Source organism: Neopsephotus bourkii, unplaced genomic scaffold (genome assembly GCF_033783945.1).
Source record: "Neopsephotus bourkii isolate Nb327-2 ecotype Australia unplaced genomic scaffold, CSIRO-AGI_Nbou_v1 NB_272, whole genome shotgun sequence".
Taxonomy (NCBI): Eukaryota; Metazoa; Chordata; class Aves; order Psittaciformes; family Psittacidae; genus Neopsephotus; species Neopsephotus bourkii.
The window spans coordinates 17,994,621-19,148,053 of NW_026900781.1; the positions used below are offsets into that span (position 1 = coordinate 17,994,621).

The 1,153,433-nt window shown below is 37.7% G+C and overlaps 1 protein-coding gene and 2 long non-coding RNA genes across 7 annotated transcripts; 2 read left to right on the forward strand and 1 right to left on the reverse strand.

Annotated features, from left to right (window-relative positions):
• Positions 1 to 100,143: 100,143 nt before the first annotated feature.
• On the reverse strand, positions 100,144 to 103,221 carry LOC133208408 (uncharacterized). Its single transcript, XR_009724367.1, has 2 exons — positions 103,071 to 103,221; positions 100,144 to 100,260 (listed from the first exon to the last, which is right to left on the reverse strand). It is a non-coding gene; the product is annotated as an uncharacterized LOC133208408 (long non-coding RNA).
• A 210,399-nt stretch (positions 103,222 to 313,620) lies between these two features.
• LOC133208652 (cadherin-12) lies at positions 313,621 to 833,106 on the forward strand. Of its 5 annotated transcripts, none has more exons than XM_061346691.1 (13): positions 313,632 to 314,113; positions 630,818 to 630,966; positions 688,242 to 688,654; positions 716,389 to 716,683; positions 763,301 to 763,420; positions 770,068 to 770,235; positions 788,324 to 788,511; positions 795,327 to 795,580; positions 815,858 to 815,994; positions 823,025 to 823,146; positions 824,666 to 824,783; positions 827,769 to 828,020; positions 831,848 to 833,106. In XM_061346691.1, the coding sequence occupies exons 3-13, from the start codon at positions 688,427 to 688,429 to the stop codon at positions 832,345 to 832,347; spliced, it is 2,382 nt and encodes a 793-aa protein (XP_061202675.1). In that variant the 5' UTR covers positions 313,632 to 314,113; positions 630,818 to 630,966; positions 688,242 to 688,426; the 3' UTR covers positions 832,348 to 833,106. The 5 variants fall into 5 exon arrangements, with proteins under 5 accessions (XP_061202678.1, XP_061202675.1, XP_061202676.1 ...); XM_061346692.1 differs by lacking the exon at positions 313,632 to 314,113 and adding an exon at positions 314,178 to 314,318; XM_061346693.1 differs by lacking the exon at positions 313,632 to 314,113 and adding an exon at positions 314,336 to 314,463.
• Positions 433,418 to 435,678, forward strand: LOC133208409 (uncharacterized). Its single transcript, XR_009724368.1, has 2 exons — positions 433,418 to 433,476; positions 434,897 to 435,678. It is a non-coding gene; the product is annotated as an uncharacterized LOC133208409 (long non-coding RNA).
• Positions 833,107 to 1,153,433: the final 320,327 nt, after the last annotated feature.

The window sequence follows — 1,153,433 nt, forward strand, 5'->3', positions numbered from 1 at the left end:
AAACAACTTCAAAGTATAAGATGACTGACGAATTATAGACAAATGCAACCTTCTATATCTAACATATCCATAATCCAATATCGAATTGATTAAATAACAGGATGGTGGTGAATATTTCAAATGTGTAATCTGTCTGTTTCTAGATGTCAAATGAAGCTGATGACTTGCTGCATTATTTTATCCAAAATTAGTGTGGAAATACCATGAAATAAATAAGCCATATTAACAAGAGCTAATCCTGCAATTTGAACTCTGTGATGCCATGATTTTGACTAACAGCATAGTAGTGTTTCTCATTACCATTCTACACCTGCAATCATTTTGGTGGCACAGGTACCTCAGGATCTGTAGGCTTTCTGGCTCTCTGAGTCTTAAACCTAACCCTATACCTAAACTTAACCCTAATGTTCATGGCATCCTGGAGCAGAGGCTGGAGTCCCCCAGCCCAACGGGTGTCCCAGAGGAGAATGATGTTGAAGAAGCAATGTTGGGGAAATTCCATTATCCCCTTCAATGCCTATGGCAGCCCAAGTGTCCCTGGAGCTGAAGGCTTTGTGTTTCTCTAAACCATAGCCCAAATCGTAATCCTAACAATAATATGCGAAGCATCTTGGAGGTGAAGCTGTAGTCCTCAGCCAAATGGGTGTCCCAGATAAGAAAGGTATTGAAGGAGCAATGTTGGTGCAGTGCTGTGCTCCCCATGGTGTGCCCTTTTCATCCCTAGCATCCCTGGGGCAGTAGGCTTTGTGGCTATGTCAACCATAACCCTAATTTGAGAGGAATCTTGGACTTATGGCTGTCCTCCAGCCAAATGGGTGTCCCAGGTGAGAAATGTGTTGAAGGAGCAATACTGGGGCAACGCTGTGCTCCCCTTGGCATGCCTTTTCCAGGCCTAGAATCCTTGGAGCTGTAGGCTTTTTCTCTCTCTGAACCCTAACCCTAACCATAAATTGAATGGCATCCAGGAGCTGAGGCTGATGCCCCCAGCTGAATGTGTGTCCCAGATGAGAGCTGTGTTGACGGAGCAACGTTGGTGCTATGCTCTGCTCCCCTTGGCATGCCCTTTTCATCCCAAATATCCCTGGAACTATGGGATTTGCAGCTCTCTGAAACCAAGTCCTAATCCTAAACCTAATTTGTGAGGCATATTGGAACGGAGGCTGATGACCTCCAGCCAAATGGGTGTCTGAGATGAGAAAGATGTTGAAGGAGCAATGTTTGTGAAGTGCCCCACTCCCTTTGGCATGACTTACTGAGGCATAGTAGCCTTGAAGCTGCAGGCTTTTTTGTCTCTCTGAACCCTAAACCTAAACCAAAACCTAATTTCGACAGCATACTGCAGCTAAGGAAGATATCCTCTAGCTGAATATGTGCCCCACATACGAAGTGGTTAAAGGAGGAATGGTGGTGCAGTGCTGTGTTCCCATTGGAATCCATTCTCACCCCTATTATCCCTGGACCTGTAGGCTTTGTGCCTCTCAGAACCATAACCTTAACCCTCATTTGCATGACATCTTGCTGATGAGACTGATGTCTCACAGTCAAATGGTTCTCACAGATGATAAAGGTGTTGAAGGAGTAACATTAGTGAAATGCCATGCTCCCCTTGGCATGCCTTTTTCAGGCCTAGTATCCTTGGAGATGTAGGGTTTTTGTCTCTCTCAACCCTAACCCTAAACCTAACCATAACCCTAAACTGCATGGGATCATGGAGCTTAGGCTGATGTCTTCCAGGCAAATGGGTGCCCTAGATGACAAAAGTGTTGAAGGAGGAATGTTCTTCAATTGCTGTGCTCCCCTTGCATGCCATTTTCATCCTTAGTATCCTTGGAACTTTGGACTTCCTACCTCTCTGAATGCTAACCCAAGCCCTAACCCTAATATGTAAGGAATCTTGGAGCTGAGGCTGTCGTTCTCCAGCCAAATGGGTGCCCCAGATGAAAACAGTGTTGAAGGAATGGGTTAGGATCTCTTAACCCTAACCCTAACAATAATTTGTATGGCATCTTGGAGCTGAGTCTGACATCCTCCAGCTGAATGGGTGTCCCAGATGAGAAAACTCTTGACAAAGCAATGTTGGTGCACTTCAGTGCTCCCCTTTTTATGCCCTATTCATCCATAGTATCCCTGGAGATGTAGGTTTTGTGGCTTTCTCAATCCTATCCCTAACTCTAACGCGAATTTGCCATGCACCCCCAGCTGAATGGGTGTCACATCTGAGGAAGGTGTTGAAGGAGTAATGTTGGTGCAGTGCTGTACTACACTTGGCAGACCCTTTTCATCCTTAGTATCGCTGGACCTGTAGGCTTTGTAGCTTTTTAAACCCTAACCCTAAACCTAATTTGCGAGGCAACCTGAACTTGATACTTACTTCCCCCATCTGAATGGATGTCCCAGATGAGAAAGGTACTGAAGGAGCAATGTCGGTGCAGTGCTGTGCTCCTCTTGGCATGCCCTTTTCATCCATAGTATCTGTGGATCTGCAGGCTTTGTGGCTCTCTTAATCCTAACCCTAATCCTAAATCTGAGACACATCTTAGAGTTGAGGCTGATGTCCTCCAGCCAGATGGCTGTCCTAGATGAGACAGGTTTGAAGGAGTAATGTTGATGCAATACGGTGCTACTTTTGTCATGCCCTTTTCATCCATAATGTCCCTGGTGCTGTAGGCTTTGTGTCTCTCTGAAGCATAACCTGAATCGCAATCCTAACCTGAATTTGGAAGGCATCTTGGAGGTGAGGCTGAAGTCCCCCAGCCAAATGTCTGTCCCAGATGAGAAAGGTGTGGAAGGAGGAATGTTGGTGAAATGCCGTACTCCCCTTCCCATGCTTTTTTCAGGCTTAATATAATCGGTGATGTAGGGGGTTTGTCTCTCGGAATCATAACCCTGTCCTTAACCCTAATTGGCATGGCATCCTGGACCTGAGGCTGACTTCCCCAGCCAAATGAGTGTCCCAGATGAGAAAGGTGATGAATGAGCAATGTTGGTGCAGTGCCCTGTTCCCCTTTGCTGCATTTTTCAGTCTTTGTAACCCTGAAGCTGTAGGCTTTTTGTGTCTCTGTACCATAACCCTGTCCCTAACCCAGATTTACATGGCATCTTGGAGTTGACGATGACATCCTGCAGCCAAATGGGTATCCCAAAAAATAAAGTTGTTGAAGAAGCAATGTTGGTGCCATGCCCTTTTGAGAGACTGATCTGAAATCATACTACACTGTCCATTGTCTCAAGGATTGGTATGAGAAGCTGAGGTGGGATTCCACCTGTCTTTCGTCTTACAGATGGGTGGGAGCATTTGAGATAAGACTCTTCCATCATCCATTGCCTGAGGGATGAGTGGGAAAGAGCTAAGACTCTTCAGTCCATTACCTAAGAGGACTGGTATGAGGAACTGCTGTCCATTATCACAAGAATTGCTGCAGACACATGTGTGTGCAGGCACATGGAGTTGAAGAGCTGGCAGGAAGACCATGGAAACTGTTCCAGCAGGAACATGTAATATATGACATGAAGAAGAGAGGTACTCCCCCCAACCCATCATAACGGGGAAATCACCAAGAGACACATCGCCAAGGGAGCCATTGCCATTATGATGACTCCAGAAGGACACCTCCGTAACGACAATCTCTACAGATGACAACTATGGACTCTGAGGGACATCCTCCACGAGACATCACCATGAGGGAAACTCAACCAGACACACTCCATGGGGTACCTTCAATGGGATGACTCCAGAAGGACACCTCCAGTACACCTATCCCTGATGACTACTATGATCTCTTGTGGGACACTGTCCTCCACTACTGACTACAAAACCTGAAGGACTTCCACCACCAACGATGACAGATTCCCAGGACACCGCTGGGTCCACAGTGATAACTCTCTCCCTCTCTGCACCCCTTGGCATGGCTTTTTCATCCCTGGTATCCTTGGAGATATAGGCTTTTTGTCTCTCTGAATCATGACCCCGTCCCTAACACTAATTTGCATGGCATCCCGGAGCTGAAGCTGGCGTCTTTCAGCTGAATGGGTGTCCCAGATGAGGAAGTTGTTGCAGGAGGAATGTTGGTGCAATGCCGTGCTCCGCTTGTCATGCCTTTTTCAGCCCTAGTTTCCCTGGAGCTGTAGGCTTTGTGTCTCTCTGAACCCGAATCTTAACCCTAATCCTAAACCTAACCCTAGTTTGCATGGAATCTAGGAGCTCAGACTGACATTCTCCAGCTGAATGGTTGTTCCCAATGAAAAAGGTGTTGAAGGAGCAATATTGGTTCCTTGCTGTACTCCCCCTGGAATTCCTTTGGCAGCACCACTGTCCTTTGACCTGTAGGCTTTGTGTCTCTCTGAACCCTAATCATAACCATAATTTGGGAGGCATCTTGAAGCTGAGGCTGTCGTCCTGCTGCTGAATGGGTGTCTTAGATGAGAAAGGTGTTAAAGGAGCAATATTGGTGCAGTGCTGTGCTCCCTGTTGCATGCCTTTTCCTGGAACTGTAGGCTTTGCAGCTTTCTGAACCCTAACCCTGTCCCTAACCATAACCCTATTTTGTCTGGCATCTTATAAATGAGGCTGACATCTGACAGCCGAATGGGTGTCCCACATGAGAAATACTTTGGAGGACCAATATTACCGCAGAGCCTTGCTCCCATTGGCATCTCTTTGTCAGCAACAGTATCCCTGCAGCTACAGGCTTTTTTGGCTCTCTAGACCCTAACCCTAATATGTGAGGTATCTTGGAGCTTAGGCTGACATCCTCCAGCAGGTTGTGTGTACCATATGAGAAAGATGTTGAAGGAGCAATGTTAGTGCAGTGCTGTGTTCCCCTTGGCATGCCTTTGGTAGCACGAGTATCTCTGGAGCTGTAGTCTTTTTGGGTCTCTGAAACCTAACCATAACTCTAGCCCTAATCCTAATTTGCACGGCGTCTTGGATCTTAGGCTGATGTTAAAGCCTTTGTAGCAATGCTTTATAACATTATTATTTCTGAAGAAAATTAATTTTGTTTATGTACAGTAATAGTTGATATGGCCACATAATTACTATGTGCTGGATCATAGTTATTAATTAATTATTATGGGGTTTTTTTGTAATTTATTTACCAGAGAAATTCAAGTCTGAGGCAGCATCTGTTTTCCAGTCACATCCTTCTTTGACTTAATTTTGCAGCTGAGGAAGAAGGTGAACAATGAGATTGAGTAACTTGCCCAAGTTCACCGACACTGCAGTCAACCTTGATTAGAGCCAGGCACAAATTATTTTTTAATCTTGTGCTGTAGTTACTGAAGCTTATGTGATTTTATTTTTCAACAGCTGTTCCTGCAGTTACGAAGAGAGGACACAATACTGGATCATACTGACACCTTTCTATGCCTGGCAGCAAGGCAGGGGAAAGTTGTCATAAACCTTCCTTAGACTTCCCGAAAACTTCAGTGTAAAAAAACAGCAGTTTTAATGTAAATGGAAAAGGACTTAGGCTCTGCATTTTCACTAGCCTTTTTCCCTCTTTTTTTTCTATGTATAAAGAGGCTTGGGATAATGGTAACGCTTGTAACAGAATTACCATGGTAGACTAAATTCAGTCAGGTGTCTGCAGCTTTTTGGTACCAGCCATTATGCCTATAGGATGCACATCCTGCCATTAAGGCAAACATAGCTCCTCTACTACTGGATAAGAAAATGCATAGCACAAAAGTAACTTTCATAAAACTAAAATTCAGCTATCCCATATACTGGCTATGATGAAAATAAAACAAGCAAATGGATAAACAAGAAAAGTAGAAGTTAAAATAGAATTGGATCAGTATAGCATAGCTCTCTGTGGTTGAAAAGAGTGTAAGTTATGCCACACGGTATCATGGTGCTTGGAATGATAGTGACTGGAACCGCAGCTTGGGGAATAGAGAGATGTTCCTGTGAACAACCTGAGCTGAAATTTGACTGACCATTTAATTACAGAGAAAAGTAAAGCCAGTTATCTTTCATTTGTTTAAGTACCTGCTTCAAAGCATCAACAATTTCCAATATAGGAGGTCTGAAATAAATTTAAATACAGCTAGCCCTTGGAAAATGTTAATACCCCAAAAGTTACACTTGAAGTATGTGTAAAAGCCAAAGTATTTCTTTGCTGTGTGGTATAGCAAAGAAAAGAAAGTAATTTTAAAGCTAGTAACCATCACATATTCTATAGGAACTTTGAAACTCCTTCCATTCTCTTTATTCTATTACCCTTCTATAAATTGCTCAATGCCTTTGTCTGTATTTGATATTTCTGAAAACAATTTTGTCTGAAACGGCACCTAAGCTTTGTATAAACTAGTACAGTCAAATGAGAAATATTACAACTGCCTCTGCAATAATACAGCAGACATCATGTTTTCAAAAATCTGTTGAAAGATTCAAGCCAGCAAAAAACTTGAAATAGTGTTAAAGAGTTGAGGAAGTGAGTTGTGAGGGAGCATTCTGTAAGAGTATAGTGTGTTTAAGTAATGGATGAAAGAAAACATGACATACTGTCTTCAACAAAGTATGAACCCCAGGGAATAAGGAAAATTATTTGGCATAGTACATGGAGAAAAAGATAGGCATGGTAAAATTAATCAAATAATGAGGAAAAATAAGTTTGCTGTGAGAAAAACTGTCACAGCAGTAGGATTTTTGTTGTAATCTCAAGGGCATTAATTAGGGGTTTCAAATAAGAACACAAAAAACCTCCATAGTTTCAGGAATCATATATCCATTTTCAGAAATTAGTAATCTAAAATATCTTCCAGTTGTAATATATCATACACGTGCACCAGCACAAGTCAGGAGCAACAGAAAAAAACATAATAAATCCTTTCTGACGACTACAATATCCCATCATTTACATCTATCACTTTAACAGAACCATGAGAGCAGACTGTTTCTTGTTGTAAGATGATGAAAAGCCCCAGTGAAAAAGTAGATACAGCTTTTATAGACAGAGATTTTATCTCTTTCCTCCTCTGAAATCTGGTTCATCAGTTACCAGGGTTCCACTTCTGGCATGGAGGAGGATGCATTTAAAGTGCCTTTCTAAGGTAAGTTATTTAATTTCCCAGGATTGCAGGATTGTAGGGTAGCTTTAAGTTCCATCATCTTCTGAAGTCCATGGAATTTATCCAGATGTTGAACTGAGGACTCCAGGCAAGACTTCTTCCAAATCATATGCTTAAAGTTATGCTCCTAAATTTGTATTTAAGGATCAAGAGTAAATGGTCCTTTTTTCTTACCAAACTTAAGAAAAAACAGTCAGATCTTTTGATCCAAAGGCCAATGCTGTGCTCCTGATAACGTCACTGTTACTTATTTACTATTAACGTAAGGAACCTGGTCTCGGGCATATGCAACCCCTTCCACAGCTCAACAGCTCTGGTGCAATGTCGCAGTGGTCACTGGAGGTGAGAAAGTTTTTTCCAGCTGGTGATTCTGTCCCCTACTGCTGAAACTATTTCTTGGTAGTTCTTCATTAGTATAAAGCTTAGGTTTGGGGTTTTTCTTTTTTTTTTTTCTTTTTACTTTTTTCTCAAAGCAAAACTGGCACTGGATGATGCTAAATAAAGCAAGACTCAGATCCCAATTAATATATTTTTCCTTTATATAACCTGATTGATTTCAGAGTTCGGTATCCATGGGTCAGATCACCCGATCTGTTGGGTATGTGTACAGAAGGGAAGGTGCAGCCAAAAATCTGCTTTGTCTTTAAACTGCTACTGCAGCAGAAGCTGCTCCTGACAACTGCCATTAATACCTTAGCTTTGAGCACTATTTTCACTGTTGCAGATGTTTCTTAAATTAGTTTTCCACCCTTCTGACATGTTTCTTTAAAAACAACACCAGTGGGTTTTATTGGGAGTTTTGAAAGCAACTGGCCTCCACAGCATTTATTGGTGGCAGGAAGCAAAAGACTTTTGTGGTCTCCTACAGAGAAGTTAAATACTTTCAAACATTTTCTATCAGCTTAACGCACTGTGCTTGATGGTACAAGCAAGACTTTGATTCCTTTGCCTTACAATCACCCTGGGATATCCATTCTGAAAACAGATTTGAATGAACTTGAAAACCCAAGATAAGCTTGATTGCCAATCTGTCAACAGACCCTAAAAATAATAAATATAAAATCCGAGCAGACAGCTCAGAAATGCAAACTGCTTGGCACACTCCATGCCCCACTCCGTGTTTTCTGTCTTGTCAACTATCAATATTTATGTTCACTGGGAGAAACCTGGCCAAATTAGGGGATGTAAGAGGACACTGCTGAAATCAAAACTCTCACACAGCTCACAGTTGGGCCTGACTTTTGTTTCATTAAAAATTTAATTGGAACCAAACTGTGCAGTCACAAAGCTCATCAGTGCTTCCTGTTCACAATGTTAAAGAATCAGATGTTCAAACATCGCAAATTAGTGAAGAGCATGTTTGTACTCTGCTCCCTTATTACTGAAAATGATTATTTGATAAACAAAGAGGCGAAGCCAGGAAGAAATGCCAGCCTTTGTTGACAGATACAGTGTGCCTTGGTGACTGCACCTTGTACCACTGGGTAGACTGGGAATGGTGCTTCAGGGAGTACACTTGAAAAACTGATAATAAAAGAGAGCAGCCAGTTGGCTGTGAGCTCTAAATTAACCTCAGAGCAGAAATGTATGGGACTCTGACTTCATGCAGTACTGGCAGTGATTCTCTAAATCAATGATCTTACGCATGTGCATAAAAGGGAAACTTGTTTGCCAGAATCAGAAGGAGCTCAGAGGGCAATACACCTTTGTAGACAGGATCTTTACTGTGTTCAGGGTATGTTGTGGCTCTCCTGTGAAAATTAAACTGAGAAAAATAGCTTTCTACTGTGGAGACAGTGTTCTCACAGGAGAATGGATAATTGGTGCAAAAACTGAATAATCCTGAAAGATACAGCAAGGCCGTGAGAGGCCTGAGGAAGCTTAAGCAAGCAAGATAAGAAGAAGCTGTAATTCACTGAGTTATGAGAACTGTGGACTGTTGGCAAGCTTTCGAGGTCAAGTTCTCACACCTGTGCTTAACCAATTGTGTGTTAGTCACTAAGGGTCTTCAAGACATGTATCCAATCATAATACACCAAATCACTGTAAGTGCCTGTAAGAAATGGCATATAAGGAGTTAAAGCTTTGTAATAAATTGGCATTCGCTGATCACATTGATCGTTCCTGTGTTGTCCGTGACTCCCGTGTCGACATTCTTCTGTCTGGAATAAATCATACAATCATAAAATGGTTTGGATTGGAAGGGACCTTAAATATCATCCAGTTCAAACACCCCTGAATACCTTCCACTAGGCCAGGTTGCTCAAAGTCTCATCCAACCTGGCCTTGAACACTGCCAGAGATGGTGCATCCACAACTTCTCTGGGCAACTTCTTCCAGTATCTTACCACCTTCATAATAAAGGATTTCTTCTTAAGATCTCATCCAAGTCTACCCTCTTTCAGTTGAAAGCCATTCCCTCTTGTCCTGTCACTAGATGCCCTTGTAAAAAGTCCATCTCCATTTTTCTTGTAGGCCCCCTTTAGCTACTGGAAGGCTGCTATAAGGTCTCCCTTCTCCAGACTGACCAACCCAGCTTTCTCAGCCTGTGTTCATAAGACAGGTGCTCTGCCTCCCTTATGAGCCTCATGGCCCTCCTGTGGACTCACTCCAACAAGTCCACATCATTCTTATGTTGGGCGTCCTAGATGTGAATGCAGTGCTCCAGATGGGGTCTCATGAGATTGGAGTAGAAGGGGAGAATCAGCTCCCTCAACCTGCCAGTGACAGCAGGTATTGCTGCAAGTCAGAGGAGATTCTACCTGGTTTAATTTCAAACAGCTTGCAGCTGGAAGACAGAGTAATTAGAAGGTAACAAATACTAACAGTTCAGTAACAATGGAGCAACTTTATGTGTCTGTAATATGGCTTCTTAGCTGAGATCAGACCTACATGCAAAGTTGAAGCTCAGTTAAAACTTACGCATACATGGTTAGATAAAATAACGGAAGAATAACAGTAAAAGTTATAGTTGTCTGTGGAATTACTAAATGGGAATTCATTAGATTATGTATTTATAATAAGTAAATATTAATTTAGTAATCAGATGTGATAAAATAAATTACTGACTCTGCCAGTTGTATTGCCAGTGGGATTGCCATGAAAGTATTGTACACTAAAAATCACAATCCTTAAAGGTACATGAAAAGTCTTCTGTATTTAATTGGGAAGTCCTTAACTCTGCTTAATGAGGTATGCTGAATTACCCAGGGATCATCCCAGAGAGACTGGGAACAATTGCAATTTATGTGGCTTCTATTTTCTCTTAAATAGGATTTAAATGAGCTTACTAATATTGCCTGTAGGTTGCACGGTGACTACCTGTGCATCAGAGCACGCAGAGACCACCCGCTGGGAAGCCTGGTAAGAGCTATCAGTGTCGTCTCCTGATTGCTTGGCAAAGGTGTCTCAATACTGACACGATCCCAGTCTCCAGCTCTTGTCCCTTTGCCCTTACAGATTGAGCCAAGCAGACACCAGGTTACTCCTCAGCTCTCCTTAATCACTCCGTAAGTCTTAGGAATATCAATGCTATCAATACATGATTTTTATTATATTCTTAATTCATAATAATTCCATTAAAACATTTCATTAGTCACCCCCCACCAATCCAGCCAGCTTTTAACTATTTTATAGCTTTTATACTTTCCTGGTTTAGGAATCAGCGTTTTTATTGTCATTTAATTATTAATGACTTCAGTAACACTTGCATTGGCAAGAGTAATCTGTTGCCCAATGCATTGGCTGAAATATTTACTTTATCTTTTCTATAGATATTCCAGAAGTAAACAGGTCACGCAGGATACCTTTCTATTAAAATAAACCAGATATGCTGGCCTGCTTTTATTCTAAGCAAACAAGAGGTGACTGCACTGAAAATGTATCATGTCAAGTTTCCCACCATGAAAGAGCTTCAGCTTTAGCCTCTTGATGAGCTTCCCAGCTCATCATGGTTGTATGTGTGAAAGGTATTCTAAAAGGTAGTTCATAAATATATATAAATATCATTGCACAGCATACAGCTGCTGGCTTTCTGGGCTGCGAGCACACACTGTCAGCTCATGTTCAGTTTCTCATCGACCAACACTCCCAAGTCCTTCTCCCCAGGGCTGCTCTGAATCTCTTCTCTGCCCAACCTGTAGCTGTGCCTGGGTTTGCTCTGACCCAGGTGTAGGACCTTGCACTTGGCATGGTTAAACTTCATGAGGTTGGCATCAGCCCACCTCACAAGTGTGTCAAGGTCCCTCTGGGATGGCATTCCTTCCCTCCAGCATATCAACCGAACCACATAACTTAGTGTCATCGGTGAACCTGCTGAGAGCGCACTCAATCCCACTGTCCATGTTCCTGATGAAGATGTTGAACAGTATTGGTCCCAACACTGACCCCTGAGGATCACTGCTTGTTACCAGTCTTCAGCTGGATACTGACCCTTTAACCTCAACTCTCCTCATGCAGATGCCCAGCCAATTCTTTATCCACCAAGTGGTCCAAGAGACAATAAATTAAATTAGTTTTCCCCCAGTTGAGTCTGTTTTGCCCACAGTGGTAACTTGTAAAGAATCTACTTGTCTGTTCTTCAACCCGTGATCTTTTCCATGTTATTTTGATCCCAGGTCCTTTTGAGGAGGGCAGAAAAAAAGGTGTAAAAGATATATTTGTTGCATACGAACTAGAAGGAAGTGCAGCAGGAGAGCCAGAAGACCACCTTGAATGGATAAGGAGCTGATGAGGAAACTTTGATGGAAAAAAGAGGCTTATAAAATGTAGAAGCAAGGACAGGCAGCCTGGGAAGAATACAGGGATGTTGTCTGGGAAGCTAGGAATCAGGTTAGGAAAGCTAAGACCCAGTTAGAATTAAACTTGGCTAAGGATTCCATAGGTGCATTTCAAATAAAAGACAGACTAGGGACAATCTGGGCCTTCTCCAGAAGCTGTCAGGAGAACTGGCTATCCTGGATTTGGAGAAGGCTAAGTTTCTTAATGTCTTCTTTGCCTTGGTCTTCACTGGCAAAAGGCTCTGACTACACCACCCAAGTCTTGGAAGGCAGAGGCAGGGACTGTGAGAATGAAGACCTTGGGCCCACTGTAGGAGAGGATCTGGTTTGAGACCATCTTAAAAATCTGATCATACGGAAGTCCACGGGACCTCATGAAATCCATTTGCAGGTCCTGAAGGAGCTGGCGAATGAAGTTGCTAAGCTGGTGGCCATCATATTTGGAAAATCGTGTCACTCAGGTGAAGTTCCCGATGACTGGAAAAAGGGAAATATAACCCCCATTTTGGGAAAATGGATGACTCAGGGAACTACAGACCAGTCAGTCTTACCTCTGTGCCTGGCAAAATCTTGGAGCAGATTCTCCTGGAAGGCATGCTAAGGCACATGAAAAACAACAAGGTGCTTGGTGACAGCCAGCATGGCTTCACTAAGGGGAAATCCTGCCTGACTAATTTGGTGGTCTTCTATGATGGGGCTACAGAACTGATGGACAGTGGTAGAGCAGTTGGCATCATCTACCTGGACATGTACAAAGCATTTGACACTGTCCCACACGACATCCTTGTCTCCAAATTGGAGAGACATCAATTTGATAGGTGGACCAATCGGTGGATAAAGAACTGGCTGGATGGTTGCACACAAAGAGTTGTGGTCAATGGCTCAATGTCCGGCTGGAGACCAGTAACAAATCCTCAGGGATCGGTGTTGGGAGCGATCTTGTTCAACATCTTTGTCGCTGACATGGACAATGGGATTGAGTGCGCCCTCAGCAAGTTTGCCGATGACACCAAGCTGTGTGGTTCGGTTGATTCGCTGGAGGGAAGTGATGTCATCCTAAGGGACCTTGACTTGATTGAGAGGTGGGCCAGTGCAAATCTCATGAAGTTCAATCAAGTGAAGAGCAAGGTCCCACACCTAGGTCAGAGGAATCCCAGACACAGCTACAGGTTGGGCAGAGAAGAGATTCAGAGAAGGACTTGGGGGTGCTGGTTGATGAGAAAATGAACATGAACTGGCAGTGTGTGTTCGCAGCCCAGAAAGCCAACCGTATCCTGGGCAGCAGGTTGAAGGAGGTGATCCTGCCCCCTACTCTGATCTTGTGAGACCTTCACTTGGAGTATCGTGTATAGTTCTGATGTTCTCAACATCAAAAGGACAGGGAACTGTTGGAACAAGTCCAGAGGAGGACCACAAGGATGATCAGGGGGCTGGAGCACCTCCCATGTAAAGATAGTCTGAGAAAGTTGGGTTTGTTCAGCCTGGAGAAGACAAGGCTTCATGAAGACCTCATAGCAGCCTTCCAGTATCTAAAAGGGAGTTATAAGGTTGTTGGGGAGGGACTTTTCATTGGGGACGGTAATGATAGCACAAGGGGTAATGGGTTAAAACTTACACAGGGGAAGTTTAGATTGGATATAAGGAAGAAGTTCTTTACTGTAAGGGTGATGAGGTACTGCTATAAGTTGCCCAGGGAGGTTGAGAATGCTCCATCCCTGGCAGTGTTCAAGGCCAGGCTGGACAAAGCCTTCAGTGACATGGTTTAGTGTGAGTTGTCCCTGCCTGGGTGAGGGGGTTGGAACTAGATGATCTTAAGGTCTTTTCCAATCCTAAGTATTCTATGATTCTGTGATTAGTGAATAATAGAGACATTGAATATATGATTCTGTTGGTGTGCTCAGTGGCTGCAGAACTGATCAGTTTGTACCCGTACCAGCATGCAAATGCAGAGGATGGCTATATGCAGATTAACTTTGTTGAACTATCACATCATAAGGATGCTTAATGCCAGGAACTCAAAAGGCCTTACCACTACAGACTTCCTGAGCAACAGCTGATTCCTTTGGAATATATAAACTTAAGATGACAGTGACAATCTTAGTTTCCTGAAGCATCATCCAGAGGCCTGCACAGAGACTCAATCATTAAAACACAGCTCAAACCAAATCCACTTATGTTGTCTATGTCAGAAGCAGGAGATATTATAGCTCTGTGTTATACACAGCTTTGAGGTAGATCTCCTTATCATAGTGTAGTGCTCAGATCCTTGCAAATGCCCCACTGAGTTGCAAGAGACTTGACTACTTGTTGTTGTTGTTGTTGTTGTTGTTGTTGTTGTAACATACTTGCTGTACTGGAATTCATGACATTTGAGTGAGATTTAATTATACCTGTATGGCACCTTGTGGAAGTGCTACTCAGTTATTTATCAGTTCAGATGCTTCATCCCACCCAGAGAGTGGTAAGGGTGGAGGACAGTGAGCGACTGCTTAAGGGGTGACAGTTTAGATGCTCCGGAATTTACCTGTAATAGATTATTTTGCTACAGAAGATGCTAATAAAATCTGTGGACCTTGTAAGGAGACCAACATGTTGAAAAGGAATAGAAAAGCTTAAAACCTGAGCAGATTCATAGGCAGGTAAATACCAGCAGCTACTCAGTCTGTAATTAATTGTTTTCTAAAGTCTACGGGAGCAAATGGCTTAGGTTTAGTTCCAACTTCAGTGTCCCTTTGCTGTCTCTCTGATGGATAAAGGAGGTAAAGAATGCAGATTAAAAATTTAATTAAAAAGAAATAGTGATCAATATTCTCCTTCCCCTTTTCCATAGTGCTACACTTGGAGACAAAAGGAAGGAGGCAGCCAAATTCAGATTGTGTGAAAATGGTATTTTTTTTATTTTCTTAATAAGTAGCATGATATTTTCTTAGAAATAATATTCTTTGAAGAACTGACTCCTTCCCTCAGTCTTCTCAAGTTGCTGTAAACAGAAGGATAGAGTAAATCCAAAATTCTGATATATGAGCTTAGCCTATCTAGAATTTTAGGTGTCTATAAGGACAGCGTATTTACTATTAATCTATGAAAGAAAACTCTGCATTATTTCTTCACTAACTTTAGTTAGATGAGCCATTACCAGTTGAGGACACAGCATGAGAATTCCTTCAGAAATAGTATGGCACTATAGTAAAGTTATACTTTCAGGTTTTTAACTTTCCACTCAGAAAGCTGAATTAAGTCTGTGTTTACAGAGTTCACTTATTTCCACACAGTTTTATAATGATCACACTCCTTGAATAACAGATCTTTTATTGCCATTTTAAATGAAAGGGGAATTGTTCCCTGTTTTAGTTAATTACATAGCTGTACCGGAAACATGGTTTACTATTCTTTTACTCCCACCAGCTTAATAGAATATTAAATAGTTATTGACTTTGGAAGAGGTGAACCATCATGATTTCTTGAGCTGAGAGGTAAATATTCAGCAAGCACATAATTAAGTTTCTGCTTGTTTTATTCATTTACAGGAAGTATATGTAGTAGAAAGAGGCTTACGAAACGTGATAATAACTACATCATTAGAACCCAATTATGAACTGATCTAAAGAGGATCTGAAGAACTGAAGTTTATAAGTCAACACAACAAAGCTGACTTTTAACAAAAATAACAATAAAGCATGAAACAATTTATTTAGTTTTTGCTATATGACTGTAAAACTTTAATTTTTGATGACCTGAAGAACCTAAGGGAATCGTTAAAAGATGCACAGGAAGAATCTCCTTTTACATCATCAGACTGCTCTTTAATGCTTTTTAAATGAAGCAATAAATTACTGCAAAATTGACACCTTAAACTTAACAGTTTTATTAGGTGGATTCTTCTATCACCTCTAATTCAATAAATGCGAAACTATCAACATCTGTTTCTATTTTAGAGCTCCAGGAATGTACTTTGAGTATTCAGTGCAGCATAGTAATATTGTAGTCTTCAGGCAATTTAATATACAATTGAATTTACAGAAATAATATATTGCACTGTATTTTCCTCCCCTGAATATGTATATTCAGAAAACTACAGTGCTGTTGCAGTTTGGATGCAAGTGAGATAATTTGTCTTCCTCAGGCAAGTCTGTTAAAAGAATTTTACTTATTTAGATTCAAACTAAACTAAAGCTGAAGTGTTCTTGCAAACACCACCATTTCTGATGACAGAGCATGGTCTGTCAATGCATTTACAAAGCTAATGTTAAGTGTGATCTGAACTGAAATAGACTGATTCGAGTCTTGCCATAAGTCATTTACATAACTATCAACTTAAAGAAAGAAGGAGTGTAAAGGAAGCAATGTTTGTAATTTATAAGGAGTTTATAACTTTTTTCCCTGCTTATTACCTTGTTCCAGGCATTCAGAATGTAATTAACCTATACTCAAAAGAACAACAAAAGGTAGTAAATGGGCCTGGTAGGGAATGGCTTTGTCTATACCAGAGAGCATTCAGTTCAAACAAACCCAAGTACTAGGAGGTACTCTTGAGTCCTTTACTGATGTTGTCAGTGTTTTCTCAGGATAGAAAGTTTTGTTACCTCAGAAAAGAGTGGCAACTACTCTTTCTTCCATAGTAAGAATTATTACTCCCATGGGCAATTTTTGCCACACAATGTGAACCTGAAATCAGATAAATCACCTGCTGGTTTTCTTCTTGCTGAAATTCTGTTGAATCACAAATTTGAATACTTCAGGCAGAAACAAACAAGCATGGATTTGTTAGTAGAGTTTCTCTGACACTTCCTTTTAATCACCAAATATATATGTCAAGCACTTCCATACTAAGGTGATATAATTGTTGAGGTAATTACCACACATTTTAAATATATTTTGCATGGACAGTCTCATAAACACCACTTGCAATTTTATAGTGATTGTGTGAACGCTCTTTACCATGCACAGGGGTTCATTCATACTATGTGGAAAATCTTGTTTTAATGAGAACAAATATTTCTAAAAGATTTTTTAGCTAGATAAATAGAAAAGTATGGAAGTTGTCCAAAGACTAGGTTGTTTTGTTATTTCTATTTTAAAAGAGGCAGAAAGGGAATCAATAATCTGATTTTTAAGATGTGCTGTTTGAAGATGTTGTTAAGCAACTAGCCCTTTCCTAAAGATGTCTTTTCCTTCTTCAGGGAATGTTTTCCAGTCCCAGTTGCATGCAAAGTTCTACGCCATATTGTTTTGTCTTTGACTTACAGGGGAAAAAAAAAAAAAAAGAAAAAAGTAAAAAAGAAAAGAAACACACAAAACAAAACTCCCTCAATGGTAAATATTGATATTTTGTTCTGCTCTGGCTACTGTACACACAAGTCTCCTGTTAGTGCCCACACGAGATATCCACACAGAGGACACAGAAAAGACTTTCTGAGAAAGAAACTGCTTAGACATTATTAGCTGCTTGAATACTCCACAGTAGTAATTAAACTTTAGTACCAGTCTGTTATACCTTCCCTGAAACTGACATTCTCAGCAACTGCAGAAGAAATGAATTTATTTACATAAGAGGGATATTTATTTAGATAAATACAAGAGGAAATAAATCCCGTGCTTATGCCACTGTCAAAGATTAAGATGCATCATCTGTCCCTTTGTGATATCTGTGTACTTAGGCTTTATTGAAAGAAAAGTGTGAGTGTAGTGAGAAGGTAGACTCTTCTGCTGAGCCATCACTACTGTTTCCAGATATGACAGACACCTCTGTTAGCTGGTACAGTGGGCTGTGAAGAGTCATCCAGGCATTTAATACTTGCAATTTCCACATGATTTAATAAATAACACCACCAGCGTCCAGATCAAGTACAAAGCCCAATTAAGTAAGTAGTGGAACTGAACATTTAGCCTTTTGTTGGGATTCTGCAAAATTTGGTAAGATGTGAAGGATATTGTCCTTAGTTCCCCTTGCGTCAGAGAACAGAACTATTTTCATAGAAATTTCACTGCTGCAGCTTTTTCGTAATGAAAAAAATGCACCAATTCAGGACTTACTAAAATGTATACTGTAGATGCCTAAAGAAGCAGGATTTAGTTGTAATTATATATATATCAGATATGACATTTTATCTTGGATAGCATGAAACAGAAAATTGTATAACTCTAAGTTTACTGTGATTTTTGTGAGTCATGATCCATAGGGTTTTGATCTTTTTGAAAATCCACATTTCTTTTCAGAAGCAAGAGAGTACCTGTGGTTACAGGCTCATCATAGTGGTTTATTTTCTGTCTCCTGACAATATTCTTATGTGATACGCCTTAGTTTGGCATGGTTGAAAATCATCATCAGCATCATCATGGCTTGACTTCACGAACGAAGATTTAGGAAGGGCTTTGCCCACACTTACTACAGGCACGCTGATGGCTAAGAAGGCTGATGTAGGATAGGCAAATCCGGCTACAAAAAGCACAGCAGAAGGTCTCCTTGGGTGGAACAGGTGGGGCACGATTCTTTCTGAGTTGTCTTTTCTCCTCGAGGCTAGTTCTTCGTAAACTCTCAAGGGAGTCAACATCATTATGTATGGTGTGCCTCCAAGTCTCCTGATTGGAGGCCAAGGCGGACCACTGATGATAGTCGATTTGGCCAAGGCTAAGATATTGTTTCAGGGAGTCCTTATATCTCTACTTTGGGGCACCTCTCTTGCAGCTACCGGTGGCAAGTTCACCGTAAAACACGATCTTGGGGAGACGGTGATCCGTCATCCTAGAGACATGCCCTGCCCAGCGCAGCTGCAATTTCAGCAATATGGCCTCTATACTGGTGACCCCTGCCTGTTCGAGGACAGTGACATTAGACACATAGTCAGTCCAATGGATGTTTAGAATTGTACGGAGGCAACGCTGATGAAAGCGTTCAAGGAGTCGCAGGTGATGACGGTAGATGACCCATGATTCAGACCCATATGAAAGAGTAGACAATACAATGGCTCTGTAGACACTGATCTTTGTACTTTTCTTCAGGTGTTTATTGCACAAGACTCTTATATGGAGTTTTCCAAAGGCTCTATATGCCTTTGCTATTCTGTTGTCTATCTCTGTCGATCGTGGCATCCGAGGAAATGATGCTTCCCAGATAGCTGAACTGCTGAACTGTCTTAAGCTCTGACTCACTGATGGTAATATGGGGATGACAATAATCTTGCAGTGCAGGTTAGTAGAGGACTACTGTCTTCTTCAAGCTGACTTCCAGCCCAAAAACCTCAGCTGCCTCCGCAAAGCAAGATGTTAAACGCTGCAGAACTGCTTCTGTGTGGGCAACAAGGGCAGCATCATCAGCAAAAAGCAGTTCACGGACAAGATGATTTAGGGTCTTAGGGTGGGCCTTCAGTCACCGTAGATTGAATAGGCTACCATCGGTACAGTATCGAATATAAATGCTGTCTTGTTCGTCAAGGTCTGCCGTAGCGCTTTGGAGCACCATGCTGAAGAAGATTGTGAATAAAGTCGGTGTGAGAATGCAACCTTGTTTCACACCATTGGTTATTGGGAAAGGCTCAGAGAGTGCAACACCATACCTGACTTGGCCTTGCTGATCCTCATGTAACAGAATGATCATTTTGAGGAACTTGGGGGGACAACCTAATCGTTCCAAGATCAGCCACAGGCCTTTTCTGCTCACAGTGTCAAAAGCTTTGGTGAGGTCAACGAAAGTTACATATAGCCCCATATGTTCCCATATGTAAAAGACAACTTTTCTTGCAGTTGTCTGAGAACAAATACCATGTCTGTGGTACTTCTATTAGCCCTGAAACCACACTGACTTTCAGGTAGAAGTTCTTCTGCGATAGCAGGTACTAGTCTGTTCAGTAGTATTCTTGCAAGAATTTTACCAGCAATGGAGAGCAGAGTTATACCATGGTAGCTTGAGCAGTCTGACTTGGCACCTTTTTTCTTATACAGAGTGATGATGATTGCATCACGAAAGTCTGATGGTATTTTGCCTTGTTCCCAAAAGCACACAACTAGCTCATGGAATTTAGCGTGGAGTGCTTGGCCTCCATGCTTCCATATTTCAGGTGGGACTCCGTCAACCCCAGCTGCCTTGCCAGTTTTCACCTGCTGTATGGCCTTAAGAGTCTCTCCCATGGTAGGGGCTAAATCCAATTCATTTTTCACCGGATGTTGCAGAATGTGCTGGATTCCTTTGCCTTGGACTACACGATTAGCACTGAGGAGGGTTTGAAAATGTTCAGACCAACGATTCAGGATGGAGATTTTATCTGTAAGAAGCGTTTGGCCATCTGCACCAAGTAAGGGGCTTTGAACCTGATATGTGGGTCCGTACACTGCCTTCAGAGCCTCATAGAATCCTCTGTGGTCACCCAAATCTGCACATAGTTGAGTCTTTTCTGCTAGGTTGAGCCACCATTTCTTCTGGATGTCTCTAAGTTTCTGTTGGAGTTTGCTACATGCAAGACGAAAGGCTGCTTTTCTTACATGGCAGAGTGGCTGAGCGAGGTGTGCTTGATAAGCAGATCTCTTTTTTGTCAGCAATTCCTGGACCTCCTGGTTGCTATCGTCAAACCAGTCTTTGTTTTTCTTGGAGGAGAACCCAATGGATTCTACGGAGGACTGCAGGATGCTGTTTTTAATATGTTGCCAAAGTGCTTCAGGAGAAGAATCTGTAAATTGGTCTTCAAGCCTCGTTTGAAGGTTAGCCTGAAAGCTGTCCCTCACTGCCACTATTTGGAGATTATTAACATTGAGCCTCCTCCTCGGAATGCCACCCCTCTTAGGTTTGGGCTTGAGGTGGAAATTGAGTTTTGAGTTTGCAATGCACAAGGCGGTGATCTGTTTGACATTCTGCACTAGGCATCAGTCTGGTCTGGCAGACATCACGAATATTTCTCTGGTGCACTAAAACATAATCAATGAGGTGCCAATGTTTAGATCAAGGATGCATCCAGGTTGTCTTCCAGCTATCTTCCTGCTGGAAGATAGTGTTGGTGATGGTAAGCTGTTGCTCTGAACAGAACTCTAGTAAGAGGTGGCTGTTAGCATTGCAGCTGCCAACACTGTGCTTGCCTAGTACTCCTTTCCAGGCTTCAAAGTTCTTTCCTACTCGGGCGTTGAAAATATGATACTAATAAATTATAAAACCTAAGAAATTAAATACAAATGAGTGCTAGCTGCTGTAAGAAACCCATTGTAGACTTGCAAGACAGTTACAAGAATGGGACAGATGTTGAAGGATGTTATATCATAAGAGAAAAATAAAAAATACTTTTATTTAATCTATATACACCTTAGATCAGATTGGTTTAGAAGGTTTGGGTTTTTTTTCTGAAAATTACTTTGAATCTTAAATTGCTGTATTCACATTTTGCTAGGTATCTTTCCTTTTGTTTTCATTATAAATAGCATACGACAGGGCTACATTCAGCTGCATGTCTTTATCAATATTCTGGTGACTAAGACAAAATCAAGATGTGATTTTTTGGAAGCTATCTACTTAACTACATTAATAGGTATAAAAATACATAACTATTAGATATGAACATGTTAGCTATGAAAGATACATGACTAGATTTGTAAATTTGCTGCTCCACTTCAAAATTGAGTGGGCAGATTTTCCAGTATATATTGTCACTCTGTATTCATAGATAGACTGAATATTTTAAGGACAAATTCTTAACAAAGTGATAAGAATTGGTAGCTGTTAAGGTTTCAACAGAGAGCTACTGTGACTCCTGGTGCTGTTTTCGTTTCATCTGTACATGTTCGTACCTGCAGAACAGATACCACTTTTTTTGCTTATCCTCTTCTTTTGCTGGGCAAAGCAGGGAATTATCTAAAAAAAAGACCCAAATATTTTATTAGAATCTGTGGAGCTACATATTCTGTTTAATTAGACTCTGGCTTGGTTGGCACACCTTTCTGCCTTCAATCTTGTAGTATATGAGATTCTTTATTACAGCTGCCATGTCAGGATACTGTCCACACTATAAACACAGGTATAAAGAGTAGCAAATTCTGATCATTTCCAGTATCCTGCAGACATTGTCCTTCAGACCTTTCCTTTTTAAGACTCAGTTGGTTCTGTAGTTTTATGTTTGTCAAAACCTCCTCTTTTTTCTGTTGTTGTTAGTTTCTAGGTTGGGTTTGTTTTGTTGGTTTTGGTTTTTGTTACTGCCTGAGAAATGCTTCCTTTTCTGTTTCTTTTCTTGCATAATCCCAAATACTTGCTCTCACTTCTACCATACAACTTCCAGCTTTGGTTCCCAAGCCTTAGTTACTGAACATTTGTTACAGCAATTACAAATTCTGGAACTTTTCAGGGGTGTTGTTGGAAATTAAGCTACCACCTGAAGGTCTTTTCTGCTGACTCTTGCTGCTGACAGGTACAAATGCACTTCAGTTTCAGAACCTGAGCAGTTTCTTCTGTATTTCGAGAGAGGTTCAGCTCCAGTGATGCTTTTAGCTGTCCACTTCTGACACATAAGGTGTTTTCCTAGTTTTCCCCTGTATTCCTTAGGAAATACCATCTGAAGTTAAGAAGCCTGCTAGAAGTCTGTTTTATTTAGTGCTCAAGTTCCAATGACATCAGATCAGCCTTTTCCTTCTACCAACGTTTCCAAATAGCTTGTGACAAGTTCTGTCATGTGTTAGGTAATTGTTGTTATTAATACTCCCCTTTGTAACTTTCATGTTTTTGTCTTTTTCCTTAAGAAGAATCTAAGGAACTATGCTTCCTCTGTCCTCCCATAGCTCACCCACTTGCTAGTCCTCTGATTGGGAAGAAAGAAAATTTTTGTTCAGTATTCAGTTTTGGTCCATCAGCAGTTCTGCTTTATTTTTTTATTTTTTTTTTTTTTTTTTATTGCCCAGCAGTAATACTCTTTTTCCAAAGCTCAGAATCTCACTGCTGTTGTGGAAGGAAGAGTAGCTGCATCTCCTTAGTGCAGGTTGTGCTTCTGATTGCATGTTTTGCACCTAAGCATTTAACTACTAAATAGATAAATCTGTGAAAGATAAATCTGGTGAGTGAAACTTCTGCTTTTAAAATAAGTTGAAAACCTAAGGGTTGTAGATACCCTAAATAAAGCTCAGGAGAATTTTGAAGTCAGGAAGACACAGAGCAGCAATAAAAGGCTACTGTAAAGTTTGTGGTCTCAAAGTCTAACATTAAGTACATCATGCTGAAGTGGAGCATAAAATGAAAAATGTCAGTGTCTGATTTTAACAATGCCTGATTCTCGGGAGAGAACTGAAGCAGAAGAAATCGAGGCACCTAAGAAATCTTTCTTGTGTGGCAGTGACTGTTCATTTTTGTTATTTCTATTAATAAATTACAGAGCTTAAGTTTTGTGACTCTTCAGAGCACTTCAGTTTTACTGCTTAAAAGAGATGCTAAATCAATTTGTGAAACAGTTTTTTAAGTGAGATAGTGTCAAGAAAAAGCACATAAATCAATTGTTCTGAAGCAGTATTCAAACACTTGAGGGTCGACTGAAAAAAAAACCAAACAGATTAGGCATTATTGATGGATTACATACGCAAGATAGTTTTATTAGACCATGGCCCAGATTTGGATTTCTGGCACACTGCTTTACATTGATGTAGTCCCAGGGGAGATTCAGAATGGCTGGTAGGGTGCCATCTGTAGGTCAAGTTAACAAATACTTGCTCTGCAACAGTGTATGATCAGCTAGTACATTGTAAAAGCCATCATATTCACCTCTAAAGAACTTTTCAGGAAAGATCCCCAAACCAGAATTCTCAGTACAGAAGAAACTGAAAGTAGGGATATCTGGAGTAAATTGGCATGGATTAGATAATCTCTATTTTTCTATGATTATTTAGTGAAATAATAGTGACATGCTAAACGTCCAACTGAAGTACTTGACATCAGATGTGTTTTCTTACTACAATGTACCTATCAGGTTCTCTGTTATTGTTATGTAAATCACAGGAGATTTTTTATCTGAACGGAAATATATGCTAGCCCTCACATTTCTTCTTGTGCTATTTAACATTTCTTTTATACAATCTGGATAAAATTATAAGCATACTACTTCTCAAATAGAAAAATCTCCTGTCTTTCCAGTTGATTGTAACATGCTAATGGACTGTATGACATTAATTCAAAGTCTGTTTTTTAAATTAAATACCAAGAGTCATACTGAGATGCTAAAATGAATATATTATAATTGACATTTCAATTTACTTAAAGCAAACAGCACGAGTGATGGCCAGCAACTAGATAATCAGAAATTTTCTCTTGCTGACTCATGTATTTGATCGGGTTTTTACAGCTTTGGCAGAATTTTCTCTGCCCTGAACTGACTGGCTTACTGATTTACAACTTCCCTTCTTCTGTGCTCAATCTTTTTACTATAGATTTATGTATGCATTTTTCATGCGTTATTTTTTAGTTTTCTTTCTTTTTTTTTTATCCTTCTTATCTGATTCCTCCCATTGCATTTTTTAGTTCATGACAAAGTTTATGAAAAACTAATGTCATAAAGTCACAAGAAAATAGCTGCTTAAATGTGCATCCAGCCAGGCACCATGACTCTGACAAACTCTTCCAAACGGTGCCATCAACAGGCTTCTTCAAATACTTTGGAAGCTATAATTATAATTTACTGATAGCTTGGTGTTTTCAAATCATGTTAGTGACTTTTTCCCTCTTGCCTCCTTTCTCATCTCCTGCACTGAGATGTTAGGTCATTAAGGGAAAATAATAGTAAAGATTATAAAGGTAAATTTGACTCTAAAGGTTGCCTAGAGTGAAACTTAAACAACAGCAACAAAATTAGGCACCTGTGTGTGAAAGCATTATGTATAATGATCAACATCTAATTAGAACGTAATTATGGTTTTCAAGTGAATGTAGGTAAGTTTTAACCTAAAATACAATCAGAGAATTAGATGTGGAGATGTTTTTAACATATCCCAGTATAGCCATTAAGTCAGTATTATTTTTCCTGTAAATGGGACTCACTTTGCAAATGACAGACATATGGTTGTAATATTACAGTAGCAAATGTCCAATTACAACCACAGGTAGTATTTTAATCTATTTGCTTTAGCATTTTCAAGCTATTTGCTCCACATTTGTTATCATTATGTGTTTAACCTAATTTGTAGCATTATCCATACTTACATGCTATTATTTCAAAAGGAGTGAGATCCAGCCTGATGATAATATGGCCAATTTGTGTTAAAGACAGAAACATATAACATAGGGTGATGTCTCTATTCTCTTAACTAAACTGTAAGTACTGTGTTACTGATAACCTGTAATGGGGGATGGTAAACGATTTTCTACGTTATTTGTGCCTCCTCGTCCAGCATATTCATTAGAAGTCCTCAGAGAATTTTGAACCCCATTTCCTTAGACTTTTTAATTCCATCCTTTAGCATTGTAATTTAGCATAATTACAAAAGAGTCAGGAACTTCATGAACTGCATAGGTTGGACAGCAGCTAAATGTAGAGCCTCCTCTTTACTGTAAATAAGAAGACAGAAATATGTGCGCAGTTCTGGTGTCCTCAACATAAGAGGGACATGGAGCTGTTGGAGCAAGTGCAGAGGAGGGCCATGGGGATGATCAGGGGGATTGAGCACCTCCCATATGAAGACAGGCTGAAAAAGTTGAAGCTGTTCGTACTGGAGAAGAGAAGGCTGCTTAGAGACTTCACAGCAGCCTTCCAGTATCTCTGAAGAGGGCCTCCAGAGGTGCTGGAGATGGATTTTTTATCAGGGACTGTAGTGATAGGACAAGTGATAATTGGTTTAAGCAAGGGAAGTGACACCAAGCTGTGTGGTTCGGTTGATATGCTGGGGGGAAGGAATGACATCCAGAGGGACCTTGACACACTTGTGAAGTGGACTGATGCCAACCTCATCAAGTTTAACCATGACAAGTGCAAGGTCCTACCCCTGGGTCGGAGGAATCCCAGGCACAGCTACAGGCTGGGCAGAGAAGAGATTCAGAGCAGGCCTGCGGAGAATGACTTGGGGGTGCTGGTCGATGAGAAAATGAACATGAGCTGTCAGTGTTCGCTTGCAGCCCAGAAAGCTAACCGTATCCTGGGCTGCATCAAAAGGAGCGCGATCAGCAGGTCGAAGGAGGAGATCCTGCCCCTCTACTCTGCTCTTGTGAGACCTTACTTGGAGTATTGTGTGCAGTTCTGGTGTCCTCAACATAAAAGGGACATGGAACTGTTGGAACAAGTCCAGAGGAGGGCCACGAGGACGATTAGGGGCCTGGAGCACCTCCCGTATGAAGACAGGCTGAGAAAGTTGGGTCTGTTCAGCCTGGAGCAGAGAAGGCTGAGTGGAGACCTCATAGCAGCCTTCCAGTATCTTAAGGGGGTCAATAAAGATGCTGGGGATGGACTCTTCATTAGGGACTGTAGTGACAGGACAAGGGGTAACGGGTTCAAACTTAAACAGGGGAAGTTTAGATTGGATATAAGGAAGAAATTCTTTCCTGTGAGGGTGGTGAGTCACTGGAATAGGTTGCCCAGGGAGGTTGTGAATGCTCCATCCCTGGCAGTGTTCAAGGCCAGGTTGGACGAGACCGTGGGTGATATGGTTTAGAGCAAGGTGTCCCTGCCCATGGCAGGGGGGATGGAACTTGATGATCAGAAGATCCTTTCCAACTCTAACTATCCTATGATTCTATAAGGAAGAAGTTCTTTACTGTGAGGGTGGTGAGGCACTGGAACATGTTGCCCAAAGAAGTGGTAAATGCTCCATCCCTGGCAGTATTCAAGGCCAGGTTGGACAGAGTCTTAGGTGACATAGTTTAGTGTGAGGCGTCCCTGCCCATGGCAGAGGGTTTTGAACTAGATGGTCTTAAGGTTCTTTCCAACGCTGACTCTTCTATGATTCTGTGAAACAGAAGACAAAGTTCACTGAAGCAGGTCATTCATTACACAAGTAAACATACAGAATGGAAACTTTACATGAATCTTCACAAGCTTGTACATTGTTTCTCTTGCAGGTTACTTCCTCTGAAGTGTTTTTTATTTGCTGTTAAGAGGCATAGGAAAAGACCTATGTATTATCACTTACTTAACATTTTGCATTTTATACTGAGGGCTAATGTGGAATTTCCTATTTTATATACCTTATGGTTCTCACCGTTTAGCTAGGTCAACACTTGGAAGCATTCCGATTTTTTTGTTTGTTTTTTTTTGCGTGTTTTTTTTTTTTTTTGTGGGGAAGCTTGAGTATCATCATATGAACATGAAGGCAATTCTTCTGTAGTTTTTTATACCCATACATATTTGAAGTTTGGATTAAGATCAAAATGTTGAGTACCACTTTTCAAGAGGAATAGAATTGTACTGGCCTAATCACATAGTCACATTAGGAATAATAATACCACATACACTAAAACAACACTTACGTGAAAAGCACAAGAGCTTCCTAAACACTGGGTTCACTACAGTGGAGCTGACTTTTTTTGCTCTGATATGATGGAGCTCTTTAAGCCCAACTGGTGCTGTGATCCTTTCAAACGTTCTTTTGCTCCACTGCCTGATTTACTGCTTGCAGAAGCAAGGAGCCCAAGAGAGAATCCATTTAAAACAGACTGCAAAAATAAATAAAACAAATGGAGGAATGAACTCAAGTTTGTTTATTGCCAAACTCTCTGCTTCTGTACATCAGTGAGTAATAGACAAAAATGGTAATATTACTGCTATATAGTTATGAATAAAGGTCCTGTGCTGCAGGTACATGACACTAAAAGCTTCACAATGAAAAAGGGTTTAGATAACCAAAACCTAATTTTCAAAGCATCAGAAAGCACTTGGCAGTACTTTTATAATACTTGGATAAACCTTGCTACTTGGCTCAGCCTATTATTTCCCAAAGGCAAAAATTAGACACTGTCCATCATACCCAAAAAATCATGGCAGTCAGGTGAAGTTCCTGATAACTGGAAAAAAGGAAATATAACCCCCATTTTCAAGAAAGGGAAAATGGATGACCCGGGGAATTACAGACCAGTCAGTCTCACCTCTGCGCCTGGCAAAATCTTGGAGCAGATTCTCCTGGAAGGCATGCTAAGGCACATAAAAAACAACAAGGTGCTTGGTGACAGCCAGCATGGCTTCACTAAGGGGAAATCCTGCCTGATCAATTTGGTGGCCTTCTATGATAGGGCTACAGAGCTGATGGACAGCGGTAGAGCAGTAGGTGTCATCTACCCAGACATGTGCAAAGCGTTTGACACTGTCCCACACGACATCCTTGTCTCTAAATTGGAGAGACATCAATTTGAGAGGTGCACTACTCAGTGGATAGAGAATTGGCTGGCTGCACGCAAAGAGTTGTGGTCAATGGCTCAATGTCGAGCTGGATACCAGTAACGAGTGGTGTCCTTCTGGGATTGGTCTTGGGACCAGTCTTGTTCAACATCTTTGTCGCTGACATGGACAATGGGATTGAGTGCGCCCTCAGCAAGTTTGCTGATGACACAAAGCTGTGTGGTTGGGTTGATACCCTGGAGGAAAGGAATGCCATCCAGAGGGACCTTGACACACTTCTGAGGTGGGCTGATGCCAACCTCATCAAGTTTAACCATGAAAAGTCCTACACCTGGGTCAGAGCAATCCCAAGGACAGCTACAGGTTGAGCGTGGAAGAGATTCAGAGCAGCCCTGAGGAGAAGGACTTGGGGGTGCTGGTCGATGAGAAAATGAACATGAGCTGGCAGTGTGCACTTGCAGCCCAGAAAGCCAACCGTATCCTGGATTACAGCAAAAGAAGCGTGACCAGCAGGTCGAAGGAGGAGATCCTGCCCCTCTACTCTGCTCTCGTGAGACCTTACTTGGAGTATTGTGTGCAGTTCTGGTGTCCTCAATATAAAAGGGACATCGAACTGTTGGAACAAGTCCAGAGGAGGGCCACGAGGATGATTAGGGGCGTGGAGCACCTCCCGTATGAAGACAGGCTGAGAAAGTTGGGTCTGTTCAGCCTGGAGAAGAGAAGGCTAAGTGGAGACCTCATAGCAGCCTTCCAGTATCTTAAGGGGGTCAATAAAGATGCTGGGGATGGACTCTTCATTAGGGACTGTAATGAAAGGACAAGGGGTAACGGGCTCCAACTTAAGCAGGTGAAGTTTAGATTGGATATAAGGAAGAAAATTTTTCCTGTGAGGGTGGTGAGGCACTGGAATGGGCTGCCCGGGGAAGTTGTGAATGCTCCATCCCTGGCAGTGTTCAAGGCCAGGGTGGACGAAGCCTTGGGTGAGATGGTTTAGTGTGAGGTGTCCCTGCCCATGGTGGGTGGATTGGAACTTGATGATCTTAAGGTCCTTTCCAACCCTACCTATTCTGTGATTCTATGATTAAGCTTTTCAGAAGTAGCTTCATAAGCCAAGAAGAAAAATCACAGGTGGCATGGATAGTTTAGCAGTGTCTAGAGATGGTACTGTGCACTGCCAGAGGCAAGAAAGCCCCTCCTCCTTCCTTGCTTATTTCAAGTATTACTTGTAAGACAGTTAACCATTCCTTGAATACTTTAAAATTGTTGAATTCAGAAGGATATTTAGCTGTCCTCTCTTGGAAAGATGAACTTCATAATATTTATTTGGCAACCTTTACAGAAATCAGATTTCCACTTTTTTTTTTTCTCACTTATTGCTGCTGTTCTCTTTACTTAAGATTCTGTGAAATAGGGCTTGTATAACTGTTAATTCTGACGGAGCTGGAACAAAACCCTGAAATAAATGTTAGCTGTTGCTTGGCATTATTTTTACAACAAATGGATTTTTTCTTAGCATGCTATCAAATATTCAGCGTTGGAAGTATTTACTGCATTTCTGCTACTATTCCAGGTTTCAAGTAGAGGCAGTGGCACAACAATCTGGAGATCACGTTCCTCCACTTTGTTTAGTATTTGATTCTTCTGCTCTGGATACAGAGAGATGCCTGAACAAGAGCAAATACTCTCACGGAGAAGTGTTGTTCTGAAATCAGTTAGAAGGGTGTGAACATCTACACAGAGGGAAGCAGATTACACCGGGGCATGGTCTTTGGATACATGCTGCATTTTTACTCACTGATAAAGTGGCCTTCGAGACTTCTGCTGGTTTTTGCTGTTTGAAGAAGGTGCGGCAGTGTCATAGACAAAGAGACAATATTTTTGCTTGTAAAAGTATTACGTTTGTTAACTGGCTCCTAGTACTGGACAAACATGCTATTTGAGAGCTTGAAGAATCTGAAAACATGCAAGAATTCATACAGTTTGCTGAGTATTTGTGAATTTCCAGAGTGTTTATATTCATATGAAAATAGCTTAATTTGGAAATTCACAGTTCTTTCCTGTATTTTAATACTTTTTACAAAGCGCATAAAAGTGACTGGAAATGGTCAGAATATCATAGTTTGTTGTTTTGTTTTGTTTTGTTTTGTTTTTTTCTCTTAAATCTCTGATTGCACCACTAGTGTATCAATAAGCTAGCTTATTAGCACAGGCAGAAAATCACTGCAGTACTGCCTCAAGGGTAGTTTGTGTGAAGTGATTTGGAGAAAACTCCAGGAACAAACTTGCCAACAAAGTTTTCAAGTTGACATGCAGGTATTCTTTATTGCTGCACTGGGAGACATGGGGGATAGCTCCTCCTAATGTGTGTCCCCATATTGCTACACAAGCCGTCCTTATATAGTCCCTGGGTATACATACATATTCATGAGGCTATATATGGATTACGTCATTTTCCAGAAAGTTCCCCAGATGCGTACAGAATTGTGGTGGTGGTCTCTGAGGGTCATTTACTTCTTCCAACAATCTTCATCACTTCTGGCAGCCTTTGAAGCATGCACAATAGATGCTTATACCACCTTAACTGGTTCGTTTTCACCAGAGACATAATAATCTTCCTGTCCTCCTACTTATCAGTTAGTTTAACTGTAGCCCATCCTGGACACCTGCCATTCTCAGATACTCCTTATCTCTGTGTCCTGCTCTTCTAGACTGTTTTTCTTAAAACTATGTCAACTATAACAATCTATCTTGTACAAGAATTCTCAGTATGTTCTCTAGCTGTACTTTTATTTTTTTTCTGTGTCTCATGCATCTCAGTGATTTTCCATTGCTACTGTTACAAAGCCATCAAACTTAACATTACTTAAAACTGATTCTAAAGGTTTTTATATATTTCATTTTGTAATTTTGTGCTCCCCCTCGTCTCAAATGCGAAAGCATAGTCACACTCAAACAGTATTCAGTTTAAACTAAAAAGTGCAGGCAAAGGCAAGTTCATCCCATGAATAGTTAATCTGTAAGCCCCTGCAGCATGCGCCACAAAAGATGACATGGAGTGGAAGGTGGAGATGTTTGAACTGGTTTTGCACAGCCATTCTTGCTCTGTGTTCTTCAATGCTTTAAGCAGCATTGGAGATATAAGTCAAATACTGTGCAAAATCCTGTTAATTCAGGCCAACAAGGCCCCTCAAAATCCAAAGCCCAGCATAAAGACAACCAAATTAGGGCAAGAAAGGGCAATCAACATACTGCCCCATTTTTATCATTGTCAAAGTTAGGCTAACCCTCATGACATCAAATAAGGGAGTGCTGAATTCCTTAAACACTGCGGAAGTCAAATTATAAAGTTAGGCTGATACCAAACATAAGCTAATATAACAAAAGATCCATAAGATTACCAAACATTGCCTAAATGATAGGAACAGAAGAGACATAGTGGACTTCCATTTCCTTCATGGTACCTCTAAGATCCACAACCCTTCTTTATAGGCTGTTGCCACACTTGGCCTGCAGCTTGAAGGAATACAGTCTTGTATTCCTTATCAAATAATTGATAAGTTTTATGTAGAGCTGACTTTTTCAAGATCTTTTACAGTGTACAGTCCATCATGAGTATAGATTTTATTTTACCTGAGCCTTAAATTAGACTATGACACCAGTCTGTGACTGTTACTCTCTGTATAATGAATTTGGACAATTAAGCATGTCGATTTAATCAGTTACTGTCTTAATAAAATAGATTAAAAACCTTAATGAAATACACACCTGGAAATACTTAATTTATCTGACGCTGTTTATAAGTAATTAGAGCTAAATCAACACAGTTAGCTAAAAATACCCAGTAATAAAGAGCAGACACTGGGATTTATCTTCTAGTATGCAGCAGGCAAAGTGACCACCAAAATGATGTTGTTGATTCGTGAAAGTGCCAGGAGAGTAGATGATGAAAAACTGCCGTTACATAAAGCTGTTGCTATGGTGTTCGATTCTTGCACCACTGTGTTTGAATTTAGTGCCTTAGACTGAATTACAAAATCATATATTCCAAATACTGCTTATCATTTCAACAGAGCCTAGTAATAAATGACAAGAAATGCATTACCCATCTGAGATATGCTAGAGTATATGAGCAAAGACTGAATTCAGGCTTTCTAAAATGCTTGCTATTTTTTAAACTGACATTTGTCTCTCCTGACACAGATATCCAGTTTGTAATTCCAAGGCACAAGATGGTATTTGAAGATGACATTGAGTATCTGTGAGCAGTTAGGGGTAGTGAGAACATAAAGAAGGAAGGGCATATAACACATTCATAGATATAATCAAAGATCCATGCTTTAAAGAATGTGGGTGGGGGAAAAGGAAACAATTGAAAATGTAAAGTTCAAGCAACCGCAATATTGCAGGCATAGTATGGCACAGCCATATATGCAACATGATACCACAGACGACATTGTTAACAGAAGTTGTCAAATAGAATTCTGGATATAAAGAGTCACAATAGCATCCAATTTTGAGACAGTGAAATGGGACAGGCAGACCTTTCTATAAGGGAACAAAAAATGACAGCAACATTACCTTTCCTTGACCTTGTCTTCGTTCCTATGCTGTTTTTTAATTTCCTCAGTATTGGCACAGATGATTTACATGTGTTCCCTTACTTTCCCTTTTCTTGGAATCTTACATCTTCTGGTCTCTTGAGCTTCCTCGTACCTTCAACCTTTGAATTAATTCATGTCCTTTTCCTTCTCTTTGATTCCCTCAATCTCCTCTTGCCTTTTTCTCATCATACAGTCTTGAAACTTCTCTCATTTTGAAACAAAGAAAAATCCAGTGCAAGTTTCATTGCTTTATGCTTTAACAACAGCTTCGTCCTGCAGAGTAGCCTTCACAAAGTTATCTTACCCTATTTGTATAACATAAGACTACTGTTGCAGAGCTCATGTTTGTATTCTGTCATCTAAGCTAGCTCTCTTTTCTGTAGAGCCTCTCCTTGGTTATTCCCCAGTTTCTGTTGCAAAAAGCTTACATGATATGTTTCTACATCAGCTCTCCCACATAGATTTCCATGCAGAAATGACTCCCTGTCCCAAAACTCGTAGCAATGAGATACGAAAGCCCTGAGGAGATAAGCAGGAAAATTCTTTCAATGAATACTTTTTTCCCATTAAAACTCAGACACATTTATAGCAAATTTGGAGCCACCTAAAACACAGCTTCACGACACAAATCCTGTTTTGGACAATGTGAAAATGTTACCTTACTCTCTGAGTAAAACAAGAATAATTTCATTTCTTCTGTCATGCACTTTTAATGGTCTCTTCTGCATAGTGGTACAATCAAGAGAGCAGACAAAAAGATGTTTCACACTAGCCAGTAAAAACACAGATTTTGCATAATGCATTTCAAAAATACAAAACTTTAAAAATTGAATCACAGATAAAAAAAATCTACTGAGATTTGAAATGTCACTATGTAATTTGAAGATAAACTGATTTAGCAGCGTAAATTAAGCATACTAGGTTTTATATGACAAACTATGCTCACATCTAGGGACTTCTAAAGCAAAATAATTTAATATAATATAATAACTCAAGTTTAATAAAATGGTAGTTCTTAGCGAAAGTTTGCGTGAAACTTTTTTAGAACTACAATTTTTGTGTTTAATTGTGCAAAGAAACCCACATCAGTGTCAAATCAACTATGCCCTGACTATCTGCACAGATCAGAGAAGCTCCGCATTCTTTCTTCAAAAATCTAAAACATGAGAGACATACCACTGCTTTAGCCTCAGTGAATGAAACTTACCGCTTTCACTGTAAAGTACTGAACTGCTAATGTTATAAAAGAAAAATAGAGTAATTAAACCACATAAATAAAGAGGAAAGAGAATAAGAAATGGGGGGGGGGGAAGTTAAACATTGTCAATTATAGTGTGTACAAGATGAGTAAATCATAGACTCACAGACTGGTTTGTGTTGAAGGGAATTTAAAATCATCTACTTCCAACCCCCCTGCCACAAGAAGGGACACCTTCCACTAGGCTAGGCTACTTAAAGGTGTACCCAATCTGTCCTTCAACACCTCCAGGGATGTGGCATCCACAGCTTCTCTGGACAGCTTGTACCACTGTCTCACCAATCTCATAGTAAAGAATTTCTTCCTTACATCTAATCTAAAACTACTCTCTTCTAGTTTAAAACCAATACCCCTTGTCCTGTCACTATGTATCCTTGTAAAAGTTCCTCTCCAGATTTCTTGTAGCTACTGGAAGTCTGCTATAAGGTCTCCCTCAAGACTTCTTCAGGCTGAGCAACCCAACTCAGCCTGTCTTCACAGGAGAGGTGCTCCAGCCCTCTACCATCTTTGTAGCTCTCCTGTGTACTCACTCCCACAGATACACGTCCCTCTTGTATTGGGGCCCCCAGAGTTGAATTCAGTACTCCAGGTGGGGTCTCAAAAGAGCAGAATAGAGGGAAAGAATCAGGATACAGTTGGTTTTCTAGGCTGCAAGGTCACACTGCCAGCTCTTGTTGAGCTTCATATCAACCAGCATACTCAAGTCACTCTCCTCAGGTTTCCACAAGTCTGCTCTTAATTCAGTCTCCGCCCAGCCTGTATTTGTGTTTGAGAGTGCTCCAACCCTGGTGTGAGACCTTGCACTTGGTTTTGTTGAACTTCGTGTGATTGGCATTGGCCCACCTCTCAAGCATGTCAAGGTCCCTCTGGATGGCATCCCTTCCATCCAGCATACCAACTGAACTACATAGCTTGGTGTCTCGCATAATCATACTTTCTGTTACACCTGAAAGCATAACCAGAATTGGAGATAATTCTCCATTCTTTATTAACTCATGTTGAAATGACATAATTTAGAGCTCTTTTGCTGGAGAGCCTAAACTGGGTATCATAGAAGCAGATTGCTGAAGATAGGGTTAAACGAAAGAGTTGCATATAAAGCAACAGCTTCCACTATGTGGAAGGTGAGAGGTATCTGGAAAAGCTGGATGAAGCAAGAGGATTATCAAAATGTGTGATACGGTCAAGTAAGCTTTTAAAACATTCTCAATGCAAAGTAAGCTGCCTGTTGGGAAAAAAAAAAAAAAAAAGAAGAAAAAAAGAATGAAGTGTGAACAACTAGTGTTTCAAAGCATGGGAACATAAAATTAAGACTTCTTTTTCAAAAAGTATGTGAAGCTGGGCTAAGAGACAGGTTAAAACCGAAGGTAAATTTTTAGTGACACATGCTCAGTGATACATGGCCCCACATCTTCTTTTCAGGATCAGTTTTGTCATATTCCTATTTGCCTATTTCAGACTACAGTGAATGAGATTGAGACTTCTTCCTCATTAAACACCCACAGAGGACTGCCAGGAACTCATTAAGCAATCTATCTGGTTAGCGCTCTAGCTATGTCTACATGTCATACAGTTTATTTCAGCTTGTTAGCTCCTGCTGTCAGTACCTGTGCATCTCAAGCATTCTGTGGACAGATAACGATGATAGCTCAATGTGAGCACTAAATAAAAACAAAGGACAAAGATTTCTCCGACACATAAGGCATCATCTTTGCAAATGCTAAGTAAATCTTTGTATTCTGGAAATAATTCCAAATGCATTTCATGCAGTCTCAGATTTATGCTGCTTTTCTCTACGGTCTTGAGGCAAAGCCAAAACATTTGTCTTGAGGTAACCACTTTTCAATGGCAGTACTCTGGAGTGGACACAGGACTGTACCATGATGAACAATGGAGCACTTACAGATGCTGGAATTCTCCAAGAAATGTTTGATTCCTACCCTGAAAAATGCAACAGGTGAAACCAAAACCATGAAATAGCATCTGTTTTAACTACTTTAACTGATCTCTGGAGTCAGTGCTGTTTTAATTTCTAAGAATGTTGAAGGCAAAGACAAGCAGTTAAATTGTTTCAGATTGAAAGACTTGATGATTTTTCACAAATGATATTTCATTTTCCTGTTTTTTTGCAATTACCCTTTTAAGATAATCAGAAGAATCTCTGATTGAGCAAAAAGAAAATGATAGATTAACTCAACCCAAAGTTCAAAGACAAAAATTATCTTGGAAGTTTTGACTTTTGCTTTGATTCAGGAAAATATTTTCCATCATGGACATATTAACGCTACTGGAAAAGTGTAACTGTCCTAACGTTGTCTCCCATCGCTATTCTATTCTATGATTCTAGTAATAAATTACAACAGGATGAGACAAAAGCCTTTGTTTCCTGCTTGAGCAGGGGTTTGGACCAGGTGATCTCGAGAGGTCCCTTCCAACCTCAACCGCTTTGTGATTCTGTGGCATTTTAACAAACGTTTTGTGGCCTTTATATCCAATACTGTATGCTAATTGCCATTATAATTAATTCCATTGTCCGAAGATTAGATGTTATTAGATATGTGGATGGATAATCACATTTGGTCTTTTGATTTCAAAGGGCAGACATCCAGCTTCTGCTAATGTACATCTAAGCTTATTACCTATTTGTTTTTTTTTTTCATATTTGGTGTATAGTCTAAACCGTGAGATTGAAGCTGGTCAATCAGCTTTTATCAATATCTCCTCAGAAAGAAATGTTTGGTAGATTCTTACTGTGAGAGGCAGGTTATGTGCTTCAATTTTCTTCCATGTCCATGATTGGCAGTGATGAACTTGTATGTTCATTAGGAAACTGAAAGAATGATAAGGAACTTGTAATCTTCTGCAAATGTGGAAGACATCATATTTTCAAGACCTTAGTGTTGTGCTGGACAAAACTTACTTGCAATCCATATTAGAACCAGCACCTGTTACTTGACTTGTAACATAGAGCTGTAACCTCTCAAAATCTGGATTGGAGGAGGTTTAGTACCAATTAGACCTTCAGAGGTGTCTGGAATCTAACCAGAGCCTTAAATAATGTGCAAAGGTATCACTGATCATTCTGCAGAGATTGCATTCTGTTCCACTGCATCAGAGATGTTCATACTCCAGCGGGCTTGCTGTATATACATACCGGGTGCAGCAGTAGCAGTCATTTTTTCTCCTTCTTAGTAGCTGGTACAGCACTGTGTTTTTTACTTTCAGCCTGGGAACAGTGATGATAACACCGATGTTTTTAGTTACTGCTCAAATGTTTAGTCTGACCAAGGACTTTCTGAGCCTCATCCTCTGCCAGGGAGGAGAGGAAGCCAGGAGGAAGCAGAGACAGGACACCTGACCCAAACTGGCCAAAGAAGTATTCCATACCACAGCATTTCATGGCCAGGATGTAACTGAGAGTTACCCGGAAGGCCTAGTGCACTGCGGGGTTGGACTAGGTATTGGTCGGTCCTCGGGTGGGCGGGGTGGGGCAAATTATCAGTCAGCGGGTGGTGAGGTGTTGCATTCTCTTCCCTTGTTATTTCCTTTATCATTATTATCATTGGTGTGGTGTTTTGTGTTTTTGTTATACCTTAGTTTCCAAACCATTCTTATCTCCACGATTGGGAGTTGCATTCTTTTGATTCTCCTCCCCTTCCCTCTGGGAGCAGGGGGAGGGCAAGAAGGGGGGTGAGAGAGAGACTGGGTGGCTGACTGTGTTTGAACCACAACACAGGCGTGATATCTCAAATAGTAAGGATCTGCGAAGGTCACCTCTTCTAAGCTGCTGTCTGTTCTCTTTCTCTAAGTAATGCAGATCTTTTTTGTTATGCTTTGTTAGCTTGTATCCCTATTTACCTATGCTATTGTGCATTTTTGCTTGTTTGCTTTTTAATGTCCCCTGCAGGCATTTTCTTTTGCCTGTAGGTGTTTCTTGGGTAGGTGCATCTTACCACACTGGTGGCATATCTGACCTTCAGAGATAACTATCCAGCTAGGTCTTTTACATCCTCAAGCACTTGACATTTGTGTTTGGATATGTCAGTCATTTTGTACATTTGTATGGGTGGATTCAGCAGTTGAGAGTCCTCAGCTTCCCCCCACTTTTGCTTTATTGCACAAAAAACCTGAAAGTAGAAATAAGAACCATTTCCACTCTGTCATTTGATAGATCACAAGGATCTTCTCATTAAACACATGGTATTTACAGTGGTCAATGAGACTCTTTAGGGCAACCATATATTGTGAAGCACTTTCCTTTCTTCTTAGATCATATTAGTTACGTAGAAGTTGGGCACTAGGAAAGGAGATGCACACACACTTTTATTAAAACTAGTGAGTGACAATTTTTTACCTTTTCCTTTTTTGAGGACACATTTTACTCTTCAGAAGCCTAAAATTGTTCTTTTCTTCCAAAACAAATGGAAAAAACTTAGACTAACAAAATCCCTCTCTTCATTCACCTTCCTCATGGAAGCCATCCCATAATTCTCAGTTTAGTCTACTGTGGCAATTTGTTTGCACTAAACATAAAGCTTAAACACAGATCATCTGATACAAGGTCCTTAAACAAAAATGCTCTTAATAAGAAAATATTTGTACTGAAAAGGGTCCATAAGCAAAAATTACAGAGGTAATTTTCAGATACAATTTAAGTGAACTTATGCTTGCCCAATCACTTAAGGCACCCCCACATTTCTTAAGTGCAATTACACTGTATATAAAGTTCATGAAGTCCATTAAGCTGTTTCCAGTGACATTAGCAGACTGAAAAATACTTCTGTGATATTCTCTTCTAGACCCTGGCAATCTGCAGCTCAAGGTTAAGATGAACCAGAGGCAGTATTTGAATTTAATCATCTTTGTCAGATTATTTTTTTCAGAGCTTTCCTCTTTTTTTTTTTTTTTTTTTTTAATGTAGTTCCCTCTTCCTGCATCTTTGTTATGTTCCTGTTTTTCTATTTAGGTCTTTAAAAATTTATGATTAAAAAATAAACAATCTCTCTGAAATGTATAATTAGAATAACATATAACCGTGCTGTCATTTTCTGAAAATTTAAATACTATATTCTTTTTAACTTTTCCCCCCATTCTTTCCTCCATAAAACCATAAGTAGTAGAACAGCAGCTTTGTTTGCAGAGTCCTAGTAAAATCTATTAATGTAAATTAAGAACAATAGTGATCAAACAGTATATGAACAACAATCTCAGTGAAACTATGTTTGCCAAAATAAAATCATAGGATTGTACCTTCAGGGAAAATGGCCCAATAGTGAGTCATTTGAAACTTATTCAAGAGTTTTCAAGTGCCTGGTTGAATTTGTAACTACAGGTATTAAAATGACATCTGTTCTGGATGTCAAAAGAAAAACACATTCCCTGCAATGTCAGAGGCCTCAACCCACAGTGAGCTCCTGAGGGAGGATGAAGCTCTGCAGCTCTTGGGTTGCACTTGTGCTTGGCACCTGTCATTGAGGCTAAGGAAGCAGGAGAGTATCTCCTAGCCTGACACAGATGCACAGGTTAAGGATACGTGTCACCAGCTGAAGATGTGGGAGGAGGTCTGCAGACTGTGCTAAAGAGCCTTTTCCATAAAATGGAAAAGGAAGAAATTAAGATAAAATTTAAACAATTCAATGTTTTTATGTGCTGGCACTAATTGTGATGAATTGAGAATGATTTAATAAGCCTTGGCTACAAAATCACCATGACAACTACTTTTTCATATCGACTCGAACCTGTTTATATCTTTGGGTTTTATTCCTTTTTAACATGCCAATGACAGTTAAGTAGTGCTGTATGGACAAAATGTCTGTAGGTTACAATGATCTACAGCTAAATCCATGTCTATTCTAGAAAGCAGACTGTGGTCTGATGCTTAGCCAAATGTGCCCAGTTTTCCAACAATTTGCACTCCTGTGTATCATTTTATGTTTTAAAATGAAAGACAACTATGTCAAAAGAGGAAATTTGAAATTAATAATTTAAGGCACAGCAGTGTCACATTTATAGTTACCGGTCCATAATCATTATCTTCTCATCACCAATGTTTGTACATATATCAAACATATATTTCCATGTATATAAAATTTTATCTCCAAATTTGCAACTTTTTTGATTTTTTTTTTTTTTTATAGCCCTGGGGAAAAAAAGATAGTTGTTTATAAAGATTCAGTAATAAATCCCCCTCCCACTAGCAAACTCCATAATATATAATCATAGAAACCTAGAATAGTTAGGGTTGGAAAGGATGTTAAGATCATCTAGTTCCAGCCCACCCACCATGGGCAGGGACACCTCACACTAAACCATACCACCCAAGGCTTTGTCCAATCTGGCCTTGAACACCACCAGGGATGGAGCATTCACAACCTCCATGGGCAACCCATTCCAGCGCCTCACCACCCTCACAGTAAAGAACTTCTTCCTTATATCCAATCTAAACTTCCCCTGTTTAAGTTTTAACCCGTTACCCCTTGTCCTATCACTACAGTCCCTAATGAGGAGCCCATCCCCAGCATCCTTATTGGCCCCCTTCAGATACTGGAAGGCTGCTATGAGGTCTCCACTTAGCCTTCTCTTCTCCAGGCTGAACAGACACAACTTTCTCAGCATGTCTTCATACGGGAGGTGCTTCAGTCCCCTGATTATCCCTGTGGCCCTCCTCTGGACTTGTTCCACAGTTCGATGTCCTTTTGATGATGAGGACACCAGAACTGCACACAATACTCCAAGTGAGGTCTCTTCTTTCCTGTTATGGTGGTGAGGCACTGGAATAGGTTGCCCTGGGAGGTTGTGAATGCTCCGTCCCTGGCACTGTTCAAGGCCAGGTTGGACAAAGCCTTGGGTGAGATGGTTTAGTGTGAGGTGTTCCTGCCCATGGCAGGGGGTTGGAACTTTATGATCTTAAGGTCCTTTCCAACCCTAACTATCCTATGATTCTATTCTATGAGACCAGAGTAGAGGGGCAGGATTACCTCTTTAGACATGCTGGTCACACTCCTTTTGATGCAGCCCAGGATACAGTTGGCTTTCTGGGCTGCAAGCGCACACTGCCGGCTCATGTTCATTTTCTCATCGACCAGCACCCCCAAGTCCTTCTCTGCAGGGCCACTCTGAATCTCTTCTCTGCCCAGCCTGTAGCTATGCCTGGGATTGCTCTGACCCAGGTGTAGCACATTGCAGTTTTCATGGTTAAACTTCATGAGGCTGGCATAAGTCCACTTCACAAGCGTGTCAAGGTCCCTCTGGATGGCATTCCTTCCCTCCAGCATATCAACCGAACCACACAGCTTGGTTTCATCAGCAAACTTGCTGAGGGCGCACTCAATCCCATTGTCCATGTCAGCGACAAAGATGTTGAACAAGATCCCTCCCAACACCGATCCCAGAGGCACACCACTCGTTACTGGTCTTCAGCTGGATATTGAGCCATTGACCACAACTCTTTGTGTGTGGCCATCCAGCCAATTCTTTGTCCACTGAGTGGTCCACTTATCAAATTGATGTTTCTCCAATTTAGAGACAAGGATGTTGTGTGGGACAGTGTCAAACGCTTTGCACAAGTCTAGGTAGATGACATCTACTGCTCTACCCCTGTCCATCAGCTCCGTAGCCCTATCATAGAAGGCCACCAAACTGGTCAGGCAGGATTTCCCCTTGGTGAAGCCATGCTGGCTGTCACTGTCCATCTCCCTGTTTTCGTGTGCCTTAGCAAGGCTTCCAGGAGAATCTGCTCCAAGATTTTTGCCAGGCACAGGGGTGAGAATGACTGGTCTGTAGCTCTCTGGGTCATCCTTTTTCCCCTTCTTGAAAATGGGGGCTATATTTCCCTTTTTCCAGTCATTGGGAACTTTACCTGAGTGACATGATTTTTCAAATATAATGGACAGTGGCTTAGCAACTTCATTCACCAGCTCCTTCAGGACCTGCAAATGGATTTCATCAGGTCCCATGGACTTGTGTACGTTCAGGTTCTTAAGATGGTCTTGAACCAGATCCTCTCCTACAGTGGGCCCAAGGTCTTCATTCTCACAGTCCCTGCATCTGCCTTCCAAGACTTGGATGGTGTGTTGAGAACATTAATATGCTCAGTTATAGTATTGTATTTTTCCTTGCATTAGCACAACTGAGGTTAGTCTTCATAGCTAAATTCTGTACTAAAGCACGTGCCATATTTAGGTCAATGGAAACACTGCACATTAATGTAATGATAGATCTTGTCCCCCCACCCCCTAGACTTGTGATCTCCTTCTTTGAAAGTAGTGCAACAGCCATACGTACTCCTGAGGAAAGATCATTATATTTTATTTACTGTAATAGATTTTTCCCCCTAAATGCTAGATTTAAAGTGTATAAATTAAAAATAACCAATGTACCAAACCCCTCTATTCTTTGTATAAATGTCAGAGTTCCTGAACTAGAAGGTTTTTCTGTCTTCTATGGCTCTCTTCTAGGCAATACTAGAAACTTTTTTGCTTTCTTAACCTTCATATAGAGCACTCCCTCAACTATTGTTTGAAATAGAAGGCACTTAACTTTTATAACAATTGTGGCAAGACATATGGGATAACAGCTCCTCATATGATGGAACATGATCCAGTTTGACCTACCACATCTGTGATGCTAGTGCAAATTGGAAGAAATACCACACTGGGGTTAAAAGCAGCTACAAGCAGATAATTGCCCATGAAATGTGCATGCTTCCTATATCCAGTGGCTTGATGAGGAAAAACAATCCCTTGAATCTGCCAGAACACATCTATTATTAGACTGATGGGATAAAAAAGGCTTTATGGAGAAGAGGCCTATTCTAATATTTAGCTTCAGCTGAAAGCAATTTTTTTCAAATGAATGAACTGATTATGTTAGGGGCCTCTGCCAATTTTATACTCTGAAGTCAGGAATTAAATTTCATGGCCATCACCTCACTTTCAAAACAAATCATCCTTGATATCAAGGTCTTTGGCAGTATTACAGAAACTGTACTTTTAGGGAGAGATATTGTTCTTAAAGAATTTCACTGTTGTAATAGTTATAATAAATATATTTAACAGCTTGCAGCAGTTTTCTTTTCCCCACAGTCATTCTCTTCAGTGTACTGTTTTTTTCCTAGTTTAGTACTCCTATGCCAGGTTAGTGAAAACCCTCACAAGAAGTTGTGGGAAAAATAATTTGCATTTAACAGCAATATCCATCTGCATTTTCTTTTTTTTTTTTAAGACTGATTCATTAAAGTATTCCAGGGCAGTGATACGAATTCAAATATTCTATCTGCACCTGTGTACAGAATCGTCATGAAGATAAGGACCTTTTTTTTAAAAAAAAACCCTTGAATACATTGTCCTTGATGAAAACTCTGTTCTATTTCTTTTAGTTTACTTGCGTGAGAAATAGGTTAGTATATTAAATAACACTGTTAGCTTTAAAGGATTATTATAGCATTGCAGAGCACTGTTGATGAAGGATCTAGTTCTGCTTCTATTTTGCTAGTTATCATGGTAAAGGGAAATTAAATCTGATGTCCAGCTATGACCAGTACCTACTCAATTTGTAATACCCCTTGCCTAAGGTAATAATTAGATTCTGGCATAATCCTTTGAATTACACTAGCAGTTAACACATTTCTACTTCTTCGAATGCTGTAAAATTTAGAATGGATGAAGGCATAATACAGGAAGAAAACCAGCTGCCAATGGTGTTAAAAGTTCCATTATATTTGATCAGCATATAGCTGACCAAAGCAGGATCAGCTAACTGCTGTGTATCCATAGTATTCTTAAAAGCTTCTGATAATAGATATTCCAGATTCGTGTTTCACCATTAGAAACAATTTTACAAATAATCATGTTGATCAGAAAGTGTGAAAGATTTACTGGAGATGGAACAAGAGCAGTTAATTTCCTTTTTTTGAAGCAGCAGATATTTATGAATTATCATCTCTCTCACTGTTCCTTCTCTAGAAATTACTCCAATCCTTTTAATCTTTCCTCATAAGGAAAAGACCCTGTATCTGTGATCACTCACTGCTATACCTTCAGTTTCTCTGTAGAAAATTTATGTCCAACAAAAAACTATCAAAAACAAAGTCTCCACATAAGGGTTTTACACTATTGCCTGGTATTTCAGATCTCTCTGCTGTTTCATTCTCCTGAAAGCTTTTAATACGTGGATAATTAGCCAACATTTAGTTTGCTCTAAAAGTTCTCTTTTTTACTCCAAGTGGACTAAATGGGACAAAAATAACTCTTAATTTTTAAGCTAATCTTTAAACGGAGTACTAATGTATGTTTTAGTGACAATTAGAACAGTTTGCTTGCTTTTTATTCCCAAAGCAGTATCCATTTCATTGCAACTCCATTTCAGTCTTTAGTTTCACAGATTTTAATCACCTTTACTGAGTTTTGGTGGTGACTGTGAGGTAAATAATTTATCAAACTCTTAAATAGAGGAAAAGAAGCGAAGTAAATGATCCTTCACTAGCAGATTTAGAAGGTATCTTTAAAATCTTAGGGGATTGCCAATATATTAAGAGTAGTCAATTTAAAGAATTAATTAGATATGTAGAGCCTGGTTTCATGTGTTATATATGTACTTTAGGTTAACCCTGAAGGAGATTTTATTAACCTTTGCTCACTTCTATGCATTTGTGTTTTTTAAATTTTCTCCTATATAATTGCATCTGATGCTTCCCTTTTTAAATAGAGGGAAGACTAAATACACTCAGATAAAACAAACACAAAGCCATTAGTGAAAGCGCATATTTTTTGAGCAGTCAATTATGATAGTCTGGTCTATTTAAACTCAAGCCAATTTATTTTCCTTACACATTTAATTCGTTAAAACAAGATAGAAAGTTGAGGACTCTATCAAGATCATCTGGGATCTTTTTCCTTACACTGATTATCTATCTTACAGTTTTTTTGTGTATCTTTTCTGTGCAAATACTGCTCTTGACAAAACATTTCTCTTTTTCTTATTTTCTGTTAACAACTCAAGATACATCCACAACATTAAATGACCTTAAATCCTCCACTGTACTATACAAACATTTGTATTATATTTGAAAGAGAAGCATTTAAGATTTTTCTATCCAGGTCCTGGCTGTTTGATATTAGTTTTAAAGATACTGTGTCTCTCTTCAGCACAGAAAAAAAAGAAAGTCTAATGGTAAATCTTCCTTCTCTTACAAGAGATTGAAAGCACGGTGCTAATTCAGCGCTGGTTTTTGATGGTAAATATTAAGTGGTTTAAAAAGAAGTTGTTTCTATAGCAATGCTGTGCCCTTGCAAATAGAATCACAGAACCAGAATAATTTCACCTTTAAAAGACTTTTGAGATCATCAAGTCCAACTCTTAATCTAGCACTGCCAACTGCACCACTAAAATATGTCTTTAAATGCAATAAAACCAGAGGAAAACAGAGGCAGTATCTGTACGTTACACAGGTAAATATTTTTTTCTTGGTTAGACAAGTAGTCCTGACCTACCCAGGACAGAATTATTTCAGTAGAAGTGACAGTTTTTAATATGTCAGTTGTACTGTTCAACTAAAACTAGTGGACTTGGTTATTATGTCAGTATTTTGATTTAAAAATTTTGCTGTGGGTGCATGCCAGTTCTGTACTACTTTAACAAAGAACCCTAAGTAATGCTGTGGTCGCTGGCATTCAATACAATGATTTCATAATCACTGAAGTCAACTGGAATTGTTTTATATTAACATAAACTACAAGTTTACTAATGCCTAGCTAGCATAAATTTACAAAATACTGCACTGCATGCTCACTACTAGCATAGATTTACTTAACATCAGAGGTGACTGTGTCTGGAAAACTCTGTAACTTGTAAGCATGCTACCTTCATCAACATTGAAGTATGCTTCAGGAAGGGCACTGAAAATTTTGCATTTTCATCTTTGGAAAACAGAAAAAATATAGTAATACTCCCCAAGACACTAAGGAACGGAGAAAATATCCTCAGAGGCTGAAATTATATTTGCATTTGCAGTTCAGGTAAATAATACTTTATCAGTTCAAGAGCAAAGACATCATTTTTCATTTCTATATCCCAATAAAGTAAATACTGAATCTAATATGAAGCTACCACAGTGACAAGGTAAAGACGCTTACAGCAAAATTAGACTGTAATACATGATTCAAACCCAGATCTGTGATCACTTTGGTGAAATTCAGTGATGCTGGAAGTCTGCATGGGGTTTGAAGTTGAAATCCCAGATACTGGCCTTGAGTATTTTATAATACAAACCATGCCCACAGCACCATGTAAGAGTGCAAATAACTTTTACAGATATCCTGTGTTTCCTTATACCTGTGTGCTTGGAATACACTCTTAGGGGACCAGTAGTTTATTTATTACTTTAGCGCTTTTTTGGTTTCTTGTTTTGTTTACTGCTTGAACATACTTCAAAACATAGAGGAAACTGAAGTGACTAAGAAGTTATTTCTAAACCTTAACTTCAACTTTTTTCACATGCTTTAGATTTAAACTACATGAATTTTACCTATACAGTGTCGGAGGAGCGACCCGAATCAAGAAGACAATCCCAATATGAGTTACGCTTCTTGTTCGATTTATTGCACAGGCTCACCTAATTTATACCATTGGTGATAGTTTACGTGACAGCTGTACATCTTTCATTGGCTACATAAACCTGTTCACACGCCTGTCTATACATTGCTATTGGCTAAGCTAAGTTTTACACACATATCTCTGCAACGCAGGGTGCATGCCTTGTGATAAGCGGTGCATTCCTTGCGGCCAGCAAGCTCCTGTTTCAGCGTTCCGCTTACATTTCTTCGACTCCAGGCCTCCCCAGCTCAGCTGAGTCAGAAAGAGTTCAAGGCTGTCTCACTCAGTTCTAATCCTGGGTTGTGCAGGCCCTCGTGAGAATAACCATTGCTCCACAATTCCCCCATTTTTCTTTTGCACAACCCAGGATGCTTTCTGTCGCACAAGGAAAATTTTGCTAAGTAATCTACTAAGTAAGCTTTGCAAACATTGTAATAAGCAAGGTACCAATACAGGCACATCCCGTTTTCTAACCTCCTTATTCCTCCCTTCAAGATGCTCGTTAACTACAAGGTCAGTTTTACCCCCCCTGCACAGCTGGTGTTTTTTACTGAGCTGGGTTTCTCACTGACTTTTACAAAACTGGTCCCTGGCCAAGTTCAGCCATGGGAATGTAACCCTTGCCTGCCAACCATGCTTCCACAATTCCCCTTTTTCTTTTTCAAGCATATTTGTTACAATTTTCATAAGGCTTTGCTGAATACATTGAATAATACAAGGCAAACAAATCAAGATAAGCAAAAGTAAGATACATACAGGCAAAAAATGACTTAAAATACTGCTTAGCCAGGATCCTAGTCCCAGTGATCTTAACCAAGAGGTGAGGTCGCAAGAGTCACCTTCTTTTAATGTGTGCAAGTTGTCCTTGAGTTGTTGCAGCTCCTTGTGTATAGAGCTACTATGGTCTGAGAGATTCATGCAACATGTATGGCTCTCTGGTAACAGGGGAGGCCACCCTTCACATCAAGGTCTGGCATGGCATGTGTCCCTACCACTCTACGCCTGCTGGGTTGCAGCCAGCAGCGGAGCTAAAGGTTCTTCTTGGTGGCAAACACAGAGGCCAACCCAGTCTTGCCCTTGATTGTGGTAGCAGGTATTTGGTCAGCCTCAGTCCTTACACCTTGTTGTCAATGCAGTTTCACCTGCTTCATCCAATACCAAGCTGTTATTACGGCAAGGCACACACACAGATTTACATCAGCAGAGTAACTATTACAGGGTGCAGCAGCATGCTGAAGATGCTGATGCCAGCAAGGGACTAGCCAAAGAAATTTCTTACCAGTGGAATTCTCTCACCCTCTTAACTTGTTCCTTTACCTGTTTTATAACACTACCATTGTATTAGAATATTTCTATCTTTTGCTTTAGCATTTTCTAGCAGCTACTACAAATTTGCATGCTTTTATAAGTGACAAATCTATACAAGATGTAGTTTCTTATTAGCATTTGACTAGTAAATACAGGTGGTTTCATACACAAAATCAAAGCTTGTAACAATAGCTAATTTACAAGCACACATATTCAAGCTGTTACTTTTCAATTGCCCCCAAATGATGTTTAGCAATCGTTGGTTTTTCTCTTCCTCTATCTCATTCTGCTTGGGGTATTCATGTTCAGCTCCTGCAGCTGAGGCATCAGGTTCCTCCATTCGTCTGTCCAGCTCATGGCAAGGCTTGACAAACTTCGCAGGCATTCGCCATGGACCTGTAGGCAGGAGGGCACAAATACACCCCCTTTTCCAGGTTATCAGTTCTTGAGAAGTAGATAGGTTCTGTATCTGCCACCCTGATGCTGCTTAGGTGACGGCTCGTAATGCTTGTGGTTGCACTACCCCTCTCGCTTTTTCAATTAGCAGTTCTTGTTTCAACCGATCTATCTGTTCCTCCAAGTCTTGGATTCATCCTCAGGTTACTCTAAACATATTAAGCTTGGTTTTGTTTCATTTTGTTTTTTCTCTCCTCGGCTCTGGTGTCCATCCTGGTCCTTCCACCAGTGGAGCACCGGGAGCCGAATCTGAAAGCAGCTTCTTTTGAACATGGGAACTGAACTTTTATCAAATAACCTTTTTTTTTTTTTTTTTTTTTTTGAAGTTGCTCACCCTGCTTTGCACGGCAACAAACGCCTGCCTGCTCGGCAGCAGCTACAGCTGCCTGCCTGCTTCAGCAGCAACCATAAATATCTGTCGGCAACTTCACTTTTGCATTAACCCTTTCTTGTCTGAAATGTTAAACTACTATCTATTAGAAACTTTTACATGAACCCAACAACAAAAAATACACAGAACACCGTCTGCCCTCAACACACACACACACACGTATGGGATCCCACAAGCACAGTCCACACAACTACAATATTTGAAGCACAAAATCCAGACAATCATTACTCCCACTACACAATCCCACATACAGAACGTGGCACAAGGACCCTGTGGAGACTAACAAGAAACCAGCTCCGAGAAGCATCATTGCAGTGCGAGGTGGCAGGCTCAACCTTAGCAGGCGTCCCCGCAGAGGCTCTGCCTCCCCCACATCGCATGAGGCTTGGGCTTTTATACTGACCAAAATGCACACTCATTCCGACACAGGTGGCCAGCCTATGTTGGAAGAAGTAGCCAGCAGTATTTATAAAGGTCTCCAAAGGTCGATAGAAACCTGGACATACTTATTTTTACCAGCTTCTAGTACATGAGTATCACAGAGAGAATGTATTAAATGAGTTGTATATAAGTCCACAGTCCATCACAGACCTTTCCACTGCAGGTCTTGATGCAGAACTTTTACTTTAACGTAAAAAAGGTTGCTCCCTTCACCTTAAGAAGGACTGAAAACATCCATAAAACGGATGTCCTAAGATCAAATTTCAATTCATTCAGTCACTGACAAGGGGGCGGCGGGCTGCTGAACTAGTTTTTGTTACAGTACACTGTTTCTTTTTTACAATGTCCCGTCCATCCACAATTATAACATCTCATATCTTTAGTACCCCCGTGATCGCTCTAACCTTATTGTAAAAGGGGTTTAACAGCAGCAGCAAAGGCAGTAGCCATGTATCCAGCCTTTTCCTCTGCTGTGCTCACTTTAAATCACATCTGAAGGTGGGGAGTAAGCAACAATTGAGCTATTATATGGATATCATACGGTGCTAGGATATATGCAGAAAAAATATGTGCGATAATTGCCTGAGTATACGATGATTTTAACCCGTAGGATGTTACCGGTTGACGCACCTCCTTTACAGCCTTTAAATCCAATGCCTCCCACTTTTTCCCCCCCTGTGGAGTGTTAAACACCGGGAATGCCGAGGGACCCATAGCCGAAAATTCCCCCATAACAATTGCATCTTTGATGATAACGTTTAGCAGGGTTATTACTGTAATCCCGTACCCCGTGCCCAACACCCCCCTCCCATTCCCCTTTCTTTACTACTGGACTGTAGGAGGGTGGGGCAGAGGGTTCGGAGGTTTCTTTTGTCTCCAATACTTTAATTTCTTCAGCAGCTGTCGCAGTTGACCATCACTGAGGCTGGATCGCATCTGCCGATGAACCGAACTGTCTGAATTGTCTGAGTCTGAGTTGGGGTCAGGAAGGGAAGGGTACAAGTCTGGTTCTGACGGAGACTCTGGGTCTGGTTCCAATTCCAATTTGGGGTCTTCTTCCTCTAGGTCGAAGGTGACCGCGTTTGCACTTTCTACTTGTACTTTCGGATTCGACCGCCATTTCACTTTATCTTCCCCCTTATACCGAGGAGGCTTCTGAGGTGCTGTGCCAGACACAACGAGGGGGGGGCAAATCTGCTGCAGCTGATTTATGACCTCCCTCCAGGTGACCCCCAGGTCTTTAGCAGACTTATTCTCTCCTATGGTAGCGTCCCACAAAGAGTCCCCAGTTTCCCTCCATTCAGCAATGCTGAACATTAGCTGTGGATCCTTAAGATGTCCTTTCTCCTTTGCCCACGGACATAGCTCTCTGAGCTTTTTTGTTCTCACACTAGCCTCTCGCTTAGCAAGTAATTGTTCTAAAAGTGTGAGTGCCGCCTCTCGATCCATGGTGGATTTTAGAGCGCGGTCTTACCCGTGCAAGTGTGGGTGCGCAGGCCACATCAGCTGTCCCTCCTAGCCGAGCTTCACTGCTTTTGCTAGTAGCCGAGCTGCGCCGCTTTTGCCAGTAGCCGAGCTTCACTGCTTTTGCCAGTAGCCGAGCTGCGCTGCTTTTGCGAGTAGACGCTTCCTGCACTGCCGGCTCCTCCGCTTCCCCCGTCTGTGCCTTTGCTGCAACGGACGGACACAGTTTGGAGAAGTCCGAGTCCAACCTCGAGGTCCCCGTTGGGCGCCAAATGTCGGAGGAGCGACCCGAATCAAGAAGACAATCCCAATATGAGTTACGCTTCTTGTTCGATTTATTGCACAGGCTCACCTAATTTATACCATTGGTGATAGTTTACATGACAGCTGTACATCTTTCATTGGCTACATAAACCTGTTCACACGCCTGTCTATACATTGCTATTGGCTAAGCTAAGTTTTACACACATATCTCTGCAACAGCAGGGTGCATGCCTTGCGATAAGCGGTGCATTCCTTGCGGCCAGCAAGCTCCTGTTTCAGCGTTCTGCTTACATTTCTTCGACTCCAGGCCTCCCCATCTCAGCTGAGTCAGAAAGAGTTCAAGGCTGTCTCACTCAGTTCTAATCCTGGGTTGTGCAGGCCCTCGTGAGAATAACCATTGCTCCACAATACAGAAGACTTGGTATACTCTTCCTTGATAACTTGATTCCTAAAACAATAAAGGCTTGCTTTAGGAATAAACCTGTGCATTTTGCTGAATAATGGGAAAATATATCTATTTTCACTTAAAAGGAAACAAGAGTCAGTTTTCTGCTAAACTGTGACTAGAACTAGAAGTTCTAATTTGAGTATGATGATGTGTTTCAATATAAAGTCTTGAGATGAACAAAGGAAGAGGATATCAATTATGTGAAATAAAGGACGTTTTCAGTAAAATAAGTATATTATGAGAATTTTTCTTTTTTTTTTTTTTTTTTTTTTGAGTCATGTTTCTGTAGTCGGTGACATAGTTGATGATACAATGGTGAATATAGTCATCCCACATTGTACATCAATCCCAGAATTTAGCATCATTAATCCTGGTCCTTGGGGTAGAGAAACCTCAATTACGTAACTGAATGTGTTACTTGAGGAATTTAAACCACATTCTTTCCCCCTCAGACCACAGTAAGCAAGGGAAACGTGCTATTATAAATAAATACAGGTTAGTTAAACTGTTCACATATTTGTTCAAAGACATCTATTTAAACTACTGCAATTTTAGTAAGGGCACCTACTGCCTCTTAGCTCTTGCTTATGCCTGTATTGACAATACAAAAGTTGGTAAAAGGACTGAGTTATGATAGAACGCAATGCACTCCTCAAAAGCACAACAAGCCACATACAGCATGCAGCCTTTCTTTTGTGTCTGTACATTTGTTTTGTATGTGGAAATTGAGGTATAGTTTTCTTGAGTGGGTTTATGTGAAAACATACACATTTAGCTTAAAGCTAGCAAAGAATAAAGTAAAAATGACTTGTTTTGCTTTTTCACACAACAGCATCTCATTTGCTTATTACCTTCTCTTTTACTCTCTCACTAATTATAAAAGTGCCTTTAAAAGGTTTTGAAATCTTTCATGTCAGGTTCTAAACCAAATTTAATTTGAAAGCAGAAACATAACTGATCTGCCCAGCTGATAATTTATGAAGATGTTGAAAACAATAGCAAACTATCTTGAAGGCAAGTGACTCTCAACGTGATAATCAGAGTATGTTCATATTCTTCAATGAGATTTTGTTTCAAACTGAGCTGGCCAACTTCACAGTCTCTTCATACTAATATACAGAGAGTGAGCAGTATTTCTCCAGCTGCCAAATAACAGAAAAAATATTTGACAGGGTGTTGAACATGGATTTTAGTAGAATACTCAATATTGCACTTCTACTTTCTTAAGGCAGTCCAAACTGCATAAAACTAGACAGAACGGATGCCTGCTCTTTCTTCTGTACACTAATGTGTCAGGTTTGAGTTGAATTACAGTTCTATTTGCTATTGTTTTAGGTGTTTGCTGAAGAAAAACAGTAGTCAGAGGTTCTACAAAGAAAATCATATCCCAACTTGCTTTGCTCTAGGAAAATAAGAAATAAATTTACCTGACCAGCAATTGTATCTAAGTAGTGATGGAAGCCAATTGAAAATAACAAAACTGGAGGGTATGCACTTGGATTAAACTAAATGTAAAATATATGCCCTCCTCAAAAAAAAAACAACCAACCAACCCCAAATAACCAACCAAAAAAAGAATAAATCTATACAATAGGAGTGATAATGAAAAGACATCTGGAGTATCTGTTTGCGTCAGTTATAAAAAATACACATAGTTTATGTTTTCGGGCTGGGGGGAGGGGCCTATTTTTTCGATTTTTTTTTTTTTTAGTTAAATCCTTGTGAACGTGTCAAGGCTGTATGTATTTTTAGCTTGTTCTAAGTTTTAAGAAATTCTCCAGCCTGTACATGCAGAAGGAATTAGGAACAACCAACATGGACTTCCTAGGTAACTAGCAGCTATCACTATTCCAGTTTTAATGTTTCAGACTGAACTGGAATATATAGTTTTATATTGAAGCTACTGGTAGATGCAATGATTACTGTGTAGGCTTCTATGACATATCATTGTAGGGTGTCAAAAGTAAGACAAAAGGTCTGTAAATTCTTTTGTGAGAATAAAGCAAAACACATAGTGAGTCACAATAACAAAATTTTAAGTCTTAAGTGACTAAGTATATATTAGAATTTTTTTTGTGTGTCTGATTTGTGCTAAAATAGCCAGTATTCATGAAGAGATCCATGACTTAGTAACATTAGCTATTTAAATCTTGCAACAGATTTTGTGTTTATATATCCTTCATTATAACCTTTCATCTTCTTAATGTTTCCAATGATTGGTTGGGTTTTTTTCCTTGTTTGTTTTTTATGGAATCTATAAAATAGAGCTAGTTTAATTAGTGTCCACTTCTTTGAACTACCCAGAGTTTCTCCTTCTCAATTTCTGTTGCATGATTTAGTTATGACTCTAGACCTTAATAAAATTTTATTCTTCACTAGGCTGTAATCTGAAAATTTAGCATTTACAAGCTAGGGAAATAAAAATCCTAGAGGCAACATAGTATCTTGGCTACTATAACTAGTTTACCATTCTGGATTTACAGGACATGGCACTATGGCAACAAGAGGGTTTTGAAGACCATGGCAGATTGAGTACAAGAGCTAGACTTGCTTAAAATTGAAATACACCAACTAAGACATAATTCTTATAAAACAGTGTAAAATTTAGTTAGGACACTTTTATGGCAGAAGAACTGAACACTAATAAGTCAACATTTAGGCGTTTGATATAATGACCATTAAAATATACACAAGACACAGTTTAGTATAAGGAACAAAAAATGATTCTCTATCCTATGAGAATTTCTGCCAACATAATTTCCAATGGACTGAATAGATAGAGGCTACCTTACCAAACAAGAACTTCATGTGAAGCTACTGCATTTTTTGCCTACAAAATTTTATATAATATTACTCTTTAGATTCCAATGGAAAAGATGTGTATGTAATCAGAAGACTGAAAAAACATACTGATATAGGAAGGGTGAGTAGAGCATAAAGAAGAATTTTTAGAACATCAGCTCATTTTACTAAAAGAGAAGAAAGATGAAATGGCAAGCCTTGCTATTCATTGTCTCAATATCAGTTTCCTCTGTTTTAGCCAAGAGTTCTTTACAACATTTTGAAAATGTTTTAGTTACAGACAAGCAAAACATTCCATTAGTAATGATATACTATTAGCTTTTGCCTTTGCTTTCATAATAATACAAATGGCAGCAAACAAAGCCCAAGCCAAGCACCATCTAGTTGTAAGTAATAATTACTTCCAGTTTCCATTCAGTTTTATTTGAAAAGTCAGTTATGTTTGAAAAGTCCAGTGCCTGGTTTCACAGTTCTGCCAACTGCTGGAATGACAGTAAAATATGAAATATGAAGCTGCACTCTGATCTGAGCCCTCATTTCAAAGGTGTATTTTTTAGCTTTTTGACAAGGTCATCTATTAGCTACTGTGCTACTGTTTGTACTGTACTCACTGCAGCTATTTGAAGATTATCAACATTGAGCCTCCTCCTTGGAATGCCGCCCCTCTCAGGTTTGGGCTTGAAGTGGAAATTAAGTTTGCAACGCACAAGGCAGTGATCTGTTTGGCATTCTGCACTAGGCATCACTCTGGTCTGGCAGACATCACGAATATTTCTCTGGCGCACTAAAACGTAGTCAATAAGGTGCCAATGTTTAGATCGAGGATGCATCCAGGTTGTCTTCCAGCTGTCTTTCTGCTGGAAGATAATGTTGGTGATGGTAAGCTGTTGCTCTTCACAGAACTCTAGTAAGAGATGACCGTTATCATTGCAGCTGCCAACACCGTGCTTGCCTAGTACTCCTTTCCAGGCTTCAAAGTTCTTTCCTACTCGGGCGTTGAAATCACCAAGGATTATGATCTTATCTTCTATAGGAACTTTCTGAGTGAGGTGACGCAAGTCGGAGTAGAATTTTTCTTTTTCTGCAGGGTCAGCTTGCAGAGTTGGAGCATATATGCTGAAAAGAACAACATGTTGCTTATTGTGCAGTGGAAGACGTAAGGAGATAATACGGTAGGAATGACCTATCAGCAAATTTTCAAGTTTAGAGGCTATGGAGTTTTTAATCATGAAGCCGACTCCAGAAAGATGACTTTCAGTTTTGGGTTTGCCTGACAGTAGAGTGTATAGCCAGCACCATGTTCTTTGAGGCTACCTTCCTCATGAAGGCGAACTTCACTGAAAGCAGCGATATCGATGTTAAGTCGTGACAATTCATGGGCAATTAGCGCAGAACGGCGCTCGGGACGCCCACTGTTCACTGTATGAAGCATGGTTCTGATGTTCCAACATGCGAGTGTCAATCTGGACACACCTTTGGAGGCAGGTGTATGCCTTTGTCTCTTTGTCTTTAATTGACCGCAATAGAAGATGCCCGTTGGCCGTGGCTAGCCAACCAGGTGGAGGGGGAGATGAGCTTTGGTTAGGCCACCTTTTCTAGGCCTCTCTCCATATGGAGCAAGCAGTGCTGTCCTTGAAAAAGGCTGCTTGGTCATTCAGGATGCTGCCGAACAAGACTGTCATCTCCTGGGTCAGACTTGAGCGACCAATGTCCTGAGCCGCCTGCATGCAGGGTTGGGTCTGCGACTTCCAGTGCACCTTATCACCTGCCGTTTCATCCCTCGCCTGTCGCTACAGGGCTTTGCAAGTGTGGGTAAACCCTTCTGGCCTGCGCAGTGGATTTATTTTAGGTGAGGCACAGCATGAGCAGAACTGGCCTCACCCTTTACACCTGAGGTTTATCTGCCAGGGCCTAGCGAGCTTGGACGGTGACAGCAAAGTCCTCAGGTCGTAGGTTTAATTAGAGTATCCTTCTCTTAGATGGATGGCCTTACAGGGCTACACGAGCTCCATCTGCCCGGGTTTGAAGTTGGAGTTGTCCTTCTCCTAGGATGGTTGCCTGAAGGCTAGTGAGCCCATCCTGCCCATGGACACACTTTGTCTGACCCTTCATTTGAGAGTTGACTTGCATGGGAGACCCCACCAGAAGCATAAGCCACCACCAGCATAACTCCCAACTTCACAAGGGCACGCAAGCTCTTTCCCCACGACAAGGGGGTGTCCGTGAAAGAGGCAGAAACAATAAGTCATTTAAATATAATGTTTATCAACAAGTAGTATTAATTTTTGTCTGTTTGTCTCAGAAGTTTTAGCACGTGTGGATTACATTTGTCCTTCCTTACTCCAAAGCTGTGAGAGCTAGGAACTTGTAGTATGAGGCACAGGTTTTCTTCTAATTACATGGCTGGGGGAACTGGACCTTAAAGTTTGTACAAGTTGGAAATTACTGTAAAATTAGGAGTTGACAACTGACTACTACATAGAAGAACTCTTCATCCAAAACCAGCATCTTGACATGAGAGAACTTGGTAATTATTATAAATGATTGGCTCATAGTCATGCAAGTAGTAAAGATGGACCCTAAAGAAGGGTCTGACCTATAGAGAAATCATCCCAAGACATCAAAACTATCTTTTTCTTTTTTTTTTCTTTTTTACATACTTGTATTTCATCTGAAAACTCTGTATTTGCTTTCTCATACTCTCTTTCGTTTAGCTTTCTCTTCCTTCCATTTTGTGGGATTTTCGATTTTTTCTGCTGGAAGAATAAAGTAGTTTTTCTTACTCCTAAATTAAGGATTTCTATGTGGAGGCAGTTCTGCTGCATTTAGCTGAACAGAAAGGGCTGCTTGCAGAATGTCATCACACAAGTACTAGTAGTGGCTGATTTGGTGATTAAGTGAGAGGTACATTTAAGGGCCTAATAGAGAACTGCCAGTTGCACCCACTGCCATCTGAGGCAGGTGGAGAATTCCATGTTTAAAGAGCCTTCCACTGAAACATCATGGAAGTCTCAGAATATAGAAGGAAGTATTTTTAATAGTGATACACCACTGTATGATACCTGTTTAACCTACATCCACTGAGATAGGGAAGCCTACCACCTTCAGATCTCCCTATCGAGATGGCCACATATTTCTAAACAAAGAGTGTAGTTGTCAGCTATCTCTACTGAAGTAGTATGTTCTGGGGTACATTCCATCAGAAATCTAGGAGAGAACCCTTATGAATCTGAAAATCCAAGATAATTTGGCTACCCCGAGACCGCAGTGCAGTCTCCGTTTCCAGTTGTCATTCTGCAGCTCAGAAAGTGTGATGAGGAATAAGAAAAGGCAAAAGGTTATGAGAAGACACTACCATCACCAGCCCCATCTGGTGATCATATGGCATTTAATTCTAGCTATGAAAGAGGTAGAGGTGTGTATTTTCCTTCTTGAGAGCCACTGAAGGCTGGTTTTTTTTTCATGTTTCGTTAGGAGTCTGCTGAAGCATGAAAGTTACACAGTATCATCCTTAAGCCTAAATTAACACAAAAGGTGTAAGGGTCCTGAGTGCCTTAAGCGATCTCAACTACCTTGACTAGTTTTTGTCTGGGACAGGTCCACATCTTCTCCTTTAGTTGCAAGAGTTCTATTTAAGATCAGGTCTGGACATTTATTTCTTTCTAAAGGTGCATTTCAGATGACCTGTTTTCAGTTCCCTCTTTAGCCCCAGCTTGAAATTGATCTGTGTTGTAGCTGTGTTTCCAAGCCCTGTCTCTAGCCATTTCCTGTTGCACTGGCGGCCTTGGATGGGCTCTGGACCCAACTCATCACATTGCCACATCTGCCACCGTTGGTGGTGCTTGTTACCGACATTCAGGTCTGCCCACCCTGCCTAGATGTTGTAGTACTACACTTTCCTGCATGTTTGGTGCCAGCAGTGAGGTCCTCCGTCATGGAATGGATCCAATTTACAAAGGGCAACTTTTTGTTATGCAGTGACTTTATAGGGTGGTGGGACCATTTTACTACATGTGGTGTTTCCTGAGATCAGGTGATGGGGATTAGGCAATAATCACTTAGCTAATTATTGTCTAACAGCTGAAATAAGATGAAACCTGCTAAGGCCACTGCAGACTTAGGTAAGGATTTTGTGTTGTTATGTTTGTAGAAATGTTGTAATCTTTTAGTAGAAATAACAAAGTTGTATTTATTGAACTATGTGCCCTGACAAGGCAGTGAAGTTTGTCAGCAACTGGGAAGCCTGTGTGGGGTGCTATAGTGTAGCCCTAGCTGGGGTCTGTTCTGTGCTGCTGTGGCCTTCCTAGAGGTTCCCACTAGTCAGGTAAGATAGTATAGTATGATTTAAGTGTACTTGGTGTCAAAAGTGATTTACATTACCATTTCTTGTGTTTGCTCTATTGATGAAAAGTTACGGACTGGGAAGAAAGGGTTTGTAGCAGAATCTATCCACTGCTTCTTGCCTTAAAATGCATGTAGAAGCTCTTTGGAGAAGTGCTGGGTTTTTCATACGGCTTTTGTAGGACCTTAAAAAACTATGTCCTGTCCCACGGTTAGTACTGTCTTTCGTAGCACAGAAAATTACTATGGCTGATTGCTTTTCTTCTTTGGGACATGTTTTGGAACTAAGTCTACTAGGTATGCCTTAGTGATAGCATGGTGTTTGAACATTAAAAACAAGAAAACACTCCACAGGCTATATAAACCCTTGGCTTGTGATGTAGAAGAAATATGGAAACAGAAGTAGAGAAATATGATTTAATGACAGGTTTTATACCTGTTTTATGCTTGCCACTTGTATGTCTTTGTTGAGATCAGGAATGGCATGTTGATGATGAGACAGCAAAATAATTCACCAAAATACAGGAAAATTTGTTACATAGATATCATATGTACAAAACATTTTCACATGTACTTGGAAAACAAATAGAGACAGGAGAAAAGTGCAGTAACTGAAGCCAATATAGTGAGTGCTACAAGTAATTTTTTATGGGAGCTTTAATAAATCTGAAGTTTTTTTATTTCCACTTTAACTTACTAGCTAGCCCTGAAATTGTCTTAAACTGCAAGGCCCTTACCTTTACAATCTATATTAATTAGATCCATAAAAATTCTAATAGTCCTTAATGGTATGTCTGAGGCATTGTTTTGTTTCTTACTTCTGGATGCTCATAGATTGGTGGCTTTTCGGGTGGGTGAGGAAAGGGGCAAGGGGGAACAATGAAAAACCCAAACACTGTAATTTTAGTGTTTTCTAGGAGCTTTGTGAAGAGAAACAGAATAACAGAACTGGATGATTTAAACAGTTCTGCTGATTTTGCATGCACGTTTACTTCAATGTTGCATAGAATTTGACAATGTTAAGCTTTACAAAGGCACAGTGAGTAATTATCAGTGACAGGAAATATATTCATCTAGAGAATGGTGGCAGACTTACAAGCACATGTAAAAATAGATATGAAATAACTATTTTTTGAAATTGGAACTTGGAAAAGTTTTAGATGCTGCTAATGATCAGCTTTTAAAAGCAGAGCAGTCATTAGTTTGTGCAAACTGAATTGCAAAATCAAAAGCAAATTTGCCATATGAAAGTTTCAAATGAGCATGAAACTGTCTTGTAGAGTTGATAGTGGTGTTAAAATTTTTTAAGTATCTTCCATTTGAAAAACTAAAATTGAAAGTGTCTGGCGTCTCATACACTAAATTCTTTAGTGATCTAGTAACGTGGAGATAGTGGCTCTGAAGGGATCTACAAATAATCTGAGCAATTCAATTTGCAGAAGAACAACTTAACTTTTTGTGATTTAAAAGTCTGTCTTCTCTTACACTCCATAAGCAGCTAAAAAATAAACATGAAGAGTGGATAAACAGATGCTAGAACTATAATTACGATAAGGATGCTGACTATCAAGTGTAGAAACCCACGGGAAGTCTGATGCTCTGTACTGATGCAGAGTGATCAACTGCATAACTACTCAGTTTGAAGATTACAGTGACCATCTTAGGTGCATTGGTTTTAGAATGAATTTAAAATTGGATTGAATGAGGAAGTGCAACTAGACTTTTAATGTTGCTGCTACTATGCTGATTATCAATTGTTATTAATGTTGAACTAGAATTTTAATGCCATTCAAAACAGACTGTTAAGGATTTCCAAATGCTTTCTTTTTGCTACAGTTGACAGTATTTAGGGTCAAGGTCATCATTTCCCCACTTTTATACTGCCATCTAAAAAATTTCAGGTCATGACTGCGTTCTTTGCTTATAAAACATTGGGTCTTGGTTCTTCAAGTTTATTTGGACTTCACAGTATTTAGGATTTAGGACCAGTGGTGATTTAAGTGTCCAAATCATTGAAACTGAATAGATTAATAATACACCTCCTTAAACTGTCCCTTACCAACTCTCTGTAATAGTATTTTACTAGCTTCTGAAATAGTCATCTTTATGCATCATAATAAAAAATTCATGTTATTGGAGAGGAATGGTATATTACATAGTTAAATGTGCTGATTGGACAATGGGGGCTTGCTGTGAATAAATAATACACTACTTGCTGTAAAAAAAAAAAACAAACCACAATATAATTACTTGCATTACCATATTACAGCCTTACTAGTATGCAAGTTCACAGCTTTCTTCTTCAAAATACATTGCGCTTCTTGGAGCACATGGATCAAGAGTTGTTATGACCTTTATTATTTGCCCTGCTCCCCTAAGGAACACCTACAGTCTCTTAAATATCAAGATGAGGCACAGTTAGAGTCCATTACTGCGTCATATAAATGCCAAACATGGCTTTTGGCTGTAGTGCTATTTCAACTGCAAATGGTGGCTGTGGTTGCTATTTCACCAGTGAAGAGCTGATAAAGTAATCTGATATAGCATATATCCTGAGCACTAGAAATGGAGAAGGGGAAGTCTGGTGAGAAAGTAAAACTATACTGACAAATACTACATACAGAAAATTTACTCTTCACTTGGCTAGTACTGGTATTGATATGTTAGTGGAAATAATATGACAATTAGTAGTGGAAGGATTCCAAAACCTACAGTTTGGAGAGAACTGTGGAGACTTTGTTATAACAGTGATAAACAAAGTTTGGGCTTCTCTTAAAGGCAACAGGAAACAACTAATTTAATGCTAGTTAAACTCATGCCAGAAAACCTTTAAGCCTTGTATCCAGATGTCATCAATAAGCAGTTAGTACAGAGGTGAGAATTAATCCTGCAGTAAGCCACCATCTTTCTTGATGTTTTGTTCATCTACCATGAGCTTTTAAACTGTCCCCGTTTAAACTGTTTTCAGCAGACATACTTGTTTTAAATACAGCAGTGAATCTAAGTGATAGCATACCATGACAGAAGAAGTAAAATGCCTGCATGTAGAAGCAGTTGTCAACCAATTCCTGTTTAATGTGCTAAGATGATGGATAATTACTCTCTATATCTAATAGTAATTTAGGACACCCCTTCCCTCCCCCCAGTACTTGAACAGATGAATACTGTGTTAATGGCAAATGTAGAACATCCTCTTCTCACTGCTCCTGGAGAGCTGCTATGGTGATTGTGTATTTTGTTTGGAAGTGGATGAGGAGCACCATGGCAGGAAGCACAGAAAGGAGGAAACTTCACAGGGGTGTTACAGTGCATGTCATCAGTTATATCATGGGTGGAGTAAGTGTTTGGCAAAAGCATTAAGGGGTTTATTTGTACCTAATTAATATAGTTGCCTGCCACTGCAAACAGTCCCTTTCCATGTGATACTGTTGCTAGTGCTTGACATCACAGCTGCTAGGTTGGACCCAGATCCCTATGGTCAACCCCAGCTTTGGGCTGGGAGGAAGCTGATAAACAGCCAAGGACTTACTGCTTTATTTTTTCTAAACAAGAAGGAAGACCCTTTCCCCACGACTTTCTGATCTGTGTTGCTTGACTAGTACACCAAGTGATTACCCTGTATTTTCTATTTCACTCTCTGTTTTTTGGGAAGCGTCCTTCAGAAACAAGTAACAACTGTAACAACTCCCACCTTTTTTTTTTTTTGTGCACTTTATTGCGTGCCTTTCTAACAGGAACTCCTTTCCAAGCATTCTTCCTCTAAACATCAATGTTTATTCTCTTGCATGTTTGTGTTCCCAGTATGTGTTTTCAGGTATTATCTGATATTATCTCATGTAATTTGTAAGCAGAATTGTACACAATGTGGCAGTTATACTGCTACAAATATTACTGGGTATATATGATTCACTTAAAACATTTATCTCTGTTAATTATGTTCTTAGGATATGCATCATTGAGAACACTTAAAGAATTAGCTTGATAAATACTAGGGAAGTCTAAGCACAAACACCTTGACTGTATAGATTTTTCAAATACCATGTTAATGGTGATAAAAGACAGTCTGAGGTGACAGACTCATTTGAGGCTACAAGCTAATTAGCAAGGTCCTGGTTAGAACCACCTAATGGCTTGATAAAGCTGTCTTGTGAAGAATCGATCTCTCTAACTTCCCTTGAAACTTTGCAAGTAGCTCTCATTAAGTGCTGGTAACATCCCTGAAGTTAAACATCAGGATCGCTGGAATGCAATGAGACCACCTACTACAAAGTAAATTTTGTTGAACAGTGGTATTATTGGGGAACCTCAAGCATGGGGGGGAGGGAGGGTAGGAAGTGATGCTTAATTACATCCTCACACATCAAGAGTGTATACAGTACTCTGCAGGAGAAGAAAATTGTCTAGAACACTAGTTAGGTGGTAATTGGGGTAATTCACCACTGTTACACTCCTATTGATTTATCATTGATCTTCTGTTGTGGTTTGTATTTAGATTCCTATTCTTTGTTCTTTTTACCTGTTTCTGTGATGAATAGTTGAATTTGTAGGACAGGATTTTCTACTGCTTTCCACTGTGGATTTATTTTTCTTCAGTTCCAGGAACAAAATATGACAGGCTTCTTGCAAAAGTGTAAACTCAGAGTTATTCTGGAATGGAGTTAACTCTTCTGCACATCTACAGAAGGAACATTTTTCTTAGATGGCTCATTTAGTTATTTTTGTTAGAGTTTCCTGTCTATATTTTTGTAAAAAAAATTAAACACTACCAAGTGAAAGAACTGGATGCTTTCAAAATGCTGCCTTTTTTTTTTTTTTTTTTTAATTTTGAAAGTGTTAAGTTGAATTACTTCTCTTCAGTGTCACTCTTTTCCTTTGAACCAGTGAGACATCACTTGATTCTCCTTGCTCTGGAAGATGTCCTAACCAGTAAGCTGAAAGAATTTTATTGGTGTCTCATACAATAATGAAATAAATACATGAAATGGGGAAGTCTTGAAGTTCCTACCTTGCCACCCCCCTCACTGCTGGTGACCCAGAACTATGCTAGATAGTAAGCCACAGGTCAAATACTTCAGGTGACCAGAAAAGAGGATACAACCCTTCCTCTTTTAGTGCTGGAGTGTCTTTACAAAGAGTTGTATCCAGAGGTGCTGATGGCTCCACTGCAGCTTGTCTATGACAGTTTAATATTCTTTAAAAAAAAAGATTGTCCAGCTTTTACTGCAAAAAGTTTATTGTGATTCTTTTAGATGAATTAAAATTTAAAAAAACATCTTATTATTTAAAAAAGATAAGAAACAAGCTTGAAGTGTTCCTTTTCTATTAGTTTTTGGCCACTAAAAAGAAGAAGCGCCTTAATTCTGAATATTATGGTGTTACACTAATGGCTCTGTTCTAAGTCATCCTTTGGACAAATGCAGATTGTTACCTTTAGATATGCTTTCAAAAGAAAGACGAATCCATACTATATTATCTGAAGTATTTTCTGCGTAGAATAAGGTATATAGAGCAATCCTGGAATATAATACATATTTTCAGTGCTCTGTACCTTCCCCAAATCTCAGCCCTCTCACCAGTGATTGGCTTCCAGAAAACTATTATCCTGAAGATGCTTACCTTCTCCTATATTATCTTGGTTTAGCTTTTTTTGGTATGTTGGTGTTTGTCAACAAATAGGGATGGCTTAATTGGGAAGAAGGCAGAGAAGAGGCAATAACCTTCTTCCTGGTATTGTCTAATGTGAAATGCAGCTCTCAACTTTACATGATGTGCTTCTGTTAAGCAGTCGTGTAGCTGCTTCTTCACCAAGCTCAGATTTAGGCTGACTGTATAGCCTAATATATAACAGTACTCGCAAATGCAACAATTTCTCTGATTGCAGAAGATAAAGGGGACTTTAGCAATCTGATATGTCAGCTCTTGGCATAATACTCACGGCACAGGTATTGTTTATCCTAAGAATGGGCTGAATGTGTTTTCACTTGGGACCTTATTGTTTTATACTGGGAGCATGGTATGTGAACCTGAAATGGGTCTGTGATGCTGCTACCACACAGTACAAATAAAGGCAGCACTTGAAATGTGTGCAGGAGTGTCTGTTGCAGAGCTTCATTCTGCAGTGCCTGTAGAGAGGTAGTTTAGCTAAATGCAACTAAACTGTTGTAACTTTGGCTTTATGCTGTGCAAAGCAGAAAAACTGAGATGTGGGAAGCAGTATGGCTGCGTGGCATTGCTCCGTGCCCGAGATATTTCCACATAAACATTTAGCCCCATAAAAATACTCTGTAGGTGAAACTATATTCTGGAATGTGAGCTAATTGAAAATCCTTTGAAAAATTTTCATAAATTGCACAATACAGATTGCTTAGGTAATCTGCATGTATCATGAGATATGAGGCTTTGATATTTAGATTATTTTTCGTTAAACCAAGAAAGATTGTTCACCCATGAAAGAATCTAGCAAAGCTTGTTTAAAAAACACAGTATGCTTGAAGACATATCCCATATGAAAGCAGTCATATCTTGTTTTGCCAGTTTTGATCACAGTTAATTATCTGTTCATTTGCTTCAAGTCTGCTCTTATAAAAAAATGTCCACAACTGAACAGCATACATCTTTAAAAAAGTTACATTTATTTTCATTTCAAGTGCCTAGATTGTTTTTTAAGGAAATTTTAAATGAAGTCTTTGTGAATAGTATTAAGAAAGTGTTGACATACAGTAGGGAATACTAAAGTTTGTTGAATTACTATGTCTGGGTATGTAATTTGTCTTTAGATTTGTGGTACTTTGAAAATCAAAGAAAAGAGAAAATGGAAAGGATCAAAAATTTCAGGAAGCTCTGTGCAAAATACATACTGAGGCAAACCCAAAACTGTCTGAGGAATAATTCTTAACCATAAAGTGCAGTCAAATCTTTTCCGAATACCTCAGATAGAGAAGAGCTGACAAGAGTGCCTGAAGATAATTGATGAAAGCATAAAAAGAGGACTTAAGAGGGTGAGACCACAGCAAAGGAATTACATGGGGTTTTTCTTGCATTGCTGCTCACCATTATGGAGTTTGGGGACTTCACACATAGAAGGCTTAGGTTTACTCTGTCAGGGAATCTGTTAAACTGTTTTGGGGAAAAGATTTATGAAACATTGTAGAGAAAATGAACAGGAAGAAATTGTGATGACCAGATTATATTAATCAGAGTTCCAAAATTAAATTGCTTACCACATTCCATAGTTTGGGTATCTCTAGCTTAAATTTGTGGTGGTATTACAGGCAGGGATTAGCTGATGTAGCACCAGTGTTTTCTTTTTAAAGGTTTCAAAGGTATTCTAGGTGACCGCAGACCTAGTGACTATGCTATCTCTGCAGGGTTAATTAATGCAATTTTTTTGAAAAGTAATATTAGTAAATACAGATGAATAAAGTAAGCCAGAGTGACTGCAGTTTTATAAAGAGAAACTTCCTGTCTCATGTGCAAAAAATGATTAGGCATGTAAAATGAACTTATGGATATAATTCTGCTCCTTAAAATCTGAGACACAAATTACTAGGAACTGCAGAGTATTCTGCAGATTTATCATTAAATCCCCTGTTGGACATGGTAAGAGGGGAAAGTTTGAACTATGTAAGCATTTCACCAGATGTGAAAACTGATGTTGCAAAAGGATCTTGTATTGAGCTAGACTTTCATCAGAACAGATATTTACTTCTTGTTAGTATTCTGGTTTTTTCCATGCATTAGGTCCAGTTGCTTTCTTCATCAAGCTTTGTACTCAGGAAGAGAATTGCCCTGATAATTATTTTTGTATTTCCAGAAATTTCTGCCAGATAGGAAAGTCTCAGTTTTCATTTATACCCCTTAATTCATTAGATATGTGTGATAACATTAGTGGATTTGTGGACAGTAAGAGAACAGTATACATTAGTTACCTCAACTTCAGCACAACTGAGCTGTCCCTCACAATATCATTGGTAATGAATTAGGACATTATAGTCTAGGTTGGCAAAAAAACAGATGGGTAAAAAGCTGCCTGAATTACTGGGTTCTGAGAATAGCAGTGAATGGGTCATACACTCAGTAACAAGCAGCCAATACTCCACAGGGTCCATTCTGAGACTGGTCCTGCTTAACAGTTTTATCAGAGACCTGAAGGAGGTTATAGGGGATGTGCTGATCAAGTTTGCGGATGAGTGGTTGGTGTGATATGTTTGAGGGCACAACTGTCCTCCAGAGGGGCCTGTGATTCAGAGAAACCCCCCCCCCCCCCCCCCCATCTCACCTGGCAGGCTGGAAGAGAAGACCAAGAAGTAACTCATGAAATTTAACAAGAACAAAGCCAATTGCTGCCCTGGACAGGAATCACCAGTGCAAAAGCATAGGGTGGGCGTGTCAGATTAAGGGTATCTCTGCAGTAAGGGAGCTGGGGCCTCAGCAGACACAGGCTGAGCGTGAGCCAGCATTACATCCTGGCTGCAGAGACAGCCAGTAGTACTCTTGGCAGTCTTCACAGGGGCACAGACAGGACAACGGTGGGGATACTTAGCCCCTTTGCTCAGCACTTGCACTTCATGCTAGATCTTGGTCCCCTCAGCATAGAAAAGGTATCAATGAGTTCAGTGGAGGGCCACCAAGCTGGCTTAGGGCTGGAGCATTTGTCCTGTAAGCAGACGGTGAAGGACCAGGACTTGTTCAATCTGTAGAAGAGACTGCCTTTGGAGAACCTACCCAGCACTCTGCCCATATCTACAAGGTAGCTGCTAGAAAGACAGACACAGGATCTATCCAGAGGTTCACAGTAGTGAACTGAAACTGGAAGGTTCAGAATGAATACAAGGAAAAGTCATTCTAAGTAAAGCAAGCTCCCAGAGATGCTATGCAGTCTACATCCTTAAAGGTACTCAGTAACAGACTAGATAAGGCACTGACCAGCCTGGTCTGACTTCACAGCTGATCCTGCTTTAAGTAGGGTGTCGGATTAGAGACCTCCTGAGGCCTCTTTCCAATCTGATCTTATATGGCCCCATTTTATGATTCTGTACCTCTGTTACTATATTCAATTTACAAAAGTGCTTTCGTTTTCCCATGCCCAAACACTGCCAAAAAGAAACAAAACAAAACCACCACAGTAACACCAGTAAAACCCAAATCACCCTCCAGAGGCATCAGACCCTAAAGTTTCATTTCTGCTGTATTTCAACACCATCCTTTAGAGACATAAATATTTTCCTGAAAGAAGGTCTCCTGAATTTATAAAACAAAGCAACCTCATTCAGGTATATATTTCATTTCTCCAGAGGTCAGCAAACTACTGTAGGTATCATCTGGTATTATTTTTGCCTAGACACCTATTTCCAGCTCCTGACTCACATTCAGATTCTTGTAAAGTACTGAGGTTGTCACAGCTTTGTGCTGCACTCATTCATCCATAAGATAAAGAAACCTTGCTTTTTCTGTTTGAAGGTTGTTTTTTTTTTTCGGTTACTAAAAAATTTAAAGCTTCACTATTTACAGCTGTGCATTGCTAAGCATGAAATAATCCTGGGTTTATAATGCCAGAACTGACTCCCTAAAATTTAGAACCTCTCATATGAATCTTGCTGTCTTTCACTCCTTGGGCAAGGTGGGAAGATATTCTTAAAGTAAAAGAGACTTGAGGAAACCTAAGATTAAATTAAATAGTGGTAGTTGTATGACATATCTGAGGAATTTGTAATGTTAAACTTCTGGAAGGAATGAATTAATAGAGGAGCAAGTGGTGAAAGGTATATGATTAATAGTTTCACATGACTAATTCATTACACTGCATATGATGCTGTTACATATTGCCTTGCAGGTTCTCTTGGAATATAAACACATATTTTATTCTCAAGAAAATGCTGTGCCATGCAGTTTTCTGTGCATACTGGCTGTGACAAGTACTGCCTTGTACTTGGGAACTTTTACTTTGCCTCAGCCTCTCTTACAGTGATGATGCTGGAAATAAGAGTTACTTTCCAGGAACAGCTTATTCTATTGAAACTTCTGAGTATCTCCACTTACTATGGGCTAGCATCTTTCACTCAAGAGCCAGCACACATATGCAACCGAGGAGCAGACACTAACAATATACCATATCAGCAGCTTCCATTTGATTCCAAATTCAAACATACAAAGCTTCCCATCGTCTGCAGCCAGATTTACAGTTACAGTAAGGAGAAGGGCTCTGGGGGCACAGCATATGTGTACATCTCACTGGGCACTTCTGTATACTTTTAGCATTGCCAACCGTGAGGCAAGTTTTACGTATTTTTTTCTTCAAGGGCTTAGAAGCCAAGTATTAGTCTCTTTCAACCAAAAGATTTCCTTCTCTGAATGACTAGTTTATATGTGCACTTTGGAGCTTTTGCATGAACTTAAACATAGGCTTAATTCTGCAAAATTTATGAGAAGCATCCACCGTTATTGCAGACTTAAGGGAAATGATGAAAAACAAATATTTTTGTTGCCAGATTCTTTCATTTTTGGAAAAGTATGTTTAACAAATACCTTATTTTTTTTTTAATTAACAGATTGAGAGACACTCAAACTATGTTCATGAATCAGACAAATGGGTCAAATCAACTGATAAAGTGTTAATGAAAATGCATAATAGTTGTAAGCTATTTAACATTACTTGACTAGATGCTTTAGAAATCACAATCCTATGACTGTATAAGGTTTCATGGATAAGAAAAAAAATCAGGGTGGTTCTCATGGGGGAAAAACAGCACTGTAATAAAATCCCACAACACATATGAAATTACAGTACGGTGAAAAACAAAAAGTTATAAATCGGGGAGGGAAAGGGGAAAGAGAAGGGAGGTAAGAAAAAAAAGGCACTGTAGAAATAAGTTATCAAAGTTAATAAATGAAAAAGTATAGTGTCTCACATTTACTTTTATTTCTAGCTCCTTAAGCAATCAGCATGAAGTGTCTTTCATGTCAAGCTGGGTAACAGGTATGTATCTGTTTACTCAAAAGTTGGAAAGAGGCAGTATTGTCATATCACAGAATGGATATGCAGATGAACCTCAGATGTTGGGAAACTGCTCCCAGATTGCTTGCCTCCAAACAGCCTGCTTCCAGAGGGAGGCTGAAGTAGAAATGCTGAGGTTCAACAGCACTTGGCACAGTAACCATATTCCAAACCCAGTGGAAGAGAGCTAAAATTTTGCCCACCTATTAGAGAGTAGACAGAGAAATCTGTGTAGTAACAGCTTGTCAACCTGATACTGATCCTGGGAGAAATATTGAATGGCTGACCCAAGACTATTAATGAAGTGCTAAAAAAATAAAGATTAAGATAATTATTACCAATTAAGAGGAGAAAATGGCAACATTACTTTTGAGAAAGATATACCTGGTAGTTTAGTAGCTTAGTGCCTTGCTTACCAACTTGTTGTGCAATACTTCAATTGAAAGCACAGATAAAAAAACAGAAGGAGGAATGTATTTCCATCACCAAAAAAAAAAAAAAAAAAGCAACAAACCAAACCCAAACCAAAACCCCAAACTTTAAACAAACACCACTGGTGTTGTGCTTCCATACTGGCTTTGGAGAAATAATAGAAGGAAAAATGGGCATGTGAGTTGGAAAAAGTAATTTACAGTGTTTTCATTACAATGAATGGTTTAACTAAAGGGACTGGGATTAAGTTGGATGCAAAAACAAGTAAACAATAGTTTTTGTTTCTTAAGATATCTATTACTGTCAGTGTATTTGACTCAGCTGGAAGTATCTATGACTGCTTATTTTGTCTGGGCTCCCTTTCTAGTTAATAGGCACAAGGGGGCTTTTGTAGCATAGTTTGTGCCCATAGTTTGTTTAGCATAGTTTTAGACACGTGATCTATAATAAAATTATGATTTACATACCCTTTCAACCACAGTTGTTAAGATTTTGGTTTGACCCCTAATGCAAATTTAAATTTGGTTTCATACATCCTACTATGCCACCAATTTGACTATTAGTAAAACCTTTCAGTGCTGCATGCTCTAATGGAGAGTGTGAGACAGCTACCACAAACTGACAGACCATATAATGGCAATAGGAATAATTGTCATTCTCAGGCAAACTCAGCAGTGATAAAGTACTGTAAACACTAGAAAACTACAGTTTTTTTAAGGTACTCTCACTCTGCAGTTGTCTCACTTATGCTTTAGTACAGAAACCTCCCAGGATGTGCATTATACTTCAAGGAAAAATAAATCACAACTGCAAGTGTTTTTTGAGCTGTACTATCATATGAACACTAATAGTGCCCCATCAATAGTGGGACATCATGCTAATGAGACCTAATTGTGCCTCCCCCCAACCTCCCTTCAGCAGTTGATTTCTATAAAGAACCATAACTTGTTATAGCAGTATCCTATTCATTCGTTGGGTAGATTCTAACTGATCTAAGAGACTCAAAAGGAACAGTGTAGCTAACTCTTAACTTCACTAAATAAATTAGAAATTGAATTGATTCATGATGCATGATTGATTTGTCCAAATAGCTAACTGAAAACTGGAAGTAGTAAAATGAAATAAATGTTATGCAGTAATTATGGCAGTCCCACTCATCTTCAAAGTTCTCTTTGTTTTTGCTGGTTATTCCCTAAGCATTCCTTATTTTTCTGCTGGTGAAATATCCCTGTACTTAAAAGCATATATTGCAACTGCCCTTACTTCAAAATACAGTTCTCAGCTATAACTTTCTGGTTTGTTTTGTAGTCACCACTGTTAAGACTTTTGATTGCATGCATTACTTTACTCAGATGTTATAGATGTTACATACTCTGTTTGGAAAAAGGTGGAATCGTAGAATGGTTTGAGTTGGAAGGGACCTTAAAGATCTTCCAGTTCTGACTCTTCTGCCACAATCAGGGATACCTTCCGCTAGACCAGGTTGCCCAAATTCCTACCCAGCCTGGCATTGAAACCTACAGGGATGGGGCATCCAAAGTTTTTTTGGGCAACCTGTTCCAGAGCCCCACCAACCTCACAGTGAATAATTTTTTTCCTAATGTTTAACCTAAATCTCTCCTCTGTCTGTTTAAAACCACGCCCCCTTGTGCTGTAACTACATGCCCTTGTAAAAAGTCCCTCTCCAGTTTCTTGTAGGACCCCTTCAGGTACTGGGGTAGAACTGAAATAACCTGGTATTGAAAAATGGAGATATGCATGGCAGTGGTGAAAGAGGACAGGCACGGCTAAGGAAAGATACGGAAAACTAATAACAATGTGGAAAACTATATAAAGTAGGAAACAGTAGTTGGGTTCAAAGTTCACTTAGGGGACAAACTAATACAGGAATTAAAATCAGGAACATATCTAAAAGAAGTTTACTTGTCCAAAGGGAAAAATACACAAAAGTATATACAGCTTGCTGCTTGATTGAAAAAAAATCAAAGTGGTCTGATGGATGAGAAACTGTTGATCCCAAGCCAAATGCCTTCTGCAGTGATAATAGTTGTTGCTTCATATGTACATTAACTGGTCTGAAATCTCTTCAGTTCCAAAAGTCAGGTCATAATGCTATGCATGCTGTAAAAATTGTTCTCCCACCTGGATAGTCCCATTCCAGGCACAGAGCTATCTCAAGTAGAACAGTGTGAATTGGCGTGAAAGGGCTGTGTTATACAGTTTTAAGCAATTTGGGTATTAGATGCAATTATAATCTGAAAGATGTCTGAATAATAGACTAGAATTGCAGGGTAGCATTTTATGGCAGTGACTCTCCACAATCAGCTGAGCAACCTGAGGTGAGTTTTGCTGTTCTCCCTGCACTGCTTGCTGTGCAAGCTCCACCATGGACTAGGAAGTCTAGCTGTGTTTTCTCATTCATCCATGAGTTGGCATTTTTCTTCTTTCTTGCTCAAGGAGGTTCACATTATATCTCTACACGTAGTGCTGTGTGGTATTTTTTTTTAGTGACACCCACAATTCAAAACAAGCTCATCTCTGGGGTTTCGAAGTCAAACTTGGTGCAGACCTAGTAATATCAGTACACATACATTTATATGGAGTGTGGTCACTCTGACCGGATCTGTGAACTTCTGTTTGCTTTTGTTGTAAAAGCTTGAATTGGCACAGATATTTAGGGAAAGAATGTGCCACAGTAAAACTGTAAATATAGGAACTGACCACTGTAATGTCACAGCCATGATAAAATTGCCTGATTTGCTCATAAAGCTTGAGTGACTGAAAGTGGAAAAAGAAATTATGTGGGACATTGAGTCAACAACCACATTCAGGTAAGAAAATGTCAAAATTAATAGTGATGCAAATGATACCTGGCTCAAAATTCATAGGCAAATTTGATTTATCTGAAGGAATGCAACACATTTGAACTTGTAAAATATCCAGCAATATCATATAGTGCAAGCTGCAATTAGGATACAAGTTACAATCACTTGTGACTCTTTTCCTCTGTGAAATTATTTTCTTTAAGTCTGTGTGTCTGAAGATATAAAACATTATTTTACATGTGATCTATCAAGTCTGACCTAAGCCTGGAGTCTTGATGTCTTACAAACTATTTTCTTAAAATAAAAAACCTTTCATCTAAAGGTTTCTGTTTCATAGGTCCAAGGTTATAAATAGGTTATTACAACACAAATGCATACCAGCGCCTGCAAGTTAAAACTCCAAAGCCTATTTTAAAGGTCTCTGATCTTGTTTAATCAGCAGCATAAAAGCAGTCAATTCCCTTGTGCGCTCCAGTTAGCGGAATGTTATTGCTTAGATAAACAGTACATCTATTCTGATGAGGTTTATATTTATTCATTGAGTCAAAGAAATAAAGGATGAAAAGACCTCTGAGGTCATCTTGTCCAATACCTTGTAGGTGTAGAATTGTTCCCAACAGGATATTGTAAGCTAGATGTTCTGTGTGCTCCAGCTTTAACCAGTTCAAGTAATTGGCTTTCTCCCACTTCCTGTGAGAATTATTAAGCAATTGAACAGGCTTCAGTCTTGAAAAAATAATTTGATGTTTGAGTTTGCATTTGATTTTGAGTTTCTGGATGTTAAATATACTAAGGTCCAAGCAAGGACCACTGTTTTTTATGTGTTAGTTTGTCTTGCTCTGTCATACAATCATACTGTTCTGAGTTTTTTTAATTTTAACAACTCTTAAAATTGGCTACACTGTCTTGCTGAAAATTTTAATGGTAGCCCAGGGCTTTTTCTTTTCTTTTTTTTTTTTTCCTTTTTTTTGGGGGGGGGGGTAGGGGAGAGGGAAGGTATGTGCGTGTCAATTTTGAAATACAAATAAAACAATTAAATCTTCCTTATCACACTTGTGATAAGAAGCCTTTCTGCTCAAAACTTGTCTCTGGTTGTCTGTGCTTGCTGTCACTGCTACAGAATGTATTTCTAAAAGGACGAAAAAAACCTCCCAGCAACCAAAACCTCCATAAACTTGTTTGCTGAGTTGTGTACGTTCTGAATAGGTCCCATTTGAAATACGGGGTTAAAAAAACGAATAATCAAGTCAACTTTGACTTCATAACTGGAAGTTCATGTATGAGTAGTTAGATGGCTACAGGCTTTACCAAGTGAAGAATGGTGCTTGAGGGGCTGCTTAAAAATCCATTGCATCAGCAGTTTTGAGGCTTTACTCTACAGCAGCCTGAGTTTTGAACACATAATATTTCTGTCTTGAAAACTTTGTTTTTCTCTAGGCACAGAACTCTTTGCCCTACTAGTCTTTCACATCAACTACATATCAATCCGTCCATGACCTTTACTTGTGAAGCCATTGATGCAGAAACTTAATGTCTCACATGAACTCAGAGGGGGTGTAGAAAAATGAAGTCACCAAACAACATACCGTACTTTCCAGCTTGCCCATATCCATGGATCTTACATTGTGGTTGTAAGTCTCCTTCTACTATCTCATTATCCAGAGTTCTGTCCATGACAGTTAATATTGGGAAGCAATTGTTCTGTAAAGTAGCAACCTGAGAGACTGGTTTTACCTTCTGCCTTGTTAATGTCTAGGGCCTTGGGATGTGAGAACAGTAGAGTGATTTAATATGTTAACAGTCGTGCCACTGTATGTTAGCCAAATGCACAATCATGCTAGTATTTGAGTCTTTTCTCAGTCTTCACCTTGATAAATACCTATCAAAACAACTGATTGCCCTACCTTTTGCTACTTCTGCATGTACTATGAATTTTTAAAACAATTTTTCCTTCTTACTGTGGTGGATTAGTATATTAAAAATAAATCTCAGCCTGTGCTGAGGTCTTTCCATCACATTTAGTTATGTTTTTAAATGCTTCAGTAGTGTGTAAGTGGTGTAAAGACAATGTGCTAGCATTCAGTAGCAGACCAGTTTAATGCTGCTAACCTGAAGCTTAGCTAAAATATATACTTGCCCTTCACCACCTACTTTAATGGTGACGAGGAGGAAGGGAACATCCAAACCCACCACTATTTGAGAAGTGTCTGAAAGGAAAGGGATAATGATAGAGTAAATCTGTTAGGATGGACTTCTGATATAGAAGTCTTTTATTGAGGTGACTTAGCTGGTGTGCATGTTTAGCACTATAAACTAAGTGCAGAGATAAAAATGAGAAACGAAAAAGAGAAAATGAAACTGCCTTTAGAAGAGTAACATAATTCCCTGCTCTTAAAATTTGATTTTTATGGGGTGTTCACTTTGATGTGTTAAGGTCAGGTAGATATAATAATAATCTTTAGCTTCTAACCCACTAGCATCTGCAGCAGTGAAATAAAAGGTGCAAATTCTCATTTTAGGCAGGAAGTGAAACTAAATTGCCGTAATGGTGCCTTGAGGTCTAAATGCTCTGAATTGTACATAGAGAACTGTATTAGTGGACCAGTTGACAGGATTTCTTGGTAGTCCCTGTCGTTTATATTTTTTGTGTGGTGGGGGGGGGGGGGGGGAGCTGGCGGCTCTGTAGCATGAGGCGAGTTTTCTAGCAGTGTCCTCAAGCAGAGCTTCTGTAGCCTGAGTGCAATTCAAGAACATTTGCCAGGGCATAGGGGCAACAAAGATGGGAACTAAAGGATCCTGCCTGAAGAGTCAGGTATAAACATGTGCCTTAACCAAGTGACAGTGATTACCCTGAAGCTGTTAAAGGCTTCAAGTGGTAAAACATGGTTGGATGTGTCTAAAAAGAAAACTGCACTTAGGTTTACTATCACCTGAGCTCTGATACAATAGAGGGAAATAAAAACCAATGAAGCTGAAGTCCATGCCTGAAATATGGGTAAAAATAACTGAGGACAAAGACTACAGACTGAATCAATTAGTCCCTGGCTGGTGAAATCGTGCTCTTCTAGTTCCTTAGTGGCAGACATTTTGAAAGAATTGAATGTAGAATCCATTTGCTTTTCTTTCAAGACTACTTGTTTTCCTAGATGGGTTGCATCAGTTGTACTCTATGTACTTCAACGATGTGTAATCAAATAGAATAGGATCACATTCATCCATACTGAATTTTAGAGAAAAATAATTTTGTGGCCTACAAAAATTCAAGTGGAAAAAAAGACAATAAATTCTATTTTTGAATGAATGGAGAAACTATGACTACTCTTGCTCTAGACTCTGTAACTTTTATTCGGCTAAGTAAATAGATGCATATGTTGCCATATATACATAGATTCTTTGATAGGGATAAAGGCTGCAAACCTGACATTAACTTGAAGAAATAAAATTTAAATAATCCTATGAAATCTAGACATTTAATTTGAGAAAGGGAAATTAATATAAAAGCATAGTAATAGAATGCATTAAGAAAAGCAAAACCAGTTGTGAACAGGAAAAAGATTACAATGCAGTTGTAAATAAGAGATAGAAAAGAGGAAATGGGACATTTGGCAGTATATTTTCCTAGAAGATAAGGCAAATTAACTTGCAGTAAATTTCCCCCCAGTGCACAGCTTTGTAAAGCTTTCAAATAAAAACAGCCTTTTTAATAGAAAGTCAAGAAAAAGCTGAAGAGAAAGGAAGAAATATTACCATGCTGGTATGATACAACATTAAGAACAATGGACAGGCAATAAATTAATTTAGTCTTACCTGATATGAGACAATAGGGCATCTTTTGGTTCTATAAGACAACGTGGTCTGGGATATAAGACAGGTGGATGTTGTCTGGGAAGCTAGGAACTAGCTAAGGCCCAGTTAGAATTAAACTTGGCTAGGGATGTTAAAGATAACAGGAAGGGATTCTATAAGTACATTGCAAATAAAAGACAGACTAGCGACGACGTGGGCCCTGTCCACCAGAAGCTTTCAGGAGAACTGGCTACCCTGGATTTGGAGAAGGCTCAGGTTCTTAATGACTTCTTTGCCTCAGTCTTCTTCACTGACAAATGCTCTGACCACACCACCCAAGTCAGAACTAGATGATCTTAAGGTCCTTTCCAACCCTAAGTATTCTATGATTCTATGTGAATGCAGAAAATATAAGAACCTAAATAACTCAGTTGTGTGGAATGTGTTGCCTCTACTTTCCAAGAGAAAGTTTCAGGATGGTTTTGCCAGCATTTGAGTGTTTATTTATTTGAATGCAGTGCAAAAGTGGTTACAATAACAGTAAAATGGCAATACAAATTAAAGCAGAAAAGATGACTATACCGCTGTGCTTTACAAATTTCCTTTTTTTTTTCACCCCCAAAACAAGGCATGACAGACTTATGTACACAGCCTGACAATGAACTAAAAGGTAACAGATGAGTTAAGAGGGAGAAGTTAAAGAGAGGAGTTAAAAAGCCTGCTCTTGGACTGACAGTGAAATAAGTGGTTGTTTTTTGAGACAGCTGTATGAGAGGCTATCAAAATTTCACCTCTGCTAAGCTTTGCTATATTCATACATAAATTAGAGCATGAACAGCAAACCGTAACATTATAGCAGACTAATCAAATGGTTGCTGGTGAAAGCAGATCTTGGTACATCAAGGAATCGCCTTTTTTTTTTTTTTTTTTTCTTACACTTGTCACTGTAGGGATTTTCTAATTAGTATAATGAAACAAGTGAGTAAATCCACTCCTATTCATGTACTTCCTGATGCAGTACTTCAAAAATTGGACAAATGGGGCAGTAATCTTCTATAGATTATACTTTTCACTGCAGAAATGGAAAGTTCAATTAACATAATGTAATTGACCTTGTAAAGTTCCATATTACTGATCCTTTGTAGAGGTCAACACTAACACTGCATCTGAATACTCGTCTGAAATGTTCTTTATCTTGGCATTACATAGATTAAGTAATATTCTTACAGTTTTTCTTCTGTTCACATCCTAGTAATCCTGATGCGAAGATTAGAGTACCACTGAACTGAGTTTCTAGATCCCCCAGTCATCCTGGTAGCTATGAATAATGACCCAGACCACCACACAGCATTAAAGATGCTTTAATATACTGAGAGTTGTAATATTGTTAATGTCCACATGTTAAGTACCAAAACTCTGGTGATACCCTATAACTGCCTATACCTAACCAGAAGTGATAATAGTCCTTAAAGCTGAAATCCAATGCTGAAATCCTCCAAAATGGGTATTTATGTTATCTTTCTGAATTACATCACTTTCTTGAACAGTGCAGAAACTCTTATCTGTCCTGAGGTAGGGGGGATCTGACTCATCTTACTGAATTTAAATCCAAATGCTCATGTTACTGAATTTGAATCCAGATTTGGCCCTTAAACCAATTTCAACACTGGCATTTTGTTTCAGTTACATTAAATTTTAAGTGGAGTAACACTGAAAATATCAAAGAAAATGATGTGATTTTGCACTGGTAGAAGGGAAGAGAGTACTACTATCTACTTCTGCATTTTAGAGTATTCCATTGCTTCTTCTAAAACCATGTACTTAGTCTGTATTCCTAACTATAATGCTTTACTCTTTGTTAATCAGTTTGAAATTCTGTTCTTCCACTAAGCACTGGTGTCGTGGTTTACTCAGTCAGCCATGCAGCTTCTCTCTCACTCCCCCCGGCACCCAGAGGGATGGAATGGAGAATCAAAAGAATGTAACTCCCACGGGTTGAGATAAGAACAGTACCGTAACTAAGGTATAACACAAACTGCTACTGCTGCCACCAATAATAATAATGATAAGGAAAATAACAAGGGACGAGAATACAACCGCTTGCCACCTGCCGACTGATACCTAGCCCTACCAAGGAGTGATCTAGCCCTTCAAAGTAACTGCCCCCAGTTTACAGCCTGGGCACGACATGCTGTGGTATGGAATACATCTTTGGCTAGTTTGGGTCAAGTGTCTTGTCTCTGCTTCCTCCCAGCTTCCCTCCTAACTGGCCGAGCATGAGACTCAGAAAGCCCTTGGTCAGAGTAGACATTACTGAACAGCAACTAAAACCATTGGTGTTATCAGCACTGTTCCCAGGCCGAAAGTCAAAACCACAGCACTGCACCAGCTACTAAGGAGGACAAAAATGACTGCTACTGCTGAACCCAGGACAAGTGGAAATACTCTTTCAACATAAAGGTACTTATAACAAAGCTCAGTATGATATTCTCCTGGCATGAAGTTAATTCTTCATCACTTGGGAGTACATCTTCTTACATAAAAGAGAGTAACATATTCATATTTAAGGGTATTCTTGAAGAGCTAGAATAGCGTATTTTGAAGTAGCTTCACTGCTCTGAAATGCCTCTGGTTTAAATGATTTCCAAGGCATTTCAAAGTAAACAGGTAAGCAAAGTCTACTCCTGAATCATTCAGTATGGCTCAAAGTTTTATTTGAAAAGTAAGCATAGCGATACTCAGTGGTTTACAGGAGTTGGCTGAAATAGTCACTGTGTAGCACATTATAGAGGAGGCAGCTTGCTCAACTTTTGAGGTGAGATAATGCAAGAGTCCTACTCCGCATTTGAGTTTTTCCTTCTGTGTCAGATCCCTGTTCACCATGGTGTCCCACCTGTGCCCAGCTAGCTAGTTCCTCAGATATATTCATAGAATAATGGAATAGTTAGAGTAGGATCATCTAGTTCCAGTCCCCCATTCCATGGGCAGGGACACCTTCCACTAGACCAGGTGGCTCAAAGCCTCATCCAAGCTGGTCTTAAACACTTGATAATGAAGGAGGTGCAGGGTTCTTTTGTCCTTCTAGGTGATTCAGAAATACACTTAGAAACTTCAAGCTGTTGTGTCAGATGCAGTCAGTATCAGCAGGCCCTACAGCTGGCACCTGCCTGGGGCCTGTGTCCTTTCCAGAGGCATCCTGGAATCTCAGAAACTCAACAATTCCCTGAAAGGAAAAACAGCTCACTTATCCTAGTGATATGATCTACCCCTAACAGTTATGTGGGTACTAGGATTACTCACTTTTTTTGTAATGAATCTTATGTTTAAATGCTTTGTTGGTGCACATGCAGAAAATATTTTCCACATTCATTTATCCTGCTTACTTTTCTGTGGTAACTGATGATTCCTATTTTTACTAGTAAACTCTTCCTTTGATGTTTTTTCAAGAAAGTAAATTTTTCTGTGGGAAATCCTTACCATAGGACTTTGAGATCCTTCTAGTAATGTAAACAGTTTTTTTCTAACACCTTTCTGGCAGGAAAGAACATAATCATTAGTCTAAAAATACTCAAGGGTGAAAGAATAAAGAAAAATGTAAGGCGAGGAAGCACCAGTTTGGTTCAGAGTATGGAGTAATCCTGCTTTATTAAATAGAAATCAAAGCTGATAAGCTTATGAAATCTTCAGGCATCATATCCTTAGTGGTTTTCAACCAGCAGTTGAGGAATAGAAAACTGCTTGCCGTTACTCAAGAATTCTTTCTATTTAAAATTTTTTATAGCTTGCTGAATACGTCACACTTAGATGACTGCAGACAGAAAAAGGCTGCATAAAATAAAAACACTTGGCTAATATTCGTTGTAATAAAGATGCATTTGGGTAATTTTCTCTAAATTCAGACTAAACAGTGAGGCATAACAATCTATTTTATTTTGTCTCTCAGCTCCACAGTATGTTTGAATTTTTGTTATGCTTTGGCAACCTGTTAAACGTAGTGCATACTTTGTTCAATGATTATGATAAATCCTTTGTAGTGGGAATCTGAAGGATGAATCATAGCATGAGAGCTTCCTTACGAATCTCCTGGTAAACAGTCAGGACCCTTGCCTGCTCCTCACAGAGGTGTCAACAGAACCATTAATGTTTTAGTGTGATCTTGAACTGGACCAAGTCTGATGCTGCTGGTAATAATGATGTGCCCCAGCTCAGTAATTTTTTTCTAAAAAGAATGAGATATCAGATGGATTTTAGCCAGTGAAATCAATAGCTTCCTGTGCAAGGTCTGAAAGGCCATTTTCTTAAGTTTCCCCTCTGCAGAGGATGGTCATCAGAGTAGCTGAAGTATGTCTGTGATAAATGTGTTTATTTCTGTAGTGTTGATATGGGCAACCCTATTATGCTTTGCTAGAAAAGCAGCAGGTCTAGTTTTTCCATTCCTTTTCTGCCTTTCTCTTACTTGAATTAGGATGTAAACATGACTGATACATGAAAACACATGAAATTTAGGAGCTATTATAACTGGTGATCAAGGATAAAATAGCTATAACTGCACTAGAAAACATTTGAAGTAAACCCATAGTATTGCTTCAATACGTAAATTTCAGTTGTGAAATTTACTGATCAATGTAATAAGTTCTTCTGTGCTCATCAAGCTGTGTAAATAGTTAAAATATTTCTGAATTTGTGAATTAAGAATCAGATGCATGTTATGGGAATTGTTAGTAAACTTAACATTAATGAGTAGCGCCAACCAGATGCTTGATGAGAAATTTTGATGAGTAGCTGTGGAGACATTGTCCCCTGTAAGCTCTGTCAGATGACTGAGGACATTTTTAGAGTAACCTAAGATACTGTAGCTCTTTTGATTGTCAAATGATCTGCTTTTAAATATAAAAAAACCCACACCACCCTGAATCTCTACATGCACTGATGTTACAAGACATGACAATAAAGGGCACCAGAGGTTTTGGGGTTTATCCTGTGATGTCACAAATTAATCATGCTCTATGTCTAAATCATCTCTAAATTGATTTTAGTATCCATATCCTTCTACTGCTGTTCAGAGTTTCTCAGCTTTGAACAGTAAAAAATTCCAAACTCCTCCTTCTAAATAAAATTCTGTGCCTAAAAATCCACTTTTTAAAGACTACTGTTCAGTTCTAGCCCTCTCCTACGTCTGGAATGAAACTGTGCAGTTTTATTAACTACCTTTACCTATCAGTTACATTTCCCCCCTTAAACTTTTAATTTTAATTTTGGGCATGTTTTTAAAAAGGTATAGTTTTCAAAGTTGTGTTTTCAGAGATTCCTGTATACTTTGTGAGAAGGATAGATGAGTACATCAGAGATACAATTCGGTGATCTCTGCTGACAGGAAATACAAACTATCCTGATACACCTGGAGAGGATGGTAAGTGTGTGAATAGCTTTGGTCTACTTGCAGTGTTCATCTCATTGTCTTTTGAATTTGTCTTGGAGAATGAACTTGGTTCAATTACGTTGCATATAGGGAAGCTGAAGCATTGAGTAGGAAAACTAAGGACAGAATTATTTCTGACTGTTCACAGAACAAAAAAACTTACAAATAGTTTCTCTAAAAGCCTTAATTCAAGCATTAATTTTCTCTTTCCCTTGAAACCTTACTTAAATGGTCAGATAAAAGGATAGTACATCATGTACATCACTGGCAATGCTCACTTTTGTTGTTTACCTTTTCCATAATGAAGATGTGTTGCAGTTTTCAGTGTTTGCTGCTCCTGAAACTATGCTTAGAGTAATTTGTCTTCTGAGCTCATGACTAATTGCTTAAACATAACATCACAAGCATTTATTTCCATTTTAGAGGTTTATAAGGTAAGTAAATCTGTTCTATGTAAACAAAGCAAGATGAAATCCATGTATATTATCTATGGATAAAAATGTAAGGAAAAGAAAAAAGGAAAGGAAGTTCATGAAATTGTCTTAGGGTCATAACACTTTCACTTCAAAAACAGGCATACAGTCTGAAATTCAAAGCTCAGGGCATAGTACAGAAGCATAAGGCAAATTTAGAAGTTGGAAGCCATAATCCTTGGTCATTTTCTTGTGAGGAGGCAGTCTAATAGAGTAGCAGTGTCTTCACAAACATGAAATTTTCATTGAACACAAGTTAACTCAGAATCGTGTCCTTCATCTGAAGGCTTCCCAATATACCTTAAATAAGGAAGGCATTTCAGAGCACTAGCAGAGTATGAACTGAGGAAAGCCACTCACCATTCATTGCTGGTTCAGCTGCATTCATTAAGTCTAAAAAAGAATTAGATGAAAATTAATAGAAAGTTTTGGAATAATAACTGGAACACAGGTATAACAATTTTGAAATATGGATGAATATGTAATTTTATACTGTAAGAAAATCATACCAGCTTTAAAGTTCACATAAGCAAGCTTAGGCTTAGCTTAGTACAAACTAATAGCATAGTATAAAACATGATATACCAACATATCCTTTTAAATTTTCCACCATTCTTCAAAGCTTTTAGTTGGTGCCTTTATCTTTCTAAACTTAAATTAATAAAATTACCTTTTACCTTGAGTTTAAATAAATTTTGGTTATTTCTTAAACAAAAAAAAGGGGGGGGGGGTAAATATGCCTTAGTCTTGTCAAAAGCTAAGTTTTTTCTATAAAATGAGGGCCTTCTATTCCCAAGTACAAATAGATATTTTGGGCTGGATCTTATTAATGCATTGACATTACAATTTGGAATTAATACCTACTATGGGAAGCTAGAGAACTTTTGTCCTGAGTGATAGGAGCAAGAAGTGCTACTCACTGGAACATGTGAAATCATAGGTGGAAACATTGTATTTTATATTGTAGATATTATTTATATTATATATATTTATATAGAAAAATAGATATTTCTATCTATTCATTATATTATGATTTGTTTCTGAAAAGCCATTATACTATAATACACTAACTGATCACATTTATTTGTAAGTAGATACTAGATACTAAACTGGTTGATCTGCTGAAGTATGGAAATATTTCAAAACGGAATACAGCTGAAGTTTAATTTCAGAAAGCTAACACACCAAATAATTCCATTCTTAATACATCCTGGGGAGTTAGCAAAACATTTCATCCATTTTCTTTATATTGCATCACAAACCTTATTCTAACAGCTCTTCAGCAGAACAATAATAGCAGTGATTTTACCTTTATGTAAGTTAAGACTGAATAAGAAGTTAATATCTTCTGTCTTCCACAGAGAAGACCTCTGCACATTAACTCTAGTTGTGGTTTTTGTCATAAAGCATCATATAATTGTTTTCACAATTGTTTTCTTCATCCTATTAATAATAGTAAAGATCATTGGTGTGTTTGTGTTCTCGTTTTTAAAGACCAGACATGTATCTAGTATTATGAGAGAAATGTATTGTTACAACAAATGGATTCAAAATGAGAGCTGTAAAAGCATCGGAAAATGGTGTTTTTTTGGTTTGTTTTTTTTTAAGTAGTGGGAGGAAATAATCACTTTTGTTATTGTTCTTGACTGAAGGCCTTGTGGTTAAAAGCGCTTTGAGTTTGCTTGCTATAGAATTCATGTGTCAGAGCTTCACAACCTTAAATTAACCAATCTTCCTAACCCTTCTAATAATTATTGTGGCAGTTAGTTCTGTGGGTGTAGAGAGAATGAGGCAGAGTACTTGATCTGGCTTCCATGGTTGTTAAGACAAGAATCTCATTGTCTCTAGAATCTGATTTTGAGCATGTGAAAGTAAAACTCTGCATAATAGTGTTTTAATGACCACACAAACCACCAGGTCAGCTGAGGATACTGGGAGGAAGGGTCGCAGCTGACTGTGCTCCACTTTGTGTAGCACCTCCCAGTGGAGGGCAATTAGAGCACATGATGTGCTCTAATTGCTGCGCAACCTCTCCATCTGTTTTGTGGCTGTATCTACCAATGCTTACCCCCCCCCCCAAAAAAAAAAAAAACCACCACCACCACCAAACCAAAACAACACAACCCACCAACCAAAAAACAAAAACAAAAAAGGCAACCAAAAAACCTCTTTTATATATATATATATATTCCACAGTGAACGCTGCTTGGAAAAAGAGTTTGAAAGAAGATTCAATGGGTACACCAGCATAACTGCAGGAGCAATTTACGTGTAGTTACTGGCTTTGAGTGAATAAATATCAATTTGCATGCCCATTATGAGGTTTTGCAAGCATAATGTGTGCGAAAGCATTTATGTCAGGCACAGTGAGTATGCCTATAAATCTTGAAAGTAAATGTTAAGAGCAAAGACATGTTTGAAGTTTTCAGTATACGGGGAAGTGGATTGCTTAATAAGCAGCACAGGGTTCAAATGCTTGCAATGTTCTTTTCTTTAGGTTTTTGTACTGCCTTTGTCACAGTGTTTGAACCCTTTAGACGGTATTCTAAGTGAAACAGCTGACTTTTTTTTTTTTTTTACAGAAGGTCTGTTTTCCCTTTCTTTCATCTCCGTCTTGGAAGGAAGAAGGGGAATTAGCTGTGTGTTTCAACACTTTATAAACTAAGACAATTTTATCTGTTACTGCCTGTGAGCAAGCCAGTACCTCCATGACACAAACTGTTTGTAGATTTTCAAGTAACTTTCCTTCCTACCTGGTAATTTCTGTCTCCTGGCTGCCCCTCCATTCCCAAGGCAGAGCTGTTTCTGGACTTGTATTGTGATCTGGATGAGGGAACAAGTCTGTTAGAAGAAAAAAAAAAAACCAACGCAAACTGTTTAAACATCACATAATGATGACTTCTTCTCCCATTATACAGATACATTAATATAACTGAAGGGAAAGAAACTATGTGAAGAAGCACTTACTGATGTCAAACAGTGTCACCCCTAAATGTGGTGGGGTTTTGTTTTGGTGGTTTTTGGTGTTTTTTTTTTACTATGAAACTACGGTCTTGCAGAAGGACTCACATGGTACTCTGCATATCCCAGCTCAGTTACTATTATGACTGTACACAAACAAGGGGATTTAACTACCACTTTTTTCAATAAATAAAATTCTGGTAAGTGTGAATGCAGAGAAAAATAATCTTAAATTTGTATTAATGTTTGATAAGGTAAATATGTTTGATAAGGTTTGGCAGCCATTGTACCTGTATGAAAAAAAAATAAATGTAACAGTGTATAAATACTACACAGATTGAGTTTAAAAGAAAAAAATAAATCTGGCAGCTGAATTGAATTCATTGCTGTCACTTTGATCAAACTGAATTTGGCAGGCCATCCAAGAAGAAATCACGATAACAAGTGAGCATTATAATGAAAGCATGGGAGAAGATTACTGTAATACTACAATTAAAAGTATATGACAGCATATTCTATCATTCCCTCATTCTAGCTTCTGGAATGAAAGGATACTGTAAAATGGAAAATGCGGCAAAACTTTTTACATAAACATAGCAGAGCCTTTTAACAGTTTTGCCCAGAGCATAATAGTTGTGTTGTGGTTTAATTAAACTCCATAGCATATGCAACTATAGCTATTTCAAGCTGAGAAACAATATGTATGTATCATAAATCATTCGGACAACAAAACACGAAACTACAGCATACACCTACATAGAAAGAAATCACATCATAATAGTTTTAGATGAATAAACATTCTACTAATTGGTGAAGAACTCTTGTGACTTAAATCGGAGTTTTTACCACTATAAAAGAAATTAAAGTACTAAGGACTTGGTACCAAGTTTAAGAGCAGGTTAGTATGCAATACACTGCAATGCATTTCGTAAATGAACAATGCAGCATTCAAAATTTGAAACATTAAACCTCCTATGAATGTTAGAATTGATGGAAAAAGTAATGGTCATCATGGCATTTTCTTACAAGCAGCATTTTTCGCTAAGAATTTTCAGGTTAAGGCAGGTAAGGATGTGCAGTTGGTCCTGGAACCATTTTGTAGGGTGACAGTGGAAGCTTCTTGAGAAATCTGGTATAGTCACTGTCCTATGTTTCTTTGTCTGGAGGGATACTTTGGAGAAAAGGAATAGCTGATATGCCAACTATTCCTGCTTATGTTCTCTCTAGATAGAGCACTTGATTGAAGAATACTCCATTGATTTCTTATTCCTTTTTGTATATGTTTTCAGTCATCACAGAAAATGACAGACTGAATCCAGCATGTTGTCTCTTAAGTGGTCAAAGAAGTTAGCATTTATTAAACACCACAAGCATTTACATTTTGCCAGGCCCCAGAGATCAGCTTTAAATGGATACTGTCTGGTATTAAATTTTTACCTCAGTATTTCCCATCCCTCAGATTTTTTTTTAAACTCTTGTTTTGTATCCAGTAAAAAAATATGAAATACTGCAGAAAGCTACACGAAAGCACAAGTGAGTAGATGCCATTTGACCTGAAGACCTGCAACTATTGTTAAAAAGTCAGTGCCGCAATGTGTATGTTCCATTGTGTTTTCCACAGTTTATTTGGCCTCATGACATACTCAAAGCAAGCAAACACTTCCTAAAGCATTCTATTACTCCCTTGAAATCTCTGGCAGCATAACTCAAACTAGTTAGGATCTCCCTTGACATCTGAGAAATAGCACGGTGTATTTTTAGAGATCAGTAAGTCCTGGGAGTAATATGAAAGAAGGGTCATTCCTTCAGGCCTCAGCTGGTCAGAAAGCTTGGGCTATGCCGCAGAGAGAAGTAGATGTGTTATTCCTGATGATGGGAAGCAGACTAAAGGTATGTGGACTCTTTGCTCTCCCCCACCTTTCAGTGCTTCTCAAGGTGCTGTAGAGGTGTCTTGATGCTTTCAATGCCTGTCTCTCAATACAACTAACCGCCTTTCCAAGGTTCTGTGAAACTCACGGACTTCGTACTTTGTGGATCAGAATGGTGCAGGGTGGGTATTTTTTTTTCTGTTTGGTACGGTTCTTTTTGTTTTTCTCATATCGGAGCTGATTTTTAATATTTTATATCAAAGGAATGCACTTACTGTTGGTTTCTGTGCTTTATTCACTTCGAGAAAATGATAAATAGGCCAGTCTCTGAGGTAGCAGAGATAGAGCTGGGGAAAAATTTATTGGGGGGGGTGGGGTGGGGAGGTGGGGAGGGGAGAAGTGGGGAAACAAAATCCCAATCCTTGACAATCTGGCAGTTTTCTTTATGGTGTTCTCTTTCCTTGGCAAAAGCATACAGACCTCATATGATACCTTAGGAATAAAACCTGCCCCAGAGCACTGGTCATGTTACAAGAACTCTGCTGTTCTTCTCTGATGTCAGTAAATTGCCTGGTATATGAGAAAACAAAGTGTGTGGCCAGTTCTTCTCCCCATTGCTGAGTTAAGAAAACTGTGGCTGGCTGCTTACATTTAGCCTTCAGTCTGTTCATTTTTAACTTCTTGGTAGCACATCAATGGAAGTAGGACTGTGACATGAGAAAATCCATTTCTAATATCCAGCGCTGCATGGGAGCTATTACTGATTTCATAATAGCTGTCTGTCACGCTGCCTATGCAGTCCCAGGCATTATCAAGTCAACAGTTTTCAAAGCATCCTGTGACTATCGCAGGAGAAACAGAATCTGTTTTTGTAATCCTCATCTATAAAGGACAGCGTTGCTTTTAAGTGAAACTGAGATCCTTGGCACTTAGAATTCTTAAAGATCTGTTATTTACACAGTATGTTAGAGATTGGAAGGGACCTCAAAAGATCATCTAGTCCAATCCCCCTGCCGGAGCAGGAACACCTAGATAAGGTTACACAGGAACGTGTCCAGGCGGGTCTTGAATGTCTCCAAAGAAGGAGATTCCACAACCTCCCTGGGCAGCCTGTTCCAGTGTTCCGTCACCCTCACTGAGAAGAAGTTTCTTCTCAGGTTTAAGTGGAACCTCTTGTGTTCCAATTTGTACCCATTTCCCCTTGTCCTTTCATTGTTTGCCACTGAGAAGAGCCTGGCTCCATCCTCGTGACACTCCCCCTTTATATATTTATATACACTAATAAGGTCACCCCTCAATCTCCTCTTCTCCAAACTATAGAGACCCAGCTCCCTCAGTCTTTCCTCATAAGGGAGATGCTCCACTCCCTTAATCATCTTAGTTGCCCTGCGCTGGACTCTCTCCAGCAGGTCCCTGTCCTTCTTAAACTGAGGGGCCCAGAACTGGACACAATATTCCAGAAGAGGTCTCACCAGGGTAGAGTAGAGGGGAAGGAGAACCTCTCTCGACCTACTAATCACCCCCCTTCTAATACACCCCAGGATGCCATTGGCCTTCTTGGCCACAAGGGCACAGTGTCGGCTCATGGTCACCCTGTCGTCCACCAGGACCCCCAGGTCCCTCTCCCCTACACTGCTCTCTAACAGGTCGTTCCCCAACCTATACAGGAACCTGGGGTTGTTCCTGCCCAGATGCAAGACTCTACACTTTCCCTTGTTATATTTCATCAAGTTATTCCCTGCCCAACCCTCCAGCCTGTCCAGGTCTCTCTGGATGGCAGCATTTAATGCTGAATTAGATATATGCTGAATTATATATTAGATATATATGTCTTAACATCGATATCGCTGCACTCAGTGAAGTTCGCCTTCATGAGGAAGGTAGCCTCAAAGAACATGGTGCTGGCTATACACTCTACTGGTCAGGCAAACCCAAAACTGAAAGTCATCTTTCTGGAGTCGGCTTCATGATTAAAAACTCCATAGCCTCCAAACTTGAAAATTTGCCGATAGGTCATTCCGACCGTATTATCTCCTTACGTCTTCCACTGCACAATAAGCAACACGTTGTTCTTTTCAGCATATATGCTCCAACTCTGCAAGCTGACCCTGCAGAAAAAGAAAAATTCTACTCCGACCTGCGTCACCTCACTCAGAAAGTTCCTATAGAAGATAAGATCATAAAACCTTGGTGACTTCAACGCCCGTGTAGGAAAGAACTTTGAAGCCTGGAAAGGAGTACTAGGCAAGCACGGTGTTGGCAATTGCAATGATAACGGTCGTCTCTTACTAGAGTTCTGTGCAGAGCAACAGCTTACCATCACCAACACTATCTTCCAGCAGAAAGACAGCTGGAAGACAACCTGGATGCATCCACGATCTAAACATTGGCACCTTATTGATTATGTTTTAGTGCGCCAGAGAAATATTCGTGATGTCTGCCAGACCAGAGTGATGCCTAGTGCAGAATGCCAAACAGACCACCGCCTCGTGCGTTGCAAACTTAATTTCCACTTCAAGCCCAAACCTAAGAGGGGCAGCATTCCAAGGAGGAGGCTCAATGTTGATAATCTTCAAATAGCTGCAGTGAGGGACAGCTTTCAGGCTAACCTTCAAACTAGGCTTGAAGACCAACTTATAGATTCTTCTCCTGAAGCACTTTGGCAACATAACAAAAACAGCATCCTGCAGTCCTCCGTAGAATCCATTGGGTTCTCCTCAAAGAAAAACAAAGACTGGTTTGACGATAGCAACCAGGAGGTCCAGGAATTGCTGGCAAAAAAGAGATCTGCTCATCAAGCACACCTCGCTCAGCCACTCTGCCATGTAAGAAAAGCAGCCTTTCGTCTTGCATGTAGCAAACCCCAACAGAAACTTAGAGACATCCAGAACAAGTGGTGGCTCAACCTAGCAGAAAAGACTCAACTATGTGCAGATTTGGGTGACCACAGAGGATTCTATGAGGCTCTGAAGGCAGTGTATGGACCCACATTCCAGGTTCAAAGCCCCTTACTTGGTGCAGATGGCCAAACGCTTCTTACAGATAAAATCTCCATCCTGAATCGTTGGTCTGAACATTTTCAAACCCTCCTCAGTGCTAATCGTGTAGTCCAAGGCAAAGGAATCCAGCACATTCTGCAACATCCGGTGAAAAATGAATTGGATTTAGCCCCTACCATGGGAGAGACTCTTAAGGCCATACAGCAGGTGAAAACTGGCAAGGCAGCTGGGGTTGACGGAGTCCCACCTGAAATATGGAAGCATGGAGGCCAAGCACTCCACGCTAAATTTCATGAGCTAGTTGTGTGCTGTTGGGAACAAGGCAAAATACCGTCTGACTTTCGTGATGCAATCATCGTCACTCTGTATAAGAAAAAAGGTGCCAAGTCAGACTGCTCAAACTACCGTGGTATAACTCTGCTCTCCATTGCTGGTAAAATTCTTGCAAGAATACTATTGAACAGACTAGTACCTGCCATCGCAGAAGAACTTCTACCTGAAAGTCAGTGTGGTTTCAGGGCTAATAGAAGTACCACAGACATGGCATTTGTTCTTAGACAATTGCAAGAAAAGTGTAGAGAACAGAATAAGGGGTCATACGTAACTTTCGTTGACCTCACCAAAGCTTTTGACACTGTGAGCAGGAAAGGCCTGTGGCTGATCTTAGAACGATTAGGTTGTCCCCCCAAGTTCCTCAAAATGATTATTCTGTTACATGAGGATCAGCAAGGCCAAGTCAGGTATGGTGATGCACTCTCTGAGCCTTTCCCAATAACCAATGGTGTGAAACAAGGTTGCATTCTCGCACCGACCTTATTCACAATCTTCTTCAGCATGATGCTCCAAAGGGCTACAGCAGACCTCGACGAACAAGATGGCATTTATATTCGATATCGTACCGATGGTAGCCTATTCAATCTAAGGCGACTGAAGGCCCCCACTAAGACCCTAAACCATCTTGTCCGTGAACTGCTCTTTGCTGATGATGCCACCCTTGTTGCCCACACAGAAGCAGTTCTGCAGCGTTTAACATCTTGCTTTGCGGAGGCAGCTGAGGTTTTTGGGCTGGAAGTCAGCTTGAAGAAGACAGTAGTCCTCTACCAACCTTCACCCCAAGAAGATTATCGCCATCCCCATATTACCATCAGTGAGTCAGAGCTTAAGACAGTTCAGCAGTTCAGCTATCTGGGAAGCATCATTTCCTCGGATGCCACGATCGACAAAGAGATAGACAACAGAATAGCAAAGGCATATAGAGCCTTTGGAAAACTCCATAAAAGAGTCTGGTGTAATAAACACCTGAAGAAAAGTACAAAGATCAGTGTCTACAGAGCCATTGTATTGTCTACTCTTTTATATGGGTCTGAATCATGGGTCATCTACCGTCATCACCTGCGACTCCTGGAAAGCTTTCATCAGCGCTGCCTCCGTACAATTCTAAACATCCATTGGACTGACTATGTGTCTAATGTCACTGTCCTCGAACAGGCAGGGGTCACCAGCATCGAGGCCACATTGCTGAAACTGCAGCTGCGCTGGGCAGGGCACATCTCTAGAATGAAGGATCACCGCCTCCCCAAGATCGTGTTTTACGGTGAACTTGCCACTGGTAGCCGCAAGAGAGGTGCCCCAAAGAAGAGATACAAGGACTCCCTGAAACAATACCTTAGCCTTGGCCATATTGACTACCATCAGTTGTCCACCTTGGCCTCCAATCAGGAGACTTGGAGGCACACCATACATAATGCCGCTGACTTCTTTGAGAGCTCACGAAGAACTAGTCTCGAGGAGAAAAGACAACGCAGGAAGAATCGCGCCCCACCTGTTCCACCCAAGGAGACCTTCTGCTGTGCTTTTTGTAGCCGGATTTGCCTATCCCACATTGGCCTTCTTAGTCATCAGCGCGCTTGTAGTAAGTGTGGGCAAATGCCCTTCCCAAATCTTTGTTCGCGAAGTCAAGCCATGATGATGAGGAGATATATAGATTATTAGATACATAGATATATAGATTATTAGATATATGGATTATAGGCCTGGAGGTTGGCTAGATCCTATATATTCTACTAAAAGTCTGTTATATTGCAGCAGTCAGCTAATCAGCACATATTCATACAAATTTCTTCAATGGACTGTAAAATCATATATGTTTGCAAAACTGTCATATTAAAGGGCCTTGATGAGTGTCAAGGGAGTATACATGCTTTAAATGTGATCTCAGGTAATGCAGGTAGGTACAGATTAAAACAAAACCAAACCAACTGAATAAACAAGCCCAAACCCTCAAAACAGATAACCCACCAAAACCACCCTTCCCCAGTTTTAAACAATTATGCTTATAAACCTAACTAAATTAATATTCCCTGCTTCTGATACACTGTTAAATTGTTAATGGTTTTTCATTTGTTTTGAACTTGAGCATAAATTGCAAGATCAGCAAATGAATATTTTTAAATTTCCTCTTAATATCACCTTTATTTTAAACATCAGTATTTGTGCTTCTGAGAGTATGCATTGTTATAAAGAAAACTATACTGCTTAGGGTAGTGATAGAATTGTAAAATCATAAAATTCCTGATCTTGTCACCGAGATCTAGAAATAGTTTTTCATTCAGAGGCTCAGCATTTATCTTGGGGAGATGTGAGGATTCTCTGTTCTTAGTAGATCTAAACTAGTAGATCTAACAGATCTCTGTTCTTAGTAGGATCTAAAAAGCATCACAAAGTAGGTCAGTACTGGGGTGCAGAAACTAAGACTGTGGTTGCACGCACTTGAGGATGAACTTGAGAAACACAAGATAAGGAGAAAGTTGTATTAAAGAGGAAGAGTAGAAGCTGAGACATGACATAAGAAGAATTGGCTGGATGGTTGTATCCAAGCTGAGACATGACATAAGAAGAATTGGCTGGATGGTTGTATCCAGAGTAGGGGTCAATGGCTCAATGTCCAGATTGAGATCAGTGAGAAGTGGTATCCCACAGGGGTCTGTACGGGGACCAGTACTGTTTAATATTGTCGTCAATAACAGACAATGTGATCAAGTGCACTCCATGCAAGTTTGCAGGTGACATGAAGCTGAGTGATAGAGTTGATATGCCCGAGGGAAAGGATGCTATCCAGAGGAACCTGGACAAGCTTAAGAAGTGGGCCCATATGAACATCATCAGTTTCAACCAGGCCAAGTGCAAGGTCCTGCACCTGAGTCAGGACAACTCCACTATCAATACATGTTGCTCTGAACAACCTGATCTAATTGAAGATGTCCCTGCTTATTGCAGGGAGGTGGGTTGGACTAGACTATCTTTAAATGTCCTTTTCCAACTGAAACTGTTGTATGACTCTGATCTTTGAGAAGATGTGCAGGAGAGGGAAACACACTCAGCAGCTCTCTTCCCACCTCCTTCTTGCCTGTGCTTAACACCAGCTCTGACCATGTCTTTATGAGATGGTGTTCTCAGCGTTACTGAAATTCATGTCTGAAGTCAGAAGGAAATATCGTATCTGAAATGTTAACATTTTGAAAAATGGAGGTAAGGCAAATCAGTATATCCAGACAAGTGGGGAATAACTCCAGCCATCCGTTTTCTGAAATAATGCTTTGATAAAAGGCAAATCTATTTCCTAGCTGCTGTTCATACCCTACTCTTTTTTTTTTTTTTCTCATATGGAGGTACTAATAGAAGCGTGGCTTTATCGCTGTTCTGAAAGGCTGATTACATAGTTGTGAAGTGAATTCTGATACTGGGAATAAAAGGCTAAATGGGAACTCACTGAACTGACCATTGTTGGGAGGGAAATGTATGACTGCTAGCCTTAATTGAAGGAAAATTACTTCCTTTCGTAAAAAAAGAAAACTTACTGTAATGAGTGCTGAAGAAATAATACTTCTCAAATATTAGCTGTTGTTTTGTGAAGAGATGAGAGTTAGAAGCAATGAGAATAAGCCCCTGCAGAGTTAACGTCTAACCGAAAAAAACCATTCGAAGTAGTACAGTTTTTCTCATTATGATGTAAGGGCCTAATTTCATGCAAAAAATATGATCTAATTGTGACATCAAGGTCAAGTTCTGTAAGCCTTAACTTCAAAGTACTGCCCAAGCAGTCAGTATTGTCACACAAGACTACTGTGTGACATTGGTCTGTTACTCTTAAGATATTCTGCTGTCAAAAACAACTATGCATCTAGCTTATTCAGTTATATTATGTATAAAGATATATTCTGTATTATATTATGAGGGTTTTAAACTTTACAGGCCTTTTTGTGTATGTGATGCCTTGTCACAAAGACAGCTGGTTTTGACAGAAAAATAAGTTTTCTACAGAGGTTATTTTTTCACAAAGAATTTTTGCTTTCTGTAAGAAAAGGTTACTTCTGGGGCAAAAAAAAAAAATCCAAGCCTGAAAACTGACTTTTTCTTTTTTTTTTTTTTTATATCCACTGTTCCGCAAATTCCTGTGGCAGAAAGACTTCTTTGCAGCTTAATGCCAGCATGAGAAACTATTTCATTCTCCCTCCATAGGCAAAGTTTCCTAATCACTGTGAAACATGTATCTCCTTGCCTTGCACTATGAAGTAACTGTCAGTGCACTATTGAAATGTCTGTTTACATGTACATACATATAAAACCCACAGTCTGTTACTGCCTTGTGTATTTTATTGAAGAGGAAAAGAAAAAAGTATATTCACTAATCCCTGTTTAAAAAAAAATCTAATTTTTTTTTTTTTTAGCCTTATTTGTATGGTGAAAGTGAGAGGAAATGGAAGAAGAAACTCTGTCTTTATACAAACTGGACAATGAATATGAGCCCCCTAGAAATGTAAAGAAATGGTTGTGTTTATTTTCCTGGTGAATTATATGGCTTTGCTTCAGGAATTACTTGCATCTCATTGGTAAATCTGAGAGCAGATGAATTTGACTTAGTCTGCTGTCAGTTCAGTGGCTCCACTAATACTTCAAAGGCTTTAATGCAGCTGCACTGAACTGCACAGGCTTTAATAGCAGCTTTCAAAGGCAGTGATGGGTTTGGTCTCAAGCTTGAGTTGTCACTTAGGACGGGAGTTCTTGTAAACAAGTTTAGAGATGTCTGTGTAATCAATTCATTTGTATAATCCACTCTGCAGAAGTACTTGTTTCACCTCTGGAAGGCTGAAACCAAATTGTTTCTGTGTCGGCATGTAGTCATGCAGTACTCTCCTACTGAAGACTATATGGGACACAGCATTTAAAACACAAATGCTGTAATCTTCACAGTAAGAAGAGAATAGGAAGTTTAAGATATGTGTTTCTAGAATTAATTATATACTCCCTCTCTTCCACACACTTCAGTAAAAACACTTGACAATTCATGGTATTAGTAGTCAATTACTTGTAACTTCACTAGGCTTGTCTTCATCAGCAAAGATCAGAGTGAAATGAAGATTTATAACAACAGTCTTCTGACTGGTTTTGTATTTATACTAAAAGTACTTCAAACTGTGGGAAGGTCAGTCGTCTGGATAAAAGAGAAATAAATGATTAAAACAATCAAGAATCACCTAATTTTAAGATCTTAATGGGCCACACATTCATCTTCCTTGGTACTACGTATCCCTCCCAAGAAGAAAGTATTAAAAGTAATGTAATAAATCAGGATATTGGAGCTTAGCTTTTCTGCATGACTTTGGTATAGACCAGCTTCCCCCCCCCCCCCCTTTACTGCTTTTTAATTGCAAGCATTGTAGAGAGGTATATTCCCATGTCCAAGTGAATGCACTGGAAGCATCACTGGCTGTAAAATGGGGAATGGGTATTGCTCAAGGAAGAAGTTCCTAAAACTTTCATCTTCCATCCACAGTCCACACAGTGGATGATGTAGTAGTCATAATTCACCATTTATATATGCTGCCTCTTTATTTCATTGCTTTAATCCACTGTGCAGTCAGGGTGCCACAGGGGGACACATTGGCTGGCAGGGCAGGGGCCTCTCCTGGCAGGGCTGTCCCACTGGTCCCCTGAGCCAGGGACCAGGATCAGGCCCAGAAAAGGTAACCAGGGTCAGATGCAGTCCATTTATCACTAAGCAAGTCCAGAGTGGTGCAGCAGGACTGAGCCCCAACTGGGATGTCAGCCTGAGTCAACGTCCAGATGAAGAGGGCCCATAGCTGGGCACAGGCAGGGCTGTGATATGGTCATACATGTAGCTTAGGCAGGGGTCAAATATCAAGGCTCAGCCTAAAAGCTGCTTTTATGGGCACAGAATCAGTCCTGGCTGAGGTATTCACTGCGTATTGGGAGGGCCATGTCCCAGGTCACTGAAGGAATGTGTCAGTGTGTGGCTACAATGGCCTTAGCCCTGCCAGCCAAGCCTTCAGGAGTGGGGATGTACTTGGGCCATGACATTTTGAAGGTGTGCTGAAAATTCATACGCTTGTCATCATTCTGTTCTTCTGAGTGATCAAAGCCCCTGATGTGAAAGTATGATTGTCTGCAATTTATTATGGACACTTAACACGAAGGTGCAGACTGAAAGAACTGTTATAAAGTACCAAAGTACAAAAATCATCTGTATTGGGAGTATCCTTCTCAGCAGCAAAGTATTCAGATACAGTTCAGTCTCTGGATGTGTTAATCCATGTGAATTTATATGCAGTAGTCTGTCACCTTATCCTCAATCTGGTATAGGTACAGTGTAGTCTGTATACATTAATCTTAGTTCTGTATTCAGCAAAACTATACTGAAGTAGAGTGTAGTCATTCACAGTCACTGTGAAACTTGACTTAGATCCTCCCCTATGAGGGATTTGCAATATCTTGTTCAGCTATGACTGCCCAAATAGCAGCATGTCTGACAGCAAAAGACTTGCTTACACAAGACCTCACCTCTTGGTACTTGGGTACACTGCTGTGTTGGTTTTGTAGGGCAACAAGAGGAAAAAGGACTCGCTGGGATTCGAGAAAAGTGCATGAAGAACCCAAGGACTAGTCATTCAAGCATCCAGAGATCAGAAAATGTTTGAAGTGAAAGAGCAGAAACACTTTTAAAATATAATACAGCAGTAGAGGTTGATTGCTACTGAGTGAGAACAGCAGAATCAGTGGATCATGCTCTTTAAAGATTGTGTCTTGCTAATTAAATGAACTCCAGGTGAATGGATGCAATAAATACTATAGAAATTCATAGTAAATGTTGGAAAAGTGTCACACAGTGATATGAGCCTTAGGGAAGTCCATTGACAAAAACGTAAGTATTTTACTGCCTGTATCTTTAGCTCAATAGTCATCAGACCCTCCTGTTATTTTCCACTGGAAATAACAGGTAAAGGCTCTAATTCTGCTGCTCTGCTAATTCAAAGTAGAGCAATAGTAAAGAAGTCAACATAGTTGAAGTAGCGTGACCAGTCAAACCTAGAATCTGCCAAATAATTTATACAAACTGCTCGCTTTATTGGTAGTGCTAATCTAACTGACCACTACTTACAAATATATAATGTGGATTTTTACTGTTTCTTACTTTCCAAATAATGTAAAATTTATGTGTGAGCTTAAATTGTCAACTTGCTTTGCATATAAATAACTTGGGTCTTTGTAACCTTGTCTTGGAATATTTGTCTGCATGCCACTTTCCAGTGCTGTGAATGTATGTTTGTGATATTTTCAAACTACCTTATTTGTCTTCAGCTCCTGCATGCATCTGTTCATAGTTTGGAAGTTTACATATCAGGAAACAGTCTAAGGTGCACAGGAGAATGGACAGAATAGTGCCAACATCTACCTCGATTGTACAGCACTCTGGGAAGAATGTGCCCTTGGGAGGAGGAAGTAAGCCTGGTTAACAAGGGCCTTCAAAAATAGTTGGTTCTGCTGCTGCCTAGTGACTGCAGGAGGCAAGTATTTCCCATTCAGAAGCACCACCATCTCACTTGAGACCCTGCATCAACAGGGTGCTGCTTATGCAGCTGGGCCTCCAGGAGTCGAAACGTACTGCTGCTTTGAGGCAAGCAGAAGAGTCACATGCAGGAACAATGCATTGGCTGTGAATATGCAGCATTCTGTAGCCTGGGCAAGTCACCTCCAAATGCAAATCATAACTTCACTGTTTCACCGGAAGAGAAAAAGGATAGTCAGAGAACGTGGTTAACATGCCTCTGCTCCAGGTTGTATACAACTTTAGCTGCCCAGTTACAGCTGTTGTGCTTGTAGCAATAGTGTATGTCTGGAGGTGAGTTGGAAAGGCAGCAATTTAGACTGACAGGAGGTGAGATGAAATTCCTATGTTAGTAAGATTTTTCCACCTGATAGAATACTTCCAGGAGACCTGAAACAAAAAGCACGTTTTGCCAGTAATGTGCTGGATCTACTACTGCAGTAGGCTTGTACTGGTTCATCCTATGTTATCCCACATGACTGACATTCTCTACAATTCCTTCTGAAGCTCTCATTCCTTGTTTCAACAAGCTACACATTTAATACTGGGTAAAGAGGAATTCAGCAACAGATTATGGCTTGGAAATTACAAGGTGGAGCTTTTTGGGAGGCTGGGGGAAGACTGTATGAAAACGAAATCTGTTTCATTAAAATGCCTGCAAATCTTTAGGGATTTCATAGGCTGGTTTTTGGCAGCCTGACAGCTGCATAATGTAGGATGTTGAAGCAGATTCTCATACAGAAAGATATATTAGCAGGGTCCATACCTGCCTCAACAGCACTATGAGGCTTTGCAGGTGCAAGGCATGAGACCTGCAGAATCACAGAAGCTGCAGGAGGGGAAAATAATGCTGCGGGAGGCACTGCCAGCACAGCTTGGGTAAAACGGGCACTGCAACTAGCAGGCCCCTATCACTGTGAAGGCTGCGGTGCTGAGGTACCTGCTCTATTCTGATATACAGGCATTAGTGGGCAATAGAGCATTTGGGGCAGGCCAGGGTATAGCCATGGCATTATCTGACCTCTCTTTGCCACTTGGTGCCAGTGACCTTAAGCAAATGGAATACGAGCGGAGAAGATTCATCAGAAAACCTTTCAGACAGAGAAGACTTCATTCTGTTTCCTTCAGAACTTTTTGAGGGTCATGTCCTATCTGATTCTGAGTTTGCGTTGTCATCTTGCCAACATCTAGTTAATCAATGGAAAACTATAATTTGAGAAAACTTTATAAGAAGAAAATGGTAATTGGTTGGATAAATCAATATCCCTTCCTCTTTGACTTTAGCCTGTATCCTGTTGCTTCCAGAATTTACTAGACTCGTACGCCTCTGCTGTAGTTTCTTGTTTATTCTATTCCCATTTGCACTGCATTTAAATCTGTCTAATCTGTGTTACACATAAGTATGTTAAGACAGTAGTGCTCTGGGAAAGAGGGGTTAGTTTGAAGCACAGAACAAGAAAAAGAAACTTGTCTGGGAACTTCAGTGATGAGGGAGTCTATGTTGTTACCTCAGCCTCTGCTGTAATGTGGAAAAGTGAACTTTCCACTGAAGGTGAATGCATATAGAAGCTGTATGCTGCATGTAGAGTCAGGGTGATATAAATGTGGGCAACAAATTTGCAGCAGTAACAGCTGGAATGTACAGCCCTGTTTGTTTCTATGTTTATAGATACATTTTTCATTCTCCTAGATGCTGTCAAACATAATGAAGTGAATCGCGCACACACAAAAAACAAGTAGTTCTGCTGCTTTTGTAATCTGGATGGGTTTTGTTTGGGGGGATTTCAAATTTCATTTTTTTGGTCCTATAGTCTCACACCCAGACACCCAGGATAGCCAACTAACTACAAATGAACAAAAGATTTCCACAAGGAAAATGAGCACTTGAAAATAGGGGGGGTTGGCAAGGGAAAGGAGGTGGTGGCTCTTATATAATGCTCTCACACCTTAAAAAAAGAAACAAAAAAACAAACAAACCAACAAAAAAAAAAAAACCCACAACCTTCATTCTGATGTATAAAAGAAGAGAAAGTCTTGACAGTGTTCTTTTAGGGCTTAACTTCTATCTTCTCTCACTTCTTCACAGTTGCTGTCATGCACAAATCTTGGATCACCCCTTAAAGCAAGGGAGAAAATCTCATTTTGGAAAGTATAAAAGGGATACAGTGATCTGGTTATGACGGTTTCTGCAGTTTTCACTTTTACCGCAATGTTTTTATTATTATTTTTAATTCTGTCTAGTACTTTGAGCCAGGATCTGCAAGGTGTGTTGTGACTTACGTGAGACTATGAAAGCTTTTCACTGGTGCTGAGGTTATTTTGCTCTTAAGAAGGCAAGGACTTTCATTCATTCCTGTGGAGCACACAGCCCATTCAGCTGTTGGAAACTCATATTTTTCACCTCACAATGAGGACAGTATGACAGTGGCAGACAAGTTGCTGCATCCCTGTTTCACTCTCTAACCAGCAGGGACTACCGTATTCACAAGCCCGTGCATCTCCTCATCTTCTCAGTCCCACAGTTTGAAACAGCCATTTGTCATCACTTCTGTTACAGCCCTTGGGGCCATACCTTGTAAAAGGTGCAATACTTTTAATTGCCTCTGAATTCACTCAGCAGCTCTTGGGAGATACAGCTGGCTCACTAATCCTTTTCATCATCACCTCCTCTTTTTCTATGAACCACAAAGATTACATGGTGATACTAGCCTTTACTCGTTGAATCCAGTCCCCATACATAATGTCAATACAATGGTGAAAACAATCACTGGTCTTGAACCTCTGAGTGCCCTGAGCTTTTCTGTGTTTGGACTGTTACGGGAAGAGTATCACAGTTAAAAAATTATCCTTGAGAAATGTATGTTGAATAAGTGTAGTGATAATGGGAGCTTTGCCTTAAAAGATATCATCAGACTGTTATATGAAGGAACATCACAGTGCACACAGAACTATGACTACTGTGCCTCTCTCTTACCATGGCTGGAATTATGTCTGAAGTTCCTGACTTACCATTGTATATGGGGGTATAATTAGATCCACAGCTTGAACAACAGTTATATAAAAGTAGATAGCTAGTTGAAATCAAAGTATTTTCTGAGTTAGATATTTTGCTTATAGCATTGTCTCTTTGGAATGCTTTTTTTCTTTTGTCATGTTTTCTGCTTTGGATTATTCAGTGTTCTTGTATAAAAAAGACCCAGTATCTTCACAATTGCAGAATCCAATCATTTACCTTACAGACAAAACTAGTGCACGGTATCTATTCATTTCCTATGAGAAATAGTCCCAAAATTAGACTGGAAATGTCTTCCAAATACCTTTAAAAAACAATCATCTGCCCTCCCCTCATCATAGTCAGAGTCTAATATTTTATTATGGCAGTTTAGTACATTTTGTCAGAGAAAAGTTCTTCAAAAGACAATGATAATATGAGTGTCTGAGGGTGGCTTTTTTGTTTCATTTTTTGTTCCTGTTACTGTTGTTTAAGCCTAACTTTTAGAGTTCTCAGTAGGATCCAAAGAAATGTCTTTAGAGGGAGTGGAAGGTCTGTGAAACGGTTCTGAATTGAGAGCAGAAGATGCTGTAAAGAAACTGCCTAAGTGGTAAACATTGCTATCTGTAGCATGTTTTAATTTCTATGGATGAGTGCCAAGATCTGTGTTTCTTCCTCCTTCCCATTGCCTTGAAAACTTAGAAAATGTCTAATTTTATATTGTTTTTAGTAATACGTTCTAAGATGTTGGGAAACAATGAAAACACAAGAGAATTAGAAGTGGAGACTGGAGCAGATGTTTCAAATAGAGCAAACGTTATTTTAGGATCATTATATCTTCTTTTTGTGCTTTTTGAGATGATGAGACTCAAAATGTCTAACAAACACATATTTCCCCCCCCCCCCAGTCTTTATGTAGGATTTTTATTACTACAGTTAAATTGACAAATTCGACACTGTCTTCCATATCTGTCGTACATTTGCAAGTATACAAAGATGTTTAAAATCATACTACAGAAAAATGCTTTATAGCTTTTTTTTTTATATACTTTTAAAAGGCATATTGCTTCTGAGCACTTGCTGTTCTTCATACATGAGTTCATTCCCCACGTATGAATAATTTGATGAGGTTTTCATGGGAGCATTGTCATGCAATGGACCAGTCATTCACTGAAAGCTGATATTGCTAGATCAAAAGCGGTGGTTAAGGTTATTTGCCTAGAGTACCCTGAAGCATGAAGGCCATACCTAAATTGGTCCTGGAGGTTGCTCCACAGGGTACCCTAGGGAATTTCTAATGGACAGGATCAGTGAAATGACCTGTTTCCATGCTTGTGATAGAGGTAATATAGATTTGTAGTTTATAAGTTAGTTGTCAGAAAAGTTTCTGTGTGTTGTAGGGGCCACACCTTGTACGGGTGTAAACTTACTAATATTTATGGCAGTCAGCAGTTAGACTTTACAGTAAGTTGATTTTACTCTAATGCACAACAATCTATATGGTTTGGCTGGATGGTATTAGTTTAGTGCTAGAAGAAAAATATTACTAGCTACGCTTAAAAAAAGCTGTGCCTAATCTTTCATCACTGGTCTCTCACAAAGCAGACTGAAATTTCCAAGTCAAGACAGAAGGGAAAATAGGCTGCTTTTACCTTCTGGATGTTAGTAAGTATGTGTCTAGCTCCCTTTTGAGACGGAAGCCATCCTAAGGGAGGTCTGAAAACTCTTCTCTGTCAAATGTATTTGAGCTTCACCCCATCGGTCATGCCTGGGCTATCTGATTTCAGCTGAGTCAAGGGAGAAAAAATGTAATGTTCAGCTGCTTCTGGAGCTAAGATTTCTTAAGATAAAAATATTTTCCTGCTCCCTCTAGTCATGCACCTGTAAGACACAAGTCAGTGATGAATGGACAGAAGTGTGTCTGCATGCCTTACCAGAGTAAAAGCACAGCAGTGTTGAATCTACCAGTTTCTGAAATAGGGAGTTGAACATAGTGGTACAAAACATTAAGCCACTAACTTCAACTTTCTAGGTATTCTAATTTCCTTGTATTGTAAAAACTATTAACAGCAACACAATTCTGACGTTCTGCAGAGATCATATATTTGCAGTATACCCTCTTTGTGATACACACTCCCGACTAAAGGACTAGGGGTGCTTTCCAACCCAAACCCTTCTACAACTGTCAGCTTTCCTCCTGGAACGCCCGGGAGCGCTCCCGTTCGACGGGCGGCCGGCTCACGTAGATGCCGCCGCTGCAAAATGTCCGCCGACGCCGGCACGCTCCACTGAGGCCGCTGTGATTGGCTGTTCTCCGCGCCGGCTCGGCTGCTACTGGTTGCTAGCCAAGCTGGATTCCGCTAGCAACTGCCGTGGGGACACTGCGGCGCTGAGGAGGGCACGGGGCCGTGCCAGTTCCCCGGCAGCGCTGCCATCAGGGAGCGCGATAGGAGGGCTCCGTGGGGCGCTGTGGCTGCCCGGGATCCTGTGCCGGTGGCTTTCGCAGGGGCTGAGGTGGGCGGCTTCGGGCTGCCCAGCAGGGGTCACTCGCGGGGCTTGTCTTGGAGCCGGGTGATCCCGTGGCTGTCCCCATAGTGCCCGGCGTAGTCCCCAGCCTGCCATGGCTGCTATGTCGGGTGTTGTGAACGCCCTGGCTTGCGAAGAGTGACACCCCCGCAGTTTAGGCCCCCACAGGGGGACCGGAGGCATGGCGGAAACGTCCAGGTAGTTCTTCGGGTTCGGGGGCAGCAGAAAGGAATAAAACTCAAAGACTTCCGGGCCCTGCCGGTCCCGCCCCGTGTATGCCGCCGGGTGGAGAAGCTGTGGTAGTCCCCGGAGAGAAGATAACCTGCGAAGACGTGCCAGAGGGATACCAACTAGGGGAGGCTTTGAGGGATGAATGGGGGTGGGCAACCTCTGAACCGCTGCTGCAGGCTGCAACCTTGTAGTTCCTGAAAGGGAGAAACTCTCTTGAGTGAAAATACGAAGAGGCAATTCCTCAGCTGCTACTGTGAAATGTAGCTGAATTGCAAGTTTTAGTTGCTTGTGTCGGCTAAAATAATGGTCCAGTTTATACACGCGAGAAATGGGTGAAGAGCTGATAAATACCTAAGGCCCTGTATCCTTCTGTGTTTTTAAAGGCATGCCCAGCTGTGTTTTCTGTTTTTCTAAAGCAGATTTATTGCTATTCTCCTGCAGTGAGACAAACGAGGCAAGGCTCTGTCCACAGAAGGTAGCACTGCAACTGCAAGAGTGCTGGAGAAATGAAGACCAGCATATTTCAAGTGTACCTCACATGCTTTCTAATCAGAAAATGGTTATGTGCAGTAAAATGATGCCACAGTTTCTTATACTGATACTGAGTTGACTGTCCCTGGAACCAGTGGTATAAATAAGACCAGTTCACTGCATTAAAATTGTGGCAGCATAGGTGCCAGCTGCTTGAAGCGCTAGGCTGTCGTATATGCCAGAAGCACACCTGCAATTTAGCGGCAGAGTGTTTCAGCTAAGCTGGTCAGATGTATCTTAACTGTGGTAGCATTGCCAGCTTGCCAGCATGAAGTACAGGCAGGGCATGTTCACCTCTGTATCATGGCAGGGGGGATGGAGCTGGATGATCTTAAGGTCCTTTCCAATCCTAACCATTCTGTAATATATACCACTGAAACCAGTGGCTTGCCTACTTTTTGAGCCATTCTGATTTTGTATCACCTTAACTATGCATCATCTGGACTGCTGATTATAAATGTTCATGTTGGATTAAATAATTCTGTATGACACTATCTTCTTGATTCATTTTATTATTATGTCCTTTAGATGTTTAGGTTTTAGTGACTCCAGGCTTTCATCAGTCTGAAGTAGGTTTAGATTGCTTTTTATAACAGAATGAGTTTTAACAGCTTTTTTTAAACCTGGTTTGTGGGGTGTGGTTTTTTTTTTTTGTTTTTGTTTGTTTTTTTTTTCTCTTGGTGTTTTTTTGGTGGGTTTTTTTTTGTTTGGTTTTTTTGTTTGTTTGTTTGTTTGTTTTATTATTTGTTTGGTTTTGGTCTTGTATTGTTTTTCCTTTTTCTTCAGGTTATTGGCATGTCTGTTATTTTGCTGCAGGAAGGCAGAATTCTCTTTTGACATACATAGCATCCAGCAGTAGAAGGTGATGGACCAGACTAGACCTGCTTCATTTTGAAGCTTCAGCTGTGTGGTCAACTTACCTGTATGATATGGGCTTGGTGTAAAGGGGTGTTAACAATTCCAGCTATGCTGCACAGCTCCTTCGTCCTTGCAAGTATTGAACTATTTCACATGGCGAGAAATCTTGAAAATCTTTCGTATCTTCAGATATGAAACAGCATTTATACACAGCAAGGTGAAGGGGATTTGAGAGGTTACCAGAACTACAAGAACTGCAGACTCACCCGTAAGAGTCTAAGAGACATCTTGGCAACATTTACTCTATATCTAGGTTAGAAATGGAGCTTGCACTACTATAACATGTGCTCTGTCATTTTCAGTTCTTGTAACAAGTATTTTGTTTTCAGAAATAAACAACTTTCCAGAAGTAGATTGGTGGAAACAGTTGGTAAATGACTGTATTTTGAAACTGAGACATGAAATATGGCTGAATACAAAAAAAAAAAAAAAAAAAAAACTTCAGTTTTGCTTTGCAAATATCAATTGTAGGAAAATGTAATTGAATCTTTCCAGCTTTCTGGTGTTAAAAGAGACCAGGAAAGCAAAAATGGATTTTCATTTTACTTGACGTAGGCCAGCCACAAGTTTGCCTTCAGTATTCTAGAAATTAACTTGAAGGATTCTAAATTGTATCTGACTCTCCCTTGAAAGACACAGAGCTAGCATTTTTTGAAGAATTATTGCAGCATGGCTTGCTTTTTTTTTTTTTTCCCTTCCAGCTGTCTATTCTAAAAGGAATACAGTATAAATCCAAAGGCTTTGTATTTGCTAGTATCCCCTGATGCTAGAGAAGTAGCTAGGTAGTTTGAAGGAGTTATGCCTTTTTTTTAATCACAAGAAAAGCTCTGCATTTAGTGGAATAGTTTTTGAGGTAGATAAATAACAATAGTTAATATGATACACACCTACTTTGAAAGTTTTCTTAAGCATTCAGCTCTTTAACAGTTCTTTTCTGTGCAGTATGGTAGGTTGAAGAAAATAAGGGATATCTAGATGTCAGAGCTTTACTGAACTCAAATTTTTAACCCTCCTCCTTCAGAAAATCTTTTAGATCTTTGGTTGTTGGTTTTGGTCTCTTTTTCTGTTGACGTTATTGCAGAAATTTTGTATACGTATGTTTTTCGCAATGTATGAGTTTTATATTGCTCCAGCAGTTATGCCCTATTGCAGAGTAGTTATGCTAATGCTGTTTCACTTTTGCATGCAAATAGCTGAAATGAGAGCACTGAAATGCGACTACTTATGACATAGATATCCACTACTAGTTTTCCGCTGTATAATGTGTCTGCATCTTTCCATGTAAATGATTCTGCTTCTCTTGTATTTGCCTATCTCTATTTCACTTGTCTTTGTGCCTGCAATTACAGTGTAAGCATGTACATGTCTGTGTTTGTGGGCTTCTGTCTAAGTATGGGTTTATTTTATGAGAAAGATTTGTAAGGATTTACCAAAGCAGAAGCAAGGAATACTTTTTATAAATGTAGGTTGGGTTTTTGTGCAAATTGCACACACTCTGAAAATCCAGCCTTTAAAGAAGTAATACCTTGAAGAAATGTGATAAAAGGCTATAGAAAAAAAAAAAAACCCAAACCAAACCAAAAAGCAAACAAACAAAAAAACCCCCCAACAAAACAAAACCTAACTTCCAGAAAGAATTAATCTTAGCCTTTGCAAATTCCTAATGCACAAAACACTTGATATGCGTATTCTGTTGTATATACAATATACTAATTATGTTATTGCTTAATTATTTGTTATTATACTGCTGTGTATTACCATTAGTGATATTATATTATTCTGTATATTATGTAGTTATGTAATACTACACACATGACACTGGTGCAATAATAAAAGCTGCTTCCACAGTCCTCATGTTTTCCTTGGATTTCAGGCATTTACCACTGCTTTTTTTGATTCATTACCTTCAGAGGAGTAAAAACACTCCAGTTTTCACTTGTAACACTGCCCAAGGTTAAAAGTAGTCATAAAGACAAGAATATAACAGTAGAAAGGTACAAAATGGGCAAGTATCGTTCTCCTCAGATACCAGTCAGGCTTTACATAAGGTAATCCTTAGTTGTGGGAGCTAGCCAATTACCTTAGCACTGTTCTACTCTGATAATTGCTTTTCAGATGAGTGGCTCTAACTAGGTAAAAAGAAATTTAATGTTAGAAAATGCATTGTATTTTGACTGATTATAGAATCATAGAATCAACTAGATTGGAAAAGACTTTAATGTCAAGTTGAACCTCCGAATTCAGGACCCAGCACTTCGCCTTGTTGAACTTCATACCCTTGGCCACAGCCCATTGATCCAGCCTGACCAGCACCCTCTGCAGAGACTCTCTGTCCTTAAGCAGACCAGCACTCCCACCTGACTTGGTGCATCTACAAGTTTACTGAGGGTGCACTCAACTCCCTTATCCAGATCACCAGTGAAGATACCAAAAAAACTTTGGCTCTCGTACCGAGCACTGAAGGACACCACTAGTGACTGATTGCTAACTAGATGTGACACCATTTACCACCACTCTTTGGGCTCAGCCATCTACCCACTATTTAACCCAGCAAAGAATCCACCTATCCAGGCCATGAACAGCCAGTTTTTCCAGGGAACACTTTGGAAGGCAGTGTCAAATGCTTTACCAAAGTCCAAGAAGACAATGTCCACAGCCTTTCCTTCATCAAACAGGCAGGTTACCTTGTCATGGAAGCAGATCAGGTTGGTTGAGCAGGACCTGCTCTTCATGAATCTGTGCTGACTGGGCTTGATGGCTCTGTTTTCCAAAACATGCTGTGTGCACATAGGGTGATCTGCTCCATGACCTTGACTTTCACATGCACTGAGGTCAGGCTTATAGGCCTGTAGTTTCCAGGGCTTTCATTATGGCCTTTTTTTTTGAGAGTTGCCGTGTTTGACAACCTCCAGTCCTCTGGGACCTGCCTACTAGACCATTTGTAAATGGTGGAAAATGACTTGGCAAGGTCCTCTCCCATCTCCTTCAGCACTCTTGGGTGAAACCCATCCAGCCCCATAGACTTGATCCTTCTCTGTTTGTGAACAGCAAATCTAGCCAGGCATCTCCCATAGTTGTGTCACTAACCAGCTGGGTTAGGAAGTTACCTTCCACACCCTCTAAGAACCTCCTGGATTGTTTCTGCTCTTCTGTATTATGCTTTCAGCAGACAGCTGGTAGGTTGAAGCCCCCCACAAGAACAAGGACTAGCTATCATGAAACTTCTCCAGTTGTTTGAAGAATGCTTCATCTGTTGTTTCACCTTGGTTGGGTGGTCCATAAGAGACTCCTACTAATACCTGGCAAGTTTTTAGTAAGAATTTGTCATGTCATATGGATCCTGGGAGGAATACAGGGACAATGCCTGAATGTGTAGGGATGGAGTTAGGAAAGCTAAGAAACAGTTGGATTTGAATTTGGCAAGGAATGTGAAGAATAAAGACTTGCACCTGTTAGAGTGAGTCCAGAGGAGGGCCACGAAAATGGTCAGAGGGCTGGAACCCATCTCCTTTGAAGACAGGCTGAGAAACTGGGTTGTTCAGCCTGGAGAAGAAAAGGCTTTGGGAGACTTCAGTACTTAAAGGTGGCTTATAAGAAAGACAGGAAGACGCTTTAACAGTATCTATAATGACAGGAGAAGGGGCAATGGTTTTTAACTGAAGAAGAGTAGATTTATATTGTATATAAGGAAGTAATTTTTTATTCTGGGTGTGGTGAAGCACTGGAACAGGTTGCCTGGAGAATCTGTGGATACCCTATTGTTGGAAGTGTTCAAGGCTGGGTTGGACAGGCCTTTGAGCAACTTGGTCTAGTGAAATATGTTCCTGCCCATGGCACGGGGGTGGTGCAGATGATCTTTAAAGGTCCCTTCCAACCCAAACAGGACTGGGCAAATGGATTCACTTCTGGTACCCCATAGAATCATAGAACAGTTAGGGTTGGAAAGGACCTTAAGATCATCTACTTCCAACTCCTCTGCCATGGGCAGGGACACCTCACACTAAACCATACCACACAAGGCTTTGTCCAACCTAGCCTTGAACACCATCAGGGGTGGAGTATCCACAACCTCCTTGGACAACCTATTCCAGTGCCTCACCACCCTAACAGGAAAAAATTTCCTCCTTATATCCAATCTAAACTTCCCTTGTTTAAGTTTGAACCTATTACCCCTTGTCCTATCACTGCAGTCCCTAATGAAGAGTCCATCCCCAGCATCCCTATAGGCCCCCTTCAGATACTGGAAGGCTGCTATGAGGTCTCCACAGAGCCTTCTCTTCTCCAGGCTGAACAGACCCAACTTTCTCAGCCTGGCTTCATACGGGAGGTGCTCCAGTCCCCTGATCATCCTCATGGCCTTCTTCTGGACTTGTTTCAACAGTTCCATGTCCTTTTTATGTTGAGGACACCAGAACTGCACACAATATTCCAAGTGAGGTCTCACGAGAGCAGAGTAGAGGGGCAGGATCGCCTCCTTCAACCTGCTGGTCACGCTCCTTTTGATGCAGCCCAGGATACAGTTGGCTTCTGGGCTGCAAGCGCACACTGCTGGCTCACGTTCATTTTCTCATCGACCAAAACCCCCAAGTCCTTCTCTCCAGGGCTGCTCTGAATCTCGTCTTTGCCCATCCTGTAGCTGTGCCTGGGATTGCTCCAACCCAGGTGTAGGACCTTGCACTTGTCATGGTTAAACTTGATGAGGTTGGCATCAGCCCACCTCACATGCATATCGAGGTCCCTCTGGATGGCATTCCTTCCCTCCAGCATATCAACTGAACCACACAGATGGTGTCATCAGCAAACTTGCTGAAAGTGCACTCAATCCCACTGTCCATGTCAGCGAGAAAGATGTTGAACAAGACCGGTCCCAACACTAATCCCAGAGGGACACCACTCGTTACTGGTCTCCAGCCAGACATTAAGCCATTGACCACAACTCTTTGTGTGCCAGTTCTTTATGCACCGATTGGTCCACCTATCAAATTGATGTCTCTCCAATTTAGAGACAAGGATGACATGTGGGACAATGTTGAACACTTTGCACAAGTCCAGGTAGATGACATCAACTGCTCTACCCCTGTCCATCAGTTCCGTAGCCCCATCATAGAAGGCCACCAAATTGTTCAGTCAGGATTTCCCCTTAGTGAAGCCATGCTGGCTGTCACTGGCCACCTTCCTGTTTTTCATGTGCCTTAGCATGCCTTCCAGGAGAATCTGCTCCAAGATTTTGCCAGGCACAGGGGTGAGACTGGCTGGTCTGTAATTCCCTGAGTCATCCATTTTCCCTGTCTTGAAAATGGGGGTTATATTTCCCCTTTTCCAGTTGTCGGGAACTTCACCTGATTGCCACGATTTTCCAAATACGATGGCCAGTGGCTTAGCAACTTCATTCACCAGCTCCTTCAGGACCCTCAAATGGATTTCATCAGGTCCCATGTACGTTCAGGTTCTTAAGATGGTCTCAAACCAGGTCCTCTCCTAAAACCATTCTAATATTCTGACAGTATATCCTAAATCACAATCATCAGACTTTTTCTATAGTAATATAATTCCTACAGACATCTGACAGATTACTCCTATTTACATTGAAACTTAGTAGCAACAACTGATCATGCATTTCCACTGCATTTCTGAACTTCCATGTGATACCATTTTGTTGATTCCTATAGAGTCATAGGTGTCTAAAAAGCAGGAAAACAATAGTGAAAAATCTCTATTCCCACAGGTCAGACAGAGGATTAATTAGTTTTACGCTTTCCCGGTTAGAAGTTATCTTCATGATAATTTGATATTTGGTTTGTGGGGTAGTCTGTTCTCTTCTGCACTGGTGTGGATATGCTCACAGACAGTTCTGCAACATCTGCTAAAGAAGAGGGAAACTACAGTTCCCTCCATGGGCTTGCTCCTCAAATGCAGAAAGAGGGGAAAAAAAAAACCAAACAGGTGGCTGCTGCCATTTAATACCTGAAACAAGTTCCTTCTGCAGAAGATTCCCAACTGTTTGTCTGCAAGAGCAGTGATTATGCCACTTTTATGTCATTCACAGACTATACCAATTGAAAAAGATTTTTAACTGCTTTCCCTGTGTGTTGTGTGCTGGTGGATTTTGAAACAGTTACTCATGTAGTCAGAAAGGAAAATGGCTGATTTACACAGCAGGGAAATGATAGTGTTTCAAAGATTAAGGAATCTCACCTATATAAAAATCGTAATAATTTTTGATACATTGAAATCTACTAGTTCAAGGTGATCTCAGGTCTCTTAGTCTTGTTTGCATTTATATGTATGTACTGTAAGTAGTGAAAATGTTTCATGGTAAATACACAGTATTAAGATGAGGTTCTATATTCAGCATGTGAATTTTCCTTTGTGTTGGTTTTTTTTTTTTAACTTTCATGATTTAAGACTAAAATACATTATAACGAGGCAATAGTAGCAATAAATACTGTTCAAAATGCTGTTTGTAGGTGTGATCAAAACATAGAACAAAGAATTGGAAACTTTCAAACTTTATGCCTCACCTCTTTTTTAGGTAAGCAACTTCTCTCTGTTTCCTCCCGTGTTATCACCTAGGGAGGATGACTCTTACAAGCCTCACCAGGTTGTTGTCAAAATTAATTATAACGTTTGAAAAATGCTTTGAAGATAAAAAGTGCTAGGTAAGTGCTAAGTAGGAATTTTTATTCTGCTGCAGTCAGAATAATGTTAAAGAGAATGTCAGCTTCAAAGACTGCTGTCAGATCTAGAGGCTCACAGGATGGATGAAGGTTATTTAATTTAATTTCAGCACATACTGAAATTAAAATAGTCAATATAATCATTTTTCTTTAGTTAATATTGAGATGTTTATATTTAATATTGTTATTTAAGAATTTTTGGTTATAATATTTTTACAAAATGGATGGATATCCAAAATCTGCTAATCAGAGACAGTAGTAAATAGCACCCAAGACAGATGCTGGAGGGAAAGCAATTGCTGCTTAAGTGTTAGGGAAATCTACGGTTGATTGGTTGGTTTGTTTGGGGGGGGCTCAAGTTGTTGTAACTATGTTTTGATCACAAAAAAGTGAAGTAAAGTTAAGTATAAGCAAAGGACGAAGTGAAAAGCAGGAAGAAAAAGGTTGAACTGGAGATTAGACGTCAAGATCCACACTTTGTACAATCCTTAAACGAGAAGTCAGAGGCTATTAGTGTTCAGGGTTTATATTAAATGCACTGTAGTGATCTGATCTAGTGAAGGATCTAATATGTTCCCCTTACAAATTTAAAAAATATGTTATTCGATTCAACTTGATTCAGATTTGCTTTTCATTTTAGTTTCATTAGAGATTTTTGGTTTAGTTTGATTTATTTTGCAATTCATATAAGTTTGTTAAAAGTAAACCTTCACTTTATCTCTTTGAAACTTACACAAAACTGAGAAGATGGGGTTTGAGGCATATGGACTTTATATTTTGACATTTCTACAAGCTTGAGCTTTTACAGATTGCTTTGTCATCACTGGTACTTTGAGAAGAAGTTCTGAAGCCTTGGCACCCCAAAATCATGTTCCCTCAAATTCTAAAAGCACCTCAGCCTCTAAAGGCACTGGATTTTGGATTTGAGACAAGTAATTATGTATTTTAAGAACTGAAAAGACACCTCTTCAAATAAATTACTTACATTAAGAAATGTAGTTATTCTGTAACCCCATTCTGTATCTTCCTTTTTCTTCCTTTTTTTTTTTTTTTTTGATAGTTGTTTCTTTAGGCAATCAAGATGTGAAAGTGTTGGTTTTAGTATTTAAGCATGAATGGTCCAAGGCCCTTATTTTTTTCATTGACTTATGGGAGGTCTCATTATTTCATAGGGTTCAAGAATATAACCGGAATCTGTGTAATTGGCAATTGGAGCAATGCATGCTTCACGAATAAAAACATCCTAGGGGACATATGGTATCTATTGCTGGAACAAGACCAGTGATTTAGCTATATTTTTACTGCCACATTTAGGGGCATGGATTGTCTTTAAGATTTTCAAAGACTGAATATTTACAAGTAGATAGAGAGTCTAACAGTATAGAGTAAAAATAGCAGAAATATTGCCATAAGTAGTAATTGGAGGCACTAAAATCTATACTTACGTATGCAGCTTTGTAAGAAACCTGAATTCAGAAGCATAGATTCAGAAGTGCATTGGCCAGTCCCCTGGCTGCTGACAACTTGCAAGCAGTTGAAGTCCAGCTCCTGTACCACAGCTACTCATTTGCTACATGGAAAGCAATACCCACAAAGGCTTTTCATTACTCTTAGCCCGTAGTATTAGGAGAAAGTAAGACTATGTGTTTCTGAAGCAGACCTTTCTTGGAGACCCTGATGCACAACCAAACTTAGCCTCTAGGGGAGATCTGAGACCTGTTATTTGCAGAGAGAAGATGCTCAGTTTCAAGAGTTCTACCTGTACCTGACATTCGGTGCTGTGTAGTACAAATTGAAGATTTTACGAGTCCTCCAAATGTGAAGACCTTGTTGCATTGCTCTTAAAGCTGGGAAGGAATGACTGTAGATATCTTTGTATTCAGCTATGGATTTAACTGCCCACATTCCTGGTTATACAGTGAAGGGTATTTACTTTCTACCCATATAAAATTTTCCTAATTACACCTCAGAATTTAAACTTTGGCTTAAATTTTAAGACAGTAGAAAAAAGCACTTTTAGTGTGTATATTGAGTAGCATTAAGTACCTCAGTTGTAAAACACCTTTGATCAGGAGTTCTCTGAAACAGTCTGATGGATTGTTAGTAGCGAATTGGCCTCCAATTACAAAATACCTCCTGTTACAATTAAATCTTGCTGTTTTATATATGGAATGAAGTGCATTTGGGACAGTGGTATGAAAGGGGTATCAAACAAACCCTCAGTATAATCTTTAGCTTTTGTAATTAAGTTTCACACTGAAAAAAAATAAATAAATGTATTTTTCATGACTAAGTTTGGTATCAGATACTCAGTAGCTCTGTCTTGTAAAAACTAGTACCTTCTGTATGGAGAAGCTAAATTACTAAGTGGTTCTTCAGTAGAGTTTGTAGAGCTGTTGTTTTTGGTTTTTTTCCCAGCGAGGGAATCGCTGGGCTTAGCTTCCCTCATCTAACATTTGTTACCTTCATTTCCTTAGTTGGGAAAGAATTCTCAAGGATTGTCTCTCAAAAGTCAGGTCTCAAGTAGTACTCATCTTTTCATCCTGTTGGGAAGAAACTCTTTCTCTACCTTATGCCAGCAGCAACTAGTTCTGAGGCAGATCTGTTCCACACCTTTCCACGTATGATCTTGCCTTCTTTATTACGTTGATCTCCTTTTGTCGAAACTGGTCTTAAACTGCAGCAGTTCAGCTTTGAGGCTTACAAGCTGATTGCATTCGGTACGTAGATGTATGCCCTGAGACTTACTGAATGCAATCTTTACTCTGCCTTAAGCACACCGCAGAGTAGTCTGCTGTTGATACTGGACCTGCATAAACAGTTGATGATTTTGCATTGAATCCTTATACATATGTCCTGGGTTCAGCTGTAGCAGTCATTTTTTAAAAAAGCTTCTTTTAAATTTTTTCACCTCCCTTAATAACTGTATTTTCCATTTAATTCACAACTCCTTTATCAGTTTGTTTTTTTTCTTCATTGTTACTCTATGTACTGTCTATGAGGTTAGTTGCAGAGAGGGTTATTGTACCTGAAAAACACGTTCAGTCTGGTTCACCACAGCTTGGTTTAACTGAATTGCAGAATCATAGAATATCCTGAGTTGCAAGGGACTTATGAGGATCATCCAGCCCATCTCCTGATTCCACGTAGGACAACCTAAAAGTTAAACTCATCTGTCTTAAGAGTGTTGTCCAAATGCTTCTTTGAAGACTGACATGACTGCTTCCCTGGGGAGCTTGTTTCCAGTGTTTGAGAGCCCTCTGAGTGAAAATCTTTTTCCTAATTGCCTCCTAACCCACTGGAGTAAGTAGAATTACATCCTGAGTTAACCTCCTGATATGTATATACTGTTAGGGTTATAAACTGAGCCTTGCATTAGACTTTCTTTTCACTTGTCTGTCTGGAGTGGAATCCCTAAGTTGGAAGTCTGGGTTTATTCATTTCCCTGTTGGAATTTTTGTGCTTCCTGCAGATGATAGGCTGGGCTTTTGAGTTATAATTCAAATGTTTTTGTGAACTCAGAACATGATGATGCAAGCAGCTTTGGGGATTTTTGGTTATGTCTGCATGTTGTTGTGGGCAGATGTGGCCTTCGTTTTGTGCACTGCATCTGTCAGTCATTTGTGCTGTTTTCTTCTATGAACATGAGGCAGTTACGCTTGAAGTGTCACAGAAGGACAGCATAATTATTTAGCCATTGAAGATTGACAGAAAAAATATATTTAGTAATTGTGTCTTAGATAAAATTCTCCCCTTGCTTATACCTTCAACTTGCCTTCCAAGTACCTTCAGCACCTGTCCTGCATTTCCAGCTAACAGGAGCAGAAGGTCCTGCTTGCAGCACAGTCTCTGCCGTGTGCATTTTCTGCAGGCAGTAGCAGTCACTAGTAAATCTCATCCACATTCAGAGCAAATACCAGCTGTCCTTCCTTGTTCTGTGAACCAGCTGGATGCAAGCCAGCTCTAAACTGGAAGCCATGTAGCTGTGTTAGTATGGTGCTGAGCCTGAGTGCCACAAGAGCCTGAAAACCCTGTCTCCCAGCAAGGCTTATTAGCTCAAACTCAGTGCCATGTTAATTGTACGTTGGCATCTTCTGGTCTGCTGCTGGCTTGCATCCAGCCAGCTTGGAGTGCAGTCAACAGCTGGTAGCAACTGACTGTAAAATACCATGTAGCTCTTTCCCCAGCAGTTAGCCTTCTTCTTCCTACACCCTCTTTAAAATTGGTCTGCAAATAGGCAGTAGAAGCTTTGTGCTTAAGCGTTTATTCCCCCAAGGAAGTGGCTCTTAAAATGTGTGGAGCCAAGTAGGGAGTATTTTGTGATAAATATAATTTTGATAAATAATCCCAGCTGTTTCTTCAAGAATCCTTATCTGTCATTGCCTTTCTTGTTTGATGCTGTAACTGTTTTTTTTCTAGTCATCTGTATTCAGGTGAAAAAAACCCGTATCGTTAGTGTGTATATGTGTGTGTGTATATATATATATAAAACTTAAAAAAATCATATTAAAAGTCAAACAAACTCCAAACTATATGCTTCTGTGCATCCCAGAGATACATTTTAAACTGTTACATGACTTTCTGTGTCATACTACAGTTTACTGGTATAACATTTCTTAATTAACTTCAGAGTTGAAGATCTCATAACAGCAATTTTCAGGTATTGTGTACTTTATTGTAGGCATAATATTTATTATTGGCATATTAAAAGAAAGCAGGAAGCCTAAATAATAGCTGCTTTATGAGCATCTTTTAACTGCGATATTACAAAGATTGTTCAAGTAAAAATTCTGTTCAGAACTTGAACTGTAATTTGCTTTGAAGACACTCCTGCACACTGAGTTAACTGATAATTCTAAATGTCTGTTTCTGCATTTCAAACAGCATAGCTTACTATACTGATGTAATAGCCACAAGGTAATTTTTACATTACAGCAATGGAGATCTTATAATAATATCCAAAAGGCACATACTGTGCTGCCATCTGCTTATTTTTTTCTTATTGAACTAAATGAGACCAAACTTTTTAAAAAATATTTAAAATATTTATCAACACTGAATGTCTGTGCGTGGTAAATGCGGTTTCATTTTTAGCTTACAAAATGTTTTTCACAAAAAATGTCTTTGATAATTATGTTTTATACTCATATTCTTAACCCTTAAATACAGTGTGCTCTGCGGTTTTTTGTTTTTTTTTTTTTCTTTTACAACATTACTTTTGGTTTTAATTTGCTTTATTTGCTAGAAACAAACACATATTGAAAAGTGGGAAGGAAAAAAAAAGCCCACACCAAAACCCCCACCAAATGTCAAGGACAGAAAAAATGAAGGCTCATGAGACGGGGAGAAAAACTTGTACAACATAGGACACAGTAACTAACACCTTTTTTCATCATGAGATTTCTACTAGGAAAGGAAGGACTCAGTATTTATAAATGTGATGACAGACTAAAAGAGCAATAATTTGACTGCTTTCAAGACATGTCTGTGGAAATCATTCCATCAGAACTTCTCTAATGAACTGGCATTTTACTTTCCAAACCTTCCACACCTCAGCAACATCTGAGGATTTTCTTGAAGACATGCTATTTTTATTTGGTGTTTAATAAATAATTAAAAAACCATGCCTTCTTCCTCACCACCCAAATGGGTAGTGTCTGCTTCACCACCTTTTCTCTTGTAACCCGTATGAAAAGCTATGATTCACCATCTTTTCATCTCCTTGAACAAAAAAAAAAAGGTTTCTTTTGTCAGATGGCTAGTGACTTAGTGTAAGGTAAAGAAGACTGTCTGTTCCAAAGAGTTGATTTTCTGACTTACTACTAGAAAATATACTTTGGATTCATTACTCAGCTTTGTGGTTTGTTCTAACATTTGTATAGATGTACACAGTAAAAAGAAAATTAAGCCCGACATTGATAAGCTTGGCATCTGGCTGCACTTCAGAGTGAGACCAGGACTATCCATTTCAGAAAGAGGTTTCGTTTTGGTGTGTGTCAAAAAAAAACACATAATGGTACGGTGCAGTAGGCACATTTCATTATTAAGACACATGAAGTATTCATAAATTTAGTTCAGATTTTTGTGTTCAACTAAGCCAACAGAATACTGCTCCTAACACCTTACCATAGAAAATTGTGTTAATAACCTTAAAATGACTTCCAGAATGATAATAGGTTCTTCATGTTGTTTCAAATTCAGGTTGTATTCTGCTATTTGCACCTACTGCTGTATTGAATGTCCTAGAACTTCTGTTTAAGTCAAGCAGATGAGGCTTAGGACTTAGAGGAGACTCAGTGGAACAACAGGTGGACACAGGAGCCATACTGCGGGGTGTCTTAAATGGTACCAAGTACAAATGTGTAGGCAGCTGAATTACATCCTTAGTGACCAAATGCATGGTAAATTCTTAGCTGTTAATAGGAATGGTCAGTGGCAATTGTGACCGTTGATTTTCAGGAATTAACAAAATTATGGGGCAGGTTTATGGTTTGGGTTTTTTGTTTATTTGTGTTTGTTGGGTTTTTTTGTTTTTTTTTTTTCTCACCCAGGGTAACTATCTCTATTTATTCATCATGTTATAGTTGTAGTGAAACCTTCCTGTAGTTTTATTTCTGATCACATGCATCTTTCAGCTAAAAAGATCTGTACAAAGAAATGAGTTTCTGTTGAAGCCTTAAAAACTCACTTTCATGTCAAGTACTAGCAAATAGGGCACATAGGGTAGTCTACTTTTGCATAGTGAAAACAAGGAGTGTAGTAAGTGCATACTTTTATGTTCTACCAGTGGTGTCTATTCAGACAGCTAAAGCTGTCTTATTTCTGCTTTTTTTCAAGTCTGAGCTTGGAATCACAAGCTGTCATTGCAAATTATTATCGCTCAGATGGATACTTGGATTAAAAACGTGCACCTGTTTAAAAATTACTCTCCAGTGATTTACAGTGCTGAAAACCTGATGTGATATCCTTCATCACTGTCTTAATAAAGCAGTTGTTTTTTCTGTGTGGAAATATTTGTTTTTTCCCCATTACAAAAAAAAAAAACCAGAAATTGTTCTACAAAGTACTAATTTTAGTGGGGATCAGACATTTTTAAAGCCAGGAAATAGAGACCATTACTCCCTGTTTCTCACTTAATTAAGCAACTATACCTCCTCGTTCTTCCTTCCCTCAGTTAATCAGCTTTACTGCTACCCTTACCCAGTCAGGGCTTTCTTACATAAATCGCGTCAAATTACAAGGGAGTAATTTGTTTCCAATTCACTATGATCCTTGTTTTACACCTTTCACTTTACAAAAATTTAATGCTACTTTCCTCAATTTATTTGTTCAAGTGCTGAGCAATTATGTCACAAGAATTATTAAGGTTCTTTGTTCCTTGTGGTCTCCCATCATGGACCTGGCTTATTTCTTGGCTGTGAGCAAGGTGTTGGATAGTCTGCTCTAGAGATCTCATGAGTTTTCCAAACTCCTGTGCATTCCCTTACACTATTTTTCTGAGGAAATAATATCCTAATTCTATAGCAGATTTTTGAGGGTCACATCTTCTAGAGATCTCATACTTTCAAAACTTCCAAAAAGGCAGGAAATCTGGTTTCCTGTGGCAGCATTGAAGGTGTTAATCTTGTAAGAGCCTATTAACTCACAGTTAATAGTAATTTCATCCTGATTGTTTCTAATCAGTTCTTCCTGTAAATTTACAAATTGATTCAGCAGCTCTGTATCTGTACCAGTAATGATGGGCTCAGTGAGTAATGAAGCATTCAGTAATGAAAACTCACAGAACATTTGATTTGTTTCCTGTTGTGGTTTATACATGTTTGTTTTGTTTCATTTAGGTTTTGTTGGGTTTTTGTTTGGTTTTTTTGTTTTTTAGTAGGAAGACAAGTTATGGCAACAGATTTTTCTCCTAAGGCTTTTTGCTTACTGTAATCATAGAATAGTTAGGGTCAGAAAGGACCTTAAGATCATCTAGTTCCAAGCCCCCTGCCATGGACACCTCACACTAAACCATGTCATCAAAGGCTCTGTCCAACCTGGCCTTGAACACGGCCAGGGGTGGAGTATTCACAACTTCCCTGGGAAATCCATTGCAGTGCCTCACCACCCTTACAGTAAAGAACTTCTTCCTTATATCTAATCTAAACTTTCCCCTGTTTAAGTTTTAACTCATTACCCCTTGTCCTATCACTACGGTCCCTAATGAAGGGTTCCTCCCCAGCATCCTTGGAGGCCCCCTTCAGGTACTGGGAGGCTGCTATGAGGTCTTCATGCAGCCTTCTCTTCTCCAGGCTGAATGGCTCCAACTTTCTCAGCCTGTCTTCACACTGGAGGTGCTCCAGCCCCTGATCATCCTCGTGGCCTTCCTCTGAACTTGTTCCAACAGTTCCATGTCCTTTTTAGGTTGAGGACACCAGAACTGTACACAGTACTCCAAGTACTGAGTAGAAGATCAGGACCACCTGATTAGGATCACCTAATCTCCTGTCCTGGGTGTTAAAACTGTAAAACTGCCCCGTATTGCTTGCATTCTTAGCTGGTAAGTAGTATACGTTTCTGTAAAAGTAATATCCTCAAATTCATAGGAAATAGGTGGCCAGTACTGGGGGTAGGAGGTATTGTGTCTGAGTAAATTATAATAAAATATTTTTACATTTATCTTTACATTTAATGCAAGTGTTGTTTATTCAGCTTCCCTCCTCCTTGTTCCCTTCATAAATGTACATGAACGCAGTCTATGAAAATACAGTTTTCAACCCTCTCATATTTTTTCCAGATCCCACTTTTATGAGCATTTGAAAGAAATATGAATTATAAGACTGAGAAGGTCTTTGTGGTAATTTAGGATAATTTCTGCTTAGAGAGTTTCTGTGTACCAAAGCATCACTTAAGTATTTATGATGTATTGCATATTGTTAACAAAAAAAACTCCAATGAGAAATATTTTGTGACACCTTAAAGAACTTCAGTCTTTTTGTACAACTTAGAGATAAAAAGTATAGTTAAAGTTAAGCTGACCTTTTCATGTTTCCTTTAGGAGTGAGGTACCATTTGTTATTATTATTTAAAACTATAACATTGTTAGAAATTTTGAATATAGTTTTGTTTCAAATGACAGAACAGAACTGAAAGGGATTATGGAGTTTACTGTGATGTGTAGTTCTTGTTCCATCAGCTAGTGCTCCATATTATGATTTCATGAAGTCTGGAGGAAATCCAAAGCTTTATTAAAAGCTTGAAATAGGAAGTAAAATGGAACAAAATGGTGCCATAAGAAGATACAAAATGTAGTAGAAAGTGAGAGAAGAACTGGAGTACATTATGATCTTTCCCACGTTACGACCCCTGTTTCCTCTAATTATCACTAGACTGCTGGGACCTGTAGACGCTGTCAGCCCAACTCCTCCTGCTCCAAGCCTGAAGTTATCTGAGACCTCAAAATTAAAAATTTTGAACTCAAAATAGGACATGCAAACTTAATGTTCAGCATCTAAACAGATTCTTAACTTGTTATATGCTGCTTCTTTAATTCTTTGAATGCTATGAGTTTAATGTTGCCAGGTATCTTGTGCCCTTCCAGATGATCAACTACAGCAAACTACAAGCCTCTGAAAACAAATAAGGAATTAAGGCACAGGATTTTACAACCTGTAATCTGTCCCTTCCAGAGCCAGAAAGTTGTCATTGGAGTTACGTGCATACAGTCAGCTAATATTTATTATGTTAGACGTAACTGTATAGATTGCAGAAGGAGAACCCAGAAGAATTTAGCAGGGGGAAACTGCATGTTGGTGATCTGGGCAGTTTGGCTGATCTTTCCTTGACACGAAGAATTCAAACGGCCTTTTGACCCTTTCAGGTTATTAAAGCCATCCCCTTTTTTCTTTTGATAAAAGGGAAGAAAAGTACATATTATTTAAAGGGACAAGTGAAGTTCTTACTGCAGAGGTGGTGAAGTGGGATACTAAATAAATCAATATACTATGCTTAAGAGTCTCATAGAACTAGGAGGGAGTGAGTTTGGTAGAGAGGCTAGAGAACCATCAACTTTCCCTACTATATTATATAGTGAAAGTTAGCCTTCACGGTAAATCTCTAAAAACAGTCCATTTTTTTTTCAAGTAAAATTATGATACTTCTCTTCCCTGTTATCTTACAACAAAATAAAAGCAAATATCAGTCATCTGTGGTATTATTAGTATGCCAGTAGTTCATTCATAGACTATTTGGATTCTTACTGAGAAGGCAGATTGAGTAACAAATGCATTACTCACACAAGCAAGTTGAAACTCATTAAAATTGGACATCTTTAGGTAGATTATGTTTGTGTTTTAAAAACAAATGAGAGTTTTAGCACCAGTTAGTTACTGAAACTGATAATTCTGGAGGGTATGACACACAGGTACGTCCACATATGAGGGATGCATATGTGATTTTAAGCAGAGGTTATATTTTGCAAACCCTTTCTTCCAAAGGTTCATGTTTAGATCTCCAACCAACATAGCAAATTTCTAACTACTTGAAATTATCAGTAGAACCTAGATAAGGAGAACTTTGGCTCAGGAGTCCTTGGCATCTGCTATCCTTTTAGTTTTGTTTCATGAGAAGTAGTTTATCCTGGTGAAGTTAACGGAAGGATAGTTTGTGAAGGTGTACAGAGTTCCAAAATTACCATCTACAATTTGGGAATTTCCCAAGTCAGATCTTTGGAACTGGGGAGGCTACAGTTGGAAAGTATTGCTGTATAATTATTATTTTTTATATATCTTTTCCTGAACGTTCACTTTGTCAATTCTTACAGCTAGAACACTGGGCTAAATGGGCCTTTGTCCTGATCCAGTACCATAGATTCTTTTAAGCGTGTGGATTTTTCAGAAGAGCTGATCTTTAAACAGTAAGGACCTCTCAACCTTAATTCTAACAAAATAGGTGTTTTGTCATAACTCTGTTTTCATTCTGCTGAAATCCACAGGAAAAAGTTGCTTCACTGCTGCCCCCAACATAGAATCCTAATAAATAAGCAATACATTTGGCAGTGAGTGCTTTTTCAGTCTCAGTGACTGGTGCTAAAATAAGAGATGGCCTGCAATCAGCAAGAGATTTTTAGTTAAAAGAACTGCTGTGTGAAGTGAGGTGTTCAGCACTAGAGTGTCAGAAGCAAATCCTTATTGATTCTGACCTCTCTACATTATACATCTTGCTGATCAACTCTCTTGATAGTCCTGCTCTGTCAGACACTGAAGCACACAATTCAGAATAAATAGACCTGTCAGAGCAGGTTTCCACCATGATTGGATCAAAGGCCTCAAAGTCATTCTACAGTTTCTTCACTGTAAAAGTCCTCTCAGTGTCTGTTCAGCTTCACAAATGGAAGTTAACATATCCTGCTATGCATCAACATTTCAGTTTTACTTGTTGATTAATGTTTTCACTGATGCTTTCTTGATCTTCCTCCAGTACTTTAAATAATTCGTTAAATTAACATGCTTCTTAAGAAAAGCATTCCTTCTTAGCTCCTGATGAGCTTCTTTTGCAAAGAGCACAATTACAAGTTATGGAGTATCTATATGGCTGCTCTGAAAGCCCAGCAGTTAAGGTTTGTGAATACTGAACAGTTTGGTTCTTACGATTCTGTAGACATGAAATTAAGATCACATCCTTAAAACAGACGTGGTGTCACTTTCTTTCAGCTTCAGAGAGATTTGGTATTCAAGCGTCAGGACCATTTTCGATTTCAAAGATGGGGGGGGGTATTAATAATGCTATCCCTCTCAAAAAGCAGCCTGGATTAATTCATTTGGTCTCTGATACAACAGCCATGGCTTTCTTATGCCAAACAATCATTTGATTATGAGATATCATTTAATTAATGTCATCTAGGTATCTGCAGGCATCATTGCTGGTCTGTAGAATTTTGTGCCTAATCTAGCTGAAAAATGTCTGTTCTGTGAGCAAAGGATGTGCCCATGGTGTGAAAGTAAGTGAACAGATAAAAGTGAGTGTAATTATAAAATTAAAACAAAAAAGTGATACTATTTTTTGTTTGCTTGGGGTTTCTTCTGTTCTCTTAATACCACTCAAGAAATTGAAAATACACCCTTTCAACTCCTGTCTATCAGTTGCTGCTCTTCTCTGTGGCACTGAATGACAACTACATTCTATTTCCTCTGAGTTTTCCTTAGGGTTTTGAGGGAACCTCTGTTCCCCTGCTTAGCTTCTTCTGAAAGAGATGGTATCAAGTGCATACCCAGAATATTTCCATTGTTTCCTTCATTGTGTACAGCAGGCAAATTGATGACTGTTGTTTTGTTGTTTTTTTTTTTTCCTTCAGTTGATGTGTGGCTCTTTGTAGAGAATGTCTAAAGGGTTTTAGTGGGGTTTGTTTGCTTGTATGTTTTGTAGCATGCTTTGATTACCTGACAGTGTCAGGTAATGCATGGATATACAGCTTTCCCATCATACTTGGGTCACGAAAGAAGTGAGATGGCTGCTTTTACCTGCTGGGTTTTTGGTTTTGTTTGTTTTGTTTTGGCTTTGTTGGTGTGTTTGGTTGTAGGGGGGTTTATTTCTTTGTTTTGGTTTTTCTATCAGTATTCTGTTATTCTGTAGTAAGTTCACTGTAGAAAAAGGTATTTTTTCCTTTTATGACATTATAATCTATGTTTGGATGGTGTAGGCACTCAGGAAGCAAATTCCGTGGAGTATGTTAGGGTGACCATGCAGCACTGCTGTAATTTACAACCTTAAGTACTTTCAGGCATTCTAAGTAATAGCAGTCCTGAATTCAGAGTATCAGTTTGATCTCCCTTGAGTTATATTTTCTGTGCTGTGACTCCCAGCTTACACCAGTGTCCTGAAGTCATACATAGAGCCATCTGGGAAGACAGATATTTAGCAGTCCCAAAATGTGCACCTTACTTGGATAACTGACCTTTGAAAAGGTGGGTTTCTTTGGAAAGAAACTACATATGGATGTCAGCACCCCAGCTCTTGGAGTATAGGAAGGAAGCTGAGCAATTTCCTAATAAATTGATTAATCCTCCACACAAATACAAAATTTGAAGGCCACTTCAAAAATCAGTGATCATCATTATTTTGAATGCTGTAAAGTCATTTGAGATTGGGAAGATGTGGGGTGCAGCATAGCTCAGAATGAGATGGTTATTTGGCATAAGTGACAGCTTCCTAAGATATAGGGAGGGCAGCAAGCTTTCACTTTTGTTTACATACCTAGCAGAATGCAATGAATAGGCAGTTCAAAATAATCTTCTGTACAGGCCATAAAAAAGACCTCATTGAGTACTCTTGTGAATGTGTATAAGCACAAAATTCTGTTAAAAATGGATAATAAAATAGTGAAGTTAATTTATATTTCTGATGAGTCCCTCTTCTATTTGTGCTTGCCTACTTGTTTTGCTGTTTGGGCAAAACAGTGGATTCTAGTAGTTGAAGCTTTTTTAACTGCTCTCCACTCACCCCACTCCAGTGAAGCCATTCATTTCCATATAGGAGGGCTTTGCCTCTTTATTACTTGCTCTGATGTGAGCAGCAGCCCATGGAAAGGACTAGAGTGAACCATATAACATCATTACTATTAATGGGCTCAGAATGCACAGTCCATGAAAATTCACTAGTTCAGCTTGGAAAAAAAAAAAAAGGAAAGGAAAAAAAGTAGAAGTTTTACCACACCTCATTCAAATGATGAATGAAAATGCTGAACCATTTCTACAAGACAGATGAACACTCTAAGCTTAAGAAGGTTGTTCAGGCAGACTGCATCAGTGAAACCTAGTATCTCTTCTGTATCAGTATTAATGATGCTTAAAATGCATTCCCGAATATACACATCTGCTTACATATATAGATAGATTTGAAGGCATGTCATGCTTTGTGGGTTTTTTCTTTAACTGATAGATTAGTAGAAGTGGCTGCCATAGTTCAGCTTCATAACTTCAGTAATGTAAATTGAAAAAGTTTGGTTATAGTTTAACAAATGCTCCTGTCTACATCAAATCCTCTGAACCATAATAATTTTTATCTAGAGATGTGCCAAAGTGCTTGAGAATAATTTGGGTAGCTGGTGAACTGTTACCCACTAGTTCACAGAGCTTTCACCTCTTCCTTTCATTTCACATTGGTGAATTTGGCTAGAAAAGTTGATAGCACAACGGGGGAGAATTTGCTTCTCTAAAGTACATTATTTACCTTTACAGTGCAACAGTAAACAATGGTTAATCACACGTGTGCTGACATGCTTACATAATATACTATTGAACTGCTGTGATGGTAATATAATACCACAAAATAATATTATTAATATATGATTATTGTTAAAATATTATTTTAACTGATTAAACTGGTGATTAACTGATCTGAGTGATCTGTGCTTTAGTATTTTCTTGGTAGGCCAATTCTGGGTAACTTTCTGAATGGTAGAGCTCAATGACTAGTAGAAATACTATGAAAACTAGCAGCTTGGGAAGTGAACACAAGAGGTGAATGAAACATTTCCCATTCCGTGTCCTATTGGTGTTCCCAGACCTCTACCCAAAAGAATTATTGTTACAAATACATGGTAATTAAGTCTCAGTTTATTTTTCTAGTCTCTAACATTGTCTTTTAGTGATTTGCTGCTCTTTGAAATTTGTGGAAATCAGTGGCATTATCTGCTTCATTTTATAATAGTGATACAGCATTAATCTGTTCAATAAATACTTCAGCTTGTCAAAACAGTTTTAAAGACTTGTGGATGGATACTTATATTAAAAAATTAAGAGCATGCATGAAAGAATACTTTTACTTCTTCTTTACTTTAGAAGCAGATAACTTGCAAAGGCTATTATAAATGAAACGTTTACCCTTTTGCAGAAATTAGTCTAATGCAAGAATGTTCTGCTTTGTATTGGGAGTCTAATCAGTGTCTTGAGAGTCTAATCAAACTACTACAAACAGTTATTATTCTGAACAAAATGATACAAACCTAAAATTTCAACCCTTTCCCAGGAATGATCTGTTTAATACTGCCATAAAAAAGATTTCTTGTTTCTACACTCTGGGTGTTATGCTCAACTTTCTGGAATGTTCTTATGGCAAGCTGTGAGCATTCATGTTCCTTTCTGAAAGGACAATATTGCTGGTGGGGAGTTTTCTTCCTCCTCAGACTTTCTCCACTTGGGGTTGTTTTTTATGATTTTCCATTGTTAACACTTCTTTTCTTACTGGTCCTCAGGTTTAATTATGCAATTGTTCCTTAGTTTTATTATACCTTTACCATGTGCAGTTTAATATCTTGCAGAAGTAAATCCATGCAATTTCAGAAAGATAACCTAGAACGACTTAAGTATGCTCACTGAACCCCCAGGCAATATGCTGCCACCTAAAACAAGCACAGGTGAAGAAGACACAGCCTGACAAGTCCTGAGGCCGTGTCCAGAGTACAGAACCTGTGGCATATTACTAGCAGCAGCAATATCATATTGCCTGGACTTGCAAGGCTGCCATTCTAAATACATGGGACTGTAATATAAAGTCATTCTGTGGCTAGTTTATCCAGAAATAACTTCTGGTTTGTACTGTTGCAGCGAGTTCATGATACTACAGCTGTGGAACAGCTTCTTCCCAAAAGAATTTGGGAGATTGTGGGTATTTCCTCCTACCCTCCTTCTGTAAACAGTTGCAGTTTTCAAACTGAATTTTAAGTAAGAGAAAAAAGTTCAAAGGTATGATTCTGGGTGGCATGAGAATATGTTACTTGGGGATTTAAAGGACAGTGAGGTGTATTTCTTCCTTGCTTCACCCTAAGTAGAGAGTAAGATGCATGTACTTCTTGATGGGGGAGGGCTCCAAGTAGCAGGATTTGCATAGTAAACATTAAATTCACAATGTGCTCTGAACCTCAAGCTCTCTGCCTGACAGTGCTGCAGCTTCTTGTGTAGTGAGTTCTGGATTAATGGTGAGCTGCTTTGAACATTTTCAGCAAGATTCACAGAACATTTGCACGTGTCTAGGTTCGTGGTACATGAGTGTGATTAGGAAAAAGACAAGCTATGTAAGTAAGAGAAAACATATATAAAAGATATATAAAGAACACCATAAATATATATTGCATTGAATGCTGTCTGATGAAGTTTTCATGCATACAAGTATTTATACTAAATAAAGCAATAAAAAAAAAAAATCTTCTGTCCAGTTTGTTCCTATTAGGCTAGGATAGCTATGTTGTGATTAAGATTTCCAGTAGAGTCACAATATATTTATATTGAGAAAAAAAAAGCAAGAATGTATGTTGTAAGTGTCAGTCATTTCCTCAAGTATTTGGGCTTGAAATCATGTGAGGTAAATTCTGACAGACACATCTTGTGGAAACAGTATTTGAAATGCCATACCAGATTAAAAGGAATTAGTATTAAATTGAAGATTTTTTTTTTTTTTAATTAAGTTGATGCTATCAAAATAACCTATAAATTAGGAAGGGAGTTGTATGAAACAATATCTAGAGTAAATGATGCTGGAACTGTCCACCGCTTCTGCAAAATATGTCACACTCAAATGAACAGGTAAAATGATCCAGCCTTAGAACAGACTGAGAGTAATTCTTCATGGATAGCAAAAAGAAGCAGCACAGATTCTTTCAAGTATAAAATTACAGTGGCTACACAGATGAAATTGCTGCATATGATGGGATTCTTTACAAGGATGCCACTTCAAAATATCATATAACACAAAATACTGCATTGCTGAAAAATGCTAAGTGCCGGCCATAGTGACTTTCTGTATATCAAGAGCAGTTTGAAATGCTCTGTCATGTCTAGACGTGAATAGTGCCAGCAAACATTGGGTCTCTAAGCAGAATCTGATGTACCCAGAAAGGAAAATGTAGAGTGAGTAAAGCCCATGAATTTCTGGATTAAACTGGGACAAAATCTCTCAGAAATTGAGTTTATTAAATAGAAAATATTGCCCAATCACAGAAATAGCTCCAAACTTTAAATATTTTTAATACATGAGAATTAACAGTTGCCATTAAAAAGTTGCAGTGCAAACGTACTACAAAGAAAAAATTGTTTATCATTAAGTTCCAGGTGAATTAGGTAACAGCTCACTCTTGTGCAAAAATTCATTCCAGTACATCTTTTTCATATGCATTCAAGTATTTTCTGTTAACATTTTATGGATAAATTAACTAAGAAAAAAAGATTTAATACAGCACTTGAAAATAATTTCAAATTAGGGAATTACCTTGCAACTCTTATGTAAGCTAGTATCTTAGCTTTATCAACTTTTACAAGCTTTATTGCAGTCACCAGTTCATACTGGTATCGTGAGAAACAGCTGAGGGAACTGGAGAGGTTTAGTCTGGAGGAGAGTAGGCTCAGGGGGGAAACCTTATCCTTGTCTACAGCTACCTGAAAGGAAGGTGTAGTGAGGTGGGGGTTGGTTTCTTTTCCCAAGTAACGAGTGATAGGACAAGAGGTAATGGCCTCCAGCTGCACTGGGCAGGTTTAGATTGGATATTAGCAAAAATTTCTTGACAGAGAGGATTATCAGGCATTGGAATAGGCTGCCCCCATTCCTGGAAGTGTTCAAAAACTGTGTAGATGGGGCCCTCAGTGGCTTGGTTTAGCAGTGGTCTTGGCAGTCCTGGGGCAATGGTTGGACCTGATGATCTTAAAGGTCTTTTCCAATCTAGTTGATTCTATGATTCTATACAAACATGCATTTTAGGGCTGGAGTGAACAAATGCCAGTCTTTGTCAGTCTTTGCATCTCTTCATCACGATCGAGATGCCACTTGGACACAGAATGTTATTTGAAATGAATGTATTCAGATATATATTTTTTCATAAAATATTTATTCTACTTATGTAGTTGTCCAAACAAGAAGATATTTACCCACTTCAGTCTCTTGTGTCTCCATCCACTTGTCCTTTCTTCTGATTAAAAGTAAAAGGAAAAAAACCCAGAAGAAATATCTTAAATTTCTTACCTATTGTACACAAATTCATCTCACCATAGGGATTGTTTACTGCTTATTTTTCAACTCTGCAAAAATGACAAACCATTTTTTCTTAAAAAAGTTTATTTTCCAGGACTGCAGCTTGCAGCTGCTTCATGGTTAGCATTAACATGACATCTGTGTCTGGAACAGCTTCAGGCCACATCCTGAATTCTGTCTTAATTTCTGTTCCCATTTCTCTCGTATACAGTGTCCTTACATTATTTCTCTGCATGTCATGTTGTTGGCTCCTATTGCTGCTTTACAGATGTATGGAAAATCAAACCTCATTTTCGGTTGCCTTATAGGTTTGCCAGACTATTGGAGTATTATGTAATATTTTTTCTTAAGTGTGATGAGGGTGTGGTGAGTTGACATTGACTGTCTGTCAGACACCCAGCCAGCTGCTCTTCACTCCCTCCTCAACAGGACAGGGGAGATAAGATGGAAGAGCTCATGGGTTAAGATTAGGAAAGGGAGATCACTGACCTATTACCATCATTGGCAAAATGGACTCAAATTTGGGAAAATTATTTTAATTTATTGTCAAAAATAGAATTGGTGATGAGAAAAAAGTAAAAACCTAAACTGTCTTTCCTCTGTTCTCCCTTATTCCCAGGCTTACCTTCAATCCTTCATCCCCAGGTCTTCTACTTTCTCCCCCGTGAATAGTACAGGGGATGGGGAACGTGGATCTGCTGTCAGTTCATAGCAGCTCCTCTCTGGTGATGCGTCCCCTTCACATACTTCTCTGCTCCAGCCTGGAAAAGGGCTGCAGGGAACCCCCTGGGCCCACCAGGGTCCCTGCTGATGCCACAGGGGCATCTCTGCAGGGAGCCTGGAGCCCTTCTGCCCTCCTACCGCTCTGCCCTCAGGGCTCGCAGGGCTGTTTCTCACACGGTTCCCCTCAGCCCTTGCTGCCGGGCACCGTTTGCCCTCCCTTACCCAGGCTTTCCCCTAGGGACCCGCCCGTGGCTGAGGGGCTCAGCTCTGCCCTGCAGTGGGGCCACTTTGTGGTGGTGAAAAAAGAGGAACTGCTCCTGTGTTTAACAATTTGCTCTGGATAAGTCTAATTCATAGTGGGATAAAACCAACATTGAGATATAGTGAGTTGTATTGTTAACTGTTGAAAAGTTTATAGGCTAGTGGTCTATGTTGTTTCAATCTTACCTTGTTGGCACAGTTTTGATCTCCTGGGTCTATGTGCTCAGGAATTGACAACTGAAGAAATAGAATCATACAGTTTGACGATGTTGTTGTTGTTTATACTGATCAAATATTTAAATTGCCTAAAGATAAAATAGAAACTTGAGGCAGGAAGCAAAGACAAAGAATATCAGCTTATAAAAAACTTGAGTTTAAGTTTGCTTCATGAAGACTCAAGAAGGTGTTGCTCCCAGAAGCTGTAATTGGACAGTTTCCTTCTATCATGGCACCCAAGAATGAGAGAGTATGCTGGCAATTCCAAGATTATATATTATCCTTGGTTGCTTTTACTAATTAATAGTCCAAAGAGAATTTTGTAAAGTACGAAAATGAAGGTTGGTACTTTTGTACTGATAAAAGCACATACTTGGAGAAAGCTGTTGCACAAGACTGAAGGCTGAAGGAGAGTTAAGGGTATATAATTTCTCAGGAATGTTGTATAGATGGGAGTATGTAACACTTAAAAGTACCAAACAGAACCACAGGAACAAATATCTGTGAGATTAATTCCACTGCCCTAAACAAAAGAAGTAGTCTTATCTCTACACACCATACTTTTGCAAGTATGTGATGGTATCTGCAAAAAAAGCTGTTAAAGTGGCCTATAATTTCTGGTTGAAAATGTCTGTGGCTTGCCCTGGAAATGTCCCTGTTCTAAAAGTACATTTGCTGCTTTTTGTAATACTTCCTATTTTGGTGATTAGATGATTTTAAAATGGAGGGAAAAGTATAAAGCAATTGGCGTTCTTTAGAGAGGGCAAATGTGATGCATGTTGCAGCACATTTAATATGATGAGAATAAAAAGTAAATTTAAAATTAAAAGTTACTTAAATTTCATAGGTTAATTTTATATGGTGCTGTCTGACCCATGTTGCAATTTTCTGCAGAAGAACTCTTCAGCTCAGAAGAAACAGGCTATATGAGAAACCATGTGACTTTTAACCAAATGGCATATCATGTGGCTAGATAACTTACAAAGACTACAAAAAAAAGCACTCACAGCATGTCCCGGTGGATAAAGAATTGGCTGGATAGCTGCACACAGAGTTGTGGTCAATGGCTCAGTGCCCAACAGGAGATGGGTAATGAGTGGTGTACCTCAGGGGTCGGTACTGGGGCCAGTCTTGTTCAACATCTTTGTCACTGACATGGACAGTGGGATTGAGTGCACTTTCAGCAAGTTTGCTGATGACACCAAGCTGTGTGTTTGATTGATACACTGGACGGAAGGAATGCATCCAGAGGGACCTCAACACGCTTGTGAGGTGGGCTGATGCCAACCTGATGAAGTTTAACCATGCCAAATGCAAGGTCCTACACCTGGGTCAGAGCAATCCCAGGCACAGCTACAGGCTGGGCAGAGAATAGATTTAGAGCAGCCCTGCTTAGAAGGACTTGGTGGTGTTGGTCGATGAGAAAATGAAAGCCAGCCATATCCTGGGCTGCATCAAAAGGAGCATGACCACCAGGTCAAAGGAAGTGATCCTGCCCCTTTACTCTGAAACCTCAGTTGGAGTACTGTGTACAGTTCTGGTGTCCTCAATGTAAAAAGGACATGGAACTGTTGGAACAAGTCCAGAGGAGGGTCATGAGGATGATCAGGGGACTGGAGCACCTCCAGTGTGAAGACAGGCTGAGAAAGTTGGGGCTGTTCAGCCTGGAGAAGGCTGCGTGGAGATCTCATAGCAGCCTTCCAGTATCTGAAGGGGGCCTACAAGGATGCTGGGGATGGACTTTTCATTAGGGACTGTAGTGATAGGACAAGAGGTAATGGGTTAAAAGTAAAACATGCTAAGTTCAGGTTAGATGTAAGGAAGAAGTTCTTTACTGTGAGGGTGGTGAGGCACTGGAACAGGTTGCCCAAAGAAGTGGTAAATGCTCCATCCCTGGCAGTATTCAAGGCCAGGCTGGACAGAGCCTGCGATGACATGGTTTAGTGTGAGGCGTCCCTGCCCATGGTGGGGGGGTTGTAAGTAGGTGATCTTAAGGTCCTTTCCAACCCTATTTGTTCTATGACTCTATATAAGGTTTTCAAAATCTTACTGCCATTGTTAATGTTGCATTCCATATTGCTTGCAATACCGTAACATTCTTAAGCAGTGCATAGCAAGAAGTCTTTGCCATATTTTGTGAAGGAATCCCTAATAGAATAACAAGTAATCTTAAAACATAAGGTCATGTATCTCTGTAATTTCTTTTCATAGAACTGTTCTCTTGACTCACATAATTCATTCTTAACTTACTGACGTTACTTGACTCTCTAGTAATCCAAAAAGTCCTAAGTATGCCATGTTTATGTTCAAGGCTTTAAAATAGTTATTTGTTCACTTCCATGTTGAGAAATATTGTTAACTGCAATATTATTATACCTAAACTATTCATGGTGCCTGTCTCTCTATATCCTGATTAATAGGAAGGACAAGAAGTGGTCCCTGATGCCAGAATTAAGTAGGCCAAACTGACTCACATCATGCTGCTTGGGAGTTGCTGTCCCTGGAAGAAACTGGACATGTCCACACTGCGCAGCGCAGGTGTTTCAGCAAGTTCTGCTGTAGCTCTAAGATGTAGCTTTTATTCTGATACCTTTTTCTGACAGTTGTTTCTGAATAAATGTGAGACTTGGGTCACTGCCTGCTTCTTTTGCTTTCTGCAAAACACATTGGTGTTGTGCTGTAAACCTGAGATGTGGTATGAAGATGTGCAGAGGGTCTGAAGGCACAAACCCGGTACTGCTGGAGGACTGTATGGCTTGAAAGAAGTTAAAATTTATGTTATCATTCAGCCTGCATATTGAATTGCCATAACATCTGGTTTGAGATTCAGAACAGAGCTACGGAGCAAGCTGTTAATTAAAGAACAGGTAGTCAGCGGTCCTGTGCTTGGTCTCATTCTTTGGACTACTTGCATTTTGAAGTGCAGATGTGTACAGTCAAATCTCTGAATTGACTTACCTCGTACATCTGTGAAGTCTTTTGTGGATTAGATTTCATATTGTTTTGCACATTCTTTTCCACTCATCAGCTCAGCATTTTCAGTTTCTCAAACTTAAAGCCTGTTTTTCTAACTCTTTCTCTAGAAAAAGTGAAAGGCTGAAGACTTGCTCCTTAGTTACTATTCGTAAAATGAACCTTGCAAGAAATACCTACCTTTGGAGCATTTTTTCCAGTTATACCTGTGAACACTGTCTTACAGCTACAAATGCTTTAGATCTTTGGATTATCACAGGGTTTTGGGGGGTTGTTGGGTTTTGTTTTGTTTTTTGTTTATGTATTTTTGGGGGGTGGGTGATTGTTTCTGTAAGAGATTTACAGTAGTCCTGTTTTAAGTGTTATGGTTATTTTATCAAGTACTGGATAGACAGTAATGTTTTTAAAATAATTTATTTTGCAAAACATTTGAGCTCTTAACAATCTAATTATGTTCTATTGTCTCTCAGTACTGCAGCTCCTATGCTTTAGCAGTGTTATTTCCGGATAGCAGGTATAATACTTAAAAATTAATGTGTATTTTCCAATAACTATTTGATCCAAGGCTCCAAAACTCCTGTGGCTACCACTGAAGGCTGCTTGTATCTGAATTTTATCATACTATATAGCTATCAGCTGAAGTGAATAGAATGTATTTCATGTTATAATAATGCTCTAATAGATCTGCTTCACCAACCCTTCCTTTAAAATTTTAGGAAGGGTCAGCCTGACTGCTTTGAATCACCTCAGTGAAAGTGGGTATGTAAAACTGTTTTGTTCTCATAATTTCTCAGTGCATCATTAGTAATTCTGCTTTTGAAATTACTAGAAATATTAATCAGTTCTGTAGTTTATTCCATTTTAACTTTGAGTCCTGCTTAATCAGCTTAATTTGTCATTAAGATTTTTCTTGCCAGAATATCCTGGTTGCCTCCATGACAGGGTAATTGAATTCTGTCAATGTATTTTTATATTCTGTTGACAGCTTCCCTGTGCTAGTAAAGACAACTTGGAATCAATCTTTAGCATTTCACTGCCTTTCTACATGAATGGACGCAGAATCAGTTTAAAATTTGACATGGTTTTGACCCACTGTACTCAATCTGTTTTCTGCAAAAATTACAGATGTCATCATTTTAAGTTTTAGCTTTACCTTTGCATCTCTCACTTACTCTGCAATAGGACAGATACCCATAAGGTGAGCTAAAGCTTTCCTGGGGTAAATACTGTAATGGAACTTCCACTATCATTTTGGCTTGTAGCATCTAGTTTACAATTACCTGGAGCTCAGTTCTGTTGGATATATTAAGGATCTACTTCTCTCTCAAAGGTTTCTTGTGAATGTTTTTCAGATTACACACTGTATACTCTTTGTGTGCTCTGTATGCTGTGGGTTTTTTTCGGCACTTTCAGTGCTTTTCCATGTGCTTTGTATAATTATTTTAACCTTTGCAAACTATGGTTCTATGTCCAAGGCAGATGCTCAAGTCTGTTAAGTTCCATGTTAAGTGCCTTTTTTTTTTTTCCTGAAAACATAGTTTGACTACATTATGAAGACTATGGAAGTGCCCAGGAATTTCTTTTGCCCTGTATGTTACTGTGTTTTTTTGTATTTTCATCTGATTTCAATTGACAATTTCTTATCTTCCTATCCAGACTTTGTAATATGATGCAACTGTGCTCTGCATCTTTTGGAATTTTTACTTCTTTATTTAAAACCTTCTGGCAGTTGTCTTCTTAGTGAGATGCCAGTTATAATCTGAACATAAATTAGGATTTCAGAATTCCTCTATATACATCTGTGCTTAGTTGATCTAAATGCTGATACAAATAGCTGTGAAGTTCCTCTCCCTTTCAAAATTGCGTACAAAATGCTACATATCAAGTTTACTTTGTTCTTCACATCTCCATAGGATAGCCTGAAAACTGTCAAAAATTTTAGCTTGACTTTTGGTTCCTGTTCAGGATTAAATAAGGAGAGAATAAGGTTCTGTGTTTGAAACAAGGCAGCCTGACAGAGTTTTCTTAGAATATCTGGAGGAATCAAAAACCAGTTTGGTTTTGGTTTTGTTTTTTTCTTTCTGGAAGGCAAGATGCTTAAAACATTGAAATAATAACAAAAAGAAAAAAACAATTCTTTGCTTGAGACATTGAATTGTAGACTGTTGAGCAGTGCCAGAAAACCAATTATGCACTTTTTCCCTACTTCTTGCTCAGTTTACTTTTTAGTGGCTCCAGATATCTACATGAACAGGTTCAATACTTCTTTAAAACTTTTTTAGTCACCTGTTGAGTTCCTTGAGTGCTCCACTTGTAGCTGAGTCTTCCTCTTTGATTTCGTTACCTGTAATTTTCATGCTTCTGTTTCATGAAGCACGATACTTTTTCAACATGAGCTTCTAGTGTCTGTCATGCAGATACAAAATATTCGTTCCTAGATGCTTTTTAATAGGGAGATCGTGTTGGAGTTCAGAACTACTATGAGTTTTTTGTCTCTTATAAAACCAGCAAGCTTTTTATCTCATAAAACCAGCATTCATTTAAAGAGTTTCAGAAACATAAAGGGAGCGAAAACTATGTCTCTTTCATTAGGTGCGGGTAGAACTGGCTTAATGGACAAAATTTCCATGTCAAAAGTTTTCCATGACTTGCATTTTACCCTCATGCATACAGGACTTGGTATTCATGTGACAACCTTAGCTGACTTGCAGATAACTACTGTGCTTCAGCAAAGACAAAATGAACTCTTAAGAGCTTACGATTGCATCCTTTTTTGGTAGGCATTTCAGTGAAAAGTGATGTTCTTGTAAGAGCTAACATGGTCTCACAAAACCAGCAAAAGCAGGAACTGTTTTCATTAATCATCCCTTTAGGTTAAAAAGGTATTATACCTGAATACTGTTGACAAGATCAGTTTCAGTTGAGCGAAGATAACAGGATGCTTTTACTGATTGAACAATGGCATAACAATAAATACAATCTGTGCACAACAGGATGGCAGTGACTGACTCTGCAGTATGTATATGAAAATACATAATGTATTTTCTACATTATTAATTCGAGTTGGGAAGAGTATAAGATATGATAGCAGTTGGATCATGAATTCTTTCTCAGCATTTATCTGGAAAAATAATTGAATGGAATTTCTTGTGATAGGAGAGAGCACAGAAAAGTAATGTATGAATTTAAAAAACAGGATCATAAGCAGGAAGACAATGATAGCAGAGTGCAATATTAATATATGCATCTCACATGGGGAAGTGATAAATGAGACAGCCCTGTGACGAATGGGATAGGCATGTAATAAATAACTCTACAGTTTATCAGGTGCCTTTTGCCATTACCTGCCCACTAATCCATCTCTTGGGGATTTATTTTCACAATCCAGATCCCTCAGCAGCTTGAAACACCCAACTTCTTTTAAAGTTCAGCCTGCCAAAAAAACTTTTCTCCTGTTCTCCCTACAATAAATATGCTAGAAGCACATAATGAGCTACCCTGGGTTGTTCAACATTAACAGCTTTGCTATGCATGAAGATAGTCTCACAGTTCTAACATACATTAATACTCAGCACAGGAAATGGACTACTGAAAATCATCGTTTTCCCCACTTCACAATGGGATATATTACTTTCTTGTATCCGCACCTCTTGCAAATATTTTTTGAAACTATTTTATATTCCTAGGTATTTTTCTTTCCTAGTGCAGCCAGCCATGTACTGCTTCAGGTGTATGTTTGTAGATGTAAGAATAAGGGCAACAATCCATTTAACAAATTTACTGTTAAATTAATCTCCCCAAGTTTATTAACAGCCCTTCCCATCTCAGTAAGTCTGAAACGCCGACTGTTTTGAATAATAAAATCCACTTCCATCTTTCACCCTGCTTTGTTTTCACTGAAGAATAGCTTTTGGAAAGCTCAAAGCCACAAGCCTGTATGGATTACTGATTTCAAACGGGTAACATCCTCACTGTTATTACAGGTAGATATCATTTAACAGGAGGGACACAATTGAATATGTGCCGATTTAAAAGTGCTTATGCAAATTATAGCTTTTTCTTTTATAAGTGACATGATTTTGTGGATATGGCCTATGTCACAAAACTGTAGGTCTTTTCCAAAGTGAGGTTGGGGGATAATTTTTTAGCATTTATGAAATTCATCAAATTATGGATCCTTTATATTTCTTCCATTTTGAATTTCTCCATTTTATCCATTTCACCCTGTTTTCTTTGAAGATTCCTAGGAAGTCTGTCATGGTGACCTGCCCAGATACACAATAGTTCTTTACAAGCTTTTTTAAAATTTAAATGGTGTTGTGAAAATTGACTTAATTTTAGAAATTATGCTAAATGTTTCAGGGTGTTATAAGAACCAAATCGCTCCAGTATATAGTCTGGTCAGCTCCACTGTGTCTGAAGTAAATTTTTTGTTAGTTCACCTTTGATTTTGTGAAAACATTGGAAGTCTTACATTGCTATTCTCATTCAAGATGAAAGGACGCTCTAAAGCTGACAGATGTGTTCTAACTACCTATTGTATGAAAGAGATATAAATGAAATTTCCATCATTTTTCCAGCTTTTAAACTTGTTTCCCAAAAAAAGGTTAAAAAACCCCACATACTTCTTGAAAGTTCCTGTGGTTTTGGACATTATTGTCTTGATTTCAGAAGATGGAGAGAGTTATTTTAAGTGACTTATAAATGTTTTATGTCTAGTTTTGTACCCTCTATGGTTGGATCAGTGAAATTCTAGTGTTCTGATTTTATGCAAAAAATATCTTAAAGGAAAAAGTGAATAAAGGAATGTGGACAAAACTAAGTTTGGCTAAAACTGTGTATTTTTTTTTTCACTGTTTTAGATCTTGCGAATCCTAGCCAAATTCATACTGATTCGTGTATTCTGAAATTCTCTATCTAGATGTTAATTTTTTTATTTGTTCACGTTTATATGGACAAATGCAGTAATAGTAATATCTCTTTGAAGAAACCTGCTAGTTCCTTCAAGGAACTTGATACTGCAATGAACTTGCCTTGCAGCATCATTTACAAGTAATAACAGCTTTTAATTTACTTGTTTGGCTGCTTTAAAAAAATGTTATACTTGATTTTATAGGCAGCCATGCGTTGCCTTTCTGGATAACCAACAGCAGCTACCCACTGGTTTATGTTCCTAAAGACCAAAAATTGCACTAATGTACATAAGTTAAATACTTCTAAATTGCTTATCTTTAAAACATTTCACACAGTCAGTCTTTACATGTTGCTTTACATCTTATTCAGTACATGTTTTGTCCTGTAATAAGTACTGTGTGTTACTGATTGTTTAAAGATGTACTGTGTCCAAATGATGGTCCATCCGTGGAATAGGGAGGTCACTCTGGCAGTGTTTATCATATGTAGGCATTGGACCAGCACAGTATTAAAAGGTCATGAAATGCAGGGAATTTTTGCAACGGTACAGAGGGGGAATTATTGAGGTTTATTCAAGGGTGTGTTATTCTTGATTTCTTTAGAAGTCATAGACAGGCTGAAGCTTAGCATGATTTTTGGCATCCTGTTCTTGTCCTCTGGTAAGGCTTTTGTACTGTAGGCATTCTTTACTAACAGTGATACCAAAATAGCTCCTTCTGGCCAGATATAAAGTAAATAAAACAAGGTGTGGTCTGGACTAACTTTTTCAGAGGTGTTTTTTTGGGTGCTTACATAGTTCCGTTTAGTTCGTAACATCTAGGATCACAATCCTAAGCGAAGTTAACTTCCATGAGAGGTGGGCTCCAACTAGCTTTTTAAATGGTTTGTAGGGAATTGAAGTCTGTAGTGTTCGCAATTCATGAGGTTTAGCTGTTTTAACAACATTCTCTTTTTAAAAGCTAGTGAACTCTCAGAAAGGTGTGAGCTGTGTATGATCTGCTCCTTTGTGAATGGTGGTACTTCTGACTCCTCTCCTACCTCACACATACGTTTCCTACCTGGAAATCAATGTGTGGGAGAGATGGATTTCATTGCAATATAGTGTAGAAAAACAGGTGAATTGTGTACTCAGGGAACACAGTTGTACTGTTGTGCCCTGGTTTAGTTTAGATGAAAGACCAAGTGAGTAGTCTAAATTTTAGAAGGAGCATTGGTATGGTGAGAGTCAGAAAATCAAATCTAATCCTCTTGTGTCCTAGGCTGTACTGTGTTATACCATTCTTCTCCTGTGTATTGTCAGGTTTAGATTATGAAAGCTTTCCGTGTCCCAGGATACAGTTTGTATTTCTGTGTGTTTCTTAAGAGTTGTTTTGTATGTTGAAGGAGAATTTAAATAATAAGAAACATGATCTTGAAAATAAGTTGTTATAGATTTCTGTTAGCACTACTTGTGCAGGAGGAAAGTAATGCCTTTTTCTGAGTGTGCCATTTATCAGTGAGCACAGCAGCTCAAAGCAATTTCGTGCTCTTCTCTTGTCCCAGGCTTCATCATACAGATTTTTGCTTCTGCTAGTAGGATGGAACCCTGAAGTGAAGCCTGATGCTTTGTCCTGATGAGCTGCTACTTATCGACTGCCTAAGTATTTGGTCTTACAGCACAGTGGTAAAAAGAAAGTTGTCATACAAAGCAATCCTTATACTTTTTTTTTTTGTTTCTTTCAATATCCCATGGGCAGAAGTTAAAACTTTGATGAGGAACATTGCATTATTGATAAAAATCTACCTCAACAGGGTAAGCCTTAACCATAGATTTCGCTGAGGAATTGTGATTCATGAGGATGGTTGACAATAGTAGACAGAATTTCCCTCCACACCCTGAAATCATTAACAAAGTTAGAAGGAAAATAAGATTCAGCAGCTGATTCTATCTTAAATAAAATAAACTGTGTGGAGAAGAAGATATGAATGGTATTTATACACAGACCCATCAAATTTTAATATCTAGTAACATCTGATTAGTGGCATTTCAGATGACATCAGAGGCATCAGAACCTGTTGCTTTGTATTTATGTCATGAAAGATGGCATGAGAATGTTCTGGGGGTTTCATGAGATTCCAGAAATCAATAATTTGCCATGTCATTTTATCAGTTTTTCTGTTATTTGGAGATACTGGAAGGGGCATGACATGGGAACGAAACAGTTTAGTTTGCTTAGCTGCTGTAAACATGAGGTACATTGAGAGAATAACAAAGCAATGCCTTCTTGGATTTTATTTCTCTCTACCAAATACTATTATTTGAAATGTCACAGAAAGAGTACTAAATATACATCTTTTTCCTTCTTACTTTCTTGTTATTTCTTTTAAGTTGGCCAAGGTCCACCAATAGCAGCAGACTTTTAATAGTAGGAAAAAGAAGCAGAATAATTTTAACTGAAATAATTTCCACTTCTGTATTTTATAGCCATGCAATCCCAGACCAAAAATCTTACTTTGGGCATTTTCAATCAAATTTTGTGTTTGTAACAAATCTTGGTTTTGCAGTTCGTCTAAAAATTCATGCACCCTATTGATTCACTGAATGCTATGTGAACATCTGTAGTCTACAACTCATGTAATTTTTCTGGCTTGATTTTGGAGCATAAATTTGCATATATTATTTATTTCCAAGCATCTGAACTAATTTATATCCATGGAGGATTTGGATCTTTATGCAGAAATATTTGAACTCAACTTTTTTTTTTCTGTGTTGCAATCTTTTGCATTTGTTCTGTCATATGACTTTAAAATTAATTGAAAAAGTGATGAATACCATTAATTTTATAAGGTTTAAAATAAACTTGTTCAGATAGTGAAATAGTACCAAATATACTAAATATTAAAATATGAAGAGATATTTTTGTGATGTTACTTCATTGTGTTTTTAATATCCTCTTGGCTATATATTTCATTTGGTATGTATATTTTAAATACATAAAGATGTTAATAACATATTTTATGTTTTCTTACTTGTTTTGTTGGTAGTACTGTAAGAGATATGAAGGGAATAATTCTGATGCATTCTGAAAGTAACTAAAAGTAACGAATAATTCTCGAAAATACAAATCACTGTCTTGAGTCCTTACCCATTTAAGTGCTATTTGTATGCAGTGCCTTTTGTTAATACTCTATTCATAATAACATAAAGAAATACCTTTTGCTGCCATGGAGCATGGAATCAGATTTAGCATAGATATACTGATTAATACCTGTGTCATTCTCATATATTGACCCATTGTTCTAGCTACCTTATAATATGAAATTCATGGTATAATTAGTGACTTTAGTAAACAATCAAGAAATTTAGTTTGCTAAATTTCATTTAGTAAACAGTGAATTTAAAATAACTGTTAATCTGATGATCAGCAGACAAAATAAGCAGCTAAGCTAGTGAGACCTTTGCTGAGTAGTTCTCTGTGTGGTTGTCAGTAAGTAAAATATAAACATTGCATCTGCTTAGTTTTGCAGTTTTAATGAGTTTGTAGGCACTATAGGCAGAGCCCTGTTGACTTTTATGATTACTGAAAAGTAGAGGGGGTAAAAAGCAGCTAGTCCTCATAATCAAGAGGGGTGAAAAGCTGTCAGAAATTGTTTGTAGGGAAGGATCAAAGATTTCTGTGTGCTTCTTGTTTGGGCTGTAGTCAGTTTACTCAAGTAGAAGAGCGTGCACAATATCCTAATGTAACACTTTCCATATGATAATTCCTACTCCTTTGTTATGATACAAGAAATGCTATGCTTGAAAATATGCTGGCTCCTGGAGCCTGAGCTGTAGAGAAACAGCATGGTATTGAAGTCATAGCTAATTAGAAAGCGGTTATAATAGTTTGGCTTACTTCAGAAAGAAAAGAGTGAAAATAGCTTGGAGTATATTTCATTAAGTAATAAAAGGAGGTAATTGAATTTTTATTATTATCTTTATACTTTTTAAGACAAGATTTGCTTAAAATAAAATCTGGAACTTTTGTTGTTTGGGGGGTTTTCCCTTCTTTCAGCTAGTGTAGGAAGATGAGCTTATATTCCCTAACAGTGTTTGTTCCCCTGCTTTTTTTTTTTTTTTTTAATTGCCATGAATGTTATTTATCTGTTTGTTTGGGTAATTTGCTTAGAAAAATATGTTTATCGTGTTGGTTGTTTTGATTTCAAATATCACAGACTTGAAATTAAGAACTTCATCTGTAAAGATGCCAACAGACAATAAGGCTTTGGGTGATGTAGGCAAGCTTTAAAAAATAGACTGCTTTTAAAAACATCATCTTCAAAGATAAGTGTTTTACTTTGGTTGCAGGCATTTGGATGATGCTTGTACCTGAAGGGTCTGGATTATTATGCAGGAGCTCTAAGCAATCTTAAGGAACAGTGCTATGAGGACACAGGCTGCTGGACTGTTAATGTGAGTGATGTTTTATTGCAGTACTATTAGGCAAGTTGTAATAGTGCTGCAAAGCTAGTAAGGCATGGAAATAAAACCTGTACGAAGCTACATTCCCACTCTGCTTTGGGAAGAATGGCCCTTTACTGGACTGTGCTTTCCCATTGCTTCAGAGTATTGTCTTGTTTCACAGAGATTATAATTTGCCACTGAATGAGCACAAATTTAGGATTAGACGTCTGTCTCCCTACTGTAAGTCTATGATTGTGTCCTGAACATCTCCTGCCTTGATCAATGAAATTTATTCCTGTCTAGATTGTGTCCCATGCAAGTCACAGCCCTCCAGACTCCTACATAGTTTGTCTGTTAGGATTACACTTAAACACAGACTATTTTGTCTATTTTCCATTAGCTTTTCATTGGCCCTAAATGGAAAAAAAATCCATTATTTAGATGTCTGAAGCACAGGTTAGATTCCTGCAGCATTTTTGGAATGCATGTACACTTTTAGCATAATGAAAACAACGTAATCTGACCTAAATATGCATGTGAAGTCTACATTTGTCTGTTATAATCCCAAAAGAACTAAATTGTAACTGTTAAGAGACGTTATCTATTCCCTATCTCTGCCCAAAAATTTGAACAACTAAACTATTAAATAATGCATAAACTATTTGACAGGTGTTTGTTTAACCAATTTTGAAAATTCTTTATAATTTAATTGCTTTACATTATGCATATGTCTCTTTGGAGTTGTTTTCATTTCTGATAGCACATCTGGAAGGGCTTTCTTTTCATTTAATTGCTTCTTTTTCTATCATTAAAAGTAAACTTGAGTATCCCTTAATGAAGGAGAGTCTAGTGGCAGAAGTGTTAACTGATTTCTTCAGAAAAGACCCACTGAGAAAAAACGTGTACCTAAAATATTCTGAAAAAGAAGAAATGGTATACACATACTTCAAAATGCTATCAGTTTACCTCTCTTTTGAAATTATACAGTTCTTAGCTGTAACTTGGACAACTCAGTGGGCCATGCTCTGCTTTCAAAAGATTTTTCCAGAAATATTCTACCTTTTTTTTTTTTTTTGCGTTTAAACCAAGGAAACTCATACTTGATTTTCTTTATATGAAAAGAAAAACATACAAAGTCTTTCTGACAAAAAGAGTTTTAATCGCTCCTCCACTTAAGCACATCCTTCTGCCTTAGACTATTTTCAATAAGGGAAAAGGGGGGAAAAGTCCTTTATGCTGTGCCATCTCTCTCAGCTTTGAAGCACTGCTGAACTTTTCCTTCAAAGCTGTTTCGAGTTTTCATCTTTGTCACAAAACCATCATGTACAAAGCTTTTAGCAACATACAAAATATTTTGTTTTATAAAGTATGTCTTTATTACTGAAGAAAGGTTAGCTCTGGTGATCCTAATAAATTACCTCTGCATTATAAACTTCTTTCCAATATATGGAAAATATCTTCATACAATACTATTGACTAGAAAATGTTTCATCAAAAAAATTAAATTACAAAAAAGTGATGATGTTCTATGTGAAGAATTTTTATCATTTAACTCTCCATTTGACTAGTATGCTCTTAGTAAGAATTTGAAAGTGATTTTGAAGAAAATTTCTTAATAGATACCCTTAAAGTTTTGTGATGTTGACCCAAAATCGTAGGAATTTGACTGGGATTTTTTAAGTCCTAACAATTGTTTTACACTTAGATGCGTGTGTATATAAATATGTCAAATACATAACATTTAGAACATTCAAATTAACTTTTATAAGCACAATAAGATTAATACAGAGAGCAAAGAAGATACTGCTTCTGGTGCAAGTACATGTATCTAGATACATGGAATGTTATCAGTTCGTCCTTACTCGTTTAGGAAATTTTCATGAAGGACAGTGCTATGTTCACACAACTAGACTCTACACATAGTAATAAACTGAGCAGTGCCTGACTTCCAGGTCTGTATGACTTACACTATGCACCTAGGTGGCGTAACCTGTAATTTAATTCCCGGTTGGCTTTGTGAAGCTTTTCCTAGTAAAAAGAACTAACTTGGTTTTGACAACAGACACACTCAACACTTAAAAGTAAACATGATGGTCTGTGATCTGAGTTGGACATAAAAAGAGCTGAGAATGAAGAAAAAATACAATTTTTGATCATGAGCTCTTTATGGTTCTTTATTGGGTTGTTTGGTTATCTTCTTAGAAGTGGAATCTAATTTTTTTTTATTATTTCTATTATTAAGGTGATCTGTCTCGTGGCTTTTAAAGCAACATAATGAAAAGTAGAAAATAAATAAACTGTGAAAAGTGCTTCTTCTAGCATACTGTGGTATCAACTGCAAAAATCTTACCTCTGCTCATGGTACTTAAAATTAGCCATTCCATAAAGCTGTTTTCTATACCATAGGCTTGATGCATTCTGTGTTATTACAGAGGGGCTGCTAACGCAAAGTGAATGAGTGCTATGAAAGATTTTCACAAAGTCTAGCACTATATGCTAAATGCTGAATGACCTTCTGTGCCTAATTAATTGGACAGATTAATGGGAAAGGAAATGGATAATTTTCACATTGCAATTGCACTTCAGTTCTAGTGTGTATTGAAGAGTTATGCACAAGATAAAACACAAACTAGTCATTGTCTATTGCTGCTTTGATTTACTAACTGAACCTGAATTTAAGGGTGATATCAAGTCTCATAAAATGGAAAAATAGTGTAACCAACCCAAGTGCTGTGTAGTTTTTTTGTTGTTTGGTCGGTTGGTTTGTTTTTTTCATGTGCGTTAAGGTATAAAGTATTACTGGTTTTATCTTACTAAACTTGTAAACTGCTAAATAATTCCTGAAATTTTATTTGCAAGCAGAGGTGCCAAAGCCAGGAACATAGGGAGCTTTGTGACCAAATAGTACAAGCTCTGCAAAGTGACATGAAACATAATTGCAAATTCAGTGAATCTAAATAGCTGTCTAAACTGGGTTGTAAAGAAAATAATGAGGAATACTTTTAGCTCTATTAGCAGCTAATGGAAAAAAATAAAAAACCAACTTCAGTCTGTGTCTGATGTGGCAGGATTCAGTAAAATATGCTGAGTACTGGATCAGCACAAAATATAAAGGACTGTGTAGTAGAAAGCAGTAAAATCTGAGAGAAGTGTTCCAAATAAATCACTTGCCTAACATGCAGTGTGGTTAGCTGAACACCCAGGACAGAGATTTGCCAAACTATTGCCTGGAGGTGTACCTGTCTTCCACAGATCAGTCAATATATCCAAAAGTAAAGCACTTAATGATTTAGACACCCAGGAGTACAATCTAAATCTGATACTTGCTTATTCAGACTGTTGTTAAACTGGAAGAGTACAAATTACACAAGTGTCACTTCTGAATGAAAGGAGATTGCAGTGAAGTACTACCTGTTTTGATTCTCTGAGAAATCATGGAAATTAGGATCAATAGTGATAGTAAGTTGTTAAAAGTAGGTAGAAAATAATTTCTTCCTTCTTCATTTTTGATGTTTTGTTTGCTACAGTTGTTTTGAATGCAACACTTGTATTTCAAAACAAAACAGTTCTTTGAGCAGAAAACCTGGAACTGCCTGTTTTTTCAAATTAATTTCTGAACAGATAAATTTATCTTCTATGTGAAAGCATCCATTTTAAATGTGTCATACTTTCTAACTAAAAAGGTTGAAAGCATTTTTTTGCCATCCACAATGTATTCCTAGGAAACTAATAATTCAAAGTACAGTTCAGATTGTAAAGACAACCATAGACCTGTGAGACTGCTGTGACTTTTCACCCCTATTAGAGAACAAAACAATTCAAAATATAGTAATTTTGTTCAGGATGCAAGTATTTGTTCAACTGTAATAAAATATAGGATGGAATATATGTTTCTCTCAGTTGTCTGAGAGGGGGAGGCTGTTTGGAAGTGCTGCTCATATTTCAACGCTACGCTGTTTGCACAGTGGGGGTTGTGTCTCAGAATAACTGCATTCAGCTAATGAACAAGACATATATCTCTTTACCTCAGCTGTGGTTCTTGTGTGAACCCAGTTATTTTCCTTTCTTTTCATATTTTTTACTTAATGTGAAACTGTGAGAAGTAAACCACTTCATACAGGATACATGACAACTTTAAACTTCATACTGACATTTTAATTCCTTGTTGCCCAAGAGCTACTAATTTAATTAGAAACTGCTATGCTGGAATTAGTAGAGAAATAAAATACCCCTTCAGAGAAATTTCACTGAAGAAGATTAAAAGAACAAGTGGGAAAAAGAAAATTACATCCACATGCCTGTTTCTCTCCACTGTCTACAAAAGGAGTGTAGGGTGACTAGCAGAGTTGGACATGTCTAAATGTAGACATCTAATGTTAGCTGCTCTCCCCTTTGTAATTTGAAGATTAACCTTTGGTCTACCTAGCGGATAGTCACTGAATTTCAATTTATATGCTTCCAAGTTTTCATGTGTTTTTTCAACAAAACATTAATAAAAGTACCAGGAATATGGGAACTACTTAAGTTCATTTGGTTACCTGTTTTAAGTGCGCCTTCTTTTTAAACAATTAAGTTTCATGGTTAGTAACTCCCGCATTCACTTAACCTTTCATGGGTTTTCATTTTCATAATTTCTACCTCACTTTTCATAATTTATGATTCTCTAAACTATTGAAAAGCTTCACTAGACTTGCTTGCAAAATGCACTCAAATATTTTCAGTGACCTGTATGTTTTGTTTGAGGTCAGTAAACAGTAAACTGAGAAAAAAAACCCCCACCAATTACTGTATTTGTAATCTATATATATTTACTTCTTCCATCTGTCCCTGATGTTTACCAGCCACAGTGGAAAGTGAGTTTCAAATCACATTTGTGGTAGTTAGCAGAACTCTGACTTTCTACTTAAGTCTCAAAAAATTTACACAAGAAACTGTCATGCCTTTATACAATTGTAGAACTAAATAACATATGCTGCAGCTCAGCATTATTGTTCCAGTTCTGAACTCTGTGACAATAATTAGTATTTAAGTTACAGTGTTAAAATAATACTGGTGAATAATAATGCATGATTACTGTGAGCAAATATAATTATGATGTTTCTTAAATTAGTAAGAACAAGGTTACTTAATAAAAGGCCTCTGATACGTCTGAGAACTTGATTTTGATCTCATTTTTAATTTTTTTCTAAATGCTGTGCGTTTGGAGTAACCACTGAAAACTGTACCAGGGCAAAAGAGAGGCTTCGTATCCTAGGTTTCATGTTCCAAGACAACTGTACCAGATGGGGTGAGACTGAGGCCACTTCTCTTGAAAGGCTGAACTGCACAAAGCAAATGGAGACTTTTTACAAGGAGTCACATGGAAAAGATGAGGGGTAATGGCCCAAGTTTCTTCTGCGGAGATTCTGACTGAGCTGAAGAGGAAAATTAATCACAGGGAGAATACTGAGTCATTGGAATAACCTCCCAGGGAAGTGGTGGATTCCACAGCACTGGACACCTTTAAGATTTGGCTGGATAGGGTGCTGGGACATGTAGTCTAGGTCATGTTTTGCCTAGAAAAGTTGAACCAGATGATCTCTGAGGTCCATTCCAGCCTTGTATTCTGTGATTCTGTGATTCTCTGTTTGTAAAGAAGAAACCTCATTAATTTGATAACCAGATGGTGATTTAGGTTATCAATATTTTTCATAGGAAGTAAATACCTACAGTAACTCTGACAAAGCAAAACCAATTTACGTAGCTGAAGCAGGTAAAGCCATGCTTCCATGGCCCTCAACAGATCTTTTATAATTGTCTTGATGAAATGAGGCTACCCTAATTAGGCACATCATATGTATCACTGAATAATGCTTTTAGCTATGCATTTTCAGTAGTGACATACATTTTAATATATTTAACATTTTAATAAATAACCTTTTATTTCTCTAAATATGTAGATTAGGTAAGATAGCTGAACTATCACAATCTCAGTTTTCCAGCTACGCAAGGTCTTGATGTCAGACCAGTAGGTCAAGACTTTTTCCCTACCCACCAATAACCTACAACAGACCTGCATTAAATTGCTAAATGAATGTGAATTTATTGCAGGTTCACTGGAGATCTCTATCCTTAGGCAAAACCTTTATACGCTATAAATAGACTCTCAGTATGTCTTTTTTCTTGTCTCTGAAGTGACTACAGCTGTGGGAGATAATGTACAGGCTAAAGAGAAGCTGTATTTGAATCCCTTTCAAACTGCTGACATCTTGGGCATGGTAGCACAAAGCTCCTGATGGTGTTGCTAGTGAATTGTTGCAGTCTGTGCCAAATCGTCTGTCGCTGCAGCTACACTGACAACAGCATCTTACATAGTTTAAATTTAGCTGACAAACATGTACATGAGGTGCATACATAGCACTAACTGTAGTATATATATGCATAAGTCAAGGCAGTCAAACCAGCCTACATGCAGGATAATTTCATATATCCTTTGCCAATGCTTTAGAAAAATTGCTGCTGTCAACATTTAAGTGATGTTTAACATTGCAAGTGGAGGCACAGTGCCCACTGTGTCCACGCAGGGCTCAATTCCAAAAGGCAGGAGGTATCTTCTTGCCTTACCATGACTGCTGGTAGAGCTGGCAAGAGACCCTGCATTTGGCCTCTAACAGTAAGAAAAATCTTTTCTTCATTCCCTGAACTAATCTGTGTGGCACCCCCAGTTTAATGCAAGCTCTTCACTGTTTCTTGGATAAGTGAGCTTTCCATTAGCAAATACAGTTTTATTGGCATCATTTAGTTTTGCAAAAATACATAAAGTTTTTAATTTTCTGATTATGTCTACAGGATACCTTTGCAGATGGAGAGGAATGGTACTGTTAAGTACACTCCATTGCGTGCATTCTGTGTTTGAATGTGAGCACACTGATGTTGGTGTAGGTGGGCCCCACTAAGAACTGTGTTGGCATATATTAGTATACCAGTCCCTGGAGAGAGAAGGCAGTTAGTGAACAGAAAAGGATGAGTCAAAGTTATTAAAATTCGCAGTTAAATATAGATGAGCCTTTGTTACAGGATGTAAATCACAGAACTGTAAAATCACAGAATCGTAGAATCACAGACTGGAATGGACTTTAAAGATCACTAAGTTCTAGCCCCTCTGCCATGGGCAGGGACACCTTCCAGTAGACCATATTGCTCAAATCCCTATCCAGCCTGGCCTTGAACACTTTCAGGGATGGGGTATCCACAATAACATCTAACCTAAATCTACCCTGTTTCAGATTAAAGGCATTCCCCTTTTTCCTATTTCTACACACCTTTGTAAAAAGTCCCTCTCCAAATTTCAAATGGAAAAGTTTCTGATACCCTCAGGACCTCTAGAACCACTCTCTGCTCTCACCTTCAAGGCCTTTGCTATCACCTCTTGCCTGTATTTCTTCATGCCTCATCATTATTCTGTGGTCATACAGAGTTCATTGCACACAGCATATCTACTTGTAATGTATATCTGTGCCAAAATTATTAACAGTAGACATTGCACCACACAATTACACAAAGCTCAGCAAAACTGAAACAAATTAGGCAATAGCTACCCGGTCATTAGGTGGTTGCTGCTGCAGCTAAACAAGCTGAGCAAAGTTTCAGGCAAGCCAAAACAAGACAAAGCATAGCAAATCCTGAAGTCCTTGTTAGCCTAACACAAAGCCTATGACCTGTTGTTGGTGTTTACTGGTTTGCAGGGTTCACCATGGCAGTGTGTCTGAGCTGATTCCCCCAGTGAAGGGCAGCTACCTGGCTTCTCCAGTTAAGTTCATTCACACTTGGTCAATCTTGAGTGCTAACAGCATAAAAGCCTGGTTGTATAGGTCTCTGTTTTGGTATTCATCATCCTGGGTACAGCATTGACCAATAATTATGAAAGTTACCAAAACTACAGTGATTTAAAACTAGCTTGTGATACTTCAGCTGGTGTGCATTGATGTACTAAAATGTTAGCAGAGATACATACAGTGCCTCTGATTTTGCCAGCTTCCCTAAGCTCAGAGATTCTGACTTTGTCGCAGGTTTTTCAGTAATGAGAATTTTTCTGCATAGAACTATTTGCTGGATTAGAGCTTGTATTTGGTTAGTACTTTTAAAATCAGTTTATAGGATGTTTTTCGTCAGCATAAAGAATTCCAAATCTTATTGTTAGTAGTTCCATAAAGCCCCTGTGCAGTCACGAATAATTATAGTGTGCTGACATGAAGGTATGGTACAGATTTTGTCAAGAGATGTTTCACATCAAACATCGGGAAGCTGACAGAAGAAGCGATGATGATTGATCAGCTGATGGGCCTACAGCAAAGTAAAGCTAAGATACAGGTTTAAAGCTTTGTATTTTATTTCAGGGGTTCTGTTTTCCAGAGAACTGAAGAAGGATCAGTCCTTTCACTTTAGAAGCTTTTAGATGGCTAGACTGGGAGAAGGTGTAAACTGCCTTTGAATTTCTTACAGTGTTCTGCTCCTGTATATGGACTGCTTCCAACAAGGAAGAAAGTGGAAAAATGTGTTGGAACAGTTGATGATTTTGTCTGGATGGGCTGCACAAAGAAACACAGTGTGCCTTTTCTGACAAAATGCAGGGACACTCTGCATAAGTAATTGCAGAAGTGAATCGGCACCTGAAGGACCTTGCTATTGATGTTCTAAGTTTAACACAAACATCTAATTAATCATAAGAAATGGCAGGTTTGTCCTTCTGTCAGCAAAGAGTTTGAAGGATGGATACAGAGGTGAGAATTTTTCTCATGTTCGGAACCATGGGATATACTGTAAGACTGAAAAGTAATAAACAGAGGAAGGTATAGTGAAGGAAAGGTGTTAAATCTACCAAAGGTGTGGAGACACAGAAGGACAGAGAGAAGCAGTTTTCTGGGGGATAAGAAGACTGGGATTTTGCAGTGGTGAAACAGAGTTCACAAGGATTTAGGTTTCTTATATGTCTTGGTCTCTCAAATCTCCCTGATGAATTTTCATAATTCTGTGGCAGAATTATCACAAAGAACTTGAATGAAAAGCTTTTTTTCCCCTAATATGTTTCTAAGACCAGCTAGGATCATGCTTAACTTGTCTTTCCCTCTTCTGTAAATCAGACATGGGCTGTGCTGGCAACTACAGAATCTCTAAGGAACCTGAACAGAATATCTTTTGGAGAACTTCTATTTAATTTATGTGGAATAGATTGGTTGGCACCAGCTACTGAAAACTGAGTTTAAGCACACTGTGAGAGACAAATTGTCCTCCAAAATTTTGTCTTTTGAAGCAGCGCCAGCACTTATTATTGGAACTGCTATAATTCATGAGATGATCTCACGCAGTTTCTTCTATATGTGAGAGATTTCAGAAAGGCATCTGAGAATTCATGTCTTCTCCTTTCTAAGTCACTGGTGAGAACAATTAGAATTTCATCCAAAGACCATTGCCGTAAATAGGACTCCATCTTTCACTGGATACTATAAAAAACTCTCACTCTCATACAGTCTTTTGCAAAGATATTAAAAATAGGTTGCTGAATTAGTGACGCTGTGTAGCTGTGGCAGTTGTCGTCAATATAAGACAATGTAAGACAATTTTTCAATGTAAGAAAAATATAATTTATATCTTTAATAAAGTAACATTCTTTAATTTGTGTTATGCATGAGAGAATAGCTGAACTATGCCTTCTGTAAAGCATAACCAACAATTAGGGTTAATGTAATTCAAAACAAAACAAATATATTGCAGAAATGAAATTATATAGAGTATTCAAATGTTTTGAAAAAATAAGGATGTTTATGTCTTTATAAATTTGATTTATTTTAAATCACAAATCTTCAATATTTTGACATTCAATTTACGATGAAAACAAATGCATCAATATTTCACATTTCAGAGGAATAGAAATCTCAAAATTCTTGTGCATTTCTACTTTTACTTTTCTGAATGACTATGAAGATTGTAAGTAGGGCAATTTAAACAAAATACTACACACAGGAAAATTAAAAAACATAAAAGCCCTAAAGCTTCATATATGAACTGTTAAAATTGTTGGAGATTAATATAATCTGAATAGAACAGCAGTTATTAACACATTATGTACTTCATGTTCTGATCAAAAGAGATTTGTTCCATGTACAGAAGAATTTTATAGAATTTATATGGAGTTTCTTGTAAATATGTTGAATTGGGATTTTTTGTTGTGGTTGTTTGGTTTGGTTTTTGTGTTGGTATTTTTTTTCTTAAGAACCAGATTCGAGTTCAGTTATGCCAGTGGGAAGCTCCTTTTATTTTAAAAGGCTATTGGACTGAGCACCCTCTCCCCTAAATTACTTACTGTATATAAAATGAATTGTGAAAAATAGGCAGTAAGGTGTTCAAGTTGCAGAATCAGCATAGATTTCCTACTGGCATTTGTGCCCTTATGTTCTGTCCCAAAGCATGCACATGTGTAGAGCTGCTGGACCTTTCTTGATTGCAGAGTTTAACTTAGCTTTTGATTGAGCCCTATGTACTTATGAAAAATCTCATCTAAATGTATTACAGCCTTCATACTGGTCCAGCTGGCTTATGTCGGACTAGGGGCAAACCTGCAAGTTCAACTTTGTCTGATGCAGGGAAATTGCAGTGTAGATCATTGTGACACAGACAACAGTCCTTTAGTCTATCCCTGTGAAGTTCCTCAGATCCTCAAAATCCAATACAAGGGAATTTTTACAGTCCGATTATTCGTAGGTTTGACAAAAAGAAGTGAATGCAACACAAGAAAAGATGTAGAATGTGATTTGCCTGTTTTAGCATTTCACTAAGAAATGTGTCTTGCTAACATAAACTGGGGGATCATTTTCTTTATATCATTCAGGGCCACACAGGCTATTGTTACAAGTGTTCTCTACCAGTCACAGTGTGGTCAGGAGGCATACATTACAATGAAAAAATGGAACAGGCATGAAAAGATCATGCAAAATGTGATTTTTGTTGCCCTCCCTCCACTGATGTCGTTTATCAATAGTGCAAATGCATTATTGAGCAGAATCCCAAAGAAAGGTGGAATAAAAAGTAGTAAGTACTGCTTTCATCTCTAGTGCCAGGGAACAGAAGCAGCAGTAACACGCTTAGAACCTTCCCTAATATATCCACTCAGTTTGGACTGTCTACCCCTTACCTAAAACGAGGCTGAAAATATGTAATAGAAGATTGGGCCTCATTCTTAGAGAATGCAGCTTTCTGATAAGATTTGGCTGTGATCTGTCCTAGAGGACACTGGCTTAATGTAAAATTCATAGTTACTTTGTCTGACTCTACAGTCTGATGGGAAATCTCATTAAGGATATGACAGTAAGGAACTGATGTGGAAATACAGTGTATAAATGATGTGTATTTATACTGTATTTTCTGTGTTTGTTCTTCATTTATTTTTGTTTCCCTGTAAAAAATAAGAGGCGACAAAAGCTATTTATATATCCAAAACAGTTTTTAATGTTGCTTGTACGCTCCTTTCTTCTCAGAGCATGCACCCTACATGCTCTGTGTATAATACTGAGCAGTTCTACTGGCAATGGTTGTTTTGATATTTCTGAAGATGGGTTTTGATACACCGTAGCAATCAGATTACTAAGAAAGAGCAAAGTTGGATATCCCTGTATTACAGTACTGTTTGAAATGACACATACGAAGTAAAAATAACTTTTTTAATAAGAGATTCAGAGCAGCCCTGTGGAGAAGGACTTAGGGGTGTTGGTCAATGAGAAATGAACATGAGCCATCAGTATGTGCTCGCAGCCCAGAAAGCCAACCGTATCCTGTGCTGCATCAGAAGGAGTGTGACCAGCAGGTCAAGGGAGGTGATCCTGCCCCTCTACTCTGCTCTCGTGGGACCTCACTTGGAGTATTGTGTATAGTTCTGGTGTTCTCAACATCAAAAGGACATGGAACTGTTGGAACAATTCCAGAGAAGGGCCATGAGGTTGATCAGGGGACTGGAGCACCTCCCATATGAAGATCGTCTGTTCAGCCTGGAGAAGAGAAGGCTGCATGAAGACCTCATAGCAGCCTTCCAGTAACTGAAGGGGGCCTATAGGGATGCTGGAGAGGGACTCTTCATTAAGGACTGTAGTGACAGACAAGTGTAATGGGTTAAAACTTAAACAGGGGAACTTTAGATTGGATATAAAAAAGTTATTTCCTGTTAGGGTGGTGAGGCACTGGAATGGGTTGCCCAGGGGAAGTTGTGAATGCTCCATCCCTGGCAGTGTTCAAGGCCAGGTTGGACAGAGCCTTGGGTGGCATGGGTTAGGGTGAAGTGTCCCTGCCCATGGCAGGGGGCTTGGAAGTAGATTATATTAAGGGCCTTTACAACCCTAAGTATTCTATGATTGTAATACAGTAAAAAGCAGGCATTGGTTTAAACAATCTAATACATTGTGCCTACTGATCACCCTAATCCATCATCGGTTTCAGATGTGCATCAATTCAAATACTGCTTATTTAGGCTGTTGATTTCTGGAGCGGCTTTTCAGCTATCATAGCTAATTACTCAGAAACATATTGCATTCTGTAAGTCTTTGAAGGAGCTGGGAGGCGTTTGCAAATTCTGTGTTCAAGGAAAGATGTAAAGGGCCATCAAAGCAGAAATCCCACAGTAGTTAGAAGCACCAGGCTCATCTTGAAGCAGTAAGAGAACTTTTTCTTCAAAACTGCAGAAAGCATGGGATACACTCATCTGAAATTAGACTGCTTAGAAATTGGATTTGCAAATACTACTTTTTGAGGCAGATCAAGCATTTTCTTTCAGAAATCCATATATAAACATTGAAATCATGTAAGTACAGGTCAAGCGTCTTTAAATTTAGGACATAAAGAGATGAGAAAAATTTTCTTAGGAAACATTTAAGCAGGTAGGAATTAAAGCAACATTATACTGATGTCTATTTAAGAAATCCACCATCCAGCGCAGGAAGATGAGTGTTTAATAGGTCTCTTGTCAAACAATAAGCAAATCAGAAAACATGGGAAGAAAACCATTTATAGCGTTCCCAGGATGTGGGCATGATTTCTTTAATACTGAATTGCATTAAAAGAAATTAGTATTATATTTTGGGAGAGGGAGAATACTCAGCTGGGAGAAATGTCTGGAACAAAACCCTCTTGGGACTCCCTCTGTGTGCACTTTGGCTGATTCATCTCTGCCTTGTCCTCACAACCAGTACAGGCATCTTCTAAAGAATTTTTTATTTAGTTCATACAGCACTGCATTATAAATATCAGAACCACCACAACCACTTTAAACTGACAGTTACTTTGACTTTGGAGCTCTTTGTTGTGTATTGATGGAAGGAAGCATCTGAGAAAAAATTCCAGGAGAAGCTTAGATTGAAAGTTTCCCTCCTTACAGATTACTCAAACAGCTGTATAAAATGGAAGGTTACCAAGTTAGGGGAGATAATGCCCAAATCTATCTAAATGTTGTTTCAGCTGCTCCTATTGCTCAGACAGAACAAAAGTAGAAACTGGAAAGGGCCGTGGGAGGAAGGGAAGAGCCAAGGTACATGCATAGGTAGCAGTGGGAGTTAGGCAAGTGTGTGCTGGTTTTTGGTTTTACTTTTAATGCTACTTAGTAGCTGACAGTGATTTCAGCCTTTCGTTTGTACAGCTTGTCCTGTGTCTGAATCATCAGGACTCAGTGTAAAGGACACTGACTCTCCCTGTTGGGGTGTCTCATGTGTCAAGTTGTGTTCTCTATTTTGTCATCTCTTACAGTATAATCTTTTGTTTCTGAGTGTTGGCTTTTACTTGGTTAAATTTGTCTTACATTTCCCAGTCGTAGTGTCCCAATGTTTGCTGGGCTGTTGATCATGTGTGTGATCTAGGTGTTCATCTGTTAATACATGCCATTCTTACATGTCTTTCTGCCTAGTTTGTTCCTTCTGGTTTTTTTTTTCACATGCAGATGTTCCCATTCATTCTCCATTCATATGAATTTTAGCATTTCTATTCCAGTTCTCTACTATAAAGTCCTTCAGAAGATTATCTGCTGTTGGTGTTAGGATATCACGCTTCAGAGCAAAATACACAGCATGACCCTGAGGGAGTGGAAGTTAAAATCGAGAGGATTAGCTTTAGGGATTATGGTAATCCTACATGTGAATGCATGTGCTCCAGCACAAATCAAGTACTGTGCCGGCAGAAATCTGGGGAGCTAAAAATGTAAAAATTTGAAACTTTATGTACTGATCAGACTACATATCATCTAACTCTCAAAAAAATACTTTACTACAAGCCTTTTGTCTGTTAGCCTCACATTTTAAATCAGAGATGGTATTTGAGGGATGAAGCTACATTCAGCATGAATAAAAATATCAGTAGACCTTACCAGGGGAAAAAGGAAAAAAATAATTTAAATAGCTGAGGTAATATCTTTCATTCTAAAATGGACTTTTACATGTGAACTAAATATAAGAAGGTATGATTGTGATGCTGTAAAAGGCAACAGTGATCAAGACCTTATTTCAAATGCAGTGAACAGTTCTAATCAGGTCATTATAATAGAGGTATTAAGGAAATCAGGCAGCAAAGGAAAGGGTAGAAGGGGGCATTTAGAACTGAGACTCAAGGATTTTAGTTGTCCAGAAGGTTAGAAAATCTAGGGTCAAGTTCTTCAGATAGAGAAGATTAAGAAGGGACCTTAACCAGCTATGCAGTGAAGAGACGGGCGAGAACAGTTGATACAAGATTATTAAAGCTGGTGTCAAGTTAAGGAATCAGCTTTAAAAGGCAAAAGCTTAAGTCAAGGACTGCAAATTGCTGGAGGAATTCAAGATGAGCTCTTCAGCTAGAATAATTTATAAACAAAACAGCAGTAGATGTCACTTAAATGTGTGGTACTTCCATAGATACTCTGCTTAATGGATTCATTGATAAAAAAATCTTAAAATAAATACTATCCAACCAAACAAAACACTTTCCAGAAAAATAATAGCAAGTCTTAGGAAGCAGAGAAAGATAGATAATCTAAAAAATAACATTGTTTCTAAAGATTGCACATATGCCCTGCCTACACACAAAAATATCATTGCTCTGTGGCTTCTCAATCTGACCCATGTGCTACTCTTATTAATCCGGACAAATAGAACTGTTTTATCTTTCAGTTTTATTATAAGTCTTTTTATATTTAATTTTACAAGATTTTATGCTCTAGAGTCTAGCAATTAGTGTCTTTTAAAGGCAGAGTAAACCTCCTGAATATAAAGAAAAACAAAATATGACCTGTGTTGCAAGTTTTGGAGACTTACGACTCTTGGAAGTTTTTACTCAGAATTTCTATACACTGAGGATTTGGATGAATGCAAAAACTTTTTAATTTTTTTTATTAGTGAATATAGCTGAAGTACTGAAATTTGTAATGATCTGTGAATGTGAAATAGGCCATAATGTCTGAAATGTAGTGAAGCATTGCTAAGATCCTTACCAGTTCCCTTATACCCTTTATGTTCAGTGAGGTTGTTCTTTAACTCAGAAGAGCTTCTGTTATTTCTGTCTCCTTGAGTTGTTCAGAGGTCATTCAGGGCCAAGAAATCTAGCAGAGGGTTTCTTATTTCATTTTTGCCATCAGATAAAGAATTGAATCACTTCAGTAATTGCAAACACAAGTACCTAGCAGGAAATAAGCCAGAGAGATACATTAAGAGGATTCCTTGATTGAAACTCTTACACTGATTCCTGAAAATTCTCGTAATCTTTTTTAGTATTATACTTCAGAACATTTAAGATCAGATTTTATAGCTGAGGGGTTTAGAGCATCACGTAATTTTATTTTTTTAATGTATTTGCAGTATCGTTAATCTATTTCAAATGCTTAACACTTAATACTTAGAATCAATGAAAGTAATCAGCCAGACTTAAAAGTCGTAATATGAACTTTGTTCAGTGTGCACAAAAGTAGCTACTGCAAGAACAAAGGTAGTGTTGTTATGACTGTGAATGTCAGGGATCACCTATTTGTACATGGGAAGCAAATTTTTCTTTAGATCTGCTGCCTATAGGAGTCTTCCAAAGATCACCACATCTACCAACAAGTACTTGTTAAACAGTCAAATTAATCTACCTAGAGTCTGATTACCTGGCTGTTGGCATCCATTGACAAGAGCAGTTATACTGGGTTTGGCTTTGCTGTTGTATTTAATATGCTTTGAGATACTAAGAACAACTGGTCTTTTTTGCTTGCACTTTACATACTGAATTTTTGCTTCTTCTTCACCAAGGAGTTCAAATCCATACCTGACAAGGTGAAGAATGACCATGTCCTTTTATATTCTTGAGACTATTCCAGCCAGCTAGAATAACTTTATAATCTCTTATCCCATGATGGTGAGTTTTGGAACAGATGTTCTCTTGGTGTTTGTTTTGATTCTAGGAGACAGTAAACAACCTATTCATCTTCTCTGTGAGATCTTGTAGTAAACATAGTAGCTACACTTAACTGCAAGCCTGTCTTTCCACCTGGTTGTACTTCAGGTTGCTAGGAGAAAGAACAGCATGGTAATATCAGCTAACCTTTCTAATTTCTTGAAAGGCAGCTAGATGAAAATAAATTCATTAAGTGATAGCGGAGGTTTGACAGAAATTATGACTACTGCTTCCTGCAGATTATTTTGCCATAAAAATGATGTTTTAGAGGGAAACATAATTAGGTGTGGAATCTAATCTCCACCTAATCTAAATCTCCAATGAATTCAGAGCAACTATAGTAGAAACTTAGTATAGTGAGTACCTTTATATTTAGTGGCAGGAAAAATTCTTTTTCAAAGAGTTACTAAAAAATACAAAACAAAACAAAATTTACAAAAAAAAAAAATTATCCCCAAACCTTGCATATGTTCCAAGTCCGTGTGCAGATCTGGAGCTCAAAAATCTTCATTCATCATTCTCCAGCTTAAGCAAAACTAATGGCAGTAGCAGATTTTTATTCTTACAATGAGCAAAAGGCATGAAGAGGAAGTGACACGCCTCAGAACATACAGTCTTAAGAGTTGTGAGATACAAAGACATTGTGGAAGCATGATTCCAACTTTGTTATTCATTGTGCTGGAGAGGGGGATAATGTTTGTATCTCCACAAGCCCATTCAACTTTGCTCAATTTTTCATAAGCAGCACAAACAAGTGAATAACTTGGTGTATTTAGCCTCCAAGTCAGTGGAGGTTTCTTTATATATGCGTTACTCATTCTAAAAGAGGAAGATACTTACCATCTTCCAAGCACATCTGTTTTAAACTTTGTTGTGCAATATGAACGGTAAAGGGGATGATACTGGACAGCTTCCTTTGCTTCTCAGCCGTAGGTGTTACTATTTCTATCTATCAATGTATTTCTGAGAATAGAGAAAAATACTACATACAGTTTTAAAATCGAATTCCCATTGGAGTTAGTTCAAACTAGTGATTCTCCACCCCCCCGAGATTTGTATCTAAATTTAATAATCTTAGATGCGTATTTCTTCCCCTCAGTGAAATCTTATGCATACAGAATCATTGCACCTCTTTTCTTTTTGGCATGTGTTTGGAAATTTCATGTTCTATTTCTATTCTGTTCAATTTCTGAGCATTTTTAAATGGAGAACAGCATAACACAGAAGCCTTATCCAGTTTGTAAGGTTCCCACAATTGTACTAGCTGACAAACAGGTAGACAAAAGGAAGAATAATATTTTTTGTGTGTTTCTCCTAATAATGTTGTTATTGGATGGCTTTCCATGTCAGTCTTTCATACCGATTAATTCCATAATACATAAATACAAATTTGGAATACGCTTTCAAGATATCTGTTCTGCTGTATAATGTGACATGTATTAAGTCACACTGAAACTTGATATTTCAAAATAAAAGTGGTTAAGTGCTTAACGTAAGTTCTGACAACGGGAACAGGTATGTAAACTTGTTAACATTTTTGAAAATGTTATTCCTTTAGTAAATTAACTTTATACAAACCAATTGATACTGAAATTTGCAGGGTTACTATTCTGAGTGCTACTGGAATGGCAGAATATTCACAGAATCTTGTGTTCATCATGGGATGAACCATAGAACAGAAATGAGGTCAACTGACTCACTGTGGATGTGGATTGGAATGTACTTAAGTATTTGTTCCCTTGATCACATAATAACCCATTTCAGCTATAGTACAAATCAGAAAAAAAATGCCCTTCTGTTTAAGTATTTGTTTCATTTAGTTCTTTAATAACAGATAATCTCATATAAAAAGATGTAGAAAAGTGCTGGAATGGTTGAAGTTATTTATGGGTGTTTATGAAAAATGTAAGAAGAAATAGTGGGATCAGGAGAATATTTTGATGTATAGCCCTTTGCATATAGCAATGAGACAAATCTTTTTTAACATCTACCTGCAGAGTTGTCCCACTGAGGTGAACAAATTTGCACTGCTGTGAAATTACTAAAGACAGAGAGAGAATAAAGACCTACACCTGTCATCAATACATCTGATAAGTATGCTATTCAGCATACTGGTTACTTGATTTGCCTGACCCTAACAAAAAGTCCCATCTGTTTCATAAGGCTGATGATTCACAATGCCTCCTGCATAAGTCATCTTTCTGAATGTCTCTCAGTATTTTTATTTTGAACTATAAAAGAAGCCACAGACATAAACTGTAATAAATGTGTTTTTACTTGTTTATTGTTGCCTGAAAATACTTTTATATCATAACAATACAGTAATTTCTCATACTATTTTATTTTTTTGTAAGAGTAATCAGATAAAGTGCACAAATTTCCATTTGAGCTTCAGAGTCCCCATTACTTTCTTTTCTACATAAAATAGATGAGATTAATGTCTCCTTAGCCTTTTCCATTATTCAGTCATGACTGTAGTTCAGAAAACAAAGCTGTGTTGCAGAAATGCTGCTTCTCTGTGGTGACCAGAATGTTTGTTTTAGTAGTATCTTCATTTCTAGCCAGGTTTCCATTTGTCAGATGTTTGCCATTCTGCGGTAACAAAACATGGTAACTCATCCAATACAGAAACTTTCAAGTTGTTCCTAAACTCTGTTGCTGAAACTGGAAAGCCATTTAATTTAATGTGTTCAAATCCCAGCAAGGGACCCAGGTACTTCCTTGTGTATGCCATTGCCCTTGAAATGATAGCAGTATGCCTAACTAAAGGCCACCTACATAGTGATATAACAAGGAGAGACAGAAAGAGGCGGATTATGTACATTAAAGCCAATTCGAGCAGATTTCAACCTGTAGCATTAATGGAGCAGAAAGTGCAAAGATTTCTTTCAGAGTCAGCAAAACAATTTGCCAAGGAACCAAAAGAGGCTGCTTGATGGGGGAGGGGAGAGCCAGTCCTGGCAATACACAAGTACAAAGAGAAAGGCTTCTTCATTTTCTCCTTTTTTTCTCTGAAAAAAAAAAAATTCCATTTTCTCATATGATGATGGGAAGAATAGACAACATAGCACTAGTGTTTTTAGCGTGTAATTTGAAAACTGCATGAACATAATCTTGTACTTTTAAAATGCATCTTTTAACTGGATTTTTTAAATTTCATTTTGTTTGGTTTGGGGTTTGGTTTGGATTTTTTTTTTTTATTTTTTGAATACAATCAAGTGTGTAATTTAGGGCAGATGTGACACATTTGCAGTATTAATGTGTGTATACATGTTTTGTATAGGCTAGGCTCTTGTCTTCCCCACCACACACACCTAAACTACAAAGAATAAATGTAAAACCTCATCCTGTTTATCTAATCAATACGATGGCTTTACATTTTTCAACAGAAATTTCTGTTAATGTCAAAATTTGTTTATACCTTGCATATATCTGCTTTAGGAGCAAACAGATTGTGAAAGCCTATAGGTAAATTTCTGTAAGTCCTTTCTTACAGTCTCTAAAGCTTTCATCTCTTGAGGTAAAATTCCTCAGGTTTGCATTTTGCCAAAATTCACGGCTCACTTTTGCTTTTTGTCTTTTGAAGAAAAAAAAAAAAACAACCCAGTGTTTTTTTGCTATTTTTGTGGGCTGTTATGGAGCCTCAGTGAGCTTAGCTTATATATGCTCTAAGTCACTGATGACATCATGATAAGCTGCAGATACTTTCTCTTGGAGGAAGAAGGAAATGGCTGTTGAAGCTGCACCTGTCTTTGCATGCCTGGTTGAAAGCCTGAAGGTACCATTTCTCCTTTTCAAAGAAAGGAGGGAAGGGTTATACTTCTTCCCTGTGTGCATGGACCTGCCATTGTAGGAGTTGTTGTATCTGATTGAGAAGGGAAAGAGGAAAGAGAGCTCTGACTAAGCATACTTTCTTTTTTGAGTGTATTGAGTGCACACATGTGTAGAAAATTGATTGACGAGGGAAGGAAGAAGTTATATATTTGTGTATAGTCTAATAGAGCCCAAACAAATGCTCATGCTGCTGAGATTTACCAGTATAAGGTTTCCTGTATGACTTATTATCACAATTTCCTGTATTAAAAGCATGTGGATATTATATTTTCCTGTATTTCTGAACAGTTGTAGTATTAGTTTTGGAGTCATAGGTTCAGATACAGATGTCCCACTGACATTATTTTACTTTTTGTCAAGACCTGTAGTGACAGGACAAGGGACAACAGTTTTAAACTGTTTTTTTATGATCGGGGTGGTGAGACATTGGAACAGGTTGCCCAGTTTTGTGGATGCCCTATCATTGGAGGTATTCAGGTCCAGGTTGGATGGGGCTTTGAGCAGCCTGATCTAGTAGAAGGTGTCCCTGCCAATAGCAGGAGGGTAAACTAGATGATCTTTAGAGGTCACTTCCAACCCAAACCATTCTATGATCTTAATTTTTGTGGTTTGTCTTCTCCATAGACTCATTGTGATGAGAATGGAAGGAGTACAGAGAGCTTCAAAAATTTGGAAACCAATCTACTTCCAGAGTCAATAATGTCTAAAGCATGGACTCCATGTGTACAGCTCTCTTGGATAACCAGTGTTAGGGTATTTGTGAACTAGAAGCAAACCCAAGCATCAATAAGATAACAAACGCATGTTTTACCAGCTTCCCAGAAAAAGTGGATTGAATGAATTGACCTATGCCTTCCTGCATTTACCTATCTCTTCAGCACTCTTTAAAGGTTTTAATGTGGAAAATATAAGTAAGCCAATTCAGTATATAAGAGTGCTGAAAGAGCACAGATCTTTGGTTCTGAGCAAAAAGAAAACCTTTCGTTCACTTTAGCTAAATAATTCATTTATGCTGTTTCTGGCCAAAACTAAAGAGTAAAATACCAAAGATCTTTTCTGTATTCTTTCATTCTGCATTTCTTATCCTCTGAATTTTGGTTGATAATGGTCCCTTTATATAGTTATTGCATATCTTATGGCTCCTAATAATTGGGGGCATAAAATATTCTGATTTAGCACATACTTGTGTCTACTGATGAGATACATTTTCTTGTCTTTTTAATTTCAAAATTGCTCATAATTTTTTTAGATGGGGATAATCTAGTTACACTTTGAGTGAAACAATCAAACCCATTTTTTATTAACTGATGATTTACAGTGTTTCTTCAGATTCTTACAGTAATTACTGTAATGAAACTGAGAGGGAAATCAAATGCATTGTACCCAGTAAAAACCTTGAAACTATACACTGTAACACTGAATACAACAAATAGCAAAGATTGTTGGAGGCAAAGTTAACATCTATTTAAGCTTGGCACAGTTTACCAGTACCCTCTCTACTTGAGGATTTTTTAACTAACGTTTCACATATTTTAAGTAAACACAGCCTGAGACAGCTTTCATCATTGCTTATTGCAGAACACACATAGAAGTCATTTAAGCCAAAAGATTTACATTTTAGATTTTCCTTTCAAAGATTTCTATTAGTCTGGATGCAGTCAGATGAGGAACCATCACTTTGGGTTCATTTCTGTTTACGATTAGTGCCGAAATACAAGCTACATGCTCAATAGTAAAAGATTGCTGCAATCCTTGAGGTATCTCTCTGCCCAGTCAATGACGTTTCTGAAAAAATGGACCCTCTCTTCTTCTCCCCACTTGTATCGTCTGCTGTCAACCTTCAAGGCTGGAAGAGGAAGGCAGATATTTGCAGTTCTTGGCTTTGATTGCAAAACTAGCTTAAGAAATTCCTGTGCCTCCTGTGGCCACTTATCATTGCCATGACAGTTGCATTAATGTTGCTGTTTATAGGCTGTATTACACACCATGTTACTGAAAGGATCCGTCTTAAATAAAACCACAAAAGTCGGTTATTTTAATTGTTGTAAGTTCCAGTTTTTGTTTTACAATGTGACCTCAGTAACAACTGTACTGGCACAGAGGAGGGTGCAGATGAGGTGCAGAAATGATTGAACATTTTTAGCTGGCTTTTAAGCAATCTGAACCATTAGTTACGAGACTAACCTGCTCAGTCCATGATCAGGTTACACAGAGCTTTGAAGAGACTGTAGCAATAGAATGTGCAAACTGTTCAGTACTCCTCAAAGTGGACTTTTTTACTTTCATGCAGATATTTCATACTCAGATTTTTGGATAAGTGCAAATAGTTGTACTGGAAATCATGGTACTAGAAGTGCCAGGATTTTGTATTTTCCTTATGGATTTTCTTTTTGACATTTTTAATTTCCTTTTTCTCTTTTGATTATATAATAAAGGTCTACAATTAAGCCTTCAGCTATAAAACTCCAAGCACAAACAGTGCTTTCTGACAGCATTTGCTAGAACATCATGCTAAGCTACCTGAAGTTATGTTTTTCAGGTAGGGGAAAGAGTCCAAGTGGTATTGGATGACTAGAAATAGTAAGTGGCTGAGTTTTTCATCTCACTAATGCAAACCCTGTCACTAATGCAAACCCTAAGTAAGCTGTGAAATAAACCCTATTTTAGCCAATTTCAAATTCTGAAGAGAATTCAAAGGATTTACACTAAGAATTGTTTCAAAGGCAACATAGTACGTGTAGATTTATTAATTGGGGAAAATACAATTTGAGCAGTAATGCTTAAGAGCAGAATGCTGTGACATTTCAGGGCATCTAAGTATTTTTGGAGGAATTACCATTTAAAACCAGATTGCTTTCCCATGAGTAAGTCCCTGTTTGTTGGCAACTACTCATTCAATGGGTAGCACTTTTGATCTCTGCCTGTTGGGTGACCAGCAGTGTGTTACAACAAAGGCTTTTCAAGCACAGTAAAAATCACTAACCACTGTATTGTAACAGAGAAGCTGCCTGCTGAAAAAAAAAGCACTAAACCTGCCACTAATGTGATTCAAGACACATTAAAAGTCTAAGGAACAGAAAAATTGCCTTATAAAATTAAAAAAATTACCAGAAATATGAACAGTCATTTTTATGGATAAAATGAATGATAGTAAGTACAGTAAATACTAATTACTCATACAAACATATTATCATTCACTTCATAAATTAACTCCAGCCATGTATTTATAGCTTTAGCTTTGTAGCTGCAAAAATGTGCATTTTGACGCTTTTCAGATAATAAACTGTACTTCTTGAGTATATGTTCACATATTATATGACTTTGCATGCTAAAGCTAATAGTTGCAAAGAAACTAAAAAATAAATGAATGGAAATGGAACAAAGCAGTTTGGAAGAATTGAACTGTTTTGTGAGGAATCAAACATCCAGAAACTATTGCATGTTGGAAAAACTGAACAAAGGCACTCTCTGAAAAAAAAACAAAAAAACAAAAAAAAAACCCCAAACAAAAGAGATAAAACCATGAACCAATACACAGTTTTAATTTGCGTGCACAAAAGCAGTCCTAGGTATTGTATGACCTATAAAGTAAATGTAGACATAGGGTGATGTCCTAGCAAGAATACTTCAATGAGAAAATATTTTTGAAGAACAGAAAAAATATTGCAAATTGTCTTTATGCCTTTTAAGACGTTGCAAACTACATTCTTATGTCACTCATTCACTGCTGTCTAATGTAGCTTCTTTAATATTACCTAGTGATGGTAAAAGATCACAGTCTCAATATATTGTCCACAGCTACATGATCCATTAATGTAAAGGTTTGTTTCTGAATAAGTCAGTAAATTGAAACTTGTGTGCAATTTACGTTCTTTGGCCATTATGCACAACGGTATTAGCTTTATGTTATATTTTCTTACTAAAGGAAGCAGTAGTAGGCAGCAACAGTGCATCACGGGACTATTTTACTAAGTGCCTTTCCCAAACAGTCCAAGTTTTCATTTTCTTTTAGAATGTTGACATACTTTCTGTTTCCGTAAAAGCCAGGAACATGAAAATCTATAACCTGAATATCTTTTTTTTACAACTGTAGGGGGTTTTCCCAGCTGCCCCACTCTTTTGGCTTGATTTCTGAACACCTTTGGCTTGATTTTTTAACACCTCATATTAAGAAGTATAAATTATATTTACAAATAAGGAAGGATAAGATTAGGTCCTTTAATATGTGGTCTATTTAATTTCTTTCTTTGACAAACAAACTGTAATTTGAAAAACAAACTGAAAAACAAGCTGAAAAACAAAGCTGTAATTCAGGCTCAGATCACCCTCAAACATGTAGTCTGGTCTAATAGTGGATGAGTGTAAAGCAGGTGGCACACCTAAGTCATTGATGTCTAAAGGTTTTACTTGCTTATGTATTTATTCATGTTAGAAAAGCTTTTTCAAACATGCTGCCTAGTGCTATCCTTACAACATGCTCATGAATAACAAGCACTAGGATGTTTTCATCTCAGTAGCTCTGAAATCAGTAGTGGAAATATTCCAATGACGTTTTTTATTTTGTCACTCAAAATGGAAAGATCTGCTCTCTACTGTGTATCATAACTACCCTGCACATTACTATCTGTCGGTAAGGGTTGTCACTTTAAGCAGTGTCAGTTTAATCCGAAATGGTAACAAAGTACCACACAACCACTTATTCCCTACCTCTGGTAGGATGGGGGAGGAGAATTAGGAAAAGGGAAAACCTAAAGGTTGAGATAAGAAGACAAGAGATGCTCTCCACCCATGGGCTGATGCCCAGGCTGCCACTGAGCAACAATCATTGGCTCCCAGTCAGACCCCCCTGTTATATATACTGAATGTGATGTCCTGTGGCATGAATATCTTTATACTGAGCAAGTACATAAAACAGTTTCGTGAAAGTATCCAAGGCATCTAGGGAAACTTTCACAAGTGCAAGGTTGAACAAATTTCAGTATTTTAGACTTTAACTCTCGCTGTTTTATTAGTACTCAATACCAGTAAGAGAGATCCTCTTCAGAAGTTTTTGTCTGCTGTTTATAAGTATTGTTGCATTGCACTTCAGGTATTAGCTCAAGGGATCCAGGGATTCTAATGTATACACACAGAATCTAGAAAATAGTTGGCTGTTCCCCTCAGTGAGTGGACTCTCTTAAAACCTTTTCTACTGAGCCTTTCTTTAGTGGTTGACAGTTTCTCTGGCTGAAATCTCTGTACAGGTGTACAGAGGGGCTCTTCACATAATGTATATTAAGGCTGTATTATATATATACTATAAATATATACTATATTTGGGCTCTTCGCATAATGTATATCACAGTATGTTAGAGATTGGAAGGGACCTCAAAAGATCATCTAGTCCAATCCCCCTGCCGGAGCAGGAACACCTAGATAAGGTTACACAGGAATGCGTCCAGGCGAGTTTTGGATGTCTCCAGAGAAGGAGACTCCACAACCTCCCTGGGCAGCCTGTTCCAGTGTTCTGTCACCCTCACTGAGAAGAAGTTTCTTCTCAAGTTTAAGTAGAACCTCTTGTGTTCCAGTTTGTACCCATTACCCCTTGTCCTATCATTGTTTGCCACTGAGAAGAGCCTGGCTCCATCCTCGTGACACTCCCCCTTTATATATTTATATACACTAATAAGGTCACCCCTCAATCTCCTCTTCTCCAAACTATAGAGACCCAGCTCCCTCAGTCTTTCCTCATAAGGGAGATGCTCCACTCCCTTAATCATCTTAGTTGCCCTGCGCTGGACTCTCTCCAGCAGGTCCCTGTCCTTCTTGAACTGAGGGGCCCAGAACTGGTCACAATATTCCAGATGCGGTCTCACCAGGGCTGAGTAGAGGGGAAGGAGGACCTCTCTCGACCGACTAACCACCCCCCTTCTGATACACCCCACGATGCCATTGGCCTTCTTGACCACAAGGTCACAGTGTTGGCTCATGGTCATCCTGTCGTCCACTATGACCCTCAGGTCACTCTCGCCTACACTGCTCTCTAACAGGTCGTTCCCCAGTCTATACTGGAACCTGGGGTTGTTCCTGCCCAAATGCAGGACTCTACACTTTCCCTTGTTATATTTCATCAAGTTATTCCCTGCCCAACTCTCCAGCCTGTCCAGGTCTCGCTGAATGGCAGCACAGCCTTCTGGCGTGTCGGCCACTCCTCCCAGCTTAGTGTCATCAGCAAACTTGCTGATAGTACACTCAATTCCCTCATCTAAATCACTGATGAATATATTAAATAATACTGGTCCCAGTACTGACCCTTGAGGCACTCCACTACATACAGGCCTCCAACTAGACTCCGCCCCATAGACTACAACTCTCTGGCTTCTCTCCTTCAGCCAGTTCACAGTCCACCTCACTACCTGATCATCCGGACCACACTTCCTCAATTTAGCTGCGAGGATGCTGTGGGAGACTGTGTTAAGTGCTTTGCTGAAGTCAAGGTAGACCACATCCACTGCTCTGCCATCATCCATCCACCATGTTAAGGCTGTAAAAATCACAGAAGTTCACTTCAGTCTAAAGGGTGATTGAATAACGCACTGACATCAATTGAGGGCTATCAAATACAGATATACTACCTTTGTAGGAATGTCCCTCACCTATAAAGCCTGAATTTTAGGCAGAGCTCCAGTCTATGCAGTAATGATGTGAGGGGCATGTTCCGCTCATTATTTCAGGCTGCCAACTGCAAGTGCTACAAGTTATGGACCACCTGAAACTATCCCTTTCCCTAGGTTGCTGCTCCCTTCTTTGAACAATGAACCATCACACAGCTTTTCCAAACATTATCTTTACAGATTTAAAGAAGAGTGAAGACAAACCCAAGATGTCCCTTTTGTTTGACTTAGTATTAATTGCTGTTACTGTAAAAGTCAGTTGGAGAAACACTCTGACTCAATTAGGAGTTGCAGAAAGCAGGCATTCTTTATTGCAGCACTGGGTGAACACGCAAATAGTTTCGCAAAGGTAAGCACACTCATTACTTACGCATTACGGCAGCAGCAGAATATTTAGGATATTCATGCATATTTACAGCATTCCCAAGAAAATAATTACATATTCATGAGATTTAGTGGAACTAATTATAATATTTTCATTCTAGTTACACATGTGCTTTCTTGCTGAATGGGTGTCTCTGGAGGTCGTCAGTAGTCTTCCTCACTGTGTTTACTGAATGGCCTCAGTGCCTGTGCATGCTTGCAAGGTCCTAGTGCTAAGTTAGCAGTTGGTATGTCCTTGCTTCTGTTCTGTTCCAGTCTCTCTCCACATTGGGCACTACTCCGTTACCTTGAAGGCTAGCATCGTTGGTCTTATTTACTATCTCCTTAGTTGTTACCAGTCCTGTGATGTTCCTTCCTCCATCAGTTGAACATTCCATTCTCTCTGTGTGTTAGCAAGTTAGAACAGTTTGCTCTGTTTTCTCTGCTAGTTTAAAGCCACAAACACTTTTGTTAGTTCAAACCTATGATTTAAGCCTACATTGCTTTTATGTTCTTTTATCATTTTAGGCCTGTCTTCTTCTGGGCTGCCATTCAAATACTGGCAGCCTTTTAAGAGTAGTTGTAGTGTGGATATCTTAGGGCTGTCCACAGTTGTGGATTGGCTTTTCTTTGATATTTCTTTCTGGTACAGGATAAGATCATCAGCTATGATCTTAACTGTCTGAGATTCTTGTGTTTTCTTTGAATAACTTCACAAGTGGATTCATGTCCTGTGACACTTACTTAGAAGACATGAGGAAAATTGACACATCACGTCTCAAATGTCAGAACACATTTAGAGTTGCAAGCACTGTGAATGATGTTGCCATGGATAAATCAAGAAGTATGTCTCAATGTAGATCCTCCTTTTACTTAAAGGTTGTCTTGCTATTACAAGTCTGCTGAGGAGTTCTGTGCTAGTCTCAAGAGATGAAACATGCTTCTTCCTTAGTGGCTTGCTAACTTTATTTCACTGGCTTTATATTTGCCTTTTTTTTTTTTTTTTTTATATACACAGTGCACCTTACCCTCTATGTGAATTTACTAAAACATATTGTCTCTATATTCTATCAGAAAGCTGAACAGAAACTACAGTGATGTCCTACTTCTTCCAGCACCTCAGTATGTCAGCTGTTAAAAACTCAGTGCTGCAATGTGTCTTGTTCTGTGAGGTTTTTACTGACAACCAGAATTTATCCACCCACCACAGAATGGTTTATTGTACACCCCCTAACCTTTGGTCACAATCTTCCAGTCTGTTACAGCTTTGTATTGTTGAGATTACATTGCTGCTGGCTTTACAATGCAGCTGAAGAACAGTGGGTTATTGATCCAGTAGCATGACTGTAAATATGACAGCTGGATGGCTGACAGCTTTTTTATTGCTCACTCTGCATATTGGAGATGTCTGTGTCTGCGAGGGTGCCACTGTAGATGCACTCCTCTGCTGCATGCGTGTAGTAGTCTCAGTCATAGTCTCGATTAACCATATATTTTCCCTTCCTCTCCCTGCCCCCACCACGTTTTGCTTAGGCACTGGGCATCCTTTCTTTTATGTTTTGTATTCCATTCTATGTTTTTGACTTGGCTATCCATCCTGCCTCCCCTGTTTTTTAAAGTTTGACTTTAACTTCATACAAGTAGCTACAAATACTTATGCTTTGGCAGTAGTATAGTGCAGATACATTTGAACTGTCAAATTGAATTTATATAGAACTGATTCCTTTTCTACTCAAAGGTATCTGTGTAGCATTAGCTTCAAGGGAAAATTATTATCTCTGTCTGCAGTGGCCCTATTGTGTAAAATACTGCAGAGTATGCTTCTTTTCACCAGATTTTTCTGGTGGCACCTGCAGTATTTGGCACAACAGACAAAAAAGAGAAAAGAGACAGAATATGGATTTTGACTGTCTTTCATTTTGTGGATATAAGTACTGTCTTTAAACAGCATTTACAATTTTGCTTTCATTTCATAAGATTTTTGATGAATCAGTTCACAACGAGTGCAAGGATAAACCTTTAAAATTGTGTTCATGTTTGGAATCCTGCTTTATGTTAAGCTCTTTTTAGGCTCTGACAGTGTTTATTTCATTCCTGCTTTACAGCTTGAATTGGAAATGCTGAAATATCATAAAACAGGCTTGGAGAAATTTGATAGATTCATATCCAGACCTAGAGCTTCAGTACACTCTTGACTGTAAGCATGCCTCTCAAGCTCCCAAATTACTGCCCTTCTGTTCATGTACTGAAAAAAAGAATTCCTATTTTGTATCTCATTAAAGACTTCATGCTCTAGCTTTCCACTTCCCCTGTTCCCTTTATTTTGCATTGTCATATTGTTTGACATCTGTCTTTTGTCACACTCTACTGTTGCAGCACTGATTGTTTCCACACCATTTTACTATGCCTCCAGTGTACAAAGGGGTTTGTACACAGCATGTTCTTTTCACTATCTCTTAAAAGAAAAGCTCCCTCAGCACATTCATTTATTATTACACGAAAGGGATTGCAGATTTTTGTTTTCTATATTGTATGCACTACAAAATGATGGAAAGCTGTTAGAAATGTCAGAGATATGCAGATTTTTAATTAATATAAAATTGGCAATGTTAAAACTAAAGTTTAATACAAATGTATTTGTTATTCATCTCGTACAGCATATTATAAGGAAGAGAAATAGTTTTTCTTGTTCTGGATTCTTTAGATTATCTGTTCAGAGCTTTATTGGAACTAATATATTTCTGTGCAACATGCCATTTCAATGAAGCAGCATTTTCTGATGGAGTATGATTCACTAAGAAAAAGTAGCTTTCTCTAATTGTGACTGAATAGAAACCCCTACTAAATCTAGTTTATGTGCTGGCATTACACCAGTCAGGTGAGTCAACAGCATAGGTCATGCAATCCTGAAGGTATTTTGAATCAATTAGGGGTTTTATAATAATTTTCTTAGATATATTTTTAATCGGAGTAGTAGACAAAACAGGTTGAAAATCATTATGTCTGACATCCTTAAGGTTGGAAGATATTCTTCTGCTAGTACTTCTGCTGGAAGTGTTATGGAAAATACTCTCAAGCTGAGGCTTATGTGCACTTGTTTATGATAGGACATTTTTAAACAAAATGAATGTTACGTTCCCTACCTAAGTATGCACATGTGCTTCTCTACCATGAAATATTGTGGTGGCCTGCCATTTTTCTTCCAGAACTGCTTTTCATTTTACCCCAAAGAATCACTTCCTATACAATTTTTTACTACTCTGTGGATGACATAAATACTGGATGCCATCCCAAATAAGTATTGACAGCTAACCAAATTGTACGTTATTGAAACTGGGAGTTCTAGAGAGACAGTGTTGTGTTTTGTTTTGTTGTTGGGTGTTTTTCTTTAATCTGTACGTGGACCATTTCTAAAGATTAATGAAAATCTGATTAATGAAAAATTAAAAAAAAATAATCATAATAATCATAATCCAAGGTGCAGTGGTTACTGATCTGCTATACCGCTTAAACACATATAAGTGTATGAGGCTGGATGAGATCCACCCAGGGGTCCTGAGGGAGCTGGTGGAAGTGCTCACCAATCTACTTCCAATCATTTGTCAGCAGTTCTGTCTAACCAGGGAGGTCCCATTTGACCTCCCCAGTTACCAAACGTGACACCCATCTACACGAAGGACCAGAAGGAGGATTTTGGGAGCAATAGGCTTGTTCTTGGTGCCAGGGGCAGTTATGGAGCATATTGTCTTGAGTGCCGTCATGCAGCATGTAGAAGACAACCAGATGATAGGGCCCAGTCAGCACGGGTTTATAAAAGGCAGATCGTGCTTGACCAACCTGGTCTTCTTCTATGACAAGGTGACCAACTCAGTGGGTGAGGGAAAGGCTGTGGATGTTGTTTACCTGGAATTTAGTGAAACCTTTACAGTTTCCCACAGCACTCTCCTGGAGAAACTGGCTGCTTATGGCTTGGACAGGTGTACCCAGGCACATCTGAGGAAACTGGGGTTGTTTAGTCTGGAGGAGTCTGTGGGGAGACCTATTCACTCTATACAGCTACCTGAAAAGAGGTTGTAGCGAGATGTGTGTCGATATCTTCTCCCAAGTAGCAGGTGATAGGATGAGAGGAAATGACCTCAGCTTAGATTAGATTGCATATGCAGAAAAATTTCTTCACTGAAAGTGTTGTCAAGAATTGGAACATGCTGCCCAGGGAAGTGGTTGAGTCACCATCTCAGGAGGTATTTAAAAGATGTGTAGATGTGGCAGCTAGGGACATGGCTTAGTGGTGGACTTGTCAGTGTCAGGTTAGCAGATGGACTCAATAATCTTAAAGGTCTTTTTCAACCTGAATGATTCTATTATTCCATGATTCTATGAAACTGTATTTTAAAAGCAGATAGTGTTCAAGTGTAACCAGTACATTGCAGTGTGTTTTCCCTTGGGTTCCCAGGCTGCTCGTTTTACTCTTTCACTGAGGCTTGTTGTAAGGAAAAACCACTGGCTCAGCATCACTGTGTAACTTTCACAGTTCCCCTTTATTTTTGCAAAAATGTAATTCCTTGTTTTGTTTTTAATTGTAGAATGGTTATTTTGTATGCTGTTCAGATAGAGGGTGTTTGTAAAAGAACAAACACACCTCTAGCTTGGACTTTCAGTTCCTGTTTCCTCATTTCTACATCCTCAGCTCCTGCTTGTGCTGTAAGATACTTAGCATACCAATCTTTGCTTCCCTCCAGTCTTTCCTATAACAAAATTAATACAGCAAAACAGCATGACATCTTCAATGAAAAAATACTGTTTGTTGTTTCTCTTGCCTTAGAGTATCTGAGAATACGAAATGCATAGGTTTTCAGAGCCTTCTACTCTAAAGGTTACTGAACATCTAGTGTGCATAGGGCAGGTAGGATGCTGGATCAGGAGGAGGTGAGATAGCTTTAATTAGAGGAATAAGGCTCAGACCTTCGTACTAGAAGAGGAGAAACAATAAGAAATGATTGAGAAGCCATGGTGGTACCAGAGGAAAGGAATGAAAAAAAGGGGTTGTGATGACAGATCAGCGTGCAATTCATGGATAAAAGAACAGACAAGTTTTATTCTTGAATGATAGGTTTCAAAGCTGGTGCTCACCTCTTACCCCTCATACATTCAAAACCCCTTCTGCTAATATGGTATCTGCAAGGTTTTGGCAACCTCAGTGCTATGCATATTGAACAAACGGATCAGATAACTATCGTTTGAGTGCCTATTGAGGCTCAGTATGATTAAGACCTCCTGTGGCAGTGCAGCTGCTTTGAACTCAAACACAAGGTTTCCATGACATCCTAGTTCCAAAAAGAAGAGATTGTTCAGTGTAGCTCTCATCCACTCCCTCTAAATTCTAAAGCTAAACTTGCATACCTTTGAGTTGGATAAGAAAGTGCTTTTCCTTACTGATAAAGTACACAAGTGTTTGTTAAATTTAGAACAGATCATAATTTACCTAGAGCTTAATTTACATAAGAGCTAAACTAGAAAAAGATCAAGGTCATTTAAGGGCATCAGTAGGCAAAGAATATAGATTTCTGTTCCCTTTAGTCATGATCTCGTGAAAACAATACAGTGTTGTTTAAAAACTGCAAAAAATACAAAATTTAACTACAGATAGAACAGTATGTATTCATCCTTAGTTTTGATCGTAATTTTTCTTTTCTTTTGCTTTTGGCTACTAGTCTCCAGGGGCTTACAGTGTCCAGTGTATCTTTCTCTGTGAAGGCAGTTTGCACTGTAAACTTATTACTTCTAATTTTTATCTATTTTTAGTTTCTAATAAGCCACATGTACTGAGGTGTCCTACACTATACTCCCCTATACGAAATACTTCTTGCCAACCTACAAAATGTGTTTTAAACTTTTTTCTGTTGCCTTCTCAGTTTTCTGACATTTCAGTCAGAAAAGTAAGCAAAAAAGTCATAGCCAGAATTACCTTTACTGGCATTGCATAGATGTAGAAATTCCTCCTTCCTTAACTTGCTTTCCTGGACTTCAGCAAAGCATTCAGCACTGTCTCCCACAGCCTTCCCTGGACAAACTGGAAAGACACAGACTGGATGTGTGGTCTAAGAGGTAGGTAGGAAACTGGCTAACAGATCACACCCAGAGTGTGAGTCAATGGCTTTTACTCAGGTTGGTAGCCTGTCACAAGTGGGGATCCCTAGCGATCAATACTGGATCCCATGCTGTTCAGCATCTTCATAAATTAGTTGGATGATGGGATTAAAAGCACCCTCAGCAAGTTTTTTAACGAGACCAAACTGGGTGGTGAGGTGAATGCATCAGAAGGGTGAGCCATTTTACAGAGACTTGGGCAGACTGGATGAGTGAGCTAGCAAGAACAGTATGAAGATTAAGGAAGTATAAAGTCCTGCACCTGGGACAAAATAACCAGAAAGCCCACTACAGGTTAGGATGTGTGCAGCTGAGGAGCAGCCTTGCTGAAAGGGCCTGGGGTCCTGATGCACAACAAGGTAAACATTAGTCAGCAGTGCCCTGCTGCAGCAACAAAAGCAAGTCCAGTCAAGGGCTGCATCTGCCCAGGAACTGTGTTCCTTTAAAAAGTACTTCATGTGGTCTATTTTGCTGTTGTTTAGTTTGCCTTTTTTTGTTTGTGTTTTCTTGGTTTGGTTTGGTTTGGTTTGTTTTTAACAAGGAAATACATTTCTGTGGCATATATCTTAAAGAAATATCATTAGGAAAAACAAATATTAATATTCTTCATGTGTACTACAGTAATGCTGTTTATAAACTGTGAATTTAATTTGAAAATGCTTCTTTTTCTGTGCAATTCAGCATTTTAAGCATTTTCTTAGTAGCTGCCTTTACATTCTTATGTTGAACTGAGGTTTTGACAGCCTTCCTGTGAATGAGTGTCTAAGTAGTGGCACATACCAATGAGGGAAGAGAGCATACACACTGGGAAATGGCACAGTATTGCAGATTGAAAGCTCCTGCCTGAAAGAGTGTATGATCCATCCAGTTAGGTACAGTGGCCAATAGCCACACCAGTGGAGACTTGTCCAGCCATTATTGTCTTAATTTTCCATTAATAATTCACACTTCAAATTTAGCAGCTCTCTCCAGCCTCCTGCTGACCAATCCTAATGGAATGATCTTGCTGGTGTCTTACCTCTACCTTTTCCCCTAACCCTGAGTCTGGAGTTGGGTCTAGGAAGTCTTGCCTCTTCAAATGATGTCTTGTACAGGTAAGGGCTATGAACAAGTTAAAAAAAAAAATAAATAAATAAAGAGTTGTGAACTGAAATTTTTGCAGGACTCAGCAGTTTATTTTAGAGATTCCATAATTAGTTCTGAGAATTGGGAAGAAAGATCTTAGAGGAGAAGTTGTATAATAAGGACAATGTCAGTGTTCTTCATACAACTGTTAAAACACTGATAATTCTAATGATTTTAAGGGAAAAAGTCTCCTGAAGTCTGGCCCTTGCCACCCTAGTCAAATATTTTTATCTAGGATATATCATGTGACCAAACGAGCTTTGTCTCCTGGAAGCTTTTATTGTATGTTACTGAAATAGTTGCTGCAAAGAAATTCACCCAAATTAAATTAAATTCAAAAGCCACACTATTAGTATTTATGACTATCCTTTTTTATTTCTCAAATAGATCGATTACTATTTAAAAAGAATAATATTACCAAGTTTAGAAAACATATGTTATATATTTTAAAGAAAGATACACAGATACAAATTCAGAACATTTTTTCCATGCTTCAAATTCCAGAACGCAAGGATCATTCCATGATGAATTACTATTATTCTGTTCACACATGTATGCACACACACAAAAAGAAAGCTGCAGTACCATACGTGGATAAGTTGTTTTTTCCTTTGTTACACGAATTACTAAATCATTGCAGAACTGAAAGACTGAGTTAATTTGAAGGAGTATGGAGTCAGCAAAGGCAGTTTATTTAATACGTGCCAGTATAATTGTTCTTTTGACAGCACAGTTTTTATTCATTTACTATATTGAGGTCATAATACTTTACTTGGTTGGCATATCTAGAAAATATTTTCAGAAACTGTAATTTAGTTTTTGTTTCTGCTACTGTCCTGGGTTCAGCAGTAGCAGTCATTTTTCTCTTTCTTAGTAGCTGGTGAAGTGCTGTGTTTTGACTTTCAGCTGGGAACAGAGCTGAAAAACAATGATGTTTTGGTTTGGCCAAGGACTTTGTGGGCCTCATGCTCTGCCAGGGAGGAGGGGAGCCGGGAGGAAGCAGAGACAGGACACCTGACCCAAACTGACCAAAGAGGTATTCCATACCACAGCACGTCATGCCCAGGAGGTAACTGGGAGTTAGCAGGAAGGGCTAGGTGGGCTGCAGGGTTGGAGGAGGTATCGGTCGGTGCTTGGTCGGGCTGGGGGGCGAGTTATCGGTCAGCTGGTGATGAGGTGTTGTATTCTCTTCCCTTGTTATTTCCTTTATCATTACTATTATTGGTGGTAGCAGTAGTGATTTGTGTTATACCTTAGTTATTAAACTGTTCTTATCTCAACCCGTGGGAGTTGCATTCTTTTTGATTCTCCTCTCAGTCCCTCCGAGAGTAGAGGGAGGGCAAGAAGGGGGGGGGAAGTGATTGGACAAGCTGTCTGGCATTGGTTAAACCACGACAGCTACTTCTATTGAATATTACACCTGATATTCTTTTTTGCCCCATATATACCTGAGTGTGACTAGTATGATTTTTCATAAGTCTCAGATCCCTCTTCTTACTGTGTATCTGATATATGACAAACCTTTGAATCTGTTATAATTGCAAACTCTGTTTTTTTGTTTGCTTTTCCCACACATACATAAATCCTGGGGAAGTTTTATTGAGAACATCTATGAAAAATGGCTTGCAAGGATTACTTCTTACTACTTCATAGTAGATGGAGTTCCATAATAAAGTCATAGCCCCGAATTCTAGAAAATCCTAGGCTTTCTGTAGGGTGGGGTGTATTCACTAATAACAAGGACTTATTTTCTCCTCAATTTTTTTCTTTTTCTGTTTCAAGCAAAAAAAAAAATTCTGCCCCAAAATTAGGATGCAAGCAGCCCGGGGCGGGGAGAGGGGGAGGTGTTTGTGGGAGTGGGAAAAAGGGAGAAGAAAGAAGCAGAGGTATTTTTCCAGGGGTTCTGTATAAATTGGCCACAGAAATAGAGCTATTTTGGATTTTATCTTCTCTTACTTCAACTCTTCATGGATTTCCTCCCATCTCTAAATGTGAAATGCTTCTTCCCCCAGGACAAAGGCAGAGAACACAATACCTCTGGGTTGCTTTTAATTTACTGCTTGTTTTTTTGTTGTTTTTTTTTTTTAGATTGTCAACAGGTCCTTAGAAAGGTCTGCTCAGATTCCTTATAAATCACTTGTTTACTCTGAGTAAGATACTTCTTGGTACCACAGGAAGAGCATTAATTGCATTCCTGGTCTTCTGTGTTTACTATAGGCTTTAACCCACCAAAGTTTATACATAAAGGGTACCCCCAGAATAGTAGAAGGTTAGATAAGGAAGACCTGTCCCCATTCTTCATTGATTAGTAATTCTGAAAATCTTATATATGGCCAAAGAGGTAACACACCTTTCACATACAGCAAATAATTTATTATAAATATAATAAAAATTTAAACAGCTCATCACAAGACTTATTATTAGTCCAGATCTAATTATTACAGAAGAAAAAAAAAGATATTTATGGGGCTTCAGGGTGGGGGAACAAAGCTCAAGTTGAAGATACTTGAAAAAGTCTGTTTTGTTACAGATAGTTGTAATTCCTGTAGGGTCATCTAGTAAAACATACTATATATTGTCCTTGTTTTTTTATATTTATCTATGACAATGACTATATAATCAGACTTAAAAACAGAAAATGCATGTGCATATATGTCATCCTATTTTGAAGATAATATTGAGTTGGGTTTTTTTTCTAAATTACATATCTCTGGCCTAATTAATTCCATACTGAAAAGAAGATAAAGTAATACATGAAGTGGATGGGGTTTTTTTAATTGGGGCATCAGTAATTATACTAGTGTGGTTTTCATCCCGCTATATTATATGGAAACAATTGAAGTAGCATGTATGTGGAAATGTGTGCTGCATTTACCTAAAGTTTTACTGCATACTAACAATATCCATTTGGGACTATATTCTTCTTTGGCTGTCTTCTGACAAGAAAAATCCAAGATAACCATTCCAGGTATCCCAGAACATTACTTCTGTAGGTGAATACTGATGCATTAGTGTCTACAAGAAAGATGGTCCTGCTCTGCAAGAGGAGGCAAATGGAGGTTTAAAGCTGACAACAGAGCAGGCAGGGCAGTTTTCTCCCTGAAAGAGCACAGTCTCACATAGTAAGTCTAGTGACAGCAGTCATGGCAATTGTGTGCCCAGAAAACCGCTCAGCTGATGAAGAGTGCAAAAAATTGCTCAGGCTGATGCAGAGGTAAGGAAAACACCCCTGAGAAACCCTGGCTTTTGCCTTCAGGCTCTTGCCATGCCCTTCCTGTAGGAAGTCATAGAATCTTAGAAGGGTTAGGGTTGAAAAGGACATTAAGATCACCCCGTTACAGACTCCTGCCATGGGCAGGGACACCTTCCTCTAGATCAGGTTGCTCAAGGTGCCATTCAACCTGGCCTTGAGCACCACCAGGTATGGAGCATTCACAGCTTCCTTAGGCAATGTTTTAAACCCAGCCTTTAACTAAGTACCATGCAGCCATTCACTCACCCTTCCCTTCCTTACCCTGGGGGTGGGATAGGGAAGAGATTCAAAGGAATGTAAAGACCCACAGGTTGAGATAAGAAGAGTTTAATAACTGAAGTACAGTATAATACTAATACTAATAATGATAAAGGAAATAACAAAGGGAGAGAAATATAGAACCAAAAGGGGAAAGAAAAACCATAGACACAAGTGATGCGCAATACAACTGCTCACCACCCACTGACCAATACCCAGCCCAGCTCAAGCACCAATCAGTCCTTCCTGGCCAACTGCCCCCAGTTTATGTACTGGGCATGGCGTGCTGTGGTATGGAATACCCCTTTGGTTAGTTTGGGTCAGGTGTCCTGTCTCTGCTTCCTCCCAAATTCTCATGCCCCTCCTCAGTGGCAGAGTTTGAGGGATTGAAAAGTCCTTGAAGTAGACCCGTTGTTCTGCTCCCATCTGTGGCAGTGACTGTGGTTGTGGTGCAGGCTAGGTCTGAGTGGATATTCTGGCTCTCTGAGCAAACCAAAAGGCCACAAAACTATGGGACACCCCCATAGCCAGCAAAACAGTGGTTTACATGGTGCACTGACATGGGATGATGAAAAAAGGTATAGCGTAAGACAAGGATCTGGTGCTCACAGCTCCAAGCGCACCCTTTCAATGATCACAGTAGGATTTGTTTTGGGAGTTGGCTGTGTGATGGCCATTGATACCAGAATAAAAACACACTCGCTACCTACACCTAAGCCCATGGCCCAAGCAGAGCTGGAACTGAGGGCTGGGATTCTGAGGCATATGTGAGTGTGGAGGGAGACCTTTGCCAAGGCATCTTCAGGCTTCCTTTCACTTGGTGCTTGCCTAGCAGCTGCAGCCTGGGTCCTGCTGCAGCACCCAGGCAGCCTGGGATGATATGGGTTGCAGGCCACAAGGTCAGTCTGCAGCATATACTGAGCTTGCAGGGCCCTCTGGTGCACCCGGGGCTCTGGCAGTGAGTTGGGAGAGGAAAAAGGTCCATCAGTCAGAAGGGGAGAAATGCATGAAATAAATTTACATGACAAAAGGGTTTGCAGAAATCCTGATTTTCATGTAAGATGTTTACCTTCGTGGCAGGCAATTTTGAAAATTAAGCTCTGTAAACTTTTTATCTCCCAACAATAATTAACTTCTTCATTTTTTTTTTTCACAGCACTTAACCGTGGGTTACTTCCTTTTCCATGTTCATTTCAAGGCTGAAAAATGTGCTTACTTCTGTAACAACTCTGTTGAGTATGTGAATCTTTCTGATATACAAAATAGTACAGTGCTGTAGTGACTGTTATTCTTTCCATTTAGTTATTAAAAAGAAAGCCATTTCCCAGTGTTAGTCTTGCTTTTCTAAAGAAAGCACAGAATCAACTTTTGACATTACCCAGAAATTGTGAGTAGACAGATAGGCGGTTGGGGTGATTGCTGAGATGTAACGCACAAGTTCAAAAGAAGGTCTCATATTTTCAACTGGATATTTTAAAATAGTAAGTAAAATGTAACTGATATTTTTTATGTGTGTTAATTCTTCACCTTGCTCTCTATCATATTCTCATTTCTGTTTTTTTCACATTTTATTTCATGTTGAGTGACATCTGAATCCCAGACAACTTAAAAGAAACTCTAAGCTGAGAAAAAAATTGTCATAGGGCAAATTTATTAAAACTTTCTTTTTTATTTTTAAAGTGTTTAGATACATCCTTTCGCATTATGTATTTTGCAGTCTTCAGTTTTTAAGTCCTTGACTGAACCATTTAAGAATGTGCTTAGTGTTTGAATCCCATTAAATTCTATGTATTTCCTTAAGTACTTATGAGTAATAGCTAATCACATGCTGAACTACTTTAATGTGAATTATTGCAAGTGAGATACGGCATTTTTCTAGAATCAATTTCTATCTGAAAACAAAAGCTCTGAAGTAGATTATTTTTTATCACTTCCCAAAGTTTTTATGAAAAGGATGGAATGCTTATTTATATTTAGTATATTTGTTTTGTGTGTTATTAGTAGAAAAAAAAAGGTTGCACCTAAATGTTACTTGAAAAAAAGAGCAGCATCTCAGTTTTTCTTGCTGTTAATATTTCTGTCTTTGTCTTTGTAATATTTCAATTATCATATATTTTACTATGTCCTTCAGGTAGTTTTCTCAACATTGAAAAAAATCATTTCCAAGTTTCAAGGCATTTTTGGTTATTGGATTGAAGCAGTAGCATATAACAGGATTTGCATTTCATGTGAGACAAACCACCAAACCCAGTCTTCTGCATTGATGAATGATGTCATAAGTGTTTCATAGTTTCAAGGAAACATATATGTCCTGTGAAATTGTACCCATCATCTTGCAATCTTACTGCTAGCTCACATTGCTCAATTATCTCAGTACGCTCACAAGCAGAATTCCTGATGTGATGTGTTAGGAGAGATCTAATCATTTAAAGGGCTTTCAACATCATCTGTGGCTTCAGCTGGAAAACGTGGTTTAATTCATCTCCTCTGTTACAAAGAATGCAAGCTAATACAATGAATTCACATTCATCTCCTTGACCCTCCCTTGTACAGAAGAAATCAGGAAAAATATCACCCATATAATAGATTTACACTAGTTTTTCTGGCTGTTATTTGGCCTCTACAATAAAGGTGGTTGGGTTTTTTCTTTCCCTCTTTGCATATTTATTCATGTTCTCGATAAAATGGTATTGCTCTTGATTTACATGAGCTAATCAGGACATTTTTGCAGCTTTGACTACCATGCATAATACAGAAGGCAAAATACCATATCTCTACTAAAAAGCCTGTACCATGAGTTTAATCATGCTATTTAATTGTGAGGCTTAATTTGAAAATAATTGTTCACAGCAATTAAGTAAAACCCCCAATTTCATTAACAGACTTCCTAATTAGGAAGTCCAACATAAAAGTGCTAATGTTGCTTCATTAGGCTTGAATTACTGTTTCTAATACTACTTTTTTTTGCTTTCTGTGCAATTTGTTTCTGCAGTAGAGTATCAGCCTAATAACTGGTACTAGATTAGTAACAAATTTCCTGTTGTAACACATTCATGTCCCAGCCAAGTGTGCAATGATTTATTAAAAAGGAGATTTAAATCTATATTTTAAATTTTAAGTATAGCCTGAAACTTAAAGAAATCTGAGATGTAGCAATATCTAATCAAGTATGTAGGAGTTAATTGCTTTGAAGAAAATGCATTTTTCTATAATTTAATGTCTCAATACATATTGAACACTTGCTGCATAAGAAACTGGAATGACAAGTAAAAAGGTAATAAATGTCACTCCTAATAGGATATAGTGACGACAGAAGTAAGGCAGTGTCACAGGATTATGAAATGTCATTAATAGTATTTAACTGTCAGAACTATTTTAAAACGCTGAGGGATCATTTCATTTTTTCACTATATTGATATAACTGTGCACTAGAAGGAAGAAGGATATTTCTATTTCAGTCAAGATGTTCCACTCTTGGGTGTTAACACAATTGCTGGAAAGCTTAAAAGCAGTGAGAAGTGTTCACATTAAGACAATTAAGAATAACGATGATAATAAAACCAGGTCGTGGTTAGTGGGTTTTTTTTGTCTCTCTTTTTTTTTTTTTTTTAAATGCGTAAGAGTCAAGTGATGTATGAATCCTTGAGGGTTTGTTTTGTTTTGTTTTTGTAGAAATTATTAAATGGTGCCTACCAGCCCAGACTGTCATCTCTCACTTGAGGTCATTACATTATTTTCTGCATATAAAAAATGCAGTATTCAGCAGCTTCATCATGCTATGGAGTGGATAAAGGAAAATGTAGAAGAAAAAGTTGCACATGAAAGCAATAAGGAGCAAATTAAAGGGATGTAGCAGAACATAAAACCAGAAAATAAAATAGTTCTTGCTTAGTTTTGTGTTGGCCTCAAGCTTTCTTTCCTTATTTTTTTCATATGGTCGTTTGATTAAAATATAAAGATGACTAAAAATAGGTTAGCAAAAAGAACACATTGATGTATTTCTTGTGAAAGACTATCCACCTGTCTAATTAGTAGATATATGTAGCACTGACAACTTTTATGTAATTGCAGTTTTTAATACTGGTAAAAGTACACATATAGTTACAGTTTGGATTTTTAGTTTCAGATTGCAACATCTTGTATTCATGCACACATTTGTATAGAGGAACAGTAAAGCTCATAAACAGGCAAAGAATATTTTTTATGTATTATTCTCCATCCAAAACCACAAAATCCTTATTATGTGTACGGATATGGTGAAAAAGTTACAAATTCAGAGAGAAGTTGCAAATAGACCATGAATGCTTGTCAAGAGAAGATGGAGACAATTTTCCATATCGAGTGACGGAACCAAATTGAAAGACAATGCAGCAAAGAATTAATGTCTCCAATTGCAACTTGGCTGATTCATCCAGACATTAGGAAAATCATTTTCAATAGCAGAATAGGGCAAGTTACCCAGGGAGGCTAATGCTCACTGTGAATGAGCTAGATGAGATTCAAAGCTTATCAAAACAATGCCATAGCTATATTAATTTTACAAGTTTAGGCTTATTTCTTTGACATAGTTATCTTTATTAATGGATTGACATTCTCACATGTGAACATGTTCATCCCTTTAATTCACATAGGTTATATGACATTCATAGTGCCAGCTCAGGACACATCATAATACCTAAATGCAGGACTCTAGAAGTACTCCTTATCTTCAGCTCTGCTACACTGGAAGTGCAACTTTTTTTCTGAATTTAAGTTTACAGGACTTTGTGAGGTGCTTCAAAGAAGTTATGGCACTGTATGGGAGTATGTGAATTCCCAGTTGTGTGGTGTGAGAGTTAGAAGAGGGAGATCTTGAAGATAGGCTGAGAAAGTTGGGACTGTTCAGCCTGGAGAAGAGAAGGCTGCATGGAGACCTCATAGCAGCCTTCCCGTATCTGAAGGGGGCCTATAGGGATGCTGGGGATGGGCTCTTCATTAGGGACTGTAGTGACAGGACAAGGGGTAATGGGATAAAACTTAAACAGGGGAAGTTTAGATTGGATATAAGGAGGACGTTCTTTCCTGTGAGGGTGGTGAGGCCCTGGAGTAGGTTGCCCAAGGAGGTTGTGAATGTTCCATCCCTGGCAGTGTTCAAGGCCAGGTTGGATGAGGCCTTGGGTTATATGGTTTAGTGTGAGGTGTCCCTGCCCATGGTGGGGGGGGTTGGAACTAGATGATCTTAAGGTCCTTTCCAACCCTAACTATTCTATGATTCTATGATCTTGAATAGAGAGCTCAGTTTCACAGAACACAAATCCAAAGCTGTCTTTTTCAACTAGGCCTCTAAGTACAGTGTATAATACCCTGTTGTAGCAAAAAATCTATTTTCCATAAACCCATCAATTTTGCTACTATTCTTTAATTGCTTTCTGATAATATCTGCTGTGATCAGACTGTCTGCCATTATCTACTCCTTGAAGGAATAAGGTTCTAAGTCTAAGGCACAAAGTGAGGTTTATTATGATAAGGCACTTACTAAGTAGAAAACAATGACACCACCCTTTGAGTGGGAACTGTTCTGCTCCTATTCCAGATTCCTTATAATTTACCTAGTAGGTGTGACTCAGTTCCCAAGGAAGTATCCTTACCCAACTGCCCAAGCAAAGGGAGACCACCAAGGTGTGGGTCGACTGTTCCTCAGGAGCGCTGGAATCAGATCCGAAAGAGCAGCCTATACTCCCTTCCTAAGCCATTTCTGTGGTCACCACCCACCAGTGTCATTTTGCACTTGTCAGGAAATTTCAGGGATTGCAGGTTGGAAAGCTCAGGGGCCAGTACAACAAAAGGTCAGATGCCCAGACAAAACACTGCACTTGGTCTGAATCATCTCCCCACAGTCCACCCCTTGACCACAGAAATCATTGCTGAAAAGGAGACCTTAGGGTCGTTGGAGTGATCATGGAAGCAGATCTTGCCTTCACACATATAAACTCAGAACTTTGTGTCAGCTGGTACAGAAGGCTTGCAGCACTGACGACCCCTCTAGAAAGCCTGTTCCAGTGTTTGACCACCTTCTCAGTAAAGAAATGTTTCCTGACGTCCGGTCTAAACCTCCCCTGACACTGCTTTGAACCATTCCCATGAGTCCTGTCATTGGATACCAGGGAGAAGAGGTCAGTACCTCCTTCTCCCTTTGCTTCCTTAGGAAGCTGCAGAGAGAAATGAGGTCATCTCCTTTTCTCTGAACTAGACAAGAAAAATTATCACCTTGAGTAATGTGACAACAGGAAACATTCTGAGGTTCATACTAACTGACATGAAGTATGCTGAGAATTCTGCTAAAAGAAAAAAAACCTGAATTTCATTAGGGGTACCATCTCTGCTTCACAGTACTTTAAAACTGAATTACAACTGACCAGATTTGTCACCATCTTTCTGATGAGTTTAACAGTTTCTTCCTAATGACTTTGACAGCTATTACTGTCATTATTTCTCAGCTATTATTTTAGAGGACTGTCTTGATTATTTTCGCTATTGTACAGTATTTTACTCTAAATATTGCATGCATGCTGCTTTAGTAGCCATATATGGCTTAACTACTTATAAAGCCGTAGCGTTTCTGCAGTGTATCTTCTGTGTAGCAAAATAAACTCAGGTTAACACTACTGTTGCTATTTTAGAACTCATCCTTTTATTTTCAGAGGATGCTAGCTGTTAGGCTGGGCTGCTGCTGTAGATATAAATCCCACAAGCATTTCCAGAGGCATGCTCTGCCAACATTTGACTTCAAAATTTGAAAATTTGAATTCATTGGAATCGCCTTAAAAGTTAATCTAAAATTAAGGATTCTAATTGATTAAAGGTGAAGAACTCCATTTATTTCAGTATGTCATTTAACCTCGTCATCATTCTTCTGGAGAAAAATGATGTTTTAGAAGCATTTGAACCCTTCACACAAGAGTAGTCTACTTGCATCTAGATAGTTTCCATTACTATTGCAAATGAATACCTACTCTTTTCTGTTGCTTAAGAATATTCACATGATTTTTTTTCCCTATATTGATATGCCTTTTTGCATAGACATTCGTGGATAGAGTGGTGTGGTTTGGTTTGCTGTCATAATTTATTGTGTTCTTGGCATAAGTTGATGATCATGCAGTAAAAAATATCTCTTAAATAGCATGGTCAGTTGTCTGGATGGTGGTGACCTGTTCTAAGTGTCCTTGCACAAGTGTTGTCAGCTGGATTGGATGAGTTTCTCCAAACTGCTGTCCTGCTCATTTCTTTTAATCCATGGTCCTATGCGAACACTGCAACACATGACTAATCCATTGATATTGTCTTAACTACATGCAAATATTATCTTAAATAGACTTTTACAAGTGTCTCATATATGTAAAATATGATCACTTCACCAGCAAGAACTGCCTGGGAATCCCTAGGTGTCGTGGTTTAGACAAAGTCAGCCATAAATCTCGCAGTTGCTCTCTCACTCCTCCCGCCCCTCCCCCCACCTTTTGCCCTCCCCCTGCTCCTGGAGGGATGGGGAGGAGAATCAAAAGAATGAAGCTCCCACGGGTTGAGATAAGAACAGTTTAGTAACTAAGGTATAACACAAATCTCTACTGCTACCACCAGTAATAATAATGATAAAGGAAATAACAAGGGAAGAGAATACAACACCCCACCACCTGCCGATCGAGCACAGACTGATACCTAGTCCAACCACACAGTGCACTAGCCCTTCTGGGTAACTCAGTTACATCCTGGGCATGACGTGCTGTAGTATGGAATACCTCTTTGTTAGTTTGGGTCAGGTGTCCTATCTGCTTCCTCCCAGCTTCCCCTCCTCCCTGGCAGAGCATGAGAATCAGAAAGTCCTTGGCCAGACCAAACATTTGAGCAGTAACTAGACATTGGTGTTATCAGCACTGTTCCCAGGCTGAAAGTCAAAAACACAGCACTGCACCAGCTACTAAAAAGGAGAAAAATGACTGCTACTGCTGAACCCAGGGCACTAGGTCATGCTGCAGAGGATGTTAATCAACAGTTAGACATAGAGGTGGACTAGGCACAACAGTGATTTACTGAAGAAATCTCCAAAATAATCCAAAATTCCTCATGATGTGCTTCTGTAATTGTCAGTCAAATACTGCTACTTTGTGAAGGTGGCTTAGAGTTCAGTCAGTCACCTACCTTCAGGTCAATTCATTGTTTCAAAGGAGTCCATTGTTTTCTCTATGTTGAAGATTGGCAGAATCACTCAGGAAATTAATGAGTTAAATCCACTGGGCATGCGCACAAGGATAGCCCTGATACTCTGCTATGCATATTAAGGTCATAGAACAAACATGTTCCTCATGTCTCATTTATAACTTAAATTCCATATCTCCATTTATAGTTGCCATAGACTATAAATGATTGTGAAATTGAATACAACAATTAGATCCCAAGTGAAACTCACAAGATGCTAAAAATTATATTCAAAAGAGGTTTATAATCTTTCTTAGATCATATGCCCATAAAGAGGATGAGTAAAAGGCTTTGTAACTCCACTGCTTGGAAATGTAAGAGCAAAGTGTACTAGACATGCTTTAAGATTCCTCATCAAAGCTGAGCAGAAAAACAGTGAAGGCTGGGTCTAGGATCATATCTGGTCTATCTTTTGCCCATCTAAATTAAGAAATACCTAAGAGGTGCTGTAACATCAGTTGCTGAGGACCTGTGAAAATGAAAGCAAAAAAGTTATGAGTTCCGTAAAAGTTGGTTGTATTTATCACTAAGCTGCTTGCTGATGGGCAGTTGTAACAGGTTTGAGAAGCGTGGTGTATGGTACCTCTTTTGTGTGTTTGTTCTATTTCCATCTTCCTATTTATTTCTATTTTGTCTTACCCAGTCATTTTTGCTAAATCATTTTTACATTTTACATTTTAATAAAACAACTTTTTTGCAATTAAAATTTTTTTTATCTTACTGAAGAGGTCTGGACAGGCACTCAAGCTAGTTTAAGTCCAGCAACTCAAAGCATATCCTGGCCTGTTTCAAAGCATATGTAATTTCTGTTGACTTCTCTGTGTCATAAGTACTCTACACCATGGAAAAATAGGCCCTGAGAATTGTTACCTTACAATATGTTCTCTGATAATCTACCACAGGGACAAAGGGAATGTCATTCTAGCTCATATTTTGGTCAGTTTCTAGTGGTATCACACTTTGGCAGTATCTGAAATAGGAACTGACTTTTACTATCATTAAAATTAGTACATACCTTTCATTGCCTGCAAGAGTTTGTTACTAGCTAAATGTATAGCTTATATATTAAATTATTCTATTGGCTTCTGGGCTTGAGAGGAATGAGTAATACAAGTTATTTTTGTTAATTACCTTTAACTGTTGTTAATTAATACTGGTCTGCGCAATACCGAATATCAGCTAAGGTACACACACTAATGCTCATATATAAGAAAGGAAGTTTATTCTTTGCTTCTGGTGAAATGCTGCCTGCTCATCAGCGGTTTGTTTTTGTAGCTGTTTTTGTAGTTGTTTGTGGCTGCAGATTTGCATTAATAAAAATATAAAACATGGAGTGTTGTTCAACATGTTTTTTTCTTTTCCAAGCTAGATTGAGAAGGTGTTTATACACCAAAAAAAAGTTTTTGATGCTACAGTCTGCCTTTTGTAACGTGAGCAAAACCAGAAAGCGGCAGAATTGATTATTCTCATGTTACTGAGTTTTAACAGCCTTCAGGGTTTGACCTTTCTGAGGATACTAAATGTTACTATTTTTTTGTTTCTGTTTGCTTTTATCCATAACTGACAATTAATTTATTTTAAAGTCCATCAGCCAGAGCTTAGTTCTATCCATATATTTGTTGAAATCTTCATGTCATGACAGAAAACTTATGATAATTATTGTAGCTTAAAGTGGCTTTCTGCCTCCCTGTTTGTGCATTTTCATTTACTTGTTCATGATTTCCCCATCTTGAAACTTCTAAAATATGGGTCTTACTGTGTCTCTGTAGTTGGTCTGTGATTGCAGCTAAGATTCCATGTAAAAAGATATCACATAGTAACCCTTTCAGTGACCACTAGAGAACTAAACTTACAGCTTTTATCTTTCCTTTAGACAGTTTACTGTGTTTTCTCCCTTCTTTTCTTGGGCCTGAACCCATACATTGATTCTTACATCATTAAAATGAGTTGTGTAAGGGGAAGTTGCAGAATCAGGCCTTGTATATGTGCACATGCACTCATGCATTGAATCTAAATTGCTTTGTCTTTGTTGACAATTCAGCCAAGGTGAATAATATTACAAGTCAAAGAAAGGGAAGTAATAAAAACAAGCCAGATGTTGCTTCAGTGTTGAATGGTAAATGTAGAATTTAATGTTCTCTTCTGTTCATGAATAAAAAAGAAAAAAAATGAAAGAACCTTTCTTGGAAAAAAAGATGCAAGTAGAATATTACATAGTATTTAAACATACATTCATAGGAAATGGATCAGAATGTAATCAGCTTTTACTACTTTTTTTCTTATTTGCATTAAATTTCAATTTGGGTGTCAGAAAGATATTTTATTATTGCCATTTCTTATGGTGCATGTTACCTGTCATCTGTGTTAGAGAGTTCTTTCCTTAGAAGAAAGAGCTCAGATTTTGTTGAAATCTGATACTTTTAAATGAGAAGTTTTGGAGAGAAGGAGAACAAACTAATCTTTTGGCAAGTGAAAGAGCTGTTAACTTTAAAGTTTGCTTTGGAACAAGAATGAAAACCAAATTAAAAAGTATTTGTGTCTTCCCAGGGAAATCCCTTGAAAGCCATTGAACATGAGAATATTTTTTCTAGCAGGGGGGACTTTCTGAAGTCATCTGTGCTCCTATGTTAAATAGAAAATCAGCCAGCTCTCTTAGACCCCTCTTCTCTCATAACCATATCCCATTAAACATTTTGAGAAAAATCCTGAACATGCCAAAGTCTGCTCTGATGAGTGTGATCCTGCTTTTTGTTTTGTTCCCTTCTCTTGGTCTTTTAAACTCCGCCATCTCAGAGTTATTGCTGTCAAGACTGTCCCTGACCTTCACACCCCCAGCCAGTTAATTCTTGTTTGCAAGTATCAGGTCCGGCAAACATCTTTGCTGATCAGCTTCTCAGTCATCTGTGTCAGAAAGTTATCATCAGTGCAAGCAGGAATCTCATGTATGGCTGTGTTGCCCCTTCAACAGATATTGGAGCAACATAGCTAATTTGATTTCAGAATTATATGCGATACTTTGAGAGTCTTGAGAAGATTTGAGATTTTGTTATTTTCTTTCTTGTGGTGCACCATTGGAAGCATAATGGGAACCAGACAGTTATGTGACTTTTCAGTCACATACTTAATCAACAGCTCAGCAGGCAGAAGGTGCCACTTCCAAATTATGTCTGTCTAACCTAAAGAAAAAGTATTCTATGCCACTAACTGGTCAACAGCAGTTAAAGCAGTTCAAGAAGAAATATTAATTATGTAATCTTCAGTTAGCATCACAATGCAAATTACCATTACATTATCAAACAATTTTTATAGCAGTTTCAGTATATATTCCTAGTAACTGACCTGCCAGTATCAGTAATAGCAGGATGTGAAGGACTTGCCCTTCTTGGGTCATATTTGTTTAGATTCAGTGCTGTTGCTGTGAGAAGATTGCTGCAAACTTTTGTCATCTGGCAATTGCAATGGAGTGTCAGAATGACAGTTTGCTTTAGGACTAACGTGATGCATCATCAGCAAACCAGTATCAAAATTTATATTGCTCATGGCTGCTGCCATACAGAAATATCATGATTTGACTTGACTTCATAGATTAAGAGGCCTCTTCTGATCAGAGAATCATCACTTTTGAAAAAACATTGTGGGATCAATTGCATAATTTGCCATGCTCAAGTTTTGCATTACTTTGTTCATGTAGGCTTCCAAACTTTACAGAAAGGAGGAAACCTAATTCTTTTTCACTGTTTGCTTTGGCACTGCTTATAAACAGTGTTTTCTCTGATTAATGATTTCTCTCGTCACTGGTGAGGCTGCACTCTGAATACTGTGTTCAGTTCTGGGCTCCTCATCACAAGAAAGATACTGAGTTGCTGGAGAGGGTCCAAAAAAGCTGGTGTAGGGTCTACAGCACAAGTCTTATGAAGAAAGGCTGAGGGAACTAGAGTTGTTTGGTCTGGAGAAGAGAAGGCTCAAGGGGGACCTTATCTCTCTCTACAACTAACTGAAAGGAGGGTGGACAGAGAAGGTGTCTGGACTCTTCTCCCAAGTTACAAGTGATAGGACAAGAGGAAATGACCTCAAGCTGCGCCAGGAGAGGTTTAGACTGCATGTTAGGAAAAATTTCTTCACTGAAAGGGTAGTCAGGTATTGGAACAGGCTTCCCAGGGAAGTGGTGGAATGACCATCTCTGGAAGTGTTCCAAAAACCATGTAGATGAGACTCTTAGTGACATGGTGTAGTGGTGGTCTTAGCAGTCCTGGGGTAAAGGCTGGACTGGATGATCTTAAAGGTCTTTTCCAACCTAGTTGATTCTGTGATTCTATTGTGGAACTCGCATCCTTCAATTTATTTGTTCCTTTGTTTAGTCCTGTAAACATTGACAGTGTTGCTGCTCTTGTTTGGGGAGATCAATGCTCTCTCCATGGCTTTGGCCAATGAAGTCTTTCCCTGAGTGCTAAGCATTGCTGCAAATAGTTATTTAATTGACACCTACATACTGTGAAATAAAGTTGAAGGCATGTTTTTGGAAGATGGAAAACATGGTGGCATTGCCATATACCAAGCTCAGTTTTGCTGATTTGGGCTTTTAAGTATTTTTTCCTACCAAGATTTTGTTCAGTTATAACCTGCAGATCATGTAATTTCTCTGCCCTTCTTTCCATATCCAAGACCCCCTTCAAGCCCTTCCTAGCCTCATTTTAAATTCTCCAAACATAATCTCTCTTCCCTAATTCCTGTTCACATTTGGCAGTTATTGGAAGACTGGTAATGATTCTGTTCTTCATGATAACCCTGTCAAATATGCTGGGCTTGTAAGAAGTATAGAAAAAACCCAGAAGTTCTTGGGGGTTTTGTTTAGTTTCCATGGCAACAAATAATAATAAAAGAAATCTCAATTTTGAGTTTCCTTCCTTCTGGCTTCTTCATGCTACTTATGGGAGCTGTCTGTATGTTACCCTTTTAACTTTTTCTGTACTTTGGTACCCCACTTGTTTGTCAAATGCATGAGTTAATTTTGTGGACTTGCTCTGGAGAGCTTGGCTGCAGAGATTCTTTGAGTGCTTCCAGAGTGCACTGACAGCAGGGAGCTTAGATGGGTCAGGATAAGGACTGCACTTCTGCAGGAGTGTCTTATGTCAGAGGACTTGAAACTGATTTTTGAGCACACAAAGAAGAAAATATACCAGAGAAGAATGAGAATACATTAGCGGGGTATACAGCAATATTATGTTACAAGTACTACTGGTCTGGAAAAACATCTGTGAGAAGGCAGCTTTTGTCACATAAGTAGGAAAGAGAAGAATTCTGCCTGAAATCCTGTATTACATTTCTTTGTATGAAATACATACTGGTAGAGTAAATTGTGTTTAGCAATTTCTTCTTTTGTACTTTCTTCAGAATAACAAAGAGTTAACATTGTTCTTCATCTTCCCTATCTCTGTTTCTGCATATTTATATTTGTAGCCAACTGTATGCCATAAAATATGGCCTAAAAGTTTACTGTAAAATGCTATTCATGCTGTGTGGTAAAGTGACTACATAAAATGTTATCAAAAATATATTGTAAAATGCTGTGATAAAAAGCTGTAGCTCATACAGTACTGATCCAACAATGCTATGAAATGTACCTCATAAAATGCTATGAAACCTGTAGCATATAGGGCACTGATCAAACTGTGAAGCAAATTAATTTGAATGGTACCTAGCTTTACAGTACTCAGATACATTTACTTAGAAGGTAGTGTAATTCTGAGCTCTCAGGTGGAAGTGAAAGAGGAAGGACAGCTCAAAGTCATTATTTTGAGCACATTGAGAGAAGAAAAGGGATGGCAGGGTGATTGCTTAGCAATGAACTGGACCAGAATTTATAAATAGGTAGGTAGAGTCAGAGAACATTATAAAACGCATTGTTCTTGTGACAATAGAAATCAGTTCCTCAGGATGATCTAAATGATGTTTATCATTTCAGGGAGATAGAGAATAACCTTAAAAATACCTGTGTGTATCAGCACATCATGAATGTTTCATTTGTCAAAAACCAGCACAGTTTAGCCAGTTACACTTTATTATTCAAATTACACATAAATAGAAAAAATCGTAACCTACCACAAAAAACCACTATTTCAGACTCTCTTTACAAAACACAATGCCTGTGTAGCTTCCTTAGATTCCATTTTTAGAATCCGAGATTGAGAAAAAAAAAAAAAAAGTGACTTTTAAGAGAGATCTCATAATGGTAGTGGTATTCGTGTCTTTGGATTTTCTTATTCCTGTGTGCACTGCTCACAGTAATATACAGCTTGGTGACGGTGGATGGATGATGGTAGAGCAGTGGATGTGGTCTACCTTGACGTCAGCAAAGCGTTTGACACGGTCTCCCACAGCATCCTTGCGGCTAAATTGAGGAAGTGTGGTCTGGATGATAGGGTAGTGAGGTGGACTGTGAACTGGCTGAAGGAGAGAAGCCAGAGAGTTGTAGTCTATGGGGCGGAGTCTAGTTGGAAGCCTGTGTCTAGTGGAGTGCCTCAAGGGTCGGTACTGGGACCAGTATTATTTAATATATTCATCAACGATTTAGATGAGGGAATTGAGTGTACTATCAGCAAGTTTGCTGATGACACTAAGCTGGGAGGAGTGGCCGACACGCCAGAAGGCTGTGCTGACATCCAGAGGGACCTGGACAGGCTGGAGAGCTGGGCGGGGAATAACTTGATGAAATATAACAAGGGAAAGTGTAGAGTCCTACATCTGGGCAGGAACAACCCCAGGTTCCAGTATAGGTTGGGGAACGACCTGTTAGAGAGCAGTGTAGGGGAGAGGGACCTGGGGGTCCTGGTGGACGACAGGGTGACCATGAGCCGACACTGTGCCCTTGTGGCCAAGAAGGCCAATGGCATCCTGGGTTGTATTAGAAGGGGGGTGGTTAGTAGGTCGAGAGAGGTCCTCCTTCCCCTCTACTCTGCCCTGGTGAGACCTCATCTGGAATATTGTGTCCAGTTCTGGGCCCCTCAGTTTAAAAAGGACAGGGACCTGCTGGAGAGAGTCCAGCGCAGGGCAACTAAGATGATTAAGGGAGTGGAGCATCTCCCTTATGAGGAAAGACTGAGGGAGCTGGGTCTCTATAGTTTGGAGAAGAGGAGATTGAGGGGTGACCTTATTAGTGTATATAAATATATAAAGGGGGAGTGTCACGAGGATGGAGCCAGGCTCTTCTCAGTGGCAAACAATGAAAGGACAAGGGGTAATGGGTACAAATTGGAGCACAAGAGGTTCCACTTAAACCTGAGAAGAAACTTCTTCTCAGTGAGGGTGACGGAACACTGGAACAGGCTGCCCAGGGAGGTTGTGGAATCTCCTTGTTTGGAGACATTCAAAACCCGCCTGGACACGTTCGTGTGTAACCTTATCTAGGTGTTCCTGCTCTGGCAGGGGGAGTGGACTAGATGATCTTTTGAGGTCCCTTCCAATCTCTAACATACTGTGATACTGTGATACTGTGATACTGTGACTGCATTACAGGTCAAAATTAATCCTTGCTTCTTTTTATATGGACATACTATAGGAGCATTTCCCTTGAGGTCCAGATTTCATTGTTGGCTTCTGAGGAGCTTTCTCCTCCTTTTCCAGCATTGCCAGGTATCCTAGGTATCACTCCTCTGTACTCTGCCATTGTAAGTGGCTTCATTACTCCAGCAGTTCCTTACAAAGGTTTCCTAAATATTTTTCTCAGAATAATAAATATTTCAGAAAAAAAGGTGAACCAGGACCTCAGCTAATCTCCCAAGGGGTTGTATGATGCATGGCATAAAACTTGGTACTAGCGCTGTCACAGGGAAAAAACTGATCAGTTCAAATAGAATCACGGAATCATAGAATAGTTAGGGTGGGAAAGGACCTTAAGATCATTTACTTCCAAACCCCCTGCCACAGGCAGGGACACCTCACACTAAACCATGTCACCCAAGCCTCTGTCCAACGCGGCTTTGAACACCACCACCAAGGATGGATGATTTAAGCTGAATCAGGGTTGAGGTATTAATTGGCAACAAATAATCAGTAATGGGTTAACTACACCTTCAGGATGAGTGTCAGCAATGCAACAGATAGACCACAATAATAGATATTTATGAGCTGTTTAAAAAGACCTGTAAGTTACCCTTATTACCCACCCTGTTGGGTAATAAGCATAAACTGGCATCAGTGTTTGCCGACCCCATAAGCCTACTATCACACAGGAGTGATGAATGCCAGTTGGGGCATGACTTAGTAGAGCTCGCCATGCTAGTTTTCTATGTTTATTGTAATCCCAGAACACATAAACTGTAGTAAGCCTTAAGCCTGTTAGCCAAAGTAAGCAACTTTCAGTTAACTGTCTACCTAAAGCCAATAATTAACCTTTAGCCAAAAACCCCATTAAGCCAAAAAGCCTGTCCTGTGTAGTCAGATTTCCTGAGCGCTAAAAGTGCAGGAGCAACTACAGCTTTGCAGTGTATCAGGAACAAAAGGACTATACCATGTAGAGTATTAGAAAGCTTATAGGCAGTATCATAAAATACATCAAGTCAAATAACCCAGAATGCATTTACATAGTACTTAGATTTAATTTGATGATTGTCTGGTTATCTTAGGAAGGCTTATATGTTTTCTTTCTTGTTCATTGAATTTACGATTTCAAAAGGAACAGCTTTGGGAAAGCTGGAGAATGAAATCTCTATCTGTTCACTGAGTTAGTTCAACTCTGTCAGCAGCTACACTTATCTGTTGGTTTAAAACCAAGAAAAAGGACCTATTCAAGAGAGAAGGTGGCCCTGTCTTCTGAGACCACTGACAAGAATGCTAACTGGGATGCAGCATTCTGAGCCAGTAACTTCAAAGAAAACTCTGCTTTCATTTCAGCATGTTAAGGATGTATAGCCAGCAGTTTTGCAAAAGGCCTGAGCCTTGGCAGAACTCAGTTATCTTCTGCCAAGTGTTGTCAGCAGCAAAAAGGTTCAACTGTGTAAGGGGTTCTTTAAGCAGTGAAGAGATGTTTCTGGCAAAAATTCCCACCCAGAAATCTGAAAAAGCTAGATGCTTCCCTTGAGGGCCCTTATTAGGCTAGGCTTCTATGCTCTTTAAGCGCTGAATCTATGTGCAACACCAAAAATCAACTGTCATGAAAGATAATAGGTGAGTTTAAAATTGCAAGGTGCATCAAGTTGTTATTTGATGATGAGGGAGCATATGAAAACAAAGAAATCTGCACTTTATTTGTGGGAATATGGTGTGTAATTACATTCCTAAAAGAAAAGATGACATAGATTTAAGGCTGTGCATTCTGAATAAAAGATGACACAAAGTAATGAAATGTATGTGTGCAGTTAATATCCTTACACTAATTAACTAATTTTAAACAACTACACTAATTAACTAATTTTAAACAACTAAGTTGTTTAAAATGCTGCTGTCCCCAAACTCTACTTGTTACTTATTTGTTGATTCTCTGAGGATAGACTGTAGAAAGGCTTTTGTGCTTGAAATCTAGTGCTTTTTCACCCCCAGCTATATCAGTTTGTCTATCTAAAAGATACTTGCATCCCTAACAACCTTGTTCTTTGTATCACAGTAATACTGAAATAATCAATCAGTGATTAAGGCACTATTGTGCCAGACAAAAAGTGGAAGACAGTCCATGCCCTGAGGAGCAATTCTCTGGATACAGCAATGATCTTGCTCTGTGCCAGGACATTAAAAAATATCCTGGCACAGAGCAAGATCATTGCTGTATCAAGATTCAGTATCATAAATGTTATATACAGCAGCCACTGAAAAATCTGCTTTAACCATAGCCAAGCTTTTAAGTTTGTTGTCTTCTCTCCATAAAGGACATGAAATTTAGATAAGACAATCCATACAGGCTCTGTACCTATGGTCTCAGGAGATGATCTACAGATGCGAAGGTCCAAGAGAAGAGATGCATAAGTAGAACAACATTTTTGCTATATGTATAATTGAGATTTTTTTTAAAGTGCTGAATGAATATAAAAAGTTATTATGAATACTTAGCCATTAAAACACATTTTTAAACTCTGAAACTACTGTTTCAAGTAAAAAATATATTTCAGAATATTATTATACTTGAAAAAAATTTGGAGCATGTTAAAATGGAGATGCAGTCATGCTGTTAGTTTCTGCCCTGGTGAGACCTCATTTGGAACACTGTGTCCAGTTCTGGGCCCCTCAGTTCAAGAAGGACAGGGACCTGCTGGAGAGAGTCCAGCGCAGGGCAACTAAGATGATTAAGGGAGGGGAGCATCTCCCTTATGAGGAATGACTGAGGGAGCTGGGTCTCTATAGTTTGGAGAAGAGGAGATTGAGGGGTGACCATATTAGTGTATATAAATATATAAAGGGGGAGTGTCAGGAGGATGGAGCCAGGCTCTTCTCAGTGGCAAACAATGACAGGACAAGGGGCAATGGGTACAAACTGGAACACAAGAGGTTCCACTTAAACTTGAAAAGAAACTTCTTAGTGAGGGTGACAGAACACTGGAACAGGCTGCCCAGGGAGGTTGTGGAGTCTCCTTCTCTGGAGACATTCAAAACCCGCCTGGACACATTCCTGTGTAAACTTATCTAGGTGTTCTTGCGCCGGCAGGGAGATTGGACTAGATGATCTTTTGAGGTCCCTTCCAATCTCTAGCACACTGTGATACTATGATACTGTGTGTGTTCCTACATGACAAAAGTGAGTTACCATAAATATTAATGTCTAACAAAATTATATTCTGTTGATAAGTAGCAGAATGTATTTGACACAATGAAGAATAAGAACAAAAAGGAAAATATAACAATTAACATTTCTTAATCATTACTAGTCATCATTAAGTCTTTTATTCTCAGTAACTGCTGCTTCACAAATTCAGTATCAAAAAATTTTACATGAATTAAATTAAAAACATATGAAAAAAAATTAGATTAATTTATCATCTTATCTTAAGAAATTCCGTCTAAGGGCCTTCTCCTGAGGTGCTGTATTGAGAGTGTATGCATGATTCTGGATCTTTTATACAAATTGGAAACTGTAATGAAAGCAAATTTAACAGAACATTACCTAAAAATCTCTACTGTGGTAGGCCAAATATACAAGCATAAGTACACTGGCAAGGCACTTATGGCAGAAGTTGAAAATTATTAAATAATGAAATATGAAAGAAATTAAAGCTACATAATGTGATGAAAGCTTAAGTATGTGATATAAGCCCATTTGTTGCTGTTAAAGAGAGCATTCAGGTTTCTGCATAAATGTACTAGGTATTACTTAGATTTTAATTCATTTATATAAAGCCTAATAGCAAAGTGAAACATAGCTTGTCCTACATGAAAGGGGACTCTATGTCTGGCCAATGTTTCCACTTTATTACCTGGAAGATGTGTGTTAGGTAGACTGTATGCACTTTGCATTGACTTAACATTAGGGAGTCAAAACTCACTGCAACACTTCAGTGTAACATGGAAAGATAATAATTTTTCAAGTTGCTATGGGACTCAGGCTTCAGAAATATTCAGCTTTCAATATAGCTCAGGCACATGGGATGGCTGGGTTTGTTTTTTCTTTTTTTGTGTTGGTTTGTTTGGGTTTGGTTTGTTTGTTTTGTCTTGTTTTGTCTCAAATTCTTTTATTTGCAATTCACTGAAATCTCCCAGTTTAACAGTATCTTGTATTTTTGCTTGAGGAAAATGCACCTTTCTCATTTCAAGCAAATGAAATCTGGTCATCTAATACTTTAGTGAGGATTCCTGCCTAAAGAACTATAAACTTCCTTAAAAGTCACTATGGTTACAAATTTAAAGGCCTGAGTCAAAGAAACACAGAATATACATATTTGGATATACATTATCTAAAATAAAAGCAATAATACATACACAAATTTTCATCAGATGGGAATAGACAGCTAAATCAAAACATGCCATGGCCTCTGGGAAAGCAGAGACATACTCTCCAAAGCAGTGGTCACTGTGTAGAGTCATTAATGGTATTATAACGCTCCTGAATAATTTTTGCCTTAATAGCACTCACTCAAGTAAACAGCACAGTAATGGATGTGATGACTAATTTTTTTTTTTTTAATTACTGACATTAAATTTAAAAATCAAATATTAATCTTGGTTTTCACCTACTACTATAGATTATTTTAACAAAATTATTAAAACATTAAGGTAAAAATGCTGTATGTGCATCTTTTCTTTATTCTTTCTGTTTAAATCTGGAACTCTTGTCCTGTTCTTTCACAGTGTCTGTATAAAAAGTCTGAGACCTTTTTTCTCTGTCTTTTCTTCAGAAGTGCCTCCTGTGTTCTTTACTCTGTTCATTCTGTGAGTTTCTGATACATCACACTTGTCTCCCCCTTTTTCCCCTCCGCATTTCTTTTATCCTTGTTAACTTCTTTAGGTCTGAAATGGAGTGAACTGATGCTCACCTCTTTCCAATGCTGAGGCTACGGCTACAGTTACATCCAAATCTAGCTCTTTGTTACCTACTGTTTAAAGGCTCACCTGTTTTTGTGGGCAGTACAACTGAGGAGCAGCATGCCCACGTTTATATCCACATTTATATCCACTAGCCTTAGGTACTCCAGTCTAATAATTGGGTACTCTGCTGGATATGAAACAACTGAAGATAACTTTCAACAACTGTTCAGAGCAGAGACAGGCATGCTTGCTCATTAAGCTGCTTTGGGAATTTGCACTATGGCTGTGGTTTTAGTGGTGTACATATTTTAATTTGATGGAAAGAAAAGTTCTGTTAGAGGACTGAGGCTATTGTTGCTACATCCTCTATAAAACAGCAAATCACATACCTGTAACTTTGCAGTGAGCGGGAAATAAGAATAGTAGAAAAAGAAAGGATTTCTACTAGCCTGGAGATATACAGCAGAGAAAGAGCTGGCTAACTCCATTCTGTTGTGTTTATTAGGTAAACTGTTCTTGCACATAACTAAAAGATTAATATATTTCTTCAATAAATAAACACTTTAAGCACCAGACTATTAAGCACATTTTTATTATGAAACCATATCTCTCACTCCACCAAACCCTCTCCCATTTCTATAGCAACATGAAAAGACTAGCAAATATCTGCAGTCAAGGCAACAATTGTTGCCTCAGCTTTCACACAGCTGTATAGGGCAAGGTAATGATGCACAGCTGTGCTCAATCAGACATACTGAGCAAAATCAGACCACTCTATAAAAGTATCTCCCAGAAAATGCATAGGAGAATGAAGTAGTTGGGCTTGAAGACTGGGGGTGATCTCTGTCTTTACTGAGTTGGTGGCTTTCTTGCTTTCCTTTTTTAATAGTGGTTTTCTTGGGTTTTGGTTTGGGTTGTTATTTTGTTGTTGGTTGTTTTTTTTTTCCTCTGATGTTACCTGTTGTCTCAGTGAAGCAAATTATTTTTATTTTTAATTTAAAGTTTAGCTTTCTTGCAAAAAGCAATGAAGGATAATGCATGTTTTTGGTGGGTATTTTTAATTTGTGAGGTTGTTTTTGGTTTTATTTTGTTGTTTTTTTGTCAGCAAAACAAGTTTATAATGATTATTTGGCTGTAAAAGTAATGAAACTGGTTTGCAGCCTGATAGTTGAAGGTATGCCATTATGTGACTCATGTAACTTGCCTGGTGAGGGTGTTTCTTTGGAAGAAGACTATTACTTGCTTTAGAGAGCTGTGTACAGGAAGGCTTTTGCTAGAAAATGAATTACAAGGAAGTGCCTTATAGCCAAAGGTATCAAAAATCTAGTGAAGTAAAAAAGAAAACTAGGCTTTTGTAGAAGGTTGAGTTTGTATGTCTGATGTACCTGATCTCCTTAAAGACAAGATAATGGGTGTCTGAATTTCCTTTGAAGAACTACCAACTTTAACTCATTGCAAGGCTTAATCTTGTAGTAAATGATTGTATAAGTTGTATAGGGCCTTGTTTTTAGTATGTTTATTTGTCATGCTTAAGAGTTTAAGTCCTTTTCATTTAAGCTTAGCTGTGTGCTAGTTATGAACTGACACTACATAGTTTTATTACAGGTAATGAGACTGAAGTACTGAATGCGGATGAAAAGTTTGCTGACCTATACAACCAAATTCCTGAAAATGGAGACACAGCAAAAGCAGACAGGTGAGAGATCTAGAATGGTGAGTTACTTCCTTTCACTGCTTTTCTGTTCAGTGCTTTCAGTTACCTGATGCTCTTCGCATGAAATTCTTTAAAGGCATGCCAGGGCTTTTAAGGGAGAGGGTGATGTGGTTATCTTGTGTAGATCATATTGATGGGCTTACAGACTTTTTATTAAGGTATTGAGTTAAAAAATAGAGTTTTTTTCAATGTGTCTGGATACCTACATGGAATTAAGCTTTTAGATGTTTTTCAGTTTCTCTGTAGGCCTTCTTTGCATGTGTAACTGATAAAAACATTTTTATGTCTTAGCCCTTGCTGTGTGCTGAGGTTAATCTTGGTAAAAGGAGATAAACAGTGGCCCAAACAGCAAGGAAGGTAGCTTATATATGGTTGTAGCCATTTTCTTTAGCAAATGTGTTTGAAATTGTACCTCAGTTCTATAGCATAGCATATTAGAGTATGAAAACAGACATACCTGTCTTCTGGAGACTCCATTAACTGTTGAGCACTACCTGGCTTAAATATAGCTGTTGCCTAGCAATCTTGTTATACACAGATAAAGTTAGAAAACAAGTTATATCTGAAACTGGTGAATCATGCCTGATCCATGAATGCATGTGAGAACTGAAAGGTGCTAGTGCTGTAAGTATAGAATGTATGCTGCATTTGTACTTTGAGTGTATGTTTCCTCACATGTTTCCTTTGTGTTGAGTAAATGCTAATAACTGTACACTTAGTTTCATTCATTTACACTACCCTCGCAGAAGCATCTTTTTTCTGCCTTTAATTTGTACTATCTCTAACATTAGTTATTTTCCATTGTATTTTTTATAAAGAAAGAAGTGTTATTGTTCAGGAACATGCATTTGCGTTTGCTCACTGGGCAAGGTAGGGAGCTGGGGAAATAGGCAGGAAGAATCCTAATGCTGTCAGTCACTAGTGGTATACCTTTTTAAAAAACATTGTGTATAGTGTTTGTAACAGCTTCCAATTGTTATGCTTCTACATGGAAGAGGAGGCTTGTAATCTTATGGCTGAGCTGTACTTGGGGGATTTCTAATGAGCAAGAGTGCTTTTTTGCTGTAAGGACCTTGCCTAGAAACTTTGTTACAGAATGTCAGGACACAGCTCTTTGACATGGTGTGTGTGTTAGACTTTTTTTAGCTAGCAGTGTTTAACTGCTTCACAGGTTCATGAGGGGAAAAAACTTGTTAGTAATATTTTGTGTACTCTTTAAACAAATTGCTTAGCCTGCTCATTAGACTAAGGTGACTAAAACTTTTTCTGCTTGGTAATAAACTTTTACATGTTTAGTACCTGTAGGAGCTTAACAAGTCTATTCTTGGTCAGCTTAACTGTTTCCTGTTGTGGACAACTAGTCACCCTAACCTGATGTTTCTTCACTGTTAAGTTGCTGATATCCCCAACAGAGAGCATTTAGGGGTGATTTTGTTGATTAAATAGTAATATTCCTGCTTATCTACAAATGGAACAGACACAAATGTTTGAAAATTCACTTGAAAGCAAACATGAATACTGTCATAACTGTAGCTAGACTGAACAGCTTTCAGAACAGAATTTTTTTGGAATCCAGCCTTTATGGTATTTTTAGCAACTCCAAACTTTTATTGTTAAATCTGCAACACAGTCTGGACTATCTGGATTGCACTCCCTCTTGCTAGGTAAACACATGGTTTATTTCCTAAAAGTGTTAATGTCACTACATAATGTGTTTTTTCCTTATCAGCTAGGCCTTTACAGAGTATATGCAACTCTTTGGAAGACTGGCTTATACAGTAGAGGCCTACAAACTAAAGGCAATGCATTTAATTTTTTGCTGACCACTTTTCAGCTGCTGAAACTCGGACAAAAGCATATTAGGACTTAGCATCCTATAACTGACCTTTTATCTCAGTCACAGCTACTTACTGAACATGACTGGCGATACTCTGGATTCTGTCTGAAGTCATGCATTGCAGGTAGAATTGAACGAGCTTAATATTTGAGCTTCTGGAGTAGTATCTGCAATATTTCTGAGTTAGTGTTGTGCACCCTCTAGAGCTGTTGCAAAAACGCTGGCAAAACTTGTATTTTGTGGTATAAGTGTTAGAAATGCAGGAATAGTTTGGTTTCTTTCAATGAAATTTGATCCACTCTTTACAAGAAGTAATCTACATATGGAGTTACTCCTTCAAGGCTTCGGTTCCCTGTTTCTCATTTCAATAAATACTGGTTTGTGAGGTGTCAGTGAAGGCTACTTTGCAGCCTGATTAGTAAGCTGCAGACCCTATATTTTTTTCTTAATGCTGAAGTTTTATGAAAACATGCCTTGATAGCAATACTGAACCTTTCAGAAAGTGGAGTTTTAGTGATTTCAGCTGCAGCTTTTGCTGCCTTCATCACTGCTTTGGTTTGGGTCAAAGTATTTTCCTCTTTTGAAATACTGCATTAGGTTTTTTCCTGAGAGTTCTTTTTAGTCTGTTCAAAGTGGGTCTTGAAGCAGGGCATAATACATCACTTTCAAGGCAGTTGTATCAGCTCATCAAAACTAGCAGGAAAAAAAGGTACTCTTCTTCTCTACATAGCCCATATGGCTATCAAGATGTATTTGAGGTCAGATTTGATATCTAGAAAGAAGTATGTATGTTGTCCTATGGAAGCTTGTATTGGCAGAGCTGTCCAGATATTTTTAATGCAGAAGCTTGACTATTCTTAGAGTGGTAACTACAATGGCACACAGTTTATCTGAGGCTGAGGAATCCTCTCTTATGTTACATAATGTTAGACATAGCAGGTGCCTTCCTATAACTAAGGCAGCCCTACGGCCTTTCACGAAAGCTGTTAAAGCAGTATTTTCCAGGGCCTCTGTGGCAGTAGCTTTATTTTATTTTCCTCATGTTATTCCCAGATTGTTAGTCTTGTACTTTACACCTGCAAACACTGGTATTGTGTGGCAGGCTCATAAGGCAAATGACTACTACTGACAGGAGATTCGTGTCTTTCTCCTCTCTAGTCCTTTTTCTTGGTTTTGTAGTTTTGAGCTTATACTATGTGGTGCAGCACAATAAAGTTAGATAGTCCTTTAAATAAAGCTATCATTGTGTAATTTAAGTCCCTGTATGCATAGATTAATGTGCAGCATTTGCACCTGGTCAATAAGCTGATTGGCGTTAATGGCATCATTAAGCAGGGGGAGCCAGTAGGGAGTTTGCACAGGTCCTCAAAGAGAGCATATAGTAATGCAGGGGAAAAGCACAGTGAAAAATAATCCTTTTTAGTTATTAGAATATAAGCATATAGTATTTTCCTATACATCCCATTTTACTTGGTAGTTTCACTCCTCTTAGTGGTTTTTTATTATTATATTTTCTTACTCCAAACTTAATAAATTTTCACTTGAAACTGGAGCACAACATGTCTGCTAAGTGAGACATTATTCACTAACCTATGATTGCTAGTCAGGATTAGGGGATGGAGAGATACCTAAAAGAACATAAAATTAAATTGTATCATGACTGTTTCAGCATCAATAAATTTTTACTGGTTTTACTTCTCAGTCAGTGGGGAGAAAGGAATGCAACTTTGAAAGACTATTTAGGTTAATACACTATACTGCTGCAATTGGCAGATGTTAGGTGAAGGTGTAAATACTTTCTACATGGAGCATTAAAACAGCACTGAAACCAATAAACAGTTGTTTCCTACAGTTGTTTGCCTGCTCTAATTTCAGGAGGCTTATTACTCCAAGAGTTCTCAACTGTATTTCTCCATAAGGGGAGTAATGCAACTCCCAGTTACCCCAGAAAGGGGAGAAATTTACTGTTATCCTGGCATATCTTACTTAGACACTACTTTTCTGAAAGTCTCAACATGATGAGACTAGTCAATATTTGACAGATGGTCTGGGGTTTTTTTTTTTTAGGTAGATTTCACAGCCCCTTTGAAGGTTTACACAAGGGTGTCCTTGTGCAGTTTGGTTCCCAAAAAAATAAATTTTAAAGGAAAGGCGATTTCTCTTATTCAGTCTACTTCTATCATCTATTATAAGATGACTGCATTGCCATTTTGTATGATGAATCAATATGTACCTTTTTGTTAGGTAGGATGAAATATGACTTTTTCCAATCACTTACCGCTTTCACCTCTTCCCTCCCCCACCATGTTACAGACAAAACATAAGAACAAATCTGAAACTGAGTTTATCTTCTTGAAGTTGAGCAGGTCTGCAGTTCTGGCCTCTGTCCTTCATTGCTTAACCTTTTCGTGAATAAACTTAGAAAACTTGTCAGATTTCTTAGATCCTTATATAAAGGATTCCAGTCATCTGAGTGATGCCAAAAATTTGTTGGCATACGAGTTTTATGGTATTTGTGCTTTGGGATGTATTGCTTGGCTGTGCCTTGGGATGTTATGTTTCTGTCTTTATTGGTAAGTTAAACATGTGTAAGACTATGTCATGAATATAGACATATTCTGCTCTTGTGATACCCTACTTGGAGTACTGTGTGTGGTTCTGGCATCCTCTACATAAAAAGGACATGGAACTGTCGGAGCAAATCCAGAGGAGGACCACAAGGATGATCCGGGGACTGGGGCACTTCCCATATGAAGACAGGCTGTGGAAGACTTCAGCAGCCTTCTAGTACCTGAAGGGAGCCTACAAGGATGCTGGAGAAGGACTCTTCATTATGGACTGTAGTGATGGGATAAGGGGCAATGGGTTTAAACTTCAACAGGGGAAGCTTATATTAGGTATAAGAAAGAAGTTCTTTACTGTAAGGGTGGTGAGGCACTGGAATGGGTTGCTCAGGGAAGCTGTGAATGCTCCATCTCTGGCAGTGTTCAAGGCCAGGTTGGATGGAGTCTTGGATAACATGGTCTAGTGTGAGGTGTCTCTGCCCATGGCAAGAGGATTCAGACTACATGGTCTTAAGGTCCTTTCCAACGCTAACCATTCTATGAGTCTATGATTCTATACAGTTTCAGCTAGCCTTAATGCCAGAATGTTAAACTCTTAGCCATTAAAAATAAAATTACTCTGTCCAAACTGGCTTTTGGGAATAATTTCTAAATGCTGCCAACTCCTGAATCGTGCCTAGGAATAGTCTGGGAGAGCACTGGTTAGTCCAGTCCAAAAACTATGCCAGGCAGGGCAGCTGCAGTGATTGAAAGGATGGATAATTGAATTGCAGTGTTGTGGAACACTTCATAGCACTTGTTAATTAAACAGCATGGAGCTAGCAATGTAATAAGTAAAAAAGTTGTTTGTTTGGTTTTTTGTTTGTTTTGTTAATAACACTAAATTCAACTCTTGGGGAACTTCATAATTGGCACTTGGGGCCAAATACACAAAATTTGTTTTAAAGATGGGGGGGGGGGGTGAGGGGGAAGGGGGAGAGAGGGAAGTAATGAATTTGTCTTGGTCTGTAGAAAGCGGAATTAATTGACATAGCCTTGAACAGTTCAGCGAGTATCTTCTTTTGCAAGCTATCTAATACTTTTACGAAATAGTATTCTTCTATTTGCTCTGTTTAACTCCAGCTGGCAACTAAGTACCACCAAGGTGCTTGCTCACTCAGCCCTCCTGCTTGTTCTGTGGCATGGGGAGGAGAGTTGGAAAAAGGTAAAACCTGTGGGTTGAAATTAGAAAAGTAGTTTATTTTTGTTTAATAATTAAAGCATAATAACAGTAATGAAAAGGGGGAGAACAAAAAGGCTGAGAAAGACTAGTGATACACAATACAATTGCTCACCACCAGATGACCAATACCCTGTCTGTCCCTAGCAGAGACTGGCTTCACTGGCACCTCACAGCCAACTCCTCCCACTCTCCACCCTCCCTGTTTGTAGGCTGGACATGATGGGCTATGGTATGGAATTACCTCTTTGGTGAATTTGGGTCAGTTGTCCTGGCTGTCCTTCCTACTGGGTTTTTGTACCCCTCTTCATTGGCACATCAGCAGAACTGAAAATTCCTTGTTCAGGGTAAGTGCTACTTAGCAAAATCTAAAACTTTGTTGTGTTATCAATGTGAGCACTGCACCAGCTACTAGGAGGAAAATTAACTCTATCCCAGCTGAAACCAGAACACTATTAATACTGTTTCACTTTATTAGCTGCTGGCTGGATGTTTCAAATGTCAGAGTTCTAGTTTAAGAGTTGGAGAAAAGTAGCTCTAGACTCCAGACATCCAACAACATACATACTCTCTAAACCAGTGATCAGACATGTTTATCCCACTTCCGTATGAATTTACACAGCATGTGTTCATGTTCAGTCTTCAAATGCTTATTTTTTCTTGAGCACCTAACTGAAGCAATTACAGCAAAAAATTTTATAGCAAACGGTGTAGGAAAAATAGCTGTAGTAAAATTTCACTGTGCTATAAGGTTATAGAGAAGGAGAGATGGTGTATCTGATAGCATATGTACTTTGTGGAAACCTGGAAAATCTTATCCTCACTGTGTGACTGCTGTCTCTACTAGTTGGTACCGCAGAAGCTTGTCATTCGTTCTTTGCATCTTGTATAGATGTTCAGTTTTCTTTTTTTTCTGGAGGATAATATGAGATTATGCTGTTGGATTTTTCTGAATATTTGTTATACCTTAGAGACACAGAATTTCTGGGAAGAGTTTATGAACAAGAATGCTCTAAAAGTAATGTGGGCTGATAAAGGTGAGGCTTTCAGTTAGCTTTTCAGTGGATCATTAGCTACAAGAAGCAGAATATTTTGAGGGAGGGTAGATCTATAATGTGATGAAAACCTCAGCCACCAATATTGTTATCTAACAAAGGCTTTCTAAAGTGATAAAGAACCACTTGGGGAGAGAGCTGTCTAAGAAAAGCAGGAGAAAGGAAAGATTTGGGTATGGTTTTATGAATGATTTAAATATAATGTTGTAAGAGGCAGTCACATCTTTAGTGTTCACACCGGTACTCCTTGATATGGCTGAAACCTAGTTGTGCAAAATGAACTGCTTCTCTTGAACAAAAACAACTGTGCAAAGGGATAGCATTACAAACCCCTTTTGCACAAACAAGGAGATTGGAAAAATGAGGCCAGTGATATGCTTGAGGGGAAAGGTGGTGTAAAGGGGAAAGCTGCTCTGTTCCAACAGCAATCCTAATGGGTTTATGAAGCAGCACTTTCTTGACATAGCTTTGAAAAGCAGAATCTGCCAGATACAGGCTTCCGCAAAGCTTTTTTTTTTTTTTTTTAATAAAGCAAGACAAAATAAAGAACCTCAGGCACTAAAACATTTTGCATGTACAGATCAATCCATGCACCTGCAATAGCTCTTCAATACATGAATAATGCATACATACATCTATTGGCACTTCCCTGGCTGTTGCCAAAATCTTTTAAACTTACCCTGGATGCCTTCACCCCAGGATTCTTGCCTCCTGCATTCTAAATGCATAGGCAGTGTGCAGTAATAGCCTAATCACAGCTGATGCCCTAGAGACTGACAGAAAGGTGAGGGAAGTGGGTGCATTCTGAGGAATCGAGCAGGTTTGTTTGACAACCAGGATTCAGAGCTTACTACTACATGAAAGCCACATCAGTGGCTCGCTGGTCAAAGTATTCAAGGAGATATTCGCAGTAAGAGTCTAGAGCAGGAACTTCTTAACTTATCCTCAAAAGGAATTTTACTGTTGCATTAACATTCTGTGGAGAGGTGTATTTTTTCTTCAGGATTTCTACACTTAAAATAGCTTATATGCAATTAGATGGATAAATGCCTACTTAATTTACAGGCAGTGGGTCTTTAGCAAAATTTGACTGTAATTTGGATGCTTCAAATTCAAGAAGCAGGAAAGAGATGACCAAGAAAATGGTATTTTTTTTGCATCTTTGCATTATTGCACTTCAAATTGCATGTGTTACTTAAATAGGAAGTTGTTACATAGCAACAAGTAGTAACACAATTTTACTGTATAACTGGTTTAAAATGCATTGGGAATTTCCTAGTCAAACTTGTCAGCAATGTATTCAACACTTCATGTGAGACCTTCATTTCATCAGAGTACAACATCATTATTTAAGGAGTAGTGGCATACAGCCTCACTGATCTTAGGATCACTTCAAATTTTTTATGTGATAAGAAATCTGGCTTTATTAATGTATTATCTTGTTGGTCCTTATTGACAGTGGTATTCTGTGCCAAGTAATTAATTAAAACTGACTGCTTTTATTTTTCTCTTCTGGATGAATTTGGTATCAACTATAAAATCATATTTTTGTACTGTGGAGGTTGATTAAATGGAAACTGGCTTTAAGACTTCATTAGTGCCTGTTTTTTTTCAGGTATCTCTATTTCTAATTCCAACAGCCAGTAGATTGCAAGCCTAACAGAGTAAATCATCCTCAAATGAAATAATCCTGTGTCAGAGGAATTATGGATGTTGTCTGTTAACTCTGAGAGTGACTCAATGGAAATGTATTTGATGGAGTGTAGTTAAGGTGTTACTTCAACATATAAACTTATACATGCCTACTAGTTTCATTATAATTTGGGGCTGTGCTAGGGAATAAGAGAACACTGCATAGTCTTCTGTACACATTCAGCCTGTTAAAATGAATCATCTCTCCTTCAGCCTTTTGCTTTGTACATGTTCCCCATGGGAGACATCGAGTGGGGTGGGTAGGGAAGAGATGGGGAGTTGGAGACCCTTTCATAAAGGGTGGTGTTTGGCTGATGTCAAAAAATGAAATACTTGATTCCACTTTGAGACCCTTATGTGGTTAGATTATTGTATGTTGTGCTGCTATACCTGCAGCAGTTCCTGGTTCCATTAAGGGCAGAAATCCTGTGATCATTCTTAAGGGCAGAGGATAAATAGCAAATATGTCTTGCCAGTTAACAGCAGGTCTTGCAAGAGGAAAGGTCTCATCCTGGAAACCCCTAACAGTAAAACTTTCCTTGCACGTGGGTTTTGTCAGTCTTTCCTCTCTGCAGGAAGAGGAGGAAATTGACCTTGCTGTGGAGGCCCAAACAAGTATCTCTAGAGGGTAAAGAAGTGAAGCAAAAGAAGTCTGACAAAAGAGCATCTCTTAACTTAAAACATCTTAGCCTTTTCATCATGTTACAATATTAAATTGTAACTGCAAGTGCTACAAGCACGACAAACAGTGCCACCCAGAACTTGACAATAAAAAAATTTGCTCTAAAGTTGTAGGAACTTGTGTTGTTGAAGAATGGAAGTTAGCCCTGGTATTCAGAAAATGTAAAAAAAAAAAAAAAAAAAAAAAAGGTGATTCAAAGTCATTCTGGCTTTGTTTGCTTTGTTTTGAAGAAATCTCCCATGGTAGGTGCATCTAGTTCATTAATTTCTCCTTGAAGCAGATAAGTTGTGTTCTTTTCTCTGCCTGTGACTTCCTTATTGCAACACCAGGACAGCAAAGTACGTTTTTCAAAATAATTAGTCTTGGTCTATACAACCTAGTGGGAGTAAAATTCCTACTTGTATTACTGAATGCTTTTAACTTGGGAATGGAGGCGGCATGTGGAGAAAAAGCAAACGCTCTGCTACCAATGGCTGGAGAGAAGGCAAGAAACCTGCCTTTGAGAAGTCTTTATTAATTCTTACTACAGATACCAGTCCATACATTTAACTGCCAATTCAATAGCAGGAGGAGGGTGTGGCAAAGCCAGAAATTGGCTTTTTCAAGTACACCTTGCTATAACAGCTGGTTGCTTTCTCCTTTGGTGTATATGAGAGACAGTCTGCAGCCCTAGCAGCTTTTTACTTTCTGTTTTAAACAAAAAGAAGACATCTAAACACACTGCAGTCTGCATGTTGTGATTTGTCATGTTTGTCAATCCAACTTCTGTTCAGACCACCGCTGTGGAACAAGAAACACCTGTGTGTGAATGTCTTCACATGTTCCTGCATGCTTCACAACTGTGAAGCCAGCAGGAATTGAAATGGCTGAATATGACTGAAATTATTACCTAGTACAGAATCACAACTTTAGCCAGATAGGCCTTTCTTGCAATGTCTGTCAGGGAGTTATCTTAGCCCTTAAGGGAGGAGGGGAACATTTCCTTAGGACAGAATTAACATGAAGTCTGCACACAAAAGAATGTTCTAATGTGTCAAGTAAATATGCAATCTGTCTTCCTAGAATTCTGCAATTTAAGTAATCTGAAAGATATATTTTGATATGTAACAGGAATCATACTTACATTGCTGTTCCATGTGATTAGTAGCAGTACTGAGCACTTTGCCTGTGTAAGATTCATATGCTCAATTATAAATATGCAGTACTTCAATATAGGAAGACCAGCAGCAGCTGAAGTTCTCAGAACCTCAGATTTGTTTAGATTTAAACAAATTGAACAAATTAATAGAAAAACAAAATATGCTAGCTGGCACTTGAGACAAGCGCTGAGAGCTCTGAGATACAAGGTATGCATACAGCTGATTAAAAATAAGGGGAAAGGTACACTCTGTCTCTTGAGATCAACTTGTAAGAAATCCTGAAATAATTAACTGAATGAAAGTGCTAAGCCATTATCCATCATATTTGAGAGTTGTGAAAATCTAGTGAAGTTCCTCTTGACTGGAAAGGGGAAATATAATCTCTGCTTTTGAAAAAGGAAGATCCAGGGAGCTACAGGCTGGTCAGTCTCACCTTGTTGCCCAGCAAGATCATGGAGCAGATCCTCCTGCAAGCTGTCCTAAGGCAAATGGACAATAAGGGGTTGATTGGTGACAAGCCAACATGGTTTCACTAAAGGCAAATCATGTTTGACAATTCTGATGGCCTTCTATGATGGGGCTACAGCATTGGTGGGTAAGATAGATAAAGAAAATAACTGATGTCATCTACCTGAACTTGTGCAAGGCATTTGACACTGTCCCACATGGCACTCTTGTTTCTTTGAACTGGAGATGCATGGATTTGACAGATGTGCTGATAAGTGGATAAGGAATTGGCTGGGTGGTTGCACTTAAAGTTGGGGTCAATGGCTAAATGGTCAAGTGAAAACTGGTGACAAGTAGTGTCCCTCAGGGATTGGTGTTAGGAGTGGTGCTGTCATCTTGGTGATATGGATGGTGGGATTAAGTGCTAATTTGTTGATATGGAGCTGTGTGGTGTGGTTGACACACTGGAAGGAAGGGATGCCATCCAGGGAGACCTTGACATGGTTGAGAAGTTGGGCAGTGTGAACCTCATGAAATTCAAAAAGGGCAAGTGCAAGATCCTGCACATGGGTTGGGGTGATCCTGAGCACAGCTATAGGTTGGGTGAAGACTAAATTGAGAGCAGCTCTGAGGAAGAGGACTTGGGGGCTCTTCTGCTCAATGAAAAGCTCAACGTGATGTGGCAGGCAGTGTGTGCTCAAAGCCCAGAAAGTGAACTGTATACTAGACTGCATCAAAAAGAGTGTGACCAGCAGGTCAAGGCAGGTGATTACTCTGCTCCTGTGAGGCCCCACCTGGAGTACTGTGTTCAGTACCTGTAAGAAGGATAGGTACCTCTTAGAACAGAGTCAAGAGGAGAACCATGATGATGATCACAAACCTGGAGCAACTCTTCTATGAAGACAGACTGAGAGCATTGGGCTTGTTCAGCCTGGAGAAGAGAAGGCTCAGGGAAGACCTTTATAGTAGCCTTCTAGTACCTAAAGGGGGACCTACAACAAATCTGGAGAGGCACTTTTTACAGTTGTATGTAGCTACAAGGTGGGAGGGAATGTCTCTATGTGGAAAGAGGATTGATTTAGATAAGGTGTAGGGAGGAAATTTTTCACTGTGAGTGTGGTGGGACACTGTAACAGGTTGCCCAGAGGTAAGGGCCACCCCTGGAAGCGTTTGAGGCAATGTGGTCTAGTGGGGGATGTCCCTTCTGCTGTCAGGGAGGGTTGGAACTAGATGATTTTTAAGGTGCCTTCCAACCCAAACCATTCTATGATGTATTTAACACAAGGTTTTCTCTGTTTGAACACATAATTTTATTGTCAGAAAGATGAAACAAGGCAATTCCTTTGCAAGATGGACACATATATAAAATATTTTGAAATACAGTATTTCAAAAGAGTAAAAAATTATTTAATTTTGAGCTAGATACAGCAATGTAGATAAATTTAAAAATCTTACCCAGTCTTATCACTAGGTTAGAAAATAGTCTGTCTTTTCCACAGAAAAAGAGACAAGTTTTAGTTTTATTTTAATTAAAGCATTTACTTTAATTTTTGTCTTTTTTATTTAAGCTTTCCTCTTAGCCTGTGTTTTGTTTGGGTGATTCTTGTTGACACTACCATAATTTTAATCAGAAGATAAAAACAGCATTATATTTATACAACTATCAATACAATAGCTGTATTAAGCATAAAATATATTTAAGATAGAAATTCTTGCACAGTCTTAAGTTAACATCTTTTAACTGTGGAAAAAGGTGATCTTTAGTTATATTGTATGCGTATTAAAGTGCATATATTAGCATGCATGTATCCTGCTTATTTATAAGCATGGTTTCATAATAGCATTAACTCTGTACAGTGTCCTTATGTTTGAGTATGAAAGAAAAGGTCTGATTTTGGTTGTGCTATTACTCAATTATTGAGCTCTTCAGTGCTAATAGTGAATCTTTATCCTTGGTGCATTAAGTATTTAGTCACAATTTAAAATTGATATGGGTATTTCTTGCTTGTCCCTTGACAGATAGCTCATAGAACATTTGTTCATAGAAAATCTTTTCAACTTGCCAAGAGGTGAAGTGTTAGAATGAAAACTGGACACTTGCACTGTTGCTGAGACTGGAGCTACTGAAGAGTATGGTGTTGGAAAATGAAGGCTTGCAACAAATGAAGCCATGAAACAAGCAAAAAACGCCTTCTCTTAACTTGACAGCCTTAACTAACACTGAAAGATCAAATAAATAACGCATAACAGCTTAATATTACCAAAATAGAGAGAAACAGGTATTTTGATAGCTTAGAAGCATCACTGACCTTACTCAGAAGTGATAATGTTGAAATTGCAGTTACTGAAAAAGTAAGTTGCAAAATTTGGGAGGAAGTACATGAAAGTAGGAGTCAAAATCATGCGAGTGTAGGATGTCAAACAAATGATCGGATGGCGGCTGTTCCAAAGAGCTTAATAGTGGATCTCTAGCTGAGCAGTATCCCAGGCAAATGCTGCCATTCTGGAAAAAAAAAAAAAAAAAACAACAACAAAAACCCAAATATTATATTCTGGTATAAGTAAGCATACAGTCTAAAAATGTTTTGAGGTAATCCTCTGTTGAATACTAGGAAGATCTTGGCTTCTTTCCACTTCTGAGCTTTGCACTGCACTATTGGAGAAAGCTTAAAGGGTGTAACATGAATGGTTATAGGTCTTCTAAGCATGGTTTACAAGAAAAATATGATTTAATTTGTTGTTCTCTTTAAGAGTGTCTTAAATATGTAGAACACTTGCAAAGAGGGCAAAAGAAATCTATTACTATGTCCATAATAATATATTAAATTCCTGGAATGTTAAGGACTACTAAGGTTGGATAAAATGTGTCAAAATGCTGAAGTAAGGAAGAAGTAAAACAAATTGCTTGGATGTAGCTTCTGACTGTGGAGTACAAGCAAATATGCAGGTGTCAGAAATGGTGCAGATAAAATGATACCTTAAGGTAAGGCAATAAGGTTAAATGACCGTGCAACATGTCTTTAAACCCTGTAATTTCATGGTAAATGAGGAATAAGTATGTCAGACCTTTAGGTTTAAATAATAGGAAAGCTGTCTGTTACCTTTGTGCACTTGTGTCAAGGGTTTTAAATCCTGCACCTTTCTTTTTCTCTTACACTGTACTTGCTTATAACCTTCTCTTGCTGTTATTTCAGTCTCAAGCTCCTATGTTGCTTGTCTGAAACAAGGTAGCAGTCATAATGCTTCAGTCTTGCTCATGCTTTTGTCTTGGGATGCAGGCAGTAGAGAGAATATCCCTTGCTATCACAGTAGAGGATTTCCCTTGCACATTCCCCACTGATGAAGGTAAAGCTTTTGGGGCTTTTTGTTGGGGTGTTTACCCCCAACACTTCTGTTTCCTCCTTGACCATGAAAATAAGGAAGAATATTCATATATGGTAGCAGTGCTTATGGTTAACCCATCTCTATCCTTCACAAACTGCTAATGATTCTGTGACAGGTTTGAAAGATTTTTGTGGCCTTTGATTCCAGGCCCTCATCCTTCTTATCTTGAAGTTGCTCTGTGCCAGTAATACTGTCCATCCTACTGATTTTAGAAATTTAGCTGACATTTGTAGAAAACAAATGAGTTATTAAAGCTGTTGTTTGTTGTAAGGTATATGATGTTATCAGTCCAAATCATCTAACTGATCTTCAAGAAAACTGATTGTGTTGATCAGGCTAAGGTTTGGTTACTTTTCACTTGGCATAGGTATTACCACATTTGTTCTTTCGAGTACTGCTTCTAACTGTACCCAGTGTTGTAAGGGTCCTAAGGTCTGTAGTCCATTAAAGGTTAAAAATACATCCCCAGTAGAAGAGGTGAAGGAAACAAATGTTACACTTCCTAAGGATCTGATCTGATAGTTCATATACCTACTTGTTATAACCTCTGGTATCCTTTGGTATCCTTAAATGACAAAGGCTCTGATACTGCCACTTGCATTATTGTGAAAGTATTTCTGCTATCTTGCAATCCTTTGGTTCTTCAGAGAATCTCGGATTCTATCAATTTTATGTCTTGTTGTCTTCCCCTACTTTTAAAAGACTTGAATGGGTTCGGCTACTTAAATCCATTACACTACTGAATGACTAACGAGGGAAATAAAATTTTTCATAACTACTTATTATGAAGCAAGGTTTATAAAAAAGAGGTTTACTTTCTTGTAGACTTAGGGAGCCTCATAGTATTTGTAAAGAATTTTTGGTCCTGAGATAAAGGTAATCATGAGCCATCATCATGATTACTGAGGAACTATGCTCATATGATAATATATAAAGTATATGTATCCTAGGGAAACTTTATTCATTGAAATGAGATCCAGGAGAAGGACCTGACTCAAATATTTTTTTTCCTTCTGGGTTTAACTTATGTGCAGTTCAGTCCAAAAATCCTGATTAAATTTATAATTTTTATATTGAGTTTGTCCCAGGATAGGTTGTATTTTCAGGAACTAGTTATAAGGTGTAATTGCCTTGATGCTGATTACATGGAAAAAATGTCACTTGTATTCCCTACTTCCTTTCTTCATGGAGAATGCCACCACCAAATCCTGAGTTCAGTTTGCAAGTCCAACTTGCTTGTTTGCAGTGGTAACATTGATATTCAAGACAATGTGTGGGACCTGTCATTATTTAGAAATGGTTCTAATTATCTTATTCTCCACCTTCAGGGTTAAGTAAGCAGAAATAAATTATAAGCTTGTTGTAACAGAACTAGTATCATTCCTTTCACTGAGTTACTCTGTTTGAAGGAAGAGCACTTGTTTTTCTCTGGCAACAAGATAGTCCAGTAAAGATCAATGTCCTGAACAACTTCTTAAAATAAGATAGAACACCTTGGTAAAACAGTTCAAAGCGACTTTTCAAATATGAAGGGCATATAGATAGGCTGTTTCCTGTATGGCCTTATTAGTAACTTGTAGACAATTGAACTGTGGCAAGAGAAGCACTTCTGAATTTTCTAGTCTTGGTTGGCCCTAGCATTTACCATGTTTATTTCGCTGTAGTGATATTTTAGGGTCCATTTCAGATCCCATTTTTTTCTTTGATCTCTTGTTCCCTTATATCAACTTTCCCATAGCAATGAATCTCATGGCTTATGAGTTTATCTTTGCTTCATACTTCAGGGAGAGACAAAAGTGTCATTAACCTGCCTCTTGCCAATGTGCAGTTGGAGAAAAAATAACCTTGACCTCTGCATCTCTGAAGGATACTCTGGAGAAAAAGGAGGATCTTTTTGTTGACATAGTGCTTGGAGAACTTTGCTAGTCTTGCACACTGTTGCAGAGCTTTGGAAAGTGGTAGTTCTCTGAAAATTATTCTATTTTCATAGAACTATAGAATCCTTTAGGCTGGAAAAAGCTTTAAAATCATCAAGTCCCACTGCTAGCCTAATACTACAAGTCCACTACTACACTATGCCTCTAAGTACCACATCTACAGACCTTTAAATACCCCCAGGGATAGTAATTCAACCAGTTCCCTGGGCAACCTATTCCAATGCTTGACAACGCTTTTGAAGACATTTGTTTCCAATATGCAATCTGAACCTCCCCTGATGCAACTCGAGGCCATTTCATATCATCTGGTAACTTATTACTTGAGAAGAAACCAACATCTACCTTACTGCATGTTCCTTTCAGGTAGCTGTAGAGATCAACAAGGTCTCTCTTCAGTCTCTATTTCTTCATCCTAACAACCCCAGTTCCTACAGGCAGTTTTCATAAGCTCTAAACCCTTAACCAGCTTTGTTGCTTTTTTTGTCAGACGTGCCTCCAACAACTTGATGTCCATCTTGCAATGAGTGGCTCAAAACTGAACACAGTATTTGAGGTGAGGCCTCACCAGTGCCAAGTACAAAGGGACGGTCACTCCCCTGGTCCTGCTGGTGACACTATTTCTGACACAAGCTAGGATGTTCTTGGCCACTTTGGCATGCTGCTGCTTCATACTCAGCTGGCTGTAAACCAGTACCCCCAAGTCCTTTTCTGACAAGCTGCTTTCCACCACTCTTCCCCCAGTCTGTAGCATCGCATGGGGTTGTTGTAGTGCAGGACCTGGCACTTTGCCTTGATGGATCTTGTACAACTGGCCTTGGCCCATTGGTCCAGTGTTTTCAGATCTCTGTAGAACATTCCAAGCCTTAAGCAGATCAATGCGCCTGCCCAACTTCATTTCACCTGTGTAAATTAGATGATGACTAATGAGTATTAGGTAGCAATTTAGGCTTAGTTTATAAAATTACTTTTCTTAAATCTCATTTGTAAATATTCCTGTTCATTTCTGGTGGTGTTCTTGGGATTTTTGATATTTTGAAATATAATTTCTCAGTCAAGAGAGGTTTAAGGGTTATACAATTTAGTTACCTAGAACAGCAAAGCAAGGACTTTATCTTAATTCTTTGGAAGTGTGTCTGTGATTCCTCTTCCCTGTTCTTCCCATGTTCCACTTCTGAAATTGGGCAAGTGCTTGAATGTCATAGTCTCACAGCTGGATGTTTCATAAGGGGGTTGTGTGAAATACAATAATTGCTTGACTTTCTGTTACTTTATTCTTATATCTGGAATATGTATATCCTACCTGCATTCTTCTGTATATAACACTGAAGTTATGTTCCTGTAGACTAATTAGCAGCTCTTCCTTCTCATTTTCTTGATTGTGGTTTTAGTTACCAGAATATTTTAAACGTGGACAAGGTTCTCTTCTTTCATGTTTGGTTTTTCTCTTCCCCACTGACATCACTTTAATTTGCAAATATGCCAATGGTTATAAAAATCAGTTTGTGAAATTTCATAAACATGGTCAGGAATAACTACATCCCTAAATGGCTTGTAATTAAAAACCAAAAAGTTTTGGAGGAAAGATTTAGTGATGTTTATGAACTGGAGGATTGAAACACAAAAGCCAAGTATACATATTCATACACAGCAGTGACTGGCAGCGTAGGCATTTAAATGTCTTCAGAGAATCAGACATCTCTCTCCTTTTACTGTTAGGAGTCATGAAAATGCACCTAAAAATACAAATACAAGTGTTAACATTTTTCCTAATTTGTACTGCAAATTCTTCATTATCCTTGAGTGATTTGATGATTGAAGCAGGGATCTTGGCATTTATTGTAGAGGCTAACAAAGTCTGTGCTCAGAAAAGCTTGCTTTTAATGTTTGGCTAGTTAGAAAATTATTTTGGAAAAGGAAAATTTAAAAGTAGTGCACTTAAGTGATATATTTTATTATTGGCATATATTAAACCAGTCTTTTTATCGGAATATTAAAAATGTAAATTAGTAACAATTGCAGGTGAGAAACTATTGCTTCTTATCATTGCCTTCTGGCTAGATATGAAACACCAAGTATGTGTATGTAGGGACCCTACCTATGTCTGCAATGTTTTAAGCACCTGATAAGAAGCTCTGATCTCTTTAAATAAAACCAGTGGTGTCACAAAGCCTTGTTAGACAAAAGCTGCTGCCTTGCTCTGCACTTACCAATGTATTTGTTGCATATCAGTGACTTGCAAATCAGTGTGAAAAACATGGAATTACAAGTCACTGTTAGCCTTTTCATTAACTGCTAACAACATATCTCAAATCAAGAGGCTGTATTGCATCCTTTTCAGCAAATGGCTTTTTCAACTGAAGCTCATTTTGGGATGAACTCTGACGTACCACAGAACTAAATGTAACACCAACCATGAAAGTAATCATCAAAGTAACTCAACTTTTATACAATATGGATGAATGCTTGAATATTCAATGTTGTGTGCTCTATATTTTGTTGCAAATACATAACCCATAAAATAGACTCTCCAATAAGTCTCCTGTTTTTTATAACATAGCTAAAATTATTAAAACTTAGGGAATTTAATTCTTATTAAGCATTATCAAAGGTAAGATTACTGGTGTAATTTACGCTAAGATCCTTACATGAGACTACCTCTTGTTCTGTTGGTCTGAAACAGGGGTGGGCATCTAGTGATTACTAGCAATTTTGAAACATGCTATTTGTAGGGGTGAGGTTTTGCATCAGCAGGCTTTTCCACTGGAAGTCCTATTTTTTTTTTTTAAACCGATTGTGAGATAAGTTAGTATTTTAAACGTTATTTTTATTAGCCTTTTCATGGAGCTTTAAGGAATTATCTTCTAGCAAAGAATATTTCAACTAGGTTTGAAAAACTTGCCCAGCCTGAAAAAGGAATTTTAGGAACGGAAGCATTTAAGTGGTAGTCATAAAACTTCTGATGCATGCTGCTGCTATCTTGAAATAAACCTGATGTATAAACACTATAACACTTAACACTTACTGGAGCAAATAAATTTACTATTTTCTAGTTCAACTCTCTCCTTGAAATTTACTCTGACAAAATCAATTGTCCATGTTGTTTTCTAGAGGAAAATAACATACTGTTATTTTCTGTTTAAAACAGAAGCTGAGGATCAGTTACCCCAAATTAATTTGCTCACCACCTAGTTTTTATGGGTAATGAACTAAAAACAATTACTGAAAATGTTTGCATCACTTTTAATGCCCCAATTGATGCAGAGTATAAGTTTCAGTGAAATGTGGATTCTCCCTGAAGGGTTTCAAGCAACCAGCAAATGAAGGAATTTTACCTTTCTCTAAAGTAAGGATTTGCTAGTTTAATCCAAAAGGAGATCAGCAATCCTACAAAACCTTTTCCACAGCTAAAGCCCCTGTCTTTCTTATTAAGAGGATGAGTAGGCTGTGTTGCAGAAGGAAAGAAAAAAATGCTTTAGGATGAAATATTTAATCTGCATTTAAATACCTAGGAGCCCTAGGTAGAGGAGTTCAAGGGAAAGCTCAGCTCTAGAGTCTTACTGCTGCTGCCGCCTTTACCCAAGAGATTTGAGAAGGGAGCTCCTTAGCACTTTGTGTGACTATCTTGGAGGTCTCTAAAAGCAGCTTTCTAATTGGCTGATTGCCTTACATAATCTAAATAAGCATTATCTGTAGTGTAAAGTAAGCCCAAAGCCCCCAATCTGATCATGCACATGGAAAGGAAAAGGTGTGGAAGTGAGGATGTTTAATGATGTGTTAGCGAAAGGATGCTATGTATAGACACTTGTCTTTTCCAAGTATTTGATTGCTTTGTTTCTTGCTAAATAACTGCTTTTATTTGGATCTTTCATACTTTAGATTAAGACACTTGTGATGTAAGTGTGCCCTGACTTTATAAATTATGAACACTTTATAAAGTATCACATGTCATTAGTACACACAGCCCTCCCCATTGTATCCAATTATTAAAGGGGTCCCTATTTGGGTGATAAGAGCTTTGTGGAGGGCTGACTCAAAAAGATCAGAGGGGCAAGCTTAATATTGACTGCTAGTAACACTGAAGGATTTGTGATATGCAGTGAAATATTGGGCTTTGTAGTTGAACCTCAAAGTCACAAGAGCAATATCACACTCATGTAAGATTATTAATAAAAATTAAAAAAAACCCAACAACAACAACAACAAAAAAAAAACACAACAAAAAAAACAAACACCGAAACAACTGTATAGGTCACCTGTCCAAACAAAGCTCTGGCAATAGCTTTGAATTAATAAAAATACTTTGGCCTTTTTCAGTATCTATTCACTTTTTTGGAGGTCTGTGAAAATCCTGGCTTTATTCTACTGTCCTGTGATAATGTGCAATAATGTGGTAGTACATTGTGCAGGAATAAAAAGAAAAATGCAGTCACTTGTTCTAAACTTGCCAGCCCTTGCTCTTGGAAGGTACAGAAGTCCTTGTTCTGCTAAACTTTTTTACACTACTTGTGCATCCATTCTATTTGCTTGCTTTTGTTGTTCTTTTCAGTTGGGTTTTGTTGTTGTTTTGGGTGGGCTTTTTTTTAAATCAAACCAAATATTTTGAAAACTACATTAACTAATGATCTACCTTCAAGCATTCTATATTTCTGAAGTCTGTTAAGCAACATCTCTTTTTTTTTTTTTTTTTTTTTTTTAGCTAGCTGGAGAATTGAACCTTACTGTTAAAGTTTACTGTCATCTGATTCCAGAATCAGCTTTATTTAGAGTGTCTGCTTAAATAATGAGAGAAGGGGGAGCACAAAATCACAAAATGGAATATATAAAAACATTTAGAATCAGTTTTAAGTAATGTTAAGTTTGATGGCTTTGTAACAGTAGCAATGGAAAATTATTGAGGTGCATGATACATAGAAAAAAAATAGAGTACAGCTAGAGAACATAGTGAGAATTCTCACAAGATGAATCATTACAGTTGGCATAGTTTTAGGAAAAACAGTCTAGAAGAACAGGACACAGGGATAAGGAGTATCTGGGAACTGCAGGTGTCCAGGATGGGCTACAGTTAAACTAACTGATAAGTAGGAGGATAGGAGGATTATTATGTCTCTGGTGCTAACGAACCAATTAAACTGGTATGAGCATCTACTGTGCGTGCTTCAAAGGCTGCCAGAAGTGATGAAGATTGTTGGAAGAAGTAAACGACCCTCAGAGACCACCACCACAATTCTGTACGCATGCGGGGAACTCTCTCGAAAAGGATGTAATCCATGTGTAGCCTCATAAATACATATGTATGCTCAGGGACTATATAAGGATAGCTTGTATAGCAATACAGGGACACACGTTAGGAGGAGCTATCCTCCGTGTCTCCCGCCGCCACAATAAAGAAAACCTGCTTGTCAGCTTGAAAACTTTGTTGGCAAGTTTGTTCCCGGAGTTTTCTCTGAATCAATAAGGAATCATGACTTGAACCAATAAAGGACAACAGTTTGTAAAATAGTTCTTACAAAGAAAGCAAGAGTATTAATACTGCCTTTTTTGAGAAATTCTAATATCTTTGCCATATAATTTAAATACTAAGATCAAGTTTTCAGAAGTTCATACCTCTCTTCAGCTGGCTTGCAAAGCCTTGGGAGTATGTCTCAGTTATTTTTTTGAAAAGCTTACAGTGATCATAGGACCTGACACTAAGAATATGCTGAACTACGTGAAGATGTTGCTGATTGCCAGTGCTGTGCAGCTTGCACAGCGCAGTCAGTGTCATACAGGATTATACAAGATTATACTCTACAAAAACTATAGAGTTGTACTCTTATTATCAAAATGCTGCAAGATACGGCTTTTATAACAAAGCTGAAAGCTGAATCCCCATTGCTTAATTAGTTGGAGGGTTAATATAGGCTAATGTCCTGATCATTTCATGGGAGATAATTTAAGAAATGGTAGGTGCTGATGCTTGCTGATTAACCTCAGATGGTTGATAATCCTTAGGCTAGTACCACTTTGAGATTTCATTTCTGTTGTTAATTACTTAACCATGTCATGTGAGTTTAAAAACACTTTCAGTTATTCCATGCCACATGTTAGGCTATGCCAGATCTTTTAGAATAAGTCATTAGATACTGTTTTCTCCAGTAAATTAAATGACCATTTCTTAGTATTTAAAGATAAGTTATCTCCAAATCTCACTAATGGTATCTGGATCTATCCAGCTATGTGTTTTTAAATGCATCAGCATACAATAATTGTGTTTAAGCTTCAAACATATAATACCTTGAACTCTTCTTCCCCTTTGCCAGAAAAGTTGGCAAGGATCTGAAGTACCAGTAAACTCCTCATATCTATGCAATACAACTATCAGAAATAAAAACTGAATTTACTTCTTGGCTTCAATTTCTATCATGGGGCTTATTTTCCATTTTACATGAAGACTGTAAAGACATTACACTACTAATTCACTCTGAGTTAGAGATCCATTAATAACTTTTGTTTTATTTCCAGGCATACATAGTTACATCAAATTTCATATATAGGCCCTGGAGAGTTGAAATGATTTTAGGTTTGTGTCAAACTGTATGGTAAGGGTGAACACATAGTGGTGTAGGTAAGAAACTCTAGAATTCATTTGACTGTTGAGTGCTCTACATCATATGAGCTCGCTGTTAGAAAAATTGTTACTGATAATACCCTACCTCTCATCTTAGACTTACATAGTGGTGATAGAAAAGTTGTTGGGTTTTTTTTTTGTGTTGTTTTTTTTCTGTTTGTTTGTTTGTTTGCTTGCTTGGTTTTTTTTCCCCCTAGCCATTCTGACCTGAATATGAGTAAAAATTCAGTGAGATCCCAGTTTCTAGAATACTGAAACAAGGACAACAACTACTGTTTAGAGAGTGTTATTCTTAGAATTGTAGAATCATTTTGGTTGGAAGGAACCTTTAAGATCCTTGAGTCTAACTGTAAACCTGATACTACCAAATCCTTAAGTGCCATGTCTAAATGTCTTCTGAATATCTTCAGGGATGTTTATTTCACCAATTCCCTGAGCAACATGTTCCTGTCTTGTACACAGTCTTGTAGCCAGATACTGGTCTGCTGGCTCTAACTGCTTTTCACCCTTCACTGCAATTGGAAGGATAAAGGGGAATGCTGCCTGTGCTCCTGATACCTTGACCAGTCATCCCAAGCCTCTGAAGTCTTTCTTGATTGCCCTTAGACTTCTTGTTGCAAATTCATTGCTGCCAACCTGAAAAATCAATAATAGATAATCTGAGGGCCATAAGAGGGTAAGAAGTTTTCTCCTCATGTCTTTAACCTGGGCCCCAGGGAGGCGGCAGATTTCCCTAAGAAGCTGGTCTGATTGGCACATTGGGCCTTTTGTTTCTCCCAGGATAGTCTCCTAAGGAATGAGCTGTCTATTTTTCTTTATGGAAGTAGACTGACTTAACCTTGATGACTCCTCTAAGTTAGATGGACCATCATCCTTGTTATTGTGAGCTTCACACGTGTGCAGGGGCACCCAGGAAAGTGGGGCAGTCACAGGAGAGAGGTGTCTGCTGCACTGGGTAGGATATTGTTGCCATTCCCTCTATCCCTTAAGTCATTGTGTTCAGCAAGGCAATTGGATAGGGAGTCCTCAGTGTCATGCATCCTGAGTGCTGCACCTTTCCCAGGGAAGGTAGATTGTGATTCCAGTAGTCTTTCTTCCTCATGGACTCCCTGGTCCTCAGTCTACTCACCTCCTACTTCTAGAACTTTCCCACTAAACAGAGGAGTTACTCTAGCAGAATTCTGCTTATCCCCTCTATAACATGTGTCCTGGGTTTAGCAGTAGCAGTCATTTTTCTCTTTCTTGGTAGCTGGTGCAGTGCTGTGTTTTGACTTTTGGGCTGGGAACAGAGCTGATAAAAATGATGTTTTGGTTTGGCCAAGGACTTTGTGAGCCTCATGCTCTGCCAGGGAGGAGGGGAAGCCGGGAGGCAGCAGAGACAGGACACCTGACCCAAACTGACCAAAGAAGTATTCCATACCACAGCACGTCATGCCCAGGATGTAACTGGGAGTGAGCCGGAAGGGCAGGGGGACTGCAGGGTTAGAGGAGGTATGGGTCGGTGCTTGGTCGGGCTAGGGAGGCGAGTTATCGGTCGGCTGGTGCTGAGGTGTTGTATTCTTTTCCCTTGTTATTTCCTTTATCATTATTATTATTGGTGGTAGCAGTAGTGATTTGTGTTACACCTTAGTTACTAAACTGTTCTTATCTCAGCCCGTGGGAGTTGCATTCTTTCTGAGTGGGTGAACAAGCTGTCTGGCTGGGGTTAAACCACAACACATGGTAGAAAGAACCAGAGCGAGAGGGAGTTCAGATTCTTAACTTACCATGTTTCAAGTAGTAACAGTCAAACAAAAGTAATTAAAAAGTGGTAAATGCAGAGCATGTGAATTTGGTATCAAATTAAGTTAGTTCATATAGGTAATCCCTCCCTTTGTTTCTTTTGTAGTCCTGACCGACTGTCTTGAATTATTCTGGAGGAGTCTCTTTCCATGGGAGGAGTGTAGACTAGTCAGCAAAATACACTTCAGGTTTGACTGGCTTTACGTAATTGTAGATGGCAAAAATATTCCCAAATGGTTGCAACTCATTTGAAGGGGAGATGGGAGAGAGAACATGCTGGCTGAGAGACCCATGGATGCTCTGCATTTCAGGGTTCCTTTTAGCTTTGGCCCAATGATTTAAGTTCTCTGTCTAATATTTTCTCTTTCAGATGTGGTAAGGAAACATGCAACACAAAGCATACTGGGATTTGTTTCGAACAGCGCTTGCAGAATGCTATGTTACTGAATGTAATAAGTTAGTATTGCTGTCACCCATGTACTGTTATATCCTGGAATTCGCAACAACTATTGATTATTTAATGCCAGCCATACAGTTCTCAGCAGTGTAAATTCATGTTCTGGGAGCCTCTTGGAGAAAAACATAAGCATATACATATGAAAGTTCTTTTAGGGGGTTTTTTGGTTGTTTTGTTTCAGTGTTTTGTGTTTTAATTGTATTCCCCAGTTATAACTATTGTGGAAAATGCTGATGGAACGGGTATAGATAAGCACAATCCCTATCCCATTCTTAAAAGCCAGGGAAAGAGCAAATACATTCTTGTAATACATCAACAATGTTGTAGTCTTCAGCATAGCCAGTTGTGGTTGGAAGTTATGATGGAGTCTTCAAAACAGTTATATGGCTAGGTATCATTGATACTGAGTGTCCTGGGTTCAGCAGTAGCAGTCCTTCTTTTCTCCTTCTTAGTAGCTGGTGTAGTGCTGTGTTTTTGACTTTCTGGCCTGGGAACTGCACTGATAACACCAATGTTTTTTAGTTACTGCTCAAATGTTTAGTCTGGCCAAGGACTTTCTGAGTCTCATGCTCTGCTAGGGAGGAGGGGAAGCTGGGAGGAAGCAGAGACAGGACACCCGACCCAAACTAGCCGAAGAGGTATTCCATACCACAGCACATCATGCCCAGGATGTAATTGAGAGTTACCCAGAAGGGCTAGTTCACTGCTTGGTCGGGTTGGGTATTATTCGTCAGCAGGTGGTGAGGTGTTGTATTCTCTTCCCTTGTTATTTCCTTTATCATTATTATTATTGGTGGTAGCAGCAGTGGTTTTGTGTTATACCTTAGTTACTAAACTGTTCTTATCTCAACCTATGGGAGTTACATTCTTTCAATTCTTCTTCCCACCACTCTGGAAGCAGGGGGAAGAAAAGCGGGGTGTGGGTGGAGGTGGGGAGTAGACTGTATGGTTCTGATTTATGTCTTGGGTTTAAAACACAACTCAGTGGTTGGATTTCTGAAGAATGGTTAAAAGTAAGGCTCAAAGGTTTTGACTGTACTAGGTCTTGGTAGGGACAGGCAGTTCTCTGTCATCAATATCTAGTCGTTACTTGGATGCAGGTATTAGAAATTCAGATTTAAATAGAAACTTAGCTAACTGTAACTGCATAAATAAACTATGAAGGTAGGACATGGTTTAATCTCATTTAAATGAAAATTTTCCCCAGTGTCAGCTTTATCTTTGTTTTCAAGCTACTTCACTATTAATTATTTCCATTTTTTAGTACTCAAATATGACTTGGCTGAATAAGTAGCTTTCTTAATTGGCTAAAGAAGTGTGGTTGAACAAAGTTTAAATATTGGGATTTACAGCTTTTGAGATGTAAGAAGCAAATATTTGGGTTTTTTTACTCTATTACTTTTGCCTTCATAAAATAAGATGATTACTTAAGTTTAATTTCTGAGGTAAACAAGATGTCATCAACACACAACAAATGATCCTAGAAACCTGTTGCAATGACAGAAGTTATTCCCTGTTGAATTACAGAGTTAATGAAGTATGAAAATGACATTTAATATCTTAAATGAAAGATGCTTCAGGGAATGCTTCAGCACTTTAAACTGGTACCTCAAAATTTGATCTCACCTGGTTAATTCAGTATCACAGAGTAGCTGCCAAGTTTTGAAACTCTTTAAGTTTCTGGTACTGTTATCAGATTTAGAGGGAATAAAATGACAAGACAATCTGCAACAATAAATCTGACAAACGTAGAAGTTATTAATCAGGCCAATTTTTGAGCCATAATGTTTCTACAGCTTAAAAAGACACTCATTTAAGTACATAATATCATGAATAGATCTTCAGTTAGAGAAATTAACCTAGCTACATGCCTTTTCTATCCTCAGGCATTCATGAAATATAAAAGAAGGTGAGATCCTCAGGCTTCACTGACTGAATAGCCTGTCTTGCCACTAAGAATTATATTGTGGAGATTTTGGGGGGATCACTAAAGCTACAGGAATGATTTAAACAAACTCAAAGCAATGTTTCACTTAAAAATAAGAAATGAATCCTGTAATGCATCTAGATCTCTAAGGGCTTTATTCTTGTATTTATTTTTTCATGCAAAATGCCGTGTTATTACTTGGTAAAATAAGGCTAATCTGGTTTTCAAACTGTCATATGCATTCCCTTTTTGTTAACTTTTACTACACTGACACAATACTTGTTGGGGAAAGAAAAACCTCCTTAAATCGGGTTTCTTCTGTTTGGTATTTTATGCATTGAGATGTTATTACTACTTCTGAATAAAAACTAGTTCTTGTTCAAAAGCTCCTTCATGACAGGTAATTCATAAGAACATTTTGACTAATGTGGATATGTACTTGGACATTTAAGAGTAACTTTTAGAATTAAATTTTCTTTAAGATGTGTAGCATCAGTTTTGTTTCAAAATTAGAGGAAACAGTAAATGTGTGCAACAAAAATAGGTGTTTTTCTTAATGCCACCAAACATGGATGGTAACTGCTCCAGTGTATCAGTGTAAGAATATGTACGGGTAATTGTGTGTCTCTTTATGCACTTTCATGAATGCAAAAAATTCAGCTGAAACTCTGCCCAGAATATATATATCGGTACTAAACTAATGGAACATGCTTTATCTCAAAGAACAGTATAGATATTGCAATGCAGCATGAAAGTAAGCTGTGGTCATGTTTGATTTGATCTTAATATTTACTCTATTTCCTCTGCAGTGTTATGAACTGTTGAGATTCTACACTTTAATTTTTTTGTTCCTTACATTGAAAGCTTAATGCTTCTTTGCAATGAAAGAAAAAAAAAATCACATGAATCAAAGGTTTAGGGAAAAATGAAGTAAGAATCATGGGTTACAGGAGTTGAAATGCCTTAAATTCTAGGTATTGTGTAAGAATCCTTAGGTTTAGCACAAAGAAAGGTAACTGTTAAAGGTAATTGTATTGATGAGAAGCTCAGTATGAGACAGCAGTGTGTGCTTGCAGCCCAGAAAGCCAACCATATCCTGGACTGCATCAAAAAGAGTGTGACAAGCAGGTTGAGAAAGGTGATTGCACCCCTCTGCTCTGCTCTTGACTCCACTTGCAGTACTGCATTCAGCTCTGGGGTCCTCAATATGAGAGTAATATGTTCCTGCTTGAGTGAGTACAGAGGAGTCCACAATGGTCTTCACAGGGCTGGAGCACCACTTCCATGAAGACAGACTGGGAGATTTGTTCAGTCCAGAGAAGAGAAGGCTCCAGGGAGACCTTATAGCAGCTTTCCAGTATCTGAAGGGGGCCTAAAAGAAATTGAGAAAGGGACTTTTTTACAAGGGAATGCTCCATCCCTGGCAGTGTTCAAAGCCAGGTTGGACAGAGCCCTGGGAGGCATGGTTTAGTGTGAGGTGTCTCTGCCCATATCAGGGGGGTTGGAACTAGATGACCTTAAGGTCGTTTCCAACCCTAACGATTGGTTCCGTGATGATTGATTCTACGATTCTAAAGGGGGAATGGCATTGAGCTGAAAGGTAGATCAGATATAAGGAGATAATTCTTCACTGTGAGGGTGGTGGCACAGGCACAGGTTACCCAGTGAAGTTGTGGCTGCCCCATTCCTGGAAGTATTCAAGGCCATGCTGGATGTGGCTCTGAGCAACCTGGTCTAGTGGGGGAGTGGCCTTGCTTGTGGAAGGTGGGTTGAAACTAGGTTGTCTTTAAGGTCCTTTCCAACCCAGATCATTCTATGATTTTGTAATTCTACCAAAGCAATTTTTTTTTTTCACCTAAATGCGTAGTTTCAGATTGCAGTCCAATTCAGAACTTCTTTAAACCATTTTTTTAGTGGCACTTCATGGTTCACTTTTTCCAGTACAATTAAACTAAATGTGTTTACTTATCTATAACATAAAATAAAGCTGCCATCTACTCTTGAGACAGGTGTAATGTGATCCTGGTACAGAGATGGTTTCCTGTCTGAGGGGGATCATGCTTAAAAAATTTTGTTTTCTTGAATAGTTACTTCACCTAAAGAAGAAGTTCAGGTTAGACTTGTATGATTCGTATTGTATTCTGAAATTGGCTAGAACCAAGACAGCTTTAGAAGCCTGTGTCTAATTTATACACATAAAAAAAGTGATAGACCATTGGAAAGGAGGGGATGGGGGTTGGGGAACACAGTGAGGGGAAAATATCTTGTATGCCCTATCAAGTATCAATATAAAGCTGAGAGTTTATATGTGGATAACCTACCTACTGAGTTTTCAAGGTGGGATAAAAATAGAGAAAACAGTAGATCTAAAATAACATTGGTTATGGTGCTGACAATTAGTATAAATTCATCAGTGCACCAAGTGACATTTTTGATCTCCACAAAAAGGACTTGTTTTAAAGGCTTTTTAATAGTAAACTTCAGTCTAGTAGACCCTTATGGTGACACACTCATCTTAATAGGTCAGATGTGCATAGCTTTGAAAATGGATTAATCTTCCAGCTATCAGTATTCATCATGCTGGGTTTATAGTTGTAAACCATATGGTTGTAGACCGTACTGTATTGTTCTAAAACATTAGTCCAGTACAATATGGTCTAATGTTTTAATAAAAATTAAAACTACTTCCAAGAGAAGGATCAAGATTATTTTATTTTTAATAACAAACTGCTATAGAGAGAAATCATCATGAGGAATTTATTCCTGGATAGTGAAAAAATGGTACAAACATCATTCAAAGTTTTTTCATGAACATGGAAGCGAAATATTTTTCAGTGTTCTCCCCCCTCAGCTGCTTATTTGTTGGAAATTCTGTTTATGATTAACAGAAAAAGCTATTTCACAGCTACAGGTTGGGCAGAGAAGAGATTCAGAGCAGCCCTGCAGGGAAGGACTTGGGGTGTTGGTTGATGAGAAAATGAACATGAGCCAGCAGTGTGCACTCTCAGCCCAGAAAGCCAACCGTATCCTGGGCTGCATTAAAAGGAATATCACCAGCAGGTCAAAGGAGGTGATCCTGCCCCTCTACTGTGCTCTCATGAGACCTCCCTTGGAGTATCCTGTACAGTTCTGGTGTCCTCAACAAAAAAAGGACATGGAACTGTTGGAGCAAGTCCAGAGGAGGGCCACGAGAATGATCAGGGGACTGGAGGAGCTCCCGTATGACGATAGGCTGAGAAAGTTGGGGCTGTTCAGCCTGGAGAAGGCTGTGTGGAGATCTCATAGCAGCCTTCCAGTATCTGAAGGGGGCCTATAGCAATGCTGGGGAGGGACTCTTCATTAGGGACTGTAGTGATAGGACAAGGGGTAATGGTTTCAAACTTACACAGGGTAAGTTTAGATTGGATATAATGAAGAAGTTCTTTACTGTAGGGGTGATGAGGCACTGGAATAGGTTGCCCAGGGAAGTTGTGAATACTCCATCCCCAGGAAGTGTTCAAGGCCTTGGGTGGCATGGTTTAGTGAGAGGCGTCCCTGCACATGGCAGGGGGGTTGGAACTAGATTATCTTAAGTTCCTTTCCAACCCTAACTATTCTGTGATTCTATTCTACACTATGACTTCAGATCACAACACACACTAGGAAAGGATTTTAGGGATCATTCTACTCACTTGATAATACAGACTTCCTAAATTCTCTTCCTACTTTGAAGATTCAGGCAAACAATTCAGTGTTTCTTTGAAAAGTTATAATATGGAATGAAGCTAAATATTTAGGTATTCTCAAGCTTATTGTAGGCATCTCCTGAACACTTACCACTACATGAAAAATTCTGCAGTTTGTCTTTTTTTGGTAGTTTTCAGACTTGACCCTAGCCTAGTATATGTGCATATCCTGTTATAAATACGTTGCTATTCAAACAGATAAACCATTGTGGGAGGGGAAAAGAATATTTTAGGACTCTCACAGGGATGGCTTGACGAAGACTAGTGAATAAGAGCTGGGAACACAATCCAATTTTTCACTTGCTTTCTAGTCTTTTTAGACTAGACTCTTTCTAGTCATTTTATTTTTATGGTGATAGCTGTTAATATATTGCTTGACAGTCCACATGGTTGGGTAGTATAACTTGACAGTACTTCATAAAACTTTGCTTTGTCAGCCATGTACAGATCTCTAAGAACTTATTGCTATAGTACATATATTAACAGCTTTTTATTTTAATTTACTTGTAATGGGTGAGAGAAGTGCATGTGAAGTGTAATCACAATTCAAGAGACACCTGCCATCCCATGACAGCACAGCTAATCAATATAAAAGCAGCTGAGACAACATGGCTCTGGCACTGTAATAAACTCTGCCCTTTAGGTGTACAGATCTCCTGTAAACAGAGGCAAAATTTTCAGTTCTAATTAAAAATAAACATCATGGCCCAATCTTCTACATCTCAAATATTGGCACTTCTTTTTTCCAAGAAAATGTCTTATGACACAAACTGTGCAAAAAGAAAGATGACTACGGTACAGAAAAACACATAAAGCATCCATCTGGTTTTGAGATACATATATACATACTAACAAGAGCTTTTGTTCTTGCAGACACAAATTGGGAATGTCAGCATGTGTGTGTTTTCAGTTAACAAACTAGGATTTAATAACTGGGATTGATAATTCAGCTCCAGTTTTCTGTCAATATTGATTCCTGTCTCAAGAACATGGAATAGGTAATAGAAGGACTAAAAAGATTTCAGAATCCTTTTGGTGAAGAATTTAAAGCAAAGAAATTGCATAATACTGTCATATTACTAGAAAAGCATATGCTTTGTGGCATAATTAGGTTAATTTTACTCCAGCCACTTTTTTTTTTTTTTGCTTTCAAGAGTTTGTCGTATTTTATTCAAACACTTTCAGTGTATAGCTGTGCATACATGTAATGTCATACTTTGATTCTTGTAGTTGTAGCACCTAGCATTTAGCCAGGATCTTGGCAGAGACCAATGTGAATGTCTTAAAGGGGGGAAGAGGGGAGGATGAGCGATGACACGTAGTGTGCACCAGCGCAGCAGCAACTTCAAGCAATTTCTGCCTTTGTAGAATGTTCATGACCAGAGAGGAATTGCTCCAAAAATGTCACCCCCAAAAAATTCCTTAAGCATCTAGTCTAATGTTAACATGGAAAAAGCCCCTCCAGACCTGATAAAATATATAAAAAAATATGGCTTTTAGGAGAGATTCGTTACTTGTTTTTGTTTCAATGTGCCCATACCTCCTTATCTAATTCTGTCTGCATTATGTTTTCCTTCTCTAACTGTGATTTTGGTTGAAGTGGAGCTTTTGGGTGTCTTTTGATTGCTGTAGCTTTCAGTTATAAGCACTTCAAAGTAGTTGTAGGAGATCTAAATGGCACTGACACTTTCATGTACTTCTTTCTTGTATTGCAAATCTTGTAGTGATACATGTTTTCAGTAATGGGATGAAGGCTTGTGCTTAAAATTAGTCTGTAAATATATATTCCTTCTGAAATGAAAGACTACTTAAAATCCTTGTATGCAGCTGTGTCCAACAGCATTTGGACGCATCAGAGTAAACTTGGCTTGTGTTTAGATAGATCTGATAGACTTTAATTTGATCTAGGTAGAGCCAGAGGTCAGCCTATTAGGCAGCTCAATTTCTTTACATGTTCCTTAGCAGAGCTAATGCATTACCTTCAGGAGCAGCAGAAACAAGGCTTGATCTATATGCTGAAGTGTTTCCTAATGTTTAGATAGAATTATGCAGGTTAAACCTAAAGCACTATTATATTAGTTTGTAAATAGAGAGGAATCAAGATTAGTTAAACACCTAATTTCTATTCAGTTTCAGTAGTGCTTAGACTCTAGTGTGCCGTAATGACTGGGGCTTTGTAAAATTGTCCACATTTAAGAAGGAGTCATAGAGGTGGTTGTGGATTATGTTTAGATAATGTCCTGCAGCTTGCAGGACTGAATAAAGAATGCCCTTTTTAAGATGGAGAAGATGGAGAGGCAAGAAGATAAACCATGGGACTGCTCTTTTCCACTTGACTACAATTAATGGAGGTGAACAAAGTTAAGAAAGATTAATATCCTTAAACTTGAAAAGCTGATTTTGATATCAGAGACTGTGGTTGTGTTTGCTCATCACCTTTTAACAGTTTAAATTCAGGAATATTAATGCAAGATGCCGGCTCTTTCTGAAATGAATAGCTAGCAAAAAGACCTCCAAACAGATGCATGATTTGGAGAAGGAAACTCACACGGGCAGGGCACCTCTGTAATGCTGTGGAAGAGCTTAAATTTTTCTGTTCCTTATTTCAGGCATTTAAAACTGACTGTGTGCATATCCTTTCTTTCTAATATAGCTTAAATTCTGAACTCGTGTTCTGTATGTTGATCATATACTTGAGCTGTGACTATACTGAAATGATCTCTCTCATTGGGAAAGCATACAACCTTCATTTCTGTAGACATTAATCTTTGCTGCGTTATGCATGACCACAATTTGTTCAAAGTGCACTCTGTTCGTTTACGTCATTCAAAGCACTGTAAGGAATTAATGGTCTCCTTAAGCAAAGCACTTAATGCGTATGCTTCGTTTTACAGCTAGAGTAGTCCAAAAGGACATATGCATTGGATTACAGCACTTCTACCTGCTTACACTAAGGGTACTTAGGTATCCTGGCTATCTGGAGGTAACTTCAGAATTTTAAATATATTTATGTTGAAGATGATTGGAATGTAGAATTCTGAGTCATCTGAGTATTTCAAGCATTAAATTATCCTTATAAAATTGCACTTAAGATACCCTTATGACAGAATTTAAAGGAAAGTCATGAGAAAGCATTTTTTTTACTGGTTTTACTACCTGTCTAAATATTCCATTGTCTGGTAATAGCAATGATCAAAAGTACATGTGAAGGCTGTTGTGAAATGCGTCCAGCTACTCTGAGGAAGTAGTATGGCAACAAATAGTTGCAAAAAATCATCTTAATATGTCAAAAAGATTTCACATGGAAATGGGTATTTGAGGATTTCCTCCATTTGGAAATGTGATTTTGCAAAATCAGAGTCCATTAAAAGCTCAGTTTACAAATAAGATTTTCTCAGTATACAATAAAATTGCATAACAGTATTAAAAATACAAAGTAAGGTAACTTTTATCTAAAGCATGGAAAAAGTTTTCTGACTAGAGAGTGTATCCCCTCTCCCTGCTGCTTTTAAAGTATATTTTCATATTTAAAAATATGGGGGGGGGGTGTTTTAGCTTTTGAAAATTGCTTTCGTATTCTCATACTGTTACATCTAAATAAACCCTGAACAGCTGACTTGACCTGCAAGTGCTGAAGTATTTAGATGTGTTCAGGTAACCTGGCGATATTTTAAAAGAAGTTTGTCTCCAGCCGTTTAAATAAAGGTGTCTTTGAAAGTAAACAGCAAATGAATGTGTGACCAACTAATCTCTCCCAGTCAGTTTGTATATGTTGCTGTAATTTATTTTTCCCCACTCTTACAGATCTTTGTATTGCAGAACAACTAGAGATATTTTTTTTATTTTTATTTTTTTAATAACACTTTCTAGCTTGCAAGTAATGCTTTGTAGTAGTTTGTGTATATAAAATCTATGGAATGTTCCCCACTACATAAATAAATAGAATGTGTCTTTTTGAGTGTTATGGTCTGGTTTTAATTTGCTTTGTTTGTTGTTTGTTTGTTTCTTTTCCAGACTTAATTGTTTAGCAAATAAAACTCTGTAGTTCATAAAATCCTGGTAACATTAGAAGATGGATTGTTTTTTTTCTACATGAGGAAGGAAGACAGTGGAGCTATATAAGGTTTATGGCCAAAGGTGAGTTTGAATAGGAGCAACCCATGTTTCACTATCTTATTCTACATGTCAACAGAAAGCTGGATGGCTGAAGCTGATATACTGCATTGTTGCAATACTTTGCATCAACATTGTGGAGTTCATGAAAATGTAATCCGTAGTCTGTACTGCTACAGTATTTTCCTTCCCTGATTCCTAGTTTTAGAATTCGGTCATCTAAACACCTAACACTGTACCAGGATGACACTTCAGGACTGTCAGTCCCCAGGATCATGCTCATGCAGTACAGATCCCCAAAGCCTGTCAGAGATGTTACTAGGACGTACTAGTAGAACTAGATGTTCTACTTTGGAGGAGTCTAACACAACTCTAGCACTTGAGGACAGTAAAATGGAGAAGCATCCTTATGGACAGAGAACCCACCACAAGTAGTAGGAAGCAGAGGTTTTTAATTGCCTGTAATTTTTCACTTTTTATTTGGCAATGGGGAAGAGATCATTGCTAAGTTTTAAATGTCAGTAAATCTAGCTTCTGTTCCAGGCTGGAGATATGATCATTGGCTTGCTAGGGAAAGACAGACATTCAGGGCTTTTTGTTTGGTTGTTTTTTGGGGGGTTTTAGAACATTATTGAGCTGTCCTGCTGTTGGCTTAGAAATCAAACAAAACAGACCGCTCCTACCCCATGTTCCATGACTAGACATTTCCTTTTGGTTTATAGAAGCTTTTGTAACAGGGCACTCTACTTATTTCTAATGCCATAAACTTTTCCAGTGTGGGATGGTCTAGGCAGAAACCAAGTTGTTCAAATGTTACTTAAGTCAGTAGAGGAAGAAAATATGGTCTCTCGAGTCTATCTTTGGGGTAGTTTTTCAAGTAGGTGGGTTTTAGTCTTTGGATCTCTTACATGAGCATATGTAACACGGGTTTGTACTTTCGCTTATGAAATGAGATCTCAAAAAATGTTTTAAATGAAGAAATTCTGGTCTGATAATTAGTCATTTGACATAAAATTAATTATTGGAAACAGTTGGAAAGTGAAGCAGCCACTAACAAGAACTGTTTAATTTACACACTATTGTATAGAATAATGTAAATCTTAAAACATAAGTAAAAGGGAATGATTAATGTCTAAGCTGTTAACTATGAAATACAAAAATAAAGCATGAGAAGAAATCATGAAAGCAATAAAACGCTATCTTGTGTTTGGGGTGTGCGTAACTCACAGTTAAACCACCAGCATCGTCATGAACAGCTGCTTCGTTTCTAATTCTTTTTTGTCTTCCCCCTTCCCTCACCCTCCCCCCCAACAATAAGCTGGGAATAAAGGGTGTTTGCCTTACTTTTTTTCATTATTATATGAAAATTATTTTTCTGTTAATGGAACCTTTTCCATTGAAGTAAAAAAAAAAAAGTTACATTGAACACCTGACTAGTGAGCAACCTGGTAGCCATAGGGGAAGACTACAGGTGTTCTTAAGAAGCTCCTTTGGATGAAGAGCAAACAGGAAAGCAAGTTGCTGTTGCCACTGAAACATGATCATGTAAAAATGCTATTGCCGTGAGATCTGGTATACAGATAAATAAGCAATTTTCTGTGAGGCTTTTTAATTGATAGTTGATAACATGCTGGTGCATATTTTCCAACTACTTATGGTGAGATCTTATTATGGTGAGATATCAATAATATTAAATTATATAAGGTATTATCCATACTTTCCATATAAGGAAATATACAAAAGATGAATCATAGAATCCATAGAATCGGAGAATCGTTAGGGTTGGAAAGGACCTTAAGATCATTAAGTTATAACCCCCCTGCCATGGGCAGGGACACCTCTCACAAAACGGTATCACCCAAGGCCTCATCCAACCTGGCCTTGAACACTGCCAGGGATGGAGCATTCAAAACCTCCCTGGGCAACCTATTCCAGTGCCTCACCACCCTCACAGGAAAGAATTTCCTCCTTATATCCAATCTAAACTTCCCCTGTTTAAGTTTTAGCCCATTACCCCACATGTCCTATCACTACAGTCCCTAATGAAGAGTCCCTCCCCAGCATCGCTATAGGCCCCCTTCAGATACGGGAAGGCTGCAATGAGGTCTCCACGCAGCCTTCTCTTCTCCAGGCTAAACAGCCCCAACTTTGTCAGCCTACCTTCATACAGGAGGTGCTCCAGTCCCCTGATCATTCTCGTGGCCCTCTTCCGGACTTGTTCCAACAGATCCATGTCCTTTTTATGTTGAGGACACCAGAACTGCACAAAATACTCCAAGTGAGGTCTCACTTACTTCTATTCTGTTCCAGTCTCTCTCCACATTGGGCACCACTCTGTTTACTTTGAAGGCTAGCATCTTTGGTCTTATTTACTATCTCCTTAGTTGTTACCAGTCCTGTGATGTTCCTTCCTCCATCAGTTGAACATTCTTTTCTCTCTGTGTGTTAGCAAGTTAGAACAGTTTGCTCTGTTTTCTCTGCTAGTTTAAAGCCACACACACTTTTGTTAGCTCAAACCTATGGTTTAAGCCTACACTGCTTTTATGTTCTTTCATTATTTTAGGCCTCTCTTCTTCTGGGCTGGCATTCAAATACTGGCAGCCATTTAAGAGTAGGTGTAGTGTGGATATCTTAGGGCTGTCCACAGTTGTGGATTGGCTTTTCTTTGATATTTCTTTCTGGTACAGGATAAGATCATCAGCTATGATCTTGACTGTCTAGATTCTTGTGTTTTCTTTGAATAACTTCACAAGTGGGTTCATGTCCTGTGACACTTACTTAGAAGACATGAGGAAAATTGACACAAGTTGCAAGCTCTTTGAATGATGTTGCCATGGATAAATCAAGAAGTATGTCTCAACATAGATCCTCTGTTTACTTAAAGGTTGTCTTCCTATTACAAGTCTGCTGATAAGTTCTGTGCTAGTCTCAAGAGATGAAACATGCTTCTTCCTTAATGGCTTACTAACTTTTTTTCACTGGCTTTATATTTGCTTTTTTATATATATATATATATATATACACAGTACAGCTTACCCTCTATGTGAATTTGCTAAAACATATTGTCTCTATATTCTACCAGAAAGCTGAACAGAAACTACAGTGATGTCCTACTTCTTCCAGCACCTCAGTGTGTCAGCTATTAAAAACTCAATGCTGCAATACTCTAAGTGAGGTCTCATGAGAGCAGAGTAAAGGGGCAGGATCACTTCCTTTGACCTGCTGGTCACACTCCTTTTGATGCAGCCCAGGATGCGGTTGGCTTTCTGGGCTGCAAGCATACACTGCTGGCTCATGTTCATTTTCTCATCGACCAGCACCCCCAAGTCCTTCTCCGCAGGGCTGCTCTGAATCTCTTCTCTGCCCAGCCTGTAGCTGTGCCTGGGGTTGCTCCGACCCAGGTGTAGGACCTTGCACTTGGCATGGTTAAACTTCATGAGGTTGGCACCAGCCCACCTCACAAGCATGTCAAGGTCCCTCTGGATGGCATTCCTTCCCTCCAGCATACCAGCCAAACCACATAGCTTGGTGTCGTCGGCAAACTTGCTGAGGGCGCACTCAATCCCACTGTCCATGTCATTGACAAAGATGTTGAACAAGACTGGTACCAACACTGATCCCTGAGGGACACCACTTGTTACTGTTCTCCAGCTGGACATTGAGCCATTGACCACAACTCTTTGGGTGCGGCCATCCAGCCAGTTCTTTATCCACCAAGTGGTCTATTCATCAAATTGGTGTCTCTCCAATTTAGAGACAAAGATGTCGTGTGGGACAGTGTCAAATGCTTTACACAAATCCAGGTAGATGACATCAACTGCTCTACTACTGTCCATCAGTTCTGTAGCCCCATCATAGAAGGCCACCAAATTGGTCAGGCAGGATTTCCCCTTGGTGAAGCCATGCTGGCTGTCACCAAGCACCTTGTTGATTTTCATGTGCCTTATCATGCCTTCAGGAGAATCTGCTCCAAGATTTTGCCAGGCACAGAGGTGAGACTGACTGGTCTGTAATTCACCGGGTCATCCATTTTCCCCTTCTTGAAAATGGGAGTTATATTTCCCTTTTTCCAGTCATCGGGAGCTTCACCTGATTGCCATGAATTTTCAAATATGGTGGCCAGCGGCTTAGCAACTTCATTTGCCAGCTCCTTCAGGACCCGCAGATGGCTTTCATCAGGACTCATGGACTTGTGCATGTTCAGATTTTTAAGATGGTCTTGAACCAGTTCCTCTCCTACAGTGGGCCCAAGGTCTTCATTCTCACAGTCCCTGCGTCTGCCTTCCAAGACTTGGGTGGTGCGGTCAGAGCTTTGCCAGTGAAGACGGAGGCAAAGAAGTCATTCAGAACCTCAGCCTTCTCCAAATCCTGTGTAGCTAGTTCTCCTGAGGGCTTCCTGAGGGGGCCTACCTTCTCCCTAGTCTGTTTTTTATTGCTGTGTACCTGTAGAATCCCTTCCTGTTATCCTTAATATCCCTAGCCAAGTTTAATTCCAACGGGGCCTTAGCTTTCCTAACCTGGTCCCTAGCTTCCCGGACAACATTCCTGTACTCTTCCCAGGCTGCCTGTCCTTGCTTCTACTTACTATAAGACTCTTTTTTTCCATTTGAATTGATTTTAAAAATTACAGTATACTGAAATTAATCTCTTCTGATTTTAAATTGAAAAATGTGGTATATTTAAGAAATCTGGTACCTTTAAAATGTGAGAGAAGCAATCTGATTATCATGACTGTCTTGTTATCATTGTTTTTCATATTCTGTTAAGTACATTACTGAAAATGTTGAATAGGAAGTGGAAACAATATGACTAGTATTGTAAGCTGTTATGTTTTGTTCCATTGCTGTGGAAAGCTCCTGCCTCACGTTAATATAGGTTTGTGGTTATAAGGTACAAAATGGTTATTGAAAGAGGTATGTCCTTGTGTAAATAGTAGTGAAAACCAGATGCCTTTCCTTTACTCAGCTCTGGAACTACCCTACGAAGTTGCTTTAAACATTTGGATGGCTTTGTCAACACTTAATGAATTTTGGCCATCATAAATCTCAGATGCCCTCACTGAGTAAAACCCAAAATTGTCACGGTTTCATAGCTCAAGCTGCCCTTGCCACATGGTGAGTGCAAATGTTTCTAAAGCAGCAAGTGCTCTGTCAAGGGTTCCCAGTGATGTTTTGATTGGATTGCTCTATTATCTGAACAAGTCTGCCAAAAGAGAGCACCTGCACAATGAAAAGTGAACAGAAGCTGCCAGTCTGTAGCAAGGAAAGGAAAGTGAAGCATGTAGTAGCGAGTTACCTGCTGTCAGAAGATATGATGAATAGTTTCTCCTGCGCACCTGATATCACAAAATCTCTTGCAGAAAAAAAAAAAAGGCAGGGAGTGTGTGTTTTTGTGTGAAAGAACTAGCGTAGTCCCAGTAACCTCCTGCCCTTGAAGGTGCCAAGTTAAAGCTTATTGTGCTGTAACAGCTTACAAAATAATGAACTCCTTAGTGACTTCTGAGCCAAACCTTTTCAGAGAGAGGTTATCAAACAACAACCGGGAGAGATAGTAATGCACTCCTTTTCCATATTCAGTTTTGTTCCAATTCTAGGCTGCCAATGCTGTATGCAGATTTTAATTCTTTTGGATGATCTGGCCTGGAGCATAACTTTCAGATGTTACAATTGATAGCTGAATATGCAAATGCATGAAAGAACTGACAGAAGTATAATTATTTTGTCTCTTCTGAGGAGGATTGCATAATGTGATCCTCTTGCTACAGTCCACTTTATCAGACTGTATATCATTTCTAAGTAGATTAAAAATAAGATTTGCACAGAAAAAGAGTTTCGTGAAAAACAACAGAAAACACAGAAAAACAACACCTGACAACTATTTTCAGTTATGTATGTAAATTTACAAATTGGTACCACTTCTATACATGGTTATACTGCGCTTATTGTTCTTAAGAAGCAATGAAATTGAATCTTACTAGTAGCTTCAAGCATGGTCGGGATGTGACTTCTGTGCAAATCCCTTGACTCAGCCTTTGTATTGTAAATTTTAATGTGTACCCTGCCATGGAACTGTGGAGAAGGAAGTGGTCTTTACCAGAAGGGAAAACCCCCCAAAAACAGCAACTTGATGGTGGGGTGCAGGTTGAGAGAGTAGGTTAAAAATAAAGGAAAAAGCCTGGGTGGAGACAGTACTAGTATTGGCAAGAATAGTTTTACAAGAGTCTCTTGGGATACAATTTTGATTTTATCCCCACTGTAGAGAAGGATAAAATCTGTTAATGGATTTTAAAAGCTCTGATTTAAGTTCAGTAAAATTTACCTATCCTTCCAGACATAGCTGTGAATATCTCAGCTCTAAATTTTTCCCACAGTAAATTTTCATCAAAGATAAAGAACTTGAATGTAAATCAGTGTCTTAACGAAAACATTATGTTGGTGTGCCTGATCTCCTACCCATCACAAAGTAGATGTAGCTGTTACACTGATGCTATGTAATGTTGTTTGTGCACTGTCCAAATGCTAGCTGTCTGGATGTTTTGAGAGTCTCATGTTGTAGACTACCCCCTAATAAACCTCTCCAAACACTTAGTCTGAGGACCTGGTTTGTTCCAGCCCTCAGTAAAGCATTATCTTAAATAACCTAGCTCAAAATTCCTGGAAGATGTCTTAGTCTTGAGAAGTCCATTTCAGAATAAAAGAAAATGTGAGAAAAGTGTGATCTCTTTTGGAATCTGTTTGATAGAGACAGGGTGGTCCCTCCTACCAGTATTTTCATAATGTAGAAGTGATATTTTAGTTTTCCCCTGCCACAGGTGTGCTTAGGGTGTTTAAAGATTATCCATTTTGTCTTTGTTTCATTCAGTTTGGTGCATCCTCTCGTAATTCATTCAAGTCTGAAGTTGACAAAAGAGGAGAAAAAGCATGTCACTATTTTACAGAACTTTCTTTTGGATGCTCTCAATTTTGTTTCAGCTCACACTTGCCTGATATTTTATTTCTCTCTTCTTTTAGTGTACGTTTATCAAACTTAGTCTAGTGTGGCACTAATGCAAAGGTTTTAATTCTCTCACCAATGTGCATTTTGTGCATTGTCATTATTTTTCGTAAGTTGGTAAGTTTTCTGCACCTTTACACCTGTAACTTGTTCTTCATGGATGAAGTATGATTCAGGGTTTTCAGGGTGCTTAAGTTAGCGGAACTAGATATTGTTTGGATCTTAATCCTGTTTAGTGTTGGAATTGATAACTGTTTCCTTATTTCCCATTATTGCCCTATTCAAAATAAGATGTTTCATAAAATGGGCTAAAAAATGGGTGGAAAAATGTTCTTGGACCACAGTGTCTTGAAAGCTAAGGACATGCAAGCAGGTTACTAAAGACCATCCTGTACATAGGGTACCTCTTAGTTATCAATGTGAAATTTCACACTAAGGGTATGAATGAGTAATTCATTATAGGTCACTGTAGCATAGGCTTTTATTAATGTATCTTTTGAAGAGGTCAGGTGCTAAAGCACATCTTACAAAGCAAAGGAAACATTTCACATGCAGCTGTTGCTGAATCACAAAACCGGTACACATGCATGACAAACATTGTATTATGATGCCTAATGAAGCATTCTAGGCACCTGGTTGCAGTAAAAGGGCCAGTCACACTTAGACATGTTCATCAACCAGCAGGTGTATATTAGAACCATTAAGTAAAAAAAATTAGGCTGATATTTCTAAAAATCTCAGACAACTTGCTATGCTTGTTTTTTGTGAGAACAATATACAGAACAAGAGAAAGGTTATTTCTTGCTATGACTCTTTAATTCAATTAGATCCTAAAACTCATTGTGTACTTCAAAAATAAATTAACTTGAGATGTTATTCTGCTCTCCATCTGCTGCATTTCTTTAAATGTATTCCTTCCACTCCCGGAGCTGTTTAAGTGATTCTTTTTTAATTTTTTTTTTCTTTTTCCCTCCATCCAAAGCCATAGGCATTTTTTCTTGTTTGCTTTTTTTAAAGCCTCAGTTTCAGAAATTGCCTCAATACCGTGTGACTCTTTTGTTTTCTCTTCTTTCTCTTGCATGAAAAAGCAGCCAGCAAAATGCAGTTAATGGCTGTTTGTATCTGTGTTGTTGTAGCTTGTGTCTCAATGTGCTTTTCATTTTTCATCTGTGGTCTGCATCTCACCTGCAGAAAATGATGTGCGATTGTAGGGCAAATGATCAAAGTACAGTTGCATCATTGCTCCTTGAGACTGAGAGGCAGAAAATGGCAGAAGAGAGTATTTGAAATAACCCTACCTTTGGTCTGAATTTGCCTTTTTTTCTCAGAGGTAGATACTCCCTTCCAAAGTATTTCTTTCTCCAGTTTGATCAGCTGCTACTGCTACCCAAGAAGTCAACAGTAGCATTAGCCATGCTAAATAAAAGATTTAAAACATCTTTATAGCCCAGAATGTTTCATATCTGCTCTTCCTGAAGCAAGTACAGCATTAAGGTCAAAGGAAGGACTAGAAGAAATTTGTGCAGTTTTCTTCCAAACCTTAAATGAATCCTGAATTAGTAGCACAGCTGAGTATTTATGGCAAACTAATAAATCACTATTGCACTTGGTTGATAGGAGCTCAAGAAAAAAAATACTAATAAATTACACTAGTTACAGAATGGAGACTGGTCAGAAATGCTGCAGCACTATTCCTAAGTAATTTAAATACTCATAGCATAGCAAATTCAAAGTCTTGTACCTGGCAGTCAACCATGCTTTTATTGAGTTAAGGGCAGCTTGTCTAAGACCTTGTCCAGGAGGTCAAAGAATTTAGTACATTTTCCTTACACAAGGTAAATAAAATTGTCGGGCATAGAGGATTCTTTCTAACCCCGTCTAAATTTTTCTGAGATGCAAGGTTTTATGGAAGAACAGTAAACTTAGTTTCCTCCCGTTTCTTTCAAAGTGTTCTCACATAGCAGTTGTACTTTAATATTGTCTCGCAACTTTTCCTGGAATTAAACTGCGGAGTAAGCAGAGAGAGGCAGTGTTCTCTCTAGTGGCTGGGGTAAATGATTCTATGTGAAGTTCTCTCCCCAGGGATGCAGTCAGAAAGCATTCACGGACTTCCCTGGGGCTAACATCTCAGCTTGAGCAGTTGGACTATAAACTGCTAACCTGGGCTCTGTTTTTAATATGTTCTTTGAGCCTGGGCAAACCACTCTATTCTTGGCTCTGTTTTAATCTGTGAAATTTATGTAGTACTTCAATACCTTACAGAGGCTTCTTTTATAGTGGGTTCCCTCCCCCCCACCCCCTTTTTTTTATTTTAAATTTGCATTTTTTAATGCATTTGGCATCCTTAAATGAGGATTTATTTGGAAACACAAAAATTATCAGTACTCCAAGGTAGATGTACGTGTAGTTGAACAGATGTCTGTTTTGATACCTTTATGCTGCTCTAATACTGCCTCCACAGAGATGAAGATTGAACAGCTGTTTAGTTTTCCAATGAACATAGTGAAGTTGGCAATTCGTGTCACTCTGATAGTCATCCTAACAACAAAAAAGGGCAGTTTCATGCCATTGCTGTGGTATTTTTTTAAATCAGTCTCAAGAAGTCCTGTGTAATGTTTATCATAACTTCTGTTAGCTGGGGTTTTAAGTTTTGACTGTGGTAACTAAAATAAGTCTCACCTTCTCAGAGAAGACCACTGCTTTTAGTCTGATTCACACATTTCATTGCTTGTAGGTTTTCTGTCATGCATAGCTTGTGAGATTCAGAGGCTTCTAGCTGAGTTACAGCTGAGAAATTATGATTTTCATAGTAAACAGAATTTACTGGTGACAAAATAGAAGCTGCTTTGGCTTTCTTTAAAAGCAGTTGAGATTAAAAAAACCCCATAAACTCACTCATTTATAAAGTTCACACACAAATGTACTTCTTATGCCCAATTTTCCTCTTTGATAGAAGTAGCAAAGCTTTGTACTGGTGAGAGAATGTAGAACTTTTATATGTACGTATTACTGCTGGTTTCTTGATGTCAATTAATATAAATGAAAATACCTGAAGATTTTTGCCTATCCTCTTTCAATAGTAGGCTGATTGAAATTTCCTACCAGCACAAGCTCTATGGACATTATTTACCTTTCTAGTTGTCATTTAGCTAGCTGTCTTAGAAACCCTAACTTTTGAGACAAAAATTGCCCATCCAGAGGAGACTGGGATGCAGTGCCTCTACCTGGAACACGTTGTTTTACTTTTCTGGAGTCTCTGTCTATGTTTTCCAAAGCAGGAGGAGAAAAAATTCTCTAACTGAAGTTACAAATATAATATGATTTGAATAATCTTTCTTCACAAACTCTACATCCTAGAGGTGATTCACCATTTTTGTATTAACCAGACCAATTTTCTGAGAAAGCCTGTTGCTATTTTAAGTTTCTTCTCTATTCTTACTTTCACTGAGATACTCTGTATCTCACTGGTGATTGAATGCATCCCAAAACATCCTCCTCAAGAGACTTTTTTTTTTATTTTATTTTTTTTTAAAGGAACCATTTCAAACAACAAGTGAGCTTAGAGGTAGCAGTGGCATTTTAAAATTTAGATTAAGAGCACTTCAAGGGATATTCCTTCCAATGTAGAAGGGGAATACTGTTGGTAAGCATTAAGGTATTAAGAATTTTTTTATTATTATTTTAGATTCTTATTTCTAAATAGCTATATGTTTAGTCATTAAGCTTTTCTAAGCATTGAGCTACTGTATATAGGGAAGAGGAAAGAAACTGATGTTAGCCACCTGTGAGATACAAGACAGAAAACAGTAACATGGAAAAACCCTTTCGTCTTCAGTGACTAAATGGTTCACTCCACTGGCCTATTGATTTCATAGTAATGGTGACTTTTCATCAGAGTTTTATTTCATTCTAATTGTTTTAGAAAACTATATTTATTGGATACATCTGTTTGTTCTTAATTTTCATAAAATGCAAAAAAATACATAGAAATCGTTTATTTCTTGATTTACTATATGGGCCACTTATCCAGTAATTAAGGTAATTGGGCTAAGGCATTTTTAAAGCCACTTCACTTTATCTAGATTAAACTCTTTCTTCCTCAAAGACTATTTCAAATTGAATTTGAAGTATGTGAACCACAGTTTTTTCTGAGGAAGAACTGTTCTCCTACCTATCCCTACCTAAAAACTGCTTATAAACTCTTTTCAAACACTATCACTGAAAACAAGAATATTTCCTTTCTAAAGCTTCAGTACCAAACCCCTGATATTTCACAGTATGTTCAAGAACAGATCGATATTTTCTCAAATAGATGGATGTGGAAAATTTACTAGTTGAAGTTCTGTAAGTGATTAGTAACATGCTATGAAATAATTGCATTTTGCTATAAAAACATATCAGCATTTCTAGATGTATGTCAGATGCGATAAAAAATTAGTAATAGTTGAGTGCAAATAAAAAATTACTCTAATTCATACTCCATTACAGTACATGGATTTGTTTTTAAGACACATGGGAAATATTAGTTTATGTATTTATGTTATTTAAAAGGTTTTCATGACTTGCAATATTCACAAATGAAACCAAGAAGTAAAAGTATTAATAAAACATTTTTGCATTACCAGAACTGAGGACTGAAATACAACAAATTCATTTGAAGTAATTATTGAGGAAAATAAGCAAGTCTGCAGATGAGTGACCTGATGTGGTGTCAGCAATGTAGATGGGAATTTCGAAACCGTACGACCTCATCATGATTTTTACTCAACTCTGTTAGTTCTCTTTTTAGCAGTAGGCCTAACAATACTATATCATGAAGTCAGTAGAATTTTTATTTCATACATCGGAAAACTGAGATACAGAGAATAGTAATTGAATATTCTTGGTAACTTGTCAAGCCTATAGTAGAGTGAAAATAAAATCAGCATTTCCTGAGTTCTTTCTCTGCATCCAGTGAAAGGAAGTAGCTCTTATTTGACAATTTAAGATGCTTCACATTAGTTGAGGCTCTGCTTCATGCAGTAAGCCACATTTCAGGTACCATGTGATTTAAATTATCTTCAATTATTCTTGATTTACATTCATCTATACGTACACATATAAAAACTACTGTAAGAGGTGTCATGGTTTAAGCGCAGCCAGTAACTGAGAACCACGCAGCCGCTCTCTTACTCCCTCTGTTTCTTCCTCCTCCTGCTCTTGGAGGGATGGGGAGGAGAATCAAAAGAATGTAACTCCCATGGGTTGAGATAAGAACAGTCCAGTAACTAAGGTATAACACAAAACCAATACTGCTACCACCAATAATAATAATGATAAGGGAAATAACAGGGGAAGAGAATACAACCCCTCACCACCCGCTGACCGACACCCAGCCTGACCTGAACAGTGATCTAGCCCTTCCCAGTAACTGCCCCTAGTTTATATACTGGGCATGATGTGCTGTGATATGGAATGCGCCTTTGGCTAGTTTGGGTCAGGTGTCCTGTCTCTGCTTCCTCCTGGCTTCTCCTCCTCCATGTCAGAGCATGAGACTGAAAAGTCCTTGGTCAGAGTAAATATTACTTAGCAACAACTAAAAACATCCATGTGTTATCAGAATTGTTCTCAGACTAAAGTCGAAAACACATCACTGCACCAACCACTAAGAAGGAGAAAGATGACTGCTACTGCTGAACCCAAGACAGAGGTTAGTAGTAGGTCATTAAGGCAAAAATTTTCCTTGTCCAGCTTGACATTTAAAACCCAGATACAGGAATGTAATGACTCAGTATAACAGATTTTGATACCTATGAAAAGCTTGGGTATCTTGATAAGAAATAATGCAGGACCTTATTAGCAGTTTTTTAAATGCTCTCCTGAACCCGGATGTCTGATACAAAAATAATTAGGAAGCAGACGGAAAGCCAGTTTTCACTGCATATGTCTTCAGACCAGACAGAAAAACAGTTAATCAGATCCTAATAGAATATAATGGGGAAAGTGAAAATTTTGAGTGGTGGGGTTAATGTGGACTTTCTGCAGTACTAAAAAAATCATTGAGAATATCGTGCAGTTAATTACCCAAAGAAGGGAACTGCAGAGATGACAAAAGAAGGAAAAGGTGAATCCTTCCTAATTACTGAGTTGCTTTCCTGATGTCAGCTTTCATAGGCACTTCCACTGGAATAGTAGGAGGGGGTAAAAATGCAGTGCCTGAGGAGCTATGAAACTGATAGAGCTACCACCATTAGCCATGGCAATTCAACTAGGAAGGAAATAGAATGGTATATTCTATCAAATGTAGTAGGTAGGTGGGATGGTCCACTAGCAAAATTAACTTTTTTTTTTCCTGTAAGACAGGATATAGCCTATTTCATACACCATTTTCCTGTGTGAGTAAAACAATTTGTTGTCCTTCATATAGGCCCTCTTTCCTCATCCCCTAGACAATAAATTTGCAGCCAGCACAACCAGACTTGTGGAATGTGGCTCTCTTGCCCCAGGGTGGCAAGAAATGTGCAGTAATCATACAAAGGAGAATTTGTCATTAGGTGAAACAAATTCTTAGAAGAATGGTTAAGAATCTTTAAGTAGCCGAAGCTGATGGGACTAATGCATTGATTTAACAGAAAGATGGAAATACAGAACACAAGCAAAACAATTCTCAAATGTCAAACAGAATAATAACCAGGCAGTAATCAACAGCTTGAAAAATCTCTAATGTGAAGCAATTATTTTAAAAGTCATCAAAAATGGACAATCCAAACTACAAAGTATAATTTCTTCACTGCCAGTCTGAAAAGTGTTTAATTTCCATTAACTGGGGGGGGGGGGGGAGGCACAAAATTACAAAATGAAGTATATAAACCTTTAGAATCAGTTTTAAGTAGTGTTAACTTTGATGGCTTTGTAACAGTAACAATGGAAAGTCACTGAGGTGCATGAGACAGAAAAAAAAAAATGGAGTACAGCTAGAGAACATACTGAGAATTCTTTTACAAGATAAATCATTATAGTTGACGCAGTTTTAAGAAAGTCTAGAAGAACAGGATGCAAGGATAAGGAGTATCTGGGAATGGCAAGTGTCCAGGATGGGCTACTTATCAGTTAAACTAACTGATAAGTAGGAGGATAGGAGGATTATTATGTCTCTGGTGCTAACGAACCACTTAAGGTGGTATAAGCATCTACTGTGCGTGCTTCAAAGGCTGTCAGAAGTGATGAAGATTGTTGGAAGAAGTAAACGACCCTCAGAGACCACCACCACAATTCTGTACGCATGCAGGGAACTTTCTGGGAAATAATGTAATCCATACTTAGTCTCATGAATATGTATGTATGCCCAGTGGCTATATAAGGACGGCTTGTGTAGCAATACGGGGACACACTTTAGGAGGAGCTATCCCCATGTTTCCCAGTGCCACAATAAAGAATACCTGCTTGTCAGCTTGAAAACTTTGTTGGCAAGTTTGTTCCTGGAGTTTTCTCTGAATCAGAACAGAACTTAGACAGTAAAATAGTAAGAACAGTAAAATAAACAAGAATTGTTGGCAAAGGCAGGAATTTATGATCTTTGACATAGCCCTGCAGTTCTCATTAATGCACTGTTCATCTTGGCAATTACCCCGCTTTGTGTACTATGCTAGTTAATAGGTCACAGCATGGATGCTGAGTTCTTTTAGCACTCTCTCTAGTTCTGTGACCCAGCTTTCCCCATAAGTTATAAACCTTTTCCCAACTAAAGGAAGGTAGAGCAAGTGAAGTCCCTTGTCCATTAGGTAGCAACCATTTTGGATTCTATTTGTATGCAACAGCTATGTTTGAAATTTTAATTTTCTATTTATCTATTTTCTTTCATTGGTAAACAGAAATTTTGTTGGCTTTGTGTCATTGAGGAAAATATTAATTTTCTTTCTTGTCATTTTGCGGTTTATTGCACTGCTTTAAATGAAATATAAAAGCCATGAAGTAATTCTGCAGTGAAAACCTCTAAGAAGTAATCATATTGATCATTATGTATGACAGGAATCCTCACCCCAAAAATAAATAAATTCAAGCAGACAAGAGATATTGATGTTAAAATAAAAGGTCTTTGTAATAGGAGCTACCAAAATGTCTGACATGCTCACTGCCAATATGATCCTTAAGAGGTAAACCAAGGTATTGAACACTAGGTAAAAGTCTTTGACAGAGTTTCTTCTGAACAAAAGGAAAACCTTGAGTGAATTAATGTTCCTCTTAACATACTACAGACACTAATGGGCAGCATTAGTGGTGTTTGTTTTCTTCAGATAACTGAGTATTAGCTGTGTAAATGAATGTGTGATAAAGCAAACAATTACAGAGTTAGTGAAAAAGCAATGACTAGGGGAAGTCCATTACTGAGCAAAATAATTTTGTTCTTGTAAGAATATTTTTTTTTCCTGAAACCTTTTCCTGGAAGAGAATGACCATATGGCAGGAAGATCTGTATGTGATGAATATGAGAAATACATATTGAGACTGAATGAATAAATATAGCTGTAGCTTAGTTTCTATCAGCAGAACCATGTATTAAAGCTAGTTTAATTTCTTTCATTATTATTCTTAATTAAAACATAATTCTGAGAGAATCTATGAATAAATAATTGTAACATAAAATTTGTTTATATACATTTTCTGCCAATGTTATGCATTTCATGTAATTATATTTGCATGTGTTAAAATTAATGAAAACCAGCCATTACAAATGTAGGATGTTACAGGGCATAAGCAGTGAAAAAAAGTATAATGCATAAAATACTTTATGTTTTTACAATCAGTGCAATAATGATATAGCTTTGGGTACTAATTTCTTTTACTTAAAGAAACAATAAACTTGGTTTTAGAGGGTATAAACCTTGGGGTTTGGTTAAGACAGTATACTGGGAATCAGTGGATACTGGTTTCTGTTCCATTCCTTTGTTCTCTAATGCCTCAAACTACTGTGTAACCTAGGTAAGCCAGTGTGCTGGTGCAAAATAAGTATAATGTGATCTTTCTTAAATATGTCTTGTTTGTCTGAATTTTAAAAAGAATATTATATTAGTGGCTGCCTTTCGTTGTTCAGTTGTACAGTGCTTAAACTGTTACTCTACGTGGGAGCTTTTAGATGCTATTAGAATATAGAAAATAAAGGCTTTTCCTGAAATGTATTTCACCATTCTTGAGAAATACATATGGGGTCATTTTAGATTTTGGAAAAAGTCTCTCCCTGGAAGAGTAACTAACTATGGAGATGCCTGTAAAAGAAGAGTGAGTAGTATCATGGACAAGACTTGCTGATAGATATACCTGAGTTTGCGATTGGTGTGTTCAGCAGCTCCTGATTTTCTGTCCTCTTCAAACCACCGGACCTACTAAGCCACAGTGAAGCTTTCTTGAAGGCAGTGGAAACCTAATTCACTAAATCCTGTTGCTAAATGATTAACTTGTCTGTCAACTTCATGACAGTTTTAGCATCGACTTTGTTTTGCTTTACAATGCCAAGTAGTGCAGGTTAAGTAGATTACAGTCATCAGCATTCACAGCTATTTTGTTTTGCCAGAATAGCATTAAAGTAGCTGAAGTACACTGTCCAATATCTCTATACCTCTTTCCTGTCAGATCCTCGTTTTTCTTCCACAACCGCATCATCTCTCACAAAAACACTGTGTATTCCTTTTAATTATAGTTATGATATACATTGCTATCTCTATCCTTTTCCTCTAGCTCATATGTTCTTATTTAGCACTCTAACAGCAATGGGAAGAAAGAAGAGGGAGGAATATTTTAAAGTTACCCTCCCAGGAACTGGGAAGGGCTAAAAAAAGTCTTTCATGGCTGTAGATGTGCATTGGTGTGCAGGGGGGAGTTGGTGGTAATGTGGACATGTGAGATAGGTGGGTTAAGGAAATAACTCTTCTGGAACCTGGAGTTGCCAAACTACTATAGGAACCAGACGACAAAATGATGTAATGTGAGAGTGAAGTCGCCAAACCCTGTTTCTTTCTATATGCACACTATACTTGACAGTATTTCTAAGTGTTAGACAATCTTGGTGGAAAAAGTGTTCAGTGGAGTTGGGTGCAGTGGAGAATGACTGAAAATAAATGTTTTTATTTATACGGTTGCACTGGACTGTAAGACATTTGCAACTTAATTTTGCTATCTTTAGAGGAATTACCTGAAGTTTCTGTTCCAAGAAGTGTGCTGTGGTTTCCTTACAAAATGAATGCTGCGTCTCACTGTTCTCAGTGGCACTGAAATAAACTGACACCTTCCAGAAAACCCTCTGCCTCTTGGTGTTTCCCCTGAGGAATAAAAGCAAGGAGATACTTGAATGTCTTACACTGTTAGTAGTCAATCACATTGAGAAGAGTGTGAGGTAGCAGCCATTTTGCAGCTGGATAGTCCCTTATAGAGTTCCCTTTCTGGAAAACTTCATCTGTGAGTCTCTGGTATTGAAGCTTCAAAACACAGAGAACAAGCCATTAATTAAAGAAGAGTTAAAAAAAATAATTAAAATCGATAAAATGAATTAAACTAAGCCTTAGAGTATTTAAGAGTTTAAAGAACAGAATCTTTTCGAGTGTATGCGATACTTGTTTTTCAGTTTGTTCACTAAGTGGGAGACTTAAGGAAATTCATGTAACACTGTTTGACCTGTAGGCTCTATGTCTTATTTAAAGGATTGAATTGTAAATGAATACATTTATAGTATTTTTATTATTACTTTTCTTATTTATTATTTTATTATTTTATTATTTATTTTTTATTATTATTACAGTATATTTACCCTTTCAGTCAGCTTAATCTTGAGTGAAAATAGGGGTATGATGAAATCTTCCCAGATCTCACAAAAGAGGGACAGAGCACCATCCGGGCTTTATGTTATCACCTTATTAGTATATCTACATGTTGATCATATGAGATATATTGTGGCTGCTTGCCAACTGGAAAGATGCATGCTGCAGTAACCTCCACTGTTTTGTTTGTGGTTTTTGTTTACCTCAGCATCTACTTTGATGGAAAACTGAACACGGACAGGGGTTTGCATGTGTATTTGCATGTTTGTTCAAGAAGAGGCAATGTGGCCAGGGTGACTAAGGCCTGCTGGAGTATTATAAACTCATGAATCTTCCCCAAATGTAATTTGATGGGGTTTTTTTGGTGTGCTTCTTGGAAGGCTGCTTTTAGAAGTTTTTCTTTTGCTGTCCTGTATGGGAAAGTTATGAGGAACCTTTCTTAAGGCTTTTTATTTTCAGAATGGGAAAATCATTTTTTTCAAATGCATCTGAGTATTGTCATTTATTTCAAATAACATTTTGCCCTGTAGAGTGACAAATGACTTGTCGTAACTCAGGAAACTGTAGTGTATTGGCAGGTGACTCTGTGGATGAAAAAGAATAAAAATAGCTTTTTAATAGACAGTATTGAAAGCTAACATTAAAGATAATAGTAATTTCTGGTGAAACTTCAATGATGACATGTTGGCTTATGTAATTTCACGTTATATATTCACTTTCTGTATAGTTTTCTGTTTAATGATTAAATGTGATATCATCCCAAAGAACATCACAGGTGTTCTTTTCTACTATGGCTGAGTATTTGATACCATTTATTATTACCTGAAACTCCTTACATTTCTTACTTTCAATTGAAGAAATAAATGTTTCATATCTGTGCTTCAGAGAATATTTTAATCCATAACGCATAAGGTTATTGGATGAGGTTAAAGCCTGATTGGTTTGATATACATTCACTAATCTTATTGTCACTGTTTTCTTGTGTCATTATTCAAAGGATGGGTATCTAGTTTGACTATTCTCGAATGAGATGAAACATCATGAAGTGAAATGTTGGTATGTAATTGCTATATCAAAATATTATAATGTGGCATAATGTGACTTTAGATTCTTATTTTGTCAGAAAATCAGTAGCTACATTAGACCTGATTTGGCACTGAGGACCAAATGGTAGAACACCCCAAAGCTAACAACTCAGTATCTTAGATTACTCTGTTGCTTCTTGTGCCAGATTTGTGTTGATTAGTCAGCTATAATGGGCCATTGTTTGTGAACTTCTGTGCAGGATGAGGGTGCTGAACTGAACAAAGCTATTGTAAGCTGGAGGCCACCCTACTCTTTCAAAACTGCTTGGATGATAAGTACAGTATTTCCATTCTTGTACAAAGGGAACAACACAATGTCTTCTGCATGCCAGTAGTAGGGTACAGCCTGGGTGAAGTTTCCTATAGATGTCCAAAACAGGTAGAAAGCTTTTCCATACAGGAATTAGAGATGAGGATAGTCTGAAAGTGTGAGGACTCTTATAACTGAGCCTCATTTTCGATGTACAACTTCAGGTATTAAACTAGCTCTGTGCCAAAGCATTTCTAATTTACTGCTTTTAGCACTCACATTACATGATCTCCTTCTTAAATTCTCATAATTCTCTTTGAAAGGACTGGACAGACGCAATTATTTTTCTTTCTGTTTTGTTTTGTTTTGGAAGGTCTTTGTATTCTGAATGTTATAAAAGGTAATTAGATCATCCTGTTGCTCTGGTGATCCTGTCTAATGAAAGTTTTACATCTCCCTTGCCAGCTTGCCCTGTGCAGCAACATCCAGAGCTGGCTGTTTCTGAAGCAAAGTGGCCAAATCTGTGCTGAATAGCACTAATTGGGCCAACACTGTGAGGAATACATGTGGTATAGAAGGTTCATTTGGTTAAGCTCAGAAACTCACATGAAACTCATTGAGGTGAGAGTAAACACATGGGTTAAAGATATGTGGAATAAGAAAAGTTTAAATAGATAAGAAAAAGTCAGCAAAGACTCATGGGGCATTGGTAGTGGAGGCCACAATACTAGGGCTTATCCTAATTTATTAATCCTAGCTATCTTATTATAATTATCCAAATATAATTGCTTTCTACTCCTTAGATGGTGTTTACTGTTCTCTCAAAATCTCTTCACACATAGGAAAATTTGCTCATGGAAAAGTAACACACGCACCAAGGGGGATTACAGTACTATAGCTTGTGGTCCTCTCTGGTCTGTTTGGCTTGTGCAGCACATCCTGTGCAGGATTGTACGTTTGTATCGGTAGCTTAGCGATCTGTTCTTTTATGCACATATGAGGATTTTGTTCAAAAACTGTTTCCAGAAGATTTTTAAATACATTTATTACATAGTTCATAAGTGTTATATAATTTGGTTATGTTCTTTTTGTATTAGAAGAAATATAACTGTTACAGTGATCTATACACCTGATGTAGAATAGCTGGACTAGCTACTATTTCTGTATAGGCCAGAAACTGAACTTGTGTGGCAGTCATATCCTGTTAAAATTGGCTCATGCTGCCACTGATTTAGAAGCTTTTCTCTGAATACTGCATCTTTCTGTACTTTTTCTGCCATCTGAGTTGTGAATTCTAAAACATTTCAGTAGGATTCACCCTAAATACAAAGTATCCTGTTTACGGAAGTGTTTGTGGATTCTTTAGAAAAAATGTTCAGTTAACTGAATGATAAAATACCATTTTGAATAGACTGTAGCCAGACAAAAAAAAAAAAATAAATTAAATTTCTAAAGCTGGAAGCATATTGTTTTGTGTAAACATCATTTTCAAATAAGCCTATTTACTGCATGGAAAGCAAGCAGGTTTCTGTTCAGTTTCCGAGGTGTTGCTGCCAAGCTACTACATAAGATCAGCTTTTACATCCTCTGAATCTACCAACAACTCTAAACATCCTTCAAAGATAAATCTCTGTAAACTGGTTGTTCCCTGGTTTATGAGGGAAACAGTATTGCTTGGAGAATAATGGAGGATACAGGGCAGTGAGAGAAGCCTGTACTTCACATTCAGTTGACTGCTGTGGTAAAAAAAAAACTATTACCTGTTTGTTTATGCTAGCAGGTTGTAAGACTTGGTAATTTACTTTCAGCAGCTCGTGTGAGAAAAGGTGGAATCAGACAGCTCATCTCTTTAAGAATAAGCAAAATAACAACAGCTCTTTTTTCAGCTATTAGTAACAAAGGCACACAGCCTTCAAACTCCTCCCTCCAGTATAGGGATACAGTTATCATTTGTCAAGAACTGCATAACAGTTATTTTATGTACTATTAAACATGTGTGGAAATGTGTAAAACCTCTAAATTATTTCTACCAGAGATTAATTGATGATGATATGCAAGGTATATTAATACACAGGAGCTGAATGGAGAAGTTAAAACATTGTGAAGTTCAAATATAATGGCTGCCTGGAAAATAAAATAATGCATTTCATGTTTATTCCTTGCCCTTAGGTTAATAACAGACTTGAAGTTTTCTGAGAACAGAATATGCAAAATCAAGCTATGCACAGAACCACCCATATGATGGTTTATGGCAATGCAGCTGTACTGGAGAGTAAAATTCATCTTGGAAAGAATACAAGTGACTTGATCATAAGGTTCATATCCAAAGTTAGCTTCCTTAGAGCTTTTCAACAGTCTAGCATTTAGTAGGAATTACAGGATATTACTTAGGGATTTTATCTTCCTCAGAGGAGATTGTTAGCATTTCCAGAAACAGGCGATCAATATCATAGATCAAGACAAATTTAGTACAGTCAATTAAATGCAGTTAAATGATGGGAAAATAATTTCAAGATTAAATAGATTTTTAGTGGTAATTCTGATGTTTATTGTTTCAGACAAGCATACCTTTTGCTCTTTCAGCGTCGGCTTTCTGTATGCCGTAAATTTTAGTTCCTTGGTAAACTTGATTGACCTCTTAACCCCCCAGTTTATCTCTTTCTTTTTTTGTAAATAAGCTTTCTTCTTTCATACTCCTCACAAAAAAACATCTTTACTATTAATCTTGTTGTTGATTTTAAGCAGGCAGGTACGCTTCGTTTAAAGATTGAATCAAATTATCATCAGAAAAAAAAAAGACCTTTTAAAGGCTGAGATTCATAAAGCTGGCAGGCATCCAGCCAATCATATGACATTGTTGCCTCAAAAGCTTCACTCTGTCTTTATTTAAACTTTGTTTCAATATTGCACTACATAAAAGAAACGCTTTAAAGGACAAAATCTTTTTTTCCAGTGACTGGTTTTGTTTGATTTTATTTTCTTGGTATTGCATGGAAAGTTTATGGTTTTGTCCCGTGTTTGGACCCAAGGGATCAAGGGATGGTGAATGGGCAGGGCTGCTGCTGGACATAGACTATGTTGCAAGCATCTCAACAACTGGGTTTATGGGGCTAAGCCTGCCAGCTTTGTGCTGCACAGAAGTGCCTCCATGCTGGCTGCCGTGCATCTTGTTCCACTGTGCCTGAAGGATTGCTCCTTGGGGAAACTCACCTAGGCATATGCAGGGCAGTGGGAAATACACCACAGCTGGAAATGACTCATGGAAATAAATAACTTTTTAATTATCCTCTGGTTTAGAACAGACTTGTTGCCTTCTTTGTGTCCAGAACTACTATTACACTTGAACCAATATTATGTATCATTGCTCTGATACACTGACATTTTAAGCTCTTTCTGGATAGCCACACATGATTCCACAAGCTCTAATTCTGCAAGCTTGCCTCTGCTCTTTCAGCCTGATTTTCTTCTAATCCTGTTGCAATTGAAGTGAGACAAAATAAATTTGATTTTGTTATGTTTCTGCATTCAGAGGTTCTCTTATTTTTACTGGATTAGCTTGTCAGTTGCTGCATTCGGTGTGCTTCTTGTGCCACTAGTAACATTTTATTAGTCAGTTCAATCTTGCAATCTTGGAGAAATTTACACACTAAATTTGAAGTTTAAAATTAATAATTTTTGAATATTTTCAGTGTATTGGGAAGGAGCATAGTTAGACCTCTTCCATGGGTAAGGGATAATATTACTAAAGTATTTGGCTTTAAAATTTAAAATGTTGTTTCAGGAATGACCCATGCTGGTTTTTACTGCAAAAGTGAATATTTGGGGCAAACAAAAGCAGATCAAAACAAGGAACTTAAACATGAAACCCTTTTGAGGTTGTGCTGCAGTTGCTGGTAGCATAAACTGTTTTGCATACACATACATATTTATTAGCTTTTTCACCTGAAGCCCAGCATGAAACACACAATTTCTTTTTAGCTGATATCAGTGAAATACTTACTGATTTCTTTGTATTTTCCAAATGTAGTTTCCTCACTATCCTTGTCTGAGAATACTGTAACCATTATATGGATATAAAAATGATTCTGATTTTTTTCATCGATTTGGAAGTGCTAGTCTATGATTATGTATATATGAACACATACCCACTACGTATATAGACTATAAAAATTTTGAAAATGGAAATGAAAATTCATTTTTAAAGCTTTTTTGACATTTGAAAATCATATAGCTGTGTTAACTTAGTTAATGTTCTCAGCAGATTCCGTAGTGAAGTTTGCAAGATTTATATGGTGTTTTCCATGCAGGAGCTCTGAGAAATTATATAAGTATCTACACATGCTTTTGGAGACATGTGTTGATCACTCAGATTGAATACAGTTACAGTATGCAGATGATAACATTATGGACATGTTAAAATTTCCCCAGATAAGAGCTAACGATTGATGCTCTCTTTGATTTCTAAGACCAACATATACATAGAGAATATAAAACAGGTGACTGTTCAGTGTCTGTTGGTTTTGAGAAAATAAACTTACATCCTTTTCATTGCTCCATTACTGAATATTGGGCTGCTGACTTTTCCTGTTTGCATGAATGAAAGTAGAATATACTTTAATTCTTGAGCATTTTCTGTATCTGCCCCTTTTTCTAGCTGCAGGTAGCTTGGAACCCATTCAGTACAAGGTATTTTTAAGCAGCAAAGAACCCAAATTCCTGCTGTTTATTTAATTCTCACAATAAAAATATTTTTCGGGCAGATGGGACAGACAAGACCTAACTGTCCTTTCTTTTAAAACTCATGAATCTCATTTGAGATACATTGAAAATGTAAGCAGAAGTTTAAACTATTAACTATTGCATTTTTGGAGCGTTTCAAAATGTGTAACATATCTTACCTGTGAAATCACAAGCCATTTCTGTACCAGGTAAAAAAATTGAAAGAAAATTAGTGAGTGAAGAGTATAGGCATTGATTCAAAATGTGGAAACATTGTGCATCTGGTTAAACAACAATAACAAAAAAAACCAAAACCAAACCAAAGGGTTGGAAGAAATATAAAAAGAAATAATACTGAAAGGCAGAAAGTTGAAATCAGATTGCATATTGACAAAGGGGTTTAATATAACTTATACCAAAATAGGATATTGTGATTTTTAGCTGTTTTCACCAGTGCTGTGAATTAAAGAAGCAATAAAACTTTTTAACCTCAAAACATCTATTGAAACTGGGTTGTTCCCTTAATTTCTTTATAGTAACCTACCAGAATACTATTCATAAAATGGATTCGGTTTCAGAAAAGAGCAATGGAAGTTATTGGGAACAGGAATTAATAATAAATACCCTGAGGAAGAAAAGCATAAAACATCCAACACAGAGAAGTATGTGTTTCATTTAACTCGTAACAAGCTCATACATCCATAAATTACCAAGTATTAGCATATATAATTCAAGTACTCGGATGTTTTAGCAGATGAAAAATTACTTCAGGTAATCTGGCTTTTATCATAAGAATGCACATGCAGAAAGATCCACAAGTACCTTTTTTTTTTTTTTGTACAGGAATCATGACTTAGTAAAAACAGCAATGTTCAAAAAGGCATTTGGAACTCAATTTAATTATATGTCATCATTCATTCCCTACCGGCATACCACATTTTACATTAAACCATCTCTGTTGAACTGCCAGTGGAATAAAGGTAGGATTTTCTTCAGAAACATTTAGCATCTTGAAAGTTCCTCTCCAGTTTGACAGATGAAGAAATGGAACAAGACATGGCAAAAATCATTCAAAGCATGCACTGATTTTGAATCTTAATATGAAACAACAATACCCCCTCCCCCAGTAATTTACCATTTTGAATAACATTTAGTAACTTTGAGCCACCTAAGTGATAGCTATGGGTATTTACCAATACTCTGTCAATAAATTCTGTATTTTGTTTATTTACCAGAATGCAACATCAAAATGATGGCCAGTAATGCAAAGTAACACTGGGGAAAAAAAAGGTTTAATCTTGCACACAAATTTTGAAAGAAAAGACAGCACCTAATTCTCCAAGACAAAGTGCAACTTTGCCTTGCTGTAATGTCTCTGCTTTCTCTGTTTTATAGGAGGTTTTTTATCAGCATCTTCCCACTCTAAATAAATACCTTACCATGCAGCCCTTGTTTTGTTTCATGAAGGTGGCCTACTCTGTGTATGGAGACAGGAAAAATTTGCAGAGAATTGACTACTGAATCTTAAGATCAGTAGTCATTGACCATTAGAATTGGACAGGCAGTTTTAATCCCAGACTTCTAAAATTTGCAATTCTTAGTTTTGTGACCTTTTTTTTTTTTTTTTCTTTTTGTGTTCTAAAAAAGGGTCAGAAACTTACCCATTTGGAAAGTTAGGCCAGTCTAAGATCTATGAGAAACTTACAAGATTGACAACTACTGGCTTAGGTGGGAAACACTGATGCTCCCTGATCACAATTTCTACTTTAGAGTCAGATCCTTTTGTGTCTCGGAGTACTGCTATTTATAGACTGCTTCCACCACCTCTTACATTTATTTTTGTGTCCCCCTTTCATCCTGGTTGAGTTGGTTTTCAAGAGGCAGAAGCACAAGAAACATGGAAAGAGAGTGCAATCCCATGACAGCTCTGAATCAGTATTCTCCTTGCTTTCCCACTCTATCTGGATGTGTGTTCATATAGTTCCCATTCCTGCTGGCGTTGGCAGAGATACTCATGGATTTGCTGAAAGCAAACAGTGCTAAAAAACTTTTGGCTGGCAGTGGGGCACCCAGGCTGATGTGAGAAAGAAGGCAAAAGTGCACAGAAGAGCCTGGGAGAGGGGGAGGGATCATGAGGGTCTCAGCTTCTGTTCACATTACAATGGGTTTAACGATGCATACCTTCCTAGTACCGGCTGTTGCTGCCAGAGCAGTAATTTCTGAAACACGTCTCTTTCTTGGTATATGCAGACAAGCAAGGTGAATGAAACAAGCTCCATGCAGGCAATCTGCAGAGGGAGAGCCTTAGCAGGGGTCTACTGCAGAAACACTCCGCTTGGTACTGTTTTCCAGAGGAGTGGCAAAGGGTACATACCTGACAAACTGATAACTGTGTGCTAAATTTCAAGCTTCTGGAGCTTCAGTGAAGCAATTGTGACAAAGCAAAACAAGGACAACAAACTGTAAGTAGCAGGGGAGCTTTGACAACCTTTGGTCTAGTGCAAGGTGTCCCTGCTCATGGCAGGGAGGTTGGAATTAGATGATCTTTAAGATCCTTTCTAACCCAAACCAGTCTATGATTTCTTTAATTATGGTAACAGTTTCTTTTTGTTGCTACTTTAACAAACAAATCCCTGAAGCAGTAATATGAGGAGGTATCTACCTCACATGGAAAGTTTTAGCCTGTACATATGAAGTTTGAAAAAAAATTACAATAACCTGAAAATGGATCCAGATATTGGAAATGAACTTGCAAGATTAAGTATAGGCGAATCTAATACCTGTCTTGTAAGCCAAACGATCTGAAGAAATGATGTCATCTGCAGGTGAACGTGAACCTTAAGTGTTAGAAAAGGTGATGTATCCACATCTTTTTTAAAAAAGAGTACTAGGATAATTATTCAATATCAAGGTATATGGCAGTATTTTGACCTTATAAGTGAGTCTGTGACACAATTTTTATTTATTTTGAAATAAAACTGTTCTACATAAAGCCTTACAGACAATATGTAGAGAAACTCAGCATTATTCATTTTTTCATTCATACATTACTGGAGCTGCCAGATAGATATGCCATTATTGTGAGTAACATTATGGTGTGAACCTATTGCTGCTTCTGGAGCATGGCATGATATACACATTACCTCTCCAGTACTGCATATGCCTGGAAATGCTTGCTGTTACCATATTCATGGTACACCAGAAAAGTTATTTAGAAGATTAATCTTCATATTAGTCAGAATTTTGTCCCGGGAGACCTTGAATGATTACATCAGTTGTTATCTGAAACATTTATAACTCTCTTGGCTTCTGATTTCTAATACAGTAACTTGTTTATTATGGACAAAGTGTTCTATTGGTAACTTATGTTCATGGTAGTCTAGAAGGACTAGAAGACATTAAGGAAATAACAGGCAGAATGCTCTCCTGAGTTGCATCAGAGTGAAGATGAATTTCAGAAGTGCTAAGCTCATTTAAGAGTTGTTCAACTTTTAACAATGCCACAGGATGTCACAGAATCTTTCTGTATGTTGTATGCCCACATCTGCAATTCTTTCAGTTCACTAGCATGAAATTTTGTTAATGTAGATGTGTTCTGAACATTGCCTAGTGAGGGAGAGTTCCTGGAGAAGAACCTGAAGCCTTTAAGTTTTGTTGATTAGTGCAAATTGGGCAGTTTTTCGCCTAAAGGTTTGGTTGTGTTTGTAGTGTGAGGATATGACTGTTTAGGGGATTTCTACAAAATGAAACATTGCATTCTTCCAGGTGTCTGTTAAGCTAAAGAAAGATCAACCTTAGCATATTAACAGCTCTACATAAGAGCATCTATGGCCATCACTGTCAACATACATAAAACTTGCTTGGAGCAGTATGAAAAGTCTGTAAAGAGAGAGGAAGTAGGCCTACTTTAGGCAGAGCAGCTGATTCAAGTTCTTACTAACAAGAGATCTTGGTACACAGAGCTGCTGGTCTTAATTATGTCTCTTGAAAATTTGGAGATTATGTCGAACCATGACAGCTGTCCTGTTTAGATACCACTATTCATTGCACAGCTAGTTAGGATCATTTTTTTTTTTGCAAAGATGGAAGACAAGTGTTGAAATTTTGTATCAAAAAGTTCTCAGAGATGGTTATTATTTTGCAAGGTTTACTCTTTGAATTGGTAGGAGTTTCCGAGAACTGTTAAAAATGTGTGATGCTTGCCCCACAGACCATATAAGATATTGCATATCCACATGTGCTAGAGATAATCTTGTATGTTTTGGATGAAATGGTCAGTGATCGCAAATTCTGAAACAATATTTTCCAGCACTCGAGCAGCATACACAGATTTGTTCAATAGAACAATATTCACTTATTCCTTGTTTCTCCCATAGAGTAATGTTAACCCTTGTAAAACAGAATCGTCTTATTTCACCTGCTAATCATAGATTTGTCTTCTGAAATTTGGTATAATTTGACAGCAGTTGAAATTACTATGTGACATTTTCCTTCCCCAGATTAGATTATTTATTAATCACATCCTTATCATTCTATGAAAGTTGCATAAAAATAATTATCTCAGAGAAGTAACCTATTACCCATGGAAATCTTTAGTATGCTGGCCACTGGCAGCCAGAATCAGATCGTGCCCAACTTTGGAAGGTTTTCTTTTATTCAGGGTTGTTCTCCTTTGTCCTGTCATAAGGTTCAAGTAAGATACAGTTTCTGAATAATCTGGTGAAAAATGTCTTCTATAAATTTGAATAGCCCTCTTGATCACATTGAAGAGCATCTGACAGGCATAATAAAGATGCAACTTGTAGTGCCACTTGTGATTATTCAAAATTTAAATTGGCTTGTTGAAATATACTCTGAATGGTTGTGGAAACCTAGAAGAATTTTCTGTTGTCAGTTTTGAAGTTTCAGTTTAGCACAGTCCTTTTTAATATATTTGCTAATTTAAGCTTCATGATATTATTTTAAAACAACTTTTTCTAGATGTTGGATTTCTAAATAATTGTGCAGATGCATATAGAAAATCATCCCCAACTACTGTTATTCTCAGAATCTTGGCCGTTAGGTGTCTTGCATCACAAGTGAATACTGCAGAATCCTAGAATGTGATTTTGAGAGGAATCAGTGAGGAATACTTAAATAGATGTTCTTTATCTTTGCAGATAGTGAATATGTCACCTCAGAGTAGAAACCATATTTCAGAGAGAGTGTGCATGGATGAGAGGATGCTGGCTGTCACTCAGGGACATAAATATTCACAAAATAGTATTTTATTTTTAAAGCTAAAAGCATAACAACAACTTTGTCTTTTCTGCTTATTTAGAAATGCGTACTTTAGAACTTTCACAATTACCAAGAAAAAAAAAATAGTGATGAAAAAAAGGATTAATTTTTCATGCTTTGAGTCAATTGCTGAGGTGAGTAGCTCGAGAGAGGACGCCTTGAACACTGGAGTGGGGGGAGATGAGCGTCCAGGAGCCTCAACTCAGAACAAGAGCCGCCGAGGGAGCCTCAAGTCCTCAACAGGACCTGCCCAGGAGCCGGCAGCTCAGCTGATGCGAGCAGCTGACTCACAGGGGGCGGAGCCAGGAGGAACGGCGCCAGCCCTGATTGGTTAAAAACCTGCCACAGGGAGCGCGAGCGACCAGAAGTGCGGCGAACAGAGTGGGTCGAGGCAGTTCGCACAGGATGGTGAGCACTCACCGTATGACCAGGGCCCGGTCTGGGAGCTCTGCTCTGGCTGCCCCGGCGGTGGCCACTGAAGACACCCAGACAGAGCCGATGAGAGGGGAGGCTGCAGTGCAGACTTCGGGGTGCAGAGAGTGCCTGCACTGGTCTGGTGAGGGAAAGGTACACAATAGGCAGGGCCGCACTTGGTGTTACCTGGTGGAGGCTCTCCTGCAGCAGGTGACTGAGCTGTGGGAAGCTATTAATAGGCTACAAGATGTCAGGGTAGCTGAGAGAAAACAGGAATGCTTGCTCCCAGCCCAAACTGTGCAGAGTCCTCAAGCTTCCCCTGTAGCTCATGGAGGAAAAAAGGAGGTCGTTAACCCACAAAGCTGGGAATTGGTGACAAAAAAAAAAAAAAAAAAGGAAGAAAAGGACAATTAAAAGCAAGGGACTTCCTCCTAAATCTGTTGTGCCCATGCAGAACCGCTTTGCTCTCCTGCAGGGGACTCATGAGGAAACGCACTTGCACCAGAAACAGCCTAGTGATTCACTAGTAAAGAAGATCTCTACTGCTGCTGCCAGGAAAAAGCGGCGGGTCATAGTGGTAGGGGATTCTACTTTGAAAGGGACAGAAGCACTCGTCTGTTGGCCTGACCTGGTCTCAAGGGAGGTGTGTTGCCTACCAGGGGCACGGATCAGGGATGTGGCAGAGAGGCTGCCTGCTCTAGTAACCCCCACTGACTATTACCCACTTCTGGTGATACATGTGGGTGCTAGGGATATAGATACTAGTAGCCTGGGGAACATAAAGAAGGACTACAGAGGCCTGGGAGAGGTGGTTAAGGGCTCTGGAGCTCAGATAGTCTTTCGTCTATTCTCCAGGATACAGGGGAGGACCTAAAAAAAGCTAGGAGGATTATCTAGGTTAATAAATGATTAAAAGGGTGGTGTCACAGTCAGGGGTTTGGGTGTCTTGAACACGGGACCCAAGTTTGTAGGCCAGGTCTACTGGGGGCTGGTGGAGCTGGTCTGAAGGGGAAGAGCAGTTTTGGTAGGAGGCTTGCCAGACTGGTCAAGGAGGCTTTAAATTAGATGTGCTGGGGGAGGGGGCATCATTCCATCCCAACACACCCAGTCAGTTGCCAGCACCTATAATAAATGCTTGGAGCAATGTAGAGATATTCCATCTGCTTCAGCCAATGAGCTGGCTTCATTTGGAGCTCGGCTCAGATGCCTCTATACAAATGCCCATAGCATGGGGAACAAACAAGAGGAATTAGAGATGTGTGCTCGTCTATGGGGGCATGATATTATAGGCATCACAGAAACATGGTGGGATGGCTCCTATGACTGGAGTGTTGAAAGGGAAGGTTACATGCTCTTTAGAAAAGACAGGACTGGCAGGTGCGGGGAGTTGCCCTTTACACTGGGGATAGGCTGGAGAGTATCAAACTCTGTCTGGGGACTGGTAAGCAGTTAACAGAGAGTTTGTGGGTCAGGGTTAAACAGAAAACAGCGATGGGAGACATTACTGTGGGGATCTGTTACAGACCGCCTGATCAAGAGGAAAATGCAGATGAAGCACTCTATAGGCAGATAGGAAAAGCCTCACGCTCACAGGCCCTTGTTCTCATGGGTGACTTCAACCACCCTGACATCTATTGGAATGATGGTATGGCCCGGCACAAGCAATCCAGGAGGTTCCTTGATTGTGTGGAAGACAACTTCCTTCTGCAAGTAATAGAGGAACTGACAAGGAGAGGTGCCATGCTTGATCTCGTGCCCACCAACAGGAAAGGGCTTGTTGGAAATGTGGCACTCCAGGGCAGCCTTGGTTACAGCGACCACAAGATGGTTGAATTTGAGATCCTCAGGACAGTGAGAAGAGCGTGCAGCAAGCTCACTGCCCTAGACTTCAAGAGAGCAGACTTTGGCCTCTTCAGGAACCTGCTTAGTAAGGTTCCATGGGATATAGAACTAGAGGGCAGGGGGGCAAAAGACTTTTGGTTGATCATCAAGGATCACCTGCTACAAGCTCAGGAGTGTTGCATCCCAACCAGAAGGAAGTGCAGCAGGAGGGGCCCGGAGACCTCCTTGGATGGATAAGGAGCTGCTGAGGAAAATTCAAATGAAAAAAAGAGTTTTATAGAAAGTGGAAGCAAGGACAAGCGGGCTGGGAAGAGTACAGGGATGTTGTCCGGGAAGCTAGAGACCAGGTTAGGAAAGCCCAGTTAGAATTAAACTTGGCTAGGGATATTAAGGATAAGAGGAAGGGATTCTACAGGTACATAACAAAAAACAAACAAAAAAAAAACAGACTAGGGAGAACATAGGCCCCCTCAGGAAGCTCTCAGGTGAACTAGCTACACAGGATTTGGAGAAGGCTGAGGTTCTGAATGACTTCTTTGCCTCGGGCTTCTCTGGCAAAGGCTCTGACTGGACCACCCAAGTCTTCAAAGGCAGACGCAGGGAGTGTGAGAATGAAGACCTTAGGCCCACAGTAGGAGAGGAACTGGTTCGAGACAATCTTAAAAATCTGAATGTTCAAAACTCCATGGGTCCTGATGAAATCCAGCCAGGTTGGATGAGGCCTTGGGTGATATGGTTTAGAGCAAGGTGTCCCTGCCCATGGCAGGGGGGTTGGACCTGATGATCTTAAGGCCCTTTCCAACCCTAACTGTTCTATGATTCTATGAAACCCTACATAAACTATGATATTTTATATGATATATAATACTAATAAAAATAATTCTACAAACCATATATCACATAGCCCATACTGCAGGCATAATATTTCTGGCCTGTGCGCTAAAAAATTTATAATCTTTATATAAGAATTCAGTTTTCCAGAATAAACTAAACCAGACATTTTAAAAGTATTTAATGAAAGATAAAAAAAAAAAAAAAAGCCAAAACCACAAACCAGCCAAGCAAAAACATGACCCAAAACCAAAACGACCAATGAAATGTAGAACAAAGCTCAACTCTTACACTTTTATTAGGCAAGTCAGATGCAAAGTGAAATAGTAGAAAACTATTGTAAGTACTGCAATTATTTTATCACCACGGCTTTTATTTATTTGGAAGATAACATGGTAAGGTAAGGAACACAACAGAGGAGTCAGGAGGGTGAAGCAGCAGCAAGGAAAATGTGAGAGAGGAGAGTTTGTAAGCAAACAGCCATGGAATTCTGGGTTTATAGATCCATCTCTTCTAAAAAGTTCTTCGTACATCTTATAAAATCAGTGTTTCCTGCTTGGCAGAGCTTTCATCTTAACATATGCATCTTAATTGTGTCTTCTAGTTTCCTTCAATGGTATTTGGTGAAACAGGGTTATACATCTATGTGCTTCCCTTAGCAACTCAGTGTAGCAGCAACTTTAAGACTATTTTCTGATTCCTTTTCAGTGTAATAAGCTGTTCTTTATCTCATCTTTATCTGTAGACTGTTCTGTTATGCCCTGAGAGTATAGCTCATATGTTATACTTGCTTATTCCTGTGTCTGTCAATATTCATCATCATACGATCAATAATTTACCAGCTGCTTTCCTATAGCAACACAAACAGGTGACACAAAAAAACAGCCCGAGAATGTGTGTGTCATTTGTGGCTCACTCAGTTGCCTGTTGCTATTGTGACATCTCAGCAGTGGCTTTACCTATCTGGTTTTCATGCTGCTATCATGGAGCTTTGACCAAAAGCTATCCTTTCATTCAGGTAAGTCACCAATACCCATTTTGCACAATGCAGTTTACTAGGTGAATATACTGCATGCTGGGAGAAGTGCATTACAGTGGTGCATAACAGGGCAGAGTTTTAAACAGAACAAAATTCTTCTGCTCATTTGTTCTAAATACTTACTAGCTGTGAAATTTTTAGGTTTACTGTTGACCTCATTCTGGTGCTTTTATAGCAGATGTTAGCTTGCTGTACGAATGGTCTGAAACTAAATGGGATAAGAGTATTTTCAGCATAGAATAGCCATGCTAACACTCCTTTGTGTAGGAGGAAGAGCTGCTCTGGGATAGAAATGTACTCCCACAGGAGTTAAAGACTATTATAAGTCTATAACTGTTTTATCTAAACAGATAACACGATTTAGAGATGAAGGCGCCTCTTTGGTTGTGATTTCTCTTAACATATGCACACAACAACATAGTTTGCATATTAAAAAATTGCAGCAGTATACCCTTGCAGTGAAGAAATGCAGCTGCATCTTGGGATGTATTATCAAATATCCAGAATATTAAGGGAAGTGGTTTTTTCCCTCTGGCATCTGTAACACCATATCTGGAGTTCAATGTCCACTTTGTGCTCCACAGTAAAAAACTGTCAGTGATACGCTGTTAGAGAGAGCCACCACGGTAAGGGGGCTGAAGCATGATAGGAGGAGCAGAAAGAGCAGGGTTTGTTCAATCTAAAGACGGGAAGGCTGGAGGGAGACATTGGTATGTAGAGGGAGCTGATGTGAGGGTAGAGAGAAAACAGAGCCAGACTCCTACATAACGTGCACAGCAGTAGGACAAGAGATAAGAAAACTAAGCTGGAACTTGGAAAGTTTTGTTAGATATTAAGTGGAAAATAATTCACCCTGAGTGTGGTGTGACACTGGCACAGATGACCCTTAGATGTTGATGGATCTGTCATGGAGATACTCAAAAGAGAACAGGACAAGGCCCTAAACAACCTGTTTCTAAGTGGAGTTGCTTAAAGCATAATGCTGGTCTGTATGACTTTCACAAGTCATTTTCAACATAGAAGTCTTGCATATCAAATTTTGAAATTTGAAAATTGAAATCCAGCAAAAATAAAATACTCCGTGAAAAGAAGGTAAGAAAGAGAACACCTCAGAATTCTGCATGCTAATTATCTAATGTGTGGCAGATGCCAGTATTTGCATCATGAGGGGAAATACAAAACCATTAAAATATATAAAGATATAATAATAAATATGTTTACCAAATTTCTTGAGTATTATCAAAGTAGCTAAGGAAATAGTATCACTTATTTGGTGCATCTTTGAGGTTTTTTTTGTAATTGTGCTTGTCATTGCAGTACATTTACATTGTAATCGATGCTCTTGGGTTAGAGTGTTTTGTGGCTGCTGTACTGGCATAGTATTTTATCTTATTTGTCAGCCACAGCTTGTGATATGTTATGACATGACATAAAGCTGTGTAACATAAAAAAGAAAAAAAAGTGAGTCATTCACTCTGGCATAATTTCTGTAGTGCAAAACAATTTTTCGCTTCTAATTCAAGCCTCAGAACCAAATACAACATCAGTTTCCAATCATGATTTGTGTTAATGCAAATACATTGCGTCCTAAAGGAAACATAAGGCTCCAGAAGTACCATTTTTGTTTTGTTACAGGCTGTTGTTTCTTTGTTTTGTTTTTTTTTTATGATATAAGGCTACTAGAGTTCCTATAAAAAGTGGATCAAAAGTGCACTTCCAAAATTGTCTGTGTTTTAACAGCATACTTTTCAAATACTAGGTTTCTTTTCTATAATGATGGCTACTGTGGCAGTAGAAGATAATCCCATGCATTAAATCCCCAAAAGTAGCATATCAATAATCTGAATCAAAATAAAGCCTAAAAAATAATGGAATTGGAAGAAGCTTCTCCAAAAACAACAAATAGGCTTTGAAGAAATACTTTCTGTATTTTTCCTCTTATATAATGTTCATATAATGTTCAAGAACCTGTGCATGTCGATATGTCTTCACACATGTATTTTCAGAAAGAATTGTAATTGATGTTATTTGCTTGCTTCTTGATTGACTAAGTTTTAACTTCTTGAATGACTAAGTTTAACTTTCCCTTTAAACAGGGAAAGTTTAGATTGGATATAAGGAGGAAGTTCTTTGCGGTAAGGGTGGTGAGGCACTAGAATGGGTTGCCCAGGGAAGTTTTAAATTCTGCGTCCCTGGTGGTGTTCAAGACCAAGTTAGACAGAGCCTTGGGTGACATGGTTTAGTGTGAGGTGTCCCTGACCATGACAGGGGGGGTTGGAACTAGATGACCTTAAGGTCCTTTCCAACCATAACTATTCTATGATTCTATGACTATCCCCAATCTATTGCAGTTCTTAAGTTCAGTAATACAATGTTTTGTGTGAATAAATTTACAAGAATTGTTAAGATTATAAATGACTGATATTTCCTTAAATACACATTGTGCACAATCAATTGGTATTTTGCAGAGAATAAGAGAATCATACAATACTTTGGGTTGGAAAGGCCCTTAAAGATCATCTGGTTCCATCCCCGCTGCTGTGAGAAGAGACACCTTCCACCAGACCAGGTTGTTCCAAGCCCATCCAACCTGGCATAGCTAATTTCAGATGCTTAGATTTCTGTCCTTAAATATATTTGCAGCAGTAAGCCAAAGGAGTACCAAATACTTATATTAGGTACAGAAAATCTCCAATGAAAATGACATGAGAGTATTAGAGAGAGGAAGAAATTGTCAGATATCTTCTCTGGATAACTTCATGCATGCAACCTAAGGTTAGCTGTATGAAGATTTAAATAGCTCTTCTATCCAAGAATCAAGTAGGGGCACAATAAGACTGGCATCACTGTATATAGGATTTTAATATTTTTTTTTTTCCTTAAGACACAAACTAGGTCTATCAAATAACCCAGGTGTTTTATTGAACAGTGAAGGATTACTGTTTTCTAACATTTTACTTGGATAGGTCTAAAGCACTATAATTTTTATTACATGGTCTTGTATATTGTCTCACAGTTCATACTCTCTGTCAGACCTGCATATATACTGTTATAAGGAATAGATTAAAAATTTTATCCTTTTATGATGATTCACCAGGATAATCTAATCTTTGACAGACATAATTTCTACAATGAAATTATACACATTGCTTTTAAGTGTGGCTTCAGTGAGATTACTTTGGGCACTAATAACACAATTCATTGAGTTGCCTTGATATGTTTGTAGGATGTACTGTAGTGCTATTTGACATGTGCCATATATGATATACCAGATTCTAAGAGGCCTGGTATAACCAGGTTTTATTTTTGAAGTGAATTACTTTTGTATGAAACAGACTGGAAAATCTATCCTGAGTATATCCATGCATTTTCTTTTCTGTAATATATTTGATTATCTTACTATGGCAGAACTACCCCTCTGATCTTTCAACTCCCAATATTCTCTTTTTTTCTTGTAAATGTCCGTGAAACTATCAGTCTTGCTCTGTCATTCCTTCCTCTGACTTTTGAATGATTCATATTGATAAAGATAAAAAGACAGTGAAGGACAGAATTACATATGAACTTTTATCCATTGGAGGTTTTCTCTTGAAATTCATATTCTATGCTGTCCAGATGAAATCTCCAGCTGAATGTTTAGACTTAAATTTAGTGAACTTTGTTTCTTACAATCCTGTGTCTGTGTCCCCTTACCTGGTAAGATTTTGTGATCTCTGTCTCATTCCTAATCATGTTTTGGATCATCTTTGGGTCCTTTTGACTCATCAGATGTTCCGTTTTCTAATTTAATAATGCCTAGCCAGGTAAACCAGCCAATTCCTTGGGTAGCATCTGAGGAAAGAGCTCTGTGGTGTTCTGCTCTTCCACTACAGGGCTTTCTAATCACTTGCAGTGGCACACCCACAGTAACACTTCTTCTTTCAAAATTTGATCTTCAAGAATCATCCTTCCAGAATGATTCTAATAAGTGAACCAAAAAGGTGAACTGACTTGCTTGTGAATATACTAGTAGGGAAAACAAACATCCCTGCAAAAAAATGACAGAGATTTGAGAAATTTAGAAGACTGACTCTTAAAGCTCTCATTGTTGATGAAAGACCACTTTTTCTCACAAAGTAATAATTAAATAAGAAAACAGAGCAATGAAAATGTGGCAGGTTGACCTTAGCTGGATGCCAGGTGACCAGTCATCCCCTGTGTCATTTGGAATGGGGACAGAAAATAAAATGAAAAACTTATGATCCCGATAAAGGCAGTTTGAAGGCTGAAGGAAAGGAAAGCACACACAGTTGAAATGAAGCAAAGCAGAGCAAAAAGGTCTATTCTCTATTTCCCATCAGCTGAGAGTGTCCAGCCACTTCCTGGGAAGCAGTGCTTCAGTAGAGGTTGCTTTGGAAGACAGATGTCTCTGTATCAAATGCCCATCTGCCATGCCTTCCCTTCCATTTCTCTTTTCTCTTGACTTTTATTACTGAGCATGATATCATAGTGTATGGAATATTCCTTTGGTCAGTTTGGATCTGCTATCCTGGCTGTGTCCTCTCTCACCTCCTGCTGATCCCTAGCCTACTGGCCTCTAAGGAGGGGTTGGAGAAACAACTTTGATGCTGTGTGAGCACTGCTTAGCAATACCAACAGATCAGTGTGTTATCAACACCGTTCTGGCTACAAATGCAAAGCACAGCACTGAGGACTGCTATGGTGGAAGTTAATACCATTCCAGCCCCACCCATTACAGAAAGCTTGGAGATGTGACGGTTATTCATTGTTATCAGAGAAAACGAGACAGAGTCTTACATACCAGAATGTTAGCTTAAGTATCAGTCACTTTTAGAAGTTTATCTCTTGCCTAGACAAATAAAATTTTGCTGTATGTTATCCATTGAGTGTTAATACTATATAACTTTATAAGCATTCAAATTTTATTGTGTTACTCTTCTGTCTGTCCACTCACTGGTTTGTGTTCTTTTTGTGAAAAATTATACAAGCCTCTTGCCTTGAGGCCAGGAATTCCATCTTCCACCCCTCCTGTAATCTGTAATTCAGCATCAAGAGTATTGCTGCAGACACCAGCCTAATGCTGACAGCTTCCACCATGTTTCTCAGATAAGCACAACCAGGTTTATTCTATTGCTGCCCAGCAGCCTACCTACAAACATATGAGCAGCTTTTAATTTTTTTCCCTTCAAATGTTACCTCAGATTTTCTTGTTATGTGTTGCCTGCATGAAGTTTTTAATAGTCTAAACGGTTGTCATGTGCTTTTGCCTGCCACAGGGGTTCCTGTAGTTTCGTTGCTTCCTTGATTATCCCATTCCATAAATTACTAAATTTGAAATTTCTGATAAGACCATGTTCAGTTTCTTTTTGTACAATATCAAGCTCAGTCAGTAGAGATCTCTGAACAGGACTGTGTACTATCCTGACAGTTTACTCATAAGTGAAAACTCACATAATTCACGGCTGAAGGGTGGTGTTGTTGGTTTTTTTTTTTCCCCTGTTCAACTATCTGTGACTAATTGTTAAAAGCTTTAGGCAGCTTTCAAATTAATGGATTTATAAATAGAATAAAAGGTAGCTTTTTATAAAAATGAATATTTATTACAGATTTTTATTAGAAGTTAAGAAAATAATAAAGACAGATTTAAGTTAAAGTTGTCATCCATAATTCATCTGAGAACCTCTTTTTTCTTTTAACTACTTAGTGGGTTTGTATGCAAAAACAGCACACAGCTTTCAATGGAAATCAGAAGTAGGGGAAATTTTAAGAGTAAAAAAGCCTCTCAGTGTGCAATGCATTCCTCCTTAGTTTGGTATAGCCTGGTTCTTTTTCCAGTCTGGGTTGCTTATAAGCAACATATATTATTCTGCATTTTGGTGACTGAGCAAGTAAGGAAAAGACATTTGAAGTAACTGTTGTTTGGAACATCTGTGTTTGTTAGTCAAGTCCTGCAAATTGGTTTTATGTCAGCATTCAAAACCCACTGTAAAATGTACTGTTTTCATTGCTCATATACTGGGGGAATAGAGATAGTTTTCATAATTTATAAACTGAAGAAAATAAATGGAGAAGAAAATAAATGGAAAAAAAAATGGAATCAGGAAGCAGTCCATGTTTCTAAAGGCATCGCCAAAAGGTTTCCAGCCTGAAGACTTAAAAAAAAAGCCCAAAACAACTTTTGAGACATTTTAATCTCACTGTAACACAGTCATTATCAGCCTGCGAAGTACTGAGTGAGAGATTAAGTTTGTTTACTAACTTGAGATCTAATTAAAAAACTGCATGACAGAAGAAATTAAGAACATCTCTTATAATAAAATTCTCTAAACTAAATGTTAGATGTTGACAGAACTTGGACTAAGAATAAAGCTGACAATTTATACTTCCTTTGAGTACAACATTCCAGTTATGGACAGACTTATAACAATGTTCCAGTCTGTGGCAGTTACATACACCCATTTATTTTATATGAACATATGTAGAGCTGTTATGATCTGTACCCCTCAGCAGGGTAGGCAGGTATTTGGTTTGTTTTTTTGGGGGGCAGGGGAAACCCCAAACAGAAACAAACACCACAACCAACCAAACAGAAAAAAAACCAACCCCCCCCCCAAAAACACCCCCACCCCCCACCCTCCCCACTCCCCCCCCCAAAAAAAACCCACAAAAAAAAACCCACAAAAAATCACAACTAAACAAGAAAGTAATTTTGGAAGAATTACCTTTATACTCAGATCAAGAACTATCATGTTTTTGTTGCAGCAATTTAAAAAAACAGTGAATTGAACACTTGTCTAATGCATTAAGATAGTGAGCCTGATTTTTTACATTTTTCCAAATTCAGAAAATCTTCAGAAATGGATTGAGAGGAAGATGGAAGATGAAAACCAGTGATTCTCAGGGCACAGGGATAAGGTTCACATGTTCCTCTACCCCATAGGTGTAAGATTATGATTAAAAAGGACAACAGTGGAGATATTGGATTCTATACCTAGATAGTACAGCAATGTTGCTGAAAGAGTCACAATATTATTAAATTATTTTGAGTTTACTTTTTACTTTCATAAAAGACTTTTGGAAAAACCTATATGCCTTAGGTCTGAATGGCAAAAAAATTTTAGCCTAAGTATGTAGATTAATGTCTTTATTATGTATGCCGGCACTTTCAAAACACCTAGAATTCCTGGAAAATTTAATAGTTGGTGTATACAAATCCAGTAATTCAGTGTTCTGGAAAAAAATAGAAAGATGATAGCAAGAAGAACAACATAGCAGGTGCCTGTAACATTTTTCAGAACTTCAGCTTGTCTCAAAAAGAGTAATAAAATTACTAGTGCACAGTCACTTAACATTGGTCAAAAAGAAGTATTCATTATTTTGGAGACTGGAAAGACCAGTATTTGATAGATTTTCTCAGTATTCATTGTGTCTTGCTCTCAGTCTTTGAGGCATGCAGACATTCGGATTGTATGCACAGGTTCCTTTAATAACTTGGAAGAAAGAAGAAAGCTCATCCTGGTGTTACTTCATCCCAAACATTTTATAGCTTAGGGACGATGTTTAGTGGCTGCCAGGAGTGTCAAAGATTTATTTTGTCCTAATTTCTTTGCTCATAAAGTGGATTAAACTATTTTCTTAAAGTCCACATTTTAACAGTCAATATTTATTTTCTAAAACACCTCAACTCTCTAGCATTGAGAGTTATTCACTCCAAAGGTTGAATCATCTCACACACAGAAAACAGTTGCTTTCTTCGGAAATTTGCAAACTGACATCTAATCCATATTGCTGTTGCTTTCTTTATTAGTGGATGACAGCTGATATTTAGGCTGAATCCATAAGAATTAATAGGTTTTTAATGCATTTGATAATTCAAAGGCACTCAAGTGGAACCATTGTCACTATGTTTGTTATTTTCTACTGCCATGATACTCAGTTTTTTGCAGAGCAAGTGTAGGTTGGAAATCTCTCCAAATGTAAGAAAAATAGAAAGTATTAATAACCCATGGCAGAAATAAAACTTTTTTTCCCTATTTAATTATTACCACTTAACATTTTATGAAACATAATAGCCTGTGTTTTCCAGATGGCTTTCTCTCCTGGTACCTAGATTAAATATTTACTTTGTCTAAGAGTCAACAGAGGACAGAAAAATCTCTGACTGAAAATGCATTTTTAAACATTCTCTAAATGTTCATATTTAAAAGGAATTTTAAACAGAGCTCCATAAATTGCATTTTATTTGCATGAAATAGAAGGCATATCATGTTTCTTGAAAGTTTAAGTGGTTGCACAAGTTTAGAGTTTGAATTATTAATTTACAAATATTTATATAAATATGCAAAAATATGGAGAAAAAAAAACAAAAAAGGAAAAACTAGACCTTGCTTCAGATAGCCTAATGCCAATTAGAAATTACAGTTACATGACATTAAGTAATGAGCTCAATTGCAATTTGTTATTTAACAAAATTACATACAAATTTTTTGGAGGAACTTGTGTGAGGGAAGTCTAAAAAAATACAATTATTGCAACAACTAGATAAGTAAACAGTAGCATCTAGATAAATCTATAGTCGTTTAAGTTCCTTTTTGCTGAATTATTCACAGAGATGGTATTTGTTGTGGTTTAACCCTAGCTGGCAACTAATTGCCATGCAGTTCCTCATTCACCCTTCCCCACTGTGGTGGTATGGGGAGAACTGGAAAAAGGTAAAAATGCCACTGGTTAAGAAAACTTTTATAATTGAAATAAAGTAAAATATAATAATAATAGCATTAGTAATTATTGTAATGAAAAGGGAAATAAGAGTGAGGAATAATAGCCAAGAAACCTAAGTGATGCACAATACCATTTGCATGACTCACCACGTGCCAACCAAACCCAGCCCACCCCTGAGAAGCAATTGGCCCCTCCAGGCCAGCTCCTCTGAGTTTATATACTGGCCATGACGTGCTGTGGTATAGAACACCCCTTCGGCTAGTTTGGGTCAGGTGTCCTGTCTCTGCTTCCTCCCAGCTTCCCTTCCTCCCTGGCAAAGCATGAGAGACTGAAAAGTCCTTGATCAGGGTAAGTGCGACTTGGCAACAAATAAAACACTGGTGTGCTACCAACATTGTTCTCCTTTAAAGCCAAATACAGTTGTTGTGAAAGGAGGAAGATTTTCTCAACCCCTAGTGTCTTATCTATCAGCACCTCAGGAAAGCCAAGGCCCTTGTGCCCAAACAGTCTGTGAGCAACCCATTATGACCAGTCCCGCTGGATTGGAGGGTGATTCAAGTGGCTTGCTCAGGGTAATGACTCAACAGCATAAGGAGGACTCCTCAGCAGGGTTACCTGCTACTGGTAAATGCTGGTGCTCACAAATGGACTAACAGTTTACGGAATAACACTCATTATTAATACAAAATTGTGACAAATTAAGGTTAATAATTGATGGTGATAGAGACTGTCAGAAAAAAAGCTTGTAGTGATACACAACCAGGATATAATCACTAATAAGAGCTAGTGTTTGTTAGTGTGCATAAGATGAAGTTCTTTAACTAATAGGTATCCCTACGGCGGAGAAGACAGGTTCAGCCTGACTGATCCCAGAAGTTACAATGGAATCTTCCCAATCTCCCCCCTTCTCTCATTCACTTTTGTACTTTTCTTTACTCTCAGGTGGAGCTTGAGTGACTCTGGTCAAACATTCTTTTATTATTGATTGGTGTAAAACTCTCTTGCTTCTTGTTTAAAGATATAGCCAATAAAAAATATAATTTTTTTTATACCCTCGCTGCGGGGTAGTTGTACCCTGGAGGTGGGTAACTTGGCATGAAGGGGTGCATTAGTATTATAATGAGCAAGATTCATCTAAGGAAGGTTATTTTGCCACAGCTGCTGGCTCAACAACAGACATCTCATATATTTCCTATTTGACAGCTCCTATGTGGCTTATCAGCTCTATGATACCATCAAGTTCCCAGTCCTGCAGGAAGTACAATAGAGCCTGGCCACAGTGTCTCTCGCTCTGCTCCACCCTTCATTGCTCCTGTAGGATAGCAGGTTGTGTTGTCTAGGGAACCATGGTGAAGAAGATTCCGTACATGCCAACCATCCTGAAAGTGGCAAATGTATTTTACCCTAAAAAGGTTTCTATAATACTACAACTTCTGTTATGCACCAGTTTTCTTTAATCCCCCTCCCCCCCCCCCCCCCCCCCAGTTGATTTTCACACACACAACACTGCGTCAGCTACTAGGAAGAAAATTAACTTTATTGGAAATGAAACCAGGACAGTACTTCAAAATTTTGAGGCATTTCAAGGAATGAAAGAAATGAAGTATCCACATTTATTTAGATGGGAAATACAGGAAAGTAAGACTTGTCAAAAGATAGGCAAGTTGACTGTAGGTAAGCCATAAGAGAAAACCTGTTCTTTCTCTGAAGAATTTGCTCAATAACTACTATCAAAACACTGGATGTCTTAGTACTTTGAGAAAATTAAACACCAGCTGTAATCTCAATGCATAACTTACTAGAGTTTACCGTGTGGCTTGACCTCTTTTCTGAAAAGACCAGAAGGCAAGATCTTTCTTTGCATTGACTTTTTATTGTTGTGATAGGACAACAAAAGTTGGGTAGGAATCACACTGAAATAACCAGGGGTTTTTTTTTTTTCCACAAGCCATAGAAGGATAGTTTGAATATTTTTACAGTGAAGGTGGTAAAATACTGGAGCAGGTTTTCTAGAGAGGTAGTGGATGAACAAAAGATTAAAATACACATAAGAGACAAGTGTGCAAATCTAATTCCCACAGTTTGTGTACATTCTATCCTTGTAAAATTAAAAAAAAAAATCAATTTGATACAGTACTTACTGTGATGTTTTTCCTTGTTCTTCTTGTGGTGTATGATACTTTTTAATATTTTCCATCTTTTTATGCGGTTAAATTTTGTATGACCCTTTATGTATTTCATCTACATGAAATACGTAGGAAAAAATTATGTCTTTATGATATAGGTCTATATTATGTAAATAAAATGAAAAGCAAACTGCAAAATAGCTTTTTTATTTTAGGAAATTTGAAATCTGAAATGTAGTAAACAAAAAGACTGACCCAAGTATGGTGGTCAAAGCTGGGTTCAAGCTGTTTGCATCCACTGTCATGCTGATTGTTCCCCAGTAATCTTGAGGTTTTGCTGTATCACTGTTTAGCTTGGCCCCAGGATGCTCATCTGTAGTGAATCTTCTAATGGGTCCCACTTTACTGGGGTTTTGTGTATGCTCCAAGGCAGTCTCTGATCAGCCCATGCCTTTTCTCATAAAAAATACAGAAAATGAGTCTCAGAAACGTTCCCCAGGTGCTCTATCCAGAGGCAGGATTCTTTCCTTGAGACCCCCTTAAATTAGTATACTGAGGACCACTAGGTTGTTATCACAGATTGTTTTGTCCATAAAGGAGCAAAAAATTGCTTACTGACTTTTAGTTGTTTCATGCTCCTATCAATGAGGAATAAACACCCCCAAAACAACAACAACAAAAAAACCAAAACAAAATAAACCCAATAACAACAAAAGAAGAAAACAGACACAAAACCAGAGTAAAAGTCGACTCTTAAAGAAATGTTCTAGTCAGTGTATGTGTTCTTGCTCAGAAGTCAAGGTGAATCAAACCAATAATCAATCTCCAAGAATGATAATTCTCTTAGAATTTTACTTTCCCAGCAAAGAAATGGTTAATAAAATGCAGTTGTTCTGTGAGCAGCTGTTAACGCCTGAAGACTGGTAAGACTGCTGAGTTTAAGAAACTAAAAAATAATGTGTTTTTTGACAAGTTAACATGAATTCTTGCAGTCCAGTTGTATGCTTTGAAATATATTTGGCAACAAGTCACTGCCACTTATTTCTGTTGCTGCTTTGAAGGTCCTGCTTTTAAAGTGTTATTCCTAATGCAATTTATATTTATTTGGGTCTGGTGTATCTATGTACCAACTGCTGAAGGAAGAATGTGTCTTTTGAAAAAGACCCGTAATTGCGCTTTTCAGAACACCAACAATGACTTGATTAGACAGAGCAAAGCTACCCAGAAAAGTAACTATTTTTAGCTATAAGCCTGACATACTTCTCATCAGGTTTCTGCTTCTTTTATTTCTTCCTATGTAATAAATCATAGACATTTGTTCCATGCTTTTGTGTCTCTTATACTTGAGTGGTTACACTTTTGAAAAAAAAGTTAAAATATTTTAAAAAATTATCTTAACATCTTTGCAATTTACAGTTTTTCATTTCTGTGTATTCTTTCAGAAGACAGGATGTCTTCCTCCCAGTTCTGCCTTTCATTAATACATAGGCTCAGACGGATTTCTTAAGGAATACTTACTAGTTATTAAAATACACAACTAGATTTCATAGCTCTGGAAGTGTCTATTTTAATACTCTGGCATGATTTCTTTTGTGGACTTTGCAAACTAATGCTGTAGATTATTTTCATGAAAGAATTGCCTTATATTTGTAGAAGCAGGTATTCAGAGACACAGTTGACTTTCTGTAGATACAAATTTGAAAAAAATCTAAAAAGAATAGCAGAAAAAAATTGAAGATTATAATCCAATAGAAGCTTCATTACAGTTGCTCTACTACACAAACCTTTTTTTATTTTTTTTTTAATTGATTCAGAAAATAGGGTTGTCATCAGCAATAATTTGGTTACAGGGTTAATCTTGTGTTCTAAAAGCAACAGTGACCACAAAAATAGATCCCGCTTTTACGTGAGAAAGAGATAGTTCTAGAAACAATTATGTAGCATGAAGGATGGGACATCCGGATGTTTTCTCTCTTTTCCTCCTCAATCCTATTTAAAAAAAAAAAAAAAAAAAAAAAAGAAAGAAAAGAAAACCAGATCAAAAGTGGGGAAACCTCCAGAGCTGCAACAGGAAAACAAGCACAAAGAGAATTTGGTAAATGAAACCTTATGAACTAAAATTCTGTTCTGAGGATTTGGTTACTACTGATATTTGATTAGCAGCTCAGTACTGGGAGACAAACCAATTATACAAGCACAGGGAGATAACTAGGGAGGCTGAATCCTGACCTGCATCTTTTAAAAAGGTTCTTATTTATACGTGGAAAATGGGTTTGTTTTTAAATAGCCAAAATACTGAAAATTATTCCTGGAAACTCTGGAGCTGAATTGTATTTTGAATTGCATTCCAAATTTTAGAGGGGCTTCAAATTTATTTTAACATACTTTCCTCCAGAAAATAAGCTAAAAACCTTAAGAAAACATTGTCCTCTCTTCCCTGCCCCCCCACCCCCCGCACCTCCATCATGGCTATTTGATACTTGAAAAATGGTAACACATATTGATCCCTCTCTATGTATAGACCTATGTATAAACCCAAAGAAAATCAGCAATCATGTCAGTTCATTCAGTGCAAAACTAGAAAGAAATCTTATTTTTTAAGATATCCTGATCTCTAGATCTTCCAGAAATATGTTTCTCTTCTTTTTTTAATGCTAGGTGATGACTATTTTTAAAGCATTTCCTTTTTGTAGTATAGTATACCCAAATGATCTGATTTGGTCTCTTTCATATAATCTACTGTTCTTATATTGCTATAACTAGGCTCATAATAAAAGGCAAGCTGAATTAAAACACAGCCTTACAAAATTAACTAAAGAAAAAGGTTCAGAATTCTTCATATGCATTAAATATTGTTTGGACCCACCTTTTAAATGTGACAACGGTACAATTTTGTATGCAGTTTATGGCAGCAGCCACATCCAGGGCTCGATGGAGCTGCTGTTTAGATGGGGGAGATTCTGCACTGGGGAAAGGTGAAGATGTGTTTGTTCCCTAAGTATGTGCTCTAGAAAAAAAGTATGCATTTTTATGCATTTTGCTGGTAACCTGATGACTCCAGATATTTTAGTCTTCTTATCTCCTCAGAAAAACTGTCAATGGCTACATCTAATAACTTAAACCCAGTTTAGGTAAAAATCTTGATTAACCATTAGCATATCTGTTTCAATCATGTTTGGGTCTGATTTGTTGACCAGAAGCAGAATACTGGTTTTCAGCATTAATCTCCATACCTTAGATTCCATAGTGCCTCATTGTAGCTGAAATTGTTTCTTGACCGTATTTCTACAGAGTCTTAACTTCTTGGCCAGACTGTGTTTTTCAGAGTATCATCAATTATATGTATTTACACCGAATTATCGTAATATTCCGAGACAGTGACACCAGTGAAACAGAGCAGATTTATCTGAATGACACAATCTGATTTGGTATCTGAACTGTAGGAATCCAGAATCATTTGGGATTTGTGTATCAGTTGTTTTAAATACAAAACAAGTTGCTACGTTTCATTATGAAGTTACCTAACCCCCCCCAATAACTGTTTGAAAAAGAAAACTTTTTTAGTTAAAATCTAAAATATATTGATCTGAACATTAATAGTATTAATAGTATTAATAGTATTAATAGAATTAATAGTATTTGACATTATTATATTTATCCTGATTTTATTCAGCCAGAAATATTTGTTGACTTCTACATGGATTAATTAAGCTTAGTTATTGCTTCACTTTATGTGCTTGTCTGATTCATAGCTGTCATGTTTCTAAATTATGAGAAAGGTTCTAACTTAAACCTGTTGTATGTCTGGTATCTCCAGAGGTTCTGTAGTTATTTTTGGTTCAGGAACTTTATTTTTGGTTCAGGAACATTCACTGGAGGGAAGGGATACCGCTGGAGGGAATGGATGCCATCCAGAGGGACCTTGACATGCTTGTGAGGTGGGCTGATGCCAACCTCATGAAGTTTAACCATGCCAAGTGCAAGGTCCTACACCTGAGTCAGAGCAATCTCATGCACAGCTACAGGCTGGGCAGAGAAGAGATTCAGAGAAGCCCTGCGAGAAGGACTTGGGGGTGTTGATGGATGAGAAAATGAACATGAGCCGGCAGTGTGCGCTTGCAGCCCAGAAAGCCAACCGTATCCTGGGCTGCATCAAAAGGAGCGTGACCATCAGGTTGAAGGAGGTGATCCTGCTCCTCTGCTCTCATGAGACCTCACTTAGAGTATTGTGCATAGTTCTGGTGTTCCCAACATAAAAAGGACATGAAACTGCTGGAACAAGTCCAGAGGAGGGCCATGAGGATGATCAGGGGACTGGAGCACCTCCCATATGAAGATTGGCTGAGAAAGTTGGGTCTGTTCAGCCTGGAGAAGAGAAGGCTGCGTAGAGACCTCATAGCAGCCTTCCAGTACCTGAAGGGGGCCTACAAGGATGCTGGGGAGGGACTCTTCATTAGGGACTGTAGTAATAGGACAAGGGGGGTAATGGGCTAAAACTTAAAACAGGGGAAGTTTAGATTGGCTATAAGGAAGAAATTCTTTACTGTAAGGGTGGTGAGGCACTGGAATAGGTTGCCCAGGGACATTGTGAATGCTCCATCCTTGGTGGTGTTCAAGGCCAGGTTAGACAGAGCCTTGGGTGACATGGCTTAGTGTGAGGTTTCCCTGCCCATGGCAGGGGGCTGGAACTAGATAATCTTAAGGTCCTTTCCCATCCTAACTATTCTGTGATTCTATGATTCTAACTTCTCTAGTGCAGTCCTCAGTTTCCAAGGAGGAAAATATATGGATACTTAGCATAACAATCAGTGAAAATTAACAGATTTTATAATGCACAGAGCAATTAATACAATTCCACAAAATATACTAACAAAGTAACTAACAAAGCACTAGGTACTAAATTGCTACTTGGAGATTAATGTATTTTATTCCCTGGAAACTACTGTCTTTTTGTATTTAGGGCTAAAAATGGCTGTTCACCTTGTAAGGTTTTATAAAAAGTCTCTACTGTTTTTCAAAGTAAATTATTTTTCTGTAGCCTGAAGCTACTAATAGTACCTGAACAATTAATAATGGTGTTGGCACAGGTCAGCTTGTATCCTGCCAATTCTCTCTCACACTGAGCACACACACAAAGAATACAGTACTTGCAGCTTCAGTGGGCTTTATTACATTTGCTGATGGTAATGATGGTAGTAATCCTAAGTGACTGGGGAAACAGGAGGACACTAAAAAAAGATATAGTTAAAATACATTGATAATCAAATATATGCATCCTTAAGTGGAAATTTTCAGGATTCCAGCCAAAAGCCCTTGGAACAGTTAGGGTTATTGGGTACTCCATCAGTACTGAAGGAGTTTAAATTTCTTTCTGTGAGCACCTGGCAAAATTAACTGACTTTGCTGATCTGAAATTTTAGCTAGAATCTTGAAAAAAACCAACAAAATAACAATATTTGATGTTAATTCAGAGATGTTATTTGGCTAGCTTCTGATTTGTCAGTGTATTCAATTATCATCTTTCTAGCTGGTTTGAAATGTGATATTCCAGTGTACTAAATGGGGATGGGAAGATTATGTTTTCTTTGGGTTTACTTGCTAACATTTACAAAGCTGATGTGAAGACTGGATTTAGAAACTTTAGGAAAGGTTGATTAATAGAGCTGGTCCTTTCTTGATTATTATTGGGTTTACTTTTCTTTTCTGGTATGAAACTGAGGCCAGGCCAGGGTCCCATTGTAGGAGTCACTACGCAAACATAATAAAACAATAATCCTGTTATGTAGAGATCACAACCCAGATAATAGCCTGACATTTCAACAATGGTAATCTGAAGTATATCAGTGAAATTTTATTCCCAATACATAATAGGCATTCAAGTATTAAGAAATGTGTGTATCTTGCATTATCAATTAATATATTTTTAATTGTAGTCTTAAAAAAGTGGAGTAATTTTGAAGTGACAGACATTCTGTTATAGAAGATGTCAAAGTTATTAATCTAATAAGTAAATATTTACAAACAGTATTTTTAAGAGGAAATAAGACAAACTTCTCTCGAAACACTTGTTTGCTTTCCATATGAAAACATGTTGAAAATTCTCCTTTTGGTAAGGCCTTATATAAATTTGGAACTTTTTTTTTTTTTTTGCATTCATGAGGCAAATTACAGTATTGCTGATCATTCACAAGACCAAGTCAAATCTCATACACAATATATTAGCAAGAGTTTGTTCACTGCCTTCATTTCTGTCCTATCCAAATCGAAAAAATAAATTTTATTTGGCAAAAACTCAAAAACTTTTCTGGCTCAATTTACACATGCCATTCTAACCTTAGTGGTACTCCCAGAATACACGTAGACAGTACAGGCTTCCAAGAAAGGTCAACTGCAATGAAAGCAGTACTTAACATTTAATATATGCTAACAGCAGGTGGTGCTGTACCTTTAAATTAAGGCAAACTGCATGTGCATGGATATAAAAATACTTTTTTTTTTACATCTGTATGGATTTGTATAAATATGTGCATGTGTATAAATATATGTATATGCTATTTCTGGTTTAAAAGTTCTTGTTAGAGTTGTCCACTTGTCTTTGTGAGGCTTTACACTGCTAGCAGTCATGGAGGAAGTTAGTGTGTAATACTTGCTACATTCTGAACTAGTCTTCTCCAGTGTAATGTCCCTCTTCTGGAGGAGAAACATGGATGGCTTTGTTAAGCTTTGAAGCCTGAGGTAGATAAGGTGTATAAAGCTACTACAGTAGACCAACACATATCTGACAGGTTTTTGGTTTTTTTTTTTTGTTGCGTTTAAGTGCCTTGAACGTGTTTTTGTTGTTTATTGTTTTGGGGTGCTTTTTCTTTGTAATGACAATTCTACTTGAAAGGGAAACAAAGCAAAGGGTATTACGTAGTTTTCCTGGGAAGACTGTGTGAAGTTCTGGTGTCCTCAACTTAAGAAGGACATAGAACTGTTGGAACAAGTCCAGAGGAGGGCCACAAGGATGACTGGGGGGTGGAATACCTCCCATATGAAGACAGGCTGAGAAAGTTGGGGCTGTTCAGCCTGGAGAAGAGAAGGCTGCATGGAGACCTCATAGCAGCCTTCCAGTACCTGAAGGGGGCCTATAGGAATGCCGGGGAGGAACCCTTCATTAGGGACTGTAGTGACAGGATAAGGGGCAATGGATTCAAACTTAAACAGGGAAAGCTTAGGTTAGATATAAGGAGGAAGTTCTTTACTGTAAGGGTGGTGAGGCACTGGAACGGGTTGCCCAAAGAAGTTGCAAAGGCTCCATCCCTGGCAGTGTTCAAGGCCAGGTTGGACAGAGCCTTGGTTGACATGGTCTTGTGTGAGGCGTCCCTGCTCATGGCAGGGGTTTGGAACTAGATGATCTTAGGGTCCTTTCCAACCGAAACCATTCCATGAGTCTGTAAGTCTCTGATTTTGGGTTTCCCTCCTCAAACAAGTTCCAGCTGTAAGGTTTATGGGATAGCCCTTCACAAGCTGCTACCTGATGCTAGTACCTCTGTAGGTAGTGGTGAGAACACTGTACATGTAGTTGAAGTTGATTTTGAATCTCTGACAGCAGTAGTCTACCCAAGTAGTAAATGACAACAAATGACCACATTCCTAGAGGATTGTGTGAATACATCAAACTGCACAATGAACCATAGGAAGTATAAAAAAATTAATTTAACATTTCTAAAGGAAGAGCTAACAGTCATGCTGGTCGAAGGCGCAGAATGTTATAAAGCTCATAAGATTTCTCCCTCTATAATAATTTCTGTTAGGCAGTTTTCCTGGCAAACAAAAGGCTCAAGTAGAGTATCATACGTGGGAAAAAAAGTCTACATGCAGTATATGAAAAAGGTCCTGTGTGAAATGTCTATTTATGAGATTTAGTAGGTGGGGTCTGTGACCTCCTGGGTTAAAACATAGTGAGTAACTAAATCTATGAATTTCTCATTTTTAAGTTATTATGAATGCTGAGTCAGAGAATGGTATTTTATTAAAAAATGTATCTGCTACTCCAAATCTACCTCAAGTGATTCTCTGCTGACCCAAGCACTGTAAAAATACCACTATCATTGCAGCATTTACTACATTTATGGAGACTTCTATTTCTTGAGAAAAAGAAGAGTTTCTTCTTAGAATCTGATGGTACCTAAATTAATTGCCAAAGTAACTTTTTGAATACCTATTCAAATACTTGCCTGCTGAAGCTAAATGAAACCCACAATACTGATTGGATTCATTTTACAGTCAAATGGACATAAGGAAGAACTTCATCGACAGCTCAGTTATCACTAGGAGCTGGATATGTGACACACATTCTGGAAATTTAGAGAGCTTTCAGTTTTATTGATAGAGAAACAAAGTATGACAAATTCTTCCAATAAAAAGAATCAGTTTTTATATTGGGCTTAAAGTGTGTAATGCATTATTATTGCTTTGTAGTTGGAACAAAATAAATGCATTTTAATAAAAGACTGATGAAACAAATTACTTTTTAACATAGATGAGGAAAATAAATGAGAATTCTTAGTATTTCTGTAGCTTTCTAAAATAAGTTAGTTATAAAAAAAACTGTTTTGATTCTATAGCTATTTTCAGAACTGCTGCTAATGATTAATTTTTTCTTTAGGTAGGGTTAAAATTGTGCAGAAACAAAAGACAATTTTCTTTACCTTGCTGCACACAACTGAGATTTGACATTTTTACATAGGTAAATTGCGATCCTAGTTTTATCATCCTGTGCCTATATGGTAGTAGTAACAGATTAACATGGGTTAGAATCTCACGAAGGTTTTCATTACTTTTACAAGGCTTCTCTTAAGCAAACATAGACTTATATGTATTTAAAGTGTCACTTAATCTTTGGATTAAAAATATGTATTATGTTATTTCCAAAGTGAGTGTTACTATAGAAATATGTATACTAGGAGGAAAATCTGAGTTTGCTAGTGCTAAATTCATAACCCTGCAAAAGACTCATTAAAAAAATACAAACAAAAAAAATAATAATCCAAACCCCCCACAACACCGCCCACCCAAAAAACAACCAATCACCGCAAAACAAAACAAAGCAAGGCTCTCAGTGTCTTACAGAAGCTTTATTTTGACTCCTTTAGTAATGTTCTTTTCATTATATGCTGGAACTTGTTTCAAGCTAAACATTAATGTAACTGCTTCATTGGTGCTGATGTTTATTGGTAGTCTTGGATGATAAAAGACTATTCTATTAAAATCTCAGAAAATATTTGAAATAATGTTATGCTTGCTGTTAACATCACTGAAGTTCACTGCACTTCTTTTGAAACAAAGTTTATAGTCATCAGCACAGAAACCCTGAAGCAGCTTGTACAGCTTTAGAAGTATGCCTGTCTAGACAGCAGATGAATGGAGAAGAGATTCTTCCTGCATTGGCCTTGAACAAACTCTATATGAAATTGCAAGTACTGTTCATAAGCCGAGACTATAGTGACCAGACAGGAGATCTTAAAATCCTCATTCTAGATTACATTTCATGTAATCATTATTTGTTTGTGGTACATTAACATGCATTTTATGTGATGGGTACTTGCAATAAAATCATGGAACTGGCTCAAGGAACTGCAATAATGAAAATATATACATAGAAAGAAATACCCTTACAGAAGGAATAACAGCAGTTTTCTTGCATCTTTTATTGTGTTCCATCCTGGCAGGAAAACTGAGGTTCAGGTTCGAGCTGTAAATGTGAGCTGCAGTACACTTAGCAACAGTTGTGGTTGTGCTGCAGGCTGACAAGAACAGTGATGTGGCTCTTCCCTGGTGTACTCCTTGTACTTGCTTTCCCAAAGTAGACCAAAAAGCTCAGTTCCTTTACAGAGAGTTTCTCCTCTCTCTCCAAGGAATTTCAGTCATCCTAACGAGACTTTGAAACATGGTGAGCAAAGAGAAAGGCAAGCCCCTAACACCCTGGTTCTGTGCAGCAGTCACCAAGAAATGTAGCCAAATTGGCTGATGAATTTCTCTTTCTCAGATCAAGGGGGCTCTTGCTCAGCTATTTCCTCCCCATCCCCTTCACTAATGTGAATGTGGTGGCAAATATTTATTCTATGTTCATACTTGCAGTCAAAATATGGCATGAACTGAGCTAAGAGCATGTATCGACACAATTCATATATGGCATAACTTAACCCATAGTAAAAGAGTTCAGATAAATCATGTTATTCACATTTGTTATAAGCTGAGAACATACAGTGTATACGAAACGTAGCTCAGCTGATGCTTGGTAAGCCACAGTAACTTGATTCATTATCTATTTCCTGGGAAGCTAGGCCACAAATCATGTGAAGTTGCATTGGTTAAAATCCCAAGAGGTTTTAACAGATTCCTGGTATAATGTACTCAATATGTGACTGTCAACATATTGACATTTGCAAGTTTTAGCTGAACTCTGTTTAAAACAGCTTCAAGAGAAAATCTGCTTAGGAGTTATTATTATGAATGATAAAAGGGCACAACAGATACCGGGAGCATCATAATATGAAAACAAACCTCAGGAATCAAGCAAAGAGAGTGCAGCCAACATAGTCTATAAGTGTTGGTATGGGGTTGATAGAAGCCTCAGTGGAAAGGAGTGAAAGATAGCAGTTTGAACAGCTATTGACACAGCATGCCAACATGACCTCAATGGAAACTAAAAACTGGACAGAACCTGAAAACGTTCGCTTAAGTCAGCACATACACAGACTGGTGCTATGCCAAGCAGTACTGCATATGAGCTGTGAGGATAAGCAAGTAAGAATAATCATAAGGAACTCAGCACAGCAGCAGTCTCACTGAGCTATCTCTGCCACTCAGTTGTAACTGTTCTGCAGGATCAGATGTTGAATAGTGACCTGCAGTAACTGGAGGAAGCTTAATACAGAGCATGCACGTATTCAACCCCACTAAGGCAGCCTCTCAACTTGAAGACAGTGGCAGGAAAAAGGCATTTTAAAGCATAACATACTTCATGTTTTACTGGTGAATGTGCTTATGTTCATTGTCTGTTTGCATAGTCAATATCTGAAGTCCAATACAGAGAAACTGTTTGTGACCTGAAAAATCAAATAGGGGACAGCACACTGCAATAAGCTAGGTGCAGCTGCTGCTTTCCAGATTTTATGTGAAGGCTAAGTGATGGATTTCTTGATTTATCAAAGCAGTGACTGAAGCCACTGATTGCCAATGTTTTCTTTAATCCATTCGCAATTGAAAAACTACTAACCTTTCCACATGCACTGTATCAGACACTGTATTTCTTCACACTCTACTCTGCCTCTTGGAACTTTTCCACATCTCACTGATTGGAAATCAGAAGAGTAAGCAAAACTTGGTCAGTGAGCAACCATTTCCTAAAGTTTCATTTGTTCTGTGCACATTTATTTCATTAATTGATTAAGTCATTCAGAACAGCCACCCAAAAGTTACTTTAGGGAGTCATACTGGCAAAAGGGAAAGAAAGCCATGTGTGTGATAGCTATCTTAATTAATAAAACAAATAAAAATTCAGACAAATTAATAGCTACAGCCCTGACATGATAGGCACAAAATGAGGAACTATTAAGATGTAACTTTAGGGAGCACAGTTCTTTTAAAAAAAAAAACATTGTTCTATTTTAATAACATTAAAACATTCATGTATTACTTTTCTGAATATAATATATGGGACCTGGCAGTAGATTCAGGGTAATGCACATGTTAAATTTATCATGTTAACTTTAATCCATATACAAAATATCATTAAATATGTTTTTATTTGCCTTAACAGATATAATTTCCTTCCTGTAAAAAAATAAATCCACGCATCATTTATCTCTGAAGTCATTAATAAGCCTCAAACAACTTAAAACTGATAGGATTTTCTTCCAGCAGACCCTTCTCTTGCTAATTTTAATAAAAGTATTTTTTTTAATGCATTTTTTAACTGTCAGGTAAAAGGTGAATGGGAGTTCTCAGTCTTAACCCTCTTCCCAAAGTTTCTGTATTCCCAGCTTCCCCAGAACAGGCAGAGACAAGCTGGCAGCCAGCCAGGGGCTGACCATCAGAGTACTCAGGCTCCAACAACTTGCAGAGAAGTGCATGCCAATTTCACTTTCCCCTGCAGTGAGAAAATTGGTTGGATAAAAGCCTTTCAGGCAGGCAACAGGCAAACTTCTTTTTTTTTTATTCCATTTGTATTCTCAGTATGGGACTTTTCTAGAAATCTTCATCTCTCTCCCTTTTCTTCTCAGTACTTTTTAAAAGTTATCTTTATCACAATTTGCACCATCAAAAATACCTACAAAAAAGTATGGAAGGAAAACCAGATAATGGCAGATAGTATTGGGGAGAAGATGGAAGGCTGAATAGCTTTGTTAATTGGGTGGTTAATAGCTCTTATCACTTTATAACATTACACAGTAGCTTCACCAGATAGACTGAGAGACTTGGGAGATTCCTATCAAGGGTGGAGATGGTTGGAGGAGGCACAGAACAATGTTTCAGGGTTCCTGCGTACTTAGAGAAGATAATGCTGAGTAGTAAAAAATAAAAGAACATTTAGAAGATAGCCAAATAATGTAATATTTGGACTCCTTGATCTAACCCGATTATTTGCTACAATATGTCAATCAGTGGAATCAGTTAAATTGTTATTTGCAGGGCATGACTATGGTCCTGTAAATGAAAATAGCAGCTTTGAAGAGTAACAAATAAGGTGTAGGAAGGAAAAAAAGCGTTCAGCAACTGGGTTCCTAAATAGTATGGGGAAACACACTCCATTTTGTCTTCTGTAATGGCTAGTTGCAGAATCTGTTGAATTTATAGACCACAACGCTCTACTGTGGTTTCTGAAAAGCAGAGACTGAAGAGGTTTTAAATAAATGCTTAAAGTTCATCATGTAGTGCAGTTGCAGAAACTTAGTTTATCACAGTGAGACATTTTACATTCATATTCCTTGAAGAGTAAGGACTAGAGCTAGAGTAGAAGTATGTACAATTTGCGTGTCCTCCCATGATTCTTCACATTGCTTGACCAGGAGATTTTTGTATCTTCCATCATTGACTGTGAAAGATGATTCTAGATAAGAAGGTTACAAAAATTGCAAAAAATTACCACTGATGTATTTCCAGGGTAATCACAGAATCAGCTAGGTTGGAAAACACCTTTGAGATCATCAAGTCCAACCTTTGGCCCAGGACTGCCAAGTCCACCACTAAACCATGTTGCTGATGCTGTTACTCTTGATATTTTCTTTAAACCATATCCCACCCCCTGGAATCATGATTCTGGGAAATTTTCAGGTTTTCAGATTGGTTATTTTCCAGGAAAATAAGTTGCTAGCTTTAAAATTACTTTTAGGCTCAGATGCCCCAGATGACCAGTTTAAAAATATACAACTAAAATGTATCCTGAGTTTGCATTTGGGTTTGTTGGGTTTTTTTCATTTTCAGAAAGTAATCTGCAGAACCCCCAAGCCATGCTTGTTTTCGTTACTTTTTAGGACAATTTTAATATTTTGGGAGTAAAGCATTGATCCCAAATGTCAGTGACTACTAATGTTGTGATAACAAGTATGTGACTAAATTAGCAAAGATTAAAATGCAAGCAGTGTGTCACTTTTTTCTGTCCAGCTGTGGATAAGGGAATTAAAATTTGATTCTTGATTTTTTTTTATGGAAATATATTGGACTCCATGCTAGTCACAGCCAGGAGGCTCAGAAGACAGGGAGGAGAGGTTTGTACCTACAAAATTATGAGCAGCACATGGGCATACCCAACCCGACTGGTTTTGCTAAACCTTCCGTCTCATCAAGGACTGGTTTGAAGGGGTGCTAGTCAGTAAACTGCAGATATGATGACAAGCTCACAGAGGATTCACCACATACTGTTTCTTTCCTGTGAAAAATCGGATGTTTTTAACTTGGGTGAGTAGCTGGTGAGATATAAACTTATTGGGCGAAGAAAACTTCTCCAGGAGTGTCAGGGGCAAGTGAGGGCCACAGGCTGGTGGCTGCCTGCAGGCTGGTAGGGCCATGCTCTTCTCTCCCCTCCCCAGCAGGCACAGTCCTATCGTGCTCCAGCAAGCCAGTCACGGCCGTGGCTAGGGGTCCGTTGCCTGGTAATGTCCAGGGGGGCAGTGGTGGCTGTGATGAAGTGGGTGCCACAAGGAGACAGACTATTGGAGCATGTAGCGCCATGGCTGGTGCTGAGGTCTGGGGCAATAGGGCAGCTCCAGCTGGGGAAGCCCCTCCCAAGGCCTGTCCTGGCTCCTTCTCACTGGGCTGGGCCAAGCCAGGCTGAGAGGGCAGTGCAGGCTGTTGAGCACCAACAAGACCACAGACATGGACCTTTAAAGTAAAGATCCATGTGCTTCCCCATCACATAGCCTGTAACGATCTCTACTGAATGCAGTAGGGCAAGCCAGACAGCTTTTGTTACATTTTTATGTCATAATAACTAGTTAACGCTCTGCTGTTCTCTAAGTATAGATATATTTTCAATAAGTCTAAGTGCAAAATACTATGCAGGAGTTTGCGTAAGAGCATTGTGCACAAATTATGCTGACAGACACCAACAGAGATTTCAGCAGAAGGAAACCAAAGTGGTAGTAGCATTGCTCTTCATCAGGCTTCAGCTTTGACTGTATATTGCATTTAGTTGTGCACCTGATGGTAGTTTGAGTGACTTGATCTTGTGGCAGTTTGGACAATCAGCACAGTAATAGAAAACTATGTCATTATGTTTTTCATTTGATTTCTAAGGCAGATCTCTGTCCTTTCACCCATTTTTAGCCTTCACTGTGGGATAAAACTGGTATAGATCTGTGAAACACTGTCACTGGTGAGGATTATTTTTGGCATTAGTTCAAAATAGCTAGGTTCACCTTGCATAAAACAATTGCTAGTGCAGGTATTCTCTTAATCCTAAGAGCTGTGCTAATGCACATCAAAGACCTTGACTAGGAAATATGAAAATATGCAATACCAAAATCTAATCTCTAAGCCACCCTGGGAGAACTTTCTGAGTATTACTTTATCTCTTTACTCCACCTTTCTGTGGTTTATCACTTAACATGGTATTTCTGCTTCTTAAGTGCACAAGTGACATTCTTTAAGGAGAACCGTTGTTTAAGAGGCAGAAATAATGAATAACACAGTGTTCATTTATGGACATAATAGTAAACTTTCCCCAAACTGGATCATATAGCAATATTCTTAGTTCTCAGAATATCAGTTAGCCACATTCATCAAGTGTACAGTACAGCCAAAAGGTCAGCTGGGCACAGTTGTGTGGTTGTGTTCCCCTCAAGGGTAGTTGGTGCTCATTAAAAAGAGGGTCTGAAAAGCGTTCCTGGGGAAGGAGCAGACCCGTGAACTTCATCATTTATGGCATCTGAAACCAAAAGACCATTGTCTTTAATAGAAGGTGAAGCAGTTACAAACTTGTGATTTGTAAAAAAGAGAAAAGCCCCTCTTAAATGTGTGATCTGAATCAAATGTAACTGAACTTCAGAAGAAGAGTCTCTTTTGGTTGCCATACTAATGATCTACTAAGAAAATAACAGTGGTTCCAGTGAATGAGTGTGGGTGTATATGTGTGCCCTCTGCATGAGAAGCAGACCAAGGCTGATGTAGCAGTTAGAGGATGACCCCCTGTGCTCTGAGCACTCTGCCCAGGTTTCCAGTGGCCAGATGCTACTATGGGGATCTCATTGCAGGTACTGCATCCTGATTACAGCAATTTGGTGAAATAACACTTATCCATGTTTTGTTATATCACAGACCTAATCAGCAGATATGTATCTCTAACTACATCTACTTTTTTAATTTTACTCTTAAAATGCACATTCCTCCATGAAAACCAAACCAGAATGAGAATTTAGAAAACTCATTAGAGAAAAGTCCCAGGAATGTATTTGAACTGTTGTAGCAGGCTCTTTCAACAAAATGGAAATTTTAAACGAGTCCATTACACAGGCTATGTGACATTGTATCAGGAAATAATGTAGACAGCAGGACTAGGGAAGTGATTGTCCCCCTTGAATTGGCACTGGTGAGGTTATAACTTTAATATTGTGTTCAGTTTTGGGCCCTCACTAAAAGAAAGACACTGAGGTGCTGGAGCTCATCCAAAGAAGAGCAACAAAGCTGGTGAAGGGCCTAGAACACAAATATTACGAGTGGCTGAGGAAACCAGGGTTGTTTAGTCTGGAGAAAAAGAGGCTCAGGGGAGACCTTGCTGATAACAAGCAATAGGACAAGAGGAAACTGCCTCAAGTTGCACCGGAGGAGGTTTAGACTGGATATTAGGAAAGATGTCTTCAATGAAAGGGTTGCCAAGCACTGGAACAGGCTGCTCAGGGTAGTCGTGGCATCACCATCCCTGGAGGTATTTAAAAGATGTATAGGTGTGGCACTTGGAGACACATATAGTGGTGGATTGGACAATGCTACGTTAACAGTTGGACTTGCAAATCTTAAAATTATTTTCCAACATAACTGATTCTATGATTCTATGTAATTAGGATCATAGAATAGTTTGTGTTAGAAAGGACCTTAAGATCATCCAGTTCCAGCCCCTCTGCCATGGGCAGGGGCAACACACACGAAAACATGTCACCCAAGACTCATAGAATCATAGAATAGTTAGGGTAAATTAGGTAATTAGGTAATTCTAGTCTCAGTGTACAGATTTTTAGAAAAAATATCTACATGTATCTTTCTACATGTATCTTTCTTCTCTAATATCTTTCTTCTATTTGACTGAGAAATTCACCTGATTTGGAAGCTATAGCAATAAATCTATAGTATTGGCAGAAACCTACTCATAAAACATAGAGATTTCACTGTAAGTTCTGGAGGAAAGTCAGTGTTGGAAAGTGAAGTGTAAAATTATTCCTGTCTCGATGTTATTTTTGAGTCATGTATCTCTGCCTTTTATGAACAGCAGGCATATTTGGAAGAATTATGTCTGAGTCATAAATCCCTATTTGCCTGGGACATGACTAATAGGTGTCTTTAACACAGTATGATGATATTACTGTCTTAGCTTGCAATTTTTTTAACCCCTGCAGCACAGAGAACAGATGAAGTTTGAACAGTATAATGACACTAATCTATGGTTTGCCAAACATTGTTACCTCCCTCCTTTTCTGGTCCATTTGTTCCAGCCAGCAGAGACTATAATTTATATGAGTCCCCACATTTATTGTTTTATTATTTGGCAAGTGAAATCATAATGGCTGCTTTCAGAAGCCACCTCGTGGTGTGATCCATGAGAGAAAGGGAGCAAGCGAGGCAAGGCAGGGGAGGAGGAAGGACATTGTTGTTCAGACACTCCCTCACACCATGTGCACTGGGGCTGTGACTGGGGAAAGTAAAGGTCAGTTTAAATAAATAAGGCTGCAAGATCTTTCTGCTGTAGCTTCCAGTGGGAGCTTGTCTGTCTGTAGGCAGTTATCTATCCCCTGTGTTTTGAATAGCTGTACATCTGAGTACAACAAAAGGATCTTCATGAACTAGTTTCTGTCATCCACATTGTCTTGTAGAAAAGACAGAGAACATTTCTAATAACACATCTGAAATATTAATATTTACTATTTGTGAATATCTGTGCTAGTTGAAAGGCTCCCAAGCATTGTTTATGGATTGGTTCTGAATTTTACAGAAAAGTATATTATTATAGTGGCAACAACACCATCCTCTCTGCATGCATTTACTAGCTGTCTACTTGTCACTACCACCATTATTAGCTATTTATTTACCTGTTGTAGGTCAGACTGTGCACTCCTGCACAGCATTATGCACAGTTACACTATTTGCCCAAAACTTATGCCCCTCAAAAGCCAAAGCCGCTTTATGTGTGTATATATGAACAGCACATTACATGATACACCTATAAATGCTGTATGGAATAGGAAGGAACAATACTTGGGAGTCTGATGAACATCCTCAGTTGTTCCTGACAGTGTGTTACCTGCAACACTAATGACTGTGAAATGTGAAAATGCCACCCAGAAGTTTCTTTGTGAGATTTTGATGCAGCTGTGTCTTTAATTATTTGCTCTTCAGTATTCCTGTTATGTGATTTGCTGCTTAAATCACATGGCATTGTATTTGCTTGGTCATTAGATGGCCTAAATTCTTAGAAGAAAATAACTGTTGTGGAATAATGAATAAGGAATAATATCTAATGCATCATTGATATGGAAATTAATCAAAATTTATGCAGAAATTCACAAGCCCTTCACCACTCACCACCATTTTTTATAAATAAAATGGTAGCTGTCCAACTATTTGCAAATAAAACTACCACTATTATGGAGGTAACTGATAAGATATATTTGCTAAAGCATCAACAAATTACAGTTTGTGCTGTTCGATCAGTTCTAATTAATTCTAGATGTTCCTCAGGGGAGATTCAGTTCAAATGAACTAATGATTAGAAGTGAGGAGAGATGGATGGTGAAAAATCTTTCCACCTTCAGGAATATGAAAGCAGTTGCTCGGACATGAAATAAGGAAGTTATCTGTGTATTCATATATGACACATGAAAGAGATCTTCTGTTTATGGTAGAAAAGTTAATCATAGGCTTTGTTTATTTTTAAGTTACATTTTCATTTTTTTCTCCTATTTTAGCTAGAAACAGATAATGCACAACACCACTCCAGCACCCTAAAACATAGAAAGTGACTGACTGTGGTTTAGATAAGATACATTAGCATCTACCTCCAGGTGAAGCATGCTGGTGATTATTTAGTTTAGTACCAGTTAGGAATTTATATTCTTTACACTGGAAGATGACTTTGTGAGCTTTGGGCTCTGCTTGAAGAAGAAATGGCATCTTGAGATACCAAAAAGAACAGGTTTAAAGACAAACAGCTGAAGTGACAGCAGCTGTTGCCCCCAGGCTCATCAGGCTGAGCACTGAAAAAGATGATTTTATCTCTGTGCTGCAGAAACTGTCACTTTCTGATGTAAACAACTAACATGTAACATTTCTTCCTAAGTAGTAATAATTGTAAGCAACGTGCCACAAATGAAAGAGAAACTGTGCTACTACATCTGCCAGCCCTTGAAGGCTACAAGTGGTGACACTGGCTGCAAAATTTAGACAATTATTTGAATTCTTTTTAATTTAATTATGCTAAACTCTTTTAATGGAAGAATATGAAAGATAGCAGCTGTGAGAAAACTGCAAGGAAGAAGTTTTTTCATTTTGTTTCGACTCCAAAGGAAAACTTCTGTGTTACTGTGCTTAGTTTTAAATATATATCTGGACATGTTTGGGGTGTGAATTTCTAGCTCAAGCTCCAACCTCCTTGGACACTATTACTTAATGAGTTGTATCATCAATGCATCACAATTTATTTGGATATTTTCTCTCACTACTATAATTTCATACAGATTTTTTACATCAGTGATGTCTTACAATCATTCTGTATTCTTAATACAGTATCTCATTTCACAGGATCCCATAGTTTATACATTTTTCAGGTTTTCACTGGGGATATCACTGTTTTATGTCACTTGTAGTCAAGAATGGTATTTGGCTAAGACAAGAATAATTCTTTATTCAGTAACTGAAATATACCTTTTGCAGAAAGCTAATTTCCTCTTTTAAAAGAAATCGAACTCCTGGATTGACTGTAAATGTTGCTTAATGCTACTCTTTAATCAAAGATATTTGTTAAAATCTGAAAATATCTTTAAGATGGCTGTTATTTGTCAAATATTTAAATTTTTTACTTAAAAAAGATACTTTTCCTTTTTGCTTGCTTTGTTTTTTCAGAAAGCTAATATCTTTCATCTCATCTCTGAAAATAACTTGCAGCCTTTTTACCAAAGAACTATCAGATTGTAGTTTTGGCTCAGAACCAAACTGAATTACAGCCAAACTGGGTTACTGAGTGCCTAGATCAGGAAGTTGCCTACCCACGTCCTAGGTTGCTGAAACCCTCCTTCAAGAAGTTTATTATTTTTGTTGTATGTGTAATTACAAAGAAAAGCAGCAAAGAAGCCTGAGGAAATTCAGCTTGCAGACAGTTTCCATATTCTTGATATAAATACTCTTCAAGAGTGGCCTAAAGCAATATCTCATGAAAAGTTTCTGAAGAACCACTGAAAATTTAAAGTGTGATTTTTGCAAGTTTTAGAAATGAGATCATACTACTGAGGCAACAAAGAAGTACTTAAATGCAAATGTTTAAGTTCAAGTGGAAAGAAAATAAATAATTTTGCAGAGAATTTGAAAAAAAAAAGTACCTTTTCACTTTGACATATGCTATATATACTATTTTCTCAGTGACCAGTAAGGGAGAAAAAAAGAGAAAAAATCTCCACCTTAGTTAAAATGTGGTTGTATATATACTACAGAGTAGGTGAAATATCATAATCTTGCCAACAGTAGCTGTCTGTTGGCAATGTATGTGCTACGTGGGTTTTTGACAAAAGGACCAATGTGCTATAGAATGTACAGTTTTCTGCCTTGCATGTTACTAAATATCTTTATAAAGGCAAGGTCATATGGTAGCAATATAGAAAGCAGAAGAGAAATGCAACTTTGTCGTGGTATTTTTGGTTTGGCTGGCATATGAAATTATCATCTTGAGAGACATAAATATCATGTCAGACCATTAAAAAAGAAAATCTCTGAATTCCCATCAGGTTATGTTTTAGCATTTTTGCTGATTCAGGCTCATCTTTAAAGTCAGAGGGGAATCAGTGGATGTCTCCCTTTTGATGCAAATATACCGAACTATTTACTTTCTTCATATTATTCTGTCTGAATCATCTCTAAAATCTGAGCATAGTTTTCAGGTTTTAATTTTTGACCTGGTTTTGGCATACAGTAGGAGTTGAATAGAGTCATTTGCATATCACTTCTAGTTGCCTAATCAGCTGTACTAACTGTGGAGCCTAGGAATAGCAGAAAATCCCATAATTTTTTATTATGTAGGAGAAATCAAATGTACAGTTTTAGTGAGTATTCAGTTCAGGAACAAATTCCTACGGAGGTAAATAATCTGATGTAAGTGTACTCTTTTGCAGTAATTTCAGCAGAATACCAATGGACATGCATTCTGTCCATCTTAAGTTAGTATTATTTTATTCATTGATGCTCAGGCCTATGACATCTAATGTTGTTTTCTCTCCATGTTTTTTTTTATATTCAGTCAAATATTTTTGGAACGTGTCTGCCTCGCATCTCTAGCCAGCAACATACTTCCAAAATATTTCTGCCATTTCTTGTATAGAAAACCTCCATGTCAGAATATCCCTTTTAATCATTTCTTTTTGAGGAGTAGTGTAGGTTTTTTTGCAGTCCCAAAAGAGAGGCAGTGAGTACAGGAGATTCTTTCAGTAGCTGAGTATTTCTCTGGCGATTAGTAGTTTTGATAGTTTGAAGAGGCACTGCTGCTTACCTAAATCAAAAGTTTTTTAAATCCTTCTCTATTAGATTTATGTGTAATTTTACTGTTTGCATATCCATTTATGCCTGTTTACTACATGCTTGCAGTGGTGTCGTTAGCTTATTCATATCGATAATAGCTTCTTTATGCTTCCATTTTTCAAAGTTAAAGACATACTTCTACTGAGAGTAATAAAACAAAATCAGAACCTGCTCAAGAGCTACTCTATTTCCTCTGTCTTAGTAATAAAGGATATCTGGTTGATATGTAGTCCCTGGTGAGCCTTTACATGCATTTTGGACTAGGTGTTTAGCAGAATCTACCTTCTTTCTGCAGAGAGACATAAGTCTTGCTTCTTCAGCTGCCATCCTTTTTTCAGGATGGTATTGCTCATCCAAATCTTGATAGGCTTTTTTATTTTATTGTGTCCCTCCAAATCCAGTGAAGTGCATAGTGAAAGCCCCAAATCAGCATGATTTCACAAATTATACACATTTTTTACGAGAAGGGTGTAGCTAGGAATTTCTATCAACTATATTCTCCAGATTTTTCTCAGCTTCAAACTTCATTAAAACACTAAGAACATCATGACAGTAGGATTTTGTCTTAGATAGCTAATTTAATGAGGATTTTTTTCTCGCATACTTAGAATAAGGAGAGAACATGAAAATTGCAATATAAGACTCAAGGACAGGAAATTATGCTTTGGATGCAATGGCAACTTATAAACGGTTTTAAGATAAGTAGTTAATTAAAAGATGTCACTTATGTGCTGTAGTACATTGTAGTTTGTAGGCTCATATATGTATTATGATTTAATGTAAACTGCCTTTTAAAGATCACGAGTATGCTTATTCAGCTCTATACACTTGATTTAGTTGAGTTATTCTTAATGTTTTGCAGTTGTAGTGCAATCAAAATCAACGCTAAGTAAAGAAGCAAAACTGATACATATTTCTGTATTTTAAATGGTATTCCTTTCCATTTCCTTTATTTATTTTTTTATTTTATTTGCCCTGGGGATTAATTTTTTGTCCTGAATGGCGTCTCCCTCATTTGTATTCAAACAGGTAAAGTGGTGAAAAATATGAGAAATTAAAAAAAAATAATAATACTTTCAATTAAAAAATAGTATGGAAGACTATTTTCTAGTGTGTGAGACAGGCAGCAGATTGTTTCTTTAGTATGTGTAGAGAAAGACAGAACAAGGGAGAGAAGGACAGCATGTAGCATTTTGGAAACAAACAGAATCCCATGTGTATCTTTGCTTTCTTAGTCATATGCAAAACTAACAAAACGTGTAGTTTCCTGTCTGTGGCTAATAATAGTACTTTCACTGATCTTCTATAGACAGTTGTATTTTTCATGTTGCAACATTCATCTATACCATGTCTGTATAAGCCATTTGCAGAATTTTTGTTCCATTTCATTTTTCAGTGCTTTTCTTCTAAGGCACTTGTAAGCCGGAATAAGCATTCTATGTAAAAGTACAAAATTTGTGTGGACAGTACTGAAAGGTTATTGAAACAAATTCCATAAAGCATTTTCAAAATTTAGATATGTATGTTTAGAGATAATAATTTGCACGTACTGAGATACTATAAGCACACAGTTTAAGCTGAACAGTATATAATTTTTTCCCTTCCTGCTTTCTGTAATATTAATTTGGGTCTGTTCTAAGCCTTATAAATGTTCATTATTTGTTTTTGTCAGGGACTGTGAAAGACCTCTTGTGAATTTTGCTTTTACTTCCAATCAACTACCTTTTTCATCTAGGAGTAGTAGCGAATTTTCAGCAAGATAGATGGATGCACTAGCTTATGTACATCAGTAGTCAACAAGGTACGGAATCAAAGAAATAATTCCCAACTAATAGATGTTTTGCAGACTGCTATCATGTTTTGTGAACATAAGGGTTGGAGGTCCCTTGATGTTTCTCAGGCATGTTTGTGGAGAATACGGAACAAAATACTACTATGCTATACACTGTATTCACTTATTCAGTAACAATAAATCTTGCCACTTCCAAAAGCCTTAGGAAGAGAGGGTAATGAATTTCAGGGTGATGTAGAGTTATACCATGGAAGTAAAGTGTAGGGCACTCTCCTGTTCAGGCTGACTATGTTAGAGCATAAACTGGATGTGAATAAACTAGAGAAAGTAGGAATTCATTTGAAATTGCTGCCCTTTGAACAGAGTGCCAGAATACCACTAGGCAACACTTCATCCCAGTGCAGATATGCTCAGGCTCAATTGGTTTTTACCAAGTTGACTGCCAGGAAAAAAATTCAGTTGGTTGGAAATCATGTGGCACCTTTCAGTGCCCCTGTACCTAATACTTAACTATGAAACATGTCTTCTCTCAGAATAGTTCTTATCTTGATGAAAGTGTCTGTATTTGCATTTCACACATTAGTGTATCAAGATACGCAAATGAGGGGACTTGTTAAAAGTTGCAAGAAACTTGTAAAACAGCGTGTTGATTTTTGAGGTCATAATAATTGCATCCAGTTTCATCAGCAGATACTAAAACACTTTAGATAAGCACATATGAAATTTATGCTGCTCTTTTTTAGAGGACTTGCAAACAAGTACATGCTATGATTTTTTTAGGAGATCTACACAGTTAGTGATAAATCAGAGGGTTCATTCTCTGCTTCACTATTCCTTCTGGTTTGGTATTTTAACAAATATACTTTGTCAATAGAAAGAATTTTCTTGATTTTCTTTTTTTTCCTTGTTAATGCCTTGTGAAAATAGTGCTGCTGCTGATATGAAAAGTAATTTAAAATCTACATGTATAAAACTGTTATTAAAGTGTGAAGTACTAGTATTGAACACAATGGAGATGAAGGCTCTTAAGTACATAGGTGCTATGATAGCCTACACAGGCTCACACTTTAACAAGTGTAAATAACTGCTTTTTATTTGAAAACAGTTGAGTTTATTGTGTTTCTTGAGAGAAACCAGTTGTATCTTTGCCTGTATGTATTATCTAGATAAGTACATAAAATCCATAGCAATATCTTTTCAACAGTTGCCTTAGAAATTAAAACAACAAAAATGCGACATTGTTTTAAAGATAATGTCTATTGTTTAGAGAGGTATTGTATTGGGATTTACAAAGAGTTTCTGAGTTGCAGGAAAATAAATTTACCTCTCAGTGAAATAAATTCACTGTCTTGTTAGAGATGCAGTAAAACAAGAAATGACTAAAATTGGATGACATTAATATGCATGTATTTACAATTGCACTCTTGTGAAAAAGATTGCAAGAATCTAAGGTTAGTGATAACAATCTATGGAGATGTACTTATCCCAGAAGAAAACGATAACTTGTTCAAGCATAACAGTTTCAACAATACTGTCAAAATGCATAATATGGAAAACTTATATTTAGGAAGTGTAAGTCAACCTAATACATTATTTTAAATCAAAGTCCGTATAGATACTAAAAAAATCATTAACTATTTTATTAAATACCACATATGTACCTTAGGGCTGATTTCCTTTCTGTGATAACTACATAGTTCTCATCTATGCTACTGACATAACTTTGTTCATATTTCTTAAAAACTACAATAGCCTTTGCAGTCCCTCTGATGTTGATAATCCATTTGGTGCTACTGCTACTAAGTAAGTTCACACATAGAGAGCGTTGATGAATGACTTTAGCTGACAACAATTTGACAAACATCATAACTGTATGATTTAGCTATACGATTGTTTCTGGCTTATTGAATGTATCAGAACATGACTGTTTTACCGAAAAGTGAAATGAGTAGTCATTTATGATGATGATGGTGATAGAGAGCAAAACTAACTGTATTAGTAGGCAGGTATTATATGGAGATAAGTCTCAATAGAAGGATTCAAGAGTGCCCTGATGCTTTGATTTGTGTTTTCAGCAACAGACCGAGCAAAGTGGGACCTAGTGCTGGAATCGCCAGCAAAGAAAATTATTCAGCTGGTGAAATCTACACTCCCTTTCTCACCAGTGCTTATATAATTGTCTAAAATACAAGAGTAAAAAATCAACAAATCCACAGAACACGTTCCAAGAAATGGTATAAATTACAAAGTTGAAAAAAGTAAACAGATATTTTAAATTAAATAGTTTACAAATTAATTGTGATGCAGGTTAGGTTTTGTGTCTTCCATATCTAACGGATAGGCGGATAAAAAACCTATAGTTACAGAATCACAGAATCCCAAGGGTTGGAAGAGACCTCAGATCACCTACTTCACCCCCCCTGCAAGAGCAGGGTAACCTAGAGTACATCACACAGGAATTTGTCCAGGCGGGCCTTGAATATCTCCAACGTAGGAGACTCCACAACCCCCCTGGGCAACCTGTTCCAGTGCTCTGTCACTCTCACAGTAAAAAAGTTTTTCCTGATGTTCACATGGAAGCTCCTATGCTCCAGTTTACACCCATTGCCCCTTGTCCTATCACTGGACATCACTGAATAAAACCTAGCTCCATCATCCTGACACTCACCTTTTACATATTTGTAAACATTGATGAGGTCACCCCTCAGTCTCCTCTTCTCCAAGCTAAAGAGACCCAGCTCCCTCAGCCTCTCCTCATAAGCGAGATGTTCCACTCCCTTAATCATCTTTGTGGCTCTGTGCTGGACTCTTTCAAGCAATTCCCTGTCCTTCTTGAACTGAGGGGCCCAGAACTGGACACAACATTCCAGATGCGGCCTCACCAAGGCAGAATAGAGGGGGAGGAGAACCTCTCTTGACCTACTAACCACACCCTTTCTAATACAACTTAGGATGCCATTGGCCTTGGCCACAAAGGCACATTGCTGGCTCATGGTCATCCTCCTATCCACCAGGACCCCCAGGTCCCTTTCCCCTTCACTACTTTCCAGCAGGTCAACCCCCAACCTGTACTGGTACATGGGGTTGTTCTTCCCCAGATGCAAGACTCTACACTTGCCCTTGTTGAATTTCATGAAGTTCCTCCCCGCCCAACTCTCCAGCTTATCCAGGTCTCGCTGAATGGCAGCACAGCCTTCTGGTGTGTTTTTCTAGTTTATGGACTTTCAGACGTTGTGGAAAGTAAGCAGCTTGGCACAGACAAAGTTAATGACAATGACAATGGCAAGCTGAAAGCTTTGAGGAAGGATATAATAAGAATTATGAGAAGTTCAAAATACCTTCTGCAAACACTATTGCATCCTGTTTTGTCTCTCATTTCCTGTGACACCAATGACTAATAAACAGTCATGCCTGGACCATTACATTCGTAGTGTGCTGCCTCACTGATTGCATCCAGAATTTAGCCTCATTTTTTATTTAAAATGCAGGTTATTTGGAGAAGAGACTGATTATTAGAATAACAGCATGACAGATAAAAGAATAGAACTGGCCCTGCATAAAGGCAATGCTCAAGCTTGAAGGCATTATATACCTAATAATCCTCAGGATGCTCCTCACCAGCACTGAACAGAGCAGCCGTGTTTTATGCAGTATTAGGCATTTAGTCTTAGTAAACAGGAAATACGTTAGATAGAGAAAAGAGCGGAGCAAAAAGAATGATCAGAATCTATCAAGCAAAAAGTCTTGTGAAGAGAACTGGAAGGCTGGGGATTGTTAGAGATTATATATTTATATTTCATACCTGCATGATATGAAATATCATAGCAAAAAGGAAGAGAATAATCCACATTATACTAAACCCGCAGTATATGTAAAGCAAAGCCCAGAGGACTTAGAATTCAACCAGACAGTTTTAAGTTAATCACCTGCAAAATTTTTTACTTGTAAACCTAGCTAAAATTTTGAGGACATTGGCTGAGACTATGAATTCTCTGTCCCTGGAGGTTTCTAGGCACAGATTGGACATCAGCTGGAAGTGACACCTCTCTCTCTGACTTTGCCTGCGACCTTACCTACAATAATGCTGGATCTCTGGTTGGTTTCTCTAGGTGTCACCATAACAATGTGCAATAGTAACTCCAGTAAAAGCAGAAGTCTGACGATTCATGAGTGACTGATAAACAAGATAGGTTAACACTTGAGAGGTAGGTTAGCACTTTATTAATGTAATGTACTGATTTAAACTTAAGTAGGTCTAATTGCAGAAGTTTCAGAAATTACATTTCATGAAGGTTGATAGTAAGTATACCAATAAAACTAAGTTCTCTTCTAATCTTGTCTAAAATAAGGTTGCCCCAACGAAAGGAAAACCTCAGGCAAAGACTGTTTGCATGATCTTATATATGTAAATATTTATTGATTTGGAAGGCTCACCAGTGAAATCTGAGATCTTTTTTGCCTGCTTGGGCCTAGTTTGACACTGTAGATGAGTGGATTCTCCATAGAAATTGCAAAACCTTAATTTCTGTCACCTACAAGTCAGGTGAATAAGTATCTGCATAAATAAACTCAGTTATTCACAATGCTTCCATTAATCTGTAAGGCTAAAAGCCTCGGACTGTATTTTGTCTAGAGTGGGAAGCATTTCTTTTAGACCCCGTAATGGGTATTTGTCCATATTGCATCTTCTTAATACAGGTCTTCATAGGATCCTAGGAAGACTGTTTAGCAAAAGAAAGCAAGAGGCTTGAGTTAACCAGACCAATATTTAAACAATTTACAGGGGCAGATATTGATTACTTCTACTTCATGATTACTTCTGCCGGCATGCACGGATGTTTTCAAAAAGGAGGAGATCCTGTTCCTCTGGATGCATTTTCCTCAGTTCTATTGTGGACCATTTTCAAGTTTAATGAGTGTTCTTTCCTAAGTAAAGTAGCCCCATCTCCACCTTAGAGTGAAGCTAAGAAATGAACTGTTCACTCTTCAATGCTGGTGGGTTTTTTATGTTTTTTAATCAAATGGAATTCTAAAACACACATATACTTTTTATGACAGCTAAGTAGAGAAAATTTGGAGCATAAAATTAGCAATTTAACTTTGTGGCTTTGCAAAGACTTGTATGTTTCTATGTAAATGATATTGATCCACTTTTAGGATTTCTTTTGAACTTTCAATTGGCAAACTTTGAATTAAACTGTAAAGCTAAAAAATAAGATAATTTAAAGCAAGCTTTTAAAAGTTTCAGTGTTTTTTCAGATAGTTTTATGAGCTTTATTGATATTTTCCACTTTAAGGAAATATCTAGAAAGAATGAACATTTTAAGGCCACCTCTGTGTTACCATAAAAGAAAATGAAATAAAGTTTTCCTTATCACCAATTAATAGGATTAGCTACAATGAAAATTATGCTTGGTGATGATCTACTTGGAAGTATAGAATATCATAAACTCTTCTTCAGTCACTACACTTCTAAAGTATGGGGATTTGAGGAAACTTTCATGGCTTATTCACATGATGGACAGGAAAATAAATTGGTCAATTTATTAAGTCCCTAAGAGTTACTTGAATCTGTCACGACATGCCTGGCTTTCTCCATGCCAACGATAAGACTCCATTAGTTACCTTTTTAAAGAACACTGTGAGAGGACAACCAAATGCCTTTGGTAATCTGTATAAACAGCTCTCAGCCATGAGTTTTGTTGTTTGTTTCTTTCTGGCTAACTATCAGCTTTTTCATGTACAAGGTAGTAACTGCCCTGTTGATGAAGCAGGACTTTGATAAAAAGCTCATGTATTAGTGTCTACCATGCATTGTCTTCTTTAATTTAGTATATGTGTTTGTAAAAGATAAGAAAAAACTATTGAACAAGATTGTGGCTGGACTGAGAGGGCTGGCCAACTTTGGAGATCATTCCCCTAACCACTGCTATTAGAGTATTTCTTCTTGATGGTGTTGATGCTCGCTGTGAGGAGGTTTTGGTTTTGTCAGGCTTCTTTAGCTATATGGTAGATTCCAAGATCTCTGAAAGAGGAAACACCCACCCTCTTTTCACGTCATCCCAGAAATGTGGTTATAGTTAAATGTAAAGTCAGTATCAGAGCTACATAGAGTTTGTGTCCAGTTGTCACAGTGTTTAGTATGGGCAAAGATAGAGAATCTTAGCTTGTTATAGTTTAGCCTTAACATCTGTCATTCTTTGATTTTCTGGCATACTGGAAAACCTACCTATCTCCTGCAACTAGACAGCAATATAAGGCTTTTTTCACAGTGTAGTCGGTTGTGTGTATGTCTGTGTAGAATAATCAATTTGGTAATGTGTTTTGTTCTTCTGGACTTTACGATGTTGATATGCTTTAGGTATTCTGCATGCTCTTTATGTCTTACAGCATGCATCCTCCATACTTACTACTTTCTGCATCATGTGCTCTGTCTTGATCTGAGAAGCACACATGGGCAGACTGATAGACACTCTCCCAGGCTTATTCAGTGATAAAATTAGGACCAGGCAGATTTTTCTGTTGGAGGTACCATGCTCAGAACTGGCATCACATTGAGAATCAGAGAGGGAACGGTTTTACAGCTGTTTTAAAAGGGTTTTGCAGCCACTACCGGAACAGCTCAGTACATAGTACCTTCTTCCACAAGTTACTTTCGGAAAAGAGACCTGCTGAAACTAAGCTTACAGGTCATATGAATTATCCCAACAGGCTGCAAATAGCCCATGAGCCAGAAGCTATACCTTTCTGAACTGTCTTTGTAATGAAGAAGGAGGTACTTATTTTCAGCTTTGGCCATGTGAAGATGAATGGACCGAGGTGAAGGCCTCATCTACTGTGTGATAGCTGCTTTGTTTCAGTGTAGTTAGCCCTGTTTCCTTATTTGACTAAAATTAATGAAGTTGCTGGCTGACACTCTACAAACTACACATGTATCTGTAATTCATTTGCCAACTTTGTCAACTGAGTATTACCTTATATATAGCATTGCACTCTTATCAGCTATATTGAGAAAAACTAAGTGTTTTACTACGCAGACTATCTAATTTGCAAGTACAAACTTTAGGATATTTAAATGCTTCGAAGATTGCATTATCCATGTCGAGGGGGCAGCATTAAGGTTACATGGCTGACTTACCTCTGTATTTGTATATTTTATTCAGCTTGATCAAAATTTGATGTAAGCCCTTTTTAAATGTTTTAAATTAATGTTTAATGTTGCTTTAAAGTTAGAAAAACAGGCTCTCAGACCTAACCTATTTTACAGCAGTTCTTTCCTGCAAATAAAAAAAAAACAACCAACAAACAAGAAGATGGTATATATAATCGTGAGGGTTTAACAGTAAAGTTATTTCTTCAGATGCACAACATTCAACAGCCTTGATAAAATTAAAAAGCCTTATCCATTAAGTCATTTTCAGCACTGGCACAAAGAAAAATCTCTCTTCTCTAGGCATGTTATTGTGGCTGTGTGAGCCTGTGTATGTCACTATTTAAGTTCTTTTTTCTTGTTTGATTGTAGTACAGACACGTTTTGTGCTGAGAAATACAAGAAGGCTTGGGGGGGGGGGAAGAATTATATTTGCATGATAGGTTGCAGTGTAGTTGCTCTGGGTTTTTTTGTTTATTTGGTTTTGTCATATGCTGTATCTACTAGATTGCAAACACATCATCTTCCCAGTCAGCTGATAGCAGTTTGAGATATTTTAGTTTTCTTGCTGAACGTTACCCAGCTTTAAAAAACCCAGGTGGGGATATTTTGGTCAGAGTTTTTCTCAGTGCAAAAAGAAAATGAGAGCTTATCTGGAGCTCCAAATGCATAGGGTGGGTTTTAAGCAAGGGGTTAAAACTACTTTTCACAACTAACAAAATTTCAAATGCACACTGTATATGTTTGTGGGAGGGGGTTACAAAAAGGGAATCCTCAATACCAATTGGCTAGTCTCTATCAGCTGCAGTTCAGCTGAAGCTGCTGCTGAGGAGCAGTATTGATCTGAAGAGTTAATGTGTAGGGAAGCACAGAGAGGGATTCAGTCGTTTCTCAGAAGGGAGCCAACCTCTTCCAGTAAGAAAGCGGTTTCTACCTGTCTTTCCTGCCTGCGAGATCCTTTGTGAATGAAGGGGAACACGAGAAAGGGCAGTTTGTTGCTACAGTGATTCAGAGAAAGAGGTATTGCTGCTGTGCATACTGCTGCTGCTGCTGCTGATCTCGCTGAGGCTGCTGCAGCTTCGTGTAGCAGGTAAGGCTGCTTTTTCTGGGGAGGGGAAGGAGGAGGAATTGGGATTGCATGGCGGTGGCTGGGGCTGTGGTGTGGGGCCCTGAAGCATTGCACGACAGGATGCTGGCTCCACGGAGGAGCCGCGGGGAACAAGCGAAAAACCTGGCCGTGTAGATCAGCAGCCTCTTACTTCCTGCTCATCCCGGTTTGGAATCGCAGAACTTCAGTAAGTTCGAAACAAAGTGTGTAAGTCCGCAGTGCCTAAAGGAAGAGGGGGCAGCGAAGGGAGAGGAAGAAGCTGCACCGCTCCCTCCCCGCTGTGCAGGCGTCCAGCACTCTGCCAGGTCGGGCAGCAGCTCTGAAATACACAGGTACGGATGCAGCTGCTGAGCTGGGGGTAGGGAGATCAGTGCCACTACATCCTGCCAAATCGGGCACCTGTTCCAGTTGAAAGAGAAAATAAAGCAGCGATGGGCTGAAACTTGTGGGGCTGAAAATGCATTTGTCATATTTCTTTATTTATTTCCTAAACAGTCTTATATATATGAGGGGAGGCAGGAATATTTTGGGGCGGGGGAGGGGGGGGGGCGAATAGCGAATATCTGCAGCATTGGCTTTTAAAGTGGTAGGGTTCAATTAAAAGAAAGAAGTGAATTGGACTTGAAGCAACTATGAAAGTACCTGAGCAGCCTCCTTCTAAAAAGAAAAACAAAAAAGGGCACTGCAGAAATAATTTAATGGTGAGAAATAAAATTTAGCCCTGACATGCAAGATTTTCAAATGCAAGCCGTGATTTATTATTGTAATGTTTCAAATTAGATCTTATACAAATTAGTAGAATTCTACTGCTCATCATGTGATGAGCAGTAGAACATACGTAATCTTTATAACAAACGTTTTAATGGTGAGTTTAGCCCTGAATTATAAAATCATGCTGCAAGTGTGCCTCTAACAGAAATATGTGAAGGTACTTCTCTTGATAAATATTTCACATAATTTTTTAATGTGAATGCCTTTGTGGGTTTGGTATTTAAATTCTAACTATTTAGTCTAGATTAGGAAGGATACAGATTTCTTGCATTTTAAATATTCCTCTTAAAATGCACTGTGGTGGTGATGGACTTTGTGTTAATTTCTGTGTGCACCGAGTGATGGCTAACTGATTTTTTTTTTTTTTTTTCTGTATCTGCAACTATCTGTATAAAGCTAAACAGGAAGGCGTACTATTTTATTGGTGAATAACATCAATGAGCAGTTGAGGTTACTGGTAATTTTTTCTCTATTTTGAAGTTCAAATATAAATCACAAAAAGCTTAACAATTCAGGAATAATAAGTAGGTCTTATGGTAATGTACCTTTTGCTGTGTATGTGACTGCATTTCAAATACAAAATAAATTGGGATTAAAATGTTTCCATGAAACTACGCTTTTAAGAAATTCAGAAATCTTTATTTGGATACTCTTGAACATATCATTAAATCTTTCATTGATCACAGCGTGTTTTTAAGAGGTTTCAAGGCTTCTTGCAGAATATTTCCCCAGATCTGAAAGCCAGATGGTTACATTGCAGAAGTCAGAAGCAGTTAATTGCCAAACTGATTTGAGTGCTCCAGAACATACCAGCACACAGACCAAAGGTTTCCATCTTGTGTGATCAAATTCATTACCTGATGTTGCTGTTTGCTCAGGCTGGGGTCCCTGTTAGAAATGGTAGGGAAAACAGATCCTTTTTTGGGGGAAGCAAGAAGGAAAAGGCTTTCATTTGAAAAGACTTCTTTAAAAAGTTTTTATTCACCTTTCTCACATCTATCACATATATGACGTTTTTCCTCAAGTTGACTTTATTTGGATTAATTTGCTTCCTCTTTCCTTCTCTCTCTCTCCCCCCTTCCACTCCCAACTGCTCTTAATGTCAGTTCTATGGTATTTGTTTACCTGCTGTGCTGAATGGTATAACACATACAGATAATATGATAATGAGATAATATGATCCTCAACAATTTCCTTTCTATTCAGGATAGGTAGAAATGCTTTAGATACTTTGTATTTTTTTTTCCCGAATAGAGAAGAAGAAATACTATTTCTGCTGCAGTGACGTACAATATAGAATAGATAACAGAACAGCAAATATAAATGCTATGGTTGCCTTCCTAGATGCAATTTCTCATTTTCTACCCATCAGTTGGAGTTTTGTTCTTCTGAAGAAAAAGATGCCTACTAATCAGTATTCAGAAAGCAAATGCTTATTTTGCTTGCTTTCAACCTTAAATATCCCATTAGTTCAATAGCAGTGATTGAGATGATTTAAAAATTTTTAGTCTGACATCTTTTTCAGTATTGAAATTATTTTAAATACTTTTCCATATAAGAATGTTTCAGAAATTGTTGACACCTGTGTAATATGAAAATCACATGATGCTTCTGTCTTTATTGATTTTGTCTGGATACTATTATAACATTATCTTAAAGGTGTGGTTATAAATGCTTTGTAAAAGCTTAAGAAGTTGTGCTTAATTAATTATTATCAGTTATCACAGAATCAGAGAGTGGGTAAGTTACATGTATCTGTTCAAAGCATCATTATCAAATTTTCAAACATTCTTACAGTCACTCAGAGCTCAGGTGAATTGTCTTTAACATGCTCAAACGACCTATTAGTCACATATCAACCTTTATAAACTATTCAGATGTGCACAGTGTTACAGGAAGACAGAGAGGATAAAGTCAGGGTAAAACTTGCCCTCTCTTTATGTAATGAAGCACACAGGCAAGGGGGTGAGTACGTGGACTTGTATCTGCTGTACGTGCAACCACAGAAGGATGTGCAGCCACTTCACTGGTAAAGAGTGGGTCTTTTTTTACTTTACAGCCTACTATAAAACCAATTCAATGCTAATAGTTTCTCATGAGTTAATAGACTCTTAAAATATAAAACTTCAGATTATTTGGAACATATTGTTCTTGTTAGGCATAACCTATCATAAATACGAGCTTTCTTGAATGTATGTTAAAAAGAATTTTGACACATACATCATTCTGAAGATGACAGTGCCTGTCCAAGGGGACATCATACCTTTTGTTCTTGAACATATTGCTTATGCTTATCTTTATACTTTTACAGATCATAAGAATAGTGCATGCAACCTTTGCAGCTCTGTTCTTATTTTCTGAATCTAATTACCTGAAGCTGTTACAATGAAGAAACAGAATATGTTTTAAGTTTGGATATATATACTTTAAAACCTGAATTTTGGTCATGAATTCTGCTTCTGATTCTAACAATCTCTATCAATCTTTATATAAAAATATTCAAAATTTGAGAAAAGATTTGCCTCTATTGCTTATACTTTAATACCACATAACATAGTTACAAGTATAAATGTGAGTGTGGTGTGAAATCATTTTGTGATGTCAACTTGCATTTTTGATTAGTTGTCTAATTCACAGCTGTGAGGTTCTGAAAAATAATCATTTATAAGTATTTCTATTAAGCAATTCTATTTGCTTCTTTTAGAAACACCAAACTGTTTCCTCAGTATTTTTCATAATACTGACAGTGATATGTGTGTGTGTGTGTGTATGTGCTGAACTATATAAATAAAAAAGCAAACATAATCATTGTTGAACAACTCCAGCAGAAATGCCATCATTTTGTGAAAGTCTAGAAAAGAAACATGGCCAATTAAATTTTAGTGTAAATACATAACAAAAAATATTTCTGGAAGATCTAATATATGTCATTTGAAGTAAAAAAATACACTGATACTTTTCTCAGTATGCTGCAGAGTAAACCAGCCACATTTTAATCTTATTTTCACATTGCCATTCATTTCTGACAGCTAATAGTTTTAAACCTGTAAGTTAAACAGTCAGCAAAAAGAGGCAGGAGAGAAACACAGAACATGACAAAATTAATGCTGATTCCACAGTGTCTTTGATTTATCTTACTTTAACTGTGACTTTTCTACTCACGTGTTAAGAGAAGAAACTAATACTTCTGCATTTATCTGCTCCACTTCAAACCACATGTGTTTACCTACAGTGTAAGTATATTGGTTGGCTATTCATTTGCAAAGCACTTTCAGGGATCTTAATTGTGAAAATTGTTATAAGAAGTCAAATACTGTTCTGCTTTTAAATCTCTCACAAAAATGAATTACTAAAAAGCAGATGCTCCACTTAAGGAATCTGTATGTATACACAAGTTTGGGTGTGTTTATACAGACCCTTGAAGCAGAGACATATTTATGAGACATTTTAAAAGGTGAATGTAATTTGAGATTGTATAGCACACTGAGTTTAAGGTGTCGCAAGGAAATGGATTATGGTGCATGGTGGCAACAGCGACTTAATAGACAAATGGTACTAGGAAGGGATGTTGTTTGAAGTTTTATGTTTCATAACACTGTGTTATGAAAAATAATGTGATTTATGCTTTTTCGTAGGCAACTGACTGTTCACTAGAGGAACTGCAGTGTAACATCTTATACTAAAGAAGTACCCCCTCCTGCCCCTTGTTTTCTACTCTAGATTTCACTTTTAAGGAAGTCTTGGATGGGGAGAGGAGGAGTACGGTCTGTGATACATTATTTGCTTCAATATGTTCACTTTTACTGGCCTACACTTAGGAGCTGTATGTATTTACAAGTGGTCATGTCATAGTAGTGGAAGTCATGTTGGGTTGTATTTTCACTTGTGTTATTTTGTATTGTGATACTATTAGATTCCACAGAGTAAATCTGATAGTGTATTTCTTAAGGTAGAAACTAGGGTAAAGGAGTGCATATCCGGTCATCCCTCATTAATACAAGTTGCTGTCCAGAGACCTGAATTTAAGATGGCTAAGTTTGTCGCTGTTTAGGATGCCACTTAAGAGTCTACCTGGTATTAAGAGGTAATTTCTATATCCACCAGCATGGTTTTAAGAAGCTCTCTGCTAAAGAAAGTACTTTTTTTCCTGAGATATACTATAGCATATTTTATAATTTCTCATTACTGAAAAGCCAGCACTGCTATCTATCAAATGAAATGAGTAAAACACACTGTCATGGGCACTTTGTTTTATTGGATCTCCTTTCCTAATTTCATTGTTATTTATTGTTCTACTGATTGATTTGTTTTCTTTTATCCAATGAAACCCATTGTAAAGGATGCTGAAGTAGCTGCTTTGCCAAATACCAGGGAGGGGTTGCATTTCCCTGACAGATCAAGGGAACTTAGTCATAGCATGATATAGCTATATACTTTTCTGAAATCTTGTAACAAATATTTTGCTTTGCATTTTGATTGGCTTTGCATTGTTTCTTGTGTTTTGTCTCAGTACATTGATTTTTACTATCTACAGCAAAATTTAGATCTAAACTGCACTTATTATATTTTAGTTCCCAATGTCAGTTTATGTCTTAAACCACTGCAAACTTTGAGAACAGCATGAAATATGATGGGACTTGCGTCAAATTAGAGATGAACCTTGAAAATTACTTCAGCTAAAGGAAAACACTTCAAAGTAACATGGAGAATGTGTTCATGATCTGATGGATTGGGCTGCATATTAAAAATAATTATGGTAGATAGGAAAATGTTGATAGTATTAAAATCCATTCTTGGTTTGAAATACTTAAGTAGAAAAAGAGAAAATAAACCTGGCTAAAGGTAAATACAACCTCTTTGTTTCGACTTTCCTGGCATTGATGGAAAGAGTCCTGATTCTGTTCCTTGTCAGAGAAAAAAAGCTGGGTGATTCACTGAAGAAACAGCTCATTGAGCAGGTACAAGAGACTTGATACATCAGCACCTTTCTCATTGCATTCCACTAGTAATTGTTTATTTCTGTAGAAATTGACTTCAGTTTTGGTTGATCCTTCCCTCTTTGGGAGAACAGAGCAGGAATAAAGCTGGCTTAACCTTGACTGGGGGCTCTCAGTCACAAAGGTAGTACTGCTCTGTTACTGGCAAATAGCGACCATCTACCCTGGCAGAGAGTATGGCTGCCATGTTGTTGCCATGCTCTTGCATACCTGCTGCTAAAGCTCCTTTTGAGATCTGTGGTTAGTGCTATTTAAGAAAGTCATGAAACTGCACTGTGGATTTCCTTGGAAATGGACCAACAGCCAGCAGTTACCTGGGTCTAACCCTTTTCCTTCAGGTGTCAGACTTTGTCAGAACATATTCTTCTACTAATTTTTTGCTGTCTGACATCTGCCCCTGGTTTGGCTGTTATAGAAAAATGAAGAGTTAGTTAAGCACTGATTAATAGTAACATGTAAACTTAATGAAGATTCCCATAAAGTGTAAGGCATGGCCTTTCTACCAGCCTGCCATTTTCTTACCACCTGTCTTTCCCCTTCCTTAATTTATAAGCTATATTTTAGGTCAAAGCTTTGACCTTCCTATCATGTATTGTTTCTCTCTAACCACTCATAAAGATTAGGTAATCTACTTCAGGCCTAAAGCCATGCTTTTAGACTGCTGTCAGAAGAAGAAATTCCTCACAGAAGCAGTGAGATGAATGAAAAAGCAAGTCTGTGTGTCTAAAAAAGGCTGCTGTGTGACTAAAATGCACATGATGTTTGAAGGACTTGTGTGCTCATAGAAAGGGATATCTCACTCTAGTGCGTAAGACATACAGTAACCACCTAAACTAGGCAGAAAGAAATAGGTAGGACAGTTCCTGTTTCTAGGTGGTCTGTCAAGTATCTGTTAAAAGACAAACACATCCAACTACATACCACTTAGTGAGGATGCATTTTACTGTGTGAAACTTCAAAAGACTGTCATGCTGTGTCTTTGTATCCTGAAACCTAAGTTTTTACTTGAAGTAGCTGAACTCTGCTAACACATGAAAACTGGCAGCAAAGTTGGCCAAAGATTGTTCTTGACTCAATATACAGATGGATATCTGGTGTATATAAATGGGTGTATATAAACAGGAGTGAGATCTACAGAAAATGTACCATATAAAAAATATTGCTGTTTAATCTTTATTTTTTTTCTGGCAAACATGGCATCTGTTCTAAGCAGTGGGAGCAGAGACTAATTCAGTCTATCAAAAAAAACAGTCATAGAATAAAACCCCTACCAACAAAACCAAAGCAAAGAAACAAAAACACCATGGGGAAAAAAAAACAACAACCAAAACAAACAAACAAAAAACAAAACAAAACAACAACAACAAAAAAATCCAACAACAAATTTTTGCTAAAGTTAAGTTCTGGGTACTCATCCACATAGTCCAGGAGACAAAGTATCAGCACCATTTGCTGCTTGGCTGTGACAGAGAGAGATGGTGATCAAAGAATAGATAGCAGCCTTTTTGTCCTGTATTTCTAAGTTTTGTCATAAGCAGTTGGTTTCTGTATGCTCTTCTCTATTTTATCAGCTGCCTCCTTACAGTAGGAGAATGCATTTTTGTTCAAATATTAGATCAGATACACATCAGGAAGAAGAACTCATCAGTGGCCTGCGTGCACTCCTAACTGTTTTAAGGGTAAACAACTTCTGCCTTTTAATACTGGCATGCTATTTAAATGTTATAGAAAATCATATTTGATCATCAGGTAGGTTCCAGAAATACAAGTGTAAGACGGAATTCAAAGTCAGAGAACCATCTGATACAGGAGTTTTACTGTATGTTAGACGCTTAAGTAAAGCTGTATGTGGTTCATGGGGACTTCATTATTATGCACAGGAAAACTATTTCTCTGGATTTGGTTCCAGAGCTGTAGAGTGAACTGAGTTGTTTAAGCATCAATATGTGTCCTTCCTGAAACCATGACGAAGGGAAAAAAAAAAAACTATACTTGGGCTCTTGCCAGTAAAAGCAGTATGCCATGGTGAATTTCAGTTCAGCAGGTAAAAGTCTCAAAGGGTCTTGAGGAAATATGAAGGAGGTAAGTATATAATTTGAATACGTGAAAAGCAAAATATGCCCCAACAAAGAAATTAACAAAACAGCATGTATAGTAATATTTAGTAAGTTATTGTGATACATCTTAGAAATGTAATCAGAGTTGTTCTGTGTAGATGCCCTGGAACTTACAAAAAGTGCAAGACAGATTCCTTTAAAACACTACATATACTGAGAACAGCTGTATAACAGAGTCATACTGGAGGTAGTCATAGATATTTTTTTAATTTTGCAAGGTGAAAGTGAAGGAAGTAGAAGCAAACCAGTTGTGCTTCCTAGCAGCAAGTAAAAGTGCTTTCAGGTGTTTGGGATTACCAGTTTCTCCACTATTTAGTACGTTTTGCTGCATATGCTCCTTCCAGATTATCTAGGCAGTTACTGGAGAAAATGTTTAGCTGTTAAGCCCATTTTTATCTTTGTCAGGCAAAACTGGTTTGTTAGTGTATAGTGATTTCTGTAATAGATTCATTTATTGTTCACCATTTTGCAAAGAATTGCTATAAGCTTCATATCAGTAATAATAAAAATTCTTTTTTGGGGAAAAAATAATAGTGATTTAAACTTTATTTCAGAAAACTTACGAGGAATAGAATTCCTTCATTTATGATTTAGCAGTCTTGAAGGATGGTGTCCACAATTCCTGGTTGCATCCACAATTAAATAAAGCTGCCAGGGTGCAGTAAAAGGGAGAAATCTTTTGACAGGTTTGTCTTAAATGATTCTGAAACTCAGGCCTATTATCTAGATGGAACAGTGCAGAACTGGTATTAACTCCTGAATTTACGTCTGTGCAAAATCCAGAGTTCCAAAAGTAGCAATTAAATGGCTAAGTGTTGAAAACCTCCTAAGCTGAATTCTGAACAGCAATATTAATTTGTCATGTAGTGCTGATTCATATTAACTGGAAGTACGTTAATTTTCACACAGTCCCAAGGTCTTGCACTATAAAAGTTTGTGAGGAATAGATCAATTTGAAATTAGTGACTCTTCCTTAAGATTAAACTTAACTTGAGACACATATAAGCATACCTTTCTCTATATGTGTAAATAAGAATGTTTCAGTAGAACATTCTAAAATTATTCCTGTATAAATCTGAAGTTTTTCCTTTTTTCCTACTATCTTTAAGAGCATATTTACAGTCTCAGTTATTATCAGGCTGAATGTTCTAATAGAATGTAAGTCCATAGAGCATTAACAAATCTCTTGGCTTTTAAATAGGCTGTGACCTATTTGTCTACAGGGCTACTTCAATAAGGCAATACCTCACTTAGGTTAATGATGGATCATGGTGTGATTCGATTTGCAGAGTGCAGACTTGCCCATTATCCCCTAATGTTGTATGGGTCATGTTATCACATCTAAATAATGATTCATGCCACCCCTTGTTCCTGGAGATATCGCAGTGATTACAGGAAAGCTCGGCATGCCAGTACACAAAGCCTTTAGGGTTCTGCTGGCTGCTGTTGAATTATTATTTTAGCTAGAGTATGATAAAGCACGAAAGGCTCAGGTTTCTCTGTGACTGTGACACCTTCCTCTTGTGATTCCGTTGGCCATCTGGCTGAACAGACGGGCTGGACATTAGCAGAAATCAGATCTGTCTCTCCCTGCCTCTTGCTTCTTGCTTTTTTTTTTTTTTGCTTTTTTTTTTTTTTTTTGGCAAGGAAAGTTAGCTGACCCTGACCTGCTGTGAGAGATTATTTGCAAGTCAAGTGCCTTATGATTTTTTTTTTTTCCTCTCAGCTTGAGTCTCTAACATGAAGGTGAAGCAATTTCCAACAGGAAGGAAACATATCAATACTTTTGCACTGACTGCAGCAATTACACAGGAGGGACTCAGGCTGGTAGCTACATTGGGAAGTGGAGAAAAAGAACATGTTTTCTAGTTGTGAATACACTACAAATACCAACATAATAATTTCTTCTTCCATTGCTGCAACACTGTTATTTATTCTGAAGGATTGTCCTTAGGAGCAGAAATTCATCAGTGTAAGTGATAAAAAGTGAAATTCTGAATGTGATTCTAAGTGCTAGTAAAATGTTCTTGCATTTATTATTTCTGATTTTGTGGGATGATCTAGGTTTTCTTGCCTACCACTGCATTTATACTCAGTGACCATGGGGCTGCTCACTGGTCCAGCTGCTGGCAAACACTGACTCTTGTTGTACATTTCCAATAAAACTGTCATAAACCTCACTAGCACGAAACCTTCCTAAACATAAACAGTCCTAGTTAATATATATTACAGCTAAAACATGAATAGGCAGAGGAATAGTTTCCTTATATTTTCTTAATCAGAGATAGAAGACCTGGGGAAATAAAAAAAAAACAAAAACAAAACAGAAACCAAAACTTTGTTTGCTACCAGCTACACGTGCAACCTTGGTAAAGAAGAAATCCCTGTAAGAAATAATAATGTTCAAGTGAATTAAGTTCTGTCATAGCTAAATCTAAAGGTTCTCCAACAGCTTCTGTTGCTAAGGGGAGAGAAGAGTTGGACATAGCTCGTGAAGAGTTTTCTAAGGAAAGGCACTGACTGGTAGTGAAAAATCCAAATGGAAACCACTTGTTAACATTGCTTTTTCCCACTTTCTCCGCTTCTAGACAATGACAAATACAACCACAGTCAACACTGTCAAGTAGTGATGAAATGCCTAAACCCACGCTTTTTTTAAAAACCCTTTTGACTTAATTTCTCATCCACCTACACAAACCCCCTACAGTTCCTTAGTTCTAATACTATAGAGGTGTCTGGTTCCTTAAATCAGACGTTAGAAATAGAATTGTATATGATTAAAATAATATTGCTGTGTTGACCCACTAGGTGTGGAATAAGGGGAAAAGATGGGCACATATAATAAATGAGTAATTTCATTACCTTACAATATATTTAGCTCTCATTATGTAATATTTTTATTCTGGTCTAAAAGCATTATACAAGGACTCCCCTAGAAATAGTGCCAAGGATCTCAAAACTGTAAGTAGATTTCAAACCTAAATTAGATTTCCCAGCTGCTTAGTGGTATCTATTAACAGTAAAATAGTGAAAAATGGCTTTTAAAATGTTTACTGCCTTAAAAGTCTGAAAAGCTTTGTGTATTTTTATTTACTGAGAGTAGCAGCAAATTTAGGACTTGCAAGTCCCTTGTGATAGTTGCCTGAAGCATTAATAGAAAAAGGTTTTCCTACTTTTCCCTCCTCTTGCATCAACAGTATAATGATTTTTGAGGATCAGTATTGTATTCCTGTGTTTGGAAGCTTAAAGTCATGTAATCTTAGATCTCTCAGGTTTTTACCTCCTTAAGCATATAGGGCTTACTGAAATTTGAAAGGATATTCAAACCTACCATTTGCAAAACCAGAATCAAAGGTCTTGCTCCCTCCTTCCCAGCTCTCATTTCCAGTGATAAATATACCAAAAATTTCTGATGTTTTGATCATATCTAAGAAACATTCAAAATTAGTTCATATTCGGAATACAGTGACCTATCTTTCAAACACTGCAGACTAATACCAGGGAAAACATGAACAATGGGCATTTTTTGTAAGCAAAGCAAATATTGTCATTCAAACATAACCATAGTTGTAACTATTACGTAGTAATTTTACAGCAGAATAATTTTTGTAATGAAACATAAATGCTTAACATTTTAAGATTTCAGAGTTTCTGGTAATGCTGATAATTGTAGATTAAGTTGTCTGCCAGGTACAATGCAAAAAATCCATGGGATTTTTCCATTTTGTTGTGACATTTTTGTACCACTGTGTCCTTATATTTTTAAACTGAAAACAGTGCAGTGAAAAAGGTGGCCTGAAAGAAATTGTTGGTTCTGTTGCTATTCTGCATATAGACTAGTGGAATCCGTTCCTAGAAAGAAGAAATTGTGAATTTCACCATGACAAAATATCTACATAGGAATTTGTGACCTATTTTATTTGGTATGTGAAAATATGCAGTGAGAATACCTACTTAAGTAATTATTCTCTTCATCATCTTTGAGAGGATGGAGTTAGGATTCTTGATATTTTAAATGAACAATGAAAATCCTCAAGAGGACTTAAGGGCCATAACTTCCTTCTGTTGCATTCTAATTCTTGAATAGGAGCTAAGAGTCTAGATCTTTCTTTAGGACTTAAGTTAAACTTTCATATAGAGACTGAACCTAGAGGAGAAGCAATGCCATGTAGAAAACGATGCATTTTATGTCAAGAGCAAAGCTTTTTGTTTGGAACCTATCAAACACTTCTTGCTTATGTCTTACCTAAATACCCACAGAAACATAAACTTAGCCCTGTCATGAGTGTTAAGAAGATCATTAGATACACTGTGAGAGAGAACATTTGACAGAAAAAAAGCCCAAACTTCCTCTCAGAGCTTCTCCTAGAATTTGCTTTATATCACATTTTTACCTCTATAAAGAAAGTACTTTTCAAACTTATGTGAACTTAGTTTAGAATTACAATACGGGTCTTTGTTGTCCAGTTCATTCCAAATTACAAGGGCAATCTTAATTTCTGCTTCAGATATAATTTAACAAGAAAAACTTGTTACCATGGTATCTTGTTAAAAAGAATGGATAAGAGAAAAAAATGGCCTTATTTCAGTAGCAGTAGTGGTTTTCTGATGACTGCTGTCACTATATCATTTTACTTCTTTTTTTTAACATAATGTAAGAGCCTAACAACTAATGCTGTAAGTTATATAAATTAACTTATGTGAATCAGCTTGTTTTTGACACAACAGTAAATAGAAGCAAATAGAAGACCCATTAAAGGAAGAAAAAGACACTATAAATCTTTAACTCCCCCTACCATATGACATCAGGGAGATACTCCAAATGAGCATTTTGGCTAAAATTGTATTTTAGTTTGGTTTTGTGGTTTTTGTTTTTTTTTTTCCTCTGAAAATCTGAAAGCCTTCAAAAGCAATTTCCTGTATTTTGAACATTCCTAAACTGTCTTTTTCACTACTTCCTAACTCCACGTTTTGTGCATAAGATTTCAGGCCCTAAGGTATGTTTTATCTATGGCTTGTAAACGTAGCAATGGGTAAAACTGTGTTTATCCATCGTCTTTATAGAGGTTTTCACCTCTAATTTATGCAGTACTCATTCTATCAAATCAAGACTTACAGAAGGACAAGTGACACTGCAGACTAAGCTGTAGAAGTTTAAGAGCTTGGGAGAAGTACTAGGCTGTAGCTGTTAGCTGACAACCTGAATAATTATCTTAACAGTAAGCTCTGACCCTCTGCTACACGTAGTGGAAGCACTGCACTGTTCTGGTATTCTTGCAACAACTACAGCTGATTATTTTCTGTCTTTTCTTAAGGACATTTATCAGATAGATAGGTTAATGCCAGTACCTTATGATTTCTTGACAGCTGGTCATAAAGCCTGATAAATGTTCCTGCCAAAAAAGCAACACATGGGTTACAAAAAAGTTTCAAATTCTAATAATGTAGATTATTTGATTGATGCACAGTATGCAATTTAATTACAAAAATAAATGAGGAAGAGGAAATCTGTCTCTTCCTCATTCATTATTCCTTAATTAGACTACAACTAATCAGGGTTTCTGATTGGCTAAAATAAACTCAGATATAATTTACTGCACTGCCATTATGGCCGGATAAAAAGGAAAGCATGAATTACCTCTCGCTGCCAAAACGGCACAACAGAGCAAGGAAACAAGATGAACTTTAAAATACTGTAAACATTACTCTGTCTGCAAGCTGTCAGATTAGCAATTTATTGCAACAAATGAAATGCTTCTCCTGTGAAATAACAGAGGATGTTCTTTTCAATATGCAGTGTTTATGTATATTCTGTTTTTGAATATCAGAGTAGATCAATACTGCACCTGAGACCAGTGCACTTATTTTGGTTTTGGCTTGTGTACATGCATTCTGCATACTTTGCTTAACATCAAAACACGTCAAATGGGCTAAATGAATGGTGATAATAACAGCTCTGAGGTTGATACAGCTTTATTGTAGAGTCTAAATGTGGAGTACAAAATTTAATTTTAGGTAGGTTTTTTCCTAAGTCAGTTTTGTTTTATCAATCTGGTTATGCTGTGATGTTCCTTGTGTGTTTATACTACCTGCATTGCTGGTCTGTGTTTTAATGCACATATATTAGGGGAAGAGGACAGGACACAGCGAAATTAAATTTTCCTCATTTTATACTTGTACACGTTGTTTTCTTGCAAGGATGACATCAAGATTACTTATATCCATATGATACATTCATGCACATGCAAAAAATAGTATATTTATTTATTTATGGGAATCTGATAACTATGCAGGCAAACACAAGTGCATGTGATGCAAGGGGTGGAAAATTCTGGTTAGTCATAGTTCTTCTGAGGTACTGTCATTGCTTCAAGATGTTTGCGATCATGAGATGGTTGAGTTTGAGATCCTCAGGACAGTGGGAAGGGCATGCAGCAAGCTCACTGCCCTGGACTTCAGGAGAGTAGACTTTCACATCTTCAGGAACCTGCTTAGTAAGTTCCATGGGATGTAGCCTTAGAGGGCAGGGGGTCTCAAGACTGTTGGCTGATATTCAAGGATCACCTGCTGCAAGCTCAGGAGTTTTGCATCCCAACTAGAAGGAAGTGCAGCAGGAGGGCCAGGAGACCTTGGATGGATAAGTTGCTGCTGAGGAAACTTTGAGGGAAAAAAGAGGCTTATAAAAAGTGGAAGCAAGGACAGGGGGCCTGAGAAGCATACAATGTTGTCTGGGAAGCTAGGGACCATGTTAGGAAAGCTAAGGCCCAGTTAGAACTAAACTTGGCTAGGGATGTTAAAGATAACAGGAAAGGGTTCTATTGGAATATTGCAAATAAAAGACAGACTAGGGACAACGGGGCCCCCTCTGGAAGCTATGGGGAGAACTGGCTACCCTGGATTTGGAGAAGGCTGAGGTTCTTAATGACTTCTTTGCCTCCATCTTCACTGGCAAAAGCACTGACCACATCACTCAAGTCTTGGAAGGCAGACACAAAGACCGTGGGAATGAAGACCCTAGGCCTACTGTAGGAAAGGATTTGGTTTGAGACCATCTTAAGAACCTGAACATGCACAAGTGCATGGTTCCTGATGAAATCCATCCGGGGGTCCTGAAAGAGCTGGCAGATGAAGTTGCTAAGCCACTGTCCTTCATATTTGAAAAATTATGGCAGTCAGGTGAAGCTCCCGATGACTGGAAAAAGGGAAATATAACCCACATTCTCAAGAAAGGGAAAATGGATGACCTGGGGAATTACAGACCAGTCAGTCTCACCTCTGCGCCTGGAAAATCTTGGAGCAGATTCTCCTGGAAGGCATGCTAAGGCACATGAAAATCAACAAGGTGCTTGGTGACAGCCGACATGGCTTCACTAAGGGGAAATCCTGCCTGACCAATTTGGTGGCCTATTATGATGGCACTACGGAACTGATGGACAGGGGTAGAGCAGTTGATGTCATCTACCTGGACTTGTGCAAAGTGTTTGACACTGTCCCACATGACATCCTTGTCTCTAAATTGGAGTGACATTAATTTGATAGGTGGGCCACCCGGTGGAAAAAGAAATGGCTGGATGGCTGCACACAAAGACTTGTGGTCAACGGTTCAGTGTCCAGCTGGAGAACAGTAAGGAGTGGTGTCCCTCAGGGATCGGTGTTGGGACCGGTCTTGTTCAATATCTTCATTGCTGACATGGACAGTGGGATTGAGTGTGCCCTCAGCAAGTTTTCCGATGACACCAAGCTTTGTGGTTCGGTTGATACGCTGGAGGAAAGGAATGCCATCCAGAGGGACCTTGACATGCTTGAGAGGTGGGCTCCTCCCAGCTTCATGAAGTTCAGCCAAGCCAAGTGCAAGGTCCTACAACTGGGTTGGGGCAATTCTAGGCACAGCTACAGGCTGGGCAGAGAAGAGATTCAGTGCGTGTACAATTATTTGTTCATCTCCAAAGAAGAGATTCAGTGCGTGTTCATCTCCTAAAGAAGAGATTCAGTGCGGCCCTGCGGAGAAGGACTTGGGGGTGCTGGTCGATGAGAAAATGAACATGAGTCAGCAGTGTGCACTTGTAGCCCAGAAAGCCAACCGTATCCTGGGCTGCATCAAAAGGAGCATGACCAGCAGGTCGAAGGAGGTGATCCTTCCCCTCTACTCTGCTCTCGTGAGACCTCAATTGTGTGCAGTTCTGGTGTCCTCAACATAAAAAGGACATGGAACTGTTGTAACAAGTCCAGAGAAGGGCCACGAGGATGATCAGAGAACTGGAGCACCTCCTGTATGTAGATAGGCTGAGAAGGTTGAAGCTGTTCAGCCTGGAGAAGAGAAGGCTGTATGGAGACCTCATAGCAGCTTTCCAGTATCTGAAGGTGGCTTACAGGGATGCTGGAGACGGACTCTTCATTGGTGACTGTAGTGATAGGACAAGGGGTAGAGGGGTTGTGAATATTCCATCCCTGGCAGTGTTCAAAGCCAGGTTAGACAGAGCCTTGGGTGAGATGGTTTAGTGTGAGGTGTCCCTGCCCATGGTGGGTGGATTGGAACTAGATGATCTTAAGGTCCTTTCCAACCCTAACTATTCTATGACTCTATTATCCTCTGTTTTGTATGCCATGATGGAGGGAAAGAGAGATAAGAAGGAAGATGTCAAAGCAGAATTTAGCCTAGTGGTTAAGAAATAGTTTGGGATGTAAGAAAATGAGATTTAAATCCCTATTTGCTTTGGCATCAACTCAGCTCTTATTTTAAGTAAGTAACTTCACCTCCATACTATTATAGCCTGTGTCTCTCCAAGGAAGTTATTTAAATTGTTATAAAAAATTAAAAGACGGTTGATAGAGACAGGAGTTTTAAATTACTCAGTAGTGCATCAGGTGCTTGCAGGAGCAGGTTGGATTTCTTTTCTGAATTGGGCCAAGCAGAGACTTTAAACCTTGGTCCCCTTAAATCTCAGATGTGTTACCTATTGCAAGATTAGCTGGTTTAAAATTTATCTTCAGAATCTTTGCAGATGATACAGTATTTTCTGTGATAAATGGGAACAGCTGTGGTCTGAAAAAATGGAATGGACAAAAGGTACAATCCATCTCTTCATACTTTTTTTCTTTTTTTTTTTAAGAAGTTCTAATCAAGGGGATGTGTTTTGGTTAAATTTATTTCTGTCTCTGTTAGTGTAGATACGAAAGGCTTCAAAAAAGAAGAGGCACATAGTGAGAAACAGGAATCCAAGAAGAAAATCTGTAATCTTGAATCAGTCTCACAGTGCAAAAACTCTTCAGGTTATGGCTTAAAAAATAACTAATTCGTTGAATAGTGCTTATCTCCTTGTAGTACAGCTGCACTCAAGAGCACCTTATGTGGCTGACTGAGGGCTCAAGCAACAAACTTATTCCCTTTGATTCTGTAGCTTGTAATTAAGCAGGTGCAATGTGGAAAGCTGTATCATGTACCTTTGGTTCTTACTGATTCAAATGACCAATTCAGTCATCTGTCATCAGCAAGTAATCACTGAAAATGGCAGAAAACTGTGTATTTGTCTATTTCTGTGATAGGATTGTTTCTTGTTTTCTTTTCAAGGCCTATCTTGTCCATGACATGCACGGCATTCATCTTCTCTAGCACGTGTGTGACCCCAGCATTCAGATAGTGTCCTTATTATCCCACTTTTTTTTTTTTTTCTTCTAAACCTTCTAGACTGTTTTTTTTTAATTGTGTTTTTTCTTTCTTTTACCTTTTTTTTTTTCCTTTTAATGATTTCTACCTGTTCTGGTCTATATGTATTTTTCCCTTCTCTCATTTGAAAGAGGTAATGTAGCTCAGTAATGCTTCCATATTAGATTTAAGGGGCCTTCTGCTTCAAAACAAGAAAGCTGTGTCATATCTGCAGCAAAAAATAGTTCTCAAAAACATCAAATGCAGAGAAAGAAGCCTAAGACTTTATGTAGCACAAAAAGAGCTGGAATATTTTTGTAGTGGTCTGAATTTGCATCACGTTTGTACCTCGATAGATGTCTTTGCTATTTGATTGCACTTCTGTTTTTACTTCCCTACTTTGTAGTAATACACATTGCGCCATGGAATTGAGATGTGAAGACTCATCCAATATTTCTACATGTTTGTAAATGTAAGGAAATGTATAGTACAGACAGATCTGTGAGAAAATTAATTAACGGAGCAGTGTGGAAACTCCTAGTATATATATAATCAATATAAATGGATTTCTGCAAAAGTTTTAGTAGGATTTTATTTCTCAAAGCTGAATCTTAATTCAGATGACTTTTGAAGTATTGCATATTATGATGTTTCCTTCAACACAAAAGAAATAACTTTGCTAAGAATTTTCTTTTGTTGTTGTTAGGGCAGTTGAATAATTAGGCAACCAAAATAGGAGAAATATGAGAGCCTGCTACCTATACTCTTTGTATGTTTTTTTAAAGGATACAGAATTGTTTTTATTGCATTTGTTCAATTCAGGCACCTCCTGTTTGACCTTGGCAAGATAAAATGGTTTTTATAAAACGTTCTTAAGGGAAACTTGTGTGTTTGAAATTTCCACACAGATTGAGACATCTCAGCAGTCTGAAATATGTGCAGTATTTTATTTGTTGAGGTACTTATTTCTGTCAGACTTACAGGCTCTGCATTTATCCTGTTCAACAGTAACTTTTGACTGCTCTCCAGGTGCTGCTCTGTCTCATGACAAGCTAAAACAATAGCTTTGCCAGGGATGCTGTCTGCCTGTATCTTTTAAAATATGTTAGCTGAAAGCCAGTAGCCTTGGAAAAGCATTAACTGTTTTGATGCTGACTGTGTTAGCTGCAATTGTACTCCTGATACTGTAAAAAACATGGTAATTGGGGCTACACAGAATCTCTTCTGTCATGTTGCTGAGACCATGACTGTCACAGCATGTGGATTCCAGGCAGGTCTCTGTCCTTCTTGTCCAAGTGAATCTGGACCAAATAGCACAGAGCTAACAAAAGGCTCCAGTGGGCTGACCATTTAATTGTTTCCTAGTTTAGGGAGGCTTTGTATAAGTGAAGAAATAAATGCTGTTTCTCACATTGCTAAATAGGATGGGGCAAGGTTTTAGAGAAGATGGGGAAAGAGAATCTAATTTTGAGCACTCTGCTATGTGAATGATGCACAGAAGTAAGTTGGCAAGTTTAAAATGCCTAATTGAGTTTTCTGCAGATAGTTCAGTAAAAATTTTTCCCTGAGGAATACTATTCTCACATTATCTTTCTCTACATCCTAATTTTCTGAATGGAACTTGATTATCATATGGTATATATTTATATTTTGACCTGTATAATATTTCATTTTTTTACATGGATAAAACCTGTGCCCAGTAGCTTCAAGTGTAAGACATAGAGAAAGAAGGAGCATACTTTTACAGGTGATATCTTAAAAAAAAAAAGCTGAAAAATATTTTCAAAAATGTATTTTACTCTATACTGAATTAAATGAAATGTGTAAAAGTATATCTAATAGTTCCATCTGGCATAATTACGCTTCAACATAATTACCCTTGCTTTTTTTCCATGTGCTGAAAATCAGATTTTGTCCAGTTTCGTTTAATCCAAAGACCACAGCTAATTAACTTCCTTGTGTCTCTGAATTCTTACATAGTGGAGTCCCTGTGGTACCAAACAGAAAATATCTAGTTGAGCCAGTTGTCACTTACCATGTCTTCCTATATAGTGTCTTATTCTGAAAATGCTGCCCTGTAGACTGAGTTGGAAGCCCAAGGCATGTAAGCAGTTAGGGATAATAAAGCTGTGGGACAGTGTGATGAAGCCATCTAGATGTACATAGTGTCACATAATACAGGTCCCCCGTGTTCTTTATGTGGCTTGATTTTAAATAAAATCTTATTTACACAATGCAGGGAGTGAGTAAGAGGAAAGCAATACAGACAAGATGTCACGAACATAGATAGCTACAGATGATATTATTTACACAGTATACATAGTAGAAAGCTTAAAGAATAGAAACCCATAGCATTGATAATACTAGCAAATGGTTTGCTTATTAGGGCTTACATGTTATATCTACACTTGGTAGATCATGTTCTTTCTGTAAACTGGTGTAGTTGCCAGGATCCTAAATCAGGATTCATGACATATCTGTGCCTGCAGGTGGGAGCTTTTGTGGACCCTATGAGTTCAAGGAAGAAGGAATGTTGTCTCAGATGACTTTCATTATTATTCTTTAATAGATAATTAGCCTGTGCTAAACAGAGCAAGCAGATATGTCTATTTTATTATTTATTGTTATATAGTCTGTGCTTCTAGAAGTACAGCAAATTTATTGTTTCAAGATGTCTTGTTTCTGACTCTTTCCTTGGTATTTTAATTGCTCACTTTAAGTGTCACTTTAAATATGGTCTATAGTGTGTTTTATACAATTATTTGTTCATCTCCAAGCACTTATTCAGTGTCCCTTAAATCAGATTTCACTTAATTTTCTACCTTAATTAAGTTTGAAAAGACAAAGCTCACAAGCCTTGTTTGCAGATATGTCAGTTCTTTTATCTAGTTCTCAGTGAAAACTATTAATCCCTACCTAGATGGGTTGCCCAGGAGGAGACAGAGTGATGTAAAGAGAAAGAAGAGATGCCACATAGGTCTGTCAGTGTCCTGGAAGCTAAGGAATCTGTTAATAGTTAATATGACATGTAGAGAAGTAGCCTCAAACAATTTCTCCTTTCTAGTCTTCAAAATAATTTCCCTGTTGGCAGTTTAAGTTCAGCCCACTATCTTTGAACAGTAAAACAATGAATCACAATCTTCAACATGGTGGCTTTTTCTGGTCTTGATAAATTGAAAGAGCATTGGTTTTGTCCTCTGAGACCCAAACATTGTGTTGTTCTAAGTATTCTTTCAGAAGTGAATGTCTTCCACCACCTTAGGGAGACTTGACTTGCTGACTTCTTAAAACTTTCAAGAACATGCAGTCCTATAAAGCAAATGATTTGATTAGGAAACAGAAAGTTTGGTATATGAAAAGGAAATACTGAGGTGCTCTCTGCAGAACAAAACTAACTACCTAGTACTTTTTACACTGTTGAAATAACTCAGACATTAATGATCTGAAGGATTTAAGCAACAGTGATATGCTGGAATTCAATTACAGACTCAATGTAATTTTTATACCTTCTTCCCTAATGAATTCAAATTCCTGCTGTGAAGTCAGTGTTGTTCCTTAAAAAAGTATGTTTAGATTCCTTAGAAAATGAGATTTATGCATCCGTTTTGTCTTTGTATATTGATCTGTGCATTCCCTTGTTATGTTTGAGCTTACCTAACATCTTCAAAGTAGTTTTACAAAGGGGTAGATATCAAAACAAAATGATTTCTTAAAGTGGGGAAAAAAAGTAGATTTAGAGGCAGCATGCCGCCTCCAAGCCCAGTTCACTGGGTGTTCCAACAGCTAAGATCTTGTTCTGTTTGGCTTGTTCAAAAGCTAGGGACAGCCAGCTGACCACTCCATTTACACTTAGTCAAAGACAACCATAGTTCATGCCATTTCCTTCCTGTCTGGATAAAGGGTGAAACAAAAATGGGTTAGAACACAGAGAAGGGTAAAAAAGGTTCTGGGAATTTGCCACAGTGGTCGTTGCATACAGGAAATGGAGTTCATAAATCAGTCACAGTGACAAATTAATTTACAAAGTCAGATTTTGTAAATTCCAGAATCCAATGTAAAACACAGAAAAGGTACTCTGATATTTCCCTATACCTTTTTGTATTTATAATTAGCATAGTTATTTCTACCTTCCCTTAGTAGACCATTTAATTCCTCCCAAAAAGCACTTTTCTATACTAACAGGTTTCTGTTTCTGTTTTACACTGACATAATTCATTATATGTTGGATTTAATTAGACCAGCCTAACTCCTAAAAAAGCATTATACATTTCTTCTGTAAGGAATACATTTTAAGATCATCTTCCTTATTCCACCATACCCGAATTGTTCATTTTATACATGACAGGGGTATGCTCTCTGAAACAGAGTAAGGCTTTCATTGGTAATTCAGTTAAGTGTTGCCATACAAATGTGCAGGTAGTTAAAAAACATACTAAGAAAGTTATTTTATCAGCACTAAGCAAAATGAAGTTCTGCCTTTGGTACTTGCTATCATATTTAGTATAATATTTTTCTTGGGGGGGGCAAGTGCTGAAAAAAAGAGGGGTAGTGATGAAACAAAGCAGATGCTGCAGCAGTTGGAGAGTAATTGGGAGGGTGCTTCTGCTTGCATAATACTTTAGTTAGGAAATTCTGTGCTATGGCTGTCCTTAAAACAGCATTTGACTGCATGCCCCTTGAAGCTTTGCACCTGAAAGGGCAACAGTGGAATAAAGATGGGCAGAGATGATAACAAAACCACTAGCAAAAGTGCTAATTCTGTGCTCTTCCCTCAGCTCACATGGGGGTGCTAGCCTCAGTGGCCAGAACAAATGGAAAATGGAGAAAATTGTCAGTATCTTTTTATTTTTCTCAGTATTCAGGTTCAATTCAGGTCGTTCTAATGGTTCTAAACTTGCTAGTTTGGTTTGGTTTTTGTGTGGTTTTTTTTTTCTTTGTTTTTTTTTTGGTTGGTTGGTTGGCTGATTGGTTTGTTGTTTTTTTTTTTTTCTGCAATGTTGCATATTTGGGCTTTAACTATCAGTTATTACTGAACTTGTTATAGGAAGGGCTAAGATGCATTTTAGTCCAATGAATAGTAACTTCTGCACACATTCAGTACATTTGTGCAATATTATCTCTGGTAAAAACAAAACAAAACAAAACAAACCACTTTAACAATAAATAATAGTAAAACATTTTAAGGCAATTTGCCACACAGTTATTAAGAATTCCTCAAATTTCTGGAGCAAGGCTTTGTAAATAAAATATCAGGTCATAAAGCAAAGTCACATAGCTCGTGACTTGGTAGCTCGTGTTCATTTACGGGACATAAATATGTTAGATAAAATTCTTTCCTTATACAAACAGTATAATTAACTACTACAGTTCCTCACAGGCAGATGAAATTTGTTGTATGGATTTACATATGTAAGATTGTTTTTTTTCCCTCACATTTAGGAATGTTTATAATACAGTTAATTTGCAGGGTAAGTATTCAGTTATTTGTCGTGCTCTGTGCTATTGATATGTGCCTACCATGTTATTTAGCATTTCGGAGTTTAGAATTTGTGGATTGCTAAACTGAAGTAATAGAACTGGTACTCAATTTGCCATAGAGCTACAACATACTTTATATTGTTACTTGGGAGGAGATGAATTTAAAATACATCTGGCACTGTGCTGGGCAGATAAATGTGACCACTGTTCAGTGGCATTACAAAATCAGAGGGGGGAAAAAATCTCTACAAATCTGTATTTATTTTTTTTTTTTTTAGCCTTAAGTGTTTTTTTTTAATCCATTGGATCACCTTATCTGAATTTCAGTTACCTTGAAATAATTGCTGCTAAATGTCCACTTATGTTTAACATTATTAGAGGTCATGGCTTTGAAATCTTTTTGATGTCTGAGCATAAAGAGTTTGATTTTGTGTTTATTTGTGGGGGTTTTTTCAGTAGTGTCATCTGATGGCTTTAACAAAGTAAGGTTTCAATTTGGGAAGGTGCAAATGACAGGAAAATCAATCTCGGGTCATTTTTACATTAAATATTACTGTTTAAAAAATGGAAAACAACAAATTTCATCAGGCAACCAAGCAGTGTTTTGTTTCACTGTGCTTTTATATTGTAGTTCCCGGTATAAGGAGTTGTCTCTCTTGTAGGTCATCCACCAGTCCTGAAGTACAGCCCATAACAACTTAGGGAATCCACAAAACAGAGGAACTTTCATGAAAGAGGGTATATAAAGAATTTCTTGAGCTTAGCTTAAATCTTTCCACAGAGATAACAAAGGCGAGATACAATGTTCATATACCCTTTCATTAAGATGCTAAAACATATGAATGTTCCTGCCTCTTAGACTTGCATATATCACTTTTCTAGGTTCTCCTTAGAAGGATGCCAAAGAAGAGGGATAATTACACTACAAATCTGTCTAAAAACAGTTGTCAGACAATTATTCATACAGCAATATATGACACTTTATTCACTGATACTTGCACCCCAATTGCAAAGTTGCGAAAGAATTTCAAGTGGCAGCTAGTACATGGTGTGTCCATTGATCAATCTTAGTCCACCAGCCTTTGGCTTATTAAGTGTGTAACGTTGGAATCAGCAGTGAAACTCTGCTACTGGTTTTACGGCCACATCTCTGAATCTCACTTTTTTTCTGTGAACATATTGTTTTCTTATGATGCCCAGACTCTGAAAACTGACTTAATATAAATGCTAATTGTTCAGTATTATTTTCAATTTCTTGTATTTTTTCTTTGTGACCTATTCTGAGAACTTTCCTTCAGCTTTCTCTTTAACATAAGCAAACTTTTCCTTCCTTTCCTAAAGATCTCTGTCAGTTTCCCTGCTAGATAGAGCAGCACTTCCTAATTTTTGATGTAGTGTATATTGTTGAAGATGAATCCATATATAGGACAGGTAGAAGTAAGGCAAAGAGAAACTAATGAGGGTTCATCCAATAATGAGGAAGAAAATGAGCATGGAAAGCAGAACAAATTGTTTCCTCAACTGCAGAAATTGCTAAGATGGTTTTGGGGCACCTGCACTGTTTTCACTGTCACAGATTCTTGGCAGTAACTGTCCTAATTTCAAGCAGCATGAAGTGTCTGAATATACAGCTGGTATGAAATTATGATCTGGTATCAGCAAACAAAAATATTGAGTTCAGATAATTTCTAAGTGCTTCAAAATCTAGAGCTCCGAAATAGCTGCTTAAGGGCCTAATTTTAAGCAGTCTAATTAGAAACCGGACCTATTGTTTGTATATATGTTGAAGACCAGCTAACAGTTTACCACACCACTTTAAATCTCTAATATTTCAGACAGCTTTTTCACAGTGCTAGGCGATACGATATTTGAAAAGTACTTCTCTCTGTAAGAATACCATTCATTCTTACTTCAGTGAAAACTGCTATAAATTCGATAGAAGTAAACAGATTTGAAATGTAATAAACTGACAGTTCACTAGTTGTATTTGAAATACCTGAGCATAAGCCATCTAAATTACAAAAGAGGGAGAGTTTTTCAGAGAATTTGTCAGAGAATGTGTTTGGGTTATAGCTGAAGTTCTTTTTCCTGCTCAGACCAAATTGCATTGCTTCCTGATACAGTAAGGACCAGCATTAAAGTCAGTACTAGCTGAATTTTAAGATAAGCTGCTATAATGCTAGTGAATGTTATTGACTCTTATATTAAAAATTAATTAACTTTATCTTCTCAACTACAACATTCAAGAGCAGCAACAGTAAAAATGGGTTTTAATGAGTTTTATATAAGCTTTAATAAGTTTTAATAAGCTTTAAGTATGCCAAGATTGGGAACACCACATCATGAATGAGCTTGGAGCATATTGGGAAACAGGGAACTTGTAGTATACAGTAGCGTGAACAAACTGGTCTTTTTGCAAATGTTTCAAGAATTCATGTAGCATACAAAAATTTCAAAAACATCTTTTTTTTTCTTTTGTAGTAAAGATAATTCCAGCTTTAAAATCTTATAGCAAACCATTTATAATTTTGTCAAAATCAAAACTTTGCCTAAAACCATAAAGAGTATGTAAAAGATAAATATATGGCACCTTTAACAGCTGGAATTGTGTGTGTGTGTTTGTATACTTAGCTTTTGTTATAAGGGATAGTGATAGCAGATCTTGACGTGGACTTTCCAATAGCCTTTGAACAGGTGAGCCATTCACTCATGTGAGCAGGTTTTTTGAATAAATAACTTGCTCACTGATTTGGTCCACTTGAGGAAAAGCTTTAACTGTGCTAAATTCTTTCAACTTAATTACTTCATGATGGAGTTATTAAAGACAATAAAGACAATTAAAGACACTTTCAGTTGTCCCAAAGACTCTACCCTAACTCCATTGTGAATTGTAAAGTTGAGGTCAATGTAATGCTAAAAGAAAACTTCAGTAGGATGGTGTTTGCCCTGTGTAGTAACTCTCTAATCACATATGTAAGTATTAGTTTTAAAGGAGGAGTCATCTTATTAAGGAAAAGCAATGACATCTAAAAATAACCCTATAAATGCCAAGGCAGAGGCAGTGTCTGGAAAACATTAATTTTCTGTTAGCTGTTACAAAAAAAAAAAAATTCTTAGAGTGTGAAATAATTAAAATAAGCTTATTTGTTTTATGTATGTTTAAAGTGTGAATAATTTCGGAATTTTCAACAGAGTGGCTGAACTGAGAAGATATTTTTATTAGAACAATATAATGTCATGGCCAGAAGCCTTTTATTCTGTGCTTAAGAAGCTCTTCTTTTCCATGCTTGCATAACAGAATCTTTCGTTTCGTAGAAAATGCTTGTAATAACAGAATACTTCCAGTAAAAAAATGCTGCTGTAGTTTGGGCAGGGTTTTTTTGTTTGCTTGGTTTAGTTGGGTTTTTTTCCCCCTCAAAAATACCCTATTGTATTTCAACAAGGAATTTCTCAGGAGGCATTGTGAGCTGTAGGGTAGTCTGAGTGTTACAGCGTAAGCTCTGTGTGTTTGTGCATAGAGTCATATGCAGTAACCAAAATGTTCACCTCTGATAAGCAAGTCACAGGCAAAAATCTCGGTTCCACTGAGCAGAGCAGGGATTTCCATTTGCATCAAAATCTTCTGAAATATGAGACTTGCAAGGGGCAATCATAAATGTCAGAAAAAAAAGTATTTTTTTACAAAAGGTAATATTTAGTTATATTTAAAAGGTAGAATAACATAAAATATTAAAGCATTTACTTTTGACTGTGGGGTCACAGGCATTATTACTCTATAAAATGAACAGATTAAATCTAGTTGAATAAGTCAAACATTCACCTGTGTCTTCTGTATCCAAGGTGAGTATTCTAACCATTGCGTGCAGGGAAAAGGCAATGCTTTTACCAACAGGAAAATCTGAATTGTATTGGTAGGAGAAAGCAAGCATTTACTGTGAGGGTGGTGAGGCAGTGGAATGGGTTGCCCAAGGAAGTTGTGAATGCTCCATCCTTGGGGGGTCTTCAAAGCAGCATTGGATGGAGCCTTGTGTGACATGGGTTAGTGGGAGGTGTCCCTGCCCATGGCAGGGGGGTTGGAACTAGATGGTCTTAAGTTCCTTTCCCACCCTAACTATTCTATGATTCTATGATTCTCTGACTAGAACATACTGCCTGCATTGAGCGATTGAAGGATACAAGTGGCAGAGTTATACAGGACCCGTCTGTAGTGCTGAAGCAACATCTTTTCAATAAAAGTTCTTCAGATCCAGTGTTGCTATCCTTCTTCGCTAACATTTTTGAAAGATCTGTTTAAGTCAAAAATTATTCTATAATTTCACAGTTCCCTTGAAGCACCATGGTTTTTGGTCATTTGTACTCAGTAGTTTCTATTTCCTCTGAATATTGATGTGAAATAGTTACTCCAGATTAAAATTATTTATCTGTATTAAAAACAAAAAATCACACACAACTCCCCACACCAGACTCTAAGTATACAAAAAGATGCTTTTTGTCTGATCTTATCAGTGGATTGCAAGTCTGTGCCAAATGCCTTTGAAGTCAATAAGATATCCTGCTTAGAGATGCAACTATGATATTCTAGGACATAAATCAGATATCTAAGTATGTATGTTAATTCACTATATTGATATATCCAAATTAAAGAACCTTTATAATTAGTAAGGCAATTTAAACTGAAAGGAAATTTGAAGTTATTATTATATGTGCAATCTTAGTTACTCAATAGACCTTGGTTATTTACTGCACTGTCAATAAAGCTGCATTCAGCTTCAGTTTTTCACTCTGTGTATGATTCCTGTGACAGTTGTGAATTCTTCAACTGTATTAATGGTCTGCCATATTTGTGAGAATATTTGTCATTCAGTTGATCTGTGGAAGATCAGTCAGTTTTGTCACTTTTAGTATTTATTTCTTGTAATGTTTGCTGAATGCATAAATCAGGTGACGCTATTTCAGTTTCCTGATTAGGACACTCAAGTTTTTTAGGGAAAAAAAAAACATAAATATTTTAGTTAGTATGTGTATTCACTTATTACTCACAGGTTTTCTGTATGAACCATTGTCAGTCCTCATGCGTTTCATAAATAGCTCAGTGTAGATAAAACTATGGAGAAAGGAAAACAAATCATTTCTTGACCTGTGGAGCAAGGTTTATAAACAGGAATTTTCTAACTGCTTTTCTGTTGTGACGGAAAATAATCTCAAGGTTTAGTAATAGTATTGCCTCAGATCTTACTCAGGGCAGGCCTTATGTACAAATTGTTAAGGGTGGGAGGTGGAAGAATATTTCTGGGGAAAAATCACTAGATGCTTGCCATATTCTTCTACTTGCTCCCTGGGCACACTTTGTTGGTCACTGGAGGAGATGGGAAACTGATGTAAATGGATATTTTATTTGACCCAACTATGTTCTCCAAAGTAACTACTCTTATAATTTCCTAGTCCTCCTATAATAAGGGAACTGCTCAACTGTATTATTCAAAGCGCCCACCTTCTGTACACACATCAGCTTGTAAGTGACACATCAGCTAGTCAGTGATCTTCTTCAAAACTCTCAATGCTTGCGTGTTTTTGTGAGGTTGATTTAAAAAATCCTGAGAAATGCTGTTAAATCAAAAGAACCTGGAGAATCAGAAGTGGGAGTACCCAGGCCATTTGTAATTAAGTATGAACATAATTCAAATTTATGTATATATTCATACAAAACCAAAATTACTTGAAAACTAGAAATACTCAATGGAAAAGTATAATAAAAACATCTGTGCTTTCTGGTTGCAGATAAAATTTCAGTTTCTCTTGCTGTAATTGGCATCAGTCTCACTGATAGTATTTTCACTTGAATGAAAGCAGAAAACTCTGCAAACTTCTTATCAGCTTGTTCGTCAAGCTTTTTGAAGTAATTTCTCTGCCAGTAAATATTTTGGCAATGATAGCACTTCAGAGCCTTATGTTCAACCAGCCCAAATCAACATGCCCATCTTATGTATTCTGATAATAGCTTATATGTTGTTGGAGGTTGAAGACACCTGAACTTCACAGATATTGTCCCAGCAAAATACCTTCTTTCTCATATTGAATATTTGTACACTGTGCAACATCATAAATTAGCATCAAGAATTTGTTTGTAGTATGTTTATTAAGTTATGTTATGTTAGAATAATACATCAGAAATTTTACTGTTGCCACAGATGGCTTCCTGGTTGAACAGAATGGGAAATGGAATTGTTCTGGTTTCAGCTGTAACAGCTATTTTTTTCTCCTTTCTAGTAGCTGGTGCAGTGCTGTGTTTTGGCTTTAGTCTGAGAACAGTGTTGATAACACACCGATGTTTTAGTGGTTTCTGAGTAGCACTTACCCTTATCAGGGGCTTTTCAGTCTCTCATGCTCTGCCAGCGAGGAGGGGCACAAGAAGCTTGGAGAGAGCAGAGACAGGACACAACCTAAACTAGCCGAAGGGGTATTCCATGCCACAGCACATCATGCCCAGTATATAAACCAGGGGGCAGTTACCTGGAAGGGGCTAATCACTGCTTGGGTTTGGCTGGGTATCAGTCAGCAGGTGGTGCACAATTCCATTGTGCATCATCTGTGTTTATTGTGTTTTTTCTTTCCCCTTTTAGGTTTATATTCTCTCCCTTGTTATTTATCATTATCATTAGTAGCAGTAGTTTTATATTATACTTTTGTTATTGGACTGTTCTTAACTCATGGGGTTTACATTCTTTCGATTCTCTTCCGAATCCCTTCCAGAGCGAGGGGAAGCAGGGGGTGAGCAAGTAGCTGCATGGTGCTGAGTTAACAGCTGGGCTTAAGTCATGACAGAATACACTGAAATATTTAAATGTTAATAAAGTTCAGAGAATGTTATTTGTAATAAAAGACCAGTTACCAACAGCTTCAAATTGTTGTCTAACTTCTCAGGTATATGCACTTATAATGTCAGTGGATTATGTTGACTGTACACCTAATTAATCCTTAGATATGCATTTCCAAATGTACGTTTACACCTTTTCAAACACTGCAAAAATGCTTCTATTGAAATGAAAGTAATGCTGTCGGAACTGTCAGCAGCCACTAAAGGTACCAAAGATGTAGAAGAACTGAAAAGGAATAGTATAAAACTCCTTTATTTTTATTTTTATTTTTTTTTCCCTAGTTACCATAAGGGCATTTTGACTTTTAAAACACAAAAAGGACATTTTTAAAGTTAGGATTAACTTATACATGGTTGTTTCAATAGTTTTCTTTGGAAATACAATAAAAAATAAGTTAAGCTTTCAATTATTTATTCGTTTAATTTTGCTTGGTTCCATGCTTATGAATGTGTGTGTCTCTCCTTTCCTTCTAATGACAACTGGATCATAGGTATTCCAGAGATCATGGTTGAGGTACATTGTCCTATGACAAGGTTAGATATTGACATTCACTTGAGTGATCACACCTTATTAAATTGTACTGCAATTTGTATGGCATTCATGTGGAGTGCAACCAGTTTGATTATACTGGAAATGTAGTGTCAGACTTCATGAACGCAGGTTTTTCTGTAACTGTCTTGAACTAAAGGTGCACAAAGATCTTTATAGATGTCCAGATGGGGAAAAACTGGAACGTTAACTTCTTTTTTTTTTTTTACATAAAAATAAATCTTATCAGGTTGCCTTACTATTAGATTGCACACTGAATATTTCTACTACTTTCAAAAGAAATTATACATATTGTGAACTTTCCAGCCATTAAGGAACCAAAAATTTGAAGTATATACTGAATTATCCCCTTAAAACTGTATTGTAGAAGTACTGCTAGAAAGTAACATCCTCAATATACATCTGTTGATGAAACATAAACAAAACTGATACCTATTGACTACATGAAGAAATATCAAAGATGCCTGATGTAATAAAATATTATACCTTAAAAAAGGGCTATTAGGAAGGATTTCTCTACAGCACAGTAAAGTGGATCTAATTTATTCTTGTTTAACAAGAGGAAATAAGCCCCACTGTATTATCTCTGTAAACAAAGGTAAATAAATAGCATGACTTTCTCCAAGGCAAAGATTTGTCTGAATCATAGTCTGTCTTGTTTTATAGCATCTCACTATGTTATCTGATTTTTTTTTTAATCTTTGTCTTTTCTGTATCACTCGTGTTTCTGATACACTGTTTAACCTGTTTATCAATTTTAAAAACTAATTTCCATTTCCTCTTGTATCTTCTTCCTTACAAGATTAAGCTTAACAGTGGGTACTGTGATTAATGTGCCAGTTCTGCTTGTTCTTTTACAACATGTTGTTGCACCAGGGCATGTGGTGTGAAAGGTCAATGATACCTGAACTGAAACACGGATTAAAGTGCTGAAATTCATTTCTGGACAGAGATGGCTCCTCTTAAAATCAAGAGAACAGTCTGTCGTTATGCTGTCCTCATCCGCTCTTGTAACTGAACTCTCTTTTAACCTTCTAACACTTAAAACTAGGTTATATTAGATTGAAATTTAAAGAAACAAATACAGAGTTAGTTCTCTAAGATCTTGTCTGATCCACAATCCATTTCATATATTTCAGTAAGACAGAATTGTGTGAAGGTGGTCTCTTCAGCCATCAGAGCTATCTGGACTAATGTTATACTATGCATATTGAATTTCAGCACATCTGCCTACTACAGAAATTGAACTTGTGTCCTTTACAATAATTGCAAACACTATCACTTTATTTTCCCTAAGGAATCTGGCAAAAGCATCATAAGATTCCTGAGAGTATATTTGTTTAGTCCTTTCAGAGGACAAGTTATTAGATTCAAGTGTTGGTTAAAGATTAAGGTATGACCAAAGAATCAGACTATGTGATATCAAGAGAATCAAGAATCAAGAAAATTTTTTTTTTTTTTTTTCCTCTGGGATGAGGATGAAAATTAGTGGGTGGAGGATTTTTTGCAATTTTCTGAATTCTTTTCCAGCTAAGTGTAGAAGGCAATTATGTGAACAGTCATGAATTAATTTAGACCTACATTTACTAGTTTGACTTAAGATGTAGCAATTTTTTAAATGAAATCTCCTGAGAAATGGTATACATTTTTCATTATTGGACATAGAGATAATTTCAATAATGTTTTAGAGATTCACCAACATATATTAACTTCCTTGGCTTTTAGGACTGCTAGCTTAGAAGTCTATTTTTTCACTAACTCTTTTTGCTAACATTTACTGTGTTTGCATGCTCTTGGTAATTTCTTGAGCTAGAATATGTGTTGTACATGGTAATGCTGGAAAGCCATAGGGATATTTATCTTCTCATCTCATGCTCTTCCTGATTACCATATATTCCTTTTTTAAAACGTCTTACGTTTTGGTACTTGTCTTCTCCAGTGGCATTCTCCATCATAATGTACCATTTGTGCTTGTCTTCAAATGCAGAGTATGCTGAGTCTTTTGATAGAAACCACAGATTTATTAAATTGATTAAATTATGCTAGTTTATTAAACCTGAATTTTCTGGGGAGGATGAATGTATGAATCAGTTCTTTTAGGAAAAATTCCTGATTTGCCTTGAAGGGAAGTTCTCATGCCTTTAAATGATGAAAAAGCTATAGAATCAGACTCATTCTCTGCCCGGCCTACAGATTATGCATATTTTAAAATCAGACTTGTTTAAAATTTATACTGCCATAAAAAAGGAATAGAAAATGATTTTACTTTTTCTAAGAAAATATTTGCAATTTTTAATTATCCCTCACAGTGCTTCAGTTAAGAGAAACTATATGGAGAGAAACATGCTGTTTTGTACAATTTGCAGCATACCAGGTTCAATAGAAACATGGAGTGTGAGATGCTGGCAGAATTTAGGAATCATTATCACTCTACTGACTGTTAATCAACAAAACACCTGCTTTTTAGTGGTTTACAAAAAAGCATTTTTCTGGAATATGGTAACCGTTGCTTTCATTTGTATAGTCATCTTTCTTGTTTTATTCCTTTCATTTAAAAGTTTTACGAATCCACACATTCTCCAGAAATGGTGCCTGAGTATCTTTTCAGTAATTATTCGGAGGTATTTATACCACATACACCATCAAGTTAATTTTCTTCCATCACTTCTTTTTTATTGCAGTAATGAAGAGTACAACTGGTGTCACTAATACCTTTCCCCTATATTAATGAAGTTAGTATTTACGTACTTTCATATGCATATGCTCACCTGTCTGCCTGCCAAGGGGGTGTATATTCATACAGTGCATGCAGGAGCTCTGTAGTCAAAGTAATGCTAAATTCAACTTGATCTCCCATCAGGATGTAGTATTCAGTGGATCCTTATAATTAGGAAAGATAAGCTTCCCTGTCTCAGCTATTTCAGAAAGCCTTAGCTGAAAACTTAGACTCATAGAAAGTCAGATGAGAAAGGGTAAAATGAGGGAAAACTTCACACAAATCAAAAAGAGCCTCAGGTTGCGCAAAGCCCAGAGATCATATGCTAGCAAATGCCCATCTCTTCTTTCCTGATACTTGCTAATATACCAATGCAGAAACAAAAGTTCCCAAAAAGTAACAGGAAAGGGCCTGCTCCACAGTGCTGCCACAGCTAATTTAGAAGTTGACCTTAAAAATAAGAGGAGTTTTCCAATAGCTATTGATACCAGAACTACTGTGTCACAACCTTAGGAGCAGTGAGGAAGTGGCTCTCATTTTTTTTAGACATAGAATCGTAGAACCATAGAATCATAGAATAGTTAGGGTTGGAAAGGACCTTAAGATCATCAAGTTCCAACCCCCCTGCCATGGGCAGGGACACCTCACTCTAAACCATATCACTCAAGGCCTTGTCCAACCTGGCCTTGAACACTGCTGGGGATGGAGCATTCACAACCTCCTTGGGCAACCTATTCCAGTGCCTCACCACCCTAACAAGAAAGAATTTCCTCCTTATATCCAATCTAAACTTCCCCTGTTTAAGTTTTAACCCATTACCCCTTGTCCTATCACTACAGTCCGTAATGAAGAGTCCCTCCCCAGAATTCCTATTGGCCCCCTTCGGATACTGGAAGGCTGAAATGATGTCTCCATGCAGCCTTCTCTTCTCCAGGCTGAACAGTCCCAACTTTCTCAGCCTATCTTCATATGGGAGGTGCTCCAATACCCTGATCATCCTCGTGGCCCTTCTCTGGACTTGTTCCAACAGTTGCATGTCCTTTTTATGTTGAGGACACCAGAACTGTACACAATACTCCAAGTGAGGTCTCATGAGAGCAGAGTAGAGGGGCAGGATCACCTCCTTCGAACTGCTGGTCACGTTTTTCTTTTGATGCAGCCCAGGATATGGTTGGCTTTCTTCCAGCTCATGTTCATTTTCTCATCAACCAGCACCCCCAAGTCCTTCTTGCAGGGCTGCTCTGAATCTCTTCTCTGCCTAGCCTGTAGCTGTGCCTGGGATTGCTCCGACCCAGGTGTAGGACCTTGCACTTGGCATGGTTAAACTTCATGAGGCTGGCATCAGCCCACCACACAAGCATGTCAAGGTCCCTCTGGATCTCATTCCTTCCCTCAAGCGTATCAACCGAACCACACAGCTTGGTGTCATCGGAAAACTTGATGAGGGCCCACTCAATCACACTGTTCATGTCAGCGATGAAGATGTTGAACAAGACCGGTCCCAACACCGATCCCCAAGGGACACCACTCGTTACTGTTCTCCAGCTGGACACTGAGCCATTGACCACAACTCTTTGTGTGTCACCATCTAGCCAGTTCTTTATCCACTGATTCATCAAATTAATGTCTCTCCATTTTAGAGACAAGGATATCGTGTGGGACAGTGTCGAACGGTTTACACAAATCCAGGTAGATGACATCAGCTGCTCTACCCCTGTCCATCAGTTCTGTAGCTCCATCCTAGAAGGCCACCAAATGAGTCAGGCAGGATTTCCCCTTAGTGAAGCCATGCTGGCTGTCACTAAGCACCTTGTTGTCTTTCATGTGCCTTAGCATGCCTTCCAGGAGAATCTGCTCCAAGATTTTGCCAAGCACAGAGGTGAAACTGACTGGTCTGTAATTCCCCGGGTCATCCATTTTCCCCTTCTTGAAAATGGGGGTTATATTTCCCTTTTTCCAGTCATCGGGAACTTCACCTGACTGCCATGATTTTTCAAATATGATGGGCAGCAGCTTAACATGAAGGACAGAAAGAACTATTCTGATCAGCCTGTCCGATTTGAGTACATAAACAACCTGGAATGAATGACTTCCTCAGATTAATTACAATTTCTATTCAAACACCATTCTTGATTTACAAGTTCCTATTTTGGATAGTTCTCTGCAATGCTCAGCTAATGGATCCAGTGGCTAATTGCTGCCATTATGAAAACAAGTGTGTGCTGTATTTGCAGTTTGCATTCAGCTAACATTAGCTTTCAGACATTGGTTTTTGTGGTGGTGTTTCTTTTTTAGGGATTTTAACAGCTTTATCTGCTAGAATTAATGTTCTTTTACTGTCAGACAGAGAATGGAAAGTTGCAATGATAGCAGAGACCCAAGACAGCAGTACAATAAACCAGTAAATAAAATAAAATCTGATCCAGTAAATATCAAATACCATGTGTGGTAACATGTTTTAAGATTATTTCCTCTCTGAATCTCCTTAATTTTATGTGCATTTTAACATTGCAGCTATAAATGTGCCAATGTTACGCTAAATGTTTAAAATACTTTAATGAGAAGGAAAAATGTGGGTAAAATGACTGTGTAAAATTACTGAAAATCAAATGGAAAGTGGAAAACCAAAAGAATTTTTTTTTATTTTATTTGGGGAATACAATTTTAGTTGCATCTTACTTTTAACAGCCATGACTAGATTGGTCAAAATCAGCATATAAACATGATATTTTCAAGAATCTAAAACTAAGGAGAAACTTTAGACTTCTAGTGTAGCTTCCTCCCTTCCCCTTCTTCAGAAACGTAGGCTTGAGTGTCTTAGTATTGGGTGATACTTAGGAATATAAGTAGCATTTATTTTGCACAGTGAAAACTCTAGGTTGTGAAGTTATGTCTTACACAAAAATATTATAGCATGTAAAATATTAGCAAAATTTTGTTTTCTTATCTGATGGGACTTACAGTCTTACATAAATTGGGGGTATTATAAAATCAAGTCCATTAAATGTTGTGTCAGCCATGAAATTAATGTTTCTGAATCTCTCATGGATGCATTAGCTCTGAAAGATTTTCTACAACAGACGACTCAGTAGTTTCAAAAAAGGTGTCTATAACTTTTCATTTATTTTTTTTTCCAAATGTAAAATTTGCATGCTTTTCTGAAGTTGAACTTAACTGCACAATAATGATTTCCCGTATAGGTCATCAATACTTTGTGTTGTTACATTACTCTTTTACTCTTCCATCCCCCATCTCTCCCATTTGTTACAGAATCATTTTTATTATTATGAAGTCATATGTAAACTCTTTGTGATACCATCCTCCTGTCTAAGCTTTCTCTAACCTTAAATTCATACAGTCCTCAGTTACAGTGCTTTGCTTTGCAACTAGAGCATATCCAGGTGGCATGATGCATGAGCCAGGGAGAGAATGCATTCACTCTAGTCTCTCTCAGGCTTTGGTATTCATGCAGCCTTGGTTATTTTAGTTTTAGCTCTTGACACTCTCTAATGAATTAATGCAACATTCTCTTGAGATACAGAGTACTGCTGTTCACATAGGTGAGGTCTGAAGTACTGCAAATAAGTGATGCATTTTTGAAGATAATTAATCTTTTTTCTGCATTAAAAGACTTTCAACACTTAGATCACTGATGTCTGGATTCAAATAAAAGCTTACTAATTCTCTGTCCGTCACCCTCACTGAGAAGAAGTTTCTTCCCAAGTTTAAGTGGAACCTCTTGTGTTCCAGTTTGTACCCATTGCCCCTTGTCCTATCATTGTTTGCCACTGAGAAGAGACTGGCTCCATCCTCGTGACACTCCCCCTTTATATATTTATATACACTAATAAGGTCACCCCTCAATCTCCTCTTCTCCAAACTATATTTAGACCTTTTGTCATCCTGGTGGATTGTGATCTTCTCGTTCTTTAATGGTGCAGTGGACTTTAGCCAGATTCTCTTTTTCCCTATTTCATTTTTTTTTTAACTTGCATCTAACTAATAAATTAAATTTGGATTTTGCATTAATTTTTTAGATTTTTTTTGCATTAAATTAAGATTTTTTTTTGCATTAAATTTTTAGATTTTGCATTAAATTTTGCTCATTAGTGAACAGGTGACTAAAAGGATATGTTTTACTAAATCTCTTAGACCTTGCAAAGTTGAACATTTAAATACTTCAAACAATCTGGAAGCAAGTATGTTTCCCAAGATAAAATAGGAGGAGTGTGGTGTCATATTTCACATTGGTCACCCGTGGGACTTTATCTTTCTTCCTTTTTATGCATCCATACCTGGAATGCTGCATATGGATTCACAACTACCAGTGTGTTCATTTTATATTGTAAGAAAAGAACTGTTACAGGATCAGGTACTGAAAATAAATTTCCTGGCCCACTGAACCTAGATGTTTTTGAGTCCCAGATGAGTTTCTAAAATGTAAGTCTGTATTTTCTCCTCACTTTCACACTCTAGTTTTCCTAACTCTACCTGTCAAGAGCAAATTAAGGTGATTTACAAAGATTTTTCCTAAAAAAAAAAAAGTAAAAAAAAATAGGTGTTTTAAAAACTGCTTCTGCTGTGACTGTCTCATTCTCTAGCACACATTATGTACCCTCTTTGATGTGAAAAAGAATGAAAGAGAATTTGAAGTTGGATCAGCATGAATGTCAAAACTTACATTTCTGATACGACTTGTTTTGAAGAAAACAAGACATATAACCAGCATCTGCAATAGATCAAAGAAGTAGGAATTGTCTTACTTATTTTAATGAAAACATAACCAGTAATAATTTATCTAATTTCATTAATAATCCTTAATAATATTAAATAAAGATTTATTATTTTTTGGGGGGGAATTTCTTAGAAAGGGATACACGTTATAGGTGGATTTTTATATATACAGTTCATCCTCACACACTATTAAGAACCCACTTTTATTTTGCTTTGTAACACCTGACTTTCATTCTATGGTTTATTAATTTTCTAGCAAGAATAAGAGAGGGTAAAAAATATTTATTCAAGTGCCTTAAGGAAACCTGGATATCTGTCTGACACCACTCACCGAGGGTGAAGTGATTGCTAGAGTTACATGGCTAAATGGGGAGATATGAGAGCCCTTTGTATGCTGTAGGGAAACAGTCCACATTGCTGTGGCTGGTTAAGAACTATAGCCCACTTCCCGCTGAGCCTCAGGATCCAGTTTTTATTGTCAAGCAAAGGTTTACAAATACTCAGTTTCTCTTAATGACTCTTACTACATTTGTGTGAGAATGCTCAAAATCACATTTTGAATGGGCTAGTCCAGTCCTTGCATTTAAGCCAGAACTTTTCTTAAATTACCAAATAATGCAGAGAAGTTATCAGATTTGTTCATAACTGATAGTTGTATACAAATATACTTTAGTTTAAGCAGGCATATCTGTTTCCCCATAGAGGTTATTCTATAATTTATATGAATTAAATGTTATGAGGAATGGTTGTTTTATTGCTACATAGGTCCTTACTTATGCAATATAAAGGCAATTATCATGTTTATCTTCATATCAAGAAAATATCAAGATCTTATTTGGTACATTTAGGAAAAAGAGAATATGATCAATTTCATTGAAACTGAAATTTTGTATCCTCTGGAGAAGGCTTTGGAGATAACCTTATATCAGCTTTCAGTATCTGAAATGGGGCTATAAGAAAGCTGGAGAGGAACTTTTTATAAGAGCAAGTGGTGAAAGATGGTAGATTTACATTACATATTAGGAAGAAATCATTTACTGTGAGGCTGGTGGGGCACTGGTGGGGGTTGCCCAAAGAAACTGTGGAGGCCTCATCCCTGGAAGTGTTTAAGACCTGGGATGGGACTCTGACCAACCTGGCCTAGTGGAAGGTGTCCTTGCCTATGGCAGAGGGGTTGGAACCAGATAATTTTTAAGGTCCCTTCCAAATCAAACCATTCTATGATTCAGAGCCTTGCATTTGATAGAGTTAATACAAATGAAACACTGAGAGATTTGGGGTTGTTCAGGCTGGAGGAGACTCCAGAGAGACTTTATTGTAGCCTTTCATTTCTTAAAAAGGGGCTTATAAAAAAGATGGGGGGAGACTTTTTGGCAGGGCCTGTTGCGAGAGGGCAAGGGGTAATGGTTTTAATCTAAAAGAGGGGAGATTCTGGCTGGATGTGAGGAAAAAAATCTTTACAATGGGGGTGGTGAAATACTGCAACAGGTTGCCCAGAGAGGTGGTAGGTGTGAGAACCCAAACTCTGCCAGAGGTCAGCCTGCTGCATGAGGTACTGGTAGACAAAGCAGATGGATATATCTTACCTGAAACAGCGCAGTTTCTTTCATGCTCCTGTGTGTATATTTATCTCTACAGACACAATAGTTACTGGTAACAACACTGAATCTATTCAGATAAGTCAGTTATTCAAGAAATCAAGAGAGAAGAGTGAGAAAAAACAGCGCCACTAAGCACAGCAGTCTGCTTATATAGCTCATATCAGCAAAGCACTAAACATTTAAGTATGTTCTAATTTAAAGCAAGCACTTAAGAGTTTTGATGAATTTAGACTTCAAAAAACAGGGTGAGTAAAATAACTATCTCACTATTGCCTTTGACTGAGGTAGAATCACCTCCTAGTTTTAGAAGATCTACTGTTAACATTAAGAACAATTTTTTTTTGGAGGGTAATAATGCCAACAGGCTGCTAATGTCTGCCAGACCATTTGTATCATTGTAGAACATGTAGGATTGTGGGCTTTCAAAATTGAAAAAAAAAAGTATGAGTATGCAAGAGTACAGGTGAGAGAACAGTACCAGATGTAATTTTGTAACTGTGCAGAGGCCACAGACCTCCCCCTGGCACACATGGGAAAGATGAAGGGCATTTAAGCAAGGGAGCTGGGAACTCAAAAAGCCAACAAAAGGAGGAGGAAGAGGACAAATGAAAACAAGGGGCTTCCTCCAAAACCTGATGTCCCCACCCAGAACTGCTTCATAGCTCTGCAGGGGGCTAATGTGGCAACACCCACCACAACATTAAAAAGCCAGTTGCCCCATCAATAAAGAAGATAGTCACCATAATTCCAAGAAAAGGTGGCTTGTGATAGTAGTAGGTGACTCTACTTTGAAAGGCACAGAGGCACCCATCTGTCAGCCTTACCCATTCTAAAGGGAGGTGTGTTGCCTACCAGGCGATCAGATCAGGGATGCTGCCAAGAGGCTGCCCAGTCTAAGAATCCACTGACTGTTTCCCACGTCTAGTGGTCCATGTGGGTCCCGATGGTATGGCCAGCAGCAGTCTAGGGAGCATTAAGAAGGACTACAGAGCTGTGGAAAAGGAGGTAAAGGGCTCCAGAGCTCAGATTGGTTTTTCATCAATCCTCCAGGTCAAAGGAGAGGGCCTTGAAATGGCTAGGTGAATGTTGCAGGTTAACAAATGGTTAGAGAGGTACTGCTGTAGTCAGGATTTTGGTTACTTAGACCACTCTGGGAAGCCTGGTCTGCTGGAGACTGATGGGGTCTACAAGGAAGGGCAAAGAGCATCTTTGGGCAGAGACTTGCCAGGCTGGTGAAGACGGCTTTTAACTAGATTTGTTGCAGGGGGTGGGGGGTGGGGGCACTGATCCCTCCCAACCCTACCAGTTGGATGCCAGCACCAGCAATGAATGCTCTGAAGGGGGGCTATGAAATCGCAGAGAGGGGCTCTTCATCAGGGACTGTAGTGATAGGACAAGGGGTAGCATGATCAAATTTAAACAGGGGAGATTTAGGTTAGCTATTAAGGAAGAAGTTCTTTACTGTGAGGTTGGTGAGGCACTGGGACAGGCTGCCCAAGCAAGTTGTGAATGCTCCATCCCTGGCAGTGTTCAAGGCCAGGTTGGATGGGGCTTTGAGCAACATAGTCTAGTGGAAAGTGTTCCTGCCCATGGCAGAAAGGTTAGAACTAGATGATCTCAAGGTGCTTTCCAACCCAAACCATTCTGTGATTCTAAATATGACAGAAGAAGTACAATAGTGGCTAAGAAAAACATTAGAAAAGCTCTACAAAGAGGAAATACTTTTGGGTAAGTGAGGAAAAGACACAAAAATAAAGAATCTCAAAAGAATAAGTGATTTTAAAATTTTTGAGGGCAAATTAAAATAGTAAAATGTAATACTGTAAAGAGAAAATGGGGAATCAAGGTGACAATGTTGGATTCAGTGGGAAAGATTTTAAATAGGTACAAAATATATATTTATATAAACAACTTCTGTAAGGATGAAAACATTGCACAAATAATAAAGAAGGTAAAGTAATAATTGCATTTCTCCAAATTACTTATGTCCTGTAATGATTTTGAAAGCAAGACAGTTCAAACACTAGCAGACTGTAAATGGAATAGCCTTTAAAATGGGAATTGGTCAGAAAATTATTAAGCCAGTTCAGGATGGCAACATTGCTCTGTTAGACACCAGTGATTATAGCATGTTATCTACTGAGATTTTATCCATTTAACAATTTATCCTTTCTCAAGGATACAATAGTATTTCAGGATCCCAGCGTGCTGATTGCCAGACTGATGAAAATGAACCAGGTTAGTCACAACCGAGAATTGTATTTGTTTAGTCCCATACTGAGAAACCATAAGGCCTGATGATCTGGGAGGATCTGAACTTGGTCCCTGTGTGGTGCAGAATTGTTAAAACTTTTGTGATGAGCTCAGATGGCAGCTGGCAACCTAGTGCTGGCTTTCAAACTCAGTGCTCTGGTAATAGGCTTGGTAAGCCTTTATCTGATTTACATGTAAGTGAATTGTGTATCTCTGATCACATCAACAATTACTTCATCAATACAGTAAATATTTGAATGCAAGTTTGCATCCATGTAATCTGAGACATTTAAAAGGCTGTTCTTATATATCCACACATAATGCAATTTTCAGTTAAGACAGGAGATTATTTTAGAAGTGAAATATACGTCCTGTAGAAAGCAATGGACAGAATGAAAAGAAATTTTAACAAAAGAATAGGAAGTAAAAACAGTATTAAAATTCCCTCTCCAAGAACTGCACAATATTTCAGGTTCATTTTAGTGTTCTATCTCTTTTAACTTAGAAGAATCTAAACTGACAGAAAAAAAAGGTTCATAGGTTAGCCTGGAGCAAAATGCTTTTAGTTTTCTGGATATTCTACTTCATTAGAGAAGACAGCCAGTAGTACGGTTTATATTCATATGACAGTTCTGCTTTTCTATTCTGCCTAAAGCAATGAGAAAGTGTAGGCAGGAAGAAACTACAGAATTCTCCACTAACCTTTCAAAAAATGCTGGAAAACTCCTGCTTCTCAAAATGGAATATTTCAAAATACAATGAAGAGTTTCTGACTCCAGAATAAAATCTTAGTTAAACATGAATCAAGATTTAATCTAGAAGTTTTGGCTCTTGTCTTATCTGGGTGGGGGAGTTCTACTTAGTGGGGTGGAAAAAGACTTCCACTTAAAAATGTAGGAGTTTCTTCCAGATAAAAGGAGTTTCATTAGTTCCTTGTATAAACAAGGCAATTATACTATGTTACTGACACACTGAAAAATTCAGAAGTGCTCTGAAACCCCACATCATGATTCACAGAAAAATTTCAAATCTATACTTTTTCTTTCCAGAATAGCTGTATTCAGTCTTTACAAAGATGCCAAATGCTTCACGTGATCTATGTAGATAAAGCAGATGTTCTGAGTGGATACTAAAGAGTACTACAAAGAGGAAACAACTGTCAATAAAAAATAAATTACTTCTAAGTTACTTTGTTAATTATTATGCTTAGAAATTTTGTATTTCTGGCATTTTGGACTTGTATTGAAATGTTTTCAAGATTTGCAAGGATGGGTGTGGGGAAAATACTGCACATCTTGCTTCTAAATGAGATTAAAATCTCTGTGCATACAAAAAAAACCCCAAACACTTAATAGAGGCATTGATTATCTAATCCTATGTTGAATTTTCTTCTTTCCCGTCAAAGAATCTTACAGTTTGCACTATGAGCTTATTCAATCAACTTGCATGAACTGCGTCTACATGGAAATATGATTTTCCAGCAGTTAAAACAGCCTGTCAAAAATAATGTACTGCCGTGGTTTAAACTCAGCCAGTAGCTCAGAACTATGCATCTGCTCGCTCACTCCTCCCCTTCTTCCATACGCTCCCTATTTTAAACTATTAAAAGGGATTTGATGTTTAAATTAAGAGAAATATAATTATTCCAAGTGAGATTTTGTCTGGAGTATTCTGATTTATGTAATCAGGAAAATGCTCTGCAAGCTTTTCCGTGTAGAATTGGCAAAAGTTTATCTGAAGGATGTTATTTGCTTTAGCATGGTGCTTCCCCACACTTAGCTGTTGGAAGTACAGTACAGTTTACAAGATGTTCCTTCATCTGAATTACCAGCACAATTTGCTAGATGTTCCAGGGATACTTCCCTCATTTAAATATTTCCTCATCAGAAGTTCCTCATCATTTAACTATTATAAAAGGATATGGCTGCAAGCCAAGGCAGGAGAAATACTGAAACATAGAGACACAGGAAGCACTGGATTTAGATTCAAGACTGCAGATACACATAATGCAGTGAAAATACAAGCACCTGAGATACAGAAGCAACTTCAGTGTATACTTTATTAGGACACTAAGTGACAATGCTCAGTATATTCAGCTTTAGTGTGTTAGCACTTATAATTTGCCAATTTCAGATAAATTGGATATACAAATAATTTTTCATTAGTACTGATGCTTATAATTTGTTTACTATGATCTCTTTAAGGAAATGGATGTAGTTCTTTTATTATATTTGTTTTCAAAATTAAACTGTTTCACAAGACTGTTATCTGGCTACATGAAGGAAATTAAAAAGCCTGACAGAACTAGTATTAATCAGAGTGTGTTTAATCTAGTGTAATCTAATTTAAGTGTGTGCACATATACATGTAGGAATAATTTACATGTACATAATATGTTGATGTGGGAGTCACGGACAACGCAGAGACAATCAATGTGATCAGTGAATGCCAATGTATAACAAAGCTTTAACTCCTTATATGCCATTTCTTACAGGCACTTACAGTGATTTGGCATATTATGATTGGATACAAGTCTTGAAGACCCTTAGCCACTAGCATATAATTGGTTAAGCACAGGTGTGAGAACTTGACCTCGAAAGCTTGCCAACAGTCCACAGTTCTCATTAACTCGGTGAATTCCAGCTTCTTCTTATCTTGCTTGCTTAAGCTTCCTTGGGCCTTTCACGGCCTTGCTATATCTTTCAGGATTATTCAGAGTTTATGTACCAATTATCCATTCTCCCGTGAGAACAGTTTCCACACATATATGTGTATATATATTATGCATATTGGTGTATAGTGTGTAAATTAGAACATATATATGCATCCATGTGTTCACATATATTACACATCTCTCTCACTCTCTTTAAAGTGCAACAACTGTAGATGAGTAATATGAGCAATTATGGCTGTCAGCCCATGTGTCCAGCCCATCGAGGTTCCTCTGAATGGCATCATGACCCTCTGGTTTATCAACTCCACCCAGTATTATATGTCTTTCAAACTTGCATCCATTGCTTAGGTCACTGATGAAGATGATAAGACAGTGTTGGTCCTGGTGTTAGCTCCTGGTCACATGCTGCTCCATCCTCATGGTTGAGCTCAATGACTTCCTGAGACATATGTGCTTTCTGTAAGTTTAGTAATTCTGTATGTATGAGTTTCTCTGTTGTGAACTTTTCCTCAACTCTTTTAAACAAGGCATTTACTAGCAGAATTCATTTGCTCAAGACATCAGTGATGCTCAGGATTTTAGATCTGTCAACACAAAAATAGAGGATGGTTAGTAGGGTGCTTTCAATGCCCAGTAGTCACATGTTTTTTCTAAGACCCATTTGGTGACTGAATTTTTACAATTTATTTAGTGACAGACATCACGTAGTTACAGTTGCTAAATGTATTATCGTTTCTGTTTATAAGGAGAAAATGTGATAGCTTGGATACTGTGGGATATCTTTTGACAAATACTAGCACAGATAGTAACTACTACATTAGTTCATGGGAATTCCACTTAATTGTTGGATTTTTTTAAATTATTGTATCAAATTTAAAAAAGATTTAAATTTTTAATGTATCACTTATGAAGCAAACTTCCTGTGGAAATGAGAAAAAATGTAATCATACTAATTCTAATAACTCGGTTTGTGTTTCACAAATTCTTTTTCAAGAGACTGCCAAAACAATATAAATTAAAATCATTGTGTTGGCTGAATAATTTTGAAGCTGAAATTTCAACTAAATAACCTAAATGGAATTAATCGATTTTTAAAAATTGATTGAAGTGCCTGTTTGACTGTTACTTCCCTGTTTGGAATTCAGGAATTTACTTCCCTTTCTCATTTGAGTTTTGGAAGGAAAAAGGACATTGCATTACTATAGTACATGAACATTTTGCAAAGTGTAGGAAACATATGATCATCTATGATAAATAGAGATGAGCGTGATGACTTGTGGGTCTTCCTTGTTAAAATTTTGCCAATGAAATTAAAACCAAAGTGATAGTAAGACTTTAAACCAAACACATGATTATAGAATGGTCAGATTTTTTCTAGAAGTTAAAAAAGTCAGAAAACAGCACTGCAGCAGCTACTAAGAATGAGAAAAATGACTGCTACTGCTGAACCCAGGACAAGAAATTATTTGTTATTTCTGGTTTTCTAATCTGTCTCTCTCTCCTTTCACTCCAGTCTCCCAAGACCATTCTGTGCCATGCTGGTACTTCCATGTCTTGTCTCCAGGGCTGATATATTGTGGTTCCTCACTAGACTAATTGGTGCAAGGCAGAGGGTACTTGTTCATGTGGCCACAGTTCTTGATACTCAGCCTCTCACTTGGCCTTCGCCTTCTGGCCCATCAGTTGGGAGCAGCTGCATTGCTCCTGCCATCAAATCTTTAGATCTTGTTATTTCTTATTTTAAGGAAATGCAGTTCGTAGAATCATAGAATCATAGAATAGTTAGGGTTGGAAAGGACCTTAAGATCATCAAGTTCCAACCCCCCTGCCATGGGCAGGGACACCTCGCTCTAAACCGTATCACCCAAGGCCTTGTCCAACGTGGCCTTGAACACTGCTGGGGATGGAGCATTCACAACCTCCTTGGGCAACCTATGCCAGTGCCTCACCACCCTAACAGGAAAGAATTTCCTCCTTATATCCAATCTAAACTTCCCCTGTTTAAGTTTTAACCCATTACCCCTTGTCCTGTCACTACAGTCCCTAACGAAGAGTCCATCCCCAGCATCCCTATATGCCCCCTTCAGATACTGGAAGGCTGCAATGAGGTCTCCAGGCAGCCTTCTCTTCTCCAGGCTGAACAGCTCCAACTTTCTCAGCCGATCTTCATATGGAAGGTGCTCCAATCCCCTGGTCATCCTTGTAGCCCTCCTCTGGACTTGTTCCAACAGTTGCATGTCCTTTTTTTGTTGAGGACACCAGAACTGTACACAATACTCCAAGTGAGGTCTCACGAGAGCAGAATAAAGGGGCAGGATCACCTCCTTTGACCTGCTGGTCATGCTCCTTTTGATGCAGCCCAGGATACGGTTGGCTTTCTGGGCTGCGAGGGCACACTAAAGCCGGCTCATGTTCATTTTCTCATCGACCAGCACCCCCAAGTCCTTCTCCGCAGGGCTGCTCTGAATCTCTTCTCTGCCCAGCCTGTAGCTGTGCCTGGGATTGCTCCGACCCAGGTGTAGGACCTTGCACTTGGCATGGTTAAACTTCATGAGGTTGGCATTAGCCCAACTCACAATCCTGTCAAGGTCCCTCTGGATGGCATTCCTTCCCTCCAGCATATCAACTGAACCACACAGCTTGGTGTCATCGGAAAACTTGCTGAGGGCACACTCAATCCCACTGTCCATGTCAGCGATGAAGACGTTGAACAAGACCGGTCCCAACACCGATCCCTGAGGGACACCACTCCTTACTGGTCTCTGGCTGGACACTGAGCCATTGACCACAACTCTTTGTGTGCGGCCATCCAGCCAGTTCTTTATCCACTGAGTAGTCCATCTATTAAATTGGTGTCTCTCCAATTTAGAGACAAGAATGTCATGTGGGACAGTGTTGAACGCTTTACACAAATCCAGGTAGATGACATCAACTGCTCTACCCTTGTCCATCAGTTCTGTAGCCCCATCATAAAAGGCCACCAATTTGGTCAGGCAGGATTTCCCCTTAGTGAAGCCATGCTGGCTGTCACTAAGCACCTTGTTGATTTTCATGTGCCTTAGCATGCCTTCCGGGAGAATCTGCTCCAAGATTTTGCCAAGCACAGAGGTGAGACTGACTGGTCTGTAATCCCCCGGGTCATCCGTTTTCCCCTTCTTGGAAATGGGGGTTATATTTCCCTTTTTCCAGTCATCGGGAGCTTCACCTGACTGCCATGATTTTTCAAATATGATGGCCAGCAGCTTAGCAACTTCATTTGCCAGCTCCTTCAGGACCCGCGGATGGATTTCATCAGGACCCATGGAGTTTTGAACATTCAGATTTTTAAGATGGTCTCGAACCAGTTCCTCTCCTACTGTGGGCCCAAGGTCTCCATTCTCACAGTCCCTGCGTCTGCCTTCCAAGATTTGGGTGGTGCGGTCAGAGCCTTTGCCAGTGAAGACGGAGGCAAAGAAGTCATTAAGAACCTCAGCCTTCTCCAAATCCTGTGTAGCTAGTTCACCCGAGAGCTTCCTGAGGGGGCCTATGTTCTCCCTAATCTGTTTTTATTTGCTATGTACCTGTAGAATCCCTTCCTGTTATCCTTAATATCCCTAGCCAAGTTTAATTCTAACTGGGCCTTAGCTTTCCTAACCTGGTCCCTAGCTTCCCGGACAACATTCCTGTACTCTTCCCAGGCTGCCTGTCCTTGCTTCCACTTTCTATAAGACTCTTTTTTCATTTGAATTTTCCTCAGCAGCTCCTTATCCATCCAAGGAGGTCTCCGGGCCCTCCTGCTGCACTTCCTTCTAGTTGGGATGCAACACTCCTGAGCTTGTAGCAGGTGATCCTTGAAGACCAACCAAGAGTCTTGAGCCCCCCTGCCCTCTAAGGCTATATCCCATGGAACCTTACTAAGCAGGTTCCTGAAGAGGCCAAAGTCTGCTCTCTTTTGAACTCTAGGGCAGTGAGCTTGCTGCACGCTCTTCTCACTGTCCTAAGGATCTCAAATTCAACCATCTCGTGGTCACTGCATCCAAGGTTGCCCTGGAGTGCCACATTTCCAAAGAGCCCCTCCCTGTTGGTGAGCACAAGGTCAAGCATGGCATCTCTCCTTGTCGGTTCCTCTATTACTTGCAGAAGGAAGTTGTCTTCCACACAATCGAGGAACCTCCTGGATTGTTTGTGCCGGGCTGTACCATCATTCCAACAGATGTCAGGGTGGTTGAAGTCACCCATGAGAACAAGGGCCTGTGAGCGTGAGGCTTTTCCTATCTGCCTATAGAGTGCTTCATCCACAGATTCCTCTTGATCAGGCGGTCTATAACAGATCCCCACAGTAATGTCTCCCATTGCTGTTTTCCCCTTAAGCCTGACGCACAAGCTCTCTGTTAACTGCTCACCAGTCCCCAGACATAGGTCCATAATCTCAAGCCTATCCCTAACATAAAGGACAACTCCCCCTCTGCACCTGCCAGTCCTGTCTTTTCTAAAGAGCCTGTAACCTTCCCTTCCAACACTCCAGTCACAGGAGCCATCCCACCATGTTTCTGTGATTCCTATAATATCATACCCCCGCAGACGAGCACACATCTCTAATTCCTCTTGTTTGTTCCCCATGCTATGGGCATTTCTATAGAGGCATCTGAGCCGAGCTCCAAATGAAGCCGGCTCATCCAAAAAATATATAAATACCAAGAATCTTTTGAAGAGCTGTCTTTACCTATGCCTTTTAGACCAAATAAGGTATGAAATGATTTTACTATCTTTATGACCTTGCTCCTGAATAAGGTGAGATAGATGAAAACATACACATCCTTATTTCTTGAGAAGGAAACATTTTTTTTAGCTAATGCTTTGCCTTGTGCAGTGTTGCTGTAGTGTTTAGAGGTGTCTTGTAAAGAAAACTGTGGTTCTACACTTAGCTATGTGTACTTGCTGCAATAGTAAAGTGCTGAAACTCAACAGAGTGTGTTTCATTTGGCAATTAATATACAATTCAGGTGCATTGTATGGCTGATTGCTTTTACCACCTGAAGTTTGTATTAATAGACTAATGAAACATGCCCTGAAGTGTCTTAATATGATTACCATATGGCTCTTTAAGCATCAATTAATTTATTTAAACTATCTTTTTAAAACAGTTTTTCTCTTAAGATTACTTTGTACTACATAAAATTAAAATCATCTTAGTGCTAAAAGAATAGAATAGGAAAAATGCTATTTTACTGCCCTTGTAATTTTTTTTTCATTCACTGTATGTTGTTTTAAAACTTTTTAATTTTAATTTTATTTGAATCTTTTTCCTTTCCTTGCAGCTTAGCTCTGCTTTCTCTTTTTATTGCTTTTCCAGTTCTTCGCATATTTTTCTTCATTCACAATAAAGTGAAAGTTCTCTATCTGAAGCACGATTTTCCCTGTTTTGATTTTTTTACCAGCAACTGCAATTTCCCTATCTTTTAAGCCACTGAACTACCTTTTCCTTTTATTTTTCTTTTCTTCTTCTTTCTCTAAACTCCACCTGTGCAAGTATTTCTAAGATGTAGATTGAAGTCAGTATATATATGTCATATGAACATTTATCTTGTGCCAAGGTTCTAGGTTAGAGTTCTGATAATTTGAGGAGTGGAAGTCTCAGTTAGCAAGATAAGATGTCTGAGCTAGTCCTTCATTCATTCACTGAATGTCTGAACACTTCACTTAAATCTCCAGGGCTCTTCTTTTAAAGATGTCCTTTAAGAGATCTCCTAAGCTTTTCAAGCCTGTAGGGCTTGTTTGAGAGACACATAATAAAAATACCTCTAAATGAAAATTATAGTTATAGAAAAATGAAAATTCAGTGCTGAATCCTATATAGATAACTGTATAACTTACAGGTTGCCAGGCATCTCATGGGTTGAAGAGATTTGTTGGTTATTTCAAGCCCTCACAGACCATATGAGCTATGCCCTTTAAATTCTGTGAAAGTCAATTGTGAAAAATGCATAATGTGTCTTGAAAAAATATTCCACTTAGGAAATTGTTATGCAGCAGAATTCTAGCATGTCTGACCTTTTCTTTGCTTATAATAAAGTACGTAGTACTTTATAGTAAAGTTAGTATAGTAGTTATAGTAAAGTACATAGATATAATAAAGTACAAACTACGAGCTACTTTAAACAAATTAATGATACTGGGCAAATTTTAATGCTTATATATTTAAAAGAAGCATTGGATTTTTTCATCATCATCACTAAAGAATCAGAGTTGTAAGGATTAAGACACTTTATACAAATCGTTTCTCTCCACTTCTGTTTGACAGATGTTTATGTTGTCACTTGTGGATGGCAGTCCAGGTATTGCAAAATGCAAAAAATTAGTGCCTCTACCACATACATCAAAAAACCTCCATGATGCCATCCAAGAATTTCAAAGCCTTTTAAAGTTGTGCTACAACTTCAAGAGCTAAGTTCTGAACTACCATTTATCTGTCTACATGAAATCAAAATGGAAAGTAAATCATTTCAACATGTCTGAAATGCTAATGAGATGAGCAGCCAAACTTCAAAGAAAATTGTCACCTAACTCTGGAGTGCACCAGCTACATAATTTCTTAAGCAGCTAGGCTGCTGAGAGGCCTGCCTTTCACTAGAGAGGTAAATTATCTCTGAAGTGCTACACCCAGGTGGGAAGGGCAGTTTCTCTTTGAAGTTTGGCCAGTAGCACTTCTTTCTCAAGGAACTGAACTTCAAAGAGAAATATTGTTTCTCTTCCTTTTGGATGCTGTGTTCAGTAGTATATGAGACACAGCTGCTCTTTGTGTAGTGAGGAGAAAAAAAATTTTAACAATAGTTATGTATACATATTAAATTGAAGTTCCAGATTAGTTTCTCTGTGATAGGATAAGCTTAATAATGATTAAGAAGAGCTACTACTTAGAGTATTCTTAAAAGAAGTTCAAAGAATGGATAAGAGAGAGATCAAGATGATGATTTTCCTTAATAGCTTTCTGTTTCTTTGACAAGAGGGACCACCCTCTATCAAAGGACCCCAAAATTCAACGGCTGGACATCTGGTCTAACTTTTAAATGTTCTACTCCGTGTCATTTTGGAATTTGTTATAGAAGTGGTGGTTAAAAGCAACACTAGAAGCCATCCAAACTGCTGCTTTCAGCAGGGCTATCACCAATAGCTATGGCTTTCTCTACCAAAGTCTTGGTAAGTAGCCAGTGATGGAATCTATGCTGCTTCCCTACGTGACCTGCTCTAGAGCTGCAGTATCTTCCTATTTTTTAGATATTTTTTAGATATTTGGTGTCGTGGTTTAACCCCAGCCAGACAGCTTGTCCACTCACTCTCCCCCCTTCTTGCCCTTCCCCTATTCTCGGAGGGACGGAGAGGGAAATCAAAAAGAATACAACTCCCACAGGTTGAGATAAGGACAGTGTCCTGGGTTTAGCAGCAGCAGTCATTTTTCTCCTTCTTGGTAGCTGGTGCAGTGCTGTGTTTTGACTTTCAGCTGGGAATAGAGCTGATAAAAATGATGTTTTTGTTTGGCCAAGGACTTTGTGGGCCTCATGCTCTGCCAGGGAGGAGGGAAGTCGGGAGGAAGCAGAGACAAGACACCTGACCCAAACTGACCAAAGAGGTATTCCATACCACAGCACGTCATGCCCAAGAGGTAACTGGGGAGTTACCCGGAAGGGCTAGAGGGACTGCAGGGTTGGAGGAGGTATCGGTCGGTGCTTGGTCGGGCTGGGGGGCGAGTTATCGGTCGGCTGGTGATGAGGTGTTGTATTCTCTTCCCTTGTTATTTCCTTTATCATTACTATTATTGGTGGTAGCAGTAGTGATTTGTGTTATACCTTAGTTACTAAACTGTTCTTATCTCAACCCGTGGGAGTTGCATTCTTTCTGATTCTCCTCTCCGTCCCTCCAGGAGTAGGGGGAGGGCAAGAAGGGGAGGGGGAGTGAGTGAAAGCTGTCTGGTTGGGGTTAAACCACGACAAACAGTTTAGTAACTAAGGTACTCGTTGGCATTGTTTAATTTAGTAGAATAGACATGTGTCTAATGTTTTCCAAAGTAAATTAAGGTTTTCTTTGTTTTTGCTTAATTGTATCACTCCTGATGTACACAAACATTTTGATCTTAGTCTGTGTGCTTTTGAATTTTAGTTCTTGTGTGTAGGACAGACAGAAGCTGCTTGGTTTAGCCTCAGAATTACTCTGAGTCTTCTATAGCAAAAGAATGCAATTAGGTGTTCTGATAGAATACTTAGAATCATAGAACATAGAACAGTTAGGGTTGGAAAGGACCTTAAGATCATCAAGTTCCAACCCCCCTGCCATGGGCAGGGACACCTCACACTAAATCATGTCACCTAAGGCTTTGTTCAACCTGGCCTTGAACACCACCAGTGGTGGAGCATTCACAATCCCCCTGGGCAACCCATTCCAGTGCCTCACCACCCTAACAGGAAAGAATTTCTCCATTATATCCAATCTAAGCTTCCACTGTTTAAGTTTTAACTTGTTGCCCCTTTTCCTGTCACTACAGTCCCTAATGAAGAGTCCATCCCCAGCATCCTTACACCACCCCTTCAGTTACTTGGAAGGCTGCTATGAGGTCTCCAGGCAGCCTTCTCCAGGCTGAACAGCTCCAACTTTCTCAGCCTGTCTTTATATGGGAGGTGCTCCAGTCCCCTGATCATCCTCGTGGCCCTCCTCTGGACTTCTAAGCTTTTTTTTTTAAGTTGTATTTTATTGTTTGTGTGTGTGGTTTTGTTCTAGTTTTAAATATGCTGGTGTTGTAGGTAAAGGAACCTAGACAAAAGGGAAAATCAAAATGTTCTACAAGTAATATCATTTGGCCCCAGCATGAGTCAAATACTGTACTTTGCTGTCTCCAGTGTTTAGGTTTTGTATGCGGTGTTTCATGACAGAGCTCTCTGACTACATCTTTTTATGGACCTACTCATGGTTCACTGAGGTAGCTGCTGAAACAGGAATATCTTCTTGTGGCAGAGTCACCAAGTTCTTCTGTACATCATCCTTAAGCAGAACTGTAGAATTTATGGGGAATTGAAAATATTCTGAATTCATATTTTCACCCACTGGAGTTAACAGTTTAAATGAAAAAGTGGAATGATCTAGCAACATAGTAGGGTTTGGGTTTGTTTGGTTTTTTTTTTTGTTTTGGGATTTGGGCATTTTTTTTAAACAAAGGATTCATACAATTAAAATGTTATTGTCCAACTAGTGTATAAGAAAAAGGAAATGAAAACTGCAAACCTAGTTTTTCTGTAAGGTGCAGCTGTAAAGATAAATGTCAGGGGATACACATGAAATTTACCTAGTTCATGTAAAGATGCGGTACGTTAGGCTTGGCTAACAGCCAAAAGCCCACCCAGCTTCTCGCCCACTCCTGTTCCTTTGCAGGATAGAGGGAAAAAAGTAAAATGAGAAAGCCCATGAGTTGAGCTAGATTACTTACTAGTTACTGTTACAGACAAAACAGAATCCATTTGGGGAAAATTAACTTATTGCCAATTTAAGTAGATTAAACTGGTGAGAAACAAAAGGCAAATATTAAAACAATACCTTTCCTCCCCCCTTTCTCATGCCCAACTTAAGTCCTTCACTCCCAAGACCTTCCCAAGCAGCACTGGGAAGGATGGAGAAGGGAGAAATGCTACCCTCAGTATGGTGCAGTTTTCTGTCTGCATCTCCTCTGTGCTCACACTTTTCTCCTGCTCCAGAGTGGGTTTTCTCCACAGGCTTCAGTCTTTCTGGATAAATCTACTCCATCTGACTGCAAACAGCTGTTTACAGCACACAGCAGCTGCAGTTTTTTCTAAGAGGAGCCACTCCGCTGGTCCCCCACTACCAAAACCTTGACACCCATACCAAGTACATAAAGAGATCCTGACTTAGCAGAGTAAAACATATTATCAGTTTCAGTCTGAAAGCACTACTTATATGTCAAAGCACTTACAGTGTTGAGTAAGAGATCTGAATGAAGCCACTTGAAATTATATGTAATGTTTTATTGTTATTTAAGAGGAAATAACAATGCTGTTGTTGTTGCAAGGAGTTTGTGTTCTAACACCATGTTTGTATGACCACTAACAGTGCACACAGCGAACTATGAGTAGATGTTTTACCTGGATTACCCATGAACAATCAGTCATATTTCTCTTGAATTAACTAGCATGCAAATTTCAATTTTTATTTAATGTAACTGTAGAAGACAGATGACACCTACTTTGACAATTTTTTTTTTTCAGAATTTTTTAAATAGCAGATTGAATTTTTACCAAATAAATGCTTTGTATGATATGATCCACATTTTTTATTTTAACCTCAAAATAAATCATAGGAAACTACTTCAATTACCCTGAAATGCTACTGTAAAAGATAGATTACATATATATATATGTATACATATATACGTATATATATACGCATACACATCAGACTGGTAATCTGTTTTTTAATGACACTTTCGAACAGTATTTTAGCATTCATTAATTTGCATTTAATTGTTTTGCTGTTTCTGAAGGACAGGTGATACTTTTAAGTATTTTTTTAGGGCAAACACCTCAATGTTAGATCAATAAACTTACTGTTAGTAATCTCAATTTTTTGTTACTGGTGTATATATTATTATTATGTATGATTTATATATTGTACCGCTCCATTAATTGCCTTACTAGGAAAAGAAGCAATGTAACAGGTATTGTTTCTACAGTAGGAGGCTTGAAATGAGTGCCAAGTAGCATGAAAAAATAAACTGGAAAAAAACAATACTTTGTAAGCTTATGCTTCCCAGGATGAACTTCATAGCACTGACACACTGGGTTTTCATTGTCCGTAAACTTACATTGAAACAGTGTCTCCCTCGTAACACTGAAATTATTTTTCAGAAGATGTCTGTCATTAATTCTTTCTTGAAGCCATATAATTAAAACCTCACAAGGTGTTCCTTGATGAAGGTAGAACACAAATCCCACTCCTAATGCAATGGACTTTCTAACCTGGCACTCTTCACAAAACCAAGACTTTGCCAAGTAAATTGGCTGCTAGTACTATCAGTGCCCTGCAGTGCTTTTGTTAATTACCTTGCCATAGTGCCTGATGCAGATAGCAATCTTTCTAAAAGAGCAGGCAGATTTAAAGAGGCAGGATTAATTAAAATTGATTTGTGCAGTCTGTCATGTTGAGCTCTGCTGGAAGAATTTCCTTTCCCCTCCTCTCTTTAACTCCTGCTGTAGTACTACATGATAATACAAGGTAGTCGCCTCACCTTGCGAGTACTAATTATAGTGAATTAATGGGATTTGTCTGCCGTGATAGGTAATTCATAAGATGGGAAGACATCAAAATTTACTTCATTTAGTACCACCTAGAGGGAATATCTCTTTCTTCCAACTTTCTGGATTCATAAGAAAGGGGACTAGAAAGCAAACTTCAAGGTCATAATTTTGCATCAGAGGACGTACTTTGATTTAATATGTCCAGAGATAGAGGGCTGTAAACCTTCATTGCAGATAGATAGGATAGAAAATAGTGATGTAAGTAAGACTAGGCCAAGAATGAAAATACTGCATGGTTATAGAGAGAAACCCCAAAGTGAGCTGTGAATGTATGTCCTATGTATGAGTTTCCTTAGCAAGGAATATTACTCAAGAATTTGTGAGCTCTTTAATCCAGCTCAAATTTTACATAGGATTCTTCTCATATCTATAAAACTCAAACCACTGAGCATTATTAATAACTGAAAAAGAAGATAGCTTTATAGAAATTTGCCTAACATGCTAGCAAATAATGAGCATATATAGACAGAATTAATGATTTTTAAGTATTTAAATCAAGTCAGTCCAAGCTGGATTTTAAAAAATTTGCTTTTTGAAAAAAACATACCTTTAAATGTTTTAGATTTTATACGTTTCACAGTCAGGTTTCTAAACTGTAATTTTATGTGTCTGAAAATAATTTTTATTATTTGACAAGGTGGGATAGGGCTATGCTGAAGGCAGAATCTATAGAAACAAGTTTCTCCTTACATTAAACACCTTTTTCCAAAGTTATGTTTTCTAAAAAAAAGAGTATTTAAAAATATTTAATTATTAATGAGGAGCTTATTGAGCAGGTCTTGGCACTATTCATACTAGATACTTTTTAATCCTTTCCAGATATTTTCAGCTTCAGAAAGCTTTGCCTGATTTCTGGTGTTGAAGTTGCTACTTGAAAAGATATCTTGATCTAACTTGGAAGAAGGATTATAGTTTTTATCTAATGTGAGAATTTGGATAAAGTATTTTAAGCAAAAATAAAATTGCTTTCAAGCAGCCACTCTCTACTGAATCAGAGATTGAAAAATGTATTTAAGGTGGCCACAACAGTCAAAAACTGAGATGGCAATGGGTGAAATACTAGGCGGTGAGGGAAATACATCGGGCAAAACACCTTGACAATGATGTATTGGATATATTTGCATAGTGAACTTGCTATCCAGCTTCCTGCCACTTTATTTGCTATTGTGGCTGCCTTCTTTCCTCATTCAAATAACAGGTTTCCCCACCCCACCTCCAACTCCTGTCATCCTGCTGCTTATCCTAGCATCATTTCTATAAAATGTGATGTAACACGAGGCAAATTCTACTCTTGAATAGCTATGATTTCAATGGAGACAGCATGTATGTTAGGCTTCAGTATGGAAATAAAAATAATGCTTGAAACATATTGGGCATGATTATTCTCTGATTTTCATCCACTCAGAGGACTATGAGAATTCATGAAGGTACAAGACAAATTAGAATGGTATTGTTTTATACCCATTTGTATGTTTCAAGTATGAATTTTTATACAAGGTGCAAAGCAATAAAAATATCTCACTTGTATTAACAAATAAATTTTCATTAAGATAATGCATTTTCCTGAATAGTAAAAGAATACATATAAAAGTTATATGAACACAGAAAAAGTGCAATAGTGTGACTGTATGATTTTCTTTTCCAAGTGCACTTAGAAAGGTTTTCCTAGTTATTGTGCCCCAGATGTTAACACATCCATTACAGAAGCTCTCAGTGAAAAGAACTCTGTAGTATATTGACTTCATGCAGCCCATGTTTGGCTCTAATAAAACTTGGATATGACTGAATAGCAGTTAGACCTAATAGCTTTCTACTACATAGATTTTGATAGCACTGATATATTATATTGTAAACGCATTGCATATTTATTTTCTGAGAAATCATTTAAACTCATTATTTTTATATCTGAAATAGGAAACTAATTCTGAAAGAATAAATTTTATAAATATGGATTATTATTTCTATGGAAGATGTATTACGAATCTTATCCTGAGATAGTGTGGGTTTTAGCAAACAAATACCTTACATATTTTTGAACATAAACTCGGGTTTCTGTTGTTCTGGATCTCTGTCTTCAGCATATGTGCATTAGGGGAATGCAGTGAATAGTCATAGTTAAAAACAAAACCCTGCTTTCTTACAGTTAATCTGGTATCTAGTAATTTACATAATATCTCTATCTTTTCTTTTTTCCCTCTCTCAGACTTGCTGTCTTTCTTGACAAAATAACCCTGATTGTAAAAACCCCAAAGTGCTCATCAGAATCCTCACAAAAAAAAAGTGCTTACAACTACTTCAAAGATATTTTATGCTCATTTCATTCTTTTGGTTTCTCTCAATATGTCATATAAATTATCTGACAATTTCACTTTCCTCTCTCTTTTTTTTTTTTTTTTTTGTGACGTAGCCATGAACAATTTGGAAATATAAAATCTTTTAGATATCACATTAAAAAAAACCCACCTTTAAACATCATCTCCTGAGAGTATTTCTAAAATGTCATTCTTATTTCAGACTCAAATTTGCTCCTAACTCACAGAATGCCTGACAATATGCTTTACTGCCTGTGTCTGTTCCCATAATAAAAATAACAGGAATGATATGCAGCTTTTCTTTGATGGATTTCTTCAGAAAGATATCTAAGAAATTTACAAAGATGGTCAGTAAAGAGCTGCAGAAATTATTTGCATTCTGGGAAACGTGTCAGATGAGGAAAAAGCCCCTCATTTATTTAGTCTTTTTTCCAATAAGTGGTCATGTACAATTTTCATGAACTCAGTTCTGTCTAAACATAGAAAAGAGGTAGTTGAAATATGTTTCTTTCTTTGTTTCTATTCAGAAAAGTAAGAATTTATGTCAGGAGTTGGAATACAACTTTCTGAGTTAGTCCACTGTGTTTCCTTATAATAGAGCTACTTTACCTTAACCACATCCTGTAAAAACTATTTAAAAAATCCATGAACTCACTTTAAAGAGCAAAATTAGTATTAGGCTTTCTGCATTCCAGAATATATCTCATTATTTCTTTTAGTTAACAGAGTTAGCTAAAACTTTTTTGTTAACTTTTAGTTAACAAAGTTCGAGTGTTTAATGCGCCTTCATGAATGTATAATCATAACATCTTGATGCTTAACAGAAGAAGCATTTAAATGGTAAATACAATGGCTTTCAGATTTCTCACAGGAAAAAATCAAGCTCAGTCTTTAGCAATGCTTTTACTTACATCCTCTACCTAGTCATGGCAGTTTGTGCTTCCTCATGCATAAAGCACACTGAAAGTTAATGTAAATTTTGAATTATCAGCTATTAATGTTGATGTTGGAATGTTAACAAAGCTTGCAACTAGTGGAAATATTGAGAGACTCATTAATGATTGCAAAGTTCATTGACAGTGAGTGACAGTGACCCTAGTCTGGATCACTTGGAAAAAGGATGTCAAGAAATATGCAAAACAAACATTCTTCCATAAATTTGAAAAATGTGTTGTTGCCTTCTTTTCCTATATCAGTCCTTCTGGTCTTTGAGAGTGTAATCCTGTGGCCTTGTTTCCTTTAGACAGACAGCACCCAAAATTGCAGAGGGCAATGGTCTGAAACACAGTTCACAATTACAGTTCTGTGCAATAAAAAAAAACCCCTCAAACACCACAAAAACTAACTTAACTTCTAGATACACTTTTATGACACCAAATAAAATTATATGTACCATTAAAGCAGTATAGAAATCTAAAAGCTGAACTTGCAAGCCTATGCAATGGACCTCAAGGTGATACGTACAAGTTCACAGCTCAGCAAGGGGTATTTATGTGGAAGCTTTTCATGCTTGTATTTATTGAAGGAGAACTGAGATTTACCTTAAAACAGAGGCTTATTAATTAGCCTGAACACTTTATTTAGTAAAACAAGCAACCAAAGACATGAACATATGAATTATCATGTTCTTCCAGCGTCATGTCTGAGGGAGGAAGTGACTCCTATAGATCAGTAAAGGCAAAGGCAATTATACAGTGCAATTCTACAATATCATCTTCTTTCCCTCTGTTTTAAAGTTTATTACACCAGATTATATCAAATTGTCTTCCTGCAGGCTTTGATATCAGTCCTGGGCTTATATATTCCCTGTTTTGCAGATTTTTTTGTGTTTTAATAATGCAGAGCAGTAGGGTAGGTTGTTGTACTTTTAGACATAGGCAGTTTTAGTTAATTCCTGTTGCTGAATATGTAAAAGCATAATGATGTAAATACTCATCTAATGGAAACTTACACTCAGGACCTTTTTTTATAAACTTTTTGTGAGCTAAATGACCAGGTCTCTTATTTCACAAAGTTTGCAGATGATTATTCTTAGCATTCACAATATGCTTGAACCATGAACAAAGAGAAGGTTGATTAGAAGAGAGAAATCTTCCATTAATTTTATTCCCTGAATACTTTTCCTGGTAAAAAATACTATGAAGACAAAGCCAATCATAGGCTTAGATTCCTAGATATGGATATTAAGTATCTTAATCATAAATACATGGGGAACTATATATGAGATTATATTACTAATGTCACTTCCAAAGACATGGAAAATAAGATCTTGTATGCAAACATATTTCATTTTGTAAGAGTTACTGTTGACAACATATCTTTACTCTGGACTTCTTCCTTTTTTCTTTTTCTTAAAAAAAAAATAAAATATCTATGCTCTTATAATAGGAAAAAATTTGCTACTTTTAAAAGATATAAAATATCAGAGTGAGACCTTTATTTAAGGTCTTTTTCTATGATCATAGAATCAGAATAATTTGGGTTGAAAAGGACCTTAAGATGATCTAGTTCCAAACCCCCTGCCATGGGCAGGAGCACCCAGCCTGGCCTTGAACCCTGCCAAGGATGGAACATTCACAGCTTCTTTGGGAAGCCTGTCCTGGTGCCCTGCCACTTTCACAGAAAAGAAAAGAACTTCTTCCTTCTATCTAATCTAAGTCTCCCCTATTTTAAGTTTGAAACCGTTGCCCCTTGTCCTGTCACTACAGTTCCTGATGTAGAGTCCCTCTCCAGCACCCTTGTAAGCCCCCTTTAGATACTGGAAGACTGCGATGAGGTCACCACGCAGCCTTCTTTTCTTCAGGCTGAATAGCCCTAACTTTCTTAGCCTATCATAATCTAAGAAATGATTTAGTGTTTAATGAATAGTGGCTTGTAGTTTACAAGTGGTGTTTTAAAAGGTAAAATGTATTAACCGTATATTAGATTTTTGATTCTTGTGTCTTGTATTTTGAAGTGATTGCTAAACATTTTTCTTTCCCAAGTTTAAATAATTTGTTGCAGAAAATTCTGCTGATTGCTTGTGCTGAAAAATGTTTTTAACTAGCTCTTAAATTCACTTTCTTTGGAGGGGGTTTGAACTCTCTCACAGGTTGCTTCTTGCTTTATTTCTCTCATCCGTGTTCTTCAGGCATTTTGACATTTTACAGTGCATTATTTTTTACACATCCTAAATTAAGGCTTTTAACCTGATCCTGGAAAGAATATTTTTCACTGAAGAGGGGAAAAAAAAGACTTTTGTTTTTGATCATTCGATCTCTAGGCCACCTGCCTTAGTGGTACAGTGGTACATGAACAACTGCTATGCCATGCTTCTGTTCACGTCTGTGTCCAAAGACAGTGCCACACAGACTTTTTTGTTAAATGACACTTTTTTATTGGTGCTTATTAATACAATGGCAGGGTGACCTTATTATTTTCTTTCCTTTTTTTTTTTTTTTTGCTGTTGTTTCGGGACTGGGGCTAGAAATAATTGGCATACTTCTTAACAGTCTCTAAAGACCAATTAACAACAGGGAGCCATGTACTCTGCCAATCTGAGTTTCAATTAAATGCCTGCTCCAGGAGGAGCTAAACTAACACAGCGCTATAGAACAGCAGTTACATTATTGATATAGCTGAGTCCATTGCTGAGGAAAACCTCTTGCTTCACGACAGATGGCCTAATGCTCTGGCAATTAATACATTTTTATGACTTTTAAATCTTTCTGACCTTTTGCTTTTCTCTTTCTGAATTAGTAGGGCACAGTTTTATTAGTGGACTGGAAGTTTAAGGACACATTTATGTGGCATCTTTTCCAGGACTCCCTGCAATATTCTATAATTCTACCTTTTTTTTTTTTTTAATGTTAAATATATTCTTTTGACAGGAATTAGCAGCCCAATTTTAATCAGTCAGGACTTCAACAGACCAATTCTGACTCTAGGGAAGATGATTTTTTTTCTGGTGAGATCTCCTGCAAAGGTATTTAAGCATTATAGAATAGTCATAATTAGTAAGTATTAATAAAAATTCAGTAGTCAGGATGCATGTAATGAAATTCAAGAATTTTATTCTAACTTACCATGTCCTAGAGTTGTATATTTAAAGCATAAATTTTCTAAAAATAGAAACTCAAGAATCAAATCAGCATGGCATAGATTGCCATGTAAGTGTTCTCTTTCAAATTACAGAAGTATCTGAAAATTTTGGCTACCTGTGTCGTGGTTTAAGCGCAGCCATAAATCAGAACCATGCAGCAGCTCTCTCACTCCTCCCCTTCCTCCCCCAGCTCCCAGAGGAATGGGAAGGAGAATTGAAAGAATGTAACTCCCACAGGCTGAGATAAGTACAGTCCAGTAACTAAGGTACAGCACAAACCACTACTGTTACCACCAATAATAATAATGATAAGGGGAATAACAAGGGAAGAGAATCCAACTGCTCACCACCCACCGACCAATACCCAGCCCAACCAAGCAGTGATCTAGCCCTTCCATGTAACTGCCCCCAGTTTACATTCTGAGCATGACGTGCTGTGGTATGGAATACGTCTTTGGCTAGTTTGGGTCAGGTGACCTGTCTCTGCTTCCTCCTGGCTTCCCCTCCTCCCTGGCAGAACATGAGACTCTGAAAGTCCTTGGACAGACTAAACATTACTGAGCAGCAACTAAAAACATCGGTGTTATCATCATTGTTCCCAGGCCGAAAGTCAAAACCACAGCACTGCACCAGCTACTAAGAAGAAAAAAAAACAACCTACTACTACTGAACCCAGGACAATCTGATAAAGTAAGCTGGAATCTAAGAAAATGCAGTCAACCTAACATTACCATAAATCTTTCAAGTATTAAAATATGTACCAGAGTTTCCCTTATTTACTTGTTTCTTCCCCAAATACAATCAATATAAAGTTAAAAAATAATCATAGTGAAAAAATAAATTGATGTTTCTCTCTCAGGTATACTGTATCCCAAGCCAGTAACATGGCTGGATAAATTTAGGTATCTAATCTATTTTATTTTTTTCTCCCCTGGCTTTTAATGGAAGCACAATGAGTTTCAGAAATAATTATCACTCATAAGTCTAGAAAAAAATAATAGAAATTATAAGTAGTTGGTATTCATGAAAAACAAACTTGCATCTAAATCACGGAAAAAGAATGAAAGATGGAAATTATTAGGTGCCTAACAGACATTGACAGTGTTTTTAAAGATTACTTAATTACTTACTCTTCCCATTGCGGTCAATGGCTCAATGTCCAAATGGAGATACATAATGAGTCGTGTCCCTCAGGGGTTGCTGTTGGGACCGGTCTTGTTCAACATCTTTGTCAGTGACAATGGACAGTGGGATTGAGTGCGCCCTCAGCAAGTTTGCCGATGACACCAAGCTGTGTGGTTCAATTGATACGCTGGAGGGAAGGAGTGCCGTCCAGAGGAACCTTGACACACTTGAGAGGTGGGCTCATGCCAGCCTCATGAAGTTCAACCAAGCCAAGTGCAAGGTTCTACACCTGGGTTGGAGCAATCTCAGGCACAGCTACAGGTTGGGCACAGAAGAGATTCAGAGCAGCCCTGTGGAGAAGGACTTGGGGATGTTGGTTGCTGAGAAACTGAACATAAGCCAGCATTATTTGTATTTTATTAGGTCCCTCAGTTGCCAAGCAGACCTTTTCTAAGCTAATTCACAGTTCACAAGGGAAAGAGGAATACCAGATGGAGGATATTGGGACCCTTCTTGGTGTAGAAACAGAGAAACTGTGGGTGAATATATGACTGTCTAGAGATAAATGGAAGGCTCACGAAGCAAACATTACCATAGAATTATACTTGCAGTTAGGAAAATGGGATGTATTTGGAAGTGAATGAGGTTGGTACATTGTCTTCAGAAGCGTTAGTTACACTCTGAAACCTCTAATTATTGCCTCCTTGTAATTTCCCCCTCCCTCCTACCTCCCTTCGCCCACCCCCCAGCACACAGCTTTGAGTTAACCTAATGTATTTAATATATCATCCATGTGAACAAACTTTTCACTTATTTGGAAAAGTTTGCTTTGCTTTTATGTCTATGCAAATGTGTGAGTGTTGTTATGGTTGAATGTGTATTTTTTTTTTCCTTCAGTAGTCTTAGATAAGGAACCTGTGATTGGATAGAAACTTTTAAGTTTTGTTTTTCAATAAGTATTTGTCTATGGTTTCTATTAGTCTGTAGAGATAATTTTCTTCACATGTAAGCCTTGTTACGTCTTTTTACAAAGTTACTTCTAATCTTGGTTATCTTTCATAGGCTTATGGTTTGGGGGATTTACAGGCATGTGAGAAACCAAGAAATAGGCATTTTACTTTCCATCTAGGTCTTTACTCTTCATAGCAGGTGATTATTGAACGGAAGAAGTCAATTTTAGTAATAGCTTGGTTATAATTTTATTGTTCACAAAGCACACCAAGCTGACAACACTCTAGACTGATACCCTTTGTTTATCCAGGTATAAGTACAGGATCATTAAATCCGTGCTTTTTCATTATCCCTATTCAGTGAAACTCCAGCTCTATTTAGGCGTAAGATACCTTTGGGACAGAGAGTATGTAACAATCCTTAAAGCTAGTTCAGGGAATGTGAAGTTCTAACTCTAGTGCATGGTTGATACGGTTTGATAGGATTTTATCTTCTTTCTGCCTCTTTTTCTTTCTCACTTCCTCCTTTCTTCTTCCACACTTCCTTTCACCCACCTAAAACAAAGTACTTCCCACACAGAACACTGAAGTATTCCCTGCTACTTTGATGAAATAAAATTAATCTGCTAGCCAATGCTAATCCAGTTTACAAAAAGGGCATGAGCAAAGACCTGGGGAACTACAAACCTGTTAGTCTAAACAGTTCCTGGAAAAATTATGGAGATGATTATACTCCATACTAATGAAAGATATATAAAGAATAATGCAATAATCAGACACGGTCAGCATGGTTTCACAAAGGGAAAGTCCTGTTTCACTAAGTTGATATCCTTCTATGACAGGGTTACTTGCCTACTGGATGAAGGGAAGACAATGGATGTATTTTTTCTGGATTTTAGTAAGGTTTTTGATACTGTCCCTCACAGCATCCTTCTGGACAAGTTTTCCACCTGTGAGATGAGGGGGTTCATGGTGCACTGGGTGAAGAACTGTCAGAAAGGCAGAGCTCAAAGGTTATGGTGAGTAGGGCTAAATCTGGCTGGTGACTGGTCACCACAAGTGTTCCACAGTTTTCAGTTCTAGGGGTGGTTCTGTTCAATATATTTATCAATGATCTGGATGCAGTAATTGAATGCGCCATTAGCAAGTTTGCTGATGGTACTGTAGTGGGAGGTGCTGTTGAGTCTTTGGAGGGACAGGAAGCCTTGCAGAAATAGATTGGAGCATTGGGCAGTGATCAGTGGGATGAAATTTACCAAGTTGAAATGCCAGATTATGCACCTAGGACAGAGTATAAAGGGTTCAAGTATAAATTAGGAGTGGCTGGAGAGCAGTCCTGCAGAAAAGGATCTGGAGGTACTGGTCAGCAGCAGGCTCAGTGTGAATCTGCCATGTGTCCTAGCAGCCAAGAGGGCAAACCACATCCTGAGGTGTAACAAACACAGCATAAACCAGCCGGTCGAAAGAAGTAATTATCCCATTGTATTCTGCATTGGTGTGGCCTTACCTTGAACACTGTACACAGTTATGGACCCCACAATTTAGGAAGGATATGAAGGCTCTTGAATATGACCAGGGAAGGGCAACAAAGCTGGTGAAAGGATTGGAAAGAATGTTCTAGAAGGAATGGCTGAGGATCTTTGGGCTGGTCTGGTTTGGAGACAAGAAGGCTCTTTTCCCCAGCTTCCTAAGGAGGGGAAGTGGAGAGGGAGGTGCTGAGCTCTTCTTCCTGGTGTCCATTGATAGGATGTGTGGAAATGGTTCCAATAGCACCAGAGGAGGTTCAGACTTCCTGTTAGGAAGCATTTCTTTATGTAGAGGCTGGTCAAACACTGGAACAGACTTCCTATGGAGGTGGGTGATGTCCTAAGCCGATCAGTGATGAAGAGGCATTCGGACAATCCCTTAATAACATTCTTTAGCTTTTGGTCAGCCCTGAACTGGTCAGGCAGCTGGACTAGATAATCATTTTAGGTGCCTTCCAACTGGAATAGTCCCATTGTATTCTATACTCAGTCAGGTTTTATGTTTGTAGGGAACTTAATTTGAGAAATAATATTGGCATGTAATTAATTATGTGTGCAAAACCCCTTTTCCCTTAAAACACAAGGTAATGATTACTGCTTTTAAATAGCAGAAAACAAAATATCAACTTCAGAGGGATCTGAATATCCCCGTCTTGAATTTGTTCTTGCTCCAGTATTGTTCGTTGAAGCTGCACTTGTTTTGAGCTTTAAAAATGTTAAGACCAAGATAAGTTCAAGTATTAAAAGGCTACATCTGTTCAAAGCTTACAGATGGTCTTTTGTGTTATCTCTGGGCTCTGTGTTACATGTGACACTGTGCTTCTCAGGGAGGTGTTGCAGTGTACAGATACGTTACAATTTAAATGTTCCAGCGGGTTTTCCTTAATACTTATTATTATCTATTCCTTAGTGTACGCATCATAACCTCAAGAGCAAAGATTAAGGTCTTAGGCATTGACCTGCACTTCTTGTGGAATTCCTGAAATGGAAAGGTCTGTCTTGTTAGATTAAAAATATTGAAAATCCTTCCTTCCACTTCTGCATAATTTAGTAGAGAAAAAAGATTTGCTTTAAGATTTTCAAACCATGCTACAGGAAATTATTATTTTTGAGATTTGCATAAAATGCTTAAGATAAATATTAAATTCTTTTTAGTAACATCAACATAAAACTTTTCATTTGTTATTATCATCTTTAGTATTCATAGACTTTCAAATTCCTCTCTTGAGTGAGCATTCCTTCTTCCTGCCTTCTCAAATAAGCTAGCAGTCTTAGAAATGCTTATTGTCTTTGCAGGATGTCCCTGATTTGCCTCACAGAATAAAGATGAAAGGGTTAAATACAGCAATGTGAATGTGAAGTTGGTTGAAGAAGCATGTGGAATTTCTTATGGATGAGATATATACACATGAGTATTGAAACAAAAAGGAAGAGAACTGTCTTGAATTATTTATTCTCCTAGATTCCAACAGCTCTTTTCTCAAAAAAGCACTTTTTGTTGAATAAATAACCAATTCCCAAAGCTACCTTGCTACAGTTGAATCTTATTAATCCTAATATGAAAGAAAAGGAGACTTTTCTTTTAGGCAACCAAAACACCGTGCAGTATATGACAGAAGAAGAAAGTGGAAATATTTTAGACAATTATTATAAGGGGAAAAAAAAGTAATTTATTATTTAAAATGTATTAGACTATTCTAAACTTTCAGATGTCTAGTGGCACAGCTTGCCTGTTTCTAGTTTTTCCATTTTTTAATAGATCTCTGTATTATGAAATGTATGAAACCACTCTTTTATCAATGTGATTCAGTGGTAACTAGTGAACATTTGTCTGTATTATTAATTACAATAATAAGTTACAACAGGACAATTAGATAAATGCTTCTGCTTTCTAGAATACAGTTTTGCAGATTAATGTATAATCTGCTGGGGGTCTGTTCTTTTCATCCAACTCATTCTCAGTATGTCTTGACTCTAATAAGTTATCTGCATGCATCAGGACAAGAATTTAACAGGTTTTATGGTCATTATTTATAAAGCTTCCTGCAACTTCATCTGTAAGTACTAAAGAGACTTTTGTCCATTTAAAAAGTATAGGAAAAGTAAATAAATAGTAGCCAGATCATGGTGTTCCTGCTGTTTTCTGCTGAGTTTTTATTTACTGCTTAGACGGCACCCCTTTTATGAATTCTGATTTCCTAATCATGTTTTAGAGAAGTTCAGCTCCATTGGAGCTATGCCTAGTATTCATTGAAGCAGAACTGGAATCATGAGCTCATTAATTAAAACTGCTGTTTTTCAGAGAATTTGTGCTTTAATTGTATTTTTAAATGTAAAGGGTGTTTCTCAGCAGTCTGTATTCAGCAAAATCATTAGCATTGCTTTTCTTAATTCTGGTGACTATGGTTATATCCTGGATATTCAAAAAATAAAATAATAATTGAGCCTTCCAATTTGTCTGTGAACATATTTTGAGCTTAACACCTAATAAAGGCTTTCTTTTATTGTATCATTAGAACCATTACAGTTTCATGAAGAAAACAAATACGGAATTTTTCTGCAATTTTCAGTTGATTTTTAACTTCGTTTATCTTTCAGAATGTGAGTCACCATCAATGCCTTTTTGCTTTAAGTAACTGATGATATTAAAGGAAACCCCTCCATGTGTACCTACTAAGGGTTTTTATTTCTCATAGCCATGAAACTGTACAGTTATCAGCGGTAATGATGATTTAAGTAAAATAACTTGTACAGTTTGAACTGCATTCTGGTAAAATGCCAAATTTTTCAAATATTAATTTTTTAAAGAATCACACAGTATTTTGATTCAAAGTGCTTAGTGCTTTTGACCACAGAGGTTCATCCTATTCATTTCTGTTTAACATGTATTTCTGTAGACTTGCATAAATTCTTGCAGGATTGGGACCTAAAAATAGCACTGGTTTTTGGAATTGGGCTACATGAATGTTACAGTTGTTTTTCTTTTACTTAAAATAAGTCTTTCCGTAACAAAATTTCCATAACAAATTTCCATAACAAAAAAGCAGTATTAGTAACTGATGACTTAGTAATAACTTCAGAGAGAAAATATACTAGCATAGAATGTCATCCAGGCAGTTTTAAAATATGTTCCAAGAAGATAAAACAAACCAAGAAATTAATAATAGAGAGAAAAACAAATAAATAAAGCATAAACTTTGTAAACATTTATTTTTGAAAACTGTTTCTGACGCTTACTGAACATGGAAACTCAATTGTAAGTAAAAGTCAAAGCAGCAAGAGAAAGCATTTTACCTTTTTTCCCACCTCCCTTGAGAAGAGAATTTTTCAACAGAAAACGGTAGAATCAGATCAGACTTTTAGGAGCACTGATGGCATGTGAACATACTTGTTTTCCTCTTCCTTGCTTTTGTATTGATTCAGCTAGAAGCTTGAACTTTTTTTTTTGCTAGGCAGACCTTATAGCAGCAATTCAGTCAATTGTCATCTTTTAACCAATTATTGGAATATGTTTTAAATGGTACTACAGTGAAAGATAAATAGAAATTCTTAAATCCAAATGCTGTTTTCTGATTTCCTATACATAAATTACATCAGTTCTCTAAGAATGTAGTTTGCTTTCAATCTACCAATTTCCAAATAAATGTGCCTAATTGTGTTGAGTTTCCACTCTAAGAACTGTCTTCCCATACAGTACTGAGATCAACAGAAGAATGTCATTTCCAGATGACCTTAAAGTTAAGAGGGACAACCTTGTTTGCACTTGAATATTCCTGTAAAGAAGCAAAAAATCAAGGGAAAGCCATAGTCTTAAAATTGAGGAACTGACAGTTGTCAAGATTAATCAGTTAAAGCTGACTCTTTTCAGTATCTTGATGGTTTAAGCAAATATCCAATGCTCACATAACATATTAAAATTAACAAAATTAGACTTCTCCATGTCTTACCTGAAAAAATTCACAGTCCTGTGGAAAAAAAAAGAGGCCACTTTCTACAGAAATGTCTAAAAAAAGTTAGATATACAAGAAACATAAAAACACCAGCAATGCTCTTGCACAAATATCTCATGCCATTATAGACTGTCTGGAAGAGAGAATAAAGAGTTTATCAATGGAATCTGCATTTTAATTAAAAAAAGAGGAATAGGAAAATAAATGATATTCAAACATGGACAAAACCAAAATAAAGTTATCCTGGGGAGAGAAGCAGTTAATAGAGGAAAACAAACCAGCACGCTCACTGCACGCTCACTGTCAGCTGGAAGGCAGTAACACTGGAAAGAACAAGGCTCACTGTCATCACAGAGGACAGCTGCATTTCCGTGAGCCGATCAGGCAAAAGCAGCAGAAAGACTAATGTAATGCTGGGCTTTTTGCACAGTGGCAACATTAGTAATGACAGTAATAGACCATTAGAAATGTGATACAAGTGTGGCTACATCCTGCTATGTTACTTGGATTGATTAGAATTACATATATGCAGTTATTATACCAGTTCAATGAAATAATAGGGAAAGAAAGAACTAAAGGGAAAACATAATTGCTATTCTGTTTAAATACAATCCTTTTTTTCCCCCTAGAAGTAGTAACTACAAAGTACTTTGCAGCCTTTATAGTTTAAAGACTGCAAAACTTAAAATACCTGCAGAGATCAGTCTTTCTTGGCCTTCCTGAGAAGAGGGACTATTTAGTGGATGTTTTCCATCTCAGATTTGGATGTTTATAGAAAGAGGATATAGTTACTTTTGTAGTGTATACTTAAAATGTGTCTTCATTCTGTATGCCCATACCTGTGGAACATCTAGGTTTCCAACATCGGAAGTGGTTTTCCTTTATTACTATGCTACCACATCTACCACAGAAATCACTTGGAGTGCCAAGAAGGATGTCATTCTAAAGACAAAAAGAGGGATTGGCACAACGACATATGACTGCAAGTAGGGGTTATCTGGTTATTCTTTGATTGATGCTGCACAGCAAGAAGAATTTATAAAATTTGTATTACTAAACAAATTTTAAATTCTGGCAGCACTCGTTCTTGGCTTTGTATCAGCATTTTTGTAAAAGCATTTGTCTAAGCTACAGTATTATAAGGTCCTTTCAAGTATGAATATTGAATCTTTAACATTGCTATTTTTCTTCAAGCAAACGTGCCTCATCCAAGTCACTTTCAGACTAGAGTTACGTATTATGCAAGCTGAGTTTTAAATCCCCTCTCCAGAACTTGTCATATTCCAACGGCAGCTCCAGACTTCAACATCTGCACCCAGCCAGATTAAATAAAAGAGAAAATATTGCCTCTTGGAGTACTCTGCTAACAGAGCCACTGAATGCACAGGTATTTTCCTCACCAAGAGAGAAGCTTTAAGATAAAACAACAAAAATAGCTTGTGGCACAGGTAACTTCTCTCTTTGATCCACTTCTGCTACAGGAAGACCTTAAGGTGGTTTCCCAGCACTTGCATCTTTGTGTAAAACAAGTCTAGCAGTGCAGTCTTTGTTCAGCATCATCTGAAAGAGACACTTCTGGTCATAGGTGTGAGCAATAGCCAGTCATGACCTTCAGGAAAATTAACACATTAAGTTAAATGCAGATTGTTTTTTCTCAGTAGAAATGAGAACAGAGGAACCAGAGAAACACTTCCAGTTTCTTGGCATAGTTAAAGAAATTAGAGGAGGCGAAAACAAATCTCAATCATCAATATTGTCTAATGTCTAGTTATCACAGGTGAAGGGTAAAGAGCCAGATGTTACAATTCTGTAAATTCTGTAAATATTATGAAGTATACATAATGTATGTCCTGTAATGGCATGAAAATGTTCTAGTCTTTTGCAAGTATTTGGCTTGTGTATCAGGTGCCTCTGGTGTACCCCTCTGCTGGAACGAAAGGTGGTAGAGGAGTCTTTTTATTTATACTGCTCTGTACCAGCTAACAAAACCTGAGATCTCCTCACAGAGTGTCTGTGTCACACTGTGTGTCCCTGCTTGGCACAGGAGGTGAAGGCAGGGCGAGCAGCAAGCAGGTCCCTGTCTCAGAGCCAGTGGCTACTCCATGCACCTTGGGCAGCCCCAGCATGAAATCTGCCCTTGGAACAAGTCAACAGGAAGAGATGAAGTTTCTGCAGAATCAGAAAGAAATCATGTTTGTGAGTCCTTAGTTGCTACTTTTGTCTGTGTTTGGAGCAGTGCCTGAAGACCATACAGAAAAGTCTGTGGCTATAAATACCTTAATACAAAGAAATATTAAAAAATACAAAGAAATATTAAAAAAACACACCACCAAACCACAGAACCTGCCATGATATTAAAGTATTAATCCCCCCCCCCCTTTTTTTTTAATAGAAATGCATGCTCACTGTAATGTCTGAACAAATGACTAAAGCTGACTGTTCCTGTACAATGAAGTGTATTGGTCAAGTTCCATAAGAGTGCCTCATTTACTGTTGTTTCTTGTTAATCTGAATTCAGCAATCTAAATACAACACTCTACCAGCTACTAAGAAAAAAAAAATTATTCTATCCCAACAAAAACCAGGACACTCCTAAATAATCTTGTGAAACACAAAACATTTCTTCTTTGGGTAGCTCTAAAGAAGTGACAGTTGTACTGTTATGATATTATAGATTAAAACTGTAAAGATATTTCCTTCTATGGATGTGACATTTTCTGTTCCAGTCTCATAGCTGCTGAAACAGTTTAAAAAACAAATTACAAACATTAATACATGACTTGTTTTTTTTTTTAATACTTTTGTATATGTGAATGACTAAATTTAGGCAAGGCATCATTTGAACAACATAATCTAGAAAGATCAAGATTCAATCACTATAAGAATAGAAACACAGGATTAGAATAGCAAATGTAAGCAAATTTAACTCTTGTGGCTACCAATAGTAGCCTTCAAATGAAAAAAAAAGTCTACCTGCAAGGATCCTGTAGTTGAAGAGTAATATAATTACAGGCAGTGGCCTACAGCTCTCGCTTTTAAGACTTCTGGTTGCCTTAAGCAGTAGATAATGAGTATAGAAGGATGTTCTTCTTGGTTTTATACTTTCAGTGTGCTTTTCTGCATTTGAGATAATTTGAAATAATCTTTATAATTGTTTTGCTGAGAGTGATCAGTCAATAGATGGCTCCTGGTGGGAACAATTTAGAAAGAGCCGTTCCTCAGAAATACAAAAGTACCTTTCACATTCAGCTACAGTATGTGGCACAGTGACTACTACCTGTGACCCTGAACTGGCAACCAGAAGTACAGGAGGCATTTTTTAGTAGAGTATAAGTACATCTTATTTTGGTAAGTTAAGGGTATCTGCATCTGCAGCCTTGTTTAATGAAAATCACCAAGAAATACATGTCTTCTTAGCAGTACATTCTTTAATGTGATCCTTTTCAAAATACCACTGCCACCATTAAAAAAAAATTATCATGGCTGTATGTAAAGATAGTCAAAAATCAAAGGTGCAACACAATCACAGCAAGAAAGAGACTGCTCTGCAGATAGTCAAAAATCAAAGGTGCAACACAATCACAGCAAGAGACTGCTCTGCAGCTGCACATGATTTCCCAACTGCAGCAATACAGGTTGATAAAGCCAGTAGTAATTAAAAAAAATTAAATAAAATCTCTGTATCATATTGCACAGCCATTCATCGAGCATGCAGAGATTTAGGGGCAGCATAACACAGAGCTATCTGTTTAAATTGTAGGAGATGGGAATCTCAAACTTAAATAAAACCTTGCAGTGTTGTTATGTTATGTGGTGCTCCCTCCCAGAAGTTTCTGAATGGAATGGAAGATGTATTCCATTATAACACAATGATCATCTCACTGTACTGGTAAAAAATCCAACTCTGAATTGTGGTGTTCCCATAACACTGATAATCCTTTTAACTCAGGATGAAACTTCTAAAAAAATGTAAAGTATTTGTGAACCTTCAACTTAATTCAGTCTTTGTGTTCTTTACATTGCAATTGGTATGTTTCTTTAGGCTTTTGAAATATCAATGAACCATTTTCTCAAGAAACTATGAAACTAGAGAACATCTTCATTATAAGGAAATAGCATAAGATTTGAGGAAGTGGAAGATGGTCATCTGTGAAAAGAGATCTCTTGAGATCTAGTGAAATACATCTTTATCAGTCTCCTCCTGTGCCATAGTTTCCCTACAGTACGATTCCGCTGATTTTTCAGCAAAAGCCAGACTAGAGCCACAGTTCAAAGCAACCTGCAGCACTGCAAAGTGTGGGCTGGGTGGGGGCAAATTCAAGACCTAAGTTATACATAGAAGACATAGCCTGGGACCACCTGTCTTCCCTGACTCTCAATGAAACCAAAGGTCCAAACTATTCAAGTGTGCCTGTAAGTAATTTTTACCAAGACTGGCTTACATAGCATGCTGAAAGTGACATGCAATGTCTTAAATTAATAAATATGTAAATAAGAATTAACTCTCCAGCCTCAGAAAGACCAAAAATACAGGATTTTCCAGTCTAAATTGTCATTTATCATATGTTTACCTTTTACAGAAGGATGTGGTCTTAATTTTTAGGTTCTAGTATAGTGAAAATTGTAAGTAGTCATATTTACAATAAAGGTGAACAGTTATACAAGCATTTCATAATACTGTTATCTGCGTTTCTGACAAACTTAGAAGAATTAAAAAAAGTAACCAAGATTTTCTGAAGGAATATATTTCAATTATTCTTAAAACAAAGATTAAAAAAATCCCAAATTATGAATATTACTTTAAACCTGTATCAGCACTTTCAAAACCCAGATAATTAATTTTGGCCTAAAGAATTATGCAAAGTAAACCCAATATTCCTTAATATTAAAGTAAACGTTTAGATCTGTGTTCTTTTGTACTCAGAGTAGACAAAAAAATGTGGCTACTTCTAATCAGTAAAAACTTAGGAATAGTTCTTGGGCAAGTTAATAGTTCACTTATTGATAGTCCTGCTTTTTTTTCTTTTGATGTGTCATATTTTTTTAGCCCATAGAGTCAATAAAAAAAAAAAATCTGTTCAGATATTACTCAGGCAAAAACCTTCTAATGAAACATCTAGGAGTTTGAGTAAAGGTTAATACAGATATTTGATTTGTTCCTGCCGAAAGCAGAATTATATACACAAATAAGTAGCGTTCATTTGTATTCAGGTTCTGCAGATGTCATGGAAAGTAGAAATTCAGACTATGGTGGATGTATTCCAGGAAATACAGCACATTCCCCAGCTAACAGTGTTTTGCATTCCTCCTGGCAGGAAACAGCTCAGAGTTTAACACGTTAGATGTGCTTTAATCTTTTGTTTGATTGCCAGGGTTTTATCTATTGCCAGGGTTTTATCTATTAGCAAAGGCTTTTATTTGTCAACAGGAATTACTCCCTCCTGCCATGCCATTTTTTATATGTAATCATTTATGTCTTTAGCTTCTAAAGAAAGAGTTGCCCTAAAGATATTTTGCCAGTGTTTAACAACAGGCATGGTTAAACGGGTATGGAGGAATTTGTTGACATTTAAATATTATGCACACTTACCATATCTCTAGCTGTTACAACAAGCAATTTTCTCAGAGAAAATTTGATAGAGAAACATAATTACATGACATGATTATATTATTTTAGCTACAGCTTTTACAATGAGATGAAAACCTTTAAAAGTAAAAGCTAAAAACATGAAAGAGAATTTGTAACACAACTTTTCATATATCTCATCCTCTCATAAGATCCAGTTGGTGAATGCACTTTGTACATTTCAAGATGAGCCATTTTGGAGTTATATTAGATATACAAATGCCCCCAGTTAAAATTTCTCTGTAGAAGAATGATTGTATCTTTCAATATTTTTAAGAAAATCTAAGAAAATCTTACGGGTATTTGATGAAAAATACCCAGTTTGGCAGAGACTATATATTCTGAAACAATTCAGAGGTCCTTCTAAAATTGTCTCTAGAAAGATGTATTTTATAAAGTTTAAGTTTATATTCAAACAAAGCATTTCTTTTATTGGAAATGTTATCTCACAATCATTTTAGCTGGTACTAACAGTAATGGAGTACATAGAGTGAGTAATTACAGGGGACTAATAGATCTGTTTTTGAAAACTAAGCACATTTACTGTCATGGTTTAACCCCAGCCAAGACAGCCTGTCCACTCACACCCCCCTTTCTTGCCCTCCCCCTACTCTCGGAGGGACGGAGAGGAGAATCAAAAAAGAATGCAACTCCCAAGGGTTGAGATAAGAACAGTTTAGTAACTAAGGTATAACACAAATCACTACTGCTACCACCAATAATAGTAATGATAAAGGAAATAACAAGGGAAGAGAATACAACACCTCATCACCAGCCGACCGATAACTCGCCCCCCCAGCCCGACCAAGCACCGACCGATACCTCCTCCAACCCTGCAGTCCCACCTAGCCCTTCCGGCTAACTCCCAGTTACCTCCTGGGCATGACATGCTGTGGTATGGAATACCTCTTTGGTCAGTTTGGGTCAGGTGTCCTGTCTCTGCTTCCTCCCAGCTTCCCTCCTCCCTGGCAGAGCATGAGGCCCACAAAGTCCTTGGCCAAACCAAAACATCATTTTTATCAGCTCTGTTCCCAGCTGAAAGTTAAAACACAGCACTGCACCAGCTACCAAGAAAGAGAAAAATGACTGCTACTGCTGAACCCAGGACATTTACCTGCTGAAAGATAATAGAAAAATACAATAAGACATTGCAAAATTGAGTGAGGATTATAAGCTTGGCTTCATCTTTGAGCTTTGTGTAAGCCCAGTAACAAATTAATGGTGAATGACAGGGTACAATGAGTCCAAAATAAATACCCTAGACCTATCAGTAGAAAAAGAACTAGTACTTACTTGCTAAACTGTTTTTCTGTCAAACAAGCTTTATCAAAATACTCTTTTGAAGGGTCTAGAACTTCTCTTTTTACAATGTCTTTCCTTCTGTAGAAGTAAGAAACCCAGCTATTTGGCAGATCTTCCTGAAATATTTCAGCAAAATATTTATATGTCCCTAAATACGAAAACATAACGGTATAAGGAAGTGGAGAATGAAACTGCTTTTCAGTGTATCCCACCATGAAAGAATAAGGGAACATGCAATGATAGTTTTAGGCAGGCTTAAAGCAAACAAAACAGGTTGCTCTTTTTAAAGGTGCAAGATTAAAAGTAGCTCTGATTGCCCCAGAATGTTATCAAGGCTAAAAGTATGCTTAGTAGCCACAGAGCACTGATCAGGAGCAAATGTTATACAGACACAATTTCGCTTTCAGGCATATTCTTAAATATTTAATTGCTTCTCTTGAGGAATTCGCATTTTCTATGTTGTTTCTTATGCTCCTTCCTAGTGTGATGTTACCTGCCCTTCTCAGGATTTCAGGCTACACGGACCTTTCATATGAGCCATTACAGCTATTTTTATGTTCACATTATTTCAGCTCTGCTCTCTGCCTCATTTCATTTAGCTCTTTTCCACTACTTAGAAGCTCCATTAGAGCCTGAACATCTGTAACTTCCTTTCCTACGGTTAGATTCAGTGTCTTCCTTCCCAATGAGTCTCATTTCTTTCATGCATCTTAGCCTTTTCTCCTAGCAAGTGGAGAGTGCAGTTGCATTCTTGCCTATTTACAGCTTTAGTGTGGTATTAGAGGTCCTGAAAGTGCTTTCAGTTGAGCTTGTTCTCATCTCCTTCAGTTTGGGGTTAAGCCATAAAAAGTCTGTATATCTGAGCAGCATGTGGGAATTATAACAAGGGCTTCCAAAGATGCCAGCTGAGTGGAACAGAATCAGGGAAGCTGCTAAAATACTCCAGTATTTTTAGGCTTGGTTAGGCGCAGTAGTCCTTTTGTATCACAGGCACTGTCCTGGGGCGGAAAAAGGTAAGACAGTACAAGGCAGTCATTAGCAGATTAGCAACCCAGTCAGGTGGCTGAGGCAGACTGAAGCAACAAGTGGAACTCCTGGACAACACAAAATATAAGAAAAGATTCTGAATATTCGAGGCTCTTTGTATGATTAGTAAAACCTGAGAAAAGATACCAAACAAATTTCATGTCAAGGATAAGGCAATTTTTTTTCTGATTCAACAGGTTGTTCTTGTCCTTGATAAGTTATCTTAGCTCTTGTATGATGTGAATTCTGTACACATGGAGAAATTAATCTTCAGCCTGTACAGAAAAGAACAAGACTGTTTGCACTGTTTTCATTTATGAACCTTGAAAAAGTTCTGGAGGCCAGGAAGTGATACGTTTTGCTTTTTCAAAATACAGTAATTATAACAATGCGGCTAAATTGAGGAAGTGTGGTCTGGATGATAGGGTAGTGAGGTGGACTGTGAACTGGCTGAAGGAGAGAAGCCAGAGAGTTGTAGTCTATGGGGCGGAGTCTAGTTGGAGGCCTGTATCTAGTGGAGTGCCTCAAGGGTCGGTACTGGGACCAGTATTATTTAATATATTCATCAACGATTTAGATGAGGGAATTGAGTGTACTATCAGCAAGTTTGCTGATGACACTAAGCTGGGAGGGGTGGCCGACACGCCAGAAGGCTGTGCTGCCATCCAGAGAGACCTGGACAGGCTGGAGAGTTGGGCGGGGAATAACTTGATGAAATATAACAAGGGAAAGTGTAGAGTCCTGCATCTGGGCAGGAACAACCCCAGGTTCCAGTATAGGCTGGGGAACGACCTGTTAGAGAGCAGTGTAGGGGAGAGGGACCTGGGGGTCCTGGTGGACGACAGGGTGACCATGAGCCGACACTGTGCCCTTGTGGCCAAGAAGGCCAATGGCATCCTGGGGTGTATTAGAAGGGGGGTGGTTAGTAGGTCAAGAGAGGTCCTCCTTCCCCTCTACTCTGCCCTGGTGAGACCTCATCTGGAATATTGTGTCCAGTTCTGGGCCCCTCAGTTTAAAAAGGACAGGGACCTGCTGGAGAGAGTCCAGCGCAGGGCAACTAAGATGATTAAGGGAGTGGAGCATCTCCCTTATGAGGAAAGACTGAGGGAGCTGGGTCTCTATAGTTTGGAGAAGAGGAGATTGAGGGGTGACCTTATTAGTGTATATAAATATATAAAGGGGGAGTGTCACGAGGATGGAGCCAGGCTCTTCTCAGTGGCAAACAATGAAAGGACAAGGGGCAATGGATACAAATTGGAGCACAAGAGGTTCCACTTAAACCTGAGAAGAAACTTCTTCTCAGTGAGGGTGACGGAACACTGGAACAGGCTGCCCAGGGAGGTTGTGGAATCTCCTTCTTTGGAGACATTCAAAACCCGCCTGGACACGTTCCTGTGTAACCTTATCTAGGTGTTCCTGCTCCGGCAGGGGGATTGGACTAGATGATCTTTTGAGGTCCCTTCCAATCTCTAACATACTGTGATACTGTGAATATAACAGTTTCTGTTTTATGAGTCATTTCTGAGGGGATCAGCAAGCATTTGAATGCCTTGGGGATATAACTTCTTGTTTCTCACTACATTCCATGTTGCTTTCTCTATTCTACTTGCAATCCTAACATTTCTTTCCATATTTTAAGATGCCAGTATCCAAATCCCCTACATTTTTGGAAAACGCAGATTGTGTTGCAACCAGGACAAGCATAAGAAGCTACTTAATCAGATAAGTTTTGGATGTAGGTGAAAAGGAAAGAAAGGGTTAGAAGACTAAATGAAGAGCTCTGGGATGGGGGTGAGGGAAAATGACAGTCTGCAGTGGGAAGCAATGCAAAACTTTCATGAATGTCAGAGATTTCTGGGAAAGTTTTCCACAGCTGGTCAGAGTAAGTATTCCCTTCTCTCTGAATGTCAAGGTTCTTGTTATGGCCTATGAGGAAAGTAAACATATTCACAGGACTGCTGTACTCTGTCCTCTCTCTCACTATATCTTTTTACAAATTTAAGAAATTTAGTACTCCTATGTCTTGATTATTGTCTGTATTTTCTGTTCTTTTTCTCCCCTTATGTTTCCCTCGCTTTGTTTTACCTTTACTGCCTCTGGATCTTTTTATCTTTCTACTAGCATTCTTCTCATAAGTGTTCTTTTTCTTATATATTTTATATTGCAGTTACCTAAAGGGTTTAGTTTGGCCATGTAATCAGTTTGTAGGCAAAAAAGTTTTGTTTTCTTTTGTTGTTTTTTTTTTTCCTTTCCTAGAAGTTGAAAATGAGTATGATTATGATGCAGGTCTTCTAAACAACCAAATTTGTTCTGAGCCAAATAAAGTACTTTCTAAAATCAGCCTCCAGATCATTTTTCAGCCTGTCATTACTTTCACATCTGCTGCTGCTGATAGAATCTTCTGCATTGAAAATGCATGCTTGAAATGAGCAGTGAACACAAATGGCAGGACGTAAAGAAATATAATGAATGTAAAGGAACAATAAAAACCACTTTCAAATGTCATTTATGGGCTCAATCCTACAAGCTACTTGGAGGTTTCAGGGAATAAAAGGCAATCTATAGCTCTGTGGAACTGGTCAGTATGTTACCAGACCAAAATATCTAAAATTATGACCTTCCCTCCAACAGTACCAGTACAAAAGATCTTTCTTTTGCCAATAGAGAGATCTGACATAAGATAGAAAAAAGTATGCAGGCTTATTGTTGTTTGAAAATACAGCTCTACCCTACTAAAATACAATAATTCATTGGAAAGGTTAGCCACCTACTGCTGATATTTTGAATGTCTTTTTCATTTTTAAAGAAGTAAAAAGTGTATTTTTTAATTTCAGACTGATTTATGAACAAAATACGAGTCAGGGGACAAGGCTGTTGCTGAAACCAAATTTTGATAGCAAATTTGAATTTGATCTGAAGTCAAAATCCTATCTAATGATATATAGGCATTCTTGTTACAAAAGCAGGGTGCTTCCACCATTGAACCCTGCTAGAAAGGGTCTAGGTTACTATGCTATACCTTTTGTTTCTCTTCTGCAAGGTGGTATTATCTCTGCTCACTTGCTTCCTATTGTTGTATTTTTTTTTTGTCAACTACATTCTTAACTGTGATGTGAAACCACAAACAAACTTATTTATATATTTTTGTCATAGTACTAGCTGGTTTGTAAATCACAGTAGTAACAGGAGTATGAGTAGTTAATTCTGCATTAGCTCTTCCAATAAGTCTTGGCTTTCATTTGTGTTTAGTATTGCTAAAATTTAACTGCTGGGGATAATATACCCTATGTTTTGTATTCACTTCTGGCTTTCCTCTTTTGAAAGAAACTTCCAAGACAAAAATTTTACTGATACGATAAGGATTAAAAAAAAAAAAAAAAAAAATTTGAGCATTATTTATCCCCAAATTTTCCATTCCTTAGGGGTCTTGGCAAGTGATTTTTAAACCAGGCCAAATTACAGTGTCTTCCAAAATGAGAGTTCATCAAGACTACATCTTTTTGTCCAAAAAGTAATACTTATCTCTGAAAATAAAAATGTTGATATTTGTATTATCAACTCCATTACGAGGAAACACTTTTCTAGTGCCATATGCTAAATAGACTGCAGGATCCAGTTGTGTCCCATATGCAGTAGCTCTAAGTATTATTTCAACTGATACTGATTTTAATTTCAGATTTTCATATGTCAGAGTTCTACAGATAATTTCTTGCAGAGATCTTTAATGCACACCTCCCTATTCCCCCAATTTCTAATTAGCCCAGCTGAAGTCTAATTTATTCTGTTGCGGTTTGGTTTGGTTTGTTGTTGGCTTTTTTGTTTTTTTTTTTTTTTTGGTGTTTTCTCTTTTTTTTGGGGGGGGAGCATGGTTTGGGTTTTTGTGGTTTTTTTTTTGTTTTGTTTTGTTTTGTTTTGTTGTTGTTGTTTTGGTTAAGTCTATGAATATGTGTGCACCATCAATAACTTCAGATCATACTTTTAAAGGACAGGGAAATTATTTGGAAGTTCTGAGGATAAGAAGTTCTCTGCCTGTGTTTCAAGCCATTATTTATACTAGAGTAAATGATTTGTCAGGCTTCATCTGTTGGCTGGCTGACAGAGCTTTTCAGTATAGTGTTGCTACCATATAGCATTAATTCAAAAGATTGAGATCTGCACAGGCTACCTAAAAGACCTGTCAGGTGGAAGAAGATGGGTATCAGGAGAGCAGTGTGTTGAACCATGGAAGTATGTGAAGGGGTGATATGGGACAAAAAGTGTTTTTCTGTGAATTGCACTCTGCCTTGTGCCAAAGGCAAAGCTCCATCCTTGGCTCTCTTCCTGAACTACCAGTGTGACAGCAGGCAAGAAGGAATAATTCATATACAAAGGGATGAGGCTGCAGAAACTAGTATTGTCATATTTTCATAATTCTGTTTTATCCTTCGCATTCTTTTAATACATCATCAAGCCTGTTTGGATGGCTTGAAATGAAAGACAAGACTTCCATTTTTATTAACAATAGGAAGTCTCATTTAGGAGAAGTGATACCTTGTTATTAAACTATATATCAATGCCATTGAGAGGTCTGTATCCCCTATCTTGTCCTTCTGTGTTACTGATAATTCAGAGGTTCATTTAAAAGCAAAAACAGCAGGAGCCAGGCTAAATTTATGTGAGCTTTAAGTTAAAACAAGCAAATGTAAAGAGAACAAAACAAACAAACAAACAAACAAGCCTTGGAAAAGAATAAAGTCTCTCCAGAGGCAGTGATGGTATCTATAATTAGTAATAACTGTGAAGGCATTTATTCTTAGGGAAGGACACATGGTTCTTTTATCCCCATTCAGCATAGTAAAAGGTAAGAAACTTGGAATTTTATTAGTCACTTACTTGCTTTTGTTCAAAATGATATATGGACACTATCCACTTGATGACTGGAGGAGTATAAATAGAAGGAAAAGGAATAAGTGGATAGCTGCCTGGGAACATCCTCTTCTTAGACTTCTTTATAAAAAACTATGCACCTGTGTGAAAAATGTGTACAAGCAGCCAAAGTATGCACTCAAAAATTTCCAACAACAAAGGGTTAGGCAGCTATTTTCAATTGCTACTCTATACTTTCTCCTTCATGTCTGAGAATTGCCTGAGATTTCCCACAGAAATTTGGCTTTCAATAGTAGGCACATTTGTTTCTGACAGATAATATATTATTATTCCTTAAAAGACTGTTTTACTATGTTTGTGCACAAGATGGCTGAATTCAGGCTGCACAGAGTATCTCACTTCTGCCTTCTCTATGCCAAATATAAAAACTTTTGAAGTCCCAGTGTACTGTTGTACATTATTTTGTATACAGAAAACAAACAAGAGAAAGAATACTCAAACCTCTGAGCAATCAGTAATACTTTCAGAAAATTAAGCTGATTCACATTTAGAGTCACCAAAGGGTTCAGACCATTAGATGCAAAAATAAGCTTTCCTTCCTGCATCCATCAGTCTAGGCTGTTACGGAGGCTGACCTCTGAATAGGTCACCTTCAGGTAGCCAGGAGGGAATTTAGCTAATAGATTTTGCAGTTTAGGATTACACACTCTAACACTTCATGGATTTCTGCAAGAACATATGTGCTGTTGATTATGTATGCTGTTTCTTGCCCTTTACCCCAACTCTTTAGCTGATCTTTTGCTACCTAAATCTCTAACTCCCTCCTTTCTTCACCTTTGTTCTACACTATTGCATTTACACTTCTTAGTATAGTACTGCATCTACACTTCTTAGTAAAGTACTGCATCCACATCTGGCTCCCTGGTACCTGAATCACAGCATGGGGAGTACTCAGGGAAAAAAAAAAAAAAAAAAGCCCACAGTGTAAGAGGCCAGCATCTAGTTATTGTCAATACTTGTTTATCAAATGGACTTAAGTGTAGACAGGGCCTGGAAAGGTTTTCCTTTATAAGCTTCACAGTTAGATGGGAGTGAACAGGAGGAAAGATAGAAAGCATTACTGGCCCAACAGCAAACACATATACATTTACAGACTTTGAGAATATTCAGCCTGGAACTAAAAGATTTAAAACTTAAAAAAAACAACCAACTGAAACCAAAAACACAACCAACCAAAAAAAAAAAAAAAAAAAAACAACCCAACAAAAACCACCAAAACCCCAAAAAAAACAAACAAAAAATCCCCAAACAAAAACTAAACTAGATTTTTCTTGGAACTTGATTCCTATATCGAAAGGATTATACAGTATTATATATGTCTGCCGACTACAGCATGTCATTCCAGTTCTTTCACTAGACAGATCCTCACAAGACACATTTTGTGGCTAAAAAAATTCCTTTGTTGTGACCTAATCTTTACTTCCCAGGGATTCTTACAGCTTCTCTGTAAAAAACTTGACACAACAGACTTGTAACATCCTCTCTCTGTAGTGAGTCAATTGCAAATGTTATTATGAGGTAAGCAAAAGAAACCCATATAATATCAAAGAGAAAGGTAAATCCTGCTTCTGGCAGTCATCCTCAGTTCATTCTCATTATGCTTAGTTGAGCAGCCATTTGAGATACAGGCTGAAGAGGCTACTGCTGCAGTGTAGCTAGTGTTCAAGGGTTCGGTTCTATTTGATTGATATTAAACAGTTTTTTTAACATACTTCCCTTATAATTAAATGTGAATATAATAATTTACAGCATTTTAAGAGTTCTTTAATAAAATTCTGCTGTTTTCTTCCTACTGATAAATCTGTTTTCTAGGCTTTCAAATTCAGTTCTGCTAAATAGTTGTATTTAAATGCTTTTAAAGTTCTAGCTCCTTTAAAGTAAGACCTCTCAAATTTGAGATAAATGCAATCAAAAGATAAGGGGAGAGAGAGCGAGCAGTTTGAGGCTTTCTGTAGAGTTATTCTTTTCAGATTTCTGTGCTGTACTTATATGTGGAGTAATTTTTTAAGGAACAAACCTAAACCATCTGGTAGCATAATACTTGGTTAGAGCTTCATGTCTGTGTACTGGGTACACAGCTTTGATTTACACAATGTCTTTTTGAAGCAAATGAGATACACAATGTATAATTCATGATAGTATGTCTTGGCAATGGATGGCTGTCTCAATTCTGATGTTAGAACCATTTTCCATTTTCAAAAGATTGTGACTCTGTAGGAGCGTGATTACAGTTAAGTGCACAGATGAGTGTCAGATATAATGAGAGGTTGTATCTTGGTCTTACATCTCTCTTCTGAGCATGTTGTTTTAGAGCAGCCATAAGCTGCAGGCCTTCATGTCAGGTAATGAAGCATGGATGACTGACATTACCAGTGTGACTGGAAAAAAACATGATATTTGAGTGGAGTTTGTTCTGGTGCTTTGGACACTAAAAAGAAACAAACCACCAAACAAACCAAAAAACCCCAGCTGTTAATTGTGTTTAAAAAAATCATAGCTTTAGAAACCTTAGAAAATTATAGCTTATGAGTGTGAGCCATGTTACTTCCTAAATGAGTTGTTCACCTAGTTCATGTCACTTACTAACCCTAACATTCCATTTAGTCTGAGAAGCATACATGAGACTTGAAATAGTTGGAGAGATGCATTTTAGGGCAAACGTATTTTGCACTTGAACCGCCACTTGGCTGGCAGATCCATAGAGGGAGTGATTCCCACTGGTATGCTTTTGGGTTGAGCCTAAGTCCAACTTCAGTGACTGTTGATAACACTGAAGTGGTGCTTACGACGGTTGTCCCATCACTTCAAAAACTGCAATGCAGATGCATTTCATTGTGGAGAGAAGGGAATACTTTCCCCACACACATTTCTAGGACTATATATTTTCTCAGTGAATCAGACTGTTTCCTGTCTTGATCCCTCTCCTATCTAGATGTTTTTCCATAATGTGCCTGTTTGCTGCAGTGATGGGAACACCTATAACAAATGTACTCTTCATGCCTTCTTTTGGATTATTAATGGAATTGTTACATAAAATATATCCAACCTGGGAAAAACACAATAGTCTAGCCGATTAACATTCAGACTCAATATATTGCAATGCCCTTCAGTATGTTTTGTCATCAGCTGCAATGATATGGTCTTCATTACTTCCTAATTGTCCGTAACAGTTCCCTGTATTTTTCTTTATCAAAGATAGATATAAAAAGCAGCCCTGTAGTTGGAATAGTTCAGAATCATCATTAATGTAACCTTTCTCTTCATGAAGGGTTGCACAGTGACAACCCTGTAAATCCTTTATTTAAATTAAGTGTGGCACAAGCAGCAGTGAAAACGTGGTTTTTTTCCAAACACACACACACCCCCCCCCCCCCCCCCAGGTATGAACAACCTTGAGGGGCAATTCCCCAAGCCTATTTTGTCTTTGGATTTTCTCATGAAATTGCTTACAAGACTGCAAATTAGCTTGGTAATAACCATGAGGCAATCGGCTTGTACATGAATTCATGAATACCTTTGCCACTTGTTAATAAGAGCCTTCTGAAGTCATCAAAGTTAGCTAATAGAGGTAACCTTGTGCTTCTAGCACTAACATTTTTGTATTAGCTATGGCCTTTTTTAAGGTTCTGCTCAAATGTATCCTGCTTATTTTCCCTTTTTATTCAAGGAAATGTCGGGACGTGGCTGTTTCCTATTTTTGCAGCATCTAGAAAAATGAGTCTCAGGAAGAAGTTCTTTACTGTGGGAGTGGTGAGGCACTGGGACAGGCTGCCCAAGGAAGCTGTGAATGCTCCATCCATGGCAGCATTCAAGGCCAGGTAGGATGGGGCTTTGAGCAGCCCGGTCCAGTGGAGGGTGTCCCTGCCCATGGCAGGGGGTTTGAAACTGGATGATTCTGAGGTCCTTTCCTAATTGTTCGATGATTCTATGATTGCATGTCGAATGGTGTTTCTCTTCTAGTAGTATAACATAAAAATCAGAACATGCAACATGTAAAATAATTAGTTTCCTAAGGGGTATCAAAGAAAAAAAATAATCTTGTATTATATGGCAAATATGAAAGAATAATCCCCAAAGGGACAATCTTTTTCATCCTCTTGCCCCAACTGTTCCTGACAGTTATTTCAAATCTGGGTAAATACCTCCAGTGACGGAAATCTCACAGCCTCAATCTAATTTAGTGCTTAACTGTCTTTACAGCTAAAGGTTTTACTCATGTCTAATCAAATTTGAGGCTTGAATTTAAGATTCTTACTTAATGTTCTATCCCCAGTGAACATCAAAGCCAAGTTATTTGCTCTCCGTGTGCAACATCTATGCAAATGTATAAGGCATCTTGCTCTTGTTGTAAGTCATCCAAAGAGCCCTTTCTCTTCATATATTATTGCTTCTTCTGAAATCAGTCTCTTTCCCACCAAATGTTTGTACATTTTGGACTTTGAAGACACGGTGTCTAAAATTCTTTATATATAGCATTTCTATGTATGACATTCTTAATTTTTAGTATGAATTTCATTGTCCTTGGAGTTTTTCAAGACACAACTGGATAAACCTCTAAGCAACCTGTTCTGACTCCATATCTGACCCTTCTCTGACATCCCTTCCAGCCTGAATCAATCTGTAAATATAAACTAAATATAAAAAGTTACTTACTGCTATTTTTTAACTTCTTGAAAAATATCATAGAAGCACAGTTGCTCTGCTTCTGTATTTCTTTTGTGCATTTACTTCAGGTTAAGTTTAAATATTCTTTGTTATTGGACTATATTTTGCATTTAATTTTACAGTCTTCTTTTGAGATTAGTCAGTTTCATGAAGCAGGTTAGGGAGTTTATTATGCCATTTGAGTACATTTGCCTAAGATGGTGAAAGATGGATTTATAAAGCCATCATAAGCAAACGTATTTTCTCTCTGTCTCAGTCACTGGTTCCTTGTCTGATTGTGAAAAATTCAGTTGAATGGGACTTTTAACTGGGTATCGTTCATTTCTGAATACTTAAATTGACCGATACACGGAAGCCCTGACAAAACCTGGAGTTAACCAGAGCTGTGCTTTAAACTTTCAAGGTTATTATGAGAAGTGTTCTGAAAAAACCCGTACAGTTAATGATACTCACTAGATACTTCTGACAATCCTATCCCTGTTTTTAAAGTTGTAAAATTAAATTCTATGTCCATGTCACACTATAGACGTGTTGATGTCAGTGTTTCATTATCTCATGAAACTGTGACGGAATACTAAGAACACTATGTATGTTTCTCTACGTGAAAGTATGTATCCCGTTCACTGGATGAGACAGGGGCTTTGTGGAAAACGGCTTTATGTGATAATGTCATAGTTTGTGCAAAGTGGAAAATAACAGTTCAGCTTTTAAAATGTTATGCTTTTTCAGCCTTAATATTATTTTGAAGTAAATTAGGATTGTTATCTTGAAAAGAGGCTGTATTACATAGTTTTAATTGAAAAATCCGTTCTATTATCAAATAACGGGAAAACCCAAGGACAGCTAAGAAACAGGTATCTGGATTGTGCAACATGGACTTACTGCATTGTCTCATTGGTGAAAGGAAGCTTCTTAATAAAACATCCAAATCTTCTTTTTCCTTTCCTTTCAATTTTGGTTTCTTTTACTCAAAGGGAAATTCAGGTGCTCACACCTCATTCATATCTGCATCACTACTTCGCAAGTCAATTCACTGTATTATCTTTCACTTCAATGCAAATCTTATATATTTCTCATATACACTACTTGCTCTCAAGGAGAGCAGCATATCAAAGAAAAACCAAACACAAACAACAGAGACCATTACTAGACACACATCACAGGTCATTATTATTGCTGCTTTGCTATTACTATGTTTTTCTCTCTGTCTTATCTCTCCTCCTGGATGGAGAGAACACATCTGGATATAAGCTCGCAAGTTTTTGTCACTGAAAAAAACATTTCTGTATTAGAAATTCTTGTGACTTTTTTCTCCACTGACATCAACCAACTACAATTTGTCCAACAATGGGGAAAGGCTTACTTGAAAAAGTATTCTGGAGGATACATGATTTGAATTAAGATTTTTCTAGAAATGACAAGCTAAGTCATAGTTACTAAAATGCTGCCACTGCATTTTCTAATCTAACTTAAAACTTTAAAAAGTATTAGTATACTTGAACTATTCCTTGCTGCTTCATGCTTCTAGTCAACTTGGTTTCAGTACTGGAAATGAAAACTTTTAAAGTCTGCCGCAAAATAACAGTTTTGTAAGTGTTATTTATTTAAGCAAGCAGAAATCAAAACCAGTGTCTCTTAGCCTAGAGATTTTTCAAGGCCAGGTTGGATAGGGTCTTGAGGTGTCCCTTCCCATGGCAGAGGGGGTGGAAATAGATGGTCTTAAGATCCTTTCCAATCCAAACCATTCTATGATTCTACAGTTTTGTGAAATTCATATTAGTAAATGTGCATTGAGACTGTGCTACTTGGTAAGCATACTGATAATTTAATTCCAAAGGGGTGTTGCCATTTAATACAGCAGTCAAAACTTGTTTTCTATCAGAAACTTGCTTTTTCTATGTTTACAAAACCCATCCCTGGCTTTAAACCAACTAGAAACAGTATGCACTTAGTCCATTTACATTATGTCACGTTGAATCTTTTCTTTCTGACAATTTAGTGTAATCTGCTATTCAGTTTCATGTGGAAAGGAGTGCCACAGAAATATTTATCGTTCTATGACAGGTTTCACTATAATGTGTACCCAATAGTGATATTCCCTACAAAGTGCTATGATAGTTTAACTACTCTCCATTACTGAATTCACCAATTACCCAGGAAGCAGTTCAGGGCTAACACAAAGTATTAGCTCTAATCCTGTTAATGACCTGACCCTATATCAATATTGAGACTAAATTATAGAAGTCAGCCAAATTGCAGTTCATTAGGTTTCCTAGGCTGTGAAATTATTCTTTCTCAACAGTATTTTGGGAACAACCACAACCAAGGAAGATGAATACAGGTGGAATGTCTAGCCTTACTAAAATCCAGAAAAACTACATCCACTGCCAAGAAGGCATCCACTAGGTAAGTATCATGGAAGGATATCATGGAAGGATATCAGCTTAGTGAAACAGGACTTTCCCTTTGTGAAACCACGTTGGCTGTGCCTGATTACTGCATTATTCTTTGCATGTCTTTCATTAGTATACAGTATAATCATCTCCATATTTTTTCCAGGAGCATAGGTTAGACTAAGAGGTCTGTAGTTCCCTAGGTCTTCCCTCACACCCTTTCTGTAAATTGGAATAACTTTGATTAGCTTCTAGTCAGCAGGGGACTCCCCAGCCTCCCAGGACCTTTGATAGATGATTGAGAGGCATCCTGCCATGACATCCACTAGCTCCTTCAGAACTCTGGAATTATTAAATCATCACTACATATACAACATTATTAACATTTACACATCTGAAATGACTGTATATGGTATTTTCTGCAGGTGTTGGGTGTTTCTTCTTCACTCTGTTACCTCTAAAGGCGGTTTTGCCCATCTCCCAAGGTTACATTCTGATTTTGCCCTGTAATTCTCATTGAACAGTTGTTCATATCTTCTGGGTTTATGCTGTGCCCACACTCGCAAGGCTTCTGTTATCATTGCATGCCTGTACTCCATCACATTGTTATTCTAATGTGGCAGTTCATTCTAAATAAATTGCACACTATCACTACTTACTGCCTACCAGTATATATAAGAAACTATTACAACAGACATAATGTGCAGTTTCTTGCAGCTAAGCAAAACTGAAATAAATAAGGCAATAATCATCTGACTGCTTGATGACTGCTAATACAGCAAAACAAGCTAAAATGAAGATCTTGGGAAAGCTGAGTAACCCCAGACAAATCAAGACAGGCCCTGATCCTGAGGCCTCGCAGAGCTATTACAGCATTAGTGCATTGTTACCAATGATGGCAATATTTTGTTTGCTACAGGGCTACAGATTTCTTAAAGAATGGACTTAATTTCATGCTTATAGAAGCTGAACTATATAATCAATAAGAGAAAGAGTTTAAACAATATATTTAATGCTAAATACTTGTATATAACAGCAGATATGTTAATGAAAATAAAACACTTTTAGAAAGGAGAGAGAAAACACATCAGATACTCAAAACATCAGGGTTTGGTTTTGTTTTGTTCTGTTTTGTTTTTTTGGTTTGCAGTTTTTATCCAGGCACATGATACAGAACCTGAAACTTGATTTTACTTACAAATAGAGTTGAGTTAAGAAGCTGAGCACAGGTTTATGTGCAAACAGAGCTCTGGGAAAGGAATTTGTTTCTTTCGCGTGATCCCAGACTTCAGTGAATTCTACTACTAGGAATGCTTGTAAGTTAATCCAGAAAGTAATTAAGAAGTAAGGAAAGCAACAGAACTGGAATTGGTGCAAACTGAGCTTTTTATTCATCTCTATATACATAACAGAAAGCCACATACTAGCATTCTTCTCAGAAAATTCTTAACTCTTCCATGTAGTAGCCTCTGCCAAGGCCCTTTAACTCCCTCTTTCTCAGTTAATTGTATTTATGTATTTTCTTCTTGGTTCATCTTGTTGAAAGTTGCTATATTTAATTTCTTCTACTATATGTTCACATATTAATAGCTAAGAGCTCACTGGTTGACACATATGTCTGGCAAGTCTCTGAATATGGAAGTACAAGATGCTTCCACATACAGAAATGTCATTTGATTAGCAAAGATGATCATGATAGAGACTAGAAGATTTATGTGTTATTGTCACAGTGTTTTGTGGTTTTACAAGCTGACTGATTTGGTTCGCTAGTTTGAATCTGAAAAGTAAAATTATTTATGTTTCTAAGAAATGTGAGCAAGTTAAAAAAAAAATCTAAAAAAATAGCCTAAAAATAAAAGCCAGAATTTGAGCCAAGAACTGAATCTGTCTTTAGAGAGCCAAGAACTGTATCTATCTTTAGATCTCTCAGTGAATCTGAAGTACAGGAACCAAACTTTAAGGTAAGAAAGGTTCTGTCAACAAAGCAAGCATAGCTGTTTGCTGCTGATGATAGTGTCTGTCACTGAGATCTCATAAACTGTTCTTCCCACTGAAGTATTTATATATTAAAATTTCTTGACTGTGTGACAATCAGTGACCCCCAAAGGCCTCAGTTTGGAACTGATCGTTTTACAGGTGGGTTGTGTAACAAATCAGACTTTCCACAAATGCTTCACTGCCTCTGTTGTGTCCCTGTGCTTTGGTGCAGCTGTCTAATTGAAGATTTTCTTTTATAACAATACTCAGCCTTAACACAATCTGGAGTTTTTTGCTAGTGCAATTTCTCAGGTACTGAAATGATCCAAATTAATTTTACATATGGATGAACTGCACAGAGTTGTCTCCAAGAACTACTGCTGTTCTCTTGCTTCAGAGAAGGGTTTGAGAAAATAGGAAAAGGCAATTTTATGTAATGTTTTAAAAAAGGCTGTTAGTAATGTTGAGAAACCTTCAGGAACACTGTGTGGCACCTGTTTCTCAGACTGGAAGCTGAAGTGTAGGACTAGGTATGAAGGGAGAAGTCAAAAAGGGAAGTGGACAGCGGGGGAGGTAGCTTCTTGAGCACTCAGCAGGTCTGAGCTCCCCACTGTCCTGGGACCAGGCAGGGGCTCCCCAGACACCTAGGCATAAGCAGAAAAAAAAAGTAATACAGAGAGTTATTCCTCAGAGAATCCATTGGAGCTTTCACCAAATTCAGACTGACATTTCATCTGCTGCAGTGGTGTCTGCCCTTCATGGACTGACACCTTATTGCCTGTTATCCATCTCATTATGGTCATATCACTGTAGATGGAAATTTGCTTAAAGATGTTCAGAAAATTTTCCCACAGACTGAAATTAAGAATGGAAAAACATAAATGTATGCTTTAAAAAGAATTTGAGACTATTTCTGTTCACATTTTATTTATTTTTTAATTTTATTTTTTTTTTTGTAGCATTGTCTGAAATTTTTTAATGCATTTGTTGCTTTCCAACAGATGGAAGGGAGCCCCACTTCACCTTTCTTTCTCTCTCATCTTCTTTGTCTCCTCTTTGAAGAAAAAAACTGAAAATGAAAAGACCTGGGAAATACATTAATAATCCAAAATTACAGCCTGAAATATTTGGGTTCCCTAAGAAGAAAGTTATATCAATTCAAGTAAAATATAAATTTTCATTTTAACTCAGAGTACAATATCTTAATTTTAAGGCTATTATAGGCAGCAACTAAACAAATGTAATCAACGTATTTAAATTTTGATTCTTTTTCCCCTCAAAAAAAAAAAAGGTTTTTCAAGAAGTTGTATTAGTGTCAGAAGTATGGAACTATAAATGAAAAGAATCTCTTCAGAAACATGGTTGGAGTGACCATCATTTCCTTTTCTCCTACATTTATGTCGATATCCATGGGATCTAACTATAGTTAATTCACATTGTGATGTAGTGTTACAAACATTTGTATTCTAAAACATGTTGAGTTTACAAGAAAAAAGGGTGATCCAGTGGTCTCAAAACATAGAATCATATCATAGAACCATAGAATGGTTTGGGTTGGAAGAAACCTTAAGATAAGCCAGTTCCAACCCCCCTGCCATGGGCAGGGATACTTTCCACTAGACCAGGTTGCCCAAAGCTCCGTTCAAGATGGCCTTGAACACTGCCAGGGATGTGGCAGCCACAGCTTCTCTGGGCAGCCTGTGCCAGTGTCTCACCACCTTCACAGTAAAGAATTTTTTCCTAATGTGCAATCTACTTCTCCCCTCTTTCCGTTTAAATCTATTCTCCCATGTCCTGTCACTACATGCCCTTCTAAAAAGTCCGTCTCCATATTTCTTCTAGGTCTTCTATGTTCTACTTCTGTTTTGCTTAGATTTTAACCCCTTACTGGACTTAGTCTTAAACTTCATATTTCTGTCCATAAAGGAAGAATTTCTTTCATCATACTGCTCAGTTTCCCTTTTATATTGTTTAGGAAATGAAAGTTCAACAAACTGCCACAGGTTTTGATTTTTGTGCAGTGAACACAGAAATGCTGGGTGGGTTTTTTTTCAATTTGTTGTTTTTTCAATTTGTTCCATGTACAAATGAAATGCATTAATGGCAGAGGTTCCCTTATTTACTTCAGTTTATTGCCTCTCTCACGACTTACGAGATTACATTTGTGCTAACTAAAGTCAGTATTTACGCTTATTTAACAGTATTGACTGAAGTAACACTGAATCTCTTCCAGTGTGAGCTGATTTAGCTACAAATCACTGTTCCAGCACCAAGATCATTAATCAGCCTCAGGCTAGATCCATTATGTGGATATTCAGCATAGAATAAATATTAACCACTCCACAGTATGAACGTTACCATCAGATTAGCTCTGCCTCCCTGCTGGAGCAACAAATTACTCTGAAGTAATAATTATAATACATTAGTAGAGGTTTAATTTCCAATAAGTGCTGTCTGTTTAAGGGATGGCAATCTCACCATAGCTCAGAGAACAATAGATCATTTTATCCGCAAGAACAAACCTACATGGAGTTAAAATAAAGATAATAAAAAATTCATTACAGCCTCCAAATTGAAACAAAAAGTGCTTAGAACATTCCTGTCTAGAGTTTTGTGGGAAAAAATATAGTAAATCCTGTTTATTGTTTGTTAAACCTTTCCCCTAATCAGTAAGCAAGGAAACATGTTTTACCTGTAAATAAGGCCTGATTATGCAAACTCCAACCTTCTTTTTAACAGTAATTTCTGAAAACCTCATATCTGTTCAGGGTGTATATAAAGCAAGAAGAAAGGAACGTGTGCTGTGCCTGAATTATCTAGTTTGATTAAGTATAGCACACAGATTTTGAAGGAGTTACACCAGTTTACCATAGCTAAAGGTCTGGATTTATATGTATATCCTTAAATCTGAATACAAAAGGATTTGATTGGTCAGCACAGAGCCACTACATACCACAACACGGAATTTGCTTTCAGAATCAGCTACAGGAAAAAAAAAAAAAAAAAAGAAGTGGTTTCTGGTGTTTTGGGGTTTTTTTTGGTTGGTTGGTTTTGAGGGAGGTTTTGGGGATTCTTTGGTTTGTTTCTTGTTTTCCTTCTTGTACTTCTGTGCTGATATTAATCAATTAAAGCTTTGCAGGTCTGAAAGTCTATCCTCAAAAAAGTTTCAAGTCCTTATGATGGCATTCTGATGAAGTAATATGAAATATTTTACATCACAAGGTGGCTTTGAAATATTCGGTATAGCTCTGATAAATGCTATTGCTTGAAATGAGGTACTAGAAATTTTTAAAAAACTCAGTATCTGATAATTGTGGAGATCTTCCAGCAATGACCTGGGGGTAACATATTCATTTTCTCCAATCTATGCTTATTCGCTTCTGAGATTTGAGGGAGAAAGTAGGAATGGAAGAAACAAAGATGCTAGACTTCAAGGGAAGAGGGGCAAAAAGTTATTTTTTTTAATATGTAGATCAAAATATTTAGCTACAAGATATATACTACTGTAACTTCAGTTGCAATTGCTGTATTGTGTCCTGCCATTTTAATAATCAATTTAGTTTCTTTACACAGTTGGAAAAAAAAATTGTTTAAGTTACTGTGACAAAGGGCTATGAAAAGCTGGTAAAAGTAAATATTATAGAATCAAGTTAAATGACCTCAATCAGGCATCACATCTTTGCCTCAGATGAGACCGCTTCCTCTAAAGAGCAGCTTGGTAACTAGAGTCAGTTTTGCTGCCTCAGCAGAGGGAGCCATCTGCTTCCCTGGACATGAAGAGACAGGCAAAAGTTGTGGCCCAAAATATGTTTCCTATGAGGAAGTCAAGGTCGAGCAGCATGGAAAAAGCCACTGTAGATGAGTTAACATATTCTTATTCTAGAGCAAGACTGACCATTCTGATTTATCTCATTCTACTGTGGAATAAGAAAATAAATTAAAAAATAAAGAAATAAATAAAAAATCACTGGTTGTTCTGTAGCAAAGCTATCTGTAAGGATACTTGTTCAATAATACATAATCTACTTTAAATTCAAATCCTGTTTTACTAGATCATACTTTTTCCTGTAGACAAGCTGGTTTTGAAGGTGAATCTGATGCGTTCAAGATTAGTGAGTTCAAGAGCTGCTTCTTCTCTTTCTGTCTATCATATTGACATTTAAAGTTTTGTTATTACCTATATCCTATCACATATTCTGAGAACTGTTCTCCAGTTTCACTCAAACCTTGATTTATCTTTGTGATTCCATTATAACAGTAAGGAGATTAATATGTTCTAATTCTACAGATTTCTGATTTTATTTATATCCTTTAAGAATGTATATACTTGAAGGTTTTTCCTGTTGTTTGGGGGTTTTGTTTGTTTGTTTGTTTGTGGATTTGGGTTTTTTACTTTGTAAACATTTAAAGCCATATTGTCAAATACAGAATAAATAAAAGCAGTGATTTAAGCTTTTATGGAAAAGTTATAAATATTGTGTCAAGAGCAGCTTGGGTCCAGGTCACTAGACTGCAGAGTTTGCATTATAGAATTGAATTCATTTAGTTCAAAAAGGGATAGGTTTCTCAAGTCCACTGAAGCTGAGATTTCTGAAATAGAAAAGAAGTTGAGCATTCTTATTTCCTTTATGTACTGTCATACTTTCAAATTGACTTTCACAACACTTTAAGAAATATTGCTTTATTTGTATATGTGCTCAAATCACAATTATTCTTTGAACAGCTTATGCTCAGATTAATTCTTATATAGTTTAATAGCCCTATAATGTTAGGACAAATCCTTTAGCTTTAAAATGTTTGTATGAGATTCCAGGCCAGAGATTTTGGCTTAAATAATCAAAACCGCATTCATATTTCCATCTATCATACTATGCAACCCAGGAACAAGAATAAATGCGCATAAACAGAGTTTCTGTGAATAGCTGAAATGCTAGAATAAACAGAACACTTTATCAGCTGAAAAGAGAGATGGACAATCCTAGAAAGTATTTCTTAAAATCCAGTACCTTGGTAGCAATTTGACATATTTCTACACCTGTTATCCAGTAGAAATTCAGCACTGTCGATTTTCTATGTAGATATGAGTTTGACATTTATTAGATCAAAATAAATATACATTTACAGCTTCATTTTCCTTAGCTTAGAAAGAGCACAAAATTAAAATAAGCTTTACTTCTCCTGCAACAGTAGACAACAACCAACTTCTGAATAACATACCATGCATTTCAAATACTTGTACAGGGAACGTTATTTAACTCCTTTTTTCTCCATATTTTACTACAAAATTACAAACCTGCGCAATCATAGAAATGCATATTACTGCAAAGGTAGAAATGGAACTTCAGAAAGGTATAATGTATAGTGTATACAATTTTATCGAAGTCATAGTTATTGCCAAGTTTGAAACTTGAAATGAATGTGAACTTATAGACTGCAAATATTTTACCCCCTAACTTCAAGAAAACTGTATTTAATTCTTTTTGTTAGTATGTTTTTTCTACCTGGCTCCCATTGTCTGAACGTCAGTACTGTGTACATGAGTAGATATTCTGTTGATTCCATGAACATAGTGCTTTTAATGAAAAGCTACTGATCTCATTTTATGGTAAATGCATCAGAATTGCCACTTCAGTCAACTATCTAGAAGACTACAAACTGAATTTGACACCTTATTGCACACTTGCCCTTGCGTAAAACACATTAGCGAAACAGAGCAGGACAACTGTCATGCTTACTTTCTATGCTGCCCTCAAGGTGAAAGCAGAGGTCCTGGTTTCTGCCACTTGGTAGCATAATCTAAAAGATAATTCCAGGTAGGCAGAACATTAATCTGCCATTTCTGTCACATATCTGGAATTTCCTCATACTTTCCTCTCCTTCTCACAAATGATACTGACTAGCTGTTAGTCTGAGCAATATGCAGCCACATTTTTCAGCATTTGATCTGCAGGCCCCATAAAAATTTGTTTCTTTAGATTTCTGAAGTAGTTCTTTCTATAAATCCAATTCAATATTCATTCTCATTCTGCTAAAGGAGGATCACATTCCATAAGTTTTAGATGAGCATTGCTAAAGGTGAAACTACAAATAATTTCCATACTTTTCACATTCTAACAGTTATTTATTCCTGCTTAGAGGCCACTGGTAAAGATATGAAATAAAGTACAGCTTACCGAAAATGAGAATAAAGCACAGATACCTTCATCCACATCTTCTGAAATAGTGATTTATTCATTCATGTATTGAAAATTAAAGGATGGCAGATTTTTTATTACTACTGTTTAACTTAAGAATAGTTAGGATGATTTTCAGATTTGCAGTATTTTTTTTTTTCTGGAAATTTTCATTCACTCAGAAGTGACCTTTCTGCTGTACAAAATACCTTAGGGAAAACTTTCAGACAGCTGTAATGAAATCTGCTTATGAGACAGGTATAGGCCACAAAAATAACATAGGTCACAAAATAACAAAGGATTTGATTTCAACTCACTACCTTCAATTCTGTGATCAAAAGCTGTAACCATGTTTTAGAACAGTCCTATAATACTATCACAAGCACAGGGTTTCAAAAAGACCCTGAGAAAATACTACAGAACACTCAAAATATTTAGAAGAATTCAAAATTAAAACTTTTGAAACAAAAATGTTTCAAGATGTTTGTTATTATAAAAATAAGACTTCACACAAGCATTGGCTTATTCAACTTTAAACAGAGAAGCTGTAATCCATTCTCATGTTTACTAGTCCTTAGGCTAGTATTTGCCTCTGTCCTCAGGTGAAAACTATCATCTGAACCATTTCAGCATTTTCTATGTTTTTAAACCTTTAGGAATACACCAGGGACTCCGAGTGCTCTTCAAGGTGTTGATATGAGGACTAACTTGCTGCTTGAACTGTTTCAGCCACTAGGAATTGTCATTCATTTCCTTATTTTCTCTACCCAAGAGAGAAAACAAGTACTTACGGTCCTCAGATGCAGTCACCTGAAGCGGAGCAACCTTTTAAAATTTCAGTTAGTGCTAAGCAGCCTAATAAGAGGTCCAGCCACAACAACAGCAGGAAAAATATGACTAAGCTTAGAGCTATGTATTTTCTGGATTACTTTGATATGGTCATGTATTTGCAAATATACCACTTTCTTACAATTATTATGTTGTGGATTTTATTAATTGCAATATTCTTCCATTTGTATTACAAACCAGAGAAGATTATGACATCAATTTTTAAGGTACAGAAAGCCTAAATCTTGTGGTTTTTATTCAAGTACAAAGAAATGTTTTCCTTGGTAAATTACTGCTGAGCTTATTAGCTACACAAAAGTGAAATAAAAACTCCTGCTTGTGTATAGTGGCGACAGTTGTCATGCATAAGCTGCATAAGTGCTCTAAGGGCCTCTATGATGGCTTCAGGACTTATTTAATTTACACAAACTTGACAATAGCCTGAAGCAGCCTTTCCACTTATTTGCTAATGGTGAGAGTAAAATGCTGCTTATCTCATTCAATGAGAATTCTACCTGTAAACTTTGAGACAATGGGGCAAGGTGCTGTTACAGGTTTTCTACTGCCCAACCAATTCATTAGATCAAGTGTATTTCTTGGGAACCAAAATTATTTGGTGTGGCTTTGCATCAGCATGGAGAAGAGATAAGATAATGAGAGATGAATTTTTGCAGGAGCATAGGATGTGAAAATCACACCTGCATCCATACTAAAGCCCTCATGGAGATGGACCATTGTCACAGGGTATTTGTTTTTAGCTACTTGCTTTCCCCCAGTGGAATGGAAGAGAGAATCCAAAGAGTGTAAGTAAGAAAACTGGTGGGTTGAGATGAAGACAGCTTAATAGGGAAACCAAAAGCTGCACACAGAAGCAAAGCAAAACAAGCAATTCATTTAGCACTGCCCATCAGACAGGTGTTCAGCCATTTCCAGGAAAGCAGGGCTCCATTGTGCATAATGGTTACTTGGAGAGAAAAACACCATCACTCTGAACATTCCCCCCTTCCTTCTTCCCCCAGCTTTGTATGCTGAGCATGCTGCCTTAGGCATAGGATATCCCTTTGGTCAGTTGGGGTCAGCTGTCTCAGCTGTGTCCCCTCCAAATTTCTTGTTTAACCCCAGCCTACTCTGTGGTGGGGTGGTGTGAAAGCAAAAAAGGTCTTGACTTTGTGTAGGTACTGCTCACAGTAACTAAAATATCCCTGTGTTATCAACACTGTTTCCAGCACAAATCCAAGACATAAGCCATGCTAGCTACTATGGAGAAAATTAACTCTATCCCAGCACACAAGCAAACTCTTTATTTCTTGATTTGTTCTCTTGGTTTAGTCTCTTAAATGACCACAATTAGAGATATTATAATGGAGCACATTTAAGCAAAAGAGACTTGATAGATCTTCAGTGCAATATATAACTATTGCAGTGCTCTCTTTCTACACATATATATGTGTACTAAGGTTGTTATAAGGTTACTGTCCTAATTGGAAGAATCAAAGTCTGTTTTAGCAGTGGTAGTAGGTATTATATCCACAACTCCAGCACAATGTGTGTGGTGAACAATAAAGAAAATGCAGAGCAATCTTGAGTGATACCCTTTCTTTGATATGTTGTCCCATTTTACTCTATTTTACATGTAGTGTAGCTACAACACACAGAAAGCTCAGAATATTGTATTTTATTAGGTATTATAACTTGATACAGACAGTGACATCAGGTGTTGTTTATTTAAGCTTTATCTGATTTTTTTTTCTTTTTCTTTCGAGGTGGTTGAAAAGGAGCTATTTCTAACAGATGTTGACCTATCTAATTTATATTTTTACACCATCTGATCTTATTTTATTCCATCTTACCATAAATACTGCTTTCCTTCATTTAGCCAAAAGAAATAGTGATTTAGACTTCACCCAAAGTCAGTTTTTTCTTAGCATAATCTGCAGACTAATCAAGGCCATTATTTTTTTTCGCTTTTAACCAAGTTTTTACCTCTCATGTCGCTTCACTCCCTCCCCACAAAAAAAAGTTTACTTTTACTTTCCAAATACTTCGTCACTGTTCTTTCATCTTAACTGAATTATTGTAGACAACACCACAGAGAACCAGGGTAAAGTGTACAATTTAAAGTGCCAATTTAAAGTGCACCTCCTTCTTGAGTACCTGTCTTTTGCTGAAAATCAGGTGGAGAAAGCATAGCAGAAAGCTTTCACCACAGAGACTAGTGAATTAAAACATTTCACCTGATGTGCAAGGTCAGTGGAAAGTAATTATTTCTTGCCTGTTATTTTAATCTGCAGAGAGGAAACACCTGGGAGTAATATGTAAAGTAACACTGAATGAAGAACTGGAGAGCAGGTGGTTTGAAGCTGACAGAGACAATTAGTGGGAATTCCTGGATTTTTCTGAACACTTCTGTGGTGATTTGGGATGGTGGAAATAAGCTCTATGTAATTGTTTCTAAAACCTTGTTTGTCTTGTATAGTTTGCCTTGTATGGCAGTCGGGCTGCTGGGAGAACTTGGGGTCCCTTGGTTTCTGTGTGACTGAGGTTTTGGTGTGAGTTTCCTAACGGAGAACTGTTTCAGAGTAATCAAAATGGTATTGCTTAGTAGCCTGAATGAAGCTGGTTTTGTTTAGCAGGTTTGAAGGAGAGCTTAGGAAGGATTTCCTTGAGAATTTGATTGTTTAAGGTTGTGGTTGAAGACTATGAGCAAAGAGGATTCAGAAAATGTTCAATTCATGAGATAGTTGTTAGTTGTGTTTATGGTATTAATTCTATTGAGATGTTTTCGTGCTAACAGCAGGTTCTTTCATCTGTTTCTATTTAATTATTATAAAAATGATGAAAAAGTGAAGGCCTCAGATAATTACTGTAATTTTCATGGGTATATTATTTCAGTGGCTTTTTTTTTTTTTTTTTTGGTATTAGCAGAATTGAATGTAGTTCCATAGACTACACAGATCTGTTTATCATTATTCCTTTCATGGAGACTGAACACCACATTTAGTAATTTAGTATCAGTCCTAAAGGCTACTACTGTTAAATTTTGTTTGACTGTTTGTTTGTAAAAGACTGTATTTATGAAAAAAACAAAACAAAACGCAACCTTTTTCTGTAAGAGAATACTAATCCAACCCCCAAGATTTAATGCAAGGACTCCAATTTCTCTTTTTCAAGAGCCTGCATGGGATTCTTGTCAGGAAGAAATGATAATTCAACTGAATATTTAAGTGTTTGATTAAATCCTATTGATTTTGAAGTTAAAGGTATGCTTAAGTGACTTGATTAGTAATGTGTTTCTTAAAGAAAATCCATATAAAGTTACTAGTTTGATAACATTAATAGGATGGGACTTTGGATATCAAGCATGTACCTATAAGGATAGCTTCTTTCATGCCTGATGTATTCACTCACTTTCTTGGCTTTTTTAGCTTAATTCCAGGAAATGCTTTCATGTCAGCCTTGTAGATATTCTAGAAGAAATTTCGATTTCTTTTGAAAATTAAGGCTTCTGTTGTATGCATAGTTTTAGACTTCATTGTGTAATTTCAAAAAGGCGGTTCACAAAGAAAAATTGATGTTCTAAAACTTTGGCATGCTGAGTCAGAAATGCATTGGAGGTTCCTTTAAATAATTTCACAGTTGCTTCTTCTGGTGTGCCTTCAGTACCTGCAAGAATGCATCAAAACCAGTATTTTCCACACACACACACTATTTAGAAAAAAAGAAAACCAAACCCTACACAAACTCATAATGTTGGATATAATATAGATATGCTGTGTTCTGTTTTTTTTTAATTTTATTTCAACTGATAAAAACACATCTAGGTTACTGCATTTGTATTTTTTTATTGCTTCTCCCATGTTCACATATCACTGAATTCTTAAATTTGTATGTAACTTATGTTAACACTGGCACATCTTGGAACTTTTTTTATCCATGTGCTGTCCTTTGTGATACTGTCAGAATCATCTCGGGTCAAAAGACTACTGTTCTTATGTCAAAGCCTCCTTAAAACGTAGATGGTAATTAAAGAAACTAAAATGACTTTGCTTTGTGATGGTATCATGTGAAACTCTTGTTAACTAATTATTTGCTTTGATTGTTAATTCTATTTAATGTTACACAGTTACAAACAAAACAGTTCAATTTCTGTTGCTAGTCACATAACCGAATTGCATGAATCTGGAATGCTACTGAAAGAGAATGGCCCTCTCAAAAGTGTGTTAAATACCATTAAGCATAGCCTAGTGTCTTGCAGGGTATTAAGTTCTGCTCACATGAGTGAGTCTGATTTATCTAGATTATTTCTCTTTTTTTTTTTTTTTTTTGGTGAAGACTTGAGGTGTAGATAAGAATTTGTAGGATAAAGCAAATCTAAAAGATATAAACTATCATACATACATTATAAAAATGAAATTAGGTGACCATATAGAAAATGTCTGAGACACTAAACCTGCATAAAAAATTTAGGAAGTTGGATGATAATTATTATCATGCTGTCTTTCTGGTCCTTGGGAAGGAAAGTTAGTGCAAGCACACAAAAAAATTTTTTGGGGGGGGGGGGGGGGAGGGGAGAGAGGAAATAGCTACTAGAAAGGATGTAAAATGATTGCTTTATTTCCAAACAATTGTTGAGGCAGATATTGTCAAATATCATTGCTCTCCTTCTGATCAGTGTGGATTTTATTCCCATCCTCTGCCCCCTCCTCCTTTTTCTTTTCTTTGTCTTTCCAAAGCAACATCTTTTCTAGGCAGTTATGGATAATTAGCAGTACATGAATTTTCTTGCTTGTGCCCAATAAATTTTTTAAGCTCTTACGCTGGGATTTAGTTTTGTTACTTAACTTATGTTATCCTTGGAGTGTCTGATACAATTATACAGTCAATTGGGCTTTGATACAGACAGCCAAGTTAGTATGTGATAGGAACCAAGCTGTAGAATTGTCCATAAACAGAAATGGGTGTTTTGTTAAATGTTTACTATATTCCATCCCTGCTGAGTAATACCTGTAAAAGAATGATCATAAAGAGGTAATTAGGGAGGATAAGAGACATAATTTAATTAGATATTCTAAGTTTTCATCACCTTAACCACATGCAGTTTGTACCAACACCCCCCCCCCCCCCCCCAAAAACAACAACCACAAAACTCCAGGGGATAAATACAGGATTTTCGTGTGTTTTGTGGAGCCTAGAAATGTAGCTTGAAATAGGTAACAAGTCATATCTTCAAATGTTTTGTGAATGCAGAAGGAAGCAGAGGCATGTATATGAGCCATTAACTATTAATTGAACTGGCCACCTAGCTGGCTATCCTACATTTGAGACAACATCTGTCTTCATTATCTTTAAGCTTTATGGCATTTCCTGCTGATTTGACTTTCATGTTCAACACGTGACTCTTTCAGGAGAGCCATTAAGAGCTTCTACTGAGCGCCTTGTAGTGTAATTCTAGTACATGCTCCAATATTAATCTTCTGCACTTTAACATTACAGGAAGCTATAGGTTTAGAGATACATAATTTTTCATAGGCTTGTCTGAGCTATTATCAGAGTTTGGCTTATATTTCTAGACAATTCAATTGTTTAGATTATTTTGTTGTGTGTCTCAATTTTTCTATAACATCAGAGCATTAGAAGGCAGTATGTGTTCTTATATCTGTGCTTCTTAATGCTTTCAAAAGATTTAATCTTTTTTTATTGAATAGATTCCAGAGAAATGCAAGGGGTGGGAAAAAAACTGTCCCTTGGGGTGACTTCGACATATAGCATGCTGTGACAGAATTATAATACTTCCAAAATAAGAGATATTAAATCCTGCTGATACTGATACATTTTCAGTGTCCCAGCATGTAGTTAGATCAGCTGCACCCTTAACTACTGTTGTATTGTGTGATGTTACATAATCAGAATATGATGCTGTTAGAGCTATAGGCCTTTCATTATGGTTGCTGTTGAATGGCTGCATTCAGTATTCTGTATTCCACTCCAGGGAGTACTGCAGACGTGCTTTCTACAGATTTTGCAGCCCCATTAAAAACACTTGAATCTTCCTTCCATTCAGTGTGGGGTTTAACTGGTTGCATATATGAAGCAATAAGCACTGCACTGAACAAAGAAAATTTATAAAGCTTCTATTTTATTACCGTGAATATGAACAATTTTGAAGAGGATATAGAATATATCAAAAGTGACAAAGTAGTATTGAATTTTTTTTAACATTCCTGTTTACCCTGCTCAGGATCAGGGAAGTCTAAATAGGGAAGTGAGGGTAGTTAGAAAGCAGTCCTCTTTACATGTTTATTCCATCAGCATGGATTTGTTTTGGTGGTGTGGGGATTAGACTTCACTCTCCTTATGCAAGCTGCTTTTTTTTTTTTTTTCCTTCTCTAGAATTATCTAGTGATTTAACAGTGAAACAACTTCATAATTTGGAAGTAGACAGAAAAGAGACGAGCGTATTCTTTAGGTTGTGGATGCCTTCAGGAAGTGCTGGAGCTTTTTAGGTCTGTTCTTTTGAGTTCCTCTATTTGGTTATTCCATTTGGTGTTTTGTAAACTTTTGGCACACACTTCTTTCTCCACCCATAGGTTTCCTTCCAATTTGTCTTCTGTAATAAATGTTACTTAGGTTCCTGTACAGTTAGCGAGCAAGAAGGCCCTTCTACCCCATCACGTAGTCTTGCTTTTGAAATGGTACAGACTAACGGGCTTTTGAATATGCAGACTGTTCCGTTTAAAATAATAAGATTTCAATATTAATTAAAACAAAATAGCTTGATGGTTAGAATTTTATTATGTTCTTATACTGAAGATGTTTTGAATCATTAAATTGAATTCAGTTCACTGGTTTATAAAAAGGCAAACCAAAAACACAATAAAAAAACCCAGATGTTACTAAATGTTATTTCCCAGACAAATCAATGTGGTTTTGTAATAATAAAAAAATCTCAACTTTTAAATTGACTTTTTATATGAAATTGGGGCGATAGTGGGAAAAATGAGAGCTGATGGCTGGTTTCAGCTCATCTGAGCCTTGCTGTGGTATAGGTCAATTTGGTTAATCTTTCATTATTCTGTTCCTAAATCTTGTTGGTAACAAAGTTTGCATCTGGAAGTTACTTAATCTATATAGTAAACTACAAACTGTTTGGAATTATACTGCTTATATATAAAGCATGATTGTTGTGTAGCTAAAGTGAGTTTACTTGGCTAAAGTGGGTTTAATTATGCAAAAATTAGGTTTTAAAAAACATATTTTTTTAAACAAAGATGAAAATGTATCTACTGTGATCCTTTAAAAGAGAACTCTTAAAAGCATATTCAGAACAACAGAAGCATTTGTTCTCTGGAGATCTCCACTGCAAAATAATACACTGTTTACTTGTGTTGGCTAAGTTGAGCTAGCTGTTTGTTTGAGAATGTCAGCTTGTATTTAACAGGAGTTTACTCTTCTCCCTCCTGTGAACAAAATAAAGAAGTTGGTGTTTGCTGCTGAAATTCATCATTCAATCTCCTAGCTATTGACAGCAACAGCAAAGATAATCAGAGATTTTTCAATTACCTCAGTATGAGGAAAGATCAAGTAACTAAATCTTTATCTTGGTGAAGGGAATAATGTTCTAGTGGCTTATAGAATGATGAATGACCATAAATTAATCACTTCATATTATTTTTTCACGTCTCATGATATGGGAATAAGGGATACTATAAAAAAATAAATAAAATCCAGCAACAGGTACAGAACAAATGGAAAGAAGTATCTGTCATGCAAAACACAAACTGTGGTATCTTCTTGACAGCAGTCATCATGTCAGAGCAGAGTATAACTGCACAGAGTGACTAGACAAAAACATAAGTTCCTTATGAGCTATCAAACACTAAAATGAAGACCTTGGCTCTCATTTAAAGGTCCAGAAACTGTAGTTTAACATATCTCAGTAAGGGGCATTTTCAAGTCTGTTTTATTGAGCACATAAGTATGCTCTCTGATATACCTGCTGGGTTCTTCATTCAGACTGGATGGATTCTACTAGGTAAAGAAAATGAAAAGTCCCAGAAACCCAAGAAGCATTTACTTCTGAAGAGAAAGTGTGAGGAAAAAGGAGGGTTGAGGGGGGTGGAGGGAACGGGGAGGAGGGAGGTATAATCTGAATAAGGTATAACCAGGAACCAGGTTGGGGAATGGAGAAGGAACCAGAAAGATACCCAAGGACCACTGATACTTGCTGAAGGCATATAAGAAGCCAATGTAGGTTTCCCAGAGAGCACAAACATGCAGAGAAATGTAGATCTGTGAATGTCCGGGAACTCCCTGACAACCTTTAGGCAATTGGCACTGAAGACCCAATTCCCTAATTATTCTATTTTGGTATTGAATTTTTCTGTATGTTATCTAATGCTAATTGTTAACACAGATAGCTTTTTAAATCTTGATTCAGTTCCGAGCTTGTTTGAACGTACAACACTGCTTCATTTCCAGAATGGACTATTTTAGCTTTTCTGGGAACTTGTTTATCCTGTTTTTTTTTTTTTGGTCTTAATTTCATCACAATTCTGATGTGCTTTTTTAGAGGAAGTCTGTCTTTTAAGCTAGATATGCCAAGCTCCTTTCCCTTATTTCTTAGATTTTCACCATTTACTTGGCCTTTGTTTATTCTTATGTATCTGTTTGGTTAGTTTTTCTCTGGTTTTCCAGGCGGTTTGAACCTCTAATCCCCTCAATCAGAGACCTTCCTTGTAAGTAAATTAAAAATAAAAAACAAAAATTGAGACACAAAGAAGGATGGAGGTGAGTCTCAAAGCAACAGAAACTTGGACTAAATAAACTGAAGGGAGAACAAGCAGTGCTTCCCCAGCATCCCTGAGATCCCACAGGTATCCAGAGATGTGCACCCCCAGGAACCTGATGACAAGAGTAGATTCCATCTCCCATTCCTCCTGCTTAAGCTCCCAGTGACTGGACAAGAACAAGGGGGAGGTTTGAAGAGGAGCTCCTGACTTGCGAAGATCATGGGGAGTGGCAGCTTAGGAATTGTGAAAGGGGATCTTGCTGAGGTCTGAACAAAGGGAAACATCCCAGTGAGTGCTGTGTGAAATGCGGATGCAGTTATTCAAACAACAGATGTGAAGGTGCAGCAAGGTACCTGAACCAAGCTTGACTGCCCACGCTGCTGGCTGCTCAGTGCTGCCAAGCTCTTTGCAGGGTGTTGCCTACATAGGATGGGAGGTGCTGGGAAATCCATATTTGTTGAATGTGTTTGTGGTTCCCCCTCCACGTTCCTCTGACCATAACTATGTTCTGGTAAGCTTAGCTGGTGTTTCTACCTGTTGGCTGGTTATTTCTTCAAATTTGATTAGTCTTGTAGCTGTTCTGGAGGGTTATACTTCTTGCTCCCTCACTACCCCAAAACATAATTGGCTAGAGTCTCTGCTGTTTTCCTGCTTTTTCTTTGGTGGATGTAGAAGACGGGAGTTACTCTGATACCCAAACTACTGGGTTGGTAGTGCAACACTGGTATGTTATTTGGAGACTTGACCCAGTAGTTTCTTCCCTTTGTTTCACCCTGCCAATCTCTACAGAAGTTTTGGCAGAATGCTCTTTGTTTCTGCTTCAGTACTTGCAAGCATTAGGTTTTAAAATGTAGCCATATGTGCAGTTAAAATGTCTATTATTTCTGGTAGGGAAGCATTTTAATACCAACAAATGGCTTTCTCTTTTCTCCAGACCTCTTCTCTGTCTTCCTACAGTCATAATAATATATTTTGGACATATCTGAGCTAGATTAAAGTCTGGTAAACTGCCAGAGCTAGTAATAATAAACCATTCGGCTGCGTCCTCTGATATGATGCATGTCTGACCATATATAGGAAGGAGGAGAGTTAAGTTCCAGTCTTTATGTGGAATAGATGAAATATCAAGATTCCAATTCATTGGATGCCTAGCTGCCATGGTTTCCATATGTTAGTAAGAATGGCCACCTTAAATTTCATTTATGGTTTTGAAAATGCCAGACAGTTGTTCTGACACTTTTTGCTTATATTTGTTTGTTTCTTCTAGGTTGACTCTGTAGAACTAACCTTTTCAATGTACCCAAGCATTCTGTTTGCATCCCTAATATCCAACACCTAACTTCATCAAGTTCTCTACAGTGAACTCCAAGTCTTTTATTTAAAACAAACCAAAACCCGCTCCTCTTGTGAGGAATTCAAGAATGAATCTGAGGGTTTCTAATTCTCTGTGCATTGGGAGCATCTTCACACACAGCTGCGTTTTTATCTGCCAACATATTGCTTGTTTTATAGCAGAAACAGTGTGGTGTCACCAGGAAATATCAATTTTCTATCTGTTTCCTTTTCCAAATCATTAACAAGATAGATCTATGAGATTTTTCAACTTAGAAATATCTGTAGTTGTTTTGAGGAATAACTTATGAATTTAATTCCGATTGTTTAATTAGTTTCTGAATAAAGACATTTGCCCCTTAGAAAACTACCTAGTACACAGCTGGTGACATAAAGGTAAATAATTAATATCCTTATATGTAAATAAAAAAAAATACTCCTTTAGGAGACAAGTAATTATAGTATTTTGTTGTTGTTGTTTAAACTAAAGTTAATGAAGCCCACCTTCATCTACTCCCCTTTCCCTGTTTGTGTGTGTTTGTACTTCTGCTGGGTTAAAGGAGAGAGATTTCTTTCCCCCATCCTCCTCCTCCCCCTACTGGAGCCATGCTGGCTCGAGTCTATTGAGTTATATTTATCCAACTGTTCTACCATCCTATCTTTAATTAGATTCTCTATCAGTTTACTCAGTAATGGTACAAATCTCACCAGGATATAAATTCTAGGTTCTTTTTTAGCAACATTATTTAAAAATAGGTATTGCTTTATTATTTCCCCCACTGCTTGCTAGCAGCTGAAGTATTCCTGTAAGGACATTCTGCAGATTCCTTTTCAGGGATTTTTTTTTGTTTTTGTTTGTTTGTTTATTGTTGTTTGTTTGATACTGCATCCTGTTCTCAACTTTTCCCTGATTATCACCCTATCCTTTACACTCTTTTCCTGTAGATAAAACTTTTGTCTGATATCAAGTCATGGTTTTAAACTAGTGATTTGAACACTGCTATGCATGTTCATAACAGGCACTTGGGAAAAATAGTGTTATTGGCCAGCATCTGAAATTTACAATGGAAAGCTTAGCATTCTATTGTAGAAATGTGGTGAGCCTACACTCTAGAAAAGTTGAAAATAGCTATCTTCAGCAAATTCTTTCTTTTCCTGGTCTTTGCACTTTATAGGTAATTGTGCACATAGAGTACCTATCCATTTGGAAAATTAAATGCAGTGTGAATATGGTGAAATAAAGATGAAATGGAGGGTAATTAAGTGGAAGGCCAAAATTTTAATATCATAATATAAAGGAGCAATGTAAATGATCTGATTTACTTAACAGCTTCTGTCATACATAGCCTCATTCATGTGCATAGCTGAAAAAAAATATTTCACACTGACTCAACAACACTTCCACACTGGCTACTTAATAAAACTATTTGCAAAGGAATTTTTGAAAATTAATTTTGAAGTGGTGGGTTGGGCTTTTTTAAGCAAAAGTGAATGTGTTTTAGTAGAGTTAGTATTTCAGCTTGGTTTCAGCTGAAGTGGTTCACATTGCGCTACCACAAATACCCTTTCACCAGTACCTGTGCTTAAAAAGTTATCATACCTATATCACACACAGTCTTCTGCTGGAAATAAATGCCTTAACTTAATGGTTTTCATTAAGATCTCTTTGTCTCAATTATATTTAATCTGATTTGTGTGTATACAGGTAAATATATTAATTCCATATTAATATTCAGTTCCTGAATAGTGTCAAAAAGGAAATTAACTGCAACCAAAGGCAAATAATTTGGGTATGAGGGGAGTTTATGTATATGGACCAGAGTATATGTTTGGGTATAAGGGGTGCATATGTTTCATGCATGTGGACCAGAACTCTTGAAAGTTAGGATTCCCAGCTATGCCCAAGGCATTATGATATGTCAGAATATCTTTATTCTGTCCTACACTTCTGGAGGGAAAAAAACCAGAAGACATGTTTTGGATTGCAACAGTGATGTGCATCTGAATGTCCTGTTGCGGTGGGTAAATACTGGTTGGGTCTCATCTCCCCTCCAGGAGACAATAAGGTGAAAAAGCTTGTGGGTTGAGACAGAGGGGGAATCACTTATGGGCTACCACCATGGGCAAAACAGACCTGACTTAGAGAAAAGTCATTTATTGACAATCAAAATAGATTTGAGTAGTAAGAAACAAATATAAACTTAAAAAAAAAAAAACCACAAAAAAGCAACCAAACAACAAAACACTGTCCCTGACATTTCCTGTGCTCAACTTCACTCCAGGACCTTCTACCCCTCCCATGGTAGCACTGCGGGAGAACGTGGGGGATTGTGGTTAGTCTATAGCAGCTTCTCTCTGCTGCTCCTTCCCCCTTACGCTCCTTTTTTTTCCAGCCTGGAAAAGGGCTGCAGGGACTCCGCCACGCCACAGGGGTCCCTCCCGGTGCCACAGGGGCACCTCTGCCGGGCGCCCGGAGTCTCTCCTGCCCTCCTCCCGCTCTGCCCTCGCAGGGCTGTTTCTCACCCGGTTCCCCTCAGCCCTGGCTGCCGGGCACCGTTTGCCCTTCCTTACCCAGGCTTTCCCCGAGGGGCCCGCCTGTGGCTGAGGGGCTCAGCTCTGCCCTGCGGTAGGGCCCTTGGAGCCGGCTGGGACCAACTGTGTCCAGCACCGGACAACACCCTCCGCTCTGCACAGTGGAAGCCCAAGCAGGGACTCTGCCACCACCAGTACAGCAGTTAGTGTTCTTACCTGTCCCATGTACTTTGTGTAAGCTGTATCATGTGCCTCAATATGATTTTGTTGGGTCTGGTTTTCCTTTTTTTTTTTTTTTTTTTTTTTTTTGGCAGTAAGACTATTTCCTTCTTTCAGATTTGTTTGTATTATGTTGGAGAGCTTCTACGTTTCTACGTTAGTGAGAGAGGATGTAGTTGAACTCTACTTTTATTACTGCTTTATGACACTACTGTGATACTGTGATACTGCTGGCTGCAAGCAAGTAGAGAGGGGGATCTGGGTTGTTGTGCTTAACTTGTGCCCCTTGTAAGATTTGTGTGTGTGTGTGTGTTTTTGGTTTGTTTGCTTTGGTCAGGTTTTTCTTCTGAGCTCTTAGTCTGTTTTAAAAACAACTCACATTGCAATTATGCAGCTTTGATTCTAAAGTCTCTTCAGTGAAAACAATATTTTTACTCGGCAGGTAATAAAGCTCTTTTTTCTTCTTAAAAAGCATTTTGTGACTAAAGAGCTCATATCAAATTGCAATTAGAGAAGAAAAAGCCTATATGTAGCTTAATGAGTAAATGAAGAGTTGGATAATGGTGATCCCTTGTAAGAGGTTTTAATCAGGAAAATGCTCTTTAATCATCTGATTATTATGGAAGAAGAACAGTAATCTGTGCCCTTTGATGTCCTGGCAAGGTAATTTACTGTATTTTTTTTCTTGCTGTGAAATTGAATAGCCTCACTCTGCCCATGCACCAGTCTGAAACATCTGGAGCCTGTTGTATTCAGGAGTCTTTTTCAAGCATTCACCCCAGACGGAGTGAACGGAGAGTGTGAGCTCATGCACAGAAATGTGAGGGGCTGATGGTATGGTTAGACATAGGTTTACTGCAAGGTATGTTTTGTAAGCACTTTCCTTTTCAGAGAATTTTTATGCTTATATCTGAAGGCTGCTTTTTATAGTGAATGATTTAAAAGCTGTGACTGGCTGCCTCAAAAATAAAAAGTCTAAGACAGCACCCCACGCTGTGGCAGCAGATAAGCATTTGGTATATGAACATGCCTTTAAAGTTACAGGGTCTGAAGTGTTGTGGCCAATTTTTTATTCCTTTTTTCCCCCCCCTCACAAATGGAAATAGTTTTCAAGTCTATAATGTTTGTGTACTTACAAATGGAAGAAGTGGCATCCCCATTTCCACAAGGAAAGTCTATATGTAAGTGTGAAGCAGAGTGTATCTTATACTGATGGTGTACAAACTATAGCCCTGTATATGATGTCCATACCCTGTTCTGACTGCAGTTGTCTTTCTCTTTCCCTTCAGTACTGATTTCTGCAGCCATACTGATATATCTGATACAGTTACGATTGACTGTCAGCACTGTTCAGTTCACTAAAATACCCCAGAGCAGTCAATAGTCTTTTGACTTAGCTGTTGTGGCTTTTCCTTCACATAGTGAAATGCATAAAGCATGAAGCCTTGTAGAATCTCCCTTCCACAAATTGTAACTTACAAGCATTGTTGTCAGAACTAGTTGGTAATTTAAATTATTTTTTTTTCTGAATTACAGTTATAACATATTGTATTTCATGTGTTCATATTTGGCCGTTTCTCTTATAGACTTCAGTTCACATGTTTCCTAAATGCTTGGTTACATCCTTCCAGTGAAAGGGCACAAATGTTGTCTTATTTCTGATGGTATTTGTTGATCTCCAGTGGCATGGTGATTGCATGAGGATGGGCAAAGTACCAATCTGTATGTGATGAACACTTGATTCATTACAGAGATAAGGGAAAGTTATTTGTCTCCTTTGGTTTAGCACTTCTTATGGATCCTAGTCCATAAAGTTTGGGATAGAAAGAGCTTCTAGGGCTATTCCTGGGAACAGAGTGCTGCTAAAGGTAACTGCCAAAGCTTGCTTAGGACCAATTCCGTACCCAATGGTCTTTACATCTCTAAGAATGCGTATTCAGATTAATAGAATGTAGTGCTTATAATGGCAATGAGTTAGCAACATTGGGAAAAAAAAAAAAACAACAAACCAAAACATGGTATCTCTTTATTTTTCATCAGCTTTGTTATTTTTAAGCTTTCCTGATATAAAGTTGTGGTGTTAAATTTTTTTTTTTCTTTTTTTTTTTGCTGTTGTTTATCTCCTGACTCTTCAGCGACTGGTACAAGCAGACCCCTTAACATGAATGAGGGTCTGCAGGCACTACTACCATGTTAATGATTATTTGCATATATATAGTGTTATAGTCTCCCACCTTCAGATTGTTACTGTAAAATTCTTCCGTTCTAGTAAACTATTAAAAAACACCAGCATCTCCACTCTTAAGAATATCTGATACCAGCCTGCCTGAAAGCCTGTGGAGAGGTCACCTTCATCTTGTGATGATGAGAAAAAGTCAAATAAGGCTTAGCTTTTCAAAGATGAATCCTGTTTTTCTCACTAATAAAAACCTAAATAGATGGTAAGACATGAGCGGTTATCATGCATGTTGGGTCAAAAGAAGTGCCCTTATGGTCAGAGAGTGTGTAGAAAATGCAATGGGAAAAATACCTACTACTCTAGCTTTATTAAGGATTTCACTACCATGTCTGCTTCTAGGGCACTCTTTAGATGGTGGATTTGCTGAAGCACTCTTTTTAAAAAATAGAAAGAAGAAGAAAACTCAAAAAGCAGAAACTATGGATTCAAACACCTGGGAGGTGTTTTTGTTATCTTGTCCTGTGTGCTTTGAGAAAAGGAAAACAATGGCTGTGCAGAGTTTGGGTTGAAAAAGCAAAAGCTGTGTAATGAGATTACTATAGCTATCACAGTGTGATTCCATTGTACTGCTGTGTCCATGTCACACTTTACCAATAAATCATAATAACCAGCAGACAATGCAAATATCACAGCATGTTGTCTGGGAATTACTCTGATTAGTTTGCAGCTTGTAAAAGCTCAACTCACTCTCCAGCAATGAGTTCTTCTCCCATAGCTGTTATTTCTCCCCAATACTCTGTGTCATAAGAGGCTGAGATTGCCATGGCCATAATTCTGGTTCGAAGGTGTTTGTAATAGCTTGTGTTTGCTACTTTTCAGGGCTTTGGGGAGTGTGTTATTAATACAAAAGTATTTGTTTACAGTATTCTCTTGCAGAATATCTGTAACTAGCTTTTCAAATCCTCCTATAAAACTTTGGTTTTAAATCTCGTACAAAGATAGAAATGTATACTAAACCGTTATAGTAGCATACTGTTTGCATATGTTGTCAGTAACGTGTCTGGACTGCAATAATCTCTTTAGAGGCAAAAAACATTCTTAAATTGTAATTTATTTTGTTTTGATTTTGGTGTTTTGAAGGTTTTTTGATTGGTTGTTTTGTTGTTGTTTTTTTTTTCACAAAAATACCAAATTTACTTGTTCTGGAAATGATATTATTCTTTTTATTATGTTTATCCTTTAATATATTTTTTGTCTCTTACTTCATTAATGATTTCTGTGTAATAAATCACGGTGTTCTTCTAAGCTATTTATTCTTCTACTATGTTCTGTATTCCCTGGTGTGATAAAAGTATGAGACATTACAATTTAAAGCTTGGAAATGTGTGCCAGGCTTGTGGAAAAATTCAGCAGAGAAAAATCAAGGCATTGAAATGTTTACACAGATGTGGGTTTTTTTTGTTTGTTTGTTTGTTTGGTTTTTTTTCTCTCTAATGAGGTCCAGTTTAAAGTTTAACAAGAATTACTATGTTTGGACTCACTGTGGCATTGTCCTATAGGGTGACCAGAGTGAAGGACCTAGCAATACTTCCAGCATCCTTGTCTACTGTGTCTGAACTCAGACTTCTGGCATGGTAACTCGCTCTTCTTTGAAGTATGATAATCTTAACTTTCTGACCCATCTCTTTTAAAATGTTAGGTTGTGTTACTGAAAACACCCAAACATCAGATTTATGAAAATACTTCATTTGTTGTACCATTTGGGGTCTTGTGTACTTCATTAATATTCATTATATAATATGTTAGCTAGAAACCTAGGTTAAGCACCTAGACTTAATTCCTTTCTGTGCCCCAAATTTCCCAGCTGGGTAAGCTGTTTGGCTCTCTAGTATCTTGGTTTCCAATCTGTTTAGTAGAGAAAATACTATTCTTCCCATTGTGAGAGAATATGCAATATCGCTGTGGAAGTAAACTCGCAATGAATTCTAAAATGCTTGGGAAGTGTGGGATGGCTGTGTATGCTAGAGATGAATATGGGAAGAAGCAGTTGCATCTCCCATTGCGGCAACTGAGGACAACAAATGACCGTGTCCCAAAGTCTATTTGAGATCTACAGAAACATACTAGTTTCACATTAACTGCGGGACCCTTGCAGCATTAATAGAGTAAGATATGGGTTTAACTAAAAAGCAAACTGGATGTTTATCAGTGGTTTCTAGTATCACTTTCTGCTCTTCGTAAATAACAGTTTTAGCTATGAGCATGTACTTCAAACTACATACAAAAGTTTAAGAAACTATGGAAGTGAATTAACAGCAATCTGCTCAAATCAAATCACTGTATTGAAAGTCAAAGAATCATAGAATGCTGTGTTTGGAAGGGACCTTTAAAGATAATCTTGTCCCACCCCCTACAATAAGCAGGAACATCTCCAACTAGAGCAGATTGCTCAGAGCCCTGTCCAACCTGATGCTTAATGTTTCCAGATATAGGGCATCTACCATCTGGGCAACCTGTGCCAGTGTTTCGCCACCCTCATAATAAAAAAAATTCTTGCTTATATCTTATCTGAATTTATCCTGTTTTAGATTAAAACCATTACCCCTTGTTCTGTTGCTAAAGGCCCTGCTAAAAAATGTGACCACAGTAATACTTTCTCCTGGAAGTGTATTTGGTTTGTTAACATATAAAAGGAATGACTGTTGCTTCATTTATTAGAGCATATGTAAAAAACTGTTCACCAGGGAAGTGGATTTTTCGCTCCCCTGCTTTTCTCAAGATGCGTTCCTGCCAACGTACAGATAAAATTATTTGAAAAAATTTACAAAGAGCAAATGCTTCTCTATCAAAATACACAAAGAAGCTCAGTCGAACAAGCAATTTAATTGAGAGAGAACTAACGGGAAAAGAACTGGTAAGAAGCTCCCATGCTTCAAGAAATCTCTGAAGGACTGAATATAAAGAAAAAAAAAAAAAAGCTCTATTTTTTCAGAAAGTGTTATGGGCCATCTGAAACATTTCAGATAAATGTTTTATTAGATGAATCCCAGTCCAGTGGTGCACACTGGCAGCAAGGTTATGACTGAACCAAATGCCAAGATTCAGTTGGCCATGTTTCAGAATCACTGGGCTGGACTGTAATTAGCTACTGTAAAAATAGGAAATTGTCATGCCCGTTGTTGTAGTTTAACACCAGCTGGCAACTGAACACCACATAGCCGCTTGCTCACTTCTTTCCCTACCCAGTGGGATTGGGGGGGGGAGACATATAAGGGTAAAAGTGAGAAAACTGGTGGGTTGAGATAAAGACAATTTAATAGGGAAAGCAAAAGCTGTGTGTTGCCAGCAAGGCAAAACAAGGAATTCATTCCCCATTGCTCATCAGCAGGCAGGTGTTCAGTCATTTCCAGGAAATCAGGGCTGCATCACGTGTCCTGGTTACTTGGGTAGACAAATGTCATCACTGTGAACAGCCCCCTTCGCCTTCCTCCTTCTTCCCCCCGGCTTTATTTGCTGTGTGAAACATTCTGTGGTGTGGAATAGCATTCTGGTAAGTTGAGTCAGCTGTCCTGGCTGTGTCCCAACTTCTTGTGCACCACCAGCCTACTCACTAAAGGGTGGTGTGAGCAGCAGTAAAGGCCTTGACTCTGTGTAAGCACTGCTCAGCAATAACTAAAACGTTTATCAACACTGTTTTCAGCAGAAATCCAAAATTCAGCTCTGTACTAGCTACTAAGGAAAAAAACAATTCTATCCCAGACAGTACCAGCACGCCTGATAACAATGGAAGCAGCATCAGCAGGAATTTGTACGTTGAACACAGCAGCATATCTGAGAGGCTCCTGTATATACAGCGTCTGCTGCTGCTCACTGATAATATAGTGTGCAAGTCCTTTCAAGTCAGGAATTCATTCTAAAATAGGTCAATAGAAGCAGGGAAATCTATTGCTACTTGGTGTATAAATAGTTATTGCTATTAGAAGGCCTTCTGAGTGTACAGGCATGCATCTAAAAATTTTGTGGAGTTCTGAATTTTTTTATAGTTTGTTTTTTTTTTTATAGTTTTTTTCTTCTGCTTTATTGTTAGATTTGTTGAGACTACTTGCTGCCTGTATTGTATTTCATCTCTGGTTAGAGCACCTTCATCCATCCATCTGTATGTATCTATTAATAGTTAAGTTCTAGGAACCCTTTTGGAAGGGCCAGAGGTAGGGAGAACACTCTCTATCTCCCAAAGTATTGAATTATCACTCACTGGGGTCTGGGAGTCCCTAGGGGCAGCAATCCCACCCCTACCCCACCCTAGCTTCCCTATCCTGAAGGCAACTAAGTCTTATCCTAAAGGTCATCCTGAAGAAATACCTGCTCTTGCTGCAACCCAGAAAGCATTTGGAGGTGGTCTTGATCATTCCCTGTTGCTATTCATCTTAACACTAAGATGATGTCTACAATAGTAGCTTATAACAGTGCCCTGGAAATTTCCTCAGTTCTGGAACAAAATTACCTCTGTTGTTGGGGGGAGGGAAGGAAGAGGTTTGGGGGACACAGGGATGTGACATACCAAACCATCCATTAGGCTTAAAGCCTGTTCTCACTGTTCCTCCAAACACTTCTGATGCACAGGTCAGCAACAAGAATGTTTCAGGGACCATTTGAAGATATCGGATAAGCAGTCTTCCATCATTATCTTATAGTGAAGCAAAAAAAATATTATTAGGAAGGATTCATATCACTTCTTCACAGTGGCTTGAACATTTGAGACTATTCCATGTCTACTTACACATATGATTATAGATGTAGCTAACATAGGAATCTTTATTTCCCATGCTACTGAACAATGATGGAAGCAAAGGTGCTCTAGGTACTACTAAAGAGCATCTTTAATCTCTTGTAGCTAATACTAGAAATTGCTAGAAATACTTTACTTTACTACTCCTTTCATGTAGCTCTGTCTGTGGTATTTCTGCTGACATAAGCATCTACATCAGTAAACATAAAGTATTCTTACATCAGTAGTATGTTGTTCAGTAGCTAAAACAAGATCTACTCACAACATTATGATGCATGGCAAAGAACAGTTTTGGCACATCTTAGCCCTTTATTAATTGGTATAAATCTTTATACATTATTTGCTGAATATTATTTGAAAGGTGGAGAATGATCCTGGAAAGATGTCAGTATTTTCAGTTAGGATGAAATAATTTTGGAACTCAAAGCTAAAAGTAGCAATAAGTAGCTGAAAGTTCAGACCTTCAAGACTGTTAATGTTGTTAGAACTAGAGCAAAGTCTTCAAGCCACAACTAGCATCTCACTTCCCTCATGCCAGATACTGTTGTAAATGTACACAGTAAAAAGTTGCTTCTATTATGTAGTATTCTTCTAATCCCTTGTCTATTGAGCTACTTACTCATGCTTTCTCAGGTGAGAGCACATACACAAAACCTAGGGAATCAAGTTAACATTGCATGTTATCTTGATAAGGATGTTGTGTACTTTTATGAAGTGCCACATATGGATATCTTAAAATTAATTGGCTCTTCAGAGCAGAAATGCTTTGCCTTTTCACTCTGGACAAAATCTTGGGAAAAATCCCTGACTTCGGGATAACAGTGTTTCCTTTTCCCTTTATTTGGCAGTCATATTAGGATGAATTTCTTCTGGTATATACTGTTGTAGTCTATGATGCTAGATGGTAAAAACTTCCCAACCTGCTCATGCTTTCAGATATTTTTTTACCTAATAATGTATTTGTCCTTGTATTAAGTAATGAAAACTTTGTTTCACTAGAAATTGCTACTTTTAAATTGAGTAATCTTCAGGCTAACTGAGAACAGATGTCTGTACTTTAATATTGCAAGTATATTAAAGTGTGAGAGTATGTCATTTTATTGTTAAAGAAATGATGTCTGTGGTCTGCAAAGTAAAAGAGTAAACCAAAATTAACTCGGCATGTTACTAGCCAAAGTGCACATCATACCTTTAGCATAATGTGCACTGAGCAGTGTTTTTCTGAAAAAGGAATAACTTCAGTGCTTTCTTTCTGGTGGTGGGATCCAACAATCCTTGGGATTTAATGCAAGTTCTGTACGATGGCATAGTATTTTCCTTCAGATTTCTAAATGTGATGGACTTTGACAAAGCACCCGAATTTTTATCATTAAGTTAATGAGGTATGTCGTAATCACAAAGAGAGAAACTGAGAACTGTTAGAGGAAAACATTTCATGCAGGATCCAACAGCCTGAGAGGTGAGGCTGCTGCAGATCCACATTGCCAGGTTCAGCTAGGAGTGAGGATGAAGAAGTACTCCTACAGGCATGCACACATAGAGCATACATTATATATCCATGGTCAGCCACACAGGTCAGGCAAAGGGTCAGAGCTCTAATGGTCTCTTCCTTCTTCCCTTTCTTGCTGTACAGGATGGAAGTCCATTGGTGAGAGCATATGTGTATGGGTATCTACAGGATCCCTCCAGCAGCTGGGTCTGCTCAGTTTTTCCAGTAACTGTCCCTGGATCCCAGTCTTGCTGATTGCTGGGACCTAGACATGCAAGCCTCCTGAAGCTTCAGCTCTATTCCAATTGCTGGTACAGACTGCTGATGTGTGTACACATGTGCACACACATCTTTCCCCTGCTCTCAGCTGGACAGGACTCCCCTGGTTCCAGAGCTGACTCCCCACTGCTTTTGCTTCTAGAGACACACAGGTGGTCTCACACCTAAAAGCTGCCCTTATCTCCTTGTTCTCAGGTCACTTCATCCGCTCACAGATAATCTGGGTTGATCTTTGTTAATGATCACAACTTTGCTCAAGTACCCATACTTGCTTCTGTCACTGGCACCACAGACACATGGGCTTACCAACCCCAAATGCTGCACTCACGCCCCCATACATGTGTGTGCACACAACATGGTTTTCTCACTCATGACAGAGGTAGAAAGTTTAATAAGGTAGGGCAGTTACACAGTTCAGGCACAGGGCATGGCCAGATAAGTGTCCTGATCAGCCAGCTGTTTACATATGACTAGGTTTTTACATCCCCTTACCACTCTATTTTCCCATTCTTTTTCCCACACAAATCATCCAAGTTCTTGCCTTTTCCTGTCTTAGGTTCCTCCCCTAAACATCCCATAATAAGACCTGTGACCCTGGGCTGCTTTTCCCCTGCTTCCTACAGTGTGTCCCCTGGGCAGCAACCTTTCTAGTCTGGAAAGTGATCTATAAAGCTGCTGCTGCTGACTCTGTTGTGGGTTTCATGCCTGGGCAGTGAGGTGGAGGCTCTGCTAAGACAGCTCTGGGAGGGACCCAGAGAAGGTGTTTGTTCCTTGAGTGTCCTCAGTTTGGGTTCTGGCCTGTGTTTGTGCATCCCTGTGTTCCTCTGGGCTTGTGGAGTTGAGCTTTGGAGGGGCTGGTGGCTCCTGGGATGGGCCTGGGAGCAGCTTGAGCAGGGTATTATTTGGGCTTCTGCTCCTGCTGCTGTGTCTGAGCTCCTTTGTGGGTGTGCAGATTAGCTTTATCATACAACCTAGCAATAATGAATGAAGTATAATATCTTATGAGTAATAGGCTATGTTTACTAGTTCTAGTTATAATGAAGAATTACTGTTATCCAGTTACAACATGTGCAAGTCTCCAGAGAGGAAGATGTTTCGAGTTGAAATAATTGTAACTTACTGTTAGAGTGTTTTCCTGAGAATTTTTTGACGAGTTTTTGCCTTTGTTTTGTCCTTAAGATACTCTCCATAAGTGATCCTTCTGTTTTCAATGAGTGTTATTCAGAAGACTCAAACTGTATCAAGCTCTCATCTGAAATAGCTGACAATTTGTTGTCTTTCACAGATGAGTATGGAAAAAAGGAATTAAATGTACATTGTTCTCTTTACTCTTCCCTAGCTATCTGTCATGGTGGTTATTTACAAAGTCAGGCTGTTTTTCCCTAGTTGTTGAGTTATTCTGACATTACAGAATTGTTTTATGGAGAAGTTTTGCTTCGGATAATGTCAGCAGGATAACGAGTTTAGACGGCCTTGTGATTCAGAGCTTACAAGGGATCAGTCTCTAGTGCACAAAACTGCCTGTCACTGTTTGAGCAAGATAAAGCTTCCTGGGCTGTAAGAGAGGAATAGGTGTTTTTTATCAGGGAATTCAGATCTTTCTGAAAGGTGTCAACTGATTGGGCAAATACAGCATGTGGAGGTATGCCCTGCAGACGGGACTTGTTGTGTTGTATTTGGTCTCTGAGGTCAGTGATAGGGTGAATAGTCACTTGCAGAGAAGCTCATTAGTTAAATGTCCTTTTGCCTAATGCAATATTTTATTTTTTTTTTAAAAGAAGATGCTTTTAGATTCAGCAAAGCTAAACCAGGTGTGCTATCACGATATTTCAACTGTAGTAACTGAACCGTCTTCTGGTTTTCTCATGTCTGCTTGGGATGGGTGTAAGAATTTACCTATAGCTTGGTGAACCATATGTTTCTTGTTGGTTACCCACAAGGAAGATCATAATTTTCTAAGAAGGTAAGTGTAAGCCAAAGGAAATAATTGAAAATACTTGCCAGAAGTCCTTTAGGTGCTGAGCCTCACTATTCGGATTTAGCCATTTAGGGGGAATCAGAGATGCAAAGGTTTCGCTGGTTGGTGCCATGTCTCTTAGATACACATTTCAGTAATTTTGAGGATGCATGGGACTGCCTCTGTTCAAACTGTATCTACATCTCACTATTAATGTGATAAGCCGTAGTGAAAGTTTTGAGGAAAACCAGCCTGTATCTGAATAAAATATCTGTATAATTATGCTTCCCAGGTTTCCTCTTCTAAGAGGTATTCTAGAATTTTTACCAAGGGAGGAAAAAGAATTGTTAGAATACCTACTTGTTATCCTATTTAAATTCCTCACAGATGATAAAATTTAGTACCTCTTCAATGTTTTACAGTCTCATGTTAACAAAAAGTTGGAGGTTTGATATAATTTTAATATTCATATATTCTGTTAGGTTTTTACTAATGGTTTTCTTCTTAACTGTCTTATAAAAATTTGTCAACACGCAGGGATGAGGTGTGGTGATGGGTGTTGAAAAACGAGATGAGTAAAGAGCTCGATGTTCAGATCAAAGGATTTTTATGGCCCTTTCTTTTTCTACAACTCTATGGAAGCAAAGCATATCTCTTTCAAGATTAACTGGCTGCAAATTAGCCATTATTTCACCACCTTTATAGGTTGTCTTGTTAGCATTTTAGCTTATAAATGGATAATCTGTGACTACCCATGTGGTACACAGTTATTTTTACTCAACTTGGTGTTTATATTGCTGTTGCCTTATTTTTAGAAAGTTGTCAGACTGTGGTTTGAAGTTGTCTAATTAACTGAGTTTAGCTTCACCAAAGTGCCTTTCTGTTTTGGGTTCAAAAGTTGTTTTTATATGACTAGACAACTAGTCCACCCAGTAGGAAACATTTCCTGCATTTGACTAAGCTACTGTATTAAAAATGGATCTGACAAAGTTTTGCTATCTATTAGATATAATAGATGTATTCATGGCTATGGATGTAACTTCTATTAGCAGTTTTATGTGTAGATGCAGCTTTGTCAGGAACTCAGCTTATAAGAAGGCAGTGCTGCCATCTTCTAAGCATTAAATGAATAAGAATAAATTCCATCTTGGATAACATCAGTTAGGCTGGAATGGTGCCTTCTGAACATGTTCCAGCCATTATAAAAATTGGAAGTTGTAAAATTTCACAGCACTGTATTTTACAGAGAATATTTTTATAACATTTAGAGGATTTGTTAAAATTTTCTGGAAATTGCTTAAATCAAGCCACACTTTCTTCAACTTAGTATTATACCCCTTTAAAAAACCTTCTTGTTTTTTCTTATATCTTATTAAATACTTTGAAAAAAATTTCAAAAACTTATTTTGATAGTCATACCTATAATAAGGAATTGAGAATGCTGTAGAAAGGTGTCTGGGAGAGATCTCAAAAGGCCAGGTTGTCAATCTTGCTGCTCAGTCATTCAAACCTGAAATGTGTTGCACTTGCATATTCCAGTAGCCACTTGCAGCATTTATATGTTTTATCATTTGAAATCTTGGATTAGCTATGCATTGTAGCACACCTATTCAATAATTAAGTGTTAATATACTTCAAAGATAACAACATAGGAAAGCATGTAGTACAAAGTATGTAATTACAAGCTGTAATGATAGATTATAAAAACATATATGTGTGTTAGGTTGTTTTCTGCTTTGATTCTTGTATGGAGGTTATAACAGATTAAATGGTCTCAACAGATTCTTCCCTCTCTGCTGAGAGAGCGCATCTTATACCTGGTGTGCAGCTTTCTAGTTTTTCACTATTTGACTTTACTTCTAAAATGTATATTTTTTTTTTTTAAACATTCTGAGTCTTAGATGTTGAAGTAGTTTTCACTATTACCTGCATAATAATCAGGACACCCTTCCCTTCTCCCCTGTATATTTTATGCACTGAATAGCTTGTAACTCAGCATAGCTCATGTTTCCAGCAGTAGCATTTGCTTTCACAAATAAGCTATGCTATGACTATGAGGGACAGTTGCAATTGTGCCAGTGTTTGCTACTTGATAGTAAGTGCTGGAGAAACAGAAATATTTCTGCCTTCCGAGCGGTAAACAAAAAGACTAGCAAAGCAATGTTGTGTTTGGCTATGAAGTAGTCTTACAAAGGAGCTCTCTCCATGTGATGATAAGATTCACATCAGTGCATGAAAAAACTCGCTTATTAGGGTTAGCAGAATTCAAGTATGCAGGGTATCTAAATCTGCTTCAGTGCTAGAGAATGTATAGAATTGGACAGGATCATTTCGGAGTTGTCCAGCCTTTCATAGCAGTAATTATACAGATAAATTTTGCCCTGCCATCACTATTGATGCATTTTGTTTAAAAAAATATTCCCTACCGTGAATTAGGATTTCCTGTTTCCCTATGGAATTTGTTAAGATTTCTTCTACATGAGAAAAGAATGAATACCACTTTGAGGTTATTATTTTATTATTTTTTTTTTAATGTAAGGTATCTAGTTAGACTTGGCTGGTTTAGTCTTATGTCGTTATTTTTGCAAAGGAACAATTCTATGTAGGTAAGATACAGCTGGTCATGTTATTGGATATGTTGATAAGTAGTGAATGATATTCAGATCAAGGACAAGGTTATTCTTTTTCTCATAACCATGTTATCAGCCACATTGCATAATGGGTTAGTCCATTTAAGACATGCCTAATGTGGGTTTTACATTTGTTTTTTTTTTTTGGGGGGGGTGTTTATTTTCTTAAGTAACAGACTGGCTTATGGGTGTACTGGTCTCATTCTCTAGCTGTAGAATGAGAATTCCATCACCATTAACTGAAGTCAGGAAATGCTTCAGGGTCACACTGTAGAGTACAGAAACATTGACAAAATCTGCATAAGAAAAAAAAGGAGTTAAGCTAGAATGGTTAAAATGGAATAGTTTCGGTTAGAAGGTACCTTTGAAAGATCGGGTAGTTCAGTCCTCCTGCCATGAACAGGGACTTTTAACTAGATGAAGTTGCTCAAAGCCCTGCCCAACTTGATACTGAACATTTCCTATGATGGGTCATCCACGATTTCTCTGGTCAACATGTTCCAGTGTCTCATCACCCTTATTGTGTAAAACAAATAAATCCCCCAAAAAGAAAATACCCAAAACTCCCAACACAATGTTTGTTTTTTCTTTCTTATATCCAATCTAAAGCTACCCTAAATCTATACTCTTTCAGTTTAAAACTGTTGCCCCTTGTCCTGTTACTTTAGGCCTTGGTAAAATTTCTCTCTCAGTTTGTCATACAAGTGCCTCAGTGTATTGAAAGGCCTCAATAAGGTGTCCCCAGAGCCTTCTCTTCTTCAGGCTGAACAACCGCAACTATCTCAGCTTGTCTTTGTAGGGCAGGTGCTCCAGCCCTCTGACAGATATGTTGTGCATTAGGAGCTAGTTACTGAAGAAATACCAAATTACTGTATTGCATGTCCAACAAAAGATTAAAACTATGGTTCATTATTATTTAAGTTTTCAGAAGAAAAAAAAAAAGGTAGGAAAAAGAAGAAGAAAGTTGGTTGATGAGAAAATTAACATGAGCCAGCAGTGTGTGCTCGCAGCCCAGAAAACCAACCGTATCCTGGGCTGCATCAAAAGGAGCGTGACCAGCAGGTCGAAGGAGGTGATCCTGCCCCTCTACTCTGCTCACGTGAGACCTCACTTGAAGTATTGTGTGCAGTTCTGGTGCCCTCATCATAAAAAGGACATAGAACTGTTGGGACAAGTCCAGAGGAGGCCCATGAGGATGATCACGGGGTTGGAGCACCTCCCATATGAAGACAGGCTGAGAAAGTTGGGTCTGTTCAGCCTGGAGAAGAGAAGGCTGTGTGGAGACCTCATAGCAGCCTTCCAGTATCTGAAGGGTGCCTATAAGGGTGCTGGAGAGGGACTCTTCATTGGGGACTGTAGTGACAGAACAAGGGGTAATGGGTTCAAACTTACACAGGGTAAGTTTAGATTGGATATAAGGAAGAAGTTCTTTACTGTGAGGGTGGTGAGGCACTGGAATGGATTGTTCAGGGAGGTTGTGAATGCTCCACCCCGGCGGTGTTCAGAGCAAGGTTGGACAAAGCCTTGGGTGACATGGTTTACTGTGAGGTGTCCCTGCCCACGTCAGGGGGTTGGAACTAGATGGTCTTAAGGTCCTTTCCAAACCTAACTATTCTATGATTCTTAGAGTCAATTAATGGATCACAAACAATATCTTTATTTGGACACATGTACACGTAGTGTCTTGTGAAAGAGAAGAGTCTTTTTCTGCCTGTTTCTTTTATATCTTTCCTAGCAGCACAAAATGTTTCTGAATTACGTTGTTGATGTTTTTTTTCATTTGAAAAATAGCTAATCTAATCATGCTGCAAGGTCAGTTGATAAGCAATAGAAACTCATTTGCTGAGCAAGTTGGTGTTTAAGTGGCACAAAGTAAAATATATACAAGTTCTCATAGCTTTATGCTGTATTTAGAAACCAGGCAAGCATATTAAAATTACACACAAGTAGTTAAAATATGGATTTCTTATGTATAGTTCCTTCAGCAACGTTAATCTGTTTCAAGGTTGTGGAAGATGTCAGCAGGAAAAATTACGGTTTTCTTAAGGTACTTGGCTACAAATTGGAAGATCTTTCTTCTGCTATTCAGGCAATGATTGTTTTCCTAGGAAGGCTTAAATAAAAACACAGTGTTTTTATCTTTTGGTCTGAGCCTTACTGGAGACTTAAGCAGCTGGCTGCTTTTTGCATAATTTTCCTCTAACACTTTATAGAATTTTCAGTAGAACCTAGGTTTTCAGATAAGCATTGATACTGTTGAGTGCCTAGTTTCTAAATTACTACTTGTCTAATGGCTTTCAAGAGGTACCATGAAGAACCAGCAATTCTCATAATGGGCTGCTAGAAATTTTGCCAAGTGAAGCATTAGTATAAGTTTATTTTCACATACATTGCATAAATCTGGTTGTAATGGTGGCTTTCATACTGCATCATTAACAGGGTACCCCATTATAATGGTCTTATCACTTTCTGTCTGTTGTACTTGGTGTACTTCTAAAAGTAGTTCTAAAAAATAGCTGAATAGTTCAGTAAATTCCTGGGAACCATTACTTAGTCAATGAAATGTTCCAACAAACCAGTTGATACAGCATGGAACAACAAACCATGACTTTTCCAGTGATTCGTTCTTAGGATTGGTTGTGTTTTGAAAGCTCTTGTAATGATTTTATTGGAAACAAATCACGTAGGAATCATTCCTCTGTTTTGCTGATATATCTGCTTTCTTAAAGCTAGATACTAATTCTGAAATGAAAACATTTTTTTGGAAAATGTTGAAATTTTTTTGCTTCTCTCTTTTTTGCATTTCCATACAACAGCCTGTGGTCTCTAAACGTAACAAACAGCAAACAAATGAAACTAGTGTTGTGATAGGCTCTAAGCCAGCCTACCTGGAAAGAGGAAATAAACAAACTGTTAGAAGTTCAAACTTTTTTCTGATGTTTTTCAGAAGTATAGACATAGCAATGCATTAAGAAAACAACCTTAAGTTTCCAAGCTGAAGAGATACCTAGAATAACAATTACCTGTAACTAAGAAAAAGCTCTTGCTTGTTGAAGGGGAAGAAATAGGCATACGATAATGAAGAGCCTATTCCAAGCATATATAAGGTGAGAAGACGGTGCTCCATGGAAGTAAATGAGGATTATGAGATTATGAGCATTATAAATAGTGGATGCATACACAGAAAAGTACAGAACTAAACTGAAGGCAGGGTACAAAACTGAGTCTTATGCTAAAAAAGAGAAAGCATCTTTTAGAGAAAATATCTGTTCTCTCATACTTGCTTTCTACCTGATGTAGCAGTTAAGCTGTGGGAAGGGTGACGGGTGGTGCGGTTGGTTTTTTGTGGGTTTCGGCTCATATTGTATTTCGTTTTTTTTTTTTTTGTGTGTGTGTGTGTTTTTTTTCTAGAATGTTATTTTGGATTTTTTTGTTTGTTTGTTTGTTTGCTATAGTCACTAGTGAGGTACAATAGAGAAGGTTTTAACTTCCTGACAAATCAGTTCTGCTTCTCACAAATCTATCGTGCTGCTTAGTTGCTGAAATCTATGACATCTCTGTCTAGTTAGTGTCAGGATGAGGTGGTAGCTACAGCTTTAGGGAGATTTACTGTCAGCTGCTTTCTTGACATATAACTTGCTCCCAATATTTTATTTTGACTGTGAGAATAAGGTTACTCCTCAGTTTCAGCCCACACAATAGAAACTGGAAGAAATTGGATTTGGGGTTTCTTATATCAGTAGACTTAGATGAATCTGGCACTGATCGCTCATACTGCAGAAAAATCTTATGCAGTAAAATGAAAAAATATAATATTGACGTGTTTCATGTGATAGCAGTTGTCTCTTACCAATAAAGCAGGCATTATTAGACAATTTCAAGTATTCGGTGTCCTCCTTATAGGCTTTCCATGAAATAATGACTTTCTCTCAGTTAACCTCTGGGTTTGGTTCATTTAACTTAGTGCTTCACAGTCAGGTTGCCAAACCCCCTTGTTTGCCTGCTGAGAGGGTCCCATCCTTGTTAATTGATAAAAATGCTCACATGAAATCATAAGTGATCTCATTCTTGCTCCTACTCATATCTGCATGTGGGCTAATTCTATGCAGGGTTTTGTGAGGGATTTTTTGAGAGGTGTTTTTGTGTGTGTGTGTGTGTTTTGGTTTGTTTTGGGTTTTGTTCATTTGAGGATTTTTGTGTGTGTTTTTTTTTTTTTTTTTAAACCGGAAGTCTAAAGAGAGTTAGAGGAGCTAATTGGGTCTTGTATTAATATATGGTTCTGTTGAACTCCAGTCTAAATGAATGTCTGCTTAATTTAACTGCAAAATTGCCTATAAATTCTCATGATTCCAGAGTTGAAAATGAGCACCTAAGTTAGTATTTATGCTTTCTTATGATGGTCAAATTACATTCAATTTGTAGAAGAAATGTGTGTCTCAGGTTCACAGCATACTTTGAAATTTGGAACTGAAATAGATATCGAAAGTGAAGATTGAATTATTGATCCAGATTGAACTTGCCTTTGTTTTTATAATGAATTAACTCAGTATTATTTTTATGATGAATTGACTCGGTATCCTAGGCATGAACTTGTTCCACTGCTTAATTATCCCCAGTCTTTTTTTTTTCTTTTCAATTCATGATCATTGTCACTCATCTCCCAGCTGTCTACCTCTGGCAAGAGCTTCTTCCCACAAGGCGAGCTTGACTTAGTCCACTTACTGAACTTCACTTAGTTGTTCAGCACCTGCCTTGTTTTGTACTGAGAGTCCAAAACTGGCCACAGTGTTCTAAGCATCTCGCCAGGATTGAATAGAGGGAACTAATCTTCCTCTCAGGCTTCTAGCTGCACTCCTGTTAACACAGGCCGTGATGCTTATGCCGGGTCAGACCACTGACTCAGACTGAAGTCTAAACATGTTTCCTTGTTAGTCTCTTGGGAATATAAAATATACCATAATGGCTCAGACAATAAGGTCAGAATTGTTTCTTTGGAATTAACCAGTCCACACTATTTCACAAGAAAGTAGGAAAAAACATGATGTACCCCAAATTAGAGCACAATAAATTCTTTGATCAACCTGATATCTGATGGGTGGGTATTTTGGCTAATATGCACATTGTTCTAAAAAAAAACCCAAAAGCAACCCTCTTTCTGGCTTTAGGAATGTTATCATTGACTTTCACAACTACTTTACCAAGAACAAAATGATACTGGCTTGTATAAACTGCATCTTTAACATTTTTTTCATCACTACAAAAAAAACCCAAAACAAACAAACAAACAAAAAACCACCAAAACCAAAAACTTTTATTTGTACCTCAGATGTTAAATACAGTAAGAATATATCCTTAGTTCTTTTTTCTTTCAAGGAAAGTAAAAAAAAGAAAAAGCACTTGGCAAGTTTCTAAATATTTGGGTTGGATTACATCTTTAGGGATATGATGCACCTGCTCATGAACTTATGTCCTGGGTTCAGCAATAGCAGCCATTTTTCTCCTTCTTAGTAGCTGGTGCAGTGCTGTTTTTTTGACTTTCAGCCTGGGAACAGTGCTGATAACACCGATGTTTTTAGTTGCTGCTCAGTAATGTTTATTCTGACCATGGACTTTCTGAGTCTCATGCTCTGCCAGGGAGGAGGGGAAGCTGGAAGGAAGCAGAAACACGACACTGACCCAAACTAATCGAAGAGGTATTCCATACCACAGCATGTCATGCCCAGTATATAAACTGGGGCGGTTACCCAGAAGGGTTAGATCACTGCTTGGGTAGGGCTGGGTATTGGTTGGTGGGTGGTGAGCAATTGTATTCTCTTCCCTTGTTATGTCCTTTGTCATTATTATTATTGGTGGCAGCAGCAGTGGTTTGTGCTATACCTTAATTACTGGACTGTTCTTAGCTCAACCTGTGGGAGTTACATTCTTTCGATTCTCCTCCCCGTTCCCCCGGGAGCTGGCAGAGGAAGGGGAGGAGTGAGAGAGCTGCTGCATGGTTCTGATTTACGGCTGGGCATAAACCATGACAACTTATATTCATACTTTGAAATAATAATTTGAAATTGCTTCAAGCTCATGGAAAAGTCATCTAAGATTTAATCGGAGGGTAATTTGAAGTTCTTTGCTTTAGGAATCCAACAAAAAATGAGATTATTCCTGACCTTTTTAATTGCTCTGCTAAAGAATATAGATCAACACTCATCAGTAATGTTCTGTAGAAGATGCTAAAACCAGTGTTATTTAAAGACCTTGATCATAATAGATGTAATCAGCAAGAAAGCTCTTTTTGCTACTTTTGAGGGTGTTTGCCCCTTTTAGTTTGCTACCTGCAATACATTTAATCTGTTACCATAAAAGAAACTCGTTCCAAGGCAGAAATAATTGTTTAGGAAGAAGACATTGATACATATTAGTTTTGGAATTTTGTCTCATCAGCTCAGCCAACAAATTTCATGTCAGTATAATTTCTCTGAACCTTCTTGAGCCCTAAACAATAAGGATAATTATAATGTTAGAATTATGATATATTTGGCATTAAAAACAGTTTATTACTCTAGCAATTTGCTTAAAAATAAAATTTTATATGCAGAGCAACTGTTTAACCTGAATTGCAGTTCTCTAGTGGTTGTTGGGTCAGATATTTTGTTCATGATTTTCAGTGATAAAATCCTCACTTGTTAAATCCACTTATTAAACTGTTTTCATTTTGCATTTACTTTCTCTTCATAAATCCCTGCATTCATATTGCCTTCTTTTGACAGTTGCACTTATGCTAATATGCCTTATTCTTCTTATTAATTATATTTAATTTGGAATTTCTCTTCTTCCCACCAGTAATTATAAATCATTAAGTGGTGGGAAAATTACTTGTGAAATTCCTATCCTTTATCAGGGAGACAGCTGATTTTTACATAACCACTGTTAAATGACAAGTCTTGCCTACCTTGGTCTTCTGAAAGAGACAAAAAAGCATTCACAACAGATTTTGGTAATTTACGTTCAATCTTTAATTTGTAAGTTTGCTTATTTTGTGGCTAAATGAGATGTTATTAGAACTGGAAAGAGAAATATGTAAGACTTTTAATCCCACAGGATCTCTTCTTCCACAGAGGCCTAATTTTTAAATCCTGCAGTAATTTTACTGTAGTTTTGCTAAAACTTTAGGTGTAGATGACCTAACATTAGGTTTCAAGGGAGAGGGAGAAAAAGAGAAGCAATATTGGTTTTATCTGTATGTTTCTGTACCTGTGCAGCCTTTTATTTTTCATAATTTTAGCTGTATGATCTGCTTCAGTTTTTCTGTCTCGCCCTATCAAGGCTTTATTCTTATGGCGTATCTGTCTGTCTTCACCTGTTGTAGAGAGGCAAATACAAGAGAAGTGTAAAAGGAACTGCAAGAGGGGCTTGTAATAAAACTTAGAATAAATGGTTGAATTTCTGTGTGTAGTCATGGTTTCCTGTTTTCTTGCTGCTCACATAAAACAAGATTGAAATAATCTGCAACTTTTCATTAGGCTGCAACTATTAATTAGCAACACTTATGAATCAAAAAACCCAACTAAGTATGTAGAGCATGGTGGTCAAGTTCAGGGTCAGGTGGGGAGTAAGGGGGAAGCTAAAACTCAAAACTACAGAGCTAGTTTAGGAATATTGTTACTCCAGCAACTTCAGCTGCTTTCTAGGTTTTAGGGCTCTAGAAACTACTCAAGGGTTTGGATTTTGAGGTGCTTTCAGTCTTGTCGTTTGGGGGGTTTTTGTGTGTTTTTTTTTTGTTTGGTTTGTTTTTGGGGTTTTTGTGTGTGTGTATGCTTTTGGTGTAAGTTTTTGTTTTTTGTTTTTTTATTCCACCCAGGAAGATATTAGGGTAACTAATTATTAGGGCAACTAAGATGATTAAGGGAGTGGAGCATCTCCCTTATGAGGAAAGACTGAGGGAGCTGGGTCTCTATAGTTTGGAGAAGAGGAGATTAAGGGGTGACCTTATTAGTGTATATAAATATATAAAGGGGGAGTGTCACGAGGATGGAGCCAGGCTCTTCTCAGTGGCAAACAATGAAAGGACAAGGGGTAATGGGTACAAACTGGAACACAAGAGGTTCCACTTAAACCTGAGAAGAAACTTCTTCTCAGTGAGGGTGACGGAACACTGGAACAGGCTGCCCAGGGAGGTTGTGGAATCTCCTTCTTTGGAGACATTCAAAACCCGCCTGGACACGTTCCTGTGTAACCTTATGTAGGTGTTCCTGCTCCGGCAGGGGGATTGGACTAGATGATCTTTTGAGGTCCCTTCCAATCTCTAACATACTGTGATACTGTGATATTTGGAAACTGTCCTATTTTTTGTTTGAGAGATTCTTGCTACTGGCAGTTGTGCTGGATCACGTTACCTTGCAAAATGCTAAGTTTTATTCTACACTTACTGTTAGTTTTCTGACTGTTCAAGTGACATTCATAGTCCTTATGGTGCTAATTAAAATTAAAGGAAATACATTTTTAAAATAAAGCTTATGAGACTGAATTGAAATCCACAAATGTCTGCATGGTATAATTGAAGAAACTGTGTAGGATTAGATTGACTAATGTATTTTGGACTTGAGGAAGCTACAGTGTTTTCACTTATTCTTGCTTTTGATGTAAAGAAAAATATTGAGAATCCTATGTGAAATTGAAAAAAAAAGACAAAAAACAAAACCCAAAACCACCAACAACAAAAAAGTTGGCAAAACAGGTGAGTAAATATTTACTTTTTTTATTACTTGTTCTCTTGATTTCTGTAGTAGCTAATACAGTTGATGCTTGAGGTGGGGAAACTTTATACAATTGATAAAATTAAAGAGGAACTTTTCAGCATATTTAATTGTTTATGTAGGCAGTACTACATATTTAACTCTGCAGGTCACAGTTCAAGACATGGAATTCTGTCATCTGCAAAAAAGAGAAAATAAAGGAATTAAACTGTCTTCTTCAGTGCTCACTGAAGTTATGTAATTATTGTGAAACTTCTAATAATTATGAAGAAACAAAAGCATTGCTTTGTGAAGTGTAACAGTGAGGATAAGTAGTATTTCATCATCACAATAATAAAGTGCATTGAATTTTCTGTTTATGAAGTAATTGAGTAGCAGTAAACACAGAATCTGGTAGCGGGGGAAACAAACAGAAATAACTGGAAAATAATTAATTTTTTCCTAACCAGAATTTAAATACTCCTGTTTCTGCATAATAATAGGAATTGAGATTAACCTTAACACAGGAAAGAAATTCTGCTAATTTGCATGGTCAGTGGTGATGGTGACATGCCTGTCTTACCCACCTACAGGTGCTTGTAATATGCACAAGAACAAACCTTACTAAAAGTAGTGTCTTTATACTTGTCTTGTAACATGCACATATACCAAACAATTTATATGCTTGTTTCAAGATGTGCACTAGGTAAAATTAAATGCCATGTGTTTCATTTTGGAAGGAAAAATCATGTTCTCTGACATTTTCAGTATGTGTGTCTACATGCTTCATGACAGTCTTGCAAAATTGTTGTTAAATGTACAGCTCTGCATCAAAATTTTATCATCAACTAAAGAAAACATTCTTCCCTGTCTTACCATTTAAAAAAAACTGCTTTAGAGTGGGTGGAATTTTTCTGGTCTGTTAGTGAGGAAGATGCTTCAGAGCAAGTTGTGTAAATGTGTTTGCAGTCTTGACAGAAATCAAGCTAGAAGTAATTGCTGATCTTCAAAATCGTGGTCAATGTTCACCTAATACACTTAGGGGGTTGATTTTTGTTTGTTTGTTTCTTTTTTGTAAATGTAATGCAGAGCAGACCCTTAAAATGTTGGCACTTTTATTTTTTGTTTGTTTTTGTTGAAAATACCAGTTTTTTTTCTTGTGAGTGCTTCCTAGGAGCATATGTGGATTTGCTCGAAACTGCCAGTGAAGACTAGTTTAAAAACAGCACCTTAGTTTCTGTTGTTTCCCTTAAACTTACAGTAGGAAATAGCTTTGGTAAGTCATTTTCTATTGTATGGAAACCAGAAGGCAAGCTAATCTTCTTTTTTATGGTTCTCAAGAAAAATTAAAAGGACCTAATACATGATTACAAAATGCTGAAACATACTGTAATACAGTAGTTCAATGAACTTCATAAGTGGGGAAAACATGTACCTTGATGCTGATGTTTGTACCATGATCCTGGCCTACAATTCATAGTCAGATTTATAATAAAAACACCCCCCCATCCCTGAGTTATATCATTTCTGCTCGTAGACCAAATATTATAAGACACATCCAAAGCTTGTTGTGACATACTTAAGGCATCTACCCAATCTATGTTTGGTATGCTAACGTAACTAGGATGTATTAAAGTATGAGTATCATATTTGTGACAGCATTCATCGCTCATTTATTACATTTGGCTTTCCAATAAGCAGTTTTCCACATTTTCCATGCTATTCTTCAATAGGAAAGGTCCAAAAGGCCATCTTTTATCACAAATCTTTTGACTTGATAAAGGGCATTGCCCACCAGTTCCTTGATTCATCCAGGAGGGGGAACAAACAAACAACAAACAAAACACAGTAAATTGGTCTCTACATTTGCCATATGAATGTGATTAAATATATATATAATGTATAGCTAGTAGTAGCTGGTTATTCTGGAGCTGTAGTACTGAGCTATACTACTTGAACAGGGTGGTATATAGCTTGAGTGACTGTAGCCAGCTCTGTTGTTCCTGGTGGTAAAAGGATAAGAAAGGTGTATTTGCACCGATGTCAACACAAAACTATAGTTGCCACAATACCCCCACCTTCATTTGTTATGACAGTGGTATTGGTAATATTCCTGAATAACTGGAGTCTGAATAAGTGGCATGAAAAGGATTTTTTGCCTGTCAGGTATCCTAACTGGATGCTTACGTGTGTGCGTGCATTTACACTTTTATTTTTAAATGTGAGTGCATAGTATATATTATATATATATTAAAACCTCATTTGTTGGATATGAAATACTGGACTTGTAAAATGCTGACTAGCACAATGATATAAGAGGATGACTACTTTTTTGCTGAATTTACAAGCTGAGGAGACAGGCTACATCATACCAGCATACACAGTAAACATTTTATGCTGGGATACCCATAGGATTAAATATTTGGCTAGTTGTGATGGATGATTTATTGAAGGCTAAGGAAGAGCTCTGGGCAAAAGGGAAAAAAAATCTCTGTAGGAAACTACATAGCAAAGTGAAAGGATTGAGTACCTAATAAAGGAGTGCTAAATCTAGTTTTGCTCTCCCTCCTAAGCACCCTCATCACTTTCAAAAGTAGTTCAGTGTGACTCTGTCCCCTCTTCACTCTTTTCCAGAGAACGGTACAGTCCTATACACTTGCTCAGCAGGCTCTGTCAGTGTTTTCAGTGTCACATAAATTACTCTTTCTGAGAATGAGTTTACAGGGCTGAACAATGCAGCAGGGCTGGTCTCTGAGCGCAGCAGCACAGTGCAGTGGCTGCCGGTTCTATGCATCCACATACATGCTCAGGAAAAAAAAAATTGATTTTTTATTTAACTGTGACAGATTATTGCCTTGCACTATCTTAAAGTCATAAAGCAAGCATCCAACATTTCTTCTGAACAATGTGCTAGCTATACTTATACATGTGTGTGTATATATGAACAGATGTGTGCATATACATTGTGCCTCTTTTTCCCTTGTCAAGACAGCCCTTTCCACATCCTCCTGTTTGTTTCAGAAAAAAAAGTTAAAAAACTTTTTCTAGGTGTAACAAATCAAACTGGAGAACTGACGATTTAACTTATCTATTTACTTCTTGCTCATTATTTGATATTAGTCATTATTAAAAACAGACGGCAATTTAAATCTGTGCTATGTAGCTTGGAGTATCATTGGGATTAACAGTTTATAAAGCAAAATTTGGGCCATCTCCCAGCCTCTTTGCTGTCTTATGCATTTCTCGTCTTGCAGGGCAAGAAATCTCTGTATACTGAACTATGGTGTTGTCTGTCTGATATGAGAGGTTTAGGAAATTGTACCAAGTTCTGCTGTTAGGTAATGTTAAAGTTACCTAAAAAGGATAGGGTAAACAGTTTATGCCTGTAAGAAGTATCTGGACATGAGCTGTGCTTTCTCTTTCTCACCTTGTTCCTGTTTCCCCAAGTAGGCTGGTTGGATGCTGATCCTTTGGAGATACAATAACAATATTCCGGGGATTCCTGAGGGAAGACACCTTGTCTTGCTCTGGCCATTTATGTGGAATTCCCCTCTCACCTGATGTTGGTAGCCTAAATATTCATGTCTAATCTAAGTTGTGTTTGTAAACTAGTCACAGGTGGTGTAGTAACAGCTGTTCCATCATCCTTACAGTAGGAAGACTTGTCATTTTGGCTGTCTTTCTCCACATAAGACCTCTGGCTTTAGCCAAGATGGAAAGCTGAAGTGATACAAACTAGCTCTTGCTGCCCTCCTGACTTTAGCTTATCATGTAGGTAAGACCCAGATGCAGGATGTTGGCTGGTTGGATTTCTTGTCTCGGATCCAAAAGAGTGAACAGCTGCATGGAGAAACTTGTAGGTGAACAGATTGTGATGTTCTTGCTAAACCAGAGGGAGCAATCAGCTAACTTCTTTCTTTCCTTCATTGTAGTACCTTACGCCAATATAGCAGGAGAAGTGTCTGGTAGCAGACACTGCATGGATGTAGAAGTGTGAGTAATACTTACACAGCCATAGCTTCTTAATCTTTCACTTATTTCAAAATTGTGTTTACATGCTTTTCCAGTTGCTGTCAGGCCTAAACCTACATGCTGCTGCTCTGGGATATTTGTATTACCCCACATTTCATCAGCTACCCATAGATGCTTTGATCTGTTGTTTTGGAGCAGTTGGCAAGACCAGGGCTAAGGGGAGAAGGCTGAAAGGAAAAAGCATTCTCAGGTGATGCTGCCCCCCTTGTACTCAATGAACAGCTTTTGTGAGTACCAGACATTCCTTCAGAGGATATTATTTGTCTCTGCCCTGTGGCATTAGACACAAAACTAGCAAAGAATTAATGATCAGTGTCATGATCTTTCCTGAGTTCTGTGTTTCTTCTGGTCTGTGCCATCTGTCTCAGCTGAAGTCAAAGTGTAGCGACTGGGGCCATTATTTTTTTCTTTGCTTTGTCCTGCCACAGTTGATTATTTTAACTCTACTTTGCTGTAACCCAGGGTTTATAATGAGCGATGATTTTATGAAACTAATATAGGCTCTGACAAAAGAAACTTATGGCAAATAAAAACGACTACATGGTTTTAATTTTCCAAAGGTGTTGTGTATTACTGCCGAAATATCCTGCATATACAACCTTTCAGTTTAAGAAATCAGTAGTAGTCCAGGTAAGCACAGATTGGCTAAGCAAGATTAACTGAAAAAGCTTTATCTGTACAATGTTTCAATTTTCTGAATTGGGTGTATGCTGTTTAATCCCATGCAATACATGCAACTTCTTTGAGCCAGGAAATGTCAGGTGAATACTTTTGAATACTCTTACAGTAAAATTAGTATTGGTGATTACACTGGACACATATTCAAGATGAAAAATAATTATTGTTAGATAAAGATTATCTAATTTTATCATTCATTTACTGTAATTGGCTTTAAATGCAGAATAAAGACTATATAGGAAAAAATGGTCATGTTTGAAGGAGACAAATAAAATTGCATTTGGGAGATGGACTTTGGAGATTTGATTGTGCGGTAAGCAACTCTTAGAGTCATTTATCCTTTTAAGCGAAACAGGTGCAAGATGGTGAGATATCTATTAAAATGTAAAGTCTCCTTAATGTGGTTGATGTGTAGCACAGTAAAAAGATGTTGAAGTACTTGATATACTTCTAAGCAGGAAAAAGGAAAAAAACTAACATAGTTTAACATCAAATGGAGAGTATCTCATACATAATTGTTCTATTCTTTATGAAGGTTTATTTTTCTATGTTTCTTTGCATTTAAAAAGTTGTGTTAACTAGATTTATTTTTTCAGTGTTTTGTGCTTACTGCTTTTGGTGACTGCATCTCGCCCTGAGTTGTTTTCTATCAGTAAACCTGTTTGTTCCACAGGAAGTCACAATTTAAAAGAGAGAATGGGAAATGACAAAATGTATAAGGTTTGTGCAGTGAACCATACTAGTACTTATATATTTTTGTGTTATAATTACAGCAGCATATTTAAATGTGTATTTTGAAGATGCATTGCCAGCCAATGAAATGACCTGTAATTCTACTGTGATCTGAGTACAAGGGAACAAAACAGCTGGAACACAGTAAATGAGCTAAACCAGTATGAAAACAATATATTTTTCATGGTTGCATAGCCAAACCCTGAATCCAGAATGGGACCATTTTTTTTCTGACAACACTAAATTTGCTGAGCTAAGTTTCAAGAAAACTTGGGATGCACTCATTATACTGAGGCTGGGAGAAAAGTATTCAAGGCAGTTTGAGCTGAAGTATTACCTACACAGTATCTGTTAATTCCATGAATCATTCTCTGACTTTAATGATGGGATTATAACCCTGGAAGTAATCTAGTAATTGATCCATATAACCTTAATTGCAGTAAGAATTGATGGGGCTTTGATTGTATATGAACTAGACTATAATCACTGACATATGCACTTTGGAAGAAAAAGCCTGTCAGAGGTGAATGATCTTTGTGGCCTATGGATATTTAACAGTACATGACCAAAAAAAAAAAAAAAAAAACAAACCTCAAGGAAATAACCAATCTCACCATTTCTATAACTAATGAAAATCCAGTTCAAGAGCGTTTGTGTGTGTGTGACTATATATATAGATATATGTAAAAGGAAATTCTTTTTCAGCATACTTTTAAGTGATTTACCGGCTTTCTGATACACTCAGTGTCTATGTCAGTTACCTGTGATACCTTTTAAATGTATTGGCCAGTTCCTCCTAAATTTGTTAGGCAATAGAATCCTGAAGGTGATGAAGGAAGTCTTATGGAATTCAGTAGAAGAGGAGTCTGCTTGTCTGTTCACACTGAGGGAAGGTAGGCAGAGCATAGCCTGCCTTTCACCACTGGAGAAAATGAAGTTGGGTGTCCATACCCCTGTGGGTGTGACAGGCAGGCAGTTAGTACTTGCTGGGGCTGAGATGCAGATATGACTCCTGCTTTAAGCTGTCTAGTCAAAAAGGGAGGAAGGTAGGAGTGGGAGGGAGGAAAATGAAAAGCTTCAGATGACACAGAGAAAAAAAGGGTAAAATAAGAATATTATGGGAAAGAGGATGAGGGGAATTGAGGCACGTGCTTGTACTGTATGAAGCTTCATGGACATAATATCATGCTTATTGAAATGCCCACTCCAAGCCCACAGTTTTGAATGAAGATTTAAAGATGCATTTATTGTTGGTCTACTGTTGCATATAGAGAAGTCAGGAAGCTGTACCACTAATTGTGTACAGTTAGTGCTTGCCCAGTCTCAAGCGGCACACATCAGATGTCTGGGGTTTAATTTGTAAAAATTTTAATCAGTTGCTTACAGGAAATAAGTTGGTAGAAGATGGGTAACTGCTGACAGTACGCGATGCACAAAGGTTGTTTTATCTGTTGTAGCTCTAAGAGATAAATGGGTAAGGCATTTAAACCTGACCTCCTTCTGACCTCTTCAGCTGCTTGTTTGAATGTCCTGCAGGGTAAAAACCATCTGTCTTTGTCGTTTCTCTCTGCAGCTCTAGGAAGTTTATGTGAAATACAGGTGCTGGAGGCAGTCTGAAAGAGTGTCCATTCAGATATATTAAAGCATTCAGACCATTTAAGAGAAAAAAAAGCAGTGTAACAATATGCAGTATAAAAGTATGTTAATCTCAGTCCCACTAAAAAAAACCCGAAACCGAAACCAGTATAATTAAATATTTTAATATAATATAAATATTTTTAAATATCTGTTGCTTAATAGAACTCATTAGTGGATTTTTCACCAGTCTGTTTTCACCAGATAAAATTAATGTCCAGAGGAAAGGAATTGCATAGAAAGATAAATTTGTTTGCAGAAAAGTTATTTCCTGCTTCTGGATCACTCAGTTAAATACAACATTTGCATATGATTTATATATTCCAGAATAATGTAGGTGTTCAAGGAATAGATAAATGTTAAATTTTGAAAAGAGAGGCAGTGCTAACCTTGACAGGAAAGGTTACCACGATAGTGTTCCTGTATGGCTAGTAGCAACATCTGTGTTAAATGTGTTCTAATTAAGCCAGAGTTTTGAAGCTTACTGCTCTCACAGTACTTGCTGACATTTTGCAGAAATAGCCTGGGATTATTAATACAGTTAGACAGCCAGCCAGGCTCTGCCTCTGCCCTGGTCCCAGTGCCCTCTTCTACAGCTTGGTATGTCTTGTCCTCCCTAACGGAGAGAGGGGTAACATACTGCTGAAAGACAGCTGGAGGGAGGAAACTCTGGGTTTAGTTAATCCCGTCTTTGTGAGGCAGGTTCATTTAAATACCTTAATATATTAATTCTAGTGTTTAATTCATGGGCTGCTTTGAAGATGGCAGCCCAGTGAATTCATAATGGCTCTGTTTTCCTACTACACTTACAATGGTCATTTTACTACAGAATTCAGTCTGGTACATTGTTTGGGTCTGTTGTGGTTTAAACCCAGATGGTAGGTAAGTACCATGCACTAACTTGCTTATTGCTCGCCTTCCTCACTCTGAACCACACCCCCCCCCAGGGCAGGGAAGAGAATCGAAATAATGTAAACCCCATGCATTGAGATAAGAACAGTTTAATAACTAAAATAAAGTAAAATATAGTGTTAATAGAAAGAATACCACCAATAATAATAATAATAATATGAAACAACAAGAGAAGAAATGAAAGCTCAGAAAACACAAGTGCTAAACAATACAATTGCTCATCACCCATGGACCAATACCCAGCCCAACCCAGTGATTGGTTCCTCCCGGGTAAAGCCCCTGACTTTATGTATTGGACATGATGCACTGTGGTATGCAAAGCCCCTTTGGCTAGTTTGGGTCAGCTGTCCTGCCTCTGCTCTCTCCTGGCTTCCCGTACCCCTCCTCACTGGCAGAGAATGAGAGACTTAAAAGTCCTTGCTCAGGCTAAGCACTTACTTAGCAACAACTGAAACACTGGTGTGTTATCAGTGTTATTCTCAGACTGAAGCAGAAACACAGCACTGCACTAGCTACTGGGAAGAAAAATAACTGTTACAGCTGAAACCAGGACAAGAACTCTTCTGGTTTCTAGAAGCTCAAAGGGTCAAAAGTTTTGTAAAACCTCAGTACTAGCAGGCACAGGTAATGGTCTCAAGCTGCACAAGGGGAGGTTTAGACTGGATATTAGGAAAAATCACAGAGAAGGTGATCAGGCATTGGAACAGGCTGCTCAGGAAAGTGGTGGAATTGCTATTCCTGGAAGTGTTCAGAAACCATGTAGATGAGGCCCTCTGTGACATGGCTTAGTGGTGGTTTCGGCAGTCCTGGTGTAATGGTAGGACTTTTCCAGCCTAGCTGATTCTGTGAAATGGGTCTTGACCCTGGAGTCCCCCAGGGTCTCTCCAGCAGCTCTCCAGGACTTCCCTGGGGTCCCCAAAACCCAGCTTCTACCATGGTCTTGCTCTTAGAGGCATGAACACATACCCACCTGCTTATCCTCCATCTCATGTCTGCCAGGCCACTTCACCTGCTCTCTGGCTGGTCTGGCTTGATCTTGGCATTTGCGCACCCGCACTTGTTTTCTGGCACCAAGGGCATGTAGATCTGATGGTCTCGCTCCAGTTGGAGAGCTACCTCCCTTTCCTCCTCCTATGAACACAGGTAGAGTCCTTCACCCAGTAAAAAGGTAGAAATAGAGCCTAGCAAGAAGGCACAGACTGATCAGAGGCAGAACATAGCCAGGCAAGCATACTGAACAGCCATTTTCATCCCCCTATCACTCTACTTTCCTATATTTGTTCTTTCTTAAACCACATGGATCTGTTTCCCCACCTCTTCTTTCCCTAAATATACAATAATAAGTATCATGGAATCCCAAAAATGCTCTTCCCCTGCATTCTGTAATGTGTCGCGTACACCTAAGCAGTGATTCCCTACCTCCATCCATCTTCAGAGCTGCTCCATTGACTCATGGTAGTGGGTTTTATGTGTGGGCAATGAGGCTGAGACTCTGCTGGAAGGGGCCCAGAGAAGGTGTTTGTTTTCTGGGAGTCTTCATTGTGGCTTCCAGCCTGTGTTTGTGCATCCCTGTATTCTTCTGGGCTTGTGGAGGTGGGCCTTTGATGGGCTGGTGGCTCCTGGGATAGGCCTGGGGGCAGCTTGGGCTGGGTATTATTTGGATTCTGGCTTATACTCCTGCCACTCTTCTGAGCTCCTTTGCATGTGTGGAAATGATGTCTTTTTATCATATAAGCTGCAATCAAGTCTAACGTAAAGGTAGCCAAATAATATCAGAAAGGGGAGAAAAAAAGCTTTTAGCTATGACTCACAGACCAGTCTGCAGTGTAAATACTGGCATGTATCTGGAATTTTAATTTAATTTTTAATAGTTACTGGGCTACTAAAACCAAATGATACTGAGTATTGGTTCCCTCCATGCTGGATGTATTTTCATGCCTAACTTGAGGCATCTTAAAATTGCTTGATCGTATTGGCAGATTTTTGTAGCATTCATAGGATCAAAATGAGGAATTAAAATTATCTAGAAGAGAATTCTTGTAGAAGTAGAACTACAGTATGAAAACGATGGTATAAAAACTGTCATTCACTGTATCAAAATATATTTCTAAATAATAAGTTGACCATTATTTTCTTGTAAGGAAAGGAAAATGTAACAAAACAAACGAGGGGGGCACCACCTGTTGTAATTTCTGTTGTCAACAACTGATCAGTGCTTCCTATATCTTGGCTTTTACAGATTAGTTTTATCAACTGAATCATTCCCTGATACTATTTTTTAATAGAACGTGTTTATTTGTAATATATTTATAATGCTTTAGCAGCACTTTTCATCCTGGTGTATTTCCATTTGCAGCAGGTAGCAAATAGCTTTCACATTTCAAAATGAGTCTGTGTTTTGCCTTCTGTGTGGCAGATAGATATATTAGCTTATTCGGGGGTTTAGGTGCATGAGGTAAAAGTAAGATTAATAGGATTCCTTCATGCAAAACTGCAAAACTAATAAAAAAAAAAAAAGGGGGGGGGAGGAATTATAACTAGGAACTGGAGAAGTAAATTTACTTAGACTGTAAAGGACTTTCAATCTGCTACTTAATCTGTGTAATAGGGATGTAAATGTCACTTTTCTGCATAGTATAATGCTCTTTGCTAAAGGTAAAGGGGAAGGTTGGAGCTACAGAATGTTACTCAATTGTTATTATTTATATGGTTGTTAGCAGTGAGACGTAGTATAAGGATGAGGTTGATTCAAACAATTGAAAAGTTCACAGATATGTCTGCTGTTTTGTTCTTTTCCAATGGAAGTTGGATGAATATGGATATAAGGATGGAGCATATTGATGAATACTGTAAGTTCATATGTTTTGCAAATGTCAAACTGTTATTAGATGATTCTGCTAATTTTTGTGTTATTTTATGACAGCTCTTTTTATTTACAACTTACATTCATTAAGGTAGATTTAAATTGGTTTTTTCTTCCCTTTTTTTTTTTCCCCAGTAGATAACCAGTTAGTCTCCCATGTCACTGCTAGAAAACCAAATGCATGTGCAACTGGAAATAGATCATCCACCAATACTGTTCATTAATACTGTTCAGTAATACACCTATTGCCATTATTCTCTAACAAATGCATTTTCTTTATATGAAAAGCAAAACCAATTCTTTTATTCAGTGTAAAAATAGCAGTTGTCACAATGCAATACAAACTTTCGGTAAAAAATTACATGTTGCATCTTTCTCTGTTCTGGGGGTGTGTGTATATAGCTTAATTTCCCTACTGATGTTTCAGTTGCTGTATTACTTAAGGAAACGAGTACAGGTATAAAAACCTGTATATAGTTCTCAAAGGCATAACTGTGATGATCCCCTTGTGGGGAAACAATACTAAATGAACTTAAATTCAGAAAACAAAAGGACCCTGAAAACTCAGCATCACTTAAAAAAAACAATTCATTACTTGACTGTTGAAATGTCAGTTTCCTTTTAATAGGTCCAACTGAGAAGAGCTGTTTGAAACAGAATAGATACACTTTGTTTTAAAGCTGCCAAAGTAATAGTAGATACTGTAGTTCGAGTCATTAGTTTAATGGCTGAAACACCAGCATCAAGTCCATGAAAGGTAGTATGAGTTCCCTTTGCCATGTGTATCACTAGTTGGAGTTATGGCAGGATAAAACAGATTTCTTGTCAGTACCTGCAGCTGGAGTGTTTGTACAGGTATTCATGGGAGTTTTGTGTGTTGGCCAGGTCAGTAATTCAGTGTTTCGATTTACCACGCTTCTGAGCAGCTGTTACTCATAAGTGAAAAGCATTCACAAGGCTACCTGCACCCATTTCTTTACTTGAAGGCTAGAGGTGACAGGGTTCTGCATGAAGTGTGTGTAATCAGCAGTTATGTTACTGTGATACAATGGGTTTTCAATGAAATGAAAGTAAGCCAGGTCAATAATCTATAAAAGGCAAATTTACTGCAGTCCTTCAAAAGCTGGGTAATCACTTTAAAGAAGAAAAAAATCAAGTTCTTGTTTTATGAAGAGCCTCAGTAACTGCTCTCTTTGGAGTTTTTATCATTTATTTGATAGGTGAACAGGGCAAGTTCTGTACCTGTGAGACACCCGAATGCAAAAAGTATTTAAGTGAAACTAAATACCATAGATTATGATGTGAGCATAAATTTACAGGAGAGGATACATACCCTATATAGCTCGGAATTGTTTTGCTTCTTATGTATGTCAAGAGAAGACCAGAGGACTTTGAGACTGATGGGAATTCTCCTTCCTGCTCTGTTAGAGTCAGAGGTGGTCCTCCCATCCATGCAAAATGCCAGGCTATTGCTTTTTCCTGTTCCCATTATTCCTGATACATCACTGTATATACCCCTGCACACATATTGTGAACATGACTGGCCATAAGATGATCAATATAAACAGGAGAACATCATCTCTAGCTGTTCAGCCACCACATGCTGACAAACAAAACTCACATAAGCATGAGATGTACATGGCCCAATCCTTTTCTCTTGCTGGCTAAACAGGCTCAAAATCACGCACAGGGATGTCTCTGGTAGCTCTCCTTTGACCTTCATTCATACCATACCCAGCTTCAGGCCTAAAATCTCTGCAGTCTTCATTTCTTTGCTGTCTAGTCAAGCTTGAAATTTGCTACTGTAGACAATACACTCATGAAGAGAGTTTCGAATACAGTTTAATAAGAAGATAGGAGAAACTTCCATCTTCAGGCATTGAAATTGCATCTACTTGCATACAACCAGCGGCTTTCATCCCTTCTTTTGTCCTTGCTGTGCATGCTACTTCTGATCCATCTTGATTCCTCCCTTTGTCATCTCTGACTTCTCGCAGATAAAACAATCCGCTCCAAGTTTCTGTTTTTGCTGTAGGGGCAATGTTGCTGCATCCATCCCCATTTTGGCATTTCTGGTCTACCTAAAGTAATCTCATCATAAGTCTTGACATTTACCAAAGTTATGTTGGCTTAGGAAGACTTTGCTTCCAAAAAGATTTATATTGCTCCTTGTTCAGCTGTCCATGAAGTGTGTCTGTTTCTCCTATAACTCCCCCCTGTACAGTTTGCGAAACCCAGCTGTTCCTCATGGTGCTACGTGTCTTTTTTATTAATTTATTACTATGTCCTCTCTTGTGTCAGGCAGATTCTTACACTGATGTTCAGGACTTTCTCTTGCCCCCTACAGTTAGCTTAACACCACTTCAGGCTCAGTTATTGGCCCATATGCCTCAACATTGCACTTGTTCTCTTTTTTTTCCTCAGAAAATGAGTGGTAGCCTTCTCTGCCTGAGATTGATGTAGCTTTCAGCCCAGCTAGCTGTAGTATCCTGTGAAATGTCTTTTTTTATTTTTTATTTATTTTTTATTGTCATGGTTTAACCCCAGCCAGAGAGCTTTTTCACTCACTCCCCCCCTTTTTGCCCTCCCCCTCCCTACTCCTGGAGGAACAGAGAGGAGAATCAGAAAGAATGCAACTCCCACGGGTTAAGATAAGAGCAGTTTAGTAACTAAGGTATAACACAAATCAGTACTGCTACCACCAATGATAATAATGATAAAGGAAATAACAAGGGAAGAGAATACAACACCTCACCACCAGCCGACCAATAACTCACCCCCCCCCCCCAGCCCGACCAAGCACTGACCCATACCTCCTCCAACCCTGCAGTCCTACAGTCCTAGCCCTTCCAGGTAACTCCCAGTTACCTCCTGTGCATGACGTGCTGTGGTATGGAATACCTCTTTGGTCAGTTTGGGTCAGGTGTCCTGTCTCTGCTTCCTCCTGGCTTCCCTCCTCCCTGGCAGAGCATGAGGCCTACAAAGTCCTTGGCCAAACCAAAACATATTGTTATCAGCTCTGTTCCCAGCCCAAAAATCAAAACACAGCACTGCACCAGCTACCAAGAAAGAGAAAAAATGACTGCTATTGCTAAACCCAGGACATTTGTGGGTTGCATGTTTGTAATATCAAGCTTTCTACAAAATCAGCATCTTCCTCTTCTGCTTAACTGCTGCATATGAATGCATGTAAAATGAAAGTCTGACTTACTGCAAGGGTAGAAGATCTGCCTGTCTTTTAATAAGGACTCAGGAAAACAGCTGCTGTTGGCAGCTTCTACAAATGCATAGGAGACAGAGGACTTCTCGTTTGCAAGCAGACATAAACTTACATTTTGTCTGGAAATTGTCATCCTTGTCAACACTTGTAAATTCCTCACAAGTAATGGAAAACTGATTAATGTTAGAAGAGACCAGCAATACTGGTAAATGTTGCAGACATTTCTGCAATTTGAACTTTGTGAAAAAAAATTGTCTGACTTCACTTGCCTACTCCTTGATTTTGATAAATTCAGATGGTGTTGTTAAAAAATAGCTACCTGATAGGCTTTCAGCAACTATATAATACATTGTAGTACACAAAGGAAAAAACAGAAAATCTAGGAAGTTGTGATGGATCATTCCTACCCTCTCTTAATGCAATATCAGCTGGAATTGGGGTATTTATAAAGAAATACTGAAGACTGGCATCTGTGGATTTTACATCACTCAGTAACTGTCTGATAATATTACAATATTAAGAGAGACTTCAGCTCCTCAATTTTATGACAAAATAGTGTCACCATGCAAGCCAGAAAGAATAGCTCTTTGTATGCCATGACCCAGACCATTCTTAACGAGTACCTGGCCTTTCTGGTGTATGAAGATTGGCATACAGGCAGAAAACACTGAAAACTTAAATAAGAGTATCTCATTCTTTCATGTAACCTCCAGTTAATCCTCTCAAGTAATGATTGTCCCCACTTGCCTAGGCTGTTATTTGATCTGAATCTTTTAGGTGAATGTGAACTTCTTGCAGTGTTCCTCAAACCTTTTGTTCTCCCATACGTTCTTATTCAGTTCTGTAACCATTTGTGTCTCTTCAGAAGACACACCTGTACTTCATTTCTTAACGGGTGTAACTATTAGATTAATGACAATTAGCTTTATATTTCCTAGTTACTTCTCTTACAGTCTTGGATATATTCTTGATATCTTATTCTCTAATGTGTACTTGTTCGTATTTTACTATTTTTTTTTCTGATTTCCATGTTTTAATCGATCTGTGATGTAGTTTCCAAGTAAATTAAAAGGAGGTGTGCTGTAGCTGAAGAATATGAATGGCAGTACAATATGCTACTAATTTAGTGCAGTATATCCTCCACTGTAGTTGGTAGAATATTGAGTTCACAAGGCAGCTAGTCATCCATGTTGCCCAAAAAATTTCATTATTAGACCTATGAACCCAGAAACAGTAACAGAGTATTTAACAGTGGGATTCTCATTAGAACTAAAACTAATATGTTTAGCTCAACATCACTTGGTCTCTGTGATAATGTACCAGCCAGGAAGCCCTCTGAGAGGAGTGACAGTTGCAGTTTTCTACATTAGTACTGTTTATCACCTTTTAATTTTTTATTTAATGTTTATTATTAAAAAAGGACAACAAAACATAAATAAAAATTTTAGTGATACTGATAATTCACAATGGTGGAAATTGAAATGTTAAATTCTGCCAATGTGAAGTTCAAGCTTACTTATTGTTAGTCTCAACACATGATTTTAGGAGCTGTGAATTACATTATCAAAACTTGAGGAAAGTTTTTTACTGTTATTTACTGATGGTTTGTGTATGTGCAAGTGTCAAAAAAGGTTAAACGTAAAAATCTGAGAGTTGAAAATTCTTTTGCAATTCTTTGATGCTTGGAAGTGCAATAGTGGAATTGGTGTTTGACTTGAATAACGGTTCACAGCCCTTTTGTTGGGACTGTGAAAGTACTGTAGGTGCCTCACTCTTCCATTCAAAATATTAAGTTCAAATGCAAATACACCACAGATACACACTTACAGCCAAGATTTTTTATTACTAGCTTAGTTGCAATTGTAATCAAGTCTACGTAGAAACCCCAGATATTACTATACTATTTGTAATACTAATATTTGCAGTCCAAAATAAATATAGAAAAGCCTCATTAACACTACCTTTAAAATGGTTACACAAGCACTTGCTCGCATTTGCTCCTGTTCCCCAGTGTTTATGCCCACTTTTCCCATGTCTCTCTGTGAATGGACATTGAATGTTTTAGGCTTACTGGAGGACAGTGGTGATGAGACACAGCAGCACGTCATCAGCACCTGAGGAATGTTTGATGCTGATGGAGAGATGCACTTATTCCTTAGTCTGAGGGTCTGTGAGAGGTTATTTTCATAACAGAGGGATGACATCTGAATCTCCTGAAAGGTTTCTGAATGACTGATCCCTCTTGAAAATTTCTGGGTCTAAGCAATCATGTGAAAGGAAAAGCATTAAAAAAGTCTGGAAGGACTGTGGGATAACAACCATGGCACTCACACGTTGTGCACACATTCCTTAGTCTTTAAAAGCTTATGCTGTTAGTAAGCACTTGTTTCTGTCATACTTGTTAAAGGAGTGTGTTTGTTAAAACTGCTTATTTGGAGTTGGACTTCCAAAATGAAGATTTCACCTTTAATTTTCATAGTCTCTTAAGCAGTTTTAGCTGGTCTAAACACTTGAGTTGTAACAACTCTGAAAAGGTGATACAAAGAAGGAAATAGCTTCCACTTTTTAAAAATTTTATAAATTTTAAAAATAGCTTCTTTGGGTCTTGGATATTGCAGAGGTTATCATACCTGATGATTTTAATTGTAAGGTTTGGCATATACTGTAAATTTAGCTGTTTTTCTAAAACCCTGCCTTCTGAAATTAAGGAACAGAAGAATCTTAGGTTTCATTTAAAAAGAACATTTTTCTGATGTCTACAGCTGAGGAGAAAAGTTTGAAAATATGTTCCCTGCTGCAGAATTGTAAAGACAGTCTGAGAAGAAAAAAACTTGTCTTCCCCTTTCTGAAAAACATGGTCTCTAAACAAGTAGGCTGTACAACAGTCCTAGTTTGGATTTTCCTTACTGTGGTATCTCTGGAAGCTTATGCTGCTGCTAGCCCTTTTATATAATTGGTGGTTGAAAAGTCTTCATATTTGGAAATTACTAACTTTCTACATTGGGTAGTTTCTTTCATCTTAGGACTGTGATTGTATTAAAATATTGAAAACAAGCCTACCTTTAAAAAATATCGCTAAGTATTTATTTATTTTTGTTAGCAAGGAATACTGCTCATTTATATTTTCTCTTTTACAGGTAATTCTGTGTCAGTTTTAAGTGTCTGTTTTGACACTGATAAAGATCAGATGAATTTATCTTGCAAGTTCTCCATTAGTAGCAGTATCTGTGGACTTGAATTGTGCCATGCTGTTGTAGGATACAAATGAAAAGTTCACTTTTCTATAGCCATGAGTTTTAGCAAATATTGCTACTCTACATACGTATTTTTGACAAGGTCCAGTTCTGTCAGAATCTTGGAGTATATCTGCCTGTACCTTTTCTTTCAAATAAATGCACTGAAAATACTGAAAGGCTTCCTACTGAGGTTTAATAGAATACCAGCTAACGCAAGGTGTAGCATTTTAAAGAAATTAATGTTCAGCTTGTAATAGTTGCAAGCAAAAGCAACTGGAATCAGTATTCAGTATCTCCCTACTTATTCTGCCCTTGTAGAGAAGGGTTTTTTCCCATGGTCTTGCTCTTCATGTGGTTTCCAGTTCTTCACACAGCCATCCCTAGATTCTTAGGAGAATCACTTCGTTTGCCTTTGTAATTTGGGGTTACATTTGTTCCCTGTGTCTTCTCAGGAGTCTCCCAGCATGCATGGTTTCTGCAAGTTTCTTCTGCTCTGTGTTTCTGCCTGTCTCATATTGCACTCCAGAAAGCTTTCCCCAGCTGAGCACCCTCACTTGCTCTTGAGCCTGTCTCTCCACCCATCCAGCAGGTCCCTCCTAACACAACACGGAAGCTCAACAATTCTTGTGCACATGCACCCTTTCAAAAAAAAAAAAAAAAAAAAAAAGAAAAAGAAAAAATACTGCCCTTCACAGCACGTGAAATAGATAACAGACCAACAAATCAAAAGACTTTTCCATTGTTACTCACAGAAGTTAGAGGTAACATTGCCATAATGGAAAGTGATTTGGCATAGCTTACTCTTTCTAGCAAGTCTTTCTTATAGGAAACCCCCTTCCAAAACAAAGACAGTAAATGCTTTGGCCTTATAGGACGCTATACATCTTTTATTCAACAAAACTCATTTTACCTATAAAAGTATCACAGTATCACAGTATCACAGTATGTTAGAGATTGGAAGGGACCTCAAAAGATCATCTAGTCCAATCCCCCTGCCGGAGCAGGAACACCTAGATAAGGTTACACACGAACGTGTCCAGGCGGGTTTTGAATGTCTCCAAAGAAGGAGATTCCACAACCCCCCTGGGCAGCCTGTTCCAGTGTTGCGTCACCCTCACTGAGAAGAAGTTTCTTCTCAGGTTTAAGTGGAACCTCTTGTGCTCCAATTTGTACCCATTACCCCTTGTCCTTTCATTGTTTGCCACTGAGAAGAGCCTGGCTCCATCCTCGTGACACTCCCCCTTTATATATTTATATACACTAATAAGGTCACCCCTCAATCTCCTCTTCTCCAAACTATAGAGACCCAGCTCCCTCAGTCTTTCCTCATAAGGGAGATGCTCCACTCCCTTAATCATCTTAGTTGCCCTGCGCTGGACTCTCTCCAGCAGGTCCCTGTCCTTTTTAAACTGAGGGGCCCAGAACTGGACACAATATTCCAGATGAGGTCTCACCAGGGCAGAGTAGAGGGGAAGGAGGACCTCTCTCGACCTACTAACCACCCCCCTTCTAATACACCCCAGGATGCCATTGGCCTTCTTGGCCACAAGGGCACAGTGTCGGCTCATGGTCACATCCTATAATTTATATGTATATATATATATATATGTATATATATATAGGAATACTTGGAAACAGGGTCTGTTATGGCTGCTGGCAGACATTGGCAAATGTTTGAAAAAACGTGCATGTTCTTGTGTGGTGCCCAATTTTAACAATAAGTACAGACTATCTTCTGATGTTTTATGACCTGTCATTATCTTTTCACTGCAGGTTGAATGTCTCTGTCATAACTTGCTGAAACCGTGCTGCACAGTATATAAATGCTGAAGGTAGAACATGCTTTAACAATAGTTTCATTATCGAAACGTGCGCATCCTGTGAAAATACAGTTCTGATTTTAGGCTATGATCAGAGTTCAGTCCCTTAGAGGACAACATGGCAACTGAAAAGATTTTTCTAGTCTGTCTGCATGAAAGTTTCTTATTTAATTTTGAATTCCTGTATATTCCACCTCTATGTTTGAAGGGGGAAATTATTTACAAGTTGTTAGGCTTTCAACCTGAAAGGTATTTAGATTCTGTGAATCTCATATATTTGAGACAAATAGATGTGTCCCTAGGGCAACATACACCATTCCATTAGTAAGTTTTTAGGCCTTGCTAATTAATTTAGGTGGAAGGCAGTGAGGACTGAGCTGTGCAGGGCATCTCCAGCTTCCCTAGTGCTTTTTTTTTTGCTTGTTCTGACACTGCTATTGAGCATCAGTACAGCTGAACCATAGGAAATTAACCTACCTGTTACCTAGGGGTATTGCTGCAAGAAAAGCTAGTTAGTGTGGTTATGTAACGTAAGCACTACTATCCATATGAACACTCTGATTTTGGTAATGCCGTTGCAACATTAGCGAAGCAAAACTGAGATGTTTGTATAAGCAGGCTGACCCAGCCAGTGAGACAAAGGCTGAGGACATATCAAAAGTTGTAACTGGTGACTTTCCAGTGACTAGCACTGAAGCCAAACTTTCTTTCTAAGAGGTATTTTGCCTCCATACTTACACCCTAAGTGCTGCTTAAAATTAAGAACTCTGAGGTCAGAGATCCAAAGTAGAAACAGATATACGTTGCTCATAGCCCTTAATATAAGAGTTACTACTGGAAAACAAAACCCCCAAACTGAGATGCAATTAGTTTTTATTGATATTGATAGTTTTGCGTTATGCTCTTATGAGGTTAACTCAATATGCAGTTTCTTAATGCTAAACACAACATCAAATCCAGTAGACTGAATAAAGACTCTGGTAAAATGTGATTGTACTAAATAAGCTTTGAAGTTCTGCTGTTGCATATTGTTTACAGTGTTTAAAGGTATTTCCAAAAAGGTATGCAGAGGAGACAGAACTTCAGAATTCTGCCAGATACATGATTGCATGAGAAAAATGAGTTCATAATTGGAGATCTAATTTGCTCAAATTTGTCTAGATGGCTGTTTGGAGTTGTATGCTGAGCTATCTTGACAGTGGTTATTGCATGGAGACTGTGTAATAATTAACTATATAGGTGTACATGTAACTGAGGGCCCAAATGTCCAGCTAGTCAGTGCTGATAAAGACTTCAGAGCATGACAGAATGTGGCTTTCTTTTCAAAGTCTTGCAACTATATTCCCTTGTTTAGTCAAGTACTTCTCTTGCAAGTAGTTATTGAAAAATAACATATTGAAAACGAACATATAAATGTTAACTGGAAGTTAACTGAGTCTCACTGCTATGAAATCCCACCCCTCAGGATGCTTCTAATCAAGATATGTAAAAAACTTATGATAAAGGAGCAGAACTGAACCGAAACAGCAATATGGCTTTAAAGTAGTACCACCAATTGGATTGTTACATTGTGAACAGTAAGATCTTGCATAATAGCAGATTAGATCTTGGTGGTCTTAAATTCTAGATGAACTAATGTGTTCTACTCTGGCCAGTTTTTTAGTCTTAATTTGCAGTGTCAAGTCCAGTTTAGGAAAGCAGAAACATTCCAAGATTATGCTAAGCGCTGATATTTTCCTTCCAACCCAAACTATTCTAGGTTTCTATGATACACAATCAGGAAAGCATAAAAAGGCATGAAATTCAAGCCATGATTTGCAAGCCTCTTGCTGTTATTGTATAATATATGTATTATAACTGTCCACCCATTAGTAACCCAGTCAGTTCCACTTGTGGGCTATGGTGATATTATCTCCTTCCAGAGTCCATAGGGTCTTCATGTAGGCAGGGCCAGGTTAGGTCCTCTAGTTTTAACGAGCCAAGTGGCTTCTTCTAAATTTGCTGAGAATACAATTTACTTCAAGATTTCAAAGGCAGACAAGCATAGTTAACTTAGATGAATTTTGCTATGCTCTTTTGAATCTGGAGACAGATTAGATGGCTGTTTACAGTGCTTGTCTCTCTGTTCAGCTGCATCTTCTTTGTGACTCCTGGGTATTGCTGCTGTTAGCTTAATCTTGAACAAAGAACAATTCCATGAAGAAAGAGCTTACTTAATCTTTTTTAAGCAGTTAAGTGTTCTTTATTGGTTGCTGACGTAGACTTCAAGGCTGAATGAATTGGAACATGCACAGCCCAGTGCATGTGACCCAGAGAACATACGTTTTACTGTTCAACTACAGTCTTCTAAATCCCTCAAGATAAAATGTAAATACCTTTAAAAGCCTCAACTTTATTTTACCATTTTTAAAACTCACACTGTACAATATCTCGGGTGTTTGTTTGTGTGTGTGTATGTGGTTTTGGTTTGTTTTTCTCTTCCCTCCCCCTGAAGCAGTCCCTTAACTGAAGGGCATTTCTCCAGACAGGGGACTCAACAATGAACTTTTATTTGTGTGTTTTGACTACAAAGAGACACTCAGATCTTAATCTTACTACTGCTGCTCCATAGAAGTGTATGTGTGTGTGTGTGTGTGTGTGTGTGTCTTCTTTTCATTCACCCAGTGCAATTTGGATTCTTCAGTTTAATAATTTCAGCAAAATTCTTCCCAAGAATCTGACCCGGGTAAACTGGAGAAGTTGTTCAAGGTAGATTGATATGTTTACATGTAAGTCTTGAAGCAGAGGAAGAGCTGTTTTTATGGAGGTAGCATTTCTAGTGAATTAATATGTATTATTATGTATCGGTTTTAAATGTAGAGACTGCTTTCTGTTGAAATTCTGGCAGCAACCTTCAAGTGCTATCCATTTGTACCAGTAGATGGCAGAAACGTACAAGGAATTTGTACCATCCTTTTCTTATCGGAGTTCTTTTATGTTTGATTCATTTCAAGGATTGTAATTCCTGTTTAGTCCGGATCATTAAAGTGTCCCAAGTACATCGCTTGGGAACAGTGGCAGGTAATCCTCTCTCAGGTTGCCATATACTAGGATCATTATGTAAACAAATCTTTTTCATCAGAAGAAATAATTATTTTCCATCAGGAATCAGAATTTTTATACTGATTCTTCATTCTTCATCTTTTTATAGATCAGTTGATAATTTATTTAAAAATTTTCACTTTCTTTGCTATGCTATGAAACATTCCTGGAAGTATTCCAAGGACAGGTTGGGTGGGGCTTTGAGTAACTTGGACTAGTGGATGGGGTCCCCCCCCCCATGGCAGGGGGTTGGAACTAAGTCATCTTTAAGGTCCCTTCCAACCCAAACCATTCCATAATTCTATGAAAATACTACAGCAAAATTTTGGTTACAGTTCCTATTTTATATGACAGTGGGAAGTTATTCCTTTTGAACGCATAGCAAGCTGCTGTTCTTGATCAGAGCAAAACTGCAACAAGTTTTATCCATGTGTAAGTCACATGGGAGGCTGATCTGAGATTTAATGGCAAGGAGATGTTCACTTACACTTATACTGTCATTGGATATTTTGTAGCAAAATGTCTACATGTTGAATACATACTTTTTCCCATTGTCTTCCTTACAAGTTTCCCTGACAAAATAGAAGTATTTGTTTGTTCTACTAAAACACAAGGAATACTAAAACACAAGGTTATGAAATTATTCTTTGTGAAGTTAAGCACAGACAGAGCACGTTAATTATAAGCAACAGAGAAAAAGCTGTAATGTCTTATTGCAGGTATACAGTTGAGTTATATTGGCTGTCTGCTGATTTCATTTGTTACTTGTATATTATTTTATTTTTCTCTAATTAACAAAATAAGAAAAAATCTAGTACATAAGTAGTACATAACTGATAAAGCTTTGAGAGTCTGTAACAAAATACACTGAAAAAAACTCCAATGTCCTTTTAAATTAGCATGTCTTTATAATGTAAATGCATCATATTTACACTGTATTGTAAATGTGTGTATATATAAAAATATGTATATACATATATTTATAACTATATGTATATACATAAATATATCTATATATATATACAGACAAATAAATGCATAAAGACTCCAGGTCTGTTTGCTTCAGATGCTTCTTTCTCTCAGAGTATGTTATTAGATCTCATCCTACATGCCAAGAGACACTTAAATATGGTAGCCATATTTCATCATTTTAGATAAGGAAAGAGAATTGATCTAGCTTTAAGGGAGTGAGTCACTATGAGGGGAAAAATAAATGGATGATCACTGAATAGCTATTGTGCAGCTGGCTTTTAAACCCTTCTCCAAAAGACTTATTACCATATGTGTAAACTTCATGGACTTCTTTGTATCTGGAAAGTTTTGAAGACAAAGCTGTATATATGATCTGTACTTCTCACATTGAGTAGCAAAGGCATGAGGACTATTCGGTTTAATCACAGCATCAGACTTGTAAAAATGTGATGCCAAAAAAGAAACCAATCTCAAGTATCATGTTACTTCGCTTGTAAAAATGTGAAAACATGTATAATACTTTTTTTTATTTACTCCTTTGGCCTGCAACCATGATAGCTCCTGTAACATTGCGACATTAATGCTTCCCTTCAGAATACCAATGCAAGATACCGCTGTGGCTACAGTGGAATCTGCTGCTGCATTTTTCCTGTTCTTTCCTTGCCTCTGAATGTCAAGTTATGGTTCCTTGAACAAGCATAACTGAATCCATGTCTATGTTTTAACTTAGATTACTAGATGGATGCTTCTCCTTTAACAATTAGGAAACATAGGAAGGTGTGTACGAATATAAGATTTAGGAATGAATGTGATGCTGCTGTTGTTGTAAGCTATAGCTCTTTGAGTAAGAAGGAACTATCTCCACCTAATCTGAGAACCACAGTAACAGATCTTAACCTTTAATGTGTCCTTGTTGCTTTTGCTTTTAAATAAACAAACACAACTGATTGCCTTAAACTCTTAATAAAATTCCCATTAAAATAAGACAAGATAGTCAGGTGATCTGTACTTTAGCAGTTATAAATCTCAGTTTCACAAAAATGAAAAACATTATAGCATCTAATAACTCTTAATTTCTTCCATGATGCTTGCTAGAATGATTGAATTAGTTCATAATTTGTCTACTCAATAATAAAAAAAAATTAAGCATCTCTATACCCAGAAAGTGATGGTTTGGTTTTTTTTTGTTTTGTTTGTGCTTTGTTGGTTTTGTTTGTTTGTTTGTTTGGGGGATTTGGGAGGGTCTGTGGGAGAGTTGTCTAAAATACACTTATTTGAAAAAGAAAAAAAAAGGAAACTAAGTATTGGAGCAACATAAATTAGTGTTTTGAATTAATGTTAGGTTATATTCTTTAATATATCTTGTATATGAAAAGGCTTGTTGATCTTATACTATGAAAAGTTTTAATTCAAAACTACATTTAAAATTATAATTTTGTAATTTCAGTACTCAAAGATTAAAAATCCAACTAGAGAAAAATTCGTTAAGCTAAACCTTCTTATATTGATCATTCTTGTAATAAATGTGTGTAAAATTGCTAGGTTATTGTTTAAATATATTTCAAACTAATCTTTCATGCACTTCTGTCAGTGACTCCTAAAATTACTTGGTGTTTTGCCAAGAGAATGCAAAAGAAATACACATACACTATCCATCCTCACCAGTCCTTCAGCAATTCAGTAGTTGTGTGTGTTTTTTACAGACTTCAAGTGTTTTTACCAGCCACTAACGAATCTTTCAGCTAAAGCTTTCCCTGACACAAGGATTAATTACTTCTAACTCACCTGTTAACCCTTCCAAAATTTCACTTCATGGTGTGAGAGAACAATGGTATCAAGTGTTAGATTGACAGTTTTCCCTATGATACAATATAAAGTCCCACCTGGTAGTGCAGCTTTACAAGGCTTTGGCAGTTTTCCCAGAAATTTTATTTTCAGTCCTCCTCCTTCCCTTCCCTCCATCCCCCCCCTTTTTAATTATTTTTTTTTATGTTAGGGTTAGAAACATTTCTAATCTTCTTTTTCAACCCTTCTGTTTCTGTAACACATTGCTCCCCTGGATAGTGGCTATTAGAATCAATGTAGTCCTAGGGAAATGGGGATTTCTGGAGTCTTTTGCACAGTATCTTACAGGTAGGGGCCAAATCCAACTTGAATAGGAAGATACAAATTGTAATAAATGCCAACCAAATTCTTACAGATGGTGGAATTTGGGTGTTAATCTAATGTGTACCTGAACTCTGTTTGATGTGAACAGAGGATTTTGAATTTGAAACAATGAACTATCAGTGGGATCATCTGACTTAGCAGCCTCATTTGTATCTGAAGAAATCATATCCAAAAGAATATTTTGTGATAATTGCTTTTTGTTTGTGCTGAATTTCCTGAACTCCTTTTCAAAAATTAGCAGGTTCTCTCAAGAGCTGTCATATCAGTGTGCCAACAAAAGTAATGATAATATTTCAATTTTCATTAATTCTTGACATCCTTGTCACTGAACAGACAAACTAACTCAGGTCAGTGGTAGCCCAGGAGTGTTGAGTGAATAAGTCTTTGCCTGTTCCTTTATCTGGTGCCCAACACTGGGAATTGCCCCAGGAACTGTCTAGAGACCAAGAGCCTTCCTATAGTGCCTGAACGCTACTGGCCAGGTCTGATGAGAGTGTGGTGGAAATATGATCCTCTCCCACCAGTTGTGGCTGTCCCTGGCCATTCTGATATATCAGTTTCAGCATAATGGCAGAGGCTTCAAACAGTCTCAGGCTTTCACTAGCGTCCTGATTCTGAACTAAAATAGAAGAAGAAATTGGTTAAAAATAATCAGAGTTGGGTAGAAAAGAGTGTAGGCGAATTAAATCTCTACTAATGGAAAAGTAGTGTAGCAGATGAAGCACTGGCTATCACTCTCTTAATGAATGTGATCTTAGTAAATATACTAAGAAAAGACTCATTGTATAATTTTGCAACAATGTACTTCTAAAAATCATTTCAATTAATAAGAGTGAAAGGATTAAAATAAATAAATAAATCCAGGTGATTTCTAGAGGTTTGTGGGGGTTTAAAGTAAGCTTTCATTCCTTCACGTGATGATTTAAAAAAAAAAAAAAGATAACCATCCTTTTTTCTCAAAGCAGATCTCATAGAATAAGTATCATAGACATCAGTGACTTCCTATCTCTTCCTGTTAACCTCTAACAGGAAATTCTGATATGTTAAGAATACACTGAGACAAAATTGCAACATTTAGATTGAAATGCCCACTAACTTAGTTCTTTCTGATTGTGAAATGGCAGAAATTTGTGTGTAGCTATTATCGGGAGTTCTGGGTCTTGTAGTTAGTTTGTAAACAGGATGCTCCATAAAAAAAACAGACTTATAATGGGCAACTGCAACAGGGTGGCATGAGTATGTAAATTAGGCTACTTAGAACCAAACTTCGGCCATTGTGGTAGATTAACAGGCAGGATAGAACCCTAATGGTCAGAAGGTTTATAGTGAAATAAAATGAGCAGCTATTGCTTTTTCTGTGCTCAGGTGAAACAGGAGGGTGGGAATGCACCTTCTGCAGTTAAATTACTACAAAAGTTGCATATTTGTGCACTAATAACAAGATTAAAAGATTGACAGGTAGCTTAACTGAAGAAGAATGGAATTTATGCTCGCTCTGCAATGAAAGTTATTAGTGAAGAAGTACAAACTGATATCTTTACAACCACTTCATTGCATCAAGAAGGAGCCTGCAGGTCAAGTGCTTGAGGATTCCCAGTCACCAAGGATGAAACAGCTGCCTTATAGGCCAGGCATTCAGTTACCTGCAGTGTAAGTTGTGTAGGGTTCTTTATGAATCCCTTTGATATGAAAGGGTTGTACCTTCCTTCTAGCTGGGAACAACAGCTAGAAACTTCAGTGGGGTTCCCAGATAATTAACAGTTGCTAACCTATGGTTGGCCAAAATGCATTGTTTGTGGCTTGTGATGTGTTCATCGTTAGTGATGGGACTAGTTGCCAAAGTGCATTGCTGCTCCTTTCAGTCTGTGTGAGAGGTTTGATTTTACAGAACAAAGTATATCATTGCACAGAATAAGGAATTCGAAATAATGTTATTTTCCTTTTTTTTTTTTTTTTTTTGTTCTCTCTCAGACGCATACTCCTGAAAATAAAAACATTAAAGGACCATCATCTTCACCCCTATCAAGGATGCTGCGAGCATTGTTAATGGGTGCATCATTACCAACCAAGAGGAAACTTGGATAGGTAGCCACTTTTCAACAGAACTGCAAGACTTGCCTAGTGTCTCATTAAATACTTCAGTTTGACTTCCTAGTCTCAGACAATGCCATTACTGGCAGCAGTGCTTGCTTCAGTGAACTAGGAAAACAGAGAAGAGTGTGATTTGCTTTGTTTGTTCCTACTGTTCCAGGTGGATTAAGGTGAATTATTCTCATTTCGGTGACTTGTGCAGGCATAAAAGGACTGTGGCTCTTACTTTGGTGAGAAATAAGACCTCTGCTCCAGAATTTCTCCCCCCCCCCTCCCATCTCCAGTGTTTGGTAGTAAAGTGAATCATAACGTTTTCATGCTCTGCAGTGGGTATATTCATATGTAAAACTACTGCTATGCTTGTCACAAAATTGTAACAGGACACAGCACTTACAACAGCTGTGGACTTTCCCAACCATCTGTATCTCCAGGTGTGCTCTTGAATTTACAATAACAAGGTCATATGCTACTGTTTTACCTTTGCTGCATTTTATAATCTCATTGAGAAAATTGTTTCATAGGAGGGAGGTAATATAGATACCTCTTCCTAAATTGTCCCCAACATTTTCATGGTTTTATATGTTAGGAACTTCATGTGAAAGCATATAAAGTATAGAAATATGAATCATATATAAGGGTCCGTTAACTTTATGGATTAAAATCACTAATTTCAAGCAAGTAATGAGGTCTTTTATAGTTCAGATTAATAAAAATATTCTATAAAATTCAAAGCAAAGCTATTCTATTGTTGCTCATAGTTTCTGACTGCTTAGTTATTTCTATGTCAGTGTAAATAATAGCCTGTAATTAGAACACTTGAATTACACTTAATTTATAAGAAAGAAAACAATGAAAAATAAAACTTTTTTGCATTATGGTAAATTCACATAAATGTGGGGTTTTATTTTGCAGTCTCAAAAGAAGCCCCAGCCAGACAATTTGGAATTCCGTTATCTTTATTTAATGTGGTTTGAAGTAAAATAGACATCAAGGGTGAAATTCACCTTATACAGAAGATCATCAGCATAAAGCCCTTCATTGCCACTATATTTTTTATATAGTTGGAGAAGGAAGGCAGGCAACAGGAGTCTTGAACCTAGGATTGTACCTATTCCTGTTCTGCTACATCTGTGTAGCTGTGGCTGTTGGCATCACAGCTAATGGGATGCCAACACATTTAAATGGAATTCTGCTGCTACTTTTTCAGATCCTCCAGATGACACTTGGCTGTTTCATACAACTGCGCAATGACTTCTAAATCCCATTAGCTTGTTGGAATAGTTGCAAAGGATTTTTATCTTCAGAGGTGTTTTTAGCTATGCTGTATTTAATAAACCCTAGAACAGAAGGAACTAATCTGAAAGAAATGAGCAGATTATCAGGTGTACTTTTTTGCTTGATTTCTGTTAGTCTGTTTAGGCATTGGATGTTTTTGGGAGGATTTGGTAGATTTTTTTCTTTTATATTGACAACTAATACTGCAGGTGATACTCTGAACCTGGCTTTTAACTATTCAAATTGCATTTTTATTGTCATTGCATCACATCATAAGAGATTGTTGTTGCTGTTTTTGTTTATAATATAACAACTTTAGAGAGGGAACACTTTCCAGTGGTATACTTGAGTTGGGTAGACTCAGTGTTTTCTCTCCTCTTTTCCTGTACGTAGTACATATGTACATAGTCATCCACAATCTGCCAAGAATGGAGTATGGAGCATGTAGTTAATTATTAAACTGTCTTTCTCGTAGTTGTCCTTCCTACTGATTAAGAGGAGGTTGCATTTTTTGAGACCAGATTTAGGTATTGATTCTGCATAGGTTTGGTTCCTTCCTTACTTTTGTCTGCTGGATTTTGGACATAAATCCACATAACTTTGGTGTATAGTCTCTTCAGAACAAGATCTCATACTTGCACATGGCACTATATGTAAAAAGTGTGTATTGCATTGGTATCTTGGGCTTAGTTTTTATTCGCACACTACAGCATTTTTACTTTAAATTACTACAATACTTAACTCTAAAGCAGCACATTGTGAATCACTGATACTAAGTAATGTAGACTTTGCTTGTTAATTTGAAATTTCAAGCTATGAAAGTGATGCATTTTTCAAATCAAATTTGACTACAGAACAGCCAGTATCAGCTGTCAAAATGTAAAATCTTTCGACATACCATTTCTTGTATTTATGGTTTCATATTTTTTTAGATGAAAACTTAGTCTTTTAAAACCTAGAAATCATAGTCATTAGCTATTTAGGTCTGCAACTGTTCACCTGCTCTGGTTGTTGAGCACAGTATTTTTTTTTTAGTTTGCTGTTCTGATGTTAGAAAACCTGCTTATCCTGAGCTGCTCAAACCAGCCAGTAGACTGATTCCTTCAAGAATCTATCTCTTTTACTGAAAAAATTGAGCTTTAACTAGAGCATAATTTTGAAAAATTATATATAGACTAGAATTTTTTAAAACCTCATACTAATCATCTTTTGACCAGAGGTGATAGCACAGTGTAATTATCAAGGAACACTGCAATCAATATCCAGATGAGAACACGAGGAAGTCAACAGCTAGTTTCTGGTGGCTTTGTTACCGCATTTTCAGAAAGAGTTTCAGAAATAAACTTACCAGAACACGTTACTCTGTTTGAAATTCTAGTTGCCAAAAGCAACCACATAAAAATTTTAAGCTGGAGCATCTGTTGGGGAAGTCAATAAATAGAGGCCTGGCACCCCTAGGAGCAGTCATAGTCAAAGAAGCTGTGCATGTAATGGCAGAATGAAATTCTATTAATACTGTCATTATGTTTAGTAGAAGCACTATAACAATTCTCACAGAGATGAAAGAAAGAAAATATAGCCTAGTTACAAGCCATAACTGACAACCAAATACTTTGGACAGTGACTTTTATTTTTTCTGTTTTAAAATGAACTTTTTAGCCTTTTTTTTTTAATAATACCCAATTATTTAATTTTATGTATTCATTGAGAAATTGCAAAATTTGTAAAGTCATTACATAACATTATGAGCGAATGAAAGTATCTGGTGGTATTTGCAATTGTGCGAAGCTATTGAACAGGAGGTGTCATGCTTTTGGCAGAGTTCCCTATTTCTAGGATCGGGCAAAAAAGTTATGAAATCAGTGAATGATGATTTTTTATGATGCTCACTGTGTCAAAACTGTATTATACTAGGCCTCATTCTGTTCCTGGACATACCAAGTATTTACAGCTATACTCAACACCTTACGTCAGAATAATTTCATGAGTTATAGGTGCATTATGAAACTTAGCTACCTACCTCATTCCTGCTATGCTGCTATAGCAACGGTGACTTTCTGTAGCTATGATTATCATCATCAGTTTTTGTTAAAAAAGTAAAAATTTGTGAGCCCAGGTTGTTCATTTGTACCACTACCTGTGGCTACAGCTTTGTAGCATATTGCACTGGTAACTTAAAACACTGAAGTCTAATCTAAGACGTAAGTGGACAGACTATACCATATACAAACAACTTGGAACATTTGGAAAGTCTCAGGTGCACTGCTGGGGAAAGCCCCTGGGCTCTGATAATATCAAAGAAATTCTGTGGCTTCTGAGAAATAGAAGTGAAATGCAGCATAATAAAAAATCTACTATGGTTTGACAGAGGTTTTCAAAACCAAGCAAGCAATTCTGGATATCTCAAGCTACAGAGTGTTAGTAAAAATGATCTCAAATCCTGGAATTTTGCAAAACACAAGGCAAAGTTGTCATTTTACAGGTAGTGTTTAATTTCTTCTCAAAGAGCAGATGGCTTCATCTGCCCCACTGAAACTGAAGCACTCTGCTCATTCATTCAAAGTTCTTTTGAATAGTTCTGAGGGTGGTAAAGAATTAAATTGTCTTCCTATTTTCAAATAGTGTTTGCTACTGTTAATGTGAAAATAAATTGGGGTGGAAAGTATTTGAATGCGCTAGATAATGGCTACCTGATGAATTTAGCTTGAATCTGTTATACTAAAATAATATGTCTAACAAAAGCATAGTAATGTCCTATATCAAATGAGAAAATATGGTTTCAGTATGTTGTTGCATTTCTTTTAATGCTATTTAATTTTTACATAGCCCATGGAAATAGTTAAGGTGAAAGCAAAGGCAAGATTATTTTTTTTTTAACTTTCAGATTTCTAATAATTTTATCAAGTAAATATTTTTAGTAAATCTAATTGAAAGAAAATAGTAAAGATAAAAGTGCTAAATTTAAAAATTTGTAATTAAAAATTGTTACATAGTAGAAAGAAATTAGATAAGTCCATATGTACTTGTGAATATGTGTGAGTAGGTGTGTATGCAAGGAAAAGGGAGAGACTAAGGAAATACCCATTTGTTTCCCACTTAGACAAATTATGTTCCTACAGCCATTAATGAAGTAGACATATGGCATCATTTCACAGTGGAATTTGTATAGTAAATTCTTCATCAGTTCCCTGTCATTCCTGAAAAATGCCATCAGCACAGCTATTCTGAAGCCTATTCCAAATCAAAACACTTAAAAATATTTTGGCTGTGGTGATCTATTCTGAGAAGTAAACAAGTCATCTTTAGAAATAAGATTCTTCTTTGCTTTTTTCTTTTTCCCCGGTAGAACTTTAAAAGGAACTTCTCATTACTCAGGAGGCTTATATGTAATATGAAAGGGGATGGCGAAGACCAAAAACTAACTAAAGAAATCATGATATTCTGGATCTGGATATAGTAATAAACTGCTGGCTAGTATCACAACAAGTCAGTCCAGAATTATCTTAGCTAATTCTGTCATCCTTATCCTTGTACTAAATGACGTCTTTATGCGAGAGGGAGATTAAGGTGCACATCCTGGAGTCCAGAAGATTATATTCAGAAGGCCAGTTCTAGATTCTTTATATGCATTCTAATGATTCTTTGAAAATATTATATGTTTAATCAATAAGACACTTTTATATGCTGCATTTGGCTGTGGATGTTTGAAGCTACATAAAATTCTGCCTGAAATATAAGGCAAAATTCAGATGTTTAAGTGACCATAGAATATTACTCAGTGTAGAGAGAGTTCTTTGTCTTAATTCCTAAATAAATCTTGAACAGTCAATATTTAATTTTTAGGTGATATTTATAGTAGTAATTTTATTATGGTTTTCTTGACTTATCTCTCTGAAGAAGCAGCTGTAGGATGGAAGTAAATGTCAGAGTCAAAGGCTTATTTGATTAAACTTTAGCAACAGCATTAATCTTCAAAAGGAAATCAAGATAATAGAGGGGGCTGGATGGACCAGGAGATTGATAATTGGTTAGAAAGCTTTTGACCTTTGAGCTGGTAGTTCAGATTCAAGCCAAGCCAAAACTGACTGAAAATCATTACTCTCTGATAACAGTGCAATTGCCATATGAAATGGCTGATTGGTTTCATCCTAGTTCCTAGTGAACTGGTACTTTCATTGCAAAAATAACTACTGCCATTGTCAAGAGTTTAGGAAAGAAAAGGATAAGGAAACATCTTCACTTTCTCCCCTCACCAAGTATTTTGGGAGGTGAGGAAGGAGAGGAGCTGCAGTCCACTGGATTTGTATAGCATCTTTTTTAATCCTTTCAGACGTGTTTTTGTGAAATACAAAGTGCTAAAAGAGTGAACAAATATGATTATTTTATGCCATACACGGTTGTTCTAGCATTTTGCTTAGACTGCCAGCAATGACAGGAAACAACCTTCATCTACTGCCCACAGAAGAAACAGGAAAATGCAGGGGTGGATGCAAAGACTTACCCTGCAGTGCTGTAATATGTGGAAATTTTATTATGGAATCCTACCACAGAAATCTAAGACTTCAGGAGAGGAGTTAGTACTGCTTGGTTTAATATTGATTTGTGAATGAGTAAACATGAAAGCAGTATTAGCTGTACATTGTTGCATAATTGTGTTTGAGAGCATATTTATCAAATAAGCTGAGATGGAAATGCTGTTATTTACAAAATTGGCTATTACAGTTTTGAAGAGAAGTCAAAAATTACATGGCATTCTTGGTTTTCCAGGGTGTTTTGACTGCCAAATTTCTGTAAATAAGCTGGTTCAGTAAAATTTAAAACTAAGAATATTGAAAAGTACAGGGAGAAGTGAGGTTTAGAAAAGCCTTTCAGTCTATGATCAACTTCCTTCTAAATGACCTAGTATGTGTGTGACAGGCCCAGATTTGTATCTTGCATGAAAACATTGTGTTTAGGAGGAATAGATGTCAGTGTGAACAGAATGTGAAAAGTAATCCTGCATGGGAACTTCACAAATGTCTTCAAGACAGAACAGTCACCTTCATCTGCAGTTGTGATCCACCTCTCTCCAGGCAGGGGCAAAGGGGCACAGACAGAAAAGTGCTGTGAAATTCAGTCCATATAGAAAACCAAAAGAGAGTAAGGAACCGTAAATTCCTGTAGTACAAGTTAGATGTCTACCAGTTAAATATCGTACCTGAAAAGTATCTGTAAATCAAAGTGAATGGTATTTCACCAAATGTGTACATTCTGTATCACTTGGTACTTCCTGCAGTTTCGTGAATGATAACAATCCTGGCAGCTTTAGCTGTGTTTTATGTTTGTATTCAAAAACTTCTGTGTGAGCTGTGAGTATGTTCCAATGTGCTCAAAAGGCACTATAGTACCCAGTCAGTCTCCTCAGGCTAAGTGATTAATCCAAACTGTATATTATAGTTCTAATGCTGTACTTTTCCTCCAGCTGAGTAAACTGGGTATTTGCGGAAAAGATTTTTCAAATTTAATCAATGCAACTGAGAAAAAAATCGATAAGGTTTACAGAACCACTCCAGTCCTTATTTGCAATGAGTCATTGTGATTTCTTTCTTGTTGCTAATATTTATGGTTAGAGGCACAAAGCAATAAATAACTAGGGTTGTTACCCGTGTGTTAACAATATTTTTAAGGAAATGGGAACTTTCAGTGCTAAACTCAAAAAGCTTGATTCTCTTCCACCCTTCCTCCCTTCGTTTTTTGATGTCCTAATTTATTTCTACATCAGCATACGCCAGACTCCTGCAGTGTGAGTAGTTCTAAATGCATACTTCAGTTGATGTTTTTAACAGATACCAAGCATTATCGATCCATGAAGTTAATACTGTTATTATAAAATCCAAATCAATAACAGGAAGAACTAACACTGAGAAAGAACAGATTGGGTGGGTTTGGATTTTCTGTATTCTGTTAAGTAGTTTCCAAGACACAAAAAGCATGTACAGTGTTGGTATTCTTCTTTCTTTGGACTGTTGAGTTTTTTGGCGTTTGGTTGTGTTTTGTTTGGTTTGGAGTGTTTTTTGTGGTGGTTTGTGTGTGTGTGTTTTTTGGCATTTTTTTAGTGTGCGTGTGTGTGTGTGTTTGTTGTTAGGGTGGGGGTGGTTTTTATACTAGATATACTCATTTTTTAAAGTAAGGGCTACAAGTAAATTCTTAAAAAGGAGTAAATGTGGTCAGTTTGCTAAGCTTAGAGATTCATGCTAAAGCGTGGGATTCATATCCTGCTTGCCTTAAGGTAAAAAGAATTCTTCTGTCAAGTAGGTAGGTTTGGTTCTGGTGCTGCCTCCCTCAAATGTGATGACTTAAAAGGGTAGAAGAGATCACCATGTACATCTAGTCTGAGTGTTTCAATAGTGCCATTTGAATTTGAGCCAGTCACTCCTACTGTGAATTTATTCTGAGTTAATAAAATGACTTGGGCATAACAAATTTGTGGTTGAATGGTAGTAATAATTTAAAAATTAAATGCAAAGAATTATTAAATAATTACTCTTTCCACTGAAGTTGAAAGAAATGATGTGATTAGTTTACTTTTTCTCCAAAGAAGATATTGTAGCTTCCCAATACAGAATCACTTTCAGTACCTTTACCCAGCTGAAGATGGGTGAATGGAAATTCTGCAAAAGAGGTTATGTATTTAAAAACGTACAATTTATGTTGGTAGTATTCTATTAGCTTTTGGTTTAATGTTTCCTTGAAATATGGAGATTGGGGTTATTAATGTCTGTATAAATGGCTTGTTCACCTTTACAGGCATAATATATCTTCAACTTCTGTGTTTATAAATTACTAAAACCTTAATTTAATGTTTTGGCACAGAGTGGGTATTGTCTTTCTTCAATAGCCCTTATCTTGTATAACAGCATCACCTGGGATATGAAAGAATGCAAATAGATACTCTCCATCATAGCTGTTTATCTTCCCTTGAGTTTTCTTTGCTTTTATAGTTGTGGGATTTTTTTTTTGTTTCTTTGTTTTTTAAATCTGGATGCCATCTCTCGTAATATTCCTTCAGTCTTAGGTTTGTACCCCTTGTTTTTCAATTTCCATGTTGCTTTCCCTCCTATTCATATCTCTCTTTGTATATCTGCATTCAGAAATTCCAATGCACAATCATAGAATCACAGAATAGTTAGCTAGCTCATCTAGTTCCAACCCCCCTGCCACGGACAGGAACAGCTCGCACTAAATCATGTCATCCAAAGCTGTGTCCAACCTGGCCTTGGACACTATCAGGAATGGAGCATTCACAACTTCCTTGGGCAACCCATTTCAGTGCCTCACCACCCTCACAGTAAATCCTTGCTTTCTCTTGTCAACACAAATTGCATTTTCCTGTTGGTAAAAGCTGCTTGTCCCTGCAGGCGATGGTAGAGACTACTCACCTTGGACACAGAAGACACAGGTGAATGTTTGCCTTATTCAACTAGATTTAATCTGTTCATTATATATAGTAATAATGCCCGTGACCCCACAGCTCAAAAGTAAATGCTTTAATGTTTTATGTTATTCAACCTTTTAAACAAAAAATAAAAGGCTCCGAATCTTAGCCTTATTGAAGTAATAGAAAACATTTTCTAACTTTTTGTTTGTTTGTCCCCCCCCCATGATCTAAACATCAAGGTTCAAATAAGAACATGTCTTAGAGCTGTAATAGGAACCAGATCAGGATGTGCTCATTATGGATGTTGCTTTTGTAAATTATAAAATATGTACTTATGAGAGAAATTGCCATTTCACCACCATATATGATAGTGGTTTATACCATTATGGTAGTGACAAAATTGGCTGCAAAACCATTCTGAAAAGAACAAAGCATTTTATGCTGTGTCCCTAGCTCATTCCTCCATCCTTTTCAAAAAAAATCTTTGTATGTGTATTTTCACACTGTGATGAATGATAGCTGACACAAAGGAAACCCAGCCAAGGCAGTGCATACAAATCAGAGCTATAATATAATGTTCTGCAGTAATGCCTACTGGCAGTAAAAATCCCACAAGTTTTAGACATCTATGAGGAATGTGAGCAGTTTAATTCTGAATGTTTGCTCAGTGGGATCTGTCATCTTTAAGGGGTATCTGCATCCTGCTCTGTACTTTGCAGTTCACACCAAAGACAAAAAAGTGCTGTGTGGTGATCTACATTTTATTTTATACTTCCCCCCCCCCCCATTCATTTTTTTTTTTTATTTCCATGAGAACCAACTGTTAATCATGACAATTTACATCTTGTATGGGTTTTTTAGTTTTGTTGGTTTTATTTTTTTTTCCTTCCATACTATTGTGACTCAGTCAGTTGAGGGTTGCGATAAACAAGGCCAGCTAAGGTCTGACCTTGTCTTGGAAGATGTGACATCATATTCATAGGTAGACTTTTTAAAAACTCTGTAGATGTCTGTCATCTTCAGGAAACTTAATAATTGTGGTCAACTCATTGTGTTAAACCTAATGGCTTCCATTCTAACCTTTTTATTATTTATTATTTTGTTATTTATGTATTAAACACAAATTATAGAACCATGAAACTGAGCTGAGGAAATCAGGAATCTATTGTCTTTTCTGTATGTCTCAACAAAAATACTTGATAAAATCTGAAGATCGCGCTACAACTGACTGACTATTTACAAAGGCCTGTTCTGTGTCATTTTTTTCAGGCTATTTCAATGTAGATGTAGGTTGGAGAAAACAGAAGTACTTTTACAGTCTGTTTTGTACCTCTTAAAGGACAAAAATTAATTTTATCTTTTTCAGCTTTATTTTTACGATGTTTTTTTCTTGTAATTGCAGGGTGTTGTTTTTGTCAAATGGTATCGGTCTCATTTCAAAGGCATACCTTAGCAGAACTCTTTTGCAGGGGTAAAAAACAATGTCATAGGCTCACTCATGTTTATTAATAGGGTATATTCTACTTCAGATGTTGCTTATGGAATCTACTGTTAACTGCTTTTATTATATTCTTGGCAAGAATCTAATGTTGAGGATGGCAAAAAAAACAACAAAACCGAAACCCAAACCGGTTAGAGGCAGGTATGAATTTTATAACCTTGAAGTTAATTATAATGTATTTTGAGGTAAAAGTCTAATGAGTTTGTCACATAGTCTCCAGAAGATGGCAAACATTGTTGAGTTTTTGGGAGGTAGCTGGTTTTGGGTTGCTTGTTGTTCTTTTATTCTTTTTTGGGGGGGGGGGAGGGGTGTTTGTTTGTTTTTTTTTTTGTTGGGTTTTGTGTGGGGTTTTTTTTTTCTTTTTTTTTTTTTAGCAGTTTGCTCTATAAAGCATTGTACACTGGAGAAAAAAGTATAGGTGACATAGACTGATTAAATTCAGTAATAATGTGTGTATCACAGCTTTGAGAAATGCTTGCTATGAACACTCGTAGGCAGATGTAGAGTGAAGATAATCTAGATGCTGTTCTGATGAAGTTATATAGAAAAGGCAATAGCTATGGAAAGTGGTTTAAGGCTGGCTATGGTTTAATTTGAGTGGAAAATAAAATCAAAGCCTGTATACTAAAAACAAACAAACAAACAAAACAAACAGAAAAAACAAACCCCCCCCCCAAATAAAACAACCAAACCACCTGATAATTTCTTTATACTAAGACGTTCTACTGAAATTCAAAGTATAATGTACTTTAATGCTGCTCAGTTGTGTGGCTGATAAAAAAAAAGTTTCTTTTACATGGGGTAGCATTTTGATAACTGTGTGATGTATCTCACTTAAATACTTGAACATTCAAGATGTATTTTTTCCCCCAAAAAGGAACTTGGAATGTGGCTATCACTTCCGCTTTGTAAAATGTTTTTTTGGGTTATATATCACAATGCATGTTGCCTTCAAAATGTTTGGGTTAGTCTTTTGTTTTTTTGACACTTGGATTGTAATTGAAATTGCATAGTTTCAGGGCAGTATGAAACTGTAATGACAGGGATAATAGAGAACAAGTAATGTGGAATGATTTTTGTTAAATTTTATTTGAAACTTGATGGGATCAGCACTTAGTAGAATACTTCCTCAGAACACCTGTGTGGACAAAGATAACTGTCACATACTTGGCGTGAGGCTTGGTAATGAGTTTATATTCTCACTGCATATATTATGAAATAAAGCTTTAGACCTCAAGATTATAAAATTAGATGCATAGTTTAAAATCTGTCTTAAAATTTCAAACAGCATAAGTGATCTAATTCTCAGTGTTACAATATAAGCTCCACAGATTGAACTATTTTAGATGCGCAATGTATGTTTATACTGTGTATGGGCTCAGCTTTTCATATGGGTTAGGTAAGCTTATATGGGCAGTAATCCAGGTCATCATAATATAACCCAGCCTGGGAAAGCAAGAGTGATAAGCAGGGGAGGGGGAATCCTTTTGTCGTTATCAGATAAATACTACAGGAGCAATGAAGAGGCTGCTTAGCTGTGGGACAACAATCCATAATTTACTTTGCAGATGTCTCTATAATTTAAGCAGCAGGCAGAATAACCGCACAGTTGTAGATGCTCTGGGGGAAGGATACACAGAGCTTCGTAAATCACACTAAGGATTAAAACCAATGATCATTCATCTTCTTAACCTCGTAAAGCAATATTGCAAAGCCAAGGATTACAATTTACTGTGCATGTAATCTTTGTTCAGGGATAAAGGCTTTCAACTTTTTAAAAAGCCTCTCTCAATTAGCAGTTGTACCTACCTTTTCAGAAAGGGCAGAAAACTGTTTTAAACCTGATTTAAAAATAATTCCTACTGTTAAAGGAGTAATTCACATTTTCCACAAAAGAAGGAAAAAAACCACCAAAGCCCTCAACCCCACCCCCCCCAAAAAAAAAGGCCAAAACAAAGATTAAGGAAATTCAAAATTTTCTTCACATGGTTGAAATGAAAGAGTTACATATAGCTAGATGTATGCAACATTTTTCTTCACCTGAAACAAACAATTGGAAGTGGCAAGTTGTTGCAGTGCCACAGAAATAGATGTTTAAAGAAATTGCTTAAAAAAGTTTGCAAGGAATGTGGAATGCTCTGGACCTGTTAAGTTTCTTCTGGAGTGAAGCTTAAGTTACAAATAAGAGGGTGATGGGGGTTTTTGTTTATTTGTTCGTGGGGTTTTGTTATTTTTGTTTTTTTTTGGGGGGGGGGAATTGTGTTTTGGTTGGTTGGTTTGTGGTTTTTGTTTGTTTGTTTTTGTTTTTTTAAGCAACAAAGATTTGCCTAGAAGTATTTGTATTACTACTAAATCTTCATATCTGAATGTTGGTGTCTTTAAAGGCCAGGATGAATGAGTAGACCTTAGATAGAAAAAAAAAAAAAAACTAACCAAAACAACCCAAAAGGTAAAGGCAGAACTAGAAAATTAAAATCTATTTAAGCCTCCACTATTTCAGAAAGCAGTTCATACTACTCAAGAGTCATGGGCTGCTGTGCTTGGAAGCAGTTTATACTGCTATCTTACCAGTACAGCACCATAGCAAAACTAATTAGTTTTGATGAAAAAGACTTATTAGCAGTGGGGTAGCACTGAGCTGTCATAACAATTTGTCTCCAGTTTCTTACTGAGTGTCCTTATATGATGCAGCACTGTATTTATTATGTGAGCATCTGCTTGCATTCCATTCACTGCAGCAAACATGCCTTCAGAAACAATAGAGTGTGAAAGAACGGTGAGATTTACAGGATAAAAATATGAGATCCATACAGTGATAAGAACCAAAATACCGAGCTTGCCATCTTGAGGTGTTCAAGGATTTAGTGGAATTCATTTGAAAAATTTTAATCTCTTTGCAGTGTGAAGCACTGGCATTACTCAGTGCTTGGTTCAGTCAAAATCAGCACAGGTTCTTCTCAGTCTTAATCCCATGTTTAGATAAATGCTATCAAGAGTAAAGTAGGATTCAGTGTGTATTTTGCACTTTTTTTTTTTTTTCCCTCTCCAAGGAGACTGTCATTAATAAGGGGCTGCACCAATGCAGCTTTTTCATACTTGCTATTGAAATGTTGTCTTTTTTTGTCAGGTAATGAAGGAACAATGTGTCTGGTAATACTGCTTTGCTGTGCTGGTTGCATATGCTCTGAACGTGGAACTGATATTAAATCATGGAAGTCAACCAAGATCAGTTTGAGTGTTTTATCCTACTCTTCCATGCTGTCAGCTTCTAGGTTCAGAACCTCTGTGTTCATTAAGGTCCAGAGAGTCTAATAGAGATATTTCAGTATCCTGTTATTTTGGGTCTATGGAAGTCTATAAAGTTCAGGGTGGTGTTTTTTTGTTTTTTTTTCTGCAAACTATTCTTACCTAGGAAATATGTTTAGTAATGGGAGCTAAAGATGCATTTATTTATCTGATACGGACATTAGTAGTAAGCATAGGGAGCCTCTATAGTGCTAGGTTCTACAATTCTTTATTTGCATTGGTAAGCCGGCACTGAACTGGCAGTGGTGAGAGATATTACTCATGTAAGTATGAATTTTGGAAGGAATTGAGCTGAAGCTTCAATTATAATACCTTATATCCTTTTAATAATTAATTAAATATTTATCTTTAGGATGATGTATTAAGAGAACTTCAGTTTGTTACAGTCCACTGGGTACATGGAACATGCTATTAAAATTTTGATGAAATTTCATGGAGAAAAATGTGTACAGAATTCTGGGAAATGAAGTCCTTATTTTACAAGATCAGGAATATCTGTCATCTCTAACATGAAGTACAATCTACTAAAAAATGTACTACATGGGGAAATTAAGAACAGAGAGACTGTAACAATTTGCACAGTATGCATGAATGATTCCTGAAATCAAGGTATTTTGATCAATTTTGATAAAAAAAATCAATAGCTATAATTTATATCAGTGATACAGAACAAAACAAAAAATCTTCAGTCCTGTGAGGAGAGGCCTTGGTCAGCCTGTAGAAGAGCCTGCTTTGGGAGGATTTAACAGCATCTTGCCCATACCACCAAGTGTGTTACCAAGAAGATGGAGTTGGCCTCTTCACAGGAGTGGTTGGGATTAATGAAAGGCAAGAGGAGTAAACCGAAATAAGTGGGATTCACACTGGATATAAGGAAAAACTGCTTAACTCTGGGGACAGTCAATGGAATAGGTTTCCCCTAGAGGCTCTTTAGTTTCCATTCTTGGATATACTCAAGACCAGATTGGATAAAGACCTGAGCATGCTGGTCTGACCTCACAGTTTACCCTGCTCTATCCTGGTATCTCACCAGCATCTGATCTATTCTGTGATTCTGTGTATAGTTTTGGAGACAGTTTTTCAACTCTATTCAGCTTCAGCAATACTTTTATAATGTTTTGGTCATTATACATAGAATAGAACATTAAGAGCTTCCAAAAAGAGCAACCTATCTGATTGGTTAAAACAAATAAACAAAAAAAAAAAAAAACCCACAAAAACACAACAAAAAAAAACCCCAACAAACCAAACAAAAAAACCCGAACAATTACACGTGACATGAGAGAACCTTTGAATAAGTATGACTTTAAAGTCAAAAGAAAAGAAGATGGAAAAAATGAGAAAATTTATTTGGTGCGCTAAGCTGCTGAAAAAAAGGAAAAATAAATTTGCCCAGATTCAGGAGAAGTCGGGCAAGAAAATTATTTAAATACTTTCTTACTTTGTAGCAAGGATGACTATGATTACAAATAATTAAAAAATCTCATGGTAAAAATACCACTGAAATAGACTGTATAGAAGCATAGGGTCTTCTTCACTATTAGAAGCATTTAAGAAAGCTGTGCAAAACACAGTAATTTCTGAGAGCAGAAAAGAGAATATTTGAATATATTCATTTAGTGAACATTCATATCGTGCATGCATAAACTACACTAAAATGATTTAAAGCTTTTCTGACCTGAAGCCTGTATTGTTTGCTGTATAACTGGGAGGTGATATTTAAAAAGAACCCTTCAGACAGTGAGTATGTCAGAATTTGTTCAAAGACCAACTCAGCTGTCGGTTTCACTACTTTTCTCTGCAAGATTTTGTCAAGTCATGTTAAAGTGTAACAGTACATTTTTACACGTCTTTTGTACAAAACACACCATCTTTAAATTACAGCAGCCCAAAGTCTAACATTCACAGTGTATATGTTTAAGTGCTTTTAATAAAACACATGATGTTATTTATTTTGCAGATCATTATAAGAGCAAAAAGGTAGGCATTATCATTTTTTGAAGTTTGGTTATCTGAACGAGAAATAACAGCTGTGGTTGTGAGAGAGTTCATCCTCTGTTTTCTCACATAAAGAGCTATATGTGAAAGTGGCAGTAGTCTACTCTGAAGTATACTTATTTACAGCCTGAGGAACAGAGTCAGCATAACAAATGCAGTCTCTTCTCTCCATGTGCTTCATCATATATTCCTCCTGATGCAGCACACTCCCTTGTCTTCGGGGCTGTGCTGCCCTGGTACACTGAGAGCAAGGTCACTTGAGGCAAAACCACACGTGTTTCTTTGTGATTTGCTTGTGGTTTAGATAAAATGGTACTGTGGCATTAATTGTTCTTTCTCTGGACAACCTTGTGTTATATGGAAAATTCAATACAGAAATCACCTACTCCTTTGTACAGACTGAGAAGTTAGCTCATGACCGATCCAGTAGCAGGGGTCCTGTTCATTTTGCATGTTTCAGAATCAGAACTGTTCAATTTCCACCATGCAGGCAGGGTAGCAGCATTATCTGAAGTTGGGGTTTGTGACACTTGTTTTCAGGACCATTGGGTGGTTTTTGTTTGGGTTTTTTTTTTTTTTTTTTGGTTTTCTTTTTTGTGCTGCAGTGTAGACGAGGCAGAGAAATGAGATTTAGGGAAGGTAGCTAGTCAGCCTATATAGAGATGAGGCTGAAAGGTCTAATTCTTGCCAGGTTAAAGGATTTGTGTGAAATGAATTACAGGGGAATAGCCTCTTTGCTATATAGTCAAGGTTGATAAATTATTCTACAGGCTGAACCTCAGTTTTAGCCTGAGTGGTCCCTGAAGCAGACATGTGATCTTATGTGTAGACTGAGTCATGTGAACCAAATAATTTTAGAGCAGGATAAAGATAAAAAGAAGAAAGAAATCTAATTTTATTACAGTATGCCCTCTACACTTTTTGGTTTTGTATTTTGTTGGGTTTTTCTTTGTATGTGTGTGTGTGCTATTTTGCTCCACAGTGGTGGTATATCTTTTGCTTTTAGTCAGATCTCAGAGACCCTGTTGTTAACTGATTAGGACCAATTAAAACTGTAGACTACATGGATTACACTGGTACTTCAATCATTTGATCAGGTGACAAAGGGACAACAGGAAAAAAGCTAAATACTATTTTAGCTTAGTTAGTTTTAGTATTTCTTTGGATGCCTGTTAGCAAGCATAACGGATGTGTGCCTGAAACGAGATATCTCAGTTTCTTTGTGAAAATACAAGTTTGCACTGAGAAAATACCTGAATATTTCTATGCTAGACAGTTACCACTTTGCTTATATCTGTGGTTTAGGAAGATGCCTGTGGGGTGACGACTGTGCTTAATGTCTGATGACACTAAAAGAGAAATGTGTTTTGATTGACTTTCTTATTGTTCAATGAGTCAGTAATTGTATTTTAGTGTAAATAATCTGTGTAGATCTCACTATCTGAAGTTTTGCCCTCACCGTTGGCAGTATTGCGTAAATACAGTCAGTAGGGAGAGCATCACACTTTCCATTGAAATTGGTTTATCTAATGTCAGTGAAGGACATCCTTATTAGACCAAACTAGAGAATTCCCATTTTTTACTGAAGTCTCTTGTATTCTTTTTTCTGTTGAGTTTGTGTTATAAATCACAGTTAGACATTTTTATCATACATCTAATTTAAATAGCATTTTACATTGATTTATGTCTATTAATAAATATGGTAGTGGCTCTCAACTAGATTCCATATTATTCTATAAGATACTATATTATGCAATCTCTGAGCTTTGCAACTAAGGTAATTGATAACGTGGTAACAAGTATGTTACAGAAAACTGAAAATAGTAACGAGCCATTAAGTATGCTAGTTTGAATTTATTTTGGTTGTCATCTCACCTACCAAGAACTTTGAAATCCACAATTCATTTTGTGTCCCATAACTTACGATATAAAGATCAGGTGGGCTTGTTGACTTTATGAGCTAGACAAGCAGAGTACAATGGAATATTACTACCTGAAGCTCGCTTAGCTTCACCTGACACATTGTGATTTGCATAAGCTCTTCTATGCTGAACTGGGCACGTAATTTACTAGTGTTTCCTCTTATTGTTTGCTGTGTTTTCATTATTTGAGGGTGTGTTGTTTCTTTCTGAAATCTGAAATATCTGTACCATGCTGAACAAAGTGTGTGCTTGCCACTGCTATGTATCTTTGAGAGAAGAGAAGAATAATCTCTCTGTGAGGTTTTGGGGTATTGCTAGTGAGAGAAATTCTCTGATACTTCCCCTTGGCGCTACCTCTCATTTCAAATGGAAAGTTCAGACAGACCAATTCAAAAGCTTTTTATTCATTGTTAAATGTAGTAAAAGAAAGACAGAAAAGAAATATTGAAACTGTAATACTTTAGGTGGAAATACCTAGTACAAAATGTTAACTTAGAATTTGTGTCTTGAATTTGGGCCAGGAGTAAAATGTTTAGTTTCAGAAGTAATACAAAATTCTAGTATTGTAGATCAGAATGGCAGGGAGAATCTTAAGCAAATTAAAGTGGTCCCAGTAGAATATTGATCTTTTTGAACTCTGTATGAGTCATGTGTTCTTCCACTGTGCCATGATCTTTCAGGGGGACTCATACAATAATGGAATGACTGATTTATGAAATAAATGGAAGGTGAAGAAATTGGAAAGCAAAATATATAGAAGTGCTATATGCTACAACAGCATTCAATTATCCCTGCACTTCCTTTGCTGCTAATAAGGAATGGACTAGTGATGCACTAAATACAAGTAACAAGATACAAAGCACCTTACTGCTGCAATCATTTCCTGTGAGGTGTGAGAGCTGTTCTTTGACTGAAGCAAAGAGTGGGCTTTAAAAGGTAAGTACTTAATTATGTGAAAGTGCTAATACTCTGATGAGGAAATTCTGTACAGAAATCCAAATGAAAAAAAAAGCACATATTAAATGAGCAGTACAATAGATGTCAGCTCTATTTCTGGATCCCACCTGTTGGATCAATAAGAAGCTTAAAATATTTTGGGAATAAACATGCAAGCTCTGGGTAAAGTTGTGCCTACTTACATGATAAGCTGTTGGTTATGAATAAGAGTAACAGACCTCTGTGGGTGAAAATGGGATATTGCACACATGAAAGTGAAGCAATAATATAGCCTGCAATTCCAATGCTTTACCATAAGCTTTAGCGAAGGAGGACTCTTTTTACAGTGTTACATATTTTTCTCTCTAATATGCACTCCTCCTGCATACATGTATAGATCAATTACATGGTGCTTCAATGTATCACAGCTGAGTTCATGATAAATGTTGATTTACGTCAATATACTTCATAAAATCATTACATTTAAAAAAAAATATAAGGCTTCAACTCTGTTTACGGAAAGAAAGTATTTTTGTTACTGATTCCTTTTTGGTGGCAATGGAGATAATGAAATTGCACAACTTTCAAGAAATTAAGATAGGTAGAATTTGAGGATAGATGTCACACTGGACTTCCGAATAATCTGTGTGCATTTCTCTGAATCTCTCACCGTGCTTTTACAAATGATCTATATAAAAACTTTTCATGAATTTTCAAGCTTTAAAGACAGTCCCTTGTTTCTTTGAACACTTTTTTTTTTTTTTTTTTTTTTTTGAGCATTTGTCCTGAGTTCAGCAGTAGCAGTCATTTTTTATCCTTCTTAGTAGCTGGTACAGCACTGCATTTTTGACTTTCAGCCTGGGAACGGTGCTGATAGCACCAATGTTTTTAGTTACTGCTAAAATGTTTAATCTGACCAAGGACTTTCTGAGTCTCATGCTCTGCCAGGGAGGAGGGGACGCCAAGAGGAAGCAGAGACAGGAAACCTCACCCAAACTAGCCAAAGACGTATTCCATACCACAGCACATCATGCCCAGTATATAAACTGAGAGTTGCCCAGAGGGGCTGGTTCACTGTTCAGTTGGGTTGGGATTGGTTGGCAGGTGGTATTGTATTCTCTTCCCTTGTTATTTCCCTTATCATTATTATTATTGGTGATAGCAGGGTTAGGTTTGTGTTATACCTTAGTTACTGGACTGTTCTTATCTCAGCCCATGGGAGTTACATTCTCTCGATTCTCCTCCCCATCCCTCCAGAAGTGGGGGAAGGAAGGGGGGGGGGGGGCGGAGTGAGCAAGGACTGCGTGGCTGGCTTATGACTGAGCTTAAAGCACGACAGTGTTATTAATCAAATTAAGATAATCTTGTTCCTTAAACTTAAAACATGAGGTGCAGTTTTGATAGCTGATAGGGCTACTGTGTGAAATCTTTTTGCTGTGATATGTTTTAGACAAGTAGCATTTGTGATCAGTTTATCAACTTTGTCATAGTTTTACCATCTTAGAAGTATGATGCCAAAATTTCCCATGTATTTGGTAGTATTGTTTTGCTCTTAGGACTTTAATACGTAAATAATCAGCATTTTTCTTTTCGTACGTAAGCATACTGCAGGGCCCTATGGCTTCCTGGACGATGGGCATGGGTGAAAGGGGGGGTGGATGTGTGTTAGCACAGGGCTATTGTTTTAATATACATTGAAGGAATTGAAATATATCCTCTAACTCAAAGATATTTTTTGGCAGTTGGTTATAAAAAAGTACTTGAGTCTTCTTGCACAGGTTTCAAGATCACATATATTGGTTGTGAATGGCATTTTTTGTTCAACCCTGAAGTATTATTTGGTGACAGAGACTTAAGTAATGATCTCTGTAGTTAACTGTGGGTATTCTTGTATTATTATGCTGCACTTTCACGGATTTTATAGCAGCAAGCTTCTTTTCTGTAGTTGCGCATTGTAATATCTTCAACTGTTTCTTAAAGCTATGGGAGAAGTTTTTGTATGATGAGTTGTGTTTAGTTACTTTTTAACTTGTCAGTCCACTGTGAGGAGTTGAAAAGCTACTATTACACCAAGTATATGCAGTCAGTATTTTGTACCTGCTAAAACGACAGGATAAAGCCATCTTGACTCATAAGTAAACTTAAATGTCATGAGGCTGACTGTAGAAAGTGCTTCCATAAAGAATCTTGGAAATACAATTAAGATTTCCCTTTTGTACTTAAGTAACAGCTGAAATATGCAAATACATATGGTATCACGTGGTTTTAATTTACATCTGCATAAAATGTAAATTTACTTTTGTTTGACATTGTAGATTCATAAAAAGATCAAAGTAGGAAGATGCCTCTGGAGATCACTAGTCCAACCTCCTGCTTGAAGCAGGATAACTTCAAAAGATGTTTTGACAGTCCCTCTTGAAAACCTTGTTAAAGTCAAGGCAAATGATGTCACTGCTTCCCTCTTCCTCTTCAAAGCTAGTAATATTATTGTGAAAAGCAATTACCTTGGTCTAGCACAATTCACCTTGATACTAGCCAGCATGGATTCATGTTTCCAGAAGTGGTTTTCATGAGCATTACTCATTAGTTTTCCAAGGAGAATGAGGGAGCCCAGGAAGCCTGAAGCTTCCAAGATTATTCCTCATGCATTTTCTGAAGCTGAGCATGGTGTTCACTACCTTTCTTCTATCACTGCATTTATGACAACTTTTTAAGGATGGTAAAGTGCAACCTTCCTGTGACATGGACTTCTTTATTCAACTTTCTTGAAAGTCTCTCGTGTATCCAGTCCCAGGGATTTATTTATATCAAACTTAGGTAAGTTGTCTCTAACCTGAAGCTTCTTAGATGAGGAAAATAATTCTCTCCCCAAAAACTCTACCATTGGACATAGGGATCTGCAAGATACGAGTTTTGCCAGGAAAGTTTGAGGCAAAGAAAGCATCTCATCCTTTTCTGTGTCATTCCTCACAGGGTCATCTGTCCCATTCTGCAGAAGATCTCCACAATTTCCTTGTCATCTCCTATTGATACACCTGTAAAAGTTCATCTTGTTTTTGTCTTTCCTTGCCAACTTCAACTCCAGTGAGTTTTGACTCTCTTAATACATACATAATATGCTTAATATGTGTTCCAGCTTAAGTGAGGGCCTAGCTCTGCAACTGCCTCCACTTTCTCCTGTTTGCAGATTAGTGCATGGGTGCTTCAGATGGGCATTAACAGCCACTTTAATTGCCACATATGCCCTTACCTCCATAAATCAATTTACATATAGGCTTTGATCTGTATCCTGGATGAAGCTAGAGAAAAAGTTTTATCACTTCAAGCTTGCTGGTAAAGATGCTCTTGCTTATGTCCAATATGTAGCTTCCATCTCTCCCTGGCAGTTCTTGCTTCTTGAGGAAGACACTGAGATTCCATAAGTTGGAACCCTAGAAGTAGAACTAGCTGTCCAGCCAAGAGTTAGTCTGTAAAATATGTTCAATTCTACCTGTGTTTCAAGTATACTCAAGTGCTAAAACCAGAAAATAAAGGTGGCTCAGAAAAATGAAACTCTTTAGTAGAATTTTAGTTCTTGTGTTCTAACATTCTTTAGATTACAAGTAGTATTTTCTGTTATATCCAGAGGAGACCCCCATATCATTTTCTGGTGTTTTTCTTTGAAACCCTTATCCTATAATGAGTTCCAGAGGAAACCTTATTTTCCTCTTCCATTGCCTGACTTTGAAGATACTCCCTAGTTTCTTCAGTAGCTTAAAAAACAGCAAGCAGCACAGCACAGAAAAAGCAAGAGTTGCAGCCCTGCTTTGCTTAGTGCTCTCTGAACCTGGATGAAAATTTCAAAAATGGTCTAGTAATGCTTCCATGCATGGACTCTTAGACTCTACCAGAAAGAGCAGCATTGGTATGTGTTTCAAAGCCATGACCTGCTTAATACAGAATCTGCATAATACAGAATCTTTTCATTAAAACATGCTGTTGCCTTTGTACAGCAAGCATTTTCTGTCAGTGTAATTCTTTTTGTTATGCCAGTTTCCATATATGGGTTACAATCATAAAACAGACAATCCAGGGTGTACCGGAAGGGTAAAATCATAAATACAATCTCATGTTTTGTTTTTATTTTAGTGCAGCTTTCGATAAAATCTGTTTTGCTTTGTTTTTTGTTTGGGGTTTTTGGTTTACTTTTAATGATGGCATTTTTTAAAGTGTTCTACACCACAAAAAAGTTTCACTAGCAGTTATACTGCTTTGTACTGTTCAATAGTAATTTACTACTTTTCCATATTTATGTGACAAAAAAGATATGACGCTTTCCTGAAGAGTTTTGGGGTCCTTCCCCAGTGTTGGAAGCTGTAACTTATAAGCAGAAGGAAGAGAGGAATAGAAAAGCAGTGATTCTTAAGCCATAATTTGACAATAGGTTCATTAAGAAGCCATTGCAGTGGAAGCCTTTTGGGGAAAATACTTTTTCATTTATTTTAATGTGGCCAAAAAGGGGAAGTGCAGAAGGAGGTTTTGGCTGGAAAGTGACTATAAAAGCCCTGTATATTGATACGGGAAGAAATGTATCACTGTCACTTTAAATTCAGTATGGATCATGACCTGGTTATGTGTTCTGGACTGAGTTGAAAGATGCTCTACTATTAAATGATTAAAGACTTACCAAATAACAAGTGCACATATGCTGGGCGTAAGAAGGAAATGTAAAAGTCTCAACTTTTGAAATCTGTGTCATGTTATACACTAAAAAAAAAGAATCGCAAAAGGGTGGTGGTGTTTAGTAAAACCTTATGTAGACGTGTAGAGTGGCTGTTAAAGGTGGGGGGGAGGTCTGCTGTGTGTATATTGTTACCTTTTATGAGAATGGCTCTTTCGTTCTCAAAATCTGGTATCAAAGAAAATAATTCTGCAGCTCACTGAGCCAGCTTAGGCATAAAGAGACTTCACTGAGTTGTGAAAGTCTGGAAGTAAAATTATATGAAAGCAATTGGTAATAGAATTTTAAATTGAATTTTTACGTGGTACAATCTTTGCATGAAAGTATTTTCAGAAGAGATATTTAAAAAGTAGAAAACTGGTACTGCTTGCTATCTACAACTGCACACACAGTTGCACAGACAAACTGATTTATTTTTTCCCCTTTCTGAGATTTTCTGCTAATTCTCACAGAAGCTTAAGAGAAATACAGAGTAGGTATTTCTCATGCTAAGTCCAGTATTTCACCAAATATTTTATATTTTTAACCACACAGTCCTTAGAGTACAGAAGACAGATCACCATTACTCTAAGTGCTTTGCTAGGTCTTGCTTTTTCTGTGCTACTCTGTTAGAGGGTAAATTAAGTTCCGTTGTTTTGGAGAATATAAAATAATACAGTACTTGAGAGCTCTCTTATAGTATAATCTGTAGCCTGGGTATGAGACAATCTGCTGCTGGACTGAAACTTCTCAGACAAAATATGTTAGATCTATCTTTCCCATGTTTCATGCATATTCTTTATCCATTAGCATGATGTATATGCGAAAGGGAAAGCACTACTATTCTTTCTTGAGACAATGAGTCTAAATGAGAGTTGGCATCATTCCTATAGTTGTGTAGAGCTCTTTCTGTAAATGTGAGTACATCCTCTCATCTCAAGGAGTCTTTGGATGAAGGTAGGCACTGTATGGTCCAGTACAGTTGAAGCAACTGGGGGGGAAGAAGGAGCCGGGTAGGAAGGCTCACAAGGGAAGGAAAGGGACATACAAGCCATTGAAGAGTCTAGGCTTTTTACATAGGAAATAACAGTCTCGAATTCCTTTGCAAGTGTCCTTACCAGTATCCTTAAATGAAATTTGGAGCTTGTTGCTTCATTGAAATAAACAAGCAAAACCCTCTTCCCACAGAAAAAAATTTTCCTTCTTATGTTCAGTGTGTAGGTTTTAGAAGATTTCGGAAGCATTTGAAGATCTAATGTAATCTTCAGCAAGTTACAAGTAAAAGATGAAAAAATGAAAGAACTGCAAGATAAGACCTTCAAAATAAATCGGAATTAATTATGTGAACAAATGAATGGATTGACTAAATTTAAAGACACAATAATATGGCAAATTATGCTGAAAAGAAAATTGCTCACTGAAATAGAAGCAGCTCCCTAGAGGCTGCCTATGTTGTGCAATACTGTCATGAAAAGCACCAATGTAAAATGGTGTTGTCTTACTCAATAGATTTATGCATATGAAAAATCAGTTTGATTACTTTGCTGACTGAACTTTTTGTAATTTTTGTGGCTTGTCTTTTAGCAGTTAAGTGCCAACACACATCTTTGGGAAAGCAGCATGTATCATTAGCAGTATTCTTCTCTAAATTCAAATTAATTTGGTGAAACTCACTGTTAAATGTGGTCAACACGTATGACCATGATGCCATTTTAACTTCTACTGCCCAGGACTCAGCTAAGCATATGCACTTCACATTCTATAGTGCTTTTAAGAAATTAAAAGCCTGCCAATGAAGCTGACAAAGACTATGAATAGACTAGGGACTGTAGTGACAGGACAGGGGGTAATGAGTTCAAATTTAAACAGGGGAAATTTAGATTGGATATAAAGAAGAAGTTCTTTAGGGTGGTGAGGTACTGGAATGGGTTGCCCAGGGAAGTTGTGAGTGCTCCATCCCTGGCAGTGCTCAAGGCCAGGTGGGACAGAGCCTTGGATGACAGGGTTTAGTGCAAGGTGTCGTGCTCATGGCAGGAGGTTGGAACTAGATGATTCTAAGGTCTTTTCCAATCCTAACTATTCTATGATTCTATGAAATATAAAAATATAAGTTACCTACTCTGTTAGATTTAGTAATATAGTCCTAATGCTACAAACTTTGTTTAAAATAGATCTTTTTAGATTAAGTGGGTCTTTTGAAGTAGCTTTGCATGCTTGCATATGTAGAGAGACTCAAACTGTTTGAGGAAACATGTTATAGCTGAATTTAAAAAGTAGTTGAACAAATGAATTATAAGCTGTGTGCCTAAGTTGCATGGCTGTTTCTGTCCATGGCTATTTTTTTTTTCTCCTTATTGTTAATATGCATAAATGTGTAATGTTTATATGTGTATCTGTATTTGTGTACCTTTGCTTAAAAATGGAAGAAGGCAGTAGCTAAAGACCCCAAGATAATGTTGGTGTGTTAGTAAAATATATAAATTGAAACTAAAACTGCAGCCTGTAATTAGTGACTTTGAAGCAGTAATAAGAATGTAAATGAAGCACGGTCTTGTGACTGTCTCCACAAGAAACGTGAGAAGAAAAATCAATAATGGTGAATTAAGGTAAAGATGAAACCTGTAGGAAAGTAAAATATTTATTTGAGCTTCCAAAGAAGTATACTGTAAATAGCTATGAACAACAAAATTTAAAGCTGTTAAGCAGTAGCTGCATTTTCTGTTAACCCTTAGTTACCTGGTTATTTTTAGGTATATTAATCCATTGGAGATTGGGGAACAACAGAATAAAGGGTTCATATTCTTAAAGAACAGAGTCCAGGTTTCTACAGAATAGGAGTCATCCCTTCATCATGTTCTGAATTGTTTTTCTCTTCCAGCCTAAGATTTCTTTTGCTCTGGATGTCAGATTCCAGCTGTCCTTTCAGATCAGGTAACAGAAAAGAAAGCATAAGAAGGGCAGGCAGAAGGAAGACCTTCAGGAGGAAGGAAGGAAGGAAGGAAGCTGGCACTGTTTTAAGGAGTGTCTGATGCTATAATGAAGGATCAAAGAACGAAGTGCCAGACTGTCTTTTTGGTGCTTTCAGGAGATGAGGTTTGGGAAAGGAAATGAGAAGATATAGCTCTTCAAGCCCCATACAAGAGTTTTCTTTTTCACATGTCAAGGCTCTGGAGAAAAGAAGTCCATGAGAGATTAAATAAAAAAGGTCAAAAGGTTCAAATAATACAGAAACCTAGATACTATGATAGCAAGGTTGTAGTGTTTGGGGAACTGTTGTTTGGCTTTTAATTAAGAGTGAATTTGGGCACACTTCAATGGCAACTGTTCCTTAATGTACAAACGATGTTTGAAAACTAATAGCATGACAATTGTAAGAGCTAATATTTCTCTTTGCTTCAAGACAGATATACAGAAAGTTATTTAACAAAACAGTTCTGTTCCAAGTCTCATGTGATTGGCAAAAAGAAGAAACTGATTTCTAATGCCCTTTAAACAACCTTGTAAGTGAGCTACCCCTACCAGAAGCATTAAAGTAGGCATTATAAGTGTGTTCTGTGTTCATAGTGATTGAAGCGTGAACCTTGGCAGTTTTCCTACTCCAGTCTCTGGCTCTTCTTAGCTTATCTCAGCTTGCTTATGTCAGATATGTGTCACTTTGAGGAATGATTCAGAATTCAAATTCAAAATACATGGCCTCTTTTGCACGGTGAATATGAAATTTATTGAAAATTCACAGTAAGGACTCTTTGTGGCACCTAGGTAGGAGAATTCTTTGACCTTACTCAGAAGCTGAAGTTTAAATGCATCTGATTACAGCTGAGGAAGAATAAATTGAGGTAAGAAAGGTAAGGAAGAAAAGCACCAAGTCTCAATTAAAATACTTCATTATTTGAGAACTCAGTAGCTTGAAATATTCAAGATTTTCAGGTTTCAGTTCACTGACTTAAGAGTGAGAAAGCCCTTTGTTATTCCTGGCTGATAAGCTCTTATGGGCCTTTAACCTTGCTAAGGGCTAAGGCCAACTTAGATTTATAGTAAAACATGGTAGAACCGAAAATTTTAATTAAATTCCATGGACAATCTTTTACTTTCTTTGGTTTTTGAGCCATTTCATGACACTGGAAGTAAAGCTTGTTTCTGTCAGAGGAAACTGTTCTTTATAATCAGTTTTATGATCTATATGAAATTAAATACTGCATAGTAGTTTAACTATATGTAGCATCAGCAGCCACAGATTTGTAGCAAATCAGCCACTTTATAATGATACTTGTTTGAATTAAGTGCTTTGTAATTCTGAAAAAAAGAATTATGTTAATGCAAGCAAATATATCAGTTTCCTGGGTCATAGTCAAAGGAATAATAAATTAGAAGGGCACATAATGCAACTTATAGCTCAGCAAGGGATTGCTGTCTCTGTTCCTTCCTATTGATACGTACCCTGTAAAAGGGGAGTCATAGCAAAGATTATGGTCTTGCTTCATTTTCTCTTTAATCAACATATGTCACTGAAGCTGCAGAGGTGAAAGCAAGCTATGCCACTTAAATTGATACGATAGTGAAGACAGGGTATTTACATGAAGTACCATACATGAGGAAGGTTGCACTGCAAATTTCTCCCCGGGATGTTTCAGAGTGCTTTAATGTCACAGTTTGGGCTTACATTCAGAATATTCACCTTTAAGTTCATGTCTGGTAAAATGATCAATTGTTTAAATGGGTTCAATACCCATGTTGACATCTTACTGAATAGCTAATTGGATATGTTGAATGTTAGAGAGAATGCTAAGTGCTATTTTCTGTATCAGAAATTGTTCTGAAACTGAAGATAAAGCCATATAATGGAGATGAGCTTATACACATACATGGTATTTTTGATACTGGATGAATACATATGTCACTACTTCTTTGAGTATAGAGTTGTGTAGGATTGTGAAGGTTCTTAAACATGTCCAGAAAAAGCTAACAAAGGTGGTAAAAGAGTTGGAAGGAACTGTGAGGAACAGCTAAGGACTTTGTGCTTGTCTAGTTTGGAGACAAGGAGGCTGAGGGACACGCTCATTGCCCTCTGCAGCAGTGAGTATCTAGTGATAGGATGTGTGGAAATGGTTCAAAGCTGTGCCAGGATAGGTTTAGAGTTGACATTAGGGGGCATTTCTTTGCCGAGAGGGAGAGGTGGGCAATACCCCAAGCCTATTAGTCTTGAAGAGGTGTTTGAACAATGTCCTTAGTAACATGTTTTAACTTTTGGTCAGTCTGAAATGGTTAGAGAGTAGGGTTAGATCATTGTTGTAGGGGCCTCCTAACTGGAATAGTTTAGTCTGTTCTTCTTGAGCTTTTCCTGGTCCCTCCCGCTGGCATCCCATACCTCAGGCACAAACTTGCAGAGAGTGCACTCAATCCCACTGTACTGGTCCCAGTACAAACCCATGAGGAACACCACTTGTCACAGATGTCCATCTGAACACTGAGTCATTGATCACTATCCTCTGGATGCAGCCTGTTAGCCAATTCCTCATCCATTGAATGGTGTACCTATCAAATCCATATCTCTCCAATTTAGAGAGAAAGATGTTTTGGAGGACAGTGTCAAAGGCCATACAGAAATCCAAATGGATGACATCATAGATCTTTCCTTGGCCACTGATGCAGTCACTCCGTTCATTGTAAAATGCCACTACATTGGTCAGACAAGACTTGCCCTTGCCCTGGCTGTCTCAAATCACCTCCCTGACATCCGTGTGTCTTAGCGTAGCTTCTAGGTGGATCTGTTCCATGATTTTCTCAGGGGCAGAGGATAGAAGAGAGGAAGACAGATCCTCCTTTCTAGTCTTTTTAAAATGAGTGCAATGTTTCCCTTTTACCAGTCACTGAGGACTTTACCTGACTGCTATGGCTTTAAAATATCATGGAGGGAGGCTTGACAGCTACATCAGGACTCTTCCTCAGGACTCTGGGTTGCATCTCATAAGGTCCCATAGACTTATGTATGTTCAGGTTCTTCACATGGTCATGAAACTAATCTTACAGTAGGAGCAACTTTACTCCCCTAGTCCTTCCCTTGTACTCCATCCACTTGAGAGGTGTGGGAAAAGTTGCCAGTAAAGACTGAGACACAAAAAAGTTGAGTACCTGTCCTGGGTTCAGCAGTAGCAGTAATTTTTCTCCCTCTTGGTAGCTGGTGCAGTGCTGTGTTTTTGACTTTCGGCCTGGGAACAGAGCTGATAACAATAATGTTTTGGTTTGGCCAAGGACTTTGTGGACCTTATGCTCTGCCAGGGAGGAGGGGAAGGTGGGAGGAGGCAGGGATAGGACACCTGATCCAAACTGACCAAGGAAATATTCCATACCACAGCACGTCATGTCCAGGATGTAACTGGGAGTTACCCAAAAGGGCATGGGGTCCTCTGGGTCGGACTCATTTTTTTGGTGGGTGGTATTGTATTGTATTCTCTTCCCTTGTTATTTTATCTTATCATTGTTGTCGTTGGTGGTAGCGGTGGTGATTTGTGTTGTACACTGGTTGCTGGACTGTTCTCTTCTCAACCCGTGGGAGTTTCATTCTTTCGATTCTCATCCATGCTGGTCTCTTCTTTCCTTTTATTTCTTACACCTAGGGATCAGGAGCCTTTGTGCTTTATGGAGAGCGTCCTTAAAAATCTGCCAGCTCTATTCTGTTTCCTTATTCCTGAGGGAAATTTCCCAGGAGGTTCCATAAACTAACTCCTTGAACAGCTGAAAGTTTGCTTTCCTAAAATCCAGGGTCCTGACTCCATCTAACATATTCCTCAGGTGCAAACTGCACCGGTGCATGATCACTGCAGCTCAGGCTGCCTTAAATCTTGACATCACCAATTTAGTTTACCGTTTATGCCAGTGACCAATAGGTCCAGTATTGCATCCCTTCTGGTAGAGCTAATACAAATAGTATCTGCCTCAGAAGCAGTCTAAAAAAGGCCAAGGACATAATTACTTCTCCTTACTGCAGATGAATTAGTATCTATGCAAACAAGTCACAAAACTGAAAGGTGGTTGGGTTTTTTTTTCAGGAAAAGTAAAGAAACTGTCATCTTTTGACAGTACATCAAAAGATAGAAGCTAGATGGCTTAATAAGCAATTATAAATATTTTGAGGAGGAAATTAAGTATTTCTTTGAAGCATCCTATTACAGTGTAGACTTTGTAAGACTACAATACTCTTTTCACACTTATTATCATAATAATATAAGAACACTGGTTAGAGAAATTTGTTATTCTGTTCTTGATTCCTTCAGGACTTGCATTAACGTGTTAGTTTTGGGGAATTAGTATATTCCTTTTTTTAGTTAATCAGTAAGGCTTTTTGTATAAATGAATCTAGCATCTTCCTGTCTCTGATGATCAAAATCAGGTAACAAAAAAACACACTTCCTTATAAACTGTCTTTGAATTACAGTGCACTGTGTGCCAGTCACAGCTATGCATATGCTTCAAAAAATACCAGCATTCATAGCTGTATTGTACTTTTTTGTACTTTTTTTGCTTGTGCTTAGTAAAGAAAATCTATAATGATGTCGCAGAACTACCTTTATGTGGCTTATATATTTGTTTGTTGGACAAAGTATAATTTTCCCCACAGGATCTAACTTGAATTATGTATAGATCAAACAGCCACCAGCACTAGTTTTTCATTGAATTGTCTATGTAATTTCTGCATAAGTCACATAGATGTTCCTTATTTTAAGTTCACCTATTAAAGCATGAATTGTAATCAGTGTCTAGATGCTTTCTAAAAGTTGGCTGATAACAAGAAGAGAGCTTTTTGGAACAGTGGTCCATTAGCCCACTCTTAACTAGCAGAGCTCTACTGATTTTACTCATATACTACCTGTGATTCGAGTTTCATGTTCGCACAGCATTTCTTGGAAAAAGAAAAGGGATGTTATGTTCTGTTGAAGTTATATGAGAAATATGGGTGTGGTTCAAAAAGTTTTTGTTTTCCTAGTAGCAGGATATTCTGAATGTAAAACTCTATGGTATATACCAGCACGCTAAGTAGATGTTTGGTGGTTAGGTTTTGGTGGTGGTTTTCTTTTAGTTGGTTGGTTTTGTGGGTATTTTTGGTTTCGTTGTTGTTCTGTTTTTTTGGTTGTTGTTGGGGTTTTTTTTTGTGAGGAGAAAAAAAATCAACACAAAACAAAACAAAAACCATCCCACTCCCCCACCCCAAAAAAAACACCAAACACACACACACAAACAAAAAAAAAACCCCAAAAATCAACCAACCAAAAAAAAAAAAACCACCACAACCAAAACCCCTCAAACCAGTAGCATTTCAACGTATCAGTGTTGATGTATTTTTTCTGGAATAGGGTACTTAGTATGTTCTCTTCTGATGATAGGGCCATCAAACAATAAACAACCCTTATGTAAAAATCCTCAAGAAAATCTCAATATAGCAAGGTCAGCATGGCGTTTGTTGTTTCAGAGTCCCATCTCAAATTTTACTGAATCACTTCTGCATATGGTATCAGTGGAGTGGTATTGTCCTGGAGTTGACTCATGAAAGTCTACCTGGTGCAGTCTGGGAAAGATACCTTGTATGGACTTTCTTAGTGCCTTTACAAAGTGGTAGAGTGTCATTGCTAAAAAGTTATTTTACACTTCTGAGAAGATAAGTCAGCAGAAGGAACTAAATTACAGGGAACATTTCAGCCTTTAGTGACAGAACTATTTTCCACTGGGGACCTTCCACTATCTCAGATGCAGTACCCGGAACAGATAAGAATTTAATTCTATTGCTAAGGGTGCAGTTAATAATACAAGTAATAATTACAGCAGTGAAGTTAATGATCTCATTTTGTGCAGGTCTAGATACTGTAAAATGCTGCTATTACCCGGATACATCAGACACTTGGTAATAGAATTTCCTTAACGTTGTCTCTAGTATAGAGAAAGAGGAAGCATGGAAGATAAACTTAGATCTATATTACAAGAATTATATTTTCACCATAAAAGCAAAGTCCTGTGGACAATACCGGTTTTCCTTTACACATGTAATTTCAGGTTAAGTATCTTCACAAATATCTGTCTCAGTCCTATTTTGGGAAAAAAATAGAGCTGAGATGTTATGACTATTTGTCAAAAAATAGTGTCTTAATTTGATTATCTTCATGTTAGAAATTACCATCTGTTAAAAACTGTGGTTTATCCAGACCTGAGGGCTAATTCTGACCATATTCATACCTCTGCATCTTTATTATTATTTTTCATTTGATTCTTACCTTCAGGAGCTCCCTGAGGTTCTTAAGCTGTGTTCAGGGATTATTGATGCTGATATATAGAATCATATAAGATATTATTTAGTTGCTTTTAGTATTAAAAGATGCATGTTGAGGTCCATAAGAAATGCTCGTACTGACACACACCTAAACTTTTGAATTCGACTCTTGGAGGGATGGGGGAGTGGGCAGGGCAAGTGATTTAAATAGTGTAATTTCTCTATGGACAAACAAGACCAGAATTCTACCTAGCTCAGTATGCTACTGCCAAAATCCAGTTCTCAGAACTGTGAATCTGGCTTAGAAAGACATGAGATTGAATTAAAATGTACAAGACAGAAAGTAGAAGTAATTGAATAGATATTGCATACGCATACATGTATATTATAGGTATGCATTATTAAGCATTACACATGCTCTAAAATACATCTTAGAGATTGTTACAATTAGCCTTCAGTTTTGGAAATAGAATGTAGATTTCCAGGTGGGTTTTTTAACATATTCTTCAGAAACTGTTCAAAGAAATTTAACAAAATTCTATTGACAAATACTTTTTCAAGCAATTTTCTTATGCAACCATTTAATTGTAGTAAGTAGGAAAATATGTTCTACATTTTATGAGGTAGAAAATAAAACTAAAGAATTATCATTATTACCTCACACATTCATGTTATCTGTAGTAAAAAACATTCTGTACAAGTTGAATTTATGTTATGGGCTTCAGTTCAGTAAAGCGTCTTTGTGCAAGTAAACTATCATCATCCTTGTTCAAGTCCTATTAAAAAAAATCTACCCTGTCTGTTAAACTGCTCTTTCTGAATTGATCCTGCTTAACCCAGGCACCAGGCGTGAGGAGGAGCAGCATAAAGTTGAAGAGATCTGGTCAGTGGTGCAGAAGTGCAGCAAACCCTGCTATGATCTTAAAATTTTATTCTATACTCTGATTTGAGCCATGTGCCTTTTTGTTCTGAAGATCAAGCAGCAAATCAGTGCCTTCACCTGTTAATAACGTGTTAAAAAAAAGACATTCAGTCTTAAGAACTGTAGAAGGAAAAAGCATTTTTAGCAGAGTAATTTTTTTTAATTACATTCTCTGTTATAGTAAGCCGAGAATTAACACAATAAGCATAAATGACACGCATTCTATATGCTTTGAGTTTCTATATTGAAGACTAATGCATTTATTCTTAATTGTGATTTTCTGAGAGAATTGACAGAATACAGGGGAATATGACTATGTGCATAATCCTAAAGGTGATGATTTTGTGGTCCTAGATATTTTTAATTGTCTGAAGGATTATTATGGCATAGTCATGTTAATTTCGGGAGACTTACTTATTAGTGAAGCCTTCCTGAGACACGAGGTACCAGCACAGCCAGCCAAATACCCTGCCCCCGCTAACTATGGCTCTCAGCTTTTGGCAGTGCAGTGGGGAACTGTAGGGGTGGTCTCTGTGAGGAGAAACACCACCCCCCTCCCCCCCCCCCCCACACACACACTTGCCTGTGTCACCCAGGGGTGGAGGAGTTGGGAGTGAAAGAGAGCCTGGGGATAGGGGGTGATGGGGAAGAAGTATTTCAGCATTTGTCTTAGTTTCTCACCATCCAACTCTATTTTAATGGGCTGGTTTTACCCCAGCAGGGACAGTTTTGCACATGATTGTAATTGGTAAGTGATCTCCCTGTCTTCATCTCGACCCACGAGCTGATCTTGTTTTATTCCCCTGTGCTATTGAGGAGGGGGAGTGAGAGAGTGGCTGGATAGGGGTCTGGCAGTTGGCAATCAACCACACTGATGTAATGAAGACAAGTAGTGGGAATATAAAGTATCAATCTGACAAATATTTCAAAGAATCATGATGAAAGACTAATTTCAATAGTGGATGAGAAAATGAACATGAGCCAGCAGTGTGCGCTTGCAGCCCAGAAAGCCAACCGGACCCTGGGCTGCATCAAAAGGAGTGTGACCAGCAGGTGGAAGGAGGTGATCCTGCCCCTTTATTCTGCTCTCGTGAGACCTCACTTGGAGTATTGTGTACAGTTCTGGTGTCCCCAACATAAAAAGGACATGGACCTGTTGGAACAAGTCCAGAGGAGGGCCGCGAGGCTGATCAGGGGACTGGAGCACGTCCCGTATATAGACAGGCTGAGAAAGTTGGGGCTCTTCAGCCTGGAGAAGAGAAGGCTGCATGGAGACCTCATAGCAGCCTTCCAGTATCTGAAGGGGCCATATAGGGATGCTGGGCGTGGACTCTTCATTAGGGACTGTAGTGGTAGGACAAGGGGTAATGGTTTCAAACTTAAACAGGGTAAGTTTAGATTGGCTATAAGGAAGAAATTCTTTACTGTGAGGGTGGTGAGGCACTGGAATAGGTTGTCCAGGGAGGTTGTGAATGCTTCATCCCTGTCAGTGTTCAAGGCCAGGTTGGACGAGACCTTGGCTAATATGGTTTAGAACGAAGTGTCCCTGCCCATGTCAGGGGGGTTGGATCTTGATGATCTTAAGGTCCTTTCCAACCCTAAGTATTCAATGATTCTATGATTCTATGATTTAATATACATGTCTGCAGTGAAGATACTAGGTCATCTATTTGGTGCCCAGTATCTTTTGTTTCAACCCTGAAACTAATAAAGTAAAGTAGATGTAATAGAGTATGGTAAACATTGGTGTGCTGTGTTCTGAAATTTAAAATAGACACAACAGAATGAAAATGTAAAGTAGCGTAATCACAATTTATAATTACAATTTACATTTAAATCTTCTGGTTGTCTCTGTGTATAAGGAAATACAAAATAACTTACCTTCTTGAAGAAAGCTAGAGGTATCACAGCAGAATTAGGACCCATCTAGAATGTTTGTATTACAGGCACCTATAACTTTTGATAGTGCTTTTCATGGTGATACTGGAATTAATTGACAGTTGAGGCAGTCTTGTTGAGAAAAGCTGTGTTGTAGTTGAGGCATCTTCACATTAAATGTTCATTTTGTCTTCCATCAGCTCTGTTGTTGAATAAGCAGTAAATTTTATATATAATTCCAGCAAGACTGTAGGTGATGGGGGAATAGAAACCACAAAAATGAGAACAAAAAAATTATACAGGCACTTGTTCATACTGAGTGGTTTATACATCTGTGCTGTATCTTATATCACCAAAACCTCTTCAGAGAATCTTCCAAGTAACTACTGATGAGTTCTTAATTATTCAAATATTGTGCATCTATTCAAGTCCATAACTATTTTCTTTCTGAAAAAATAAACCTTCCCAAATGCTAGAGGGATAATAGTAAGTTATTCAGTAAAATACTTGATGTTTTTATAATTACTAAGAACATAATTAATGCATTCATTAATTACATGAGTTTTAAATCACATTATTGCTTTATAGTGTGACAGTTAAGTGCACATACATTTTAACAAAAAATAAGTCCCCAGCAGTTAAGCCCGAGCTGCAGTAAGAAATTAATTGACCTGCTGATCTCTTGAAAATTACTTTTTATAAAATACCTTATTTGTACAAATCAGGGGTCTGGTCTATAAAACTTCACAAATTCTTTTGTCTTTTTAATTGATTAATAAACCTGCCAGTAGACATCTAAGGCCTAATACTACCCACTGTTGTTATTGGATAAAGCTTCAGAGCTAGAAATAGTTACACTGAAAATAAAGGTATGGGTCATAGTTCAGCCTTGCCTGCTGTAACTTTCAACCAGAAGAAAGACCACATTCAGTGATTTGGACAGAGAACATCTTAAGTGATGGAATAACACTTTCTGTGTTTATTCATCATCTAATTAACACAGTGGTGCTGATCCATAATTAGGGCACTTAATCAGTACAGTAATAATAATAGTGATGTTGATGGCTAGCATAGAAAATGCAGAAACCTCAGAAATGGTAAATTAATGAGTGCAGAACTTACTAGAGAATTTGGAGGAAGGAGCAATTCATCATTTTAATTTAAAAAAGCATTAATCTTTGTAGACATGTCACACACTTTGCACTTGCAGACTCCTAGCACAGTATGGGTTGTGGGTTTTTTTTGTGTGTGAGGGCTTTTAGGTTGTGGGTGTGGTTTTTTTTTTTTTTTTTTTTTTTTTTTGTGTGGGTTTTGTTGTGTTTTTTTCTTGGTTTTGTTTTTTTTCTTGGTTTTTTTTGTTTGTTTGTTGTTTTTTTAATATATAGATAGGCTAACTGGGTTGAATTCTCATCTTAGTTTACCAAGTACCCATTAATCTTTTAAACTCCTGAAAATTATAGATGTTTATAGAATTCATCAGGAGATATTTTGTTTTCATAGAAAAAACCCCAACCTTTTTGGAAAAAAAATAATGAAAATCATTATTCACATTGATTCAAAAATACTGACATTCAGAAAACCTTTGTGTGATTAGAAAAAACAAGTAGTCTAGAAACTGTCTAGCAGAAGCATTGTCACCATTGTTAGAAGCTAGATGGTTGCTTTGCATGATCTCTAAATCAAAGTGAAATTTACAAAGCAATTGGATATCTTATTTACATGTGGTGGTAATATTTGACATTCATGCTTCAACAGTACATTAAGATAAAAATAAAAGGTGGTTGTTTTGTGTTTTGAGGAATTGTAATTTCTTACCATCATCCTGGCAGGAATTCCGGCAGTTTAGGCAGTCTACTTTTATAGTAGATGATACTGTTACAGGATTTGTGATACAGTGGTGCAAAGGCATTCACACTCTGAAATGTAGTTTATAGCCAAGTTTGAAAGTATAATCAGTAAAATACCAGATAAGGAGACAAAAGGGGATTATTTCAGACGTATTTTACTGAAATCATGTGAGTACTAAATAGATGCTTGGTACTAGGTGGTTTGGGTTCTTTTTTCCTATTTCCATTTTATTAAAATTCCTAGAACTGATTAACCTTGGTGCACTAAATGTCAAATGTATGCATCTTTTGCTTGAGGAACCCTGGCATCAGGAAAAAAAGACCCCAGACAAGAGAAGTTATTGTCTGTACATTTTGTTAAAGTTTATGCACCACCTGGTGCTTTTAACAGATGGTTATGTTGCCACACACATTACATTTCAATAGCTGGTTCATCATATCAGTGACAATCCAGCTATAAAGAGCTGCAGTAGTAATGTACACTGTGGCTAGGTTTGGCATTGCTTGATGGGGGGGAAAGATGATGACAAAAGCATTTACTTTCCCCGTACCTCTAATGAACTCTAAATTCACACTGGGGTCTTAAGTCTAGTGCTTTTGCAAGTATTTTACTTTATTTCTACTGTTGTTTTTATTTAGAGAGACACACTCATTCACTAACCTTGCCTCCTCCTCAATCTCCTTTTCACAACAGCAGGGTGCTGTGTCCAGTGTAGATTAAACTAATGATCTCTAGCAGAGTTATTCCACTAGTTTCTTACCTGGGAGTCATTGCATGGAGCTGTATTTCTCACACCCACACCCCCTCACACATCCCAAGCTACTGCTTAGTCTCATTGTTCATTCTCTCCACTTTTCAACTCTGTATCTGGTTACATATTTTTTAAGAAATGGCCTATTTCCTAGTTATCTGGTAAGTGGGTAGGAGGACATGGGCATGGAGAGATAACAGTTTTACCATGTAACACAGTCACCTAGAACCATGAACGTATTTTTATAAATGCTAAGTAATCAGCAAAAAAACAGCATGCAATGTCATTCTTGGTCAAATACACGCAGTTAGAGAAATGTTGTTTTCCATTTTCAACAAGTACCTCAGAGTCATCTGTGTATTGGCAACATCAGTCTGTTTACTTCTTGCAGTAAAGCCCATTTTTCTCCCTCCAGTTTTCCCCCAGCCCTACTTTCAGTATGCCATGATAAGAGTCCTCTTACCCAATTACCCTTACACAATGCCAAACATTTGAAATTTTTCAAAGCCTGGGTTTTGTTTTTGTTTTTTTTTGTTTGATTGGGTTTCTTGTTTTTTTTGTTGTTGTTTGTTTGTTTGTTTTTTACTTTTTGATGCTGAAATTATGCCTTTTAAAGAAAGGCTCACAAAAATGGCTATTTTTCTTCCCTAATCATGAAAAACATCTAAACAAAAAAATTGGAAGAAAAGTAGGAGAGAATATTTCAAAATATTTAAATGGCTCTAGTCTGAGTGAAGATGCTGAACTAGAAGTGAAGATAGAAATAGAATCTCCTTGAAACAGGCCTGTGTAAATCAGAAGTTACCAGAATGTAGTTGCAGGCTAGCTGTGTGACTGATGCTAAATCAAAAAAAAAACAAAAAACCACAAAATATCCTGCACATACTCTCCAGGAAAATCCACTGAAAATTAATTCAGAGAAGCGTAGAAACAAATCAATAACAATTCAATATTTCAAAGCCTTGCTGTCTTTTCTTCTCTGGTTCTGGATTCTAACATTATTTAAGTGCTGTTCATCCAGAGACTTATATTTCAGCTTACTTGTGCTCTGCATTCAGAATTGAAATATTTATTTTACTTATAGGTATTTTTTTTTTCATAATGGAAAAAGTGAACTCAGAACTAGTTTCACTGCAAAGCATTTGTAAATATTACCTTTATATGCTTTATGCGGAGTTTGCTGGCTATTAAAATCTCAGGAAACATGGAAATGCATGAAAGAGTATCTTCTGAGCAAAATCATAATGCTGTTTTATATTCTAACAGTTTCTTTGGTGGAACAAACCATGTCAAAATAAGGCTATTAAATTGTTTTATAACTTCCTTGCGATTTATTTCAAGATTGAAAGAAGATACATGATAAATTGTGTCATGATTGTTGTTTATATCCCGTATTAGAGTAAAAATAAAAATTAAATAGTCTGGGCTGGCATACAACAAATTTTTTATGTATTAGTATTATTTTTTTCTTTCCTTGAGTTCTTGTTAAACTTTTAAGTGAATATCGTCTGATTCTAGCAGTATGGTTATTATGCATTACATGTTAGTATATGTTATTACATTGTTTTAAAAGGCCAACATATATATGTTACAACCATCTGCTTTTAGGCCATGGACCCAGACAGATCCTTTCTAGCTTATAAGGCATTGTATGGGACTCAAGGGTTAAGTTATACCTACTCCAGGAAGTAGAGGAGGGTGTGGGGGTAAAAGTAAAGACAACCCTCATGCACATACAGATACACAAACCTAGGGAGTAATGCTCTCCTCACTCATGTTGTTATTACAGCTTTTTAATGTGCATACTAGACACTTTCAGTTACGTTTAATGACACAGATTGATACAATAGAAAACTAAAGGTCTAGCTATAGCTAAGAGTCTATGCTGTGGGGATAAGTTTGTTTTCAATGTATTAGTTTCTTCTTTGATGGAGTCATTTATTGTACTCTGGTGTAGTTTTCTGCCTTCAGGTATAATTTAGCTAGTGACCATGTTTATATACACAATTGCAGAAAGAATTATTAATATATTAATATATATATTTAGTTAAAGATATGAGAAGTCGAGAATTAAGATTGTATTCCACGCATTCAGAATTTAAATGTAAAAGAGAAGTGAAATTTCTTTTTCTCATTGTAAGTGAATTGTCTTCATAGTCGCATAAAGATGAATTCACTGGTTTATTTGTACTTTGTGCAACAATGCATGAAATGCTTTAAGTGAAATTGAGGTCACAATATACAAAAATGAGCAAAAATATAATTCATGCGATGTTTAATGAAAACCTTAATTTGCAAAATATGAAAATACAAATTATCTTGGGTTTTGTTCAGAGATAACTGTGGGAGGGGGAGAGAAAATGAGGTTTGATTTACAGTAACTGAAAGCACATTTGCAACACTGACTAGACAACAATTAACTTCCTGCTTTGCCTCAATAGTGTGTAAGAAAATGCATTTTCTCACCAGCCATGTTTTTCTAAAAAAGTCTTGTTTAGAAATAGAACAATTTCATAGGGTGCTGGACAATTTGTAACCACATATATTTGTTCTGAATTACAACTTTGTGATTGTATTTTCTGACTTTAAGTATTGGTTTGTTAGAATTCACTTCAGAGGTAGGCTTTTGCTCATTAAGCACAGAATTCTTAAAACTGGTAACTGTTTTCAGTTTAAAAGTACTTCATTTTGCAAAGTACGCAGAGAGTGAATAGGCAAATTTCCCAGTAATCCTGAAGCCCAAGTCCGACACATTAATTATATAACAATTGATGTAAAACTGTTGCAGGTGGTAGTTCTGAAAAAAACATACTTGTAACTAACATAAAAGTAAATTAGATTTGTAAATCTCTTAAAGCAATGCTTATTTTTTCATGGGAAAGCTTCACAGAGCAACCTGTTATGATTTTTACAGTATGTATTCATGTATATACATGTACATATGTATATTTCAATTTTTGAAACGGGCTGCATGTAGTAATCCCAAAGTTAGCAAATAAGGTCAGAACATAGGAAAAAAATGTATGGGCAGTACTTATTAATACTGTATTAAGCACGTGTATGTTATGTGCTTAGTAGGTTTCTGTAGTTATACCAGTTGAGCATCACAGCTAAAGAAGCACATTAGTGCTTATATTATTTCAGTATTTTATGTAAATACATAGCATTTGTAAGTGAGCTGTGATCAGAATGAATTTCCTAACCTTTACTGCATGATTATATCATCACTTTCTAGACTAGCTAATGTTTCTAATAAAAATGTAAGTAAAGCTAAAAATAAAGTTTCATGGCAATCCTAAGATTGGTAACCTCTTTTGGAAGCCAGCAAGAATCTTGAATAACTTAAAAACCTTGGCCTATAATGCTGTATTTTCAACGACTAAATTTTTGTGTTGGCAGCTGTCACTTTCTCCATGTTTTTGAAGTGCCAAACAAAATGGATTTTGACTAAAATACAATTATAAATAAATAGTATTAGTGCCATAGATACAGTTCTTGTTCAAAGGAAAAAGGTGTGCATGTGCTTCTTGTGTGCATGTACTTGTTTTCAACTATACTTAAGTTATAATTATTCACTATGTGCAATAGATTTTGTACAGTAGAACTGCTTCTATCTAAAGTCCATTTATTAGCATTAAAAAGAGAGTATTTGTACCGTAATAGTTTATCCTTGTAGGCGTTTATGATATGTTTATCAGTATTCAGCGGCAGAACAACAGAAAGGATTTTTTAACTTAAAATTTTCTCAAGACAAATTCTTAAATATGAGTAAGTATCTTTGAAGGAAATGGAATAGATTGTCAAGATCCAATACAGTGCTTTGGACTTCCCAAAGCCCTGCGGAAAACAAAGTTTTGAGGATCAATTCATGGTCAAGGCTTAACAAAAAATAGTGGTTGAGATTCAGAAATGCTGTCCTTTGCATTAAAATTTAAAGCATTTATGTCTATCTGTATCTACTGAAACTCTAGGTTATAGAAATGATAAGAAAAGTTCTCTTGTGATTTGCTCCGAAACAGCTGATTAATATTTGTTGTCTCCCTTTTCTCAAACAAGTTTTATATCCCTAAATCCTCTATTATCTTGAAAGCTGTGTTGTGTGTCTTTTACATGGACAAAAGAACAGAAAATAAAATGTGTTTTTAAATTGTCCAGGTACCCCTTGTTTCCCTCTGAAGTGTTTTCTCCTGTGCCGTCTATCAGGACACTCATAAAACAAATGGGATTTTAGGATTAGAGAGAAACTAAGGGTCAGAAATAATGCTGTGTGCGTAATCTGACTGCTTATGTCACCCAAGCTGTGCAAACAAATCAGCAAATTCCATTTTTTTTTTAAAAAACAACACAACAAACATTGACTGAATATATTCTGTATCTGCTTGTCCAACTCAACTATAAAAAAACTAATTTTTGTCCAGCAAATACCTAAGAACAAAAAGGAAAATTAAATCCAGTGGTTTCTGGGTGGGTTGTTTATAAACAGGACAGGTAGCTCAGGGTGAGACTGCCCTTGAAGATAGACCATTGACTTGGGAGTCAGTCAGGTAAGTCTTTCTAGCAAGACACATCGATGCTAGTGGTAGCATATGTAACAGATAACTGATAGTAAGCACCATGATCAAACTAGCAGGAAGAGGCAGTTTCCCTCCCCAAACTTAGGATGCAAGTGGGGAGACACTAAGCAAACCTAGCTGGGGTGCAGAGAGGGAGTGAAGATGGCAACAATGAATTAATGAAATTACAATATTTTGAAGAGTCATTAAAGCAACACTTTATCTCAAACAAGAGATTTGGCTCAGAAATAGTACTATAGCACAAAAATTAAACATTAAGTCTACATTCACTGTTTGATGGTGCTAACAGCTACAGTTCAGATTTAGTGCTTCCACCACACAAACACTGAGAAGCTAATGCCTCTGCCAAGGCAGTCTGTGATAAGTATGTCATTAAAGGTTTAAAACAACACAGTCACTTAGTTTGTAGAGAAAGATGATGCAGCTTCAAACAGTTGACATTCTTAACTAGCTGTTATCTGAATGGCAAAACCTCATGTGCTACAGCTACTTAAATGCAAGAGACAAATTATCGTTTCTTTATAGAAAATTAAATGATTAGACTTCTCAGCAATGTATCACATCTGCTTCCTTTATTTTATTAATCCATGCAATCAGTGGCTTTTGCTTTTGTTTTCATGAACGATACAAAGTGATTATTTTTTGTGATCAGTGGTATCTCCCCATAATTTGTTTCTAGCTGTGTTCTCAATTAGTGGGTCGTTGGTTTATTTTCTGTTTAAAATCCAAAGGAACCTGAGACCTAGCAAAAATTTTAGTACTCAATCACTGACTTATGCATTCTTGCTCTCTTCATTTAAAGATAAATTCACCTACTAGATCTTCAACTTTTCTGCATCTATGTAGCATGAGTTTGTTCCATAGAACAAACCTATGTTCTCCTTTGCAGTCAAGAGTGGTTCTATTGCAGCTATTGCAATCTCTGACATGGAAAAGTAATATTTAAAATGTACTTACACAGTTGTAGCAGGTTGAGATTTGGTTGGGGTTTTGTTAATTTTTATTTTGGTAGGTTTGTTGGGGGTTTTTGTTGGCTTTTTTTTTTGTTGACTTTTTTTTTTTGTTGGCTTTTTTTTTTGTGTTTTGTTTTGGATTTGTTGTTGGGTTGTTGTTTTTTTTTGTGAAATATGACAGAAATAAAATCTTGAATACTTTTCTGCACATTCAGTAGCTAATTGCCAACAAACTACAGTCTAAGACCAGTCTGTTAATTTAAAGGCACTATCTTTAACAGAATGTCAAAGCTTACACTGATGTGAAAGGCTGTTCTTTCTGTTCTATAGCTTTCTTTCAAAGTTATTTAAAGGTAAGTTTGTCTCATTTCCAGTTGCATATTCATCATTGATTTCTTCACATATCTTTCCCTGTCTGTCTTCAAACCTTTCCAGCAGTTTTTTCAACAAATCTGTGCAATAGGCGTGGAAGGAAGGAATAACAGTATGGCAAAGAGGAAATTATTTTTTTCATTATCTTATGTTTTTCATAAATATTACCAGTTATTAACTAAAATTAAAAACAAAGTCATCAAGCTTCAAATACCAATGTATTATGAATAGTGAACTAACCTTTAAATAACTCCTAAAGAAACCTCTGCATTAGAAAATGAATGAGGTTTAAGTTGTGCTATAGGGAGAATTTTGAAGTGCTATTATCTTATAAATCATGCTGGTGAACATGTTCAACATGAGGCATGGGATTTGCAGAATTCTGATTTGATCAGGAAAGCAGTTGTGAGCTATACACTGGCATCATGCATCATAAAATGGGGAAGAAGTAATACAGTCATAAAAAGAAATAATACGAATGAAAGGAGAGTCAGTGTGAAATATTTAGTTAGGGTGCACTTCTGCACATTTTTCAAGCTTTAGAATGTGTTATATTAAGAAATATTATACTTTAAGTAAGGAATTACCTAATTTTTGCTGACTAAAGCAGTGTGAAAGATGGAGATTTCAGGTAAACCTTAAATAATAACATCAGCAAAATAATTTAGGGGAACCCTTTTTTTTGTTGTTTTAGGCGGGGGATTGGCACATACGAGCAAAACCTTATGGAAAAAGACCACTCAATAATTTGTTATTAGCCAAATTAGGAAATAGCAATCATTTATCCACATCTGTAGTTCTCTAGTGTTACATTTATGAAAAAGAAAAAAAAAGTTTTAAGATCATGATTTCAAGGCACAGCTCATAATCTGCAAAATTTTTATTTCTGAATTCCGGAAGTGTGGAGGTGACAGTGCTTTTATTGGGAATGGTCTGAGAAATAGGGAAGGAATTTACAATATACCATTAAAAAAATGGGATATTTTGTTTTGCCTAAAGGTAACAGCAAGAAGAGTGTTAAGATAAGTAAAACTGGACTTGTTCTGCCATTTTTCTCTGCTTTCAACTACTTTACCTATTTCTAAAATGTATTATCAGTTCTGGAGATATGTAGTGGTGGAATAGCATAAGTAAACATCATAGTGATACAGGTGGAGATAGGTCAAGGACTTGCTGGCCCAAAGATTGCTTCTTTATTTACCCTCAAGTCTTTGAAACAGTTATATTAGGCAGATAGGTAATGTTATTCAAGGTGAATATGAGTAAAATTACTATTTATGTGACAGAGCCTGTTACAATGTTGCTTGGTCTACCACCTTGTAGACAGCGATTTTCACTTTCAAATTAAGGTCCCACTCACTTTCACCATTTTCCCAGCAACTGTCTGTTTTGTTGTGGGCTGTTGTTTGTTTGTTGTTCAATTGGTTGGGGTTCTTTTTGTGTGTGTGTTTTTTTGGGTTTGGTTTTTGTGTGTGTGTCTGTGTGTGTGTTTTGGTTGGATACTTTGTTGTTGCTGTTGTTTTTTTTTCTTTTAATCACTATTTTGCAGGGAAAATTGCTTGGGAATTTCCATGTAAAATACTTTATTGCTAATGTAAAACATTGCATTATTTCTTCGCAGTTTTTGCAACTCACACAAAAAGTCATTCCATTACTAGGAAAATAGCTGATCTTTCAAATTTTGCTTTTGAAATAATGCACAATAAACTGCTGTTCATGTTATTGTTGGTCATACCCTGAATCTAATAGTAAAGACCATCCTACTGTTGTCATTGTGTGGTGAGACGTCACTGTGTGGTGAGACATCACTTGATTCAACAGGTCATATCAGAAGCCAGTCCTTGTCGTCAGAAAGTCAACCAAACCTATCAATTGTTCAAACAAAATATCGTTACATTTAAAGAAACCGTGTAATATTCTATATAGCTGTGTGTTTGGATAAGAGTAACTGTTTACCTGTGATTGTTTCCAGCATGCAGTTTCACAAAATAAGAGATTTAAAATTTCAAATCTTCTCTGATTAGAAATCAATGTTTAGGTATATGTTACATGCTTAGCGTACACCACTGGAGAGTATTTAATATCAACCATTTCATAAATGATCCATTAGGGTCAGAATTCATGATTGCTCCTGGGAGAAGTATGCATTTATATCTTTGCCATTTACTCAGCGTTCTGTCCTGTTGGGAATTAAGAGCTGTAAATTCTCCAGATAGCTGTTTGTAGTCAATGAGAACCTGAGATAACTGTTGTAGAATGCTGGCTGCTGTGCTCTTTAATCTGCCCACTGCAGAACGACCCCACTCTCTCTTTCAGAATTTTATCAGTTTTGATCATGGGCTGGCTGCTTTGGTGGGAAAAAGAAGAACTGTACTAAAGCATGTTTATCCTTGTTATGAGACCAGACCCTTTCTGAAGTTTGTACTGTTGTGTGTAAGTAGCATTTTGCCTCTTCCAGAATGTGCTATGTCCCATACTACAGCCATCTTTTGTCATCTTTATTAGTAATTTGCTAATTCCAGCGTGATATTTTTGCAAATGGTGAATTAAACCACATCATCTTCCCAAGCAGTTCTGAGCTGCAGAAAAGTTCATACTGAGATCCAAATTTAAAAGTCTGACATTTGTGGCTATTTCTTGAAGGACCTAGCATTTTCTGTAGGTTGATCTGCTCTTTACAGCTTAGGTGATAAATGTGATATCAGTCAATTAAAGAAAAAATAAGAGAGATGTGTAATTGCAGAAATTTCAATCTAATGATGCTTAACTCATCCAAAGTATGCTAGATGACATAAATGTTAACGATTCAAATCTAAATTGCATTGTCTTACAGAAACAATCCAGTGTAATACTGGATGTATAACTCTGTGAGTAGTTACAATTTTTTTTTTCCAACTAAATAACAAATGAATAGGAAAAAAAGTGAGGAGAAATCTATTGAAACTTTTCAGAGACTTTGAAATCAGTTAAAATGGAGATCAGAGCTCACTGATGCTGAAGTCAAAAAAGGCTGAAATTATGTCAAAAAATAAGAATAACATTCTTAGCTGTAGTTTTCCCATTTTCAGCTTATCCTTGTTTATGCTTATGAATTTATCACCTGGTTTAAAGGACCTTTTTTTAGTAGTGTTTGTCCCAAACCACATACCTGTAGATCAAAATCTCTCTTATTACACAAAGTAGGATGGGTTTTCTTAGTATTTCACTATGTAACAGGTTTCCCATACCTCAAATAATCCCCTTGGACCTTTCTTGGGTTGTTTCTAGTGCTTCATCACCTTGTAGGGTGTATCTGCAGAAATGACCATATTGTCGTATAAGCAGTCTTTCAAATAGCTTTTTATAGGTCATTTTTCTCCTGGAGTTTTAGATCTGCCCTTTACTCATGTACACCTGAGATCAAGTTGTTTTTTCAATTGCTTCATTATACTGTAAGTAATAATCATCTGATATCCACCCTTAAATCCTTCCAAGACAGTTTCAGAGTACTCTTTCTCCAGCAGTATGACATGTATTCTGGATTTTTATTTACAGCATATACCAAATGATATATGCATGTATGTGTCTGAAATGTATGCAGTTTACCATTTACCATTTTGTAAAATGTCCTCTTAGAATTAACATGCCCAGTGACTTTATATCATCTGCAGTTATAAAAAAAAGTCTTTTTTTTCAGATAGCTCATGCAAATACGTGTGTGTATATATATATGTGTGTGTGTGTGTGTGTGTGTGTGTGCAGAATACCATTTTGTTGTTCTTGGTTTTGTGGTTTTTGCTTGCGAGACCGTATTAAAATATTTAAAGTTAATTGTTCCTCCTTTGCAAATTCATCTTGAGGTCTGTCACTGAGAACATATCAATCTTGCCATAGGATAAAATAGTGCAGAGACAGTAAACAGTGCCAATGCTATTACTTTTATTTTTGTATTTAACACAAATGGCTCTAGCTACCTCAGGGAAGCTGAAAAGAGGAAAAAATTGGTTTATATTTTCCTGTCCATTAAAGAGTGAAGACATCAGCAATCTGCATATCCTGCAACCAGGAAATCTAAGAGACAAAGATGCCATAGACAGGCTGCTGCTGTTTTTATCAGAACTGCACTAATATTTCTATGAACTGTCCCTTAATATTAAAGTAAGTAAGCCTGACTTTCAGATAAAATAATTATTGTTGATGATCATCAAATAAACCTGGATAGAGAGATTATAATTGATTCAGATCTTCAGGTCAGCTATTGTGGATGTTATTTTCAGACTAGAGCTATGAAACTGTCTCTGTTTTAAAGATCTTATAATATGCATTAGAATGCAAGTTTGTAACCTGGCGTGGACTTAGCCTGAGAAGTTTCATTGATTGCTGGTTGTCATTTAAAATGCAGTCCTAAGATAAAAAAGTAATGATTTCTTTTGTCCTCACAAAGACTTTTAAAACAAACAAAAAACAACAAAAAAACCCTCTTATCTGTTTATGCCATTTTTAGATGTATGAATTTTTTCTTCTTCCCTTTCAGAACTAGAACTGTAAAAGATTGTTTTGCTCTGCTATACATTTATATATGTGGGTCAAACATAGACAGGTTAATTATTGATCTCCATGTCAACTTTCCATTACATATCTAAGCCTAAAATAGATTATAAAATTGAGCAATCTCGGTAGGGTTTTTTACCTACATGATCCAATAACTGGGCGACATTGCAATAAAGAATATAGCAATTCTGTTATTAACTTACTGAGAAGAAAATAATTGCATTTGCAGCAGGTCAGAAAAATATTTTATTTACCAGTGTATCTAATTAGCCATGGTTGATTGCATGAAGAAAGAATTCTTGACTTGTCTAAAGAAAGATAAAGGAGAAATGGAGGACATACGGAGACTCTTACATTGATCTTTCTGTGATGTGAAATGTTTTGATCAGCTAACTGTATAGATGGTACAACATCGAAATGTTAGTCAAATTTATCTCACTAACAATATGTTTTGCAGTGGACATAGTGGAAGGTATTTAAGAAAGTTTAAATATTGTACAATTTTGTTAAATTAATTTGGAATGTCCTTCTGTGATATATGTATTTTCATAAATATGAAATTCAAAATTACATACTGCAATGTGGTAAATGGTTGACTCCTTCCAAAAATAGGATGTGTCCCCCTAGATTTGCCAGAACTGTTTTCCTGAATTGTTTGGAGTTTACTAAAACTGCTGATGTGCCCAAAATGTAATAAGCAGCGCTAGTTCACGCTGACATTTGGCAAAAAACTGCTGTCCTAAAATAGTGACGTTGAAATGTATTCTGTGGGGTGGTTGCCAAATAGGTAAGAGTTTGCATTTTGCAATGTGACATTGCATAACAATTTCCACTTCTAGATGCTGATCTGATGAATTCAGTTTACCTCAGCTCCTGTTTGATCCAGTGACTTTACTTAGCCTATGAGCACTACACAGAACTGGTTTTATTTTTAATACTTCTACTATACCTATTCTTTCATGGAAGTATCGAGGACATTTCAATATCTTTTTCACTGTGCTAATAGCCTTTAGTGAACTGGGTTTGCCAATGTGTGTTGCAAATAAGAGCACCTTAAACATCTTTCTTTAATGTTAAAAGTTTACAGAACATGCACAAATGATGCACCAGGGTGGCACTGGCAGTTTTCTTCCAAAAATGAATCCGCTAAAATTGTTCACTACCACTGATCTGAAATGTTTTTAATTGAGGAGGGTGGGGGGATAGGGAGAAGGGGAAGTAGGGCCACACAGACTTGTACATAATGGAATGTGCAAACCTAGGAGGTATTATTGATCATAATATTGCTTGCATCAAATTGTTTTGGCTCAGCCTGCCTCTAAAAGCAGTTGTCACACTGAATTCTCATCTGTCTCTGTCAGTTCTCCTTATTTCATTAAGGTACTGCCTGCAAGCTAATGATAGGGGAAGAATGCTGCACTGCAGTTGTATTTCTTTACAACCAGCATCACTAGCTCTTTGGTACTGGACTCCTACTGGACTGTCATGCCCTGATATTAGCAATGAATCTTCCCTAATAGGGGTAAATGGATCACAGAAAAGATCAAAATACACTGTGAGAATTAAAAATTCCAATGATGAATGCAGGTGAAAACCTAAATTCCAATTTGCCATCTTCTGCCTGCATCAATTATTGATTGAAAATATGTTTAAATTCAGAGAGAATTTTTATGTACTTGTTATAAACATTTATTTAGGCATAGCTGGTTTTCAATAAGAAAAATATTTCTTCACAAGTGATAACAACCATAAAATACTTTTCAAGTATTACTCGATTGTGAATCACAGTTTTGCAAATCATGGCCTTTTGTGCACAAATCTATTAACAAGTGCAGGTTTTCATTCCTGTATAATCCTTGTTAGGCAGACAGTTGTGTAATCAAGGCAAAAGTGTTGATTAGAAAATACAGTGGCCATTTCCTAACAAAGCACATTGAATGTATAGTTTAGCAAATTAAAGATTCTGAATACTTCTGTATTGCTGGCCATCAAATACTTCCAGACGGCAGGCTTATTGTTCAGACCAGACTAACCATTTTGCTTCACTGCTTTACCTAAAAGATATACTTGTAGTGTCATTATGTAAATAAGACTCCTGTCAGCTGAAAGGGATTTGAGTCTGTTATTTTTTTAAATAAATTCCAAAACAAATCATCTCTTGATGTCTTGAAGTCATCTATGAGACTGGCCTGGGCTGAGAGAAGTAGGGTCACTGTCAGAAGGACCAAGCATCCCATTGCTTCAATTTAGCATTGAAGTGTGTAGCCTCTGTTGCCTTAGACAGATAATTAGTACATGAGCTTAATGTACTATTAGATATATGATTTAGCAAGAATTTTCTTAAAAATGATTTTCTAATGAGTTGCCTGTTGGTTTACAAATGGAAAATGTTATAGTCTTCTAAATACCTTGTCTGATACTTATAGTCTTCTAAGTTCATGTCTAATGAGTCAGATTGCTATTTTAGTTCAACATAAGAAAAAATATTGCTAATGCTGGTTTGTGGGTTTTTTCCCCCTCCCAGTGGGGAGTGGAAATAAGATTTTGGAGAGTATGTCAAGCAGATCCTAACCCTACAAACCTTTAGTGGGAAGGCATTCCACTAGTTCCTAAGATATCCTAAATTTGGCAACATAACTTAATCATATGTTATTTGTATTATACTGTCATTAAAATGCACACATCTCTTAACCGATATTTCTAAATCTGGTGTATTTCTAAGAACTGGGTATTTGTTTACTAAATAGTTCAAATAATTGCTATCTGACTATGAGTTTTCACTGTATTTCAACAAAGATGAGCTAAGAACAAAGTTATATTTCTACCTGAACACCTTATTTTCATAAATTACCTTCTTAATCTTGGTTACATTTGAAACAGAAAAAAAAAGGGGAGGGGAAAGGCTTAGCATTTGCATTTCTATTATTCATCTGCCCCTAGAACTGTTTCTAGCAACTCAGAGTTCAGAGAATATGTAGGTAGCTTCAAAATACAACACTTTAAGCATTTTCTGCTTTACTGATTATCACAAGTATAAAATCCCTGTTCATCAGGGAGACTATTCTGAAAGTAATCAAAACCCTGTCATTGTCAAGGTCCATGACTAAAGGACAGAGACTGTAGTATGGAAATATGTAATGCAGCATCTTCCAGTGTAAACAGGAATTAATCTTTGATGTATTGAGCATATTAATCATTATCCAAATAGCAATTCCACAGTAATGCAGCTGGAAGAGGCCTGAAGAAAGGAGTCCATCTACTATTAAAGTAGTTATTGATTGAAGGTTAATGTTGTGTGTCTGAGAGATCACTCTGCATCCTTCTGGTAATCAAGTAAGTGCAGAACTGAATGACTGACTAAACTGCTTGGCTAGCTGTCTGTCTTACTCAATATGGGATATCAGCACTGATTGTTTAAAGTAATCCAGGGTCTAAAAAGGTTTTATGCCCCAAAAGCTGCAGCTCTGTGTTGATTGGAAATTGTCATATATTCACACATACTACCACAATAGAACTGATTTTCTTTTTACCTCGTTCATGTTCAAGCTGTGAACATCTATTGCTTATTTTATTTTAAAGGTTTTACTGTTTTGGTTTTTTTTTTCCTGTGAACAGAATGATTTCTGTACTGTCATATGGTATGACACATTTATTTGTGATAACCATAAAAAAAGGAATAAAGAAGTCAGATAAATATTCCTAAGGGATGGGGAGATGGAGGCAGCCCAGAAAGCATGCTTGAAGGAGGGAAGGTTCAAGTGTTCAGCAGCTGTAGGCAGCAGCTATAGAAACCACTGAGGTAAGGGCCAAGCCAAGCAGTGAGCACACATCACAGGAGGCACAGGAATGCTACTAAAAACAGGCAGCAGATTTGGTTTGCTGTTGCCAGATTCCCAGTGCAACAAAATGGGAACATTTTCTTAGGAACACTGATAGTGCATAGATAGCTGCAACCCAAGAGCACCACTGAGTTGCTGATGTGAAGGTGAGGCTGGGGTGCTGTCCTGGGTTCAGCAGTAGCAGTCATTTTTCTCTCCTGCTTGGTAGCTGGTGCAGTGCTGGTTTTTTTACTTTTGGCCTGGGAACAGTGCTGATTTAGTTACTGCTAAAATGTTTGGTCTGGCCAAGGACTTTCTGAGCCTCATGCTCTGCCAGGGAGGAGGAGAAGCCGTAAGGAAGCAGAGACAGGACACCAGACCCAAACTGGCCAAAGAGGTATTCCATACCACAGCATGTCATGCCCAGGAGGGAACTGAGAGTTACCCAGAAGGGCTAGGACTGCAGGGTTGGAGGAGGTATCGGTCAGTGCTCAGTCTGGTGAGGTGAGTTATCAGTTGGCTGGTGTTAAGGTGTTGTATTCTCTTTCCTTGTTATTTCCTTTATCATTACTATTATTGGTGGTAGCAGTAGTGATTTGTGTTATACCTTAGTTACTAAACTGTTCTTATCTCAACCTGTGGGAGTTGCATTCTTTACGATTCTCCTCTCCGTCCCTCCAAGAGTAGGGAGAGGGCAGGAAGGGGGGGAGTGACTGAATGAGCTGCCTGACTGGTTTTAAACAACAACAGGTGTGACAGTGCTGTGACACAGTGCAAAAGGTTTCCCTTTCTTTTGTGACTTACTACTCAGTCAGAGGGTTTGATGCTTTAAAAGTAGAAAGGGAAAAGGCAGATCTATAATCTAAGCACATAAATTAAAAGACTGTGGTCCCTAAATGCTCAAGGATGAGTTCACACAGCATTTCAGAGCACACAACAGAAAAGCCCAATTAAAGTCTACATAAAGAAGGTTGTTTAAATATCATACCAGTCTAGGAGCTGACTGTGTCAACTTGTCAGCTGGTATTTCCTCGGTGCTGAGAAATTCTCAGTGGATTGACGATTCATTTCTCTGTTTTTCTAGCTTAGACCTGACCTTTATTCCTGATGGACCAAAGCAAACTGTGGTCCAGTCTTCTAGCAGTGAATATTTTGTGTGTTACTGTTAGTAGAGAAATTCATGCATGCAAACAAGTGATTCCAAATGAATAGCTTTGTGCTGTCTTTTTGTTGGGTGGCCTGAATTTGAGCTTTTAAGCTATATTTTACTTAAAAGAGTGGCAACTTAGAAATGACAGCAAACTTTTTTTCCCCACTTATCCTTTGTGGCAATAATAGCTAGTCTGTACAATATGAATTTCATTTGCTGAGTACCTTTTGATGAGTTTAATTGTTGCATGACATAATTCATAGAACACTAAACATTAGTCTGTCTGAATAAAGAAGGTATTTCTATTTGCATGGTAATGAAACCCTCTTTCAGAAATGCTGAGGATAATCAACAAGATAATGAGACTTTCTGAATGACCCAGGGCTGTATGTTGGTGGTTCTTGTAATTTAGATCAAACACTGCTGATAAATATAGGAGAAAATCCTTAATTGAATGTAAACATTCAAGCAAGAAAAGAGAGGATATTATTGTGAACCAGGAATGAAAGGAAAGGGAGAAAGAACTTCTGAATGGAAGTTATTCCAGCCAAGATGATTGTGTAGGAGGTAGAAATGCACTGCGTTAATGTCTGTTGATTCAGGCACAATAAAGTTTCTCCCTGATTGTTTACTGAACTATATAAAGGCTTTCCAATGGACAAAGTAGCCAAATTTATCCCTAAAAAAAAAAAAATAATTTGAAATAAAAAGCAACAAACACCATCTCTCCTTTTGTGTACTTTCTTAGTGAAATATCTGGTGTCAGATACCAATTTATATGAGCAGCCGCAGATTCCTTTGCTTTCCAATCTCTTGTAAAACAAGCTATTCAGTTTTCTTCATAAGGGAACACTATGAAGATCAGAAGAGAAACCAAGGCGCATTTCTGATATCTGAGCAGATTCTCTAAAATATATGTAAAGTTATATGTTTATATTATGCTTATTTTTATTGATGTATATTTATAATGTCGCATGAATACATTTTCTTAAAGCAACCTCAGTCATTGTTTTAAAAGTAGCTTGTGTTTCTGTATTTCTTTTTTCCTTCTTAAAATGTTTAAACAAACAAAAATTACATTCAGAAATATTGACACTACCCCTGAACTTGCCTGTTCCCTTCTCCTTGCTGCATCTAGTGACTGGCTGCCAGGATTTTGTGCTTCCCAGCATGGCCTATATTTTCACACATTTCAGTTCCCCTTTCATCACTGCCAGTTGCCCCCTCTTTTCTCGCCTACTCAGGGCAATTATGGATCATGCTGTCTGTCCTACTTTTGTGTGAGCACACTCAAAGTGGAGAAAATAGTTTCCCCTGCAAGTGCTTATTTGGTTCTGCAGTTCAACACATATGAGAACAGAAAACATCAGGAAATGAAGGTAAGGTGGTTGTGATGACACAAAGAATATTCTCATGTAGGTAATGTTAACATACATAAGAAATTATCCTATTTAGAGGAATTATTAATTTCTTTACCAATACGATACCATTTGGTGATATAGGAAAGCTTCATAAACAAATCTTAGCAAAAATAGCATATTAATTTGTAGAAAGAGGATAAAAGTCTGTTGGTTATTTTTATTTTACTTAAAAGGAAGAGGAAGCTAGCTCTTAACATAAATTTGTCAGTGTTCTTTTTTTTTTTTTTCTGGAGAAAAATTCCCACATACACAGCTATTAGACTAAGATTCTTGTACTTTTATACATTCAAGCTTCTGCTGCTACGTGTATATTTTTTGCAGAATGATGTGTTATTAATTTCTCAAGATACTATAGCATGTTATATATCAACCTAAGGGTTTGGTCATTACCTTGATACATGAGATTCATTTTGCGGGTTGTGAGCAGTGTGGTTGCTACAGCAGTGTGAATCAAGAGCAGATTTTAAGCAAGAACATAGAAGTTCATTTTTTCTTATCCAGTAATGTTATCCTGTGACAATTTGTCTGTGTTCTTGAGCAGTCTCTTTAAACATGCAGTGCATGATAGTCAGTTGAACAAAAATGTGATTAGTTTTCCTTAGGGCACACTCAGCACAGGAAAGACATGAACCTCTTATAGCAGGTCCACAAGAGGGCCACAGAAATGGTTGGTGGGATGGAACTTCTATCAGGACAGGCTGAGAGAGTAGGGTTGTTCAGCCTGGGGAAGAGAAAGCTCAAGGGAGACAACTTCTCAGTTGCCTTTCAGTACTAAGAAAGATGGAAACAAACTTTTTAGTAGGGTCTGTAGTGATAGGACAAGGGGTAACGGTTTTAAACTAAAACAGGAGAGGTTTGGGCTAGATATAAGAAAAAAAAATTATCATGAGGGTGGTGAAACACTGGAACAGGTTGCCGAGAGAAGTGCTAGATGTTGAAGGCCTGGAAACATTCAAGGTCAGGTTGGATGGAGCTCTGATCAACCTGATCTAGTTGAAGATGTTCCTGTTCATCGCAGGGGGGTTGGGCTAAATGACCTTAAAAGTCTCTTCCGACCTAAGCTATTCTATAATTCTGTGATATAGGAATACTTTTTCAGCAGATAAAGTTCATTTCTCCTAGTAGCCCTTTTCATGCACATGCTTTGTGCAGGGTCAAAGCTCTAGGCTGAGAGAAGTGCAATTTCCAGACAGAGGATGAATGGAGAACAAACACCTTCAGACCCCTGAGTGAACATGAGAGAAAGCCTTTGGCTTGTAAACTGTCTTGCCAAATCTGAAATTGATAAATTTTAACCTCACTTGCTATAAGAATGAACTTTTCCTGCTTCAGAGACAGTTTTGAAATCAGGAAGGAGCTTTCTGATCCATAGCACCCCTTCTACATCTTCTGTGATACAAAAGCATTGATTGCAATCTCAGCAGCTGAGAGAATTGTTGCCAAGGGAAGAATTCTGAGTACATAATGAGTTATTATATCTATAACTCACATACTTCCTGTACTGTCTTAGGAGAAAGTGGCTGTGAGAAGGCTAAATGGCTGGGAGAAGGCTAAACAAGGAGTTAGACTCAACATATGCTTAATAGAGTGTGTTTTGTCGTTTCTTAAACAGCGGAAGATGTCATGTTTGATCAAAAGGATTGCAGAAATTATTCATTTATTTGTAAAATTCATTAGTCAAGAAGAGAGAAGGGTAAAAAAAAAAAAAAAGCCAAAAAAACCAACAGTCAAACAGCTGGGAGTTTGCCATGTACTTTGTGTTTATTTAATCCTTATTTTTCAGTTTTTACTGTCAAAACATTCTTTACTTCCACTTACTATTCTCTCTCCCTTACATTCTTTACCAAAAAAAAAAAAAAAGAAAAAAAGGAGCTTTTAGTCGTTGTCATGATTTAAGCCCATCCAGCAACCCAGAGCCACGCAGCCTCTCACTCACTCCTCTCCCTTCCTCCCCCAACTCCCAGAGGGATGGGAAGGAGAATCAAAAGAATGTTAACTCCCAGAGGTTAAGATAAGAACAGTCCAGGAACTAAGATATAACACAAACCACTGCTGCTGCCGCCAATAATAATAATAAGGGAAATAACAAGGGAAGAGAATACAGCCGCTTACCACCTGCCGACAGATAGACAGCCCGACCCGAGCAGTGATCTAGCCCTTCTGGGTAACTGTCCTCAGTTTATGTAATGGGCATGACATGCTTTGGTATGGAATACCCCTTTGGCTAGTTTGCGTCAGGTGTCCTGTCTTCTTCCTTCCAGCTTGCCCTCCTCCCTGTCAGGGCATGAGACTGAAAAGTCCCTAGAGTAAACATTACTGAGCAACAAATAAAAACATCAGTGTTATCAGCATTCTTCCCAGGATGAAAGTCAAAAACACATCGCTGCACCAGCTACTAAGAAGGAGAAAAATGACTGCTACTGCTGAACCCAGGACAGTTGTTCACACAAGGAGTGTACCAAGATCAAGTTCTGCATTATTAAATTATTTTGTCTGAGGTGAAAAAGGTATATTACAATGCATGGTGAACTATAGGGATGTTTATCAGGGAAACTAGTAGAATGTGCAAAGTCCTGAGCAACTTTATTGCTCTTTGAAGTTAGCCATGCTTTAGCAGGAGATTGGACAGATGGCTTCTCTTCCAACCTTCATTTTTCTTTTTATACCAGGAAGTAAAAAGTTCCTTTTGCTAAATCTTGAATTTGTCTTTAAATACGTATGTTCTGTCCTTAAAGAATATTAATAGCTCTCCTGCTGTAAGTTCCCTAATGGCTAGAGTGTTGAGTATTCTCTTCCAAAACCTAGATCTATAAGACTTCTGGAGACACAAGTGAGTAAACATGTAAGTTTTGATAGGATTTCTGATCTTCCTTAAAGAGGATATTTAGAGGCCATACTTAAAATCCACTGAAATTGGTGGGAGTCATTCAGCAAATTTGGCCTCTACAGTCATTAAATGTTTTGCTGTAATTTTAATGTATTCTACTCTTTATAAATTCCTATAAGAGTCTTATGGTTCCTCCTGCTTGTGTTCTTCTCAGCTGGCTATAAAGTAAAAGGAAACCTGGCATAATGTGGAGGGTGTTCAGTTTCTTGAAACAGTACCTGTTGACTATTTCTGTTCCACAAATGAAGCCTGCTCTCTAGATGATTTTGCAGCAGTGAGAGGCGTAATAAATAGAGCAAGAAATGTACTAACAACATTTAAAATTGCCTATGTTTTGGAGGAGGAAAAAGAACATGAACCGTATTTTGTTTTGAAAATACTGAAAGAAGAAGCAGCGTTTGAAATGTAACTGTAGGATACAGGCACAAGAGAATAACAGTACTGAATGAATGTGAATAGCTGGAAAGCTACCTGTAAATGTTAACGCTAAACTTGTTCTTCCCTTAGGTTCCTCTTTACTACTGCGTTTGGAATTGCCCTCACTGCTCAACATCAGTTTGTCTGTACTGTAGTATTTTCTATTAGGAGTACCACAGAATTAATGACACAAAGACCTTAATGAAACTACCTCATAGAACCCTAAAATGGAAGAAACATCTCACAGTTTATCACTTAAAATTTCTGTCTTGCCATGTTAATGAGTCTCAGACAACAATAACGTGCCTGGAGGACATGGGTATCAAAAGCCCAAGTGTAGCATAAAGGAAATGGACATTCATTTGAGTCTTAGAGACTCACGGGGCCTTTATAGGTATAAACTAGGCTATAAATTGACAAGTGACCTTGTTTGCCCTTAGGCTGTCTGAAATCTATGAGAAGTTTGTAGTGTTTTGCAAATACAAGCAATTCAATGGATTGTCATTTGTTTAAAATCCAGCTGTGGTTCTGTGTACATACTCTTTCTTGTTATGGTACACAAGGTGAATTTAAGCCCACTGGCTATAGATGTTCATAGCCAGTCAAACATGTTTCTGTATTGATCAGTACTGAGAAATTTACGTTAAACAGTTACCAGTGTGTTTTCTTTAAAGGAAGGCAATTTACATTAAGCAGTTATCAGTGTAGTTTGGTTTTTGTTGTTTTTTTCGGTGGGGTGGTTTATTTGTTTGTTGTTTGTTTGTTTTTTGCCTTTTTTTTTTTTTAAGGAATGATAAAATCATAGATTAGTTAGGATTGGAAAGGACCTTAAGATCATCTAGTTCCAATCCCCTCTGTCCGTGGGCAGGGACAAGTCCAGCCTGGCCTTGAACACCGCCAGGGATGGAGTATTTACCACTTCTTTGGGCAAACTCGTCCAGTGCCTCACCACTCTCACAGTAAAGAACTTCCTCCTTATATCTAACCTGAACTTCCTCTGTTTAACTTTAAACACCTTCCCCGTTGTCCTATCACTACAGTCCCTAGTGAAGAGTCCCTCCCCAGCATCCCTATAAGGCCCCTTCAGATACTGGAAGGCTGCTATGAGGTCTCCAAGCAGCCTTCTCTTCTCCAGGTTGAGCAACCCCAACTTTCTCAGCCTGTCTTCATACAGAGATGCTTCAGCCCCCCTGCTCATCCTTGTGGACCTCCTCTGGAATTGCTCCAGCTGCTCCATGTCCTTTTTATGTTGAGGACACCAGAACTGCACACGATTTTCCCAGGAAATCTTCCCAGGAAATCCATATAATACCCCTGTGCTTTGCTGCCCATTCAAGTAGAGCTGGCATTAAAAAGGAAAAAAAAACCAAAGCAACAAAAAACCCCAAACCCACCAACAAGAAACGTGTGCAAAACCTTTGCCAAATGTAACAAAACAGAATACTAATGTCTTTCTCTAATGTGAATTTCTGCCAGTCTGTCCTGCTTTTCCACACTCCAAGACAGGATTCTAAAGTTGTTCAGTTATGCAGATTAAGCTTAAATTAAGGTGTTCTAATAGTTTTGTTACATGGCAGAATACAAGGAATCTCAAATAGTCTGTCATCTTTGTATCTTCTGGAAAACAGGAAAAAATTTAAAATACTGTAGAAAGCAAGAAGACTGAGGGATTTGTCTTGTGTGCTCAGGTAAGTACTCTTGTATAACCCTCAAGTAGCCTGCAAGTGCTGACAAGCTTCTTCCTTAGGATTTAAACATTGTTTAGTAGTCAGGTAGAACTGAATTAACAAGAACCATCCAGAAAAAGAAGTATTTTCAGTGCTGATGGTTTCATCTATTAACTTGTTGGGGTTTTTTGTTCGTTTGTTTGGTTTGTTTGGTTGTTTTTTTTTTTTCTTTTTTGTTTTTGTTTTGTTTCTCTGACAACTTTTTACACTTTTGTCCTCTGCTGGAAGCATGTCAGAAGTTATTTCAATTGACAGTGAGTGTGATGGCATATCAATAAAGAACAAAAGCACTAGAGGTTTCAGGTAAAAGTAGATTGTTCCCATTCAGATAATTATCACTTGTCCACCACAGCAAATCTTTCCTTGTTTTTACAGAGAGGTGTCTTTGTTCATTGAATAGGGCATTAGAGTGGGATACTCTTTCACTTTCTCCTGGGCTTTGGATGAGTCACTTCCTCATTATTCTGAATTACAGATATAATTACACTTCCTTTTTCGAGATCAGTAAATAGAAAGTGCTATGCAGTTATTTAGTGTTATTTTCAGATTTTAACCTTAAACCTCCTTGAAAATAGTATTATGTTGTATGTACTGCATTACAAAGTCTAGGTATTTTTTTGGAAACTGTCACAGCATCTTATGTAGGATTTTAATAGAGTAGGTGGATAGAATGACTGCAGATATAAGCAGATGATTGTTTTGATTTTTCTGTCTCTCTTTTCTCAGAAAATATATAGTTGAATTTGGAAATCAAGTAAGAAGGCAATGGTGATCAATATTTATACAGTAGAGATCGTGTGCATTACAGCTGGAACACTAACAGTGAGACTTTCGAAAGTCCTCTTTCACATTATATTTAAGGCACTGGCTTGTAATCTGATTGGCTTGGTTTTGGCTCTACCAAAATAGATATTCTGTATGAGTTTTTACAAGTTGTTTGGTTAACCTTTCCCTGTGTTACACATTTTACATTTGTAAAATCATAATAAAGATTATTATTTTATCTATTTGGTTTACACCTGTTGTACTGCAGCACACAGTGCTTGCAAATAAAAGATGTGCTTGTGAAGGACACTCTTCTGAACTGAAATAGAGCAAGTAAAAATAATAATTTAAAAATTAAGATTTTCAGTTTCCACCAAAACATAAGGGTGATTATGAAGGACTTTTCCTGGAACAGAGCAGTGACAATAATAAATCAGGAAATATATTTTACAGGTTTCTGAAATTTCTTCCTCTTTAGAGACATTTTTGTAGAAAGTGTCACCAATTTTATTCATCTGTACAGTTTATCTATCACTACTTGAGATGTAGAAATATAGAATGTCAGGATGTTCTATAAGTAGTTCCAGTTTCTGTGCAGTTTGCTTGAGGAAAATTTATTCATACACATGAATTCTTGGAATTTACATGGAAATCCAATATTTGATATTTATTTATTTAACAAATAAATAATTCCTGTTGTGAATGTCCCTTCTGCTGCTAATAAAGAAGCTTCAGAGGGAAAAAAAAATGGCTAGGAAAAAAACCAGACCAAACAAACCCCTGCATTCTGATGTGCTGGTTTCCTAGATAAGACAGACTGAAAACTAACAAAGAAAAATATTACATTCAGGTTAATCTCCATATTTCCACATTTAACTCTCAATAATATGGTTGACTAAGTAACAAGTTGGGTTTCAATTGCAATAGCTTAACCAGTGTTTATGCAAATGAACACATACAGTATTTTTTATGCAAATGATAATATAAAATGCAGAAGAAGTTTGTATATTGTTCCTTTTGCATCCTTCATTGTCTTAATAGTTGGGGGGGTTTTGCCTTATGTCCTGGTTTCAGCTGGGATAGAGTTTTTTTTTTTTTTCCTAGTAGCTGGTGCAGTGCTGTGTTTTGGCATTAGTCTGAGAACAATGTTGATAACACACCAATGTTTTAGTTGTTGCTAAGTAGCACTTACCCTGGTCAAGGACTTCTCAGTCTCTTACACTCTGGCAGTGAAGAGGGGCACAAGAAGCTGGGACGGAACAGAGACAGGACACCTGACCCAAAATAGCCAAGGGATATTCCATTACAAAGTGCATCATGGCCAGTATATAAATTGAGGGTAGTTACCCGGAAGGGGCCCATATCTGCTAAGTGTTGGGCTGGGTATTGGTCAGCAGGTGGTGAGCAGTTGTATTGTGCATCACTTGTTTTTCTTGAGTTTTATTCCCCTCTCTTTTTCCTTTTGTTACAATTATTATTACTATGGTTACTTTATTTCAATTATTAAACTGTTCTTATCTCAACCCATTGGTTTCACTTTTTCCCGATTCTCCCTATCCCAGTGGGGAGAAAAAAGGGGGAGACAGTAAGGGAGTGGCTGTGTGGCACTTAGTTTCTGGCTGGGGTTAAACCATGACACCTTAGTACACAAATTTGCCTTGTAATACACGCTAAAGGTTTGCCTTCCTATTGCCTTAGACATTTTGTGTTGGTGCAACACTGCTGAAAACAGTGATGGTGTTGCTTCAGAGAAAGAAGAGGCAACTATTGAGGAACAAGTCAGTAGTAATTCAGACTCTAGTTTTAGCAGCTTTACTTAAAAATTTTGTCCATCTTGAAGTGTGAGTGGTAGGAGTGTGAAGGAAGAACAGTCAATGGAATACAAGGATAGATGTGGTGGGAGCCACTACCCATGTTTTGCATTCTAATAGTGAGATTGATGGCTTTTTTCCAATTCAACTGAGCACAGTCACAATTAGTCTTTATTACCCAGAGAAAAAACAAATGGTGAATCATGGCTTCATATCCTAGAGTGTTTGTTATGTAATACCTATTGAATTTCATTTGCATGTTTTATGCATATATTTATAATGCTGAAAGTTGATTACCCAATTTCTTCTAAAGCCTTTGAAGGCACCTTGCCAGCGCTTCCAAAAGTTTGTAAGTATATTGGTTTTGACAGTCAGGAGAGCTTGAGATTTCTGTATTAATTACCCTGTTTACATAAAAATAAGCTTTATATCATTCGTGTATTCCTATTATACATATTTTAGAAATTACAGAATAATTACAGCAATTGCTTAAGCTGCATGTGGTGTCTGATTTAATTTAATAAGATGCAACTACATCATTTTTCACATACCATAAAACTAGGTGTGTGAGACTGAAGTCATAACGAGCTGTTACAACAGTATACGTAGAGTTCTAAAAACATAATTCATTTACTCACTGATAATTATTTATATAGTTAAGAAATAATGGTATGCTCCTCTCTGTATGTAATGTGCAAAGTATGTCAATGATTGATACTTCTTACTTTGTTACTTATCAAAGAAGGCATGTTACCTTTTTCTTCTGTATAGGTCATAGCCTTTATCAGTTTTTAGTCTGGTAATGTTAGCTATAGACTGTGGTAACACAGTAAGCCAAAAGGGGTGGCCATTTATCAGACTTGACAAGTGGTGGCTGAATTATAACTTTCCTGTAATGAGGATGCTTTCCTGAATGTTTAAGTGCTGATGGTTTGAACATTACAGGTCACCAAATTTTAATTGATTTGAGGCTCACTCATCCACTGACCTCTAAGTAAGTGCCAGAACATGCTGTGGTTTTACTTTCTTTTAGTAGTCTATCCAGATGGATTTACAGTTAAGTATTTGATTATCTAAATGTCTTGTAGGTACCCCAGAAATGTACATCCTGCTCAAATATGTCAAGTCATTCTCTGAATTAAATATACACAATCTATACATCTAAGAATACTGTGTTTAGCTGTATACGAGGTACGTGAAGCATTAACACTGCTTAGGGAGGGAAGTACTTGAATAAAGAGATCTTTCTCAAGGCTTGATTGCATGGTTAGGAGCATAGGCTTTTCAGCTAGACAGTTGCAGAACAAAGATGAGATTTTAGACTCTGGCATGAAATTAAGCTACAGTCTGACTGCCTAATTATTGACAAAAGTTGGACCGGCAGTCTGAGCATCCCTATAGGCCCCCTTCAGATACTGGAAGGCTGCTATGAGGTCTCCATGCAGCCTTCTCTTCTCCAAGCTGAACAGACCCAACTTTCTCAGCCTGTCTTCATATGGGAGGTGCTACAGTCCCCTGATCATCCTCGTGAGCCTCCTCTGGACTTGTTCCAACAGTTCCATGTCCTTTTTATGTTGAGGACACCAGAACTGCACACAGTACTCCAAGTGAGGTCTCATGAGAGTAGAGTAGAGGGGCAGGATCACCTCTTTCAACCTGCTGGTTACGCTCCTTTTGATGCAGCCCAGGATATGGTTGGCTTTCTGGGTGCACACTGCCAGCTCATACTAATTTTCTCATCGATCAATATCCCCAAGTCCTTCTCCACAGGGCTGCTCTGAATCTCTTCTTTGCTCAACCTGTAGCTGTGCCTGGGATTGCTCCAACCCAGGTGTAGGACCTTGCACTTGGCATGGGTATACTTCATAAGGTTGGCATCAGCCCAACTCACAAGCTTGTCAAGGTCCCTCTGGATGGCATTCCTTCCCTCCAGCCTATCAACCGAACCACACAGCTTGGTGTCATTGGCAAACTTGCTGAGGGCGCACTCAATCCCACTGTCCATGACAGCAACAAAGATGTTAAACAAGACCTGTCCCAACACCGATCCCTGAGGGACACCACTCCTTACTGGTCTCCAGCCAGACACTGAGCCATTGACCACAATTCTTTGCATGCGGCCATCCAGCCAGCTCTTTATCCACCAAGTGGTCCACCTGTCAAATTGATGTCTCTCCAATTTAAAGACAAGGATGTCATGTGGGACAGTGTCGAACGCTTTGCACAAGTCCAGGTAGGTGACATCAGCTGCTCTACCCCTGTACATCAGTTCTGTAGCCCCATCATAGACGGCCACCAAATTGGTCAGGCAGGATTTCCCCTTAGTGAAGCCATGTTGGCTGTCACCAAGCACCTTGTTGTTTTTCATGTGCCTTTTCATGAGCTGTCAGTGTGCACTTGCAGCCCAGAAAGCCAACCGGACCCTGGGCTGCATCAAAAGGAGAGTGACCAGCAGGTGGAAGGAGGTGATCCTGGCCCTCTACTGTGCTCTCGTGAGACCTCACTTGCAGTAATGTTTATAGTTCTGGTGTCCTCATCATAAAAAGGACATGGAACTGTTGGAACAAGTCCAGAGGAGGCCCATGAGGATGAACAGGGGACTGGAGCACCCCCCATATGAAGACTGGCTGAGAAAGTTGGGTCTGTTCAGCTTGGAGAAGAGAAGGCTGCGTGGAGACCTCATAGCAGCCTTCCAGTATCTGAAGGGGGCCTGTAGGGATGCTGGGGAGGGACTGATCATTAGGGACTGTAGTGATAGAACAAGGGGTAATGGGTTCAAACTTCAACAGGCTAAGTTTAGATTGGATATAAGGAGAAAATTCTTTACTGTGAGGGTGGTGAGGCACTGGAATGGTTTGCCCAGGGAAGCTGTGAATTCTCCAACCCTGGCGGTGTTCAAGGCCAGATTGGACAGAGCCTTAGGTGATATGGTTTAGTGTGAGGTGTCCCTGCCCATGACATGATCTTAATGTCCTTTCCAACCCTAACTTTTCTATGATTCTGTGGTTTTATTCTGCTTTGAACTTGTATATACAGGCATATATATTTACTATTTATTATGTATACCTGTGCATGTAATATACAGATAGGCACTGTTTATATTTTTCATGTGTGTATATATATATATATATATGCCTCTACACATGCATAGGTATAACAGTGTTTTCATTCTTAACATGGAGATTCATTGTTATTCGTAGTGGGGCAGATCATAGAATCATGGAATAGCTAGGGTTGGAAAGGACCTTAAGATCAAGTTCCAGCCCCCCTGCTATGGGCAGGGACACCTCGCACTAAACCATATCACCTTAGGCTCTGTCCAACCTGGCCTTGAACACCAGATGATCAGCTCCTTATGCAGGCAAATGTTTACTGAGTGAAGTCTGACTTACCGAGACTTCACTCTGAAGATTATCATATGTATTTAGGCAAATATTACTGTACTTTCTTAAAATTCATTTAAAAATGTGAAAGTCAGTGACCAAAAAATGGAATGGAAAAAAGAGTTTGAGATCTAAGTTTTTTTCTTTTTATATATTTGAAATTATTTTTTCAGTTCTCGAGAAAACAGATTGTCTAAGTTCATTTCATATGCTAGAAGTTCATAAAAGGAATCATTAACACTTTAAGAAAGTTGATGACACCACATTCAGATTTTCCAACAGGGATGCTATCCTTCTATATAACTCAAGCTGATTTAATGAGCTCCAACACTGTTTTTCATGCCAAGACTTGAGTTCATATTCTGTTTCATCTGTGAGAGCTGGTAACATGTTTAACAAATAAAGCACTGCAAATAAATTTTATACCCCAAATCTTCTTTTTGTGATAACAATATTAAATCTTGCACTAATAGGACTACCAGGTCAGGTCTTAGGAACCTGAACTAAATCTCCCGAGTAAGCTCCTCTTTGTGTGACCTTTCAGAAGCTGGTAGATTTCTTACATACTTCTATATACCTGTATTATGTATGTCAAACTGTAAAGATGTATGGGAAAACAAGAGAGAATTTGGTGAACTGTCTTAAAATGAAGTTGGAAGACAAAAGATTTCTCTTTTTCCAAACTACAGATAGTCAAAAAAATACTGTGCTTTGATCTTAGGGTATTAAGACAGAAAAACCCAAACCAAATATTTGCTAAAACCAAAGGGAAATACAGTCTCATGCAAATAAAATTTGCCAGTTTTCTGTGGCGATAACCCCTAGCATTTTTTTCTCCATAACTAAATCTTATTCCCTGGGTGAATAATGCATCTTTTTGCCAGACTACAAATGCCTCAGGAAGTTGATAAGCATTCCTATATACACTTCCTACTCTTCCCCTGATGTGCCCTCCTAGTAGGATGAGGATATTCTTGCTACCTTTATGACCTTTTGATTAACTATTTAATTCTGAACCCCTTTTGAGGATATCCTTATTCATTTGCAGATCTTTCATATAGAACTTTCATACTGAGCCCTTGTGTACTAGTCCTCCATCAGTGAATCTTTCATGGGGGCAGACTATTCCTTTCCTTGACACTGCTAAGAGATTTTTCACAGGAAAACTGGCTACATTAGGTCTGCAGTGAAATCAAAGATTAGACCATTGTGGAAAAAGGGTGTGATTTGTGCTTGATTATTTTTAGCTTTGTCTTGAGCTCTCACTGAGTTGTTTAGATGCTGTTCAGTTAGCTGTGAATTCTTTTTTGAGTCTCTGCTTGGAAACTAGGTATTTCAGCAGAACCATGCATGATTTGGTAACAGTTGTGCTGCTTATTTAGTAAGCTCCAGCTGCTTGAAAATATGGGCAAAAAGAGCTGTGTGTTTGACCAACTTGAACACAGAGTGATGTTCTAAAAAAGCAATAACTATCACAAAGCTTCTTTGATCATATAATTATGTCCCTTCTTGGAGCCAGATTTAGCCTGTGTTGTTTGCTAGTGAAAAGAGGAAGAGCTCAGGGAGGCTGGCTAACTTCCCCTCAGAGCTCTGTAATTTCCATCTACAGCCTAATTCCCTTGTACAAATGAGAAATTTCCTGAGTATCTAGGAGTAGAAGGCTGGAGAATAGGATCCAGTCACACCAACTAGCAAGAAACCCGTCCACAGGCTGTCCATCCAAGAGACCGCTTGAACTGCACAAGAGAAGAATTCTGGTGATGCAACAGAAGCATCACTGACTGGCACTTTTCCAGTACACTTTTTTTTGGAAGGGGGGTGGGGGGCTGGGGGGGTGGTTTGTTTTGTTGTTTTTGGGGTTTTTTTTATAAAAAAATGAAGATTTCTCTGTGAAATATGGTACTGCTACAGGCCTGAGACATCTGTGCAGGAAGTAGGATAGGAGCTGAATTTGCTACCTGTATAGTGTACAACACAGCATTTAGATTCCCAGATTCAATTGCTTACCCCTCCACGATGAATGGGTAGTATAAATAAGCTAATTTATGGGCAAACTGACCCTTTGATTCTTCTTAAATACTGGAATGAGGTCCTCCATGGCACAGATATAATTTCCATTTATTGCACTCTGAACTTGGTGTTAGCATTGGTCTTGCATTTTTTCTGACACGCAGTGAGCCCCTACAGCATGCTACCAAGAAAATGATTAAATTTTAGGTCTTAATTAGCTACTGAGGTTTGGTAGATTTTCCATTATAAATTAGCGACAAAGATTCCAATCTGATCTGTGCCTGAATTCACTAATTTCTTTTCTTAATCATTTGTTAAAGCAGAGGAAAGTTTACACAGCAAGTTTCCTGAAGTTAGCTTATGCTAGCCCTAGTTCTGTTAAGAAAATAACATGCTAGTTCAGCTAATTTCACTCAAGTAGGCTTCTTTGCCATCCTCTATGGACACTGTCTCCCATAAAGTCCTCATAGGTAAGCTTAAGACACGTAGGTTAGATGAATGAACAGTGAGGTGCGTTGAGAACTGGCTGAATGGCAGAGTTCAGAGGGTTGTGATCAGCCAAGTAGAATCCAGTTGAAGGCCTGTAGTCGGTGGTGTTCTCCACGGATCAATACTGGGTCTGGTCTCATTTGACTTGTTTATCAGTGGCCTGGATGAAGGGCTCAAAGTGCACCCTCAACAAGTTTGTTGATGATACAAAGCCAGGGGAGTGTCTGATGCACCTGGAGGCTGTGCTGCCATTCAGTTGTACCTTCATAAGCTGGAGAATTGGGTGGAAAGAAACCTAACGAGTTTCAATAAGAGCAAGTGGAAGAGACTGCGCCTGGGGAGGGAGAACACAAAGTACCAGTACAGGCTGGGGACTGACCTACTAGAAAGCAGCTCAGCTGAGAAGGATGCTTTGCAGCCAGGAGGGCCAATGGTATCCTTGGGTACATCAGGAGGCATGTGGCCAGCAGGTCAAGCAAGATGATCCTCTACCTCTACTCAGCCTTGCCAAGGCCAAATCTGGAGTAGTGTCTAGTTCTGGGCTCCTTAGCACAAGAAAGACAAGGAGCTAATGGACAGGGTCCAATAGAAGGTCACAAGGATGTTCAGGGGTCTGGAGCATCTCTCTTATGAGGAGAGACTGTGGGAGCTGGGCCTGTTCAGTCTAGAGAAGACTAAGAGGGGATCTCATTAATACATGCAAATATCTCAAAGGTGGGTGCCAGGAGGAGGTGCCAGACTCTTTACAGAGCCCAGCAACAGAACAAGGAACAATGGCCATAAACTAAAACACAAGAAGTTTCACCTCAACAGGAGGAAGAGCTTCTTTATGTTGAGCGTAATAGAGCACTGGAACAGGCTGCCGAGAAGGGTTATGGTATCTCACTCTCTGGAGACATTCAAAATCCACCTGGACACATGCCTGTGTAACCTGCTGTAGGTAGGCCTGCTTTGACAGGAGGGCTGGACTTAGATGATTTCCAGAGTTATCCTCAAACTGTGATTGTGTGATTTTGAAGTGGAACTACCAGGTACTCTAAACCTCAGTCAGAGCCATCCCTAGTCCTTGATTTTATAAATAATACTTTCAGTGTTAAGATTTAAAATCCTACTTGGTAAGGTGGGAATTAACACAGATCAGACAAAATGAAGAAGCACTTGCAAATAACTAAGTTATAATAAATAAATATAATAGATACATCAAGAAGTGACTAAGAAAGGTTTATTTAGGCAAAAGTGTGGAAAAAGTGAAAATCTTATTTTCAGAAGAACAGAAGTAGTCCCCAGATCTGGGATGAAACATTTCCACTGACAAATAGCCCTATTAGGCAGCAGTCTAACTCATTCTGTCTTTAGCTGAACATAATACTGAATGTCAGCATCCCCAGCTGAGATGACAGCTTGATTTTGGGTAGGTAGACACTTTATGTTTGTACCACAATTTTTTTCTCACTGTTGAGCTATACCCCTAGAGAGAAATTTTTGAAAAGGAAAGAACAAAACATAAGGATTTCTGGCAGTAGAGGTTAGGTTATTTGTTTTTATACTCCCAAGAAAATGGTAGGAAGATGCATATGCTTGCAAAAATAATCATGATTTGGTAGGAAGCATACACTTCTCATTCCTTTGTGAGCACTACTGTGTTTGTTTTGAGGCACTCAATTTTAGAGAGACATACGAGGCTAATGGAGAGCCTGGCAAGATCAGGCATGGACATCAAAGTCCACTGTTCTCACAAGTTAGCAGATCAGGAGATCTAGAATTAAAACCATGCAGGAATAGTTGTAAAAAATTGTTGTCTTCTTTCCCCTTTAAAGAAGACTGATTCTGAGATTAGTTTAGGTAATCTGTTTATAAGGATCAGTACAGGCAGTGAAATCTTGGAGTTTAGCTTGTCAAATTGACAATTTTCAGCTGTAGATATACATGAAAATTTGGAGTACCATGAAAAAAATCTGTGTTAATTGGTATAGTTTCAAGAGAACATCTGAAAGCTTGGTTCCCTGGTGAGTACCGGATACATACATTGATTAATCCTGGGTTTTTGTTGTTGTTTGTTTTGTGGTTTTGGTTGTGGTTGGTTTGGTTTTTTTTCCTTGTTTTTTTCTTATTTTTCTTTTTTAGTTAATACATTTATGTTAATATTTCTACTTATATAAGGCCTTGGGTGACAAGGCCTTGGGTGATATGGTTTAGAGCGAGGTGTCCCTGCCCATGGCAGGTGGGTTGGAACTTGATGATTTTAAGGTCCTTTCCAACCCTAACTATTCTTTGAGTCTATGATTCTATGATAACTTTTTTTTTCACTATTTTCTTTTTCATATCCTCCTTCTTTTATGGGTGAAAAGTAGATAGTATTTTGAAAATGTGCCAAAGGAAATAATTACAATAAATGTAATTTCTTGTTGATAATTTCCTTTTTGTTGTGTTGTCATTGTTTAACTAGAAAGACTAAAAGAACATTATTCTGTATAAATATAAAGGAGCTGAGTATACATCATTTAATACAGCATTAAGTGGTTCAGGGCAAGCAGTTATGAAGTAGCAGACACATGTAATTCAGCATCATTTCACAATTAGATCATGTGATTGGAAATCAGTTTCTACACTGTGATTCTTGTCTTTCTATGAGTTATTGGACAAATGACTTAAACTTGCTTAATTCTGCAAGTTAAAAAAATAGTCATATATGTTATGAAAACAATACTTTACTAGCCAGCTCAATTGGCTGTTGAGAGGCCTATGTAATTATTTGGGATCCTAAGATGAAAGTTTTCCTCCCCAAGTTTAGGAAGAGAATAATTCTCTCTCTCAAAAATGATTAGTGCTTAATCTTGTGGGGATTTTTTACATGCCTTAAAGAAGTCTGGTTTTCATGAAAACTTGCCCTTTCTATGAATTTTTCTTTGTATAAATTTAGCACACGTTCCTGTCTCAACAAGGGTGCCTTGGTCTAATGGTTGGTTAGAGGAAGGAATATTGTTTGCCCCCTCTGCTTCTGCCTTTCACACTGTAAAACTAAGGTTGTACTGTTTTCACTTTTGCATGCTGATGCTCAGGTCAGCCAACCTTCTGTAGATTAGACCTGAAAAATAACATGCATAATTTTAGAGACAAAACCAGCCTCCAATTGAAAAATAAGTTGGTAAAGGCATGAAAGCCTGAAAGGAGATGTTACTCTTGGAAGAGTGGGAAAAAAGTGCATATTTCAGTGTCTTCTGTATAAATTGCAGTGTATGATGTGCTCTTTGGCCTCTTTTATTAGTGCACTTGGGTATAACGGTAGCCTTCTCTTTAGTACATTCAATAATAAGCTAATTTGGAAAGGGCAGGAAGATGATTATTATATATCCCATTCCTAGCACTGGACTGAGATGAATGAAAATTAATACAGACTTTTTAACTTCTGACAAGGAAGGAACTTTGCGTCAAAACCAGGAGCTTTGACAATCTTTTGGTTTTGGGTGATGATAATAACTGGTTTAAAAACAGTGAAAGTATTTTGCAATGATAGTTTACATTCTTTGTCTTATTTTTTCAAAAGTGGGAATTGTTAAAAGTTGTAACTTTCGTAGGAAGAAGTGGAACTTGAGAAATGAGAGCAGCTCTGAAAAAGCCTGTCTGCAAGATGTTGAATGTTGGAGGTAGGGTGAATGATCAGATTGTATCACAAAAGTCGTATTCATGCTGGATATATTCAAAAGAGAGAAGGAAACTTTTAGTGTATTTGGGATTTTGGTGGAGGGAAATCTAAATGTTTAAAAAAGTTGATCTTAGCTAAAATCTTGAAGTCTTTACTTTGTAGTTTGTGCTCAAATTTTACTTGGAATTTTTCCCTAATGAAAACTAGAGGCAAGAACCTCACATGTTACAAACTGTTGTAGCTCCACTGCAGTCAAACAGACATGGTGCTTGAAACAGCAGAGGAGTTGATTGCTATTTTCAGAACAAAAGCTGATCCTTATTCTTACCACTTCTCTTTTCACTTAAAAAATAAAATTATATATATATATTTAATATTAAAAATATTTCCAAGCATTAAATAAAGTTTCTCAGTTTTAGGTATTTTTAAGTGTATTGGTGAAATATATACCAATGTATCACCTAGAATCCCTAACTCATTTCCCAAAGCATTTTGTTTTCAAAGGGGAGAGAGGGCTGCAATTTTCTGTGCAGATGGCAGAAGTACTGTACGGAGGAGTCTAGCCTATCTATTAATTTTATCCAGAGATGCAGACAGTGAAGAGGTTCAGTTCTGTGACAGCCTAACCATTAACAGCATCCCAAACTTTATTTTATTTCTTTACTTTTTCAGGCTGAAATCACTGTGGCTAAGATTTATTATGTCATTGTCGTCTCTGCCTTTCCTCTGTCTCATCTGTATTCTTTACAGAGCCTATAAACATGGGCTGTCAGCAAGCTAAACCTGTCAGATTTCCACTTCCCCCCCTCCTCTGTCTGCTACTATGGTGCCTGAGAAACAGCCCTGCACGCTGCACCCTCACTATGATTCTCATCATCACATCTCATTCATCACTGTGACTCCAAACTCAACTCAACACATTAGAAAAGAGGTCAGGGATATGAAAGGAAAAGAGAAATAAACAACTACCCAGCGGAAGCGGTTGTGATACAGGAGACGTGGGAGGTAAGATCGGAGCCAATTTCTCTGCCAGCAGCTGTACTGGGCATAAAGTACTTGCTATACAAGTTCTAAGTGTTTTAAGCTGGAGGGTTGTGTAGGGGGTTCCTGCAGCTCCTGGTTTATTTCCCAGCACAGAAGGGTAATTAAAGGATAGAAAACTTTAGTTAAAGATGGAAAGGTTATAAAATTTTGTAACTGGAATAAAGGTGACAGATTGATTGCTGAGTGACTAGAAACCTGATAGCATGCAAGATTTGGATTCTAGAATTCAATAAACATCCTTACTGTGATGAAAGAACAAGTCCTGTCTTGACTTTATGAGCCAAACTTTAAGAAGCTTTAGACTGGGGATGGAAGAATTTTCCATGGAATAAAAAAGAAATTATTTCATATGAAACAGTAATATTCCTTTAAGTGGGGTCTGCTTCTTCCTATCTGCTACACTGTCTGTGTAGTTGGGTAGAATTTATATTAAAAAAAATGTTCTGGCTTAGTGATATCCCTTCTCTATTCTCCTCACTGCTACTTTGGCCATTTATCGCTGAGCAGGTTTTGTTGTTTTCTTGATCAGGAATTGTATTTTTTTTGTCTTTATGACTTTTTTTAAAGTTCTTAGGACTTTTCATCATAAATAGCTGTTAGCTCTTTCCTTATTTGCATTTTGAAAACCCATATGTAAAATACTGCAATATTATGCCAATAATTTTCTTTCAGCAAATAAGAGAAACTGCTGAATCTGAAATAGATAACTTGCGAAACACTTTTCAGAAGAGTTTGGTACAAAGGAATTTGCTTGTGCAACCATAATGTCTTTTCTCACAAATGGTAGTCAGCTTATAAGGATTTTAGTTTACAGTTTTATTCATGTATGCAGTAATTGGTTAGAAATTCATTATGACCTCTGATTTTAACATATTGCCCAGTGAGTATGATGTCTTTGGTCAAATAGTCAAAAGTATGAATATCTTTATTGACTATTAGTCTTTAAAAAAGTAATTCTGACTGTGCTTTATGTGAACACAGATTGTTTAATTTCTAACCTTTTTTAGTATGCTTCTGTCCAGTTCACGCTAGGAGCTTGATTTTGTGCCTTATGTGTTACTTAAACTAAATGAGGGAGATAAGTAAACTGGTTATTCAATGCTTTTCGTTAAACAAACAAAAAAAAGTAAAAGGTCACTAGTTAAATTGTCAGGCAAATGATAAAACCCAAAGCATACAGTGATTTAGAAGGGAAAAGCCAATTTCATGGAGAATGGTTCCCATGGTATCCATTAAATGCAATACTTTGGATGCAACCTCTGAATCTGACAATCCTTGTGCCACTATCTGTTGAGAGGTGAGAAGGACTCCTACCATACATTTTTTATATATTTCTCATTCTTTTCAAAGCCTTTGTGATCTTGTTGAAGCTGAAGACAAAATATTGGAGTTCTTGGTCCAAAATAGTATAGCACCTCTCACAGAGACAGCTGTGGGAAGAATCTAGCAGAACTCTGAGAAAAATCTTGTAATTCAGAAAAGGAACTTGTACCTGTAAAACTAGATAGAGGATTGTTATATCCCTCTACTTTTGTGCAATTGTTTGTGTTTTCCTCAGTGAATGTCACTGTTCTCAGTGCCATTAGGAGCCTCTTTTCTCTATTTTCATCATACCCCATAGAATGACAGTAAGGAAATTCATCACATACTGAATATCCTAGCTTTAGAAGGTAAGGGAAGTTAAGACCCTGTGAACTGTGCAGCTGCATTAACACATTATATGCATTATAATATAGCAGCTGAAAAAGGTAAAAAGCTGAGCACATTCAAACACAAGACAGTACAAAGTCAAGCTGAGAACAGATAAATTCTAGATTAATATGAGCTGTGGAGAATAGAATAAATTGTAGAGAATAAGAACAGGGAAAGAAAACATATCAGGAAAATCATAAAAGTATAAATGTAGCATTTTGATACAGAAGATCTCAGTACTGACATGAGTTATCTGGGCCTAATGTGAAATGATTCATACTCCAAAACAAGCAAACAAAGTATATTAGAAATTTTAAACTTGTGAAGAAAGAGGTTTGAAAGACGCTTTGCAGTATACCTACAGAAGAGGCTATAGATGTAAAACAGTTGTGAAATAACTGTCAGCGTCTCTTCATAAACGACATTGAACTGTAGCAATATCAACAGTGACAGTATGAAAATGATGATCCTACTACTGAAGGAAAACACAATAGATTGTGAGCTCAGAATAATGATGTAAATTGTGGTAAGAAAATGGAAGTATTTTACAATAAAAGGAGGTAAGAAATAGAAATCTTTAAAGAGTTTAACTTGTAAAATAATAAAAGCAGTGTTGTTTATCTACCACATCACTGCAAATACAGTATACATTGGATGGAGGATGAAGAGAGGAGGAAGAAAAGTCCAGAATCCAGTACTTCCCTCCTTATTGATATACTAGGAAGAAGCAAACTCCTAGCCATTTTATCTGCTGGCATCAAATGAGATTGCTTCAGTTGTCTTGATGAATACCAGACGAAAATGAGGTACAATCAAAACATTACTTTGCACTGATATATCAAGAATTCTTTTATGTGTTTCTACCAGAGTATACTTATATATTGAACTTGGAAGGCTGAATCTGGTAAGTACTTAAAATTTAAAGTCACATCTTGGAAAAATAAACAGGTTTCTCACTTTTCCTCTTGAATACATAGTAGAGTTTGCATTACAGAATGCACTGCTGTCCACATAGTTACTGTTTGTTTGCTTGTAAAAGTCATTTAGGAGGCTACATTAAGCCATGAAAAATAGTCTTTAACTGAAATATGAACAGCAACAATTTTAAAGTTGAACAGCTGAAGACAGAAAGGCAATTTGGAAGGTGATCTCTTTCAAATGACTAATTCATCTCACAGACCAAAAATTTCTATTTGCATTCACCATCTAATAAATATCATGAGTGTTCTATGACAGAATTTGCCTATTAGTCTCTCATAATCACCAAAAGTTGACATGATTTGCCAGGTTGTAAACCAGATACCTGTAATGCAGAAATGCAGGGTTGGGTTTTTTTACTCCTATACTTCTTAAGGATGATTATTTTAGGTGCACAGAGTTCAGTCTTAATGCTTTGCAGCTCAGCTGACTAAAATCAATAGTGTGTAGACTAAGATAGATGTGCAAAATACACAAAGTCATTCCTTCATTACAGATCATAGAAAATCCACTGCTAAGGTAGCTGAATACAGAATTTTATTATATAATCAGAGAGCTCTTGCTTTTGTGTAAAGTGAGCACAATGACCTCATTCCACTGGTAGTATTCAGGTTTGTATATTGGGTATGGCAGCTATAATACTTGGACTGCACTCAAGTTGACTTTTGCAATGTAAAAGGATGTACCACTATAATGATTGACACAACCATTGACCCCTCCTTATTTTCTGGCAGTGTTTATTTACCATCTGACACAGTCTTAGAAAATATTACTTGCTATATGGAATTAGGAAAAAAAAAAAAGAAGCACATTCAGATTTCTCTTCAGGAACAGTTAGTACCCTTATTTTTCAGATACGAAACTCTTTCTGGGAGTTGTAATTTGTTCTTCTGTTACAAACTCTGTGGGTTTTATTATGACCTCAACGAAATCTGAAGAGGATCCAAACATTTGCATGCTGAATTGTTTAGTCTTGATTAATGGTGCATAACAAATTAAATAGGGTCTTATTTTTACTGCAATTCATTCATTTGATGTGATCTTTATTGCTATTTATTGAATAGGTATGGTGATAGCACAAGTACTGAGTATATTTTGATGCTGAATTTTATTTTTGTTTTTACTTTTCCCTACAAGATTGCCATGATTTAGAAAGACTTCTGAGTCGTGTGTGTCTGAGGAATGAAAATCACTGTCTAATAAGATCAGTGCATACATCATTTCAATGTGCTGTTTCACCTTTTTTTCTTTCTCCCCTCCAGCTGAGGCAAACCAAACATTCAAATAAGATTAGCCCATTTCACACTTCTTGCATGAATATGAAAAAAGTTATAGTTTAGGAAATAATGTGTTCTTTTTTATAGTTACATTACTTCGTTTTTTAAATGTCAACATTTGACGTGCTTTAAAGTCATTCATGAGTGACCAGAATACAGTATATTAAATGTATTTTGTTTTCGTTTTCTTTCATATGTTGCCATATGAAGATGTATAGTAGTGCTTGCCATTTTATTTTCTTCAGGTTATAGCCTGTAATATTTTTTAAGGAAACCAGTACTAGATGTAGTTAAAGATTTTAATGTAGCTTCCCAATATACTACTTCTTTAAAAAGTTTGTCATTATTTTGTATAAAACTCAGGAATTAATTAGAATTGCAAAGTTATGCAGAAAAGAGAGAGACTAAGTAAAACAATTTTTTAAATGTGCAGCCAGATAATTTTATGGTTAGTCTTATGAGAATTATGCAAAGCAGTTGAAATGCAAACTACTCACTGCATTATGCATTATATTCATTATTGGTACTGTAGTTAATATGTTCTTGGCATTCTGTTCCCCATTACAATAATGGGATATAATGAGATCTTTTTTTCTTTGATGCACCAGGTGTAAAAAGTGTATTATTCAGGATTCTCCATGCAACCGCTGGAATCTACTCAACACTGAGATATGCTTGCTGATAACTGGAGATACTTGGCACCCTGGAGTGTGCCTGTCATGGTTTAACCCCAGCCAGTAACTAAGCACCACCTAGCTGCTCACTCACTTTCCCCCGATGGGATGGGGGAGACAATTGGAAAGGTAAAAGTGAGAAAACTCCTGGGCTGATATAAAAGACAGTTTAATAGGTAAAGCAAAAGCCACAGACACAGCCAAGGCAAACAAAGGAATTCATTCCCCACTTCCCACTGGCAGGCAGATGTTCAGCGATCTCCGGGAAAGCAGGGCTCCATCACGTGTACTCTGAATATCCCCTGCATGCACATTTTTATTCAAGAAGGCTATCTTGAACTTTGGTAATATAATGAAGAAATAGTATGTCCTGGGTTTAGCAGTAGCAGTCATTTTTTCTCTTTCTTGGTATTAGTACTTAGTACTATTGACCTTGTTTAAAAAGAGTGGCACATGTGAAATGCCACAAATGATTGATATGAAGAGAAGGACATTAAGAAGGCATTGTTGAAGGAGACAGGCAAATGTATCTACCAGAGAGTGCTCTCATGTTTCTACTGTCCTTCTGCACTAAAGTTGCACATGCAGCAACTTAAGGGTCTGCATTACTATGGTAATAAGGATTTGCATTAATATGATAATGCAGAGACTTTGAAAATCGGTGATTAGTGTATTTCGACCCCTAGCTGCAATGCTGGAAAATAATTTTCTTCATCAGACTTCAGTACCTTCATATAAATGAATATATGTGACTTGCACCTTTATGTCATATACTTGAAGGCCTGAGGCCCTCTACTGCTGCTACAACCCACAGTTTTCTAATTATGTCGCAAAGAGCATGAAATGATTATGGATGAGCAATAGAGTACTTGCTAAGAGACATCCTGTGCAAGAAGCTAGGTAGGAACTGCTGAGTAAAACCATTCAACAGACACGTCTCCATTTATCATAAGAGGAGTTGCTAATATAAATATTTTTGTATGAAGAATGTATTTGATTTCTTTCTTCCTCTCAATGAGCTCAAAATAATAAACAGGAAAAATGCTTAGGACTTTGGTCTTCACAGCTTTTTTACTCTATAAGCAGTGTTACATTCATAAGCTAATTGCTAAATACTTGAGTTTGTTAATGCTAATTAGAATTCTTCCAAGTTTCACATTTTGAAAAAGGCAGAGTTTTAATTAACTTAGGCGTTAATATGTAATATCAGTAGTCCTTCTACCAGAAGCAGAATGTAATGACCTCCATCTTACAGGAGTGCTTTCTGTAAGTATAGGAATCTTCTTGATGAATAAGTACTTGTTATTACAGTATAGACTAATACTTTTTGGTAAAGTAGGGTATATTTATCTGTATAAAATAACATGGACAAGATATTGTGAACTGTAATCCAGTAAGTCACTTTGACAAATAGCTAACTCTTCAGCTTATCTCCAGATTTACTAAAACTTTTGCTTAATTGAACATACCGTACTCTATCTATGAATTAATAACTCTTAAGGAAGTATTGGCAGAAAATGAAAGTAGTATTTTGTAGTGTGCATAATCTGTTTGTAAATACTACAATATCATCTGAACTTGTGACAGCATAACCATAACCAAATGAGGAACTTATAAATATATTAGCCAAATGTATCAGTATTGTTAACTATATAAATTTAAGGGAAAAAAAATTATCCTTATTTTGAAATCACAGGGCTTTTGATCTTTTTAACTCTGTGGAAAGCCTCCTTCAGTGCTTTCAGACAGTCCCATTGTGACCTAATGGGGAAGTAATTACATACTATTATAAAATATTTCTTGTCTTTTAATGTCTCAGTCTTTCTTCCCTTTGTTGTCCTGCCTTTTCCTTTGGTAATCAAGTTCAACTTACTAGAATACAAACCTATTTAACTTTTGAGATCTCTTTAACTGTGTCCTGGGTTCAGCAGTAGCAGTCATTTTTCTCCTTCTTGGTAGCTGGTGCAGGGCTGTGTTTTGACTTTCAGCTGGGAACAGAGCTGAAAAACAATGATGTTTTGGTTTGGCCAAGGACTTTGTGGGCCTCATGCTCTGCCAGGGAGGAGGGGAGCCGGGAGGAAGCAGAGACAGGACACCTGACCCAAACTGACCAAAGAGGTATTCCATACCACAGCACGTCATGCCCAGGATGTAACTGGGAGTTAGCCGGAAGGACTAGGTGGACTGCAGGGTTGGAGGAGGTATGGGTCGGTGCTTGGTCGGGCTGGGGGGGCAAGTTATCGGTCACCTGGTGATGGGGTGTTGTATTCTCTTCCCTTGTTATTTCCTTTATCATTACTATTATTGGTGGTAGCAGTAGTGATTTGTGTTATACCTTAGTTACTAAACTGTTCTTATCTCAACCCGTGGGAGTTGCATTTCTTTTTGATTCTCCTCTCCGTTCCCCCAGGAGTAGGGGGAGGGCAAGAAGGGGGGGAGTGGGTAACAAGCTGTCTGGCTGTGGGTTAAACCACGACAGTTCTTTTTGGCGCCCAACGTGGGGCACGAGGGGTTGAGATAACGACAGATCTGACCGTCACAATGATGATTTATTGGATCTCAGAGCTTCAGAATGTTGTAACTTACTTAGAGCCGGTATTTGCTGTGTTAGTGTTTATCAAGTGTGGGGCTTGGGCTAAGGTTCTTGTCTCACTGTACTTTATGGCAATGACTTGTAATACGGGCGGGCTCCAGCAGCAGGGCGGGACGGACGTGGCCGTGGACTGGTCCCTGGCCGTCCGGCTGCTCCTCACCGTCCTGGCCCTCGCCCTCGCCTCCGTCTGCGTGAGGCTCTGGGGAGCCGAGGGGGGGCGGCCCCGGGAGCCGGCGGCTGCTGAAGCGGCCCGGGAGAGCGGCCCCGGGGACCGAGCGGGACCGGAGGCCGCCAGGGAGCGGCTGCCAGTGGAGGAGGTCGGGGCGGTCGAGGAGCGGAAGGAGGCGGCTGCCGAGCAGCGGGAGAAGGCAGCCGAGGAGCCGAGCCCCGCGGCCGAGCCCAGCTCCGCGACGGTCGAGAGCATTCCCCGGAAGCCGCCCGCCGAGCCCCAGGAGGACGCTGGAGACCCCGCAGCATTTCCCAGCAAGGCAGAGGAGGAAGAGCTGGACTCAGGAAAACAGAAGCTGGTGGTGGGAGAGCCGGCAAGCACAGCAGCTACACCAGCCCCAGTGACAAGTACAGCAGCATCGTTTGAGAGTTCTGAAGGTTTTGAATGGCCTTTGGGTACCCTTGGGACCTGCCTGCTGATTGTGATGGTGTTCACTATGTTGGCACACATGCAGAGTGTGTTTTACCCACCACCATTGTGTCTGATCCCGAGATTTAAGCAGAGTCGGGTTTGGGTCTTGTCTGGGGTTGGACAGCAATGTGGGAGGACCAGGAGGTTTTCCCCGGGGCTGGACAGCCATGGGTGGCGGGGCATGTGGGACGGTGTGGGCAAGTGTCTAGTCCGCTGGGCCCCTCCAGTGCTTTGGAGGCGTTGGAGATGGAAGGACAGTGAATTATTTTGAACCTGGTGGGACCATGACCCTTGGGGCCGGCAGGGCGGAGATGCGGCATCGAGATGGACTCATGATCAAGGGGTGGACCTAACAATGGACACTACTGCCCAGGTTATTCATGTGTGTGAACACTGCACACAGCCTCTCGTGCTCTGAAACACTGTTACAAGAGATGGAGCCTGACATGGACCAGATGGACTCAGCAGCTTTATAGGGACTGGTCCATGCACTACGATGAGAGTGCACTTAGATAAGAGTGATGGTATATTGAAAATGTGGGATCTGAGCATGATGTGAATGGTATGGAATAAGGGGTGGATAATGTCCTGGGTTCAGCAGTAGCAGTCATTTTTCTCCTTCTTGGTAGCTGGTGCAGGGCTGTGTTTTGACTTTCAGCTGGGAACAGAGCTGAAAAACAATGATGTTTTGGTTTGGCCAAGGACTTTGTGGGCCTCATGCTCTGCCAGGGAGGAGGGGAGCCGGGAGGAAGCAGAGACAGGACACCTGACCCAAACTGACCAAAGAGGTATTCCATACCACAGCACGTCATGCCCAGGATGTAACTGGGGGTTACCCGGAAGGGCTAAGGGGACTGCAGGGTTGGAGGAGGTATCGGTCGGTTCCTGATCGGGCTGGGGGGCGAGTTATCGGTCACCTGGTGATGGGGTGTTGTATTCTCTTCCCTTGTTATTTCCTTTATCATTACTATTATTGGTGGTAGCAGCAGTGATTTGTGTTATACCTTAGTTACTAAACTGTTCTTATCTCAACCCGTGGGAGTTGCATTTCTTTTTGATTCTCCTCTCCGTTCCCCCAGGAGTAGGGGGAGGGCAAGAAGGGGGGGAGTGGGTAACAAGCTGTCTGGCTGTGGGTTAAACCACGACAAACTGAAATTTAATGCTACTTCATGTATTTGTAGTTTTCTGGTGTAGTACACTTATCATCAATGTATTAAATCACTGTCATTGCTGATCTGTTCTAAATGCTCTTTGCCACAGACTACACAGAACCGATAACTAATACTACTGCCTGACAATTTGTGCTACAATTCTGAAGAGACTAGAGCAGCAAATATGTGGTGGGGGTTGTGCTAATGTTCTTGAAATGATTGATAAGTTTTTAATTATAAATCAAATTTTAATTTGGTTACTCTGTTTGCCCAATTATATCTTATGGAATTTAATTTATGAAATATTAATACATGATATAGTAGAGTTTCAAGTGATGGAAGATTTGGTTGCTTGAGAACACAGATAGATCCTTTCATAATGACTAGTTTTATAATCAGGAACTTATTCCCATTAAAAAACATGCAGGAAATTTCCCCTCTTAATTGTGTTACTTGTCCTGGAATGGTGGCATGAAGTTACTGTTTAGCCTCTTGCTGTACAAAATCTTTTGGTCTGTGTCCTAGCCTTGATAGCACTGAAATACAGCATTTGTTTATCAGCGTTGTGGTTCTGTTTCTCCTCTCAGGCACCGTGAATCTTAAGTAACTAGTTGGAAGAGTAAAAGTAAAAGCAAAAGCAGTTAATACCAGCCTATCAAGGAAACCTCCATATTATTTAATTTTCCTTACTACATATAGATTGTAGGTCATGTTTTCCCTGATAAATCTTTTAGACCTATTTGCACAACACACTGCCCGCATTCAGATTGATTACTCTGATCAGTCCTCGCTGGGTTTAAGAACATGCATGTGTTTGCATGGTTGGTAGATGGCTTTATAGCCATTTAATAACATTTACTCCTGACTTTGCCTGGAAGAATGGAAAATAGTAAGTGTCTGTCATGTATTGTTGCTAATGTTTAGCTTTCTCCTTTTTTAAAAAGATTTTCCTAGTATTTATCTTCAGAAATCCCTAGAAAGCTTGTGTCCACTGGACTGTTGCTTTGGTAGTTTAGCCCATGGTATTTTTTAATTGAGTAGGTACCGTGTTGGCCAAAGTAAGTGGAGGCAAATAATTTTTACTATCATATATTGAAAAGTATATGCTTCATAAATGATGAGCAGGTTTTTTTTTGCATGATTCCTGTGTATCACAAAATATTGCAAAATATACATGATTTTCAGAAGTTGAATGTGCTGTTTGGAGGTTTCAGTGCTTAATTATAAACTACAATTCTATGAAAAGTGAGTATACAGATAGCACTGTGGCTTTTCTTCCCTTCTTTTTCTTTGTGTTTGTTAGTTCACAATGAATTAATTATCTCATATTTTAAACCACTTTTCATTCTAAAATTTGAAAATTTAGTGCCAGGCTTTGTTGACCATAAGTAAACATCTGGTAGTCCATACTTTACTACAAGCGTAAATTCACCATTCAAGAGAGGATAGCAGTTTATAATCTAGGTAATCAAATGACATTACCTTTGTAGTAGAACAGGCACTGAAATAAAACTTGTATTTCTTCACATCAGTTATTGAATATTAAGACAACTCTCAGCAAAATGGCTTGGCTAAAAAAAAAAAATTACTTCTGATCTTCTGTCTGCTAGAGATGGTTTTGATTCTGTGGGTTTTGGGTCTGTTGTTTTTGTTTGTTTTGGTTTATTTTCTTTTTGACAGATTTTTCTTATTGCAGCTTAATAGTCTAGGGATGCCAATAAAGATTTAATATTTGGATGTTTTAAATAGAGTATTTCAATATGTGTTTTTCCTTATTATATTAAGTAACATTTGGGATGATTATTGAGTTCTATGTACCTGGGACTTTTAAAATAATTTGTCTATTTTAGATGAATATTAATGGATACCTCTTCATCATTGTAGTACTCCAAGTTATTTCTTCTTTGATAACTGAAGATGCAATAACTCACCTTGAGTTTTCTACTTGCATTTGTTTACAGTCATACAAGGTAGTGATTACAGAGTTAGCCTTCCCGACACCAGTCCCAGTAATAACTAGAAAAATTCCACATACGTATTTTTCGCAGGAAACTCTATAGTCAAACATGACATATGTGTTTTCGGGCTGGATGAAAATTATGGTTCTCAACATTGTTTATAAAAATTCAGATTCTTCATGGACATTCACAATAAATGAATTTTATACCAAACTAAATTGGCACCATAGAATCCTAGTAATCTTAAATACTTTTTTGTACACCATTATTAGACAAAATATACAATCCATAATAGCTAACATATCTCACACTATCTTCTACGCCTTCATTTCCTGATGTTTACACTGGCGTTTGTAAAAATAAATAATGTTACCACTATGATTCTGTAAAGTTCCTGAAAATTCTGCTGTTCATGTAAATTTTCAGTCAAATCTTAGATTTTTAAAAGGATGAATGCCTTTACTTCTCTTATTTTGGGATCTTATTATAGGGAAAAATTTTGAAAATAAAAATTCATATAGTAATTATTTTGGAATAGAAATTTAAGGAGAACATTTTTTCTTTTTTCTTTTTTTTTAAGAAAACTAGCATACAAACTTATTGCCTATTCTCAGCTGTTGCTATACCTACTTACATTTTAGATCCTGTATTTACTTATTTTATCAGTCATGATTAATTCTGAACTCTGACAGGCATGTTGGGAAAGTATGCCACTGGAAAGCATGTAGCATGAACTATTGAAAAAGAAGTAATTTTTTTTATAAGCTGTTTCAAGGTAGTGAGGAACCTGTCTTCTTTCCAGAAGATTCCTCCTGGTCCATATTTTCATTACCCTTTTGTGTCTTTTATGGTGCAAACTGGTAAAATATACAAAGAGATGAAAAAAAAGTTTTCTGGCAGATGAGAAATCCTCACCCGGAGGATGCTTGTGTGAGCATGCATCTGTGTGTGTGCATGTATGTGTTTAATGGGTTGTTCCTCCTTTTAAGAAAACCCAGTTTTAAAGTTTTTATTTACCAAGTATTACCTGTGGGTTTAAAAAGACAACAAATGCAACTTAAGCTAGTCAGTACTCTTTCAGTAAAGAACCTCCAACTGTGTCTCAGGAATACCTTTTGCAAAAACTTCCTCTTTATGAGGTTCTGATTGCAGTGCCTGTCTCAGCCATAACCGAGTATCCCAGGGGTAGCACAACTCACAGGATTTTAAGACTTTGTGTTTAGTGCCATTTTGAAAGCAGGAGACTCTGGGCCATATTTTGAAATATCATTAACTTCCTGTTTGGTGAGACTGTAGTAATTCTTGAATTTATAATGCCCTAAACACTGAATATATTTTGAATCTCTAATGCCACTTTTATTAGAACAGAGACTAGAAGAATGAACTTTTTAAAGCAGATTGTTCAGAATATGACAGAAAGCTAAGAGGGTTTGCAAACTTTTCTGTTTCCTTCTTTGTCTTTTTTCTCTTGTCCTCCAGACTTGCTTGTTACTAACTCAAGTTCTGAGACTGGATGCAAGCACAAGTGAATCCTATTGATCCTAAGGATACTACCTCCCATTTTGGAGGCCTGGATGTTGGCAGATCACTTTTACTTCCCCCCTGTGTACTCTCCCAAGGCAGCATTGTTACTGTCCCATGAGCCCCTTGTTCACCTGCACACCAGAGAACCTCTCTGGCACCTAGGCACCATTGCTGTTTGCAGGAAGGAGTAGTCTCCCCTTCCTCCCAGGGCTCTTCTGGATGCTAACTACAAAGCAATATCCATCCTCCTGCTGCCTGGATATGGGCTTTTAAAGGAATTGTAGAATCATAGAATAGTTCGGGCTGGAAAGGACCTTAAGATCATCTAGTTCCAACCCCCTGCCATAGTCAGGGACACCTCACACTAAACCATGTCATGCAAGGCTCTGTCCAACCCAGCCTTGAACACTGCCAAGGATGGAGCATTCACAACTTCCTTGGGCAACCCATTCCAGTGCCTCACCACTCTCACATTAAAGAACTTCTTCCTTATATCCAATCTAAACTTCCCCTGTTTAAGTTTGAACCCATTGCCCCTTGTCCTACCACTACAGTCCCCAGTGAAGAGTCCCACCCCAGCATCCTTCTAGGCCCCCTACAGATACTAGAAGTTAAGTAGATTCTGCTGTTGGCACCTCTGAAATCAAAGGCCAGAGGTGCTCAGAAACAGGTTTGTTCAGAAACAGGTTTGTATTACAACATGAATGGATAGGGAGAGGGAGACAACCTAAATGTTTTTCAGCTATAATTTGGTCTTTTTGTGAAGTTACGTAATTATATTGCTACCTGTGTCTTCATGATAGGAAAAACTGTCTGCCTCTGTGATTTCTAAATAACAGTTGATGATATCTGGCTAATTAATGGTATTTGTTTGATGCTGTTCATGCTGTAAATGTGCGCAGTGCCTACACAAATGTCTTAAGTAGAGAGCAGTAACTTTTAAAAGAGGACTAGCAGCAGATAAATACCATTTGAGCTGCTATTTGAGATGTATTCACTGATCTCTGGGAGGCAAGACTAAGAAAAGCTGTCTAGGGAAGTCTTCCTAGCGTCTAACTAATCTCACAGATAGAAAGCAGCATTCACATAGCCTGGCTTTTCCACCCTTCAGACTCCTTGCTTTGTTCTTCTGGACCCCTGCTGTGATATACCCTTGGGTATTCCAAATGCGAAGTGCTTGATCTGACTTTCTTATCATTTTCTAGAACAACAGCTAATTACATTGGTTTTGGGCTGCTATTGCTGTGCTGCTGCTATGTTCCAGTTCCTGCCTCTTGTGCTCTCATTTGCTCCCCTTCTTATTTGCCTGAAATGAAAGGACTCATTTAGCGGAATGTATTTACCTGAAGAATTATGGTTTGGTCCCTTGGCCATAAGGCTGGTTGGAGGCACTTGGCACTGAATCACTTTCATTGGATTGTGGATCTGACTGTTCTTGTTGTATAAGGTTGCTAGTAGTAGTTTATAGTCTGCATGGAGCAACTAATCTCTCTCTGGTGTAAAGGACATAGCTGGGTTACAGTGTACTATGCATTAAACCTCAGGCCAGCTGGAAAGATTGCAAGGCACGCTGGAAGCTTATTTTCCCCAAAATACAGACTTTTACTTAGTTTCTATATGTAGTTTTTTCTTCTCTTGATCACCTCTTAGCAACAGGCTTGAGAAGTGTTAAGATTAAATGAATAAATAAAAAAGTGTACCAGTGGGAATTTAATTTTTTTAATTCATTGCAGAATAGGACAGAAAAAATGGAAAGACATGCAGCATAGATCTACACCTCAGCATCGTTCCACCCCACAACTAATCCATAAAAGATGGAACAATTGCAGATTTATCTGATTGACATATATCACAAATTCTGGCTGTAGAATTGGTTAGAAATAGAAAGACATGGGGGGAAAGAAATGCCAATTTTTGTTGTTGTTTTTTTTTAATAGTATTTATGCATTCAAAAGGAAAATCAAAACTGTATTAAATAAGAATTGTAGAACAGTTAGGGTTGGAAAGGACCTTAAGATCATCTAGTTCCAACCCCCCTTCCATGGGCAGGGACACCTCACGCTAAACCATGCCACCCAAGGCTTTGTAGACCCTGGCCTTGAACACTGCCAGGGATGGAGCATTCACAACTTCCCTGGGCAACCCATTTCAGTGCCTCACCAGCCTCACAGTAAAGAATTTCTTCCTTACATCCAATCTAAACTTCCCCTGTTTAAGATTTAACCCATTACCCCTTGTCCTATCACTGCAGTCCCTGATGAAGAGTCCCTCCCCAGCATCCCTTATGGCCCCCTTCAGATACTGGAAGGCTGCTAGAGGTCTCCAGGCAGCCTTCTCTTCTCCAGGCTGAACAGACCCAACTTTCTCAGCCTGTCTATATACGGGACGTGCTCCAGTCCCCTGTTCATCCTCGTGGGCCTCCTCTGGACTTGCTCCAACAATTCCATGTCCTTTTTATGTTGAGGACACCAGAACTGCACACAATGCTCCAAGTGAGGTCTCATAAGAGCAGAATAGAGGGGCAGGATCACCTCCTTCCACCTGCTGGTCACACTCCTTTTGATGCAGCCCAGGGTCTGGTTGGCTTTCTGGGCTGCAAGTGCACACTGTCAGCTCATGTTCATTTTCTCATTGACCAACAGCCCCAAGTCCTTTTCCACAAGGCTGCTCTGAATCTCATGTTTGCCCAACCTATAGCTGTGCCTTTGAATTCCTCCAACCCAGGTGTAGGACCTTGCATTTGGCATGCGTAAACTTCATAAGGTTGGCATCAGCCCACCTCACAAGCGTGTCAAGGTCCCTCTGGAGGGCATTCCTTTCCTCCAGCATATCAACCGAATCACACAGCTTGGTGTCATTGGCAAACTTGCTGAGGGTGCATTCAATCCCACTGTCTATGCCAGCAACGAAGATGTTGAACAAGACCGCTCCCAACACCGATCCCTGAGGGACACCACTCATTGCTGGTCTCCAGCTGGACATTGAGCCGTTGACCACAACTCTTTGCATGTGACCATCCAGCCAGTTCTTTATCCACCAAGTGGTCCACTTATCAAATTGATGTCTCTCCAATTTAGAGACAAGGATGTTGTGTGGGACAGTGTCAGATGCTTTGTACAAGTCCAGGTAGATGACATCAACTGCTCTACCCCTGTCCATCAGTTCTGTAGCCCCATCATAGAAGGCCACCAAATGGGTCAGGCAGCATTTTCCTTTAGTGAAGCCATGCTGGCTGTTACTAAGCACCTTGTTTTTCATGTGCCTTAGCATACCTTGCAGGAGAATCTCCTCCAAGATTTTGCCAATCGCAGACGTGAGCTGGACTGGTCTGTAATTCCCTGGGTCATGCATTTTCCCCTTCTTGAAAATGAGGGTTATATTTCCCTTTTTCCAGTTGTTGGGAACTTCACCTGACTGCCATGATTTTTCAAATATGATGGACAGTGGCTTAGCAACTTCATTTGCCAGCTCCTTCAGGACCTGCGGATGAATTTCATGAGGTCCATTGGACTTGTGTACGTTCAGGTTTTTAAGATGGTCTCGAACCAGATCCTCTCCTGCAGTGGCCCCAAGATCTTCATTCTCACAGTCCCTGTGTCTGCCTTCCAAGGCTTGGATGGTGCAGTCAGAGCCTCTTGCCAGTGAAGACCAAGGCAAAGGAGTCATTCAGAAGCTCTTCTCCAAATACTGTGTAGCCAGTTCTTCCGATAGCTTCTGGAGTGCGCCTACGGGTTCCCTAGTCTGACTTTTATTTGCAATATACCTGTAAGATCCCTTCCTGTTATCTTTCACATCCTTAGCCAAGTTTAATTCTAACTGGGCCTTAGATTTCCTAACCTGGTCCCTGGCTTCCCAGACAACATCCCTATATTCTTCCCAGGTCACCTGTCCTTGCTTCCACCATTTGTAAGCCTCTTTTTTCCTTTGAATTTTTTCTCATCAGCTCCTTATCCATTCAAGGAGGCCTCCTGGGCCTCCTGCTGCACTTCCTCCTAGTTGGGATGCAACACTCCTGAGCTTGTAGCAGGTGATCCTTGAGTATCAACCAACAGCCTTGGGCCCCCCTGCCCTCTAGGGCTATATCCCATGGAACCTTACTAAGCAGGCTCCTGAAGAGGTCAAAGTCTGCTCTCTTGAAGTCCAGGGCAGTGAGCTTGCTGCACGTTCTTCTCACTGTCCTGAAGATCTCGAATTCGACCATCTCATGATCACTGCATCCAAGGCTGCCCTGGAGCGTCACATTTCCAACGAGCCCTTCCCTGTTGGTGAGTATGAGGTCAGGCATGGCACCTCTCCCTGTCAGCTGCTCTATTACTTGCAGAAGGAAGTTGTCTTCCAGACAATCGAGGAACCTCCTGGATTGCTTGTGCCGTGCCATCCTGTCCCTCCAACATATGTCGAGACTGTTGAAGCCCCCCCTGAGGACAAGGGCTTGCTAACGAGAGGCTGTTCCTCTCTGCCTATAAATTGCTTCATCCACAGAGTCCTCTTGATCAGGCAGTCTGTAACAGATCCCCACAGTAACGTCTCCCATTGCTGTTCTCCCTTTAACCCTGACCCACAAACTCTGTTAACTGCTCACCAGTCCCCAGACAGAGTTCCATACTCTGCAGCCTATCCCTAACATAAAGGGCAACTCCCCCTCCCCACGTGACAGTCCTGTCTTTTCTAAAGAGCCTGTAACCTTCCATTCCAACATTACATCCATAGGAGCCTTCCCACCATGTTTCTGCAATATCTATTATATCATACCCCCATAGACGTGCACACATCTCTAATTCCTCTTCTTTGTTCCCCATGCCACAGTTGTTTGTATAGAGGCTTCTTAGTCTAGCTCCAAATGAAGCTGCCTCATTGGCTATAGCAGCTGGAATATCTCTATATTGCTGTAAGCATTTATTATAAGTGCTGGCAACTGACTAGGTGTGTTGGGATGAAATTATGCCCCCCTCCCACAGCACACCTAGTTTAAAGCATCTTTGACCAGTCTGGCAAGCCTCCTACCAGAACCGCTCTTCATTGTCAGACCAGCTTCATGAGCCCCCACTAGACCTGGCCTACAAACCTGGGTCCCATATTCAAGAAACTCAAACCCCTGACTATGGCACCACCCTTCTAACCATTTATTAACTTGGCTAATCCTCCTAGCTTTTTTAAAGTCCTCCCCTTTATCCTGGAGAATTGACGAAGAGACAATCTGAGCTCCAGAACTCCACCTCCCCCAGGGCTCTGTAGTCCTTCTTTATGTTCCCCAGGCTGCTACTATCTATATCACTAGCACCCACATGGATCACTAGAAGTGGGTAATAGTTCGTGGGGCTTACTAGAGCAGGCAGCCTCTCTGCAACATCCCTAATCCATGCCCCAGGTAGACAACACACCTCCTGTCAGTCCAACAGACCAAGTGCTTCTGTCCCTTTCAAAGTAGAGTACCCTACTACTATGACCCACTGCTTTTTCCTCCCAGCACCAGTAGAGATTTTCTTTACCAGTGCATCAGCCGGTTGTTTCTCATGAGAGTGTGTTTCCTCATGAGCCCCCTGCAGGACAGCAAAGTGGTTCTGTGTGGGGACAACAGATTTAGGAGGAAGTTGCTTGCTTTTAATTGTCCTTTTCCTCCTTTTTTTTTTCTTTTCTTTTTTTGTTTTGTTTTGTTACTATTTCCCAGCTTCCCTGGTTAATGGCCTCCTTCTTTCCTCCATGAGCTAGAGGAGAAGCTTGAGGCTCCTGCACAGTTTGGGCCTAGAGCAAGCATTCCTACTTCCTCTCAGATTCCCTGACATCTTGCAGCCTGTTAATAGCATCCCACAGCTCAGCCACCTGCTGCAGAAGGACCTGCACTAGGCAGCACCCAGTGCAGCCCTGCCCATTGTGTACCTTTCCCTCACAAGACCAGTGCAGGCACTCTCTACACTGTGAGCTCTGCACTGCAGCCTCCCCTCTCATCGGCTCTGTATGAGTGCCTACGGTGGCCACTGCTGGGGTAGCTGGGGCAGCCAGGGCAGGGATCCCAGACCAGGCCCTGGTCTTAAGGCAAGTCCTCACCATCCTGCTTGCCTGCCCGTGCAAATTGCCTCGACCAATCCTGGTCGCTCGCGCTCCCTGGGGCAGGTTTTTAACCAGTCAGAGCTGGTGCCGCTCCTCCTGGCTCTGCCCCCGGTGAGTCCCTGCTCTCGTCAGCTGAGCTGCCGGCTCCTGGGCAGGTCCTGTCGAGGACTTGAGGCTCCTTCAGTGGCTCTTGCCGCTCTGAGTTGAGGCTCCTGGGTGCTGATCTCACCTCCACTCCGGTGTTCAAGGTGTTAAGAGAACTGGAAGAGGAGTAAGTGCACCATAGTTTTAATCTATTTTTCTATTTAGTTGAGCACGAAAAATTGATGGAGTTAGTTCAATGCTTTTTCAGTAGATTGAAATTAACCCATAACAACAAAAATAACAACAAAAAAATCAATTAATAAAATGCAGTGAATATTAGCACTTTTTCATGTTTCTTCTTCCCATGCATTATTTGGAATAGAAGAAAAGTAGGGAATTGCTAGTTTAAGTTCATGCAGTAAACCATACAGATGGCTAGATTGAGTCAGATCTCACATCCATGTAACCTAATATTCTCTCTTAGACATTAATCAAATGTGAAGGCCTAAAGAAGAGTATAGGAAGTGATCATCTACCTGTACTCATCATGGTGAGGCTGCACCTTGAATCCTGTGTTCAGTTTTTGGGGCCTGCTCTACAAGAAAGTCACTGAGGTGCCGGAGTTCATCCAAAAAAGGGCAGTGAAGCTGTTGAAGGGCCTAGAGCACAAGTCTTATAAGGAATGGCTGGGAGAACTGGGGATGTTTAGCCAGAAGAAGAGGAGGCTCAGGTGGGACCTTATCACTCTCTACAACTATCTGGATGGAGAGAGAAAGGAGGTGGCTGTCTGTCTCTTTTCCCAAATAACAAGTGATGGGAAAAGAGAAAATGGCCTCAAGTTGGGGCATTGGAGGTTCCGATTGGAGATTAGGAAAAAATTCTTCATTGAAAAGGTAAGCATTGGAACATGCTGCCCAGGGAAGTGGTAGAGTCATCATCCTTGAGGGTATCTAAAGGACATGTGGATGTGGCACTGGTTTAGTGGTGGGCTTAGCAGTGTTAGGTTTACAATTGGACTTGATGATCTTAAAGGTCTTTTCCAATCTATGTGATTTTATGATTCTATAGTATTATATTATGCATTTCTAGTCTTCAACTATTTTCACGTCGTCAACTATTGGTATGAACTTTTTATCTAGGTATTTAGCAACTGTTCTGGATTCATCTTCCACGAACTTTTCAGATCTCCTTTGGATCCCCTGTGAAACACAGGCAATCAAATATGCTTTGAGAAGAAGTTCTACAATTTGACCATCTGTTTTGAGCCCACCTTCTCCTAGCTTAGTCTATTATCCTTAGTTCTTGCTTTGAAAGGGAGTCAAACTCTATCCAACTCTTCTTCTTTGTTACTTAATTTTATAAAATTTTACCAGAACTCTCAGCCTTTTCCAGGCTGCAGACATCACACTCAAGTGTTCAGTGCAGGGAAGGCACTCCATTTCTTTGCTCATTTCCAAGCCCTTGAGATGTGGAAGGAGGGGAGGGTCAGAACTGCAGGCAGTTTTGAAGATGCAGATGCACCATGGATGCATCTGTGGTGAAAGTGGCATGGTGAAATCAAATTAGAGTATATATTCTAAACTACCTAAGTATTTCAGAGAACTCCCAATGGGTTTGTGAGTTGATGCAAGCACAGTTTCTCCTCTAGAGATGGATTCATAGCAGGAACCTGTTTTGCCCATTAGAAGTGCTAGCTAGGAGATTCTGCAACTTTCTTTGTATTGTAGGATGGTCCAAAAACCTTGGATGAGCCCAAATCCAAGCAAATAATTTTACACATGAATGTTTTAGGCTTTGATAGATTTAAACCAGGATTATATGCAAATGAAATAATACAAATTCAGTTATGTATAACTCTTGTAAGCTTAATTATTGTTCCCTTATTTTGAAGATCTCATTTTCATTAGGCTCAGAGAAGAGGGAAAAAAAAAACAACCAACCCCCCCAAAAAGGGTATTGTAGTTAAAATCCCATGCAAGATTTTCATTTTGTTTAGAGATTGCTGTAACTGAAATAATTTCACTGGAGTTTAAGGTCTTCTCCGTTGGTTGAAGACCTAGGTGAATAAATTCAAGTTAAGTTAAATTAGTAGCAGTAAAATTAGAATTAAAATAGTAGTTATTAGTGGTTCTGCAAGTACTTTTGCTGACTGCATAGAACAGGAAGAATTTGAGGTTAGAATTTATTTAGTAGTTGCATGTGTAATTTCAACCAAAAGGAGAGGGATTAAAAATTGTTGGAGCAAATTTGATGAGTTAGGCATTCTTCTGTCAGAATGTGAACTAATTGCAGCTGACAATATCAGGCAAAAGAGGATAAAAGCAAGTTTTTATTTTTAAGGAAGCTTTTCTAATGTAGCCAGTAAAGAATTCAGTCTTTTTAATGCAGTAGAAGACAGTCTCGCTCCTAAGTAGACAGGTAGATAAACCAAAAGCTGAACTAAGTCCATTTGTTTCACAAGTAGCTGGAAAAGGTCAGTTAGAATGGAAAGCATTGTCCAAGCTTTTGAATGGCCTATATCTATTCCATTTACATACTTTCAGTGCTAACGTGGTTTTGCATTTTCTTTACCATTTTATTTTTTTATTTTTCCCCCAGCTCTAGAAAGAAACATTGCTTTAACCCAAGTGGCAAATATTGGGTACATTTAAAGGACATTCTTTATGACTATCACATTTGATTTTAAATGAAAAACTGTGCATGAACATCCTTAAGATAGGAAACAAAAGTTCACTGTAACATCGATAGTGTTTGTTTCCCTTCTGACATCTTTTTTTTTTTTTTATTGTTCAGTTTTTAAATGATCCCATACTTTGGATGAATGTTCTTCAGAGAATATCTCATAAACAAAGACCAAATTCAGGAATACAGTCAAATAACCTTTCAAATTAGTAGGGATGTCTAAATGAGGGAAAATCAAAGGAACAGTTCATCAGAAGAAGCCAATGTGATTTCCACAAGTTTGTTTTCAACCTGACTTCAACGACAGTAATTTTTGTTAAAGCCAAGGTCATGTAATTGAGAAGTAGAGTAAAATTTATGGAAATGTTCTCTCTGCTTAATAACAATGAAATGCTTGTTTGACTTTAGGTATGGATATGTTACTTTTAAATCCACTAGTATGTTTTGAGCTGATCTCAAGGGCTCAGCACAATCTTAAATGTTTTCCTTAGTTGCTTGGAACATAAGAAGAATAAAATAAAGCACAGAGAAAAAATAATGATGATGATAAGAAAGAACCTGTCTTTATAGGCTAAATGGTATGCTGCTAACTTATGAAGAGAGAACATAGCAGCAGAGATTACTAACAGAAAACAGCACATAAGTATGCTTCAAGTACATTAAAAAAAATAGTCTGTTGAAATCCTTAAATCCTTAAAACCAATTCACTTCCTAGCCACAGATTAATGAGACAGTAATGTTATTTGTATCATTACACTTCTTAACTTAAGCAGCATACAATGAGTTTACACAGGCACTAAACAATCTCTTCTTAAAACGATTTTGTGAAACCATTTGTAAACATCCACAGCAAAGTAAAGCTCAGTGGATCCATCAGCACACTGTTAGTTCTATTTGCATGTCATAAAAATATAGGTACTGATTTACTGGAACCTGACAACTTTCATAAAAAGAGAACAGGGTTGATATAATTAGAAAACAAAGGACAACCAGACCACTGGGGATTTTTCAGCACTGTAAAGTTAGTATGAGCAGTTACTAAAAAAGCTTTAATTAACCATTCATCAAACTGAATGCTTTAATAATCACATATGTATTGTGATGTAAAACATGCAGAACTGCTTTGTCACGAAAAATGTATAGAAACCAATGCCAAAGTCCCATTAGTTATAATAACTGCTCTCTGGCTATATTTATTATTTAATGTAGGGATATGGAATTTATAAAACCAGTGGAGATTAAAATTTGAAGTACTTAGCCAGTTATGGAAATGCTACAGTGTATTTAAACCTTCAGCCTAAAATGATAATTTTTAGTACTAGAAAACACATGAGAAAAAGAAATAGGAAATAAAGCAGTAATACTCCTTTTCAATTCAAAATAATCTATTTGCTTCTTCTTATTGCTTGTAAGAAGATGACGTATTTGCAAGAAACTTTTGCAGGAAGGTGCTATTCTGAAAGAAGACATTTGCTTCTTCACCCTTAAGATAAAAGTTAGCTCACTGGCTTAGAGTGCCTTATGTTAAAATGAAGGTAATTATGTTTTTCTGTTATGTTAATGTTCCAGATGACCTGTGATTATTAAATAATTTCTAACACTAATTCAATATTATAGCTGTAAAAGGAGAGAATATCCTAATACAGAACCCTAACCCTAATGTGTATGTATAGTTGCCTAAATTTAAAAATCTGTTATAAGAAGACAGTTGGATCTAGCTTAGATTCCTAAAACTAATGTATAGGGAAAGGGAGGGACTCTGAATTACTCCTTCTGATAAATACTGAAGGCTTTTACACCTCTGTCTAACTTTGCTGTAAGATTAGTTGGTGAAGTTAGCTAATTCAGGTGTCTGAAATGCTGTGAAATTAATAGTCCCTTACACAGCCTTCTATTTGTGTTTCTGTGGTGTAGACTGGCCATAATAAAATTGGTTCTTCATACTTCCAGTTTTCTTAGAGCATTTTAAGCCTCTACCAAAAGAATAATAGTGATTATAAGCACTAATATTTTTGTACTCCTTATCCACAGAGGAGTAAATGAGACCAAGTTCTTAATTACTGTAGTGTGAAAGAGCCCATCGAATACCTAAAAAGTTTATAAAACATCAGTCGTCCTATAGATGTAGATTTTGCATACTGTATCTAGACCCTTCCTGATTTTGACACTTACCTATCATCTTTGGTTGTTGTATTGTACTGTGTATTTTTTCCTCTTTTAATCTCTTTGAATGTGTTTTTTCTAGTCTCAACGTCAAACTAAATGGAGGGCCTAGCTAGGAAAATACATGTCTGCTCCACTGAATATCTGATTTACTGGATGTAGCCAAAACAAAAACCCACCAAAACAAAACAGCCTGCTGATTAGTGTAATTTGCATGCCAATATGTTGGCATGTGAATGTGATATTCAGTAGCAAAAGGTTGTGATTTTTACAGATATGATATCATATATTTCCTAAATTTAAGAAGACTAGAGCATTGATATTTCTGAAAAATGGTGGTGGTGTACAGGGAGACTGGGGAGTGGGTTCCAAGAGAAAATAGGGAAGAGGGTCAGTATTTAACAGGGACAGTAAGCTGATGAAGCATTGAACATCTTAAAAACTGCACAACCAGGTAAAGCAGTATTTGTCTTACCTATCAGAAAGCAAAGAAAGCACAATTTGGACTTTTTTCATCTTCAGAATCAATTTGTTTTTTGGAAGCCAAACAGTAATTTGCAGAATTTAATATTATGCAAGAAGCCTCTCATTTTTGCTGTTCCGCCAAGTGCACCTGGACTTATAGGTACAAAAATGGTCAGAGGAAGCAGAGATGCCTGCTCTATCTTAAGGTTACTTTCCTTCAGGAAATTCTCGGTATCTTAGGTCATCTGTAAGTTTCATTGAAATGCTATCTATTTTTTCCTAGTTTTGTTTTTTTTTTTGATAGTTCTGAGTATTAGGGTCCTGTATTATGCATACTACAGCAGATTTGACATTAAGACCATACAGCATTAACAGCCAGTTTCATGCACTTTAAAAAGAAAGTTACCTTGCATACCAACTGCAAAGCTGTCTTCTCTTCACTAGGATTTTGCCTACATTAGTTCCAAAGTGAGCAAAACATCTTTTCTCCTCACAGGGAGAAATAAGGCTACTAAGAATGACTGATTCGTAACTTGTCTCTTCTGTGCTGGTCCTTTGTGATAATTTCAGAATGATCTTGTCCACCCCACAAAGTGTATAGATATTATATGTTGTACTGCAAGTGTAATTCTACTTCTCAATGGATAATAAGTGTGAATCCATGCATGGTATTTAATTTCAAGCTGCCTGGTTATTGTTGGAATTGAGGATCTTTCCAACATTTTAAAGAATTAATGGATTTTTAGTTACTGTCCAACCCATACGATAAAACAGATTAACCTGCAGCTGATAAGATTTTGTTATTTAGTCCTAGTTTTATGAATTAGACTAAGACTTTTTAATTTTTTTATTAATTTATTTTATTTTTTACATACATGATATTTTAGATAAGTGGATTATCTGAGTCAATATATCTGCCCTAGTAGTGATGGCCATACTCCCTCCTCTGGCCATCCACCTCCTAAAGGAACATGCTTTTCAAATGATGTGTTGCTCCTACTGGAGGATGGGTTTGGAATAGGAAGGATGGTGGATAGTTACTGCTGACGGAAGGAGGAGGATAGGGCTTTCCACTACAACTAAGAAGCAGTAATAAGAGTTACTGCTGTTGTCATCTAGAAGCAGCACACTGACTTCTGCCTAAACTTTCTATTGCAGACTTGCCAGAACAGCTTTTCGTTTATTTCCTTCTGAAAAGTGTTCTTTTAGACCTACCTTGCCTGGGCACAGTTGTAGACTTGCACAGGAGATTGTGTGGTAGAACAGGAGACTTCGCTTCAGAACAGAGTTCCAGTACACTACAAGTGAGCAAACATCTACAGAGAAAGCAGAATTCCACCTTCACTTCGGTCTCCAGAAAACCTGACATAAGCATTCTCATAAATAGGAAGAAACAAATGTTTCTTCCTATTTCTAGCTAGGTAGAGACTATGGCTAAGCAGTCAAGCTTCATGGATCATAGAACCATGGAATAAAATCATAGAATAGAATCACAGAATGATTAGGGTTTGAAAGGACCATAGGGTCATCTGGTTCCAACCCCCCTGACATGGGCAGGAACACCTCACACTAGACCATGTCACCCAAGGCTCTGTCCAACCTGGCCTTGAATACCACCAGGGATGGAGTATTTACAACTTTGGGCAACCTATTCCAATGCCTCACCACCCTCACAGTAAAGAACTTCTTCCTTATATCCAACATGAACTTCCCCTGTTTTAGTTTGAACCCATTACCCCTTGTCCAGTCGCTAAGGTCACTAATGAAGTGTTTCTGTCTGGCATACCTGTAGGTCCCCTTCAGGTACTGTGAAGCTGCTATGAGGTCTCCACGCATCCTTCTCCAGGCTGAACAGACCCAACTTTCTCAGCTGATCTTCATATGGGAGGTGCTCCAGTCCCCTGGTCAGCCTCGTGGCCCTCCTCTGGACTTGTTCCAACAGACCCATGTCCTTTTTATGTTGAGGACACCAGAACTGCACACAATACTCCAAGGGAGGTCTCACGAGAGCAGAATAAAGGGGCAGGATCACCTCCTTCAACCTTTTGATGCAGCCCAGGATACGGTTGGCTTTCTGGGCTGCAAGTGCACACTGCTGGCTCATACTCAGTTTCTCATCAACCAACACTCCCAAGTCTTTCTCCACAGGGCTGCTCTGAATCTCATCTCTGCTCAACCTGTAGCTGTGCCTGAGTTTGCCCTGGCCCTGGTGTCAGACCTTGCACTTTGCGTTGTTGAACTTCATGAGGTTGGATCTCCAGGAACTATAGACTGACATTTAAACCAATAATCATAATAAAATTGTATTACTGCTGTCCTCTTAATTCTGCTCCATGTGCCATATAACTGTCAGAGTCATACCTTGTGTTATTTTTGGATGGGAGGAGGCTGGAAGACACAAACTGTAATCATCTTTGTATTTTTCAGAGGATAACTTCACAAAGTAATATATCTTGAAATTTAAAATTCTCAATTGAAGGTTTTATTAAGTTGTACTTGTACATGACTTGCAGCTCCTTTTTAGAAAACAAACATTTGTAGGACAATGTTACTTATATAACATTTACTAATTAAATGTTCCCATACACCACATCAAGAAAATTTTTTCATTACACAGGGCAGGATAAATTGAGAAGTGCAATTGAATATTGATCTATGGCCAAATAAAAGTCTTTTAAATGTAAAGCCTTCACTTAATTTAGGCAGAATCAAAAATAACATCAATGGGCCTGTTGCAATTCTCCCAAGACTTTTTCCGGAAACCTAATACAATTTTCATGCTGTCCGGTGATGGATCCCGTTAATGGAATAACCTTATAACCTTTAGTGTTCATATTCACATTCATGAGTAATATAAATATCATCTGTCCTTCCCTTGGGCTGTAGAACATTAGGCTAACCTCTTTCTTCAAGGCTCAACGTGCTGTGGTTGCTCTATCTGTCTGATGCATTGATTATTTTAAAATAACCAGTGTTATTTTAGGCATGGAATACTTCTTTACCAAACCTGCAGTGTATTAGGGACTGAAAATTGCACTGAAACTTAGGAAATCGAATCTGTACCACAGACATATCAGACCCAGAGAATATTACTTACTTATTTAAGGAATTCTCCCTAACAGATTTGTCACCTCTAGTGTTTCTTCATGTAGGGGTTTCTGAATTAGAGTTGAAGTAATTTAATGAGTGCTCTAGCTTTTCCACGAAGCTTCCTTGTGCTGTAACTTTATTAAGAGTCTAATTTATAAAATCTATGAAGAATGAATATAAAACACAAACCTGTATAACTTTTGATTTACTGTCCAGCTTTCACATGATTCACATTTTCACAGTTAGTAACAGGTTAAACTTTACATTAGGTTATCCTGTGAATGGAGGTGTGACATGTATTTGGTTTCTAGAGTGTTCAGCACTTGTACCCTGTAGTTCCTAGCTACAATCTATGAACAGAAGGGCTACTAAACACCTGGAGCTGATCTAGTAAAGGGGGTTCAGCTAGGGGTTCTCGCTAAAGGCTGTGGTAAATATCTGAGGGAATGAACCTCAGATACTTTTTTTCTATTGTCCTCCATCATGACATTATTTTTCCAGAAATGCCAGGGCAAGTATACCCAACTTAGGTTTAATGGAGGTAAGCAGATCTGTCATTCCTTACACACAGCTGCCAGTCTGGCTTATGTGTACAACTATAATGCAGCAGAAAGAGACAGGCAAAAGAAGAGACATTAATTTCAAGGATGATTTTTAGTACAAGAGGGCTTAACTCAAGGAAGAAATACAGAAATGTAGGATATGGGGAATGAGAAGCTGCAAAGGGGAGCAAGATACATTGTGCCCTTGTATGGTGATTAAGATGAAGCATCAGTCTTCTAGTGATGGTAAGTCTTCCTTGGAATGTCCTATATGTGTTTAAAAGAAAGTGCTGATGATGGATGAAAAGCTTTCAGTGTTTTTTTCCTTCACCCAGAATTCTCACACCACCTCGTGGGTAGTTCAAATCAGAAAATTCTAAATATCCTAAGGAAACTGTTGCCATTGAAGAGGGAGAAAAGGGAGAAAAGAGAGAAAAGAGGAAGGGGATGATGTGATGCTTGCTGCTGAAGGGAGGGTACAGTTTTTGGTATCTGTTTTTGGATACAAGGACAGCTTAAGTAGTCATTTATTTTCCTAGGAACTGTGAAATTCATTGGAAACTTCCTGCACCCCGCAAATACTATGTTTACTTTGGTGTATATGTGTCTGAGGATCATTGTATATTAATTTATAATTTTTTCTCAGTTTTTTCAAAGAAGATTTCTAAGAAGCATTCTAAGAAAAGGTTCACTTGCATATTGATTTACTGGGCTGATTCTTTCTTTGTTCCAGTTCACATATAAAGCCAGCAGATTTGAAGCAGGACTCCTCTGTTTCTTCTGGGACAGTTGGATATATTGCAGTGAACCACTCCAACTGCAGTGATGAGTGCATTCCTAGATATATAATGGTTGCAGCCTTTCAGCACCATCAGGTTTTAATAGTTGCTGGGACATGTAGTGTGTAAAATAATGTGTAAGGCTATGGTTTTGTGTGCGTCTTAAATATATGCCCTCTGCCTTTATGCACAGTAAAATGGAGAGAAGAAAGGGAAGGTAATGAACTAGCAAGCTGCCTTTTGGGTGGCTAACAGAGAAAGCTAACAAGTTTAGAAGTAGATGCCAGAACAATCTGTCTTTGTCCTCAGCTGTGTATTCACAGTCGACCTCATCCTGAAAGCACTTGTTGCATTCACAGAACTGTAAAACATCTGTAACTGTGCTTAAGTTTCTAAGCTGAATTCAGTAGGACCACTCACAGGCTTGAAAAATTAGTCCACTTACGAGATCTACTGGATTGAAAACCAAAGGTTCATTGCTTTGCAAGACTTACTTATCCCTAATTTTTCAGATGTGCCATATAAAATCAACTTGCTGTTGATATCAGCGAAAAATAATCTCTCTGACACTGGACATTAACAAGTTAACTGGCAAGCTCTGGCAATAAAGCTGAGAGCAGTGGGCTCATTTACAGTCAGGATTTAATTTGTCTCTCCATAGCTCTCTAAACAAAATTAAAGGACTCTAGAATTAATTGGAGGTATCTGTCACATACTTTGAAGATGGTAAATACTATCAAAAAAAAAAAGGAGGAAGAGGACAATTAAAAGCAAGGGGCTTCCTCCTAAATCAGATGTCACAACCTGGAACCGCTTTGCAGTTCTGCAGGGGGCTAATGAGAAAACACACACCTCACGACATGGGTAACTGGCTGATGCACCAGATCACTACTGGTGCTGCCAGCAAAAAGCAGCGGGTCATTGTAGTAGGGGACTCTACATTGAAAGGCACAGAGGCACCCATCTGTCAGTCTGACCCAGTTTCAGGGGAGGTGTGTTGCCTGCCAGGGGCTTGGGTCAGGGATGTTGCAGAGATGCTGCCTGCTCTAGTAAGTCCCACTGACTATTACCCACTTCTAGTCATTCATGTGGGTACTAGTGATATAGATAGAAGTAGCCCGCAGGACATAAAGAAGGACTACAGAGCCCCGGGGGAGGTGGTTAGGAGGGACCAGGTTAGGAAAGCTAAGGCCCAGCTAGAATTAAACTTGGCTAGGGATGTGAAAGATAACAGGAAGGGATCCTACAGGTATATTGCAAATAAAAGTCAGACTAGGGAACCCGTAGGCGCACTCCAGAAGCTATTGGAAGAGCTGGCTACACAGAATTTGGAGAAGGCTGAGGCTCTGAATGACTTCTTTGCCTTGGTCTTCACTGGCAAAAGACTCTGACTGCACCACCCAAGCCTTGGAAGGCAGACACAGGGAGTGTGAGAATGAAGACCTTGGGTCCACTGCAGGAGAGTATCTGGTTCGAGACCACCTTAAAAACCTGAATGTACGCAAGTCCAAGGGACCTCATGAAATCCATCCGCAGGTCCTGAAGGAGGTGGCAAATGAAGTTGCTAAGCCGCTGGCCATCATATTTAAAAATTCATGGCAGTCAGGTGAAGTTCCCAACAACTGGAAAAAGTGAAATATAAACCCCATTTTCAAGAAGGGGAAAACAGATGACCCAGGGAACTACAGACCAGTCTATCTCACATATGTCCCTGGCAACATCTTGGAGCAGATTCTCCTGGAAGGTATGCTAAGGCACATGAAAAACAACAAGGTGCTTAGTAACAGCCAGCATGGCTTCACCAAGGGGAAATCCTGCCTGACCCATTTGGTGGCCTTCTGTGATGGGGCTACAGAACTGATGGACAAGGGTACAGCAGTTGATGTCATCTACCTGGACTTGTGCAATGCATTCGACACTGTCCCACACAACATCCTTGTCTCTAAATTGGAGAGACATCAATTTGATAAGTGGACCACTTGGTGGATAAAGAGCTGGCTGGATGGCCGCATGCAAAGTGTTATGGTCAATGGCTCAGTGTCTGGCTGGAGACCAGTAACGAGCCCTGTCCTTCAGGGATCAGTGTTGGGAGTGGTCTTGTTTAACATCTTTGTCGCTGACATGGACAGTGGGATTGAATGCACCCTCAGCAAGTTTGCCAATGACACCAAGCTGTGTGGTTCGGTTGATACGCTGGAGGGAAGGAATGCTCTCCAGAGGGACCTTGACTTGCTTGTGAGTTGGGCTGATGCCAACCTCATGAAGTTCAACCTTGCCAAATGCAAGGTCCTAAACCTGGGTTGGAGCAATCCCAGGCACAGCTACAGGTTAGGCAAAGATGAAATTCAGAGCAGCCCTGTGGAGAAGGACTTGGGGGTGTTGGTCGATGAGAAGCTAAACATGAGCTGGCAGTGTGCACTTGCATCCCAGAAAGCCAACTGTATCCTGGGCTGCATCAAAAAGTGCATGATCAGCAGGTGGAAGGAGGTGATCCTGCCCCTCTATTCTGCTCTTATGAGACCTCACTTGGAGTATTGTGTGCAGTTCTGGTGTCCTCAACATCAAAAGGACATGGAACTGTTGGAACAAATCCAGAGGAGGCCCATGAGGATGATCAGGGGGGTGGAGCACCTCCCATATGAAGACAGGCTGAGAAAGTTGAGGCTATTCAGTCTGGAGAAGGCTGCATGGAAACCTTATAGCAGCCTTCCAGTATCTGGAGGTGGCCAACAAGGATTCTGGGGAGGGGCTCTTCACTGGGGACTGTAATGACAGAACAAGGGGTAATGGGTTCAAACTTAAACAGGGGATGTTTAGATTGGGTATAAGGAGGAAATTCTTTACTGTGAGGCTGGTGAGGCACTGGAATGGGTTGCCCAGGGAAGCTGTGAATGCTCCATCCCTGGTGGTGTTCAAGGCCAGGTTGGACAGAGCCTTGGGTGGCATGGTTTAGTGTGACGTGTCCCTGCCCACAGCAGCAGTGTTGGAACTAGATGATCTTAAGGTCCTTTCCAATCCTAACTATTCTATGATTCTATGATCTAAGTTCCACTGTAGTTATCATAAGAGTCCTTACTTTTGCAAGTTATTACATGTAATCAAAATTTTAGAACCATGAACAGCACCATGATACCTGTATGGTATTGGCAGAAGGAATACAAAGTTATATGATGGAAGGGGTTATTGTGATATTCTTTACCATCTCCTGTGAATTCAGTGTTAGCAGCAAAATGTATGGTTTTGGTATATTCATAATTTTTTGTGTGTGTATTTCTTTGGTGCTACTTTCAGTGCTCCGAAGTATAGAATCCATGAAAGAATATTCTTAAGAAATCTACCCTTTTTATGTATTACTATTTTTTTTATATTGTGTACACTGTTTCCTTTTGATGGATTTTGTCAAGGATTAGAACAAATTCATCTGGGTGAATTTAATGGCCATGTTGTAAATATTTATTTTGCACGAGTTGTATCAATTATGAAAATTCTATCAAACCCCCACTGATTCTTAGACCTAAAATTGATTTCATATGTGAAATTGAAATAATTTGTAGTGTTTGCGTTACACGTTTTCAGGCATGACTGATTTTTTTAAGGTATGCTACTAATGTATAATTCTGAGTTCAAATAAACTGTCTGTACTTAGTTTCAGATGCTTTCCATTCAAATGCTGGACAGGTCTTGTGGTTTTGTTGGTTTTTTTTTTTATGATTATTATTATTGTATTCAAAGACTGCATTACTTCTGTTGTTATATATACAAAGTTGTCCTCTTTTCATGCTAACTTTTGTTACTCTGTTATAGAGTGAAACCATTAAAGGATGCTATTCAATTTTCTTATAACTGCAAGTGCTATAGCATGCATTTCTGTCCTGCAGTCACTGCTGTGACTAAGCTATAGGATAAAATTAGATTGATTATGTATATTTAAAGTAATTAGCTTGTGTACTGGTTGCACAGGCAGACAGTGGGTTAAACAAAAGAACATTTTTTTAGTGTTTTAGGCAGGTCTGATTCCTCCTTTTTTTTTTCCGTGTTGTCTACTTTGCTTACAATATCCTGGGTACTTAATTTAAAACTAGTTTTGATATGTTGGTCTATCATAGGTGGTAACTGAGGACAGCCTGGTTATTCAGCATGATCCTTTCTCAAGAGAAATGTAGGATCAGAAGTTTACTGAAAGTAACATTTATATGTGATAATACTGAGAAAAAAAAAATAAAATAATATAAAATGTTTGAAACCCCTCAAAGAAACAGTTTAAGCATTCTCAAATCATATATGAAATTAAGAAAGTATATGAGCTCTTGCACTGGTCTAGGCACAGCAGGGCTCATGCCTACATTGAGGAGCAGTGAGCCTTCTTTGCTACTCATCATATCTTGCTTCATAGATAAACTTTTAATGGAAAATGTATTTTCAGTTCTATGATCATGAAGCCACAGCTGTGATATCTCAGAACTATCATAGGACCATGGAACAGCCTAGGTTGGAAGGGACCTTGAAAGATCGCCTGGGAAAGATGGAAAATAGAGCATAGATGATACTATTTAGCACCCTTTCTAATCACATCTGGAAATCTTCCAGTACTGCATCCAGCATGTCCCTGAGGAGGTTGTTCCAGTGAATGATTGTTGTTATTGTAAAAAATTTCTTTGTTATGTTGAGATAAAGCCTCTTCTTGTGCAACTTGTACCTGTTGCCCCATGTCTTCTCTATTTGGCTCCTTGTGAAGCGAGAGTCTCTGTCCTCTTTGTAGCCACCCTTTGTTTACTGGAATACTGTAAAGAGGTCCCCTTGAGCCTTCTTTTCTCCAGGGAGAACAAAACTTTCAACCCCTTTAATCTTCCTTCATAGGGCAGGTTCTTTGGCTGTTTAAGCAAAAAAGCAAATATTTTACTTGTACCATATCACATATCGCACATGATGAAAATGTTCTTATAGCAGATTCTAGGGGTAATGTCAGGTGTACTGTGGGTAGAGGCACTGCTCAGCTGCATGGGTGCTGCTTCTCAGGCTGGAAAAGGACTTGTCACAGTCTGAAATATTTATGGAAGTGTAACTTGGAGAAAGAGTCATTCTCTCTTTTAACCAAATGAATAAATTTGCCCTGGTAATGGTTACTGAAACAGTGTATGAATAGTAAGTGGCATGTGAGTAAAGTATTCTTTTGGAGCAGGTGTTCACTGTGATCAGCAAAAATCTGCACTAAATGATATACCAAACGTTTAAACTTGATTGCTTTTGAGTATCACCAAAGGTTTTAAATCCTATAGTTACCTGAATAACTAGTGTCTCCAATATATAGATAAATGAAAATGGGGATGTAATAAACACTGCAGCATGGAAAATATAGCACAAATGCATGATTTCAAGTCTCAAGCTACACAGCTCTTTTGAACCATTTACCAGTCTGAACAAGGTTTAGCTTGATCATTTTACTATACAGGTTAAGAATCTGTCTCATCTTATTTTACTCAAAGTGATTGTACATCATGTTTGATTCTTAGGTTTTTCCTCTTTATTCTGTGAATCAAGTGTGGGACGAATTATTGTTCTTGTTTATTAAAATATAGTCATTATTTACATTATTATTGTATTTATTGTCACTTGTATTATTAAAGGACATCCTCAGCCTTCCAAGCAAGAAGATTCTACAAGTCTTTAAGCGTTTTGCAATTTTTAAAAGAAATAAAAACTGCCAGCGCTACACATTAATTTACACATCACTAATTATAAGCAATAGCAATCTTATGTGTTGTCTTATATATGCAGGTAAATATCTTTCTTAACATGAATGGAATTTGAATCATGCAGGTAAATTTCTTTCTTAACATGAATGGAACTTGCATCCAGAATTCAAACCTGAGGTTAAATATCACCTTGCTATCATCTTTACCTTTAGTTAAGAGGTATGTAGATGTTATAATACAGAGGTAATAGTATTAGATGCTTGCTGAATTACAGTTTATTTCAGTGGGGTTATGAACAGCTAAGCAGATTAGAGAAATACAATCTAATGAAGTCTGCGAAGGTTCATATTTTGTATGAATAGAAATGGTATGTCGTAGGAAACATAGATAAATAATATTAGCAAAACATATACCTACTCTCTGGGACACTTATCTAAATATGACCAATAAAAGCTGAACAGCTAACCAGTCTTCTGATTCTTATTGTTTTCTCAACAATGGAAAATATGAAGAAACCTAAATAGTTTAAGGAAGTGAAGACTTCAAAATATTAAACAACTATATGTCAAATAAAACATGTTTTTTTACTCAAATCCAAATATTTGTATGAGGTTTATACTTTTTAAAACATACTTTTTTTTTTACTTAAAAAAATGAAGACCTTATTTAGAAAAGGCTTTTTAATACTTTTTTCTTTTTTCTTTTTTTTTCTTTTTTTTTTTTTTCCTAGGACAAAATATATAGAGAATAACTAAAAGTGGTAAAAAATTTGGTATTGCTAAATCTGCATGACTTTTTTTTTGAAGAACAGTCATACCAGATTCACCTATTAAAAATACAAAATAAAAATGAAATTTTATAGTATATTTACATGTAGTGGTATTTTAGAGTAAAGTGAAGCCAATACAACTGTCATAGTACTTACTAGGGAGCTGCTTAAAAGCAAGTGATGCAGTTTTGACTGTAGGAGTTAGTCACTATCCTCTGTTTTGTTGCAAAATATGGGTTTAACCCATTGCCATAGCACGGTGCTAAAAAAAACAATTTGTAACACACATCTGTGTCATCCCATGGAAGACTGCAGTGCCACTTTTAGCTTTGATCTGATCAAATTAGTTGGCAATTTAATTTCCTCAGTTACTATTTTATGATGTCCAGATGGCTATAGAACATATCCTTAATACAGTCAGTGTTTGGACTTGCCAAGGAACTGCCTGAAGATCAGTGGTTGCTTCACTGTACACGTTTGAGCCTGTGCAGGTAGGGTGATAAAAAGATGCGTATGTAGGAGAATACACTAAACCTGGTATTTAGATGCAGTCTTTGTCTAACAGCTCAGCACAATGCTTCTACACCAGTAAGTTCTGGAGTGCCTACTCAGATGGATTTTGACAATCCTGAGAACGTTTCTAAGCTCTTGGGTCACAGAGCAGAAGTCATCTGGAAATAGTAATCCCTATTAGGTCATTCAGTGCTGTGTTAATGCAGGATTTATAAATCCAGAATATTGTTACTTTGCATGAAATGCATCAGGCCTGAAGGGGAAAGCTTGCGTGTGCTTTGTGTAGGCATAATATTTGTCACTTCAGTATCAGTTGTAGGTGATGAATGTGGTATTGATTCAGCTGTACTTGATTTTACTAAATAACATTGTAACCAAAATAAATTTAGAGTGGCAATTATTTGTGTTGCTCCATGGAGCAGCATTAGGTCTGCTTCTTGAACTTGTGTTCCCTCTGCTTATAATCACAGTGGTGTCAGAAAACAGTAGTAGCATATTTCCCTTACAGATGATTAGCCTTTTGCAGTTTTGTTTCTGGAAACATTTCTGGTCACACTGCTTTATGACTGTGGGCTTTTCTTAAATTCAAGAATTCACCAAAACTGTTTGCTTGGAAAGGTAGCCACAGTTCTGGACAGTTTTCACCTGCAGGATTTGGGGACTAAAACATTTAAGTGTTTGCATTTCCCCAAACTGCTAACTTTGCTTTACTGGCATATGATTGAGAGCTGGTGAACAGTTCTATTACAGCTTCTTTTCTCTAGGCGGTCACTGGTTTATTTAAAGAGTATGTGTTTCTTACAATGAAACATAAGAGAAGGGATCAAAACAGTCAAGGTTGTTTTGGTTTGTTTTGGTGGTTTTTTTTTTTTTTGTTCTTTTGTTTTGCTTTGGTTTTGGTTTGTGGTTTGTGGTTTGTTTGGTTTTGGTTTTTTTGTTTGTTTGGTTGGTTTTGTTTTTGGTTGGTTGGTTTTAGTACAGAAAGAATTGCTTGTGACATTCAGGGTTTTTAAAAAACTGTACTCTTTTGCAGTTTAAATGAAAATTACTTCTGTTTTCAAAGACTTCTCAAATACCAGACATTACCAGGAAAGTCCAGTGTGCCGGAGTACTTCTGAGTGTAGCAAGACTAAGTAAATACTGGATGTGAAGCAATCATATGATTCATTGTAATAGTGCATAATAGCAGTTTGGGTAGTTAGGCAAGCAAGCAAGGAACAGAATCTCCTAAGAGTCCTCTCCACATTTTTTAATCTCAGACCATTCATTTAAGTCCATGGATAGTCATTTTGTTTGGCTAATCAGACATAGATTTCTGTGAAATGCTATCATTAGTTCTAATAGTTTATTTTCAAGAGCCACTCCTGTTTCTTCCTGAAGTCAGTCCTTAATCTAGATATAAATTAATGAGAGATTTTTATTTTTACAACTATTTTAGGCATTCTTAAGGTATACCAGTATCTTATTGTGGTTAACATTGTGATTAAGTGTTGTAGTAGTAGTAAAAAGTCTCAATAATGCATGCATATGCATAAGACTCTGGGATATGTACTGACCTCTGTTGGTTGCTGACATGCATTTGAACATGGGAGGATTAATAATGCAGACTCCCTCTGCTCCAGTGACACGTCTGCTCTGAATCTCAGGGGAGGCTGTATTTTCTGTTATGAGCAGCATTATTCATAACCCAATTATACTGAACAACCAATGATTCTCAACCTGAACTACAGCTTATTAACCAACCATACAATTTTAACTAAAATATTAATACAGTATGCCATTCACTCAGGACAGTTCCTATCACCACAATTGAACAGGTTCAATTGCTGCATCATAAATTCTGATTTTTAATAGATTGTTGAGCACCACATCAAGTTCAATGTTGTCGTGCAGGACATTGTCATCTTGTCAATTTTTTTTTTCTTTTTTTTTTTTTCCCCTGATTAAATAAACTTTAAGTTCCAAAGGGTGATATTTTAGGTCGGCTTTCTTTTCCTCATTTATGTCCTGTAGTGTGAAGTCTGACATTTCAGAGGAACTTGAGTCTCCTGAAGTCACTGTCACCTACTTCTCACTGAAAACACAGAATATGATGTGTAGTTTATATATAATAAATATATAATACGCATTCACAGTAGAATGTTTTATTATTAATTTAATCATACATATATTCAAATTATACTGATACAGTGGGTATTACAGTACATCAGATCATTTTATTTTGACACATTGCTTACTTATTTTGAAGAATTACTATCTTGTAGTCTTCAAAATTGTTTTCCCATCTCAATTATTATACTATGATCTGCATAGCACTATGATGCAGCCTTACTGAGATTTTCATCTCTATTCTGAGATGTAAAATTAGGCCTTGAACATTTGTGGTCATAGAAGACTCCTTGGCACTTCTTATAAGAGAGGAAAGGGGTAACCTGCTGAAGAGTGTCTCGCTTTGCTAGCCGCAGCCTAATCGGGGTAATTCATTGCATTTTTCATATCTAAAGAGGAAAAAGAATGGCCAGATTGTCTGTCTTGATAATGCCATAAAATTAATGTGGGTCTCTTTAATAAACATCAGGTTTTCCATAAATACAATTAATTTGGTGGTTAGTCAGGAAATTATCTGTCCCTATAAGCTATTAAAAAAATAATAAAAAATCTGATATGGTGTAGTGCCAGTGCAATTTAAGATATAAAATAATACATGTATTTTAACTAATGAAAGCAGATTGAGGAGCACTGTTCTGGAACATCTTTGTACCTCTGATTTGAGAATCTGGATCAAAAATTGACGTTGTTTGGAAGGTAAAGTTAAGTGTTGCTGTAGCATTTGATGTATTGGAGGTGGGGGTGGAAAGGAGGGTTGATATTCCATTAGTTTTATTGAAATGGGGTAACAGTTGGACTTGATCTTATAAAGGTCTTTTCCAACCTAGTTGATTTTATGATTGTGTGTTGAAAATATGCATGCTTTGTTTTGTGTTTTGTCAGAACTTTTAGTTATGAACTTTGTCAACATGTGCTTGAGCCTCCAGCTTACACGCATAGATTCTGCACTGGTAAGAAGCAGCTGTGACAAAATACAGATTTTCCCCAGCGTATTTTGGTATTAATAGGCTAAAAGGATTAAGATTTTTCATCATGTGTTGGAAACAGAAGTGTCATCATCAGATCAGCATGCTGACTCTTATAAATATTTTATTTTCCGTAGTACCTAAATTTGGCTTCAAGTACAAGAGCAAGTCGGCAAGGGAATCAGTGTTGTTTGAACAGTGTTAAAACAATCAAGGGGTTTGCTCCCAAAGAGAAACTGTCATGAATTCCTACATTTGTGACCACTTTTATAGTGTTGTAGATTCCTCGGAGCCTCCCATTTCTTGTGGGGAGCAAGTTCCTCTCTAGCAGGTTTGCCTCTGTCATGCTTTTCTCTGTTATTTGTGTACTTAAAAACCTTTTCATTGTGTCAAACCTTTAGATCTAGAAACGTGCCATGAGTTCCCTTAGGGGAAATATTGTTTGAAGTTGGAGGTTTTTCCCATTTTCCTTGAAAAGGGACCTAGAAGCTCTTAGAAGAGGTAAAGATCTATCAAAATGGTGTTGCTAGATCATCAATTCACCCTGTCACTCTGTTTCTAGAGTGTTATAATGGAACCTCAGTTACTATCCTGGAAGCTACAAAGTCTTTAATTTGCAAGCACGTGGTAATTCTTTCGTTTGTGTAAAAAGCAGTGATTTAAAAAGTAGTAGCCTCTTTCTGTCATTAATCCTGCCCTCTGCAGACAGACTAGTCCTTGGGAATATACTGCCCGTAAAGAAGTCTACTGCCTGGGCATAATTCCCAGCAGTAAAGCTGGCATTTGGCCTGCAGGAATAGATTACTATGGATTGTTTCCCAGGAGCAGCTTTCTGAATTATGTCATTTGGCATCTGACCTGTATCTTTGGAACTACCCTCTTCATGACTTTTAATATTCGGTCTGGATATTCACTCTGGACATAACTTTCAGCAGAGTGCTTGTAATTCACCCGAAATCATTCCATGTCAGACCCACTTACTATAGTTGCAAGCTCATGCAAAATTATCAGTCCATAAAGGAAGAGTTGGAACCTTGTGGTTGAGTATTTTGGCCTTGGAGTTGAGGAAGCAAGCATGCTAGTTAACACTTTAAGGATTCTTGCTTATTGTCCCTCCTGTTCATCTGAAATGAGTCTCTGCCTAAACTACATTACATCAATTACACATCTGTGCTTGACATTTGTAATTAAAAATTAAAGCTTTTTTTTTTTTAATTTTACTTTTTTTTTTTCCTGTTAAGACCTGTGTTCTGAAGCTGTTGAATGTTTGTAGGAAATAGATAGTTATGTTTTCAGGTATTGTTGTATTCTGTCAGTCTTTTGCTGTAATTTAGAGAAGCATTTCAGCTTTCCCATCATGAAGTCAAACCTTTAATACATGCCTGAATCTCATTCATTTAAGAATGTATTAATGTTAAGGACTTTTTGAAGTGCTTGGAGAATTAATATTTTAAATTTTAAAGTACGGGCTTGGCTTCTGGTAGGGGATTTCAGTTATTAATAGCACCAATACTAGTATAATATTTTGAAACCCCCAAACTATTGTGATTTGATTAGGCTAACTGCTTCTGAAGAAAAGAGTTTCTGTCCCACTCTGGGCATATCTAATAGGACAAATAAAAAGCAGGAGGAAAAATAGTATTATCTGTACTGTACTACTACGAGACTGCCACTCAAAAATTTGAGCAATCTGTACAAATGACAAAGGAAGCATGCATAGCAGTAGAAATGACCCCTTGCCTTCACAGTCTTCAGCCTCCAACCATCCATTCATTTTCTTTCACTTCTGTCATATCCCTAAAAACCAGTATGTTCCTTTTTCTTTAATTCACAGCTAAAAGATACAAGTCTCTTTTATAAAGAAGAGACTTGTCTTTGACACCTTTTGTCAGTTTGTGTGTAATTGGAAAATGCGGAATGGTTCTGCTTATGGGAGTTAAATGTTAAAATCCAAATTCAGTCTTTAGCCTATTAAAAACTGTCTCATTTTCTGTTCCCTCAAGCAGCATTGACAAAGTTATCTCCCCAGATGTCTGGATAGATGGAAGTTACTGCTGGTGTCTGTGCTGTGCTTTACACTGATGTTTGTATTTGTCCATTTGACTGAATGCCACCTGCTGCAAGGGCAAGAGGGTGGTATCACCCAATTTGCCAGCAGAAGGTTATTCAATTAGGCAGTCATTCCTGCTTAATGCCAGATAGGATGATGTCAACCACCTGAACTCTCTCTATCTGTGCTTTCTACTTCCTGTGGACAGCAGCCTTTTCTGCCTCTTCTGGAGAGTAGGGGAAGGTTTTCAGTCTGGTTCCTGTTTTGCGTTAGCTTCTGACTACAGTTATTAGAGTCTGACATTTGTTTTACTTCCTGTCTGAGGTTATATCCAGTGCAGACACTTTGTAGAAATACGAATAAGCATTTGATAAGACATTAGTATATTAGCACCTCTCCCTCCATTAGTTGGCTGATTTTTTCTCTTGGTTGCTTTCACATAGGGTTAAGAAATTTCATGCTTTTAAGAATTACACTAGAATCACTAAGGGAAGAGTCTGAGTGCAATGGCACTATGATACTCTCCCTGCAATTTTGTATTGTATATATGTATATATGCAGTATTTTATATGTTGTTTTGGGTGGGGTTTTTTTAAGGTTTATTTATATGGTTGATTTTACTAAGAGTTACTCCCAATTTATGGAATTTAAAGCAGTGTTTGTTGCTGTGGTTACTCTAGCTTCACAAGCAGACATTTTTTATAGGAAAGTGTTCTCTTTGTGGTTTTTTTTTTTTTTTTAATTAACTGTATATGTGGCTTTGTGGCTTTTCAGGGTGTTCCCTACATGATAGATCTCATTTTGTGGAGAAAAAAAAATCAAAAGAAAACCAAAAGGGACACAGAACACCATCTGTTTCTTATCAACATAGACATGCTCCTTTGTACCCTTTCTTAAAACTGCAAATTCATCAATAGCATGCAAGCAAACATCTACTCCAAAGTTTATGTTAATAAAAGCATAATGACTTTTATATCTGTATGTGATTAAATAATAATTTCCTGAAATATGTATTTATGGCCTCTTGAAATATTTACTTGTAAATGGAAAATTATCCTCTAAGCATGATTATCAGAAAATTGAGTTTCATTCAACCCTCACATGTCCACCACTAGTGAACCCAAATGCCATACTGTTGAATTTGAAGTAATTCCATTTGATTTTAAGTGCACTAAAGACAAGATTGAGCCTGTCAGATCTTATTTTAAGTGACGGGCATACCTCAAATTATTTTCCTACTCTGATAATGCTTAACTTTTTATTGATTTATTTTTCTCTTGAAGTAGTCTTCTATTATTTCAAATATTTCAATTATGTAGGCCCTGTTGTGATTGGAAAAGTGTCCAGCCATTTTGTTAAGTAAATTTTTTTAATGTTTTGCTAGTTTTAAAACCTCTTCTTTTTCCAGTACAAACACACAGTTTACAACTTGCATTAGAGCAGTGTTCACTGTTTTCAGATACACTTTCTGCCTTTGCTGTCTCCAAAGTATCTAATGATCTTACCCCAAATGACCGTTTCAACAGTTTTGCAAACAGTACACAATTTTCTGAAATAACAGAAAATGTAGTTCAAGAAAGAAGGAGATCATTCAAATTTTCTCCCTCCTCTTGCAAAGGAGGAAGAGCCCACAAGATTTCAGTTTCCTAATTGTCTTTACAATTTAAAATAATTTTGTTGTTATATTTTATTAATGATTAATTGTAAAATCCATTAATTTTTCAGGCCTCTCAATAGTCAGTAAAGATTTTAGACTGAGCCTGCACCTTCACCCTAGAATAAAATAAAACTAGACATCATAGGGGTCTGTTATTTGTGAATATGTGATGACAAACTTTCAGCACTGCATCCCATTAGTGGAGTTTGCTGCCTCCTACTGAAAACAATACTACAGCTTAGTATTTTGGAATAAAATAGCCTGTTGAACAATGCAAGTGTAATCATGACATCATTTGGGATTCTTATATTAAAAACGATGTACCAGCTTAGAAGGCTGGGCAAAGCCCAATTCCTGTTGACCTCTGTAATTTTTCATGGTCTTGAAAAAGCATCTAAAATTATGCAAATACTTTCCCAGAGGTGGTTAGATTTTTAGTCTGTCTGCTTACTTACTGTAGAAATAATACTGCTGCTTCAACACTGTGACATCCAGTATAGTTAATAAACATGGTAAACACATTTTTCATATAAGTAAATTGAGGCAGAAAAGAAGATAGTCAAACTGGTTATCCAATAAACCAGTTATAAAATATAGGAATAGAATTAATATCTATCTCTACACTGGAAAAGAGGAGGAAGGGCCAGGATATTAGAAAATGTTCTCAACTAGATTTAAAACTTCTTTTGGCTTTCTGGGCATCAAAGTTAAATATTTTTATTATCATAAGCTACAATGCTAATAAATGCCAAATAAAAATATACAAAAAGCAAAGTGCAACCATTTCTCCAAGTGAAAAAATATGACACAAAAAGGCTTGGACAAATGAAATGACAGAAGATGTGAAAAATTCATGTAAAGGCTCAAAAGCTGAAAGTCAGTGAATTCCAATTAGTACAAATATATTCATCCATCTCATAATTTAATATCATAATACACGTCTTCCCACTGTTGAGTTTTTGTAGGATTTTCTGCCTGGCTTAAAGAATATCACAAGATCAGCAGTTTCAGTAGTTGTTAAAATCCTTCAATATATTATGGCTTCATAGAGAAAAAAAAATAAAAATAAAAGATCTGCCTGAGAAACAGAATAGAGAATAATGAAATTAGGAGGGCGAAAGTGGAAATACTGTTAGGACAGTTCTAATTGGGAAGATCTAGGAGTTAGTAAAATCATGAACAGGCAGAATCAAGGTTAAAATCTCAAATGCGATATAAAAGTTTGTGCGTTTTTTTTCCTCTCTTGATCACAGTTTTCATCATGGTGTAGTAACTTAATAATTCACCAAACTGACAGAGGCCAAGATAGGTGATAATTCAGCCACCTTATCAGACATTATAGTTCAGTTTTTTGAGTTGTGATGAGGGGAAATGTGCTGTTTCTACTAGGTTGAGTCCACTGATCTTGCTTTAACCTGCTGAGATTAGTTTCCAGGCAAGTTTTAAAAGAGGAAATACAGATTTTAAGAAATAGGAGAAGAGGGAGGAAATAAATCTTCTCCAAACAAAATAAAACTCTAATAAATCATATAGCATTGCAAGTATTCTCAGAAATTATGAATGTAAAAAGAGATTGGGGTGAAAGTGAATTATAGAATCATATGAAAAGTGAAGATGAAAGAGAAACTTAATTCCAGATGAGTAAGTGGAAGGTAGCTTCGAGATGAAAATAACAATATGCTATTATTTAGTTGAAACAGGGCTTAAAACAAACATTGCAGTAAAATAGGGCAATTGAATTACTGCAGAATTAGTCATTGTAACACTCGTCTTGCTTTCAGGGCTGAGAGTGAGTTGAAAAAAGATTTTCCCAGACCACATTGCAGAGTACACATTACATTTTCAGCTGGTCTGGAGCACTTTGTATCTGATTACACAACACTATAATAACATCTCAGAGGTACACAGAGGTGATTTTTACTGTAGAAGAAGAAGGTTGCATTGTCTTAAGGAGCTGTTTCATTTTCGATCTGATGCACAAATTTCTCCAAAGGCATGCTGTTACTAGCTGTTACATGCTGTAACTAGTTTTGTTGCCTTCAAATTTCCATTAGAAGGAGAGTTAACCCCTTGGTGGATTCTTGGCAAATATTCCTTCAATACTAAAAATTCATAATTTGGATCAACTCTGTTCTCAAGACAAAAATTTTCTCAGTTAAAGATAAGAAACTGCATTAGCCTTGCTGGTGGTGTCAATTGCTGAATTAGGTCAAGGATATCGTTAAACCCATTGCAGTAGTAAAAGGTATCATCTTCCCAGTACTTGTGGAATATTAATATGTATCAGTTTAGAAAAATGAAAAAAATACATACGTTTGGTGCAAACATTTATTTGACATTTACATTTGTACAACTTAATGCTGTATGTTGACAGAACTAGAGTGATTATAAATATCCGCTTTTAGTTGTTTTTTTTTTTAATGTGTTCAATATGAGTAGGAGTCCTCATGGAGATCCTAATAGGCCTGCAAGTACAGATGGGATGAACCCACATATATTTTTTTGAGCATACAAAGCCCAGAGATTTTCAACCAGGTTTCATGCTGACACTCAGGAGCAGTCTGGCCACAGCTCGCCAAAGCTGTGTGATTGTTACAAAGGTGATGTAGCATTTTGAGCTTAAGCTTCCTTTGGAATACTGCACCTTCACAGCAGGAGAGTCCTGAAATATGGCTCATGTCTATAATTCACTTAAGTCAGTGTGCTTCAGTGGGCATGTTCTATAATGGAATTAGCCTTCAAAGGGATATGTCAGCTATAGGGATCACAAAGCCTTCCAGTATGCTTGTGAATATATATATATATATATATATATATAAAAAATCAATAATATGCAATTTAGGTTGAAGGTTATTTGTTCCTAATGAAAGGCCATAGAAATCTTGATGCTGCCACAGAGGAATATATGGCAAATAGTGTTTGTAAAAATACTATTTACTGCAGAAGTATTGGCATAGCTATAATAATCTGGTTACATAATTCTGTTAAACAGTAGATATGAGTATGCTTGCTGTTAACTAATATTTCCCAAATAGCAAGTGATGAACATAGGAGCCAAAGAAATAATTGCAGTGGTAAAAACCAGTAAGCAATTGATGCGTGAAGCATTCATAAAAGGATATAAAACTACCATAGCAATGACCCAGAGTGAAAATTATTTGGACAGCTGAAATTTTTAAGAGTATACGTGGAAATAATCATGCATGGATATTTATGGGATATATATTGTATTTACTGTGTATTTCAAGACTCAGTTTTGTTTCATATTATGTATTTCATAATATATAAGGGAACAAAAGTAATTATTTTGGCTAACTGCTAAAATAGAATTTGAATGCAACTTTATACTAACTGTATCTGTGCTTGAAAAAAACCCTGTTCTGCCTTTTCTGGAGGAGACATGGGAAGTGCTGGTTATCCCATAAAGATACAAAGATGTCTGATCCTGAAATATTTGCTTAAGGTGAAGGCTTGTGTTCACCTGTGGTGCTTGCTTTCAAGATTCACAGATTTTATTGCATGTCATTTAGTTCACATATAAACACTGTTCACTGAGAACAGTTACGTGTTGCATCAATGTTTCCATTCAATAACTTTATTTCTTTTTAAACTTAATTTCTAAAAATATTAATAAAAGTTCCTAGCAAGTGCCCATAATTATTTAATAAAGATGTATTAGCCACACCCTTACTTAAGGTGTAATGTGAGGTTTGTCTTGAGGCTCGGCTCCATATTTTTTCCAGAAATACAGTAATTAAGATAAACTGGTTTATATGTCAACCTGGGTCCATCTTTTTGCAAAGTGGGTTAGCTTTTGTATCTAAATCTAGTGGTCTGGTATCTCTGTACATTTGAAGTATATGTATTTCTGATGGAGTATATAAACATGAAGCATACTGCAAGGACTGCTCTGAGAATAACCACAACAACGTAACGTTTACAAGAAATCCTCTTAATTTCTGGGTTTCTGCTCTTTCCCTGTATCTGCAGTTTCTTTATTGTAGTCAGGAGTGAAACTGGTTTCGCCATGGTGACAATCCATCTATATTTGTATTTTTGCTTATGCTTCAGAAAATTCTGGTCTGTTTAGCCTGTAGACTATATCAGATTCAACTTGTACCAGTTTTTTGGTGGTGTCTTGCAGCAGCTCAGAAAAACTGTTTTCATATCCTCCCTGACACCTTCTTTTTAGCATGCCTTCTTTATCTTAAATAATTTCCTTTGTTTTCTGTTTCCATGGTCTTCTGGCCTTGTACAGCAGAACACAAAGGGAATTCTTGAGGTTTTTCTGTCCTTAATGACCACTAAATGTTAAAAAGAGAACTGTTCTTACTTGCTATCACTCTGTGTTGGTAACATAGCCAACAAGTCTTTTAAATCGCAGTTTTAAGGTTCCATTGGTTTGGGAAGTGACTATCCTACAACATTTAAGTACAATCTTATGGTATCCTCAGCTCCACCGAATTCTCTGCTTGAGGCAGTTTGATACATTCTGTCAGCTCAGCAGCATATTGTTTGAGTTGCTCTTCGGTGCAAATCTAATGGGGATTAATGGCAGCAAACTCAAAAGCGTTCAGAAGCTTGTTCACCCTACTTTGACTCCAAGCAGCTCCCTAGAATGCTGAGGAAAGTGCTCCAGTTTAGGTTTGTTGTAATGTCTCAGTCAATTCACTAAGTTCCTACTTTAGGGAACCAAATATTACATGGCATAAAAAGTCCTTGCTAAGTGTGAGGACACTTTTTGTGTCTTTCTAGCATCTAGTGCACTTAGAAATTCTGTCAAAACTTTCACCCTGTGATTCCACAATGCAATTGTTCACCCTATTTAGCAGACTGTCCCTCTTTTCTGTGGGTCCATAAGTTGCCTATGTATAATTAATTAGAAAATTCAGAAGTTAGTTCCTTACAATTTTTGCAGGAATATAAAATCAGTAAATAGATTTTTACTGAAAAATGGTTTGGGGGAATGTTTCACTTGGGAAATTTGATTTTTATTTTTTTTTTTTGAGTGAAAAGAGAAGTTTATTTTTCCAATCCAGAATGCATCAAGGTGCCTTCTTTGAATTCCATAGAAACTCTTGCTAGGAATGTAATTCCAGACTCCTCATTTTTAGGTCAGTGCCCGAAGTGGATAGCTACATCCCAGAACAATGTTCCTGTACTCCTCCCTTTTCCAGTATACACTACTTATCTTTAATTTAGAAACCTGCAATTCAGATTTTACTTAAGTTGTTACTACTTACATAGATGCTCTGCCCTAATTGTGTTTGCAGAAGAATCTCCCCAAAGTAATTGAAATCACATATGACATACTATGAAAAAGACCCACTTGCATATCTAAGTTGATAACAGAATGCAGGAAGGTTTAAATGCTTAAGTAAAAAGAATCAGCTTTCTTTGTAAGTCAGTTCTTACCTCATACAAAAATTGCACTGGTAAAATAAGACTGGATTGCAATCAATTCTTTCATTGCAAAACAGTATTCTTAGTTATAAACATTTATTACAGTGCTGTTTATCAGAAGATTTTAGTTAATACATGTGCTTTGCCACTCTGGTGTTTCAGAAATCATCCCCAAAAGCTTACCACAGGTCATTGTATGTTAAATTATATCGGAAGCCTGCAGAAATTGAAACTTTTTCAATACAAAGGACAAGTTTGTGCTTTTTAGCTAGCTTAATGCTTGTTTAAATGCACCTTATTTTATGAAGATGCTTATACTATTTATTTTTCCTTTACCAATGGTAAATTATTTTAAGTGTCTACTCTGGAAATAATGAAGAAGGAGATGGATAAATAGTAGTTCAGAGTGAATGCTTTTTAGACATGTGACATCAAAATACTACTACTGTGTTCACCCATCACATTCAATTCTGTGATCTGAAGTATTACAAATTTTTAAGATAGTTCTGTAATAAACTCTGTACTGTGTAATAAACACTGTAACTCTGTTTCTGAAGCACAGGTTCCAAATTCTATATGCTGAAACATCTATTACAGTAGTTTATAAATATTCGTTGAATCAGATAAACAGCTGGTCTCTCTCTTCCTGCACCTTTTGCTCCCCCACTTTTTTTTAATAAATACACATTTGTGTGCTTTGCATATGTTTTGTTCTTGGAAAATGCACAATGCTTTTGATGCCAGCATGCTTATTTTTAACAGATTTTTTCTGAAATCCAGATTGTAGTGTTTTGATTGAAGAAAGAACAGTTTCACTCCCCTACTCTGTGGGAGAGCAAGATCAGATTATCTTTTTGATTGTTATTAAACATAATGATGGAAGAGCAGATTCTTTTTTCAGTTATCATTAAATATAATGATTTGCTTTTAAAAAGATCAATTTTTTATAATGATTCATCAAATTTTAAATTACTCAAAAAGGTTTGCTATATGAATAGAATTATCTGAACAGCTTCAGTGAGGGCAACTGAGACAGACTGACCACAAAATGTTCCGGAGTGGCTGTAAACGAGTACTCACTCAGGATGTGAAAGACCAGCCAGTATATTAAGGGACATCAGAATGCAGTTTTCCTATGCTTGATACCTTAGGAAAACTTGTGCTACAAAGAAAGATTTTGAGCACTTTAAAATGAAGCACCTTCTTTAAATGTAATTTAAAAAATTAATGTTAACGCGTTTTAAATGCATTTTGTGGAATACATTTGGAAATCAGGTACATTTTTCATGGACCATCATTCAGTCTCCAGAGTTATATGTACTGAATTCTGGTAAAACTCGATGTTGTAACAGAAGCCGCCTCTGAGTCAAACCAGAACAAAGACTAACATTTACCTTGTCATGAGTAAGGAAGTTGAGCAGTTGTCTGAACTATGTTTTAATTCTTTACTCAACGGGTGGCTGTCCATGGCAGATCATATTTATAGAAGAGACCAGGATCATCTACGTTTTGTTTCTCTGCTGCATGACACAGCTTGGCTAGGCCACTGCTTACTTAAAGCGTCATCTTTGTTGTTCGCATCTACATTATGATTAGGGGTATTCTGGAGAAAACTTAAAGCATGTAAAGAATATTAATCTGCTTTCTATCTCTACCAGACTAAATGATCTAAGAGAAAACTATGGGTGGTGCAAGTTGTTCGAAGTGTTTTTACATCTATTGTTTCTTTTGTTTGCCAAGTTTCATTTTACTGAGTTGCTTGCCATGATTTACTGATTCTGTTTAAGCTTAAGGAAGCAAGGAGATGGGGCTGCTTATAAACAGTGTTAAAGAGATATAAGAATAATATTTTGTACAGTGTCTGCTTACATTATCTGATCAGTGTTCCTATTTTGGGATAGCTATTTTGTTGCCAAGAGAGACTGAGACTTGAAGGACTTGTCAGAGTAATGTTTTATGGATATGGGTTGATCTACAGGAAAGGATAGGGAGCACTTCAGCCATTTATTGATCTTGAAATTTCTTAGGAGCAGCCTAAGAAAGCATCTGAGAATTTGATGAAAAGTGTATTGGATCTAATAACTATCTGACCTAATCTCTCTCTGTTAAATGGGTTTTGCTTGAACTGACTTGGTGGGGATGCCCGTGCCAAATGTCTTGGGAACAATCTCTTATGAAAATCATGTGGAAGAGACAGTAGGATTCTGTGTAAAACAGGAGGGCATGAGGTTCTCCTGGGAATATAGTTTATATGTGTGAATGCATGGATTAATCTTTACTTTTTGAAATGCAGACCTTATTAGGGTAAGATTCTCACAGAATGGAGAAAGCAAAAGTCACATCTACCTTCAAAGAGTAGCATGGAATTAGCAACAATAAACATGACAGTACTTAATTTAATAGAAAATAATTAAAATTAAGCCCTTTTGATATTGTGTTTGAACAAAAGTATAAAAGTATCAGAAAAAGAAAAAAAGCTGATTTAACTATATCATTCAAAACCAATTTCTACCAGATTTCTAAGAAATCAGATTTTAGCATTAGTCTTATATTTCAGTCTAATGTGAGGTATTTTCTGTCAGTTGCTAGAGTAGATGATAGGATGTTTATGTATTATTACAAAAGAATTCATATCTCATAAGTACTTTAAATTTTATATTTCTGGTTGGAGTCTGGCTGGCTATGGAATGAATTACATTTTATACCCTTCTGGTTAGTGCATGGAGCTGGAATGAAATATAAAGAGTTAAAAACTGAACAATTAAAGTAGGCTTTTTATTTATAATAGTAAAGAGATAAATCTTTTTTGAAGTGTAGAAATGTAATTTGTTTTGCAAGATGGACATGTGAATAATTGCAGCTACCCATTGCCCTGCTGAAATAAATTTCACTTACATATCACGCTGTTGTACTCTGCAATTCAGCTTTTCTCCACCTTTTCACCAGCTAATGCTAACCAGCACACATTAATGTGTCGAAAAAATTTCCCTCCAAAGCAAGTGATCCACACAAACAGCCTTATTTGAAAGGCTTAGAGGACAATTAGTTCCTCAGGCTATATTCCTGTTTAAAAAGATGCAGAGAAGTGTATATGTTAGTCAGCAGCATGTATGAACCTTAAAAATAGTGAATTTGATTTAATCTTGACACACAAATTAAGCATTCTGTAAAAAATATTTAAGTGTATTAATAAATATAAATTTTGTTTTGTATTGATGTGATTAAAAAATTTTTTTTCTATTTAAGCCAGAAGCCATATGAAAGCCTCTCAAAATGTGTTTTCTTCATAGTAATATATCTTTATTGATTAACCACAAGCAAAAATTTGAACACTAAGGGTTATGGTCAGAAAATTGATTGACTGTAAAAGGGTTGTTTTTGTGATAATTTGGGATAGACTTTTATTGCCTTGTTATCTGAAACAGATTTGTACTATTTGCACATATATCGCACTCAGCACGAGGGGTTCTTATGGTTTTTGCTTTGTTTTTTGTCTTTATCTTAGATCATTTCATGAAGTGATATGGAGAGTGGAAAGGTAAATAATAAAACCAAGAGAACTGAAATGATAGTACCAAGCAGTGAGATAGCAACCACTTACCAGGATCAGCACCATCTGATATAATTAATCTGATCATGCTCTAATATGTTGAATTCTATACGTGCCAGTTACCAAGGCCATGTAAGGCACTACAGCAGATTGCAATAAGCAATAGCTTTGTGGTTTATTTAATTTTCTAACACATTTTTCAGGGATTATTACCATATGTAGTTGGTTTCCTCCGATCACACCAAGTCTTACCCAACCCACAGTTCTTCCCAGTACTATTTTCTGTAAAAAGTAAACTAGAGTAATGTCATTGGATGTCCTAATGTTCACTGACACTGGAACTGGGATAACTGTATTTCCACTTTGAAATGAGTTTCATATTTTTTAAAGAAAGCTGAATATTAACTTGAAGCATTTGAGCATGTCTTCTTACTAAAGTCCAGAAACAAACAAAAAATTAGCTCAGTAAAAAAAATTTTCTGAAATAGAAAAAAATCAGTACCATACAGAAAATAATTTGCTATACAAAAAAATAGCCTTTCTGGTTTAAAAATCTATTTGTGAAAAGATCTTCTATTTTCCTTTTTTTTTTTTTTTTTTATGTACACTTGAGTTGGTCAGGTTTAAAAGACAAATAAAGCCATACACATTATCAGTTTGGTTTTTAAACTTAGGGTCAGTTCAACAAAAAACTTGAGATCTTCCACTGACTTTTTTCCTTCCTGTTTTCTACTCATGGTTTTTATCTTTAAAGTGATTTGATCAGTATTAAGGTCATATTGAAAAACAAGGTTTCAGTACAGAGGCAGATTTTTCAGCTCAGTTTCTTTCATTAATCTGTTAAAAGGTTTGTTGTTGTTTTTTTTTTCCGTTGGTTACTTTTTTTTCGTAAAATGATAGTTCTGTGGTATGTTTGAGGTACTTCTGACTTTTTTAACTGAGACAATTTCGACTGCTCTTGCATAGCATATTAAAATGCTCATAATTCCTTAATAAAACCTGATCTATATAACAGCAAAAAAAATCCAGGATGTCAACACATGTAGACTGGCCTGTTGTTTAACTGAAACTGTATTCTGATGTCCTTGGTCAGCTTCTGTGATAGCTTATTTCCTATCTTCTTGCAAAATAGCATTCCTTGATGTGACCAAGAGCATCAGAAATTTAGAGAAAAAAAATCCACTAGTAACTGTAATATTTCATTCAACACTAAAGTTCCTTTTCAGATAATTAAAGTGTTTTATTCTTTTTAAACTAGAAAAAGGAAGAACAGAAATATTTAGTGTTTTTTATATAGTGTTAAAATTAACTGAGACTGAGGAAATAGGTATATTGTTTAAAATTTCATATGTGCTTCTGATTCTCAGAATGATGACTTTTTAAAAAGAGTTTTTAAAGAGAGATTTTTAAAAATTCATTGTGACAGGAATTAACATGGATCAGAAGAAATGATTAAAATTGATCAAGAGATGGATTCAGGCAATGGTCTACAACTTTTCTGGGATTCGGGGGGAAATGATTTAACCTCAGCAAAGGTGAATGACTAGGAGCAAGATTCCGTGTCATGCACAGGTATCCGTATCTTAAATTATCTTTAGCTTCATCTGTACGAAACTGTTCTTATTTCAATTCTTTGGACATCCTCCTTGAAGAAGATAAAAAGATATGAAAACTACATGAATGGCAGAGGCTTAAGATTCCTCTTTCTCCATGTTGACCTTGGAGTTAATGAATCTCTTGTTGGGTCTTTACTCTTCGTGTACACTGACTATCAGGCAGACCTTGTGAGAAAGTGTCCCTGTGCTTCATGCAGTAATAAATTTCTAGACATAACATACTGTGTTTCCACAATGATGAGAAGGAAATGAAAACTTTAGACTTCTATTGGTCCAGCAGAGGAAAAATAAAAAAAAAAAAAAAAAAAAAATCCATCTTTCCCATCTTCTCCAAAAAAACCTGGATGGGAAACTTAGAAAAATAAAGGTTGCAGGACATAAACCACCTTTCACATGATGGGACTGCCTCTCCGCAGGGCTTCCATACACAAAATGTGGCAAGGGTTTGTTGTCATTAAAAACATTCTTAGATGAAGAACGCAGGAACTCTAACAATATAGCAGTGTATTTCATAATACATGACCAAATTTTCAGTGTATCCGTATAGCCTTGGAAGGACAGTAGTGTTACAAAAGAAAAATGCACTTGCTGGCATTTATTAAATATTTTTTTTTTATTTCGTTCTTTCTACTCCAGTCCTGTAACTACCATCATCATTCTTTTTCCCCTCTCTGCACCTTACTGCCAGCTAGCCAACAGAGAGACCCTGAAGCCCAGGAAATGTGATCTTACCATTCATTACTAATGGAAGCCTAATGGGGCATTGTGCTGGCCTGGGTGGCACTGGCAGACCTACTGCCTGGGGGTGAGTGACTCTCCCCTTCTCCTTGGAGAGCTGGAGCTACACAGTTCCATCAGTGGTGTGGGCAGTGCTGAGGGAATGTATGGAAATAAACTGAAGTGGGACTAAGACTGAGGAGGAAGAAACCCCCTTCATGAACATTGTGTGCTCCCTGCTGAAGCGCTGAGCATAGCAATTTGCTCTAAAGCCCTTGCTGCTTGCATGTGCCCTCCTGTGTGTGCACACCCTGGTCCTCTGGAGGAATCATAGAATACCAGGTTGGAAGTGTCTTTAAGGATCAGCTGGTCCAGCCTTTCTTGAGAAAGCATGATGCTCCAGCACTGTGTCCAGCTGAGGAAGCCAAGTGTAGCCCATTTTCAGGACCCCAAGAGCCCTGGAAGGGTGGACAATAGGAGATGGTAGGAAGGGTATGACTTTTACAACAGTTTCAACTGCATGGTAATTGCCGGGCTTTTGTATTTGAGAGGGTGGACTGTAAAAGCTGTGAGCACATCAGCAGTGAGCCAGCAGCACTCTGTTAGTACCATGGGGAGGACAAGGTGCCTGCTGCCTGTGACCAGTGGTGGAAAAGGGGGCAAACACCTTCGTGGTCCTAGGCACAGTGATACGGTGAGCTACCCTCTGCAAATGTATCTCTGAAGGTGGCCAGTAGTGATAGCAGAAAACTAAGAAGGCAGAGCTTGTGTCAAGTGTTCTGGCTGATTACGTGATTTCTTTTTTGTGGTTTTTTTTTTATTGTTTTCTTAATTTAATAATCTTCTTAATTATTTTCTTAATTTTAATTTTTTACTGCCACTTTGGAAGATGAAGGCTTACTGAAAACGTGAGAAAAGTGAAAAAAGGTTTTTTGACTTGGCTTTGCTGTCAGGCTGTAACACCAGCTGGGCAAACTTTTGTATGGAGAAGAGACAATAGAGGTGCTGATGGCTCAATTGTCAGCCTAAAGCCTTAGAGGGAGAAAGGAAGCAGCCTGAGAAAACATGGGATTAAAATACCATGGTAGCTGCAGTTTAGTTTCAAGCCTCTGGTCATAGTCTGAGATCAGAGTTTTCTGGTTTGTAACCAGGTGTTTGGTCTTTTTGACTTTTTTTTTTTTTTTTTTTTTTTGTGAAACGATGAAAAAGCAGAAGGCCAGGAACACCTGTAGGGGAGACAAGGAAGAGAGGAGCAAATTCCCCCACTCCTCTGACTCCATGCTAGATGTCTGCTCTGCTGCTACATGAGTTCTCAGGGCTGAGCTGAGTAAAGGGGTTGGGAAAAACACTGAGAATCAATTTTTGTTTGTTTGTTTGGTTGGTTTGTTTGTTTATTTTTGTTGTTTTGTTTTGTTTTGTTTTGTTTTGTTTTTTCCAAAACCATTGGGAACCAATGCCCTGGAGCTGGACTACTGGCGCAGGGATTTCTGCAGTGTGACTCTCGGAGCTTCCTCTGGGAAAAGTGACATCCAAAGGGGAGATAGGCATACAGCACAGTAAAAAGGAGGAAAAACAAAATTCAAGGAGAAAAAAAACCAGGATTTTTGACCAAGTGGTCTCTGTACTTAAGTAGCTTTCAGTGAGGTGAGGTAAAGCTGACTGCCTAAGCCAGAATGTAAACCTGTAAGGGATGATTGTAATTAATGCATTCAAACAGACATTTATGTTGAAGGGAAGAGGTGAAGCAGGTGAAAATTTACATATAGGAGCTTGATTCTTTATTTTTTATTTTTTCAGTTAAAATACCAAGTTTTATGTGTTTGTTCTAAGAGATGGAACCCAGGGGTAAGAAACAGGTCTATTAGATAACTGAATAGTTGCTTAAGCACACCAAATATTTTTACCTAATAGTAAAGTCATGCATAAAACATGCCACAAAAATGTATTGAGAAAGCAACAGTGCTGCTAATTAGCTGGTATATCACCTAATATCATCTGAAAAATATCCAGCTAATTAGCTGGAATATCACTTCTCCACAAAGAGATGCTTTTCTTGGTTGACAAAGACAGCTATTCATAGCAGCCTTAGAATCATAGAATAGTTAGGGTTGGAAAGGACATTAGCATCATCTAGTTCCAACCCCCAATGCAGTCTTGTCAACAGGGTTGTGGTTTTTTTCCTTTGTTTTCTGCTGGTTTGCTTTTTCCTATAGGTAGAACAGAAAGATGAACAATTTCAGTCCTCTGGGTGTAGTTAGTATTCTAATACATAACTTTGCTCTGTTTAGATTTTGTTGTTGTTGTTGTTGTTGTTGTTGCTGTTTGGGTTCTTATTACCATATCTCAATATGGGAAAAACAAAAGCTAGGATACCTTTCTTTTGAGGTTGGTTGCCATGGCTAAAGCTAAAAACATAAGTAAAATATGCACCTAGATAAAGAGAGACCATAGGTGTATATTGAAGTGTGGTGGTTTTTGTATTAATTGAAAGTGTTAAGTTACTGCAACTAGACTAATATCTATTTGTTAGGCTCTGTATATATAACACGTTCATTTTCTTGTAACACTACTTTGAATGTAACAACCCAGAGATGAATGCTTTGGGCTCCATCTTCTTTGTCTTTAGAGACGGTTTTACCTAAGTTATGATCAGACTGGTAGTGCTGGACACCACTAATGAGTGTGAAATCAAGATTATACTTGCACTTTGCCTGAATTTGCCTGAAAATTAGATCCATCTCTAAGATAGCTATATGCAGAAACTCAGTGGTTCTTCCTGTGGGCTACTTAGACCTCAGAACTCAAGGAGTACAATCCACTTGCCATTCCATGTTGAAATGCTCCATATGTTTTGACTAGCAGGGAATGCCTCCCCTTCACCCTTGCTTCTTCACAGAGGAGAATACAGTGACACTTTTTCTAAGACACTGGATTGAATTGTGGAACCCAGCAAATAATTCCTTTGTTCTCATTTAAAACTATATCTATGAGTTCAAGGAGATTTTAATATTATGAGGAAACTTCCATTACCTGTCAAATACATGCTTAATATATCATATTTTCTAAAAAACTCATAGAAGAAGAGTTTCTAAAAATTATCCTCTTTTACATTCCCTTACATTTATTGGGTTTCTCAGAATGGTTTGCCTACCTGAAGTTAAATGTCAAGGTGTCCCATCTGGTGCAAATAACAAACTAAAGAGATAGGAAAAAAAAAGCCCATTAAGTATATTTTATGTCAGTTCTTCTTTGTGTCTTAGTTATTTCTTTTTCGTGTGTGACCTCCTAGAGGAATGCACAGACTGATGATGTGCAGACATGGGTAAAATCTAAAGCAAATCCAGGCTTGAATGGATTTACTGAAGAGCTAATATATCTTTACTTGGCCTGCTTGCACTGTGAATGTTGGCATACATCTTGTATTATATGATCAATGTGGTCTTTCTTTGGCTTCAGAATATTCTCTTAGATGAAGCTCTGTTAATGTTACCCTGATACAATCTGCAAGCTGTGGGAAAGCAAAGAATGCAATTTATGTGAACTTTACATCTATTTGAATTTCTACATGTCTCTGATATTTGCTGTTTTCTTATCATGGATGGATCCATCTCTTCAATCACTGTCCAGCACTCAATGCAGTTGTATTGTCCTTTTATCCAGATATTTTCTATAATATACTGAATTCCATAAACTTTGTGTACAAGGAGTTCACTTGTGTTAGATATCCACATGCCATATTCCACAGCTAGACTTCTTATCATCTTCCATGGACATCTGTGACGTCTCCCATGGGCAGGTAGAGGGATTTCTTTTTTAATAAGATGTTAGAGTCAGTGACCATATTGTAAGAGCAGGAAGGGAAGCAGATACTTGAACAGGTTGTATGGACTCATACCTTCTATTAGTAAGACAAACCTAAAATGAAACCCCACAGCTGAATACACTATCTGCATGTAAAGAATTGTCCTTGAATATCCCAGTTCACTATTTGAACTTGGACTGTTTATGTATGTAACTGTGTTTTCCTTTGGGGGATTTTGAAGTAGTTTTCATTTGTTTTTTGTTCATAGCAAATATCCAAGACTTTATTCTTTTTAGAGCTGCACACCTTTAACTTCGTATTTAAAGTTGAAATTGCTCAAGGGCTGGTATCCTTACTCTTCAGTCTTCAGACATGCACATTTCCTCTCATCTGTGCTTGAGTACAGTGGTCATGCTCTAGACTTTGCAGATACTTTTAGGATAAAAGCAAAAGGAGCAACTGTATTTATTTAGGGTTTTGATTTTATCCTCTGCCTTTCCATAGCTCTGTTAGCCTAATGTATCTTTCTGTTGAATACTAAGATGCTCTGAAGTACCAAAGATAATTCTACATCTTCTGTTTAGTAAAACCCAGTTGATCATAGTGCTAGTACTTTCTTCATGCTGATGTCCTTGTAATGCTTTCTGTATGCTGTTGCAGGTTTGTTTCAAAGGCACGACTGGTAAAGTTTTCAATGGTTACTTTGAAAATTTTATGAAAATACAGTAAGAGTAAAAATAAAACTGTACTTTATTGAGGAGATTAACATGAGCCCAGAAATTTTGTACTATGAAGAGTCAGGCTGACTAACATATGGGGTAAAATCAAATGATCCACTCTTTTTATTGGGTAAGTCTTGTTTCCCAGGTGGCATTCAGACACATTGTTGCATCACTGCCCTGGTTTCAACTGTAACATTTTTCTCCTTCCTAGTAGCTGATGCAGTGCTGTGTTTCAGCTTTAGTCTGAGAACAGTGCTGGTAACACACCAATGTTTTAATTGTTGCTAAGTAATGCTTACCCTGATCAAGGACTTTCAGTCTCTCATGCTGTACCAGTGAGGAGGGGCACAAGAAGCTGGGAGGAAGCAGGGACAGGACACCTGACCCAAACTAGTCAAAAGGGTATTTCATATCATGTCACGTCATGCCCAGTATATAATCTGGGGGATGGGTTACCTGGAAGGAGAGATCACTGCCCAGGCTGGGCTGGGTATCGGTCAGTGGGTGCTGAGCAGTTGTGTTGTGCATCACTTGGGTTTATTGCTTTTTTTTCTTTCCCTTTTTATATTCTCTCCCCTTGTTATTTCCCTTCTTAGTAGTAGTAGTCATTTTATATTATACTTTAGTTATTGGACTGTTCTTATCTCAACTCATGAGGTTTACATTCATTTGATTTTCCTCCCCATTCTGCCCAAATTATGAGTAAAATTCAATGATCACATCTATTTCAGAACAGAGTTTTACCAAGAACAGAAGGATAAGAAATATCCATGAGGAAAAATCTACACTGTATTTTCCTTGTTTTATTCTTAATTTTATTTTTACCTTTCCTTTCAGAACAGAAAGGATTAGAGCAATCAGTAGCAGGTAGCACTCAGAATTACTAGAGTCCCCATGACTCCACATCAGGTGTAGACTCTCCTTGTCTTGCTTCAAGGCAGACACAGTACAAATGAAATTCGAAAACTTCTGGAACAGACTTTGGTTAATAATCTTTCTCTGACTAGAGTAGATCTGACCTGTGTAGATTGGAAGTATTTATCTTTCATTTAACCTTCTTCCATATCTGCCTCATTTAAGTTATGTTAATTCAAGAAATATATATCTAAGTGGGTTTATATTTATAGATAGGTTTTTGCAGTTGTATCATTTTTGTAATACTTGATTCTGTGGAGCTGTACAGTTGAAAATGTTGCAGAAAAAATTGTGACTTTGGTCATTAAGATTTAACCAGCTTAAAATAGGATAAAGTTATAATCATGTAACTGAGGGCAGAGTAGTTTTAAAGTTCACATTTTATATAATCTTCCTATTATTTTTCTTACACTGGAAATGTTGGAGGGTATTTTCCCATGTCTTGATAAATATTTTAAACTATGTTATGAGGTGGGAGGAGAATATCATCAAAGAAAAGGATTTTAGAAAGCTTAGTGGACCTATTTGCCTGACATTATGGGAATGTTGTGGTTTGGAAATGAAGCTGTTTCTGTGAAACTACTACTCTATACATATATCCCTGGGGTCATGCAAAGAGGAATTTTTTTGTATAAAGTTTAATGTGATGCTCTCATGAATTTCGTGAAAATTACCAACAGGCTGTTGATTGTGTTTCCCACAGAAGATTGGTTATTTCAGTAGGCAATGAACCTGAACGGGGAGTCAGCTGTTCACTGTGCAGTCTGACTGAAGCATTAGTCTGCTGTTAGAGGTGTTACTTTTAGACTGGTAGGGAAGATGATACCATATAGGATCCAAAGGATGATAAGTCACTCGTGCTAGTATTTTCTTTTCTTTTCTTTTCTTTTCTTTTCTTTTCTTTTCTTTTCTTTTCTTTTCTTTTCTTTTCTTTTCTTTTCAGGCAGTATTTTCTGTTAGTTGGAATATTCTTGGCAATTGTTAAACAAAACTGATTGAAGTTTTGATCTTGCCATCAGGCAGATGGAGGGGACCTAGGAGACAGGGGAGCTTGAAAACAGGCTACTCCTCAGAGTAGATGGCATATAAGCCACTAGTTCTTTTTACCTTCCCAAGTACCCCCTCTACAATAGATTTGAGGCCTGGTATTTGAGGATCAGGAAAGTGAGGAAGATGATGATACTGGATCATCCAGGCTGGAAGACTCACCATGGAAGTGTCAGAGAATGTCTCACACCATGACCAACCCTACTAGGAAAAAAAGAAGAATGGTTGTGATTGGTGACTCCACCTTTAGAGGAACAGAGGACCCCATATGTCTACACGACCAGACACAGAGAAGTCTGCTGCCTCCGAGGCCAGAGTGAGGGACTTCACCAGGAAACTCACTCATCTGGTACGTCCCTGCAACTACTATCTTTTATTAGTCTTCCAGGTTGGCAATGAGGAAATATCTTCAACAAGAAGCCTGACAGGACTCAAGAAGGACTTAATGTCTTTGGGGCAACTGGTTCAGGGTTCAGGAGCCCAAGCAATCTTCTTGTCCTTCCTGCTAGTCACAAAAAAAAATGACACTGGTTATATCAGAAAATCTCACAAATTAATTCCTGCCTTTGGGACTGGTGTCAGCACCAGAGTTTGGGGGTTTTGGACTATGGGTCAAGTCTACAAGGCACCAAGCCTGCTGGCAGCAGAAGGGGTACACCTGTCTTAAAGAGGGAAGAGAATCCTGTCCCAGAAACTAGCAGGCTCATAGAGAGGGCTTCAAACTAGGTTGGAAGGGGGAAGGGATAACACCAGGCTTGTTAGAAATGGGCCATGGGGTAGTGTGTCACTGTTGGAGTCCAGATCCACAGGGCAGCTTAGTTGCATTTATGCCAATGCCCACAGCATGGGCAGCAAACAGGAGGAGCTGGAAGCTATTTCCCTGTGCGGTAGGGAAATTGTGACAAAATCACCATTACAGAAACATGTAATGACTTGCATGATTGGAGTACTGCAGTGAACTCTATGTTGTGAGTGAGAAGGTTGAATGTTTGTGGGTGAAGATTGGAGGAAGGCCAACTAAGTAGATGTCCAACCAAGCAAGTCCAGAGGATGATAAGGAGGCTGCAGCAACTCCTGTATGAAGACAGGTTAAGAAAGTTGAGGCTGTTCAGCCTGGAGAAGGCTGTGTGGTGATCTCGTAGCAGACTTCCAATATCTGAAGAGGGCCTAAAAAGATGAAGATGCTGGAGAGGAACTCTTCATCAGAGAATGTAGTGATAGGATGAGGGGTAATGGGTTCAAACTGAAACAGGGGAAGTCCAGGTTAGACGTAACAAAGAAGTTCTTTACTGTAAGGGTGGTGAGGCACTGGAATGGGTTGCCCAAAGAAGTGGTAAGTGCTCCATCCCTAGCAGTGTTTAAGGCCAGGTTGGACAGAGTCTTGGGCGACATGGTCTAGTGTGAGGCATCCTTGCCCATGGCATGCGGGTTGGAACTAGATGTGCTTAAGGTCCTCTCCAACCCTAACTCTTGTATGATTCTATGATTCTGTGTCCTGGTAGGAGACTGTTACAGACCTCCTAGCCAGGATGGAGTGTTATTCAGACAACTGAGAGAAGTTTTGCGATTGCTTGTCCTCGTTTTTATGGGGGACTTCAATCTTCCAGTCTGCTGAAGTACAACACAGCAGAGAAGAAACAGTCCAGGAGGTGTTTAGAGGGTATGGGATATAACTTCCTGACCCAGCTGGTGGGTGTGCCAACTACGGGAGATGCCTGGCTGGATCTCCTTTTCACTAGCAGAGGACTGGTGAGTAATGTGGTGCTTGGAGTCCATCTTGGGCAAAGAGATCACAAAATGATTGAATTTTCAGTCCTTGGAGAAGTCAGGGAGAAGGTCAGGAAAACGTCTACCTTAGACTTCCGGAGAGCTGACTTTGGCCTGTTTAGGACACTGATTGGCAGAATGCCTTGGGAAACATTACTGAAGGACAAAGGGGTTCAGGAAGGCTGGACACTTCAAAAATGAAATCCTGCATTCTAAGGAGTTTATTTAAACAAGATTATTTAATTCAGTTCTCTCTATGCATATTTCTGGTCATTTTATCTTTGCTGTATTTTAAAAAGTTAAAGGCATTAAACTCACAAACTTTATTTCCTTTGGGAAAAACAGTAGTGCCAAGGGAGATTAGTTTTACTAATGAACAGATTCAAAATTAACTGTTTTATGTATATTTGACTCAGACTGAAGTGTTTTAATTGAAAAAACTTCAGAATAGATGATCCCCCTATTTTGTAAACTTGGGAGTTTAGAGGCATCCCACTCAGAGAAAGGTGCTGGTTGCAGGCCACTGTGGCCCAGGAGAGCTCAAAGGGTCTGTTTCTTAGGAGCACTATATAGTCATAAGATGTTTGGCTTTAGTCATCAGTGAATTTTCAGTCTGGCCTCAGTTCAGTGTGACTTTCACCATTTGCACAACAGTTATGTTCCAGGTTGTCAGGGAATGACTGATCATCCCAAAAGCACTCCTGGTACGACTGGGGAATGCCCAACCATCTTCAAGTCTGTATGCCACTCCCTACCTTTGGCAGGCAAACAGATTTCTTGCTACAGCCAGGGAGCACCCTGTGGTCCAACTCCCTGAACTTGTGCAAAGTCTGAGGCCTAACAGGAATTCTTGGGAAAGAAGGGAGGTCCATGGAGGAGGGCAAGAGGAGTGAGACATGCCACCATATATACTCTGTTAAGTATTTACTCATGTCAAGGGCGTGGCTGTAATCAACCAACTATAAGTAATGTCTTTTTTACAGAGTGGTATTTCCGAATAGGTAGTTGCACAAATGGCATTGGAACTCCTTTTAGTGCAAACCCAGAAGTTAATCAAGAGTTCAGTGATAGCTATAGTTTCAGTGATGCATCTGGTTATTTCCCATCCTACAATACTTAGCCAAAAGGGAACACAGCCTGGCTGTTGACACTCCATTGTATTCTTAACTTGGTTTGGATCAGATCCAAAATCAATTGCTATCAATGGCATTTTGCTGACCTACGTTAAGGAGAGTTGGGTCTGGCGCTTAGTCATCTAAAATAATTTATCTTTTTCCATAATACTGTCTGCCATACTGAAACACTAAACAATTGCAGGGTTCTGTGCTTTTGTTTCATTATGTTACATGGCATGTCTATTGACTAATGGGATGGAAATTGGTAATAATAGCAGTTAACAGGTAGGTAACATTCTCTGAAGATGTCAAAACAAACAACAACAACAAATACAGAGAGAGAATTGATCTTTGTAATCATTTTCCCCTAAATGACTAACAGAGACAGGACTTGCCATCTATAAAATAGATTTTTGGTGAATCAGGAGGAAAAAAAAAGGAACAAAAAACCCTCCCACCTTATTTGACTGTGGAAATGAGCTATTCTGGGAGCTGAACTTTAGTCTGAATGGTACCTCTCCACTTATTTATATGGAAAATAAATGCAGGAATTGGCATCCCTGAGACGTCGTATTTTGAGAATGTCTGCTTCTAGAAAGACCAGTACAGAACTGGAGATCATTAATGCAGAAAGTGCCTGAACAGTGTAAAGTGCTCTTCAGCAGCCTGAGAATACATGCAAGACATAGGGTGTGAATGTTACAAACTACTTGTTTCTCCTTTGTATTTTAAATGTCAGTCTTCTATTGTCTGGTGGATTTCTTATATTAAACAGCATGCAAATTTGCTACTTACTGCAAAGATTATTTTTTAGCTTCCAAAACAAGATCGTTTCATGCAAACTCATTGTTCTTTGCTACCTCCTAAGCCATACACAGGAATAGCTTGCAAGAAAACACTGAGGCTGCAAATGTGCCAGAAACTATTCTAGTAATTCTGTGGTATCAATGATTGAGCTCAGTGTCCAGGAACATTTACAGACACTGGTTAATTTGATAGCATAGGCATATCTTTTGAGGCTGCTGAAAGGTAAGTTTCAAGTGCTTACTATATTTTTTAATTGCAGGTTTCCATTTAACATACAGTTTGGAATACACTGTCAGGACATTTCCCCATCTGGAGCATCAGTGTACCTTAACTTCAGTGTAACATGACAGGGTGCTCACCTGTCCCCTCATTGGGGAAAGTAGCTTAAAGATGCAAGATTGAAACCAACTGCAATGTTAATACTAGGAGTAACATCAAGTCAGTTGAATCCGTCAAAGGTGAGATAAGTGTAAGACAAAATGATGCCTAATAAGGAAAAGTCACTTCTTCTGGGGCCCACCTAAGTGGAATATAGAAAATGAGGCATGTCTTCATATGGAAAGCTCATCTGTAGTAGCTTTTTATCTCAGAGATGCAAATTCACGTCTTCACAAATAAAACAAAACTATCTTTGAATTTGCTAGCTGGGATGCTGGTAGCGATATAACTGGAGAATTACAGAGCTCAGTTTGGCCAGCTCCCTTCTTTGGCTGCCTTGTGGGTTTCCTTTAAGAAAGTCCAGAAAGCAAAAGAAAGGATTAATGCCGACTATTTGGCAGGTTATTGAGTATTGTAGCAAATAAAGATTGTATCAAATCAAATATCCCTGAACTATACGTGGCTAGAATATGTGGGATGCACATACATTTTGGGGGTTTAATTACTGAACAAAATTTTTTGAAACATCAAATAACAAAACACAGTAAAACTGCAGGAGACTAGCACAGACATTGTATTTGCTTTAAGAAATAATGGGTTTGAATAAATTGAATATGTTTTCAAATAGTACCTTGTCCCAGGTTTAGTTATGCTGCTGCCTGGAAACCTAAACCATTACTGGGTTTGAATGCTTTATGCTTGCCATTTTTGCAGTGTTATTAAAAAATGTCATGTCATCTCTTGCTGCTGCAGAAAGTCACGAAACTGAATGATGTAATTCAGGTATTGTTCCTGGGCCACAATTGGGAGTATCTTCAAATTTCAATTAATCTTTATTTCAACCCTGCTGTATTTTAACCCTGTAAGAAATCCCATCTTTATGCATATATAAACATCACATTCTTTATTTATATAGTATCACTTATGTATATATAAATGTACATTTTGTGTGTGCTTTTTTGCAATCATCCTTGCAGTTTTATTTCTGGTAGTTACTCCATTCCTTTGTTGGAAGGGACTGTATCAGTATGAAATGGTCTTGTTAAATCTCAGTCTTTATAGGACCAAAATCTTAGGTCCCTTGTTCTTGTTCTGCCAAAATCAACATTAAATGAAGAAATGGAATGTAATTTTTGGGGTATGTATCAGCAAAATAGAAGTGTTTTGGCATAATGATCCTCAATTTCCTTAGGTCACACCTATGAAGATACTGTTTGTCATCAATACTTCAAATTCATAGAACTGTAGAATGGTTGAAGTTGGAAGGAACCTCTGCAGGTCATACAGACCAATCCCCTTCTCAGGCAGGGCTACCTAGAGCCAATTGCCCAGATCTATGTCCATATGGCTTTTGGATGTAGAATCATAGAATACTATGGGTTGGAAGGGACTTTCAAAGTTCATCCTCCAAGTGTGGAGACTCCACAACCTCTCTGTGCAACCTGTGCTAGTGCTGTCACTCCAACAGTTAAAAAGGTTTTTTTTTTAATGTGTTCAAAGGAAACCATCTGTTTGTAACCACTGTCTTATGGTCCTGTCAGTTGACACCCCTGAAAAGAGCCTGGCTCCATCTTTTATACACCCACCTTCTAGGTATTTATTAACAAGGTCTCCCTAAGCCTTCAGTCTCATTTCTCTTAGCTTCTTCTCATATGGAGCATATGAAAGATGCTCTGGTCCCTTAATTGTATTTGTGGCCCTTCACTGAATTCTCTCCAATAGCACCATATTTCTGCTCTGCTGGGGAGCCCAGAACTGGGCAATAGTACTCCAGGTGTGGCCTTACCATTGTCAAGATAGACAATATCCACTGCTTTTCTTTCATCTGTCAAGCCAGTCATTTAACCACTTCTATCAAGCTGATTAAGCATGACTTCCCGTTGTTGAATCCCTGATGATTATACCTGATCACCTTCATGTCCTTCATATGAATGGAAATTAAACATTAGGAATTGAAAATGCAGTTACTGGTATTGAACTGGACTATATACAGAGGTGATATTAAATATCTGTTGCTTCACACATTGCACAGTGACAGATGGGGAGATTAGAAATAGTGATTTGTGTGAAGTATTTTCTCTGTGTTTTTGAATTTACACGTAATATGTGAATTTATTATAGTAACTACAAAAGTAAATTGCAACTGGAAATGGACATATGATTAAATTCCTTAAACTATAATGTGGTGGGCTGTGTTTGCACAATGTCCCATTAGCATTACAATCACTGTTATGAGAATGAATTCATGTTGTTCTGTGCTCTGCTCTCATTGTAACCTTTTTATTTCCAAATAACGATACTGGATTTTGGGGGTGAGCAATAGCAAGAAATGTTAATGCCAGTTCCATCTCTGTTGAATTCCGCTGCCTTCATTTGCTCTGTGCTTTGTGCTTACAGTGAAGGGTATATAAAGATAACATAAGCAGCAAAAGGTGAAAGTCTGACCTTCTTTAAGTGAAGGGGAATTTAGCCATGGATCTTTGTAATTGAAATTCTTTCTGTTATTTCAAGACAATGCAGATATAAAGGTAAAGATCCTAAATGAAATGAAGCTGAAAGCTGTTTTGATATTCTATTATGTCTACATAGGAATTAATCATCCAAAATTAGAATTTATTTAATAAGAAACCCTAAAAAAAAAAACAAAACACCAAAAACCAACGCAAAAGCTAAACTGATTTTATTTTTCATTTTCTTAAATGTATTTGCAAATGTAAATGCAAGTAATAGAGGAGCTGACAGGGAGATGTGCCATGTTTGACCTTGTGCTCACCAACAGAGAAGTGCCCTTTGGAAATGTGATGCTCCGGGGCAGACTTGATTGCAACGATCATGTGTTGAGGACAGTGAGAAGAGCGCGCAGCAAGTTCACTGCCTTGGACTTCAAGAGAGCAGACCTTGGCCTCTTCAGGAACCTGCTTAGTAAGGTTCCATGGGATATAGCCCTAGAGGGCAGGGGGGCCCAAGGCTGTTGGTTGATACTCGAGGATCACCTGCTACAAGCTCAGGAGTGTTGCATCCCAACTAGAAGGAAGTGCAACAGGAAAGCCAGGAGACCTTCTTGGATGGATAAGGAGCTGCTGAGGAAAATTCAAATGAAAAAAGAGTCTTATAGAAAGTGGAAGCAAGGACAGGCAGCCTGGGAAGAGTACAGGGATGTTGTCTGGGAAGCTAGAGACCAGGTTAGGAAATCTAAGGCCCAGTTAGAATTAAACTTGGCTAAGGATGTGAAAGGTAACAGGAAGGGATTCTACAGGTATGTAGCAAATAAAAGACAGACTAGGGATAACGTGTGCCCTCTCTAGAAGCTATGAGGAGAACTGGCTACACAGTATTTGGAGAAGGCTGAGGTTCTGGATGACGTCTTTGGCTTGGTCTTCACTGGCAAAGGCTGTGACCACACCACCCAAGTCTTGGAAGGCAGACACAGGGACTGTGAGAATGAAAACCTTGGGCCTACTGCAGGAGAGGATCTGGTTCGAGACCATCTTAAAAACCTGAACATACACAAATCCATGGGACCTGATGAAATCCATCCGCGGGTCCTGAAGGAGCTGGCAGATGAAGTTGCTAAGCCACTGTCCCTCATATTTGAAAAATCATGGCAGTCAGGTGAAGTTCTTGACAACTGGAAAAAGGGAAATATAACCCCCATTTTCAAGAAGGGGAAAATGGATGACCCAGGGAACTACAGACCAGTCCGTCTCACCTCTGTGCCTGGCAAAATCTTGGAGCAGATTCTCCTGGAAGGCATGCTAAGGCACATGAAAAACAACAAGGTGCTTGGTGACAGCCAGCATGGCTTCACTAAGGGGAAATCCTGCCTGACCCATTTGGTGGCCTTCTATGATGGGGCTACAGAACTGATGGACAAGGGTAGAGCAGTTGATGTCATCTACCGGACTTGTACAAATCGTTTGACACTGTCCCACACAACATCCTTGTCTCTAAATTGGAGAGACATCAATTTGATGAACGGACCACTCGGTGGACAAAGAACTGGCTGGATGGCCGCATGCAAAGTGTTGTGGTCAATGGCTCAGTGTCTGGCTGGAGACCAGTAATGAGTGGTGTCCCTCAGGGATCGGTGTTGGGACCAGTCTTGTTCAACTTCTTTATTGGTGACATGGACAGTGGGATTGAGTGTGCCCTCAGCAAGTTTGCCAATGACACCAAGCTGTGTGGGTCGGTTGATATGCTGGAAGGAAGGGATGCCATTCAGAGGGACCTTGACACGCTTGTGAGGTGGGCTGATGCCAACGTCATGAAGTTTACCCGTGCCAAATACAAGGTCCTAAACCTGGGTTGGAGCAATCCCAGGCACAGCTACAGGTTGGGCAAAGATGAGTTTCAGAGCAGCCCTGTGGAGAAGGACTTGGGGGTGCTGGTTGATGAGAAAATGAACATGAGCCATCAGCGTGCACTTGCAGCCCAGAAAGCCAACCATATCCTGGGCTGCATCAAAAGGAGCATGACCAGCAGGTCGAAGGAGGTCAGAAGAGCCAAGCTCTTCTCAGTGGCCAACAATGATAGGACAAGGGGCAATGGGTACAAACTGGAATACAAGAGGTTCCACTTAAACTTGAGAAGAAACTTCTCAGTGAGGGTGACAGAACACTGGAACAGGCTGCCCAGGGAGGTTGTGGAGTCTCCTTCTCTGGAGACATTCAAAACCCGTCTGGACATGTTCCTGTGTAACCTTATCTAGGTGTCCTGCTCCGGCAGGGGGATTGGACTAGATGATCTTTTGAGGTCCCTTCCAATCTCTAACATACTGTGATACTGTAATTAGGACTAAATCAGATATGTCTATGTGAGTTGCAACCATTCCCTGTCTGCTTGCTGATGAGGGTAAAATCACTCGTACATTCTGTTATATGAATATTTGTGTCAGATGTTTTACAAAATTTGATACTCTTGAGCTTTGTTGTATGGGACCTGCATGAAAAGATTGCTAATGTATATTATACCAATTAGAAGTAAAGCGACTGGAAATACGCCTATTAGTATTGAGAATGGGGCATAGAAACACTCAGCATTGTGCTACAAATTCAAGGGTAGGGATGTCATCACTGTTGTCATAGCTTTCCTGTACACTTCAAAAAACAGCTTGGAAAAAGATGCACGCAAAAAGGAAACAATTTCTCATCAGAGCAGGCTTAGATATAAAGGAAGAAAACTTGAGGGGAAGGTAGACACAAACAGTTAAAAAAGTCCCAGACACTTGAAAACCAGTACAACTATTTAGAAAGACCACTTTCATAAGTATGTTACTGGGAGACTGAAACACTATGTAATCCTGTGGAAAGAAAAGCATATACTTGTTTTAAACGTTTTCAGTTGTAGCCAACAATGCCTATGAATCTACTGTGTTAGGTCCATAGTTATACTCAGGTACAAGATTTTTTTCTGACCCACTATAGCCATTGTTTCATTATTCTTTGTTTTCCTGTTTTGAAGATTCAGGTTTTTGAAGAAGTGATGTCTATGGATTTATCATTAAAGTCACATGTATATTTTCCCAAATTAGAAAGTAAATAATGTAAAATACAGACATTTTATTTTCGAGTGTTGGTTTTGAATTCTAGACTTTGCATGTATTTTATTTATACAAAACTTTTGCTTTGAAAAAAATAATGCTGTCAGAATTGATGGTCTATGATACAGCACAGTACATTAATCTATTATTACAGCACACTTCTTGTGCAGGCTCTTACTTAGAGGTTGCTCTGAGACATGTATTTTGCCACTGTATGCGAGGCAGTGGAAGTTTTTTCTGTGAGTGTAACTCTGTATTTAATTAATTCTAAACCAAATTAAAGCAATTTCATCCTGATATTGTGTTCATGCAGATCAGGATTATTTATTATTAATACAGTGGTTTCTTCAACAAATTAATATTTTATTATTAATATCATTGGAAATAAATAATTTGTATCTTTTATATCATTAATGGCGTAGGACAAATATACTTTTGGTTGATTGCAAATGTGCTGCTGTGCAAATGTCAGTGTGATAGAGTTTATACCATTTTCTATAGTTTTAATTAAGCAATAAAAGAAGGCATTCAGAATAATTACATACCATTTCCTGGTTGAAGAAACCAAAGCTAAAGCCTATGCAAACATAAACAGTGCTAGAAAAAGAAAATTGACACTTTCCTGCTTAGCCTAGAATAACCTTAAGTACTTCAAAATATTAGCATTAGCAACATTCAGATTGTATTAACAAATTTGAATTAAAGATGAGTTGATATGAAAAGCTAGTTTACTTGTAGGTCCCAGCATCTAAAAACCAGTATGTGCCTTACACACGTAACTACTTATTTAACTTACAGCATTGACCTGCATAGCACTGCCTAGTTTTTTACACAGATTTAGATAAAATAATAATCATTCTTTAAAAGAACTTAGCTCCTAAAACAGGAATGAAGTTTCTATAACCAGAACTTCTGAGCTCTGTCGTTGCTCAGCAGCCTCCAAACATAATTCTGGAGACATGTGAATAAAATCCATATCTTCCTTTTAGAACTGAAATACATTAAAGGAAGAGAACACAAGATTAAGCTGCAGCTGTTTATGCATAATCTGGCAGCTATAGCACTCATCTGGAAAGAATCTCCAGTCTTCTGGTCCATATGCTTGCCATTTTTATTTCTGTTGCATAAATAAGGATTTTCTCCTCCATGCTGAGCTATATCACAGCTGAGCCAGGCTCTCTGTTTGATTTGTGACTTTAACTGTCTGCTGAAGTCCTTTCTGCACAGTGGACTGAATTTCAGTAAGAGTGGTCTGTGGCCTTACCCATACCTTCAACAGGCTGGCCTAAGCAAGGCAAACCTAACTAAACTTGACAGACAAAATGCAGTATGTGTTTTTGGCATGGTACTCTCATGTCATTGTTGAGCATCCTTCCCATCAGTCCTATATCTATATATGTGATCTGTTATAAAAGTTCTGTGATCATTTTTTGTAATGACATAAACCCCATTACATTACAGGAGCAAAATAAAAAAAAATAATTATTGGATTAAATCCCAAATCTAATAGTATCATCCTGATTATAACATGCTGTAAAAGCTCTTCCCAGAAAATTTGCTTCTCAGCGCTACAAAATTCGAGATCATAAGTGGTAAGTTGCTTGTTGTTGTCAGTGATTGGCTAGGTAAGAATGTGTACTATCTGCAAAGGTTAAAAATGCTGAAGCCATAATAAAGTTGTGTTGGTAATCTCAAAGTAGTGTGAATAAAGGCTTTATTCCACCATGTCATTTACACTTAAACTTTTCCTGAGTATGTGTCTTAAATAAATTTTGCAGGGAGAATTAATTTTAAGAAGATGCAGAACTCAAGAGAAAACTATGGTCTTTACTTTCAAAATGTTACCAAAACAAAGAAAGATACCTTTTGATTATTATTTTTTTTTTTTTTAACAGTAGTTTTCCCTGTTTTCCCTCAGATTCTTGGAGCTTGGTTACAGCAGATACTTTTCCAAGATAAAAAATTGGTGTATCAAGCTCTAAGAACCTGAACAGGTGTATCTATTCTGTAGGTAAATAAATTTCATTCTAAGGGCATATCCAGACAAGGGGGTAACTTGAAAGAGAAATGCGCAAGGTATGAGAATGGGAGTTCCCGTTTCAGCACTCAACCTTACAGAATGTGTATTACTTTAGGGGTTGATGTTAATGGGCTTTTTTTGCATGCCTTCTCTCTCTCCTTCATTATTATTGGGTTTTCTGTACTCTTGGATATCAGTGTAGAGTGAGAGTTTTGAATAGGAGAGTATACAGCTGCATCAGAGCAATCCCAGGCACAGCTACAAGTTGGGCAGAGAAGAGATTCAGAGCAGCCCTCCAGAGAAGGACTTAGGAATGTTGGTTGATGAGAAGCTAAACATGAGCCAGCAGTGTGCACTTGCAGCCCAGAAAGCCAACTGTATCCTGGGCTGCATCAAGAGGAGCGTGACCAGCAGGTCGAAGGAGGTGATCCTGCCCCTTTACTCTGCTCTCGTGAGACTTCACGTGGAGTATTAGGTACGGTTCTGGTGTCCTCAGCATAAAAAGGACATGGATCTGTTGGAACAAGTCCAGAGGAGGGCCATGAGGATGATCAGGGGGGTGGAGCACGTCCTGTATGAAGATAGACTGAGAAAGTTGGGTCTGTTCAGCCTGGAGAAGGCTGCATGGAGACCTAGCAGCCTTCCGGTATCTGAAGGGGGCCTATAGGGATGCTGGGGAGGGACTCTTCACTAGGGACTGTAGTGATAGGACAAGGGGTAATGGGTTAAAACTTAAACAGGGGAAGTTTAGATTGGATATAAGGAGGAAGTTCTTTACTGTGAGGGTGGCGAAGCACTGGAATGGGTTGCCCAGGGAGGTTGTGAATGCTTCATCCCTGGCAGTGTTCAAGGCCAGGCTGGACAGAGCCTTGGGTGGCATGGTTTAGTGTGAGGTATCCCTGCCCATAGAAGTGGGGTTGGAACTAGATGATCTTAAGGTCCTTTCCAGCCCTAACTATTTTATGATTCTATATAGATTGTTCACCTCTTTACTCACTGATCAGCACAATACAGTATAATAAAATGTGAATGTCTGCATACAGTACAACTGGAGCAAACATTTGCTATATCAGTGGAGCAGAAAGCAAAAAGGAGCAAAAGTATTCTGAACTCGAACCGATTGTTTTTATATGTGGTAGATTTTGTCCACGTCTCAATGTTGGTTGTTTTGTTTGTTTTTTTTTGTCTGTTCCCAGTCTGCATGGAGCATAAAGTACTTTGAATATTTTTGCAACCATTGGGAACTTTTGTATTTGTGTAGGTGTAGTATGCTTTCTGGGACTCCACCACAATCCAAAACCACTCTCCAAGTTCCTATTACCTGTGACATAGAGAACATTTTTTGCCCTTAGATCACTCAGACATTCAGTTCGTGGATTTTGCCTGTATATCTCACATTCCCAGTCACTGTCCTACATTCTGGGCAATAATAGATCTCTTACTGCTTTAATGAAAAAGTTTTCCTGCCAGCAGTACTGTGCCACAATATTAACCCATATTCTCCTGTAGTCCTAATATAGAAGTGTTTTCCTGCAGTCATTTGGGAAATGTGGATTAGAAGAAAGATTTTTATTGTAAAACTAAAAAGAAAAATAACCAAAACACAAACATGAAACCAAACCAAAAACCTAAGCAGGTTACTTAGATGTTTAAACAGCACTTACTTGGAAAAGCAGGGTTTAAGAGGCAAGTCAGTTTTGTTGAATACAGTCTGAACTAAAGCTGGATCTAGGTCTAGTCTTACAGACCTTCTGTCAGCCTCCCTAGATACAAAATGAACCAAGCATAAAAATCCTAACTGAATTTATGCCACTTGTACTGGTCAGTCTGTGCATTTAGTTGATCTGATTTTGAGTGCAGGTAGCCTTACATCGAATGAGATGCCAAATAAATCAAATTTTTCTTCTTTCTAAGTATATTTTCTAGAATCTAAGAACAGAGTGTGTTGTGTTAAAAAAAAAATAAAGTGAAAGTGAACAATATGTTTTATTTGTCAGTTCATTTTTCTATTTGGGGATTCTTTGGCATACTGAGTAACTATATAATACATGGTGGGGCTAGCACTGCCTGCCTTCCTGGTGTGTTAAATTCTTCACTGTAATCTTACATTTATTTGTTGAACCATCACCATAATTGTTCCATCTGCCTCCATTTCTAGTTATAAGTATCTTTCCTCTTAGTCCTCTCCCCTTCCTGTATGTTCCATGGCCTGAGACAGCTCAACTTTCCCTCTCTGCTAATGCTTCTCCATCTGTAAAATGGGAGTAATATGAGTTATTGGGAAGATTAATTAGTGAATTAATATTTGTGAAGCACTTGAAAGATGATAAGCACTAGATAAAGGCTAAGTAGTGTAATTATTATTATTATCAGAAGTGCCTTCATGAATAGGGAGGGAAAAAAAAAGATGCAGGGTTTCTGCAAACAGATTAATAATCAGTATAGATGGTTCTGGAGATAGCTGAACACAGGCTAGTTGGCTGTGCTTGTAAAGGAACAAATTAACATGAATGAGTAACGTAGTGTTTACATTTCTTACCCACCCTTCTTAATGGACAGTGTTAATATTACATATTTTCATGTAAATCGCAACTTGCAATCATGAGAGAAAATGCAGCTCTGTGAAGTTCAGAAGCAAGGCCTGTACCTTCTGGCTTCCATATTTTTTTCTCATTCCATATACATGAATGTCTTTTAGACATACTACTCATTACATATGCAAATGGAACTCGGAGAGTAACTTAGAATAACTATTTTAAGGTAATACCCTACAGTCTCAACTTTGTGTTGTGATTATATGACCATCATCTCAACTCCCCCTCCAAGAGGGAGGTAATTTTCTAGTGCTATAATTAAGCCATCTTTTATTCCTCCATATTCTCTCTTTTTGGGGAAAGAGAGGCTAAAAATTAATATGATGATATAATGATACTTCTTGTCCAGAAAAGACATAATTATTTAACTGAACAATTTTTTTTTTTTTAATGTATCATATGATTCATCTGTCTTTTATGCCTAGAGAATTCCACTCCGTTTAACCACTGGCAGCCAAATTTTATTATTTAGCCACCTGTCTCAAACCATGTAATCTTAAAAAGAGATAAAGAGTGGCTGTGCTTTGTGGAAGCATGTTCTCTTCCGGTGTGTTTACACAGCAAGACCATATTAAAGAAACCATTCCAGCATGCTCTGTAGGGTTTTTTGTCAGCAAGCTGCAGTAAAGTAGAGTTTAAGATGCTGCTTCTTTATTCCCTCTGTGGGATGTAATGCCCAAGTTAAAGTTGCCAGACCATTGCCTCTGCTTCCCTGGGTGAAGGGCCTGCAGTTAAGACATGGCTTTTGCTTGGGCTACCTGAGCTATGGAGGCTGGAGTTTTGCTGAGTTCTCCTCCTGCTGCCTCCAGTTTCCTGCTGTTTAGAACTGAATGTCACATTCTGTATTATGATCTGATTCTGTGTCTTCTGAGGTTTTAAAATGTTGGCATTGAAGATTCCATTGGAGGTAATGCCTACAGGGTGGAACAATATTACTGCCTTTTCATTCTTCTATCTCTGTTGATCATCCAAGGGAAATCTTAGGAAACCTGATAAACACAAAGGTCTGTTGCTTTTGAAATGCAGGATAGAATCAAACCCAGGGAGACAAGGAATAACATAAAGCTCTGCAGAAGGAAGCAATAGTTTTCTTCAAAACTTTGTTTTGACTATGTTTAGACTATGGATAAGCAAGGTAATGGGGTATGTAGTGTTCTGTCTATTATAGGAGGGCACTGGAAGGGAGGGTTAATGATGTGAGTGGTACAAACAGAAAATTCTACAGGATTTGGTCCTTCTAATCAGTATCAGTGACTGTGTACTAGATTGAAATCTTCATTTTCCTTGGTATTGAAAACCAAGATCTATATACATTACACAGTATATCTTCTTTATGTCATGAAAGCCACTTATCTATTAGACACTTGGATGCAGTACAGTGATTTTGGGAGTAATGAGCTTGCCATTAGGCACGCGGAAGGAACTAAGTAACTTGTATTCCTGAAAGGCTCCAGAAGTTCTTCTCTGCTCAGAAGACTCGGACGAGGGAACTGCCTTACTCTCCTGTCCACCATCACTTTAGTGTGGTGTAGCGTGAGTATTCCCACAGCAGAATCTAGCCTAAGTGCTGACCAGCATGGTCATACACGAAGGGAGAGGGCCAACCGTGAATAAAAACTTGTCTTACTAGCTACTGTTCCCATCAGCCTACTCTTTCACAGCTTGGCATCAAAATAATGTATCAGATACTCTCTATAGTATAGTACAGCCACCTTTTATGTTTTCTGTACAGAAGAAATTCATCCTTTACAGCCAAGGGGCTGGTGTCCATGACCTGAGAGACAACTTGCTTCAGACTACGAAGAAAAAGGAAAAACTAGGAATTCAAACCGTTCCAGTTGTGTTCCTTTACAGTGTTTCCAGCTCCTCCTGAACAGTAGTTGAGGGAATGTGATGCTAAAAGCAGTTTTGTCAGCACTTTATTCCTTTTCGTAGGTGAGATTTTTTTGATGTGTATGTGGAAAAAATGCAGCTGTTATTCTCCCTCTATTTTACCCTTCTATACCTATCCATTCTAATACTGCCAGAGAAGGCAGAAGGGCACTTTTCTAAGACTGATAAAACAGAGGAAGGAAAACAAGAAAGGAGCAACATTAAGAGAGATGGGGAAAAATCCTCGGAGAAGAAGGATAGGAAATGCTTGTGTTACTGGAATTGTGTAAGAAGGTACATTAGTAAGAAAAAGTAAGTGGAAAGAGCAGATTACAGTAAGAAACAGAATGTTCCTTATGCTTACAGAACAACTACATTTAAATAACTTGAAGAGGAAAAGCAGATTTTTGAAGAATTTAAAGAGATTAAAAGATTTCTCTTACACAAACTGAAAAAGAGAGGAGTGGCATGATATAAGGAAAACAGTCAAGGGGAAAACTAAAATTAAACAGGAAGCAGAACAAACAGAAAAAGAAACAAAACCAAATTTCCCAAATTGAGAAGACTAAAAACTGGTCAGAGACATGCAAGTTAGGATTGCTGGAAAGTTCAGTTTAATTAATGTTTATATTTGTTACTATATTTTTCTGAACTTTTCCAGAAACCACTAGTGTCTGAAAAATCAGAGAAAGAGGTGTTGTCACATCCTAAGATCTGATTTTCTCTAGGTATTATAAAAGCCCTGTGGCTCCCCTGAAAAATGAACAGATGTGATGGTTTATGATGCTGAAAACATGGCCTGGAAAGTGTATTAGATTTATAGTATTAGTTTGAGTAAGTAGCAGAGCAGGCTTCAGCTATAAAAATGCCAGGGATAATCCCAAGACTAAATTGTAGTTCAGTTTTGTCCCCTTCAAGGGGACAAGCAACCCCTCCTTATTCAGAGAGATGGGAACAAGGAGGCTAATGGATAAGTATTAGATATTTATGTGGTTACAAGCAGTACATTGCATCCCTGCACATTCCTTTCTGTACCATCTTCTCTCTCCTGTTCCTGCATGCTAAAGCAAGTTGATGGCAAATGGGAGTGAGCAGACAGAGATTTTACTGGGAAGTTGTTGCAAATTGCTGCTGAGACAGGTCATGCCACAAATCACACTGTTCCCTTCACCTGAAAAAGAAGAATGTGAGGGAGGAATTGTACTTTAGAAGGATGTTCCCGAGTCGTTCTTTCTCCCACACTGCTCCTGTGGTGCAACTTGCAGGGCACTCCTTTTTTTTGCTGTTATGCCTAAAGGATGTCAGTAACTCCCAGCAAAAGAGACACAGACCAGAAATTACATGTCACACTTCCCTACAAAACCATGCCCTTGGTTCCAGCTGTGTAACTTGTTTTCACTTGACCTGTATTGCTGATAGAAATTTTCAGTGGAGATAAACTAACTTCAGCTATAAAATTTTCTCTGTCCTGCAGAGTACATTCTGGTAGTCTTGAGGTTCTCAGTTAATACAGAAAGACATACTAAACAGACTGAACAGAATTTGGATTCCATGTTTTAACAAGGTTGCCTTTATAATACGTATCTGTAAATAAATAGTACTGCAGGCACATATATTCAAATAATTGTCCATTCTCATAATTATAGAGAGCCATAGTTCACTTGGTGCTTGTATGTGGACTATATTCCTCTGTGATACAAAGTATATTTCTCTCAGATGTTAGTAAATCTGAAGAGCCATAATCGAAAGAGTGGTGGCCTGTTTCCATTTCACATCTATTTTTCAACATTTATTTCCCTTTTCTCTTTACAAGATCTGAATGCATCCTTTAAAATATTATCCTTCCACATTTCCCAAACCTTCTCTACCCGTACATTCCGTACTCTTGGGAAGAACAATGTTCTTTAATACCTTCCAGACCTGGATCATATTTAGTCACCAGCAGTCTCCCCACTATCATTAAGTTTTTGGAACTGTTCTGCCATGACATTAGGATGCTTTAAAACTTGCATTTGTTTTTTATACATTTTGTGGACCTTTTCTTAAATACAGTGTTACCTGTACCTCCTAAATATCTTCAACTTTGTGGGGATGCCTCTAAGGAAATAGCATTAATACAGGAATGTCTCAGTCTATCACCCTCGCTGAACGAAAGTGTACAACAAACTGCAAACTGTACATTGCCTAATACCTTTAGAAATGTCTCCAAGCAATATGTTCTACTATTTTCCTTACTTTTGGAAATTTGGCCTAAGAAAAATGGTACTGATTATTATTGCTAAACTGAAAGTGAGAACAGTGACCAGAAAAGAGCGCTTCAGAGTTGTCTGAGCCCCTAGAGCTGCCAGAATAAGCCTGATGAAGTGAGCAGCTTTCTGCTGAGTATGGATTCCTTCCATCCAGATCACATCTTAACATCACGAACCTATTGAGCAAAGCACTGAACTAAAGCACTGAATGTTCAAGATTGCACTTTTTGTTAGATGCAAACAGGTCTCCTGTGTTTCCTGTACTCATTATAGCCAGAAAGTTTGAAAAAAAAATGATCCATGTAAAAAGTAAAATATTGGATTATGTTGCAGGAAGGTAGATCTTTGAAATCTGGTGTAATATTCACTGATGACAAATTGTATTGCTTTTACATGAGAACTCACTAATTCATAAATCTGCTGTGCATTTCCACTTCAGTCAATGCAGCTATGCTGATGTAAACCAGATGAGAATTTAGAGTTGAACCTGCTCAGCTTGTGCTTTCAAATTAATGAGGAGAGTAAAATATCAGTGCTAAATACATGGCAACTGTCAAGTACTTAGAGTTCCTAGTCTAGTTGTCCCTGGCTGTCATGAGGAAAACTGGTTACCAAAATGTGGAAAAACTGATGGTTGTGAAAGTTCAAATGCTTCAAATGGTTTTCTTTTACTTCAAAGCATTTTTAATATCTTTAAATAGTTTATTATTTATATGGCCAGGTTGGATGGAGTCTTGGGTGGCATGGTTTAGCGTGAGCTGTCCCTGTCCATGGCAGGGTGGTTGGAACCTGATGATCTTAAGGTCCTTTCCAACCCTAACTATTCTATGATTCTATGTTTTTCTCTGGAGACATGAAGGATAAAGATGTTTTTACTCAGTCTCTTTAATCTTACTCTGCAGGTTTTGCTGCTGTCTTAGAGTATTCCCACACCTGATTTCTAGTTACTGTCTTTCCATCAGAAATGAAGCAGACACTATCTGTTTTAGTCAATTACTTAATAAAAAAAGAAATTACTGAGCAAATTGACATTCTCAATACATCATGTATAGTAGTATTTTTATGCCAGATGATTTTTTTTTAACTATAGGAAAATAATAATTCTGTATGTTGAATCTATGGGTATAGACACAATTAATATCTAGTTCACTTAGTACCTGAGCATCAGCAGAGCTGAGGTGACAGTATGTGTGATGTCAGTAAGCAGAAAAGTCATGAGTATATTAGCATACAGGTGATTCCATCGCTTGTCTTAGTTTACTCTATGGCCTTTTATTCTGTATTGAATTTACATTGACGCATGATGAAGTATTGTGCTGCAGTAGTTGGTGTCTCTAAACTGAAGATCTGTATGTGAATACTAAGAAACTTGCACTAGTACAGTTTTCTGTATTTATTTTGGCCTTCAGTCTGTTCAAATGACCAATTTGGGAAATAGAGCGCTTTTAAAAATGCTATTTATCTGTTAAATTATACCCCAAATGAACTAAATTATTCCTTTAATGAAGCTTGAGTAGTTAATGACCTTTGACAGTCAAAATACCATGTTTTTTGCAATAATACTGTAAAGGTATAAATTTTACTACTAAATGACATTAGTCGGCAGAGGGCTTTTTCCTGGGATTAATATCTTGTCCTTCCCCTGGGGTAATATTTTTACTTCTCAATGAAGTGCAACAAAGAAATTTTTCCTGTCTACACCTTTTAAATCTGTATACCTGTGATTTTTAATTTTCTTGTACATGTATATTTTAATTCTTTGCTATGGTCATGGCTTGTGACAGTGAATTCAAAACAATAATTATGCATTGCATAGAAAACTATTCCTTTTTCTCCCCCTCCCTTTTTAAAAAAACTAGTTTAATGTACTGTCACCTTTGTGTAAGAATTATGAGCCAAGAAGGGTGTCTATTTTTTATCTATTTAATTGATTATATTATATCCTATTGAAGACATATTACTTTTCTGATCTCCTTGCTGTGAGCAACCTCTGTCCATTTATTTAGATGACTGATAGAAACTGAATTCAAAATTTTAAGTTTTATTTGGGATTGTGAATAGGACCCAAGACAACTGATTTCACTTCTATCATTTAGAAAGGCAACAAGATTTATGAATGATTCAAATTAATTTTTCCTTGTGTTAACGCTGAATTTAAAGTGCCGGTTTCTTACCCAGTTATCTAAGTGAACAGTAAGTCCCAGTTGTTTCTGCACAAACTTAAATAATGTTGTCACTTCAAATTTTGTCACTTCGTGCTTCAGTCCCTTTTGTGCATCTACTGTTTAGTTTTAAGTCCCTTACTTGCAGAGACAAGCCATTAAAATATTGCAGTTATATACTATAAACTTCTGATGAATGTTGATTTTTAAAACTCAAAAAGACGGAACATTAAGTGGAAAAGATTACAATTTATATTTATGCAAGTGAAATTTTAATATAAAACTATTGAAATAGATTTGACAAGGGGTTGTTAATAGCAATAGTATTCCTGACATGGAGATCTTGTAGATTTTTTGAACAGTACTTTAAGAGAAGTGTTGAAAATTCCAGGGCTAGTGCTTTAGGACTCAACTAAACAGCAATAAACCTGATATTGGAAACTTTCACAAATGGCAAAGAAATTGTCTTAATAAGGTCTTTTTCATGTTTAATTTCTTCCATTGTATTTGAAATCATAAATAATACAGTGTGTCTGTGGTTTACCTGTTTCATGAGGGGTGCCATGTCAGAACAGATAAGATCATAAATGTTGTGATGACTTGCTGCCCATTATGTGGTACAAATTTATAGGTAAGGAAAGCAACCTCTTTTTTAGTGAGGGCTGTAGCAGCGAGTCACCTTAGTCTTGACACATGAAAACCATTTAGTCAAGCTAAAGAATGTGATATGTTTCATATTAATGAAATTAAAAGCTTTCTTATTTGATTATTATTTTGTTACCATTAGTTCCAGGTGCAACTGGACTCCCTGGGTGATAGGCATTCCACAAATTGTATTAACAGATAATCTATATTCTAAAAAAATTGCTGAATATGAAATATTGCTAAGGACAATCTTATTTTGCACATGGAGGGGCTTTTGATCAGTGGGAAGAAAGAGGCACTTCCAGGGGAGGATCCTGAAAATTGGTGTAGAAAAGCTGGTCTCTTCCTATTGCTTCTGTATGGGACACTTAGATTTTCTGTCTCTCAGGCACTACAGTTAGGGTGACTGTAGTTAGGGTGAGAAATCATTGTCTTTTGTGTCTTGTTAAATAAATTGGAGATTCAAACTTTTCTCATTGCTTCTGAGTGATCTGGGTCACATGCTACTGTTTTCTCTGTAATAATATTTCTGATGTGATTCAGAAAATAAATATGTAATCCACTTCTGCTATTTGCCTAACAACTTAAAAATTGCTTTCTTGACTGCTTATGCTAATAATATATTATTATGACTAATTTACCTGAAAACTGGATAAATCCAGACCCAAATAAATAAATGTGATTAAGGATTTTGTATATATTTGTGAATATCCATGTTTCACCATTCATGGAGCAACTTATGATAACTACATATGAACTAACAATGCTATTATAGGTTCCAAACCTTCTTCTTATATCAAAATAACAATTCATCCATTTTATATTGGTGCATCAGACTACTGTTACTAAATATGTTATTCTGTGAACTCCTCTCAGTCACAGACTGGTATTTCCATGGATAAATCTGACGAGGGCCATAATTCTCATCCAAGAAGCAGGAAAATTAGCAAATGAGAATAGTCCTAAAAGGTGACATGCTTTGGCTAAACTTATTTGACCGCAGAAGGGGTACAAAAAAAGTACATAAAAGTGTACTTTTCATAATACCTTAGAATTAAACACAGATAACAAATACATTTCATTCTTCTTTCACTCAGAGCTTTTTTCTTTTTTTCCAATCTAAATTAACTGCCATTTTTAAAAGACTTATTTTTATCAATATAAGTAAAAGGCAGATTAGGTCCTTTAAATGCATTCCTTGCTTTTTTCCCTCTACTACAAGCATAGAAGAAAATGTGTATTGTTGTGAGTTGCTACTGATTTTATCTCTATGTTGAAGAGTCCTTTCTGTAGCAATTTGGCATTCTTTCTCTACATTGTATTTAAATTGCCACATGCACTTGTTAAATAGTTCTAGTTTGTTTGGGGTTTGTTGTTCTTTTCTTTCTATGGTGATTGATTGCCATCTGGGGGCTAACATGAGCCCACCATGCTAATTTCACTTATTCTACTTATTAACTGCTATTGTCTCCAGGGTCAGAGACAAATGTATGAATCCACTTTATCTCTCAGCTTACAGAACATCTCATGGAGTGAGCCTTGTATTATGAAATGGCTACATTAGCGCCTAATTACTCAGCTATACCCTGTGTTGAATGCTGGTGCACCTTGAGAAACAGCATGTAAAACCACATTTGTTTAAGTCCTCAGATGGTTAACATTGTGCATAACCTCCTCACAAATTCCAGCCTCAGCTGCAGCACATCCATTAGTCTGGAAGAATGAAGATTCCCAAGTGGCCCTGGTGCCTTTCCCAATTCCCTCGCGACCCACCAATCCTCTCAGTGCTTTCCCTGCATGTAGGGAGTGTTCAGAGCTAATCAGGTCAATGATCATCTCACGGCTCGGGGGACATGACAGGAGCCTATCACAGCAGTTGCGCGATCTGCCAGACCTGAGCACGCTTGCTGAGAATCTCATGTTAAGAAACATTGCTTTGGTGCCTCTTCTCTCACTCCCTAGGATCCTCTGAGGATTTCAGCTTATCTTTCTCTCTCTCTCCTTTAGACTGTGAGGAGTTCAACATCAACGGGGAAAAAAAAAGGCAGAGCAGTATGCAGCTATCCAGAGGATGTTGATTGCAACTTAGATTATCCCCAAATCGCTGTTGATTTGACTGATGCTCCAGCTTTATCAGAGAAAAGATTTCAATTAAGGTAAGTGCTGCTTTATCTGGCTGACTGCATCATGCCGAATTTCTGCATTGAAAGTTCAAACTGAGTGAAGTGAGAGCCTGCACTGCAGCACGGCAGCAGGAGAGGGCTGGGGGCAGAGAGGCAGGTGTCCCAGCCTGGAATCTTCTCTGGAGGGATTCAGGTTTTAAGCAGCTTCTTATGAATGGCTGCAGTTATTTCCGATTCGGTGGTTCTCTGAAGCTTGAACAAAAAAAATAATCTCAGAAACGTGCAGGGGTGTCAGAAGGGAGGAGGAAAGGCAAGCGCACTTTCCCCTTTTGTGCTTAGTATGTTTATTTGAGGAAGCACAGCAGCTGAAAAGCAAAAGTACATCACAGTGAAACTTCATTCTGAATAAGGAGTGACATTCTTTCACAAGCAGGAACTTGTAGATGTAAGACTTCAAAGTCCTAAGGTTTAAAGGAAACAGAAAGGGATTTTTGAAATGTGAGTTAAGAATATGCATGCAGCTTTCCAGGTTACCATCAGACGGAGGGCTGTGACTGGCGTGTGTAATGTTATTCTCAGCGGCTGGTGGGGTTTGGAGAGTTGCTTTCGCAGCATTAGCAGCTCTGTGGGGGAAAAGGGTGAGTGGGGTGCTGGTTCAATACAACTGGCAAGAAAATTAGATTCATAGATGCTGGAGGGGGAAGTAGCATTTGAAGGGGGAGAGGATGCATTTTGTATGGGGTGATAGAAAATGTGACATAGCAAAAGAAGTAGACTGATGTGTGAGGATTTATATTGGGAAAGAAAAGAGAGAGAGTAGACGAGGTAGGCTGAATTGAAAGATTAAATGATTAATAAGGAAAAGTCAGAGGTGCTTACGCAGCCTGGAGTTAGTTAATGACCTACTGTACAGATGGCGTATCCATCCTAAAATTCCTAAAGTGAACCAAATTTGATAGTCTCAGTCAAGACCACACTTAATAACTATGCTCTCTGGGGACGTAATTAAGGAACAAGTAAACAGCTCAAACTTTCTAATGCTGTAAGGGAGCAAATTAAGATCTGTTGTATTAAACATGTCCCTGTTCTCTTTATTACCCACAAAAATTAATACATTGTGTTTACAAATCTGCCATAACGGGGAGAAAAGATCAATGGAAAGTTAAGTGATTTCAAATCTTGCTGTCTTAAACAGATGTGTAACTCTTAGGCAGTTTATAAAAATGTGAAGTAGTTGCACTGTTGTTTTCAGTCAGTACTGTTTAAGTATCTTTATCATTGGTTATCATTCAGTGTTGGTAATACAATTCATAGTAGTATATGTTGCATTAAAAGCTCAGCACCTCAATATGAAGATGCATATTTTTATTCAAAAATACCTTCCAAGCCCCCATCCCACTCCACTCCTCCCCGAAATAGCAATTCAGGGAAACGTTGGTTACCTACGGGTTTGTTACTTATTCCATTAGCTTTTTCAGTCAGAAATACTAAATTTTCCTTCTTGCAAAAACATAAGCATATGGGAAAATGACCTGGGGTTTTGGGGGAATGTACTAATGTTTTAAATGTCTATCAGTATATTCTCATTCTTGAAAAATATTTCTGAAAGGAATGGTTTCTTATAGTAGTGACTCAACATGCCCACTGTTCTCTTGGAAGGGAAGTTGGCTATGGAAGTAGTTACAGGCAATGATCCTCATTTTGGTGTACTGTATGGATGACTTGTTTTTTCATGTTACATTTATATGACATTTACTAGGGTTTTTGCTTTTTCCATCCAGAGATGCAAGCCTTGACCACAGTAGACATGTTTAAATGCACAAATCAGCTTCCATAATACATGCCTTCACTTTTTATCCTTCATGAATAATCAATGATTTCTCAGGGTAATTAGTATTCATTAATATACATCCAAGTATTCATTAAAAAATCGAAACACAATAACTTAATGTGCTGCATAGAAAAATGTCTAGTGTAAACGATTCTTATGCAGTTGCAGACATCCAGGTTACTTTCAGATACCAGGAACTTCTGTTTCATTCTCACAAAGAATAACTACAAACATTGTTAGTCATGATGGCTTTGTTTCCCTTTTGTTTCACAAAGCTGACGCTTTAAGTAAAAAATAAATGAATCAGACTTTCATAACAGCCTGTGGGTTTCTAAACAAGTCTAACAAATGCACTTACATATCTATTATTTTACAAGATCAGATGTTCTATCTGATTCTAAGTGAAGAGCACTTACTTTCCAGTATGCTAGCCTCAGAGAGTTTATGGGATCACAGTTTACCAAACATGGGGAAATACAGGTTTTCCTCATGTTTTGGTAAAAGTAGACAATAATACTATAATTATTTCTGATCTTTTACAGTGTTGGGTTTTGGGTTTCTTCTTATGGAGTAACGGTCCAAAAGTGATCTCAGCAACATGGGAAATATCATTCATCGTTAAACAAATTATTTGGGGAATCTGACCCACTGAAACTTTTCAGACTTATTAAACATAGGTTATTCGGGAAGGCAGTGGGAGACATGTCAGTATAACCCAGTTTCCTCTCTTGGACTTTTTTTTTTCTTTTTTTTTTGTAACCTAAGGTCGTATCAAATAGTACTAAATATATGGCTGTATGAGAGTTCAGGTATTTCAGATATTTCAAGTTCTTTGAACGAGGCCGGTGTAGCTTGAGGCAAAAAAAAAAATTAACATCTGCTTACTACTGATGCTAATGCTTTAATGTTTCAGGAGCTTTTAAAGGAAATTTATTAAATTGACATTTGCAAAGGGGTAAAGCAAAGGGCGCTCTCTGAAAGCTAGCATAAAACCAACTATAGCAAGGAACAGTACTGCTAAAACAGTGATAATGATATGTGAAAAAGACAACAACCGTTAATGACTACCTTTACTAACACAAATAACATACGGTAAAAAGGTACATCATTTCAAGAGGATAGGGTGAGAGTAAGATAGAGTAAGCATCAGGGGTTAATGAGTTTCCCCAGTTTCCTTTTTCAGAGATATATGGAAATTCATTTTACCAAAAGGGAGGCTTTTCAAGCCCTGTGTTATTAACATGACTTGGACAGCTAACATCCTTGCTTTCCTAGCAAGACCATTGTGTCCCACCAAACTCTTGTTATCCCTCCTCCTATTTTCAATCTGTTTTCTGGACACTTATTCTTGTGCCTCTGGTTAACACCTTCCTCATCATACAGCTTCTTTTTCTTTCCAATGGTTTGTGTTTCTTATTGTTACTGTTCGTCTCAGCAATCTTCCTCTTCCTTTCTCTCCTTTTCTTTACCATTATTTAATGCTTCACATCCCTCCCTTCCTTTGATGCTGCAAGGACATCACATTTCTCACTTTGTTTACCTATATAAATTTTTCTTTTTAATTGAAAAAGAAAACTCTTCTGAAAACACTACAGTACTCCCATGAATGGAATATTTGTGCTCCAACAATCTACCATCTCTTTATCCACTTTTTCTGTATTTTTAATTGGTTTTGATTATACACTCTTTGTCTCAGGGGCTGTATCTCAGTGTACAGAAAGTAGCTCGGACAGTAAAAGCCAGTTCTGTTCCTACTTTTCAAGTCTTATGTGTGTGTCTACACTGCAGAAATCACATGCCCTTAACTGATTCATGGAAACAAAGCTCAGCAAGGTTTAACTTGAATACCTCAGGATGCCATTGTTCTTGCTAAAGCACAATATTAAAGAATTAATTTCAAGCCTTATCTTCCTTTGTATTAATAGAAACTATCACTAAGGTCCACTTGTTTTGCAGAGATGTAAATCACTGAAGGCATTTGGTTTGGCATGTGTCATTGGACGAATATTTCTTGAGGTGGTAATTTTGTAACAAAGATTTGAAGCTGCAGAGTTTTGAGAGGAAAAAAACTTTAGTCTAGTTTTTTGTTGAACCTACAAGCCTGGTAGTTTGAGGTGGAAAAATAAAAAAAATCTTTACTGTATATAAGTTCTATATTAAAGTAAAATACAAACCTACATCACCATATTTGTTACTGGACTTGGTATTTAGCAGAAGTTCAACGCATATGTTTTATAATGCTGATATTGCAATGGATCATTTAAAGAGGCTTCTTTTTCTCCCAGCCAGATGGGAGCTAAGATATTGCGTCACGAGACTTGGTCAGATTACTTTATGAGCAGCTGTTGTTCAGTTTCTGACAAATGTATCACTTCAGTTTTGAGGGGAAAGAGGGTCTTCCTGTAAAGATCAGTCTTGCTGATGTACACCAGACAGTTCTGGGGCTGCAGGGACATCTTTCTGCTGCAGATGTCTCAGCTGTCAATATTATTTAGGGCAATAACTGCACTGGTTGACATATGTATAATGTAAGCTACGTTTACTGTCCTGTTTCCAAGCAGAGTATGATTTGGGGTCTTTGGGTGCTGAAGTATGTGTCTGTGCTGTTGTGCTGAATGGCCCAGACCTGTAAATCACAGCTAAGACTGGAAACCTTTATGGAGACATTCATAAGAAATGTATAGGTCTGAGATTTAAAGTAAGTGCTGTCACCCACTTAAGTTTAGAAGTTGTATATTTAGGTACCAACATCATGTTGTCCTTCAACTTCCAGAGTACAGTATATTCAGAACAGTCTCCAAAGCAGATGATAAATAGCCAAATGACTTGGATGGGTAGATCTTATTTCCAAATATAGATCAGATTTATTCTTTTCATGCATGCATTTACTCACTGACTGCATTAATACTATGTCCAGCACACCAAATGCACTTACAAATACAGTTGTGGCTGACTTGGTTAAAAAAAATCGGAAATTCTTTTTATTTATTTACTTATTTATTTATTTATCAGTGAACCTAAATAAGAATTCAGACCCATTCCTTTTCCAGAAAACAGATGAGGCTTTTGACCTTTCCTTATCTACAGTATACTCCGGCATCGATCCCAAAATCCTGCTTTTTTGACCTAGGTCATTTAGAATCTCTAGCATTACATAGGCTCTTGGCTGCTGTTCTCTGAAGGCTGCCAGCAAGTTCTAAATGTAATTGTAAATACAGATACATTTGCTAAACAGTTGTCTGTGGCCATTTATTCATTTCACAAAGATTGGGGGGGGGCTTGTACAGATCAACCACCATACACAAGGCTTTGTTTGAACTGGTTCTGAGTTGCTTTACCACTCCCTTATGTTCTTCAGTCCCCTTGGATCGTTTATGTATATATACAGTGCTTCTGTATATGGAGTTGACAGGGCAGTTTAAGCAACTCTCTTAAAAGACTATATGAAGATCACAAAGTACATGTATTCATGTATTAAGAATAACCTTAAATAAATGTTTTTAAATAGAACAGGTATACCAGATAGTACAATTTAATAGTTTTCTAAGAATATTTGTAGCTTGAAGAAAAGCAAAAAACTAGCATTTCTTGACTCGATTTCCATTGTCTTGAACAGTCTGAGCAGACTTTTACTTAGTACTTTAGGTTGAGATTTGATGATGAAGCCATTCTGTCATATTTCATTCACTCAAATTTGGTTGCAACAAGCTTAATGTACAAACTCTTCAAGTTCAAGTAGTATTTCAATCACTAAACTGAAGTATTAATAATACGACAAAATGAAAAGCCATTTAATTTCCATTTAGGAAAGTTGTATCTTTGCTTGTTAACTGTCTTTTCATTTCTCCCTGAAATATTAATAGTAATCTTGGTGCTTCTTTCCCATAATTTTAAATATTTAATTATATGTCTTGAAAATGGTAAATGGAATGTAAACTTGTTGCATTCCCCGTCACAAGAAACATAGTTTTTATTCTTTTTCAGGGTAAAAAATAATTAGTAATAATAAAGTAAAATGCTTTAAAGTAAATAGTAATAATAAAGTAATAATTTAGGGCATAAGTAAATATAACTAGTGTCGATCTAACTTCCCTACCTCTAAGCAGGTGTTACAGAAGTCCTGATTTACACTGGTAGAAGACAAAAAAGGAGCAGGAGGAAGCCCTGTGCTTTTCAACAAAGATCTTTTTCTGTTTCATGTGATGTGCATTTCTTTCAGGATAAGGCTCTATTTCATATTCTCATCTTTAAATAGCTGTGGGTTGTTCTTTGGTTAGTTGGTTGTGTTTTTTTAATCTGACCTCCTAGAGCTTGGGACTCAGGCTTTCTATAGAACAGATCTTTTGGTAATTTGGCCCTTCTGTCTCTGAACTGTTACTTGAAGGAGCACATATGTCAAATAAATAAAGAGGTAATTGTGATATTCCTGGCTTCTGTTTGAAAGAGTGCATGTCAGAATAAATACAGAGATTAAGAGGTGATACTGAGAAGCTAAGTGCTGATGAGGAAAACACACAAGTTGCTAATTAAAATGCTTTTTTGAAATGTATTATTTCTCTCTGATGGTTTTGTGATTCACTGTAAAGATTTCTATCCCAAATTTTTGGTCCTCACTGCATATAACTCGACTGAATTTTTTAGGCACCATCACTTTCTTCTGCATTTGTCCTCATGTCTCCTCATGTCATTCCCACCCCTTCCCTCTTTTATTATTAATTGGAGTGGAAATGGCCTTTGTCTGGTGCACAGAATATGTAAGCAACTAAATTCAGGTCTATCAATGGGCTTCTATCCCACTCTGAATTACCCATCAGATGTAGCACATAGCAATTACCTGCCATTCTTTTTTACCCTGAGAGCCAAAATATATCTGTCAAGGACGTATTTGAGTTCCAGCAACCAAAACTGTGAGTAATACTAGGTTGTGAATAGAGGACATCCTTTATATTGCAGAATAGAGAAGAGCCATTGGGTGGACTTTTTTAATACATAAAGTAAAAAGCAAACAAACAAAAATAACCAAAATAACCTAAACCCACAAGAGATATTAGAAACTTCTGTTTTCCTCTTGTAGTAGTATTTTTGTCTAAGCTTTCTGTTTAAACTGGGTGGGTTGGTTTGTTTATTTGGTCAGATTTTTTATTTTTTTTTTCACTGCCTGGAACTCCTTGGAGCATTATCTTCCAACATATAATGGGCATTTTTTACAGATATTTTCTAAAGATCAGTCTTTTTTAATCAGCTCACTTTTTTTTTTTTTTTGTAAGAACTGTATAACTTTTCCCCTCCACCCCCCATTTGCAGTCGATGAGCAGAAATATTTCAAATAGAAAACTCACACTATCTTTCTAAATATTTCTGTTAAAGTTCTATGGAGGAGTTGAAAGGCTGAACATCCAGAATTGCCGTTCTTTTCTCATTGCCTGGTGGCTATACAGCTCTTTCTGTGATACATGCCTGGGATGCTAGTTCAGGTAAAAATGGCAAGATGCTATATTTTCATTTTATCTTTAGTGGAACTTCTAAATATATGCACATCTTCTGTTTAGTCTCGGTAAGAATTGAGTTCATGTTGTTCATATACGTAGTGACAGATGATGATTAGATGATGATTTTAACTAAAAGCTGAGATTTAATAAATCTAGCTTGATATCATTTTTCTCTTTTTATAAAGGACAGGTGGAGCTGATTACCATGCAGCCTACCTGAGTTGTTTCTATCAGTGCAAGCTGTACTAGGCAAACCACAAATTGATCTACCCAAAAACGTTTGAATGTAATATTTAGGTGCTTTGTGCATTTCTCTTCTAACAGCTGTTCTTTAGGCTTTCTTTAGACAAATATCATGGTAGAGAAATACTTCATTATAATTTCAAAGCATACTTTAGCATATATCTTTTGACTTTATGCCTCTGATTTTGTGTTTGTATGTCTTGTGCAAAATGATTAATTAAGGAAACAGAACTAGAGGTCTTGTCCTATCTAAAAATATAAAACATACAAATGCACGAGGATATATCTGTTGGTGTTGCATGGTTTTCCTGCCCTTCTTGTTTTCAGATTTAAATTTTGAAGAATAATGGTCTGATGCTACTTATGTCTGTAGTTAAACAAGCCATTTTAGGAATAGTTCTTCTAAATTTTCTGATAGGATAATTTCCCCCTCCCCAGTAAAAGTAAGCAATAGTAGCTGTATTGCAAAATGTCTCCTTCCTACCTCTTTAGCAGTAATGTCCCCAGATAAGGACTGTGTTTCTTGCAAAGAAAAAAACTTGGGTCAGAATGGTCTAGGTTTCATAGGGATATAGAGATATATTTTCTTAAGTGCCATTCATAAGGCAGAAATGAGATGTTTTAAATAGCTTGTCAGGAAAAAATAAGTGATTTTTTATGCAGATCTGCCAAATATAATGTTGTTTAGTAGCATCAATACCCCTGAAGACAAACATTTGAAAAGGCAGAGAGCGCCATAACACCGAGATGAATGCCATGAGGAGGATATAATGCAAAACATAATACAAGAGAATAGAGGTATCTTCTGTCAAAAAGAAAATATTAGTAATCAAAATTATTGTTCTAGCTTTCAGTTTTTTTTTCAAATATCTAATGAGGCACTGGGCTTTTCCTAAATTAAGTTGGTTGTTTTTTGGTGGTTTTTTTTTCCCTATAATTACTTTTAAAACATTGTTAAATCTTTATTTTAATTCTGAAAATAATTAGGAATACAAATATAAGTATTAATACTTATTTTCTTTACAATGCAAAAAGGTAAAGCTCAGATACTGAAGCAAAACACAGCCACAAGAAAGGAAACTAATTCTAAGTAATCATCTGAAGTATGACTTTCTCTCTCTCTATATATATGTATGTGAGAATATAATCATAGAATCAACTAAGTTGGAAAAGACCTTTAAGGTCATCAAATCCAACCTTTATCCCAGGACTGACAAGTCCACCACTAATTACATGTCTGCTGTAATTTGATATTCTAATATTGTAAATATTCTGCAGCTCTCTGTGGAACTCAATGTGATTTGGTAATCATTGACAAGATATTTATAACCAGATAATCTTATTCATCTGTCTATCAGACAATACATTATGCTTTATGGAAGGTATTGTGAAAGCAGCCCTACTCCAGTAAAGCTATAACGTATCTTTAATTTCATTAAAATGGATTTCGTGTTTACTCACCACACAATGAAAAGAAGTTGTGGAGTCTGTGCAGTATATTGCCTTACAGTTAAAAACCTACAGAAGCAACAAACATAATCTGTTTTACAGAAAAGGTGAAAAAATACTTCATATCAGTCAAACCTGAATGAAGAATCAATTTAGCCTTCTCTGACTTGAGGAGGAGCTGGACCAGGGTATGGCTGTGAGATACACTGGATATGATTGATAGAATTAGAAAATTTAACTGATCAGGTAGGTTTGGTAAGCACTCATGGCAGCTTTGAAGTTTCACAGGCTGTCTAACAAAGCTGAAGTCTCAGAGCTATTACACATTAATTTCTACTGTACTGTTGTGTCTGGGGTTGAAGTGTCATTCAGTGGCCAGGATGTTAAGTAATGTACAAGTTCCTTCTCTGAGTGGTCATTATGCCAAAGAAGTGATGCTGGACAATACAGGAGTTCTGAGCATTTGAAACTAGATGGGGATGTGATTACTTTTGTCATACCATAAGCAGTCATTGAGCTTTTTCTCTCAAACAAATTGAGTTTTAACAGTACTGAAATTATTTTATTCTCTGCTGATATTTCTTTACCAATTAACATTTAACTTTGTCTCCGTTTACCCCCATGTTGCCCACAAAGAGGTTTGTCTTCCCAATGTTTGGAAAGTGCTCCATCTGCCCAACACAAAGGTCAAGGGATGTTTTCCTTCTTTTATTTTTCTTTTTTCAACACTTGGCAAACCAAGGGTATACCTGCTTTCTGGGAGTTGTTTCCCTCCACAGCATTTTAGCATCATGTTCTCTTTTCTGAGCTTAAGGAAATACTGAGTCACTGTCTGGACAACACCTAACTCAAACTTTTTCAGGGGATTGGGTTGTGAATGCAAATTGCCTTAATGTCAGATATTAACCCTGGGGCTTATAATAACCATAAGCAGAAGCATTTGTTTTTTGGATTAAGGAAGAGCAATTGAGGCTATATTTCTTCTTGAATATGGAATCAGTATATTTATTTTCACTAACAATGGTAGCTGGTAATTACAGCCTTTTCTCATTCTCCTGCCTCGGGGGAACTGAACTGCTGCTGTCTCCAGGGAGCCTGAGCTGCTACTGGCTGCTGCCATTTAACATGTATTATTCTCCTTTGAACCTGTTTGTGAACCAGTTCTCCTTCCCTGTTTCTGTTTCTTTGCTTTGCTTGATAAATATGTTGTGGAAAAGCCTTTAAAGAAGTTTAAATATCTGTGCACATATATAATGATTTAAACACCTGGAGGAGACTAGGATACATAAATTGAAGAGAGCGTATCTGTAAGAAATTACAATTTCCCCCTCCTCCCCATAGTTTGATGCAGTTTATTGCAAAAGCATATAACAAGTATTTGATTTTTTTCCTTCTTTTTTCTTTTTAACACACAATTAGGACTACTAGCTTTTAAAGTATCACATGAAACAACATTCTTACCTTAAAGAGTGATCTCTTTAACTCAAAAATACAAAGGCTTCCTGCACTGTGCCAAGAACTGTGCAGATTGTCCAGAATGCCGTAGAAAAAGGTTTAGCTTTTACTTTTTATCAAGAGAATATCCATTTCTTAAATTATGTTTTTTACTAATATTCCTGTACACTTGTAATGTTTCTTCTCTATTGTTCTCAGTCTTTCTAATGCCAAAAAATGAAAAATTAACTAGTGGTGATTTTTACTGGCAGGTAACAGAGTTCATTTTTTGTGTATGTGTTAGCAAACACATCTGAGAAAAAAAGTGGCATTTATGTCAGCATACACATAGATGGAAACCTTAATATTTCGTATTCCTGTCAGATAAGTCTTGAACATTTCTTAAATTAGTTTAGTACCCAAAGCATGAGTCCTTACGTACTTTGGATGATGAAAACATAAACCCCTCATGCTTTGAATTATTTCCTAATCATATTAAATTTTAATTGTTTAATTGTTTAATTGTTTTATTTCCTAAGATTTCTTCTCTTAATTATGTCCTCTATAAAAACAGACTATCTGCTGTTCTTTGCAAGTACTACAGTTGTCACTTCCTTGGACAGACTTCCCACTTAAGAGACTCTTCCTTTCCCCTCAGCTAGATATATTCCTTTGCTTAATAGTTACACCCCAGGACCCATCATTTTAAAACAGACATCAAATCAAAGGAATATAATGGGATGTGCCAGATCAGCTCATCTTAAAGATATTTTATATTACATTGGATCCACATATATTCATATACTTTTTTTTTTTTTTTTTCATTCTTCTGTATGGTTTGTCTTCCTGTGTGGTTGTTTTAAAGGGATACACATAATGGGCAAATGGAATGAAAGGAAATATCAGTCCAATCATATATTGTAAGTCTAAAATTAGAGTGCAACCGGTCCATTAAGACATCATTAATATTATTTGCAAAAATTTGGTTTTATTCCCCTTTCTGATGCATTTGCAGGACCCAAAGAAATAAGAGTTATGTAAGATAGGCCAAAAGAGAATACTAGAATTAATTGTGAAAGTAATCATGTTAGTTTTCTAATTATTCAAATTCTAATTACAACTGTGTTGGTCCAATTAGTTCAAAACACAAGGCTAATGTTAGGGTTGGGTGGATACTCAGCATCTGTGCATAAGAGGCATCTGTTGCCAAATGGTGGAGTGATGGAAAGTGTCAACCCACCAGCTGTGAAGTCAACAAAGCTCTTAAAAAACAAATTTGAGCCAACACAATGATTTAGCACACTTAGGGGAGTATAAAGCGTATTGCATATGTATACTTTAGTTGGCTGTTGTCACCTAGTGGGACTGAAATATACAGCAACTATGCACATTTAAGTCTTTGCCTGCTTTTTTAACAATGCCCTGCCTCACAGGGATCTGCAGTGGGGAATCTGGCAGTAACATTTCTGCCCATAAATGCTGCAGAGGGTTGGTTTTGTTTCTTTTTTTTGTTGTTGTTCTTTTTTCTTGAGCAAACTAGAGAACAAAATACTACTAAACTGTTCAGTATATGCAGTGTCCTAAGGTGGTTACAGCATGTTTTGAATATTACATACAGATAAAAGGGCAGAAAATCACGAAGTAGTAAGAGGAATTTCTTATATTGACTTTTCCTTCCTTACACCAGTTTACCCATTCTCTACAGTTCTGTAGAAAGAGATGGCAGTTGCACCTTGTCCACTATTTGTTCCTGTCAATTCCAAAAAGTCAGGATTTTTATGATTGACTGTTGATACTCATCTTAGTAATTTTTACTATCACCTGCAAACATTGAGGATATTAATAGTGTTGCTAACTTTGCAATCATGTGTTTAATATTTATGCATTATTAACATTTAATGGTAATGTGTAAACTTTACCAAAAGATAATCAATTGGCAGCTAGAACAAAAGACAAAGGTGAACATTAAAACCTAAGACCAAATTATATTGAACACTAATGCATTCCCTTTTGACCTAGTTCTGAATTTTATGGATCTTCTGTCAGTGACTTCATTTTCATTACTTTCAAGTTTTTATTTATTCACATTTCACAAAGTACAGATGGAGGAGTGTTTATATTCAGTGTAGTCAGATAATGTTAATTTACATGAAATGCATAGTTTGGTGCTGTACTGTAGTATAATAGAAAATTAACTCAACTTTCAACATTGACTTCACAAAAACTTTCAATTATATTAAAATAAAATTAAACAGAGTTACAGGGCATGTAAAACCTTCTGGATCCAGGTTTCCTTATTTGTAAATTGCAAAAAGAGAATGCCTTTGATTTCCTTGCTGTTTGAGCAAATAACCCCTTTTAGGTGTGGTTTGCACTTTAATACAGAGCCTTTTGTTTAAAAAAAGGAGAAGTCTATGCTTCTATGCCTTTATGGCAATACTTGATCAATCCTATTAAAGCAACACCCTGACTGGACAGAAGAAGCTAAGCAACTCACCTCTACAAAAAAAAAAAAAACACAACTATAAACAAACACAACCAGTTCTGAACAGGTGCAATGAATTGCAAACTTTAATGGTTGTAAACCAAGGACTTTAGTGACTTGGAAAGCACCTTTTTTATAGTCACAGTTTTTCAGGTGTTTCAACATACGTGCATTTCATAGTCACAAGGCAAATTCAGCATTTCTCCACATTATATTTGTGTATAAATATGTGTGCAGTGATGTAATGATTCACACACTAGTAGTACATTAGGTTTAGCTAAGATTAGCTGACCAATTTTATTAATGATTGTAAGGCTTCAACAAAAGCTCGTGGAAGATCTAAAGCTGCTACCTCCACCACTGAGTCACCAGTGTCACACGTCTGACTATAGTATTTCTGTAAATAGGGAAAAGAAGGAGCATAGTGAGACACACAGCAATTACTTACCTGTGCTTTAGTGGTTTGGATTTCAGCTTCCTGTTGTAGTTGTGGCTGTATTTCACCCTCAAAATGTTCTTTCCTTCAAAATCATACCAACAATGTGAATAGCACATGTATACTTTAACTAAACAACTTACTGATTCAAGTGGACTGCCTCAGCTGTAAGACATGAACTCAGAAGTGATAAAGCATGGCACTGCCTCAATAAAATGGAATAAGAAATCATTTTGACAGAGCTTAGATCTTGGTCTGGGCTGTTGAATGGGTTTGGTTGTGGGATTTATTATTTCCCCAACCCCTCTTTCCTTTCAAGGTCAATGTTCCATATTCTGTGTAGAATACATCTTACATGACAGTACAGGAAGAAAGAAATGCAAGCTAGCTGGGATAATCCTTTAGGATCAAAATAGACTCTCGAATGCAGAGAAACAGCACCTGGGAAATGGTGCTCACAGTCAACCCATAAAGGCAGAAAGTGACTGAACATCAGATGATCAGACTGCAAATAATTATTAGGGGCTTGTTATGAATGATTTTGAAAGTAAACATTTCAGTCTCTCATGAGTAAAGGAAATAATTTCCCTCTCATTCGTTTAACTGTCTAGAATGCATGGAAACAAAGGAGAGTGGAAATTGTTGCTGTGATGTTACAATAATGGTTATAAGTCATGTCTGAGAACTGAGTCTCATTTATTGGGTCTGCAAACACCTTTAAAATAACAGAAGTACTCATGCAATAGGCACTAGAAATAATACTTGGTTTTGTTCATTTCCCCTCCTATCCTTTGCTAATGCAGGAAATATGATAAAAGTGGGTAGCAATGATTTTTTTGAAGATGACTTGACATTTGCCTATGGTAAGAACAAATTTTTAAAATGTCTAATCCATAATCATGTAAATGATTGGCAATAGAGTGTCTGTAAAACTAGTTCATCTTTTGGAAGCTGTCTTGGGGCCTGAAAGAAGCAAACCTGTGTTCCTCTGATCACAAAGGGAAATAATGTTTCCTTTGCTGCTGTTTATCCTGTATACTAGAACAATGGTAGAGCCTCAGTCACACTTAAACCAGGTTAAAATAACTCTGTCTAACACACACTCCCCTGTAGAACATCCTGTACCATATACATAAATAATGCTAACACATTTGTGGGTAAAAACCATGCCAAATTAGAGCTTGTTTCAAAATCCAACACCAGATGTTCAATGTGTATCAACTATTTTACATTTCTCTTTTCAATAAAAGGCTGATGTTCACCTAAAATGAATGAGGTAAAGTAGACAGAGCGTTTAATCTGGTTACCTCAAGTAAGATAGTATTTCTTTAAATTGTTTGTTCCAAAACCAAAGGATTGCTCTCTCATCATTTCTCTCTGTTGTGTTCAGAAGTTATTTCTTTCAAGGCTTTCTCTATGAGGACTGCCTAGGTGATATTAGCAGTTGCAGTTTGAACTTGCACCTTGAAACTGCATGCAGCGTGTAAACTCTTCTCTCAAATAAATACACTATATCATATCTCAAACATACCAACTAAATCAAGTGACTTTGGTGAGATTATTTCAGAATGTTATTAATTTCCATAAGAACGGATACTGGCAGTATCTGTCTGATATAATTACATCGGCATTTTCTGCTGCTTCAAGTTGAATTGCTATTGTCATGTAAATGAAAGAAATTATAAAAGGTCATATGCCTAGGTGTCTAGACATGTTGTTTATATCTCATCACTGAAAGCTATTCGCAATGAGGTCAATGACACGTTTGCCAGAACAGTTCCTTAAATAGGGTTTATTAACTGTATTGACTTTAGAGCAACTATTCAATTTTACATAATACCGAAAAAAGAGACTATTGGACCTTGATCCAGTGAAACATGTCATATTGATTTAAGTGGTATTGGATCAAGAGCCGATACTCTGTTTTTTTCAAGAAGGAAAGAAAACAGAACCAAATATTAAAAACACAGGAAGAGCTGTCTTACAGTATAATTTGACAGTATGTCACTCAATAGTATGTTCATCAGTGTCACAATCACTCCTTTGAAGCAAAAGCCATCATAAGAAAACAGCTATGGATTCTTGAAACTGTGAAGGTATCAGGAGGCTGTGTGTGCTCTTTATTACAATTGTCTTGTTGTATTGCTCTGTAGTTGAATTTTTCCACTAATAATCTTGAGTCATCAGCACACTGATGCAGAAAGCAGTGTTAGAGACAGCATGAAGCTTTAAATGTAAAATATAATTTTACAGTGAAAACAAAACTATGTTAACCACAGCAATATGCTGCTGTGTTAATCAGAATAGACTTTTTAATGTCAATTAATTTCAACTTCTGCAAAATGTGATCACTAAGAAGGAACTGATTTTACAGTGTCCTCCACTGAAGTTTCAGTAGCCATATAATGCTTATGTGATGTGTATTAAAATATGGAAGGTGAACAGATAAGAGTAGAGGTCAGGTAGTGATTTACCCGGTAGGCTAGGATGAAGACAGTGCAAACCTGTCACCCTGTATGCCATACCATAATGAAGATTCTCTTTGGAGTTTTGCTTTGATAAATTTTTCTCCAGTCTCCTTCAGGACAGGAATAAGTCAAACCTGAGTTTACATCAGTTTAGTTTCACAAAGGAAGAAAATTGCAGTTCTTATTCTCTCTGAGACACATTACATTCCAGAAGACATGAGGAAACAGACACTATTCTTGCCCATACAAAAATCAAGGATAACAGTTGTTCTGAACATAATATGAAGGACACTTTTGGTTCTGTTTTATACTTCTGTGACATTCTATGCAAGACTCTCCCTCCTATCTGCACTACTGTATCTGCACCAACTTTAATAAATTAATTTGATTTCATTACCTGAAGCTGTTATTGCAAGCGACCTTTTTTACCTTCTTTCAGGAGTCTTATAAAAATAACAATACACAAATCTGTTTGTTGTACATTTCCTACAAACGTTCATTTTTTGTAACTTAAAGAAATAATTTACTTATGTTGCAGACCAAATGGTGGGTATAATGTTCATGCAGACCATAACTTTATCTGGTTTTAGTAGTACAAATCCTCATTATTCATTGTATTGGTTCAGTTTCTAGCTTAACTGAAGAGTTACTAAGAGTAACTTTAACTTCAGAATAAATTACATAGTATTCCTACTGCTAGTTCTAACTTGTTCATGCTCATAGGGTTTCTGTTTGATTTGTAGACTGAACATAAGAACTATACTACTAGCTGGATTTTCTTCTGTGTATTTAGGACTAATTCAAGTTCCAGTGATGCGAGTCAGTTTTCTTACTGACTTCTCTGTGAGGTGTATTGAGCCCTTAGGCAGTCCTTCTGACTCTGGTTCTGTAACTGCTGATGCAGCAGCTGGGAAGAACTAAAGCATATCTTAGTTATTAACCACTTGAACAACATATTTGCACTTTGCAACACTTTGTAACTGTCCTTGGTTCAGAAGTAGCAGTCATTTTTCTCCCTCTTAGTAGAAGAAAAGCAGTGAAGAACTGGTGCAGTGCCGTGGTTTTGACTTTCAGCCTGGGAACAGCGCTGATAATACTGATGTTTTTAGTTGTTGCTCAGTAATGTTTACTCTGACCAGGGACTTTGTGAGTCTCATCCTCTACCAGGGAGGAGGGGAAGCCAGGAGGAAGCAGAGACAGGACACCTGACCCAAACTAGCCAAAGAGGTATTCCATACCACAGCATATACACTGGGGGCAGTTACCGGAAGGGCTAGTTCACTGGTTGGGTCAGATTGGGTCTCAGTCAGTGGGTGGTGAGCAATTGTATTTGAATTGTTACTTCCCTTATCATTATTATTATTGGTGGTAGCATAGTGATTTGTGTTATACCTTAGTTACTGGACTGTTCTTATCTCAACCCATGGGAATTACATTCTTTCGATTCTCCTCCCCATCCCTCTGGGAGCTGAGGGAGAAAGGGAGGGTAGTGAGCAAGTAACTGCGTGATTCTGGGTTGCCGTCTGGGCTTAAGTCATGACAGCAACATAAGAGCTAATGTATTGTTGAAGAAGGAGATAGTAATTACAGCTCATGTTTCTCCCTTTAATAGCAAAAAAATAAACAAATTATGTATGAAGTTCCTCTCACTGAGTCCAAAGGTACTGTGTAAATAGATATAATTTGATGATACAGTTTGGGTGTGAAAACATATATCTTGAATACTACAATTCTAGCTTAGGAAGGTTGTTAGAATGCACAGATGTGCTGAATTGGATATGAAACACAGATAGGACTTGGGAAGAGAATAAAACATAGTAGAAATTACTTTGAGAGAGTGAGATTACTTAATTTGTGCATTTTTATTTGGGGATTTTGTTTTGGTCTCTTTTACAGGTACATTTTTATAAGTTCAAATTCTTGCCCTTAACCCACAGAAATATGTATTCAATTTTGGGAGGTTAGAGTATTTTCTGTGGGGAAAAAAAATCTAAATGTGTCTGTCTGTGCATTCTTTTTATTTGTGGAAACAGTCAATGTCTTCACAGTTATGCATCTCAAAAATTCTGATATCTATGAAGCAGGATTGATGAAATTGAGTTAGGAAAAAATTACCAGTAAAAATTGGAGCAGTGAAAAGATATCTGACAAGCTTTTGTTTTTAAGACTGAAACTCATTTTCAAATGGAGGTCAGAGTATCACAAGTTTTCACTGAGCAGCTCTTTGGTCTTACCTTGTTCAGTGTGTTTTGGCTTCCATCGTGTAATGCATTTAAATAATTTTTCTTCCTGCTTGTTTTGTTTGAATAAACTTGTTTATTGAGCTTAGTGTGAGGTTGCTGTGAGGTTAGGAATTAATTCAAATTTTGAAGCTTCACTAGGAAAATAAGTTTACTGACCTGTGTTTAATAAACAAGAGCTATGATTTATTACAACAGACCTCAGTGATGGCTGTAGCACCTCTTTTTTTTTTTTTTTTGATGATAGGGTTTCAATATGAAGTAATGCTTCTGGCATTCCCCAGTCACTCTCTGTCCTGGTTTGCTTTTGGGAGGTTACTCTATGTGACTATGGTTCCTCTTCTTCACACCAGGGAACAAGTAACCTGAGAATATATTCCTGACTAATATGTTGATGTTCTTCTGTTTCAAAATTCTTAGCCTACACAAGCGCTCGTGGGACGTAAAGTGAAAACCTCAAAAGTGTTGACTCCCCAACCACACAAGCATACTACAAAATTATTCATTAGTTCACACTGATTAAAATTGGTCTCATCTAAACAAATTAAGGGTCTGATCTCCCATCCATATGCATGGATAATTTTCATTAATGCTTATAGAGGGTATGTGCACGCATGGATGGGAGAACAGACCTCTGAGGCTGACTGTTCAGCTTTAGTTTGGTTTATTTTCTACAACAGCAACAAAACATTCAGTGTTAGAGTGTTTCAGTAATTTAGAGAAAGATCAAAGGGGAGAAAGATTGATAATACACCTTTTCTTGAGCCTTACTGTGGTAAATAGATAAAACAATATATCCTGTTTCTTGTAAGCTGGGAGGCAAATAGTATTTTTTACATGCTACTGGCTTTTTATAGTATCTGCTAATAAATTTAGATTTATATGCTTGTGTTTTCAGGCAGAAATAAGGAAAACACCAAAAGCAATAATATTGCAAAGTTTGGTCCTCCCAAAACAGCAAAAATCTGATTTACATTGAATCTCTTAATGCCATCTTCATAATTTTACAAAATATAAATACCATTTACTGTATCTGCTACATACAGCATACAAGCTGCAATGTCATCTAACGAACTCTTGTGTTTTAGTCATTTGATATTCAGCTAAGTGTTCTCAGAACACAGTCTGTCAAAACATTTTAAATATTTGCATGATACTGTAAAAATAGTGTTGTGCATAAGTTATCAGACAGTAGGAGCTTCATTAGCATTCTTAACAGCCTGAGTTACACTGGGAAAGGGAAGGATGTGCACAGTACAAGGACTGATTCCTCAAGGGAGTTTCTTCTCTGCGTACAAGGGTTTTAAAACAAGCAGCACTGAGAGAGACTGGTCTGGATTGTTCAAATTGTAAAAAATGCTAAGTAAGAGTTGATTGATTCTTGACTACTGAAACATGCCAATCACAGAATTTCATCAACGCTGGTACCTCGGTGGATACTCTAGGTGCAGTGGAAACCTTGGAAAGCTCATGATCTCTTCTGGGCTAGACATTCCTTAATTGGAGGCTCCAAAATTGGCCATGTGCATCTTTGTTCCTCTTTTAGGCCTCTAATGTGGAGGGCCTCTGAGTATGCTACTGGCCACCTGAGCCTAGCATCCTAGTGGAAAACTAAATCACAGGATAAGCCACAGGGACAGAACCACACTGCTTAGTGCCATATAACTTAAAACATATTTATCTCTATGCAGGGATGTTCTCTCTGAGGGGCTAATGGTTTTGCTGGTTATTGCTTTCTGATATAGTTGGTTGGCATAAGCCAGCAATGGCTTCATTGGTCACATCATCCAAGGCAATTTCTATTACTTTCTCAAGTAGCTAATGCCATCTGGATATTGTTACCTGGGTTGCTATCACGTTCTGGCTTCCGGCTTCCGGCTTCAAATGTATTACCTGGACACAAATTTGTTATAAGTTAATCTGTGTTTCTCTGTCTCTTTTCTGTGTATACCTAAACATTAGAGCAGGTCAGGTATATCTCAGACCTTTGGAGTAAGCGATCATATGGTAAGCCATAACGATCATCTGTGCTTGGTTTATTTTCATGGCACATACCACAGTCATGTAACAATTCAGGCTGGATGCTGGACAAATGCAGTCAGTTGGCAATTACCATACTTTGGAAACATACTCTGAACTTGGCGATGAGGGAACGAAGCCTTTCATATGTTTCATGATGAAAAAGATGTATGATGAAGTGATACTTCCTCAATCCCCTACTTCCTTTACCTTATCCTAGCCTGTAACTTGAAAAATATAATTCGTTATACAGCATTACTAGGGTCATCTAGACAATTTTTTAAAGATTTGTGGTCTTGGATTCTTCATTAAAGTTAAGGAAAGAGTTATTTTGTTTGTCTTGCATTAGTTTACAAAGGCACCAACTCTCACAAATTAACAAAAGTAATGTGTTTGAGTGGCAAGGGAGCCTTTGAGACAGTTCTGTTCAAGGTCACTGGAGGAGGTAGCTGTCAATCTTAATCACTTAATAAAATGAAGTTAACACCTTTGGGCAGTAAAAGGTGAATCATAAGGATTTGATACATAGTCAGTAATTGTTTTGATAGTGCATAAGCCAAAAATTAATAACTTGCTTTTCTATAGCAGTTTAGAATGTGTGATTCCAGAGGAAAGACAAAAAAAAAAAAGGAAACCTTGTATGAAATAGGTTTAAACCAGAAGATGACTAGGGCTTTTTGTTTGCCTGTTTTACATGTTAAAAGTAGAAGCAGAACAGGTGTGTGGCAAAAAAAAAAGGGTTTTGTTGTTTGGTTGTCTGTGTTTTTTTCAATAAGACCCATGTAGTAAAACATCAGAAAAGTTAAAATGAGAAAAGTTAAAAATGGCATCACATATATGCTAATGCATGTAATAATAAGTATTGTCATATGAATTCCTGAACAGAAATTGCTTTTTGTTTGGGTAATTTTAATTTAAATACACACATAACAGGAAATATTTTCCTGGCTATCTGAAATGATTAAAGATTATTTTAGACAGTTACTTCTAGTGGTGCATTGAAAGACAGTTCTTAATGTACCGACATAAGAAAAGTGAAGCTTCTTAAAAAGTTCAGTGCTTTAGAAGGTGTTCAATGCTTTTGAAAGTGCTCACATCATGGAATGTGAATACCATGGTGGGGAATTCGTCTTCAGTTAGAAAAAAGCATTGATTAAAATTGCAAGTTTTGTAATGTGTATTTCCTGCAAATGTGTCAGACCTTGTTGTGGCTTAGAGCATTGATCTTTGAAGCAATTGTAGTTTAACAAGATCTAGAATGACACAGAGAAAGAAGAGTGACAGAGTTTTGTTGTACAATTTTAGCCAGTCTCTGACTTTTGGGGCAGAGGAAGGAGGTTGCCAAAGTAATTGAGGCATACAAATTAGAAAGAAGATGAATTATTTGAAATGAACAAGAGATATGTGGCACTTTTATTTGCTTTGAGAATGAGATGTGTTCTGTGCTGCTGAACTCCCAGGCATGGGACACGACACTTTGTGCCCCAGTAACATAAGTTCTTTTTATTCTGCTGTGATGAAAAAAAAAAAAACCAACTAACAAAACCAAAACAAATAAAAAAACCACAACAACAAAAATTCAAACCAAAGCAAATCCCAAAACACTCTCCATATATTTAGAAAATAGCATTTTATTTTTCTTTTTGATTATATATTCTGCTTCTCATATTCTAATTCTTTCCTCAAACAATTGTCTGTATACTCTGACAACCTATCTCTTTCCAGGAATTTGTCAGGCAAAACCATGAACCTGGTGTAGATTCTAGAGAAATATGATCCCTGTCCAGCTACACATATAATTTATTAAATTACATCCCTCAATCTTATCTCTTAAAACAAATATGCATGCTTCATTAATTGATTAAAATAAATCAGTGGCAAAAATGTAGCTTTTGCAGTTTTCCTTTAATAGGAGAAAACAAGGTCACAAAAACAGAATGAGAAAGGTTCGTGTGGGAGATTGTAAATTGATTATTTTTTAAGATAGAACATGAGGGTTTCATTCACAAATGCTGGTTCATCTGTGAATTTGTGCTGGTACAAGAAGAACATGTTGCAAACAAGATGAGTTACAGAATGTTTTGTAGTCTGCTTATGCATCCATTGTAATGTGAGATGTCATCGAACAATATGAAAAATTCAAGAATACAGCATCTATGTTTGGTTGTGTTAAAATGAAGATGGATATTAGATCAATATGAAGCATTGTAACAGGCTTAGTAATTGGTTATAATTTTAAATAAGAGTAAGCATTTTTAAAGGCAGGAGTTTTGGATATATTTTTTCCATCCTGAAGCATATAGGATACACTGGTTTAGATTCAGTGGAAATTTTATCATTTCCTTATCTTACACTAATGCTTTAATTACCATTCTACAATCAGAATCATAATTCCCTTCTGCTCACGTAGAAGCAGATAAGCTTCAGTCTTCTTATAGGTAATGCTTTTACGAAATTAGATCATTTGGTTATAATAATTTTGAAGATTACTTTTTTTTCTTACACTGTAAGCCTGCTTTATCCTCTCAGTTATACTTAGTCAAAGCAAGTTTTTTCATAGATGTGGTTAAGGTTAGAGGTGTTCATTAGAAGCTGAATTTCATGCTGCTTCAATAGCGGCAATAGGATGAGCTTTTAAAATGGTAGGGTTACTTTTCATGCAGCATTGTGCCTTTAGCTCTTTATATATGTAAAAAAAAACCCCACAAAAATAGCATCAAGAAGGATAATTTGGCTTGTGATGGGCACACAGTCTAGGAGCCAATATATCTTTCTTTTCCTAAGTCTAAAAGGTACTTCATTGTGGGGATGTCATTTTTAATACCCAGTTCTTTTTAAGTGATATAATTTGGACTGCCTCCATTTAGGTACTTAGAATTTATAAATGAGGTACTTAATAATTTTATTCTTTGGTATGCCAGCAGAAAAAAGTGGACGAGACAATTTTTGTATACTGGAATGTTATATAAAGTTTGAAAGGAAATGTGAAGTCTTCAGACAAAGTTCAAAGCTATATTAGGATACAATGAACATGAATTTATGAAAGAGGTAATACAGAACCTTCACAATAATCTTATGGGTGATTTCTTAACTTGAAACTAGGTTTCTAATTGCCTCTGTCATTGGAACGGCTAAATTCTTGCACTGATTTCAGTTATTTAAGTGGGTTATCAGAAAAAATGGAGCAATTTATGACAGTGTCTGAAAACTCTACTTACATGGGAATTTTCTTAACTGTTTTTCATTGTTTCAGAGAGAGACAAAATAAGAAAAATGTTTTTATTTCTTATCAATTATTCTGTTGTCTCCAGTCTTGCTGTTCCCTGGTCATCTGCTAATGACACCACGCAGGTCTGACTTGTCTCTAATGGGAACAAAACTAGGATAGGCTTGTGCTTTTGGAGCAGCACCCAGCTCCTCCAGTGCACCCTGCTGCGCCAGGTCTGAGTCTGGCTCAGATCAGTGGGACTGCTTGCATGCATGAAGTTAGGGCTGTGTCAGAAGCACTTTGCTGAATCAGAGGCTAAGCACACTGATTTATGTTTGTTCATCATATCTGCATTCTTCAAAGCATTCTCTGACACTTTTGGTTTATAAATTCATTACTGTAGTCCTGTACCAGCAATCTAAATATTCTTACACCTTTTATTTCAATGGTGGAAGCATGTGCCTGAAGCATGATGACATTCAGAGTGGCCAGTTTGTTGGGACATAGATGACAGATCAAAACTGAGCTCTCACTGTAAATCTAGGGGAAATTAAACTTTTGGTGACTTATGGCTCTGTTTTCAAGTCCAAATGCTCAATAAGGATTTCAAGCTAAAGTGTTTCAAGATTCATACAGCCAAATGGTTGCATAACACAAGAGCACAGATCTAATGCTTTGAAAAGGGTTTTGTTCTTGCTGGGTTTTTTTAATGTTTAAAATTCATTTTGATTTCTCTCTGTTAGACTGTTCCAATGTACACAATAAAATGAAACTTGAAAGTTAAAATATCAAAATATCAATTTAAAAATATTATGAAACATAAAATTCCAGAAGGAACTGAGATTTGTTTGACACAATGTACAAAAAAAAAAACAACCCTCAAACAAAAAATGCCAAACCAGCTGTAAATGAAAGAATCCCACAGCGTAGAGCAGGGGAAAAATAGAGTCAGAAAACTATCAAAATACTTTTGCACTTAACTTTTTCAGGTAGAGAATATTGAAGTATGTATGATTTGAAGGTGAATAGGCAGTCTCATGATTTTAAATCAACTTTTATTGATGCTAGGGTGATAAATCTGAAATTTTAATACTAATTTCAATATTACTCTCTTGGTTAGTGCTGGATAGATTGTTTTGTGGGTTGAGTCTTTTTCTGTCTGATAACAAAGTCTTTCTGTTTCTCAGAAGGTTCTTCTATGATATGCTGAAAATGAATGTTCCACCAGGGCAGCATTTCCATACAGAAGAAGAAATTATCAGCACTTCTCTTATCAATAATGACAGCTTCAATCCAGAGATCCATGGCTCTGGGAAGAATGAGTGACAGTTGACTTTAGGTTTTAAGACTGGCTAGACGGTTCTCTATTTCTTCTGAGAGAGCTATATACATCCAGAAAGAGCAGTAGTGACGACATGGACCAAAGTGAAGCCAAATTACCCACTGCTGTCAACAATTCAGGTCCACTAGGACGTTTTCTCTTTACTTCTTTTGAAGTTACAGATCTCACCTGAGTGAAGCTAACCATTAGCAATCTCCCATTAACATTATCTCTCTAATTAACATACACTAGGTATATTTGGTTTTCATTATTATTAAATATATTAATATAATATAATGTAATGTAATATAGCAATACATATAGTGTATATGTATATATCTTTGAATATATAGAGTCTTCAAAATGAGGTTTAGATTGTGGATCAGGTGAACTACAAATCATTACAAAATAAGGTACCCCATATACATGAAGCAGAGCAGTTCAGTGCAGCAGATTCAGGCTTCCTTGAAGTGCTCTGAAGTTCCCACCTCTTGCTCCTCCAAAATGCAATGAGGTTGATGTATTTCAAGAGCAGAATGTAATTTATTGGAGCTTCTAGAAGAGGGGAAGGAAATTGTGTGTGAACTGTGGTTCCCTTCTCAGCCACTAAAATGTTCAGTCACATAGTTTGCTTATATTCTGTTGTCTGCTTCATTTATCAGCAAAGAGAGTGTCTTGGGTGAACACCAGAAGCCAATACTGCTCCTTCTTGAAAAAAAACAGATAGTGAAATAGGACATGATTCTAGCAATTACAGCTGAGTAAACAAAAAATCCAGAAAGATGATGTTTTTCATTTTGTTGATGATTTTATGAAATCTTGTAATATAAAAAGAGATTCACAAACAATTTAAATAAATATTTAAATAATTTTCATATTATTTCTTTTAGTTCATGTCACACAAAAAGGGTCCAAAGCGTAGAAGGTTGGTGATGCATAGCACTATGATGACCAATTAAGAACACTGGAAATGTAATGCTAACCAAATGAATTGCTGAACATTTTTAGATTTAATTTAATAAGCTCTGTCTCTGCAGAAAAGGGAAAAAAACAACATGAATACATAAAAAAATCCCCCACAGGACCAGACTTAGCTATTCAGTAGCTTTCTGTCCTTCTCAGCCCTTTTCAGTGTTTCCTTTTTGTTGTATTTTCTTTGCAGGGAATTTCAGGTCTTAAGGAGGTATGCAGCTCAAAGAGGGTAAGAGTTTTGCACACTGTATTTGCTATTTGCAAATCAGAAAAATTAGAAAAACTAGAATTAGAAAAACTAGAAATCAGCTGCCTGCTGTGACTTGATATCAGAAGTGGATTGCAAAAGCTTTGTCTTTAGTGCCTTAACAAGATAACTGTTTTGTACATGCATATTGAAAAATCATGGCAGTCAGGTGAAGTTCCCAATGACTGGCAAAAGGGAAATATAACCCCATTTTCAAGAAGGGGAAAATGGATGAACCAGAGAACTACAGACCAGTCAGTCTCACCTCTGTGCCTGGCAAAATCTTGGAGCAGATTCTCCTGGAAGTCATTCTAAGGCACATGAAAACAACAAGGTCCTTGGTGACAGCCAGCATGGCTTTACTAAGGGGAAATCCTGCCTGACCAATTTGGTGGCCTTCTATGATGGGGCTACAGAACTGATGGACAGGGTTAGAGCAGTTGGCATCATCTGCCTGGACTTGTGCAAAGCGTTCGACATCCTTCTCTCTAAATTGAAGAGACATCAATTTGATAGATGGGCCTCTCAGTGGATAAAGAACTGGCTGGATGGCTGCACACAAAGAGTTGTGGTCAATGGCTCAATGTCCGGCTAGAGACCAGTAACAAGTGGTGTCCCTCAGGGATTGGTGTTGGGACTGGTCTTGTTTAACATCTTCGTCGCTGACATGGACAGTGGGATTGAGTGCGCCCTCAGCAAGTTTGCCAGTTACACCAAGCTGTGTGGTTCGGTTGATACGCTGGAGGGAAGGAGTGCCATTCAGAGGGACCTTGACACGCTTGTGAGGTGAGCTGGTGCCAACCTCATGAAGTTTACCCATGCCAAGTGCAAGGCCGTACACCTGGGTTGGGGCAATCCTAGGCACACCTATAGTCTGGGCAGAGAAGAGATTCAGAGCAGCCCTGCGGAGAATGACTTGGGGGGTTTTGGTCGATGAAAAAATGAACACGAGCCAGCAGTGTGCGCTTGCAGCCCAGAAAGCCAACCGTATCCTGGGCTGCATCAAAAGAAGTGTGACCAGCAGGTCAAAGGAGGTGATCCTGCCCCTCTGCTCTCGTGAGACTTCACTTGAAGTACTGTGTGCAGTTCTGGTGTCCTCAATATCAAAAGGACATGGAACTGTTGGAACAAGTCCAGAGGAGGGTCACGAGGATGATCAGGGGACTGGAGCACCTCCCATATGAAGACAGGCTGAGAAAGCTGGGGCTGTTCAGCCTGGAGAAAAGAAGGCTGTGTGGAGATCTCATAGCAGCCTTCCAGTATCTGAAGGGGGCCAACAAGGATGCTGGGGAGGGAGTCTTCATTAGGGACTGTAGTGACAGAAGAAGGGGTAACGGAGTCAAGCTTAAACAGGGGAGGTTTAGATTGAATATAAGGAGGAAGTTCTTTCCTGTGGGGCTGGTGAGGCACTGAAGTGTTTGCCCAGGGAGGCTGTGAACGCTCCATCCCTGGCAACGTTCAAGGCCAGGTTGGAAAGAGCCTTAGGTGATATGTTTTAGTGCGAGTTGTCCCTGCCTGTGTCAGGGGTATTGGAACTAGATGATCTTAAGGTCCTTTCCAACCCTAACTATTCTATGATTCTATGTTTCTATGATTAATATTACTGTTAAAAGAGATTATTTGGTAGGACAGGTCTCAAATCCTTTTGTGAGCACCAGATGTAACAGTGAAAACTGAGCTATCGATGTGTACCAGTTGTTGGCAGTTAGTTTTTTGTGTAATGCTGGGCAAAATTTAGAATTAAAGCCTGCAGCCCCAATTGTTTTTTCTTAGCAATTGTTTTACTTTTAAAATTTAATTAAAAATCTCTCAGGAAGCAACCAAACAAACATGCAGACTACTTCTTAGCTTCTCATGTTAATACTCTCACTCATATATATTTTAATGTCATTATCACTTATGTTCTACAAAATGTAAATAATAACCTTTTTTTTTTTTTTTAACCAATCGATTATGGGCTGTTTATGCTTACCTCTCCTTCTTGCTAGCTTTTCTCTACATTATTGTATATGATGGGATGTCCCATATATTTACTAAGGTTATAAAGCAAAGCATACCCCCTGTATGGATACACATGTCCAGCAGGTGCTGTGACCCTCTTCACTTGGTAGTCCCTTAGACATGAGCAGTCTTGATTTCACTGTCACAGTGATCTGTCCCTTTTTGCCCATTTCTCCTATGTTATCTTTAATCTTCTTTTGCCTCTTACCTCTCATATGACTAGCAGCATGTCTGTCATGTGGCTGGTTCACATTTGGTTGGGCAATGGCATCACATAGATGTAATTACGTCATGTCATATTCTGTAACTTCTGTGCATACAGTAATATAAGCAGATGCATCATTTGTATATCCATCATGTGAGGGACAGTGTGACCTGATTTTTGGCCTTATGAAGTTGGTCTTCTGGTCAAGTAAAAGTATGTGCTTGAATATTAGCATAACAGGCTTTGCGGCTTCCTGAGCCATATGCAGGTCTGTGTATGAGGATTTTTGCAGCTGAATCTAACATGGATGATGGGGAAAACATCAGAAGACATGCAAAGAAAAATGGCCAAAAGAGTAATTCAGTTCATGACTGTATAGTTCAGCAGTGTATATCAAAGAAATGGTACACCTTGAACTGAAATTTGAGCCTTTTTATTTCATCCATGTGTAGTTAAATAAGCACGACACTTTGAGACACTCTCTGGACTTAATTAAATACACTTGCCGAAGTGTTCTGCTTAGATTTCAAAAACATTTCTATCACTAGTTCATTGTTTGCTCCTACGGACTATTTTGCACATAATCAAGTTATGTGCACATGACTGAGATCTGTTATATTTTTCTCAAAAGGTGAAAATGCTGACTAGGAAACCAGCAGACAGAAGACTAACAGCAACTCCAGGCTAGATACGTGAGGCAGAAGTGCATACACAGTTCAGAGCTGGAAACTAATAAACCCTAGCATTTAGGCTACAGACATGATAGGCTACAAGCCTATCTGGAAAGACGTGGAAACACTATAGTAGACTATTGCTTCCCAAGAAATTGTGGTGTTTAGAGGCTGGAAAAAGGGGAAAACTTTGACAAGAGAAAAATTCTGCTGAGCTGCAACTGATCAGTATTGTATCTGAAAAAGAATCAATTATCTGCATAAGGAAAGCACTTCTGCATGGGGAAGGCACTTCCACATCAGAAATGTTGCAGTAGTTACAAGAAGGTGACAAGGAAGTAAGGTAAAGTTCATTGTATATACTGGCAATTTTATCCATATTATTAAAGTATCTGAACTACATGTGTAACTTAATAAACTCGAGAAAGAATGACAGCTTGTAATAATGTCATGGTAAAAGACTGGGGGTTGTCAAGAGACAGTTTCTATTACATTTTAGGAGATACGAAGTACTTCATAGTCAAAGCAAGACTCCAATCACACCTATGATTCATGCAATAAGGGCTTTCAGTTTTCTGTGGGGAAAAGTAAAATTCCTTATTTGAGGTTTTTGAATAGTGAGCAGATGACTTGTAGTAAGTACATATTTTTAACTTGTTTAAAGAAAAAAAAACAAAACAAAACAACAAAAACATCAAATCAAACCAAACAAAAAAAACCCAAACAACTACCTAATCACCTGCTCCACCAAATCAAAAATATGATGGAATTCTTTCCATCTAAAAAGAGGCAAATAGGTAAAGAAATATGGAAAAGGAAGATTTTTTGCTACTGAGAAAGAAGAAATTCTAGGAGACATGCTTTTTCAATGCTTTTATTAAAAAAGAAATCCTCAGATTACTTTTGGGGTTCCCTTTGGCATATAGGATATCTTCAGGGAAAACAAACTTTTTATGTAATAGAGAACATACTGGGCATTTAATCTGAAGGGAGGAAAACAATGGAGGAGGATGACTAGAGATTCTTAACAGCACTGGGAAGAGCTAAAAATTTAGACTCTATGAAACACAACCAGAGAAAATAGGGAAAATAGTAAATAGGAAAATAGGAAGTCAGTAAAGGAGATGAAAAAAGAATGAAGAACACATCAAATAAATCAAATGTACTAATTTATCTCAAGATATTTAAGTCCATCTCTGGAATACATGGATTGTTAAGTACAGGGGAAAAAAAACAACCCAAACAGTTTTTTGATTCTGTAGGATACATGGGACATAAAATGTAACTTTCAGTAAGGATTTTGAGAAACTAAAGGAGTTTCAATTAGGGAGGTCAAGTCATGAATTAGTTTTCTAAGAAACAAGCATTCAGGTTGTCTGCCAAGTAGGACATTTGCACAGATATTGTGTCTGGTATTCTGCAGTAATGACATCAAAAAGAAGCCTCAGTTTGGTAATTAAAACTTGAACAAAAGCTGAAAAGAAACATTTTAAAAGTAAGAAAGTAATTTCAGGCAGGATCCATAAGAATGTATAAATACATATTTTTATAAAAGTATATTAAGGGTTGCTGAAACTGACTGTTGATAGCCTTTCCACTAGTAACTTGGTGAAAAAGATAGTTTTTTGCTTTATCCCATTCACAAGCAGAGAATCACAGAGGTTTAAAAAGAGATCCAGCTATGTGAAAGGAAGGAGTCATGCAGAGTTTTCAGCTTCTGTCCTGTACTGTCATATACTAGATTAGCAAAATGACAGATTACCAATAAAACTGAAATAATTGCATTCTAGGACAGCATGAGCAATGTGAGGAAAGATGAAATCCATTCACTGGGCCTTGTCATCTGCTGGTAATGGAAAGTGTGCAGCTAGCTGACTCCCAGTTTAAAAAAAAAAAAAAAAAAAAAAAAAAGGGATGGGGATGGGGGTGGGAATTGTTAGCTAGTTACATTTTATGATAATATGACCTTAATTTCGTGTCTGTGCTGGGCATGCTCAGATAAAAATATGCAAACTTGAGTTCTTTGAAACGTTTATGGATAGCAGACAAGAAAAGCAATGCTCAAAATGTAGGATTTTAATCACCACCTTCTTCATCTGAAAATATTACTCTGACATTCTGTCATGGTTTAGACCCAGCTAGCAACTAAGCATTGCACAGCCGCTCACTCACTCCTCCTCTCACCCACAGCAGGATGGGGGAAAAGAGAGTTGGAAAGATAACACTGAGAATGGGTTGAAATAAGAACACTTTTGTAATTGAAGCAAAATATTATTATTGCAATGAACTCCATATGCAATGAAAAGGAAAATAACAAAGAGAAATAAAGCCCAAGATAGGCAAGTGATGCAAATTGAAACAATTGCTTACCACCAACTGAACAATGCCCAGTCAGTCCCTGAGCAGTATCCCCACAGCCAACTTTCCCCCTAGTTTATTGCTGAGCATGACATCACATGGCATGGAATAACCTTTTGGTCAGCTGGGGTCAGCCATGCTGGATGTGTTCCCTCACAGCTTCTTGTGCACCGAGCCTACTGCCTGGCAGGCTCATGCGAGGACCAGAAGTGGCCTTGACCCTGTGTAAGCACTGCTCCAGAATAACTAAAACATCCCTGCGTTATCAACACTGTTTCCAGCAGGAATCCAAGACATAGCCCCATACCAGCTACTATAAAGAAAATTAACACTACCCCAGCCAAAAATCAGCACATACTCCTATGGCCTTTTCCATTTAGTAATATGAGAATAAAAAATTATTTTGACTTCAGTTTGAGATCATGCAGTAAAGTCCTGCTTATCATTTTACAGGTAAAAACTAGGTTGGTTCATGAGAAGTTGACAGTAGCTTAGAAAAAGTCGTTGAAGATCCATCACCTGAGAACGATTAATTGCTACCATATTTTATCTTAATTATAATAATGAGCTACATATCTGTATAACATTGAAATATTTGTCAGGTATGTTTGTTAATAGAGAAAAGGTACAAAATTAGTAGTGTTTTAGTAGTGTTTTAATTGATCAGTCAAACACAGGATATAAAAAACACTCGTATCTAAGGAAGCAGACAAGTACTTATTTTATTCACAAAGCAGAGTCAGCTGATTTCCTGTGTAGGTAGCAAATATAGTAATTTTCCAGGAGTAAGACTGATTCTGCCTGTGTGCTTTGGGAGACTTAATGGGAGAGTATGGCTATAGGAATATGACATTTCACCAAAAAGATGATGATTTTTGATGGAGGTGGTAAAGCAGAGTTTCTCTCTTAAAGTGCTGTCTGGGGTATAAAGTAAGGAAAAGATTATGAATGCCTTACTACCATCTTCCCTATGACAGCATAGCAGCTATATCTGGTTTTAAGAAGATGAAAAAGCACATTCTGGTTTAACCTTAGCTGGATATAGCAAGTCTTTCTTTCAAACACGTTTATAAGTAGTAGAGTTAAAACAAGAAAAAAAAAAAAGTTCTCTTGAAAGCTGGGATGGAAATATGCATTGTACTTTAACTTGGATTCAGTTAAAGTGATTTTCAAATGTGTTTGTACCTGCTTACCACTAAGATGTTACGAACATAAGGGGAGGACGAAACTGAACCTTGTCTCTGAAACACAGTGTTTGGGCATCTTGAACATACTAAAATGAGATATCTAGATTACTTTAGATAATAGAGTAAGTCTCCATTTCATCTGCATAGAGATGGCACCATAAAGATCAGAAAAGTAGATGTAAACTTGTACAAGAAATTCATTTTGATGCCTGCAAACCATTTTTTTTCTCAGCTGTATATACTTCCTAGCGATAATGTTATTGATAGTTAAGGTATGCACAGTTTAAGATCAGCTTAAGCACCTTTAATGTATAGATCGTTTGTTATTTGAATAAGAAGAGCAATTTTTGATCTGTGTGTAGAAATCAAATTCAAGATTGTAATGGTGTACTATCATGAGTAAGTACTACTACAAAAATATTATCAATTAATCTTGAAAATAATGGTATATTTCAATGAGCTTTGTAGGATACAAGAATAGCAGATTTTAAACAAAAGGAGTGAATAAAACATAGTGCTATTAAAATGTAGTTGTTATAAACGAAGGTTTCCTAGAGAATACTATTCATGACATAGCACACTCGAATAATCAAGTTTCTAATTCTTTTCTACACAGAGTAACTTTCCTTTAAAGACAACACACAATTTAGAATAGCCACAAATTATAACTCAACAAATAAATTGTGTGTTTTTTTATATCTTGCAGTCACCCTGGGAAATTGAAGTGTAGCTTTTCTTTCTATTTTCCTCTTTTTTTTCTTTTTTTTTTTTTTTTTATATGTGTGTTTTGTTTGTTTGTTTGTTTCCTCCTGGATGGCTTTCCTTCACCAAAACCCCATTGGTTCCTGCTCTTGGAGAGCTTCCAATCTATTAAAGAAACTGGTGGTGTTTCAGATGCTTTAGTTTTGATCAAGTGGGGCCGTTTCAAGGTTGTATGCATAACAGACCATAAAACCAAAAGTATGTTGCCAGCATTGTGCATGTGACTTCCTGCATCATGAGGGCATCAACTAGACATTCTTAGAAATGAGATCTCAGAAGCTGAGGCTAGCGCTTGTTCTGCCAGGTCATGTAGTTCTTAAGTAACACTGTCAACTATTAATCCAATTTTGTATTCTCAGAATGCAATCTTTAAAAATTGCATAACCTTTTAGGTACAAATCTTTTGGTCTTTTTTTAGTCTATAACTTAATGCCAAGAAGGTCCAAGTCACTTGAAGATTTATAGCTCTGCTATATTATGTTGCTTTCCCCAGTGGATTTTTTCAGATCACCTCTCTACCTTTGATTCTGTCTTTGTGAAATATAGTTGCTGTTATTCATATTGTGTGAGGGTCTGTGAGGATGTTTTATTCATTAATGTTTAGGAAGTCATGTGCTAATCTCTGAAGCATTTATTTATATGGTATATACGGGTATATAAATGAACAGTCCTACTATATACACTGCTTAGTATTATTTGTATCACTATTTTTTGGTCTTTGGAAGATTATGAAAGTGATTTTTTTATGTAGTAAATATATATTTTCTTCAATCTTTAAAAAGTTTGATGTTCATGTTCACCACCGTCAAACTGTGCTGTAATGATCTTGCTCTATTATAAACTTCTTTAATTTGTATTTTCTTTATATTAGCTATTAGTTTTACAAAATGTTCATTATTTGTAAGCACATTTTTGTGTCAGTTTCACTGACAAAAACCTGTATCAATACCTTGCTTGTCCTTGGTGCTTGTCTAGATGTTTATCTGTGTACCTGAAATACAGAATATTTAACCTTTTAATTTTTCTTATTTTTTTTTCCCCCTAAAGATCTGCTCAAGAGAAAGTCACTTGTCAGTCCCTGCTGGCAAGTTTGCTTGCAAAAATTGTGCAAGTTTGTTTTCCAAATTCAGTTTGCTTAGTGCCTGTTTAACGGTGCAGTGTCAGGTCTGTTTCTGTTTATTAAATTAAAGAGTGCTACAGAAAAAAAAAAAAAAAAAAAAAGCTGAAAAAAAAGCCCCAGAAAACAGACGCAGTGACTACAAAAAACACAGATAGTGGCTACAAATTTTTTTTTTACAAAATGAAAGCACAAATTGAGAGAAAAAATTTCTCAGTGGTTACTGAAATATATTTACAGAAGAAGATGGGACTATAAGAAAGTGATTTGAGATCAGGAACATTTTCCTTTAGTTTGTCTCACTCCCCACATTATTTCTATTTTCTTCCAAACTCAAAGTACCTAAGACAAAAAGCACGTATGCCTCTTAGAGAAGATTCTGTTTCAAGCAATGTCATAACCCAGCCATGTTGTCAAAGTGACATGGAAGACTTTCTGTAACCTCCTCCTTCCTCTATGAAGGAGATGGAAGAGAATTGTTAGGCTTCTCTGGGTAATTTCTGCTCAGCCAAACTAATTCCATTATCCATTAGTCATGTTTACATCAGTCTAACAGCTAATAATTCATGTGGAACGCTGTAACAATCTTTAATCTTGTTCTTTATCCAAGCCAGTGCTCCAGGAGCCCAGCTTTCTCTGAATATTAATGGTGTGTAAGTGTACTGTCAGGCTTCTGCTTGTGGAATTGGAAATAGGCACAAGGTCAGCCCTTTCAGACCAGCTCTCTGGAGAGACATATGATAGTCACAGGTACCCCTCTTCCTAAGGGAAAGAGCTGTCTATCTCACATAGAGTCTCAAAATAGTAATTGTTCTCATGTAACCCATGAACTAGTCAAATTTGCCCTTCTGAAAATGCTGAAGTTAGAGGTAGAGAGAATTGTGACTGATGAAAAGTCTGCTGTCAGCTCAATGGCAGGCTGTTTATAACCATGTGAGTCTTTTTTGGAGTAAAATTATCTTACAGAAGATTTCTGAATCCCAGTAGGCATACAGATATCAAAGGATGCTCACAGAATGAAGTAAAAGATGGGTGACACACTGGGAAAAAAATTACTTTTCTGGCTGACTTAAATGTTCAGAGTACCAACAGCATTACAGAGCAATAATTATATTAAATTGTTAAAATGTTTGAGTACTTGAAGGTATGAACAGATACTATAATTCCCATGCTCATTTATGTAGACAGCAAAAAAGATGTTATTCTCAATGCAGTAATGTAAAATCACACCCTTAATCTTAGACACTATTGGATGAGAGAGACTGAAGTAGGGGGAAGAACTTATTTAAGCAGTTTCTATTCAACAGCTTAAATCTGCTCTATTGTTACAATCAGAATGAGTGGAATGTAGGCAACTGCAGGGTAAGCGATCATGCTTTTCTTCCTAGACATTGCTCAAGAAGCCTGTCTTTCTCTACTGAGTAAAGATGATGTGCAAGTATCCTGCCAAGCTTCAGTTCAGGGAATCTGAATGAGGTCAAGAGAAGACTTTGCTAAGGAATTTGTAATTTATGCAGCCCTGAAATGCTGAACTTCCTTATAGGGATGTTACTTTAGTTAGTTAGTTAGTTAGCTAGTTAGCTAGTTAGTTAGTTAGTTAGTTAGTTTTAAAATACCCAAACTATAAAAAAAAATCTCCTCCAACATGAATATTTGATCGCATATGTCTGTCAGGAACAAAAATGAGGTTACAGTTCAAAATCATCCCTACACTATGTACATGTACTTTGTTCTGCAACAGCCTCTTATCCATTCCAGTGTAAAATCTTGAAGTCTGAAATAGGCAACCATAATAATCTGCAGACAGATGATGGTTAATTTAATAAAAAGGAAAATATAGGGATATAATGGGATCTGTGAACTTGTGGATTATATCTCGATGGAAGTGGAAAGCAGTCTGCCAACTGAATGTTTAAAACTTGATGACTGCATCACCATAATGTAAAGAACAATCACAAAATTATATGAGTAGGCATAATGGACATAAAAATCTTCTCATCCATTTACATTGATCATTTACATACAAAATCTCCTTCCCTTTTTTTCTTTCAAAACTATTAATAGTTTTCTTCAAATATCTAGTTCATTCTAAAACTGGTAGCTGGTAAATAAACTCTGGGGCCGAATTCAGAATTCATTTAGCAGTATAAAAAGTCAAAGTAATTTTATGCAACTCCACTAGTACTTGAACTAAATTTTTTTTTGTTTATGAAGCTGACACTTTATTCATTATTCTTTGAAGTTATTGGTTAGTAGCCAAGGAAGTATTTTTTAATAATTGAAAGTTTCATGAATGACTACAGAAAACAATTAAAATATGGAACAAGAACACAGAGGCAGATTTTATTCTCCACTAAGGCTATATTAAATACAGAGTAACATGACTGATTTTCCTTGCATTTTGAAACTGATATCAGAAATTGACAGTTTCCAGCTCTTTACATTTCTTTCCATTAGTGTAATGGCATATTACCTTAGTGGATAAAGAATGAAATACAGAATGATATTCTTTATTTAGACAGGTGGGAGGAAGGGGAGTATGGGTAAGATGCTTAAAAAAAAAAAAAAGCAAAGCAAAATAACAAACCAACAAAAAACAAACCCAAGCCCCCCAAAACAGCAAAAAGCAAACAAACAGGTAAAAGGTAATAAGGATTAAAATCTGTTAAGCATTTTTTCACTATATTTTGATACAGAATTAAGTTTAATCTCTTTAACCCAACTATCTTTATTGTTTGCATTTTTTAAACCAGAAGCACCAGGGTTTAAGGGGCAGTGATTTTGTGAGTCAGAAATCTTAATGGACTTAGTGGCCATTGACTCAAAGGAAGGACTTACTGTCCTGGTATGTAATGAGGGAAGATGAAAGAACGCAAATGACAAAAGCGGGTGAAGAAAGCAAAGCCAAGGTTCCTGGCCCCATGAAGGCTGGTTTGCCAGCCTTAAGAGCAGGTGCAAGCTTACAGGTTTGCCAAGAAACTTTGTGTTGACAGCATGTTGAAAGTTCATGCAAATAATTGTTTCATGTCACAACTCAGTATTTGGCACATGAAAATTGTGCTGATTGTATAAAATGTCATTTTATGGAGAGAAATATTTAGAGCTGCTGTGTTATGCTATTCAATCATGTGAACGTAAGTACAGGCTGGTTTAAAAAACCTTATCTCTGAATCCTTGCTCTTCTGGTAAGGTTCCAGGAATTTTGTAGCCTTCTTTGTGTTACTCTTTCTGCTGCTAAGCCTTTTATGCAAGTGGCTGCTGAATTGCTGGAGTCTACAACTCATAAGGGTGTTGGCTATCATGGGGATAGATTTTACCTCTGCTAATATAACATGTTAACCCATCTAGGCAGATGTTTAGGTTGTGTTCTGTATTCAGAATTGCTTTTATCATTTTCTGCCTTTGCTTTGCTGAATGACACATTGTAATCTTTCCTCCTCTTTTGCCTTTACTTGCCACAATTGATAACTCCAACTGGACTGTATTCCATTTAATTTATGACAGCAGTGACTCCAACACAATACAGGGCTACTGCTGTACTTCGTTGTATTTTTTCTGGTGGGTTTGGTTTAGGTTTTGGTGGTTTGGTGTTTTTTTGGGGTTTTTTTTTTTTGTTATTTTGGGTTTTATTTTTGGTGGGGGGGGGGAGTCTCCTGGTATTCTTGTCATAATAGTTTGCAGAGTTTCTTCTATTAAAAGAAAATGGAAAAGAATTATTGTATAACACTGCATCATGCTGGCTTTATGAGATCTTACCCTAGAATGTTCTACTGTAATAAAAAATATGATGTTGGGTCTTTTTTAAGTTTTTTTCCCTATTTATAAATGCTTTCTTTAGGAATAAACTACAGTTTACAAAGAAAAGATGAAATTTCAAAATACTGTAAGAAACTAAAATGTAATTTCTTTTCTTTTTTTTAGGTTTGAGTTTGAGACATTTTTTTCAATGTTGACTGTTTTAATTTCAAAATATTTTAGTTTTTCAGCATATTTAATGTCTGTGAAAAAAATGTTCTGAAAAACTCTGAAAGGGAGCAGCATTTAAAAAATATTTCCTTATTTTGTTTATAATTTTCCTTTAGTTTTATGTGGTTTAACTTAGTTTAACAAACAATACTATTTCTGATTCTATGATTCTGTGATAGGAAGTGTTTCACGTAAATAGTCTGTCATATTTACTTTTCAACAAACAACTGAAAGACAGTTCAGATCTAGACAGCCAAAAAGAAGAACTTTCCACCTTGTAAAGTTTCCTACTTCATATAAACCTGGTAGAGTATGTTTTACATTGAATCTAATTTCATTAGTTTTGCTTCTGTATGTATGCCTCTCTTCTTTCTTTGCCTCTATTTCCTGCAAATTGAAAGAATTTTTTGAGTTTTGTGAAGACCTATCAGTTTAGCTTTTCTAGTGATTCCCAGAATTTCACACTACAGACATAGACTCTCCACCCTACACTATCAATAAGATGCAGTGTCATGTGGGAGGTACTTCTTCCCCACATCTGAAAATCCTAATGCTAATGATTAAAGTTTACTTGTAAGAGGACTTCCTTTGGGTTAGTTGAGAGAGAGTCCACGCCAGTAGTTAGCCTTAACTTTCTTTGCTGTGATTCGACTAGAAGTGATTCTACTGCTATTTTTTTCCTAGGAATTACCATCTTCTGAATTCAAGGATGACACCACCATAGCTGGTGATGGGCTGTTTTCATGGCTGAGATTTTTTATAGGTAAAAAGTTTCCGTCTTCTTCAGGAAGCATATCAGATTGTTACAGCTCTTGGGCTTTCTGGTCAGCTCCCATTTGGAGAAACAGCAGACATGTCTCTTGGTATGCAGAACCTAACAGTCATACAGTTGACAAAAGTAATACCCTATACTGCATCACTACTGAATGCTACATCACCACTAGGGTGTTAAAAGACAAATCTCCTCTTGTTCTTATACAACGAAGGAGATATACCAAACTTCCTTTTAAAAGTGGTGGATTTTTAGTTTTATGTCTTACTGAACTAAAACAATAACTTTACTAAAGGCCTGGTAGCAGGAAAGAGAAAATAGCCCAGAATAGTGTCTGAGAAGATTGGCATTTAAAACTGTTACTCATTTTTTCTACTTCTGTCATGTTTTCTTTTGAAATTTCTCATCTTTAAATACCAATAATCATCCAATTCTACTTTCATAGCTTTAAAGTTTTCTGGCCTTTTTAGTTGTGCTGTACTTTCTGAGTATTGCGATAAGAATTTCATAAGCAAGGACTTTTGCCTCCATTAATATCTTACTTAGCAAGAATGCAAAATGTGTATTAGCATCTATTGTGGGTGTTTGCAATTTATCTAATGAGTCTTAGATTTTCATCACATTTTTCATCCTGCATCACCCTATGTAACCTCAGGAAGCTTCTGGGACATATTAGGATTCATTTTATTTCTTTTCCCTGTCAAAATTAAAGCTATAGCTCCAGTTTTGAGAAGAGCAAGTTTAAAAATGAAGCGTGGAATGCAAACGGGCTACAATAAGTGCTTTAAATTTCAAAATAAATGTTACTGGCACACAGTAATAGTCAACATAATAGAAAGTGCATTTGAGTTTTGTACAGGGATATTATATTCTTTGGGATAATACATCAGGGGTTTCTTCAGTGGAAGAATCACTTCATTTTCTTATTTCCATACGTAGGCACTAAACTGTTTCACTTGTGGAAAGTGGAAGATGTGCAATGGTTACTTCGTGTTGTTCTGGTATTTGTTTTGGGGTTTGGTTTGGTTTAGTTTTGTTGTGTTTTTTTTTTTTTTTTTCCAGTGGAGAACAGCTACTCTGTTGTTGAGTACAGGAAGGGAAATCTGCACCTTAAAAAAATCTGAGGAAGTCATGTGATTGGTGGTGTCCTTCAGAAATGCTTCCTCTTTATCTAAATTTGGGAGCGGAAAGGATTTTTATACTGTATTAGGAAGATTAACTTATGTTAGTCATCAGTCATTATATGTGGTGGGTTTTTTAAAAGTTTACCACTCTTAGGTATGTCTGTAAGGAATACACACTTCATTTATCTTATGAGACATACATACAAATATTTGTGCATACATGTGTATGTGTTAGAATTTATGTATAAATGTACACAAAATATAAACAAAACAAAATAAATGAAAAGGTATTGTCCTAAAAAATCTGGACTAAAGACCAAAACAAATATAGTCGTCATGAAAGCTTTGTCCTGCTTTATGGGGAGGTTGTATCGTATGAACACTTGAGAATTATTTGATTTTTGAAAAAAGTTGAAGAAAATTAGAGACCTTAGGGTTTTGCCTTGATTTCCCAGGACAAAAAAAAAAATCAATAAGAACTTGGTAGGAGAATTTGTAATACTTTGCTTTGGCTTTGCTCTGAGAAAAATAAACATTTTCTCAGGGACAACTGGGAAGTGAAACTTTGCTACCTCCCTTAGGCTGGAGGGGACGTTAACTCTGAAAGTCAATTTAAAAAAACCTTAGTTATGTTGCAAGTGCTTGAAAACACTCCAGTGTTCTTCAGAATCAGATCGGTCACAGTTTGGTCTCTCAAAGACCCTACAGACAGCAAGCATGTGAACTAAAGCATCACAGGATGCTGTAATTTTTTTCAGTACTTGCACAATTAAAAAACCCTAAGTTTTAACATGTCATGTAGTCCAGGCTCCTATACAGATTGATCATAAGAAGGTACATTGTGCCCTGTGATAATATGTATCCAAAAAATCTTGTCCTGATTTTCCAAAGAACTCTGCACACACCTCTGAAATAGACCTCATTAATTCAGGTGTAGCTGTGGCATTTTCATAAACAAGACAATCCCATTTTCTCAGTCTTCCCTTTGTCTACCTCTAAATACAAGTTCTAAAATTTTCTACAGCAGATAAGAGAGGGATTTAGGGAGGATGATTGAGAAGTAAAGGGAGAGTTGATCAATGCACTGACAAGCTGGAACATTGGTGCTATATTTTGTTCTTAATTTATGTAACTTGGCCAGTTAGACAACCGGGATGCTGTATAGTTAGTGACTGTAATCTGTGTGTTGTTGAAGCAAGTCCAGAGGAGGGCCATAAGGATGATAAGGAGACTGGAGCACTTCCCATATAAAGACAGGGTGAGAAAAGTCGGGGCTGTTCAGCCTAGAGAAGAGAAGACTGTGTGAAGACCTCATAGCAGCCTTCCAGTATCTGAAGGGGGTATATAAGGATGCTGGGGAGGGACTCTTCATTAGGGACTATAGTGATAGGACAAGGGGTAATGGATTCAAACTTACACAGGGGAAGTTCGGATTAAATGTAATGAAGAAGCTCTTGACTGTAAGGGTGGTGAGGCACTGGAATGGGTTGCCCAAAGAAGTTGTGAATTCTCTATCCCTGGCAGTGTTCAAGGCCACGTTGGACAGAGCCTTGGGTGACATGGTTTAGTGGGAGGTATCCCTGCCCCCATGTCAGGGGGGCTCAAACTAGATGATCTTAAGGTCTTTTCCAACCCTAACCATTCTATAATTCTATGATTTATGTGCAATTAGGAATTCCCTGCAACTTGTCTGCAGGTTCATTACATTACTGTGGTGTGGTTATTTCTCAGCAATAGTAAAATATAAAAATCTCTGTAATCTGGCTGAAACCTCTTATTTGCATAACTGTTACTCAGGTTGTTTCTGAACAAGAGCTGAATGAGTATGTCTTTTTCACTGATTAGCTGAGATCTGTTTTAGCCACCTTATTAAGAAATAATCACAATAATTCTTTCTGCTTGAATACCATAATGATGGCTAACACAGGTAAGAGAGAACTAGAACCTTATTACTGAGCTGGGAAGGGCCTTCAGAAGGCATAAAACTTTTTCTACTTTGTGGTATGTATCCTAGAGCTTTAATTGCTAATTCTCTGCTAATGGTAAACTGAATCTTAGAACCTTGTTTCCTCTTTTTGTTTCTTTTGGTGACAATAGATTTCTTTCCGAGCTTTCCATCATTACACAAACAAGTATAGCAGAGACATCATGATAAATATTCATACACAAACATAAGATATTTCAGTCATTCTGAGGAACTTTCCAAACATTTGACAAAGCAGAGAAGAAAACTACAGGCTGTCCTGGGTTCAGCTCGAGCAGTTATTTTTAGTTCTTCCCTACTAGATGGTGCAGTGCTGTGTTTCAGCTTTAGCCCAAGAACAATGCTGATAACACACTGATGTTTTAATTGTTGCTAAGTAAGTTGCTTACCCTGATCAAGGACTTTTTAGTCTCTCATGCTCTGATGGGGAGGAGGGGCACAAGAATCCAGGAGGAAGCAGAGACAGGACACCTGACCCAAACTAGCCGAAGGTGTATTCCATACCACAGTACATCATGCCCAGCATATTAACTGGGGGTAGTCACTTGGAAGGTCTGGATCACTGCTCAAGCCAAGCTGGGTATCAGTTGCTGACTGGTGAGCAATTGCATTGTGCATCACTTGTGTTTGTTGTTGGGCATTTTTTCCCCCTTCTATTTCTAGTTTTATATTCTCACCTCTTGTTATTTCTCTTAACATTATTACTGGTGGTAGCAGTAGTGGTTTTGTGTTATACCTTAGTTAATGGACTGTTCTTCTCTCAACCCATGGGAGTTATATTCTTTCAATTCTCCTCCGCATCCCCCCAGGAGCAGGGGGGAGGAATGAGAGGAGTGAGCAAGTGACCGCTTGGTTACCAGCTGGAATTAAACCATGGCACAGGTATAGCTCTCTTCCCCAATATTATTGAATCATAGAATGATTTGGGTTGGAAGGGACTTTATAGGTCATCTGCTTATGCCAAGTGCAGGGCCCTACACGTGGGTCGGAGCAATCCCAGGCACAGCTACAGGTTGGGCAGAGAAGAGATTCAGAGCAGCCCTATGAAGAAGGACTTGGGGCTGTTGGTTGATGAGAAAATTAACATGAGCCGGCAGTGTGCGCTTGTAGCCCAGAAAGCCAACCGTATCCTGGGCTGCATCAAAAGGAGCGTGACCAGCAGGTCGAAGGAGGTGATCCTGCCCCTCTACTCTGCTCTCGTGAGACCTCACTTGGAGTATTGTGTGCAGTTCTGGTGTCTTCAGCATAAAAAGGACATAGAACAAGTCCAGAGGAGGGCCATGAGAATGATCAGGAGACCGGGGCACCTCTTGTATGAAGACAGGCTGAAAAAGCTGGGGCTGTTCATCCTGGAGAAAAGAAGGCTGCATGGAGACCTCATAGCAGCCTTCCAGTATCTGAAGGGGGCCTACAAGAATGCTGGTGGTGGACTCTTCATTAGGGACTGTAGTGATAGGACAAGGGGTAACGGGTTCAGACTTAAACAGCGGAAGTTTGGGATAAATATAACAAAGAAGTTCTTTCCTGTAAGGTTGGTGAGGCACTGGAAATGGCTGCGCAAGGTAGCTGTGAATGCTCCATCCCTGGCGGTGTTCAAGGCCAGGTTGGACAGAGCCTTGGGTGTCATGGTTTAGTGTGAGGTGTCCCTGCCTGTGTCAGGGGCGTTGGAACTAGATGATCTTAAGGTCCTTTCCACCCCTAACTATTCTATGATTCTGTGATTCTACGATTCTACAATTCTACTTCCACCACAACTGCCATGGGCAGGGGCACCTTACACTAGACTGGGTTGCTCAAAACCTCTTCCATTCTGGCCTTGAACAGTTCCAGGGATGGGGCAGCCACAACTTCTCTGCTTTGTCCTATCCCTCTATGCCCTTGTTAAAAGTTCCTTTCCAGCTTTCTTGTAGGCCTTCTTAGACTGATATAAGGTCTCCCCTGAGCCTTCTTCAGGCTGAACAACCCAGGTGTCTCATCCTGTCTTCCTAGTAGAGGTGCTCCAGTCCTCTGATCATCTTCATGGCCCTCCTCTGGACTTGTTTCAAAAGGTCCGCATCTTTCCTATGTTGGTGACCCCAGAATGGCACACAGTACTCCAGGCGGGGTCTTATGAGACCAGAGTAAAGGAGGAGAATCTCTTCCCTTGACCTACTGATTACACTTCTTTTGGTGCAGCCCAGCATCCAGTTGGCTTTCTGGGCTATAAGTGCACCCTGCCAGCTCATGTTGAGCTTCTTGTCAACCAACACCCCCAAGTCCTTCTGCTCAGGGCTGCTCTCAACCCAGTATCTTTCCAGCCTGTAGATGTGCTTGGCATTGGCCTGGCCCAGGTGCAAAATATGTTTGGGCTCTCAAGTAGGTGACCTTCATGACAATTCCTGTCTGTCTCTGTGTTTGAATGAAGCTAGCAGGTAAATGGGTAGAAACGCATCTGATGGTTTAGCAGATGCTGAGGTGTGCAGGGTTCCAAGTGGTGGACCAATGAAAAATTCCTGTTGATCACAGGAGTTTTCTGCATCATGTTTTGTCTGCCAGAACCAAAGTAGAAGTAAATCCAATAATGGTTGACATCATCTCAAAAGTAAAACTTTATTCAATTTCTAAGTTGCAAGGTTTGGGTTTTAATGTTCTTTAATGCCACAAACCATAAAAAATTTGTACGTATATCAAAAGCAGTAAAAACAGTGAATTGTTTTAGTTCTTTTTGAAATGGAAAATAAGACTCTTCCTGGGGATAAAATCCTCCCAGGAATTTCAAAAGCTCTAACATCAGAGAAAATTTTAGCTGAAGTGAGGCAGTCATAAAAGCAGTTCAGTTGGAATTTCTCTAAGTGATAAGCTTTTACTGTCTTTCATATAACCAATTGCTGTTAAAACCTTACTAACACCTAGCAAAGCAAATATTTGATTTTATGATGAATGAATTTTTCCCTTTATATTTCTGAATAATCTGTCATAAAATTATGAGAAATAATTTTACTGTTTCTGTTAGGGAAAGGTAAGAAGGGGAGAATATTTTAAAAGAACATTAGAGACATAAATGAATTAACTTACAGATATGTTTTATAAAGCTCACTGTGCAAACTCAAGTTTTTTTACTTACATATGAAGATTATCCAGATAAAAAATCTGTCTCCAATGTTTATTATGTTTATAATAAAGTATGGCCCAAAAGCTTTAAAATTCAGAGCTTAATATGAAAAAAAAAAAAAAAAATTAGATAACATAGGTGAGCTAATCTTTTTGTTCACTACATTAAAATGCTATCTTCCAAATAGGATTTATTTAGTGCACTTAATATCTATTAAGTATCTGCATGTTTATTGCTATTAATATATAAGTCTATAGAACAGAGAAAGTACCTTGTTCCTTCAAAGCATTCTAAGGATTTCACCAGGCACTTGAAGTCTATGGTGGCTCTGAAAAATCAGACTACTTTATTTAGAATCATAGAACATTCAATTACATTTTGGGCTCCCATTTTAACAAATGCAATTATTAGTAATAATAAAGAGAGCCTAATGCTTTTGTTAAGAAGAAATTGGGAAATTATTTGAAACTTGAGCTATAACCATCCTAAAATTCCTTGCGATTTTCAGACTCCTTTCCTTGGAGATGGTTTATCAAAAGAGAGTTTATTTAGGCTCATATGCTGGTGTGGTTTGAATAAGAACCGTCTTCATTAAAAGACTTTGTCATAATGCTCATGGGTGAGGCTTTGCAAATCCAGAAAACCAGGAACTACTTGCTGCTAATAAATAGAGCAAGAAAGATTTTCCTGCCATGGAAGAGGACCAGGTTGGGAGCACTTTAACAATCCGGATGAACACAAGTCCACAGGGCCTGGTGGGTTGCATCTATGAATGTTGTGGGAGATGGCTGATGTTATTGCAAGGCCACTTTCAGATATTTTTTAAAGGTCATAATAATCAGGAGAGTTTCCCAAGGGCTGGGAGGCAGCAAATGTGACCTTGTATCTTCAAGAATGGCAAGGAAGATCTGGGTAACTACAGTCCAGCCAGAGTCACTGACGTCCGTGTGAAAGTTAGAATGCTCTTGAAACCATTTCCAAACACATAGAAGACAACAAAGTGGCTGAAAGTAGTCAGCCACTGGATTTGCAAAGGAGAAATCATACTTCACCAAGCTGGTAGCCTTCTATAATGAGGTGACTAGCTTGGTAGATGAGGGAAGAACAGTTGATGTCATTTACCTTGACTTTAAAATGGCTTTTCACACTAGCTGGCAAACATCCTCATAGAGAAGCTGGTGAGGTACTGATGAGATAAGCAGACAGTGAGGTAGATCAAAAACTTGCAGAATGGCCAGGCCACTGGAACAGGTTGCCCTGAAATGCTGTGGAGTCTCTCTCTGTGGAGAAATTCAAAATATGACTGGACATGGTCCTGGGCAACCTGCTGTAGGCAACCGCTGACTGAGCTGGAGGGGTGTAGTAGATAGAGTTCCTCCCAGCCTCAACCATTCCGTGTTTCTCTGATTCTGTAATGAGTGGAACTGCACAATGGGTCACACTTGACCAGATGTCAGAAGTTACATTCAGGGAAATATATGTTATTTCCACCGAAACAGTAGCTCCCTCTGTAGTTTTTCAGTGCAGATTGTTAGCCTTCCTTTTAGCTTAGTATTTAGCTCAGTACTCCATTCTATGTGGGAAAAATGTGTGTATCTCTTTAGGCTGTGTCCTCTAGTAAGGTTAATTCACTCATTTTTAGGGACATATTTGATTTAGGTTGCTCCATACTAAATGTGTCAATCTTTCTACCTTGAGGCAAAGGTATTTTTTTAGTACAATAGGACTGTGCCTTTAGCAATTACAATGTATCTGATTGATTGACTTCAATCTATAATACTGCAGGTATGTCATTATCTTCTCTCCATAATGCTGCTCTTTGTGAGTTTAGATGAGGTGCAGTTTCATAAGGGACGATTTTGGCACTTTGATTCACTTAAAAATGTTTTATTGATTTCCTATCTAAACCACAGTTTTGCTAAGTGCAATAACTAGACAAATTTATGCTTATTATAAAAAAAAGTAATGAACAAGCTGCTTATTACATGTCTTGAGCTAAGTTATAAAAATCATAAACCATCTACCCACTATGCAGATGAATTTTTACTGCATGGATGGAGCTCCAACAAAAATAAGCTGAAAACTTATCTTAAATTGCAAACACACAAAAAAAAAAAAAACAAACACAAAAACAAGCCACTACCTTGGTGAAGGCTAAGGACATTTGGTGTAATAGATTTTGAAAATATGTACTTTATTTTAATTTGACTGGTTTATTTGACTATTAAAATAATTCAAAGCAAGGTGTTAGGGGAAACGCATAATAAGACTGTATGGTTTCTATTCTAAGTTAAATCAGTGCTACCTGAAAATGGCTTTTATCTCTTTTTGGACATTTTAGTGTTTTGGTTTTCTCTTTAAAAAGGTTTTGAAATAGTAAACAAGCTTTTGCATTTCCCATTTTGTCTGTTTCCTAGATTTTTGTAATGTTGGGAGACGGATCATATATCTGAACAACAAAACAGAAACAAAAGAATATTGCGTTTAATTTATTTAATCAAAACAGGCACTTTTGTGGCAGAAATTAGAAAATATATTCACAGCAGTTAGTAGAGGCCCGGTTTTGTACCTTATGGGAAAGAGAGGGGTCAGTAAGAGGAACTCTCCAAGAATTTATGTTGCTGAGTATGTGTTACATAGATGATCGGACCTGTCTCCCTTCTGATATATTATTTTTTGTCTTTTTAATTTAACATCTAGAATAGTAAGAAAAAAATCTGAAAGGAATATTATTTTAATTAATAACTTTTGCATTTATTTCTCCGAACAATTTAGATAAGGCTGCAGTAGTAAGTGTTACCAAAATGAGCCCTCTATTTCCTCCTGTGCACTTCATCTATTGTCTGCATTGGGCCATAATTGCTGAAATTTACAGCAGGCATCTCTTACAAAATTGACCAATTTGTTAGTCTTGAATTTGGGAAATGAACAATCACGCACAAGAGACGTGAGGATTTATAAAGATGAAAGTCAGACAAGAATGTTGTTTTATCTTTTTTAGAGGCTGTACACAAAATGCCTTGTTGCTTTTAACAGCTCTGCGTTTAATTGCTGGCTTGGGCTGCGAACACACATGGATGGAGAGTGGAAGGTTTTACCCGAGTGAAAGTTTTCTTGAGGAAAGATTAGCTATTCACATACAGTTCTGATATGTCAGTTTTCATGAAACACATATGGTTCTGAACAACAAAAAACATAAATGGAGATTACTTTATGTGAAGTTATTTACAGATGGCTGTCCTCTCAAGTTAAAATAGCTGTTGTCAGTTTAACTAGAGTGTGCCTCAGCTGCTGTGATGACCTTATATTCTCATGCTCTAATGACAGGCCGAACCAAAAAAAAAAAAACTGGTTTAAAGGATGGAAATAGTTATTATCTTGAGTTATTATTTCTGATGTCTTAAAACCCATGAAGGATTTTTGTCTCTGGAACTACCTGTTCACATGGTTAATGGCTTGAACCTTGCAGGGAAAAACTGCTGCCTGTCATTTTTTCCTGAGGAGAGTACCATCCTCTGAAATTACATAATGCAGTACTGTTAGCACGATTCCATTGACCTTTCAGAAAACCAAAGTTGTAAGAAGTGTGCTGAAATTATAAACTGAGCTATGGTTTTCCATAATCTATTATGAAAAGGAATATTAAATATTTCTTAACACTATGATAAGGAAGATAGAGATGTTTAAATCTATTTTATCTAAATTGCAATGACTAGCAATAGGAGACCCATATTTTTTATTTTAATTGTCTTAAGATTATACGCCAAGTTTGCATTAGGCAGTAACTGTGTCATCATATACACAACATGCAAACAAATTCCTGCAAGGACTCATCTTTAAATGCATATCCTTGAGTTAGTTTTGTAATTTAACATATTTATGTAGTCAACAAACTATAATGAATTCTTTCAAATTTATTATAATCAAGGTCTAACCAATAGCAGGAAGTATTTTAATAATCTTAACTAAAGTATGTTTGCCATCTGAAGTCATTGTTATCATTCTTGACAAGTAGGGAAAAAGATGAATACTCCCAGGGAAAAACAAAGTTGTATTAAAATGTGCTAACATTCATTCCAGTATCCCATGTTACTTAAAAAATTATAAATATTTTTGTATTGCAACCTGAGATTTGTCAATTCTTCCCTTAAGTATGTCCCTAATCTGTTGAAATACTTTGGTTTGTTTGCCTTTCTCTCCTTTCCCCCATCTCATGTACGCATTCAAAAGAACATTGAAGGGCAGCAGAATGAAGGATGCTTTCCTGATTGTCCATGCTTTTGCACTGACATTGACAGATTCCTACCAGAAATGAAAATGTTTGTAATTTATCAAAATTTAAGATTCTAGATCATTCACAAAGTAGTCATATATTCACCTTAGTACTCTTCTGAGAACAGAACAACATAACATGACAAGATACAATAAAAATAAAATTGATGACATGACTTCATCATCTGATCATCTTCCTACAGTAAAGAAAAATTTGTGCCATTCTGAGGCATTCTGTTCCTAAACTTTAACTGGTGATTAAACTGTGGAGCTGCATTATGTACTTATAGATTACTACTTGCCTCACCAAAACAAACATTAACTTTTAACCTGTAATGAGAATTTTACCTGAGTTAACTTTCAAGATTTCAATGAACCATGGAGCCTTGTGCATCGACTTACATATTTTCATTACAGATTCATAGAATCATATACTAGCTAGGGTTGGAAAGGACCTTAAGATCACCTAGTCCCAACCCCCCTGCCGTGGGCAGGGACACCTCACACTAAACCATGACACCCAAGGCTCTGTCCAACCTGGCCTTGAACACCGCCAGGGATGGAGCATTCACAACTTCCTTGCGCAGCCATTTCCAGTGCCTCACCAACCTTACAGGAAAGAACTTCTTCCTTGTATTTAACCTGAACTTTCCCTGTTTAAGTTTTAACCCATTACCCCTTGTCCTATCACTACAGTCCCTAATGAAGAGTCCCTCCCCAGCATCCTTATAGGCCCCCTTCAGATACTGGAAGGCTGCTATGAGGTCTCCATGCAGCCTTCTCTTCTCCAGGCTAAACAACCCTGACTTTCTCAGCCTGTCTTCATACGGGAGGTGCTCCAGTCCCATGATCATCCTTGTGGCCCTCCTCTGGACTTGTTCCAACAGTTCCATGTCCTTTTTATGCTGAAGACACCAGAACTGCACACAATACTCCAAGTGAGGTCTCACGAGAGCCGAGTAGAGGGGCAGGATCACCTCCTTCGACCTGCTGGTCACGCTCCTTTTGGTGCAGCCCAGGATATGGTTGGCTTTCTGGGCTGCAAGCGCACACTGCCGGCTTATGTTTATTTTCTCATCAACCAACAGCCCCAAGTCCTTCTTCATAGGGCTGCTCTGAATCTCTTCTCTGCCCAACCTGTAGCTGTGCCTGGGATTGCTCCAACCCAGGTGTAGGACCTTGCATTTGACATGGTTAAACTCCATAAGGTTGGCATCAGCCCACCTCACAAGCCTGTCAAGGTCTCTCTGGATGGCATTCCTTCCCTCCAGCGTATCAACCAATCCACACAGCTTGGTGTCATCGGCAAACTTGCTGACGGTGCATTCAATCCCACTGTCCATGTCAGTGATGAAGATGTTAAACAAGACCGGTCCCAACACTGATCCCTGAGGGACACAACTTATAATGAAAGTTTGAGTCTTTTTTTTTCTTTTTTTTTAAGACTGACTTGCCTAATATCTTTTTGCATGTTTGTAAGTCAGGAATGATAATTTGCCATGTAGAGAATGATGGCTGGAGTGTCATATATTTAAATTTCATATAATCACATGTAAGTATTGCTAGTGATGACAAAGCTGACACAATATGTATAAATAGCTGCATATAGGAGTTTATTGTTCTGTGCTCACACCGAATATTTTTATATTGCTTTTTTTCATTACTTTTTTTTTACAACCCTCAGCATTCTCTAGCTTGCTTGTTTTTTTTTTTTTTTTTTAAGTATGTATCTTTTGATTTTGTTAGGTTACCAAACTCTCTTAAGCAATCACTTTTTTATATGCTGGAAAGCCAATTGTTAAACATGTCTGTGGAGCTATAATACCTTTATTATTGTAGTACTTAGAATTGCCAAATATAATTAGACTTCTCTCCAATGTTAGGTACTTCATAAATAGGTTTATTGGGTACTGGTATAATATATCACATGGTTTTGGTGCTTTAGTATAGCTTTGTGGCAGCCTTCCTATGAATGTGCTACAAGGGAAGTCGTACTCAAACATCAGGGACATCATTCTCTTCTCACTTTGGTTTTATGCCAGTGAAGACAGAATAGAGTATTCCAGATTCATGTTAGTATCACTCCTGATATTTGTAGACATAACTGACATTGAAACTGAACTCAGGATAGAAAATACAGCTCTGCAAATAACCATTTAAGAGAGAGGGAGTAACTTTGATAGTCAAATCCCCAAATCATAGCCTTAATTAAACTCATATTTTTCATGCCAAGTTGTGTAATTAATTAATTTATATCAAGCTAAATATTTGACATGAAATGCTAGGATTTGGGGTTTTTTTTTGTAATAGAATTACAAAGCTAAAGTCACCTTATTACAAAAGAAAGGTCATCATCTGCTTGTTGTCCAGTAGTTCGGTCAGTACAGTTGTCCAGATGATGACATGTATCTTCCAGAAATACCAAGGTTCATCTTCCATTTTTGTGTTTTCTATCCATATTTCTCACATTTTATCAGGTTAGTCTGATCATTAAACTACAGAATATTTGAGGTTGACATATGGTATTGTGTTTCTGTTTCTCCTCATATAAACACCAATGAAGTACAGAGTTTCAGGCATTCAAATTCATGAGGGACCAATCTATATATTTAGCCATTATAGGTTTCTGCACTGGTGTTGGGTGGGATAGACTCAATTTTCTTCATAGCAACTAGTATGGGGTATGTTTTGGATTTGTGCTTAAAACAGGGATGCTTCAGTTATTGCTGAGCAGTGCTTGCATAGAGTCAAGTCCTTTTCTGATTCTTGTACAACCCTGCTACCAAATAGGCTGTGGGAAGGAAGCTGGAAGGGGACACATCCTGGAAAGCTGACTCCAAATGACCAAAGGGATAAACCATACCATATAATGTCACGGTCAACAATAAACTGGGGGGAAGGTTGGCCATGGGGACACTGCTCGAGACTGGCTGGACAATATTTGGTGGTGAGCAACTGTTTTAATTTGCATCACTTGTCTTTCTTGGGGTTTATTTCTCTCTCTTTGTAATTTTCCTTTTCATTACATATCATTATTATTAATAATAATAATTATTATTATCTTTTATTTCAATTATTAAACTGTTACTATGTTAACCCACGAATTTTCCCATTTCTACCCTTCCTGTTCTCTTCCATCCTCCATCCTGCTGAGGAGTTAGAGTCAGTGAGTGGCTGTGTGGTGCTTAGTTTCTGGCTGAGCATAAGCAAGGATGGTTTCTAAGGCTTACTGTGGCTCACACAAAGAGGGGGGATAAACAAGTAAGTGGTTTGTATCCTGTTAAAGACTCCAGTAAGTCAGGTGTTGTCTCTGAGTTTAGAAACATTTTTTCATCCCATGAGAATTACCTGGCATGGATTCCACATGTTATGCTTGCCAAATGAAGTTGGTGGCATCAGAGGTGGGACCCACTCAATCACTCTGCTGAAACTCTTCCAGTTTGTACAGTGGAGGGACTGAGAATTGTTCTCCGTGGTAGTTGGAGGTTTCTAATCTGTTTACTTGTAGATTCCCTCCTAACCCCCATTTTCATGGGTTACTTGGGTTACCAAGTAGTTCCTACCCTAACTAAAAAAGACAAGGTGGAAGAAAGATGGAAAGAAAGGTTATTTCCAAAGTGTGTAGATAGGTTGTGAAGCTCAAGAAAATCAAATTCATGAGAAATATGGACATCAGGACTCTAACCAAACAGGAATTCTCTAACTAAATACCTTTGAGAATATTAGCCTGATTTGCTGATCAAAGGTCAGATTAAAAAAACATATCAAGGTGAGACATGAACTGAGGTTTTCCGTATCTTTTTACTCTTCCTTTAACCACAAGATATATAATCTCAAATACATTAGCAGTTAATTTTAGTAGGTACTGACAGCATAGACATTTTTTCTGTTGTTGTGTTTTCTTATTTCAGGATATTTCAGAGAAGTGAGGTTAGATGGTCACCTGTTAGAGCATATCCACAGTTACAGATCTCAGCTGGCTTTCCATCTGGTATGGATCAACCATTTTTACAGTACTGCCAAATTTTTTCAAAACTCTTTATGGGTAGTAAGATGGCTGCTCTACATTAGCTGTTGTTTCACATAAGCAAAAGCATTCTCTGTGCTCATAGATTTATGATTAAGGTGGCCACAGAAATGATCCTGCCTTCGTTGCATAATGGATACTTTGTCAGTAAGCAATTTGCCTCCATTCAATGAAGACAGTTTTGGGTGCTTCATGGAGCTTAGCATTTCTTGCTTGTCTGCATGTGACAGTAGTGCACCTGTTGTCTGATCCAGGTAGACACTTCATACAGATCTGCACTGGTTTGGGCTGGGATAGAGTTAATTTTCTTCATAGTAGCTGGTACAGTGCTTTGTTTTGGAAGTGTGATGGAAGCAGTGTTGATAGCACAGGGATGTTTTTTAGGTATTGCTGAGCAGTGCTTACACAGAGTCAAGACCTTTTCTGCTTCTCACACCACCCACCAGTGAGTAGGCTGGGGGTAAACAAGAAACTGGGAGGAGACACAGCTGGGACAGCTGACCCCAACTGACCAGAGGGATTGTCCATGCCATGTTGTGCCTGGCTTGCTAAAGTGATTTGTGTCTCCAGTGTGATGGGTCTCTTTCATTCAGGGTTATTGAATCATTACTGGCACACATCACTTTTGCTATATCAAAAATATTCCTTTGTTTGGGCTGTTTAGGTTAATGGCAGTATAATCCAGGTCAGTATCAAAAGTATTGCAGGAGGACCATTTATACTGTACTTTGTTATTCTCAATAAATAGTAGCGATATTTAATTCATCATTTGCATTTCATGAGTTTCTAAGCCTGCAGTTTCACAGACAGAGTATATAGGATCAAGATTTCTTAATTATTGTGTTTTAACAGATTGTCCATGCTTGCTGCTGGTCATTTCACCTTTTGAAGTTGGTAAATGAATAAACGTAATTCCAGTAAAAGAATGTTTGGGGGTAAATTCATACAGGCACTCCCTCTATACTTCTCCTCATGGGTCAATTAAATCATGTATAGTGGTATCTAAATCTATAGAAGATAGTCTGAAGAGGTGATTAGCAGCAGTTAATCTTGAAAAAAAAGCAAGATCTAAGAAAAATCTGTCCTTCTGTACTTTCATATTTTATGAGACAGAGATGCATTGATGGTGCACAACTCTCTTACTAGATAATAGAATCGTAGAATGGTTGAGGTTGGAAGGGACCTTAAGGATCACTTAGTTCCAGCCCCCCTGCCATGTGCAGGGACACCTTCTAATAGACCAGATTGCTCAAAGTCCCATCCAGTCTGGCCTTGAATACTGCCATGGGTAGGGCAGCCTCAGCTTCTCTGTGCCAGTGTCTCAAGTTTATTTGAAGTTGAAATAATAAGTTCCACTTATTAGTCACCTACTGGAACATATGTGGACTAATATATATAGAAACTCTGTATCCTTCATAAGCATCAGAGGAAATAATTCCTTAAAATAAAAAAATAAAAAAAAAAAAAAGAAAAGACAGTACCTCCCTTATGGCTAATTGTTCTGATTGGATTTCTAAATCTCAGTGTCCTAGCCTTCATATCAGTTTTCTGGGCAGAGTGTATAAGGGTGCTAGATTTAAGTGTTTAATGAGCCTGTGACCGTATAAAAGCACCAGGACAGGTTTAGGCATCTTGGCTGGAAGACTAACAATTAGCTTAAAAAAAAAAAAAAAAAAAAAAAGCAAAACAATAAACAGACTAAAAGAAGTATCAGTCTTATCCTTGGGATTGCTGTACAAGTTCCAGCTGTGCTATTAAACATATTCTGTCAGACACCAGGCTACCTCCAAAGCCAGCAATAAAATACTGGGGAAGGAGACACGGCAGGGGAGACCCTTTGCCTCAGTTTCCTGCTGCATTGGTGTTACACAGCAGCAAGCTGGAGTGGTTCTCTTGCATCCCGAAGTGCTGGGTTCTCAATTACCAGCCTTCTAACTGCTGAGCTTTAAATTAGAAAATTCTTCACAGTGAACCTTTTTGTAGCTGATGAGGGCATCTGTGCTGCAACCCTGTACTGCAACATGTATTAGCCTCCCATTATTCTCTGACCCTCCCATTCATCAGCTTTTTGAAGCTATAGGGAATGAAGCAAGCACTAGTAGTGCTCTTTCCTGACTATGCAGCGTGCATTCTGGAAGGTAGTCCAGGAGGCTGACAGAGAAGGAGTTAAAGTGCTCTGCATTTTGCACTTTATTACTAACCTTCCAGCCAAAGGGGACTTGTTCTCCTTTCACTGAAGTCCTTCAATCTCTTTGCATTACTTTTGGTGCTGTATAACATTTTAAAAGCTCCCTGACTGACAGACATGGCCAGAGGCAGAGCTCTGCTGGGAGAACTGTAATGTACAGAGCCTCCTCAGCAAAGCGCAATGGTATAGTAGTTAAACTGAATACAGCATGCTTTTAGGGGTTGTGAAGCAGTGCAGGCTATCCCGCTTTTTAATGTTATTTCCAGCTCCTATCTATTTCTGGGTATTTCAAAAGGATCCTCTGAATTCTTTGCTTGCTTTTTTTTTATCATTTGTGTGTGTGTGTATGTGTGTTTCATGGTTGCTGTGATTTTGCCATAAAAACCTAGGCATGAACCGTGCAATAGTGGATTGAGAGACACAGGAGTTTGGAATTCTTGGAACTGAATAATGAATGAACCTGATGTGATATACCATTGAATACACTGAGGAGAGAAGCACAGAAAGTCATGTGAACTGTTAAATAAAAAAAGCTGCTAATAGAAATACATACCAAATATATTAATACTGAGTGCAGTTCTGTAGTGTGGTAGAGTCCTGTCTGAAAGTTTCTTTGCCAGAGTAAAATCCATAGAATACAAATGATAATGTAAGTGGGAAGTTGTATCCATCGATTAAAAAAAATAATAAAAAGATTAAAAAAACCTTTAAAAAGTCCTGATCCAAATTTATAAACACTTTTTGAAGGATCATAGACAAATAGTTCTTCCCTCATTTTTAATCCTTTCTGATGGCAGAGTTAAAACACTTACTTGAAACAGATATATTTTTATCACATTTTTTACTTTCTTTTTTATTAAGACCTAGACCATAGCCTTTCTAAATTTAGAAGAGGAAGTGCAGTTATTTTTCCAGAGTGTTTTTATTTTCTTCTTCAAAACTTACTAGGTTTTCCAGGCTCCCAATTAGAAATCCTTTCTATTTAGATACTTCAGCATGTACCTGACAAATAAGAACTTTTATGTTATTTATTGCTATGGATATTAATAATATTAATAAGGAAAATATAACCTTTGTAAGAGTTTGAAAATGAAAAATATATATGGTTAGGCACTTTTTCTTGTTTTCTGAGGTCCATATTGTAGCATTGATTTTTAAGCAGAACTCTTTATTAATTGGGTAGAAATGCCTACTTAAATATAATGACACAATATGGCCTTAACAAAGTGGTGAATTCCATAGTGATATAAATTGTACTTTTGTTTTAAAAATGTAAATGCATTCATCTTAAATCCTGTTGCCAGTATTTCTTTTACCTTGCAACCAGCAAACAGTAGAGTAGCCCCCAAGGTGCTTTTCTGACAAAGACAGCAAGCAAAGCATTTCTGCTATGGACAGTAGTATGGAAGATTCTTCTCCAATATTTTCTGTGTAAATCCAGAGTAAATATTTTTGCCATCATTGATGGGTAACAGTTTTGTCTGATAACTGGATCATGAAGCAAAGGCGAATGGCCTGTCCTCAGACACAAAAGTAATGCTAAGCAGAGCAAGAATGACCTATTCTTGTAATAACTGTACAATGTTCTAGAGCAGCTAAGTGCTATAAACAAAATAGCAATCTCTTTAAAAAATGTAATTCTGAATCTTTGTCTCTATAAACTAACTTGGTGTGAGAATTTTGATGAACGCTTCAATGTAATTTTATGTAATTTGATGTTGCATGTAAATCTCTTTTATAGGTCCCTTTAGATGGAATTTAATGTGACAAAAACCTTGTCGTCAGAAGGATTAATGTCTGCATTAGCATTTCCGCAATAAAATCGGAAGCTAAGTGGTGGAGGCCACAGACACCTCAAACCTGGATTCCTCTGCTCTGCATTAAGTACTGGAGTTTTTATTACTTGCTGTAGGGAAGCCATTGCCAATGCTTACAAGGAACTGCTTATCCCTGCTTCTCTGTGTCCTGTTTGATGGAGGTCTCCTAACACCACTGCATCCACAACCACAACAGACATTAGAACCAGAGGCAAGAGAAAATGTCCCAGTGCCAGGGAGGAGGTCATTTGCCCAGCGAGTCAAACGAGGCTGGGTTTGGAATCAATTTTTTGTGCTGGAGGAGTACATGGGCTCTGAACCTCAGTATGTTGGAAAGGTAATTTTTTTCTTTTCTTTGAAAATTGAAATGAAGCAGAGAAATAGCAAAATGTGCTATAAATGTGTACCTGTTTCGAGTGGGGCAAATCTCCAGCTGACAGTAGTTTCTCTCTGTTCATCCCCTTCACCATTCAGCCTCTCATATAAGCATTATGGTGCTATTATTACTTTTAGTGCACAAGTTTCTAACATTTACATTCAACAGTATGTTTGTCATATTTCCTTATCTTTGGTTTTGGAAAAAAAAATAAAAAATTGGTAGTTCTGGTATGTCAGAGTGATAGCAGAGATAAGCTTTAAGCCAGAAGTCTTAGCCCAGAATGCACAGTCATTTCTGTGACTGGTGTGGATACTTCATGACAGTTTCCAGGTAATGAAGATACCTGCTTTTTGCTCTATTATCATATGTCCCAGTATAATTTTACTTTTATTTCTGATTGTTCAAATAATTTTCAGGTATTTTTAATATGTTTTATTGCTTCATAATTCACACTCTTGCTTTATAGCTTTCATACTTTGTGTACAGACATGCATTCTCACACATGCAGAGAATTTATGCAATTCTTCTTTCATTATATTACCATTGCTTCTGTAATAAGGCATAAGCAGTTTGATACCCAACTGTTAGATAGGTGTATGGAGAGGTGAATTTAGATAATTGAGTGTACAGAATGGGAAGCTGAAAACAAGATCTGAAAAAAAAACGCACAGGATATAATTGGATGCTATGTAAAATTTTTGGCTTAAGTGAAGGTCCTTGCTCAATGAAAATGAGACATTGGGAATTTATTTCCTAGGTCCTCAAATGCTACTTCCCTGGACAGTGAAGTTCAAATCCTCCTAGCATAAAAATGAGGCATCATGCTTCAGTTTTTAATACCATTTTAACTTTTCTAAATGTAAAAGCTGGGAATGTGGTTGTGTTGGTGTTTGTTTGTTTTTCTGTTTGTTTGTTTGTTTTCTTCTAAATCTAAATAAAGTTAACAGAAAATTAATTTTGCCTCCTACCCTTCCAGGAAAATATTCGGAGTGAAGGATGTATAATTAAAACAGAAAAAGACTACATGTGGTTCGTTAGATTTTACAAATAAGCCAAAAATGTACATGGATATAACATGTGTAGGCATTATTTTGCACACTAAAACATATTAGTTAAAACAATTTATAAAGAAGTATGTGTATACTGCAAAGATAATAAGTTTGTTTTAAAGTCTGAAGAATGGTGGGTCACATAGTGAAAAACTGCATCTTTGTGACTCCGGTTGATATAAATTCCACTTTCTCTAACACGTATCTTCATTCTGGTGAAAATGGGGACTCTAATCGTATTCAGTGCTATAGCACAGGGAACATGATTGCTGTGCTTTTTGCCTCAGAAGACAGAGATGTTATTGCTGCACCACTGTGATTCATTAGTCTTTATTCCTTTAAGGTAGTCTGATTAGTCATTTAAGAGTCAGTTGTAAGCAGCCAAAATAAATATTTTGCACAGAATTGACTATTATCAATACACTGAATTTAAACTTATAAGCAACTTCAGAACTAATGGGATATTTCCATTAAGAATAATACTTGTCACATCACAGATTTACCTTGCGTATTCTTATCTCTTTAGACTTTTTGGAACTGGTTCAAATTGCAGAAAAGATACTTTCCTAAAATAAGGAAAGATCTAGTTGTAGTATAGCACACACAGTAGTGATGTTTATTGACAGGATATCGTACAACACTGTCACCTAATAAGTAAAATGATAGAGGGAAGTAGCTTGGTGCTGACAGATAAAATAAATTAAGATGTTTAATTAGTACATCAGTAATATAAAGTAAAAAAATCTGCTTACAAAATAACACAGTTCATTCCAGACGATCTTTCTTTTTCCAACAATGTTTATTATCTGTGAAGAATCCTTTCAATGTTTATCAGAACTTATTTCATCTATATTAACTATTTGCTTCAATATACCTGAAAAAGAACCTCCTAGTTTTTGTATGTCTTTGCATAATCACTTCCAAAAAACCCACCCACCTGCCACCCCAAAAAATCCAAAATCAAACCCAACCAAACAACAAAATAAAGCAAACCAAACCAGCCAAACAAACAAAATCCCCAAACAAACAAAAACCCCCAAACCAACAACAAAAAAAACCCAACCAAAAACCCCACAAAAAGGCATGCTTAATATAAATTCAAAACATTGTCAACTGAAATGCAGTCAGCAGTGGCAAATGAGTATCTTTAGATCTTATTTAATTTTTAAAAATTACAGACATTTTATAATGTATGAAGTTATTGATAAATTTGTTTTATATTTGCCATAAATTAGCTTTATTCCAAAATCATATATTATCAAAGTAATTATTTTTATTATACTGTTGTGGTATATTGAAAAGTAATAGAAATTATAAAGTGCAGGATATTTCATTTGACTTGAAATCACAGGATTTTTATCTTCCTCCTATAGAACTTCTGCCCTATTAATGTCACAGTATTTTGTTAATAAGAGTTTAATGTGTCTATTAAATCAACTTACGATTTCACTAAACAGGTAGGGGTGACTAGTTAATTTTGGAAGTCACCTGTAGGAGAACACAGATTTACAGCAATAACATCAGCTGTTACCAGCCAATGCACTTAATTCATTTTATGTCTGTTTTTAGAAGAGTATCTCAAGAAGTGTCAAATCAAAATACAGTTTAGAAACTGATAGGGATTAGTCTAGCTCACAGTGAAGCTTGAAATAGTGCTTCATGTTGACATATTAAAGTCATTTAACTTGAGTATTAAATAAAAGTTTGGAAACCCTCAGCTTGCATAAAATGGAAGAGCCATAAAAATTCCTCAGATTACCAAACAAAAGATAATCCCCTTTAGCAGATATCCATGTAAGAAGACCCAGGCTAAAAAGAAAAATTGGGATATGGTGTTGCTATGTAACCCATTAAAACTGAAAAGATGCTGGAAGGCTTGCTGTGAAATAAGGCATGCTCATGTATTTTACTGTCCTTCATGTGTTTTCCTGGTACTGAGAGCCTCCAGGACAGACAAAACAGCACATGTGTGAATTAGAATGAAAGAGCTCATTATTCTTTTTTTGTGCCAAAGCTCGGACCTCACTGGTGACAGAAGTCATCAAAGTATCAGATCCTCAAGCATGGCCATGTACCAGATCAGGTTATAACCACTAGTAAGGTCAAAGTTCTAATAGCCCTTATGCAGGGGTGGCTCATGGGGGTGTAACCCCACCAGAATATTATAGAAGTTTCCATAACCTTTCTTTATTGTAGAGTTTCAATAGTGACATACAGAGGCAGCATAATAAAATGGAAGTTCAAGAGAACAAAATAGATGAGAACAGTATAGGTTCTTTATTGTCAAGATAATACTAACAAAAGTTCTTATTTGTTATACATGTATCATGCTTCCATTTTTGTGTGTATTTGTGTTCCTAGTGTGTAAATTTGTTGCATCTTTCTTGTGTTGTATGCCTGCACAGTTGCTCTTAGTAGGGATTTTTGCTGGTTTTCCTCAAGCTTTCAGAGACAGGCATGTGGCAACTGTGCTGACACAGACTGGATGCATAGGAAAAGATTTCAAAGTCCTCTTCCAGGTAATAGCCATTTCTTCCCTGCTTTCCAGTGTGCAAAGAACTAAATATTCTCAGTTTGTCAGCTATTATCTTGGTAATTAATAACCTACATGTTTTGCAACAATTTGTTCTTTAAACCTCTGTTACATTATATATGCTTACATGCAAGCTACTACAGTTGCTTTTTTGCTATGATCCTCACCACCTGAAAAATGTAATAGTTATGACTGCCCTATGGCATAACAGGGGGCATGTAATAACACAGTATTTTTCATCTGACTCAGTCTGAGAAAGCCTCATCACCTCCAAAGGTTTCCTCATATATCAAGGCAGAAACAGTGCTGATTTGGGGGAAGTAGAGCTCTATATCTGTAATCAAAATGGAGTGCTTTTCTGAAAACTCATTATTTATCCTTTGCATCTGAAATACGAGCATAGAATTCATTTATGCATTTTATAATGGATAGGTTTTAATATAAGATATTAATATTGATGGCCTTCCATAAGTCTTAAATCAACACCTCCTTCTGGATGCATACTCCAATTTTACATTTTCCTTCTTGGGTGTCTGGATGACAGGGCAGTCTGTGCAGGAAATTTTGCACTGCTTGTACAGAACCTGTTCTCAGACAAACAAATTTAGTGTTGTGGCTGTCATTTTTGTGTTATCCACAAGCACTGAGTTAAGTTGAAAGAAAAAATGAAATTAAAGGAAGACAAATACATGCAGTGAATTTGAAAGCTACTGCCTTTTGAGGGAAAAGAATGCTGAAGTGTCTGTTCATAACCACACCCTGATTAATCTGATTACTTTTTTAAATAGTATTTCTACTAGGATTTTGCTAAGAGGGTCACAATAATATGTTGTTTAAAGCTGTCATAATGATTTTTCTATTTTATCAGATTCTATGCCTACAACTGAAGTTAACAATATTAGAGAAAGACCTGTATATAATTTCTATTAAACATTTGCACAGTGCCATCTTCAAGGAGATAAGAGTTGTTTCAGGACCCACTGCTAGTGATGTGTTAATTAACTCTAGTGATGCAGAACATCATGGTTACTCATTTCTGGATGATTTTAATATGAAAGGTCTTCAAAATAGTAGTTATAAAAATGAGCTTATTGAGTGTATCTGTCTTTAACCCACAGGAATACGTATAACCACCACTGTCAGCAGACATCACAGTGAAATTCTTGCATTAGTGGTACTTAGACAATAATTTAAAGTATGATCAGGCATGATCATGTTAGCCTGGCTTACTAAACTGACTGAGTTTATATCATTCACATTTTCAAGTAAAAGCATTGTCACTATTACAGATAAAATTGAGGAGGAGAAATGAAATGGTAAAAGAAAAAAGGTGTAAGAGGAATCAGAACTGGGGGCAGAACTCTGGGCCTCTTATCTTGCTGTGTTGAATTGATACCTTTGTCTCACTTACCTCTGGCTGGTGAAAAAAGTGATGACTTTAAAAGCTTTGCATCCTATATACTGCATAAAGTACGTGAGACACAAAGCAGTTTTGACAGCTGCACGTGAAAGTCTGAGAAGGAAATAGAACCATGGAAACACAAAACCCCCATGAGCAAGTCAGACTGCCATTTAATGTTTACCTTTGCAAGCTTATCTTTTTACAAGGTATATAAAAACCTATTTTTATTGTCATGAGTGGTAGAGACAAGCAACATACAACAATGTTGCTTACTGATCTAGTGGCTTCAGTTGTTTATTGATTTATATAGATAGCTCATAGCAGGAAAATTAGAAGCAAAATACTGATAGCAGTTGGGATTGCAAGATCTCCAGTCTGGAAAGGCATCAGAGTGTCAAGTAAGAAATTACATGGAAATGACAAGGCAGCAAAATATGGATAAGTATTAAATACCTGTAGCCTTTCCTCTGTTTGGATTTCAATGTGTAAACCAAGGTAACAAGGAGGTTCAAAAGCTGAATTAAAGTTATGATTGCTGCAGCACATGAGGTGTTAAAAAATAAGGGGATAGCATAAAATCTCACTCAACCATGTTAGAAAAAGTATAAATTCCCTCTAGGGAAAGTCAATTTACACAAAATATTAATGAAAGAATTGCTAAATGATAGCAGACTAGTTTAAAACACAGGATTTCATATCTATGAGACAAGCTGTTTTTTCACAATGTGGACTTTTTTGTTGATTTTGGTCATTTTGAAGGGATGCTGATTTGGCATATATACACTTTGCAGAAAAATGGGAACAGCAAGTTTCAGACATTTAAAATCATGAAATCTGTTTCATAATTCTACTTAAAATTTTGACATCAGATGTTAAAAAGTGAATACTTACATCATTTAAACTCATTTTAATAGAACACAACCAGTGTTCTAAGTGAAAATTTGTAACTCTTACCTGATAGGGAAAGCAATTGACTAAAAGCAGCTACTGGTTTTGTGGCACATACTATTTCCCTCACTCAACTCTATGTACCACAGGGTGTAAACAACTGTCTCTCCTCTCCCTCTAGAGATAACCATCCCCTGATCCTTCTTTCTCTCTCTGTAGCTGACATCCACTCTGCTGCAAAAGCTACAATTACCTTACTCCTTACAGAGGGTCTGTTCCACACACAATTAGATTCTGAGCAATGAACCCAGCTTATAGTTAATTTTGAACTCCACAGCTTCTTTTCTGATTTGAAATAAACCTTGTGTACCCAAAAGCTTAATTTTCTGCATATGTTGGCTGAAGTCTAATGAAAGGAGCTTCTTTCATAAATGATCCTTGTATTGGCTACATAATAATTTATATGTAAAACAGATTAGATTATATTTTTTTTCTACCAGAAAGAAAAACCTGCAAAAAAAACAAACATGCATGACAGTCAAAATAGGTCTTAACATAAAAAAGTTGAACGTGACAAGACTGAAACCTAGGACATAATATTACATAAAAATGAAACCTAGGAAGTAATATTACATAAAAATAAATATTATTCAAATGTACCAGTACTAGTATATATTTTTGTTACACCAACATTATTGTGCAGTTGTTTCTCTCGGTTGCCACTTGTTCCTCAACATTTACTCTATCTAAATACAGATATAAAATCCCAAATAATCCAGTAATGTAGAGCCATTTACAAACCAGAGATTATACGTTTCTAAGGGTAGAAGATGATCTCAAGTATAGAAACAAGCTGATTGAAAATTGTCCTTTTCTCTCCAGGATTATTTTTAATCTCTGATGCATTCCTTTGTATAGTTCACTGCGTGGTTCCAGAAGTGTATGTTCTATGACCACTGCACAGCAGTGGTATATATGTTATAGTGATACACAGGCAAGAGAGGATGAATGAGGAGAAAAGCTCTTAAGTCAATACTGCTGGATGGCATTTCTCTCCCTGCCCAGCCTGGGAAGCTGATATTTCATACAATGTGAAAAAGGGAAGAGAAAAGCTGAAAGACATAATTATGAGTGAAGAAAATGTTCATCAGCACTGACCCAGGCTGAAAGTAAGCCTAATATATTTTCAATTATTAGTTACTAACTTAAATTTAATTTTCTTCTGAATAAAGTTTGTTTCATAAATACATGCAAGAAAAAAAACAATCCTTTTGATTCTTGTTGCACTAAAAAATGCATAAAAGGGCAGGACAAGGCCAGGTTAAAATAGGATAGGTGGGATAAGATTTAGAGAAATACTCAAGAAGCAAGATGGCAAGAGATATCTGTTTTATACAAATTCAGAAACAGTAGCAATACGGGTGTGTAGAGAGAGAATAATGGATGCAGTCGAGATCCTGGTCCTTTTAGAACTGGTGGGAATTCTGCCACAGAATTGCAAGGGATGCCCTATACAAGATATCATTGTATTCAAGCTGTTCTCTTGCTGCACTATAGTTTTCCATCAGCTAGTTAAACGATGACATTTTTCTTCCTCTAGGCTCAAATACCTGTTCTTCACTGATGGTAGCCAAAAATGTTCTGGATTGAGCAATGGCAGTATTATCTTAAAAAGTAAAAATACTTCAGAAGTACAGTGGGTCTTAAATACCTGTGTGCAGTAGTTGTTCTTGTATTTACAAGAGAAAAAAACGTGTGTAGAGAATAAAGCCAAGCTTTGAAAATACTCCAACTTCTAGAACCAGCTTAATTACAGAGATTGTTTCTTTGTGTATACTGTATTTATTTTAGCTGTGAGGCCTTGAACATGCAATCTAAATTTGTTATTGATACTGTTGAACTTACGTGACATTATGACCTTGCTACTGCTTGCTGAAAAAATAAATGGATTATTCACTCCTAATGTCATGACAATATTTAACTGACTACTGAAAAAAGCATTCCTGTGTCTCATCAGTATCAGTAAGGATTTAGGCTGGGACCTGTCTTATTTAGCAGGATCATAAATAAACTGGGAAAGTGTGTGAATATCCAGGTGGTGGTGTTTGCTATTCATATGAAACTAGTTGAGTTAGTAAAGACAAAGGCTGAATGGGAAAAATGTGTATTCGAAAGATTTAAGACAGTAGTGCAGGTCAGCATTCTAATGTGATGTTGAGAAGAACATCCAGTTAGAAAGAGATTTGTGATACAGTTGCAAATATTCATGTCTTTCAAGATCTCATACCATTTCATGCTAACTGTGGAATGGCACTGTTTTCTGGCACATGTAGCTGGCAGATATTCCTTAGAAAGATCTTTAAAAAGAGATGAGCTTTCTCAGTCCCCCTAAAAGCCCCTCAGAGGATGCCTGAACTCTAAATTTGGCCCAAGTACTGAATGCTTGCACTATGTATAGCTGCAGCTATACTTACTGTCCTGTTTGCTGAAGGACTGATCTTGTGCCGCAGCCTGCACACTCAGTTTTCCATGCTGCCAGTGTGATTCTCTCTGGGCTGTCAGATGAGAGAGAATCCAGCTCAGGCTGTGCTCAGGCCAGTTTGGGGTTGGGAGGGGACCTGATCATGTGCAATGAAACCTCCCAAGCAAGATTGTCATTTACAGCCCTTGAACTGCAGTGGTACCTGCGCTCAAACATGGCTGCCAAAGACAGACAGATAGGAAGCACAAATATTCCCCTGTATCTTCTTGCTGTGATGTTTTATCTTTTTACACAAATCTAATTCTTAGAAAATGCAGGTCATTTAAATCATATTTTGCAATCTGTTTCACAAAAGTAAAATTGCTCCTTAAAGTGGGTAAGAGTTGAAATCATGTCATGATAGTCTGACTACCTGTTAAGCTGAAAAGTAGAAAGCAAATGGAAATAAGTTTTTGTTATACCTTCTGCTTTATTTCTGTGGCAGAAATCCTCATTTGTCTTTCAAACTGAATAACCTTCACAGTTCTTTATATGTTTGCATACAGTCTTTATATACAAAATGAATAGCACAAAAATTGAAGCAGAGTGGATGTTTTCTATGCTGGTTGAATAAGAATTGGGCTTGTCAGGAATGTGTGTGCCAGGCTTCTGATTCTTCTTCTCTTCAAAAGCGCTTTTCTGGTGCTTAGTTCCACTTGTCCTTTGAAGAAGCTTAAGGTGAGGCAAGATGACAGAGAATTTTCTGTTCCAGTATGTTAGAGGATAATGTCAGTAAATGTGTTCTAATTATTAAAACCTTTTCTCCCTGTGACTGTGGCAGTGAGTAGTAGTCCCTGGCAATGACACTATGCCATTCATTAGTGGTTGTTCTGTCCAAATTTCTCTGGTGGTGTTCCTTTTCAGCAGTCACGTCTGAGTAAGCCCTCAACTGATTAGAAGTCTTTTTTTCTCTTGTATCTTGGTGTTGATGTAGAATTACTCTGCTGAATAGAGTGCAGGTTTTTGAATGTTTTGTAATGCAGGAATGAAAGATATTTTCTTCAGGGTGTCAAGATGTTTGAATAGTTAGCAAGAGTAACTGTCAAAAAACATCAGCCTATACATATTTCTGTATTATGTCACATGTGAATTAAGGGTTAAAATTTAAAAAGTGATGCAGGGCAGTTGAATTTCTCTAACAATAGGATTTTTTCTTATTATGAGAACTGAAGTATAACCTATCAAAGAGCAAGCAAAGAAAAAAATCTCATTGAAGTTATTAGTGCAATGTATTATCTTCTAGAATCTGTGAAGACTTTTCAGCACTGCTATATAAGCCAGTTAACAGCTCATGGTTTTCAAATCCAGTTGTATCAGCTCAACAACAGGTAACTGCTGCTAGCTTAATTCTAACTGATGCCAGTAGTAGAGTCCAAGAAAAAAAAACAATCAATGAGTGTTTGCAGAATCAGGAGATTCCTCTGTAGGCCTAATGAATTCTGGCAGACAGCATTTGTGCAGTTTAAGAACTGTAATAAAGATGCTGAAAACTTGAAACGCTCACCACTTTTACTCATAATTTCTTTTTAGTAAAGGTATGCTTTACGTGGCATATAAAAAAAGTATTTATTTTGATTAATTTCTATGCTGATAGACTAATTTGGTATTATCAGAAAGTTAAAGGGCAATAACACAGTTGTTATCTATGCCAGAAACAATAATTTTGGCTTTTTTGCATAACAAAAGACAGAACCAAAAATATTCTTTATTCATGTGGGATACACAGAAGATTGGTTTCCTTTATTTGCTATTTTAACATGTTCATTGCAATGCTACATTTGCCGTGTCTGAAAGCTATTATAAGGCCTGGTTCTGAATTGTGCTTAACTACATCATTCCTTCTTCAGCAAGCTGAATGTAAAATTCTGCCAGATAAGGCAACTGTAGCATAATTGGATTGCACAGAGTAGTAAAATTAGATATATTGTCACTTAAAAATGAAAAGAATATGTAACCTCTTCTCTTGTTTGGAGGAACTTTTTTTGTTTGTTTTAAGAAATTATAATTGATCCTACAAAAATGAATTGTTCTGTCTTCTACAGTATTTACCATCTCTATAAAATACTGAGATTCAGAGAGGTGCTTTTATGGTCCTCACTAAGGAATCAGAATGTTACAGTGATTATCCTTCTTATGTGAGGCAAGAAAGTATTAGTTCACTTCCATAAGAAGGGAGTTAACGCACACAAAAGACTGAATTACTCATCAGAGTAATTATCAAAATTATAATGAAGCTAAAAAGTCCATCTTTCAGATTCTTAATTTTTTTTTAATATAAATAATAGTCTACACTTTGATATTGTCAGAATTTAATAGTAGGGTGTTCTGCCTATGCTGAATAGCACAGTAACTGAGAGAGCTGTGCAGATCTACCTACCTGGAAATGAAATAAAGGACTACTGATTAAATTTCTCTACATCCAGCCACTGCAATTCTCTTTAGATTAAATAGTTAGCTTCCAAGTCCTTTCCTAGTCTTGACATTCATAATGTCAAATCTGTAACTGCAAGATGGAGTAAGCTCAAGGGAAAGATGGAAGGGGAGAAAAGGGCGATGCTGTCAATTCCCTGATAGCCTACTGTATTCATGGATCATTAGACTAGATGACAAAATTATTAAAATAGCAGAGAAAACAGGCAATCAAAAATATGGTACTTGTAATAATCTTTCTGTATTATTCTTCATGCTTCTTCACTTGTGTTCTTTGGAATAGATTGTTAACATATTTCTTTGGGGAGCCCAGTCCCAGAAACTGATTCTGAAGTAATGGCTTCCTCTGTATATTAAATAATTCTGAAAGGCTGCTCATTTTCTTTAATTATCTCCAAATATCACTGGTAAGAAAAATGAAAAAAATAATAGCCTATTGGCATTACTTTATCTGTAGGCAATGCAACATAATGAAAAATTTGTACTGAATTTGATCACATTTTATATATTATACAGATAATTTTGTATTATTGGGAAAAATATAAAATGGTCTTATTTGGGAGAAAAAAAGCCTACAACTCTTCTGCCAATTATCTCCGAGGCAGGAATCAAAGATTCTCTCATCCTGTGTGTTTGTGTGGGCTTTATTGCCATGTTTGTTAATGATGGACAGTTGGTATGTTGTGAGTTAGATAAATATGCTGAAATTATTTACTTCAGTATCTTATCCCCAGTGTTACTTTCCAGTAATGTAGCTCAAAGTGCAGGAAAAAAATGGGTTGCAAAGATAAATATAGGTAAAATTATGCAGGGACTTTGCAAAGCCATTGACAGTATATCATGATCATGTATTTGAACAGCTGAAAGCCATGTATAGTCTTAATATCCATGGGTGTTATAAACTAAAGGACAGGATGAACAAGGGTCTAAAACAGTGCCTTCAAAGAAAGATGATTGTGACATTTATTTAAATGCTGCCCATACCCCACACATTCTGACAGACTTCATTAACACAAATCATTTTCAGAAAAATGATCTTCAAATTCAGGGATTTTAAAGTAATTCTTTTTTTTTTTTTTTCTGTTAAATTCTAGTTCCCTTCACGTTATGCCACCACTAATTTTATAACCAACTGATGAGAGCTGAGAGAGAGAAATTGACTTTGTTTACAATACAAACATAAACTAAAGCTTACTTCCATTTATTGGTGTGTCCAAAAAATAAACTGGACCTTTCCTAAAAAAAATCTTTTTGATTCTTCCAAAATAAAGAAGTGGATATTATCCTTCTTAAGTATTTCTGTCCGTTTCTGTTTCAGACTCACGGCATTTGCGCATTAGCTAGTATCTGGCAAATCTCCATGAGAATTTTCATTCTGATCTAAAGTGCACTTTTGAGGTAAATCTCTTGGTCATTCAGACTTACTGTACTTTTGCTCACATTGGAAGAAGTCTTGAAGAGTACAAACTAGTCACTTCTGGATAAAAATAAGCAAAGAGGATGCACTACATGATTTGACACTTAGTCTATTGCACCAGATGAGATCTTGTCTACAGCAAAAGTACTCTGAGGTGCATTTATTGTGGGCATTGTTCCTCAGCATCATCTGCTTCATTCTACATATATACTCTTACTGGTTCACGTTACTTGCTAACGTAGATACAACTCATGTCTAATAAAAAATAGATATGGTGAAACTATCCAATGTTGAGTGAGTGCTGGCATGTTTAGTCAGCTCTGTTTCCCTTAGTTAAATTTCCAGCCCTTTTAAGAAGAGCTACTGAGCAGAAGTGATTTATACAGTCAAGTGTCCAAAGGTGAGGAAGAAATTATGCAGAATAGTACTATAATGTAGGAGAGTAGGATCTCAGTTTTATAGTAGCTCTTTGCAGTATTTATATTAAGATTTATATTAATACCATTTATATGCATACATTTGTCATGTTTTCATTCTTGTAATGCACAGCTCTCATAGCCTAAAATCCTTGGAAACCTAGGTACTAAAAGATAAGTCTTTGCATGGTTTACACAAAATCAGAGCAGAGACAGGCTGTTGAGTGAGAAGAAAGAAGCTTCTAATGTATAGAGGCAAGAGAGGTCCCTGAGCAACAATTTCCGTTGCGTTCTCATGTGTATATCCTGCTGTCCTGTTGAATAACTTTTTAAACAACCCCCAAATTATACTCATAGAGTGTAGTATATACATGTATATGTGTGCATATGTCTGTGATCTCCATATGAGGTCTACAGGAGAAGTCAAAAATAAAGCCTGAATAAATTTACATCTGCCCATATGCCTTCTCTTTTGATTAATTCTGTCTTATGTGTGTTAGATAACAGCCATTACTTTTTGCAATTTGAAAAAAGAAAACACAGAGCAATAAAAATTTTGAGACAGATCAAGTTTATGTTGAAGTCACTGAGAGATTTCTATTTTAGTAATTTTTTATTTGAGCCTAATTGGTTGATAAGAAAAAGCATGAAGCAGGCAATGAAATGTTGTAAGAATCATGACAAAGAAATAAAAAATTATTTGTTAATGCATTTGGTTTAGGAAATGTGTTCTATTTAAGTAGGTTTTTTTTCACTGCCATAATGAAAGATAACATGAAATCTAGTTTGTTTATTTTTCCAATGGAAAGAAAATTAGAAAAACACAGCTACAAAAAAATATTTTTTCAAGAGAATAATTTTACGTGAAAAGGGTAAAAGGAATTATGAAGAACTGATTTATTTTTTTTAAGTATTGGTTTATGCTCTTACTTTTTTTTTTTAATGTGAAGGCCAGTACTTTTTCCTGCATATGTGCTCATGAAAATATTAATTGTATTTTTTCTAAGCTATCAAAATTAATATTTAAAAACTTTTTATGTGTGAAAGAGATGAGAAAGGATGCATACATTATTCACAATCTGTGATAGGGGACTCTTGTATACAGAATACATTCTAAAATGCCATGTTTTTTCCTTTAAGATTCTTATGAAATGCGTATTTTTAAAATGCTTGGCTATGTAAAATTCATTTGCTCTTTCTTTTGGAAACATTTTCTAGCTGTTTTGCAACATCCATTAGTAATGCATATGATTTACACATTTGGTCATCTTTTTCTGTTTTTTTTTTTCTTGTTTTCCCTGTTTTCTTTTTTTTCTCTTCCATGTTTCATCAGGCAAAGAACTACTAAAACAAGCATATGGAAAATGATGTGGGTGTATGTTTGTGTGAGTAAAACTAGCAGCTGGGGATACTTCATTTGATTGTATACTTTTTGTGCTGATAAACCATCCAGACTTTATTCTCATGGGCCTCATGGTTCCGCTGTCTTGACCTTTAGTGCATAAGGACCTTTAATCCTTAAACATTCATTGAACTGGCCTAGTTTCATGTGGAAGGAGGACAAGTTTGCTTTAGTTGGTGGTGTGGAGATCATCTCTGCTGTTCTTCAGAGACAGCTTGAGTTATTGGGATTGATCATTTGTCAGGTGTTCCCAAGCTGAAGCTGTATAAAGTTATTCTGCTTCACTTCTCTGGTCTTTGGGGCTCTGCAGCTTGAATGAAAAGCAAACTTAATGCTCATCTGCAGCTGCTGTTGTGCTGGAAGGCAGCTAAAAGATAGAGTACTGCCATTAGAGTCACCATATTTTCACTGAATTTTGTTTACAAATTGTACCGTTGAGCTACTTTGTATCCTTCCCTTTGTGTTTCCCTTCCTGTAAGCAGGATTGATAATGCCCTCTGTAAATTGATGTACACTTATCATCTGAAGTTCTTATATGAACATGGGTTTGTGGAACCTGAACATCATTAACTTTCCTATGTCAAAGTCCATAATACCTCCAGGATTTTGACAGTGGGTTGCTACTCAAACCCTGCAGTGCTGATACGTGTGTGCTGCTAATTTGTTGTTGCTATGAGTAGTTTATTACTTTTTCTGTCTACAGTGACAAGTGTTTTTCCACCCTTTTCACAGCAGGCAGTACTGGAAATGTAGGAGTTCTAGTGGACTAAGAGAGAGAGCTGGTATCTGCTGCCCTAGCATAGCATGACACAGATGCTTCTCCTGTGGGAGAGAGATATGTGTAGAAGCAGGGTCAGCCCACAGACCATAGTCATTAATACTGGGAAAACTATTATTTATTTGTACTTTAGGAAAGCCATCTGGAAGCCCCATACAACCATCCCTCAGTAGTTCTGATGCATCTCTGTGCTGCTGTGCTGAGGAGGGATGTATGTTAGAACACTGCACTTCAGTCATGGGGGGAAATATCCTTCATCTGAGATATATAACTGCTCTTTTATAACCTCTTTATAGATAGGCGTGTATCTCTTCTTAGCTGTGCTTTGTACAGCCCAGCCTTGCTTAAACATCTATTCATCTGCCTGTCAAAGTCATGACATTCACAGATCACAAGCAAGTTGAAAAACCACTCTGTATTTTATTTTCCCACCTTCCAAAAATGTTTCTTTTTGCTCTTTCTTAAAAAGGGGAAGCTTGCTTCAGTACAGAAAACATGTATCAGATATTTTTTTTTTTGAGGGGGAAGTTAATCAGCATTTCTGAGGTTCTTTCATATGCAGGAACAAAACAATTTTTTACTTGTGGAATGAAGAGAGGTCTTCCCATTCTCCCATTGTTTTCTCTTCTGAAATATGGATTCCATTTCACATTCATATAACACTTAAGACTGAATTTTAGTAGGATTTTTTACAATGATAAAGATTAGAAATTTTACTGAATAAGAAAAATCCCAAGGAATCCCATACTCTGTGGTCAGTTCCATAGTGCTGTTAATAAAAGAGTCACAGAAACCCCAAAACTGTCACCAGGGGTCCACAGTACTAACACAGTTAATGACAAAATAGATGCTTCAGGAAGTCAGAAATGCTGCAGTGCTACTAGGTTCAGCTGGTATATCAAATTAGGAAAAAAGTAAATTAGTGGTGCTCCAGGTACCAGCTGTTCCAGTAATGAAAACTCTACTATTTAGAAGTATTGTTTAAAACAAACTAAATGTAAGATTAATTTTATTTTATGTGAGATTGGTGTTATAATGGCTTGGTAATCATTCTGGCTAAGCCCAGTCTAAAAAGGTCATTAACTTATTGAACAAATTAGCCAAGAAATCTTGATGTATATATGAATTTCAACATTTTTAGCAGGGGTATCTCACTAATTTTATCTATTTAAAATATTTATGAAAAATACAGAATTCAGTTGAATTTTTACAGAAGAACATCATCCTGATAAGGCTGTAAGTGTTCTGGGACATAGATTATTCATGATTTCGTAGCATGAAATTTCATTTTGACAGGTATTTGGCATCCCACAACAGCAATTCATGCTTCTTGTAATGTATCATTAAAATGAAAAATATGCACTTTTAGGGCAGACATACAGTAAATCAAAAGCTCTTTTTTGCTTAAATATTTTCTTTTGTCTGTGCTAGATGATTTTTCGAAGCATATTTTGTAGCACTCAAAACAAGGCCAGCTGGATACCAAAAAGGGATGAATCTATTCTGAAAGCTTAAAAAGGCCCACTACAAGTGAATACTGTATTCTTTTCATAGCTCTGAGCCAGCCTCTCAAAAGACTTAGTTTTAGAGTAAAGGATATAGCACTAAATTGGATCTCATAGAAGCTCAACAAGAATGGCTATTTCCCTGTTCAGGTGTGGAAGGTGAAGGTAGGGATGGGAAGCTCTGTGCATAAAGCCTTTTTCCTTTTCTGTTCTTATTGAGTCAAACTCCCCATTGTTCCTTTAATAGAACAAGCTCTATGGGGTATGTGGCTGGTACAAATGGAATTGTGCCTACTGTGGATATGGATTTTGGCAGTTGCATGCTATTCCCTATACATAAATGAAGTGCAATACTACAGAGGACAGACTTGCATGTCTTTCCACAGGTGGCTTGCACACACTGTTTTCAGAAGCTACACTTGCTATGTTCATATAGCCACACATTATGAGTATTTCCCAGATCTTTCCTTCTGATTGAAATAGGAAAATGCAGCTTGCATCACTGCTAGAAAGCAATACTTTTCAATTACTGTAAGCAACATTTAGAAGAGAATACTCTTGTAAGGAAGTTTTCACTGCACTGAATCTATACATTACAATTCTGCAGAAGATAAATCTATGTCTGGTATTCTTGAAAGAAATGATATTTTCTATCAAATAACTCTGCATTGAAAAGAAATATTTTTGTAATCAAATTGTTAATAGAATCAGAAACATTAGCTTTTCACAGATTCAGTAATTTGTGTATCTAGAGTATTTTCCCCTCCAAAAAAGATGAGCTACAGAAAAAAATGCTGTATTTTGGTTACTCGTTTTTGGCAAATTAAGTCAACTTGGAGTATTGTGTACAGTTCTGGTGTCCTCAACATAAAAAGGACATGGATCTGTTGGAACAAGTCCAGAGGAGCGCCACGAGAGTGATCAGGGGACTGGAGCACCTCCCATATGAAGATAGGCTGAGAAAGTTGGGTCTGTTCAGCCTGGAGAAGAGAAAGCTGTGTGGAGACCTCATAGCAGCCTTCCAGTATCTGAAGGGAGCATATAGTGATGCTGGGGATGGACTCTTCATTAGGGACTGTAGTGGTAGGACAAGGGGTAATGGGTTAAAACTTAAACAGGTGAAGTTTAGATTGGATATAAAGAGGAAATTCTTTCCTGTGAGGGTGGTGAGGCACTAAAATGTTTGCCCAGGGAGGTTATGAATGCTCCATCCCTGGCAGTGTTCAAGGCCAGGTTGGACGAGGCCTTGGGTGATGTGGTTTAAGAGCAAGGTGTCCCTGCCCATGGCAGGGGGGTTGGAACTTGGCGATCTTAAGGTCCTTTCCAACCCTAACTATTCTATGGTACTATGATTCTATAATAAGAGTAATTGCATGTTACTTTGGTTTGGTTTAAGCAAAGGCACTTTGTTTGCGTATTGCCTTCTTGAATGAACTGAATTCTTGCAGTAGTTGACTTATTGTCCTATGGAAATTAGACTATATTATCCTTTATTGTTAAATTTATTTCAACTTATGAAGTAAATATTGCTAGAGTAAGAATTTCATTAACAGACAGATGCTAATTAGTTTTGGATTAATTAATCTGATTCTAAATAGTTACCATTGTTCTGTGATCTCATTAACAAGTATGTTGTTTCTATACATACGTATTTCAGGTAGAGTAAAAATCTACATCTCACTAGATTGTATGTTTTCTTAAAGTGCCTTAATCACATTAGAGACTCTTTATTATTCAGTGAGTAAAATTTTTTGTCAAAACAAAGGAGTAATTTCTTTTTTATCTTCTTTTTTTTTTTAACATTGGCTTTTTAGAGAGGCACAAATGTGTTTATCAGTTCTGGTTTCTATATTTGGAGCAAGTGTCCCAAGATGATGAACTTGAGAAGTGTATGGCAAATCCATGAAAGAAAGCAGACAGCAAAGGAAATAGGTGATGTTTGATGCTTAGTAGGTCTCCAGCCAATAAATTTATTATTATTTAATATCTAAGTCTGTTTTTATGTTCAAAAAGGATGTGTGCAAATCATCTATCAAACCAAAGGATTTTTATTTTTTTTTTTAAGGAAAACACTGGAAAATGCTTCCTTTTGTGACTATGACTTCCTTGATCATAATTAACAGGTACTGCAAATTCAGGTGAATTTAGCTATCAATAGCTGCAACATTTGTCAGTGAAAGAAGCCTAAGAAGTCTTGCTTCAATATACATTGATAAAAGGATATAATCTAAAACCTCTGTCACATAACAAGTAACTCCTTGCACCAGTGGAACGATTTCACAGCAATTTCTGTCTAAATGAAGGTTTATTGTAAAAATTGCAAAAAGCATTATTTGATCAGTTCAGTTGAGTTTACTTTTCAGTTTATCCCATTTCTTGAATCTTGAAACATTCAAATAGTATTATTTGAGGTTCTGGAAAATCAAAGAGAGGTAAGGAGGTAGAGAGGGAGGGAGAGACGGTGATTGATTTCTTCAGAAGAAAATATTTTTGGTTTTCAGTTTTAAGATACTCAGTTTGTTAAAACTTTAAAGTGAAAAGAAAACTTACTAAAGTGTGTAAACTAAAAGAAATAATGAAAGAACATGTTTACTCTCACTCTGCAGGAGAGGACCCTGCTATTACTCTGCAGGAGAGTACTTTACTAGTACTTGCAAGGTTCTAATTATTATTGAATAAAATTGGAGACAATGGGAGTTTTGCCATTGACTTTTCTGAGGTCAAGGTTTAAGCTTTATGATAGAATTAGGCTTCCCTGGAGCCTGGAGAGATTTTGCCCATGTAAATCGTTTTCCCTAAGACTTCTGGAAGAACCATATGCAGAAGGATTAGGAACAAATTAACACCTCTGTTTTTTCACGGAGCAGCTCTATTGGAAAAGGGATGGCATATAAACTCATCCAGACACAGCTCTTCACTTCCTGCTTTTTCCTTCTCCCAATGTCTCTGTAGCTATAACCTTGCTGCCCTCTGTCTCTGGAGTAAAAAATGACTCCATGCATTCTTGTCCTTCTCCATCTGCAACAACAGCAGCAGCAGAGGTGGCTTTTATTTCTTCAGTATAATACGTAAGTAGAGCCACAGCTGTAGAAAATGGTCTTACTTCAACCTTACAATCATTTCTGTTCCAAATTTTAAAGCTTTTAAATTTCTTTACCTATTATACTGTATTCTCCATTGATTTTTAAGAACATTTTTCTTTGTCCATTAAAAGTATGAGTAAATCTTGCAAATAAATGCTATAGCTAAAATATAACTTCATCTAAACTCAACACTCAAAAAAAATAATTTGCACTGGGACAATCCAGCAAAGGCAATCCAACAGAGGCAATCACTGTTTAGACTTATAATTAAACTGTTCCATTTGAGCAGAAATGATTTAGGCTTGAGCTGTGGAAAATAATTTCTTTTGCTTCTTAGTACATAGGTGTGACATCTGTATTAAAAAGAAGGCATACAAATATTCTGCTGCACCCAGTGCAGCTTAATGATATGTGAAATGTGAATGTATCTATAATTTACCATATATGTAGGATTTCTGTGATTTGATTCAGTTCTGTGTAGTGCCACTGCTTGTTTTAAGTAATCCAAACCTGAATAACAAATCCTATTTGGCATTTTACCTGTCTTAAGAACTTACTTTTCACCCATCCAAAGGTCAATTAATTAAAAGACCCCACTGAAAGAGATTTTTTTTTTTTTTTTGCAAAACTTCAAGAAAATATTTCTGTAAGTCAAACTAGAAGAAAAGGCAAACTATGCCATGTGTCATCTATCTGTATTGTTTCAGCAAAATGAAATAAATATGTACAACACAACCCTTTCCTGTATTGCTTCTGGAACCTGAGGAAAGTCAACAGTTGCTGTGTGAAAAGGCGATTTCATTAGTACAGCCTTTAAAAGCATTGTTATGAGGGATTCTTGAAGCTAGAACATGATTCACACGATTGCGCTCTCTTGGAATTGAGAAGTCTTTCAGCTTCTCTGCTGTACTTTCTATTCCTATCACTCATACACATTAAGCATTATTGATTCATGACTGCTGGATTATTTTGCATTTTATTTTGTGCTGTGGCATGCTTGTTTGCCTGGGGTTATAGGGCCAACTGAACATAAGAAAAAGAGATTAAAAATTCAGAAGATAGATACTCTATATCACATAAAATTCTGTGCCTGTAAATACCTTAAAATTATCCTTCTAATATGTGTGTTAATACTGATTTTTTTTTATTTTTTTTTAACTCTGTGATAAAAACTAAGGATTTTTTTTTCCTATTTAGAAAAGAGAAGTGGTCAAATGGTTTATGATAGTGATAGACAGGTTGAGGCAGAATCTTTCTATTCTGTCATTGCCTATGTGTTCTAGGTTGTCACTGTCAGGCAAAGGGACAACTTAACTGACAGTGCTTTACAGCGTGTGATTTTCAGAACAAGTTTTTTTGGTTTCAACATAATGTTAAATTTAAATACATAAGAAAGAGAGTTTTTATATTAATTCGCAATGCATTCATTAATGAAAAATATTTGAAATAATGAAAAATATATTAATGGGAAGATCAAAAAGAAGAAAGTTTAGTCAGCACCAACAGAATTTAATAGGCCTTTGTTCTAATCCCCCCCAAGATCATACTGGAATCAAAGCACATACTGATATAAAGAAAAGTTACTTTTCCATAATTAATTTCAGAAGAGCCAGGCTTACAAAAGCCAGTTATTCAACGGTTTTAACTAGATGGGACAGTATGATAAAAACAAGTCCAAAGGAATTCAATTAGCTCTAGACATTTGGGGTGGTGAAGTGAATCTCACCGAAGGAAGGTGTGTGAAGCTGCTCAGAACCATGATCTCTTCTAGCAGTGGATATAATTCCATAACCCGTATTTGCTGAATGGTAGAGTATGCTTTCTTTCCAATGACATATTCATAGCTAATCCTACAGCCTACACAAAGTCATTCCCACTGGCATCAGTAGGGCAATTTCAGTGAGAGTAAAAAAGTCATGCCACTGAGCAGCTGTAGCTATAGCTTCAATGGGTAATTAAATCTCAAGAAAAAAATGTCCATAATGTCATTAGATGAGATGAAGTATCTTATATATTGATCATGTTGAATTTGGTATTCAAGCACTTGTCCTCTGACACAAATGATATTTACTGTGTAAAGTCCAAGTAGTTAGCATAGAAAGAAGAATGAAAATAAACCATGATTTTATACCTTGCAGTTTAAGACATCTAGGGAGTATAATTCTACAAAAAATGGATCACATTCACACAGCCTTGACAAAAAAAAAAATAAATAATTATTTCACTTCAAAACCACCTAATTTTAGACTGAAAACATCTAATATTGCCAACAGCTGAATTGCAGTGACACTTTGCAACAGAAAGTTTCTGCTTGTTCTCAACTTTTTGAACAGTGGTTATCTTGTGATCTTCAGAGAGACTGTCTTTGTAAATATAATTAGGCAGTCATTAGAAATTATAGACTCTCCTCTAATAAGTGTCTTAGAAATTTTCTTACAACATGGTTCATGTAAAGACTTGCCCTTAAATGGAGGGGGAAGGAGGGTGTGGGCTATTATGGAGAGGAGAGGAAAGAAAAATATTTAATTAGGTTTGACTAGCAGCAGTTGTGGTTTTATTACTCAACTTCCTAAACTGTGTCTGAAAAATGCACCCCCCTTTTATCTGGTAAAGTTTTTCAGCTTTTATGTTTTTTTAGAGGAAGGAAAAAAAAGTTTGTATGAAACCAATCCATTAAAATCTAATTATCAGGTTTGTAGAGGAACTGTGCAGTCTGTGTAGACCATAGAATTCTTGCCAATAGAAAATATGTGTAGAGTAAGTGTCTTTTAAAAGGGCGATGTTCCAGATAGAAAGTCTTCTTAGGTGGTTAGTATCAAAGGTTTCTCTAGGCTCATTTACACCCTCCTCTCCTGTAATGGGCATCCCTGTTGCAACACACAGGGTTTTTTTTTAGTAGAGGATTGCCAAAATAGCTCTGCTTGTATCTATGCTTTCCATACAGCAATGACATATTTTCCTTTCCTCAGTTCAGGACATCATCCCATGTTTACAGTCTTAGGTAATACTCTAGTTGACTGACTATTTTTACTTTTCAGTTTTTATTGCACACCTTAAACAAGAAAGGGCAGGGGGAAGAGCTGGTGGCTACAGAGTAGGTAGAGATACCTGGAAGTAGAAACAGGCAGAGGAAATAATGGACTAAGGTCCTAAAACATACTGCATAATGAAAAATGATGTAAAGAGCCAGATGTGAGATGGATAACTAGTACGTGCATGTAAGGAAGGGTTAATATCTTGGAACATAGAATCATAGAATAGTTAGGGCTGGAAAGGACCTTAAGATCATCAAGTTCCAACACCCCTGCCATGGACAGGGACACCTCGCTCTAAACCATATCACCCAAGGCCTCATCCAACGTGGCCTTAAACACTGCCAGGGATGGAGCATTCACAACCTCCCTGGGTAACCTATTCCAGTGCCTCACCACCCTCACAGGAAAGAATTTCCTCCTTATAGCCAATCTAGACTTCCCCTGTTTAAGTTTTAACCCATTACCCTTTGTCCTATTGCTATAGTCCCTAATGAACAGTGCCTCCTCAACATTCCTATAGGCTCCCTTCAGATACGGGAAGGCTGCTATGAGGTCTCCACACAGCCTTCTCTTCTCCAGGCTGAACAGACCCAACTTTCTCAGCCTATCTTCATATGGGAGGTGCTCCAGTCCCCTGATCACTCTCATGGCCCTCCTCTGGACTTGTTCCTGCAGTTCCATGTCCTTCTTATGCTGAGGACACCAGAACTGCACACAATACTTCAGGTCAGGTCTCAAGAGAGCAGAGTAGATGGGCAGGATCACGTCCTTCGACCTTCTGGTCACGCTCCTTTTGCTGCAGCCTAGGATATGGTTGGCTTGTTTTCAGTCCAGCTATGCACTGCAGTACAACATTTAAATTTATCTACTACCAGTAAATAAATTGAACTGTGGAGTTTTTTTCAGCTTTTGAAATTGGCAGTGAAATAAGACCTAGAATATCAGAATATATCACAGGGTGAATATATTAATTTAGGGATGTTACACATTCCTTGATGTTTACAACTTTTTTACTTTCTCCTTTTTTTGTTGTTTTTTTTTTTTGGTATGTATATGAGAAATTCAGAAAGGAAATCAGTCAGTTCATAAAACAACTTTTCAAGGTCTGTATTGCTTTGAAATTAACATCACAGCAATCTTAGTGAATGTCATATTCCTTGTTCTTGCATCCTCTGTGAGGGTATAGTGATTACTTTGTCTTAAGGCTAGACTATCTCACAATTTGTTCTTCTGATTTCTTTACCTATGTCTGTGAATTTACAAATTTTACTTTCCAAATTGTTGTAAGTTTAATGCAAGTTGTTTACATGTTTAAGAAAAGATAAACAGTTGAGGATGAGTTGCACAGCATACTGAGGAGCAGATCAGCACTGAGGAACAAATACTTTTGATCCATACTACTGCCATGCTGAATTTAGCTAGGAGTATACAGCAATTCTTGAAGCACATTAACTAATGCATTTCTTGATCTTTCTTGTGGCTTCATATGTAACATCAAGTCATTTGTACAAATGTATGAATTCTTGAAGTGACATGGAGTTTATTACACTGAGTTATTGAAGCATTAAGGTCTTAACTTACTGTTAAAACAAGAATAATCATACTGTTTGTTAGGAATTGGGCATAAGAGCCTGAAGAAATGAATCATTTCTTCCAGATGTACTTGTAGTGAGTTGTTACCAACTTTTTCATCCCCTCTGAAGCAAACTAGCTTTCAACTAGTTACAGACTGAAGCAGATTGCTAGATGACATGGACTTGTAGACTTTCTCAGTCCGACATATGGTATTGTATATGATTCAAAAACATTTCCATAATTTCTACATAAATTTATGCAATTTTTTTCACAATAGTCTCCATCTTATTATTCATGCTTTTATTTTTTTATCGCTCATTTCCTTTGCCATATGTGTTATTGTTTGCACACATTAGCAAGAATTATGGGATGATATGTCTTTATCTGCCATCATAAAATAATACTTGTAATTTCCTGAACAAAAAGAGTTTGCTGCAAGAAATCATTAACTTTACACTTGGGGCATATTTGCCTAAAGATCTGACAGTAAACTCTGTGTTACGTCAGTAGTAAGAATAACTGCAGATTTTAGCAAAAAGTAGAAATTAATACATTGCATTTCCAAACCTTTCTGGAATTGTTAATATTTAGGATTTCCAGAGAAAATAGTAAGAAAAAAACCCATGTGAATACAATCATTTATACCACTCTCTTGCCGTAAATTCAAGTAATTCTGAAATGTAAACACACTGCGGGGGAGGTAATATTTGAGCACCTCTTCTATTGCCCTGTAGTTTTGCTCAAATCACAGAGGAGCAAGGATTAGAAAATAGGCACAAGCAAGAAGGAGAAATAGGCCACAAACCCAAAACTATTGCAGGATACTTGGTCATTAAAACTATTCTCTCACGAATCTTATGTATGTTTTCCAGCACAAAAGAAAGAAAAAGGGTTTTCTTCCAGTACAATGAAGCTCGTACCAAATAAATCAGAGACTCACTGGAAAGCACTTATTCTTTAGTCGAAACTGCCTTCTGTAAAACTGAAAGGATAATTTTCTAGTGTTGTGCAAGTCCAACTAATGCTAGGTTCTCACTCTCCATCCTTGCATCTGAATATCAGTATTGTGTGCCTTTTATTGAAAAATTTTGTTCTTTTAAATTAAATCAGTCAGCTGTTACCCTACAGTAATTAGACACTTTGTAATGTTGAGTTGTCCCACGAATTACAAGGCTCAATGTGGGTTATAAACAAGCATGCATTTGCCCTTTGTCCAGCAACTGCATCTAAGAAGCCTCTGTCGAAATCAGCAGATTAGCAGGATTTGACGAATTAGTATAATGTGACAGATCCCTACTAATGCAAAACAATATAACTCTGCTTAAATTAATGGAATGGTTCCTAGGTTATACTAGCTGAGTGATATTTGTGAAGCACAGTAAATACATTTATAACTGTGGAATTGATAATGCTGCCAGTTATGAAGCTTTTTTGCTCAAATACAGTTGAAAAAAAGCTATGCTTGTGCTTATCTTTGTATTTCAATCTCCCCTTCTGTTTGGATCCCTTGTTTTGCTGCTTTCTTGTTATACTTTTTACCTTTTTCCTCAAATAGGGCAAACAACTATAATTATTTCTCTCTAGTATAATCCAAGTGCTCAGGTAACACATGCAATGCAGTCTGAGTTTTCACTAGTTGAACATAAAAGTTTCAGCTGGCAGAGAGACACTCAGCCGTCTCAGCTTTACTGCCAAATTGGATGACAGGAGATGGCAGTACAGACAATATTGTTGGCAAGCTTCCCTGTTTACAAATTCCTGCTTCAAAACTACATTGTTTCGCTCTGTGATATTCTTCCTTCCAGGAGCATGGAACAAAGTAGACTTCACAATAAAGCCCAACATATTTTGTGTAATACAGGGATGCTAGCAAAAAAATGTTGTGTCTCCCCCTATAAATCTCTAAGATTTTTTCTTTGAACTTTCTTATCATCACAATTTTAATTTTAATTTTTTTTCCACTTCATGCAGGTCTGTATGCTTCTATATGATGATGGAAGGAAAATACTATTTTAACTGAGCAAGGTATAATGAAACAGCAGGAAGCTTGTGAGACAAAGAGGGAGAAATACACATTGATTATCTTAGGAAACATTATCTTTTCATTTTGCATGCAAGGAAATATTTAATACCTGAGAAGCAAAATGCCGTACTTTGAACTGGAGAGGTAATTTCAAATCACATGCAGGGGGCAGCTAGATGAAAGATCAGAATCTAGTGCATTCACTGAGACAAAGTAGACAAAGAAGAGACTACATTCATGTTCGCCCTGTCCCATATGCTGTGACCTCTTCCACAGTCACAAAGATCTATTTCCGATTTCAAGGCAATAGCTATAAATGTTAATAATTGCCTTTACCTCTTTCTCTGAGCTTAGCTTCTTGCCCCATTACCAAAACCATTTAGTTTCTCAGTAATTCATTTTCTACATAATCTCTTTTCCTGTCCTATGTTTCCTCTGTTTCACCTTGGGCAGTACATCATGTAAATAAAGCCTATATCCATAATCACTTTACTGTACTGCTTAAGGAAATTCAATCTCAAAAACTGCATTACAACCTCTGTCCGTTATAGGACATCTCTCTGGTCCTCACTGAGTAAGTGGAACAAGTGGGCAAATATTTTAAAAACTCTTTCAGCATCAGTGATGTAACCTTGAGTATCTATTCAAAACTGTCAGATATATTTAAAAGATGAGCATGAAAGAGATAAAGGCACCTGAGAAAGAAGTTCATCATACTGTATTTTGATTTAAAAAAATCCTGTGTTTGAAATAGTGTTTAAGGCCACGTTATAATGGTGTAGTCACTGATCAAATGAAAATCATACAAGAAATTATATTCAAGTATTTTTTTTTCAAATTAGAAATAGAGATTTAAAATACTAATAGCCTGAAAGACGTATATATTGGTATTTGAGGCAGAAATAATTGAGGTAAGGCAGAAATAGCTGAGTTCTGTATTCTTTCAATGAGGAAGATGAATACTAGCTTCACATTGTCTGTCATGTAACCATCTCTGAAAGGACAGAAACAAAGGACAGAATCAAATATTTGTGTGAGAAGTAGTATTTTTTGTTCTGTTTAGCATTTGCTGTAATTAAGAAGTGTATATTGTCTTTTTTAAACCAGGTTTTACTTTGAATTTGAGTTTAGGATTCTGTTAAGCTCTTGTCTGTGAAATGAAAATTGGATACTTCCCTTCTACTTTATTGAAAGCCAAAAACCTGTGAAAGCTTTTGACAGTCTCTCATGTCACCTCATGTTTGTTTGATGTGGTTATTGGTGGTTTTCCATCCTAGGTCTTAAATATCATTTTATAACAAATCCAAAGCCCGGCTTCACTGCAGTTTTATTAATGAACAGTATTCATGGGAGAAACTAGGCAAGATTTTGAAATGCTCTGTGTGCTGGGTATTAGATGGGTGTAAAAATGTTAGATAGCATGCTACCCAAATGTTTTCATGCACTTAGAGGTAGTTAAGGACTACTTATGAAATTGCACCTTTTATTACATGAGGAAAAAAAACCAAACAAACCCAAATAATTTTCTTCCCACCTAGAAAAGCCATTAATGTTCTTTTCCTCTTTTTTCTTTGTTGTTTTTTTTTTTATTATTATTTTTTGTTTTGTTCTGTTTTTTGTTTTTGTGTTCTCAAGCTTCATTCTGATTTGGACAAGGGAGTGGGCACTGTAAAATATACCCTTTCAGGAGATGGTGCTGGCACTGTTTTTACCATTGATGAGACCACAGGAGATATTCATGCCATAAGGAGCCTAGATCGAGAAGAAAAACCTTTCTACACACTCCGGGCACAGGCTGTGGATGTTGACACCAAGAAACCACTAGAGCCAGAATCAGAATTCATCATCAAAGTGCAGGACATTAATGATAATGAGCCAAAGTTTCCGGATGGGCCTTATGTTGCCAGTGTCCCAGAAATGTCTCCAGTGGGTAAGTAAGAAGCTTTAAACACTCGATAACTAATTGGATATTACTTAAGTATCTCAATGTGCATTTCCTGCTGAGAAAAAAAAAGAGAAGGATGAAATGAAAATATAAACTCTAAAAATTATTATTCAAAATGTCTCGCTCTGTGCATAGAAATATACAGATTCCAGTTTTGGTTTAGCTGTATTTGTTTATTTAGAAACTTATCCTCTTGCCTGTGACAGTCTCTGAGAACAGGAAGAAAAAGATATATATATTCAAGGCAGGTATGCTAATGTCCAAGGGTTCTGTGTACCCCCCATATATTATTTCACGTGATGAAGTGCATTCCCTCTCTATTTTACGTTGGATATTTCCTGTACAGAATTAGATTGTATAACAGTATCTTGCCATTTACTGTTCTTGTCTTTTCGTGGCTGTAAAATTCCTACAGAACGTGCATGATCCCCTAATTGTAAGTTAGAGGACAATTCTTTATGAAGTCCTGCTACACTGTGGGTGCTGAAAGTAACAATTTCCTTCACCTGGCCCTCCACAATGCAACAACAGGACAGAGGCTCAGCAAGACTAGCTCAAGGTCTCAAAAACCTAACGTCCAAGAAAATACTGAGTGCACTGGATTCTTAAGAAAGAAAAAAAAAAAAAAAAAGGAGAGAGAAAACTAACTGGAAGCATGGTAAGTTTTCAAAAAGCTAGTGTACAGGGGAGAGAACCATTTTATGTCCAAGGAAAGGTGGACTCTAGTAAGGATACTGAGGCACTGGAATAGGTTTTTGTTTGAAGAATTTTCACAACGTGATAGACATTTGCCAGGAAAGTCATAAAGAGCACTGATACTGCATTGGAGCAGGAGAGTAGACTAAATAAGCCCTTTGGGTCTCTGCCTGATGGCTGATTCTGCAGTGGTCCTGAGCAGTGTGTTTGCAACACAAGCACACTGCTTGTATCCTGCTGCCAGATGGCATGCTGGGCTTCCCTGCAGGCACTAGAAATTAATTCATTCTTGGCTAGGAGGTCTTTAACTTCACAGTGCAGCTTCAGTTTATTGCCATTCTCTCTCCTAAACTGTCTTTTCCCAGTACTTCACAAGCCAGTATTAGTCATTTAATACTCCCTGTAGATGCTAACAGTTTTGGAAGTTTTCTGGCTCTAAAATGTGAAGAGGGATCCTGTTGCAGTTTCAGCTATGCAGCTCACATGGTGATGTTTTGAAAGATAATCCAGGAGACAACTAGCTACCTACAAAAGTTGCTGTATGGAATTAATGAGGTAGTATTTTCAATTTTGTGATAAGGAGTGGTAAAATGTGATAAAATGTGATATGAGTAGACATGTAGAGATGATCTTGTTAATGTCATACAAATATAGAGAAGAGTTCATTATAGTCACCCACAGAGGTTCATCTACAAATTCACTATTTAGGTGCACTACTGTTGCCTCCCCTGTAGAGATGCCTAGTAATACTACTTACAGTTAGATTATTTATAGATGGCAAACATCTGTTATATTTTCAAGTGTGTTTCTGTGGCAAGTTCAGAATATAATTTTCCCAACAGTGAATGTATGTTTATTTGTGAAATTGTTTTAAAGACTTGATCAGAGAGAAATGAGCAAAATAATAACAAATAATGCTATTTACACAGTGGAACATGATACATGCAATCATCCTCTCATTCTGTTGCTTTCCCTCCATCTTGCTGTCATATTTCTTAAATATTTCTTCAGTAGCAGACAAAATGATAACAGCAGTTTTATTTCATGGGAAACTCTCGTCAAGGTGTGTCATGCATTGTGGCTTTTGACTGGGAGTTGCATTGACTAAATGAGATACAGACGAGTATGCAGTGTCATGCATGTTTTAAAAGAAATGCTTTTCTGTTTATTCTCCTTTAGAAAAACAGCAGTAGATGTCATGGCAAAAATGCATCCTCTTGATCTTCGCTTTATTCAGTCACATTCACTATCTGCAGAAGATTTATTTGTAAGAGTTTATATCTTCCTCTATAAGAAAAATCAAAGATGGATGAAAATTAATCGAAGAAGTCAAGGCAAGGAAATAGTGCACCAAATGGAGGACTAAATTCCAATTAGTGGTTACTAAAGATGCTAAAAAATTCTGCTTTTGGTTTGCTTGCAGCAAAAATATCCAGAAATACCTTCTGTTGCCTGAAATGTGCCAGGAAATTGTGCCTTCTCTAATGTAGGTCTCTCCACTCTCTTCCCCTCTCTTATCTATGCTTTTGCTACCTTATGTAAGCACAGATTTCTCAGATGAGCTAAAGCTACTGTTCCCCATCATCAGCCATTTAGTTGCACCTATAGAGATGCCTAGACCTCCCACTGCCTGAGGCTGACATTGAAAATCACTTTGATTTTTTAGCTGGTGCAGCATATGGTTGCCTTGGCTTAGGCAAAAACCCTGATAAACTCTTCCTCTCATCTATTTTTTTTTTAATTTTCATTTTCTAATTGCCACTTTCCAATTCCCAAATGTCCTAAACTTCACTTCCTATGTTTTTGCAACAGTATTTATTATTAACTGCACTCATTCACACAGTCTCCATTGTGGCAAATGCACCAAAACATGACTTTTTTTCCCCATTCCTAATGATTTCTGTAAGCCTGACTAGCCTCTCTGACTGGTGACTTGCTGTCTTTTATTGTTGCATGATACATGCAAAGGTTAACTCAGTTTGCTAGTTTATTCTAAGGCTATTAGTAATAAGGAGCAAAATTTTAACACCAGAATTCATGTTGAAAGGCAACTAGAAGGGCAGAGAAGTAGCTAATAAAGTCCTGAGGACTTAAAACCCACTGTAAACACACAGGATAAGTTCCATTTGGGATAAAGTGAAATACAGTGAATTGTATAAAATACACTTGAGGCACCACAGTCTGCAGCCATAAGAGAGGATTACATGGGGCTGGACAGCCTTGGGAAGGTAAGTGTCCTTCAGACCCCTTACACACATTTTAGAAATTTTCATGGCTGTACTATTCTTGGTTTTGTAATATCTCTGGCTTTCTTCTAATTTCTGGTGGCTGAAAAAAATGCTGTATGCTGAAAAATGCTGTACGCTGAAAAACTGCTGAGTTCCAATCACAGAGTTATAAGAAAACTGTATGTCATCTTTAACCTGGACTTTGATGATTTTTTTTTCCAGAAAAGGAACAAAAACGTAGAATTTTATAAGATACTCAATATCTGGCTCTCTGCACATAGATATGATTTACAGATATCTGTCATATCCAAAGTTTTCGTGTAGATTTTCAAAGAACTTTGTTGTGTTATTTTCCACGCATATTTCAGGTGGAAATTTTTTTTCAATTGAAATTTGAGGTTATATTGAATTTTCTTCTACAAGTTTCTGTACACTGGCATTTGGTTGGTTTTCCCTGTAATCAATACCACTCTTTTAAAAAGGTGATGGTAACGCATGTCTTAGATTTTTCTCAAGAAAAGATAATTTTAGGATTGCCATTTTTACTTGGTGGTGCATTCCTTTCTGGGAGCCAAGTTCCTTCATATGTTTTTTTACTAAGAATAAAATATTAGCAGGACATTTACTGTTCTCTAAAAGTCTAATTTAAGCCCACTGCAATCTAGTACACCTACCTGTTCTATGCCAAAGGCTGGAATGGCCATCTGCCTTCCTCCTTCTATACATGTGCTGTAATCTTCTCATGTATGATGGAGAGGACAGTCAATCACAGATATAAAAGGCCTTCTCTTGAGAAGCCCTTTGGTTACCAACTGGTGTAACATAGAAACATAGAATCATAGAATAGTTAGGGTTCGAAAAGACCTTAAGATCATCAAGTTCCAACCCCCCTGCCATGGGCAGGACACTTCGCTCTAAACCACATCACCCAAGGCCTTGTCCAACCTGGCCTTAAACACTGCCAGGGATGGAGCATTCACAACCTCCTTGGGCAACCCATTCCAGTGCCTCACCACCCTCACAGGAAAGAATTTCCTCCTTATATCCAACCTAAACTTCCCCTGTTCAAGTTTAACCCATTACCCCTTGTCCTATCATTACAGTCCCTAGTGAACAGTGCCTTCCCAACATCCCTATAGTCCCCCTTCAGATACTGGAAGACTGCTATGAGGTCTCCACGCAGCCTTCTCTTCTCCAGGCTGACCAGCTCCAACTTTCTCAGCCTATCTTCATATGGGAGGTGCTCCAGTCCCCTGATCATTCTCATGGCCCTCCTCTGGATTTGTTCCTGCAGTTCCATGTCCTTTTTATGTTGAGGACACCAGGACTGCACACAGTACTCCAAGTGAGGTCTCACAAGAGCAGAGTAGAGGGGCAGGATCACCTCCTTTGACCTGCTGGTCACACTTCTTTTGATGCAGCCCAGGATATGGTTGGCTTTCTGGGCTGCAAGCGCACACTGCCAGCTCATGTTCATTTTCTCATCGAACAGCACCCCCAAGTCCTTCTTCATAGGGCTGCTCTGAATCTCATCATCTCTGCCTAACCTGTAGCTGTGCCTGGGTTTGCTCCAACCCAGGTGTAGGACCTTGCACTTGTCATGGTTAAACTTCATAAGGTTGGCAACAGCCCACCTCACAAGCGTGTCAAGGTCCCTCTGGATGGCATTCCTTCCCTTCTGAACCACAGAGCTTGGTGTCATCAGCAAACTTGCTGAGGACACACTCAATCCCACTGTCCATATCAGCGACAAAGATGTTGAACAGGAACGGTCCCAACACTGATCCCTGAAGGACACCACTTGTTACTGGTCTCCAGCTGGACATTGAGCCATTGACCACAACTCTTTGGGTCCAGGGCAGAGCTTACTGCACGTTCTTCTTACTGTCCTGAGGATTTCAAATTCGACAATCTCATGATTGTTGCATTCAAGGCTTCCCTGGAGTGTCACATTTCCAACCAGCCCTTCCCTGTTGGTGAGCACGAGGTCAAGCATGGCACCTCTCCTTCTCGGCTTCTCTATTGCATGCAAGCTAGTGGACCCATCTATGATTCCCCTTATTTCTAATGCTTTCCAAGTTTGTGTAGTTTCTGTATTGGGTATTGGTACCTCCAATATTGACAGTGTATCGCTCGTATAACAAATGGGTGCAGAATACTTAATGGTGGTAATTAAGTGGGAAAAGCCAATGATGTGAAATTGCCTGCAGTGAAACTCAGCAGGTGGCATCAGATTACAACATAGAACTAATATTTTAAGAACAGAGATTGCCATGCTGTTATACCATGCCTAATAAGAGACTTATGAAACCTATACTCCTAACGTATATTTTTCTGATACTGGATTGGTTTTATCAATACTTTTATTTGAAAATGTTGCCTTGATTTAATGAGATTTCTAAAATGTTGAACAAACCAGAAATGGAAATTTATGTATGAGGACTGAAAGGGGGGCTATAATTTATCAAAATATGTTGTCCTTTAGCATAGTTTAATCAATGGTTTTGCTTCCAGCAGCTGTGCCAGCTTCTGTTGTAATATAGTTCATGTAAGCATGCAAATAGATATCATGAGTTTAAACCAAGGTTACCTCCTTATTAAAACTACCAGCCCAAATGACTGAGAGTAAGGGCATACCAACATTAAGCACACATTCAGGGAAAGATATTTTATTTTTATATATTTATACATAAAAATATGCACAGAAATTCATCTGCATTTCTCATTAATTTTTTTACCGAGTATGCTGATTTCAATGGATCATATGTATCACAACTGACAAATTTCTAACTTCTACCGTCACATTCTCCTAATTATTTTCTAAATTCTTTCCATTGTTCCTCTATGGTTATACACAGAGCAACTAAGTCTGTACTAAACCCATCAATTTCTTAACATATAGATTCCATATGTTCTTCCCTAGGTAATTTCATTTCATACCTTTTCCACTAGATTAACTCTTCATTGCTCAGGGGGGCTCTACAAATTCCAGATCACATTGGCAGTTATTCTGCCTTTTTTTGTTATTAACAAATAATGGAAGATGTTTTCATTAAATAGCTGTGTTACTGATTAGGCTTGAATATTCTATTTGAAACTGCCTCAATTGTAACATTACATTTTAACACTAAAATGGTCAATGATACTAGAAAGTTGGTATCAGATTATTTTTAGAGTATCCTCTTTGGTGCAAAGCAGTTACTTGAAGAGAGTCAAGGATTTTCTTCTCATGGTAGTGACAGCCTAAAAATAGTTTCTATAAATTTTATCGCAATTTTCCTTCTGAAGTGAATACTTAATGGGTTTATACTTAAACATTGGCTTACATTTAAACATAAGGCTTATATATATATATTCACAAATGGAACATATATTCAGTATATATGTCTATGTTTTTTTATGTGAAAGGATTACAGCATGTAAAAAACTAACCTCATGGGTGGGTAGGAACCTGCACTCTAGTGAGGCATAGCTTAGTACCCTGAGCCTGAGTTTAGCCTGAAGCTTACACCGAGCAGAGCCTAGGGAAGGAAGAACTAAAAGATATTGGAGCAAATACTGAGTTATCCTTCCCTTGATATAGGAACCTAGCTTCTGGCAGTATATTTTTAAGGACTTCCAGAAGTGTACCCAGGCTGTTGTGGATGATACTACTTTGGGAAACTGTAGAGGCCAGAGACATTTTTGAATGGTATTATACATGACCATGGAGAGGTAACTGGCATAATCTGCCAGTGCCTGTCTGAAGTCCCTGCAGCTCCTCCCTGGTCTCCATGCTTTTCTTTGGTGTTATCAAGTCCGTAAAGGAAATGATGGGGATTGGATGTCATATTCTGTATACAAATATCTTGAATATTCTTATTTATTCTCTTTTCCTTGTGTAATAAATCCCATCAGTCATTCCTTTTTTGTCCACTGTTGATCACTGAAATGAAAACTTTGAAGAATTTTCCACAATGATCACAAGGTCAATAATTAATAGGTAACTGAGCTACAACCCACCTCCATGAAAGTACTGATGAGGTGTTTATTCCCCATGCCTCTTACTTCATATTCTCCCCTATACTTGTTAAATTAAGATACCCCTGTAACATGCTGCAGTCAAGTTTTCATTTTGTCAACGTATCAACTGCTTATATACTCTTTTACTGGCAACCTGTGAGTTCAAATCCAAGCGAGATGCCAGTGGCAACCCCCCTGAAGACTGGCGCTTTATTCCTACCATTTGATTTCTGTTTTTATTTTGATATTATAATAGAAAAGGTTGTTGTCTCTTTATCGTTTATTCTTTTTTTGTAAAGCCTTTGCTTAGAAACCTTGATGAAAGTTTTTTGGAAATTTAGATACTGTTAATCTGTGCACGTAATCTAGCTCTGTATACTTACTGATTCACCCAATAGGTTTAACAGGCTCTGTGAAGAGTGGCTTCCCTTCACAAAACTGTATTGACTCCCCCTTACAAGGTCGTATCTACATGTCCTCTAATTTAGTACTTTATTACGGTATGCAGATTCATCCATTGCCTGGATCACACCTGGTGCCCCAGGTAATGCAGGCCACTTTCCAAAATAATTCATGTTCCATCACTGTCTTTCAGTTCTCTGTCTTGTGGCTATGTCAGATGGCATTTTACCCTTCAGAGTTTCAGTGGTTTCTCACTTAGATCTGCTTCATTAATTACAGATTTTGTCTTTTGGATATTTTTTTTTAATTGTAAAACAAACAACAAAACAAACAAAAAAAAACCACAAAAAAAAACCCCAACAATAGAACCCCACAACAAAAAGAAAAACCAAACCCAAAATCCAACAAGCAACTAAACCAGCTTCTGTACTGATCATCTAACTAAGTTTTATATCCAGTGGAAAGAAAGGTGAGTTTTAAGGAAGGAGCAGCAGGAAAGACAGTTTATGGCAACTTAGCCTTTTGCTAAAGAAGTTTTTACCATGTATGTGTATAAAAAAAAAAAAAAAAAAAAAGGGAAAAAAACAACACTGAGATGTAGAGAGAAAATTACAAGCGGGAAATAAAAGCTTTTGCAACAAAAGTGTTTCTTGACATTATGGTAGATCGCTAGGCAACCTGGGCAGTTTTTACTACTGTGAAAAACCTTACAGACAAAACCTTTTTAGATCAAAAGGGAGGAAGAAAACAACGCAGAGATTCAGGGGTAGCTTGGTTAAAGGATTGTGGCTACTGTCATACTCACTGTAAGTTTCATTTCTTACACCCTGGCTGCTGGAAATTGTCAGCAAAACAAGAAAATCTGGCATATACTGCTATCTGGGAGAATTCGCATAAAATGAAAGCTGTGACAGACAAGCCCCTACAAACATGCATAGAGCAAAATGTCTGAGAAGCTTTTGCTGTTAAAAATGCAAGATGCTGAATAACTGCTTTCTGACTGTGAAAGCAGCTAGCAGAAATGTCTGTATTCTGTACTAATACCAGTATTAGTGCAGAGTTCATGCAATGTATTTGAGTCTTACTTCATGTATATCCAAGCCTACTTTATTGTGCTTAACTGGAAGTTGGCAAAGTTAAAATCCCCCCTTGTCACAGCAGATAAAGCCATTATGTTCCTACCTACATGCTGATTTTACTCCGGGTTAGTAGTGTATATCAAATAGCATTTTATATTTCATTACAACCAGTTCTCTTGATGCAGACCCCTCTGCTAGGTTAGTCAACCGATTCTTTCATTATTAAAATTATTTGGTTTTGCTCTAAATGTATAACTTAGAAATTTTAATTATGCTATTAGTTCTTTTAGGATGCAAGGAGAAGCTTGGCAATTATTGGTACAGTCTTGTGGTGTGCATAATGATTTTTAATTTTAAGATATATTGCCTTACAGTTGTTGGGATTATCTGTTCTTTTATTGTCAGTGGTATTGTTTCTAAAGGAAAGGTATTGGCGTGGTTTTTTGTAGTATTGAGAGATATAGGAATTGTTTTTATACAGGCATATAGCATCTGTTATCATAAAACACGTGGTATTGATAGTTGCTTTAGTAGCCCCTGATCAGCTGTAAATGTTAAAAATTAACAAGAAGTTGCTTTATCCTTACCACAAAATGACGCTGAACATTAAATATCTTTCCAGCAAGAGCTGTTCTTTTGGCCACCAAGTGGTTTTAAACATTAAACATATTTTAAAAGTATTACTGTTCTCAGCCACTGTGTGATTGTAAACATTAAATATGTTTTTTAAAAGCTGCTTTTCAAGCTACTGCCTATGCATACCTATGAACATAATTTTTCTTTAAAATTGCATTCCAGCCACTGAGCTATTTTTTTCTTATAAGCTCAGTTCTATTTATAATTTTTCACAAATAACCCAAGTGCGAGTTTTCACTGGCACAAGACATCTCTTCAAGACAAGTAATCATGTACTGGCCATCTTCTCATAAAGACAGTGCAGGCAACGAGAACAAGCCAAAATTTAAAGGGATTTTTATGGCTATTTTTCATGGACAGGCTGTGTATATCTAGTGTTCTTCTCCCCCAATTTTTGTGCATAACTGTACAGTAAAACAAAATTATAAAAGCAAACATGAGTTATATTCTGTACTAAGTTAACTGGTGTAAGAGATCAGTCACCGCATTAATCAATCAAGTCATCATCAGCCCTAGAGGAGGACAAAACAGAAGGCAAAATAGTCTCAAGATTGCTAAGCAAATGTGAGTCACTAAACCAAACATGATTAAGGGCTTTAATTCTGTGTGCAGAAATAACTCCATGTGGCAAATTAGATGTAATCCTAGGAAGGCCTGGGGTGATAAGAAAAGTGTTCATGAGAATCTGGCTTAGCAAGAGCAAAGAGAAAAAAATCACTGATCGTAAATATTCTGTTAAGGACAAATTATTCTTCATTTAGAGAATCCCATAAGGCTTAAAGTCTACAGAAAAGACACCACAGATAAAAATAATACCTTAGGAGAAGAAAATCTACATAAAACAGAGGTCTAAAAATATCTGCTGAATGAGGAAAAGCATATACTAGAGTATCTTTAAATGACATGTCAGCCAATTAGTATGTGTATCTCTTTGTCGACCTTGGATTTAATGAATCCTACATACTTAATGTTTCAACTTATTTGCAGTAAGGAACAGCATAGATGGGCAATCACCCCAATGTCTATACTATACACCATATATTTTTTCTAAGGAGCCATTAAAGACCTTATGGGAGCATGAGCCTGATGTCCCTCCCCTCCATCCTTTGATCAACCAGGGTCCCAAAAGAGTGGGTTGAAACCTTTCCACAAGAGCCATTTTTGCAAAGTTTCGGTAGAACTGAAAGATGCAAACGTGTAATTCTGTCAAAATTTTTTATGAAAAAACAGATGGCTGCTTTTTGAGTCATCCCCCAGGTTAGCTGGTGACTGGCAAATTTAACAGGTGGTTCCCAGATTAGTAGAGGAGCATTCTTTATATCAACCTGACAAGCCAAGCACAGGCGCGGTGAGAACCCATAGGCCAGGTTCTGGAGCTGGGAACCTGGTGGGTTTGACTGTTCCCTGATTTCTCTGTTGTGCAGCTGATGGCAAGGCCATTTGCCATGCTGTCTAGACAAGCTAGCCAGCCTGCAAGCTAAACAGATCATAACTAAGTAGGAAGAAGACCAGTGGAAATGAAGCAAACTTTTTCTCTTTGCTAAAAACTCAGCAGTATCAATATTATTTTCTGGAGTGTGCAAATTTTTTTATTTTTTTTTTTCCTGCAGTGAATCAGGGTGGAGTGAAAGCCAAAACTATTTGAAATACCGCAGTAAAGCAAAATCCCACAGTCCAGAGATCCTTACTTGCCATTTATGCCTAGGCACCTTTTGTGCAGAAGCCAGCAGTAAAAGTTAAATCATTGAGGGTTATAGAGGTGAAGACTGGAAATAGAGGGTGTGTTGACTTCAGGCAGGTGTGAAAGAATGATAGCAGAAGAAGAGGAAAAGCTTTACAGAGTGTTCAGATTTCATTTCAGGAGCTACTGGAGAGAAATGTAACACCTTTAATACTGTATTGTACTTGATTCAGATTGACACTGCTAGAGAGACTGCTATTGTTTATGTTAGCAAACCTCAGGACCATCCTTTTATTTTCATAAGAAACTTGAAGGATATTAATGAATAAATAAATGACACTCAAGGTATGAGTATTCCTATGGAGCAACCTTGAAGGAGGAGGGAAGCAGCATACAGCAGGCAATGGGACCTCCATCAAGGTCTGCCTGACACACCATACCAGCCATTGACAGAGAATGTTGTTGCAACTTACAGGGGTGTAATTCAACTAATCATTTGTATCTTAGTACACCGTTGTTCAGAGCTGGTGATTTTCACTAGAATAGTTTGTTTACTGCTGCACATCCCACTGAGGTTGGCACAATGTATTGGGATAGAGATTCTAACTGCTAAAGGATAATATGAATCCCAATAGCCAACCCAATAATAACCAGGTCAGGAAATCTACAGCTAGAGAGTATGTCCTCAGTTGTATCCTTCATCTTCCATCTATGTGTATCGTTGTTACAGCGAGCATCAATTTTACCATTTTTTCTGATCTAAAAGACTATCCTAACTTATCTGGAATATAATTATGTAGCTAGGATTCCCATATTGTAGGAACATCACCTTAGAAGCCTCTCTATCTTCCTGTCTCTGTCTTCCTCCTGAACAGAAGTAGAAGCTAGGAGAAAGTTAAATACACATTTAGGGAGATTATCATGTTGCAGTCTATTTGGGAGTAGGTTTTATCCAAGCATGATTTACTCATTTATATTTTAACTCTGTTAAAAAGGATGGTTGCTTGGGTTCGCAGCCATACCAAATACTTCTCTAATCCCCATTTTGTTAGGTGTAGTGAATGTACATTCCCTAAATTGATCATGTCATTCTACAAAGCCTTTCCTTTTCCTATTTTTAACTATTATTTTTTATTTCAGTCTGGAAAACAAAAGATTAATAGGAACAGATTATTTAGCTTTGGTATAGTCCTAACTACATCTCTATAATGCCACATCTTTCTGTCTTATTTCTAAATTAAACAGATGAAATATTTGAAGTTCTATGTTGAAAACTTTACATTTATCAATCACTTTCACTGCTTGCCTCTGAGCCCCCTTTAAATCTGGCATCCTTTTAGTGGTAGGGCAACAGTAATCAATATTTTCAACAGTCATGAGAAAATTCAGATGAGAAAGATGCCTGAAGGGCAGGCTCAAGTGCTCAAGCCTACAATTTATGGTCTTGCAAGAGATCATGTAGACACAGATGCTCAAATTATCAACCCTATTCTCCGGTTCAGTAGCTCCAAATTCATCCACATTTTCTTGCTGCTTTCATTCCGTATCACCTCATGCCTGAACACAAACCAAACCCTGTCAGTTCCCAGCCCATGTTTGATAGTCCAGGAATTGTTTCATGGCTCTTGTATGTGATTCTGAATGAATCTTCTGTTCACAGATTTTAAGTCCTAAACCAAAATTAATCACTGAGCATAATCCAGTGAGACATAACGCCTTGCTGTTCGTACAGTGGATGATCCTGTGTGCCTTCAAAGGATCATCCAGTTGCTAAATCTTCCCCTAATTGAGTAGAAAAAATAGCTTTATTATAGTATATTAAAGAACTGTGTTTGATAGTTCTATTTGTCATACTGGTGAGGGAATAAGGACGGGAACTGTTAACATTTGTGGAGGAGGTGGCAGTGGCTGAACATATGTAAATTGCTGCTTTTATTTGTCACAACCATTCAAAAAAGATTCACACACTGGTGTACTAGGAATCACTCCAACATAAAATGTTGGATAATCACTTCCTGTATCAGTTTTTCTTTGTAACAAATAAACAAAAACAAATTCTAGCCTTTCCTTCTGAAGAAAATCTTACATAAATGACCTGAAAGGCACTCAGATGTCATGCCACCTGCCTGAATCAAAAGATGGCAGCAAGGCAGCAGCTTCTTAGATTCCAAAATCCATATGAAGCTTGTAATTGAACTGGCAAGTTGTAAAGAAGGAATCCTTTCTCTGGGCCACTGCACAGCAATATCTCTGAACTGTTGATTTAAAGGAAAGATATGGGATTAAGAACTGGTCCAGCACATCCTGCTGATTTACTGTAGAACTGAGTTTTCGGCAGTTCCATAATACCTGTACTGCAGTCTGGGTGCTTTATATTTTAGCCACCTTTATCAATTTACTTTGGGTAGTACAAGGGAACAGTAACAGTGATGACAGAACAGGTTTTATGGCAGCATAGTACAAGGGAGTTTGGGATACTTTCAACTTACCTTGCAGGGATGTCCTAATTGTTCATTTCCAGTGCTACTGTTACCCAGACTGACTACATTAAAGCCCACATGAGCCTTACTGCCCATACTGCAAATGTGTTTCACAATTTGATTGTTTACTTGTAGACGCAGTGTGTCTCATGTTGGTACTATTCTTATCAACAGTAGAGGTTTTAAACTTGCCAGTAAGATCTCCTTTAGTGAATGTTTTTCATCAGCAGATTCTCAGGCCAGATTTGTAAAGGATATCTTGCACTGGAACAGTCTTATAAGCATCTTGTCGTTGTTTTGTGGTCTTGGTGTGTTTTTTTTTTCTTGGTATCACTAAGTGTAGGGCACATAAATGGTTTTGAAAACCCTAATCAGTCTTTAAACTCTCAAACAGCTTTTAATAGCTTGAGCTGTACTGTCAAGCTCCTCAAGCAATGCTGAGCATGCCTGATGTATAGGTAGCTAAATTTCACTGGCATACATTATGAATGTGAACCAAAATGCTCTGGTGATTTGGCCAAATAGTTGGAGCGGTGTCTGTGGAGCTCAACCAAATCAGACACGGATAAAATTCAGCATTACTACAGTAGGTGATTTGAGGTATGCTGTGCAGGGTTAAATGTTCACATGGATTTATTTGTCTGGTTCCAAATGAAGTATCTTAATACCTGCCTGAATTTGGAAAAAAGTAAATTTCTACAAAATTGTTCCATGAGTTCCTAAAATGTCACCTAAACCTACTGCCAATCTACTTGTGCATAGAACTGTCTGAACTTTACACTGCTGAGCAGCTAGATGCCAATTAATGCCTAAGCACTGTCAGAAATCATAAAGCAGATATACTTAATTCTTTGTAAGAAGCCAGTCTGTGACATTTTCAGAGTTCAGAGTTACATCCCATAGAAAATGTGGCTGGAGGAGAGGTTGCATGTTTTCATTTTGCAGTGAGGTAGGTAGAAAACTCACACAAGATGCTGCAGATGCAGCTTTAATCCTTTCCTTTTTAAAATACGACCTCCTCATGTTTTAACCACCACAGACTTTCTTAGTCTTTCTCCCTTCTTCCTTTTTTTGGCCTGATGAATATTTAATGATCCATATAAAGCAAATCAGCTTCCTCCTTTTTCAAGAGAGTGATGGTCTGAGCATTCACTTAAGAGGTAGCAAACAAGGATTCAACCACCATATAATAGAAGAGTGACTTAAAATAATTTCTATCTCATGCATCCACTGGGCATTCAGGACGGAACATCATCTGCTTCTACATTGTGTCAGAATAAGGTTGGTTTAAGCTGTTAACACAGAAAAGGTTTTAAATTGTTTTTCCCCACTAAATAATTTCTGAGAAAGAAGGCATTTAGTAAGCAACTTTTATCACTGGTGTCCCTTGCAGGCTACAGGACCTTTTCAATAATAAGCTCAGTTGTATGAATCTTGTTGTTAGGCATCTAAATAACACCAGGTAGCAAAAAAAAAAAAAAAAAAAAAAAAAAATTAATCTTATTGCATTTGCAGTGGGTCTTTTTATGATTCATAACCTCAGTATCTCAGCACTGTAGTTGTGCATAAAAGCACCATGTAATTTTACTTCTCTGGTTTATAGCTGTATTCTTGAAGATGGTGAAAACTGAGAAGGGATATTCACTGCAGAGCTTATTTCTTAATGCATATGTGTTACCAGAACTGGGAAACAACAGATGAGAGTGTATGTGCAAGGGAACTTGGGGAAATTGACCTTTAAAAAAAAATGGATTTTTTAAATATGTTTTAGAATGAGTCAGGAAAAAAAATAAGGAATAAAAGAAATAAGGAATAAAAAGCTAGGAAGCAGCTCATTGGTGAGTAGCAGAGTTTAATGTTCATTAAAATATCTGAGCATGGTGAGTTGCAATGTTAACTGTATTGTCTATCTTTATGTATGTGGGAAGGACTGTGTATGGATTATTAAAATCCACTTGATAGTTTCTTAACAAACCTTCTTTGTTGTGTGGTTCTTCACTGTTTGACTGTCAGACCTAAATTACAATTGCTGAAGAGTGCCACATTGTCATCCAGTAAATAGTGGTGTGTATGCAGCCTCCAAATGATGAAAGCCTGAAAGGCTGACAGGCTGTTGGAAAATCTCCTCCGACTGTTAATTATCTGTATTCATGTCCAAAGCAGTGGCATTTAAGGTCTGGTATTTTATTATTAGGTTGTTGCTGTTATTATTATTATTATTGACATTTTACAGGAAGAATGACATATTTGTTTCCTGTAGAAATCAGTCAGGAAATGATCAAGATATAGAAAGTCAGCAAGTCAGAAACCTGATATGTTCCAGTACTTTGTCTGATTTTAATTTTGAAATAGCGTTGAAGATGGAATAGTCTGAGCAACTCTAGGCAGAATTCTAGTGAAGTGATTCAACTTCTGGCTATACAAAGAGTCGAGTTCATTTCAGTGATTAAAATGAAGGTCCAGCTGTCTGATAGTGAATTTATAGGCCACTTTTTTTTTTCCTTTTAATTTATTTAATTTGGAATTAGGATAGAATTTCATTTTGCAGATCTTACCACTCGTAATCTCCAGACAGAATCAATACCTTGGATTGTATATTATTTAGAAATTACAGGGGGAAGACAAGAAATCCTGAATTCACTTACAATTTAGATGGTTGATATGTAGGATTGGGTTTGGATTTTAACAGATGTAGATTCATCTGTAAAACAATAACACAACAAATATTAAACAAAAGCTTTCCTAAGAAATGTAAAACTCATTTTTTTTGTAGGAGCTAAGCAGTAAGTGGCCAGATATGTAGGCCATACTTACATGTATTTAATTGTAGGTTCAGTATTTCACAAGTTCAGAATTTTATCTGTGTCAAGGCTTGTTACCTCACAGGTTTTAGAATTTATGAATAAACATAAAGAAGTTGTGGGGGCTGGCATAGAAAGACAAATTTTTAGAATAGAATCCTAAATACAGTCGAAGAAGGGTGAAACTGCACTTCGGCCTGGACAACAGTCAAATATGGTCTTTCTTTACCATTTTTATCTTTCTTTAGTCTTGTTCTTTGTTCTCTTTGGTTGGTTGGTTTTGGTTTTGTTGATGGTATTTTGTCCAGTAGTGCCAAACAAAGCATTGTTTTTTATTTGTTTTGCAATGTCAAGTGATTTTGATCATCAAAATAGAGAGAAAAATGCAAATTGGGAAAAAAATCCCAGATCAGGCTTAGAATAACTCGAATGAGTAAATGATTCAGACTCCTATTTGAAAAGAATTCAAGGTTTCTACCCTGATAATTTCAACAGCATGAAGAACAGAGTTAGTCATTTTGTATCACCCTTAATTAGAATCTCTTATATCATAGCTGTGCCACACAAATATTGAAATAACTGTATTTACGCTCACAATTCATTTGCATGTTGTACTGGTCTTTTTTTGTCTTCTGTCTTGTTTAAAGAACATAATGCGTGGCAATGAATTTGGGGTACTAAAGAAGCCTTTGAATGAGCTACAAGAGCTTAAAATTAAAAAAAGGAATGTTATTGAACAGCAGTGTCTCATTTTGCTTGTTGTTTTTTTTTCCAAGTTCAGGTATTGCAAGTAAGGCAATAATAATTTTTCAAGGTGTTCCTTTTTAAAAAACAGATTACAAGTGAAATATTTGGGAAGTGTGGATATAGCCATGTACACCTTGACTGACATCAGAAGGCTGTGTTGTAGTCACTGGTGTTAAGTAAGTGGGTTGATGTCACAGAATTCTCAAATAAGACAAATTCTTCTTAAGGAAGAAATGTTTTAAATGTTATGATAAAGATTTGTCAGACCATAGTGCAGTGATAGCAGGGAAAGGCAAAGAAATATTTTCTGCTTACATTACAGCTGGGAAAATGAGGAGGCAAGGAAAGTTAATGTGTAACAGCTTAGATTTTCCTCACAGCTTTCTTGCTACCAGCTATTTTTCGGTTATGGAAAAGGAGCATAAGAACACAGTGAAGGAATGGCCATGCATAAAGGAAATGAAACTATATCTACTATATTACCATATATTCTTCATTCACTCTAATAATAAATCCCAATTTCCTTCTTTTATTATAATTATTTGGTTTCATTTGCTTTAGTACTTTTAAAAGGGTTCTTTAACCATATGCCTAAGTGATTTGCTGAGTGGTTATGTTCTTAAACGTTTTTCTTGAAGCCCAGCTTTTATTCCTATTTTAGGTGGATCCAAGGCTGTGCTTACCCCAGAAAACTGGGCTGGGGAGGAATAGGATTCAGGAGTGAAAATTCTTATCTGTCCCATTATTCAGACTTTTACCCAGATATAAGTTTCTATGAAGAGGGAATAACTTACAATGCCACAGCTAGAGCAGTGTAAACTTTAGACAACACTCAAGCAGCAGGGAAAGGAGGAGGGAGAGGCACCGTGGGTGGCAGGAGAAACTCAGGACAGGGAGGAAAAAGCCAAAGGAAGTCCCAGGAAAAGACATCCCAAAGCTTTTGGACAGGTTCATTTCACTGCAAAGCTCCCTCTGAAACTGCTCAGAAGCCTGACGAAACATCTGGGGAAGTGAGGTGTTTTGAAAATATATCATTTTTGTACAGGAGTGGTACAGATACTGCATGTGTGAGTACCATGTAGATGTGAAGTGAGAAATTCACATGAGCTTTCTGAGAGGTGTTTTTCAGCATTAGCTTTTAAATGCTCGGATAAAAAGGCATAAATTCACAAATTTAGGTGTTTTGTTTGGCATAACCTAGAGCTGATGTGCTCCTATGTATCCGATCGTATGCACACATCTGTCTCATATTTCAGCTTTCTCAAGTGCTAATGGGCAGATGTTTGTACAGGAGCATGGCAGCACTCCTTGATGACTGGCAGAAGTTCCAAAGGTCATGCACATTTGTTTTTTCTCTTTCCACATTGTGCTAGGAAGTACTTGATCCCTGTCATAAAGTTTATCTGTTAGAGAATAATAAATACTTATTTTTGCAGCTAGAAATACTTTCATTTTTATCATCAGGAAGATAAGACATAGGCATGCCTTTAAAATCCAATCTGTACTATATGCTCATCTGTATTGTACTCTGTTTCATCCAAACTAGACAAATAAAATGCCATAATAAATTATTTCTATTTATACTGCTATGTAATCTTACCTTTTTGATACCTGGATATGTGTTTGCTTTCTAAAATCTTAGGGGAGGGGGAGGGAAAGAAAGAAGCTCGCAATTGTTTGATTTTCCTTTTTTTTTTTTTTGTAGGTACCTGAGCTACCTACAGTCTGACACTATTCCAATTTGCAGAACACCAAATGTTATCCATTGAAAATCTACTGTGATGACCTAGCATTTTCAATGACAATTCGCAAATTTTTCATTCAAAACAGAATCTGACAATATTTCAGTTTTAGGATAAGACAGCGTCAGAGTTACAGAACTGCAGCTGTATTCTCGCATGCAGAAATAGGTAAACTTGTGCTCTTGATTAGATTTATGGATCTAAGCAATTCAGAACCTCACTCTACTCATTGGTTGTTTCTCCCCTGATCTCCATCCACATTTAGGGACTCCCTTTTGACAGTGAAGTAGTACTGCAATATGAGAAGTGGAATCTAGCCAGAAATCCCAGACCCATATTATTTATTTATTTATTTATTTTGTTTGCAATTGTAATTGTGTTTCTTCAGTTCTACATGAGACATATGATCTTTTCTATGTCCATTAGTAAATTTATTTATTTATTTATTTATTTATCCTATGTTCTGAAAAGCTTATCTTAGTTTTAGAATGAATATGATTCTTTCAGTCCAGAGATTTTGTGAGACTAGCTGCTGTAAAACCAAGAGGAGTATTTCATGTAGCAATATATTCTGAAAATACACGGGAAAATTTACCAAGAGCTTATTTTCAACTAAGCTGAAGAATTCCCATGATCTTTATTTTTACAGATGTCCACATGAGTTCTGAACATTTTTCCACTCTCTTTGTAAATGAATTTCACATTTAAGCAAATTCCCAGTTATTCGCACAGGTCTTATGCCCAATTCTGCAAAGCAGTGTATTGTTTTATCTTAATATTGATTTAAAGAATATTGAAATACTTCTTTAAAATAGATTTAAAGCATGCATCTTTTAATTTTTAACTGCTACTTTTCTAAAATATCCATACTATGTGTAGAATAGCAGATGAACCACACTGATTAAATGCTTATTAAACTAAGAATGCTGAGGAAAATTCTACCAATAGTATTTAAAAGGGAAATTGATTGGTGGCTTGGCTTCACAAGCAAAGATTTGGGAAGAGGTTTACCCGTGCTTACTACAAGCACAATGATCAAGGGCATGTGGAATAGGCAAATCTGTTTGGAAAAAAAAAGGCTGCTTAGAATAACTCAGGAAGCTTCCGACCAGGACTGTCAATTCCTGGGGCAATCTCAAGCTACCCATGCACTGGTCCACCCACAAGCAAGGTTGGATGGGCAGCTTCCAATGCACCTTGCCACCTGCCATTTCAACCCTCGCCTGTCCATAAAGACAAGTGAGAGTAAACCCCTCCAGCCTGCGCAATTGCCAGGCACTTGCTGTCAGAGCTCTTTGCCTTGAAGGATATTTTTCTCACCTAGTACATTAATACAATGCAATTTAAAATTACAATTTAAAATTACACATTATGGTGACATACAACATTCATCATCATTCGGGTTTTTTGGCCATAGGCCATATGAAAGGCTGATGACCTTTAAGGATGCCTTTTTCATGCCTTTGGTTTTCTAAGATGCTGACTATGCCTTTTTTTTTACATTTGTACAGTAAGAAATAACATGTCACACCTTGGTAATATACAATATATTCACTTTTGCCACTGGACCCTTTCCTAAAGCAGATCTTCAACATATGAGTAGAAATTTCATTTTCCTTTCTTGACCATTTATCATCTAGGACCCCACTCTGACTTTGTATTTTCTTGTTTCACAAATCTGTGCTTATGTTTTGAAATGCATTATGCTATTTTGAAATACATATATGCTGTTTCCCTGAAGAGTCATCAGAACCTAATCTTATTGGGAAGTCAGAGATGTATATGAAAACTATTTAACTTTCTCTTAATATTTATTTTGTGACATGGAGTTAGAAAGAGTTATGCAAGTAGCTCTGGACAAGTAATTTCTTTTTTAAATTCACTGACCCAGAAGATTAGGGTCACGTAGAAAAATTACTTATTTTGGAGTCAAAATGTGAAAGTTGCAAAACCAAATGCTTTCACCTTTCCAAGTAGTATTTCTGAGAAGTTTTTGGTGACGCTGTTCAGCAGAAAATTGGAAATACCTTTGACTAAGCTGAACCTGTTTTTTAGTGATTTTTCTAACCTCCAAAATTTAAATAGTGTTTAGGATTATGTTCCCAAGCTCAAAAACCATTGAAAAGCATTGTAAAGTCTTTTTAGAATTTGGAATGTATATCTTAGATGAACATCGATTCTTTTTTTTTACAACATGGCTGTTGCAAACTTCTCTGTACACTCAGTTGTGTACTAAGAACAAGATCTGACATTGGCTTGAAGGCTGCATAGTGTCTGTTGTGAATATCAAGATGTCTTTAACAGTAGAGTTCCCATCAGAAGTGTAAATAGCCTTTTATCCCAGATGTCAGTGTGCAAAAGGTGTGTAACTGCAGATATCTAAATGTAGTTTAAATGTACATTAATATTAAATACTATAGGATTGGGGAAGGCGGCAGTGGTGTTTCATAGACATCTCATAGTACTTTTAGAATCTTTCACATGACAAATAAGAGTGGAGAAAGTAGGGTTTCTTTTCTTCCTGAAGAGGCTTAGAATTACATCCTTTTTAACACATGCCCTGAGTATTTTGAAAGTACAGCATACCCAAGTGGTTTGCAAGACACTTACTATTTCGTCTGCATGCCTCTGGTCCCAACCAGCTTATAATGTGTTCCTGTGCTTATCATTAGATTACTGATATCTGATCACCAGGATAACACCGGAGCGTTAAAGCTGAGGCTACTGATCTCCAGCCATCTTCAAATTTACTCACTACAGTGTCTTTCACTAACTCACAGTTTTATTAAGCTACCGGTGAAAACCTGACAAAAACACCTTTCTATGCTTGAAAACACCACTGAGCCTGTAAAAGACAGGTGATAATACTGAAAATATGCACTGAATACTAATTGAAATTAGCCTAACCTGAAGGAGAAATATATTTTTGTTCCTAAGAACATAGTTAACATTGCCATTGTCTTAGGTAAAAACTAATCACTAATATTTACAGTTCCACAGTGGATTCTGTATTCAGAATTACACTGTATTCAGATCAAGTTTTATACAGGAAAATTATAATTCTCAAGTGCAGAAGATTCAAGTAAAACAAAGTGAGCAATTCTCTGGCCAAAGGATCTGCACAGCTGGACACAACTCCTCCAGATGTTTACAGAGGACTTTATTTAGCTGTACATTTTAGGCTGATACCATCTGAAGCATCTATTCACAGACAGCTCAATGCACTAGATAGGCTGTTGTGGAGGCCAAAGAGCAGACATGTTTGGGAATGAGACTGCTAAGGACTCCACAGTAAGCTCCCTTTGGGTGTTGCTCTCTCCACTGCTCACAGTGGAGGCTAGCTAGAGTGAGGAACCCGAGACTTACAACACAGCCTGATAGACCTAGGCAATGGCAGCTATTTTGTAAGCAAAATATAACCAGAATAGCTGGGAAAGCAGGTATAAACTTTGTGACACGTTGTACCAGTCACGGTTTGTGTTTTTAAAAGCATGCCTGTATTTTAACAAGATGTCAGGGCTGATAGTGTCTCTTCTGAGGACAGCAGTGAAGCACCCAGCTCTGTGACTGTAACTGTGCCATAAACCAGGAGCCCATCCATGCCATGTATGTGGCTGGCCCAAATGTGGCTCCTTCCCTGTTGCAAGCTTTACAAAGTGGAGGATATCTAGGATCAGTGTCAATATCAAAAGGTAAAGAACTTTCTGGCATACAGAGTTTTACATGATTGCTTCTCCAGCAGAACTGAAGTTGCTTCTGTTTTTCAAGAATATGAGTTACCTAAAGAGGCTAAGGGTTGTGTTTCCGTCTGTGGAAAGCACTAAGTGCTATGCTAGAGAAGCATCATACTTTTGCAGAAAAGAAAAGCTAGAAAAAGAGAAAAATAACTTCTCCCCCCCCCCCTCCTTCCCCCCCCCCCCCATGATACAGTACTTTAATTTGTTTAACCTCTGAAAATTAAAAGGATTTTTTTTGCCAGAGTGTTGGAACACAGATAAGTTCTGTGTTAAATTTCAGCTGAATATGATTTGAAATGGAGGTGATATTAAAACATGAAAATAATAATTTAATAATTAAAACTAAAAATGGTTTCCTTCCAGAAAAAAATAAAAAGAAATCCATTATACATCAGTCTAAACCATGATGCATCAGAAGTATCAGTATGGGACTGCGTGTGTTTATTGCATCTCAGTGTGTTGTTTCACTAGCTTTGTACTTGTAGTCTGTGTAATCATCACTCCCTGTTGGATTTCATGTAAATTCCGAGTGCAAGCAATACTTAGCTCTTCGGAAGCATTTCACTGTACAGAACTACCACATGAGGCAATAGGATATTCCCATTGTTCAGTGCTCCCCTTGTTCTTTTGGCCTTATCTTTCAGCCTTTAGGGATTGAAGCCATATCTACTGTGGATCTGTTTCTGTAATAGCTGAGAGGCCGTTCGAGGTATACTGTAATTAGACACACCCAGATGGTGGGCCCTGAGCAGATGTCCTGGCAGCTTGGGGTGGATATGGAAAAAAGTTTTCTTTTGACTCCCCATAGTTTGTCTTTCTAATGGTTTTTCTCCATTTTACTTCACAGTGAGCATTTGAAATGTTTGTTCAGAATTTCTAAAATATGAGGCAAACTAAAGCACTATGTTTTATTGCTGCTTTAATCTACAGTACTAAATGTTCACAGTGCTTGGTGTAATCTGAAGCCTAGACATATCCAACTCATGTTACCCAAATGCTGTCATGAAAAGAACTGCTTACATGTGCTTTGATACAGAATCTTTATCAGCAATTAAGATTTTGTTCTTGGAAAATAATTAACCATTATGTTCATGCTGTCAGAGGCGTAAGTAAGCACACTCAATCATGTCTGTGTACCCAGCCTTGCAGATCAAATGAATGCAGCTAGCTGGAATAGAGTCTGATGTTTTCAGTCACATGAGTAAACACAAAAAAGCCAGATCTCTAGAGTGAGAAAAACTTATTTTCTGACAGATGCTTTTCACAGTAGAGCCATACTTTAAATGTTTTGTCACGTGTGACACTGCAGATATTAATGCAGAATACTTACTTACCCAGCAATTTGACCTTTGTGTTCATGCTACTGTACTCCATGTTTCATTTGCCATGAATGTTGGTGTCTTTTTCCCAGCATTCAAGACAATGACGGTTTTAATTAAAAAGTTCCTGTATTATTCCTCCACCTTTCTAAGCCTGATCTCACACAGAATTAAAAAAAAAAAAAAAAAAGAAATCACAAAAGCTGATGTTAAACCTCTTGGATTTGCAGTACAGCATTCTGTAGTCACTGATATTTTAACAAAATCAGTCATCTGGTATCATCTTTCTACTGTATTGTCATTTTTTTAATGCAGTGATTTTATTTAATTAAAAGCAGTGTTCACAAAATGGCTGTGTGGCAGACATAGTAGTGAATGATGTAAAGATTTGTAAATACTTAAACGCTACATATGTAAATATGTAACTTGGGACCTGAAAATAAATTTGAAACTTTGAAGACAGCCTTTATGAACCAGATGCTTTTCTTGAGGAGTTTTTGAACACATCTTTACAACCTCGCTGTCAAGAAACATAAGTAAAATGTGATTCAGTCATTATGCGTGTGATGTTTGAATAATAATAGATTTTTACAATCCATGTGAGGCTTGCTGTTTCTTCTTGTACGCTGCTGTCTGTTTTGGCATCCTTAGAAGAAAGCTTTTTAGACTATGTTATCTTAAAATATTTTGTCTGAGAGAGAATTACACTGATGGTTAACTGGTGAATATGCAGGGTGTCCACAAGCTTCTGCTTAGTCATGCTGAATCCAACTGAAACCCAAGGAAATAGAAGAGGTCTATGGCAGGGAAATGGCAATTTTAGCTTTAAAACAAAACCAAAACCAAACAAAACCAAACCAAACAAACAAAAACCCGAAAAAAACAACCAAACAAAACCCACCAGGAAATTGTTTGCACATATTAGATTTTATAAGTTAAACAAGAACTGTTTCTGCTTTCTCATCATTTGACTAGAATGGAATTGGTGTGACTGACAAGGTACATGCAGCCACTTTAAAAGCAATTTCATTAGTTACTATGTTGTATTTAGATATGTTTTAAAATATAAAAAATATTATAAATAGCATATAAATATTTAAAAAGTAAAGACAAACCTACTCAGTGAAGAAAATACATTCGTCTATAACATTTCTAGAATCAATCCAAGTCTGAAAATCTTCATGAAAATCTTCAAGATGATTGGGAATTATTTTCCATTATTTGATCATTTTCATATGTATCTTCACCTCATTTTTTCTAATGGACAGTGGAATAAAAAATACAGAGGTATAAGCAAGAATGTTTTGCACTTTTTTCTGTCTGATTGCATTCAAAATATTAGAGTCTTTTCTCATGGCCTTTTAAATTTGATTTTACAGACTCAATAGATTTAGAAAAAGGATTGGTTTAAGTTTCAGGCTCCCAAGTATTTATCTAATTGAAATCAGAACTCTGAAATTCTTGAAATTCACCCATGACTAGCGAAAATTTATTATTATACACAGTTACAGTGTGTTTAGCAAAAAGCTTTTTAAAGTTTTCTGTCTTAATATCCAGTGAAGCCAGGGACGTGATGCTAACCACTGAAAATCCAGTTTAGTAAACTTGATGTAAATTGGCATTGTTTTATTATGTACTGGACAAGAAATGCAGTTGTGCTTCTAGTAACATTTTTTGAATTTTTTTTAAAGGCCATAATCAGGCAATTGCTGCAAAAAACAATTATGGTAATTTAAAATGTGTCTGTGCCTCAGAAGTACCATTCCCAAGTCTGAGCTAGCAGAAAGCATGACATGAACATCCCTCATATGTTTTAGGGGCAAATTAATCTGTCTTGGCTTCAGTATCTACTGAAGGTTTCTCAAGCTTGGCTGAGGAACATTGCACTGGGTTCAGGTGCAGAGAGCTCACAGCCTATGTTCTTGCAACTTGGCTGCGCAAAGTCTGACCTAGAGGAGGTGATAAATACTGGTATGGAAGTACCTGAGGGGGAGCAGCCAGAGGCACTAAGTCTCCTGATTACAGGGTGCCACAGCAGAAACACAGCTGTGCAAGATGCACTGTTTGCATTGTACGTGTTGTTAACCCTACTAGCAGATGGCAGCAGGGTGGTGCAGTGATTGTTTGGCTGTGGTATAAGACAACATTAAGAAACTAGTTTGGACAATAAAAGTAACCAGTGTGCTCTCTGCCTGGGGTAGTTTATGTTGGTGTTGTGGCTTTTTTGCTTTTGCAACCTAACCAAGCTCTCATTCATCTCAACCTAGCATGCATGAAGCTGTATAGACTTAACTAGGCAATTTGTGAAACCTTAGTTCAACGATTTAGGAAGGATTTAGGATTTTGGCCTTTTTAGCATTTTAATTAACTTTCCATCCCTCTTTTCTGAGAGCATTTAGTGCATTCCACAAATAACAATACTTGAAACTTGAAAGCTAGCATGGTCTTTATAAATGTAATGATAACTGAACAAATTTTTGCCTTTGTCTTTTAAATGAAACTGACAAAACATGTACATATCACTGATCTTAAATGAATATTAACTCAAAAAATCAGAGAAAGGACAGGAGAATATTCATATTCAGCCTCAGTTGTGTCTATATTTTTAAATTATCTTTGCCAGTCTGCCTATCATTTTGTTCTCTGAGTCCTTTCTTTTCCTGCCCTTGTTCTCATTCTTATCTTAGTTCCCTAAGAGTAAGTTTATCTGATTAAACAGTAATTAGTGACTTCAGTGGAGCTGCATATATGTAACTGAGAACAGAATTTTGCCTAAAGAATTGTTTTAATGAAAAGTGAAATAATTAAAGGAAACTGAAGTGGCGTATAGTTTTTAACATAATGACTTAAAAATCTAAGGATTTGCAAGTAAAGTTTCTGGAACAAATTCCTTAGCACATGAAGTAAGCAGCGGGAAGGGCACAGCACACACCATGTTTAGTGGATTGTCCTTTCATATTTACTTTCTATTCGATAAAATTCAGATATGCACAGATTAAAGAGAAAGTAAATAAAATCAAGCGCATGAGTGAAGTATCTTTGAATTTAATATACAATTAAACTCATACTCTTATAATTGCTTTATTCTTTTTAAATTAAACCTTATAGCATACTCATAACTACTTTTAATGCAAATTTTAAGTTGTACAGTAGTTTATTGGTTAGTGACTGAAGAGAGCTGGGAAAAAAATAAAAGATCTCGCCATTTGTTTTAAGAATAACATCTGAGAAAGCTTTATTTAGTTAGCTGGCTCATAGGTAGCACCTGCTTTATATGTCCTGCAAGCTGAATTCATGTATTGCTCTGAAGGCCAGAGAGGGTGTTATCGGATAAAGCACACACAGGAACAGCAGAGGATGGAAACTGAAGGCCTAAGGGGCAACAGGGGTAGCAGGTTACAGGCCATGGCTGTTTGCCACTCCTTGTGCTCTGTTGTCCTGAGCAGCTGCCTATTTTTCACCCAAGAGAGTGGCTCTCTAATAAGGTGCTAATGGCTACCTTTCAGCAGTCACAAAGCTTCTCCCCTGAGGAATGAATGGAAATAATTGGGATTTAGTTTTAAGTATGTACTGAAAAGGAGGGATAAATGTCTTCCCAGCCTTTCTGCAGTCCTGGTATTTCTTACAGGGCCTTTTTGTTGGTTTTGGGTTGGTTTTTTTGTTTTTTTTTTTGGTTGTTTTTTTTTTGTTGTTGTTGTGTTTGGTTTTTTTTCCATGTGGTAAAAATAGTTGGATGTGTGTCATTAAATGTACTTACATGAAGATGTGATTTGGTAAGCTTTTCTATATGTCATATGATGACACATCAGTAGCTTCCAAACATAAATCAATAGCTTTCTCTTCTGTGCACCAAGCAAAGCAAAGCAATTGTGCCAATAATCAGTTGTACAGATAATTGCATGAGCTTTGACTTTACCAAATACTGAGCCCAGAGAATCTGTAATAAGTTATCTAGAACAGAACCTTTGAGGTCATGTTTGCTGAAAAGGGGTTGCTTCCATAGAAAAAACTTAATTCTATAAAAAGGAAGAAATCTTTAAGTTGCTTGTTTTATTAACACATAATTAAATTAGCACTCTGCAAATATGGATGGAGTGGACTGTATTCACAAAGGTGACAGTATGCATTACAGGATTTATGTCAAGCATTGTTTCCTTAGTGGTGTTGCCTCTGAGAAGTTTTATTTGTTACTTTTTATCTTGAAAAAAAAAAAAAAAAAAGAACAAAATGGTGAACAGCCCTCTGTTGTTTAATAGGTAGCAGTAGAGTGTATTCCGTTCCCAGTTTTCATGTGTAAGGAACCAGGGATTTTGACAGTTCATCATTTCATGCTTCTGTTTTCAAACTAAGGCTTTGTTCTAATTAGAAGCATTTTTCCAGCTAGCATATGACTTAACTTTAACAGTAATAATGAGAGCACACCTATAATTTTCAGTTCTTTCCTTTTATGAGCTTGCACATATCGAATTCTGTCCTACTGTGACATAACTTTCTTGCTTGCTATACAAAAAAGGGACAATTTAATGTATTCCACAGCTTTTCAGACAGGAAAGCACAAGTTTCTTAGGGGGTGAAAGAACAAAAAGGAGAAATTATTTATACTTGTTTCAGTATTTCCTTGTAATGATAGGAATACAAGCACTCCTTTTAGTGCATTATAATGAGGAAGTGAAAGGGATGGAAAATGAGATCTCATTTAAATGATGTCATTCTAATGGCCATGCACTGTCAAAGCCAAGTAAGAACATAAATCGTATAAATACGGGGAGGGGGGAAAGGGGGAAAAGATTAAATAAAATATAACTGCAGATACCTACCTGCAATGTTGTTGAAAATTGTATCCTGCCCCAGAGCTTCATCAACATCAGTATGGACTCCTCAGTCTGTGTAATGTTGTCAGAAGCATTCCTTAGTGGTTTGTGTCGCAATCCCTGTAAACATCACTCATTAATCATAGCAAGTAACAGCCACACAGATGAAAAAAGGCAAAAATAGGTAGCTTTAATGGCTTTATTTTGGTCTAAACCACAGCATTTAATTTTGGTTACTTAAGGGACTCTGAATAAAGAGTTGGTTGTCTTGACACAAGGGCACCAATGTAATCCCAGAGTCTGGTTCAGAATATCATAATGACTATAAGTTTTAAGTCAAGGTATCTGACATCTCATTCCTTCTGTGTTGGCAAAGACTTACTTCAGGTGTGCTCCTGCTTAACCTTTCTTGCACTACCAGTGTTCAACATTTAAATGCATTCCCCCAGTGTAAAGAGGAATAACGGATGCATAAGTCAGCCCTTGCATTGTAGTATAGGAGCAGCAACCAATCCACTGAAGGCAAATTAAAAAAAAAAAAAAGTATTCTTTGAATGCAGTCATATTTACCACAGTCTGAGACACTGAAAATAAGATTTAGTCTGTTTTCTGTTTAATCTGTTTTGCCTGTGCTTTACTGACACTCCTGGTCTGGGAACAGTAAGGCCAGGCAGACTGTGGCAGGTTGGTTGTGGGAGTCACTTCTGGAGAATGAAGGCAGATGAAGACCCCTCTCTGATAAATGCAGTAGTAAGGCTGAAGAAAGGAGTCATGTACTTTCATTAAGCCAAGACCTAACAAAGGTGTAGGATACTGTCTAGTGCTTTTCTGGCGTATTCAAAAGGAGGATCAGGCAAAACTGTGGATACTATTTGAAGTCACACTGATACATGGCATGAAGATGAAAAGAGATTAAAGTTTTTGCTAAAATGAGTATCTAGACTTGAATGTGCTATTTCAGTCCTAAGGGGCTGATAATGAAACATTAGATATGAGTCTTCTCTGATAAGTATAATTAATTTGAAGGGATCATTTGAAGTAAATCAGAATAAGCCTGGCATTTTTGTTTTATTATTATTTAACCCATCTTGAGCTTGTGTCAAATCTAAGATCAAAATTTTTTAAAATCAGAAATATAATAGCCGATGGTAAGGCATTCTGAGCAATTCTGGAAGACAAACTCAATTGGCAATATTGATCAAAAAAGTAGGGGACTGAAGTATAAGGTTTTGCTTTTCTTTTTCCCATATTTTTCCTTGATAGCATGCAGGTTTTGCAACAGAACATGAGGGGTTTTTTCCTCAGTAAAAACAAAGGTAGGAGATCATGAACAAATTATGGCAGCAGAAAACTCTGCTACTAGTAACATGCTGGGTCATCTCTTCCCATCTACTCCTGAGAAGCAAATGCTATGACAACTTTAAGTCTTCAAATAAAAGTCAGCATAGTGTTCATAAATGCATAGGGCATAGAAAAAAATGTTGAAAAATCAGTCATCAATTACTAAAGAATATCTATGAATAAGAATTTCAGAGCATTCATGTACCAAATTCTGCATCCTGCTCGATGAATGGCACCATCTGGTGGATCCTCTCTTTGGAAAATTTCTAAAGGAAGTTGCAATCATAATTTAGAGGCTCTAAAGATGAGTATTTTGGAAGAAGTGGTAAAAATTACATAAGAGGAGAAAAAAAGTTAATGGTGACTAACAACATAGCTGTCAAGATTGTCCATTGTGGAAGCTTACAGTTATTGCTGGCACAATAAATTCTATGTGAATGTCTACATGATACCTTGCTACTGCATGGTCATCCATGAGAAGAAAGTTTGAGAGCCATTGCTTTCTGAAAATTAAGATGCATATTTTCCTCATTATACTGTAGAGGAAAATATTCCAGAAGACTTTCCAAATAATGTGTCTTTATCCTAAAGAAACAGGTTATGTTCACGGCAATGTAAAAGAATAAGTACAGCCAAGCAGGATTTTCCTTTTTGTGACCACAACCACAACTGATATGTGCTTATGAGTTTTCAGTGAAAACATACTTAGGGTTACTTAAGGACAGTAATTTGTTGGTGCAAAATTCAGTCACTGTTGGCAACCCCATAGTCCCAAGCATGTAGTGGAAACATACTGAAAGTAGCAAATGAAAATTAATTAGACATTTTTAAATGATGGTCTAAATAAATAAAAGTGCACTCTCTCCTTCAATGCAGCCTTTACACACCTGCAGAATTTTAAGAAAACCAGACCTTAATCTCCATTACAGTTAGCTGCAGTAACAGAGAAATGAATGAACCTGTTTTCTCCACAGATTTTCAATACATTTCTCATCAATTATCTCCCATTCACATAAACTATTATTAATTTCTTTTTTTTTTATTTCAATGATAAAAATCCATAAAGGCCCATAAAGAAAGTGAAATTAATAAATTAAAACCCAAACAATTAAAAGTGTTTTGACACTGCTTAGATTTGTCAATAAAATTCTGTATTTTTTTAGCTAGATGTGACGTACATTTTTGCCAGACTCTTGGCATGAAGTGTGTTATACAATGAGGCCAGGAAAAAAACAGTTGTGCATCAGTGTCAACTATTTGGTAGGGAATACATTTTCAGAAAAGATGATCTCAATTTATTTGTCCCATAATTGATAAAAAGATGGAAATATGAAAGCAGTTATTTCAAATATCACTATACAATTAGAAGGAAAATGAAAACAACAGAAGTAGGCTGGTTAGAGTCAAAGGATGGAAAATGACTGAGCACCTGAATATAAGCTTCTTCCAGAAACATTGCTTTCCTGGAAGGAGACAGACTATAAAAGAGTGTGGGTTTTTTTTCTGTGGAGAGAAACCTAGAGAAAGCTGGAGCTGCTTCAGGGACATGTTATCAAGCCAGGCATTTGCAAGGTTTGAGAGTGGAAGTCCCAGAGGGGAAAAAGGAAGGTGGAAAAGCAAGATAGTTGCAGAAGAACAGAATTAGTAGGGCACATGGCAGGAGAAATTATGGAGTAAGTGAATATAGTAAGTAAACATTGGAGAGTGCAGATTAGATTGGTTGAATTTAGAACAGAAACCCACTTTGCTCTTTATGGCTCACCAGATGAAGTCCATGGGAATGGGAATACGACAGTCAAAGATTTAGACATCTGAAAATTGTGACATGGTTTAGTGTGTGGTGGCCCTGCCCATGGCAAGGGGGTTGGAACTAGATGGTCTTAAGGTCTTTTCCAACCCTAACTATTCTATGATTCTATGATTCTTAGCAGCCAAGAAGACCTGCAATTAGTCTAGATAAAGTAGCAGTGTTCTCTAAAAAGGAGAATACTTTTTGCAGCTGAATGGAAGACTTGTTATTTTTGGTATGTTTTTGGTGTTGTTTTGGTATTGGTTGGAATTTGGCTTTTCTATTAGACAGTAACTTGTCCTCTGACCAGAACCCTTAATAATTTTGAGAGGAAAATAGAGAACTTACTGGTTTCAGATGCTGGAAGTTTTAGCACTTCTTCCTGTAGCTGCATTGTGTACTTACAAATGCACATGTTTCACTCTATCTGAGGAATTTCAGAGTTAAAAGAAGAGAAAAAAAAAAAAACAACAAAAAGTTATTCTGCTACAGGAATAAGGACTCTTCAACTGGACTACAGTACCATCCTATGTATATTCAGAATGATCTCATTTGCCATAGGTCTCTAATAGCTAATAAAACAAGAATGAATGCTAAAAGCAACTGCTGTCTTATGCCTGAGGCTTGTTACTAATTTTATCACTCTAATTTGGATCTTGTTTCAGGGTTCAGTGAAGTTGACAAATGTGATTGTAGCTCTTGGGGAAGAAAATTATATATAAAAAAAAAAGTTTAGATTTAGGACATAAATAAAAACTTTAAAGTCCTTTTTTTTTTTTTTTTCTTGTCTCCTCTAGCACCCAGGGTGCACTTACAGGCTGAGGTACATTTCTAAAAACTTTTGACAGTATTCTGAATCAGATTCAACTGAATTTAGTAAAAGAACCCTGACTGCCACATTTTTGAAAGTGCAAAAAATCTTCAAGTTGAACTCATAAGGTAGAGAACCCATTCCTGTAAAAACAAAACACAAATTGTTTAGATTCTGAACAGGTTTTTTTTTTTTTTCGAAAAAAAGATGTTGTGTTTAAAGTTGCTTCTCAAAGGCACATCCCTCTGCAAAAGGGACCAACATATTTTGAAATAGAGTTTCTTCTATGTGTTAATAATGAGATGTATCTGTGACAGATGACAAAATGTTTTATATTTTAAGAGTTCCCACAGAGTTCAGTCATGCATTTGGGGTACAGAATGCATTGTCTGCATAGTCAGTTATTTGAAGAAAAGAATGTTAGCAGAATCATTCAAGCAATGTTTGGAGTCAATATTTCCACCAGAAGGGCTGTTCAGAATCAATCAATAGCTCACAAAATCCACTTTGAAAATTTTAATTATAATCCTATTTCTCTGGAGTATCAATGTGACAGGATACATCTCTTATGTAGGGTGATAGAGCTAGCTGGATTTCAAATTTCAAAACAGCAGGGATTTCTAAATGTATGTTTTTTTGCTGTCCTAGGTAATGAGAGCTTTGTTGCTAGTATTTGGAAGACCTGTCTCTCTCTTCCCAAACAGGGCTTTACGGTGGGAAGTGCCAAACACCTTGAGTTGAAACATTCCTAATTAGGAAAAAGATAAGGAGCATGGATACATTTTGCCAGAAGATACACTCTGAGTTGATATGAGAACAGTGGTGTTTGCCAGTCATGGCTAAAAGAGAGTTTTGAGAATGGAGCTCTGGGCTTTAGACTTACCTCTGACATAAAGGGAAGAGTGGCATATATGTGAATACAGCCTTTAATATCATATAGAATAACCCCAGGACCACTAGCTAATTTGTCACCAGATCTGGCATTATTCCAGTTTGCAGTTTTGCAGCCACAACCCATGCAGTAAATAGCACAGATTATCCCATGAGGATTCAGACATTTATTTTTAGATACAGGATGAATGAAGATTTAATTGATAAACAAAGGCTATCTGCATTTTGGCATGGGCAGGTACATTAACTTTTCGTATTGAGATTAAAATCCTGAGTGCCTGAAGTTCAGTAGTGCAACTTCAGCACCCACAATTAGGACACACTGATGAAAACAATACTAAATTTAAAATTAAGTAATCTTAGAGTAATAGCCTTCTGTAAGCAGAGGACAAGGAGGTTTTGTCCCATACTTCAAACCACCCTCGTCCCCATATCCTCCATTGTGTTTCTTACTTTCCACAGTATTAGTTTATTCTGGAATCACAAGACTGCCTTGAATCTCTTTTAAGAGATTAAAACTGAGTCACAAAGGACAAGAGTGTTACTAAAGGCTTTTTTTTGTTTTAATGAAGAGTTCATTTACTTAAAAGTTCATTTCCAGATATCTTGAAACTCTTTAGCAGTTAGCTGCTTACACACACAAAAATATTCTGGGAAAGGTTCTAATGTTATAGTCCAATTTATGTAGAAAAATATTTTTTTCTGTTTCTCTGCCTGCAGTGGACTTATTCTAGTTATTGTAGGTAAAAGGTTGTTTTTCAGGCTCACTTGTTAATATTGTTCCATGTTGCTAAACACACTTAGATTTTCATTGATCAGGAGTGATTATCCAGAAGAAACTGAGAAGGAGCAAGTGAGAGTGACATTTCATGAGAGTCAGGAATCTGTCTTAAAAAAAAAAGGCAAGCAAACTTGTGAATAATAAAATAAATAAAGTAAAAATTAAAAGTAGCCACACATATGAATTTTTCCAGAAAGGTAAGCAGTGCAAATTTGAACTTCCTCAGTCCAAAAAGGCAACTGATTTGAGAACTCCTATGACATACATGTTTCTTCTACTCATCATGACATCCTGCAAACAAAGGCTCTCTTGCTTTTGCTTGCTTACAATACTCAAAACTTAAATATTTTGCATGTGTTGGGATGCTTTAAGTTCACTTAAAATGATGGTTTTGCTGAGGTTTTTTGATTTGTTCCATAAGCCACACTTTATCTTTCAGTTTTTAACAAGGCAAACAAGCAGAAAGAAAATCAGCTATTTGTGTAGCCGGAAGCTACAAGATGCCTTCTAAAATACCAGAAAGTATTGTCCCAAGTAAGCAATATTTTGTAATTCTGTCAGCTCTTGAGATTGTCATTTGACTGATTGTTGACTGTAGTCCGTAATTCTTTCAAAGGTATGACTTCGAGGAATTTGAAAAATGACATATGCTGCTTTATGTGTCTTAGATTTTGATAGTCTGGTGTTCTGCCCAATGCTACATTTCCAAATTATTATATTGTTATGTCATGACCAGTGATATATAGAAGACCTCTCTACTATCCCCACGCTATGGAACACCAAAAATCTCCATGCATTGAACTGTCTTAGAACAACATCCACCAGTGTAAGTGTGGAGGCTTGTGTCATGGAGAATCCAAGAAACAGTGAAATACTTTGTTGATCTACAGTCTGGTATAGAAGAAAGAACAGACAAGATCTCCCTGTTCCAGGTTACTGCTTAGGTCACAGTCTTTCCTGATGCTCAGAAAGGCAGAAAAGAGTGAAAAACATGTTTCTGTAACCTTTTGGTAAAGAACATCCTCCTATTTATGGCTTCCCTACTATGGGAAGTGAATTCCTCCAGTAAAACACTGACATTTTCTTTGGCTTATTGAGTTTTTCTTAAGAAAACTGGTTGTAAGTCCCTAGTCTGACAGCACGCAGTTCAGATATTTGCCTGCTCTGAAGGACACTTGAGTTGTTGTTTAATTGTACTGTATTGTCAAAGCATTATACTGATCCAAATTATGAAGTAAATTAAAAATTGGATTTACTGTTCAGATCAATAACAAATCAGACTGGTACACTAGAGGGTTGTAATATGATTTCAGGAAAAAGAAAGAGAATGCAAACACTTGAAAAGAAGGGAGTTGTCACAATAATAAATTTGAGACAGAAGAGTCATGCTTACAGCTGGTTTCAAGTGGGTCTGTTTGAAACTTCTTCCATATGTTTAATATGACCTTATAGTTTAAATTTCTTCTCCCTCCTAACCACTAAAATATTCTCTTTTCAGTGTTATTAAATTGGCTAAATATGTACCACAGTGTTAACATAACATTTTCTATCTTCATTTGAAGCCTTATAGAGTTTTGCTAATGAAGTTGCAACTGTTCCTTATGTGAAATAATGATACCTATGTATTGTTATGATATATCTAAAAGCTCAAAAAAATATTGGACAAGTATTACTCCTGATGCTGTACAAAGAATAAAGGCTACATATGTCATATTAAACAGTAGTATGATGCAATAGAAACAGTGCAGTGTGATGAAGCAGTGAGTGCTGAGAAATTCACATACAGAGTATATCTACTCTCATGGTTTGAAAATAAACTCTCATTTGACCCCTTGGACTAAAAACCTACCCATTAACAGCTGTGCTGGATCAAGGGCACACCTACAGTATATCTTCCAGTTTAGCTTCACCCCCAAATAATCCAGTTTACACACTTAAAGAGTGCTTCACATATTTACCAGAGCATAGTAATTAGGGACAATTAAAGATTTGCTTCAAAAGTGTACCACTTAACCAAGCTAAAGCGTTTAACACAGAGGCACTTCTATCTTAGCCACAAGAGCAAGGACATAGTAGTATTCCAAGGGGAGGGTTATCTTAATACATTGCATGGAATCACAAAGCTAGGGCTAGAAGGGATCTGAAAGTCACTTAATGCATTTCCATGAGGATCTACCACATACGTATCATGCCTAACAAATTACTAATCTGTTCTCAAGAACTTCCAAAGATACTGACACTTCAATCCCTCTTTTGAAATAATAAAAGAAATTTAATTGTGTGCTTACCATTAGCATTTAGGTCTCTGCTTGAAGTCTGACCATCTTACCCTGAATGCTTGCACTATTTCCTGATGCCAGCTGTTTGTTATATATCTCTCTCAGAAGTTTCTTCTGCAAGGGTGATTCAGCTGCTTGTACAAAGTCCACTAAACTGCTGTGAATTATTAAGGAAATCTGAAGGTCACCACATTTTGTACCTTTATAAGTAGCTGGATCATTCTTACAAGAGGGATGGGATTTCTGAGAGGGAACAGAAAGCCCACCTGAGGAGAAGAGTCACAACAGTCAGCCCTGTGCAAGCTGTCTCCATTCATCCCTGAAAAACCTCTGTCTCCCTCGCTGTATGTTCAGTTCATTACTTCTTACCCTGTTCATGTGGAAAGGGAAATTAATTTCTTAGCTTTGTTTTAGGAAGGCCCAACTATTGTGGTAAAAGGTAAGAGGTGTTTGGAGAGGATATGATGGCCTGTGTTTCAGGGTTTAAAACAATCACTGCTAGGAGTCAAGCTAGGGCTATGTTATCCTGACTGTTTTCAAATGATGCAGCTCTTCTAGTTTTTTTTTCTGAAATACCATTTGTGATGGACAATGAGCCTGAGGTCACTTGGAGTAAGAAAGCCTCTTTTACCACTTTTCTTATTCTTAAAAATGACTTTGCACAAGAGGAACATTTTTGAGGTCTAGGAACATCCCTGCTGTTCCAAGTTCTGAAGCCCCTATAGTCAGAACCCTGTCACAGGTATCTGCAGTTATTGTTTCCTACTACCATTGAAGGTTAGTGTTGAGTGTTGATGTAGGAAGCTGTGTAGAATAGTATAGTAATTATGAATTAAGACACTGAATGCATCAGATGACATTTTAAATTTTAATGCAAATGTATAGAGTTATGTGGATTCTTCAGTGCTTTGATCTTGAAGTAGCAGGAGAGTCTTCAAAGCAGTATTCTGATTGAATTATTAAAGAAAAATCATCATCTTTCACAGAGTAGCACATTGCATACTAGATTGTGTAAAGTCACTGTTGTGTTCTGAGGTTATGTTTGCATGCTATTATGTCTCTGCCTAATCTAAGTTTGCCCTCAGAAGATTTGTAGATTTTAACTAGGATAAAAGATGTAAAGGTGATATAAAAAACATGAAGGACAAAGTGTTCATGAGGACTGGTCTGCATCCTTCTTGAAAGGCTTAGCTACAACAGTGTAAGTATGTAGGAAGAGATTTGATGCAGGAAAAAAAACCTTTGAACATGCTCAGCTATCAACTTTTCCAAATCTCTTGCTTGAAATGTCACCAGATTTGTATGAAATTTAGTTACTGAAATTTGGTTACTAATATTTTATCCAAAGTGCATTAAAATATAATTGGCAAAAAATATCTTGAGAAACTTCTTTCTGTCATTCAAGACTAAAATGACTTTTTCACCAAATTCTGGCATAAGAATAAACTTTACTCAGGTAAACATAGGTGAACATAGAATTAAATTATTTCTAATCAGGTCCAGCATCTGGTAAAAATAAATTAAACAAGCCAGCCTCCATATACCACCTGAACAGCTACTGAGAATCAAAACAAGGTTCTTTTAACTGGCATTCAGTATGAATGACATTTATCTCACACTAATTTTTCTTTCTATTTCCTCTATAAAGCTCAGGTTTTAGTATTACTACATTCTGAATAAATCATTTGACATTTGAAGAACTGATGTGTGAAATTCCAGCTCATGAGAACTTCAGAGTGAAATAATGGAAATGCACTAAGACGTATTTTCTCTTGAATTCTGTGTGTGATGTCCACCTTTTTTTTGGGGGGGGGGGGGGCCCCCCCCCCGGAGAATGTGTTGCAATTTCAAAACCTTTGGCACACCTCTAAGAACCTCCAGGAGCTCTTACATGAGAAAAGTGAAATTTGTTCCCTCAATTGTTTAAAAATGCTTCTTTCTTTGGTACCCTTTCATCTGCCACTAGAAGGATGGTATGTTGTTGAAAGACATATAGCTGATACTACTAAGTGCTGTACAGCTAAACATCATGACAACCATCAAGTTGCATTAGCATTCAAAAGCTAGGAATCAGTTCCAGTATATCACTTTCCTCATTCAAGTTGAGTTTAATAGTTAGCCTTTTCTTTGAACATTTGCATCTGAAAATATATTTTGATCACACTGAGACCACTTTACAGATTAATAAATGAATCCTTGTGTATTAATAAATAGTTCCTTGTGCTATTATTCTGGGCTTGACTTTTTTCCTTAAACCCATTAGATTTCAGTATATAAGGTATGGCTAACATCTATTGTTTCACAATTCCATTGAAAAAAATATTTACTTCCCAGGGCACATCCAATTTAATGCAGTGTTTTTGGCAAAGTTCTCTCATTCAGACATAGCATTTGATATCAAAAAGGTTCTTCTAATGCAACTTATACCACCTGCCTGTAAAACAAATTAAACAACAGAAACATGCTTTAATCAGCACAGAGGCATCTACAGTAGGGTTACTGCCACTATAACTGTTGTGAATAGAGGGTGTACCAGTTACTTTTATCTCCCACATCCTAGCCATCATGAGTATACTGGTAAAATCAAGTCCCTGTTGAGTCATGGCCTGAAAAGTTATCAAGTTGTCAAGGTGATAAAAGCAAAAGCTAAGTTTTTCTATTTGCTAAATTTCATATATATGAGAGGAACCTCTGTCATATTGGTAAGAGGAAAACAATCTAGACTTGAAAACAGAAAGGAAAAATCACTCTCAAGAGGTGTATTTCTCAAATGAATGGCTATTAAGCTTAGTATTTGCTAATTGGTTCTTGTGCTGCCCTCCTTGTGCATTATTTCCAGCAGTTGCTTTACCAGGCTACTCCTTCATGTGTGTATTGGGTATAGACTATTAGCTGCTATTTCAAGCTCCTCATTTTCTTCAGAAGTGCAACTTCTGTAAACATTATCACAGCCTTGGGACTATGTAAGCATCTGGCTGTCTTTATAAATAAATAAATAGCCTAAATTAATAAAAATAAATAAATACTTAATTCTAAAAGAGTGATTATTAGCTTAGCCAGATTGTGTGCCCTTAGTGGCTTAACTCTGGCTGACCCCAACAGATGAGGGTAGAAAAAAAAAGGAAAAAATTGCTTTGCTGATTTTCAAGATAAATAATTATCTTAAAAACCCACAGCTGTAGGCTTCCCCTGTTTACTGTCATCATCCATCAGGGAGACAGGGATGGTCAGGAGAAAGGGACTTATTAATTTGGAGAAAGACTTCAAGAGACAAAAACGGTGTGCGCAATAAAATGAGCTGACTCTTTCTAAAACCCTAGTTCTACTTTATAAAGCTTTTATGGCATAAGGAAGAAGGAACAAATAAATCTTTCTTCTTCATTATGCTGTCTTCCAATTTGCCAAGGGAAAAAAATTCAACACTTAAAACACTGTTTTCCAGATGAAATCAGAGTGTGTATTTCAGCTTAACAAAGCCAGCTTCCATAGTCCCTGGATCATTGCCACTCTAAATCAGATGTTATTCTAGAAATATTACAAACATTTGATTATGCATTAAATGCTAAAACTTGCAACAGCTGCTTTCAGCTACGAGTGCAGCAAAATTATTAGCAAAAAGCTGCCATTTTTCATCAATTACAACAGGGAATGGCAGTATTGATTTTGTGGACATGGCTGCTTCTGGCAGCTGAGAGGAAAATATATAAGTTCAGTGTGATGTCTGGAATTCAAAACAGTAGAAAAGTGTACTTCCTCGACTGTGGCTAGTATTCAAGATGTTGATGGAGCAAGCAAGCTTGTGTTATTATCAGGGCTGCACAGCCATGAATAAATAAATTGGAAACTGGCTTTTCCAAATAAAATATGCCTTCCTTACGTTACTTTTGTGGGAGTCAGCTTCAGGAGTATATCTTTAAAACATATTATAGGTAATTTCTTCTATAAAAGATAAGCCCCAAAAGGGCAATGTCAGCATCTCTTTACAGACGCACATGTTCTTCCAATATTGGAGCTTTGCTAAAAGTGCTAGTGTCAGATCAGGGAAATATTTACTGAGATGGGGGATCTCCTGATCTGAGTTGCAGTATAGTGCTTCAGTGAGCCATAAATTCACTTTTCCTTTTTTTTTTCCTCATAAAGCAAACAAACAAAGAACAACCCCAAAACAACTAAAAACAAAAACCAAACAACAAAACACAAAAAAACAATCAACCAACCAACCATTAACAAAAAAAAACCAACCCAAACAACCAAAACCAAACACAAGACTAAGGTAGGTGTTGAATAGGTTTTTAGTTGAATTCTAAAAAGAGGATGGATATTGTTTGAGTTGCCAAAGTGCTATTCTTGGTATTGTTTATGAAGAATATTGTGCCAAGTAGTGAGTTTCTATGCCAGCAACTATGCCCTTCCTTCCTCCTGGCTATATATAAAATGATTGCACAACAGTCTGATGACCTTTGAAGGTCCCTTCCAGTACTCGGCACCAACAACTCCCAGCAAAGTGACAAAACCACAAAATTATACAAGTGGTAAGTTTGTGTACAACAAGATGATGACAGCTCTTTTAAGTCTACAAGAAAACCATCGTGGGGCAGGGGGAAACAAAAGGAAAAGAATAAGAAAGCTTATGACAGAATATCCTCTCTCCGACCTTTACTCACTACTCATGAGTAGATGCAACTGCCTAGGTACTCCATTATAAAAAGTAAATTCTATACATATTCACATACAGCCTCCCATATGGAAAAAAAAGATGAACAAGACAAAAGCTAAAATCACAGTTCTGGACTTCAAAAGAAGTGACATGAGCTTATTCAGGAGTCTTCTTGGCAGGATCCTATAGGAATATCCTAAGAGACTGTGGGATCTCTCTCATTGGAGAGATTTACAATTTGTATGAACAAGGGCCTGAGTAACCTGCTGTGACTGAACCGCTGATCTACACAGAGTGGAGGCAGGCTTCAGCCAGACTCTGAGGAACACTTACAACATAATAAAGTCCTGCTCCTCTCACTTCAGTGTCTCTTCTCAATTATCCCCAAACCTTACTGCTCCCATCCAGCCCTCCTTTGCCTCTTCAAACCCTCAAAGCAGGTTCTTCTCAGAAGACCTGGAGTCAAATCCTTATTTCATTAACATTCTCATTACAGTATAAAAACAGGCTTCCTGTACTTCCCTTCAATCATCCTAATATAAACTGTGAGACTTTTTTAGTGCTATTTAGTCAGTTTGGCCAATGAGTTAGAGGTCTTGGGCCCCATTCTATTTGCAGCTATTGCTGGATTGCCTTTGGATTTCAGGCAGAATAAAATTCAGGCCAGTATGCTGTGATTAAAATGACTATTTACAATATGTTAGCCTTCAATATTGTACGTATTCATTTAAAGAAAATAAAATCTTCATTAAAATTCTGTACCATTTCCTTGAGCTGTGTGAATGGTTTAGCTTTTTTTTCTTTGTAAAGCACAAAAAACATAGAGTACGTAATTCTGTTCTGCGTTTTGTAATGCCTTACATCAAATATTTGTTGATTGCATATCAGAAATTAAAAAGTCTTTTTAAATACTGGCTATCATATAAGGTATTTCCAAACAACAAAAAGAAATGTATTTTTTTGTTCATTGGATTAGCTCATGTAGTAATGTAAGTACATGTTTTAATTAAAATGTCGTGAGCTATAGTAAGTGTGGTCCTCCATCATTACCTTTGTGCATTAAAGATTTATAACTGTAGAACCCTGTATTATTGCCTGGGAAAAAGAATTAGATTTCAGAGCCTACTGTTAAAAATATAATGGGTTTATGCTTTGCAATAAAATAGCTTATTAGATACAATGAGTAATGCTTGAAAATATTGAAAGGATGAGAAACCAATTTCATAAAACCTTTTTAGAGCATCAGGTATGTATTTAAGTTAGTAAAAGACTGGAGGCATATTAATATATGCCTGACCTCTTATAAAAGTATAAGCTTTACATATTATCTGGTAGTTGTAAAAGATCTGACAGATGAATTAATACAGTTGAAACTGCTGTCACTGTGAAATGGATTATTTTTCATATTCAGTGCTTGCTATTTATCAGGCTAAAATTACTTTGAATGTCTTCCTTAATAAAACTTATTTTATAAATCAACATATCTCCTTTCTTTTCTGTAATAAGGTTCAATTACCTGGAGCATGTACCTGGAGCATATACGTGAGTGCCCTAATGTGTTTAGGCCGCTAATAATCAGTACATGCAGGGACCATCAGGCTTCCTTCACATTTCAGTGTCCCATTTTTTGTGAGGACTTCGCCATAGATAGAGCTGTGGTGTTTCACATATCTACCTCTGCATCACTGGCACAAGCAGACTAGTGCTGCCAGGTGGCCTGTGCCCAGGCTGTGGCTGCAGAATGATTTGCAGATGCCTGGCATGAATGTAGATGGCTATATGGTACAAGTCTAATAATAGGTGACATGAACTCTGCCATAAGTATCATCATGAAAGCATTAATTATAGCTCACGCTCTTTCATCAGATCTTTGTGTTGGTAAAACATTTCTTCTGCTGGTGATAATACAGGAGATGCTAGCTAGTCACAGCACTTTTGGAAAGTAGGGGAGCTGGTCACTGCACTGAAAATGAAAATGACTGATTTTAAGCTGCTGCTGCTATGGGGTTAAGATACAAATGATGGAATAGGGAATGAGCTCCAAAATCCATTCCCAGACGCAGAAACTTTGCTTTGAATATGCAAAATTAGATAAACATGTTTACTGCTGTATCCATTGCTTCAGTCTCCTGAAACACTGTATGGATTAAATTTATGAAAAATTACCAACATATTAAAGATACACCCGATAGCACATTCAGTAGCTTACATGACATCTTAAATATGTGTGAATAATCACACCATAACAAGAAAAATTAATGTTGCTTGAATATCTGAGTTTGGCATTTCTTACCTAAATCTGTTTGAACTCAAGAGAAGCTCATTAATATACTGTCAGTAGTTCTGTTTGTGCTAATTTAGTATACATCATAAATTTTCTCGTGTTCTGAAGTGTTGCCAATCCATGCATTTGGTCATAAATCATAGAATCGTAGATTGGCTTGGACTGGAAGAGACCTTAAAGGGATCATGTAGTTCCAGCCCTGCTGCTATAGGCCAGGCTGCTCAAAGTGCCATCCAGCCTAGACTTGAACACTTCCGAGGATGAGGCAGCCAGAGCTTCTCTGGGCACCCTGTGCCAGTGTGTCACCAACCTCACAGTAAATAATTTTTTCCTTACATCTAAGCTAAATTGATCCTCTTCTAGTTTAAAGCCTTTCCCACATGCCCTTGTAAAAAGTCCCTCTCCGGATTCCTTTTAAGTCCGCTTTAGCTACTGGAAGGATGCTATGAGGTATCCCTGGAGCCTTCTCTTCTCCAGGTGGAACAGCCCCAGCTCTGTCAGCCTGTCTACATAGGAAAGCTGCTCCAGCCCCCTGATCATCTTCATGGCTCTACTCTGATCTCAGTCCAGCAGGTGCATTAGTACTCAGAAGAAAAACTAAAATCAGCTCCCTTAAGTAGCAACTGAGCAACCAGTTGTCTGACTAAGAGCCCTAGTCCAACGGGATACTTGGAAATATTTGACAGCACCACATTTTTTAATTTTTTTATTTTTTTTGCGAAAGTGCAGGTTATTGTCTTAAACCAGTCCTGAAGTAGCACACTTGTCAGCCAGAGCACTCATTCATACAGCTCCAGTTCAGAGCTCAGCAGCTGGAAGTCTGATGCTTTGCACCAGCTCTTTGGAAGGCAGCAAAACTCACCAGAGTAAGGTCAGAACAGTGGAATGCTGAACAATTTTGTAAGAAGGAAAGAAGGCAGCAAATATGTTAAAATGTAGCATTTATTTTTGGCAGAAAAAGCAGGGTGATGTTTTTTAAAAAAAGACTGATTTTTTCTCAAAAAGAAAAAAAAAAAAAAAAGAGATCCTGCTTTTTCTTCCACAACACTAAGGGCCCAAAGGTATCATTTACAGTGAATGTACATTTTGAGGGGGGGGGGAAGAGAAGGAAAGATTTGAAAGCTACCATTTCCTCCTTCATCTTTGTCACTGGAGTAGAACCATATTATTGCTGTGATACCCTGAATTTCTGGAGCAGAAGGTGGGCTGAAAGTGGGAGATCCTATTACAAAGATATTCCTTATGAACAGGGACAGATAAAAGCCATGAAATAGCTTCTGCCTATCACTTCAGTAAGAAAGAGTATTCCTCCAGCTGGGCTTGCCTAAGCTATTTAATGTATAGTCAGTTATGGTTATGTGTTCTGTAAAGAAAGGCAGAAGTGTTTAAGTAGGCACTGCTTCCACTACTGTTACACTGAACCTGGACTTCTGTCTTTTCTAACGCATACCGTTCTTCACCCTTCACATCCAGAAAGTCAAGAAAGTAACCTCTTAGGTTATTAGTTAATGGAATCCATATAGAATCATAGAATCATAGAATAGTTAGGGTTGGAAAGGACCTTAAGATCATCAAGTTTCAACCCCCCTGCCATGGGCAGGGACACCTCGCTCTAAATCATATCACCCAAGGCCTCATCCAACCTGGCCTTGAACACTGCCAGGGATGGAGCATTCACAGCCTCCCTGGCCAACCTATTCCAGGGCCTCACCACCCTAACAGGAAAGAATTTCCTCCTTATATCCAGTCTAAACTTCCCCTGTTTAAGTTTTAACCCATTACCCCTTGTCCTATCACTACAGTCCCTAATGAAGAGTCCATCCCCAGCATCCCTATAGGCCCCCTTCAGATACTGGAAGGCTGCTATGAGTTCTCCACGCAGCCTTCTCTTTTCCAGGCTGAACAGCCCCAACCTTCTCAGCCTCAGTGGTTTATTTTAATTCATTTATTTGTTGCTAATCTTTTCTTTCTTTTAGAAGTTTGTTTTAGTGAAACTTGCCCTCAGGTTAAAAACATGATCAGCTTACTGACTTTAAAAAGTTATTTTTAGTCAATTTGCACTTATATTTCTGTGTCTTCCTCAGGAGATAGAAAGAATATCTCTTGAAGATTGGGGGGCAGTGGGAGGAGGTAAAGAGAGACTGAAAAAAAAAATAATCTTCCAAAAAAAAAGAAATCTTCCGAACACCTGCCTTTGCTGTCAGTTACTTTCCTGTCTATGTCATAGGACCTTTCACATGGAGCATGTCTCAGTAAGGCACTCCCAGAAATAAACTTTGGCAAGCCCATTAAGGTTAATTTTAGATTGTGAACGTCCTTTGAAACTTGCCAGTTTTCGTTACATAAAAGTAGGAGTCCTGAAGTGCTTGCAGTATTGTTCTATCTTCTTGAAAAGAAGAATATATGTTGCATATTCTTGAAAAAGTGTCAGATGACCTCGAAATGCAGAACATTCCTTAAATCTAAAACAGTGGGGATAACCCTTCTCCCTGAGCAGCTTCTCATTTTGGTTATGTGAATTCCAACATTCATTTGCAAAGAAAATCATAGGAAGCTTAATTCTTCAAAGCTGATGGGAAAGCCTATATATATGGCTGCTTGTTTTGCTAAAGACTATAGTTTGAGTAAAATTTTCATTATGGGGCAGTGGGTAAATGCAGGTAAATTGCTTAGCAACCCATAAAAATGACAAGACATTTCTTCAAGACTGTTGCCATTTACAGTGAATTTTCTGTTTTTATGTGCATTTCTTTTGCTCGGTCTGTCCCCTTTAGGTCAGAATAAAAAGCAAACTGCACTAGGTCTGGTCTATAACCATGGCTGAAAATAGTGGGTCATGGGGAGGTTCTTCTTCCACAGTACTTCTGTTTCCTACTGAACTGTACTGGAAAGTCAAAAAGACTCAAGTCTGCAATGGAATGTGAATTTCGCCTTTTATCAGACTGCTAAAGTAGTTTCTTAAGGTACTTACAAATTGGTCCACTTGCAGATTCAGAAGTTGATTGACCAAAAACTTGTTCTAAATGCAACCCATGTACTTTGTATTCTCAGTTTTCTACTTTTTCACAAAACTGTGGGGTATACTTCTTTTCAAATTCCAGTATTTCCCTTCCCCAGAGCTCACCCTATATATGTTGGGTAGAAGATTTTGTAAATAATGCATACATCATAAAATGTTTATAGTATCTTCTGATGGTGGGCTGCTTCCCCTTTCATTCCCATTATGTCTTGGCTGTTACCTTGGTGGTTGCTAGCATGGAAATGAAGAATCAACTGGTTTATTCTCACCTTGTTTCCAGTGGAACAAGAATTGCAACAGAATCCTCTAGCAACGTGTTCCTAATTTGTCTGAAATATCCTTGGTCACTGCTCCATACTGAAAATATGATTACCTGTGTTTCTTTGCAGGAGCATATGTGCTTCAAGTAAAGGCGACAGATGCTGATGATCCCACTTATGGAAACAGTGCTAGAGTGGTTTACAGCATTCTTCAGGGGCAACCATATTTCTCAATTGATCCAAAGACAGGTAAATAGTTTATCAGCAACCGTGGAAATTTTAAACTTTTGATTTTGATTCATGTGGGCAGTATCAGCGAATTAATATTCAATGGGCTGATATGGCCAGAAGCCATTAGAGTAACTTTGCACATCATTCAGTTTGAATAATTGACTAGTTTTTGAATGAATTACAATCTGTTGTAGAAACAAAAGAAACATGCTCCTCTAATCAGTCCTGGAATGTCAAAAATATGTTTTCATCGAATATTTTTTTTTCATCTGTTCTACCATTTCTCCATAGCTATAGCTGTATATGTTACATGCATCCTACTTTTGTTCTTTTTTCCTGATAATTAAGTGTCTGCACTCTTTTTTCTATTTTTGCTTGCTAAACTTACAGTCAGAAATTCTCTGCAATGACTGTTCTTCTATATGAAGCCCATTTGAGACTGTGGAACAGCTAATCATCTCCTACCCTCTTCTTTTCCTGGGGTGTGGTTGTTTGTTTTAAATTACTGGATGTGTGGGCAGAAAAGGGTAATACATTTAAAGAGGCTAAGGTATTTGGGAGGTTGGTAGACATGTTAACTAGATATCTTGTCCTGTATTTCCAAATGTCACTCTTGTTCATATATTTAGTAATTCTTTTAAGGAGACAATAACCTACATTGTGAATGCCATGCATTATGTCGTTCTTTGTTACAGGAAGAGTTGTCCATATGAACCTTCCATCAAATAGTTTCTCCTTCCAGTGAAGCTGTACTTGAATGCCAGATAGTGTATTAAAGAGCCTTTAGGGCTTACTCTCACTTGTCTGTATGGACAGGCGAGGGTTGAAGCAGCAGGTGACAAGGTGCATGGGAAGCTGCAGATCCAACCTTGCATGCAGGTGGACCAGCACATGGGTAGCTTGAGATCGCTCAGGAGTTGACAGTCCTGGTTGGACACTTCCTGATTTGCCTAAGCACCCTTTTTTCTGAACAGATTTGCATATCCCACATGCCCTTGATCATCGTGCTTGTAGTAAGCGTGAGTAAAGCCCTTCCCAAATCTTTTCTCCCAAAGCCAAGCCTTCAATCAATACCTGATAAAGCAGTAGCTTTACAGTGAGAGTGATGTCCCTCAGGGATCGGTGTTGGGACCAGTCTTGTTTAACATCTTCGTCTCTGACATGGACAGTGGGATTGAGTGCGCCCTCAGCAAGTTTGCCAATGACACAAAGCTGTGTGGTTCGGTTGATACACTGGAGGGAAGGAATGCCATCCAGAGGGACCTTGACACGCTTGTGAGGTGGGCTGATGCCAACCTCATGAAGTTTACCCATGCCAAGTGCAAGGTCCTACACCTGGGTCAGAGCGATCCCAGGCACAGCTACAAGTTCGGCAGAGAAGAGATTCAGAGCAGCCCTGTGGAGGACTTGGAGGTGCTGGTCGATGAGAAAATGAACATGAGCCTGCAGTGTGCACTTGCAGCCCAGAAAGCCAACCGTATCCTGGGCTGCATCGAAAGAAGAGTGACCAGAAGGTCAAAGGAGGTGATCCTGCCCCTTTACTCTGCTCTCGTGAGACCTCACTTGGAGCATTGTGTGCAGTTCTGGTGTCCTCAACATCAAAAGGACATGGAATTGATGGAACAAGTCTAGAGAAGGGCCACAAGGATGATCAGGGGACGGGAGCACCTCCCGTATGAGTATAGGCTGAGAAAGTTGGGGCTGTTCAGCCTGGAGAAGGCTGTGTGGAGACCTCATAGCACCCTTCTAGTATCTGAAGGGGGCCTATAGGGATGCTGGGGAGGGAGTCTTCATTAGGGACTGTAGTGACAGGACAAGGGGTAATGGGTTAAAACTTAAAAAGGGGAAGTTCAGATTGAATATAAGGAGGAAGTTCTTTCCTGTTAGGGTGGTGAGGCACTGGAATGGGTTGGTCAGGGAGGTTGTGAATGCTCCATCCCTAGCAGTGTTCAAGACCAGGCTGGACGAGGCCTTGGGTGATATGATTTAGTGTGAGGTGTTGTCCTGGGTTTAGGAGTAGCAGTCATTTTTCTCCTTCTTGGTAGCTGGTGCAGTGCTGTGTTTTGACTTTCGGCCTGGGAACAGAGCTGATAAAAATGATGTTTTGGTTTAGCCAAGGACTTTGTGAGCCTCATGCTCTGCCAGGGAGGAGGGGAATCCAGGAGGAAGCATAGGACACCTGACCCAAACTGACCACAGAGGTATTCCATACCACAGCACGTCGTGCCCAGGAGGTAATGGAGAGTTACCCAGAAGGGCTAGGGGACTGCAGGGTTGGAGGAGATATCGGTCGGTGCTTGGTCAGGCTGGGGGGGGCGAATTATTGGTCGGCTGGTGGTGAGGTTTTGTATTCTCTTCCCTTGTTATTTCCTTTATGGTTATTGTTATTGGTGGTAGCGACGGTGATTTGTGTTATACCTTAGTTACTAAACTGTTCTTATCTCAACCCGTGGGAGTTGCATTCTTTTTGATTCTTGTCTCTGTCCCTCCAGGAGTAGGGGGAGGGCAAGAGGGGGGGGAGTGAGTGAAAAAGCTGTCTGTCTAGGTTTAAACCACGACAGGTGTCCCTGCCCATGGCAGGGGGATTGGAACTAGATGATCTTAAGGTCCTTTCCAACCCTAACTATTCTATGTTTCTATGAGAGCCTCACAGGACTGTTAGTGCATTATCTCCAAGTGGCACATTGCTTTGTCACATACTTAGCAGGAGATAGTATTGCAATTCACAGTGAGAGATTTTGTTTTTCAAACTGGGACTTCTTCAAGTATCTGGGGGAATAAAAGGAATTGCCTTTATACTTAATTTTTTATTTCGGTTTTGTAAAGAATGAGGAGGAATTCAACAGCAAGAAAAACTGGAGCCACAACTGCAGTTCTAGTGCAGATTTCCCAAAGACAAAAAGAAAGAAAAACTTTTAGTGCTTGAAGAAGAACTTTTTTTTTTTCCTGTGGCACTTTAACTTGCTGTGTCATATCATGAGTTACTCCTGGGGAGAATCCAACTGGAGACAAGAGGAAAATTTTTCACGAGAACAATCAGCCATTGGATCAATCTCCCCAGGGAAATGGTGGATTCCCCAAAGCTGGACACTTAAAATGCAGCAGGACAGGGTGCTGGGACATTCAGTCTGTCATGTTTTGCCTTGAAAGCTTGGAACAGATCATAGAGTCATAGAATGGTTCTGGTTGGAAAGGACTTTAAGAACATCAAGTTCCAAACCCCTTGGCAAGGGCAAGGACACCTTCCACTAGACCAGGTTGCTCAAGGCCCCATTTAGCCAGGCCTTGAACACTGCCAGGGATGGAGCATTCAAAACTTCCTTGGACAACCCTTTCCAGTGCCTCACCACTCTCACAGTAAATAATTTCTTCCTTATATCCAACCTAAATTTCCCCTGTTAAAGTTTAAACCCATTAACTTTTGTCCTATCTCTACAGCCTCTAATGAAGAGTCCCTCTCAAACATACTTGTAGGCCATCTTCAGGTACTGGAAGTCTGCTATGAGGTCTCCACGCAGCCTTCTTTTCTTCAGGCTGAGCAGGCCCAGTTTTCTCAGCCTGTCTTCATACGGGAGGTGCTCAAGCCCCCTTACCATCCTCATGGCCTTCCTCTGAACTTGCTCCAAATTCTTGAGGTCCCTTCCAACCTGGTGTTCTATGATTCTGTGATGATGCTTTCTCAAATCATTCCTGATAGGTGATAAATATTTACTCTGATATGAATCTGGTACACTTAAGAGTGTTTAACCTTTATGGGTCTGAACGTCACAACTGTCTGTTTACTTCCCTTTACTGACCTCCTAGTTTTTTGCTGTGCTTTGCTGAAAGTGAGCAATGTAGAAGCAGGAGAGTTAGATTTTATTGCTCTTTCAGGGCAGTAAAATGCATTACAGTCTCTCCTATGGAACAGCTGTTGGACTTGCACATTTTAAGGCCTCAAATCTTACATGTAGGGATTACCTTTTGATGCTATGAAATTGCTCTTCTGATATCCATGTGAATTTTCTGTAACATAGAGCACTTTCAAAACAGATAACCTCCCTTATCTTTCCTCTGTGTGTTGTTCTGCTACTAAAATATCTTTTTGACAAACACTCTATTTTCTGCTATGTTTATGAAGTCAATAATTTTATTTATGTCTAAATGTCTATGATTTTTTCTTTGACTCAGTAGTCTAGTCCATATTCTAACGTTGGTTATATTCTTGAAATCCAAATTGGCATCAGCAGGAGTATAGATACTAATTTTTATTCAGGAGTTTTTCCCAGAACTTGGATTTTCTCTTCCACATAAGAGGATCGTCTCCTGTTGAATTACGGCTTAATAGCTTTGCAAGATGCTATCTTCTGGGCCAGGTCTCATATATAGTATTTTCAACTGTCAGCAGCCTTGTCGAGACCAGACTTTCCTGCATGTTTGCTCTTGATGACATTTCAAAAGAGAAAATAAACAACAAATGAAGCTATTCAGTTCTAGAGCTGAACAAGTAAATTTTTTACTGTAAATATTAAGGCAGAAGGATTTAAAAACACCCGTAACACCATTACATGCACATAAGACCTCTATATTATAATAAGACTTTGGTTTAAATTTTGGATATTTTTCATGAAGTTGAAGCTGGAATACCAAAATTTGTAGTACTTTCTTTCCCAGTGTTTTTTGCTGCCATTTTTTGGTTTTGTTTTGTTTACTGGTTAGATATCTTTGAATCACCTTTGTCCTGCCAATATGAACTGGTGATTTTTGGTAGGAATAATAATTTTAAGGGGGTTTCTGTGCTTTTGAAATAGAATAGGTAGAAAAGAGAAAATTGCCTATGAACTGCTAGACATGAAAATTGTTCTCATAGATATTTTTTTTCTGGAGACAAAGGGTTTTTTTACAGAAAAATGTATAGAGTGCCTTTATACTTCCAGATAGAAATAAGCAGTGAGTGATTTGGAACTTTACTACTAGAGTGAAAGCAAATTCTTCATTTTCTGAAGACCATATGGACTATTTCTGAAAAAGCCACTCAGTTGTACCTGAAACAGGTAGAACAATCAGAAAAACTGCATCTCCTGCTCACAACCTGCTATCTGCCCATTTTCAGTTTTTTTCTTCTTACTGCTATTTTGTATAGTATAACAAGGGAAGTCTTTAATTCTCATAGCTCTTTTCTCCTTAGAATGAGCATACCAAGGATGTTATAGTGAGGAATATATAGTCTTCACAATGCTAAAATATAGATTAAGAGATTTGAGAGGAAACCTAGTAATGCTCATCCTATTTACAAAAAGTGTTTTGTTGTTTTGTTTTTTTTCATGAATATCACATGAATATGAACAAACTTTTAGTTTTAAAATTCAAGATTTCTGTCTAGAACAAACTGTGCATGCCATGCTGAAGTGGAAAATAATAGTTAATGTTGTTTTTATCATTATCAGTGTCACAAATGGAGAGAAATTTTTATACAGTTCAATTAAATGGGAATTTTTAATAGGTTTCAGAAATAGTAGATTTAGGTCAAGTTATTCCTAGACTCTGAGCAAGTACTATAAGCTAGCAGTTCCTATTCTTGCTAACACAGCAGCAGTTAGTAGCTATAAAGAAAAAAATGACCCTTAAAGTTTGTTTCTTATAATTCCAGACCCATTATATCACCAGGGGAAAAGACTGCTTTTAAACCTGAATGGTTTAATACTAAAAAATAATGTTTTCTAATTCAATAATAATTTAAAAGAGAAGCATGCTTAATTTAAAAAAAATAAAATAATTCCAATTATTTGTCAATTGTGCATGCTGTCTGCATCAGTCTGCACCTAGCCATTTTCTGAAAATTACTGCTAAATATATATCATTTTGCAAGATAATATGCACTTGTAAAATTTTGACAAGGAAAAAAATGCATTTTCTCCTATACATTTATTTTCAAGAGAAAGGCTTGAGTGTCCAAAACCTTATAGCTTTTTATGTTATCAGCTAATCCTATGATCAGTAGTACCTCTCTCACTGTCTGCAAGTCTGTCTTATATCATTTACATTATTAATATATCAGAAGAAAAATTATGACATACCTATTTAGACATCAGCTATCCAAAATCATCAAAGATTAAGATGAATTTGGGTAATGACGTACCATGATATTTTAATTACTGTTCTTTAAGGAAACTTTTATTGTTTTCATTGCATCTGCATACTATATGAAGAAAACTTTCTCAAGTGAAGGAGAGTCTTCTAATGAAGACCTCATTTGTATAGAAGGGATACTGTCTTGGCCTACAGTAGCTTGATGGCAAGTGACTGGCTGGAAACGAAGATGCAGTCTCTGAAATGCATTGGTATCTTTTCCTACTTTGCCCTGCTCTGCATAACGCAGCGTTCTTCAGTCCTGATGTGGCAAACCTATGCTCACACCATTCACATCCCTAGTGAAAATGCACCATTCTCTTTCAGCAGATCATGTATTGATTGAAAAGACACAGCACTCATTTTGAATGGTTGAATAGCTGACAAGCACACTTCTGGAAATCCTGAGTGATGTGCATGCTTCTGTGTGAGCTCCTTTCTTATGAATCTTTTAGGAAGAATTAGATTCTTGGTCCAAGAGATCCAGTATTAAAATGTAATAGACAATTACAGCCCTTTGTTTACTTGTTCTTTCTCTTTCCCATTCCTTTTTGTAGGTGTAATAAGAACAGCTTTGCCAAATATGGACAGAGAAGTGAAAGAGCAGTATCAAGTTCTAATTCAAGCCAAGGACATGGGAGGACAGCTGGGAGGACTAGCTGGTACTACCACTGTAAACATTACTCTCACGGATGTCAATGACAACCCACCCAGATTTCCTAAGAGTATGTTGTATTCCAAATGCACTAATTTTAAAATAAGCATGACAGAAAGTATTAATGTGAAAAATTCTTTAGAAAACAAATTGAGATCCAGGAAGAATAGTATATGATGAAAAAAAAAAAAATAGAATATACTCTTTTTTTTTAAATAATATAAAGCTCAAATTGAAAGTAAGACTTTTGAAGATTTAAGAGGAAATATATCAGCATTCCACAGGACCAGCCTGAACCTAAGAGTTCATTTCATTTACACTTCGGAAATTGTATAGTAAATACTATTTTTGTCAAGGGAAACTGAATGACACCCTTCAAATGATGGAAGGTCATTATAACCTAAGACTTCCAGGTACCGAAGACAGAACTGGCTCACACTGAGCATTGTTATGATAATCAGGAACAGATTTTTACACTTCTTGGGAAGATTGTATCTGCCCTTGAAAACACTTATAGCCTCAAAATAGTGACCATTCAATGACAATTTTTAACATTTCATATCAATTACTTTAAATGAAGCTTTTCAGAAATATGCTGATTTAAAGTGTTTCATAGTCTGTTTATGATTAGCAGGATTGTCACTTACTGCTCTCCTTAGGTTTGTGGAAGTTTTGTATATTCTGTCCCTTGGAAATGTGGAGACTAATCAAGCATAAACCTTGATAACTACACCAAAATAATTAGCTGCTGAAAGTTGTTAGTAAGGCAAATTCATATTAGAATATTTGTGTAGATTTGCACCAAGACCATGTCTGCTTTTTACTTTGTATCTCTTTTTTTGCACACGAATTGTAACCCAACTTTAAGTATTATAAACGCTCCTTAGGTACCAAACCACGCCTGAACTTCACGGATTTCTCTAATATAAGAATTCTTCTTTTCCTCAGTACAAAAATATGTTGCATTTCTGCCAGCATGTAAGAATGGCCATGTTGAGACAAAGATCCATTGGCCCTTCCTTTTGTCTCTTACATTGACATCTAGAAGGTATACATAACAATAGGCCAAACAATACTTCAGAACATTTCCTCAGTTTCTAATAATTATTAACCCAGATTGTGTCTTCATATTTAACAAACATAAATGTATTTTCTTACAGCAAGTTGCCTTTTGCTTTGAAACTTACGTAAAATTTTGAAGTCCACAACATCCTATGTTAATGAGGTGAACAGATTAATCATGTCTTGCACAACAAACAGCTTCCCCTCTTTTGTTTTAAATCTGTCCCAACATAGAATTCAGAAAGTGTTGCAAAATGTGAACTTTATTTATAAAAACTGTGTTGAGTTTTTTTTCAATACAGGGTATTGTCTGTGCATCCATTAATCCTGACCCTACTGTTTTGCTCCATGCATCTTAGTCGCATCTATCCTTACCTCCTTTAAGCTCCCTGGAAATCTTTGCAGGAAAAAATGTTATATTAGTTCCTTCAAGCCTTCTTGTGCTATAGTGGTTTGAAGCAAAATATTGCATATCATTGTTCACTTATTTCATCCTTCAGGCTCTTGGACATGTAACAGCTAATCCCAATGATTTGTTACTCTTGTGTCTGTTCGTTCCACAACTGCTTCTATGTCTAATTTCTTCTCATAAGTCCCTCGTAAAGAAGGGTGCCAGGACAGAAAAACTCCCCAGCTACTTTGCAATGAACACAAATCAAAAAATGCATGAAGTTAAGCATTTGTGATCTTACCTTCTCTGAGCATTTCTGTATCTCAATTTTGGATTGGCTTTACACAGTTCACCTCAGGCTTTTGCTTCCAAATGTCTTTAAAAAACAATTATTATTAGCTTGTTTGCCAGAGATTTATTCAAACTCCTTTTTTGTCTTCTTTACTTGTGGTTTTATAGATAAAGCAAATTTTATTGTTCTTTCTATTGTCCTCCCTAAGACACAACTTAATCTCCTTGAAAGATGTGTTCTTCCTTTTATTAACTATGTTGTTTACCCATTTAGACTTGCTTCTTAATGGGTGCTGTGCATTTGCTGTAGCTGTTCAAAATGGGGTCCCTAGCTAGTATCCCCACCACTGACAACTTTCTCAGCTATCACATTCAGATTTTCTATAGCACTCTCCCTAGGTTATATCGATTTTTAGATTTTTTTTTTCTTTTTTGGCTCTTACTGCTCCTGAACAGATATTGCATTTAAGCTCATTATTGTTGCTATAAAATTTACAAGAACTAATGAATTTTTCCTGGCTAGATAATGTTAATACTGTTCTCTTCTCTAGGTTTGACTTAGAGCTTCCTTTAAGAACCACAGTTATTCCTTCTCTGATAAGATTTGCTTTGTCTTTGCTGTGTACTTTGCTCCTTGCTACTGTGCTGCCTGACTGATTTTCTTCTCTACCACAGAACATACCTATCATGCTGATATTCTTGTGTAGCATTAGGCATTAAAGCTACCCATACTAGTTCAAATTTTAACCCTTGGCTTTATATTGTGACTTGCTTTCTGGTCTTTACAGGACCCTAGTTTGATCCTGTATGATCTACCAGTTCTGCGTTTCCTGCTGGAGTACCATCACCTTCCAGTGAAGAATGCAGAATTCTGGTGACTCATCCTTTATCTGAACTGTGTGCTTTTACATATTTTTCAATTGTATGCTTTCCAAGACCTGAAAATTTTCCTGAATTTTTATTGCATAAATAAGTTCTTCAACTTTCTGAAGCCTCTTTTTCCTATGGCCAAAATGAATTTTGTATATTCTCTATGGACACCCATTCTTTAGCAAGTGCCCCTACTTTCCGGTAATGTGCATCTCTTCTCCTTACCCTTTTTCTCAGACAGGCATTTAAAGACCTTTCCATTTTTATCTCACAGATTGTACAGAGTGACACAAATTCAGGTTATGCTAATATGAATGTCCTTAACTTCAGCTTTCGTTCACCAGTCTTGATTTCATGCCTATGACCTCTGCCTAGTCTTACCTTATTTTGTCAGATGACCTACAGCCACCAGCACCTCCCTGTGTTTCCTGACATCCTGTCAAAACGCTTGTGAGATGCCTCAGTTCTGGTCAACAACCAAGCTATCACATAAGGTCTCTTTGAACCAGCATTCCCACTTTCCTCATGCTTAGTGTTTGTTAAACTGCCCACCACTGCAGTCTGCTCCTTCCTTTCAGCTGGAAGCCCTGCTGCTGGAAGAGTACCACAGCTGCTGGTGGAAATAATGTAGCTGCCTGGAAACTGAGAAACTCAGTGCTCTGGCGAGTTCCTTGGGCCCAGTTCTCTTTCCCATGTCTAATTTTTAATTGTAGATTTTACTTTACTTGATCTTAAGGGCCTTACTTATTTTCTATTTCATTGTATGCCTTCAACTACTACGATATTGCAAAAATACACAAGTCAGTTTTAAATTCACCAAGAAATCATGGAACATATCATCCTCTTTGAAAAAGATAGCCTTGAGGTCTCATTTAATGCATGTAGTGTGGTTATGACATCTTTGCCCAATTGCTGCTATGAAGGAGAAAAAAAAAATCACCAGAGACCAAGCTTGTCCTGTGCTTTGCATGCTAATAGGGTTGAGAAACTTTTCTTTCTATTATATCAAATGCCACAGAAGCTGAATTAGAGCAGTGACTTTCAACAAAACAGAATAGTATTGGAGGTTTGTGTTGATATTGAATATAATAAACTCATAGCATGGCTTACAAGTTAAAATGATATTATGGGGACTCCAGTGTAGTGGAACAAGTTCAGTCAAGGCAGACCTGAAACATTCTTTTTGAGGGGATGTGTTATAGGTTACAGATTTATATTCTCGCAAACTAAGGACTTCTGCTTAATCAAAACAGTAAAAGCAAAAATCCTGGTCAATGGGGATTTACTTAGCCAGTTCCATTTGGTTAAGCAATATGTGAGACGATGTATAGTGGGCCTGAAATTCAGAGACAAAAAGCTAACTATAAGTAAACAAAAATAATTGACAGAAAAAAAGTTGAGTATTGATTTTTTTTCTTATAGTAACTGTATTTTTCAGTTTTGCTCTTTGAAAACATTGCAATGATTCAAAGTAACTTCCTACCAGAAAATGGACTTTGTCGTTTGCTTGACTACTATAGCTAAAAGGATAATTGTATGGAATTTTAAATTAAGTGAAAATAAACCTTTAAAATCAGGTCCAGGTAAGTTCCAAGTTCAGGCCTGGTGAGATCTAATAAGCCCTCACTGTTGCTGGGAATTGAGACCTCCACAATCACATTACTCATTGCTGGTCAAAAAGCCAGGAAGTCCAAGTGCAGACTGAAAAGAGGGCCTGAAGGTCCTTTAATACTAACTACTGCAGGGTGTTTACCATCACATACTCAGGACGAGTTTCCCAAAAGGCTTATACCAAAGATGCCATGCTACAGATTACCTTATCAAATAAGAAGATGTTAATTATCACAGAATAAAGTTTATTCCTGAATTCAGTTAAGCTAAAAAAAAAAAAAAGATTTCACAGCAGATGTGGGAGAACATATATTATTAATACTTGGAAGAAGCTACGTTGATTAATAATACATTACAAGCTTGCCAAAAAAATGTATCATGGAACACCTTCATCTCATTGAGGATCCTTTAAGGAGACAGACAGATTCGGATTGGTTATAAGCATCCAGTGATGAAAAACCACTGACTATCCTGCTGAACATGGAATTTTTTATTCAGAACCTGTGCTTTTGAACATATTCAGTAGGGAACTCCCATCTTGCACATCTCATAGTAATGAGGAGTGTAACAAAGGGGAACTCTCTAAATTCTATATATTTCTGTCAGAGTTCTTTCATCTGCAGGTATCTGTTGGCCCACATTTTGGAAAAATGAGGCACTTCAGAAAACTGATATATTCTTTATAGCTAGAAGGAATAATGAGCTGGATTTATTTTATTAGTAGAAATTTATTTCCAAAGGTTTTTCACATATGTCTTGCTTAACTCTTCATTAGTACTCTGATTTTCTGCATTACTAGGTATGTTGATAAAGACAGAACTTTTTCATAAATATTAAAATGAATGTTTCATACCAAAGTTTGATTCTTGCCAAAATCTGAAAAAATAAGTCAAAGACTAAAAACAAAAGTACGTCTATTTCCTTTCATAGCAACGATGTTCAAGCAGTAAAATGAAAATTTGATTTAATACAACATTGCATTTGGATAGAGAAGAGTGGATAAAAGCTGTTTACCCGTAGGCATGCATCCTGGTCCAGAAGGGAACTGATGGGCTTTCTCTCTCTGCTGCTCACATACACAAGAGCTGGTTAAGTAAAAAGACATTTCTTTAAGTAAAAAGACAGGATGTGCTGATCCTTCCTAGAAGTTAGTGGTCAAACTTTTAACTCATCAAGCATTAGACTGGTCTGAGCTAGCTCCGCGGACAACTGGGGCTTGTTTCCAACCATTAAAATAAGCTGCAAGAAAGAGTGAATGGGTTATATTTAAATGGTTTATATGGGTTATATTTAAATGACAGAAATTGTATAATTACTTGGCGTAAATTCTACTTTATGGAATCAAACTAAGTAAGTGAAGTGGTTGATTCATATTTTATAAGGTTATTGTGCTTCATTTTTTGTGTCTTATTCTTTTGTTCTCTAGTGACAGAGTGCCTGTGAAAGTGATTTAGAGAAATAAACTCTTATATGCTTAGCAATAAAAGCACATGTGAATCATTTTAGTCAAAGGAATAGTATGTCTTTTTATTTTAATATGGCAGAAATACATTTTAGAGGGTAAGGCCTTGCTGTAGAAAAAACACAATCAAATTTTAAAATTTATACATTTTTTATTCTGATATTAGCAAGCAAAAGATGATTCTCATGTCTTGTGAAGTCAGCAATAAGTTGGGTTTCTTTTTGAGGTATGTATTTTTAAGGTTATGCTCCCTGAATTTACTTTTTTTTCATTCAGAAGAACTATTTGGCTAAAGCTATGTTTTATCACATGATTTCCAGCTCATGGGAGAATTTTAGGGTAATGATTGAAAACTGTTTCTAATAGAAGACAGATGCATTAAGGTTTGGAACTAAAACTTGAATTTTGTCTGCTTGTGCATGTCTTGGCTTTTAAAAAAGGAGCTCTCTGATAGTTAGAAACTATTATCTTGGGGCTGTTTTGCAGCCACATTTAAAATGCTTGGATGGCTCTAGACCAGCACCTAGACATAAAAGGGGACATTATTTTGCTGTCATTGGTCTTTTCAGAAGCATACCATTGAAATCCATCAAGTTATTTTGCATAAAAGAACATGGCAAATCTCCAGAAATGCTGACATGCTTGGAAACAGAAATGTAACTATTCATCTTTTGGCAATGATACCTTAAATAAAGCAAGGTTGAACAGTCATTCCTAGGACCTTGAACATCATCTGCCTGTCCATATTGTAGAGATTTGCAGCTAACTGGATCTGGATTTCAGGAGTGGCCACTACAGTGCATTTCACAGAATGTATCGATATTTCCACTGGAGACAACAGAGGAAACAATGATCTTAAATAAAAAAGTCAACAAAACAGACAATTCAGAAACTGGAAAAAAATATCTTTCACTGATGCAATTTCAGGACTTTCAGTGCAAGTAAAGAAGACCTTTATAAAAGAGAGCTAGCCCTTTTTTCTTTTTGTTCTATAACCTTTGGGTGCTACTTGGATGATCCATTATCTGGATGATCTATGATATAGATTTATTATCTATCTCACAATTATGATATTAGGAATAGAGTTTACATATTATTATCCTTTAGATATCATCAGTGATTATTTATTGGTTCATATCATATTTTAATAGGTTTCCTTTCAAGTACTATCATCTGTAGAAATATTTTGACAAAAAGACAGCCAAGTGCTGAACTTGGAATAGCCTGCCTAGGCATACTTATGCCTACCCCCTCCATAGATTTAAAAATCTTGTCATAGCTATTTATCTAAATATTCTGGAAAGTATAGTACATCACAGAAATGGCATACACACTATTTAGCAAAGTTTTTACTATATAAAAGTATGTAAATTTTGTTTACTCGGTAAACTAAAGGTGACTGATTCCATTCATGTTTCTTTGAACTAGTCTTGCTCAGATTTTATTGCAAAATTGGGTTTGGATGCAGAGTGCAATTGAAAGGTGTTCTGGTCCACATGAGGTAGAAAGAAAAAAACTTTTAACTGACTGCTTTGGATAAATGACCTATGACATACAAGTTCCTCAGATAATAGTATCTGTTTTAAAGATTTCAGAAGAACGTAACACAGATCCCATCCAGTAGTAATATAGGCATCTACAGGTAAGGACTGTATGATAAAGAAAATATTCTGTTCAGTAACCTAAAAAATTAAAATTATGAAAGCAGAGGTCCTGATAAAAAGAAGTAAAAAAAAAAAAAAAAAAGGAGGAATATTTGCTAGAAAATTTACTTGGGATTAATGCGCAGAGGTCTGATTTGCCTAATTAAGTATTTTTACAAGTCTACTTAGCTTTCTGGGAAGTTTTTCTACCCACTGCAATTTAGAAAGGTTAGTATGGCTTCTCTTGGTACTCCTGGTAAAATGTGTTGTGCTTTGTATACAGCAGTTACATCTTCATTGGCTCTTGGAATGAAAATGGGTCCATCATTCATTGATTAAAGAATGTGCTTGGCAGACAAGATGCCGTCATTCAGTTTCAGCAGCTAATTACTTATTTTATACCAAATGGGAAACACACAGGACAGGTGGACAGATTCATTGCAGACTAGCCTGGAGGCAGTGATTAGGTAAGAGACAGAGTCAGAGCCTGCTTTGATTTAGAAAGGGAAGGAAGGTTGAATCCTGGTCTACTCCATAAGACAGAAATGGAAAAAAGCAACAGCTTAGTTTTGTAAATCAAACTTAAGTCTTTTCATGTCAGAAAATGTTAAAGAAGTCTGATTTTGATTTACCTGTGAGTTTTGGGTAAAACAAAACTATATTTTTGAGTTGAACATTTTTATTTTAACCAACTACTTCAAGGAGTGATGTAAGACAGGAACGCAAAAACTCCTGAAACCTGCTCACGCAATTGTAAGCCAATCATGAAACCAGCAGCCATGCAGAGTTCATTGTCATTTTGGATCGTAATACTAGTGAGTTGCTTAAGTACAGCTTTACCACCAGAAAAACAAGTAATATCACTATGCAAATAAATACTAGCAGACCAATATTTGTTCAGTGCTGTTACAGAATCATAGGAAGACTTAGGGTAAGTCTTCTTTAATCCAGGTTCCTTCTAGGTTTCACACTTCTGTACCACTAAGATCTATGCCTCCACTTTCTCTGGCCTTCTCTTTTCTCCTCACCCTGTCTATCCCTGTATTCAACATACACTCCTGTCTCCCTTCTCCCAAAAGAGGCACAACTTTGTCCTTGATCTCATTTTCATCTTATAACTACAATGTGGCCATCATCTTCTCCTCCTCCACAAGTGTTTTGTTCTTCCCAGTAATAACACTACTAAAACAATTAATCCTTCGTTGGTTCACTGCCAGCTCTGAGACTCTCCACATTTTACTATACTGAGATCATGAGTCTCCACCATTCCAGAGAGATAAGCTCTTTACAGTCTTGCCACTACACTGTCACACAGATCAGTGACCCTTGTGTGCTGTCTCTATTTGACCCGAGTTAGCTGCATGTTTGACAGCTAACTATGTTTGACATAAAAAAGGCCTCTCTACTTTTTTTTTTTCTACACCAGCACTCAATCACTGCAATTATAGGCATTTTTACATAGAATAAAAGAAAGTATACAGTGGTTCATATTCTTCTTTGAAGACTTGAAGAAGGATATGAAAATGTTGGGGGAAGTTCCTGGACATTTAAACCGTCTGTACTCTTAGCTTTAGCACAAGCACTGGCCACAGTTTTGACAAACACCGAGTAAAGCTTTCTCAGTCAAGGCATTTCTCAGTCAAGGAATTTTTGGAAATTAGTACAAATCGGGAACTATTCTTTGCAGTCACTTTCCAAGAAGCTGACCTATTTTGGTGTGGGTAAAAGAACTTAATAACATGGAAATAGGCCATTCTATACTGGCTGTTTCTGGGCCACAGAGTACAGTCACATCTCTTTTGAGCCTATGCTTTGCAGTCTAGGCCATAGAGCCCACCTTGGGTGACAGTAGCTGACAGTTAAGTAGGCTTCTGTTACTATTTGTTTGTGAGCAACACAAAGAAGTTAACATAAAACTCAACATCTATGCAGATTTCTATTTACACTTATGCCAGTTTTCTCTTATATTTTTATTATTCCTTTTTTTTTGCATCAGAATTCTTTTAAGCACTTTCAGGAAGAGCTGATTTGTTCCCAGAAGTGGATGTAGTCTTAGTAAAAGCTCCCTAGAAATGTTTTGGGGGTTTTTTGGTAGCTGTCATTGTTGCATGGTCTTGATCATAAAGCATCTTGAAAGTGAAACATTTGATTCAGACTGAACAATGGCCCAAAACCCAACTAAAGCATGGTATTTTGAAAAAATAAATAAATAAATAAACTGGAGGGAGAAATACTCAGTTAACGTAGGTTCTCAAAACACTAAATGCTTAGTAAGATTTGTCTGCTACACTTACATAGATTTAAAAAATCTCTTAAGAATGCATAATTAGTAAAGACTATCCTCAGAGGGTTTTTTGGCATGCTGATTGGATGAAAGAAAAACCTCTTTAATACTCTAAACTGAGAGACTGAACCCTCAGCTTCAAAGCAGAGGATGAAGCAAATATAGCTATTTCTTAGTACAATTCCATAACCAATGGAAAATATAAGTCATTTGTCACTAGGTAAAATGTAATACTCTGATTGCATAGTAAGCAGTAGTCCAAGAAATACAAATAAGCACAACAGTGGTTAGAAGTTAAGTATCATCTATTGGTCATAAAATTCTGTTGTTACTCTACACTTACCCAATCTATTTTCCTCTATCACCAGGTTTAAGGGGTAATTGATTACTAACAGCAAGACTTATAGGTCAATTATTTTTAAACACATCATTATCATTATAGTAGCCTATTAAAATTTATTAATTCTATTTTATGTCTGCTATCTTCTGTATAGAAGTGTAAACAAATATGGTTCATAGAAATTCAACCACCTTTGGCAGGATTCATGACATTCATTCTACCCCAATGTGTTTTCTGTTGAAAGCAATGAAGAAAATATTCATTCAAAACACAGACAGTATTTAGATTGGATGCATGAATTATCCACAGTAACCTTGGGATGGCTTAAAAGCACCATGCATCTCCACCTACTCTCTGATACTGAAGAGTAACTAGGGCTACAGATTTAACAGCATGGGGTTGCCTTGCAATGCCTTGAGAACTGTTTGCAAAGTGACTCACAGACTACAGTGTCACTTGCTGCGTCACTATCATTTCTGGCAGCATCTGCTTTTCCCCAAGGCCTTCTGTCTAAGTAAGAAATCATCCGAGCCTTCTGCTTCTGACCATACTGGGCTTGTTTTTTTGACAATCTAGAGGCTACAATGCAGCATAAAGTGAAACAGACCATATGTAATTCTCTAATTATAATCATGGTAGTTTAGGCTCATGATTTCCAAAAATACCTAACAACCACAGTTGTAGTCACATTTTCAACGCTATTCCACTCCTGGAAGAAGCATTACATGGGATACCCAGAAAGTGCTTGCCATAATCCAAAGGTTCCTACTGACTGCAGTAGAAGCTGCAGATACCAAGCAGCTTTGAAACTGCCTTCTCTGAGTCCAAAATGCATGTTTAGTTGAATCTTCACATGAAGAAAGCTATAAAAAAAAAAAAAAAAAGAGAAATATGCTAGAGGAACTCTCAAGTTTGCTGTTGAATTAATGATAATTTTTTTCTCTGTGGCTTCCACAGGAATTTTTGTTCTTATAAATGTAATCACCACACGATCAAGAGAGGATCTGTAATTAAGTACTCAGTGCCCACAAATTTAATTGCAAAATTAGTAGTATTTATATAGAGATCTCACCTTTAAACACTTAAATTAGAACACATAAACATCACTTTTGATAAGTTGATCATGCTTGCTGTAAAGTAGAAGGGTCTGCAACTCTGAAGCCATTTGACATCCTATTGAATCATTATTTTTTAGTCTATAACATACATTAAATCACAAGTATTTAAAGTAAACCGCATACAGTAAACCAAAACTTACAACAAAGAACAGTAAACTATTATGCACTTGTACTTGATGATTACATTTTTGTGTTTAAAAATAGAAATTTTCTGCTTTAGACTGTGGCAACATGGTAAGGAAAAGTAATGTACATCATAAAATGTACCCAATAAGCATGTAAAAATCAAAGCTTCACAGGGAGTCTTCTGACTGATACAAATGTTGAGTATGTTTTGTTTAGGTGATTTTAGGGATGTAACTCAGGTATGACTTGGAGGACTAAAGATAGTGACCTAATTTCCTTTGTTGATGGAGAGTAAAATGATTCTTCCAATAGAGATGATTTGGAGCACTTGGTTTAGATCCAAAAGTAAATGGTTTGACCACATACTACAGAGTAAATGAATTGTAGTAAAGTTGTGTTTATTGAATTTTGTGCCAGAGTAATAAAGAAAATGTTAAAAAGCTCCTGCAAGATATTTAAGAAGCAGAGATGTTAAGCAAAGCATTACAAACTCTGTGTCCCATTCACGGCAATATACTTTTCTTCATGTTAATGTTTTGCATATATAATGCAATTTGAATTTTATAGAGGGAATAAGTGTATTGATTTATTTCATGGTGATGATGTGATCATGAAAATATTACCAATAGACCTGCCTGATAATTGCCAATTACATGCTGCCTGAGATTCTTAAAAAGGAAAGACATTTTCTCCTGTAAAGTGTCCTTATTCTATCCATAAGACATGCTGCAACTTGATAATTCTTTATAACTACTGTATAACTTACATAAAAAACTTCATTCAGGCTTTTAGACTATACAACCTAAAATTATTTTTCTTACAGTATTTTGTACTACTTCTTTTGTTTGGTAATAGTTTCTTAATCAGTAGGCTGGATATTAACAGACCAGTTCTTTATTGTTCATGATGCGTAATGAAGCTGATTGTCTAGAACTGGTTTTCCACATAAACTGTTAGAGGTCCAGGAAGCATATTGTCTAAGACAATAACAGATTGACAAAGTCAGACTTTTACAGATGAGCATTTAGCCACCATTTTTCCATATAGCAGCACCAATGGAAGGGGAAGTAATAATGGTGGGATCTTTCCTAAACAGTAACAACAACATAAGTAAAGTAGTTACTCAGGAAATTATTGTTGTGGTTTAAGCCCAGCCAGTAACTTGGCACCATGCAGCTGCTTGCTCAGCCCTGTTTTCCTTCCTCCTGCCCCCTCCCTTCCCTGGGCAAGCTGGAGAGTAGAATCAAAATGTAAAATCTGTGGATTGAGGTAAGAACAGTTTAATAACTAATGTACAATATGCTACTACTTCTAATAATAATAATAATGATAAGGGGAAATAACAAGGGAAAAAACCATGAAATTAAAAGGGGAAAGGAAAAACAATAAACACAAGTAATGCATGATACAACAGCTCACCACCCACCAGCTGATACCTAGCCTGACCCAAGCAGTGATCGGTCCCTTCCAGGTAACTCCCCCCACATTATATACTGGGCATGACGTGCTGTGGTATGGAATACCCCTATGGCTAGTTTCAGTTGGGTGTCCTCTCTCTGCTTCCTCCTGGCTTCTTGTGCCCCTCCTCACTGGCAGAGCTTGAGACTGAAAAGTCATTGATCAAGGTAAGCACTACTTAGCAACAACTAAAAAATTCTGTTATCAACATGATTCTCAGACTAAAGCCAAAACACAGCACTGTGCCAACTACTAGGAAAAAACGTAACTCTAACCCTTCATTATAAACTTGATGAAGTTCTAGAAATGAACATTTTTTTCCCCTCCTAGTAAAACTGTGCCACCATACAAAAGAAAATTTAAGATTCTTTGAAGAAGTTTAAGTATTATCCTTGCCTAGGTATTAGGACACACACATCTGTGTATCTGTGGCTCTAAACGATTGTCTCTAGGATAACTTCTACACTATTTTGTTAAAGAGAATACTCTTTATTGTCTTTGCTACACCCTGCATTCTTTGGCAACAGAAGCTGTGGGTCCAAATACCTTCAGCTGAGAAAATAAGATGGCATTTCCCATCTCCTGAACCCTTGTTCCATCAAGGTGGATTATAATCTGTGGAATTAGTCTCTGCCATGCAATGAGGAGGTTTATTTTGAGAAAGCTTTCTGACAATGTCTTATCAGTGGTAAAAAAACCCAGCAACTGGATAAACTGATTTTTCAGTGTACAAAAATTATATGAGGTATGATGAACTTTTTTTTAACCCTTTAGGGAAGGAAGAAAGAGGACAGCCTTGAAAATTCAGTCTTCTAGCTGACCTGAGGGGCTGACAGAGTTCTGTCTCTGCAGCTGCCAGCTCTGGGGAAGCACCATCATGTGGATTACCCTAAACTTGGGCAAGATCAAACTCAAAAGTGGTTTTGCTTCTGCTTATTTTTCGTTAAAGAACTGGGGACCCTTGGACATCTGGGATCTTTGCAGTCTGGGAGATGTAGCTCTTGCTAAGTGTGGACTTTGGGATCCACAGCAGAGAAACAGGTTTTTTTTAAGAATAGCTATGCTCTATCTAATGAAGCCATAAACCCTAAGTCAGAGCAGTGAGCCTGAGGATGGGAGATGTTTTACCAGCCTATGCCAAGTCATGCGTGGCCTGCGTCAGAAAACATGCTGACAAAGACCTGGCCTTTCTCTTTTCCGCACAAGGTCTCAGCCCCCTGCAGGGCAGAGTTGCAGCTGGGAGAGGCACAAATATATCTTGCTGCTGTGCTAAGTCTCATCTTCCCAGTTTTAGGAGCATGTACCTCAGATGTCACTAATTATTAGGCTGGTTAGCTGTAGCTGATCAAACAGGTTTAGTATACTAAGTATCTGCTTGCATTCATGTTATCCTTTTTTTTTTTGCCTATAAACTTGCTGTTAAAACACCAGCAAGTACACATGAACTGTTGTCTTCAGATTCTTCCTAAATGGACAGAAATCAGTGCCCTTATAACCTGGCCACCATAAAAGCTGAAATGCCTTGGTAATTTAAGATAACAAGAATATAATCATATACATATGTCTTTTTTTTTGTCTTCTTGAGAAAATATTAAAGATTTAGATCAAAAAGAAATAAATTATTTCAGTGTGGTTCCTTATACAATTCATGCTATCACTATTAACTGCAATGCAAGACTTTGGCAGCTTCCAAGGACAACTGAAAAAAATAGACAAATAAGCAGGAGAGGATAATCTTGCATACACATAGTGCTTGTGTAGTGACAGATTATAATAAAGCTCAAATAGCATTTACAGCTATTTTGTTGAAGGCCATTATGCATTTAGCTTGAGTCCTTAGATGCTAACCTGTGTTATTTCTTAATACTTGTTTTGCTGATCTGATGTAATGATGATTTTCATTTCTTATCAGAATTGAAAACCTTTTTGGTAAAAGATGATGTACTCATGAACTGAAGATGTAGAGAAATAAACTAAAAAAAAACAAACAACAAACCCCTTTAAATAAAACCCCAGAACAGCTTTTCAGCCTCAAAAACTAAAGCTAATCTAATCACGTCAAAAAAATTGTAAATGTGTGCTGGATTTCAGTCAATATGACTGATTACCCGATTATCTGTCACTTACTGAGTTCTGATTTCTTTTCCTGCTATGTGCTTTGAAACCATCTTTGTTTCAGAAACTCAGAGGCAGCATGTTAGCTCACCTCCAGTTCAGTTTCCTGAATGCTTATTTTTCAGCTTTTGGGGCTGAGTAAAATGTCCTATCAGTCATTTAAGCCTAAAAGCTTCAAGAGCATCATCAGTCATTTATTTTTATCATCCTCATCGAAGCCACTGAACCTGAAATTCTGAGGAACTTTCACATTTTGAGTCACTTAGAAACCATACAGGTGTTATGAGGGAATGCCTGAATGCTTATGCTAAGCTACATAACCACTGTAGCTTAGCTTTCTCTAGTTTTGGATTCTGGGTTTGATTTTAAGTGTAATTTAAGTGTGAAGTGTTGTGTAAGTTAAGCATATCAACTGGCACATGACTTTTGGCCTTAAAAAGAACTTCCTCCCCCCCCCCGCCCTAAAATTTCATTTACAACAGAGTGAAAAATCTTGTCCAGACAATACTCATTGCTACTGGCTTTTCCTATATGTGAAAATATTCTGACTTGCATGCAATATACATCAGTGAAATCAACAAAAAGGCTAGTTGCAGCGTCGTTTTGTAATGCAGCCTGAGGGAAGTAAGGGCTTGCTTCTTTGGTACATCCAATGTAACTCATCTCTTACAAAAGCCAGCAGCAAACTTAGAAAATGCATTTAAAATGGGTTAATGGAAGTGGAAGAAAATATTTTTGTAGGCAGAGAAGTCACATGTGACAATCTACAGAATTTGACAGAACTGTTTGAGCAGCGTAACCAGCTGCTGTGTAAGTTTGTCTGAACTAGTTGTTCCACCATTCCTAGAAGCTGCAGAGAGCAAGGTTTTTAGGACCTTTGGGAGTAAAAGGCTATTGCTCAGGCCTGTTTCGGTATACTTCTGCAGCAAATGGAGGTAATAGTGTATACAGGCAAAATGGACAGTAAAAACTGAATAATGCTAAACTGTCACAGCACGTCCACAGCAAGAAATACTGTCTTCTAGAAAAAAAATATAAAAATATACAAAACTGTCTTTTTGTTGCACTTCATGTGCAGCATATATCGATCATTTCAAATGTGCTCTGTACAAGGATTATATCCTTGGGTAAAAAAAAAAAAAGGTGGTTTTCATGCTATACATTATATTCTCTTGAAGTTTTTCCCTGAGCTGGCAACAAAATACATTATTTGTTTTTATTTATTTTATTCTGAAAGTATATTGTCACACAAGCCCCATTAACAGCTTCCGTATGCACTGAAAATAATATAGGAGGATGATGGCAGTGTAATTACATACTACATCTTCAGAGATCTGATTCTGGCAGAGTTGAAGATTACTTCAGAGTTTCAAATCAATCTGAATGACCCCGTCTTTATTGCTGTTGAATTTCTAGAAATGATGAAATGCCAAGTCATTGAAATAACTGATAAAAGCCTAAACAATCTGAAACGAGTAATGTAGTGTTTCTTTGACTCCATCTAAGTCCCGTATGATTTACAGCAAGGTTCAGTGTTTTACAGAGAAATGTGGTTTTTTTTAATGACTTTGAGTGCTCTTCAGTTCACTAAGAATAGATCAACTAGGCAAAGAAGTAAAACTCCATTATCATATGCTTTTACATTTTACGTTCACTAAAACTGTGGCTGTAAAGAGCAAACACTGCCACAATGATTTCTGTCATCCAATGTAAGAGTCTGTAAAAGACCTGGATATCAGGGCTTAAAGTATGTTGTGGAGACATGGCAAGGTTTGCTTTCAGGTATAATTTGCATACTGACAAACAAGAGGGAGGAAGCAGACAAAACAGATTTTTTTCTGAGGCAATCAGACAATTATACAGTCCAAACTGCTAGCTCACTAAAGAGAGGTTTGCTCCTAATCCAGCAGTGCTAATGTCATTTTCTTCTTCACCTGAATATATTGCAAATCTGAAAAAGCTGACACAGCATGCATTGTGAGGAGATAACAGGCAACAGTGTCTGCTGTTTAATTCAAAGGGCTGGATGTGAAAGTCATCTATCCTGCTGTTACATGACACACAACTTCTCAGAGCCTCATTTTGTGAAAAGGAACTGAACTGATACCAAGCAGAAATCTCAGAGAAATCCCCGATACACCTTCCACTAGTCATAGGTGCCTGTCTTGCTGTACTAGTGGAAAAGAAATGTATATGTCCTCCTATGTGTTTGCATGTAGAGGAACAGAAAAGTCCATTGCCAATGTTTTCCTGCACCAAAGGGGCTGTTGTATGAAAGCTGTTGGAGAATATCCCACGAAAACGAAATCACAGAGGAAGCAAATGCTAGCTGAAGGGCAGGATGAAGCAAATCAAACATCCTGGGTCCACTGAAATCATTTCCAAAAGCTGGTGATTTTGACAGCAAAGGCTGCTGCATGAAGTAAGGTGAACGCTACCTGCTCACTGCAAATACTTGACATAATGGTGTTCACTGCCAAGGTAACAATTCCAGCAAGAAGTACAGCTGAACAGGAAAGGCTAGCACTTCAGTAGCGGTGTATTAGGTCATGGCACAGTATAAACTAAGGCCTGTTGCTACTGATGTTGTTAAAGTGAAGGCTTACTCAAAGTACTTTGCACCTTTTCTTTTAGCTATTTCAACTATTATACCTTTATTTTTTTTTACATAGCTGTTTCCCTGAATGAAATCAGTTTGTCCTCACATATGAGTAGTAAAGCTTATTTTAAAAGTGTGTAATTTTTGTGTTTGGTTGGGGTATTTTTTAACTTCTATTACCACTAAAGGTAAATAAGCTGAAAATGAAGCTCTGAAGAGCTAAAAATTTATTGCTAGCACTGAGATTTTTGTAGGAGCACCCTCTGGTGGCTAATGTATAAACAGTACTCTTTATCTTCCCCCACAAGGAGTTGTACATATAATTATAATGCTACTACAGAAATAGGTGGAAACCCTTTTTCCACCGTATTTTTCCTTTCAACTACTGTGAAATGCATATATATATTTTCCTCAAACAAAATAAAAAATCAGATGCTAAAAGTTTTTAAACATAGGAGGAAATGCTTATAAACATGTACTGTCTACAAGTAGAATTTAATTAAAAAAATTAACCATATGGGTAAAATTAAAGATAGAAATACAGATATCTATTTCAAGAGATAGAGATGATAAGGCCCTTACAGTTGCACTGGACCAAGTTTAGAAACTAGGGAAAATCCTTGGGCAAAACATGCATATCGTTTTGTAACAATTTGTTGGTTTGATCTTATAATTTTATTTGGATTATTTACGTCTGTTTCTTTTGCCCAGTCTCCATGGTTTTAATCAGACATACTATGTTAATTATTAAGAAATTCCAAGAATGACTGTTTACCACTTTATCACAGGTATCTTCCATTTAAAAGTACCTGAGTCCTCTCATGTTGGTTCTGCTATTGGAAGGATCAGAGCTGTGGACCCTGATTTTGGGAAAAATGCAGAAATTGAGTATAACATAGTTCCAGGAGATGGAGGGAACTTGTTTGACATCTCAACAGATGAGAACACCCAGGAAGGAGTTATCAAACTGAAAAAGGTATGTGGCAACGATGGTGTGTTTGTATCCAAGGGAGAAAATAGGTAAGAGAATTAAATGTTGTGCAATTAAAAGTCATAATTAACTCACAGTTGTTTTTATCTTTATTAGAATCTAAGGCTGTGATCTTAGTCTTAAAAGCAATTGTAATTTAGTGATTCATTTCATATACTATCAGGTATGACTTTTCATAAATAATGTCAGTTATATCACCAGAGAAGTCATTCTTATCTTGGTTAAGAAAGTGCAATTTCTCTTTTATGGGAAGTTTTTCACCTAAAACCACATGAAAAAATGTGCCAGATCAGAGCATGGAATGAAAGAACTATATTTTATGTTTGAGATAACCTATTGCATTTTCACTTATAAGAATTTTATTTTGAAAAATTTTATGTTTTATTTTAATAATGAAGCTGTTGTATAGTACTGTGGAGAAAAGAGTTTTTACTTAAGGTAGAGGAGTTCCAAATACTTGCAAATCAACATGTCCTACTTCCAGTCTCCTGATAGTGTTTCAAATAGCTGATTATCAGATACTCATGCAAGGGTGCACACTGCAACTCAGCTGTTGGTGTTCCCTTATTTTACAAGAATAAGTTCAAGGTTACTTTGAAGGTGGAAAGGATAAGTGTTATTTGGAATTCAGTGATTAAAACACTCAGGAGAAATAGATACAAAATAGGGGCTGTCACATTTTAACTAGTGGCTCTTTTCTGAGGCCAGGCATGTACATGTACACCAATCATCAACTTTTTAATTAGAAAGAGATTTGAGCCACCAACTCATTTTGAAAGGCCAGCTTATGTTTCATAGACAGCTCATTCTTGAAGATGTAATTTTTGTAAAATAAACGCATCTAGGAGCTGAACACTTTGCAAGGGTCAAGGAAAGAAAGCGCTCTAGATATGTGCATTAAGACAAGCTTTAGGAATAGAAAAGCTTTATTTTCAATAAAATTTAGGATTTAGGTACTTAAATTTCCTCTGGCTCTAGCCATGGGTTTATATTTGCATTATATTCATTCTAACAATGAAATTCCTGGTTTCAGCCTCTTGACCTGGGAAACACTAAATTATCCATGGGTGTATTAAAGGATCAGATGATGTCAAGCCACTTACTCTTCTGCTAGTTTTAATGACATATGATGGAATCTACAATACCCACAGGAAGTAATTTGATGAGACACAAACTCTTTGCACTTTTCACACACATGCCCCCTCATTTCTGACTAAAAGTTTGAATGTACTGTTTCCTCCTTATGTGAATTTGTAAATTTGTTTCATTTTTAAAAATTATTCTGATCACCTTTTTCCTTCTATGCAGATAACTCAAAAAGAGCTCCACTTGGAACTTTCAGGCTGAGCAGCTGCGTGCCCCTCTGTATGCACTGCCAGTCAGAAACGACTATAAGTGGGAACCATTGAAAAAATAATGTTTGAGCATTTAGAGTAGGATTTGGTAGGATCAGGTTCTCCCTCAGTCCTAAGCCTCGGATGGGCTGCTTGTTTTTATACACAGCAGTGGAACTTTTCCGTACTTGTAGTTAAATGTATATATATTAGACTGCATAGACAAAACTTTCAAATTGGCAATGCAGATTCAAAGAGCATGCGTGTAAAATTTGTTACTGGTAAAGACGATTCACACATGAATCTACTTGATGCAGTTACCTTGGGATGAGCACAAAATGCCTGGCCACTTTTGAGACTGCTGTATGGGGAATTATAAAACAGCTAATTGAACCACTAACTAAGTAAATACCAAAACACACAACTAATTCTGTATCCAGATACTTTAGAGTTGGTCACTGTATTTTGCTGCATTCAGTCTCTCACCTAGAGTATTGTGTGCAGTTCTGGTGTCCTCAACATAAAAAGAACATGGAACTGTTGGAACAAATTCAGAGGAGGGCCACGAGGATGATCAGGGGACTGGAGGACCTCCCATATGAAGATAGGCTGAGAAAGTTGGGGTTGTTCAGCCTGGAGAAGAGAAGGCTGCGTGGAGACCTCATAGCAGCCTTCAAGTATCTGAAGGGGGCCTATAGGGATGCTGGGGAGGGGCTCTACATTAGGGACTGTAGTGATAGGACAAGAGGTAATGGGTTAAAACTTAAACAGAAATTTAGCTCCATCCCTGGCAGTGTTCAAGGCCAGTTTGGACGAGGCCTTGGGTGATATGGTTTAGAGCGAGGTGTCCCTGCCCATGGCAGGGGGATTGGAACTTGATGATCTTAAGGTCCTTTCCAACCCTAACTATTCTATGATTCTATAATATTAGCAAAAATGCTGTTTATATGGAAAAACTTGTAGCTTTTGTAAACTAAAACAACCAACTTTATTCAAACTTATTTTTCTGTATATTATTCTTTTTATAGAAGGAATAAATATTTATTTCCATTGGTTATTTATTTTAAAAAGATATTCCATTGAAATCTGAGTAAATGAAAGAGGTTTCAATAGTGTTTTTTTTTTTTCTGTAAAATCCAAACATTCTGCTATCTTACCAGAACTCCAGATTTTAAATGAAATTATGACTGAGCACTGTCAGACATTCATTATGTAACAGCAAAATATGTCTTAAAGGAAAAAAAAAAAAAGCAGCTAAAAAAATTGTATGTATCACTCATTTCCTTCACAGAGTTTAGTGGTGTCTGCTAAAAAAAAGACATATGAAGAAATGTTATTTTAACATCTTGAAAACTAAAAATCAAAAAGGTTTTGCCTGAGAGCTAGGCATACTTTCAATTCTTCTGTTTTCAGGCATATCAGAAAAATGCCAAAATTTAGCACTATCAATAGCTATCTGTATGGCTCAACTGTTTAAAACTGTGAAGACCAGAACTATTTAGAATATTGTAGCATGGGCTGCCCCTAAACACAGTACATCAAAACCATACCCTTTTGCTGCATGGTATATGTTGTACAAAGTATTTTTCTTTTTGAAATGAAATCCTAGGTTTACTACTCGCAACATTTCCCATCTTTCCACAAACCTTTCAGTTGTAGTTTAGCCTCTCATATGCTATAAGGCTAAATGCTGCTATTTTCATAGAAACGTAGAATCACAGAAGCAGCTAGGTTGGAAAAAAACTTTAAGATCATTAATTCCAACCATTCTGTGGGAGTCTATGACCGATTTCTTTCTCTGATGGTGGCTCAGCACTTTCTGCTTGTCTCTTTGAATGTTGAGTGCATCTGTGCTTTGCACTGGCCACACATTGTTTAACCTCTAACTGTATTTCTCAACAGACCCATAGAAAGACAGAGAGAAAGAACTGGTTTCTCTGATGTTACAGTGGAAAAATTATTTCCTTCCTTGAGGTCAAACTGTCTTTTCAAAAATATACCAGTGTTGCCCGCAATGCTGGGTGTGTGTGTGTGTGTGTGTGTGTGTGTGTGTGTGTGAGAAGTGACACAGTCACTTAATCCATCTTCTGGGTAGCTGTGCAGTAAATTATGCCAGCCTGAACACACTAATACACAGAATTGATTGAAGTTTTATGCCTTGCGGTCCATCTCCAAACAAGCACTCTGTTCCCCTTGTATCATGAAAGTTGTGACTGAGCACTGGCCAAGGACTGTGATCTGGTGATCTGGTACTCCTGCCTTGGAAGGTAACTCGGTGACAGACAGCCTGCAAGGAATGCATGGATCATGGCTCTTCCCTTTAGTACATCTATCTACAAATATACTTCTGTATCACAGGAGCCAATGTGAACAGTTTAAATGCAATTTTGGGATATGAAAGATACATACAAGTCATCAGTTAGAATAACTACCTATTTGAGAGCTTAGATTTCTTGCTTTCTCTGTATTAACCATTTATGTCTAGCTTAGCCCCTCATACTTACATTTTTTTCTACTCCAGACTGGTTCTTCAAACTCTAGGCTTTTTCCTGTTACTATAAGTCTTGAAAATATATTAACAATTTATATAATTAGCTGAAGAAGAGTTTGTGGTGTGGTTTGTATGTTGGGTTGTGTTTGTTTGTTTGTCTGGGGAAGATGTTTTTGGCAAAGTATAATAGTGAACATGAGGAGTATAGAAACTGAAAACAACGTGTCAAGAATTTGGATACCAAAGCATTATGTCCATCTATAGTGATGCCAACAGCTTAGAGTTTAACCACTGGGCCATAAGTTGTTCCACACTTAATTTTGTCTGTTTCTCTCATCATTAGTTTTTAATTCTTTCTGACAGTCCACCCGTGAAAGTGCAAGTCATACTGATTTTTACTGGGAATTTTGTCTGTAGGAGGGTGTTTGTACGTGGTAGTGGATTGGTTAGAATCACTTGACTTTCAAGGTTTTTTTATTTCAATGGCATATAGATTTAGGTGGCTAATTTTAAATTCCTAGCTCAAAAAAACCCTGAGCATCTAGTCTGTTAAAATTATAAAGTCTTTCAGCATCCTCGCAGCTAAATTGAGGAAGTGTGGTCTGGATGATCGGGTAGTGAGGTGGACTGTGAACTGGCTGAAGGAGAGAAGCCAGAGAGTTGTAGTCTATGGGACGGAGTCTAGTTGGATGCCCGTATCTAGTGGAGTGCCTCAAGGGTCGGTACTGGGACCAATATTATTTAATATATTCATTAATGATTTAGATGAGGGAATTGAGTGTTCTATCAGCAAGTTTGCTGATGACACTAAGCTGGGAGGGGTGGCCAACACGCCAGAAGACTGTGCTGCCATCCAGCGAGACCTGGACAGGCTGGAGAGTTGGGCGGGGAATAACTTCATGAAATATAACAAGGGAAAGTGTAGAGTCCTACATCTGGGCAGGAGCAACCCCAGGTTCCAGTATAGGTTGGGGAACGACCTGTTAGAGAGCAGTGTAGGGGAGAGGGACCTGGGGGTCCTAGTGGACGACAGGGTGACCATGAGCCAGCACTGAGCCCTTGTGGCCAAGAAGGCCAATGGCATCCTGGGGTGTATTAGAAGGGGGGTGGTTAGTAGGTTGAGAGAGGTCCTCCTTCCCCTCTGCTCTGCCCTGGTGAGACCTCATCTGGAATATTGTGTCCAGTTCTGGGCCCCTCAGTTTAAGAAGGACAGGGACCTGCTGGAGAGAGTCCAGCGCAGGGCAACTACGATGATTAAGGGAGTGGAGCATCTCCCTTATGAGGAAAGACTGAGGGAGCTGGGACTCTATAGTTTGGAGAAGAGAAGATTGAGGGGTGACCTTATTAGTGTATATAAATATATAAAGGGGGAGTGTCACGAGGATGGAGCCAGGCTCTTCTCAGTGGCAAACAATGATAGGACAAGGGGCAATGGGTACAAACTGGAACACAAGAGGTTCCACTTAAACTTGAGAAGAAACTTCTTCTCAGTGAGGGTGACAGAACACTGGAACAGGCTGCCCAGGGAGGTTGTGGAGTCTCCTTCTTTGGAGACATTCAAAACCCGCCTGGACACGTTCCTGTGTAACCTTATCTAGGTGTTCCTGCTCTGGCAGGGGGATTGGACTAGATGATCTTTTGAGGTCCCTTCCAATCTCTAACATACTGTGATACTGTGATACTGTGATAAAGATTTTAAATCATTATGCTATCTGTTCAGCCAATGTAAGTCAAGAAAGGAAACTTGATTGACTTTAGTGGAGTTACTTCAGTTTATTCAGGTAGTCATCTGGCCAATTATGTCCTGTTGTGATAAGAACAGAAAATGGCAGAATTTAAATCTATCCTGGCTGTGACAAGTGGCTGGAAATACTGTGGTAATGATGGCTAGGGAAAAAAAAAAAAAAAAAAAAAAAAGAAAAGAAGTCAGATGCTGAAATATCCTTGCTCATACACTTGTGATCCTGCTCTTTTTTCCAGATAGCATACCCTTTCCCGTCAGAAAATTTCCAACTTGAGAGTTATCATAGGAAGAAACCACTAGGTGCCACTGTTATATAGACATCAGGAAAAGACTGTCAGCAACGTTAAAAATTTGAAAGCCAAGCAGCTAAGGCCTTTAACTAAAATTAAAGCTTCAATGTCTTTTCAACTAAATAAGACTGCATTAAGTTTTTTGATATGATTACCTTTCTAAAACCAAAGGCACTAAATTGATGTACATTGACAGAAACTTGCAGAAAAACAATCTGATTGCAGGATGCATGTAGATCAAAAACCAAGATGGGTGTACAAAAGGTACTATGCTACCTTGAAGACCTTACGGATTACACTTAGGATTATGAGGCAGGGTAAAAGTCTTCGTTTTTAAGTACACGCAGCTCCACTATATGGTGTGAATAGCAGTTCACTGATAAGATAGACATTTTACAGGAAAGACTTGTTTCAGATCAAGTTTGAAGTTCCAAGCCATACCTGAGGTTTGGCTTGACTCACTGGTATGTACCAGAGGTTTTTTCAGGCTAGTTTTCGTCACTGTCATGATCTTCTGAAAGCTTTCCCTGTTAAAAGAAATGGAAGTCTTCTATTTTGAGGAACTGGATCAGCTAGAGACAGTTGATTGCCTGTGCTTGGGAGTTGTGAATGCAAATATCTGACTAACCTGCACAATAGCTCGTTCGCAAAAGATGAATCTCACTTATTTAACTTTAGACATCTACAATGTAACTGTTTACATCTATGTCAGTCATCCTGATTTCTTTTTCATGTGGAGAAACTGTCATTTCCTGAGTATGATTCATCTAGCCTATTTCAAAAATCACCTTAGCATGAGGTGAACAAATTTAGATGATTAGGTAAGGAGTTGAAGTTTACACTGAAAGCATCTAAGTTGTGTCAACTTAATCCTACCAAAGTGATTCTGTAATGTTTAATTTTTAGTCAAATATGATGTTTTGCTTTTATTCTTTCTACAGCCATTAGACTTTGAAACAAAAAAGGCTTATACCTTTAAAGTTGAGGCCTCCAATCTCCATCTTGACCATCGATTTCACTCAGTGGGTCCGTTCAAAGATACTGCCACTGTGAAGATAAATGTGTTGGATATGGATGAACCTCCAGTTTTCAGCAAGCCTATGTACACAATGGAGGTTTATGAGGATACACCTGTGGGGACCATTATAGGTGCAGTGACTGCACAAGACCTTGATGCTGGCAGCAGCTCAGTTAGGTAAGAAAGCTTTTCCTCCTTCAGTAACTCTCAGAGAACCCAAAGTGAAGCTGACAGTAAGAATTGTTGGTTCAGAGCCGAGTAAGAAGGTATAAAATATTCCAAGTCTGTCACTCTAACAGCTAACTGATGGTCTGAAAAACATTGAAAAGAGATTCTTGTTTGGGTGGGTTATCTGGAAAAACACATGAAGCTTTTTATCATATAGATCATGTAAGTTACTGTGCACTGACGGGACTTCAGAGATGGAGTGCTTAGACTAAGGAAGTAAAGACATTGTTTTGCCTGGTTTCTGGGGCTTCCACAAAAGTGTCTTTGAAGTACAATACTGAAAAAGGAGGTTACACATGTTATTTCTATGTTATATCTCAACGGGTGACAGTGAGCACTGTCCCTTTCATAAGAACCACTTCCTGTCTACAAATAGCAAAGAAACATTTTTTTTATAAGTAAATGCTACATCTGTCTTGGCTACAGCTGTGAGGATGTGATTGCTGACCAACATCATTGTGTTCAGCTGATTTCAGCACAAGTAAACCCCTTAGTTACTGGTATAGCTTATTTTCCTGAAATAAAAGGAAGAGGGGAACTGTTATAAAAAATGTATTTCCAGTCACATTAGAAACTATAAAGTGAACCTTACTCATGTACCAATAAGGAAGCTCCTGCATGGACACAGTCTAAGATGTAGGTAATCATTACACACACTTCCAGTACCAGTTCACATTGAACCTACCTGACTTCAGAAAGTATTTTTATTCCAGACTTTCATGAGAAATATTGTAGACATAAAGGAAGTAATCAATCTTTAAGTATTAATGTTTATCAAATGGGACCGTGACAGAACACAAAAATGCAACTACTGTCTACCAGGTGCATACACATTCATTAATTTCTTAATAGAAATTCAACTGAACATTTTAATCCATGTTTATTAATTATGTGTATTTTGACTCTACTTATATTCTCAAAATAAACATGCTAGATGATATGTTGTAATAATACTTAAAAAATTAGCATATAGCAGTGACTGTGTATCCCCTCTTTGTCAAGTCCCTGTTAGTTCTTGCTTACAACTATTACTAATGTTTCATTCACTACTTGTTTTTCAATACATTCTTCATTCTTTTCTAATACCAAAATGTATTTGTTCATGAATTTGTGACACATTCTTTCTCTGACAAAGGATCAAAACCTTCGCTAACAAAGATTGACGTGAAAACCTTTTCCTTGGTGGCAGCCTATGAAAATAGCCATACTAAAGTCAATATTCTGTTGAAAACTATATTTTCTTGCAAGTAGATAGCAAGCCTTTAATCATATTGTTGAGCAGTTTTTCATATGACAGCAGAATCATTTGAATGCATAACCACTCCTCAGTGAATTTTTATTTTATGTCACAAATTCTCCTAGGAGACTCAAGAGCTCTGGTTACTGATCCTGTATTTGCAACTACACAAGAAAAATTGTCTCATGATGGTTTCTTCACAGACCGCACTTACTATAGTAGTACAAGTAGTATAAGCCATTTTAAAGTGTTCATGTCTATCTTTTTTAACCATGAAACCAGTACTTTGGTGTCTAAATGCCCATCTATTTATAAAATACCCTTACAGTTTTGTCTCACTGATCTACTTGCTGACATCTTAACATCAACAGTGCTCCCAGACTCACTTCTAATAAACCAGTTCAGCTGGTTCCTGCCCAGGGAAACACATGATATGTCCCAGTATTATGAATTTCTCAGAAGGACCTGTTTCTACCCACAAATAAGCTACACATTGAATTCAGTGGACTTGGGAGGAAGACAAGTTTCTTTAAGGAGAGGGATGTGCTCCAGTAAGCCAAGACCTACTGAGAAGATTAAGTTGGAAACCTCCCCATACAGCTCTGTCTTCCAGCTGTCTAAGATCACTTACTTGTATCAATTTTCATATTTCAGTCCTGAAATCTCTTCCTCATCTCTTGTTTACCTGAGGATATATTTAATTCTCTGTATTCAGCTTGATTTCCAGCTCTCTGAATTCAATTATAAGGTTCTTACTAATTTATCAGCAATCTGATGATACTTTTATTCTCTGGAAGAACCTAACTGTGTCCAAATGCTGACTAGTCCAGGCAGAAAAACAAATTCTATGCAATCGTTAGCTACTAATGTATTATTCTTCAATATTCCATAAGTTTTATATACTTCAACTGGGAAGAAAAAAAGAAAAAAGAGTGCATGACTAGAGGTTAGGAAAGCATAAATTAGTTTGAAAGAGTTGCATGTGATTACAACTCCTTAATGTATCTAAACAAGTAATGCTTTCAGCTGTTTGTTTAAACTCTAGATTGTCTCATAGATGCAAAGAATGCTCTATCAATTTCATCATGCTTCAAAGAAGAAGTCTGAGTGTCTGAGTAAATATGCCCTCCAAACAAGCACAGAAAAACAAGTAATGTTCTTTGGAGGCAACAGCCCATACAATTTGCTGGATGGCACAGTTTCTCTACAGATTCATTCATTTTCTCTGAAATGTTTTCCTAGAGCAGTTGGACATTAAGATGTCCATTACAACAACAATAAAATCAACAATCTGCCAAATAATAGATACTGGGATAAAATCTGCACTGTAGATAACAGGAGGCAAAACTTTTGAGAACAAAGCAGGCTAGAACAGTTCATATGAATGGAAGCATCACTGCTCACAACAACCAAATCCATGTTATCAGACAAAAACTTCAGCTCTGTTATGCTAGTCGCATCAGGAAGGGGGAGATAACAGCTAAGAATGAAGACTGGATTCAGCTGGTTTTTAGAAAATATTTTCTGAAAGCTGCTGAAAATTGTGAGGATTATATTATGTTTCTCTTTGTCCTGTTACTGAAATCAAGCTTTTGGACATGTCAGGAATTTTAAAAGGTTTCTTTGATGGAATATATGTTAGATATCAAGTTAGAGAACTTGAAGTGAAAGGGCACAGAGAACACATTCAGTAAGAAACAGGAAACTAAGCTCAAGGAGAAAAGGGGCTGCAGGTATTCAGCTCCTGCAAGGGTGACTGGCTTTTAAGCTGTTTTGGAACATTACCCCAAGTTCACCTAATTTTCAAACTGTGTTAAATCTGGAGTTGATGTCTCTCAGGAGTGCTATTTTGTCTATTCCCATTTTATCCATAATGCCGCAAGAAATGCTCAGCATAATGTTAAGATGAAGTCCTACGTACTTTGTGGCCATTAAACATCCCAAAGCAGTTCTGAAAAGAGCAATGATCTCATGTTCTTCTCAGACTTCCCTAGTTTATGATAGTGACAAGGTGTCTGCGACGAAAAAAAAAAAAAGAAGGCAACCAAACACCGACGTAACAATGTATGTAACTTGTAAAAATGCAATTGGTTGTAGTAAAGATCCTTGTATTTGTGGTAAAAGGAATTTTAGGACTTCCTAAAAATTACTTTTATATGTGTACATACAGCATGAATGTTATAAACAGAGCTGTTTGTTTGAATTACGAGAAAGTGCAAATGTATGGCAAGACTGAGTTACCTGCAATATCTTCTAGAATAGTGAGCTTTATCTAACAATGTGTGTGAAGTTCAAAAACTTTGCACTGACACCTTTGCAGTTGTAAGATTTCCTTGTAGGTGATCCTCTGGCATGAAGCATGAACGGATTATTGTCCCTGATGTGAAACCCAGATATGACTCCAATTACAATGAGCTTCATACTCTGTGTCAACAGCACTGCCCTTCAGATCTTACCTGCTTGACTCAGAAGTTTTGCCCTATGAATCACAAGAACCACTCAAAGCAAGAAAGCTGTGCAGACTGTGCATTTTACTGTCCAAGTCCAGCGTCATGGAACCATGATATTAAAGAAATAAAAAAGTCATGTGTACTAGTCACAGGTCAATACTGCCCTCACTGTCTTGAGGACAAGACTGTGTCCCTTGCATGTGCTTCTAAAGAAAAATCCTTATTTGTTTTCTGAACTAGTTCACAGTGATCCAGAAACTTTCATAAATAGGTTCTGTTTTCCCAATGCATGTTTATAGAATCATAGAATAGTTAGGGTTGGAAAGGACCTTAAGATCATCAAGTTCCAACACCCCTGCCATGGGCAGGGACACCTCACACTAAACCATATCACCCAAGGCCTCGTGCAACCTAGCCTTGAACACTGTCAGGGATGAAGCATTCACAGCCTCCCTGGACAACCCATTCCAGTGCCTCACCACCCTCACAGGAAAGAATTTCCTCCTTATATCCAATCTAAACTTCACCTGTTTAAGTTTGAATCCATTACCCCTTGTCCTGTCACTACAGTCCCTAATGAAGAGTCCATCCCCAGCATCCCTATATGACCCCTTCAGATACTGGAAGGATGCTATGAGCTCTCCACGCAGCCTTCTCTTCTCCAGGCTGAACAGCCCCAAATTTCTCATCCTGTCTTCATATGGGAGGTGCTCCAGTCCCCTGATCATTCTTGTGGCCCTCCCCTGGACTTGTTCCAACAGATCCATGTCCTTTTTATATTGAGGACACCAGAACTGCACACAATACTCCAAGTGAGGTCTCACAAGAGCCGAGTAGAGGGGCAGGATCACCTCCTTCGACCTGCTGGTCATGCTCCTTTTGATGCAGCCCAGGATACAGTTGGCTTTCTGGGCTGCAAGCACACACTGCTGGCTCATGTTCATTTTCTCATCGACCAGCACCCCCAAGTCCTTCTCTGCAGGGCTGCTCTGAATCTCTTCTCTAAATGTATCATGTAAAAATGAAGATAGTATAAATTTTATCATGTAAAAATGTAGATAATATAAATACTGGGTTTAGTTTCTGAATCCTTAAACTCTTTAAGTAAAAGCATGGACAAGATTAATCAATGTTAGATATGTAACAGGAAAGTGCTTGACGTTTTTTTGTGCATTCACTTTATGAATGTTTTTTCTTCAGGAAGAAAAGCACCATCTTTTGATATGAAAATATATCTTATACTTGTAAACTTACATTCATACATAGAATGACTCGACCATCTACTTCCACACCTCAAGACTCTTTATTTAATAGCAGATTAAGTGACAGCTATTTTTCTGTGTATGTTTTCACACTGGAGGGGAACAAGATGCTTTGCCAGTTGGTTTTGCACAGATGGTGAGCCTCAGAAATGTTGGTTCTTTTTTAGCTGCTTTGGTGAGTTTTGCACAATTCTTGCTCTGTTACTTCCTATCCATTTCTTTTGCAGTTTTAGCTCTACCCCATCCCTTGCCTTTTACTGAAGTCCCAGTCTCCTCAACTACTTTCAAGACTTCTGTTCCAAGTTCTAATGTATCCAGGCTGACCCATTCAAATCACTGCACCACTTCTCAGTTCCTGTTGCATATCCCTTCCTGTCTCTTTCAGTCCTCCTCCTAGCTCACTGTTTTACATCTCCTAAGCTCTCGTAGTTTAACACCAGTTTCCTATTTCACAGTCCACCTTTCTTTTGCACACAGTTGGTTTCTGCCTTTTTCTTTCTGAACCTCATCCCATTAGCTTCATAGTGTTCAACTCTATTGCCTTCCTTTCTTCTGCTGATGACAGACATCTTTTTTGATCTCAGTGGTTTGATGTATTCTTTTCCCTTTGTTCCAGTTACTTTGATCTTAATAGAACTATAAAAAGTGAGTTTCTATCCCCAACATTTTCCCTGAATTCCAAAGGGTACATTTGGCTGGCACATCTTGTCTTTCCTCACCAGCCTCCCTAATTCCCAGTCTCATTTGTCTCAGTGACCACTCAGTTACCATATACGCAATGATATCCCCATCTACCTACCTGCCAGCAGTGCTGGAAATTATGTAGGGTAACAAACTCTTACTTTCTCCTCTTACTTTTCCCTGACATTCTGACTCCTGTTTTCTTCTCTGGCTGCTAGACTTCATCTTTATGACCTTAGGCAATCACATCCCTCCATTCTATCGCCCTCTGTCTGCAAGTTCTTGCCCAGATGATCCCATGTACTGCTCTAGGTTTGAATAAGCTGGCTTGTGTCTCAGCATTTGGGTGGTTTTAAGGAACTGAACAGAAAGGTGACTTCTCTTCAAACACCAGGCAGAAAAATGTTCCTCTTCTGTGTATAAACTGTCTTTCAAAAAGGACTGTTTTCTTGCAGCTTAGTGAATTCCTGCTCTTCAGCAGTGTCACAGCAACTGATCATATTTTTCTACCTTACCTTTACCATGAAGCAAGATGTGTATAACAAGTTATTATGGTAATCCCCTTCATGGTAGTTTAAATTAATATTGTTCATTTCACATTTGCAGTGAATTATGTGCACACAAGCAGACCATTAGCACAGCTCAGCTGACAAGTGACTTGCTTGCATTAATTCAAGAACTGTGGTACTTTGGTTACAGTGATCAGCTTGGAGCTACTACAAGTCGCCACTACAAAATAACAGAAAAAAACACAACAACAACAACAACAACGAAAGTGATGTTTTGTTTTAACCTTCATCTTAAATCTATAGAATTAAGGCTGAAGGGATCACACACCATTCTTTGGTGGGCAAGGTAAACGTACTTGTCACTCATTAGCCCTCTGTGATGTTGCAGCATGTTTCCTGGAACCAGACAAAGACTTGAGCTGAAAAACCCTTCTTTGTCATTGTGGAGTACATGTAGACTGACTTTTGCATCTGTGTGGGTTTTCATAGGACTAGCAGGAACATGGAGCAAAGGTGAGTACTTGCTGGCAAAGTCAGAAAGCCTGTGATAGAGGAAAGTCATTTGACATGCAGAAATTTTCCTAGATCAACTCCTGGAAGCACTTGCAAAATTCAAATAGTATTTACTATGTCCAGCAAGTAAGAAACAACTGAAAACAATGTTTAAAATCAAGAGACACCAGTAACCCTTATTTACAGTCAGTAATTCATCAACTTACTGAAGCCTGTGAAAAACAGCCAGTGATCTTCAGTTGGAGTATGTTATAAAATGTCAGTCAGGAGTTTAGAACTAAAACAAAGGTATAGGTCCAGGAAGTTTGTGGACTGTGCCTTTCAGTGAATGACTTGTTTGTAAGGGAAGTGGATGCTGAAAATCAAGAAATGTGCATTCAGCTCCAAGGCAGAAAAGAATAACTTGGCAGGGAAAGCTTTTAGATTAATTGAGAATGGCTAAGAAGCCAGACTGAGGGGAAAGGAACAATATGACCATTATAGTTCTGGTTTACTTCACTGCACTTGAACCACCTGGTGATGTGATTTTACAAAGCTAGTTCACATCCCAGAGGCACACAGTGTAATTTTACTGTAGCTCAGATAATAGCCTTCCTGATTTCTGATCAAGGGCTCTCATTCCTCATTTCTCCACAAATGGATTTCTCAAGCATTCTAGAAAGCAACTGTAAGATTAAAGCAGGGGTTTAACGTCTGCAGCCATATCACCTCAATCTGTGAATCTCTCAGGGCTTCATGCTCAGAGAATTGCAGATGGTCAGGACTTAAAAAACAACATCTAAGAAAAACTTATGTGCTACAGGAAAACATGTTAGTTGGTTATTCTGCACTGTGGTACGCAAAGTCAAACCTGAAACCATCCTCGTAGTGTAAAATCAAGCTTATCAGCATTTTTAATTAAATCTGGATGTGTATCACTGACAGGACCAGAGGCAATAAACACAAACTGAAACAAAGGAGATTCCCATTGAACAGCTGGAAACAGTTTGCCTGGGTGACTGAGCACTGGCATAGATTGCCTAGGCATCTCCCTCTGTAGATAAAAAAATCCACCTTGACGCAGTCCTGGGGAACTGGCTTTAGGTGGCCCTGCTTGAGCAGGGGTTTGATCACCTTCACAGTTTACTTTTGACTTCTGAAACTGATTCTGAAACTTCCATCTTTTCTAAGCTGAAACAGAGTGCAACAAATTATGACACAGGATCATCTAAGATGTCTGGATGTGGAAAATGGAGCAAAGATAATCTAAATGCAATGCTGATTTTCAGTATGTGCAAACAAAAATACAATGATTAAAAAGACTGCTGTCAGCATTCATGAAAATATTATGCCTACAGATTTATAACAACACATTAATCTAGGCAGTAAATCTGAAAATAGTGTGTAGGAAACACAGCACAGAAATTCCATCTCAGGTAAGAGAACTAATTTTAGAGGCAAATGCTGGGGCTCAGGTCAGATTATCAGCATGTAAGGGAGAGAAAAAAAGTGCTTCTCCAACAACTTTTGCCTCATGAAATTCATAAAACCTTTGAAAAGGTGACTCCATACTTACTTATATTGATCTCTGCAGATTCTGGGTTCCTTTATACACATAGATGATTGAGGAAAAGAAATAAAAAAGGAAAATGCAGCAGCTCCTAGTGTCAGAGTTCTCCTGAATAATCTCTTACTTTATAAGCAGTTCACCAAACGAGGTTCAAAACAACAAATCATCCTCCAATTCCTGACTTGACTGTTCCTTCTTACAGATCCATCTGATAATCAAAGTGAGTCCTAGCTGATAATTTAAGGAAGCCAAAATCCTCCACTACATTCTGCAGTTTTATCTGGAGTCACCATGATTGCTGTTATGTGCTTTTTCTTTATCTCAGCATCAGCATTTTCCTTTAGCTTTTTTTCTAGGGAAAAATCTGGAAAATCTATCCAGATTTTAGTATCCAAAATATATAGAGCAGAGCTAATATTTATGTGATGTAAAAGCAAAACAGTCAAAGTTTATTCCTGTTGAAATTATACCACTAGGCCAACACTCCTTTATAGCAGCTTTGCTCCTTATTGCTCTAGTACTTTATCAGAAGACAAAACACTTTGGGACAGGCATGGGAAGAGAGGCCCAAGAAACATTTCTGTCTTATCCCATGGTGTTTATGTCAGGTAAACACAAGTGCAAAGTAAGTTTCAGCTTCTGTTGAGACTGAATATTTGATGGAGTCCTCACATCTGTTTTCGCCCTCTAAACTTTCTTAAAAGTTGGGAGGGGTCCACTCAAGTCTCATTTGCTCCCTTTTCATATTCATGTACTGATACATGGTCAGATGTCCATCCCAGCATGCTCTTTTCCCATCTAAAACCAGCAAAGCATGATGCTGTCCTTTTCACCGAATGTGAGATGCATCCTCCAGTGCATAGATGCCTCTCTGAATGTGGATGCTGGGTTCTTCATGCTATGGGCAGGATGAAGGTAGAAAGAACAGACCATGGACAGCAGTACAGAGGGCAAACGTACATCTTCAAAATCAGGATGAAGTATTCAGGGCATGTCATTTGTGGTGCTGGTAGAGAATATGCTCTGCTGATTTCCCACAATAGCAATATTGACTGCTAAGCCTGGAGTGAGGGGGTTAAGACCAACATGCCTTCTACTGCTGCTCATAGTCTGAACCACTGAGACTTAATTAAACTACAGGACAAAGCTTCCCTTCTGCCTGGCTGTCTTGAAGTTCTGCCTGCTCAATGAGGCAGGAAAAATTATGTTAAAACTGAATAAAAACAGTGCATTTTCTAAATGACAAGGGCATTTGATAAGATACTCAGCTGGTAATGATAAATGCAGAGCAGACAATGGAGCTGACTGATCCGTTTGATAAGCAAATGAACAAAACCTTTAAAAGGAGAGGGGGGAAGGAAGCACAGTAATCTGTACAGTCAGAACTGTCAGTTTGGAAGTGCTGAAAACTGAACTGCAGCACATTTTATTTCCTTTATTACCTAGCATGTTTTACTAAAATTCTTATGTAAGATTTATAAGGCTTATGAAAAGTTTAACAGCTTCCCCTGATTGACTCTGACTCGTTAAGAGTCTGGCTGTCTGAATCTACTGCTTCCCTGTCAATTAATTCTGCATAATGGTCAATTTTCTCCAAAGGAACAAAGTGTAATTTGTTTGCATTCATAGTACTCATTCCAGATTAGGTGAGATACTGACTGCTAAATTCACTAATCCTTCATCCTCCTGATTAAAAATATAGAAGCATGCAGCCATGTATGAAGGACTGAGAATGCAGTCACATAGTATGGAGAAAACTCAAACTGTGCTATTTTTTCATGTGGGAGATCATGTGTTCCATGAAAGGCATGAATAATAATGTACACAGCACATTCTGACAAGAAGTGTTTGTTCCTTCTCCCACCATGTAGCAATTCCACCTGCCTTTCTTTAACGTATCCCTGCATCTGATATGCAGTATAGACAATATTCATTTTGGGAAGCCTGGAATTCAGCTCACAGGATATCATTCCTAGAAATTATAGTGCTGAACTCCTTTGAAAAGTGGACATGGAAGTACAACTTGTTTAGGCTTCTATAAAAATAATCCAAAACTCTCTGCTTTTTAAGTAAAATATTTTTACGTACACAAAGCCATCCCAACACTAAAAGACTAGAAACATTACTTCAGCGGGATTTTAAAAAACATTCAGCTTGGACTATTAGAACAGCTTTACCTCAGTGCTAAGTACCTTCAAAACTCTCTACAAGATCATAAAGAAGTATGGCATTTTGAGTGCAATAATGAAAGAAAAGTCATGGTAAAACCGTCCACTTCACCTGGAACAGCAGCTCAAGCCTTTCAGTGACTGCATTTGACTGAGCACTTAGGAGACATGTTAAGATTTAATGGCAAAAGTTAGATAGCAGTAAAGGCCAGTGCTGGTTGCTTTCCGCATTTCAGATACAGGCTGGATTTTGTTTGTTAAAGGGGGTTTGTTTGTTTGTTGGTGGTTTTTTTTTTTTTTCATTCCTAGTATCCCCTGAAATAAAAGCAAAACAAAACATTAAGTATTGAGATTATTGTGTATCTGCATGGATAGGGTTCTTCTGGGATCCAACTGGTAGACATAGGATTGCCCAGAGGATAAGATCTGACAGCTGATCAGTCAGGGTTCCTTTTTGTTTGATTTCTAATGCCTCAGCTGTGTTCTGAAGATATTCAATAAAGCTACAGAAAGCTTCTGTTCCCATTAAGGGAGGTGGCTTAGTAAATTATTTAAACACAGTAACAAAGAATGATAACCTAGCAGAACAGTGCCTGCCATCTGAAACATTACCTCATGATTTATATTTTTTGGTTAATGACAGGAAGATTTTATACCAAAACTTCAAATGTGTTTTTGCTGTTATTAGCTTTTTTTTTTTTTTTTTGCAACAGCTGTTACTGTGAATTTATGAGATGACGTTTTTATGTGACAGTAGATAATTTTGACTGTATTTTCTTCCTCCAAACAGAATATCACAATATCAATCCCAGGGTGTTAAAATTAGGGGTCATTCAGAAGAGAGGTCCTATTTCTTTTCATTATATTAAGAAATTTATTTCTAAAACCTTCTGGTATTAACAGAGTTTTATATTCTATATTTTTATTTTATTAAATATATCTAATATTTTATATATACTTTGCATGCATACAGCACAGCTGTTGCTGGGTTGTACAGTGTAAAGGGCACTTAAAAAATAGGAGTAGGAACCCTTAGGTTGTATTAACAGAGGACAACATGAATGATATGCTACTGTTAGGCAAGTAATACATTACACCTTATTTCACATTATCATGCTGCACAGAAGATAAAAAAGGATATTAACCATTGCTGCTCTTGTAAAACCTCATGAGACATCATTTTTAAGTTAATAGAAAACCACGAGACTCGGAATCAAGAGTAATCTTTAAATGAAATGAAGGTATGAAAAAGAAACTAAAGTAGCTTAATTCTGATTCCAGTTCTGGAGCCCTGAGGAAGGCCTTGGAAATCTAACTATCCTATTTAGCCCTAAAAGCAGGTAACTCAGACAAATGTATCATTTAGCACAGGAAAATAAACTGTTTTGTTACATCTAATTATACTTCTGTCCTGGGTTCAGCTGTAACAGCTATTTTTTCTCCTTATTAGCAGCTGGTGCAGTGCTGTGTTTGGACCTTAGTCTGAGAGCAATGCTGATAACATACACCTGATCCAAAGTAGCCAAAGGGGTATTCCATACCACAGCACGTCATGCCCAGTGACGTGTCACTGGGGGGAGTCACCCAGAAGGCCCAGATCGCTGCTCAGGATGGGCTGGGTATTGGTTGGCAGATGGTGAGCAATTGCATTGTGCATCACTGCTGGTTATTTTTTGTTTGTTTTTTTTCCCCCCTTTCCTTTTTAGTTTTATATTCTCTTCTCTTGATATTTCCCTTATAAATATTATTATTAGTGGTATTAATAGTGGTTTTGTACTAGTTTAGTTACTGGACTGTTCTTATCTCAACACGTGGGATTTACATTAATTTGCTTCTCCTCCCCTTCCCACCGGGAGCCAGGGGGGAAGAAAGGAGGGAGGGAGCAAGCTGCTGTGTGGTTCTGAATTGCCAGCTGGGCTTAAACCACAACTGGTTTGAACTTAATGGCTTCTCTAAGCATGCATGGTCTACAGGCAACCGGTTTTACAAATTCTTGATTGCACCTTCAGCAGAATTATGGCAATCATTTCTCAGTCTTATCTGGAATGGAAGATATTTCCAGTAATCAGCAGAAGATTTCAGCATGTGAATTTGAGAAGAACAATAAAGAACTAGTGTTTGAAGTATCTATGTATTCATATATGGCGGTAAGATTTTTTTTTTAAGTTTTACACAATGATAACCCAGTGAATGATCATCTTCAGATTTGCAGGAAGGAAATTTCAGTGGCAGGATGGGATTTTGGAGGACACAAAGTTGTTTACATGCTTTCACAAACTTCAACTTCTATGTTTATATTTTAAAATATTTGGAACTGCATCTAAGACCAGATTTGTAATTGAGTATAATCTGCTCATTGGAAGGGATTGAACTAGATGACTTTTGAAGATCCCTTCCGACCCAAGCTATTCTGATTCTACGATTAATATCTTTCCCGTTATGTATCAGAGTTTAGCATTACAGAGACTAATAGGGTTATTCATTCCATTTTTTTAGATTTTTTCTTGCTGCACAGTCTCTATTACTTTACCTGGTCTAGCTTTGCAGTACCAAGTGATGGATCTAGTATCATTCCTCTTATGTGCAGCATAATATACATCACTGCCAGTAGGATTTTGCTAATATTAATTTCGCCATCTTAAATTTTCCCCTCCGCTTCTCTGTGCTGAGCAAAATAACTTTCCTTTCTTAGGGTTAAGCCCTTCAGCTATCTGCAGATCAATATCATGTCTCACTTTTTTCATCACTTATGTTTCTTCTTCTTTTTTTAGATTCCCATCTGTTATTTCTGATACAATGTGTAGTATTTAACTGTCCCAAGTTGGCATGAACTCTGAATTTCATTTACCTGCAGTTCAATATTTAAATAAAATTTAAAGTGAACACAACTTAAGATCATGTACACAAATAGTTGTCTACCACATTACAGAAAATTGCTACTTCATCCCTCACCTTTCTTTGTAACATTTTTCTCCCCAAAGCCAGTGTTCTATCTCACTAGGCACCAGATTAGGAAGTGGGCTTTACGTCAGTAAAGTGTGAGCTGAAACAAGTTAAAATATTTCTAGAAATCACCTCTATTAAACAGGTTATTTCTTCAGAAAGGGTCTTTTTTTTTTTTTTTTCCCTTTAGGAAATGTTTATTTTGTACAAAGGCACAATGACCAGAAGCCATTAACCTTCAAATGCCTAGTTTCCAGTTGTGTTGAACTCATATTGCCACTGTCATTTTTAATTTGAGGGTACTCCTTGCACTGAGGCACTAGGTAATTTAATGAGAAAAAGAGGAATCATTTACATCCATGTCTTCTGAAGGTGGTCACTTAGCTATCTATGAGGATCTTTGCATACTGGTCTTTTATTTTACGTGATACAAGATGTAGCCTTCAGTTACAAGAAAGATTTTGACAGTTACCCTTTCCACTTTGGAAGTTCAGCATTAACTTTGTCTTACTGTTTTTGTTGTTCCCATTTCTTCCCATGATCTTTCCCCCTCATATCAGGAAAAGTCTGTAAATTCTTCAATTCCCTTAATCATTTAAGATTCTAGTCCAGAGTAGCTAATTTGCGTATATTAATATTTCATACATATTGCTTATTTGCTTCTTACCATCAGAACTACTTTCAGCAGCAATTCTCCCAAAGCAGTCAACCTGAAATCTCTCAAGTAGGTAATATTAACCCAGTTTCAAGCACTCAAATACACAAGCTATTCTGCCTGGACCAGGAATGTTGTGTTTACCTCAGCCGACTGAATTGCCAAAGTTAAGACCTGCATCACAACCAGCTCCTCAAGTGTCTGAAGGGTTACACTAGCACCACCAGAGGTGCCTTAGTCCATCTGAGAGCTTCAGCTTCTCCTCCACCCAATACTCTGAGGAGCCAGGAGGTCTTTTCAGAGCAGCTGGGCAAGAATGCAGTGACCCAGTGGAAGAGAACCTTCAGTGAAACTAAATATAACAAGCAGTTTAGTTTTTTAACTAAACTTAAATAGCCAGTCAAAAAAACTACAGAAAGTGAAAAGGATCTTTCTTCCTTCCAGTATGCTTCAGTTACAGGGAAAAGCATTAAGTACATACTTGAAATTGGAAAAACTAGTGGGTTGGAAAAGTGTAGTTGAAAGCATAGTATCTCTTAGAAATGATACTTCTTTTTATCCCACTACATCAGGAATCTTCTTACATCTAAAATTCTTCATTCCAGAGCTTGGGTTTGACATGCTGTAGTTGGAGTAATTGGATGCTTTCTAAACTGGGGTTGCCAGCCAACTCATTCAGAGTACACAGAAAATACGTGGTTTGTTTTTTCTTAGATTCACCACCTGGGTCTGCTTAAGGTAAAATTTTACAATAAAAATTGAAATACAAAGAGAATATTTATGGCAATGTAGGATAGATTATGTATGAAAACTCGTATCAAATATAAAAATTGAAGGAATGTCCTCCCTCATTTTTTGTGTTGTTTGGAGTTTTTCTGGTTCCTTGGTTGTTTGTTTTTTTGTTGTGTGCTTTTTGGGGGGTTGGGTTTTGGTGGGGATTTTTAAATTTATTTATTTATTGGTGTTGTTTTGTTTGGAGCGTTTTGGTTTTTTTTTTTTTTTTTTTCTTTTAGGAGGCTGATCACAATTACTGTTTCCTACTGTGTAACAATAAAACAAATGAAAAGGAAAGCCAGTAATTAAATGTTAAACGTGTTTGCTCACTGAATTGGATGATTCATTTCCATTTTCATGCCAGTTCCAACCAAATAACATGCTTTGCTCTTTAAAATAATTTTCCATATGTATGCTGTTGCAGCAGGAGCAAATTTGGTTTGAGTGCCTTTAGCTTAATAGCATCTTTAGAGGCGTGATCCATTGTTCCCCTCTCTGCTTACCAAATGAAGAGTGACAAAGGGTGTAGACAGCATCTTTTCTTCACTGTTCCTTTCAGCAGTTTGAGAAGGTCAGAGCTCTTCTCCTTGTGCTTACCATCACTGTACCATACCTACTGTTGGTATTTTATCTTTCTTTAAGGTTGAACCTGTAAAATTTTACTTCTGTGCCATTTGGCTTTAATCCTCCCAGTCTAGCTTTAAAGCAATCTTATCTTCCTCTCAAATACACAGTTAAGTATGTCTTACTTTGCTCATTTCCTGGCTTCAATTTCATGGCTGTAATATCATGTACAAGTTTTAAGTACTGCATATTCCATTGCAGGTGGTCAGTTTAACCATGTTAACAAGTGCTTCATCTATTCATCTTTCAGGTCCAGTATCAGAAAGAAAACTGGAAGCAAATATTTTTAATCCAGATTCATGAGTCCCTTCATGTGTCTCAGAGGCAGTGATATGGCAGACCTATGCAAGAATATTGCTGCTTGTGCTTTTACTTTTTAGGAGTTATGAGTGCATACAGGCATATGTAGGCAAGGTATTGCAACTTTACTCCTTCAATTAGTCTCTGACACCTTTCAGTCTAAAACAAAGTCAAAGCAGCTTGTCTGAGACCTGGATGCTGCTTCTCAGCATGGATGGATATAGCAGCTACATGAGAGTACAAGCAAGAATAAATAAACTGGGCTGTGTCTCACCACAAAGGGCTATTGCATGGGCACACACAAATGCATACTCTGTGTTGTGCTTAAGCATCAACTAAGAAAGAAAAAAAAAGATGTTATTTGTTACATTGTGTTATATTTCTGCCACATTGTGTCACAACTGCTGTCACTATCAAGACAGAACAACATAGGAAGACTTCGTCAAGGTTCGTAAACTTTTGGTGAGGATGGATCCCCAGTGTTCCTAAGGCCATCCGTGCTAGGTAGAAGTCTTCCCCTCCACATATTTAGGAGAAAAAAAGCACCCCAAGTCCTGAGTTTCACAGCCTACTTAGCATCCTTCCACCTTTCTTCCCTCCTAAGCATGTTGTCACGTGTTTCCATAGCAGCAGCAGGACAGCTGTCCAGTTCTTTTATTCATGGTATAACAGCCTGAAGTGATTACAGTTTTCTGCTTGGCAGCTCATAGTTCCTGTTATCCTCACAAGGGTGATCTGACAACACTTGTGCATTCAACAGTGCTCCATCAAGCACTCTGCTATTTTCTATGCTGCACCTAGAGTCAACACAGTCTTCCCCATTGTTTTCTGCTCTTCAAAAGATGAGCTGTCTTTTGGGAGAGTGCTCTGTGAGATCCCATGAGGTACACAACAGCTTTGCCATTTAGTCATGAATGAAAATTATTCTTGGAATTCATATAAGGGCAGTTTGTATTGCTCTGGATGAGAGTCTTACAGATTTGAATGTCATCATTTTATAAACCAAATATTTCCATTCTGTCTCTTGTATACTACTTGATGTACAAATACAGTTATTCTTGAGAACATTCAGACAATGTTAGCAAAGATATATCCTTCCACACTTATGCCACACCCTCGATATAGTATTATATAATTGCCTTCAACAATATAATCTGGGCTATAGTCCTCTGCTGTGAAGAATTCAAGGAGACATACAGTTCAAAGTTTTTTCCTTCTAAATGAATATGAACTGTATCAATGTACTGGTACTCAGAACTACCAGACAGGCCTGCTCAGGTGTTTCTGAAAAAGAATGCTGCTGTGTCCTATGTCAACAAGCAAGTTCTCCCCTAACTTTTAAAGGATGGAGCTGCCTTTTGGAATTAGTGCAGTTATCCGTGATCCGTCTTGCAGACACTCTGAGCAGTCAAACAAACCAAACTCAGTTTCTTCAAAACTGCTAGACCTTGACTAGAAGATCTAGACAGCTGTCCTAATACCAGCATTTCAACCATATTACTCTTCTTGTCACAATCTAACAAGAAATGGCAGGCTTTATGTCCCAGATACCTGGATTATCTCTGGAAAGTTACTAATTTCTCTGGTTGGAGACTCTTTTCCCATTTCTTCTGTTCTCGAAAACATTTTTTACAAGTAAAAGGCAGAGCTCAGGCAATACTATTGCCCTTGGAAAGATACTAACTGTTGTTGTGCTGTTTACATTGAGCATCAGACTGTATGAAAGAGTGCTGTAAGCAGAAACTATATTTCTTTTAGAACCTATACCTAAAACAATCTTCCATTGGGATATCCCCAAAATTCTTGTTTGAAAAGCAGCCATATGGGGTCCCATTCTGTCTTCTACTAAGCCTTACAAACTCCTGAAGTAGCTGGGAGCAATATGATGTCCAAAAGTGCTGGCTATAAAAGGATCTCCTGCCAGATACATTTCTACGGGTACTGCACATGGACAACCAATGAAAGGAGAAAGAATGGCTCCTTGTTTGTAGTTTTCCAGTAAATACATGTTTTAAGCAATACATCTCTAACACTTCCTCCTACTCTTCCCTCTGTAGTCTAGTCAAATATATTGCTTCTTAGGATGAGAGGAGCTGAAATGACTGGCTGTTCCACCCAAATTTTACCATATGCGCAACACATGGCAAGAGAATGAAGGGATATTTTTAATGATAAAGCTGCAGTTAAAAACAAAACAAAACAAGAAGCAAAAAACAAACCTCAAAACTAACGCTAAGAATGCTGGCATAATAATTTCCACAGTGCTAATGCAAGCAAAGACAATGAATTTGGAAGAAATGCTACAGTTGCTTTTTATCAAATTATTCAATAAAAGCCAAGAAGAATTCTGCCATTAGTACCAGCAGGAGTCCTTCTAGTCTTGCAACCCTTATTGTGGATTTTGATCCTGCTGAAGCTTATGTTTAGGAGTAAGCATGCTGGGCTTGTACATGTAGTTAATCACTTCAGTGAATGCTTCCAGATAGACAATGAGATTCTGATCCTGCAAATATTTGTACTTGAACTCAACTTCAAATACAACAGTGTTCAAACTGAATATATTTTCTGCAGTTTTAAAGCCTCCTGATGAAGGAGTTTACCACCTACACTGTGCTTTGAACTAGGTCCTGTAGTTTCTTCATTGGCTCATACTGTGTGTAGAGTACTTAGGCAAAGCTAATTTTCCAAAGGGGAAAGATAAGCAAAGTTACTTTCTCATGCTTTGATCCCATTTATTTGTTTCTGGTTTCATAATTAATTTTGGAAAAAAATATTATTAAATTATTAAATATATATAAAATAACATATAATGCAGGATATGTAAAATAGATAAGACATATATGATTATTATTAAACATGGAAAGCCTGAAAGACTAATTTTACTATTCCTGAAAGAGTACCTCAGTGTAATGATATTTCTAATAATATCTTATATATATTTGTAATTTCTGTTGTCAATCAAATTTTGAAAAATGAGATTGAAATTACAAATGTGTGTAGATGATATTATTGTATTCAGGAAATGTGGCTGCTCAGCTGTGTAAAAGGATACATGCTGCCTTTTGCAAATAATTTCTGAGGCTTCTCAACTGAAGCAGTGAACTCGTAATGATGGCTGTCAATGGATGAAATTACCTATTTCATCTACAGATAGGATTTTCTTGTGATTTGGATTAGACAAAGTGTCTCCAAAGGAGCACAGTTCCTTATATGTGATTTTTTCACTACTCAAGTCTTCCTGAGCTATTGGCATTCTTGAGTCTCAATTTGAGATATTTTCTTTGGGAATAGTCCATATGCCCTTTTCTACCACTGCTTCCTTCTACAGCAGTAAACACAGTATTTATCACTGCATTTCCTATACATTATTTTCATAAATCACACTAATCAGAGGAGGAAATACTAGCCTTTAATCTTATCCTTAGTGATTTACATGCAATGAAGTGTCATAGGAATGGTCCTCTGGCCTTTATGATTTTCTAAATGTACTGCTGTTGAATTTTGTTCTTATTGCCTGCTGTTCGCAAATGGCTTTCTAAATTTCATCCTGCCTAGCTTTTGAGAAGCACCATCAAGGTATGAAGAGACTAACAATAAAAAGGAAATTATTAGCTGGCAGCCCTACATCAGCAAAATTATTATTCTGTTATGACTACAAATAGGAGCAGCAAATGTGAAAACAGACAATCAAATTAATCAGCATTTAAGGGAAATGGGTTTGGAATAATTATCAGATTGCTTTTAATCAGCTATGTTTGAAAGTGCATCTCTGCTGTCATCCTTGCTAGGGAAAAATAGCAAATAAGTGCACATTTTGAGGTTTGAATCGGTTCTGTGATCATAGTTCTTGACAAAGGCTCCAGAGAATAAAAAAAACCATAGTGGTATTGCCTTGTTACTCACAGCTCCAGTCAAAGTGGAAGTTGCCTATTCTTCCCAAAGGCAAAGAGCCTTTTATTCCTCCTATATATGGATGTGGGGGTATAAGCGCACTCTTCTCCATCTTCCATACTGTGACTCTGCCAACATTCTTCAGGTGGGGGACCTTTGTGTAGACTGTGTCAACAGCCCATGTACATCCACTAGAACACTTCTTTGCAAGCCCAGTGAGGATACTTCCAGCCTATTGCAGCTACAAATGGATGTAAAGAGACTGGATCTGATCCATTCTTCATTGCCATTCATACCTTTATCAGTATTTCATGTATCCTTTCTCTTTTCCCTCTAAGCCTATCTAATGCTGTCCAAAGAGACTGGTATAAGTAATTAGGGACACGGAAGCTGTGCATCAGCTTCTTGGAAGCTCAAAGTTTTCAAACAATCTGAACACTGGAAGTACTAAATTTTTATTATGTCCCATTTTCTCTTGAGCTTTCCAACACTGAAAAAAAGAAATAAACAAATCAACCTTTACTGTCTTCTTCCTGCAAGTTTTGTAATATCTGGGAAGAAAAAAAAAACAAAAAGAAAAACAAAACTTTAGCTAGCTAGACTGTTGTTACGATAAATGAGTAATCTTTGCACATTTGCATCTACTTTGTTTAATATTTTTCCCATACAGATACTTCATCGATTGGAAGAATGATGTGGACAGCTACTTTACAATAGATGCTACTGAAGGAACCATTGCTACTAATGAATTACTGGATAGAGAAAGCACAGCACAATACAATTTCTCTATAATTGCAAGTAAAGTTAGTAAGTATGACACAAACTGAATTAATATGCTAAAGTGTTTTTTTCCCAGAATGTAGTACTCAGACATAAATATACTGTGAAGAATGCATACATTGCTGAAAGATTATTTAAGAAGCCTCAGTAAATATCATTTTGCCAGACTCACTATGAAACGAAGTTTGATATTCAAAGAGCCCTTGAAGTTTTTCTAGTAGTGCTCATGTAGCCACAGCTCCTTCAGAAGCTGAAAAACATTTTGTCAGCAAAAAGAACAAGAGGAGTTGTACAAAGGCCTTCCAATTTTGATTCCTGATTTTGTAATTCATTCCATATGAAATCAAGTTAGTCAAATAACATGTCTGTCTATCTGCTTTTTGAAGGCAAAAGAATTTTAAGACTCATTCAATTCCCACACAAAAAGTACACTAAAACTGAGTCAAGGTTTAAGGCCCTAAACAACTAAGTCTGTGTGCTGCATCTCTGCTCTCGTGCTTTCTCTCTACCCAAGACTTTAAGCCTAACTACATGTTTTCTTTTCCTGTATGATTTGTGATGGGGTTGCTTTTTTCATTTCTTGTATTTGTGTCTTCTAAGTAGTTTCAGGTTCTTTTTTAAAATAAGAATTCCCTTCTGGTGCTGTATTATGAACCTGCTTTCTCCACTGCCATCCTTCTGTGTAGCATTCCTGTTTCATGATTATGTCAAACCAAAACTCTCATAGACATATACCACCATTTGAATACAAGCCTTTGTATTCAAAGGGTCACTTAACGGCCATAGAGATCTTTCTGTTGACATCAGTGGGCTGCAGGAGCAGGAAAATATTATATTTGAAGAATTTCTGCTAAAAAATAAAAATAGAAATTGCACTTGTTTAGTGCTGATGTAGAAACACTGCAACTGTCATCTCTTATTAGAGAAAAAATGTGCGGAAGAGTGTCTTACCATATACATGATTACCGAAGGAAACTGTCCCAGTATTGCAATTAGTTGCATAACTTGCCTCAGGAATAGATGCTACTGTTACCTAAGTATTTCAACTATCCATTACCTTATCTCTTTAAACTAAACACACTCTAAACTAGTCATAGTTTTATTAAGCTTTGTTATTTAAAAAACTTCATTGCTAAAATACGTATTTTGCTTTCTCAGTGTGAGACAGTAACAACAAAACCCCTAACGTTTTAAACAGATCCTAATGATCGTTCTGCAAATTACTTTTTCTTGAATTGGCCAATTATAAAAAAACTCCACCAGCTTTATCCCCATCAAATCAGAGAGAAAACCAAATTAAACTGGCTTTGCCATCATTCTCCTGTATGTGGAAAATGATGCCAAGGTCATGAGTAGGCTTACGTGGGTTCCTCGTATGTGCCTTAGCCCTGGGTTCTTCTATGTCATGGTTCCTCTTGGTTCTTCTGTAGCTTCAAAAATTAAACTGCATATGAATCACAGTTGATGCTTGTGTTACATTTTTTTTTCTCACAGCCACTAAAATCTTAAAGTAATATTATGACTTTTGAACAATCACTTTACTTTTCAAACAATGTTGTAAATTCCATGCAGTTTAGATAGCTAAGTATAGCAGCATGCAAATGGTATATGTAAATGTTGATATGGATGTACCATTTAGACTTTCTTAGATGCTGATAAATCTGAATATTATTAGCACTAAAGTACCAGAATTTATAATTTTTAATGGAATAGATTTCAAAACTGAGGCAGGAGAGAATTACCTAGTTGGATATATATCAGCCTTGCAATATCTGAAGGGGGCCCATAAGGTTGCCAGAGACGGACTTTTCATCAGGGACTGTAGCACTAGGAAAAAGGCTAATGTATTTGAGCTTAAATAAGGAAAGTTCAGGTTAGATATGAGGAAGAAGTTCTTTACTGTAAGGGTGGTGAAGCACTGGAACAAGCTGCCAGGTGGTAAATGCTCCATTCCTGGCAGTGTTCAAGGCCAGGTTGTATAGAGCCTTGGGTGATATGGTCTGGTGGAAGGTGTCCCTGCCCATGCAAGGAGGCTGGAACTAGATGATCTTCAAGTCCTTTCCAACCCCAATCATTCTATAATTCTATAATACTTGATTATTACCTTTGCTGACATTGGCTTTTATGGAGGGGGAAAGAGGAGGGAAGTCTTGTTCAAAAGCCTGATTATTTGGGAATTTGTAAATGGTTTCATGTCCAATGTCCTTGTTCTGCACTTGTCTGACATATAAATATATGTGTGTATGATAAGATTATTCTTCCCTAAATTCCAGATCCTGCACCTGCCTACATTGCCTGGTACAGGTTGCCAGCTTAAACAGAGGCAAAATTTGGACCCTTAGCAAACAGCTAATTATGAAATCTGCTTGTCGTCGGCTTGATTGTGTTAAATTATACACTCACAACCAGGGAAGTCCCGGTTACCCAGCAGTAAAACAATATATCAACAATTGACAGTAGCTGCTGATTCCACATATAGGGAACTGTAATAATGGCAAGTACTCAAGTCATGCAATGACCAACTCTGACCATGTCTCATTATACTGTGATCTTTATTTATAACCCTGAAAAACATCAGATCTAAACACTGTCTGGGAATCTGTCTACACAAAACAGCACAACTGACTCTTGAGAACATCTTGGAAGTGTACCCAGCATAAAGTGATGGATAGCCTTCTGTCATATTTAACACAAAACACCATAACTTTTCTTCACCCTTGTTAAGAAGCCTGTCCCAAAGTAGAGATCTTTTTAAGTGGGAGGTGAATGATTGTCCTGCTGATATGCAGATAATGATACAGACGTGAAGGCAGCTCAATGCAGAAGGTCCCTTACCCATCCAGAGAAATAAAAAATCAGCCTTTATGTAGAACTAAGTGCATGATCAAGGGCAGGATATGTTCACTCATATTTTTTTTTTCCCCCATTTCACTTCCCTATTTCACCATACTTCTTTTTGTTCCCTCACTATATTTCATTGTAGAGTTATTTTTCCCTTCTCAGAGTAAATCAACACCCTAGCAGCCTCCATGGTTTCTGGTCCTGCATATTTTTGATCCCACAGACTCTGTCCAAGCTAATAAATTAAACTTGTCTTGCATTTGTTTCAAGGACAAAGGCCAATTGGCACTGAGTAGTCTATTTCTCTGCCATTCAACACTCTTACCTTCCAAACAGATTGCCCACATGTAAATTGATTCTTTGTGAGTGATTCCTCACCCATACTAATACCCAGCAATTGCATGTGAATTGCCTGAAAGACCATTAGTTGCCCCAAGCCAAACTGTGCCAAGGGCTGCTGTAAGAACATAATGGTACAAAAAATCACAGTCTAGTGCTCAGAAAGTCCCCCAGTGTGCTATTAAATTAGCTAATATGGGAACGTTTTTTGCATTTTATAAAAAAGGAAATAGATAAGATGCGTAAGATCTGATTTCTGCTTTCCCGTTCTCAAGGCAGTAGTTAAAAGTTGAAAATAAATGTAACTATAATCCTTCCTGTTTGAACCCATTTACCAGCTCTCTAAGTCTAGCCCCAGATTTTGTGAATACTAAAGAAAACTCATCTTAAGTCTCAAATTGGGGTTCCTCTGCATACCATAACTGAGATTAAGGAATCACCAGTTCTCCTTGATGGTCAGTATCTATTTTCTTAGATATCTTGGATTTTCAAAAGTTTACCAGTCAAAGCATTTTACATATTTTCTACTACTGTAATATCCTTGAACCATGAAGATATTAACAGATGATGGTACTTGAGTAAAAGAGGAAAGCAAGGTTGTCGACGTCTTTACAGACAGGGAAATGAGGAAAGAAGCAGATAACTAATTTGCTTGTATATTACAGGTAGAAACCTGAAATGAGTTTCTTAATTCCTAGGCTAATGATTTAACAACTTGTCTTCTTATCTGTGTAATCTCTGTTCAAAAGGCATGAGCAGATGCTTTCAGTGACTTATTTTTGATACCAGCATGCATGTTACTACTATGCCTACAGGGCTCAAAGAGATATAATTTTGAGACAAACAGCAAACAAAACAAAACCAGAAAAAATGGAGGTCAAGTCTACAAAGTGGCATTTGAAGTGCAATTCTTCATCTTTGTTCACATCAAGTATTACAGATCTTTGTAATGATATATGAATTCAAGGCTGTACACAATATCCTTGTAGTCTCCCTTTATATACATGAGTAGTTCAACTGGTATCAAGAAACCATACAGAAAATTAACAACATAACATAAAATCCAGAAATAAGTCCATCTTATGCTTTAGTGATTCTGTTTACTTTCATATCTTATTTTTGCTAATCATTTATAAAAGTTAAAATTCTACCTTACTAAAATACTTACAAATGAGATTTTGGCCTTCTAATATATCTTTCAAAGAATCATAGAAAATAAATCGCAGACCCTCACTGAGGAATAAATGTAAAAAGTATGCTCACATTCATATGTATTTCCAAAGCATGCTATCCCTTCATGATTTTGAGGGAAGGCAAAATGTCAAATTCCTTTGTTCAATACAGTCCCACTGTTCTAAAAAGCTGAAAAACTAATTTATGTAAGATACTTCCTAAAAAAATGACGTGTAATAGAAATCATCATAGCTAATATCTGTTATGTCCATCATGCACAAATTTGGAATATGCTCATTCTTTTACTGTTAACATATTTCTAAAAGGAAATAAATTAGCATACTTTCATGGCAAGGCATTAATCTGTAATGAATGTATCCTGAACTCCTGTTGTTCACTGTTGTACCTTAAAATAAACACACAAAAACTAAATGAAAACCTGAGTTACTGCATGTGTTTTGCTGTGTTCTTTGCAGCAAGCACTGCTAGGAGGGAATTTTTAAGTTAGACTGCATCTGTAAATAACTGAGTGAACTTGACCTACTCCAGGATTTTCTGATACATACATATTCAGAGTTGAGGTTCTGTTTTCTGCTGACTAAAATAACTTAGTATTTTTTTGTTTCTCGTTATAAAAAGTAACTAATTCAATTGTGAGGAAGTGATCCAGATTTCTTCTGGCTCTTTGGGCTTCTGAAGAATCACTGCCTAATTCTCAGCTGCTAGACCAAACTCTGTCTTCATTCATACTTCACAATGCCTTTCTTCAGAGACATTCTGCACATACGGATGATGCTCCGTTGAAAACTAATGAGGATTCAAAGAGATACTATTAGATATGTTCACTGTAGTTAGATATGTTCATAGGAAAGAACTACAAATACTATCTGATTTGAGTAGTGAGGGTTTGTGGCTTTTTTTTTTTTCCTTTTTTTGTATTGCAAGCTGAGGTTGTAGGATGCTCAGTTTATCCACTACTTGTAAAGTAAAACACACTTCCACTTGCAGTTGGTCCTACTTAAATAGGAAATCATTGGCAGAAACCTTTTGGCTTTAAGGGAAGCCTCTTGAAAACCCTGCACTTAACAGTTCCTGAGAACAAGAAAGAGATAATGTAAAATTTCTACAATGTTACCATGAAGACACTTTGCCCCTTGCTATGTTATTTATAAACAACTAAAATGCAAAGGTTTATACAAACTATGAAGTAAGCGGCTAATGCAAATAATTTCAAGAATCCATTGAGGGCTGTGAAGATGCTCAGAGAGCTGGAGCATGTCTCCTGTGAGGACAAACAGAGAGTCAGGGTTATTGGAGAAGAGAAGGCTCCAAGGAGACCTTACAGCAACCTTCCGGTACCTAAAGGGGGCCTATAAGAATGCTGGAGAAAGGTTTTCTATAGGGACGTATAGGGATAGGACAAGGGGGAATAGCCTTGAATTTGAACAAGGTAGATTTAGATTAGATATTAGGAAAAAAATCTTTACTGTGAGAGTGGTGAGACACTGGAACAGGTTGCCCAGAGAAGCTGTGAATGCCCCATTTCTGGAAATGTTCAAGGACAGGTTGGATGAGGCTTTGAGGAGCCTGGTCTAGTGGAAGATGTCCCTGCCTATGGTAGGGGGTTTGGAACTAGATGATCTTTAATGTCTGTTCCAATCCAAACCATTCTATAATTCTATGATTTATGTCTGAAGATTTAAGAAAACTGTTTTTGTACTTAACCATGACCCTTATGCTGCTGCTCCTACACCACTTTCATTCACAGCATAGACTTCTTGAATAGCTGACTGTATAGTGGCTGTCACTCTTCTTAAATACAAAAAGATGAAATAATTATCCTTTTTACTCACTAGCTAAATTGAATTTTTATGTATCTGCTATCTTGCAAGAGGTCTCAGTATAAAGTAAAAGATAATTTTGTTTGCTTTGTACCGAATTTATATCTACTTTCTTCATACATTGCATTTGCAGATAAACTTGTTTATAAAATGCATCTAGTCAGTGGTGAAGATTATCTGCATTGTTAGGACAATGAAAAGAAGAATAATGTATACTTTTGCACAAAAGTATTTGCTAATTGCAAATACTTAAGCAGTTAAAGAAAAAACAGTTATAACACAGCCTAATTATTTAGCCACAAGTTAAATGCTAGCTTTATATGTTTCACTGCTAAATTTACCACTTACTTTGTCTGGCTTTCATCAAGATTTTTCTTTATATCTTTGTATCTTACTTTTCTCCATCTTCTAAATGGGTTTGCTCCATTTACTTCCTTAATATCTTGTAGATGTAAACAGCAGCTAAGTAATAAGTACTGATTTTCTGCATCCCATTGTGGAAAACGGAATTCAGTTTTAATCATTGGAAATGTCTTCCCCAGACTCCATGAAAAGTGGTATAAGAAAAATTTTCATCTTTATTTACAGTGTAATTCAAATTCTTTGATTTATGCTCTAATAAACATAATCACGTTGATTGATTCCTTACCACATGAAGTGTAATGTATCAAAGTCTGTTACAAAATGATAAGGCATTTGCTTCTTATTTCTCCTTAGTACAAATCAGAAATAAATGGAAGCCAAGGGCTGTTAGAAGGCACAGTACTGGGATCAAAACAGTTTATGGCAGCTCATGAACACTAGGGATGACAAAAAACGTAAATAGCTTTCCTTACTGCTTTTTTCCTAAAAATCATTTATAGGTAACCCACAATTAACCAGCAAAGTCAACGTTATAATAAATATCCTGGATGTCAACGAGTTTCCTCCAGAAATTTCAGTTCCATATGAGACATCCGTATGTGAAAATGCCAAGATGGGACAGGTATTTGAAATTTGGGATGCTTGCTATTTTGCTTTTTCTGTCATTGTTGTTTATAATACCAGAAATTTGGCAGTTTGAAAAGGACATCATGGTTAGAATTCTTGTTACAAACAAAATGTCTGTGTTGGAAACACCTTTTGGAAAGAAGTCTGTTTGTGGTCTATTGTGGTCTACTGTGGTCTATTATTGTCTATTTATTTTTTTTAACCCTGATAATATGGGTCTGAGCCACCTTTTACTGTGAATTTAATATCTGTGTCAAGAGAAAGAATGCCTTCCTTAAAGGGTAAAATTGCAGTGAATAAATGGAGTAGGGTATACTACACAAATTTCTGTGTCCTGTTCTGAGAGAAAGAGCCCACAACCCCAGACAGTCCTCACGAAAGCTTGTTTTTTATAAGTGGTTTCAAATACATACATAACATGCAAAACCTGTTTCAGACTCAGAATATTAACTTATATCATCAGTGTTGCCAGTATTAATAGAGCTGTCCCCAGAAGGTGTTGGCATGTGCTCCTGCACAAAATCTGTGCGATTAAATACAGTGCTGCAAAGCACCAAGGCCAACCATCATACATATTAAAAACCAATAGTGGTTCTGAGATAAGACTTGTAACTTCAACTGCTCAACTTTGAGAGCTACTGGCAGCCAAGCAAGGAACATATTCAGCCTACTGTGTAATCATTGACTTCTTTTATATGTATGTAATACCTAATCAATGATTTTTATTGCCTTTATTACAGATTTGCCCATGACTTCTATGATATCCCTTTTTTTTCCTTATGTTTCAAAAAATTACCATACAACCTAATTTAACTTCTAGTTTATCAGATGCCTTTAGTTTCTTATATAGGTGCTAACAGTAGAACGGGGAACTTTTTACAGGGAAGTCTGAGACAAGCACTGACCTTTCAAAAATTATAGATATTTAGACTTTTATTTAATGAAAAAAATGCCTTCCTTTTTAAAAACTCACCGGCAATCCTACTATGAAATATTTTAACTGCACAGTGCTTACCTGAAATCTAGTAGATAGGACTCTGAGACCCAAAAGTTCCTTCAGGCCTACATGGTGCAGACCTTTCAATCCTCTCTATTTCATTTCAAATTGTGAAATTAGAGACAAGCTTTGTGAAATACTACAACATGTACCGGTCGTAATAGTGATAGTAGTAGTAGTAGTAGCAGATAAAGTGAACTGTTTTTAAATAATCGTTCACCTGAAAATAGTCACTAGTCTTCTGATACAAAGGACAAATATTAAATACTTTTGCTATAAATATAGTTTAAATCATTTTTATTTCCTTTAGGTATGTCAAAGTGAGACTTTCTGAAACACCATTTCTCTGGAAACTATCAGACTTCTTGTCTCCACTGTCCAATATATTAGGAAAATGAGAGTAATCCAGTAGAATTTCACTTTCATTGTTTCATTTGATGTTCACTTTGCATTTCTATAAAACTATTACTTTTAGGAGAGTGAACTGACTCCAGGATTAAACTTAATCTGATTTCAGGTGATACAGATTATCACTGCAGCAGACAAAGATTTGTCACCAGCTGGGCAAAGGTTTTCCTTCAGAATGTCACCTGAGGCCTCCAACAAGCCAAATTTCACAGTCCATGACTACAGAAGTAAGTTGCTTAACCATATCTCTCAGAGCAGCAGGCTGTGGTTATAATGACAAATATGATTACTTTATATTACAGTCATGTCTACAGACTTTTTTATGACATTTCTAATTGTTAAACTATCTAGGACATATGTTAATATAAATTCAGGTCTTGAACCTTTTCTCATTTTTAGGGGACAGGAATTGTCAGAACACCGAAGGCTGAGATATCCCTAGAAGCCTTCAAAAACACTACTACCTATTTTATTTTCTTCCTTTTATCATTCAGTATCTCAGGAAGAACTCCTATGCCAATGCAGGCATACCTTTAAACAAGGCAATATTTCTGCCTTGTTTAAATAGTATTACTTTGCTAACTGTTTTCAAAGTACCCAGCTGTGGTGCTTTCTAGAGAATGTATAGTCCTGCAGAAGAATTAGTTCTGAATATGAACAATGCTGCTGCAGTATAACATAACACAACAGTATAACATCCCACAACACTCTTAATGATTTGTATTTTATATACTTAACATTTCTGATTTTTCCACCAATTTTTGTTGTAACTGACAATCTTCCTTGGTTTTAGAATTTGATAAATGACAAAACACAAAAAAATAAAATTTTATCTGTATGTACCTATATACATGGTACATGTTAAAATGTTTAAAATGAAAATGTTAAAGTGTTAAAAACTAAAAAGTTAAATACTTAAAAGCATTTCTTAACACTTACCAAAAAGAAGTACACTATTGAAACACAAGTAAGACAGATTTTTCCAACATAAAAGACTTTTTCATTTTTGATGATTTACAGAGCTATTAGAAAAACCTGTCCAAATAGAAACTCTGTACAGTATTTTCAGTATCATTGGCCTTTTGTTTGCCAAAAAGGTGGAAGGTCAGCTATTTGCAAAATTAGAGCTGTTATAACAGAACCCTGTTTTCACTATAGAAACCTTTTAAAAACATACATATAATTATTTTTTGAATTAGCAATTATGTTAGTAGCAAGCAGGTACTTTGTGAAAGGAATAATTTTTTTTTTTTAGGAAACAATCTTGTTCACTGTTCACAATTAATGCTTTCACAAGTAAAGGTGGCATTTAACATTTTTAAACACGTCAAGGAGCCTAATAACCAGTGCTATTCTATACAGCTAAGAATCATGGGTAGTGTGATATTACAGCAGGTGTAATATATTTGTAGTAAACCCAATAGAATAAACTTTTCCAAGTTCTCTATTTCTTCAGAGTATAACTTAATGATGACAGAAACAAGACAGAAGCTGTAGGTTTCTATTTGGAGTCTCTATAAACACAAACACAGGGAAATTTTATGTTTCTAGACTATGCCTTCAGCAGCACTGAGGCAAATCCATCAACTGTGAATAGAAGTGAGTCCCTGGCAGAGATGGAGCGATTCCAGCTGAACTCACTGTACTCTCTAGAGGGCTGCTTCCCTGCTGAGCATACTCAGTTGCTCATGCAAGAGAGAGAACTTTCCTCCTCTCCAAACTGTCACACACATCCTGAAAATGAATTTATTGCCAACAGGTTGAAGACCCAGACTCTGTCTCAGCTTCAGGCTGCAGCTCCAGGCTGCTCTGTGCTGAGTTCAAACACATGCCTGTGTCCATATTTTCAGAAGGACCTTAAACAACTGAAGTGCAACAGAAGTGTTTCAAAGTCAAAGACTTTAAAGATCAATCTGATTCTCTCAAAGGAGAATGGAAAGTCACTTGGTTGCATTGTAACATGTATTAAAGTGATCTTTAACATTGCAATTAAAAAAAAAAAAGGGTCTATTAATAGAAATAGACATAAGAATAGAAACAAAATTAAGCTGGATGACTTCCAAACTCTTTATACAGTGCAGAAGATTAATCATAGAGAGAAGGAACAACCAGAAGATGAAAGTTAGTTTGATTAAAACAATTTTGGAACATTTTTCTTTTTCAAAACCAAGTATCAGTAAACTTGATATGTCCATATTTTGTTTGATAAAAAGCAGACTTCTGAAATAAGCATGTTGTCAGTTAAGTGCTCTCTCATTGATGTTTGATCATAATCTGTCTGATTTCGGATACTTAGAGTTCCTTCTTACTGTCCCTAATCAGAACTGGACACAAGTATTTGAGTGTGGAATTCAGAGCCCTTAATCCTTCTACCTAGGAAACAGAATTCCAAGAAGAGATGAAAGTTATAACATGGACAAGAAATGCTGTCTTTTAAGCATACAGTAAATAACATGGGTGAGAAGGCAAAATGGTGGCTGCTGCAGGCTACCTTCATTTAGATTTGTCAGCTAATTAATTCCCTGCTAATTTCATTTTGGTTTTACTCTCAATGCAGTTCTTTTCACCTGCATTTAATCATTTCCTTCCTGATTCAAGAAATGCAACAATAACTGAATATTTACTGGGAAGAAATGACAGAACTAAATTTCTAGGAGTTCTGAACACATCCATGACTAACTGATGTAAAATGTACTGATTATAAATTACTCACTTTGTTTCTATACTTATTTTTAGTGGGGCAGGAACGTTGAAGGAGGTTTGTATTTATCAAGGTATATTATTTCAGTTTTAAAGGGAAATTAATTAACTGAATAATGATTCTCAATCTATGTGCAGTTATAGCCTGTTGGATCACAGACTTGGAATATAAGGAGATAGGAAGAAAAGAAAAACTGAATATCCCTCCTAATCTAATACCTGTAATGCTTTTTTTTTTTTTTTTAATTATGGTTTATGCCACCTTTGAAATTTCAGCTGTCAAGCTAACAAATTTGCAATAAATCAATATTATTTAGTGTCCTGCAAAACATAGCTCTACCAGTCAGAATGCAATACTTTCTGTAATGATAAAACAAGGCAATTACATAAAGTATGTCATTCCCTGAGTTACAAAAATGGAAGAGCTGCCTACTACTGAAGGTGATACAAAACACAATGGTGAATTGAAGTACACAATAAAAATATTGTAATGACTATGTCGTGTTTTACAGACAACACAGCTGGGATTGAAACCAGGAGAAATGGTTACAGCAGAAGGCAGCAAGAGCTGTACTTTCTTCCAATAGTGATAGAAGATAGCAGTTACCCTGTCCAGAGCAGCACAAACACGTTGACTATTCGTGTTTGCAGATGTGATTCTGATGGTACCATCCAGTCCTGCAATGTGGAAGCAATCTTCTTGCCAGTAGGCCTCAGCACAGGAGCACTGATTGCAATCTTGTTGTGTATTGTCATACTTTTAGGTTAGTTCTCATGAAACAGTATGAAGGCATTACTCTGCTTATTCACCTTTGAATTGGTTTGTGTTGTTATTAGTTTCATCTATTGTTTAACAAAAGCCATTGAAAATGTGTGGCACTTTCTGAGAACTTTTATGCTTCTACATTTCTAGAAATGCATCCCAAAGCACTGACCATGACCATGAATCTGCTAACACCTACATTTTTCTCATTGCATGAAAAGAAACAGTTTTCAGTGTAAACCAAACCATATTTTTCCTCTGAAAGTTAGTTCTGCTGGAATACCTTTCTTGAAAGGTTACTATTTTCAGATTATTACTAAGGTAGGCAAGTCCTACTGACAGTAACAGCAGTAAAGACTTAGTAAGGGCTTTTATTTAATTTTTCATCCCAACTTTAGTAAAAGATAGAGCAAAGAAATGAGAGAGAAGAAAATAATTGCAATGTAGAATGTGACTGGCTAAATCCATGTAAAACTTTACAGGAACACTTTAGTTTCAGGCAGACATGGATTTCATAAGGTGGCATTGTCATTTGCGATGTAAATCATTTGATCTACATTATATTTAAATATTGCTTTATTCACAGCATGCCCAAAGCAGTCAATATTCACATGCACCCTACTTGCAATATAGCCTTAATGAGTTGATAACAAAATAAAACCAACTTTGTACCTTTCACAGGCACAATGTGGGTTGCAGAAAGCAAGCTGATTCTTACAGACGCTAGCCTATGCTGCTTCTTGATACTAGTGAGCTTCCTAGATCTCATACTGCTTGTGTAGGTCTAATGCTTAGGCAAAACCAGCTGCAGACTCAGAACATAACAAATTGACACCTATTTGCATTTGGAGGATACAGTAATTTACCACATAAGGAAATAAGTAGAGGCTCGGGGTTACATTAATAGCTTCTGAGTAATAGTGGATAAAAGTCAGAATATAGGTTCTGTGTAAAAATTTTACGTTGTGAGAAAAATGTTTCAAATCAGAACAAGAATGGCAAATGTTCATACATCCCATGGAATATAAATTAATCAGAAATACACTAATTTTGAAGAATTCGAAACAAAACAACCTTAGGTCAGTTTTTCAGAAGTGAGAATAATGCTGTCCTCTTTACTATAATTCCTTGGGACTACTTTTTTTTTTACATTTAGGCATTTCCTGGGTAAAACCAATCAGGAGTAAGCCTCAGCAGCAAAGAAATTTCATTATGAATAAGGCTTTAATGTATTTTCACAAGAAGAGGTAAGTCAGAATCTGTCATAAATCAGGACTCCCAGGATGTCTAAACTCTCTGTTACAGACCCAAGTACTTAAAAGCCCTAGAGACATAGCTGTTGAAAAGCCTTTCGAGTTGCCACCTTTGTGTCCAGGGATCTGGACAGTATGAACTACACAGCAGAGAGGTAGGTTCTCTTGGTGCAGAGATCACATAAAATGGCAGAGTAGCTGGGGAAGCAGGAATAGTCAGAAGTCTGAATTTCCCCCAGATTTGCTAGGTGACCATGGAGGCCTTCTACAGAATTGTGTTTATGCTTCCCTAATGGTTTGTTGAAATAAATACAATTTTATTTTATAAACCCAGCATATTCAATCAAAAACAATTGAGTCAAAGGAATCCCTACCAGCTCTGCTGCTGATTGATTCTCTTGGCATATACAAAACTAATGAAAATATTTTAATTTCTGATTTGCACAGAATGCCAGACTGAATTGCTGAGATTATATTTAGAAAAGAGGGTTTGGTCCTTTAATAACTCCTTCATTCCAATCAGTTTTGCAATATTACCCAGAAAAACTAATGTATAAATAATGAGATCTCCAGTGCTGTGCCTAACCTAAGAGAATGGCATTTATTTTACATCCAGATGTTCTCCTTACCATTCCATTGATCAATTTAAAACTGCTTTTGGATATTCATTTCTTACTGAGAACCTGGCCTGACATAAGTTCATCAAAATTGCAGCTGAAATCATTCTTATTGAGCTCATTTCTACAGAAAAGACAGACAACATATTACCAGAATCTGGAGTTATTTTAGACCACACAAGTCTGACAATGGATTTATAATCATTGCAACTCCTGTATTCATTATTATGTCACTTTACCAACAGCACTTAGAACACTGTTATTTCTACCAAAGGCAGCTAGGGAATTAAAAATAACAAAAAGGCCAGTTTACTACAAGCATATCTTTCATTCAATGAAATATATCTCTAAAAAAAAAAAAATTGAAAGAAACCCATAAGCTGATTGCCATTCATTTACCATTTGTAACAAAACCAGTATGTAAAATTCTATGTTGCATAGAATCACAAAATCACAGTTGGAAAGCACTTCTGAAGATCATGTAGTAGTTTTGCTGAAGTTAGGATAAAATTAATACACTCTTCTGCCTTCATCTGCCAGTCATCTCATTGTAGAAGGCTATCTATCTGGTGAGTTAAGCAGAATTCCATGTTTGTAAATCCATGCTGACTACTCATAATATCCTTCTTGCTCTTAATATGTTTGAAAGTGGTTTCTAGTATGATTTGTTATATCATTTTCTTCAGAATCAAGGTGAGGCTGACTGGTCTGTAGTTCCCTAGCCCATTCTTGTCCTTTTTGAAGACAGGAGTGGCACTTGCTTCAATTCTCAGAAACTTCTCCCAGTCCCCATCACCTTTCAATTATTGTTGCAAGTGGCCTCACAGTGACGTCAGCCACCTGCCTCATCACCTGTGTGCATCCCATCAGATCCCATGTGCTTGTGTGTCCAGTTCCCCAAACCTGATCCTCTTCCACCAAGGATAAGTCTTTCTTTTTCCAGACTTTCCCTATGGTCTCAGGACCTGGGTTTCCTGAAGGACAACATTACAAATAAAGAGAGAGGCAAAGAAACCACTGAGTAGTTTGGCCTTTTCTGTGTCCTTTGTCAACAGGTCCCCTGCCACATTCAGCAGTGAAACCGCATTTTCTTTATTTCTTCCTTTGTTGCTGTCATACTTGTACAGGCCTTTTTTGTTGCCCTTCCTGTCCCCTGTGAGACTCATCACCAGATGTGCTTTGGCTTTCCTGACTGCATCCATGTATGTTCAGATAGTCATGGCATATTCCTCCTGTCTCACCTGTCTCTGTTTTCACCTCTTATATACCTTTTTCTTTTTTTTACCTCTGAGTTTAGTCATGATCTCCTTATTCATCTACGCGGCTTTCTGCTGCCTTTGCTTGATTTCCTGCTAATGGGTTTGGACCACTGTTGAGCTTGGAGAAGGTGGTGCTTGAAAACCAACCAACTCCCCTGGACCCTTTTTCACTCCAGAACCATATCCATGGGATTATTCAAAGCAGACCTCTGAAGAGACTGAAGTGTATGAAAAGCTGAAGTGGGATTATTTTCTCTCCATTTCAAAGATTCCTTTTTATTTTTTTTTTTTCCCTCTTTAATACTGTGGGGCTTTTTTCTCTGCAGTGTGGAAATTTGGGAATTTTTTTCTATTTTACTGTGGTAGATGTTTTAAAAGGAAAACCCATCTCTGTCTCTGAACTAAAAAGTTGAAGGCCTGTCCAATCCTACTTGTCTGCAAAGCAGGCCAGTAGGAAAATTATTTGGTACTTCCTTTGGCAGCACAGCGAGCAATAAGGAAAGTTAGACTCACATCAAACAGCAAATGACTTTTCATTGGCTAGAGCACATCTATTTTTAAAAGAACAGTAGGACCATATTGTCTAAGGAAAAATGACCCTTTGATCGCTTGCAGTTTTCAAAGGAAGGATAATGATATGTCATCAGAGCACCAAATTATTTCTGTGCATATCTTAACTTCTATTTTCTCTTGTTACAGTCATTGTGGTACTGTATGTAGCACTACGAAGGCAGAAGAAAAAGGACACCCTTATGACCTCTAAGGAAGACATCAGAGATAATGTTATCCATTATGATGACGAAGGAGGTGGAGAAGAGGACACCCAGGCTTTTGACATAGGTGCCCTGAGGAATCCCAAAGTGATAGAAGATAACAAAATACGCAGAGACATAAAACCGGACACCTTGCGTTTTTCACGTCATAGACCACTAGTTGAAGATAACACAGACATAAGAGATTTCATTAATCAAAGGCTACAGGAAAACGATGTAGATCCAACTGCACCCCCTTATGACTCCTTGGCAACCTATGCTTATGAAGGAAATGGATCTGTTGCAGAGTCTCTCAGCTCTATAGACTCCCTTACTACAGAGGCAGATCAGGATTATGACTATCTGAGTGACTGGGGACCTCGCTTTAAGATCTTGGCAGATATGTTTGGAGAAGAAGAAAGTTATAACACTGACAAAGTCACTTAAGTACAACAGTGAAATAAAAAGTAAAGCAACCACAAATTAGAAAGATAAACCTAAGCTTTATATACGTCAGGATTCATTTGATTACAAAAGAACTGTTTCAGCAAGTTACTACACGTATCATACTGTCAGTTTTGGTTTGATCTGCAAAGGAATGAAAAAAAAAACATGCAATATACACAGTTTTTTGCTGTTGTTATTTTGTTACTCTGGAATTACACTGAGACAAGCTCAGGCATACAAGGTACAGTTTACTGACCTGACTTAGAAAGAAGATAGCTTTCTGGCATCATGGTGGAAGAGTGGTAGCTTTTTCGTAATTCCACTAAAGTGCCTATTGAAACTTTTCTTGTTTAAGTGGTAAAGAGTCTGCTGTGATGGTGTTACAAAACTGAATGGTAAATTGGAGAAGAACTTTAAGACAAGAAACAATAGCAACATGCTGACTTCATTTAGGACAAAAATGGAGATCACTTCCTGGAGTGTATCTAAGAACTAAAATGAAGGTGGGGGTGGGGGTGTACATTGTGTTTGTTTGGGGGTCATCTTTGTTTTTTTTAAAGAAGAAAACAGTATGTCAAGACGTCATATATCTTCTTCTGAAATTTCACTGAAAATTTAGATTTAAAATTCTATTGCTCACTCTGAAGACGTAAAGCCCAGTTAAAGGAAAAGATCTTAGCATACATCAGTGAATATTTAAAATGTTCATGCAAATATTACATTTTTTCCAAAATAATAAAAAGATGAAAGCAGCTATTCTTGTATGTGAAGAAAATTTTCATTGGCTCCCCCTTTTCTTTTAAAAAGACTATTATTAGAACATAAAATGGAGAGGGTTTTTTAAGAGTATTATGGTACTTTTAATACTAAAACATTTTTCCTGTTGTAAGTATCACTAAAGAAGTATATGTAAAGAACTACATACCACTTTTCTTTGCAAGTAGGTTGTTACCATATAGGTACCATAGGCATACGTACCATAGATATAGTTGTTTTTCAACTGACCATCTGCTACAATTCAGTATACCATTGTATTTCACTGTTAGACCCACATCAAACATTTTAGAAAGCCTTTTGAGGATGGAAACCATATTAATTTTGGTCTTGACAAAGTAGTAACAGAGACAGAATAAAAATATAAAACAGCACATTTGTCCAAACTTTATGTACATACCCATGTGTTAATGCAGTTGTAAAGGTCACAGAAGTACAGATATCTGCAAGGCACTATTCTATGGAAGATCTCTTGTAAAACTATTCCATATGACTTCTAATGATCTAAATCACATTTTGTAAGACAATGCTTAATGTCCCCTAAAGCACATATATCCTTATATTCTCCTTCTAAAATCTCAGCAGTGCTATGCAATCTCCTTGAGCTTTACTCATAATTAATGGCACTGTCAAGGTCAGCTCAAGTCTTTCATGAATCAGAAGTCTTTTATTCACCTCAGGTCTACAGCTTACTTTTCTGTAGTGCTGAAGAATTAATAACTATCAGATATAGCTAGCTCACGAGCCTGATCTCAAAATACACAAACTTCCCTTTACTCTCTTGGGGAAATGTAGAGGTATTTCAAAGTTGTATGAAGCAATTTCCCAATGAGACTTTATAAGGTGCATAATTTAAATAAATTTTAAGTCATTCAGTACAGTTAGACAGGGCTGCATTAAAAGCATGACTGGCACAACTTCTACCAACAAACTCCTGAGGATGACACAGCATATGGTAATAATAAAGCTTTGTGGTTTTTGTTTTGTTTTTTTTTTTTCATTATCATAAAAGGTATCCTATATTTCCTGAAAGAAAACTAAGTCAACAACAGCTCTCTGCTCACAAGACAGAGAAGCAGATGGAGTGGTAGGGCCCATTTACCAGCATAGCAATTTTCATGTGAAAGCTGATGTTTTAATTTAATGTTTTAACATCTTGACAGCATAGCAAAGGCAGCTCCTTACAACAGATTGCACCTAAAACATAACTCTTAAAAAAACATATATATATGTTACTGGTTGCAACACAGATGATTCATAAAAAAATCACACTTGTGGAGGTACTTAGCAATGCTTCCTGATGTAGCATATGCATATCAATGCTTCCTACGCTGCTGTCACAGTTAAAATAAGCATCTGACACTGATCATTTATAGATGTACAGTCCTGTAGCAAAACTGTGCTCTTAGCAGCTGCATTAGTCCTTTACATGTATTTCACTAGTAAAGTCAACATACATGACAGCAGTGTTTGTTTTGTTGTATCACATGCCATGCTTGCTCCTGAGAAAGTTGTGTGTGTTTGTAGAGAATACTGGGTGAACATTAGGTCTCTTGAACAGACTGGCATTTGCTGCAGGCAGGACAGTCTGTGTGGGAGCCTGACTTCCAAATTAGGTAGAAAATGTGATCTTAAACATGCTGCTACTCACAATCCATATTTGAGAATGAGTTTTATGTTAAATTTACAGCAAATTGAATTGGGTATTTCTTTCTATACCAAATTGAAAAAGTTTTGTAACAGAGATGTTTCTATCACATAACTAATAAACTTCAAGAAGAAAAATAAAAATAAAAATAAAAAGGATGTAATTCTCCTATGAAATCATAATAAAAATCTTTCAATACTTTATATTTAGAAGCGATCAAACAATTATAACTTAACATGGGTATTTTTTATAAACAGCTCTATAGAGCTATGGAAAAGAAGTGATTTTCATTTATGCATAATCTGGGTTCCAGGAAATTTGTGTTTAATTTCATGCTCCCTCACCCTCTTTCTGAAAGATGCCTGTCAGGTTGTTAACACATTATTTTATAAAAGGTATTTAGACAAACATGAAATTGACAAGATTTAAAATATGTCAAGGCATCTGGGATGACATAAACTCAATGGAATTAAAGATCCCTAGTGAATTTTTAAATTCTATCAGGTAACTACTTAAGATTTTAAGCACAAGGTCTTAAAAAAAATCTACAAACTCTTGCACAGTCAAGATGCTACTGTGGATGTATCTCTCTCAATTGTGGAAAGAGTCATAAATCTCAAGTCCTATGAGAGACAGGAAGCTAAAATAATGCTGTAAATACACAGAAGGGATAGAATTGAGACAAATACCTGTTTAAATGTCCAGATACAAGATACCAATGTACTAGTATCTAGTCTTAGATGTCTCAAGTGTCCCCCATAAAATCACAAGGCATTCTACAAAATGTCTTCTGCACTTGAAGGCATTAAGACACATCACTGGCGCAAACAAATCCACATTTTAAGTTATATAGTTGAACAGGCACTAGGGGTGCTGAAATTAAATGTCTGGATATAAAGCATTTAGCTAAGTGAAGTATCTATGGAAATATATCTGATAAGCTTACACTGTTGACATACAGAACTGAAGAAAACTCTGTAACAGAATATTGGGAAGGAATCTGGGGAGAGAAGGAAAATGTTTTCCCTGCCCCCACAAGAAAGCTGAAAATGCAACTACTTAGGAAAGTTCAGCCAATTTCTCTGTGGGATCAGAGCATATAAGATTGCTAATATTTTCATTTAAGAATGCAACCACACAAATCTGAAAATGCTGCTATTCTTGAAACACAGATTTGCAATATTGTCACTGAGTCAAATAGGAGAGATCTGGAAAATAATGACAGTAGATGATGTCTCTTGCACAATTATATGTTTGAATATTTTAGTTTCGTGAATTTTACTTGTTTTATAAATTTGCTCTAAATTTTTCTGTTCAAAATAAAATCACAGTTACTGAAGACTTGTCTAGGTTATGGAAACAAAATTAATTATGAAGCAAAGAGAAATAAATGGTTCAAGGTATTACTGATATTATTGTTCTAGAGAATATTCTTCCTTAATAAGATGAACAAATCCATTCAAACATAACTGATCCTTCACACTAGAAAAAATGTGGTTCTGCAGAGGCTATATTAGTTTTAGATTTGCCTCCATCATTGTAATGAAATTTAGGACCGTGTTGCTATGGAATAACAAATTTCTATTAGATGAATACAGGAAAAAAATATAATAATCTCCTGGGCTACAAAAATTTCATATGACATTACTGACTGTATTTTACTTGCTGAGATTTGGGGTTGTGAATCCTCTGCAGTTATTTTATAACTTATTATCATTGACATAGACATTCAAATCCTGTGTATAAAAATATTATTAGACTTATTAAACTTCATAAAAACAAATAATGAAATGACCCTTAATAATAACCCTGCTGAGGTGACATTTAAGTATGAATGAAAATCAAAGTTTATATTACACCCTTTCACAACCTTCTATTAATAGCAAATCTATAATAACCTGATTCCTTTTCTCTTCTTATTTAAATCAAGAACCATCTAAGTTGTCAGAACACAAGCAACAGTTGGTATTTTAAGAAAAATGAAGACAAGTTCCTGTTTGTTTGGTTTGGGATTTTTGATTTTTTTTTTTATTAGGTTTTTTTAATAGTCTATTGAATTGATAAAACTTATTCAACTTCAATTTTCAACTAAAATCCCCAGATAATATTTTTTCTATTAATTTTCATTGCTATGGTGCCACTCAAAACAATTCTCAGGGCTCAGAGAGATCTTGTCAATGTGTATAAATATCTGATGGATGGAAGAAGATGGAGCCAGACTTTTCTTCGTGATGGCCAGTGACAGGACAAGAGGCCAAAGGCACAGACTGAAACGCAGCACATTCCATCAAAAGAAAAACACTTCTTTACTGTCAGGATGTCAAGTTGCCCCAAGAAGTTACGGTGTGGCCATACTTTGACATATTCAAAGCCCAGTTGGATTTGTCCCTGAGACACCTGCTCTGACACTACTGTAGCAGGGAGGTTGGACCGGAAGATCCTCAGAGATGTCTTCCAACCACAGCTACTCTGTGGCTTATGTTAAAACCATCCTGTGTACTTGGGATCCTAAACTCTATGGCATTTGTTACTATGCATAACTACATATGCATAACTATGACTTCTGGAAAGACAGCTCAGATAAGAGTGGAAGAATAGGATTGCAATCTATAAAATTATGTGGATAATCTGGAGAACAATAAATTATTTGCTGTAACTTCCAATAGAAAAAGGAGAATTACATGAAACTAGCAGGAGTCAGGAACAAAAAAAAAAAAACAGAGGTGGTTCTTCACACAACAAGTATCTGAGATTCTCACGGAGGCTCAGAGTTTACATACATTAAAAAAAAAGAGACTGAACAAATTCATGAAAAACTAGTAATTTGTGGGTTGCTTAAAACAGAAGAGTAATATCTAGCTCAGGGAGCCCCTGAAGAGTGCTTGATTAGCATCTGGGCAAATAATATAACCTGCTCTGCTCCTAAATGTTTTCCTGGGATATCAGCTTATGATAGTGCTAGAAAAGATTACCACCACAGTGTGACCAATCTGATTTTCTTACTGTGATTTTACTGTAAACATAGTTGATCCTCAACTCACCATTCCCTAAGTTCTAATTTTCCAGATTGCATAGATAAAGCCAGTTCTTTCTTTTATTACGTATCACATGTATATATGCAAGAAAGTTTTATTTCCCTCAGATTTTAACTCTTGTAATTGCCCTATTTCCTTCAATTCTGCACACATTTAAATAGTACTTATGCACTTTTGTCTTTCATAGGAACACTATCAGTGCTGTCAGTGCTAATGATACAGTTTGGTATACTCTATATTTTAAAAAAAAACATTATATTATTACTGCTAAAGATGATGAACTCTACAATACATATAATCTTCTGCATGCATGTCACTTCATTATCTGTTCTTGTTACTTCTCTGTGTCCTGAGAAAATATGAAGAGAATGGGAATGTAGTGATTGCACAAGTGGACAGTGTTAGTCCATTATTCAGGAGTGAAGACTACTGCTCTCCTGCAATCTATTGTAATGCTAGAGGTTATTTATTGTTATCACATGTTGAATATTATGCATTTACTAGTCACATGAATGCTTTTCTACTATATGCCTCTGTCAGAAAGGATAATTCGAAAAGCATAAATGAATCCACTTCTTTTTCTGCAGCTGTCAAGGTGAATGGGGAGGATGGTGAGTAAATAGTATCCTATTAGGAGAGATCAGAAATAAATATGCATTAACATGCCTGCTGTAAATAGTTAAATTTTCAATTTTGTCCTTGGGAATTAATTTTCTATGTACTCAGTGAAGTCATTACATTTAATATTATTGAGAATGTACCCATCACCTTTAACCCCTGCTGCTTTAGCTTCTTTGGGTTACTTTGAAGTTTGATCTTTATTCCCCTATGCGTTCATTACTCTTCCAGTTATGGGTCTTGCTGCATATATGATTACAGCTGAACTGACAAGGTAGAAATGTCTAACCAAAAAATACATGACAGAGCAGCACAGGTGCAGAATTGTAGTTTGGATTTACGTAAGAGATATCCAAATGAACAAGCATCATGTTCTGCATACTGCCATCAGCAGAAATAAAATTAGGAATATAAGGAAAAAAAACCCAATCACAATATCAAGACTTTTGTTATGTTTTCTCCTGTATTTTACAGTATGTAACTCACTTGTTTTCTGTGAAGTGACATAGATATGAAGAGAAGGAGGTTAATGACTCTGGAGTTATGTCCTCTTTTTTCTGCTATTTGTATTTAGCATTCCTTTGCATATATAAATAACAGTTTAACATTTCTTAGTTCAGCTTTATTTCTCTAATATATCAGAAATATATTCTATGAAACTAAGGGAGATTTGGCAATGACAAATGAAAGATATACAAATGTTTCCAATGTAGTACAGTGAGATATTACTCTTCAGTTCTTAAAAGGACGAATTTGAGGACAGAAATTCAGTTTATCTTTTTCCAGGTTTGCTGAATTTACCTCACCATTGAATGATTATTGACTTTGCTAATGCTGTTCCATGATTGGTAAGTGCTGTATTTCAATAAGTTTTATATTTGTAATTGTAGGGACTTAAATAATTTTGGATGACATATTTTAGTTATTGAGCTTGGTCCAGACGATGTGGCTGAAAGTACCTAGTATCATATGTAGCCAAGAGAGCATGGCAAGTAAACTCAGAAAGTGATGTAATGAAACTGTCTATCTGTTGAACAGAAATATTCAATGACAGATACCAAGCACAGGGATTTGTCTGAATTGTTGCCTAGCTGGAAGATAGTGCTCTGCAGCCCAAGCTGACAGAGGTGTTTGAGTTCTCTCTTGATTGTTATGGAGAGGAGAAAGCCCTGGCTCAGATTTTATGAAACAGCATATTCATTTGACAACTCAGTTGAGTAATAGCTCTAGAAAACTGGCCATGAGCAAAGTGAAAACCCCATTTCAAACCCTAAGCAGAAGAGGAAACTTAAGTACATGGGTAAAGCTAGATGGGACCATTATTCTCATTTAAATGGTCTTTAAAGGACTGCAGGGGAAAACAGCTTCCCTAGAAACAGCACACCACCTCTGATCTGGAATTCAGAGACCATTTATGGATTTGTACTAAAGCATTGCAGGATTAAATGAAAAAAAAAAACATAACAAGAAACAGGTAAAACATTGCAAGCCATGACTGATCTCTCCATTTTGCTAGAAGTCTCTGAGCTGAGCCAGGCTACATCGTGCGTATTATTTTCTCTGTATGATGGAATTCAGAAATCTGCTTTCTTTTCCGCATGTGACAGAACCTCTGTGGTGGGTTGGCCCCAGCCAGCAGCTAAGCACCACACAGCCACTCTCACTAACTGTAGACAGTTTAATAAGTGAAGGAGAGGGGTGAAGGAGAGGGGGAAGGTGAAGGAAGAAATAAAAACCAAAACCACTAGATGGACTCATTATTTCCTACAAGTAAACCGATGCTAAGAAAGTCTCCAAGCAATGACAACTTCCCAAGAAAATCCTTCCCACCCATTTTTATTTCTAAGCACGACGTCATATAGTGCGAGATACCCCTTTTGTCAGTTGGAGTCAAGCTGTCCTGGCTGTGTCCCTTCCTAATGTCTTGTGTACATCAGCCTACTCACTGGAATGGTAGAGTGGGAAAAATTAGGCTGACTGCTCAGTAATAGCCAAACACTGGTGTGTTATCAGTGCTGGTTTAGTCACAGGTGCAGTGGGTTGCTATGAAGAAAGCTAACTCCATGCCAGCCAGACCCAGTACAGCCTGCAAAGGTGTGATGAAGAACAAGCAATCTGAAACCTTCTCAGAAACCTATACACCATGCATAGTCTCATTTATGTGCATTTGAAAATGCGCTCTGCCAAGACAGTGTGCCAGGTTCTTCGAGGAGTTGTTCATAGGCTTTCTTTACTATCCAAGATAAATTTTCTATGGAGAATTTTCGGTTAAGGCAGAAAGCCAACTTCAGAATAAATCAGAATTCATTGTAATCCTAAAAATCCTCTTGCACTTCATGATTCTTCTAGTTTACATTGCCAGATTGCCTCAGCCTTGACAGTGGTCAGTAACACCACTACATCCTGCTGAAATGCAGAAGAAAATCCTTCTTCTAAATTGTCAGCAGCAGTCCCATGCCTAACAAGCCTAATATATCACACAGGCTGCAAAAGTTAATTGCAGAAATTAACTAAAAAACAAACTAGCAAACATAAACCAAACAAATAAACCCAATCTTTCCAAATGACAAGAAACTCATTCCCTCCTATGCAATAGCTCAGAAGTTACAGCATACACACAAAATTTAAGAACTCACATTTTAATGGCCTCCAAAGGTTACAACAAAGTAACATCTTGCTTCTCCCAAAAGAGTACTGATGCCACTATTGTGTTCCTTAAACCAACTGCTGAAGCTATGTAAAAACTGTGAGTGTAAGAGTACATGATTTATTAAGCCAAACCCAGAAAACATAATCAATATACTTCATAAGAAAGGTTAGGCTTTCATGCAAGGCACTGTGCTGTCTGGGTTCTTCTTCCACTGCTAAATTCCTCTTCACTGCCTTAAGAAAGAACAAACATTCATTCATATATTCTTTCCAGGAGCTTTTCTTCCTTCAACAAATAAAAAATAGGAAATACTTATTTTACAAGAAGATTGGGCTTGATCAATCTAGGTTGGTCTTTAAATGCTTCTTATGATTTGGACTTGAAGATGTTCCAGCTAGGTCTAGTCAGGTACCTGCTGATTCCCTCAGTGTTTAGCTACTAAATTGGCTGCTCTGACCTTTCTGAAGCATACAGAAAACCTAGATGCCTAGTCCAATAGCTAACCGTGAAGTAGTGCTCAGACTTCTTTTCTGGCCCAAAGTTGCTTTCTGTAACCATCCAATAAAAGAACATCATAAAACTTTTTCTAAGTGCTCAATAGCTGTTAATTTTGCCTAAGCTGCACAAGCTGAATCAGCAATATTTAGCATAACTGAAGAATTTTGGTCTATTTTCTATTGATAGCATGAGAAGCACTTGTGAAGAGCCTACAGCAGGTAATCATTTTGAAAAATATGCAGAGGAAAGTGTTTTCTGCCTTCCTTTTGCAATGCTCAGACACCAAGAGCTTGAGAAGTAAAATTTAGGAGGAAAAAAATACATCTTTATGAAAAATCCATCAGAAAACAGTAAACAATTTTTAATGAGCTATCATACGGTTTTCCCTGTATGTGACAGGGCATCTGAATACACTAGTTACCAGCTTAACATATATAGTTTTGAACAACCAAACTCAAAAATCTTTTTCTTTTTTTAACCTGCGTCATTTTGACACATGATTTTTTTAATGCTTAACTTTTGATGTCATACGTGTTTTTTGTAATGTAGCACCACAAACTCCACTAGAGACACCCCTGGTTTACATTGACACAATCAGTGTGTATGCAAATAATAGTTATTTTGAGTTGCAGAATTTGTTCAGGGGTAGAGAACAAGTTCTCACTGGAAACGTGTATATTTTACTATGTGAATTATTATTTATGAGATTTTATTTTAAAATATGAACACACAGCAGTCTACTTTAACTTTTCTAGTCTCTAAAACAGGAAATATACTTTCAACTGGAATGTGTTTAAAACAAATACATGAACTTACTCAAGCATGGCTTTAAATAATTTCAGACAATTTAAGTATGATTCATAGTACAAACAAAACATAAGCCACTGAAATAAATGAGGTACAGTATACTAGCAAAACCTGATAGTCAATTATTTTTTGGTGACACTCAACATAAAGCCCATTAAACCTGGAAAAGACAAACAAAAATCATAAAGAATATTATGCATCTAGGCAATAAAAATCCACTCTAACCTCAGGTTTCTGTTTTTTTTCTCACTTTGCAGTCAGATTGGTATATTTAATACTACACAGGAAAATACTTTACTCATCTGGATGTAGCAGTGTCTAGTTTCCTTTACCACACTGTATTATACAGTTTGTTGATTTTTCTTTCCCCCAGTCATCAAGAAGCTATTCTAAAAATGTATTTAACAAAATCTAGTAACATTTTAATTTCAAATTCAGATTTGGAAGTTTAAAACCAAATGCTAAGCATTTTTTATAAATATTGCAAATTGACTGACGTTTGTTTGTTTTTTTTTTTAATGATCAAGATGTTAATCATCTGGGGAAATCTAAAGAAATTATTTCATTATTAATTTGGCAATTTTAATAGGATTCATCATTCCAATATTATGATTGAGATTGCTTAGTTTGCTGGTTTGGTGTGAAATCAATGGTTTCTGTGATGTTCAAAGCATAAATATGCTACCTGTGAAAATGAGGTGAAAGGGAGTAAGAAGGAATTAGGAAATTTGCTGGTATATAGCCTCTGTTAACACCACAAAGAAATCTGCCACCATATATTTTCACTCAAGTCAGGCAAAGCACCTGTTACAGGCTACCATGTCTGACTAGTTCAGTCAGCATGACTGGCTGGATATTGTTATACCACTAAGAAATTAAGGCAATGGTATGCAAATGGATTGGAAAATAAACAGAAATCCAATGATAATTTACAATGAGAGTTAGTTTCATGTTCCAGACCTAAGGTTCTGTCTATTTCCCCAACCTATTTAAAGCATCCTATCTAGAAAAATTTCCTCTTTTACAGCAAATTGGACTCCAACAGTCTGTTCTGAAGTGTAAGTAGGCATACTGCTTGATCACTTAAAGGGAATCATGAAATCGTTCTGTCTTGGAATAATTCAATAAATAATTCTGCCTCTACAACATGCAATTAAGTTCTTATCTGTCCACTAGCTCAAATCTTTTGCAACAGTTTACAGAGCACTCACAGAAAATCTGCAATCGTTACAAATCTTGATGCACAGCTGATATGATCCTCATCATATAAGGCGCAGTATACTCATACTACTACTCACAGTAGTATGAGTTTTGTTTTGTGGCATAGTATACTCATACTACTACTCACAGGGACTGGGTTCCTCTTTTACTCTAACTCCCTCCTCTTGCTTGATAGGCTCTGTATTAGAAGAAGAATGCTTTCAGCTCTTTTGTTTGTTATGAGAAATAGCTGAAGATGACTGCTAGAGGGAAGAAAGGTGAACAGAACACATATACACATCTTTAAAATACCAGCTGTTCATCAGCAATCTACCTTTCGTCTTTGAGACAGATCACATATCACATACATATATATGCCTCAAATGAGGTGTGACAGGTATGTAAGTCCTTTCAGCACAAAAAAAACCCCAAACATGTGCAATGCAGTTTGGGAGATGGTATGTGGCCTTTACACAGAGCGAGCATGGAGGAGTTCTTTTCTGCAATGACTTGATTCTGTCACTCAACAAAACATCTAAGGTCTACAAACATCTTCAAGGCAACACTAGAATAAGCGAAAATCCACATTGCTACCTTCTTGAAGGACTGAGTTCTTTTTACTATTAATGGGGACAATGTAATGTCCACTGTTGTGCTTTTTTTTTTTTGTTGTTGTTGGTTTTTTTCTTAGATCTCTTGTTAGAACACAGAAACAAAAGCTGGAATTCAGATTACGATATTTTCAACAGTGAAATTATCATGAATTCTAGAAGACTCAAATTGTCATTTTAATTCAGACTGTAATTTAAAAGGAATGAACACAACCAATCCTAAATTCTGTATCAGTACAATTTCTTAACCTGTTCAGTTTGCAACAACAATCAACTGACGCACATCAGTTGTTCCTTCTACTCATCTCAACAAAGGTTTGCCAGCACTAGTTTTTGTTGTAGACATTTACTTACTTGCCTTGAGAGTTTCAAATACTGTTATGGAAAAAGTCTATTCAGAAAATCTGCAAATATTTGAAAAAGCATGGTGTCAGCGTGTGAGGGGTTTAGCCTAATTGTATAAACTACAGCAGGACTTGTTGATCTTAAAGGTCTTTTCCAACCTAGTAGATTCTGTGTCATCCTAGCATCAGAGCTAATGGTTCTTCCTATAATGAAGTCAATTCAGCCTGCCCAAACTTGACAGAAATGAGAATGAAGTGGTTCAGCAATCAAATACTAGCTAAGGAGAAATCAACAGACTCTGAGATCTTCTCAGCATTATCACTGGCTTCAAAGAGAGGCTTGAATTCTAACAAAACAACACTCTGCAATGCATATTAACACTGCATTTCACAAACAGAAATTAATAGAAGTATCTGACAGTGGCTCTCCACAGTTCCTGTATTTAGTATAATGTTTCTCCTGATAAGTAGTCACAACTTTATTAAGAACAATGGACTGAACTCAGCTATTAAAAAAGTTTTGATCACTTCAAGTCAGCAAAAGTTGTTACAGCTTATTTATGAGCTGAATTTAACTGTATGATTATCAGAGAGACCTGCAGAAGCATGAAATTTCTTAATCATGATAGAAGAATTCTCCGTAGCACTGCAGGAGGCACAGTATGGATGCTGCAAGCCTGCTGCACGTCAGCCAGCAGTTGCACATTATCTTATCGAAAAGCTGAGTTTCAAAACTTGTGTCAAGTACCCATTTTTTGTTAGGGTAAAAATTAATGCCCACAGTAGGACCAGTGTCTTAGAAGACTCCCGTGCAATTGTGCACATAAATGAAGCAGGCAAGAAGTGTATCAACTTCAAACAGCAGCTCTTCTCACTTCCAACTTGACAGCCTCTGGACCAGAACTTGCTGCACCTGGATCCCAATATGATTGAGATTAGGCAGCCCAAAAGACCCAAGACTTTAGACGTTTCTGGTATCCTTGAGTATACATTAATTTTTGGAAACAGAACACCATTATATTTTCAGGATAGTTGCATGAATTTGTGTCGTTAAATGAAATCAGACATTTGACTATAAACATTTGTCACAGAACAGAAATTGTAAACTTTAACTAGAACTTCTTTGTGCCAAACATGCTTTTCAAAATATTGAAACAATCCTTTCTGATATCAGTTTATTTCAGTAATAATGCACAGAAATATTCTTAGATTTATTGATTCCTAATTAAACATGACTCATTATTATTTAACAATAATAGAAAATACAACTGTTTATGCATCTGATTCTTGTGCTTTTACCATTCATGACACATGATCCAACCTAGAATCCCAATGACAAGAGCACTTTAAATTATAATAGTTTTTCTATTCAATCATAGATAACAGACTTTTAGTTATAAACTATAATGCAGTTGATAGACAGCTCTCATTATTCTGAATAGAAGGAGCTTTCCAGGGTTATGTTAGCAGTCCTACAGGAAACTTTCATTAATTTTGAAAAGGGCAGAACAACACAAAAGGTTTGGAAGGTTTTTATGGTGGCAGGTTTCTCCAGAATGTTTCCTAAGATTAATGAATTAACATGTGAAGTAATCTAAAATGTCTTTAAAACATTATTTTGTTGTGCTGAAATGCTAACGTTTATTGAGTTCTGTGGAAAGGACAAAGAAACCACCAAAATTCTGTGTTCTTTAGCATGTTAATAGTGGAAAATTAAAGTGCACTGTAACTCTTACTAAAGAAATATGAATGTGATCAAGATCCAGGAGAATTAAAATATTTATATTGGTAATATTGCCAATATAGGATTTTTTTTTTTAAATGAGCAACTTTATGTCATTTAACTTGCATCTTAAAGCACTGTATGTTATAAAAAAATCTAAACCAGCAGTGTGCAACTGCAGAGAATTTTTTCACTGTTACTTGAAAAGCAACAAGGAAAGGCTGACAACTACTTTTAAATTCATTGCAAAGTCTCTGAAACTTTTTTTTTTCGCAAACACATGGGAGGGTGAGGCGGGCTGAGGTTTTCAGCAGTTTTAGTAGATACAGTGGTTTTGCTAGGAATCTGATGAACTTAAAACATCCCATTGCCAGGAGGTTGTGTAGGTAAAAGATTTTTATTCCTACCTAGATCTCAGCAGTTACACAAATCTGGATTTTGAGCTGATTTACTATAGCTGGCAGTTGAATGTTCAGTGAATTATGCAAAAAAAAAAAAAAAAAAAGCCTTTTTTCACATTGGTGAGCAATTACATGACAAGCACTGCTGAAGCAGTGCAAATGTACTTTTTGATTTAAGGCTGATTTGTAGGCCCATCAATTCTAAATACATCTGTGCCTAAATTTCAGCAATCAATATATAAAATTTTACATTATGGATGCAATTTAAATTTTACCTGTGACCTTTCAAAGTTCCTCAGTGCTGCACTTTATCTTCACTAATATCAATACTTGGAGATAAATAAGGGGTTCTGTTGAATAACTCAAAATGCATTTTCTTAATCTCAATTAACATTTTCATGTGGCTTTTTTACCCTGCTTCATTCTCATTCATACTACATAATTTTTAAGTAAGTGAAAGGATTAAGTATTCCCATTCATGATTTATTTATATATTTTAAATTTTTTAAGGGTTTTTTTTTTTTTTTTTTTTTTTTTAGCTCTGTGCTATCCTAATGGACTTTGGAAAATAAACAAAAACCACTTAGTAAAATAGAACTCAAGAAGACACTACACAAAGAGATGCAAACTACTTTCAGAAAACTTTCTGAGAAAAACCCCCAGGTGCAAGCATATTCATTCTACATTTGCCAAGTTCAGCAACACAGTGCCTGAAGGTTACTTACTATGTAACATATTTTCTATGCTAGACATTAAAAAAACATAGTCTCTGAAACCTTCATTTGGCAAAAGTAACTGCAGAGTGCTCAGATTTTGAAAGTCAGGTTGATAAATCCTGCAACTTACTTGTTCTGGAACTTTTCTTACTGTGAGCATAAGGTTGCTTTGAGTGTTTTCTGCAAGGGTCAAAAGCCATGAGAGTGTAATTTGTTCTGGTTCATTATGGATTTATGTCTAAAATGCTGTCTCAGAATTTACCTGGAAACCAATGAGAAGTCAAGGCATGCACCAGTGTACAGGCTTTATGTACTTTCTAAAAGGCACTCAAGTAGGTGTATCCTTCTCCAGATCCAATTTCCAGCCGAGTTTTTTCATGTAGCTGCTAGTAATATGTATCAATAGATTGCAGTGACAAAGGCAAAGATGATTATTATTGGTCCCTGCTACTGTAATAGTATCTATAATTAATGATTTGTAAGAGCAAAGAGGAAGAAAAGTTTTTCTAAAACTTTCATTTTAGCTTGATTTAATGAATAGCTTTCACATAAACATTTGGGGCACATCAATAGTCTGTCCAGTTTTCCAAACCAAAAGTTGTAATTTATCAATGCTGAACTGAAACTATGAATGGATGGCAAACAGCAGACAAAAAATTGCTCACACTCTCACAAAACTTAACTAATTTCCATTTACTGTACTGATCATTACCATGAAACTACTCCCTTGTAGAAGTCTCACTGGTTACTGTGAGACATGCACAATGGACCAACAGTCACTGGATATATATGGGGAAGACAAGCTTTTGACCCATTTTAGAATGTTAGAAAATCTTTCCAGCTGCCTTTTTTAACATGAAGGACAGGGAACTATAAGGATTAAAAGCCCAAATTGAAATGCAGAGATTTTTTGAACTCTCTAGGCAGAAAGAATCCAGTTATATAAACCAGCTGGAATTACCACCATTTTACATGCAGTTTTAAATTAATCTGTATCTTCTGCATCAGAAATGACTGTGTGTGAAGAAAAATTTTTATTCGCTGCACCAAAGTAAATATTTAAAAAATGTAATAGAACTGTTATGGCTATGTTATAAAACTATATTCATGCAAGTATTTCTATCTCTTTCTCCTTCTTTAACAAGAACGGTTTTATTCTCTATCTATCTTAGAAATTAATGAATCCCTAAGAAAACTTCTCAGTGGAAAACAAGCTCATCAATATGCCAGAACAAGTGTCTGAAAGAATAATGACCTGGAGACTTTAATAACATATGAGAGAAGTCGGTTTGAGAAAAAGAAGGAACAAAATAAAAGGTATTTAGGAATATAACATAGCCACATCTTAGACCAAGTGTCTTCACTGATTATAGTGGGAATATGGAGTCAGCAGGTGTCTAGCATAGATGTCACAGTTCAGTGTTGAAAGATAAGAAGAATAATTCTAGATTTCTGGAGATATTTTTGAAAGTTCTTTAGCAGCTAAATAATGCCACTCAAAAGAAATGCCAAATTCTCTATCTGTTGCAATTCCCCCACCAGTGTAACATTAACAAATCCCTTCGTTTTTTTTTACTTCCTACTATGAGTATCAATAGTACTCCCACCCCACTGCACTTACCAGTCTGCTACTGGTTCTACAGTGGTATCCATGAAATTCAGAAAATCCACTATTTTGTTAGCTGTTCAATAACACAAATCTCTCAGAAACTGCTTCTCATTTCAAGCTGAGAAAAATAATACCTTCCTACCTCAGAGGAAGGAGGAAAAATGCATTGATTTTTAGGAAGGTCTAACCACTGCAGTGAGAGAGAATATAACATCACCAAAGTGAAACTGTGCTGCCCATCAGTGGAAGTATACTTTTCAAATCTTTTTTGTTTGTTTGCTTTTCCTAATCATCAATCCCTATTTTTTACTGTAAATTACAGATTCAATTCTGTGAACACAGAAAAAAACTGAACTAAACCCAAGTCTTGTCAAGTTTCAGAGGAATGTTAAAATTGTTCAAATTATTTGTTAGGAATTTTTTAATTACAAATGTAATTGCTCACTGCCCTTCCCCCCAGTATACATTACTCATATGGACTGTTTACCTGTCTAACCCAAGGATTCATACACACAGAAATTTTTGGTGACCTCAACACAAATCTACTACTTAAGAAACATACTTTTCCAAGTTGTTAGATAAAGCTCAACAAAGTAATGGATACCTTTAAACCAAACATAAAAGTGTAGCTTTCACACTGCCAGAATTACAGCCTACAAATATAGCCAGTCTGACAAAGGGCTTTCCTTGTATTCTGCTATATCTCATTATTCTGCTGTCACTTCATCATCTCATCAGACTACTTAGGTCCCATGCCTCCCATTTTATTCATCCCTTTCCCCTTTAGAGTTTGCTCTCCATGTCAAAGTCTAGCATATTCTACTACGTGTATGACATTTTATCAATTCTTTTCTAAAACTACTTTCCTATTTCTCTTACTGAAGACCAACAGTTATTCACCAAACTAGTTAAAGGCACTCATGCTCATTTTTGCTTTAGCTCAGGTTCCCTCCAGCTATGTTCAAAATAGGTCCAGTGAAAAATGTCCTTTTCTGTCCTTGTGTCAAATTATCTTCTAGAATCAATAAGAATTTCTTCCACTTTGACAAAAAGTAGCTTTAAAAATACATGTAACCAGCACTAGGATCTGGATGGGGTGTAGTGTTGAGGGGATAAACAAAAGAATTTACAATAACAAGCTTTCTGCTGGGGGGGGGGGGGGGGGTGTAGGGGAGAAAGAAAAAGAAAAAGTGGGTGTATGCTTACTTAAAATTTTGCACTTCTTTCCAGAAAATTTTCTTAGTTAAGAAGGTACATTCACTAGAAAATGATAAGCCTCTGAGAAAAAGTAGTTCCTCATCTTTGGTTTTATTATACTCTTCTCATGTATCTTTCTTTGTATCTCTCATCACTTCCAGTCTTTCTCCATTCTGTGACTATTATACTGCAGTATAGTATTAATATTATATTATCTTACTACTATATTGTTACTTGCAATAAAATACTGTATCTCATTTCTTCTGTGCCTCTTCTTTAAGTGACTTGGGCTAGTCTCAGTGCCAAGTCTGAGAACAGTATTCAGCTCTTACACATTGGTCTTTGTCCCTGCTCTCACACCTAATGCTCTCATACTTTGACTTTACGTTATAGTTTATTACACCATTTTTAGGCTGCCAAAAGATGTAGTATGACTTTTTATGAACAGGTTTATGTTCCATACAAATAGAAATTTACTGAGAAACTACCATACACTTTGAAAGAGGCATTCTCCTTCAATTTTCAGTACCTAGTTTTGAACTTCAAAAATTGCACATTAGTATTTGTGGGTGCAGCTGGGTTAATCAAGTCCTATGATATAGCATGACTTTAGATGTATCCAACCACCACTATGAATATCAAAATGGAAATTCTGTGATTAAGGAGCTATAAACCTAAACAGCTTTGTAGCTTGTTTGTTTGTTTGTTTGTTTGAACTGATTTCCCATTTAGTGAAACTAACTCCAATAGTCTTCAGAAGGTGCTATTTTCTGCAGATGCACACCTAAATCACCATACTAGGTTCTTTCAAACATGAAAGAAACAATCAGACAGAAGAACTTATTAAAAATGTCCAGAGATGCATACACATCCATCACAGCAGTGGCTGGCTTTCATTCTTCAAGTTAGAGGAAGCTAGCACATTTAAAATTGCGGGTCATGTTCTGTTCTCATACATGTGTAATGAAATGTCTTAATTTAAAGAATGGCTTGACATAATTTATTTAATTTTAAATCCATACCTGCATTGCCATTAACATTAAGAGCATTAGAAATACATTGACTTTGTAAGTTATTCCTTTTGCAATAGTTAACGCAGGATCATTTCCTTTTCAATTTTGCTAATTGAAAACGAATGGACCTATTTCGGGCACTGTTAATTATACAGTTCTTACAAGCTGGAGTAATAACTGCAAAGATGTAACACTGCTTCCAAACTTTGCTAATTGTGCAGGCCTCAGTTAGGTAGGCATTAAGAACCAACTTTTTCAGCAAATGATAGTATTGCCACTTTAGGTCTCTAAACTCTTATATGGTGACTCTAAATCCTATCCTGTATCTTAGTTTCTGATCTTGGTGATACCAGGTCTTAAACAAAGCACCACGTGTTGGAATTTTAAAAGACTGCATTTTCATAAGGCAGAATTGTAAACACTGAATCTAATAAATTCCATCAGTGTACCTATCAGCTTATTAAACAGGTGTATATTTACCAGTCCTCTTCTTCCCCAGTTAAAGTCATAGTTATATGCATTTTATAGATGCAATAGTCTTCAGAGTTTAAAACCTCTCTACAGACAGTAAAACCAGATTTTACTCTGTATAGGTTGCAGGTTTGGTGTTTTGTTGTTTTTGGTTTTTTTTTCCAGGGAAGGGGGAATGGCTGTTTTGATACTATGTGGTGTTTTCCTAAAAGGCAAACTGAAAATGTTGGCTACACAACATGCCTAGGAGGAGGTTCTGTATGTATTCCTGTATTGAAACTTTTCAATATTAGATCTTCATGAGGAGACTGATGTGGCATTATCAACTCAACCACAAATAATTGCCTATATGCAGAGGCATGTATGAAGTAATTTTCTGGATTATTTTCTTCTGCTTTAAATAGTTCCTCTTCCTCCTGGCATGCTCTTAAAGCAACAGAGACAAATACATTTAATTGAGACCACTGATCACCATGTAATGCCTATTTGGAAATCACAATTTTTAACACCTGGGAAGAGAATAAACTTATCTTTCTAGTAAATAGGCTGACAGTTATGTTTCAACAACATGCTAGGTGGAAGTGTGATCGCATTCTTAGCCAATGCACAACTATGAAATATTAGAAGGGGTCAAATTAATTTCACTACCACATATCGTTGTATGGCATGTAGACAACACTAGACATATTTATTAACTCTTTGATGATATCATGAAATAACCAACATAATGAAAATAACCACAAAAATCAGCAAGCCTGAAATCTTTGGCTTTAGAAGAGTCATCTAGTAGTCTGCTTACTCTGGCCCTCTGCAGCTTGGAAAAATCTTTTAAAGACCTTAGAGCACTTCTATGACTATAATTATATTTTTTTTAAGGTTACTGAAGGAAGTAATGTGGATTTAAACTGTTCCTACCATGATCAACATATTCTTATCATTTACTAACATGTTAATTATTAGACAAACATAATTGCAAATATAGAGACAAACAAATCAAGCTAACACATTTTTTAACTATATTACTTTCTAGCATCATTCTTCATGACATTTTTTCTTTTCAGCCAGCTGCCAGCCTAGACCCAGGACAATCTTTTGAAGATCTCACTTTCTTAATTACAGTCTTTGTGAGTTTTACAAGGAAATGCCTTACCTTTCCCCAGAGAAAGTGTTTGGGGGCTATAATTAAAGTAAAAAATACATAGGTAGGGGTCTCCCACATTTCATCAATCTATTTGAAGAGCCTGTGGAGATAACTGACAGCTGATAAAGCTTGCCTTTTGGTATGTTCTAACTTACAAGAGGGACTCTGCCACTTGAACATAAGCCTAAAGAATGACAAGCATTTTTTCTCCCTTGTCGCCAGATTCCTATCAGCATTTTGCAAGCGTATCATTAAGGGCAGCATGATATCATACAAGGGTATAAGGTCTTAAGTGAATATAGCATACTGCTTCTAATAAAGTACTATGAGAGGTGATAGTTCCATGTAAACTATTCCAAATTTCAAAGATTTGACCTTTAAGCAAGAGCTGACAAAGTAGAAGATAAACTTTGACAAAGTAGAAGATAAAAATACTGGTATTTGCCTTGTGTAGATGGAAGCCTGTATCCACAAAAAAAAAAGTTTTAATTCAGTTCTAACTGACATTTGAACCAATCATTATCCATTTCACTGTTAACACTTTAGATCAATGTAATTGGAAGTTTGCTTAAGTATTATCCCAAGGCCACATGTGTAAGCTGAAGAAAGTAGCACTCAATTATTATCAATAGAAGAAGCAGGACTCATTGACCTCTGACAGAATGAATTGAGTCTCTAAGGGAAAGATGCTGAGAAAACCAACAACTTAGAGGCACCTACATCTACAGGTCCCATAACAGAAGACCTAATCTCATTTACCAGCTATTCTTCAGTCTGCAATTTTTTTTGTGTGACGGCTGGGAAGCGCTGCATTGTTGCTTTAGGGATTAGTCAGCCTTTTCCCAGCAATAACTTAGTCAACTCCACTTGAAAAGGTGCTGAATAATGAAGACCACATCAAGACATTCAGCAAAGCTGGAGAGAGAAAAAATATAAGATCAAAATTACTTTCGCATTTGCAGAATGTTAGTCTAAACAACTAATTAAAAATTCAGAATTAGAGAAGTGCAAGAAAGAAACCTGTTTCTTCTGTATTCCCCCAGGACACAACAAGCAAATACAGGAGAAAAGGAAGGGCTAGGTAGCTGTCTCATTTCCTTTGGGGTAATATTCTAATTGCTTGAGAGAGCACATAGGAGAAAGAAGCATTAGGCAAGGCTACCTCTGGATACCTGGACAGGCTCAGAGTCAACCAGTCTGGGAAAACCAGAGCCAGTTATTCCTCACTAGTGCTAATTCAGCACTAGACTGGACTCCTGGCAATGGTTCAACCAATGAACCGTGCAGTTAAATCAGCTATCAACTGCTGTATAAGCTGCCTTCTAGATTCCCTCTGAGAAAGTGATTATTTTTTTTTCCCCATCCAAAATCATTAAAGCAGTAGGAATTAGCATGACGAGATGACTCTGTGCAGAAACTGTCTTAAGGCTACAATCTTCAATAGCCATTCTTGGGTGGGTAAAACTGCCAGCTTGAATTACTAGAGTTTGTGTCCATATGAATTCATGTAGTTTCATAGAAATTTATAGTTTTAGCAATTACAGTGATAAGAGCCTGAAGCTAAGCAAGGCTCTCCCTTGTGCTTCAGACTTCAAGCTGAATATTTCATTTATGTGGATGAAACTTGATATGAAAAATACTGTTATGGCACCAGAAATAAAATCACCTTTAATACTGTTTTATAAATAATTTAGCGAGCAGGTTTATGGCACACCCTCATTCTGAATTAGTTTTGTCACTAGAATGATGATAAATACAGGTAGCTGGCTAGCTTTGTGTTGTACTTCATAATCAAGCCAAAGGATATTTCATATCCTTACTTATATAAAGGACTTGATCAACACAAATTACAGATGCTACCTTTTATTTTTAATGTTGCTACCCAGACCAGTTGTGTGTGCTACAGTCCTGTTAAGGATAATGCAAGAAAATGTTGCTTTTGACCAAAAACAGACCTTTGCACCTCACACTCCCTGCATCTCATCTGAAAGCCACATTACTCAAGACAGTTTCACCAGATGATAAACCTTAATTGCACTAAATTTTGGCAAGTCTAAGCAATGTAGTTACATTAATTTATATCTAAGGTAAAATATAAAATTTACTGAGAATAACTACACTGTGTTATTTAGGGAAGAGAGAGATTTTTAGCATTGGGAGTACAAAATTAATTTTGCAGGTAGAGCTGCGTAAATAACTGATGTGCTGATTTGTCTGCTTCACAAAAACACAGTGAAAAATATTAGTATTTAGGGCAGATAAAAATTTAAAGAATTGGTTTATTTACAGAAACAGCATTACCCCATCCCCTCCAAACATAATTTTCAGTCAAAGTAAACGTTCTTCACTGCAGCTAAAAAAAAAAAAAAAAAAAGTAAAAAAATAAAAGTAAAAGCTTTTTATGTTGTTTTGCAGCATTGCTTTTTATTTTTTGCTTGTTTTTATGGTTTTTATTGATTGATTTTTAATTTAACTAAATTAGTGATTGAGACTTCATTTTGAAACAGCAAGTTCAAAAGTCAAAATAAATCATTTTGCATTTTCTCTCACACACCTCATGTTCTCTGCTCCTTCCCACACTTCTCCTCCCACTCCTCACCGCAGGCTGTTCAATAAACCTGGCCAGAACCCAAGGGGTGAGCTTTGTCCCAGATAAAATTCTCAGGCTGCGAAAGGAAGCAAAACAAATCGAGTTTACAGTCTTCATCCTTCCTTAGGCTGAGCACTGATATGCTGCTCCATTATCATCATGAACACTGCTACATAAAACTGTGCAGTCAGAGCAGCTCACCCTTCCTATAAGGGAAGCTGTCTGAAAAGTTATTGTTATATCAGAGCACAAAATCCACAGCCAGAAAGAGAATGAAGAAGGCTCCCTGTGTACAGTGTATACATGACAATGCAAAACCAAAAAGACAAAAGGCTCAGGAAGAAAAAGAAGATGGGGGTTGGGGGGGGGGGGTGGGTGGGCGGGTGGGGGAAGGATAATAATTTGCTCATAAAATAAGACCAGGGAAGTAAAATTTTTGTTGAACATTACTTTGTGAAGTCATACCATATGTATTCTCTGTCAAATTCATCTAGTTTACAACTCCCTCTGTTTTTTGTTGGTTTGTTTTGGGTTTTTTCCACTAGCTCTCAGCCCTTCTCTCTCCCCAAGCCAGGCTTGAGTATGTAACAATTTAAGTGCTCTGAGTAAAAGTGTTTAACATAGTCATTAATGTTTGTTGCTCACTAGGAACACAACAAGGTCAAACACAGATGGCTACTTTTGCCTGTGCTACAATGAAACACTCATTTTGTTGTGTATATGTCTAACGCATAAGATAAAGGGCAGTGCAGAAATCACACGCCAGGAAGAAATGTTTTGTTTGTCTTAGGACTTTGACTTACGAAACATTAACCAGTATTTGCAGCTGTTTCATTTGTAGTGCTGACTTCTGAAGTCTAATGTGAGACTTCCTACCCAGTTAGTTAGGAATCTCAGGCTCCTATTGCGCTTTGACTATCCAATACACTTGGCCCTTCCAGGAAGCAACAAAAAAGTACCACCTGCGGTTCCTTTCACATCTTATCTTTCTTTCAAACAGCAGAACTGTGTACCTTTGCATGACAAGAATTGTCAGAAATTAGCCATAGCTCTAAGACAGGTCAAACAATCCTTCAGCAAGTTTGCCGATGACACCAAGCTGTGTGGTTTGGTTGATACACTGGAGGGAAGGAATGCCATCCAGAGGGACTTTGACATGCTTGTGAGGTGGGCTGATGCCAACCTCATGAAGTTTAATTATGCCAAGTACAAGGTCCTACACCTGGGTTGGAGCAATCCCAGACACAGCTGCAGGTCGGGCAAAGAAAAGATTCAAGCAGCCCTGCAGAGAAGGACTTGAGCATGTTGGTCGATGAGAAAATGAACATGAGCCAGCAGTGTGTGCTTGCAGCCCAGAAAGCCAACCGTATCCTGGGCTGCATCAAAAGGAGCGTGACCAGCAGGTCGACGGAGGTGATCCTGCCCCTTTGCTCTCATGAGACCTCACTTAGAGTATTGTGTGCAGTTCTGGTGTCCTCAACATAAAAAGGACATGGAACTGTTGGAACAAGTCCAGAGGAGGGCCTTGAGAATGATCAGGGGACTGGAGCACCTCCAGTGTGAAGACAGGCTGAGAAAGTTGGGGCTGTTCAGCCTGGAGAAGAGAAGGCTGCGTGGAGACCTCATAGCATCCTTCCAGTATCTGAAGGGGGCCTATAAGGATGCTGGGGAGAGACTCATTAGGGACTGCAATGACAGGACAAGGGGTAGTGGGTTAAAACCTAAACAGGGGAAGCTTAGATTGGATATAAGGAAGAAGTTCTTTACTGCGAGGGTGGTGAGGCACTGGAATGGGTTGCCCAGGGAGGTTGTGAATGCTCCGTCCCTGGCGGTGTTCAAGGCCAGGTTGGACAGAGCCTTGGGTGAGACGGTTCAGTGTGTGGTGTCCCTGTGCATGGCAGGGGGATTGGAACTTGATGATCTTAAGGTCCTTTCCAGCCCTAACTATTCTATGATTCTAATAGGGAAGACAAAGCAAAAGAGACTTTTCTTCCCATTTGTTTTTACTCTATTGTTTTACAGCTGTGACATTAACACCACTGCTGCTTTGAATCATTAAAGGTTGTGGGTTAGTTTGGCATTTTTTTATGGTTGTGTTGTGGTTTTTTCTTGTTGTTGTTTGTTTGCTTTTTTTTTTTATATATATGCATTCTCTCTCTCAATTCTTTTGGGTGCACAACGTATTTGATTTCTCTATTTAGGTTAACTGAATATGTCTTCAGTCATCTTTCCTCATCCTCATTACTGCACATTGCAGTGAGACCTTATTGCCTTGTGCATCTTTTCCATAAATCACCAAGAAGAGAATTTCCTGTCAGGACTCTTAGAAATTAATTTTGCAGGGAATTTACAAATTTTGAGCAGAAACAAAAAGAACTTGCTTTGCTTTGTTATGAACTTTAAATTTTCACAAAGTGCATCTGATAAAGATCAAACTGCTTCAGGAAGATAAATGCTATAATCTACTTATTAAATCATTAGAAACTCACCCATAGAGAAGCAAAGGAGTACTGTGAATAGCAAATGTGTGAAGTTCATCTAGGTGAACCTCATCTGTATTGTAACATTTCTTCTATGTTTAAAATTGTTACCAAGTTATTCAGTATTGCATATTGCCATCTAATGCTATTTGTTTGCCATCCTGTATCTCTGAATAAAGGTGTTTTAGTATTGGCCTGTAGCACAGTGCTCAATTTGATGCATTTGGTGGTAACTGCCGGCAGCATTTTTTGGGGAAGAAACGGAGTACTTGCACATTTACATTTTCCTCCGTATCACAGTATGAAAGCAGTCCAAACAGACACCCAGATCCAAAAATTAAAAACTTCCATGCATTTCTACTCACATTGTCTTGAAAAACAATGATACACACTGATACTCCGAATGGTTGTAATGAGTTTCCTAAGGAATCTTAGGTGAATACTTTTCTAGTTAATCCAATGCATCTTTTAAAGCCAATCAAACCACAGGTGAAGCCCCAAAACCTCACAGCTCTCTCTTTCTATGGATATACCCTGTCTCTCTGCAAATGTTTTAAAGACACTTGACTTATTCTCCTTAGTTTTCTCCTCTATAATGATAGTTGAGAAAAGTAGTTTCAGCCTCTCCCACTGTGTCAGGATTTGGACCTCTGATTTAAATGGATAAGCATCATCTTCAGCTTAGCCCCTCCAAACATGATGTGGGTGAAATGCAGGGCTAGCTAGGATCTTAGAGCACACTTTAATTATTGACTTGATCACCTAGACAAATTCTGTGCTCAGAATCATTGCTTCTTTCTTCAGGTAAATCAAAATCCCTTTCTTTAGACTAAATTGTGCTTATCCCCCAAATAGGCCTGAAAAGAATCTCTCTCAGCTTTATTTTCAAGGTATGACACTATTGCACAAATAATCCTTTCTCAGTTTGCCCAGTAATTCCAAAATTATGTACCAGCACGATATTGGGCCTAGGATCTACCTCCTCTCTCTGAGTTAACTTATGATGCTGGTGAGACACTAAACTAATCCCTACGGTGTAGTAGATGTTTGCCTTCATAAAGTCTTTTCTGCTCCATAAGGTATGATGCGATTCCGCAAAGCCCTCAGTATACACTGTCCTGAAGTGACACTGCTTAAATCCTTTTCCTCTTAGCTATGTAAAGCCAAATTATCTTATCACAATAAAAATATTATGCCATTTACAAGAAGCATGCAACTTCAAAATTACATTACACGTGTAGACTAATAACGTCATAGTTAAGACTACAGCTTCTCACTTCTTTTTTCATGTTAAGGTTAGTTTATATTAAATAAAAAAAAAATAGACCCTCTTTTATTTAGAAGTAACAGTTATCAGTTTTTACCTTTGTTTTCTGGTGTTTGACTATACTGTGGCACATAATAAATGATCCAGTTTAGTCCTGCCAAGGACAATTGTTTTGCTTGGCACCCTACAGGTTTTGTGTAGGCAGGAATTCACTTCTACACATCCTCATCACTCTGATCATTAAAAATGCCCTATTAAATGTTTGCAACCTGCATTTGTGTCTTGCCAGGAATTCAATTTGCTTCTTTTTATTGTCAGCCACCACAGAAATATATTCCTGCCAGCATCCAGGCATCCAAAAATTTGTTGTTCTAGAATGAAGTTTTCTTAAATTAACTTCATGGAATTGCACCTGGAATCTGCACTTTGCCAGAAATACACTGTCTGTTCAGAAGCAAATACAAACTGCATAAAGGAAGTTTCTCTTAGCACTGTTCTGCTCATGCAACTACAGACTGTAAGATTTATCTTAATAAAGCATAGCACAGTAAATCTAAAATATAAAAACTGTATGTTCTTGTTCTGTGGTGTACACTGTTCTTGTTCTTCAGCTTATTTTCTGTGGTACTGGAGTCAGAATCCAGCGACCAGTATAGCTTAATCTTTTCCAGTATCCATTTCCCTTGTTTTGTCTTAGCAGGAAAATCAGTACTTGTAAAAGACAAAAAGAAGTCTGCCATTCCAAAGTTAGAGGTATCAACATAGTTTCTCACTAAAATACATGGATAGTATGCTCAAGCATGCCACAGAAGGAAGACTTCTGAGGAAAAGTACAGGTTTTTGGTTGGTTTGTTTTTTTTTTTTTCAATGAAGCAACTCCATTTTTCCAGAGGGGAGCAAAGGCCCAACTATACAATGAGAATCCAAGTACAAAACTACCAGGAGAAAAAAGATCAGTGTTACAAAAACTGGGTAACACCAGAGCATAAGACTCTGCAAGAAATATGTAAGCAAAACTGATGATGAGAAATACTACAGTCTGACTGATTGTGCGTGCTTGTGGTCAAAAGATTGTCTTGTAACACCATAAAAAAGTCTGGCTGCACAGAATACACTGAAATGTACTATGTAAATGACAATGAAAGATCCTATAGTTACAAAGTCCTAATAGCAAAAATCTAGCATCACACTGTTAGACAAAAGATGGAAACCAAACTTTTTGGAATACTTCTGCCACAGGTAGTTGTGTCAAATGATTTAATAACTTTCAATGATTCCTGGTAGGATTTATTTATTTATTTATTTATTTTTAAATAACTGCTTACAGTTCTTATAATACAAAACAAAGCTGTGCTTCATGTAACAGACTTACAAAATCAATACACATTTGTATTCTGTATTTATTTGCACAAAATCACAGAACCATTTATCATGGAAGGGACTTCTTGCAGTAATCTAGTTAAACACTGCTGCTTAAGCAAGGTCAGCTACAGCAGGTTATCCAGGTCCGTGGCAGTTTTGTTTTGAGTAACTTGATACATATACATGACTTCACAACCACTCTGGGCAGCATCATCCAATAATATCTACCACTTTTTGACCTATTTCTGATACCCAGATAACTACACGTTGTTTTCTCACTGTGTTTCCAGACTCAACATACCTAACAATCTGTATTTAACTTTATTCAACTATCAATAGCCACAAAAACATAATGCTTGCACCATCAACAAATATTACTACAGGGTTGTAGTCTACATTGGTTTATATATTATTCAAAAAATTCTCACACAGTTTGAAAAAAAGATTCAGCCACACTGTGAACAAATGGTGGCTGAAATGTATACATACATTTTTTACAGTATTTCCTACTGCACTGTTTGTAAAAATGAACAGAAAAAGGGGTGGAGGGGGCAACTATTGCACCTCCAATCGTGCTCATGACAATTTTGTTGTTTTCTTGTAGATGAGGACAAGCTCTGTTCATCACTGAAATTTTCCACACACAGTATTCTTGAAGACAAGTTGCTCCTGAAGGCATGCAGTTCGTGAAAGCTGCCCCTGAATAGCAAATTCTCTCCTTATCTAGTTCTCTAAAAAATGCAATTTTCCTCAACCAACCCTTTGTTTCTTCCATTAAACAGGAATTTTATATTTTTTTTTTACATACCATGATTTATTACCTTCCAGTTGTATTATTGCTAGAGATTCTGTGGAGGAATGAAATCAAAAGAGGCTGATGCACTATTCTCTAGAGCAGTCATCTGTATAATTGTTATCTCTATACATCTGTATAATTGTTATCTCTAACATCTGTATAATTGTTATCGCTAACATCTTTAAATAAGTGTAACCATTTCAAATGTCTAAGGTAGTCACTCTGAATGCTGCAGCTGCTGTTCTGTTAGGTAATTGTTATGGCATGGTATAAAGGTTCTCAGTGCTTTCTCATCAAGGTATTGTATGTGATTTTCCATTTATTCTGACCTTCCTTTTGTTTAAATTTATTCTTGCCTACTGAAAACACAGAAGTAAATGGAAACAATACTGCACAGTTTTGCCAATCTCCCATAAGTCACAAAGAAAAAAGGAAAAGAGGAAGGAAGAGGATAATATGCTGACATGCAACCTAAGTCCCATGATTCTTTTCTGCCTTCTGAAGAACACAAAAAACAAATTAAGAGGCAAAGCTTCCAGTATTAAGCAAAGCTATTACAAACTCACCCATTTTTTGTAAGGCACAGAAGAAGGAAATTGTGCAAGCAATTTCCTTAGTAATTTACTATTAAAGGGTTGTCTTCCAGTGTAATTACGGCCAGTGACATTCTTTTTTATTAGGTAGTCTTTTTTCAAGTCAAGATAACATGCTTATCTTGTGCACTGTAGGGGTGTCAAATAAAGGTTTAAACTGGTATAAAGGCTATAACCTTTGATAAGGTACTTTGAAAGAGAGTGCTGATGCTGCAGAGCCTTATGTTAACCACTGAGCTCTCCAGATGTTCCATCCAGCCATTTTTCACACTATTTTCTCATATCTAATAATACAGCAAGATTCCTTGAATTCTTTTAACTACAGCACTAAATTCACAGTTTCATTCACATGCCTTCATTTGTTTCTGGGTCTATGGTTTCTCCCTCCTCTCTCTTGGTCTACAAAGACAACTGGTAAGAAGGATGTTGTGTATCTGACTATTTTCTGGTTACTTTTTCCCCACAGTCTCCAATTCTACCTAGGATTTTTGGACAAATACAGTCCTGTGGGTTAAAAAGTGATAGGAAGACTGCTTTTATAGATTTTACTAGGTTGTTTCTAGTTACTATGCAAGTTGCTGGCACTGTTAGTATACTAAAAAAAAAATTACATTTTAAAAGAGCAAAATGTTTAGAGGTTATGATGGATAAGTTGTGGATCTAACAGGATTCTATGATGTGTCAAGAAGTATTTCTGCTGGTTTCTGCTTGGAAATGTTCATAAATGATAAGGAAGGATTTGAACTAGTTAATGTTCACTCCAACGTTTAAGCATGAGGATTGTGAAAATGTTCACCAACTTCAAAATCATTTACATTTAGATACACTATAAACGTTAACCTACGACAAAATGCCGTTTTCTTCAGTAATACCTCAACTGTGATTTCTTATCTTTCTTTTTTGTCAGAAAGCTGCAAGGTGAAATTCACTAAAGAAACAAACATTATAGTACTGAATTGCAAAGACTCCATTTTTAGAAATGTAATTATAGGTTCCTTAAACATGCACAGTACATGCTGAGGCAAAGGCTCTTATCATGGTGTTTTAGAAAATCTCATTGACAACGACACATAATAATGAAGGAACCCAGTGTCAGATCCAGCTGACAGTACTGACAGAGTAAATACAGAATTTATCTGTTTAAATACCCGGAGTTGCTATGCATTACACCTTCATATTTCACGGCAGAATCTAGCACTTTAATATACCATAAACCTGGGTTCTGTTTGTTTTAAACTTCATTGTGCTTTTTCACTTATGAGGAGCTATTATTCATCCCACGTTTAAAACTGAGCTAATCTTGACTCCTGGCGCCTAAATGGGATATTTCCCTAATTTGTAGAAGACACCATCTTCTCACTCTGTGAAATTACAGAGGGCAAATTATGATTGGCGTTGATCTCCTTGGGAAGATAATAAATCATGCTGGAAGATATTTATTTATTTTTTAAAATAATGAATTGTTTTTTTAAGTAATTAATCTTTCATGTTCAATAACATGAAATAAAGTATAAATAGTTGCAATGAAGAAGCAACATAAAACTCTTTGGTGGATGAGGAGGTCCTTGTTTGCTTTAGTCATTGCATAGGAAAGCATGCTGTGCACTGATAATTAGTAAATTAAGACTTCAAAAGCAAATGCAAACTGAACTAGTCACCACCCTTGGATGAAATAAGGGATCTCTTGATGAAAAAAGTATACTATCGTCAATATGTGGGGGGAGTGTATTTTATTTGGAGTCTACTTCCTATATATTTACAAATTCAAAGTTTAATTGATATTTTGTTGCAACAACACACTTTAAAATCTGGTCAAAGTTCAGAAAAAGTTCTACTAGAAATCTTTATTTGGGATCCCCAAAAACTACTGTGCCCCCCCCCCCTTTTTTTTTTGAGCGTTGGTACCACACAGTTGCAAAAATATTTATAACCTTGTCTGTTGGAATTTAGGCACTAAGAGTAAAAATACGTATCTTTGATGTGATAGATTGGAGTTCCTTTCTGGTACCACAAAGCTTCTGTGCATGAGAGACACAGGCATACTACATAATTGCATCTGGAATGCAATTAGTAGAATTTTCTTAGCCAGAAATTCAGCATGAAAAGAAAAAAAGTCATCCTATAGAGACACATCCACATACATGCAAACCCCACACACTTTTCTCCATCAAAAATTAGATAGCAAATTGGGTACATCACCATTAATTACTTCATGTGGCTGTACAGTTAAAATATCCCCCTGTAAATATTTTGTGTTCACTTTATGCTTTTCATATAGCTAATATTCTCAATATGTTCTCAAATAATATTCTCAAATATAGAATTTTTCATTCCCTCCTCTACACTAAACACTACTAAAAATACTTCTTTTCTGAAATATTTTTACTAAAAATACTGCTTTTTTGATTCTTACCCTAGTTCTGTTCATACCACATATATAATTGTTTTTTTCTTTTATAGTTTCAGTGCCTGATAGAAGACTTTCTAGCATCTTCCACCACTATTTCTACTTGTCTTAGAAAAAAGTACAATGAATAGCTGACAAATGCACAAATCTTTAGTTCTCCACTTTTCTCATTATATTTTTCTTCTGTCATTTCCCACAAAGAAACACATCAGGGCCAGTGAGGCTTTGAGGGTTTTGAGGGAGACATGGGGAAGAGAGCTTGGTCCTTTAAAAGACTTACTGAAATCATCCGTGTCAACTAGAACAGGTGTTTTTGTGTCTGACTGGTGAAACAGAAAATGTACAGTTTATATGTGCAGTTTAAAAAAGGGACAGATGGGCCTTACAGACTCATTATGGGAACAATTTTTGTTTTCAAAAAGGTTTAGGAATAAGTTTTGTAAGAGAAGAACGCTGTGCCTTTTCTTAGTTAAGTGACAGTAAAACAGGAAATGAAGGTATATTTTTAAAAGCCAGAAGTCCCTGTCAAGCAAATGGCTTTTTCCTTAGAAAATACAAGAACAAGATTCAATGCTACAGCTTACAAATATAACTGAAGGTAGAGAAAGCCCTACACCAGCTTCAGGCATTACAAGTCATCTCTTTCCCCTTACACACTGGTGGGGCTCGCTAGCGAAGGACTGCCCTACTGCCAGCATTACAATGCAAGATTAGACTAATGCGTTATCTGAACATTCAGTCTTCCTACTTACGGAAATTGACAACTCTGTAGCATCTCAGTGGTAACTCTTGCACACTACTTACAGTCTCAGAATTAGTGGAGTATCCACCATCAAAGTGGCATTTTCTACTGGCAGACAAGAACGATACACACCCCAGAAGTGGTGTTTGAGGAAACCTGAGAGAAATAAGTGGTATATGTTTTTCTGACAGAAAGAAAAGCAGAGGAAAGGAAGCAAACATGAAGTTCAACTTCTGGCCAGAAAAGCAAATGAAGAGCAGACAGGGTATGTGTAAAGCCCATCACCTAGCAGACACCAGGAAGGGACATTACCTAGTGACAGCAAATTGCCTCCACTGGGCTGTGTTGCGGAGCAGCAAGAGCAGGCACGCTCAAAAAGGGAGGGTAAGGCCATCATGGGCAAGGTGAAGGTCTGCAGCACCAAAGCACAGCTGGTCTAAGGATGGTGACAGGACCTCTGACAGTCCCAGGTGGGGTGAGAGGGTAAGTCAAAGCTGGCCAGGAGAGAGGCTGGCAGAGAAACCTACCCACAGTGTGAGTCCAAAACCCGTGCAGGAGACAGGGTTGGAAACAGGTGCTGACGCTGCTGATAGTGGACTTGCTGATTCAGAGTTGTACCTAAAGAGGCTGCTGTGATTCACCTGACACCATCCTTCATACAGGCCCCATAACTGCCAAGCCACATCCATAACTGTCACTAACTGCCTTTGGAGCACAAACATTTAAAAAAGCACCAAAAGATAACTTCCTTTCAGTCTCAACAAGAAACAAACAAACAAACAAACAAAAGAAATTACTACCTTTTTTTTTCTTAAATATGCTCACACATTTGATTTACAAATACACAAAGTTTTTGCACTGTGAAGTGTACAGCTACATAATAGGACCCCGCTATTCCTGTTCTATCCTGTTATTCAGGCCCTGGACTTTTGAGGGCGGTCTGACTCACTTGATATTATTTATGCAGTGACCAGCAAACCCAAAATTCTCATTAGTCCAGCCAAGCATAGCAGTTCTCTAAAAATAATACATCATAATAATTGATGCCAGTATAGTTCATTCTGTGCATATGCGACACTCTCCATCACATGAAGGGATGCACACAAACATGAATTTCAAGCACTATGTGACATAAAAAACACTGTGTTTGGAATGACATCACTATATCATCACAAAATGCATATAGCCATTTCAGAATTGAGAACTTTAAGATTTCTAGGAAGAACTGTGAGGATAAAATCAGCAGAAAAATGAACAAGAATGGAGATAAAGCATTATTTGATACAGTTATATTTCTGAAAACGAGATTTTCCTCTCATAAGAAGAAATTCGAGCTAAATCTCGGAATAAATGAATACCAAAGCCCATCTTCACTTTCACGCATCTCCAATGGGAATGAGTTTTCAAGCACTATAATATGTTTTTATAAATTTACAGAAATATATATTAGTGTGAAATTAAAGTAAATTGCTTGAAGGCATACAAGAAGTATTTAACCCACCATAAAATATAAGGGTTAAATTTTGTTTCCTGCTTGCTCCAGGTATAATCTTGAACAACTCACAGAAATAAATGGAATGACACTTTATTTAGAAGATACAAGTACAAAACTGAATTTTCACATGACCCATTTCAAAACTATTAAGCTTTTTGGAAAGTGAAATTGCTTTATACTGCTGCAACAACTATGGTACCTAATATTAGTCACCATTCCTGAAGGCATTTTAAAGATATGTAGACATGACACTCAAGGACATAGTTTATTGGTGGTCTTGCCAGTGTTAGGTCTATGGTTGGACTCAATGATCTCAAAGGTCTTCTCCAAGCTACATGATTCTAGGATCCTATAATTCTGTAATTTAGTGCTTTCCTTGAACATTTATTTCTGTATTCTATTTTACCTTGTAGGGATGCAGCTCCTCTGAACAGAGCTATAGTGATTGACACTGGCTAGAAACGTGGTTCCTGATTAGTTTTCAGAAGAAACATTTCCTATAATGATAGACGACTAAATAATTTTGTTGTAACACTACTAAGAATATGTTAACAAAACTAACTTCTTATGAAAAACAGGGCATCCAAAGTCCTCCTAGTTAGTAAAAGTGCATTAACTTCATTATATCAACTACAGGAACATTAAGTAAGCTGAAGTATTCTCCACTAAAGGACTTGCTTCTGATCACATCATAGTGCAGAACAGAGCAGTGTCCTCCTCACTATAACTTCACCATAGTGTACCCCATTTTAGAAAGAAAAATCAATCTAATTTGTAGTTAAGCTTACTCTGGGAGTAAAACCAGTAGAGCAATGCAATTTCAAGCTTTGAGACAGGTTGTGGTGGGGAGACCATGGCTGGCTGTCAGATGCCCACCAAAGCCACTGCATCCTTTGCCCTACTAGGCTGGATAGGGAACAGAAAATATAAAGAAAGGCTTTGTGGGTCAGGAGAAGATCAGGAAGAGATCCCTCATTAATTACTATAATGGGCAAAACAGACTTGGCTCAGAGATAATAATTTATTACCAATCCAGTTAGTGAAGGATAACAAGAAATAAAAGCTAAATCTTGAAACATCTTCCCCCCATCCCTTCCCTCTTCCTGAGTTCTCTTCCCTTAAGTTTATTCCCTATTTCTCTACCTCTTCCCTGCAAGCAACACAGAGGGATGGGGAATGAAAGTCACCCTCAGTTCACCACACCTTGTCTCTGCTGCTCCTTCCTCCTTAGGGGAGGACTCTCACTCTTCTTCTCCTCCAGTGTGGAGTCCCTCCACTGGGAGACAGCCCTCCACAAAATTCTCCAACTTGAGCCCTTCCCAGGGGCTGCAGCTCTTCATAAACTGCCCCAGCATGGGTCCCTTTCATGGGGTGCAGTCCTTCAGGAGCAGACTATTCTAGCATGGCTCTTGTGCAGGTTCACAAGTCCTGCCAGAAAACCTGCTCCAGCGTGGGCTCCTCTCTCCATGGGCTACAGGTCTCCATGGGCTACCAGGATCCTGCTCCAGTGTGAGCTTTCCACAGGGTCACAGCCTCCTTTGGGCATCCCCCTGCCCTGGTGTGGGGTCTTCTATGGGCTGCAGGCAGGTATCTGCTCAATCATGGACCTCCATGAGCTGCAGAGGCACAGCGTGCCTCACTATGGTTTGCATCACATGCTGCACAGGAATCTGTGCTCCAGTGCCTGAGCATCTCCTTCTCTCTTTCTTCACTGACTTGATGTCTGCAGAGCTGTTTCTCACTTGTCTCCCTAGCTGCAATGGCACAGTTTTGCCCCCACCCCCACTCATTTAGCTACATTATCCCAGAGGCACCATCACCATCACTGATGGGCTCGGACTTGGCCAGCAGCAGGTCCACCTTAGAGCTGGTTGTCATTGGCTCTATCAGACACAGGGGAAGCTTCTGACAGCTTCTCACAGAAATCACTTCTGTAGCCCCCTGCTACCAAAACCTTGCCACACAAACCCAATATACAGGTCCAATGAAATATCCAGTGAAGTAAGGGGACACTATTGGACCTTTGGTCTACTGGGAATCTGAGACCCAGTGATCTGCACAGAACTGTTTTCCAGACATAACAGCTTGTCTGAACCTAGGCTGATCATCCATGTGCTAGGACTCTGCCCATATCAGTTTATCACTTCTCCAGCATACACTTAATGATATATATTAAAAATATATTCAACTGCTTACAGAAAACTAAGTAGTTTTCCCACAACTGTATATACTTGAGTTGGACTTAATCGCTATTTTATAATCTTCCTATTTTGGACACAATCATGTAAAAAAACGATGTAAGCTCCTAAGGGAATAAATTTAGAAATGTGTTTACTGAGTATTTCTGGCTTTGTAATAAAGAGTTACTAATTTGGATGTCTCAGAATTTATCCGACAATGTATCAGTTTCTAAATATTAATAATTCAAGACCGTAATTGATTTTTTCCTGACGAACAAATCTGTAGGACTACTTCAAAGTGCTTCAGCTAAATGATGAAGTTTAAAAATGAGAAAGCTGTACCCATCTAATACCTTACCAAAGACTCATCAGGTTTATCTAAAGGTTCCTAGAAAACGTAAGTTCAGTTTCTGTGGAAACAATTTTTAACTTCCATTCCCCAAAGTCAATAAAACTCTCTTTTCAGAATGCAATTGCAGAGTATAAACGCAATACTCTGAGCAACTTTCCATTACGCCGATTTGTATTTCAAAATTTGCATTCCACCTTCCCAAACAAAGATGTGACAAAAATATCAGAGGTTAAGCATGAAGTTAACTGCAAAATGTTGATTATGGTTATGAAAAGGAAGACATGAATCTGATTTGTAAGCATCAAGTCATGATTTGTGTAGGCATTTCAAGTGGCAGCTAAGGCTCTCCACTACTCCCGTGGGAACACATTCCACTGCCCCATTTTCAGAGCTTCTGATAAATCTGAAACCTAGTGTAGATGTCTTTTATGCACTTGAAACTGCTGCTTTCAAATTAATTTTAGGTAATATTTTCAAACTGATTTTAATAATCTTTAGAGTAAATGTCAACATTGACGATAAATGTCAACATTGACAAATCTTCTTCAAATGCTGAGTGGAGCAATTCCCATTAAAAACATAAAGATCACAAAGTTCAATGAGAAAGTGCCTTAACTGTCCATGTTATAGCCTTATTAGCAGTGTTTATCATTACACAAACTTGGTTTTCATTCTTTAAATCATAAAAATTTTAATTGAGTTGATGCATGGTGCAATACCAAAATATGTTAAATTCTAAACTACCCTCAGCAAATTCCTCATGCTAGAAGCAAGAATATTCCTCAGTTTCCAAAAGAAGATATTGTGAGGAGAATATTGGGTAGTCAAACTGGTTGCCAATTCATTAATATGAGTAGGTCATTATTTTGATATACGTATGTTTCAACAAGCAACAAATAGTCACCAAGGATATTGGGAAGCATTAAAATCGGATTCCCCTGTCTTTGGCTAGTCTATCAGAGCCTTCTTGTATTTGTCAGAAGTGAACTATTGCTGTGTGTTCAATAATACTGAAAACAATTATACAATTTATCCAGAAAATATGTAAATCATGGAAGATAGCAATGCCATGTTAATGTATACCTATCAGTTAAAGACACAAAACAAAATGCAAAACAAAGCCTACTAATAACGTAGTCCAGACTCCTAGACAGCAAAGCATGAGTTTTGCTTTTGTACCTTAGCTGCCTTCAGTTATTTTCTCTACTACTGCATGAACTTTTTCTAGCGCTATTATCATGATGAGTTTAAGGATTATATTTTTCCTGTCAGACTGTAGTCTTCCCATGAATGCATTACCAAACTGGCATCAGTAATTTAAATAGTATTCTAGAATAATCACTAGGGCAATGAGCTTAACCTATCTTTGTAATTGAGATTAGAAGAAAAATGCACTTGAAGCAAAATTGCTGTACAGCTCAGGATCACATTGATTATACCTTGGAAAACTCTTGTACTCTAAGAAAGGTTAATCTAAATCTTAAAATTCCTAACCTTAAATTCTTTAAAAAGTAAATGACTAAAAATTGCCACTTAAGTGTCATCCCACTGGTTTCCCTAAGGAGACGCAATAAATTGCTAAATAGTTACTTTCAAGCCTCAGAATCATGAAAATGTGAACACTTGATCCAGTTACAATGATTTGCCCACTGAACAGAAAGTAAAGAGAAAACAACAATATGATCCTGCAACAGTGAGACTTAGAGAGACTTTGAAAATTTGATAGTTGCAAATTAAATTAAAGGATTAAAGGTGTTAGAGGAATTTAAATATCTTTATTATTGTGTCCAAAGTTATCACTCTGGGGGTCTCCATGAGAATCACTTTTGCATTAATGCCTATGTTTTAGTAACAGTTGTAAAATATGACCTTTTAAAACTGCTAAAACCTTTACCTGCATCAAAAGAGGCATTACACCTTTCCCACTTTTTATTCCTCTTCTAGCACCTCTTCAGAAGGTTTTATAAAGAACGAAGTATAATGCAGTCTTAGCAGGATATTAAACTCAGTGTTTTGTAAGATCAGTGTAATTCTCCATATATACTTATCATCTGATTTCCTTTCAAAGTTAAAATGTCTCAATTTAAAAAAAAAACCACAACATTCTCCTTTGACAATGTTTTTTTTTTGGGAAATTAATTGAGTTAAATGGGAAATGCATACTTACACAATCACCGAATGCACAGCATGGTGTTTTGTTTTATATTGTTTTCTTTAGGAAAAAATTACATTGGTGTTATCAACCATAAAAAATACTCTGCTTTTCATAGATAATTTGCATATAGAAGAACAGGTATATGTCAATAGGCCATTATCTCTTTGAATAAAGCTTAGTTTACATTAACATCTATAAACCTCTTAGAGTCTAAGACACAAAAATGGACTACCAAATCTCACCCTAAGGTCTTACAAAAACCTCTTGAGAAAAGCTGAATGCTGAAATACATCATATATATTTGTTTGGTTCTGTCTTTTCAAAATACACCCTCATAGTACAACCAATAGTGAAAAATACTGGGGCAGCGCAATGCCAGCACAAGCCAGCAGCAAGTAACTAATGATTTTAAGAAAAATAAGAATGCCCATCCCTATACAGTATATCAGAGCACTTAAAGGAATTTTTTTAAAGAACATAGCTACATCATCATGATTTAATGAGGAATCCCTTTTAAAAGATAGGAAAATATAGAGAAAATGGAAAGAAGAACGAGAGAGGAATGCTCACTCTCACTCTGAAAAGCAGCAGAAAGCTGGGCAACTTTAGCTGGTAAAAAGAGGGAGAAAAGAGAGAGACCAATATGTTAAGTCTCCCAGAAGTATCACTGAGGTTATGATTACATTGACTCCTGATCATCTCCATCATTTAGGCTCCAGGTTGAACTGTTTTACTTGCAACTTGGGATGGGGACAGAAGATCAACTCTCAGTGCCTGCTACAGGAACAAGTTCCTTAAGCACGTTGACAGATCGATCATTAGGTCATCTGCCCTCTGTAGAGAATGAGTTATGTTCAGTTTTTAGGTTACGTTCTTAATTTCTCCAAAGTTGTTTTCTTACTTTTCAGACCTCAGGGATTCCACTTTTCCCAGGTTTTATCAAGTCTTACCTCTATATATGCATCTAAGGTAGCAAGTAGTTCTTTACTGTGGGGGTGGTGAAGCACTGGAACAGGCTGCCCAAAGAAGATGTGAATGCTCCATCCCTGTCAATGTTCAAGGCCAGATTGGACAGAGCCTTGGGTGACATGGTCTAGCGTGAGGCGCCCCTGTCCATGGCAGGGAGGTTGGAACTTGATTATCTTAAAGTACTTTCCAAACCTAACCATTCTATGATTCTAAAATATTTTATTACTAAATATAGGCCTGGGATTTTAAAGGTGGCATTCCTAACACAGAAATTAGAGAAATTGACAGCAGAACTTTCACAGGTTTATAGAACCATGCACACAGAGTATGCAGAGATGTGAGCTTCATTTCCAAGCTCTTGCCACAGGCTTGTTCATAATCTTATCAGTAAATTATGTGCCTTTATTTTGTCCCTGATAAGTGAATAATGCAGGAAATGCACTGATGATCTCACTTGCAGTATTGTGTGCAGTTCTGGTGTTGCCAACATAAAAAGGACATGGAACTGTTGGAACAAGTCCAAAGGAGGACCACGGGGATGATCAGGGGACTGGAGCACCTCCCGCAGGAAGACAGGCTGAGAAAGTTGGGGCTGCGTGGAGAGCTCATAGCAGTCTTCCCATATCTGAAGGGGGCCTATAAGGTTGCTGGGGAGGGACTATTCATCTTTTACACTATGGAACATAGTTTATTTGTACTGTTTGTTGTTTATGTAGCTTATGATAACACTCTTCTCAGGACTTTTGAAGTTTTCCTGTAAAAACAGTAAATAAAATGTACAAAGTAGAGATATAGAGTACTGATTCCTTTACAGAAGTGGCACAAAAGCCTAGCAATCTAACACTGCAGTCAAATAACTAAATTATTGAAACAGTTTAGTTCCTCAAAAAAAAAAAAAAAAAAAGTAAAGGTTAAGAAAAGAGCTAATAGTAGTACTTAACCAAGGATGAATCTTCAGAAAGAGGGTATGTATTTTAAAGACAGCCTAAATTTGAAACCCACACAAAAAATTGAAATTAGCTTCTTTCTAGACTAGAAATGGAGACAAACCCATCTCATCACTGAAATATTTTGACAGAGTCTGCATCACTTTAAATTATTGTCAAAATAAAACAATGCTTTTTTGGAAGTTACAGATGCGATGCAAACTAAATTTTTTCTTGGGAATCATCTCTTATGCATTACCAAATCAGACATAGGTATAGTTTCTTCTGATCTTAAAAGCTGTGAAAGAATATTATCACAATCTCAAACCAATGAATCAAATATCTGACATAAATCCGAGATAAGATTTTCTTTGTCCTTTGATCCACAGTGTTCATTTTATTTTATTTTTATTTTCGGAAAAAAAACCTATCCTGAAAAGCTTTAGGGTGTTCAGACTCAAAATAGCTGAAATATCAGGTAATTAATATTTATCTTTTATAATGTTGGTTGTTTAAGCTCATGGGTCTGACAATCAATTAACATTCATTCAGGTCTTTCAAGTTTTACTAAGAGTTTAGAATGATTTAGAATGATTTATAACCGAATGAATAATTAAACAACTACCATTATTTCCTTTAGGCATGATATTAATTGTGGTCAAAGATCATTTAAAGCATAGTTACTAGACTTTGTATTACAGAATAGATAAATGTGCATTGATAGCCTAATAGATATATAATAGCTGCAAAGATATAATTGTGGGAACCTTTATTCCTATTAATGGCTTTTGAAATGGATCGTGTTATTCATGAGGAACACAGAAGAAGGATGTTCAGCCAGGGCTTCAGTCAGCTAGTATCTGCTGGAAAACAATTAGGATTAAGCACATAGAGCCAGGAAATTGTTTCTTGACATATGTGATCTACAACCAAGGTCAGAACATGATCTTCAGGACTGAATAATCCCTAAAGAACTTGTCAAAGATGTGAGAGCAAATAGCAAATGTCAACAACATTAACAAAGGACTTAAAGTCCTGAAAGAAGAAAGCAATTCAAATAGTAGAGACACATCCCTTAGAATGATTCAAGTGCAGAACTGAAGCTTTTCAGAAAATCATACAGTGGTTAAGGTCTTTTAGTGTTTCAGGGGTTTTCTACCTCCTCAGCATGTTCTTATTTATGCTTTAAAGCTACATAAGAAATTGCTTGCACCTCATCTAAATAACTGAGATGTCAACATACACTTGGATAAAAGCTTTTCAATTTCATGAAATAAAAAGAAAAAAAAAAAACTAACAAAAACCACACCACAGAACAAAACCCCCCTCACGCACACTTTAATACATTCCCTCATATCCAGAACCTTATGGTCCAGTAGTTAGAATGCTCATCTAAAGTATACAAGTCCGTTTTAACTTGCATATTCACTCTGCCACACAGAAAACCACACTTCGAAATGCAAGCTCATGCCTACTTCAGTATTCAACTGAAATTTCTAGATTACTAGTTTAGTCTCTCGAAGATATGTTTCTCCTTTATATTGAAATTATCCACCGAATCCAACAGAGATAACCAAGATAGTTGAAGGACCTAATAATAAGGTAATGATAATATTAAGTCCTTGTTCTGGTATTTTAAGTACCTGAAGCATTAACTGTAGTATGTAACTATCCCTTGACTATTTTACAAAAAGGGTTTTTCTCATTTGTGGTTCTGAGTAAATACTCTCCACTCACAGTGGACTCACAGGAATGTCTCTCAGCTGAAATTTTATTTAAAGCAGTAAAACCTTGTGAAAAGCTTTTTTTTTTTTTAGCTAAATTAACTAAATTTGTTATCTAAATCTACATGAGACTGGAGTTCACGGCATAATTGAAAAGAAGATTCTAGGGCACAGAATGTTTGGGGGGGGTTGGCTTTTTTTTTTTTTTTTTTTTTTGTGAAAAGATTGAGAGCATGTTATTTTACCACCACAAAGTGATCTCTCTAATCTTGACCTAGAACAGCATTTAAAATACTGGCTTCACTTCAGGACTAAGGACATTTCCTGACAGTATCTACATACTTAAAGTTAAGGAGGTGCTTTTTTGGTTGACCAAACTCAAAGTAGTTTCAAAATGATGTAGAGTGGCAGCTGTAAGTATTAACTGCCATGCTGTGAATGAGACATAAGAGCTCTTGTCAAAATTAAGTCAAGTTTTCTCAGAAGAGAGAAAAATTAACATAAATTTCAAAATGAACAGGCAAAAAAAAAAAAAGATTCATTACTCAAAAATAGCTAGAATTTTCAATGGAATTCTACTATAAAATTATAAAACGCATGTACAGGTTCAGTGTTGTAGCCAAAGGTTTTCAGAACTTGGTAAGTATCAGAGCAGCTTTCACCTCGATTTCTATTGAAAATTTAATTTTAGACAGGTGTTTGGATTTGAAAATAGATATCAAGGGGACATCTACCACCAAAACAAGGTCTTATTTCAACACAATACAAACTTCAGATTGTATATGTCAGCTTACTTAGACATCATAGCAATTCAGGTTTTTACATCACAAAGACTTTAAGAAAGTGGGACATTTCACATTTAACACGTTGTGCACAACTATAAACTTTATTTCCAGTTGTTCCAATGCAAATTCTAAAAAAAAGCTTTTATTTGTAAAGATCCATTAGACTTTAAAATTTCCCATAATAGAAACACATGGGTTGATTCTTTAATGATCTACAGAAGCTTTAAAAGTTTGCAACGTCTTACAACTTTTTCACTAAAAATATAAATCAGTATTTATGTAACATATTTAAAACCAATGTTCTCTTGGCAAGACTCCTTTAGCTCAGTGTTTTGAATTTCAATTTCTCTGAGAAATTAAAACAAAGGAAAAAAAATAAAAGAGACCAGCACCACCTGAAACAAATTTTCCTGAGGAAAATGGGGAAAGAAATAGTTTTCTAACTCATTCTTCCCCTTTTTAGTGCTCCCCTCTCCCCCCAGAATCATGCTGATTATCTGAAAGTATATATGACTTCTCAGAAACATTCATAGGTTCCACATTATAAAAACCATTCAGGATAATATGCTTTAGCTGCTATTAAAAGGAAATTATCTTTACAATAAGAAATTCATATGCTGCTTCATGTTTCAGTGTGGAAAATGGATCATGCAGATTATTTCCAAAGGATGTCAGTGTTATAGAACTTCATGTATCACTGCCTACATTTTTATTGACTAAATAAATGTTAATTACTTGCCCACAGCTTTTGTTATCTTTCAGTTATATATTAATTCAGCCTTCAAGCTGTTGTTACTTACATAAAATGGATGGCTCAAACGATATATAATATTTTCCTTTTCTAGAATACAAGATTAATAGGGTTAAGAACATACTTTTCACAGGGTCTGTTTTATAGCATATTTGGAAATCACACAGGTCCATAATGGTGTCTGCAGAGGAAGGCAGAAGAAAAGTACACATATAATCTGAGAACTGTAGTATTGTATTGACATGGATCTACTTTGAGTGTTGTTCATCGTTAGAACAAGTATGAAAGTATTTTTAGTTTTATTTCCAAACAAAACTTAAGAAAAAGCATCTTACTAGTGTAAACTGAGTATTTGTAGACTTATGAGTGCTTGTGGTCTTATGATTACTTAGAAGTTAATGAAGTATCAACTGCAGTTAATAAAGGTGTTGTTTTAATACTTAGATATCTTTGAACTCAGGCACCAATGAAAATTCAAGCCAGCTATTAAAAAAATAAACCCAAGCATTATGTTAATGCTTATTTGATATACTGTTTATTATTCTGAATTTATTATTCAGAAATTCATTCTGCTAATGGGAAATAAATGGGGTTTCTGTATTCCAAAAGAAATATATATATTCAAGTCTAAATTACAAGATATTTAAAATATAAGGAATATCCTATGTTTAAATATATAGAAATATTCAACCTGTGCATCCCAATTAACTTTTAAAGTGGAAAAACATACTCTCTCTTCTTTATGGCCTCAGTTATGATATCAACGTATTTACTTTCAAATAGGCTACCAACAGTCAATCAAAATGATGATACCATTTTTTGCATACATTTAATTTGATCTGTGATGTGTGGTCCGTGAAGCTTTATCTAAAATGATAAGACCATTCCGTCTTCCACAATACTTGTTTATATACAATGCAGAGTCAGCTAGCTAATAAAATGAGTGCTGTTACAAGCTCACAGTATTGCTACAAATATTCTGCTTTCTTTTTTTGACTCTCTAGATGGCTGTCTAGGATAGTTTGATATAGTGAAAGTCCTCAAAACCTATGTCTTTTTGTTGTATGAATCACTGGTCTGCAAGAACACAGATCTCTGTAAAGGTTGAAAGGTATTTTGGGAGCTTTAATTAGTGAGAATACCACTGAAGAAGTTTTTTCTTCTTTCAAATGAATAACATGCTTCAAAAGGATGAATAGGAGTCCAATAAAATTCTCATGACAAAATATTTCAAAACAACCTTACTAATATGTACGTAAATGCAAGAAATTAAGTCCGGGAAGCTAGGGACCAGGTTAGGAAAGCTAAGGCCTACCTAGAATTAAACTTGGCTAGGGATGTGAAAGATAAAAGGAAGGGATTTTATAGGTACATTGCAAATAGGAAACATGCTACGGACAACATGGACCCTCTCAGGAAGCTATCAGGTGAACTAGCTACACAGGATTTGGAGAAGGCTGAGGTTCTGAATAACTTCTTTGCCTTGGTCTTCACTGGCAAAGGCTCTGACCACACCACACAAGCCTTGAAAGGCAGACGCAGGGACTGTGAGAATGAAGACCTTGGGCCCGCTGCAGGAGAGGACCTGGTTCAAGACCATCTTAAAAATCTGAACATGCACAAGTCCATGGGACATGATGAAATCCATCTGCTGGTCCTCAAGGAGCTGGCAAATGAAGTTGCTAAGCCACTGGCCATCATATCTGAAAAATCATGGCAGTCAGGTGAAGTTCCCAATGACTGGAAAAAGGGAAATATAACCCCCATTTTCAAGAAGGGAAAATGGATGACCCAGGGAACTACAGACCAGTCAGTCTCACCTCAGCCTGGCAAAATCTTGGAACAGATTCTCCTGGAAGGAATGTTAAGGCACATGAAAAACAACAAGGTACTTGGTGACAGCCAGCATGGATTTACTAAGGGGAAATCCTGCCTGACCAATTTGGTGGCTTCCTATGATGCGACTACAGAACTGATGGACAGGGGTAGAGCAGTTGATGTCACCTACCTGGCCTTGGGCAAGGCATTCGACACTGTCCCACACGTCATCCTTGTCTCAAATTAGAGAGACATCAATTTCATAGATGGACCACTCGGTGGATAAGGAACTGGCTGGATGGCCACACAAAGAGTTTTGGTCAATGGCTCAATGTCCAGCTGGAGACCATTAACGAGTGGTGTCCCTCAGGGATCGCTGTTGGGACCGGTCTTCTTCAACATCTTCGTCGGTGACATGGACAGTAGGATTGAGTGCGCCCTCAGCAAGTTTGCCTATGACACCAAGCTGTGTGATTCGGTCGATACCCTGGAGGGAAGGAATTCCATCCAGAGGGACTTTGACATGCTTGTGAGGTGGGCTGATGCCAACCTTATGAAGTTTAACCATGACAAGTGCAAGGTCCTACACCTGGGTTGGAGCAATCCCAGGCACAGCTACAGGCTGGGCAGAGAAGAGATTCAGAGCAGCCCTATGGAGAAGGATCTGCGGGTGCTGGTCAATGAGAAAATGAACATGAGCCAGCAGTGTGTGCTTGCAGCCCAGAAAGCCAACCGTATCCTGGGCTGCATCAAAAGGAGCGTGACCAGCAGGTCGAAGGAGGTGATTCTGCCCCTCTGCTCTGAGGGACCTCACTTAGAGTATTGTGTGCAGTTCTGGTGTTCCCAACATAAAAAGGAGATGGAACTGTTGAACAAGTCCAGAGGAGAGCCACAAGGATGGTCAGGGACTGGAGCACCTCCCATATGAAGATAGGGTGAGAAAGTTGGGGCTGTTCAGCCTGGAGAAGAGAAGGCTGCGTGGAGACCTCATAGCATCCTTCCAGTATCTGAAGGGAGCTTATAAGAATGCTGGGGAGGGACTATTCATTAGGGATTGTAGTGATAGGACAAGGGGTAATGGGTTAAAACTTAAACAGGGGAAGTTTAGGGTTATTGGATATAAGGAAGAATCTCTTTACTGTTAGAGTGGTGAGGTACTGGAATGGGTTGTCCAGGGAGGTTGTGAATGCTTCATCCCTGGCAGTGTTCAAGGCGAGGTTGGACAGATCGTTGGGTGAAATGGTTTAGTGTGAGGTGTCCCTGCCCATGGCAGGGGGATTGAAACTAAACGATTTTAAGGTCCTTTCCAACCCTAACTATTCTATGATTCTATGATCTTTACTTGCATTGCACAGACTGGTTTAGATTGCATTCCATTAAATAATACAAGTTTTGCACCTTTTAACCAGTTCCGGATTATGTCTCTTTAAATAATATTACGTTAACTAAGACAGTAAATACAGGAACATGACTTCAGGTGCATGACCAGTATTATGTCTCACTGACACTACTATTTTTCTTTTCCATTCTATTTCTAATATTCCAAATGCTGTGACAAACTCCATTACTACCACTTCTTCAAATGATAAATGGTTCATAACCCTGAAAAATAATTTTAAGGAAAAAAAATAAAAGGTATGTGGTCTTCCCCTAATTTCTCCACACTGCCTTGTCAGGAAATAAAATCAAGTGGATTTTTTATTTTGATGTCACAAGTGAAGCAAGGAGGTGGTTGCTGATGTCACAGAACCCTACAGTACAGATACAGTTGCTGGATATAAGACCAGAAGCATCATTCCCAAGAATACTGTTGCATTATTTTGACCCACTTCATGTTATAAGAGACTTACAAATTATGTCAGAATATATGTTTCAGTAGTCCATTACGGTTCAGGAAGGGAAATGGAAGTAGAAAGTAAATTTTTTTCCTTTTATTCCTTTTCCTTTTTTGTTACATGTCCAAATTCTATGAGAGATTACTTCACTTCAAATGGAAAAGTACTTGCCTAGAAATTGTAAGACCACATCTGTCATGAAGAAAATATGAACAATTAGAAGATTATGAACTCAGATGAGTAGGAACATAATTTGGGCTTCCACATGTACAAAAGTTGAGAAAGCAGAGCAGGGAAATAAAGTGGAATAGAGAATTGTTAATCAGCAAAATATAACATCAAAGAAATTATCCCAAATTGCAGAACAGACATTTCATTTGCTTAATATCTACTCTCTTTTGCATATAGAATAAAATCCAACCCATCCAGGAAAAAAATCCAATAAGCATATTAAAATTATATTTCAAAGTCACTTTTCCCCTATAAATATTAGTCTGCTCGCAAGCACTTTTCAAATCATTGCATTTTTATGAACCTCCTCCTCTTTTCCTAGTTATTCGTGACGCTCAGAGTAGATATACTTCATTTTTGATCAGAGTCACGCAACACAAATTCAGCTTTCCTCACCCCCCAGATACTTGTTTTTAGTATGATTAGTAGTGACAAGCACAGCTGAGTCTACGGATACAATACAGCTAAGCCAAAAGCAGCATTTCAAACTCCTTAAGCTTCCTACAAATTTAAATCACATTCAGTCTAACTTTTTTTGTCCATTATTCCTGCTAGAAAACTTCACGGATGTTAAGAACTATGTTCTGACAGAAACATCACAACTCTAGAGCCGAGTTCAAAAATAGGAAATTCTTGATGAATGGTCAAGCTAAGTGATTAAGTTAAATATGAAAGGTCCACCTGTTTTGTTTCACATAATCTCAAGGGAAGAGCAAGTGACAAGTGGTTAAAGTATCACTTTGGCTTGAACATTTTCTTTAGATAGTCTAACTGTTCCTTATTTTTAAAAAATTCCATCACTAGATGCCTAAACAGACAGGCAGTGACAAATCTCAAACCAGGCATGCATCATCTCCAATCTCAAAAGAAGATTTCAGTGCTATGGCCCTGTCCTGCAAATGTCAGTCTGGGCGACTACAATACCTGAACTTTAAAATGAGCTGCAGAACACGTGTCAGTCTAATAGAGATGAGGCACAAAACATAAAGCATAAGCTTGGCAGGAGAGCCACTGAAAAAGCAGACAACCTAAAGATGATAAGAAGACCATTTTCTAACAGGGTCACAAAATAAAATCTTACAAAATATACAAGAAGCCACACAGAAAATACATTTAAATAAAATGTACTGTAGGAAATTGCAAATTGATGCTATATTTGTATGTATAAGAAAGGCTTTAGTTTGTTTTCTTGGTGGGGTTAGGTATTTTGGGGGTTTTGGTTGTGGTTTGGGGTAGGGGTTGTTGAGGGGGGGTTTGTCTGTTTTAGGTTTGTTTTGATTTTGTTTTCTCCCAAGTTCGCAGTGGCCAGATGCTTTATTTACAATGACCCAACATGTACTGACAAGCAGCATTTTCAATGCCATTTTATGTATCATATTCACTCTATAGCACAAAATCAAGTTAACTCTTTTTCCTATATCTTACAGAATATTATCTCTCTGTTGAACAATTCTTAAACTATGCTGATGCTACCAACACCAAATTCTTTCAATTCATCATTGAATCTGTAAGTTTGTGTTGCAGCACTGTGCAATGTGATATGGAAATTTACAAAAAAAAAAAATCAACACACTAGAAATTACATCAGATGTAAGTAGCTTATATATGGGCAAAAGAACCATGCAAAATCTAATTCAGATCATGTAAGCAACAGCAACAGTTTTTTACTTCATTATGCAATATTCATTTATTCCTAGATTAAATACTCAAGTCCATAGTTTAGCTTCATAAACAATCCCCCTGTTACATTTAAAAAAAATCATGAGAGCCACAAAGCTTAATGGTAAAAGTCTGCAAGGAAACGTTGTCATTGCACTACCCAGTGTAAAATTCCTGCTAGCACACAAGAAACGAGAACGCATTATTAAAGGCAGCAATTCAGCATAATGGAAATGTACCATAGGAGTAAGTTATCTGATCACAGTAAGAGAAAAATCGTGTCAATATTTGATTGTCTTGTAAAGCCAGAAAGAAGGCAAGAACAAGAAATCAATAACATGTTCATTAAGTATAAAAGAAGCTACGTACCCCAGCTTCGTCACTGAGTTGTGGAAGGATGGTATATTTAGAGAAAAACAAACAAAAAACACCCCAAACCCCCACCCCACCCCCCAAAAAAATCCAACCAAACCAAACCAAACAACAACAATAAAAAAAAAAAAAACAAAACAAAAACAAAAACAAACCAAACAAAAAGCAAACCAGCATAGTAATCAGCTTTAAGATGAAAAGAGTTAATGAAGTTTCAAGTGACTAAAGGGCTCATAAATGCTATCCTGAAAGCTCCACGTATCAAATAGATTAGGTACTGTATTATGGAAGTGCATTATGAGTTCCACATCTTCAGTTACAGTGAGGATTTTCTTCCCAGCTATCACAAGTATTTTATAAAATAAAGTAACTTCTCATGAGCACTTGCTAAGAGTGAAGAACGCTTTTGGAATGTGGCTGCAATAAGAAGTGTGTAACTATTAGGACAACCTAAAGATCAAGGTGAAGGATCACTTACTATGAGGGTGAATGAAAGATGAAATAAGAAATTTCATATTCTAAGTATTTCAGTGATTAGCATAGCTTTCCTTGATCTCTGCTAACACACAACTTTCTGTATTTAACTCCCTATCTTGACCCATGTACCTTTTGTTAAATTTTTCTCTGCTGGTCCAGTTGCACATAGGGATGCTTGGTGAGCACCTGGAATTCAGCCAAAGTTGACCCATCACATCTAAATATTGAACATTGAAAAGCTTCAATAAGCACAGATATTCCCCATTATATTTAAAGGGTGATTAACAGGGTATGTTGCCTTAGGTGAAATATGTGAGCTGGATTAAGAGTTGATATCACAGAGGTCAGAAGAGAAGAAATACACCTTTTGCTTTACAGTGACATTTTTGCATGCATTGAGTTAGTGGGGAGCTCGCCTACGGCTTTGGGAAGTACTACAGTTCCATATCCTCTAGCAGTTCTATACCAATGACACTCACTCTACTAGTAAACAAGAAGTTGCAAAATACTGCTATTATTTGTATCTCTTCCTCTGAAAAAACATTGTTTTTATTAAAAGCCAATGCCTTAATAATCACTTTTGTCATAGTCCATAGCCCTTCTGTCCATATCTAGACACTGCTAATGAGTCTGTTAGTTCAGGGTGCTTTTCTTGCTCTTCTCCATCCTCCCAATATATCAAAAATTATAAGTGGAAGCATCCTGAAATAGGAGAGTCACTGGAACTGTTCAAAAGTTTGCTATTGTAATGAGTCCGGGAGCCCTAAAAAAATGTAGATTTTTTCTTTCCAAGAACATACTGCACTACATGGGGTTTTTAGAATCACTTAAGGATACTTTAAGGATTTGGAACAAAGACTTGTACAGGCATGCTTTGAGCATATACCAGTGGAATAAGAAAAGTAATGACTGAGCAAGCAACTCTGTTTCAATCCATGGAGACAGAATTATAGCAATAAATCATTATTTATATTTACTAGCACCCCAGAAACCAGAACATTGAATTGTATTCTGCAAAAGCACCTGCAGACAGCAACAATTTAGTTTAGATTGGATATAAGGAGGAAGTTCTTTGCAGTTAGGGTGGTGAGGCACTGGAATGGGTTGCCCAGGGGAGTTGTGAATGCTCCATCCCTTGTAGTGTTCAAGGCCAGGTTGGACAGAGCCTTGGGTGGCATGGTTTAATGATTTAGTGTGAGATGTCCCTGACCATGGCTGGGGTGTTGGAACTAGTCGACCTTAAGGTCCTTTCCAACCCTAACTATTTTATGATTCTATGATTTGTTTTTGAGTTTGGCTGGTTGTGGTTTTTTTTGTTGTTTTTTTTATTTGTTTTGGTTGGTTGGGGTTTTTTTTATCTAAAAAAGCTGTTTGATTATAGTAACAATGATCTTCCACGTAGCTTCCATGGGAATCCACAAATGGTAGCATACATTTATTTTCTCTGTAAACAAGGTATTTATATATTATTTTCAAATGGCTTCTTTCAACACTGGTGCATAACAGCGTACTTTTTAGTACCATGCATTTTTTAATTTGTCTCATTAGTATGAGGCCACAATATTGCTTCTCTACCTCCCTTCCTCTGAGCAGCACATGGGGATATGGAATGGAGGAGCTGCGATCAGTCTACAACAACTCCTTTCTGCCAAATATTAAGTATTTTTTTCTCACTTCATGGTATTAACTTGCAGGATCACCAGTACATTAATACTTCTAGACTCCTAGACTCTCAATATACAGCTGAGTAAACCTGAGTAAATAGGGAGCTGGAAATACACAGTTAGAACTAATCTTGTTAATAGTTGTTAGCAGAACTCAAAGCTGTATTGTTCTAACATTCTAAAGTTATGCCAGTATGTATATACCAAAAACCCCTTGCCCTATTTATTCTATCATCTATTTTCTCTGTAATCTTTGTTTACATGATGAATACCAATGTTAAAAATCCATGCTCTCATGTATAATGAAACCCAAGCCTTTTAATTTCCACTGGAATTACTAACAGTGATTAGAGAATGATTAATTCAGAAAATTACAGAACATTTTAAGATGAAAGTAACTAAAAAAATCATCTAGTTCCATGGGCAGGGACACCTTCCACTAGACCAGGTTGCTCAAAGCCCCCTCAAAACTAGCCTTGCACCCTTCCAGGTATGAGGCAGCCACAATTTCTGTTCCAGTGTTTTAACAAATCTCACAGTAAAGAATTTCTTGCTATTATCTAGTCTAAGACTACCTCATTTTAGTTTAAAGTCATTCCCCCTTGTTCTAACACTACACACCCTTCTAAAAAGTCCCTCTACAGCTTTCTTAGATGTCTCTTATAAGTATTGAATGGCTTATATAAGGTGTTTCCAGATCCATCTCCTCTCCAGGCTGAAGAAGCCCAGCTCTCTCAGCCTGTCTTCAGAGGAGGTGCTCCAGCCCGCTGATCATCTCTGTGGCCCTCCTCTAGACTTGCTCCAACAGATCTGTCTTACCTATGCTGAGAAATCCAGAGCTCAATTTTCTCAGCCTGCTAGCCACACTCCTTTTGATGGAGCCCAGCATACAGCTGGCTTTCTGGGCTGCAAGCGCACACTGACAGCTCATGTTGAGCTTCTCATTACCCAACACCCCTAAATCCTCCTTCTTCAGTGATTTTCTCAATTTGCTTTCCACCCAACCTGTATTTGTGCTTTGGATTGCCTTGACTCACATGCAGAACTTTACACTTGCCTGTTTTGAACTTCATGGGGTTCACAGTGGCCCACCTCTCAAGCCTGTCATCCTTCCAACATGTGAACTGCACCACGCAGCTTCGTGTTAGCAGACTTGCTATGGGTGCACTCAATCTCACTGCTTATATCACCAAAGATGCTGGAGCAAATGCCTAAGGATGCTCAGACAGAGAAAACCTCCTAACCTAATGTTTTTCCAGCCTCTCTCTAATACAGTGATGACAAGGCAGGTTCTGATGCAATAAACTGAGTGAAAAAAGGTACTGCCATTATGACTTCCTGCTTAACTCACACAATTAGTCCTCTAGTTTTCCAGCTAGTGTTGAGGTATGAATTGTGGGACTGATCTGCATCAAACAGCTATACAACTCAATAGGTAATACCTTGATAAAGATGCTTAAATCTCTAAAATTCTAGTAACTGTATAATCTAGATGCAGATACGTTTTTTTTTTATGTATTTCCTGTGGAATTGTTCATCAGTTTTCAGGCTATCTGGACTTCTGCTAAATTCAGGTAACTCATGCTCTCAGACCCTGTCCTTCTACTTTGTTCTTCACAACACATGGGGGTTGTGTGCATAGAGCCTTAACAATACAGTTAGGAAGGCATTTGACTCATCTGTGTAATTTCAAATAACTGACTGCATGAATTGTGTGAACTTTAGGGTCAAGTCTGTGAAAGTGATAAGATTCTCTACAGGAAGTTATGCTGAGGTAAGTATAGATTGCAAATATTACAAATCCAGACATTTACAAATATAAAAATAAATCCTTTGTTATTCAAACTAGTTTTATTTCACTACACTATTTTTTGTGCTAAGAGTGGATGAGGTGTCTACAGTTTTTCCCCCTCTAGCCATATATCACAAAACAGTAGCACTGTGAAAATCTGCGCAATCTACTTCTCAAGTGGCGTTTAACTCATGTTTCGAGAAGGCAGAAGTTACTATACAAGCAAAACTGGGAAAAACAAACAAAAAAAAACCAACAAAAAACCTCACCCAAAATCCACAAAACACCCACAAACAACCAAACTACCACCCCCCCAGAAACCCCTATAACAAACAAACAAACAAAAAAAAACCCCAATCCAAACAAACCAAAACCAGTAGTACTTTTTTCCTTCCCTCATGTGATTTTACTATCCAGTCCTTCATACCCAGTACCAACTTTCTGCTCTGTGCTGATAAGACATCCAGAAAGAAAAATAAAGTAAAAGACCTCTAATGTTCTAGAATAATTGGGGCTTTTTAACTCAGCTTCTGCATTACAAAACAACATCCTACTTTATGTGCAAAACTCAGCTGTTATTACTAATTTGTTGCATTCAAATTACTTATCGGTTTGCTTGAATTCCCATGAGTTTGTTACATTCAAAGTGGCAAGTCCTTCCACAGTGGGAGTATGATGATGACGGTTTCTTCTTTGTCACTTCAGCATGCTTTGTGTCACTTTAAAAGTTTGCTAATGTGCTCCACCTTGCTGTTCATCCCCCTGCACTGGTTTGCAATTCAGCATATTGACCAAGGTATATGCTGCTTAGGTTGGATACTTGCTCTTTGCCATACCCTTACCTGTACATTACAGGCTTCTGTTGTCATACTATAGCTGCATCCCTCTGCTCTGCAGTCTATTCTATGAGCTATATATGGCTCATTTTACAGGGACTAGCAATTTATAATTATTGTCTATTAATTACAGACATACAATAGCAATTGCTGTTATTCCACACAACAGCACAACACTAAGCAAAACCAAATACTTAGTAGTTATCTGGTCATTACACAGTTGCTGTTACAGCTAAACAAGCTAAAACAAATCTGTGAGCAGGCCAAGTAAAAAAAAAAAACAAACCAAAAACCAAAAAACCAAAAAACATAGCAGGTCCAGAAACCCATGCCATTAGCCAAAAATGTCACAAAGCCTGTAACCTCTTGCAGTGGCAGCCATGCAGTTCCTAGGCTAGAAGGGGCTCCACAACTGCACTGTGAATAAACAAAACCTTCTGGGAGCAGGGAGAATCCAAACCAATGGAACTCATTTTTCCACAAACAAGTAACTGCACAGTTGTTGTTGCACATGCAGTGTATTTCTCATTGATCCATTTCCTCTGTTTAAGAAAGTACCGTACTCATACCTATACGTAGATATGCCAAGGCAACAACTCCTCAAGGATGGGAGAGGTAAATATGAAGAGTGAGAGATGTTTTGTATCTGTACATTCCTCAGAAGATAGATAGTGCTTTCATAAGATGCAGGATGCTCTGTGACAATGGCCTGAAATCTACCAAAGTCCCTACATGTCCTCAGTTTAATAAGAACAGTAGGTCTGGAAGGCTGCCAATAGAGAGCCCAAAGAAAATGCTCATTAGGTCTTTTTAATTTTGTCTTCCAAATGACAAGAACATTCGGTCTTCCACACCAACTGTGAATTAGAATAGACCTAATTTGCTGAAGTACACTAATTATTTTTAAGATTTGATTGGATATGATTGTCAGTAATGTGTGCTAGCCACAATACGGAATGAAAGATCTAGGGATTTCCTTCTTTCTCTCACCCTCTCCCATTGGAAAATAGCACTTACACGTTTAACACGCACTTGTATTGAGACAAAAAACAAAGCATGAGAAAAAATACTAATCATTGTTTACATAAGAATATTATAAAGTTGTCAAACCATGATTTTTAGTGAAATTACATAGCAGCACCCAAAACTCATAGACGATCTGTGGCTGCTTAGTATAGTACCTTTTTCAATTAATTTCCTCAGTGTACTTACGTGCTTGACTGATCTGTCCTGGGCCCCCCTGAGTGAAAACTGGCATTACTTCTACTGTTCAGTTCCAGAAGTGAACTAGTTCCCGGGAAGATGTCATATACATCTTAGACAATAATTCATCCATTTTATTCACTTTTTTTTTTTTTTTTAATACTTTGGTCAAAGTGTTTTGAAAGAGCTTTTGGTCCTGTGATGCATCCAGATTACACCTATTATATCTCCACCACTGGTATGGTGGAGGTGCCATATCAAGCACCCAGTGTAATCTACATAGAATAAAAAAAGCACACATTACATGCAAAACCACAAGCATATTGATACTTAAACTAGCAACAATTTGTACAGAGTTTATTATTTTCTTTACAAGAATATCTCCAAGCTCTTCAGGTATTGCTTGTTCTGAACAGTAACACTAGAAAGCTCCTTTACAGCAGGTTTCACTGTATCTACCCCTTTCTCTGTTGTTAACCTTATGCTCCTCAAGAACACATGTGGGTATTATTGTGGTGAGTTGTCAGCACTCTGAATCCCTCACTGGTGTGAGCATGCTCTCACAACCCACCCTCAGCAAATGCACTGAACGACAAAATGAGTAGGATTAGAATGACTGTACACAGTATGTGCAGGCAGATCAAAAGCACAAAGCTGTCAGGAGCATGCTTGCCTGCAACTGACTGCATTAAATGCTATGGCTGAGAACCGTCAGCCCCTGATGGCATTAAGGAGGAAGACAAAAACATCAGTCAAATTAAACAGTATGTAGGAAATTTCAGATAATTTGGAAATAAATTAAAAGTTCACCTGAGAAATACAGAAGAAATGAAAATGTATAATAAAGGCAAATAATTTCTCCTCTATCTTAAAGTAGAAATGGCAGTATTCATCCTGCTGGCACTATAATCTCTGTCTATACTAAAAAGCACAGCCTCACCATGGGAGGCCATGAGAACCTAATACACAGCCTATACCCTATGGTCCTGTGGGAGGAGTATGTGTGGTTAGAATTTTGGAAGTTTAGTTGTAGAAGATTTATTATTTTTTTGCCATTTAAAAATACTTAGTATCCTGCCTTACCTGTTGTACAGCAGATATAAACCCCAAATAGATAAATCAATAATAGCTGGTTAATACAACTCAGCAGTAACTTCATGATCTGCTTTAATCCCAGTTTAGGAGATTTCTGATATTGATAGTCTTACATCTTCCTCATCTTATGATCTATCATGGCCTGTCTTTACATACTCAATCTTGTTGTGCCTTGATTTTTTTTTTCCACTTGTCTGCAGTTCCATTTTATGTCTGGATTTAATGTATATGACAGGTTTTATGTATGCTAAACACTTCTTTTTTTAGTCCCTTTGTTAGCTCTAAAACTAGTTTTCCCTGTTCAATGTTTCACTCCTTTGGTGGCCAGTAATTGACTAGTATAATTTGCTCATAGCCCCAGTCCTCTTCATCATTTCATCACATCTCCAAAATTTCTGCTATCAGTGGACACCTATACCCCTCTGAGCTGCATTTTTATTCTATTATCATAGGCAAGTAGTTATTCTGTGGAAAATGGGTTACCATTACTATCACTCTACAGAAATTACAACTTATTTTAACAATAGCATTACAGCACATGATCATACAAAGCTAGAAACATACAAAATTACATAAAACTAAGTAATAGCACTTGTTGTTAAACAATCAGTATCACAGGTAAACGAGGTAAAATAGAGCTTTAGAGGAAGCTCAAAGCAAGCCTGTCAAGTGTTAGTGCTGAGACTCTGCAGTCAATGCTGTGCCTCAGAGCTGTTACCAGCAAATACTTTACTTATTGGGCTATAAGGTTACATGTACTGATTCTAGTTCATTTTATCACTTTGTTTCATAACTTCCTCAACCAACACTTCATAAAAGACAAATCACATAAATCACTAATAACAAAAACATGTGAGGTGTGGCCATATCTCTCAGAATTAACTATACATGAACAAAAAGAATGCATTTAGTTTAGTATGACATGGCTTCACTGTCATATTCTTTTATGACCTGATCACCTATCGGCCTTACACATCACCTGGCAAGCCTACTATTAATAAGGTATTTTAAAAACACCTAGTATTTGTTTTGTGGCCTTTCTGTTTTTGTCCTCAAACTTGCTTCCCCCTCACAGGAGCTGCCCCTGCAGGTACAAACACAATTGCTCAGGGCAATTAGAGCCCCATGGTACAGTCAAGTCTCTCCCCAGCATCAACTCTTTAGCCATGCCAGATGCCTCTTCTAATTTTCTGCCTCTCTCTACCACAGATAGTATCCCCCAATTGCCAACTCACTCAAAGACTCAACTCTTAGTTACCTACATTTCTCCCTTTTAGTAAGCTTTTACCCATTTCAAAACTGAGTACTGTAGGGGTGGTTGTTGGCTTTTTTGTTTGATGGGGGGGGGGTGGTTGGATATTTTTGTGTATGGGTTGTTTTGGGATTTTTTTCTTTGAGCGGGGTGCTTTTGTAAGATGTTTAATCATATTATGCTGCTCCCACAATATGACTGTCTTTAAAAGGAAACTCCATCTGAGCTTATTTCTCCTCTTGCGATTTCCCCAGCCAGCTCCTCCATGAAGCAGGGGTTGCTCATGTCCAAGTGTCCAAGCAGCCAGATCCAGAAGCACACCGTGCACCTACCCCTGTACAAGCATTATACCCACACAGCAATAGAGCTTGCTTTAAAGACTGATGAGCTTATAGCTTTTCCACTGTTTCTGGTCTGCTTTTCCTGCTATTTCATGATCTCTTCACATAATAACTTCTCTAGGAGAAGCCACGAATTTGGGGACTTCTGCTGCTCTACTACTATGTATTTAAAGAAAGAAATATATGCACCAATCATGCAAACACAAATGCTCTAACTACTAACATTTTACAGAATAGTCTCTCAACAGAAATATTTTTTCTTTACCTCCTGACTTCTCAAATTATTTTTTTCATTTCTACACATGTTTTTCTAATGATTGAGTGCAGCAGTTTTATGCCTTTAAGCTTAGTTTGCTTTCTTCTTTCCTAGTATTGAAACATATCAGGATTTCATTACCATTTTTCCTTCTGCTTTTCATGCTATTTGAGCCATTAATAATTTAGCTTTTCAAAATATGACCTATTTTCTTAATAAATCATATTTTAATATGTTATAAGCTTTTCTTAATAGAGAAGCCTATAACATTAGCTATCTATGAAGAAATGTTAATTCATTCATGCAAATAGCAAATGAAAGATTGAGTTTACTTGCAATATTACTTGCATTTCTAACAAGTTGTAAAAAGAGAAAGTATAATAGGAATATGAGGGGGAATAATCAGAGGAATCTTTATAAAGGGAAGGTTTTCCTCAGCTATATACCAATATTCTTTGGAGAAATCAGCACACACATAGACAAGTAACACAACAATCTGTCTAAAGGGCATCTCTTCTTACACAATCTCTACACCTGATATTTCTGCATTATTGTATTCTAGCATCTCAATGGCATTTTAAACAAATCACAAGTCATGCCCTCTCTACAGGTTATACACCTTAAAAATTTAAAATTGACCCTTAAAATTAAAGTTGTCTTAGCCTGCCTGACTGCCTTTCATACACAGAACAATACTTTTATTTTGGTCATTGCCAGGAAGGGACAAGGCTATCTGCATTTTAAGTTTTGTTAATTGTCATTGTTAAAGAGGTGGAGATGTAGATGGGTGCAAGTAAGATCAAAAGATTAGTAGACAGCTAGTCACCCAAACTCAGGAGACTGGTGCAAAAGGCTGAGGAGATGGAGACAAAGAGGGAGAGGTATTAATCTCAAATTCTTTGCTACCTATACCCAAGACAACAACCAAATCAAGACTGGATTTCAATATTACTGTTTATCAGGAATGAAGATCATCAAATACAGTTCAGTTATAGTAAAAAAAAAAAATTAAAAATAAGAAAAAAGTTTTAGGAATTACTAGAAAAGGAAAAAAAGTCAAAATTGGAAATGTGCATAAATACTTATCTATAATGTGCCCATATTTTGAATATTGCAATTAACATCCTCAGTCAGAAGATTTTTTTAAAGGTTTGTTTTGGTTATAGAATACTTGAGTATAAAGAAAAGAGATGGCTGAAGGCATATCGGCCACTTATCTGGCCACCCATGCCAAAATCATCATTGGTCTGGTGATACCACCTGGTGTTGCTTAGTTGTGTTTCATTACCTACTCTAAGTTAAGCAAAAACACCACACACTGAAAAACTCAGGAGTTCTATGATTAGCTGAAGGCCCTCTACGCTGACATACAGCCACAGAAGGAAGAATAGAGAATGTAGAACAATTGTGCCAGAGGCATCCACTAATCTTTCCCATTGATTCCTACCTGTTCAAAATTAGCAGATAAAAAAAATTGACAGGGGGTACACTGTTTCTCCTTGCTTATTCCAAAGACTACACTAGGAACAGTAACATACAAAGTAGGGCAGTGATGCATATCAGTTCCCTTTGCCAGGAATGCATATTATTTTCATTTTTCAGTACTGAAATCACAGTCCCAGGATTCTTAGCCATTGTGCCTTTTGTGCCATTCAAGAATGGTGGAAAAACGTCTGCCCCTTTTCCTTCCCTTACACTTTGCTTTCTCTCTCACTCTTACTAACTCCCTTTCAGATGAAGTATTGCAGAAGTACTACATACACCCTTTGCCAAAGGCATTGCTGGATCTATGTCTTTTCCTTTTGAAGGCAAATAGGTAGGGGGAAATAAGCTAAGATCTCTACAATGATAAACCACTCCCATTTTGAGTAAATCTTTACCACGAAAGCAGTCTCCTCCCTTCCAAGAGTTTGATGTTGTCGGGGATTCCACTTTTCAGTGAACTTCAACAGTGATTGGGATAAACCTGGAAAGATATTTACAATATATAACAAGGTCTCGCCTTCCCTTACATTATTTATTCAGAAACTGTCATTTATGATCAGACCTACAAGCCACCAGCATAAGGTCTAATTTTATTCCTGTCCAAATTATAGAAAAAAATTATCTTCTATCTTTCCTGTGACCAGCATCTCTGCTTAAGACCGCCAGCAGAACCAGAGATTTATACAGATATTTTAGATTGTACAACACCCCTGCTTATTGAAAGGTTGCTATAAAACATAAACACAGACAGTATTTTAGAGTATTTTTGATTTAGATTGTGAAAAAAACTTTAGATTTTTAAAACACCTGGGTGCTTACAGTTTTGTTGTTGTTATTTATCTGTTCATTTTAGTTATACAGGGAAAGGAGAAAAAGAAAAATACCATTGTAAATATACAACATAATAATGCAAAAGACTTTTTCTACTGTTTTTACTTAAGATAAACTCAGAAGAAAATCTTCTAGCATTTCATCTAGGAAGAAAAATGAAAACAAAAATGTACACTAAAACATTTATTTCCATTTAGGCTTTTTGTATATGATTGCACCCATGTTCCTTTTCCAGTTCTTTCTAGATGTTTTTGAGTATCAAAAGTAACTACAGGAATTTGTCATTTTAATGAAAAAAAAATCAACAAACCAACCAAACCCCACAACCCCTACAAAAACAAATAAACAAAAAACCCCAAACCCCACCCCCAAAAAAACCCCCCAACAAACAAACACACAAAAAACCCATAAAAAACTAAACAAAAAAAAAAAACACCAAAAAAACAATCAACATATCAAAAAACCACACCCAACCAAAACCTACCTAGATTTTTTAAAGGTTCAATGGAAAGGTACACACACTCAATGGCATTCAGAAATCTGGTTTCCTATATCCATATATTATTGAAAGGTTATTATTAATCTGCTCACAAGTAAGAAATGCATATAGGTGTAATACCTCAAGATATTGGCAATAAAAAACATTTTTCTAGTATTTTCTTTTCCTCACTCTCTGCCCGCGGACATAACACAATGAATCTAACATTGCATAGAGTATTCGCTTTCCCTATCTCACCTCTATTTCTGTTGTTTCAACTTTTCTTGAGAAGGAAAAAGTTCCACAAATTAATTTCTCCATTCATTTCTGGTGAAATACCATATATGGACTTCTTGACCTTGCCTGTCATGTGTTATAATGGTCTGACTACACTGTTGAACCCTTGAATTTGATAAAAGCACAGAAATTATAGAATCACCCTTCTTGCAGACAACATCTGTGTTTATATAAACGGGCTTACACTACTAGAGCTGCCTTCAAGAGGCAACTACTACAGCAAGGACTGCACAGTGCTGTGGTCTGGAAGGTAAAGAAGGAAGTGGCCAAGAAAGTGCCTAGTTCTCCTCACAGATAGGTTATTTTACTTCTTATCTTTTACACAAGTATGAATTCCTTAAATTAAGGACCCTTTCACTATTTTAACTGTATCTATATGTTAAAGGAATTAATTTTTACAGCACCGAACTATATTTTTTTCTCATCTCTGGTGCTTCTTGTCAAAACACTTGAAGTAATAGTATTCAGGTTTGCATACTAGAAAAACAAAAGAGAAAATAACATTTACACACATATATAAATCTATTCCTATTTAGCAAGTTACTTAAATCTGTTCTTAAACCCTCTCCTGAATCAGGTCTTATCATACAGCTGTGTATCAGCAATGTGTTGTGACAGTTTTATTGTACCTTATTGGTTTGGGGTTTTTTTTTAAGTTTTTTATTTAATTTGATAATTTTAGAAGATTAAGACAAAACATTCAAATCAAATTTTCAGAAAAACAATCAAAGTAATGATGTAAATACAGTGAAGGAAATAAAATGGAGTTTAAGAGCTTTGCTACTTTTATCACCTATACTTTCATACTTTTGTTCCACATATATTCCAAGACCTAGACACAGAACTGACATTACTTCATCTTTTTATCAAAGAAAAGCTATATTGCATTAGGAAACTTTTCAACATCTTATGGGATTAAGCTTTATTTATAATAAATGTCTCCAATTATACACTCCTAAAATAACCATACCTCAAAACTCTCTCAAAACATGTTCCCAATAATGCATTTTCTCTTAGAAAAACTAATGAATTAAATCTGAGTCTCCAAACAGAAATTACATTAATCCATCTTGTAGCTTACAGTAATGTAAATTTCCTAACTTCCTCATTTATATTGTTACAAATGTGTCACTAATCTGTTATGCCCTGAACTTTTGCTCTTTATACTGCATAAGAGCAATGGAATAGATGAACTATACGCAATGTATCAAGAGAAAGGAACAAATTATAGTTTTGACACTTACTAAGTGATTTCCACATTTTCGTTCTATGTATTTCTGCTGCATATTATCACTTAAGCATTAATACTTCCATTAAACTTTCAAGAGGGCTTTCTCTCTGTATAGAACTTGTGAAAATGAAATAAATAATTTGTTGCTTTGTTCATATTGGTTGCATCAAAGTGCTGTCCCTTTTTTTATACTGGTACTTTAAATTCTGGATGAAAACTCCACCATGCTTGTATTCTCCCCAGCACAGTGATAATGGGACTGCTGCAAACAGATTCAACTACTTACAGTCAGAATTACCAGAGAACTTGGTCACAAAACCACTAGAAAGGTTATTAAACTTTACACTGCACTTTCTATCATTTTATCCCCAATTAGCAAATGTTAAAATAAGATGTCATGTGGCTGAGACACTACTATCACACACCCGCCTGTTTTGAAGTCTTCTGTGATTACTTTGAGATTGTGCTGGCCAGTTTCAGATACCAAATACGGACTAGCTACAAATGGGTCTGGCGCAGTCCATCTGTGCCCATATGAAGATACTGATAAGGGCATGAAGTTTTGGAGCAGAATACTAAGGGAATGCTTAGCATTTCTTCACTACAAAATTATGAAATATAAATTGGAAAAATGTAGTGGCTTTTAATATATTATGATGCTGGGATAACGTGTGATCCTGTTGCATGACTAAAGTTTAGAACAGATAATCCTGTAAGAAAATTTTACACTAGCTCTTATTGTGTGATACTGATTATTAGTGTTCAGTAACACCTTACTTATTTTAAATAAATATTTTTTGTGCTTCCATTAAAAGCTTTAAATATGCTATAAGCTCACAGTATTATACATCAACTGTAAGACTCAAAAAATTCACAAAATCATATTCTTTGCAGTACAGAATCTGGCATAATTTAAAGTTTTTGTGTTTCCACTGCATATCTTTTATTTTCTCAGGAAATCATAAAATATTATTCTCACTACTCCTCCTATTTGGAGAATCTTGTATTAGTTGCAAATAAAGAACTGCAATAAAAGACAGCTGTGAACTGACAGTGACCTAATATTCATAGAAGAGTTTAATTTCCTAATCTCATGTAATAAAAATGTCCAGTTCAAAGTCTGAGGAAATAAACAGACCAATAATTTTTAAAATCTGAGACAGGAATGGTTTTAATACAATTTCTTAAAAAATAAATATAAAAAAAATGTCAGGCAGTTGTTTGAGACTCTGAAATTTTCTCACTCCACGTGATCTGGCAACAACCAAAAACAGGGGAATTGCTTTTTCAATTTGCATTTTACAGGTTATGTTTAACTCATTTGTCAGGGAAAGATGCTGCTTTTTCTCCATATTACCTTCAAGCTATGACAGGAAATAAAAGCTTGTTTTAGACTTCTGAATAATACATTAAATGTACCATTTCCTTAACCACAAAATCCAGTCCCGTTTTCATATTCCAGATGTTCCATCATCATATGTAACAAGAGAGGCATTTGAAATAGTCATTTAAAGATAGGTACATATATTCACTAAATTTTCAGCATTTCCAATTTAGAAAATGTTACAATGTGAATTAAAGTTAACAACTTCATTAAAAGGTATACTAATTGTGGGTGGAGGTGTTATGTAGTCTGTTTTTAATTGATGTTATGGTTAAACATCATTGTGGATGGAGGTGTTATGTAGTCTGTTTTTAATTGATGTTATGGTTAATAACCATTTTAAACATTACATGGCATAAGCAATGGCTAGTATTCTTCATGATGTAAGGTCTCATTTAGAAGCAATAATCCAATAGTGCTATATCTGTTCTTATCAATAGCTGGATTAATGAGAAGTCTGAAGTACGAACCATTTCTTTATTAATTCTTTTCTTTCGGGGGGGGGGGTGGTGTGTTTGGGGTTTTTTGTATGTTTGTTGTGGCTTTGTTGGGGTTTGGTTTGTTTTGGTTCTTTTAAAGAGAGCAAAAAAATGAACAAAAATCTTCCCTGGGTTTTAGAAATGCATTCACTTAATACAAATCAGGTTTCTCTAAAGCACTGTCAACCAACCCAGCACACACAAGACTGATGTAGAGCCAATCTGTATCAGTCTTAAAATGTAGACATTCTCATCTCCTGGTTGACTAACTGCATGCTGTGCCTTACTTCAGTTCTCTCAACCTAATCATTTGTGCAGAGTCCAATATGTAAAAACATTTACTGACTAGTTTCTCTGTCTCGGATTCCACCAGTCTTGACAAAATCATTATGATGTTTTGCTCTGTTGTTTCACAAATCCCAGTTGAATATGTTCTTACTTGTCAAATTCCAAAATTTCTGATTTGCGTATGGGAAACAAAGGAAAATAACAGAATAGAACTGAAACAGAATTACTCAACTGAAAGAATTTAATAAAGCATGAATTAAATATTGATTTCCTATTGTTAAACCTGGCCAACTAACTTTTATTTTAAAACCATATTTCCCAATATTTTAATTGAACTTCCTCATGACTGTAGCCTGAAATTCCAAGGGATTCTTGCAAGATTTAGATTCTCCATGCTCTGTTAAATGCTTTTCTGTCCAAATGAACTGCTTATGGGTTCAAAGTTCCATTGCAGTTACTCTGCATTTTAGCATGAATAATCAGAACCATTAACAAAAGTAGTAGCCATTCCACCTTTACAAGATAAAGATAATACGAAATCAGTAGCAAATTCTGTCCTTAAATTACTCTGGTTTTATTACTAGATTTTAAGGCTTTCTTCCCAATATGAAATCTGTACCAGAACAGGTCTGTCACTGGCCCCAGAAACTTTGATCTTTAGCTAAATCTGTAAAAGATCACACATGCCATTACTCCCAGCCAAATTAGTAGTGCACTGACCAATCTGGCAGCTGTCACACAGACCTGAATCAAATGAAAACATGCACCAAGAGGTGAACCCCAAAGCAGGCTTTAATTATTTCTAGCACCATGGATTATGGCTGTCTGACAAGAGTTCTAATAAGACATTAGGTTTCTAGAATTCAGTCCTTAGTATTCCATGTGTATATGCTGAGTTTTTGAGATATTGCAACCATTCAATATTTTTTTTTAAATAAGAGAATGAGGAGAAATGGTCTTGCTGCACATATTAAATACATTCATTGACCTTTTTTCTTTTCTGAATCCCTATATATCCTTTGGCCTAGCAGTTCAGTTGTCTGCAATCCAATGTTTACATCTGATGCATCAAGCTGCGTGACCTTGGATCAGATTTACCACTGAAACTCTTAGTTTTGAAAAGAAATATATAAGAAGGTATATAAGCTAGAGTCATGCAAGATAAGGAAAGTAAAACAAAGACAGAGATGAGATAGTAGCAGCTCAAGGATTCAAGAGGAAAACTAGAACTATGAAAGAAAAGACAATGACAAGAAAAAAAAATACATACTGGGAAACTGAAACATAGTAAAACAGCAATAGTGAGTGTTAACTGACTTTGAATACTGGAGCAGTACAGGCCAATGCCTTCTAAGTCAAGACTGGGTGGCCAGCAAAGTCTCATTATGAGCATATTAATGGGCACATTAACTAGGCTGAGCCCTAGGAACTCATTAGTTCTGACAATCTGCTCAGTGTATTAACTGGTAAAATAATTGCTTTTACTCTTCAGTTGTGTATATGTATATTCTGTTTACAGGATTTCTTTTATGCAGTAAAAGTTGCCAAATCTTAAATAACCAGAGGAGAGAAGGTTACCCTGCAGTAGACTCATGTTTAGAACAATCTCATAAAATTGGAAAAGATTACATTTTCCATCAAAGATGTCTTGTTTTTTCTCCATTTCTAATAAAAAGTAAATGCATATTTTAAGCATATTTTGGAAATTACTGAATGTACAAAATGGCTGAAACGTCAATAACACTGACGTTACCACAGATGTCAAAGATCATTCTAAAGACCTAATGCTAACTGTAGTGCATTTGCACCACCCTCACAGAGAGAGGAAAAAACCAAAACAAACCAAAACACACACACAAAAACCAAGCCACAAACAAAACCAAACCAAATTACTCCACCCTTTGAGAAACTACATATGGCCAGGCTGAGATCTTGGCAGAGTGCCTGCATGTCTTCTCTACAGCCTTGGGCTTCTCTGTGCAAATGATGGCAATCTTCAAGCATATAATTAAAGCCTCAATGTACTTAAATGAGAAAGTTGGCTGGAACTTGAGCATTTTGTTTTCTGATATTCACACTATTCTAACACTATATTTAAGAAAATAAAAAAACCACCAAACTTATGGTTTATATCCAGCCAGCAACTCAGCACCATGCAGCCATTTGCTCAACCCCTCACCTTCAACCAAGTGTAAACCCCATAGGTTGAGATAAGAACAATTTAATAATTACAAATAAAATATAGTGATAATAGAAAGAATACCAGCAGTAACAATAAAATAGGAAACAACAAGAGAGGAATGAAAGCTCAGAAAACACAAGTGATGCACAAAATTGCTCACCACCCACTGACCAATATCCAGTCTGACACAAGCAGTGATCCACCTCTTCTAGGTAAGTCCCCTCAGTTTATATACTGCACATGACATACTGTTGTATGGAATACCCCTTTGGCTAGTTTGGGTCAGGTGTCCTGTCTCTGCTCCGTCCCAGTTTCTCATGTCCCTCCTCACTGGCAGAGCATGAGACTGAAAAGCCCTTGGTCATGGTAAGCACTACCTTAGCAACAACTGAAAACATCTGTGTGTTATCAGCACTATACCAGCTACTAGGAAGAAAATTACCTATTACAGCTGAAAACAGGAAAACTTCCAACAATACTTAGATTTCTGTTGATGAATATAGGAATGTGCTCATGTACCTATGTTTTAGGAAGCTTTGTATAAAGTGGGGAATAAGAAGGAAAGAAAAAGTAGAAAAATCTTTGTTGTTCTGGCAATGCTGTGCTACTTTGAATCATGAAAGAGTGCATTGCAATGTTAACAGTTTTAAAATGAGCTCAATAATCTTATGAACTTCTCTGCTGTATTATTACAATCTGCACTTTGTTTAAAGTTTAATTTTAAAAATAATTATCCCTTATTAAAATCTCCCACATTACATTACCACTGGTCATGCAGAAAATTACTTTGCTGCAGGAAACAAAACCATCCAATATAATCACTTCTGTCTTATAGAAGAAAGAAAATTGGTTTAATCACACTGCAAGATCATCGAAGGGAAGTAATTTGTTTACTAAACCGAGTTGTGAAGATAAAGACGAGGACTTAGTGCTTGCGTCTTTCATGCAGCTTTCACGCACCTTTCACGCACCTTTCACTATTTTCTTGACATTAGGAAGTGACCTCCCAGGTCATATTAGTATGGTTTCCTTAGCATGACCTGAATTAAATGGAAAATAAACATTTATAAATGACAGAACTATGAAATCTGTTGAAGAAAAAAAAAAAAAAAGAATAAAATGATCCTATTTAAAGCATGCAATTTTAATATTTCAATTTATGCTCCCTCCCAGGATTTAGTGTGTATTGACAGTACAGACAAAATTGGACAGAATTAGGCGTGGTTTTTTTCTCTTTTCTCACTGAAGGGTGGATCAAAAAGGAAAGAGCAAGAAACATGCCTTAAGGCAATCAATTAAAATAAACTAAATTTTTGCATTTTTTAATACTGTATCAATCTGAAGAATATTTGGACTGCGAGTTGTGAGTGCCACAGGAAGCAGCAGTACCACTGAAAGAAACTAAAAATTACAATACTACTACATAAAGCCTTGTCTATTTTATCTGAGTATTTTTAAAGAATATTTAATTTTCCATAAAAAGTATTTTCATGAAAAATTAGAAAAAATATGTATGAAATAAGTTTTATGAAAAACTTCTATATACATGGGGTTTAAAAGGAGACAAGGCCCTTTTCTGGGAGGAAAAAGAAGACCTGCTCACCTGGGACATGGAGAAGGCAAAGGTACTCAATAACTTTTTTTGATTAGGTCTTCACTGGCAAGAGCACCAGGCACACTGCCTCAGGTCACAGAAGCAAAGGCAGAGACTGGGAGAATGAAGAGCCACCTGTTGTAGCAGAAGATGAGGTTGGAGATCATCTAAGTCATCTAAAGAACCTGAAGGTGCACAAGTCCATGCAACCTGACATCCTGAGGGCACTGACAGATGAAGTTGCCAAGCCAGCATCTATTATGGGTTAAAACTTAAACAGGAAAGGTTTAGATTGGATATAAGGAAGAAGTTTTTTACTGTGAGGGTGGTGAGGCACTGGAATGGGTTACCCAGGGAAGTTGTGAATGCTCCATCCCTGGCAGTGTTCAAGGCCAGGTTGGACAGAGCCTTGGGTGACATGGTTTAGTGGGAGGTGTTCCTGCCCATGGCAGGGGGGGTTGGAGCTAGATGGTCTTAAGGTCATTTCCAGCCCTAACTATTCTATGATTCTATTATATTTGAAAAGTTCTGGTGGTCAGCTGAAGTTTCTGCTGACTGGAAAAGAAGAAACACAACCGTCATTTTTAAAAGGGGAAAAGAGGACAACCCAGTGAACTACAGGTCAATCAGTCTCACCTTAGATACGATTTTATGCGTCACACTTACCATTGGCTATACCTTCTTGGTATAAGGACTTTTTTAGATTCCTGAGACAACTGTACCCCGTGTTATACAGGGAGCAAAGCATCTTCACACATATAAACAGCTTCTTTGGCAGGCAAATATACCACAGCTCCTCATTTGCAGTTGTCAGTGACCTTAAGAACACACACCTTACTGTTTTTATTCTGGGGAACTCAGGAATAAAACTCCAGGAGCAAAAAACCACAGCGTTGGAGTGTCTTTAGCCTCTCTCATCCTCTAAACTATTGCCATTTTTCAGTACAATGCAAGTAAATCATGCAGTTGTCTGCTTCGCATGTGCCATGGAAGAAGATTTCCCATTCATCATCTTCTGCTGGTGCAACACTCACTACTGAGATGGACTTAAGAAACTACATACAATTAAACAGCAAAAATCTTCCCTGATGAAAAGCATAAGTGGGAGTGCAGAAGAATGTGTTGAAAAGAAAAAAAAAAAAATCACACCAGAAACAGGCAAAGCCATTATACAGGTAGGATAAAGTTATCCACAAAACAATTTTGACTGTATATTCCCCAGACAATACACATTTCCCAATGTGCGGCTGAACTAAATACTTCTCAGTTTCACTGATCACCTAAACAAACCATATATACTCATAACATATCTCTACATAGCAAAGCCTGTTTTCACTTGGGTACAAACCTCTGCAGGAAAGGAAGCAGAGCAAGGACAGTGCAACATTTTCCTGATACTGAAAAATTTGCAGAGCAATTCTCTTCAACAGCAGAATTCTGTGTTTTAGCAAGCCGCCAGTGTAATGCTAGGCTACTGCCAATTTATGTGAAGCAGTATTTCGAAGACATCTGAATTCATTTTCCTTCAGAAATTATTCCATGTTATCATGATTCAGTGAGAAGCGAAAAAAAGATTCCTGAAAATGGCCTCTGCTGTCAGAGAAGTGATTTTTAAAATAAACAGATTCAGAACTCCAGATTAGTAAAAGATTTTAAAAAAAAACACACCAACCAAACAACACAAAACAAAACAAAACAAAAAAAAAAAACCAAAGTATCATTTCTGTTTCAAAAAATGGTAAGAAGGAAAAGTCATTCCTCATGTACAGAAGGGAGCACTGGGATTACACTACATTGTATTTCTACCACATAATTGAATGACCAAGACTTGGAACAGAGTTATCCCAGTTGCTCTTACTCAAGAGCAAAACACACTTAAAAATTAAACGTTGTATGAGGATATCCTTAGACCAAAGGTTTCTACAAACCAGAATAATGTCTTTAAGGAGCTCTAAATTCTTATTAATCATAAATTTAAGAGGACAAGTCTGCCTGTCTTCTGTGTTCCAACAACCAGTTTTTCATCAGAAAAAAAGGAAAAACAAGCTGGGCTTAGGAAGCTGTTTGGTTTAAATCTATGCAGATTTCTTTGTAAACTGCACTGAGAATCTTCATTACTCTGCCATTAACAACACTATGTTTTTCACTGTGACAATGATCAGAGCTAAGGAAGCTTTATTATAGCTTCAGTATTTAAGTCAAGCTAAGAAAAAAAACAATACTCTCATATCTTTCAAATAAGCTATTTGAAGCTTCTTTCTTTTTACTATAAAATTACTAAACAATATAAGGCTGAAGGCTCTTTTTACCAAAGACTAAAATTATCTTTATAATAACTATATAAAATTCAAAGGTTTTATTGTGTAAAAAGCACATAACTAAGGGACACGTTAAAGAAAACAATTTTTTATGTAGTTTTAGTCAAATATACTGAAATATTTTTACTTCTTTTCATTTTGATATCAAAGTAGGTAACTCCCTGCAGCAGTTAGTCTTTCAGTAGCAATAGGATATAAAAACAATTCAAGCAACAGCTGAATTTAGGAATTAAACTCAGGATTATAATGCCATGCTTCATCATTTGAAGCTTTTTCAAGAAATGCCACCACATATTTCCTGATTTTGTATTTTATCTTCTCATTTCCTTATACGTGATGTTTTAATGGTGCTATATGCTAACATATTACTTGTGAATTTCTGAAGCAAAATCGCCCCATGAACAGAATCCCTTTCTTTACCTCCATTTGACTTCTTGCCTTACACAGCGAATGACACCTGCTGCCAAGCACCAGAAAAGAGCATGAGAAAAATCAAGAGAAAAAAAGAAAAAAGTAGTACGCTACACCCTGCTCTAAACTGAGTGAACCCTGGCAGTGGTAAGGAAAATTAGAAAACACATCGAAGTCAGGCCACATTAGGAGCAGAATCAGTTCAGACCTGTATCTTCTATTTTAAGAGCTTTTAACCTTGGGTGGACAAGGAGAGGGGAATGGGGGAGGAGCCATGAAAATAAAAGCTATCAAAGCCAGACGAAGTTTCAATTATTTTTTTCTCCACAAGATTGAATCATTTGATATGTTAATTCTAGCAAAAGTTCTTGCATCTATCTACTGTATTTATGAGCACAGGTGTTTGTGTGACTTCTATTCCATGACTAAATCATTCTTGTTACTATTTTAAATATTAATCCAGATGTCTGAACTCCCCTTTCCTTCTGTAATGATCATTATTAATGAACGTGTACTGCTGATTTTTTCTCATTAGAAATTCAGTGGATTCTTCATGGTTCTCTTTCTGCTGAGTACCTTATTCCTCAGTGTAATTCATAACCCTCATAGTTTGCCACAGTAGAATTTTTATCTTCCAAAGTTTAAATTAAATCTAGTATATTGTATAATTAAATATAGACAGAAAGATTTGTGGCTCAAATGATGTGATTTAACAGAAATAACTAAATACTGTTCTTATTGTAAAATAATTTTGGAGAGTTACTTTATATACAGGAATGTATATGAGTAATATATTAGACTAATAATGTAAGTTAATATATATACATATATTCCTATGTGTATACAGATACAGATAGGATACATGTATAGATTTTCTTTTGCATATATATACAAAAATACAGATAAATTTACAAAGGAGAAGAGCCACACTACTTAGGCAATTAGAATTGCAGCTCCATCTTCAAAATAAGAAGCAGTTTTAAACACCTTCACCAGTAACAGTAATTTTATAAACCCTTCCCGGAAAGGAAGATCATCATGAGATGATCATTCTGTTTAGGGCCTAAGAACACTAAGTTCTTACTACAGTAATTTAAGAATGTTAGTTCCTTATGACAGGTATTAGCTCTGTGCAGTCCCTTCAGGACTTTGTTTCCCCTTCACTTTGTGGTGAGTAAAGCTGTCAGAAAATGTGCAATAAAACCAGTGAGTGATAATAATCTCACTGCAGCATACCACCACTGATTTTTTTCCAATCAAGAAGAGATATTGGGGGTGCAAGGCAGGGTCAGACTACCATAGGTACACATAAACCCAGAAAAAATAAAATTTTGATTTAAAACCAACACTGAAGTCCATCCTTGGATGAATCAAATAATCAAGGGACATATGAAAACCTCTTACCCATTCCTCAACAAAAATACAAACAGCTGCTCTTGCTCCAAGGTTACATGGGTTCAGAATTACATTAACCTTATAAACATACACAATGGCACAATTATTACTTTATCCAGAAGTCATGTCAGGTGAATATTGTGACTATATTTACGGACACATTTACTAGACAGAACAGCCCCCTTTGGTTTTTTCTTTCCCTACTGAACATTTAAGCAACAAAATAAGCATAGTACGTGAAATTCAAGCTGTACAACTTCTTCAAGGTACCCATGTCATGGCAACATTTGCAGCAAAGGAGCTGCAACCCTGTAATAGTTGTTTTACATACAATTGGCTTTTGGTGAACAGAAGGATTTCAAGTTATTGAATGCTTCACCTCCTAACATTTATCTGACTTAGTCACTTTTAGGGCTAGATGAAATCTTAAGATGCCTTTTCAAAGTCCCTGATGTTTCCATGATTTAAGGCATTTTTTGCCATGTCTTAAAAGCGCAATTCCCAACCAAAAACGCATACTCCATCACTAAGGTCACAATTATACCCTGCACATTTACAGTCTCTCAGATTCATGTTATTAGTGATGCTGTCCAGGAGCTGTGCCTTGGGCCCTCCCATGATCCTTCCTTCTCCCAAGGGCATGGTCTCCTCCACTTGGGTCCCTCCTCAGCAAAGCCTCCTCAAACACCAAATATTGCAAACACTGCTGAGCTCACTGGTCTGCGCTACCCGAGCCTCACTGGGTGTTACAGGCCACCTCTTACCCTGACCAGCTGTGCCCTGTTACAGTAGCACAGGTCAGGCTGTGGAATCTAAGTGAAGAATAAAGCAATAAACCAGGTGTCATCTACCACAGGACCAAAGCTAAAGGGCTGCCTGTATAAGCATCAGCAGGATGAGAACTGGGAGGCAGATGAGGTAGCTTCTGCTTTATCTGCTCATCGTTTTACATTAATGGTGTTGTTCCACTAACATGGTTTATAAGTAATAATTCTTGTTAAAAGGAAGTGATTGCTTTTTCTGGCCACACATAACTGAAAATTTAACACACACTCTGCACTGAGCACGCTGTCACCTCTGCTGTACCTCATTATGCAAATTGAATTCATAAAATCTTAACATCCTGTTGAGCCTGGGTTTTCCTCAACAACAAAATTCAAGTCAAGAGTTATTCCAAGTGTCATCTTGCAGTTGGATTATTTCTTGCTGGGAGTATATTTCAGAATTCCTGTAGTGTCACTGCATGGAGGTGCCTTGAAAATGCTTTGCTATGGAGGCACAGGGCACACCACTGCCTTTGATCTCGTCCCATGAAGGCAGTAAGCCTGGTGTGGCTTTGAACATGCCATGGAGCTACTATATACATGCACAGCCTTATCTCCAGAGATTCTAGTTTTGTTGAATTTGAGCAAGAGCTGTGCAACACATACAGTGCCAGATCAGCTATGATGACCCTGGTGAAGTGAGGGTACCAATGATGCCCATACTAAATTCTCCAAGATTACAGAAACAATTTGCTTTGTGCGATACAGATACACTTAAGGTCGGAAGGGACCTCTGGAGATCATCTAGTCTAACCCCCTTGTCAAGGCAGGGCCCCCTGGAGCAGGTTACACAGGAGCCCGGTTGTGCTGTGTATATCTAAAATGGAGTTTCACTGCATGGGAGAAAAGTTCTGCCAGGACCTATGCTACTTCCTTACAAATTTGTCTGTTGCTGCTCTTGCACCAAGAGAAGCAAGGAGCCTGAGCCACAGGGACCCACAAGTTACATGGTCCACATGACTCACCTGAATACCAGTTTAATTTGTGTGGGATACAAAACTAGCAGAAGGAAGCAGAAGTGCTTCTGAGCCAACAGATATGGCTAAAGTGGAGACTGCAACAGGTGGCAGAACAGAGAAAGTCAACTCTGGGGGAAGAAACACTGCCAGTTTTCTTAGGAAGGAACATATTTAAAGAACTACTTAATTTACAGTAGAACTTGGTTACTTAAGTAAACACATAGTTTAAAACCAAATAAATTTGAAATAAACATCACACTTCTGTCATGAACCTTATGCAGTAAATATTTGTTCTCTCGAGCTTTCACAGATTGTGTAGTTACTGCAGATCTTGTCCTGTTCTGGCATGTTAGGTTAAATTCCATGTACAAACATGCCTCTAAAATAAAATGTTATCAATCCACAGGACACATGAGAGCTGACATTTCCAGGATGTGAAAGGTATTTTCTTATAATAAAGGTCTTTTAGGCAATTTTATTTAAAACCTGTGCCATGAGTGGATGTCATGACTGAAGTTACCAGCTGAGCTTAAACCACGACAGTGGATTCTAAAATAATCACCAAAAAAAGACATTCATTTTACTGGAGTGACTGTGGGACTCTGAGAAGTGCTACAGTAATGCTCCTGCAAGCGGATATTTTCCTGAAACTCAGAGCTATGTGTTCCACACTGAAATCATTCTTAGCAAGCTTCAATTTACGCTTTAATTTTCATTCAAGCTATTGAATGAAAAAGAATAGACAATGACACTACTAAAATAACATTTTTACTGTTTTCTGCATCAATTTCACTAACGGTTTTGTTACAAGACAATGGGCACAAACAGAAATATAGGAAATTATATCAGAAAAAGAAAAAAATTAAATCTTTCTTACAGTGGGAGTGATCAAACACTGAAACAGGTTGCCCAGACAGGTTTTGGAGTTTCCATCCCTGGAGATACTCAATACTTGAGTAGATATGGTCTGGGACAACCTCCTCTACATAACCCTGCTTGAGAAAAGTGATTGGACTAGATGACTTCCAGACATCCCTTCCAACCCCAGGAATTATGACTTATTGAAAAGACAAACTGGAAGCCCAAGCACAAACTCAACAGCCCCAGAATCAAATCAGTTCCCAATATGATTTAGTAGTGTTTGTGGTTGGTTTTTTTGGTATATATAAAACATGGTGCTGTTTCACCTAAGTTTTGTCTCAATTTCCTCTATTATATCATTTTTCCTGTGGAAATTTGGTAGTACCTGAAAGGATCTTCTCATAGAAATTAGTTCTGTGAAAACATTTTGTGAGCTACCAGTGTCATAGGTTGAATAAAGTTTCTCCTCACCACACACTTTCACCTCTAATAAAAACTTATCTGTGAGAACTGGGTCATATCACTTTAATATTATTTGCATTAAGAAAAATGGATTTCACATCCCAAGTAAAATGCTAAAAGCACCAAATAGACACATTACTAGACTGCAATAAATTTACTGGCTTGTGTTGGAGAAATGTAAAAAAACAGAAACTACAATAATTAATAATTACCAATAAAATTCATCCAGCTTTCCTTTACTAATTTCCCATCGTCATTTCCACATTTAGCATTTGATTACTGTGGGTTCATTGACCCTAAGGTAACTACCCAATCATTATCAGACAACAAAATGAACTTCAGTAATAGCCACTAATCAACATAATCACTAATGCAGTATGTTTCACATTAATGATCCAACATTCAAACTTCAGTTTGCTCAATATCCAGATTCAGTAACGCTTTCCTGTGAGCTTCAGAATCCCATATTCATAAGTGGATGCTTAAATATCCATTCCTTTAAAGGTCAGTCCCCTGTAAACAACACATAGGATTTTCTCCCTTCACACTGACATCTCAAAACATGTATTGGTAAATGTCCAATAATGGAAATTAAGCAAGTAAAAGCAAGCAGATTTAAAATTCATGTACATCTACATTTACCCTCAAGTTCCCTTCCAAAATGATTCTGTGGCTAGAGAATATAATTAAGAGAGTACATTTCAGACTTCGTTAGATCAATAGAACTGCTGATTTATGGATAAAGACAACTAAGCACTTCATACAACACCTTGTTTATGTAAGTTGCAATAAAACCTTTCATACGAAACATCTGATAGTTTATCACCAGGACTCTGTTCAGATAGGTAGAGATTCTTGAATGAAGTTGATCTCTCCTCCATAGTGAAACTTCTTCAAACTGAGATAATACCATGCCTCTTCTACCTGATTGCTCAGAGAACGGCAAATATGTTCTCTTTTGGCTCTAGAAAAACTTGAGTAATATTGGATACATGGGCTAGTGGGATTTTATATGTATATGGTCAAAATGCTGTGAGTAACAGAATTTTGCTTAATATTCTGTTGTGTAGTTGTTAATAAACCCTGATCTAAAATATTTCTTAAGTTGTCTTTTATGTTATAGTTACATACGCTTTTTTATGTGTAGATCATGTAAGGAAATTGTGGATTAACCATTATTTACTTATGTATAGATTTTCTATTTAATGGTCTTTATATTGAGTATTTTCTAGCTTAAGATTTTAAAATTAATTTTCTACACACAATGGCCTTATAATACTGTTCACTCTGACTGGCCTAAATCCTTTAATATTTTCCCTGGCTTTCCCATTTTTACTTTATTTTAACTACTTTTCATCTCTTATTTAAAGTAATTACATTCAATTAAAAATTAGTGTAATCATCACCTATATAAAATATTCACATATAGTAATGAGCTTATACTTAAAATATTTGTCACACTTGAATTTGATTTGAAATCATGACTCCTAAACCGAACATATCTGAAAATACTATTAAAGGGAATTATCAGTAAATAAAAGCTATATTTATTATACTACATGGAAAATATCAACAAATATTCATTATTTCCTTTAAACGCATAGTCTTAATATTATTATTGCATGATGTTACAATGTTTCAGAGCAACCATGCCCATATAAATATATAAATGTTTTCAGAAGGAGGGAACTTATTTGAATTCCCCTTTTTAAAGGGAAGATATGAATTTTCAACATTTTAGAAGCTCTGTGAAATTATTTCTCTTTGAATTATCTGAATTTAAATTATAAATTACCTTTCATGTTTTGTCTCAAAATGTTCTTTTAAATTATATTAAGAATCATAGTCCAGTCAGCCCTAGAAAATTTAACATAATTTAATACAACAACATCTTTAAGGTATTTTATACATTCTTTTATAACTTCTCAGGCTTCACTTATGTATTTATTACATTTTATCACTCCATTTAAGGAAATCAGAGCAATTTAAGGACAAATAGTTCTAAATACAATAATTGTCCTTCAGCAGAATAATCATTATTTAATACCTAAGACAATCACTTCTAACCTGGTGAATTTACATGTCTACTTATTCTGCACATTAACAATGTGCAGGTTTTAATGATCTCACCAATCAGGCTGAGAATTTATCACTGCAGATTGCCAGAGAATATGGAAACCTCTTAGATTGTGTTAGTAAAGGAAAAAAAAAAAAAAAAAGAAAACCAAACACACAAAAAAACCCAACAACAACAACAACAACAAAAAAAAACTTTACCTAATCTAACAGTTCTACTTTACTGGCTATCTCTATCTCCCTCATACAAGAATTACGATTACATTATTTCACTATTTTCTGGACAAAGCCCCTCCTCCACCCCCCTTGGCAGCTCAGCAGCATGTACCAGCAGCACCACCCCAGTATCTCTGGTGGACCTTGGAAGGTATCCGAGGAGGTTCCTTCATGCAGGGGCAACATAGTGTTACTCAAACCCAGAAACACAGGCTTCCCAAGTTTGAGCTCACCTCCTGAGAGTGAGGTGGCATGGCTGCAGGTGCTGGATCACAAACACCAGCTCACTGGGAACTGCTCTGGTATCACAGGACAGGACATTTTTGGGAAAAACCCTCTTTTCTCAACAGGAGGCACAAGTTAGCACTTCCCACATCCCAGAAGAGGTAAGAGCTCAGTACTTGGCAAGGACAGCAAGGAAGTGGTTCAAAAGAAGTTTGCAACCAGAGGAGAGGGGAACATGGGAGACATAGAACTTGGCTGAGATCCTATGGGCATTCTGAATCAAGTGCTTTGTCCCCAGGATTGTCAGAATAAGGAAAACATACAGCTGATAAATGTTAGAGACAAAAAAGTTTATCATAAGATTTTTTGATTTTGAGTAAGACCCATTACTTTTGGTTTGGTTTTGTATTTGCAAAGGAAACATTTTATTAATAACTAGTGCGGTTCAATTTGATAAAAAAACATGCCCTTGAACAAAAAGGTTTCCTCAGTTCTGATGTTATGCATTCATTAACCATCAGTACCTTTTCAGACACAAAACAGTAAAGAATCTTCTGTCAGTAAGCATCTGTGAAGCCAAAAAAAAATTCTTATGATGAGGCTAATTTTAATTGAAGATGTTACATTTCTAAACACAGTTTTGTTTTCAATACTTTCGAGTCAGAGAGCAGAACTGATATTTTATACCACCAGAATCTATTAAGCACTATTAAAAGTATCTTTCAACATACAATATAAATATTTCAAGTAACTGAAAGTCTGAAACCACCAGAATCTATTAAGCACTATTAAAAGTATCTTTCAACATACAATATAAATATTTCAAGTAACTGAAAGTCTGAAACAGAAGTTGTATTCACAAAATTTCTAATATATTTCTAAATATATATATTATGCAGTAAATCTCACTGTAAACAACAACACATGAAGTAATGTTTTTTCTCAAAATGAGTCAGTTGCAAACTCCAACAAAGTAAGAATAGTTCCACAGTAAGACAGCTTGTGGTAGCATTTAAAGGTGCCCTTCTGACTTTGGAAAGATGTGCTGTTCATGTATGGTCCTTACATTGCCCAAATAAGTGATACAATCATACTGCAGGTAGAAATTAACATCTCTTTATTTACTTGTACTAATGTCACTCATTTCACCCACCAATAGCATGAGGTAATTACTTTTGCCTCATCTGGATCATGCTCTTTATGAGCAACATTGTTTTTCTGTCAGATATGAGTTTATCTCTCACCTTTCATTTCGAGGTTGCAAAATCCTCAAACACAAACCCCAAACCATGACAGTTTTATTTAACAAACCTTCAGTGAAAATTAAATAGCATCATTAAGATAGCTGTGTACATCCAGATCAACTAAAATACAATTTAACTGTCTCCCTCTTCACTAGCATATCAGATTATTTCTTAACAAACTAAGATAATTTTATAGAGCCTTGGTTCTTCCTCTATGTCTCAATAGGCTTAGGAGAGCATATATCCACTAAATTTACTTTATATCTACTTTAACAGCTTAGAGTAATCACTTGCTCTTAGTCAGAAACAGAAAACACACTGACTCTGGTACAAATGCTGAAAGACAGCACAGATAAAAAGAAAAATACACCTGTCTACTGGAATCTGTAATCCTGCCATCACCGTAGAGTTAGGAAGCCAGAATGCATGTAAAAAGGCCAAGATTTTGCCATCTAAATGCCCATAAAAGTAATTAATTGAAGTTCATGCTGTTAGATTCACAATAAGGAGGTAGTAATTGAGTTCCTAAGTCTGCAACAGGTTTCCTTTAAGACTGTGGTAAAATTATTTCATAGATTTGGGAACGCATTCCTATTCTTAGCCCAAATATTTCCTAACAGTACCACTAACAGTGAATCAAATTGCTGTAAGAAAGGCCTAAAGTACTAAAATACTTTGCTGAATCAAGGTTTTTGAGCTGTAGTTTCCTAAATGAAGATACCACCACATCTTCCCCTCCCTTTTCTCAACAGACCTGATACCTGCCATATGCCCAGTTTTATTTCTGTGAACAATCTCCATTAGTACAGATAAATGATTTAGCACAATTAATCCTGAGTTTGTTTGGGTTATCCTGGTTTTCCAGTACAAATACTAATGGTGTATCTTTGCCATTTTTAATAATATCGTGAACTTGACCTCATTTGAAAAAAAAAAAATCTAATTTTGTTGGAACTCTCTCCCAAAGTGTTATGAATCCAGTGATAGGAGGGAATCAGTGAGGAGTACATTAGACGGTAAAGAAGTACTAATGTAATTGTCCTGACAGAGAAGAGCAGACACAAGGCAAAAATCTGTTTTATAGCACCCTTTCCAGTAATAGAAAATTGCTGTTGATACCTTCTGAGATATTGCTAAAATAATTTTCTGTGATCTTTGAAGCTTGTTTCTGTACAGACATATATATAAAAAAGTAGTCTGTTACTGGAGGACAAAGTGATAAAAGAACCAAAAAAACAAACAAACAACAACAACAAAAAAAGTTTAAATCCTGTATCTAGAATTCAAAACCACTCTTCACTTTCCCAGCGAAGAACTGACCTAAAACCCCCTCAAAACATACCAGATCCAACCTTCCTCTAGTTGTATAAAAGCAATAATGAATTGCACAGATACTTTATATTCAGTAAGTAGCTCAGATGAATAAGAAATTATATAAACTTAAATAGTTTGACTAAGCCATTAAGATGCAAATCATCACACTGAAATGTCTCAGACTTGAAACTGCAGGCATAAGTTTATGTTGAAATTTTTCTATAAAGAAAGTCTGTTTGATTGTTTTTTTTCTCCTGACTTGTAGTTAAATTACCTCATGTTTGGTTTTAGTACTTAAGGTAGCATGAAGGCAAGACTACAAAAGAAGTGCAAGGTCTTTTTTGTGTTTGTTAATTATGTTAAAACATTTAAAGGTCTTTACTGTCTGGGAAGGTCAGAAAAAGCAATCTGTGTCTGCTCACAGCAGTGAGTTTTCCTTTTGCTCTGTTGGCAGTCTCCAGACCATCACTTCTGTAGGAGAAATTTCAATACTTGCGTATTGTTTTGCCAGGCAAATCTGGACAGGCTTCCTGCACATAGGGTATGGAGATGGGGTGGTAGCCAGACACAGAGCTTTGGTTGCCAGTGCTCACGGCTGCTCCTAAACTACCATTTAAGAAGTAGTACTGGTAAAAATACAGCAAAATCACATCTCCAAATCCTGAGATAGGTACTCTAGTAGAGTATATGGTGTCATGATAGAAACATGGTGAGAAATAGACTGCATTGCATAATTACTAATGCTGTAAGCCTGTTCAAATCCCCAGGAAAACTTAGGACAAGTTTTGGCACTTAAGAGCATACCAAGTGTTATCCCTAAATAGTCCTTTTAAATGTGAAATAAACTCAGGGTCTCCTTGGCATCTTTGCTAGCAGAAGTAACAGAACTGTCACCCTGTTTGTAAGGCTGAGCAGCGAAACAGTCCTTTTAAATGTGAAATAAACTCAGGATCTCCTTGGCATCTTTGCTAGCAGAAGTAACAGAACTGTCACCCTGTTTGTAAGGCTGAGCAGCAAAACACTCCATTCTTCAGCCCGATGAGGACCTCCTCTACCGACTTTCTTCATCAAAATTCTGTGCATGCACGATGCCCCACACACTCTTAACAAAAACATAGTAGCTGTCTCACCCATTTCCTACAATTTCCAGGAAGCATAAAGAGTGTGACTGTCCCACAATAGAGTGGGAGCCAAGAGTTGAAGGTTACACAGCAGAGGTGGTACCCTCACCACCAAGTGCTGTCCCACAGTACCTAATCAGCACACAGAATCAGACATTAGTGTTGGAGGACACCGATGTTATGGCAGCAGCAAAGGCCAGGACCCACCCAGGGGGTCCATTCAAGATAAGATGGAGCCAGAGGCAAGACTGGAGCTACAACACAGGTCTGAGAGGCCCAACCAGAAAAGAAGGCTGGAATCAGGCTACATACAGCATAGACCCAAGATCCTTCCAGGCAGCAAAATCATAGACACAGCTAGAGACCAATGCACCTACAACTCAGCTTACGGAAGCACTGAAGGCCCCCACTTCCACTGAAGGCTCCCACCTGCACTGAGATAGGGTTCCTAGGCCCATAGGTAGAGGGTGTAGGTGGAGGTCTCAGGTGAGGCTGGGCTGGGCTACTAAGGCTTACGGGTGTCCTCAGGACCCTGGCAGCTATACCAGGGTGATTAGAAAAGTCATCCAAGATGATGAAAAACTTCAACTGGGGACTACATTGTTATACGTTTTGTCAGAGTGATGGATCAACTTGGGTTTTGTTATTTCTGTTTAAAGCTGTACTCTTTTGCAAAAATAGAAAGCAAGCTTCACTAACAAAGAGGTTTGCTAGGGCTGGAGGAAGATTAATTCTGCTTCATAAACCTAGTTAGTGTTTCAATCAATCAGCACAAAACCTCACCTGTTTCAGTCTGAACCAAGATGTTGCTTGGACCTCACTTAGGCTGAACACAATCCATTCAATCTTAATCTTGCACATTCTGAATTCAAGCTACAGTCCAAGGCATTTTGTGTCAAGTGACTTTTCCATCCACACAAGTTCACATTCATCTGCTTTAACTCTTTAGTCCACGTAGACCAAGCTTGAGAGCTGAACAACCCACTGTATAACTCACATGGAGAAAGAGGGGTGAAAAAGGGGAGGAACTTCCTTCATATTGTGGTTTATTCCACTGTGAACACTCACTATATTTAAAATTAAGGAAAATTTATTAAGGGAAAATATGGCATTGTATGGTTTTTCAGATCTCCCTACAATTTATTTTACAAACACATGTTTAAAAGCATTTACATTCCTATGTTATTAAATGGCTTTAATTTCAATTTTCTTAACGTTTTCCATACATCTTAATGTGCTACAAAATCATGTAGAAACTGTTACTTTGCCCTCTTGACTGCATTTAACCTACTGTAACTTGCATTTGGACATTAGCCCATGGTAAATTTGTCTACATCTCATAACATTTTTGTAGCTAGGGTCTGAGTTAGTATCTTGACTTTATGATCCAAACTGCATAAGTAGTACTGAAATGTTTTATAGTTTTCTTAATTACATCTTTCCATTTCACACTTAATATACCATTGCTATAAAGTGGACTCATTGCACCTTCCAGAGCTCTTGTTTCAAGCTATTTGCAGAACAGAGCACTGCATCTGTTTATACACTGTTGGTTTTTGGATGTTTTGGCCATAGATGAGCATATCTCTTGCTGTCTGCATTTGTATTGTCTAAGAGAAAAAAGCTTACTAATGCAGATGAAATCTCTAGGTATCTAGATATCCAAATGTAATAAATATCAACAATTTTTATTTAAATAAAGGATTAGATTGTGGGAGACAATTCCATGGAAACAGGAGGTTTCCACGACAAAACTACAATCATAAAACATGCCAAACCTTGAATATTGAGTAGAATTTTAGCAAACATTAAAAAGGCAGCAGAAGATTTATTAAAACTTCTGAATTTATGTATAACGTACAGGATTAACAGTTTGCTGGTTTCAGATGTTAGTCTGCCTTGGCTTACCAAAGTTCTGTACAACTGATCACCCAGACTATCAAGAACAGCTTCAAAACCATGACTGAATGAGTCAAGCTTTTGAAGCAGGAAAGTAATAAAGTATGACTTCTGAATACCAGTAAGAACTTTTACAAAGTAAGAGCTCAAATGATTAATTACTTTTTTTACAGCATTCAGGTAAATGTGGAGATTCAGAGTAATTTTCACAGTAAATATGAAGTTGCTTGAAAACTCATAGGCAAAGAAAATAATGCCATTTAAAAGAACAAGAGCATAGCTACTTTATGATAGATAGACAGACAGGCAGACAGACAGATATGTACATAGGCAGGTTAGGGGCCAGCACTGGCTACAAACCATGGACCAGTGGGTACCTGCAGGTCAGGGGGTCCATTCCCTCCCTCCCCTCTTTGCCATGGTGGGCACAGTCCCAGCATGCCCCAGTGAGCTGAACATGATGGAACCATGCCAAGCAACATCCAGGCAAAACCGGTTCCAGGGCAGTGGGTTAGGTCAGGTCAGCCCATGGCCAGGGCAGGCCTGGGGTCAAGTGCTGAAGCTCTGAGATGCTCTTGAGCATGGAGAAAGGTCCCCACCAAGTCATCTTCTGACTGCGTCTCATCCGGTGTCTGCCCAGTCCCTTTGTGGGAGGATATTTCCGGGTCCTACTCTCCTGGCTGCCTTTTCTTTTCCTCCAGCTGCCCTCAGAGAAGTTTCTTTAGCATTTTGTTTCAGTTCCTGAGCCACTGTCATTCAATCAAGATATATCTTGGTTTTCTTGTGAGGTACCTGGTCCTCCTTAGGTTCTGCCCTCAGGATTTTGTGGTCCCCAGTATTTCTAGAACATGTTCCTCTTATGTCTCACCTGCATGTCCAGCCATTGCAAATACCCACCAGAGCAGAAATAGTGTCTTTGGCATGCATTGCTCTCACATCTGGGATTTTGAAAGACTAACACCCTTCATTAGTGTAAGAATGTTCTCAAAATAGAAATACAAAAACATATATGTGAAAACACAAAAATCAGGATCTACAGATTCCCTGCTATCCTCCTTTTGCACATTTGTCTGAATGTGCAAGTACATGCGTGAGAGATGCTGACAAACAATAAAACTCACTCCAATGTGTTTGTAGCTCTTACTGGCAGTAATTCTGTATGAAGCTGACATGAAATGTTGAAGCTTTATGAGAAAAATCATGTCCTCATATGAAATTAATGCCCACATTTCCCTTGTAGTTCAGCTTTTTTACCCTTCAGTCCCTTCTGTATCTTGTTGTAGCAAGTGTAAACATTAAAGTTTTCATGTTGCGTTCCTAAATCAGTTCAAAAGACAAACACTTCACTAAACTTTTAAAAGAAAAAATATTGTTTTGCAACAGAATGGAATTTCTTTCAGTGGACACATGCAAAGTTGCAGGCATATTACAAAATGATGCTGCATTTAGACTGGTGTATATTTGGCATAGAGCAAAACAGGAAAAACGCAAAAAAAATCTCTATGATCATTTATGGATGTGTAAAGAAAAAAAAACATAGAGCTGCCAGGTATTATTAGTACAGTTCCGTTAAACTTTGAGCTTACATCAAAACAGTTTTGCAGCCATCAGTTTTTATGTAAGTTAAATAAGTAACCTCATTTTTCAAAAACACCAGCTGTCATTTGGATATTTACATCCAATTTCTGGATTTTGCAAATTGCTCAGCTCCTACTGAGACCGGTAAAAAATAGAACTGTGATGCCTTCAAACTGTTTTAGATCCTGCCAAATGACAGACATAAGGGCTCAATCTCCCTGTTAGAAATGTGTCCATTGGGTGTCATTGCACTAAATTCAGCAGAATTTAGTCTGACTCTCAACAGACAGTACAAGATGATAATCAGGTTCTTCAAAGACACAACTTGAACTTTGTTGCAAGTGTCCAGCTTTGCATATGTTTTTCTAACGTCAGAACTCTGTTAAGGCAGAAGGCAAAACCAGGGCAAAATTTTCCTCTCAGTACAAATCTGTTGCATATACTAAACACATTTAATGCTTAACATTTCCACTGACATTGCTAAGAGACTTGCACACGGTGCAAGTACAGAATTAGCAAAACGGATCCATGCTGACGAGAGGAGGGATGAACAACAACAGCCAAAGCAAAGACTCCTGTAGCAGACGTGATGGGTAAGGTTTTGTCTGCCAGGAACTTTTGATCTTCTTTTTGCCAAACTTCAGTTTTACTTAATTTTCTCTAATCTGTGCAGACTTGCTGTTCATTTTTTCTCTTTTCATTCTCTTTTTTATTCTCTACATGGTTACACCCTTTATGTGCAATCTTCTTAACATAACTTTCTCTGTTTTCGCCTTCATTACTTACCTACTAATTAAAGTTAGTCCAAGAATATACCAACCTATTTCTGCTGCAACATTAGTCACTCTGTCTCTTCACCTGTCTGGTGAAAAGACCGTTGATGCAGAGAGCACCATCTTCTGTGTTTAGACAGTACCTATCATTACTGTAGCCGTGACTCCTTAGTTGTTTCTTTTTTATGTCATTGCATCACTTGATCTAATAAGAATATATCTAAATACAGATTGGATAGAATATTCTGTTTTTCTTGACTGAAACTTTAAGATTTCTAGTAATTTTCAAATTATGAAATGGTATACACACCCAGCACGTGCATAGGCATACATAGTCTACATGTTTCACAAATGTCAGTGCAAAACTTTTTATTTGGCTAAAGTAAGGATGGAACATCATATCTAGATGAAATAAATGTAGGCAACTTTATACTGAGAAAGAGCACTTACAGGCATGGTATAAGCATGTTTATATGCTAAGCATATTTCTTCAGTAAATCACAAGCATTCACAATCTACTCAATGCAAAAAAGCCTGTGGAAACTTGTGCCTTCATTCTACATGATGTTTTTCAGACTTTTGCATTTTTCAGCCATAAATCTCCTCAAGTTATTAAAAGCTTATTAAACCCATAATCAAATAAATGCCATGAAGCTGATTATAGGTGACACAGAGTGAGTGGCAAAAAGACATAGGGTGATACAATTCTTCTAACATAATACATGTTTAGAGTTCAAATCAATGTCTGCCACTGACCAATCAATATCATCTTACTCTGTTTATCACTACTTGTAAGCCTTTTCAATAATTCTAAATTTAAAGAGTCATTACTGAAATCGTATAGCCATTGATTGTTTAAAGGTTATACATAGCATGAACAAGATGAATTTTAGATTTAATTAAATCTGTTGAAAAGTTGCAAATTGTGTTTCTTAAGAAAGTTTCATATCAGTCTTTCAGATGAAATCAACTAGCATAAATCCACTACAGCCACAGTATGTTTGGTGATTTAGATCAGTGGGAGATTTCATTTGTAGGGTAGAGTATCTGCAGGCTACAGAGGGGTTGTACCCTGACCCAGGGCTGAAATGTCACTTTTCATCTTCCCTTGACCTTATTAGGGACCATATCAGGCAAACGTGGATGCCATTGTTTGTTCTCTGCCTCTCATAACAGATATCTTATCCAGTAGGAACACACAGTATATTCCTCCTCCACTCTGATCAGATGCGAGACAGCTTGCAACTGTAAGCTCCACAGCCATATTAGAAGAATTTAGGGTGAATTTAGAAGTCCAGGCTTTCAAGAGAACAGCTTCTGTACTTAGTGACAGATGTGATCATGCTGCAGCTACTCTCAGTAAAACGCTCATGGTCAGATATTTTTCATAGACAACTGGCCACTTACCTGGGTGTCTCAGAAACAGAGAGACTTTTTAAAGTGTAAAGATTTTATTGCAAATCCGGCCTGTACATAAGCTGTAATAGGTAGTACATTTCAGGCTCACAGTGTCATGGCAACTGAGAATTAGATGGGAAATTGTCACTGTGTCTTCTCTCAGATCATCTAAAAGTAGTGGCTTAGCTTATCACTGTCTCTTTTTTTCTGGAAAAGATAGATGAACATCATGTGCACTGAATAGAAAACTAAACTCTTAAAATGCCAGCTATACAGTATCTGAACTGTTACCATAGTTCCCTCTGCAGCAACATTAGCTCTGTGAGTACATTTTTTTCTAGGGCTTTGATGCAGACATTTTTGTGGCCAAATAATATAAATACTGTCAGAATTGTTATAGATCATTTATATCTCTTAGGATAAGTTAATTGCCATAAGCGCAGACATGTCTTCCTTTTTCTCCTTTGTTCCTTTCTCTTTTGGGAACTTCAGATATCCTTTCTGTTGATTTGCATTTATTCTTAGTCACTCTTCTGCATTGCAGATAAATTTAAGAGGAAGTGTCACCTGGTTTGCTCACTGATGGTTCATGCAGCTAAAGATAGATTGTAATCAATAGAAAAACTTCTGTTAGCTTTCCCAAATTGAAGGAAACGGTCCTGTATTTATGTATTTATGGAAGCAAATCCCTGGTAAATCCATCCACTTGAGTTTTGTTGATTTTAGATACTTTTGCAACTCATTCACATTTTTTACAAGGCTACCTTAACTTGTGATACATGTAATACCATGGGAGTCATGCCTATAACACAGATGTTTCTTAAACCTCATGAGTTTAGTTGATAATCACTTCACCTGTTTGCAACAAAATTAATAAAAATTGAATGACAGGCAATGCCTATCTGCAGTGCTGTAACAGTTTGCGATCAGTAATATCAAGTGGTTTCCGAAAAGTCAAATTAGAAAGGGACCAGTCTTATGGCAAATTAAAGTTATGTTCTTCTACCCTTTTTGTGACAATTTAGCTTACACCGTCTGTAAACTAAAAATGTTTTTTGAACTTCTCAAATCTTTCTATAGACAGTGATGGAGTCAGGAAAACCTGGCAATCATTCTTCTCAGTATTCCCTCTATGGTAAAACTGCTGCTGAGGAGCTGAACGAAAACCACAGGTCCCCTCTGAGAGTCATTTAATGGCTGATACATATAGGTAGGAACTCTACCATTCCACTTGTTTGCATCAAAGCAGCTAAATAGCTTTTAATACAGTAACTCATTCTGTTTGTAAAAATTACTTTGAGGACACTAAAGCATAGAATCATCGTAGAATGGTTTGGGTTGGAAGAGACCTTAAAGATCATCTAGTTCCAACTGCCCTGCCATAGGCAAGTACACCTTCTAGACCAGGTTGCTCACAGCCCCATCCAACCTGGCTTCACTTCCAGGGCTGGGGCAGTCACAGCTTCTCTGGGCAACCTGTGCCAGTGTCTTACCGCCCTCACAGTAAAGAATTTCTTCCTAATAATCTTCTCTGCTCTATCAAAATTGAGATGTTATCTTGGCCACGGTTATTTCACATCTCTGCACTTTACAGAGTCTTCAGTCCACCTGGAAGATGAGAATAACCTCTCATACAAGCAAGTGGGAAAGGATCTGTACAGAATCTGTACTGCCAAACATATTAGAAGGTTTACTTTTTAGAAGAATTTGTTTGAATTGAAACCTGGAGATATTGGTAACTCCTTCTTTAGAAAATACCTCAGTATCAAAGTTGTAAAGTCTCATGGAAAGCTTTTAATAACAACACCAATGTGTCTTTACAATCAGAAGTCTGGTAGAAAGAGGAACAATATCAAACAAAACAAACCATGGTCTGAACAGCCCCAGATTTGTGCTTTCCAGCATCTGAATTTCATATGTGGTGCTCCTGCATAAAATGTGTCAAGAGTTTTGGCAAAGGAATGTGGCAAACTACTGCAGGTCTGATATTCAAATAAAACTAAGCTAGTATGTCATCCATATATTCATTAGCCTATGCAAAACTTCAGTTTAAATTCAATATTTTTATTAACTTTCATGAATTTATACAAGGATTTATACATGGGAACTCACTTATAGTGAACTTGGATGTAGTTAGGAACAGCAACTTTAGTGAGGAAAAATATAAAAACCAAAATCACTCATATGGCTTTAAATGTCCATGTATTAACTCCACTTATGTTTAATGAAAAAGTATGCAATCTTGCATACTTTTTGAGAGTAAAAATTTTTCACTGCATTTTTCCTAGAGCAATACAAGTGCTGCCTTTCTTTATATTCATCAGATTCAGAATGTATGTTAGACCTGTGCCTTGATAATTATTTCCAATTTTCAAGAAACCTGATTTAAGCCGTGTAAGTCTTGGTTGCGTGTCATTCTCTGTCTGCATTGAGGCTTCTGATACAAGCATGCCTCCATCTGCTTGCAGTTGTAGAACTTGGTATCTTAAAATTAAAGACATATTTAGTCACTGCAGTACAGAAAGATAGTAAAAGAGAAGTCCACATTAATAATAAAACTCCTGGAAAATTAGTTCAGCCCTCTGAATACTCCCTTCCTAACCACTGACGGCAAAGGTCCATGCTTATCTATATTTCTGAAGGAGCACATATTTCTTTACCTGTTTTGTATGATACATGCTAGAATATCATCAGCTTTAGATTTTACTCATCTCCCATATAAACATTCAAATATTTTAGGCATATTCTTCTTACATAGCAACGTATTTTGTTGTTAAATAAAACCTAACTTCGGTCTATAATGCTGCCATGGAAGTTGTAAGTTCATTCAACTCTGCACTTTGCTGGTTAGACACACTGACAAATAACAGTACCTTGTCAGTATTTTTTCATACTACTGAATCACTGTATATAAGGCTTAGGGCCTTATCCTGTTTACAACTTCAGCTAAATATGAATAGGAAATTACTTAGTTCATAGCATCTAGAGATCAATGAGTAGAATATAAGGTTATAAAGCTCTGCTGTCAAGTTCTACAGTACAAATTTAGATGCCATCCCCAGTGAGAAATGTTTACGCAAATATACGTTTCATCAAGTAAAATGTCTGAAATTGAATTTAAAGACAGGAAGACATTATTCTCTTCCTTTTTGTGTGTGTGTTTAGTGCAGAAAATGAAATGGAAGGAATTAGAATGATTTAGAAAGCATTGGTTTTCACAAGGGACTGAACTTTCCCATTACTGCAAGCACATAGTGAATACACATGAACAATATTTAAAGACTCAGCGACTCAGCACAACTAAGTTTTTTTCTTTTTTATGTTTCTTTTTTATTTTAATTTAATCTAATATGTGCATCCTTGGGACAGGGGGAGAGGAAGAGCATTTGGGTCATGGTAGGGGTAAGACCACAGGTACAGGGAGTTTGCTTTTATTCATAATCTTTTCCCAAAGAAGCTATTTACTTCCAAAGTATGTAAGTACATATTTAATTCCAGCTATCTAAAATACTTGAATGAATTCTCGGTAAAACGACTTCCCAGGGCAACAATTCACACAGGAGTCTCAGTTTTATTATTACAGTACCTTCCCATAGATCATAGATCAACGGCAATGGAGTAGAATACTTCTGGGGGGGGGGAAAAACACGTTAACTACTGGTTGACCACCAGGAGGCACTGTTGCTCCATAGAGACGAAAGACGGGGCTGTGCCAACGAATTATCGGAGGTAACACATTAACGGTTACCTTCCAGGTCATTCTGCACGGGTCACAAATCTGGATTGGCCCAGACGAAGTTTGGATTTTTTCCTTGGGTGTGCATGGGCAAATGCATGATCGACCACTTCTCAGTTTCAAAACTAGCAAAAACGGGGAAAAATTGGAACCTGGAACACTTGGTGAAAGAGTAAAAGGAAAATATAATTGTTTTGTAACACTTAATGGCATGAAATCAAGATTTTAGAACTCAAATTCAAAATCTCAAAAGACACGAACATTTGCATTTTTTGTTTCAACTTTAAAACATAAAAAATTTGGAAAATGGTTTTTAATTTAAATTTTAATTAGCACTGTATTAGAATTTTTCCATAAAACATTGTAACAACTATTCTTCATAAGTGATAACCTGTTTTTTTTTTTTACTTGGTAAAGCTGTATTTTGGTGGTTATCTAAGTATTAAACAAATCACTAATATATACTAAAACACTACATAGTTTAAAAACTTTTTTTGCATTCAAACACATATGCATGATATATAACCTACATAAAATATATCTTAATTTTATAATATACAATTAGAATATAGAATATTTGTATATTACATGCTACCTATATACTGTGTATCATATATAATACATTTGAATGAAATACAATAACATGAAATGTAAAACATAATAACATAATGTATATATGCACCCATTTATACATACATATGCTTAAATATAACATGCATATACATATTTTATGACAATAACCAATAATAGTAAATCAGACCAATACTAACCAATGATGTAGTCAATCATAGTGTATAACTCTCTATAAATAATGTCTAAGACTTTAAGCCTGAAACTAAATAGCTGGCAATATTTGTTCTTTTTAATATAACTAAGTATACAGAAGTGTAGCAAGCACTTTTTTGAGATATTTATGACCAAATTTTGAAAAAAAAATATCCAGCCGTTTTGGGGGATTGATATACAGCCAGTGACTGTAAGGCTGGTTTTTAGAATACTATAACAAAAAATCCCAAGAAATAGAACTGGTTGCCTAAAAAATTGGCCACACACAAGAAAGACCTAAAGCTATCTATTTTATCAAACAAATGTTTAGGCGTAGCTTTCCTAACATATTCAAGTTTAAAATAAGAAAAGATTTGAAATTTTAGCATGGAAAAACACAACAAAATACTGGAAATTGCTCTAGAAAAGTTCAAATAAGTGTGAATGCCTAGCAGCTGGAGCAATTTACCATGACTGTGAGGGATATTCCATCACTTGAAGTGTTTGAAACAAGATTAAGCGTCTGCCTGAATGGCACCTACTCTGCTCAGGCAGAAATTAGAGGTCTGATATGAGAATTTGTTAGTGTAATTCTATGGCCTGTTGGATTAGATGATCACAACGGTCTTCTTCAGTTCCAAAATTATCTAAAAGAATAGGAATAATGCAAGAATGGAACAAAATAGATGAAAAGATTTATCAGCCCTTTGCTGTTTTATTATTTCTAACCATGCACTTGAATTCATTGTGTCTGGAATGGAGCTGTTTCCTAACAATCAAGAACTGCCATTTCTAATCATTTTTTATGTAAGTTATGTGGGGAAGAAAGCCAAATTATGATTCAATCCACCTTACCTATTTTAGAAGTGTGTTTTTTGAGAAAATGCCATTCTGAAGTGATAATGTCTCATTTAGAGTCTTGGTCTTAAATAAAATTGATCCAGATAATAAATCAGATTAATAGTGGTAATAAGGATGCATGACATCTTAAGGCACAGAAGTGGAAGTGCTGCTGCTTCCTACTGAACTTTGCTAGTGATTGCATACTGTTTTTTCAGGTATGCTGTCGTAGGCAAATTAAGCAATTTTAGAGGACAGAATAACCTTCCGCAGTCTTTGACCAGGGCACAGAAACTGAACAATCATTATTAAGGCTAGCGCACATACTTCAAGCATTTTACTTACTTTCATGGTGTCTGAATATAGCCCTTGTTGTGCAGTAATGAAAATTTTGAAGCTAAGAAAAGCAGAAGTTTTGGTAGCTGCTACAGTCATCCCTCAGACTGCTGTCAAAACAATGAAAGACCACCCATTTTCTGCTTTGGCTGCTTTTGTTTTTCTGGCAGCTGCATTGGCTGTGCCTGGATACGCAGGAGGACCTGTCTAATTCTTATCCATCTGCAAACATTTGAATCCAAAATATCTGAGCTCCTGAATGACTGCAGAGAGTCCCTGCAGTTTCTACCATTTGGCCCAGCCATTTCAAGTTGATCTCCTACATCCCTTAATTCCATAACTATCTGATGTTCAAAACACTGCCTAACATTATTACCTGTCTTGCCTGTTGACAAAACGTAAGTTTTTATGTACATACATTTGCTTTATATGTTACTGACATGTCTCAATCAAAAGCATATCTTGGATTTTACTCCTCATCTGCATGCTGAAGAACTGATTTGTCTTTGGAGACCTTCTCCTTTCCTTTCCCCTCCCCCCCCTTTTTTTTCCCTATTTTTTAATGTCATATATATTGATACAAGAGGTATAAACTCAATAAAATTACTTTGTTTAAGGAAGACTCTCTATAGAAGAAAAATGCAGTTTTCCTAAACGAATCTGCATAACTTTGTTTACCCCTTTTCACATAGCAGTTATGGGCAATAGGGAACTAAAATAATAAGATATATAAGAAATTCAAGGAGCCATATGAAAACCTGAAGAGCTAATCACAAGGCCAGTATTTTTTTCCTTCTGCATATTTTTCCAGCGTCATTGACTATCCAAACCAAAATAAATATAGATTACCACTAGCTTAGAAGATGCCAGAATATAAGGAGGAAATTCTTTCCTGTTAGGGTGGTGAGGCACTGGAATAGGTTGCCCAGGGAGGTTGTGAATGCTCCATCCCTGGCAGTGTTCAAGGCCAGGATGGATGAGGCCTTGGGTGATATGGTTTAGAGTGAGGCGTCCCTGCCCCCTTATATCACCACACTGTTATCTTTACTTTACAGATGTGCTTTTCATGCAAAAGACAGTCTAGTTTCAAAGTAAAAGAGAAATCTGTTCTACAGCTGGAACCTCTCCGAACTCAGAGCACAACCACAACTTGTACCTTCAGATTCGGTCTTAACGTAGGTTAAGCCTGAATTATGATCTGGTACTTCTGGAAATCCCATCAATTCCTACATTCTTCTTAAATTATCAGACAACCAAAGTCAGCCTCTGACATAGGAAGTCTATGGCACAATAAGGAAACCTGGACTCCAGATTTCTAGGTCAGTACTTGATAAGTTGTAGATCTAAGACCAGGAAACATGTAGTTCATCACCAAGTGTTATATTCACTGAAGCGGCTTCAGCAAACCTGGTTGTTACCAGACCAAGTCAGAAAAATCCTCAGAAAACATGGAAGAAAATGTTTGGGTATGTATCCTTATTCCACCCCTTTGGCAAATCATAAAGCCAGTATATTCTACCCTCGCTGTTGCTATCATATTGAGATCTTACTACAGAAAACTAAAAATCTGACCTAAGGAGTTATAATTAAAGAAATATTGTATTATTACTGCAGATATAAAAATTTTCTATTTTCAAACTTACTAGTTTGAAAAACTGAGAGCATTTAGCTGTGTGATTGCCCTATAAGATATGAATACGAAAAGCTTTTCTGGCACATCTAATTCCGTAATCCTTGAAATATTCACATACAAACATGCAAAAGAAAGCCTTATGGAAAGAGTAAATACTTAATGCTACAGTATGATGTCTGTCTTCCCATGCAGTAGGGTGACTTTTAGTGTGGTGTTCCTGCCTATGGCAGGGCGGCTGGAACTAGATGATCTTAAGGTCCTTTCCAACCCTAACTATTCTATTATTCTACGATCTATCAATATATGTTACATATGATTTTTTGTGATGATCAAATTTGTCTACTTTCACCAGTAAGTTCTAAGAAGTTGTCATTTTGTGAAAACTGTTCATCATTCCTCAAAAGACAGATTATTCCCACTTCACATACAGGTAACTTTGAACAGCCTCCTCTCCCTTACCCCCCTCTTCCCAACTTGCCTGCAGGACAACATGCCTCACACATAAGAAAGTGCCCATTGAAAAGTTTCCAGTGATTTAACTGATCTATTACAACATCTATATGCTTGTGTGCAACTCTTCTGCAGTGAGAACAAACTTTCAGTATTTACTGGATAATTTTTATTCATGAACAGCAGTAGGTTGGCTTACTCTGAACAATACATCAACAAACTCCTGTGTATTAATTCCCTCTTCACCTTCGTTTGGGTTTCCCAATACTGTTGGAAGGAATTGTCAGAGATTCTGTGCACTTTTCCCTGCTCTCTCAATATCTGTAGCAAAAGCAGCTCACAATGCCTTGGTAAATTTGCCATCTGTAATTCCAGAACCTCAGGTACATCTGAGCCAGCTATCTGCAATTCACAATAATTGTTTAATATGTCATAATGTTCAGAATTCGAGTGTTTGTTTTCACTTGGAAATGTAGAGTGAGAAATTCATAATGGCACTGCAATTTCCTCTCTTACTGACACTACAAAATTCTGGATTTCCATCCATTTGCAGCTGTGGCTCCTGCCCCTGTGCTACCAGGGCTGCACCTGGCAAAGCAGCCTTTTAGAAAATGCTACAAATAGCTCAATATGTCATTTTAAATGGTGACAACTGTTGGATTAGGAGGTAACAGCAGGCAGACGATAACTTGCTGGAACGCCCTAAACAAAACACCTCCCAAAAAAGAGCATTTCCATCTTATTTAAGTAGATTTTTTGATTTGCTGAAGGCTACAGAACAGATCCATTCTGAAGAGGAGAGAAGCATCTCTAGTGGTATCCACAGGCCAATAAGGCAACTTCGAGCAGCTGTTCTTAAGCTGCATTAAAGCCAAGCCAAACCCTCTTTATTAGGCAGCTCCTTCTCTGCTTAATGCCTGTGCTGTGCAGATATGCACTGCAGGAATGAATGAGTTGCTGCTCATCATGCTTGGTGTTTTGAGAGATGACTGTGAATCGATGGCTCAACAATTGCTGGAAGCATTTGAATACATCTTGTTTCTTGGTTTATGATGAAAGCATTTTCCCGGTCCTGCATTTTGCAACTATTACTTATAAAAAGCAGCTGTGGAGGCTGCTGGACAGAACAGCAATCACAGCCCCAGGGGACCAAGATCCTATTTCTTGTGGCTTGCTGGGAAACCTTGCTGAAATCAATCCCCTCCCCTATCAGAGTGCCCCCTTTTCTAAAGCCCGATTCAAAAAATATGCTGTTGAAAGTATTTCCTTAATTCAAACCATATTATATCTAAATACATTAATGTGTACAAATCTGAATCAAAACACTGAACAGTGCTGAAAATGACAAAACAGGATTAAACCACAGTTGCAGGTAAAACTGATGAAAGGGAGACGTAACTCCATTTACTGTTACTGAGGGTTGTTGCATATCATCTTGGGACCATTTCCACTTTTCATGCCAGACAGAGAGATATTTATTTTGTTGTGAATATTTGGCTTAATGTTTTGCTTCTGGAGTCTCAGAAGAAAAACTTGGATATGATTTAATCTCTGGAAAATACCCATAAGGACTCTTTAGCTGTTTTAAGACAATACACTTGGCAATTAGTAACTGAATGCAGCATGTCCAGATTTCCCACATGACAATTACAGGTAAAAACTCTTGAAACTTATTGCCACACTGCAACACATGACAGATTAAATCAGGAAGGGGATAGGCTCACTAAAGAATCTGTACCATTTTAAGTGGTAACACCTGAAGGTAACTTAGACAATGACAGGTGGTTGATTAGACTAACCGCCGAAGGCAATTATGGACTTGTAGTCATCTGATTGGGGAGGTTTATGCTTTTGGCAGTTTTGTTAGTTTTTCTCGAAGGTGTGCTGAAAATAGTAGGAGCTGTCATTCTTTTTGAATTTCATCTTCCCTGAAAATCTTTAGTGCTTCCACAGCGTAAAACTGACCCCACAAATGAGACTTTATCTTCCCAAGATCTCTAAGGCTGATGTGTTTCCTACAGTGAATGCAAAATCAATCCCCCTAAGTTAAAATCTGGTTTAGGGTCCTGGACATGTTGGGTGTACATATTCCCTATGTCTGCTGGCAGGCCCTTAAGTGAGATGCATCAGTAACCTCACGTAGCCAAAGGTTCTGGCCAGCCAGAAAATATGCATGATGCTTTGTGCCCCTGAAGTAGCAAAGAAGGCAAGAGGATTAGCAAATCTGTATCTCACTGCAACAAATCTGAGTTTGCACATGAGAAATATTTACTAATGCTATCTGTAGGTGAGGCAAGGAAAAACAAACAAACATCCCATTTGGAGTTCAGAATATTGATTTGAAAACACTGCAAACAAAATATGCTCAGAAATTAGTATTTTGTCACATACTAGTACTGTTTTACATAAAATTATATTTGAGGAACAAGCGAATCTGTGATAACCTGAGTTTTAAAGTCAACCCACAATTAAGCAGTTACAGAGTATATGTCAGACTCTTTAACAGCTACAGCTCAAACTTTTCTGTGGCCTACACACCACATGCAAATTCATCATTTGTTTCAGATGCATTCATATTTAGATAATAATAGATTTGTATTCCTAACATTTGAATATGAAGTTATGGGATAAAGATCCTCTAAAATTGGGTGGATTCAGTCAATCTAAGACATCCCACAGGTATCCAAAATTTCAGAGGGACAAAGATCAGTGTCTTTTGAAAAAAGATTTCACCATGGCATATGAGGGCGTAATTGGTGTTAACTTGCATAAGTGCTCTTTAGTGAGATTATTTCCTCTGGTCATAATATAAAGATTCATACAGTAGGTATTGCATGTGCTTGTCCTTTTCTTGCTTTTTCTTGGATGTTCATGTATACCCACTGATGTAGGAAATTTCTAGGCTAGACTGACCCTTTGGCAGAACAGGTAGTACTGGCTATGTTTTATTACAAATTTTATCACACATAGAAGCTTTACTAGGGTATTTAATGCAGTCCTTGTAGCATATTCTTTTACAAGAGTTGGTTCACTGCCAAATACAGCTGAAAAAAATGAATGTACATGAAATAGGCAAAGGTTACATGTATTTTTCTATCAGTTTATAGTCTGCCAGGAACTGAAAATTTCATTTTTGATATAAAGGTTTTCCTTAGATTTTGAACAAACTGCTAGTAGTATGAATGACCCAAAGCCATGGTTTGTAAAACAACTTTTTTTCTTTTCCCCTCCTAGAGAACTAAAAACCTGCTTAGCGCACAGACTGCTTGGAAAGACTGAGGGAGACTTGTTAACACACGCTGGGATTTGTGCACTGAGAGAAAAATCAATTAACAAGAGAATGTGTACCTTTTTTTGTCACTTTCACACATTCAAGTTTAAAGAGGACATAAATTCTGGCATTGAAGAATACTGCAAAGGCAGAAACTGTAGATTCTGTAAGATACAGCTGGAAGGACAGAGAACACTACTGAGTGATTTACTGGCTGTCTGCCATACTCCAAATAGCTGCCTGTCAATGCCACATGTGGCATCTTTCAGAGAGCATATTTCAAGCAAGTCCATAAAAAGGTGGCAGATATCAAGAGAGAGGTAAAAGAAAGCTTGTGTTAATGCTTGAGAGCATTTATATTAACAATTAAAAACCAGAATACTCTTAAGTATTGCTTCTGTAGGCAGTGACACAAAATAATCACATTCACTTCATTCCCCCATAACCAGCTGTGATTTGAATTTTGAATCCAGGAAATCCATGTATTTATGTCCTCTGGTGTTTGAAAGAATTTTTGTTTCCTTGCGTGCAAAGTGAATTACAGAGTTGCAAGAGTCCCTTCCCATGAAATGACTTCTAATTCTCTATTTCTATCTGTGGTCATGGTTATGTTTTCAACCCTTTCCACCATAGACATACAAGTTATAAAACAAATTTATAGCCTTGGAAGGAAAGGGAGCAGTTCAAAAGTATTAGATGCTGTCTGACACATAACAATATGCCTAAAATTCCTCTCTCCATCTTATTCCTCTCTCAAGGATTGTCACCATTGCACTGTCATTAAATAGCAACTTATGGTGAATATGGTCAGCCTAAAAGTCAAATGAGAATTTAAATTTTCTCTTTATAAGCTAAATGTCTTTTTACTTAACATAATAGGATCCTGTATCTCCATTACAGCCCCTTCAAGTTACCAAATTTCAAGTGAGAAACCTGACTTGTGCAGGAAAAATCATTTCATTGTTGGCCATCTCTGTATTTTTACTGTGTCCACCATATTAGCGAACAGTGAAAATTTATGGATATATAAACCGGAAAAAAGCAGAAGCAAGGATTTTGGAAAAAAATGAAAAGGCAAATGAAGAAAAAAAGCCCAACACATTTACAAGAGTAAAGCCAGAGTACCTGTAGATGCAGTAGATGCAGCTCTATTCTTAAACTTTATGAATGAATCTGTAGTCAGGAATGTACACAATATATAGCCCATGTAATGGGGTGGTGTCAACATTATTATCACCCTTTCTTGTCCTTTTTAGATCCACTGCAATCCTATGCATCATTCCAAGAGTGAGAGGTTAGATTCCTGAATCTTCCAGGGCTGAAACCACACGGTGTGCAATGCAGCTCAATCCTGACTGAGGCCACTGGATCCCCCATCCACTGCAGAGGCAACTGCAGTCACTCTATCTAGAACAGAAATTTACAATTGTCCAGAGCAGACAGGGCAGAAAGTTCACGACAGGCATCTGTGGTTCCGAGTGCCTGGGGACTTTGAAACATCCCCAAACTGCAAACCTCTTACAATATAGTCTCTTCTAAATTATGTGGGGAGTGAAGCTGATAAGATTTGTATAAAAAACAGTTTGGGAATGAGCTCTGAGGCCTTGGTGGTTGACAAGTCCTGGGGAGATGAGTTGGAACACTGAAGGACAGGAAAGGTCGAAAAAAAAGCCTTGGGGGGATGGGTCAGGATGTAGTTGTGGTGGAAGTCTCAGTTGACGATGTGGGGGTTGCGAGAAGGTCTGCAGCATTGTGATTGGACTATTTACCTGGAGGTTTTTACAGGGGCCAATGAGATTGAATGTGGAATGTTTGTGCTGGTTGGGAAAGTACCGAAGAGGGGGATGAAAAGGGCTTGGTTGTAATAAAGTTGGATTTGAGTCTCCTCGTCGACTTGAGTCCGTGTCGTGAAATGCCACAAAATTACAAGTTAGGTCCAAGATGTCCTTTTCTTTCACATCTTTAATAAAAGAAGTTCAAACTGTTTTCCTTCTCGTCTGTTACTGACTAGGTAGTTTGGGCATTATTTACTTTCTTTTAAATGTAGATAATTACATTTCCTTCCTGATTTTTTTTTTTTTCCCCTATGCCACCAAGCACCTGTAGCTCTCCAGGAATCAAGAAGATTTAATGAACAGGGTTGGCCACCTTCAGGCTTGCTGGTTATTTTGGCAGCGAATATAGTATCAATTTCTTGTCACCATGTGTTCCATCTATTTATTTCCATTGTCAGTGCTTAAGCCTTGTCTGCAGGATAGTTTAGGGGATCTACATGAAAACAGTCTTTACAACATAAAACACAAGCAACCAAAAGAAGCTTGTTTAAGAGAGGCAAAGATCATTCCTCCCCAGTACAGATGTTAATTTCACCCATCATTAGAATATTTTGTCTAGCCATCATTTTTATCAGCTTTGTTCCCAGCCCAAAAGTCAAAACACAGCACTGCACCAGCTACCAAGAAGGAGAAAGATGACTGCTACTGCTAAACCCAGGACAATGGCCAATGTAGTATTAATGAACAAATAAATAAAGCGCTAGTGTCTGCTTAAGAGAGGAGGATTTAGTCTTAGGAAGTCTCCAGTTTTCTGTGTTGGCCCAGATTAGCTGCTATGCCTACATTAGTGTCGCGAATCTAGGAACAAGGTAAAGATTGTAATAAGGGTGGGTTTCAGCCCAGTTAGCATCTATCTCCTGTACTGGGATGAGAACATATGGCATTAGGCCAAGAACTCACTGTTGAAGTCGCTGACACATGTAACTACCATCAGAGCTATGCAGATTTCCTTAGTAGCACCAGTTCAGCTCTTTGGTTCCACTCTGCCCTTAAATAAGCCAGATCTTAGCTGCAAAATCATTTTTTCATCTGCTCTCCAGAAATACCTGTTATGTCTAGAAGTCAGTGGTATTTTGCCTAGGTAGTTTACTATAAAAATATTTTGAGATTAAACCACGCAATGTTCCTTGAAATCATCAGAAGAGGGTTCTGGGAATCTCAGAGATGGGAACACCAAAACCATAATTCATATATAAGACACATGTGCAACAGTCTGCATATCTTAAAGACAACCGCCATTCACTTCCCTTCAGTATTAAATCTGTGTGTAAGCCTTAGCTCTTGAGAAGGACAAAACTGATTAAGTAATATTATTTAATAGTAAATTGTGTACTACTGATACAAAAATTCTTGTTGCCAAAACCCTGAGACAACACTTTTAATTCTCTTCTTAGTAAAAATTAAACTTGAATGCATAACTGTACATGGGAATTAGCTGACATAAAAAGGAAATGAATAATGACCTGGAAAACTAGTGAAGGTCATTGACAAGATGAAATACACTACTGAAGATATTATTACCCTTATTGTTTATTTAAACAGTACATTAAATACTGAGTATTAATTCAAATTATTTTCATGTTTTATTATGGGAAAGCCATATTCAGGAAGAGCATTGTTTAACAGTGTTCTGTTTGAAAATTTTATTAGTTTGCTACTGGGCTAAATTGTATCCTCTGGCAGACACACCATATGTTCTAGCAAGAGGGAGACTGTGCTATGCAATCCAGTTCTGTCCTGTATCCAGAACTTGATTGCATATAAAAATGCTGTGTTCCTGAGCCTTTCTGTAATAACAGTGTCATATCTTTCCTTCATCTTTGTTTCTGTGCATTCTTTTTCAAACATAGTACAGAAAACCTGCACAAATGAACACAAAACGAAGAAAAAAAAAAGAAAAAATGGAAGTAAAAATATGACAAATGAATAACCATAAACCAATTTCTTTCTTACTTAAAAAATTTGTTGTCCTAACAATCTGAGTGACCTGGTTATATTTATAATGTGCTCCATTTTGCTATGTTCATATTCGACTAAAACCAGCAACTTTGTTTGGTTCTTTTTATATTTTTCATGGGAAGTAAGGTGTCTTGGGTGTTATTCATTTAAGAAGCTGTCCATATAATTTGCAGCTGTGGCTTCACTGTTTAAATTCAGTGATTGCTCTTTAAAAAGAGAAAGTCTTAGCCTATGGAACTGTTCTAGAGCTAGCTATAATCTCTTACATTTCAACACATAAGGTAACAAGGTTTTCAGAACTGTTGACATACTTACAGAATCATAGAATCGTATCATAGAATAGTTAGGGTTGGAAAGGACCATAAGTTCACCTAGTTCCAAACCCCCTGACATGGGCAGGGACACCTCACATTAAACCATCTTACCCAAGGCTTCGTTCAACCTGGCCTTGAATTCTGCCAGGGGTGGAACATTCACAACCTCCCTGAGCAACCCATTCCAGTGCCTCATCACCCTCACAGGAAAAAACTTCTTCCTTATATCCAATCTAAACTTCTCTTGTTTTAAGTCTGAACCTGTTACCCTTTGTCCTATCACTACAGTCCCTAATGACGAGTCCCTCCCCAGCATCCCTACAGGTCCCCTTCAGATACTGGAAGGCTGCTATGGGGTCTCCACTCAGCCTTCTCCAGGCTGAACGTCCCTGGCAGAATTCAAGGCCAGGTTGGACAAAGCCTTGGGTGACATGGTTTAGTGTGAAGTGTCCCTGCCCGTGGCCAGGGGTTTGAAACTAGATGATCTTAAGGTCTTCTCCAGCTCTAAACATTCTGTGACTCTATGATTCCATGAAATTAATTTATTGCAAATGAAATCAGAGTGGGGTAACAAGAAATAAAAATACCTTCCCCTCACCTCTGCCTTCTTGCCAGGCTAACTTCCACTCCTGATTTTTCTATCTCCTTCCCCCAAACAGCAGAGTGGAATGAGGATGTGGGTTGTGGTCAGTTCATTCCATGTTGTCTCTGCTGCTCCTTCATTTTTGCACTCTTCCCCTGCTCCAGGGTGGGGTCCTTTCCATGGGGGTGCAGTCTTGCAGGAATGGAACACTCCAGCGTGGTCCTCCTTGGGGTCACAAGTAGCGCAGCAAGCCTGTTCCACCATGGGCTCCTTTCTCCATGGGCCACAGGCCCTGCCAGGAACCTGCTCCAGCATGGGATTCCCACAGGATCACAAACTCCCCAGGACACAGTTGTCCCTTTTGGCTGCCAGGACACTCCGCTGACTCATACTAAACTTGCCTGAAGAATCACAAGTTAGAATTATATATATGCACAAACCCAGAATTCTATGTGTAGAAATGTAGAGAATTGCGCATGAGAACCTGTAGAGTTGTAAAGCTGAAATTAACTATTTTAATGTCAAAAAGCTTTAATCTTTACTGATTGCTGAGAATCCATTATCTTTTATACAGAATATTGTGGTATAGAATTGTGATCTTGAATTATTACCTTAGCTTGCAATCTGAAGCAGTTATCCTCAAGAACAATTCTTCACCAGATGTCATTTCATGCGATCTGCAGAATACATCAGAGCAAAAAATGTACTTTTTTTTAGATTTAGCAAAGCACTGTGTGCTAAAGTAAACATTATAAAACTGGAGCTGTCAGCTAAACTAAGACAATAAATGAACACACATAAATGCATGTATTAAGTTAATAATAAAAACACTGACTAAGCTTTGTGAGTGGTCACCTATTTAAAATTCAGCCTCCCCCACCAACACTGGCACTGTGGATATTATTCAAGCTCCGTTTGTGAGAACTCTAGTTTTCTCCTAAGATACTCATTCAGTGTTCAACTTACAAGTTTAAATTTCCCTTGGATCTTCACACTTACATACACCACAATAATGTACAATTACATCTCAAAGTCACCATTTAAAAGAAAATAGAACAGAAAATTGCTGTAGCGATATAACACAAATGTAACTGTAACAAAACTAATTTGGAACTCACATTTTTGTTAATTAGACACTTGAACTTTAATTTCCTATCCCTTTTTTCCAAGCTGATATATGAAGGAAAGATTAAAATTCTTGTTTATATATATTAAAAATTAACAGCCAACAAAACACCATTAGAAGTTCCTGCAATACAATAAGAGTACCTCAAACTATGTGGCATCCAACATGAACAATTCAATGGGATTCTTTCTGCATGTGTCCAGTAAGGGCACTGACATTCTGAGTATGGATAGACACAGAAGATGATGACGGAAAAAATCAATGCTGCATCTGCCTATTAGCTGTGCAGAGAGACAGGATACTGAACTGCTTTTATCATGCATTGATACAAGGAAAAGACCTCATTACTATATGGCAAGGAACAGTACTAGCAGATTATATGGACAACGGATTACATGCACAACAAAAATATGACGTTTAAATGTAATTATTTACACAGAGAATTAAATGCAATGTCTTAAAAAGAGTTTTGTTGCAGATACTCCCTCTCTTGAAAGGATAGAATTTATTACTGTGACTACAGCACTTATATTTGATCTGACCATTCTTTACCACAATTGGTTCAATCACCTAAGCCTAAGACTTTTGACTTTAAAGAGTGACTTTTGTTCCACTTAGAAACTTAAAAATGAAAAATTTCAAGACTATTAAAAAAATAATCCATTTGACATATTTGTCAAAACTTAACCATTCACACCAACAAGTTTCACTGAATTAGCATCACTAAACAGGAAGGAGGTTCTCTCAGAATTTCTCACCCAACACTATTTCAGAGCACAACTAGTAGGTTGTATTTGCTATTGTGTGGAGTCAGGACTACGTACAATAACAATTGATCTAGACCCTTCACCAGCTTCGTTGCTCTTCTTTGGAAATGCTCCAGCACCTTAGTGTCTTCCTTGAAGTGAGGAGCCCAGAACTGAACACAGGATTCTAGGTGCGGCCTGACCAGTGCCGAGTACAGGGGGATGATCACTCCCCTAGTCCTGCTGGCTGTACTATTTCTGACACAGGACAGGATGCTGTTGGCTTTCTTGGCTGCCTGGGCACACTGCTGTGGCTCGTATTCAGCTGGCTGTGGATAAAAACTTTGTGGATATAAAAAGGTCATTTACTGCCAGGGAGCTTTTCCAGCCACTCTTCCTCAAGTCTGCAGCTTTGCATGGGGCTGCTGCGGCCCAAGTGTGGGACCCAATACTTGGGCTTGTTGAACCTCATACAACTAGACTCGGCCCATCAATCTAACTTGTCCAGATTTCTCTGTAGAGCCTTCCTACCCTCCAGCAGATCAACACTCACAGTCCAGCTTGGTGTTGTCTGCAAATTTACTGGAAGTGCACTTGAGCTCCTCATTCAGATCATTGATAAAGATATTAAACAGAACTGGCCCCAGTACTGAGCCCTGAACACCACCACTTATAACCAGCTGCCAACTGTATTTAATTCCATTCACCACCATTCTTTGGCCCCAGCCATCCAGCCAGTTACCCAGCAAAAAGTATGCCTGTCCGTGGCATGAACAGCCAGTTTCTCCAGAAGAATACTGTGGGAAATGGTGTCAAAGGCTTTAGTGAAGCCTAGGTAGACAACGTTTCCCTCATCCACTGTGTGGATCACCTTGTCACAGGTAATCAGGTTTGTCCAGCAGGACCTGCCCTTCATAAACCCATGCTGACTGGGCCTGATCACCTGGTTGTCCTTTATGCCCTATGTGGTGGCACTCAAGACAATCTGCTCCATAACCTTCCCTGGCACCAAGGTCATAGTGACAGGCCTGTAGTTCTCTAGATCCTCCTTCCAGCCTTTCTTGTACCTGGGCATCACATTTACTAACCTCCTGGCAAATGGAAACATCCTGGTTAGCCAGGACCAATGATAAATGATGGAAAGTTGGTGAGCCCTTCCACCAGTTCCCTCAGTACCCTTGAGTGGATCCCATCCAGCCCCATAGACTAGTGTATGTAAGGGTTCATACGAACTCAGTCCATGTTACTTTCTCTGCAGACTTCTCATGTAACAGTGCAAAACATGAATAGCACATGCCCCTGCAAATCCTATCCATTTCCATATGTTCTTATTATATGTCTCAGAAAAAAAAAGAAAACCCTAGTAAGATCTGATAAAATGAATTGTTAAGGAGAAAAATATTCTTTGATTCTGAGGTGGTGAAGTTTATTTTGTTTCCAGTGAAACAGTTAATGAAGAATAAAATCTGTCTGATATCCTTAACTTTCAAAAAACTGATACAGATTGAATCATCCTGTTTTCCTCTCAAGGGCCCCACTCTGTTAGATGCCAGTTGAGCAAAGCACTTGGACTCATTCCGCCAGCAGTGTCTGAGTGTCTACACTGGCACCCAGTTCATGTCTTTGTCTTGAGATCCTTCAGTTCTTACATAAGTACTAAATTTCCATCTGTTTCAGTTGAAGTAAGTTAACTGCATATCTCAGTGCTTTGAGGAATCAAAAGCTCGTAAGAAGCTTTTTTCCTTTGCATGATTTTTTTTTTAATGAATAGCTTCAGTAATTTTATGTCCATAAATCTGGACATGGGCAAATCCACTGATTTTAAAAAGCTTTCTAAAAATATTCTGAAATACCAATTTAATTGGAATTCAATGTAAGAAGAAATTAATCTAAGTGTTTCAAAGTGTTAGTGTAATATGCATTATATAGAAGTTCTAGCTGCTCAGCTACTGCCTGTGATGTAATTCTCCACATGAATTTTTGCTTCTTGATTTCCACAACCTAATCTCATTAGTTTGTTTCAAATATATTGATCATAAGTGTTACAGCTATCTGAAATGTTAAATCCCTTATTTATAAATGTTGGAAGAGCAACATAATAATTTTGTAACACTTTGAGGCATCCATATTGTAGATCTACCACACTGAATAAAACAAATCAGAAATGGCCACAATCCCATATCCACAAAAGCAGTGAACCGGAACTGTGAAGTGACAATCAAACTGCCAGCTGCAAAGAGATCAGAGACAGTGCAGGTGCATGTAACTGTTGTGATACAACTGTAACACACTATCACCAACAGTTATACTCTTAGAGCTGAACAAGCATTCGATAGGCCCTTGATGAATCTTTTCTGAACTGCTCTGAGCAACTCAGGACTTGACTAGTTAAGAATCTGATTGAAAGTGGAAGTCGCTATATCTTGTGTACATATGGTATTTTGGTTTTCAACTGTGTTTTCAAAATGCTAAAAGATTTTAAGAAAAGATTTAGTGAAAGCAGCATATATGGGAATAACTTGTGAGGTTCTTGGAGTGTTCTTTTAAATTCAGACAGTTCACAGTTCATTCACAAGAGAGCTTCAGGGCAGAGTCTGCCATAAGGGAGCCACGTTGTGGTGGGTATGGGAACATGCAGAGTAGGTGGCAGCTGCACAAGTCGCTTTTGCTTCTTAAAACACCAAACTTGAGTAACCATGTTTGAAAAATGGCACAGGCAGCTGAGCTCCCTGTTTACATACGTATTCACTAGCACATGAAACAGGGGCGCATTCCATTATCCTTCTCAGCAACAACCACTGCTTTGAAACATGCAGTGCAAAACATTATTGTTAATTCTATTTTCTATGGAGGTAACAGAAGTCAAATACTCTGTTTCCAAACTGATTCTACAATGGAGGAGCCACCAGACGCTCAGCTAAAATATCTGAATATTTAAATATATAAATGTTTCTTCAGCAACATGATGCACAAGTAATTCTTCCTCATAAATATGCAAAGAATCATAAATAATTTGTTTCCCTATTTCCCTATAAAACTTATTTTAATAGTTCACATACTCTGAGAATGTGAACTATTAGAAGACATTCTTGTTCCACTTGATAACAAAAAGTAGTACCTTTAAAATTTTATAGTCACCTGAAAACTCTACTTCCCAACATGCAGCTCAGGTCACTGTTCTCATACTACACTTCTAGTTCAGGTTTCTCTCTAACACTCCTACACCCTCCCCCAACATTAAGCTTAGCATCTAAAACAAACAAGTTTATTTAAACAGAAAGGGAATACCTTGACTGTTTTGAAATACTGTATAGAAAAAAAAGTGAAATGGGATTATTTTTTTTTTTAATTTTTCCCTTCTCCCTCCTGCCCGCCCCCCCCCAAAAAAAATTAGAAAATTGTAGGGCGGCTTTCTATGCCCTCAGGAATCAACACAAAAAAAATCGAGACACCTTCACCTTAAGAAGAATCAGATACATTTTCTCATTAAGATCAGTTACTCAGTGTATGTTCTAAGTAAACATTTTAGTGGAAATGAGGAACTAGTTTCTGCTCATATTAGCAACTCTAGGTAAGCTCCAAATCGGAGTGCATCTTACTGGCATTTACTAGCTATACAGAAGCAAAAGCTACATGTGCCTTTCTATATAGTAGATTTGTGATCTTTATTTTTTACCTTGCTACAACAGCACACATCTCTTTGCAGTAAACAGACTATTTAAGATTACGATTTAACATACTTTTTACGTCAGAAAAGATGGTGTAGCCACTAATAAAAAGTAATCTGTGCCAGATTACCTTTTTTTTTTGTGGCTACACCACCTTTTCTACTACCTTCACATAGTTTCAGCCACTTATCTGGAGTCTTTATAGTTCTATAGTCACACTGTGACTTTATATAGATCTAGATAAATCCAGAAATACATACATATATATACACACATATAATGCTTTTCTGAGCATGTAGATTTATAAATGTACATATATTTGAAAGTCTATTTTAATCCAAATTATCCCACAGCTTTGTTCATTGCCTAGACGTCACAAAGTCCTATATAGCAGAGAGGAGGAAATAAGCAGTAAGAGCCTCAGAGGAGTGCAGTGGAAGTGTTGACTTGAGTAATTTTAATTTGAAACTGTAGGAAACACAGTTGAAGACAACTGTAAAATACAATTCATCAAGCAGCAACTTCTACTCTGTCTGATAACCTAAGGGTTCACAAATGATATTAATACATATAAAAGAAAAAAAAAATCTCAGATGTTCCAAATAAATCATAAACTTAGATTTATCACAAAATATTTTGAAATTAATTTAAACTGACATTAAGTAGTCATTATAGTAAGTGGATTAAATTGACTGCTCCTAGACAAAAGTACCTGTAAGATTTTCAGATTCATCGATTTTACCTTACTTCTATGTAGACATTGAAGATAAGAAAACAGGCATTCCTAGTTCTTTTCATCTATTAAGGAACTCATCGTCTATTTTAATTAACACAATAACTTGAAGTAACGAAAAAAATTCTTTGCTTATGCAGCAGCAGCTGTTGTTTCTTAAAGCTACTTTAGCACTTAAAGCAAATATGCTTACATAGTGACTTTCACTGAGGGGCTAGCCTTCATAATTTCAGAAGCATATAATGAAAAATGTAAGAGCTGATTTTGACCTGTTTTGATTAGAACTCTAGTTGGTTAATGACTTCCTTCTAACCCCTTACAATACAAATAATCATGGTATCATGAGCAAAAATATTTCTCTTTGTGGCATGATTGTAAACATCAAGCCAAAACAATGTGTTCGTTCTGTGTTCCTTCCGAGTAGTGAAAATTACTCTGGTCTGTGTTTTAGACATTTTTAGGTTCTACATGTCATTTTTAGCACTGCTTAAGTCAGGAATTAGTATTTTCCTGACAAAGGTAGTAAGAACTAAATTTGTTTTCACCTGTTTTTCATTCAGTCCACTGTGTTTAGACCATCTTGATTGCAGAATACTGTTTAGGCATATGCTTAAGTGTTAGTGTCAGACAGATCTAGAGTTCTATTAAATTCTATTAAATAACCTTCAAAATTAGGTCAAAAATAAGAGCACTGGATGAATTACCATTTCTTTTTGTTTGGTTTCTGACTACTGCAGGGCTGGCTTCCTTCAGACTTCAGGAACTTTGTGGGTTTGAGAGCACAGTTTAGCAGCGATCTTTACACGTTACAGAGTGTACTGGTGCCCTGGTGTGTAACGTTACAGTAGGAATGAAAAAATAACAGGGAAAAGCATGTTTGAGAGAGACAATTACTGTGTTGCTCAGTTTGCTCTTGGTTTGCATTATGTTTACTTATTCAATAATTTTGTTTGTCCTTGATACGTTAGAGAAAAATAATGACAGTGTCAACTTTTCCCTGTGCTGCCACCATTAATAAACATTTCCACAAGAAGAAACTCCAGGGACATGACAGCTTTGCCTGATGAGTTTCCCTGCAGGAGAGAGATGTCTTGGGAAACCATTTCAGAAATTATTAAAAGCCATTTTGACTCTCTCCAGGAAGTAAATGACAAAAACCGAGTGACTCCTGGGAAGAAAGCATGAAGTAGTAAGGGGAAGGTATCAGGAAGGAAGGTCAGTCCTGACAGGAAGAACATACTCAGCAGATGCTTCAAAGAGAAGTTAAAAAAAAAACAAAACCAAACAACAACAAAAAACAAAACAAAACAAAACAAAAACAAAAGTCCAAGCAGATAAATGAGTAAAAATACCTGGATTTCAATCGTATCACCTGTCAGATTCAAAGATGGAGACTCACATGGTGTTCCAGTGTGAAACATCTGTGAAAAGTAGTGTGTGTACAGAATCGATACTGAGCATTAAACAAGACACGTTACTGTGGAGAATTTGGAGCAGACACGTGAGAGTTTACATGTGCCATTCACTGAACAGAGGGTTGTTCCAAAAAACCTTCATCAGTTATTGACACATTATGCAACAGAGAAAAAGATTTAAACCCATTTTCTACCATATTCAGCACCATAAGCGTACTTCCTGAAGATTTACTCTCCTGGAGGTGGCAGGACTGGGAGGACTTCACCAGTACTGGAACTGGAGGCCTTGCTGAAGGAATTACCTCACACCTACCCATGCAGTACTGAGGTGCTGCATGGGTGTCCCCTGTGCAGAGCAGCCGGTGCTGTCCAGTGCTGGGCACAGCCACTTCCAGCTGGCTCCAACAGCCCCATCGCAGGGCACCACTGAAGCTCCCAGCCAAATGGTGGTACCCCAGAGAGTAGAAGCCCCCTCTGCACAGGACTCAGTGCCAGAACAGAACACAAAAATGGAGAGAAATAGTTAAATACAGAGTTAAATACAGAGCTTTGAATAAAGGCTCAGGGAATAAGAAAATAATTACCATTTTCAGGAATATACCACTTTGTGAATAATACTTTGGAACTAGATTTTTCAAAACTCTTGCACAGGACTTCAGAATGTACTGTTGTTTTTCTTCTATCGAAAACTGTCTAAAATCAGTTATTTAAAATTAGAATATAATCTATGATGTTAAAAAGAAACACCTATTGTATAAAATCAGGAAAACACTGAAGGAGGCAGCCAGATGTTATCTAAAAAATGAAAAACCAAGAACAGCTTAATCTTCATCAAAGAGCACAGCAAGATAGTTTTTAAAATAAGACAGAAAACTGGAGCACATCTACAGCATAACCCGTTCCCGTCTGAAACAGTCATTAAAGGCAAATTAGTAACTGTCATTGCTAATCTGTCTTTATAAAGCATAAGTGTTTTCTATCAGTGCATGTTGACAATTATTAATGGAAGTCCTCCTACTTAAATCAGCCACTGGAAGGAGATTTCAGATGAAGTTTTTGAACAAGTTTCTGTACCATCACTCAGCCTCAGTAGTGTAATTCTGCTGATTCATACAGTATAACAGTATTCCATTTCTAGTCATCATATAAATGAGGACATCACAGTCTGGCATCATATCAACAAAAAAACAGGTTTGCTATGATGGTACATGGCACTTGCTGTAACCTAATCCAAAAGCTAGCATACTGGCACAGCTGGTTTACATATATACATAAAACTGTGTATAAATGGATATATTATATATAAATATACATATAGGTGATATAGATATGGATTATATAGATACATAGGTATCCCCCTTCTTTAGTACTGCCAGATACATACTTTAGGCCTGACTGAAAACATGCAATGCAGTATGTTCAAGACTTGAGCCTTTTCATTCTCATTACACTTCAGAAGACTATTTGTGTCTAATGCAATGTTTTGATAGTTACTATTCTTGTTATTTTCCATATAGCTTGCTTTCTATTTAGGCTGTAAGTATTTAAAAATGTGGATCAAGTAAATGGCTTACTGTTTCCAACTTCTTTGCAGTTTTACTGCACTGGGATTGCTGCTTTTCAAGGCATTCTTAAGAACCAGGACCTGGTGTTACATTCTTCCTTTCATGTTGGAAGAGGCAGAGGGTGATGACAGGCCGAGCAAGCATCACTCATGTCTCCAACATCTCGTATTTCCATTGCCTGTACTCATGAGTGAGAAGCTTCCTCAAACTAATTCTGAAAATACTACTTTTAAAGGTGTCCTGGTGACTTACCCTCACAAGCTGTATTCAAACCATTAATCCACATATTATTTTTTTTTTCTCTGTACAAAGCTGTACTAATTTTACAAATACTGCAGGACAAATCTCTAGTTTTTCATCTTTAATATTTATTATGCCCTCCCATAATCTAAATTATGACCACTGTAGGACACAAACTGTGTTTTAACTGTTTAGCAGTTGTCCCACTATATACCTTCTTGCTTGCTACTGCGAATACTCGATACAGATGACAATACAGTAACAAAAACTTTTTAGTTGGCAAGGTTGATATCCACCATCAGTGATCAAAATCAGATCACTTAATTATAATCTTGGCATTGAAATGGAACAACTGATAAACACCACAGTGGAAACAGACTGCAAAAATGTACATTTTCCCTTTCAAACTACTGCTTTTTAGCACTGTTCCACAGAAGGCCATGAAGATAACTCACCAGAACAGAATGCAGGCTGAAGAGAGCTATCAATAATAGGAAATAAGATGTGACTCACATTTCAGATATCTTAAAATGTTTAATAAAAACACCTGCCATTACAGCTAACACCTACTCTAGAACTTCTTCTTTACCAGTGTTCACAACCAAAATCAGAACATGGTGCAATGTGGATAGTAAATAATGGGCAAGCATCAGAACTGTGGTTAAATTAGTTTAGGTTATCTGTCCTTGACATAAGGGATGGAAACAACGTGCAGTGACCCAACCAGCTGCCACCATAAGTTATGCTGTCTGGTAAGACACGCCAGACTTAGTTACATCTCTCCCAGGGAGTAAATCAAGAAATCCCTTGTTACAAAAACAGTGGAAACTTTAGTTTGAAGACTTGCAATAACTGTAACTGTCGTTCTACTAAGGCAACAGTGACATTATGGCTGGCAAACAATAATGAGAAAACAACTGGAAAAAACTCTGTATTTCCCTAACCACATGTAAAGAAAAATAATGTACCTTTCAATTACATGCTTTAACAAAAATCTGTTTCAAATCCATCCTCTACCTTAAGTAGCACTACATGAGAATTTAAGCTTTCAAAGAAAGACAGAAAGAAGGAAAAAAAAAAAAGGAAAAAAAGAAGCATTTTCTAATATGAATGGGTGATGAAGCAACAAGTAAAACTAAAAACTTCAAAGATAAATTTCCATCTTTATAATTTTACCGAGTCTTCAGAAAATCTCATATCATAGCTGTATTTCACTTCAGTAAAAATTAATGTAATCTATGCAGCAACTATTAATTCTGAAATTTAAATAACTTAAAAAAAAATCCCACCAGTTTTGCTGCAGTTCATTTGTTGCAAGGAAATCCTGCTGAATCTGAAAGCCATTCTCAGAGATGCTTGACTTTAACTGATACCTTTAGAATAATTTAGCAATGCATAACAATGATACTTCAGATGTTAATATCGAAGAAGTCAATCTAAAACATTTATTTAGTACATAGTATCTCCCCTAAGGATAAGTCTTTGACAGTTTCAACTTACTTATATTTAGCCCTTAATATCAAGCTGAAGAAAATTTGTTGGGTTGTTTTCTGCTGTTTTTTTCTTGTTTTGATTTTTGGGTTTGGGTTGCTATTCCTGAATTTTCCACTCCAAAATGAACCAGAATAACTTCAAATATATTCCTTATCAGAGAATCACTGCAACACAACAATTAAAATTATAAACCCTCTTTCCCTATCATTCTGAATGCACATCTACTTTACTAAAAAAAAAAAAAAAAATTAAAAAAAAATTCTTCCTATCTGGAAAGAATTTGGGGTTTGAATATTGGAGTCTTGGAATGTTGTTTCTTTCTTTTGTATCCACTGGTTTATAAGCCAAGCTGTCCTCTGAGATGTAGCTCATGGTGTGAAGGACATTCATATTTTATCATAAAAATAGGCAAAATGACTGCGAGGGGCCAAAGGCCACAAAATATTGCTGAGTAGCAGTTAGGGTGTTGAGGTCATTAGCAGAGGACTTTTGAAGCTGTAATTCCTGCTGCCAAGAGACTTCAAAGGACACTGATCCTTCCCCCTGAAGTCCTGCCTTGTATTTATGAGTAATGAAGAAAGAACCAGACAGGCCCGCACTGAACTTTAAGTTCATCGTGTGTCAAGCAGTTCATAGTTCTTAACATTATAATCTGACAGGCAAAATCCAGACAAGTTAGTAAGGTAACACAGCAAGAAAATAAATTCTCAGTCCCTACATTTTTTTTTTTTTTTATAGGATGACTGCAGAGGGTAACTATTTTTCTGGTCAAACAAACAAAAGCCTTCCCTCTGTTCAGTGCTTCGTAAGGCACATTGTTATTAAAGCTTGTCTGCTGTTTCATAGCTTGACAAAGTTTGAGACTTCTTATAGCATATATTAAAAACAAAGTCCTTTTGGGACTGTTAGTCTAAACACTCAACACATACAGATTTCTTGGATATTCTTAGCTGCTGTTATCTGTATTTGTGCTCCTGGACCAGCCCGTGAGACCTTACATAGCAAGCCATACAAGGAGAGAGGGGACTATTGGCCACATGACAGAGGCAGTGCTGTAGCTCATCCCTGTTGTGGCTTCTTGCTGGATTCCTCCGAGCATGCAGTCCCAGAACACAGACCTATTCACGGCTTTGTGATCCCACAGAGACATATGTAGCAGGTCAGCAGATCTGCAGGGCACCCTATGCAACTGTCGTTAGCACAGGGGATCACAGTTACCATAGCATATAATCCTCCTTTTCCCTGCAGAGGCATCCCAAGCATAACAAACAAGAGTGACCAGGTCAGAGTTCCTTGGCTTTTCCAATTCTGTGCATCTGGCCAGGTCATTTAGAATGTGCACTGCTGTCTGTACCTCTGGCTTTGTGAAATGAGAATGACAGCTGCCTTCTCTGCACTTTGCCTTGAGACGTGAATAGAAGTTTATAGCAGCACTATTGGTTCACGAGCAACTAAAACTTTGATTCACTTAAGTGCACATTTCCAGGCAGTAGTTTTCTTAACTACATTAGGATGATATCCCACACCTTTTTGAACCAATTTAGAAAACTGCCAATATACGGCATCCCATTCATTTGCCTGTGTTCAGGAAGATCCCTCCTGAGTCGATGCAGTTCCAGGAGGACTTCAAAGAAAATTCAAAGGTTAATTTCAGTTCAGTTACCATATATATGAAGAGACTTATGCTGCTCATGTTGGTAGGCTGAACTGAGGTACAAAACCTGTGCATATTCTGCATTCTTCTTATGAATATGTAATGCAGAAAAACTTAAAATTGTCTATAAATACAATAACCATATTAGATCACTACAGGAACTATTACTAATACACTAGCAAAAGGATTCTAAACTGCTTTAATACTTCAATATTTTCATACATATATAAGAAATCTTCTTTTCTAAAATGTGAGCATAAATCATACAGAAAATTTTGCTAAACTGAATAAATTATGCAAATAAGATTCTCTGAATATTTAAGTGTTATGCTCTGGAGTAAACAGCACATGCACTGAATGCCTGATGACAGGAAGAGACTTCATAACTAGATTATATTTCAACAATGACCATCTACATTGCTCTTTCCTGACCATCAGAACACGATTTGCTGAACTTCAGTACCCTGTTACTTCTGTTCTGCTTTAAAAATCCAGTCACATGAGATCAACTAAAAAATCTTGTAATTAGGACTTGGCATTAGTTTGACAGCTGGAACATGCAGTGTGAGTATAGTGTAGTTGCTCTGACATTCTGAAATATAAAAATTAAAAGCCACCTGAGAAACCACATGAAAGACACTCTACTACCCTAAAGTGTGCTTATTAGACTTTGAAGCTCCCAATATAAGCTAATTAGAAATCTCTCATCTCCCTGGGATGTAAAAGTAGCACTGTCAGGCTTCTTGGTATAAGGGTGAAAGTTTCAAGTAAGGTCCCTTTGTTATTCCAGGATTACATCTCTCAGGTGGTAGCTATCGCTTAAACTAAGGTCACAATTGATACACACAATCTCTTGTCATAAGAAAAAGGGAGGAAGGGAAGTAATATTTGCTTTACTTACTACACTAAATTAGTAAATTCTTATTAAATATATGAAATAGGGCAGCTTAATTCATTCCTTGAGGCCACAAATATTCTAATGTTTTTAAAAATTCAAATCAGATTTTTGACTCACTAGGTTGATTTTACTTCACTATTCATTTCTTGTTAAGAGAGAACTTCACCTTTACATGAAAAAAAAATAATTTCTGATTGTATAACACAGAGAAACCAAGACCACTAGGCATTGGTTAGTGCCAAAAGGAGAAAACTCAGAGCCACCGATGCAGTTAGGTTTGAACCATGTTGCTGAGGTTTTGATTTTGAAGACCCCTCACCATGTAAAGGAAACACAGGAAGCTGAATTTCTTTTAGAATTACAGGGTTAGTCCTCCAATAACAAATTAGTTCACTTAATGCATCATCCACTAAATACCTGATCAGATTGTGATGTACCATCTTTCAAAGGCCTATCTACACTTTTAGACTCCAGAAAAGTATACTCCACATGCTGCCTGAAAGCAATATTTTTAAAAATCATTCCTAGAGTCAAATTCCTTGCCAGCCGTCACAGAGTGCTGTCAAGTCATGGACTTTCAGTATCCTCAAGTATTTAAGACAGTGCCATATCAGTAAAAATTTAAATGGAAGTAAAATACTCATCAGGCAGATGCTAAATGGCCATTGTGAGACAGACAACTTTCCCCTTTAATTGAGAAAAAAAGACACTGACAAATACTGAAATAAAGCAATGACCTAACTTTTAAAGAGTAGAAAGTCACTGCAGAGAAAAGGAGAAATGGGGAAAAAAACCCAACCCTGTGGTTCTTGCCTCCATCTTTGTCCCTGCCACTCCTTCATCCTGTCATGTAACATGTTGACCTCCATGAAGTTCTTTTAAAGCACACACACAGTATCACAGTATGCTAGAGATTGGAAGGGACCTCAAAAGATCATCTAGTCCAATCCCCCTGCCGGAGCAGGAACGCCTAGATAAGGTTACACAGGAACATGTCCAGGCGGGTTTTGAATGTCTCCAGAGAAGGAGACTCCACAACCTCCCTGGGCAGCCTGTTCCAGTGTTCTGTCACCCTCACTGAGAAGAAGTTTCTTCTCAAGTTTAAGTGGAACCTCTTGTGTTCCAGTTTGTACCCATTGCCCCTTGTCCTATCATTGTTTGCCACTGAGAAGAGCCTGGCTCAATCCTCGTGACACTCCCCCTTTATATATTTATATACACTAATAAGGTCACCCCTCAGTCTCCTTCAAACTATAGAGACGCAGCTCCCTCAGTCTTTCCTCATAAGAGAGATGCTCCACTCCCTTAATCATCTTAGTTGCCCTGCGCTGGACTCTCTCCAGCAGGTCCCTGTCCTTCTTGAACTGAGGGACCCAGAACTGGACACAATATTCCAGATGAGGTCTCACCAGGACAGAGTAGAGGGGAAGGAGCGACCTCTCGACCTACTAACCACCCCCCTTCTAATACACCCCAGGATGCCATTGGCCTTCTTGGCCACAAGGGCACAGTGTCAGCTCATGGTCATCCTGTCGTCCACTAGGACCCCCAGGTCCCTCTCCCCTACACTGCTCTCTAACAGGTCGTTCCCCAGCCTATACTGGAACCTGGGGTTGTTCCTGCCCAGATGCAGGACTCTACACTTTCCCTTGTTATATTTCATCAAGTTATTCCCCGCCCAACTCTCCAGCCTGTCCAGGTCTCGCTGGATGGCAGCACAGCCTTCTGGCGTGTCGGCCACTCCTCCCAGCTTAGTGTCATCAGCAAACTTGCTGATAGTACACTCAGTTCCCTCATCTAAATCACTGATGAATATATTAAATAATACTGGTCCCAGTACTGACCCTTGAGGCACTCCACTAGATACAGGCCTCCAACTAGACTGCGCCCCATAGACTACAACTCTCTGGCTTCTCTACTTCAGCCAGTTCACAGTCCACCTCCCTACCCCACCATCCAGACCACACTTCCTCAATTTAGCTGTGAGGATGCTGTGGGAGAATTGCTGTGGGAGCAATTCCCTATCTAGCCACGCAGTTCTCCTGGCCCTCTTCCTTGACTTCCTACGTTTCTGCATGCTCTGATCTTGAGCTCGGAAAAAGCAGTCCTTGAATGCCAACCAACTATCTTGGACCCCTTTACCTTCAAGCAGCCTTGCCCATGGGATTTCCCTTAGCAATTGCTTGAGAAGGCCAAAGTTTGCCCTGTTAAAGTCCAGGGTTGCAATTATACTTGCTATTTTTCTGGTCGTACCACACAAGATCCTGAATTCCACCATCTCGTGGTCGCTGCAACCAAGGCAGCCCTCAACCTTCACTGCTTCGACCAGACCCTCCTTGTTAGTGAGGATGAGATCCAGCAGCGCACCTCTCCTGGTTGGCTCATCCACCATTTGCATGAGGAAGTTATCATCTATACACTGGAGGAACCTCCTGGACTGCGGCTGGGTTGCCGAGTAGTCCTTCCAGCAAACATCAGAGAAGTTAAAATCCCCCACGACGACCACGGCCTGTGACTGTGAGGCCGCTCTCAGCTGCCTGTAGAAGGCCTTGTCAACTTCCTCAACCTTATCTGGTGGTCTGTAGCAGACACCCACAACAGTATCGCCCCTGCCAGCCTTCCCCTTAATTCTCACCCACAGACTCTCAACTCGCTCGTCATCTGTCCCTGGACAGAACTCAGTGCATTGTAGCTGCTCTCACACATAAAAAGCAACCCCACCACCCTGCCTGGCTGGCCTGTCTTTCCTGAAAAGGACATAGCCCTCCATGACTATATTCCAGTCATGTGAGCTGTCCCACCATGTCTCTGTAATTGCCACCAGATCATAATCTCCTGATTTAACATAGGTTTCTAACTCCTCCTGCTTATTTCCCATGCCACGTGCATTGGTGTACAGACGTTTCAGGGAGTGAGCTGAGCACACCGATTTCACCCTAGGATAATAGGAGGCCTCCCAGTCTTCATCAGTTCTGGAGTGCTGCCCCACTGGGGCAGGCCCAACTACAACCCCATCCCCCTTCAAATCTAGTTTAAAGCTCTCCAAATGAGCCCTGCTAATTCGAGCCCCAGCATCCTTTTGCCTCTGTGAGATAAACCTTTCCCACAAGCCATAGTCCAGACTGGTGCCCTATAAAACCAGCTGTTATCAAAGAATCCAAAGCCCTGCCTGCAGCACCAGCCTCGAAGCCAATCGTTTATGGATTTAAAGCACCTGAGATACTTTCATTTTGCAGGTATTTATTAAAGTGAAGTAAATACAAAGAGTATTCCTTGAAGTCAAACCCACCAGTACCCATCAAGCTCTCATGACCCCAACATGACTCATTTTATTCTTGTGGTCTCAATAAAAAGATCAGTAATAAGGTGCACACATTTTTACATACTTTTGATGAAGAATAGCTGTCAACTTAAAATCCTTTTATACAAATACGTGTATCAACTTACAGGGATTTTTGGGGGGTGAAGGCAAGCTGAACGTTTTCTAGTGGAAGAAGAGATGGAGAGACAATGGAAGTATCTTGGGTCTGAAAGACTGTTCTTCCTTCCTTTCCAACCACTGCCTCAATTTTAAGAGGATTAGGGAGTACAATGTGAAATGAGATCCTCTCTGAGTCTACTTATGTTTAAACCATTCCCTTTAAGTCATGAGAGTGATGCAGGCACCTGTGATGGTGTTCTGTGAAGGAAATCTGAGAACTAATAGATGCAGAAGAACCAGTCTTTTGTTAGGAAGGCTGTGAAGCACCAATTAATTTTCCAGCCAACCCTTGCGTGCCAAAACAAACTTTTAAAGCTAACTGAAACCCTGCTAAAACACAATTAATTTATTTTTAATACCTATAATTTGTGTTCATATTAACCTTCTGTAGAGGTTTCTATCCCTAGAACACCATGCTGGGTATTCTGAATTCAGTGAACTCATAATTACTGGAATGAGAAAAGTAACAACCCATAAAAATGTATTCTAAGATGCTCTAAAAGTGTCCAGTTCCTCGCAGCACCGCCCCAGTATGAAGGATCTTTTGGTAAGCACTGATCAGTCAGGAAAGCACTTTGCACAAGGGAAGCTCAATGTAGCAAGGACCACACTTACATACTAGTACTGTACCAGAAAGCTCTGAAGGGCCCAGCTATAAGCTGCATGTTTGGTTTCTCGGACAGTTACAGCTTGTGCCATTACTCTCCTGAAATTTGCTTACGCTATCTTACTAATTTGCTCTTTTAGACAGATGCTAAGCTCCCAGAAGCACTCTGTGACAACGGACAAGTTTTGCTGATTTATGAAAGGTAAAGACAGAACTCGTTATTATACTGTATTTGCATATATGTTCACAAGGTCAAAGGAAGTAATCTTGCCCCTCTGATCTTGTGAGACCTCACTTGGAGTATTGTGTGCAGTTCTGGTGTCCTCAACATAAAAAGAACATGGAACTGTTGGAACAATTCCAGAGGAGGACCATGAGGATGATCAGGGGATTGGAGTACCTCCCATATGAAAACAGGCTGAGAAAGTTGGGGCTGTTCAGCGTGGAGAAGAGAAGGCTGCGTGGAAACCCCATAGCAGCCTTCCAGTATCTGAAGGGGGCATATAGGGATGCTGGGGAGGAACTCTTCATTAGGGACTGTAATGATAGCAAAAGGGGTAATTGGTTAAAACTTAGGGGAAGTTTAGATTGGATATAAGGAGGAAGTTCTTTGCTCTTAAGGGTGGTGAGTTGCTGGAATGGGTTGCCCAGGGAACCCGTGAATGCTCCATCGCTGGAGGTGTTCAAGGCCAGGTTGGATAGAGCCTTGGGTGACATGGTTTAGTGTGAGGTGTCCCTGCCCATGTCAGGGGGGTTGGAACTAGATGATCTTAAGGTCCTTTCCTATCCTAACTATTCTATGATTCTATGATTAGGGTAAGCATTCATTGATTACGAAAAGCAGAAAAACGTTAGTAACAAGATCTAGACAGTGAAAACACCTGCAGGGTGAATGGACTACATACGCTGCAGCCCTAAAAATGGGATGTGTGGAAATCTGGTGGGGTATAAACCAAGAATCATGGCTTCTAGGCAAAAGGCTACCTGAGACAAACCAAAATGACACTGGGGAAAGGGACAGGTGCTTATTTGTTATTTTTATCATCCTCCCCCCAGATTCTGTTTCCTTTTTCTCCAAAACATCTTGCTCTCATAAACTAGGCTCAACATACCTATTTTTTCTTAGCTTTTGCTGCCATCTGTATTTGCCCAATCGGTCCTTTTCTGTTGCTACAGGTGAGGCAATGAGGAACAGAATATTCTCCTGCTCACTACAATGAGAAATGGCAGACATAACAAGAAATAACTAGAAACGGCTCATTTGGCTGCTTTCCTAGTAGACGCAAAAATTACCCTTCATGCCTCACTGTACCAAACAAAAGCTCATGACATTACACTTCTTGGAGTTGAAAGGGATTAACTCACACTGAGGTAGCTCAGAAGACATGAATTACTAGTTGTGTGTGGCAGATTATGCTAAGCAGGTCTCCATATGCACATATATGCACTACTTGGATAGGATCCAGATAGTATTCAGTATTTTCCACTTGCTGAATCAAGAAAACAGACACATGACAAACATGATTTACTCATAGTACTTAGTATCACTTTCAGAAGACATCCTTCTGAAAAGAAAAATTACCAGTCTCCTGCTGTACACAAGCACAGCCTCTACAGACCAGATTTCTTCTCTGAACCACTGGTACCCCACAGCAGATACTTGACAGTGCAGGCTATATTGTGAACTATCGTGAGCTGGTCTCTGTGTGTAGCAGCTGATGGTCCCCCTAATTTGTATTCTACAGCTACTTTTATTTCTTTTGGTATTACTTTTCCAGGACCGGACTGCTACTTTTATTCTGAAATGAGCATTGCAGGACTTAAAGGAAGCTTTTTACTGTACACAGGAGGAAACTTTCACGTTTGATTCCAAGAAGTATTGCAATGGCATAAAATGCCAACAAGATAAGATGAAGAACTGAGCTAGTTAAGGACAAGAAAGGTATATTCTTTATCTGATACTGGTCTTTATAGTAGCTCAAGAGAATGCTAGCAAAGTCATCTTAATCTGTGGCTTAATATTTGCCAGTTTATAAATTTAGGTAAAGAATTCAGAATAAAGCTGAAATACTCCCTCTGCTATGTGGCGTGGCTTTGTGACCAATAAACATAAATGCTAATAGTAATCTCTATTAAAATGTTGGTAATTACTTTTTGTAATAGCTTTAACTTATCTCTTAAGTTTGCTTTTAGTCTAACTGGAAAAGGACCCATTAAAATCAGATAACTTTTAGATCAGTAATATTTTGGAGGCTTTAAATCTCTGTAAAGCTCTAACTTATTCTGGAAGCTTGTGTAAAACCTAGCTGTAAATGTGATTCTTTCTAGAATTCAGCTACAGCCACAAAGTTAAACAAATTTAAACATAAAAAAAAAATAATAGTATGCTTATAAAACATTGTTCTTATAAAAGAGAAAATATGACAAAGTAACAGAAAAGGTATTATGAACTTGTCTTGCTAGTTGTTGGGCAGTACCACTATAAAACTACTAAGAACACGTTGTTAGCTCTGAGAGGCAGAAATTGCCCCCAGAAAATAAGGCAAGGAGAATGCATAATAATCATGTTAAGAAATGCTACTGAATGAGTTAGTCTGCACAAGACACTTACAAAGGTAAGATGCTAGCTAGTCAAAGCTCCCCTCTACTGCAACAGAGCTGCCACTGAAACCAACAGGTACCAGTTACTACTCAAGAGCTTTTTTATTCTCCTCACAATGGGGATATGTGTGTGTCCATGTGAGAGAGGGAAGAGCAGAGACCCTGAAAGTTTTAGAGATAATGAGGAGGACGCTTCTATTTTGGCAACAGCTGTGAAGAAAATGGTTTGCAGCAGGAATAACTAATGCTTTCAAAAATGGTTGCATTCCCCCTTTCATCAGGAACCAAGTACCCAAGTGTGAGTTTAGACTTTTGCATTTTCTTTAGTCCAAACTCAAAAGCGATGGCATGCGTACCTTTGTTCATTTGTAACACTGCCACCCTTGGTACCTAGCCTTCATCACCATTAGAAATTTACTACAGCTGTATTGGTGGAATCAAACTGCGTTGGCTCTTCAGCTGCTGCAGCTTGTAGTCAATACATTCACCTGAGCAATGTTCTTTGTCAGTTTTAGCTAGTACTGTGTACAGTGAACTATAACAGAAGTAAATGTGAGCCTTAAAACCTGTTCTTCAGCAGTTTCTGCTGGTTTACTGTTATACAAGATAAAGCATTACCACATTTGACTTTCCTGCTACAGGCAAGGGGCACAGTGGCAGGTCAGGCCAATATCATGAAATCTGCAACATTGCACAGCAACTTGGCTTAATCCCTCACAAGATAGGGAACCATCTTGTGGACAAACTATGTGTATTTGTATCACTACATGTATTTGTTATCTGTGGTTCAAATTGTCCCTCATGTTCAATCCATTTTTACCTTTCCTTCCTCCAGTCACTGGCATTTAAAATCAAGCAAAAACCAGAAAAAGTAATTTATTTCTCACCTCAGTCATTTTGGGGTTAAAGGAAAGATACTTTCTACATAGTATTGTTGTTATTAATATGGTTTCCTCCAATAATCTCAATAATAAATCTCAATGGCTTATTTACACATGTAGCAGTACTGTGCATGCTAAGACAAATGGCATGACTAATTAAGGAGTTGAATCTCATAATGAAGAAACTCAATTCCTATTGTCTGGTAAATCAAAGCAAATTCAAATAGAGTGATCTCAAATGTATCCTAGAATAAAGCAGGACCTGGTTTTCTTCTTTATCTCAATATCAATTGAAGCATAAGACATTTCCAGGACTTTAATGACTGGCTGGATTTAATGGACATTGACTGCAGTTCATACCTTCAGCTTCTCTCACTGGTTATTAATCCCCAGGAAATTGTGTGTGCTTTAGTCACACTTGTTTGTGTAATGAAGTTCTTTGAACAGTTTAAGCCAATTTTTAAACTCAAGAGATGATGTATGTCTTAATCAAAAGTATGTGATTATTTGTACTTGATGAATTCTTCATTGCAAATATATACAGCTTGAAGCTTTATTCATCCAAAGTGGCACCAAAAATGCTACAGAAGAACACCCACACTGCAAGTAGGTCAGCATGGGTCTTTACCAGCTCCCTTTCCACTGTGATCACAGTTTCTGCTTGTCAGAGGTAGTTCTCCCCATCACTGGATTATGCAGCCCAGATTGCACAACAAAATGAATCAAATAGTGTTGGTTAAATGATGTCCCCACAGACCCTTCACTTAGGTCAGTATTATTAATAAATGAATGCAACAGAAATGGGCATACATGAAAAATGTCTACTTCCTTGTCTTTATGTGTGACCTTTATTGTACAAACATCTCTCACCTTTCATGAGCTTTCAAGCTTAGATGTCAAAACTTAATACCAAATAAAAGGTTTCTTCTGATACCAAATCATACCAGGAGAAGAACACAGAAAAACTAACCTGTTCAAACAATCTTGGACTACAAAAAAGATACTCAATTACCTACAGTTGCAACTACACGTAAAATTTCTCCAGAAAAAAAATGAATGAGGGTGTAAAATCACCACCAAATCCTTTCAGAAAACAATTTAGTGGGAAAAGACAATAAATTTGAATTTAAATTTCATGTGTGCTCTAAAGCTGATGCAAAGGTCATTCTCTTGTGCTTGTGATACAGGTCTTCAGGCTGTCATGCTTCACATGTAAAGTACAAACAAATAAGTCTGACCTGAAAATTGTGACATTAGGAAAGAAATGGATGGTATCCACTAAAAAAGCCAACTATCCTTCTTCCTTTACATATTGTGATTCCAAAATCAGCTTTACAAAACCAAGAATATGTATACTTCGTACAACTAACACAACCAAAAAAGTCATGACTCCTGACACCAGGAGTTTGCTTCCACTGCAGAGAAATCAGGTGCTCAAGAAGGTTTTAAGGTCAAGAAGGTGTTCAAGGCCAGGTTGTACAGATATACTGAAGACCTCAGGTGAAACTCCAGAAAAGTAGGTTTTCCATTTTCTTTCGGCAGGACATGTTTCTCCATTTACACAACCTAAATGTCAAGGTGTTGAAACTGAGAAGAGTTTACTAGAAGACATGCTTACTGATGTTGAAAAGCTGTTATGTTAAAGGTGTCTTTGACTTTCCTCAGTTTTCTTCTCAGTGCTGAGAGGGGTTAAATAGCCAAAGTACTTTAGAATGAGCCCTCCGGCTCTGTGTCTATTTGCTTTCCAGGACTGGCAGAGTCCAAAACAAAAAGAATTTTGTTGCCACAATATTGTGGGGCTTCTACCATCAACACAAAACTATATACTCATAAACCTGCAGCCATGTAAGAGCCCCCAGTACAAGCCTCTTACTAGGTCACTAATCTCTGCAGATGCGTACCAAGATGATTCATAAGCACTGAATTAAAACTTCATATGTATTTCCACTGAATGAAGACCCTTCTCATTTCCCTTAACTGTGCTATATTATCAACCAATGCCAGCTTGTCACTGAGGACAAAGTGACTTTTTATTAAGGATACACTTGGGAAAGTTTTCTCTCTTAATATTTATGAGCATTTATTATCCTTAAACTCAAAATTTCAATACTTCTTATTAAGTATTTGTTTAATTGAGGCCCTGTTGTTTGAGGTTTTTTGTTTGTGTGTGGTTTGGGGTTTTATTATTTTTTTCATTTGGTTGGTTTGGTTTTCTCCTGTTTGTACCGGCAGAGATTTCCCACTTCTGTGAAAGTTATACTCTTCCAAGAATTTTCAGGTAGGATTTTCTGGGCCATTCTCTCTTTCACTACAAGCAGATGTTGCTACTACAGCTCTCTACTTAAACTCTTATTTAAGCCTCAAAATGCATGGTGATTTGAGTTGCCATATTTTTTCGCCCATGTTTCAGCTTTTTTTCCATCTGTGTTCTGTGTATTAAGTACATTTAATGCACTTTTCTATGCCTCCTTCTTGGTAAGACTACTTGTGACTGAAAATGTAACTCCTTTCCAAACCCACAAGACTTAGGACATGGCATAAACAAGAAAAACATCTTTTATTTATCTTAGGTATCAATTTCACCTTCTTCCTTAGACGGATCAGAAATAGCAGTTGTTAGAATTTCTGGCTTATGGGTCTAATTCACAGTCAGTAACATTTTTACATAAAACAGTTCCAGCCAATTCTGTGTAATAAAAAAAGTATACAAAAACTCAGTTTGTTTTTGTTCACCAGACAAACCAGAACTAGGCTCGAAGTGACGGGTATGATAATAAGTTAGTGGAAATAGTCGAGACCAGCACTATGGAGTTTAATGAATAAAAGCTAGAATGATGGGAAGCAAGGAAGAAGGGAAAGTTATTAGCTTTAGATTTTTTTTTTCAAAACAGAGCAGTCTAGGGAGAGAAAAGTAGATGAGCCATGGAGGAAACTCGATGAAGTTCTCTTTTTGGTTGTTTTTTTTTTTATTTGAAAGGGAGAGATAGCAAGCATTGGTTTTATAAGCCAGTATGTGTGTCTTCAGGCAATATAACAATGAAATTAATATTAGAAGGGTAATGTAGGAGTTGTTTACACTTACTGAGTAAGAACACTGTTTTCACTCAAGTATCATTTGAAGCAACATGAAAGAATAGGCAGCACAGAAAATCAGTATTAGAAAACATTTTAAAACAACATTATCTTAATTAAGAAAATAATAGAAACATCAGAAACAAATTTTATCTAGTCAGATAGAAATATCTAACTGAGAAGGAAGTTTATCAGAATTCAGAGACTGCTCAAAGGGTCACAGCCTGTAGAATTGCATGGCTTTACATTGTGGCAAGTACAAAGTCCTTATCCAAAAAAGCTGTTCACATACACACGTCCACACGTAACATACATGTAAGCACATGGATAATTAAATGGGATTAATTAGCTGCTCTTCTTCTAAGCTTAGATCTAAACGTTTTCCTTGACCAACTCCAACACTTCAAGTAGGAGGATTTTACTGCCTTTGAAAGTACCACCTACACTGGTCTGAAACCTGAGAGGCCAGAAATCTTTGCTGTGCTATACAGACTCGTGAACCTCAACCTGGAACATCTGTTCTCCTGCCTATTCTACCTGAAATAAGAACTTTTGGGGCAAGGAGTCTTTCACATGTATTTATCCATTGGCTGGCCTAAGGGGGCTCTGAGATTAATGTGGATCTCTGTGTAGGTGAATTAATAAAAGGAGTAAACTCTAATTATTCCAAAATTAGCATTGTGCAATTTAAGGAAGAACTTAAGTGACTGGGCTTTGTTTTCAGATGTGCCAAGAAAAATCTTGCCTAAAAAGATGATAGAATTCATAAACACTCAGGCTTGTCTGCAGATTTGTCCTTTTGCCTTGAGGTCTCCCAAATTTCCTTTCTGTTCTGCACAGTCAGTATCAGATGAATTTATGTTTTCTAACAAAAAAAAAATGAAATATAAACCCGTCAAGTTAAAATACATTTCACTGTGATATAAGTATTAACAGATCTACTGTTTAAACAGTTATTAACTTGTGAGGGCCCTAGGAGTTTTTATGTAATATATTCATGTGTACTGCATAGACAGCATACTCACTTACCAGGTTAGTATTCTAGTACTTTCCCATTTAAGGCCTTAGATATATTAATTTAACGAGTTTTGTTTTGTTTTTTTTTTCTTTATTATTCATTTACACATAAAAGGGACTATGCTTTATCACCTAGTACCCACAACCACAATCTTTATGAATGGTTACTTCCTGTGAAACATGTTCATCTGGGGGGGGGGCTCCATGTTGGCAAAGTACATTACAAATACTTGACTTATGATGTTCCTTGAAAGCCAGCCTTGGACTCCACTGCACAGACCAAGACCAGTAAAACAAATTACTCCATTTCAGAAGTACATGTAGTTCTTGTCAGACTACAGACCTTTTGACAGCAAGGCCACACTGGTTATCTCCAAACATCAGCTGCTGGTTTTTAGAGGACCTTTCTGCAGAACAGCTGAAAACCAGCATGTACAGGTCACAGTCACTGTCCACTGCACTGCAGCTTGACAAATCACAGCCCAGCTGTAGCAAGACAATAACTTGCCATGAATTAACACACCAGGAGATATACACCTCTCGTTACATTGTGATTTATAGCAACCATCAGAAATACTCTAACGAATAGTTTGTTACAGCCACTGCAAGAACATGATCAACAACAGACACTTTGAATTTAGCGCTCACTCAATTAATAACTGTTGTAGTTTTAAGGAAACTGAAACTGCCACTGCTCGGCTACAGGCTTTTACTACTGAGAATGAAGTGCAAACTGAGGAATTGACCCCTTCTGCAACAGACCTAATAACAAAAAGCCAGACTAATACACATGGATCAGAACAAGTGATGTATTTCATGGCTGAAAGCAAAACATTCATGCTTCAAGGCTGAACTAGACCTTCACTTCCGTAATGTGAATACATTGATCATAATGAATGTCCTAAGAAAATCAACTACAGAATGAGAAGGAAAGCTTACACAGTACAGCATATATTAAAAACTCGTTTTCTGAGGCTTCAATTTCCTATTTGGCACTTCAATTTCCTATTCCTAGCCTTGAAAAAAAAAAAAATATCAAGAAAACTGTAAACCAGTTTTTTATTATCTGGATTGATCAAGGGCTAGTTATTCATGCTGAACAGAGAAAAGATAGTGGAAGCAAAAACAGGTCTGCCTACAGTCCAAAAGCTGTGCATTACTCAACTTGCTCTAAAATTCCAGGGCTAAATAAAGTTTAATCCAATAAACTAGCAATTTAAAGAACTTTTTTTTTCCTTCCAAGGAATTAAAGTGAACTTATAGGAAAGCTACAGTCCATTCAGGGTGGTCATGAATACTACCAAGTGTCTTCTTTTACTGGAATCTCTATGACTATTAAGGTGTTCAGAATTTCATTAACATTGTTGGCTAAGCAAAAAAAAAAATAAAAATAAAAAAGCTAGTCCCAGTTAAGTATCATAAAATAAACATTTATATTCACACCCTTAGGATGAAAACCTGAATACAGGATTTGAATTTATACGTCATTCATGTCTGTATTTGGCAGGTAAGATGGCCATGCTTTGGCTTTGCTGCAGATGCACTGACAATTACTGTTCTCCAAATCAAGCTGTGGAATTCTTTCTGCCTGACACATTCCCTGTCTCTGATTCATGCTCTACTCACTTTACCTGATGATATTCAGAGAATAGGAACTCACTGGTTGAACTGGGCAGAAAATAGCAGGCAGGAAACATGACCTACTATCACCACAGGAAACGACTGAGGGCTGAAAGAGCATAACTAGAACAGAATACATTATCTTCCGACAGTCCCTCAAACAATTCTCAAATAAAAATGCTGTTATGAAACATAAAACACTAAGCTACTTTTCTGTTTTGATAATGAATTTGGGAAAAAAGGGCTTAAGTGTCAGATAAATGTTTGCCATGGGGCATACACATGTTCCTTATGAATCACATTTATGCTCATAAATACCTCAGAGACCTGCCATAATTCAGAGATGCACTGAGTCCTTCACTCAGATTTTCATTCAGTAATGTCCTTTACGTCTCTTTCCCTCAACAGCATATTCTGTATTCTGGTACTACAGGTGTCAATGGGAGTTGATGGAAGGCTGTCCCATCCCTCTCGGTGGGTGTGTGAGAAGCTGATCTTTTCACACTGTTAAGTTCATGGGAGAAACCACAGGCCCTCCAAAGTTTGGAAAAACATCTTATTGTGAACTTCCTTTTTGTGCTAGGAACTGCCTAGGCAAGATCTAATTCATATAAAGTACCCAAAGTAGAGGAAGAAAAGGAGAAAGAAAAGAAAGGAGAAAACAGAACAACAGGCTTACCACCCCATAGATCCAGCAATGTGTTCTCTGCCACCGAGTTGTAGCCCTTTCAGTTGTTAACTTTTTTTTTGTTACCAGTGACTCCCCTTGGATCGCTGGGAGCGGCTGGTTGCTGGCTTATAGGGTCAAAGTCTGTCGGACATCTCCCACAAGCTCAGACACATTTCCTGCGCACACACGCACCAGGAGCTGTTCTGGAAGGTTTCAGCCGGTGCCAGGGGTCTCTGGTGAGCCCCAGCCCCAGTTCCTGCTGTACCCTGAGAGCCGCAGCGTGGTGCTGGACAGCTGCAGGGGCTGTGCCGCTGTCTCCAGGCAGGTTCTTGCCGAGGCAATTGATGCTCGGGGCCTCGGCAGACAACACGGGAAACCATTCCCCGCCTTCGTGAATCACGGTCCCTGCTTTGCCCCACCCCCACCACCAACGCACTGCCCACCATCAACAGTTGCTCAGTCTCCCTCAGCTCCTGTGCACTGCATTGATCTGAGACACACACAAAAAGGGTTTATTGACCATCACAAAGATGCACCATTCAGATGGGTTCAGCAATCAAAAAAAGTCTTTCTAGAAGGCAAATTTTCCTCTAGTCTATATCCTGGTTCTGCCCCAACAGTTGGCTTAGCTGGCTATGTAATATGAATCAAGGTAAAACTAGGTCTTATGCCATGGTTGGGAGCTTAAATGGGATGTGCAAAGTTTGTGACGTATCTATGTGAGTAACAGTTCTGAAGTGCTGAAGAAAAAAGTTTTTCAACCTCTGTTCAGGACAATGCCTTTAACTATGAGTTTCACTTGAGTTTATGAGGATTTTAGTGTCTGCCTAGAAGATGCAAGAAACTGGTGCCAAAGAAATAAATCTGTCCCAAAAGTTAATTGGCTTTGAAATAGAATCTGCATCTCAGATATAGATCTTAACTATATATAACACATCCACAATAAAAATACTCTGGAATTCTCCCAAGAGATGTTGTACCAAGCAAAGCAAAGGGCAAAACTAAAACCTAATAATGGTGAAAACCAGTCTTATTACATGCATGTTGGTAGAAAAGCACTAGAGATCACAGGGTTCCCTCTGTGGCAAATTACACTTTCATCACCCAGCCTCAAACTTTAAATGCCTAATGGAGCATAGCTGGAGCTTTTTGCTTTCTTGTTCATAGCTGGTTTAGAAACAATTTTTTTTTTTTTTGATACTTTATCAGAAGGATTCTTCACTCACATGCATATAACTGCAATTGCTGATCTATCAAGTTCAGTACACATTTAAGAGTACTGGATAACCTACTTCTTCAAAATACAGGCTGGGGAGAAAAAAGAGGAGGACCTAGGAAATCTTCCGTAGTAGGAAAGAGTCCAACTAACAGATGGGGTGACCAACTTAAATTCTTTACTACAAAATCTCATTACTATTTGCTTACATGCACAAAATTCAATGTTACTACAGATAATAAACTTATCCATCACTTTTATAACTCTGTTCACTCTTCTGCATTCAAGTTTGCAATCTTCTCTGATAGCACATTCCAAATACTGAGAATACACTCTCTAAAGAAACAATTCATTTAACGTGATCCAAGTTCACTTATTTTTCATTTTCTCTGGTGATCTATACTACTTGTTTGTACCTTTTTAAAAACATTTGCAAGTCTTTAGAAAATTCCAATGTACAGATAACCTTAAGAAGATACTCCAGATAGAGATGCTTTCTCTAATCTAATGCTTAACACTGACTTTAGTTCTATTGCTGTTCAAGCATTAAGGCCTTTCAACACTAAGAATCGTATCTAATCGTATCTGTTCCTGTTTTTTTAGGTAAGAAAAATCAAAGAAGAGACACAATTCCAAACTGAGATATCCAAATAAAACATAGTTACTGGAAAAGTAAGGTTAATTGTTAGAAGTCTGACATATAGCCCTTCACCTCCAAAAAAAAAAAAAAAAAAAAAAAACCACCAAAAAACATATATACAGGAAATTAGTAAATTGGTGAGTTTAAATCTTTTATATTTTGTGCGTTCATTGTAATAGATGGCACTCAGACACACAAATGAAGTAGGGCAATTGCAGATCCAATACATAGCCCAAGACATGGAACTTGTGTCGTTTCCGTTGTTAACAGGTCTTTTATGTTTAAAACCTACACTTGAGATGCTTTCCTTTCTCTGAGTTTCCTGATGTTGAATTACTTGCATGTTACATTTTTTTAACATATTTCTAAGTATCCTTCCTTCGTGTGTTTTTTTTGTTGTTGTTTTTATTTTTTTTAACTCAGCTATACTTCATGCCAATAAAAAACCTGTCTTCCTTACCAGAAATCTCCAAACATTGATTCATAGGGGGTTATCCACCACTTTTTCACCTGGGAAAAGGTATAGTGATCACTAGTGTGGCAGGTGACATGTATGTTCACTATTTTTGCATTCATCTGACTTCTCATGCATGCTTTCATTTAGGTTTTCTGAAATCTCATACATTGATGTCCAGATGAGAGACTGCCACAGTTCCACACAGGAACTGACTGTTCCTGTCAGATCCAGTACACACCCATCATACTTCAGCCTACCAAGAGGTATGCTAAGTGTACACAGGTAAGGAGTATATCCTCAAAGCTGAACCTTGCTAGTGCCAGTTGGTCATTTTGGAGCACATGTTTTCTCCATAAACTGCTACGTCATTATACTGTCCTGCCTCTACACAGAAATAACTGTCATTGTTAAAATGAGAAAGGTAGGCGGGATGATAAAGAGGCTTGGTAAGATTATATTCCAAAAACCTGGAATCAGTGACCCACAAAAAAGTGGAAATTGCAGGGATTTAGACTTTAATAAAATATTTCACAAAGTATTGAAAAATAAAATTAGAGGAACTGCAGAGAACACTTGGAAGAAACCTGTAATACTATGGAATTCAAAAAGAGTAGAAAATGGTGTCAAAATGTTACTCATCTTCGAGTAAGGGAACCAAATACTCTTCGAAAAATACAATGTAATCAAGTACAGCTATGGAAACAGGCACTAGCACTTTTTTGAGAATAGAGTTTACCAAAGAATAATTTGAGGTAAGCAGTTTACTTAGTTCTAATCTGGACAGTATAGACTATATCTTCTTATCCCTGCCTAAAACACCATTCATGTTAATCCACTAAGTTTATAGAAATTAAAAGGATTGAATTATACATTTGTTTAAATATGACATGGCAATAAGAATAGTCAAATACAAGTGCGAATACTGAACACAAAGACCACCTATCATTAAGCTCAGAGATACAGTTTTTATACGGCTCTTCTTACTGCACTGGAGATATTTTATTGTCTTATGAGAATCAGACTACCATAAAGATACAGACATTTTTCAAGTTCAAAAGAAAACACCATATTTCAGAGAGATCAGATTGCTAAATTACACAGAAAGAATGAACGCTTTAACCAATGAGCCTAATCTGAATTATGTACAACACCAGCATAGTGCCAGGAGTTTTCTGTGAAGCTCTGCTACACCTGTTTTTGCTCTGCCAAATATATGCTTCTTAGCTAACAGAAGGATAAGGAGCAGACAAAAACAAACAATAGGATGGTATTCATGAGATGATATTCATTTTAATTCCAAGTGCTACCAATTTCCTGTCTTTTTTAGGCAGAGTACATAATCCTCCTGTGATCCTGTATTGTGAACATAATGGTGCTTTCTTTACACTGTGAATTCTTTGTAACAGAAAATGTCTCTTATTATGTTTATATATCTACAGGACTACATTTATGACATTATCTGTAGTACTCCATTCTTGGCATAACTGCTGTGAAATTAATGCTTAGCAAGAGGGGAAGTATTTACAGTTTAACAATTATGACAAGTAAGAGAAGTGGACTAAAATAAGATGGCAAAATGTGAACAGAATGTGAGAAATGGGTTGCTGCTAATGAGAATGATAGCTATGGATAAAACTTCACTGTATACTAAAAGCAATTCTTTGAACACACAGGGAAAAAAAAGCTTGTGCTGAGCATGGTCAAAATGACCAACAGGTCTATTCCAAATTTTAGGTACAAGATGCCTCAGTACACTAATTACATTGAACTAATAAAAGAGAAGGGTTTCTTATGCTGTCCAGTTAGGAAGGTAACCACAGTCATTAAAATATTTTTTTCAAAGACATGGAAAGTAAATAAAAATTGGCTGAGAACAGAATTTCAATAGGTCAGTCTTTTAAGTCCCTGAAGTCAGGCACAGCTCGAAAGCATACAGACATGAGCAAACCCTGCTCTTACTTTTACCCCTATTCCTCTCACCTGCTTATAGCCTTTCAACAGCTTCTTCACATCCCAGACAAATCAAAGTATCCTTCTCATGTCATCTACTCCTTTGGTTGTACATCAGTAACTTTCCTCTGATTCCCTAAAGGTGATAGAAGGGCTTGCAGCAAAGTCATTTTGTTGTGCTGTGGCCAGTTGTTCCATTTAAAATATGTGCTTTTGAGGCTTCTGTAAATTAAACAGTTTTGTAACCCACCATTCCCTGCTGTAATGACTGCAAGATTGGGAGATGGCTAATACTACAACCTAGTGCTCAGTGACCAACTAGCTTGAACCCCACAATGGCAGAAGGCTAAATGAAAGAGAGCAGATTATGGTCTCCTTCATGCTGAAGTTCCAAAACACATTTACTAAAGTTTGATTTATGAAGCTTCCATGCACCAGGAAGCCTGGAAATCCTTTGCCTCTGGTCTTTGGTCTATATGCCCCATTGTCTGAAATAGCTGAAAGTTAATTCAAAGCACCTGAAGCAAGAATACTGGAAGCTGCTTAAAAGACTGTAGTAGAAATTGATCTAAAGCAATTGCACATAACACAACAGGAAGGATTTTGCAAAAAAGTGCTAAAGGTTTTCCAGCTGGTTATTCCAAAAGGAAATTCACAAACACGATACAGCAGTCCATGGCAACAAAAAATCTCTGAATTATAAAATTCTAAGGTTCTACAAACTGAAAATAAGTTGAAAGAACATTAAAACAGTAGATGACGCTGAGTGGAATTTGCTTCTTGCAAAGTACAACATAGCTCTCAAGCAATCATTCTTTGTTCTGTAAAGTTTCAGAGAAAGTTCAACATAGAATCAAAAATCATGAAGTGATGATAATCTCTTTTCCCACATTTTTTATCTGTTTTCTTTAATTAATTGATTTACAGTCTTTCTCCAGTGTGACAGAAATGAAACTAGAACAGAAAGAAAAGAGTGATAACCACACATTAAATATTTTGTCTGTTAGTAATAAATTTTGCTTTGCCAACCAGACCTGATACAAAGTGAATCCTGTGGTAACATATAGCTGGCTTCACCAGTTACACAACTGGGAAAAGATCTGTTTAGCTGTTGCCATGGTCTGTTTGCCTTTGAAAAACTTTCTTCACTTGGGCAAGGTGAAAACGCTTTGGCATCTATTTATGATGCATATTCAGCCATCAAAATTTTTTTTCCAAAACCACCTGAGACATTTGGATGCCCAGTTCTTACTACAATTAAATCTACTAGGCAGCTTTGAGAGTCACAGCTTAGCAACAAAGAGCTGTTAATGCGCAAAGGCACTTGCAAATATGAGCCATATGTTGTCACTGTAGGACACCCTAAAATTCATCAGACATCTTGGTTTCTATTGTATTACATTACAGAAACAAAGGTTTAGACTTAGTATTGGTTTCTTAAAAATGAGGCTTCACTGACTTCAGATGATCTCTATACAGAAGCCATTACAATCATGGTGGTTATTCAAGCTGAAATTCCTTCTATATGGCAGCTACTTTTGTTCCAGAACTCTCTTTCTCCAACCATTCAAGTACAGAATACTAAAAGACACTGGATTTAAAACCACAATACTAGTGCAGAGCAAAACATGCTATTTTGTTAAGTAATACATTATAATCATGTTCTGTATATTTGTCATAGATCCAATAAATTTAGGCTAAAAAATTTATTGTTCAAATTCAATAAAAGTTCCATCAGCATTACCTACAGATTCAGGATATCACATGGATTCATCACAGCACTGCTGATTCTTAAAATTTACAGCCAGTAATACAAGGTGTGAAATCATTCACTAAAAGGGAGGGCTCTCAACCTCAATAAATTCCCTTGGACAGCATCCTGAACCAAGGGGAGAGTCCCTGACTGCAGCCTCACTGCCCTGAGGAGGACCAACTCTGAATGGCTCTGTGACACAGAGATGCCTTTATACCCTGGTCGAATCTGAGCTGTGGTCAAATATGTTCACATAGCCCCACATGAGCTCAGGACCAAACTTCCTTGTCTCTGCACTTGCCAACCACCACCATGCAGGTGGGACAAGAGCTGTGCAGCTGGGGAACCTTCCCAGGATTTTGCCAGGTCTTTGTCAGGGTGGGTGTGCTTGCCACAGTATTTATTCAACGTGAGTGGAGTCACTGGAAATTACTTTTCAACAAAATCCAGTCCTGAATTATAGTCTGGAGTGCTCATTCTCATTCAAGCAAAGTGTACATGAGATTAATTGAAACATTAGGTTTTGTTATGTGATTCCACTCTCATGTGGGTAGGAAAGAGCCTTGCCCTAGCAAAATTCTGATCTTGAGAGCTAGAACATCCTAAAAACAAAGATAGTGAAAGTAGGATGTACAAACCTTCTTGTGATTCTAGGGACCCTTCTTCAGATGCAGGCAGATATTGGGAAGGGAAGGCCAGTTATACACTTTGTTTACCATTATCAATATGAAAATTGTTGTAAAATGCTACTAAAATGTATGTTAAAGACTATTTTTACTGATCCCCTTACTGCCATAAAATCAGTCCTCCCCAGCAATTCCCTGCTCTCCCATCTATCTTGCCAAGTGTCTTTACATTTTAAGTTTTGCAATTAACACACACACAGGCAGAAAAGATTAAGAAGATGATTTGCCTTTGGGCAGATTATTCCATAACTGTTTGTGTTTTCTTTCCCTGAAGCAGCTGGTATTGACTGCAGACAGAAATAGTGGTTTGACCTATGATGGCAATTCCAATTGTCCTTTGCTGCAAGGAGCTCAAAGGTTTAATCAAAATGCATGTAAGTAAGTTGAGATATTTGAGATTGAGGCACATTATACAAATTACATACAGTAAGAAAATTATCCTAATGCAATTTCAGCAAACGCCAGCTCAAGAGTGAAAATGGAACATTTCAAACTCCTCATTTTATGAGTCATCTCTTGCAGGGAAAACTCATGTCCTGCTGCCCAGCCAGCTCTACCAGGATCTTCACTTCTTGCCCCAATACTCCCTTCTTCCGTATCTCCCACAATAATTACTTGTAGTGGCCTTGAGAAATGACAGGAGATGTTTCTGCAGTAGGATGACTGGACTGGAAAAAGCATGGAAATGGTCATGGTAAATAGCTCTTAAGATCAGAAGCGTATTTCTGCTTCTCTAGGGAGTTCCATTAACACTGAAACATGAGCCTTGGAAGAATAAGCAGGGTACAACAGGGATTCTTGAGAGTACATCATAATGACTGCAAACCCAAGTAGCTTTGGAAGATTTCAAATAAACCTAAATACACATGCTTGGCTATGTTAGTTTTTGGAGAAAAGATTAAATATATGAGGTGAAAGTGGATGATGGTATCCTTCTATCACCACATTTTCAAAATTACTGTCTGTAGGATAAGAGTACAGATACATTACTGTTAAACATAATCCTAAAAAATACACTACCTATGGAAGATGTTAAGATAGAACATTTTGCACATTTTATCCAAACTAAGGATGTTGGCTTTGTTCTCTTAAGTTCACTTCCATAAAGGAATCCAACAGAGCATTCAGATTTCATTACAGTTGAGGAGAAGGACTTAGTATGAGCCCACAGTGTGTGCTGGCAACCCAGAAAGTCAGCTGTGTCCTGGGTTGCATCAAAAGGACCATGACCAGCAGGTCAAAGGAGGTGATCCTGCTTCTCTACTCTGCTCTCCTGCAATCCCACGTGGAGTCCTGTGTGTAGTTCTGGGATCACCAACAGAAAACTACAGAGGAACTTTTTACAAGGGCATGTAGTGACAGGACAAAGGGGAACAGCTTTAAACTGAGAGAAAGGAAATTGAGATTAGATACTAAGAAGAAATTCTTCGCTAGGAGGGTGGTGAGGCACTGGAACAGGTTTCCCTGAGAAGCTACAGCTGCTCCATCCCTGGCAATGTTCAAAGGCCGACTGGATGGGGTCTTGAGCAAGTTGGTCTGGTGGAAGGTGTTCCTCTACATGGCAAGGGGCTTGTAACTAGATCTCTAAGGTCCCTTCCAACCCAAACCATTCTATGATTCTGTGACAATTTCAGCTGTACTGAAACTGTAAAAAGTCTCAAAGTAATGCAATGTTTTACAAACAGCTTAAGAATACACTTTGTAACAGGTAACTTCATCAGAGCATTGTTCAGGCTGTGGTCATTATTTAACTAAACTTGTGATTAACAGTAAAAGTACTACTTAACTGCTAAAGTTTTTGCAGCTTTTTCTCCCTGCCTTAATTTCTGTGTCTTAGTTAACTACCATTAAGTGCAACTAAAACACACTGCCTCCTCAACTTCAGCTCCAGCATCCTATTTTTCCTGTGCTCTGGATTCCTTTTTTCCCAACAGTAGTATTTCAGCTGCTGATTTCTACATTGGTATGTTCCCATCTTTGTAGTGGGGACAAAAGAATCTAGAATTAAATGTTTTCTTCATTCTGTTGCCCTGAGAACTCAAATATGTTTTCATTTTCAAGACTGGTTTTGCGATGCGCAGGAAGTGAAGGAGTTCATCCTTGTCTTTACACCATTACACCTTTCTCATTGTATTTCCCTCCAAAAATGAAACTGCATACTTAATACTGCTGGTAGGGATTAGGGGGATTTAGTTGAAGTGGAACAAACACTAAAAGTTTACGCTTGAAACTTAAGCGTCTGACTCTGGCTAATGGGAAAAAAATCAATAGTTAAGTTTTATGCATTAAACATGTGCAAAACAGGTGTTTAAGTTATAGTATGAAAGCAGCCTCTTCTCCAGTAACTCTGGAGGTGATAGGAGCCTAAAACCTAGTGTTCTTGGATGGTATCTGATGCTGAAAATAGGAGATAAAAAGACCAATTGCTAGTTTGGTACCGGTTTTGGTTTACACATGCTGCTTTATTGTGTTTGAGATTGAAGGAAATGTTGCATTTGTGATAGTGTACGAAGTGTAGGTTAATGATGCCTGAGTACGCCTAGAGAAAGATGTCATGCTGAGTAAAAGCAATGTTTGCTAGCTCTGGAATGACAGAATTTGATTTAGGCTAGAATAAAACAAACCAGCAACAACAAAAGATGTCTCATCACATAAAGGGAGAACAAGGAGAGCTGCTGAAGGACCTACTGTGCTTTAACAGATAGTGTTTTGTTTTCATTGTCACATGCAGCTTTCCAACTGTCGGAAAACAAATATTGCTAGCAAAGCTGCTGCAGATGGCAGCAAGTAGTGGCAAAGTGCAGAGAGTGAGGCAATTCAAGGATAGCGGAAGCAGCTCATAGTAGGAAAAGGCTGTAAAATGTGTTTTGCAGGAAGGCTGATGGGAAGACAAGGCTGCTTGATATTTGGCAAGGGAGGCATCCACGAGATGAAAGGAGTGTAGGAGAGCAAGAAGCAACTGACAGAACCAGATGACACCAACCTGAGTGCAGCTTAAACCAGACCTACTGGTACAGTAAGGACATCACTATTCACAGTATTAGACCATTAATTAAATTTACTGAGAGACTGCAGGAAAAATAAACCTATTTGACCTAGAGGTTGCTTCACCAAAGGAAAAGACCTTTAAAAATTTAGTGTTACACTTCCACTATTAGTTATCATTACTCTGTTTGTTTGTCCTCTGACAGTGTTGATCCTTAAATAAAAACTAGTAAAATCCACATTTATGAATGGGAAAAAATAGTTTATTAAGCTTCAGAAAGCTCAGGTTTATTTTCCTAGTTTATCAGATATTTTGAGTTGATGCCTTAATAGCATGCTGCTTGGCTTTACGTTCAGCTCTTCCTGCTTTGTGGAAGGATGAGATGGCAGAATTCTCCTAATAGGTTATAAGGAGCACAAGACTACAAGTAGCAACTTTAAAAAAGAAAAAAGAAAAAATAAAAGCTATGCCTATTGTGGTTTCTTTAAAAAAGCTGGTGTTCCTGATGAAGCTCTGTATTGTTACTCAAGAAGAGACCAGAGGTTCTCTTTTGCCCTTTCATCAGCATCACTTGCAAACCTAAGAGTTCTTTCTAATTGATCAGCACAGCACCATCCCACAATACTTTATCAGAGACCAAACTAGTTCTTTAGTCTGAGGCAGCCTGAAGCTGCATCTGTGTGGCACTGAGAAGTGGTACCAATTAGCTAGGATGCAGCATCCCACTGAGGGAACTATTCATTTTCCCAGATACAGCTTGACATGGCTGCACAATTCTGCGAAAGTGCACCAGGTTTTCTATGCTAGTTTAGGCAACTTTATTTGCAGTGTAGATTTTTTTTTTTTTTTTAGTTTAAGTAAACATATCTTATGCCAACATTAGCCCCTTTTGTGGAACAGCAATAACAGTTGTAAAACCAGACAGCTGGTGCTGAGGCCACAATGTTTGCACCATCTACATTGCAGGCAGTTTTGCTCTGCAGGTGCAGTTGAGTCCAGCAGTCCCAGTGTGGGTTATCAGCTGGGTTCAAGATCTGAGCTTCCCGAGTACTACTTCTGCTTCTGGTTCATCTGAAAATAATTCAGTTCAGCTTCTCCAGGGTTCTCCATGACATGAGCCAAAACACAGGTAGTTTTGGCTCACAAGAGATTTGCTTCTCAATCACACTTGCATTATGAGTTAAAATGCTAGCAGAGGTGCATCTTTGCATACTAAAACACTGCTCGGTTATTCTCCAAAGTTAGGCTTGTGTTTGTAGGCATCTTTCTAGTAAAATAAGCTAGTTTATGTTGCTGAGAATACTTGCTTGGTTTTGCCTGAAAAAAAAGGGATACCTTTTAAATCATGAAAAAATGTAAACTATTTGATGTTCTCAATTTTAACATGAAAAAAATGTGGTAAACCACTTCTATTGAAAAAGCCTTTTCATCCATGATATTTTCTTCTTTCTCTGCATTCTTACTGCTTTTTCCACTGCCAAATAAATCCTATTTGTCTCAAGATGGGACAATCAAGGAAAGGCTACCCAATGCATCATCATTTTGCTCTGTCTTTTTTACCACAATTTGTTCATCTGGATATGTTCTAATATTGCTGACACATTTTATCACAGCTGAAATCAGTTTGAAAGGAGAAGCTGTTTTAAGGTAAAAGTCTTCGGTTAGATGCTGCTGTCAAAGGCATAGATGAGGTGATTTCTTGAAGTCTTTATGATACCTGAAAAACTTTAAGAACTGAAGGAGAATGTACTGGGTGTGGATGGGATGGAGTTAATTTTCTTCACAACAACCTGTATGGTGTGTGCTTTGGATTTGTGACTAAAGCAGTGTTAATAACACACCAATGTTTTGGCAAAGGCAAAAGGGGTAGGCAAAAGTTCAGGAAAGGATAAGAGTCAGGACAGCTAACTACAACATACCAGAAGGATACTCTATACCATATGACATCATTATCAGCAATAAAGTTTCAGTAAAATGAGGAGGGAAAGAGAATATTCATGGTTATGTGTATGTCTTCCCAGGCAACTGCTACACATGCTGAAGCCCTGCTTCGTAGAGAGTAGCTGGACACCTGCCTGCTGATGGGAAGCCATGAATTAATTCCTTATTTTGTTTTGCTTACGTAGGCAGCTTTCCTTCACCTGTCTTAACCCATGAGTTTTCAGCTTTTGCTCTTCTGATTCTCTCACCCTGTTCTGCTGTGGAGGGAGTGAGTGGGCAGCTAGGTGAAATACTTAGATCTTGCCTGGGATTAACCTACCACAGCAAGGAGAAAAATGTATTTTGGTGAAAAATTTAGGCTTCCAAACTGCCACTCAGCAAGATTAATTCTTATATAAAACTTTGTGCTACTTAATACTACAGAGAAACAGATACTTACAGGGAATGCAAGAAGCTTATGGTCTCCTATCAGACAGAACCTGACCTGAGGGAAACTTACACACACAGCCACATTTATGATTAAGAATCAGAAAGTAAAAGGAGCTTTAAGTAAATCAGAGACAACAGCAGAAATGGTGTCACGCAGTTTGAGTTGTTTACTTAAAGAGAAAGTTAATTTAAACAGAAAGAAAATACAATACATAAATGAGACACAGCTCTCAAAGCAAACTCCCAGCTGGTGTATGAAAGCCCTCTGGCAGCAATCATGCCTGCACGCCTAATGTGGAGAACTCCAGTAGAAGGCTTCAAGGAAAGGATCACACTAGCTTTAGTTAAACACCATGACAGAAAAGACACTCCTGCTTTTAACAACAATACCAAGTATTGCTACACAGCAAATACAGCTATGCATACCAATTGTGAAGGAAAGCATTAGTTCTTAGTACTTTGCCTTTATATGCACATTAAAATAAGTCAGAGAAGTAAACAAACAGGCAAGATTGAAAGGAAAGAACAAGAACATATTAGATAGCTACTTTTGAAGTATTGAGAAATTGATACAGTGACAAAATATTTGTAAAATACGATTTGACTATTGAGTTCTTCAAGTTACTCTCTTGGGTATATTTTAGAGCCAACTCACTGCTACAAATAGATATTGATTCCTCTCCTAACCCTCCTTGTAGTCTTAGCTCCAGAATCACTTGACAACGAAAATCAATAATGTATTGATGAGTTTAGAAGCTGCACAGAATAATGCCTACAGAACTTGTTTTATAGATGAGACGATACATGGAATTACAGAAAAACCTTGATATGTTGGGTTAGAGAATATTTCACAAAGTTGCCTTCTACTTTTCCCTGTCTAGAAAAGAATGCTTCCCCCTACCCCCCAAGCCCATATTTTAGGTAAGCAACAACTATAGACATTGTGAATTATGTGCTCAGATTTCATATGTTAGGTGTTTTTTTCACTCAAACCTGCAACAAATCAGTATGGCAAATCTCTTTAGCCCCATGTAATACTACATTTACCCAGTCAATGAAGATAGATAGTTCTGCATAACCACCTATCTAAATCCAATTGCTGGACTGGGACCACAGTATGTTAAATAGAGCTCCAGGAATTCCCTGATCTTCAGGCTGTGTCTACAGATTTCTCCACAAACCCCGTTTTGTAGGGTATCAATTTTGATAGGTCTAGTTCTGTAGGCATGAAGACTCCTGACTGCTACATTCGTATTTTTGAACAGCTTAGTGCATTCTCCTATCTACATACTTTAGTTCATATTTCTTTATCTTTTGAAATTCAGCGCAATGGCTAAGACTTACTTTTATTAGTGCATCCATTTAGTTTAATCTCATTTAAACTGAAATCAACTCGATCAATATTGATCCAAGGTTATTATTAATATTGAGTTCACTAAGTATTACTTAAAAAGTCAGTATCACCTCTAATTTTCAGTAATATTCTAACAAGAATTAACAGCTTTATCACATAGCAGTCAGAGTAAAGGTGGCAAAATCCACTTCAGTATTATGTTTTCATAGAAAGGTATTTCTGATTAACAGTGAACCAGCTCATACTATGACCAACATCTTTGACATGAAGGATGAGTCTAACTAGAATTCTTATGAGAAGACCCCACTGTCCAAATTCATTGTATTAATGCCAAAATTATACATGCCCTCATAAACTGGAGTTCAGAAATAAAAGCAAAAACTCATTAAATTCATCTATACCAGTTTTCAGACCATGTTTGACTCAGTCCAATTAAAAGTAGTAAAATAATAAAGATGACTTTCATTTCAACAAGGCTTCTTTCCCCCTTACAGTGGTGGAATGGCAACAAGAAAAAAGTAACAGATGATTATGTCCTAAATTATTCAATTTTGGCTTCTTGACCAGGAGCGTGGTGATCAGGGTTGGTCAAGGCAGTTTGTGTGGCAGTTTGAGCAGGACGGTGAGTACCCATCGTATGACCAAGGCCCGGTCTGGGAGCTCTGCTCTGGCTGCTCTGGTGGTGGCCAGTGTAAGCACCCGGACAGAGCTGATGAGAGGGGAGGCTGCAGTTCAGACTTCAGGGTGTAGAGAGCGCCTGCACTGGTCAGATGAGGGGAGGGTGCAAAATGGGCAGGGCTGCACTCGGTGCTCCCCTGGTGGAGGTCCTCCTGCAGCAGGTGGCTGAGCTGTGGGATGCTATTAACAGGTTGCAGGATGTCAGGGTATCTGAGAGGAAGCAGGAATGCTTGCTCCAGGCCCAAACTACGCAGGGACCTCAAGCTTCCCCTCTAGCTAATGAAAGAAAGAAGGAGGCCGTTAACCTGGGAAACTGGGAATTAGTGAAAAAAAAAAAAAAAAAAAGGAGGAAAAAGACAATTAAAAGCAAGGAGCTTCTTCCTAAATCTGTTGGCTCCAAGCAGAACCGCTTTGCTGTCCTGCAGGAGGCTAATGAGGAAACGCACTCACACCAGAAACAGCCGGCTGATGCACTGGTAAAGAAGATTTCTACTGGTGCTGCCAGGAAAAAGCATCGAGTCATAGTAGTAGGAGACTCCACTTTGAAAGAGACAGAAGCACTTGGTCTGTCAGCCTGACCCGGTCTCAAGGGAGGTGTGTTGCCTACCAGGGGATGTTGCAGAGAGGCTGCCTGCTCTAGTAAGTCCCATGGACTATTACTCACTTCAGGTGATACATGTGGGTGCTAGGGATATAGATAGTAGTAGCCTGGGGAACATAAAAGACTACAGAGCCCTGGGAGAGGTGGTTAGGGGCTCTGGAGCTCAGACTGTCTTTTCGTCAATTCTCCAGGATACAGGAAAGAAGCTAAAAAAAGCTAGGAGGATTAGCCAGGTTAATAAATAGTTAGAAGGGTGGTGTCATAGTCAGGGGTTTGTGTGTCTTGACCATGGGACCCAAGTTTGTAGGCCAGGTCTAGTGGGGGCTGGTGGAGCTGGTCTGTGGAAGAGAGGTTTTGGTAGGAGGCTTGCCAGACTGGTCAAGGAGGCTTTAAAATAGATGTGTTGAGGGAGTGGGGCATCATTCCATCCCAACACAACCAGTCAGTTGCCAGCACCTATAATAAATTCTGAGAACAATTTAGAGATATTCCAGCCACTCCAGCCAATGAGCCGGCGTCTTTTGGAGCTTGGCTCAGATGCCTCTATACAAATGCCTATAGCATGGGGAACAAACAAGAGGAATTAGAGATGTGTGCACATCTACGGGGGTGTGACATTATAGGCATCACAGAAACATGGTGGGATGGCTCCTATGACTGGAGTGTTGGAAGGGAAGGTTACAGACTCTTTAGAAAAGACAGGACTGGCAGGCGCAGAGGGGGAGTTGCCCTTTATGTTAGGGATGGGCTGGAGAGTATGGAACTCTGCCTGGGGACAGGTAAGCAGTTAACAGAGAGCTTGTGGGTCAGGGTTAAAGGGAAAACAGCTATGGGAGTCATTACTGTGGAGATCTGTTACAGACTGCCTGAACAAGTAGAACCTGTGGATGAAGCACTCTATAGGCAGATAGGAAAATCCTCACGCTCACAGGCCCTTGTTCTCATGGGTGACTTCAACCACCCTGACATCTGTTGGAACGACTGTACGGCCCAGCACAAGCAATCCAGGAGGTTCCTTGATTGTGTGGAAGACAACTTCCTTCTGCAAGTAATAGAGGAGCCAGCAAGGGGAAGTGTCATGCTTGACCTCGTGCTCACCAACAGGGAAACGTGGTTAGAAATGTGACACTCCAGGGAAGCCTTGGATGCAGCGATCGCAAGATGGTCAAATTTGAGATCCTTAGGACAGTGAGAAGAGCGTGTAGCAAGCTCACTGCCCTAGACTTCAAAGGAGCAGACTTTGGCCTCTTCAGGAACCAGCTTAGTAAGGTTCCATGGGGTATAGCCCAGGAGGGTAGGGTGGCCCAAGACTCTTGGTTGATATTCAAGGATCACCTACTACAAGCTCAGGAGTGTTGCATCCCAACTAGAAGGAAGTGCAGCAGGAGGGCCAGGAGACCTCCTTGGGTGGATAAGGAGCTGATGAGGAAAATTCAAATGAAGAAAGAGGCTTATAAAAAGTGGAAGCAAGGACAGATGGCCTGGGAAGAGTACAGGGATGTTGTCCAGGGACCTAGGGACCAGGTTAGGAAAGCCAAGGCCCAGTTAGAATTAAACTTGGTTAGGGATGTGAAAGATAACAGGAAGGCATCCTACAGTTACGTAGCAAATAAAAAACAGACTAGGGACAACATAGGTCCTCCCTGGAAGCTATCAGGAGAACTAGCTACACAGGATTTGGAGAAGGCTGAGGTTCTGAATGACTTCTTTGGCTTGCTCTTCACTGGCAAAGGCTCTGGTCACACCACCCAAATCTTGGAACGTAGATGCAGGGACTGTGAGAATGAAGACCTTGGGCCCACTGCAGGAGAGGAATTGGTTCGAGACCATCTTAAAAATCTGAACATGCACAAGTCCATGGGACCTGATGAAATCCATCTGCGGGTCCTGAAGGACCTTGCAAATGAAGTTGCTAAGCCACTGTCCCTCATATTTGGAAAATCATGGCAGTCAGGTGAAGTTCCCAATGACTGGAAGAAGGGAAATATAGCCCCCATTTTCAAGAAGGGGAAAATGGATGACCCAGGGAACTACAGACCCATCACTCTCACCTCTGTGCCTGACAAAATCTTGGAGCAGATTCTCCTGGAAGGCATACTAAGGGACATGAAAATCAACAAGGTGCTTGGTGACAGCCAGCATGGCTTCACCAAGGGGAAATCCTGCTTGACCAATTTGGTGGCCTTCTATGATGGGGCTATAGAACTGATGAATGGACCACTTGATGGATAAAGAACTGGCTGGAGGTCCTCACACAAACATTTTTGGTCAATGGCTCAGTGTCGGCCTGGAGACCTGTAACGAGTGGTGTCCCTCAGGGATCGGTGTTGGGACCGATCTTGTTTAACATCTTCATCGCTGACATGGACAGTGGGATTGAGCGCGCCCTCAGCAAGTTTGCTGCTGACACCAGGCTGTGTGGTTCGGTTGATACGCTGGAGGGAAGGAATGCCATCCAGAGGGACCTTGACACGCTTGTGAGCTGGGCTGATGCCAACCTTGTGAAGTTTAACCATGCCAAGTGCAAGGTCCTACACCTGGGTTGGAGCAATCCCAGACACAGCTACAGGTTGGGCAGAGAAGAGATTCAGAGCAGCCCTGCAGAGAAGGACTTGGGGGTGCTGGTCGATGAGAAAATGAACATGAGCTGACAGTGTGTGCTTGCAGCCCAGAAAGCCAACTGTATCCTGGTCTGCATCAAAAGGAGTGTGACCAGCAGGTCGAAGGAGGTGATCCTGCCCCTCTACTCTGCTCTTGTGGAACCTCACCTGAAGTATTGTGTGCAGTTCTAGTCTCCTCAACATAAAAAGGACATGGAACTGTTGGAACAAGTCCAGAGGAGTGCCACGAGGATGAACAGGGGACTGGAGCACCTCCTGTATGAAGATAGGCTGAGAAAGTTGGGGCTGTTCAGCCTGGAGAAGAGAAGGCTGCGTGGAGACCTCCTAGCAGCCTTCCAGTATCTGAAGGGGGCCTATAGGGATGCTGGGGAGAGACTCTTCATTAGGGACTGTAGTGACAGGACATGGGTAATGGGTTAAAACTTAAACAGGGGAAGTTTAGATTGGCTATAAGGAGGAAATTCTTTCCTGTGAGGGTGGTGAGGCACTGGAATAGGTTGCCCAGGGAGGCTGCGAATGCTCCATCCCTGGCAGTGTTCAAGGCCAGGTTGAACGAAGCCTTGGATGATATGGTTTAGTGTGAGGTGTCCCTGCCCATGGCAGGAGTGTTGGAACTAGATGATCTTAAGGCCGTTTGCAACCCTAACTATTCTATGATTCTATGATTCTTGTGACTGAAAAAGAATAAATGTTTTCTTGTTGAAGTGAAGATCTTAAAAAACTCTCTTAAGACCAAGAGTCTCATGTGCTTTTATATAAAAGAAACCCCAGAACAACAAGCCTCACATGATTCTTTTGGATGAAGGATTTTGCATCCACTGACAAAATTGGGAAATTTCGCAGGTTTTAAGACAACAGTGACATGTTCTTTGGACAGCAATATCCTATGATAAACATCTGTAATCATTTGTCAGTGTCTCTATAAATGTAAAGGAGTCCCACAGAAGCAGTTTCTATGTGAACAGGATGGTGATGTCTGCTCACTGTCTATGAAATCCATTTTTGCAGGTTTTAAGGGGTTGATAGATTATTAGAAATCTAGGATATATTCTTATGTAGTAACGAATGTTGCAATCAAATAAAGACATAATTATTACTCCTTTATAAATATGATAGGCCCTTTCCAACCCTAACTATTCTATGATTCTATCACTCTTTGACAGTAGTCATGTTACAAAATGTGAATTCTGCATTGTCTCTGAAGAACAACATGCTCAGTGACGTAATGAGGATGCAATCCATGTGGTGCAATAGAGGGAAAAATACACTTTTGGTTGGTTCCATGGAAATTTTTTTGGGGTTTGAAAGGAACTGGTTCAACACCAGCAGCACTAAATCACTAAATGGATGTAAGACTCAGTCCCTTCTCATACCAGCTAAAGGTGAGGTATTATTCTCTCCAGAAAAAAAAAAAAAATCTCCTAAATTTGTAACACAGATACTGATATTGAATATACAGATCTGGAGGACACAGTTCATACATGCGGAGGTCAGTACAAATCTATGCACTTCATATGGTACAATGAAGTACCCAAGTGAGTTAAATTTTGCTGTGCAGTAACAACTGCTGACAGTAAGAACAAAATCTAACCTCCAAGCACATTATGAATTCATTTTTTGAGCAAGTGTTACACATTATTGGGATCCATATGGCTTCCAACTTTCTAACAAACATCTGCACTTTCACACAAATGAAAGCATGTTGTATGGGTAATTCAGAAAGTCTGATTTGTTAGACAGTTTAACGTAATTATTTTTATCCTGATTTAGATCAGGTTTGTGACATATAGGTCTTGTGAGAATAAGCTACACTATAGCCATTTTTAAAAAGAAAGCAAACAACACATTTAAGGAATGTTGTATGTGAAGAATTTTATCAATGAAAACATGCTGAGACACACCAGTATTTCTGAGCAGACTGTGCTTAATCAGCCAATTTTCCTCATAGCCTCAGATGGAAAAAAAAACAACCCAGAAATTTCTTTTTATCTGAAGAGCAATATATATTACTCAACATAATTCATATTCACTTCATAGTAACATGAACATTCTTAGGTAAACTAGCTCTGTGACAAAATTATTGCTACAAAATTTATCAAAAGCAGCCAAAAGTTGGTAACATAGAAACCTGGTCTTTGTCTAAGAATAAGTCACAAATCAACAACAGTAACACAGCTTGACCTGTACACTTACAGAGAGTACTCATAGCAATATCCCACCTCTATATAGATGGGTGTATTTAGTACCTCCTGCCTCTGGAGGTACTAACAAGTCTTCACCAAAACAGGATATTCCATGACCAACTTACTTTAATCAGCCATGACAAACAGAAACCAAATTGACAGAAACAATAAGTCAGGAGTTAATTAAAAATATAAAATAGAAAACTACTGATTTCATGTTAACCTCAATTTACTGCCTCATCAAACACTTGCAGATGACTGCTGCAGCAGAAGACAAGCACACCTATGATACAGAGAACTTCAGAACATTATTTATAACCCTGAATCAGAATGTAATTTTTTAACTGATGTTTCAAACTTCATTGCTTTTTTGCTTTTTAATTTTCCTACAAAATATATTATGATCTGGAAGGAAGCCATAGAAAGTTGTACTTAGGAGCCAATGAACTGACAGCGAAGGACAAATTATGTTTATGGATTCCCACTGGGCTATGAATAAAGTGGTTCATAACCCACACAGACTCCTTCTACTTAAGAGATCTAAAGTACATCAGTCTCAAAGGGCATACAGATACAGGCAATCACTAAATCCCATGGGAATAAATGCAAATCATAATCTGGATATATGAGATGTCAAGGACCATTTGAGACAGCATTTCAATCATTTTGTCAGTTTAGCACCTTGAATAAATATAGGACATGACATTAATAGTCAGGCATATGTATTACTATACAGTATAACAACAAAATAGCAAGAACAAATACTAGAGAGTAACAGTGTTTCTGGAGATTGCAGACTGTTAAATTTCCAATTATATAAAATTCATCGGGGCAGGTTTTCCTTTTAGTGTATTATATTTACAAAAAATAATTGCAGTTAGCTCCCAGTATTTTTCAAAAATACATGGTAATAGATGGAAGTTTTCTTTCTGTAATACTTACTTAAGACACTTATCCCGATTCTCAAAAATATTAATTAAAATGTAAAACAACTTATAAATATGACTATATTTAAAGGAGGTATTTCCCTATGGGGAAAAGAAGAAAAAATAATTAAATTGCAACAACCAACCCTGTATAAAGCTGTCTATCATGTAAAGATTGTGTTTTATATCCCGGCTTACCTGGGTACATAAATCTGACAAGCTTTTAGCAAGAATTTGTTATTAAATACTCTTGGGAAAGACATCAATCTTTTCAATACATCTGTGTTAGTGAATCCTATTTACACACATAAAAAGACCCTACACAAGTTATATTTGCTGTTCTGTTGATTAAATTATTTCAGTATCATTAAGGATTTTTTTCCATCCATACTCTGGGCCTCAAATGAATTATTCAATTTTATTGATACACTGTACCATAACTGACATTAATTAAAAAGGTTAGTGTGTCTATTGGTGAAGGCTCTGATTGCAATCAAAAAGTCTGTATGTGCGTGTGAGATAACTGTTTTTTTTTCTGTATGCCATTTTACTTACCTGGAGCATGCTAGAAGACCATCTTCATACAGAGGTTTTACTTATACTCAGTGGGCTACAAGTATGATTCACTGTGATTCCTATGTACCATTTCACTACAGGTAATTGAGTCACAGGTCACAATTAGTCAACCTTAAAACTGGCAAATAACTGTGATTCTGCTGTACATAGAAAGCTGCCAGTCCATTTATAGTATTTCTTTGTTTGGATTCCCAAGTCAGAGAAGGCTTTTCAGACTAAGATCTTTTTGTTCCTATTGTGTGCTAGTTAAAAAAAGTGTTCAAACAACTCACAGAAATATTTCATCTTGCAGGATTGTTTTAGTAGTATTCTCCCCTTCAAAAATATACACACACAACACAATGGTCTTACAAACATAATATGCTTCAATGATAGTCTACCGTGCTGCTTACGTTCATAAAATTACATCTGATCTTCAAAGTTTTGATAACTTCAATTCCAAAACTCAAATTTCCTTTTAGTCAAAAGGAACCCAAGTGTTACAAGTCTTTAACCTCAAAATACTTCATTAAAGGCAACATGCACATAGGTAGAAGGAAGAACACTTAGAAATTACCAGAAAAGTTGCAGGTGAACTGAAATAGATTTCTGCATATATTCAACATCTAGTCCACTGTTACATTAGTAAGATTAACTGCCTTCATAATCCAGCAATTGCTTCCTCAACCCTTGATAACCAGCATTTCTATCAGCAGATATCAAAGTTTTTCAACTTGGCTAAACTAGACTGTCATAACAAAAGACCCTAAGGTCAGCCAAGATGAAAAGACCTACAAAAGTACAAAGCAAAACAATGTAAAGGTAATACAGCAATTTCATTCCTTTGTATATGTTACACTGCATGACTACGAGCAGCTTGAAAACTCTTTCAAAAGGCATTCAACTAGAGAACACTTGCTTCTATTGCCTACACTATTATTTTGCATATGGCTGCATGTCATTTTAGTCACCTGGTGTCTATTAAACTGATGGGCTAATTGAGAGTTAGAGCAGCTCTCAGAATGCTTCAGGTTATGTTTCTAGTAGAAGCTGCCTGCGTGCCCAAGAAATCTCTCTGGTAATGGGGAATTGCAGATGGATACATTTCTCAGTGGATGCATCCATTCTTCTCATCAACCTCACTCTTAAAAATCTGAAATTCAGTAAAGCAGTGATCCTAAAGGCAAGCTGTTTCCTATTTCTGAGGTCCTTTAGCATCAGTAAAATGCAAAAGATTGTTGCTGTTGAGTGAGATTCAACTGGTAAAGCTTTGGACTGGCAGCAATACATGAAAACTGGTTTCTTTAATGAAGTTTATAGTATTCTCTTTCTATGTTTTCTCTCTATTTTGGAGAATTCTTGTCACTTCTGTGAGAAATATGATGTTTTAAATAGTAAAATATAGCCTTTACATAGCTGAATTGCAAATTCAGAGAATGTTTATCCATTTCTTAGATGGATAAATATGTATGTGCAGATGATGAGGATACACCCTGTAAAAAGAGCACCCTGATGCCTACTTGACCCTGATAACTAATAGGTCAATACGCAAATAATTAGGAAAATTGTATTATGTTGAATTAGCAAACTCCGCTACCTATGTTTCTTCCCTGTGTCCTTCAGCTATAGATATGTATTTATTTCTGAGGCTGAACTGCATGTCTGAAAACTGTTTTCTAAACAAATTGGAAGCCCTAATTATGTATCACAAAATCTCTGTAAGACAGAAGGTGTCTTCTGAAGCCCAGGTCCAAACATAATACACTGGACCACACTGCTGCCTGGGCAAATAAATTAACCTACATGCTTCTCCATTTTCCCTTGCCAATCCTGTAAATAAATACCATGTTGGCCTCTTTTCAAAGCTAAAACACCCCTAGGAATTGGTCAATCCTTCACCTATCATTTCATTCAATCTGTACAACAGATTAGCATACAACAGATTTTCATAACTGCAGTTGTAGTTTTGAGTTCCCATTTCTCTTGGCTAGAAAACTTATCATAAGTCTACGGGGAAACAAGGTCAATTCAAAGACTTTTCACGCGGATACCAGATAGGAATGCCATTACATTTTGTAAAAAATTGAAATGTTCACCAGTACAATTAAATTCACATATTTCTTAGTAGAAGAGGTTTAAAGATGTGTTTTGACAGTTTAGAGAAAACTTCTCCTTCTGTTTACAATAGGTTTTATTGTGCATTCACAGTTTCTGGTTTTAGTGGAGATACATCTTGCATCCATGCTCTTTGCAGCACATTTAATGCACATTCTCTGTTCATGTAAAAAGGCTTTTGTCCCTGTATCTGTAGCTGAATCATGAGTGAAGTATTCACAGGCAAATTCCCATGAAATTTGATGCATGTGGAGGAACACAACGAAAAACAGACAACCAAAAAAAAGATATTATGCCTGGCTTGTAGGGAAGACTGTCTCTCAGTAAAAATGCTTTTCAACCATATTTTACATCCCCCTATGCCTTAGTTGAATATTTAAGATATAGCTTAATCTCCATCTAAGAGTCAGCTACTTGTACTTTTAAATATCTCCTGTATTTTGATTTTCACGAGTTCCTTTATTTGTCCTAATGTCTAGAAATACAGTGTGACATTTTTGTCAGTGTTAAGTGGTTTGCCTTATCTATAGGGAGCACAATGAACCTCGTTGAAAAGGTTTTTTTAAAAGTTAAGACAAGTTTTGTCCTTGACAGCACATACAGAATTCTCATCTAAGGTATCAGTGGATACCTTAACTGCACACGGCAGAGAAATGATTGAAAAGCCATATGATTTTCAAGAAATGCATGTAATCCTGTTGTGACAAATCTTTGAGCTCCTTAAACCGTATTTCCACCTTATATCTTGTCACCACAACTTGTCTGTCATGTATAGAATCAGACTGTGGGGTATTTGGTAAGCAAAGTAAGAAAATTTTATTATATCCCTTTAAAACAAAATTATTCTCATTAATATTCTTGTTAGAAAAAAGTGGCTTCTTCTTTTTCTATTTATTCTTTTTAGAAAAAGCATTTAATATGTACATAGTATAGATAAATTTATAATATTTATTGGGTTACACTTTAAAAGTTGTATTTCCTGAAACATTAGGTTTCACAATTGTTTCCCTAGAAAAAATACTATTTTAACAAAGTTGCTGATAAAAAGATTTAGACAAACTTTTTGTATCATAAATCATGACAAAATTATTCTGCATTTAAAAACTAAAACAAAAATAATACTGAAAATGTCAGGGGTCTTGAAGCTTTCATGCCATTTTAATCAGTTTCTCTGATCTGCATTTTACAAATAATAAGCAATTAAAAAAACCCCACATTTATTTAAGTGGTGTATAAATTTAAAAAATAATGTAAGCCCAATTGAAAATAAGACTTCCTGCTGTCAAGCCTGGTATGAAAAAGCATTTGAAGAGTTCAACAGTTTGAAGAAACCTGTGGATGGCATAAAAACACTGAGAAGGATTAAAAATACTGTTCTAGAAGCTAAGAAGTAGTTATTTACATATGGCACTTGGAGACAGAAGTAAAGCTACGAATGAGAGTAAATCATTGAGAGGGTTTCTGCCTTCTGGCAGAACTTGAAACTCACAACACAACTACAGAACAGAAAGGTAGTTCTGTGCATATGGCAGCAAAAAGAGATTTTCAGTGGGGAAGAAAATCTGTAAAAAGCTTTGTGCATATTAAAGTGGACATTACCACTATGCACAAAATTTGAAGCTTTTCTTCCCTGCTGTGGTAATAATTTAAATTTAAAGCATAACAACAGAAGTAGACCTCCTTTCCTATGAGCTACAGCAAAGAAGCCCAACCCCTGGCTCATCGGATATCTAATTTCTATATGCTGTGAAAGTCACTAAACATTTGCATTTACATTTTGAACATCATAGTTGTCATGCACTTTGAAGTCTGTTCAGCCATATACTTTATTCCCAAATTGACTGCTGAGTCCATGAAAAGGAGCAAGAAAACACTGTCACATTCACATGTCAGGGTTTCTTGCTGCTAAGCCTGAAACACTGGTAACCTTATTTCATGGGACTATTCACTAACAGATTAGTCAACATACAACATTAGAAGATTATAGAGTTTCTGACTTAATTTCCAGTGGGAAAACAGTGATGCAGACTAAAAAGCTGTCTGGCTTTGTGAAACATTTCAGTGGTGCCCAAGGAGCACTTATTGCTGAAATTCTGCTTTACCACAAATTACCCAACCAGGTCTGTCTTCTTAAATCCCCAGTGTTTTTATGTTTCAGTGGTTAAATTACTTTCAAAATTATAACAAATACAGCATAAGAATACAATGCAACAAACTGCCCCTCTGGTAACGCACAGTACTCAGTTTCACATAATCTTTTTGGTTTTCTTTTTTTTCATCTTTGGCATAAGCAGGAAGGTAAAACAAGCTGAGTAAGACTGGCAATGCTAGAGAACACGTTTCGGGCTTTCTGAAGGTGCACAGATGGTGATCACCATGGTAAGAATCTACATAAAACAGACTGAGCATCTCTGTTCATCACTGACAGTAACTACTATCACAAATGGATCTTTAGATCTCTCTTAGAAGAGTATGATTCATAAGGTAAGATTGACACAATCTGTAAATTTTTATCAGCAACTATTCTATCTGCTTTCTTTTACATCTGTGAATCACAAAAACCTAGAAAATTTAAGATTAAAGAAGTTAGCTCAGCAAGTCAGTACATTTCTTATGCTCCAATGCAGGATAAACTGTACCTCAGAAGTGCTTGTGAGATATTTGTCCAGCATATCTGAAATAACATCTAAAAGAAAGAGATTCCTAATCCTTTTGCCAGTCTCTTACAGTGCTTGTCTACCCTTACTATTTAAAAAGCTATTATTAATATCAGGCCTGAATCTCTTCTGCAATTTAAGACCATCAAGACTTTTCCCAGAGGATGTGAAGAAGTTTATGCCCTTTCTTTTTCAGAAGTTTTCTGTTGTTGAAGGCTCTTACTTGGTCCAGCTCTCCATATCCTTTCTTCTAGCCTATTCACACAACTGCTCTTCTAGCCTAAGCATGCAGCCATTACAAACTTCTATACTATTGTATGCTATATAGATATTACTATTGCACACATTTAAAAAAGAAAGAATGGTCTCAATTATTAGTTTATAAAAGAACAGCAATCCAAGTTAGTCTTAGCAGTTTTAACAGGAAACTGAACTGCTAAAACTATTTGAGGATGTCAGTCTACAATACTACAGCTACAAAATGGTATCAAAGACTTTGAGGCCAAATCTAGGCAGACAGCTTTAAACATCTGTGCATTTGCTACACTTGTGCCAAGAGCTGGCTGGAAGCTGCTCAACCTTACTGCTACAGCTTGTGATCTGGGACTCTGGCTCAGCACAGCACACTGTACATATTGCATCACTTGAGGTCACAACCTGCTTTCATCAGCTTGTCTTGGGAGCAAGGACAAAAGAGCCGCATGATTATCTGCACCTGTGCATAAATGTATATATATGCAGTATCTACACCTTTGTAAGTTACAGTAAGGGGAATGAACCTCAGTGTCCCCTGGTGCCACAGGACTCTATTTTAATGCAAACACCCAAGGATGCACAAGGTATTAGAATACAAATAGCCATACACATACTCCTAGGTACCCTGTGCAAAATAATGTGGTTTTAGGTTCTGCTTACAACTTGTATAAGACACAGCTGTACATGCACTGAAGTACCAATAATGAAGTCAAGGTGGGAGGGATGCAGGCAAGTCAGTTTACTGCGTCAGACACAGCACTATCTTACCTGCAAGGTATACATTTTCAGACAGTGTCACGGGAATGACTCATTAATGTAAATTAACAGGGAATTAGGACTCCAATATGATGAAAGAAAAAGCCACCTTAAGAAGAATTTTGAAATCCTTGTCCTTTATACAGCTTTGTCAGTGAACATCACTGCAGAAGAAAAAAAAATATCCTTTTTACTTTCAAAGAAAGCTTTTGAAATGTCAAACACAATCTTTATTGCACAATTTATAATAATTTATGATTAGTAATCTCTAACGTTTCAAGAACTACTGTGGCATATTACATAAAAGTAGGAACATTAAGTCCTGAGTTATACAGTATCCTGAAATCCAAAAATTTTGGAAGAGCAATGCAGCATATATAAGTGTGATATAGATAGAAAGCAAACTCAAAATATTCATGGGTCCCATCAACTTGTATGCACCTAGACATGTTCACTCTATCTGTAAATGTGATGCTCTTTCATGTGGAGATGCATCTTCAGAAAACAGGCTTTAATTTTCTTTTTCACCAGATGGCAGTGTGATATACAGCCGTTATATTCACCACTGTTAAGTCTGATTTAAGTGAAAGCAAATCTGCATTAATCAGTTTGGTTACTATAGCTATGTGATTAAAGGGCTTACTAACCCACTTGCTCACTTACAGTCTTCCAAGCAAACAGCTGTCATAGTACCAGAGACTCCCTTAGTCTTTTTGTTGTCAATATTCAAAGAACATTTCAGCATTAGCATCAGTTTTCTTCAGCCCTTTTAGTCTTGCTAACCTTTATCTAAGAACACTTGCCCACTGATCAAGAAGGGGATTCAGGAACTGTGGAAATGGAACTACAATCCATAACTAAAAATGATTGAGTACCTCGAAGTTATCAACCCTTCTTGCTCACTGCCATCCAGCTTATGTTCTATGCTGTTCATAGTTTTAAAGCATTGCAGAAGGGACTGATATGATCAAGGGAAGGACACAGCACAGGTCTCTGAACTGTATACATGCTTCTTTGCCACTGTTACACACTTGTTAAGTTGCCTTCTTAGCATGTTTTGCAGATACTTCTCTGTCCCTTTTCACCCATGCCTTGTTAAGCAGTTACTAAGTATTAAGTAAGAGCACTTACTGTGCAGGACAGAAAGAGCACAAACAAGAATTTCTAAATGTTACAATGTTACAGGACCATTTAAATCCCCCCTCTAGTGAATTGTATCAGAAGCTGCTGCATATTAAACCGGAGGCTGGAAAACCCTGTCTGTGGTGTAAGGGCAGAGTTTCTTGAGAAACACAATGTAACAAGCCTGTGAGATTGGAGTCATATTGGCATATCTAACTTTAAGTCTGTTGAAATAGAACCCAGACGGGTAATAAAATCATTCAGGTAGGAAAAGACCACTAATATCATAGAGTCCAACTGTTAACCTAATATGACCAAGTCTACCACTAAACCATGTCCCTAAGCACCACATCTACACATCTTTTAAACACCTCTAGGGATCGTGACTCAACTGCTTCCTTGAGCAGCCAGTTCTAATGGTTTCTTTCAAAGAACACTACCAAATTCTGAATGATTTTAAGGACAGTAACAGCATTTTCAATCAGAAAATTCTATTTTAGCTACAGAAGAAGCCTTTGTGAGGCATCAGAAAAAGTATGCTGCAAGAACTGAAAAGATGGTAAACGGCTGCAAATGTTGTGTTAGGTAAGCTGCAATTTGTTAAATCCTGATGGTGTCATGACAGAAACTTAAGGGCTTCTACTGTCTAAATAGAGCTTCACAATGACCAAATATATAATTTACCTTCTTGTTTATGGTCAAGCTTTGAATATGCTTCTAATAATAGAAATTTTCTAGGGTACAAAAAGCCCCCAACAAATTATAGTGGAGCTATTTGAAAAGCCATCTATATCCAAGCTTTTAAAATGTAATTTTAAATTCAAAAATTCTGGTATAATTAAATACTTAATAATTGCAGACTATAGAACACAAATACAATCTCCTTTACAGAATAGTGCCCATAGTTGAGAAGATTTATGACCTAGTCCTCTGTGCATACTAAAGAGCCAAGAAGAAACAGGGTACAGCATTGACTCTAATGTCTTTGAGCAGCATGGAGGCCAACTCCTGAATAAAAAAACAAGCACAGATCCACCAAACCCCATTTATAACAGTTGCTGTTCACTGATGTTGCAGGTATAAGCTTGGAAATTACTTTTTTCTCTTTTGCAACTAAATCTAGAACAATGTGTCAGTCAGGAGTAAGGGAAGATGGCAAGAAGGGGAAATAGGAGTATATGCTACTAGGTACTGGATAGGGTGAAAGATCTAGCATTTCTCCAGTTCCAGAAGTAACCCACTACCTCACTATTTCACTGTCTTGTCAACAATCCAGGTAACACCCACAGTGTTTTAACATATGGATGCACTCAATAATCTTTCATTTCTCCTTTACCAGCTGAAGATGGTGTAATGTTGTGCTGTTAACTGCTTTCAAAAGGAATTATCTTCAAGAGATGTAAGTTTTCTGGTGACTCTATAAAGTTTTAATGCTATTACAGGATGGTTTAGTCTCAGGATGATGATTTTGCAGAGTAAGAAATGGATACCATGTTGTTTCTTGAAGTTTTGCATAATCAGCCACAGTTTTTGGAGGTCAGCTTTAGTTTGATACAAACCAATGAAAAATGGTCTGGGTCTTCCTTGCTAGGCTAACACTTTAAGCCTTAATATTTTTTGAAAGAGTAAATTTAGTGTAATACTGGATTCTGAGCATCAGTTAAGATTCCACTGAAATGCATTTATATCAATCTACTTAGAAGAAAAATATTAATTATTCAAGGTTCTTTTGTTGGTTGGTTTTGAGGTTTTTTAATTTGGTTTTGAGTTTGGGGCTGGGTTTTTGGTTTTGGATTGTTTGGGTTTGTTGCTTTGGTTGGTTGGTTTGTTTTTTTGTTTGTTGTGTTTTGTTTTGTTTTGTTTTGTTTTTAGTTTTGCTCCATTGGAGCTTATAGATTTTCACCAAAATACCAGATGTTCATGTATCTAAAGATGTTCATGTATTAAAGTGTGTTAACATGATGTGTGCCTCTGTGGCATAAGGTGGCAGCAGAGATGCAACAGAAAAAACATTTCTCTTCCCACTGTCCACCCCCCAAAAAAACCACAAATCCTGCTTTTTGTTCTGTCCTAGTTACACAAAAAAAAAGGGTTGAAATGTTTCTAACATGTATGAGAAGTGTTAATGTGCTTCCACTAGCTTTTTTCACCTGGTTCTAATGCTGAACTTTCCCCCTCTATGACAATTTACTGTTCTACATCAAGCTTCTAACTCTGTGTACCTAACTGGTAAAAAAACAAATGTTCATTCATGTTTACTCAGGAGAGCTCCTGTCTGATATCCAGTCCCTCAAAACACTCCTGTATGAAAAGCCATAAAATAATTTGAACCTGTTTTTAACACTTCAAATAACAAAACCAGAGCAGTATGCCAGATGAACTGAGGCTTTTAGTAGCCAATTCAAACTAGTTCTTTAAGACCTTTATTTTCACAAACTGTAGAGTTTAACAAAGGTATTATTTTTACTAAATACTTTCAAATTCAACTTATTTATGTGTACTTATTAAGCCATATTTTCTAAGAGCTGCTATGTCTGAGATCAAATTTTATTTTAAGTAGGTTGAAACTATATTATGGAAACTGGGACACACTTCTGTTAGTGTGACTGCCCATTAGGTAGTTGTATTCCAATGCTGGGTGTGTTAGTCCTATCTGAGATCAGAGCTTTCCCCCACAGTAGGCATGGTGTAATGAAAAGACACTGCTTTTGTATGGCCTACACTGGTGCTTTCCGGGGCAACACTTGGCATAATTCTTGTTGAACTTCATAAAGTTCCTGCTGGCCCATTCCTACAGCCTGTCTAGATCCCTCTGCATGATACCACTGCTCTTGACAGTACTATCTTTCTGACCTCTGCCCCAGTTTGATGTAATCTGGACTCAGAAAGAGTGCTCTCCATTACTTCTTGCAGTCAGCTGAAAAACAGATTAAACAGGAGCACTCCTATGAGAAACTTACCTTGTATTTTGCCTGAGACCAGACTCCAGTTAGCTACACCTCTCTGAGCCTGATCATCCACCCGAGTTTTAGCTGTATAGTATCCAACTCAGATACAAGAATAGAGTGCCAGATAATGTAAAAAGCCTTGCTGAAGTCCAAATAAAAGCCACTGTTTTCTCTGACCCACGATTTCATCATTTGATCACAGATGACAATCAGCTTGGTGAGGCATGATTTACCTTTCAGTTAATAGATTGTTTTCAATCATTTTCTTCTGCCTGTGCCCCAGAAATGGGCTCTATGAGGACTTACTATGGACACTGAAGTCAGAAAACAAGCTTGTAGCTCCATGGGTTGATTGTTTTGCCTTTTTGGAAGATAGGTGTGACATTCACCTCCCTTCAGTATCTCCACAACCTTTCAGATGATAAAAGCAGTTTTGGAAGGATGTTGGCCATCTCTCTCAGCATGCTGGACGAAGCCCATTGGGTCCCAAAGACATGTGTGGGTCAAATCCTTGCTGTTAATCCCCATCTCGATCCTCACCCACTACTGGTAGTTCTCTTTCCCTGAGTCCAGACTCTTAAGCACAGAGGCTTGAGAGACCTTGTTGGTGAAGATGCAAAGATAATCTGGTACACCTCATTTTTATCTGGGTCTGCTGTCACAAAGTCACTCACAACATTCAGTAGTGGGCCTGCATTTTTATCGTTCAGCCTTCCTTACACATAAGTACGCAATATATAAGTTATGCTCAGTGAGTTTTTGGGATGTGCGGGGCATAGAGGAGAGTTGTTTGGGGGGAAATAGAGGTCAGTTGTTTGTTTGCCCTTTTCCTCCCAACTTTTTCTTTTCTTATTAAAGCTGTATCTATGTCCTTTTGCACTAAACAAGGGCCACCTGCTACACAAAGCTATAAAAAAGAAATTGAGAACGAAATTACATAAATCTAGAACCTAAAAAAGCAGAAAATATAAAAGAGCCAAGACAGAAAAATGCACAGTACATAGCAAAAGCAGAAAGAAGTAGCAGGACAGTGAACACGTGTCAAGCTATTTTGCAAGAGCATAGTAGGAGAAGATCATAGAGCTGCACCTATCCACCAGTCTTTGATAAAGGAACAGATAAGATAAAAATGGAGAGGTCGAGAAATGACTGATGGTAAGGCACAACCACTTCAGTCAACCTGAGTCTAATAATGCTGTCCTGCTGTGCTGTTTGAAAATGGCTGACAACAGCAGTGCCTGTCAATCTGTTCCTTGGCTCAGGATTTTGGGTCTTTTTTTGTTTTCTCAAAATGTAGATAAAGAGCCATAGAAGACACAAAGTAAAATGAGCAGCCACCAGGCCTGGGTACTATCAGGTGATAAAAAGACAAACTTGCTAGAAAGGAAACAACAGTGAAAATCCACTGTAGCATTAAGAACAAATTGCAGGACAAAGAAAGATAGATTAAAAACTAGTGCAGATGAACAGTACATACAATTACCTCAACTCTGGGATTAACACCAGGCTTTATCTCAATTTGTTTCAGTTTGCACTGAACAGACACCAGAGAACATGTATAGAGTTATACAAAATCTCCTTGCAGTCCCCCAGTTCTAGATTCATAAGGTGAAAAGGCACTTCCCAATGGCTCCATCACAAAAACTTTAACTCACAGAACCAGATGTAGAGTTGGTGCTGTTCTGAGAGATGACTGCTATATAACCTCTCTTTTGTTCAACCCTAATTAACCAGAAGAATGCAGTATTTCCAATAGGTTTTTAAAGAAATATGTGACTGTGTGGTGAAATAATCCTGGTAAAAATGAATTATCAGCTTAGGAAAATGTACAAATTTTGTTAAGAATATGGGTATTTTGATCGATTGGTAACTTGAACCTATGTCCACATTAGCCAGAATGTATTGACAGTACAGCTCAAAACTGATGTATTTTCTCTGAGAATATGGTTCATTATGTGCCATAAAAAAGGGGGAAACTATCAAAATCTTTGGCATACTGACTTTTGCACATGACCTTCCAAATAGAGCAAAAGAGAGTAGTCAATGAATAAGAAAGAGAAAGGAGATAAGATTGTTTAAAAATAGAATCTAAATGAGTAGTATCTAAATGATACATCCTACTCTTTGTTCTGTATGAAAATATGGATGCAATCTTAATAACTAAATCCTTCACTTTAGAACAGGAAATTTTAATCAGAATCATTTACTTTTAGATCTTAATAGCACACCTCCTTTTACTCCCTCTCTATAATCCTCCTTTATGAAATTCTCCTGCTGTACACTTAACTCACGAAGAACAATTTCACTTTGTGTTTATAATGACTTGCCTTAACAGGAAAGTTGATTCAAACATATAACTTCAATATTCCTAGTCGATGGAAGTATTAACATTATACTGAAGATATGAAATCCAGTAAGTGTAATGAATTAACAAGGTGATTTATTTTAAACCTTTTTGTTATACTTTATAATAACATGTATGAAAAGAAATGCATAGTCTTTTAAAATAGGAGCTTAAAAGTTTCTGATTTCTCAGTAAGTACTGTTCAGTAAGAGGCTCTTTTACATGAAATAGGCGTGTCAAGTAGTAAAAATTTATGAAAGCTTCCAACTACTTTGCTTGCTATCAGAATGGTTTTCCTTACAGCATTACACTAGTACATTAGTGAGAACTTGGTTTAAGACAAGCAGTTAAAGATTTTCTTTGAAATTTCATCCAAAGGAAAAAAAAAAAGAAAAGCTTTAAGAGTTAACAGCATTAAAAGTCTATGAACAGTTTGTTTATTGTTGCTTTTCATCCTAGCTGCCATTCTATTTTACCACTTTGTCCTTTCCAAGACAAGACTTTCATATTTCTTTTACATTTGGTCCAAATGATTGTCTTGCAAGTGATGTAAAATGGGTAAAGAATCATTGATAATCCCCTGAGCTGCAAGTTTCATACCTGCTGAAGTGTTAAGACACTCATTTTGTGAGGAGTCCAGGCATAAAAGAAATTATTCAACCAAATTTCAAAATTATTCAATTAGAACACTGGGCTCTTACATTTTTCCACTCCTACATGTATTTCTAACAAAATCAATGCCATTACCATAGCCATCTCAACAGTAACTCAGACCTTACATGGTGCAGAATACTGTATCTAGAGTTGTTTTCATCTTACTGTTTATTTTACCTTGGTAGGGTATCTTCTGTATAAGGGATTGAAATTGGATCAAGTAGAATGTCTCTTGGAAAAAACCACCTATAGCAGTTATATCCAGTTGGTGAGCTTCTGGGATGCATTTACAATAGAACAGATGATTTTCGAAGACTCAGAAGGTAAGCAGATATTCTGATTATGAATACTGTTCATTATCGAGTGTTTGCAAGTAAACTAATTAATAATTCATTTAAAACAACTGCAAGTAGTGCTGTGGTTGTTCTGTGTAGAAGGAGATATTTGCAACTCTGACATAATGATGCAGCTTGAAGAAATACAGGCCTAGTATGATAGCAGCTGTTCGCTGAGAAGCAGAGACAAAAGGTGTGGCACAGAGGTGTAAATGGGATGAGAAGAGGTGAGACACAGGCTTGCAGGGGAGACCCCATGGCTAGAAACAACTTGCCAGTTGTCAAAGACATGCAGAGCTGGAGCTAGGCAAACTGGTTCTGCAGGTAACAGAACAAAGAAGTAAAATCTAACATATATGTAGCAAATTCAGATGTAATACGGAGCTGCAGGGCAATGAAGTGTAAAAACATGTTAGCAAATTTGAAAATTACCTCAAGTGGGTATCAGAGGTAGAAGAAGATACCAGCAGCATCAATACTGTATTTCTCCCAGTACAGGACTCCAGATGCTGAATTGTGTTCTTAACCTACCAGCTATGCTCCTTGAGGAAAAAAGGGAGGGTGAATATTATCCTAAGAAGGGGTACAAAAACTATGAAGTGTGTGTGTACCATTTTAGGTGTATTATTAACATTATTGATATATTACTGTGCACAAGTACTGTAACCTTGCCCATAATCAGGAATTTTTACCTAAGAAGCTCTGGGCTGAGTTGAGAGCAAATAAGAGCTCTGGGACTCAAGCTCCAGTATTCTCACCAAGTAACGTGACAGATTTTTCTATCAGAGTAAATCTTACAGGCAGTCTGTACAAACTCTCGAGTATTGAAAACTGCCACATGGTGATCACATGGTGATCACTACAAAGGTCTCTTTCACTCACCTTCTCCAAGCCAGAGAGCTGTTTTACCAAATAATGATAATCCGAAACCTGTGAAAGGAAAGCACTGTTTTTATTCATAGCTCTTTCTTTGAGAAGAAGATGAGAGAAAGAATGAACTACATGGTAATGGTGTCAGTCACAGAGTTCTATAAGAATACCCTGCAATCCTGCAGTCACAGGAGTGGTAAAGGAGCAACAGAGCTGTAGTATTTCAGCCACTCTTGCTGGTAGTAAGACAAGCTAAGAAAGGATTAGTGCATAAAAGCTCTAAATCCCAGCTGGAGTGGTATCAGCTTTTGGCACCTATGCCAGAAAATTATAAGCACTATTTCCCACTGCTTGGCCCTTTGTGTTACAAACTCATTTAGGAGTGCAGCTGACAGACACCTATTTAGGCAATATCAAACAGAGATGGACAATTCTTTATGGCTTTAGCCCAGATTTAGGTTTCTCTATACATAACATGAATTTAGTTTGTTTCATCTTGTTACAATCCCTAAATCTGTATACCTCTCAGGTGACATTTTTCATGTCCTAAACAGGCAATTAAGTGCTCCATGGGATTGGAGCCCAAGTTTGTAATCACTCTGGATCCAGCCCTCGACTTCAGAAACCAAGGGCATATGGATGAAGGATTTTCATTCAGAGAGAATCCAAGAAGTGACTTAAACTAGCTGTGTAGTAGGGAAGGAACTTGGATAGTTATTATGGATGATAAGGTATTATTTCATCCAAACAATTATTATTGTTTTATTTTCTGCCTTGAAGTAAAACTGGTTATAAAGGGAACTGATAACTCTGTAATGTGAAATATTTGTGTTTATAGTATGCCATCATTACAAAAAAATAAAGCATATGTGACAACTGCTTTAAAAAGTAACATTCCCAGGAAAAGTGAGTGTGACAGAAAGCAAGTAAGGATCCTAAAATAAGCTGCCTAGTATGACTATCAATCAGCCTGAGGCTTTTCTAACAGTAACTCAAAATTTGGGTAACTGAATCCTTTCAGTTTCCTCACTTTTTGTTCATTTTCATATGTCTCGTAAACTGTCTGATTTGCTGTCACACCAACACCAAGTTAAGCAAGTGTTTTTTGACCCTTTTATAACTTACGCCACGTATTTAAGTGGGCACCTTTTCTTTGAGTGCTTAATGGAGTAAAAAAATCTCCAATTAGCCATAGTATATTTAAAATCATAGAGCACACCTTTGTCCATTTCTTAATACCTGTTAGCCCTCTGTGCACTGCAGGTGCCACATCAGCTCTCACATGCTGTCAGGAACATGCTCACAAGCCAAAGGAAGACAGTTGCCAACTTGACACTCAGAAGACAAATGCGACTCTGTTCTGTTTTTCTCACAGTGACAGTTTCACATTGCTGCAATCACAGGGGTCTGGCACAAGAGGAAAACAACATTTTGGCTGCAAGAGTCCAAAATACTTTGGGCAAACTAACACTGACACTAGTCGTCAAAAGAAAAGAGCTTTCCCTTAGGTCCAGGTAGAAGCTAACCATCTATACAAATTAATTTTTTTTTTTTTTCAGTCAGCCTTGTCCTAAATAAATGAAACTCAGTTGAACTATACACTGTGTATGCAAGAATGTGCTCCTTTTGTAGCCACCCTATGTTATGCTACTCAGTGAAATCTTGTTATAGATTTCAACAGGATTAAAATGGGATTCGAACCAGCTGGCATTGTTACCAGCAAATTTTCACACGTTCTCATGTTAGGAAAAGGGTCATTTTTCTACTCTGAGAACCAAGGAATGAGACCATTATTAAAAAAATAAAATAAAATCCTGACCTGAAGCACAGCCTAGTACTCTTCAGGTACTTCAGGAATGTCCATTCTTATATTCACAACTACAACTCCACATAATGTCTAACTCTGGCGACACCCACAGCCCACATGCACTTAAATGTTGACCTTAACTAGCATTTCAGCTCCAACGCGTCAACCTCCCCACTGCAACCACAGTTTCAAATTTCCTGTGAAGTATGCTAGACTCCAGAATTTAGATAACTAATAGGACAGAATAGAATAGAATACATTATATTTCCACACAACATAGTTCTGCTATGCGAAAAAATAATTCAAGATGTATTACAACAAAAAAATCTACGGTATGACCATACACTGTGATGAGAGGAAGAGACTTGAAGCTACTTGACTTTGTAGAGAAGAATTAATGATTCAATAGACTGAAAGGGTCAGACACACATGAGTGATCTTGACTATCTATCTAGTCTTGTGATAACACATTCACCAGGGAGCTAAGTTGCAGTCTTTGCCCAATAAATTTTCAGTTACTATACATTAAACAGCCCTCGGCTAATGCACTAAACAGTCAGTCAAGCAAGATGTGAACACTTTCTCATAAGTACAGTAATCACAAGGCTTAAAACTCATGATCATTTACAAATTTTTTTTTTTTTTTCCAGGTCAATGACCTTAAGTCATCTTAAATGTGCTGTACCTGGAAAACAGCTTGCCAGTGGCTTCAGAAGAGTCAAAGTTTTGGTCTGCTTTCATATATCTTTCTGCTAGTCAACAGGACTTTCTAATGACAAAAGCTACCTTGTATCTGGGAAGCATGTAATGCTCATGTATGCCAGGGCTTCAGCAGCACAACAGTGAGTTGCCCGACAGGCTTTTTTGAAGTCCACAACTTTGCGCATAGTACACACTCACAGCTGCCTAGTACAGTCTGCCATAATGGATTTTCATGTCCCTTCAGTTTGTCAGATTACTAATAATTGGCTGAGGCAAGATGAAAGGAGTAAATAAAATGTGTGTTTATAAAACAGTTACAATAATATAGTAGCAGTTAGAAACATATGATTAAGATTTAAATTTCAACTTTAAAGCCTTTTAGTTTCCTAAACTAGCATCTTGGTATGCTTGTGAGGTTGTACTACTAGCTCTGGAAGTTGTATCAAGCTGGAATGTCCCAACGCTTCTAAGTATTTCTTGCTCTCATAGGAGAGAAAGCTACCTCATAGAGCCACCACCTGTGATATGCCCCTGCTTCTTCCCAGAAAGCAATGACATACAGCAACTAATTTGCCCCTCACAAGAGATAGGGGAAAGAAGCCCTGTTTTGGGGCAGTGATGCAACACATTGCAGTGCAGGGAGTTCTGTAATTTCCTTTTTCCTCTCCTAGAATCCTCAAGAACACTTAACATTTTATTTTGTATCTTAATTAGGCTCATCTTGGCATGCAGTCTGAAGCTGTTTTTCCTCCACGTACAGGCTGCATAAAGCATAGTAGTGTAACTTCACAAATTAGATATCATGAGAATTATTGATTTATAAGCTTCCTTCAAGATTTGTCATGTTTGCCTTCTGGGGTGATTTACATGAAGACTAGAAAAAAAACCCAAACAACTTATGTGAGAAAGGGTGTGTCAAGCCTGACAGCTTTGCTGCTTCTACGAAAATCTCTCTGGGCCAGGAGGCGGTTTCAACAGAGAGAAGGAAAGGTGTTCCTACCTATTGTTTGAGTCTAAATGATCTGAAGAGTTAACCAATACATATTAATTCCATACACATCATAATCAAATGCCCGAACTCTCAAACTATTTACTAGAAACAGTCAAAGTGGCAGCATTACATGTGAGTACATACTTCCTTTAGAAAACAAGGAGACAAGTAAACTCTAAGTGTCAGTTTTAGGACAAGATGGAGGCTCTGATTCCCAAGAGGATATTCCCTAGAAGATTAGGAAAGAGCACTATATGGCAGAAAGGAATAGAATTTAAGACATATTAGTTTCCACAAGATTTGTCTTTGACTGTGCTCCCCTATCAATGCACTTGCACTCATGCATCCAACCCTGATTCAAAGTATTATACTGGATGTGCAGTACCTCACAACTATGGTAAAAGCAATCGACAACTTAGAAGCTACTGCAGAAGTCTGTAATGCTCAAGTTCTTTTGTGAATTTATAACCACATAGTTGGTGTCATGAGACAGCAAACCAGAGAAGGTCATGAGCTGTTCATTGGATTTTTGAGATGTAGTCTCCAAGATTACTTTCCTCTTTGATTATTAAAAAAAAAAAGAAAAAGAAAAAGGCCAAATAGTAAATAAACTCACTTCAACAAGCAGAGGAACAAATTTACTTCTTCCCAAAATATTGCACAATTTCTTTCATGATTACTTCATCTTTCAATGCCATCAAGAGTTTATTTTTATGCCAAAGTAAGAAAAACTGAACCCACTCAAGAGTGACTTCACAGAAGGACAGAGATCTGTCATCTACAAAATCTGATAATTTTTCACACATCTAAGTCTCCAGCTTTGCAGTGATTTGGAGAGAATGGTGACTGATTCTGACAACAGCTCATTCACTGAAATTGCAAACAGCGATCTGAATTGGAGATTCTCAACCCTGCTGAGCTGGAGAGCTCTGATCAGTAAATTGGCACAACCTGGGGCTGATATCACTCATGACAGTTTTCTTTCTTTTATGTACACTACTGCTAAAATCCAAGATGTTTAAAAGGAAAGTTATTTACATAACCTTGGTATGCCTAGGTTACAAATCTGCAGTGCAAAATTGCAAGTGAAGTTATTATTGCCATTTTCTTTCACATAAGCAGGATAGAGTGGCTGCAGATCAGTAACATATACAGAAGTTTTTGAGAGTTCATTGCTTCCTGCAGGCAATGGCCTCTATCAGCAACGTTTTGTCAGGAATATAGAGGAGATTAGTTATCTAGGGATTTCATCTTCAGGGATCAGAAATATATTTATTTAATATATTTATTTAATATCTGAATATATTGTGAATGCTCCATCCCTGGCAGTGTTCAAGGCCAGGTTGGACGAGGCCTTGGGTGATATGGTTTAGAGCGAGGTGTCCTTGCCCATGACAAGGGGGTTGGAACTTGATGATCTTAAGGTCCTTTCCAGCCCTAACTTTTCTATGATTCTATGATATATTTATTTAATATCTGAAACTAAAAAGATTTCATTTGTATGCTTCATGCTATTACATTTATGATCTGATCATGAATTCCAAGAAAGATTTTGAGTAGCTTGTATAGCTGATAAGTTTAAAAAATTTTCACTGAATATGACTACAAAACTGGTCATGCTGTCCCAGACAGGTCATGAGGACCAGCTGTGTTTCCTCTCTGTTAAAGTATGTCAAAAGAGAGCAAGTATTTTAAATATATGTTCTACTACAACACAAAACTCACATGTAATGAGGCCTTCCAAATGAAACGCGTCACTGTGAAGTGGGGAAATATGTGCAGACATTCACATGATTTCCAGAGCTGAGGTTTTAAATACAAAATATATGAAAAAATCTGTAGAAAACAATATGCCCCTTTATCCATAGCTTGTTCTGTTTCTGCTTTATCATTACTGGCAATTCAGAAATTGTAAATAGTAGCAAAGTGCTTTAATCAAAAGATCTGGAGATATTATCAAAGTTACTAGTGCTTCCTACAGGCTGATTGGTGTATCTCAGGGTAAGAAGTACAGCAAAGCAATATGCATTTTTTACTTATGTATCTTCTGTTCAGCTACCCTGACTTAGGAAAAAGTCAGAATTTACTGTTTTAAAACCCTGACCTGATCTCTAACAAGAGATGTTGAACTTTTTTTTTTTTTCCTGAATTTAATTTAAGGTAAAGAAATAAATTATTTTCTATCATAATTTTTTATATTGCTCCTTGAGAGGAAATTACGTGTGTAAAGGATATTGGCCTGCTGAAGCCAGCTGAATTTAAATTAGTGCCAGAGAACCTTAGTATAGGGAGTGCTTCTTTGCCTTAAGGATATGAAGCTGGAACTTTGCTAAAACACAGAATTAGGTCTTATTTCTAAGCCTAAGTATGCAACATTGATTGAGCAACTATAATGGTTTAACGAGACTTGTTAAGAATCAAAGAGCTAAAGGAGCAAAAGCTAGCAAAAGTCATTGGATTTTATGATTATGGATTTAAATTATTTAGAAAGGACTTAGGTTTAAGGATATTTTAAACACAGTTGTGTCAGTTAGCAAGTTTCAAATAAATATTTTTAAATATCATTAATTTTTAGGAAATTCACCAGGGACATTCATTACTATTAATGAGATTATAAATGTAAAAAGTTACCTAACAAACTCCAGCAGGTTTGGTGCTTCAGAGATGCACCCAGAAAAAAGAGCAAAATATCCTATAACCTTTATGGTTTATCTCAGCTTTCCTTCAGGTCAAAGAAGTAGTTAAGGCCTGACATTCTTTAAGAAAGGGAATTGAATTTAATAGGAAGACAGGTTGTTCGAGTCCACACCAATCTTGGCAGATTTTCAAATTATCTGGAATGTGGTGTTCAACTCTCCTCCTGCTCAGTTGTGTGCAAACTTATGATTCTGCCAACCCCCCCCAACCCAAAATGTCAACTGGCCATATTGCTTTAATACTGAGATGTGGAACACCTCTAGATATTGTTGTCTTGAGCTACAAAAAACTGTCTACAAAGTAATCTTAACAACAACTTTGAGTTTATATCTTGCAAACTGCTCATTTCAAATTAATTTTTCTACATGCTTTCTCTGTACTTAACACAGAGTTGGTCTGCCTGTATTGACTTTAAAAGAATGTATAGGTGGGTAGGTCTTAACAGCTTGAGTGTTCAGTACTCATTACTGGGGATGTATTATGGGCAAAGTGATATTGTTTTGTTTTCTGGCTTTGTTGACTTAAATATTGTTTACAAAAGTAGTCAACAATAAATAATGAACCTTTTTAGAATATATAGCAGTACATGCATTCTTAAATAATGCAGTCATTCTTAAAAATGCTCATATACAGTAGATACAAAAGGTATGAAAAGCAAAAGCCTCTGTAGTAAAGAAAAAAAAAAGCACCAGACAAACCCCACAGTAACAAAACCAGCTGCCTGAAATTTGAGCAAGCATTCGTTAAGAATTTTTGCATCAGCATTCATCTAGCTGTCTTCAGCATCTTTAAGAAACCAGATTTAGCCTTATAGCTTTGTATTCCAATTTGAGTAACACCAGGAGACACAGAAAATCATTGTATTCAAGGACACTGTCTTTTAACACAGTTTTCTATCAAACACTGTCTAGATCTACTGTCCTAAATACAATTTAATTAGAATTCTGCCACACTATCACAAACTAAAAGAGGAAAAGAAGGGAGGGACAAATCATCATGAACATGAACTGATAAAAAGGAATTGCTGAGCAGAGCCCTCCTCTCTCCCAGACACATGCATATGCATAGCAAAACGATACAGCTAGTAATGCTGGAAAGAAGATAGCAAATGATGCTAATAACATGGCCTGCAGCTTTTTGTTAATGAGAACATCTATCAACTGATCTACATTAGAAATATTTTGATTACCCATGCAGTGAGTTACTGATAAACACATTTAAACAGCAGACAGAGCACGGTAAGGAATAGCTGCATAGCATCTGCTACTCCCATGTAGTGCACTACAATGATGTTAAAACAAAAAAAACCCACAAACCTTCAGCCTGCCCATAGGATGTCTTTTCAAGTCTACTGTAATTAATTATTATTATTAATATCTATGAGTTAATTTAATGAATGAATGCAATTCACCTTTTTTGAAAAGCGCTTTTCAGCACAGACCTACATTCAGGCTAAACTTTTCCCATAGTTCTCCTACTTCAGCATCAAGTATCAGCACTCATGCAAGTATTAGTGCATCATACTAAATGATAAGCAGAGCATATTTAAAATTAAACATAAGTTAGTACATTTTAGACTGTTAGACATGTTTAGACTGCCTTGGACATAAGCTATTTAGCTGTTCTCCAGTAACCCCAATGCCTTCTAAAGCATACATCTTTTTACATGTACCCACAGTGACTGACCTAGTTAGGTACCACCCAGCTTACAAGAGTACCTTGCACAGACAGATGATGCTTATCTCTGGGATTTCCAAATTTACAGCAAATGTTGATGAAAGCACCACAGCTGCTGCATATTCACACAAACTGAGCCATCAATGGCAACTGGCATGTTGCACATCACAATATCCCTGAAAAGCAGAACAGTTTTGCACGTTCCATCTAAAGATTTTCAGATGCCAAAGGTAGAAACCTGGAAGAAAAAAGGAATAAAAAAATTACAACATTTCTAACAAAAGTAGAGCCAACATTAAAAACTTACAGATGTGGGGAAGGACCTAAGACACCTAGTGCGCAGGTCTAAGCCTTCATACTCAAGGATCTCAAGAGTTTAAGTACAGCTTTACATGGAAGAAATTAGCAGACAACTCCGCAGAACATTCTGTTTCCCAATTCAAAGATCAGATACTGAAGTGATGTCTAATTGACTTTGTATACCAATACAGAGTGTAACATTCAAACTGCTTACAAGTGGTTTCAGCAAGAGCATTAAATAATTATGAACCTATGTGAAGACACTAAAGTAGAAACGTAAATTTAGAGGCTGTTTTGAAAATAAATGTTTTGAATGTTTTGAAAAGACAGGACTTCTCCTGGGTCAGGTTTGCTTGTGAAAAATAGCTGAATTTGTTACCTTGCTTACTACACTTCATACACAAAATGGTCCTCAGAAAGATAAACTGGAATAGTTATATGTATTCATGTTCATTGGATTTTGGGTGAACAACTACCATAACATTTGACGACCCAGTTGCCATCTTTGTAACTACTGTGGATCTTCAGAGGACAAAGCATGTTTCACCTGGGTAACAGTGCTCTAAGATGCCATGCTGTCAAGGTCTATTTCCTCATAATGGACTGCAGAAAAAGGAGAAAGGAAGTTTTCTTTTAAACATTTCTGTGATGGACCTTTATAGCACATTATCTGTCAGGGTAACCACTCAAGTAAATTCAAGGTTTTCTGGAAATCTATTGAATGAGGATTGCCAAGTGTATTGATTGATGATTTGCAAATACAAGAGGAGTTTTCAAGCTATGTAATCAGTATTTACTCTCATTTCTATATGATTGATTGAAGGCTTGGCTTTGTGAGCAAAGATTTGGGAAGGGCTTTACCCACACTTACTACAAGCACAATGACCAAGGGCATGTGGGATATGCAAATCTGGTTGGAAAAAAGGGTGCTTAGGCAATCAGGAAGTGTATGACCAGGACTGTCATCTCCTGAGTAATCTCAAGCGACCCATGCACTGGTCCACCTGCATGCAAGGTTGGATCTGCAGCTTCTCATGCTCCTTGTCACCTGCCATTTCGACCCTCGCCTGTCCATACAGACAAGTGAGAGTGAGCCCTTCCAGCCTGCACAGTGGATTTTTTAGGTGAGGCACAGCTTGAGCAGAACTGGCCCCAGCCTTTACACCTGAGGTTTAACTGACATGGCCTAGTTAGCTAGGACGGTGACAGCGAAGTCCACAGGTTGTAGGTTTTGTAAGTGTCCTACTCTTCTATGGAAGACCTTGCAAGTCCAGACAAGCTCCATCTGCCTGGGTTTGAAGATAGGAGTTTTCCTTCTCCTATGAGGAAGGACTGACTTCGCTAATGAAGATTCAGCAAGGGCTTTAACACACACATTCGGAACAAGACTGTCATTTCCTGGGTCAATCTCGAGTGACCGATGACGCAACAGCACAACATGTTGTGCGCATTTTGCAGCAACACATCATCAGCAGGATAAAACTAACCTGTCTCACAATGGTCTAATCCCAGCTCACGTTCCCTATTAGTGGGTGAACAATCCAACACTTGGTGAATTCTGCTTCACAATGATAGGAAAAGCCAACATCGAAGGATCAAAAAGTGACGTCGCTATGCAACATGGTAAACACCTTTTGTTAGAAGCTTATTATTGCACTGACTTCAGACTCAATGCATGAGCCTGTCACTAGTGTTAACTTCCTGGACATGAGATCCATTGGCACAGTTGTTCAAAATACACTAAAGTTATATGACTTCATGAACTCCTGGCACCTCAGCTTTTTATCTGGAAGCAGCAAAGATAGCAGGCACTTTTCAAAGTGATGATTAGTCTATAGCAGACTACAGAAGCATCAAACAGCTGCATCCACATGGTATGCAGTACAGTCAGCAACATACAGAAGTTGTAACTGACAACCTTTGAGAATAAAGAAGGGCAAAACAGCCTCCGGCAACCTGGCAAGAAATACCCAAATCTGACTTTGAAACTGAATTTTTTCGTGTTTAACATTACAGAAAGAAATAAAACATGAAACATAGTCTAGGTTAAAATCTTTAAAGAGAAAGGCTCCAGTTAACATTTATTTTGATAACTATTGTTTTCTTTTTGATGACCAAGAGACTCCTCTTTAGAAAGCCAACCATTCCATTAGGCCAGTTCACAAAAAAGAGAAATTCTAAAGAAAGCTATGCAAACTTGGGATTTTCCTCTTGACCTTTTAACTACATTTATAGAGTAATCAAAAGAATATGTAAAGGATTTAACAGTTTGCTCAGAATGCACTTTGTGCTCTTTCAAAGCTTCTTCCCACAAAACTTAACTGACGAGAAACCGAGAGGCAGGGGGTGGCGTAGTGTTAGTGGAATGTCTTGCTGGCTGTGGTCAATGGAACAACATATGAAAAGAAACTAAATATGAAACATTCAGTCAACTGTAACAACATTTTTGTTTGTTTGTTTTCCATTTTGTTGTTTAAAAATATTCAATTTCTCTTTGCTTTGATTTTTTTTCTTGACAATGCTACTGAGAAACAGAACTTTCATAATCTTCACAGCTCTTCTTCTAATTCTGTATGATTTTAGCATGTTTAAAAATTACCACTGTTCTATATGACAACCAGCTACAGAAACAACACTCTGTACTTGGGCAGGATCCGTATGTGTTAATGGGTTCATTAAACAAAGCCTTGCTTTTGCCAGTTATAAAATATGAGGAAATACTGAATTATATGATTTTTTTGCTAATGCTTGGATTTTGTTGCTACAGCTAATGCTTATTAAAGTATTTAGTAAACTATAAAGACTCAATAAAACAGAAATTTGCTCATGAAGGGCCTTTTCTGTGTATGGTTCTGCCATAGGTTTCCAGTAACAAAGCACAAATTTGCAACTTTGCATCTATCCAAACAGCACCATTAAAGACACTGAAAGAAGGAAATTTCAATTCCCTGTGAATGTACTAGCTTCCGAACAATGATTGCTCAAAGAATTGTTTTGGTATTATGGTACTGGCTATCCTCATCTCATGTATGTTCTCTTTAACAAGCCTTGTCAGACGGCTGCAGTTTGATCCCCCTTTAAGCAAGTGGTAGATGAACATCCAAACATTTTTCATTTTATGCTGATCTTTAATTCCTTGTTAGCATCCTTCTCCCTTATCCATTTTTTACTGCAGATATCCACAGTGGCCAGCTGGATAAGTCACATTTTCGTTTGTGGGAAATGATATTGAAAGTGTTTATTCCGAGGAAAAAAAAAAAAAGCCTATTTGTATGTATCATGCCAAATCCTTTTCAGAAGAAGATAAGCTTCTTGCCAACTCTAAAAAACTGTGTTCAGTATAAAGCTCTGAAATATGCAGTATGATCTCAGCAGGGTATCACACTTTAAGTACCAACCTCTACAGATCTCAAAAGGTGCCATCTGTACAGAGCATGCTCTGTCTCTTTGCAACTCCTATCTACAACTGCACAGCGTAAGGAGCATCCATCCCCACAGATTAAACTGATTGCTCTCTAACACAACATGAGAACTTATGGATTCCAGGTAGAATTTTCCTGGAACGGCTTTTCCAAATGCTTTCAACCCAGGCCCATAACCAAGAACTAAGACAGGCAGACCAAATAAGATGATCAAGATCAAGACTGCTAAAGAGAAACATGAACAAGTAATGGTGATTGGGAATGCCTATGTGTAAGAAAGGAGCCAAGAATGAGCAAGAAATGAGCACTGGGGAGGCAAGAAGGCAAAGGGCAATGGGCAAGAAGTTTGCTGCTAAAGGCAGGAAGTTCGTCGCAATAGAGCATATGCTTATCCAGAGGCTGAGTCCAGAAACTCAGCACTTGAAACTTTAGCTTACTTCTGCAGGTATCAAGTATCTGTGAAATCTATTTGAGAAATATGTTATAATTTTCTCTGCAGTCCTGTTCAGACATTAAGTCTGAGACCTACTACAATGTATGACAAAATAACTGAGTCCAGATTTACAGATTTTGTGTTTCAGATATAGAAATTGACCTGTAAAACCAAAAATTGCAAATATTGCTAATTGATTACAAGTACCTTCAAATGCTCTCAGCATACTGTTGCAGAGTAACTGCTGTGGCATTTCACCAACAGCTGAAAATGCTGTTGGCATTTTCAGTCCATTTGAATTCCATGCTGAAAGACACAGCTTGTTAAATCTTGTCCGCACACCAGCAGCATTTTGTAGACTCTGAAGCTGATTTTTGAGGGACACTCTCTTCCAAATGAACAGCTGAAGATCAGCGCAAAAAAATACAGGTGTTTATTACTGTACTAGAAAATGAAATATAGATCTACTGATAATATTGACTATGAAGTGAGAAAAAAAATCTGGCAACAGCTGAAGATACTCATAAATACTATATTTATCTTTAAATTTGCAAAGAAGGCATAAAAATCCACTAAATACAACAAATGAAATCTTTCATTCTGAAGTTTTGAAACTGAAATTATGTAGTTTAAATTAAACTACTTGGTGTTATTAAGTATCACTGTGTAATCCTATATGACTAACATGACTACTGTGAATCCTGTAAGTTCCTACTCATAGTTAGGAAAGCATACATAACTAATGTGTCTTTCTTTTTACTGTAGAAAGAGAGAGGAAAAGGATGCCTGCAAAAAAGATTTGTCTAGCTAGAGGAGTATCTGAAATGCCAGGAAGCTGTGGTCAATTCCCTTCCCCAGCAAAAAATTTTATGTGTAAACCTTGGCCAATGCACTATATTTATAGATCTTTTCCACCATGTTTTCTTCCTTCGGGTGGTAATAACATTCAGATGATTTTCACTGCAACAGAAAAATTACCTTCCTACTGGATACACCTACTTCTATAGCCCCTGCTTGTATAGCCATCTTATTCAAATACAAAAACCACCAAAAAAAGCCACATCACCAAAACCAACCCACATATTTCATTATTAAGAAACAAATCTTAAGTCTTCTCTGGGGTTATCTCTGCATGTTGCTTATTCCTTGATTATTTGTGGCACTTAGACAGCGTGTATTAAACTAATGTAGAACATGTATGGTAATGGATTGATTAGCATCTGCAATAAAGGTATATGGGGAGAGGAAATCAGATCTGTGGCTTCAATTAATTTTCATTTACTCTTTCAACTGAAGGAAAAGTGGCTATCATCATCTTCTTGGCTCCCCAAAACAGAAGTTAGTCTGAGCACAACTTGAAGGAGAGCAGAACCTCCAGTTTCTTTCCTATATAGTCTACAAAGTGAATGACATTATCTGTCTAAATCAATGCCTAGAAGTATTTTACTTTATGACTGCTTACAGCTTTTGTAATTATAGAATCATAGAATCATAAAATCATAGAATAGTTAGGGTTGGAAAGGACCTTAAGATCATCAAGTTCCAACCCCCGTGCCATGGGCAGGGACACCTTGCTCTAAACCATATCACTCAAGGCCTCGTCCAACCTGGCCTTGAACACTGCCAGGGGTGGAGCATTCGCAGCCTCCTTGGGCAACCCATTCCAGTGCCTCACCACCCTAACAGGAAAGAATTTCCTCCTTACATCCAATCTAAACCTCCCTGTTTAAGTTTTAACCTATTACCCATGTCCTGTCACTACAGTCCCTAATGAAGAGTCCATCCCTAGGATGGATTATGACTGGGGATTTTTAATTTGCTGATGGTAATATGAGTTTTCTTTAAAATTTTGAGAGACAAAGCTTCCTAGCAGCCTCTTAAGTTTTCTGACGTGTCTTTCAATGAGCAGATCTTTTTATCTGGAATTTTATGACAATTTAATTCTATGGGCAACTTTATTCTAATAGGTTTATATCATACAAGCATGAGCAATCTCCCCGCCACCTAGGTAACTATTTTGCTTATAGGTGCATGAGTTGCAAGTTGTGGGTTGGAGAACTTGTGCATTAGAAACCTCATGAATCAAGCAATGAAATATTGAATTCACACATTACACTATAGAAAGGAAATTGAGACCTTGGATGTCATGTTTGTTGTCCTACCAAATGAGCTCATAAAATAAAGTCTGATTTACAGAGTACACTGTCCTATGAAGCTGAGAGATCAAAATGGATCATAATGCAGGACATTACCTGTGATCAGCTAAACGTGACTATGGCCAATTCTCTCAAAAAACAATACAATTAAACTGAAAATGTAAAGTAAATGTAAAACTTTGCTTGCAACACGTTTTCAAAGGTAACACAGTTTGATTGTAAATCATCTTCCTCCAGTATATCTTTTCTAAAAATTAAATGAAGAATTACTGTCAGATGGAAGACATCTACTCCTAGTACATTACCAAAGGATGTATAAAACAGAATGTAAAATATCAGTCAAAAAATAGCCTGTGAATCTGCTATTAATTAACATGAAATGAAATACAGGAATAAGAACTGACATAGTGGGGAATAAGCTTCCTAATGTAATGGTTATGTTCTATGCTGAGATAATTCAACATACAAATATAACATCCTTGGTGTTTTATTTTCATATAGCATGTAGAATTTGCTTATTAAGTATTAAAGTATTCTGAAATAAAACATAATGCACTTAATAATGTACTGATGAAGTATTTTAATTCTTAACAGTAATATTTCTTCTTATTAAACATCTCAAAAGATGCATCAATCTTGTGTAAATCAAAACAACATATGCACGCTCTCTTTTGTGTAATTACATTAATACACTGATTAATTTGTTTTCCCTGTTGATTATTAATGAATGATCACTCATAATAAGCAATGGATTATACAAAGGGTTATAAATTGAGTGTGATTTGAGATCTTTTTCTTAGTCATTGTTTTTAAAAGTCTTTGTCCAAAACCAAGCTGTCTCCTGCCCCTTTTTGTAATGGGACAAGCAATTCACCTGAAGTGTGAAAATTCACTGAATTTTGGCATTCTGAGTTTCCAATATTCATGTACTTAAGAAAAAGTAATTTAAATTGCCTTAGACTCTTACTGACTTCTTGTTAAACACTTCCCCATTAAGTTTAGCGTTTAGGTTTGTAGGACAGTAATTACCAGGAGTGCACTTTTTCCCTTTGGCATAATATTGACCTAATATTGAATATTAATAAGTTCTGTAAAATCAAAACAATATTTCATACCCTTAATCTCTCCACCTTCTCCACCTGCTCCACCTGACCAAGAGGGATTTTTCTTTTTTCTGATAAGAAGCTATTATAACTTCCCAACACCTTTGGCTGGCCAGCCATATGTCAACCAACATTAACAGAATTTATGCCTTTACCTCTAGCAGCCCACCCTGTCTAATGCCCCTAAGAACTTCTGACAAGGCAATGTTTCTATATGCCTAGTGCATGCATACTACCACAGTTCCCTTTGGCTGCCACACACCACACTGCCACAGTGTAAGACTCCAACTCTGTCTCTTTCCATTGGAGGTACGCAGCTCTCCATCACAGTCATCACCTCCTGCTGACTCAACTAATATCTGACAGGAAAAAAACAGAACAGGGTTGTAAACTGAGCACAAAGGGTAAGTAGACTAGAGCAGAGGGTTGTAATTAGACACCAGAAGAGTAACGGCAGAAGGCAGGAAAATATCCAGAGAGGGCAAAAGAGAAACAGAAATATGTTTTAACACAGAATTAAGGAGAAAGTGACCTTATCCATAGGGAGTGACTTCTCTATGCCCACACAGAACCATATGTAATGTATCTCCCTGTTACTCCAGGGTTTTGGACAGATGCATAGATCGTCTTAATGTTAACTCTTCAATTCACGATGGCTTCCTACACATACAAAAGAAAAAAAAAACAATAGCCTAAAACCGACTTTAAAACTGTGACTCTTCAAATAGCTCACTGCATTTACTGTGGAAAATGTTGATGCAAAGATACTACTTCTCTCTCCCCACCCCCCTGTAGTATTTAAGAGCTGTACACAGTTCCTACTCCAGTGAGTACCAACTAGATTTTTCAGAAGCATCAACTTTCTCATGGTGACACACTGATACATAGTAGTGCATTTCTGGATGGGAAACTTATTTTTAGTGAAGGATGGATATTATGGAAAGTGACTGCCTCATGCACTGTATCAGCACAGTAACCAGCTGAAGATTTTTTAGAACAATCTTACTTTTTCAGAGCTATCCTTCAGATTAAGTGGGGAGGTTCTTAATCCTACAAGGGCAACACAGAAAACAGGATAAGAGCTGATTCTCAAATCAGCTGAATCTTCTGTTTTATTGGACTTGCACATATAAATGGCCTGTACTCTTTTTAGCCTGTTTTGCAGAAGCTCTTTGAATTGAGCTATTTCCCACTGTGGAAACAATTGTTTCCATTATTAAGATTGACAGCAGTCTGGCTGCCTAGCATTGTAACGGAGTTACACCTCCATCCTGAACACAGATCTTTTGCTTGGCCTGAAAAGTTGCATACGTAGCACAGTTGATTTCTACGGTTTGAGCTGAACAAAGAGGTACCCTATATCATTTCTCTTATAGCTGTAGCTCATTTTAACTTACAGCCAATATGGTGCATCAAACACACAGATGGCCTGTGAACATCATGTTGCCAGTCCTGAGTTATATGTAATTTGCAGGAATTTAAAAAGAATATGGATAGAGATCAGACACAGGTGTTGACTACACTAATTCTACCACAGAAGCTGTTAGTTAAGAGTAGCTAGAGCAGTGTAAGTACGTTAATAAACCTTGGAAATTGATCTCTGGATAACGTCCACCATTTTCTTGTAACTCAGAAAAAAACCCTAAACAAACCCATAAACCTCATTACAGAAAGTAACAGCAACTCAGAGATGGCAGAATATAGTTCCAAACCACTTTATTGATTCAGTCACTGGGTCCCAGCAGAGATCACCGAAAACAAACATCCTGCTCCTGGATGAGAATCTAAATTACAATGTAATTCTTCAGTTCTCAGACTGCTTATTCAGTTCATACACATAGTAGTAGGAATACTGGAAAGCTAACCAATCAGACTGAACAAAGTCTGAAAAGTATAAAGAGATGCTGCACTGGGACATAGTCTGAAAATAGTTTGGGACTATTCAGTGATAACAATGCTCAGCTGAATTCATTATTGCTACAGTAGGGTAAACGTATTTCCCTCTTGCATTTCTTACTCATACTTATTAAAAGCATATGCAATATGACCTCCAAGTATATCTCTGGAAGGAGTAAGCATCAGTAACCATGCATTTACCTGCTACCAAAATTTGGAAGTATACCGTGAGTTCCATTTTTCTCCCAAATGCAATTAATTCTGTCAAACATAACCGTATCAGTGACACTAGATAATAGTCTATAGTGGAACACACAAAAATAGAAGAGTACTGTTTGTCCGTGGTAGATTCTCTGCAGAAGGTCCCACTTTAGAAATCCCCAGAAAAGTCCCGATACTCTGAGACAATTCTAGATAAAGCTGGCCACTTTTTTCCAATGTAGGCTGGCCTAGTGTCAGAATGAGTGTGCAGTTTTGCAAGTAAAAAAACCTGAAGCCTCATGCAGTGCAAGAAGACAGAACCTCATACCACCCAGGTCAACGTTGCCTCCGTGGGGACACCTGCCAAGGCTGAGCCTGCCACCTTGCACTGCGATGATGATTCTTGGAGCTGGTTTCCTCATCATCCTCACAGGGTCCTTGGGGTTGGTAAGATAGCCACTCTTTAGAAATATCCTTTATTGTTAATATCTCTATATTTTCCTATATTAATAAACTAGTTGTGAGTTCTCTATTTGTGTCTTGTTTCTCTCAATCTGGAATCCTCAAACTGAAACAATAATGCAAGACAGTTTTATAATTTTGAAGTATCTCTTGGATACTGTATCATTACGAGTCAAACCAACATTAAGATCAGGAAGTGCAAGGATAAAGGAAAGCAAAAGGTACTTTTTCAGATTAAATTCAAGTAATGATGAAAATCACTGAGGCTGTTGCAGAAAGTTCACTGTGCTCTTAAAGATACTCATGACCTCTGCAATGACTAATAACATAATATTTAGTACTTCAAAGCCCCATGAGATCTCAGTCTTTGTTGCCTCTCCAACAGCTGGAATAACTGATCAATCTGAAGGCTAGCACTTGAAACACTGAAGGTACATGCATAACCTCTGTTAAAAGAAAACCCCAAACCCTAATAAACAACAAGTATGCTGGGAATAGATAGCTACTTTTTGTTTGTTTATTGTAACTAGACTATCTCTAGGGCTATGAATTAGCAGCTATGTGTGGGAAATTCAATACCTTTCTTGTGCCATCATTATCCACACCCTTTCCCCCTAGTAAATAAATAAATAAATGAATAGGGTAGTTTTGTTAAGAGGGAAGGTGTATTGCTTTTATCCCCCAGCGTAGTTGCGTTCATTAAGACAAAGAGAGAATCTTCAACCAAAGCATAAACAACGTGAGCTTTTTCCTTTAAAGAAAATTCATTTCGCTAAGTGCTTAATACAGAGTGACAAATCTTGCAGACTGCTTCTGTGGAATAGCAGCGGACATCTAAACTCTTTTTAAGCTGTTTTGCTGGGGTGCCACAACCTTAAAACAACCTTATTACATTTGAGAGATGGAGGAAATTCAGCAACCAGTCTGATTAGTACATGTTTTTTTTTTTGCTGAGACGCAGGTTGCAGTGCCACCTTCCCTACTGTCAGCTTTGTGTGATTTATCTTACTCATTACTGAACTCAATATTCTGAAGAAGGTGTAGATGGACAAGTGGCATTTTTAAGGCATTCTAGAATTGGCTATAGGCAGTGCAGGAAAGAAGAGAAATAACTTTCAGCATGAGTACAGACATGGTATAAAGCCAATAATTTGCTTAAGCAATTCAATGTGGACAAATAAAAAGGGATGGAATTTTTACTGTAACCAAGCTTGTCAGAGTTCGATGAGCATGTGGACACCTCTCTTAATCATATGATTTAGTTTTAGGTAGCGCAAGAAGCAAGATCCTTATGGGTATCTTCCAGCTTGAGACCTATTCTATGATTATTTAGGTACAATAAAAATAGGAAACTTGCTCAATAGCCACTGGCAGACAAACAGATTAATTAGGCTATATTAAGCAAAAATTTTGATACATTCTGCCTTAAATCTCTAATGGGGACACAAAGTTTGATGCTTTGATACTGAAGAAAAAGATAGTTGTTATTATTTTTTTTTTTTTAATATTTGAAATCAATTCACTAATTTTATGGTAAAAAAAAAAAAGACATTTCAGAGATATCAGTTACAACAGGGTAATATATAACTTCATCAACCACTGCATCTTGGATCATAGTTAGAAATGTTGGTCTTCAGCAGAGTATGAGGTTTTAGTTTTTTCAGCTTTACCCTTCTGCATTGCTATACAGTTGTGAACTCTCCCTAGAACTCAGTCACATACTAAGCAGAGGGTAAGAGGAGTGCCAATGGGGTTTTATTTCATGCTTTTAAGGTCATAAAAGACATATGTTCATCTGATTTCTCACACAAGAGAGCTCCGACAGTCAAGCACCCCTTCACCAAAAAGTCTTATCTTCCTCCGTGGTCATCATGCCTCCTCACATAGAGAAAATTCTGCTGAAAATGTCTTGGCCAAACACTGAACACAGCTGAGGAAGAGAAACATGGGGGAACTGAGAGGAAAACCTTCTGGGAATTTAAAACTGAGCTCTCATTTCTGAAACAGGTTTCTAGTAAGGCTCAGGTAAAAAGTGTTTGTTGAACTACCTCTATGTTTTTGTTGTGGGTTTTTGTTTTTGTTTTGTTGTTTTGTTTTTTTTTTTTTTTACAAAATTTGCAGAAGTCCCAGAAAGCTTCTAGAAAACTTTTCCTACACTTTTAAAACATTCTACAATAAACAAAACATCAATTTCTTCTGTCTGAAACAAACAAACCGATGTAACACAGTGCTAAAAATTATTCTAGGTAACCTTTTGCTCTCCACCAGGGGTCGTACTTTGGAATCAACAGGTAATTTTTCTTCCAGGTATCTGGCCCATTCTGCAGCTTCTTGTACTTTCAGATGACTGACATTTTACTCCCCGTCCTTTCATTTTTCCTTATAAACTGAATGAGTGCTTTCAGTTCGCATAAAATAAACACTGTATTTGTCTGGTCACCCTAATAACTCTTCTTTGTAATCATTTACATCTTCTTGTTGTGTGTTTTTTTTTTAGGTTTTCTTTTTTTTTTTTTAATATGATTAAACAGGGTTACAGGGGCCACTTACCTATTTGTTAATATTTCACAGCTTTATTAAAAAGCTATCAGGTTTTTTGCAACCTGTCATTGATCCAAGGCAGCAATGAAAGGGACCCACAATTAATATTGGCTTTTACCAGTCTTATTATTGGTCCTTAAATCCTCCTGCTAGGTTCATGGAGAAAGAAGAGGACTATATCTCTCAACAGTGTGATACACCTATTCACCAATTCAAGTGGACATTACCTCTATGTTTTCTTCTAAATCTTGAAGCAGTGTAACACAAGACAACTTTGTTGCTTAAAGGAGAACACACTTAGATCTCTAAGGTTCCCCTATAAAAAAGCAGCTTTAAACATATTTCTGAAGATAGTATCCAAAGTAATGTCTGCATAAAAGACTTTTCCAGAGGCAACATGTTATAATTCTCTCCTGCTTGCACTGCAAACATCCTCTGAAGCACGTCATAGAGCAAGATCCTCCTATCAGCAAAGGTGATGGTAACTATCAAGAATCAGGGCAGAAAGCCAAAGGTTAGTATCACTTCCTACCGAGTATGTCAGCACTTGATAAAGCTAACAGCATAGTAGTAGTTGTACTTAACAAAACCATTAAGTTTTTCAATGGAACATTCTACTCTATGCATTTCAGTCTGCATTGTGAGGCTTTGATCAAAAGATTAAAAATCAAGTCACTGACTGTGCATTGTAAGCATTTTTAGAAATTACATACATACTTAAGCTTGCACTGTTTACATGACAACTGAAACGGCAACTTAAAAAGCAGTTGTTTGCTTGCTGTACCACAGCAATCATGACAAGAAACATTTCTCTAAGAAATCCTATCTGCTTTGATTCAGGACATTCTGGAAAGATGGAGAATGATAGTCTGAAATGGTAACTGGGAGTGGGCCCATACAGGGGTGACAAAACCATTCTTCCCAGACACCCATTTTAATAAAAGCATTGGAACACAACTGATTTTAGTCCCATTATGGAATAAATCCACAATTTTGAAACCTCAAAGCACCGTGAAATGAATCTGTCACATTCTGAAGGCCTCTCTAGTATATAATAATTTTGGAAATCCAGACCTTAAGTCTTGTCTTAAAGAGACACCTCATTATAATGAAAAGCTGTGACACATGATAACCAATAACACTCTAGAGAGACTTCTGCATGCATTTTCATAACTTTGCTCCCTTTAAAAACAGTAATGCAAACGTGAACCAGACCCCTCGTCATTTACACCCTTTAAAACAGTCAGTATACATTTGTTCTTAACTTTTGCTCAATTAGCCTCATCTCCCACAAAACCTTTTGCAACAATCAGTATTTACTGGCACGACACATATGGGCACAAGTGGAACTAATCATCTGCAGGCTGTCCCTGCTGCTGAGCTGAACAAACAAGCTGTTCTAGACTTCTTCCTGCAAAAGTTTCTGCTTCATAATTCAGTGAGAACCTAATAGAACTTTTCCCCTTTTCTTTTACAGAGACACAACTGATATCCGCAAACTCAATTTTGAATGTCACATACACACACACACACACATAAAAGGAAAAAAAGCTGGCTCAACTAGTTTGTTCACAAATATAGACCCAAGCCGACAGTATTAAACCAGCATGCCAGTCCAAGTGAAGTTTTAATCTATAGAAATAATAATATGTGTTCTGGTTCCTGCACCTGTGACAGATGGTCAACAGAGAAGAAAGCTACTCCTATCAGCACTGCTGAGTTTTGAAATCCCAATGCACAAACCACAGATGGCATTGGCAAAACTGTTCAAAGAATCAGAGATCCAAAATAGATTATTTCTTTTCTCCACTGCACTCCTAAAATGTGTTTGCACTATTTGCAAGTTACCTAAAACCAAACAGATCTCTGGCTTAAAGCAACTTGTCAATTTTCATTAATATAAATGTTGGATGGTCAGTCACGCTATTCCAATAGATAGATTTTTCTTTTCCTTTACATTTCAGTGCTCAGCTTCCATTTACCATGGGGAATTACTGCAGTACACAGAGCCTGAACATTTCTGTGTGGCTCACAAGTAAGCAAGGTACTGCTTTCAATTCCAGGCAAAAGATCAGGCCTGGAAATCTATTAATTACTGGAAAACGTCATCATGTGTGAGCTCATCCAGGTTCCCTGATCAAATGCTGGCACTGTGAATGCTACAGAAATGTTTGGAGGGCTTCAACTGATTTTTCTTTTTCACCTGTGTGTCTTGAGTCTGAACCTCTATATCCCCACAGACCTTCCACATCAAGCCCACAATCTACATCTGTACAGGAAATCAAAAAAGGCAGAGGACTATTCTTCAACAACAAATGCATGCAGCAGGCAAGCCTGTGTAAATATGAATAAACTATCCCCTCATCAAAGTGGACCAGTTCATATTGCTTCCTTAGAACAATCTTTGACTAATGTTGTTCACAAAACCATGCCCAAATATTGTTTGTGAGAATGTTAGTTGGTCAAAAATGATGCCCATTAACATGCTACAAATTAAGCAACACTAATAATTACATGCCAGTGCTTATGCCTTCATTACAACCATCAATGTGAAATGTAGATTCAGAAGCCAGTTCCTTTAGTTCACAAAACAGCACTAACCTCCTTGCAAGCACATTTCAGTCTTTCTGCTAGGTGGAGACAAACTAAGAAAGCATTTTTCCTAGGACCTTGGAGACAAAAAAGAAGGGAAACCAGCCCCAGACTGCAAATCCAGAATTTCAAAGCCAACCCCTCCATCTTTCACTAAAGGCTACATTTGTGAAGCCTACTCTTACCCTGGCCACATGCCCAGGCTGACTTGAGCTCCTAGTACATGAGCTCTTATAACACATCATTGTCTGTGAGGTCAGTCTCCTTTGACTGCAGACAAAATAACTAGGCATTCAAGTGACTGCAAACTACATTACCATTTGTCAGCACCACAGAGGCTGTTGATGTCCCTCAGAAGCCAACAGACTGTAAGGTACATCATATATCACCTAGGCCCAGATCCACTCCCATTTCACTCAGGTTTTCACCTGGACCCGTGTATCAACCAGCTGAACACTAGACAGAAGTAATCAGTTGCTGCCATCACAACATACTTCTCTAGAAAGGCAGACGAGAAAAATTAAAGTGGCAACAGCTCTTCTTGTTTACCTACATTTACACCAGGATGGTGGTAACAGTTTACAGTTAGTATTTTCAGTAGTGGTGGCCTGTTGCATCCCATTATCACTGTGATTTAAATGAAAGAATAGATGTTATTGTTATCACTATCAGTTTAGCTTGCTGTTTCATCAGCAGTAAGAGAAAAGAAAAAGTGAAATGGATTCTAGTGAAGATTATTCAAACGTAAGGTCAGTATCACTGGTGGTGTTATGCTGAGTACGATATTTAAACGCCAACTTCCCCATGACAGAGCACAAACAACTGCAGCACCATTTAAAAACTCTGTTATTTTTAAAATTGTTACAATAAATTGCTTATTACGTTTGTCAATATCTCAAGAGAGGCTACATCAAAACCCATGGACAGTGACCAGCATTTCTGGTTGTTTGGTTTTTTTATTAGTCCAGATTTGTCAGGCTTGAAGATCACTGCAGAGAAACCTGAGCAGCTATGCAGCTCTACTGCTGTCACTACAGTTTGTTTTTATAGGGCTCTGGGTGAAGCTGCACACGGGTGAGAACTTCCCATTAATTTCAATCCCAATCTGTATCTCAAATTATTTTTCTGAACATTTGGGAAAGGCAGTCACAGGGTATTCCTAGAGCTGATTTTTAGAACTGGTGGCAAGAGCAAAATAAAAATACCTGTAGAGCTAAGCCTAATGGTTTTCTTCAGCCATAAGGGCATGAACATGTGATGATAGGGTTAACTGGGTCTAGCTCACTCTCACTCACCATCAACATAAGAATTGTCTCCAATCTTCTAAGGCACATTTCATTTGATTTATCTTTTAAGTCCCAGCTCCTGAGTCATAACGTTAAGGGGAAACCCCAGCTCAGTTGAAAGTAAGCATGAAGAATTTAAACCCCCAAGAACAAACTAAAGCTCAGTATTTAATGTGTTGGTTTTTTTTGTTGTTGTTTTGTTTGTTTGTTTGCTTTAAATATGCTCCCAAACCCAACCATGTGTTTATCTCAGTCCATCTTCATGAACCACAAATTCATATTGGTGATTGTTTTTAAATTTTCATTCTCATCTGGAGAAACCAAGTCAGTTATATGAATTATTTTCTCTGAACAGATTTATGTGGCTTGTATTTACAAAGGCTTTGCCATATCCTTTGTTGTTCATGACTTTCTTATCACTGGTAGTAGCACTCTGGTTTTACTTAGGCAGTCTTTGGTCCAAGTTCTAGGCAGGCCAGGATGGCATAGCTGCTGAAACCATGTATATGGAGTCCAGCATGGCCATGGGGCAGGTTTCATAATATTTTAACATAAATGCTTAAAAAAAAAAAAAAAAAAAAAAAAACCTCAAATTTTCATCCCTTAAGATAGTTTTTGTGACAGAACTTTAATGCAAGTTACAAAAAAGTTTCAGTACCTAATTAGAAAATTATTCCTTTAAAACAACCAACACATTCCTAGTTCCATATATGTGGTGTGGTTCCTCTGACCTGCAACAAGTGTTTCCATGTAAGAGAAATTACTGCAAACAGAGACCTAAATAAAAGCTTATGCCGACAGGAATAGCTCATCAAAAGTCCTAAGGTTAGAAGATCAAACAGAGCTGAGCTCCTTTGAGTTTCAGGAAAGCAGCCAGAGATGTAAGCTTGTGTCAGTAGGGAAATGGTTACTTAATTGCATCTTGACTGTAAGAGACAGAGTTTCTCCCAAGTGATTAAATACAGATTTAACAAGTGTTTTTTTCCTTCAGATATGAAAGAAAGATGGGGGGAAACCGTATGCATGGGTAGAGTACACCTTTTTTTTTTTTTTTTTTCCCTAATGGGCAAAAATATAGTTTAACTTTTAGGCCTTAAGTGGAGCAGTCTGAGGCTATTGCACTGTGAGATCAGCTTTTCCTCCTCTGCCAAGAGCAAAAAGCAGATGGAGGGAAAAGTCTCCCTCCACTTCAAGAGGCTCTCCAGCTCTCTGAACAGTGAGTGAGGTGTCTGTAAATGCACCTTGGAGCACAGAACTAATTTAGGTGCTTCCCTGGAAGTGAAAGAAGGAATGAGGAGAGAGAGAGGGAGCCCATGGGTTTGAGAGTGTTAGGGGGTATGTGTCTGTGCCTCTTTCCTGCATCAGTTGTAAAGGAAGGTTCCAGAGATTAAGCCAAGGGCAGTTGCTGCTAACACTTTTTACCACCCTCGCAATCACAGCCTAGATCCAGCTCTCATGGATTATTTTTTCTGTACATCCAGATCTTCTACTGTGGACAGCAGTTTACTGTTCCAGTGGCACAATCAATACAGAAAGGCAAGGTCACAGAGAAAAATAAATTACTGGGTAAAGCAACTGCTTGAGATATTTAGAACAAGAGGAAAAAAAAACGTTATTGGACAAAATAGCAGGAGATTGTGATGGATTATAAAAGAAGCAGTGAAGCAGAAAATTCTAAACCTTCAACATTCTAATTTTAAACCCATTTATACACATATAAAAAATGAACTGCCTTCTGCTATGTGAGCTAATAGATAATACTTCCTTTAAGGGAAGTACAAAGCTGCAAAATGCTAAAGCCTACCTATATGGTCTCCATCGTCTACAAATAAGATAAAATGCACTCTATTAAACAGCAGCCTGTAACTGTAACCAACAAATGATTGATCATCAAAACATTAAAAACAACCAGGTACTGAGGATGATCTTCATCTGAAATGGCTACCACTGAAATTGCAGCAGTGCTTACAAAACAAATCAATGTGCTTGAAGCTTTGCAGCTGGGCTAACACAACTAGAAAAGAGGCTGGGAAAAAACATCATTAGCTACTGCTTTATTCCAAGAAACCTAGATGCTTCCTCTCCCACAGGCTGCCAAGAAACATGCACAGAATCATCCTAACAAACAATCATCCCTATATTATGTAGCAGGCTTACTGTAGGCAGTAAGAGCAAATCTACCTATTCTGGGTAATTTAATGAATTAAAAGGGAGAAAGGGAACGGGAACTTTCATAGAGCTAACGTCACAGATAAGCACTAACCAGAGATAAAAAAAACCCCAACAGAATAACAGAAGATAGCTGAATGCCCACTCACTTCAAAAGTCCAGATTAAAACCAGCAAGAAGCAGTCATTTAAGAGACTGAGTTTATTTTCTAGATGATGATTGTTTTGTACTGCTTCTACTACTTAACAGTTTTGCTTCTCCACAGCCACCTTAGTACAACCTAAGTGACGCAGAATCATGACTTAACAATGGATTGTTATTACATTTTGTCTTCCTCATGATGATAAAGAAAGCATTTCTCATCCCTAGTTCATGTTGCTCAGTTATGCTTGTAAATTAACCTCTGTCATTTGGTTATTCATACATCAAATAGAAATCTTTCACAGAGGGAGGCAGTGGACTTGGAAAATTTGTTTGTTATAATTAGATTCCATCATGAAAACATTTAATGGAAAATACTGGGTTTTAATAAGCTTTTTAAAAGCAGCAATCCTGAGATGTTTCTCTGCCAGCTAAATAGTTTACTTTGTTTCTGTTTTGGTTTTTTTTGCTTTAAATTTTTCTGACCTTGAAATCACAAGACTTCTGACAATGAAACTTTCTTTTAATCTGGTCATTGTTTCAAAACACATCAGCCATTATGAGTTTGGTCAAAATAATACCAAAAATGAAACTGCAAAATAATTATTAATTGTCATATGAAACCTATCAATAAAATACTGTCGTGGTTTAAGCCCAACAAGACAGCTTTCACTCACTCCCTCCCCTTCTTGCCCTCCCCCTACTCCTGGAGGGACGGAGAGGAGAATAAAAAAGAATGCAACTCCCACGGGTTGAGATAAGAACAGTTTAGTAACTAAGGTATAACACAAATCACTACTGCTACCACCAATAATAGTAATGATAAAGGAAACAACAAGGGAAGAGAATACAACACCTTATCACCAGCCGACCGATAACTCGCCCCCCAGCCCGACCAAGCACCGACCAATACCTCCTCCAACTCTGCAGTCCCCCTAGCCCCTTCCGGGTAACTGCCCAGTTACATCCTGGGCATGACGTGCTGTGGTATGGAATACTTCTTTGGTCAGTTTGTGTCAGGTGTCCTGTCTCTGCTTCCTCCTGGCTTCCCTCCTCCCTGGCAGAGCATGAGGCTCACAGAGTCCTTGGCCAAACCAAAACATCATTTTTATCAGCTTTGTTCCCAGCCTGAAAGTCAAAACACAGCACTGCACCAGCTACCAAGGAAGAGAAAAATGACTGCTACTGCTAAACCCAGGACAAATACACATAACTAAGATATAAAAAAAAAGCAAGATTTCAAAGTAACCTTGAAGTGAACTCTGTCTTGGAAAAGACATCAGTGTCTTACCACAAAGTATTATTCACGCAAGAGAATACATTTGAAGGTTTTTTCTGAAAAATTTTCTGTATTTCCTTCAATGTAAATATTTTATTAAGTAGTATTGTACTCATACATCAATATAGTTATTTACCTCTTTTGCATACTATTACTTTTTTAGATAATTTTATCATCTGTGGTAACAAAATTAATCCTCTTTATGGATTGTGTCACCTATATGTCATTTTCCCATTAATCCAAGACTGAACATCTGTTCACTCTGCTCAGCTAAGACAAACTCGTATGAAGTTTATGACAGATAAATACTAATGCATTAACTATTGTATGTACTCTTAAAACAGTTTACCCCATATCCATAAGAAATATTAATGGACAATATTTACCTCTGATTACCCTTCCAACCGATAGTACCACCCTCGAGGTAGAAATATCTGAACTCATTAATTGGCACCTGTACCCCCAGTTTCCAGCTAAATTAACACAACTGTGATTACATATTCATGTATGCCAAAACTGGTTTGCCTTAATACCAGGGCATAATATTTGCACTAGCTCAAAAGCCAGTTCTCAAGGCTTGGCACCAGTCACTTATTCAGAGGAATGAGATGTCCAGTGAACATGATAATGCCTGACTGTGGGCACTGGGAAGTATAAGGCCACTGGCAATGGCTGGGAGCCAGGCTCATGCAGTTTACCAAAATGGTATTTTCCACTGTCACTGCTGGGGACCAGGCACTGTGTAAAGTGCTGCTCTGCCTCAGCTGGCATTTCTAGCATTTTCATAATGATCACTTGTTGCCCCTTCTATTACAGCCCAGTTGCTATTTCATTGTAGACCTACAAGGACCTAAACATTCATTTATACACTTAACTGTTAACAGGATTAAACAGTTTGATTCAAACTAGCATCTTCTTAAAATTAGAATTCCCAAGCTTTTCATTTTTTATGTCCAAGTAAACATATACATTTACAGCATAGTTTTGTGTTTCCCTCAAAATACAGAGGATTAATAAGTAATGTAAGAGTAATTTTAAACAACACATCTTGATCAGTGATTTGCAGATATTGTGTGTATTTCAATAGAGGGTCAAGGTCAGAAAAACTCTGTGGTTTTCTAATAGAACAAAATGTTTCATAGCTGGTAAAGTTAATTCTATTTGCTGGATAAGCTTTGAAAAAAAGCCTGCAGAAAACAGTCAGATAGCTACTATAATCCTGTGATTCTCAGAATAGTAAAATTAGAATCTCTCTCCCCCTCCCAAGTTACCACACTAAATAAAAATACGGTCAAATAGAGAGTATTCAAGCATTTTTTGTAAGGACCATGACACTTCAGTTGCTTAAACTACTAAAAAAATAGAATCACTGTTGTAGTGGGAGGGATATGGATGAGATACACACTTGTTAGAACACAAACTTCCAATAGGCTGCAATGTGTTTAGAGCAGACAGATCCTTAATTTAGTGATTTACATAAAACCCTCATGATATGAGTTTGTTATAGAATTGCTTTATTTCACTTTCCAAGGTGTATATATACCTGTAATGTTTACCTCTCCCTACTAGCTTTTCAGAGCAGGAATACAATTTTTGTTTTGGTTTGTTCAGTGACCGGGGTAGGAGGTCAGTATGTGAAAGAATTTCTAGTTAATACCAGCTAATCTTATCTAATTTAAAAGCCAACAACTTACTAGTTTCTCTAAATGTCAGTCATCATTTAAACAATATCCCTGTAATATAATGCCATAAATATTGCTCACATTAGTAAAGCTGAAGGTCCTGTTTTATTTAATCAGGAAATCAGAAGCTCAGGGCTTAAGAAAGCCAGCCTTTTCTCATCCACAGCCTTGTGTTGTAAGACAAGAATAATAAATTATTTAACTGCCCAATGCTTGCCTTAATGCAGTACAAAAATTTGTCATGGGAAGTGAAAAACACAGCATGTTGATGTGCTTTAAAATTTTTTATATTCACTCTCTTATCTCAGCATCCTACTTCCAAGGAAAGCCAACATATTTATTTGAATAAAGAGGAATTCTGCTTAAATTATGGCAAGAATTCCAGCACATTTGTTTTTAGTACATTTACTTTCTGTCCTGTTTAAGGGCAATAGATGAAGCACTGAGCTCAGCCTCTTAATTTCCTATGCTGTTGCAGGATGAGTTTGCCTTAGATTTCATCGTGGAACAGATCAAAAGAATAAATCAGAATTTACAAATCTGAATAGTGAAAAGAAAGAATAAAGCTCTTTAGGTGCTCTGTGATGCCTCTCATCATTTTATAGATCAAGATTTCTCAAGAGCTCTCCAAGTTGGTCCTCTTCCACTGCCTGTAATCCTTTTCCTTCAGCCTTGTATATACATACACAGGCCCTGAGAGGCCTTGTAGGTGAAGGCTAAGGCAAAGATGGCACTGACTACCTCAGTCTTATCTTCACCTGCTGTCACTAATCACTCACAACACTCAGTAGTAGGCTTTCATTTTCATTTCATCTCTAACTGCTAATGTAGTAGCACACACTCTTCATGGTAGATTCCTTGCAAGTATCATCTCCAGCTGACCTTGGCTTTCCTGATAGCGTTCCTCTATGCCTACACAACATGTTGTTACAGTCATACTTGTTGCCTGTCCTCAATTCCACTTCCTGTGTACATCCTTTTTGCATTACAGTTATGTGTTCCCTGCTTAGCCAAGTTTTCCAAGTCCACTCATTTTCCTCAGTATTGAGATGGACAATTCTTGCACTAGGACAATACTGTTCTTAAAGATCTCTCACCTGTCCTAACCTCCTTTGCTTCCATTGGGGCCCACCTACCAGTTCCCTGAAAAGCTGAAATCTGCTATTCAGACTCCTAGGGTCCATACAGTACTACTTGATTTCCTCACTGACCTTAGCATCTTATACTTCCTCACTCCCTAGCTGCTGCAGCCATGGCTCTCCCTGTTTATCTCATCTCTGAGCAGTTCACAGTATCACAGTATCACAGTATGTTAGAGATTGGAAGGGAGCTCAAAAGATCATCTAGTCCAATCCCCCTGCCGGAGCAGGAACACCTAGATAAGGTTACACAGGAACGTGTCCAGGTGGGCTTTGAATGTCTCCAAAGAAGGAGATTCCACAATCTCCCTGGGCAGCCTGTTCCAGTGTTCTGTCACCCTCACTGAGAAGAAGTTTCTTCTCAGGTTTAAGTGGAACCTCTTGTGTTCCAATTTATACCCATTTCCCCTTGTCCTTTCATTGTTTGCCACTGAGAAGAGCCTGGCTCCATCCTCGTGACACTCCCCCTTTATATATTTATATACACTAATAAGGTCACCCCTCAATCTCCTCTTCTCCAAACTATAGAGACCCAGCTCCCTCAGTCTTTCCTCATAAGGGAGATGCTCCACTCCCTTAATCATCTTAGTTGCCCTGCGCTGGACTCTCTCCAGCAGGTCCCTGTCCTTCTTAAACTGAGGGGCCCAGAACTGGACACAATATTCCAGATGAGGTCTCACCAGGGCTGAGTAGAGGGGAAGGAGAACCTCTCTCGACCTACTAACCACCCTCCTTCTAATACACCCCAGGATGCCATTGGCCTTCTTGGCCACAAGGGCACAGTGTCGGCTCATGGTCATCCTGTCGTCCACTAGGACCCCCAGGTCCCTCTCCCCTACACTGCTCTCTAGCAGGTCGTTCCCCGACCTATACTGGAACCTGGGGTTGTTCCTGCCCAGATGCAGGACTCTACACTTTCCCTTGTTATATTTCATCAAGTTATTCCCCGCCCAACTCTCCAGCCTGTCCAGGTCTCTCTGGATGGCAGCACAGCCTTCTGGCGTGTCGGCCACCCCTCCCACCTTAGTGTCATCAGCAAACTTGCTGATAGTACACTCAATTCCCTCATCTAAATCGTTGATGAATATATTAAATAATACTGGTCCCAGTACCGACCCTTGAGGCACTCCACTAGATACAGGCCTCCAACTAGACTCCGCCCCATAGACTACAACTCTCTGGCTTCTCTCCTTCAGCCAGTTCACAGTCCACCTCACTACCCGATCATCCACCCGATCATCCAGACCACACTTCCTCAATTTAGCCACAAGGATGATGTGGGAGACCGTTCTTAGTTTGGTTTTGTTTTTGTGAGTAGCAGATACAGAACACATCCACTCTTGTTTGGTCCATCTAAAGCTTGCATTAAGTTGTCCCCAACATCCTCCGGAAGCCTTCTGGATTACAGGAGCCCAACTGTGTTGCCTTCCCAGGATGTGTCAAGGAGTATCCCAAAGAACAAGGGCCTGTGATACCCAGACTTCTTCAAGCGGTTTAAAGATGACATTGTTCACTTGCTCATCTTGATCAGGTGGTCTGTAACAGATTTTTACTACAACATTGCCCTTGTTCTGTTCTCTTATCCTGACTCACAGACTCGCAACAAGTTTGTCACCTGTCTGAAGAGCTCCATTTATCTGAGCTGCTCCTTACAATACTGGCAATCCTGTTTCCTTTTCCCTACTTGCCTCTTTCCTAAGAAGCTTTCTTAAGATCTATCCATCAATCCATCACAGAGCTCCAGACATATGAGCTGTCCCCATCTCAGTTATTGCAATCATGTCTCAATTCTGCGTTCACACACACTGCACTTTCTCCTCCCGCTGGTTTCCCAGGCTACATGAATTTGTGTGCAGGAACTTGACAGGCTCTCTTTGACACCCACCTCATCCCTTCCAATGGCTCTTTTACTCCCATGTGCCCCATGTACTTACCACCCTTGACCTCAATTTTTTCACTTAACCTGCAAGCTGTCATCATCATTCTCTGTGTACCTGGTTTAAAATCCTCTGACAAACAAGCAAGACGGCAGACAAAGGTGTTTTTACACCATCACTGTCAAATGGGTTCTATCTCTTACTAGCAGTCTTCATTCCTTGGAGAGGCACTTATGATGATAAAAGTCAAGGCACTACCCATGACACTAGACAGTTGTTAACTCACAGGGTATATCCACTCTTACCCAAGACCTGTCCCTTCAGTTGTAAGGCTGAGGGGAACACCAGTTGGCCTCCCATGTCTTTTACCTCCAGACCTCTGTAGCTCCTTCTCCCAGTTTGTTCCAGGTCTCTCTCGGCAGCAATGTAGACAGACAAAATGAAAAGCAACCCAAGAGTTTGAAAACCTTTGGCAGTCTCTTTGGATCCACACTTCCTATCCCAGTCCATAACCTCTGCAAGCAACAAACCTAATGGCAGGCAAAGAGTGACCTAGCACGTCTGACCAGATGTAGGATGCTTCCCTCCCTGAAAAAGGGGGCCTCCAACCACCACCACCTATCACTTAGTCTGTGCTAGCGCTATGTGCAGGACCAGCTTGTTCTGAGGCTCCCCTTAACGGAGCTTGCTCTCTTACACAGATTACTGTTATTACCAGTTCTGGGAATTCAGATCTGAGGGCAGATAAGGAGCCTTTCTTTTGCTGCCAGAGGTCACAACCTTCAAGCTTCTCCCATCCTATGAGTCTCTCTCTACCCATTACTCATTCAAGCATGGCCTTTATCTGTCCCTCTTTCCCAGCATCACAGGGCTTAGGTCTTCCCTCTGCAAGGTTTCCTGTGAAGTTGCTGTCAATGACGTGTTCATCCTCCCTGATAACACATTGCCTGTCAGCTCCTCCTGCAGCTCCTTACCCTGGTGACTTTGGGCTTTGATCAGTGCACACCTCCTGCTGTTGATGCTTCTGCTGTCCCTGGAGAGGCCCATCACTCCCTGCTGCCCAGATGTGGCTGGCTGCATGCTCCCACAAAAGTTCCGTATGGGTCAAGACATTCTGCATTTTAACCCACCTCTAATTTCTGACTGTGCAGAAGCTGTAAACCTTCTCTCATACTTCTGCTAAAAATAATGCAGTATTTGATATTTTCAGTGCAAATGTTGTATGTGCATTTCACCTTGCACCTTAAAAAGCGTCACTTCTCTCATGATAAGCCTGTCAGTGGGGTCTTTTTTTCTCTGCAGGTATTTCATACATAAAGGTCTGCTCTTCCTGGCACGAGTAAGCTTTATGCAGTGGAAGCTGCGTAATGGTCTCCCAGATGTGACAGTTCCCAGGATAAAGTCCAAAAAGGTGAAACCAGCAATTTATCATAGGTGGAGCAATACATCAGCAGAAAATAATAGCAGAAATACCAGAAAAAGCCACTCACATCTTTCTTGTTTGTTTGTTTTGTTTTTTTTTTTTTCATTCTACAAGCATACTAATAAAGCAGCATGTCAGTGCCAGTTGCCTTCATTTTGCCTGTCAAATATCTACCTGCAGACAGATAAACAGCACTGCTAAAAACTGGGAAGTAATACTTTAATCTAAAGGTTTAGTAATGCAAACCGAATCTGCATGTATTATGTATTAATCCATTTTCCCCTTCAAATAGTGGAATTATATCATAAAAAAACTAAAATGGCAGTTTTATGTTTGAAAAACATCAGTGTCTTCACTGGATTTAGATCTATTTGTTCCTAGTAAGGCAATACAGTTATTACCAGTTTTCAGTTTACTGAAATTAAAACACACTATTTTCTGAGAGCTAAAGACATTATTTATTTGGGTTTGATTTTTTTTACTGATCCTTGTACAGGTCTTTCACATGCTCATACACAGGCATATAAACTATAATCCGTGTTAAAAAAAGTGGAAGCACTGCCATCTTCAATTTAATTTCTTTTTTGCCTTTTAGAACATAGATGCTTCCACTAGCCAAGTGAATGGCAGTGTTCAAATACATTGCTATTGCACAATTCTAGACCTGTTGGTGACAGTCCCCCCATTCAGCAGCTGTCGCACAGATCAGACCCTTCTAATGCTGTTTGCAAAATGCTACGACAAATGACACAAAGCAAAAGGCAAGCCAGTGAGTTACAAGTGAGAAATAGGTATCCACATGCTTTATCTAGGTGCAAGGGTCAGTGATCCATATCACTTTTCCTAAATCAAACAGCAATGTCTTACTTCAATTATCTTTTCCATCAATAACTTCTAAGAAACAGCATGAATAAAATAGGGTTTTGTGGATTAACTGTATCAACTGCAGTAAAAGTCTGTCTTTTACATAAAATTATTGTATTTTTTATGTTTTCATTAAGCCAGTTGAAGACCCACATTTAAACTGTTCACAATGATAGTTGGAAGTAAGACGTGATTTTTAAATTTCACAAACTGGTTTCATAGTAAATTGCTAAATCTCATTTTTAAAGACAAACTATTTTGAAAATTGTGGGAGATGAGTCTCCACCTCTTAATTTAAACATTAAGTTCTCCAGCTTAGGGTGAAATAAATGTCTTGGCAACAGTACCTTGAAAGGAAAAAAGTTTTTATACAGTCGAGTTCTTCATGGCAGCTTAAGGATATACATTTGGACCTTCTTGCTCTCACATTTTGCTTAAGGTTACCCTTTTAGTAGAAAATTTTCTGACAAAAGCACTAATTACAGATTCTTTCTTGCCTACAAGTTTATTAATTCTGGGAAATCTTAAACCACTGGGGTATCATAGTCCTCCCCAAGCATAAATATGCCACAAACTGAGTAATAGCATGTCGATTATGATACAGGAGCACCCAAGTGTTTGAAACGAAATGGTAAAACATCAGATAAAATGAATCATGGTTACCTTCCTGACAGAAAAAAAGAATCAATCAGTCACAAAACTAGCAATAATTCTCAATACAACCCATTAATCCAACCATATAATTAGCTGAAGTGATGTAAATGAAAAATGTTTAACAAAATGAAGAATAAAGACTGTAGAAATGAAAAATTGTACCTAATGTTTTCAAAATAAATAGCTTCTTAACAAATATTTGGACTTTTTCACAGTATCACAGTATCACAGTATGTTAGAGATTGGAAGGGACCTCAAAAGATCATCTAGTCCAATCCTTTTAAAAAAGCTCATATTGCAACTGGGGAGAGAAAGCAAAAACCAACTTTTGGCTATAGAAGAGTTTCAGGTGAAAAAAAAATGCAACAACAAATAATACTGCGACAAAGCAGGTTGAAGATGAGTATTACACCTCAGTGGACATATGCATTGCATCAGTTGTCTATACTGCTGGAAGTTTCTTGTGAAATCCTGTCCCACACTAGTTACCTTGAAACCAGAGACTACTGAGTAATGAATGGCCATTGTGTGATGCTCTTTTCAGTCCTTTGCTTCCAGTCATCCTCAGCAAGAGATTCTCTGAAGCATATCACAACGCTTCAGATACCAAGAATTCTGGATATCTTGGTTCCATTGGAAAGTAAAGATGATCACTGTGTCTTGTGATGAGCGGACTAGATTCCTTCCTATATGGAAATGACCTCAAAGCACTCAGAAACTGGTATTTCTACCCCATCACCTCATCCCAGGGCACTCCAGTTCTTAATATAATGTATCTTTTAACCTCTTTGAATTAAAAAGAAAAAAAAAAAGAAAAAAAAGAAAAATCTTCTGGTTAGTAATTTCATTTGTTGGGTATTGCAGTATGTAATGCATGGTGATGCTCAAGAACTTTTACATGATAGAAAATTTCCATAGTAAAGTTGTGTAAAAATGTAAAGAGTGAAATAAGGACAATTTCCCTATCAAGAAAATAAGTCGTGAATCTTCTGAGCACCTGGAATTGGAAAAGTTTTGTTTCTTTCCTTTTCTACCAGCAAGAAAAAAGTACAACTCTGATCATACACCTTAAGGCATAGTTTTGTCCCCTTGGCAGTACTTTCTTGTGAAAGCTCTTAACATTCCATCCTGATGAAAGAAAACAACTTCCAAGCTTTCATGGAGTAGATTTCACTTACACAGAAATTCCAGGGCAAGTAATAGCAATAACTCAAATTCTAACAAGTTTAAATCATTGCAAGACTTGAGTTTTATTCATTTCCCTATTAGGTCTATGTTACTCATTTGACTTCAATAAAGTATGCAATTTCTGATCTAGACAGCTAAATGAGAGAAAAAAATGAGGCCGCCTAAGCTCTCTTTTTGAATTTTCCTCATTTAGAGAGCTCTATACAGACTTCATTGGCCCTGAAAATACCCAGTTCCTCACAAAAATGGATTTTATGCATCAGCTTCCTTTGTTAGCCATCTATCTTAAATGTCTTCCAGTTTTCAGTATCTGAAGCAACATTATGCTGGCTGACCCTGGGAACAAATGAACATTTCCTGATGAGTTATGAAAAAATGACTACTGGTACAGAGAAATGCCACTGATAAGGAAGCAAATTAAAAGACATCTGAGGTTTAATAATTTGCAGAGATGGGTGCTAAATTATTATGTAAGGAAGAAAACGTTTTATTTTCTTTTTTTTTTTTTATGTTAACTTGTAATAATTGGAGAGATTAATGGTCCTAAGAGTGTATTATGCAGTCATTGAACCAGTTCTACACTTCTAGCATGAAATACAATACAGCCTAACACTGACGTGTGTTTGTAAGACAATTACTTTTGTGTCTAAACAATCTAGTATGATTTTGCACAACCACTGGTGTCTGAAAAGGAGCATATATTATTTCTTTTTCTTTTGTCATTTAAGCTGCATTTTTTTGTATGTCACTTTCATTTTACAGCAATAAGATGCTAAGTTTCACTAAAATACCTGTTCTTTTGATATAAATGATGAATATAATATAATTACTTCACCCAAAGTTTGAATTATGAAAGGACCTTTGTCTGATATAGATCCACATAAGTGAGTCAAGGTGCATATTATATGCATGATCAAAAAGCAGCAAGTCTGACATTTGAAGGTCAGATCATGGAGGGCAATAATAGAAGGGAAATACCCATGCATTATTTTACCATAGAAAAAAGGGCATAAAAAAGGTTGTATGAGAACAAAACTTTTAATAAGATCCAATATAAACTTCTATAATAAAAAACCCCCACAAGCCAAAACCTAAACCTCAAGCTGATGTCATTCTTATATTGCCTTATACTGAAAATTAGAATCATAGAATAGCTAGGGTTGGAAAGGACCTTAAGATCATCAAGTTCCAACACCCCTGCCATGGGTAGGGACACCTTGCTCTAAGCAATATCACCCAAAGCCTCGTCCAACCTGGCCTTGAACACTGCCAGGGACGGAGCATTCACAACCTCCTTGGACAACCTATTTCAGTGTCTCACCACCCTCACAGGAAAGAATTTCCTCCTTATATCCAATCTAAACTTCCACTGTTTAAGTTTTAGCCTATTACCCCTTGTCCTACCACTACAGTCCCTAATGAAGAGTCCATCTCCAGCATCCCTATAGCCCCCTTCAGATACTGGAAGGATGCTATGAGGTCTCCACGCAGCCTTCTCTTCTCCAGGCTGAACAGTCCCCTGATCATCCTTGTAGCCCTCCTCTGGACTTGTTCCAACTGTTCCATGTCCTTTTTATGTTGAGCACACCACAACTGCACACAATACTCCAGGTGAGGTCTCATGAGGGCAGAATAAAGGGGCAGGATCACCTCCTTCGACCTGCTGGTCACGCTTCTTTTGATGCAGCCCAGGCTATGGTTGGCTTTCTGGGCTGCAAGCACACACTGCTGGTCATGTTCATCTTCTCACTGACCAGCAACCCCAAGTCCTTCTCCACAGAGCTGCTCTGAATCTCTTCTCTGCCCAGCCTGTAGCTCTGCCTGAGATTGCTCCAACCCAGGTGTAGGACCTTGCACTTGGCATGGTTAAACTTCATGAGATTGGCATCAGCCCACCTGACAAGCGTGTCAAGGTCCCTCTGGATGGCATTCCTTCCCTCCAGCGTATCAACCAAACCACACAGCTTGGTGTCATAGGCAAAGTTGCTGAGGGTGCACTCAATCCCACTGTCCATGTCAGCAACGAAGATGTTACACAAGACCAGTCCCAACACAAATTAAATCTCATTAAATGTTCCCAGATGATGTAGGCATTTATATACATTAATGTGTGATGTGAATTTATATACATTAATAGAACGTAAAGCTTTGGGGAATGTGGAGGTCTGCATAGGCCACATTTCTGTGCTTGGATTGTACTTTGGGATTTTTTTATGCCTGAATACAATAGAGCATGTAGACTTTGCCATTGTCTCTTAACAAAAATAGCATAAGCAAGCAATCTGATGAAAGGATTTTTAAAGGAGTCTCAGAAGGGTGACTCATAAAATATATAGTTTTACCCTAAGATTTCTTTGTGTGAATGCCCTGGGTTCAGCAGTAGCAGTCATTTTTCTCCTTCTCAGTATCTGCTGCAGTGTTGTGGTTTTGACTTTCGGCCTTGGAAAAATCACACCGATGATTTTAGTTGTTGCTCAGTAATGTTTACTCCAACCAAGGACTTTCTGAGCCTCATGGTCTGCCAGGGAGGAAGGGAAACCAGGAGAAAGCAGAGACAGGACACCTGTCCCAAACTAGCCAAAGAGGTATTCCGTACCACAGCACGTCATGCACAGTATATAAACTGGGGGCGGTTACCCAGAAGGGCTAGATCACTGCTTGGGTCAGGCTGGGAATCAGTCAGCGGGTGGTGAGTGGCTGTATTCTCTTCCCTTGTTATTTCCTTTATCATTATTATTATTGGTGGCAGCAGCAGTGGTTTGTGTTATACCTTAGTTACTGGACTGCTCTTATCTCAACCCATGGGAATTACATTCTTTCGATTCTGCTCCCCATCCCTCCAGGAGTGGGAGGAGGAAGGGGGGGGGGGAGTGAGCGAGCGGCTGCGTGGTTTCTGGGTTGCTGGCTGGGCTTAAACCATGAGAGTGAATTACTTACCAGTGCAATGAATTAGATAAACCATAAGCCAAGACAGGGCACTGCATTTAATCTACTCTTTTCCTGATTTGGGATAAATGGCAGGCTGGAAATGGACTGTATTGAGGACCCAGTTAGAGAGTAGCTGCTGATGTGAAAACCATGGAAAAAGGGTCTGAACTTGCCTGGCAGAGGCACAGCTGTTGGAAAAAAAGGTAAGCAGCTCTGTGACAGATTATAATCATACTGAAATACATGAACCACCTCGCCTAGGTTTATATATCTGTACTTGGGCATACTGATACAGAGAGCCATATCAGAAGATACCCAGGTGGAGAACAATTCAAGATGGTTCCAATACACAAAATCTGACAGGCAATTCTAAATAACAAGCTGCATCTTAAAATTTCACAGAGGACAATGTCAGGTAGAAAAAAATTAGGCACATAAAGCCACAGAGAAGGTTTGCATGCTGCAGATATGACTGGTCAAAGTATTTATACTGGTATTTTGATAAATTCATGGCATTTAGAAATTAATTTTGGAGTTGAGTGAAAAACTGGAACATCAGGGAAAAATCCTAAATTTAATTCTGGGAGGAATGGATGTAGGAAGGGAGAATTTTGTCAGGAGATTTAATATTCTTCCCTCTTTATTTTGTTGTTGAGTTCTAGTTTCAGTCCCTGCTGGAGTGGTCCTAACTATCATCAAGAGCCTTCTAAAGTCTGATCTCCACAACTTGGTGTCACAAGCCACCACACTTGTATAAAAAGACTGCTTTGTAATATTCAACCAGATTAGGGTGCACATGGGAGCAGGAAACTGCATAGGGAATTCATCTCACCACCTTCTCTGAATGCCACTTTAATAAAGCTCTGAATTGTGATATGCAATTTTTATTCTTACAATAAAGGGTTTGAATCTCCGCTGGTAATTTTTGTTTTCTGTTTTATTTCACACAACAACATTAAAAAAAAAAAAGAAAAGTTAATGCTGATATTTTAAGGAACCACAGACTTTCCTAACAAGTAATTGCTGGTGAAGTGCCAAACAATGAAGCAAGTCTCTTTTTAACTTGCCTGTGTTTTTTATGGTCTGTGTTTGAGGATATACATAAGCTTTCTTAAATAAGTAAACAAGACCTCACCCTTCCTAAATATTCAACAAGCCTCTGGCATAACATATGGTGGAAACACATTCAATAAGCACCTTCTCTTCTGATGTATGTGACAGTTAATGAAAACAAGCTTTTAAAGACTGCCTTACAATGTGTCTTTCTTAGTGAAAGCCAACTTGCTTTCAGAGGGTGAAATAACATTTCTTTAAAAAAATGAAATTTAAGATCAAGTTTTGTTGACTAGCGAGAATAAATTTTGTTTCAATTATTTAACTGAAGCCAACTCATTCTTGCATGATGTGTCAGCATAAAGTTACTAACAGGAGAAATAACAGACAACACTGAAGACACTGGGTATGTTTGATAGCTTTAAAATGCTTCAACTCAGATTTAAGTTTTAAAAGCATTACTGTAGCCTGCAGGTATCCTACTAAAATGTATCCTGGAGGCACGACTTTTCCCATCAATAAGACATTAAATGCAAAGAAAATTAGGAAAATGGATATGACATTATTTAAATCAAATAAGCAGAAAATCAACACTAGTAGACACACTAAAACAGAAAGTTCTTTTAAGAAAGAATAATCTTCAGATTTAAAGCAGAAATTGAAGTGATGAAATGTTACTGCCAGAATACTTCAAGGAAATCAATATTTTTAGATCATCTGACACATCAGGCACACAAATCACCATGTTGGGTTTTCTCTTACTACTTTTTTTCTTCCCCATTTCTAATATCACTCCTGCTTCTGCCACTAGGGTCTAAATACAGATCATATAATGCAGGGCTTTGGATTTTTACTACTCCCAGTGAGGTTTAGTAGGCAATTCCCTTGAGCCTGCTAGTAGACTTCTCAGACCAGACAGTGAATTTGATTCTTCAGGTAGTGATGTGATACTTTTATGGCTTTTTGTCTTGAGTCTGTATTTGCAGGGAAGGTGATTCCAAGTAGATAGCCAGAAGTGCAAAGCATCCCGATTCCCTTGTGGTTTCAAATCATACTATAAAACTGTAATTTCTGGTAAGGTAGTTTTTGTGCAAAAGTGGATTATGACCCATACATATCACATTAGCATTTTACCCTGAAGATGATGGGGAAGATTTTAATGAACTGTTACATCCTGATCATAATTGGATTCAGCTTGAGTCCTTTTGTCCAGGACAGTTTCACTCAGAATGCAAATTTTGGCTGAAACGATAAAAACCTACCTGCTGAATACCAATACTAAAAAAATCCGTGTACAAACAAAACTGTCATACAGCAACCTAAACAAATGCATTGAGTAGTATAATTAACTTACTGTGGGAAGTGCACAGGTGAAAACAAAAAGCTGCAGTGATTCACAATGGTGATGCAAAACACAATATAAAACCTATAGTCTTTCTTGTGTCACGAAATGGATTTTTTTAGAATACTCAGCTCTCACTAATATACAACTAGGAATTCAACTTTGCTAGGGCTTCTGATAGACCTGACACACTGTCTTCAAAGCAAGACCCAAAGTTTGACTTTTTTCCTGTCATATGTCCAAGGCCAAGTGCAGCACACTCCAAACCTGATTACAGAATTTTCCGATGGGGACAAAATATCATAAATAAAAGCTGTAAAAGTGTTCTTTCAGCACTCATCAAGTAAACCCAGAGGGAGTACAGGGAGTTAATGAAGTTAATATCTGATAGCAGATATTGCTGCTTGTACTTGGGAAACCTTAAGATTTTATTCCAGGATGTCTGATTTTTTTAAAAACGAATCTCCTAAAACTTCAGTTCCATGAAAATAGCAATCTTGCAAATAGCAATCCAAAGACACTAGGTACTATAGTTGTGCATTAAGCATGCTGACTGGTGAATTTATTCAGTTACAAAGAAACTTTCAAGGAACAAATAGTAGGAGGTACACCAGCTTTACATTCCTGGGCATTCCCAAAGGCATTTTTAATCTAGGGAGATGTAAATTTCAAGATTCTTCATCAGGAACTACTTAGTTTCCTTTGAGGCAACCAAAGGCTGATAATTTCCTAAGTTCAAGTCAATAGCTTTATAAATATATGCAGAAAGCACAAGTCTAGATGTTAAGCAAAGACATCCATCACTTCTGTCTTTCTTAAACAACAGTATTCTGAACCAGCTATCAGATTACAGAACAGTGTCACCAGCTTCCCAGACTTATTCTACCTTATACTCTCTATTACTTCACATTCTGACCATTATTTCCCAGGTGGTATCTCACTCAGCAAATAGACTGAGAGGTAAGTAAAGGTGAAAGACTTCAACCCTTAGGAGATGGCACTAAAACATTTGCTTTTTCTACCTCTGAATCAGTACAAAAATGATGCGTATCTCCTTTGTCTTTTGTCATTATAAATCAAGTCAATGGAGAAAAAATGAGACAGGGACATAGCTGCAAAGGGTAAAATTTAAGAAAGGAGGTTATTTAGCAGCAATGCAGAAAGCCAATTGACTTTGATGTAATCAAGCTAAATTGGAAGGAGTCAGTCTTCAGACTGAATTATTATTGTCTTGGGGATATACCTTGAAAAAAATTGTTCTGAATTTTGACTGAAATTATTTTAAACAGAGTTAAATGATCATCCTTGAAAGAACAGAAGAATGGGAAGTGAAATATAATCAGAAGTTCACAGAAATCAGATGGCATTTCAGGGCCAAGCATATGTCAAGGTGGTTTACAACCTAAGGATCTCATGAAAGCTGACTTTGTATTGAATACAGAAATGTTTTTGCTGGTTTGTTTGTTTTAGCAAAAATGCAAATACGTGAATATCACATGCTAACTCATGACATGAATCGACTTCCTGCACTGCATACGAATCAACTCAAGCAGCTATATTTAAAGCATCCTTAGTAATTGTCTTGGCTTCAAGACTGCATGCTATAAAAATTCAGACATCTATTTTACCTACCTGCTGCAGTGCTTGCTATCCTACCATACAGCCTTTTAGTTCTCAGGATTGAGCTATTCAGTTTTCAATAGCAATGATTCAAAGCACAGCAGTTTTATTGCTTTCAAGAATCCCTTTTTCTTCATATATGTTGCTGGGTTTCAAGAGGCGTGAAGTATTTCACCATTTTTGTTTACTTCACACTGAACATTGTCTGTGAATGGCAACATCATTAACAAACATGTAGGAATATTCCCAGCTATTCCTGGCTCTGCTTCTGACTTACATGGCCTGGTAAGTTAAACAGTATGTTGCCTCTCTAAGTTCTTTTGCTTTGTAATCAGTGAAGTCCTAAGAGCTTTGACTGGTCCTAACACACGATGAACAAAGCTGTGGCTTTATACTTTACCCATGAAGAAAATAAATACGCTTTTCCCTTTCATGTAATTTTATTTTTCAGTCTTACCAAAGATATATGATTGCAAATATGTAAACACATATGTACTTTTATTTCTTTGAAGTATTCTTTGGCTATACCACATTTAATTACACAGAACTTGCTGATTAAAAGAAACCCTACTGTCTTATTTCTGTCACTTTGATATATTATCCCAATTTCACCAGAAGATTTCTCCTGGCTTACACTTTTGGTTACCATTTTCATAAATACCTTCCTTAGGCAATTCATTCTGTTAGAAACGTGCACGACTTTGGAAAATCTTTTTCCTTTTGGACCAGAGTTGCTAAGATTCATTAACCTGATCCTGCCCTGTAAAGTAGATAAAAAAGTCCTGTTTGAACCACATTCACCATAATGTTATTCCAATCTTCTTCAGAAGTAACTCTATAACACGGAAACTGCTTGATAAGAAGATGCTGTAGTGAAGAAGGCAAAGTAAACAAAGGCCAAACCTTTTCACAGGATGATTGTCATTTTCTATGGACCTTTTCTGTCCTTTTTGCTGGATGTTCTTATTCCTATTTTTCATCTTAACCAAATGACATTGTGTGCCATGTGGAAATGTACTTTAAAAAGGACTAAACCGATTCTTCCACTCTAGTGATATAAGAGAACTATCGCATAGAATATTCTAGTTAACAGTCAATTATGGCTGTAAAAGAGAATCCATAGAAATGTTTGCTGCCATTTTAAAATAAGTGATGGGGGAAAAAGCTAGATATAGCCTATTAAAAAAATGTTCCATATCTATAGATGGCTATCTCCTTGCTTCAGTTGTTTATGTTCTCAAAAACCCACAGAATCACAGAATACATGAGTTGGAAAGAACTTCAAGAGATCCTCACATTCAGTCTTTCCCTCAGAGTACAGTCAACACTGAATTAAAACAGGTTGCCCAGGACTTTTTTCAGTTGGGCTGTGAAAACCTCCAAGGACATAGATTCTGCAGTTTACAGTCTCTCAGAGAAACACATTCCAATGATTAATTATGCTCAAGGTAAGTAATTTTTTTCTCCTTATGCTAAATCAGAATCTCACAGCCAGTTTCAATTAATAGTGACTGACACTATTTCCTTCTTTTGGAAAAGTATTTCCTCTAGTAGATCTGTGCATGGGCAAACCTGTAATTTCTTCTTATGTGCCCCAGCACTGCAGGCTAGTTTAGAGTTACGGATTTTAAACAGAATTATAATAGATGCAAGACATAAATCAGATCTTCAAAATACCAAAATATACACACTAAACAAAGTGCAGCGAACCCTCAAAGCTACATTCAGAGTCACCTTTAGGCTTTTCAGGGGTGTAGAAAAAACCAAATTCTTTCAAATGCAGAATGAAGACAAAATAACTTCTTGGGGAGAGATTATCATTTTAGCATCCTTCATGGTACTCAACCCCATGTGGCAAGAGATGCACAGTTCATGTTGTAACTGTGACAAAAGAATTCAGCTCTCCTATAGGTATAACTTGATTTGGCTGGGTGTCAGGGCCATGCTTCTGTGCACATGTACAGCATTTAGTCATGAGTTCCCTGGGTGGTCCAGGAGCTCAGCAGCTACTTTCTGCACAGATGAAACAACAGACTGCCTTAAGAGAGATTAACTGAATTCCTTCTCACTTTACATGAAAACATTTGGCTAACTAACAGTCTTGGAGATTCTCCCACGTAGCTCCTGCTGTGCCTAGACAAATTGTTAAGCACTATCTGCATCTTTCAATTATTATTTAATTAATAACCACGGACTACCCAGGTGGCTGCTGCTCCAAAACAAACCAGACATCTGGTTATCCATAGATAGGACACCATCAATAGTCAGTCAGAACTGTTCTTGCAATTGCAGAAATGTTCACTGAGGTCAGTCTTTTGTACATACTTAAGGTACAAGATGCTTTGAATTTTTTTTAAGATAATCGAAAACAACAGATCATGCATGTGCTGGTGTGGCCATATAGGAAAGCCAAACAGTGGGATGTAAGAAGTCATAGAATCATAGAATTATAGAATAGTTAGGGTTGGAAACGACCTTAAGATCATCAAGTTCCAACACCCCTGCCATGGGCAGGGATGTTCCTCACACTAAACCATCTCACCCAAGGCTCTGTCCAGTCTGGCTTTGAACACTGCCAGGGATGGAGCATTCACAACATCCCTGGGCAACCTATTCCAGTGCCTCACCACCCTCACAGTAAAGAACATCTTCCTTATATCCAATCTAAACTTCCCTCTTTTAAGTTTTAACCCTTTACCCCTTATCCTGTTCCTACAGTCCCTAATGAAGAGTGCCTTCCCAGCAACCTTATAGGCCCCCTTCAGATACTGGAAGGCTGCTATGAGGTCTCCACGCAGCCTTCTCTTCTCCAGGCTGAACAGACCCAACTTTCTCAGCCTGTCTTCATGTGGGAGGTGCTCCAGTCCCCTGATCAGCCTCGTGGCCCTCCTCTGGACTTGTTCCAACAGTTCTGTGTCATTTTTATGTTGAGGACACCAGAACTGCACACAATACTCCAGGTGAGGTCTCATGAGAGCAGAGTAGAGGGGCAGGATCACCTCCTTTGACCTGCTGATCATGTTCCTTTTGATGCAGCCCAGGCTATGGTTGGCTTTCTGGGCTGCAAGCACACACTGCCTGCTCATGTTCATTTCCTCATTGACCAGCACCCCCAAGTCCTTCTCCGCAGGACTGCTCTGAATCTCTTCTCTGCCCAACTTGTGACAGATTTCTGTTCATTACCAAAAGATCATGACTCGGCCAATCAGTTTGCCTCTCTGTGATGTTTCTCTGGCTTTAGCTATGCAAGAAAGAAAAAAAGTAAGGCATGATCTTCGATCAGTATGCTGACAGAAAATTGCTGCAGTCCTGTTGCTTGCTCCAGCACCAAACAGGTAAGCGGGTACTTACAGTGAAAGTGGACCCAGAACAAAGACAAGCAGTTTATAACCAACAAAATCACTAGGAGGAATGTTTGGCTGCCACTAGACCACTACCTAGTGCCCTTCACAGTGGCTCATTTTTCATATGGTTATACTTAGAGCCTGTTGTCATAGAACCATAGAATAACTAGGGTTGGAAAGTACCTTAATATCATTTAGTTTCAACCCCCCCTGCTATGGGCAGGGACACATCACACACTAGACCACATCACCCAAGACTCCATCCTACCTGGTCGTTATACAGTAATAAAATGCGAAGAGGAACTTCTATATTGTCATGAATTTCTCATTCATTCAGCCATTGTTTCAGTGAATTCTCAAAAATCACATTGGTCTGCAGAGCTATGCAGCTCTTTATTGGTAAGACAAACATTTACTGAAGTCTGATCTTGTTCAGGTTCCTTGAAATACCTATTTCACCACAGATAATCACAAGAGCTGGGACATACTAAGCATAAATATATGCACTGTCAGCGACTAATCACTGGTTAACCTAACAGATGGTGTTCCAATTAGGGGAGAATTATTTACATAGACAAATAGCTTCCAGGAGAATTGAGAGGAAAGATACTGGAAGCAACTATCCTTCTACACAGTTGACTGGAATATTGTCTTTTTATAGCTTCTGATTTGGAACTTTGGAAAGCAAGACCAATTTACAGAGAGCAATCTGATGTGCAGAAAGTAATTAGTATTGAGGAAATCTGTAATTTTTTTTTGTAAGATTACTAAGCTGCACAGATACAGATTTTTAGAAGCTTTTACAGTGAAGTGAATTAGGTTATATTGGTATGTTGCATTAACTAAAGAGCTCTTTAAAATATTAATTAAAAGCAATAATGCTGCAAACAAAATATGAAGAAAGAGCTTTACAGATTAATTACGAAGTTTTCTGATATATGATGCAGAAGATGCAGACTATTACTACAGAAATGTCAAGAACAAAATTGGAACACTAAAGGAAAGTTTATTTGTTATAGGCAGGAATATAGAGTAAAAATTATTTTTTCAATACTTCATAATGAAAAAAACATTCATGCATTTTGGGAAGGCTGAGATGGGAAGTAATTTTTTTCTCTTTTTCAATGTGATGGAGAACAATCCATTTCACCAGCTGTTGGATTTTTTTTTTCTCCCGGATGCATAGCTACTGGAATTTGGAAAAGCTGTGCTCTTCACATGTCTGGAACATTTTTTTGTTTCAATGAACTCAACTTCGAGCAAAAGGGTTCAGAATTAGATCAACAGCAATACCTTAACTGATGTTAGCAAGAAAAGAAACATCACCGACAAAATGTTAGCTATTTGACTTAACACACAAAAAAATCATGCATTAGTCAATGTAAACTGAGAATGCAGTGACAGGCATTTAAAATTTATGTTCTAAGATAAAGCATTTAGTTATATGACTGTATCCTTGAATGATAGCATTTCCAAATTTTCAGTAGGAATAGCCAGTTCTTATCCTCCATGTGGACAAGCAGTACAGGAAATGACTGCAAGAGTTTCTTGATGAGGAAATTAAGGGGATCAAGTGCTGATTATTAGATATTCATAGTAAGTCAGCCACGACAACAGAAGATCTAACTTCACAGAATTTAACTTTTCTTCTTGGTATCTGATGCTGTCCAAAATATCTATTCTAACAACTGACGTTTGTTTGGTAACTTTAAAAACATAAAGTAAGTCTTACACTTTTCTACCCAGTGACACATAAAGAAATCCCTTGATGAACATAACAAATGTTACTCTGCAAAACCAAACCTTACGCTAATTTTAAATTAAGTGGCCCTTTTAGCATAAGATATGAAGATTGACCAGACTCTATTATTCAGACATATACAGCCAGCAGGCCATTTTCATGAGCTAACAAAAGAAATGTTCATAAACATCAAAATTAAATCAGCTGTCTAAAAGCCTCATGCTGCTTACCATCAGACAATCTAATATATGCATCTTTAGTTAATCCAAGCATAACAGAACCACCACAGTACTGGAGAAAAATGTGCTCCAGCAGTCAAAGACTTACAGTCATTCTCCTCAAGCTTAAGTCTGCCTTACTGTTCTCTACAAACAGCTGGTATCTAAGTCCATCTGTTTCTTGCCCTGGTTCCACGCGACAGCCTTCTGTTCAACCCTATGCAAACTACTTCATTTCATGATGCGTATCTCTTTTTGTCACAGACCAACAAAAATTTATAATGCAAACAGAACATAAAATCTTAAAACTTTGGTCATCAATATCCAAGCAGACAAGAAAGGTTTTGACCTAATTTTCAGCCCGTCCTACGCAAAATCTGTTGGCATACCCTCACAATTCCTGTTTTGGAAGGAAATTCTCTTTAGCTCCTTTCTGAAGCAAACCCAAGAGTGCATACAGAAGCCAGCACTGTAGATTTTTCTAGCCTTTACTAACACCAACTATTCTTTTTTAAGCCTTCTAGTTTAGATGAGAAGTAGCAGCTAATTAGTCACATCCACTGGGGCTCGCTCCTTTACCATGCAGTTTATGGCAAGACTATGCCAAATTACTCAAACAAATTCTTATTTTGCCCATGGATGTCTCTGACACACAGATGTTTAATACCTCACTGTAACAGCACAAAAACCAAGGGCATTTAGTATGTCAGTGTGTGACATAGCTCTAAAAGTCCTTACATTTGCACTATGACAAAGTTCCTGACTTGAGACCAAATGTTTCATAATAGGGTAATGAAATGTGATTTATTGAAAATACTAACAAGATAATGGAATTAGTTCATTTTATAATGGGGCATTAACTTTTGCAGTATTCTAAAATCAAACTTGTTCTGTGATGAGTCAGATTTTCATAGTGTTTTGGAACACAAATGATAAAATGTCATTCAACATGGTCAAATAAGTATGTCTGTTAGAGATTAACACGAATTTTATGTGAAGAGCACCAAAGCCCTGGCAACATAGTCTGAACTGCTGTCCAGTGCTCATCCTTTGCTAGTGTGGTCCAGCCTACCAGCATCCTGCTGGACTGTTTCTGTGGGAATTAGTCTGGAGATAGGAGGAAAAGAAGGGGTATTACTGTTATTACCTTTTTGGTGCTCTCTCAGTTGTTCTTAAAAAGCAGCATGAAATCCTGCTTTCTTGAAGAGGATGAACAAGCAGGATATGGTTTCCAAGGCTACTTCTCCAGACAGTCCTGTGACTTAAGAAATCGTACCTTTACCTCTTCTTGGCACAAATGACTGGCTCTGCTTGCTTGCTTTCTAATTATTTGCCTCATATGCACTTACAGGAAACACAGAAACAAACTAGAACTACTATTTTTTTATCATTCCTCATAAATCCTTCTCCCTCACTCCCCATGAGAAGCTTTTTGGTCTGTTTTTTCAGCTATGTTACCCCAGGTAGAGTTTCACTGCTTCTTTCATTTAACCTAAATGTAAGATACTTAGCATACCTATCACCATTATCAAGAGTTGTCATTACTTACAGGTTAAAAAAGAGGTCCCCTCTTCAGCCACCTGGCTGTCTTGAGTCAAGGTCAGAGTTGCACTCATCTCCCCAATTCCTTCTACAAGAGTAGAATAGAATAGGAGCTCCAGATATGAATTCTAGTTAGGAATTTAAAACAAATGTTTCAAGACCACTTCCCTCCAGCTATGTCAGTGGTATCAAGACATAGTGTCTGCAGACACATGCATGCACTATTACATACCTTGCCTCTCAACATGATTTCCGTCAAAAGAAAGCCAGACAAGCTGGAAAGGAGCTGCACTGCACTTGCATTTCACATTATTGCTAGAAATGATTGGGGAAACAGGACAACTGAGTGTGCTATGCAATATGTTTGCCACAGTCCCATCAGAGCCTCCATGAATTTATTTCTGTTCTTTATTTTTAATAATCCATCTAAAATCATATAATCAAATAATGCTACTTTTCTGCTATAAGCCTCATTTAGTAACAATTTTGATAAGAAATGGATCATTGCGTAGTGAATTCGCCCTACAATCTTCATCTTGAGCTCATGTCACCTACCACTGCTATCTTCTGCATGCCACTTGCAGTTCACCGACACTATCATAGTAAATGTTATTTGTGACAGGTTTTGTTTAGATGTATATAGATGGCTTATTTAAGCATATGGTTATAAACAAGTGCCAGGGTATCTTTCATTTTACATACAACAATGAACAGTGTATAGTATTCCTTTAAAAAGAAAAAAAGAGAGTGTAACAGCAATCTGAAATTTTAAATATCTTATCTGTAACTTACAGAAGTAATTATGGCTATAAAAACGAAACCTAAGACTCCTGAAACTGAAATCTTCTCAAATTACCATCTGGTATCTCAATAAAAACCACAGGCTGTGAAAGTAAAACCTTTTCTGTATAGTATCTACTATTGTTAAATGAGATGTAAATATAATTGCATGAGTGACATCCTCCAAATAGGCTGTGATTTAAATTAAAAATAAATACAGCTATAGACATTTTTAAGTTATGTCCAAGGTTGAAATATGTATTCCATATATTCTAATGTTGGAAAGAAAAGTTATGCAGAATACTGCATGTGTAGTATAAGAAAATCAGTATACAATACACTTTTTACAACATCTTACATCTTCACCTCTGCAATAACACATGAGAGTAGTAAAAACTACCTGCCATTTGACCTTTCAGTAAAAAGCAGCACCTCAGGGGACTGAAAAACAGGTATTTTGTTCTACCAGAATCAGTCTAAACTGAATGAAAAAAATGGGGGTTTCACTGATTACAGGAGAACCACCTAAGACTTTATCAAAAAAATGTCTTTCTTTCATATGTACATTCCAATTGTGGTATTCCAGCTGAGAAACACCATATTTTCCTTTTGAAAACCTGTCTGTTGAACAGAAGAGGAAGAAGCACCAGAAGAGCTGTAAGCCATGGTGGCTTCTGAGGCCCACTATTAAATTTTTTCACCCTATTCAAACCCATGTTTCCTACCCAAGGCAGCTGCCTCTAAAAGAAAAAGGGTAATAGCTCTGTGAAAGGAAGAGGTTCTCCCTCCTACTATAATAGGGACTCAGAAATCTATGCTTTTTTATGAGTTTGCCCCCAGTGGGACCTGCACATCAGATTCCCATCATTTCCCATCTGTTGTGGTTTAAAACCAGTCAGGCAGCTCGTTCACTCACTCCCCCCCTTCTTTCCCTCCCCCTACTCCCAGAGGGACGGAGAGGAGAATCAAAAAAATGCAACTCCCATGAGTTGAGATAAGAACAGTTTAGTAACTAAGGTATAACACAAATCACTACTGCTACCACCAATAATAGTAATGATAAAGGAAATAACAAGGGAAGAGAATAAAGCACCTCACCACCCACCGACCAATAACTTGCCCCCCCGACTGACCGAGCACCGACAGATACCTAGTCCAACCCTGCAGTCAACTAGCCCTTCTGGGTAACTCTCAGTTACCTCCTGGGTATGATGTGCTGTGGTATGGAATATCTCTTTGGTTAGTTTGGGTCAGGTGTCTTGTCGCTGCTTCCTCGAGGCTTCCGCTCCTCCCTGGCAGAGCATGAGGCTCAGAAAGTCCTTGGCCAGACCAAACGTTTGAGCAGTAACTAAAAACACTGGTGCTATCATCACTGTTCTCAGGCTGAAAGTAAAAAACACAGTGCTGCACCAGCTACTAAAAGGGAGAAAAAATGACTGCTACTGCTGAACCCAGGACACCATCTTACATTCAAACCTCCATTATACTATAAGACATGCCAATTCTGAACTAAGTAACAACATAAACATCAGCATTTTCTTTCTGTATGAATATTTTTAGATTGTTTTGCAGGAAAATTAATAAACAGGAAAAAAAAACCAAACAAAACACCAAAAACCCCACCAAAACCCAAATAAAAACCAAAACACCAAAACCTAACAAACCCACTGTTTACGTCTATTATTATTGAGAATGTGTACTTTAAGCATGTCTTTACATGTTATCTTGTGGAGATGCTTTGCCTAATAGAAGCCTTGAACTAAAACTGTGCCCTATTCTGAATGCATAGAAGGTTTTTTACCCTCTCATTCACACCATTGTATGTCTTCAATGAGATAAAATCTCAGTGTCAGTTTCCATCCATCATGTGCCTCAGGTTCTGGTCTATTCCCATCTCTTCATTTTCCCTCATAACAAATTTTGCCAGCCAACAGCGCTCTCCTAGTTCCACTATGTTCCACAGACCACATCTTAATGGCTGCTGTAGATGGTCGTTAAAAAGCTCCACCCCCTAGTAATAACTGGCAGCTGGCAGAATGAACAATGCACATGACACTGCTTAACTCTATGAAAGAAGGATGCTCAAAACCCTTTATCTTCCTACATCTTTCATTCAAAGTTTTCGAAGACCGCAATATGCTATCTGACTGAATTAAAGGCCAACCTTTTCATTAATAAGCTAAGAACTCTAGTTTCTCTCCTCACTCTTCTTACCCTAACTTATCTTCAAATTGCTTGTGAGAATAACGCTCTTATGAACCCTTGTCTCTTCCACACACTCTCATGCTTCTAGCTCCCCATTAGGACAACATGGTGAAGTGCCTTCTCTGCAGCCAATAATCTTCACACAGAACATCCTGTTCATTGTCACAAACCCATCTTGCTCTAAACACAGCATCATCTCAATCTCCCCACAATAAGGAAATTACCTAGTAGTAAGATTGTCACAAAACAGTCCCTGCTCTCCCTCACTGGTCCAAACCTCCATATCCCTGAATCACACATTGTGTGTGGCGTACTTCGGCAATCTGGCAGGAGATGGCACTTCAAAGAGTGTGTTGAGGGAGCTCCATAGGTGCAAAAAGCTGTAAACTTGTAGGCTGCACTGGAAGATGAGGCTTCTGAATTCAGGGTAGCCTGGCAGCTTTGGTTTTCCTTTCCTAGTTCCCTCATGCTCACTTGATGATAAATTTCCACTGTGTGATCTGCACACAGCTCAAAATGCATATACGGATCACCTCCAATTTATGGGTATCACCACATATTGCGGTAAGGAATAAAAATAGCCTGCCAGTGCTAAACTGGAAAAAGGTTTTGTTTTTGCTGGGCCTTGTCTGTGAGCATGACTGACCTCCTGAACCCAGGTTCTTCAATGTAAGCAGCATATGCCTAATAAAATGAACTTTGGTTGGACTCATGGGCATTGGCAAGTACATACAGAGTCAAACTGTAATGAACTAAGAATTCCTTAAAAAGGGGTTATAAGGATTTTAAATTAATATGATAAATTGTAAATTTTTTGTATAATATTTTTAAAGTTAACCATGACATTCCTTCTAGTGTTCTTGATTACACTTTCATATTGACACTCATGTTTTTCCTTCATAGGTTAAATTGCCATAGTTTTCCCCTTTTCTTGCCCTTGCTACATATCTTTACATCTTTTATTGCCAGTTCTGATCACCATAGGGTTGGGGTTTTTTATTTTTAAAAATGAAAGTATTTTGAGCATATATTTCTTTCAAATAATATATGTAATACTTAGACACCTTTGATCCCATAAAGCTGAGAGTCCCACAAAATGCAAAATTTTATGTAAACTCATTGTAAGAGAAACATTCATCAAACCATGACATGACTTTCACCATGAAGAACTTAAAAGGTACTGAAGAGTTTCCATTAGATTCCCTTTTTCTTTTTTTTTTTCTTTTTTTTCAATATATCTGTTATCCTACACTGGCTCATTCTGGATTTGAGTTTAGTTTCTAAAATTTCTGCATGAAAAGAATTGTTTGTCCTTGAATTGTTAGCGAATATTTAAAAGAAACCTAACAAAGAGATCAGCCTCAAAGACAGCTTCACAATACCACTTAAACACTTAGCTTCAAGCAAATGTTTGTTATTCTGCATAGATGGGACTCATCAAATGCTTAAACTAGCAGCCATTTAAATTCTTGCCTAAGCTAGAATCAATGACAAAAAATAATGTAACAGATAAAATGAAAAATGTATAATAAACAAAAACTGACAGCAATCTGTGGATTGTGTGGCATAGTTAACAGAAGGTACTGCATATTTTTCTTTTTCAGAAAGCGTGACTGTCTTTCCCATACATACTTTGAATAAAACCAGTGGTAATAAAGGCTAGAGAAATATGAAAAAAAAAACCTTAGAGCTCTAAAGGGAGACAAACTGTCAAAAAAATGCTCACAGTGAAGCATTCACTGTGAGTAGGCTCCCAAGATGCCTTAAAACACACTATATTAAAATTAAAGCCATTTTTATGTTCTAGCTATGAAGGTCAATCCCTGCCATGGTATAATTTAGGGATGCAATACTTTTATGTAATAGACTTCAGCACTTGCTCCTGGGTGTGCAATCTGCTTCTGGCATAACATAAAGGCCTAATATGTTTTCAGCACTGTCATGAAATCATGTCTGAGTTGCAAGAGGAAAGAGGAATATACAGACAAGACCAGTGTGCTCCTCATTAGCTGAAAGAAGCATATCTATCTTCTGAGAGATCTTGCAACTGAGCTACCCGTAGAACAAGTTCACCGATGTGGTGCTGCAGTGCTGTATCTAAGATAGCACTCAATCCTGGACATGGCTCAGCTGATTCCTCTTTCACCCTACTGACTCTACTCTCCTGTAATCACTTATTCAGCTATGATTCTGATAGTCCTTTGATGAAACTACATTTTGTTTGGGGTTTTTGTCCAAGTCAGGGATGATTGAATATGGAATAAATAAAAAAGAACATAATTAAAGCATGCCAGCAACACTGAAGAACAATGGGACATAATGATCTTTAAAGCTCGAACTTTTTAAGGAATAGGTACAAACAGAAGAAGACAAGGTAAACTGCACAAATTAACAGTAATTCCTTGACTAGGTTTCAATCATATTCAGATGGGCTCTTCTGAGCCCTTATTAAGAACAAAAACTAAGAAGTTTCTCTCCTAAAAGACAGAATTAAAAAAGAATATTTTCCTTAGTACTTATCCGTGTTACTATTCCTAAATTTCTAAATTTTCTCAGCAAAATAGCAGAGTGACATGGAATAACTGCTTCTGGATTTGTCTTTTTCAGTATTTTGCACAGAAGTGCTATACAAAGATGGGAAAGGTTAAACTAGCCTTAGTGAGCCTCCATATCAGAAATTAAGTAATTTCTCTCCATGTTCCTTCACAAATAACATGCATAAGAATAAATGAATTTTCCTACATTGGCTCAATTATGATTCCATCCCAGATTGACTACCTATTTTTATAAATTGTCAGAAAATTAATCATTCCCACCCATGTACAGTTTTATTTCCCACGAGCTCACCCTGTGCCTTCCCTTCTGTATTCTTCACTTGTTCCTTTCACTGCTTTCCCTTTTCTTTCCTCTTTTTTTAACTTTTCAAAGGCTGCCTCCAATTGTCGCTTACTCATACCTTGTTCTGCTGAAAAATATCTGCAGCAGCAAACCTTTTTTTGTAGTGAATGACAAAAGATGCTGCTGATTCAGTGCAACGAGGACATGGGATACAATAAGAGCAGTGGGTGGTTTTACAGCTCATGTCAAAATATGGGTTGGCCTTAGTTTTCCTGTAAATTTGTGTAAATGATTGGGTTTGATTCGCTGCATAAAGAGAAGTTAAGTTTGGCATAATTTTTTTGCTGGTTTGGAAGAATTTCTATCTCGTTGCAGTTCTGCATTTTTTGCATAAATTTATTATAAATTATCTCCTGTCACGAAATCAAAGGTAGCTATAAATGATGACTGGCTTCTCTGAAAGAACATACTTGAAGGACTTGAGCATACATAGACTTGTTATTGTTTTTCAAAAATCTCCAATAATAAAGTAGCTCAAATCACGCTGAACAGGTAATGTCCATTATGAAAAGACAAAAAATAATGCTCAAAATGAAAAGATACTCTAAATCATAAAAGGTTGTTGTTTGGTTTTTTTTGGGGGGGGTAATGTTATTTTAAATTACACTGCCAAAAAACCTTTGTCATGTGTGAATCTATTGTGTAGGGGAAAAGTGGTATGTTTCATGCAGTTTCTGCTGCAATGTACTTTATCACTTCTATGTACTTCAACCCCCATATCTGTATGCTGTGACACTGGAAAGGATTAGAGGAAACAAACCCATCACATTCTTAGCCTCAGAATTCAACTTTCCTGATTATTCACACAACAAAAATACCTATGGAGATTGTTTTTATGTGAGCTGGAGATACGACAGGCTGAGAGAGCTCGGCTTGCTCACCCTGAAGAAGAGAAAGCTCCGGGGAGACCTCACAGCAGCCTTCCAGTACCTGAAGGGGGCTTATAAGAAATCCGGAGAGAGTCCCTAGTGAAGAGTCCCTCCCCAGCATTCCTATAGGCCCCCTTCAGATACTGGAAGGCTGCTATGAGGTCTCCATGCAGCCTTCTCTTCTCCAGGCTGAACAGACCCAACTTTCTCAGCCTATCTTCATTCAGGAGCTGCTCCAGTCCCCTGATCATCCTTGTAGCCCTCCTCTGGACTTGTTCCAACAATTCCATGTCCTTTCTATGTTGAGGACACCAGAACTGCACAAAATACTCCAGGTGAGGTCTCACGAGAGCAGAGTAGTGGGGCAGGATCACCTCCTTCGACCTGCTGGTCATGTTCCTTTTGATGCAGCCCAGGATATGGTTGGCTTTCTGGGCTGCAAGCACACACCGTAGTGGGCTCATGTTCATTTCCTCATTGACCAGCACACCCAAGTCCTTCTCTGCTGGGCTGGTCTGAATCTCTTTGCCCAACCTGTAGCTGTGTCTGGGATTGTTCCAACCCAGGTGTAGGACCTTGCATTTGGCATGGTTAAACTTCATGAAGTTGACATCAGCCCACTTCACAAGCATGTCATGGTCCCTCTGGATGGCATTCCTTCCCTCCAGCATACCAACTGAACCACACAGCTTGGTGTCATCGGCAAACTTGCTGAGGGTGCACTCAATCCCACTGTCCATGTCACCAACAAAGATGTTGAAAGAGATCGATCCCAGCACCAATCCCTGAGGGACACCACTCGTTACTGGTCTCTAGCTGGACACTGAGCTGTTTACGTGCGGCCATCCAGCCAGTTCTTTATCCACTGAGTGGTCCATCCATCAAATTGATGTCTCCAATTTAGAGACAAGAATGTCGTATGGGACAGTGTCAAACGCTTTGCACAAGTCCACGTAGATTACATCAACAGCTCTACCGCTGTCCATCAGTTCTGTAGCCCCATCATAGGAGGCCACCAAATGGGTCAAGCAGGATTTCCCCTTGGTGAAGCCATGCTGGCTGTCACCAAGCACCTTGTTGATTTTCATGTGGCTTAACATGCCTTCCAGGAGAATCTGCTCCAAGATTTTGTCAGGCACAGAGGTGAGACTGACTGGTCTGTAGTTCCCTGGGTCATCCATTTTCCCCTTCTTGAAAATGGGGGTTATATTTCCCTTTTTCCAGTGGTCGGGAACTTCACCTGACGGCCATGGTTTCTCAAATATGATGGCCAGTGGCTTAGCAACTTCATTCGCCAGCTCCTTCAGGACCTGTGGATGGATTTCATCAGGTCCCATGGACTTGTGCACGTTCAGACTTTTAAGATGGTCTCGAACCAATTCCTCTCTTACAGTGGGCCCAAGGTCTTCATTCTCACAATCTCTGCATCTGCATTCCAAGACTTGGGTGGTGTGGTCAGAACCTTTGCTAGAGAAGACCGAGGCAAAGAAGTCATTCAGAACCTCATCCTTCTCCAAATCCTGTGTAGCTAGTTCTCCTGAGAGCTTCCTGAGGGGGCCTACATTCTCCCTAGTCTGTTTTTTATTTGCTATGTATGTGTAGCATCCCTTCCTGTTATCCTTAATATCCCTAGCCAAGTTTAATTCTAAATCTATCCTCAGAGGCCTGAGTAAAAAACAAGTCTGAGGTCACATGCTCTGAATGTTGATACCATACAAAGTAGTCCATCTGGTTAGAAATATTCATGGGTTACTTTTTCTCTGACAGGCTCTTTCTGATACTGTCACTCTTGCAGCACCAGGAGAGCATCACGTAAGTTCTTTATTTCATCTTCAGGTTGTTCCAACACAAATTACACAAATTCTGGCAAACCATCAGTATCTAATTTGTACTGAAGATCTAGCAGCACTAATCATGACATCATGACCAGATTATATAGCAGAAAGAATGATAATCATGTTTTTAATTTTTCTGGTTGTTTGGTTTGTTGCTTGGTTGATTTTTTTTTTTTTTGGTGGATACAGCATTCTACAGAAATTCTGAAAGAGAAGATCACGTGATTATCAAGTGATATCTCAGATTTCTTTTTGAAACAAGGCTTGAGAAAGGGAAGAGGTGGGAGAAGAAGAAAAGAACCAGCTATTAACAAAAGACAGCAGAAAATAAAATACTACAGAACATTCTTCATAGCATATGAAGATAAGGAATAAAATAGAAGACAGAAGATCAAGTGAAAGGCATCAGATAAAGAATGAGAATCTCATTTTATCATGCGGGTTTAACATAGCTGTACTTTAGTAGAGCTACTTCTGATTTGCACATATGTAAGACAAAAAATCATGATCTACGAGCAAAAATATTTACTAATTAACCATGTCAGGAAGAAGAGGATGGTAATGCAAGTTGCCTTGTGTGTCTAGAGAAGCATACAAAATGGCTGAACAGAAACTGATGGTCATGTGTTCTCCAGAGACGGTAAGATGTCTTTTTAGAGCTCCATGATAACAAATATTCAACAACACTTCGGAGTTTCTATCTGGTATTTGCACAGTCTTCTTACAAACATTTCAGAAGTCTGTGGCCAATATCCTTTGATCTTCTATACTTCTGCTGTGTAAAAATCCCCAATGATCACTTTAATTATCTGTGCCCAGAGGAACAAAACCAGAAAAGGCATATTCCCCTTAACAAAGGTAGGACAAATGTAAAGACATATTAAGTCACCTAGGAAGCATCAGGTGGCGTTGAAGACTAAGAGCACCCAACCTCAGGAATATACAGGCAAACAGCACCTCTCCCACAACACTGCTGCTCTTCACAATCCATTACCTACTGAATAAAACCAGCAAATTATACTAGACTGTTGTGTTTTAAAAATGAAACATCCTCAATGAGCAGCATCTGAAATACGTGATTTCACTGACAAGAAACTTTTATATTCTGAAGTAGTCAGATTATCTGCTAAATCCTGGTACTTCAGTTAAATGTTCAGGACTTTGATGTCCAAAGGAGAAAAGGTAGTCTGGGAGTGGGTACTTTGAATAGTCATTTTTTTATTTAGAAACAACTACATATTTTATCAAGTTCCTATGAAAAGCAGAAAATCTGGGTAAGATACAAAGATTTGTGCCCTCAAAGTGTCTTGTTCTTCCAAAATACTTGCCACTCCAAGTAGCCTGACATAGTATTCATTTAACTTCTCATGTACAGGTACTGCATTCTTTTGTAGCTATGGTAATGGTGACAAAAAAGGGTTTAGTGTTATCTGTTACTGAGTTCAAATGCAAAAAAAAAATTTTTCTACTTATTTTCTACCATTACAACATCAATGGAAAAAATCTCACAGTCACATCGCAGATGTTTCATACACATGTGTTCACTGAAGTGCATTTGAGAGACTGTCATTTTAAGGAACTAGTCCAAGGTCCTTGCACAGAAAGACTACCTCTTTAATTCACAAGATATTAATGTGTTTTCACTGCTAATCATTGGCTGTAGAAACCTGAACGTTACCAGGCATCCTACTGTAACTTGATTTGGAGAAAACTCCAGGAACAAACTTACCAACAAAGTTTTCAAGCTGACAAGCAGGTATTCTTTACTGTGGCGCCGGGAGACACTCCTCCTAATGTTTGTCCCTGTATTGCTATACAAGCCATCCTTATATAGTCCCTGGGCATACATACATATTCATGAGGCTATGTATGGATTACATCATTTTCCAGAGAGTTCCCCGCATGCGTACAGAATTGTGGCGGTGGACTCTGAGGGTCGTTTACTTCTTCCAGCAATCTTCATCACTTCTGGCAGCCTTTGAAGCACGCGCAGTAGAAGCTCATACTAGTTTAATTGGTTCGTTAGCACCACCAGAGACATAATAATCCTCCTATCCTCCTACTTATCAGTTAGTTTAACTGTAGCCCATCCTGGACACCTGCAGTTCCCAGATACTCCTTAACCCTGTGTCCTGTTCTTCTAGACTGTTTTTCTTAAAACTAGGCCAACTATAATGATTTCTCTTGTGAGAATTCTCAGTATGTTCTCTAGCTGTACTCTATTTTTTTTTCTCTATGTATCATGCACCTCAGTAATTTTCCATTGCTACTGTTACAAAGCCATCAAACTTAACATTGCTTAAAACTACTTATAAAGGTTTCTATATCCCATTTTGTGATTTTGTGCCCCTTTGTCTCAAACTTGACCTTTTTAAAGTGGTGTTTTTTGTTTTTTTTTATGAGTGTGTGTCCTGGGTTCAGCAGTAGCAGTCATTTTTCTCCTCCTTAGAAGCTGGTGCAGTGCTGTGTTTTTGAGTTTAGTCTGGAGACAACACTGATAGCACTGATGTTTTTATTTGTTGCTAAATAATGTTTACTCTGATCAAGGACTTTCTTATTCTCATGCTTCACCAGGGAGGAGGGGAAGCTGGAAAGAAGCAAAGACAGGACACCTGACCCAAACTAACCAAAGGGGTATTCTATGCCACAGCATGTCATGCCCAGTATATAAATCAGAGGGAGTCGCCCAGAAGGCCCAGATCACTGCTCAGGTTGAGCTGGGTATAGGCTGGTTGGTGGTGAGCAGTTGTATTCTTTCCTTGTTATTCCCCTTATCATTATTATTATTGGTGGTATCAGTAGTGGTTTGTGTTATACCTTAGTCACTGGACTGTTCTTATCTCAACCCATGGGAGTTACATTCTTTTGATTCTCCTCCCCATCCCTCCAGGAGCAGGAAGGGAGAAGAAGGGGGGGTGAGCAAGTGCCTGCATGGTTCTGCATTACTGGCTGAGCTTAAACCACAACAGGGTACAAAATCTGAACACATTACTTATTTGCAAATGTAAATAGTCTAGTTGGAAGATGGGAACTGCTGCCTGTTATAATACAGCTAACAGAGAAAACCACTTCCATACATCTTTTCATATCTTTGTGACAATGCTGCTTGAGTCCACACATCCCCGGTTTTCCCGATATCTACAGTACCACACTGCTGCTCTCCCCTCATTTCTCAAAGTATCAACATACCAGCTACTCTGAATTGAAGTTCTTGCGATTCAGACTGTTTCATTCATTTCCCTCTTTTCAAATACATCTTGTCCTGGCAATGTACTACGCAAAGAGCAAGAATGTCTGTTTCCCTCCTGAAGTGTCACAGCTGGTTAAGAAATCAACTTTTTCTCTGGTTATTTTTGCCTCTACCTGGCACTGAGAACACTGAAGGACAGTCAATTGAGCACAGCAGAACTACAAGTCTAAATATTTAGAAATACTTACTTGGATTACTTTTTCTCCCTTTCCTGCACAGATTTTCTTTTCCCATCGCTTATGCTATGGACTGTATTACTCACTGAATAATTATTTTTCAAGTATTACCTTCCATCAGTCATGAACAATTAATGATTTTATAACTTCTATTCTTACATATCCTTACAAACTATTTTAATTCCCTGCTTTTTTTCTCATGTTCTCTTACCAAAATGCCTTAGTTGAACCGTCTGCATGTGCAGTTTTAAGCAAAATCAAGATGGAATTCAGTAAAATCTTGTGTCACAATATTTTATATTTATTCCCCTCTTGTCTAGAGGCTGTAATTTAAAGAACATGAAAACACTTTCTGTTGCAAAATCCAGTGATGTTAGGAAGCACAGAAGTCTGACAAAAATAAATTAAAAAGGGTTTTGCTGATCTTAATAGCAACTGTAGAATTTGATTACAAAAAAGGCTGATTATTTTACTTCTGCCAAAATTAATACGACATGAATGTACTTCATAACTGACTTTATCAGGCACTTCATATCCCAGTAATAAATTGCTTCATTAGAATGCATCACTTTTGTAGGAACCTATTTTGAAAATGAATGGTAACATGCTTAGTTTAGAAATAATCAAATTTGCTTGGGACATATAACCAGAAATTTTATCTCCTTCTCCTTTTTTTTTTTTTTTTTTTAACCATTGTAAACATGTGGAGTGCTAGTTTCTTCAGTAAGCAGAAGTTTGAATTAATGCAGCATGTCATATTGTCAGCTTGGTAATCTTCAAAATATAGAGATGGGTTTGAGAAGAAGTAAACAAAATGTTTTCTTTAGTACACTGAAGCACCCACAGGAGAAGCTTCCAGGGATCCCCAAGGTTTTATCTTATAGCATTACATTAACAGGTACACCTTTAACAACCTATTTCCCCCAAAATGAGCTGCACTGTCTGGACAGGTTGCGTTTGAACATGTATGTGTTGTTTTTCAATGAAAACCAAGTATATCATAATTTAGGAAATGAGAAACAGGAGTGACTTAAGCACTGTGATTTTCTTAATATTTTATTCTTATGCAGCATGCTTTGTACTTTAGCTCATTCTTAGTGAAAGCTCATGGCATGGAATGATTTTGGTTTATTATCTGCAGCTGTGAATTTGTACCAAGGAAAGAAAGCACTTTTGTTACCATGTTCCCGATGATCCATGTTCAATAGAAAGGGTCCAATTATTAACATTATCTATATATAAAGGCATTGTCCTTATGAAAGGTTTGATTATTAAAAGATGTATTTTTCAGACAGCATTGCTTTTGTAATCTTTATAGTACAGGGGAAAAAAGCACCTAAAAAACACCTAAGAGCACCTAAAAGCACAGGCTATTGGAAAGATCACTAGATTAAATCATTCTAGCCAGGATCAGAACTAAACCAGCTCCACTTCTCAGATGATGCATAGATATTCAGTTGGTAACTGTGAGAGATAGTGGGAAGAGAAGCAAATTCTTTGGTATAACTAATCTGAGGAAGAAGATTGAGAAAACACATATACAGATAAACCAAATACTTTAGTCTTTAACCAGCAAGAAAATATATCCAGTGCCTCATCATATTTTACACTAGAAAGACAAAAGAAACACGTGAAGAGATCCAGGAGACTGCCACTCCATAAAACCCACAAAATATAGGTACCTAAAAATTAAAACCTGGAGTAGAGTCCAAAAAGTATCACAGTATCACAGTATGCTAGAGATTGGAAGGGACCTCAAAAGGTCATCTAGTCCAATCCCCCTGCCGGAGCAGGAACACCTAGATAAAGTTACACAGGTATGTGTCCAGGCGGGTTTTGAATGTCTCCAGAGAAGGAGACTCCACAACCTCCCTGGGCAGCCTGTTCCAGTATGTCAGGAAAGGAAAAAAAAATGTTTTAAGGAAACTCTGGCCTCATTTTTCAAGAGAGGCAATGAAAGTAAGAGGTCCTACTCCAAGTTCCTAGAACACTACCCAAAAACATCTCACTGAGTACAATTATCAACATGACTAATGCTCTGAGCTAGACGTCTGCTGCAGACAGCTTTCTGCAAGTATTTCTGAAAACTCTGGAACTACTTTTAAGTTTGATAGTATTTGTTGGGGTTTTTTTGGTTATTTTCCATTAGTGTTCTGGAAAAGGAATTATAACTTTTAAAACTTAAGAAAACAACAAAAGTGTTGCAAACACATATATTAGTACTAGTTCCTTAATCATACCACACTAGAATCTACATAGTATTCTCCCTATGGAGAGACAGGCTTTCCATGTTATTCAATGCAAATAATTCATCATTATGTAAGATTTTAAAAAAAGAAAATGTGCCAGCCTAAAAGGCTTTCTAGAGAAGGAAAAAGACTAGGTGGTCTAGTACCACCACTATCAAGTAATGGCATATATATGGACGCATACAAAAATAATTTCTGAACATTATCTACAGAAATTTTCTTGCTTAAAAACAAATGTCTGTAAACAAATTCAGGATGTGACAGAATTTATTTTCTGTATGCCCTAGAAAGAAAGAATTAATTCTGTTCCCACATCACTTCAGACTCTGCTTATTGCCTTCAGACACCAGCCAGTGGCACACAGAAAAAAAAAAGCAGCACCATGAAAATGGCAAAGAGCTCATCTGAAGCTAAGTATCATAGTCAATTACGAGAGTCACAAGTCAAGGTGCTTGTATGGCCCTGGGCAACTGTGTCCACAACTTGTAACCAAGACGTCTTGTCAACAAAGCAGGTACAGTGATAAGGCTGGAAGGCCTGACTGCAGTGATCCTGTCTGAAAGACCACTGCACACGGAACAGCTATTACTCCATGTAACAGTTAACCTGAGGAAAGGCTAAGAGTTGGGGCTCAGCCTAGAGAAGAATCCAGGGAGACCTTATTGCAGCTTTTCTGTTCTTAAAAAGGGCCTGTAAAAGAGATGGGGAGAGGCACAACCTGTTGTGGAAGGACAAGGGATGATGGTATTAAACTAAAAGAGGGGAGATTCAGACTGAATGAAAGGAAAAATTCTTCACAATGAGGGTGAAATAGTGGAACAGGCTGCCCAGAGATGTGGCAGTTGCACCATCCTTGGAGATATTCAAGAACAGGCTGGATGCGGCTCTGGGCAACATTACCTAGTTGAAGATGTCCCTGTTCATTGCAGAGGGGTTGGACTAGATAGCTTTTGAAGGTCCCTTCCAACCCAAACTATTCTGTGATTCAGGTCGATCTTCAGATATATCACGAAATGTAATCATAGAATGGTTAGGGTTGTAAAGGATCTTAAGATCACTTAGTTACAACCTCCCTGCCATGGGCAGCGATGCCTCACACTAAACCATGTCACCCAAGGCTCTGTCCAACCTGGCCTTCAACACCACCAGGGACTGAACATTCACAGCTTCCCTGGGCAACCCATTCCAGTTCCTCACCAGTCTCACAGTGCAGAACTTCTTCCTTATATCTAACCTAAACTTTCCCGGTTTCAGTTTGAACCCATTGCCCCTTGTCCTAGCACTACAATCCCTATCTCATCATAGAATCATAGAATAGTTAGGGTTGGAAAGGACCTTAAGATCACCTAGTTCCAACACCCCTGCCATGGGCAGGGACACCTCACACTAAACCATCTCACCTAAGGCTCTGTCCAATCTGGCCCTGAACACTGACAGGGATGGAGAATTCACAACCTCCCTGGGCAGCCCATTCCAGTGCCTCACCACACTTACAGTAAAGAACTTCTTCCTTATATCCAATTTAAACTTCCCCTGTTTAAGTTTTAACCTATTACCCCTTGTCCTGTCACTACAGTCCCTAGTGAAGAGTGCCTCCCCAGCATCCTTATAGGCCCCCTTCAGATACTGGAAGGCTGCTATGAGGTCTCCATGCGGCCTTCTCTTCTCCAGGCTGAACAGACCCAACCTTCTCAGCCTCTGACAGGATTAGATTATCTGGCATCAACAGGAGTATAAATAAAATTAACTAGTACAGAGAAATCTTATGTGATTTACAGACCAGAATTTGTAACAAACTAGAATCTGGTCCCTAGAAAAAAATCGTGACAGTCAAAACTGTTAATAAAATAAGACAGCATATGAGTTAAAAGGCAAAAATCCGGAAGTTACAGAAGAGTCTGCATGACATATAAGCTTTAAGGAAGGTTACAGGGAGCTATGTGGCATGAGTCATATCACTGCGTGGACTTCTTGCAGAGCTCTAGATTTCCTCACAGGCAGAGACATCTTGGTTTAAGCATGCTGGTATCTACCCACCTACAAATATGTACATGCACCCACACATACAGAGAAGGGGAAAAGGCCAGTTTAGGAAGATAAGACAAAGCTTTAAGAACTTTAAATTTACTAAGTTAAATCATAAATTAAATGAGTAAGAAGTATTTTGATGAAAAGTTTTGGAAAGTACAGCAATTACTCAAAATATTTATCTACTTATCCCATTAAGTAATGTTGTGTAATTCATAGTCTTTGGCATTAGTGGAGAATGATCTCATATGGGAAAAAAATTTAAATCTTCTTAGCTTCCTGCTCAAAAGCACTGTTTCTGAAATCTGCCAGATACTAAGCAGGATATTAGGGTCAATGATTTTATGTTTGTTTTTTTTTTAATGGTCACTTCCTGCAAACATTAGCAAGCCTGTGGGACCTGCTGCTCCCAGTGCAGCATATCCTTATGCATCCTGTGTGCTCACCTTCTACCTACTCAAAAATGGTGAGGTTTGCATGCCTGAACACTGTGGAAGAACCAAAGATCATGTTCAGGAAACACCGTTGTGGAAATGAGATATTTTTGTGGAATATTTGTAGCTGAGTTTGAATCCTAAGGTAGATTTGTACAATACCTATTAGCAGGTGTAATGATGATTGTTCTTACAGATACATTTACATGGGTCTTTGATTATTTCTGGGTGTTTTTTAGAATTCTGTGCATAGATTGTAGCTTACTCCATTTCTCAGTATTTTTCAATATCATCTTTCATTAAATGAAACCCTAGAGAGCTAGTGGACATTAAATTTTACCAAGAAAATTACCTTTGTGATTTTTTTCAGGCATAAAAAAGAACACTGAAATCTCAGATAAATTCCTCTTCAGTGTGTACAAAGATCAAACTTCCACAGGACGAGAAGCTGATCCTGACGTAAGTGTTTCAAAGCTGTGCTAGCTAGGAGTTGTTTCTCCAAAATTCGATAATTTCTCTGGAAATTTGATAAGATGTTAATCATTACAGATGTTTTTTGAACACTGTTAGGCAGAAAAAATGAAAATCCTTAAAAGAAATTTTAAAAGAGAATAAATAGTCATTTGGAAACATCAAAAATTTGAAATAAACTTTTTAACATTACATTTTAAAGTTACATCTTTTCCATTTTGGTTTTTATTCTTTTGCTAATAGCTTTTGCATACTTAATATGGCAACTTGAATAAAAACTTCAAGTTGACTGAAAAATGAACACTGTTCTATTTTTCCATTTTGTCAAAAATAATGCTAAAAATAGTTTAGTTCCACTTGAACCAAATTTCTTTTGCAATTCACCCACCAAATGGAAAGGGAACTATTATTCTTTCAGGTCTACTTTGAACACTAGGAGTAAGATCAATGGGTTTTAAGTGGTTCAGCACTAAACACAGCAAAAACATGCTGTGAGATACATTTCTAAGGTGCACGTACTGAAGTATTGATGAATATTTATGGCTAATAAAGGAGCAGTGATATTGCAGCACCTACTTTGGTTCACAATTTCTCACTGTAGTTAAAAATAGCAGTTTTATAAAAGACTGAGTGAAAAACACAGAAAGGAGATCACAGGAAATTCAATTCCTTTTAGTGAACTTCAGAAGGATGCTCCAATACCTACCATTAGATACACATTTTGATAGTTTACTTTGAATGCCATGCACATATTTTACATGTTGAGATGAAGAATAATCATAATTTCTGTAACTTCAGCATTCTTTGAAGAGGAAACTATGGACTATTAAACTATTTACAAGGTAAAATATGCTGTAAAATCAAGATTCTTTAGCAGACTTGAGTTTTTACATAAAAATTTTGTCTCAAATTTAGACTTAACATTTAGAATATCTGGTATAGGGAAACTGGAAAGGGTAGGCAGGTAATGCTGACTGCCAACATTTACAGCAGAACAAAAAAGATCTTTCTTCTTTGTAATTTGAGATGGCAGTTATCTATCATATTCTTGCCCAAAATGCTAGAACTATTATTTACTGCTACCTTAATCATACCTGTAATTTTGTAATTACTAATACAGGTCCATTTACCTATTGAATTGCAGAGTCATATCAGCAAGATAATAAATTTTAAATCCCTGCTAAAGGGCGAAGAAGACAGAAATGAGAGGGAAGAAGTAAGACTTCTTTCTGGTACAACTGTATGCTTTCAGTAATGAAAATAATTACTGCTATGATTACTGTTATTCATTAAGACACATTTGCTTTTATTTGATCAAATCTGACTTTATTCAATGAAAAGGTATGACTTTATTCAGAAGAAAAAAATAATGTATAAATTATACTGATTTATACTGGAAAAACAGGAAGCATTTTTACATTAATATTTGGGGATTGGTTTCAGTTTGGGTTGCTGGTTTTGGTGTTTTGTTTTTGCTTTGTGGGCTTTTTGTTTGTTTCTGTTGTTTTGGGAACAAGCTGTAAGAAATGTAAAAGCCAATTAGAAAGGTAACATAGTTGGGAAGTGAAGCTTTATTCAGATTCACATTAAGATGTGAATATCCATCAGATAATTTTATTAACACTTTAATTCATAGACAGTGAAGTTAACTTATGCTGCATACAGTGCACTCACAAGCTAACAAACAATACATCTATGAATTCAAATCAAATAAGACTGACATTGTTCATTCTGTATGCATGACCAGCTCTCCCACAAATTTCCAAACTACAGCTATTCTTTTACTTATTACCAAATTCTAGTGCTTCTTTGTATTATGCTTTTCTCTTCTGTGAAACTTTTCAGATGCATTACATGTCTTGTGAAAAATCCTACAGAAGTAACTCTACGCCAGCCCAATGTAGCAACTGGGAAAACCACTGGATCTTGTAATCACTGAAACTGCAAAAGCTAAAGCTCATGGCACTCCCTGGAAGCATAATGGTCCACATCTATGACTTCTGATTTATAACTGAGGCTCAAGAAATAATTCATATTTTGAATTATGTGTAATAGGCTTGATGTAATAAGAGTCACACAATTAAAATGTCAATAAGAGAATTAACAATACAAAGAAAGAGGAAGAAAAGGTGGATGAGTGACACAATATGTTAAAATATCTGGAAAAAATAAAGTAAAATTCAGCAAGATGTAATTTGATAAAGAGTGTCGAGCATCAGTTCTCTGGTAGAGAGAGGATAACTGTTACAAAACATGATTCCCAGCTCCAAAACAGTGAGAAAGATGAGAAAACATTTAGATTTTACAGCGCTTTAAATCAATTTATACAGCTTGAATTTACTTGCATTTTTTTTTAAATGCTGTCCCTTTCTGCTTTTCCATGCTGGTAATTCATTTGCAAGGCCATCTGTTCTGAATTCATTTTCAATACTTTGTATCACTAATTCACTAATCCTAATCTCCATTCTTGGTATACAACCTGGTTAACAGAGGCTGTCACAGAGATCACAGTAAAACACTTTATGTCCTGCCGTCACCAACACAGAGGTTGAGTGAATAGGTATCTGCTTGCTCTGTGATAACATCTTCAGTGTCAAGCAAAGCCAACCCTCTAATACTCTGAAATGAACCTAATTTCTGATAGTTTATAATGCTGCATCTTACAGAGTCAAAGGAAACACACACAGATTTCCTTTCTCCAAGACAGCAAAAAATATTCTAAGTGTAGAATGTGCATGTAGTTCAAGCTACTATATCTTATTTCAGATAAATAACGAAAAAATCCTTTTGGAAGCCAAAGTTAAATCCAGGTTTAATGGATAGTATAGTGTAGAGCAATTAGGAATTTATATATACTGGACATGAATTCCCATATGGAGGAGGAATTGTTAAACACAAACCTATTCTACGCTTGACCTTAATCTGGTTTACTTAAGGAAACCAAGTCCAGAAGTCTGTTTTGCCACTCCTATATAAAATATATAAAAAACCACTAAATTAATTTTATCCTTCAAAGAATCTGTTCTGTTTTACAAACATACATGAAATGTGTCGTTTGAAGAGCAAGGAAGCTCCTATGAAGTCAGCATTCTCTATACAAGATGCTTTATGGATTTTAAACTGAGAGTTTTTAAAATAGATTTTTTTAACTGAAGTTTAAACTGAAAGTTTACTAGCTTTTTTTTTTCTTTCTTATATTACTAAGCACCTACAACTGTGAAAATTGTAAATGCAAAGGAAAAAAAAATATTTACATGCTGCTAATGGGCATTCCTGACTATTCTCAAGCTTTTTTTATTAAGCACATTAATGTATGCTGAACAGCAGCTTGAGACAGAAAGGTATACTTTACAATCCTCTAACACATTTTTCTTAAATTTATTATGCAGTTTTTCACAATTACAATAAAGAAGAAAGTGTCCTGGGAAATTGTGTTTCTTCAAATATAAAGACAATGCAGCAGGGTGCATTCGACATTCAATTTATCTGTGTCCTACTTCCAACTTGAAGTAGGTGAAATACACCTCTTCACAGATGAAAGCTGGCTTGATATTATTCACTAAGCTACATTTACATTATTTGCTCTGTTAAGTGAAAGCTATGATAGTTCTCTGAATGCTGACTTCAGACTTCATTTCTCCAGGACACTAACAGTAGAATTAAATCTATTCTATTTTTAGTTTAGTTTGATGATTAGCACCCTTGAAGATATAAACATGGGAAATAGATTTTTTCCATTATTTCTGAACACTCTTTTTAACAGATCTCACAGTAACAGTGTCTCTGACACAAGCAAAATTCCTTTCAGTTAGCAATGATTTTGAAACAGTTGATTGCCATCTCTGAAACTCACTTCATTTGAAACTTCGCTACTGCTAATAAGAAGAGCTTTTGACATTTTGAAAATGTTTAAGTTTGGTAAAGAGCTTATGAAGTGGTTGGCAATGACATGACTCCATAATGTAAGCACTCCAAATATAACAAATGACAAGGATTTCAGCTGACAACGTATTTTAGAATCCATAGTCACTACAAAGTGTTTGGCTAATTACAAGATTCCAGCTCCAAAAACTACAATTAAAGGAAAGTCGGAACACTTATGGCCTAATAGGCATTGATATTTCCACCGGCAGACTTATATGAGTTCACTGAAGTTCTAGATTTTTCAGCCATGCAACTGAATGCAGAATCAAACTGATAGGTTTTTCTATTACAGTGCATTTAAATGCAAATTGCTCGATTTCATCTTGAATGAAACCATATTTAAATGGACTACAATACTGCAGTGCTAGTGTCTGAAATATTAACTATATTGAAAAAAGCTGCATTTGACATTAATTAAAACATGTTACACTGTCCTTTGAATGGACATTTTAAATATTCATTGCATAAAAGGTAATGAAACAATAGATGCCGAAGGTATGTAATGTCATACATCTAACCATCTCTGTCCCCAGTGAGGAGACCTAAAAACCTATTTTGATTGGTACCAGCCATTATAACGTAGTCTTTCCTCTATGGAAAGTCTTTCCTCTCTCATAAAACAGAGCTAGAATCCACCTAGCCCATACAATATGCTAAAATTGACTAAAATTTTTCATTTCCTGGGACGCATCCATTACTGAGACTACTGTGGTTGAAGAAACACAGGGAAATACACTGATTTTCTCTTATGCCAGTCACTCAGTGAACAGGTTTAAGGGATTATGGTTAATGAGTAATACTCATCTTAAAATTTTAACACCATATAATTAAAACAGCAAATACAAGCACTATTCTTTTTTTAAAACTAAGAATATCCCTTAAAAAGAACACTAGCATGTTGTACCTTGTAAAGAGACATCCTAGAATAACGCTTTTGGGATTAAAAAAAAAAAAAGTTATTCTTACAGTTTATTGCACCAGAAACTACCTTTCTTCCTTATTCCCTTCCCACAATAGGTTGTGTAACTAACAAACCCTTCGTTTTTCATACATTTTTTATTTTCCCTTATCGGACCATAGTTATGTTTGCTGGGTTTTGTGACTTGGAAAATTTCCAGAATAACATTATTTCGCAGAGCCAGAATCTCAATCCCAGAATCAGCAAATTAACAAAAAATTCTGCTAAGAAATCTGATCTGGTATCTGAACCCTGCTAGCATGTAAAGGAGCTGAGTACTCCTGTGAAACACTGTAATTAGCCAAAACAATAAATTGACCTTCAGGTACAATTATACCCTGTCATTTGACAGAGTAGGGCAGTGACAGTAAATACTACTAAGGTGAATGCCAGCTCTTGCCAGATTTATTCAATTCTACACATTACCTAAGGAAGTGGGAATTACAAACTAAAGTTTAGCACGCACTTCCTATGTGAGCTAGAACAGTAAAGACACAGTCCACCTTCCTCTGTTCTTGGATGACATAATTTCTAACCCTTCCTAATACAGCTCTGGAGCACAGGAAAGACACAATTTATATGACATTGTTCTGTCAATATAGATGGCTGAGTTAAAAATAAACATACTACATGGTGCTGCATCATTTTATTCCAAAACTTCATTCTGGACCAACAGACAAGTAGTTCCCATTTTGTTCCACTGTTAAATTTTGGCATTTGAAAGTTGGTATTTTCTGTCTTTGGATGATTCTATTTTTAAATTTACATTGTGTTGTGTTATAAGACAATCAAATAAATTAATTCCAATGTTGAAAGCACACTGAGCATTTTTATAAGGAGGATATTCTTTTGTGAATAACTTAAAACATTCTTTTTTCCCCTTTTATACAGAGCAAAGAGAAATTTTGAAATATGTTTCATATGTTTGAGAAGGAAGACCTTGGGCACACTGTAGGAGAGGAACTGGTTCGAGAACATCTTAAAAGTCTGAACGTGCACAAGTCCATGGGACCTGATGAAATACATCCACAGGTCCTGAAGGAGCTGGCAAATGAAGCTGCTAAGCCACTGGCCATCATATTTGAAAAATCATGGCAGTCAGGTCAAGTTCCCGACCACTGGAAAAGGGAAATATAACCCCCATTTACAAGAAGGGGAAAATGGATGACCCAGGGAATTACAGACCAGTCAGTCTCACCTCTGTGCCTGGCAAAATCTTGGAGCAGATTCTCCTGGAAGGCATGCTAAGGCACATGAAAACCAACAAGGTGCTTGGTGACAGCCAGCATGGCTTCACCAAGGGGAAATCCTGCTTGACCCATTTGGTGGCCTCCTATGATGGGGCTACAGAACTGATGGACAGAGCTGTTGATGTAATCTACGTGGACTTGTGCAAAGCGTTTGACACTGTCCCACACGACATTCTTGTCTCTAAATTGGAGAGACATCAATTTGATGGATGGACCACTCGGTGGAAAAAGAACTGGCTGGATGGCCGCACACAAAGATTTGTGTTCAATGGCTCAATGTCTGGCTGGAGACCTGTAACGAGTGGTGTCCCTCAGGGATCGGTGTTGGGACCAGTCTTGTTCAGCATCTTTGTTGCTGACATGGAAAGTGGGATTGAGTGTACCCTCAGCAAGTTTGCCGATGACACGAAGCTTTGTGGTTCGGTTGATAGGCTGGAGGGAAGGAATGCCATCCAGAGGGACCTTGACACGCTTGTCAGGTGGGCTGATGCCAACCTTGTGAAGTTTAACCATGCCAAGTGCAAGGTCCTACACCTGGGTCGGAGCAATCTCAGGCACAGCTACAGGTTGGGCAGAGAAGAGATACAGACCAGCCCTGCGGAGAAGGACTTGGGGGTGCTGGTCGATGAGAAATTGAACATGAGCCCACTACAGTGTGTGCTTGCAGCCCAGAAAGCCAACCGTAGCCTGGGCTGCATCAAAAGGAGCGTGACCAGCAGGTCAAAGGAGGTGATCCTGCCCCTCTACTCTGCTCTTGTGAGACCTCACTTGAAGTATTGTGTGCAGTTCTGGTGTCCTCAACATAAAAAGGACATGGAACTGTTGTAACAAGTCCAGAGGAGTGCCACGAGGATGATCAGGGGACTGCAGCACCTCCCATATGAAGACAGGCTGAGAAAGTTGGGACTGTTCAGCCTGGAGAAGAGAAGGCTGCGTGGAGACCTCATAGCAGCCTTCCAGTATCTGAAGGGGGCTATAGGGATGCTGGGGATGAACTCTTCATTAGGGACTGTAGTGGTAGGACAAGGGGTAATGAGTTAAAACTTAAACAGGGGAAGTTTAGATTGGATATAATGAGGAAATTCTTTCCTGTGAGGGTGGTGAGGCACTGGAATAGGTTGCCCAGGGAGGTTGTGAATGCTCCATCCCTGGCAGTGTTCAAGGCCAGACTGGACAGAGCCTTGGGTGAGATGGTTTAGGTGAGGTGTCCCTGCCCATGGCAGGGGTGTTGGAACCTGATGATCTTAATGTCCTTTCCAACCCTAACTATTCTATGATTCTATGTTGAGAAAAGACTTCATCCTCTGCAAAGTACATGCTGGCACATACCCAGTGGGACATGGTGTAATTTTTAGTTTGGCAGATTTAGACATTTGACTATTTTTCTCTTAAAGTATTTTCTGCCAGCTCCTATGAGTCACCAAGGGGAGTTGTTTGCATATCAGAGACTTTCAAATATTTCTTCAATATGCATAGCTGGGAAGTAACAGTAGGAAAAGATGGAAAATGACGAATTAAGCTGCAGTGGCATTAACACCATCTCTGCCTTTTAAGATTTTCTTTGGTCAGCCATGCTCTCCAGAAAGTTACTTCAGCGAGACAGCTCATGTTACCAACGTGAAGAAATAGCTTCAGTGAAAGCTCTGGCAAGTGGTTACAGCGTAGGAAAGTAGCAATAACAAGTTTTCCTTCAAAGGTTAAGTAAACCCACCTGCCCAAGATTCCTCGTGGGGTACAGGATCCACCGCTGCATCCCACCATGGCAAAGTGAGCGTTCACCCCTTAGCAAGTCAGTTACAATAAATACAATCTACTCCCAGTAATAAAAGATATGTGCGTCCTGTTTGGCAGCTCTCATTAAGTAAAGCATTCATATTTGCTACAAGTGACAATGTCTTTATTTGCCTGAGGCCTTGAGGACTCTGATGAACATCTTGCTCTGTGTAACTGCTGAACTTGCTTCATCTGAGAACAGAATCCTGTTTCACACAGGGTGCCTTTGCAGGATAATTTAGTGCCCACTGAACACTGGTTTGGGAAGGAGCTGGGTTTTCTTTAAGGTTGGCTCATGAGGGCTATTTTTGTTAAATCCTTATCTGGAACACTAAAATTTGACTTCTGAGTTGTGTCACTGCTGTCCATCACCTCCCAGTTTTCCCCCTGGTATTCCTCCACCAGTAAGAAAGAATAATTTCAATACAGACTCAACCAATTCAGGTTTTTCTCTCCCTTCTCATTATGATTTGACCTGACAAAATACATACATCTGACCTGTCTGATGAGGTTCTCCACCATGACAGTGAAAGAAAACTCAGAACCCTTTGGACATGATTAATAGCATAATAAAAGTAGGCAGATAAAATAGGTCAGATGAATCTGGCACAAAATGTGTTTTCCTGCACTAAGTTAAAATTATTTTTCATAAATACTGGAAACCTAAAGTTAGAAAAGAGGAATTCCACTCTTCCATCTATATTAATTTTCCGTCACAAGCTGTGTTCCATTAGCTCCTACTGTGTTAGACATGCTCATATAACCCCGAAAGTACATTGTAGTATGGTTTGCAATTATATCAGTTACACTGCTATGCATAAAGACATATATATTCTCACATGAAACTACCATGCTCCTCCAAGTCACTGGGTCCACATATTCTAAGGAATGAAGTATCTGATGTCCAGTTTACTTAAGTGGGTGTTACGCAACCCTCCCACACAGGGAACCGTTCAACAGAGGTTGTTGGGTTGGGTTTTTTCCCCCATTCCTGAAAAAGGCTTAAATTTTGGCTTGTTTAAACAAATGGCAGCTCAAATCCATTCATTTTAAAAGCTGTTTTTATGATCCACCCATTTTTACTTTTTTCTGTTGTATCCAGTGCTTGAAAAAGTAGCCTACTAACATACACTTTAAAAATACAAGCACGATGTTCATGCTGTCTTCCTTCACTTCCCTCCGCTCCCTTCAAATCTGTCTCTGAGTCATAATCAGGGTTTCCTTGGATTCTACTTGGAGGTTAGTCTAACTGTTTTATGACAGGGCTTTTGCAGCACACTAGTGTGACAGCCGTGTGTCAAGGTCCATCATCTCAGGTCTCGCACATACCAAGGTACTGGCTGTGTTACGGCAGGGCTCAGAGGGAAAGGAGAAGACAACAGTACAAATCAGAGGCTGTCCACAGAGGAGAATGTTGAAAGAATTAGTGTAACTGTGTGTGTGAGTGGGAAGGAATTTGGGAAAGCAGAAACCAAGCCTATGGCTGTTTAAAGCTGAGTGCAGATGCTGTTACAAGAGAAGGCCTAGAAATAATGACACAGAGCTATACTGAAATAGAGGAATCTGGTAGGAACTGATTGAGAAAAGCCTGAACAAGACCAGAAAGCATAGAAGAGAGTAGTGTAATGCCAAAGCAGTAGAGAAACAATAAAAATAACAATGCTGCCCTTTTTAGCCCACATTTTAACATATCTATTTTGACTGAACTTCAGGCTTCAGAATGCAGAGTGGGTACCCCAATTCACACTGATCCTGATTTTACTTTATTACCTGCTTCATTTTACCAGTAGACTGCATAAGGGAGGTATAACCTAACAGGTCCATGACAGCTAAAATCACTTCTGGTAAGCTAGCCCCAGCAATTCTGCAGACCAAAATGCTTACTGCAGGAAAAGTTTGTATTTCTATTTCCTAGGCAACATTTCCAGAAGAAATAATACAGCAGATTAACTGCTCCCTAGGGTAAATGTTAGTCACAATGTTCTCTACATCCATATCCTCTTATGTTCATTACCACCATTAATTACACCTAGAAATGGAGCAATCAACCACAGTAAATTCTGTTAAAATTCTAGTTAATTCAGAAGCACAGCCTGCCTACTCAGCAACAGAAACTGCAGTGTCATGCAGAGGCCATTTCAATATTTCATACTTCTTTTTCAGTGAGTATAGTCTTTTTTTTAGCCCTTCTGTTGTGCACCACCCAACACATTGTAATAACTGACCTGAGCTGATGAGATCTGCAGTGCTGACTGGGACAGGAAAAAGAGACAGAGTGCTCATGATTAGTTTTGTTAGAGGTTCTGATTTTGGTGTATCACCAAAAATGGTTATTGGATCAAGTGTTTAGTGTTGCTTTCAACTACGAGCATGTTAGATAAGAAAAGGGAGAAATATGTTTTTTAAAAAACAAACAGGATTCTTTAACACAAATCAAGAAATCTGCTTAGAGATGAGTTCTATTATGAGGAATGCATAAACCGATCTCAATTATTGCATTACATTCAAAATAATCCCATAGTAATAGTCATTCTATCAGTTTGACGATCAATTTGACAATTCAACCAATTTGATGGATGGACCATTTGGTGGATAAAGAACTGGCTGGATGGCTGCATGCAAAGAGTTGTGGTCAACAGCTCAGTGTTCAGCTGGAGACCAGTAACGAGTGGTGTCCCTCAGGGATCGCTGTTGGGACCAGTCTTGTTCAACGTCTTTGTTGGTGACATGGACAGTGGGATTGAGTGTACCCTCAGCAAGTTTGTCGATGACACGAAGCTTTGTGGTTCGCTTGATATGCTGGAGGGAAGGAATGCCATCCAGAGGGACCTTGACACGCTTGTCAGGTGGGCTGATGCCAAACTTATGAGGGTTAACCATGCCAAGTGCAAGGTCCTACACCTGGGTTGGAGCAATCCCAGACACAGCTACAGGTTGGGCAGAGAAGAGATTCAGAGCAGCCCTGCGGAGAAGGACTTGGGGGTGCTGGTCAATGAGGAAATGAACATGAGCCGGTTTCACTGTGCACTTGCAGCAAGAAAGCCAACCGTAGCCTGGGCTGCACCAAAAGGAGCGTGACCAGCAGATCAAAGGTGGTCTTGCCCCTCTACTCTGCTCTTGTGAGACCTCACTTGGAGTATTGTGTGCATTTCTGCTGCCCTCAACATAAGAAGGACATGGAACCATTGGAACAAGTCCAGAGGAGGGCCGCAAGGATGATCAGGGGACTGGAGTGCATCGCGTATGAAGACAGGCTGAGAAAGTTGGGACTGTTCAGCCTGGAGAAGAGAAGGCCGCGTGGAGACCTCATAGCAGCCTTCCAGTATCTGAAGGGGGCCTACAAGGATGCTGGGGAGGGACTCTTCATTACGGACTGTAGCAACAGCACAAGGGATAATGGGTTAAAACTTAAACAGGGGAAGTTTAGATTGGATATAAGGAAGAAATTCTTTCCTATTAGAGTGGTGAGGCACTGGAATAGATTGCCCAGGGAGGTTGTGAATGCTCCATCCCTGGCAGTGTTCAAGGCCAGGCTGGACGAAGCCTTGGGTGAAATGGTTTAGTGTGAGGTGTCCCTGCCCATGGCAGGGGTGTTGGAACCTGATGACCTTAAGGTCCTTTCCAACCCTAACTATTCTATGATTCTATGGTCTGACAAGTCATGTATTGCTAGGAGTGTCTGACTCTAAAAAATGAATAAAGCCTACATATTATATCAGCTACATATATTTTTTTACTTAATTTTTGAAGGTATAAACTGTGACAATTCATTTAGGAGATTCTTAGTTACTGTGTATTTTATAACAGTACTTTTAAGTTTTCATAAATCCTAAGAGTCAAGTATAAGGGCATGTAAGAAATACCTCTAGAAGTTTAGTTTAACATTAAAGTGTGATTATTTGAGTTCCATTCATGCATAGTGTTAACAGAAAAACTCTGCCCTTGTCAGTGGTAGAAAAAGGTTACCAAATTAAAAGGCACATTGCTTTTTAATTTAGTAACATTTTTCCTCAATTTGTTCTATCCCATTTGGACAACTCAGAGAAGTTCTATCTGACATCTATTTCCATTCTTGGTAAATATGACTCTGTTGCTTTGTTACAGTTGTTAACATGAGGTTTGGAATATTTTGTTTGGTTGGTTGTTTGTTTTTTTTTTTTGTTTTTTTGCAGAGAGCGTATTTAACTCAGTATTACATGACTGGTACGTGCCTTTTGAATTTGACAGGAAAACTGGCATATGAACGAGTTATATCCACTGCAAGATAATTAATATTTGAATTTTTTCTTAGTACCATTTATATCTTCAGGATAAAAGTTGTCACATTCATTAATACTGTGCTTAAGCACAAAGAAATAAGGAGAAACTCGCTGTACTATACTCTTGTTAAATGTCCCCTTAGGTGTTGCAGGTATAAGCTAATAAACATTGGATTAAAATGAGAATTACATCTATCAAAATGGAGCTTGAACTACTCAGAGTCATTTTTTATTTTGTTCTATTTTTGCAGTCTGTCAGTTATATAAACAAATATAAGAGCTAGAGTTAAACTGAATTTTTTTGTGAGACTGATGCACTGGAGGTGAGATATCTTTACATATGGCCCCATATCAGTAATTTCTCTCAGAATGACAGTATTCACTGGAGCAGAGTAACTAACAGAAACCTGGGCATGTAAGTTTTCATATCCATACTGGAATCAAGATTTGATTTGCTTAGCCAGAGAAAATAAAGGAAAGATAAAGAAAACAAGGGTAGGAAAATAGTCTCCATCCAGAACCTTGGGAAAACTGGTACATGAAATGACAAATCCTCCAGCAAATATTTTAAGCAAATGTGTTCTGTTGGGGATGATAGCCTTGTAGCAGATACAGAAAAATAATAGAACAGAGAAAGAAAAAGAAATCCAGGCAACTCAAAGCCTCAACACATGCTAGGTTTCCCTCAAAAATCTAAAATGAAGAGTAATTAAACATATATATAAGATTAGAAATAAATAAACTCAAAGATTTTACTAAAGACAGAATATGCCAAACCAGTTGGATGCCTTTGTATTATTTGATTTCAATACAACAGCAGATTTGTAAGCAAGAATAAAAATATCTATCTTCAACAAATCTTTAGGTATACTGCTAAACAGAACAGGAGTGATTAAACCAGAAATAGTTTGGATAGGTTACAAGTAAGGCAATGCCTACAAAAGAATTACCACCGCATCACATAAGAGGTATCTGAGTAATTTTCTTGAAGTCTTCCCATATTTTCTAGGCAGCTCTTTATTGTAACAGAGCTTCTAAAGTAATTTTCCATCAACAGAAAACCATTCGGTTTTCCATTTGAGGAAATATTTTTTTCTTACCATAGAAACAATCAAACAAGACAACATTTACTGTATCATTGCTTCAAACCCGCGTAGGGTTGTGATTACAGGAAATCCTGTTTGTTTGGTGTTTGTTGTTTGTTTTAAAAACATATATGCAGAAGACAAATGTAACAAATTAAAAAGCCAAAGGGTAACAATCCCTTGTACATTTCCTATTTAAAAAAATCATGTTACTTCTTTGTTCTTGCTATTATTATTGCCTACAGTGAAGAAATTGATAGGAAGAAAGCCTACACACATCCTACCGTATAATTTCATTTTAGTTTGTTTTCTCTTGCAAGGCTGCTTGCTAAGAGACACCTTTAAACTAAGACAAACCTGCACCAGAGCATATTTGCCCACCTGTTTGGTCAGCTTGCTTATAGAATAAAGCTGCTGCAATAACTTGCACAGTCCAAAAGTAGATACAATTCTCATTACTGATCAGAATTTTTCACCTCATTATTTTGAAGTGAAAACTACATGAAAAAAGAGTTGAGTATTTCTTGTGAAGACAGTGCACAAAGGACAAGAGAACAAACCCCACTAGAAACTATGGATGAGCTGTCCCATGCAATGTTATTTGACAGCAAGTTTGTGTTTTTTTTTCCCTGGGGAAACAGAAATATCCTGTCTTTTTTTATTATTTTTTATTCATTTTTTTAAAGGATCAAGTAAATATAAGCAACAAAGTTTGAATTCAGAGATGTTAAACTCTACTAACCTTGAAAAAGTGAGCTTTAATTGCTTCACAAGAAAGCTTATACTCTTTGTAAGTAGGGTATTTCAAGGTCTGGTAGGAAAAACATCTTTAATGGTGGTATGTCAAAGAATGCATATAATTAGTAACTTATGAAGAGGTTTTTCAAAATAACCAAATTGATTTTTCACTACTAGCATTTTCACAGTATTTATTCAAAAGGTAAGGCTACCCCTTCTAACAGGGGTGCACCTTATGTACTGCATATATATACACATACGCATTATACATATATATATAATAGGATACATGTTGTATATGCAGTCCCATTATTAAAATCTTAATACAAATACCACTCCAGAAAGTACCTGCATATTGGATTAATATTTTTAATGTCCTACTTATTTATTTTTGTTTTATAAAGACAAAGAAACTTGAATATGAAAAAGCTGATTTAAATTGTTAAGAAATTAAACTTTACATTTTTTAGTAGTAAAATAAAGCACATTATCATCTAAAACAATGTTTAATTGGAGAAATGTTCTGTGGTAATCAGTTTAAAGGGAAGACGAGAACTTGTATTTCTAAGTGAAATTACACTAATATGCAATGTTAGCTCATACGTATACTATAGATGTAGCAATAATCAGGTGTAGTAGTGAGAAAGTGCAGCTCTATGCGTCAATGCCATGTTCACATGCACTGAGGCAGATTTCATTGCTGCATTTTTACCACAGATATAATTAATTATAAATTAAGCCTACATGCATACTGTTGACTGGGAGTACTGCCTGGCAGCGAGACTATCCTTACTGTTACAAACTATGAGTCATACCTGTAGGGCTAGATCCCAGGTTTCCCTTCTCCCAGGCACTGAACACCCAATAATAAATAGGGCAGAGTAAGCCATCAGCACCTCTCTTCCTGCCTTCAGGCTGCAAGAAATTCTGTTATCTTAATTCAGAAGAATGAGGAAGAACAGAGGAGGCATCACAGGCAATTTGTCCTTTCTAGTGACTGTCTGTATGGTACAGTCCTATCCAACATAATTCTGCAACCGCCCACTTGCCAGAATGAGAGCATTAAGACTGCAGGGCCAAGGGCTCACATAAGCCGCACCTGATGCTACTCTGGACCACAATTACCATTTCTTAGAGCTTAACTCAAAAGACAAAGATGGAGATGTAGCAGGTGAGCAACATGAGCAACCTGCAGCAGGTTTAAACTTCCTTTCAGGCTGAGCATTTTGTTGCCAAGGTTAATTCCAATTGTGAATTGGTACTCTTGACTGACTACTGCAGAAATTGGTTCATGGACCTGAACTTAAAGATCACACAGAAAAGTACTTGCAAATTTGTGTTAAAGCTGAGCAAGTACCAAAATTACAATGATAAAATACTTTCAAACTGTCACTTGGACTAATTTTGACACATTTTGTGATGTAGCATGTATAATATAACAAAATAAATTAAAACTACAACAGTGTTTTTCATTTCCTATGGGTGAAAGCTAGTAATTCTGTCTTTAGACTACATCTGGATATCTTACTACAAGGAAAGGTCTAAAGTAAGAGGAGTTTCCACTAGGTGAACACAAAGTCAACTAAACAAGCAGGAGGAAATGGATAAAGTGTTTTCAGGGATGAACTTCCATCTCCAAATGAAACAGGGGTTTGAGACACCTGTGTTGTATGACAAATCAGCATCATGCTATTACATATTAAACCCTTGTGAGTTTAGATTTCTCTGTTGTGGTTTCTCCACAATGGACAGAATAATTAAACACTGTGTAAGCTAGAGAGAACAACTCTTCAAAATGGTTCTTCAGGCACACTGAGACAAAACTCAAGTTATTGGTTGTTTGGGTTTTTTTTTTCATGGATATGAACTAAGCCTCTCTCTATCAGAATGGTTTCGTAAATGTCAAATTAGAGTGTAATTATCTCTCTCTGGTACAATGAATAACCCATTTCAATAACCAATTTCAATAACCCATGGAAAATGACTCATTCAAACTTTGCCGTTTCTTCTCTGCTTTATACAATGTTCTTCCTTTTCCATTGCACACTTCCACTTATAAAGGCTATTTTTATTATTTTCTAGCTCCTCCTCTTTGTTTATACCCTCCAGCAAATACATTTTGCTACACAGTCTGCAAAGACAGCTTTTCACCATGGAAATGCACAACTAAGCTAGCTGTAGCATAAGTACAATTAGATGCTTAGAGTAACTGATGCACATGCCCTTGCCCTGTTAAGAATTGTCACAATCTATGAGTGAAAGTCTTAGGGCCTGCAAGTGGCTTTTTCCTCCTTTGGGCAATCTACATCTGTGTGCAAATGGCTAAAAACCATAGAGAGTACTCTCCAAATCTAACTGGTTTTATAAAAAGTAACTGGTGCACTGCTCTGGGAATTTGCATTAGCTGGTGAATTTGGTGAGAAATCAAATAAAGGTAAACAGATTTTTTAAGTGCTCAAGAAAGGAGCACTGGAAAAATCACATGCAACAGGGACAAAATCCTGTTTGTGCTACTATGCCCATCACCTTCAAGAACATTCTATTCTTATATTAGATGTTACCTTACGAAAACATCAAGGTCATTGTCAATTTGGCTTACTGTCAGGGAAGCAGCTGTCACATTTGTGTAATCAAATTCTGTACAGGTTCAGCAAAAAGAGCTTATCTATACTGAGACATATGTTTCCTCCCCTCTTTGTGCCAGTTATCTTTTAACATGGTTCTTTGTGAAAGTAACAAATGAGTAGAACAGAAGGTTGAATGATTATGTCAAGACAGAAATCAGTCTTCTTTCACTGCTTTCCTATTATAACCAGTGTTAAAATAGACTTCCATCTTGCACATACTTTTCCCATCAAATTATCCAAGATCCTTTTTTAATACAAAGCTGCCTAAACCTGCAGACACTAAAAAAAAACAACAAACCCCAAACAAAAAGGAACCCACAAAAAGTCTCAACAAAACCCAACAAGAAACAACCAAAAACCAAAACACAAAATAAAAAAGAAGGTTCAGTTCTAACAAGAAATGAATTCTCTCTCGAGTGGTTTGTTTTACTCCATTTTTTGGGAGGCTTTAAAAGTATTGCAATTTTACAAGGAAAATTATTCCTTTTAGATTCCTAAGTATGCATGCTCAGAAGACCTTTCTTCAGTCTCAAAAATTTATTTAATCTTAAAATAACTAGGATTTCTAATTTATTTTTAAGCAAAACTAATAAACAGAAAACCTCACAATTATTTTTGTTTGAAAAAAATGTATTGAACAACAGATAACAAAGCTCAAACTGGATTTTTTGCATGGAGTTACATATTGAGAAATTCTGTCTGCTGGCACATTTTTTCAAGGCAAATAGAGTGTTCCACAAAAATACATAGATTCTGCCCCTACTACCCTTCAAGAGAGCAGGACAGTGAAACAAAAATTGTACTGTTTTCCATAAAATGAGATGTGTGAATACTGCTTACAACAGCAACAAGATGGAAGATTTTCTGAAACTCACCCAGCTCACTCACTTGGCTATACTCTCAATGAAACCACATTGAGTTTTGTTCTGAAGACCCAATTCTTTGCTCTCATTTTACCTGTCTTTTCATTTTCTTTGGAAACTTCCTCAAAGGTGTTCATGAGCTTCTGAAGCAGATATTTTGATCTTTGGGGGGGGGTGGTGGGGTGTGTTTAATCACTTTTATACTGCCAGGTCCTTGCAGACACCGTAGACTTTAGTATTTTTAATGATTAACATACTGAAATTCAGAGACCATTAAAAAAGTGTCAAATAAATGAGTAGGTCATTACTGTATTAAGTACTGCCTTTGAGAGCTTGAAGTAAAAACAAGCAAGCCATACAGAGGGAGTTAAACCGCTGTACACCTTTACAGACATAAAATGTAGGCCGAATTTGCAGGCTAAACACTGGATCCTGGCTCCTTAATCAAGCCTTTTATAAAGAAATACACAAAGTGCAAAGAGAGAGGCACAGTTCATGGACATTGAGAGTTCAGAAACATCTGCTGTGTTCTGATTCCTAGGCAGAGGTAACTTTTGATGACTGAGAACATGCTTTGTACTTTCTTTTGTTTTGCACTTCACCAAGCGAGCAGTGCTTTAAAATGAGGCAGTTATTAGCTAACGTGGTAAAAAAGCACCCTGCAAAATGAATTACCTCCTGAGCTCTCTTCCAATCTGTCTTTGTATCTTCTATTTATTAATCACACCATACAATTTTAAAAAAAGCTAATTTTTTATTTAAGAAAAGCACACGAAACAAAATTATTCATTAAAAAATAGAATTATATATCTTTTGCAATATCAAATGAATGAACCAGCACAATCCTGATTTCTTTTTCTTACTTCATAGATTTAGACATGTTGAAACCTTTTTTGCACGTTTGTACCAAAAGACCTTGCACTGCAGACAGTCATTATGAGGTTTTGGGTTTTCTTTTGGGTTGTGGTTTTTTTTTGTTTGGTTGGTTGGTTGGGGATTTTTTTGCCTGTTTTTTATATACATTCCCACTCTTAACAGTTTATAGTAAGGGACAACGCATCCAGACATCTCTTAGGAAAAAATCTGAGTGGACAAAAGCAAATAAAATGCCAGGTAAGATATACCTGAAAATACTTCAATTAAAAAAAAAAAAAAAACAAGGCTGATAGAAAACTCTATTTCTCAACTTTATGTCGTTATCACACAGAGCTCAAAGCACAGTTCTTGTGCTGACCTGTATTTGTTTAAGGGGCTGCATTATAAATCAACTACCTTAAAACTTAGACAACAAATCATAGGTGAATAATGGTGATTTGCAAGTTTCAGTGTAACAGAAAAACTTCCTCTTAAAACACTTTTTTTTTTTTTATAAAGTTCTACAGTGTAAGTCCTCAGGTAATGATAGTAATAAATCATTCCAAAATAAATGCTTTAAGTATTGCACACTGTACTATTTCAGTCAGTGCTTTCTAGCAATAGAATTTTTATAAACAGGATTTTTCTGACATCTTGTTAACTCAAAGCACTGGTACAGGCATGCTTAATGAAATACACACATTTCAAACACCTAAAGTCTTACTACTTTTTTTTCAAATACACCTGCAGTGGGTCCCAGTACCTCCGACTGGGGAGCAGGGCAGTGGAACAAGCCCTGGAGCGCCCCCTCCCAGGGACTCACAGCACAATCACGCAAGGTCCTGTTTGCGCTGCCCACACTCCCCAGAGGGCAGCTCTGCTTTGAGCAGAGCACTGGAACAGGGGACTTCTTGGGAGCTCTTCCAAAAGAAGCTTCTGCACGAGTCTGCAACTCGAAATGCAGCACTGGCAAGAAAAGAAATTTACAAAACTCACCAGAATTTTATAAGCAGCTTGAGCCTACTTACATTTACATAGTAAAAGCCATCAGATTGTTCATTCAGGACTTTCAGAAATACTCTTTTTTCAGGGTTATTTTTTCAGATATTGGTATTAATAAAGGAACACATCTGCACACATCATAAAACATCCAAGAGGCAAACCGCTGGTTTGCAGTGAGCACAATATGTATGGACTTTAAAATAAAAAGTTGAGTTGTAAGTAGTGATAAAGACGTGATTGCCTTTTAAGTTTTAGGCAATCAGTATTCTTTCTGTCCCTCTCAGCTCAGTTCTAACACAAACCACTGAAAAAGAAGCACTTGGTTTTTTTTTTGTGCCTTTTCATTCTCTCACTAAAGACAAAATACATATGCATCTTCTTGGGGCACACATCAAATCTTACAGCTACAGATTTTAAACACGTCTTATCAAGAAAACTGTCCTGTCCCACTCAGTGGGTGTGTGGGGAACTGATCTTTTACCACACTGCACAATTTCCAAGAGAAATGACAGGCCCAGCAAAGACTGAAAACAAAAATAACAACTAATTTAGTGTAAAGTTCCCTAAAACTGTGCTAGCAGAAATAAAAATCTTGACAAGTTCTTAATTCTTATGAAAGACCCGAAGTACAAGACAAAAGGAGAAATGAAAGGAAGAAGAAAACAAAACAATAGGATCACCACTCCATGGATCCAGTAATGTCTCCTCGGACACCGAGTTGACATCCTTGCAGTCACAACCCTTACCTCTTCAGAGAGCCGGCTAAAACAGTACAGTAGTTAGCTGCAGGCCAGTTGCCTGTTTATAGGGTCAGGGTCTCTTGGACCCCTCCCACAGGTGCAGACTCATTTTCTGACTCACACGCACCGGAAGCTGTTCTGGAAGGTTCCAGCAGGTGCTTGGGCTCTTTGGTGAGCCCCAGCTCCAGTTCCTGCTGTGCCCTGAGGGGTGCAGCGTGGTGCTGGGTAGCCGCAGGGGATGTGCCACTGTCTTCAGGCAGGTTCTTGCTGGGGCAGTTGATACTTGGGGCCTCAGGGCAGATAACACAGGAAACCAGTCCCTCACTTCGTGAAGCACAGTCCCTGCTCTACCTCTGACCACCAACACGCTGCCCACCATCAACAGGACTCAGCCTCGCTCAGCTGCTTCTGCCTGTTGAGCTGTTTTGAGACACTCGCCAAAAGGGTCTATTGACAGAAGCTTCCTAAAAGTACTTAAAATGTTGCGGTAACTGTAGCCTTAGATAGGCATAGGATCACAGAATTATAGAATAGTTAGGGTTGGAAAGGACCTTAAGATCATCAAGATCCAACCCCCCTGCCATGGGCAGGGATATCTCACACTAAACTATGCCACCCAAGGCTCTCTTCAACCTGCCCTTGAACACCACCAGGGATGGAGAATTCACAACTTCCCTGGGTACCCCATTCCAGTGCCTCACCACCCTCACAGTAAAGAACTTCTTTCTTATATCCAGTCTAAACTTTCCCTGTTTAAGTTTTAACCCATTACCCCTTGTGCTATCACTACAGTCCCTAATGAATAGTCCATTCCCAGCATCCTTATAGGCCCCCTTCAGATACTGGAAGGCTGCTATGAGGTCTCCACGCAGCCTTCTCTTCTCCATCCATTATTGCACAATCATCTTCATTCCTCATATTAAAATCTAGTCCAAAATGTACCTCAGTACTTTTCATAGATGTTTCTAAGTGGGGAATCCCAAGTAACCTCATCAACAGTCACATCAGGTGATCTTATTTTGAGTATCTGCTTTCCTGCTTCATGAGGGCAAAGCAAGTTTACATCTAATCTAGATTTGATCTCATTTTATTTTTTTTTAATAATTGCATATAATTCATTTTATGAACTAAAAAAGGACTCTGGAGAGGAGGTTTCTCCTATTGTTATAAAGTAAATAGATTCCGAGCCACATTTAGCTGATGGCTACTTCCTTTAATTTGGAAATCTACCTTAGTTTAATGAGGGGGGGAGAAGAAGCTGTGTTCTCTCAGAGTGAATCTATGAAACCTCCATCTGATTCAGTCTGAGCTATTGAGCTAAGGTTATTTCCCTACCTGAGATGTAAACTTTATGGAAGGTGAGGCAATCAGCTACTTCACATGCAGAGTCCATAAGCCTTCATCACCTCAGCTTAAAATTCCTTACCTAACCACATACAGGTACAAATAATCAACAAATTGATATGACCATATCAGTCAGGTTCAGAAGTGGGTTGCCTGCTGTTCTTGCAACCGCACAAAATCCTCCAATCACATGCAGAGAAATGTTGTAGCATTCATTTCAGACCTTGGGCAACACATTAAATAGTCTATGGTACAGTGGATCAGGAATATTTTGTGAAGACCAGAGAGATTTTTTGATGTGCTAAAATAAACGACGATGAGTGTGGGAAATAACATAAAAATACAGAAGTCATAAGGAAAAATCATTAGGAAATCTAAAACCCTTGCAGAAGCTTAAAATTTCATTGTAACAGGAAACCAGCACTAGCTGTTAGGAAGTTAGGAAGACTAAATTAAATTAAAAAAAAAAAGAAAAAAGATGAGACAATACCATAATAGGGGTTGTTGGAGATTACAGGGTTGCAGTTTGAAACAGAAAGATAATTCAGTACAATAGAAATTTGGTGAATAGAATTAAGAAAAGATTCATTGCTTTGCCCATCATTCATTTCTAGAGTCCTTAATTTAACTTGGATGTGTACAGGAAAAGCTAGCTTTTACCCTCACTTGCTGCTTCCATCCCTTTTATTCAGTGATAGCCTGCCTAAACCAGATAAGATCCAAACAAAACCATTTGCCCAAATTCACAAGGCAAAGTAATGCTTTAAACAACTCATTGATACTAGTTTCCTAGATTTCTGAATGATATACTGCAAACACAACACACAATTCTTTTTCTAGCAATAGGGAAAGATTCAGTAACAGAAAAGGAAACTGCAGTTCACATTTCCTGTCATCCTCTCTGGGCCGATATGTACATCAATACTGCAAATACAAGAAATTCCTAGTAATAGAAGTTTGAGGTGAATCCTTTCACAAGGACAAAATTACTGGAAGCACCTCTGAAGCCCTGACTTTGCACTTCATTGATCTCTGACTGTGACATGCGAACACAGTTCAAGATCATGAGCAAAGAAATAAAGATCTCTCAACAAAATGTGAGGATTTAATTTCAAATTTATAAACACAAAGTCCAGCGTGTGAATCAGAGTAATATCCCATAGGTAAGTACAGGAAGCCCCTTTCTTAATGTGGGATGTATGAGGTGGAATATTCAAAACACTACTTTTTCCACTACAGGGGAGTGTGGGCTGTCTGCATTGCTAATGGGGTAATTAAAGACAGAAAGGTAAACACAGAGATTTTACTGATTTATCAATATAACACTGATCACATCCTGTGAGCTTGAATAAATACACTGTAGTTTTAGATAAATAACCATTTAACCATACTTTTAAAATATCTTTTGAGCATATATGCATAATCTATGTTGTCATATAGCTGAGCAAGGATTAAGCTGCATATATTGGTGTGACACAGCTTCTGAAAGCAAGGAAGTTTACTACATCACTGTTGCTAACAAATCAATATGTAATTTTTGTTGTCATTTCATATTGGTTTGAGTTCTTTCTGACCGGATGCAACCAGTTACATTGCCTTGCGAGTCATATACAAGCTTGCCTCTTCTTTCACCCTACCTTACTTCCGCTAGTCTCAAAGAGTAACAAAACTTCATCATCTAGTAAAGGGCTAGGACACATTAAGTATGTACAGAAACTACACGTACTGCATCCTGTATGGGTTTTAGTCCCAATCCACCCCTGCTCCCTTAGCCATGGACATTCCCAGCTAAGGACAGCTTACCTGGAACACCTACAACCCATTCACTCTCATAGCCTTCTCTCACCTAGACCAGCATGCTCATACAAGTAAGAGGTAGGGCCCTGCAGGGTGAGGAATGTATGAGATGTGACTGCTTACCTTTTTCCAAGGGGAACACTTTGACATTATCAAGCACAGTCAGAGATCTTGAAGATGCACATGCTTAGTAAGAATGCCCATGAGTTTATCATTGCTCAAATTGCCATAAATCACTTACAAAAAGGTGACACAGATGAGCTACTGTGGTTCTAAACCACTTGAAATAACAACTTGGAAGGTAATCGTTGATCACCAGTGAAATATTGACAAAAAAAGGCATTATGGTATAGCTAAAATACCTACAAAGTATATAAATTCTCTAAATTATTTCACTTAGAATCTTGCTTCAGTTACTAGAAACCCTTGTAAGAAAGAAAGAATGTGTTAGCCCAAATCCACTGAATGGTAATGGATCTTTAGCACTTTCAGTATGATACAGCTTGGAATTACGTTTTCAGCCTTCAGTCAGCCTACCTCTGAAAGACAAGTGACAATTTCTGGTCACTGAAGAGGTGAGCACTTCTAGAGGGAGATCCTTATTCTACATCACAGTCTGGATGAAGCCTCCCATCTCACCACTTGCAATGTAGGGACACTAGCCACCTCAGGGAGGCATGATGCATGAGTATCTCACATGATGCTAGACATTTTCTATGCTCCCAGCCCGCTGGCTGCCTCCTGGAGACCTCATCTAAATCTAAAGTTTACAAACTAACTCCTTTCCAACAAAAATACATGCTACTTATGGAATTATCTCTAAGCATTTAGATTCTTGTGAACTAGATTAATTTCCTTTTAAATTATATTAGCCATGATGCCTATTCTTTCTCTGATTCTTCCTCCAGATCTCTTCCCACAGCTTTCTAATTCCAGCTGTTGTTTTTCTTTGTGACTTATTTTCCACCTCCATCTCACAAATTAGCAATTTCCCCTGTCTTTTATTTTTCCATGTTCTTGTTGCAGTGTTGTGGTTTGACCTCACCCAGACAGCTTGTTACCCACTCCCCCCCTTTCTTGCCCTCCCCCTACTCTCGGAGGGACGGAGAGGAGAAACAGAAAGAATGCAACTCCCATGGGTTGAGATAAGAACAGTTTAGTAACTAAGGTATAACACAAATCACTACTGCTGCCACCAATAATAGTAATGATAAAGGAAATAACAAGGGAAGAGAATACAACACCTCATCACCAGGCGACCGATAACTCGCCCCCCAGCCCAACCAAGCACCGACCAATACCTCCTCCAACCCTGCAGTCCACCTGCCCTTCCAACTAACTCCCAGTTACCTCCTGGGCATGACATGCTGTGGTATGGAATACCTCTTTGGTCAGTTTGGGTCAGGTGTCCTGTCTCTGCTTCCTCCCGGCTTCCCCTCCTCCCTGGCAGAGCATGAGGCTCACAAAGTCCTTGGCCAAACCAAAACATCATTTTTATCAACTTTGTTCCCAGCTTGAAAGTCAAAACACAGCACTGCACCAGCTACCAAGAAGGAGAAAAAATGACTGCTACTGCTAAACCCAGGACATGCAGTCACCAGGTTTTCTTTTCCTTTTGGGTCGTATAGTGTGATATGTCAGGAAAACCTGATGGAAAATGCACAGAGTTAAAGTATTCTGGCAGAAATAAACTGTTTAAAAATCTTACATCAACATAGCATCTAGTATTACAGAACAATTATGGAGTCTTTTTGAGGTCAAGGATGCTTAAGAAAGAGTAGGAATAATATTTTTTTAGATGAAGATAGAATTTAAATTTTATTCCATGAAAATTTGCTTTTACACACTCACACAGAAGAGACATACAAAAATGTAGATGGTCCCCACTGCTGCAGACTGATAGGGAGAGATTTCATGTTTGAATACACACAAGTGTACATATATGTAGTTATACAGTATTTTTTTTTCACACAACAAGGTCATCAACAACAAAATCAAAGTCAAGCTAGTAATGACCACTATTACTATAGCTCATATATCTCTATACCTAACATTCAGTAACTAAATGCCTTCAGAGGGCTGTATAAACACCTGTAACTTAAATCACCTCAAGAGGAAGCTGCCAAATTTTGGTTATCAAAACATAATTTTTAAACATATTTTTCTAAACCCTTGTTATTGCACAGCCAAATGTTCAGATTTTATCAGTAAAATTATGTTTCTTGTAACTAATTTAATTAGAAAAATAAATCTATCTGGGAGATGTATAATTTATTCTTCCTAGCAATAAATCATTATTTTGCAAGTTTATAGGGAATGTATATAATACAACAATGAAGTGATTTTATGGTGAAATAGATTTTACTTTACCAACAAGAGTTCAAAGCAAGTCCACCTACAATTTGTTACATGAATGTATATAGTATACTTGAAATCAAGACCAGACTTTGGTTTCACCACATGTATTGAGGCTTAATATCCTGTCTGAATTATGTTAACCAATTGTGGTTTCAAGGTGTCTAAACAAAAGGAACTAATAGATAAGGCTCTCAATCAGACTCCAACATCATAGAAAAAAATCAATGAGAACACAGTAGCTATCTCACCTGTTAATCAGAAAGTCAAGAAACGTGACTGAATATCTCACTGCAATGCAGAATGGAAACAGAACTGGAAAAAAAAAAAAGAAAAAAAAAGCTAAAATAAACTCTGGGATTTTTTGATGTTATTAGATACCTTTGTTAGTCTTTGCTACAAATACAATTTGTAACGGTAAAAAAACCCTCTTGTGATTGTCTGGAAAGTATTCTGAAGGGTAACCAAAGGAAGGAGGGTTTATCTATTTATTTATTTATTTTCTTTGTCTTGGAGTGACCACCCTAAAAATGGTAGTTTTTTTGAGAAAATTATGTAAAGAGCAATAATGACCTTTTTGAATTGAGAGGAACATTTTTTTAACTGCAGAACCAATAAATTTGGTAGGACAGTCACTTCACATTGTCACAACAAGGGGGAAATCAATCTATCTGGGGATGCTGAAACTCACTCAGTATCTCACCAATCCTCCCATTATCATCTGATTTTTACACAAACTCTTCAGCAGCAGTATCAGAGGAATCTGGACAGAGCAACAATGGAAACTCCATTTCCTTCAGCAAGGAGATTAAATCATCTACTTAATTATAGCTTATGTTCAGATTTCCTAAATAGCCAAAAACATGATCAAAGAAATTAAACCTAAATTAACTCCGTTTTAAATTGAAATGTATTATCATACCCTGCCCCTAACAAAGAAGTGATTTTACTAAAAAAAAAAATGAAAACCAAAAATTTAACTTTAAAGTCAAATATTTCTCTCTTACTAAAGTCTACATTTAATCAGCCTGCCTCCTTCTTTGATCTTTAGAATGTTTAACTCATACTGATGTATTTGAGTCCGTAGGTTTAAGAGTGACCAGTGGTTTTGAAACTCATTATGTGGGCTGAGGTACATTTTATGTGAATTTCACTCGCTATTCAGTAAATACTACAAAAATACATAGTAAATTATTATTATCATAGTTATAAGCCTCCCCGTCCTAAAACTCACCCCCTACCTCCCACTCCTCCCACCAACTCCTGAACCATTCTCCTCCTAAGCACAGCCCTACTAACAGCCTTCATAGTAAAAGCACCTCTGACTACCCAAAGCCCATGTAGTGGCCCCAGTTGCAGGATCCATATTACTTGCTGCTCTCCTCCAAAACCTAGGTAGATACAGCATCATACATGCCACCCTTCTTAACAGGCCCACTCTCAAATGGCAGATAAAAGTAGTTATTCACCTGCTGAATGAGGCAATTTGAGGGCCATTTCTTCAAAATGTATGCTTATTAGAGCAAGGTAGTCTCCTAAAATTTTGCAAATAAACTTCTTCCAAGTACTTGAATTTAATTAACTCGGAACAACTATTTTTGGACAGCTTTATCATCTAATGTCTATGTAAACTCACCATCAAAATGCAGCTACCCTTTCCCACTCAGTCTAGTCCACTCTCAAAAGCTTCAGTCAGAAAGAGTACTTTCCCTATGACCAATAAAGACCTTATAATTTCTCCACAGAAAATTTAAGTATGGAAAAAAATGCCACTGAGTTTCTGACAAAAACTTTGCATTTACCTAAGCTGTGAGAGTTCTTCAGATGTAATCTCTCCAGAAGGGTCTATTTATATGTTCTGTAACACTCACAACACATCTCAGTGACATTTATAATGAGTAGTATTCTATTTGCCCCCTTTATTTATAGTTAAATCACTGCCTCAGTTACTGGCACCTAAACTTTATGGTGTAAGTAATCTTCAAAGGCAAATTACTGTTCACTCAAGCTTTAGAAGTTAGATTTCCTTCTCAGTTTCTTTGCTTTGATGAGATGATACTTTGTACAGAGCTCAGTGTAAAACCAGGGTTAGCAAAAGCAATTACCCATATATTTTCACCAAAAATGACCCCTGCGTGTATATTCTTGTTCATATATAGTTTTTTTCTCTCCATCTAACAATCAAATACAAGTAAAACCTGCACGCAGATATGAGGAACTAAAGAAAGAAGCAGCAGTGTTTAATGCTTGAGGTCATGTGCCCATTACCTGAAAAACACAGGCTTTGTTTGAACAGTCATGTGTACAATCAAAGCATTTTCTTTATTAAAAACTTTTTTTTGTTTATAATATAACATTCATGTATACACCTTTTACCAACCCATCTCTTCGCAATTTTCTCAATGCCTAAACAGTTTCAGTCTTCTGGAGTCAAGACACACTAAAACAATCATAACATAATAAATGTCTTCGTATTTGTTTTACGCTTAATTATGTTTAGTCATTTTACACAGCAGGGTATAGTTAAATAGTTCGGGATCAACAGATAGTTCACTAACTTGATGCTACTTAGTTCACTTTAAGATAATCAGCAAATACAAGACCTTGGAAAATGAACAGAAATTAATGTTTTGTCCCTGGTAATGTGAAGTCAAACAAGTAGGAAGAAAGTGAAAAATACAGTGAACTGCTTCAGTCATTCTTTTGTTTTCAGTATTAATAACTTCCCTGAATTTCAGAACCTTTTCTTTTACCTATTTGATTCTGTTTATTCTCATCATTCTGTTTATCCTCAACAAAAGCTGACATACTGATATATTAATACCTGTCTTCAGGCTGTATTTACTGGTTTTCAGAGTTAAAAAGAAAATATACTTGGATATTTTCTATGCTACCCTTAAAACACAGAAACATGTTCTTCTCAACCTTTTGAATTAGAGATATTAAGTAAGTTTTGTGAATGATTTCACTCACATCACATGTACTATGGCACATGAACTTACCATGGAACACGCATCTTGAAACAGAATTAATCAGAAAGCTGGTGATGGAACAGAAAGGGTGCAGTTACCACAAAGAGATGGACCCTGCTTCACATTTCTGTGGGTTCCCAGGCAACTTCAGAGCTGGGCTAGTACAGATCTTGATGCTGTATTCACATTCTTCCTTGCTTACTCCTAGGTTTAAATAGGCACTTTAAGTCTGTTGCTCACCATACTTATTTAAGTAAATTTGATTTATCTTTTTGGTGTATTTACACTTCATCCTGTGGTAACTTGAAATGTTTAACACATTAACCTTTCTATCTTGATTTCAGTACTGTTATCTTTCAGCATGTCACAACTGTGCCCTTCACTGCTAGCAAAACTAGCAGAGGGATTCTCTGCAGTTTACCTGCAGTTCTTTCTTGGAATGTTGGATTACCAGACAACCCCAAGAGTAAGTAACAAAAGCCAGTGATAAATCATGCTTTGCTGTGTTCAATAGAACTGATTTTCAAAGCATCTCCTCTCTGTTGATCAATGCCATGGCAAGATTTAAAAGGCCTTTGCTTCCCTCTTAAAATTCTCTTGGGGTTCTTTTGTTGCCATGTTCTATGCCCTGCTTACCCACCTGGCTTTGGCAGAAAAAGCTGGTAGGATTTTGGTATATTTGTGTGCAAATTTTATAATGATCACACAAGGTTTCAAGGACCACTGCTTTTGCACCAGTCTCACCACTCAAAACTAGCAATCCTGACCCTATCTGGCTGTGTTTCATATTGCACTGCATGAACCCCTTTGTATTTGTTCTTTTTTTTTTTTTTTTCTGTATGTATAAGCTGACAGTTAAAGAGAACCATTTGTAGGTATAATTCTAGCAGGAGCTCCCTTTTATTATTCCATTCAGCTACACTCAAGAATGTAGTAATTCTTCCTCTGTAAAGTGCTTGTAAGTACTTTGGTCCTGTATTCACCCATTACTAATAGCTATGCAATCTTAATTTTGTTTATAACAGAACAAGGGCTTTGTTTTTTAATGCTTCTGTATTATGCAGATGAATACATATAGTCACTCTAGCTTGTAGACTGAATACAAGTTATTTCCCTGTCCTTCAATTCAATAAATGTTTTAAACAGCTTTTATGAAGACATATAATATAGACATTAATGGCAAAGAAAAAATATTTAAAATCGCCTTCAGAAGGGAGACACTCATCCTTTTCTTAAATTATCTCCTGTCTCAAAGACAGTTATTTTAAATGTCTGGTGACATGGTTAGAGGGAATGAAGCTGTCTCTTCCTCTATGTTTTATTTATGAATTTTCGATTTTCTTGTTGATTTCTTTTTAAGTAACATTGTGTCTTCACTCAGGAAAGCTCAAATCAATCAAGAGTATGAATAAAAAAAAAGGCTTTTTAATTGCACATTTTCTTGCACAATTATTCAGATAACAAAGCCTCCAAGGAGAATTAAGGTAACTGGACTAGCTGCATAATTTTTAATGACCACTACCAAATTAAGCCCGCAGCATCCCAAAATGGTGGCAGCAGTTAAGCTATATATTCACTGCATTAGAGTACAGGAACCAGAAAGTTGAGAGTAATGATCATACCTTCTAATCATTCTTCAAGAACTAGCTCTGCAGCCCCTATGCTCCATCTGCCTATGTTTCACCCAGTGATAACATTGAGCTATAGCTAAATCATTGCCACTGACAAATCATTCAGATAACTTCAAATTGCTGCTGATCAAATAACCATTAATGTGAAGAGACATGCACTTTCATGATGGATGCAGCGATGGGGAAGCAGGGAATTGTGAGAACATAAGTACCTGCAAGTGTTTGCTTGTGCAACTTCAAGGTTGCTACAAGTAGACAGATTCAGTAACTGGGTGACAGTAACAGCAGAAACTTACCCAAAATAATCCAAATAAGCAGGTTTAGAGTGTACTATCATTTTTTTCCTTTAGCATTGTCAGGAAGCAGCAAGGGCAGATTGCCCTGTAAAGGAAGGCGAGCTGGGAGCTGAGTGTCACAAAGCAGTCAAGGACAGCAACCTTCCTAACAAGGAGCCAAGAAATCAAGTCAGAATCAGGAGCAGCCAAGAGCCCACCAAGCACCCAGCAAGTCCATAGTGATGAAGCAGGCCCAAAAAAAGTAGAAAGCCAAGTCAGCAGGTTGGGATACATATCAGAATCATATATGAAATGAGGTACAAACGCAGCATTATTACTGCTGCAGCCTAGCTCAGATAGGGGCCAAGCTCAGGAGCCCCAGATCTTAGCCACTCTGCTCAAATGAAGGCAGAGAAAGCTGCTGCTGGGGCTTCTACCTTCTTCACAACAGTCCTTTTCAGCAAGATAGCCTCCCAAAACCAGCTAAACTACAAGGGAAAAGGGAAATGTAGATTCAAAATTCATGGAACTTCATGAATACCAGGTCGTGAGACTTTGTTCAGAGCAAGAATACCCTTTTCAAGTTTTTTTTGTTTTGTTTGTTTGTTTGGTTTTTTTTTTTTTCCAGGTTTTATAAAAGGCAGCAGACACCCTAATTTAAAATTAAAGACCAAGCAGACTTTTCTGCAAAAGCATCCTCACTGCAACAATTGACAATTTTTTGTCAATAAAAGTTCTTCTCAAAATAAACTAATTTGGGGAAGTGAGACTAGGCAGTTACTTATCATACCAACAGAAGATTTAGATTTTAAAGACAATCTGTACCTGAGGAAATAACAGGTCCCATACTGAATGTATTTTTTAAAATGGTTAAAATTTTCAAATCAGATACTTAAATTGAATGTTTCTAAACAAAAACACTGGAAGAGCTAAAAAACCAGGATCTAACAAATTATTCAAGGCCAAAGTATTCAGGGTTTCACTAGCAACCTATTTCTCTATACAAAACCTTGTTATCAGTTTTCAAGAAGATGCGACCATTATGGAAGTTTCACAGACAAAGGGAATTAATGTCTTTCTGGAAGAAGGCAACACTTTTGAGTTATAACTCAAAATTCAATACAGAGGAAGCAAACCCCTACCTAATATTACCTAGAACCCAAATCAAGTCAGGGATGCACTAAAGTGTGGTTTGGCAATTCTCCTGGAAAGTGAAGAACTCTTCATCAAAATACAGAGACTAAATGTACATGATGATTCTCAAATTCTCTCACAATAGAAATCCATGAAGCATCAGGAACATAGCCAATGCTGAGTGTGCAGATGAGCTGAATTTAATCTTTCTCTAGGTTTTAGGCAACAAGACAGTTTAGACTTAATTCTGTCAGCAAGTTGTTGTAACATAAAATATACATACTACATTCATTATGATACTTTTTTATTCTGTAACTGTTTATTTGTAGTGATGTGTCCTTCCAAACACAGTGCTATAGAAATTCCTTTCAATTTTTCTGTGCTCTTTTGGGAAGAAAGAAGTCTATATCAGAGAATGGATGATAAGAGCAACTTCTTCCCACCTTGCACAAAAATTCATAAGAGGGGTACTTATGAAATTTAAAGCTTTAATAACATTATTTTTGGTGAAACTGTAAATCATTTGGGTTTTTTAAAATTGTTTGAGACAAAACACAGAAACCATTTCTCGACTAGGAGGGGCAATAAGTTAAAAAAAAACAGTACAAGTTTTGCCAATTTCCCTCTGCAGCATACTGCGATTTTATTACTCTGGATGAAAGTGTATTTTTCCTTTTATATAGCAAGGTTCCATTATGTGTCCTATTTCATCCATGTACATTTACATCACAACCTTTGTCTTTTAATCTAAAATTTATTCACTGAGCTCACAAAGCATTTGGAAATTCTTTATTCTCAGTCATATCTTAGTCCTGCTTTAGTAGCTGTGCTCAACCATTTGTGGCAGATATACTGTGGAATCTTTATTAAGCCCATCTGTTCAAATGGCTGTTTTCTCTCCCACTTTATGAGAAGTCACTGGTTTCATAAAGTCATTGTTGGGATGAAGATGAACAGAAACTGAATGAAAACAAGCTTTTATGCATACAACCTACTTTTTTTTTCCCACGATACTGCAATTTCTGCTAACATTTATAAAGAATAATTATTTTAAAACTAAAATAAGCTGTGTACAAATGAGATATGTAAACTAGCAATCTTTAGAAATAGGCTGGACAAGGAAATATCTTTTTTCCTGTTGTTGTTAAAGTCTGCTGCAATTAAAATATTTAATATAGTCCTGGACACAATGCAGTTATAAAAATAGTTATCAAAATGAGGTAATACTACTGAACGAAGAATCACACACAGACCATCAACATACAGAAATTTATGACCTCCTAAAATTAGATAAATGAGAAAATGCTGCCATTGTACATGATCATAGAATGTGTTGCAGCTGTAGGACCACACTTTGTTTTCTTATGCAGTGAGGTCTACATGAATAAGGTGTAGCAAGGATTAGGAGAAGTTTTGTGATTCAAGCTATGCACCCCATTTCTATTCTATGCAACAGCAATCACTCAATTCTGGAAAATAATGTGTATGCTTGCTCTTATTAATATATATAAAGTCCATAGTACAATTAAATTATTCATTAACGTTATAAATTCATAGGGTCAGCTAAATCCCAGTAACCAAGAAAACTGTAGAATGCAAAACATCCAAAGAAAGGAGAATAAATGCAAATATCAAACAGAAAGGTTCTTAATAAAACTAACAAAAAGATCATTCAGTGAACAGCAAGCAGCAAAACGATAATTTTAGAAATGCAGCATTGTCTGCCAAACTAAAAATATACGGCAGGAAAAATTACCCTAAAAATATCAAAACTCTGAATGTATAATGCCAACTCTCAGCAAATGGAAAAAATAGGGCTACAGGGGAAAAGTATTAGCTTAGAAATCTTCCACAGCCTTTACCTATAAAGCCTGGAGAACAATGCAATGTAGTGCTCTTGAGCAAACATCAAAACTTAATGGTAAAAGAGATTAAGAGGAGCACAGAGTGCTAATAAGAGAATAGTATCAACAGACACAGAGATCATTTAAATAAAATCTTGTCAGCAACAGCAAGGTAAGGCATAAAAACATAACGTAAATCTGAATATTTAATAAGTGTTTTGGATGTAAATTTCCTTTATAATTGATGGTTTTGACATCATGTGATATCACACATGGTATTGTACTGTAGCAAATACCACCAGTGGTTCATGGTATAGCAAAATGAAGAATTTTTGAGCTGATCAAAATTACCTAGTAGATCAGCAGAACAATCACTTGTGAAGGCAGAAATACAGTAGAATACAGCCTGGTACAAGCAGAATCTCTCTGCAGTCTTCTGTCTTCTTGAAGGAGTATAAGCCAGCAACATAACAGAGGATGGAGAAAAGGTGTTAACTTAAGCACACAGGAAATGTGGAGTTTGTGAACACAGCTCCTTTGCAAAATTCAAGACGGCAGGCTGCCCTGACAAGATGGAGGAGTGGCCCAAGAACTGCAGCATGCCTGTTTTCCCACAGATGAAAGAACTATTTCCTTGTCTGAGAGAAAAAAAAAAAAATCCAAGAAATATTTTTAAGGAAACCTAAAAATGGTGAAAAGCAAACGTGAATAAGCAATGTAAAGCATGCAAAAAAGTACTCGGTACCCTAAATTTAGTACTGCCATAAAGCTAGCTTTCACCAAAGCTGTCCACTCGTGTGTTTCAGTTTCTAGATATGTTTTGCATTATGTGGTCAAATAAATAGATGATTTGCGTATAAAAGTACTAGAAATAATGCCACTAGTAGTATTTAACATTACAGTACATAATGGTGAGGGAGACAGACTGCAAAAATCAGAGTACTACCTACCCTTAGGAACAGCTTCCCAGACTTCCCACATTATGAGATTTACTCTCAGTTCATTTCTGATACTGAAATAATTATTGATTTGAACTCCAAAAAAAAAAAAAAAAAACAAAACAGATTTTTCTCCCTTGCTAACCTTCTTTAATCCAGTTTGTACAGAAATGCCTGGAGGCAGACATATTTTTGGCATTCTTAGCTTTTAAGGTGGGCTGCAGTTCCAAGCAAACGCTGTGATCAGTCTCTGCTTACATCAGACCCTAAGGTGAAGTTCACTAATCACACCACTGATAATTAAACATTAGCATTTTCATCACATGCTACAAAATCAATTGATTCATCATCTCTGCAGGTATAACTGACAGTGAAACTAAACCTTTCACCATTTGAGTGATATCAGTGAGGGATTAGTTAAACAGCAAGTTGGTGCTGAAAAGGCATGCCCAGAGAGTCAGTAGTAGTAGCATTGAACTCATCACGAGGCAAAGGCACACTTAGAGGGGCTGTGGAAGAGACAAGGTCAGGACAAAAAGAGAAATCCATGCAATAAGAGATTAGTTCCCAGGGCTGTTTCTTTCTTTGCAGATTGCAAAAATTCTTCATAGGTGTAGCTCTGGGGATTTATATACAGAAGACTTCATTTTCTTTCTCTTTCTTTTTCTATTTTTGCTGCTGCCAGAGTCTTTGTGAGCTCTGTGCTCAAATAAAAACCTTAGCAGTACAGAATGGATTAATACAGGATTACAAGAAGATTATATTTCTGGATCCTCTTATCTCTCTTTTTTTTTTTTTTTCCTGAGGTTTATATCCCAATATTACATTGCATATATTCAACATGATTCCTTCACGGTAATATAGCTGTCAAAAGAAAGTAATTTTTTAAAAGTAGCTGAGATTTGTGAGGAATTCTAAGATTTACTTAGTTTACAAAGAATGTTAACACAACTATTTGTTAAAACTCTAGAAAACTTTAGGATTTCAATGTGTCCTTATATCATGCACATTTTGTATTTGGATTTTATTTTTTATTTTATTTTTTTTTTAGATCCAGTATTACCTGACATTATATTCCTTCCTTTTTCTCCTTGAAATACTTCATGCACTGTCATTCTGGTGTAATAGAAATTTCAGTACAAAATATCATGGGCTATCCCCTGCTCCTTTCATCCTAAGAAAAATACTTTTCTGAGCTTTTCCAGTCACCAGTATCTGGTGATTTGAAAGGTCTGATCCTGCTCCTACTAAATTCAGTTGAATAATAATTTCAACTAACGATCAGGCTCAACTCTCTGTACAGTCTTTAATCCAGAATATAAAATAAAAAATAATGTAAAAAAATCCAGTGTACTTTAAAAAGTAAAGTAATAGTAACTTCCTTAGCACTAAGGGTCCCAGAAAATATTATAACATGTGAAATAATTCCAACGTTTCTGCATGTTTTAACTCATTTGGACATAACAAACTCTGAATTCTGGTTCTCACCTAATGCATTCACTCAGCTATACAGCAGCAATGGCTAGTGTTGCTATTTGATTAGATTATTTTCTGTCAACAAGGAACTGGGCTGAGATCCCTGCCCTTACTCCCCTGTGCTGTACTGCTAGTCTGAACGCTGATATCCAAGAGTGAAAAGCAACTGACTTGAAACATGGCCTTGCAATATGCAACTCCTTATCTTGCCTGATGAATTATTACATTTAAAAATCAAGCATGCTGTTTCTCAGTTGATCCTCCAGAAACAGTTAAATCTAAGAACTTATGAAGATCAAAACATATCAAATTCTAACAGAAGATTTAATAAGATCAAATAATCTTTTCTACTTCTATAGGCACACATCACAGAAATTTGTAGATCCTGGTATAGATTAGACCTAATTCTTCATTTTTGTACAAAAAAGCTATAAATCCAGGTATATTATGCGGGAACAGGATCAGTCATTTTTAAAAGGAAGAATGAATAATCAATCACAGAAATAAAGGTTTTATGGAAAGTTCCTGCCATTCATTTTGTCAATCTGTACTATGCAACAAGTGTGCAAAACGGAATGTCAACAGTAAAAAATGTGTGGAGACATACAGGGGCTCATGTAGGTGCTCCATGACATACATGAGATTATCATGCAAGACATTAATTTTTGTCATAGAAAAATTCAGGGAAAACAGGAAAAGAATTTATCATTTTTTGTCTGAAATCAGCTTTTGCAAAATTCCTTTTAGCTCTTAACCTAACTCTGCCAGTTTGCAATCAGACCTTCTCAACCTGAGCTCCTCAATCAGCTGTCAAAGCTGCTGAGTGAGAAAGGAGGAACTCCCTTCTTACACAAAGTCCTCCACGTACAAAAATAATGACCGTTTCCAGAGAAATTTCCAGTACCCACAGACCAAACTGAGTATAGTACCAGTGATGACAAGAATACAGATTTAGCACGACTACTCTAAAATAAAGCCAGTAACGTTTGTCCCCTGCAGCTGCAGGATTAAAAACAGAATCAAAAATTGTATACAGAAAAAAGAAAGACTGTTTTTGTATGATAAACTTAACCATTTCAGAGCAAGATAATTGCTTTGTAGTGTTTTACAGATTTTACAGAAATCTCTTCAGGTCTACTGTCATGACAGTATTTTCAACCATGACAATCTTGGGGCTCAGCTGGTCTCACCTCTCTGTGGGAACCAGCTGCTTAATCTGATCAAGCAGCCATGACTACGATGCATCCATATTCCCATACTTAACCCAGTCTGGCCTAGGACAGTGGTTTTGTTCAGCATTTTGGGGAGGTAGAGTATTTGTCACAGAATTACCTCTTCTTCGTAAAACTTTTCACTGATCTAGAGCTTACCTCTATATGTTTGATTTTAAGAAGCACTTTCATGTTTACAGTTATGCACAGAAGAGTGGGTCTCATTCTCTCAGCTCAGGCACTAAGCAGTACTGAGAAATTTGTAAGAATGCATGATGGGTTATTTCCATGTCTTCAGTCTGCTTATGGGCTGAAACCTTTCATGACAAGTGTTGAGTTTAAAAGGTAGCCAAGCAAACATAATTTAGAAATCATTCTAAGCATCAATAGCAGATCACAAAAGACTTGCACTGTGCTTCTGGCTTGAGCAAGAGCTCCTTGTAGACCACTACAACCCTCTGCTTGTCTATGTTGTATGGCAGACATTGAAAGCATAGCATGTTTGATGCATGAAATTACAGACCTACCTTCTTTATCACTACTTAAATACCAAAGCCCTTATTTAGTCACTGATTCTCAGCATAGTCATTGAAAAGAAATTAAGAGATGCTTCTAACTTAGTGATATGCTTAGAGGCTCCACAGTAATGGAGCTGCACTGGTCCTCATGCTGGTTAGGAGCTTGTGGTGTGAGTAAAGGCTCCAGAGCTCTACCTAGCATAACCCCACATGCTTCAGGTTGTTGCTAAGTGCAAACTACTCTGCTCAAAGCTCACATCCTCAGTGAAACAAATTCCCATAATCAAAAGAAGGATTTAATCCTGTCTTCACTTCTAATTTGGCTGGCTGGGACTCAAAATATAATCAACTCTATTTTTCATTCAGAATGGAAATTATGATATTTTTTATGCTGCTGAAGCAGTTACAGAACAAGTTTAGGAGGGAACAGTGATAAAAAGTATTATTCAAATGTACCTCAGGTCATCACCTTCCCAAAACACTCATGAGAAGTTTCGTTTTTTAAATATGTCCTACTCACCAGGAGAGTAATGATTATATCCTAAAGCTGACTTGCTATTCCTTTTCTCTCCTCTGGTCATACAAATAACTGGGAAGTGGTAAGGGTACACTTGCAGCAGATCTTTTTTAGTCTCTGTTTTCAGATACTGCTGCTTCACCGAGACAGTTTTATATTTATTGGAATTCATGCTTCACATCAAGAATTGAATGAATATGCAAGTGGTCAGGATTAACAATTTCATTATTATTTTCCAAGATACTCAGGTCTACTCTTGGTGAAAAAATAGTTTAAAAAAAATATTCTTCCAAAATTGAGGTGTTTGGTTTTTTGTTTTTTTTTCTACCCAATACAAATAGTGGAAGTATTGTGAAGGCAACTATAAAGAAAGAACTATGCAAAACAAACTTCCTGGAAACACCTTTTCATTGCTATAGAGATGCAGTAGCACCAGTGAAAATTCAGTATACTGGTTTATTAATATAATTTATTGGTTAAGAAAATACAAAACAAACGTTCAAGGTTTTTGTTAGAAATACTTGTTAGAAAATAACAAGATTAATCACATTCATAATTGTAAAGTGGAGTTTTAATATTTTTCCTCATTTAGTCTGTGTCACGTCAGGACTCCATCTTGACATCTTACTTGCCACTGACAGTGTACCTGTGTTTTAGCAACCGCTCATAGGAATTAAAAGGAAACTGGGAAAGCAGAGAGATAACTTACCTCTGAGCTGCAAACAAATTACATGCCATAAGGCCTGATTGTCCATGACGCAAGCTGTTGCTTAGAGTAAATCGAAATAAAGAGAGAACAATTTAGCAAAGTTTGCTGTCTGATTCCAAACTATGGTAAAAGGAAGACAAGCCACAAACCTGTGACTGAGTACATTCTCACTGATTCAAAGATAGGTTGTCAGCTGCATAGTTTTGATTTGGGCTGTGGAAAAGATCTGTCTCTTACTAGGATACTGAGAAACAATTGTTCCTTGTTTCACTAGAAACACCACTTCTATTCTCAGTAAGTAGAATAACATGCTGTGGATTATGACTTACTGTAAATGGGGAGCAACTCCTTTCATAGTCTTCTGGTTTGTTTGATGTATTGGTGTAAAATAATGATGGAGCTATTTCCTTCTTGAACCTGCCCTGCCACCTTATGAAATATGTCCCAAGACACCACAAATGAAGTAATCTGTGCACTTATTGATCCCTCATACACAAACACTACAACTGTCCTGGCAAACAAAGGGGACAGGGTGAAGGAGGAAGGAAAGCCAAGTCTTCTTCAGCCTGATTTCTCCTTTGTTGACTCTTTCACTGCTAGATATGGTCATACTCCACCTGGAAAAGAACTGGTTAAAATCCACTTCTCGGCATCCTAAGGACAGCATTCCTTTCCAAACTCCCATAGGTTTTATTTAACATTCTTCTTGACAGAAACCAGGTATTATCTGTGGCAATTCTGAGTCCCAATCTCAGTTCCTTTTGTACTGCTACTGGCTATACTGACATCAGAAATTTAAAGTGCCCTAAATTATCAGATAACTGAACAGTGAAATTGCCAAAATTGTTAGATCAACTCAGTCTAGGAGAGCAAAAGGAAACTTCTGAGAGGCAGACAGCCTTGGACACAGGAAGTAAAATATTGCATCCTCTGAAACTCATAAAAGTTGACATTTAATTGGTCAGTGAGGGTAAAACACACTAAATATGAAAGAAAATAAAGCCAAACTGGACACCTGCAAGTATGCTCTAAGAAAATACAGCTACATAGCAAAAGAATTCGAAACATTTTCCAACTCTAAATTTTTCCTTACAAAAACATGGAGCAAATAATATAAATTAGTATAAACATAGGTTTTCAAGACATAAAACTGTGAGAAAATATTATGAAAGCTGTCATATTCATTAAATCAAGAGAGTAACACAGAACTGCAGTGTAAACTCATGTTTTCCAGGGTAAAAGGGATGCTTCATCATATCAGACCCACATGTCATTTTGATCATTGTTCAGTGGCACAACCCTTTGGCAGCCCTGATTTTAGCTAGATAGGCTATCACAACCAGTAAAGAATGGAGCTATTCTAAAATCACTTATTCTAAATACTTGCTTTGAATTACAGGTTATTTTATTGTACTGAATTTCAGGCAAGACCATCACTAACCAATAACCTCAGTTCAAAGCAGGAGATTGATTAATTTTAGAGAAACTTGTAAATGCCATTTCAAAATAAAATTTCCATTTGGAATAATTATTTTTACGTATAAGTCACTTAGCCGGTTTCTTCACTCAGCATGCAGACTGCAGTAAGCATAATTCACTCTGTAAAATACATTTAAAGTAATGTTATTCTACACACTAGTCTAAGTTCAGAGTAGGCTGAACACAAGGCTGTGCTTCTTGCTTAGGAGTTTGAAGATGATAATTTATTTCAGAAGCTCTTGGAGGCATTATTACTCTGAAGCATAATTTATCTTCCATGGAGTGTCATTGCATTTCTGCATAAATAATATCTCCCCCAAAGACAGTGCTGATGTTCACTGCCCTATCTTCCCAGATCCATGCATCTGAAAGTAAGTGGTCAGGAAAGTCACCCTCAACACAGAGTTTTCTCTCTTCTCTTTGAGCTACATTCTAGATAGAATGTGTAAAGCCAGGATGCCCAGAAGAAAAACGTACTTGCTTTTGATACACTGACAGAATCTGGGTCTTTAATTTTATGAAGTGGTATGGCAGAAACAGAAAGGACTGAACAAATATGTTGTAATTAAAATAAAAGGTTCTGTTGGTAGTGTTAAATGAAGCAGCAGAACCAAGACACAGCAGGTGACTGAGTACCTCAGGTAGGACTTCCTTTATTAATTTTTGGAGTTTTCTATAAAAGTCAGTAAATGACCATGAATTTTTTAATTAATAGATTATAGTTTGCTAAATTTAGTGAGCAGTCTGTTTCTTAACATGCTACTTCAGATACTTTGGCATGCAATGACATGAGAAAATGTCTGGTAATTTTTTTAGTACAAATTAACATCTCCACATTAATGGGTTTTTAATGAAGTAGGGAAAGTAGAAGTTAACATTTCTTTAAACACTAAGTAAAATGGCAGATAGTAAGTTCTTATTAGAGTATGAAATTAAATCACAGTTGGATTGATAAAGCATAACATTGCTTACCAGGTTGAGTCAACTGTCAGGGTATATTAAAAAGATCTTTTAAAAAAGGGAAAACAACATTAAAACTTGCTCCTTAGCTAATACACTTGATATATTAATAATTTCCATGATTATCTGGAAATAGGCTGCTCTTTACTGTACAATTGTTCATTCTTATTTATTGTACAGTCTTCTCAAAGACACAGTAGCCTGTAGATGCACAGTATGTTCAAGCCTTCACTGCACAATTATGCAGAAGTGGATATTTCCAGAAAAAACTGAGTTGCATGCTACCTCGAAGTAGAGTATCAAGCTTCCCAGCACTATTGGATGTGTGAACCACAGTGGCACAGCCCGGTACTTTGACCCCAGAGAGCATCCTACAGTACCAGCAGCTATTTCACAGGACAAGTGAGTTGATGATTCTTGCTTGAAGTCCAGAGGTCATAGACATATTCCTTGCCATCCACAAGGAGGCTATTCTATGTAATAACTATGACTCTATGTTTTTAATAAGTAGCAGAAGAGTTGTGTTTGATCTTACTATGTATCTCTGTCCTCTTTCCTTCCAAATTAAGTACATATTAGCAACAAAATACCACACTGTAAAACCTCTAACTTGCAGAACACAACATCTGCACTTGAAACTATTGGACATTAGGAGAATATTTTCAGACAAATTTTATTTTCAAGGAAATAACACAGGAATACATTTTGTCTCAAACTCTGAGTTAGGATGCTAGTCTAGGGTTATCCAGTTGATTAAGAGGGGATAACAGAGGCTAAAAGTGGTCTCACTGCAGAGAGCAGCAACTGAAGTGAAGTACAGAATTGTCATGGCTTAAGCCCAGCCAGTAACCCAGAACCATGCAGATGCTCGCTCAATCCCCCACCAAATCCTGGAGGGATGGGGAAGAGAATAGAAAGAATGTAACTCCCACAGATTGAGATAAGAACGGTAACTAAGGTATAACACAAAACCACTAGTGCTACCACCAATAATAATAATTATAAGGGAAATAACAAAGGAAGAGAATACAACTGCTCACCACCTGCTGACTGATACCCAGCCCAACCAGAGCACTGATTGCCCCCTTCCGGGTAACTGCCCCCAGTTTCTATACTGGGCATGATGTGCTGTAGTATGGAATACCTCTTTGGTCAGTTTGGGTCAGGTGCCCTGTCTCTGCTTCCTCCCAGCTTCCCCTCTTCCCTGGCAGAGCATGAGACTCAGAAAGTTCTTGGTTGGAGTAAACATTACTGAGCAGCAACTAAAAACATCAGTGTTATCAGCACTGTTCCCAGGCTGAAAGTCAAAAACACAGCACTGCACCAGCTACTAAGAAGGAGAAAAATGACTGCTACTGCTGAACCCAGGACAAGACTTTACATTAGAATGTGTGGTCCATTCTGCTCAGCTACTGGGAAAGACTGAGCATGTATTAAAATGCATGTATTCAAATACATTCAAATGTACTTGAGAGTACACATGACTCTTCATGCACAGAGATGTCACCATATATATGTAAGTGTAGGCAGGAGAAAGGTCTTAATCACTAGTTAAAATTTAATTTGGGACCTAAACTTTATCTGAAACCTAATAACTTTACAGGTTTGGTTAGGTTTCCATGGCAGGCAGGCCAAGATGCCTTAATATCAGTTCATAGAGAGGTGAGCAGTATAGGCTTTGGCACAGGTTGTAAAGTAGAATCTACAAATATTTTATTGCCTGTTAAATAAAAGTCTTGGCATAAAAATCTGAGTGAACAGCTTGTCTACAAAGATAAACATTCTTTTGCTACACAGTAAAATTTTGTAATGATACTTTCAATACAGTTGCAATAACGTTTGTGTAATAATGCATGATCATATAAAATAAAGATATGAGGAAATCTTCAGTCTATATAGTAAAACCAGTGGTTAGATGACAGAGTAGAGGAGGCATTATACATGGTCTGCACACACAACCTTTAATAGTGCAATACATCATAAAGTTTTTGTCTTGCTACCATTTAAGACACAAAACTACTTGTAATTACCCCGTATATTAGAGGCAAAATGTAAAAATAAAAGCTACACATACCTTAATAGTTGCATGATTTATGAAGAAATATACTGTTGACACTAATTGCCTTTATATTTTCTTGAAAGTGAGAAAAAGAAGTGCTGCTTATATTCATGAATCTAAACCCTTAAGTTAGAGCACACAGATCACAGTATGCTAGAGATTGGAAGGGACCTCAAAAGATCATCCAGTCCAATCCCCCTGCCAGAGCAGGAACACCTAGATAAATTTACACAGGGATGTGTCCAGGTGGGTTTTGAATGTCTTCAGAGAAGGAGACTCCACAACCTCCCTGGGCAGCCTGTTCAGTGTTCTGTCACCCTCACCGAGAAGAAGTTACTTCTCAAGTTTAAGTGGAACCTCTTGTGTTCCAGTTTGTACCCATTACCCCTTGTCCTTTCATTGTTTGCCACTGAGAAGAGCCTGGCTCCATCCTCGTGACACTCCCCCTTTATATATTTATATACACTAATAAGGTCACCCCTCAATCTCCTCTTGTCCAAACTATAGAGACCCAGCTCCCAAAGTCTTTCCTCATAAGGGAGATGCTCCACTCCCTTAATCATCTTAGTTGCCCTGCGCTGGACTCTCTCCAGCAGGTCCCTGTCCTTGAACTGAGGGGCCCAGAACTGGACACAATATTCCAGATGAGGTCTCACCAGGGCAGAGTAGAGGGGAAGGAGGACCTCTCTCGACCTACTAACCACCCCCCTTCTAATACACCCCAGGATGCCATTGGCCTTCTTGGCCACAAGGGCACAGTGTCGGCCCATGGTCATCCTGTCGTCCACTAGGACCCCCAGGTCCCTCTCCCCTACACTGCTCTCTAACAGGTCGTTCCCCAGCCTGTACTGGAACCTGGGGTTGTTCCTGCCCAGATGCAGGACTCTACACTTTCCCTTGTTATATCTCATCAAGTTATTCCCTGCCAAACTCTTCAGCCTGTCCAGGTCTCTCTGGATGGCAGCACAGCCTTCTGGTGTGTCGGCCACTTCTCCCAGCTTAGTGTCATCAGCAAACTTGCTGATAATACACTCAATTTCCACATTTAAATCATTGATGAATATATTAAATAATACTGGTCCCAGTACTGACCCTTGAGGCACTCCACTAGACATAGGCCTCCAACTAGACTCTGCCCCATACACTACAACTCTCTGGCTTCTCTCCTTCAGCCAGTTCACAGTCCACCTCACTACCCGATCATCCAGACCACACTTCCTCAATTTAGCTGCAAGGATGCTGTGGGAGACCGTGTCAAACGCTTTGCTGAAGTCAAGGTAGACCACATCCACCGCTCTGCCATCATCCATCCACTGTGCTATTTCCTCATAAAAGGCTATGAGATTGGTCAAGCATGACTTCCCCTTGGTGAAGCCATGTTGACTGCTTCTCATAACCCTCTTATCCTTGATATGCCTTAAGATGGCACCAAGGATAAGGTGTTCCATCACTTTCCCAGGAATGGAGGTGAGGCTGACCGGTCTATAGTTACCCGGGTCCTCCTTCTTGCCCTTTTTGAAGACTGGAGTGACATTTACTTTCCTCCAGTCCTCTGGCACCTCTCCCGTTTCCCAAGACTTGGTAAAGATAACGGAGGTACTTTAAAAATTTTCCCTTGATTTAGGAAATGGTCACAGTAAGGATCAGTTTCACATGGCAGGCAAATTAGTTGCTGTCTCTAACAGGATTAAGGTTAAAAATTGCTTTTCTGGTGTCAATATATTGATTTATGCTATTGAATATAGAAAACATATCACCAACTCACATTCTACTGATAACAGTGCAACCAGAAAACTCACATGAAACTGCAAAACTACCACAGTAAAATTTTTCAGCTAAATGACAGATAGCATTTTGGTCTTACAGAAATGCCAGCTGTGCAAAGTAAGTAGCGTACTGCACAAAGAAAATCCTGATTTTTTTTTTTGTTTTGTTTTGTTTTTTGCATGCACAGAGATTTCCATAGAGAGATTACTGATGTGATTCTGCAACACAAGTACCTAAGGGCAAGTCCTTATATTTCAAGGAAGTTAATACCAACTGCATTGATACAAAATAACAAGTAGGAGGAAAAGGCTGCTTTCTTCAAAGTTGTGTTTTTTATTTCCTACAAGAAAAGACCGTTCTATAGCCCCCTGTGAAAAGGCACAATGCAGAGAGTACGTATATGAGTTGCACACTACAAGAACAGATTTTCCACTTTACCTACTGGCACAATGATTAAGCTACAGCTATAGTAACGTATTCAGAAATCAATTCATTGTTACAGGCTTTTAACAGTTGTACTGGAAGTGCCTTGAAATGATCTGCTGTTCTCACTGCAGGTGTAAAAAGTACTGGCAGCTATTCATGTGCCTTAGAAATGATAACTAATGAATCACTGATAGCAGTAGCAATAATATTCTCTGCTATACTGAAACACGATAGTAGTACTTACCTGATAAGGCAGAATAACTGTGATCACTGTAGGAAAATGGGGTATAGTATTTAACAGATTTTCAAATCTTAGACAAACCTCTAAGATTGAAGCCAAGTAAGAAACTCAAGACAGCATCATGGTAGACATTACATATTAACAACAACCTGCTTTAAAAATAAAAAAAAAAAGGCTTTTACATATAATATTTTGTGAAACTCTTAAGCTTGGTACATTTACATCTTCACTGAAAAATTGGGCAATGGTAACTTAATAACAAAACCTTCTAACTGGTAAAGCAGTGTTCAGCAAAAATAGAAGAAAATTTAATCCTAAACCTTTTCCCTGATTTCATATTTACACAATTGTTTCTTCCAAGGAACACGCATTTACACAAAAATATGTGACTGAGTTGTGTGCAGTTCTGGTGTCCTCGACAAAAAAAGGACATGCAACTGTTAGAACAAGTCCAGAGGAGGGCCACGAAGATGATCAGGGGACTGAAGTACCTCCCGTATGAAGACAGGCTGAGAAAGTTGGGGCTGTTCAGCCTGGAGAAGTCTGCATGGAGACCTCATAGCAGCCTTCCAGTATCTGAAGGGGGCTTATAAAGGATGCTGGGGAGGCACTCTTCATTAGGGACTGTAGTGACAGGACAAGGAGTAATGGGTTAAAACTTAAACAGGGGAAGCTTAGATTGGATATAAGGAAGAAATTCTTTCCTGTTAGGGTGGTGAGGCACTGGAATAGGTTGCCCAGGGACGTTGTGAATGCTCCATCCCTGGCAGTGTTCAAGACCAGGTTGGACGAGTCCTTGGGTGATATGGTTTAGAGCGAGGTGTCCCTGCCCATGTCAGGGGGGTTGGAACTTGATGATATTAAGTTCCTTTCCAACCCTAACCATTCTATGATTCTATTTTGAAGGACTACTAAAATTTGAAATCTGGACAGCAGAAGAGAAATCCCCTGAAAAAGAATGTGAAAATGGAGAAAGAAACTTTAATAGAAAGGATAGCCCTCTTCATAAGCGTAATTTTGTAAGAAATTTGAGCCAGTATATTAACTGTACCTCCAGCTGAAAGCAAGGATGAGGCCAAAGTGCAACAACTCAAATAGATGTTTACTAACACAATGAGTTAGGCATTGGTAAACAACTGCTTTCAGAAATCGTTGTGAAGATATAAAACCATTCATTATAGGAATAATAGAAGTAGAAAACAAGACATTTATAAATGGGATAAAGCTGGCTGAAAGAATCCACTGTTTAGAAATGATGGAATTTAATCAAAATTAAAGATAGTAGCATACATAAAAATGATGGATTAAATAAAAATAATATTCCCCTTGGGTAAAAAAAGAAACAAACAAACAAAACCCTTTCTGGGAATGCTGTCCTGGGTTCAGCTGTAACAGTTATTTTTCTCCTTCCTTGTAGCTGGTGAAGTGCTATGTTTTGTCTTTAGTCTGAGAACAATGCTGATAACACACTGATGTTTTAGTTGTTGCTAAGTAGCACTTACCCTGATCAAGGACTTTTCAGTTATCTCATGCTCTGCCAGCAAGGAGGGGAACAAACTGCTGGAAGGAAGCAGAGGCAGGACACCTGACCCAAACTAACCAAAGGGGTATTCCATACCACAGCATGCCATGCCTAGTATACAAACTGGGAGGAGTCACCCAGAAGCCCCAGATTGCTGCTCAGGTTGGGCTGGGTATCGGTTGGCAGGTGGTGAGCAATTGTATTGTGCATCACTTGGGTTTATTGGTATTTTTTTCCCGCTTTCCCTGTTTAGTTTCATATTCTCTGCCCTTGTTATTTCCCTTATCATTGCTATTATTATGATTAGAAGTAGTTTTGTATTATACTTTAGTTCCTGGATTGTTGTTAACCTGTGGGGTTTACATTTTTTTTATTCTCCCCATCTCACCCAAAGGAGACAGGGAAAGAGGATGAGCAAGCAACTGCATGGTTCTGAGTTACTGGCAGGGCCTAAACCACAGTGGTCCTTTTTTGGTTCACATTGGGCACGAAGGGCTGAGATAATGACAGATCTGACCAGAGTGTGTCTAATTGTATTTGTGATAAGCATTCACTGTTTTGGATTAATGGCCATTCATCACAATGTTGATTTTTTGGCTCTCAGAGTTGTTGCACTTGGTCTCAGAGTTTCATTATGTCACAGCTTACTTCTGGCAAGCATTTGCTGGTTTAGTGTGCCCAGGTTAGGGCCTGGGCTAAGGTTCTTGTTTCATTGTACTTTATGAAAGTAGCTTGTAATAAAATAGAATTATTGATCATGAAACTGATTTGGTATGTACTCTCAACGTGGCCAACACTTCTATATTTTGGGAGGCATGTAATGGGAATTGTTAGCACCTGTCTTATGAAGACAGGCTTAGAGAGTTGGGCTTGTTCAGCCTGGAGAAGAGAAGGTCCAGGTGAGACCTTAAAGCAGCCTTCCAGTATCTAAAGGGAGCCTACAAAAAAAAAGCTGCAGAGGGACGTCTTGTAAGAGCAAGTAGTGGTAGGACAAGGAGGAACAGCTTTAAACTGAAAGTGTTTAGATGTTTAGATATTTATATATTAGGAAGAAATTCTTTACTGTGAGGGTGGTGAGACACTGGAAGATGTTGCCCAGAGAAGTTGTGCCTGCCCCACCCCTGGCAGTGTTTGAGGCCAGGTTGGATGGGGCCTTGAGCAACCTGGTCTAGTGGAAGGTGCACCTGCTCACGGCAGGAAGGTCAAAACTAGATGATTTTAAGGCTTCTTCCAACCCAAGCCATTCTATGATTCTATGAAAATATCTATAAATATATGGATAATGGATCAATGAGTTACATAAATCAGAGTCAGAAACACAAATGTCCATAAGCATATTTGAACTGCACTTTTCTAAGGAGTTAAAAATACCATATACTTAGTTATCTAAAGATATGGTAATGGAAATGACTGAATCAAATGTCGAAGTGAGAGTTTATTTTGATAAAATTAAAGGGAAATAAACTTCACAAACTGGGATACTTCCAGAATTCTGGTTGTAACCTAGGACTAATGAGTAAGAAGCCTACTTCTATTCTTACTGCCAGAAGTTAGTATGGAGGAAAAAAATGAAAGCAAAATGCCTCAGCTACTACAAGACTGCTAGCATGATTCCTGTTCACAACAACTCAGAAATGAAATTACAAAGAAAAGGTACTTGTACATGGAGGGAAGTGGATTAAAATCAACATGGATTTATCAAACATGAGAATTTGCCTTTGTTGCCTTATCACTTTCCTCAGATAAATGCAATGCACCCATGCTAATTCATCTAAATCTGAGCAGGTCCTCTGATATAAATGTCTCATGGGAAATTATTTAATGCAAAAAAGATCAAGTTTCAGACATGGGCTGGTAAACAAAGAATTGACCAACAGCAAAACCCCCCACACAAACAGAAAACAAACAAAACCAAAACAATTTTCTAAAACAAAAAACCCAAACGTAAAACCAACAACAACCAAAACCAGACATCCCACAAAAGAGTTATGTTGAAAGGTACGTTATGAGAAAGAGATACCAAAGATGTTCTTTAATAGCTGACCTTGAGACTTACCCCATTTATTATTTTCAGAGGTGACCTTAATACAAGGAGTTTTGGCAATGACAAATTTCAGAGGCAGTATAGCTACTGGAAAGTGCATTATTGCCCTTCAGGAGTAAGTAGATTACTTAGTAGATTAAAAAAAAAAAAAAAAAAAGAGGTGAAATGTAAATGTGCAAGCTGTACTTTCATGCACTTAGAGAATAACAAAAAGAATGTTTGTCCTAAGATGAGAGAGGCTATATTGGTTAATTCTGCTTTTGCAGGTGATCATTATCACTGGCCTGAGAAAAAACAAATTAGTTTCTAACAGGCAAGTACTGATAAGTCTTTAGAGATGGGGAATGGTAAGTCTTCAGAGATGGAGAACTAAGTGTATATATCTACAAAGCACTAAAAATGTTTCACAGGGAACTCTTTATAGATGTCTAATGATTTATCTAAACGAGGTTGGTGTGAAGAATTGCCTCTGCGTTTATTAGAGGAAAAAGGTGACACTAAAACAATCTATTTTTTTCATGCTAATAGAACAAAAGCTGAAATAATGTGTAGTTACTCACCAGGATATGTGATGATTAAGTGAGTTGTACTGGGAATCTTCATGGGTGATAATGGAGGATACCATAGTTAGGATGCTTAGATGGGGTATTAATTCTTGAAAAGCTCAGAGGCAAAGCATTTTGAGATTGAATTTCACAAGTTCCTGAACAGTAAAGGAAGAGTAAGGAGAATAGGAGTCTATCAAAGCAATCTTCTGACATGAAATTTTGATAAAATTTATTGCTGGCATACTTAAGAGGGTGGCAGTGGATTGATGTGCATTGTGGTTTTTTATTTAGAAGGCTGTAAGATGCTGTGGTCACCAAGTAGTACTGAGGAATTCTTCAAGCGACAAACAAGTGTACAGACAAGAAAAAGCTGTGCAAAGATAAAGGCTGGGAAGGAGCCCAAGCTCTTATCTCCCCTTTCACATCAGCAGCAGTAGCAGCCATTGCAAGGTGGGAAGGAAAGTGCATGTGTATGTGGCTGTTCAGCTTTCACGTCCAAATAGTTTATAGAGTAGAGGAAGGAGTCCGTGTTTGTATACAGCTGTCTAGGTAAACACATTAAAAAAATGTCCCAGTGGAACTAAAGACGTATGCATGTCTGGAAGACATGGAGGAAATCTGTATATCCCATATCAATGCAGTAACATCAATCATTTGATACAAGACAGAAAATCCATATAAAACTTGGGACTGCTGAATAATACTTTCCAAAAAGATTATCTGCACAAAGCAGAAAATAAAATAGCATCCTTATCTGTCAGCATTTCCTCTCTCATGCATTTCCTTCTATCACTTATGTAAAAAAACCTTACATATATAATACAGTTCATGTCAGTACCAAAAAAAGAGGAAGAACATTCTGAATTCTTTACTAACTATTTCTACATGGTTCAGACTGATTCACATAGCACAATACTGTCAACTATTTTAGGATAACTTTTCATGATTTTCCTAGAAACTCGGGCTCTTGAGTCATGAAGCAATTATCATGAAGAAAACATGTCTATGTGAAGGGTAAACCATCATTAACTTTCAGTTATGCTTCCTAACATCTATGATTCATCACTTGTGCTGGTTATCACCAACAATACAAGAATACAAAATATATTGAACTGGTCCGGATAACAAGATGAATAATGATAAGAAAATAATAAAAACTTATTCAGTTCATTCTTTACACAGTTCCAGACACACTCCCAACAGTTCATGTTGAGAAAAAAAAAAAAAAAAAAAAGAGAAACATTTTTCTGGTCAGCTTAAAAAATAATAGATGATCACAGGTAACTTTAATTCTGCCCCAGCTCTTTTTGCGTACAGTGACTACTGAATGGCAATCCAAGCAAAAATGTTTAGCATACACTAAAATTTAAAAAATGCAGACTACAAGACGCATACAAATCATGTCTTCAAAGCTTCAAATTATAATCCTCAAAGTATAGAAATTTATAAATTTCTCACATAGTAGCATATGACCTATATGTTCACTAGTGACTGAATGTATGCTGGACCTTAAACACCATTAGAGCAAGTATTTTTATGTAGGATGCAGAAATAATTTGCTTACTGACGTATAGTTCTATTTCTCTTATGCTCCAACTTTACACTTCGCAAAGGTAGAAGGTACAAAGTTTCAAAGTAATTTTATTTTTGTAATTATTTATAATATTTGGTTCATAAAGACATCTACTGCTGATCTAAAGAAATATAATAGTAAATTTCACAATGCCCAAGTGTTTTGACAGTGAGTTGTCTAGCTAGTTTTATACTTTCTCTGCTTTTTTGCTCCAACAGTAAAAAAAGCTAAAAAAACCCAAACATTGAATGCCTCCCAAAATAAGATAATGATATAACCACACACAAAAGCAGAATAAAATATAAGCTTAAGATAAACTCTGGAGTGCCTTTCTGGCATATGGATTTGTGGGGAAAAGTTTAATGCTTATAGGTATCGCAGAATCAGAAGATGACTAAGGTTGGAAGGGACCTCTGGGCAGAAACAAATACTTTACTGTGTCTGGTGACTCTTCCTTTTAGAAAGAATAACTATAAGTGGCATCCTAAAGAGGGAAAGCACGGACCTCAATGAAGACAATTTGACTTAATGAATTTTTCCCATTCAGAACATGCAACTTCATTGCAAGAGGCTTTGTACAAAATTATGATCTTTAAATGAGCCAAGCTTTAGAAAATGGCTAGCATGGTACTCATAAATCATTACCTTTCATGTGCCATTATGCTCTGAAACCATATGTGTCACGAAACTATAATTTCACTATATAGTACGTCAGAGAAGTTCATTTCAGCCTCTCCCTGCACCTACTAACAGGTTATGATTTATGCTTTATGGTCTATACCTATGTAACATGATCAAAGATGACAAAGTTATGATAATGAATATTTTCAGATGCTTCTCTGCCTAGAAGTCCTTTATTTGAACAGATTTTGATAACACCTCTTTTTTTTTCTGCAACCATCTAAAATCAGAGCTGGTTCAAAATATGGCCCTCATTTTCCTTCTTCAGGATCTTAATAAAATATTATATCAAATTTCCATTGGAGTCAAGGACTGTAGAATGGGGGAAAGTTCAGGCGTAGCTTGCAGTCTCTTATTTTCTCTTCCCCTTTCTCTGATTTTTTTTTTTTATTCATTACTTGATTCAGACTATGAAATAAAGAAAACACCCTGGTTAATCCTTGCTAACAAAATGACTGAAAATTGATCAAGTTGCTAGTAAACTGATGGTTTAGGATTTACTTCCTCAGTTACCATTAGAAATAACTAAAGTTTCACAAGGTATCATTACTTTACGTGAATAATGTCTGCGTTCCAACTTAACTATCCCAAGTAATTTAAAAGTCAGCAGGACTAGAATCAGATTGCCAGCATATCTGCTTTTTTTTCTTACCCAACTATAATGTTGAATATACAGGTATTAGTATTTTGAAGAAGTCTGCTGTCATGCCTCTAAAAAAAAACCTAAAAAGAAAAAAAAAAAAGGTTAAAAGGTAAAGTAGGTAAAGTTAACTCCTGATTCCTCAGCATTTACAGAATTCTGGTTATATATTTAGGTGCTTGTTGATGTATTGGATACTTAGGAGCTTCTGGGGATTCACAAACCCATTCTTCAACTTCTGTTTTTTTTCAAGCACTGGGCATATTTATTATTTTTTTACACTATTTATGACATTAGCTCAGAAATGAAGCTCTGTATCTTTGTAGTGTAATTAATTACCAATATAAAGGTCTGAAAACTTTCACAATTGTTTGTTTTTTGTTAATTTTGAACAATGTTACAGTTAAGTACCAATTCCTGAGAACTCTTGAAGTCATCTTAGAACCATTTTCGTGAGGCAACTACAAGCTCCCACTTTTCTACACCCTGTTATGTTTGTGAAGTGCCTTTCTGGTTTGGTTGCCCTTCCCTTCCTGCCCCGTCCTCAGGCAATTGTACTTCTATCTTCAGCTCTCCTGAACTTGTCCTTTAAGAATCACATATTTAACTTATTAAATAGGTAAACAGGAAAAAATGTTCTGAAATAAAGATTTCCCTGTATTTTAGCAACAAAAGAACAGTATAAGCCTTGCTATAGCTAACTGCTCCTCTTTTTGGAAGTGAATAAAAAATTAACCCTGTGTGATATGACAGCAGCAGTTAGGGCTGTCTTTTACTAGGCAATAGCACTGAATCCTGAAATCTATACCATTATGTTGTTTTGCTGTACACATGCATTTAAAGATGTTCTCCTCCACAAGGTCAGATTTTCCTTATAATTGCAGATGCCAGCCTCCCACAGCATTATATAATAGAGAGGTACTCTCTCAAGTATTACCATGTTTGATGATTCAGTGCAGCCTTTTAATAGCATAAGCCTTAATATAGCATGTAGAGGTATAATAGAATATTACTATATTCAAGCAAATCTCAAGATCAGTGATCAAGCTAAAGCCTTAAATGGAAGGAAAGGCTGCTCAAATGTCTGTAACTTGACTCTGCAGCTACAAAAATGTTAGAGAGCCTTCAGCATAGTTTCTCAGTTCTTCCCCTTCAAGGGTTTATCTGTCACCAGAGGAAAACAAATGAATAAATATTGTTCCAATCTTCATTTGCACCCCGTCAGATATGACAGTTGGGAAGAATTTTTAAGCATTGGGGATTTTGTTTGTTTGTTTTAAATTATAGTGCATGCACATATGCTGTTTTCAAAAATCACTGATTTCCAAGTTTTCTTCATCTCATCAAACGGGATGATGATTAGTATGAATGATGATTAGAAAGTTGCTTTTATATAATCTGTGAGAGAAAGCATTTCTATTTTCATCTAGGGTTTATACACACAGTTAAAGATACCTGCAAGATAAAGATTTTGCATTAAAGGCAATGAGTTTACATAATCTTGGGAATCAAATCTAGTCACACCTTCTTCTCAATTCACAAATCACAGTGATGGAAAATAAGATCAAATGTTTAAACAAAACTACTGATGAGAACCAAACCAATAAGTAAGTCATTCGCAGCCTATATGCTACACAGAAATAAAAGAGAAAGAAATAAAGTTATTTTCTACAGACTCGGTTAAGATGGTACGAAATTGAACACTTCAACATTTTTTTTTTTAAATGTCATCATATAATTATATTGACAACATATAGTTAGTTTATACTTCCAAAATTCTCTTGAACGTTATTTTTTGAGAATTCAGTTCCTCATTTCAACCATACTAGCAACTGGAAGCCATTAAATGTATCTAATAATAGTTTAGTTACTTTGTAGGATAGTTGAAAGCATAACTTTTCTCACTCCCAGATTTTGAATAATGTCAGTGAAGACACAGGAGATGTTTTTAGCAGTGATATAGTTTCTTAGTAAGTCTGAAAGAGGGACAACGCCTGAAGCTGTATCCTGAGACTGGTTGATTTCTGGTTATTTCAAAGTATCCTGAAGTTATTATCTGATAATATATGAAGTGAGATTTCTTTCATGTCAGATTTTAGGCTCTTAGGTTTTGTATTCTTTCTGAAGTAAGACAACAAGAATTACACACACATATAAATTAAGCAATCACCTCAGTGGACTGAGGTCTAATCTTCCTTCCTATGTTTTGTTTCACCTTTTCTTTCCCCCCAGCTTTATCTGCAGGGAAACTTAAAATGGATTTTGGATACAGTACAAAGCTCATCTCAAGAAAAAAAAAAAAGAACAAACACAAACATTTATTTTATAATTCTGCTATGCTATCAATGCACCTTGAAAATCTAGTGGAAAGAATGTAAGTAAAGTTACAAAAAGTAATAAATCCATTCCAGTACATACATGTTTAGAAGACGGGTTAGCAGAATGCCCCCAAGACAGAGGTATTGTCAGAAGAATCTCTAGCCAACATGAATGTATGAAAGTGCTTTTGGTATCTCAAAAAACACCCATTTTTTATTGTGTTTCACACATGCTTTCTCTAATCGGGTTTTGAAGTATTTCACACCATTCAGAAAGTCATCCATTGGGACACTCTTGAATGTGACATGAGGAAAATGTATGAGTTAAAGTGAAACACTCAGGAAAAACTTCATTGAATCTCCTGGAAAAATATATCTTAAATACTCAAATTTTGCTTATGATGAGGAAATAAGAATCAGAGCATTCTTCTGTTTATTTGGTAAGTTAGCTAGCAAGGGAAACCCAGAGAATATCTAATACATTATGAAAGAGATTATCTTCAATCAAATAATAATAACAGCTAAAAGTTAGGATATGTAAAACAGGGACAGGAAAGCAATACACAAACAAGCATATTCAAAATTATAGAACAAAGAAAAAAGGCAAATACTAAAATTTATATACATGGGAGATTATTACAGGAGATCTTAGAAAGCAGAATTCAAGTATAGCTACACAGATTTAAGCTATTTCAGCACCTTTTGGAACTCTCAGTATATGTTAGGCTCTTCCATAACTATGCAGATCTGGGCTGAGATTCCCAAACCAGTTACTGATGACAGAGTAAAAATAAACTTTATGTTTATTGTCATGAAATAACACTATTAAAGAATTTACATCACTGAAAGTTTTAAAGATGTGGCCTTTGGATGAAACTCACCTATATGTAAGATACTGTCATCAAGTGCATTACCTTAAACCAACAACTAAACACATTGCTGCGCTATGAACAAGACCTGTGTAAAGCCAATACGCCAGTATGTAAGCCCCCTATTTGAGATGTGAATTACATCAGGAAATATTCTAGGTAAAAAATGGCAGATAACTAGGAAGTTGCAAGGCAGCTGGCTCTTTTCTTTGACTAAGCATTTTTTTAAGAATTGTCATCACAAATAGCAACATTCGTAAACAAGATTAAAAAACTCCCCAAAACTGAGAGAGCAGTATTTTAGTAAAAAATGTCTGCAATACTAGAGGCTGGATTAACTCAAACTGTAGATCACTTCGCAGCTAACACTGTTTCTTCCTTTGATGACTACAAGAGTTCCCAGGACACATAGGCATTACATAAGTTAAAGTGTTGATTGACTACGGCATCAGATACACCTGTGATTTGCGACCTTGGAATTTGATTTAGCATCAGACTAGTCCAGTTTTTATTACAGCTTGCAAATGTTGTAGGTCAAATCAGAAACAATGAAAACAAAGACTGTCAATATCTTACTAGATATGGCATGAGATTATTCTTCAAATGAAGGTCAAGTAATGATGGTCTCAGCAAGCAAAAAGTTTTAAGCAAGCTTTCTATACAGGTTTTTCTGAAAGGAAAAATCCTCCTAATTATTCTAATGTTAGCTCTGAGACAGTGTAACTGGAAGTTATCCTTCCTTGGCTGAATTCTTTATGATGAACTCTGAGTCATGAGGTACCGCATGCTGTTAAAAAAAAAACAACAAAATACAACCCCCGATAAATTTTATTTATTTTTAGTTTCCATGTTGTCTTAATGAATGGTCTTCCTCAGTGACCACTGCTTGCTTTTGTGGAACGAGTGTTAGAATCAGAGCCCTCAGCAGTCTAGGATTAGCTAAAATATATTTTCTCCTGGTATTTCAACTCATTTAATGGTCAGAAATGAGGCCAGATACTGGGTGGATTTTTTTCTGAGTGGTTCTGTAATCTGACAAATTTAAAACTGTAGAAGTACATATTGGATACCTAACAGTTTCCATGTTTTAGATGTACATCAGCTAAAGTCAGATCATCATTCTAACTCCACTGAGTATTCAGGATATACAACATTAAACTACCCTCTTAGTAATTTCTGCACTGCATAGTGAAACACAGATTAAACCCTAAGAACCTAATTGCTAAGACCAATTCATGTTGGAGAAGTTTACATGGTACAGTGAACTGGGAAAATACTACATCTGATTCCTATAACAATATAATGCCATTGGCACGGAGCCAGTCTTCGCCTTGTTATACCTGCCAGTCATGCAGTTAATTAACTAAGGCACAGCATAATGCTGTGGTTAACATCCAATTACAGGCACAGTTCATGTCAAGAGACCACAGGTTGAGTCTCTCTATTGTACTGTAAAGTGCAGATGTGCTCTAAAAGAGTAGTAGAAACCCATGGTAATACAAGATACAAGCAACAGCTGCTCTGTAAACAGACATTTAGAGTGTACACCATATATCAAAAGTATCTTTCACAATACCAAGAAAAACTCATGTGAAAGAAAACTAATTCTTTATTAAACTCCAAATTATAATAAATCCTTTTCTTACAATCTGAATGAAAATTAATATGACTTTTTCTAATCCTTTAACTTAACCACTTTGGAACTGAGTTAAAAAAAAACATATAAACCACAAAACTATCCATTCAATTCTTAGAAACTACTACTTTCTTTTTCTTGAAATAACTTTCCCTACTAAGAATTGAAAACTTTTTTTTTAAAACGTTTAACCAAAGTTACTGTTCTGTTTTTTCAGTTTGTTTCCTTTAATTAAACTGCACATGGCAGAACAAAATACAGACTACTTTCTAAATATTAATTACAGTTTTCTCAAAGTCTCCTAGGTCATTAAAATATGATTAGCTAACAGGTTTTCTTAGGCAGAATGAATAATACACATCAAATATATGGATCCATTTCAAAAGTCTACAGTGATTACCTAATTGAGATTCAGTTAATGAGAAAAATCCGTCTCTGTTGGTTCAGTGACGTGGGCAAATATTTCCCGAAGATGCACAGCATGAAACACACAATACACAACACCTGAACTATCAAGTTAGTCACTGAAGGGTCTGTAAACTACTAAGCAGCACAAAGGAATTCCTGCTGAGTACGTTACCTGGAGTCTCCTCGTCCTTAATTATTTTTATCAGATTACTTTAAATTAGCCCTGTGATGTGGCTTATTAAAAGATTAATATTGTTTCCATGGCAATAAATTTGTTTTACCAACTTATAATAGATGGATCTACTAAAACATTTGCAAAATGGATTTCCAGTTTAGGTGTAAATATGCATCAGATAAATCTGTCCATGAAGAAGCATGATAAGCAACATTACATCACTTATTTGGTATTGCCAAATTCTCCTTCTAGGGTTTAGCCATAGCTTCAATTAGAAAGAAATGTTGTAACCATCATTAACAATCTGTATGTGATTTTAAGGGACATACTTTTATAGTTATATTCGATTAACGCCATCAGGAAATAGGGAAATATTATATTACCCACTCTGCAGGAAAATCTTCCATCCAGAAATGGCCTGAAACCATCCCACTTTCATGTAAATCAGACTGCAGCAATGCCTCCAACAACTCAACTTATGTGATGGCATATTATGAACTATTTTCTAAAATCCTAGTGCTGTCTTTGTATCAAATGGTAAAAGGAAGAAAATCCCAAACTTCGCAGCACCTCCTAATCCACCTTTTTTGTCCAGCAAATTGCAATGAAGAAAATATTTTCCTGGTCTTGTATATGTCCCAGGAGCCCTAAAGGTAGTCACAGCAGCTACAGGATGAGATAACACATCCCTTACTGTCATGGCTAAAATTCAGGTATCAACATCAACTACAACTGTATTGTTTGCACTGTGCAAACCACAAGACACTGGGCAAGTAACTATCACAGTTGGCTCTTGTACTTATTCTTTCTATATACAATTTATGGATGGAATAACTGAGTCTGGACTGTACCTCAACAAAACCAGTATACTGTATATTTTTTATCATGTTCTGATTCTCTATGTTGACAATTATAAATCCCCCTTTACATAGAATCAAATGAAATGGAATAGAACAGAATAATCTCAGTTGGAAGGGACCTACAATGATCATCTAGTCAAACTGCTTGACCCCTTCAGGCAAATTGCAATTCAGGCACTTCCAGTACTTAAAAGGGGCCTGCAAAAAATCTGGAGAGGGACTTTTTACAAGGGTATGTAACCTTAGAACAAAGGGGACTGGTTTTAAACTGAAAGAGGGGGTATTTAGATTAGATATTAGGAAGAATTTCTTTACTGTTGACAATGGTGAGATACTGGAACATGTTGCCCAGAGAAGCTGTGGCTGCCCCACCCCTGGCAGTGTTCAAGCCCATGTTGGATGGGGCCTTGAGCAATCTGATCTAGTGACAGGGGATTTGGAACTAGATGATTTTTAAGGTCCCTTCGAACCCAAGCCATTCTATGATTCTATGATTCAGGAATGACCAAAAGTTAAAGCAAGCTTAAAGCAAGCTTGGGGCCTCAATCACCTCTTAGGAAATCTGTTCCAGTGTTTGACGACCCTCTTCATAAAGAAACACTTCCTAATATGTCCAGTCTAAACCTCCCCTGGCTCAGCTTTGAGCTGTTCACATGTGTCATATCAGTGGATACCTGGAGGAAGAGCTCAGCATCTCTGTCTCCTCTTCCCCTCCTCAGGAAGCTGTGAAGATCAATGAAGTTGCCCCTCAGGTTCTCTTTTCTTCAAACTAGACAAGCCAAAAGTCCTCAGCCGCTCCTCACGGGACATTCCCTTCAGCCGTTTTACCAGCTTTGTTGCCCTCTGGACACATTCAAGGACCTTCACATTACAGTACTAACACAGATTACAATCCTGACACATCTACACATTACGTCTTGGTGTAAGCTCCACACAGTGCAAGGAGAATGATCTTGATCTGCTCCCTAAAGCTCATGGGATGGGCAACACATAAGGAACTATGTAAAATGCAACACTCAACATTTATTTCATAGACTGGCAGCTCAATGACTTATACTATGCATTATAATGGCATGAATGACTCAATATCCAGAAAATTCTTAGACCCTTTCTTTCCAGATTAATACTGCATGTGTGACAAGATTCTGCCCAAGAGTCCATATAGATAAAGCATGGATAATCCTCTAGGCTGCCAGAGGTATTCCTGATCAGAGTGGTATAAGTAGATGAGAGATGTGTGGTTCTATTTTATTCAGATACAGCATTAATGTTGTCTGTATAATCAGAGTAGATATAGGCAGTGAGCTCCACATAACTGATTAAAAAAAAAAAAAAAGAAAAAAAAGGAGTAGTTCAAAATACCTGTCTGCAGATACCTGTCTCTCAAGTAAACAAGGGGTGAATAAGGAACTCCTGTCCAAGATCAAACATGGAAAGGAAGTGTACAAGAGATGGAAGCAGGGTAGGGTAACCCAGGAAATACAGAGATGCTGTCTGAGCATGCAGGGATGGGATTAGGAAAAGCAAAGCCCATGTGGAGCTGAACTGGACTAGAGACATCAATTGCAATAACAAGGGCGTCTATGGATATATCAGCAGCAAAAAGAAGATCAGAGAGAACAGAGGGCAACTGCTGAATGAAGCAGGGCATCTGGTGACAAAGGATATGGAAAAAGGCTAAGGTGCTTCCATCTGACACCTCAAAGATTGACCTTCAGGAATCCCAGGCCCCTGAGACCTGTGAGAAGCCTGGAGCAAGTAAGATCTACCTTCAGGGATGCAGCATCTCTCTAGGGTACATTTAAGCAAACTAGACATAGGACAGTGGGACCTCATGGGATGCACTCACAGTATCACAGTATGTTAGAGATTGGAAGGGACCTCAAAAGGTCATCTAGTCAAATCCCCCTGCCGGAGTAGGAACGCCTAGATAAGGTTACACAGGAACATGTCCAGGCGGGTCTTGAATGTCTCCAGAGAAGGAGACTCCACAACCTCCCTGGGCAACCTGTTCCAGTGTTCTGTCACCCTCACCGAGAAGAAGTTTCTTCTCAAGTTTAAGTGGAACTTCTTGTGTTCCAGTTTGTACCCATTACCCCTTGTCCTATCAGTTTGCCACTGCGAAGAGCCTGGCTCCATCCTCGTGACACTCCCCCTTTATATATTTATATACACTAATAAGGTCACCCCTCAATCTCCTCTTCTCCAAACTTTAGAGACCCAGCTCCCAAAGTCTTTCCTAATAAGGGAGATGCTCCACTCCCTTAATCATCTTAGTTGCCCTGCGCTGGACTCTCTCCAGCAGGTCCCTGTCCTTCTTAAGCTGAGGGGGACAGAACTGGACACAATATTCCAGATGCAGTTTCAGCAGGGCAGAGTAGAGGGGAAGGAAGACCTCTCTCGACCTACTAACCACCCCCCTTCTAATACACCCCAGGATGCCATTGGCCTTCTTGGCCACAAGGGCACAGTGTCGGCTCATGGTCACCCTGTCGTCCACTAGGACCCCCAGGTCCCTCTCCCCTACACTGCTCTCTAACAGGTCGTTCCCCAGCCTGTACTGGAACCTGGGGTTGTTCCTGCCCAGATGCAGGACTCTACACTTTCCCTTGTTATATTTCATCAAGTTATTCCCCGCCCAACTCTCCAGCCTGTCCAGGTCTCGCTGGATGGCAGCACAGCCTTCTGGCGTGTCGGCCACTCCTCCCAGCTTAGTGTCGTCAGCAAACTTGCTGATAGTACACTCAATTCCCTCATCTAAATCATTGATGAATATATTAAATAATACTGGTCCCAGTACTGACCCTTGAGGCACTCCACTAGATATAGGCCTCCAACTAGACTCCGCCCCATAGACTACAACTCTCTGGCTTCTCTCCTTCAGCCAGTTCACAGTCCACCTCACTACCCGATCATCCAGACCACACTTCCTCAATTTAGCTGTGAGCATGCTGTGAGAGACTGTGTCAAACGCTTTGCTGAAGTCAAGGTAGACCACATCCACCGCTCGGCCATCATCCATCCACCGTGTTATTTCCTCATAAAAGGCTATGAGAATGGTCAAGCATGACTTCCCCTTGGTGAAGCCATGTTGACTGCTCCTCATAACCCTCTTATCCTTGATATGCCTTAAGATGGCACCAAGAATAAGGTGTTCCATCACTTTCCCAGGAATGGAGATGAGGCTGATGGGTCTATAGTTACCCGGGTCCTCCTTCTTGCCCTTTTTGAAGATGGGAGTGACATTTACTTTCCTCCAGTCCTCTGGCACCTCTCCAATTTCCCAAGACTTGGTAAAGATGATGGAGAGTGGTCTAGCAATGACCTCCGCCAGTTCCCTCAGCACCCGCGGGTGCATCCCATCTGGACCCATGGATTTATGGATGTCCAGATTGCTCAACTGGTCTTTAACCCATTCCTCATCGACTAAGGCAGACCGCTCCGTTGACCTATCTTCATCAGAGGTCTCAGCGGTACAGGGCTCTTCAGGACTGCCTCCGGCTGAGTAGACAGAGACAAAGAAGGCATTCAGTAACTCTGCCATCTCTGTATCTTCTGTCACCAGGGCACCCGTCCCATTCATCAGCGGGCCTACATTGCCTCTGGTGTTAGTTTTATCTGCCATGTATTTGAAAAAGCTCTTTCTGCTGTCCTTGACCCTTCTCACCAGCTTTAATTCCAATGAGGCCTTAGTCATCCTAGCAGCTTTCCTACATCCTCTAGCAGCAGCCTTATATTCCTCCCAAGTGGCCAGCCCTTCCTTCCATGACCTGTAAACGCTTCTCTTCCACTTGAGCATACCCAGCAATTCCCTATTTAGCTATGCAGGTCTCCTGACCCTCTTCCTTGACTTCCTACGTGTCTGCATGCTCTGATCTTGAGCTCGGAAAAAGCAGTCCTTGAACGTCAACCAACTATCTTGGGCCCCTTTACCTTCAAGCAGCCTAGTCCATGGAATTTCCCCTAGCAATTGCTTGAAGAGGCCAAAGTTTGCCCTGCTAAAGTCCAGGGTTGCAATTCTACTTGCTATTCTACTGGCCCTACCTCACAAGATCCTGAATTCCACCATCTCGTGGTCGCTGCAACCAAGGCAGCCCTCAACCTTCACTCCTTCGACCAGACCCTCCTTGTTAGTGAGGATGAGATCGAGCAGCGCTCCTCTCCTGGTTGGCTCATCCACCATTTGCATGAGGAAGTTATCATCTATACACTGGAGGAACCTCCTGGACTGCGGCTGGGTTGCCGAGTAGTCCTTCCAGCAAACATCAGGGAAGTTAAAATTCCCCATGACAACCACGGGCTGTGACTCAGTAGCACTCCCACTTATGTTTTAAACATCATGACAAACTGATAAAGTACAATCCAGATATATGGACAATGAGGGGAAGGACTGACAGCTGTCTAAATTGGTGGTTTCAAAGGGTTGTGATTCAGTCCACCTGGAAGCCCTTTTATTAGTTGTATACACTAAGCATCACTATGGAATCCACCGCTGTGTAACCTCCTTATAGAAACCTGGTCTAGTGTGAGGTGTTCCTGCCCAGGGCAGGGGATTGGAACTAGATGATCGTAAGGTCCTTCCCAGCCCAAACCATTCTATGGTTCTTTGATTGTATTTTTTTTTTCTGAACTATGAGGTGGTAAAGCACAAAAAAGCAGCTGTGCAGTCTTCTTCCTTTCAAGATATCCAAAGAACAAGACAAAAAACAGTCTTCAGTAACTGTAGTAACTGATGATTTTAATGACGGATGGAATTCATCTAACCATTTCATAAACACAGACAACTCTCTCACTGGAAACCATCAGATGCTGAATTTTTTTTTTTTTTTCCTGTCCAAAAGTATTGTGAGTCTGAAACAATGTGAAGATTTTGTCATAAATAAGACATTACAATGGACACATATTTGAATACCTGGTTTCGAGCGATTTTATCATGACTGTTTTCTGTGGAAAATTAGACAATTCATGTTGGAGAAAATCTAAGAAAAAAATCAACATTTTTATGGGTGCAGCTGACTAACAGATGATTGTATATAAAACAGATATTAGCAGTCAAGAGAGCAAATTGTAATTCATCATACCCTTCTGTCATAGCTATTTTGAACAGCTACTGAGCTAGGCAAAGATCACAGTTACTAATCATTATGTGGCTCTGGATCAAATCTCATGGCAAGCACACATGTGAGCAAGCATGCACACACACACACGTACAGACATTGCAATAGGAGTTAAGTTTCAAGCAATTACAGTCTGAAACATTCTGAGGAACAGCAACTACATACAGGCAATTAGGTCTTCAACAGAGTATCATTATAAGTTATTAGATGCCTGCAAGGTGCAGGTGGTTTGTGCAGGTGTCCTGGGCTGTAGGAAGGATGCAAACGAAACAGCCAGATCCACAGATAGGTAGATACGGATATGTAGCACACATACTTATACATATGAGAAATATACATATTCTCTCTCTTCAGATTGAAAAGACAAGAAATGAGAAATCTGCCTATGTACAAAATAACTTACAGAAATACTGGTTAAAATTCATGAAAGTATATCTTCTTTTAACCTTATGACTTCAATCATTCTAATAACTACAAAGAACCTCTAATTAAATCCAGTCATATAACTTACCCTTTCCAATCCTAGAGAAGTAATACTAAGTGATAGCAATAATAAAGAAGCAAGAAATTTCTGCTGTTATTATGTTGCATAGAAGGGCTGAGATTTTTTCCTTTTTTTTTTTTTTTAGTTTTATTATACATGAGGAAGTCAGAAGAAAACAATGTAAAAAAATACTTGGCCTGAATCATATAAGAAATTTAGGAAAACATCTCCAAAGTGACACATCATGACATATATCAGGAAATATAACAACAAAGTACTACAGGATATTGAAAATCTGTACTTTTCTTTCAAAACTACAAATGCAAGGCTTGTTTTTATTCCTTGCAAACAGTAATTATAGAATCATAGAATCATAGAATAGTTAGGGTTGGAAAGGACCTTAAGGTCATCAAGTTCCAGCTCCCCTGCCATGGGAAGGGACACCTCGCACTAAACCATATCACCCAAGGCCTCGTCCAACCTGGCTTTGAACACTGCCAGGGATGGAGCATTCACAACCTCCCTGGACAACCTATTCCAGTGCCTCACCACCAGACTTTGACACTGATCTGTATTGCTGCTTACGTTGAGCAGTATTTTATTCAAGAAACTAAGTCTCATTGAAACAGCTTCTTTATGGGGAAAAAAAATTTCATCACACTTAGAATTTCAATCAGTAATGAAGAATATATCGATCCTTTTCTAATGAAGCATGATGTCTTATTTTCATCTTACTATGAAAATATCTATTCAAAAACCTCTGTCCATAAAAAGAAGAAACTCTGCTTCCACAGGACCACTTAACAGTATGGACCTTGAAAGGCACGCAAAAAAAAGCTGTAATATTTTTTATTGATAAAGTGTGCTAAAATGTTTGGGTTTTTCCAAGCTACGTTCATATCCTAGCTTTGTCTTTTGCAGTAGCTGTTGATAATACCAAGCATAGGAATGGAAAAGATACATATTTATAGCTGAGTCTTGATATCATAGCAAGATAAAAACATTAAGCAAGTGAACTTTGCTAGCTGGGCTCTGCAAGCACCTGTGTTGGTGTTGGCCAGTTTCATTCAAGCTTTGTTAATGTAAAAAATGAGTCATCTGTGCTGGCTTCTTTTTCTGTAAAGGACTGCAATTTGTCTTGACTTCCACTGTACGATAAAATTTGATCCAACTTCTCTGTTTTTATAGAATCAGATAGCAAATGGCAAACAGTAAATGTTCCACTCTAAATTCCTGACACAAGGACGCTGTGTGTCAAATCAAGGGACAGAAGGATATAGAACTGGTAGGAAGAAATTCTGTGCTTATCGGAGTTGATGTACTTTGCCACTGATTTCCCTGGGGTCAGGATTTCATTTTCAGACAGGGAACAGCAGAACTGAACAGCACACTGATTTACACAGGCAGCGCTAAGAGGAGTGGTAAATGAAGAAGAGCTCTGAAAAGAGTACTTAGGATTAACAGAGAAATCTAAATAACAGAGAATAGTGGAGAACATGAACATATGTGAAGAGGAAGGAGGTTAGCGCTTATGATTTTAGACGTGTAATCAAAGTCCTGTCTTAAAAGGCTTAAGACTGCAAGAGGAAGCAAATGCAGAAGATACATTATCAGTGTTGAAGCATAACACTGAACTTCAGTTTGTTTACAGTAAATGCTTGCAGTTGAGTTTAAGCTATTTAAGCAAGAACAAGCAAAATACTATCTTTATCTTACTGACAACTTCATAGAACATGTTTCTTTAAAGAAATACCTGACACTAACAGTAACCTCTAACAATGCCCATGGGAACGGCAGCCTGACAACACAAAGTCCGTGTAAAACTATATGCTTTTATGTGTGTGAGCCTGTGTGTTTGTAAAACACATACACATCATTTGTGTTATTTATATAACCTATTATTTAAACACTTAAAATATACATTTAAAATAGGTATAAAGGAAAACATTATATAAACTTGTCGAAAGAAGTGTAAGGTTGTTATTTCAACAATGTGCTACTTAACATGGAAGGATTCTTGCAGAAATCGAGGCAGGTAAAGAACCATTTGACAGATCTTATCAAGTGAAAATTAGAGCTGTCCATGTAAACAAAAGTACATTTAAGTGCTAACACAGGTACAGCCCCCCAGCCCCTAACACTAACAACAGCGCCAACAGATTCTTCATAGAGCAAGGAAGCCAAAAACTACACACAGAGAAGTGTTACATACACTACTCCTAAACACAGCTCAAAATCACCGACAAAACTGAAAAGGCTGAGCTGTATACTAGAAACACTGAGTTACTGGTAATGACAGTGCTGCTCACGGCCAACAATCAACATAAAATCTGACTGCCAGTGCACCTGCAAGTGTGAAGTATGACTTTGAGGCTGCTAAAATGTCTCCCTTAAATAATCTTTACAAGACTGCATAGCATTTCCTCCCCAGTTTACAGTCTCTTCTGCATCCTAACTTTCTGTTAGTGTTCCCTGTATGCGCTTCCATCTACTTAAATTTGAGTTGTCATGAAAGCAGATGCAAAAAATGCTATGAATTTTTCTAACAATGGCAAATATAATCAGAAAGGCATTTTTTTTTCAGCTTGCTTACATGGTAATAAACCCAACTACCATATGAGCTGGTTGCAAGCCAATGATCTCAGAACCAGGGATTTGACACAGATGGCCATTTTGAAGACAGCAACATCAAAGCTTTAAAAGCAAGGTGACAGTTACAGTCTGCGTCCTTCAGCCTCATTACCTGGACTGAAGGGAAAATGGGGAGCTGGAAGTCTTGTTATGGATGCCTGACTGAAGGGAAGGTGAAGGGACAGGTGATGCTTCCCAAAGTCCCCAAACTAGTCAGTTAGTGGGCTGAAAAATTGTCAGTTGAGTCAAATAAACTTGCTAATAAATGTTAAATTGTTTAAGAGATTAAACTTCTCAAATCTGGTTAGTCTGACATTGTTCATACACAACCTGCAGTTTGATAGGAGCAAAAATTATGCCTACTTCAGGGAGCAGCTATACAAATTCCTTGTTTACAGCTCTACAGCAACCTGCCAGATTAATCCAAACCTCCATTTCTGTATCTATAATTTTGTAAGAAAACTCCCGGGTAGACAGGTATTTATGTGCCTGATTTGCAGGCTCCTGCAATGCACATATAAGCCTTTCTGTCTACAGGGGTTTCAGCAAGATTTATGTACGTAGCAACCACATAGATTTAGGAGTCTGCCTGCACATATTGCACACTATAATCAATGCCTAACATATATTTAGACACCGTATTGGTCATACAGAGAAGCAGGGAAAAAAGTCTATTATTTCAGGAAGCTTGATCCTGAATGTCAACATTTAAAGCAGCAATATCACAGATTATTCAAGCACCTGCAGAACTTTCATTATTATAAAAAAAAACTTCTCCATGAATATTATTATTATTAAACATTCATACAAACTATTAACTTTACATGATCCTTGAAAGACATCATAAAAGGACAAAGTCCTTTCCTGGAAGATTTAAAATCCAAATTAGGCAAAGATGAGCTAGAAAATGCATAAAACAACCCCTCCCTCCCCCCCCCCCCAAAAAAAAAAGGGGATTTAGAAATGTAGATTAATACAAATAGTGTATATTGCAATGACAAAAACGTATTAATATATTTCACTACACAAAGTGACTTAAGGTAAGATATGAGAGATGACATGGGAGGGGAAAATCAAGAATGTAACTTGGTTTTACATTTAAATAGAGTAGGAAGAAGTGGATTGGTAACCAAAAAAGGACTCTCAGAGCATGCTATTTCAAAAAGCAGTAGCACAAATACCAAGAGTAAAAGATATACTCTGAAAAAACAAATGCAGCCAGAGCAACAGGAAAAGCAAAACGGCCTGAAAAGTTCAAAGAAAAATTAAAAGCAGTTCAAGCACTCAGACTTTCCAGTGCCTCTTCTCCTTCTGCAAGAAGGTGTAGTTACAAGGTTGATTTTTTTTTTTTTTTTTTTTTTACATAGGCATTATCCTAAATTTACTTTTTCTAAAAGGAGCAAACAGTACCATATTTACCATATATTGGCAGGCATACTTCCTTCATTCAGAAAATACTTTCTTGGGTAGTGCCTTTACCACATAGATTGCTTTTGCTGACTTCAGTTTCAGTGGAAATATCATTCCATGCTTGCCTTATACACAATCATGCTGCTTACGATTTCCCCAGGTGTCTGACTTGAGCCAGATGTCTGGGTGAAGATAGAGGACTGGAAGAACCTTCCCCTAGACTGTACAGAGTGTTGCTTGTGTCAAGCCTGGAAGGGAAAATGAAAGCAGCCATGCAGTATGATCAGTAAAAAGTAATATTCTGAGTATGAATATTTGTTGTGCCTACTCACTCTTCAGAAGAAAATAGGAAACATTAGATTTACTTCTCTAGCCTGTTACAGTGAAACAAAGGTGACTAAAAAATCACATGTCACAAAAGGATAAAGGATGTCAGGACTGGAGTGAGCATCTAGTGTAAAGGCCTTGGAAATGTCTTCATCTTGGAATTCCCTTGATTTTTAGAAAATGTAAGTTTTTGGAGCTCTGTCTAGTTTACCCTGGTATACAATTATAAATTAATCAGTAAGGCTGCCTATAAGGAGAATGTGATCTAGAAGAGTCATTGGAATAGTCTTGGAAAAGCAGAGATGATGACATACATGCATGGAAGTTCAGGGGTTTTGTAATGAATTACATTGCTGCTTTAGTTCACAAATGTGTCCTTATATTGACTGATTCATAAAAAGGAGAGGAAAAAAGCTGAATGACTCTCAGGTTAGCACCAATATTTTCTAAATATATATATATATAAAGCATATAGTATAAAGGACATTTCAGTTCCTTTTTCATTATAATTTATGATCATTTTTGCAAATTAGCAATCAATACAAGAGATAAGCACTTAACACATGGGTGTGGAATGGAATTCAAGTGAAATACACATTGCCATACCCAAAGCAACTATTAAGAGCATATTCCTGGAGAATATGCAGCAATGTGATGCACCTGTAGAGGAAGCATCAGATGGGAAAAGAGGGCTCCAAAAGCCAGCAGCAGAGGTGGTTTTCTTTTCTTTTTCCTCTTTCTATTTTTTTCTTCTTTTTCTGTCTTTCTTGCTAGTGAAGCAAGGAAGATAGCAACAGCACCAAGCAAAAAGTGTCAAAATGGGAGAAGCAGCAGAACATTCTCACTTTCTCAACCAAGGCTGAAGCTAAATGCTCTGATATATGTTCTAATGTAATAATGATTTCATCTACCACCGAAAAAGCCTGGGGAAAACACTTTCACGCTTTTACAGTAACCACCTTAAAAACTTTCATAGCATTAATTTTGATGTTGTTATTTTAAAGCAACTTCCACTGTTTAGGAGAGCTGTTAATATTAGAGACATCAGCATGGGCCAGGGTTTTCTACAACTTTTCTTTAGGTAAGGCAAAACACAATTTCAGATATCCTTTAGAGCTCAGCACATTTCTTCAAGCTCACTGAAGGATGTGTTTGCTTTCATTTTCAGTTGTCCTTCACTTACCTTCTTATTGTTTCAAGCCCTCCCATCCCCCCTGCTTCACTATATTTTAATCTGAAGGCTAAATGTGATGCTCTATACTAGATACCGCCAGATGGATAATGAAGAGTTTGATTCATAACAAACGAAGGTTTTCTTGAGGATCACAGTGAACCTCCTAACTGTGTGAAGGAAGTGTGAACAGATAAGGACAACCTCATTGCACTGCACAACACAATAAGCCAATGTGTCCAGCTGAAATCATAGAATGACTGAATGGTTTGGGTTGGAAAACCGTCTAGTTCCAACCACCTTGTCATGAACAGGGATACCTTCCACTAGACCAAGTCGCTTCCACCAGGCCAAGTTGCTTCCACTAGACCATCCACCTGGCCTTAAACACTGCCAGGGATTAGGCAGCCACAACTTCCCTGGGGTTCCTGTTCCAGTGCTTCACCATCCTCGTAGTGAAGAACTTTTCCCTACTATCTAATCTAAATCTGCCCCACCTTGCCCTGCCACTACTTGTTCTTACAAGAAGTCTCTCTCTAGGTTTCTTGTAGGCCCCCTTTAAGTTCTGGAAGGTTGCTCTAGGGTCTCCTCTGAGTCTTCTCTTCCCCAGGCAAGAAAGTGCCCCAGTGTTATCAGTCCTGTCTCTCAGCTATTTCAGTTTCTAAACCTGATATTTTTTACATATTGTCAACAAGGGGCTATTCCCACAGCAGTGCTTTCTTGGACCCAGAGTGTTCAGAAGACTAGCAAAGAAAAGATTGTGATGGACCTCAGGTGCTAAGACACCTTTCTGAATCCAACTCCAGGTACTAGTGAAAGTGGGAAAAGAGAAGGGTTGCTATGAGCAGCATATCTAATATACTAATCAAGAAAGGAAACAAGACATATATACATGTGCTTTTTATGGTACATGGTAAAACTACTTAGTGACAAGTTGATTCCTATTCAGTTGCAATGAAAGAAGTAGAGCTACCTGATTTAAGGTACCAAAAAAAGCTTACAGTGAAGTTTATCAGTTCTCCTCTGAAATGATAGGCTACCTTTCACCAAAGATAATAAATATTTTTGGTAATAATTAATTTTTCCCAGATTTCCAGAATATCTATTTCCCAAAATTTGGATCTCAAGAAAATCACCTGTGTATATAGCCTCTTAAATTTCAGTGTTCTACTTTTACAAAGGCTTATGCATACAAATATCCACCAAAATATGAACACTTCTAAACCTTTGCACTTTAAAACTTTTTACTTGCAATTTGCATGGAGTCTGCATATAATGTTCAAACACCAGAAATTGGTGACTTATGGGTGGATTTCTCTGACTACGACCTTCACTGGATCAAGCATGAGCAGGCTTATAAATCAGGGCATGGGACTCCTTCATTTTCCACTCAATTGTCCTGCAGAATATTAGAGAATTAGAGAAACTATTCTCTAGTTACCATCTGGATTAGATCTTTAAGGAAATGGTTTATTTAATGTATTCCAATGTGTGTGTATTACACCTTGACATGCAGCAAAAAGGTTGGGTTTTAACTTAAAAAATGAAAGTAATTTGTATGTAAAATATCTGTTTCTAATTAACCAGGACAAGATGTACATTACTGTAAACCAGTTGGATTTTTCTGCTACTTCATAAATCACAGTGCATTTGTTCCTCTCTCTAAATATATTTTTATTAGCACCACATGTAGGTGGAACATTATGCCAAGAAATCTGTAGCTGCAGAGAAGCATACTAAGAGGTAAAGTAACTTCTCACAAGCGAATATGGTTCTTGTATTTTTTTAGCATGTTACATACTCTTAATTACACAGAAGAAATTTTACACAGGTAGTCCAGACCTCTGAGCTGCAAACCCCAAAATTAGTTGGGAGGGGTGGGGTGTGGTAAAACATTAACTAAGAACTCAAGAAAATAGTTTAGATATTACTGCAATTAGCTATATTAAACAGTAAAAGAATATTTTTGAATGCTCTTTTAAGAAGTTGTTTGTAATTATATATTTAAAAAAGCTGATGTGCATGAAACAGGACATTTTAATTAACATGCAATGGTCAACTCTTAAAGTCCAGAATAATGTAGGCATGTAACACAAACTCCTATGCTGTTAACTACAGGAATTATAGCTCTTAAAACCAAACAGGACTTTGAGTTTAATCCTGACTGACCTTCTGCATATGATTAAAGCATCTCATTTCCAAATTTTTGCTTTTACTATTTAGCCTCTAACCATTACTTCTCCAAGACCTTTCATAAAATGTGAATTTTATTTATTCAGATAATATTACTTGCTCATAATGCACATACCGGTGATCTAAATTCAAAGTTCTAAATTTAACATTTCACTTATATAACCTGCACAGCATGTCATTTTGGGGAGGAAAAAAATAAAATAAACTTTTCCTTTTTAAGTAGGAATTTATTACCAGCAAGCTAATAATCTGTAGCAGTCATTAGCATAAGAATCTATTAGTCAGTAAATTTATTTCAAAGTATGTATAATATATAAAAAAAACAAATGAAAAAATAATCCTGAATATTTACCCCATGCTACAGCATACATCCCTAGTGGATCTTTACCAGGAATGCATATTCTGTAGTACTGAACTGTGCTTCCTTGCTATAAAATATGCGTGCCTCACAAATCTTGATATATGTAACTTAAAACCCCATGGCACACAGAGAAAAAAAAACATTTCTTGCATCCATCAATGCCCTCTGACTCTTTTAAGCTTTCTGCAACCCACAGGGTTTAAAACTATTTCCCTGTGCCCTGCCCAACACTGAGTTGTCACCAGCAGCCACTAAGGGCACTTCTGCTGCCTCTGGCCCCTGAGCCTCCAGCTGGCTCAGACGGCAGACACCATGGTGGGCGGCTAGAGCACATGTTAAACTCCTTCAGGAAGCAGCTACAAAAACTTGACCCATCTCTAAATGGGGAACACCTTGCTTTTAACCCAGTTACTTAAATCATAAGTAACTTAAAAATGGCTAACATCAAATGCAAAAAGCATTCATCCATAAAATCTACATCAAATGAAAGTTACAAATACTTATTAAGGATACAGGCGAAGAAATGAAAGAGCTATACTTAAGCTACTTACACCACAGTTACCTCAAAAAAAACTTTCTGTTCCTTCTTCAGCTACCTTTCTGCCTCCCATGTTTCTCCCCTGTCTTCTTAAAAAGCAGTAAAATGTTTCAAGCTTTGTGTTAGCTGCACCTATCATGAAGCCTGCCAGAAAGCTCTCCCACAGGAAAAATTGTCTCTTGGACCACTCCCATTAGAGGACACCTCCAGTAACACTCATCTCATCCAGCTGCCTTGTGGTGAAGAATGTTAACGCCCATGGTGAATATTCCCTTTGAGACTTTATTCCTTTGAGACAGTCCTGGCAGACTTCCAAACTGTTTTTTCAGCCTCACGTTTATTCAAGGAGAGCCTGCCCAATCTTTTAGTTAAAACAGATTGCTTCCTTTCCTTAGGAAGGGTGTTGGCTGAGGACCGAAAAGCAAGAAAATTCCACCACGCCTCCCCTCACCTCCAAGAAGCCTGGAGCAGAGGATGCTGAGAAGCAAAGGGGCCTACTCATGACAGGCAAGCAAAGGGAAGGTAAATGGGTAGGATCAATAAGCAAGCCCAAAGAACAGTTGTTTTGCATGTGTTGGGTAATGTTTGCAAAGCATTTCTATTAGAGTAGGAAGTTTTGTGTTTACAGTAACATACACTTCTAATGCATGTCTAAATATATCTAGGATAAATGGTAGCAGCAATGTTGCAATACAAAGACTAGAGAAATAATAACATTTTGGAAAAAAGAAAAGCTCTGTCTTTAACATAAGAATCTCTTGCCAAGTAGGACATATTAGGCTGTATGGTACTGTGCTTTAGACTTGTGACCAGAACAGTGTTGATAACATTTTAGCTATTTCCAAAAAGTGCTTACACAGCATCCAGGCCATCTAAGCTAAAATGCAGCCTTATCCCCATCAAGACTTCAAAAAACCTTTGAACAGTGAGTACCAATTATTACAGGAGAGAAAAATTAACTAGCTGACCTAGCAGTTGCTTCCACTGAAGAAAATATAGCAAAATACTGTTGGTAAAATCATGCTGTAAGAATTAAGTACCAGTACAGTTTACTTACCTTGCCTGAGTTGTTTTGCTTCCATTTAGTAAAAATATGTTTGTTAGCCATTTGGTTTACATTTCACAGCTGCTTGATATCCTTCATTGCAGAATGCATTTTTGACTGCAGTTTGCATCCTGTATCAATCTCTGGATTAAAAATATGCATGATTCAAACACCTAAGTGAGATAATTTTGTGTACTGCTGAAGACCAGATAATACTGTAATTACCAGTTTGAAAATAGTTTTTGTGACTGATCTCCGATTTCTTCAATCCTGGTATACCATGAAAGTGACCTTTATACAAAAGTTATCTTTCTATTAACATTCTCCCCTTCCCTGTCATATTGTTGAATTGCAACAGTCAGACACTACCACAGAACTGCATTTCCCATTATGACTTAAACAAAATGTGGTGTTATTTTACACCATGCCCACCTAATACAAAAAAAACCTGGATTTTCTTATATAATGCTGAAATTAAGAAATATCACAGTACAGTAAAAGAAGCACTGCCATTCATAGCTTAAGAAAATGCAGCAAAGTAACAAAAACTGGAAAACATGAGAAAAAGACATCTGTCAATTTTTTCCTAGTTTTGCTGCAGGACACCCAAATACAGAGAGTTTTGTCTGATACCATTCATGTATCTCATGCATGTATCTATTTATGTGGATGACTACAGAAGTTCCTCCTATGCAAAATGATTGGCACACCAAACAGGCAAAAAAGCATTCACTTCTGATCCAAGTTTGAGAGGCACCTTAATATAAAAGACTCAAGTATCAATTTTGGGGCCTGGAAGAAGAGACATCAGCCAGAATTTAATAACATCCTTAGGAGCTAACAAGGACTTTTCTATCCAAGCTCCTCAAAAAATAGAAAACAAGTATGGTACTTGATCACGAAGTCGTTCAGCTCAAGGTTTGTTCACAGTGTAGGCAAAAAAGGCCAAAATTAACAGAAGGCCATGCCTATTTAATTGCCACAGCAATTTGGTGCCTAAAGCAATTGCCTACTTTGCTCATGTCAGTCCTGGAAACTGTGCTACAGTTATGCAAAAGGAAAAAAAATTTGTTGGATATATCTAGCAAAACTACTGTAGCAGACCTACATCTGCCAAGACCATATGACTGCTAGATGGAAAATCCTATTTAGAATTCTGAGTGGAGTGTAATTCTGTCACACATGTTAATATTTCTTGAATTTATATTGACACAGTTGAATTAAAGAAACTTGGCTTGGTTAACCACACCAAAAGCCAAGAGGGAATAGAACCATTCCCTGCAAATAAATCAGTATGCAAATACCAGGGAAAAAGAGATAATTCAGCTAAACAAAGAGGCTGGCAGAAGAACAAGCTCTGAATAAATCAAGCCAGTGACTAGAAGAAAGCTCCCAATCATTGATGGCGTGAGGCTCTGAAACAGCTTCTCAATAGGCACAGTGGGACACAGGCCAACTAGTGCTGACAAGCCCAGTCATTTACTGAATTACAGGGCGTGGCTCACTGTGCAACTTGTTTGTGCACTTGACAGATCAGGCCCATCTTGTTCACATTCATACAAGATGAATTAAACCTTTCTCTGAGATTTTTCATCATTTTTTTTTGTCTGGTGTACTGTTTTATGCGGGTATAGAGCTAATTTTCTTTATAGCACCTGCTATGGCGCTAAGCTTTGGATTTGTGATCAAAACACAGAGATGATTTAGCCATTGCTTACAGAGTATCAAGGCCTTTCTTGCTTCTCACATTGCTCTGCCAATGAGTAGACTGGGGGTGCACAAGAAGTTGAGAGGAGACATACTGGGACAGTTGACCCCAACTGACCAAGGACTATTCCGCAACATATGGACATTGTGCTAGGCAATACAAGTTGGAGGAAAAAGGAAGAAGACAAGGATGTTCAGAGTTATGGTGTTTGTCTTCCCAAGTAACCATTACGTTTAATAGAGCCCTGCTGTCCTGGAAGAAACTAAACACCTGCCTGCCAATGGGAATTAAAGGATGAATTCCCTAGTTTGCTCCTCTTGCGCACACAGCATTTGCTTTCCCTGTTAAAGTGTCTTTATCAACCCCTTTTAGCCTTTCAATTCTCTCCCCCCTCCCACTGGGCAGCGAGTGCGCAAATGGCTATGCAATGTTTAGCTGACTGCTGGGTTTTATCTAGAACATCCAGTCAGTCACTCAGTCTTTATTGTATATTTCTGAATATTGTGCTGTAGGGCTGGCTTAGGAAGGAAAGGGAAAAAAAGCCACAAAACCCAACAAGGAAACAGTGAAGCATGCCTCCCGCTAATCATTCTATAATGCTTTAGCTTCCACGACTGTCATAAAGAAATTTTTGAGATCTAATATCACCATGGTATGCTGCGGAGATTCCCATTTCATTCGATACTCCTCGTATTTGCTGTGTAGAACAATGTCCCTGACTACTTGCACCTTCCAGTAAACTACCAGGAAGTTGTAGGGAATCCAGCAGCACAGCCTCACTCGTCAAGAGAAAATTCCACAGAGCACTAACAAGCTTAATAAATAACAGCATCCACCAGCTCCCTCTTTGGAGATGCTGGCAGAGAAAGTGCCCAGAAAAGGCCAAGGTTTTCTTTCCTATTACAGCTATTTTAGCTGTGTGGATTTAGTTTTTGTGACTATTTACTGAATAAAAGACCACCTCCCTGGTGCTTCAGGTAAAACCCATCTATGCATTCTCCTTCTATCCTGAGCTATTGCTCCGCTGGCCTATCATGCATGGTCTACATAACATGATAAGACAGGTTTTAACTCAGGAGACTAACAGAAAGAGGAAATGTAATTTTTTTTTTTATATATTACAAATCCCAAATGGAAAGTAATAGCCTAAACTACACCCATTTGCAGTGGTTTCGTCTGTATTTCTTCTCAGCCCCACTTGAAAAATGGTTCTGTTTATTTTATCTTATCACATTAGCCAGCTATTACTTTTTGCTCATAACCATTCAAACACGTTTGGCATTTAACATATGCTATTTTGGAAAATATTCTAATCTGTTAAATAAGTTTTAGGCTTATCTGACAAGGCATTTTTCTTGCTTACTGCTATCTGCAGATGGTGTGATAAAAGACAAAAAAAAAAAAAAAGTCAGCATCTCTCCCTTTCCTACAAGCAGCTCCCACTCCACTAATCATCAGTTACAAGGAATGATGGCAGAGATCTGGCATAAGAAGGTTTGGACGCTAAATTACCAATTTTTTATTAATGGTTTTGGGTACTTTTATTTTAAAGTTATCTTGCAAGTATACTTGGTAAGTGAGCAGTGGAACTGAAAATTACAGTTCCAATTAGTTTCTTAGAAGAGTTAGGCTCTTCCTTTAAAGGGAGAGACAAAAAAATAAGAACGAAACAAAAGAAAAAAGCAGAGGGTTATTGTGACCACCTTAGGCAGCATGCAGCCCCAACACTTTTAGCAATTAAGCTTGTCAAAGTCCCTTCTCACAAACCCCTGCTGCTTTAGCAACAACAACTGCCAGCAGGCAGCTGTGTTCCCAGAGACTGCAAACATAAACCCAGCAGAAGACAGCTTGGTAGCTCTTTGTAGGAGATGAAGGAAGCCAGACACACATACTCCCTAATAAACTTCTGTGAACCAAGAGCTGCAGGGAGCTTAAGCCTTTATAGTTTTATTTGCATAATGACCAGCGTAAATTCTCATTTCAAAAAAGGAAATGGACTTTCCCTGCCTGGAGCAACCGCAGTCTACATCAATTATCCCATCACTTAAGCAGCCCAGTCAGCTTAAAATCATCACTCCTTCAGAGAAGAAATGCCTTATGTCAGGAAATGTCAGGAGCATGGGAGAATTCAGCAGTAGAGCACATGGACTTGCTACTGGTTAGCTAGAGATTTTCTGAGGTGTAAATCAAATTGGTGAGGTTCTTCAGGAATTAGATGTTAAACCATTAAAAACCCACCTGAGTTCTATTCAGCACCTTATTTAACTGTCCCAAAGCACAAGTCACTTAAGGCAAGTATCTCCAACCAAACTAAGAATATGGACATGGAAATAAATGTAGCCAGTATATTAGCCTAGAACATCAGCTATTTGCCAGCAATTGCTTGTAACCATACTCTGAGCTTAGTAAAAATACAATATAGTGTGTGTGGGGGTGTTTGGTTTTTGTTTAATGCACCTATGCAATTCAGCCCTACACATACCTGCACTAAGACACAACTAGGACACAGTCTAGTTATTCCTCCTTCCCACTCCCAGTCCAAGATTCACCACTTCATTCATTGCAGAGGGTGAAGCAAGCTTTGTGGGTGAGCCATGCTTGCTTCAAAACCAGTTCTTTTCACTTTTATTTCTTCCCCCAGATTAAACCCTTAAAGTCCTGATATGCTTCATTCTTATTCTATAGAGAAAGTGAGATTTCTTTGCCAATTTTTGCTTTGCAACCAGAAATATATCATGGCAAATTCACTGCTTCAGTCCTTTTGTTACAGAGCTCCAAAGTCAAGTATGATATATTATTCAGATTTCTATTTTTCGTGTTAATGCCACTGACATTCATTACTTCATAGAAATAATTATGTGAACCACTACTTGATTCCAAGAAGCTGATGGAAAACAGGAAGATACTCTAGGAAATACATTACACTATTTGGACACATGGTAAATAATGGGTGAATAATGTACCCAGTGTATTGACTTTGAGTATTCAGAATTCATCCTGAGGTAGGAATGTAGCTGCTTTAATTTCCTGTATCAAACCCTAATATATGTGATTAAAACCTGGGTGCTTTTTCCTTTTTCAAGGCCTCCCAATTTAGTCCTCCTAAACAGGCAGGAAATACAGATTAGAAGAGAAAATTCTATCCACTAATAAAAGCATCACCTCTTGAGAAAGTGGCTGTAGAGCTATGCTCTGGTCAGAGGAGTTTCCCCTTGGTATTAGTGGATGATGAAACTGCAATCCAGACCCTAAGAGATACCACAGAGCCTCCAGGATCCATCTGGCAGATGGAGAAAAGAGGAGAGAGGAAAGACTCAAGGCACACTAGGTCCAGACTCACAGGATGTCACTAGACATTCAGAATTTCAGAAAAGATAACAATGCCTAGATCCTTAAAGTGTATCACAAGTATGAGCTGTGACCGATAAATACGAGGTGAGCCAAGACAACTTTGCACCTACCTTAATTTTGTCCCCCATAAGGGCTCATTTTACTGCAATTTGCAGATGAAGGCTTCCACCAAACTCTAATTGCAAATTCTACTGGTTGAGCCAACAGTCACAGCACATAAATTTATCATGTTCCAGGTATTTGCTGGCAGAGGAAATAAACCTGAGGTTTTCAAGTCTTCTTTCTGCCCATCATGTTCTCTATCCTCTGAGTATACTGGTACCAAAATGGATTTTGGTACCCCTGACCCTTCTATTCCTCAGGCTCCTTTAATTCTGCTCTCTGCAATTAGAATTTGACAGACAGAAGTAAAACAGATGCAGTATAGTGGACTCCCAAAACAAGAATCATGGGTGCCTCCTTGCATGCAGCCTTATCCCACATGATGTCTGATAAGGTCAGTATAACCTTTCTGCAATTTAAGCAATAAGATTTTCAACATACTAAGCATGTCTGAAATCACTTTCTTTTTCCAGAGGGGTGAAGGGTGCACTGCTTTCTTTTCTTCTAAATCTACCATACTCAACTGCGGCAAGGATGTTAATTGTTCCACCTGAGATTGGGAACAACTGTTGCTAAGATTTCTATTTGGCATCAAGAAATCACAGAAAATCTTGATTTATTTCTCATGAATCACACTGTGACAGCCAGTGAATGGCTATCATATATTCTTGGGATGGAGGGGAAGAATGCTCCATGACAAAATGGAGTTTACAGAGTGCATCAGCTGTGAGGTATGTCATAAATACATGAGACAGCAATGAAATGCTACAATTTAAGGGACTCCCTTCAGACTGCAGAGAGAGTGTAAAGGCTGTGGCCAGACAAAGCAACTTACCTGTAGTAAAGAATAGTTGTTCCATTAGGATGGAAAAGGGGTCACAGTTACTTCAAGATGGAGAGCTCACAGCCAAGTCTGCTTTATGTTCATGCAGCAAAAACAAGTCAGAAATTCTGAACTGTCAAGATAAGCCAAGTATGTCCAGCATTGTAGTAGTCTTGAAAAAAACACCCTATGCTTAACTTCAAAAAAACCCAAGCCAACAACCTTCTGAAAATGACAGATAGGTAATTAACCAGAGAGACATCCCAACTTCATCTATTCATGGCACTTACACAGATCAGCCTACTAAAACTGAATAGAAACATAAAATCTCAACTAAAGGGAATTTAAGTTTCTAAAGAATCTTTCTGAACATTCAAGGGTGAATCCTATGCCTTTCCTTTGATTTCATAATGCATTCTTTTGGATTGATACCACAAAATGAAGGGTTTTTTACATCTTCCCAGAAGTACTGAGAAAGAACATTATTTTACTGTTTATAAGCCGAAAGTAATTTCTCCAAGGGAAGTTACTTACAGGGAGAATGGGTCTTAAAAGGAGAGTAAATATATTAGTACTTAGAAAAAAGAGGATCACTTAGAATTGCAATTCATTCTCCACGGAAGTGTCTAAACGTGGCAAAGGATAATAATACAGGATTCTAATATAGAATCACTATGATCACAGTTTTCAAGTACAACAGATTTGCCCACTGGGAAGCATCCAAAGGCAGCTTTAATGATCTAAATGTCACTGTAGAGCAAAGAAACTCCAGGAAGGTTACTGTATAAAAGGAGCATGACCAACAGGTCAAAGGAGGTGAACCTGTCCCTCTACTCTCTCATGAGACCTCACTTGGAGAGTATTGTGTACAGTTCTGGTGTCCTCAACATAAAAAGGACATGGAACTGTTGGAACAAGTCCAGAGGAGGGCCACAAGGATGGTCAGGGGACTGGAGCACCTCCTGTATGAAGACAGGCTGAGAAAGTTGGGGATCTTCAGCCTGGAAAAGAGAAGGCTGTATGGAGACCCCATAGTAGCCTTCCAGTATCTGAAGGGGGCCTATAAGGATGCTAGGGAGGGACTCTTCATTAGGGACTGTAGTGACAGGACAAGGGGTAATGGGTTAAAACTTAAAAAGGGGAAGTTTAGATTGGATATAAGGAAGAAGTTCTTTACTGTAAGGGTGGTGAGGCACTGCCCATGGAAGTTGTGAATACTCTGTTCCTGGCGGTGTTAAAGACCAGGTTGGACGAAGCCTTGGGTGACATGGTTTAGTGTGAGGTGTCCCTGCCCATGGCAGGGGGGTTGGAACGAGATGATCTTAAGGTTCTTTCCAACCCTAACTATTCTATGATGCTCTGATTCTATGATTCTAACTTTTTCCTCTGTAAATCTGTTCCGTAATAGGTTGCCAAATCTGGAGGAAACCAGGAAAAATATTCCAAAGTTGACCATCAAAAATACACTAAAGAAATTGAAACAGTTAAGCAGAAAACACTATGTTCTAATCCATGAAGGAATTTCCTATTTTTCTTAATTTTACCATGAAGTAGAGGCCAAAAATTTGAGTTCACTTAAATTTGTTATTGAATTTTTTAATCTAAATATTCTTAAAATAAATTCACTAGAAAAATATACACATATCTAGCTATGAAAAGAGTTATCCTACTTTTGAAATACAGGTTTTGAGCATGTACTCTGCAGCTATTCAGAACAAGTCTTGTGACTGACAAAGTTGCCAGGTGAACTGAAGATATGCAGGTTGTTTGAATCTTCCATTTTTTTCTGGTCAAAAATACTTTTCCTAATCAAACCCCTGGAAATTTGTATTGCTGATTACAATTCTGCCCGTCTGCAAGGCAATTTAAGAGCATAAATTTAACTCCTTAATAGAGCTATGACAGGCAGTGAAAAAATTATGATGATCATTGGTTAGGTTTCACTGAAAAAGCTAAGTTTATTAAGTTAAAATTTTCATATCTAAATACATTATCCTATCATGAAGCATGAAATACCTTCATGTGATTTTATCTCATGCCAAAATTCTAGATAATTCCAGTAAGTGCCTCTGCCATGTGTAATCCACAACAAAGTTTAACATCGGCAAAGAAGAACTATATTAACTTCTAAAACTGACTTAGATAAGATTTCTGACATTGTGTGGGTTGTTGGGCTCTTTTGGAGGGTGAGGAGGGGGCAGCTTGTCTGGCAAATTCTAAGTAAGTCACGATTGACATGGGCTAAAACTGTACACTAGTCCTAAGAAAGTGGCTTGTTTTACAGTTAAACAGGAATATAGTTAATGCTGTCTTCTCTTTCCTACTTTATTTTAAGGCAACTCCACACTTTAGCTAGATTTCTTCCAGCAAAAACTCTGAAAGAAATAATTTTAAGAATGGAAGACATAAAAATGACATGAATTTCCCTACACTTCTTCTCAATAGTGGAAAAAAATGCACACCAGGGAATTGCATCAATTTAACATGCTTAAATCAGCATAAGTGAATTATATTGATTTAACTTAATTCTCTAACAAGCTAAATTAAGGAACTCTAATTCAGGAGAACCAGAGTTGTACCAGTTTAACAAAGTCAATTTAGGAGAAGATTTAGTAAAAGTCAATGCAATTTGTGTATGCATGTAGAAAAAGTATATGGGAAAGAGTATGCTGGATAGCTTTAGGTAATGGTATCACATATTTCCTTTCCAACAAGGAACACAGCACCCATTCCTTAGGAGTTCAAATTGTAAATACGAAGTTCTACAAAGTAATCCCTATGAATTCATCTTTTACCATATCATAAAATGTAGGCATTTGTATGAGTGGGAATTGTTTGATATATAAGACAAATACTTCTGTCTGTGAAATATAGATTGTTAATATCACTAAGGTTTGAATACAAAGTATTGAAATATCATGGTTAGTGTGAAAAAGATATAGAAAAACTAAGTGTCATGTCTGTAATGAAACACCACAATGAACAAGAAATAAGCAGCATTAGGAACTACAGAAATTAGGCTTTGGGTTCTCTCACCACCACATCCCCACCCCCCTTTTTTAACTTTACTCACAAGACACAGGTTTTGTTCTTACTTATTCTAGTAAAAATAAATAACTGAATGCAGTACGGTTAGAGAAATGAACTCATTCTTAACATCTAGAGTACTGCTTGATATTGCTTAAAGGTTCTTTCCATTATTTTCCATGGAAGACTTGCAGGGTGAGGTGTCTGCCTCTAAAGTAATGGCAGCAAGGTCCCCTCTGATTTGGCTGAAGAGGTTAATGGACTTTTCTACTGCTCTAATTAAGTGACTCAGCAGGATTTCATAAAAAATAATAAAAAAAAATACAACTGTGCTCTGTCCTCCCCTATAAAAATCCAAAGGCACCCCCTTCACAGAGAAAATGGGTTCCACTAATTTTCTATTTCCCTGCTAACCTAAAAAGAAAACAAGTGAAATATGTGTTAATTTAAATCTGATTCTATTATAAATGCCACAGATGTACTTTCCAGTTTCCATGTGTAACACTGGACAAACATGTCTGAGGAAACACTTATTAGCCCATCCTTCAAAATATGCTTTAGAAGTTTAGAGGAAAGACTTGATGGTTTGTACTTTCCTTAAGAAGTTTTTTTCTATTGTTTTCTATGAAATGAACTCATAATCATCTCACTGAACAAAAGAATAAGAGCCTGTCTTTCTGGAAAAGCTTTATACAGGACTTAAGTCCAGATTTTCAGTGTTTTAATAGAGAACAATTTTGTTCACCTACTATAATGATACAGAAAACAGAGCTTGAACATGATTAAAAGAATGCACAAGCTTTCAGAACAACTTGTCTGATTCTGTATATCTAAAGAACAGGTTGTGAATCTACATACGTTCAATGTAGTCCTGCATTTCAGGTATGTATGCAAATTGTGGTTTTTAATTTACAAAATATTTATGCATTTTTTTAGTTCTTTCAAAACTTTAGTTTTAGGAGTGTTAGGAGTAGTCATGCACCTTCCAGCATCTTCTAAGAAAGTTCTAATTGAATGATTCATATCAGGAATATATGTTAAAATATATTATGTGTTAAAAGAAGATATGATAAGCTTTTTAAAAACCCTAAAAAATGTATTAGTTTTGAGGGGTGCTTGACAAGCATTAAAGCAGGATTTGGCTGTAAAAATAATTTAAGAAAGCTACATACAGAAATTAGCTTATCATAATGCTCACCAGCAAGTCATTTAAATTCAGTGATGCTATTTATATTCTGAAAATGTGAAAGCTCCAAGTCCCCGTATTCCTATCCATCCCTGTAGTATCCACTTCTTACCTAGACAAAGGACAACATTCCTGATCACAGAAAACTGACACTGTGTGACAGATCATATGCCACAAATAGTAGTGGTACTTCTTTGAATTTACTGACTTGCTAAACACTTAGAATATGCTTAAGCATTTTACTGGCCTGGGATATGCAAACAACTGTATTAGCCACATTATACTTACATAAAGCCTCAAAAAATATAGGATTTGTATTGACACTTCTGTGATTAACTGTCTTAAATGGAAAGAAGTAATAACTCAGATGTGCCCTGCTCATCACCACATTTCAGAGAAGGTATTCCCCAACATAAACAACTTATAAAATGGTCTCTGGCTATATCATTGCTTTTGGCTTATGACAGGGTTGAATGATTTACCTTCTTGGTTTGTCTGAGGGAGGAATAGGAGTTCATTGAAAGCAGCGCTCTTCTGCCAGGGATGTATTTGCTTTCCGTTATTATTGCATACAGAAGAGAAACCTCGTATACTCCCCCTTATAGTAAGCAGAACATAGATCACTACAAATTCAAAATGGGTTGCACATGACTGGATGTCCAATCTCCAAACTCTTGTTTGTGAAAGTAACCCAATAACTTTGAAAATACTACAGGCCTACAGTAATGCATTCAGTGAAAAACAGCATATCAGGATTTCCCAAACCATACACAGCGGGAGCAATCTCCAAAACAGTTCAGAACAATTCCCTGAAGGAAGTGTAACTATGACATTTCATGTAATTTTCCTACCTCCATTTTGAAAGTGTTTTTAGCTGTGAGTAACTGACCCAAAAAACCTCAAATGGCAGTAGCAATTTGGCTGGCTAATTCACCCTCGTTTTTTCAATCTGCGATTTATCTGATTTATTCACCACTACATACCAGAAACTTTCACAGAAAAAAACCAAACCTTTTATTTGTATCTTTTTGTGACAGTGTACTGCTATTATGAATTTTCACTATAGCAGTACATACTATATTTAGGGTATCATTACCACGTATTTTAAAAAAGAGAAACAGCATAGGGGCAGATCTTAAAAGCAGTTAAGCGCTTAATGATGCAATAGGTTTATAGTAATATTGTGAGAGAAGCCTACAAGTTTAACCTACCATTGAATTCAGTAAAAGCCAAGCTCTGAGGTGTTATCAGAAAGTTTTAGTTAAATCACTACAGGCTTGAATATCTTTAAATTTCTTGCCCTTAATAATTTTTATTGTCTTTTCCACAGTACTGCCAGGGATTTTAAGATACAAGCTACCAAGTCATGAAGTTATACACCAAACATCTACTTCAGATACTTGAATTTAACAGCATTCACACTGATGTTTCCCAATGACTGTATCTTCCCTATCCCACATCTTGTTTGTTTTCATCTGGCAGGTAGGTGTATGTTTTGGATGGTGAGTTAATTTTTTTCTGTTGTATCTCTCTTCAGTAAACCTCAGAGAGTTGAGTTTTGTAAAAAAGGAGGGAAATCACACTCTAAGAACAAGAAAAGAACATTCAATGCAATGTGCCTTGTCACATAATGGATTTGCTAATGTCATTTCTGCATTCTGGAATTCTCTCAAGTATTCTTTCTTTTCTCTATATCTTAACCCAACAAGTGGGTATCATTACCGTTGAAGTAGCTCAGCAAGGACAAATCGTGCTTCTGAAAAGAGACATTTGTACGGTGATACTCTTCTGTGCACAGTTTCCTGATTGCAGAAAAGTCACCCAATCAGTATCCACTCTCACAGAAGAGTGAGAAGCTGCCATCATTCAGTCTGATTTTTCAACCACTTCCTCCAGCCATCAAAATCACTGCCCCTCCATCAACAAAAACCAACCAAACAAAATCTCACATCTTAACCCCCAAACCAACCAACCAAAATCTATTAAAATTCAATGGTGCTATCCAAATTATCTGTTTTAAATTTTTGCAATTTATTTTATGCACTGGAAAACAGTGGATGAAAGGACATCAAATAAATCTCAAATGCCTTTTTATCACTTTCTGCCACTGAAGTGGTGCTCAGCACGATTTGTTTAAAAGTCTTTGTAAAGCCTATCCTTTTCTCTGCTCGCTTTATTTATTTATTTATTCATTTCTCAAAAGGATATTTTTTCTTAAAAAAGTGATTATGCTTTGCAAGAAATGCTTTGTACATAATGTGTTTTGCTCAGCTCCAGCAGTGTGGAGAGCACTGTGAAAGATATATTGACAGCATCTTCCAGGTCACCCTGACTCTTTGAGATAGCGTCTAAATCTAGAAATTGTATGTGCTCCCACTGTGAACATCAGAACCCAGAAATGCGCACAAAAAATTCACAGCCATTAATGTAAACTGGTAAATATGTGCACAATTATCTGACACCCCTGCATAAATATAGGGCTTTGTGCATGCAAGCAATTTTTGGTGAAGCACACTGATT

Coding starts and splice junctions, on each gene's coding strand:
- LOC133208652 (XM_061346691.1), top strand. CDS start 688,427: ATGCTTACAAGGAACTGCTTATCCCTGCTTCTCTGTGTCCTGTTTGAT. Junction 815,995..823,024: donor TATAATTGCAAGTAAAGTTA/GTAAGTATGACA, acceptor AATCATTTATAG/GTAACCCACAATTAACCAGC. Junction 823,147..824,665: donor AAAATGCCAAGATGGGACAG/GTATTTGAAATT, acceptor ATCTGATTTCAG/GTGATACAGATTATCACTGC.